General features: G+C 47.5%; 10 protein-coding genes, 6 long non-coding RNA genes, 1 other non-coding gene and 1 pseudogene across 47 annotated transcripts; 10 read left to right on the top strand and 8 right to left on the bottom strand.

Annotated features, from left to right (window-relative positions):
- The first annotated feature begins 97,540 nt into the window (after positions 1–97,540).
- On the top strand, positions 97,541–318,403 carry CD2H10orf90 (chromosome D2 C10orf90 homolog). Of its 11 annotated transcripts, XM_045439222.1 has the most exons (11): positions 222,051–222,314; positions 234,152–234,218; positions 238,914–238,995; positions 241,788–241,879; positions 250,870–251,992; positions 293,827–294,117; positions 297,153–297,337; positions 299,592–299,769; positions 313,697–313,760; positions 317,287–317,386; positions 317,475–318,403. In XM_045439222.1, exons 5-11 carry the CDS (start codon positions 250,897–250,899, stop codon positions 317,511–317,513), a joined length of 1,953 nt encoding a protein of 650 aa, XP_045295178.1. In that variant the 5' UTR covers positions 222,051–222,314; positions 234,152–234,218; positions 238,914–238,995; positions 241,788–241,879; positions 250,870–250,896; the 3' UTR covers positions 317,514–318,403. The 11 variants fall into 11 exon arrangements, with proteins under 11 accessions (XP_045295183.1, XP_045295172.1, XP_045295173.1 ...); XM_045439223.1 differs by lacking the exon at positions 234,152–234,218; XM_045439221.1 differs by lacking the exon at positions 238,914–238,995.
- A 2,007-nt stretch (positions 318,404–320,410) lies between these two features.
- On the top strand, positions 320,411–332,376 carry LOC123577198. Its single transcript, XM_045439209.1, has 3 exons — positions 320,411–331,344; positions 331,430–331,897; positions 332,169–332,376. Exons 1-3 carry the CDS (start codon positions 330,911–330,913, stop codon positions 332,212–332,214), a joined length of 948 nt encoding a protein of 315 aa, XP_045295165.1. The 5' UTR covers positions 320,411–330,910; the 3' UTR covers positions 332,215–332,376.
- Positions 332,377–350,792: 18,416 nt separating this feature from the next.
- On the top strand, positions 350,793–703,984 carry ADAM12 (ADAM metallopeptidase domain 12). 2 transcript variants are annotated; one of them, XR_006701751.1, is made up of 24 exons: positions 350,860–351,400; positions 397,930–398,066; positions 442,182–442,255; positions 564,830–564,908; positions 582,341–582,417; positions 597,716–597,902; positions 605,649–605,714; positions 606,780–606,851; positions 611,579–611,748; positions 614,541–614,625; positions 618,837–618,985; positions 640,468–640,645; positions 645,099–645,188; positions 647,164–647,359; positions 662,700–662,808; positions 662,915–663,113; positions 665,491–665,568; positions 668,277–668,385; positions 671,221–671,356; positions 671,988–672,096; positions 674,117–674,296; positions 693,255–693,385; positions 695,542–695,799; positions 703,824–703,984. XR_006701751.1 is itself a non-coding variant. In XM_045439195.1 (23 exons), exons 1-23 carry the CDS (start codon positions 351,313–351,315, stop codon positions 695,600–695,602), a joined length of 2,760 nt encoding a protein of 919 aa, XP_045295151.1. In that variant the 5' UTR covers positions 350,793–351,312; the 3' UTR covers positions 695,603–700,521. The 2 variants fall into 2 exon arrangements, 1 of the variants encoding a protein (XP_045295151.1); XM_045439195.1 differs by lacking the exon at positions 703,824–703,984 and having other exon boundaries at positions 350,793–351,400; positions 695,542–700,521.
- Positions 443,523–450,259, top strand: LOC123577205. Its single transcript, XR_006701759.1, has 2 exons — positions 443,523–448,414; positions 448,453–450,259. It is a non-coding gene; the product is annotated as an uncharacterized LOC123577205 (long non-coding RNA).
- Positions 464,903–472,984, bottom strand: LOC123577200. Of its 2 annotated transcripts, XR_006701753.1 has the most exons (3): positions 471,629–472,146; positions 466,214–469,224; positions 464,903–465,209 (listed from the first exon to the last, which is right to left on the bottom strand). It is a non-coding gene; the product is annotated as an uncharacterized LOC123577200 (long non-coding RNA). The 2 variants fall into 2 exon arrangements; XR_006701752.1 differs by lacking the exon at positions 464,903–465,209 and having other exon boundaries at positions 465,364–469,224; positions 471,629–472,984.
- LOC123577203 lies at positions 486,428–494,398 on the bottom strand. The gene is made up of 2 exons (XR_006701757.1): positions 490,634–494,398; positions 486,428–490,413 (listed from the first exon to the last, which is right to left on the bottom strand). It is a non-coding gene; the product is annotated as an uncharacterized LOC123577203 (long non-coding RNA).
- On the bottom strand, positions 495,784–507,243 carry LOC123577202. Of its 2 annotated transcripts, XR_006701756.1 has the most exons (3): positions 502,315–507,243; positions 501,922–502,018; positions 495,784–500,501 (listed from the first exon to the last, which is right to left on the bottom strand). It is a non-coding gene; the product is annotated as an uncharacterized LOC123577202 (long non-coding RNA). The 2 variants fall into 2 exon arrangements; XR_006701755.1 differs by having other exon boundaries at positions 501,922–507,243.
- On the bottom strand, positions 703,886–806,156 carry FANK1 (fibronectin type III and ankyrin repeat domains 1). Of its 3 annotated transcripts, none has more exons than XM_045439203.1 (11): positions 806,021–806,156; positions 730,123–730,300; positions 723,865–723,989; positions 716,845–716,926; positions 715,752–715,826; positions 714,550–714,615; positions 707,776–707,941; positions 705,091–705,234; positions 704,489–704,566; positions 704,221–704,280; positions 703,886–704,133 (listed from the first exon to the last, which is right to left on the bottom strand). In XM_045439203.1, exons 1-11 carry the CDS (start codon positions 806,031–806,033, stop codon positions 704,068–704,070), a joined length of 1,053 nt encoding a protein of 350 aa, XP_045295159.1. In that variant the 5' UTR covers positions 806,034–806,156; the 3' UTR covers positions 703,886–704,067. The 3 variants fall into 3 exon arrangements, with proteins under 3 accessions (XP_045295159.1, XP_045295160.1, XP_045295162.1); XM_045439204.1 differs by having other exon boundaries at positions 704,236–704,280; XM_045439206.1 differs by lacking the exon at positions 704,221–704,280.
- On the top strand, positions 800,567–858,871 carry DHX32 (DEAH-box helicase 32 (putative)). 6 transcript variants are annotated; one of them, XM_045439201.1, is made up of 14 exons: positions 800,567–800,702; positions 815,375–815,469; positions 817,462–817,693; positions 820,074–820,598; positions 832,204–832,397; positions 836,334–836,706; positions 841,972–842,217; positions 843,549–843,648; positions 843,736–843,894; positions 852,730–852,921; positions 853,604–853,753; positions 855,249–855,436; positions 857,260–857,441; positions 858,517–858,871. In XM_045439201.1, exons 4-14 carry the CDS (start codon positions 820,317–820,319, stop codon positions 858,686–858,688), a joined length of 2,238 nt encoding a protein of 745 aa, XP_045295157.1. In that variant the 5' UTR covers positions 800,567–800,702; positions 815,375–815,469; positions 817,462–817,693; positions 820,074–820,316; the 3' UTR covers positions 858,689–858,871. The 6 variants fall into 6 exon arrangements, with proteins under 6 accessions (XP_045295157.1, XP_045295156.1, XP_045295155.1 ...); XM_045439198.1 differs by lacking the exon at positions 800,567–800,702 and adding an exon at positions 806,185–806,506 and having other exon boundaries at positions 815,375–815,461; XM_045439197.1 differs by lacking the exon at positions 800,567–800,702 and adding an exon at positions 806,195–806,506.
- On the bottom strand, positions 851,628–855,250 carry LOC123577201. The gene is made up of 2 exons (XR_006701754.1): positions 853,834–855,250; positions 851,628–853,392 (listed from the first exon to the last, which is right to left on the bottom strand). It is a non-coding gene; the product is annotated as an uncharacterized LOC123577201 (long non-coding RNA).
- LOC123577197 (BRCA2 and CDKN1A interacting protein) lies at positions 858,845–872,814 on the bottom strand. 2 transcript variants are annotated; one of them, XM_045439208.1, is made up of 7 exons: positions 872,400–872,814; positions 867,873–867,947; positions 866,930–867,010; positions 862,800–862,889; positions 861,992–862,179; positions 860,528–860,702; positions 858,845–859,300 (listed from the first exon to the last, which is right to left on the bottom strand). In XM_045439208.1, exons 1-7 carry the CDS (start codon positions 872,622–872,624, stop codon positions 859,130–859,132), a joined length of 1,005 nt encoding a protein of 334 aa, XP_045295164.1. In that variant the 5' UTR covers positions 872,625–872,814; the 3' UTR covers positions 858,845–859,129. The 2 variants fall into 2 exon arrangements, with proteins under 2 accessions (XP_045295164.1, XP_045295163.1); XM_045439207.1 differs by having other exon boundaries at positions 858,845–859,297; positions 872,400–872,601.
- Positions 872,815–872,885: 71 nt separating this feature from the next.
- UROS (uroporphyrinogen III synthase) lies at positions 872,886–909,810 on the top strand. 5 transcript variants are annotated; one of them, XM_045439211.1, is made up of 11 exons: positions 877,595–878,222; positions 878,652–878,919; positions 883,258–883,346; positions 883,530–883,613; positions 885,256–885,352; positions 888,455–888,529; positions 899,651–899,725; positions 905,003–905,083; positions 906,021–906,106; positions 906,967–907,065; positions 909,425–909,810. In XM_045439211.1, exons 2-11 carry the CDS (start codon positions 878,898–878,900, stop codon positions 909,557–909,559), a joined length of 843 nt encoding a protein of 280 aa, XP_045295167.1. In that variant the 5' UTR covers positions 877,595–878,222; positions 878,652–878,897; the 3' UTR covers positions 909,560–909,810. The 5 variants fall into 5 exon arrangements, with proteins under 5 accessions (XP_045295170.1, XP_045295168.1, XP_045295166.1 ...); XM_045439212.1 differs by lacking the exons at positions 877,595–878,222; positions 878,652–878,919 and adding an exon at positions 872,897–873,106; XM_045439210.1 differs by lacking the exon at positions 878,652–878,919 and having other exon boundaries at positions 877,587–878,222.
- Positions 889,221–889,327, top strand: LOC123577630. Its single transcript, XR_006701973.1, has one exon. It is a non-coding gene; the product is annotated as a U6 spliceosomal RNA (small nuclear RNA).
- A 2,178-nt stretch (positions 909,811–911,988) lies between the features above and the next one.
- Positions 911,989–914,662, bottom strand: LOC123577204. Its single transcript, XR_006701758.1, has 2 exons — positions 913,409–914,662; positions 911,989–912,353 (listed from the first exon to the last, which is right to left on the bottom strand). It is a non-coding gene; the product is annotated as an uncharacterized LOC123577204 (long non-coding RNA).
- Positions 914,663–918,551: 3,889 nt separating this feature from the next.
- MMP21 (matrix metallopeptidase 21) lies at positions 918,552–925,919 on the top strand. Its single transcript, XM_045439194.1, has 7 exons — positions 918,552–918,957; positions 919,405–919,915; positions 920,666–920,805; positions 921,006–921,147; positions 922,334–922,591; positions 925,019–925,191; positions 925,447–925,919. The coding sequence occupies exons 1-7, from the start codon at positions 918,796–918,798 to the stop codon at positions 925,744–925,746; spliced, it is 1,686 nt and encodes a 561-aa protein (XP_045295150.1). The 5' UTR covers positions 918,552–918,795; the 3' UTR covers positions 925,747–925,919.
- A 1,599-nt stretch (positions 925,920–927,518) lies between these two features.
- On the bottom strand, positions 927,519–967,370 carry EDRF1 (erythroid differentiation regulatory factor 1). Of its 3 annotated transcripts, none has more exons than XM_045439191.1 (25): positions 967,125–967,370; positions 965,856–966,064; positions 964,022–964,088; positions 963,243–963,368; positions 962,191–962,315; positions 961,790–961,946; positions 958,383–958,484; positions 957,992–958,113; positions 957,204–957,315; positions 954,323–954,470; positions 954,143–954,251; positions 953,742–953,853; positions 952,033–952,293; positions 949,588–949,659; positions 949,252–949,402; positions 947,045–947,233; positions 946,514–946,714; positions 944,892–945,110; positions 942,365–942,588; positions 940,027–940,185; positions 939,729–939,878; positions 938,274–938,427; positions 936,711–936,826; positions 935,481–935,632; positions 927,519–928,328 (listed from the first exon to the last, which is right to left on the bottom strand). In XM_045439191.1, the coding sequence occupies exons 1-25, from the start codon at positions 967,230–967,232 to the stop codon at positions 928,172–928,174; spliced, it is 3,702 nt and encodes a 1,233-aa protein (XP_045295147.1). In that variant the 5' UTR covers positions 967,233–967,370; the 3' UTR covers positions 927,519–928,171. The 3 variants fall into 3 exon arrangements, with proteins under 3 accessions (XP_045295147.1, XP_045295148.1, XP_045295149.1); XM_045439193.1 differs by lacking the exon at positions 927,519–928,328 and adding an exon at positions 929,840–930,036 and having other exon boundaries at positions 967,125–967,365; XM_045439192.1 differs by lacking the exon at positions 958,383–958,484 and having other exon boundaries at positions 967,125–967,365.
- A 32,972-nt stretch (positions 967,371–1,000,342) lies between these two features.
- TEX36 (testis expressed 36) lies at positions 1,000,343–1,019,742 on the top strand. Of its 4 annotated transcripts, none has more exons than XM_045439187.1 (6): positions 1,000,343–1,000,521; positions 1,005,259–1,005,390; positions 1,006,102–1,006,182; positions 1,011,786–1,012,034; positions 1,012,543–1,012,615; positions 1,019,067–1,019,179. In XM_045439187.1, the coding sequence occupies exons 1-5, from the start codon at positions 1,000,471–1,000,473 to the stop codon at positions 1,012,576–1,012,578; spliced, it is 549 nt and encodes a 182-aa protein (XP_045295143.1). In that variant the 5' UTR covers positions 1,000,343–1,000,470; the 3' UTR covers positions 1,012,579–1,012,615; positions 1,019,067–1,019,179. The 4 variants fall into 4 exon arrangements, with proteins under 4 accessions (XP_045295143.1, XP_045295144.1, XP_045295146.1 ...); XM_045439188.1 differs by lacking the exon at positions 1,019,067–1,019,179 and adding an exon at positions 1,016,129–1,016,226; XM_045439190.1 differs by lacking the exon at positions 1,011,786–1,012,034.
- A 117,318-nt stretch (positions 1,019,743–1,137,060) lies between these two features.
- Positions 1,137,061–1,137,156, top strand: LOC123577595 (annotated as a pseudogene).
- Positions 1,137,157–1,150,141: the final 12,985 nt, after the last annotated feature.

The raw sequence follows: 1,150,141 nt of genomic DNA, 5'->3' as shown, positions 1-1,150,141 counted from the left end.
TATCCCTTTGATCCTCATGAAAGCCCTGTGAAGGATGGCTTATTTTTATCCTCCTTTTACAGACAAAGAGGACAGAGGAGTTAGGTAAATGCCTACGCAATTCAGCTTGTTAGTGATGGGGAAAGGAAGCGAACCCAGGTTCTGAAGCTTACGACCCCAGCCACTCTGATAACCGACCTCCTAGACGGTACAAGTGCCTGGACACACAGGTGTTCCCCGGGCCCCCTCCCTGGGGAGGCCCCTGGGCTGGTTGTGTCATGACATGTGAAACCAGGCGTGTGCCTCTGTGTCCGCCACTGTGGAGCTGGGTGGTTTCACTCACTCAACAGGTAATTGTTGGGCTCCATGCCTGTCTGGGACACTAAACACACAGTGAGCTGCTGAAAAATCTAAGCATTCGGGAATACGACACACTGGGTGTTACAGGAGTCAGAAGGAGACACAATGGCTTCCGATGACTTTGAAGGCTCCCGAAAGAGTGTGTGGCGTGGGTGGGGGTTGAGCAGACCCCTGGAGAATGTATCAGACCAGGGCATTCAAGGTGGGGACGGAGGGGATTTCCACGGAAGGGGAACGATGACCGTAAGCGAGCCACTTGAATACGTTGTCCCTTGGTTCCTTTTTAGGAAAACCGCGGGCAACTGAGAAAGCTAAATTCGATGACCTCTAAGGTTGCTTCTATCTTTGAAATTCTGTAATTCTCTTGACCTAAGCCTCATGGGCACTGATTCACGAACCTGACAGTATACTCAAGAATTCGACAAGAAATGTATTTAATTGTATCTTAGCTACATTCACTCCAGAAAATCATCTGCCAGCTGTCATCTGCTAGGAGATGGCTCTTAAGCTTTTTCTTTCCATGGATCCCCTCCCCGAGTCTCTAACTCATTTGCTCGCTCACAAGTCCACAAAACATTCCCCAAAGTATAGTCCTTCTGCCGGGGCAGATCATTTAATGTCTTCAAACGTCCATTAAATGTTCCACATATTAGACACTCGTTGTGACTAATTAATTAATGGACACTTAAACATATTTAGTCTTCTTAATTAATCAATTAACGATAAACCTTTGTTGCATATCTATTAGGCATTGAGAACTGTGCTAATAACAGAGAATATAGCAGCGAGCAAATCGATCTCAGTTGCTGGTGTCTTGGAGCTTATACCTTAGCGTATTACAGCATTACCGTAGAATCAGAACTCAGATGCCCATCCTGGCCCCATCACTTGTGAGCTATGTGAGTCTGAGCAAGTTACTTAGCCTCTCTGGGTATCTGTTTCCTCCCAGGTAAATGGAGAATGATAATAGAGCTGACCTCATAGGATTGTTAAGAGGATTCAATAGTTATTTGTGAAGGCTTGGGACATACTCGACCCAGGAAGATAGCAAGTAAATAAATTACTTAACTGATGGCTACATGCTTTCTCTGCATGTTGACACAGCATGTCTCACTGTCCTTCCAAACATCACTGAAGTTTTCTCTTTAGCTCAGTGTATAACCTCTGCAGTGGCAGGACTGCTCATGGAATCGACTCCAGAATTGCTCTTCCAGACAGACTAAAACCATGAGGCTGAAATCATGACAGTCAGAGATACAAAGCTCTGCCATTGTTGACATTTCACTCTCTAATCCACCCCAAACCTCCAATTTCTGGCCAAGAACCATCATTGCTTAGATGCTTTACTTCCATCACCAGTGTTGATGTTCCTTCTGGTGTTATTTTCCCCCAAAGAAACAATATTTAAAAAGGATAACTTTTGGAGAGCCGTTGCCTGAGAGATGGCCCGTAGGGAAGAGGAAAGCTCTGTGGGTGTAAGACTCCTAGGCTCAGGGTGAAGGTGCTCAGCGTGTCCAAGCTCCGGGTGGGTTTGGCCGGATGCTCCGGGCAGAGGAGATAGACAGCACGAGGGCCTGGGGTGAAAGACAGCAGGCACGTGTGCCTGTCATGTGGCAGGACGGAAGTACGAATGCAGCCAAGGAGATAAACAGCTTCCAGATCTTAAAGAGGTTCACAAAGGTTTGGTGGTACCGTGAGGGCCATGGAGGACCAGTGAGGAATTCGGTAGGACCGTGTAGTATAGAATTTAACCCTGCCCACGGGGCGCCTGGGTGGCTCAGTCGGTTCAGCGTCCGACTTCGGCTCAGGTCATGATCTCACGGTTCGTGAGTTCAAGCCCCGCGTCAGGCTGTGTCAGATTCTGTGTCTCCCTCTCTCTCTGACTCTCCCCCGTTCATGCTCCGTCTCTCTCTGTCTCAAAAATAAATAAGCGTTAAAAAAAATTTTTTTTGAATTCAACCCTGCCCCAAAGGAGGTCAGGCCTTTGTTCTCAACTTCCAGGAGGTGATCTCTAAGCCCTGGGGATGTCCTGCCTGATGGGAGTGTCTTTGTTTTCCGGGGAGGGGGCGCCTGGGGCCAAGCAGGATGGTAACAATGCGATGGAAGGTGGGGACTCAGGGTCACATGGTATCAGTTGGCCTCTGGAGGGGCTGGTGACCAGTCAGCTCCAACTGCTGTCAATCACGGCTACCTCGTGGCTCCCCAGCACAAGCTTGGACACTGAGACTCTGGTGGGCGTCCCTTGTTGGCAACACTGTGCTTATTGTCACACACTGATGTGGGGAAAGCCATGCTGTCCGCAGGGGGAGGACCACGGAAGCTCTCCATTTGGTATCTTCCTGGATTCTGCTCACAAGCCTCTTCCCGTGGCTGATGTTAATTTGCATCCTTTCCTTGTAATAAGCCGTAACCTCGAGTATGAGTTTTCAGTGAGTCCTGTGAATCATCCTAGTGAGTAATCAGACCTGAAAGTGGTTTGGGGAACTCGCCCCACTGAACTTGCAGTCGGTGTCAGAAGCGAGGGTGGACAGTGCGCCCTCCAGTTTGGCAGCTGGCTAGTCTTTCCAGGAGTGGTTAAAATTTTCATTGGACGACACTCTCAAAAAGAAAGTTGAGTGGTTATAAATGTAATAGTATTCATTGTTAAAATCACAGAAAATTTAAAATGTATGAAAGTGAAAATCACCCATGACCACCGTTCTCTCTCATAGCAAGCACGCACAAGCACACACACAGAGTTGTTATTTTTTCTTCTAGCCCAGGTACCTAGCTTATTTCCTAAGGCTTTCCTGGGAATGGCAACCACAGGGAAGCACCAATAAAGGAAAGGGAAGGAGACAGAGAAGGAGAAAAACCAAACATCAAGTAGTGCATTTTTAAACTTTTTTAAATGTTTATTTTTGAGAGAGAGAGAGAAAGCATGAGCAGGGGAGGGGCAGAGAGAGAGGGAGACACAGAATCCCAAGCAGGCTCCAGGCTCTGAGCTGTCAGCACAGAGCCTGACACAGGCCTTGAACTCACAAACCATGAGATCATGACCTGAGTCAAAGTTGGACACTCAACCAAGCGAGCCACCCAGGCGCCCCTTACTGAGCTATCAAGAGCTTCCTAAGAAAACAGAGCTGGCTGTCTGCCGTGTCGCAGAAGAATCTGTTAGGTTTGGAAAGGAGAGGTGTTTAATTGAGGGATCCTTCTAGTCTCTTGCCCCCCACTGGGGAAATTATGCCCCATGGGACATCAACTTCCCGGCATCTCTGTGCTTTGTTACCAGGCTCTACAGGTAGCCATTGGAGAAAGCAAGTCCCACCCCACAGCTCAGGGCCTGGCAGTGGTGGGAGATGCGATGGCCCACGTGGGTTTTTGATTTGGACCCAGAGGCTAGAGCAACGGGGCCATAGCCCAAGCCCATGCCCAGCTCTGGCCTGGGGAGACTGAGGCAGGCAGGGTCAGGAGAATAAGTCATAGTGGCAGCAGCCAAAGTCCCAAGGGTGAAGGGAGATCAGGGGACCAAGTAAACGGGGTCCATTGCAAGCTGATGTTTAATTTTCTCACCAAACTATATGCCATTAATAGGTTAGTAAACAAATATCTGCTTAGAGCATACACACAATTTTTAAAGACTATATAGTTTCTCACTATTAATTATATAGTAATGCTGTATTGCTAGATTATATTGCTTCTCTTTATATTGTTACCAAGTTTTTGGTATTAAATCAGTGCTATGATGAATATTATACAATTTTTTTGTTTTTTTGGACCATGTTTCCTTGGGATATGTTTCTAGAAATAGAAAAGTGAGGTCAGAGGAAAATTGTGCTTTCAAAGTTACATAAATGAGGTTTCTGAGTCTTGGGCTCTTGAATGTGTCTCTTGATCACCTGAAGGGTTCTCTTGGTCTGGGAGGCAGACTTGGGGCCAAGCCCTGCCCCCCTGAAATGGCTGAAGTCTCCAGTTGGCCACTGACACTGTGTCACAGAGAAGTCACTGGTCAAAGAGGCAGGAGACCTGATTGAAGTCACAGAATAAAGTGTCCATGGGATCCAGCTGACCCCTGAGGGAATCTGGCGGGGATGAGTCAGTGGGTGGTGATCAAAAGGCGGACGATGCATTTTTGAAAAAATTTTAATGTTTATTCAGTTTTGAGAGAGAGAGAGAGAGAGAGAGCGAGCATGAGTGGGGGGAGGGGCAGAGAGAGAGAGGGAGACACAGAATCCGAAGCAGGCTCCAGGCTTTGAACTGTCAGCACAGAGCCTGACACGGGGCTTGAACTCACAGACCGGGAGATCATGACCCGAGCTGAAGTTGGAGGCTTAACCAACTGAGCCACCCAGAGGCCCCCAGACAATGTATTTTTGAATGGCCAGCTCCCCCAACTGAAAGCAAACCAAAAACAAGATTGTGTGGAGGGCCAAGAAAATGAGGTGACCCATGGTTCTTGCCCCTCAACATGGCACTCGCCCCCCCCCCCCCCCAACATTCCAGAGCCTCAGCCACAGGACATCTTCCAGGACTTTTCCTCCCCACTTTGGGAAAGACTTTGCGGACAAAGCACATTTATTAAATAGCAGGTCAACACCACCACAAGGAGTTGTTAGGAAACCAACCAAAGCCATTTTAAAAATGAATATTTTAATGAGTGACTGTAGCCTTAACCAGAGAAGCACGCGGGAAACAGACCAGACCTCTATTACCACCTTGTCCCACTCCGGCCCAGCGGGGACCACGAGGTGGGAAGCGCCGGGAGCCCAGAGGTGTCTGCGGCTTTGCATTTATTTGGTGACAATAGGGAGCCTGGCTTCTGGGAGCTGCCCTGGCTGGTTTCCTCTCTCCAGCAGTAACTAGCCCCCCAGTGATTGTGCCCCGTCCACCGCTCAGCAGGGCAAGACGGCTGCGCCCCGCCGGTGAGGTGGATCTCGGGTGCTGGAGCGGGGTCGGGGCGCATGTGCTGCGTGTATGCTGGCTTTGGCTTTCACGCCTGGGCGCCCTACCTGCGCTACACCCCCCCAGCCCCTCCTTGGGGAGGGAAGAATCTTCAACAGCTTTGCCAGAGTTGCAAACTCAGCTCAGGGAGGCGAAGGAATCTGCCTGAGGCTGTGTGGCTACTGCAGAAATGCAAGGATCTGAAGCCGGGCTGGCAGACGCCATCGGCTTTCCGGTGGAAGTCGGGCAGAGTCAGGGAAGGCTCCATGGAGGAGGTGTGAGAGGCGCGTGGGACTTTCCCAAGTAACCCAGGAGAGAGCGGGGAGACTGGGCGGGCGGGCCTGAGCCCGGAGTTGGCAGCGTTGGATGAAAATGGATCTGGATTTAGGTTTGGGGAAGCTTTGCTTGAAAGGATTACTGCGATGGGGGCGGGGAGGGGGCCATGGCAGTAAAGGAGAACACTGGACCCTGAGATCTGCAAGCTTTCCAAGGTCCCTGTGAAAAGATTTTCCTTTCGGAGGGACGAGGAAACAGGCTGGAAACAGCAGGACTCAGAGGAGAGGGAGTCCAGACAGTGATTCAGGGGACAGTTTTTTTCCCTTGAGGTCGGCTGATGCTCAGGAGGGGCCCCCGAGTAGCTGTGCATTGTCCCAATGCTCAGGGACAAATGCAGGAGCCTAGGGAAGGGGAGAGCCTGACAGGAGTTTGGTCAAATCAGGTTAGCAGGTGTTTTTGCCCAGATTGGTCCCTGCGAGGAATAGTTGGGCCAATCATGTAGGAGGCAAAGAAGGGGAATTGAGGGGGAGGAGAGGGGTCAGCAGTTGGCCTTGTTATAGGTAACAAGGGGTCTTCTGGGAGTTGTGAATATTAATACGGGGAGCCCTCACCGTCCTCAATTGCAAATCCAAGAGGAAGAGAGGGGCCTTGCACTTGGTGACAAGTTTACCTCCGCAGCAGCAAAGGAAGGCTTTCTCCCCGCCTCCCAACTGCCCAGCCAATGAGAGACTTCGCAACTCAGCCAATGAAAAGCCACCATACTTAGAACTCCCAGTTTACCCCGGGGGACTCGTTGTTTAGGGACAGCCCACCCAACCCTCCCAACATCCCGTTTTCCTCTAGAAGGGAGCCTGCCTCTCTGTTGTAGGAACCTGCCTATGGTTTTGCCTGTTCCAGATTGCAATTCTCTGCTATTCCCGAATAAACCCATATGCTGGAATGAAAATACCATTTTTGCTGGCAAAAGAGCTGCAGTTTTATTCTGAAGGTTATTTAAGCCGCTCTGGGGGTTCTCTGGTCGGAATTCTCTGGTGGTTCTCTGCAGGAAGCCACTCTGCGAACACTGAAGGGTGGCGGGAGCCGGATGGAACCATCGCTGTCTTGCAGAACGCAGGGCTCAGGAACATTCCGCCGCGAGCAGACACAGGGAAAGCGCTGCAGCGGGGAAGGGCCGGCCGTGAACCTGGGCTGGAGGACTTAGCCAGCCGCGCACCAGGTAAGCGGCAGGTCGTCGGTGGGTGTTGTGGTCTTGCTGTCCTGTCACGTGTGCACGTGGCTTCGGTGACCGGACCTCTGCTGTCTGGAGCCCTTCTCTCCAGAACCGTGGTCCTAGGCCCAGTATCGTCCGAGAACAAAGCAAGAAGGCGTGGCACTCGAAGGAAAGCCCCAAAGTTAGGCAGATAGGATCACCTTGCGGCTCGCTTAGGGGTCCTTCAGCTGTCTGGTTACCGCATTTCATGGTGACAGTCGAACCTGCAGCTGCGGGCTTTGGCACAGATCAGGTGGAAATGCTCGGTCTGTTTGGTTAAGTTGCAGGTTTCAATTAGAAGCATGTGCTTAAGTATAATTTTCTGACTCACCGGTTGGTCTTTGCCTTGAAAGATCCGCTTAATTATCTTTGCTTAAAACCTACAGGGTGTAAATAGAAGCATCTGTAGAGGAAGACTAAAAAAAAAAAAAAAATCGTTTTGGGCAAAAAACGTTTTGGGCAAAAATCGTTTTGGGCAAAAAACGATTTCCTTCCTTTTTTGGTTGACCAAGAAATATTTCACGGGTGCTCTGGCTGCGAATGTGGTTGCGAGGTCCCCGGAATGCCTTGGGGTGCCTTTGGAGAGGAGCCCTGGGAGGCTCATGGCTGGTAGTGGTGGTGATAGTTGTGGGTGCACCTGCTTCCGGGGCTGGGCTAGTTCTTGCCTGTTCAGCCCTGGGGGGACATCCAGGGACATGGCAGGGAGGCTCCAATGCCCTGCTCTCTATTTATCAAGCTCCAGGCTCGGGGGAATGTTTCTTTTTACCGTGGGACAATCATTGAATTCAATATAGAACTTTATTCTGACTTCCTGTAATTCTGTAAGGGAGGCACTGGTGTTATCCAGTTTATAGACGCCACTGGAATAAAAACTCGGTGAGGGCAGGGGGTTTTGTCTGTGTTATTCACTTTCAGATCCTTCGCACCCCAAATACCTGCTGGCACGGGGTAATGTGCCTGAGAACAGAGCCAGAGTTTAGAGCTGGCAGTGCCTTGTCTTTCTGTTTGTCACTTTATAGAACTGTCAGGAACGTTTCCACCTTCTGCGGGAGTAGCTATGTGGCTGCATTAGATGGGTGTCAAGGCCCCCCTCCAGGTGGATTCCAGGGCCCCGTGAAGAATCACATCTAAGGTGGAATTATTTTTGCTCTGATTTTTGCATAGGCTCTTTTGCACCGCGGGCCCCGGAGGCTGGGGAAGGCACTTTCCTCCCTTTCCCTTGAACTGACCTGACGTTTCTGGCACATCCTGACTGCCCTTGTCTCACTGAAAGGCGGCTCAGGAGCAGAACCCACCTAGGTACCTGGCAAGGGTCCTTAGCTCGGAGTAGACAGGTGTGCCTGCTCAGACCTGGCCTCTCCCCGCTTTTCTGATGCTCCTTTGGCCTGGACGGTGCTGTCTGTGACCTTCTGTCCTCCACCCTCTCCCAAACCTCCCTGCAGCGGTTCTGATTCAGGCTCTGGGCTGCTCCCTGATGTTCCCCAAGTGGAACCCCATCCATACCTTTGATCCAGGCCTACCTAGAGCTCAGGTGGCCAAGTCTCGCTGCTGCTTGCGGCCTTCTCACCGGCCCTCTAGCTCACATGACCTCTTGTGTTTTCATTTCCTTCTTTGTTTTTTTCTTACTGTCTGGACCCAGTTACTTTCGCCTCCTTCTACTGATCCTATTTTCTATAGTGTCTCTCCATGTTTACGTGGGCACAAAATCCTCTCGTCTTGGTGGGGCCATCCCCTACTTCCTACTTCTGTACAGAGAGCTCCCTCCCACTATTTGTTGACAAGGTGGCCCCTGCCAGACTGATTTTCTTGCAGCAGGTGCAATATATCGCTTTTCTTGATTGTGCAGGTGTCAGACTAGCGCAGGGCACATAGAAGATGCTTGAATCAATGTTTCTGGTGGGGTGCAGGGACCTGCCACCTTCAGTGGAGACTCTCCCAGCAAGGAGGCTGTTCCCAGGACCCCTTCGAGCACTGGACTGATGTCCAAGAAAGATGAGCCAAAAATCAGCCAGGGGACCCTGTTTCTGGTGGGGTGCAGGGACTTGCCACCTTCAGTGGAGACTCTCCCAGCAAGGAGGCTGTTCCCAGGACCCCTACGAGCACTGGACTGATGTCCAAGAAAGATGAGCCAAAATGTCCCCTGGCTGGTGGAGCCCCCTCTCTGGAGCAGAGAGCAGCCAACCGGATTGGGGGAGCGGCGGCACTCATTTGGCTGTGTGCCAAGCCTGGTACCTGACGGAATCTGGGAGAGAAGGGAAAGACTTTTCACTGGAAGAGTCAGACACATGGAAATCAAAATGTCATGTTTCCCGATGATCAAGAGTAAGAGGACAGGCTCAGGCGTGCGGCCACACGGAGCTCCCCACGTCTGCTGTATGGACATCGTCCGGTCTTCTCCCCACCCCAGGGCAAGCGCTGCCCTGTCACACTTACTTCTTGAGAGAGCAGAGCAAAGGAGACCGGAAGACTGCCCTTCCCCTGCTCTGCCCCAGGGACTTCCCGATCCTGGAACATGCTGTCTGCAGCCCAACAATAACTCAGGTCTTTAGACCCCTCCCCGTGGGGCTTTGTATGTGGTGGGGCTCACTTTGGAACACTTACTCAACAGGGGACAACCTCTTTGGGTGGTTGGGAGCACAGGCTCGGGAACCGTGCAGCTCGGAGTAGGGTCCTGGCTTTGCCATCAGCTGCCTGGGGGCCTCAAGAAAGTGCCTTAAGTTCTTTGATCATCCCCTTCCTCATCTGTAAAGTGGGGGTAATACCGATTCCTCCCTTGGAGGGTGTCGTGGGGACTAAATGAGACCATGCATCAAAGAAGCTGGGTGCATGGTAAGCACTCAAGAAATGCTGTTGGTTATTTTTATTTTTTGAAAATAATGGTGTTAAGGGGCACCTGGGTGGCTTAGTCGGTTGAGTGTCCGATGTTGGCTCAGGTCATGATCTCACTAGCTGGTGGGTTCGAGCCCCGTGTCGGGCTCTGTGCCGACGGCTCAGAGCCTGGAGCCTGCTTCGGACTCTGTGTCTCCCTCGCTCTCTGACCCTCCCCTGCTCATGCTCTCTCTCTCTCTCTCTCTCTCTCTCTCTCTCTCTCAAAAATAAAAATAAAACCTAAGAAAATTGAAAAAGAAAGTAATGGTGTTAAGCTATGTCACCTACCAGTGACCTCTGGTGCTCCAGTCATCATGAGTCATAAAATTTTCCGACGTTGGGTTTCACGAGACCTTTCCAACTCTCGTGTTCTGTGGCTGGCTTTGTGCGTGCTCAGTTATGAAAACCACCTTCTCATTTGGCAAGAATTTTAAGAGACTGGAATCCCTTAGCTCCCTGTTCTTTGGGAAAAGCCGGCCCCACATCCATGCCTCCCCAGCTTCCCGAAGGACCAGAGAGTTGACCTTCCAGAGGAGGAGAGCCACTGACTTGTGGCACCTGTGTACCCAGAAGAGGCACATGCTCTCTGTTTAACACACCGTGTTCATATCGCATTTGATCTTTCACTGCTTGATTTCTTTTGGCGTTTTTAAGCATCTCGTTCCCTGCGACTTTATCTGGGTTTGGGATTATTTTTCCCAGATGCTTTACCTGGCATTTATCCAGCTGGAATCTCATTTTCTTATTTTCTGGCTCTGTTTATAATCTCCTTAGGGCCATTTTTATTATTTGTCTTTCTTCCCTGGTGCTCTTCAAACTGCCCAATTTAGTTATAAGGATGCCACAAATGAGCGGCACAGGGTTTGAGATTCCATTTGCCCATCTCTGTGTGGATTTAGCCAGCATGCAGGGCTGGTTTTTCATGCTCTGATTTAGCATTTTAAAAAATAAGCCACTCATTCTATTAAGATATTATCCCCAGCCCATCCGACTCGTGAATAGTTTGGTAGGTATCTGAATCTTGCCTATAATTGGATATAATTCAATTAGCTTAGCCCAGAACCAAGTTAGATTAACCAATGATATTGTTATGATGGACATTTTGGTAGACTTTAAATTATTTTTTTCCAAACAGGTGCCTGGATTTCAGAGTTTTAAGAGTGTTTTCAACTTTGATCTCTGCTTCCTATCCCTTTGATTCTTTTAGAAATCAACTTTTATAGTAAGTTTTAGATTTATAGAATTATTGCCAGAATAGTTCAGAGAATTCCCAAATACCCATGGCAGTACCCCCTGTTGTTGATAATGTGGCATCTTAGTACGGTATATTTGTCACAATTCATGCACCAATGCTGCTACATTATTATTGGTTAAAGGTCATAGTTTATTAGATTTCCTTAGTGTTTACCTAACGCCCTTCCCTTGCTCCAGGATTCCATCCGTGACCCCATGTCACGTCTAGTCATTCTCCGTCTTCGGGTTCCTCTTGGCTGTGGCGGTTTCTCAGACTTTCGTTGTTTTCGATGACCTTCACGGCTTTGAGGAATACTGTCTGTATGTTTCTCAGAATGTCCTTCGATTGGGATTTGTATGATATTTTTCTGATGATTAGGCCGGGGCCATGGGTTTGTGGGAGGAAGACTGCAGAGGTGAAGTGCTGTTCTCATCGTGTCGTATCGAGGGTACACGCTCTCCACAGCACTCGTCGCTGTGGATGGTTTTTTTTTTTTTAATTTTTTTTTCAATGTTTATTTATTTTTGGGACAGAGAGACAGAGCATGAATGGGGAGGGGCAGAGAGAGAGGGAGACACAGAATCGGAAACAGGCTCCAGGCTCTGAGCCATCAGCCCAGAGCCTGACGCGGGGTTCGAACTCACTAACCGCGAGATCGTGACCTGGCTGAAGTCGGACGCTTAACCGACTGCGCCACCCAGGGGCCCCAACTGTGGATGTTGACCTTGACCACCTGGCTGAGGTCATGCTGGCTGTCTCTGCACTGTAAAGTTAGGTTCTATTTCTCCCTTTCCCTACTGTGCTCTTTGGAAGAAAGTCACCATATGCAGCCCACACTTGGGGTGGGGGTGGGGGCTGTGCTCCCCCTTCTTAAAGGTGGAATAGTTACGTGAATTATTTGCATTTCTTTTGCATGGAAGATTTGTCTCCTTTTTGTTATTTACTCATTTACTAATTTATTTTTATCCATATGGACTCCACATATTTATCTTCTACTTCCGGTTATAATCTACTACGACTTTATTTCGTCACTCAGATTTTTCCAGTTTTGGCCTTTGGGAGCTCTTTCAGTTGGCTCCTGTATCCCTTTGACGTGCTCCATCATTTCTTTATTTTGTTTCAATTAAAAAACATTTTTTTCATTTTAAAAATTATTTGTTGACTTACATCCAAGTTAGTTTGCAAAGAGTGAGTGCCATGATGATTTCAGCAGTAGAATCCAGTGATTCATCCCCCAAGTGTAATGCCCAGTGCTCATCCCAACAAGCGTCCTCCTTAATGCCCCTCGCCCATTCCCCCAGCCACAACCCCTCCAGCAACCCTCAATTTGTTCTCTAGGTTTAAGAGTCTCTTATGTTTTGTCCCCCCCACCCCCGTTTTTATATTATTTTTGCTTCCCTTCCCTTATGTTCATCTGTTTTGTATCTTAAATTCCACATGAATGAAGTCATGTATTTGTCTTTCTCTGACTAATTTTGCTTAGCATAACACCCTCTAATTCCATCCACATTGTTGCACATGGCGAGATTTTATTCTTTCTGATTGCCAGGTAATACTCCATTGTGTATATATACCACATCTTCTTTTTTTTTAATGTTTATTTATGTTTGAGAGACAGAGAGAGACAGAGTGTGAGTGGGTGAGGGACAGAGAGAGAGGGAGACACAGAATCCGAAGCAGGCTCCAGGCTCCGAGCCGTCAGCACAGAGCCCGACGCGGGGGGCTCGAACTCACGAACTGTGAGATCATGACCTGAGTGAAGTCGGACGCTTAACCGGCTGAGCCACCCAGGCGCCCCTACCACATCTTCTTTATCCATTCATCTGTCAATGACACTTGGGCTCTTCCGTACTTTGGCTGTTGTCGATACGGCTGCTGTAAACATCGGCGTGCACGTGTCTCTTCAAAACAGCACACCTGTGTCCTTTGGATAACTACCTGGTAATACAATTCCTGGTTTCCAGAGTGGCCACACCAGTTCGCATTTCCACCAGCAGTTTCCTCTTTCTCTGCCTCCTCGCCTGCGTTTGTTGGCACCTGAGGTGTTAATTTTAGCCATCGTTTCTAGAAAAGAAAGCCCTTCCTTGCACTACCGAATTCTCCAGGCTCAAATGGTCGATTTCCTGTCCTAGTCCAAGAATCAGCCATCTCTCTAAGGAGCCCTGTGTTCTTGTATTGGAGGATGGTTTTAGACACCAACATCTGGGTGCTAGGTGTGCTCGTTGCTACTGGGCTTTCTTTTAGATCCTCCCAGCGGACAGAGCAGCAGATATAAGTGTGTATGCTAACCCATGCCCACACACACAGCAATAAATATCTCTCTGTGTAACCGTCTGCATCAAGCTGAACGCCTGTCTCCAGCCTTAATTATTCCCACAGGGACAGTGTGGCCGCCTTTCCTTGCTCCCCTGTAGCCCCCACCTCCACTCCCACTTGAGAAACCTGACTCCTGCCACTTGTTAACTGCTTATACAAATGTGTAATGGGATTGTTCACACACACCTTCATGGCAAACAGCTTTATCAGCTTAGGTGCTTACGTATGGTTGCCTTTGTCTTTGGTCTTCAGCCTCTACTCATTTCCAGGCTTTTCTAGATCCATACCTTATTGCTCACCCCATTCCGTGAGCTTGCTTCGTGTATATTTTTAAATGCTTATTTATTTATTTTGAGAGGGGAGGGGCAGAGAGAGAGGGAGAATCCCACCAAGCAGGCTCTGAACTGTCAGCACAGAGCCTGACGTGGAGCTCAACCTCACGAACTGTGAGATCACACCTTGAGCTGAAATCAAGAGTCGGATGCTCAACTGACTGGGCCACCCAGGTGCCCCGCATTTCATATAGTTTTGATACATTTAGATTCTTCAGTCACATTCTGCCTTCCATCCTGGATACCCCAACATCCTGTGATTTTTTTTTTTTTTATAATTTTGCCCAATTGCATACATTAAGGTTTACTCTTTGTGCTGTCCAGTTTATGGGTTTGGCAAGTGTTTATTGTCTTGTACTCCCCATGACAGTGTCAGACAGCATAGTTTTGCTGCCATAAAAATCCTGTGTGTTCTATCTTCTCAACCCTCGCACCCCCACCCGGCACCCCTGGTAACCATAGATCTCTTTAGTGTGTCTATAGTTTGCCCTTTCCAGAATATCATACAGATATTATATGCCTTTTCCAGAATATCATATAGATATAGATAGAATCACATAGAATGTAGCCTTTTCAGATTAGCGTCTTTCACTTAGCAGTATGCATTTAGAATTAATTCATGTCTTTTCATGATTTGATAGGTCTGAATAATATTCCATTGCATGGACGTACCACAGTTTGTTTATCCTTGTACCTATTAGTGGACTTTTTGGTTACTTTCTGTTTTTGGCAATTGTGAGTGAACCTGCCGTAAGCACATGTCTGCAGTTTTTTTGTTCGAACACAAGTTTTCAGAACATTTGGGTAAATACTTATGAGTGCAGTTGTTAGGTGTTCTGGCAAGACAATATTTAGTTTGTAAGAAACTGCCTTCCAGAGGGTGGTACCATTCTACACTTCCAACAGCAAGGAGTGACAGTTCCTGTTGTCCTGAATTGTTTCCGGTAGTTGGTCTTGTCATTTTTTGGGGGATTTTTGCCATTCAAATAGGTATGCACATAGGTTATTGTTTTACCTTGCAATTCCCTGAGGACAGATGATATTGAGCACCTATTTATATACTCATCTGCTATCTGTATATCATTTTTGTTGAGGTGTCAGTTCAGATCTTTGGCCCAATTTTATTTTATTTTATTTTTTTAATGTTTTATTTATTTTTGAGACTGAGAGAGACAGAGCATGAGCAGGGAAGGGGCAGAGAGAGAGGGAGACATAGACTTCGAAGCGGGCTCCAGGCTCTGAGCTGTCAGCACAGAGCCCAACGCGGGGCTGGAACTCACAGACCGTGAGATCATGACCTGAGCCGAAGTCGGATGCTTAACCGACTGAGCCACCCAGGCACCCCTATTTGGCCCAATTTTAATTGGGTTGTTTGTTTTCTTAGTGTTGGGTTTCACCAGTTCTTTGCATATTTGGATACAAATCCTCTACCAGATGTGTGTTTTGAAAATAATTCCTCCCAGTTGGTGGCTTGATCTTTTCACTCTCTTAACAGTGTCTTCTGCAGAGCATGTTTTAATTAAAATAAAGTCCAACTTACCACTTTTTCTCTTGCACAGATCATTCCTCTGGTGTTGTATTTAAAAACTCGTCACCAGACCCAAAGTCATGTAGATGTTCTCCTATGTGTTCTCAAGAAGTTGAATTAGTTCTGCATTTTGTGTTTAGGTCCATGATGCATTTTTAGTCCATTTTTGTGTAAAGTGTAAGGTCTGTGTCTGGGTTATTATTTTTGCATACAGTATTGAAAATACCATGTTTTCCCACTAAATTGTCTCTGCTTCTTTGTCAAAGATCTGTTTGACTCTATTTGTGTGGGTCTGTCTCTGGGCTTTTTCTTTTTAATGTTTATGTATTTTTGAGACAGAGAGAGAGAGAGAGAGTGAGAGAGAGAATGAGTGGGGGAGGGGCAGAGAGAAAGAGAGGGAGACATAGAATCTGAAGTAGGGTCCAGGCTCTGAGCTGTCAGCACAGATCCCAATATGGGACTCGAACTCATGAGCCTTGAGATTGTGACCTGAGCCAAAGTCGGACGCTCAACCGACTGAGCCACCCTGGCGCCCTGCTGGGCTTTTAATTTTGTTCTACTGATCATAAATGCCTGTTCGTTCACCAATACCACGCTGTCTTGATTACTGTAGCTGTGAAGTAGCTCTTGAAATCAGGTAGTGTGACTCTTCCAACTTTGTGCTCCTTCAATATTGTGTATGCTATTCTAGGTCTTTTGCTTTTTTCTATAAACTGTACGATTATTTTGTTGATATCTGCAAACTTGCTTGCTGATATTTTGATTGGGATTAAGCGGAATCTGTAGATCCTGTTGGGAAGAATTTATGTCGTAACAATGCTAGGTCTTCCATTTCACGAATGTGGAATCTCTCTAATTGGATAGATCTTTGATTTTCATCACAAAATCTGTAGGTTTCCACATATCGATCCTACACATAGTTTGTTAGATTTATACCTAAGTATTCCATTCTGGGGATGCTATTGTAAATTATCTTGCTTTTCATCTCAAATTCCAATTGTTTGTTGCTGGTATAAGGAGAGGAATTGACTTTGGTTTATTAACCTTGTGTCTTGTAATGTTGCCGTACTCTCTTATTCATGTCAACAGTTGTTTGGGTTTTTTTTGTTTTGTTTTGTTTGTTTAGTTGTTTGGCATTTTCTACTGAGAACAGAGAGTTTTATTTCTTCCTTTCTAATCTGCATACCATTTACTTCCTTCTCTTATTTCATTTCGCTAGTTTGTACTTCCAGTGTGATGTTGAATAGGAATGGTGAGAGAGAACATCCTTGTCTCATTCCTGGTTTAGAGAGAAATTGGTCAGTTTCACAACATCAAGTATGATATTAACTGTAGGGTTTTTGTAGATGTTCTTTACCAGACTGAGGAACTTTCCTACTATTCCTCGTTTGCCTAGAGGTTGTTGTTGTTGTTGTGGAATCACGAATGTGTTTTGGATTTTGTTAAATGCATTATTGGTGTCACTTGATAAAATGATACGATTTTTCTTCTTTAGTTTGTTAATGTGGTGGATTACATTGATTGAGTTTCAGATGTTGAACCAGCTTTGCATTCCTGCGATAAATACCACTGGGTGGTGGAATAGAATACTTTTTTGCCTTGTTGGGTCTGATTTTCTAGTGTTTTTTGAGGATTTTTGAGTCTATGTTTAAGACAGATATTAGTCTGTAATTCTCCTTTCTTGTAATGTCTTTATTTGATTTTGCTGTTAGGGTAATGCTGGTCTCATAAAATGAACTTGGGGATGTTTCCACCGCTTTTATTTTCTGGAAGATACTGTGCAGAAGTGGCATTAGTTCTTACTTAAATATTTAGTAAAGTTCACCCATAAAGCTATGTGGATCTGATGCTTCTTTTTTGGAAGGATATTAATTACTAATTCAATTTCTTTAAAAGATATAAGGCTATTCAGGTTGATTATATCTCCTTGTGTGAGTTTGTGTCTTTCAAGGGATTGCCACATTTTATCTAAATTATCAAATTTGTAGGCATATAGAGTCTTTTATTTCTTCTTTTATTTTAATGTTTATGGGATCAGTAGTGATAAATCTTTTAAATACATTATACTGATAATTTGTATTTTCTCTTTTTTCCTTGATTAGCTTGCCTAGAGCTTGAGCAATTTTATTTTATTTTATTTTATTTTATTTATTTTATTTATTTATTTATTTTCAGTAGAAACCATTGAAGTTTATTGGCGGTCACAATGCTTACACTGTATGCAGCAAACACCCTTACAAGTCTATCCGCAACCTGATCACGCAAGAAAGGATTCACCACACAGTCGCCAGAGGAGAAGGAAAAAAAAAATTAACAGGCTTGTTTCTGGGGGTAGAGGAGAGAAATAAAGATAAAACCTAATTGATGCATGTCCCATGGGCAAGAGCTGAACTAGAGATGCATACAACTTGCAGCAGCAGCAGCAATTGTGGAAACAGTACAAGGCAAATAGCTTTCTCCATTAATTTTCTTCTGTAGGTTAATTTTTTTAATATTCAAAACATTTGTTATGGTTTTTATTTTATAAAAATGTATCTTTTTATTTTTTAAAATTTTTTTTATTTCTTAATTTTTAACGTTTATTTATTTTTGAGAGACAGACAGAGACAGCATGAGCAGGGGAAGGGCAGAGAGAGAGGGAGACACAGACTATGAAGCAGGCTCCAGGCTCCGAGCCATCAGCACAGAGCCCGACGCAGGGCTCGAACTCACAAACCGCGAGATCATGACCTGAGCCGAAGACGGACGCTTAACCGACTGAGCCACCCAGGGGCCACCTAAAAATGTATATTTTTAAAGGGTGGGAGATTGTTAAATACTTCATGCGAGGTAGACCTTGTTATTAAGAACCCCTCCACTGTAGTAACTTCCTCCAGTTCGTACATTCACGAGTGCAGGGTACATATATAAATATCCACGTGCACACATCCACACACTGCCTCAAGGGCTGGGGAAGAATCAAAGTTATGGGCCATACAATCAGGCCTCTGGTGGACTCATCCAAATCGCTCAACAGGAGAGCAGCTGGCTCAGTTCCTTCTCTCTGGTCTCTACAGAGACTGAGAACCCTAAATCATAGAGTTACATCCGACTTATAAAAGCAAGAGGCATCTGTCTGAGGATAAGGATGAGCAAAGTGGGAAAAAGGATGAAGCTAAGAACACCAAACACTTTTAGCTGGAGTTGTCTGTCACTGCAAGAGGCCAACGGGCCTAGGGCAGCATCTACGGTTGAAGGGGAAGGATGGTGCTCCACATGGCTTAGAGTTCCTAATAACAAGGGTAATACAGTAACAGGAAGTGATAATTTTGGGGGCAAGGAAAGGGCACTAAGAAAAAATATACATTTGGAATTTTTGCCTTTTTTTTTTTTTTTTTTTTTTTGCCTCTCTACACTGTGTCACTAAATGTATCTCTGCACGTTCACACATCCTCGTCCAGTAAAGCTTCAGGCCACCAGAATACACACTTTTTTCTCACTCGCATACACAACCCCTCACATCAGCACTGGTGCGCTAGACCCTGTAAAAATGTTTCAGTCACACTTTTTGTTTTTAAACTTGAGTCAATATGAACCTTGTTCAAAACGTTATGAAAAATTGTACATGCTTATACAAGGCAGGTTGTGGCAGGACACTGGGGGTTCCTCCCCCACCCCCTGGGGTGGCCCCTGGAGGAGGGGCTGGAGTCTCACACATTTGCGTCTCTATCTCCTCCCACCACCATTCCCCCCCACCCCCCAACCAGCAGCACCCTGCCCCCTAGTGAGTGCACTCACATCCCTATTCCCTGGGGAAGTAGCCAGTTGACCTTTGCCATTTTCCCCACACCCCTGGAGGAGGGGGCCAGGAAAGCTTGAGCAATTTTATTCGTCTTTTGGTTTATAGATTTTTTTCTCTTATTTTTCGGTTTTCAATTTTATGGATTTCTGCCCTAATTTTTATTATTTCTTTTCTTTTCCTGCTTTAGGATTAACTAGCTCTTCATTTTCTGAGTTTTTTTTTTTTTTACTTTATTATTATTTTTTATTTTAGAGAGAGAGAGAGAGCATGTGAGCAGGGGAGAGGGGCAGAGGGAGAGAGAGAGAATCCCCAATAGACTCCATGCTCAGCGCGGAGGCCTATATGGGGCTTGATTCTATGACCCTGGGATCACGACCTGAGCCGAAGTCAGGAGTTGAATGCTCAACTGACTGAGCCACCCAGGCGCCCCCTCTAGTAGGTAGGTTTGTTTGTTTGTTTGTTTGTTTGTTTTAAGATGAATGGATAGATTATTGCTATTATGGTTTTCTTCTTTTCCAATAAGTACAGTTCAGGGCTGTGTATTTTTCTCTAAGCACTGCTTTCACTGTATCCCACAAATCTTGATAAGTTGTATTGTCAATTCAGTTCAAAATATTATCACATTTAGGGGCGCCTGAGTGGCTCAGTCAGTCGGGCAGCCGACTACAGCTGAAGTCATGATCTCGCGGTCTGTGAGTTCGAACCCTGCGTCAGGCTCTGTCCTGAGCGCTCAGAGCCTGGAGCCTGCTTCCGATTCTGTGTCTCCCTCTCTCTCTCTCTCTCTGCCCCTTCCCTGCTTGCTCTCTATCTCTCTGTCTGTCTCTCTCTCTCTCAAAAATAAGAAACAATAAAAAAATTAAAAAAATATTTTTACATTTCTCTTGACATTTCTTCTGGGATGCATTTATTATTTAAAAGTGTGTTGCTTAAATTTCAAATTTTTGAGAATCTTCAGTTATATTTGTTATTGATTTCCAGTTAAATTCCTTTGTGGCCTGTGATTTTTATTCTTTTAAGTTTGTTAAGATGTGTTTGGTGGCCCAGAATGTGGTCCACCTTGCTGAATATTCTACACAACCTTGGGAAGAGTGTCCATACTGCTGTTGGGGGATATAAATGGCAATTAGATCAAGTTGATTGATGGTATTAGTCAGGTCTATTATATCCTTATTGATTTTATGTCCACTTTGGTCTATCAGTTACTGACAGGGAAGTGTTTAGCTCTAACTTTAACAGTGGATTTGTGTGTTTCTCCGTTCAGTTGTTTCAAATGTTGCCTCATGTATTTTGATGCTGTTAAGTGCATAAATCCTTAGGACTGTTGTGTCTTCTTAGAGAATTAACTCCTATGTCATTATGTAGTTCTCCTGGTAATTTTCCTTGTTTTAAAATCTGCTTTGTTTGAAATTAATATAGCTATTAACTTGAATTAATACAGCTTTTTTTTAGAATAGTTGTTTCTTTTTTTTTATTTTTAAAAAAAAATTTTTTTTCAACGTTTATTTATTTTTGGGACAGAGAGAGACAGAGCATGAACGGGGGAGGGGCAGAGAGAGAGGGAGACACAGAATCGGAAACAGGCTCCAGGCTCTGAGCCATCAGCCCAGAGCCTGACACGGGGCTCGAACTCACTGACCGCGAGATCGTGACCTGGCTGAAGTCGGACGCTTAACCGACTGCGCCACCCAGGCGCCCCTCTTTTTTTTTTTTTTTTTTTAATATTTTGTTATAGAGAGAGCACAGTGGAGAGGGGCCAAGGGGGAGAGAGAGATAATCTTAAGTAGGTTCCACACTCACCACAGAGCCCAAAGTGGGGCTCAATCCCATGATCCTGGGATTATGACCTGAGTTGAAATCAGGAGTTGGACACTCAATGGACTGAGCCACCAGGCACCCCTAGAATAGTGATTAATGTGCTCTTTTTATCCATTCTTTTCCATTGAACTTTATAGTTAGTTTCACATGTATTTGGGTCTTATTTTCCTCTGACAATCTCTGTCTTCAATTATAATATTTAAACAATTCATATTTAATGTGATTATTGATGTATTTGGATTAATATTAATCCAAATTACTGTGTTTGTAACTGTTTCCCACTCCTTGTCACAGCCTTTTTTTCTTATCTGAGCATTTCAAGTGATTATATTTTATCTACTCTCTTAGTGTATCAATTATACTTCTCTGAAAAATTTTAATGGTTGGGGCACCTGGGTGGCTCAGTTGGTTGAGAGTCCAACTTTGGCCCAGGTCATGATATCACGGTTTGTGGGTTCGAGCCCCGTATCAGGCTCATTGCTGTCAGCACAGAGCCCACTTCAGATCCTCTGTCCCCCTCTCTCTGCCCCTCCCCAACTTGTGTTCTCTGTCTCAAAAATAAACATTAAAATTTTTTTAATGGTTGCTTTAAAAGGCTACAGTATTCTCTCTCTTTTTTTTTTTAATACAGCATTTGTTGTTAAACAATTGAAGTCTACCTACAAGTAACATTATTCCACTTTATGTATATTGAGGTTATTTTATAAAAGGGAATTCCCAGTATCTCCCTCTCATCCTGTGACATCGCTGTCACCCGTTTTACTTATCCATTTGTGGTAATCACCCTACTTCAAGCAAATAGTTGTCTCTTAGATCAATTAAGAATAATAAAAAAGATTTTGCTTTACCTTCATTTATGTAGATACATGTTTTTGACCTACATCATTTTCTTCTGTGTGAGAAATGTCTTAACGTGTTTTACTGGACAGGTGATGAATTTCCTCAGTTTATGTTGATCTGAGAAGATCTTTCACTTTACCTTTGAGTAGTAATTTCTCTGAATACAGAATTCCACATTGGTGTTTTTTGTTCTTTTAACAGAAAATGTTTCACTTCATTGTCTCATTCTTGCATGGATTCTGATGAAATGTCTGCTCAAATTCTTGGTTTTGGCCATCTGTTGGTGAGGTGGTTGTTTCTCTTCCTCTGGATTCTTCCAAGAGTTTTCTCTTTCATTGGTTTTCTCCAGTTTGAATATGACATGACTATTTATGTGTAGATTTTTTGGTGTTTATTCTACGTAATGTTCTCTGAAATTCTGGAACCGTGATTTGGTATCTGTTACTAATTTTGGTAAGTTCTTCGCCATCATTATTCAAATGTTCTATTCCGTCCCCTCTTTCTGAGGATATTTTAATTACAAATGTGTTACACCTTTTGAAATTGTGCTGTCACTCTTGGATGTTGTGTTTATCTCCTTCTGCATTTTAGTTTGGAAAGCTACTGACCTGTTTTTTTTTTAAGATTGTTTTTAAGTTTATTTATTTTGAGAGAGAGAGAGAGAGAGAGCAGGGGAAGGGCAGAGAGAGAGAGAGAGAGAGAGAGAGAGAATTCCCAAGCAGGCTCTACACTGTCAGTGCAGAGCTGGATGTGGGGCTTGAACTCATGAACCATGAGATCATCACCTGAGTGGAAACCAAGAGTTGAATGCTTAACCAGCTGAGCCACCCAGGCACCCCATTACTGACCTATTTTTCGGCTCACTGATTCTTTTCTTGGCCACGTCCATTCTGCTGATGAACCCATCAAAGACATTCTTCATTTCTGTTACAATTTTTGATTTCTTATATCACCTTTCAATTTTTCTCAGAATTTCTATTTTGCTGCTTACATTTCCCATCTGTGCTTGTATGTTGTCCACTTTTTCCCTTAGAACCTTTAAATATTAATGGTAACTACTTTACATTCTCTGCTAACTCCAGCTTCTGTGTTACACCTGAATCTGGTTCTGATACTTGCTTTTTCTCTTCAGGCTGTGTTTTTTTCTTGGTGTTGTTTTTGCCTTGTAATTTTTTTTTCAAGTGTAACCATTTTAAAGCGTATAATTCAGCGGCAGGACGTGCGTTCATGATGTTGTGTGGCCGTCACTGGGTACGAACAGGGTGGCATTTGCAGGATACTGGACAACGGTGACATAAACAAGGCAGGAGTGAGCCTGGTGGGCTCCACTCCGCGTCTCAGGGCCCAGCAGAGTCCAACAGAGTGGTAGCCAACTGAGTCTTGAGTGAAGAAATGGAAAGAAGCACACCTGGTTTGCTTTTTTTTGTTGGAGGAGGCTGTATTTGGCTTTAACTTTTTCAGGACTAGCGCCGTGAGCCTTGTTACTTAGCCTAGGGCATCTCGAACGTCAGCGAGCATCGGAGTCCTTGGAGTTGTGAAAACTGATTGTGCCTGTCTGGACTGGATTCGGAGACTCTACATTTATTTATTTATTTTATTTTTTTAAGTTTATTTATTTTGCGAGGGACAGAGACAGCGCGAGTGGGGGAGGTGCGGAGAGAGGGGGAGACGGAGAATCCCAAGCAGGCTCTGTGCTGTCAGTGCAGAGCCCGACGTGGGGCCCGAACTCACAAAACTGTGAGATCATGAGCTGAGCTGGAACCAACACGTTGGATGCTCAACTGACTGAACCACCCAGGTGCCCCTGAGACCCTGTGTTTCCAACTACCGCCCAGGCGATACTGATGCTGGCCTGCACTTGGCATGGCTCCGACTACGCCCGTTCTCCAGCTTTGTATTTAATGCCCTTAAGAACTGGTTGGTTTCCTGGGTGAAGCAGCAGCCTGGTGTCTGGTGAGTAAGCTTTTCCGGGCGCAGGTGCGTTGCAGCTGGAGTGGCAGGAGGACAAGGCATGTATCCCCTTTGGGCCACAGTGGCTCCCGTAGGCCCCCCCAGGGGTTGTTAAAACCACGTGTGTAAGTGACTGGCACCCCTGAGGGGGCTTCCACTGTGAGTCAGGTCTCCCCAAGGTCAGGATGATGTAAAGCCAGATGAGGACATCTGTGAGGCTGTGACTCTCTCCACGCCCCAGAAGGACCAGCAAAGGGACAGTCACTCTGTGGACTTTGGAACCTACGTTGTCCTAAGAAGCAGCCTGGAGTCAGGGCATCATATTTTCACACTTCTTCTTCCGAAAATGCCCCTCAACACAAATCTTCCAAAAGGAAGATGTCTATTTTAGATTATTAGTCTCAGAGGTTCGGTATCAGCCTCTCTTCCTGGTACAGACAGGGACCTGGAAATGGCATTTGGTGCTAAAGAGTCTTCTGGGTGAGAAGTTCCGCTTCCCGTAAGTTATTATTTGAATAGAACATGGCCATTATCATCAGATGCTGATACCTGTAGATCTTCTTAGAGCAGGATGTGAGCCAGGGGCTGTAGCATTAGTTATCCTCAGCTCTTTGCCCCTGGCACAATCACAGTTGGTGCTCGGAAGACTTAATATTCAGAACGATGCTGCTGGCTGCATCCATTTTCTTCCCTGGGTGAGAGGCCAAAGCGTCACACGTGTTGGCGAGAGGAATTCCGATCGGGAGCACAAGTCACTGGGGCTGAAAATGCGTTTGGAAAATTAGACCAGCCTCCCTTCCGTCAAACGTGGCCATTGCATCCAATGTGGACCGTGGGACTTTTGCTCCCATTGTCATCGAATGAATGTTCGGACAGATGCAATTCTCCCTCTGTTCACGGTGGTCTTGTAAGTGGTGAAAACCTTCACGCCCTAAGATCTTATGCTCCAAAGAAAGAATTGCAACTCCTAACGTATATTTTGTTAACCTCAGAAATAGAGCATGTGAACTTGTAGACTCCGGGCATTTATTGGACACATCGGTGAGTTCTTATATATAGTCTCAAAGAGGAATGAAACCTGATATTTCACCTGGGCGCCAGCTTCCTCCCCATCCTGTACAGGTGGGTGGACACCATTAATACAGGCTGTGCAGAGAATTCCAAGGGTGGGGCCGACTGGGGCCACTGGTCTTCTGTGATAGAGGAGTTTCCATGCAGCTCACCTGTCCCAGATTCTCCTCTCCAGCTGCAGCCTGGAGTCCCCCCGGGTGTCTGGCAAGGGGTGATGGTCTCATTCCTATTTGGGAGGGCCACAGGCTCACCACCACACAGGGTCTGAAAGTCCCTTCATCTTTCCCAAGAGCCCATGGGACTCCCAGTTCCAAATGCTTTTGCCTAGAAAGATCACGATTCACCTAAATGCCTCTTCCCTGGAGTCCAGGGGCCCTAGGACCCCAGGCTTCAGTTTATTCTAGAAGATTTAAAATGTCACAGCTCTTCTTCACGGGATTGAAAATCATTTTATGTTTGAGTCAGGTTCAGAAACTTGCTCTGTTTTAGAAAGCTGACGACCCTTCTTGTCCTCAGCCCTGAGCTGTTAAATTTACCGTTTCTCCTTTCCTGTAGGTGTCAAGGAATACATTAGCATACAGCTCTCTACTAATTGCTTGGTTCCAGCTAATCCCCTTTGGGTGTCTGAGCATGGTCTTTTATGTTTGAAAGATTGATGGTGGAAACAAATGGGGTGGCTGTTTGGTATTTAAAAAAAAACACTCCTTGGTGCCGTGGGGGTCCAGAAATACCCTATCGCTGTCCATCAGCGTGGACCATCACTGAGTCGCTGGGGTTCTACGTTTAGGAAACCTAATGTGATTGGTTGTCTAGGATGCTGTGGGGATGTCCTATCCAATATGGAACCCAGCAGGTCACGTGTGGCTGTCAGCACTGGAAATGAGGCTTCTCCCCTCCCCATAGCTGTGCTGTAAGTATAAAATATACTCCAGATTTAAAAGACTTAGTAGGAAAAGAATTTAAAAATATGTCATTAAGATTGCTTATGTTGATTATATGCTTTAAGAATAACACTTTGGATATGATGGGTGAAAAACAGTATATCATTAAAATTAACTTGCCCTGTTTCTTTTTTATTGTTAAGTGTGGCTACCCGAAAATTTATAGCTGTGTGACTGAGATTACTTCTGTTGGACAGGGATGGTCTAGACTATTCAGGTCATTGTTCAATTCAAGCAACACTCTACACTCTTCAGAACTGATTGTCAAATCATCCTGGGGCTTGTTCACACATCTGGTTGTCCACCATGTAGGGAAGCTTCCATGCTGCAGCAATTTACTTGAAACTCTTTTTTTTTTTTTTTTTTTAATTTTTTTTTTTCAACGTTTATTTATTTTTGGGACAGAGAGAGACAGAGCATGAACGGGGGAGGGGCAGAGAGAGAGGGAGACACAGAATCGGAAACAGGCTCCAGGCTCTGAGCCATCAGCCCAGAGCCCGACGCGGGGCTCGAACTCACGGACCGCGAGATCGTGACCTGGCTGAAGTCGGACGCTTAACCGACTGCGCCACCCAGGCGCCCCTACTTGAAACTCTTTTTAATGCCTAGCCTGTAATGCTGTTTGAAGAGTTCTAGCATTTTACAAAAAATCTCTGGGAATTTTTTTTTAATGTTTGTTTATTTTTGAGAAAGAGAGAGAGAGAGAGAGAGAGAGAGAGAGAGAGACAAAGCACCAGCCAGGGAGGAGCAGAGAGGGAGGGAGACACAGAATCCTAAGGAGGCTCCAGGCTCTGAGCTGTCAGCACGGAGCTCGACGTGGGGCTTGAACTCATGAGCTGTGAGTCTTGACCTGAGCTGAGGTTGGGCGCTTAAACAACTGAGCTCCAGATGCCACTAAACAGGCTAAACGCCTGAGGTCCGGGTGCCACTGACCTCTGGGAATTTTCTGATGCATAAAGAATGTAACTGCTTATGGTGTTAGCTTGACTTCATGTCTTGAAGGAACTTTGATAGTCGTGAGTTTGACTCAGTGAGCCACACATCTGCGTATTGAAGGTGACAGGTAGAGTCTCTGCTTTATGAAAGCAAAACCGTAATTTGATATGTTGGTTGGAATAACTTTTGTTTAACGTTTATTTATTTTTGAAAGAGAGTGTGTGTGTGCATGTGTGAGCAGGGAAGGGGCAGAGAAAGAGGGGGACAGAGGATCCAAAGAGGGCTCTGTGCTGACACGGGGCTTGAACTCACGAACTGTACCATCATGACCTGAGCCAGAGTCAGACGCTTAACTGACTGAGCCATCCAGGCGCCCCAGAATAACATTTTTAAATACGTATTTATTACCTGGGAAAAACTGGCCAAGTTTCAAAAATGTAGAAAATCTACATTAGAAAAGATAATAAAATTAAGATCAGTAGAGTATTAATGTGGAAATAAGAAAGTGTTAAGGGGGTTCTGATTGTAATTTATAAAATCAATGAGTTCTGTACAGACTGTAATTGCAATAGCAAACCTCTCTGAGGGCATCATTGTAGGACATTAGCTCCCTCAAAGTACTTTCCCTTCCAGATGCTGTGAAACTACTTCTGTGAGTTCCTCAAGGGTTTTTAGATTTAGCGAATGAAAATACAGGCTGCCCAGTTAAATGTGAATATCAGATAAACAATGAATAATTTTTAGTGTAAGTGTGTTCCATGAAACATTTGGGTTTTGCCTTTACTAAAAATGATTTGTTGTTAATCTGAAAGAAAGAATGTTGGGGAGCCCTCCCTGACCTTCCACCCCTGGTCTCCTGCAACTTGGGGCCCCGCTGCCCCCACCCCTGGTGGCGCTGTACCCGCGAGTGGGCTCCTAAGCTGGGCAGAGAGCTGCTGCTGTTTACTCAGGTCCCGGGAAGAAGGCTGTGGTCGGCTGAATGGTGCCCCTAAGGCTCGTGCTGCCTTCGTCCCTGGAACCTGGGAACATGTTCTCTTACGTGGCAAAAGGGACTTTGCTGATGTGATTAAGTTGCTTTCCGTGGGGGCACCCGTTGGCTCGGTTGGTTAAGCATCGGACTGCAGCTCAGGTCACGATCTCACCGTTGGTGGGTTTGAGCCCTGCATCAGGCAGTGTCCGCTTGGAATCCCCTGTCTGCATTACTCTCTGCCCCTCCCCTGCTTGTGCTCTCTCTCAAAACTAAATAAAAGCACAAGAAAGACTCAACCATGGGGAGCTTCCCCTGGAGAAACCGGGTGGGCTTAGTGTACTCACAAGGGAAGTCCAGAATGGGTCTTAGGGAACTAAAATCCAGGCTGGTCCTTCTTCCGGAGGCTCGGGAGGGGGGTGGGGGGGGAGTCTGTTTCATCACCTTTTCTACCTTCTAGAAGGCTCCTTGGCTGCATCACATCTGCTTCTCTGACCTTCAGGTTCTGTGTCTACCTCTCTCTCTGCCCCTCCCCTGCTCACACTCTGTCTCTCTCTCAAAAATGAATAAATATTAAAAAAAAAAGAGAATATTCCATAGGATTCCATAGGGCTGGGACATCTGACACCTTGTAGTTCATACTGAGAAAGTGAGAGAAACACCCGACAGAAGAAGCAGGGACTTCATTGTTCGTTCTTTATGTGCCTTGCCCAAAGCAAAGCCTTTCAGGGGACAGGGTAGGGATCGTGGGGGGGCGGGGGGGCTAGCGAGATGCTTTGTTGAGAGTCATGGCAAATCTCCCAAATGAGGAAAAAATTCGTATGGGAAAAACCTCCTAGGGAAAAACAGTTTCTTTTTGAAAATTAATGGTGGGGCACTTGAGTGGCTCAATTGGTTAAGCGTCCAGCTTCAGCTCAGGTCATGATCTCACGGTTCATGCATTTGAGCCTGGCATCAGGTTCTCTGCTGTCAGCCCAGAACCTGCTTTGGACCCTCTGTCCTGCCCCCCACATCTCTTTCTGCCCCTCCCCTCTCTTTCTGCCCCTCCCCCACTTGTGCTCACTGGCTCTCTTTCTAAGAAACAAACATTTAAAAAAAAAAAAAAAACAAGAAAAAGAAAACTAACGGTCATGCCAAAAAAGAGACTTAAATTTTTTCATGTTTATTTACTTTTAAGAAGAGAGACAGAGTGTGAGTGGGGCAGGGCAGAGAGGGAGACACAGAATCGGAAGCAGGCTCCAGGCTCCAAGCTGTCAGCACAGAGCCCCATGCGGGGCTTGAACTCACGAACCGTGAGATCATGACCTGAGCTGATGTCGGACACTTAACTGACTCAGCCACCCAGGCGCCCCCAAAATAGAGACTCGTAAATGAAGCGTAAATGAAGTGCCACCGAGGGGTCCACCATGCTCCCTCTTAGAGTGCACCCGTGATTTGGGTAAATTCCTGCTGGGAACGTTCAGCTTCTGCTTCTGTCAGACCCACGGTCTGTCTGCCACCCTGAGTGGATAGCTGCCCCTTCCCTTGGTTTCTGCACATGAGGCATTTGTGTGGGCGGTGGGCTTGAAGGCAAGTTGAGGGGCCAGCACAGATTTGTGGATCACAGTTAAACGTCAACTGCTGTGTTCTTAAAAGCCTCTGGGAGCTTCTGTTTCAGTCTTTCTGTCTCCTCTCCTTGGCCCCCAAACGCAGAGCAGTTTCACCGCAACTTTTGTTGACTTGTTTCCAGCCTGGGGGGAGAGTTCTGCCTTTGAGCCTCATCAGTGTATTGTCAGGGTATCTTCCTAAATAAATGGAACAACCTCTCTCCCTAAAAGAATGTTGGTGTTTCCATTAAGACAGTTTTTAAAACCTCACTGTATAAATAAATGCAGATATCTGCGCTTTAAAATTATTTATGATAAAGTACATTTTTTTGGTAACATGTCTGAAAATTCAAGCTTAGGCTAGTAACAAATTAATATTTTTCTATAATTAAAATAATCGATTGAGAAGATTCAATGACAAAGTGCAGCAGTGCATGTGATAATCTTATTATCTTCGTTAAATATTTCCTGAGAAAGCGATAATTACTGTAGTCAAATCGTCAAAGCCGAAATGAGCCACAAGACAAATATTGTAGTTAAACCCTATAGTTCCTCCAGTGTAGGCATTTGCCTACAAAATATAGGTTTCTTCGTTCTTCTAATTAACAGAGGAGTTCTTTCTTAGGTGTGATAGAAATATGATCCCTTACCAAGGTACTCCATTTAAGAAAACTCTCAGGTTGTGGTTATAAACTATTTATGGTCATGTAATACCGTCTTCTAAAAGGGAATTAGAAACATACTTCAGAAAACCAGCAGCTGCATAATTTGCAGTTAAGATGTGCCACCCTGGAGTATTTGTAAGCCTACTCATTAGCATATATGCCAGAGACATTTGCATATTAGAATTTTTAATTGGTCTGGTGATTCCGCATGGAAACCTTTAGTTGAAAATTTTCACGGGAGGTTCTACTTCCCGTTCTTTTAGACCAAAAAAAATGTCCAAAAATGCCTTCAGAGACTGGCTTGCAGGAGAGAAAAGGATCCTGTGTCATCTTTTCCTGCAAAGATGGGACTTTTTCTGCTAGAACATGCATTCTCCTCCCTGCCAATCAAGTGACCTTGGACATGTGGTGCCTCGCTGATGTCACCCCCTTCCTGGTGTTTCTTTGTCCGCTGCTCCTCTGACCTCAGAGGCTCCAGGTCAGAGCCAGCCTCATAATCTGTGGGGCTCGTTGTTGAAAACCAAGGAATGGCAAGATGGCTAGAGCAGTGCTTATTTATGCGCCAGCTCAGGGTTCTGGGCGCGGGGCTCTGCATGGCTGCTGGAGTGCACCCCCCTGAAGTCAGAACAGTTCAGACCCCGTTTTGGCTCCCTCTGCCCTGTCAACCTTTCCAGGCTTGCCAAATCTACTTCCAAAAATCTTCTGTTTCAGCCGCGGAAACAAAATGTGTCTCCCCTCCTGGCCGTGGAAAGCAGCCCCCGCTCAAGCTTTCCAGGAATTGAGAAATCAGGAGTGACTTTCCTTCTATTGGCTTCAGTTTTGTTATGTCGCTGCTAATTAAATATTCAAGCAATACTTCTTTCTTCTTTGGGCATTTTTGTACTTCGTAGACACAGACCCTTATGTAGCGTTCTTCTGTTATTCCGTGAGAATCGGATGACTGCTCTTTCACAAGTTTCGAGATTAGCGTTGTGGTTGCCGGCTGAGCAAATCTACCTCAATGATTCAAAAGAGAAACCTCAAGTCGAAGAAAAGGTTTCTGAACATTTCAAGAGGATGAAGACATCAGAAGGCAACCGGGTTCCTTTCAAAGGAGGTATTGAATCCATTGCTGGGGAATTTATTTTAACAAATGGATTTATCACAGCAAGTAAGTATCGCGTGCTACTGTGGATAGATGCTGTGTGGCATTCATCAATGAGCGAGTCTGCTCTCTAAAGGAATTTATGATCTAGCAGAGAGGATTGGTATGTAAGCCCATGGTCCTAATAAAGGCGGCAGAAAATCAGGGATCTGGGAAAGTTTCCTGGCAGGTGGATTGCAGCTGGGGCTCAAGTGATTTTTCCAAGGGGAGATGGGAGGTGGGGAAGGTGTTCCAGGAAGGAGAGCCAGTGTGAGCAAAGGCCCAGAGTGGAGAAAGCCCCGGCCGTGCTTGGGTAGTGGCAGGTACTCTGGTTACGGGGGGATATGAAGTACAAGTGAGGGAGGACTGGGAAACAGAGCTGCCAGTGCTGGCCAGGACGAAGCCAGAAAGGGACTCAAAGGCCACATTGAGGGGACTGAACTCTATGGAGAGCGATGTGAGAGGTGGGCTTGGGAGCTGGAGCCTTTTACATTTGGGGTTGCATGCTGTAACTTAGGGAGACCACTGGGCACTTGTGCTAGGGAGAGGAGATGTTTGGCGGGGGGCCGGGCAGGGGGGAGGCTCATGTCTGGGAGAAACGCAGTAATGACTTGAGAGAAGGTGGCAGCAGAAAGGATGGAGAGGGCTTATAGGGGCTGGCAGGGAAGAGGAGGAAGCATTCAAGGGTGATGCCAAGGTTTCCAGTCTGGATGACTGGACTGGTTGAGTTACAGGACTTTGAAGTAGGAGGTGGTTTGAGAAGGGAGGTGAAGATTTTGTTGGGTCTGGAGTGAACAGGACGGTCTGCTGGGACATTCAGGTGAGGATATCCCATAGACAGTGACAACATGGGCCCGGTACCTGGGAGAGGGGGGCCTCTGGAGTCACAGGGAGGGGTTAGCTGCACCCAGGTCATGCAGAAAGTAAAGGAGAGAGGGTATGGGCAGATGGGAACGACATGGGTCAGGAGCTGGATCTTCACTAGGAGACAGGAGAGAAGACCCTTCCGCTTGGAGGTATGGGGCTGGGGGAGACAGAGAAGAAAATCCTCTGCTTGGAAGACCACACAGTAGGAGGAAGTATTTTCTACTCTGGGAGGTCTAAGTGCTTCTGCGGCTGGGAGCTAGGAGGAAAGAACATACGTGTGTGAGTGGGAGATCCATGGTGGAGCAAAAAGCAAAAGCAGGTGGGAGAAGATGCCGGTGAGAAGGACACATCTATCTGAGTGACTGAATAAACACTCCTTTCTTTGCCGTACACATGCCACAGATGTCATCTCCTGGAGATGTGGGTTGAATTAATGTGTGCTAAGATGATAAGGCTTTGCGGTGTGTGGCTGTGTCTAACCAATAGACCTACCTGGTGATGCCGTCAGCCCCAGGTAGAGTGGAAGGCCCTCATCATTGAGGGGAAAGTCGGGCATTGCATTCCACCTGGAGACTGGACACATTCCCTTCATCCATTTTACCTTCTTAATATTTATTTTTTTAAATGCCTATTTACTTTATTCTGGGAGAGAGAGGGACAGAGAGAATCCCATGCAGGCTCCACACCATAAGCGCAGAGCCCAATGCGGGGCTCGAACTCAGGAAGCTTGTTGAGATCATGACCTGAGCTGAAATCAAGAGATGGACGCTTAACCAACTGAGCCAGCCAGGCGTCCCCCATTTTACGTTCTTTTTTGCTCTGATGCCTCGTATCTTTTTAACTACTGCCTTAGCATCTAAATATTGATATTTTTTTGTGTGTTGGAAACTGATTTGCGTTCATAGTTCTTCTACATGTTATTTATTTGCTCCTCTCTATGACTGTATGAGGAGGTCAGGGCAGTTACTGTCTCTACTGGTCTGACCAGTGGCCTGAACCTGGGACATTGAGGGATTGACCACAGTCACACAGGGACTGAGCTGGGGCCAGGAATGGACTCTTTTGATGTAATTCTCTTTCTGTAACACGAGTTGCACGATTAGATGTCACACTCGATATCTTTCTGGTGCTCAGGTTTGAGACAGGAGAGTCCAGGCCTTCAGGTTGAGGTTAGGATTTGGGGTCAGGCCTGCAGCAGCCAGGCTGAGTATGTTCTCTTACTAATTACTCTGAAGAGTGGGACTTTTGTTTTGTCAGGTGTTATGCTCACGACGGCGTTGGGCAGGTTTTGCGACCGTGTACGTGATTGGACTCATATACAGGGTCACGCAAATCCACCATCTGATGAAGAAGTGCCCACAAATAAGGGGAAGGCAGAGCAGAGGGAGGTAAATTGTGCCAGACGTGTACTTAGCATTACAATGGGGGCAGTGCCACAAGCCAGTCAATCCAATCTATTTTTCTGATAAATAGCTGTTACTGTTGTCATTGTGCGACATCAGGTCCCCTTCATGCCTCCATTCCTTTGGTAAGGAATCCATTAGTCTTGCGTGAATCTTCAATTATCCCGCTACACAGTCTGTGGGAAGCAAAGTTATTTCAGCCGATGGCAAATCTCCTTTTTACTCTCCTAACTATTTAGATAGGAATAAGACCCTAGAACACTAATAATCTTTTCTAACATCACATAAAATATTGAATTTTCTTCTGTGGATTTTCTGTACCATCAGCACGTTGATGCCTGTGTGCAGGATCTATCTGTGTCCACTCATTCCAAAAACTTCTGCAGAGCACCTACCACATGCCAGGAATCAGGGTAAATCCTGGGTACGTTGGCCCGTCTGGCAAGGGGTGCAACTACCTTGTTGAAGAGATTGGACACGGTTAGGGCGATCAACCCCAACAAGAAGAGTGTTACTAATAATACCATTGTCAAGTTGCCTCTACAGATGACAAGCCCACCAAAGAGCTTAGAGTTTTTAAATGCTTAGCTTAAAAAATTTTTAAATAATTACAAAGTTGTGCAGAAGTTGCAAGAATACAAAGAACATTGGTTTCCTGGACCATTTGAGAAGAAATTGTTGAGTTGATGCTCATTTTCCCTGAATACTTAGGGGAATTCTTTATAGAGAAGGCAGCATTGACCTGTATCTTAAGAAATGAAAACACTTTGGATATCTGGAGTGGGCAAAAGGGAATCCCAGAGAAAGGGATTCATTTGGACAAAACCAAGTACTTGGAAAATTATGAAGCACAAATAAATGACAGTACAATGAAAAGATCAGATTGTGTGTCACTTAAGACTCTTGGTTGGAAGTGGCAAAGTCCAATAGTCAGCTAAGGATAAGAGAGACCTATTGTTTCACTCAAGGGAAAAGTCAGGGTACCTTTAGACACAGCTCAAAAATATGGCCCAACCCTATTTCTCTACATGTTGTCACTTGGCTTCATTTACGGGCTTCCTCCCAGACAGGCTTTCTTTTCATGATTACAGAAGGGCCGCAACGTCTCCAGACCTCACATTTTGCAGCAGAACATAGTGTGTCCTTCCTGGGATATTCCCAAAAAGTCTCATTGCATCTCATTGCCTCCGACCGGTCACGTGCATATCCTTGGACCATCCAGTGCATCAAAGGGAATGTGACTTACGCACTGATTGCCTCAGATCTTGTTCACGTGCTTCACCGTCGAAGCTTATCCTCTGGGAGGAGGCCGGGTCTTGTCCAACAACAAGGAGCGAGAGCTTGGTAGAGGTGGTTTCCCAGAGGGAAGTGAAGGTATGGATGGAAAGGAAAGCAGAATAGATGTCAGGAGGTCACGTCAAAAGGGCTGATTGTGTATAACAGGATATGCCAGGATAGGCTCACTCGGGATGTCTTGAGGTCGGCTTTGATGTCTGTTCAGGGTGGTGGTGGTGGTGATGATGATTTTCTGTGCTAGACATTGTCCCGTGCCCTTTACTCACACAGAACTAATTTTTTGTATGTACCCAGCACAGTCCCCAGCTGGGCCGACATTGACCACTCAATAAAATCCACTGATTTTGCCACTGTTTGAAGATGCTCAAAGACACAGCCCCAAGGACCGAGTGGCCATCAGGCATATAGGGAATCATTCCTGGGGTGTATTATATGTTTTTTTTAATGTTTAATTTTTTTTTTTGAGAGAGAGAATGAACAGGGGAGGGGCAGAGAGAGAGTGGGAGACAGAGAATCCTAAGCAGAACCCAGCTCAGAGCCCGATGTGGGGCTTGATCTCTCGACCATGCCATCATCACCTGAGCCAAAATTAAGAGCCATTTACTTAACTGGCTGAGCTACCCGGGAGCCCCATCTCCCATTTAAAATGTTTGAAGCTCCTAAGAGACAGCCCTTGACCATCATGCCTTGAATAATTCAGGATGTAGGGGATTTGGATAAATCCTGCAGGACAGGACTTTTCGGTTAATAGCAGCTTACTGGGGCTCCTGGGTGGCTCATGAGCGTCCGCCTCTTGATTTCCATCCAGCTCAGGTTGTGATCTCATGGTTGGTGAGATTGAGCCCCACGTCAGGCTCTGAGATGATCGTGCGGAGCCTGCTTGGGATTCTCTCTCTCCCTCTCTTTCTCTGCCTCTCCCTCACTCATACTCGCTCTCTCTCAAAATAAATAAACATTTTTTTTAAAGTAGCTCACTGAAAAGAAATTAGGATTACTAACTTTGATGACCTTAGTTGATAATTCCAAAGTTAGTTACCTTCTTGGTATTAACTGGGAGTAAAATGATACAATTTCAAATTAGATGCTTAGGAGAAGCATGGGAGTGGGAAGAAGGGCCTGCTAGCTAATTTTGATATTGTTTGTAGCAGGGGGTCAATAGACAAGAGCTCTAAGTGAGGAGGAATTAAAAATTATATAACGATATTGGTATAAAAGTAACTACTTTTGCAAAAACACAAACCTTCCTAATTTCCAAAAGATAAAGAATAGAAAGATTAAAAAAAACGGAGAGACCACATATTGAAAGACCATTATATATATTTCAATATACATGTCTACGTGTATATAGGGGTATATATACACGTGGGTAAATGCACAAATACACAATATGAAGAAGAGGCAAAATATGTTGATAATAATGTAAATGGGTTTAGCCTATTAAAAGAAGGCTTTATAGTTCTGGCTGCCAAAGGAGAATCTAACACTGTGCCCCTGTAAGAGACACTCCTAAAATAAAAAGAGAAGAGATCTAGGGAGGTTAGCAATTAAAGAAGGGACAAACGTTTAGTATGCAAAATCATGATTAAGGAAAATAAAAAGGATAAAAATGCAAGAAAGAAACCTGCGTGTCTGGGAAGGTAGCATCCAGATCAGAAATCATGATAAAAGACCAAGAAGACAGTTTATGATGTCAAGGCTGCAGTTCACGATGAAGATACTATAGTTACTAGTATTTAGGTCTCAAGTAACACAGCAGCTATCTTTAGAATTTTCTTTTTAAGTTTATTTATTGAGAGAGAGAGAGAGGTAGACGGAGAGGGAGAGAGAATCCAAAGCAAGCTCCACGCTGTCAGCGCAGAGCCCAACATGGGGCTCAGTGTCATGAACTGTGAGATCAGGACCTGAGCCAAAATCAAGAGTTGGACACTTAACCGACTGAGCCACCCAGGCACTGCACAGCAACAATCTTATAATGTAGAATCTATGAAAGATTGTAAGAGAAGTCATCAAAGATGTTAACATTAGACTTAACACACTTCTCTCCACTGAAGGAATACCATGTAGACAAAAACTCAGTAAGACTGTAGAAGACCCAATCAGCATGATCATTGAGGTAAATCTTACGTATGACCTAAAGAACAAAGTAAAAGAAGATGCCTTCCTTTAAAGTACACATGGAAGAGGCACCTGAGTGGCTTAGTTGGTTGAACATCGGACTTTAGCTCAGGTCATGATTTCGTGGTTCCTGAGTTGGAGCCCCACGTCAGGCTCTGTGCTGACAGCTCAGAGCCTGGAGCCTGCTTCCGATTCTGTGTCTCCCTCTCTCTCTGCCCCTCCCGTGCCCACACTCTGTCTTTCTGTCTCTGTCTCTCTCTCTGTCAAGAGTAAACATTAAAAAAAATGAAAGTACACATGGAAAATTAAGAGAATTGACTCTTAGCCCACAAAGAAGATCTCAATGAATTTAGAGGAATAGAAATAATGCGAGATTCTCTGACCACAAAAAGCCAGAAGTTGACAGCATTAACAAACCAAAACATCCTTCCATGACAAGCACTGGCAGGAAAAGCTACAGTCAACACATGAGACTGCACTGAACTAAAGACCTTCTGCACAGCAAAGGAAACAAATTGAAACAGCATCCTCCAGAATGGGAGAAAATACTTGCAAACCATATTCTCTGATAATGGGTTAATAAGCAAAATAACTGAAACAACAACATCAACAAAAACCCCACCATCGTCGCCAAAACAACAATCAAAGGGTTCTCTGTTAAACAACTCTTCGGTCAAAGGGAAAATGCAAAATGAAATCGGAGATGTTCTTAAAGGTAAGTACAGGTACAATTATGACCTGTTCAAGTCTATGGGACATAGCAAAAATAGTTACCAGCGGAAACTTGTTGCTTTAAGTCCATATGGCAGTAGTAATAAAAAAAATCTTTTATCAAAAAAATGTTTATTGAGAGAGAGAGAGAACACGTGTGCACATGCCCATGCCAGTAGGGGAGGGGCAGAGGGAGCAAGAGCAAGGATCCCCAGCAGGCTTCCTGCTCAGCATGGAGCCCAATGCAGGGCTTGACCTCAAGACCCTGGGATCACGACCTCACCTGGAATCAAGAGTCAGATGCTTAAACAACTGAGCATGGCAATAAATAAATAAGTTAGGCACCAATGCAAAAAGCTAGAAAAAGAACAGACTAAAAGAGAGGGGAAGGTAGGGTTTGATAAACATAAAGAAGTCAGTACATCAGGAAATGGAAAAGCAATAGAAATCATGAAGGAATCCAAAAGTGGGTTTCGTTAAGTAAAAACCAACAAAACGGACAAACCACCCACTTACCAACTTAAGAAAAGGATGGAGAAAACAGAAATTTACAACCTAGGAGTGACAAAGGGTGAAACTCAAAAATAAAAAAATCGAGAATACTTCTTACAACTCGAGGGGAATAAATACGAAAACGTAAATAAAATGTGAAAATCTGTAGAAAAATGCAACTTCTTGAAATTGAACCTAGGAAAGACACTAAATCTCAACAGAATGTTTACCACAGAAGAAATAGAAATGAAGAAAATGAATAAAAATGAAAGAAAACCTTGTTGTAAAGTGAGCCTGTCATTAATCCTCAAATGTGAAAAGATTTCGTTGAAAAATAAAACTTCTGATTTGATCTTGCTTATAATTTTTTTTAACGTTTATTTTTGAGACAGAGAGAGAGCACGAATGGGGGGAGGGTCAGAGAGAGAGGGAGACACAGACTCCGAAGTGGGCTCCAGGCTCTGAGCTGTCAGCCCAGAGCCCGACGTGGGGCTTGAACTCACAGACCGCAAGATCGTGACCTGAGCCGAAGTCGGACGCTTAACCGACTGAGCCACCCAGGCGCCCCTGATCTTGCTTATAAATAGTGATGATAAAGTTTTTCAATAAAAGGTATCCAAAAGAACCCAATAGCACGTTAAAGGAACGATGTGTTAAGAACAGAGGAGATTCATTCCAGAATGCAAGGAAGGTCCGGTATTGGGAAATAGATTGATATGCCATACTGGCCATAGAGCTAAGGGGCTAAAGCATATGACCATCTCCGTAGATACAGAGGAGGCACTGGACAAAACTAAATACCTGTGGTAGCTTCTACAGGTGTCACAACAAAGGACCATGGTCTGGGTAGTTACCTCCTTATACTTACAGATGCTGGAAGTTCAAGGTCAAGGTGTTGGCAGAGGGGGTTTCTTCTGAAGCCTCCTCCCTTAGCTGGTACATGTTGTCCTCCTTGTTGCCTCCTATCACCTTCCCTACGTGTGCATACACTTCTGGTGCCTCCTGGTGTTTCCAAGTTTCTTGCTCTTGTAAGGACAACAGTCAGATTGCGTTAGGACCCACCCTCATGGCTTCATTTTAACTTAGTCACCCCTTTAAAAGTTTTTTTTTTTCCTCCAAATATGGTCCCATTCCGATGTACTGAGTTACGGCTTCAACATATGAATTTGGGGGGCCATGATTCAGCACATAAAATACTCCTTTGCTTTATAAGCAATTATCCCTATGGTCATATAGGCACTGATGGTGATGCTTTCATCACAGGTAAGACATATATGCCTCAGACCAAAGTTAGCTTCCTACTTAATGGGAAAACACTTGGGGCTTTGCTGCCAAAGGTTGGAACAAGAAATAACGTCCATTGTCTTTACTGTCTAATATTGCTATTAGCCAACGCGATCAGACAAAGCAAAGCACTCACAGCATGGATATTAGGAATAGAAAAATATTTTCATTTATAAATAATATGGTTATGTGACCACCCGAAGAGCCAATGAGAAGCTGCTATAAAATTGTAAGAAAATGTAGTAAATTAACAAGGGATAAAATCACACAAATCAACAGATATCTCGTATGTAAACAAAAACCAACTTGAGGGCATAACGGAAGATAAGACTGCGTTTACAACGGCGAGAAAGACAATGAAATGTGTAGATGTACACCTAGCGAGAAATGTCCAAAACCTGTATGGAGGGTATAAGCCTGTTGGCGGATACTAAAGGGGCCATGAGCAAATGAGAAAATGTCCCATGATTTGGATGGGAAGACTCATTTCCGCTAACATGTCAGTCCCTCACAGGTCAATTTGTAAGGCAAAGGTAATCTCAGAAAACTCAGTGATGATTTTTTAAACTGGACTGAGGTCATGTACGAAATTTATTTAGAGCAACAAATGAGGAACATTCACTAGAACTGGTGGAAGGTGAGTTCTAGGGGTGAGGACCAGAGGTTAAACACGCTATGAAGCTTCTAGAATTAAAAGACTTAGACATGATATAAAGCTTCTATACCCAAAACAGAGTGGGGTTGGCACATTCATAGACGAATGGAACAGAGTAGAAAAATCTGGAAATAGGCCCACTAGCATATGAAAATTTAGTGCTTGGGAAAGATGGGATTTCACGCCAGAGTCCTCAGAACTTGTTAGTTCTTTGGTTAGAGGAGTTTGCGATTACAGGGTGTTTCAGATTGGATACTGTTCCCCCAAATTTCATGCCCTTCCCCAAACCTCAGAGTGTGATGTTATTTGGAGATAGGGTCATTGCAGATGTAATTCGTTGAGATGAGAGCCTATGGATTACGGTAGGCCCTTAAGTGAACATGACCAGTATCCTTGTGTGAAGGAAGGCAGAGACACATGGGAGACAGGGCCATGTGACAATGGAGGCAGAAGTTGGGTGATGTGTCTGCAAACCAGGGACACCAAGGATGGCCAGCAACCCCCAGAGGATGGATGAGGCAAGGAAGGATTCTTCCTTTAGAGCCTTCAGAGAGAAGGTGGCCCTGCCAACTCTTTGACTTTAGGTTTGTTGCTTCCAGAACTTGGGGAGGCTAACGGTCCGTCGTTATAAGCCACTCGCTGTGTGACGGTTTCATTACAGTGGCCTCAGCACAGGAATACACGGGGTGTTGAAGACAGAAAGGCTACTCCACAAGAACTGGGAGCTGCCAGCCTGTGGGGACCTTGGGAGGCAGGGAGTCAGGGGCATAAATACTTTGATCCTGTTCCCTTCCCCTGCTCGCTTTGAGCTATCTAGTCTGGTGGCCATTGCCACGTGCAGCTAATGTGCACTTGAAATGTGTTTAGTGCAGACTGACATGCGCTGTGAGTGTAACATACACCCTGGGTTGTGAAGACTTAGGAAAAAAAGATTGTAAAATACGTCATCAGCATTTTTTAAAAATATTGATTGCAAGTTGACATGGTAATGTTTTAGGTATGTTGTCTTAAATAAAATATGTTCTTAAAATGAAGGTCACCCATTTATTTTCACTTTTTAAAAATTGTGTCTTATTTGTGAGTTTTATTTTTAAAAATATGGCTACTAGAAAACTTTAAATGACACCTGGCCCACGTTGGGGGCTTGACTTATTTCTGTGGAACAGCACTGCTGAAAAAGGCAGAGAGCAGGCCGTTCTGCTGAGATTGTCCATTATGACAGCTTCCTGGGCCCAGGACAAAGGGACTGGGAGCAGGAGGAAGGTGGATCCAAAGAGGCAGACACGAGATATCGGACACAAGTACCTACTATGTGCCAGGAATGGTTTTAGAGGCTGAGAATAAAGCAGTGAAAAGTCCAGATGAAAGATGGTAGTGCCTTGGGGTGGGAGCAGTGGGGATGGGGAGAGAAGGACAGATTTAAGAAGTAGCTGGGAAGCAGAATTGATGGAACTTGGAAATTGTCCTGGGAAAGACAGAGGAGCCAGGTTTGTAGACTGTGTGAGTAAACAGCGACGCCGTTTCCCGAGGCTGGAGTAGCTACAAGGAGCAAGCGTGGTGCGCGAGAGGAGGGGTGGTTTCTATTTTGGAAGTGATGAGTTTGTTTGTGAAACCTGGTTGAGTACATGGAACCGGAGCTTGGGAAAAAATATGGGCTAGAGATTCTGATTTGGAAATTATCAGCAGATGTTACAAACCGTTGCATGTTTAACAGTTTTGACAGCAGTTATTTGAGACACAGACACAGGGGCCACAAGCTGCCCCATTCCACCTTACCAGTCGACGCAACACTTGTAATAATCACAAAATTTCACTGTCTAAAGACATTCTGAGATTATTTATATAATAACAAAATACACATATTTATGATTATATAATTATCTATAATATCTCCCAAAACTTAGCGATAGGCATCTGAGGGGTTCATATTTGTACCATTGCACGTTGTCCTAAATCTGAGCCCTGGAAAATTATGGGCCGAAAATGCTATGGGTGCTAATAGGCATCTCATTATATAGCAAACCAAATAGCTTGTAAGAAATTAAAGTGATAATGATGAACTCAAACTAATAAAGATTTCTAATTAAAATGGAATAATAGCAACTACCGACCACAACAACTCAAGGCAGTGTTGACAATACATTAATGACAAAGCATTGTCCCTGAAAATTCCAAGGGCTCATTTGCACAGGAAGAGGGAAAGAAGCAATACTGTTAGGCAAAATCCTCAGTAAATTCTAATACAGGGCTGATTTAGTTTAAGAACTCCAAATTTAGAAACACATTTCATGGGTACCTCTTTGTCCTATAAAAATAAAAGACTTTGGAACTGCCTGCCATTTGCCTGTTAGGAAAGAAAGTGATTTGTACAAAACCATTTGCACAAAAGTATTTTCAACCTGTCCTGTCCCCTTCCAAGGGGGATCCTGATGTTTTGTTTGTGGGTCTTTGCTGTGTTCGTCTGTGTTGTGAGTGGAGAAGGAGGGAGGAAAGCTAGATTGATTATATAAGAAAATGGGAGAGAGATTTGTGGAGGAAAGGAGGAAAGGTGGATGCCCTAAAGCCAAGATGGGCTGGAAGGGTTTTTAGGGGGAAGGTGGGGGGTGGCAGGATGCACGGGACAAATTAGAGAAAGGGGAGAGATTTAGAGGATGCGGCCACCCAGAGGGGCGGGACTTGGAAGGAATTCAAATCCTCCCAGGCAGAGCTAGGCAATGTGGTTCCCTTATTTGCACCGCACTTGGGAGCCTTCACTAACCACCAAAATGGCTTTTCAAGTTTTGGCTGTCGTTTTGTTGCTGTTACATCTCTACTGGGGTAACTGGAAGACATCTCACAGCCTCTCAGAGATAGGGTGAGACATTCTGCTGTGGACGGTCGTTGGATGTCCGTGAGTTGACGACACGGCTCCAGGTGAGGACACAGCCTAGGGATCTCATGCTCGGCAAATGCTCCAGCCACCAATCCTTGAGGACCTGCTGTCAGTGACTCTGCGGAGGCTGCATCTTTGGGAAGATCCTTGTTCTCTCCGTGGCTTGATCGAAGTGGTTTGATGTGTATCTTCTCGTGTTCTGCACTGACTCAGAAAAAGCAAAGCCCATGTGGCATGAAATCTGTAAAGACTACCACCTTGTTTTCAGGGTCCCAAGTTCGTCAAGCACCCAGCTTACTTCTGCTCCCTTTTGCTGTTGAGGAGTGAGAGCTAGAGCCTCATGTGATAGACTTGGCTGACGCCTATGAGGAAAACCTGACTTACACAGGTAAATAGCTGGAAAAAAGATGACTATTCTAATAGTCTTTACAAGTAATTGGGGCAATTCTTCTATATCAAAACTTGAAGGTAGTTTCTCAAAAGCTAGTTGCAGTGTGGGACGTGGAATGATATCAATGAACTGTTCATTCTCTGTTATATTAAAATCCATTTTTCTATCTTGTACTTTAAATGGATCTTTTACCCATACATGATTTTGTAACACGGTGCACTGGTCACTTGGAAAATGTTGGCTCACCTAGTTAGACGATTCTTCTGGATGTTGATATATTTCATTAGACACTATCAAGAATTACATTTATTAATATCAGCACCAATCTCATCAGAAGAGTGTTTAAATATATCGGAAGGCTCTCCATCTCATGGTGGCATATGCACGTTTTCCAAAATGTAATTTTCACTTGAAAGCTTGAATGTTATTATTGGCAACAAAGAGTATCAGTTGTTTTCCTTGAAGTGGTAGGTGCATTTCATTCACCCCAGAGAAAATATCCGCCAGTTACCCAAGTCTGAACGACCATAGTCTGTTAGAAGCTCTTTCAAGTAGAAACAGTGTTCCATGAAAAAAAAAAATGGCTAGTTCAGCATGCAACTCAAATAATTATTTGAGAACTTTTATTCAAGACAACTATTATCCTTGGGGATATGTAGTTCCCACATTTTCCCCAAGGGATATTTAAAGATGTGTTCTTACAGGGAGAGACGAAATTAATCATCTTTACTGTTTCAAGAACATTTTTGGGTGAAACTGGCTTATTTTTTTCTTTGAGTGCTGCTGGTGACCAACACAGTGCCGAGTGGTGGTGTTTGGCGCCATGACCACTGGTTGCTGACACACCAATAGTTTTACTCCCACTGTTTGCACCATCAGTGCGAATGTCAACAGAGAGGAAGACGTAAATGGTATCTTGGTAGTACTTTGAAAATTGTTCTACTCTCACAGACTCTCTGAAAGAACCTCAGCACACCCAGGGGGTCCACAGACCCCACTGGGTGAGGTGCTGGTGGAGTTGGTCTTTGTTATTCATGGCTTCAGTATTTGTGAGTTCATCTACATACTGAGATTTAACTCCCAGCCAGTACTGACGGCACGTTTGTGGCTGTTTGTGGACAAGCGCGTGCCCATAGTGGCTTCAATATGAGTGGCTCGATGTACACATTCCCAGCTGAGGCGGGACAAGGTGACACTCTGCCTTCTTGTTTTGGGGCTTATACCATAAACAGGGATCCTTTATGCAATTAATTTAGTTCTATTCTTTTAGTTTCGTGCTCTTTGTTGTTAATTTCACTGTTTAAAATGGCCCCCAAGTGTAGCGCTAAAGTATGGTCTTGTGTTTCCGAGCACAAGTAGGCTGTGATGTGCTTTTTGGAGAAAATATGTATGTTAGATAAGTTTTGTTCAGGCATGAAATAAAGTGCTTTGCCCAGGAGTTCAATGTTAGTGAGTTAACTATATATATATTAAATGAGGTATCTTTAAACAGAAACACACATAAAGCAAGGTTACATAATGATCAGTTGATGAGAATGTTGCGGCCAGAGAGGCCAGTTACCTGTTTGTAATTTAAAATAAAATTGGCGGGCACGTTGTTGATGATCTCGATTCCTTGAAAGACTTTGGATCACCTTCAGCAAGTACGGCTGTTTAAGAACTCTCTGACTTGGAAGTAATTTGGGAGAGATTTTAAAGACTTACTGAGGTCTGTTTGTTTTGAGGGACAAGAAGCAGTGGGGAAACCGAGGAAGGAGAAGTGCAGAACATCCATGATTGTTCAGCTCAGATTCTTCATGGTTTTTGACTCCATCTTTGGAAGAGAGAGGCCACAACTTATAACATTTGTGACTTAAAGACGTCCCTTGTCTCCTGCAACCTCATCACATTGCATGAAGAACCTAAAACGAACACGCTTTAGTAACACTTGCCATGGTGGGACCACACTGTGACATAAGCCATGATGCATACTGTCTTGTTGGCTTGGACGCGAACCTCGTGAGGTAGGATGTCTTCTCCCCATTTCGTAGATAGCAAACTGATTAGCAAACTGTAGAAGCTAAATGTTACTCATCCTGTAAGTGACCAGGCAGGGTCCCACACCCAGCTTCTTTGACCCCCAAGTTTGTGTTCTTCCATTGGGCAGTGTTGGGAACAGTTTCCCAGCAGATCTGGAGAGGCCAGCAGAACTTATAGAGCCTATTGACTCGCCTAAGGTGCCAGCATTCAGTATGACACCCAGGAGCCAGACTTGGACCTACCATTCCCATTTCGACATGTTGGTTGCTTTAATTTCAGTGTCACATACTCTTCCACTGGGCCTCCCATTTTCCAGTGCCATCAGTGATCAGAGTTACCTTGTTCTTGGGTGGGGCCAACCAGAGAAGTAGGCCAGTGCGCAGTGCAGGAAAAAGCAGCCACCACCAGAGGGCACTGTGACCCTTAGTGGTTGGTACCTGAAGGACAAATGGCCCCAGCCACTTTAGCAACAGAGAAAGGTGATTTCTCTGAGATTTACATTCTCTTTTGGCCCAGACGTTGCCTTATGAGGATAAATCACAGTGGTTGCTGCATGTTATAGAATCCTTATGCGCTCTGCTGGTATATTGCAGTTGAAAGGATACGAGCCACGTTGACGCATTTTCCCCTTCCACCTACCAATGATGGATGAGGATGGCTGAGGCTGCCTTTTCCCAAAGCACAAATGCATTCAGGGACTCTCTTTAGAATCCGCCGTTCAACTGATTCCAACACTAAAATATAATAAGTGGTCTCAGAGAAAGGTCCCAAGATTGCTTGGGATCAGAAGCAAAACCCTAGGCTATCCTGGCCTTTGTTGATTTTAATTAAATATAGTGTTCAAGTGTCAGAAGCTCAGTCGACTAGAAGGGGAGTTAGAGCCCAAGACGGGGAAAGCAAAGATTCCTTTATGTAATGGGAACTACCATCACCTCTCGTATCAAGCAGCCCCTATGTAACTGGCTTAAATTCTTCTGACCAAGAAGGGATTAGAGACTCTGATGTTTAAAATTATAATGTGATTTGAACGTTATGGAAAGGAAGACAGGGGATGGGTAACGGGCCAGTTCAGCCAAAATTCAGTCCATTGTTTTTCACACTCTGTTCATGGGCAACATCTTTGAGGAAGGAAAATCTTGGCAAAGACATCACACAAGATGACTGGCACTGGCCAGTGGTGTGTCATTGTCCGTCCAAGAACAGAGGCAATGTCGTTGGGCAACACTCCACCAGTCCTGCTGTTTGACACATGATGCTCTGGTCTGTCGGTGGGGAATTGCCCTGAATAGGGCACCCTCACCATGTGGATTCTGCCTGGGCTCCACCACTCCCTTTCTTGTCAAAACCCTTGGGCTAATTCTTAGCAGATTATATAATAAATGCTCCCTCCCATGGCTCACCAAGTTTCCAGTCAAGGTACTGGACTTCAGCATGGGATGACCCTTTCCATAGAGATCTGCATTTTAATAGGAGATTTAGGAATTTTAAAAATTGTGAAATTAGTCCATTCTAATAAAATTGTAAATCTCCTTTATTATCCCCTGTCAATTATATTTTCCAGGTATAATCACTATTCATAGTTTAGTGTGTATTCCTCCAGAACATTTTCTGTGCACATAGAAACATCTATTATGCATTGGTACATATTCTTTTAATTTTTGTTTTTTAACAAAGTTGTGTATAAATTCTCTATAGTGGTTCCCCCCTCACCCAATAACCAGGCATGAGTGCCCATCCAAGTGAGAGAAACAGCTACCTTGTTCATTTTAACTGCTGCATGGAGTTCCATAGCATGGGGGGTTATCATAATTTATGGACCAGTTTTTATGGGTGGGCTTTTAGGAGGTCTCCAGTTTTTTTTTGCCATTGTAAACAAAACAAATACTTTTGGCTGCATGGAGTTGCTGTGCTTTGTTACTGGTACGAGGCCTTACCAAAATAGTCCCAATGTATTCTCAGTAGAAGAATTTTGAAGAGGAGAAGTTTTAATGCCAAGAAAAGTGACTGTGAAGCAGTGGGTTGGGCTTGCCGAGTGCCAGGCTAGGGGAGGCTGGTCCTACTGGCAAAGGAGGAAAATGGTGGCCTTTTGGCCTGCTAGGGTAAGTAAGGGTGTCTGTTCAGCCATAACGGTGGAATCTGCAGTGTGCTGCCTTTGCTTATGATGGGAAACATTACACGTCCACAGACCCATCTTCCACCCCCTTGATTGCAAAAGATTCATTAGGGGGTGCCTGGTTGGCTCCATTGGTAGAGCATGTGACTCTTGATCTTGGGGTTGTGACATCAAACATCCTATCTTACACCTCATAAAAGGCCTGAATAATCTCACACTTGCACATTTTTGTAATTGTAAGACCTGATGCCACATTTCCAGTGAACTAAAATGGCTTTCCAAGGTGGCACCTTCTAAGGGCATGACACCAACAGGAAAAGTTGAAGGCAGAGCAGTCAGTTTCAGTGGTATCTGGCAAAGCTTAATTAACTGATGTGTCGATGAAACCATTTATATAAGGGTGCCTACTAAGGACCACACAGGGTGAAGGGCTCAGTATACAGAGATGGTGAAGACAGTCTGTGTTCTCAGAGCTGAAAAATACGCCGTTGGAGCAATGTGGTCCTGAGGCTAGGTGAGGTCCATCCAGCTCTCCCTGCCCATAGGTGCACTCACCTATATGGAGACCACCATTGAAGATGGCATTTATCTTTGCATCTGCTGAGAACATTGATGAGACCCCCACTGGCTGCTCCAGTGGAATCAGTGCATCCCTGGGCTGGGCCTTAAAGTTAATAAAGTGCATGAGAACCACCCAGTGAGGTCAATGTCAAGTGGACACTCAGTACATCATGGCTGACTGGCCACAGACTAGCAGTGACTAACTGGGAAGCCAAGTTGTGCATACAGGTGAGCAGTCTCTGGCCTCTGGTGGGGCCTCCGTGCTTGACCCCTCTGGCCTCTGGTGGGGCCTCCAGACTTGACCCCTCTGCATAGTGTTCATCCAAATTTGACAAACGGCAGGATTCTTGCATCTGAATCTCCCAGGGAAACTTGTTAAACATGAGGACTCCTGGGCCCCAACCACGAGGCTTGTGGTTTAGTGGTTCTGGGATGGAGTCTAGGAATCCGTGTCTTTAACATGCCAGGTCATTCTTATTACCAGTGGGCTGGGGTGGGGACGTCCCAGGTTGACGACTGGCCAAGGGGCTGCTTGTGACCTCCTGACATGTTCTTTCCCCCTTACCTTCCAAAGAATATAATAAAATTTGAGTTAGTTACCAACTTTTAAAGATCAGGATTTTGTTTTCCTGAGTCTTAAAGTGGATGAGGGTGTAAAGTGACTTAGAGAAATAGCCAAAGTGCTCCTAAGGACCCTTTGATGCTCAGAACTGGAAGAGCTGAGGCTCTGAGAGGGGCAGGGTGGGATATTGGGATTGACTGAGAGCAGTTAGATCCATGGAGAGCTAGGAAATTCATTCTCTAAAGAATCTGGGATGGAAAATATCTAGGCTGCAGACAGCAGGGCTGAGGCACAGAGCTGGCCATCAGGGATTATGTGAAAGTCTATGTCTGGAGCTTTCTCTGGAATATTGCAGCCAGGCTGTGTCCCCAGAGAGGACACTAGAGGATTCTACTGTAGGGGTGTAGGAAGAGCTCCAGAGAAAAGACCCTGATCCCCTGGGCTGAAGCCCACCGGTCAACAATCAGAAGCCTTAGGTATAGCCTTTTCAGGCCTTCCTCTTGGATATGAACAAACAGCAGAGGACGACCAGAACTTGAGGAAGAAATCCTGCACCATGAAAGTGAGAGAAACCAGCAAACAAGTAGAAGAAAGAGATCCCAAGGAAACATGATTGTAGGAATCAGCAAACAATTTCACAATTTACTTATTATTCTCAGATCAGAGACACACTGCATCCAGAAACCAGGAGCAGGGGCTAATGGGAAAGGAACACTCAGGGAGATAGAATGAGCTCTTGGAAACTGAAAATATGGTAGCCATCAGTGAGCTCAGAGGAAGTGGACAATAAAGAATCCAGGAAATATCTCCCAAAGTAAAATACTACTAAGAAAAGAGTAATGGAGGGGCGTCTGGGTGGCTCAGTTGGTTAAGTGTCCAACTTCAGCTCAGGTCATGATCTTGTGGTCTGTGGGTTCGAGCCCTGCATTGGGTTCTGCGCTGACAGCTCACAGCCTGGAGCCTGCTTCAGATTCTGTCTCCCTCTCTCTCTGCCCCTCCTCCACTCACACTCTGTCTCTCAAAAATACATGTTAAAAAAATTTTTTAAAAAGTAATGGAAAATATGTAAGAGTGGGGGCAGGAGAGAGTGGGTCTAGGAGTCCAATATCTGATTCATAGGAATTCCAGGAAAAAAGAAGAGAGAAAATGGAGGGAGGGAATTACTGAAGATAGAACTCAAGAAACAGATTTGAAGGACATGAACCGCTCTACTAAAAAGCCAAAGCAGAATCAGGAGTGACGACGATACTATCAATAGTCATAAAACCCAATACTTATTGATTTTGCACTGTGTGCCAAGTGCTGTTCTGAGGGCTCTGATGTATTATCTCATTAATCTGCACAACTGCCTTGCAAGAAGGACACTCATGCCTGTTTTAAGAGACACACTATTAAGTTACGTGCCCAGGATCACATGGTTCATAAATGGCATTGTGGGGTTTTGGGCCCCAGTGTTCTAAACATCTGCCTGTGTCACCATAACATGTCAGGACACCTTGCCTGAAGAGAAGACCCTAACGTTTGCAGGAAGAGACAGAGAAGTGGGACACAGCCAAAGGCATGTGAATTGGAGAGTATCGGATTTATCTAACACAGTCTTGGAAATGGGAAGATGATGGAGAGATGCCTTCAAAATTCTGAGGGAATATGGTTTTCAAGGCAGAAATCTATACCAGCCAAATTCCCAATTGAGTGTGACAGTAGAAGAGAGACATTTCAAGCATGTGAGGCTCAATTTACCTCTCAAGCACCCTTTTTAGGAAACAACCAGAAATGTGCTTCAGCAGAACAACAACCGAGAAAAACATGGAACCCCAAAACAGGGAACCCAGCCTAGGAGGAGGCCTGGGGGTGCCATCGGGGGAGATCGAGGTCACTGAAAAAGGATGTGGCCATGTGGGGAGAGGTTGGGTGCTGTGAGAGCTAAAAAAAAAAAAAAATCCTCAACCTCTGTGAATGCAGGAAATAATGAAACTAGAAAACAGCTGAATAAGCATATTTTTCAGTAATATGGAAGAATCTACCAGAAGAAATAGTTAAAAGTGGTGGTCATAGAATGGGAATGGTGGTTGGAGGGGCCACGACAGGGGCCGCTGTTGTTATAAGCCTTTGATTTTTTTGAGTTTTTCTTTACTTTTGATTTTTTAATTTTTTAATTTATTTTTTATTCTTTAAAAGAGATTTTATTTTAAAGAGAGAGACAGTGTGTGCAAGTGGGGAAGGGGCAAAGAGAGAGGGAGAGAGGATCTTAAGCAGGCTACACGCTCAGTGTGGAGCCCGACATGAGGCTCGATCATCCCACAACCCTGGGATCATGTCATGAGCTGAAATCAAGAGTCAGAGGCTCAACCGACTGAGCCATGCAGGCACCCCACTTTTGATTTTTTTAGAATAGTTTTAGGTTCACAGCAAATCTGAGCAGAAGGTTCAGAGATTTCCTACATACCCTCCACCCTCACATATTCCTCCACAATCTACGTCCCCCACCAGGTGGTATATATGTTACAACTGATGATCCTGCATGGACCCGTCATAGTCACCTGCAGTCCGTAGTTGACATTAGGGCTCACTCTTGGTGTTGTGCATTCTAAGGGTTTGGACAAATGTGTAGTGACATGTATCCACCATTATGATGTCATAGAGAGTAGCTTCCCTGCCCTGCCAATCCGCTGGGCTCTGCCTGTTCAACTCCCACTCCTCTCCCTGGGGAACTAATCTTTTCATTGCCTCTGTAGTTTTTAAGTCTTTGATTTTCCAACTATAGGCATGCATTAAGTTGATTAAGAAAAATGCAGTGGCTTTCACCTAAAACATGGACATCTGGCTTCTTTCGAAATACCAGCTCAGGGCTGTCACCGTGCCTGGGAGCTTTGGATGAAGCTCCATAGCTGGGCATCCTTTTGGATAAGAGTTGTCCTTCTGAGTTTGCTATTGCCCCAAACAGGTCAGCTTTCTTCATTTATTTTACTTCTGTGCCTTGTAGGCTTTGAGTATGTGCCTTGTAGTCGAGTGAATCTCCTCTATACCCTGCTCAGCTGTCAACCTGCCCAGGAGTAAGTGTGTGGAAGGTTCATTAGGGACAGGTTCTTAGGTGCCACTGCTGAGGCTGACACCAGTAGTTCCCCCACACACAGGGGTCCCATTCCGTATCCCAGAACAGCTTGCTAAATCACGCTGTTTCCAGAAAGCCCCGGTAGCGGATTACATAAGTGGGATTAATGCTGATTTAGTGAAATCCCACTTTGAGAGACTCATCTTGCAGGCAAATGCATTCAAACCCAATACCCTTAATGGGGGTTGTCTCCACTGAGCAGATGGCAGGTGGCCCATCCGTTCTGCTTTCAGGAGCTTCTCCTACAGCAAATCCACCAGGATGACAAGGACGAAATCGTCTAGTTGGAATGTTGTCAGTAGGAATTATGAAAAGTGTGTTTCATGCCCCCAGGAGTCGACACTCTGGTTTTAGTGGAGTGCTACACAGATCTTTGATCTTCCGGTGTGTTGTTTAAAGGATGATTGTCATTCTCGCAAGAGGAACAAGAACTCAGGGGGCCCTAGATCAAGGTGGTCCTGACATTCAAAGAGAGCAGTAGGGATTCCTTTTGGTTAAGACAGCGAGAAAGACAGAGTGCACAAAAAAGCAGCTGTAGCAGAAGGCAGTTCAGTGTGTGTGAATCTCCATCTTGAGAGGTAGCAGCTTAGGAGCTGGTAGGTTAATTTTTCCTGTTAAATCCTCTGTCAACAACACCAAGAAGGTTTCAGACTAGAGGCAACTTTGATGGGCTTTTCAAAACTGCACGCTCTTCTTTTAGTAACTGTATTGCAACCAACCACTCCACATGGACATCAGTTTCATTTAAAAAAGTGTCAAGGACAAGAGCCACGATGGGGAAGACATCTAAAGGTTAGTGATGGGAACCCACAGCCTTGGGCGTCCCAACAGTGAGTCACCGACAAAGCAAAGATTTGAGCGCAAGTGTCTCTGGGCCCCCAACAGAAATGCATTACATTAACATGCTTGGGAAATACTAACAAATGACAAAGCACAACCAAAGGATTTGTCAAACTCAATATACTTCAAGTACACTTTTCTACAATTATAAATTATATTGCTGATTTAATATTTGAGACAGTGGCTGATCACATCTGCTTGGGAAATCTTCCAACCTGAAATTTCCCCACTTTTGAGCCATGACCCCCCACCCTCCCCAGAGTTGTAGATGTGACTGGTGCCCAAATTCAGCTTCACCTTGGATGTGCTTTGGACCTGCTAGTTGTCACTCTCCTTCATATGTTCTCAAGCCAGACCGGGAGGCAAACATTATGGTTTAGCCACGCAGTGAGTGATTTACTGAAATTAGTTCACTTCTGTTCTGAAGAGCTGATAAGGAATTTGTATGGGGATGAAATAAGTAGATGTGTATGATGTTAATCTAATACGTCAAGTCCTGTGTAATGAAGTATGGGGCAAGGAAGATAATAGCAATGTTCAAAACCTGGAAAGAGCTGATGCTCTTGAGTTCTCTTTGTGTTGGGTTTGTTTTCTTTGTAAATCGATCATAAGTATGAAACGTTTCTTTTGAAAAAAATACTTAAACATTTTTTTAAATGTTTTTATTTATTTTTGAGACAGAGCATGAGCAGGGGAGGGGCAGAGGGAGGGGGAGACACAGAATCTGAAACAGCCTCCAGGCTCTGAGCAGTCAGCACAGAGCCCGATGCGGGGCTCAAACTCACGGAGTGTGAGATTATGACCTGAGCTGAAGTCAGACGCTCAACCGACTGAGTCACCCAGGCGCCCCCCCCGCCCCCCGCCAAAATACTTTTTTTTTTTTTTAATAGAGAGCAAGTGAGGGAGAGGGGCAGAGAGAGAGAGAGAATCTTAAGCAGGCTCCACATTCAGCATGGAGCCTGATGCAGGACTCGATCCCATGACCCTGGGATCATGACCTGAGCTGATATCAAGAGTCAGATGCTCAACTGACTGAGCCACCCAGAGGCCCCATGAAATGTTTCTAAGGCACTGATCATGCAGGGTGGGTGAAGAGAACCCCTAACTAGAAAATGCCTCCCTCCATTACTCAGTATTTTCCTAAGTATTTTCTGTGGGCCATCCATATCAGCATTACATACAGAACTTGTCAAATAAGTAGATTCTGGTGGCTACCTCCTGCCCCCAGGCCTAATGAAGGAGGGTTTCTGGGGGAGAACTGGGGAGTGTGCATCTTGTAGCAAACCTCCCAGATGATTCTCGAGTACGTTAAAGTTTAGGAATCTGGATATTTCCAAAGGCCCCACATGGTGTGTGGTGCCATAGATTGTGGGAATGAGACAAGAGATAATAGCAAGTTTGGAGTATTCAGCATCCAGTCTGATGGACAGAGTCACAGGGTCAGCGTGTCACCAAAGGCTAAATGATTCAAACCCTGAGGACATTTAAATGGTGAAAAACACGTATTTGTTTCTAGTGAATGCCTCATGTTTCAGCTTCACCTCGAATGACATCGAACGAGTTGTTTAATCTACTTCAAACCCAATTTTGTTTTTCTCATTAAAGAAAGCAGTGGCGGAAAGAGGTGAATTTTAATCCTCACCTGCATTTAGTATGAAGGCCAAGGACAAGAGGGTCACTATAAAAGATGAACATTTTGCTAAGGTGTAGATAATTTGAATGCAAATGCATGGCAACCTTTTGAGAAGAGAAACTCAGGTAGAAGCTGGGACTTCAGTGGGAAAATGGATAAAATCTGAAGATATCCACAACAATGAATAAAAATGTCAGAATGATGGCAACAACTCAAAATTCTACCCCCACCCCCACCCCCATTCCCTACCAACCCTTAATTCTTCTCTGAAACACTGGCATTTTGGAGGATAAATTTTGGAAGCGGGAAGGGTAGTACAAGATGGAAGAAGGAAGTGTGGGAGGAGTTAAGGCAGAGAAAAAGAGGCAGGTATCCGCGGGGCACAAAGCTCATTCCTCCAGAAAAGTGAGTGGGAGTTATGTGGTGGAAAAAAACCAAAGTCCTCCCATCCTCAGGCCATCGTCCTTCTGGCCCTGAGTACTGATGAGATGATACTGTCCCAAACGTCTTCACTCGGCTTTATTGCCTGCTTTGTCTACGTTGGGCTGCTCTGCTTTAAGACAAAATTGGATGCATGGAAACCCTTTGCTCAGGATGAAAGAAAACCCACTTCCTTAGAATCCGAGTTCTTAGACCAGCTCCAGCTTAACCCAGGGAGACTTTGTTCATAAGTAGACGTCTGTGCTTTTGCTGGATAGGTTCTTGCTTTTCCATTTTATTTACGTATTCTTTCCCACCAAAGAATATAAAATACTTAAAAATTGACCAGGCATGTGGTAAATGTGAGCTTCATATCAGGGATGTTCCTACAATGGATGGAGGCACTTACAAAATTTTGGGAGCAGTGGTAATAATGATTGGCTAAGGCCGTTTAGGAAAATAAATATGATTTGCGTGTTGGATTTTTTTTAATAAGCAGGTTGTTTAGCAGGAATTTCAGGAAAATGTGTGTAATTAGTAGTTACAACAAGCTTAAGACAATTATTTTTAATAATACATTTATACAACTAAAACTCTTTTACTTAACACATGAATACAAGTAATAATTGCTCTTGCTGGAATATGTCATAATGATTTTGTAGAGTACATTATTAACCTCCATGACAGCATGGGAAGTGATTATCATTCTAACCATTTTTGCAGATGAGAGAATGAGTAATAGGGATCAAATGACTTGCCAGTTTCAGAAGCAAGCTGGTTATACCAATCTTGAAACTGTTTCTATCCTACCCATCACATGTCTAGGAAGAAAATCATTAAAAACCAGTACAGGGAAGTTCTTTATTTTGATCAAGTTACTATGGCTAAAACAATTGTCTTGGGGAAACTTGAAAATGCAGTAATGCATGTGGTTGTTTATTGTGTATCATTGATTTTATCTTGCTATCTCCTGCCTAGTATTGAGAAAAATCTAGGTCAGAAGAAAGACCTACATCTTTCTGAATATTAATCCCCTGAGATCCTTACCTAATTGAGGGAGAACACATAATGAAGTGTGCCTGATCTTTTTTCTTTCTTTTCCATAATGAGTTCTCGTGATTCCTTAAAATAGAAGAGAAATGTCTCTTAGATTGAATGTGTAGATAATGGTGTGTGTAATAGGGTATCATCAGGGACCCAGGACAAGTTTGATTTCCCGAGAAGAAAGACGTCACTGTCCAGATCTAATTCCGTCCATTTCTCATGCTCCATTACTGGGCTGAGAAGATAGGCATTTCCAGGTTAATAGTCTTGTACCCTAAATTGGGATTCAATATGGCGATCGCTTTGTCAATGCTAAGTGTAAGCAGTGAGTCCTGGTGAGTAAGGGCTTCAAACACACAGAGTCCAACTTCGAGCTCTGGCTGCCTTCCCAGGTATGTGGCTTGGACCCTCTTTACAAATGTGGTGCTTCACGAGGGGGCTCCTTGTTTTCCTTTCCAAGCTCAGGTCTCTTCCAGGGCTCTATGTTTCCGCTCATGATGCTGACAACCTTAGGGTCTGGTTGCACCATCCACTGTTCATCTCCTTGTACCCAGGCACCGGTGTGGTGAACGGGCATGAAGTCAGCGCACAGACATGTCTGCTGAAACATGACCACATCCCTGTTTCTCTGTCCCCAAAGCCTCTCGTGCCTGCCCACATACTGCTGGTGCTGCTGCCATCTTTAGATATCACACCGTTCTGCCCTCTCCATGCCTTTCCTGGGTTCAAGCTTGTGTTAGCTCTCGCTTGAACGTAACCATTGCATAGCATCTTTGAGCACCTACTGTTTCGTTTCTAGACACTGACGATGTCGGGCACAGTACGGATGAAGTTCGAATTGTAGCAGCATTAGGACAGGTGACGATGTTTTCCTGAAACTGATTCGTTGATGTTAGGTTGCCCCATCAAAAGTGCATTTTTTATATTTTTCTGTTTGTTGTCTAATTGCTCTAACGTTTTTTTTTCCTTTGAGCCAAATGGGTCTCTTCCCACCCCCATCCATGGAGGCCTGGATAGCATGTGTGAGGGCTGCTGGAAATGGTCCCGCAGACAGAGGAGCATCAGACTGTGATTTATGTAACCAGCCCCATTCTGGTCACGTAGCCGTGAGCGACCTGTGAGGCCCCACCTGGTCTCCCTGCTTCCCCATTTTTGCTTTCTCGCCTGTTATTCACACTGCTGCCAGATGACCCTTCCTGGAGCCCAGCTCCGATTACATCACTGCCCTGCTTTGCTCAAAAGCCATTAGCAGTCCCACTTCTAACCCAATCACACCCTCATGCCTTGCTGGGTCTTTATGGTGCTACCCACTCTGGTCCCAACTGATCTTTCCGTGGAATGGGGCAGCATCTGTGAAAGTGTCCCGCACGGTGCCCGTTCACGTTTCAAAACCACATATTCCCTTCCGTGGATCCCTGGTTCCAGTTCCTCCAAACTTAATTTCTGTTCCCAGGAAACCTCAGGGATGTGTCCTCCAGGGTCTCAGCGGCCGGTGTTCCTTCTCTGCACCCGGTGCAGCCTTGGCTGTTGGGGTCTCCCAGTGCCGCCTCCTGGTCTACATTCTGAAACTCCTCTGAGGGATGTCACGGCTTTCTCACCTTTCAGCAGTTACCCGGGCCTCAGGCTGTAGGTGCAGTTTTGTTCTTCCTCTTGGAGCCCCCACGCCCGGCGCCTTGCTTGACCTCACACTCAGCTCAGAGTATTAACAGCAGTGCCCAGGGTGCATGGGACACTTCCAGGTGCCTGGCCGGGTGCTCAGTGCTTCGGTACATCGTATTAGTCTTCAAAGAGTGTGTGAAGAAGGTGCTTTTTAGAAATCCCTATTTTGCTGTGAGTGGAGAAGAGGCTTGCCCGAGGTCAAACAGCTGGTGAGGAGAAGAGCTGGGATTGAACCTGGGTGGGGAGATTTTATCCACCAGGCTGTGCTGTCAGCTGTTGGTTGTAGATTTCGTGAGTGAGTGAATGAATGAATGAATGAATGAATCGTGCAAAGGCTACCTGACTGGGAAGTGGCGAGTGTTTTGTTCAAATCACCACTCATCCTAGGAAACAGCGGAAGATATGCCTTCTAACAGAAGGAGCGGCCCTCTGGTGGCACTCTGTTTTCATGACGGTAATGCTGTGGTGGGTGATGCTCTGCCGAAGGGACAGAAGTCCCGGGGCTGGGTTCTTAGATGCCAACAGCTCATGTTACAAATGTACATCCTTGCCCACTTGTGTAGATCACTGAGTATTCCAACCCAAATATTCTGTGGAATGAGAAGCTATTCAAAAATTATTTCTTTACCTCTTGGATCGAGCATCTTCATGCTGAACAAATCAATAGCCTGAAAATGAATTTTTAAAAAGACATTTAAAAAAGTCAGTGTTCTTTCAAGAGGGGAAAGTGTCCTGTATCTCACCTGCAGATAAATAAATACAATCTGTGGTTCTCTGTGTTTCATCCTTCCAGCCTACAAGCTATCAAACACTTAAATATTTAAAGCCTCAAATTAACTTCAAGATAACACTAAAATGCACCAATGTCCTTTACCCTGATAAGAAGAGCAATGAATGATTTTAAATTAATGCCAAGTGTACATGCTCTGAATATATTAAGGAAGCCCTGTAATTTGTATGCCTGGCTGAGCCTACGATCTCTCTCCTGCTTTCTGCAGTTGAGGAGGATTGGTTGGTGCTCATTTAACAATACCAGTGACAAATGGCCCTGTGACTTTCAAAGGCAGGCAGTGGGAGGAAGCGGGCTGCAGCTCTCGGCTCTGCTTCCTTTGAAGTCCCTTGTTGCGTTAATCCCCAGCCTTGGGCTCCCTGCCCTGTGGTTTGCAGTGTGGACCCTCGCTCAGTCTGAGTTGATTCTCACCAGCATCCTCGGAGGTGGGCAGGGGATGGCTTACTAAGTACCCTTTAACAAGTCAGCAAACTGAGGCACGGGAAGTTTGAGCAGCTTGCCAGAGTTCAGTGCTGTTTTGTTACTTCTGTCCTTTGGGATTTTTGGAGGTCAAGTTGCCATGGTCTTTCAGAATTAAGATATGCACCACCTGTGACCATGAGGTTGCTTCTTGGGTCTTATCCCATATCTACTGACGGGGGAAGGTCTCGCAGGCATATTGTGAAGAGGAAAAGAAAAGGCACCTTGTAGGCAAACAATACAGTGTTTATGTAAGAAAGAATTCTGTGTATTTCCATATGTAGAGATTGAGGTTTCCAAGTGCCAAGTAGAGAGATACCCAGCAGTTGTTAGCCGTGCTTATGTCTGGGGAGGGGGGGAGCGGGGCAAGGAGACTTCCAGGGGGAATTTCCCTCTATAATATTATCGTTTCCCCTACTTCCAGATGTAGTGGATGTCTGTGGTTTTAGTGCCAGTAGCCTCATTGTGGGAATTCTCGGTTTTTTGATAGAGTGAATGTCGCAGTCTAAGATACAGAAAGTTTAGAATGTCTGCTTTTTGCTACTCTGCCATTCACTCATGCTTCAGAAATGGCCCTAAAGGAAGCAAGCACATGCTTGGGTTTGGATAGCCTCAAAGGAGCGGGGGAGCTACTCGATGCCTGATATTTAATGCAGAAGTCAGCAAATATCTCAGGTGTCCCTGTTCGTAGTTGTGCGAAACCTTGTGCTTTTTTTTTCTTGTGCTCATTATGATGGGAATTAACTAGATTTCCCAGTGTGTATTTATTCCCAGTGTGTATTAAGTGCCTGTTTTACCCTCAGGCTTGTGAGCTTCTTAGGTAAGAACTGTGATTGAATGAATGAGTGAATGAATGAATGAATGAATCAGACCTTGTCATTCGTTCGGCCATTTGATATTAGTTTCCTAGGCTGCCACGACCAGTTGCCACAATCAGGGTGGGTTAAGACAACAGAAATTTATTCTCTCACATTTCTAGGGTCAGAAGTCTGAAATCAAGGTGACAGGAGGGCCATGCACTCTCCAAATGCTCAAAGGAAGGATCTTTCTTTGCTCCTCCCAGCCTCTGGTGGTTGCTGGAGACCCTTAGGTTTCGTTGGCTTGTAGATACATCATTCCAATCTCTACCTCCCTCTTTCCATGGCGGCCTTCTGTGTGTTTGTGTCTGTGACTCTTCTCTTCTTGTAAGGACATCAGTCCTGTCGGATTAAGGGTCCAACTTACTCCAGTATGATCCTACCTTAACTAATTGTATCTGCAACAGCCCTCTTTCCAAAGAAGCTCGCATTCTGAGGTTCCAGGAAGGACATGAATGGCGGAGGGGGGGGGAGGGGGATCCTGTTCAACCCAGTGCAGGAGCTGTAAAGAAAAACAAGAAAAGTAGATAGTTCAGTGGATATTGGGGCCAGGTATTTCACTGTTGGAAAAGCGGACTAGAACTAGAGGCTAAAGCAAAAAACAAGGATGGAAGGACATGGGCAAGGAGAGGGCAGATGACATTTCTTTGAGAAACATTTTGTGAATCTTTTATTTTACTGTATTTTATTTTTTATTTTATTTTATTTTTGAGAGAGAGAGGGTGTGTGTGTGTGCCAGTGGGGTGAGGGACAGAGGGAGAGAGACAGACAGAGAGAGAGAGAGAGAGAGAGAGAATCTTAAGCAGGCTCCACGCTCGGTGTGGAGCCCAGTGTGGGACTTGATCCCACCACCCTGGGATCATGACCTGAGCCAAAATCAAGAGTCAGATGCTCAACCAACTGAGCCACCCAGGTGTTCCATGAATGAGTTTTTAAAATGCCTGTGGCATTGAGGGAGCCCTGACTTCTGTCCCAAGCCCCTTACCCCTGCTGCGTGCACATGGGTGACCCCTTCCTGCTGCTGAGACTTTGAATCGAAGGGTGGTTGGGTGGCATCATTTTTAACTGCCCCGATGGCTTGTGAGAAGCATGTGGAAAGACTTTGCATAAAGAGAAAGTTTCTCCCTTTCTCTCTGGAAGAGGCCTCGCCTGCATTCCGCAGAAGAAAGAGGCCCTTGACTTCGTAGGTGAAGAATAAGCCTGAAGAGGTTCCCCAGGTGTGCACCGGCTCGCCAGGTTCCGAAAATCTCCCTGTGAGTTCATTGGACCATATTCTCTTACCTGTAGAGCTCATCTAGGACACCAATTGTTCTTTTTAAAAATTTTTAAACGTTTATTTATTTTTGAGAGACAGAGAGACAGAGTGTGAGCGAGGGAGGGGCAGAGAGCGAGGGAGACACAGAATCGGAAGCAGGCTCCGAGCTGTCAGCAAAGAGCAGGATGCGGGGCTCGAACTCACGAACCGCGAGATCGTGACCTGAGCTGAAGTTGGATGCTTCACCGACTGAGCCCCCCAGGTTTGTGCCCCTGACCACCAGTCGTTTCTTAGTAGATGTCCCTCAGAAGAATAACAGGTGCCCAGCTGAGTTGTCACAACTGTGGAAATCGTAAGCACTTGGTAGAGAGTCAGAGGAGTGGCGGGTAAGGGCTTCCTCCCTCCATTCAGCAAGCCTGGCATGTGCTTGGTGTAGGCGTCCCCGGGAAGCCCATGGCTCCTGCTTTCTAGGGGTCACAGGTTTGTAAACAGGGACCTCGAAGCCCCATGACCTGGGAAACTTCTAAAACATCTGCCACAAGTTCTTGTGTGTCTACGAGGGTATGTGGACGTGGTCACTAACGCTCACCGAGTGCCATTGTCTGCTGAGGATTCGTCTGGATGGCCCTGATGATGGCTTGATGTCTTTCAACTTTTGTGTTCTCTCCAGCATCTTTGTAGTTTAGCTGACTGTGCTAAAAAGAGTCACCTAAAATTCAGCCGCTTGGCTTTTGTTCTCATCGCTCACACTACCAGTGCCAGTGCTGAGTTGAATGGGCAGGTGCCCTTCGGGACCCTCCGGAAGCACTCTGTTTCCCTGGTGGGGATTCTGCCTCGCTTTCAGGGGACGCTTAGAACCCCGGCGTCTCACTTGATCTTAGCCAAAAGGCTGAGAAGCGATAACCCCGGCATCTCAAAGGCAGAGCTACAGTCCCGTCTGGGTGCGTCTCAACCCAGAAGGCTCATGAGCTGCAGCATGGGTGAGTAGGTCCCGTTCCCCAGAGAGTCTGATTTAACTCATCCCAGAAATGGCCCAGGCATCAGTGCATTCTAAAAGTTCTCCAGGCAACTCTAACGTGGAACCAGGAGGGAGCACTCTGAGCTGAGGCAGTTAACGCCTCGCTCAGGCGCACCTGGGCTGCAGCCAAGCTCATGGGCAACCAGGGCGGGCTAGTGTGATGGGTGCCAGTAGGTGATAGCCTCCAGGTGTGGCCACGGAGCCCGTCTTCCTGCTGCCGGTGGATTCAGGTGACAAAGGTGCCCTGCTGTGGACAGCAAAATGGGTTGGCCAAGCAGCTGGGGAGTGAGGTCAGCGGCCCCAGTGGGCCAGGGCAGGGCTGGGGGGTGTGAGTGCAGGACTACAGAGCCCAGCAGCCCTGTCATAGGCTGCCCAAGAGCCTGTCATAAGCTCCCTGTTTGGTTGTAATAAAAGTAGGGGCGCCTGGGTGGCTCTGTCGGTGAAGCCACAGTCAAGTCCGACTCTTGATTTCGGCTCAGGTCACGATCTCAAGGTCGTGAGGTAAAAACCCTGCGTCAGGCTCCATGCTGGGCGTGCAGTCTGCTTGGGATTCACTCTCTCTCTCCACCCCCCCCACCCCTCCTCTTCCCTCCCTCCCCCTCCTCTTCCCCTTGTGCCCCTCCCCTGCTCGCACATGTGTGTATGCACACACTCTCTCAAAAAATAAAGCGTGAATGATAGTTACGATGAACGACGGTAATAGCACGTTCATTGCTTATATGGCAGCCGCTGTGCTAAGTGCTTTTCGTGCATCTTATTTAAATATTGGAAGGTGGTACGATTCGTCTTCCTTTTGCTCAGATCAAATGCATGGTGGAGTCATTCAGTTCTTTTAATTTTTTTTTTACATTTATTTATTTTTGAGAGACAGAAACAGAGCGTGAGCAGGGGAGGGACAGAGAGAGAGGGAGACACAGAATCCGAAGCGGACTCCAGGCTCCGAGCTGTCGGTACAGAGCCCGACACGGGGCTCGAACCCACGAACCGTGAGATCACGATCTGAGCCGAAGTCGGACAGGACGCTTAACCGACTGAGCTGCCCAGGCTCCCCTCTTTTTTTTTTTTTAAAGGTATAATTAACATGTAACATTGTGTAAGTTTAAGGTGTACAACCCGTCGATTTGATACACTTACATATTACAGTATGATTCCTCCCATATCAGTAGCTAATACCTCTGTCATGTCACATAATTGTCACTTCTTTTTTGGGATGGGCACATTTGAGATCGGGTCTCTTAGCAACTTGGAAGTATATCGTAGTGTAGTGTTGACTCTAATCACTATGTTGTACATTAAATCTCAAGCCAATTCATCTTCTGGTTGCAAGTTGTATCCTTAGACAAATTCTCCCACCTCCCCCTCTTCCCAGCCCCTGGTGACCACTGTTTCTACTGTTTTTGTGATTCCCCATATACGTGATAACACGCATCCTTTGTTGTTCTTTGTCTGGCTTACTTTGCTTGCATAATGCCCTCACGTTTCATCCATGTTTTGCGATCGCAGGATTTTGTTCTTTCTCGTGGCTGAATAAGATTCCACAGTTCGTGTGCCCGTATGTGTGTCTCACTCTTCTTTATCTGTTCATCCATTGTCAGGTGCTTAGGTTGTTTCTGTATCTTGGCTATTGTGACGAATGCTGCAGGGAACATGGGAGTGCAGGCAGCTTTTCAACACCTTGTTTTCACTCCCTTGAAACATAAACCGAGAAGTGGAATTGTTGGATCATATGGCAGCTCTATTTTTTAATTTTCTGAGGGGCCTCCGTACATTTCTCCGAAGTGGCTGAACCAGCTTACATTCCCATTAGGGCTCCCTTTCTCTCTACATCCTTGCCAATCCTTCTTATCTCTGGTCTTTTTTTTTTTTTTAATTTTTTAAATGTTTATTTATTTTTGAGAGACAGGGACAGAGCATGAGAGGGGGAGGGACAGAGAGAGAGAGGGACACACAGAATCCAAAGCAGGCTCCAGGCTCCCAGCTGTCAGCACAGAGCCCGACGCGGGGCTCGAACTCACAAACTGCGAGATCATGACCTGAGACAAAGTCAGCCGCTCAACCAATTGAGCCATCCAGGTGCCCTGTTTTTAGTGATTTTTAATTTTTTTTAATGTTTATTTTTGGGAGAGACAGAGCATGAGGTGGGGAGGGGCAGAGAGAGACGGAGACAGAATCCAAAGCAGGCTCCAGGCTCCGAGCTGTCAGCACAGAGCCCGACGTGGGGCTCGAACTCACGAGCTGTGAGATCATACCTGAGCCGAAGTCAGATGTTTAACCCACTGAGCCACCCGGGTGCCCCATCTCTGGTCTTTTTGAGGAGAATTATTCTAACAGGTGGTGTGATTTGCATTTCCCCTGATGGTAGTGATCTGAGCACCTTTTCATAGACCTGTTGATCATTTGGAGTCTTTCTTGATTTTCCTTTTACCGCCGAATCGTGACCTGACCCATTAGCATTTCCTGTCAGCTTTAACTTCAGAATGCATTCCCCTTTGGACTCTTTCTCATTCTCTCCCCCGTGAGGTTACTTTTATCTTTTGCCAAGACTTCTGCAATGGTCTGTAAGCTCCTTATCCCCGAACTCTTCCCCTCTCCCGTGTTCCCATCGAGTCATCGCACGGCAGCCAAAGCCATTTTTCAAAGCGCGCAGACCCATTGTGTCATTCCCTTGTTTAATCCTCGCCCCCAGCCCTGCCCTCACAGTCAGACACGTGCCACCAGGGATCTCTCCCTACTTCTCTGCTGGACACAAGATAAGCTCCCCTCCCCCAATTTAGAGCCTACCCTACAAAGCAGGGAGAAGGAGGAGTCTTCGTGGGCTGGGCTTACCCTGCGTGATCTGAAGTCAAGTTCCCGCCGCTGGTGAATAGAATTTTAGAAATTCAGTTCAAGTGTGAAAAAAAAAAAAAAAAAAAAACCAAACCAGTCTTACCTTCAGGCAGTGCCCGAGTTTGTCGCTTGAAAAGTTTGGTTCTGGGGATCATGTAATTCTTGTAACCCGGCTTTGATGATAACGTCTGGGTAAGGGCGTGGCTGTTACTTCTCTATCCTTGTATCTTACGTGGGACCTGGCGCACGTGGCCGTTTTTTCTCTTGCGGAAATTCTCACATGTGTTTTCCTGCCTGACGTCCAAGGGAACGGAAGCTCCTTACAGACGGGAACCTGCTTTGCCCCTGCTTAGCTAGTCCCGTGGCACTCCTCAGCCTTCCCCAGCAAGTCTGGCCATTCTGCCTAGGACAGTCAAGCCAGAGCTTTGAACTAGAATTACACAGCTGGGCTCAGTGTTTGTCTCCAAAATTGCTTCCTTAGGAGCTGGAAGATCTTTGCTCTCTTCTTCAGGAGAACTGGCTTTGTTCGCCCCAAGAGTCATGCGTGGGACCTTCTCCTAGGCTGTGCCCGGGCACAGGAGAAGTGAAAGATGAACAGGTCTCTGCTGCAAAAGGGCTTTCTTTCCCTCTCTCCCTTCCTCCTTCCCTTCCTTCCTTCCTTCCTTCCTTCCTTCCTTCCTTCCTTTCTTTAATTTAATTTAATTTAATTTTTTTTAATATGAAATTTATTGTCATGTCGGTTTCCATACAACACCCGGTGCTCATCCCAAAAAGGGCTTACTTTCATGGGGAGCCAGAGAGGTAGCTGGCAATAAGAAAGCTCAGGAAACGTGGTAACAGGACGTGTTCATGGTCCTGAGGCAGCTCAGGGGAGGGAACCACCAGTTCCGCTAGGGGAAACCCAAGTAGGCTTCCTAGAGGAGAGGCCGTTTGGGCTGGCCCTTGGTAATTGAACGGAATTTTCCCAGCCGGATCCGGCGGCAGGTGGAGGTGGAGAATTGGAGGAAAGAACAGTGCGTGCAAGGGGACAGAGGTGCTTTGTTCCAGAAGCACGGGGCGGTCAGGGCAGCTGGAGCCCCTCCCACGAGTGTGGGGATCTGAGTTGCCTGATACTTGGGGGTGGATTTCTGGTTCTTGTTTTCAAGTGTTAGATAAAGGTTCTTAACTTTCAGTTTCTCTAATTAAATAATTATGGCATGATGGCAGCTCTCATCATTTTAACTCCATTCACACCTCTGCAGATTCACAACAATCTCCTGTCTTATAAAGATAACGTATCCAGGCTGAGCCCAGAGTGTCTGTCTGTGGAGGGGCAGAGGAGGTCAGGCGTTGCCTCAGGCAGGAGAGAGGGAAGTTCTCCGTGACCTTCAGAAACTGTTAACATTTTGAGGCCATCCGGTATGATGCCCGGGAACAGTGATGCATAATGCGTTGTCTCAGGGATCCCAACAGCAGCAGATTCTTGCAAAGCGGAGTAGTTTGGCTGCTTTTAACTAACCAGATTGTGCCCAGAGCAGCAGGAAATCATGGGGGACCTGGAAAATTCCTGCCTGATCCCAGAAGCAAGGACCTTCACTCCAGCACCCTGGGACTCTGGGGGTGGGGGGAGGGTGCACTCCCTTGACAAGTGCGTGGAGAGACAGGCCTGCCAGCAGGCACGGGGGTGGGCCAGCCTGGTGGGAGCTTGAGGGAGAGGAGGGGAGATGACCGCCATGGGCCAGGCCCTGCCAGACGCTGAACGTTGGCCGGGTGAGGCAGCCGGCAGGTGGCACAGGGGAAGTTGGAATTTTGACTGGTTCTGGATGATTTCTGGAGGGGTGGGATCAAAGGGGAGGGTCTCTGCCATCTGCTCTGTGAGTCTGGGGTGGTGATAACAGGGATGGACTGAGCACAGAGCAGAGGCCCTTAGGAAGAACACACGGGAAGTCCCAGGTGCCCGCTCGGTCCCAGAAACTGTCCACTTCTGAGGCTGTCATGTCTCCCGTCCCCCCTTGCCCACTGGCCGTGGAGTTAGGCACAGGACTGAGATCAGGCTGTTTGGGTTTGTCCCTGCACCATCCACTCTGAGAAAACTGTGTAACATCCCCGAGCCTCAGTTTCCTTCTCTCTAAAACAGAGATGGTATCATAGGAGAGTCAGCATCAACCAAGGTTTGAATGTCATTGTAATTTGCTCCTTGGAGAGGGCTCCACTACTCCTGTTTCTGCCTTCTGTCCCCTCAGACAAGGGCCCAGGCATGGGGACAGGAGGTGGGCGGGTGTCGATGGGGGCTACAGAGGTACTGGGAAAATCAGAATGTTCTCTGGGTTTCTGCACACCTTTCTTCTGGGCTCTTGCTGAAGACGGAGTCAGCGGGTTCCCCCCCGCCCCTCCTCGTTCTCTGCTTGGAGGTTGGCGGGGACAGGATGGCCAAACGTGGACGGGTATAATCCCTTCTAGAGGGCATTTACGCCCTGAGAGCTGTGCTCTGCCTGGCCTCTGTTCCCCAGACTCATTCCTCACCATTCCCCACCTCACCCTCTGCCCTTCCAACCCCCTCAAAGATGCCAAGACTCTTGTGCCCCTGGGCCTCTGCCCCTGCTGGGATCTCCCTACCCTCTATGCCCACAGGCCTCTCACACCTCCACCCTGTATCCCCAAGTCCAGGTCTGGCTAATGCCAACATGTCTTTCCCAGTTGAGATATCACTGCCTCCAGGAAGTCTTCCATATTGGCCCCCTCTCCTCCTCCACATTCCAAAACCCCTTTTCTGTGGCCGTAGTATCTGACCTTCCCGCTCTGATGCCTTTATCACATAGGTCGTCATTGCTAGCTTCTCTTTTGTTGCTCTCCTTAAACCATAAACTCTGGCTGGTAGGGATCTGTTTTTTTTTTTTATTTATTTTTATTTTTTTAACGTTTATTTATCATTGAGAGACAGAGAGAGACAGAGCATGAGCAGGGGAGGGGCTGAGAGATGGGGAGACACAGAATCCGAAGCAGGCTCCAGGCTCCGAGCTGTCAGCACAGAGCCCAAGTCGGGGCTCAAACCCACGAACTGTGAGATCGTGACCTAAGCTGAAGTCGGATGCTTAACTGACTGAGCCACCCAGGCGCCCCAATTCTAACAATTTTTTAATGTTTTATTTAGTTTTGAGGGGGGAGAGGGGCAGAGAGAGAGGGAGACACGGAATCCGAAGCAGGCTCCAGGCTCGGAGCTGTCAGCACAGAGCCCGACATGGGGCTCAGACTCACAGACCCGGAGATCATGACCTGAGCTGAAGTCAGAGGCTCAACCGATTGAGCCACCCAAGCATCCCTATGCGTTTGCGTATTCTAGACGTTTCGTATAAATGGAGTCATACACCGTGTGGCCTTCCGTGACTGGCGTCTTTCACTTAGCATTTTACCAGGGTTCACCCATGTTGTTGCTGCCTGCATTAGTATTTTATTTCTTTTTTATGGCCGAATAATATTCCATTGTAGGAATATGTTTTATTTATCTGTTCATCTGCTCGTGGGCATCTGGAGCGTTTCCACCTTTTGGCTCTGGTGATTAGTGCTTGTTCGTGTACAGGTTTGTGTTTGAGCACCTGTTTCAGTTCCTTTGGGTACGGGCGCTGGAGCAGAATTGCTGTGGCCGAGGGTGATTCTGTGTCTCGCTTTTGGAGGAATCCTCAGACTGTTGTCCACAGCGGCTGCACTGTTTTACCATTCCTGTCAGCAGTAGACAAGGGTTCTATCCTGAACATCCCCATCTGCCCTTACTAGCCCCATGCTCAAAAAAATGATAGCTAACCTAGGAGGTGTGACGGGCAGGTGCACAGTTGGACCCCCAGGTCTCAGGATACTGTCAAGCAGGCACGAGGACCTCAGGAAGGATCTTCCCAAGGAACAAATCATCGTTCCCCTCAACTTGGTCCACGAAAGGCCACCTTGCACTCCATCAGACTCTCTGAGTTGCATGGGTGACTCTGAGGACGGTCACCCTCCTCCACCCTTTCCCACAGAGTTGCAGAGGCTTCCCTGGGGTCTCCAGCCTGGGGGTCTCCTCCCTCCGGGGTCCCGTCCTGCCGTCGCCAAGCGGGCATCGACCTGCTGAACGTGAAATCTCAATGCTGCAAAGGTCCTGTGGTCTCTAACGTGCCCCGGGCCTGCTGAAGAGCTGGCCCAGAAAGCTGCCCTTTGTTTCCTTGGGTTTCTCTTCTTGCTGGTCGAGCTGCATGTCACAGTGCCTGTCGTCCTCACTCGGGCTCTCTGGGTGCTTTTCATCCTCTTAAAATGTTGCTCACGAGGGGCAGGTCTTTGCCTTCGAGGGCTGCTCTTTTCATGTCAAATCATCTGGAAGCAGCATGAGTATCGATAGCTGTTATTGTAGAAACCTAGCACGTGACGCAGGTGTCTTTCTTCCGTTCCTGTTTTGGAGGCAGCCCTCACTAGGAAACAGCTGTCACGCTCTTGCCCGTGGTGCCTGAGGTGGGGACCAGGTCACAGCCAGAGCAGTGGTTCAGGTGTCTGTTTGCAAGCAACAGGAACTAACATCAGCTGGCATAAAACCAAGAAAGGAATTTGCTGGAAGGGGGCAGGGTGGCTCCCAGACAATTGAAAGGCTGAAGATCCCACCTCAGGGGGGCTGTCGTGCCCGACTGGAGAGCAGAAGCGAATGGGCGGTCTCTGCAAGGACCCCCAGTGCTAGCTGTAGGGTGGTGGGGCTGGGGGCCTCGACCGGCAATCCCACCGTCGCTGCACCCTACGTCGGAGGGCTGCCCGAAGGCCAAGTGCAGCTGTTCCTGCAGCAGGAGGGGAAGGGCGCAGGCAGGCAAACACCCCTGCCGTCCTCTGCATGTGTGAGTGTTACCCAGAAATCCTTCGGCGTTTAGTCAGGACGCGTGCAGCCCTCCTGTACGACTTCTGTCAAGACACTCAGCGAGAAAGGACTTAAGGATCGTGATCCAGGGCGTCCCCTAAGGTGCTCCCTGGATGCAGGCATCAGGATGCTCCAGGAGCTCGTTCCCACGGGGGCAGAATCTCAGGGGCTGAGTGGGCTCGGAGTGCAAGGCAGACCATCTCCCTGGGCATTTTCTGCAAACTTCGTCTCGGACCCAGCGTGCCCTTCAAGCTCTTTTTTTTTTTTTTAATTTTTTTTTCAACGTTTATTTATTTTTGGGACAGAGAGAGACAGAGCATGAACGGGGGAGGGGCAGAGAGAGAGAGGGAGACACAGAATCGGAAACAGGCTCCAGGCTCTGAGCCATCAGCCCAGAGCCTGACGCGGGGCTGGAACTCACGGACCTCGAGATCGCGACCTGGCTGAAGTCGGACGCTCAACCGACTGCGCCACCCAGGCGCCCCCCTTCAAGCTCTTTGATTCCAAGAGCAACGTGAGGGCTCCTCTGTGGTCGGAAGGATCATGTCCCAGGGATGCCCACGTCGAGGGGAACTGCGTCCAGACACAAGGGGCTATGGAGGCCGGAAGGTGGGATGGGGGAGGTGAGAGCCTAGTCAGGGCGCTTGCACTTGGGCAAGCAGCCAGATGGGCCTGTAGGGTGCAAACGCGTTGTTCTCCATTCCTGGCAAAGGCTGCAACTCCGGTGTCATTTTTGGGCTTCAGTAAACGTGGAGGCTTCTTTTCATGGGTAACAAATAAATAATATACAGCGTTTATCCGGTGAGTGAGCTTACATTTTGTCCTGGCATCTCTGAAATGTAGACGCTTGCTACCCTGCTCCGGGATGTATAGGTCAGGAAAGGGAGGCCCAGAGACCTCCAGGAACCTGCCCGCAGTCAGGCGGCTGGTGGCAGCAGAGCTGGAGGGAGTCCAGGGAACCCGGTGGCAGAGCCAGCCTCTTGACCCCATGCTGCCTCCAATTTGTTGACACAGAATTTTTACGCATGGTGAAGGATCTGCTGGTGTGGGCGATGCGGTTGTGTCAGTGCGGTTGCAATTCCATGCTATTAGGACAGCATTTGCTAAGAGCTGGGCCCTGGGGAGGCAAAGGTGGCCAAGACGCTGTCTTTGCCTTCAAGGCGTCGGTTCTGGAAAGGGCTGTAGGAGAACAAACCTGTGCTGAGGGACAATGCAACGCATGAGTGTTTTCAGTCAGGGGCCCTTTCTGTGTGTTGTAGAGCAGTGGGGGACAGGAGTGGAATCAAGGAGGGCCCTAGGGAGGAGGTGACCATTGAGCTGGGCCTTGATTGATGCGTGGGAGATCAGCAGGTGGACGGGTTGGAGGAGGAGTGCCGGTCCCTGAATCGTGAGTACTCCAAGCCCTGTGGGCGAGGGGATGTTGCCTGGAGAGAGGGAGGTGGGAAGCGGGGTGGGGGAGGGTTGGAGATGGAAGAAGGGCTTGGATGCTGGAGACGAGATGGAAAAGTTAGGCCAACCGTGGCCACATTCCTAGGCAATGTTCCTCAGCCTGTGTATTCCTTTTCAAGGACCGCCATAACGAGTTACCAGCACTTTGGTGGCTTAAGCAATACGGTTTTATTATCTTACGACTTCTAGATGTCGAAATCCAGAATGGGTTTCACTGGGCTGAAATCAGGTGTGCACAGGGCTGCTGCCTGCCTTCTGGAGGCCTCAGGGGAGGGTCTGTTTTCTTCTCCCAGCTTCTAGAGGCTGCCCTGTGTTCCTAGCCTCCTGACACCTTCCACCATGTTCAAAGCCAGCAGGAGAGGTGGGCCCTCTTTGGACTGCTTCTCTCATTCTTTCTTCCACTTTTAAGGACTGTTGTGATTATGTTGGGTGCGCCCGATAATCCAGGACAACGTCCCTGTTTTAAGATTAGCTGACGAGCAACACTGATTCCGTCAGCAGCTTTAACTCCCTCTGCCATGGACCTTAACACAGTCACAGGTGCTGGGGACCCCAGTGTGAACATGGTTGGGGGCCCTCGTTCCACTGTGTCTTATCATCACCGAAGGTTCTTAAGCTGAGGAGTAACATGTCAGCATTTGAGAAAGATGATCGTGGATGCAAGTTTGCAAAGAGAATCGTGGAATTGCTTTTTCTGCCCCTCATGCTGGACAAGACAACGATTCGTTTTTATTTTACTGTCTTATTTTAATGCCACCTTATGATATCTACAGAAAAATGCGGAATGGCAAATTTAGAAGTGTACGTTGTGACGTTTACTTACCTGTGCTCTGCCCATATGATTCGTATTTTGCTTCAGTCGGCAGAGGATTTTTTTTTAAATTTTTTTTAACTTTTACTTATTTTTGAGACAGAGAGAGACAGAGCATGAACAGGGGGAGGGTCAGAGAGAGAGGGAGACACAGAATCTGAAACAGGCTCCAGGCTCTGAGCGGTCAGCACAGAGCCCGACGTGGGGCTCGAGCTCACGGACCGTGAGATCGTGACCTGAGCCGAAGTCGGCCGCTTAACCGACTGAGCCACCCAGGCACCCCAGTCCGCAGAGGATTTGATGTAACTTCCAGAAACGCAAGGAATGCATGATGTTGGAATCCGTAGTTGCAGGAAATACAAGGGGACATTGTAAGTAGGAGAAGCATGAAGCTAGAGAGTTAGTTCATTGCTGACTGAGGTGGTTCATGAACTTGGCCGCAAGCGTCCTGGCCCACAGAGCAGAGAGAGAAGCAGGGTTCGTGACACAGCCTATCAGTAAGATAAATACAGGTGACATTTACCACCTGTAGCCGATGCCCAGCCTCTTCTGGGGCTGACATACGAGAAGATTTTCTGTTGCAGGGGTCCTCGCAAGCAACAGCGTTGGTTGTTGCAAACTTTGTCCTTGGGAAAAAGCGCTCGTGGACACTATAATGACCTTTGTATGAACACCAGTTTCGCACAGCGTCCCTTAATGCGAGCAGATGACGAATACCAAAGCATCTTTCTGCGAGAGATACCACGAAGGGGTTGGGGGTGGGAGTGTTTCACTTATCTCTTGCTGCATTAAAACACCCCAGACTTGGGGTGCCTGGGTGGCTCAGATTGTTAAGCGTCCGACTTCAGCTCAGGTCATGATCTCACGGTTCATGGGTTCGAGCCCCGTGTCCGGCTCTGTGCTGGCAGCTCGGAGCCTGGAGCCTGCTTCGGAGTCTGTGTGTGTGTGTGTGTGTCTCCCCCTCCTCCTTCCCCACTTGTGTTCTTGTCTCTCTGCCTCTCTCTCTCTCAAAAATAAATAAACATTAAAAAAATAATAAAAGACACCCCAATCTTCGTGACTTAACACGACAACCACAATTTGTTATCTCTCCGGGTTGATCGGGTGCAGCTGGGCAGTGGCGATGTCGTGTCCGCTGGGGCTGCGTCATCCGGGAGCTTGGCTGGGGCCAGAGCCTCCCACATGGCTTCCTCACGCGGCTGCTGGTGGCGCTGGCTGTCAGCTGGGGGCTCAGCTGGGCTCTTGGCTAGGATGGCTCGGTTCTCATAACACGGCAGCTGGCTCCCAGGGGAACCATTCTAAGAGGGAAGGGAAGGCTGTAGACATCTTGGAATGTGGGGACCGCTCAAAGCCCAGCCTCGGAAGTTAGATAAGGTCACTTCCATCACGTCCTGCTTTGTCAAAACAGATCCTAAGGCCAGCCCAGTTCCAAGGGAATGGGAATTTGACTTCCCCTCTTGACGGGAGAACTAGCAACAAATATGTGGCCATTTTTAATCCACTGCAGGGGCCCAGACAATGGCCAGGTGTGCAGGTCCCCGATCAGCTTGACTTGACATGGGAGTAAAATTTGGAAAAGCTTGAGGCGTGGATGGGCTGCCTCGTCCTCTCTTTCCGGCATCCCCCACAAATCTCGGTTACCGAAAACGGGGCTCCTTGTAAGAAGCAGAGAGGGGAGAGGCCAGAGTGTCTCCCAGCCAGGAAGTGGACCGTAGAATTCTGTGTGGCAGATGAAAGGAAGAGCTCGCGTTTCAAGAGCCACGCCCCAGGATACTGTTCTCCCCGTCCCTGTCATCCTAGTCGCCAGGGCGGGTTTTAGTTTTGCGGGCCACAGAAATGTTGCTCATCTCACAAAATTGGGTCTAGTGAATCCTAAAGATGCCACGTGATGTTGCTGGTGCTGCTGCATGGTGTTAACGGGGGCGTGGCTTTCCGCACTCTCCCGCGTGATCCTAAGTCAGGGTTGGTCGAGGAACATTCGTGCGAGACCGAAGGTGGCGACGAGGAAGCTAACTCGGTGTTTTGATATTTGACCGCTGACAGTTTCTGAGCCTCGCCCCTGCCTCACCCTCTGCTCCACGGCAGGGCGAGCTGATGAGAAAGTCAGGTGCTCCCTCCTTGTGGTGCTGGTGGGAGATCAGAGCCACAAAAGCCCTTGCCTATGCTCAGGAACCCTCAGGTTGGCCCCACCCCAAGCCCCGGGCCAGCCTCCCTTCCTGGTGCTCCCAAACCATGTCGGCCACCTCCCCTAGAGAGACCTCTGTGGTGTGAGTCATCGGGCTTTCCGTGTCCCCTTGGTGTGAATGTGGCATCATCAGTCTTGACATCTGAACCAAACCTGGGGGCGGGGGCCCATCTGCCTCTGCAGGTGACCGTAGCAGGGAGAAGTGAAGTCTCTGCTCGGTGACGGCCAGGAGTCGCAGCTGGGAGGCGCGGCGGGTGCCGGCTGCTCCTTGCTTTTCCTGCCCTATTCCAGCTCTTTCCACCCCCCACGGCTGCTGGCCCTGCTGGCAAATAGCCACCCATAACGGAGGCGGCACCCTCCACGGCTTCTCTGTTTGCTCTCCAGACCGTCATCGCCCTCTCCTGGCGGCTGGCCGTACCCGGCTTCAGGGGCACTGGGGTGCTCACGCGTGACCTCTTCTTTGCACGCGTGGACAGAGGAGGCTCCACTGTCCCTTCGTCTTCCTATAATTCTGATCCCACCACGGAGGCTTTCCTCCTGGGACCTCATCTAGACCTAATTCCCTCTCAAAGACCCCACCCGCAAAAAACCATCACGTTGGGGTGGCTTCAGCATGTGAGTTTTGGGGGGCCACAAATATCAGTCTGTAACGGGTCCTCGCAGCAAGACGGGGGGATCTGAGGGCAGTTGCTGTATCATGGCCAAGCATGGAGGTCTCAATTTAGTTTTTATTTAACACTCGGAAGCACTGCATTCCGATGGGACTGTTGTGCATTTTAACTCTTGGTCACATCCACAGCCTGGCAACATGTGGGTGGAATAGATTCAAAACAGCATAATTTGGGACTTCAAGGCAAGAGAAAAATCAATTCTGTATTGTGGAAAACAGAATAAACTCATTTCTTTTAGCATCTCGTGGAGCCTTCAGGCGTTCATATTCACTCATTTTATCAACTTGTGATATCTCCCAGCCAAGAGCGTCATTAGCATTTCCAAATCATCAGTGGCCTCTCATATGTGATTTGTTTTCGGTGGGTCTTGAAAACACTGATATTCTTATATTTGTTTGTGTGTTTTCGTTTGTTTTTCCCTGATTTACAAAAGCACAACATATCACTTTTTACAAAATTGGGGAAATGACATGAAAGTATAAAGAAGAAACTTAAGGGGCGCCTGGGTGGCTCAGTCGGCTAAGCATCTGACTTCAGCTCAGGTCACGATCTCACGGTTTGTGAGTTCAAGCCCCTCATCAGGCTCTGTGCTGACAGCTCGGACCCTGGAGCCTGCTTCAGATTCTGTGTCTCCCTCTCTCTCTGCCTCTCCCCTGTTCCCTCTGTCTCTCACAAATAAATAAATATTTTTTAAAAATTTAAAAAAAATAAAAAAAGAAGAAACTTAAATCACCAATAGTGTCACTTAAAGATAACCACAAGATGTTCCTTCAAATTTCCCAGGGTGTTTGAAATAGGCATGCCTCACTTTCTGAAAAAGCTGGTTATTAAAAAATCCCCACATACATGTGAATTGGTGAACTTGAGAGGAGAAAGGACCTTCAAGGACATCTTGTCTCAGGCCCTGATTGCGTGGCTGGGTAAACTGAGGCACCCACTCAGGAGTGCACAGCTTTCTGCACTATGTCTGAATTCCACAAATTGTGCCACTCCCACATTCTTTTCTCAGTATTTTCAGAATCCTACATCCTGGTAATCACTTTCCCTAATAGTCAAATACCTTGCACTAAAATGAAAACATTTGCTCATGGACTTCCCCCATTTCTGTGAGGCCCCCCTCCCCCCATCTTGTTCATGTCATCAGCAGCCAGTGGGGACTGAGTTAGGGAATGATGTGTCTGTAACTCCCTCAATCTCCTGCATGGATCTATTCATAAATTCCAAATTATGAAATGAGTCAAAAAATCGTATAGTCCTGGGGCGCCTGGGTGGCGCAGTCGGTTAAGCGTCCAACTTCAGCCAGGTCACGATCTCGCGGTCCGTGAGTTCGAGCCCCGCGTCAGGCTCTGGGCTGATGGCTCAGAGCCTGGAGCCTGTTTCCGATTCTGTGTCTCCCTCTCTCTCTGCCCCTCCCCCGTTCATGCTCTGTCTCTCTCTGTCCCAAAAATAAATAAACGTTGAAAAAAAAAATTAAAAAAAAAAATCGTATAGTCCTAGGATTCTCATTTTTTAACTTATTATTTTGAATATTTTTGAGCATACAGCAGGGTTGCAAAGATAGTAGAGGGTCCCTTTGACCCAGCTTCGCCTGGTGTTACCATCTTATAAAACCACAGAACGTTTGTTGAAACTAAGACATTAGAGGGGCGCCTGGGTGGCGCAGTCGGTTAAGCGTCCGACTTCAGCCAGGTCACGATCTCGCGGTCCGTGAGTTCGAGCCCCGCGTCGGGCTCTGGGCTGATGGCTCAGAGCCTGGAGCCTGTTTCCGATTCTGTGTCTCCCTCTCTCTCTGCCCCTCCCCCGTTCATGCTCTGTCTCTCTCTGTCCCAAAAATAAATAAACGTTGAAAAAAAAAAAAAAAATTAAAAAAAAAAAAAAAAAAAAAAAAAAAAAAGAAACTAAGACATTAGCATTGGTCCAATGCTGTTAACCAAACTATGGGCTTATCTGGGTTTCCTTGGATTTTCCACTAATGTCCTTTCTGTTCTAGGATCTAATCAAGGATCTCAGGTGCCATTGAGCCCTTATGTCTCAGCCTCCTCCAATCTGTGACACTTTCTCAGTCTTCCCTTGACTTTCACAATCTTGATACTTTTGAGGAGTAATGATCCTTCGTATTGTGGAATGTCCCTTCGCTGGAGTTTCTCTGATGTTCTCTCCCTATTCGGTTGAAGTTACGGGTTTGGGGTGCAAACACCACAAAGGTGATGTGCCCTCCTTGTCACATCATATTAGGGGGCACCTGACACAACATGACTCATCACTGGCCCTGTTGACCTCGATCTTTGGTTGAGTTGGTGTCTCCCAGTGGGGCCACTCTACAGTCACCATTTTCCCTTTTCATGTTCTGTTGGTAAAGGATTCTCATCTTCAGGCTTGCACTGATTGGCTGAGGACCCACCTAACTTCCTCCTCGCTTCCCCCTCCTTGGCGAAGTTAGTCCCTGGGCAGGCACCTGGCAGTGATTCTCAGCACTGGCTGGCTGCACACCTGGGGATACCTGGGTCCTTTGTGAGAGCAGTGGTTCTCAAAGGGTGGTTCCAGGGGGAGCCGCGGTGCCACCTGGGATCTTGTTAGAAATGCAGGTTCTTAGGCCCCCACCCCCAGACCTGCAGACTTTGGAAACTCTGGGGTTGGGGGCCTGGATTTGAAGAAGGTCTCCAGGGGATGCTGGAGCGCCCTGTTGAGAACCATGGTAGAGTGTCTGATGTAATTGGTCGGGGCTGTGGCCTGATCGTTGGGAGTTTTTCAAAACCTCTCAGGTGATTCCAGTGTGCAGCCAAGATTGAGAGTTGCTGCTGGAGCTGTGTGCAGATTTTAGGGCCTCCTGCAGGCTACTCTTCATGTGAATAATGGCTTTTTCTATTGTTTATGGCAGATTTTTCTTCATCTTTCTAATCTGTATTATAAAGGAGTAGAAATGTAATTTCCCAGTTAGCTTATATTTTACATGAAAAATGGCTAGTTTGAATCAGACAAAAGGAAAGACATCTTTCAAAGGGTAATGACCCCTGTTTATTCAAATGGCAGCTTTCCAGTTTCATTGCAAGAGGAGGGAACAATTCATTTCTCCTAAATTGGTTTTCTTCAGGGTATCTTCCCCCCTACAAAGGAACACTTCTGAGAAAACCGCCTGGTTGGGTAGAACGGCGACAGCCCTTCTCGGGCCCCCGTGGACCTTAGATCGCTTCGTTCATGGTGTGACTGAGGACGAAGAGCTTTGCAAGCTTTGTCGGCAGATCGGAGATTCCAAGTAGGGATCCTAGGAAGGCAGACACCTCCAGCAGTGTGCAAACCACAGAGAAGCGTGGTACCGCTTTGCAGTTGACGGTTCAAATGTCCTCCTTGCTGGTCTCGGGGAGGCTTTCCCAGCCCCAGCACAGCCGACACGTGAGGCGGGATAATCCTCGGTCACGGGGGCTGTTCTGCGCATTGCTGGAGGCGTAGTTGTATCCGTGGCCTCTACCCGCCACATGCCACGTCACGTCCTCCCATTGTGACAGCCACAAGTGTCCCCACACATGGCCACCTGTTCCCCAGGAGCAGGAAGGACAGAATGGTCCCCAGTCGTGAACCGCTGGTCTCAGGAGACAGAGGTCACAGGGATTTAGCCAAGTCCCAGCCCAGCAGCTTCGGTGGCCCTGCCAGTAAGCTCTTCTCTGTCTCTGGCCCCCTCCCAGCCTGGCCCTGCTGGCTCTGCCCTTGGAGCAGCCCCCGCTTCTGTCGTCAAGCCCACCCCGCTCAGACTCCACCTCTGCCTGTTTGACTCTTAATGTGGTCTCGGCAGCAGCCCGGGTGCTCTCTGACCAGGTCCTCTGCGACTGTAAGGGACAGCCCGATGGCCTCGACAGTCTGCGGGTGGACTTTAAGCCTGAGGCTTCTGGAACTCGGAGGACACTAGAAACCCAGACGTGGGGGCCCGGAGGAGTCCACCAACCACGCCCACGGTTGAGCGTGGCACAGGGTCTTTCACGTTCACTTACCACGTCTCCCACTTACTGCCTGCTTCCCCCCAGGGATGGGTTTTTCTCCCGTTGTATAAATGTTTGTGTTGCCTCTTTTTGAAGAGGGGTCCCTTTTATTAGACTCAGCAGAGTACTGGAATAAGATCTTTCGTGCTCAAAACAATTCCAAAGACCATATCCCTGATTTGTCCTGGTCTCTACCTCCCCCAGTGACTCTGATAACTGCTGGACCAGTGGCCCCTGGCCCCCGCCAGTCGGTTCAGCACAGAGAGTATGTATCCTTCAACGGACTGGGTAGAGGGTTTCAGTCTTGCCCATCAGGGCGGGAGCACATTTTCTCTTTTGGAAATTTCACATCCGGAAGGAAGAAGGCTTTTCCCAAGAGGGAATGCCCGGGGCTTCATCCTTGCAGGAGTGAGGGGGTCAAGACCTCAGGTACCTCTGAAGCTTGGCTTTGATCGCCTCCAGTGTTACTCTGGAGGATAAGCGGGAGCCCTCCCTGCTCCGATCTCTGAAGGCTTCGAGAGACTGTAACTCATAGGACCAGATGTCCGCCAAGGGCGGGATTCTGGCAGGGGCCTCCCAAAGGCTGACCACACTTGACGGGTTGATTGGAGTGGCTGGTGTGATATCCACACCCTCTTGAGAGCAGTTGCGCGGGTCATGCGGGGATGGAGTGAGAAAAAGGTACGCGGCACGTGGGCCCCTCGACATCGACATTCTCTCTTCTCTGAAAGGTTAGCGCACAGGATTGGGGCATCGCCAACCCCCATTTGCTTTGGGTGAGAGGGTTTCGGCTTCTCACTTTCTTTGAATGTGGGTGAGAACAAAAGGTGAACACAGGGAAATTAAGTGCTGAAACATTCACTCAGCACAGGAGGAAGAAACCAGGGTGAATAAGAGTGTTTTCTGCCCTTCTGTCTAGACTCGGAATGGCAACAAATAGATTTAACTTCCCATTTAAATGATTTAAACTTCCCATTTCTGGCCCACCAGCTGTGTCTGCCTGGGGGCGCGATTGGGGATTGTGAGGCTGTGTCCAAGGTCAGTAGAACCTATGCCTTGATTGACTCAAAAGGTCTCAAAAGGTCCTCAAGGGAGGTGGTAGAATACGGCAGGTGGGACCGAAATAGCCACAGAACAAAACAGATAAAATGCGTTTAAAGAGAGCTTGCAGAATCAGAGGCTTGAGTGAGAGAGAGCAAACGCTGAGTTTGGGAATCACTGAGGGTTTCGTTTAGGGTAACGCCTTACTTTCTACCTCATGTGTTTGTAAAGGTAATTTGCAATGCGAGTTAGTGCGTCCAGAGTCCATGATGATGTTTCATTCCCCAGTGATGTACCGACAGGCAGCTCTGTGTCTACCAGGCATTCATGTTTGAGGAAGCATAAGCTAGAAGCCTTGGAGGGAAGAAACCATGTGGTTTACTGGGCAGAGGAAGAATGGCCCAGGGCTCAGCTGTGGCCCACACTCACATCCGCGTGGTCTATGTTGGGTTGTATTGGAATGTTGCCTCCACTGGTCTGCCCTGGGTCAGATTTAATTTGCTTCGCCGGGTCCTTGGTTCTGGGCCCTCCCAAGTTCATCTGCTGCTGTGCTTCTGGGGACATACCAAAGCTTCCTGGATAGGTACAATTCCATGTCAATTGCGCATTGCAGAAGAAGCCATCCAAACATCTTGCCTACTGACATTTTCAAATCTGTGGAGCAATTTGAAGTCCCCCCCCCCAATCCTGGCAGATAGTAAGTAGCAGTCTTTAAAATGACCAGAAAGACTTGATTTACAACGAACAAGTTCCTCTCAGAGTTATTTCTGCTTGTGTTTTCTCCTGGGCTAGAAGTACAGGATTGACCAGCATGGCCCTCCCTGGACTGAACTGTGAGCCACATCCCAACTGTACAGGGGTCTTAGGGCCATCCAGGAGTCTTACAGGTGACTGGCTGGGCCCGTCCCTCAGACGCCTGGTAGAACAGCCCCCCGCCCCCCGTGACTCACTGGCTACTTGGCCATTATCTATGCTGATGGTGACCAAAGAATAGCCAGGTGGTGACTTTTGTGTGAATTTTTTTTTTTTTTAGTTTCTCAGGGTTTCTGAAGCCTAAAGATTATGTGCTTTGTTTGAGTAGACTTCCAATGCCAACTGTGTTTTTTTTTTTTTATCATCTATTAAACACAAGTTTTTCCTAAATAAGTCTTATAGCAAATGACTATAAAGCATAGAAACATAAAGTGGTGTGAATCATTCTTTACGGTTCCCAAATGTGTAGGTTATAGTGTCTCATTCGATTCTTGTGGCTTGAAAAGACTCTCCTTGGCCTCCCTTCAAGCTCCTCTGATGCCTCCTTTCCTCTAGGTCTTGCCTTGGCCCCTTCCCTATCTTTGGCCTGCCCAGCCCATCTTAGCAAGAATCTCCCACCCCTTGGTATCTGATCACCTTGGGCTGCCTTTGGCAAGAATCCCCCGGACTCTTGAGGTCTCGTCTTAGGAAGTTTCCATCCACTGAGCCCCTCTCTCTGCTCCGTCACTGTAATCCTCCACTTGTCCTTGTTGTACTTGGAGGTGAACTTGATCTCTTCTATTGCAGTAGCCTTGAACAAAGTCTTCCTTACTGTTGTAACAAGTGTCAGAGCAGTTTTGCTTTAACTGCTACTGTCTAAGGTGAGTAAGGCAAAGAGTGCCCCTGTTTTACTGAAAGAGAAACCGAGGCCCCAGGTGTTCAGCTCCACTGAGCACGTGACAGTACTGGGTCTAGAGCCAGAGGGCCCTGACTTCTGGCTTTGCAGACCACACAATTTACCCTTATCCCTTCAAGTCAGAGGTCTGAATTTCCTTACTTGACTTTTCTCTGTGTGTCCGGGAAACCCCATTAGAGTTGTGCAGGGGGAAAGGCACCCATCCCAGAAAGAGTAGGGAGGGGAGAGAAGGAGAAAACAAATCCTTCTTTGATCTCCGGGTGTCCCTAGTGACAGGCTTCCATAAGCTGCTGATTTAGCCAGTTTTAGCCAGTTTCTGCTTCTGCTCCTGGAATTAATCTTCAGGGTGGAGCCTTTAACTTGTATTTAAGATGATCCCTAATGGCTTCCATTTATCATAAAGAGAAAGGGCATCATTAGTTGGCGATGTGACCTTGAGTGAGTTGCTTAGCTCCTTTGTGCTTTGGCCTTTTCTTGGAGGCAGCCAGCACTAAGGCTAATTCCAGTTATAAAATTCAGTGAGTCTAGTATTCAAGACCACCGACTGCGGAAAAGAGGGGACAAGATACAGGGAGGGGAGAGAATCCAATTATGGACAGAATTTGGAATCAGGGCTCAGCTCCCTCTTTGGATTATTCTTTCCTCTCTGCCTGCCCGCGGCAGCTCACTGTGGGCCGTCAGTCGATCTGACTCCATAGCCTGAGTGATGGCTGTGGTGGGCCCTTCTATGATGCCAGGTTCAGCAACATCAGGGGAGTTTGATCATTAGCAGAAAGGTTGGCTCCCCAGCTTGTGCCCCGGCTTAGCATTGGACATGACATGCAGCCTATAATGCATTTACTGGCGAGAGAACTTCACGTCAACAGCTGCTAACCAGATTTCAGGGGATGATAGGAGGTAGATAAGGTAGGACACACCTCTGGATTCTGTGTTCAGCTGAATCTCTCACTGGTGCCCCAGTCCCAGAGTCAAGAGTGACTGGCCTCAATTCAACAGGGGAATTAATCTCCACGTGCAGGCCTGTAGCAGACAATCCCCGTGGCTCTTCCACGGGAGATTCTGAATCTCACACCTACCACCATTGTAGTCATTGTCACAGGTTGTGAGCATACACATGCCCACATCCCAGTGAGATGTGTGTTCCCTGAGGGAGGGACATTGTCTCTGAGCCTCAGGAAGTACTTCATGAACACCTGTTGAACGTACTATTCAATTTCCTGGAAAAACCCAGACCAGAGGTGAGAAGAGCAGAGCTGGGGTCCCAGCCTTCCCGGCACTGAGGGGTGTGACCGTGGTGTCAGGAAAGCAGGGCTGCCTCTGCCCTGTGCCTCCTACCAGCTGTGTGGCTGTGGTCTAGTTGCATGCCTTCTTTTGAGACCTGGTTTCTACACCTCGGGCAGGACCCTTATGAAAACTACATGAGCAACTTCTGTGTCAGTTTTCGTGGAGCGTCTTATCTGAAGAGCAGGGGCTTTGATGAGGTGGCCTGCCTCCCTAGAGGTTTACAGGGTGGGCTCAGAGTCAGACTCCAGTCTACCCCCGGGCTGGGCCCCTGCCCTGGCGAGTGACCGTGAACGTGTCGTTCTCTTTTTTGACTCACTGTACCTTGCTGTCAAGGTCGGGGGCGGGGGGTGGACTGTGGTGTCCAGCTGGGTTGGTTGTGAGCAACTACTCTGCATTAAGTTCTCTGCGTGGTGCCGGACACACCGATATGCCCGGTGAGTGTCAGCCGCACTATTGTCCTGACACCATCCAACTTCTGCTCTGGCTATTGTTCTTCAAACTTCAGTGCAATCTTTGAGGTACCTCTCTTCAATAAGAGAAGTTATTTTGAAAAATTTTCCTAAAATTGGCTTTACTGAAGAACACTGCGTATTTGTTGCTGAAAAGAAAAGTAGTAAGAACAGTGGTCACAAGCAGACCACGGTTAATATTTTATCGTATTCCCTTCGTATGGTTTTCTGTGTGTGTGTATGGTGTTGGTATATGATTTACAATTTGGTTGTTTTTAGACATCCCAGTTGTTTCTTTTTTCATGTCATCGTTAGTACTTTTTCCCTTGAAAATATAACTCTTTTTCCTCATTTCAGATTATTTCCTTTGGATCTCTCCTCAGCATGGTCTTGCTACAGCCTTAACTAGCAGGGCGAGGGCAGTTCCATCTGGGGGTCCATTTGTATCTTCTGTCGTCTCCTTGAGTTTTTGTACTTTAAATCTAATCAGTATCCATCCATGCCAGTTGATTTGAGAATGCCCACTTATTTTTAAAATCAATAGTTACATGCTAATTCCAGAGAGGTATCAGTTTCTCTGAGTGAGTCCGAATTCATCCTTGAATCTACAGAGATCTTCTGAATCAGCTCCATGCACATTATGTTTTTATTTTTCTATCTTTAGATGTTCCATGTTAACACTTTATGTATCTGTGTGTTTGCTGGAAAATTAGGAGGTGTGACTTCCTTAGTGATAACACTTTCTTCAAGATAATTTCTGCAACTGTCCTGGGAGAGGGAGAACTCTCTGGTTTGCTGAGAAAAGAGTATATGTCTTGGACTTGGAGATGCCTGGGAGATTCTCCCCTGTTGTTCAAAAGCCGCTTTATCTCTGTTTGCTTCCCCGTTTCCCTCAGTCTTCCATTTTCCATTACACCCCATCCAAGGCATGTCAGGTAACAAGCTGTATGTTGGTGGGCTTTCTTCCATTTTGGTCCCCACTGTTTCGTAATTGCCATGAGACATCTGTAAGGGGAAATAGGGAAATTGATTGAGCTCCTTCTTGACATTGTTCTTTTTTTTAACTTTTTATTTTTTAATTTAGAGAGAGAAACAGAGAGCAAGAGTGGGGGGGCGGGCAGAGAGAGGGAGAGAGAGAATCCCAAGCAGGCTCCACAATGCGGGGCTTGAACTCACGAACTGAGGTCATGACTTCAGCTGAAATCAAGAGTCGGATGCTCAACTGACTGAGCTATCTGGGTGCCCCAACTTTCTTACCTTGTTCTAGACATTTTTCTGACATATTTAAAATTTAATCTTTTGTCCCAGTCCTCTATGAGAGATGTTATCCTTCTGCTTTATTGATAAGTAAGTAGGCAGTAGGAGAGTCCATGCTGAGGATCCATTTGTTCCTGATTTCTAATAAATCCTTATCCTTCTGGCAGTTTGATTTTTTTAATCTATCCTAGGATTCCTTGAGCCATTGGGTTTCTCACTTTGTCCAGCCTGGTGTAGAAGGGTAGGGGGAGGTTTGTGCCATTTGTAGCCCCAAGGAATCCTAACACACTGCGTTTTTAACCTTCCACTAGACTGTGGCTCCTTGAGATTGGCTACTGGGGCCATACTTATTCTCTGACTCCAACAGAAGAAGGAAGGAGAACATTTTCTAAAATAAGAATAGGTTGGCTGAACATTGAACAGAATATTTGGAATCAGGATTATCTTGCAAATTTGGGCCATATGGTTCTTTAATATACAGTTCCTTTCAACTTGAAAATTCTATTAGTTATAACCAAAGCATGAGTGCACTAAGCCTTGGAAGTTCCCATCATGAGGACCTGGGCTTCTTCTTGGAAGATAATTGGCAGTGTGTCCCTGAAGCCCTCTCCAGAGGCCATTCATGAACAGTTGGTAAATTAGAAAGAAAGAAAAAAGAAGGCAGAGTGTGTGAAGCCGACTGCCTGGGAGAAACCCCTGGTGTTGAGAAAGAGGGGTTGATGAGAGGCCCCCAGATGTTCGTGCCGCATCCTAGCCAGTGTGATTGCCTGACTGCAAGGTACAAGCGTCTACTTGTGAAAGAGCAAAAAAGTGGGATTTATGGTTAGAATAAAAGTGTATTCCTTGGATCCTAAGTAAGGACAGGCAAGCCTGAGTAGGGTGTCCTGGCATCTTTTTCTCCCCTTTCATCTTTGCTGCCAGTCTGCTTTTTTATGCTCTGTGCATCCCTGCTTCTCTGGTCATCCCCATGCCCATGGTTGTGTCTCATCCAAAATGGTGGCCCTCAGTGTTATCACTCTTCTAGTCGGTTACTCCTGTCCACTTGGCTCTGTCTCCTTGTCTTTGATCATTAAGCTTCTCTGAGGCAATCTGATTGGCTAAGCTTGAATCGAGGCTCCACCCCTTACCCCATCATCTGTGGACAGTAGGGTCATGTGATTTAAAGAGCTCTCTTTAGAGAGAGAAATTATCCATTGGCTAGAACCTGCTTGAGAGAACATTGCAAGGACAAACTTGGAACACACTTTGCAAGTAATTAGCATTACCATAAACAGTCGTTAACTGTAGAAAAGAACTCACCAGTTTATTTAAAAAAAGATTGGTACAGTATTCTTGGTGCACAGTGAGTTTTCCTGGAAGGACATCTGCTGTGTATGGCACGGTAGCCTTGAATTTCTTTTTTTCTTCTTTTTTATATTACATACCATTTATTGTCAAATTGGTTTCCATACAACACCCAGTGCTTATCCCAACAGGTGCCCTCCTCAGTGCCCTTGAATTTCACGCGTAAGCCCTGCCTTATCTACAGCGGCTTGTGGGGCTGACAGGTGGCAGTATTCTGTGCAAATGTAACTCCCTCTTACGAGGTTGTAGACTTTTCTAATTTAACACATGTGAGTGTTCATGTAATCCCTGAAAGAAGTCAGGTGAAAGAGAACAGCAAGACGAATGAGACCAGGATAAACGAGTTGGGTAAGAAGAATAAGCTTCTATTGTGTTAGTGTGGTTGCTTTCTACACAGTGATGTGATTGATAGAACAGAGGCAGGACAAGACAAGATAACATAAAAATGGGGCTTAAGCCTATTAATCAGATTAAAGATCACAGGGTAGGAAGCATCCTGTGAACACAATTGGCTGAGATATAAGAAAACATAAAAATGTCCCTGTGTCCCCTAATAGACAGACAAGTGAGATAGGAAGAAAATGAGACAACTGTGGGGGAACTGAGTGACAGAAATAGAGATGCTTGAAGTCATGGTGATCCGCCCTACCTCCGCACCAAGTAAATACACAGGGTCCTGTTTGTCCCTCCCTCCTGTTGTCTTTTGTGACTGTGCTTGGGTTCGCGTGTGGGGAGAAATGGTGGTGGAATTAGAAGGGCCAGTAATGACCGCACGACCAAGGGTGTCTCCTGAGAGATGGTGGGGCACCCAAGCCGACGTCTCTCTCCCTGCCCCACTGTTGCTTACTGGAAGTGGTAACAGGCGGAGTAAAGTCCAAGAAGAGTCCCCTGGTCTATGAAAGCCAGCAATAAAAATGAGATAGGACCAAATCAAAGATCACGTAATTAGAATGCTTTTGGGTGGCAGTCGTGAATTCATACTGAGGTTAAACAGTGTCTGCCTATGGGCCTGGCAAGTCCAGAGTGTGGTGGTCGTCAGGGATACTTTCATTTGGCTGCTCCCCGTCGTCCAGATCTGATCGCTCTCTGCGTGTCTACAACGGCTCCCTTGCTGTCAGCTTTGACCCCAGGGGAGAGAAGGCACCAGAAGTTCCAAACTTCACGTCCCCCTCCTGTTCCATGCACCGGGAACAAGTGTCTCCCGGCATGCCCAGATCAGGGATGAGCATCTTTCTTGAAAGTCTCAGAAAATTCTGCCTTCAGGGTGGACCTGGGATTTACCCAAGACAGGAGATGGTCAGCGGCTGGGTCTAAGATGCTGTTGGGGCTGGCAGGAGGCACGTTTTGAAGGCAGCCCCAGGGAGTGCCATCCCCCTGGTCCCAGAGGAGCATGGTGCACGTTCCCTGAGAGTAGGGGCCTTAAGAAGACCAACCACAGCGGAACACCTAATGGCAGGCTTTGATCCTGGTCGCTTGAGAGCGCACCCCATCACCTTGGGACAAATGGGAGAGCTTGACCCCAGGGACAGAGCTGGCGGTGATGTAGCAATGGGTCTCCCAGGTTCAGCTGCCCACAGTCTTGCAGAGTGACAGTCCCAGGAGCAGCAGAAAAAGCCCCCAGAAAGAACAGTGCACGAACTCTCTGGGACTCCCCTGGAGAAAAGGGAGAAGAGGGTCACTGCGCTGAAACCTTGACTGCCCTTTTCAGTTGGGTTTGGTGGCCTGGTGAGCAGGGGCCACATCCCACTGCCACTTGTGGTTGTCGTCAGAACTTGGATTATGACACTCTTACCCTGCTACCACCCTTACCCCGCCCTGAGGAAGAAACAATTCCAATTATGGGAAGGGTCTACCTGCCCCCTGCTGAGGTGCAAGGGCCTATTTCTCAATGAGTTAATTATTCATTTGTTTGTAGAGAGAGCGAGAATGGGGGGAGAGGGGCAGAGAGAGGGGGGACAGAGAATCCCAAGCAGGCTGCATGCTCAGCACGGAATCCAACACAGGGCTCGCTCCCACCACCCTGGGATCATGACCTGAGCTGAAACCAAGAGTCAGATGCTCACCTGACAGAGCAACCCAGGCTCCCCAGGCCCATCTTTTAAGACAGTGGGTTCCAGACAGCGTCCAGTCAATCATCCTCACCAGTAAGGAATTTTTAGGGCATTCCAGATAGGCCCAGTTTTTATCTATAAACTGTGACCGTGAACTATATTGTACTAATATAGTTCTTTATAGAATGAGTTCTGTAAAGATATTTTAAAAGATGAGACAAAAGTCAGCACACATCAAGTTGCAATCTCACCTGCTACCTCCCCTCCCCTGTGGACAGCAGAATATCTGTGCAAATGCCTAGACCAGCTTTGGAGACCACCGTCCCAGAACCAGCAGATGTTAAGAGCCTTGAGAGCAGGGACCACATTTAAAAAACTTTTTTAAAAAAATATTTTTTTTAAATATTTTTTTAAATGTTTATTTATTTATTTAGAGAGAGAGCATGAATGGGGAGGGCAGAAAGTGAGGGAAAGAGAATCCCAAGCAGGCTCTGCGCTGTCCATGCAGAGCCCCCACGTGGGGCTCGATCCTATAGACCTCATAGTGAAATCGTGACCTCAGCCGCAATCGGGAGTCGGATGCTTAACTGAGCCACCCAGGGGCCCCTTTTTAATTATTTTTAATTGTGGTACGATACACATAGTATCAGATTTAGCACTTGCACCCTTTTCAGGTGTACAGACCAGCAGCCGTAAGTATGTTCCCATCGTGGTACGGCCGTCATGTCCATCCATCTCCAGAGCCCTTCTCTCATCTTGCAAAACTGAAACTCCCTGTTAGTAATAACTCCCCTCCCCCACCTTCCCCAGCTCCATTCTGCTCCACTCTACTTTCCGTCCCTGAATTTGACCACTGCAGGTACCTCAGATGAGTGGAATTATAGCGTATCTTTCATAGTGTGTCCGCCTTACTCCATTTGGCATAATGTCCTCACGATTCATCCATATTGAAGCACATGTCAGAACCTCATTCCTTTTCGTAGCTGAGTAATACTCCACCCACGTTTTATTTCTTCATCCACTAAAGTACACTTGGGTTATTTCTACTTTTTGGCGCTTGCGGATGCTGCTGCTGTGAACGTCGTGTACGATGTCTTCAAGATCCTGCTTTTAGTTCTCTTAGATACATACCCAGATGTGGAATTGCTCTTGGGATCACAGGGTAATTGCGTGCTTCATTTTTTGAGGACCCACCATGTTGTTTTCCATAGTGGCTGCACCATTTACCTTCCCGCCTACAGTGTGCAAATCAAGAATCTGTGTTTACTTAACTTTGTATTCCTACCGCCTGGAACTGTACCTGTCGTCTGGACATGGAGTGCTCAGAAAGTGTCTATGGAGCGAATGCACGAGCAAGAAAGGCCTCGCTGAGAATCCGCTGGGCTCGAGGGGGTGAGCTGTGTCGGCTTCAGCAGGAACCAGACAGGGGCAGGAGCGGGAGAGTCTGGGCTCCGTGGTCAACAGGAAGCTCGACCAACGGCTGCCCAGAGGGACCCGGTCTTGGACGCCGAATTACTCATTTTCCAGCTCAGACACCAAGAGTGTCCCTTTGTCAGAGGCCTCCATCTGTAACTTCTAAAACTATTTTAGCTCTTTCAGTGGGCAGGCAGGACGAATTCTTCACGCTAAAAAAAAAAAAAAAAAAAACTCTCGGAATTTTTATTTTCTTCCTTTCAAAGAGGGCACCGGACTGGTCAGGCCCTATTCCTTGTTCACTTTGGTTCCCCAACAGAAGGCTCTTTCCTTTGCTTAAAAATAGGGCTGTTATCCGATTCAAATTTTAACTGCAGGGTGAGGAACCCAGAGAAACCTTAGCAAATGCAGAGGGAAACCAAAGCCGAGGGAGAGAAAGTGTGCGGGAAACCTGAGAGGGTGCCCTTTGTGGTCAGCCCTCAGGGAGGAGAAATGGAATCCGAGGTCTGTTTCCCCTTGGTGAAGCGGCTGGCTGGGGACATGGGCCGGGCAGAGCGGCTAAGAATGAACAGCCACAGGGCTGAGAACCTGGGGGGGCCGCCGGGGGGGGGGTGGGGGGAGAGAGCACATCTGCACAGGCAGGTGGCTTCGCCCATGGCGGGGTGTCTGGGCACAGAAGTGGGGACGGTGGATAGTGTGTGCCATACGCAGATCCTGGACAGACTCGTCCTGCTGGTTTCACTCTCCTGTTGAGGTGGGGGCCACAATTCTTTTGTGCTCTTTGGGTGCGGAGGCCTCGCAGACAGTTGCTGGCAGTGGCTGGGGGAGTCTGGCCCACCAGGTGATCGAGAGAGAGAGAGAGAGAGAGAGAGAGAGAGAGAGAGCGAGCACACTTGAGGAGATGACTCAGGAGTCCTTGTGGGCATCCTCGCAGTGAGATCCTTTCAAAGACAACACAGAAATGGAATCCTCTACTGAAGAGGTGTGCACTTTGCCGAGTCATATCCAAACCTCTTAATAGAAACCTGTTGCCCCAATGAGGAGACTGCTGTAACGGGGGAGCATCATTCATTCAACAGACACTTTCTGTGCCCACCTTCTAGTAGGGGTGAGCCTCGAAAAGGCTTGAGGCACCTGGGCTTGCAGGCTTTGGAGAAATGGTGGGGGAGAGGAGCTCACCATGAGGAAGCCCATTTTTTTTTAAGTTTATTTCTTTATTTGAGAGAGAGAGAGAGAGAGAACACACCAGGGAGGGGCAGAGAGAGAGGGAGAGAGAGTGAGCGAGCGAGAGAGAATCCCAAGCAGGCTTCGCGGGACTTGAACCCACAAACTGTGAGATCATGACCAGAGCCGAAACCAAGAGTCAGATGCTCAACTGGATGGGCCACCCAGGTGCCCCACAAGCCCATTTTTTTTTTGGCTGATGGCCCACAGTGATGCCCAACAGTGATGCCCACTAGGGCAAATGCTGCTTGGTCTATATTCACCCTTTCCCTTCACCTGCTTTTGAATACAACAGAAGATAGCCTTATACTCCTTTGGCATGTGTTTAAACATAACACCTTGTGAAATTTCACCAGGCTTATGTGCCCTTGAAGACAGGTTGGAATCGGAGGAAAGCCTATAGCGTGGCATTTAGCCTCTTTGTAATCTGCCTGAGTCTTTGACAGTCCTTCACTGGGATGGCTCCAGGAGAGTGACACAGACCCTCAGGTGGGTCCATGGAAAGAGTTCCTTGACTTCTGAGTCACACCAGCTGCTTTAAATGGTGCTTAACTCAATGTCCTGGGTTGATTCGTGGCCTTTGGCAGGATCCTGATACATAGGCTTTAGTTCTTAGTCCTATATGTGGCTGCATTTGTGATTTTGCTGTTGGACGCAGCAAACATTTATTGGGATTCTGTTATGAGCAAGGCACTGAGCCGGACCCTGGAAGGACCTAGTGGAGATTCTGATACTTACCCGTTGAGAGCAGAATGGGCACCACCAAAGCGTCTGGGGCATTAGCGTTCAACGTCAAGGGAGGAACTGGAACTCGATGAGGAGCAATCGTGAGGGGGTACCACAGCGGGGCTGGAATTGGGCTCAGCCTCGGTTCTCCTGAGAGCAGAATTTGAGACACAACCTGCGGTAGCAGCTGACCTAGAAAGTGAACCCCGGGCACCGGAGCGAATGAAACTGGGAAGGTGGAAAGGCCGGGCCAGGACACTATGAGGCCGGCCACCGCTGGCATGGAATGTTCCATCGTGGGCCCTGCAGATGGAGCCTTGTGAAGTGAGGGATCTGCCAGCCCCCAACCACCATTGGCCATGGCGGACCCGCTGGCTGTGGGCCACATCTGGCTCCCAGGCCGTGGTTTGCTGACCTCATATGCATTTATTGACAGGTGAGGTGGCTAGAAAATTCTTCTATTTATATGAAATGACCTAAAAGGTAAGTTGTACTGGGCCTATTTTATTTTTTGAAAGCACACGGAATAGTACACATCTTCGTCTACGTGTGTGCATGCGTGCACACGCATGCACAAACTATCATTTAGATAGAACCAATTTTTATAATGTTTGGGGAAATCCGTAACCTGCCCATCCTGGTTGTTGGTCTTGGTGTTTGAGGATGACCCAGCTGGCCACATGTATTCCCTCCATAATGCAGGCAAGGAACCACCTTGGTCCCAAGTGAGTGGATTCTCTGGGGTCTCAAAGAGAGCCCCTCCTCTGCCCAGGACAGGACTGCCTAGCACAGGACATCAGCCTGACTGACAGGTGGGTGTGCAGGTAGAAGGCCATTCTCTTTCAACGAGTGCCAACTGAGGCCTGGGATTGGGGCCTCGTGCCCACAGGTGCCTGCCACTCTCCATCAAGGGTGAGAGTCTGGATGCCACCCAAGCAGCCACTTACCCGCTGCCCCAGTGGCAGGGAGGGATCTGGGCAAATCTGGGGTTTGGCCGAAACTGTACTATCGGTGGGTGTTAGTCCTGTGGTTTCCTCTGGGGCTTGGGGATTTTACTGATAAATACTGCATTTCAAGAATTTGTTCAACACATTCACTGAAAAATTAATTCATGCAAGGAAAGAAACATGGCCAAGAATAACAGTGAGTGCATTGGCAACCAGTACCCACGGAGAAAGTCGAGCGTCTACACTCAGGTCACAGCCGAAGACTCGGCCATTTGCTGCCCACAGCCCCAGCTGGCTTCCATTTTTCGTGGGAGGGCAGTGACAGGTGGCCAACGCTTCAGGTTTTCCTTTTGGGTAAAATCGCCCCAGGATGTAAATAGCAAATTGAGTTTGCTGCTTCCTTAAAATCTCAACCATAATCTTCACCCCCACTCTTGCTTGCCAAAATATCGCTTTGAAATCAAGCATAGTTTCCAACAAAGTCATTGATTTCCTTTATTCACAATCTGCTCAGACATCGGAGACAAAACGTGACAGTGCCATTCATTGTCCTCCAATAATGTACCCCTTTCAGTGAGCTTGAAGGAGGGATATATGATTTCTCCCTGAAGGTGGGTTGCTTTGGTTTTAGAAGTGGCTTTGAATGCGTAATCAGGGCAGTTGCCGCAGAGCTGAACCAAGTGAATGATTACCGATCGCTTGCCGAAGGGGGAGGAGGCGAGCCTTGTGGGGGAACTGGCAATATGGTTTGGGCCACTGCTCCAGTTTCCTCCCTGGTTTTGCCACCGTACCTCGGAAAGCTGGCAGACCTATCGAATTACCGCGGTTTCCGGCATCGTCTACAGAAGGAGAAGAAAAAAAAAAGTCTTCCATTTATGGACAAGGAAAAGGGATGCATATAAGAAAAGGTAGCTGGCACCTTGTCATTTCATTCATCCATTGAGCAAATGTTTATTGGGCACCGATCATTGATCACTGAGATGAGTACACTTTTTCCACCGCTATCCGCAGTGCTGTGACCAGCCCAGCCAGCCGAGGGATGTGGCAAGGGGATGACATTCGTCAAGCAAACGTGCCGTCCCTTCCTAACTGGGTTAAAAGGCGCAAGATCCCATGATCAGCTGTTCTCAGACCTTCTGTTTTGTCCTAGAACCCAGCGGATGGGAAGTCAGAGGAGACATACCCTGCATCAGCCATATGTATGGCAGCCCTGTGAATTGCACACATCCGTTTTGAAAAGACGGTGGTTTAGATGCGCTTAGAGCAGGCGCGGCGTCTTTGAGAAGAGAGAAAACTTCAGCTCCCACCTGATGAGTGAAGCACCCATAAATAAAAACGCCATTTCCCCCAAAAGGGAAACCAAATTATGAATTCAGAAATTCATAGTCATCTGTTTTTATTGTTGCCTAATGCTTTTTAGATCTGCGCAGGCCCTGCAGAAAATCAACTCTGAAACTCTGCATAATTAGGACATCTTTCATAGTCGTAAATGCTAATCCCATTGGAGAACAGATTAAGAATTCACAGGCATGAATTTCTGGCATCAGGTACCTGCAGTTCCTTTTCTTTTTGAATAATTCATTATTTAAATACTTCACTGCACATCCTCTGCAGCCCTGCATATGCTGTATCAGGGGCAAGGGAGAAATAAGAGATTAATTTCACATATATTTCAACACTAAACACATTCAAGGCTCGTTTATGTTGATTTGGTGTCATTGGATACCAATTGCTAACAATGTTTCAGTTTTAGTCAGTCACCCCAGGGACCAATTTAGGGAAATTAAATAGAATTTCTGCAGGACATTAATAAGGTCAGAGATCTAACTTTTATAGTTGACTGAGTTATTTGGTTTAGGAAAAAAAAAAAAAAAAAACCACAGCTAAAGACTCAGAAAGTCATTTTTCCAGAGCGGGGGGATTATTTGCAGTAAATATGGTTTCAGTTAGTGCTTCCCCATTTTTGGCCATGTGCTTTATGACAAAACGTATGAACTAAAAGTGAAAAGTGATGTCCTGCAGTTGACTTTGGCCCACGTAAGGCCAGCCACGGGGGTTTAGCGGTACATCCCTGCTCCTTCAAGACTTCGTGCCGTATCTTTCCCTATGGGAGGGCTTCTCTGGGTCTCCATCAGCGTGGTGCAAACCTCCCCTCCTGGCAAGCGCTCACGGGGCCACGAGGGACTGCTTGTGGAGGTGTCTGGGTGCTGAGCGGCGAGCTCCTCGAAACAGCAGCATTCGTTTTGTGTGCCTGTGTCTGGAGCCTGGCACACGCGAGCACATCGCATGCGTTTGTTTAATAAATGAATTAACTTCCGAGACTTAACCCAAACTCTGTCGGTTGCAAGTGACAGAAACTCACTTCGAATAGCTTAAGCCTAACGGAGAAGGTAGCACAGTGGTGCTAGAGTCTCGGGGCGCCTGGGTGGCCCAGCTGGTTAAAGTCGACTCTTGGTTTCCGCTCGGGTCATGGTCTCACAGTTGCGTGAGTTCGAGCCCTGCATCGGGCCCCGCGCTGGCGGTGCGGAACCTGCTTGGGATTCTCTGTCTCTCCCTCCCTCTCCGCCCCTCCCCTGCTGGTGCTCTCTCTGTCTCGCTCGCAAAGAAATAAACTTAAAAAGCAAAAAGATACTGGAGATTCTCAGTGAACCCATAGGCGGGAACCAGGGCTCCAGAGCCATCTGGACACCTGCCGTCTCCTCCAGCAGTGGCTGATGCGTGCCGTCTTGTGGCCTCAGCCACCACTCTTATTTGGTTCCGGGACCCAAGACTCTCCAGGACAGACTCTGACTGGCTCCGTCTGGCCTGGTGCACACCCCCGAGCGAGTCAACTGAGGTCAGACACATGCTGTTCTTAGACGGGCTGGCTCCTGCGGGGTGGGGGCTGGGGGGAGAGCTTGTGGCGCGGGGCTCTGGGCAGACCAAAGTGTCCGGTGTCTCTGGGCCACACGGGCGCGTGAGACGGCGTCACCCTGTCGGATGTCGTTCTCTTATGACGCTAGATGTGACTGGCTCTCTGTCCTTTGGGCTCCACGTGCATCTGTGCCTGGCACTTCCTCCTTCCGCTGTTTTTTCGTCCTTCACGACACACTTGCATCTGAATGGCTTCCGAGTACACACACTTTCCACAGTGTTCACACACCTCTGACTGCCCCGCGCGGTGCTGTCACACGGGTCTGCCCCGGGGATGCTCTCTCCTTTCCCCGCTTGGGCGAATCGGGGCCGCCTGGTGGAGCGAGTCCTGGAATGTGGGTCTTCCCGTGTCCGGTTGGCGTCCTGTTTCCCCCGAGCGGTCTTCCCGCCTGGGTAAAAGAAGGTGCCTGGCTCTTGGCCACTTTGAAAGCACTTGCCCTCTCGCAGCGATCACGGCTGGTATCTGTCGAGCTCACGTCCAGCGTCAGGCTGTCCCGAGCACTTTGTGTGTTCCAGCTCCTTCTGTCTTCACAGAAGCCCGGAGAGGAAGGGCCGGTTGTGACCCCACTAAACAGATGGGGACACCGAGGCAGAGGTGATGTGCAGTGCTCCCCAGGTTATGGGGCCGGCGCTGCGAGTGACCCGGGGCGGGGGGGTGGGGGGGCTTCTGACACAGAGACCGTGTTCTGGGCAGTGCGATAACGACTTCGGGGAGGGCCCCGGTGAGGATGAGGAATGCTGGTTCCAAGGCTCCAGGGCGGTGTGAGCGCCGCCCCCCCAACCCTGCTCAACGCCCAGACGGGAGGAGGCCTCCCTCTGCAGAGCGCCCGCTACCTTTCCTGGGGAGGCCCGTCCCGGGCTGGGGGCGGCTCTCTGCTCTGTCCACAGACAGCCTGGATCCCCGGGCCCTCACCTGCAGCGAAGCCACAGCAGCCGGGAAGCTTGGTGACGAAGGGACCGAAGGCTGTTGGGAGGGGGCTTGTCTGTAATCCCATGCTAGTTTGGGGGCCCATCCCCCAGCCGTGCTCGTTCCTTCCCTCTGGGCCTCTGCTTCCTGCTCTGCGTAAGGAGGGATCGGATCTGACGGTCCTGAGGTTTCCTGCCAGGGCTGTGGGCCAGGAATTCTGGAGACCTGCACGAGGTCACGCTACTGCTCTCTCTTGTGGCTGCAGTGGCAGGTTGAAGCCCAGATCCTGCCTGTGGCCTTGGGGGACGTAAGAGCCACCGCCGGCCTCGGCCTCGGAGATCTTGGGAGTCTCTAGGGCCCCAGGGAGTGGACGTTGCTGTGGCAAGCGGCTGTCACTAGAGCCAGACAACTCTGGACCCAGGGAAGACAGCAGACCTCTCGTTGCTGGTCTCAAGGCCGTGAGATGGGCAGTTCTGCGGCCTCTGCATCACACAGGGTCCTTTGGAATGCTGTGCTCCCAGGAAAGACTCTTTCTCGTTCCCTCCTCCCTCCCTCCCCCTTTTTCCACCCCCCTGCCCTCTCCCTCTTTCCCTTCCTTCCTCCCTTCCTTCCTTCTTTCCTTTCCCTCCCTTCCTTCCTTCCTTCCTTCCTTCCTTCCTTCCTTCCTTCCATCCTTCCTTTCCCTTCCTCCCTTCCCTCCCTCCCTCCCTCCCTCCCTTCCTTCCTTCTATCCTTCCCTTCCTTCCTTCCTCCCTCCCTCCCTCCCTCCCTCCCTCCCTCCCTTCCTTCCTTCTATCCTTCCCTTCCTCCCTTCCCTCCCTCCCTTCCTTCCTTCCTTCCTTTTATCCTTCCCTTCTTCCCTTCCTTCCCTTTCTTCCTTCCTTCCTTTTATCCTTTCCTTTCCTTTCCTTCCTTTTATCCTTCCTTTTCCTTCCTTCCTTCCTTCCTTCCTTCCTTCCTTCCTTCCTTCCTTCCTTTTATCCTTCCTTTCCCTTCCTCCCTTCCCTCCCTCCCTCCCTCCCTCCCTTCCTTCTATCCTTCCCTTCCTTCCTTCCTTCCTCCCTCCCTCCCTCCCTCCCTCCCTTCCTCCCTTCCCTCCCTCCCTTCCTTCCTTCCTTCCTTTTATCCTTCCCTTCTTCCCTTCCTTCCCTTTCTTCCTTCCTTCCTTTTATCCTTTCCTTTCCTTTCCTTCCTTTATCCTTCCTTTCCCTTCCTTCCTTCCTTTTATCCTTCCTTCCTTTCCTTCCTTCACTTCTTCCTTTCCTCCCCTTCTTCCCTTCCTTCTCTTCTTCCCTTCCTTCCCTTCCCTTTCCTTCCTTCCTTCCTTCCTTCCTTCCTTCCTTCCTTTTCTTCCCTTCCTTCCCTTTCTTCCTTTTTTCCTTTTACCCTTCCCTTCCCTTTCCTTCCTTTTATCCTTCCTTTCCCTTCCTTCCTTCCTTCCTTCCTTCCTTCCTTCCTTCCTTCCTTCCTTCCTTCCTTCCTTTTATCCTTCCTTCTTTCCCTTCCTTCACTTCTTCCTTTCCTCCTCTTCTTCCTTTCCTTCTCTTCTTCCCTTCCTTCCCTTCCTTCCCTCCCTCCCTTCCTTCCTTCCTTCCTTCCTTCCTTCCTTCCTTCCTTCCTTCCTTCTTTCCTTTTATCCTTCCTTTCCCTTCCTTCCTTTTATTCTTCCTTTTCCTTCCTTTTATCCTTCCTTTTCCTTTCTTCCTTCCTTCCTTCCTTTTATCCTTCCCTTCCTTCCCTTCCTCCCCTTCTTCCCTTCCTTCTCTTCTTCCCTTCCTTACCTTCCTTCCTTCCTCACCTCCTCACTTCCTTACTTCCAGGCTTGAGAGAATGGCTGGGTGGAGCAGATAGGCATCAGCACGAGCAGGTTCAAATGGTGACTGTCTGGACCTAGGAATGGCCTTCACAGCCCCCAGAGAACCAAGCAGATGCCCTCTTCCCCTGCTGCCCTTGTTTAGTGTTCTTTCCTTCTTGGTCAAACTTCTTCCCTGGCTGTCTGTATCATGGAACTTCCAAATCCAAGATGGCGCCCCATGGCGTGACTCACTGGGGACTGTCCAGCATGCCTCTCAGGCTCGAATCTTGGCGTGTGGCACTTCGCATGGGAACCACGCTGCCATCAGTTGGTACTGGACAATCTTATCGATGTCCCTGGGAGGACCACAGGGAGAACCCACAGTGTTCGGCTTAAGGCGCAGTAAACCCCACTTCACCACATGGATCATAGTGAATGTCTGCGGGTCTGGTGTCTTAACACTCAAAGGGGAAGGTTGGACTCCATTGTCTCTAAAGTCTTTCCCTCTCCTTCTTTGCTTTCGTTCTCGGCTTCCACATTCCCATTGCCTCAAAAGGGGGGTGTTTAGCATTCCCAGCCTAAGTGCTAGTCCCTGCCTGCTGCAGGAGGGGGTGTGGTCCCGGGCCAGGGACTGATGCTCTGTCTCAGGAAAGGCATTTGGAGTCACTTCTTCATTCGGCCTCCCCCACAGCTTTCAGGTGGGGCTGGAGGGTTGTTCAAGGGGCATCTGTGCTGAAAACCAAGAGGGAGTCAGTCCCCTGCAGAGGAGGGTGCCGTGCATGGAGCACGGCCACCGTGCTTGTCGTCAGTTTTCTCCTGGCCCAACACTTGATCCGAGGCTTGTAATTTTCACCTCTGAATTACTGCGTTGACAGAAGTGGTCCCAAAACATGAAGTGAGATGGAAAAGGACTACATCGTACACCTGCATTGCCAAATGATTCACGAGCCAGTGATTCTCAGCATCGTGTAAACCTTCACTACGTTCTATGTACAGAGAGAACTGTGCAGAAAACACGCAACCACACTTTGGAGATGAAGCCTATGTGACCCTGTGACCCACTGCTCTGTCCCCCCGATCTTGCCCACCTGAGCCTCCCAGCATCCCTGTGAGTGGCACGTACGATTGTCTCAATTTTCCTCACTGGAGACTGAGGCTCAGGGTGGTGACGGGACTTTGCGTGGTTGGCTTGGGACCAGAGCCGTCACTAAGCTAGTGCACCACCCCCCAGGGACACAGTGCTTCCTAACAAGAGCACTGCCTTCCAATGCCTGCTTGCAGCCGTCACTCCTTCTGTGCCTGGCTCTCTTCTTCACCGGGACGTGTTTCTTATCTTCTCCAGGGCTGAGGTCACTCATTGTGTCGGCAGGAGTCTGCACTCGTTCCTTTTGGTCCCGGTAAGACAAGGCAGGAATTCTAAAAAGCAGCAGCGATCACTCCTGGGTCCTTTGCACAGTCCTGTAAATAACTCATCTGGACTTGAGGGGTCTGACGCTGAGAACACATTGAACCTCGCAGTAACCGGCGAGCTCTGCGTGCAGAACTTGAATCCAGCAGGAAAGAGAAATGTGTCTTTGAAATCAGAGACGACTTTGAGTGACCTGAGAACACAGGTAGAGGCACCGGAGACAGATGGACAGCAGCCAGACGGAGTATTTTTAAGGCACGTAAAGGTCACCCTCAAGGTTTCCACATACACATCCCGCACGCTTGGCAGCTGCGATCTGGGCACAACCAGCTCTGGAGTTGGAAGCACCGGGAGAGGTCCCAGCGAGCGCCCTTCCCGAGTCCCTCCTGCTGCTCTCGATACCTGGATCAAACAAAGAAAATTGTGTTTGCCAGGCTCGCCAGCTGAAGTCACAAGATTCCGGGTATCATGCAGCACTCTGGAATTCCTACCAAAAGTCATCAGAAGGGGTTTGCCACCCGCCACGGGGAAGAGGCCGTGCATCGGACCTTCCAGATAAAAGCGTTTAGTACAGAGTTGAAAAACCATGTGATGGTCATGGATTTCGTGAAGAGTAAGTGGTTCCCCTCCCAGAGAAGAGCCAAAGTTTGCGTCATCCGTATGTACCAAGGCCTGAAGACAGCTGAGCAGACAGCTGGCAGATATGAGGTATGGCTGAACCTGGGCAGGAAGGTGGGCACACAACCTAATTTGGAGGACGTGGAGGTGCTCCCCAGCAGACAGTTCAGGTGCTGGATCTGGTCTAATAAATTCATCATCTGTCTGTAGTGTTCCCCAGCAAATTTGGAGAAGAGGCGGTCATCTCTTTGAGTTTGGGAAAGGGGGACGCGTATCGGATGAGTGTGATTTACACAGGACACACATCCGCATTTGCCGATATTTAATAGTGACCGAGTTCATTTGTATCCACGTCTAGAAACTGCGGTACATTTCTGTGAGTTAGTAATCCCCTGTCTTTAAAAACAGATTCCTGTTTGTTTTCTGTGTGTTATGCAGAAAAACATCTTTTGACCTGCCTTGGTCGAATTAAAATAGAATGATTTAAGCTAGGCCTGTAAGAATGGTCTTTTCTTTTCCCAGGGTGAGATCTAATTTTCAAACAGAAGCTACTCTGTGGAGGGAAAAAAAAAGGAGAAGTTTGGAGTTTAGAATGTCAAAGTGAGACAGACCCATCGCTCTGAGACATAGTTGCATTCCGAAGCTAGTATAAGCCACGAGTGGTTATCTTTTCAGAAAGTAAACACGCATGAAATCTGACAGCTCTTTATTGTACATGGAATACATCACGAATGCCATTGTAATTGACTCCTATAGAGCTTACTGACCTCTTTTGATAAACGCAGTATGCAAATTACTAAATGTTTTACCAAAAGGTAGCCTTTCTGAATGTTGATGCTGTTGTTAGGAAGGCCTGCCCATGAATGCTGGCAAATACCCCTGATCTTTTGTTCCCCACCCTGGGCTTCCTTATTCCAGGGCAACGCGAGAACCTGTTCTGCAGGGTGAAAGGCTGGCTTCTTCCAGTTCCAGCCCTGGGATTGTGAATTTCCATGTTCACAACAGAGATATAAAGGCCACAGAAATAATGGTGTTAATTAAATTCAGTAATAGTTGTTCATTAGTTCATCGCCCAATCAACCAGAGCAAAAGGTGTGCAATTAGAATATAATTGAAAGAAACCAGAGATATTATTATTCACAAGTAATTAATCGGATGGGGACAGAATTTTATCATTGTATAATTTTCATTGAGGTTATTTTTCGGTCCTCCAGAGAGAGGAAAACTTGTTGAATTATATCCTCATGCATTTTGCAGAAGTGTTCCTGGCTCTAGTTTAAACCGTAAATGACAAAGAGCAACTCTTGTGTCCCTATTTTCTTATGCATGGAACTTCATTTATTCCTATAGCAACACTGAAGGTAACAATGTGGAAAAGTACATCTTTGCAGGAGATTGTAGAAAGCTTTAAGTATACTGACAGTCACAGCCGCCACTTTTTTGTGGCCCCAACAACCCCCGCCTTCCCCTCCTAAAACTACCAGTGACAGCCAACAGTTGGAAGTTGTGGGCCCTCTGCTCGGGAGTAACCTGGAGTCTGAAATCTTACATTAAACTCAGTCTGAGACCTTCCCACAGCCAGCAGGCTGTTCAGCTGGGTGGTCCTCACTGTGTCTAGAATGATTTGGGAAGCGGTCTGGGCAGGGCCCTCTTTGTTCAAGGGCAGGCCAAGTTTGAAAAGCAACATAGGATCCATGCCTCCTGCCCTTCTCACTTCCGAGATCTGCTCTATTAGAAGCAAACATTTCACAATTTAAAATATTCCATATCCATTGAACTATTCATATTATTCCCACTAGGGCATGTCAATATCGTTTAGTTTAGGAGATCCAGGAAGAAGTCAACTTCCTTGCTCAATTTCCAAGCTGAACTGATGAGAGAGCCCAATTAACAGCCGCTGGGCCCTGTCAGACTTGGCCCCAGTCACCCATTCATTCTCTCTTGCCAACTCCAAGGCCATCAGTTAATCTGCCTGGACTGTGACCATAAAGTACCTCGTGGGGGCGGGGGGAGATGAACAGGGTCACTAAAATGAGCTCTCCACGCACAAAGGTACACTAGGTTAAAGAAACTAGCTGCTTCTCCAGTCAAAATGAATTTTGGAAATTTTGTTTCTGCAAAAACCTCGTGGATTTCAAGTCCCTCCCGTGATGACTCACAAATCTGCTGGAGCTGAGTTTAACATCCGAAACTGGCATTTCCTTAAAACCATGGCCTTGGTCTTGGCTGTGTTAATGCTTGGAGACGCTGCCTCTCCTCCGAGATAAGCGGTGAATCAGCCTAGCTCTGTCCCAGCGATGGTCTAGCCACTCATCCCCTTACTTAGTCTGCCTTGTAATAGGAACAAACACCCGATCCGTTGTCTGAAAGGTAACTAGGATGCGAAGCAGATGGCAGTGAGGGTGCTGGAGATTCTGGTTTGCAAAGCCTTGGTCCCTGCTGACTCCAGAATGCCCCAAACTATTAAAAACACAGAGGGTCCTTCTCTCCCTGCTTAGATACCTGGTAAGTTTCAGACATAAAAATAGCCAGAACTCAGTAATTTGAGCTCTGGTTGCTGTCAGTGTGGCAGGCACGGCCACATTCTGACTGAGAGTCCTTGCAAAAGCAGAGCATGGATGGTTTCCACTTGATTCGGGAAGGGAACCATATGGAATTCGGAGATGTGCTTGTATCTTCTAATTGGTTGTGGAGAACTTTCTGATGACAGACACACGCTGGGGCATGCAAGCCAAGTCTCGTCCTGTAAATGTATTTCTTACATTTAATCATTAGAGGAGCCAGAGAAAGTTTCCGTATTTGGTAATCGCCTTTTGGCCATACTTTTCAAGATTTTCCCAAACCTCTATTATTTTTATCTTCCTACTTATCTTTTTTTTTTTTTTTTTTTTGGATTTGGCAGTGATGCTCAATTCTGGCTGCATATAAGAATCATGGCAAACTGATTTTTTTGTATGCAAAAACTGCCCACATTTGATGTATACATTTTGATGAGTTCGGGCATACGTTTACACCCGTGACGCCATTACCACAATCAAGGTAATAGACATACCCATCACCTCTAAATATTTCCTTGTGTTCTTCTGCATGTTAATTTTTTGTTTGTTTTTTGTTGGTAAGAGTACTTAACGTGAGATCTGTTCTTTTACCATTAAGTGTGTGATGCCACGCCGTTAACCACGGGCGCAGCGTGGCGTGGCAGAGTTCTGCATTTACTCATCTGGACGGACTGTCCAGCATAACTGGAGCTTTCTACCCTCTCGGCCAGCCTCTCCGTTGCCCCTTCCTCGGCCCCTGGCAACCACAATCCTGTTTTTTTGCTTCTGTGAGTTTGACTAGTTTAGATACCTCATGTGGGTGGAATCGTGCAGCATTTGTCCTTCTGTGACGGGCCTATTTCAGCATAATGTCTTCGAGTTTCATCCATGGTGTCACAAATGGTAGGATTGTCTTCATTTTTTACGCCTGAATAATATTCCATTGCATGTAAATACCACATATTTTTATCCGTTCATCTGTCAATAGACGTTTGGGCTATTTTTTTATGGTGAACTTTTTAAATTTTAATTTAATTTAATTTTATCTATCTATCTATCTATCTATCTATCTATCTATCTTCAAGTTAACATACAGTGTAATATTGGTTTAGGAGTAGAAGCCAGTGATTCATCTCTTACATACAACACCCAGTGCTCCTCCCAACAAGTGCCCTTCTCCATGCCCACCCCCCATTTAGCCCATCACCCCAACCAACTCCCTCCATCAACCCCCGGTTTGTTCTCTGTACTTAAGAGTCTCTTATAGTTTGCCTCCCTCTCAGTTTTTATCTTATTTTTCCTTCCCCTGTGTTCATCTGTTTTGTTTTTTAAATTCCACAAATGAGTGAAATCATATGTGAGTTGTCTTTCTCCAACTGACTTATTTCACTTAGCATAACACACTCGAGTTTCATCCACATTGTTGCAAATGGCGAGGTTTTATTCTTTTTGATCGCTGAGTAATAGTCCATTGTGTGTACATACCACATCTTCTTTAGCTTATCTTTTTGGTAAACTTTAAGAAACTACATGTGTCTATAGCCCAGCCAAGGCCATTGTGACCCAGCGCAGGTGTCTGATCTTGTTGTATTCTTTTAAAGAGCATTGAACTTTGTTCTGGCATGAGGTCAAGTTACTTGAAAACGGTCAGATCCTTTTGAGGCTTACTTTCAGCAGACTTTAGTCTAGAGTATTGGTCCTCAGTCAGTAATGATTTTCCCCTGGGTGATATTTGTTAAAGTCTGGAGATGCTTTGGTTTCGACAGCTTGGGGCAGCTGCTACTGGTACCTTCTGGGTAGAGCCCAGGGATGCTGCTAAATGTACTACAGCATCCAGGACAGTCTTCTGCCAACACCAACGAGGAATTGCCCAGCCCTGGTCTAGGGCTAATTTAGCCCCACTGTCAAGGACTCTACTTAATGCCCTGTGTATGCGAGATCTTTCCACCAGGGCCAGTAGGAATGTGAACTGTTTCCAGCTCTGGGTTAAGTCCTGGAAGTGTCTGACCTACTACTTCCTGGTAATTCTTTTTCTGGGATTCGTGAAGTTTTCCCTCAAGCATGCGAAGACCCGTATTCGGCCAAAGGCTAGAGGGACCCATTGCTGGTTGTCGGAACTCTTCTTTCCTTGAAGGTCACTCCTTTTCAGTATTTAGCCCCCCAATTCTGGCTGCCTCCGCTTCTCTGAGTCCCGATCTCTGCCTCCTCCACTCAGTGAGGCTCCTGGGCTCTCTTAAGTTTCCCCTTTCTGCTCTGCAGCCTGGAAGCTTCCTCTGGGTGGGGACAGTCGTAGGGCTCCCTGCTCTCACGTCCCCTCCATCCAGGATTGCAGACCCCCATTGCTTTGTATCCAGTGTCGGAATGCTGTTGCCTCATAGCCTTTGTCTGTTTACTCCATCGTGGCTGGAAGCAGTGTCTCCCTGGGTGGTTTTGATGTCCCACTGGCTTTGAGAAATGCCACTCTGGGCTTTGCTGAATGTTTTCCAGTGGTTGGGGTGAGCCCGTAGGTCATAGGAGATGAAAATACTCAAGTTTTCAGTGCCTGGGCTTCAAGATCACTTTCTTTAGGGAATGAAGCAGTCAGCGAGATAAGACAGGAAGTAAAACAAACATTCCCTTTCTTCTCACAGTTATCAGAGGGGGCAAAATGATTTACCTTTTCCCAACCAAGCTGGAGAGGTGTAGGCAGACTGGAGTCTTCAGAATCTCATTTTTCTTCCTGTAGTCCTGGCCTCCACATGAGATTTTTGCCAGATTAATCTGCTGGTGGCTCTGGCTATAGTGAAGGCACTGAACTCTCCATGTAAAAAGGGTTGAGAAAAGGCCATTTGACAAAGGACAATAGACTTTTCGTGTATATTTATTTTTGAGAGAGAGAGAGAGAACGAGAGAGAGAGGCCGCAAGCAGGGGAGGGGCAGAGAGAGAGGGAGACACAGAATCCGAAGCAGGCTCCAGGCTCCGAGCTGTCCGCACAGAGCCTGACGTGGGGCTCCAACTCATGAACCATGAGATCATGACCTGAGCCGATGTTGGATGCTTAACCGACTGAGCCACCCAGGCGCCCCAGGACAATAAACATTTCAATTAGCTCTGCCACCCCATCGACAGATCAGGACCCCCTGCCTCATCTCCGGGACCCGCTTCCTGCCTGAGCGCATCCTTGGTGCTCCTCCCGGAAGCCTCAACCACTCACCTCCACTGACAGTGGCTGGTAGTCTCCATTCAAATGCAGGAAGAGGGAAATGATGAAGCGACCACCCTTGGGTCTCAGTGCTGCCTACCCTTCCAGCCCCTCCCTGCATATGTCAATGGGAGGCTGGACGTCAGAGGGCAAGGTTCTCGGGAGGTACAAGGGGTCCGAGGGCTGAAATCAGTTTTGTTGCATCAGGAAGCACATGTGCTGATGAGGTCTCCAAACTAGCTGCGCTCTGAATGTTTTGTTATCGGTGATGTGCAGCTGGATCCAGAACACCTGCAGTCTCTTGAGATCTGACACTGTTGTGGCCAACGTCCTTCAGGAAATGGGGCATGGGTGGGGCCCCACGTCCATGTCTCAGCCAAAGCAAGAGTGGGCTGGTGGAAGATGAACGGGGTGGTGTGGCTAAGTGTGAAGGCGCTGGGTTGAGTCTTTCTGGGGTCTTGCTAGATGAGTGACCTTGAAAATTTTGTTGACAACTTTGAGCCTTGGTTTCCCCATCTATGTTCGTGGAACCATGAGGAGATCTACCTCATAGGTTTGCTGTAGGGATTACAAGAGGTTATATAAAGGTCTAAGCCTCCAGTCTAGCAGAGAGGCATCATTCCATACAAGCGAGTTGTGGCTGTTCAAGTTCCAACAGGCCTTTTTCTGCCATCCCCAACCCTGCGCCAAGGCCACGGCACCAAGACGTGGCCCCTGGGACCAACCTAACTGTAACCGGTGCTTTGAGGATGCTGCTCCTGGCAAGCAGTCCTGTTTACATTGGGGTGAATACCCGCAGTCCTTCTTCCCCACGCTCAGCGTGCCAGGTGACAGGGACTTGGGACCTTCTGTGCTCTTGGCTCAGGGTACCCTCCACTCCCCAAGCAACTCAGACATCAGTCAGCAAATTGACCCTGAGCTGAATGTACAGTTTCTACTCAGAACCCACCTAGTTCTGCGGTCAGCTGCAAATTCCCCCTTTGACCAGAGACTACTGAGAATGTGGGTCCATACACATCTGCTTCCTGCCCAATCGAGCCGGGGCTGAGGCAAGAAGGATCAACAGGGCATTTTCCATGTAAGTTGCACCCTCCCTTAGAAGATCTGCAAGGTGGGAAAGGAGTTTGCCACCCCAGGAAGGACTGAATGGCCTTCACACTTTAGTGTCCCCCAGGATCCTCGGGAGAATGTTCTAGGAAGGTATATCCCTGGGCTCTGGGAACGGTGGGGTCCAGAAACGCCTCTGTTTTTAACATGAAATCCAGGTGATTCCAATTCAGGTCTAAAATTGTGATCTGGAATGTCCAGACTGTTATTTTCTAACCGCATGAACCAAGGAAACAACCAAGAAGTCCAAGGGACTCGCCTGTGTTGAGAAGGCAGGAGCGAAGGGGCACGGAGTGGGGGAGGGGAGGCACGGTCCGAGAGGAGAGCGGCTGGGCCGCTGTGTGCCAGGATCACCGAGAGACAGAGATGGAACAAAAGGGGCCATTGTTTGGTCCCTGAATTGCCTCATTGATCCTCAACCACAGCTGTGTAAGGCACATGAGCCCTGTTTTTCCAAAGAGAAAGTTCTGTGAGCCCTGATAGCTGATGCAGGCTGCATGGGGACACAGGAGAGGCGGAAGGAGGGTCCGCCTCAGTTATGTCCCACTCTGAGGTTGTGCTTCCGGCGTGGTGTTGGGGAGTGGGGATGGGGGGAGCTGCGCTTGTCCCAACAGCAGAGGGTGGGAGCCCAGGGGTCTTCAGGGCTGACCGTGCACGAAACCAACTGTGCTGGGATTGGGCGGTAAGAGGCAGTTATACACCTCTCCCTCTGCTGTAGGAATGTTCCCCTCCTACAGCTCTTCGCCAAGCGCTTTCTTCTGGTCCTTCGGTCCCTCACGGGTGCTCACTCCTCTCTGTGCTGTCCCATGTCAGGTCCCTTTCCGGTGGGTTAAGAGGAAATATTGGGCTGATCTGCTTTAAAAAATATTTATTGAGGACCTACTCTGTGCCAGGAGCTGTGCTAGGTGCTGGTGACACAGCGGTCCAGAAGGCAGGTTTCCTGCCCATGCTGATGAGGGAGGCAGCCACCCCAGGGAGTGCCGAGTCAGGGTGTCTGCACTGAGCTGTGGGTCCGGAGAACTCAGCAAGGAGGCACAGGGAAGGAGACATTCGGGCATGTTCTTCACGGAAGGTTGGGCGTCTCCTATGACTGGTAGGGAGAGTGAGAATGTGGGGCACAGGTGGAGAAGACATTTCAGGCTGAAAGATGGGCAGTTCCTGGATAGTGGCACAGGAGGACCACACCTAAGCAGAGCCCAGTGGTCTAGAATTGCAGCTAGGATTTGCAGGGCACAGTTCCTGAGAGGAGGGAGCCAGGCAGAGAAAGAGGTTCAGAAGTTGGGGAAGTTGGGTCTGTGGCTAAAAACTAACCTGTGCAGTGAGAAATCATGAGGCCAGACAAAGAACAGCTCACAAGGAAAGAACAGCTACTGGGAAGCTAGAAGATGAACGCTTCTTGGAGCTCACTCAGGGCAGTGGATCATTAAGTTCCTCACCATCCAGGATGGAGAGACCTCACGGAGCACAGGGTAAATTCGGTAGAGATCCTAAAAGGGTCAGGCCTTGGAAGTATGCTAAATTAGCCCCGGAGTAAAGGCTAGTGTACATCCATCCTATAACAGTGTTAGAAGCACTTCTTGAGCTCCTCCGCGAGCAGTCTAAGTGCCTGCCAGAACAAGGTTCAGCACTCTTTAAAGGATTATGACAAAATTCAGCAAGTGATAATATAACACTAAAAATATCTAGCATCCAGACAAAGCTTACTAGACATTCAAAGGAGCAGGGGAGCATGATACGTAACCAGGAGACATCGTGATTCATAGAAACAGATTTATAAATGACAGAGGTGATGGAATAAACAGGCAAGGATTTTTTAAAAAGCTGTTATAAGACTGTTGTTTTCCCTTTATTTTTATTTATTTTTTTACTTGAGAGATCGAGAGAGAGAGAGAGAGAGAGAGAATAAGAGAGAGCATGAGCTGGGGAGAGGGACACAGGGAGAGAGAGAATCCCAAGCAGCCTCCATGCTCAGTGAAGAGCCTGATGTGGGGTTCAATCATGGTCTGTTGTTTTGCTTTTAAATTCAGGGGTTTATGGAAACATGTCACATCATGGGGAGAGAAATAGATGATAAAAAATGAACCAGACAGAACTTATAGAGAAGAAAATGAGTGGAGAGAAGGAGGGAGTGAGGAAGGGAGGGAGGGAGAGAGAAAGAGAGAGAACAGAGCCTGAGTGACCTACAGGATAACATCCATATCAAGAGATCCAACACACATACAATTAGAATCTCAGAGTGGGGGGTGGGGTGAGAGCAGGAAAATGATTTGGACAAATAATGGCTGAAAATTTTCCAATTTTAACGGGACGCATGTCAGCGCATTGCTTGTCAGGTATACGTATTAGCAGAGGCCAGATCATCAAGATTGGCCCATGCCTTGATAAATACTATATATTTCATTGTTTCCCAGCGGTGGTCACAGCATTATCAATCAGGGTTCTCCAGTGCAAGGGGTGTGTTTGTTTCCTGGTGGTCATCACGTGTAATTAACTGAGGCAGTTTGTTTATTTACTTATGGCTGAGATCATGTCAACTTAGTGTAGGATCGCTTCAGCTCCGATGGGCTCTCAGGAAAGGGAAAAACTATCTGACAGATGCTATCTGTATTATTTTTGCTATTCCTGCAAAACAAATGATCACACAAGTGGCTTAAAATGACACGTATTTATTATTTCACAGTTTTGTCGACCAGATGTGCTGGGGTGGGTTGGCCAGCCCCTCCACCGAGGTCTTTCCAGGCTGAGTCAAGATGTCACACGAGGCTGTGATCTCATTTGAGGCTCGGAGGCCTCTTCCAATATCACTGATTCTTGTCAGATTTCAGTTCCCTGTGGTTGTAGGGCTGAGTCCCCATTTTCTTGGTGGCTGTCAGCTGGCACTCTCAGCTCCTGGAAACTGTCCTCAGGTCCTTGCCACGTGGCTCCAGCCACAGGCAGTTCACAACATGTTTGCTTTCTCATGGATACAAGGACAATCTGCTGCTTTGAATCTCTCCGACTGCTTTTAGAGACGCACCTGATTAGGTCAGGCCCACCTGGTATAATCTCCCTTTTGATTAACTCAACGTCAACTGATCAGCAACCTTAATTCTACCTCCACAGCCCTTTGTGCCATATAACTTCACTGTGGACGTGAGAACCCATTGTGATCACAGACTCCACTCACCCTGAAAGGAAAGAGAATGTGTGAGACGTGTGTGGGAATCTTGGGGTCTGTCTTAGCATTCTGGCTACACTATATTTTGAATGTTTGTATCTGTGGAGAAAAGGAAATTGAAGGAGGCCTTGAAATTGAAGGCACATAGGTTGGAGCCTCTGTCTAGGAGGAGGTCCACGAGGAAAGGTGTCCCTGATCTGCTCTGGGTCAGCCCTGTGTCCCCAGCACCAGGTCACGTAGAACATTGTGGGACCCCTGTGTGACCGACTGAATGGGCACAAGGGTGAATGGATAAAGAAAAATGCAGGAGGTGCGTTTGAGATGAAAAGCTGGGGCCAGAGTAGGTGACGGTTGAGGGCTTTGTGCATGCAAGGGTCTTTCTCTGATGCAGAAAATCTCCTTTGTTGGGCTCCTTACAGATTCGCTCATTTTGCAGAGACCGACAGACCTCGGCTTTAGGTAGCCCGAGTGAAGGTCCAAAGTGGAGGTCCTTTGTTTCATCACCCTTTTCCAAATAGAGAAGTTCTTTTTCTCTCGGGGGTTCTAATTCATCTCCTTCTCCATCGAGAACGGACTTTAAGACAGCTCCAAAAATAAGTACCTTGGAAAGCATGTAGAATTTAGGAATAATAATTTGCCGGAGAAACAAACAGGGCTGAAGACAGATGGGGGAATTATTTCCTTCAAGCAGACAACAGATTGCTTGCCGTTTTCTGTTGAAGACAAGAAGCATCTTCCCAGCAAAGCAGCCTGCCTCCAGCGGCAAGTGGGTTAGTGCTAAGTGGCTGCTCTCTGATGGGGGTCAGATGCCTCTGATCCAGCCCTCTGGCCACAGAAAGTTCACGACACCCATCATTTTAGCTACAAATGTGCTCAACTCCTCACTAATGAGTTCTGGCCACTGCTGGCTTCTCAGCACTTGGTTCTGGGATAGCATTGGAGGACACCTGTTACAGGGGGTGGTACGCGGGCCACGTGTGCCGAAGGGAAGGGGTCTCAGTTGATGGATGTGCAAAGAGGGGCCTAGGAGCAAGTGGAAACAAAAATATGAAGACTTTGCATGAAATAGTTCCATGGTATATGGCCAATCTCTCAGGTGTGACTATGTATTTTGTGGGGGCCAGGGTAAAATGAATGCATGGTCCTCATGTTAGAACAGCGGGGGGAAATAGGGTGCAAAAGTATGTCTGTTTCCTTCCTTCCGTTGTCTCTGTCTTGATTTGCCCTGATGGTTTTTAACGTGCTTTTGAATGTTGGTGTAAGTGAAGAAAAATTAAGATTTTAAATTATTTCCATGAATTTTAATGTTCATCTTATTTGGCCTAATGCCATTTTTATCTCTCTCTCTCTCTCTTTTTTTAAAGTTTATTATTTTGAGAGACACAGAGACAGCAAGTGTAGGGGAGGGGCAGAGAGAGAGGGAGAGAGAGAATCCCAAGCAGGCTCTGTACTGTCAGCCCAGAACCCGATGCGGGGCTTGAGCTTATGGAACCACTGAGCACTGAGATCATGACCTGAGCCAAAACCAAGAGTTGGACGCCTAACTGAGTGAGCCACCCAGTTGTCCCTGCCTAATGCCATTTCTTTCTTTTTTTTTTTTTTTTTTTTTTTTTACATTTTATTTATTTTTGAGACAGAGAGAGACAGAGCATGAACAGGGGAGGGTCAGAGAGAGGGAGACACAGAATCCAAAACAGGCTGCAGGCTCTGAGCTGTCAGCACAGAGCCTGACGCGGGGCTCGAACTCACGGACCGCGAGATCATGACCTGAGCCGAAGTCGGCCACCCAACCGACTGAGCCACCTAATGCCATTTCTAACACAAATAGAAAAGCCCTTCACTCATATGTGGAATCACTGAAATGACACGGTTTTTATTGTGTTAATCTCACACATGCATGTATGTATCTATCTCGCATTCACTAGAACAATGGAAACACTGCAAAAATCAACTCAAATTTTTGTCTCATTCTGTGATATAATCTCACTCGACCAACACTCCTCCAGTTGTCTGCTGAGTGAGGAGGGGCTGAGAGAAAAGGGACATATCGGAGCCCTGTCTCTCCCTCTCCTTGGGAGCCATCATCTCCAGCATAAGCAGGTGGCTAACACGGGGACGTAACATGAGTAAGAAAGGATATGATACAGGGGCGCCTCAGTGGCTCAGTCAGTTAAGCGTCTGACTTTGGCTCAGGTCATGATCTCGTGGTTTGTGGGTTTGAGCCCCACATGGGGCTCTCTGCTGTCAGTGCAGAGCCCGCTTCGGATCTTCTGTCTGTCTGTCTGTCTGTCTGTCTCTCTCTCTCTCTGTCCCTTTCCCGCTAGTTCTCTCTCTGGTTCAAAAATAAATAAACATTAAAAAAAAAAAGATATGATAAGGTTGCCTGGTCATTCGTGTTTCCCAGAAACCCACTGCCTTCTTTCCAGATTTGGAGAATGCAGTGGGAAGTGTGGCTTCTTGGGGCGGTCAGCTGAACTTCCATGCATGGTAGGGTCACCAGAGTTTTTTTTTTTTAATATGAAATTTATTGTCAAATTGGTTTCCATACAACACCCAAGGCTCATCCCAACAGGTGCCCTCCTCAATGCCCGTCGCCCACTTTCCCCTCCCTCCCACCCCCCATCAACCCTCAGTTTAGTCTCAGTTTTTAAGAGTCTCTTATGGTTTGGCTCCCTCCCTCTCTAACTTTTTTTTTTTCCTTCCCCTCCCCCATGGTCTTCTGTTAAGTTCCTCAGGATCCACATAAGAGTGAAACCATATGGCATCTGTCTTTCTCTGCCTGACTTATTTCACTTAGCATAACACTCTCCAGTTCCGTCCACGTTGCTACAAAAGGCCAGATTTCATTCTTTCTCATTGCCAAGTAGTATTCCATTGTATATATAAACCACAGCTTCTTTATCCATTCGTCAGTTGATGGACTCTTTAGGCTTTTTCCATAATTTGGCGATTGTTGAAAGTGCCGCTATAAACATTGGGGTACAAGTGCCCCGATGCATCAGTACTCCTGTATCCCTTGGGTAAATTCCTAGCAGTGCTATTTCAGGGTCATAGGGTAGATCTATTTTTAATTTTTTGAGGAAACTCCACACTGTTTTCCAGAGCGGCTGCACCAGTGTGCATTCCCACCAACAGTGCAAGAGGGTTCCCGTTTCTCCACATCCTCGCCAGCATCTATAGTCTCCTGATTTTTCTTTTTTTTTTTTTTTTTAAATTTTTTTTTTCAACGTTTATTTATTTTTGGGACAGAGAGAGACACAGCATGAACGGGGGAGGGGCAGAGAGAGAGGGAGACACAGAATCGGAAACAGGCTCCAGGCTCTGAGCCATCAGTCCAGAGCCCGACGCGGGGCTCGAACTCACGGACCGCGAGATCGTGACCTGGCTGAAGTCGGATGCTTAACCGACTGCGCCACCCAGGCGCCCCTCCTGATTTTTCACTTTAGCCACTCAGACCGGAGTGAGGGGGTCACCAGAGTTTTGTGCGTGAGGGACGCCTGAGTGCCATCTGTGCCTGGGGCAGCAAGGAAATCAGGAAACACACACCTTTGACTTGTCTTCTGCTCCCACGTTTGCTCCCCCGTCCCTTGGGATTTCATTTACAAAACACAAGTTCAAAGATAAAATTATTTAAAAACTCAAGGTGGCGATACCAAAGCACTGGCTACAGAGGACAAAACCCGATAAATTGGACTTCATCAAACATGAAAAACTTGTGTGCATGAAAGGACATCATCAACACAGCGAGAGGCAGCCTCGCCTCCGACACGGATGGGCCTGGATGATGTTCCGCTAAGTCAAATAAGCCAGCCGCCAAAGGACAAGTATGGATGGTCTCTCCTTTCACGAGGTACCCGGAATAGTTACATTCGCCGAGACAGAAAGTGGACGGCTGTCTGCCAGGGCCGTGGGGAGGGGAGAGTGGGAAATCACTGTTTAGCAGCACAGAGTTTCAGTTTGTGGGGATGAAAAAAAAAGTTCTGGAGACAGACAGTGGTGATGATCGCAGAACCTGATGAATGTACTTAGTTCTGCTGAATTAGGCGCTTGCTATGCTATGTATATCTTACCACAATGAAAAGAAGTTCAAGATGGTGACATCAAAGCCACTTGTGGCCCTTCTGAGTGTAGGTCCCTGTGCCCGCTGCCTGGGTCTCACGCCTGTGAAGCTGCCCCTGCCCTAACTTGTATTTATAAATGCATTAAGATGATTCTCTGTCACTAGATGAGATCTCTGAGGTCAGGGTCCCTGTCTTTTTCTCTCACTCACTCTGTGTTAAGTTGAAACTCTAAGCTAAATTGGAGGTTATTCATGATACTTAAAAAAAAAATTCAGCCTTACGTACAATTTACATACATTAATATTCATACATTCTATATGTGTACAGTTCATTTTGTTTTGACAAATGCATCCAGTCATGTAACCAGCACCAAATCATGATGGAGGGCACGTCCACGACCCAGAAATTTCCCTCATGCCCTTTGCACTTAACACCTTCCCCAGCTCCACCCTGGGCAACCACTGATCTGCTTTCTGCCACTTTACTTTTGCTGAGTCTGGTACGTCTGTAACTGAAATCAGTCAGCGGTGTGTGTGTGTGTGTGTGACCGTAATAAGTTTCCATTACAACTTTTGGCATCTTCATTAAATGGATGATATTCTCTTGGGGTAGCAGGGAGGTGAGGGCTGAGGCCCTGACTCAGGTAAATGTAGATTTTTTTATCCTGACTGCCATTTCTTAATTCTGACTTTGCATGAACTCTTACCTGCTCCAGGATTCCTTCCTAGACAAAATGAAGTTGATAATAGTCCCTTCATCTGGTGCCTTTGTGGGGGTTGAATAAAGTGGTATATGAAAAGTGCTGAGGGCAGAGATTGGCTCATCGAGATGGCTCAGTAACGCTTCGTTGTTTATCTTATGATTATTGGTGCCATCATTAAGCAGAATTCTAAGAGTGGCGTTTCCTCACCCCTAGAATGCAGTGGTACCTTTCTTCTGCTGTTGCCATGGAGATCCCCCAACGCCCATGAAGCATTGAGCGTGGCGCCTGGCACTTGATAAGCACTCTGTTGTGTATTATTATAGTTCTCGTTGTTGTTGTTATTATTCTGTTCTCCAGCCGTCGAGGACCCTAGTTTTCTATTCCTCACTAAGTAAAAGTCATCATCTTCTCTAATTCTGAGAAGGCATGAAAGGACTCTATTTAGACTGCTTGCTGCCAGTCTAGGTGGGGAAAAAAAACAAAAAACCCAACCACAGAAAGCAGCCACTAGTGTGAGATAGTGAGGCTTTTCTCCCAAGGGCCCTGGGAGAGGGCAGGGGGGGAGTTCCGTGTGAACAGGTGAGCCAAAGAACAGGAAATACCCTAGCCTTTTTTTTTTTTTTTTTTTTTTGTCTCTGTTCTTTTGAAAGAAGAAAAACGCGCAATGGAGTTAAAAGCTGTAGGGTTGAGTGGGAGATTGAATCCTGAGAACTTTCTGAGATGTTCCGCCGTCAGGGTGACTCCATTGTATTCGATTCTGAAGTACTTGGGATCGTCCAGGACTCTAATGGAGGGAAAGTAGACAATGACAGTAAACAATTGCTGGGGAGAGAAGTTTCCACCTGGTACAAGAAATTGATTCAGTTTCTGGAATCCTCCGCTCCCATTTATAGTGAAGAGGAATTGTTGCAAATGATAGGAAACATAATAGAACATGCTGAAAGGAATACTTAAGGAATCAGGGGAAATCTACCTCTTTGATATACAAAATAGTTCGGCTAAATTTGACTTTGTAACTGGGTAATTAACATGCCCGTATGACGGTGTTAGTTTCCCCCCACGCCTGATGTTTGCATGGAAATCTCCAGCCAAGTGCTTCGTCATTGCTGTTCTCATTTATCCCTGCAAACAGACAGGGTCTGCAGTCACCATGGTGGGAAAACAGAGTGTGAAATCTCTGTAGACCACTTCTCATCAGCAGCCAGGAGAGGCTGCCTTCCTCTGTGAGTCTCACAAGAAGAGGAATGATTGAAATCATGCTTCCCCCTTACATCCTGATTTGCCTCCTTTTCAAACCAGAACCCCGCCAGACTCCACCCTTAACAAAAGTGAAGGAGAAGCAAGGAGAGACCGAGGCATCTCCGTTCAAGGGAACCATCCCGCCATTTGCAATCAGATAAGGGATATTATCTCCATAATCAAAGGCAATTGAGAATCTAAATGAAAAATCTAATGCTTTTCATGGTGATTTATTTTAGATTAGAAAAAGTTAAACCAGATGTAAACATGAAGAGATGAAGCCTCAAGAAGGAATCTTGGCAGAGTGGTAAATCTCCGTTTTGAATTATTAGAGGTACAGGGTTGCGTTCGCCAGAAAATACACTGTTGATCCAGAAACTGCTCTGACATTAATTATTGTTGCAGAAGAGAATTCGGAAGATTGAATGCAAACGTGCAATTCTGGCAAAGGTCAGTCATGCACCCAGATTAACCATGGAGGGTGTATCCGAGCGCCCCAATAGGTTGCGTTAACCCCTCGTCAGTCCGTGCTGGAATCCTCCTTGAGATGTAGCTCCAGCCTTCTGGCGAGACCTCCGTCATCCCCAGGAGAAGACCCTGGATGCTGGAAAGAAATGGCTTTCTCTTTTTTTGGACTCTGACAATGTCTGCCATCATCCTAAGGAGAAGACGCGGCCAAAAAATCCACCCTTGGTCTTTGATCCGTAGGACATAAGTGGATTTGGAATCTCCCCTCTGTTTTCTCTGTAAACCAAGCATGTGTTCAGAAGAGGCAGAGTGGAGAGGTTCTGGAGGCAGGGAGGGTTTGCGTAGGCCTAGGAGTTCCCAGATGTTTGCTCTCTCTCTTCTCTACTTTTGCTGGGTCCCTCTTTTATTTGCTCAATGCTTTACAAAGCATCCCCCCCTCCACACACGTGTGTGTGCACATGCACAAACATGCACACAGACACGGTAATATGGCGGATGCTGAGAACACTACGTTCCCGTTGGAGAGGGTCCTGGCTGTGGCATTTAGTAGCTCGGTGACCTAGAGCAAATTACTAGATCTCTCCGTGCCCCAGCGTCCATGTCCATCAAATACAGAGATACTGCCTGTCTTGTGGGGACTGGACGAGGGGGGTATACGGAAAACCCAATCCCAGGGACCGGTAAGCGTATTAAATGTCTGTCGTACCGATCCGTGATTCTCCATCCAGAACTCTTGGGGCCAAATGTGATTCAACGATGATTTCCTAATTTTATTTCAGGAAAGTAATACTTTACAACATTTCTAGTGGGATCTGAGGTAGCACCCTGTAATTAAGCTCACTGATGTTTTTGTAATAAAATGTATGAATATTCACACTAAATGGAATAAATTAATATTATAAATAGCCTCAGGTTAGTTGAGGTAAGGTTTGCCTGTCAGGTTCGTTTCCTACAAACTCAGAGGAAAGAAAAAACTCTCAAATTTCAGAGCTTTTATGGATTTTAGAATTGCAGATAAGGGATTATGGATCCAGGGTGAGTACTCCGGTATCTTGAAGGGAGAGTCGGTAAACAACAAACCCAGCAGAAACAACAGCATATTTGCTCGTCAGGGCCCAACTCTTACGGCAGGACTTGGGAGGTCAAGCGTGGCTTGTGAAGCATTTAGTCTTCTGTAAATGGGCGGTTCTAGTAGTCTCGTCCCCACGATGTTCAGCTCTCGCTGGTTCACAGCTCCTGGCTCCCGAGTGGAATCCACAGATGATTTTCTCGTCAGTGTTATCAGTGACCTAGCTGGCGGCAGGCTTGACCACAGAGTTCCTGCCGGTAGCGTGGCTGGTAAGGCTGGATGGACCCCGTAAGGTAGCCCGTGGTGAGATGGTGTGGATGGTGTGCCAGACTGGGGTCAGGAGGGCTGGTGCCGGTGCCGGAGGCCCATGGTTTTGTCCATGGGCACTTATGTCTCTCTCTGGACCTTTGTTTCTTTATAAGCTAAGAACTGCATGTGTTCCTTCACCTCTCGGGCTTTAGAAGATGGAAATGACGGAGTGCGTAGAAGAGAACTTTGCAAACTGGAGCGTTTCCTAGGATTGTGAGATGTCATGTTTCTTTGAATGTCCTTGATCCTAATCACAGTTTTCTATCTTCAAGGACTACTCTTTTTATTTTTTGATTTATTTATTTTTTTATTTTAGAGAAAGAGAGGTTGTGAGCAGGAGAGGGGCAGAGGGAGAGGGAGAGAATCCCAAGTAGGCTTCACGCTCGGCACGGAGCCCAAAGTGGGGCCCAACCCCAGGACCCCGGGATCGTGACCCGAGTTGAAATCAAGAGTCGGACGCTCAACCGACTGAGCCACCCGGGCACCCCTCAATAAGTGATCTTAATCGCCTCGATTCCAGTCTGGGCTCCTTCACTCGTTTTACTAGGTTTGTGTGATTTGGGGAAAGTTACTTCACCTCTCTGTGCCTCAGTGTCCCTCCCTGTAAAATGGAAATATTAAATCTCTTTCTCCCACAGAGTCGTTGTAGGATCCAGCGAGGTAATTGCCTGCATGCAGTGAGGCCTCAGTGCTAGCTCCTTGTGTGATCCCAGGCTTGAACCAGACCCAGGAGCCTCTGGGAACAGAGCTGGAAAACAGGGTCTGAGTCTAAGCCCCATTGTATGGCTTAGGTCAGTTACTGTCACCACTCAGTAAATAGCATACTAATGGCTTCAGAGACCTAAGAGAGACAAAGGTTTGGAAGGGCTGAGGCAGGAGCCACCTGATGATCACAAAAGAAATAGCTGGGGGCGATCAGTGTCTCCCAGTGGGTGGTAAATCCGAAGAACTTCAGCAGTACCTTTTGTTTATTAGGGAATGCATTTTTGCAGGTGGAAGGAGTGCCGCATGTATTGATTTGCATATGCTTTTTCCGTTCTTTCTTTCCATAATTCCGTAACTCCCATAAATCCTAGTGGACACCCACCAAGGTCGTGTGGTGCATTAACATCGAGCACGTGCGTTTACTCATGTGATTTCATAGCCCTTCGCCCACCCGGTCATTCAGCACATGTTTTCAAAGACATCTTGTGGGCCCAGTGCTGTTCTGAGGGTCGCTATCAAAGCAGTGAGCAAAGAACTTGCTATGTGACACTCACGTTTTAGGGGGAAAACAAATCAATAAATATGTGTCACACCCGACAAACAGGGATGAGAAAGAAACTACCTCAAAAGCATAAAAGCTGTGTCTGAAAACTTACCATGAGCATCATACTCGCTGGTGAAAGAGACTTTTTCCTCTAAAGTTGGGAACAAGACAGCGGTGACTGCTTTTCCCGTCTCTGTTCAACAGAGCGGTACAAGTCCTGGCCAGACCAGCTAGGCACGAAAAAGAAATAAAAGGTATCCAAACTGTAAAGGAAGAAGGAAAGTCATCTCTGTTTGTAGATGATATGATCTGGTGTGTAGAAAACCCTAAAGGTCCCACAAAAAACCTGTTAGAACTAATAAATGAACTCAGCAAAGTAGCAGGATAAAAAGGCAATGCACAAAAATCAGTTGCGTTTCTATACGCTAACAGCGAACAGTCTGAAAAGTGTCTTATGAAAACGATTTATAATAGCATCAAAAAGAATAAAATACTTGGGAATTAACCAAAGAGGTGAAAGACGTGCACGATGAAAACTAATTAAATTAAAGGAAAATAAAGAAGACGTAAACAAATGGAAACATATCCCATATTCACGGATCAAAAAACTTAGTGTTAGGATATCAATACCATCCAAAACGATCTATGGGGTCAATGCAATCCCAGTGAAAATCCCAATGACTTCTTTTTTTCAGAAATTAAAAAAAAAAAATTCTAAAATTCATATGTAATCTCAAGGGATCCCGAATATCCAAAACAATCTGGAAAAAGAAGAACAAGGTGAAGATTCAGACTTCCTGACTTGCAAACATACTACAGAGCTACAGTAATCAAAGCAGTGTGGTATTCGCATAAAGACAAATATTTAGACCAGTTAACTAGAATAAGCCCTCTCCTATATGTTACGTGACTTTTTTCAAGGGTGCTGAAACCAATCAATGGGGAAAGGATAGTCTTGTCAACAAACGATGCTGGGTTTGGCACCATAAAAAAAAAGGGGGGGACACTGGATATCCGTGTACCGAGGAATTAAGTTGGATTCTTGTCTACTATCATATTCAAAAATTAACTCTCATGGGGCGCCTGGGTGGCGCAGTCGGTTAAGCGTCCGACTTCAGCCAGGTCACGATCTCGCGGTCCGTGAGTTCGAGCCCCGCGTCAGGCTCTGGGCTGATGGCTCAGAGCCTGGAGCCTGTTTCCGATTCTGTGTCTCCCTCTCTCTCTGCCCCTCCCCCGTTCATGCTCTGTCTCTCTCTGTCCCAAAAATAAATAAACGTTGAAAAAAAATTAAAAAAAAAAAAAAATTAACTCTCATGAATCAAAGACCTAAATGTAAGACCTAAAACTCCAGAACTCATTGGAGAATACCCAGGGCAAAAGCTTCACGACGGTGAATTTAGCAATGACTTCTTGGATATGACACCAAAGAGACAGGCCACAAAAGAAAAAATAGGTAAGCTGGAACTAATGAAAATTTAAAAAAAATTGTGCACCAACACCAAAAGGCCATCCCAACAGAGAGAAAAGGCAGCCCACAGAGTTGAAGGAAATATTTGCAAATAGTATCTGCTAAGGGATTAGTAACTAGAATATACAGAGAATCAAAGCTTAAGAACAACAACAAAAAAAGGCAAAGGACTTGGAGAAACATTTCCTCAAAGAAGACGTGCAATAAGCATGTGGAAAGATATTCGACATCACGCATCAGTAGGGAACTGCGAATCAAACTACAGTGAGATGCTGCCCCACGTCCATTGGGATGGCTACTATACCAAAAAACCCCATAAAATAACAAGGGCTGGTGAGGATGTGGAAAAATGGATACACTTGTGCACTGTTGGTGGAAATGCAAAATGGTAAATCCTCTGAGGAAAACAGTGTAGTGCTTCTCCAAAAAATTAAAAGTAGGCTTGCCACGTGATCCAGCCATCCATCCACCAATCCAATTATTTGGTGTAATTGAATAATCGAAGTAATTGAATAATAATTCCAATCATTGAAAGCAGGAGGCCGAAGAGATAGATATTCGTGCAATCATTTCATAGCAACATTATTCACGATAGCTAAAACGTGGGAGCAACTGACCTGTGTCCCTCGAAGGATGAACGGATAGGCAACATGTGGCATACCCACGCACTAGAATCTTCGGTCTTAAAGAGGAAGCAAATTCTGACACGGGCTACAATGGGGATGGCCCTAGAGAATACTGTGCTAAGGGAAATAAGCCAGTCACAAAAAGACAAATACTGCATGATTCCACTTACACGAAGTACTGAGAGTAGTCAAAATCACGGAGAGAGAAAGTAGAATGATGGTTGCCACGGGCGGGGGGAAGATGGGAAGGGAGGAAGTTTTCAGTTTTGCAAGATGACAAGAATTACGGATGCATGTGCCGAACAGCTACCACATGCTTGAAAATGGTCACGTTGATAAGTTTTATGTTAAGTATATTTTATTCCAGTAAGAAATTTAAAATTAAAAAAAGAAATCCCCGTCCCACACTAGGCTTGGTAAAACGGAGTTGCAAAATGTTGCATCGCATACGGGCAGCAACCGGTTCCAGCCCGTGAGTAAAGGCTGCAGAGGTAAGGCTCTAATCCAACACGTACACAGGTCTGTGCTTTAACACATAACTGAACATTAAGCACTCGCTCTCCTTGTTCAGAAATCACCAAAGCTTCCCCGTCACCTAGGAAATAATATCCACATTAGCATAGCATTCAAGGCTGCCCATGATCCTCTGTGATAGTCTGTAGCTGTGGAGACGGTAGCTTGGACCACGAACATGGTTATAATGTTAATGGATGTATTAACACATGTGCTCTGACCTCCAGAGCTATTCCCTGGCGTTGGATATTGCAGAACGCTCCGATGTTTTGCTATTATGAACCATGCTGCAAACATGTCTCTGTGAATATAGCTTTAGTTGTATTTTGGATGAGTTAAAAACCCAAGGATTGTATCAAGCTGGGGAGGGACATGACCAGATTTGCTTTCTGGGAACATTGGCTGGCGATGAGGTGGGGTCCGGGGGCTGCGGGGCTGAGGATGAGGAGGGCTGCTGTGGGCTCGGCAAGTAGAACGGGGGCTTCCACTAAGGTGGTGGGGAGAGGCGGATATTTAGGAAGCGTAACCAACAGGGGTTGTTGATAGACACAGCCGCTGGGGCTGGCCCCGGGGTGGCCACCGGATCGCACAGTGACAAGCTTCAGAGACACAGGTCACAGTGGTTCAGTCTGGATTGCGGTAAACGGAGGACTGATGGGAGGCGAGGAAATGGGACAGAGAGAGCGTGGCCGTCTCCTCCAAGAAGGTTTGCGGCAAGTGGTGAGGTGAAGGGAGGAAGGTAATGTGTGTGTGTGGGGGGGGGGGGGAGGTTTTTGGTTTTGTTTTTAAGAAAGGTTTGGACTTAGCAATGTGAGGAAGGCAGAGGGGAAGACCGAGGAGAGAGCAGGGACCTTGAGGAGACAGGAGAGTGGATACCAAAGGGCACTGTGCGTAATTTACCCTGGAGAAGAGGCTTTGCTTTCATTCATTCATTCATTCATTCATTCATTCATTCATCCCATCCTTCCTTCCCCAGTAAATATTTATTGAAAGCCTCCTCTATGTCTGGCCCCATACTAGCAGCTAGGAATATATTGGCAAGCAAGGCAAAATAATTTTCTTCTCAGAGCGGTTGGACTCTAGGGGAGGAGCAGCCATCACCTGTACATTCGCATGAGTCCCTGTGGATTTACAATTCAAGGTGAGTGTGCTGAAAAGTAGTGCTTCTGTAAGAGCTTATAAATCAGAAACCTGGTTTTGAGGCCGGTGTCTGCAGGGACACTGCCACGAACGGGTCATGTGAGCCAAGATCCAGAGGAGGACCAAAGAAACAACATGCTCTGTGGGTGAAACAGCATGTGCAAAGGCCCTGCGGTGGGGAAGAGAATTTGTGTTCAAGGGCATGAGAGGAGCTCATACAGAGGATGTGGCCTGGAGAGAGGCGTCTGGGGATGCCACAGAGAGTACCTGGTGCAGACCACACAGGGCTTTCTTGACGCTTTGTTCTCAGGGCAAGGAAAAGTGTTGCTGTTCTATAGAAAGGAAGTACAGTGAGCAACCAGCAGCAAGTTGAGTCACAGCCAAGCCTTCCCAGGATGTCCCTATTGGATTGAGACCTGGGTCGACGATAGAGATTCCCGAGTCACCACTGGGAATTCTTGGACCCGTAGCGCCCAGAGCCTGTTTGTGATGGTTCCAGGCTTTGAAGAAGCAGGCGGCTCTGGAGCCTACTGGGCCTGCCATTCGCTGCCAAATGCTGCGACCCGAGAGAGAGGGGAACAGTCCCGTGTCCAGATCAGTGCACTTGGGTGTTTGTCATTTCGCCGTGGGGCTGGGGCTCTCGACTAGGACGGCACAGGGTGTGAGGAGGGATCTGCTGGGTCAGAATGAATCCTGTGCTGTCATGGCCCAGGCTAATTATCTGGCTACATTCGGTGGAGTTACTTTGAAAAGCAGGCGTAAATATCTTTCTTGGAAGAGTCCCACGAGACGACAGCCCAGGAAACGGGAGGCTTAGAATCCTTGTTCGGCCGGCTCCCTGCACGTCTGCGCCCCCTTCCCACCCCCAAGGCAGGTTCCAGACCCCCCTGCTTGGTTGTGTTTGGAGCGGCAGGGAGGTAGCTTGCCCCTTCTGCAGAATTTGGGATTTAAATGATGTCCCATGCCCGTGTCTCGTGTCGCTGCACTTTTTTCTTCCTTCCTGAAAAGCTTTCGTGTCTTACCCAGCATCCCCTATGACCTGTCCACGGTGAGACCATTGCCTCTTCCGATCCCGCTGTGTTTACAGCACGCGTGTCTGAAAAGTCAGTCTTCAGTTTGGGGGCAGAGTCCCTGGGGTCAGCGAGGGGCCACAGGGCAGACCCAGTGTGGAACGAGGTGCTCCGGAGTCTGATTCTCAATGTACAAATCCAAACCCGAAGTCTCGCCCACAGCAAACGGCTTTCAGAATAAACTTACGAAACCGACCCTTGCCCTCTAGGCAGAGAGAGCCGGCATCATGATCATCCTCGCAGACTGCACAACACTTTTGTGTCTGTTCATCTTATTTTCGTTGGGCCTTGCAGGCTGATTCCTGAAATCTGATTGCTTGTGGTTAATCAATTTTTCAATATTTATCGAATGTCCGATTTCAGCTCAACACCCATTCGGCACTTATGGGATAGAAAGGAAACATGAGATGTGGTTCTTTGCTCTACTGGCAAAATCCATGGCAAAATCCATGTGAGCCGATTGGTTTTTCTCCCTCCCCTCCTCTGCTGCCTCTTGCATTTTGAAATCATCGGAAACCTACTCTTTATTCGTGTGCAGAGGTAGCACGGGAGAAAACGGAGACGTGTATTCGTTAAAATCCGTAGTTCTTTCTTGGGAGATTGGAGAGATTCTAGGGACATTTCTCGGTTCTTTAAAAATAATAATGTACATTATTGAAGATTATATATCTGGCAAATAAAAATAAAAGACTGGGAAGGTTTCTCTTTATCTTCTAGATTCACAGTCAGCTCTTCTCGTCCCCCAAAGATCATTCTGCTTGGGAAAGAAATGAAGGTCTTTCAAAGCAGGTAAAGAGCTGGGCGCTGATCGGGTGACGGTCCCGTTCAAGCCTTTTTTTTTTTTTTTTTTTTTCTTTTTTTACTATCTCTCTCCTTTATTTTTATTAATAATGAGATGTGCTTTGGAGCCTCGTCTCCCCCCCCCCCCCCGTCCCCGACCCATGATGCTAGCTCAGTGGCTCTGACAAGATTTGAAGCTGATTAGAATTTCTAAACACACAGGCATTTAGGTTAGCAGTCCGTGACGAAGGAAACGATGCCCCAGAAATATTGGTTGCCTCAGGTAGTGCATTTGGAAGCCAAGGGTCCCGCAGATGGCAGGGGTTCGGGCCAGCGTGGTGCGGGGTTCCGCCAGGAATGGGTAATGGGACACATGTGGAATATTCTCGCAATGGAGCAGGCGCGATTTAAATACAGGCCCGGTATCTGTGCAAACATAAATCATTCCTCGTGAAGCTTCAGTTCCCGGCCCCTGCATTGTAACAACACCACCAGGCGTGGTGGTTACAGTTTGTAACTTTTATGAAATTTGTTAACATAAGTGGTGTGGGAACCAGTTTGTTTTTCTCCCTTCCGCGAGAGAAGTTGTATGGGTTTCGCTCACCTTTTCTGATGGTTCTGTAATAAGACTCCGAGGCTAGCATATTTCAATTCAGAGACTCTAGCAGAAAATAAACTCTAAAAGCGTGTTTTCAGGGCGTCTGGTTGGCTCAGTGTCCGACTTAACTGACTTTCAATTAAACGGACTTTTTTTTTTTTTAAAGCATGTTGTCATGTAGCAAAATTTATTTTATTTTTTTAAATGTTCATTTATTTTGAGAGAGAGAGAGAGAACACACAAGTGGAGGGGTGGTGTGTAGGGAGTGAGGGAGAGAGAGATTCCCAAGCAGGCTCCACACTGTCAGCACAGAACCTGATGCAGGGCTCGATCCCAAGAACCGTGAGATCACGACCTGAGTCGGATCGAGAGCCGGATGCTTAACCGACCGAGCCACCCAGGCGCCCCGGCAAATTTTAGTTTGGAATCCTCATCTCAATTTCAGTTTGTAAATGGGGTAGATGAATTGGTGTCTATGGAGAAAAATATACGTGTGTCTGTGCGTCTGCGTGTGATTATACACAGATGCTTTTGTAGCTTCTCTCTTCCTTTCCCCTTGCCGCTCACCTCCACCAAAGGCATCAGGGACCTGAGTTCGTCTCCATAACGGACACAGTCAGCCCAGGACAAATATATTATTTGGAAGAAGCTCTCCTAGTTCGTCGTTTCTGGAGCCCCAAAGCATGGCTTATGGCTTATTCTTTCATAGTGGCAGATATTTGACCGGATCCTTTAAAAACCTAGCCCAGAAATTGCTTGTGGTAAGAACGTGAATCCTCTGACAGACGCTTCTGGTGGCCTGAATGGCAGGTCTCATGCAACACGTCTGGCCACCTGCACCCCGCGGGGAGGTTGGGGATGTGGAGGAGAACGCCAGGTTTTTCTCAGAGAGCTCGGAGGTAGGAGTGAGCGCAGTCTGGCCTACGTGACCTAGATGTGGACCCGCCAGTCTGCTTTTCTCCAGGACTAGCTTAGCTTGAAATGGGCCTGATCGGGCACTTGTGCAGTGGAGCTTGTATTAGTGGTTTAATGACTTAGAAACCTGTACATGCTGGCCCAGAGGCCAGAGGTTAATGGTCCAGGCTGCAGGGAATGTGCCCAAGCAAGCCTGGGTGAGGAGGGAGACGCATATATTCTGGCTTTCTTTTCTTTTCTTTTCTTTTCTTTTCTTTTCTTTTCTTTTCTTTTCTTTTCTTTTCTTTTCTTTCTTTCTTTTTCTCTTTCTTTCTTTCTTTCTTTCTTTCTTTCTTTCTTTCTTTCTTTCTTTCTTTCCCTATTTTCCAAGTTCTAATTATGGAAGGATATTTTAGACATAGTCTGAAACCTTGGGTATTCGCACAGAAGGCGAGCAGTTGTTGAAGAAAAAATCACTCATGACACTTGTTAAAGAGAATAAGGCAGATTTTATTCAGGGAGACTACTACGTGAGGTCTTAGAGTAGGAAAGAGAGTCTGGGCTCAACTCTGAATATAAGGGAAAGGAGGAATTCACGGCCGAGGAGCATACTACTTCCCTGATGGCTGCTTCTCGAAGGGGTCACCTGGCTTTGTGCGTCTTGCTGCAAGGTCATTCCCATGTGTTAGAGAGAAATGGCATTGTTGGGGCGCCTGGGTGGCTCAGTCGGTTGAACGTCCAACTTTGGCTCAGGTCATGATCTCGCAGTTCGTGAGTTCAAGCCCCGCATCGGGCTCTGTGCTAATGGCTCAGAGCCTGGAGCCTGCTTCGGATTCTGTGTCTCCCTCTCTCTCTGCCCCTCCCCCGCTTGTTCTCTCTCTCTCTCTCTCTCTCTCTCTCTCTCTCTCTCTCTCAAAAAGAAATAAATAAACATTAAAAAAAAGAGAAGAAAAGGCACTATCAACTGGTTAAAAATGGCAGGACATGTGAGTTCCTGTGGTAGAAGGGAGCCCCCTAATCCAGAACAACGTCAGGGAAGCTGGGGATTCATAACCGATGGCAGGGGGAGGGATTAGGGGCAGGGAAAATTACCAAGAAGAACTTGATTAGAGGAGTGCCTGGGTGGCTCAGTCAGTTAAGTGTCTGAGTTGGTTTTGGCTCGGGTCATGATCTCACAGTCTGTGGGTTCCAGCCCCACGTCAGGCTCTGTGCTGGCTGCTCGGAACCCGGATCCTGCTGGGGGATTCTGTGTCTCCCTCTCTCTCTGTCCCTCCCATGCTCACTTTGTCTGTCTCTCTCAAAATAAATAAATAAACTTCAAAACAAACAAACAAAAAAAAAAACAAACAAAGAATGTGATTAGAGGTCAAGGGTTGGGGAAAGTCTTGTTAAGCCGGCTCAGCAGGATTCTCTCTAAATCCAGACCCAATAGGATTCTTTGCTAAAACTGGGCCTGGCAGGCCACCAAAGGCAGGCCCAGGATGAGGCCTAGTTAGGAAAAGCGCTCAGAGGAGCCTGACTAAAGTTAGGCCAAGGAGGGCCTACAGACACATCTTTTCTCTGAAAACCCGGCCCGGGAAGCCACCTGTGCCCTCAGGGACCTCTGTGGTCCTGGTTCACTGCCTCAGGGAAGAACAGCATTTTGGATCAGGGATCTGACTCCCCGCCCCACACTCCCAAGAAGGGGAAGGGCCCACACACGATGAAATCTTCATCAGTCCCGTCCCTGGCCTTGGCAGGAGACCCAGAGAGCAGAGTTTTAGTTCCAACTTGGTGTCGGAAGGGCCAAAAACGCACAAAAGGGAAACCATTGTAAGGAAACCAGTGAATTTCACGGAAGGAAGAGCCACCGGCTTACAGAAAGTGCAGGAGACGCTTTCTTGTGTCTGTCAATTAACCTCTCAGGCCCCATCCTGATTCAGTCATCTCAGGTCAGGAAGCAAGGTCGGGTATTAGAGACGTGGCTTCAGAGGATCTAATCCTGTGGGTACCCGGCTTGCGGGACAGCTCTTCCAGAAGGAGTCCAGGGGGCCAGGCAGACGGAGCTCACGGAATCTCAAGATTGGGAGGGGCCAGAGGGTCACTTTGTCCAGTTTCTTCCCAATGTCTCCTGTCTGAAACCCTCCTACTCATTTCCACGCAGCAGCGGGAAAGCCTCTGCAGGGTAAGCTGACCACACAGAAGCCCCAAGGGCAGGGGGCTCATGACCTGCTCACACAGCGGGAATTGTTAGAAATCCTTCAGATCATGTTGAGCCAAAATAAAGTAACTTATTCATTTGCTTTTAGTCTGTAGTGAGAAGGCAAAGAGTTGTTACAGTTACATATTGACTTGTTAGAATGTGTCATCTGGTCCCGGGTTCTAGGAAGGCGACTCCATTGTGCTACTCAGGCAGGTGATGGCGCGCTTTCCTGTGGGGCAGGGGTGGGCGTGCTGGTCACTGGGACGCTGGGTGATGACCCAGTTATTTGCAGGCGTTGCAATAAGGGGGACGTTTAAAGACGTTTCTGGGCAGGCAGGGCTACCAGTAGTCGGGTAGGGAATTCAAGGTTCGGGAAGCTCAGGGAGTGAGGGGGGCGGTGCTAGTCGGAGGACCCTGAATTTGTGGGGTTTGGACCCTCTACTTGTGAGAGGCCGCCTGCCTTCAATGTCCAGGAAGCATGCGGCAGGGTGGTGTTGACGTCGGGAGACAGGTTAGGGTCATAGATATGACCATCGTTTACAATATTTACACGTTTATCAATATGACTCATTTACAGGCAGTGTGTGAGAAACCATGAGAACAGCTGAGATCATTGCAGCAGAAAATGTGTGAGCTGGGACGAGGGTGGGCTGTAAGACCCGAGGACCCACACGTACGGGGTGCCGGCTGGGTGTGGGGGGTGGGGTGGTAAAAGGAACCACAGACCCGGCACCGGGGTTTTGTTTTCTCAGGTGAGGTATTTAGTGCCAGGGTTGACTCTGACCTCACTTAGCTCTTTATCTTCGGATAAGTCTTTCCACTTGCCCAGGTCTTGTTTTGCTCTCAGACGATGGTGGTTTAGGACGATGGTGGTTTAGGACAATGGTGGTCTACCGGCTACTCTAGAACTCAGCGCTGTGGGGGGTAAGCCTCTGTTGCAGAAGCTAGATCAGGGGAGTGGTTGGCCCAGGCAGAGTGGACCCTGTGCTCATGCACGAAATTGGAAATGCACGTCATCTCCGGATTTCTATTTCTGCTTCGTCCACGTGCACACAGCAACTGTTCACTGCCTCGGTCCTGGAAATCCCAGAACTGGGAAAGACAGGGGGCGGATATCTTATGGTAAAATCGTCCCATTGGGAAGCCCTTTGAAATCGGTGGGCCTGTGTAAAACTTCAGTTTACAGTGACATAGGATCCAAACACTAAGAGAGAAAAAAACGTGGGAACGGTGACTGTATCTGCCCAAACTCGCATCTGTTTTCAAAATCGGTGGACGGTAGGAAGTCCTGTTTCAAATTTCCATTCTGCGTGTTGTTAAAAGATTCCTTTTCCCAACCCCCCATCCCTGGCTACCTGTCTGCAGAGGAGACTGCTTAATCTGAGGATTTAGCAATGATTAGGAGGATTTGGTGCTTAGTTAAGCCATTTCTGGGGCCATCAGTTATGGGAAATGTATGGAAAGGTAATTGATGAAGGGTCACCTGGAATTTTTAATTGCTAATTCGCTTGGCTTAGGAAGGAAGGTGGGGCGGCATGAAATTTTCTCCCTCCTGATCAATTAAGCCTGACCTTTACAACTGGCAGTTTTTAAAGGGTGGGTCTTTGATGGATGAGGGGGATGAAGTTATTATATTTCACTTAAAACTTGAGGGTCACCGTGTCTCCATTCCAGCTTTTACAAGAGCGGCGATTCACTTCCTCGATAACCCTCGTTTTGGTTTCATTTGTGCCGAGACAGTGGCCCCAACACGACACATACGCCTGACCATCCTTCACGGAAGGATTGGTCTATTGTCCCTTAAAAACCACCCTCTGAGACTGATGTGAGTTGTGTTTCTTTTCTCTGCTGGAAGAAGTCATTTGTAATTGTAGTTTCTCTATGAGCCAGAGATAGCGGGCACGGCAAAAGCCCTGTTTTATTCAGGCTCTAATTGTTGAAGCAGAGACACACGATCCTTTTTTACACAGAAGCCGTTTTCATCGTGCCACGTTGCCACCTGCCTCATTCTCACAGACTCCTCCCTGCCCATGAGGAGGCTCATCTATTGGACAGTGTGAAAGAGTGTCTTTGATCAACGCAACTTCTCTGCGTTCCCACCGGTTCTCAGAGAGGGCGGAGTGTGAACTCCACGGCACAGCATCTGGGGCCAGCCCGCATCTGACTCTACCCTTACCTGTCCCTCTCCCGGCCCCCGAGGACCCTCCTGAAGCCACCTTCTGTGTGTTTCAGTTGTGCAGATCCTCCCATTTGTCGGACACATTCCCTGATTCAACCTGCCCACCCTTGGTGCTTCAGATTTTGATGGTTTCACAGGACGGTCCTTCCTGCGTTGCCTGGTTTCCCTCGTGGACTTGTCTTGGGTTGTGGTCTTCAAGACTGTTGGCTCGGAGGGCAGGGACCTTGTTTCGCTCATCACTGTGTTCCCAAGGTTAGACACCGGTGCGCAGAAGTATTCACCAGACTGCCCAGGATTATCTGTCCGTCCGAAGGAACCATGTGGAACCAAGCGTACATCCGGGGATCTTGCTTGACTCTCCCAGGCAAGCCTGCAGAGCAGGCTGGGAATGGGATCGCATGACGGCACTCGAGAGCCTGTGGGGGAAGCACCTCCCTTTGGGTTTTTCTAAGACCCTTCCAACTGCTTTGCGTGACACACACCTGTCCTGTTACTCAACTTCCTTTGTTGAGGGGACAGAGGCCTCCTCCCAGGGGGCTCCTGTGAGCCTGCTGGGTGCTCGCTCTGCCCGGTGTCCACCTCGCTCTGCAAGAGGGGAGGTGGGAAAAGGCAGCATCACTTCTCTGACCCCCCCCCCCCCCCCCCGAGAAGAGAGAATACTTATTCCCGCTTTCTGCGCAAGATGTAAAGAGACGTGTTTGGGTCTGTCGGGCCTCCTGGCGTAGAACATTACGGGGAAGAAAACAGACCGCGTTGCTTTGTCACGGGGGCATGTGACCGTTCCCTGTTGGCTGTCTAACGGATGACCCTTATGCGCACGGCCCTTCCTGAGTTCTGTGTGGTGGCTGCCTGGGTCTTGACCTTCAGGTTTGTTGCAATCACCTGTAAACAGTGCAATAAGCAACGTTCCCCCCTCTGTGAGTTCCTGCCTCTAGCTTCGTCTTTGCCCATCACCTGGTACGTAATCTAATTTTAAAAATGATTGGTAGAATAATGTGCTAGGCAAAGAGCACAGCTGAAGATTCCCCAGTCGGTGTAGCTTTGAATCGGAAAGAAATGCATCCAGCCGGATTTAGCTGCCTCCTCTCAGAGGCATGGCAGCTTAGTCATTGCCTCTTGTCTTCGAAGTGAAGAAATCAGATGCCGGGGCGGACGTGAGGTCGGCAGTCCGTGAGGGCCACCGCATCTTGTTCTCAGAGGTGGAGTAAGGAGAACTACCCACAATTTCCGTTCATTTTCCCTTGAAGCCTATGAGCCCTTCTACCATCCATGGGTGCCAGGGTGGGCATCTTTGGGGGTCGGTATTTTGACCTGAACAAAGGGCATGAGTCTGAGAGACAGACAGCCAACATTATGTGTTTGCTAGAAAGGAGCACCTGTTGACGAAATGGCTTTAAGAAGCCTACGTCCAGGGCACCCGCGTGGCTCAGTCAGTTGAGCATCCGACTCTTGATTGTGGCTCGGGTCATGATCCCAGGCTTGTGGGGTCGAACCCAGTGTTGGACTCCATGCCGAGCGAGCATGGGGCCTGCTTGGGGTTCTCCCTCTCTCTGTCCCTCTGCCCTTCATCCCTCCTCATTCTCTCTCTCTCTTTCAAAAAATAAAAAAAAATTAAAAAAAAGAAGCCCAAGTCCAATGGCTGAGCAGCAATCCTAACCCATCCAGCATGGAGACAAGATTTTGCTGAAGTCACGGTGTAAGGAAAATGGCTCTGCTCTAGCAGAAGTCCCCAGGTGGGAGAGGGCATCTGAATCACCCATGGATCCTAGAACGGAAAGCGTCTCCAGGCTCCACCCAGACCACAGCGTCAGAGTCTGTGGGTATGGAGCCCAAGAAGTTGTCCTGGGCATCCCTTGTTGGAGCCGCCGCTGTGGGTCTTTTGGAGTCGGCTGGGTTTTTACGAAGTAAACACGATGGTCGTTCCTTCACCCCCAGGAGTTTCGCAGCATAGAGCCCTAACTCAGAGGGCTCTTGTAATTGCCTCCTCTTTATCCTGTTGGAGACAGAGGGGTCCCCCCCCCCAGGTGATGGGGGTGGCCGTGCACAACACCTGACCCCGGACAGATGAGTCCCTAGCGGTTTGTGAGTCACAGACACTTACAGCACTGGGGAGCAGCACACCGTCTGCCACGTATCCCCTGCAGGGCCACGTGAGGATTGCACTCAAGAACAGTGTAAGTGGGAGCAGTGGAGGCAGGCTTTGTAATATTGGGAGGGTGGGGCGACCCCTGGCTCCTGCATGAGGATGTAACAAGATTGTTCGAGTAATTCCACGGGTTGGAAGGGAAACGAAGCCCACCGCTCAGGGAGACGCGGGCGCTGCTCCTGGACCCCATCATGAGGAGGGTCATTTGGCCAGGGGATCTTATCGGTGGAGATAGGAGGGGAATTTGCAGTTTGGCCAGATGAAGCCCTCTGGGTTGCACCAGATGTCACATCAGCACGTGATAGGGGGTCTTATCTGTAGGCCTTACACCCTGAGGGCCTGGCCTGGACGGAGTGGAGATGTGGAGGAATGAGGACAGTGAGGTGGTCGGGGGCCTGGGGGGTTAACGCGCCCGCTGGGGCGGGGAGAACAGAGAGAGAGCTTGGGACCCAGCTTCCAAAGGTGCGGTGAGAGCCAGGTGTGGACTCCAGGCATGAGGTCAGTGTCACGGACACGTGGCTAGAGGACGCCGTGTCCTCAGATGGAGGAGGTACGTCTGGGTGCCTGGGAATGTAGAGTGGGGGCCACGCAGGGAGGGACAGTGTGGTGTGGCTGGATGTGACTCAGGATAGGTCCTGTCCAGGGTGCCTGAGGTCCAGCATCAGGTGCAGGAATGCAGCGCAAGCCGGGAACTCAGTCCCCAGCAAGGCAGAAAGCCACGTTCTAGATTGGGTTCTAGATGGGCATGAGAAGCATCTCTCTAAGCTCAGGATCGCCGTCCCCACCCCAGGAGTGGCACCACCATCCCCGTGGCCGGCCAAGCTGGGAACCTAGACGTGCTTCTGCCTGTCCCACACCCCCGTTTCCCATCCATGACCACGTCCCTCTGATTTGCCTCCTAATCATCTCTGCATCCATCCCTGCTGCCATGTTGGTAGTGACTACTGCAATAGTCCGTGCTTTCTCTGTTTGGTCTGTGTGGGCCAGGCCATTCCCTACTTTAAAACCCATGCTTTTCAGTTGCTCCTAAAGACCATTCTTACTATGGTCTGAGAGGCTCTGGGGGCGCCGGTCTTCGAGCTCTCTCTCTCTCTCTCTCCCTCTCTCTGCTCCACCCGTGCCCATGCGCTTCCTGCTACAGGGTCCCTGTACAAGCTGATCTCCTTGCTTGAACCTGTGCCCCTAAGTAACCTTGACTTGCCCCGCAGATCCTCTGCCATACATCCCTGATCTCGAGACCAATCCCCACTTCAGGCACCTGGAGTCCACCTTCCTTTTCTTTGCTGCACTTGTCACGATAACGTTACATTTATTTGCACTTGATAAACATCTGCATTCTGGTCCAGACTGAAAGCTGCATGAGAGCTTGGATTTTGCTTGCCAGCCCCTGTACCAAGCCAGGTGCTCCGGAAACAGCTGTTGGGGGGTGAGCCGGGTGGGTAGAGGAAGGAGCTAAGTCACCCATGGAGCCTGGAGAACCATGGGGACGGGATCGGGCTCGTCACTGTGGCTGACTTCAGAAGGACTTTGTTTTTTTGTTTTTTTTGTTTTTTTGTTTTTTGTTTTAATTTTTTTTAACATTCATTTATTTTTGAGACAGAGAGAGAGCATGAACAGGGGAGGGTCAGAGAAAGAGGGAGACACAGAATCTGAAACAGGCTCCAGGCTCTGAGCTGTCAGCACAGAGCCCGACGCGGGGCTCAAACCCACGGACCTCGAGATCATGACCTGAGCCGAAGTTGGATGCTTAACCAACTGAGCCACCCAGGCACCCCATGACTTCAGAAGGACTTTGAATGGCACCCTGGGATGCTGGGTGCACTCCCCTTTCTGCCCTGTCTTCTTTCTCCTCTCTGAGTGGCTGTGACCCTCCCTTCCAACCTCGGGCCTCTCACGCTCCTTCCTTGAACTTCATGAACCCCTCTCCTAGTTGCATGGCCTGCCCCAGAGCTTACACATTATTATTGGTGTGATTTTAAGCTGGTTTAGTTAAAGAGGCTCATCGGTTTCTACTTCCTTATTGTTAGTTGTGCGTCCAGAGCCCCCCGAGAGGAAAAGAACGCTTACCGGTAATTGTTGAAGTCACACACTCCTTGCAAAGGTTGATGTCATTGGGGAAAGGCTGCAAATAGAAGGCAGACCCCAAACTCCGTGAGCCCTACTGCACAGAGCGTTGCTTTTTGGGTGAAATATTGTCAATAGGGCGTAGAGAGAATAAACTTGCTTGAGAGCTGAAGTGTTATATTTTTGAGTAGCTTTGTGCCCAGCTGGCCATGTGAAGATAAGATTCTCTAGAAGGGAAAAGTATATAAACAAAGGAAACACAAATTGAAAGTGACACGTGGAATTAAACGTAGTTTTGAAGCTTATCGTGTTATTTAATATAATGGTCGCGTTAACGTCCGGCTTGCCAGCACGAGAGGAAAATCCCTCCGGCAGCTGTAAAGGGGCTGAGCCGAGGGGACAAGAGCACAGAGTAAAACGTTCCCTGCACAAAGCAAAACTGTCCACCCCCATCACTTATTTCACATCTTGGTGGAAACGCCAGTGCTGGCCATGAGATCTTCCCATAAAGCATCTTCTTTTGAACAGATTATCTCCTGACTTGCTTCCTCCTCTCTTGTTTCCCAAGAGTGGTCTCTCTCTCCCTTCCTGGATGTGTTTGCTGGAAAGGAGCTCCTGTTGGTGGAATGCCATTAAGAAACCTAAGTCCAGGGGCCCCTGGGTGGCTCAGTCAGTCGAGCGTCCCACTCTTGGTTTCGCCTCAGGTCATGATCTCACAGTTTGGTTTGTGGGTTCGAGCCCCGCGTTGGGCTCTGCGCTGACATTGCGGAGCCTGCTGGGAATTCTCTCTCTCCCCCTCCCTCTGTCTATAAATAAGTAAATAAACCTTAAAAAGAAGATTAGGGCCGACACCCTTTTCCAGCTCCCAGGGGAGCCCAAAGACCTCTCCTTTCCCGGTAAAAACTGCATTTCTGCGTTTGAGCAATTTGACAGGTGAGATCTGGCTTCTGCATTCAAAGATGCCATTGTTCCTAAAGAGACTGAGCTTCCTGTCATGCGCCTGCCTTGGGCACAGGAGGACTCCTCACGTTTGTACAGCCTTCTGGAACGTTTTCCCCTTAGGCTGGCATACGACGTCGCTGCTCCCTGACCTCGGTGCTCAGGATACAGCTGCGGCATCTCATTTTCGGAGCTTCAGCCGAGAAGTTTCTCCTGGACCACACAGAGCTGAGTTTCCTTAGAGCAGCTCATGTTATTTTTAAATGGAACTCTTGCGTAAGATGGAATCGTCTGGGAAGCCCTTTTGGGAGACAGCAGAAGTGCTCTGGCTGGAAAGGGGCCCTGGGCGCTCAGGTTCCGGGAACCCCGTCCCCCCCGGGGGGCTTTGCGGGTCCAGCCGGGCCACCGAGCAGGATTTGAAAACCAGGCAGGACTGGAGGGAGAGCCCAGAGCGTTTGAATACACATTGATTGCTTTCCCTTTGAACGTGGAGACTTCACACAGGTAACCCGGAGCCCCGTGGAATGCCCCGTGGGCAGAGTCCATCTGCACCGAGAGACCCCCCCCCCCCAACCCCTGCTTCCACATTGATCGGCCCTCGAGTTCCTAAATCCCGCTTAATTTAGGGCTCTCCTGAAGGTTCTCTAGGCGCCTTTGAGCTGGGGGCCGTGGGGTTCTCCGGAGGGGGCGGGGGCGGTTGCTGGTCCCGCCGAGGGAGAAGCGGTGGGAACGTGTCCTGGATTTCAACTGGAAGATGGGATGGAACAGAGTCTATAATAGGACTGCGCTTTTAAAATCCCCTTCCCTTTCCGGTATTAAATGGCTTTGCTTTAATGACCCTCAGCTCCTAGTTTCTTTCAGATCCTTCCTACGGGCCCTGGCGGGACTCCAGCTACTCACTCAGCTCCGAACGTGGCTTTCTCGAATGCCTTGCGTGCACTTTGGTTTGATTTGTTCTTTTTACGGGACTTAGGAGACCGTCTCTGAGGGTGGTTCAACACCGAGAACGTCAGCCTGGGGAGGGGGCGAGCCTCGTTCCCTCTGGAAACAGGCAGGGCTGGGGGGGTCAAGGGGCCTTCCAGAACGTGCCGCAGGTGATAAGGCTGGGGCGCTGGGGTTCAGAGCACGGGCTGCTTGAGCGTGAATTCAAGTTTGGATCAGAGGATAATCTTCCCGCCTTCGGAGACGAGATTGGAGTCAGTGTTATGGGGCGAAACTGGAGGGCTTTGGGCAATCCCTCTCCTCCACCCTTCACCCTGGGACGTTGGATAACTAAGCGCCGTGAGACTTAGTTTCACCATATTTATAAACTGAGAATGGTAATACCTACCTTGCATCGTTGTTCCAAGGAGTGGTTATAATGGCTAGAGGACGCTAGTCCCAACCATTTTTAAAACTTTATTTTCTTGTGCTGTTGTGGCTGATTGTGGATACTATGTTGTACAGCAAATCTCTAGAGCAATTGCTTAACTGAAAAGTCATGTCCGTTGATGAGTATTTCCCCAGCACCCCCTCCCCGGAGCCCCTGGCCATCACCATCCCGATCTCTGATTCTAGGAAGCTGACCCTTTTGTACACACCTCATGTCAGTGGGGTCAGGCAGGGTTTGGGTTGTTTCCACGTCTCGGCTACGGTGAGTGGCGTGGCCGGGACTTGCGGGGGGTGGGGGGGGGGGGAAGATGCCGATATCACTTCGAGATCCTGATTTCAGTTCTTCAGATAAATACCCAGAAGCGAGATTTCTGGATCCCATGGTAATTCTGATGTTTAATTTTTTGAAAAACAAACAAACAAAAAACCCCACCGTTTCCCATAGTGCCTACGCAATTTTGTGTTCCCACCAGTAGGATACAAGTTTTCCAATTTCTCCCCGTCCTTGCCAACACGTGTTACTTTACTTTTTTGGGGAACAGCCAACCTGACAGGTGTGAGGGGATCTCTCATTAGGGTTTAGATTTGCATTTCCCTGATGAGGAGGGACTAATCTCAGTCATTGATGTTAAATCATTGTATGCTATCAATGCCCCCTCCCCACCCCCACTGCCAGAAATACACAATGCTTACAGGTTAGGCTCTTACTTTCTTTCTAGAGTGTTCTATTCGAGCTGCTTGAGGACAGAGGAGGTGAGGTTGGGGACAGCAAGGGGGTCGGGATTGAGGCGGAGTATGAGGACAAAGGGACAACCCGCCAGACGCCCTGTGGGCTCACAACTGGCCAGTGGGCGGCTGCTCTCCACGTGTGACACACACAGTTGGTCCCCCGTCAGCCTGTCCCCTTGCCTGCCTTCCTCTTTATCCCCACAGCTTTATCCCGGGCAAGGGGTGCTCTCCTCCCAGCTTACCACAGAGCCTTCTATCCCACACCTTCCCTGGCCGGGAGCCCTGCAGTGGCCAACTCTGTCCCTGCCCTTGGCCACCTTGGAAGGCCACCCCCAGGTTGGATCAGGCTACCCCTCTGGCCTGTGCTCTAAGCACTTGGGCAGGTGTCTGCTGACCTCCTTGCCCTGTGCCGCTGCATGACAGGCAGACACTGCCGGGCCTTCCCTGGGGAAGCAACTTGGGGAATGTCCTGCGTCCCCACTTCTGCATTTCCTGCCCAATCAGCAGAATTCCTCGTGGGTCCTCACGGGTCTCGTGAGTCTCTGGGCGGTTATTGGAGAGATGATAGAAGATGCCTGTGGAGCTTGGGTGCTGAGCCCTCTGGGCAGGTGCCCTCCTGTGGGCGGCAGAGGTGGGGGCCACATCTGGATGTTTGCAGCAGGTCCTGGAGTGAGACCAGGCTCCGGTAGATGCAGAAATGCCGCTTTGTCAGGGGACCTGGAGGGGGTAAGGTATGAAGACCGGCGATGGGACGCATGGCCATTGCCAGAGTGACACCAAAAACCACACCATGTCCCAGACTCAGCGGCTCATAGAACCCTCAGCGTTTCTTTAGCTCTTGAAGGCACGGGTTGATGATCTAGGCTGCTGGTTCTTATCCTCGGCTTTGCATTTTGCCAGTTTACGTGCCTGGGGATGCTGCTCCCTAGAGTCCTTGGAGATTCCAGCTCTCCTGGGGCACCTGCAGCTACACGGACAAGGACAGTGCGTGGTCCCCAAGGATGCCTGCCCCAGATGCTCTTGCCCCGAGGCAGTGGCTCAGTCCTTGGTCTTCAGAGGAAGCTGCACCTCGCGAGGCTCCTTCAAGATGGTTTCAAAGCCTTTGTGCTCCTGTTTATACATCCTGGGCCTTGGTATTTACGCCGCCTGTCCTCCATTTCAATCATTCCTTGTTCAGATCCCTGCCATCAAGGAAGGTCGGAGATCTCAGAGCCCTGGAAGAGAGAGATCGGGTAAATCAGGATGGCAGCCCCCTCTTTTACGGAGCCCTTGCTGTGTGCCCCGGGGTATGCATTGTTGAACATGACATCGAGGGAATGTACTGTCCTGAGATCGTATTCTAGAGGTTCAGGACGGACAAATAGCAAGTAAACAAATGAGAAAAATTATTGTAACAAGGAGATGAGAGAGAGACAAACAGGACACCTGCTTCAGGTCAGGAAAGTTGAAAAGGAATCTGGCCACCAGGGGCCCCGGCGGTGGTGGGGGGAGGGGGGGCTGTGTCAGGCCGAGGGAGCTGGGTGTGCAAAGTTCCTGAGGGAGGGAGGGAAAAGGAAAGCGGGCGTGGCTCGAGGAAGGGGCAGGGGTAGGAGGCGTGATTGGAAGGTACCCGGGAGACTGGTCAGGCAGAACCCCGAGGGCCGGCTGGACAAGGGTGGCCTTCTGTGTAAGGCAGAAGCAGCTGAGGGGTTGAAACTTACGAATCCTGATTCGTTTGGCTTTGTGAGAAGGCCGCCTAGGTGGCAGGGCAAACCTGTCTGGGAAATGGGGTACACAGCGGCAAGTACCTGTTCTGCCGGGGCCCCCGCTGGAGACGCGGGAGGGTGTCCAGCTGGGCCGCGAGCCTGCAGCTGGAGGCCCCTGGTGGCGTGGGCTGGGGGGCAGGTGTGATTGCAGGGAGACACGTTGAAGGCCCACAGCAGCTGTCCAGAGGAGGGAGTGTGTGACGAGGGTGGTGGACAGATAGGTGTTGGAAATAGAGTCTCAAGATCATGGGGCGCCTGGGGGGGCTCAGTCGCTTGAGCGTCCGGCTTCGGCTCAGGTCATGATCTCACGGTCTGTGAGTTCGAGCCCCGCGTCAGGCTCTGTGCTGACAGGTCAGAGCCTGGACCTGCTTCGGGTTCTGTGTCTCCCTCTCTCTCTGCCCCTCCCCTGCACGCGCTCTGTCTCTCAGCAATAAAACATTAAAAAAATTGTTTTTAGATAAAAAGAGAAGTTGGTGAATGCAAAAGGAAGGCCCTCTAGCAGTGAAGTTCATAGACAGTCTTTGGGTCTGAGACCCTCCCCCCACTCACGTCTCCTTGCACCTGGCATTCATCAAACCCCGCACTGCCTGGCCCCGTCCCTGGACAGAGCCTTGCAAGGCTGGTGTCTCCTCTCTTTCCTGAATACAAAGTATGTGGGTTTACTAATGGGGAAGGATGTCCTATCTGCCAAGAATACAAAGCTTGCAGAGCCCTATTATTTATAAGCCCATTTTTCTACAAATGGCTTCTCATGCCTTGTGGGCATCAGTTTTTCTGATGAAGTTTAACTAAAAGTTTTAAGTATGTGGAATTTCAAATTACTTTCAAAACTTCCCCCCTTTCAAGCCATTGCGTCCAGAATAGATCCCCTCAGATGTCTGCATCTGTCGGGCAGCTGGAAGCCGCGTCTCCTGGTCTTGCTGTCACCACCTGCCATTTGTCTCTGGGCTGGCTTTCCCTGATAATTGAGATGTGTCGTGCATAGAGCAGGGGTCTCGTTTGAGGATGCCGAAGATGGTCTCCGGCCAGATGTTTTCCCTTCATTAGAATGTGTCCATCAGACATCTCTGCCGGAGGGTGTCTGCCTCCACCGTCCTATTAGCCGGGATAAACTGGGCTCCTCTTCCCGCCCTGAAAAGACAGCATTAGCATTTAAGAAGCTGTCGTCATGAAAGTTCTCACCCTTCGCAATTAATGCAGGAAGAGGTCAATGATGGTAAATTAATGCTGCGGAAATCAGCCTTCATCGTTCATGAGCAGTTAGGGCCCTAAATGCCACCTCAGAAGGCTGCCTCTGTCTTCCGATCTCAGTGAGGATGTAACTCTACGGAACACCGGCTTGTGTTTGGAATCTTAATTTCTGTATCGGCGGTGTCGCAGAGTCCTGTGTAGGCCCTGGCTTCCTACACAGGGGCCGACTGCAGGTCTCTTCAGAGGCCCAGGTGCGGCATAGGGTGCAGCGAAGGGTGAATGGTGGGTGTTGCTACCTGTAAGGTCGTGGTGGGGGGACATGGAAGGAACTCAGTGTTTGTAAGGCCCCGTCCGGCCACAGCCCAGCCCTCCTGTGGGGGAAGTGGAGAGTGAGGGCTGGGTGGGGAAGCCTGGTCTTGGAGAAGCCCCAGGGGCCAGAGGAGGGACAGGAAGGTGATGCTGCATGGCCAAGGACACACCCAGTGTAGACGTGGTGACTGCCAAGTATTCAGAACTATCCACTCAGCAGATCGGTTGCAAATTACTTATTATTGAACGGTTCTCAATGCTGAGAGGCAGGAGCCAATGAACCTCATCCTGAAGGCTGACCTCCAACAAGATCAACCCCCAACCCCTCGGCTTGGCTCAGTGTTCCCAGTGACAGTCAAAACTCAAGGAAAGGGCTCCTTGTGAGTGCTGGAATTCTCCACAAATAAGGAACAAGTGAAATAGTGTCAAAGCATCTAGTCATCCAGCACTGTTCTTTCCACCAACCCTCCCTCCCTTTCCCCCTTCCTTTCTTCCCTCCCTCCCTCACTTCTTTCCTTCCTTTGTTCCCTCCCTCCCTTCCCTTCTCTTCCCTTCCTTTCCTCCCTCCCACTCTCTTCTTTCCTTCCTTCCTTTGTTCCTTCCTTCCCTCCCTCCCTCTCTCTTCTTTCCTTCCTTCCTTCCTTCCTTCCTTCCTTCCTTCCTTCCTTCCTTCCCTCCCTCCCTCCCTCCCTCCCTCCTTCCCTCCCTCCTTCCTTCCCTCCCTCCCTCCTTCCTTCATTTCTTCCTTCCATCCATCCAAACTTTGATTCTTCCATCCTTCCATCCACCCCCACCTCCCCAACATCTAATAGGCACCAAGTTTGTGAAAGTTCCTGAAAATACATAAATAAGACACAGACCTTGGTATTTTGAATTTACTACAACAGATGGACATTTGCAGACCCCAAGAACATGAAAGGCAAAGAGAGATTTTGGGGACCTCCTTGCCCTGTTTGACCAATGAGAAAACTGATCAGAGAATACAGGAGTGACTGAGCAATCAGGTTGGGCTGGGGTTCAGGCTTTATAACTGCCGGCTGAAGGCGTCTTCATGCGCCACAATGAGGAGCCCGTCTTCATGGTAAGAACAAACCTGTGCTTTGTAGGTTGGATAAAATTCCATACATTTTTCTGAGAGACCACTGCTTGTTTGAACGAGGAGAACGAGCGGGCCCCCCTATTCAGAGAGAACTGGCCCAGCATGCTCAGAAATAAAGCAGATATTTTCATGTTGACATGAAACCATGCTCTGCCAAGCAGCTGGGATCTGAGCTTTCTCTTTGCTGGGGGTCCCAAGAGATAATAAGAGTACATGACCTGAGCCTGTCAGACTTCCCCCTTCTTACCCGTAACTGCCAAACACAGAAATGAACTAGCAGTGATTTTTCTCTAATAGTGGATCTCCCTCTACCCCTTGCCTTCTCCCTCTACCCTTTCTTTCTTTCTTTTTTTTTTTCCTTAACCATGGAGCAGCCAAAATTCTGGAGTTTAAGTCTGGCTTCAGGACTGGAGGCATGAACCACATAGAGACATTGTTCTGCTTTAGGCAGCACCCTGAGCAAATGAGATGCTTTGGTGTTGACATTTCACCAACATGGACCGCCGTGAGGTTTTCCTGATCATCTACAAGGTATAATAGAGTGGAACTACTCCTTAGAAATGAATATAACTGGTGTATCTCCATTATTAAAAAAATCACTGCTTTTGCAGGGCCAACCTGGTTTCACTGACCTTGATTTCGGTTTAGCAAGGTGGCCTTTGTCATGGCAGCCGAGATCGCTTGCTAGATGGAAATGTCCTTGCAGACAGCCAGAGAAAAGTTTGGAGGTGTTGACAACCCCAAGGACAATTACACCTTCACCTACAAATCAAGGTTACATACTCCTGGCGAAGTGGTTTTAAAGTCAGCCCGGATTCTTTAATTGCCAGCACCTGTCTATCTGGGAAGCCTGGCAGTGGCACCAATATAACTCAGTTTATTGATCCTGGTGATTCAGTGTTTCCGCTCAAGGCATATTTTAGCGCTTTTAACACATCAGCACAATAGTTCAAGGATCAATCATTACTTCTTCCTACTGATCCATTTTAATTGTGATATCAAAGATGCAGTAATCCTTTCTTAAATTGGAAGAACCTATCTAAAGCCAGGAAGAGGTTTTATTATCATAATAATGAGCCTTTCCCAGGCAAGGCAAGGTAGGAGGCTCATCCGTTCCTGAACTGAACCCAAGCAGCCACACCCCTGAGCTTACCCAAAGCTGCCACAATCAGCAATTCAGCCAGCCAGGTGACCTCTGCCCCTCCCTCCTTGCTGGGACAGCTGGGGTTTCTGGGAGGCCGATGCTCTCAGCAGGATTCGCCTGGGCCAGGCAGGGGGGTGGAACCGACAGGGAGGTTGAGGGAATGATCCACTTTCCATGGTAACCTGTCTTTACAGAGGAGAAGGGTAGAGAAGAGTGGGTTGTATAGCAGGAAGAGAAAGGCATCTGAGGCCTTCCCACACTTTGAGAAGTAATCCACCATTCCGTGGGAAGTCGCCAATCTCAAAACCATTTGGTGTAGGAATTAAAGATTGCAATAAAAATTCTGGCCAACAAAGCAAAGACATTAAGTGATTGAATTTCCATCCTCAAGTTAATGTCTACTTTGAGCACCCTACTTCATTTGAGTCCTTGATACATTCAGAGAAATTAAAGATGTCCCCGGACAAGGGTAGCCTACTGAAAAAGAATGTGTACCAGCTCCAGCGCTCTCCAGTACCCCCCCAATACTCTTTCCTCCCCCCCCCCCACTCCTGCCCTCTGAATTTCTCTTATTTCTCAGAACACGTTGGAACCAGTTATATGTGAGATGAGTGATAGGGGAGACACGGCCTACAAGACCATCGTATTCTGGGTCAAGTGTCCCAAGTGGTGTTCCATTGGTTACCAGTTAGGTAGGATGCTAAATACTTGTTGTATTTTATAAGAACACCACTAGGTCAACTTCACTTGGGAAACACTGGGTTACTAAGGTGAGCTGTTTTCTTTCATGAGGGCTTTTAGAGCCCCCAGTATGCCAAAGGCATATCTGTGCACGCTCTGGAAACCTGCTTGACCTTTGCATGGTGAGCATCTTGCAGGACAAGTGTCCTGTGGAACGTGCATTAGGAAGTGCTGGTCGGCTCAAGGGCTCCCGAGACATTGACTGAATGCCTGCCCTAGAAGGCTAGGCCCTGAGGCCCGGTGGGAAAGGATAGACTGGCGTCTGTTTAGATATAATCTCTTTACTTCCAGTAAGGAAGAGTGTGGGTGGGAGACTGTAGGGTCCCATCGGGCACCCTCCGGGGAACCCCTGACGCCCTCTGTGTCAGCATGGCCATTGGGCCACTGACCTTGATGCATCTGTCACCTGTGATTGAACAACAAACAACTGTAAGCTCCTTGAGGGCAAAGTCAGGGTAGGTGTTTGGGTGTTTGTCCATCTTTGGCTGCCCAAGGTCCATTTCTGTCTCTTACCAGCATGCCATGTTCTTTCTGGGGATAGCCGTAAGCCATTGCACTCAGCCTCATTGGGAATAACTGTGGATGTCTGTTTCCCACCGTGGAAGCTCAAGTGGTCCCTATAGGCAGGTTGCCTGCCAGACACTTCCTCTTCCTGCTCCGTACTTTTAGCATAAATCCTAAAGGTGACCCACCCAATGCTCTTTCCTAAAAATTTGACCCTGGAATGAGAAACATACGTAGAAGAGAAACCATCACAGGTCACATGGCTCTAAGTTCTTATCTTGATGTGTGTCCAGCTATGAAACCATCCCGGACTCTCTCTGCTGTTTAGTCCCCAGGAGCCACTTAGTTCCTGCCACGGTCCACGTTCGCTCAGCAATTCTGTGAGCTCCCCAAATGCCATTGGCTTAGGTTAGCCAGAGGCAATTCCTGGTGAGAACTCTGGATGGAAAAAAAAAAGGATCCAGCTTCATGCATCCTGTAATCATCCTCCAGGGCTTGTGCTGGCGAAACACCTAGTAAGATTTTAGTAGCTACTTGCAGAATTGACCAGGGAAGTTCCTCACCTCTTTGTGTTTTGGGGGTAGACCTAAAAGTGCAATAATGAAGTTATTCATTCAACAAACATTTATTAGATGAACACTGTTTTAGAAACCATCCTGGGGGCTGGGACTATAGCCACGAACAATCAAAGACCTTGCCACAGGAAGCCCTTGTCCTCCTTGGGGACAGACAAAGAGAGAAAATTGCCCGGTGATGGTGTGCTCTTCAAAGACATATAAAGTGAAGGAAGGGGGTAGAGAAGAATGGAGGTGCATTGCCTTGTACAGATGGTCAGAGAAGACTTCTGGGATAAAGGGACATTTGAGAGACATGAAGGAAAGAAAGAAGAGAGCTGTAAGACATTTGGCGAAGGACGAAATCCTGAGTCTGGGACACGTATAGAGAGTTCGAGAATGGCACCGAGGAGCTGACGAACGAGGGGAGAGTGGGGGGTGGTGTCACTGATGGAACCACGTGGCGACTCAAGTCGAAGTCAGGAGCCCAGGGGAGGTTTTAAGTAGGGGAGGGCGTGCTTCGACTTGGGTTTTAAAAGTATTACTCTAAGGTCTGCAGTGACATCCGGCTGTGAGCTCATCCAGCAGCCCTTGGACTTGCTGGTCAGGCAGGGATAGGGCCCGAGGCCTTGGGCTGTGCTGTCGGCTCTAACTTCTGTGTCTCCCATGGAGGACAATTGCAGAGTGAATTTTGAAATCAAATTATGTTGTTAATGTTTCATGTGAGCCTTTCCAATATTGCTACTTAATTTGTGGCAATGATAAGTGTGTATGAAAATATGTGCTCGCACATGGAAATTAAATAATTTTATGTCAAGTAGCTATCTGAAGGGTTGTTGAGGTTTCTTTGCATAATGGGAGTGTGTGCACCTTTCGAAGAGCGTGGTTAGCATTGTCGGTGCCAGGGACCATAGCTGCATGCCGGGGCATTCTCACCACCCCTAGTGAAATCCTGTCTGTCATTCAGGCTTTGGGGAAATGGAGACTGCTGAGTGGTGGCACACTGGGGTGCTGAAATCATTGGGAAGGATTTCTCAAGAGCAGGGCTTGTCAGGCTTGGCACCACTAACGTTGCAGATAATTCTCTGTGGTGGGGGCCATCCTGGCATTGGAGGATGCTAGCTGCATTCCTGGCTTCTGCCCCCCAGATGTTAGCAGCACCTCCTCCCCCAATTATGAAAACTAGAAATGTCCCCAGGCATTGACAACTGTCTCCTAGAAGTAAGATGGCCCCAGCCGTAAACCACTGTTATAGGGGGTTAAGACTTAAAAACAACACTCAATAGGGGGCGCCTGGGTGGCTCCGTTGGTTAAGCGTCCGACTTCAGCCTGGGTCATAATCTCCCAGTTCGTGGGTTCGAGCCCCATGTCTGGCTCTGTGCTGACAGCTCAGAACCTGGAACCTGCTTCGGATTCTGTGTCTCCCTCTCTCTCTGCCCCTCCCCCACTCATGCTAGCGCTCTCTCTCTCCCTCAAAAATAAACAAACATTCAAAAAAATAAAAAAAAAACACTAATAGAAAGAGAGATCTGGGATTTGTTTTTCCATAAAGAGTGGAAAGTAGGCTCTGGGTCTCCTTCATAAAATCATTCATCAGATGAGCTAGAGAAAGTTGACATCCATGGAGCTTATTTCAATGGTTTTCGTTCACTCAACAATAAAGCTGATTGCTACTGTGTCCCAGGGACTATGTGGGTTCAAGGGTGAATTGGGAGTGAGTGTAAGAATGAACCAGACACAGTCCTGCAGTGAGTATAAGAATGAACCGGACATAATCCCCCCTGTGATATCACAGGGGGAAACTAGAGAGTTCTAGGAGGAAATGGGGAGACACACCCCAGTGAACCCATGGGGCAGAGAGACAGGGAGGGTGTTTGCTAAACTGGGAATCTGAAGGAACTGAGCATAAGCCAATTAGGGGATGGAGTTGGGACAGGGTGGCCAAAATGGTGGAGAACAGCACATTTAAGGCCAAGGAGTGAGAGTGTAGTTCATTCAGAGGACTGTAGGTAGTTCAATATCACTGAAGTGCCCAATAATTGTAGAGTATGAAAAGATGGGTCTTGATGAGTTAAAGTGAAGTCAGAGAATTCTCTCTAGCTTTTCCTGTTTTTACTACATTAATCATATGCAGGGATTTTTATCAATATCAAGAATGAGTGAAATGGTCTCAGAGAAAACAATCCATAAGATTGCCATTCTGAAGTAACTAAATGGGGGACTGTTATTCATGACAGATGCCACTAAAAAGAAATACACCATATGTCATCATTATCATGATAAACCATCAACATTTATTAATTCCTTCCATGCACAAAGCACAGATGGCAACAATAGATAGGGAAGAATGCTTGAAACAAATATGACTTCATTCACTCAGCAAATATTGATCAAGCACATGCCGTGTGCCTGAATGTGCCACCCACTGAACATACGTAGATAAACTCCACGCTGTCCCTGACCTGACAGGAGCACAAGGTTTACACAAAAGGCGGCTACTGTTTTTGTCGTCCAGAGATGTGTCACACAGATTGAAAGGGAGCATGTTAAGGTCTCACTAGGACAATGCAAAAAGGACAAAAAGGGAGACGAAGCTAAAAAATACATAGAAAAATATTCCACCCCACTAAAACGTAAATTAATGCACGGCGTGTATAGTAAAACTGAACATTGCCTGTGGTCACATAAAGTAGTAAACCCAGCTGGGAAGGCGTAATTCAACAGAAAGGAAACAACCATATACTTGAAGATGTTCATCGTAGTATTATCTATTCTAAGAAAAACCAGAAGCAGCCTTGAGAGGAGGGAAAAGATCGTGTAGGTTTCGGTAATTTACGATAGAAGTTATGAATGAGTTGCAGTAGTGTAAAACATGCAAAATATTTTCTATCCCTGCTGAGGGTTGTTCCCCCACGAGTGTCGGAAGGGGCCTCATCCATTATGGACACTCGATAAGTATTAAACGGAATGCCTAGGTCAAATTAAAAAGCAATGACTAAGGGGCACTTGGGTGGCTCAGTCGGTTAAGCATCTGACTTCAACTTAGGTCATGATCTCGTGGTCTGTGAGTTCGAGCCCCATGTTGGGCTCTGTGCTGACAGCTCAGAGCCTGGAGCCTGCTTCTGATTCTGTGTCTCCTTCTCTCTATGCCCCTCCCCTGCTCATGCTCTATGTCTGTCTCTCTTTAAAAAAAAAATTAACAATAACAACAACAACAAAAAGCAATGACTAATTAAGCACATGAAATAAAGACCAGGCAGGGATACATTACATTTATAGTTGTTTGTGACAACATGGATGGACCTTGACAGAGAAAGACAAATACCGTATGATCTTGTTTGTATGTGAATAAAACAACCACCATCACCAAAGTCATAGAAGATGAGATCAGACTTGTGGGTACCAAAGGTGCAGGGGTGGGTAGGGGATGGGCAAACTGGAGGAAGCGGGTCAAAAGGTAAAGACTTCCAGTTGCAAGATAAATAAGGGACAGCTCTGTAATGTGCATGGTGGCTATGGCTGCAAGATGACATAAAGGGATGTTGCGAAGAGGGCAAATCCTAAGAGTTCTCATCACACGAAAAAATTTTTTTTCTTCTTTCATTTCTTTTTATTGTATCTATTTGAGTCGATGGATGTCAGCTGAATCTATCATGGTGATCATTTCATACCGTATGTAAATCAAGTCATTATGGCATAGACTTTAAACTTACACAGTGATGTATGTCAATTACTTCCCTATAAAACTGGAAAGAATTTGTAATTGTTGAGTTCACCGGGGATATAGATTATTCCCCTCCTTTCATTTACTGAAGTTTATAAAATATTTATATGGCTTCTGTAAGTTTAAAACCAAAGAAAATTAAAACAAATGATTAACAGTGAGTCTCGCTAGCTTTTTCCTCCCCCCACAACCAGTCAAAAGACGATCGATTTGCCGAATGTTTCTCCCTTCTGTCCCCTCCATCCTCCAGGGAGGGTCTTTTCTCTTTTCTGACTTATTTAATGGGAAATAGAGGAGTGGACTGAGGTGGAGAGGTGGAAGGTGCTCCAGAAATACAAATCATATTGTTGCCTTATTTTAAAATTCTTTTAGTTTCAGCGGACGGTGTTCATTTGATCAAGATACTGTCCTGGGGATGAATCACATGGGTGACAATTTTATAACGTACATTTTTAATGTGGTTTAATTTTTTTTTATTCATTAAAGCAATAAAGCTGAAGTAGTTAAGACAGTTTGAAATTGGTAAAAGGACAGAATGCAGAGTGCAGACATAATCCCACGGTCGCCTGAGGAGTGACAAAGGGGCTACGGCAGTGATGTGAGGAAATATACAGTTCAGTTCCAGGTGGATCGTACGGTGTTTTACCTAACTGTAACAGACAACACAAGTAGGTTTTAGAAGATAATATTTGAAATCCTGACGTGAACTGAAACCAGGAGTCGGACACTTAACCCACTGAGCCACCCAGGTGCCCCACAACACAATTTTTAAACGGGCCAAAGAGTTGAAAAGATCCTTCACAAAAGAGAATGTCCAGTGGGCGAAAAATATATGAAAAGATTCAAAAGATCATTAATCCATCAGGGGAATGCAAATTAAAAGTGCAATGAGATATCACCCACCAGCATGGCTGACAAAGTAGACACGACCAAGTGTTGGTGAGGGTTTGGAGCAGTGGGCGTGCTCACGTGTTGGTAAGAATATCCATGACAGCATTATTTGTAACAGGCATTAGTGGGAAACGACCCAAATGTCCATCAAGAGTGAAATGGTTAAAGATGTTGCAGAAATGAAAAGGAAGAAGCTACTGCTGCCCTTGGCAAGATGGTTCGCATCATGTTAAGCCAAAAAAAACAAAACAAAACAAAACAAAACAAAACAAAACAAAACGCAAAGCGTTGTCTACCGAATGCTTCCATTTATATGCAATTCAAAACCAAACAAATCTCTGGTTCTGACTGAAGTCAGAATGATTAACTTGGGGGTGGACGAAAGGGCAAGGCATAAAAGGAGGCTCATCCTTTTGAAAAACCAGAACGGTGATTCTACAAGACGCGTTCATTTTGTAAAAATTATCAAGCTATACATTTGTGCTTTGTGCTTTGTGTGTGTGTGTGTGTGTGTGTGTGTGTCATACTCCTATAAAAAGAAACTGAAACTGTTTGACTTACAGGAGGGAAGACTGGGGTGCTTGATTCTTGTCTTTAAGCAAATACAGGGTTGTATTTAAAATCAGGGTGGGGAAGTCTAGCTTATAGCCAGGTAAGTGGGAAATCAAACAAGTATAAGTAAAAGAGCATCTCGCCAGGCAACAAGAAGGACTTGTTGAGAATAAGGCTGACCAAATACGGTAATGGTTTGTGGGCGGATGGGAGTCCTCTGTCCTAGAGTCTTCAAGGGTAAAACAAATGGTGTCACGGCACCAAAGAGATTCCATGTCAAAGTCATGAACAAAGCCAGGTAAAATAACTATTTATTTGATTCTCAGATGCACGTTTTAACATGTCTGACACCCAGATGCATCGTGGAGTCCACAGCACTTTGCAATTAATGGTAGTGTCTGTCTGTCTTAGGTCCAGGAAATAATGGCACATCAATGTAAGATGGTAAGATTGAAAGGCACCTTCAGTTTGATGAAATATGGTAATAAAACCCCTTCGAGCTTTAAGATTCCCTTGTGAGCCTCACAGTGAGGGAGGCTTATTCCCTTAGGAAAGCATTTTCTATTCATCCCGAGGGTTGTTCCCCATGAGGGTCAGAAGGGGCCTCATCCATTATAGGCACTCAATAAATATTAAGCATCGGCTGTGGCCCACAGCCAGCTCTGAATAAAAATTGGCATACGTTAACATTTATTGCTCATGGATTTTGTGACTTAACGATCGCTCTCTCTCTCTCTCTCTCTCTCTCTCTCTCTCCCTCTCTCCTCCTCTGTATAATCCACGTTCATAATGGCAAACCCCACCAAGGTAGAACAGAGGGAGAGCCCATGGTGGATGATGCTTTCCTGTGCATTGGTAGAGGGTGGGATGAGGGAGATCAGCCCGGAAGACAGAGAGGTGCCCAGGACAGAGCAAGGACAAGTCTTCATATCAGAGCTTGTTGTCTAGCAAAGATCTCAGAAGCCATTCACGCAGAGGAGGCGCAGTGTTGGGGAATGTTTCTCCCGCAGAGAATGAATGCAAGGGCTTGTGTATTAATGCGTGTTCATACTCAAAGACTGAATGTTGCACCTGCTAAGAAGACTGCCTTTGAGCTGGAGAAGTGCAAGAACCCAAGCCTGTCATCATGGCAGAAGAATCCAGACCAGTCATTGTGAGTGGAAGGCACAGCGTCTGTGTGCCGGTGTCTGGACCTGTGGTATTGTCTTGCTGGGGTGCTTGTTTTTGCCGATCAGCAAGCAGAACATTGTTTTCTCTGGCACCCTGGGGAACGGAGTGGAGACCTTATGTCACTCCCTGGTTGGAGATCAAATTGGAAGGAACACCCCAAGTTTTCTCATTTGGTGTTGGGTGTAGACGTATAGAGTAATTTGGGAGACGTCAAAGAGGAGGTAGCTGAAAGGACATTAGCCTGGCAGAGGTCTGTACACAGAGAGATTTGTACTATTTAATTACGCGGTGTGTTTTTAACTTTCTCCCTCTTTAGGTTACGAGAAACAAGAGGAAGTTTCTATGGGGAGGAATGAAGTCAGTTCAGTTTTCTGACAGCAAATGTACGTGACAGATTTAGCAGAAACACCATCAGGGATCTACGTCTCCCATTGTCTTTTGAGTTCGCTTAAATAGCTCTGGGTAGGAAAGGGAGGTGGAGAAAGCAAGAGGCTGAGTCACGTCAATGTTGCAGGCCCTACGCTGCCGGGGCACCGAAGGTCACTGTACTAGAAGGGGAGGCATGCAGTTATTTTTCTTTCTGCCTGAGATTCGGTTAGGAGGAGACCAGCAAAGAGCAAAGATCAAAGGTGTTGCTCTTCCAGTGGCACAGATTGCCCCAAGCTTGGCTTTAGTCATGAGTGGCTGTTAATTAAGGAGATGGATTGTCCAGACCAGGAAGACAAGGCTCAAATATCTAAAAGCCCTGTCCTGACCTCCAGAGTGAAGTTAGCGGACAAAGAGCTGCCATGTTGCCTCCCAAGGGGTTCCTAGAAACTGCCGGAGAATTCGTACTGGGTGACCACCTCTGTGCCTTTGCGCCGTCTACAGTGCCTTCCTGCCTCTTGAAACCATCCCAAGGCCCAGCTCACAACTCGCCTCCTACCTGAACAAATGACAGCTGCGCGGAACTCTCTGGTAGATTCTGTGGGTTGAGGGGGATCATATTGGAAGCATTACATGGTGTGTGTCTCCCCCCACCTCCTACCCCTGTGCTCATCCAAGACCTTCAGGTGAGCCCCGAAAACCTTTCCCTGAGGACAGCTAGACACGGGTCACCCACTGCTTGTTGGAAGAGGGCCACTGCACCACTTCACACTGGTTTAAGTGTGAAGCAGATAGATTTGGGTGCATATTTACAGAGCTGGTTTATTCCACTCCCAGATTAGATAAAAGGGTTACAGGCTTTGAAGGAGGGCACGTTCAGACAAGAGCACAAAACCAAGGGACTATCAGCTTCTGGCGGACCACAAGCATCTGCAGTGGGGGGCCTGTGATTCAGTTGTCCAGTGCTCTCTTGTGCCCTGAGACCCTGCTCAGCCCCACACCTGCCATCCCAGAGGACAACCCTCTGTCCAGTGGTCTGGAACACTTGGAAGTCCCCTATCGCTGAATCCAGTAAAGGTGGTAGTGCCCTGATGGGAGGTCCCAGCACGCGTCCAAGTTGGAATTGGATGAAGATTGTCAGGAATTTCATGAAATTAAAACAACGCGGTATACGTCGAACCTGAGCTTGACTCCATGTGGACTTTCCTCTGCCTCTCTACTCTTGAGATGTTTTCCTTCTCTCTTATGATAAATATTACAGTGATCTGGGTAGAGACTCTCTCTCTCCCAGTGGGGAAGAGATCATCTTCCACTAATCTTTGGATCTTCACCATGCCTTATACATCATAGGTACTGGAAAAAGAGGTATTTGCAGAAAACTGAAATATTAAGGAGATTTGGTTAGAGAATAAAATAGAAGGAAATTAAAAGTATGAGTCAAATCAGGTCTTTGTATTTAGTTTGTTTCTTAAAGTTTATCTATTTTGAGAGAGAGAGAGAGCGAGAGAGAGAGAGAGCAGTGCAAGTGGTAGAGGGGCAGTGAGAGAAGGAAGAGAGAGGATCCCAAGCAGGCTCCACACTTTCAGCCACGCCCTTAGGTAGCTCCTCCCATCTGATTGTGAAATGGACCATGTGACTTGCTTTGTCCTAGAGGACATTAACAGCTGTAATGCAAACAGTACTTGCAAAGTCCTTGTGAAGCGGGGCTCATGCCCTCTAGTTTCTGGGAACTTTTGTGCCTTTGTGTGAAGAAGCTCAGTGTGGCCTCCTAGAGGAAAACGCTTGTAGAGAGAGCCCCAGGATCCCATCTGAGAATGCAGACAAGAAAGGGAGGCCAGTCTAGACCATCGAACCTCTGCCAAGCCAGCCAAGAACAGAAGCATATCCTGTCAATACACAAAATCTGAGAAATCATAAATATGCCATCGTTTCAGGACACTGAGTTTTGTAGCACTTTGTGGTGCCATAAATGCCATACAGAATCGAGCCCAATAGTTGGCGTAAAAAAAAACAGTATTCCTGCTGTTCTGTTTCACAGATGATTTCAGATACTATCAAAGCATGTAAATATATTAAATAGGAGCTAATGCTGTGTCTCTTTCTGGTTCTATGTCACGCCTTCTAGAGGAATGATGGCCTGCATGTCACTGAGCAATGCTCCTTCCTACTGACCGATAGTCATCAAGTGTGAACCTTCATTGATGTTAGAAGGCTGAGCGGAGGGTAGGAAACTGTGGAGGGGCACCAGGCTGGGACCCACCTGAAGAATGGGACAACTGGTGTTCTATCCAAATCCCTAGTGCCCCATGTCCACCCCCACACGATAACCTCAATCCCAACATGGGAAGGAGTTGATACTCTAGCCTCAGGATTGAGCAGAAGGTGTTACAAGGCTCTACAGACTTCAGGTCCCTTTCTCTGGCCCTGAGTCCAGTCATCGAACACAAGCTATGCCTGTCCTTGCCCTTGTAATATTCTTGGAGGTGCTCGCCACATTTTGTGAATGTTTTTATTCCCTTTATGGTGACCAGATGCCTCACTTCCCATCCCACCCCAGTGACTTTAAGTAGGTCATTCGATTTCTGTGGCCTTCTGTGTAAAGTGGGGATGGTAAGACCCTGCCTCCTCAACAGTGGACAGGTGGAGCCATGGGCATCCAGTGAAATGACCTCTACAGTCTTACAGCTTTCTCTCTGTCCCTAAAAGACTTTAGACTGCACCCACTCTTGAGCCCGCTTCCCAACTACACTGAGTCTGCTTGCAGCTTGCAGCTGCTGTGGGGACCCACAGCACAAAGAGCATAGATGTGTGATGGGACCACAGGACCTGCCCGTGTACAATATAAAACTTAGGCTTTTAAGGAAGGACGATGGCGCCGGCTTCAGTGGAGTCCATGATCTCCTGACTGCCTTCAAGAGAGCGCAGTGCTAGGCTTTCTGTTCACTTTTACTGAACAAGTGAACATGGATGTCAGGCTGTGACAATCAGCAGCCTCTCATGGGGTACCACGTATTCTGTTCAGATGTAAAACATTGAAAACCTTGGCTCATGTGTAAACTGGAGGCTCATATCCAGAGAGAAAAAGTTCCCCGGACACCCTTCAGTCTTTACTTGAAGGTCACATCGTTGTGAATCTGATTTATCCTGATTGGGAAGTTACTGGTTGCTTCCTGAAAACAAGACCTGGTAAGAGCTAGTCTGTCTTCAGTGATTTAAAGGGGAGGAAAGCTCTGTGAAGAACTTGACTTTTAAATTGCTTTGTGGAGTTTTTCAGAATTGAATTAGTAATTGCAAGCTTTTGTATAAGTGGATTGAAATGTTCACCTATAGCTTTGGTCCTTGGACATCATTGAACTTGTGGCAAAGTGCAGGATTATGACTGTAGAGATACTGCTATATCCAAAGAGTAAGGAGTATTTGCCTGCCTTCCAAGGTATGATGAATATACTCTTTGAATACTACTAATAGTAAAGATGGGTGAAATCCAGCATTTGGTATGCCCCACCACATACCAGCCCCCAGAATTCAAGGCCGACTCTGCTTTAGTATGTAACACGCCATTGCTGCTTCGAGGGCAAGTTTTTCTCCTATGAACCACTTGGTTAACATTTTCAACACGCTGGAAGCTGAAAAGTGTTAATTGACTGCAAATTATTAATAGCACATACGCAGCAAATTCTTTGTTTTAGAAATGCATGGATGTCGGCAATCCTTTACAGAAGAGTTTTCAGAAAGAGATCATTTCAGCTGTTAAATATTTCTCATCTGAGTCATTGAGGTTTGGATAGTTGGACCCTAAGGAAAGAAGAGAATAGCTTGAAGTTGTTGAGCTGATTGGGAAACATGGTAGTCCACCTATAAGGTCTCAAGGTCAAAATTTCTGCATTTCTACATCAAAGTACACGTCCATATCCCTGTTCTAAGAATTCTGAACTTCTTTGGTTGACTGGCGAAATGGGAGTATGTGTCACGAGGTGTTTCAGTGAAGGGGGTCTGGAGACAAAGCCACTGCGGTTAACACTTCTCACAGAGTAGTGATGTGCAGTGTCTTTTGTCTTTCCTCTTTAGTGCTATCCAATAGAACTTTCTACAGTGATGGAAATGTGCTATATCTGCGCTGTCCAGTACAGCTCTTGAGCACTTGAAATGTGATCAGTGTGACTTAGCACTGAATGTTTCATTGCATTTCATTTTAATTAATTTAAATGTGAATAGCCACATATGGTTAGTGGTTACCATATTGGACAGGACAGCTTTAGAGCATGGAGAATTCATGCCATTGTGGAGTTTGTCTGGACTCTCAATGTGCTACCTGGGGCCACATCTGCTTACTGCTCTTGGAGCCTGGATAGGACTCCAGAAATCGTGCTGGGGAAGCAATTCTAGAACAGCACCTTAAACAGGATCATTTCAGTGAGGGGGCCTAGAGAGCTGATTGAAGCCACATTTCACAAAAATCCCCTCTCCTGGAAGTGTTTAAGAATAAATATAGAGCTATCGTAAAAAAAAAAAAAAAAAGAGGGGCGCCTGGGTGGCTCAGTCGGTTAAGCTGCCGACTTTGGCTCAGGTCATGATCTCGCGGTCCGTGAGTTTGAGCCCCAGCGTCGGGCTCTGTGCTGACAGCTCAGAGCCTGGAGCCTGTTTCAGATTCTGTGTCTCCGTCTCTTTGACCCTCCCCCGTTCATGCTCTGTCTCTCTCTCTGTCTCAAAAATAAATAAACGTTAAAAATTTTTTTAAATAAAAAATAAAAAAAAGATAATATATGTGGAGTGTGGAGAAATTAGAAGCCTCATACACTGTTGGTGGGAATGAAAAATAGTACAGCTGCTTTAGAAAACAGTCCCTCACCTTCTCAGAAGGTTAGACATAGAGTTACCATATGATCTAGCAATCCTACCCAAGAGAGAAGGAAACCCATGTAAACCACATAAACCTTGTACACTGTTCATTAGCAGCATTATTTGTAATAGCCAAAAAGTTCGAACAACCCAAATGTCCATCAACTGATGAATGGGTCACTCAAATGTGGTGTATGCATACAGTGGAATATTATCTGGCAATAAAAAAGAACGGAGTACCAATACATACTATAGCATGGATGCTTCTTGAAAATATTATGCTAACTGAAAGAAGCCATTACTAAGGACCACATGTTGTATGATTCCATTTATATGAAATGTCCAGATATAGGCAGTGGTTGCCTAGAGCCTGGGTGGGGGGGGGGGGGGTGGTAAGAGGTAAGTAGGGAGAAATTGTTAATGGGTGTGGAGTTTGTCCTGGGAATGATAAAGAAGTTCTAAAACTATGGGTATACGCCTCTGTGACTATACTAAAAACAATTGATGTGTAGGCTTAAATGGGTGGATTGTATTGTGTGTGAATGCATGTGGATTATATCCTAATCAAGTTATTACACTTAAAAATATCGTAAATGAAGGGGCGCCTGGGTGGCTCAGTGGGTTAAGTGTCTGACCCTTGATTTCAGCTCATGGTTCTCATGAGCTCATGGTTCATGGGATCGAGCCCCACATCGGGCTCTGCGCTGACAGCACGGGAGCCTCCTCCTTGGGATTCTCTCTCTGTCGCTGCCCCTCCCCCAATCACACACACACTCTCAAATAAGTAAACTTAAAACACAGTTTAAAAATATTATAAGTGAAATTAAAGGGCAAATGGAATCAAGCAAAGAAAAACAGAAAAGGTATGGAGACTCCCCCCACTCCCCCAGATGCAAGAGTGTGTGCAGAATCCTCGGAGAGATTTCCAGATGACGCTTCATTTGAGCTCTCTAACTGCTTTCTGTCTGCTAACTTGTTATGTGTCGGTTTTCATTTATTAACTGTGGGTGGGTAGAGGTTTGATTATAGCTATGGATTAAAATAATGTCTAGGAGAGGCAATTAATTCCTAATCTAAAGTGTTTTTGAGGCCCTTGATTTAATATGTGGACAAAATGAAAATGAAAATTCATTTGTCATTCACTCATCCAGCAAATATTTAGTAAGTGCATCCTCTGTGCCTGAAACTCTTCTCAACCCTGGAGAACAGCCATGAACAGGACAGAGGAGATCCCTGCCCTCGCTGAGGGCCATCCAAACTCAAGGTGCCGGGCTGGAACCATGCACTGCACATGGGAGTCCATTGGTCAGAGCCCTGGAAGGAGACGGACAGCACACTCCATTTGGGTAATTTTAGGAGAGTTTTAAAAAGGGCCGTTTATAACATGTGAACAGGGGAGGGTGCAGAACCCTAGGACCTGTGTTAGCAGCTTCTTCCTGCCGGAAGTGGTGAGGCAAGGCCAGGTTCTAGATGGTGGAGAGATGGGACCACCTACAGGAACTGAACCCAGCTAGCCCAGAAAGGGCCCCCAGGGAGGAGCCATGGGGGTCAATACCCCAGATTCTCTCCTTTCTACATCCCACCTGTGGTCCCATATGGATGAACCCACCTAGAAGCCAGAGGGAAGGGAATCGCGTCAGCACAGTCCACATGAGTCAGCCTGCCAGGGCACAGCACAGGCAGAGAAGGATGGAGTGGATCTGGAGAGGTGGATGGGTGACGTCCAGCATCGGGGACCCAAGGCTGAGAAGGCCGCGCTTCTCACCCGCACACCTGAGATCTTTAAGGCTCATGGAGAGGAAGAGTTAACATATTTCTTGGCTTCTAGGAAGACCCCAAGTCAAGGTCCAAGGTGAGCAGTCCTTGAAAGGTTTTCCCAGGCAAAGAGGGCAATCCTGGGGCACGCATCACACTGTGAGCTTGTTAAATGGGTAATCAGCTCACATCATACCTCAGCGTCTCCGAAGCCTTACGTCTTGCTCAGAATGTACCCAAAGTCTTGCCAGTGCCTACGGTGCCCTCCGTGGTCTGCCTCATACCCTCCCACTCGGGTCTGGTCCCCTGCTCTTGGCTCCCTTGCCAGTGCTCCAGCCACATGGGCCATCAGGAGCCATCTGGTTTGATCTCTTGCCTTCTGTGTCTTCAATCACACCTACTTCTCAGCCACACGCTCCCTGACCCCCTGCCCTGCACCACTGCTCTGTGTGACATTCCCTATCCTTCCTCCCTCCCTTATCACACATACTCAACATTTTCACCTATTTATTTGGTTCACTGTCTGCTTCTCTTGGCGGAATGTGAGAACTATAAGGCTGGGGATGTTTGTCTCTTTTGTTTGCTATTGTTTTCCCAGTGCCCAGAACAGTTCTGGAACTTGGTAGATGCTTGATGAATAGTTACTGAGGAAACAGTAACAGCTAACATCCGCTGAGGGCTTACTATGGGCCAGGTGCTGCACTAAATGATTTACATGCATTGTGTTATTATTACCCTCATTTTACAAATGAGGAAACTGAGGCACAGAGGATTAAGTGTCTTGCCCAAAGTGACTCAGTCTGTGTAGTGGCAGAGACAGAACCTTTTAAGCTAGTAGTTCTGGAAGTTTTGGGTTAGGACTGTTAATACTGCCCTCTTCAAAATTATCGAGGACCCCTTTTGTTTGTGAAGGCTATATCCATCTATATTTATTGAATTAGAAATGAAAACTAAGAAAAATATAAAACATTAATTCACTGATTCGTTTAACAGAACAGTAATACATCTATTACATGTTGACATAATAACATTTTTTATTAAAAATAACTGTCTTTGAGGGGCGCCTGGGTGGCTCAGTCGGTTGAACGTCTGACTCCGGCTCAGGTCATGATCTCACAGCTCGTGAATTTGAGCCCTGCGTCAGGCTGTGTGCTGACAGCTCAGAGCCTGGAGCTTGCTTTGGATTCTGTGTCTCCCTCTCTCTGTGCCCCTAACCCACTCGCATCCTGTCTCTGTCTCTCTCAAAAAATAAACATTAAAAAAAAAATTTTTAAGAAATAACCGTCTTTGAAACGCCCCACTTTGTTACTTAGAACACGTGTTGGTCTTATACTTGAATGGCTGTTTTATCCACATATGATTTTGTATAACATCATCCATGGGTGATTTGGAAAATACTGATTGCGAGTATACAGATCTTTTAAATGTTGGCACATTTTGTTTTACAATAGAAAAAATGAATTCATCGATAACACCACTGATTTCATCAGAAAACTTTAATTATTGAGAAGCTGTCGAGGTCAAGAAGGCATATACAAGTTTTCAACATTCTAATTTCACTTGCGAGTTCAAATTTTGTCATTGGCAACTAAGATTATCAGTGGTTTTCTTTAAAGTAACAGGTTAACTTTGTTCATTAAAAAAAAAAAAAAGATGGGGCACCTAGGTGGCTCAGTTGGTTAAGTGTCCGACTCTTGGTTTCAGCTCAGGTTACGATCTCACTGTTCGTGAGTTCAAGGTCCACATCAGGCTCTGTGCTGATGGCTCAGAGCCTGCTTGGGATTCTCTATCCTCTCTGCCCGTTAACTGCTTGTGCTCTCTGACTCTCTCTCAAGTAAATAAACTTATAAATACTTGTGTCTGAAAAGCCATAGTTTGTCAGTCAGTAGTGTGTTCAAATTAAAATGGCATCTCCCGAAAATGATGGCTAGTTCCATTTGCAATATGACAGTTAACAATTGCCCACGTGCGTTCCCACGGACGACCAATGCGCTGTAGCTCAAGTGAGCTCATTTTGTCACACAGGATACTAAGAAGTGAGTCCCCAAGGGTGGCTACATAACAAAATCAGTAATTTTCTGGTTTCATCAAAAACATGCCAAAGGACATTGGCATTTTGCGTTTGGCTTCGTGCTAGGAGTCCGTGTTGAGAGGTGCTGAAGGATACAGTGATTGCCGCCATTACTTCTGACCATCGGTGCAAATGTCTACTCAGTGGGGAAGGCAAATAGCATCTACATCTGGGTAATATTATAGAAACAATTTAAATAATTTAAACTCATGGAACTCTAAAGGGATCATGAGGAGCCGCATAGTTTTGAGAACCACAGTTTTAAGAGAGACCTCCTTTCAAGCAGTTCCTCTTGGAGCACTTAGGTCATTGCCTTGACTATTCTGATGGCTCTCTCCCCGGATTATGTTCTTCATCATGTCACTGAAGATGAGATTTGGAAAATGAAATCCAGGAGCTGTGTGGCTTCTCCGGTTCTTGTGGGTTCATTGCAGAAACGCGGGGATGTTCTCCAGGATGTGTACAAAGAGTCCAAGATACACTCCCCGACCAGAACAGTGACGTCACTGAAATTTTTGAACCCGATTCAGCTAGGAATTATGCAAACCGTCGTTCTGCTTCTCTCTCTCCCCTCACTCCCAGATTCTAAAAGGATATCATGTTGCTAATCTGCATCCTAACAGCAAATCCTTAGAGCCTCTCAGTGTTCTCGGGGGTAAACTTTACAGCAGGTGGAATGCCTAGACGTTTTTCTTTTCCTGGTAGTGGCAGGTCTCCGGATGTTACTGGCCAAGAAAGTTGATACTGGATAGCCCGCTCCAGAAGAACCTTCGGAAATGACCTGGGTGGCCTGTGGTATCGTGTTGCTCAAAGAGACAGATGAGATAGTCCCAGGTCGCAACCAACACGAGGCAGCCCGCAGCCACTAATACGAACCAGCCTGCCCGATGGTGTTATGGTAATGGGCTACACTTGTTTTCTCCCCTACGTGCCTGAAAATCCAAAACCATTTCTCATACTGATTATAACCTGCAAGAGTGGCATTATTCATTTCTTCATTTCATTTCATGTCTCAAAGGACATTCCTTTAATCATGACATCGATACGATCCCTGGTGAGTGTTCTCCTGTCTCGGAAGCTGCTTTATGCACCTGCAGGCAGAACTCTTAGGAATCCGTGGGTCCCCCTGGGCCCAGTGTTCACATACTCTAACCCGAAACTGCGTTGCCTCTGAATTGCTCCTCTGTAGTTGGGGCTATTTCTTCCACTTAATTTCAAGGCTACTAATTTGGGTCTCAGAAGGGGCCACTGTACTTCAATTTATAGATGGGCTTTTTAAATTCAAAGATCGCATTTAAAGTCTTTTTAAAATACATACTGCGATTGAACTTTATTATTTTAAGTTTCCCTTTGTATCGTCTTGCAGCTCTGTTTCTTAAGGAGCCACATTTTTGGGGTCTCTGGCGGTTCCTCTTTTCTTGGGTTGTTGGGTCCTCCCGTTCCAGGTCCTAATCGTCTTTAGGCTCAGAGCCCCAGAGGTGGCAGGATGCTCAGTGGGTTCCAGCTCTAAGGGCAGGTGTTGTTAAGGCACCGGCAGGACACGAGGACACCTGGGAGCCTACTTCTCCTTGGCTACAGAAGCTAGGGTAGGGCTGGGATCTGGGGGGACGCAGCCCATCTTTTCCCTTCTGGATGTCTTCCCAGGGCCACTTACACAGGCCACTCCCATCAGGGACCCAGGGATCGCCAAGGAGCAGGAACGTCATGACTACAGAAACCCTGGGACCTTTCCAGGGTCTCCCACAATCAACCTCCCCTTGTACCCTGCCGGGCTGGCCCTGCCCCTCCCCCCAGGCCCCGCAACGGGGCCTTTGAGCGGAGGGCGCCGCGCTTGTCCTGGAGTTGGAGGGGAGAGGGCTGGAGTCCGAGAAATGCCCTCCCTCCTCTGCATCGCCTCTGGTTTGGCCCCTCAGGGTGCGTGTTTCTTTGGGGGTGTTTACACTCATCCATATTCATGACTTGTTGGCCCAAATTCTGTCCCTACTTAGAATAAATATGAAGCCGTTTTTCAGGATGAAGGGTTTCTTTCCCCCCATGTCTTGGTTATAAGGTTAAAACTGGCCATTAAGTGATCAGCGTGACTGAAGTCAGGGAACAACATTCATTTGAAAGTCGAGTTCCCTTGAATGTGTGCAATCCATTTTATTATCAAGTGTCCTTTACAGCCGGTTTTTCCTTTTTTTCCTGAGGTTTCCTGGTGTGGCACCAGATCAAAAGGCTATGCTGGGGTGAAATGTCTACGTTTTATGCAGAGTCTATGTGAGCAAATCCCGAGATCCATTAATGGAAAAGTATGCCTACCTCTTGTGCCCTATTATGAAAATGTGCCTTATCTTACCTGATTAAACTGTCAGCTCTTATTAAAATGGATTCATGTATCCAGAGAAACTCAAGCTTGGTGGTGCTTGCAGAGAAGTGTAGATAAATTGTTACCTCAGCAAAATCTGGGTCTGTTATCAGAACTCCAGCCTTCCTGACCCTTAGGAAGTGGAGCTGGGTGGCAAAAACCAGTTGTCTCACTCTGTGGCTTCTGAGGAAAATCCTAAAACGCCCTAAACGAACCTGGCTAGTAGTCTGGGGAAAGGGGAAGATACCACATGTTCATCTGCATTTCTGTGTTTTATATATAAGAGTATCGTTCTTGAATAGGAGAGATGAGGTTCTCCCTGAAGACTAGAGACTTTTTCTTCAAGCGATTTTCTCTTTTAAAAACGTGCATATATCCAGGGTTTCCCGCCCCCCCCCCCCCAACTAAAGATCAAGTCTGAGAAAGAAAATAAAGGATCAAGACAGCCGAACACCCAGGCAAGAAACATTGGATACGTTACTTGAAGGCTTTTTTTTTTTTTTTATTCTCCCATTGTGAACATGTGGCACAGGCGAGGGCTCCGGGTGACACAGAAGGTACATGGTTCCCTCGTGGCTCAATTTTACTTAGATGTCAAGGGATAGGCAGAAGGTCAGGACCAGGCTGCCACCCGGAGAGCTGAGACAGGCCAGATGTCTCCTCCGAATCTGCATTTCTGGAAGGAGCCTGGGCTGGCTTCAAGGGCAGGGGTGGAGATAAAAACATCATGAAGGAATTGAGTGCCGTGGAGAGCCATGTTCAGGGAAAATGAACGCAAGCATTTCTTCTCAAGCTTATCCGATCTAATTTTATCTCAGTCTTTGTCCTCACCTGCCCTTGACAAACCTGTGTCTCCCCACCCCCCTGCCTGACTTTGAATCCAAAGGAGAGGACAGCCATGAAGCAGCCTCTGATGTCAGGCTTTCATGGGTGGCCTTCTTGTCCTTCTGGCATCTTCCTCTGCCTCCAGTTCTTTCTGGCGTTCAGCAGAAGCTTCCCCCAAATCCTAATAATGTATGGATCCAACCACACTTCTGTGACTGCCTTTTAGGTCTGGAAGCAGTATAAGATTTTTTTCTTTTTTTCTTTTCTTTTCTTTTTTTTTTTTTTTTAATTTTTTTTTTCAACGTTTATTTATTTTTGGGACAGAGAGAGACAGAGCATGAACGGGGGAGGGGCAGAGAGAGAGGGAGACACAGAATCGGAAACAGGCTCCAGGCTCTGAGCCATCAGCCCAGAGCCCGACGTGGGGCTCGAACTCACAGACCGCAAGATCGTGACCTGGCTGAAGTCGGACGCTTAACCGACTGGGCCACCCAGGCGCCCCTTTTCTTTTCTTTTCTTTTCTTTTCTTTTCTTTTCTTTTCTTTTCTTTTCTTTTCTTTTCTTTTCTTTTCTTTCTTTTTCTTCTTTCTTTCTTCCTAGTATAAGATTTTTTTCAAAGGTAAATACAGATGGATACCATCTAGGAATAATTGCTGAGGGCTGTTTTCAGCACTTACTTAACCTTCACTGCTAGCCTAGGAAGCAGTTACAACTGTTAGGCCCTTTTACACATAAGGGAAAGTGAGGCAGAGAGGGCCTCAGCAGCTCATCTAAGGTCAGCGGGGGGTGGGGGGGGGGCGGGCAGCCAGGAGGCAAACTCTGGCATATTGTCTTAGGCAAGACGTAGGACACAGCTGATGCCCTGACTTCCGCCTCCAGGCTGGAGCTCTCCTCTGTTTCTCCGACCGGACGTGATTGATATAAAACACCACCCCTCTCCCATCTTCTGCTTCCTCTCTTTGGTGCCCCCGCTGTGGCCCTCTCCCTGAGTTGTTGCTCTGTGAGTGCTGCAGCATTCGTATCACCGAGCGATTGTTATTCTGAATCTTGAAAACTGCCCATTGAGAGTGCATTGATTTAGACAGTACCGTGTGTCCTCAAATCCAAGGTCCATTGATGGTAAGATGCACTGTTATTGTATGCGCAGCTGAGAAAGACCAGAAAAGAAAACCAAAAGCATGTCAACTCTGACACACCATCCCTCGGACTTGCGAGAGGTTCCGTTGCTTCCAGCAATTTGGGCTAATTTGCTTACACCTAACGCCCCAAGCCCTTGTGTGGACGGTGCCTGACAAACCGGGGAAGCAGGGATTGGCTAGGCCCCTAAGGGGCTGTGTGCTCCTGGGACCCCGCTGTGTGCCCTCGGGAGGCATGTAGGAGCAGGGGTCTGCAGCCAGACCCCCACCCCCGTTGAGATCCAGGTGAGCCATCTCGCAGCCCACTGAGCCCAGGGGTCTTGCCCTTGCCCGGCGCCCCCTTGTGGGTAGGAGGTGAGATATTCTGAGAAAAGCACAGCGCTGGGAGCAGAGGAACTGCTCCCTAAACGTTAGTTTTCATTACTGTTTTATGCTAGTGCTCACAGCTGCTTGCTCACCACGGTGGACGCTCAGGGGTTAAGGGAAGGGTTTCCCAGCAGGTGCATTCAGCACTCTCGCTGCAGCTCAACACCCAGGAAAGGGCGACTAGTAACACAGTTTCTACCTCTGCCAGAGATGTGATTCATCAAAAGGGCTCGTCCTGGAAGGTGAGCAGACAGTCCAGGGGGCGTTTTTCCTGGAGCTCGGTCTGTGGGCCTCATTGAGAAGAACACATCTGCTCTCCAGTTTGGAGGAAGCTGACCGTGGAGAGGACATTTGCTAGCAACATGAAAAATGGCTGTTTAGCGATGCATTTTGGCATTTTGCTTCTGCGAGGTGCGTGCTCCGTGTCTGTTTGTCCTGTAGGATACTTTGCGGCCTGTGGAGTTGAAAGTGGTTACACACGAGGGAGAGCTGGGGTGTGGGAAAGTGGAGTGTGTTTTCCAAAGCTCGCTGAGGCTGCTTCCCTGCCTGGTGGGTGAGATGCTCCCCCCCTTGGCATCGTCACATGTCCTCGTGGTTCCTGAGGAGGGCAGCTTGCTGCTTATTCTGGGTCCCCCCCTCCTCAAATGTGTGGTAGGGGCCTTAGGGCATGGAACTTTATTCAACCTCTGAATTCTAGGATGTAACTAGAAAAGTCCTCTTATTTTATTAAAATTTTAAAAATTAGTTGTTTAAAATTTTTCTTAAGTTTATTTGTTTTCGAGAGAGACAGAGACAGCATGATCAGGGGAGGGACAGAGAGAGCGAGAGGGAGGGAGAGAGAGAGAGAATGAGAGAGAGAGAGAGAGAGAGAGAGAGAAACCCAAGCAGGCTCCATGCTGTCAGCACAGAGCCCGATGCGGGGCTTGAACTCATCAACCCGTGAGATCATGCCCTGAGCAGAGATCAGGAGTCCGACGTTTAACCAACTGAGTCACCCAGGCGGCCATAAAAAATTAGTCATTTGAATCAAACGAGATAGTTAGTGCATAAATACACCAAAATGGCAAGAAACTGGTTGCTCGAGGTCAGATGTTATATATGATGCGTCGGGAGAGAAATACTAACACAGCTCCTAACGTCAGTGTCCCTTAATAAATGTAAGACATTGCATTTAAGCACAGACATGCACATACACTCTCTCTCTTAGTGTCTCGCTGGGCCTGCATCTTACAGATTTTCTGATTTGAACAGAAAGGAGGACGTAGGTATCTTTTCTGTTTGTTTTTGTTCTCTTGGTTTGAAATTCTGTGAGTGAGATGCATTTTTCCCTAGCTGGGGGGAGGGGGTGTTTCTCGCCTCTCCTGGTGCCTCCTGAGTCTGGGTGCTGGTTGGCTTTGCTTCGGTTGCTGTGAGTTCACCCATGAGCTTCTCACTGCACCTGTCTTTTGTTCCCTGAGTATGTCTTCCCCACACACAGCACAGGTTTCTGCACGCGCCAGGGCTCGGTGGGTGTATTCGTCTGGCCACAAGAGGAGAGGACAATAGTGCCCTTGGGATTTTGCACAGCATCTTCCTGGGGGAGCAAAGACCCACACGGCTCCGAACGCCTGTACTCGGCACGCCAGCTATATACCTGCTGGCCCCCTCGGCCGCGAGGAAAGTCGCCCACCTGCACACCCTGCCCCCCAACACACACCCTGCCTCCCATTAGCTGAGCCCTCCCTGTGCTTTAATCCAAATAACTTGACTGCGGTGGCCATTTCTTAGGGGAGGTGATAGGCAGTTACGTCTTGGAACTTTAAAAATATCTCATCTACGAAATGGTGAAAAGAGAGCGGTATTCTCTTCCTCCTCCTGTATTTCACATCCGTCCCCCGGCTTTGTTCTGAGAATGAAAACAAGTGCATAATGCTTTCCTGGATGGAAAAACCTAGCCAGTGCTACCCTCCCAGACCGCATTCTCTGGCTCGTCCTTTTAAAGGAGTATGAGTGTTTGTTGTATAATGAAGGGGAAAAAAAAAGCACTTTAATTAATATTAACAATTGCAAGGGGATTAATGCCAAATCCCCTATTACCAGCTTTTCGAATCCAACTCTAATTGTGCACGCAGCTCTCAGGGAAGCACTCGAAACCCTACAAAGCAGAGGGGACAACCAGGGTGGTGCTTCTCCCCGGTGGCTCAGAGGAGTGTGCATGGGTGCCGGCCAGCCTCTGTCTCCCGGTCTTTCCAGGAGGCTGCCTTTCCGTCTACTGAGCGGCTCCAGGAGCTGCTCTGAGCCATGGCTTCCCAGCAGTGGAGCTCCAGTGGGCCCCAGCGTCCTATGTCTTTGTGCACACAGTTCTGCTTCTCACGCAGGGGTCTTTTACCAGAAAGAGCAGAGGCCGGGGACCTGTGAAACAGGCTTAAGCAGAGGCCCACTGACCCCAACGGAGATGTCTTGGTGTGTCTAAGCTAATGGCCAACAAAGTAAGGACTTGGAGTTTGCCAGTAGATACACGTGAAGGTTGGTTTCCAAGATAGAGCACAACTGAATTTATAGACAGCCACGACGAGCAAATCCTTCATCGTTTAATGAGAAGGAAGAGAGAGAGCGAGAGAGAGGGAGGGAAAGTGGGGGGGGAGTAGGAGGAGGAGTAGGGGGAGGCAAGGAAGGAGGGAGGGATAGAGGGAAGGAAAAAGGAGAAACAGTAGGCCCTAGTTTCATCCCCCCCCCCCCACCCCCGGTGCCAGAGCTGGGAATGCTCCCTGGTAAACTCATTAATTTCGCTCAGTTTTGACAGCCTGCTTCAATCCGTTCAGAAATGCCACCACGGAATAAGCCCATCCATGAGCTGATAACGGCTTCCGTCCTAAAGACCAGCTCACATGCCAGCTGCAAATGAACACGGTGTGCTGAAACAGTGGCTTAATTCCAGGTCTGGCAGGGGAGGACACAGAAAACGTGGAAGAACCCAGAGGGTGCAGACCAGGGGCATGAAGTCGTGCAGGCGTGATGGATGTTTAAATCGTAACCTGTTGGGGGCGCCTGGGTGGCGTAGTCGGTTAAGCGTCCGACTTCAGCCAGGCCACGATCTCGCAGTCCGTGAGTTCGAGCCCCGCGTCGGGCTCTGGGCTGATGGCTCAGAGCCTGGAGCCTGTTTCCGATTCTGTGTCTCCCTCTCTCTCTGCCCCTCCCCCGTTCATGCTCTGTCTCTCTCTGTCCCAAAAATAAATAAACGTTGAAAAAAAAAAATATTTAAATCGTAACCTGTTGGATGGCAGACGTGGAGGACCGGGTCGGTTTTGGTCTGAATACCTGCTTCCAGTGGACTCGGCTTTGGAGATATTGGTTCCCATACGGTCAGATTATGGGATGCTCGGGAAAGAAGCATTTGGTGATATTTGGGATATTTGGTGTCTGTTTCTCTTCCAAGAAGAGCACCCTGGACGTAATTGCTCACCCGAGTTTCTAGCTTAGCGCACAGAAGGGTCAAAGGCCGGTTCTGCCTGATCTGTCACCTCTGTGCTGGAGAAGGGGCAGGGGCGAGTGGCGCCCGGCGTCCTGTGTGCGGGACGGGCCCTGCCTCTGGTCGGTAACGATGCTCCAAGACCGCAGGCAAGTGCTTGGAGGTGCTGGGCCAGTTTACAAAAGAGCAAGCCGCGTTGGCCTACCCTTCCTCTTTCTCCGATACGCTTCCACGAGAGCAGCAGCTCACAGGAATGGCCCGAGAGGGAAATATCCCGATGCTCCTGAGGCCTCTGACTGGGTCTTTGGCGATATTGAGGGACAAGCAAGGAAATGGGGTCTGGGTGGATTCACGGAGGAGCGAAGAGCCTTGTTCCAGCCCCACTTGGAGGAGGCCGGGGGGGGGGGGGGCGGTCTCTCGTGCTGTGACCTGCCTTGTCTTGTTTCAGCGTCGTGGCAGTGACTCCAATGACACGGTCCCTGATCAGATTTGCGAGGCATTGCTTATGTGCTGAGTGACGTGCCGGATGGCCACTAGAGCCCAGCCCTGGTCATCGGGTGTCTGCTTAGCGGGTCTCTGCTCCTCTACTCCTGTCCCCTTCCCCTTTTTCTCCCTTTCAGCCAACTGTCTTTTAAAAATGCCAGTCTGCTGGTTCGCCATAGCCCTTTTCCCGCCCGTAGAACAAATCCGGGTAATTAGCACTGCTTCCCAAGGCTGTGCGGCCTCTGGTACCAGCCTCCTCCCGGACTCCAGGCTGTCCTCTGCCTCTCGGCCCCAGCCATGCGGTTCCACAACCCGCCGTGTTCTCCCACCTCCCGCTCCTGAGCACCCCCACGCTGCCAGCTCAAACGCCCGTCTGTTCCTTTTTTGTTGCTGAGTCACATTCCATGTGTGGATGGGCCACTGTGGTGATTAACGCAATCGTAAACATTTTGACGCAAGTCGTTGGGTGGACCCCAAATGTCTTCATTTGGGGAGGGGGATAAATCCCTGGGATTGAAGCTTCCGGGTTGTGTAGGGAACCTTTGTCGTTTATCCTTGCGTTCCCGAGTGAACTGTACCATTTTACATTCCCCACAGCAACGTATGAACGTTCTCATTTCTCCACATCCTCATCCACACTTGACATTGTCAGTATTTTTAGTTGAAGCCATTTTCTTATAGATGTTTAGGGATATCACATGCACTTCCCTGATGACAAAAGATGTCGAGCATCTTTCCATGTGCTCGTCGTTTTTATCTCTTTGTTTATGAAGAGTTTAAAATTGAGTTGTCTTCTTATTGAGGTGGTTATACAAGTTCTTTACGTAATGTAGGTGCAACTCTTTGGCCAGATATCAGTAAGGTAGATATTCTCTTCCAATCTGCAGCTTGCCTCTCCATTTTCTTAATGGTGCCTCTCAAAGAACAGATTTTGATTTTGATGAAGTCCAATTATCATTTTTTTTTCCTTTTATGGCCAGTATTTCTGGAGTTCTAAGAAATCTTTGCCACTCCAAGGCATTCAGATTTTCTCTTATGTTTTATTCTGTAAGTTTTACGGTTTGGGCTTTTATATTCAGATCTATAATCCATTTCAAATGAATTTTTGTGTACAGTGTGAAGGGGTAAGTCTCATTTTTTTTCCCCCTAAATGGCTAGTCCAGTGGGTTATTTTCCAAATGGAACCATCCAGTGAGCTTGAGGGCTCCCAGGGCTCCAGATTGGGAACCATGCTGGGATAGGTGTCCGTGGACAGGGGTACTGGGCTAGGTCTGGGGGACCCTGGATTGTCCTCCAATCCCAGCTGTGATCCCTCCACCTTTGTCCCTGCCTTCACTGCTCTTCTGCATAGGGTTTCATTTGAACCAAGTGTTCCACATCTAACGCTGTGAGAGTTCTGTCTACTCCCTGAGTTAGAAGATGGGGAAAGGCTGTGCTTTGCCCCGGTGAGTCTGTGCCAGAACCGGACCTGGAGGCTAGCCGCCTCCTGCCGCCTACCGGGCACCTTCCCCTGCCCTGCCTCCGTGCTGCGCCCCGTTCCGAGCTGCTAGAGATTCCACAAAATCCCTTATTTTCAGATTGCCTTTTCAGCATTTCAAACATTGGAAACGGGCAGCCCGTAAAGCTAAATAATTTAGATCCTCTCTTTCTGATGCTGTCACTTGTGGGGCAGATAAACGATGGGTTTGTCAGGAGGGGTGGCGGCCGTCCAGAGGCTATGCAAGCACATTCTGCATCTTAGTGGAAGTGCCCAATCTATCAATCAATGTGGAGCAGAGGTCAGCTTCGTGGGTATCAATTAGAATTTTTTGGTCCACTCTGTGAAATGCAGCCTGACATCCTAATGATCCGCTTGGGTTTCCAAAGACTCTGTATTCTTGCAGCCTAACTAATAACCATAAGTGCAGGCAGAAGCACAGTAGTTCAAGGCCAGAGAATTCTGGGAGCCCTTAATGAGGGCTTTTCAATGGCCGATGAGAACATGATGCGCTCGCTTTGCAACCCATTCCAACCCAGATCGTTCCCCTCCCACCACCGAACCCACCATTGTCCCGGGCACCAGTGACAGCCGTGTTGTCACATCACTGCCTCACCATGCTCCCAGGCTCAGGAGCATCAGGGACAGGTCACTTCCTTCTTCCTGCGCTCGTTTCTGCTCTAGCCCTTAAGGCTACTCTGTCATCTGAGGCTCCTTTTCTTTCTCTGCCTTCCTTGAAGGCTTCTGCTCTTTCCTCAGACTCTAGGTCTTGGCATGCCCCTGAGCCCCGAGCCCCATTCTCTTATCCACCTGCTTTGTCCCTCCGGGTGACATCATCTCAGCCCATAGTTGGGACACCCTCTGGGGCTGATGATGGCCTCCCTCGTTCATGGCTTCTGTCTGAGCCTTTTCTCGTATCCCACCCCTGTCGACAGGACCTCCCCCAGCATCTCCTCTTGGATGGCACCTCTGTCCATTTTCCCTCCTAATCTCACCCACACTCTCTGCCCCTCCCTCCCCAGTCTGACCAGTTTCAACCATGAAAGTGTCTTGCACCAAGTTGATCAGGCCGTCGTTCAAGAGCCCAGTCCATCTTTCTCTTTTGCCACGTCCCACGTTGAGTGCATGTGTAAGTCCTGCCAGGCTGTCCTTCAGAAATAGGTTCTGAAGACCACTTTATACTATGTCCACTGCCAGTCCCCTCGGCAAACCACGTCACTCCTTTGCCTTGGCTACTGGAGTGTTCTCCTCACGGGACTGTCCCCCAGCCTCGGGAGCCGCCAGTGTGAACTTCCTCAGCACCAACCTCATCGTGTCTCTTCTTCGCCACCTGAGAACTCTCCAGAGTCTTCCCGTGTCACTGAGACTACAGTCCAAGCCCTTGACCATGCTGCAAGCCTCCTGTCTACCTTGTGGGGTTTTTTTCCCCACCTCTCTGTCCACTACTCCCCTGCCCTTGGGTCTGATTTCTATCTCTTGAACATGGTGAGCTCTTCTTGTCCCAGGGCTTTGCTCTGGTTGACCCTCTTGCTTGAAATCCTCTTACTCTGAACCTGCCATGGACCTCACTGGCCTTTAGCTGCTCAGAGAGGACTTCCGCACGTCACCTGCCATTCTCCGTAGCCTTGACTGGCGCCCGATTTTACCCATTTGTGTGTTTGTTTGTTGTCTCCTCCCATGTGAACATCACTGTCCGGAGGGCGGTGCCTCTCCATCTGGCTGGCCTCCGTACCCAGCAGCGACAACGGTAGCCGGCACAGGCAAGGTGCTGACGTGTGCCGACTGCTGTAGGGGAGCCAACAACCTACTCACAGCCCTCGTTTTCCCAGTCCAAACCCCCTCCCCAGCCGTGATCATCGCTCACGTTTTCATGCGTTACCTCCTAATCCTTCTGTGGACATTTACATACGTATATACATACTTCTTATTGGACACACACACGATTTGTGTGTTTGGGGCTTCTTTTCTTGTTTTTTATGTAAATGCGACCTTTCCATCCATACTGCCCTGTAGCTGGACGCGAGGAATGTGCCTCAGAGAATTATATCCACTTGAGCACCCAGAGACCTACCTCGTCCTTGGTAACGTCTGCCTGGTCTCCCGCGATTGGGTTGCTATCCGTCTACCAAGGGCGCCGGGGCTGTTTCTGCACCTGGGGTGCCCGAACTTCCCCAGCGCTTCCTTCCCTGGCTTGGTTTCACCTTTCCCTGTGGAAGCTCATTCACAGTGCAGCCCCACTCTGGTCATTCCTACCCTCCCCACGCAGAATCAAGGTGGACGATATCTGGCCCGGAATGACAAGGAGGCTACTTCTAGAACTTAGATGTTATAACCGCCACCCCCCAGCCCCCAACACAGTGTTTTTAAACAGAAAAGGATTTTTTCAGACTACAAAGTGGCAGAGAATGCCATGTACGGCAGGAAATGAGTAAACCCGACATAGAGCTTAGAAAACACCATATTCCTGATGATTTTGAGCTCCCCCTACCCTGTGATTTCTTCAGCCCCTTCCGGGTCCCTGGGTAGGAAGCACATAGCTCTTCTCTTGCTGTCACTTGTTCCTCCCTGGAAATCCTCTGTCCGTCCTCTTGGTAACTCATTTCCTGCGTAGACTGGGGACTGGGGTGTGTAACATGCACCTTACAATCGCAGCTCACAAAGGCCTTTCCCTACATTCTGTAGCCTCCGTCGATTCAGCCGACTGCTTTTCAGAGCTCTGTGAGATGGTTGGGGCCTAAAAGAACCCACAGTTTGGGGGCACCTGGGGGGCTCAGTCGGTTGAGCGTCTGACTTCGGCTCAGGTCGTGATCTCCCGGTTCGTGAGTTCGAGTGCCCGCATCAGACTCTCTGCTGTCAGTGCAGAGCCCGCTTTGGATCCTCTGTCCCCCCTTCTCTGCCCCTCCTCTGCTTGCATTCTCTCTCTCTCGAAAAGAAAATGAAAACCTTTAAAAGAACCCACATTTTAGTGGCTCCAAAGTGTGAAAAGAAGAAGTCTAAAATAATTAATGGCTAATGAAATGTCTGCAAAATATCACATCGTGTCAACTGATTAACCACATCTCCACGTAACTCTTAAGGTTCGGTGGGGGCATTTTCTTATGTTCCCTAGGACGTGACTCACGCAGGTCTTAAGACATCCTGGGTCCCCTCCATGCTCTAAAACGCTAATTATCCAATAAAACATAAACAGGGCCAGGAAGAGTGAGGCCTCCCTGATGTCACTGCTGTTGTCATTGGGCTGTGACATCACAGCGGTCCTAGACGGGTGGTTTCCATCATCGGTAGGCACGAAAGCTCACGGCTAACCAACCCTTCTTTAGCCGTTACGGTGGTGTGAGTATAGAGGCGATAATTATAGACTCACCTTCGGATCGGTCCTGTTGTTCTGATGCTACTGAAGCCTGGATGCCTCCTCTGTTGATAGACAAGGAGCCGTGTGGGGTCCCTTCCTACTGGCCTCTGAGAACCCCTTCCTCTTGGACTTTTGTCTGGAGTCAGATCCCTGAGGTATGGGGTGACAGGGGTGGTAATGGGACATCACTGAGGAGCAGAAGCCCCCAAAGCAGGACATCTTTTAAATCGAAGAGCCTTCCCCCCTGAGCCAGCGTTTCTGGCTCTGTCTTGATGTTTTACCCTCTCCCCACTTGTACCCAGGAACGCGGTCTCGAGTCTCACCCTCTGCATCTGGTACTTCCTCCTCCTAACTTTTGGGGGTTAGGCGACCCAGTTAAGAGAATGTTCTAGGGGCAGTTTCCAGGCAGCCTGTGAAACTTAAGCCCTGCAGGAAAGAAACAGATGCCCATGGCCATTTTGCAGCTACTGGGCAGTAACTCTTGACCTGGTGTTTTGCCCTGTTCTTCTGTGAGCAGAACGTGAGGCAAAGACACACGGCTGCACAAACGCTGAATTTGGTCCTGTTTGCTTGGGGCACCTTCTGCCCGATTTTCTCGCGTGCCTGACCTCGCGTGTCAGCGCCTCGCGGGGCCGCCCCAGCCCCACTCCACAAAAGCCCTCTTTTGCTTAATTAAAGCCAAGGTCTCGCAGGCTGCAGGAGCCGGGGGGATGCCAAGGGCTTGGGTTTCGAGATGGTATCCTCACATCTGGTCTCCTCGACCTGGTTTCCCGTGGCTCTCCACCATCGTACCTGGATCATGCTCCAGAAGGGTGGTGTCCACACTGGAAATACAGTGGTAGCAGAACCCCCGGCCCTGACCCCGTGAAAGCCGGATGTGCCGCAGGCAAAGCTGGGGGATCAGGGCACGGTCACCCTTGCGCTCTGAACCTGCCACTCACGTTTTGAGAGGCCGAAGAGAAGGAAGTTGCCTCCGTTTTTAGGACGGAGTCAAGCTGCTCGTGTGCTCAGTACCCTTCAGTTGATTTCCTATGGCTTGAGGCAGCGGGTCTCCAGCTCTGTTGGGCCTCAGAGTTCCCCGGGGGCTTTCTTGAGGCTCAGATGGCAGGGCCTCATGGCTGGGGTGTCTGGAGACAGGAGGAGGTCCCTGGAGGATTGGCATTTTTATCTGCTTGCTGGGGTAGGCTGCTGAAGCTGCCGCTGATGCTCTGTCTGGGGACCCGGCTTGCAGAAACGCTGGCTTCTGGCAGAAGGTTCCAGTGCCTTACCCCGTGCTGAACTCTCCCCCTTATCTGGCCCCCATTTGCTTTTCCAAACCAGATGGTCTCCAACTCATGAATCCTTTATTTCAGTCAAAAGGAGTGCTCCCTGGACTTTGTACTTGCCCCATACGTGTTGATTCTGGCCGGCAGGCCTTCCTTCCTTCTTTCCTCCCTCCTCTCTTCTTTCCCCCTCCCCCTTCCTCCCTTCCTTCCTCCCTCCCTTCCTTTCTTCCACCCTCCCTCTCTCCCTCCCTCCCTCCTCCCTCCCTCCTCCCTCCCTCCTCCCTCCCTTCCTTCCTCTCTCCCTCCCTTCCTTCCTCTCTCCCTCCCTTTCTCCTCCCTCCCCCTCCCTCCCTCCCTTTGTCCCTTCCTCCTTCCCTCCCTTCCTCCTCTCTCCCTTCCCCCTCCCTCCCTCCTCCCTTCCTTCCTCCCTCCCTTCCTTTCTTCCGCCCTTCCTCCCTCCCTCCCACTCTCCTCCCTCCCTCCTCCCTCCCTGCCTTCCTCTCTCCCTCCCCCTCGCTCCCTTCCTCCTCCCTCCCCCTCCCTTCCTCTCTTGCTCCCTCTCCCTGTCTTTCACCTTCTTTTCTTCTTCCTTCCTTCCTTGTCTCCCTTCCCTCCTTCCTTCCTTCCTTCCTCCCTCCCTCCCTCCCTCCCTCCCTCCCTTCTTATGCTCAAATCCCACCTTCAAAGACTGAAACATCACCCTGATGCCTATCTTTGTTATCCTTGTCCTGAGCTGCTGGAGTCTAGCATCCCAGCAGCAGTCCTGCCTCCAGTCTGGTGCCCCACCTCCCTCCCTCTGCTGGGAGGAGCACCTCTGGGTAGAAACCCAGCACCACATGTGCTCCTCTGCTCAGGCTCCTCCAGGGGCTGCCTTGGCCATAGGCAGTGCTTGCCATCCTGGGGGGGAGTGTGTGTGTGTGTGTGTGTGCGTGCATGTACCTGTACAGGATGGGAGGGGTAAGGGACGTCTTGTTGGACCCAAATGCACAAACATCATACAGTGTCTCTCAGGGATTGAGGTGAATGGTCAAGAGAATTATAAAAAATTCTAAGAAAGGAGGCACCTGGGTGGTTCAGTCAGCTAAGCGTCTGACTTTGACTCAGGTCATGATCTCACAGTTCATGAGTTCGAGCCCCATGTCGGGCTCTGTGCTGACGGCTTGGAGCCTGGAACCTACTTCCAATTCTGTGTCTTCCTCTCTCTCTGCCCCTCCCCTGCTGTGCTCTGTCTCTTTCTCTCTCAAAAATAAACAAACATTTAAAAGAATTCTTTAAAAATTTTCTTAAAAAAGTAATACTCTTCTAAAATTCAAAAATAAAATAAAATTCTAGATTTCTTAAAAATTTTTTTGCGTGTATTTATTTATTTTGAGAGAGAGAGAGAGAGCAGGGGAGGGACAGAGAGACAAGGAGAGAGAGAATCCCAGGCAGGTTCCACACTGTCAGCACAGAGCCCGACGTGGGGCTCACACCCATGAACCACGAGATCATGACCCAAGCTGAAACTAGGAGACTGAGCCTCCCACGTGCCCTTAAAATTCTAGATTTCTAAAAAGCAGTAATGACCCTCGACCGTCATCCCTGGGTTCCAGGAGTGTCCGCGACCCCCAGGTCAGCTGGATTCTGAGAGCAGGCTGCAGGGGTTTCTTCTGTGACCACCAGGAGAGGGGCAAAACTCGGGGCAAACAAAAGCAGTGAACGGCTGCTACGGGCAGACAGGTCCAGGCAGCTTCGTGTGGCATTTCCCACAGGGCGCCGAGCACGGCCACGGCGGGCACGTGACTCCATTCTTGGTCCTGGGCCTCACCTGGCAGGTGGAGACATTCACCAGGTATGGTGGACAGATCTAGAGAAGGGAGGCTGTAGTTGCTGGGGGGTGGGGGTGGGTTCCCTTCTGGGGCAGAGCACTGAGTGGTTTTCCGTGTGGTTGATCGTTTCCTCCAGCCCGTGGGGCACCAGGGAAGCACGCAACTGGACCGTCTTTCCTGAGAGGGTATCGTGGCAGCAAGAGCCGGGGGGGGGGGGGGAAGCATGCAACTGGACCGTCTTTCCTGAGAGGGTATCGTGGCAGCAAGAGCCAGGGGTGGGGGACCTCGTGCGGCAGTCTGGCCAGCTGGGGCACGTTCAGATGCGGAGCCAGCCCGAGTCCTCTGTCCTTACAGGCCTCACGCTTTGACAGGCCACCACTCCCTGCAGACGCCGAGCGAGACTGCCCGCCGTGCCAGGCTCCGGTCTGAGCAGCATAATGCCAAGAAGTGATTATTTAAAAGGACAGAACTGATAACACCTAGCCTTATAAATATGAAACAGAACGAAATCTAAGAATAGAAATTCGATGCTTTTAAGCCTGAAATGTAAAGTTGGATAAGGGGTCTTTTTAACAACCCAGAATCTCTTTTTGACATAAAGTCTCAACTAGAGGGAGATGACTTTGAGGTGGAGAGATTTTTTGAGCTCTTTGTATTAGAATTCATAATGATTTTTCCTCTCTAAATGTTTCAGGGATAAAAGAAAATTACCTTGAGATTTAATGTGCAACTCTTGGGTTTTCGGATGAAAAACATTATTCCTTGAGCTCAAACACTTGTGTTACTACACACACACACACACACATTTCCATACTTTGGTTTGGCAAAGTGGCCTATTGTTTCTGCCTCTAGACCAGTAGTTCCCAACTAGGGGTGATTTTGTCTCCAGGGGCTTTGGGGCAGTGATGTCCGGAGACGTCTTTGTTTTTTGCAATTAGGGGGTGGGGTCCCAGTAGGTAGAGTCCTGCCTGAGATGCTGCTGAATGTTCTACAAGTGCCCAGGACAGTCCCCACAATAGAGGGTTATCCGGCCCAAAATGTCAGTAATGTCAACCAAGGTTGGGAAACCTTCCTGTAGAATGACATTGAGCTGTTTGAGGGAACGGTCTCTTGATCTGTGATTTTGTGGTATCAGCCCCTCTTCCTAAGGGTCGTACATGGTACATATTTTCAAGTTTTAAGTGGTCCAGTGCACCTGTTAAGTCAAGACTTTTGGCTCACTCCCGGAGATCACGGGAGGTACCATGGGATACCCTTGATTATGGCATTTTTCTGATGTATAGAAAATAGGAAAGACATACAGCCATGAGAAGAAAACAGAGTAGCAGGTCAGAAGGTGCACATCTCCTCATTCATTTCCATAGGTACGTTGTTATACCTGTGTCCTCCCCTCTCTCACGTGAGTTGAAGGGCTTTGTCTCGCTTTTAACTCTGGAAAGGAGTACCACCCCTCCTCCCCCTTGCTATTCTGCAGCAGATACTTTGCACAGTGAATGCTGGTGTCTTGCACGAGGTTGCAGACGTGCACGCCTACACCCTGTTGTTTTGCACACCTTCTATGGAAGCCCTAGTAGGTGTCCTTAGATTTCATCAGAATTACCGAAAAGGATAAAGGAAAATCACAAGCGATCAGTTAGGGAAGCAGAGTGAGGTAGTCAGCGGCATGCTTCGAGTCAAAAGGGTAGAAGCTGGTGAGGACGTGGGAATAGGGAAGAAGCCCCATCCTTTCAAAGCACCTTAGCACACACTCAGCACACACCTGGGGCATCGGCCAGGGTTCTCAGTTGCAGACCACAAAGTCCCCCGCGGCCAGTTCAGGGGACTTATTAAGGGACATCCCCGGAGGAGCCCCGACAGCAGGCTGCAGGCTGACTCCAGGAACAAGTTCCCGAGACACTGAAGAGCAACCTGGGAGAAGAGACTGCAGCTGAGCCAGGAAGCTGCTGTGTCCCCCCCCCCGGCTCCCTCCCTCCCGGAGCTCACTGTCCCTGCTACAGACAGACGTTGGCTGTCAACGTCTGCCAACCTCAAGATCACGCTGCCCTCTGAGACTGGGATGTTGCCCCCGTGTGTCCCAGTAAGAGGCCCCGTGAGCTTCCATCTGTAGTGGTTTCTGAACCGAGGTCCTGCAGGGATGGATCTGATTGGTGGCCCTCCGAGTCCCATGCCTGCGTCCTAGCAGCAAAGTATGCTGGGAAATGTAGTTTCGTCTGTTTCTGTAGTAAGGTTCCAGGCAACGAGTCTAGGATTGACCACGTGGGGAATTTTCAAAACTTGACGGAGGTGTTGATCCTATGTTATGCTGCCACATGGGCTAGCTGTCCGCCAGTCTGTGTGTAACACTGGCAGATGTGAGCTCCTGTTCGTTTTCGACCCTGGCCGTCAGTTTTGTGCCCATGAAGAGGATGATCAAACCATCCTGTGAAAGAACACAGGGCAAAGATCTGCCTGTAAGGAGGGAGGGGAGGGGAAATATGAGTGACACAATAAAGGAGCACCCCAGACCACCCACAGGGCTACACGGTACAGACGGAAGGCTCTGGGGCCAGACTGGCTGGCCTGGGATTCCGCACCCCGAGACAGACCTCTACAGCCCTCTCTCTCCTGGAAATGCCAACGGAAGGATGTGCTCCCGGGAAAACGGCCAGTGGGTCTGTCTGTTCTCCCCTGGTGCACCCCTGCTGGTCAAACGAACTCTGGGACTGGAGCTCCCACCATTATAATAGGGCTTTTTCCTTTCGGTTCCTTTGAGTTCTTCCGGGGGGAAAAAAAAAATGACCCACGTGAATATTCCTGCCCCTTTCATTTTGCCAAAGGAACTAAGTGAGGCGGAGGAGGGAGGAGGGAAGCTGAGCTGGGATGGTCCTAGTTAAGCAAGAGCAGAAGATACAGCATGTTCTCAGAGTTTTCACTGTGCAGTGCAACTCGGGTTATTTCTCAGCCAAGCTGTGAGTGAGTTCTTTGGCCGGACACCTGTAGTTTCGCCATCAGTGCCTCCTGTAACAACGGTAAATGCCACTCATGACTGTCGGAAAAACAGGATGGAGAATGTGGGAGAAGATGGACAGTGGAACTGGCTCCTAATGGATGGGATGGAGGGAGGGCGGAAATCTGTCCGGAAGTACTCGTGCCCGGACACACACTCATGTGTGCACACTCACACACCCACTTCCTGTTTCTACCACGGGCAAGTAGAGGATTAGCCTCTCATCTTAATAGTCTTTTTCTTTCTTTCTTTCTTTCTTTCTTTCTTTCTTTCTTTCTTTCTTTCTTTCTTTCTTTCCTTCTTTCTTTCTTTCTTTCTCTTTCTTTCCTTCTTTCTTTCTTTCTTTCCACTGCAGTGAAAGAAACCAACTTGAGTTAGATTTTGGACAAAGAGGTTTATTAGAAAAGATAAATCTCTTAGGATCTAAAGAAAAGTTGCAAATCCAGGTCCTGGGAAGAGAGCTAGGGCATCCTGGGACCCCAGCAGTAAGAATTCAGGTAGGCGTTCACTTTAACGCATCTCACCCCCTCTCCTCTTACTTGCTAGCTTTGACATCAGATTATGGACGCTGGCCAGCGAACGGATCAGTTCCCACTGATCAGGTGTCCCCTCGTAGGAAATCTGCCATGGTCCAGGAGGGGCGTGTTGATGGCGTGCCAAGACCCACAGACTCACTTTTGTGGGTAAAGATTATTCCCAGGTAGAATCATGAGTACGGGGGCCAGCTGCCTGGGTTTGGTTCTCACCAGCTTCCTGTCAGAGATCTGTGAGTGTAAACAAACCGTAACCACTCAGCTTCCCCCTCTGTAAAATGGAGCTAATGATAACCCTACACTATGGGGTTGTCTTGAGGACAGCTGTGGGTTCACACATGCGAGTACCTGTAACCACACCTTCCGTATGAGTGCTTGGGAAGAATTGGCTCTTTTCCCCCTTACTTCACCGACATATACTTGTATGTGAAAGAGTTTGCAATCAGTTGATGGTAGATTTCCATAAGAGACCACTCCTGAAAAAACTTTGTGTTGTTTTTGTCATTCCTGGCGGTGAATAATACACATGCTAAACTGGTCCCAAGTTTCAAACAGTCTTTGCTTTGAACAGAGTTCAGTGAAATTTGCTTAGTGTAAAATTGCATCGTGAAATATAGATTCGTGAAACCCTTTCCGAATGAAATCTCTCTGAAACACCTGTATGTGAGCGGTTGATAAGTCTGACCCAGTGGCACTGCCTCCTTAGAGAAAAGAATGCAAGGTGTGTGGTTGCTACCCGGGCAGCTGGCACTAAACACCTGCCCGTAAGAGCAGAGCTGACTCTTGTTAAAAACTTTTAATTGAAGTGCACTATCTCTATATAAAAATGCACATATCATAAGCATCCGGTTCCATGAATTTTCACAAAATGAACACACCTATGGAACCAGGACTCAGATCAAGACGTAGAACCTGACCAGCCTCCCTGAAGCTCCCTTGTGTCCCCTTCCTGGGATCAACACACTGGCCAGATGGTTGGCTTGTTTTTACTTTGTGCCAATGGAATTTCGCGGTGTGTACGTTTCACGTCTGGCCTCCTTCACACACCGTGTTTGAATAATCCATATTATTGTATGTTGTTGTGGTCCCTTTCTTCTCATTGCTGAGTAGGATTTCTTTGTGCAAATGTACAGTTTATCCATTCTGTTGTTGCTGGGCATTTGAATAGTTTCCCATTTGGGGCTGTTTTGGACACACTTATACATGTATACAGGTCTTTGGTTAAACAGACGTAAGGCTTTCTGTTGAGCAAATACTCGGGAGTGACTTGGAGGCTCATAGGGCATGCCAGAGAATTCCACAAAGCAATTTTACTCATATACACAACCAGCATCACTGTGCGAGAATCCCAAGGGCTCCATAGCCCCATGGACATGTGGCATTCTGCAATTGTGTTCCTTTAACCATTCTGATGGGTGTCTGGTGGTTTTGATTAGCCTTTCCTTGATGATTAATGAAGGTGAGCACATTTCCCTTTGTTTACAAGCCATTAGGATATTTGGTTTTGTGAAAAGCCCGCTTAAGTCCTTTGCCCATTTTAAATTGGGTCGTTTGTCTTTTTCTTACTAATTTGTTGGAATTCTTTATATACTCTGGACACGAATTCTTTGTTGGATATATGTATTATAAATACCCTTTCCCATTCTGCGGATTGTATTTCTACCCTCTTACTGATGTCTTCTCATGAATACTTCTTAGTTTAATACTTAGTTTAATACTTCTTAGCTCAATTTATTAACGTCTTATGCATTATGGATGCATTACAAATAATGGAGTTATTTTTTGTTTGTGACATTTTTCACCTACTCTGATGTCACCAAGTTGTTATTGCCTGTGTGGGAGCTCTATTTATTTTTACCTTTCACATTAAGGTCCTGACCATCTGGAATTGATATAATTGTGATATAATTGATTGTGTGGTGTGAAATAGGGGTCCAGATACATTCACTCAACCTGCTTGGATACCCATTTGACCTGGTCCCTTTTACTGAAAGACCATCTTTTCCCCCACTGCATTAGGTATCACATTTGTCATAAATCAGGTGATGGTCAGGTTCCAGACTGTTCATCTCCACTGGTTTGCCCATTCTTTCATTAGTATCACACTGTCTTAATTTTTGTTACTTTATGATGAGTTTTTACGTCTGATAGAGTTTTGTCCTTCAAGATTACCTGGAGTTTCCTTATGAATTTTAGAATCAGTGTGTCAATTTCCAAAAAAACAAAAACAAAATCTTGCTGGAATTTTGCTGGAATATTGTTGGGATTGTGATGAATTTGGGGGTCCATTTGGGGAGAATAGACATCTTTAAATATAGGGTCTTCTGTTCCATGAACATAGTATATCTCTCCATTTATTAGCGTCTACACTATTTCAATAATATTTAAAAGTTTTTAGCCCAGATGTCTTCCACGGATTTTGTTAGATTTATTCCTAGGGTTAAAAAAAAGTATGCTATGATAAATAACATAATTTAAAAAATTTGTTTTCTATTTCTTTATTGAAAGTAAATAGAAATGCAATCCAGTTTTGTATCCTGCTCTCTTACAGTCAGATACCTTATTAGTGTCACTTATTAATTCCAATAGTTTTTTAAAATTCTTTTAGGTTTCTATATATACAGCCATGTTATCTCTAAGTGGAGTTTTCTTTCTTTCTAGTCTTTCTGCATTTTATTTCTTTTACTTGACTTCTTTTATGGAGTTGGACCTCCAGTACCATGTTGAATAAAGGTGGCTGTAGGAAGCACATTTATCTCATTCTGATACTCAGAGAGAAAGAAAACTTCTGCTATTTTGCCATCAAGAATGAAACTTGGTCTGGATGTTTTTATACCACTTGTCACATTATTTTTACATCTTCAAGGTTTTTGTGTTATTTTTTTTTCCTTTGCAAATGCTGTATATTATGGAGATTTATTTTTTATTTTTAAGTGTAGATTGATTTATTAAATGTTCAACCACACTTATATTCCTGCAATAGACCTCACTTGATCTTGATGTATTTTTATATATTTTTTTACATATCGCTGGCTTTGATTTACTAATATTTTGTTTACAATTTTTGATTTTATGTTCAAGAGAAAGACTGCTCTCTAATTTTCTTGTCCTGTCATATGCTTTTCAGGCTGTCATAACATGTATTTCTTTTTTATAGTGAGGTTAAACATATTTCCATATGTTTAAGAGCCACTTCTAATTTTTTTCTTCCCTGTGAACTACCCACTTATGTCCTACCCATTTATGTCCTTTGTCCATTTTCCTCTTTGGTTTTGATCCCTGTCTTATTGATTGTAGGACCTCTTTATGCATTAAGGAAATTAATCTTTTGCCTAACATATGAATGTTCAATATCTTTCTGCCAGTTTGTCATTTATCCTTTGACTTTGTTTATAGTATGTGTTTTTGTCACCATGCCGCAGAACATTCTAATTTTTCATATAGTCCAAGTTTTCAGTTTTTCATGACTTTCAGATTTGGGGTCTAGCTTTGAAGGGTGTTCTTTCTCAGATTATTAAAATATTTCTCTTTTCATACCTGAAAGGCTTCATTTCTTACTGTTGAAGTCTTTGATCAGTAGCATTTGTATGGAACAAGGAACATAATGCATTTTCGCTAAAACAAAGTGACCTACGGTATACTTGGACCTAAAAAAACTAAAAAACTAAACTAAAATGAAATAAGTTCTCCTAGGACAGGACTGAATTTGTTTTCTTCATGACACCGTCCTCACACACACTGCTTCCGACAGGTAGAATTTGAACACGTTTTTCAAAATGGCAACCGCTGTTTATTAAGGGTTAGAAAGGCAACATTTAAACATCCTTCTGCTTATGAAATACTTTCTTTTTAAAATTTTTTTTTAATATTTATTTTTGAGAGAGAGAGACACACTCATAGAGCACGAGCAGGGGAGGGTTAGAGAGAGAGGGAGACACAGAATCCGAAGTGGGCTCCAGGCTCCGAGCTGTCAGCACAGAGCCCGACGCGGGGCTCGAACTCACGAACCGTGAGATCATGACCTGAGCCGAAGTCGGACGCTAGCCTACTGAGCCTCCCAGGTACCCCCTACTCATGAGATACTTTCTAAGTGCTTCTGTGTAAACTTGGTGTTGGGTGCTGACGACAGGCGGGCAAACAGCAGAGGTTGCTGGGCCAAGCTCTGGGGAGTTCTGGACGGAGTCGCTCTCCCTGAGACTCCTCAGAGCCAGGGAAGGGGAGCAGGAATCTGCACAGAAGATGCCCATGGAAGAGAGATGAAGGCAAGGGCCAACTAGGACTATGGAAGTCCCCTGTGTGCTCAGAGGTGGGCAAACACGTAGTGTGAATGTAGGTCCTGTGGGGTATTTCTGGAGCTGAGGCTACTGACAAAGGAGGCCAGATCAGGGCACTACTCACGCGGCCAGTTGAGGTTGACCTGTCCACCATCTTAAGACAGGTCTTTCTCTGAGGTGACACAGGTTCTAGGTGCTAGCACATAGGCCTGAGTACTTGTCCTGATGGATGTGCTTAGTACCCCCTTGTTCTGGGAGACAGAAGCTTCAAGTGTGGGGGTTATTCGTGCCCAGGGTCCCAAGTCCCCCACCTCCACCCCCGTGGCGGTGTTCCTTTTAAGTGGCTGTTGGTGAACCACCGGTGTGATGGGTGGAGGGTGAACCCAGGTGTGGGCTCCTGCCATCCCAGGTGCCTTGGCTCATCTCCAGCCCGAGGGCAGAGGCTGCCCTTCTCCTTTCAAGCCCAGAAGAGAAAAGGATACTTCATTTGCGTGGCTTGAAGAGAATGCTAATCCTGGGAGGCGGAACTTGTTCATTATTCATGTGCTGCCTCCCACCTGGGCCTCCTCTGAGCTGAGTCACAGGTGATTCCCTGCCCCACTGCCCGGGGTCTTTGCAGCGGGAGCATCCGGTCCGGCCTGGTCCCGGGTGCCTTGGGTCCCAGCGCTCCTGAGAGAGCCCTCGCCCTGGTGAGTCTCTTCCGCTCCCTGGTTTGCAGTGAGGTTGTGGGAGCCCCTTCAGGGTGAAATGAAGGATTTCTGTCTCTGAAAAGCGATCACTCACCCTTGCTTCTAAGTCTCAGTGTCCCCAGAAGGACGTTGCGGGTCTGGGGCCCGGTGTATTGAGCCAGTGGTTGCATCTTCAAATTGCCTTTCCATTTCTGATCCTACTTCCTTCAGAGGGACTGGATTCAAACCCAACACATATTCCCCTGACAATCTCCTGCAGGCAGGCACGTCTATTTTAAAAAATTTTTTTTAATGTTTATTTATTTTTGAGACAGAGACAGAGCATGAACGGGGGAGGGGCAGAGAGAGAGGGAGACACAGAATCGGAAGCAGGCTCCAGGCTCCGAGCTGTCGGCACAGAGCCCGACGCGGGGCTCGAACTCATGAACCGTGAGATCATGACCTGAGCTGAAGTCGGAGGCTCAACCCACTGAGCCACCCAGGCGCCCCCAGGCACGTCTATTTTAATGCAAGTGGACAAAGCTGTGGGCTGGGATTGGGTTTGTGTAGCGGAAAGGGATGGAAATGGCATTGGAGCTGTGGTCTCTGGCTTCCCTGCACAAGGTCCAGTGGGACCATGACGTTTCTGGGGTCCTGGTAAAGATTCCTCTATGGCTCAAATAGTTTTGCTTTTCTTTCCTTTTAAATGAGATCACGTTCGTTTGAAAGAGAGAAATGGAAGGGTAGAGAAGAACACAGCTGTGTCCGGCGTAATGAAACATAGACGATGCGCAGGGACCTCCCCGAAGACCGCAGGAGTGAGACAGTAATATGGATTCGCTTCTCGGGAGAACGGGGCTTCTTGTTCGGGTTCTTATTTCTTTTCAGCAAGATGCCTTTGGTGCAGCCGTAAGAAATAGTACGCTTGAGAATGATCTTGCAACAGCTCACAAAACCCTTTCCGGGATTTCCGTTCGATAAATCTCAGGAATATCAGTGCGTGCTTCCCAGTTTTCAGAAATTCAGTAAGAATCCTACATACTCTCTAAATTTTCCTAATTAAGTTTTAAAGTAACTCCTTTTATGGCCTAAAAATCATTGAGCCTTATATTATAGTACCATGAAATTGTGCTAACTGGGTAATAATATATGAACTTCTGGGGGTCCATTTCAATGCATCTGATTTCTGGATCTTAAAGGACAAGCGGGCATGGTGGGAAGTTACAGGAGGAAAGGCAGGCAGTTCACGATGCTATTGAAAATGCACATAACTCTCCCTTGATTGACACAAACCTTAATGAAGTCCCTGCCCTGAGGAGTTTCTGAGTCTGCGGGCATGAAGTATGCTGTGCCCAGGAATTAAAAGAAGGGAGATAATGCAGCATAAACCAGGGTCTGCAATGAAGTAGAATATGATTAGTGCCGAGCTCGGCACGCAAGGTAACACCAATACTCGCAGAGAGCTCTTGCTTTATTTAATTTTTAAAGAAATATTTCTTTAGATGCATGCTGTTGCCTCTGGTTCACAAGGATTACAGTGAATCTTTGAGTACAGCCAGCATCAATGGACTGGGTTACCACCTAGAAGGAAGCATCCCTTTCCTTTCTTCTTCTTCTTTTTCTTCCTCCTCCTCCCTCCTCTCCTCCTCCTCCTCCTCCTCCTCCTCCTCCTCCTCCTCCTACAGTGTGGAAATGGCACATACCTGCTTTTTTGTGTGGTTCAGAAATACTTCAGGAGTTTTGGGGCTCCTTCTAAAGTTGGATTTCATGTGCCAAGGGTTGATTTTCGTGGGGACAATGACAAGATTATCTATTGTAATGTCTTGGTGCCGTGTTTGTCACAGTCAGCCACTAGCATGGGTGGGCCATAGCTTGTCCTGCAGCAGGGAACTCCAAGCCTCCACTAAACTCGCCTGTCATTTTCCCAAGACACACCCTTCTCTCCGCTCACCCTGACTTCTTATGTTCATGCCCTTTCCCAAAGCTTTTTGCCGGGATACATACTTGGTTCATACCCCCGTCGTGCTCTGTCTTGGTCTGACCAGCGCAATGATTATCTGAGGTCAGTTTGCATCAGGCTGTGGGATCCTCGGAGGAAGGACCCGTGGCTCCGTTCCCTCTGTGCCCGACACAAAGCCTGGCGTGGGCCAGGGTAGGTGGGCTTTCCGGTGATAAGGAACAAACAGTAATGCACTCAGGTTCCTTCACACAAAAACGGTTTATTGTCAGAATTCGTGTTGTCATAAAGGCGGCAGGAATCTCAGTGAACGCCAGGAAGAGCTTTGTTGTTGTTGTTGTTGTTTGCATCAAGTGCACGACCAATTCCAGAACCCTGTTCCTTCCCGTGGCTGCCCTGTCCTTCTGCTCCCCCATAGCCGTGACTTTTCCCATGTACCATCGCCCACGCTGGGGACCCCTCTGTGCCCCGCTATTCCTCCCAGATGGTTTTTTCCTCCCTCTTTGCAAAGCCTGACTAGAGTGAAGCGCTTGTCGCTGGCTTGGCCACGTGTCCCTTTCTCCAGCTGCCAGCACCCACCGGTTACACCCTCAAGTCGGCACCAACCCCAGCCCTCCTCCTGCCAGTGGGGCCGCTTCATCCTCCCCCCTTCCTCACAGACAAACGTGCTTCATGTTGCACTGGGAAAGAGACACTGGGAGCTGCAAAATCTCCCTCTTCCCCACTCCAAGCCCCCAAATACGCTGCTGCCCTTCCCCATCTTTTCCCTGTTTCTGTGGGCAGAATACCAAGACTGCCGGCCCCCTGGACACATGCTCTGGATGATCCCCGTGAGTGTGGGCCAAGCCTGTGAACAAGATGGAATGTCACGCCCATGATTAGGATCCTGATCAGCTGAATTTGAGTGAATCAAAAGGAAGAGTGTCTCGATGGGCCTGACCTAATCAGGTGAACCCTTAAAAAGCTCAGGCCCTCCCTGAGGTCAGAGACATTCTGAGGTGAGGGAGCGCCTCCTCGCTGACTTTGGAGATGAAGGGGCATCGTGGCGAGGCCCCGAGAGAATCCCTCAGGAGCTGAGAGTGACCCCCGGCCAACGGTGACCTCAGTCCTACTCCCGCGTGGAAGAGTGGAACTGAAGCCCTTTCTCTTCAGCACGGAAGAGCCGTTGGGCTCCAGAGGAGAACACAGCTCTGGCTGACCACGACTTCAGCCTTGGGAGACCGAGCAGAGGGCCCGGTTGGTTCTGCCCAACTTTGCACTGAGGTGACCGTGAGGGAACACACCGCCCTTCTGAGGCCTAGGCTTGTGTTTACTTGTCACGCAGCGACAGAAAACTAGCACATTCTCTCTATGGCCGGGGCAGTTTGCCCGTCCCTCCTCGGGGACCTAAGCCTCCACCTGGCTTCGCCGCCACCTTGTGAGGAGGGTCTCTCCTGCCGCTGCTCGTACAATGGCTTCTACACCACTCATCTTTTCTCTCCTGGGCTGTCCCCATCGGCATACGGCCACGTCCCATTTCGAGGAAGATTCTTTCTTGACCACACATCTCTCCCAAGGAACCACTCCGGTGCTCTGCTTCCCCTTGGGCAGAAGCACATCGCGCATGCCTCCTGCTGTGGTCTGGCGTCTGCCCCTGGCGAGGTCGGCGATGCGGCACCACTCTGGCCCGGGGTTACCTGACCTCCTAGCTGCGGAGGACAGTCTCCCTTCGGCTCAAAAAACTTTCTCCTGGTTGGTTTTCCTCACTTCGCTGGCACCACGGCTTTTGGGGTCTGCTTTGCTGGTCAACCTCCTTTCCTTGACCCAGCCCTGACTCTGTTCTCCTCTGTGTCTCTCACACACTCCCGTGGCTATCCTGTCCCCTTTCTGTCGAGACTCCCAGGTACTTCTGTCCACCTGGGCTCTCCTCTGGGCTGCCGTTGCTTGCACTCGGGGCCACCTTAACGTTGGGCAATACGCCTCTCGGTCTGCATATGTCTGAGTGGCGTTTTCCACACCCTCTGCCCTGCCTGCAGTCTTCTCTCCAGCCTCCTGCCTCAGTAGGGAACCTGGAGGTCATCCGTCCCTCCTCCCCTCCGATCCTCCCTGCATGTGCTCCCTTTCTATTCCGGCTGAGCCCTTCCCGCCTTTCAGCTAGCTCTTCAGAGAGGCCAGCCCCATTCTGGTCCTGCGAGGCTGCCTCGTCGCCTTTCTTTCAGCCCCTTGGGATTTCCGTCATAGAACTTTGAGTCTTAACAGTAATTCTTACGTTTTCCCGTTTCCCGCCCCCCCCCCCTTTCCTCTTGCCTCCGGAAGGGCATGGATTCACTCCAATCCCTTCGCGATTCTGTCTCAGCACCGAGCACGATGCCTGACCCATAGGGGCCCTCAATTAATAGTAGTTGAACTTAAAAAAAGTAACGAAGAACATCAATTGTTGACTTGCTGTCTTTCAAGCACAGTTATTCCACCTGAGCCGCTCAGTAAGCCCATCACGTCGGTATTATGCTCATGAATATTTAAAAGGTAAAGAAACCAGACCGGAATGGGCGACATAATCTCCCCGAGGTCACGCCTGCTTGAGTTCCAGAGCCGGCATCAGGACCCGAAGGCAGGCGTTCTGGCTCTGGGCTGTCTCTCAGGCCTGCATCTGGCTGGCCGGCTCATCCACGCGCAGGCTATTGAGGGGAATTAGTGACGATGACTCCTGAGGAGTATGAAGATGAGTAGAGACACAGAAAGGGAAATGGCCTTCGACGCGGGTGCCGAGGTGGCGTGAGATGGTGCGGAGGCATGGAGGGGCGAGGCGTATTTTAACCAGAGCCTCCTTCGTGGCCGCAGTACCGCTCGCACCGCTGAGGCCAGTGTCTGCCAGGCTGGCCGGGCTCAAAGAACGGGGTGGGGGGTGGGGGGAGGCTGCTGGGACCCGCGTCTGGAGCTTTCAGGGAGGAATGTGGCCACAGGGCCACATCAAAGGCTGCCGGGACTCTGCTTCCTCCCCGGAATGGAGACTGCTTGCACGGGGATGGCTCTGTTCTCATCTCTTTGTTTTCTGTTTCCAATTTGTTCAAATGACAAGGAGCTTTGAAGTGCCTTAAAGCAGCCCAGTGCAGGGCCTGGGAGCGCTGAGTGGTGCGAAGTTTCCCGTTTCCCTGGAAACATGCCAGTTTTCCAGATGCTGATGCAGAAAGACATTTTTTAAAATAGAGCTTGGGGCTGCTTACACGGGCCCTGTTTTTAGGGGGAGTGACAGTAAATTGATTGATGCACTTAGTCTGAAAGATATAGACATCTTTCATGCGCGCGCGCGCGTGTGTGTATGTGTGTGTGTGTGTGTGTATTTTTAAACCTTGGGTCTAGACTCTTATTCCTAAATTTATAATTGAGACAATACACAGTTATCTTCACTTTGAACTAGATGACTTGGGGAGACCACTTAGCAGTCACGCCACACACGAGTGGGAAGCAGAGGAGAGCGAGAACAACGCCAGTCGTGTGCCAGAGTGGATGTGGAACAGGCCTGGCCACTCCTACGTGAGATGGGGGAGGTTTGCTATGGTTTCCACCAGCCGACTCCTCCAGGCTGCAAAAGGCAGACCCTTTCTTTCCTGTTGGAGACGAGAGCTCCCAGTGTGTGTAGGAAGGAGGCCTTTCCGGCAGAGGTGAGGGTGAGGGCTGGTTGGGAGCCTTCCCCTTCATCCGGCACCACGGGTCCATCGCCTCATTCCGTAGCGGGAAGGTATGTATGGTTTGGAGTCAGGAATGCGGGCTTTGCTGACGTCTCGTTTCCAGCTGTGGCTCTGTCTGTCTGTGGGACGTTGACAGCTCACTTATACCACAGGCCGTGGTGGGAATAACCCCACGCCTAACTCATAGGGGGCCTTGGAGACAAGATACCAGGACATTTTCAATACCCTTAGCCCAGCCCCAGCCCTTGGTGAGTGCTTGGTGGAGGTGGCCATTGGGTGTTGCTGTTCTTGTCCCCCTTCCTACCCTTGTTTGCTGCTGACGCGTTCCGAGAACTTGGGAGAGTCACTTTGGGAACCGTGGTTTCCTTGTCTGCTGAGCAAGGAAGGGTGGCAGGATTCATTTAGCAAACACTGCTGGTGTGCCAACAGCAAGGCAGGCATTGGCGGGCGCCTGGGACGCGAAACCTGACGGGACCCAGCCCTCCTGCTGCTGGGACAGGCCTGTCCCCTCCGACAGCCAGGCCTCGTGCTCACTGACAGTTTTGAGGCTTGATCGTTGGCTTGTGTTTGGGATGGAGGGAGGGGAATGGCCCCTGTGGAGGGGACTTTGTCCCTGCTGCTACCTCAGTGGAGCCCACCCTTGCTGCCTGTAGGTCTTGGCCTTTAGAACCCACATCACCTCTGGACCATCTTCCTATGCTTACCGCAGTCTGGTAGGGGTTTCAACCTTGTTACTCACACGGATGTTTCCAGGGGCCCAATGATACTAAAATGCTCAGTTTGAGGGGCGCCTGGGTGGCTCAGTCGGTTAAGCGTCCAACTTCGGCTCAGGTCATGATCTCGCGGTTCGTGGGTTCGAGCCCCGCGTCGGGCTCTGTGCTGACGGCTCGGAGCCTGGAGCCTGCTTCGGATTCCGTGTCTCCCTCTCTCTCTGCCCCTGCCCTGCTCACACTCTGTCTCTCTCAAGAAGTGAATAAATGTTGGGGCGCCTGGGTGGCGCAGTCGGTTAAGCGTCCGACTTCAGCCAGGTCGCGATCTCGCGGTCCGTGAGTTCGAGCCCCGCGTCGGGCTCTGGGCTGATGGCTCAGAGCCTGGAGCCTGTTTCCGATTCTGTGTCTCCCTCTCTCTCTGCCCCTCCCCCGTTCATGCTCTGTCTCTCTCTGTCCCCCAAAAAATAAATAAACGTTGAAAAAAAAAATTAAAAAAAAAAAAAAGTGAATAAATGTTAAAAATAAATACATAAATAAATAAAATGCTCCGTGTGGGAAGGAATGTCACCACCAACACTTGATGATGTATTTCCAGATTTCTCCTGAGCACAGAGCTCTGTGGAGCTTGGCGCTTTAGACCCCTGCCCCCACCGCCCCTGGAGCAGACAGCTGTCTGTCTAAACCACGGCTCTCCATCGGAGCACGTTTCCCCTTGTCTGGAGACGGTTTCGGCTGCCACAACTGGGGTGGATGGGGGCCGCCACGGGCATCCAGTGGGTGGAGGCCGGGAGTGGTGCTGAGTCCCCGCAGTGTACAGGATGACCCTGCACACAGAACGCTCCGGCCCAGAGGTCGGCAGTGGCGAGGTGCAGAAGGCCTGTTCTGAGCTCTCCTGTCCTTGACTTCAGCATTCTGGCCCCTGTGCTGGATGGTGAGTCACTTGAAGGCAGGGACTGTATCTCGCTGACCCTTGGCAAGTGTCAGCGGCATGACTGACAGTGTGCATCTCAGCGGATCAGCTGTTGCGGCCAGCTGTTCTGGTCTCAGGACCAAGCAGTGTCACTGGAGGCGAACGAGCAGAGACCCGGTTCAGCAGGACGGCCTGGGCTGAGTTCCTCCTGTTCCAAGCTCGCCGATGCCGCTGCAGGCTGGCAAGGCGCCCTGTCGCCACAGCCCCCCTCTGCCACACCCATCAGTGTGCACTGGGCACAGGGCCCCGTGCCAGCCGCACAGCTGCAACTTGAGTGGTCGCATTTAACCCTCACAACTGCCCTCTGAGGAAGGGACCGTGAGTGTCCCCCTCTTCTAGACGGAGAAGTGGGCTCGGGAGGTCACAGCTCTTCTGTCCACAGCTGTACAGCTAGTGAGCACTTGCGTTTGGCCACTTGTGGCTCCTGGTAAAAACCCTAGTAGAGCCAAAGCAGATCTCTACTTGTGCTGCCCTGGATCCACTTGTCCATTTGGAGTGGGAGCTGGGGCCTCGGGGCCGATCCTGTCATATGGTAGATGGGAGATATGTGGCACGCGTGCTGTGGGCCAGGGTCTGCTGTGTTTGGCCCCATACAGCCACGCTACTGGATGTGCTGTCTCCAGGGAGTATGCCGCAGTGCCCGGGCAGGTCCGGTGGTGGTCTGGTCCATCCGTAACAGCAACCAGCGAGAAGGAGGAGTCACCCTGAATCGTAGTATTTGCCCTTTCTGTGGTGCAAACGCTCCCACTGTGGCAGGTTCCAAAACGTCCACACGATGCCACTGAGCGCAGAGTTGGTCGGGGGGGGGGGGGGGGGAGAGCTGCAGCAGCTTGTGTCTCACACGCTGCTCGTCCGTGGGACACCCTGCCAGTGGCCTTGAGGAGGGAGCCGAGTCAGACGTCCTGGTCCCCGGGAATCTCCGTTTCTGCAAAGTGAGGACACCGCAGCCCCACGTTGGCGATGGCGTCACGTGCATTTGGTAAATTACCAAAGGAGGGAAGCTCCTGGTGGTTTCACTGGGGACCTCTGGCAGCTTTGTTCCTTGGATGGTGCTGGCTCTCAGATGGGTTATAGGGCTCCTTGCGGCAGGCTCTCAGCCTGTTGGCTGTAACCATGCAACTGATGCCCGTTAGCACTGGAGGTGACTTCTGAACCTAAAGTAGTCCCTGTCTGCAGGTTGCTTTGTGCCCATTTGACAGGTAGGCCACTCTGCATGTCAGCAAGGTCGCCCAGTCTACCCGGGGTGGCACAGGTAGCAATTAGTGGAGCCACAATTCCCACCTGGCGGGTCTGCGGCGGCGTGCAGAGACCCAGGAGGGTTCTGTTTAGAAGAATGTCTCCAGGGGCTCCGGTCCTGGGCTAGCCCTTCGGAGCTTCTGGAAGAAGAATGCAGGGAGCGTCCGTTAAAGATGTCTGTCCCCGGCAGCTGTCCGTCCTGGGTGTGCCAGGCCTTTGGGCTTCAGGGTCACTGTGCCGGGGGAGGGGACGCTGGCCGCCGGGCAAACCCCTTTGGGTCCAGGAAGCTGTGGGTGCGGGCAGAGCATCCCGTGGGGAGAAGGGCCTCCTTCCCCTCCCGCCCTCAGGGCCCCTCTGGGCTGTGCTCTGCACAGCACTGTTGGGAAGGCACCCACCACCCACCTGCAACTTAGCCTGCCAGCACCTCCGCTGGGGGTGGGGGGTGGGGGGTGGCCCTCTGGCTCCTCGGCTGTCAGGAATTAATGCTTCATCCCAGGCCTGAGGGCTTTTCCTAATTGCAGGGACCTTCCTCATCACAGCTTTTACCCTCCTAATTCAGCTCTCGGTAGGGGTTTCCTTCTCACTTAACTTCCAAATTTACACCTCTCCGGCTCCCTGGCATCCTATCTGGAGGTGTTGATGGGTGCTTAGCGGGGCCACAGCGGGAGCCGGGGGAGGGGCCTGGCTCCCCATCTGTATCCAGAGACATCTCTGCCTGCTGCTTGCCTGGCCTGGGTCTGTGCCCTTCTGCCCTTCTCTCCCGCTTGCAATGCAAGGCATTGATTCTCGGGGTGTTTAATGCCCAACGGGGGCGGCGGGGGGTGGGGGGGAGGCTCCAGGAGGTGACATCTGCCAGTCACATCCAAGCCTCGTCGCACTGCGGACACCGCCGTTTTCTCCGTAGCACAGAGGGGGAATGTTTGCTTTTACGGTTTTCATCGGGACCCCGGAAATGCCGCAGTCCCAACCGCCCCATCCGGAGCGCAGACCTCAATGAACCCGGCAGCGGCATGCACAGCGGTGACAGAGGGCAATCGCCTGCCGCGTCCCCGACCATGCTCCCCGCTCGCTGCGGAGCCCCTCCTGGCGAGCTGGCCACTGGCAATTTGGCCTCCCCGCAGAGCACCCTTTCCTCGGGTGTTGGAGCCTCACGTAGGCTTCGGTGAAACGCACGGTGAATTTTCATCGCGGTTCTGTGAGCAGAAGCAGGCGGTGCTGCCGTTAAGATTAATTAGAGGGCGAGGCCCACCCTTTGGAACCGGCGGCAGGCTATGAATTATATTCTCAGTGTACTTTTCAGATTCTTCCCTCCACATCTCCCGATTTTTTTTCCCCGGCAGATCTGATATCTTTGACTACACATGTTGACTCATTTTTTTTTTTTTTTTTGTCCACTCTGAACACTTTTTTGAGAGCAGCCGGAGTAAAAGCCAGTACATCGTGCGCGTGTCCTAAATTATCTGCCAGAGTTCAGTTTACTCCAGAGGGCTTGAGGGATGCACTTTGTACACAGGCTTTGTAGCTCCTGTCCTAGAAAATTATACTGCCTGTTTTTGTAAGCTCTCTGAGCTAAGACCTTTTTTTTTTTACGTTCTTAAGTGGTTGAAAAACAATAAAAGACAAGTGTTTTGTGACATGTGAAAATTATATGAAATTCACGTTTCAGTGTCCATAAAGTTTTAGCGGAACCCAGCTAGGTCCATCGGTTTTCACACTGTCCACGGCCACGTCTGTGCCATAGTGACAGAGCTATAGTTACAGCAGGGGCCGTGTGGCCTGCAAAGCCTATGATGTTTACCCTCTGACCCTTGGCAGAAATCGTTTGCTTGCCCCAGTATGGAAGGGCAGGTGCCTAGGTGGGCATGGCCTTGGTCCCTCAGCTGTCGCCAAACACAGGCTAGGCTGGTGTCTCTTACTCAGTGATGAGCTGTATTTGGGGGGTTATCCACGAAGTAACTCTGGCTCAAGACCTTGGTCCTCTGGTGTCACTGAAGGCCATTGCAAGGCAGAGCCAAACATGGTAGCAAGGCCTCATCCCAGACGGAAGGCCACGTGACTGTGTCCATTAAGGCTAAGTTGAGCGGCCTCCAACCATGCGTTGAGAGCGCTGGAGGCTTATTATTTGCCATTTATCACCGTGCCTTGAACGTTCAGCAAAGTGAAAAATAGTTTGCCAATGAACTAAAGTGGAAAATTAATTTCGGTTTTCCTCCTGTTGCAAGTAAATGCAGAAATTAAAAATGAAGGCTCTACTCACTGGTATGTTTCATCTTAGGCTGAGTCTTACCCACTTTGTCTGGGGCGGGGAGGGCTTGGCTTATTTCATGCTGAAAGTGGTTTTTGCTGGCCAATGAGAAGTGTCCAATGAGAAGGGGAAGATTCTCTTTTATGTGTGGCTTTGCTCAAAGGACAAACTTGAGATTGTCTGGGGGGAATCAAATGAACTGGCCGTATAGACATATGACATGGATTGTGAACAGCAAATACTATAAACTTAACCTTCAGACAACCTAACTTCATATGAGCTGCTGTCGTGAGAAAGCATGCCAAGGACCAAGAACTTTAACGATCCAAACATCACGCAGTTCTAGTTTCACGTGGTTAATCGAGTGTGGGTAACATAAGGCTGTACTTCCCCTGAAACTGTTGAGGGTCGAATTTCAGTAGAGTTCCCACCATGTATTTAAAGTATGACCAGGATTTGTTAATAAGCTCCAAGAAAAATATTCCTGACCTGCTTGCTCCAGGAAATCAAGTCTGGATTATGCCGTTGGCTCCAATATCCCCACTTTGCCAAGTTGGTGTCATGGAGGAATGAGGTAAAGGCTCGTTGGTTGGTTGCTTGGGATTTTCAGCCAACAGGCTGGTGCTTAGATGCAGCAGAGATGGTCCACCTCCCCCTGGGACCCACCTTTAGATCGGTCCCACTGGGCACTGGCCCGGTATGGCAGTTACAAAACTGCCAGGTTCTGGGTAGAAGGCAGAAGGAGAGGAAGGGAGGGTTCTGGGATGGTGGAGAGGACCCACACCTATGCCAGGGTGGATGGCTTTTCCTTGCTGCCCTTTGGTTGCTCCCAGGGCAGTTCTGAGCAGCACAGTGAGAGGCATGATGCAAGCACAGGACATTCTCTTATTGACCGAGAAGTGACAGGGGACAGCGATGGCCATTGGCAGAAGGGATATCAACTGTCCATATCAAAACTCAGCCATATGGGGCCCACTGATGTAGGGACAAGGCCTTGTGTGGGTTTCACCATTTTAGAATGAATGCTCATTTTATTTATTCAAAATTTTTTGAAAATTTTTACATTTATTTATTTTTGAGAGACAGAGCGTGAGCGGGGGAGGGGCAGAGAGAGGAGGAGACACAGAATCCAAAGCAGGCTCCAGACTCTGAGCAAGCTGTCAGCACAGAGCCCCACGCGGGGCTCGAACCCACGAACTGCGAGATCATGAGCTGAGCCGAAGTGGGACGCTTAACCGACTGAGCCACCCAGATGCCCCTGGAGGCTCATTTTAATGGAGCATCAGGAAATGTTGGAAATCTCTTTATTGGCTACTTAAAAAAAAATTCAAGAAAGAAAATAAATCAGGAGTGAGTATTCAAAATATTTAATGACTATTGGGCACAGGCACTGACGTATGAGAATAAAGGTGTTTAGAGACAACTTGGTCCAAGTGTACCAGAGAGTATGGGCCAAGTATCAGGGGCCTGTATCATTTTTGAAAATTTTATTTTTTAAATGTTTATTTATTTTTTTGAGAGACAGAGACAGAGTGTGAGTGGCAGAGGGGCAGGGAGAGAGAGAATCTAAAGTAGGCTCCAGGCTCTGAGCTGTCAGCGCAGAACCTGATGAGGGGCTCAAACTCATTGAAACCATGAGATTGTGACCTGAGCCGAAACCAAGAGTCAGACACTTGACCAACTGAGCCACCCAGGCGCCCCTAGAACAGTTTCTAAATAAATGCCCAAGTAAAAGTATTTCTGGTTCTAAGGGGTGAATTTCAGGTATATAGGAAGTTCTCTTTTTCAGAGTGCCACATGTCCCAATAATTCCTTCAGGGTCCCTGCAGGCACGTGTCCATCACCCGTCCCCAGGTGTGGGCTGAGCTGAGTCTTGGGGATTCAGGGTTGATGGCACGGCCCTGGACCCCAGCTTCGTGTGCGTCCTGACCATCGTGGGTATGCCGTGGGAGAGACAATGGGAAAGACTCCAGGGTCACAGGGTGGAGCGACCCCACGCGGATGGAGTAGGGGCTGAGAAAAGATGTCCTGACGTTGCTTAGAGTGCTGGCAGCCAGCACTCGAAAAGAGAGGAGAGAGCACAGACAGAAGAAACCACAGGAAAAGTGAGAGTGTGCACCCTGTCTGGAGAATTTCAACAGTTCCTTGGGGTGGATGAAAGGAGACCGGCCAGATGGGCAAAGATCGCATTACAAGGAGTCTCCCACGTCATGCTTCAGCGTTTGGACCTCATCCCAAAGACAATGAGAAGTCACTGAAGGATCTTTAAGGTGGAGGGGATGGTTTGATAGGGTTCAAGTTTCTGTTTTAGAAAAGGGTACTTCTGGCGATGGAACCAGAGGCAGGAGCCCGGTAATGAAGCTGCTAAAGTAACACAAGCAGGAGACGAAGGAAACCTGTTAATAGAAGTGGATTGAACCAGGGCAGAACAAGGAGGAGGCTGGGCAGATACATCACCTCAATCCAGGTGAGAGGGGTGGGCTCCTGATGTAAAAAAAAAAAAAGAAAAAAAAGGCAGGATAGGAGAGGCATCCGAGGGGTGCTGGAAGGAGCACATCCCAGGCCTGGCCATTGGCTGGGGACGTGGAGGATGGTTCTAGACTCCAACATCGTTCTTGTTCCCTGAGAGAGAAATTGGAAGGAGGAGGGGGGTAGGAGGCCGTCCTGGGGAAGCTGTCTTCCCTTGTCAAACTTCATTCTCTTCTGAGGGTAAAAGTCATGCCTGTCTGACATCGGAAATCTGGAAAGAGAAAACAAAACGCAAGGGGAGCAGAAAGAGGTTGCCCGTTTGTGCCACACAGTAGTGAAAAGAAATCAGTTGGAACTGCATGTGTTAACATTGATGAATCTCAATTAAAACGTTGAGCAAAAACGCAAGTTCTGGCGTGATACACTATCTGTATTCATTCGACGACATTCCAGACGATGCCACGCGCTGCTAAAGGAATCATACATTTGTATGAACAGAGATCACGGGAAAGATTAACACCGAATTCAGGTGTTATCGGAGAAGGGGGTGTAACTGGGGAAAGGCATCGTTCGGGAAAAAAACATCAACTGTTTCGATAGCATTTAGTTCTTCAGCAGTAGAGATTATACCATTGTACAATTTGTTATTCATTATACCTCTGCATGCCTTAATTGTGTCATAATTTTTTAATGTCATCAGAAACCCCATTACCCCAGACCACCATTTTGACATATCCCTAGGAACAACCCTGCACTCCTGTCTAATCCAGAGCCTAAGCAGAGATACTCAAGCCCTACAGCCCAGCCTGCCCACCTCAAGGTCAGAGTTTATCGCTTGCACACAGGTTGCTTGTCTGGGGTCACAGCTGAGGGGTGCACGGAAGCGTCCTTGGCCTTGGACCCTCTTGTCTTCTGTGGGATCTCTCATGGTCCTCTTTTCAGAGATCACAAAACAGATTGAGGAAATAGAGTGTTTGAGTTGCCACTAGTGATGAAGAATCCACGATCCAGGAGTCAACCCACTGAGAATGACCTTGAAGACCACCTTGCCCCTAAAGGGCTGTTCTGCCCTAGGCAAGAAAACGCACTGCCTCGGGACCCAGTCCTGCTGGTAGCGGGGTGCTATTGCTGTGTTGTGCTCAGCTGGTGTTCCGCAGACTGGCTCCTAAATTGGATTTCATTTCCAGAACCGGGATGAAATGACGACATAATTTCACCTGCTGTACATTTATCGAAATTATATCAAAATAAGCAATGAAGGAAAATTTCTCTTGGTAATACAATTTCAAGGATCATTTCACGAGTTTGCGGCTAGAAAAACATCAAGGTGTGAACACCATGAGGAGAAACCATCCGTGCTCTCCTTTGAGGGTAAAAGAAGATGAGGTCACCTGCTTCCCGTTGCCGACACCTTGCAGAGTCTCCCCTCTCTGTCCATTTCAGTACCTCTTTGCTACCTGCTGTCGATTTTTGCCACCTAGCATGTATCGCAAGTCAGGTGTCATTTCTTTATCGTGACAGGGGACCCGAAATCATTCGTATTGTCATTTTGGCCCACGCATGGCTTTGACTAAGTGCCAGGTAACCAGCTGGTTTCGATAATATCAGAAAGCAAAGATTCACTTCTGATCTGAGGCAGGCTGAGCCAGACGTTTTCAACCGATTTGCGTTAACGTGAGGACGACTCACTTCGCAGATTGACACGCATTCACCAGAGTTGTATAATTCCACAGGAGTTTTATGGCAGGTTAAAATGTGAAATTGACTCAGGCATAGACAGAGTGATATCTTTGTGGAATGGAATCATTTCTCTCCATTTCTAAGAGGGAGCAACTTCCGAAGGGAGCTAACCGTTCACGTGGAGAGAGACTTGTGTGCCTGTTCCCTTTGGCATTTCTACGTGATGCTGATTGCTTTTGCGTTGACCCAAGTGTGAATCTGAAGGGTTGGATTAGCTTATTTTCAACAGCGTATGATGAGACACGTAAGCTAATGTGTCAACCTCTGCCATCCCGTTTCTGGGAAGCTGGTGCTTGGATGTTGCTGTGTTTTATGTTTTATTTACCACTCTCCACCTCCTCTCCCCCGCAAAGCCCAATCCATTTATCCTGTACACATTCAAGGTTAACTCAAAGTCAGGCTGTGAATTGATAAGAAATGAAAGGCTGATGAATCTGGTCGGACTGGCTTATCACCACCTCAGCCTGCCCTATTTGATTTCCTGGTTCTAAGGTGGAGTCCTACAATAATGTGCAGATGACGCGTCTCGGGCGGACCAGGTTGCTTCTTTTGTGTGGATCACAGTCAGATTGTCTTTCCTGAATAAAAGGGATATTCAGCGGGAGAGTTTCCAAAATTTTAAGACTCCCAAAGGGGGCACCTGGGTGGCTCAGTTGGTTAAACATCCGTCGTTGGCTCAGGTCATGATCTCGCGGTTCGTGGGTTCCAGCCCCACGGCTGACGGCTCAGAGCCTGGAACCTGCTTCAGATTTTGTGTCTCCCTCTCTCTCTGCCCCTCCTCCCGCTCACACTCTCTTTCTCTCAAAAATAAATAAACATAATTTTTTTTTTAATATTAAAAAATAAAAGACTGCCAAGGAAGGCAAGCTCCATGAGAGCTAAGCAAGCAGCTCAGAGCTTCCGCCAGTCCTGGGTTCCTCGATGCCCCTGGTAACCAGCGTCCTCCGCAGCCTTCCTTCCCAGTCTTCGTGCTGCCTTGATTGTGCTGCTCGCTTTGCAGTGTATCTCAGCGAGGTGTAATCAGCAGGAGTAGTCATTTGAAATAAAGGCGTCTTTGACATTCATACATGTTTTGTGAGACAAAAGGGAAAAGGGAAGTAGTTCAAAAACCACTAGGTTAAAGCTTAAATGGTACTGTAATTGCTCCTGCAGTGTTTTTCTTTTTTTTTAATATGAAATTTATTGTCAAATTGGTTTCCATACAACACCCAAGGCTCATCCCAACAGGTGCCATCCTCAATGCCCATCACCCACCCTCCCACCCCCATCAACCCTCAGTTTGTTCGCAGTTTTTAGGAGTCTCTTATGTTTTGGCTCCCTCCTCTCCCCCATGGTCTTCTGTTAAGTTTCTCAGGATCCACATAAGAGTGAAAACATATGGTATCTGTCTTTCTCTGCCTGACTTACTTCACTTACCATAATACCCTCCAGTTCCATCCACGTTGCTACAAAAGGCCATATTTCATTCTTTCTCATTGCCACGTAGTATTCCATTGTGTATATAAACCACAACTTCTTTATCCATTCGTCAGTTGATGGCCATTTAGGCTCTTTCCAAAATTTGGCTATTGTTGAAAGTGCTGCTGTAAACGTTGGGGTACACGTGCCCCTATGCATCAGCACTCCTGTGTCCCTTGGGTAAATTCTTGCACTGTTGGTGGGTGGGAATGCAAACTGGTGCAGCCGCTCTGGAAAACAGTGTGGAGGTTCCTCAAAAAATTAAAAATAGACCTACCCTATGCTCCTGCAGTGTTTCTGAAGAAGTCTCGTAGCAGGGAACGGGGTCGGGAAGGGATCTATTGTTATGATAGGAAAATTAACAATAAATGTACGTCACTAAATTTTTGAGTGATTACTTTGTGTCTTGTGCTGTACTGAGTGGATTTTTATTATCATGTTTAGTGGGATATCACGCACATGCAGTGAAGGACACAGATGCTAGGTGTGCGACATTTTTACACGTGTATCTGCCCCTATGGCCACCACCGACATCAAGATAGAACATGTCCTGTAAATCAGAAGGCTCCTTCACATCCCCTCTGCATCCATACCTACCCCCTCTGTGCCTGTCTCCCCAAGGTAACCGCTATTCTGACTTCCGTTGCCCCCTCAACTTGATGGAAATGGAATCAGGCGACCTATACGTTGGTGTCTGTCTTCTTTTGCTTGACATCATGTTGGAGATGTAGCCATGTCCTGCCATGTTTCAGTGTCTTAGTAGATAGCCCCACAGTGTTCTGTTGTATGAACCTACCACTCTTGACTATCTGTTCTGTTGTTGGTAGACATTTGGGTTGTTTCCAGTGTTTGCTACTATGAAGAAATCCGCCATAAATATTCTCGTTTGTGTCTTCAGTGGGCACGTTCATCCATTTCTTTTTTTTTTTTTAATTTTTTGAAAAAGTTTATTCATTATTGAGAGACAGAGGGAGACAGAGCATGAACAGGGGAGGGGCAGAAAGAGGGGGAGACACAGAATCCCAAGCAAGCTCCAGGCTCCGAGCTGTCAGCACAGAGCCCGACGCGGGGCTCGAACTCACCAACCGCGAGATCGTGACCTGAGACGAAGTCGGACGCTTCGCCGACCGAGCCACCCAGGCGCCCCCATCCGTTTCTTTTCTATATATACCCTAGAAGTGGAATGACCGCATCATAGGGTCAGCATAGGATTTTGTCTGTTTGTTTAGGTTTGTGGGTAATATCCACCGGTTTTCCGAAGTGCTTGTATCAATTTACCTACACACTAGTAATATATAGGAGTTGTGGTCACTCTGCATGATCTTTAACCCTTGGTCCTGTCAGACATTGATTTATTTATTTTTAAATGTTTATCTATTTTTGAGAGAATGAGACAGAGCGAGCGAGTGAGGTGGGGGGGCGGGAGAGAATGAATCCCAAGCAGGCTCTGTGCTAATGGCTCGATCCCATGTGGGGCTCAATCCCATGAACCGGGGGATCATGACCTGAAGAAGAATTGAGTTGGACGTTTAACTCACTGAGTCACCCGGGTGTCCCGGTACCATCAAATATTAAAATTTTCAAATTTTCAAAAATATTTTCTTAGTTTAGTTATTTTGATGACTAACGGTGCTGAGTACCTATTAATATACTTGTGAGACACTGGATATCCTACCTTTTCAAGTCCTTTGCCCAATTTTATTTATTTTCTTTTCATTTCTTTAAATTTGAATTGGAATAGTGTAGTATTGGCTTCATGGAGTAGAACCCAGTGATTCATCACTTACATACAACACCCAGGGCTCATCCCAACAAGTGCCCTCCTCAATGCCCATCGCCTATTTAGCCTACCCCCTACCCACCTCTCCTCCAGCAACCCTCAGTTCTCTGTATTTAAGAGTCTGTTATGGTTTGCCTCCTTCTCTGTTTTTATCTTATTTTTCCTCCCCTTCCCCTATGTTCATCTGTTGTGCTTCTTAAATTTCACATAGGAGTGAAATCATATGAGATTTGTCTTTCTCTGACTGACCTATTTCGCTTAGCATAATACATTCGAGTTCCATCCATGTTGCTGCTAATCCTTTGCCCGATTTTCAAAATAGTGTTTTCTATCTTTTTCTTATTGATTTGTAGGAGCTCTTTATATATCCAGGACACAGATATGTGTATTATAGATATCTTTTCTCCATATTTGGCTTGACTTTTTATTAATGGTATCTTCTGGTGAATAAGTTCTTGATTTTTTTAAGTTCAGCATGTCCATCTTTTCTTTTAAAATTAGAGCTTTTTGTACCCTTTGAAAGAAATTTTTGCCTGCCCCAAAGTCATGAAGGTATTACCCTATGCTTTCTTCTTGAAGCATTATAGTTTGACCTTTCTTTTTTAGACTTACAATTTATCTGGAATTGATTTGTATTTATGGTGTGAGGCAGGGATCAAGTTTTGCTTGTTCCCCTCCTCCCACCCCCAAACTGGTATCCATTTGACCAGAACCATTTATCGGAAATAGTTTCTTCCCACTACTACAGTTCAGTGGTATACTGTTTCACATGTTCTCTGTAACTTAATTCTTGTAATAACCCCCAAATAGGTCTCCTGGTTCTATCCCTACCACACCTATGAGAAACAGGAGACACAGAGAGGTTAGATAACTTATCCTGATCATGCAGCAAGGGCTCAGGGTTTAGAACTTCCCTCTCTGCCTTTGCAAACACATGCTGGTCCTGCGTTTCTTTCCATGCTGGGTAAATGGTATGACAAAATGAGCAGAGAACGCTACATAATCAGGGTGCAGGGTGAATGGATTGCATCAGCAGGTCTCAGGTGAGTGTCCTTTACGGACAGTGTCTCTTGGCAGGGCTCAGCCCAGACTCAGGTCAAAGCCGACCTGGTGATTTCTCAACATTGGAGAAGTGAACGCTGGTAAATGTGCATCCTGAGGAAGCATCTTCTTCGGGTTCAGCAGCCTGAAGGTATAGCTGGGCTCCACCCTTGCAGAGAGACATCTGGATAAGGACCACTCGTCCAGTCTCCCCCTACACGCCGCGAAGACTTCTCTGACTGAGCATGGTCGGTTTCATTGCCATTGTGTTTCCTCCAGTTTTGTGGAAACAAAACCCATGTAGAGATGTCAGGATGGACGCTTCTGTCCTGGGACTGGATTTAGCAAAGACAAAGGCAGACTCTATTTAGTGCTATACCATCGTTACCCTGAAACACCTGGGGGGTAATAAACGTGAACCCTTCATTCAGCAATATTTATTGAGTGTATACTGTGTGGTCCCAGGCACTGGCAAAATGGCAGTGAGCAAAAGAGACGGGGACCCCTATTCCCAAGGAGGTTACATTCAGAGGAGAATATTGTCATAAAGGTGCCTCTGGCCGATGAGCCAGAAGCTTTTTCTGTTTAAAGATCAGTTGAACTCCAGCACATTCCTTCCCTCCTCTGCGAAGCGTCTGCACCCACACGGCCATTTTGAGAACCAATTCTTCCAGACTGTAACCACAGGCAGTCTTCCAATGTTTCCATTTTCTAGTAACTTCCACTTTATCTCCAAAGATTAAAAAGTGGAAGGAGCAGCTTGATGTGCCTTAGAAAGGCAGTGGGTCCTATCTTTTGTAGTGGATGAAGTCAATTTAGGCATTATTGTTTTGTGCTTACACCACCAACAGACACACACGGCTGTCCTCATCAGCATTCGGCGGACCTTTTCAAAATTGCCTTCGGCAACGATCCAAGTCCCTTCTTATCAATAAGGAAATCAGTTTTGGACTTAATCCTGCAAAGCACTGGTTTCTCTTCTCCTGGGCCTTTTTCCTGTAGGCATTATATAAATGATTTCAAATGCAGTCTGTGGCCTGAGACATGAATTTGGAGAAATTGTGCCTGGTGTAGGAATCTTATGCCCCTGGGATCTGTTGAGATACAGCAGGTTGTATTGAACAAGGTTGTTTCCATTCTCTTATTGATACGCGGTTTTTCTGCCCCCCCCCCTTTTTTTTTTTTTTTTGCCCAGGTCTCCCCTCCAATACTTTATTCCATGATTTCAATTCAGCATGCATTTATGAGGTATTTACCACATGAGAGACTATGATATGTACTGGGGGAAAATGAATGACTAGCACTCAGTACTTTGTGCAGAGTTTCCAACCTACTCTTGGAGGAACCCATATACCATCAACTGTCACACTAAGCAAAATGGAATCAATCCACATAGAGGTGGTGGCCGCCGTAGAAGCAGTGACTAGTTAGTAAGCATTTATTATGCACTAGGCACCCCATTTGCATGTTGCAAATGTTCCCTTTAACTTCAGGGCAGCCCTTCAAAGTAGATTTAATTATCCCTCTTTCACAGAATTGAGGCTTGGAGGGCTGGCATATGAAGATCAAAGACTTAAATCCAGGACCACCTGGCTGCAAGGCTGGCTCTGCCTTCCCCTTCCCGCCCCTTAACCCAAGAGGGAGAAAACAGAGGGGGGCCAGATGAATTCTAATTTAGAGAAAGGCGGTGACATGGGAGGTGTTTTTAATTAAACTTCTTTACTCTGAAATAATTGGAGGTTCACATGTAGTTTTTTTTTAATATTTCATTTCATTTTATTTTTTTAAAGTTTATTTATTTTGAGAGACACAGAGCATGAGAAGGAGGGGCAGAGAGAGAGGGAGAGAAAGAGAATCCTAAGTAGGCTTGGCACCATCAGTGTGGAGCCCGACGCGGGATTTGAACTCATGAACTGTGAGAGCACGACCTGAGCTGAAATCAAAAGACGCTTAACCGACTGAGCCACCTAAGTGCCCCTGTAGTTTTTTTTTTTTTTTTTTAACGTTTATTTATCTCTTTTGAGAGAGAGAGAGGGACAGGGGGAGAGGGGCAGAGAGAGGGAGAGAGAGAATCTTATGTAGGCTTCACACTCAGCACAGAGCCTGATGCGGGCTTGGTCCCATGAACTGGGAGATCATGACCTGAGCCGAAATCAAGAGTCGGACACTTCGCCGACAGAGCCACCCGGGTGCCCTGGTTCACGTATAGTTTTAAGAAATAATACAGACGTACCATGGACCTTTTACCCCAACGGTAACATCTTACAAAACAGACAGTGCAGCATCATAACTAGCGTGCAGGCTTTGGTACAAGTCAAAACACAGAATTTCCATCCCATAAAGGGTCCCTGCCGTTGACCTTTTATAGCATCACCCACTTCCCTCCTGCTCCCACCCCTCCTTCATTTCTGACAACCACGTATCTGTTCTTTGTTTCTCTCCTCTCGTCTGCCAAGAATGTTACATAAATGAAATCGAACAGCGTGGGGTAGGCTTTTGCACCCAGAATTCTTTGGAGATTCATTCAGGTTGTTTCGTGTGTAAACGGTTCATTCCTTTTTCATGCTGAGTAGTATCCCATGATATGGATGTACCACAGTTTTTGGCTCTAATGAATAAAGCTGCTGGAACCACTCATGCACAGCTTGTGTGCACGTCTGAACACAAGTCTTCATTTTTCTGGGATAAGTGCCCAGGAATGCAATGGCGTGTTGTATGGTAGCTGCATGTTTAATTCAAAACACTCTGCCAAACGATTCTCCAGAGTGGCCACACGATTTCACATTCTCCCCAGCATCGTGTGAGTGATGGAGTTTTCTGCTTCCTGGCCAGCATTTGGTGTTGTCACTGTTTTTTATCTTAGCCACTCCGATAGCGACATAGCGGTATCTCATTGTGGTTTCAACTGTCATGTCCCCGATGGCTAATGCTGTGAAGCACCTTTTTACACACTCATTTGCCATCTGTAGGTGCTCATTGGTGAAATGTAGCTCCACACCTTTTGACAAATTTCTAATCGGATTGTTTGTTTTTCTTACTACTGAGTTTGGACAGTTCTTTATGTGTTCTAGATACTGGCCCTCTGTTGGCTACGTGGGTTGCAAATATTTTCTCTCATTCTGTAACTTGCCTTTTCGTCTTCTGGACAAGGTCTTCACAGAGCAAAATACTTAAATTGTGATGGAGTCCAGTTTATCGAGGTATCTTTACTGGGTCATTATTTTAGTATCAAGTCTGAGAACTCTTTTCTCTAGCCCTAGATCCCACAGATGTCCTCCTACTTTGTTTTTGCTAAAGCATTTATAGGTTTGCATTTTGCATTTAGTGATATCCCATTTTGCATTACTTTTTATATAAGCTGTGAGACTGAGTTCAAGGGTAATTTTTCGACCTGTAAGTATTCAATCGCTTCAGCACCATTTGTTTAAACGATATCTTTCCTCCACTGAATTGCTTTTGCACTTTTATTGAAGATCAGTTGGACATATTTGTGTGTATCTGTTTCTGAGATCTTCATTCTGTTGCACTGATAAGGTGTCCAACGATCTGACAGTGCCTCGTGGTCTTGATTACTGAAGGTATATAATTATTCTTGAAATCTGGTAGATTGGTTTCTCTCAGTTTGTTCCTGTAAAAAATTGTTTTAGCTACTCTAGATTCTCTCTATTTCTATATAATTTTAGGATAATTTTGTCTGTATAAAAATCTTGCTGGGAGTTTGATAGAAATTGTGTTCAACCCATATATCCATTTAGAGAGAACTGACATCTTTTACTATGTTGACTCTTTTAATCCATGAACAGAGAATGTCTCCCCATTTATTTATGTCTTCTTTGACTCCTTTCGTTAATGTTGTGCCATTTTCAGCACCCAAGTCCCGTGCATGTTTTGTTAGAGCCACACCTAGTATTTGATTTTTTTTGAGCAATTATAACAGAGGATTGTAATTGAGCTTTTGGTATCCATATAGAAACAAACCATAGAGACTCTTAAAAACTGAGAATAAATTGAGGGTTGATGGGGGTGGGAGGGGAAAGTGGGTGATGGGCATTGAGGAGGGCACCTGTTGGGATGAGCCCTGGGTGTTGTGTGGAAACCACTTTGACAATAAACTTCATATTAAAAAATAATAAAATAAAATAATAATAAAATAAATAAACACAATTGATTTTTGTATGTTTATGTTGTCTCCTGCAGCCTTGTTGAACTTACTAGTTCTAGGAGCTTTTTTTAGATATTTTGAGGGATATTCCAGGTAGACAAGCATGTCATATATAAATAAGGACAATTTTCTTTCTTTCTTTCCAGTCTGTTTTTTGTAGTAGGGAAATACTAGCTTTATAAAATAAACTGGGAGGTATTCTTTTTCTCTGGAAGGAATTTCTGTAGAATTGATGTTTAATTCTCCATTAAATGTTTGGTAGCATTCTCAAGTGAAACCAGCTGGGCCTGGAAATTTGGGGGGGGGGGCAGAGGATTTAATTATAAATTCAGTTTTCTTGATCGTTACAGAGCTAGTCAAATTGTGTGTTTCATGTTGGGTGAGTTGCAGTAGTTTGCGTTTTCAGGGGATTGGTTCATTTCATCTCAGTTGTCAGATTTACATGTATAGACTTGTTCATAGTATTTACTTATCATCCTTTTAATGTCTGTAAGGTCTGTAGTGATATCTTTCTATTTCATTCCTGATTTTGGTAATCTGTTTCTTCTCTTTTTTTCCCTTATTCGAAGTTTGTCAACTTTATTTACACCAGCTCTGTTCTATTGATTTTCTCTATTGTTTCTCTGGTTTTGACTTCGCTGATTTCTGTTTTACCTTTATAATTCCCTCCTGCTGCCTCCTTTGGGATTAGTTTGCCCTTATGTTCCTAGCTGCTTGAGGTGGGAGCTTAGAGTGTTGATTTGAAACTTTTCCTCTTTTCCATTGTTGGCGTTTAGTGCTATAAATGCACTGCCACAGCTGTGTCACAAATGTTGATATGTTGTAGTTATATTTTCATTCCCTTCCCTTCCCTTCCCTTCCCTTTTTCTTTTCTTTGAGGTGTCCTCTTTGACTCATTGATTATTTAGAAGTGCGTTGCTTAGTTTCTAAGTGTTTGGGGATTTTCCTGTTACTGGTTTCTAGTTTGATCCCACTATAGTCAGAAAACACACTAGGTATGACTATGACTTTTTAAAATGTGTTGCTGTTTGTTTTATGGCTCAGGACGTGGTGTATTTTGGTACATGTTCTGTGGCCACTTGGAAGTGATGCGTGTTCTGCTGTCGGTGGACCCAGTGGTTTATAAATGTCAATGCGCTCCTCGTGGTTGTTGGGTATTGTTCAGTTCTTCTGTGTCCTTGCTGGTTTTGTGTCTGTCCCTTCTGTCCACAGTTGGGAGAGGGGTGTTAAGATCTCCTAGGATAATTTCGGGTTTGTCTTTCAGTTCTATCCACTTTGGCCGCACGTATTTCGCAGCTCTGTTGTGTGAGACATACGCAGTTATGATTCTCCTGTCTCCTGGGTAGATTGGCTCTTTTATCATCATACATTGTCCTTCCCTTACTCTGGTGATTTTCTTTGCTCTGAAGTCTATTTGTCTGATATTCCCATAGCTGCTCTTCCTTTCCTTTGATGAATGTTTCCATTCTTTTACTTTCAGCCTGCCTCTATTGCTTTATTTATTTATTTATTAAAGTTTTTATTTATTTTGAGAGAGAGAGAGAAGGAGTGTATGAGCAAAGACAAGCAGGGGAGGGCCAGAGAAAGAGGGAGAGAAAGAATCCCACACAGGCTCCATGCTGCCTGACAGAGCCCGATGCGGGGCTTGATCCCTTGAAACGTGAGATCATGACCTGAGCTGAAATCAAGAGTCAGATGCTTAACTGGCTGAGCCACCCAGGCACCCCTACTTGCTATCTTTAAAGTGAGTTTTTTGTGGATAGCAAATGGTCGGGTCATATTTTATAAACCACTCCACAAACTTCTGTCTTTTACTTTGTGTATTTGGACCACTTGCATTTAATATAATCATAGAGAAGTTAAGGCTTGAGTCAACCATTTTATTTGTTGTGTTTCTGCTTTTTCTTACGTTTTTCATTTCTCTGTTTTCTTTTCCTGCCTTCCTGTGGGTTACTTGAACATTTCTTATAATTTCATTGTGATTTAACTATAATTTTTTTCAGAATGTCCTTATATAGCTTTTTTGATGGTTACTCTAGGGATGAGGTATTAGATGTAATATTCCATACATCACGTATATACATACATGATATATATACACACATAATGTGAATTTATATCGTGCATGAACTATATCATGTATACATACTATCTACATAAAATTACCTGAGATATATATTTATATATACATGATATATACGTGATCTATAACATATATTTATGTGTATATTTATGTATTTATATGTCTCATGTATGTATGTAATGCAAATGCATAAATTCAAAGGCAAAATTTATGAACGAGACTATGAAACAAGACCCAAACACTTGCTATCTACATGAAACTCACTTTAAATATAGCAATCTAGGCAGGTTGAATGTAAAAGGATGGAAACAGATAGATCATGCAAACATTAATTGAAGGAGAGCAGCTAGCTATATTAAGTAGCTACACATATAAAATTATAGTCTCTTGATCATTTTGCCAGTTCAAGTGACGTACAGAAACTTCACCTCCCTGTACAACCCTTTACCCTCCCCCATTTATAATGCAAGGATTTAAAATACTTCCTTTATGTACATTTAGAACCACGTTAGATAATGTTGTGATTTTTGCTGCAACCATTAAACATAACCCATGAAACTCAAGAGGGGAAGAAGACCTATTGTATTTATTCATACTTTTGCTCACTGTGTTCTTTCTTCCTTCCTGATGTTCCAAGTTTCGTTCATCTTTTCCTTTCTGTTTAGAGAGAACTACCTTTAACATTCTCTTAGGGTAAGTCTGCTGGCCACAGATTTTCTTAGTTTTTTTCTTTTTTCTATCTGAGAATGTCTTGATTTTCCCCTTCGTTTCTGAATGATATTTTCCCGAGGTATGTAGGATTCTGGGTTGAAAGTTCTTTTTTTTTTTTTGGCACGTGAAAAATAGCGTGTCACTTCCTCTCCATGGTTTTAGGGATTCCAGTAAATGTACTTACCAAAGGGAGAAAAAGAGAGCACTCACAATATGTAAATATTGTGAGAAATTTCTGCCTCCACGTTTCTCAGCCGTCTTGAGATCATAGGCAATGGGGAGAATTCAGCAGGAAAAAGGCATAGCATGTTGATGAGAGTAATTTTAAAGGTTGCTTTATCACTGACCAAAAAAGAGTGAGGCCTTGGTGTCATTCACTTGGCCAGGTATACAGGTCATGATACCTTCCTTGACATAATAAAAGGGAAGGGACAAGGAATTAATTCAGGCCGCAGAGACCCCCCTCTCCCCCTTAACTAAGAGTTGGGATATTGGAAAACCAACCATAGCTTGTACACTTTGTACTCAAATGGTAATTTATGGGAGATTTTTACTACGCTCAGTGTCATGTCAGTTGCCGTGGGTCCCTGGGGGGCTGGGACCTGGCCCTGGGTGAGAGAGATCAGAGGAGGGCCAGGAGTGACTGGGTGGATGAAGGAGGGTGTTAGGAGTGTAGTCACACCCTCCATGACGTGGGAGGACGGTGGAGGTGAAGGTGCGTTGTGCGTGACCTCAGCGAGGCTCTGAGTCACTTTCAGACACAGGATGGCAGGCGCGCCACGTGTTTTACACAGTGGGTCAGCATTTATCTCTTCTAAAGATGAGTGTGTTCTTTAGAAGTCATTTTGCCCACGCCGGATACGAGAAATCAAGCCTAGAAATTGTCTTTAGGCGCGCCTGGGTGGCTCAGTCGGTGAAGCGTCCCGACTTCAGCTCAGGTCATGATCTCACCGTTCGTGAGTTCGAGCCCCGCATCGGGCTCTGTGCTGACAGCTCAGAGCCCGGAGCCCGCTTCGGACTCTGTGTTTCCCTCTCTCTCTGCCCCTCCCCACTCATGCTCTGTCTCTCCCTCTCTCCCGAAATAAATAAACATTAAAGTTTTTAAAAAATAAAGTAATTGTCTTCAGAACCCATCACCCTGCTGATCAGGAAGGAGGGAAAAATACTAAAATCACCAGATAATCAGAGGTCTTCCTGTCTTCTGGCCGTGCATGGGGTGAGATCAATAGTGCAGGGCGGGGCATCCCACCATCTGGGAAAGAGTGGGTTTCCGAGTAACTCTGCCAGGCCATGCTTTGCTCTCACTCCCCTCACTTAGGGAAAATCGATTCTGCTCTAGCATTGCCTGGTGGCTCTGTACCTTCCCTTCCCTGATTCCATCGTTCTCTTTACCTTCATTTAAGATAATCTTTCTAAAAGCTCCACTGACAAAGGGGAGGTGCTGAACGGCACAAATCCTGTTGACTCTTTAAGTGGAAACGAAGAATAAAACTCGGTGTGCTTGCTTTCTTGGCAGAGAATGTGTCTTGTGATTTACTTTTGTTAAGTGAGGTGTATCTGAAGCACTGCACAGAGTGACAGGTATTATTTCAAAGGATGACCCCCCGCAGGGGGACGCAGCGTGGAGGGGAGAATGGGGCCAAATCCTGGAGGCAGCTGATTGACAGGCTGGGGGTGGGAAATTGACTCCCATCCAACGATGGGCTTGGCCGGATCCAAAGAACACGGCAGATCATCTTCCTATGACATCATAGCCATGGTCTTGTGAGCTCCTTTGGATGCACAGTTTCAACCCTGCAAGGCCAAATGTGTGTCACAGAAGCCACCAATTAGGGCCGTTGGGCCAGATTCATCGCACAGAAGTATTTGGTTGGGCCCAAGAGTGTCTTTGCGTACTTTGAATATTAAAAAAATTGGGAGATTTTAACTAAAAATTCAGGCATCGAGTTTCTCTTAAAAAACTGGGTTGGGCTACACTACTCCTGTTCCCATGAGCTGAAGTAAGGGGCCCGAGGGGAGGCTCTCGGTGCACGCCAGCCCCGCCCAGCCTGCTCTCTGCTTCCACGGCACCTGCTGTGGCTTCTGTGGACAGGTCATCCGGGATGCTGACCTAGGGCCGAGGGGAGAAGACAGCCCCGAGGCCGGAGTCGGCAGCTCACTCAGTCCTGTAGAGAATGTCAAGGTGACACCAGCTTTCGGAGTGTCCTCCACCACTTTTCTTTGCGAAAGGACTTTCTCGAAAGGAATAGCAGTGCTAATGAAAATTGATTTTCCTTTCTAACAGTTTATTTTCCCGAGAACAAACACAGGGAATTCTTAAACACAGGTGCTAATGGCCGATAGCACAGGCATGCAGAAGTACCGTCTGTGATCGCCAGGGAAGAGCATAGTAGTGTTGGTCTTAGGCGCCATTGGTTCCAGTCTCGGAAAATGGGTTCATAACCAACTTCCAAATGGACTGAGAGGTGGTGGGTAAGGCCCCTCTGTGTGGGCAGCCTGCCCCAAGTGCCCCTGCTCTGTGCCCGCAGCTGTCCTAACCCTCTTCACCTTGTAGTCTATAAAATTATCTGCGACTTACCTATCTCCCTTGTAGAAGGTCAACCCCTTGACTGCCTAATAACATCCCGCATTTACCGCAGGCTGAAGGTGCACCGCATACGGTGCTGGGCACTTTATCTGAATTAACTCCGCGTGTCCTCCCAGCAGCCCTTTGAGGTAGGCGTGTGTCATCCCTACTTTGCAGATGAGAAGACCAAAATGCAGGGACACTTCATTATGCACCAACAGACGGAGCCCGCAAGTTTGAATACTTACAGATTTGTTGAAGTGTGTCTAAGCAGTGCAGCACTTGAACGACTTAATTTTTATTACGACCACTTTATGGAACTAGAGATTATACGTTACAGTGTAAACTGTATATTTGTACATTTTTATTGCCGTACAGAGTTGTTTACACGAATCACATATATGTAATTTATGGGTGATTTAAGGGATGTTTAAGGGCAATTTGAGACGAAACGGTCCTTCAGTTTCTTCTTTGAGGCTCTCAACAAAACCAACGACACCCATTTGCCAGATTTTTAATTTTGTTTTATTTTTTAAACAACTAAGCACCAGCGAACATATACATCTGTCTTGGGGCATGTGTGGAATTGAATTTTAGAAGTGAAATTGATGGGTCACAAGGTATATACTTTTGGGTTTTTTAGTTATTTATTTTTTGAGAGAGAGAGTGAGACTGTGCACAAGTCAGGGAGGGGCAGAGAGAGAGGGAGAGAAATCTCAAGCAGATTCTGCAACAGCACAGATCCTGACTCGGGTTTCGAACTCAGGAACCGTGATATCTTGACCTGAGCTGAAACCAAGAGTCAGATGCTTAACTGACTGAGCCACCCAGGCGTCCCAGGTATATACATTTGAAATTTGATACACATCACCAAATTTCCCTCCCAAAAGTGCTCTACTGGTTTATATTTGAGCCAAGTGTGGAGAGAACCCACTTTCCCACACCCTAAGACTGGATTTTTTGAAAAAATACATTTATTTTGAGAGAGAGAGAGAGGAGGGGCAGAGAGAGAGGGAGAGAGAGAATCCCAAGCAGGCCCTGTGCTGTCAGCACAGAGCCCAACATGGGGCTCAATCTCACGAACTGGGAGATCATGACCTAAGCCGAAATCAAGAGTCGGACACTTAACCGACTGAGCCACCCAGGCACCCCCTAATACTGGATTTTTATAGTTGTGTGTGTGTGTGTGCGCGCGCGCGCGCGCGTGCACGCACGCGCGTGTTTTCCAAACTAAGAAAAAGGTAAGGTATCTTGCTGTTGTTTTCATTGGGGTGAAATTCTCATAACAAAAAAATGTATCCATTTTAAAGCGTGCACTGCATGAACATTCACGATGTTATACAACCACCACCTCTCTCCAGTTCCAAAACATTTCACCCCTCCCAATGAAAGCCCTTCCTACTCATACCTCCCCCCAGTTCTTAGCAACTACTAATCTACTTTTCATCATCGTGGCCTGACCTATCTGGACATTTCATGTAAAGGGAATCATATACTATGTGATCTTCTGTGTCTGGCTCCTTTTACTCAGCACGAGGTTTTCGAGAGTCATCCATGTTGTAGTGTGAGTCAGCACCTCATTTCTTCTCACAGCTGAATATTTCCGTTGTAGCTAGGTACATATATATATATATGTATATATATATATATATATATATATATATAATCCCTCGTGTAATGTACAAATTTGTTTATCCATTCGTCGGTGGATATTTGGGTTGTTTCCACCTGTCGGCTATTGCGAATAGTACTGATACAAAGGTTTGCATACAAGTGTTTATCTGAGTACCTGTTTTCAGCTCTTTTGTGTGTGTGTGTGTGTATCTATATAGGCATAGATACATGCATGCATGTGTATACATATATATGATAACATGGTCATATGGTAATTATGTTTAACTCTTTGAAGAACTTCTAAACAGGTTTCCATAGCAGCCATACTATTTATAGTCCCACCAGCAAAATGTATGGGAAGTTTCATTCCTTCCCATCCTTACTACCAGCAATTTTTTCCTGGTTTTTTTTTTTTTTTTTTTTTTTTTTGTACGTTTGTTTTGTTTTAGATTTAATTATAGCCACAGTAGTGGATATAAAGCAGTGTCTTACGGCGGTTTTGATTTGCATTTCCCTCATGACTGAGGATGTTGAGATTCTTTTCATGTGCTCATTGGCCATTGGAGAGTTTCTTTAAAGAAATGTCTGTTCAGGGGCGCCTGGGTGGCACAGTCAGTTAAGCGTCCGACTTCAGCCAGGTCACGATCTCGCGGTCCGTGAGTTCGAGCCCCGCGTCAGGCTCTGGGCTGATGGCTCAGAGCCTGGAGCCTGTTTCTGATTCTGTGTCTCCCTCTCTCTCTGCCCTTCCCCCATTCATGCTCTGTCTCTCTCTGTCCCAAAATAAATAAATAAACGTTGAAAAAAAAATTAAAAAAAAAAAAAGAAATGTCTGTTCAAGTTCTTGGGCCATGGGGTTGTTTGCCTTTTTGCTGTTGAGTTGTAGAGTTCTTTATATATGCAGGACTCTGGATCCTTATCAGGTATATGATCTGCAAACATTTTGTTCCATTCTGTAGATTGTCTTTTCACTTTCTTGATGATATCTTTTACTGCAGAAGGTATTACTTTATTTTCTTTAAACATTGTTTTAATTTATTTTTTCTCAATTGCTAAAAACCTCCGGCACCTTTTAATTGAATATTGTCCCATTGTATTTGTTTCTCTGTGAAATCCGTGTTCAAATCACTAACTCACTTTTATAAAGTATGTTCTTCTAATATAATCATAGAAGTTAATATTATGTCCTGTGTATGTATCCTTTTAATGTTTCTTCCAGTCTGTTGCTTGTTATTTAATTTTTTTTGCTTGTCATTTAATTCTGTATGTAATAATATTCGTCGTATACAAGTTACTCATTATTTTACACTTTGACTATCTATCTTTTATGGCCTCTGGATATTTTGTCTTCTTTAAGAGGACTTCCAATATTATAAAAAATATTCTTGGGGCGCCTGGGTGGCTCAGTCAGTTGAGCGGCCGATTTCGGCTCAGGTCATGATCTCGCGGTCCGTGAGTTCAAGCCCCGTGTCGGGCTCTGTGCTGACAGCTCAGAGCCTGGAGCCTGTTTCAGATTCTGTGTCTCCCTCTCTCTGACCCTCCCCCGTTCATGCTCTGTCTCTCTCTGTCTCAAAAATAAATTAAAAAAAAAAAACGTTAAAAAAAATTAAAAAAAATATTCTTTTATTTTTTTTAAATTCCACTTTTTATGTTTACACTTTTGATCTATTTTAAATTTAGTTTTGTGAATGGCTTTATTTTTTTAAAGGATTTTTAACTAATCTCTACCCCCAACGTGGGGCTCGAACTCAAAACCCTGAGATCAAGAGTCACACGCTCCACCAACTGAGCCAGCCAGGCGCCCCATGGATGGGTTTAAATACGGACCATAGCATTATTTTATCCCTAAATGGATTATCAATACCAATCCTAGTCCCTTTGATTTGTAACATCTTGTTGATAGTACAAGGGTGTCTGACTTTCTGTTTTATTTCACTGATCTGTCCATCTTTTCCTTTGCTGAGACCACACTGTTTGAATTATTAACACAGCATTTGAATAAGTTTTGATATGTATTATGGCAATATCGCACTTTTAGTATGTATTATCAAAATTGACTTGGGTATTCTTATGTATTCTCTTTTCCACATACATTTATGAATCATACTTTGAACTTTCATTTAATATTTATTTATTGTCCATTTTTAATTAAGTTTGGAATATATAAATTAACTTGGACAGTGTTGACTTTACAATTTTGACCTCTTCATCCGGAAACGTGTGCTTCCTCACGCACCTAGCCTTTCCTTTGTCTCCTCGAGTATAATTTTAGGATTTTCTCAACCTAGGTGTAGCAGATTTCATGTTAGATGCATTCCTTTTCTTGCCATTGTTAATTTTTTTCTCCTGATGATTTGTAATTGATTATTGCTGTTCTTTGTGATGCTTGGAAGTAGTTTTTGATTGTGCTTTAACCACTCAGCTCTGCCATTGGTTCTAATGGTTTTCAGCTTAGACCCTTGGGTTCCCAGGTGGACAATCCCATCGTCTGAAGTCGTGAGAGTTTTGTCTCTTCCCTCCTTATCTTACTGGGTCGGCAGCGCCCCCGCGATCTTGGGAATGCTTGCCTTGTTCCCAGCTCCTAAGGTTTCCTTGTCTGGAACTTCATATTTTATCATAAGAAATCTCTTTTTTAAAAAAAAAAATTATGTACTTATTTAATAAGTACATGCTGGAGAAATTTAATTTGTAAGCTTTTCCAAATATAGTGGTCTTAGAGATTTTGCCCATTTTATAAAAATCACAAAGTAAGCATTATATTTCTTTTGCTTCATTAAAACATTTTAATCAAATTTTAATATTTGATCATTTCCTGGGTGCTATATTTACTGAACAAATTTATTTCTGTAGCAGTTTGGCTGAAGGTCTGTGTGACTGGAAGAATCACTAAAATGTGTTTATTCAGGGGCGCCTGGGTGGTTCAGCCGGTGAAGCGTCTGACTTCGGCTCAGGTCATGATCTCACGGTTCGTGAGTTCGAGCCCCGCGTCGGGCTCTGTGCTGACAGCTCGGAGCCTGGATCCCGCTTCGGATTCTGTGTCTCCTTCTCTCTCTGTTCCTCCTCACTCACATTCTGTCTCTGTCTTTGTCTTTGTCGTCTGTCTCTCTCTCTCAAAAATAAAGATTAAAAAAAATTTTAAATGCATTTATTTATATGATTTGACCCTTTAAATAATGTTGTAGACGGAGGCAACTTCTTTGATGGGAAACCTTCACCAGGTCATGAAATGCTACTGCAGAGACTCCACAAACAACAAAGAATCCTTCCACGCACGCACGCACGCACACACACACACACACCTGCCCACGCGGTTAGCTTTCTGAACGTGGTGACCTTGTTGGGGATACCAATTCACCATCACTTGCCTGTGGTAATTTTAGCCCCTCTCTGTCGTGGAACAGAGCCCTACTGTGGGGTTTTCCTCTATTCACCAAAGTCTGCTTTCCCTGGTAGATGTTTTGCTATCCGTGGTAAATGCACGAATCCAAGCTACAGTAGAATTGCTTAGTGTTGCGAATGTGAGAAAATACTTCCGGAAGTGCCCTACTCTGCCACTGCGGTGGGAAGGTCCCTCTGCACCGCCTTGCTCAGTGCTGGGACTGCAGGGCCTGCTCCGGGCTCTTTCTCCCCGTGGCCCTAGAGACACAGAGGTTTAATGAAGTTCAAGGCTAACTTTGCTCCCGGCTCATCTTGCTACAGCAGAAATCTCTTGCCCGTCAGCCAAGGACCATTCCTGGCTGGAGCTCAGCTGGCAATGTGCCTCCCATCGACATGTTAAATATTTCACAGCCACCTTGGTCTTCTCGGGTTTCCCTGTCCTGGTTCGCAGTTAGCCTCGCTGTTAGTTACTTCTGGGGGAAGCCCCGGTCTGTGGGGTGAAGGAAGCTACGTCTAGAAGGAGCAGAGGGAGAACAGCAAGGAGGTTCAGAGCGTGGTCTCTTGAGGCATCTGACTTGAGCGGGAATTCCAGTTCCTGCATTTGGGAGCTGTGGGGTGTTGGGCAAGTTCGCACCATTTCACCAAGCCCTGGCTTGCTTGTGTGCTAACCGTGGTGAATCAGACGTGGGGAGCCGTGGGGGCTCGATGAGAAAGAGAGTGACACCCATAGCGGCATATGGCATGTGGGGAATCATAGTAAGGGTCTCCTGGGACACTCAAACAAAGGACTACACATAGAGTGGCTTAGACAGCAGGAACGTATTACTTTCCAGCTCCGGAGGACTGACATCCAAAATCAACGTGTCACTGGCAGAGTTGGGTCCTTCTGAGACTGTGATGCATGGACGATCCGTTCCATCCTTCTCATTCCCCACTTCTGGTGGGTTGCCGGCCGTCTCTCATTTCTTGGCTCATTCATGCATCACCCTGCTCTCTGCCTTTGTCTTCATATGGTCTGTGTGTGTGTGTGTGTGTGTGTGTGTGTGTGTGTGTGTGTGAGTGTGTGTGTGTATCTGTGTCCAAACTTCCCCTTTTTATAAGGATACCAGTCATATTGGATCAGGGCCACCCTACTGATCTCATTTCAACCCAATCACCTTAGGACTTCAACATAGGTATTTGGCGGGGGGGGGGGGGGCACCATTTAATCCATGACAATATTCAATAAATCTTTTCGATTTCAAAAAAAAATGTTCAATAAAGAATAACCAGTTGAAACCTGGAGAATTACCTCCAGATGAAAGAGACCACGATTCTCTGCTGAGCCATGCAATTTCTTGAGCATCCAGAGAATTCTTCAGACAGAAAAAAACTACATTTCTGTTGCGTTGAGTTGCAGGAGATTTAGGTGGGGAGGAATCGGGGGATCTTCATCTCAGAGGGAGACAAGCCGGGAAGCCTGGACACGAGGTTTGTTGGCTCACTCTGTGGCACTACCTGGGAAAGCCCCGGGGGCGGAAAGAGAGGAGACAGGGGTGCTCCCTGCAAAGCGCTTTGCTGTGGCAACTGAGGCAGTGGCTGTGTCTGTTAAAGATGCTCGGTTTTCACAAGAGCCAGGTAACTGGAGGGCATTTTGGGGGGCCGGGTTGCTAGGCAACAGCTTTCTCCTTTCCTGAGGAAGGTATGAAGCATCCTGTTCCCCTTGTTCAGATGTCTCTTCTTTGGTAAAGGCTGGATTTAGAGGATCGGTGACATTTTAGAACTTTCGGTGGGAGGGGTGGCGGTGAAGGGGGGGGCATGCATATATGTAATCAGTTAACAAAATCTAAACAGAAAGCCCTCCTGTTGGAAACGACATGGCTGACATTGCCTCTGCTGCTTCTTGGCTATTTTTCTTATTGAATCGTCTACGAGCATCTGGGTTGTCTGACTATTTGGTCCTCAGCAGAAGTGGAAGTTAAGGATCAATGGACTGCCAAGTTTAGGTGTGATATCAAGCCTGGCTCCTTCTTTACTTTCAAATTTCAAGTGCTGGTGATAAAAAAGCAATTACCTGTTATCTTTTGTTGGAAAGACAGATAAGCACCAAACCCACTTACATGTCTCTTTATTTTTACGTCCCTCTGTTTGTTGAATGTCAGGTGTTTTTATTCTGAGGACTCGGCAGGAGAATGGGTGACTTGCCAGATCCAGCCCTTGGAAGCTTTGTTTCAGGGGAAACACGAGGCTGGTGATCCAGGACCCCGTTTCCTCACCTGGCCAGACTTTTTGCTGCAGGATGTTCGGGGCTACCTTTGAGCAGCATTTTTATCAGACTCGGGCAGGGCACTGAAAGAATTCAAGGGCATTTTTGTCTGTAAGAACACAAATATGGCTTCATGCGTCGTTTTGCGGTGGGCGGGCTGAGTGTGGAGGGCACAGGTGGAAGCCGGTGCAGCCTGGTGGGGGAGCTTTGGGGTGACGTCGGGCAGGACGGGCTTTGCATCCCTGCCGCGCTCAGGAAGCAGGAGCAATCTTCACTCTTTCCTGAGGCCTCGGGCGGAATGAAGGCTGGCGCAATGAGATGGGCTTCGGTGTCTTTGCCCAAGAGCGTTTAGTGAACACTGCCTCAAACCACCACTGCCCCAGCCGCCCTTTCCCAGGTTCAAGGTTGCATCACCGCCCCACCCCCGCCCGCATCCATCGATGGAGGATGTTCTGTGTCCCACAGTGGGACCGCTTGTTCCAGACCAAAGACTGGGTTCCTAGGTCAGTGCCCACCGACTCCCAGGGCCGCACCCCTGAAGGGGCCCCGTGGGGAACCCTTGACATGCAAAGGGTGAGCTTCTCTCGTAACCATGTGCCTTCGGTGGCCCAGATGGCTCTTTAGGGCTTGCAGCTTCGTTCCACACCAATGGGAGCAAGAGTGGGAGTCAAGATTCTGTTCCACCTGTCACTTACTCATGGTCCCTGCAGTGACAGCTCAGATTGTTCTTGGAGAAGAGGAGCCCCTAGCAGGGATTACAGCGTTCGTACCTCATGTGGGCTTGAGTCGGTGCACACTGGAGGTTCGAGGGCAGGTGTGCCGCCCACGGGGGTTTGTATGGCTCATGGTGGTCTAGGCCCTGCCCCCCTAACACGGAGGTTCTGAGGAAAATGAAAAAAAAAAAATACACACACACACACACACATATATATATGGAGAGAGAGAGAGAGAGAGAATCTGAATCCCTGCTGCTGTGGGTTTCAATTGTAAATATTTTTCTCACCGTTTCCTTTACATCCACGGATTTCAAACAATACGACTAGATGTGTAAAGGTCTGAGCACAGCTTCACGTTTCGCAATCTGGCCGCGGGAATCTATGAGGAACGTCTGAGAGGTTTGGAGATCTGTTTGAAAGCTTCCTGGGTCCGACGTGAAAATACGCAGCTCTTCGTGGGAGCGTGACCTCAGGTGCTGCGAGCAAGCCACCTGGGCACCCGTTCCTGGGCGAGGTGGGGGTGGCTGGTTTCTGCTCCCAGGGAGCCGATGCAAGGCGGGGGTGGGGGGGGGGCTGTGGTGAGTCCACAGAGACTCCCCACGGCCGACAGCCCCGTGCAGACCCTGCCAGGTGTCGAGAGGCAGCACCGTGTTCCCACCGTGTGTGTGGCAGGTGGACGGGAGCTCGCTGAGAGGCTCCAGCTTCTCCAGGAATGCCCCCGATTCTGTCAGTTTGCTGGGGGAGGAGGGAAGCCGAATGAGAACATGATGGGAACAAACAGACCTGGAATTCATTCTAGGGGGTTCGATCTTTCTCAGTAGGAAAATGAAGGTTGTAGGGATCCTGTGGGATTATCATGTTTTCTTCCCTTGGGGGCGAATGAGGGGCCCGGGAAAGCCATCTCTGTAGACATCATAAAAGGGCTGCCTATGTCTCCTGGGTCCTGCTTTATGACACCAGTGACAGACACACCCATGAAAGGAGGGACCGCGTATCCCAAACACGGCAGCGGCCTCTGTTGGGGAGGACGCCTTCCGGCCAGACCCAGAGGACTGGGAGAATCGGAGAGGAACCTGCCTCGTGACAACTGTAAGGGCAGGCGCCGTGGAGAATGGCAAATGTGACACCAAAGAAAAGGAAATGACAGGGAAACTCTGCAGCGACAAGACCAGAGAAGCGCTGAAGGGAGGCCTGCGCTGGAAACACAGGTGATCAGGTGGATTTTGCACCAGCAGGTGGACCTGGGAGTCCCATGGGGGCAGGAGGGCTGGTGGGACAGGACTTGCACCCTGGAGGTACAATGCACAGGTCTTCCCCAGGGAAGCGGATCTCGTGGGCGCAAGAAGGAAACCCCTCGGCAGGAGGGGGCGCCGTGGCTCGTAGCTCTACGCGAGGGTGTGAGGAGGGAGAAAGAGCAGAGGCTGCCTGCTCACAGAGAATCGTTGCATTTCTCCCTCCCTCTTCTTTTTTCTTTTTAAAACGTGTTTTTTTTCCCGTTTTGAGAGAGAGAGTGTGAGCGGGGGAGGGGCAGAGAGAGACGGGGACAGAGCGTCTAAAGCCAGCTCTGCGCTGACCGACTGTCAGCGCAGGGCCGGACGCGGGGCTCGAACTCACGGACCACGAGATCATGATCTGAGCGGAAGTTGGGCACTCAACCGACTGACCGCACCCCCCCCCCCCAGGTGCTCCTTCCTCCCTCTTCTTTAGATGCAGAACCACCCTTGGGGGTTCTGGTCTAATCTGGTCCCAGCTCTTCTGGGGATCCTGGCCTCTCAGGAGAGGTCCCACGTGGACACACTGATTTGGGCCCGCCCCCGGAGAAACCAGTGCTTGTAATGGGGCCCAGGTGAGCAAACTTTTCATTCGCTCTTGCACGGTGACAGGTTGCCTTTGCTGAAGTCAGAGTCGCTCTCAGGTCCTCCCACGTCCGAGCTCATTTCTCGTGGCTTTGTCTCCCCAGGAGCCAGATCAGGCTCTTGCCCCTGGGAAGCCCATCCATCCGGGCCAGCAACCACTGACCGCTACCAGAGCAGCTGGTTTGTTTTTCTGGGGGCAGAAGCTTCCAGAGGGAAATAGTTTGAGCTGGGCCTTACATGATAAGAGAGATTTGCCCTGAGTTGAAAGGGACTTACTCCAGAATCACACTATTGGGTTCTGGGTTTATATGAATGGGGTTTAGCAATACAGTGGCAAGCTTTTCCTTCCTTCCTTCCTTCCTTCGTTCCTTCCTTCCTTCTTCCTTCCTTCCTTCCTTCCTTCCTTCCTTCCTTCCTTCCTTTCCTTTCCTTTCCTTTCCTTTCTTCCTTCCTTCCTTCCTTCCTTCCTTCCTTCCTTCCTTCCTTCCCTCCCTCCCTCCCTTTCTTTCTTTCTTCCTCCCTTCCCTTCTTCCCTTCCCTTCCCTCCCCTCCCCTCCCCTTCCCTCCCCTTCCCTCCCCTCCCCTCCCCTTCCCTTCCCTTCCCTTCCCTTCCCTCCCCTTTTCCCTTCCCTTCCCTTTCCCCTTCCCTCCCCTTCCCTTCTTCCCCTCCCTTCCCTTCCCTTCCTTTCCCTTCTTCCCTTCTCTTCCCTCCCCTTTTCCCTTCCTTTCCCTTCCCCTCCCTTCCCTTCTCTTCCCTTCTTCCCTTCCCTTCTTCCCTCCCTTCCCTTCCCTTCCCTCCCCTCCCCTCCCCTCTTCCCTTCTCTTCCCCTCCCTTCCCCTCCCTTCCCCTTCCCTTTCCCTTCCCTTTCCCTTCCCCTTCCCTTTCCCTTCCCTTTCCCTTCCCCTTCCCTTTCCCTGTCCCTTCCCTTCCCTTTCCCTTCCCTTCCCTTTCCCTTCCCTGTCCCTTCCCTTTCCTTTCCCCTTCCCTCCCCCTTCCCCTGCCCTCCCCCTCCCCCTTCCCCTTCCCCTTTCCCTCCCCCTTCCCCTTCCCCTTCCCCTTTCCCTTCCCCTTCCCCTTCCTTTCCAGAATGCTTGCTTTGTGCTCACTCTGTATATGAGTCCCGACTCCACTTATTGGGGGCTGACCCAGGGTGACCCAGCTTGGATGGAACCCAGTAAAGGCTCCAGCCTCAGGGTCTGAGAGTTCCTGGGGCCAAGGCAAGTGCTGATGAATGGGACAAAGATGTAGCCGTGATGCCAGCCCCTGGGAGGGGGGCCTCGGAGCCCAGCTCTGTGACTTCTTGGAAGGGAACATCTGCAGTCACTAGCAGCACCTGCTCCCCCAGTGGTGACAACCAGAAATGTCTCCAGATAGTGCCAAATATTCCTCAGGAGGCAATTAGCCCAGCTGAGAACCACTGGTCTATGTTTAGGAGGGACACTGATTTGTAGTTTTCGTACCTCCTCTCTATGTTTTGTAATGTCTTGATCAGATATTACTGTTAGTCTGTGGTAGGTTGTGCTGGCCGCCTCTAATTTCCCAAGACTCTTGTAGTATTGGCCTTATCTTTCTTCTTGAAGTTCATCTTTGCGATATATGCCTACAGGCTGCCTGAGCTAAGATTTGATTTTCTGCTGTCTCATCCTGTTCATTGTTTCCAGTGAAGCCATCGGTGCCTGGAGTTTTCTTTATAAAAAGGTGTTTTTAATAATGCCTGAATTCCTATAAGAGCTATAGGACTCCTAAGATTTTCTGTTTTGTCTTGCGTCAATTTTGGTAAAGTCGTATTTTTTAAAAGCAATTTGTGCATCTTTTCTGTGTTGAATTTATTCCCATAAAACATGTTCATTATCCCTTTCACGCCTGTCGTCTTAACACCTCTTCCATTCCTGGAAGTGGCTACTTGTATGTGTTTTTCATGGCTTTCTTGATTGGTTTTGTTGGTTTTTCTTTCCCTCAAAAACCCCAGTTTTGGTTTTGCTAATTTTTCTTTCATTTTTTTTCCTGTGCTTTCATTCATTTCTTCTCTTATTTTCATTTGCTTTTTGTCATCCATGTTAATGTGTGCAGCTGTCGTTTATTTATATTCACTGCTGGGTTGTTGACTCTCTCACTATTTATAAGTTCTCCTATCAGAGTACATTGTGGTTGTTTTCAGGATTTTGTCATTAAGAGCAATGGTGCTGTGGACAGTCTTGGAAATTCTGGTGTCAACGAGCAGGTTTCTTATACATACACACCATATGTCATTTATTCTAAGACACATAATTTCTTATATCTTAATGTGTCTGAAATCGGAATGTGTCTTAAAATTCTTGGCATCTCAGAGCATAATTGGAAGCTTTTTCTTTCGCGGTGATACATAAGAGAATGGTACATCTTATACTCAACGAAGTGCTGAATTTTGATGAAATACTGTAAATCAGAACGAGCTCATCTTCACCTTCCCTAGGTCACGGTCACAGTGGTTGTGTCAGCGGATGCTTATCTGCCAAATATGGGAGTCGCTGTTGCCCTGTGTCTTTACCAATATTTAGCATTGTTATTTTTTGCCAGTTGGGTAGATATGAACCAGTCTCTTATTATGATTTTATTTCCATTTCTCTATTTACTGATGAGGTTATTCAACGAACAGATATATGTATCCATATCTATCTATTCAGTTCAGTTGTTCAGTGAACGTTCCTCTTCTGAGAAATGTATGTTCTATCTTTGCCTATTTTTTCCATTGGGTTGCCAGTCTTCCTCTAATTAATTTATGGAAGTTTTTTTCTTATTGTTATACTAACTCTCTGGGGGGTTGCAAATACCTTATTCTAATTTATAGCTTCCTCTTTTTATCACATCTATCAGTGGTAAGAAGTTCTTAAAAATACTTGAATTTATCAAACTTTTATTTGGTAATGTTTGCTTTGGGGACATTTTAAAGGTATCGTGTCTTTCCCAAGGTCATGACTGTTTTATCTCTTAACAGTTTCAAAGCCTTACCTTTCCAATTTAAGTTTGTAGATTTTCTGGAGTTGATTTGTGGGCACGGGAGGGTGTAGGGAATGGATTTTGGTTTTTAAACTACTGACAACTAATTGTCCCAGCATCGTTTATTATGGTTTGTTTTTATCCGTGCCACCTCATTATTTTTCACATTTCATATATGGGAGCGTCTCTTTCTGGGTTCCTTATTCTTTTCCACTAGTCATTTTTTTGTTTATTCCTATAGCGATGCACTGACATTTTCTCTACAGTTTTAAATTTTGATATCTGATAGGGAAAATTCCTCTGGCCTGACTATTTGTGTGTCTGTCTGTCTTCCAAAGGCAGCCTATTGATAACCCTGTCCTCTTAGGTTTGACATCTCCCCTCACACACACAAAGAGGCTGGGGTCATCTGGGCATCTTAGAGAGTCCCACAGGAAGCTGGGCATTGACAACTAGGTGCTTCTAGAAGCCTCCCATCCCAGATGGTGGGAATATTCTCTTAGAAGGACTTGAGAGTCTAACCTGATGGATGAGGTTGGGATTGAGGAGCCCATTTTTCAGATGAGGAAGTTAAGAAAAGGCAAATGACTTTTTCGGTTCACATGGCTAGTCCATGGTGAATCTGGCCTTCAGCGCAGGTCAGTTTCATGGGTTTCCACTGCCCTCTGCACAAAGCAGGGTTTCCTGTGATCATGCAGCCCCGACTTAGTCGGGTAAGTTGTGCATCTCATGCCCAGACGAGCTCCTCAGCGTTACCCTTCACTCGGTCTCAGGTTCAGCCCCACCCGGCCCCGCCTGACCTGGTTTTCAAGAAGCTGGAGCTGCTCTGCTTTTGCTCTTTCTGCCCAACTACCCTTCTCAGTTACGTCTCTAGCCTATTTAGAAAAAATATCTGCTCTTACGCTTCTAAAATTCCCTTAGATTGGTGTGTTCTCCCTCTCTTTGCTCAGACACCTAAAAGTGCTAAATCTTGGCGTTTGCTCCTTTTTTTTCACCTTCCTACGAGCCGGTGGGCCCACGGCCGGGTGCCTCCTTAGGCACCGCTCCTTTGTGTCTCTGTGCAAGTAGAGAGAAAGGAAAGGCTATTCCGGGGAGCCGGCAGGAGAGCGGTAATTACTGAAGCTAATGCTTCAGCTCTCTCTAAAGTTCAAGGTCATTAGTGAAACTTTATCTTGTCATTCTAGTTTCTGGTTTCTGATGAGCTGGTACTTATTTTGCAATCAAGACTAAAAATGTTGAATTATAATAATAACTAGAATCGTTAACTTTTGCTAAAATGTTAAGCTGCATATAAACTCCACGCGGGCAGAGATGTTCTGTCTATTTTGCTCATTTCTGTGACTTTGCTCATTTCTTGTCTACACTAGTGCCTGGCACAGGGTTGGTGATACATAAATATTCCCTGGAGAAATAAATGAATTTTATCGAGTGCTTTCTGTATACCAAGCCACATCCTAAGGGTTTTCAGTGTGTCTTCTCTCTCACCGCTCATAATAACCCAGTGAAACAGATACCATCATCCCTGTTTTGCAGATGGGGAAACTGAGGCACAGAGAGTTCGGGAACTTGTCTAAGTCACAAACTTTTTTGTTATTTATTTTTTATTGAAGTATAATTAATATACAGTGTAATGTTAGTTTCAGGTGATTCAACAATTCTATACATTACTCAGTGCTCTTCACGCTAAGTGAGGTCTTAATCCCCTTTGTCTATTCCACCTACCCCCTACCTCCCCCCCACCCCCTCTCTGCCAACCACTCGTTTTATGTATTTAAGAGTCTGGGTTTTTGTTTTTCTTTTTTTTTTTTTTTAATTTTTTTAACATTTATTTATTTTTGAAAGACAGAGACAGAGCGTGAGCAGGGGAGGGGCAGAGAGAGGGAGACACAGAATCCGAAGCAGGCTCCAGGCCCTGAGCTGTCAGCACAGAGCCCGACGCGGGGCTCGAATTCACAAACCGCGAGATCATGACCTGAGTCGAAGTCGGACGCTTCACCGACTGAGCCACCCAGGTGCCCCATGTTTTCGTTTTTCTCTCGAAGTTACACATTTTAAGTGGTCAAACTAAACTCAAGTTCTTACTTATGGAATGCCAAAGGACCTTCTCTTAGCTTCCATGAAATAATGTCTCTCTCACTGAAGGTCCATTAATGTGAAACCCTGTCTATGGGAGTCTGAGAATCACTGTTGTTCAGTTCACACATTTAGGGGGGTGGGGGAAAGGGAGGCATCATTACACATCTTTTTCTTACAGTTGCCATAAATAGACTAGTAACCCAATTTAAAAATGAGCAAAGGGTCTGAATAGACGTTTCTTCAGAGACATACACCGACAGCCAACAATCACATGAAAGAGTAGACAATATTTTCGTCATTAAGAGAATGCAAATCGAAACCACAATGAGATGGCACTACCCACCCTATAGTCAGAAAGATGGACAGTAATGGGGCACCCGGGTGGCTCAGATGGTTGGGTGTCCGACCTTGGCTCAGGTCGTGATCTCCGGCCCTGCGTCGGGCTCTGTGCTGACAGCTCAGAGCGTGGATCCTGCTTTGGATTCTGTGTGTGTGTGTCTCTCTCTCTGTCTCTGCCCCTCCCTGCTCGTGAGCTCTCTCTCTCTCTCTCTCTCAAAAATAAATAAATGTTAAAAAAAATTAAAAATAAAGTAGAAAAAGTCAGCTGCAGAGAGGGGAGTCTAGCCGGGAGGGGTGAGTTAGAAGACAAGGAGAGCTGGAGAGCAGGGCTCTCTCCCAGGAGCCCGACTGACTCTGCCGTTCCCCAGCTGGAGCTGCTCTGGCAAGCCCTGCCCCTCTCAGAGCCTCCGTGTCCTTTCCTTGCAAAGCGGCCGGTGTGGACGAGCTGATATTTGCGGCAGCCTTTCTCCTTATGTGCCTCCACGTTGAAGGGGGTGGGTTTCCTGGGTCTCATATAGGGTCTGTTAGAGCAGGAGGGACTGGCAGGGAACATGGGGCTCTGGATCTTTGCCCCATTAAACAGGAGCATCAGTGGTAACAAAAATGGGAAAACCACACCATTCAAAACCAACAGTGCCCAGCGAACACAGCAACCTTGTCTATCTGGCCCGCGCAGCTGCTAAGCTTTCAGGGAGATGTGTAGACTAGGGGCCACTCGGCTTCCTGCACAGACACCCGGGAGCAGGGCCGAGTGTGCGTGAGCATCCCCGAGCCTGGGCTCTCGGACCTGGGTCAGGGCCGGCAGCTCTCTCCCCCGACGGGGCCCCGAGATCCAGTGTGCGCCCAATGGCTCCTACACGCCATTTACCTAAATGAGAGATTGACGACCGGGCGCCCTTGGGTGCCGTGCCACCCTCGTCTGTCCAGCTCACGGGGGAGCCTGTTTCCCTCCCCGCGGGCTCCTGCCAGGTCAGGCGGACGCAGGGCGAGAAACGAGAAGCCGCACAGACCCACAGACTGGAGTCAGGTTGCTCCTCGGGAAGGAGAGGAAATCCATGCTGACGTCTCATGAAAATATTCCTGCGGCTTGTTTGCGTAATGCGCCCTGAGCCGACAGGTTGTCTTGGTCTCGTGGAGCGTGTGGCTCTATGGCTGGGCCGGACGTCCCTCCGGGTTCTTTTGCAGGAGGTTTCGAAGACCGCCTGGTTTTCTGCCCTGCGTGGTGCTTGCTCTCCAGGCCTCAACTAAAAGCAAACAAACAACTCCCCCTTGCTCATCCTGCAGGACGCTGCCTTGGCTGCAAGTCGGCTGAGTGCGTTCCGTTGCAGCCTGGGGCACACGGGGTGGGGGGGGACGCCCACGTAGGGCTCTCTTTCTGCTCACTGGTGTCCAGAGTAGGGTCCCAGGTTGCTGGCACCACCTGTGAAGGCAGAAATGGCCCCTCTGAAATCAAACCACCCTGTGACTCTCAACACAAGATAATAACGGCTCGCTTGGTGACCTTGATGTTCCTTGGTGACCTTGACATCCCCTTGATGTCTCGGGGCAGGGCCGCATGGCAGACCTAGATGGTGTCCCTGAGGCCACGCAGGACCCTGCACAGTCCACATGTCACAGATGGGGAAGCTGAGCCGGAAAGAGGGGCTGACTGGCTCAAGGTCACAGCTGAGTGGCCAGGTGGGATCTGGGCCCAACGTCCTTGCTGCCCGTCTGGGCTTTGCAGGCCACATCATGCTGTGTCCCTTTTATTAATTAATTAATTAATTAATTTAGTTAGTTAGTTTTCTTTATTTTTGAGAGGCAGAGAGAGAGTGTGAGCGGGGAAGGGGCAGAGAGAGACAGAGACCCAGAATCCGAACCAGGCTCCAGGCTCTGAGCTGTCAGCACAGAGCCCGATGCGGGGCTCGAACTCAAGGACTGTGAGATCATGATCTGAGCCTAAGTCGGACGCTCAACCGACTTAGCCACCCAGGTGCCCCATGCTGTGTCCCTTTTGAAGCCAAAAGAAAGGAGGAAACAGTGCCCTCTTTCAACCTCTCCTACTCCTCCTCCCTGCAGCCGAGACCCAGGCCCCCTGCTTAGGGGAGGCTGCACATTCCTTGGGAACCTAGCAGAACCCCTGTCCCCCCAGCCCCAGGCCCCGGTTTTCTGCTGACCTGGGCTGCCCTCCAGCTCACAAGACTCTCTTTTGAGAGGGGAGGTGCGTTCTCTCCCTTTCACACTGGAGCCCCCGTTGAAGGGATTTGGATTACACGACAGAGGCCACTTCTGCTTACTTGCTTACTTCTGTCATGGACTTAAAATGAGGGACTTAAAATGACCCCCCTCCCTCTCCCCTCTCCCCGTACATGGGGGAACAAAAGGTGGAGGGAACGATTACTTTTCAGAGATGCTTTTAAGAGGGCTACTAAAATGATCTATCCACGTGTCTCTTTGCCGTATCTACTCCTCAAAAAAGAACTCAAGCGTTTGCTAAGAAAATATTAGCTAATAAGACCACAGGAGTTCAGGACGAAAGGCACAAGATAACCTGCAGAAAGAACTGAAAGCAGGAACTCGAAGGAGTATTTGTACGGCTGGGTTCACGGCAGCATTATTCACGATAGCTCAGGGTACAAGCGACCCAAACATCCACCGACAGGTGAATGGATACACAAAATGTGGTCTATACACACAGCGGAATATTACTCAGCTTTAAAGAGGAAGGACGGGATGTCTGGATGGCTCAGTCGTTAAGTGTCCAACTTCAGCTCAGGTCCTGATCTCACGGCTCATGTGTTCGAGCCCCGCCATCGGGCTCTGTGCTGACAGCTCCGGAGCCTGGAGCCTGCTTCGGATTCTCTGTCTCCCTCCCTCTCTGCCCCTCCCCCACTCACGCTATGTCACTCTCTCTCAAAACTAAATAAACGTTAAAAAAAAATTAAAAAAAAAAAAAAGAAACAGGGTTTTAAAAAAACAAAGAGGAAGGAAATGCCGATACCGGCTATGGCACGCGTGACTTTTGAGGACGCGTTCGGTGAAACAAGGCAGTCACGAAATGACAAACGCTGTGTGAGTCCGCCTATGTTAGCTCTCTGGAGCAGTCACATTTAGGGAGGCAGAGAGTGGAATAGTGTCGCCCAGAGCCCGGGGGTGTGGAATGGGGGAGTTAGCTTTCGTGGGCACAGCTTCAGGTGTACAAGGTAAAGGGTTCTGGAGAGGGGTGGTGCTGTCCTGATGGTTTCACAAAGGGGAACACACTGAATGCCACAGAACTGGACACTGAAAAATGACGACGATCGTACCTTGATGTGTGTTTTACCGCAATTGAGGGGGTCAAAAGAAGACAGCCCATGAGGGCAAATGATCAAATCCACACTGCATTCAAAGAGGCCTTGTTTTGTACCTCAACCCCCCCCCCCCCGTCAGGCTACCAACTTTTCAAAGGCAGGGACTCCTATGCCCTATTCATCTTCGTTACCCCGTCCCCTAACTCGGGTCCTCAAAATGTTAGGTCCTCATTAAACGTTTGTTGCACTGAGGTCACGGTGTGATTACCGAATACCGTGCGCTCGAGCGGGCATCGCGGCTTACGGAACGCTGGCGTGTGCACCCGATGACACCTGGTCGCCCAGCCCTTGCGCTCTCCCCCAGGGGAGCCAGCCCGGACACCGAGGGCCAGAGACACGGTGCGTCAGATTCCACGCCTGTCGGAAATCGGCTGTAAAATGGCTGGAAGGTCCGTGGATAGGCTTTCAAAACATCTCTATGGCCTTGATTTTCTGAGATGAAAGTTAGACGCAAAACTGGGGCTGATAACACGGTCCATTTTCTCGAGGGCCCGTTGTGTCCCAGACGCTGTGCCGAGCCCACAAAAACCTTCCTTCAGCTCATTTCATACGTCCCAGCCCGACAATGCCTGTGTCAGGATGCCTCTCTGACCGAGGAGCAGACACGGGCTTGGAGGTTGTGTGGCTCGTCCAAGGTTCTAGCATTAGAACACGGTGGCTCCGGGGTGTCACCTGGGGCCCTGCCACCAAAGCCCAGGCGCTTCCTCATGCTTCAGAGATGTTACCAGGTCTACAGATCCTGTCCCGTTTCTACCCGTTCTGCAGGGACAGTGATCATTAATTATTGCAAAGTCTTAGCTTGAGGCTTACTGGTTGGGTGACCCTGGCGGGTTTCTTCAATGAGGCTCAGCTTCCTCACCTGTAAAACTGGGGTAATAGGGGCGCCTGGGTGGCGCAGTCGGTTAAGCGTCCGACTTCAGCGGGGTCACGATCTCGCGGTCCGTGAGTTTGAGCCCCGCGTCGGGCTCTGGGCTGATGGCTCAGAGCCTGGAGCCTGTTTCCGATTCTATGTCTCCCTCTCTCTCTGCCCCTCCCCTGTTCATGCTCTGTCTCTCTCTGTCCCAAAAATAAATAAACGTTGGAAAAAAAAATTAAAAAAAAAAAAAACTGGGGTAATAATCGTGCCCTCCTCATAAGGCCATTTTGAGCATTAAAGGAGGTAACATTGTGACCGGCATGGGTTGTCTCGTAAAGAGGGGAAAATAAATTTTGGGCATGAAGATGTACCAGTGACATTGACGGGACTCCACGCCCCTTGGGATCAGCCAGTGAAATCTACATTGGTTTGGTGTTTGTGAAAAGGCTTACCAAGGTGCTGTCCATTTACATAGAGACCCATGCTGCCAATGCCTTGTCTCCAGGGATGAAACCACTTTCCTTACGAAACGGCATATTTCACTTGAAAAGTAAGGAGTTCTGAAGGTGGTGGATCGTGTCCCCTCGTGGACCTGGCTGTTGCACACTCGCCCTTAGGTTGCAATTCATCTGCACGAGCGTCACCTTCAGTCCAGGCGATATGGTTCGATGATTTCTCCAGGTCCCCACTTGCTTCGTTTATCACAGTTCTCCCTTTCTAGAGTTTAACTATTTTGAGAGAGCAAAAGAGAGAGTGGGGTAGGAGCAGAGAGAGGTGGGGGAGGGAGAATCTCAAGCGGGCTCTGCACCATCGTTGCACGCATAGCCCCACGTGGGGCTCGATCCCACAAACCGTGAGATCCTGGCCTGAGCCGAAATCGAGAGTCAGATGCCTTAACTGACTGAGCCATCCTGGTACCCCTGCATGTTCTATCTTTTGGCAAAAATCCTTGTTGCTAATTATAAGCTACCTCAGATGTGGTTGGGCATAAATGATAAACCAACGTTCATTAAAGTTTAGTGTCAAAGGTGTTTTATTAAATTGTATGAAAACCGATTGTTCTTCTAATAGCTTGCATGGTAAACCGACTGTTACATTGCCCAATATTTTAGATACACTGGCTCGCAGAATTTGGTTACGTATTAAAAGCGGGTTATTCACATGAACATTGTGATGTTTTCTGAATGCACGTTCCTAGTCAGGGCGCTTTTAAACGGTAAAAATGGTGCTTGGCGAGAGGACCAGCATCGTCAAAAACAGGCGAAAAATAGAGTACTGAGAAGCTGGGGAGGAGGTGGAGAAGTGGGTATCTGACCGTAGGCGGTAGACAAAACAGCTCCTTGTCTCACACCTCACAATGCTCCTTGGAAAGCTTCTACATAGTGGTCGTGAGAACTTTCCTTACTTGTGAAAGCCAAGGTGGAATCCCTGCCCCGCCCCTGGTTGCCGCGTACACATTCCAGTGACTCCATCACAAGTACAACCTTTCGAGGTTCTTCAGCCTAAGGCGGAAGGTGGGAACCTGCCTCATTCCAAGAGTAGTTCCCGATGGAAACTGTGCTGGGTTTTTCTTTCTTTCTTTTCTTTTTTCTTAGCCAAACACCTCCTTGTCATTAACAGACCTTTGAAACAGAGTAAAATGTCTTTGAAACGCCAGTGGAATATACGATAAAAGTGCCTGAGGAAGGTACGTTGTGATTTTTTTTTGCCCCACAGGTGTAACTCTTGTCCAAATATGAAATAATTTGTTCATTCAGTCACCATGCAGTGAGTGTCCCCAGCTGGCCAGGTGCTGGACGAGGCACGGGAGGAGGGAGATGAATAGGAGAATGTCTTCTGAAGACCTCAGTCCGCTTGGGGAGGCAGACGCGTGAACAGATCATTACAGAAGAGTGTAGTGAGGACAGAAGGTAGTGACAGCCTGTCAGGGGCATAGATGCGGGCTGAATTGTGTTTCTCAAAAAGATTCGTTGGAGTCCTAACCCCCAATACCTGCGAACTCACGTGACCATATTTGGAAATAGAGTCCTTGCAGGTACAGTCGAGATGAAGTCAGACTGGACTGGGGGGGGGGGGAGCTTAAAGCCAGTGGCTGGTGCCCTTGTAAAGAGAGGGATTTGCAGACACAGAGACAGAGGAAGGATGGCCATGTGACGATGGACACAGACATGAGCGTCACACTGCTACATGCTAAGGAACATGAGGACGGCCGGCAACCGCGAGCACTCAGCAAGTGGCGAGGGAGGATGCTCCCCTGGGTCCTTCAGACATGGCATGGCCGGCCAGCACCTTGATTTGAGATTGCTGGCCTCCAGAATAAATTCCTGTCGCCACCTCATTTGTGATAACTTGTCACGGCAGCCCCAGGAAATGTCCGTGGGTGCCATGCTGGACCGGGGGGCATGCAGGGTAGGGTCAGCCACGGAGCCCTCCCCAGAGGAGACAGTCGTGAGCTGTTTCAGAGCACGAGGAGGTAGCCGCACGAGAAGATCGGAAAGGTGGCACCCGGGATCGTAGAGATGCAGGAGCTGCCACCTCGGGGAAGTAGCAGCAGACTTCTTTTAAGGGCACTTAGCCTAGTCTCCTAGAGCCCCAGGGCCCCAACACAGGAGCTCAGGTTTTTATGTGTATGTTTCTCACGCCCTGTTCGAGGAGGGGAGGGCAGATTGGGGATCCTTTCAAGGGAGCCACAAGGTCACAAACTGGTGATGTCAAGGAGATTGGGGGGGGGGAGCCAAACAGGAGACGAGGCTGGTGTGGGGTCACCGGCTTGACTGTGACCTCGCCAGGAGCAGGCAGTACTGGTAGGATTAACCAGATGGGACGGAACAGAGCCTATCTCGTAAGGAAAAACAGGCCTTGGCTTTCCACTGGACATTGGAGGGGGAGCGGGGGGTAGGAAGGGACGCCTCAGTTTCTATTGTGGGCGATAGGTGGATGGTGGCCGCTTACCAAAATAATGGGTGTGGTTTGGCAGGAGAAGGAGGAGAGAAGCAGAAGGAGGAGGAGGAGGAGAGGAGGAGGAGGAAGATAGGAGGAGGAAGAGGAGGGAGAAGAGGAGGAGGGAGAGGAGGAGGAGGAAGAGAGAAGGAAGAGGAGGGAAAAGAGGAGGAAGAGAGGAGGAAGAGGAGGGAGAAGAGGAGGAGGGAGAGGAAGAGGAGGGAGAAGAGGAGGGAGAGGAGGAGGAGGAAGAGAGGAGGAAGAGGAGGGAGAAGAGGAGGAGGAAGAGAGGAGGCAGCTTGGGGAGAGTTGGTTCCCTTTCATACTAGGTGATTTGGAGGCTAGGTGGTTCTAGAGGTTGGTGCTCGCAGAGGAGATCTGGGTCTTTCCTTGGCATTGGTTTATAAAGTGAGCAGAGGCCACGGTGTGTCTGAGATTCGGCACGAGGGCCCAGAGGGAGAACAGGATGGTCAAAGAGAGAACCCACAAAGGAAAGTAAGACACAGTGGCCAGAAGGGAGGAAGACAGAAGACCCGTTGTTCCAGAAGTCAAAGATGGAAAGATCTCCCAGAGACACTGGGTAGCTAACAGGGTCAAACCCCACAGAGATGATTAGTTTCACTTAAATTGGAGAAGTGGTTCTGAGAAACATCCGTCTTGAAATGCTTTCGTAAGGTATGGTTCAACGTGGCAGAAGCTCCTGTTAAGGCTGTAGGTGAGGAGAGGCGTTCGTGGACCCAGAAGTGGGAATCTGGATGCGCCTTCTCGTCCCTGATGTGGATGATGGAGGAGTGCAAGCACGCGTGCTCGCCAAACTAACTGAAGGCTGGGCACGTCATTTCCACGTGACTTTGACGGAGCGATTCATCAGGCGGTGCTCGTCCGCTGTTTTTGTAGCGACGCCTCAAGCATTGTTGGGTGCTGCGTGGGAATCGTGGGTGATGCCTTGCTCCTGCCCTGTGCTTCACCCATTGTGCCACTTGCCGGTCTCCAAATATGCTGGATTTTTCTGCCTTTTCTACTCTAAGCCATTTCCACCTTCTCTTACACCTCTGTTCAGGCTGTGCCACCTTCTGTCCGCCCCACTTCCATATTTGTCTAAATGCACCCCATCCTATAGGGCCATTTCATCCCAAACCCTGCTGGCAGGGCTCCATCCGTGGCTCGCAGAGGCCGGGATAGCAGAGCCATGGGCAGGAGAGCTTCTCATTGCCTTTGCCTCAGTTCAGGGCCCCCAACACCCCGAGTGCTACATAAATTCCTGCTCTGGACTCCGTGCCTGAAGCACACCTTCCTCCAGAGAGGAAATCTGAATTCCAGGAGTGTCTGGCTTAGGGTCTCTTGATGTGTTCACTTAATGTCGCTCATGGCGCTGGTGGGCTCTGGAAAGGGGCTCAAAGTTGAGGGTGAATGGCCTTGGATGAGTGGCTAAGGCTGATGGAGACAGAAGCATATACAGACCTTCCAACCATCTCGGGAGAGGAAACTTCTTCAGACATGCCAGTGCGTTGACACCCTCCCTGGGGCCCAGAGGACCAGAGCGCGGGGCACCACACAACTGATCCATAAACCCACAATGGATTGTTGGCTAAAATCAGGCTGATTTTTTTAAAAAAATTTTTTTAATGTTAATTTATTTAATTTTGAGAGAGAGAGAGAGAGAGAGAGAGGGAGAGAGAGGGAGAGGGAGGGAGGGAGAGAATGGAGGAGGGGCAGAGACAGAGGGAGACACAGAATCCAAAGCAGGCTCCAAGCTCTGAGCTGTTAGCACAGAGCCCGACACAGGGCTTGAACCCATGAACTGCGAGATCATGACCTGAGCCAAAGTCGGACCCCACCCCTAGTCAGGCTGATTTTTAAATTAATATCAAAATAAAAGTCAGGATGCTGGTGGTGTTGATGGCTTCATTTTAGTGGAAGTAAGTGGTTAAGGGTCCCATCTAGATCCCCCTAGATACAGTTTTCCAAAAGCCATGGTGTGGTTTTGTGATCAAAAGCATGTGGTTTCCTCCCAGGGCCCTAAACTTCTCATTTGTAGAAGAGCTTGTTGGCTTAAGACCGGCAGTGTTCTTGGACCCGAGCTGCATTGAATGTTTCGGAGGGCTTGCTAAAACCTCTCGGCTAAGTCCCACCCAACTCTCTGATTTAGTAGATCTGCGGGAGGGCGGGTGGGACTCAAGAATGGGCACTTCCAGCAAGTTCGCCCATGATGCAGAAGGTTGTGGTCCGGGAGCCCCACTCTGAAAGCTCTCAGTCTTAAACAGCGCTGTGCGGTAGGACCCCATTGGGTTTCCAAGAAGCAGAGCCTGAGGTAGGGATTGGGAGACATGTGGGCGAGGGTGTGCCCCAGGAAAGGACTGTGAGAGAGTCAGGGAGGCCTGACGGGGGACAGTCTGGCCCTTGGCTTACCCTCTGGAGCATGCACAATAGAGCTTTCCTGGCTTTTGTACCTCTTTTGTGTCCCACCCCTGGCTGTGGGCCAGCATACAGAAAGGTGCAGCATCCAAAGAGGACTGTTGTCAGAGAAGAGTGAAGCTGTGAGTCACTGACAGCTACCCTCCCAACAGCTGGGGGATGGGACGGCGCCCCACAGCAGGGCGCGAACGGAGACGGCTCCGGGTCTAATGTCACAGAGGGGAAACCGGAGTCAGGGAGGTCATGTACACTACCCAAAGCGGCACAGCTGGAATTTGGCTCCGGGCTGCGAGATTTCTGGGATGGCACCTGGGCTGGTGTATATGCCCCGCAGGTGCACACGGCCTGCCCGCCGTCTGCCAGTTTCCTCTTAACCAGGACGATTTCTTCAATGTTTATTTATTTTTGGGACAGAGAGAGACAGAGCATGAACGGGGGAGGGGCAGAGAGAGAGGGAGACACAGAATCGGAAGCAGGCTCCAGGCTCTGAGCCATCAGCCCAGAGCCCGACGCGGGGCTCGAACTCACGGACCGCGAGATCGTGACCTGGCTGAAGTCGGACGCTCAACCAACTGCGCCACCCAGGCGCCCCATTAACCAGGACGATTTCTTGATGCGGAGTGGACTCAACCGGCCCCTGGGGGAGGTCTGGGCCAGGCCAGCTCCCACTGTGGAGAGGAGCAGACTGGCCTGGCCCCTTCCTGTCCTCGCACCAGGAGCAAGACCAAGGCCACGTGCAATCTGGTCTGGTTAATGCATCTTCTGTATGGGAGACGTGAACCCCTTTCCCGTGAAACTCATGGGTTCCAGCTACTGGAAAAGCCGAAACTCCTATTTACCATAGTTCTTGCTAACCTGCCCCACATGTCCCCCGGCTTTGTCTTTCTTGGAGATGCCAGCGCGGGGTCACCCGATGGCGGGGGCCTCCATCCGTGGTCAAGCGGGAAGGCACAGGGGATGTGTCCTCACTGCACGCCAGGCACTCTGCTAACAGCCTTGCTATTCATCGTCCCATTATTTCTTACAGGGTCTCGTTTCCTCTGACACTTGGGAAAACAAGACTGACAATTTAACCAACTTACCCCCAAATTACTTAAATTGACCAAGTGGTGAGTGGCAGACACGGATTTGATTCAGGGTCTTTCTTTCCCAAATTCTATGCTTTTAACCACTCTCGTAACTCACCTCCTCGTGTCCTTCGAGGTCATCGTATCAGACATCCTCTTTTGTGGCTTTAGTCTTACCTCATTTTCACTCCAAAATAGGCTCGTGGCTGTAAGTTCCAACTTTACCAGTTTTGTGAACTCTCGTACGTATGTCTTCATGTTTGATCATCGTGTGGTTCGTGAGTTTTTGAGCCCTTTCTTTCGATAAACAGTGCATTGTGAATACTTACCCGTGTTGCTACATAGACCTTATATTTGTTGTTTTAAAGGCCCTACATTTCATCCAATGCATCTACCTCAGTCTCCCCAACTAGGATGTCTGCATCCTAGTCCCCGGAATTGGTGGGCATCCTACCTTTCATGGCAAAAGGGACTTTGCAGATGTGGTTAAGAACCTTGAGACGGGACGGTGATCCTGGATTATCTGTGGGTCCAATCTAAGCACAAGGGTCCTCCTAAGAGGGAGGCGGGAGGGTCAGAGAGAGAAGAAGTGATGATGGACACAGAGCTTGAGTGACGTGCGGCCACACGCCAAGGAAAGCCGGCAGCATCTAGAAGCTGGAAAAGGCAAGGAACCACATGCTCCCTGGAGCCTCCCAAAGGAGTGCAGCCAGCCAGGTCCTTGACTGTAGCTCCGTGAGACCTGCACTGGACGTCTGACCTCCAGAGCTGGAAGATAACACATCTGTGCTGTTTGAGCCCCGAAGTTGGTGGGCAATATTGCAGCAGCCGCGGAGTGCTGAGACTCAGTCCCTGCTTGTCTGGGCCCAGTTCTGGCCCTCCTCCCTGCTGGGGGTGATGCCCCTCCCCCGTCGCTCATGTTTATCGCATGTCATTATGTTCTGGGCCTTGTGCTGAGGGCAAGTTAGGTAGGCCACTCCATCTCTTTCAGGACCTCTATAAAGTAGCCTCCATTATTATGTCCCATTTCACAACAAGGAGCCAAGGGATGCGGAGTTACTTTCCCAAAGCCACGCGTGTAGCTAGAGACCCTGGGACTTTGTGGTCTGACTCTAGCGACCATCTAGGCTGGGATGGGAGGTGGTGCTGTCTTGGTGAGACTCATTAAGAGTCATCACCAGTGCGGGTTATCAGACATCAACCCCAGATCCCACCCCGGCCCAAGTCCTTTACATACACTGCCCTCAGGGCCTTGATGGCAAGGCTGGGCGAGAGATGTTCGTCTCTGCATTTTATGGCTGGAGAAACTCAGAGAGGCCAAGTAACTCACCTGCTGCAGGTGAGCTGGGGGCTGAGCTGGGCTGCAGCTCTGGGTCTAGCTGGCCCCAAGGCCTGTGCTGACTTCAGACTTCTTAACACGAGGCCACATGACTAGAGCCGGGAGATTTCCTTCTTCATCAGCTTTATTGTCAGCTCATCATGAGGCATCAACCCTGCAGAGAAATCCGAGAGATCTTTCAGGGCTTACATTTGTGCTTCATGGAAAGTGGTCTGTGCACGTCACCTTGGATGACTATCTGTGTCCCTCAGTAATGGAAGGAGATGGAGGTGTAGCCACGCATCTGCGTTGGAGCTGATGGGGGCTCCGTCGTCACTCAAGCGAGCAGGCTTTGGATGGGTCAGTGGTGGCCCTTGAAATTCCCATGATCCCCTTGCAAACCTGCCAAGATTAAAAGTGCTATAGTGTACCATTTTCTCCGTAAAATGCTTGAAATTCTGCGAGTTATTTCAATTACATTGTAACTTTTTAATAAGCCCTTCTCGTGAGTTGACGAAGATAGCCGCTTCTCCCTCTTCTCTAACTTAGAGAACCTCATCACCAGCACTAGCCGCTGGGGAACCGTTCTTCGTAGGCTTTGGAAAAATCACTCTCCCCAGAGTATCTGTATTGTGAGGGTGACGTTGTTCCCTGGGCTGCAGAGACTGGACCATGCAGGCTCTTCTTCTCTTCACCCTCCTTCCTGTGTTTGGTATACATTCCTGACTGAGCAACAGGCACCCAGGCGGGCATCATAATGCTGCTGGGTTGTGGATCCTGTTTGGTGCCGCGGAGGAGTGCAGGGCGGCTTTGGTGGACAGGAAAATCCCACAGAGCGGTTCCACAGACTTGTCCACAGCTACCAAGCTCATTGCTGGTGGGGCAGCTGGAACCCAGGTTCACGATTCTCGGCCCCCTGCCGTGTGCCCTTGGCTCTGATGATATGCTCTGCTCTCAGTGTGGCAGGTGTCTCTGTGGAGGGCTATCCACAGTGTCTTACTTATCCCCACAGTGGTATCACAGGTATTATCCTCAGCCGGTCCGAAGCAGTTTCACTGTCAGCGTCTGGGCCACTCACAGCTCCTTCGAGCACCGTGGTGTTAAGAGATTGGATAAAAGTTCGTCGTACCGTTTCAGCCTTTTCTTAACTCTGGTGGTGCTGGGAACCCCTTACGTGTGTTTTTCTCTCCTGCTGGGTGTAAACTCAGGATGAGGGAGAATGTGAGCGGTCCGAACTTGTTCAATTATTACTGAATCTAGGACTCTAAACAACAGCATGGAAGAAGGAATCTTGCAGCCTAATTATAAACTAAATTATAATAAAGCCAGAGAGCCTAAGTGGGGGGGGATGGAATAAAAGAAGGAAATGTACAAGGTTTCATCACGAGTCAGAATATACTGGATACACCCTTGGCTAGTATAATACCTGACGGGGTGCCATGAAACCATAGAGTTCTAGATTCCATCACATCGTCTCATTTACTAAAAAGTAGCCGTATTATCTCCTTTTGCCTAGGATTACGGGACAGCCAGTACAGTTCAAATGATCAAATTGCCCTTAAAAATCTTCAGTCTGATGTTATAGAGAAGAAATCTGACTTCACCGAGGTAACATGTTTCTAACTTCTGGACCAGCCAGTAAAATGCAGCCAACTATAAAACGTGATCATGGGCCTACTTATGATGTGTTTGCATTTTATTTAGTTTAGTCAAAACTGAATTAAGGCAGGGGCGCCTGGGTGGCTCCGTCGGTTAAGCGTCCGACTTCGGCTCAGGTCATGATCTCATGGTTCGTGAGTTCGAGCCCCGCGTTGGGCTCTGTGCTGCCAGCTCGGAGCCTGGAGCCTGCTTTGGATTCTGTCTCTCTCTCTCTCTCTCTCTCTCTCTCTCTCTCTCTCTGCTCCTCCCCCACTCGCACTCTGTCTCTCTCAAAAATAAATACATAAATAAAAACATTAAAAAATTTTAAAGTATGCCGTGTCTATTTAATCAGTCTTTTATAATCTTCACCAACAATTGGTAAATTTGCAATATCATAGGAGAGTACGGTGATTGAATCTCAATTTTAAGCCAAAATGTATCTGCTGGAGAGAGAGGGTGAGAGAGAGAGAATGATGTTGTGCAGCATTTTGAAGGTGGAGAAGAGATAATTGGAAATCTAACAAGCTCTAGTACACATCATTATAACTGCAAAAAGCGTCAGGAATCTGAAATAGGGAGAAAATCAGAGGTCATGTTTATAAAATGGTATGTTTCCGATTCTAGAGAACTAAGAACTCTGTACACAAGGGTTAATGTGACCAATGTATCACAGACCAGGTTCTGGCTAATTGATGGACTCATTCCATCCTTCCCATAATCCTGGGAGGGAGGTATTACTATTATACCCATTTTGCAGATGAGGAAACTAAAGTTCTATAGCTCCAGTAGTTGACTTGCCCTGAATCTCCTAGCTCATATGGTGTCTGGCTCCAGGCTTCTGTTCTTCCCTTGCTCTAAAGGGCTGGCCATAAAGGAAGACTCGTTCGAGTTAACACTTTTTTTTTGATGTTTGTTTATTTGTGAGAGCTAGAGAGAGACAGAGAACGAGCAGGGGAGGGGCAGAGAGAGAGAGACACAGAATCCGAAACAGGCTCCAGGCTCTGAGCTGTCAGCACAGAGCCCGACGCAGGGCTCCAACTCACAGACCGCGAGATCATGACCTGAGCCGAAGTCAGACGCTCAGCCGACTGAGCCACCCAGGCGCCCCTCCAATTAACACATCTTAAAATATGGACTTTCCTGCCTGAAAGAATCGTCATCCAAAGCGTTAGTTTATAAGGCATCTGTTCTCTTTCATGAGTGGATATTCTGCCATGAACTTTTGTAATTCTAAGAGGTTGTGGAATTATAAGAATCGATGTCTCATGACACATTAAAGTAGCAAGGGTATCTGTGAAAAATATCTTTCCCCCGAAAATGCTTGTCTTTGGTATTATCCTTTGATTTAATTCTGGCTGTAACGAAACTTGACATTTCCTTCAGAGACCCCAAGCCAGAACTCCCACACAATGGAGAAAGGATGCTATTCTGGCTGCTGAGATCTAGTCATCAATATTGAAAGCCCTTTCTCTGTGGAAGCGCCGAGCTCGCTGTCTGAGGATGTAAAGATGCCTGGCTGTAATTAATTTGTTCCCGGAAAGCAAGAGCAGGAACCTCAGGTTGCAGGGAGGGAAATGAGTAGGAGGAACAGTGGATCGTTGAGAACCATCCCTGAAAGGAGGTACCCAGTTAAGAAGGGCAAGATAATGATCAAGTCGATTGCTACTCTTTTGAAGAAAGATGCCAGCTGAACATCTTTCCCACCTGATGTTCACACTGAGCTGGCAAATTCCAGCATCTGATGCTAAAATTAATCAGTTTGGTTATTAGTGATATAGATCGTTGGCGCTATGTGGTTGGATCCCTATAACACACACACACACACACACACACACACACACACACACACACACACGGTCGTTACCTGTGACAGAATCCAATAACTCTCAGGAATCACACCTCCTAAGCCTCTGCTTTGGAATGATCTGGACCATCTACTTTGATCAGATCAGTAGCGTGACTTTCAAATTTCCCTCCCAACTTGGAGCTTCTAAAGCTTCTCCCCGTGTGTTTGTTATAAGGGCGGTGTGCGATGATGGAATACTCCCGACGGATGCCCTTCCTTGGTAACTGCCGTAAATCTCCGCCTCTCCTCCCGAGCCTGCCCAAGATTGATCACTTTCCCTTTCAAAATTCGTCGAAGCTGTAGGAATGATATGCAGGCACTTCTTCAACGAAGTGATTATTTAAAAGGAATGAAATATGGAACAGAGTTTTCTTCTTTTAAAAAAACAACGTGTAAATTTTCCTGATAACAAAAGTAATGGCAGCTCCATGTAGACACTTAGGAAAATATAGAAATACATAAGAAAATATTTATATATATTTTGCTCCTTTCTTTTTCCCATGCAATTTTTTGTTGCATACAACTATAATGTATATCAACTTTTATAGCTCTCTTTTATTACATAACATTCTATCCCAGGCAATTTCCCGTGGCATTTAAATTCTTTGTAATCTTTATTTTTAATTTCTACAGAATACGATGCAGTTGTGCCTGCCATGATTTACTTACCCGATCCCCTTTTAAGCAAGACATTTGGATTCCTTCCAGCTTTTCACTGCTGTATATTACACTGTACCAAGTCCTTTGGTTTCTTGCAAGTGCGTGGAAAGACAGAAGTTTCAGGACGGAAATGGAGAAGACTCCATTTCTTCCATTTATCTTAAAACGGCCTTTCCCTACTGCTACATGCCAGAGAGAACTCATATGTTTGAAAACACTCTTACGTCCCTGACGAAACACCGCTAGGTTGACAGAGGACTTGGTGGTGATGATTCTGGATCCACCAAATAGGAGTCAGCATGCTTGCGGCTAGCACGGAGGTGACTGTGGAGTGTATCCGTGCAGATACGGGGCCAAAGAATCCATCTGGAGAGCATAGCAGTAGGCTGCAGAGCAACCCTGGAAAAGGGAAGAATTGTCAAGTGGAGGAAAATATAGATTTCAAAGCCACAGGTTGGATTAGATGCTTATCCTTTGGAGAAATAAATTGCTACAAGAATGGAAGCATCCCCATTCCAGCGGTTCAGGATCCGATGTCTCTGACCATCCGCCACTTATCTCTTTCTTCCTTCGGTTTATGAGATGGTGCCTTTCTTAGCAATATGCCTTAAGGCATAAATATAAAGTTAAAAGCAGTCAATAAGATGAATAAAACCGGGAAAGCAGTTACCAGCCGTCCAAGATCATGTTTGAAACATTTAAAAGCAATCAATGTCTTAAAGCAGCATTTATGAGAAAGAAAATGCACAGATGCCCGTATTGTGTGAGGATGGTCAGGAAACGGGTGATTTATTGCCAGAGCAAGACGCGATACGCAGCTATTCATTCGACCTTGCTCTGACCTTGAACATTCTACTTTAAATGCAAGATTATTTTCTTTTCAAATCAAATCTTACATCAGTTAATCTTATTTTAGATAAAAGATACCTTTTTTTCCCCAAAGCCATGTTCAGTTAACCCAATATAAAGGACAGTGGAGTGGCACCCTGGGATAGCTTCACTGGGAAAGATATTTGATGTGAAAGAAGGGATTGCTTTTCTGAGAAGTTGCCCTGATTTAAAAGCAGTGGGCCGGGGCGCCTGGGTGGCGCAGTCGGTTAAGCGTCCGACTTCAGCCAGGTCACGATCTCGCGGTCCGTGGGTTCGTGCCCCGCGTCAGGCTCTGGGCTGATGGCTCAGAGCCTGGAGCCTGCTTCCGATTCTGTGTCTCCCTCTCTCTCTGCCCCTCCCCCGTTCATGCTTTGTCTCTCTCTGTCCCAAAAATAAATAAACGTTGAAAAAAAAAATAAAAAAATATAAATAAATAAAAGCAGTGGGCCAAGTTAGGAGCATCAACTAGCACCTGTGTGTCCTGTCTCTCTTGGTTTCCCGGCCCCGGAAGAAGATCTGGACACAAAGTGGTGTATTGTAGTCTGTTATGAACTGGATTGTGTCTCCCCCCAGTTCCAAATGCATGTGCCAAAGTCCTAACTCTCAGTGCCTCAGGGTCTGACTGTGTTTGGAGACAGACTCTTTCAGGAGGTAATTTAGGTTCAATGAGGTCATGAGGGTGGGCCTTATCCAATATGATTGATGCCCTTGTAAGAGGAGGATATTTAGGACACTGAAAGGAGAAAATGCAAAGATGTGGTGGGTGGGGGCGTGGGGGGAAGAGTCAGAAGGAACCATCCCTGCTGACCCCTTGTCCTCCGACTTCCAGCCTCCAGAACTGGGAGGAAATAGTATTTCTGTTGTTGGAGCCACTCAGACTGTGGTGCTTTGTTACAGCAGTCCGGGTATTTATTTATTCATTATGTTTTTATTTTATTTTTGAGAGAGGGAGAGACAGAGCATGAGCAGGGGAGGGGCAAAGAGAGAGGGAGACAGAAACTGAAGCAAGCTCCAGGCTCCGCACCGTCAGAGCAGAGCCCGACGGCGGGGCTCGAACTCACAAACTGTGAGACATGACCTGAGCCGAAGTCGGACGTCCACCCGAATGAGCCACCTAGGCACCCGCAGCAGCCCGAATTTTTAAGGGGTTGGACCTCAGCTTTAATTACTTAATGGATCTTCATGAGAAAATAGGACCTGACAGAGAGAACTTCCCATATGAGTCTAGGATGCATATTAATTGGCAAAGAGTATAGTGTTTCGTTTTTAACGTTTCTCAGTCTATCCAATGGGGCTTTTGTCAAAGCTGAGTGTAAACATCTGAAAAAACACAGTCAGATTTAACCAATAATCGCAGTCCTGACAATTGGATTACCTGCTTGGTGTTATCGCCAGTCTGTTAACGCCATGGGGCCAAGAGGTGTCCTCAGCCTGGCAGGTAGTAGATGATCGGGAGATATTTCTGATGAGTTAATAAAGGGTTCGATCGCGACCTTATGTTATAATGACAGACTTTACATCTAAAAAGGTTTCATTCATTCTACGTTCCCATTGACAGAACTGCAATGTACTGGGTACGTAATGGGTTCATTCCATTTGTGTAATTCCAATACACGCAAACGCATTCCTCATAAATACCTCCATGCCCCCTCATTCTTCCATAGGTTTGAGTACCTCAGGTATCCTCTGATTTCTGCTAAATCACAAAAAAAGTCAGCGTCCGACTTCAGCCAGGTCACGATCTCGCGGTCCGTGAGTTCGAGCCCCGCGTCGGGCTCTGGGCTGATGGCTCAGAGCCTGGAGCCTGTTTCCGATTCTGTGTCTCCCTCTCTCTCTGCCCCTCCCCCGTTCATGCTCTGTCTCTCTCTGTCCCAAAAATAAACGTTGGAAAAAAAAAAAAAAAGTCATACCCTGGAGTTAGAGAACATGTTCATATTTTCAGGTGTATACTTTCACATCTGTCATTGTTTTTGATGTTCTAAACTTCCCGGTAAGGTAGAGAAGGCAAACAGACTTTTGTTTGGACTGGACTTCTGTTAGCATTTCTCCCGCAGGAACAGCGGTATGTCAGGCATCGCTCTGACATACCGAGCGATGCCCCAGCTTCAGAATTAAGTTCAAATTCACACCAGTCGTTGTTGTTCTTCCTTCGTCCGTTTGCATTTGGTGGACCCAGAGTCGCAGTTGTGTCTGCCGGGCCCGAGGTAACGAGATGGCGGCTGGTTCTATCCCATCCTCCTGGGCTTCTAGGACCTCCTACAGTGGCACCTGCCACCCCCAGGGTAGTCCCAGGGTGTCCCTCCAGTGTGTGCTCAGGATGGGCCCCAGGAGGTCTGAGTCCTGGCCTGGCATTCCTTTCACCGTACCTGTGGTTAAAAACATAGCTTCTGGGGGCACCTGGGTGGCTCAGTGGGTTAAGCATCCGACTCTGGATTTCAGCTCAGGTCATGATCTCCCAGTTTGTGAGACTGAGCCCTGAGTTCAGCTCTGTACTGACAGGAGCCTGCTTGGGATATTCTCTCTCTCTCTCTCTCTCTCTCTCTGCCCCTCCCCTGCTCTTAAAAAAATAAGTAAATAGGGGCAACTGGGTGGCTCAGTCGGTGGAGCGTCCAACTTCGGCTCAGCTCACTGTCTCGATGTTCGTGAGTTCGAGTCCCACGTTGGGCTCTGTGCTAACAAACAGCTCAGAGCCTGGAGCCTGCTTCGGATTCTGTCTCCTTCTCTCTCTCTCTCCCCCTCTCCCCTGCTCATGCTCTGTCTCTCTCTCAAAAATAAATAAGTGTTAAAAAAAATTTAAAAAATAAGTAAATAGCTTTAAAACAAACAAAAAAATACATAGCTTCTGGGTCTTACCCCAGAGATCCTGATTCACCTATGTCTAGAGAGGGGGAGGGAAGGGTCCAGAAGTCTGCATTTTTATAAAAAAATGTTTTATGTTTTATTTTTTATATTTGAGAGAGAGAGAGAGAGAGAGACAGCGAGTAGGGGAGGGGCAGAGAGACAGAGACAGAATCCGAAGCAGGCTCCAGGCTCTGAGCGGTCAGCACAGAGCCCGAACGGGGCTCGAACTCACAAACCATGAGATCATGACCTGAGCCGAAGTCAGATGCTTAACCGACTAAGCCACCCAGGTGCCCCTAGAAGTCTGTATTTTTAAAATCCCCTCCCCCCCCCACCAATACCAGGTGTTTTTTATGCAAGTGGTTACTGGCCCAAACTTTGGGAGACATTGCAGTAAAGTATAAAATCAGACCAATACAGCACACTTTCCAAGTTGAGTATTTGGTTTTTTTCCTCCAGAGACTGTTGTCAGAGGAATTCCTAGTAGGGATGATTATACACTGGGTGGGTTGCACAGGCTCAATTATTATCAGAACTAAGTGTCAAGTGGGAGGGGCTTCGTACCGTGTCAAACCGCATGCAGCAGGCACCGGGGGCCTTGCAATTTTCTTGTATGCAAACTACAGCCATGGAGGGGGCACCGTTGGAAGCAGAGACAGAGGGGTCGTAGAAGCATCTGGCAATGGTTCTCAGCATCCCCTGCCCGCTGGAATCACACTGGAAACTTTAAGAACGCTGATGCCTGGGCCCCACCCCCAGGGATTCTGACGTCATGGTGCGGGGATGCGGCCTGCGCTTGAGGGTTTTTACCAGCTCCCGGGTTGTTGTGGGCAACGTGGGCTGAGAAGCGCTGAGGACGAGGCCGCAGGCAGAGCTCCCGTTAGCCATCTGGGAAAAGGTAGCCGTGATATTTTGATTTTTAAGGAACCGAAGTAAATTTTAAGACGGCTCTGTGTGTTCGTCACCTGTCTCCTGCGGTCTTTTGAATGTCCATCTTCCCATGTATCTTTCACATCGAATCATGGGTAAGGTGCTAGAGATTGCCCTGGGAAACAGGAAGAACAAAAGAAAAAAACCAAGAAAGAGAAGCGGACCGTCTTCCCGCGTCGAACAGTAAGAATGCAATGAGCCCGGGGTGCTAAGATCACACGTGCTGGGCCCCTCGTCAGAAGTCCGGGTGGAGGAAAGCATTGCATTAGTTGCATAAGTGAGTGTTAGTCCTGCTCTGAAGAAAAGGAAGTTTTGTGCTTTCTTATCACATCGTAGGGAAAGAGAAACATTTTCTGTCATCAAACACAAGGGCTTCCCATCCTTGAAAAGCCTGGCAGTCTCACGGTCTGTTCGTGTTTTTCTTTTTTGTTCTTTAAATGTGTATTCTGAGGGGGGGGAGGGGCAGAGAGAGAGGGAGGGAGAGAATCCCAAGGAGGCTCCCCGCGGTCAGCACCGAGGCCGACACGGGGCTCGAACTCACGAACCGTGAGGTCATGACCTGAGCCTGAGCCGAGAGTCACACGCTTAGCCCACCGAACCGCCCAGGTGCCCCTCTGTTCGTGTTTTCCAAAGCGTGCTCCCCGGATCAATTACCCCAGGCTCATGGGGGTGTGGGTTAAGCCGCAGATGCCTGGGCCCCGCCCACAGACCTGCACCGTCCGAACCTCCAGAGCCTGCAGTTGTAACAGGCCAGGTGATTCTCAGGCCCCTTGGAGCTTGGGAATTGCCGCCTACCTGCTGAGCACCAATTAAGCCTCCAGGCTCCGCACGCGGTGGGAATTGAGTCGTTACCGTATTATTTGGGGTCCTGTGCAGTTCCAGGCAAGGGTTCGTCCTAATCGTGTGGGATAATGAGCATCAAAATGGGGGGCCCGTGACCCTGCAGGCAGTCGCCCACGTAGCTTTCTGCGATGGTTTACGCATACGCATGTTAAAAACAAAACCGGGAGGGAAGAGCATCCTCCGCCTGGTGTTGACCTGGTCAGATGCTTTCTTAAAAATCTCAGCGTGTTGTTTTGGACGTAGATCTGCTGGTAAGGAAGCATGGAACACCTTGATCCCTCTGCTGGACAGAAACCATGCCGGGGCACTGACATGCGGCAAAGCTCCACCTGTCTGGTTCAGTGCCCCTCCCCTTGCTGATAAGTGATTATCACGGTCGCTGTGTTAGTCTAGGTAACTGCCCAGCTTGGGTGTCTGGTTTCTCTTGTTCTGCTGTCTGGGATTTGACCCCCATGATGGCATGCATGGGGAACCACTGAAATGCAGTCTACACTAGTAAAGGCAGAAGATTGTGTTAGGGGGGTTAGGGACCCAGGCAGGGAGAGGGCTCCCCGTGGAGGAGGGAGGAGGACTCTCTCACACAAACCGGTGCCCCCAAGTCCCAGCCCTGCTCTAGGACTGTGTCCTGCCTCCCCCATGAGGCTGTGAGCCTCTATTCAGGTGCTCCTGGGCCCGGTGGAGGCAATTATTGAAATTCGAGGATACCCAGGGACACAAACATGGTTAGGTACCCAGCAGAGAAAACCCATTCCCCAGTCAGAAGAATGATTTCCAGAGTGTATAACCATTTCATAAACGGATCTGGGTGTTCTGCCTTCCTGAGCACGCAGAGGTGGTGTCAGGTGTGTGGGGCAGATGGCCTTGGACGAGAACACGGTTCCGGACGTCCTCTTGGGCCTTGAAAGAGAGCGAGCTGCCTGCGTTACGATGGACTGCTTGAATAATTGCCGTCTTTTCCCATTTGCAGGAGACTCTGGCATCGCAAAACCCAAAAATGATTTCATCCGTAGTCCTTTCACAGCTGATTGACGAGAATAAATCAAAGGCAAACCGGGCGGCGCTGCCTGCGCCCTGCGCGTCCGCTCTGCACGCACGTCCCGCAAAGCCATCTCGGGCGACCCGCAGCGGGGTCTCCATCAGCCGGGCGTTCGCCCTCCTTCCCGGCAAGCGGGCCATCCAGACACCTGCGCGGAAGCCGGGACCTGACCCCGAGCTGCCGTCCAACGAGGAGAAGCCGTGCAGCGGCCCCCAAAGGGGCTTTGCATCCATCACCATCACGGCCAGGCGCGTGGGCCCCCCAGCCAGCGCCCTGGCGTGGGAGGCCGTGGGGGACCCTCTGTGCACCAAGTGCACGGCCCCGGGCGCTCTGCTCGGGGACCCCTCTGCTCCGGCCGGGGGTACCTATCCCCGCCCGCACCATGGACCATTCACTTGCACGGAGTTCTCCAGAAACTGCTCTGTGGTGACACTGAAGCTTCCCGAGACCCATCCCCGGCCGTGCGGGGGTCACGAGTGCTGGGTCACCAATGTGGACAACCGAGAGAACGGTTTTCCTCCAGGGGCCCCGCGGTCGGGAAAGAGGCCGCTGGTGTTCAGTTCCTGCATCCATCTCAGGGTGTCTCAGCAGTGTCCGAATTCCATTTACTATCTAGACCCGTCCCTCTCTGTCCCCATCGAGCAACCTCAACTTGCTGGCCCTAAAATGCACAGGTCGGTCCTGTCGCTCCACCTAAATTGTAGTTCACACAGATTGACACCAGATGGAGTAGATGGCACAGAGAACGGAGGGCCAATGAGCAGAGCCTTGAAGCCGGAGCTCACGGAGGGGAACCAGACCCTCCTAGGCCCCCGCTGGAACCCAGGTTTGCACAAAAGTCCCTTGAAGGAGAACCCGTTGCCGGAGCAGGCGCATTTGCGGCCCAGCGCCTGTGCCTGGAGTGGCTCACCTCTGTTGGAAAATACAGCCTTCTCGGAGGTGGGAGCCAACCAGGTCACTGAAAGAAAAGGGAAAGAGGATTGCGCAGCTCGACACGCCGGTGATGGCGCCAACCAGCTGTCCATTCACATTCCTGGCTGGAGCTACACAGCAGGTGAGGGACGCTCCCCTCCTCGGGAGGTGGGGCCGCCAAGGACAGATCCCCATCCGTCGGGTAATCGAGGCAAGTGCCCTGCCAAGGTGGATAGTGAGTTTCTTCTACGTAACTCATTCCAAAGAGCGCTTCTCAGGAGCATTGCTTCGTCTGCTTGGCTCTCGACTGGCGATTGATGGCTGGGTGTTGATGTCCTCCTTAGATATGCACAGATACTTTTCTAGATTGTAAGAGACCTTCCCTCAGAGTTTTGTTTCCAGCGGTAGCGCCACACCCTGCCGTGTAACGAGCAGGAGGCGGTAGCCCCCAAATGAAGTTAATTTAGGTCCATGATGTCCCAAAACAAACAGGGTGAAGAGGGCAAGGGGCTGCCCACTCCCCGAGGCTTTTGTCTCTCTGAACATCTGAGGGTTTGGAGGCGTCTAGAGGGCTGTACTCCTTGTCTTTCAATCAGATAGTTGGTATTTATGGATTGGTCTTAGAATTCTTGTGTGTGTGTGTGTGGTGAGGGGGAGATTAGTAATTCTGGGGCATTTTCAAAAAGAAGCACGCTGGGGATTCTACCTGAGAAACAGCAAAAACCGCAGTTTTCTGCTTCCTTGGTTGTGTTTTCTGGGGCAACTCGGCTAGAATTTGTTGCTGTTTCTGCCACTGCGAAGGCCAGGGAGGATTCCCAAGGACAGCCGCCCTGGGTACCTTTCACCTCTCTTAGGAGATCAGGGAAGAGGAGAGCAGGTCTGAGCCCCAGGCCAGATTCCGTTCTCTGTTCAAACTTCCAATTTTCAGTTTTACTTTTTGCGAGAGACTCTGATTTATGAATTAGTGACTTTCCACTTGGGGAAAATATTTAAAGATAATAGTAGTAAAACTGGAAATGCAGCATACGCACCATAATTTTATGGTGTAATTTTTGTCCGTTAAGGCTTTATTAATTAATAAAAATGGCTGTAAAACATTTTAAGCAATAATGCGCGTAGAAATGGTAAATGATGTAATTAAGTTTAACAAGAGTGTATATATTGAATGCTCAGAGATTTTTAAGGCAATTTGACATGGCTTTCAGGTTGATTAGACCACTGAAATGCCTCTGAGTCTGACAGGCTTACTGCAAAAAGTAAACGTAAGCCTCTCTCAGTGTTGCAAAACTGGGCCTCAATTTAGTGTTTTAAGAAATTGTTCAAGTCAACCACTTCCTTTTCCTTGTTGATACAGATTACTGGAAACGTACAATCCACATTGTTATATGCCTGCCACCCCCACGCCAGAGCATATCCGGGTGTTTAGGTTGTGTCTCTTGTGTCTCATGGTGTGAAATAATCATTCGGATTTATGGCACCTTCGCGAAAGGGTTTTTAAAAATCGCTAGAGCAAGGTCTCAAACATTGATTTCAGAATACAGGAGCATGAACAGAGAAAATCCACCCCCCACCCCAACTTATTTTTGGCTTTGGTGCAGAGAAGATATTTGATTTTGACTTTGTGGAACGGCTGCTCGTGTAACTGATGTTCTTAGGCCAACAGTATGAATGAATTCTACTTCCTGTGGGCCGACTTCCCTCAGAACAGCTCCATATCCCAGAGAGTCCACATGCACGATTTGAGTGGCTCTGAATCACGTGGTCTCATTGGATCATTTGAGGAAAGATCTTCACGGAGGCCAGATCACCTTTTTTAGAGTTACTGATCTCGTATTTTCTAGGGCAGGGCATGTAGACGAGCCGCCCTGGCTCTCCGAGCCTGTTTCTGCGTCTGGGGAGCTAGAGAAGAGGGGCATTTGGCGTTCTGGAAGGTCCCCTCTAGCTTGGAAAAAAACCCTCTGCTCTATTTTCCTGAGGTGAAATCTGTGAGTGAGAGTGCCGTTGTGACTCTGGACCCCTCAGTCATCGAGCTCAAAGCCACAGAACCTTGAGCGCGCCATTCTGGGCACACGCCTCAGATGTGTACATAGGCACACGCGTTCATTCCCACACACAACCCGCCCCGTACTTTCGTACTTTCGTACTCAGAACCTAGTTTGCGATGGAGCCTATGCCTTCCCAGGTGCCAAGAATGTGCTTCTTGTCCAGGCTGTTGACGTTTTGCCTGAGATTTATAAGCACGACTCATGGGCTGTAACCATCACAGTCTGTCGTGTGCTAAGCTACCCAGCACTTCGAGGGGGAGCTCGCTGACCTTCGTCTTGACAGAGCTTTTCGAGCCTTATGGCAAGTGTTTTCTGACAGGGGCAAGGCTCATTAAAACTCTGAGGAGCTGTTTGTATTTCCTGTCCCCAACTGGGATCTTGTCCGGGGCGTTCTCGACGGCCCCCTGTGGCTCCACTTGCCGTGAGCCGTCTTCATGTTTTCATAGTTACTGAATCTGATTCTTTTTATCTGAAGGATCCCCGAATCCCAGGTGAGCAGCGTCCTCTCGAGCCGCCTTAGTGACATTCAGCCTCAAGGGAGGCACGGCCTGGGAGGTTCCGCAAACAGAAGCAAGGCGGCTTCGGTTCCAGTGGTTAGGTCATCAGACAGGAAGTGCTCCAAATTGTATTCTAGAATGAGCCTCCCGGACGCACCCAGAAAGACGGCCAAGATGAGAGAAACTGTAAGACTTGCAGACATTTGATACGGTACAGATAGGCCATGTCTACTGGGGCATCACGTTCTAACAGACAGAGGGGGACCTGTTCTCTTTCTAGCGGCCGGGGGCTTAGGAATGGGTTCCTGCTTTGCCTCTCTCCTCAGTCCCTGTGGGTTTATTCCCTGTATCTCTGCTGTCGGGGCGTCTCCTGCCGGCACCTGCTAGATGGACGTGGCACAGCTCCCTGCCCTGCCGTAAGGAAGGCTTCACCGCCACCAGCAGGCCATCCTACCAACAACCACGGCAGGTACCACGCAGGTCCTGGGTGCCAGGCCCTGGCCGACATTCGTCGTGGAATCTTTCAAACCATTCTGTAAAGACAGTATCACTTTCCCTGTCGCTATCCCTGTTAGGTAGGACCAGTGAGTCTTGAAAATAAAATGATAGGCCCAAGTCCACGTGGCCATGAAATGTCAGAGCCGAGAACAGTCCTGGGTACTTGGCTCCCCCCGCCCCGCACCCTCCCAGCAGCAGCCCGAGGCAGAGGAGTCGGATGGGTGGGGAACCCTCTCAGTGGCAGTCGCCACCTTCCGTTGTCACCGCGAAGGGGATGTTTGAAGACCACTCACGGACATACAGAGTAGTAGTATCTGGTGGCCAGAACCTAACAGGAGAGGGGATTATGCAGTTAATTTCTAATCAACTGTAATAAACCACGTCATTTGGTACAGTGAAAATTTATTGGCTCCGAAGTCCTTCCCAGCCTGAAACCCCCTTCCTCGTGGTGTTCCTTGGGGTCTACAGTGCCGATCTGAGGAGTTGTCTCTTTGCTGGGTGTTGCCTGCCTGAAACAGGATTGACTTTGATCCATGACTTATCGCCGGTTTCATTTTGCGCGTGTGGCCTAGATCTGAAGCTTTCCCCTGTTCCCAAGACATCCGTCGAAGTTTGTTAGATGTTCTTGGACAAGAGACTTACGAAGGTCCTTTTCTTCACGTGTCCCAAAGGTTGATGCTCTGTGGTGGAGTTTCCGTCTCAGCGTGCCCCAGTCCGTGCTCAGGCTGCTGGTGGCCTTGGTCTGAGAGGTCTCCGCTGTTTCTTGGCACCGCTGGTGATCAAAGGTGTGACTCTCTGGAGGGGATTTACTGGAGAGGAGCGACCGGATCCCTGCCGGGTCACAGAGTGAGGGCTGTGCCTCCCACTGTTCTGTTGCTGTAACTAACACGTGGGTAGTGAGTGGGGTTTAGGGCATGACGAAAGCTCTTCGGTCACTCAGGGAAAATGACAGGCTGTATGCCGATAGGCCAGACCTGCCGGAGAAATCTGCATCAGGCTCAGCTCCTTCAGTCCCGTGAGCACTGCTTCCTCGAGGGGCCAGAAGACCTTTGAGGAGCCCTTATTTTACATATGTGATTTTCCTTTAACGATCTAGAGCTGGGGTCTACAGACTTTTTTTGGTAAAGGGCCAGATGGTCCCCACAGCAGCTACTCAGCTCTGCTGTTGTCGATCAGAAGCAGCCACAGACAAGGCATACATACATGAGTGTGGCCGTGTCCTAATAAAACTTTATTTACCAAAACAGGCAGTGGACCAGATTTGGCCCTACTGGCTGTCATTTGCTGACGCTGAATCACTCATCCTCCCAAACAGACTTCACCCTGGTTGCCAGTCTTGCGTGTTGGATCCTTGGGAGACCCAACTCCGAGATGGAGATTGGTGGACGTTCATTAGGGAGTGGTCTTGGCATCCGTGGCTGGGAAGGGAAAAAAGCAGGAATGGGCAAAGGGAGAAGTCACTCTGGGGTGCAGTTGTAATGAAGGCCTTAGGGAACTCTGAATTTGGGATGGCCCATCCTAGCTATTCCGAGTCGAGGCATGGGGGCTGTGCCTTTATTCCCCTTGGGGAGGGGATGTGACCGTGGGGAGGCAACTCTGTACCCGCCAAATGCTACAGTCGTGGTGGACTCCCAGCAGCCGGGGTGGGTGGAGGGCATCACGGCGCATGTCGCTCAATCTCCCTTGCCCCTCTGTGACCTCATACTTCTCCAGAACAGCTCGGGGATCTCACACAGCTGGCCCGGGGGCAGTGAGGTGGGGGCGTAGGCTTGGGCGTGGCCCTCAGCCCCTGTCCAAAGAGGACCGGGGAGAACTCGTTTCCCCCCACCCTTGACGTCTACTCATTCAGCAGATGCAGGCTGGGCACTGCGGGTCTGGGAGCGGCGGTGGTGGGTGTGCCGAGAGCTGGTCAGGGGTGGGGCTGTTTGGGAGGAAGAGCCCACAGGGTGGCTGATGGTCAGGTGCGCTGGTGGTGTCGCCGTGACCGGAAGTGCCTGCCCAGCCCTCTGCGGTCTCCAGGGGCTTCTTCCGCCATCTGGATGGGAAGTTTGTCTCCCAGGGGCTGGCCCACATTTCTACTGTGACCGCACTCTCTCGTGCTGAAGGAACGTGGTTGAGGACCATGTAAACAGTCTTCGGACCATGTCTTCTTACGTTTTGTGAAGCTATAAAAGAAGAATTGGGTGGAATGAGCTTTTGTGTGTGTGTGTGTGTGTGTGTGTGTGTGTGTGTGTGTGTGTTTTAAGTTTATTCGTTTATTATTCCTGAGAGAGAGAGAGAGAGAGCACAAGCGGGGAAGGGGCAGAGAGAGAAGGGGACAAAGAGTCTGGAGCAGGCTCCAGGCTCTGAGCTGTAGGCACAGAGCCCAATGTGGGGCGTGAACCCGTGAACCGTAAGATCATGACGTGAGCCTGAGTCGGACGTTCAACCCACTGAGCCACCCCAGAGCCCCTTGTGTTTTGTTTTATTGTTAACAGTAAACTAAGGCAGCCGGTGATCGAGTCAGCTGGCGAATGAGCAGCTAAACTGGGACCTGTGGTATCTAGCAGCAGATGGAGAGAAGGAATTAGCAAACTGCGGCCCGGGGAGGGGTAGGGAGCAAACTCAAACCTCCGCCTGTGTCTGCAAATCAGGTCTCCCTGGGACACAGCCCTGCTTTTTCACCCGCACGCCGTTCCGTGGCTCCTTCCTCACTGGACAGCAGAGTTGGATGGTGGGGACAGAGACCCGTGTCCCACCAAGCCTACAGTATTAGCTCTCTGGGCTTTCACAGGAAGAGTATGTCGCTCCCTGCTCAGGGACCAGCTCTCTGGGGGACGCTGGCGGGTCCTTTGCCCCCAAAGCCTCCCATTTCTCACCTGTGGAAGGAGGGAGGCGGACAGATCGCGTCCTGAACTCTTCTCTGCCAGCCTGTTAATTCGTGTATTGTTCTGGATGTGGTTTTCTGTCGCAGAAGCTGGTTGGAGAAGTCCAGCTTTCAGGGTAATTCCCAGAGTGTAGAAAGGGTGCTCAGAGTCAAAGGGAGGAGCTCTCTCATCCTGGACCTCCAGCGCCCTCATGACTCTGGGTTCTCTGCCACCTTTTCTGACCAGGACCTTCCAGGCTTTCTTTAACTCTTCCAACCCCCGCCCCCCCCCACCCCACCCCCACCCCAGAGATACAAGTGCCACTGAGGTTCAACCTTGGCCTCAGGTACTTCTGTGCCACCTGCCCGTGTCAGTGGGTAGTTTGGGCATGCGTCCAGTGCTGGCATCCCCTGCTAGTGCCAGACCAATGTCCCTCCCTCACCCCCGTGACATTTATTGTGTCAGCCATGGTATCAGGCCCTGGGTGAGGCTATCATTCCACACTGCTGAAACAGAACCTAGGTGTGGTCTCCCGACATGCAGGTTCCAGTCTGGTGGGAAGACAGGCATCCAATTGATACCCCTAAAATACGTGTGTAATTGTAGCTTGTGGTCAGTGCTCTAGGGGGTGGTGAGGACCACAAGAGACTTTAACAGGGTTGGCTTTGTTCAGAAGAGGGGCGGGAGCAAGGACTTTCTGCTGGAGAGGCTTTTAAGTCGATTCTTGAAGCCTGAGTCGAGGGACCAGCGTGTGCCAGAGCTTTGAATGGTGAGTTGCTGAGAAGGCTGGTGCCCCTGCAACATACCAAGTGGTGCCACGTGAGGCTGGACACGTGAGCTGGAGCCAGAGTCACGGTCAGGGTGAGGGGCTTAGAGACCAGAATAAGGATTTACAATTTTATCCTAAGTTCAGCGAGAAGCGATGATGTGACGTACGCTTTCGGAAGATTGTCTTGCTTCTCAGAGGCTGAGGGGTGGCAGCAGGTGAGACCATCGCTGGGGAGTAGGTGAGAGCCATCGTGGAGGCTGGGGAGGTGGGAGAAGTCTGGCGGCGGAGCTCACAAGCCTTGAGTACTGGTGAGCTCAGAAGGAGAGAGCCAGAGAGGTGGCAAGGTGGACGTCCGGATTTCTGGCTTGAGCATCTACAGATGATATTGTTGTTTTCTTTTTTTAACATAGACTGTTGCATTTATTGATTTATTGATTTATTGATTTATTTAGAGAAAGAGAGAGAGAGAGAGAGAGAGACAGTGGGAGTGGGAGAGGGACAGAGAGAGGGGGGGAGAGAGAGAATCCCAAGCGGGCTCCACACTGTCAGCGCAGAGCCCGATGCGGGGCTCAAACTCACAGAATCGTGAGATCATGACCTGAGCCGAAACCAAGAGTCAGACGCTTAACCAGTTGAGCCACCCAGGTGCCCCTGTAGAGACTATTTTTTAAAGCAGCTTTAGGCTCAGAGCAAATTTCAGAGGAAAGTATAGAGATTTCCCACATATCCTGTATCCCACCTACGCCCAGCCTCACCTGCTATCAGCATCCCCACCTGAGTGGTACATTTGTCACAATTGACGAACCTACATTGATATAATCACACAAAGGCTTTCTTCTAGGGTTGATTCCTGGGGCTGTATGTTCTATGGGTTGCAACGAACGTATAATGGCATGTATCCACCATTATAGTATCCTAGAGAATAGTCTCGCTGCCCTAAAAATCCTCTGTGCTCTACCCGTGCATCTTCCCTCCCCCTAACCCTTGGCAACCGTTGATTTGACTGTCTCCACGGTTTTGCCATTTCTGGAATGTTCTATAGTTGGAATCACATAGTATGTAGTCTTTTCAGATTGGCTTCTTTCATTTAGTAAAGCACATTTAAGATTCCTCTGTGTCTTTTCACGGCTTCATGGCGCATTTCTTTAGAGCACTGAATCAGAGTCCCTTGTGTGGATGGGCCACAGTTTACCTACCACCTACTGAAGGACAATCTTGGAGGCTTCGAAGTTTTGGCAGTTGTGAACAGAGCTCCTATAAACATCTGGGCACAGGTTTCTGGGTAGACAGGAGTTTTCAGCTGTCCGCCCAGCTGGATAAATACCAGAGGACAATGATTGCTGGATCCCATGACAAGAGCATGTTTAGTTTTTGTTGGTTTGTTTGCCTTTGCAAGAAGCCTTCCCGGAGTATGTTTCGTTTTGTACAAAGCTGCCGAAACGTCTTCCAAAGTAGCTGTGCTATGTCGCGGTCCCACCAGCCACGACTGAGAGTTTCTGTGGCTCCCCGGGCTGACCAGCATTTGGTGTTGTCAGTGTTCTGGATTTTGGCCATTCTGGTAGGTGTGTTTAGTCGTAGGTCGTTGTGGTTTTAATTTGCACTTTCCTGATGACAAAGGATATGGAGCCCCTTTCGTATGCTTATTTGCCGTCTGTGTATCTCCTTTGGTGAGGTGTCTGTTAAGATCTTGGCCCGTTAAAAAAATTTTTTTTTAATGTTTATTTTTGAGAGAGAGAAACAGAGCACGAGCAGGGAAGGGGCAGAGAGAGAGGGAGACACAGAATCCAAAACAGGCTCCAGGCTCCGAGCTGTCAGCACAGAGCTTGACGCGGGGCTTGAACTCAAGGACCACGGGATCAGGACCTGAGCCGAACTCAGATACCCATCCGACTGAGCCATGCTGCCTCCATGAATTTCTATATCCAGATTTATTTTTCTGACCATGAGACGAATACATTATAGGGAACTGAGAATAACAAAAAGCAGAATAAAAAGCTTAATAATCATGGCTAATACTTTGGTGTATTTGTTCCATTGTTTTTTATGCATACTTATTTTTTCTTTGAAATAGTTGAGATTCTGCTATAGATGTAATTTCCCTCTGGGTCTCTGCCACTTAGAACTATATCATAAATATTTCCTGATATTAACAGTACTTTACAAAGGAAATTTTATTGACTGAAAGGGTGTGTCTTACGGCCATATCGTAGTTTTATTTATTTCTTCATTCTTGGCCCTTCAAGTTGTTACTCCGTTTTCACTTTTTGGAATAATATTAATGTGAGCACTTGGTGTATAAGCTTTGCTATATTATTGTCTTCTGGAAAAAATCCTTTAACTGGAACGTCTGGGTCAGAGATTATCAATCCTTGTGAGGTTCTTGAGGCACGGCACCAAATTAGACTCCGGGAGAGGCCGAGGTGAAAGCTTCTTTCCTCAGCGTGGCAGAGGCCTTTGCTGTAGGTGTCTGGCCAAGATGAGGTGTCTATCTGCTGAGCTCTGCAAATTCCAAGATAAAAAAAAAAAACCAGCCTCGTGGTCTGAGCTGGTATTTCTGTGATTGCTGGTAGGTGTTCATTGTTCTTGCTTCTCACCTTGACCTCGGCTGGAGCTGTCTCAGTGCCCCTCCCCCTGTTGCCTTTGGTAGGCCTCAGCAGCCAGACGTTTGGGGCCGGATCATTCTCTGTTGTGGGGGCTGCCTGTGCGTTGTATGGTGTTCAGCAGCGTCCCTGGGTTCTGCAAATAACCCATTTGTTTGTGACCAAATATCTCCAGACGTTGCCTGGTGGGGGGAGGGGGGGCGGCGCACGACAGAATCACCCTTGGTTGAGAACCGTTGGCCCAGACCATGCCCAAACCTCGCTACAGCCCACTGTGATTGTGGACCACCCTTCTCCGCAACCCTCCCTGCTCACGGGGCCATGCCACGGTCTCCGTGCATCTTCCGGCGTCATTCTGTCAATCTCAGCTCCCAGGACTTTTAGGACGTTTTCACATGATGCATTTGCTACATTGTGAGGACCGTTTTCTTCCTCTAGATTGTATGATCCTTGAGGTCAGGATCCAAGCCTGAGTCTTGGCGTTGACCTCTCCACGACCGGCAGAGAGCCACAGAGTACAGAGCCCTGGCTCAGGACCTGTGTGCTAGGTCCTTTGTCGGATGACCCAACAAAGCCTTGCTGATGTCAGGGTCACTTGGGAGCCAGCTGTCTTGTCTTTCCACAAACCACCTCTCCCTGTGGTCCTGTCAGACACCTCTCTGGCCAGGAAAGGGTGGGGAGCCACGTGAGATTCGCTGTCCAGAGGTGGGTTGTGAAAGAGTGAAGTGAAAGCTATAGCATTCCCACTGGGTTTCCGAATTTAGGGGGAAAAAGTTTCCAGCTATTGTTTCCCTCCAAGAACTCAGTAAGTATTGTCATGGAACAACTTTATTATCCTTCATATGGCCAAATTTAATGTTAAAAGAGAAAACATATGGACAGTGTTGCAAAAACATTTTCAAGGGTTTTTGTTTTGTGTGTGTGTGTGTGTGTGTGTGTGTGTGTGTGTGTGTCTGTTCATTTAGTTCTTGGTTAAGTCTTGACGAGATTGTATCATTTTCCCCATAATCTTGGAATACGATGTTCAGATCATCCCCCAGAGTCTACACGATCTCTAAAAGCTGTTCGTGTCAGCAACCCCAGCTGTCTTCATGGAAAAAAGGGCTTTTTTTTTTTTTTTTTTTTTTTCTGAGCAACTCCCTCAGTGGTAGGAGTGGGTTGTGTCCCCATCCCCGTGTTGTTTAGGAAATGGTCCTTCTCAGGGGCCGTTTGCTCAGGTTGGCCAGGGATCAATTAAGAGACATGGATTAAGGGCGGTGGCGTGATGAGGGGATTACGGTCCGATCTGTTAAGATTATAAGGCTGCAAAGCCACCGTCTACGCCTGCATGAGAAATGGTGATCGTCAGGGAGACCTAGCAGATGACCGTGGGTTTGGGGGTGAGACCTATCTGGGTTTCAGTCCTGGCTCTGCTGGGTGTTGGCCCCGTGTCCCGAGGACACTGAGCATTGTGTGGGTGCAGGGGGATCTCAGTCCATTTTGTTACGATCTGTCGTCCTCCGCACCCCCCTGAGCTGTCTGTAGGAAACCCACGTAGACGTGATCTCGCAAAAAGAAATGGTCACAGCAGTGAGTTCTGTAGGGAAAAATGGTCCAGGTACAGATGACCCGGAGAAAAGGGGAAGAAGGAATATGAGAAATAGGGGGGCATGTTTAACTCCTTTGGCTGGATGAGGTTTGCTATTTTCCCCATTGTCTGAACACAGAAGCTCAGATCTTTCTAAAACTGTAACTTTATTTTCAGTGTTACCGACTAAGTTTGGGAAAAGGAGAGATGAATAAAGATGGTAGGGCCAGCGTGGAAAGCCATCTTAAGCCACGTTGCCCCAGTCGTGCAGAAATTGTCCCCACATCGTGACACGGGCTCATTTACTTCCTAGGTCAGGTCACAGCCCCGTGAGGGCATTACTCTGGAAGAAGCACGCAGTTCACACGGGGTGGGGGCATTCCGGTGATCGTACGTGGCTTAGGGGCTGCCATTGGAGTGTGAAAATTGTGTTCTTAGCCAGGGGAGGGCATCACACACACCAGGGATGCTTTTCCAAAATGCCCACCCTGGATTCTGTGCTGGAATCCGGTGTCTCCCTGGTTAAGAGCCCTTTGCTGGAGGATGTAGAGGAGGGAAAATAATTTTCCTTCCCCCCTCCTGAGTGCTCTCTGGGGCCCCTATAACAAAAAGGCAGACTAGCAAGAAAAAAGCAAATCAGTTTATTAACATGTGTCCATGGGAAAATGGTTGTCGGGAAGTCCGCAGGGAAATCTGACTCTGGACGGTGGCTTAGAATCCCACCTTGTACAGATCTTCACCAAGAACGATGACTCTGTGAAGAAATGACAGGACAAAAGAAAGCAATTTCAGGCTTCCAAGGTCGGCAAGGCAGGAAGGTAGATACATGAGGGGAAACCAGTCGCAGATAGAGATAAAGGCCGACGTCTGTTATGTCCATTCCCCTGGTGCTGTCTTCAGGCTGATCGGTCTACACTTGTCTCTGGTGATTAAGTTCTGTCCTTCCTGGTGGAGAGGGGAGGAGGGACATCTTTGTAAATATATGTCCTGCTTTTGGGCAAGTAGGGAGAAGGCAGAGAGCTTTGCTTCTCTCTGCTTTTTTCTCAGTGGCTTTCAGCTCAAAATAATTCTAATGCAAAGTAGCATCTTTGGGGGTGGCCTATGCTGCTACCTTTCAGGGGCAGTTCTGTCTAGAGGACAGCATGTCCCTTCGACTGTGCATCTTGACCCTCTGCTCTTTAGGGGGGACTGGCCAAACTCTTCAAGGCAGAGATTCACCTGTCTGAAGGGGAGGTGCCCAGAACAAGTATTCTCTTTTACAGAACAAGTACAATTAGAAGCGGCCCCCCCCCCCCAAATGCCTACCCTTGCCCACTCCCATTCTTGGGATAGATGCCCTGTAGGAACGGTAAAACTCAGTAAAACTCCTGGGCGAGGAGTGTATAAATTGGCCCATTAGGTGACGGTTGTCTGTAGAATCAGAAGTTACATGGGGCGCCTGGGTGGCGCAGTCGGTTAAGCGTCCGACTTCAGCCAGGTCACGATCTCGCGGTCCGTGAGTTCGAGCCCCGCGTCGGGCTCTGGGCGGATGGCTCAGAGCCTGGAGCCTGTTTCCGATTCTGTGTCTCCCTCTCTCTCTGCCCCTCCCCCGTTCATGCTCTGTCTCTCTCTGTCCCAAAAATAAATAAACGTTGAAAAAAAAAATTAAAAAAAAAAAAAGAAGTTACAAAAACCCAGGTTTTCTGAGTTGAAACGTTTGCATGCAAGGACTGCATCATTTTGATTCTTCTGTACAGCGGCCTTTGTCCTCGTTATGCATTTCGTGTGTTGGGTCATGAGCCCCCGTTAAGGGGGGGTGGATCATTCATATCAGACAATGCCATTTATGTGGGCCCCACAAAGAATAACACCCCCATTTTCCCTGTTCCCAGGGTTGTGTGTCTTCTGAGCAACTCTTACCTCTCTGGGCCTTTGGTCCACGTAGGCCCTGATGTTTCTCCTCCCACAGTACCAGAAAATCCTGATAACTTCGAGGCCCATCGCTCCTAAGTACGCAGAACCTTATGGAAGCATTTGGTGTTCTGGCTTCTTGTCCTATCTTTCCCACGGATAGATATCTAAATTGGCTGAAATGAGGGGAACGATTTTTACTTAAAATCTGCTCCCTCCCTGGGCGGGATATTAGACGGAAGACCCGGGCTTGCGTCGCAGGATGGGTGTATATGCAGCAAATGAAAGACTGCGGTATTTTATGAAGACAGAGGCTTATCCATTTTTGTGTCAACGTGGACTGCGTGGAGGTGATTTTGATTGGATGGTCTTGTAGATGGTGAAGACTGTCGCCGGATTCCAGAGGCATCCTGTCCCGAGTCCCCGTCGACACACATGTGCACGGAAGACCACAGTGTGTCAGACCCCAGCCAGCAGAGTTGGGGAGAGGTGGTCCTTAGAACGCCTGGGCGGTCCCAGGTTTGTACGTTTGGGAGGTGTGGCTTACCCAGACGTCAGGGAGAATGTGTGTTGATATAATCACTGTGAAGACGCCCCTTGGCATTGTCTGAGCCCCAAGCCCTCCTTGGCTGTGGGCACTACTGGGAGCCCTGTGATTCCTCCCCAGGTCTGACTACGTCTCCCACGTAAATGCTTAGAAAAGGCTGTAAATGTAACCTTTCTCCTTCAATTCTTCTGCTTGTGTAATGTTTTCTTTCCCTCCTGTTAAAAAAAAATGCACATTGTGAAAGTTAAAATGTAGACAAGCAGAAAGAGGAAAAATAAAGAGCAACCATAACCCTACTACCCACAGGTGGCCCTTTTAGCAGAAAGGGGAACCCTGTAAATCATCATTCTAGGAGACTTCTCGTTCTCAGCATTAGACTGTGAAGTTCCTTGTCATGTGCTACAGTATCCCCGTTAATCACGTGATGGCTGCCCAGGCTTTCATTGCCTGGATTTACCTGTTTGGTTTTTTTTTTTTTTTCCTTAAACCTTCTTGTTAAATAGATTATTAACATTTTTACATTTTTGTAATGATGTGTCTGTAAGAGTCCCGGTACAGAAATCTTTGTGGGCATTTCGTATGATTTCCTTAACCCAGTTTGCTAAGAATTTCTGGGTCAAAGGATAGGCACAATTTTAAAGCTTTTAAATGTAGATTTCCAAGAGCTCCAATGCAACAGTTATCCCAAGTTATAGTATCAATACATGAACACCAGCTTCCCGAACACACACAGGCATTCTGTATTGGTGTTACAAAAATTTCCCTGCCATTTTGATAAATGGAAAATGATATTTACAACATATTAATGCATATTAAAAAGTTTTTTAGTGTTTATTCATTTTTTGAGAGAGAGAAAGAGAGAGCGAGCGAGCTCAGGGGAGGGGCAGAGAGAGAGCAAGACACAGAATTGGAAGCAGGCTCCAGACTCTGAGCTGTCAGCACAGAGCCCAATGTGGGGCTCGAGCCCATCAACTGTGAGATCATGACCTGAGCCAAAGTTGGACACTTAGCCGGCTGGGCCACCCAGGTGCCCCCTATTAATGCATATTTTTTGGTGGTCAAATTTTGCCATGTGATATACCTCTATTCTTTTGTGAATTACCTATATATTTTCTTTGGCCACTTTGGTCTTTTCTCTTTTGAATTTTTACTTATGTTAAAACATCCTCTTGTATTTTTAATGCTATTTATCATAACTTTTTAAACTCTGAATCTTGAAATGGTTTAAATTAACAGAAGAGTTTCGAAGGTAGTACAGAGAATTCCTGTATATCTCATATACATAACTTCTCCTTATGTTACCACCTCACGTCATCACAGCACCTTTCTCTGAGACAGAGTTTCTCAACCTGGGCACTGTTGGCACTGGGGCTGGGAGATTCCTGGTTGTGGGGCGTCCTGTACGTTACAGGATTTGAGCAGCATCCCTGGCTTCCCCCTGTCTCCCTAGCTGTACCACCAAAAATGCCTCCAGATGTTGCCATGTGTTCCTGGAGGAGCAAAATCACCCCCAGTGGAGAATCACTGACCTAAACTGTGAAATCGATATTGGTCCAGGGCTGGTAACTGAACTCCAGACTTTATTCTGATTTCACCAGTTTTTCCACTCATGCCCTTTTTCTGTTCCAGGATTCCATCCAGGATACCACATTGCCTGTGACCATCATGTCTGTTTATGGTAATTTTTGACATTCACTCGTTTTTATTATCTTCCTAAGCCCTTTCCCTTTGTGTCACCGACAGGCTTCGAAAGCCTCCTTTACCTTACACTCTTCTCCTGCTCCTTTCTTTAAGTCTGTAATCCCTGTGGATGCGTTTCCTCGGACGGTTATAAGCTTGGGATCTATTTTCCCTAAATCGGTTGCCAATTGTCTATGGACTATTGATGACATAATCCATTCCTCTACGGGCTGGAAATGCCAATCCTATCATCGAATTTGTGTTTATACGAGGATTTCCCTGACTCCTGCAGTTTCCTTGTAGAAATTTCCATGCTGTTTGGATAGTATGTGATTCACAGAAGCTGCTGTCTTACCACCTAGGGATTTGAAAGATGGGGGATCTTTCAGATAGTCCGAAGTATAAAGTCCCGTGGGCATGTGAGATATCTCATTATTGCAGGGGTCAGGTGTGGAGAGGCTCTGGCTGCCGTCATACTTTTTCCAGTTTTCATTTTATATTTTAGGAAAGCCCTCTCAGTCTGATCCCACACTCTGTTGTTTGCTTTTAATCAGCTATATGGAGGTTTGACTTCCTTACCTTAAAGTGCACACGTTTAATGTATGTGCCCGCGTAACCCACACCGCAGCGGGATATAGAATATTTCACCTCAGAAGAATATTTGGCTTCTTTCCAGTCTTCCCCTTGCCCCTGGGACCAGAAAACCTCCCATCTTCCTTCTGTCCCTGTTCTAGACTCTATATAATTGAAGCAGATTAGGCTTTCTCTGTGGAAGGTTTCTTCCACTTAGACTAATGCTTTTAAAATTCTTCCACATCACGACATCGATCTTGAATTTCTCTCCATGATGTTTTGTACGTTTCACAAAAAGATCTTTCCTGTATTTTGTTAAATGCATCCCTCCTTATTTCACAGGCTGAATTCTACTTTATATGGATGATCGTGACTTTTAAACATCTCATTTCCTTTTTTTTTTTTTTTTTTTTGCTTACACATAGGCATATAATTGATCTCTGTATAGAGACTTTGAATCCTGCAATGTTGTTAGAAGCACTTAATAATTAGAAGTGCTTTTCATAGATTCCCTAGGATCTTCTGTGTACACAATAGTATTATGTATGATTAAAATTTTAGTTTTGTCCCCATCTTGATGCCTTTCCTTTTTTTTTTTTTTTTTTGCCTTATTGCACGAGATAAGACTTAACATTAAAATGTGGCATAGCAGTAATGAGGGTGAGTATCCTTGACTTATATCATTCCCTTGTTAGCTGTAGGGTTTTAAAAATGTAGATGGATAGGAAGGTAGGTAGGTAGGTAGTTTCTGTCTACCAGGTTGAGAAAGATTCATTCTATTCATATTTTTCCCTTTTTTTTTTTTTTTTTTTAAATTTTTTTTTTCAATGTTTATTTATTTTTGGGACAGAGAGAGACAGAGCATGAACGGGAGAGGGGCAGAGAGAGAGGGAGACACAGAATCGGAAACAGGCTCCAGGCTCTGAGCCATCAGCCCAGAGCCTGACGCGGGGCTCGAACTCACGGACCGCGAGATCGTGACCTGGCTGAAGTCGGACGCTTAACCGACTGCGCCACCCAGGCGCCCCGCCCTTTTTTTTTTTTTTTTTTTTTTAATTCTGCTAAAACATATATAACATAAAATTTACTGCCTTTACCATTTTTGTGTGTACAATTCTGTGGCATTAAGAACATTCACATTGTTTTGCACCCGTCACTACTGTGTATCCACAAAGATCTCCTCATCTTGCAAAACTGAAACTCTGCCAGGTAAAACACTAATTCTCCATTCCCTCTCCACTGGTCTCTGGAAACTAGCATCCTACTTTCTGTAGGAATTCGACCGCTCTGGGCACCTCATGTAAGTGGAATTGTACGGTATTTGTTCTTTTGTGTCTGGCTTCTATCCCATAGTATAATGTCTTCAAGGTTCACCTATATTGCGGCCTGAGTCAGAACTTCCTTCCTTGTTAATGGCGAATAATAGTCCATTGTATGGATGGACCAGTTTGTGTACCGATTCATCTTGTCGATGGACACCACCTTTTGACTATTGTTAATTATGCTGCTGTGAACATGGGTGTACAAACCATCCTTCGAGTCTCTTGCCTCTAATTCTTTGGGGTGTCTACCGAGAACTAGAATTGCTGGTTTCTAAGAAACCACCGTACCATTTTCCACAGCAGCCGTACTGTTTGGCATTTCTACTAGCAAAGCACAAGGCCTCTACTTTGTCTGTATCCTTGTCCATATTTGTCATTTTCTGATTTTTTTGGTAATAGCCATCCTGGTGGGTATGCAGCGGTATCTCATTATGGTTTTGATGTGCGTCTTCTTAATGTTTCCCTAGTGATGTAGAGCATCTTTCATACACCTATTGGCCATCTGTATGTCTTCTCTGGAGAAATGTCTCTTCCTTTGCCCATTTTTTATGGGTTGTTTCATCATTGCCATTCCTAAGTTGATACAATTTTTTATTATTGTTCAATACTGACATACTTTGTATGTACCTATTGGGATAATAATAGGGTTTTTCGCCTTTATTTTGTAATATGGGGAATTACATTAATTTTCATGATCAATTAACTATTTCCAGGTTAAACTCTACTTAGTCATGATGCATTATACTTTTATTTTACTTTTTTAAATGTTGATTTATTTTTTAGAGAGAGAGCTAGAGTGAGAGTGGGGGAGGGACAGAGAGAGGGGGAGACACAGAATCCGAAGCAGGCTCCAGCCTCCGAGCTGTCCGCACAGAGCCTGCTGCGGGGCTCGAACTCACGAACTGTGAGATCATGACCTGAGCCAAAGTCAGATGCTCAACCAACTGAGCCACCCAGATACCACTATACTTTTAAATATAAATATATATTTATGTTGCTTATCATAAATATATATCATAAATATATTGCTAGATTCTATCTGCTAATGTTTTTAGGATTTTTTTTTTCATTTATGTTCTTAAGGAACAGTGATATGTCCTTTTCTTTTTTGAAATGGTTTGGTTGTGGGGGGGTGCCTCGGTGGCTCAGTTGGTTAAATGTCCAAGTCCGCTGTCAGCACAGAGCCTGCTTGGGATTCTCTCTTTCTCCCTCTCTGCCCCTCCCCCCCCAAGAAATAAATCAACTTTTATTTTTTTTAATGTTTATTTATTATTGAGAGACAGAGAGACAGAGCATGAGCATGAGCATGAGCATGGGAAGGGCGGAGACAGGAGGAGACACAGAATCCGAAGCAGACTCCAGGCTCTGTCAGCACAGAGCCTGACGCGGGGCTCGAACTCACAAACTGTGAGATCGTGACCTGAGCTGAAGTTGGACACTTAACAGACTGAGCCACCCAGGCACCCCAATAAATAAACTTTAAAAAAAAAGAAATGTTTTGCTTTTGGTATCAGGAAAATACTAGCTTTGTACAAAGAACTGGAAACTATTCTCTTTATTTCTGGAAGAGACTTGGAGGGCTGATACTATTTCTTCGTTTAAATGTTTGGTAGAAATCACCAGTGAAGTCATCTTGGCCTGAAGTTTTCTTCGTGGGACAGCTTTAATTACAAATTCAATTTCTTTAATCGTTATATGACTAGTCGGTGTTTCTACTACTTCTGGAGTCTATTTGGTAATTTGTATCCTTGAAGAAGTTTGCAATTTCATCAAAGTTGTTGAAATCATTGCCGTAAAGTTCATAATATTTTGTTACTGCCATAGGATCTGTAATGATGTTTCCTTACTTATTTCTGATATTCGTAATTTGTGTCGTTTTTCCTTATCGATCTAGCTCTAGAGGTTTATCCGTTTTATTGCCATTTTTCCGAGGATCTAGGTTTTGTTCCATTGATATTTTTTTATTGTTGGTGAATTTTCTGTTACACTGATTTCTGCTTTTAGCTTTATTATTTCCATGTGTCTTTTTACTCTGTCCCGAATTTGCTCCTTCTCCTTTTTCATTTTTTAGCCTACGGGGGAGGCTTAGATCAAATTCTCATATCAAATATTTTCATATAATTATTTCAAGATATGAATTGCCTTCTAATCCTGATACACATTTTTTACTGTACTTCGGTTCAAAATATTTTCTGCATACCAATATCACTTTGTTTCATGTATCTTCATGATATTCAATATCTGATAGGGCAAGAGTACAATCCCTACTCTTTTTTTTTTTTTGGCAAAATGTTATTAGCTATTCTTACTTATTTTAACTAGAAAATTTGGACCATTTACACTTATTTTTTTAAATATTTATTTTGAGAGAGAGAGAGGGCAAGTACACATGTGAGCAGGGGAGGGGCAGAGAGAGAGAGAGAGAGGGAGAGAGAGAGAGAGAGAGAGAGAGAGAATCCCAAGCAGGCTCCGCACTGTCAGCACAGAGCCTGAGGCGGGGCTTAAACCCACGAACCGTGAGATCATGACCTGAGCCAAAACAAGAGTTCGATGCTTAACCGACTGAGCCACCCAGGCGCTCCATTTACTCTTATGTTGATTACTGGTGTCTGTGCATTTATTTCTGTCATGTTGTTTAGGCTTTCTCTTTGTCCTGCCCTTTCTTCTTATCTCTTTCGTAGCCTTGCAATGAATTAATTTCTTCCTATTCTATTTTTTTCTCTGCTGTTTGGAAGTTGTACTTTTTATTTTTATTCTTTCTTTGACCTGCTGGAAATTGTAACATGAACTTCACAGAGCTGAAAGTTAATGTTTTTAATCCTCTCTGAAACAATTTAGAATCTTACCTCCCATCACCCTCTCAGATCCGTTATTATGTCTTAGTTCTGTTATATGTTATAGTTCTGTCTTCTTTTGTGACTCCTGCAATCAAATGTTACTTTTAAACAGTCAGTGTTTAATTTATCTCGTGTTTACCGCTTCCTGGGCTCCCCTTTCCTTTATGTATGTCAGGTCTTTGCTGCTGATATCAATTTCCGTCTTCCTAAAATATGTGTTTAGATGTCCTTTTTGGGGGCACATCAAACTGGAGGGACTTGTGGCGGTAAACTGCAAATCTGTTTGTGGGCAGGGAAGGTGGGAATCCTAAAAATATCTTTATTTTGTTATATTCTTGAAAGAAGACTTTGCAAGGTACAGGCTTCTATGTTTATGATTACTTTCTCTCCGCCCTTTGAATATGTTATCCCAGTGCTTTGGGCTTCCAGTTGGAGAAGGCAGCTGGAAGTCGAATAGCTGACCTCTGTGTCCTTTTTTTGAGCTGTTTTTAAGATCTTCTGTTTGTCTTTGGGATTATGCTTTACCATGATGTTATTAGATGTGGATTTCCGTTTTGTTATTTTCATGATTTGTTGTGCTTCATGAATCTGACGATTCTTTTTATTTGTTCTATTTATTTGTTCAGCCATTTCTTTATTTCTTGTCTTTCGTTTCCCCTATTAACATCTTTCAGTTCTGATCAAATGGATTTTATATTGTCTCATCCCATCCTCTTTCCGCCTAGCCTGCTTTTCACCATTGCCGTTTATTTGACTCTGTGATGCAGTCATTAAACTTTTTTTAGGCTTGTATTCCACTTTACTTCTTCTGTTTTTAGCGCTATCTAAATTCGTCTGAGTCTTAAATTTCAATTAATGCGTTTTTCATTGTGGGGAGTGCTTTTTAGTGTTTTTTTGTTGTTGTTGTTGTTGTTGTTTTGTTTGTTTGTTTGTTTGTTTTTAATCGCTCTGGTCAGTTTTATAGACTCTTATGTATTCCCTGCTGATAATTTTCACTAATTCTTTTATTCCCTCAGACATTTCAGTTTCTTTTTTATATTCTGTGTCTGATATTTCTAATATCTGAGGTATACGTGAGTCAGATTCTAGCCTGGCTTATCCGCTGACTTCCGCTAATGGTGGTGGTTTCTTGCATATGTTGTGATTTTTGGTTCATGTACGGGTACTATGGTAACCGTAGTTACCACATATGGTTCCTATGGGGTTACTCTGATTCTGAGCACATGTGCATTGGGGACATTCCAAGTCCTGAGTTGGGCAGAAGTGCCTCCAGAGATATTCCTGCTTCTATCACATGGGCTCACATTATGCTAAGATTCTAACTTGCGGCTCTTTGCACCGAGCAGGCTGGGTGGATTTCAGCCCGAGAGGGGATCACGCAGGGGTTTCCAGCCTGACTTCCCACATTCCCAGCTGCCAGGGTCTGTCTGCTACCCTCTGTTTGTCCTTAAATCCAAAGCTCTAGATGACCAGAGACCAGCAGTTGGCCTTAGGGAAGGTGGATTGGTCTCCAGGTTTTTTTTTTGTTGTTTTTTGTTTTTTGTCTCCGAAGGGTTTTCTTACTCACCTGCAAGCTGACCCATATATATAGAATATGTGTTTATGTTTATTTCCAAGGTGTATGTTGCTTTAGAGAGAGAGTGTGTGTGCATGCAAGTGTGGGGGAGGGGCAGAAGGAAAGGGGGAGAGAGGGAGAGGGGGAGAGAGAGAGAGACAGAGAGAGAGAAAATCTTAAGCAGGCTCCATGATCAGTGTGGAGCCCAACGCAGGGCTTGATCCCATGACCCTGGCTGGGATCATGACCTGAACCACTGAGCCAAAATCAACTGAGTGAGCCACTCAGACACCCCTATTTCTGAGGTTTTTAGTCGCTTTTTAGCATAAGGGTGTTTTGGGTATCTAGTTCACCATGTCGTGGAAATAAAGGACCATCTTCATTTTTTTTTTTTTTCAGAATTTTCTTAAGTTGGGCATCCATAAAAAATACCTGTTGGGATTTTGGGGTATTTTTAAAAATAAAATTTATAGACTAATTGAACGGTCATCATTACAATACTAACTTTTAACGCATGCATATCGTGGGCCTCTTCATTTACACAAGTAGACTTACATCATGTTTGAGTTTTTTTATGACCTTATTAGGCTTTTTCTAATGTTACAGTTTTTCTCAAGCTATGAATCACAGTGACTTGTTTTCCATGTTATTAAAAATTCTCTGGGAATATATTAGGCTAATATTCAGATCATATAGTGACATAAATTTTTTAACCGTATTTGTAATGTTGGGCATTTCACAGATTCTTAATTTTTCACCTCTATAAATAATAATACCTGCTGTTCATCTGTGTGTGTGCCTCTTTGGCCACACTTCTGTTTGTGTTCTTTAACTATATTCCTGGGAGTAGGATTGTTGGAAAAAATAGTTGAACATTTTTAAGACTTTTGAGTCCGTATTACCAATTACTTCACAAAAATGTTGCATTGTGCTGCTGTTAGCATTGTGGGAGAACCAGTCTCCTTATATTCTCTCTAGAGTTGAGTGCATGTATTTTTATGCTTTGCTAATTTTTTTAAATGTTTTCATTTATTTTTGAAGGAGAGAGAGACAGAGCATGAGCCAGGGAGGAGCAGAGAGAGAGAGAGACATAGAATTTGAAGCAGGTTCCAAGCTCCGAGCCGTCAGCACAGAGTCCGACGCGGGGCTCGAACTCACGAGCCGTGAGATCATGACTTGAACTGACGTCGGATGCTCAACCGACTGAGCCACCCAGGCACCCCTATGCTTTGCTAATTTGATAGGTGAAAGATAGTATCTTAATCATGTTTAATTTCAAATTGTTTAATTTCAAGTTAGGTAGAATTATTTATTGGCCATGCATATTTCCTGCTTTGGAAACTGACTTGTATTCTGTCTCCCCGTCAGCTCCTTGAGCATCAGAGTTTCCTAGGAGTCTTTCATTTCTTTTTTTTTTTTTCTTTTGTTGAGAGAGAGGAGTGCAAGCAGAGGAGGGGCAGAGAGAAAGGAGAGAGAGAGAGAGAGCAAGCAGAGGAGGGGCAGAGAGAAAGAGGGGGAGAGAGAATCCCAAGCAGGCTCCAGGCTCAGCACAGAACCCCACCCAGGGTTCCATCCCAGGACCGTGGGACCAAGAGTCAGACGCTCAACTGACTGAGCCACCGGGCTTCCCCTTAGGAGCCTTTAATGTACTAAGTCTTTTACGTCACGCAGACCACGATGGCTAGCCTGTACCCTTTGGGCCAGTGTATTGTGACCCTCAGTCATTTTGAACTTCTAACGGTCCCGTTATTGTACTCTGACTTCTTTGTCTTTAGAGAATTGAAATGGCTGTAACGGTACAAATAATGATGGGTTTTCAGACAACCGGCACGTGCACGAAGAGACCGGAAATAACACATTTTAAAGTTTTGCTGAGAACGGAGTACAGGTGAATGACTGTGCTCGGTGCTGTCGGTGACACGGCGGGGAGAGAGAGAACTTTCTCTGCCTCAGGATACTCACGGGCTAGTGGGAAAGAGAGACGTACAAAAAAATGCAAGATGAGTCAAAGTCTGTGCTGAGCCTGCGGAGCAAGGGGGATTGGCTTCCGGCGAGAGGACTAGCAGAGTTTCGGGGGGAACCTGGCATTGGTGGGGTGGGGTAAGACCTCCCAGAGTCTGGAAAGCGGCACACAGCAGACACAGAAATTCAGGCCTTGCATAATGACAAATAGAACATGTACTCGGATCCCTGGGGGCCTGATGGGTTGCAAGCAGGCTATGGGAATGGAAAAGAAGTCCAGGCCCCAGCACGGAGGGCAGTCAACGGCAGAAATCGCAGGCCTCACTCCCGGGGCACCTCGAGGCTCTCCAAGGCCACAAGGAGTGACATGGCAAATACCTGCATCCAGTTGGTATGGAAGCCGTGGTTATGGGGCTGATGTAAAGCCTTATTCTGAAGATAGCCTGTTTCCTGAGGATTTTCTTATAAAGATACGTCCGATGATCTCAACTCACAAACTGAAAGCACGCGTGTATTTTCAGACAACTTTGACCAAAATATCACTTAAGATCATCGCAGACTCAGCTCGGTGCTTGCAAATGAGCCTTCTGCTTTCCTCCTGAGCCTTGATCAAGTCAATACACAGACACAGAGTCCCGGATTAGTAGAGAAAGGATTGGAAGGGGGTTTTTAACATGATGTAATTGGATGTGAATTGTTAATTACATCACGAAACTCAAAGCACACAAAGCCGAGTCGCTGCAGCTGAGTTGAATTAGTTCTTCAACCCAAAGAAATTAGACTACAAGTCAAAAGACTAGCAAAGACCAGAATGCTAAGCGTACCACAGCCTATTTCGCTTGGGCCCCACCTGCGAAGCATGAAATGCTCTTACTTTGATATGGGGCAACTCCCAGCTGTCCCCACCTTGTTCGAAACCCGCCAGCCACGTGCCTATCAGCGTGGTGAACAGTCCTGCCTTTTTAAAAAAGAGTTACTTAGTAACGGCTTCACTGGGATATAATCCACATACCGTAACTGTCTTGTCCTGTGTCATTTCAGCTAGCACAATCTTCCAGACTTAAAATGCAGTGAGATTCTGTTGGGTGTTGCTACAGGTTATTCGGCAAGAGTGCCTAATGTAACAGGTGCAGGAAGCTTAAAATTAAGGGGTCGCCCAAACCAAAGTTGATCCTTAACTCCTGTTCCAGAAGAGAAACTTCCCCTTAAAATTGGAACTCCTTTTCCTGCCAGGAGATGCCCTCCCCCCTGCTAATCTCAGACAAAGTCTCACCATCTTGTTCTCCCTGGGGACACACCAGGCTTTGCTGTCTGGTCTACGTGGCCTGTCAAGCCCATCTGCTGCTTCCTTCCTGAAAATGGCCCTCACGTGGCTAAACTGGCGGTCATGTCAGAAATGGAAAATGTGTAATTTCACATCCTGGGGAAAGCCATAGCGACAACTCCTCGCTATTTAGGAAGTACATGATTGCAGTCAGAGTGTAATTGAGCTCTTTGCTTCTCTGTCTCCCCTCTTCTCCCCACCTGGCTTTGGTCTAATTCTCTATCATCTGTGCTTCCGCTAGGATCGTGTGCAGAGAGAGACGGTGAGGTTGGATTCGGTCAAGTTTGCCACTGAGTTTATCTTTTAAATTGTGGAGTAGAGAGGGGCAGGAATTGTTGGCCATGATGACGTGGTGACAGTGAGATCTGGACATTCGCATGTTTGCTAATGTCCAGGTCCTATTGGCCTGGGAGGCACACCCACCACGTTCTCCGTTCTTCCCTTTCAACCGTGCGGATTTGCGGTACCTGCCAATAGGGTGGTCCAGTGAAACAAGCCTTCCAGCAGCCTCCTGAGTAGAGCGAATGATTCTAGGAAAAAGAAAAAAAGGTTGTAAGTGTGCAGAAATGGCTCTATCATTCACATATTCAGCTTAGTCTCAAAACAATTTTTCCTTTCCTTGAGGTCACTGAAATTGAGAGGACCCAGGGTCCTCTAGCGTTACATGTTTTCGTTGCCATGAGAGTGTGGATGGGATGAACTGTCCTCAGGTTGAAGGCATTTATCCTTTTGTCACAAATACCCCACCTTGGCCACGCTGTGGGGCCAGTAGCTATGTCTCTGTTCCTGTTCTATCTGTCATTCATAATAGGAATCCAGACCATAGTGGGTACCTACGAGATACTATCAAGTTACTGAATTAATGTCCCCCCCCTAAGAAACTGTCAAAATGATGATACTTTTGGGTGAAGATTCTGTATCTCTTCCATCATCTCCTATTATCTGGTAGGCAAGTGAGTCTTCAGGATTTTACTGGGCTCCTCGTGGACATGAGCCATCACTTACATGATGTGAGTCACTTGATGAAGGTTTATTGAGGGTGCCAGGTACCATGTAGGTATGTTCGGCATTGCAGTAAGCGATGCAACACCCCTGCCTTCATGGAGCTCACCCTACTGAGTGGTTAGGGATGCACGACAAATAGATAGTTCAACATGAGAAAGTTCAAAGGGCACTAAGAGCTTTTGCAGAGCACTGGAATCAGGTGATGTGATGGGGTTGGCTGCTTTTTGGCTCCTTCAGGTGGGGTGGTCATGGAAGGCATCTCTGAGTCAGTGACATTTCAGCCAAGATCTGCCTAAGAAGGAGCCTACTTTGTGAAGGTGGAGAAGATGAGCACTTGAGACCGAAGGAACAGCTGATGAAAAGCCCCTGATGTAATAAAGAATGGAGCTGGTGAGGGACAAGACCAAGGCCAGTGGGGGAGCTGGTGAGGGACAAGACCAAGGCCAGTGGGGGAGCTGGTGAGGGACAAGGCCAAGGCCAGTGGGGGAGCTGGTGAGGGACAAGGCCAAGGCCAGTGGGGGTGCCGAGGGTGTGGGAGAGGGCCATATGGGCTCAAGGAGGCAGGCCAAAGACATATTATGTTGGGAGGAAGTTTGTGGTTTATTTTAGACGGGAGGAAAGCCATTGGAGAGATTTAGGTGGGGGATCGTCATGACGTGACTTACATTTTCCCAGAATCTCAGGTGAAAGCAGGAAAGTCGAAGAGCAAGAGTCAACGAGTGAGTGGCACCAGCAGAGGTGGAGTAGAATGGATGGTTCGAGGTGTTTTAGGTAAAGTTAAGAGGACTCGCTGATGGACTCCTTGTGGAGGAAGAAAGAAGGAAGGGAGAAAGGGAGGGAGGGAGGAAGGAGGAAAGAAGGAAATGCCTAGATTTGGGAGTAAATAACTCACTGACTTAAGCGGCAGGATGGCTGGCTCAGGCCCCACTTGATTCTTTTCAAATGCATGAGACAGTGAGCAAACTGCTGTCCGTTCACCACCCCTTGGGGAAAACCTTCATTGCCAGGCAGACATTGGGGTTTCCCAGCACTGGACCAAATTGTGCGTGGAGGTGCGGCCATGTTTAAAGATGCCTGCAAACAAGTGATGGGGAAAGCAAAACAAACAGAAGGGGTCCTAGATGGAAAATTAGAAATGTTCGTGCCAACAGAAGCCTGAGCAAATGTAGCCAATTTTAGATACTCCTACCCTTAGTGAGACAAGGCAGACCGGAAGTTCATTTTCAGTGTTGCTGTTTTGTGAGCATTACCATCTTTTTTTTTTTTCTTAAACCTATAACTTTAAAAGGATATTTGTGTTTTTAAGTGTGATTTTATTATATCCAAGAGGTATTTTTTTTCACCCTTAACCGTAAGTAACTACAAGTGAATAATGAAACTCATTAGGAAAGCAGAATTCCCTTTTTAGTAATTTTCTTTACGGCAAACTTACTTTGAACCGTAGTACAGGACCATTCCGTAGTCTACTAGCTAAGAAGGGCCTTTCAGGGCATCCAAGATGAGATGGGATGTAGTCTTCAAGGGATAAAAAGGGCATTCGTTACACTGTGCTCATCTAATAAATTGAGCAGGATTTCAGATTATTTCACATCTAAACCTATTTGATGACAACCTCTTCGCTATTGTAATCAAGAAAGAACTGAATCTCTTGGACAGTGAATCTCTCTGGTTCGTTTTTGTTTGTGTTTTTGTAAGCCCAAATAGAAACAATACATATGTTTCCCTTTTCCACATTTTATTTTTAGAAAATCTGGAGAATGAAATGCCTTCAGTTCAGCCACATGACTCCCATTAGCTTTGATGGGAGAAAGACATCTTCATGAAGGAAAAGAATCATCACACAGTGCATAAATAACAGCCAGCCCAGGGCCACAGAAAGGCCTCACTACAGCACACATCATCAGCTGTGTCCTTGGGGGCTCGTCCTGTCCAAGTCCGACCCTACTTGGGATGAGCTGGGATTGAACCATCAGGGTCTGTTGGGAGCTCAGCATTCAGAGACGCCTCCTCTGGGGCCCCCTTGAAGCCTCCAGATCGGGGCAGGGTGGGATCTGCCATATCTTTCGGGAAAGCCCATGCCTTGCTGATTTTCAGTGCTTTCTCTTCCTCAACTCCAGGGCATACCTGTGTGACCCTAGGGCGAGTTCCGTTGTGCCTAGACTTTTCTGGAAAATTCCAAATATTTTTACACACGGGTTGACCTTGAAAGACTGTGTGTGTTGCTTCTCAGTGCCTGAGTCGGGTAGAGGTTTCAGCACGAACCCTGCACATTCCTCTCCCCTTTCCCCATTCTGTGCAGGTGTTTGTTTCCAGCTGAATCCGACCGAAGTGGTCAGGGCATCTATGCAGGTGAGAAGATTAAAGGAAAAGGTGTAGAGGGGCCAGGGGCTGGTGTCCTTCCTTCCACCTGCTTTTCATGTGAAGCTCGCCCGTGAGTCTCAGATCTTCTCCAGCCCCTGCGGGTGGCTCCACATCCTTTCTTCTCACCTGCTTACCAGCAGAAAAGCTCCCGATGTGGCATAGGAGAAGGAATGGCACATTCAAGGGACAGACCGAGGTCAGTGGGGGCTGGAGAGCACAGCCCCTTCCTCCAGAGCCCCTCCAGGCCCAAGAAAATGGCTGAGTTTGCCCCACCCAAGGTCAACTCTTATCCCAGCATATAGAGTGACCACAAAACATAATGCACGTTGACCTTCGCTGGCTGCCTTCTAGTGAATTTGGCACAATGGGCAGGAAATAGCAGTCTGGGCAAGAGGGTGGGACATGGGTCAAAGATTGAGCTGTCTTCCTGCCTCTCTCTGTCTTCTTGGGTGTATATTTCCCCCCCTAGATTTGAGATAAAGGGCAAAGTGCATCCATGTCACTGCTAAGTTTGTGCCTTAGACATGGGCCACCTTAGGGCTGGGCACACTGTAACCAAAGCTCACCCTTGCACAGTGCACTGTTCTCTTAGAGTTTGCACACTGTCCCATTTCCTCCTCATGGTGCAGGATGGTTATTATCCCATCGTATAGATGAGCGACCTGAGGCCAGAAGGGCTGGGTGATCTGTTGCATATTCACCCAGTTAATGGGAGGCAAAACCAAGCTGGAATAGATCACAGATCTTTGGTGCATGGTCCGTATTATTCCTGTCATTTGTTAATATTAAAAAAACTTTTTTTTTTACATTTATTTATTTTTGAGAGACAGAGCACAAGTAGGGGAGGGGCAGAGAGAGAGGGAGACACAGAATCCGGAACAGGCTGAGCTGTCAGCACAGAGCCCGACACGGGGCTCGAACCCACAAACTGCGAGATCATGACCTGAGCTGAAGTCGGACTTCCAACTGACTGAGCCACCCAGGCGCCCCTTGTTAATTTTTTTCAAGTTTATTTTTTGAGAGACAGCGCAAGTGGGGAGAGGCATAGAGAGAGAAGGAGACACAGAATCTAAAACGGGCTTTAGGCTGTGAGCTGTCAGCATAGAGCCCGATGTGAGGCTCAAACTCATGAGCCGTGAGATCATGACTTGAGCTGAAGTTGGACACTTAACCAACTAAGCCACCCAGGCGTCCCTGTTCCTGTCATTTGTATTCCAAATGCCTTCTGTTTCTCTGAAATGATGTCATGTTGCCAACTTGGCCATCCTGGGAGAGTTTATGCCATGCTCTCTCCGAGGGACCGTGCAGTTACCCTGTTAACAGAGCTGACCTTTGGGGGATTCTCAGTAGCTGATGTCTCGTCTCTGCTCACCAACAGATCGCTGGCAACTGTAAACTGTGCTGAGACACATCAGGATGTTTTAATAAATACAGAACAGGATTTTCCAAACACACTTCTGCCGCTTCTGGTACATCAACAAATAGATAGGGAGTCACATTACAGAGGGAGTGAGAAATGACTTTAAACTCTATGAAAAACTGTGGCTCTGGAGGGGTTTTCAACCTATCACAAATGACCATTTTTGAAAGCATTTTAAGTTGAAGCTAACTTTGGACTTACAGGAACGGTACAGATAGAATAGAGTTTCCTTGCACAGCTCACCCTGCTTCCCCTACTGCTAACAGGTAAGATGTTAACAAGGACCATTTTAGAAAACGATTCTTTAAATTTTTATTTCAAAATAATTTATTTTTATTTTCTAATTTTTATCATTTTTTTGATGTTTATTTATCTTAGAGAGAGAGAGAGACAGAGAGAGAGAGAGAGAGAGACAGAGCATGAGTGGTAGAGGGGCAGAGAAAGAGGGAGACACAGAATCAGAAGCAGGCTCCAGGCTCTGAGCTGTCAGCACAGAGCCCGACGCGGGGTTCGAACTCATGAATCGTGAGATCATGACCTGACCCGAAGTCGGACGCTCAACGAACTGAGCTACCCAGGTGCCCTGAAGACTCACTTTTTAAAGGCTACTAGTTACTTTAAAGCGTGACCCAAAAGATTTCCTCGAAAGGCATCAGGATGAGAAGAAAGATGGCTCAGAGCTTGTAGGAACTGCATGGAACCCGTGGGAAATGAGACTTCCCTTCCTGTGAGAAGCTTTGGAAAGCCTGGTTGCATGCTTAGGAGTTTAAAAGTCCAACAAGAACCAATCGGTGCACCTTCTTTTTCTCCCTTCATATTTTGAAATAAAAAATAAGTTGAATATCCTGACCAAAAAGACAGGGGAAGGAGGTGGTATGGGGGGGGGGGGAGCGTGCATCCCACTCGAATTCAGTATAATTCACTGCCAACAGTGCAAGTTTATGTGAAACAATCAATGCCCAGCCATATTAGCTGAACATTTGAAATGGTCAGAAAGAAGTTATTTTCTCTCCTCACCAACATGAGGCCGAAAGAATGAAACTCCATGGGGTCTCTCTGCTTTCTCCAGGCTCGTATGTCAGACATTGCTCAGAAGAGCGTGCATATTTTTAGCGATTTTGCCTAGATGGCTCCAAAATGACAATTTTTAATAAGACAATGCTAAGTTTATTTTTTACCAAAAAAAAAAAAAAAATCCCTCCCCTTTTTGGGCATTAAGAAGATGTGTTTTTACTAGCTGCCAATACTCACTGTAGCCTTTGAGAAACAGTTAAACATATTTCCATTTTTCTGTACCTAAGTGATCTCTTGGGGCAAGCCCATAAGCTAACTGTGTTTTGTTTCTTATGAATTACTCTCTGAGTCAAGAAATAAATAACTCAGGAAATCCACGTTAAATGGGAGGAATGGGAAAACAGAGCATTTGTCTGGTGTGACACCACCTGTTTATTTCATTGGGCGATGGTGGTCGTTCAGGAGGAAACTGGGACCGAAAGTGAAGTGCGTCAGCCTTGAACCCGGGAGAGGAAGGCAGAGAAAGCCAGCCGCCATCAGGGTCTCCCTCTCTGCGTATTGACTGCGGTCTGGCCAGCTCTGATTCAGGCTCTCTGTGTTGCTTGATTTATCCTTCGTTACTATTTTCGGGTGCCATGTGCTTCTCTTCAGAGGCCCTGGGGAGTCTCTCCAATTCTGATTTTCAAAAATAGTTCTTCAAAGGGCACAGCATTCTTAGAAGAAGATGCATACGGGACCATGTGTTTCCAACTGAGCTTGGTTTGACATGATTGAGGTTTGTACAGAGTGTCTGAGAAAACCAGAAAAATGATGTCAGCCAGGCAAGGAAGTGCCTCCAGCACTGAGAAGTAGAACCCAGAGCCTTTTCCACGGGAATCCTGCAGTCTTGGAATTCACTTCCTTTCCTGACATGGAATCCTTGGAGGTATTTATATCTTCCCCCAAATGATGTTTCCAGACCTTGTAATGGAAACGAGTGTCTGGGGTTGGAGGGAGGGACAGGACTGACAGGGAGAGGCAGGGAGTGGAGGTGTCGTGTATCACGCAAGCCTGGCTCCTTCCTGGCCCCAACCCCACGGAGCAGCAAAGCAGGGATTCCTTACAGCCAGTGTCCCGAGAGTTCCTGTGCCAGTTGTCTAGAAACTGGAAAGCATCTCGAGGAAGGGGATGCTGCAGGCAGACCTCTAACTGGATCCCACACTTTCGTCCCGGTCCTTCATCATATATATGGAGCACTTCAAATTGGCACTTTAATTGTGTTTATTTCCTTTACAACTCAGCGCGAAATCAATCCGTTTCTGGCTTTAGTCCAGTGACCACAGAGTGAGGGTTAAAGATTTGCTGCTTCCAGGACCTGATGGCATCCATATTCGTGATCGTTGTATTAAATGAGTCCTAAGCAGGTTCCTTTTCTACGCCTTTTCGTAAAGAAGGGGAAAATGTGGTATGTATTCAGATTATGGCCAGAAAACAGCAAGTCCAAACAAGAATGGACCGTTCTGCAAATGCCGATGGCAGCCTCCCATTGTGGAGGTTATGTGTGTCTTCTGCTTGCCAGCATTAGGCATCGAAGTATAGAAGCTGTGACGGGGGGCTCTAAAGCGTAGGATCGTGGGGCGCCTGGGTGGCTCAGTCGGTTGAGCATCTGACTCTGGCTCAGGTCATCATCTCGCGGTTGGTGGGTTCAAGCCCCGCTTCGGGCTCTGTGCTGACAGCTCGGAGCCTGGAGCCCGCTTCGGATTCTGTGTCTCCTCTCTCTCCGCCTCCCCCGCTTGTGCTCCGTCTCTCTCAGTCTCTCAAACATAAATAAATGTTATAAAAAAATTATTTTTCGGGGCGCCTGGGTGGCGCAGTCGGTTAAGCGTCCGACTTCAGCCAGGTCACGATCTCGCGGTCCGTGAGTTCGAGCCCCGCGTCAGGCTCTGGGCTGATGGCTCAGAGCCTGGAGCCTGTTTCCGATTCTGTGTCTCCCTCTCTCTCTGCCCCTCCCCCGTTCATGCTCTGTCTCTCTCTGTCCCAAAAATAAATAAACGTTGAAAAAAAAAATTATTTTTCAACATAGGATTGTTGAGATCGGCCTGTGTATGGACTGGCCAGGGGCTGACGCCAGATTACTCACTCACTCACTGGCATCCCCCCACCACCCCCTGAACTGCCTAGAAGTGTTAGTATCATTAGAGATGTTTTGAGTGTTGCTGCCTTTGGCTTCAGTGTCTTTTTTCCCACAGCACTTTGACCATGTTCATTCGCTAGAAGACCCTGCTGGGGGCTCTGTCACCCAGCTGCCACATATAGAACTCGTGCACTGTTCGTCAGTTTGGGCTTCTCAGAACAGGTGATCGCACCCTCAGCTCAGCACTCGCATCGGATCTGGTTGTTCGGGGCATCTGCCCATGGTCCGCCCAAACGCGAATCCAAGCGATGTGTCTGTCCTTACCATGGTAGGGCCGTTATTCCCTGAGATCTGTCCCGCCTGCCCCGGGCTGCTTGCCGCGATCAGACAAGAGCGAATGGGTCAACGACACAGGAGAAGTCTGCACACCCGTCTCATGAGCCCCCTAGAGGGGTTTCCTAGTGGGGGGATTTCTAGGCCGCAGGTTGAGTTCGCACGTGCTTCCGTTGGGCATTGCTAAAGTTCCCATTTTTCAAGTCTTTGTGTTGGAAGTCTTTTTCCTTTAATAGAGGAGTTGAACCCTTCTGCATTTATTGATATGACTGATGTTTGATGGGATCTCCGTCATAATTTCCTAATCTTGCAACGTGCATTTTGTTATATTTGCTGTATTTCTTTCTCAGATACACTCTTGGCTCTTTTGTTGATCATATTTGGGGAGTGTTAAAGAAGGTTTATATCTTTGTTCTGGTGGTTACGTCTGTACTTGTGCCTTTTAAAACGTCCTTAGTCCCTGGTCTGAGAATAGTTGAAGGCGGGTAGGAAAGGCCGACTGTGGAAGGCTTTTAACACTGTGCTTTCACGTTCTTGTTCTTTTTTCTTTTTTTTTTTTTAATGTTTTATTTATTTTTGAGACGGAGAGAGACAGAGCGTGAGCAGGGGAGGGGCAGAGAGAGAGGGAGACACAGAATCGGAAACAGGCTCCAGGCTCTGAGCCGTCAGCCCAGAGCCCAATGCGGGGCTGGAACTCAAAAACCGCGAGATCGTGTCCTGAGCCGAAGTTGGAAGCCCGACCGACGGAGCCACCCAGGCACCCCTCACATTCTTGTTCTTATGGGCACATGGCAGGACCACGTGCCCCTCCACTCGGACGTTATGCTTTGGCTAATAAAAATCTGAGTGATTTGAGGGCTTGTGAGTAGAATTCCTGATGGGCCAGGGCAGACTGCCCACCCTCCTTTCTCCCAGCCTCGGTGGCCATGAAGCAGATGTCAAGGTGAGGTGTCCACCAGCCTTCCAGAGGACAGCGATGGGCTGAGCCCGCGGGGCTGGCCTTCGGCTTGTGACCGTGCTGCACCCACCTGAGAATCGATTCAAATGCAGATGCTGATTCAGTAGGTTTAGAGGCAGGGTGGGAGGTTCTGTGTCAGCAGTGATGGAGTTCCTTGACCACATTTTCAGCAGCAAGGTGCTGAGCCATACGAATTTTTGTGTTTTTTTTGTTTCACTTCCGTATAACCTAATCTGGTTGCTCTCAAAGTGTGGTTTGTGGAGAGCCGCCGGAGTATGACCTGCGAATTCGGAAATGCACATTTCTGCGCTTGGTGGGTTGGAAACCCTGGAGCCGGGCCCCAGATTCTGGGTTTTAGCAAGACTTCCACGTGGCTCATGTGCATGCCACCAGCCACTCCAGACCCATACTTGAGAGATGGGGGTGGTATCATTTGGGACTCATGTGTAGCTTTGAGGAATTAGATGTCCATAAAGCTGTGGCTTAAAGTGTAAGGGTTTATTTTTGTGGTAAAGGAAGCCCAGAGGTGGGCAGTCTGGGGCAGGTATGGCAGGCTGACCATGTCATCGGGAGCCCAGGCCTCTGGTTCTCTGCTCTCCCTTCTTTCAGCTCTGGCCCTCATTATTACGCTCACAGGATAGTTGCCAGGGCTCCAGGCATCACATCCACATCCCCAGTAAATGCCGGCTGAGCATCCCCTCTTGAGACCTTACAGGAGTTCTCACAAAGGAGCTCGGCTTGTATCTCACTGGCCAGAGCAGTAGCCTATGACACCAAAATCGTGGTGTTCGCTGGGCTCATTGCCATCTTGAACAAAATGAGGGTTCTCTGAGAAGAAAGACCCAAATGGAGATTGGGTAGGAAGCCAGCCATGTCTGCCACAGAGATGGTGGGGACTTGAGGTCTCGGTAAGGAAGGATAAAAGGCGTGGAGGGAGCAGTGCTCCGTGAGCTGGGAGAGTTAGCGGATGCAGTCAGAGAGCAGGGCACTCTGGGTGCAGATATGTTCCAGGTTTGCAATGTGGTTGTAACAGGGGTGGCTGCAGTGGACGTGATGTCACTGGTTATGGAAGAGGAGGGTGACGGTCATTGGTTATAGGAGGGGGGCTGACACGGATGGTCCTTGGCATGAGGGCAGGAATTTTGTTGTTTTCCCTGCCGCATCCCAAGTGCCCTGTAACCGTGCCTGGCATGTAGCAGGTGCTCAGTGAAGGGTTGTTGAAGAGAAAGAGGTCGGGCGTTTTCCTGGAGAGCAGGAGAGACTGTAAACAAACCTTGCTTTCTCCTCCCTGGAGTACTCGAGACCCGGATGAAGGTGATGCGGTGAGACTCTGACCTAGAAGCCCCCAGCCCCGCCGCGCACGCGCACACGTGTGCCCACCCACGCAAGCGCACACACGCTCAGCAGGCATTTTCTCTGCAGGAGCCTTGGCTGAGATTCTCCTCTGTGGTTCCCTTTGGCACCCGGCAGATCAGCCAGATTTTTTTTTTCTGATCAGTTTTTTAACACGCAGCATTACCTGCTTGGTAATTGTCAGAGCCCCTGAGAAAAGCAAGAGGAGGAAGTGAGATGAAAGGCTGCCAGGATTAACAAGCGAAACAGAAACAGTGGGCATCGACAGCCATACGCACCCCCAAACGACACTGTGTGAATGAACCTGTACTTTTATGTAGCACCGGTGTGGAAGTGGGTGATCCTGTCTGGTTATGAGTGAGATCCCTAATAGAAATGAAAGAAATAAAGGGAAAAGTGTATTTCTCCCCTAGAAATGTGCCACACTTCCCAGAGAAAATCACTGTGAACATTTTTGAGTGACAGCTTGTCAGTGACTTTCATTTTTTATATGCTTTCCTATATTTCAAATTTGATCATTTGCTGCTTTTGTAAATTGGCAAAAGCCTCGTTTAAAGGAAATGTGCCTTGGTGAGAAAATCATCTTCCCAGACGGTTGCTTTGGGGAACTTTAGCATCAAGTTTTAAGAAAAAGCTTAAAATGTGCTTGACCTGTGTTTCAGGAACCAGAGTCATGCTTTGGGATAAAGGAGTAAGGACAATCCAATAACCTGGGGCTGTCTTTCCTGAGTGTAGGGTAGAAAGGTGTGGTCGAATCATCACCGGGACTTGTGTCTCTTGGTCATCACTTGCGATGTGTTACCTGTGTGTTACAGATAACAGACACGTACGTGTGTGCAGGCACGTGTGCACATGTCTATTTTCTTTCTGCCTTCCAGATACTTTTTGTAGGTACTGAGAGACTTTTGGTCATCAGCCTTAAGACCTCTAGGATTATGACAGAATTGGAAAAACCGCTCTATTTATCCGGTGTCCTTTCTAGCTAGTCTCTGGGAGAGGGGGGCTATCAGTCATTTCTCTCTGCAGCGATTATCTGAGCCTTCACTGTAGGTGAGAGTTGCCTGCACAGTTCCCCACGTGATATTTTGAAACTTGACCTTAGAACAATCGTAATGAATATACTGTGTTTTGCCCTTTTTTTCTGAATACAGAGGTCTTCAGAGATGCCTGCATGGGCATATTTTGTTCTGACATCATATGGACATCGTAAGGTAACGGCAGCTCTCCCCTCCCCCTCTGTGTGCGGATGTTCCAAAAAGGGAAGGCTCTTGTCATAGTTGGGAGCTGTTGCCTCCGGCTTAGGAGTCAGTTGCATTTCTCCGTTGCGGCCGTCTGCCCGTTCTGTCTACTTCTTTAGGGAGAGACAGGGTTCTGATGTTTGATGCGTACAGCAGAGGGGACTGTTGACTGTCTAGGAAGGGCTGGCCTTGGCAGGAAGTCTCATTTCCGGCAAAGGACAGGGCTCGTTCCTCCTCGTGTGTTTCCTCTGGCCCAGCTGTCTCAGGACGCCCTTCACCCTTGCCCTCTGAGTCTTAGGTTGCTGTCTGTTCTCCTGGGCTCTCCTTTTCCTTCCCTTTTCTCTTCCCCAAGGCAGCAGCGCTGGCTGGGCTCCTGTGGTGTGGACTGTCTCCACCCCCACCCTCGCTGGGGGAGCTGTTTATCGCATTTGCTGCCCTCCCCCTCCCCCTCCTGACTTCCTTCCTGGGTTGCAAGGGCTCCCCACAGAAACTTACCAGAAATTCGCGGAAACAATTATTCGCTGATTTTGAAACCCGAGTCTGGATTGGGTGGGATGCGGGCTACCACGTAGAGACCCATGGCCACTTGAACCTGCAGCCAAAAGGTGAAGCCTTGACCCGTAAAAATGAGAAAACATCCACCAGCCTTGCTCATTGCAGAACGTTCTTTATTTTCTCCCTTGGTAGTGTGTCTGTGGGCCAGCAAGTGACTTGACTTTCATTCATTTCCCCTTCTGCGCATTGTAATTGGACGTAGGGGGAGGTTTCCTCTCTCCCGTGAAAGGAACAAAGCACTCACTGGAGAAGTTGTGTGCCATTGGGTGCCTGTGAGACTGCCTCCCTCTCTCTGTAACAGTCTCTGTGTCCCCAAATTAGCATGCGTCAATGCAGAGGATGCCTTGTCGTTCCCCTCAGCAGCAGCCCCCCGGGTCCCTGTGCCAACACTGGGGACAGCAGTGTCCTACCTTGAAGTGAGGAGAGTCTCAGATGGACCCCACGGTGCCACTCAGAGTGGCTTTCCAGTTGATTGACGCACAGACCTGTTGAGCTCACTTCTTTGATTTCCAGTGAGACGCGGCCTCACGGGTTTGCCGGAGGAGAGCCCCCAGGTGAGGCAGGAAGGTGAGCTCGGTTCACTGTACCTAAAATGCAGACATAAGGGCTCTAAAAAGGTGGTGATGGGGGAGGGCGGCCCAGGCTACAGTGCAAATGACGTTGTCCTTTACGAGACCCTCAGGCCCGCCCGGCCGTTGAGTTTAGAGACTCACGTTTATGTCAGTGACCCAGAAACATCCACACAAGCTTCAGTTACTCCATTTCTAGGACCGAGTCATTTGTAATATGGTCCAACTTTTGAGGGGAGAAATATCACCACCAGGAACGTCGAAACAGGGGAGGAAATGCATGCCTCGGATTCAGGGAAGCCGGCTTTGTCCAGAAATGTCTCCTTGGTTCATTGGCGGGTTCAGTCTGTTTGAAGAAGGCAGGAATGGGTGCAGAGGTAACCCTTCAAGAGGACCTTGCTGGGAGCTGGGTTCCACCTGCCACCCCAAAACACCTCAGACAAAATCTAAACTAATTTGGAGATGAAGGACCCTAAATCGTATTCTGTGTGTGACTTACCAGCCTTGGGCTCTTCAATGTCCCTTCAGCTATCTTCCCTGGCTCATGTGTGTGTTTTCGTGTCTTCTCACTCTTCCTTTGCAATTCACTGATAGAATCTGGCTGCCATACTGGTTCTTCTCCTTAGCAACCACTGTCCACTTTCTAGCTTCTGTCGTGAGCCCAGTTGTCACAGGATTGTATGCAACAGGGGGCCAGTGGCTCAATGGGGCCTCATCTAAGAGCATAAAAGAGTATGTACTGCCTAAATATTTGGAAAGAACCAGTGGAATGTCTTGTTCTATCAAATTGCTTCATTGTGATATTTGCTGGACAGCGGAGGTAAAGTGTCTTGGGGAAGGGACACCTTTTCTTCATTTTGTACTAAGGATGGGCTAGTGTACCTGCGTGGGCGGGTGGCACCCTTACCGTGGCCCAAATTCACGTCTCTCGGTTGGCCGTGACGCCGTGTGTGTGTCCGTGAGGCTCCCCCGCTCCCCTGCCTGCCCTGTGCTTGGGTCAGCTCAGAGCCCACATCCGAGAGGCATCCTGCGGTAACTCCCCCTGAGGCCCACAGTGACACAGGGGGCGGGCAGAAACAAAGTCCAGAGTAGCTCACTCCCCTGGCCCTCTCCCTGCCGGCCAGCCCTGCCTACTGCCCAGGCTGTGGTCAGCCCCTTGTCTTCCATACTCATTCGTGGCTTAGCTCTGTCTTCCCCAGGATCCTGCCCCATTAGCTCTCGGGGAAGCTGTGGCCAAGCCAGCCGGCTGATGTCTCTGTTCCTGGAAGCTTTTGAGTAACAGGTGCCACGACAACCTGAAAACAGCCGGCCTTGAGCTTGCTATTGGTATTGGAGATGTATTGTTTATGGATACTGACACGGGTGGACAAATCCTAGGCAAGACTTGGTGACTGCTGGGCGGGATCTTTGGTTACTTTCCGTTCACCTCCTAGAGCATGGCACGGTTCCGGACAGCTGAGTTTGTGGGATGCTTGAGCTATAGAAGATCAACCCACAGGCTAATGCATTTTAGGGAAGGGAACAGAGGGAACGTTACTATTTCAAGGGAACCTGCAATACCCCAGCTCTTCCAAATTCAGGCTCAGGAAGGAGGCTTTGAGTTTGGGTCCAAGAAATAGAAATGCCTATCAGAGGCTGCTGCTTTCTTCATGCTTCTCTTAAGACTCTTCAGCCAGACAGAATCTGCAGTGGGTGGGTCGTCACTGGGGTGTAGAGTTTAAAATTGGGGGCGTGAATCGAGAGCTCTCAGTCCAACCCACATTCAGGGCATAAGACAGAAAAAAGACGGTGTGTGCTTCCTTGCTTTGTGAAGGCCCACCGGAGGACAATTTCATGGCTGCTGATTGATTGTACTTTTCAGAATCCACAAAAAGAGATCTGATCAATAAGTTGTCAGGAGGGTCCTTCTCTGGCTGCGTAGTTTTCTCTTCTCCGGTAAACCAACTACATTCTATTTTCTGGGAGTTGCGTTAACTCTTTCAGGTGACGAGTGGGCCACCTGACTTGCACAGAATGGTTCACGTAAGAATTTACATTAGCGGCGACTGGGGGGCTCAGTCTGTTAAGTGTCCGACTTTGGCTCAGGTCATGATCTCAAGCCTCGTGGGTTCGAGCCCCGCATCAGACTCTGTGCTGACAGCTCGGAGCCTGGCGCCTGCTTTGGATTCTGTGTCTCCCTCTCTCTCTGCCCCGCCCCCATTCACACTCCGTCTCTCAAACACAAATAAAAAGAATTTACATTAAGCCAGACGGACAGGTAACTGATAGGTGGGTAGGTAGGTCGTTCCCCCGTAAAGAGCCGGACGCCAGAATGAAAGGAGCAGATTGGGAAGCACACTGCTGAGCGTTGATTTAGTTCTTGGTTCTTTAAGAGAGCTTCTCATGAAAGGAAGCAATGTGGAAAGGAGTAACTATTTTGAGACTCTTTGCTTATGACATTTCATACTTAAACACAATGGGCAACATTCAGAAAGATACTTTCTGCACAAATTGCAAAAAGCCCAACCTTTGCCAGAGGAGGCCATATGTCTTCTCCAAACGGCAGGACCGACGATAACTGCCATTTTCTTAATACGTCCAATGTGCTGGGACCCAGGAGGGTGCTTCACTTCCTTCCGTTTGTTTGTGAGAACACGGAAAACCGGCCTCATCCCCGGTTGATTCGCTTGCCTCAGATGCCAGAGCCAGGGAGCACACGCAGGGGACCCTCTGTGCCCTGTGTTCTTCCCGCCGCCCTACACCGCATCACCACGCTCAACCTCTTCTCGTTGCCAGGGACACCAGGACTCGGGGACCGAGGGGCTGGAACGAATTACAGACAACTGAGATATTTTAAGAGAGGTCCCCGTTCTAATCAGTTCCAGGTAGTCATGGCCTTATTTCCTTTTTGTGTATGACATTGTAGAAAATATTGCTAGAACCTTCTAAGAGTCCTTATTACTCCAGTGGTTTCTAGGACTTTTTTTTTTCTCCCTGGTACACAAGGAGGTTTGGACACATGTTCCTGGCAGCAGGGGCCCCCTCGCCCAGGTGGGGCCCTGCCCCTTGGGGGGCATTCACATAGCAAGGAGCTGATGCCTGACGGAAGAGTCACTGCCTTATGTGAGATGAATACCTTTGAAAAATGTATAGGGTATTCCAAAAGCAAAGACATAAACTAAAAACCAAGAGTACAAACCAGGCAAACGGTGGAAAGAAAGTCTCTCCCACCCCCCCCCCACTCGGTGTTCCTGGTCCTGCACTGTCTTCTCCCAAGGTTTCCTGTACCTTCTGGGTCCTTCCAGGGATGTCCTGAGTATGTACGCTCTTACGAGTGGCAGCCTGATGCACCGTCCTGCGTTCTGCTTCGTTCACTTGACTGTGTATCTCTGAGACCATTCCACATCTAGACAAGAGCATTTACCCTGCTCTCTTCCCTTGCTACGAAGGCTGGATGCATGGGGATTCATCGGTCCCCTGTTGAGGGGCATGAGGTGACTTCCAGACTTTTGGAGTTACGGTGTGGCAACAAGCACCATGTTGTACACATTTTCCATCCGCTGCCTTACTAGAAGTATCCCCGTGACCTCATCGATTACCTACTACCTGTGTACCTGCCATAGGACACAACCTACATAAGTGTTTCTGTAGTCATAATGGGAGCTACCATTTGTTAAGTGCTGGCTGCAATCAGGTATCGCACTAAACACCTTACACGGGTCATTATTTTTTTGTATTACCTCAATTTTAATTAATTTTGATGAATTGTATTTAATTTTAATTAATTTCGATTTGAATTCATATACTATTTTATAAAAATTATGTAACTTGTAGAAATGCGTGGTTCATAACATACATAGATGAACTTACTATGAAAACAGATGAAGTCATATTTAGTGTTATACCTTATGATAGCATTGCCTCGATTTTATAGATGGGGCCACCTACCTTATCCGGAGGAGAGGTAGGATTTGAACCCGGGTGCTCTGGCCCCACAGTCAGGGGACTGACAGCCACTCTTGTGCCTGTTGTGGAGAAAGACATCTGAGTTTTGAAGGGCACTAGCGAGCAGTCTCTTTAGACCAAATGCGTGAGGCTGGTGTATATACTTGAGCTCTTCAGTGAGCTGGGGGGTAGTCCTACCTGGAATGGTGGTCACGTGCTAGGTGCCCACAAAAGCACGTGCACGTTTGGCCACCGGCGGCTCCAGGGCTCCCGAGGCAGCACTGCAGCCTGTGTCCCTGTCTCCAGAAGAGGAGGCTGTGCAGAAGCCAATACATTTGATGTGCACTTGTCAGATGTGGGTTTTTTAATTTTTTTTTAAGTTTATTCATTTATTTTAAGAGAGAGAGAGAGCACGCGCGCATGCAAGTGGGGGAGGGGCAGAGAGAGAGGGAGAGAGAATCCCAAGCAGGCTCCGGGCAGTTAGCGTAGAGCCCGATGCGGGGCTCGATCCCACAAACCGTGAGATCATGACCTCAGATCAAGAGTCAGAAGCTCAACCGACTGAGCCACCCAGGTGCCCCTCGTCAGATGTTCTGAACACAGCTCTCATTTTATTTTTAGTAGAAACAAAAGTATTTTCTGGAAGCAGCAAGAAGCAACAAGGAGAAGCACGTACAACCTTGTCTGCTCCCCCGGTGGCACAGAAGCTGGTTAAAGATTTCCTTCCCGAGGGGTGTAGCTCTCCAAGCAACACCTGTCAATCTAGCAACTTCTCTGAGCCCTCAGGGAGTCGACAGCAAAGCGTCCTGAAATCCAGAATCCTTTTTCCTGGGTTTTTTTGCCCCTTACAAGATGTATGCACCTCTCCACAGGAAGACAATGGTGTTCAGGTAGAAAGAGAGTTCCCCAAAGGTAAGGAGCAAGGGAGGTAGGGATGAGACGATGCCTCCTTGATATGCATATGGAAAATGGTATGACGTCTTCCTGAGCCTTGGCTCATGCGAGCTCACCGTGCAAAGCTGTCCCTTCTCCACTATGTGAGTTGAGAGCAAGCAGAACCAGCAGTTTCTGGGGTGGGTGCGTTCTCCCTCCTAAGCATGGAGAAGACAGCCCTGTGTGGGTCAGGCATTCCAGCCCTACTGTGCGTGAGGTCAGTAAGGAGGAGAGCCACTCCCGGGTGTGGGGCAGCCTCCCAGGCTTAGCTAAGGAAGGGTTGAGATGCTGATGTGGCTGCTGTGAGGTCCCCCAGGCTGCCTGTGGTCCCCTGTGACTGACTAACAAGGATGATGTCGGAGGGGTGCGGGCCCCCCATGTGCCCGGCACCCGACAAGCACGAGGCCAGGTAACTCCCAATGTGAGCCTCGCAAAGATGAGGGAACCTAGAATCCCAAGGAACCTGGAATCCCAGCCAGGCCATCCCTTCTCTAAAGGCCAAGCGACTGACCCCTACTCATGTGGCCGTGAGCACTGAAATATAAAAGAATATAAGGATAGAATAGAATAGAAAAGAGATCCGTGGTGCCCGGTTTTCAGTGGGAAAATTTAGATTTCCTATCACTAGAGATTTTCCGGAACAGCTATGGAGGAGGGCGGAGGGAAACCCACTGGGTTATATCGCTTTGGGATATGAAGGTTAAAATGGGTTTCGTAATTGGTAGAAATATCACTTGGGAGCCAAGTTAATCCCTAGCTCTTCATTGATACATTAAAGAAGCATCTATTAAAGCACCTACTGTGTGCCAGTCACTGTGCCCGGTGCTCCCTGCCCTCCCAGCACCGTCAGTCCAGTGCTGGAGACCTACGTGTGGCAGAACTTCCAGGAAGCTGCAGGTGGACACAGGTGCTCCCAGGAGGGCCTGGACAGAGCCCTCTTCCTCAAGGAAGATGATTCTGAGCAGGGGCGTGAAAGCTGATTAGAGGCTTACAGATCAGACCTAAGGGTAAAGAGCATTGCAGACTGAGGGCAAGTCACGTACAAGCCAAGGATTGCCGGAAAGAGCATGGTCGATTTGGGGTCCAGGGGCCCGGAGTACAGGGGAGGGGGGAGGGGCCGAGTGTGAGTCCCAAGTTGGAAGGTCCTCGAAGCCCACCCAGGGAGTGTGATCTGAGGGCGGGGCCAAGCCCTTAAAGGGGCAGAGATCTAATTAGATTTGCTCTGAAGGAGACCCTCTCCTGGACAGTGGGTGGGGGGCAGAAGGGAGAGGGCCAGGCTGGGGCCCCTGAGGCCCTACCAGGGAGGAGCAGAGACTGTCCCTGGGGAGGAGAAGGTTTTCAAGATACAGTGGACAGAACGCTCTGGTGAGCTCTCTGGAAGAAAGATGGGCCTGCCCAGCCCACCCTCGGGTTGCTGGCTCCGGTGGGTGGGGTGCACGTGGGGACGGGCGTAAGGCCCTGTGGCTTCCCTGTGGACGGGGTGAGCCAGAAGAAAGTTCACAGCCAGAAATGGGAACGGCGTGGTGGAAGGCATAATCACCTCCCACGGGGTGGGGTGGGTATCCAGGCTGGTCCGCGAGGCCTAAAGCAGGAAGGGGGCTGCAACAAGGAAATCCTCCAGAAAGAGCAAGAGAGAGAACGACTTGAGGGCCGCTAAGTAGTGTGTTGTTGGTCGAGAATCAAAGGCAATCGTCGGAAGTGGAACGCCCGCCAGGAGCCAGCTATCGAAGTCTGATCTGCCCGCAGGACGTGCGGGTTTTAGGGAACGGGCGGATTTCGAGTAGAGGGAGGACAGCGGGTCCAGGCCAGAGAGGATCCAGGCGTGAACGGTGGACGCCACAGGGGCTTCCGATGAGAGATTCCAGGGCCCATGGAGATGCCTCCTGTGGCCACGGGGAGCCTCCCAATGGCTGCCTCTCCACTCCCAACAGAACCAGCTCCTCCTGGGCACCTGGGCTGCCCCCGGGGAGAGATACAGGGTGAAAACGACCCGGTCTAGCCCTTGAGGAAGTCAGAGACTCGTGGGGTTAAAACATGCTGTCATGACCCCACCCCGCCACCTGTGCTGCCCCCCGTGTGTGAAGTATGTTCTTGCTGCGGGAACACAAGAGTTGGCGGGATGGAACCTGCCTTGGGAAGAGGAAGCCTTCGTAAAGGCTTGGGGCTCAGCCTGGAGGTCGGAGGTCACTGGGTGCAGAATCAAAGGGGCTCTGTGGCCGTAGGAGGGGGTGCGGGTGAGGAGCGAGTAAGACGCTGCAGAGCTTCAGAATTGGGGAGGTCTGGGGGGGGGGGGGCTGTGTATGGGGACAGTGTGGCAGGGGTGGGGGAGCTCACACAGGAAGCGTGGGCTAGCACGAGACTGAAGGGGCGTTGTGTCCCTGGCGGCGGCCTTGGTCGGTGAGTGCTCAGTGAACATACGTTAATCCCTCCTTCCCCACGCCAGAGGCTGCCCTGTGAATCAAGGCCTCCCCTGGCCTCTTCCACAGGGGGGATGTCAAAAGGGCTGGAGGAGGTGGCCAGATCCAGCACTGAGAGAGAGATAATTCCAATTATAAATGGGAAGCCGGTGGTAGTCCCTGGCAAATGAAGGGGGAGGGATAAATAATTGAATACTGCTTTTCCGTCTTACATCATTAGTGTAGCAAACAGAAGATAAATTAATACGCTGCCCCCAAACGACTGAGCTGTGATAATTGTACACACTTAATGTGAAGCACAGAGTGGAAAAGTTTCTTTTTCTTATGAACAAAGGCATTTTGAACCCTGGAAGCCAGGGGACTACCTCCATGGGGTAATTAACCGGTCGTGAAGTCTGGCTGCCTAGAGACCTTCCTCCCCGTGACCAGGGCAGCTAGGGGCGTCTAGGGAGGCACGATCTCGTCAGCTTCACGAGGCCCATTAGTGACCTACTGCTGTCTCTCTTCTCGAAATTGTCTTCTGTGTCTAATGGCACCGAGAAGCCAGGCAAAAATCCTGCTGCCCCTCTAAATGGAATTCTCAATCTTCTCTCCCAGGAGATTACAAGTGCTGCGACTTGGTTGTAAAAATAAAGGAGTGCAGGAAGAGGGAGGAGCCTGAGCCAGCGCCCCCCGAGCCAGCGCCCCCCGAGCCAGCGCCCCCCGCGCGACCAGAGACCCCTGACCTGTCAGAAGACTGTTCTGAGTATCAGCAAACACCTGCAGGTTCCTTGACCTTGCAGGTAAGGCCTTCTGTGCACCCCGGCTTGATCCCCACCAAGGGCAGACCTTTCCCCGGGGAGTGCGTGGGGAGCCCTATCTAACTTCCGCTTCTGACCCTGGAGCCTTGACCCCACCCCTTCATAATGGCTCTGTGACTCTGGCCAGGTCCCCTAACCGTTCTGGGCCTCCGTTTCACGGTGTGAGTAATGGAGAAACGATGCCTATCCCGCTGGGCTAGAGTGAGGATTGCGTAATATCCACAGTGACAATGGTCACAGCAATGACTGCGTTTATTGAGCGGTTCTGAGTGACGCTGAGCGGGCATCTTCCCAGCACCCCTCATGAAGCAGGGGTCCCTACAATCCCGTCTGCATGTAAGGACATTCGGCTTTGGAAAGATTAAAGAGGTTGCTCTAAATCACACGGCCACAGGCTCAAGGATATGAAAGCTTTCCTTTGGTGTCTCTTTCGGGTTGTGGTCGTCGACGTAACATGTACGCTTTTTTTAAAGTTCAGAATTAGAGGTATGAACATGAGAAGGGCACACAAATAAGAGAAAGGCTCCGTTCACGGTGCGTCACATAGTGAGGCACACCTTCTAGGCAGGCACTTGATACGTTATAAACCTCCCTGCAGATGTGGACATGGTGCCATCGGCTGGTCCCTGCACCCCTGGGGCCCTCGGTAGGTCCATGGCGGGAGACTCTGGATGCCCCCACAGCAGCCACGCTGGGCCCCTAAGCTGTCCCCAGGGGCTATCTCTGCAGGCCCCAGTGCGTCATAGAGAACCACCAGCCGAGAAGACTCCTTCCCGGGCACAGCTGCCAGGGCCACATCCATGACAAAGATGGAACCTGAGCTGCCCTCCCCCGGGAACCTGGGCAGAGGAGGAGTCGGGCAGAGGAACGGGTCAGACACAGCAGCACGTCCCGAGGGCCTTTGCTGAGAACCTACTATGTGCAGAGCTCAGGGTAGCAGCTGCGAGGGATACGGTGGGGGTAAGATACGGCCCCCGCCCTCCAGGAGCTCACGGCCCAGCATGGCCAGCAGTGTGTGCAAATCACTTGTACGAGGCGGTCTGTGAAGTGCCACGATGCTCAGGGTGAACGGGGAGCCCCAGTGGCTGGAACTCTGACTGACGGGTGTGGCTGGCGTGTTACTCCAGGCCCAGGAACCACCTGAACCGAGGTGATCAAGGAGTAGCAAGTTAAGAGCACGAAAGGCAGTGTGGGAAAAACATGGGGGTCTTTCAGCTGAGGGTCACCGTGGGATCCGCCGGTGAGCCTCAGGCTTTCTATCTGTCAAATGGGAATATATTCCCTGCCTTTCAGAAGCAACGTGGGGATTCCCCGACACAGTGAAGCCACATAAACCATCAGAATGCAGCGGCGGTGGTCACTCTTTTCCAGCAGACCTGGGGAGGTGGCTTAGTGCACGCGTGGAGGTGGGAGGACAGTGAGGGATGTGGCTGAGCTGGAAACGTGGGCATGCTGACCCCGTCTCTGGAGCTTGCGGGGCCGTTTTGCATAGGCAAAGATACCTTGCCAACATTTTCTTCCTGGAAGGAGACGCCGTTCCCGTTAGCCAAGATTACTGTTTCTGCTCAACAGGCACATATTTCACGCTGGGTGGATGATCTAGGTCTGTGCCTGAGGTTTCCAACCCCCAGCAGAAGCAAGTGACTCATAATGCTTTCATTCCTTCCCCACCCATGGAATATGGAGTTTAGGGCCCTCAGGTCTGGGTCTGTTGGAAAGCGAATGAGTTGACAGAGAGAAGGAAATGCCTTTGCACTCACAACCTCACTGCCGGTTGGTAGTCATGCTTGACGCTGGCCAGGACTGACCACCAGGCCCTATACCATCAACACGTCTGTGACGGTCTTTACACGAGGCCCCGGAAAAAAGTTGTGGTGTGCTCGCACGCTGGGGCTATCGGTCTTTGAGCATTGTACTTTTTTTTTTTAAAGAAGTTTATTTATTACCTTTATTTTTGAGCGAGAGAGTGAGAGCAGGGAAGGGGCAGAGAGAGAGAGGGAGAGAGAGAAAGAAACTCAAGGGGGCTCTGCACTGTCAGCACAGAGCCTGATGCGGGGCTTGGGCTTATGAACCGTGAGATCATGACCCGAGCCGAAGTCAGGTGCTTAACCAACTGAGCCACCCAGGCGCGCCCCGAGTGTTGTACTTTTGATCAGGTTCTTGACCAAATCAGAAGGATATATTGCCGTTCTGGGTCACTTCTCTTAACAATAAGATGTTCTCTCGCTGCAATTAGGAAGCGCTGGAGGTCCGTAAACCCCAGTTCATCTCTCGCTCACAAGAACGGCTGAAGAAGCTTGAACACATGATACAGCAGAGAAAAGCCCAGCGGAAGGAAAACCTAGCGCAGAAGCAGAGTCTCTTTCCTGTCCGCGCCGACAAGAAGCAGTTCACGGTTCCCCACCCTCTCAGCGGTAAGCTGCAGGTGGCTTGGGGTGGGGGGCAGGTGGGACGGGGTGTCTGGGAGGACCAGGACCTTCATCCAAGGTGATGATGCACGTGATACCCCTGACACGCACAGGACGCGGGTTTGTGCCGCCCATCCAAACCTCCGTATTGTCCTGAAGCCTGCCCTGGGAGCCAGCCCGTGGCGGGAGCTGATACAGGGTGCTGAATTCAGCAGAACCAGCTTGGGACACAAATTTACCACTACAGCTGGGAAAGAAGCCACATAACTCTAGCAGCCAGGGTAGCAAGTTCAAATTCTTGGCTCCTAACAGACATTTGCGAGAGATCCCCTTTGCCCTTTGTAGATTGCAAAACAGATCTCAGGGTGAGAGGTTGACTCCAGCCTGTCTACATCAACATTTGTCATCCTGAAACCCCCTTTCCTGCTGTGAGCGCAGAGCGCGGATGGCCAGCTTTCCCCCCCACGGTGTAGCCAGTGTCAGGCTGGCCCCGTGAGGGGCGGCACTTGAACGCTCATTAGATGGGGGGTTCTCCGGAATCTCCTCTGGGCCAGGCACCATGCTGGGAGGTGGGGATAGCACAGTGAGCCAGACTAGACTTGGTCCTTCCTTCATGGAGCTTATAAACAGACTATTAAACCAGGAAGAATAACAGGAAGGCTTGAGAGCAACAGTGGAGACATCGGAGCCCATACTGATGGCCTGCCAACTCAAATCTTAAAATCTGGAGGCCTGGGGAAACCTCCATTTTATTCCTTTGGATAGAGGAACAAGATCTTTCTTCCTAGGAAAATGTTCTGGCCCCCAGGAGGTGAAATCATGCATATAAATCTGGATAAAAGTCCTCTAGGGAAATAACCATATTCAATAAAATGCAGCTTCGCAAACATTACCAAGATCCTTCAGGGGAGCCTGGGTGACGGAGGACACAGGGTGTTATCCCAGAATTCCTGCTCACCTCCGCAGTCCCCGTGGACAGGCTATCTCCTTCATCCCCCCGGGGCACTGCGGGTCCTAAGACCCAGGCAAGGAGGATGCATCCTTCTTGTGGCAGAGGACTCAGGAAAACACCTGCTTAAACACCTCTTTCCCAGTGTGCTTAAAAAAAGAGAAAAAAAAAAAGTCGACAAAATGAATGTGCGGAAAGTTCCCCTCTTTGAACATGTGTCTCACATTTTCAAGCTGCCTGGCAGATCCAGGCTGCATTTGGGCGTGTTCCCCCAGGGACCAGAATCTCTGGCTCGACAGAGAGAAACCTAGGTTCGGTGCAAACTTCTCAAGTTACTACAAGGAACCAGCCATCGACCACCAGTGGGAGCCCCCCCCCCCTGCCCCGGGGACTTTGACGTCTCCCCTTGTCTGGAGAAGGGCTACGGGGGTGCTCATGATGTGCGGGCCGGCTGGCCTTGATAGTTTTGAAGATCCTGCTTGTTCAAAATGGTTAAGTTAACAAATATGTTGCTGACAAACAGAGCAATGCCACTGTAGAGCTCAACAGAACCACATACAAAAGATGGCATCCGATCAGCTTCCTTTTTAATCAGTCCCGTCCTTTGCGTAGGAAGAGATGGAAGGCCAGGGGCGCCTGGGTGGCGCAGTCGGTTAAGCGTCCGACTTCAGCCAGGTCACGATCTCACGGTCCGGGAGTTCGAGCCCCGCGTCGGGCTCTGGGCTGATGGCTCAGAGCCTGGAGCCTGTTTCCCATTCTGTGTCTCCCTCTCTCTCTGCCCCTCCCCCGTTCATGCTCTGTCTCTCTCTGTCCCAAAAATAAATAAACGTTGAAAAAAAAAAATTAAAAAAAAAAAAAAAAAGAGATGGAAGGCCAGAGACACTCAGGAGCTTCTTCTGGGCGGGGCTGTTCAGCAGCAGTAGAGCTGGGGTTCTCATCCTCGGGGCCAGCTACCTACTGGCTGTGCCACACTGTGGGTGCCGAATGGTCTAGAATCACCATCATCTCAAATATTAGGGAGATGCCCGTTGGTCATCCCTAGGGCTGCTTTAAGAAGTGACCACAGGCCGGGGGCGCCTGGGCGGCTCAGTCAGTGAAGCATCCGACTTTGGCTCAGGTCATGATCTCAGGGTTCGTGAGTTCGAGCTCCGCATCGGGCTCCGTGCTGACGGCTCAGAACCTGGAGCCTGCTTGGGATTCTGCGTCTCCCTTCTCTCTGCCCTTCCCTTGCTTGTGCTCTCTCTCTCTCAAAAATAAATAAACATTAAAAGAAAAAAACCTTTAAAAAAGTGACCACAGGCTGGTTGGCTAAAATAATAGGAACTTAATCTCTCAGAGTCTGGAAGCCAAAAGTCCAAAATTAAGGTGTCTAAAATGATTGGGTTTTTTTTGGAGGCTCAGAGGGAGAATTCATGGCTATGCCCCTGTCCTCGCTTCTGGTGGCTTCTGGCGGCTTCTGGCGGCTTCTGGCAATCCTTGGCTTATAGATGCATCACTGCTTTCTCTGCCTCCATTTTCACATGGCTTTCTCCCCTTGTCTATGTGTCTTTGCATGCAAATTTCCTCATCTTAGAAAGACATGACTCACTGGATCACGATCCACCCTAATCCAGTATGACCTCATTTTCACTTGCATACTTCTGCAAAGACCCTATTTCTGAGTTAAGTCACAATCACAGACTGGGTGGGGGGTGAGATTTGAACATATATTTTTGGGGAGACGTAATTCTACCCACTACAGTATCCAACTGTGGTGTTTTCCCCTAAGCAGGTCTCCTTACAAGGTCACATTAAATGAAATATATGTACTTTTTCATTTAGAGAGAGAGAGATCGAGTGAGGGAGGGGGCAGAAGGGGAGAGAGATAGAGAGAGAGAGAGAGAGAGAGAGAGAGAGTGAGTCTTAAGGAGGCTCCATGCTTAGCTCAGACCCCAATGTGGGGCTTGATCCCAAGATTCCCCAGGGTCATGACCTCAGCAGAAATCAAGAGTTGGACGCTCCGCCTACTGAGCCACCCGGGCGCCCCTAAATGAAATCTTTAAAGGATATGTAGATCATTTAAATATTCAAATATTCAAAATATATTTATAATTTTAAATCTGTACATTTATGAATATATTTAAATATTCACATGAACATTTTAAAATCATATGTAATAAAAGGTGATCAGACCCAGTCCACAGCTTTAAATCACAGAAGCACCCTTCGTAGTCCCCCAGTTCTGAGCTCGCCCCAGCAGCTAGGATGCCGTGGGCAGGACTTTGGGGCATGGATTTTATGGCCGTTCTGCCCGTCCCTGCGGTATTTATGTGTCGATGAGAGCTTCAGGCTCCTGTTTGTTTGTGTTGGGTCAGTGAAATCAGACAACTTCTGAAACCAGAGCCTCGTGTGAGCTGGGGCAAGTGAGAGGAAGTGTGTAAGCCCCATGAAACGAGTCTCCATTGCACATCTTGCCTTCAGCCTGTCCGCTGGCAAGATGCTAAAAGTGAGATGAAGATGGGTTTCTTACAGGGGAAATTAGTTAACAGGTCATATGCGTGCACGAACTCCAGCTACGGCTTCAAGGCGGCAGTTAGAAGGAGGACTCGGGTTTGCTTTCTGAGCTGGGGTCGCTGCCTCCCGGCGGGGTCTGCCCAGGACAGACCGGAGAGGCGCGGGTGGGCGCTCTGCTGGCAGAAAGACACCTGCTCCGGCAGGGGCCGCCCCAGGAAGCGCCTGACCTGCAAGGACTATTACGGCGAAGCCCGGGGTGGGGGTGGGGGGTGCAATGCGGCTTCCTGTTGACCCTTGGATTCTGAGCAGTTGTGAAGCCTCAGGGCGGGGGCAAGCGTGTACGTGCATGTGTGTGCACACGTGTGTGAGCGTTATCGGGGCTCCCTCTTTGTAGACGGGGATTTTCGTGGACAAGCTGAGACTAGAGAGCGACAAGGACGTGGCATTATAAAGGCCCTGCCTACAGCCCGGCCTGTCTTTACTGTCTCGCCAGCTGGAGTTTGAATTCTCAAAGTGAGGACGCGTCTGCTTGCTCGCCGGGAGCCTCCTGGGCCACCTCTGGGCGGGCTGTGGCAAGTGACATGAAAAGCCTTTTCATCCACCTGTCAGTAAGCCTTTCTCGAGAACCTGCTGTGTGCCCAGTACAGTCCCTGGTGTCACGGGCCTCCCCACCTCGTAGGGAAAGGGTGCAGGCGATACTCGGGGCTGGGGGTGCCTTCTGATGGGGAGACCTCGGAGCCGCGCTGGGATAGGTAGAGACCGTGCACGGTGGTGCAGGGTGGGGGTGGGTGAGGGTATAACGTCACAGCAGGGAGAATTGTCAGGGTGTCAGTTTGGCTAGGACTAGACTGCCAAGCGGGGGTGCGGATCGAGGGGGGTGACCATAGATGCCGCTTCCAAATTGAACCTCATTTCGAGGTCGGAAGCCCCAGGCGGGTCATGGTAGGCAGTCCCAGGGCAGGGCAGTGGGATGCGGGGTGATGGCAACTGGGCAGAATGGATACACTGCGGTGACTGTTGAAGTGTGGAGGAGAGAAGGTGAGAGAAGCAGCCGAAGGAGGAAGGCAGGAATCAGGCTTTGCTCTCGGCCTCTGAAGGTATAGACTCACCCGTCTAAGGGCCTCCCCCCTCCCTTCCCCCGTCAGGGCTCTTTTGCCCACATCACCATGGTTACCTAGGCTGTGGACCATCATCCCTATGCAGCTCCCTGGGTCCCGGGGATTGGTCGTGTTCACGGGCCGACCCTCACCGGGGAATTGGAATGTTTCAGAATTAGTCCCTGCTTCCCCCTTGCAGAATGAATCTGGGGCGGGACGAACCGAAAGCATCAGGTATGGCGACCTCAGACATAGGGTGGGGTAGGTGGGTTGGCACCCACAGGCATAGACAGCACAGAACCTGTAGCTCGTAGGTGCTCAGTCAGCGGCAACCCTCACTATCCTCTGTGGACCCAGCCCAGAGCCTCCTGGATTTCACCCCTGCGACCGAGACCCCTCCTAGCCTGACTCTGCCCCCTGCACCCAACCCTGCTCAGCTGGTCTCATTGGCTGTCCTTCCTTACCTCAGGGTCCCTAAACCCGCTGGTAGAAGGCTTATCTGTCTCTACTTGTCTCTGCCCTACAAAGTCCAGCCTCTTCCTTAATCTCTTGCCCCCAAGGCTCTTCCTTCTGCCTCCTGCCGTGCCCGCCCTGGACTGTGTAGTGGTGCACACTTAGCTCTTTCTGAATCGCTGTGGCTGTGGCCCTCCCAGCCTGTCCCCGCAACCCGCGAATGTGTTGAAGACCCACGAGGAGTAGCCCCTTCTTCCATGAAGCTCTCCCTGATACTCCCGTCCACTCCCCCGCCCCCTCCCTCTTCCATTTGCGCGCTCGTGGCTCCTGCACCTCTCTGGATCCCCACCCTCCTGACTGTCTTCACTTTGGATTACAGTCCTGCGGGCGTGCTAGTCAAATCGCCCTGGATTGTAAATGCCGGTGGGCGCGCGCCTGCCGCCCTGAGTCACTCTGGGCAGCCCTCCTGCACCCGAATTAATCTGAATTGCATTATCCACACTTCCCAAGGTGATCCAAGTCAGAGCCATTCAAATCACAGACCAGCGGAGGGACGGAATTCTCCGGAAGGCACTGCAGAATTCCTTCTCCAGCAGATCTGCCTTCAGTGATGATTCTTGGCTGCAGCGAGCATTAAAATTAATTTGCATTCCCAGAGCATCGAGCTGGAGAAGTGACCCAGCAGATATGAGATGGCTGGGGAAGTCATCGCAGTAATAAAAATGTGCTGTTCATCACGCAGCTAGCTGAGCACCAGCCCCGTTGTCCCACGTTGTTGCCTGGTCTGATCTCGTGAATGTTTCTCCATAAGACATCTGAATAAATATTTGGGGGTAGTTCTCCCGCCATCACTCACAAAGGAGTTTTTAAATGCGCTTATCAGATAAAAGTAATTGTTACTTCATCAGCCTGCAAAGAAAACAAGGAGCATGATTTAGCTAAAAGACTCTTCCCCTGGTTCAGAGATAATTCCTTTTCTCGATTGCCTGGATTTTATTTTCCAAATGATTTCCCTCTTATCCCACAATGCAGTGCAGTAGTAAACCTTGCAGTGACACCGAGGACATAAATCTACTTGGCAATGAGAAGGAAAGTTTATTCATCATCTGTAAATCACCATATTTTGTGGTTCTCGAAAAATCCTGGGAAACCCTGGAATTGGAGCAAACAATGACTCTCGTATCAACAGTTAATCTTTCGGACTTTCACCAACTGTTGCTGTTTTATGGGGAAGAGTGTGATTTGAGCCATTGTTAAAGTTCCTTTAAATGAGTAATTTAGGGGCGCCTGGGTGACTCAGTCGGTTGAGCGGCCGACTTCGGCTCAGGTCACGATCTCGCGGTCCGTGAGTTCGAGCCCCACGTCAGGCTCTGTGCTGACAGCTCAGAGCCTGGAGCCTGTTTCAGATTCTGTGTCTCCCTCTCTCTGACCCTCCCCCATTCATGCTCTATCTCTCTCTGTCTCAAAAATAAATAAACGTTAAAAAAAATTTAAAAAAATAAAAATAAATAAATGAGTAATTTAAACTTGCCTTTGAATACACACACCTTTTAAAGAAAACGTGGGGGCAAGTACACCAGATTTTCTTTCTAATAGAGTTTAAATCCTCTAGCTACAAATAATAACTTTGAAAACAGCATTACAACTGTTAAAGGCACTGAGAAGTTGTGCAACAATGAAGACTACTTACATTTGTTTAACCTTGCTTTCCCTAAACTTTTTTTTTTTGTTTTTACCTTGGAATGCTTTGATCTACTTCTTGAGAGTTCACTTTGGAAATGTTGTTCTAGGAATCTTTGCTTATAGAAAGATCTACCATGCTTTGCTAAGGAAACCCCAACCAGAGTGTAAGTCTGCCGTTTCCCACAGCAACCTGGGACGGCGGGAAGGGGGCCTTACCCTCCTTGCTTGTATTCTTTTGGTCTAGCAGTGCCAGGCAGCAAGGGTGGAGGGCCGTGGGGACCTCTGGGCAGCAGGCTGTGGTGGCGGCTTCGCAGTCTGTGTTCGGCTTTGCCCCACTGGGTGCTTGTGCGTTGACAGGCCCTGCCTAGACCGTGAGGGTTCCCCTGGCATCCGCACCAATGCCATCATGCTGGTACCCAGCACGATGTCCATCAGACAAGAGGAGCCAGGTAGTCCCTTTGGAAAGTATGTCACAAGCGTGACCGTGTGACATAATGGGAGAAGGAGGGGGCTTGTCTGTACCAAGAGCTCAGACAGGAGTGATGCAGGGGAGAGACCTCGCGGACACAGGCTCGCCTTCCTCTGTGGTCCCCGTGGCTTTTGTGGGAGCCAACAGAGAGCCTTGGGCCCCTTTATCCTTTGCTGGGTCTTTGAGGAGTGATTAAGTAATAAATGGAAATTTGTCTTTGGCCGCAGGGATGGAGTGTGGATGGAAAGGAGCAGGGGTTTGGTGGGGGGGGGGGGGTGAGAAAGCAAACAGAGTACAAGGAATCCACCCCCCTTGTCCTCAAGGGGTTTCGTGCCACTTGGGGAAAGAGCTGGTCTGGCAGACAGCTGTAAACCAAGTCTAGAGCCACGTCGGAAAAGCCCCTGAGGGCTTGTGCTGCTGCTTTTGGTCTGAGTTCAGGATCTGACCAGGGAATTGCGTAAAGACTCCATTTATCTCCAAAACTGTTCTTAATAGACATGTTTGACCTGTGGATCTGTTTCCTTCAGCTGGGGGAGCTGGAGCTGTGGTCCCCGGGCCCCGTCTGTGCCATGTTCAATCAAGAGTTCTCCCATCACGGGGCGCCTGGGTGGCTCAGTCAGTTACGTGTCTGACTCTTGGTTTCGACTCAGGTCACGATCTCCTGGTTGGTGAGCTCGAGCCCCACATCGGGCTGTGCGCTGTGCAGATCCTGCTTGGGATTCTGTCTCCCTCTCTCTCTGTCCTTTCCCCTACTCACTTTCTACCTCTCTTTCAAAAAAAAAGAAAAGAAAAGAAACTTAAAAAAAAAAAGAGTTCGGTTACGAAGATCCGCCTGCGTTCTTGGTGAGCCCTTCTCATCACCGCGCCATCCCCGCACCCAGGCTCTGAACTCGGGGGTGAATCTCTGTGCAGGAGCTGAGCTCTCCATGAAGAGAACGAGTGAGACTTCTCTAACCAGGAGGCTTCGTACTCTGCTTCTCACACTGAGCCTGCAAAGAGAAACAGATGATCCCCGGAGACCTCTGGTTTATTTTTCATTTCTGAATGTCGTATGCCTTCGCCGGAAGGATCTGAGAACCTCACTACACTCGCACGCTTTGATAGCAGCCTCTCTGTTGTGTGGCCGGGTGGTGATTGGGACGAGCATCACTTTCACTTAAATGCCAGCATCTGGGCCGCGTCCACCACCTTCCGGGCCCCCGGAGCAGGCTGTTCACGGTGTGGAACTGTCATTCAGAGCAGGATTCCACCGAAGGCTTGAACAGATCTGAGAAAAATGGGAAACGGTTATCCAGCCCAAGACTTCATCATCTCAAGAGCACTTCGGAAGCAAGCGGCCCAAGAGTCTTTCCACTTGCCTTTGTCCGGTGTGATGTGTATCATTTAATTTCTGGAGGGCTAATTAGTCCAAGCGAGACCCCTTTGTTGTTGCCTCTGTCAAGCAGATTAGAGGTCCCATTGAAGGGAGCTGAATAGAAATGAGGCGCAAGTAACCAGATTCAACTCTTGAAACCCACCATGTGGTTATTCCAGCGGCCGGATGGTCAGCTGCTCATTGGCTCTGAACAGCTCACTGGCAAAACGAGCAGCCTTGTGATCTCAGAACACGAGATTTGGGGGGCCTTCTTTTAGAGAACATCCTCAGAGATGTTCCCCCCAAACACACCCCATTTTCATTCCTTTTGGGAGGCCCTGTCTCTAATAGAAGATTCTGAGAGGTGTAGACTTGGTGTCTACACTCCAAAGTGGTTTGTTGGCTCCCTGCTGGATTCTCTCCAACAGGCATCCCTTGGTTTTGGTGTTTCTGAGATAGGGGAAGCAAGTGCCTGAAGGATTCTTCAAAGTGCTCAGGGTGACTGCAGAAAATGAGCTTCTGGGATGGCATTGTAGTAATAAATCCAGTGTGAACTTGATTATCATTTAGATTACTTGTTCAATAGGGAAAATGAAGCTTTGCAATCAGAGCGGTAGATAAGGGCTCTGTGCGCGGAGGAAAAACAACCTCAGCCCCATAAACAACCAATCTGCTGGCATCTGGGTGATCCTTGCTGCCTCCTGGCAATACTGTCAGCCCCCTGAATGTGGAGTCCACCCATCTGTGTGTATGTTTGTGTATATGTGTGTGTGTGTATGTGTGTGTGTTCACATGTAGGAGGTGAGGGCTGTAATAAACACCCACAGGTATTTATAGAGATTGACAGGGTATCGGGGCTCAGCTTTTACTCAGCTGCTCTCCCAGAGCAGCCTCCGAAGCACCAAAATCTTGGTAGCTGGTTATTGGCTGACTTTGAAACAGGCAAGGGCTGAAGCATGTCTGGCCTTGCAAATTAAATGATCAACACAGGCCCTATGGCTCAGTTACGGTAATGAGCCAGACACAAGAGATTGGGGGGGGGGGGGGCGGGGCGCAGGCGCGACTTTCTAGAAATACAGAAATGGGCAATTTACCTTAGTCATTTTATTGAAAAAACTGAAAACAAACCCCAAACTTCCTCAATTTGAATGTTAATGAGAAGTGACTACAGCCATGGTTTTCTTTCCTCTGTATCAGTGAGTTAGAACAACAAAGCTTCAAGGAAAATCCATAAAAGACCAGTAAGCAGGCTGAAAATTGTGCTCGCCCGTCACTTTAATTTCATAAAGGCAGAATTTTCATTCCAAGAGAACGGATAGATGCGATTTCGCTGTATTTTTGAGCAAAGCTCATGCAGGATGGTTTCTATTCCCTGAAATGAGGTCCCAGACGGGTCCCCTGCACCTGTCCTTGTAAAACCATCTCTGGCTGCAGGTGGGTCCCCGTGGGGCTGCCTCATTCCTCTCCACCGTTGGGGACAGCTCTTCCTTTCTCAAGATTCGGCTTAGCTGTCTGCTGCTCAGAAGTCTCCCCCAGAGCCCTGGACCCCACACAGACCCTCGGTTCTGGCCCCTAAAGGCCTCATTTATCTGGCTCTCACCCTGGGCTTAGTTCCCCGGGTGTCTCACCAGAGCGCCGAAGAGGTGAAAGCATTAACAGTCATCACATGAATGGCCAGTGCAGCGCACAGCCTGGGCGTCACCCTGATTCCTCTCTTTGCGCCTCACTTTGCACATGGGCAGCGTCCCTGAGGCTGGAGACCACCTGCTTCCTGGCCCCGGGAGCACCGCCGTCTCCAGGATCCCCCCCCCCCCAGGTGCCTGATCTGCCTCCCTTTGGCCTGTTTGTACCTCCTCCACCCGGTTTGTGTATGAACAGCCACCGGTCGTCTCCTAACAACACACGTCTGATCTCCTGTGTGAACCCCACGTGGGTCTCCGTCTCTCTCACTGTGGAGAAAAAGCTCCTAAAAACAGGCCTGCAGAGCACAGTACAGATGGCCCCCAGTTTGTGTGCACGTTAGCATCACCTGGAGCTTGGGATTCACGTTTCCAATGCCCACGCGCGGGCATCGCGATCAAAGCCCCTGGTGGTTGTCAAGGGTGACCTGGGGGGAGAATGTGGCTGTCTTTGATCTTGGGCCAGCCACTGGCCTGACGTCACCTCGCGGCTCATGCCCTCCTCCCTCCCTCGTTGGTTCCCACCAGGCCTCCCCACTACTGGTCTTGTGGTCATTTGGGTTGTGGTTTAAATACCTCCTCCCCCGAGGGGCCCTCCCGACCGCCCCGGCCCCCCTCTACCATGTGGCCATCAGAGCACTTGCCTGATTCTTTGTGGCCAGTTTGTAAATTATCCGGCCTCCCCCCTCCACAAATGAAATGCATGGTGGCAGGATCCTACCTACTTTTGTTTTCTTCTGAGCCTCCCCTGGTGACGTAGGAGTTGCTCATTAGATGTAGGAGGAAGGAGGATAAGAGAAACGAAGTTTGGGTGCATCTCATGGGAAGGGAGCTGGCACTCATCAGGACGCCCCAAAATAAGGATTCTGCAGTACGAATTGGCAGCAGTGTTCTGAGGTCAAGAGCCTGTGTGGACGCGGGGCTGGACTGATTCGGGCTGAAACCCAGCTCTTTGAAGTCCGATTACCCGGACGCTAAAGCACAAAAAAATCACGCGCGTGTCACAGGGTTGGTGTGCACGTCAGGGGAGATCAGGTTGGAAGGTGTCCAGTGAACCCTAGCGGTCCTGCTATAAATAACAACGTGGACCCCTCGGATGTGACACACGGCTCTCAAAGTGCCAGGCCGGGCTCTGTTCGCCCCGGTGAGGTTGGGAGCCATTAGCGACACCCTTGTTTTATTTCACACAACTTCCTCCCGGGGCATAGACCTGCCGCCTCTCTCTTCCCTCCCCACCAGAACCAAAGGTCTCACCGTTCATCCGATGTGTTTGGTGCTGTTAGGAAAACTCAAGTCAGCAGCCAAGGAGCAGACACTTTCCCAAAGCGTGGGTGGAGCCCACCAGCTGGGGCGCGCCCTCTCGGACAGAGCCCTGCTTGTTTGTTGTACCTAACAGGGCTGCTGGGCCCCGAATTCAAATTTCTGCTGAGGCACAGCAGGCCACGAAGAGTCCAGAAAACAAAACAGTGGAGGTGCCAAGGAGCTCGCATTTGCTTTTGTTTCCTCTTGGAAACAAAACCAAAGCTCCATTGTGGTATCAGGTGCTCTAAAGAAACAAACTTAAAAAAAAAAAAAAAAAAAAAAAATCTGATTTCCCAGAGGAGACGGCATACAATTGGATTAAGATTGTAAAAAAAAAAGTCACAACTCCAATTTGTATTCGTATTCCCTTGGAACACTGTCTGTCCGTCTGTCGTCTGGGTTGACCTCCCTCTACTCTTTTTTTTTTTTTTTTTTCAACGTTTTATTTATTTTTGGGACAGAGAGAGAGACAGAGCATGAACGGGGGAGGGGCAGAGAGAGAGGGAGACACAGAATGGGAAACAGGCTCCAGGCTCTGAGCCATCAGCCCAGAGCCCGACGCGGGGCTCGAACTCACAGACCGCGAGATCGTGACCTGGCTGAAGTCGGACGCTTAACCGACTGCGCCACCCAGGCGCCCCGACCTCCCTCTACTCTTGAGCGGCTCCTGAGCGAGTGCTAATCCAGGTTTGAGGCTAACTTTTTGTAGAGCTTCCTTCTCCTCGCCTGAGTGGGAGTCTTCAGTCATACAAGTGCCCCCCCAAGCGCATAAGTGCCCACCTTGAGGTGCCACCCCATTTCCTTGGGAAAGTGATTAGGTTGTGTCTGAGGCTCTCCACTCTGGTCTGGTCCTACCTGGAGCGAAGGCCAGGTGTGGGCTGCTGGGAGGCACCCTGGAGATCTTCGAGGTGATGTTGGCTGCTCCTTTACACTGGGGACGTTTCCCTCTAGCTGGGAACATTCTTCTGATTGTTTTGACCCCTCTCGTACTTCTTCTCTGAGTCTTCCCTTTGAAGTTTAGCAATGGTGCCATTTTTTCTTTTGCGTTGAGTAACCAGACAGACTACAAGCTCAGCCACTGTGTTGTTTCCAACTTGTAAATCAGTACCAGTGTTTTCTTTCTCCGGAGGGGACAAATTTGTTAGCACCCCTCTCTTTACCCACCCCCCTTCGTGTATATTCATGGAAAATTCTGTAAGCCCAAGAAGTCTTGTGTGGCTCTGCTGAGTTGAGGGGATAGATCCACGTGGAGATTAATAGAGACACATGGGGTCTTTGCTGGGGATCCCAAGGAGCCCCTTTCAACTCTGTGACACTTAGCTAGGATGCTGCATCGTGTGCCTGCTTTGCTCAATGGAAGGGGTAAACTGGTCACTGTCTAGGTGTTTCAGAAAGCGTGGCAGCTTCTCAGCTGTAACTCCATGTAACACGTACCCCAAGAGTACTTTTGCGTGACCGACTCTTGGTTAATCCATGGGGTGGAGAGCATCGTGGGGATTTAAGCTATTGCAAAAAGGTACATATACACTGTTTTGAAAACATACATACTACTTTTGGGGCGCCTGGGTGGCTCAGTCGGTTAAGCGTCCAACTCTTGCTTTCAGCTCAGGTCACGATCTCACGGTTTGTGAGTTCGAGCCTTGCGTTGGGCTGTGTGCTGACAGTGCAGAGCCTGCTTGGGGATCTCCCTCTCGCCCTCTTTTTCTGCCCCGCCTGCGTGCGCATGCGCGCTCTCTCTCAAAATAAACTGTTAAATGAACACGTACCACTTTTAACGTACAAACCTCATTGTAATTAATAATATGTATTTACACTGAAAACATTCCAGACTCATAGTGATTTTCAGTCACTGTGCACTTTCTCAAAGGACCCTAGACAGGCGTTCCTACTATGTTGTTGTCCGTTGCCTTTCTGACTCTGAAAACAGGTGTTCCCGCCATGAGAATGGATTCAGAGGCTGAATGTCCCTGAGGGGACGGGGCCCACTTATGAGTATCAACCCCTGCTCTCAAAATGCTCCAGTGATAGCTGGGAGACTTCCTTGTCCTCGGAGGTACCAAAAACCTAGTGTGGAGATCTTTTGTGGGTGAAATGACCAGACACCCGTACCCAAGGTGACCCTGAAGCACATTTTGGGGCCACCGTAGCACTGCCCCCCGCACCCTAGGAATGTTGCTAGAGGAAACACACGAAGGAGTCACTGTCTACAAGGTATGTTAGACGCTGACCTTGTACTTCACGCCCGCGTTTAGCTGTCATCAAGACCAACCTGCTGGTTGTCAGTTTCAGTCTGTTTGTGGTATGTGAGTGTCCACTGAGCCCTGCAGTGTTTGTGACAGGTGGGGGCTTAGACTGAGGCTCAATAACCAAGTGCGTCCTGGGCCCACTGTAATGTTTCTCTAGAAATGTGCAATAGCCATAGCTTCTGAAACTAATCTTTCTGTTTCTTTCCAGATAACTTGTTCAAACCCAAAGAAAGGTACATTTCGGAGAAGGAGATGCACCTGCGATCTAAAAGGTACTTGGTGGTGGTTGGAGGTCAAGAAGTTGTGGGGGAAGATGGCGGGGGGGGGGGGGGTGCCGTCCAGAGCGGCCGTTGTTGTCAGCTCTGCCTCTAAGGTCTGAGGTCTTCTTGGCCGTGAATTTGAGAAGCTGGCTGAGAGAAATGCGTTTGTCCAATCGCACCTCGGAACGTTAATGCCGTTCTTGGAAAAGCCTTGGGAAAGCGGTGGGTCTTGGCTTCTGAACTGACCCGGTAACTGGTCTCTGAGAGATCCCCAGGCTCGTAATGGGAGCGCTTCTGCACGCTCTCATCGTCTCTGTGGGCAGGAGCCGTCGGTCGCGGTGCACCTTTGAAGGTAATTTCGGGAGGAGGACGGAGGTGGTTTCTCCTGAGGGCCTGGACGGTGGCGGAGCCTGCCGAAGGGAGTCCAAACTTGGAGGCCGCTGGCGTGTGGGAGCCCGCAAAGCCACAGAGGGCCACGCGCTGGGCGTTCCCGCTGTTCCATCCCCGGCGGGCTTGGAGGCCTCGGTGTCCACAAGCTACCTCTCCCTGTTCTGTGTGGCTGGTTGCTGCCCTAGACCCCTACTCATTCTCACCCACCTGCTGCACACAAAGGGGGCCGTTCTTTCTGAGCCCCGGCCTCGTCACCAAAATGTTATAACTCGGCCGTGTCGGCCAAGTTCGTGCCAAGTCATCAGTTTATCATAAAGTATCTAGCGCTGGGAGGAGCTGTAATAATTAAACCAAACTGATAGTGTGCTGAGAGAAACTATGGAAATAGGAAGAATGTGTTTCTCCACGGCCCAGGCACAGCATTTCTGCTTTTACCATGACTGTATCGCTTCTGTGATAATTAGCCAACTTCGGGCATCTGCAGGGAACCCCTTTGTAAGTGAAAACGTGCAAGGGAGGAGAAAGGGGGCCATCCCATCAGCAACCTGGTTCACCGCCTTCTAGCCGGGGGTTTACAGGACCGCTGGGTTTTCAGACTTGCCGTTTTAGAAGTGCAGGGTTGTGTATACCCTCAGGCCAAAAGTATTCCTTTTTCAATTCAGTGAAAAAATTCAGCCAACTCTCTCCCTCCCAGTCTCCAAACCCCAAACTGCTATTATGGAGCCTTGCAATTAAAATGATAGAGCTCAAGGCGGCACTCATGGTGGACAGGATCGTCCCATCGTTTTACGAAAAAGGAAACTGAGGTTCGGAGAGGACACACAAGCCAGGTTAAGGTGCCTCCCCTGGAAGGAGTCAGTGCTGGGGTTTTCACTCTGTGCCCTGAATGGGCTCTGACCCTGGCCCTCAGTCCTCAGTCTCACCAGAGCTTTCTTTTCTTTTGTTTTCTTTGTTAGTAGTTTTTATCTTGAAAACTCAAACAGTGGAGATGAAACTATAGTCCCCCATGACCAACTGTCTTCCCCCCACATCACGTCCCTGCACCCAGGCCTTTCTTCGGAGACCCACGGTTATCAGCTGTCTGTGTGTCCTTTCTGTGCCTGAAAATAGACTTTTATTTGTACATCTACAATTATCCATTTTTTACAATTCTTTTTTTTTACATTTTATTTATTTTTGATAGAGACAGAGCACAAGTGGGGGAGGGGCAGAGAGAGGGAGAGACCCAGAATCTGAAGCAGGCTCCAGGCTCTGAGCTGTCAGCACAGAGCCCGACGCGGGGCTGGAACTCACAAACCGCGAGATCATGACCTGAGCCGAAGTCGGACGCTTAACTGACCGAGCCACCCAGGCGCCCCTACAATTGTCCAATTTTTAACCATAAATGGCATCATATTATATATATTTTTTCCATAGCCTTTTTTCACTTTATGTCTGCGGGGTCTTTCTATGTCAAAAGATACAGTTATGGATGATTTTCCTCATTCACTTAAATATCTGCCACGTGGTGCATCGTATGGATATACCGTAGGTTATTTAGAAAGTCCTTTTAGGGGCGCCTGGGCGGCGCAGTCGGTTAGGCGTCCGACTTCAGCCAGGTCACGATCTCGCGGTCCGTGAGTTCGAGCCCCGCATCGGGCTCTGGGCTGATGGCTCAGAGCCTGGAGCCTGTTTCCGATTCTGTGTCTCCCTCTCTCTCTGCCCCTCCCCCGTTCATGCTCTGTCTCTCTCTGTCCCAAAAATGAATAAACGTTGAAAAAAAAAATTTTTAGAAAATCCTTTTAACAGAATACTGCATCCAGGCCCCTAGGAGTGAGACCCGGAATTTTTATCTGAAATTGCCCACATGATTCAGATGGTTGGTGTCAGGAAGACGGTCTCTGTGCATCTGAAGGGATTTCCACCATGGAACTTTGGGACATTCAGCTTGCCTACTGATTCCTTACAGTCCTCTCCCTGGCCCTTTCTAGAATAGTTCCTGGACATGGCAACCGTGTGTTCATTTATTCATTCAAACCGTGTCAACGGCATAAGCTTTTCCCAGACATTTTCTGCTACCTGGTCGGGGGACAGTGCTGTGTAGGGATGGACAGACCAAGGTTCAAAGCCCAGCCCATCCTCCAGCTGACGGACTTTACACGAGTCTCCCGGCCTCGCTGGGGCTCGGGTTCCTCATTCCTATGGAAGCAGGACACTGCGTGCCTCTCTCAACTGTTGTGACGATTGAGAACATTCATGTCAGGTGGTCAGCCCGGTGCTCAGAAACCAAGATAACGTCACCTGCTAATTTTGTCATCATTAATATTTTTATACTTCGTTAATTACTATTTTAACAGTGGAACCGATTAAACAAATTTTGTGGGGCTTTCAGACATGAAAGAACATGACAAAAAGGTGTTGATCCACGTGCCATGTATCTAGCAAAACCCAAAAGCCCAGGCGCAGCCGATCTACTGTGTCTGTGGATTCTCGCAGAAATATTGTTTGGTGTCAGGATACAAACAGCTCCCGTTAGGAGGTAGGAAGGAAGGGTCCAGAAGAAGGTCTCTTGGGCCCCACTTCCCTTGAAAACTCCTCGTTTTACACCAGGACAAGAGCATAATATGTATGCCTGAGACGTATTTGGAAGCAGTTTGATTAGGAAGGCATCAGGTTAAGAGGTAAATACACATTTGTGTGTGTGTTATTCCATCACAATTCCTGTTACTTCCATGTACTCAGCGCTCTGTTTCTAAGTCACAGGAAGGTAAAAAAAAAATTGTAGGAAAATGGTACCTGGGGCAAGTTTACACGGAGGGGCAAAGCAGTAGGTTTGGAATCTCTCGCTTTAAACAAGCACGTCTTAGACAGTGGGAGGGGGAGGTGGCAAAGAAGGGACGGTCACTCCCACAGCTGGCTTCTCAGCTTTGACCCCGGGTCGGGGGGGGGGGGGGCTGCCGACTGGTGATGTCTCAGCTTCCACTGCCTGTTCTGGAGACAGAGCCAGTAGGGCAGCGCTGGGTCCGGGCGCCTCCCAGCTCCGAGACGGCCCCTCTGCAGCTGGGCTCCTCTTTGTAGAGGGAGAGCCTGCCGACAAGACAGGACACAGCTCCCCCACAGGCACACGTTGTCTTGCTACCATTCCACAGGTTTTCTGAATCTGTTTCAGAATCTATAATAACTTGCCGGAAGTTAAAAGGAAAAAAGAAGAACAAAAGAAAAGAGTGATCTTACAGAGTAACAGACTCCGTGCTGAAGTCTTCAAAAAGGTAATGGCCTGGCCCCAGCAGGTGTGATGTGTGCGTGGCTCACAGATGCTGAACCTGAACTTAACATGTTTGTCTCCTGCTTCCCTAGCAATTACTGGACCAGCTGCTTCAAAGGAACGCGGTCTAAACACAGGCCGCCCTGCTGACCCCCTACCTGGACCCGAGATGACTTCAAACGCTGGATCAACCATTAAACGTAGCATCATCTTCATGAAATGAAACACTTATTTTATTTTGGATTTTTTTTTTTTCAGAAAGGAAAACCTAGCTTCCTGAATTGCTTACCCAAACCACACAAGAACAGTAACCCTTGAGGAAATGGGTCCCCAGACTCTAGAGGGGTGACCGGTGGGATGCAAACCTCTAGACACAGCCCCTTCATTTTTCCACTTTGGGACTTACTTTTAGATTTGGAGTTTCAGCCAAATCCCACCGGGGTGGGGGAGGCCTTATCCGTTCACATGGGCCTAGATCCCGGGGGGTTATTGGTTTTTTTTTTAATCAAATTTGGGGACCTAAATCTATCACTTTTTAAGTGTCAATCCCAACTTTTGCCAGTTCTGCAAACTCCAGGTTAGCACCCATTATTCTTCAAAACTCCCTGGCTGTGTGGGCCACAGAATGCTAGAAGCTGACCTTGGAAGGTAGTGGGCACTCTGCCAGAGGCCAGGGGGCACGCAGCCTGCTCCTCTGTGACCTGGGGTGGCCAGGGCACCCTCACTACCCCACCCCGCTCTGAGGCCTCCTCTAGAAAAAGACTCTGTTTCCACAGAAGCCAGGAGAGCAGAATTGGTAGGAAAAAAATTATAGGTGACCTCAGTGTTTACCACAAAGCCCCCCTCCTCCCAAAACAAAAGCCGGCCGGGTCACCAAAAATGGCCCGATGGCTCCAGCTCTGCCGTCTGTCCTTCCAGCGATTGACATTGTTCAATATTTATAAATGTGTGTTCGGGGAGTTAAGAACCTAACTAGTTTTTATCAAAAATGGAAATAAATGCAGTTATTACAAAAATTAAAGTATCGCTGTTGTGTATTCTGCTTTATAAACCGAGCAGCCTCTATGGATGACACTCGGTGAGAAATGGCCTCTGACCTGCTCCTCTTACCGCCCCAGCACCCGGGTCAGGAGCCCCGTGCTTCCTGATGCCCGGGGGAGGAAGGTCGTCCCCAGAGAGCAGGCTTGGGAGAAGCCAGGCCCTGCCGGCACCCCTGTCCCCATCCTTCCTCCAATATTGCATAGACCATCCCCTTTTCTGGAACGCCTTTCATTTCTGTATCTGCCAGAAAACTGCTTAAAAGCCCCAGATTCTCTCCTGACACCGTCCCCTCTGCCCTGCCCTCTGGGATGAATTGGTGCTTTGTCCTTTGGGGGCATTGTATCAGAACCCACCAGCCAGAGACGATCGAACAACATGGTCAGGAGAAGACTCCGGATTCAGGTCTTGGCTGCACTGCTCCCCGGTCCGTGCCCTGAGGCAAGGGTGTCGGTCTGGATCCAGTCAGGAGAGAGAAACTACATGGCAACTCGGACGGGGAAGCATGATGTCCACAACCGTTTACCATAACGCGACTGGAGTAACGAGGGATTGGTGAGTGAGACGTCAAGGGAACTCAGAAGTGTGCAGGTGGCAGCGACAGTGTCCTGGAAGGAGCAGATAGGATGCGGAGGGATGATTGTGGCTCCGCAGGTGACAGGCGTTCCTGTGATGCCCTGCTGGTGGATCTGGTTGAAAATCCAACTTCCAAGATGGTACACTGAATTTCTATTCACATTTAGTGCTCTTTTAAATAGTTTAGGTCAAATCTACATTAGTTCAGGACAGTCTTTCTCAGGTAAAGATCCTGCCACACCTTTTCTTATTTTCCTTTAATATCTTCAGAGAGTCTCCCAAGCTTTTTCTAGCCAAAAATTTAAATTCAGGGTCCAACCACTTCTAGACTGTTCTCCGACACTTTCTAAGAACTGGGTTTATGTCACCTAACAACCACGTATCTCAGAGTTCCTAGATGGATCCACCTTCCAAAAGTTGCCCATGAAGAGCTTACCCCCTCTGCAAACCTGATGCCAAGTCTTAAAATGTAAACAGTAAGTTTGGGGCACCTGGGAGGCTCAGTCGGTTAAGTGTCCAGCTCTTGACTTGGGCTCAGGTTATGACCTTGCATTTGTAAGTTTGAGCCCCACCTCCGACCCTGAGCTGATGGTGCAGAGCCTGCTTGGGATTCTGTCTCCCTCTCTCTCTCTGCCCCTCCCCTGCTTTCTCTCTCTCTCTCAAAATAAATAAAAATAAACTTAAATATATATGTATATCTTTAAACATATAATGTATATAAACACACACACACACACACACACACACACACATACACACAATAAGTAAAAGTCAACTTGGGATCGAATGCCATTGAATGAGGTATTTCTGAGGACACTTCTTAACTAAGCAGCCTGAGGTGGAGTTCTGGGTAATTCTGAGGAATTTGTAATGTCTGGCTGGAGCTGATCTTTTCTCTGGACAGCCAGCTCAGGACAAGGCTACATAAAAACGTCCCGGTTTCTGCTGAACTGAATTTTTTTTTCCTTTTGTTTTTGTTTGTCTTGTAACGCTGATGAGTAAATTTCAGATATCCAGCATTTCCTTTCTGTTCTAATAAGGTTATAATGGAAACACAATCATGTTATAATAAATATGGGCGTAAAGGCTTGAATCATAACAGCCATCCCTTCTATTTCTCTCAGAATGGGTTGCTCACTTTCTGGGTTCTCTTATTAAAATCAGACCTCAGGATGGGGCGCCTGGGTGGCGCAGTCGGTTAAGCGTCCGACTTCAGCCAGGTCACGATCTCACGGTCCGTGAGTTCGAGCCCCGCGTCGGGCTCTGGGCTGATGGCTCGGAGCCTGGAGCCTGTTTCCCATTCTGTGTCTCCCTCTCTCTCTGCCCCTCCCCCGTTCATGCTCTGTCTCTCTCTGTCCCAAAAATAAAATAAATGTTGAAAAAAAAAATTAAAAAAAAAAAATCAGACCTCAGGAAAGACTTCAATGATTTTGAAATTCTAAGTAGCATTTACCTTTGTATCTTCAGTGATCAAATCTGTTCTGGAGCTGATTTCTTTCTCTTTTTTTTAATGTTTATTTATTTATTTTTTGGAGAGAGAGAGAGAGAGAGAGTGAGTGAGTGCAGGCAGGGGAGGGCCAGAGAGAGAGGGAGACACAGAATCCGAAGCAGGCTCCAGGCTCCGAGCTGGGGCTCGAACTCACGAACTGGGAGATCATGACCTGAGCCAACATTGGCTCAGGTCAACCGAGTAAGCCACCCAGGTGCCCCTGGAGCTGATGTCTCTACCGCTGAGCGTACTTTGGATTCTGGCGTGGAACTGCTTTCCAGTGATACAGCAGGGAGCAGGAGCTGAAGCCTCGTAGCCGATATCCGTGAGCTCGAACCAAGCTGCATTGGAAAGAACTTGAGAGGGACAGACGGTAACAGGACCAGCCCGTCTCACTGTGGTCTCCATGACTTCATGTCGAAGGAGAAATTCCTATTTCAGTATTTATCCTCTCTGCCAGCTGGTAATGGAATAATGGAAAAACAATTGCCTTGGTTTTTTTAGCCAGCATCTATTGCCAACCAAACTTCCTGGAAGCTGTGTGCTCCCCGAGTGAGTCAGCAAATGCTTGCTCAGATGAAACGAGGCTCTTTGAAAGAGCTATTTGTGAAACGCCGGTTGCTGAAGAGTGGTTGAAAACCCCATTCCTTAGGCAGTTCTCCAATTTCGACGCTAGGGGTAAAAATCGCAGGCAGCGACCCGGTCTCCGACTGTATCAAATGACCAACGGTCTTTGTAGGAGGCAGGTCGGATGCAGAAGGACAAGATGAGCAGGACGGTGCCCGGCGGCGGGGACACAGGCGTCGTGGGTTAAGGAAGTGAGAACGCGGCACAGAAGTGACTCACGGTGGCTTCGTGTGGGAGCGTTGGCGTGCCCGTTTAAAAGCAAAGGAAATGATCTGTGAAGTGATTCAAACGAGTCTATCGGCAGCGCTTGTATGTTGCGCGCACTTTCGCGGCTGCTTGAGAGTTGCCCGCGGTGTCTCTCTGAACGGGAGCCTTTGGGAAGCGCACCAAGGACTGAAACACTCTGGCAATCCGTCCAGATTTTTCTCCTTCTCTGTCTGTCCCGGGCTGCCAGGACGTCTCCCTGCTCATCGGGAGAGCCAGGCTGTCCGAAAATTCCCCGGGATTCCACGGGGGCCCCCCTCCTTTCTCCTCGCCGTCGGGCTGCTCGTCCGGGAGCGGCGGGCTCCTTCACGCAAATGTTTTCTCCACATGGAACCTAGCAACAACTTTGGCAAGTCTCCCCTAGAATCAAGGGTTGTTTTTTTTTTTTTTTCAAGCCAGTCGGCTGCCTCAGGCACAGTTCTGATCCTGAGACCCCAAGAGACTGTCTGAGGTAGTTGTCTGGGGTGTGGGTCTTAGAGGGGGAGGCGTTGAAAAAGTGCCATTTTTTTTTCTCGCTTCCCTCAGAAGGTTTTCACGTCCACATTCTGGATGCTGCTGTCACCTGCCAGGCTGCAGCCTAACCGTGGCCTTTCTCTCAGATCTCAGCACGTCGGGAGCTCGGAGGAGGGGAGGGGGAGAGAGAGAGAGAGAGAGAGAGAGCCCCTTCTTGCCTCTGGGATCTTCAAAAATGCTGGCTTAGTCTTACCCAAGCCTACAATGGAAGAGAGCGAAGTTTATGGTCCAAACTGCAGCTGAGAAAAACCGTCATGCGTTTCTTTAAATCTTTTTTTTTAATGAAACGGCACCAAGAGTAAAAGACATAGGGGAAAAAAGCATCCTGTGGATGACTTTCAGAGCACGCTTCCCTTGCTGGGTGTCTGGGCTTTCCTGACCTGCCTGAAATGGGACAGCAGCTGTAACTGACATCAGGGAAAAGATATTACAACCGTCACCCATGTTAAGTACGTACGATGTGTAATACCCTTTCATCAAAGCCAACGAGGCTGCCTGCCTCCTTGCCCACTGATGTCAGTGAGAGGGAAATTATAAATCTTTTCACTGCTGCCGATTTATAAGGAAATAAAACCACAGTATGTGTCGTATCCACTGTGGTTCCTTGTGACCGATGTTATTACACGGACACCGAAGGAATGTGCGGCGATGGTCCACTGAACGATTCCGTGTTGCCAAATCTGTCCCGAACGCTGAAATCTATTGAGTGCCTGTAGAGAAGTTTTGTGCTTGTTTTGGTTCAAAAGTATACGGTGAAGGCTGGTTAGGCGGGTTTAATTATTCTATGCTGACATAATTATAATTCCAAGTGTTGCTCTCTCAGCCGGAGCGTTTGTGAAATCAGAATGACAAAATGCTTCAGGATAGCTTGCTGGGATTTTGGTAGCCCGTGACATTTCGTTAGCAGGGCTGAGCCTGCGCCTCTCCAATCGATAACAAATATTTTTGCGTAGATGAAACCAGGATGTGTGGGCCTCGGGACTTCTGGATGGCGGAACTGATTCAGATCTGTGAAACGTGATGAAGCCTTTGTTTCAGAGTGGGGTGTTTCAGCCCTAATTCTCAGCGGCTGGGTGAGATTTCCCCCACTTTCCAGCGCCCCGGCACACGAAGCGGTTTCCGATTGGTCGGTCATGAGCAGCCTCCGAACAGAAGGAGACCTGGACAGAAACCCGCTGAGCGTGGGACCCAGTTCAAATGTCTCTAAAAATAATGGCTCGGAATGGTTTTCTTCTGAGTGCTCACCACACGGCACACGCGTGCCGTGTGCTTTATATTGTAGGGGAGGAGAGATTTCCCTCACTCTGTCCTAGGTTCTCATCTAAGGCTTGTAAGACAATAAGAGAAGGACAAACAGAAGCTTATCGACCTGTGTACCTCATGTCTCATCTATGCACATGAGACAAGCTCTGGGAGCAGTAAGACCCAGTCTCAGATCAGCTTCCCGGGTCCTCAGACCGCAAAGGACCTGTTACGGACTGAATGTTTGTGTTCCCCCAGATTCACATGTTGAAGCCCTAACCTCCTGTGTGGCTGCATTTGTAGATAGAGCACCTAAGGAAGTAATTAGAGCTAAGCCAAGTCCTGAGGATGGGCCCCCGATCCAGCAGGGTTAGCGTCCTTGTAAGAAGAGACGCCAGAAATCTTGCACTCCATCCCACAAAGTGCACAAAGAGGTCATTTGAGCACACAACCAGGAGGTGGCTGCCTCTAAGCCAGGAGCAGAGACCTCAGAATGAAACATGGCCTGTTGGCCCCTCAATCTTAGACTTCCCAGCCTCCGGACTGTGCAGCGTTTCTGTCGTGTAAGGCTCCCAGCCCGTGGTATTTGTGGCAGCCCGAGTAGACGAAGACGGGACCCTTGCCGTCCTCTGCAGCCACACCATTCCTTGCCCGCGCTGCTGGCACCAGCTACCCCGGTCTACAGCAGGTGCGCTCTCTGAACTTGAGTCTGCTGGTTCTCCCTGCTGCCTGGGCTCTGCTTTCCTGCTCTCAGGCACAGGGTACCGGGACTTCCTCACACTTCCTGCATGCCTCCTAGACAGGCCCGGAAACATAGCGGAGAAGCAAATGAAAACCCTTCCTCTGTCTAACCTAGAGGAAGTGGATTTCATATCCTGGATTCTCTCTGTCCCTGGCATATAATCTGCGGGATCTAGTCCCTTAGGCAGAGGACTTAATGTGCTCGTGAGACTCAAGGAATTTAGAAAGTTACTTCCTTCTCCCCCACAAAGCGTGGCTTCAAGACCATTGTCTCGTGAAAGATGTTCAGAGAGTGGGCTTTACGATTCAAAGCTGTTCAGTGGTCTCTTTTCATTTTCTGAGCTCCCCCTGTCTTTTTTTCTTCCTGAGGCAAAAAAAGTCTACCCATTTGCAAATCCTGCCCATTTCACATTCTTTACCCTCAGAATAGCCCTAGGAAGTAGGAGGTAGGTAGGTTCTGGACTGGCTTCCTCTTAATGGGAGCTAGGGCTGTAGCGTGTGGGTGTAAGGAGAAGAAAGAGCTTCTAGGTCAGATAAAATGGAATATTGTCACGTCAGGATCACTCTTGAGAAAAGCCCTTCGGTACCACCTTGAGGCAGACTAACCTCTCTCGGTGAAGGTCGGTTTCCTGCAGCTCTGAAACAGATCGACTGTTTCATCAGATGAAGAAACTGGCCTGTTTGGGGGACTGGATGCTCTTTTATAATCCCAGAGCCCCACTCAGCACAGAGGGAAGGCTGTACTTTGCGAGGCAAGGGATCGTGGATCCCATCTCCCATCTGGTCCTCCTGCAGGGCAGGGGCTCAGAGCAGAAAGGTGAGCACCCCCAAATGCTGGTGACTCTCCTCCCGCCGCTCCTGTCTCGGAGCCGCTCTCTGTACTGGGAGAAGCGCGCCGGTGTGCCGGGACCCATGGACTAAGCGCCGTTTGGTGTGAGGGAGCGCAGTCCCAGGGACGGTGGGTGGTTGGGGCTGAGGTGGAAACCATACCTGTCACCTTCCAGAACCACCCCAAGCCTCTGTGCTGCCCGTGCCGCACTTGTGTGAATGCACCAAAGAGCAAAGACGTGCGTTCGGATGAAATCCCACTAACGTTGTACGTCGTTTCACTGACGCCAAAGAGACTTGTGCCCCCTGGGGGAAAATTTTGTCCTCCACCCTCTTGGGGTCCCTTGGCCGGGCCTGGAAGCCAATACGAACGGATTCACAGGAGACAAGCAGGCTCATTTACTTGATATACACGTGCTGTGACACGGGGGCCGTCGTCAGGGAAGGACCGCTTGAAGAAATGGTTGCCTGAGTGTGTTTCTCCTAGCTCTGACGCGCTGTCATGGGAAAACATGGTGGCACCAAGGGTAGTGTGAGCTCAGGGTACTAAAGGGCGGGAAACTCAGCAAGACCTGCTCACCCAGAATCCTCCTGGTGTCCTTCCTCCCCTGAGATAAGGCTGCTCCCTTCTTCAGGGTCCCGGGAAGCACCTCTCCCACCAGGGTCTTACGACGGTTTCAGGGAGAAGGCGGGGGGGGGTGGGTCAGGGAGTGTTTCCTGTACCTGCTTTTCTCACATTCCTTCCGCTTAACGTACGCTTAAAATATGGTCGGACGCCGTATTTGGGGACTGCGTGTTCTCAGCTCCATCAGACTTAACTTACGGAACAGGATAGCTCCGAGCTTCAGGGAAACAAAATCAGAAAACAACTGCCGTGGATACTCGCACCCTTCTCATCGAGACGTCAGGTGTGGCAGAATAAGGAGGAACGAAGTAGGTTTCTCCTGACATGAGAATGATGGGATGATGTGATGTTCCAGCTAGACCGAGGACCCCCGGGGGGCAGCAGCCGTGCTCTGCTTCTCCTCCTCAGCAACTGGCAGGGAGCCCGGCACCCATGGGTGTCAGGATGTCCTCATCTCAGTGTCACCAGCCAGGTTTTCATTACATCTGGGCCTCACCAGCTTTCCCTTACTTGTCCTCCTTCTGTGCCTCGCTCCATCTGGGAAAGCGAGCATCGCCTAAGTCATCTCTTCTTCCAACCCAAAGGCAGTGGGAGAGACAGACCCTTTCCGGTTTTGAGCAAGAATTGCCGTTAAGTGTAAATCATATGCTAAGAGGCGGGAAAGACTTCTTACGTCTATACATGGCAGGTGCCATTCACGTGCCCCAGCTGGATGCCTCAAAGCCCACGTTTTGGCAGTTGTGCTCAGTGCTGTGACTGAAGTGCATGATGGGTAAGGAGGGGAGGGGTGCTGTCGACAGCAATCTCAGCCAGAAGCAGCAACGAACCTGCATTCCGAACCTTCCCGGTTACATCAAACTTTATTCTCGATACAAAATCACGACAAGTTTTCATCAAATATAGGTCACAACTACAGTGTGATACAAAGATGTGAGATTCAGAGTTGATTACTTTCTCTTCCTTCTATAGAATATCTGCATTTCCCCAAGCGCATGTATTATTAACAGCCCATAAAATATTAACTTCGTCTAAAAATGCATTATTAACGACCTAATCTGTGCAATCATATCCGTTTTTCTCCGGACACTTTACTTAGAAAACCCAGGCTCCCTTTCTCTTGACGTTGGTGAAAGAGACAATTCTACAGATGTTGATTTGTTACGACCAAGAGAGTTCATGATCTTGTAGTCCAGGGGTCAACACGGAATCAATAATTCTGTCAAAAACGCAAGATTTCAGACTAGAGATTGCCCCCCAAAATTGAAAAAGCACAGGGGCGCTGTGGGAGCGGGTTTGGTTTTAGAAATGTGTACTATGTGGTGTTTTGTTTTGTTTTGTTTTCCGTGGGCACTTTCTAAAATGAGATCCAAAGTCCTGGAGCCATCGGGAGGCCCCGCGCAATGATTTTACTGTTGTCTCCATGTATGTGCTTAAAGACATCATGAACAGATTTGCGGTTAACAGTCAGTTTGTTGCCTCGGGCTTGTGGACACCGCTTCCCACTTTAAAACAAGGCACTTGTGTTACTCTTCGCAGATGAGCCCTGTGTTCCGGCTCTGTGAATTTTCAGAAATCATTAACGTTAGAAGGTACACATCATCCTCCAAATCTCTAAAGGGAGAGAAGGAAGATGTCGATTCCAACCTTCATTTGGTCCTGTTATGGGACTCCCAGGCCATGGAAAGGGAGCTCATCTCCGCTGCCTTCTGAGCAATATATTGTCCTGGGAAAGGCAGCCCCCACATATGGTTTGAATTCAATTTGCCAGATCCTCTGAGAGGCACGAGGGTACCATTTAGGACATTGCTTCTTGAATTCCCGTTTGCAGCCTTGCAAATAATGTTCAAAATCATTAGAGCATAAAGAGTTTTCGTTACCCTTCACTCACGTCAACAGCAACCACATATCGATTGGGCACCTGCTTGGGGTGCTGTGCTTGGTACCGTGTGGGTGGAGCGAGAGGAGATGCGGTGCGGAACACCAGCGCATAACACGCGGAAGGCAAACCTTTCTAGCGAAAGCACAGGAGGAAGCATTTCTAGAAATGTTGAGCTGTAGCAAAAAACAAAGCAAAGCAAACCCACTTAGATTCGATTACACAAAAATGAGAAATTGCTGAATGTCAAAAGATACCCTGAACACTGTACAAAGCTGAATAGCAAAGTGGGACAGATACTTGAACTCTACGACAAAGGAAAACGTCTTTTATAAAGGCTCGATACAGGTCAGTGAAGGAAGAAAGGAATTCAGTAGAAATAGGGCGGCGGGACATGAACAAGACTTTCACAGAAGAAAGATAAATGGTCAACAAACGTGCACAAACATTCAAATAAATGCACTTAAAATCATGGAACATTTCGATCTATCCAATTTTCCATTTTTTCTTTTTTCTTTTGAAGAGTACGAGTGAAAGCAAACTGTAGTAAAATGCACAGGGAACAGTGTGAGTTCGAAGTGTGGGCGTTGCCTCTCTGGTCCCGGTCAGTTGTAGGACATCTGTCCTCTGTCCACATGGCGCCCGCCACACGGTAGCCCACCTGCCTAACCCGGGGAGAGCCCCTCAAGTGCGCGGTCTGAAGCCAGAGCCGATGCCCCCAGGAATCAAAGTCTCCCTTGGTGGAAGGGAAGGAGGGTGAGAACTCAGAGCTTTGCAAAGAAGCCACCAGCCTGCTGAGAGTGGATGAAGCAGGGGAAATGGCTGCAAAACGGAGACACTCCAGGCAGGTCCGCAATGCCAGGCTTTGCTTCCTGCATTTGGAGCCCCTGAAACCCTCCACAGGCCCACAGGAGAGCCCGCTTCCCCGCTGAGCTGCTCAGAACAGCGTTCTGTTTCTGGCACCTGACAAAGCCGTGCCCCTGCATGCCCAGTGGCCGAGCGGATGAGCGCAACCCGTCCAGCGGCGTTTGGCAATTTGTGTTAGCAGCCCTTCCCAGCATGGAAGTTTACCAAAGACGTGATTAAAGATTTGTGTCCAGGGACACTTACTGAAATATTATTTTTAATAGTGAAAAATTGGAAACAACTTAAAAGTTCCACAGGAAGGAAATTGCTTACATCCATAAGATGATGTACCGAGGTCATGGCAATATATTTATGGTAGAGTGTGAGGCGAGGAAGCTGCTGCTAAAAAAGCTAAATAATATGAACCCTAAAGTGGCAGAAAAACAGTGTTGTTAAGCAGAGGGGAAAAAACCCAGAAAGTATCTTATCCAAAAGCTATAAATTATATTTTAAAGTAGAATCACAATTAGAGGTAAATTCCAAGCATAGTACGAAGGGTGCTCACATACCTTCACCCAGACTCACCAACTGTGTTAACATCTTGCCACATTTTCTTTATTGTTCTCTCCCTCCCTCCCTCTCCACATGCACACGCACACACACACACACTACAAATTGTGACTCTCTATAAAATATTTTATATTATGCATAATATGTATATACACATAAATTATGTAATTTAGATATAATTGTACATGATATATATAATGTGTAACATTTTTATTTCACATGTATGACATATATAACATACCTGTTATACACACAACACACATTTATAACATGACGTATACACCTGTCGCATCACACATGTCATGTAAAGCTTTAAATATTATTTTTTCTGAACGATTTGATAGTATGTTGCAGAACTCATCTTCTCCCAGGAAATAGTGACCTTCGTACATTTTTATGTTTTTTTTTATATTTTCCAATTTTTCTACCTTTAGTAATTAGATGAAAACAACAAATTATGTTATCTTAAGATCTAAATCACAACTATTTACCTCTCAAATTCTTAAAGTAATTTTAAAAATTACTGTCTGGGGGTGCCTGGGTGGCTCAGTTGGTTGAGCATCGGACTCTTGATTTAGGATCAGGTTGTAATCCCAGGATGGTGGGATGGAACCCACGCTCAGCACGGGGCCTGCTTAAGATTCACTCTCCCTCTGCCTCTGCTCCTCCCCCACTTGTGTGCTCTCTCTCTCTCTCTCTCTCTCTCTCAAATAAAAACAAAAAAAAAAAATTGCTGTCTGGACAATACATTGCTACAACTCTTTTGAAATCAACTTAGACGTGTATATCTAAGCTGCTTTTGAACTAACAATCCTACTGCTAGAATTCTAGAACCTTCTAAAGTTTTGAAAGGGCATTATGAAAGAAATTTAACTACAGTCTTCTTTTTAAGAGGGAAAAAAAAATGGGAATGAGTCAAATGTCCAACAACAAAGAAATGGCTATGGAAACCCGTACATCCGTTTGAAGAAATCTTAACATGCCTGTCAAGAGGTCATGTGTGAAGTACTCATTACCACTGGGAAAGAACAACAATGTTGTAGACTAAGGGTTCAGGTGGGTGGAATGTGTGTATGGGGGTGTCAGTGGGGGGGGGGGTCGTCAATGAATCCCCTGAGAAAGAAGCCCCACTAAATGGGGAAGCCGTCTGGTCTGCGGGCCAAGCTCACCTCTCCTGCTGAGAAGAGGGAGCCCAGACCCCGGGAGTCTCAACCACTACTTGCCAGAGGACCCCTCTAATAGGGACAGGGAGCACAGACTCCTCGGGGGCCTGCAAAGAGGACTTAACTTTCTCCCCATTGCATGCCCAAGGCCATTCCGTAACCAACGGCTGCCTTTTCTCCTACGAAGCCCACGTGCACCCTCGGAATCGTTCTGGAAGCCACTGCACCATCTGGAAGTGACCTTATGAGGAAACCTAGGGGCCCCCCTGAGCCAAGCCTTGGAGGCAAAAAATGCAGATGGAGGCTCATGGGCTTTTAAGCCTGGGGTGGGGGGGTGCGGGGCAGGACCTAGCCTCGACTTGGAAAAGCAGGATGCGATTCTTTGCCAGCCTTCTTGCCGGCATCCAGAATAAACGCAGGCTCTACGTCCTGAGCAGACGACGGCCTGAGCTCATTGCCCCAAAGAGCAGGCCTACTCGCCAGCGGATGCCAGGCCAGGACAGGAAAGGAATTGGCTACTCTCTCCGATGATCCGTCCAGTCTTACAAAAGCAGTCATTTCTAAGACGAACACAACCAGAATTGCCGCTTGGAGACACAAGGAAGTCAGGAAGAATACCAAATGTCCTTAATGCCAAAGTGCTCGGTCATAGCTCTAGGACATCCTTGGGGGTGCCTCCTTCTTTAAGCTCCGGGAGGAAAGATTTAGAAACTGCAAGCGTTTTAGGGTTTCCGAGAGAGCCCCGTACGTCTGTGTCAGCCCCAAGGGGTGAGCCAGCTGAAAGGCAGAAAGGGACGCGACCCCCAGCAAGTAAACCTCCAAGTGCAAGTTGTAACTTTAAAATCAGTTTCACTTTGGCCGAGTGAAATCTGCGGGGAAGTGACATTTTAAAGGTTCCAGTCCTTCAAGGGGTAACAAAGACAACCATTATGTCCCAGCGAGCAGCTGTTCTTTGATGTTTTCAAGGGCAGCAGACGGAGTGCCCAGGTGGAATTAGGGCTGGATTAGGAGGGAGGCGAGTTTGGGGAAGAGGCCGGGAGAGCGCGTTCTGTGTTTCAGGCTTGGGTCTGCAGACATTGTGACACGCGGACGTGGACGACACGCTGGGGGCCCCGGAGAAAGCCAGGGCCATGGCAACCCTCAGCCATCTCCCCGGCTTGGGAAGATGCCGTGCTGGGGAAACGCAGGAGGGGGCGGCTCACATGACTCTCCCCCCCCACCCCCCCCCGCCCCGGCTGGAGACTAGAGTGGGAATTACTTCATTCTTCCAGGATAGAAAGTCTCGGAACTTTCGGGAGAGGTCCCTGTTCTTCCCATCTTCTGCTTGCGAACAAGCAAGAAGTGAAACTCCAGCGCCCAAGCTCCGGGCAGGGGTGGCCTGGGAGGGAGGGGACATTTGCAGAGGGTCCCTGCCCGTCTTCCCTGTGTCCCCGAGGAGGGCAAGGGGGCTCCCCACACAACCGTCTGCTGCCCACTCCAGCAGCTGCTTGGAAGCCGAGAGTTTTTACAAGCAAACCCCAGACCAGAAAACACGCCCCGCCACAACGCTTCCGGAACGCGTCAGGTGGGCACATTGCACCCGATGAAGTCTGTCTGCCAAAGCTCGCTTGTAAGTTGGTGGTAATCACACGTGCCTTTGTCCCTGGCAGCGATCCCCGTTCTGCAGTCACTTGGTGCGAAGGGAATCGAATCTTCTCCCTTTTTCCAAAGAGGCTGCAAGGTAAGAACCGTATTGAAGCCACTGTCACTGAATGCGGTTTGCTGGTGTCGGACTGTCGGTTTTCTAGGAAAACCCGGTTTGCCCAGATCGTCCCTGGAATAACAACCACAGGTCTTTTTCTTTTTCTTTTTTTAAAGTTTATTTTTATTTATTTTGAGAGAGAGAGAGAGAGAGAGAGAGAGAGAAAATCCCAGGCAGGCTCCATGCTGTCAGCGCAGAGCCCCAGTGCGGGGGACTCGAACCCACAAACGGTGAGATCACGAGCTGAGCTGAAGTCAAGAGTCGGACGCTTGACCGACAGCCTCCCAGACGCCCCACCTACAGCCCTTGTACACAGGCAAGTCCGAAGTCACTTGTCCACAAGGCATCTCCCGAAGGAAACAGCGACAGGACCCAGGTAAGAGGATGGTCTTCAGGTGTTGCTTTCCCAGAGCTTAAGCACAGCAGTGTCAAGGGGCCTGGGGGGCGGTGGTCTGACCCCAGCCTTCCTCCTGCCCCTCCCAGCCCCTCCTCTACCCTCTAGACTGGAAGGGCAAGCTGCAGGCAACGTGCTCTGGGCTCATTCCTCCAAATCTTTGTCCACACTATTCCTCCTACTGGGAAAGTCACCCTAAATGTCTTCACCTGCCAAACTCCTACTCACTCTCCAAGACCCCCCTCTCTTCCAGAAAGCAGCTCCTGGCCGCCACTGCTAAGTTCCCACGTCCTGTGTGACCTCCACATGGATGCTTCTAGTATCTGATGACAATTCTGTCTTCAGGGATGGAAAAAGCAACTTATTGACACAGGATACTATTGATACCTGTTAAATAAAAACAAAAAAAAATCAATTATAAGATGTATGTCCAGTATGCTCTCAAACTGGGTTAAGATAGCTGAACAGATAAAAATATATCTCAAGTCAAATGTGATCACTGTAACAATAGTATAGGTGGGGGGTCTTGCTTTTTTCCTTTTCTTTGTGCTTTTTTAGATAGTTTCTAAAATTTTTATCCTGAACCTTGCTCTGGTTTTCAACTGCCGTTCCGACAGATTACCACAAACTGAAAGCAACACAAATTTATTGTTTGGCAGTTCCGTAAGTCGGAAGTGTGATATGGGTCCCAGCAGGAGAACGCAAAGGCGTCCGCGAGGTTGGATTCCTTTCTGGGGGCTCTGGGGATGAACCCACTTCCAAGCTCATCCAATCTGTTGGCAGAAGTCAGTTTCTTGCGTGTGGGTTCCCTTGGGGTCCCCGCGTCCCTGCTGGCTGTCAGCTGACAGCTGACTCACTCTCCTTGACCCATGGCCACTCCTCTGTCTTCAGATCCAGCAACGGTGAGTCGGAGCTCCGTGAAACCTCAGATCCCCCCTGCCTCTTCTCCCCTCGCATCTCTCGGACTCTTTTGCCCACCCAGAAAATTCAGGATAACCTCACTATTTCATGGTCAGCTAATTAGCAAGCTTACTTCCTTCTGCAAGCTTACTTCTCTCCTTTTGTGACTTAACTTATTCACAGGCATAAACACGGGGGACCAAAATCCTGCCTCCCACAAACATTTTTTTAAATTAATTAATTAATTAATTAATTTTTAAGTGTATATTTATTTTGAGAGAGAGAGAGAGTGAGTGGGGAAGGGGCAGAGACAGAAGGAGAGGGAGAGAGAACCCCAAGCAGGCTCTCTGCTGTCAGCACAGAGCCCGAGGGCTCAAACTCACGAACCACAAGATCATGACCCAAGCCAAAATCAAGAGTCAACCGACTGAGGCGCACAGGTGCCCCCCAAAAACATTTCTTTTTAACTGATGAAGAAGAAGTCTTGAAAAAGGAATCCTTTTAAACGAGGTGAAGGAGTATCTGCCATGTCTTTTGAAAATAAATGGTAATTGATCTTGCCTACAAATGACTCACTACTTCTGTGAGCATCTCGTTTCCTTAGAAAGCCCTGGCTTCTTGAACTCTCAACCAAAATTCCAAATCTCTTGATAGAAATTTCTTCTAGCCTTTCTGTAAGAATGAGCTTCTTTCTTCCTGATTTCAAAGGTCATGCATGTCTTGCCACACAGCCATGGCTTCCCTCCCCCTGCCGTGTGCCTGGCCTTTGCTGCCTGGGGCAGGGTCTCTTTCACCCTGCCATCCTAGGTGGGCATGTCACTTACCTTGGCCAATGGACAGGAGCAAGTGTGACTCAGGCGGAAGCTTGGAAAGAGTGTTGGCAGTAGGACTTGGCCTTTCCTCCTGCTCTTTGGACCCCTGAGACCATCACACGACGAGCCCCGGCTGGCCCATGGAAAATGAGCAATGACTCCATGTAGAGATGCCCGACCCACCTCAAGCCCTGAAAACAACCAACCTGCCGATCACCAGAAATTCGAATTTGTTCACGCGAGGCCACCCCGACCCAGCCTCGTTGATGGGTGACTACAGAAACACACCAAGCTGGCCCGCACCCAATGACCAGCCCGCCGGCCCGCAGAATCATGAGGAATAACATTTCTTGTTCCTTGTTTTGTTTATTTACTTTTAAATATGTTTTTATTGTTTATTCATTTTTGAAAGAGAGAGAGCACAAACAGGGGTGGGGTGGAGAGACAGGGGGACACAGAATCTAAAGCAGGCTCCGGGCTCTGAGCTGTCAGCACAGAGCCCGACGCGGGGCTCGAACTCACAGACCGCGAGATCATGACCTGAGCCGAAGTCGGACACTCAACCGACTGAGCCACCCAGGCGCCCCTCTTGTTCCTTGTTTTAAAACAGCTACATTTTGGAGTAGTTTGGTATATAGCAAAGGCTAACTGAATATAATTTAAGAAAAAATTGAAATAGCAAAAAATTCTAATAGGGAAGCAAAAGTCACCCACGATTCCATCAACCCCAGGTAACCAGTGTGAATATTTTGGTGTATTTTCTCTCAGTTTTCATATTCAGTTAGTTACACGGCTCCAGAGAGAGAAAGAAAAGAGGGAAATAGGACAATAATAGAAACACAGAATTTATGTGATATGTAATTTAAGTCTTGCTTTTCCCCCCATCACTACTAGCTAGCATCATTTTGTGTCATTGGCGATTGAATAAGACATTCGTGGACTTGGAAACACCTTTCAAACACCACAGTCTCCCTCCCATCAGGCACGTATTCACGTTCCTTCATCGGTGTGTGTACCTATGAATCCAAGCAGCGTAAATATTCAGCCTAATTGGGTTAAAATGAACTAATCTTGGGGCGCCTGGGTGGCTCAGTTGGTTGAGTGTCCAACTTCGGCTCAGGTCATGATCCCGTGGTTTGTGGTTTCGAGCCCCGCATAGGGCTGTGTGCTGATAGCTCAGAGCCTGGAGCCTGCTTCGGATTCTGTGTCTCCCTCTCTCTCTGACCCTCCCGAATTCACACTCTGTCTGTCTGTCTCTCTCAAAAATAAATAAACATTAAAAAAAAAAAAAAAAAAACTAAACTAAACCTAACTGCCCATGTGATGTTGTTCGAATTTATCTGATTAATTGACTAGGGCTTGAGCTTTGGCCAAATTTGTCACTAAGGACAGAGAACAGTTCTTGTGACCCTGGCCTTCCTGGGAAAAGGCTCTTTCCGGGGCTGCAGGGCCTAGCCCAGGTGGGCGAGAAAAGCTGCTGGATGAAACCCTTCTTGGATGTTTATTTCTGTTCCGGCCTAACCCCCAGCCTTACTCACTGAGGGGACACTGACCTGGGCGGGCAGACGGGGGTGGGGGCAGCCCTCCTGCCCAGAATCATCCTTGGGTGGGGGGACAGGGTCCTTCAGCCTGCAGCTCTCCTAGGAAGCCTTGGCTTAGATCTGAGAGGACGGGCCAGGCTGAGTACGCAGGCCGCCCCGTGGTTAGATTTGTTCACATCTGAGTCCTAGGAAGAGACGTGCCTGGTGGATGTGCCCTACTCAGGCCACAGCTGGCGTCAGTCTCAAGGAGTATGGTTTCAAAGCCACAAACGAATCCGTAGGAAGTCCAGTCCTTCTGGGGGCTCTAAATCATAAGAGGAACTTTCACCCCGTTATTTGGAGTCCCCATTTCTGCTTCCCCCAATTCAGCTGTCCTCTGCCTCCCAAGTCAGGCACCTTTGCTCCACCCTCCCAACCCCTTAGCTCCGCCCACTCCCCAACTTTCTTACATAGATGTTCCTGTCACAGGCTTCAGGTGAAGCTGTCACCTCTCTTGCTGGCCTTTCTCCAGTTCTCCTCTGCCCATTCTCTCCTCCTGTAGCACGAAGCCCAGGAGTCTGCCCGGCAGAAGTAAGCTACCCCAGCAAGCCGGAGAAACGAGGGCCAGCCATGCAGGGCCTGCTTTCCTTGGGGGAACAGGGCAGGTAAGTATGGGGAGACTCCCACCGCCATATCTTTTTTTTTTTCAGCCTGAACTGACACTACAATCCCCAGGGGACATTTGCAAACGAGGTGGCCTGACAGGTCACCTGTCGCAGCGCATGCTGCTGGTGCCGGCACAGGGCATCTGGCCCTTCTGGTGTTTTCTTGTGCGCAGCTGCAGGAAGATGGGGCTGGGGACCACACCAGGGAGGGGAGGGGGCCAGTGGAGGCCAAGGGCATTTGCTCGGATCACACACGCACAGTCTTAGGAGCCACCTGGAAGTAAAGGGCTGAGTCTTGTGCCTTCAGGGGCGCAAGAGCCGGCATTGCAAATGCAGTGGAAACGCAGATAAATGCAACGATGCAGCCTCCCCCCTCCCCCCCAGGCTGGTGTGACTTGAGGGGATGCAGGTAACACGTTCTGACCTCCGCAACCTTTCTCCTGGCTCTGCTTTTGTCAGCGCTCGGTCTCCGTGATGTTTTTCCCATTCTGCAGCACCCTCTACATACAGAAACGCTCACAACCCAAGTGGCAGGAGTCAGCCCACTGGTGTAATCGTTTTGCAGAAGTTCAACGAAAGCCAGATAGTGGCCTGGAGAAGGGCTCTGTCATTTCGTTGCTGGTGGTTACAACGATCTACTCGGGGTATTCCCCCGGCAGTGGATTTTCCACCCCCCTCCGCCCGATGGCAGCCGTTACATGCACGTGTCTGTCGGACATGACCCACATGGCGTCTCCGCGATCATTCTCCTCCTGGCGTGCGCATCTGGACCGTGAGGTCACTTCCGGGAATTCCTGGACTCAGAGACGGGGTCAGCGTGGGATAGCGTTGGTGCGTCGTTAAACCTCCACGAAGAGAAGATCGCTGGTCGGTGCAAGGACTGAAGACATGAGTGTGCGGATGCCGTTTTCTGTGTTCGTGGCAGGATGGTGGCCAGGGGGATCCACGCTAGCGAAGCTTGGGGCCAAGCAAGGCAGCACCTTTCTGGCAGGTGAGCCCTGTTTCTCCGTGCCTCCAGTCCTGGTGCACGGGAGGCCTTGGAGAGGGAAGACACGTCCGATCCCTGAGACTCCGCTGAATTTCAGGCCAAATTTTCCTGTGTGTTATAGCTATGGAAAACAGGTTCACATGGCCCCAAGAGTTTAGTTGTTTATATGAAATGTGTACCAAGTCCTGCCAGGTAAATGGGCTTTTAGGTTTTTAAGAACGTTGACGGATTGGCCGATGAATCCATTCATTTCCTCACTGAATCAAACAACTGAGCAGGGACTGTGCACCGGGCCGCCACCTCCCCGGGATGCCGAGAGGAATAAGGCGGTGCCCTGCGCTTGAGGGGTCTGGACTCTAATGACAGGTGACACTCAGGAACCAGATGCTTCCGCGGAGACGTTAGGAGCTGCAACAGAGGGAGGAGCCAGAGGAGGGGCGCCAGTTCTGCAGAAGAACACGGGACACTTTTGAGGGGGGCTTCTAAACCAGGGTGATAACAGAATGGCAAAATACGGTGGCAGTTGTGTCACTGCGAAGAGGAAGCAGCTGGGACTTCCATGCGTTGCTGGTGGGAGGCGCGGTGGCCACGACCTCGGCACTGCTTTGCCAGGTACCTGCTAAAGGTAAATATAGGGTCACGATGTTCCCACGAGGCAGGAACCCCACTCCTGGGTGGACACCCCAGGTAGGTGTGTGCACATGCCCGGCACGTGGCACTCACGAGAATGCTCGTTGACGGTCTACTCACAACACTTAAAAACTGGACACAACCCAAGTTTCCATTAAATAATTTGAGGTATATCCCTACGATGGAATCGTATGCAGCAATAAAGACGAAGCTACCAAACGAACTAACAAATACACGGAACAGAACGTTATCACTTAACGTCCCAGGACGCGTAAAGGACCCTCACGTTTGTTGGAATTAGGAGCAGATCGGCTGGGGCAGAGATTTTCTTCCCAGATGCTCTGGTTCCAGAAGGCAGAGGAGCAGGAAGGGCCCAGAACTGGGCAGAGACCACGTGGAGCTCGTCTCGCACACAGCACGGTGATGTGAATTTTCTACAGTGATGCCCGCTTTTTAAGCATGAGCACCTACTTCAGATTTTTTTCCAGGGAAGTTTTTTTATTGACTTACGAGCATTTTCAAGCACGTCGAAAAGTACAGAAAAAAATGTAATAACCACCCTAATACATCCATCAATCCAGGTAACAATTGGTAACATTTTGTTATATTTGCTATATTATTTTCCTGAGCCAGTCCTTTTTTGAAAAACCATCTTATTATAGAAAGCTTGAAAAATATTGAAAAAGGGAGAGAGAGAGTCGTATAGGGAGCTCCCATGCCTCCAACCCCCAGCCTCGGTAGTTCCGAAGACGTGGCTAATATTGTTTCTGGCCTATCGCTGCCTGTTTCCCCTCCTCCCACCCCAGAATCACTTACAAACAAATCTCAAATACTGACATCATTTCATGCACAACATATGAGTACATTTTTGCTTAAAGAAAGGACTCTTTGAAATGTAACCACAAGACCGCTATCATACCTTCAAAAATGAACAATAACTTCTTAATATCAAGTATCAAGTCGGTGTTTACAAATCAGGAGCCAAACAAAGTTCACGTACTGCATATTGCTGATTTTTTAAAAAATCTTTACAAATCCAGAAGTTTCCTTCTTGGTTTTTCTTTTTTTTTTTTTTTTTTGCAGTTCATTTATTGAAGTAATCAGATTGCTTCCCCTGGATATCAGTGCTTCTCACACTTTAGCATGCAAAAGAATTAACAAACATGAAGAGCTTGTTAAAATACAGATCTCTGGGCCCAGCCTCAGAGATTCCTGATTGAGTAGTTCTGGGGTAGGGCCTGAGAATTTGCATTTCTCACAAGCTCCCCAGTGATGCCGATTGCCAGCCTGGGAACCCTTGCTGGATGACACTGCCCTGGTTGCCCACTGTCCAGACTTAGCTAGCTGCATCCCCAGGGTGTCTTTGAGTATTTTTCTCTGCTCATTATATTTTTAAAAAACTTTTTAATGTTTATTTATTTTTGAGAGACAGAGAGAGACAGAACGTGAGTGGGGAAGGGGCAGAGAGAGAGGGAGACACAGAACCCGAAGCAGGCTCCAGGCTCTGAGCCATCAGCACAGAGCCCGATGCGGAGCTTGAATCCATGAACCATGAGATCATGACCTGAGCCAAGGTCGGACCTTAACCGACTGAGCCACCAGGCACCATTCTGCTCATTATATTTTTTAAAATCCACACTGGATTCGGACAAAGTACTGTGTCCTTTCATCAGGAGGCACAATGTCTGGTCATCTCAGAAACATTAGCAGCCATGATCGTTCCTAGATTTGTTATTTCATTGGGGGTTGCAAAACCAGTGACACTCTAATTGTGTTGTCCCCTTTTCATTGATTACCTTGTCTACTTCTTTAGACACAAACTTCCCTTCATCAACTATTTCGACACCCAAAGGGAGAGTTCATACAGCAGTCAGGATAATCTTTGTCTTCATTAACCTATTTTCAAAATCGTGAGTTGGTTCCCTAGCGTCCTGAGCAAACAAAGAGGTGGTTTTGTTTGTTTTTGTCTATTCTAATGAATTCATGAACAGAAATGTGTTTTTTATGTTCAATTTACTAAGTTTTTATTATTTTTATTTTTAATTTTTTGACATTTATTTATTTGAGAGAGAGAGGTAGAGAGGCAGAAAGAGAGGGGGAGAGAGAATCCCAAGGAGACTCCGTGCTGACAGTGAAGGTCCCGAAGTGGGGCTTGAACTCACCAACTGTGAGATCATGACCTGAGTCAAAATCAAGACTCGGTTGCTTAACCAACTGAGCCACCCAGGTGCCCCAATTATTATTATTTTTAAAGTTTATGTATTTATTTTGAGAGACTACAGGAGCACACACTCACGCACATGCACACGTTGAGGAGAGGGACAGAGAGAGAGGGAGAGAGAGGACCTTAAGCAGTCTCCACACCTAGCCCAGAACCTGATGCGGGGCTCGATCCCATGGCTGTGAGATCATAACCTGAGCCAAAACCAAGAGTCAGTCACTTAACCATCTGAGCCACCCAGGCATTCCACTAAGTTTTTATTTTTGATGTTCAAATTATTTTATCTTTGACTAATGGGGGCCTGGTCAGGTTAGCTCCTGGTTCCTTTTGGCTTGACTCCAGTGGTGTTTGATAGCTTCCTTTTATGATAGGACAAGATTTTCCAGGTTCACCTCCTATAATCCTTTTCCCAGGTCTGGAGTCCACCATTTCTCCAAGGAGCCCTGGTGGCATTTAATGCACGTGGCCCTTGGAGACCGTAGTCTAGGCACTGGACACGTTCTTTTTTTTTTTTTTTTTTAATTTTTTTTTCAACGTTTATTTATTTTTCGGACAGAGAGAGACAGAGCATGAACGGGGGAGGGGCAGAGAGAGAGGGAGACACAGAATCGGAAACAGGCTCCAGGCTCCGAGCCATCAGCCCAGAGCCCGACGCGGGGCTCGAACTCACGGACCGCGAGATCGTGACCTGGCTGAAGTCGGACGCCTAACCGACTGCGCCACCCAGGCGCCCCAACACTGGACACGTTCTTTAGTGATTGGATGGTCATTGTTTCCAGACCTTTTCAGTGCATAAAGCTGGAAGGTATGTTTAAAAAAATTTTTTTTAATCTTTATCTTTGAGCGAGAGAGAGAGAGCAAGCAGGGGAGGGGTAGAGAGACGGGGAGACACAGAATCCAAAACAGGCTCCAGGCTCTGCGCTGTCAGCACAGAGCCCGAGGGGCTTGAACTCAGAGACTGTGAGATCTTGACCTGAGCTGAAGTCCGACGCTTAACGGACTGAGCCACCCAGGCACCCCTGGGAGATATGTTTTTTAAAACACAATGTATAATGAGTTTCTAAGAATACTTTGAATTAGAATTTAAGGGGCATTTCACTTGATCCCATCAATTGGAAATCTCAGAATAACAACCCTAACCCTATAGTCCATGACATGATCAGTAAAAACCCTTTGTTTTTCCTTTTCGTACACTCTTTTGTTCTTAGTCTGTGTCTAACGAAGGGTGTGCAGTCAAGTTCATGTTTGAAGTCACGTGGAATAGTTTCTGTCTTTGTGGTCAGGCCACAAATCAGTATATAGCTAAGTTTGTTTCACTTTGCTTTCGACTTTTGAGGACTGATTTTTTTTAATATTTTAATTTGTTCTATAACTGCGTAAGTATTTTCACGATTTCAAAATCAGATGTACAAACCAAAGTATATTCGGAGAAGTCTAACCTACTCCTTCTCTGTCATGATCCTTTGTCCCCTTATGTGGAATAGTTTTAAACAATTTTATGGTTTATCCTTTTGTTTACAAAACAATATAATAATAGCATAACATTTTACACATACTCATATTTTCATATCACATCTTCCTGGATAAATGGTAACATGCTATGCACATTTTGTCCCACTTAGCCTTTGAGATCTCTTTGTAATGTTAAAAATCTTTATATTAAACGGTTCCACCTTAGGAACTTGTTAAGAAAATCTACAAGGACAAAGAGACTACAATGCATTTGGTGGCACTTTTAAATGAATTTATTTAAATAACTGTGTTAATCCGAGAGTACTGATGTGTAGCTGAAAGTGTCAGTCCACACGTCTGTCCAGCCTACAATAAATACTTGGTTCAAATCTCGACACCACAGGAAGAGAACTACTATTTTCTCCCTTCTTTTCCTTTTATTTATTTAGATGTCCCTTTTTACAAAAGTCAACGTTTAAATTTTGGAATCATTTCAGACTTACAGAAAAGCTGCAAAGATAGTACAGAGTATTCTCACGTGCTCTTTACACAGTTTTCCCTATTATAAACACCTAAAATAACACGGTACATTTGTCAAAACCAGGAAACCAACACTGATATGTTACTATCAACTAAACTCCAGCCGTTATTTGGATTTCGCTAGTTTTTTCCACTAATGTCCTTTTTCTCTTCCAGAATGTGACCCAGGACACCACATGGCATTTAATGTCTTTCCATTTTTAATTGACCTAAAAATCTATCAATGTTAAAGAGCCCTCCCATTTTTATAGGTGGTAAGGGACAGACACCAAATGGCTCACTGGCCGCGGGATGATCACAGGATTTAACTCTAAATCTGGGTGGAATCTGCTTTTAGAAGAGGCAATCTGGTTTAGGGGAAGAACATGCAGATGTTCGTACGGGGCAGACCTGGGTGTGGGTCCTTCTTTGGGTTTGCTGCTTAGTGGTTAGGAGGTCTGGAATGACTTATTTAGTGTCACTGGACGTTAGTCTTTCATCTGTAAAAATGGGACCCTAAAACACACCTCACAGAGTAGTAGAGAGGTTTATATATAATACAGGTGAGGTGTTTGGACCACAAGAAGCGCTCAGCAAATGGTAATGGCTGTTACCATAGATGGTTGTCAGCGGACCCACAACTAGCACTTGGGGAACCACATGTTGGTCATCTGCTACCCAGACTATAATTCTCCCTCCTAGAACAGATACGTAATTTTAGTCCACCAGTTACGGCGGGGTGACGGTTCAGATATACAGCCTCCGATTCAAGTGACACTCAGCAGGGCGCGTTCGGGGAGGGCATTCGCATCCAGATCTGCCATGACTCAGGTATCTGTTGCTGGCTTCTGTTCGGGCCAGGAGGCTTTCCACCAACACGCACTGACATGGCCCCGAAGGTATTTTCCCAGAACGTAAGCATCTAATAAATGACCATGTATGTATTTTCACTTCTGAAAGCACCGTTGACCCTTTTTAAAGTGCTGGCAAGCGTTTTTGTGACAGGAAGCAGAGGCTCCTGTGTGGAAGACCGCTCCGGCCTTGATTTCTGGGCTGTGTGCACGCGTGTGCCCGTGCGCCCGTTTCTTCTTCTGCAGGGATGCACGAGACTTTTGTGTCACTCTCCAAAATAGAACTCCAAAGTAGGTCGGTAAAGGAGCAGTGAAATAGGTCGGTTGCCGTAAATCGAAGCAGAAGAAGCGGGCGGGGTTCAGCTCTAGAGAGGGTGCATGTTTAGACCCTTGATGCCTGTTTCTCTTAAGGCCTGAAGGACCGCCCTTTAGGGGGTGGGAGGGTGACACCGACACTCTGTCGTCCCATTGCTTTCTTTCTCCAGGATGGCCACCTCTAGGATGGAGATCGTGGTCGCGGGTCATGGGGACCAAGCCGGCAGATTGAAGCCTGATGTCATTAGGATGCCTAACACAGGACGGGGGGCAACATTCTTTCGGGGGATGATGAAGCGGGGTACTTTCTTGCCTCCGTGAAGGTGGATAAGCAGCTGGCTTTGAGTAGCAAAACCACACTATTGGTAATGCTTCTGGTATTCCCATGCAGTGCAGTTGGTCATGGGATCCGGTTCCACATCACCCCCACCCAGAGTGAGGCTGCCGTTCCCCCCGTGCTGCTGGAAATGTGCCCAGAAGGATTAGGCTGCGGCAATGGCTTTTCCCTGACTTTAACGGTCCCCTCTTCAATGATACATTGCTTCCTCATCACTGTGGGTCATTTTTCCATATGGCACACAAAACTGTCTGCATCCTGCCCCCAAGACAGACAGCATTTTCCTGAAGGTGCCGGGGTTTGATTTCCCAATACTAGATGTTGTAAGGTTTCTTGGCACTCTACCAGGTAGAAGGGGCTCTCTAATGGGTTATAATTAAGAAAAACAAAAACCAAACACATCAACTTTGATTTTGTGACCAAGGCCCTTCCATGTGACTTTCTGAGTTATTACCAACACACATTTCTGGTTTCGAATTATTCTGACTCATGCTGTTATTTATTTTTTCCATTGTTGGCAATAGCTCTACATAACCACAATCTTTATCCATTGTCTGATTACTAGCACAAAACAGTTTGAGGTTGTTTGGAGTTTTAAAACGGTTTGATTTTCTCTTACATTTAAAAACAGCACCAGAAGTAACAGACTGAGTTAAGAGTGGAAGATTTGAGAAAATAAGACACGTCCTGATACAGACTGCTAGCACTGTGGAAATCAGTCCTAACTTGATTTGCAATGGTAATGGGCCTTAACTGGACTAATTACAGAAGTTATTGGGGGAATGGCTCGGGAAAGAAATGAAATATTGCCTACTTATCTTCTTGGACCTCAGCAATAAATATGCTTACATGGAATCACTATCCTTGAGCCTGGCCTGGCAGGCTGTATGGAGAGCAAAAGTCTTAAAGACCCAAGTGGGAACACAGTCACACATTGGTTCATTTATCCACTGAACTAGAAATTGCTGGGCCTTTTTTTTTTTTTTTTTTGCCAGGCCCTGGGCGAGGCATGGGCATATCAGATATAATAGTAACAGGTCAAGGGGCCCTATCTCTGAGGGGCTCCCCATCCAGTAAGGCAGGCAGGCTTGCCTAACAATAATTATGGTACAAAGTGGTAAGCCTGATGTCAGCAGTGGAGACACAGAAAGAGAGTTAAGTCTCCATTTTGCTTGGAGTGGTAGAAAAAAACAGTGCGGAGGAAATGGCGCCACTCTGGGCTTTGAAGCGCGGATCAGAAAGGAGGAGAAGGGCATTCAGACATTAAGAGAAGCATGGACAGCCATGAAATGTTAAACACTTTGAAAACGTCCAGTGGTCCCACGTGGCTAAAGGATGGGGCCGGGGAGGGGATGGGGGGAGGAGAGAGATGAGGTTGGGAACTCTGGCGGTTCTCAAATCCCAAATGGCCTTGAGTATCCCGTGAAGGAGGTTTGATGTGTTCCTAAAGGCCATGAGGATTCGGCGAAGTTTTGTCTGATTTTCATTTTAAAGGTGCTTTTGCAACAGCAGGAGCTGGAATGAGAGCAAATCAAGCTCGAGGGGCCTGAGACTGTCATCCAGGGGAGGCGCCATGGTTATCTGGCCCTGGGGCTGGAGGGGGGGGGGGTGGTGACGGACTCAGGAGCGATTCCTGGGGCTGAGTGGATGGGACTTTATGACTAATTGGAAGGGTGTGGTTGAGGCAGAGAGGAAGAAAGAAAGGGTTCAGCAGAGAGGAAATGAGATGGAGTATCCTTGGAGTCTGACACACCCGGCTTCCTATCCCAGCCACACTGCTTTTAAATCTGACCAAGTCACTCCTCAGAGCCTCCCTCTCCTCCTTCAAAAGAAGGGTAATGAATGGGACTCTGGGGTCGATGAGATCCTGGGGGCCAGGGGGCAGAGCAGACAGATGCAGGACAGAGGCTGTCCATTACGACTATGTTAGGTAGGCTCAGAGCCATTCTGTCACACAGTTGGGGGGGCAGGAGAGTGGGGGCTGTTGTCTGTGTCCCTCGCCTCCAGCACAGGACACAGAAGGAGCTCTGGGGATGTTTGCTTAACTACTTTTTATTCTTCAGCTCAGCCTAGGACAAAGACAGCTGAATACCCCCTCGGGAATATTGCCTAAGAATATTAGGCGATATTCCTACTCGGGGAAAGGAACCCTGGCAGTGTTTATACAGGGAGGCCGGGGAGCACTTTCTCACTGATACGGACCTAAGTTGGCAGGCTTGGGGCAGTGGGGCTGGCTGCTCCTGGACCAGGACACGGTGGTAATGACAAATGTCAAGTGCTGGGTAACTGCTACAAAATTAAAGCTCCATCAGATCCTAGACCAGAGCTCAGTGCGGGAGGAAGAACAATGGACCCCAGGCCCTGGAACTCTGAGTTGGCTTTTCTGCAGGAGTCCCGTGAGGAGTAGTTAATGGGAGAAAGGCCCGCATAGAAGGAGGCCCATCAAAGAAGCATAGAAAACTGAGATCCCGGGAGCCGGCTGAAGTAGATACAGTGAAAAGGAGGGCTGCATTGCCACAGTCAAGGGATGCCGTGGATGCGATGGAGGGCCGGCCTCACCCACATCAGAGCAGCCGGCCTCCCCGGTGCTGCCCGGAATAGTTCCTCACCCCCAAAGTAGAAAATAGTCCGGCTCCGAAGAGGAGAGACCCCACCACCGATAAAGCCGACACAATAAACCAGCCTCCGCTCCCTGCGGCCTCCGCTCCCTGCGGCCTCGTGCAGACCCGTCTTGGAGCTCCGTGGCCACATTTTGCTTCCACAGTTTAAGAGAAATCAGGAAACTGGAGAGGCTCCAAAGCAGAGCAAAAAACATGATTAAAGAGAGCAAGGATAGGACCCGTGGGGCGAGTTAAAGAAATTGGGGTTGATTTGCCTAAAACAGTAAAGACGAAAGGGGGACTGTATTCCAATACATAGAGGGGGGCCGGTGCCCACTTATTTTCCAATTTCAAGAGCACAGACTAAGAGGCAAACGGCCTAATTTGCCACAAGAGAGATTAGGTAAAGGAGGAGTTTCAGAAACATATGCACGTCTTGGAATGGCCTTCCCTGGGGTTATTGTAAAATAGGACCGGCCCCTCCCTGGGAGGAAGCCTACTGGGGACTAGGCCAGACTGATTATGGAGGGCCTGGCTTGTCTCCAGAGGCCCCACCAATCCCAGCTCGCCTGGCTTCTGGGAACCCATGCATCTTTCCAGAGCAGAAACCTGAGGAGGGAGTGGCCCGCCTTGACGGGTGGGAGCCTTTTGTGCTTCTCCTGATGAGTCCCTCCATCCAAGAGCAAGCATGACCTTTTCATCTCATTTTCTCTTTGATGTGTTCAAGACACGTCGACAGCAAACGCCTGCAGGTTCTTAGGCAGCTGGTAAAAAATGTATCACAACTTCCGGAAAGTGGCTGTTTAGATCAGATCACTGCCATCTGATTCGCAAATACTCCGAGAAGCTGGTGAAACTCCACACCCCTGGATGGCGTGCTCTGCTGGTCATGGCTGTCCTGGTGGGTATACCGTCCGTCACTGTGGCTTCAATCACATGTTCAACCGTCCTTCATAGAAGGAACTGAGTCAAGCTGTAGAACCAAGCTTGTGCGCTCGCCTCCCCCTCCTGCGCCCTCTCGCCACATAAAAGGCGTGTCAATCTACAGATGGGATGACGATACAATTTGTTCACAAACTGGGTCGCCTGTGACAGTAAATGGAAGGTACTTCGACAGTCAAGCTGCTATTTAGCTGAGGCCTAGGGCCATCTGTCTGTAACTCGTACTCAAAGCTCAAACAAGGGAGGTGCCCTTCATAGTGAAATCCTTTCTAGTAGAAATGGAATGTTTGCTTTGTTAAACGCCGATTAACTATTACTGCTCAGCAAATCACCCTCCCCTCCCGCCCCCCCTCCCCAATAAGTGGCTCAAAACAATAAACGTCCATTATCTCGTGCAGTGTCTGTGGCTGAGGGTGGCTGGGCCGTGGGGTCCCTCAGATACTGCCCTGGGCCTGCCATCATTGAAAAATTTGACTGGGCTGGAAGATGGCTTCCATGAAGGCTCATTCACGTGGCTGATGACAGGGGACCTCCCTTTCCTATCTCAGTTCTTCCCCGTTGGACTGCTGGAAAGTCCTCGTGACAGCTGGTTTTCTTCGGAGTGAGCGACCTGAGTCACTCCAGCCTTTCATGCTATAGTCTCAGAGCTCCTGCACGGGCACTTGGGCCATATTTTATTCATTAGAACGAATCTCCAAGCCCAGCCCACACGAAAAGGGAAGGGGATTAAGCTTTATTTCTTGAATGAAGGAGGACCTTCAAATATTTGGTCATTCTCGTGAGTTTGTGTTTATTTTTGAGATTCTCTGTTTACCTTTTCTTGAGTGCTGTCTTTTTATTCACCCTGGCCCAGTGACAGTGGGAAGGGACAGCGGTGGGGGTGGAGGGGGACGTCTCAGCAGCTGGCATTCTGGCCATGGGGTGGCTCTCTGTTCCTCCTGGATATTGTCAGTCACTTGGGGTACTTAAAATGGTCTCTCTTGAGTAAGGAGGAATGAGTTCGCCATCACAGTAGGTATACAAGGAAGTTGTGGATGGTCGGTTGGGCACTGCAGATGAGTGTAGATAGGGGTGGAGGGAGCTGGTCCAAATGACCTTCCATGTCCCTTCTGACCCGGAGCCCTCTCGAGTCCCTGATCCCCCCACCCCTCCACCAAAGCATTCTTTGTTCAGTGCTCTTGAGTGAGAACTGGAGCAGCCTCTTGAGGTGGGGCATGGGTTCTGGAAGCAAGACCTATGAAAAGCAAACAGACTCCACGTTATCGCAGACAGACAGTCATGAGTTTCAAGCCCCCGCCACGAGATGGAATTAAAAAGGTTTCCAAGAATCTTAATCGTGGGGTGACTGTGTTTGTTTACTTTTGCAGCAAGCCTGGGGAGCTGTGCTTGGATAGATAAAAGCTGTTCTGTAAGCCTGTGTCTGAAGCTCCATCAACAGGTCGAGCTGCGAGGAGGCTGACCCTTCACAGAAGTCAGAGTGGCGACCTGTAAAATCCTGGCTTAGGAAAATCTGCCTCCATTTCTCATCGGCTTTACTCAGAGCGGTTTGAACTAATGTGAGCTTGGGTAAGGAATAACTGCCCTGTTCATGAATGCCCAGGCTGTTAAACAAAAATAGCACACAGGAAACGGTATTGCAAAGGTCAGTTCTTCTGGAAAGGAAGGGACAAGAAACCATCTATCTGAAATTTTAATGAGCAGATCCTGGCCTCTGACCCCGTACCCTGACCTAACAATCCAATGCTGGATGCCACGTCGGTTTCCATTTCCTGTGAACGAGGAGGCAGAGTTCCCATCCAAAGGCCAACCATCTGCCGGACGTAAGATTCTGTCTGCCTAGCTGGCTGTTATGGATGGGCACGGAGTCCTTATGGATAGAGTGTCAGTCCAGACTCCTTGCTTCACAGACATGGGAAATTCAATGGTTAAGAAACCAGGGCTGTGGCTAGGATTTTCCTTCCTGTCTTTCTTCCCCCCCCCCCCCCACATTGGCTGTTTTCTTTCATTCAGTCAAAAACAAAGCAAGGACAGTCTTGGGGGTACATTTAGCCCTTTGGAAAGAGTTTTGCAACTTCCAGGTTAAAACACACACACACACACACACACACACACACACACACACACACAGGATTTCTACAGTTAAGAGTAACAGCTGAATATAAAAGAACAAAAAAGAAATGAATCATGAGAAGAGAAAAAAGCCCCTAGCCCAGTGCAGAGCACAGATGAGGTCCGTTATAAATAAAAAATTTGCCCAGTCAGAAAGATTCGAGAGGCCAGCAGCTAGACTCATCCTAAAACTAGGCTGTCCCACTGACTTCAAAGGAATCAATTTTTAATTCTCTTACACAGCGTTTTCTGAAAGTTCTGGGAACTCAGAACCACTTGAGTACTTGAGAAAACTTCCCAGACCTTCCAAATAACAACGTCCAGTGCAAATACCAGGGGATTTGAAATCTTAAACACCAGGAATCCCATGGGTTAGGGAAGCACTGTTACTAGCTTATTTAGTGCTCACTACCACCTGGGAGATTTGTACTTTACTTTCACTTAACAGATGCTGAACCCAAAGCTTAGGAGCCAGAGTTAAAGCCACAGGCTGTATTCGCAAACAGATCTGGTGTTGGGCTCTGACCCACCTCGTGCCCTGTGACCATGTGGAAGTCACTTAACCTTTATACACGACAGTTTCCTCCTCCATAGATTCGGGACTGTAAATTGAATGGCCGCATTACTTTCGCACAATACTGTGATCACATCAAGTGCATCTGTAAATAACGGAGTAGTTCACAAACAACCCAGTGATGATTAAAATAGGTTAAGTAACCAGTCAACACTGTTCAATAGTCCCGAGTTATCCGTTTGTCCTACCAGTCAGAAAAGTCTTTGAAGGCAAAAGGCATTTCTCACTAGTTTGGCTTCCCAGGTCCCTAACACAGCATTGCCAATTGCTTTTTGAGCGAATGAATGAACAGAGAGGTTCTGCAGAGGGATAAGCGGTAAACGGAGCTGGATTTAAACTGGGGCTTCCACAGGGGCCTTGTTTCCAGGTGGAGCGTTGAGCCATCCCGGGACAGAGAAGGGGCCCTTGCCGCTCCCTTTCAGTTTTTTTAAAAAAGGCCTGTACTTTGTTGAGAGGGTTGACCTTGTTCTGGAGAACGCTGCGAGACTCCCTTCACCCTCTTTTCCCCGTAGCAAAAGAGGGTAAAGGGAGTTTCCTCCAACATGAGCCACAGGCCTCTTGGAACGCCGACACTGTCAGGCATTGGTGGGGAGTCACAGGACAGAATTCTCCTAGCGGTGGCAACTATCCTTGCTACACCGGCTCCTTCAGCTAGTGTAGCTCACGGCAGGCGGATCCCCACCCTCTCTGAGAGGGCAACACGCCGGGTCACCAAAAGGGACATCAAGGCTCTGTGCGTCTCTCTGGTGGAAGGGGTGAGGCCGCCAAGAACCAGGACCCAAGGTAAGGCCGTCCATTGACTTTACCGGTGTTTGGCACGCGGGCCCCAGGCACTCTCCTGCGGCCCAGAGAGTCTCGTGCCAAAGGCGTGGAAGGGCGCCGGGGAATCTGCATTTCTAAGAGACAAACCCAGAGGCTTCTCACGCCCAGGAAAGTTTGGGAGACGACACGGTGCACCCTTTTCTGGGTCCATGCCGTAGGAAAACACACGGGAGCCAACCTCTACCAACGTAAGACCTAAAGCGATACACCCAAAGCGTACTAATGTTTGCCCAGACGTGGCGCGCCCGCGAGTCCGAGATGATTTTCCCAGGCACGAGATGTCCGCGTGAGGGCCTAGGGGACAAGCCCGGGGGACGCCCGTCCGGGCGCGGGACAGACAGCCTTTCAGACCTGCTACCGGCGGTCCGCGGGTTCCCGGCGAGCCGGGAAGCGAGCGGCGGAGTCATCATTTCCAGCCTCAGACTGGAAAGCTGGACCGTGCAGCCGCGTGTGCTCTTGGCAGCCGGGCGCCCGGGGCCCCGCGGCCACATCATCCCGGGGCGGGGACGTGTGCGCTCCGGGCGCCCGCGCCGCCACCGAGCCACGTCTGTGCCGCCGGGGCGCGCGGCCCGCGAGGCGCCGGGCCCCGAGCCGCCCCCGGGGGTGGGCGAGCGCGGGCTCTGGGCGGGACCCCGGCGTGGGACGGTGGGGGGGGGGGCGCTGAGCGGTCTCTAGGACCCGCGGGACGCCCCCGGCGGGCGGGAGTGCGGGGGAGACGATAATTTGTTCCGAGGTAATGAGAACGGTGACTGTTGGCCGCGGGTCCATTTCACAGGCCGGCCTCCTCTCCCTAACGCCCTTCCTCGTCCCCGGGCCAACTCGGACAGTTTGCTCACTCACTGCAACGGTCAAGGCTGGCTCGTGCCAGCGCAGCGCGCGCGCGCGCACACACGCACACACCGAGGGTGGGGGGGGGCAAAACTTTCAGAAAAAAAAAAAAAATAAAAAAAAAATTAAAAAAAATGAAAGCCTAGACCGGCTCCTCGGCGGCGCGGGCGCTGCGCGAGGGCTCCGGCGCTGACTCCCGGCGGCAGGAAGTCCCTCGGGTCGCGCCGCCCGGGTCCCCGCTCGGCGCCCGCGTGGGATGGTGCAGCGCTCGCCGCCGGGCCCCGAGAGCTGCTGCACCGAAGGCCGGCGACCATGGCAGCGCGCCCGCCGCCCGCGCCCCCCGCCCGCGCCCTCCTGCTCGCCCTGGCCGGGGCTCTGCTGGCGCCCCCCGCGGCCCGAGGTAAGTCGCCGAGCCCGGCGGCCCCCTGCCGGGCCCCGGCCCTCCGCTCCAGCCCTCCGCTCCCCTCCGCGGGCTGGGGATCGCCCCCGCCCCCGGAGGGTACCTCGCGCGGCACCGGGGTTCGGGGGGGGGGGACGCCTGGCGGCCGGGCGGCGCGCGGGGGCGCTTGTGCAGAGCCCCGGGGCTCCGGCTCCCGGCGCGGAGGGGACCCCCCTCCCCCGCGCCGCCCGAGGTGCCAATTCCAGGGAGGTTGGGGGTGGGGGGAGGGAGCACTTGGCTCGGGGCCGGGAAGACGCCAGCGCGTAGCCCGGACGGCACAGCCTCGGGGCCGCTGCCCGCTCCCCTCCCTCCCCTTTCGGGTGTCATTTGCCAAGGTGTGGGTCTTGACAGTTACACGTGTCGCTGGGGATGATGTGCATGCGTCGCGTCCTCTTACGGACCCTCTCCCTTTACCGAATCCACTCCCCACCCTCCCCAGGTTCTGGGTCAACCCTCCGTGAAGTTTCCTTTCCAGCCCTGCCCCCCCTAAACTTGGGGGGGTTGTTCCTTTCCAGCCCTGCCCCCCTAAACTTGGGGGGTGCGCAGTAACCACACAGGTGAGCCATTCCCTTCTCCGCAGGTGTGCTGCATGCCACAGCGTTCTTCTTCTTCTTTTTTTTTTTTTAATTGCCTCTTCACCTACTTCTGTGGTTCCTTTCCTTCTTTTTTTATTCCGGATCGCTCCCTTAGTTGGCGGCGGCGGCCAAACTTTAGCAGAATGTTTCCTCCTCCCGCCACTCCGTGACTTTCTGGGCTGTAAATAATCCTTCAATCAACCTGTGTAAAGTGACAACTCACTTCGAAGTTAAACCGAGACGTAGGCATTATGGCTGTTTCATAGGCCTGCGTGTCCTCGAGTCGCATCCCCTTAACGCCGGGCACCTGTGAGTCCTTTGTTTTTGCCTAATGAGGGCTCACCCAGCAGGTGCCTTGCTACAAATTCGGAAGCTTCCCCTGGACGCCGCCACCGCGGTCTTTCTGCCGCTAGAGGCGCTGTCGGTCTACCAATGAAAGACTTGCCTTGGCCTCCAACTCTCCGTGTCTATGGTTCTCTACTGTAACAGGCATTTATTTTTCAACAACTGGCCTCAATCATGAGCCGTTACCACTTTATGGTACGTTTTATTTTGCAGTTGCCACTGCTATCTTCCACCCCCACCACGTCTACTATAATGTGGCTAAAACCCAGCTCTCGTTAAAATCCACACAGTAATGAAGACCAATCTGGGAAGTAATGATTAAATCGAAGGATTGCACAAAGCAGTGTGGAAGCCAAGGCAGAATTCTGCCGACTGTTGAAGGAGCTCTGTGACCTGCAAATCAAAATCATGGTAGTCAAAAGCGTTTTTGAAAGACTTTTGTACAAATTGGTCCCTTTGAATGTTTATTGGGAAAGAACTTTTTAAAACTCCTACAGAATCTCAAAGTGTGCCCGAGGTGGTCTTTAACTTGCATATGCTCTATACACATAGACAGAAATCCACTGAGCGTGGATAATATTACATTTTTTTAGAAGACAATGTTTACTAAATCAAATAACAATGGGAAATTATTTCGCGAAATGGGGGACTTTTATTATTTTGTGACGGCCGGCTTGTTAGAGAGAAATACGGGATTTTTCCTTGGGATAGAGATGCCTCAGATAGAAAACCAGTTAGACCTAAATATTTTGAATGGGTTATATGTTGTGATATCCCAGGGTTCACTGCTTGTTTATCTTTGGATTCTCAGTATCAATTCTTAAATCAATCAGTGCCCCAAATCATAGCACTGAGGTTGCTTAAAAATCCAAGCATGTAATAAAACATTCATTTGCGTTGGCAAGAGAAAAGGAGAAATTACTGCTTGTTGAAGGCAGAGTATATCCTGGGGGTTGTCTCCCTGTGTGTGGACCCCATGCCCCAGAAGAGTTGCCTGTTGGGTGCTCTTTAGTGGCATCTTAGCCCCCAACACGTCCAACACAGAACCCTAGACCCCAGACCCCCTACTCCTGAATCCATTCGTCCCCCACTCTTCCAGACTCAGTGATAACACCTTCTGCCTTTTCCAGATGTCTCACACTAACACATAGAAAGCCATCCCTCTCTCCCTAAAATCCACCAACCTCCAACATATATTTCCATCTACCCTCTGCCCTCGCTTTCTAGGTGTGCTTTCCGCAACCCAGCCCTCCTTTTCTTCTTCTCTGTCTTCTGCAGGAGCCTCTTATCCCTGCTAGAGTAGCCTCCTGACGGGTCTGCTGGCTCTCCTTCCTGCCCCTGCACAGTGTATTCTTCCCAGTGCTACAGCCAAAGTCATCATTTTCAATCATGAGTTGGATCATGCTGGTTTCCTGTTTAAAACTCTCCAGTGGCTTTCTACAGCTCTTAGCAAAGAAAATTCAAACCTCTGGATAACCTAATCCCTGTTTTCCTCTATGATATCCTTTCTTACCATACCCCTATTCCCCCCTTACTCATTCTACTCCAGCCACACTGGCATCCCCTCTTTCCAACGTTCCAGTATAGTGTTGCCGTAATTTTTTTTAAAAACAAAATTCAGTGTTTGCACTCTGAAGGTTTTGCAAATACTGTTCACAGTTGAGCCACGCGGTGTCCTATGACTGCATTTCATACCTCTTGCAACTTTTTGTTTTTCCTAGAGTTAATAATTGCTTTTTTGAAAAAAAAAAAAAAACCAAACCTGTTCTTTTGCTTTATTTCTGGTGTACCAATCTCTACCTCCCAAACTTTCTGGAAGAACTATTAAATTTCTTGCAACAAGATGATACAGGTACTCTATCCATTATTTATTTTTATTTGATGTTCTCTCTCGTGGAAGCCTTTATTCTTTTGTTCCAATATGAACTGGTCACTTTTTTTTTTTAATTTTTTTTTTCAATGTTTATTTTTGGGACAGAGAGAGACAGAGCATGAACGGGGGAGGGGCAGAGAGAGAGGGAGACACAGAATCGGAAACAGGCTCCAGGCTCCGAGCCATCAGCCCAGAGCCTGACGCGGGGCTCGAACTCACGGACCGCGAGATCGTGACCTGGCTGAAGTCGGACGCTTAACCGACTGCGCCACCCAGGCGCCCCTGAACTGGTCACTTTTAAGCATACAGTGCGGCTGGTGTCTCAAGACTACCCGTAGTACTAAGATACTTACATTTTCTTCTGCACCCTTCCTCTGTTGGATCACCTGTTTTATGAGCACCATAACTTTGTCTTTCTTAATCTATTCCTTATTTTTGTGGAGCACACCTTCCAGTAACTTTCTGAGGAAGGGTGTGTGGGAGGCAAAACCATTTGATAACTTGTTAGGAATATTTTCAGCATGAAATAACGGAAAACCTGACTACAGAATTTTTTTTCTTTAGTTTTTTTTTTTTTCTTTATATGATACACTTTTGAAGTAAGCAGTGTAGTAGCTGGCACAGTGGGTCTGCGAGACTACCAGTGACCCAAGCTTTTACTTTTGTTTGTCACTGGCATCCTTACATGTTGATTTTTGCCTTTCCTGCTTCATGGTCTCATGATAGCTGCTCTACCTCTTAGCATTATATCTGAATTCTAGGCAGTGATAGGGCAGAAGAGGGAAAAAGCAGAGCCAGCCAAGTCTCTTTTATCAGGAAAATAAGGATACTTTCAGACGCCTTCGTAGCAGATTTTCTCTTTGTCGATGTAGGTAGGACACAGGGCCATGGCTAACTGCCTGGGAAAATAGGTAAGTACGTATTTTTATCTGTACACATTGGTATCGCAAACATGTGAATAAGAAAGAAGGTTGAAATGTGTGCCTGCCATACCTTGTGTACAAATATGTACGTATATTCCACCCTTGACTGCTAGTTGGTTTAGGTATAAAATTCCAAGATGAAAATCCTCTTTCCTCGGTATTTTACAAGACAGATCTTAATTGTCTGTATGCCCACTGCTGCTTGAGAATTTGATGGCACTCTGTCGATCCTTTAAATGTAGACTTTTTTTTTTTCCTGGAACCTATTACCATCATTTTTATCCCTAGTATTATTACATTTCATGGTGACTTGCTTTAACTAAGTTCTTATCAGCAATTGTGCTGGGGACTCTGTATACCCTTTCAGTTTGAACACTCAAGCTATAAAATTCTAGTCGACTTCCTTGTGTTCTTCAATTATTTCTTCAATCACTGGTTTTTGTCATGCTTTGAATGAAACTGCTATCAGCTGGCTCTCCCAACCTCCCAAAAACATTCTGTAATTTTGTTATTTATTTTTCATCTCTGCATTTGTGTTCTGCTTTCTGGGAGAGTTTCTTTACCTCGCTATTCAAGTTATTTCATGCTCTGTCCCTTTTTATTTTGTAAAATATGTAAGATTTTGGCAAACTCTTGGAGTGTATTAATTTTTATTTTTTGAGCATTCTTTTGCTCACTTCATTCTCCTCATTAGCTCTGAGATTCTTCCCCACCCCCATTTGTTATAGTCTCTGACTTTCTTCAAATGTCTGAGTTTTGGTTGTTTCCATTTCATAATGAGACACTAAGAGGCTGATTGACAGTTCTGCATGCTTCCAAAGCACAACTTTATTGCAGGGACCTTCATACATCCCTGACTATGCTTCTTTCTTAGGCTGGTCCGTTTCTCCGAAGGAGAACCATGCACCCTCCTGTTGAGGAGATTGAAGCCTGATTAGAGGGTCTGTGAACTGAGCAAGGGGGATAGGGTTAAGGTGTTTAAGTGTGATTTGCTTTTTTTTTTTTTTTTAACTCTTTTGTTTTCAGTTTGACACCTTGCTTCCCCTCCCTCCCTCAGCTATGCCTGGGGTCATTGAGCACAGAACTTCCCTGCTTTGGTGTCTCCAGAAGATACACCTCCTCATCTATCAGAGAGGAAGGGGCCATCCCTTCCCCATGGTGGCTTCTCAAGGGATCTGGGGCTCTTTCCTTGGACAGTATTTCAGCCCAGCCTGTATTGGCTGTCAGAGGTGCCCATGACTCCTGTTCCCAAGCACTTACAGGTTTTTCTCATCCATCTCACCTTCTCAGCGGCTTCCCTCCTCTCTAAGCAGCTGGCTTCCCACCTTCTCTTCTCTGCCAAGTAGGGAACCACTCATCTATCCTCTTCCATCTTCCAAAGCTTTGTTGCTCTCTCTTACCTGTTGTCTCCAATGCATTGTTTTTTTAAATTACTGGTATTATTATTCCTTATTGTGGGGTTTTGGAGAGAGTGCAGATAAACACCTGTGGGTCTGCCATGTACATCCATGGCTTCTGTTACCGCACCCTACATATAGACATGCTTTCTTTCTCTTAACTGTCATTTGGCTCTTTCTGTTCCTTCCTTGTGGAAACAAAAATTACATCCATTTTTAAATGTTTTAAAACTTTCTTTTTAAAGTCTACAAATGCTTGAAGTCAGTATATACCTAATTAGGTAGATGTTACAGCTGTGGAAACTGAAGATTTTTTTTTTTCAAGCAATGCAACTGCATCATGTAAAGATGCTAAACATATTTCTTCCGGGTGTGGATGATGCTGTAATGAACTCATTACAACTGCAAAACAAATTTTTTTGTTTTGCATTCCAGAAGCCTTTTTAAGCTGAACTGTTCCTGCAGCGTCTATGATTTACAAAGACAGGTATGAGAAACATTTTCAGATGTTTCTTCCGTACCACATGGCTAGCCCTGTAGCCCTTTAGCCGTGTCCCCACTGGGAGCTGTATTAGACAACTCTGTAGTATGTACAATTCTTCAATTATCAGCTCCCTGGGATTGAGAAAGTGAAGTTGATATAATCTGGACCGAACGTTTCAAGAAATTGTTACTGTGCATTTTTAGCAGCTATGTCTTTCTGTGTTTGTTTAGTATTTTATTAAACCAGAAGTTTTTATACCAGCACGTAGTTGCCTAAAAAGGCATTTATTGAGGGCTTTGGTGCCGGGAGCAGTTCTAAGATCTTTGCATGTACCATCTCATACCCTTCTGGTGTGAGAATCTCTCAGTCGTTCCTGCTGCTACCCTCACTCAGCAGAGAAGGAGACCGTGGCTTCCGATGGTGAGTATCTGCGAAGTTGCGGGTGCAAGGGCAGTCTCTAGGCTGTGTCGTGACGGAGACGAGGTCTTCCCCTAGCCCTGGCAAACGTTTGGTAGTCTATGTACTCTGTCTTTGGAATAATAATAACATCTATAGCAATGAGATTGCAATTTAGCTTAGTTTTAAGCAGAATGGTAATGCAGTTCAAATCAACTTTATTTGAACTGGATCGAACGTCATGCTCTCCAACAGGCTGCCATCTCAATCTTCATACTTCCTCCAGCTCATTTTTCACTCTGCATCCTTGTGCTTTATCTAACGTCCAGTATGCCTGGCCTCCAGCTGACAGATGATGGAATGGAGAACCTGAATAATTCAGCGTCATATTGATATCTTTCATCTTTTAAGCTTTTATGTCCTCCCAAGGCTCAGGCTCTAGACAACTACTTAAAAAATTGGGCAGTCTCATTGGACCAGCTCTGGACCTTCCATCCATTCACCTGCTCCTGGAAGCTTTGGCTTCCCCCATCCATTCGGAGGATCCATTCTTAGAACTACTGAGGTTGCTCAGCAGGGTACGGTGAGCACTGGCTTGTAGTTTGACCAATAGATTCCTTGTTTTCTGTTTTGCTATGTTTGTAATTAAAGCCAGAATAGGATTTAAGCATTTCTCATGAACTCTGTGTTCACACGAATCTGAATAGTCTCTGAGAACCTGGTTCTGGCTTTTTGTTTTTGATTCTAAATCCTGGATTTTTTGGTAGTGTTCGCAAGAGCCTAGCCTGCATTAGAATTTGGAGTCTGTGTTATATCTTAAAGTGCAACTGTTCTCAGGTTGATGGGATAGATGCATTCCAGAAGTGTGACCTACTAAGTAAAATTTCTAAACTGAAATCATTTTTTCAGCCAATTTCAGTATAAGTTGTGATCATGAAAAAGATGATTGAAAAAGACTTTTCGTCCCCATCATCCATTCGCTTATAAAATGTAAAATATTTCAAAAGTTGAGAAAAGGTTCCAGAATAAGTTATACACCCATATTCTTATCAACCAAGTTTTTTCTTATTTATTTTATTTTATTTTATTAATTTTTTATATTAAATATAATTTATTGTCACGGTTTCCATACAACACCCAGTGCTCATCCCAACAGGTTTTACTATAGGTGCTTCAGAATTTTGAAAATTTAAAGATGTAAAATGTTCAAGATCTATTTATATCAGTCCCCTGTTCTCCCTACCCATCCACTTCTTCCTTCTTCTGCAGAAACAACTGTTACTCTGAAAACTTTATACATATATATACATATATATATATATATATATATATATATGTATATATACATACACACACACACACATACACACACACTTTTTATATTGAAACATCGCATAAACAGTACCCAACTACATACAACAGGCTTCTGCAACTTACTTTTTTTAAATGAATATTTTAAGGATTTATTCATGTTGGTACATATGCTTGCTTCATTCCTTTTAATTGAATGAGCCATAAATTGTGCATTCCTGTTGATAAATATCTGTTTTTCCCAGTTCTTGATATTGCAGTGGTGCCAAGATACTTGTACCTATCTCCTCATATAGGTATGAGCTCTAGGGACTCTATTACCAATGAATTGAGTAGTAGAGTATGCCCATTTTCTACTTTCCTATGTTTTGCTCTGTCACTTTCTAAATTGGTTGTACCAGTTTAGATGCTTACTTGTTAGAAAGTTCTGGTTACCTATGGTTTTGCAAATACTTGGCAATTTCAGACTTTTAAATGTTGCTAAGCTGGAGGTGAAATATCTCATTATTTTAATTGTCAATTTCCTGGTTACTAGAGACTCTGAGAGTCTTTTTATATTGTTTTCTGTGTTTCTTCTTTGAATTATTTATTCTTATCATTTGCCCATTTTTCTAGGTTGAGTTCAGTAAATCTTTTTCTCTTTACTAAGCTCCTATAGAGATTTAAAAATAAGTTCTTCTAAATTTTAACTTTTTGCTGTTCACTTTTAGTATAACTGGACTTTATTTTTTATTTATTGTATGAAGCCAGCATCTGTTTTTTTTCCCATATAGATAACTGATCATCCTAGTTAACATTTACCGAATCCTTTCTCTCTTTTGGTAAAATACCAAGTATAGACAGATATGCTTCTGGGTTCCTTGTTCTGTTGCACATTTATTTATCCTATTTCCAGCATCCTCCTGGATTCAATTTTCTGTACTTTGTAATCAGTCCTAAGTGTTTAGGTTGGTTGGCATATAGTGTATAGAGGGCATACACAGAGGTCAGCTTACCAATGTTTACATGTCAGTTCTGTCACCCAGTTGCTGACATGTGACCTTGGAAAGGTGGTTAATATCCTGTATTGTCGGGAGTTTCCCAGTCTTCACGTTGAGAATCCTGTGTTGCAGGAAGCCCTTAGTGCTGGGCAAACCATGAAGATGGGTCACCCTAAACCCCACACAAGTTGTGCAGTTTTTTTCCCCCAGTCTTTCCCTCTATGAAATGGTGATAATAATAGCATGTGCTACTTTTAAAGGGGTGTGAAGAGGAGTAAATGAGATAATACATGGAAAGTGCTTTGGACAGCTCTTGCTAAGTGCTCAGAAAACATTAATTTCCCCTCCTCCTCTCCCTACTCTACTTTCAAATTATCTTGATTATCTTGAAACATTAATATTTCATATGAAATTTAGAATCTTCTTGATAAGTTCTGCAAAATACCCTATGGGGACTTACAGCTTAATTTGAGGGAGAATTGACTACCTCATGACATCAAAGCTTTACTTCATGAATGTGGTCATTTCTTCATGCATGTGTTTTTTAATGTTATTCAGTAAGTTTTAATTAATTTCTCTTTAAAGCTCTTGCATATCTTTGTGAGATATATTTTGAGGTACATAATAGATTTGTTATTCTGAATGGTATCACTATTTTTATTTTTAGGTTTTAGCTTTTTGATATGAAAAATGTTAAACACATACAAAAGTAGACAGACCAGTATAATGAACACACGTATGTCTAATTCTATTATTTAGCTTCTACAAATACCAGCTTATGACTATTCTTGTTTTATTTGTGGAATTACTTCTTTTTAAAAAGTTCATGGGTTGCCTGTGTGGCTTAAATTGGTTGAACATCTGACTTTTGATTTTGGCTCAGGTCATGATCTCAAGGTGGTAAAATTGAGCCATACTGGTTGTGGAGCCTGCTTAAGATTCTCTCTCTCCCTCTCTCTCTGCCCCTCCCCCCTTCACCAGAAAAGTTCTCATTGATGTTTTCTTTTCAGTATAAATTAATGTTACTGATTTTTGTGTTTTGGTTTTGAATTCAGAGACTTTGCTTGATTTTTATTCCAATAGTTTATAAGTTGAGTTCATAAAAATTCTAAAAGAACTACTGTCTGAAAATGATGGTAAATTTTGTTTTTTCTTTACAGTTCTTATGCATTCTACCTCTTTTATTTTTCTTCTTTCATTGACTAGCATTGCCCATTACAATGATAAACAAACATGGTGATTGCAAATGTCCTTGGGTTTTTTTTTCTCAACTTCAGTGAAAGTAACTGTAGCTTTTTACCATTAATATATTTATTGTGAATTTTTGTTAGATACGATTTTATCAGGTTGAGTACATTTCCCTATACTGCTAGTTTGCTACAATGTTTTCCTTTTAACATATATAAATCGTTGCTTAATTTATTCAAACTTTTCCTCAGCATTTGTTGATCACTTGTTTATGTGTTGTTGATTTTTCCTCCCTCCTCTCCTCTATTGTTAGTGTAATGCATTATATTAATAGATTTTATGTTGTTAAACTATCCTTGAATGGTTAGGATAAGTCCTCTATGATTTGGATGCATTTTTAAAATACAGTGTTGGATTCTATTTACTAATATTTTATTTAAGGCTTTAGCTCCTTATAGAGCAATGTTCATAACCAACTTTAGTCTCTAATTTTCCTTTCTGTAAATATGTTTAATTTTCATTTCAAAGCTTTGCCATTAGCCTTAGAAAGGGAATTAGCATGCCTTCCTTGCTCCTTTTTCAATTCCTAGGAGAGGTTAGGTATACAAGGTTAGTTTTTCCTTGAACGTTGTTGGCACTTCATATCAGGGTGTGGTGCCTTTTTTACGAGAAATTTGACAGTTTAATCTCCTCAATGGATGAAGTGCTATTCGTATTTTCTCTGTCTTAAATAACTTTGTTGTGTTTTTCTTTTATAGATTTATTTTTGCTTTCCATTTCATTAAATTCTCATCCCTTTCTTCTACTTTCTTGGAACTTACACTGTCCTGTGAAAGATTAGCTCTTCCACTTTCAGTCATCTGTCTCTTCTGTTGTATTCACAAAGGGTAAAATTTTCCTTCTGATTGCTGCATTTGCCATTGCACACATTTTGCTTTTAGTTTTGTGATATCATCCTACCCAAATTGTCTATAACTTGCATTATGGGGTTTTTTTTCGCATTTTTTTTATTACTAAGTTATTTAGACATATGTTTTTATTGGTGTGTTTGTCTTTTACTTTCTAAATGCTTGAGGAATGGTAGTTTCTTTGTTATTTATCTGATTTTATCACACTAGTATCAGAAAAAGTCATCTGTGTCCTATTGATTCAAATCCATTTGAAGTTTTCTTTATGAGCTCATGCATGGTTGATTTCTGGAAAAATTACATATGTGTTTGAAAATAATGTATTGGGTATAGGGTTCAAATGTCAATTAAATTAAGCTTATTAACTGATGTCAAGTCATACTATGACAAATAGGTTTTGTTGTTTTTTGTTTTTTTTTTTTTGCTCAGTATTTCTGTTTTCAAGAAAGGTTTTGAAACTCCAATAGAATCATGAGTTTTCTTTTTTTCTCCTTGTAATTCTGTCAATTTTTGCATTATTCCTTTTGGAGGTTAGTTTTTTTTTGTTTTTTTTTTTTTTTGGTCCATTCCACTGTGTACACCCTCAGATTTGTCTAAGAGAAAATTACTATATCAGTGTTCTTTTGGTTAAAATTTTTCTGGTATATTTTTTCCTATCTCTTTACTTTAAAATTTTCCATGTTATATTTCACAAGTATCCATCATAAACAAAATATGCCTGGATTTTTAAAATTTTGTAATTGCTGCCTATTAACCAAGTAATTTTATCCATTTACATTTATTGTAGCTTTGATAATTTTGAACTCTTCCTCCATTTTTTTTCTATTTACTATCGCTATTTTTAGATACTTTTCTTTTCCTGTATCATATTATATTACTGAAGGGTTATTTACACCTACTTCTGTCCGGTTCCATTAATTTAGAGGTTACATATTCCATTTCCACAATTTTAGTAGTACTGTTAAATTTTTAACATTTGCACCTCAGGTACCAAAGTGTAAAGGTGATCAATAACTCTAGCCTCTTCTCACATAGTACTACAGGCTAAGAATGCTTAACGCCTTTCATCTCTTCTCCCACTGATGGTTTTTACCTAGCATTTTATTCTACTATATTGAAACACACTATCAAAAAATGTCATAGGGTGGTGGTAGGCTTTCTGTTTGTTTTTTAATAGTCCTGACTTATTTTGATTAGTCCAGTGTTAAGAGTTCCTCTGCCTCCCAGATTTAGTTTGCTTCTTATGAAAGTAGTGTTTCATTGAAGATCCATGAGTAGCAAATTCTCTGTATTTGCCTGAAAAATGTTTTTTTTCTCTCTTTTTCATGAATGTTAGCTACATATAGAATTCTAGGTTATGGTTATTGTCCTTTAACAGATATTACCTATTGTATCCTGGTCTCTATTACTGTTGAGAAGTCTTTAATGATTGTTTTCCTTTGCACTAAGGTTTTCTCTGGTTGCTCTTAAGATTGTTCTTTGGTTTTTTGTTTGTTTGTTTGGTTGTCTGTGTTGTGGTTCTGTAGTTTTTATGATCAGGATTTTTGATACAGATTTATTTTTAATTTGTGTATATCTGCCCTTGATGTGTGTCTTGAATCCAGTCAATTATTAAAAATTCTTCACCATTGTCTCTTCAATTACTGCCTTGTCTCTCTTTTCTCCATTACCTTCTTTGGACTTCTAGTATATGTAATGGGACCTTATTATTCAGTCATACTGCTTTTAATTTCTCTTTGTTTCTATCGCTCTGCTTTATACTCCGGGTGATATCTCCAGGCCTAAAGTTCATTTCCCAGTTCTCTTTCAAGCAATGTATATATTGCTGTTGAAACTGTCTATGGATTGACTTTTATTTTCCAATGCCTTTAATTTTTCATTTATAGATTTATTTTGGTTTTTTTTTAATTGCCAGATAATTTCTCAATAATGTCCCTTCATTATTTCTATTATGCTATTATGGTTTCTGTGTATTCTGTGTCTTTAAAAGTTTTGGAGAGGTGGAGATTTTAGGGGTGTGTGTGTGTGTGTGTGTGTGTGTGTATGTGTGTTTATAAAATGTACAAAATATATACACATATTTATCCATCTTCCCTTTTAGATTATTCTATTATTTCTGTGTCTTAGGGTGCTGAATCTGTATTGTCATGAGTTATCTCTTCCAGTGCCTTTCAATTTCAGATTTTGAGCTCCTTTTCAGTCTTTCACATCCACTACTATTGCTTTCATGAGAGTCCAATGCACCTGGGATTATGAAGGGTCTAGTGGACTGGTTTATTTACTTATGATGGCTATTACAAGATTTCACTCATCTGAGCTCAGTTTTTATGTTAATTTCTCATTTAGGGCATTGCGTACCATACGATGATTGTCCTTTTGGTTTTTACACCCATGCGGTGAAGGCTTAAGGTTTTGATTTTTCCTGGGACACCCCCTAACCTTCACGAGTTCTCTGGGTAGACGTGCCGCTTTGTAGTTTCCCTAGGGCACTTGGTAGAGTTCTTCTAGGCCCTTGAACTTGGGAAGGGCAGTCCCGAAGGATCCTGGCTTTACACAGGAGTCCCAGCTCTGGTTCCCCATGTCCTATGTATGCAATCATACTGCCTGTCATTAACCTGACAGGTCCTAGACTAAAGACCTGTATCTGCTGAGTCTTCGTGGCATCAATGGCGTTGGCAGTATTTGAATGCTCTGGGTATTCTTTTTTAATTATTTTTTTGATTTATGGATCCTGGCAATTTCCTTTCCTTTCATTCCAGTTTAGATATGTCTATACTACAGACATGCCACATTTTATTTCACAGTTTTGTGTATGTAGTGAGAAAGTTTTCTCTCTGAATTTGCTCAGTCCACCATGCTTTCAGAACTGGGAATCCCCAACGTTGAGGCTTTGGTTTTCTTAGTCATCACATTTATTTGCCTACAGTGATCTCAGATTTGTGCCAGGAACTGGGGATATGATGGCGAGAAAAACAGACACAGCTGCTCACCTCCTGGCACATAGAGCGAGCGGATCCTACAGATGTGCAGAAAATGAGTTGAGCCCACCTGGCGCCCTGCTTCTCAGCTTCCAAGACTCCAAAGCTTGGTCAGAAAAGCAAGTCAGCTGCTTTCCTGCTGGCATGTTAGTCTTTGCCTTGGCAGCTGCAGGGGTGAGATGTGCTAATGATGGGGCCAGGCTGAGCTTTGGGGGTGAAGCCGTCAGCTGTTCCCGTCTCCCTCTGGCTGAGGCAGAATGCGAACAGCTGGGAAACAAGGCCGGAATACACTCCCAGAAGCCGCTCCTCTGCCAGAAGAGGTGTCAACAGAATTCCATTCATGTGAGCCGTCCAGGAGCGTATATTGAATTTGTTCCACACTTTAAAGTTTTCATATCGAGAGCAGATCGTATAATGGGGTAAGCCGGTGATTGAAACATTCATCTGTGTGTCTTTGTAACTCTTGCAATGAATAACATGATCCCATGCAGAATGACTTCTCTACTGATTTAGCTCGAGAAATCAGATGCCTGGTTTGTCACTAAAATTTGGATTTAGTGTACTCAATTCATGGAGTTTTACTTCCGGTTTCTTAGCAGGGAGAGTCAGTTCCTTGGAGCATATAGTTTACTCAGCGGCAGTAGGTGTCCTCCTGAAACTTCCTGTCCCACTGACACATGGTTCAGCGTCTCTCTTTTTCCTTATCTCTGCCCACCCTGAAAAAGTGCTTTTCAACCTTCTTTCTTAGCACAGCTGAGGGCCACAGCATTGGTGACAGAGTAGGAAAGTGGTTTCAAAGGAGTGGCAGGAGGGACTAGACAGGACAGAGTTTGAAAGGCCAAGTCAAGACAACTGTCTTGTAGCATGAAAAAATCCCTAATAGACACTTCTGCTCCTCTTATGGGCATAAATGCCATCAGGTAAAGAGAGATCTTAACTTCCCTCCCCTGATGTCACTTGCATGCGGGGTTAGTGCGTTGAGGGTGCTGTGTGTTCTCGCACTGCAGTGATGACATTGACAGGTATCCGGAGCCTTGCCAGACCTGGGACTTGGACTGCACAGGTCTGGCTTGGCCTCTTTACAGCCATGTGACCTGGGGAAACTAGGGAATCTTTCTGAACCTCAGTTTCCTGATTTGTCCAGGGAGAATCAGGACACAACCTACCTTGCTGGGTTGTTGTGAGCATCGGATTACGGGCAGGTTGGGCAGAAAGTTCTTTTCTTGAGTTCTTGAGTTCTTTTCTAGATTGGGGGGCACAGGGTACCACTGTCAGTTCAGCGATGGAGGTTTGGGGTCGCGCCTTGGGAGGCACAAAGTGCTCAGCTTCTGTGGCCCCCGCCCCCATCCCTCCTTCTGTTGGAAGATGTGTGTGCAGGTTAATCCCAGAGGTCAACACAGGGGCAGCGGAGGTTTGGGAGGGCAGGATGCTTCTGTTTCTTTTTCTCCAGTCTTAAATCTCATGGTTCAGTCTTTTTTTTTTTTTTTTTTTTTTTTGGTAAAGTTTATTTTTATTTATTTATTATTATTATTTATTTTTTGAGAGAGAGACAGAGCACGAGTGGGGAGGGGCAGAGAGAGAGAGAGGGAGACACAGAATCCGAAGCAGGCTCCAGGCTCTGAGCTGTCAGCACAGAGCCCAATGCCAGACTGGAACTCGTGAACCACAAGATCATGACTGAGCAGAAGTCAGACTGAGCCACCCAGGTGCCCCTATGTTTATTTATTTTGAGAGGGAGAGAGCGAGCGTGAGCAAGTGGGGGAGGGGCAGAGATGGAGGGAGACACAATCCCAAGCAGGCTCTGCACCATCAGCACAGAGTCCAATGGGGGCTCAAACCCACGAACATGAGATCATGACCTGAACTGAAGTCAAGTTGGATGCTTAACGCACTGAGCCACCCAGGCGCACCGGTTCAGTCTTTGTTTTTCCCGGTCTTGGGCTGGGGCATCTCTTTGCTAACGAGGACCGTCTGAGAGTGTCCTAATAATGTCAGATATCATTTGGTTATAGCAAACAAAACGATCAGCCCCGTTTCTTCAGGCTCAGCAACAGAGCTGGAGGAAGCATGAGTGATGTCAGGGACCCAGGTCAGGGGCATGATTTTCCCAGCCCTCACCTTCCACTGGCTTGTGGAGAAGGGGATTGGGGAGGAGGACTGAGAGTAGAATTACAAGGAAAATAAACGCAAAATACAAAACGCTTATCAAGGTGCTTGGGTAGGTGCTTGTAGCATTTCGGTAGAAATAGAAATCTTTCTCATTTTGTGGGTGAAGCGTATATATAAGCTCTTAACTTTTGTGCTAATTACCAATTAGACTATGTGATTGCAGTAGTACAGGCAGTTAGAGGCCCTGCATCCTTGCGTTTCTAGTCACTAAAACTTGGAACATTCCAGACTCTGACAAAAATGTTCCACCCTAAGACTGAATGTGGCCGGTATTGCCCCAATTTGTAGAAGAAAAATCAGTAAATGGAAAGACATATTTTCCCTCACTGCCAAGATTGTTTATCTCTTGCATCTTAAACTGTTGGTTCTGGCTACCTTTTCTGTTGAGTTGCAAAGAAGCAAATGAATTTTCAAAAAAAAAAATATATATATATATATGTTCATTTAGTCTTAGTTCAACACATTATGGGACCACTTTTACCTGCGTACCTGGACAGCAGTCCTGTTTCCTGAGGGTCCTTGCTCTACCTTTGAAGACAGACAGAATTAAGGAATTTCTTAGAGGCGTATTTGCTTTTGTAACTTCCGTGTGCCAGCACTGAGCCAAGAGCGTATATGCATCCTCTGTGTATCACCATGGGTCTGGGCAGGAGATACTCTGACCACTCTTTTCCTGATATGAAAGCCAAGGTCAGGAAGTTCAAGTTGTACAAGGTCACACAGCTAGCAGTTGGCACAGGAAGATTATACACAGGAAATTCTGTCCAAATAGGCAATAAAGAAATTGACACGCTAATACCAGCCCTTGTGATGACCCTGGCATGGAGCCTCACATTCAGCACTGCTGGGCTAAGCCCTTCATGGGAATTCTCTCATTAAAGTCTCACGACAGTCCTGGGAGGGGTGTGCTCTAATTATTTCCATTTTACAGAGGAAGGGACTGAGGCACAGAGCGCCCGCGATTTGCCTCTCCTCTGTCTCCTGGGAGGCTCAGCCCCAACCATACTACATGGTTGATTTCAGAGCCCACGGTGGCTTACTATGTGGCTACCCTGGAAAGAGCCATGACTCCCAAGTGCCCTTCCAGGTTTGGAACCCTTCAGAGCTCTCCCGGGGGGATCAGAGTTTGAGGAGATAGCAGCTCATCTTTCCAGAAAGACGCTGAGTAGAATGATGCTTGAGACGTTCACTGTGTCGGTCCTGGGGACTGCCCCTGGGGTGGGTCCTGACCCTCAAGGACTGGCAGGGAAATAGGGCTAGGGACCCATTTTCTGGGTCCGGCATTTTTGACGCTTTGTATCTGCAGTAAAGGGACATGTGCGGACTCAGCCCAAATATGTTTTCTCTGCCAGGGAAGCTTGCTGTTTAATATTTAGCTGTTCTTGGGGCACCGGGATGGCTCAGTCAGTTAAGCGTCTGGCTCTTGGTTTTGGCTCAGGTCATGAGCTCACGGTTTGTAAGTTCGAGCCCCATGTCGGGCTCTGCACCGACCGTACGGAGCCTGCTTGGGATTCTCTCTCTCCCCCCCTCTCTCTGCCCCTCTCCTGCTCGTGCTCTCTCACAAAATAAATGAACTTAAAAAAAATAATTATCTGTCCTCTGTTCTCTGTCACAAATCAAATGTAGGACTCACCCTAATCACCTTTATCCACGATGGCTGTAAAAATTATTTGAACTATAGCGCACCTGCATTAGTTACCTGTTGCCGCATAACAAGTGACCACAGGTCAGTGGTTTCAAGTAGCACGCGTTTATGACCTCACAGTTTCTGTGGGTCGGGAATGTGGGCACACAGCATGGCCCTCCGCTTCTGCTTCTGTCACAGGCCGTACTCAAGGGCCAGGCGCCCATCTGAAGGTCGCCCTGGGAGAGCGTCGGCCTCCAAGCTCACATGGCTACAGGCAGACTTCGGTTCCCCGAGAGCTGTTGGACAGAGGGGGTCAGTTCCTCGCTGGCCCTTGGCAGGAGGCCTCCCTCCCTTCCCTGTCCGGCACGAAAACTAGCGTCACCCAAGCCAGCGAGCTCAGAAGGCGAGAGAGAGAGACCACTAGACAGAAGCCACAAGTTGTGCAATCTAATCGCGGAAGTGTTGCCATATTCTGTTGGTCAGAAGCAAGTAGGCCTGGTCAGGCACCTCTCCAGGGGAGGGCTGGCACCAGGATGTGAGTCCGGGGAGCCGTCTTAACCATCTGTCGACCGCGACACGGTCATTAGATGGTAATGAGCTTCGTTCAAATCTGGTGTGGCTTTGACAGCTGGCAGCTTGTTTGCAGAGATGTTGGGCATCAGCATCGGTAGCCGCGTGTCCTTAGGGAAGTGGTTCTGTGTTGCTGCCCTTTCGTTCTCTGACCTTCCACGCCCGTCCATCTCTGCTGGACAGCTCTTTCCGCACCGTGGGACCCAGCCGTAACATCGCTTCTCAGGGTGTCCGGTCCTCGGTCCTCGCCACCCGCCTGCGGTCGGGGCGACGCCCCTGCCGAGTGTGCTCCAAGCGCCACTTCTTCCAAGGGCTCATCACGTTGTGTCACCTGTTTGTCTTCCTGGTCAGTGTTTAAGCTCCAGGGTGACAGAGACCGCGTCCACCTTACCCGCCACTGTCCCCCGTGCCGAATGTGTCACAGCTGCTCGGTAAATACACAGGGAGCCAGCGGCCCCGCTTCACGTGCTGCTTTTTCTTTTCAACAAACGTGGTTCCCTAAAGCTCTACCCTCTCCTTAGACTTTTTGTCTGCGCCCAACTTTGCATGTAAATGAATCAGCACATTTGGAAAATCTTTTTTAAAAAAAAACCACGTGTCCTGGGGCGCCCGGGTGGCTCAGTCAGTTGAGCGTCCGACTTCAGCTCAGGCCATGATCTCACGGTCTGTGGGTTCGAGCCCCACGTCGGGCTCTGTGCTGACAACTCGGAGCCTGGAGCCCGCTTCGGATTCTGCGTCTCCCTCTCCCTCTCCCCCTCCCCTGTTTGTGCTCTGTCTCTTAAAAAAAAAAAAAAAAAAAAAAAAGACCATGTATCCTAATAGTTGGTGCAAAAGAAATATCTCTGCAGAATATATGAACTTCGACTTGGAATGTTATTTTTTTTTTTTCAACGTTTATTTATCTTTGGGACAGAGAGAGACAGAGCATGAACGGGGGAGGGGCAGAGAGAGAGGGAGACACAGAATCGGAAACAGGCTCCAGGCTCTGAGCCATCAGCCCAGAGCCCGACGCGGGGCTCGAACTCACGGACTGCGAGATCGTGACCTGGCTGAAGTCGGACGCTTAACCGACTGCGCCACCCAGGCGCCTCTGGAATGTTATTTTTGTATTGGGTAGAAGACGAAGACACGAGCCGATCAGTTAATAAAATTCAGAAGAGGTCTCCGCTGCTTTAGCTTGTTCCTGTGCCCCCCTAGAAAAGCAGCCAGATCGAAGGGTGGGTGAGAATGATTGTGTGCTGCGTTGGGTTTGGGTTTTTTTTCTAGCTAGCACCTAGTGACTAGCTCGTGAAGATCATCTCAGCTGTATATTCACATTTCTCTTTTCATGCTCTCCTACCCCATTTTAAACCTTTGAAGAGAAAATTCGATTGGAGGATAAAATGACTCTGAAACAGAGGGTAACCGCAGCAACAACAAAAAACCTAAAGCCTCACAACAGGCTAATTTGCTGATTTTACTTTGTTTCGTGTCGTCTCCTTACGTCGGCCTTGGGTATTCTTTTATTTATGTGCACACTGGATGATTTCAGCGGTTTGGGTAAAGGCCGTTTTATATACAACTGTTTGAGAACATCAAAGTTCGCTGGTGATAAACTCACAGTAATTTTAAAAGTACATTTCTTAAGGTTGTGCCCTATTTATTTTCGTAATACATGTTTCTCTTGGTGGTTCACCACCAGTCTTTTGTAGAAATAGCTTAAGAGCTAAGCCCGCGAAATATTGAAGTAGGTTATCAAAGGAATAGTGAAATCCATGTGGGCTGAAGAGTTTTAAATAAATAAGAACAGGGTGGCCTAATTAGGTATAGTCCTGGGAATACGGACAATTTAGGTCCACAAATGAGCTGCCCATTCTTTTCCTGTGTGTGTGTGTGTGTGTGTGTGTGTGTGTGTGTGTGTGTGTGTGTGTGAGTGTAGGTAAAGAGAAAGTAGGGAGAGTACTGACTGATTTCCTAATACTTTATTAAGGATTTTAAGTCTATGTTCAGGGGATATTGGTTTATAATATTTTTCTCATTATATTCTTGTCTGTTTTTGGTGTAGGGGTTATGTTGGCCTTATAATAAGGGTTAGGGGGGTTTTCTTTCCTCCTGTAGTTTGTGAAAGAAGGTAGGATTATTATTTTCATGTCCCTTTGAAATGTCTGATAGCATCCATGGGCATGGTCCTCTGGGCCTGGAGAGTGCGGGTGTGTGGGCGTGTTGGGAGGAGGGCATTCATGGTGAAGTCTGTTTCCGTAACAAATACAGGACCCGACAGATACTTCTCATTCTGTGACAGGTGGATCATCTGTGTCTTCCAAAGAACTGTCCATGTCATCTGAGCTCAGTTTATTGGCATACAGTTTTTCATAGTATTTTCTTACTGTAACACCCTTATTCTCTATAGTAATGCCAGTCTCTTTCATGCCTGAAATTGGTTAAGTCGTGTTTTCTTTCGCTTTTTCTTCGACCTCGCTAAGGGTTTAATAATTTTATCCGTGTTGCAAGCAACTCTGGTTTCAAAGATCTTTTGTCTTCTATGGCAGCCTTCTATCTACCCTTTTGTATTTCTACTTTGTTTTTGATTTTACCGTTTTGTTAGCTTCTTGTGGCAGATCCTTAGGTTACTGACACAAAACCTTTCTTCTTTTCCCACAGAACCGTCTAGAAATATAAATATCCCCAGAAGTACATCTTTAGCTGCATATTACAAATTTTTAAGGGCTATGTTTGTATTATCACTTAGCTAAAAATATTTTACATATCCCCCTGTAATTTAATTCTTTGACCCATGGCTTATGTAGAAATGCATTGCTTAATTTCTATCTGTTTGAGAACCGGAGAAGGTATCGTTTTGTTTTTAGTTTCTAGTTTCCTTTTGTGATCAGATAACACATTGTTTACAGTTTTGATCTTTACATCTTTACATCTTTACCCCTGCACGTGGTCTGTATCAGCTAGTGTTCCACAAGCAGGGTGGGAAGGAAAGCGTTTTCTGCAGCTGTTGGATGGAGCAGTATTCTTGCACATGGCAGAGTTGGTGGACAGTGCGATCGAATCTTCTAGAAGATCACTGGCTTGTTGTTCGTCCTTTCTGTTGGTTGCTGCGAGAGTAGTGTGACCTTAGCTAGTGTTGTCAATTTGTCTATTTCTCCCTTTTGTTCCATCTGGGTTTTTTTTTTTTTTTTTCATGTATGTTGAAACTCTCAGTAGGTTTTACACCTTGTTATGTCTGCTTAGCTCCTTTTATCATTACAAAATCTCCTCTGTATCTTGTGTAGAAATTCTCTTAGGTCCACTCTGATATTCGGCCAGCCACCTCAGCTTTCTTAGGCTTAATGATACATAGGTATGCATGGACTACCTTTTTCCGTTATTATTATTGTTATTGTTATTGTTACTTTCAACCTGTCTATAGTATTTACATTAAAATTTTTTAAATGTTTATTTTATGATGCTAAGTGAAATTAGAGAAAGATAAAAATCATGACTTCACTCATGAGGACTTTAAGAGACAAAACAGATGAACATAAGGGAAGGGAAACAAAAATAACATAAAAACAGGGAGGAAGGCAAAACAGAAGAGACTCATAAATATGGAGAACAAACTGAGGGTTGCTGGAGGGGTTGTGGGAGAAGGGATGGGCTACATGGGTCAGGGGCATTAAGGAATCTACTCCTGAAATCATTGTTTCACTATATGCTAATTAATTTGGATGTGAATTTTAAAAAATAAAAAATTAAAGTAAATGTTTATTTTTGAGAGAGAGAGAGCATGAGCAGGGGAGGAGCAGAGAGAGGGGGAGACACAGAATCCGAAGCAGGCTTCAGGCTCCGAGCTGTCAGCACAGAGCCCAGCGTGGGGCTTAAACCCACGAACTGCAAGATCATGACCCAAGCTGAAGTCAGACGCTTAACTGACTGAGCCACCCAGGCGCCCCTATAGTATTTATATTTAAAGTGCATTTCTGGTAAACAGTAACTAGTTGCATTTTAATCCATTCGGAGGAAGGTCTCTTCCATTAAAATGGAACACTTAATCTAATTATGTTTAATCTAATTATTCACATGGGAGTTAAATTCATTATCCTTCTATTTCTTTTATACAGACCCAACACATACATACTTTTCCTGTTTTCTTTTGGATGGAGTAGTTTTCATATTCCATTTTCAAGGCTGTATTTCTTAATTGGATTATGGTTATGTTGTTAAAGGTTGCTACAGGAACAGAATACCTATGTTTCACTTCCTGCACTTACCACGGGGGTCCTAGAAAGGAGCATAGCCCCTGCTTTGAGACCCAGAAAGGCTTCATGAGGTTAGCGCCGTGCCAGTGTTTTCATCCGGGAGCTTCACAGGTTTGCTTTTCTTACATGGAAGTCACTGGTCCATCTAGCATTTATTTTGATGGAGAGCGAGAACGGGGATCCCTTTCCTTTTCAGATGGACGCCCAGGGTGGCCGCTACTTTGTTTCAGTGGACTTGAAACGCTACCTTGATGATGTCCCGAATGTCTGTGTGTATTTGGTTTGATCTCCTCACTTGTATTCACTCCTATTGACCCGTCTTTTCCATGTACTAGTGCCGTGCGCTGAGTGATCGCTGCCTGATGATCCTGACGTGTGGTAGATCTGAAGCCCCTCACGCAATTCTTTCCGACTCTTTCTGTATCACAGTACATGTGAACTGGATTGCATCGAAATTGCAGATGCATTCACAGGGGAGCAGACACTTTACGAAGTTGGTGCCGAGCGAGCAAGCATGAGCAGGGTAGGGGCAGAGAGCCAGGGAGAGAGAGAATCCCAAGCAGCTCAGAGCCCGACGTGGGGCTCAGACTCACGAGCCACGAGGTCATGACCTGAGCCAAAGTCAAGAGTTGGACGCTTAACCAACTGAGCCACCCAGGCGGTGGCTTTTCACATTTTCACGCATTGCTGGGTTTAGAAGTCTAATAAGCAACACACTCTTCCCCTCTTAGATTCACTAATTGATTGCCCAGGAGGCTGAACATTAGGGATCAAACTATCAGTTATGACTGGGAAGGTGGTGGGAGAATTGAGCTTTTGGCCTGTGGCTGAGTGGGCTTGCCGTGATTTCAGTTCCTCGAGGGGCCACTGCCCTTGACACGGCACACAGGGCAGGCCAGAAGGAACGTGTCGTAGTCAGATCCAGGAAGAGAGGGAGAGCCTGGAGGGAAATGAGCCCTACCAGCCAGGTTCCTCTTCCTAGTTTCTCAGATCATAGAAGTCACTGTCCCTTCCCTAGGGGAGCTGAGCACGGAGGGAGGCCAGGAGTAAGTTCCCCCACACACAAGCAAGGGCAAGACTGGGGTGGAAGAATTGGGGGAGAAGACTCTCTTTAAGTACCTACTAATGCAGTTGAATTTTTTCCCCTTATATTTATCAACAATTTATGAGTGTGTGTGTGTGTGTGTGTGTGTGTGTGTGTGTGGCCCATTCATATCCTTGGGTCACTTTGTTACTGAGGTATCTGTCTTCTCTTAATGATTTGTTAACAGCTGCTTGTATATATTATGACACTGTCCTGTTGTGAGCCATAATTTTGGATGAACGGCGTTATCATTTCTTACTAAGGACTTTTTTGGACGTTATTTTTCCCTTAGTTATTTCTCTTTTCTTGTCATTATAAATGGGATCCAATTTTCAATTTTATTTTAGTAATAGTATTTTTGTATTGATTTATATATATACATCCTGGGACTGGCCTGTTTATTAAAATGTCTTGCTGGTTTTAGTAGATGTTCAGTTGATTTCTTGGGTTTCCTAGGTAACTAGTCATATCACCTATAAATAATTTCTCTTACATTTATTTCTCTGAAATTTTTTATTCCTTGCTTGCAGTCTCTCAAACATAAAGAAGTTTTAAAAACTTGTGCAAATGGAAGGAATCTCTCTTTATGTTGTGGACTTTAATGGAAAGGCCCCTGGTGTGTTCATCATTGATTGTGATATTGAGTGTAGATTTACGATGCAAGTTTGTTATTTTAAGGGAGAGTCTATTTCTGGTTTTCACATAGGGAGTGCATTGAATATGTAGATTGCTTTGGGTACTATCAGCATTTTAACAGTGTTTGTTCTCCCAATCCGTGAGCATGGAAGCTTTCTCCTTTTCTTTGTGTCTTCTTCAGTTTCTCTCATAAGCTTTCTGTAGTTGTCAGTGTATAGATCTCTTTGGTTAAGTTGACTCCGAGGTATTTTATGGTTTTCGGTGCAAATGTAAATGGGATCGATTGCTTGGTTTCCCTTTCTGCTGCTTCATTATTGGTGCATGGAAATGCCACAGATTTCTGTACCTTGATTTTATATCCTGTGACTTTGCTGAATTCGTGTATCCGTTCTAACAGTTTGTTGGTGGAGTCTTTTGGGTTTTCTACGTAGAGTATCATGTCTTCTGCCAAGGGTGGACGTTTGACTTCTTCCTTGCTGGATTTGAATGCCTTTTCTTTCTTTGTGTTGTCTGATTGCTGAGGGTAGGACTTAATATTCATTGATGGGTTTCCCAGTAACAAAACATCCTTACATTTGGGGGACATCTGTCAAGGTGTATATTTTTAATATGCTGCTGAATTTAATTTTCTAGTGTTGTAACTACAATTTCTCACATCCCTATTAAGAAGGCAAAGTGGTCTTCAGTTGTTTATTGACACTATACTTCTCAATAAATTGGCCCCAAATTTAGTGTCTTAAAACCATAAAGCATTTATTGAGTCTTGAGTCAGGGGTATACACTGGACAGTTCTGAACTCAGTGAGGCCTGCTCATATGTTTGCGGGCCCACTGAGTGTCGATCTAGTGACTGGACTTTGCTCCACGAGTCTCTCCTATCTCTCCAGCAGGCTAGCCCAGGCTCCTTCTCATAGGGAGGGAAGATAACAAGAACCAAGAAGCCCTAATGCTCAATCAAGCCCATTTCTAGCCTCTGCTTGGGTCTGACCAGCTAGTGTTCATTACCACGTCAGGTAGCCAAACCCGGAATCAAGGCTTGTGGGATTGGAGAGAGGAGCTGCAATACTAAATCCCAGCCCTAGAGCAAAGGGGCTGACTGGGGCCCCAACAGGGGGAGAGTGAAATATTAGGGCCATTTCAGCAAGCAGCCATAGTCCTCAAGTTCCCTTTGTCCTGCTTTTGACTGTGTGTGTGTGTGTGTGTGTGTGTGTGTGTGTGTTTTGGGACAGTAAAAATAATATGAGAATAATCTAGCTTTGGGGCTTTCAAAACTTTCCCTTAATACTATCTGGGCCCAGAATCTCTATGGAACATAAATCTCTTACAGATTTTGCAACGACTTACACGGCTATTGGTTTTGCTATTTCTTTACTGAGCCAGTTTTAGTAACATCTTTTCCTGGAAAATCTTTTATCCGTGTTTTCAGATTTATTAGTAAAAAGAATGTGTAGTACTTGATTATAATTTAAATTTTGGACCCATAATTATGCCCCATTCTCGTTCTCTGCAACTGATCTTTCTCCTTCTTGGAACTTCTCAGAACTTTAGATATGGATTTGGTCTGTCTGAAGAATTAAGTCTTGGATTTATTAATCGAATCTATTGCTTGTATTTATGGCTTCTAAGGTAGTAATTTTTCCTTTTATTTTTTTTATTTTTTAACATCTTCCTCTCTTCATTATTGGCTTTGGTTTTTCTTCTAGTTCATTTATATTCATATATTTTGGTAATAAACACATCTAAAACCGTACATTTTCCTGTTACTACATTTTTGCCTCCCTCCCATATATTTTGTTGGGTAGTATTCTATAGACAGAATTTAAAACATTTTCTACTTTAAAAATGTTTCTTTTGTCCGGGGAAGATTGCTGTTTGAAGATTGACATATGACCTCTTGTGGTACAGGTTTTCTGTGAAAGACTTTTGAATTCCAAGACCAGTGCAAGGTTTATTATAAATATGTGAAAAACTTCTATCTCCTTATGGTGCCACCACCCCAAAATGAAAAGAGTGTAGATTTAGAAACACAGCTGCTTGGGCGCCTGGGTGGCTCAGCGGGCAGGGCATTTGACTCTTGATTTCGGCTCAGGGCATCATCCATGACTTTGAGCCCTACACTGGGCTCTGTGCTAACAATGTGGAGCCTGCTTGAGATTCTTCCTCCCCCTCTCTCTTCCCCCCACCCTCTTGTGCCCTCTCTCAAAATAAATAAATACAGTTTAAAAAGGTATTTTAGAATTTCAATGATACAGCATCTTTTTTTTTTTTAATTTATTTATTTTGAGAGAGAGGGCGTGAGTGGTGGGGAGGCAGAGAGCGGGAGAGAGAGAGAATCCCAAGCAGGCTCCGTGCGGTCAGTGCAGAGCCCGGTGTGGGGCTCGAACTCACGAACAGTGAGATCATGACCTGAGCCAAAATCAAGAATTGGATGTTCAACTGACTGAGTCACTCAGGCATCCCTGATCATCTTTTTTAAGTATTCCTTTTTCAAAAAAAAAAGCAACAAAATGCCTCAGCAGTAGTTACCTGAGATCTTGTCACTGTCCCGTGGTGCTCGCATTGCAAACGGACATGTTGGAAGACTTGGGTATTCCTGAGTACTTTTCTCCCCAAAGACTCCTCCCTCAAAGCTTTCTTTTTAAATAACCAATTTTGTTTTCGGCATTACACGTCTTTTCCATTAAGGAATTTAAAAAAAAAAATCCACCTAAACTTAAATGTTATTTGCACGTATAATTGCTAGTAAGTTATACAGGAAATAAAGGATTACAGGATTTTAGAGATTCGTGAGAATGCAGAAGCCCGCCCAGTTGTGCGGCTACTACCCTCTTCCCCCTCCCCTCGATAGATGTTCACGGAGTGCCTACCGCGTGCCTGATACCACGTGTGTGTGTGCGGTCACTCCTGAATCTTCCCTCGACCCTCCTCCCAGAACACAGGGCCGCCAGTTACTTCAAAGCCAAGGGTTGATGGAGGGTAGGAGTCCAGAACAATATACCAGCATCATGATGGGACACATTCTGGGGATTTTGCTCCTAAAACCATAACACTACATTCCTGGAACGCCAAAAAGCCAGAGTGACGACCCATCAGTCTGTCATTTTTCGGATGAGGAAGGTAGGCCTGAGAAGGTCAAGTGACTTGTCCAAAGAGAGATACCAACCTAGTGAAGGGGCAGGGATTTCATGGAGGCACAGATGGGGTATCGATGGAAAAATAAGTAAATACACGTAAATATCTTTTTTCTTTTGTTCTTAAAACTTCTGTTCCATAATCTCTACCCACAACGTGGGGCTCAAACTCACAATCCCAAGATCGAGAGTCGCATGCTCCACCAACTGAGCCAGCCAGGTGCCCTAAATATATTTTTCTTTGAAAACAGCTTTTTTTTTTTTTTTTAAATCAGTATCAGAAGTATTTAAAATGTGTCATCTTAAATTTAAATGTACTACCTTTTTTTGGTGTTACGTGTAGGCATGCAGAGTGTGCCGTGAGCATGATTCCCCTGGCTGGGGTCAAGATTCTGTAGGCTTGAAAAGGAACATTACCCCTGGGGGAGGGGGGGTGTGTTTCCCAAAGCAGAGCAGTCAGAAGCCTAGGGCTGGCTGTTTGTGTCAGAGCAGTCAGTTGGTTACAGAAGGCAGGTTCCCATTCTTTTTAGGGACTCCAGGCTCCTTATGAAATGTCCCAAAAGGTATACGAGCAGGGCCAGGCTAGACCTGGATGCCATTGCCTTTGTCCACTGACAAGCAGCGGTTAGCTTAGACCTCATCAATCTCTTATTTACTTCATTTAGCTTACCGGAGGCCCTCCTAGAACTTTTAGCTCTTTCATAAACAGGTTGAGACCTTCTGCATGTGAAATGGAAACAATGATATGCTAATGTAACCACAGTGCCCCCCACCCCCCTCCCCGGGTTTTATCATCCATGTGGCTACTTCCTACATATGTCGCTTTCTCAGCCCTGGCTGCTGTTCTGCGTGCCTCCCCTTTGTGCCTGTGAACCCCTGTCCCTTGGGACACCTCCTTGGCCACTGTCCTCTTACCTCCACCCTCCGTTCCTTTTTCCAAGTTGTGGGAGGCATTCTCCCTGGGGGTTCCGCCATCTTGGTCTTGACACCATTGTCTTCTCCCTTTATACTCTGAAATCTTTCATAATTGAACTTGTGACCTTTGACTCTCGACCCCAAGGGGCCTGCCAACATTGCAGGTGCTCAGTAAAGGCCGGTGGGTTCGATGATGGCCTCATGATGGTGTGAGCTTACTGTTATCAGTTTATGTCTCATACGTTTCTGCTCGTTAGGTGTTGCATCCATTTGAACGTGGAGAGTGAGTTGTGGTTCCCTTCCAATCTGTGGGCTGTACGTGGTATGTGGGAGATGCCTGATTGTCCCATGGATGAAACGATGGATGTTCCAGAGCAGTAGAGTGAAGCCTGCTTTGACTCCAATAGAAGTCAGCCATCAGGGATATGCACGCAGTAGGAGCAGGCTTTGTGCTTTGATTTCAGGGATTGTTGGTTCGAAGGCCAGGGTCTCTGAGACCCATTGGTCTACCAGGTGGCCTGCATTAGCATCATCCATGGGGCTCGTTGCGAGTACAGATTCATACCCCACCTGTTGCTGTGCTCCGAATCAGGATCTTATCTCTGCTGGGATGGAGACCTGCTTATTTATCCAGCAGCTTCAGTAATTCAGCACGTAGCAGTGTAGACCAGCTGTGATCCGAGCAGCCCAGGAAACTCCCAAGTCTCCCAACTTGGCGTTGAGAACTTCATGACATTTTCATGTACGTGTATCACCTGTGCTATCATTTACTTAAATAGCATCTTTTCTTACTTTATCTTAAAGTTTCCTTTAAGTCAATGCATACACATTTTACTTACATTTAAGGAGGCAATTGTGCTTCCATATTATAAGTAGAAGGCCAATATCACTTGTCACAAACAGTATACAAATAAATGGAAGGAAACCAAAGCGGTGTGATTAAATTCCAGCCAGACAGTAGTGCCTGTTGATGTCCCTGAGCTAGAGCCCTGCCCCCTTTGTGGAAAAGGGTGGCCAGTGGATGAGGAGGTGTTAGGTATATTACACCAAACAGACATTGCCCATCGCCCTAATTCAAGGTCTTGGAAGGGGTCTAAGAAATAATTTGTCCCCTCTGACCAGTGTCCTGTCCTAGAGCATCTCACTCCCACCCAGCACTGGGTCTGACGTTAAGGGGTGCTGATGTGTGTGGGTCCTGAGAGACTCAAGGTCTGGATTCCTTCAGTGAAGATCCCAGAATGGTTTGGTGACCCTTTATCTCAAGGAGAGGGGAGGAGGCCCAGAGCCTTCCAGTGACCATGAAGTGCTTTTGACTGTGCACTGCTGGATGTGAGTCCAAAGGCCAGGTGAGGGTTAAGGCCTGAATCGGGGGATACATAAATGATACCTGAACCAGGTAGCAGCCCTGGGGGCTTAGTGTCCTCTCTGGAGGGGAGGGGAAGCTGCTGGGAAAGCAGTGTGCAGATGCAGATGTTGTCTTGTTGATGAGGAGGTTGGCATTTTCTCCCTTGACCCACACTTTTAGCCAGGGCATTTTCTTTCTTTTTTATATTTTTAAAATTTTATTTAAATCCAAGTTAGTGAGCATGTAGTGTAATAACGATTTCAGGAGTAGAATTTAGTGATTCATCCCTTACATACAACACCCAGTGCTCATCCCGAAAAGTGCCCTCCTTAATGCCCGCCGCCCATTTAACCCATCCCCCCACCCACTTCCCCTCCAGCAATGCTCAGTTTGTTCTCTGCATTTGAGAGTCTCTTACGGTTTGCTTCCCTCTCAGTTTTTATAGTTTTCCTTCCCTTCTGCTATGTTCATCTCTTTTCTTTCTTAAGTTCCACATACAACTGAACCCATATGATATTTATGTTTCTCTGACTGACTTGTCTCGCTTAGCATAAAACGTTCTAGTTCCATCCACGTTGTTGCCAATGGCAAGATTTCATTCTTTTTGATCGCCGAGTAGTATTCCATTGCATATATATACCACATCTTCTTTATGTGTCTGTCAGTCGATGGACATTGGGCTCCTTCCGTAAGTTGGCTATTGTTGATAGTTCAGCGAGGGCATTTTCACGCATCTCACGTGACACCTTCTGGACTTTGTCCCCTCTATCACATCCATTCAACACGATTATTTGGCATGTAGTAGGTCCCCAGTGCTAGGGCTGGGGGCTCAGGGTAACACGCAGCCCCTCTGTCAAGAGGCCAGCCCCTGGTGGCCAGGTAATGACCACATGCCATGGCACAAGGCTCCACGTCAGGAAGAGTGCACACGGTGCCCGGAGGGCCTTGTGGGAGGCTTTGGGCAGCGCTCCAGGTGGGACAGGGACCTGTTGTACCTGGAGGGTGCAGAGGGACTTCCAGTGACACAGAACTGGCTGTGCAGCAAGTTGGAGGCCCTGTTGAGTTGGGTGGGGCAGGGCTGCTGGGAGCTCCGGTCACCACCGGGCCACATCTGGTGGGGTCCAGGTCACGTGGGAAACCTGAAGCTAGAGGGGAGACCGGGGGGCAGAGCGAAGGGTCAGTGGGCCCAGGTCGCCTGGTGCCAGCTTTGGCTGAGAGTGGGGGCTGGGCCCAGGATGTGCCCTGTCACAGCCCAGCTTCTGCTGAGAGCCTGACCACTGCCTGCCTCCAGCCCCGCTCTGTCTAACCGAAGCCCCTGATTGGATCATGCCACTGCGGAGCGGGATTGTGGCCCTGAGGGACTCTGGGTCTGAGGTGACCGCGGCAGGTGGATTTGAGCCAGTCCTCTGCCACCTGCCAGGGGTGTGAGCTCTGGCAAGGCACCTGGCCTCCCCAAGGCTCGTTTCCCATCCATCCATCCCATGCGTACATGTCGGGAGAATGGGGTGCACACAACTGGCCGCGGCAGTTTGAGTTGGGTAGGGTAACCTGCAGAAGGCACTTTGTGAACCGTAAAATGCCGACTGCTGGGAGACATCAGATACAAGACCGCCATCTATCTCTCTCACACACACACACACACACACACACACACACATTCCTACACCGAGGCCACTATACACAGTTCTTCAAGAAATGTGCACAGTCAGGCCCTGTGGCAGGAACTTCCTCACGTGCCAGTCACCTGGGGGGGGGGGGAACAGGTGAGCCTTGCTGTGGGGACGACAGGCAGCTATCCCTGTCTTGGGCCTGAATTCCTGTCCCTTCTCCCCCTCCCTTTCTCAAAGTCTGCCTTCTAGAGCTCTAAAGTGTGCACGTGTGTGCGTACGTGCGCACGTGTATTTTCAGGGGGAGAGTTTCGCTCCATGTGGCTCCGATTTATGCTGATACTCTCGAGTTAAAAAATATAAATTCCTTTATTTCCACAGAAAATCGATGCGATGATTTCTTTGCTCCCCACCCAGCCCTCCTCTCAGAAAGTAATCTTCGGGGACACACGGGAAAAGTTAGTAGAATTCCAGCATGCGCCAGCGTGGGGACCCTGCTTCCTGTTAGTCTCAGTTTTTCTATTTTCTTCTTGGGAGCACAGAGGGTACTGAAGTCTTTACAGGGATGTGCTGGCCAGCCAGTGGCACGTACCTTCTGCTCTCTGATGGGCTGAGTCTGCGTCTGCAGCCATCAGGTAGATGAGGGAAGAAAAAGACGAAGACCAGAAAGTCTATGGTCATGTGGCTTCTTGAGGCTGAAAACCAAATATTTGTCTTTCAGTAGTTTTTGGTTTGCATCTGGAAATGTGTCTCCAGGGAAACCGCTTCGAATGGGCCAGTATACCTGAGCTCACTCACAGGTAGAGAAAGCCATTATGCTAACTTTTTCTGCCTTGGGATATAGAAGGAGGAGACAGCATATGCGCATTGTCACAGCGGTGATGGTCAGGTGGCTTTCCTGGATGGAGGACATATCCAGAACTTTTCAGTTTGTTTGTTTATTTTGAGAGAGGAGGAGAGCGAACGCACGAGCAGGGGAGGGACAGAGAAAGAGAGGGAAGGAGGGAGACAGAGAATCCCAAGCAGGCGCCTTGCTGTCAGTGCAGAGCCCGGTGCGGGGCTCGATCCCATGAACCGTGAGATCATGACTTGGGCCAAAATCGAGAGTTGGACGCTCAACCCGCTGAGCTACCTGGGCGCCCCCAGAACTTTTAAAATATGAGTTAGGCATCTAGTTTCATCCTAAAGCTGGGGCTTCAGAGAGGAGCTCCCTCTTTGTATAAGGAATGATGCAAATATTTAGCTTACGGTGGATATATCTGGATCCTGCTCCCTTATAACACTTGCATACTAAAGCAGGCATCTCTGGCAGCCGCCCCCCTGCCCCCCATAAACTTAGCTTTCTTTAACATATTTAAAGAGCAAATAATTTTGGTATTGTGGTCTGCTACAGACATCATTTGTAGTTTAGCCAGGATATTATTTGAGAACTGAATGCTCTCTAGGTATTACATCCGTATATAAACCATGTGTTAGAAAGATATAAATTCAGTTTTGAAATATTTGTTAGGCTGCTTTTGGCTTTCAATCCGTGCCAAACATGTGCTTCAGTGATGGATGGAGTCATGTGGACCCCTGAATGAAACTCTTTATTGTGTATAGATTTTGTCTTCCAGCAGCTGGGGTAGGCAGGCTGTGAGATGAAGAAGATCCAGTTACTTAAGAGGTGTGTTTTCGAGGGAGCTTACAATCCCTCTTTCCCCTTCGAAATATGCCGCTGGGTTGTTTGGTCTCAAACTTTGTGCCCCAGTAAATGCAGTCATTCAGTCTGAACTGATTGACAATAATTAACGTCTGGCGTTCTTGCGTTAACTTCAAATTCTGAAACTAGGATGTGTGCCTAAGAATTGATTGACATGTTTTGGCTTTTGGGGCCAGTGAGCTAGCTATTCAAGAAGCCTGGATCTCAGGGCTGCCAGATAAAACAGAGGACTCCTCGTTCAGTCTAAATTTCAGATCAGCGTCGCATAATTTTTTAGTGTAAGTATGGCCCCAATATTTCAGGGCACATACTTCTATTTCAAAAAAAAAAAAAAAGTCATTGGTTGTTGATCTAAAATTCAGATCGAACTGGACGGCACGTTTTTGTTTGCTACTTCTGGCAACTTTGCATAGATCTTGATTTATTGTCAGTTCTCATAAACAGTGGCTGTCAAAGAAAATTCCTCAGTGATGAAGGTTTTGTGAGTTTGAAAGCCCATGGGGAATGGAGACGACAGAGACAGTGTAGGTCCACAGGATAAACACGAATGTCTGTTAGAACAAAGTCTAAGAGCGGACCGATAGAGCGTGTCGGGTGCACTTCCGATTGGACTCGAGACAACACCTTTGTCTCCTTCTGGGCGTCCCCTTCCTCACAGTTGCTGTCCTTGTTGTTTGTGCCTCACTGTGCAGGCAGACCTGGAATGTGGTCTGAGAAGCTGCCTTCTCCCTCCCACCCTTCCTCCCTCTACACCCCCGCTTCCCCCGACATGTAAATGCCCAGATCGCACCTGTTCGAAGCCTGGGATAATTGGCACCCTTTTCGCGAAGACTCCTGGGCCATCTCTACTGCGGTCAGTTTCCTCCTTCAACTCTGAGCACTCTTATAGTTGCTTTCCTTTCCAGTTGTCTTCGGCAGACCTTGTGCTCCATGAAGGCAGAATCAAGTCTGATAGGAGGAAGGACACACAGCATGGAAGCTGTCAGGAAACTGATGGAAGAACTTTTTTTCTTCCCTCCAAAACGGCTGCTTCAGATTGAGCGCTGCCATGGATTAGGTGTTAAGCCTTTCTCTCCATGAAGCCTCTTCTACAATTTTCTCCGTTCTGACAAGGGTTAAGCATCGTGTATTCTGTTATGTACGTCAGAAAAGTCCCAGAGAGGCAGAGGTTGAACTTGGTCTGGACTCACATGGACCCATGCAGTGCTCTCGGCTGCTACCCTGCACTGCCTCCCCACCACAGACGGGAGATCACCACTCACTGGAGGTGACTGGGGAGGATTCTGGTTGGCTCGGTAGTTGTTTGCTTGTTCGTTTTAGAAAGAAGCCTGTTTAATATTCTTTAAAAAAATGTTTAATGTTTATTTTTGAAAGAGAGAGTGAGACAGAGCGTGAGTGGAGGAGGGCCAGAGAGAGGGAGACACGGAATCCAAACCAGGCTCCAGGCTCCGAGCTGTCAACACAGAGCCCAACGTGGGGCTCGAACCCACGAACCGTGAGAACATGACCTGAGCCGAAGTCCGACGCTCAACCGATGGAGCCACCCAGGCTCCCCAGCCTGTTTAATATTCTTAACACATAAAGTTTCATGTAAATAAATTAGAACAATTAAAAATGGGCAAGAGGGGGCGCCTGGGTGGCGCAGTCGGTTAAGCGTCCGACTTCAGCCAGGTCACGATCTCGCGGTCCGTGAGTTCGAGCCCCGCGTCGGGCTCTGGGCGATGGCTCAGAGCCTGGAGCCTGTTTCCAATTCTGTGTCTCCCTCTCTCTCTGCCCCTCCCCCGTTCATGCTCTCTCTCTGTCCCAAAAATAAATAAACGTTGAAAAAAAAATTAAAAAAAAAAATGGGCAAGAGATGTGAAAACATAATCCCCAAATTAAGAAATGAAAAATAACTGATAAAAATATGAAAAAGCTTAACTTCAGTGACAAGTGCACATGAAAACAACCAAGAGATTGTGAGGTGTTTTTGTTTGTTTGTTTGTTTGTTTGTTTGTTTTCAAATGCTCGCATGGTGTTTAGAGGGCTTTCTCGGAACTTTTGGCTCCTGAGCATTTTTGGCTATGGTTGGCTACTGACTTGTCAACCTGCCAGGGCCCGGTCGTTGCTGGATAAACAGAAAACAGTCATGCTTCATGTCCAGCAAAGGCCGGGGGGGGGGGGGGCCTTTGTCCACTCCCCACATGCTCTCCCCTGTCTCCAGGATTCCTTTGAGCAGGGAGGCCACGGAACATTGTGTCTCCTCTTGTCGATGCCACTGTTGATATCCTGGAGGGGGAAAGACGAGGCAAGCTTCCAGTAACGCCCTTGGTGAGAGGATACGCCACGTGGATGGCGGATAAGTGCTGATTTTATAGAGGGGCAAAAGTCCATTTAGAACAATTAATGCAACATTAGTATGAATTTTAAACCAGCGCAATGGCACTCACCCACAAAGGCACTCGCTCCGGTAAGATACTTGTTGGCCCTTACGAGAGATTGGCCAGTTCTGTCGTCTTGTGGGAATGGATCAGACTAAAGATGGGTATTACTAGGAGGAAATTGTTTAAAAGTTCCTAAACTGGACAATTTTCTTTGCTTTTTTGGCTTTCTCTGTGTAAGATGAGGCCAGGATTTAAAGATAACTAAGCACATTGTTCAGTTTCAAAAACTGAGAACAGAAGGGTTTCTAATTGAAACGCCTCCTAAGTCATTTCTGTATGCCTACTAAATATTTATCAAGTTGCATGGAATTAAAACTTCCCCGAACTCAGGGCTCTGACCCTGTCTTATAATAGTTTTGTTTATCCTGTTTGACCATTTAGATTAGGATTCCCATTTGGGTCCCTAAAATTCAACGGGCAAAATCAACAACTGGAAGATGAAAAGTTGTAAAAATACTGTCTGTGCCTGCCTCCCGATAGCCACGCTTTTCCCTTGGTCATTGGGATTTGGGCAGGAATTCCTTGGCTGATTCCCACCCATCTCCCGTCCTTACTTCCTCCAGGCACAGGACTCCCAGTCTTGCGTGTTCCCCACCCCCAAACTGCCTGAGCCACAGGAGTCCCTACGGTTGAGTGTCCAGCAGACAGAGGAGGGGGAGGAAAAGTTCCTGTAGTAGGGGCACGAGGCATAGGCTGTGCCCCCGGTGTCACATTTTGGAATTCTGAACATATTTTCTCATGAACACACGTGGGGTTTCAGGTCTATAAACCATTACTCGAGTTAAAACTCAAAGTGCTTTTTTTTTTTCTCATGAAAAAAGATGAGGTGTTTCAAATGGTGGGAGAAGAGTCAACTACATTATGAGTTAGTAAGTGTTCGAGAGCCAGCCTTCGAGAACGGCTAGAGTCGATAGCGTCCCATTTGGATAATCAGCCTGTGCTTGCTTGTTTTCGGTGTTCGGCATGCTTGCTGAGGGACAGCTCTCCCCTGGCTCGATGGCAGGTACACACTCTTGAGGAGAGAAGGAAACATCAGGCTCTCGTGACCACAGTTTCTGTTACGGTCCCTCAGTTCTCTGTTCTGATCTTAAGTTTGCTTTTCAAGGAAGATCTCCTGCTGGGAAGATCATGAGCAAAATGCCTTAGATGGGGATTCACGTTGACTTCCCAGTTCTTTCTCCTTATAAATAAGTAAATTGGAATTCTGGCTTATAAGTAAGACATATGTGGGTTTGGTTCTGTGCATTGACCTGCAATGGCCTGGACATTGCTGGGTGAGCTCAACACTGCCTGTCAGAACCTCCGAGATTAGAACCAGGACCTGGCCCCCTCCCCTTTGTCATTAGGATCACAGTAAGGCTGTGGGAACTTTTCATTTGTTCGATGATAATCCATGAAATAGATACCTGTCTGCACATGGATGTAGGAGTGAATTTGACAAACCAGGCACCTACCTCTTGAGGGTTTTTCTTTTTTTAATATTTACTTATTTATTTTGAGAGGGATAGAGTACAAGCAGGGGAAGGGTAGAGGGAGGGGGAGACAGAGGATTCCAAGCAGCCTCCTCGCTGTCAGCACCGAGCCTGACGCAGGGCTCGAACCCGTGAACCGTGAGATGGTGACCCGAGCCAAAGCCAAGAGCCAGACACTTAACCTAAGACCGAGCCACCCAGGCGCCCAGCCTCTCGAGGTTTTAGATTGGGGGTCAAGGAGGTGAGGGCAGAACAAAAGGATAAATAAATAAAACAAGTTTAGGTACTTAACAGTTGTGGGAAAGGAAAACATAGAATGATGGTCTGGAGAAGATCTTGGGTCGGGAGGAAGCCTCTCTGAAGTGGTCACGTTTGAGCTGAGACATGAGTAATGAGATCTGGGGTCATGCACAGGCTTCAGGGCTGGCGTGTTCAGCAGAGGGAGCAGCGAATGGAAAACACACGAGGTACGACTTAGCCGGGCGCATGGAGGTGGTAGAAAGGTGGTCGGTGTGGTCGCAACAGAGTGAGCAACATGGAGGGATCAGGGATGGAGCTTTAGGACACAGGAAGGAGTTGAACTCATTCTGAGTGTTTCTGGGCCGGAGCGATTGTTAACGTATGGAACACAGATCCTAGAACGTGGCTGTGCGGGTGACCTCCTGGCTTCACGGTGTGTTTGACCGTGGGGCTTGATTTCTCTCTGCCTGTTTTCTCATGTATTAAACAACCGTAAGCATCAGAGGGTGTTTTGCCGTTTAAACAAGCCAAACTTTAAAGGGTTCGTGTGGGGCTCGGTGCGTAGCAGTTCAGTTAGCATTCACCCTTGTGATCGATAAGTGCTTATTGTCACCTGCAGCTCAACGCCGCCTCTTTGTCCTGTGAATGGTTCTCGGTTGTCTGTTCTTCTCCAGCCCTCATACTCTCCGTTCTCGCATCGCGAATGTTTCCGATGCGAATTATTTACTCTGCTTAAAAACTCTAAAATGCCTTCCCATTGGGCTCAGATATCTCTTGGTGGATGACCATGCTGTAGATTTTTGCTCTTCTCAAGTGTCCCCCTCCTTTAAGATTGGAAGAGGGAGACCTGCAGGTGATGAGGCTACCAAGAAGGATTCAATTAAGAAGTGGGAAAGTTTTTAGAAGACGAGGAGAGAAAAAGCACAAAGAAGCTCCTTGGATTTGTTGTTGACTGAGGGTCATAAGAAAGGGCTGTGTCAGATCACCCGGCCATGTGACCATGAGACTTAAGGGTCACTGAATGGTGGTAGCATTGGCAAGACGTGTGACACAGAATGCCTTGTTTTCTGACTGGGGAATGGGATGAAACCTTTGATTTTTTTTTTTTTTTTAGTTTAAATTCAAGTTAGTTAACATACAGTGTAATTGTGGCTTCAGTGGTAGAACCCAGTAATTCATCTCTTACATATGACGCCCAATGCTCATCCCAGCAGGTGCCCTCCTTAATGCCCATCACCCATCTAGCCCATCCCCCTCCCCACCTCCCCTCCAGCAACCCTCAGTCTGTTCTCTATATTTAAGAGTCTCTTAGGGTTTGCCCCCCCCCATTTTTATCTGATTTTTCCTTCCCTTCCCCTATGTTCGTCTGTTGAGTTTCTCAGTTCCACATAGGAGTGAAGTCATATGGTAACTGTCTCTCTCTTGCATGACTTACTTCACTTAGCATAACACATTCTAGTTCCATCCACGTTGTTGCAGATGTCAAGATTTCATTCTTTTTCATAGCCGAGTAGTACTCTGATGTATATACACCACACCTTCTTTATCCATTTACCAGTCGGTGGACATTTGGTCTCTTTCCATAATTTGGCTATTTTTGATAGCACTGCTATAAACATTGGGGTGCACGTGCCCCTTTGAATCAGTATTTTTGTATCCTGTGGGTAAGTTCCTAGTAGAGCAAATGCTGGGTCGTAGGGTAGGAAAGCTTTGCTTTTGAAACGTGCCAAATTTGAGAAGGTGATGGCGATCAGACACAGGAATTAAAATTACAGACTGCACTTGGCTGAGTTGGTCGGATGGGAAAATACTGATTTGGGCAACATCAGCTTAACATTAATGAGTGCTGTGGGGGACAGAGTAGAGAGGGAAGATGGCCCAGATCTGTGACTTGGGGGCTGTCCAAGGCCCCCAGGGAGAGAGGAAGGCTGGAGAAATGGGGGATGAGTGGAGCAAGGCAAGACCTGGTCAGAGAGCACTCGGGGGCTGCCGAGTCAGTGTCTATGCTAGCAGAAGATGGTCCGCGGTGACCGATGGTGCAACAAGGATATGAGAAAGAGCCCTCAGATGGGACAGAACTTTTAGCAGAGATGTAAGGTGACCGCTCCCTCACTGTGGCACACTTCCATTTGCTAAGTTTACAATAGTGGGTGGAATAAACTCATTTTCACTTTTGTCCTTTTTGCTATTAACTTTCAAAAATGGCTTCTAGAGTATGGATTGTAACCCTTGGTTCCATTTGTTTCCTTTTAGATCATTTCTTGCAAAGTAAATTTGGGAAAATTCTGACTCCATCCCAGCCCCCAAAAGTAATCAAATGAATTCCTGCAGCACGTATCTGTCCCTGGGGTGAAGGGCAAAGTGAATGAATGTATTGGAAATGCAAAGGGCTTGGGTTTTGCCATTAATTCTGCCATTTGTTGTGAGGCAGCATTAAGAATAATCGTGTCGTTCAGCCTGACCGTTTGTAAAATGGTCCTTCCATTAGCTTCCACTGACCAGCAAAGGGTATAAAAAGAAGTTAATGTTGTAAATGATTTTGCTCCCCACAGAAGGGAGACACTATGGGCACGAAGAATCATTTTTCTGTGTAGTAGAGACAACGGATGCTTTGGGTATGAATCCATTTGAAGCATTTATGGGAAGCTATAACCAGCTTTCTTTGGGTTTTGAAATGACGTATAAAACATCTTTTCAAAATTGTAATTGTTCCCTAGTGCTTGGTCGCTTTTACTTCCAAATGGGCTGCCTAAGGCTGGCATGCCTAAGTCTGCGTATCTGTGATGCCAGGAAAGCTAGTAAGAAAGTAAAATGTGCCAACAGTCGGTTTGTTGTCATGAGTCTGAATGATTGATGTTTTTAAGTTGATTTTTTATTCATCATAAAAGTTTATCCATCATAAAAGTAATATGTGCTGACTACAGAAAAATCAGAGATACATACAAAAACATAAAGAAGAAAAACAGCGAATTCATAGCCCCAACACCCAGAAAAAAACCTGAAAGAGCATTTTGGTTTATTTCTCTCCAAACACTGATTTTAACACAAACAAAAACTAAGCTAAATGACACCCATGTACACTTTGCATCTGTGATCCAACTTGGTCCTTTTGCCAGCCTTCTGTGGTGGGCGATGGTCCCATCGCCTCCCGGACACACAAAGAATCTGAGTGTCGAGCAGGGGACACTTGCCCAAGGTCATGCGTGTGTGGCCTGTGATGGCCTTTCAGTTGCTTGAGGATCAACTGCTTCTGCACAGCCCTCTGCCTTTTCATACTCCGGGAGAACTTGTCAATTACTTGACACTTCTCACTTGACTGTGGCTGCCTCGTCTTCTGCCTGAACGAAGAGCAATGTAACAGTCAAGGGCAAGCACTCTGGTCAGCGGTGTTTGGAGCCCTCCGTGGTGACCAGGCGTCTCTGAACTTCTGATACTGAATTTCTCCAGAAGGACATTAGTCCTGCGAGATTCCGATTAAGTTTTAAAAATGATACATAGTAGACTTGATTTTATTTTACATATCTAATTTTTTTTAATTTTTAGAGAGAGAGCAAGCGGAGAGGAGGGGCAGAGGGGCAGAGGGAGAGAGAGAGAGAGAGAGAGAGAGAGAGAGAGAGAGGGAGAGAGGGAGAGAGAGAGAGAGGGAGGGAGAGAGAGAGAGAGAGAGAGAGAGAGAATCCCAAGCAGGCTCCACGCTCAGTGCAGAGCCTGACAAAGGACTCGATCCCATGACCCTGGGGATTGTGACCTGAGCCGAAATCAGGAGTCGGATGGATGCTCAACCTACTGAGCCACCCAGGCGCCCCAGTTTTAAAGGACAGTTTTAGATTTGTAGGAAAATGGAGAAGATCATGTAGATTGTTTACACCTTCCCCACCCCCACGTTCCCCTGTTATAAACATCTTATGTTAAAATTGTACCTTTGTTACAACTAATGAACCAAAATTGATAGCTTTTCAGCTGAACTTCATACTTCCTTCAGATTTCCTTACTTTTTATCTCACGTCCTTTTCTGTTTCTCCATCCCACTCAGCATGTGGCCCCAGATGACATTTAGTCGTCCTGCCTCCTTGGGCTCCTCTTGGCTGTGAAGGTTTCTTAGAGTGCTTGTCTTTGATGACCTGGACAGTTTCGGGGTGTGCTGGTTACGTATATCGTAGGATGCACCTTTTTTGGCATGTGTCTCAGGTCAGACTGGGGTCATGGGTCTGGGAGAGCAAGACTACAGAGGTAAAGTGTCATTTTTATCACATCTTATGAAACGTACATGCCACCAACATGACGGGACTGTTTATTTGCCCTTGATCCTCTGGCTAAAGTAGCTTTTTCAGGTTTTTCCTGAAATTCTTTTTTTTTTTTTTCCAACGTTTATTTATTTTTGGGACAGAGAGAGACAGAGCATGAACTGGGGAGGGGCAGAGAGAGAGGGAGACACAGAATCGGAAACAGGCTCCAGGCTCTGAGCCATCAGCCCAGAGCCTGATGCGGGGCTCGAACTCACGGACCGCGAGATCGTGACCTGGCTGAAGTCGGACGCTTAACCGACTGCGCCACCCAGGCGCCCCCTTTCCTGAAATTCTTAAAATCTAAAATTACTCTTTTCAGATTGACTTTTGCCATGGTTCTTTTGAGCATCCCTGGGCTGTCGTTTTAAAATCACATTCCTGGGGCACCTGGATGGCTTAGTCAGTTAAGCATCCAACTTTCGGTTTTAGCTCGGGTCATGATCTCCCGGTTTGTGGGTTTGAGCCCTGCATCGGGCTCCACGCTGACAACATCGAGCCTGCTTGGGATTCTCTCTCTCTCCCTCTCTTCTCTCTCTTTCTCCCCCCAAATAAAAATAAAATAAACTTAGGGAAAAAAAGGTTTAAAATCGCATTCCTAATTTCCATCCAGGGAGTCTGTAGATGAAACGCAAGAGTGACAGTATTATTCGGTAAGGCTGCAGATAGGGATCTGAACCAAGGAAATATATTTGTGCTTTATGGGAATGTTGCCACTGTATTTGCCTGCAGCAAGGAGCACTTCAGTCAGGTCTATAAATTTTTTTTAACTCTCACATATTTGGGGCTAAGGAAAATGCATTATGAGTTTCCTAAGCCCGTGTCCCCAGATTGTTACACAGCTCATAATGGCCACCTCGACCTTTCTCTGCCCCACCCCACCCACCCCCAGCTAGATTTTCAAAAGAATATTTATCTTAATCCTATTTTTAGTGCCTCAGATCAATTCTTCTCTCTTAGGTCCACGTCGGGGAAAGGCAGAGCTCCAGGTATGATGTTTAAGGTTTACCTTGACTAGTAATCTCATCTGAGTTTGCTTCCCCAGTGGCCCAGGGCGGCCTGAGTGGATCCCCACCAGTCCCTAAAACCGGCATTTTCTAACGATCAATAGCCCATGGTCATTTCCCTGCTGTCAGTGTGGTTTGGTCAGACACCATCTGGAAGTCTAGAAACGTGGATTTGGACATCCTAAACTGACTTCATGCAATAAGCTTTTTTGAAAGCTCTTAGACTGCATTGAGCTTCCTCAACCCCGTGAGAATCCAGAAGGGAGAGAATGTGCTTCCCATCCTGCAGAGGGCAGACAGGACTTCAGGGGCAGGCCTGGAGAGCAGAGGTGTGAGAACTCAAGTGCAGGGCCAGATTTTGCTGCTCCAAGATGGCTGTTGTTCTCTGTCTCACAACTCCGCCTCTGTCTCCACCTCTGCGGAGCTGAAGCCCTTGGTTGGCCATTGGAAAGTTGTTCCCTTAGCAAAGCAGGCAAAGGAGGCTGGGCCACAGGCAGCCAGGCTCTGGGTGACTCACATGGTGGGGAGAGATCCAACGTCACTTTGCGGGCGGGGGGTGGGGGGGAGGTGGTCTTCATTACTGGTTTTTTTCCAAGACCTTAGAACCCATCCCTGTGAAGATTCTTTCTTGCCAGCCGAATCGGGACTTCTCCGGCCCCTGTTGACCGGTCTGAAGATGAAAACCTCAGACGAGGACACAAGCAAAGCAAACACACGTGTTATTGCAGAAGATAATTGTGTGAGGAACCAAACTATCTAATACCCTTTTTTCCACCACGAGACCGAGGAAAACTGGCCATTTTATCAACCTGGCCAGTAGTGTGTCTGGTCACCCAACAGACAAAAAGCCAGAAGTCCCTCCTCACTGTAAGCTATTCCTATTTTTTTATCTAGGCAACCGAGTTTTGTTGATGTCTAAATATTAGGAAAAACAAAATGTATGCAAACTGTCTATTTTATAAGGTCCTATTTTTTTCCCCTGGGTTTCTAGGACTCGAATGTACGCATCGTTCAGGACCTGCTTTTATGGTTTGTCAACAAGATCACTCCATAAAATACATTCTGATATCTCACAGCTGTGTATAATTTATTCTGTCTATCCATGCAGCACAAATAAAATTTTTATTTGCATCGTCTAAAAGAAACAGCAGTGTATAAATACATAAGCAAAGCTCATAAGAAATGGTCTTCTGCCTACAGATACTGCTGGGGGGATATTGTGCAACCAATTAAAAAGCGGAGGGAGGGCTTCATTATCCATGTGCATAGACAATAAATACCGTGCACAGCAAACAGTGCCGTTACTCAATTTCTTAAAAAGGTTGCACAACATTCTCCTAGTGCCGGCAGAGCCTGCCTCTAAATTCTCCTCGGAATATTTAGAAATAGAGCCTCGTAGACGAAAACGGTTCAGCCAAAAAGGACTTCTTTTGGATTAAGATGATGGAATATGTAGGTGAAAAGGGAAATGTTCGGTGGTTGGAACATTTTGCCTTCAGGAGAGTAGATAACTCTTTCTCTGCTACCAAGGGTCTCGGAGGAAAGAGGTGCAAAGGACTGAGAATGTTCCTGTGTTTGGTTTGTGCAGCTTCAGCGTGATTACCAACTAGGAGGCCCCACAAGGTTCCCCAGTTTCCCCCAAATCAAGGGTGTGGACTTGCTCCCCTCCTGCTCCCCTACTGGCCAACTTTCGCGAATGATTCACCCAGGAGACCTGGGCTGTGTGGCGCCGTCTCCTTCCTTCCCAGACGTGTGGCTTCTCAAGTGCGTTCTGTCACACACAAAGACTGTCATCCAAGTGTCTGGGGCTGGGCGAAGATCTCTTCTAGGTCTTTGTGCAGTGTGGCTGGAATATCCTGGAAAGCATCTGGTCTTCCCCACTGTGGCTGGGTGGTGGGTGGCGGGTGAGGCAGAACTCCTGTTTTGGATTTAACGAGCCCTTGGACAACCAAATTTGTGACTGACTACTCAAGTGAACCACTCACTTGGGTTGGAAATTTAACTGCCTGGAGTAGCTTCTAATCAAATTGTTTTGTTTTTGTAGGGAAAATGTTTCGATGCTTGCAATCACTTTCTTAACAGCTTTGCCTGAGTTTTCAAAAGATTAACATAACGGCCACAGTGACTCTTGGCATGTGGCATGGCTTTCATCAGTTTAGGGGAAAGTTCAGACAGATTTCCCATTTTTATTCCATAATTGCTGGTATTTCAAAGCTTTCTTAGTCCAATTCAAATTAATACACCTCTCTCTTAAGATAAATTCAGCTAATTGCACTCTGTAGTCTGGTTCAGCAGGAGCCGTATAACTAAATTAACACACACTTTCAAGTAAATTCCAACTCGGGAATCCCACCGAGGGTCCAGAGCAAGAGATCTGGGTCCTGGCAAGGCTTAGAGAGTGATGTCGATGTCACCAGTGGATGACGTTCTCCAGGCTTCACGTGTATTTTCTCCTTCTAGCCTCGCCACGCTCTGCCTCATTTTATGGAAAGAGAGAGAACTTGCTGTGCCTCTGTGGACTTGTTCTTCCCATGGCTCTGTGTGGGCCTGGAATATTCTCATCTTCACGGCTGGGCTTATATGCATCCCACAAATAACGATCTTTCCTGGCCTATCCGTCAAGAGTAGCCTCCCCACCGCTCTACCATCACCTCGTGTTTCTTATTCCCTTCTATTTGGAAACCATTGCACATTTGCAGGAGTGGCACAGCGATTACACAGAGCCCCTGTAGCCCTGTGCCTTCTTTGACCTGCCTGCTCTCTGAAATGGTCTTGTCTGTTCATCTTGCTTTCAATACAAGAACACGTATTCGTGTCCCTCTCTTAGATGCACGGGATAGAGAACTGAGTCTTCTGGGGTGACGCTACATTTATGAAATGAAGGTCCCGCCAGAATAGGCAGAGGGACGGACTCTAGGTGACCTTAGGGCATATTGGGCCAAATCAGAAACAATGGGCTTTTTGAATGGGAGACGTCAGAGTGCCCATCAGAAGGTAGGCAGGGATTAAATAGTTGTTGAATGAGCGGGTGAGTGAACGAGCCAACAAGTGGGCAAACAACTGGACCAGAGACCCACAGCTGATAACATGGAAGGGTCAGTACAGGTGCTTGGGTATGTCTCATCCCCAAGCCCCTACTTGTAGTGATGTGGCACTACCAGGGAGTACATCGAAAGGCATGAAATCAAGCTGGTGGACGAGGGTCATTTATGCACGATCTCTATGCTGCCAATGGCTGCCCTCTCTGCAGTCAGGAGAAGGGATTCTGGAATCTTCCCTTTGGGTAGCAATTCTTTCCACTTCCATCCAGCCCTCCACCAGTGTCCACAGATGTCACCACCTGGAGTGGGCCCCTCTGGGTGCATGGCCAGAACCCTCATCACTTGAATGCAGGTTCATTCCCCAAAACTCAGCTCATCTCAGCCCTGAGCACCACATGATTTCCTCTCCTTGTTCACGTGGCTCATGGTCCTCTCCCCCCCCCACACCACTTGTGGCCACCAGGCCCACTCACTTCCTCTGCCGCTGGCCATCTCCCCAACTTTTGGCTCATCCCTGTTCCTGTGGTCCCTCAACCAGTGGGAGTTTTAAATGCCTTGTGAGCAGCTTGAGAATTTTCCCGATCGGCTGTGTCAGACAGTTAATACTCAAGTAGTAATCCTGTTGTAACCTGAATATAACTGCAGGCTTCCACATTGAGAATGATAAAATGGTGTGGATTTAAAAGTATTTGGGGAACTGTAAAATGTCTAGGATTAAAATTTCAATACCATTTGTGCCCAATAAATGTGAACTCCTTAGTAACTTAAAACAGTGCTATTATGACTCAGGTCTGAAAATTATGAGTCCTGGTTGAAGAAATGGGAATAACATGTGAGGGAATCTGCTCCCATCCTTTACCGTGAGGGATATACTGTGGTTGCACCACATAGCAGGAATGTGACCTCATCGGAGAGCGAGCCCAGAGAAATTACCGTACTTGTTAAGAAAGTGATACACACTCCAGAAGAGAAAAAATGTTATACTTTCCATTAGGATTGTTTATGGATATGGCGCTAAATTGAACCTGTGTCGGGACATTAACTGGTTCGACAGGACCCCAAGAAACAAGATCATATAATAGTTTATTGAATGACTTAATTTTTTTTTTTTTTTACATAAACCAGTCTCGTCAGTCTGAACTGGCAAATTAATTTTGTCTATAGAATCGCTCACTGAAGCATATAAAATTAGCCTCCGTAAGTACAGAGAGGAGACTCGGCATTGGGTTGAGCTGATTCACTGGGACTTAAGTAAATGGCTTTAGTCTTAATACAGCTAAAGCCTTGAGATGTTTAATGGAGAGCTGGTCTTAAGCAAAGCATTCATTCATCATTTAAAAAGTCACTACTTGCTGTGTTTTGGTTGCTTGTGGAAGGACAGAATTGTATATACTTTGACTTTGATTATCACCCAGCACATGCCCTAGGACTTGGAGGGGAAAATGAGCTTTCGTTTGAGTCACAATGTCATTTGGTCAGATTGACAGAGAATTCATCACCTGCAACACTGACCGTGACTTAATAGAGAATGCTGTTTCTTTGGTCTCTTTCAACTTCTGGATATTTTCGTGGAGTTGTTTATGTCATGAGTGTCTGATGCCAAACTCTTCCTGACAAGAATGAAGAATGGGGCTGTTTTCTTTCTGACGCAGGGGTGAACCCAGGAAGCAAATCAGCACCTTCCATCCAGCAGGCCGGAAGAAGGGGCCGGGGAGGAGCTTACGAAATAGTTCAGGTCTCTGTCTTGAACGGAGCCCTCTGGGACCCCACGGAGAGCACCCACTCTAAGGTCAGTTGTCTTGTCTCTTCTCGTTTTCTTGACTGTGTGATGGCTGAAGTTTGAAAATCACGTCAACTGCACTCATTTTCTTTGGTCCAAGCTTTGTCTTTGTTTTAATGTTGACTTTATCCTTACAGAGTGAAATTTTGTAGAGGGACAGTCTTGATCAGTGGCCCAGCGTCATTTACGTCTGCTAAAAGTTACTTTTCAAACACACACAGGCGATAACGTGTCCAGGTATACAGTTTCTGTGTGTGTGTTACTCGAGGGCTGGGTATTTTTCTGTATTCATGTCTATTTCATCAACATTTTGATGTTATCGATTATTGGTAGAAACATGTTAATGTGACTTTTTTAAAAAGTTTGTAATGAGTTTTAATGCAGTTTTGTGCTTTGTTTACTTTGATACATATTTGATTTGAGCCTTCTATGATGTAAAAGAACAATACAAAATTGAACCATTAGCGATTAAGTTTGATATTTCGATGAGTTTTAGGTGCCAAATCTACGCGACTTTCTTAAATTTCAGAACTTGTTGGAACAGTTGGAGAGTGATAAAAATCTATAGAAATATGAGCTCTTTGGAGAGATCACACAGATGGCTTTGTCCTTGTGTTATGTGGAACTATTTTTAGATTATTTTTCATAATAGAAAACAGATTTTTTTTAAGAACAGTTGAGATTGTGAAAATCCTCTGTGGCTTTCTGAAAGGGCTGCAGTGGGCCCCCTTAATGTGAGTAATGATAATATGATTTACATCACTAATTTATTTTCTAAAGAAGCTTTTGGTTGAAAGTGAGCAATCGGAAAGGTAGGAGGTTTGGTTAAAGGATCCAGATGCCAAATCTACTCTTTTGGATTTTTCTGTTTCATGGAAACTGTTGCAAATTTAACAGGCAACGGATAAGTCACTTGCGGTGGTGTTGATGGTGTTTCCTGGAAGAAAAACTTAAGACGTTAAAGAATATTTCATTGTGTCATTAATCTGAAAAATTAGAGATGTTATGATAGATGCAGAAAAGAGAAGCATACTATACCAGAAAGTATGCCTTTAAAATATTTATAGGTGCTAATTAATAATACAAAAATATGGAACCATCTAAAGTTTCTTGGGGGGTAGAAGCCGTTATGGAAGCTTTCCCTGGGGGTTGCCAAATTTAACAAATAAAAGTAGAGAATATCCCCGTAAACTTGGACATCAGATAAACAGAGAATTTTTTTTTTCAATCTGTCCCATGCAGTATTTGGGGTATTGTTGTTTATTGAGATACACATTTAACTGGTGTCCTGCCCTTTGTCTGGCAACCCTACCTGGGGTGCGTATCAGAGCCAAACCTGATGAGTGTTCTTGGCATGCCACTGGAATGGACCAGTTCAGGTGGGGTCTGGTTTCTGACCTCCAGCTTCATCCTTCCTGCCAGCCAGCCATCTGGCGGACATCCTGAGGCACGGTGGCGTATCTTCTGCTTCTGGCCAAGCTTACAACCCTATGACTATGGGGCACCCGCACCATCTTTATAGAAAATGGAGAAAACCATTATTATTTGATGACTGTCTCAGCTCCTCTGCAATTGTACCTCCAGATTAGAACCATGCAGGTGGTAGACACATGCATAGGACACTCAAAGGACTCCGCCTTACCGACATTATTTAAGGGAGTAGGGACTTAAGTGATTTGGGGAATAGCATTTTGTCATAATGCCATGGGACTCGTGAAATCAGCCTTATGGCTCTGTCATTACGATGTGTGCCCATATGTGGTAGTTAACCACTAAGAGCCTGCATGAAAAAGGGCGCCTACGACACGCTCGTACATGCGTGCCATAATTCTCCACGAGGGAGATGCGTGTACCTGTTGGGAGAATAGGGATTCTGACTAATGGTGTGTATGTGTGTGTCTTTCCTTGTTATCAGATATGACTGCCCACATTTTCATGTTAGACATTTTCATTTTCATTTCATTTCACATTAACAGAGTATATCCTCAGGTATGCAAAACTTACAACTCTGCCTGCCGTACCTGAGAATATGGAGTTGTAGGTTTAGATTCTTGCTTTTCTGCTCTGCTCTTTTATTCTTTGCTCTCCTGTATCTTTCTGTTCAGCCAGTGTCTTTCCTGAGAGTGTGCTTAGTTTGCGGAAGGCCCAGGCATCTTCCTTTTTATAAAGTGCTCCTAGGGGATTCTCATGAGCACACAAGATTAGAACCCTTGCACTGTTGGAAAGTGCTGGAGTGCTGGTCAACCCGACTGAGCTGATTTAGGCAGAAGTACTGTCACATTCCACACCTCCTTCTCCCCGCTGTGATTGAAATATATCTGGATGGGATATTATTAGGTCCTTTTCAAATGAAGAACCAAGCCACCATTGCCACTGATAATTTACTTGACGGAGACGAGGCTGGGAAAGAACGTGACCTTGCCTGCGTTGGAGAGCTTCTGGCATTTTATTTGTCTGCTTGCTGTTATTTTGGTCTATAACATGAGGATAAGCCTGTCTGCTTTCCCTCCGTCTCAGGGCTGTTACAGGAATGAGCGTGATGAAACAGTGGCTGCAAAATCACATGGGGAACTAAAACCCGCTACACAAATGGAAGGTGATACTACAAGTACAAAGTGTTTTAGGGACCCATCTCCAATTTCATGTCTTGAAAGAAACGAAGCCTGGGGAAGGCATGTCAAGATGTGACAGATTGGGAGATGACCTGAATTGAGCTCAGCCTTTGAATGCTCCAGGAAATGTCCAACCACCAGCCTGCTCACATGAGAACGAATGTATGGAAATAGTGTGTGGAATGGAAAATAGAAAGGCAAGCAGATGAGAACATGCAACCGAAGCTTCCCTTTGCATATTGTGGGTCTCAAATATCAAATATCAAATGGCAGCTAATTAAAACGGCAGAAGTAGATTCCGCTCCATACATGGAAAGGAGCCTTGCTTCTCCTTCAAATAACCATCTGTGTCAGCCCTTCTGGGGAGACTTGTCCTCACGTGGGGGGGGCAGGGTGTTCACCCCACCCCCCGCATTCCCACCCCCCACCCCAGTAGCAGCCCCCCCTCCCAGCACTTCCTCACAACCACGATTCTTGCCAAGGTCATAGGTAGCCTCCCAACTTCCAAAGCCAGCCCTTCCTTTCACTCTGTGTCTTACTTATCTTGACAGTGATTCACCCTCCTTTGAAATTCTCACTTTCCTTTGGCTCCCAAGACCCTGTTCTCTCTTGTTTCTCCCCATATGTCTTTAATTCTTGCTTTTCATTCCTCTTTTTGGCTTTGTCCTTTAACGGTTGGTTTCCTCTGACTTTCTTCTGACTGAGGGCTCCCGCTGGCTGTGCCGTTCACTTCTGTGGCCTCACTGTCCGCCTAGAGCGGCGTGGGGGGCTGTTCACAGGAGTGACTCTAGCGACGTTAGCCACCACCCCTCAACTCCTGCTGTGTGGGAAGTGCCCTGCCGAAAACATTTCACATGATGACCCCAGTACGTATTCTCTAACATATATGGACTTAAAACCCACATCACTCCCCTTGCCTTCATTTCTGAGATTTGGGCCTGACATCCAGTGGATTCCAGGAGCCTCCAGTTGAAAGTTCCCAATTATTTTAACTGCGCTGTGCCCCAAAGTGGACACAGCCCCTGTCAATCTTCTCTATTTTATTTAATAGCCCCTAGAGGATAACATTGTTATCCCCTTCCCCCCCCCTCCCCCACCTCAGATCATGAGGTTGGAGACATCTGTCAAGTCCCCTGACCCCGTATGTCTAACACATGCCCCTTCCCCACCATGGCTTATTAGTCCTTTACTGCTACAGACATACATAATGCAAGCAGAGTGGTTTGTCTAAGACACAGAGCTAGCCTGTCACTTTCCGGCTTCCCAGCCCCTTCAGAAGCTCCCCATGATCTCTGACTCCAAAGCCAGGTTTCTTGATGATGCCCAAGATGCTTTATAGGTGGGGCTGTCCTGATGCCAAAGGCCCCACTCTACCTCCCAGCCATCGAGGTCATCCGGGCAGGGCAGCCCGCTGCCTAAATGTGCCATCGTTGGCATATGCTGTGTCCCTGACACCTGAAACCCCAGCTTGAATTATACCTTCTCTCTCTCTCTCTCTCTCTCTCTCTCTCTCTCTCTCTCTCTCTGATCTTTATTTATTTTTGAGAGGGAGAGAGACAGAGAGCAAGCAGAGGAGGGTCAATGGATTCTGACTCCTCTGTTGCTGTATCATGATGGACCAGTGACTAGCCCTGGCTGAGCCTCTGTTTCCTTATCTACAAGCGAGATGTGAACGTGTCCCTTGCTGCCTGACCCAGCACGCTCGGCACGCTGAGTGTCCGCCTCTTTCCTTTCTCGTAACTCATTCTGGGGCTTTCCGGAAGGGCTTCTCGACGTCGGCACTGTCACCAGTGGGGCTGGGTCGCTCTTTGTTGTGTGTGTACAGGCAGGGGGCCGTCCTGGGTGCCATAGGGTGTTCGCGTCCCTGGCCTTTACCCACTAGATGCCGGTAGTGCCTTTCCCTCCATTCATGTCGACTCCAAATGTCCCCTGAAGGGGCCGGGGGGAGGTGGTGAACACCTGCCTCTTAAGAGCCACTGCACTGGGGGAAAGACTAGGAAGGATAAGGACAGTTACTAAGAACCTTCCCTTGACTTCGGATGAAGCTAGACCAAAGGCTAGTAAACCTTGTCTGGGAAGACCTAGACGGTCAGTCACTCAGCTGTGTGGGTCCCACGCCGTCTGTCTCAGCTGCTCAGCTCTGCCCTTGAAGCATCAAAGCAGCCCTAGACAATGCCTAAACAATCGGGCATGGCCAGTTCTAATAAAACTTATCTATGGACATTGAAACGTGGATTTAATAGAATTTTTACGTGCCATGAAATAGTCTCCTTTTTTTAAAAAAGAAAAGTCATTTAGAAACGTAAAACCATTCTTAGCTCACAGGCAGTGGGCTGGATTTGGCCCACAGGCTGTAGTTTGCAACCCCTGAGCTAGATGTCCATACTATAGATATTTCCCACTGGGTGCTCCGGCGGCCCGGCAGGGTGGGTGTTGTGTAAGTTTGCAGACCAGGGTGCGGAAGCACTTGGAACGGGAAGTAGCCCGTCTGGCAACCAAGCCAGTCGGTCAGATTCTGAAGTCTTGTGTTCTTTCCTTAGCGCCCTGCTGTCTGCCCCCTCCAGGAAAATCTTTAGCTTTTTTTCCTCTTGTGCTTCGTATCGGGACTGGCTCATAAATCCAGACTCCGAAAGCATGGCTTGGAGGGCAGGTGTTCTCCCCTGCTGTCTTGCCACCAAGGAAGCTCTGACTTTCTCGAGATGTGAGTGCTGTTCCCAACCCTCCAGGGCATTTTTGTGCACTCTTATCCTGCAGCCGACATACAACAAGGACGAAGCAAACCGGGGTATTGTGCTTGGTTCACCTGTGTCCCCACCACCACCTTTGGGAGCACACCTCTCAGTCAAGGAGGGGCTCTGGGATGACATTTCCACGTGGCTCACTGCCAGCTCGTTTATTTCCTGTGCCCTCTTAGCAAGGCCCTAATGTCATTTGTTTTAAAATTGGCTTGTTGAATCAGGTATCCCTACAGTTACTGCGATTCCCCACCCCCACCCCCCTCCACCCCCCCACCCCCCCCACCCCCCCCCGCCTTCACCACCTCAGACCTTTAGCATCATCACAGACCTGGGACTTTTGAAAATATGTTTTTAAAATAACAAATTTATGGGGCGCCTGGGTGGCGCAGTTGGTTAGGCGTCGGACTTCGGCTCAGGTCACGATCTCACAGTTCGTGCGTTCGAGCCCCACGTCAGGCTCTGTGCTGACAGCTCAGAGCCTGGAGCCTGCTTTGGATTCTGTGTTACCTTCTCTCTCTGCCCCTCCCCCACTCGTGCTCTTTCTATCTCTCCCTCTCTCTCAAAAATAAATAAATCTTAAAAGAAAATAACAAACTTAGGTAATATCAGGGGATGGAGTGCTTTGAATTGTTTAAACAGAGTTACAAATTTCTTTTTGCTTTATGGTTCTTAGGTAAGACTCTCCATGTTTCAGGGTATATAGCTGCTTGGTATGAGGAGGAAAGGAGTCTGACGAGTTCTGTTTTCAGTTTTTCTGCATTCATCCAAGCGCATGTGAATGTCTGCTGTGTTCCAGGTCCTAGGTCAACTTCCTGTGGTAAAGGATGGGTGAGCCTCTGTCCGCCCTTAAGAAACTCACAGATGAGTGACCAGTTATAATAAATTTAAATAAGTACTTAATAAGAGATACGTGCTTTTTAAAATAAGTGACTTTAGAGTCATTTTAGATTTACTGAAACATTGCAAAGATAGTACAGACACCCCCATATACCCCACACCCCACTTTCCCTGTGATTCACATTTATATTGGTATGACACATCTGTAACAATTCATGACGTATGGCCTTTTTAGATTTTTTACCTGAACTCTTTCACTAAAAGGAAAATTTCTGGGGCTTGAGGACATTTAGAAGAAAAGAAAATGTCTAGAAAGGCTAATGATTTATTTTTATTTAATGACTTGTTTGTTTATAATGTTTATTTTTGAGAGATTGAGATAGAAAGAAAGAACATGAGCGGGAGAGCGGCAGAGAGAGAGGGTAACAGAGGATCTGAAGCAGGCTTTGCGCTGGCGGTAGAGAACCCGATATGGGGCTCGAACTCACAAACCACGAGATCATGACCTGAGCCAATGTCAGACGCTCAACCAACTGAGCCACCCAGGTGCCCAGAGGAAGGCCGATGATGTTTAAATCACAGTTTAGACTAAAGAGCATATCTCCCCGAGAGAGACTTAATGTTGTGTTTAATGGTCTTACATCATGCGACAACTGAAGACGCCCTCACCTATGCGTTTACTCTGGAATTTCTCAGAAGTCAGAACCTAACCAATGAGATGGTGGTTCCTTCCTAGTTGTTCAGGAAACAGTCATGTTGGTGATGATGGTTCATTCAACCAAAGTTTAAAGTTCAGATTTTTTTTTTTTAAGTTTACTTATATATTTTGAGAGAGAGAGAGAAAGAGAGTGTGTGTGTGCACATGCGTGCACACGCACATTGGGGGAGGGACAAAGAGAGAGAATCCCAAGCAGGCTCTGCACTATCAGCACAGAGCCCGACATGGGGCTCGAACTCACAAGCCATGAGATCATGACCTGAGCCGAAATCAAGAGTCAGATGCTTAACCGATTGAGCCACCCAGGCGGCCCATAAAGTACAGATTTTTTTTTTTTTAATTCTATTTGTCTTTAAAAAGTGAGAGGTTTTTTTAAACCTATCACAAGAATGCCTACAACCAAGTATGTAAAATCATGTGAAAAACAACTGAATACAGTGCTGTTATGTGATTGTAACATAATAACTGTGTAGAGAGCTTGTGTGAAATTTTCCTCTTGTATTGATTTAACGTGCTCTGGACTCCCCCATTTCTTGCACGCTTCCTTGTAAGGGTCAGGTATGTGTTTTTGAGTGGTATACACCAGTATTTTATAACTGTTTTGTTGTTATTGCCTGACTAAAGAGAAAAATTAATTTGAATTAATCTTAATTGAGTTTAACTTACCTTAAATTATATTTCTCTTTTGGGAGAAATGAAATGCTAAGAAACAAGATCTGTTAGCTAGAGGTACGCTTTAGAAGGAACAAATTGTTGTAATATCTACGAATTTTCAACCCCTACCCCAAGGACCAAGTTTTGCCCCCTTGAGGGCAATAGCCACCTACTGAGAACAGGTGACGGGCACCATCTGTAAATGGGCAAAAGGAAATATATGTCTCCCCAGACTACATGTATTTACAGCAATCTGCCCATTGGAGATTTGGGGCAGGTAAGAAGAAAAGTTGATTTCTCCCTCTCTCAAAGTCTGTTCTTGCTAGCCTTTTTAAAGTAAGTGTTTCATGTGAGGACAGTCTTGGATTTATAGAAAAATCACCAAGGGAGTATGGAGGTCCCACATATGTCACCCGATGTTCCCCCCACTATTATCTCATGTTACAGTGCATCTGTCACAATTAAAGAACCAATATTGGTACATTATTACTAACTGAAGTCTGTACCCTATTCACATTGTCTTAGTAGTTTACCTAATGTCCTTTTTCTGTGAGACCACATTGTGTTTACTCATCATCTTGCCACTTGATTCTGACGGACTCTTAGACTTTACGTTTTTGGCGATATTGATAGCTTTGAGAAGTACTGGTCAGGGATTTTGTAGAACATTCCTCACTTGGGGTTTGTCTGATCTTTTTCTCATGATTGAGCTGGGCTTACCTAGGTTGGGGAGGAGACCCCAGAAGTCAAGTACTATTCTTGTTACACCATAGCAAGTGCTATCGACGGGCCTTATGACTGTTACTATTGACCTTGATCGTCTGGCTGAGGTCATGTTTGTCAGCTGTGTCTCCTTTACATACCGGATTCTTTGGAAGGACGTCACTGTGCACATCTCATGCTCAAAGCAGTTCTGCTCCACCCCCTAGAGGGTGAAGTGGCTGCATTAATTAGCTCTAATTCTCCTTCAGGGGAGATTTATCTCCTCTCCCTATTTACTTATTTATTCAGTTATTTTTCTGTATCAGGATGGACTCATGGATATTTATAGTCTGGTTTGTAATCCAAAACTGTTTTGTTTATGTTATTGTTCAAATTGTCCCTGCTTTGGCCATTGGGAGCACTTTCAGTTAGCTCCTGTGTCCCTTTGACATGCTCCCTGTGGAGTGTGTGTGTGTGTGTGTGTGTGTGTGTGTGTGTGTGTGTGTGTTATCACTCCTCAACTTTCTGTCACTACAAGAAGCACCGGGTCTGTATTTCCTGCCCAGTCCTAAAATTAACCATTTCCCCACAGAGCCCTGGCTCCTTGGAGAATGGTGTTAGACATCAAAATCTGGGCACTGGGTGTGCTCAGCCGCACTGCTGTGTCACTTGTTGGTCTTCTCAGCTGACAGAGTAAGGAAATAGTTGTGTGTGTTCCTGCTAGATTTTAAGGAAACAGACTTCAAATTCTGGGTCAATACTGGGACACACCATACCTTTTCACACTATATACATATATATATATATATATATTTTTTAATATTTCTTTATTTTGGGGGAGAGCACAAGTGAAAGAGGGGCAGATAGAGGGGGACAGAGGATCTGAAGCAGGCTCTGTGCTGACAGGCTGACAGCTGCAAGCCCCATGTGGGGCTTGAACTCACACATGGTGAGATCGTGACCTGAGCTGAAGTCAGATGCTCAACCGACTGAGCCACCCAGGTGCTCGAGTTTTAATTCTAAAAGTTATATAAGAGAAAATACACCAGGAGTTTGGCTTTTTGTGGCTATACCTATGCAGCCAAAAATGATGAATGACTGTTTTCAGTAACCTCAATCAACCCTTGAGAATCAAACCTAATCATTAAGTTCTTTTCCCTAAAATGTTATTTTAAGAAATTAATGCCCGACTCTCCAGAAGTTGACCTAATTCTGGCTTTTCAGATTCCCTGAGTTTATCCCTGCCTCAAAGGCCATCTTTCTGCTAATTATCGGAAATTTATTTGACCTTTTCCTAAAAGTGGCACACAAAAAGATTTTATTCAACAGGCGTAACCGTTTTCATTTGCAAGTTTTACTCACTGAAGGTAGTAAGGGTCTTTTTTTTTGCTTGAACCCACTAATGTTCCGAGCATGTAATTTAAAGACATGGTCATAAACCCAAACGGAGTTGGTGAGAGCACAGCTAATGAGCCCAGGGTTGTAGATTATGTCTGTTAGGATTCCCTCTTCCCATGGGAGCCATTAGCTGGGCTCCATTCCGTGGCCTTCCTGGCATGTGTGTCCCCATGGCATCTCACAGGGGACACCCCTGAAGGTATGAGGGCAGACAGCCCAAATTCAAAAATGTTACGCATGTGCTGTGTCCCATCACTGCTGGGTTGCCAGGGCTACGTTTGTATATGCAGGTGACATGTTTCACACCTGTGTTTCCCAAACATCGGTCACCCACGATCTACATGAAAGATCTCAGCCTAATTGTAGAAACAGCCACACTTCACAGTTTATTCATGCTTGATATACTGATTGTTTTCACAACCACATAAAAGGCATGTGAATGAAAAGTGTGCTGTGTACCTCTCTAAATGCATCCGTCTGTCATCGGAGAAGACATTATATCATTTGAAAACAGTTGAAGACCTCTCACACTTTCTTCCTTTTCTCCCTCCGATAGATGCTCCTTGAGCACCTCATCAGGGGTGCTGTGCACAGCTGTGCAAATTAAGCCCTGCCTCACTTGCAGGGGGGCTGGGGCCATCGGATCCCCAGAGTTGAGGAGTGAAAGTCCATCTGCTTGGTGGCCGAGCCCGGTGGCCCAGCCAGGAACAAGCACCATCCAGTAGAATTCCATCTAAGACTTGTTGACGTCTCACTTCTGAGAGGAAAAATTTTACTGACTAAACATCGTCTTCCCCTGAGTTCTTTCCGTATACTCATTTAATCAGCAAGGAGTTACTGAGAACCCCTCACATTCCAGGCCCCCATGCTGGGTGCTGGAGATACTTAAAAAAATAAAATGCGTTAAAAACTGGCAATTTCCTGGCGGAGCTACTGGGAAGCTTGCTCAAGCAGAGCTCTGGGAGGTGAAGCGTAAGTTAAGAGTCGAGAGCCCACGAAGGGGTAGAGAATTCTCTCGTGGCTCCTTTGAAATTGAGTCCCTTCTTTCAGAGTTCAGAACAAGACCACTGAGCATATATATGATCTCTGGTCGTGCCTGTTCGGCTGACGGGAATGTGTGTGCATGGCCAGAAGTTCTCGCTGGTTTTGGTCTTAGGCGGGCTACGTGGGAAGCCGTCGGATCCCCGGGACCTATTGGCTGGCCTGGGAGCTGTTGGCTGGCCTGGCACTGGCCGCCTCCGTACGTGTCCCTGCTCATCTGGAGCCCGGAGAGCAGGCGTTGGTGGGCTTGCAGATTTCACGTCTGGGCTGTTCGGGGACAGTGGGGTTTTCCGGGTCCGTAGACTCCCTTGCCTCCCGGCCTAAGTAAGGGCAGAAGTAAGGGAGCTTTTTAAGATTCGCCTTCAGAGCAGCCTCGGGGGGAGTCCCGGAGCCGAGTGTTTCCAGCCTGCTGTTTCATTAGCAGGTATCGGGGCCTCGTCTCGTTCAGTCTGGACGCGTTTCTGGGAAGGCAGCTGCCACGGGAAAACGCCTGCAATGGGCATATACCACAAAAGGGCCGTCGCCCTCCGAGGCCCGAGGGCGACACCAAGACTCCCATCTCGCTCCCAATTGCCCAAGCAGCATCGGTTGTCGGTGGGGAAGGACAGAAACAGCGTCCCGAAGTCACACACAGAACGTCGAGTGTATTTTTGTCGGTTACAACGGACGGGAACGCGGAGACGTTCTCCTGGCCCCGGCGAGCGTTGCCGGGGGAGAGCTGGCCACAGGGCCTGGCAGGCGGGGAACTGGGTTGGAGGGGCTTTAAAGATCTTTTCCTATAAGATAAATGTCCAGAAGCTGCGGAAGTGCACGTCTTTCATGACGTCAACACTCTCAAAGACGACACGTGTCCATCGCTCGGTGAAACGTTTCCGGCGACACCTGCCGGTGTTGGCGGAGAACAGGAATTGGAGCATGCGCAGAACTGGCCTATTGCACGCATTAACCTCGGAGGCACCGCCTCTCAAGAAATTCCTACAGCCGGCACGGCGAATGGATTTAGCTCTTTTATTTGAAGCTGCCGAGGCTGGAGGCGCTCGCCTTGCGATTTCCTTGCTGGTAATCCCGAATCACATGGGAAGACACAGGAAGTGACAGGCTCTACCTTCTGTGCAAACTGAGGCAGCCCGTGGAAACCCTCCGCGACTCTGCGTCCTTCTGTCCAGAAGATCCTGGTTGACATTTGGAAACCTGCTTTGCATCATCCGTGTTGGGTGGCAAATTGTAGTTTTCTGTTTGTTTTTGCAAACTACTCCTTAAAAAAAAATTTTTTTTTAATAATGTTTATTTTTGAAAGAGAGAGCAGGGGAGGGGCAGAGAGAGAGAGGGGGACAGGATCAGAAGTGGGCTCCGTGCTGACAGCAGGGAGCCCGATGTGGGGCTTGAAGTCACTAACCATGGGATCATGACCTGAGCTGGAGTAGGACGCTTAACCGACTGAGCCCCCCAGGTGCCCCGCAAATGACTCCTAAACACCTGTAACAGTTAAGGCACTATCTGGATTGGGGTTTCCAGATGAAGCAGAGCCTTGAATGCCGTGCTAAGAAGGTGGGAACTCCATTCCAAAGGCAGTGGGAAGCCGCCTATGATCTTGAGCGGTCAGGTGACACTTGGGGCAGTCGTTTTAGAAGCGATTTGAGATAGAGGATCCGTTTTAGGGAGGCAAGTGGTGGCAAGGCTATAGATAGATTCTGCTAGAGACAGCTCATGTCAGGCCTGTGAGGAGACCAGAGCGAGAGCTGGTTTAGGGGCTCTTGTCTTCTGCATGCCGTGTCCACGGCACTGAGGCTGTCAGAGCTGACGGCTCACAGGACGGTCATCCTTGCTCTGTGACTTTGGCAAGTTACGTGACCTCTCTGAACCTCCGCTTCCCCATTAAAAACAGGAACCCTAAAAACTACCTAGTTGAGACAGCTATTGCAAGGGTGGTGTTTAAGTGTGTATGTGCTACAGGCCGAGACTCGCTGTGTTGGCCATTTTGTTGTTTATACTTCCCGTGCCATGGAATGTTCTCAGAAACCTGGTTTCTAATGGCACGTGCCAGGGTAGCATCTCAGTGGATCCTTTACTCTCTGGCCCCTCAAATCCACCCTTACTGTGCAGAATGAGTGTTTCTTCAATACAAATCTGACTGTGTCTTCGAACTGTTTAAAAAACGTCAGTGACCCCCCCCCCACTTCTCTCGGCAGGAGACCCAAACCTTTAATGGGGGGCCTATGCGTCTGTCCATGATCTGAGCCCCTTCCGTCTTCCTCACACTGCGCTTTGCCTCCAACTCCCTGACGGCTTCCCAGAGGCTCGGCTTCCCGCCTCTGCTCTGCACAGTATTTCTACACCCTCCTTCCTTCCCTGCCCTAGGACCCTGCCTCCCCTACCACGTCTTGTCTCCATTTTCCTGGACTGATCTCAGAAGTTATCTTTTTTGGTTGGCGTCACAGACTGAATGTTTGTTTCTCCAAAATTTGCATGTGAAAGCCCTAACCCCCAGTGCGATGGTCTTTGGAGGTGGGCCTTTGCGGGAGGTGATTAGGTTTAGACGAGGTCATGCGGCTGGGGCCCCAAGGATGGGATTAGCGTCCTTATAAGAAGAGGAAGACACCAGAGCTTTCACTCCACCCTGTGAGGATGCGGTGATAATGTGACCATGCGCAAGCCAGGAGGAGAGCCCTCGCCAAGACCCCAACCATGCTGACACCCTTATCTTGGACTTCCAGCCTCCAGAACAATGGGGAATACGTATCTGTTGTTTAAGCACCCCTGTCTGTAAAGCAGACTAAGACAGTAGTTTTCCTGAACTCACATACACAACCCCTTGTCACCCTCTGGTTAGCTTCCAGATACCCAGTCAGTACCCCCATCATGGCACATGTTACCCAAGCACTCAGTCAGTGCCCCCATCATGGATTATGTTACCCAAGCACCCGGGCAGTATGCCCATCGTGGTGTGTGCTATCCACACATAACAGTTGATTTTCTTGTTGGTTTCCTAGGCAAAGTGTGAAATCTTTAAGGGCAGATACTGTGCACAGCTCATATCAGTATCTTCAGAGTCTGTTGGTACTTGACACATAGTAGGTTCCCAGAGATGTTTGAATTCATATTTATAAGAGTCCCTCATTTTTCAATTATTCCATTTCATTTACTTTTACCTTGACTTTTGTTTTGGTCTAGTGCTTTTTCATTTAGGTTTGACGAAGGCTACAAAAGATTAAAAAAAAATCATTTCCGTAGATAGGTTCACAGTCAAGGATCTCCCTCAGGTACTTGCATTTTCAAATGCTTGAAAATGTTGGTATAAACGATGGGCTCTTAGGCAGGTCTGCTTTTCCCAGAAATCTATATGTCGTATCTCTTGGGTGATTCAGGCGTGCCCCGGTTTGTAAGTGGATGGTGCTCCCAGTTTGTCCAGGATGAAGAGCAGAGCCCTTTCCGGTGTGGCCTCATTGAGATGATGCTCTAAACAGAAGCCAGGCTTTGGCCTGCAGCCCTCATGCTTATCCCTGCTCTATTCTGTCTGCCTGAAAACTCCCTTTAGAGTGCCCGCCTCCTGCCGTATCCTGTCCTCACCCCACCCTTGCCTGGTTTCTGCTTTGCCTCCGCTTGGACATCCAGCCTCCTCTCCAGCAATCAGACGAGCTTTCCCCCCTCCATATTCCTGGCACTTCTGTTCCCCCAACTCCTTCCAAGTGTGGCTCCCTCCCTACCCACCTCTCCTCTAGTGGCCCCAAGGAGGTGCTACAAATGCCAGCCTTTCTGTTTTAAGTTATTTAAGACAGAGTTGATGGTCTCCTCTTCCACACTTGGCTTTTCCTCTGGGATTCCATCTGTAAGAGCCGCAGGAGCCCTCCTGTGAGTGCCCATTCCTGACCTCCATGCGTGAGGCCCTCCATCACCCATCTGATCCCTGCCGGGAGAGCCTTTCCTCAGCCCTGCCTCAAAACTACCTCCTTAGGGAAGGCTTCCCCGACCATCTCATGTAAGTAGGTACAAACTCGGTTAGTTGCTGTCCTTGCTCTCTGTTTCTTTCACACCGTGCCTCGCCATTTTATTCATATGCTTGTATGTCTGCCTCCCCAACAAGACTGTCTCTTCCAAGAGGGTGCAGACATCTCTCTTTTGCTCACCACTGTTGCCCAGAATCTACCACAGAAGCTTGTGTGATAAGTACCAATGCCATCTGGGTGGGTAGATGAGGGATGGGGGGTAGACGGGTGGAGGGTGAATAGGTGGGGGTGGCTAGGGCCAACCCCTTGAAGCAGATGGTGTTGATGAGACCCCTGTGTTCTCTGCCTCCCTTTTGCATCGTCTTCTTGGGCATCTGGCCCTTCCTTACGAGGTCCTAATGTCCTCCTATTTCCAGGGAGGGAGACATTGGCCCCAGTTAGCATCTTCTGAATTCTCCAAATTGAATTTCCGGAACTGGTTTTGTGAGAGCCAACCTCCCATATTATCCTTGCCCTTCTGAAGCCCCCTCCCCCACGGAGTCGGCGTTAGTCTGTGTCACCGATAGAATGAGGTGCTAGTGACGGCATATGATTTTATGCTTTCCACCTTGGTCTCGTGGACCTCTCACTTGGGGGGGAACCGGCTGCCACGCCCTGAAGATACTTAAGCGGCCCTGTGGAGGGGTGGGTCGTCCGGCCAACGGGCACCACCAACAGCCGGGTGTGTGAGCGTGTCACCTTGCGGGAAGTCCTCCAGCCCCAGTCAAGCCCTCGGGTGACGGCGGCCCCCGCTGGCCTCCGGCTGCACCCTCCCGAGACACCACAAGATAGAACCTCTCAGCTGAGCTGAGCCAAGTTTCTACCCACGGAAACTGTAAGCCAAGTAGCAAGCGAGAATGCTGACTTCAACTGAACGAAAGCGGCCGCCTCCCACATAGAAGGGAGGCGGGGAACTGGGGGAAAAGCGTCCACTGAAAGGAAAAAAGCCAACACCAAGTCCAAAGCCTCGACTGCAAATCCCCGTCCACGCAGGTGCAGGTGCAGGTGCGGGTGAACGTGGCCTGCAACGAGAAGGCGCGGTTCGTGGTTTGTGAGAAACTAAGTCGCACTGATCCCAACAGGGTGGACGAAACTATCGTCTCCGGGGAGAAGGCAGGAAAGCCGCTTGTTCTTGAGGCAGAGGAAAGGCTAAAGTAACAAACAAACCTAGTGTTTCAGGAAGGCGGCCGCGGTCTCATGTTTGGCTTATTTTTTAGATTTAATTACAAAGGATTCAGAGTTAGAACCTCAGAAGAGGTTTCTGTGTGTGTGTTTCCCTCCTTCTCGCGGGCCTCACCACAGGCACGCCTCCTCCCTGAAGCCTTCCCTGACCACCCAGGCTCTGCTGACCCCACAGTCTCTGAATCCCTCAACCACGTGGCCAAGACCACCTGGCTGCACATAGTGCTTCTCCTTTAGTGTTTGTGTGTTGAGGGGAGACCGTGATCTAAATTCGGCCACATTCATCCAGAGGCACAGTCGGGTTCTAACATCAGGAGTTGTGATCTCCTGGGGGTGGAGGGGTGGGGGGCAGGTCTACCCAGGTACCCATCTTCCACCCATCTTGGGGTCCCCCAGCTGGTGTTCCTGCTACAGGTTTCTTGGTCCTTCTCTCACATCTTCTTCTTATGGTCTTTTTTTTTTTTAATGTTTATTTATTTATTTTGAGAAAGAGAGTGTGGGAGGGGCGGAGAAAGGGAGAGAGAGAATCTCAAGCAGGCTCCACACTGTCAGTGCAGAACCCCACTTAGGGCTCGATCCCACCAACGGTGAAATCATGACCTGAGCCAAAATCAAGAGTTGGACTCTTTTTTTTTTTTTTAACATTTATTTATTATTGAGAGACAGAGGCAGAGCATGAGCCGTGGAGGGGCAGAGAGAGGAGGAGACACAGAATGCGAAGCAGGCTCCGGGCTCCGAGCTGTCAGCACAGAGCCCGACGCAGGGCTTGAACCCACGGACCGCAAGATCATGACCTCACCCAGAGTCGCATGCTTAACCTACCAAGCCACCCAGATGCCCCAAGAGTTGGACTCTTAACCAGCTGAGCCACCCAATCTCCCCAGTTCTTCTTGTGGTCTTAACTGTACTGCCAGTGTATTACCTCTAGCATTGTGCTGCTTTTTGAATCAGCGTCTTTGGAGAATGGGTTCAGAAGGAGTGAACTGCCCTCTCTCCGTCTCTCCTTCCCCGGTTACGCTGCTACCTTCATTCAGCAAACATGGATAGAATGTGTAAGGTTGCCCCATAAAACACAGGGTGCCCGGTGAAATTTGAATTTCAGATAAGCTACAAATAGCTTTTGAGTTAAACGTATGTCCCATGAGGTATTTGAATTTGCCATCCATATATAACTAGATTGTGTTTATTTTGTCTTTTTTCCCTAAATCTGGCAACCCGTATCATCCACTCTGTGCCACACCGTGTGATATAAAGATGAGTAAAATGTCATCCCTCCTCCGTGGGTTGTCAGCCCAGTGGAAGAGACAGCCTACCTAAAGAAAACACTTCTCCTACGACTGTGCTGGAACCACACCCATCATGGGGAGAATGAGAAGGACCCCAAAATCCAGTGCACATGGGATCGTAATATTTCAGGGATACAGCTCGGAGAAGGCTTCCTGGAGGTTTTTGTCTTTTAGTGAACCTCAGTGTGGATGGACACCCCCTAAAGGCAGGAACCTCATCTTTTTAGGATACACAGTAGCTGCTGAGCAAAATTGTAGTAGCTCTTCTCGTCATAGCCCACAGTTTCATATTTTGATCGCTTCTCCCCAAACAGACATAGTTCAGCTCTTGATAAATTTCCTGGGCATGTGCTACTTTGCATTATAGCCTTACGCCTTTATTAATGGAGTCAGTTTTTTATAGCTTCCTGTTGAAAATGAGACAGGGCATCCCCAGTGGTGATTTACAATCAAAGGCAATGTCAAGGCATTGCTATTTTTTGGAGTTAACCCTACGTTCCTGCCTTTCTGCCCCTGCCTCAGCCACCAGCCATTTCGGAAGCAGCTTGTAGCTCCTGAAATCTGCCTTTTCACCTTGGATTTTCTGGGTAACTGTGGCAGCCTGGTTTGACCCTACCACTTGCCTGGAAGAGCTTTTGGCAAGGTAGGCAATGGTGTTGGTGAATTCCTTGCCCTTCTCGTAGTCTGTAGGATTTTTAGCTTCTTGGGTGTTTGTAGTTGCTGATCTCTGTCTCTTCCAACTGCCGCCCCCTGGATTTCTTGGCTCTTGGTTTTCCCTTATTCTCATCCTACCTCCTTTGCTGTTCCTGTTCTCCCCCAACCAGCCTTCTGAATCTATGCAGTTCACGAGATCCCGTCTTTTGCCTACTTCCTCTCATGGCGTTCTCTCTCTAGAACCCTTCACCTTCTCGAGGGGTGCTACCCTCACCTTTATTGCGACAAAGTCCTCACCACCAGCCCTGATCTTCTGCAAGATTCAGGTCCGTATTTCCAATTGTCTTAGATCATTTCAGTCTGGACATTATGCCATTCTCTCCAGCTGCTAGTCCTCAGAAGTGAATTGTTTGCTTGTTTGTTTCCTCTTGAAAGCTGAGTGGCTTGCTGAAGCCCATATTTGGCTTGTGACATAACCAATTCCTAAGCACAGATTCCCACCTCATGTAATACAGTAAGTAGGAGCTCTTTAACTATGTCTCCACCCTCTGAACCCAGCTCACCATCTAGCCTCTAGCTTAGAATGGACTGTAGCTGAGAAGGACAATCCATTGTCGCAAATTGCCTGATGAACAAACTGACTCTTGGTTACGAGTGACAGAAAACCAACTAAAGCCTGCTTATGTTGAATAGTGATTTTTTTTTCTATTTCCCTAACTGGAAAGTCTTGGGGCATGTCCTGGCTTCAGCCATAATAGGCTCCATCCAGGGACTCGACCAATGTCCTCAAGGTTGGCATTTGTTCTCTACATCTCTTAGCGCCTTCCTGTTAGCTTTGTTTTGAGAGAAACCTTAAGTTCATAGTGGTAAGATCACTGCCAACAACTCCAGTCTTGTATCCCCTTCTCTGCAACGCCAGCTGCAGACATTCTCATCCTTTGCAAAGTATGAGTCCTCAGATTGAGTCTCTGCGAACTAATTTGGGTTATGTGTCTACATTGGGAATGATCAGTGTAACCAGAAGCAGGGAATAAGTGACGAATAAAGCCTGGGCCATATGTTCACCTTTGGCATGGGGAGGAGGAGATCGTCAACGATAATCCCAAAGACTGAACGGGAGAGTGGTGATTCCCCAAAAGAACCCTGGGTTCTGGGACTGTGTGTGAGGAGAATGGAAGAGAAGCAGGAAAAAATGGCAAGCGTCTACTCAACTGTATAAATGCATCTCTGCGATTGTCCCAGATGAGGCTTCATGACAGCTGACGTGCATCATTCTTGGGCTGATAAGTGATGAGGTCTGACCTTCAGCTATGGTTATAATATTAAAAGGACATCAACATGTCACAGCTGTTATTTTCGGTTGCTAACTATGAAATGATAATACTTTTTATCTGAGAAGAGATGTTCCAGTGTCCCCCATTATAAAGTACACCAGGCATCAGTCACTTTGCAGAGGGTATTTTTGAACTTCTAGGCTATAGTTTGAGGGCATTTCCTCACATAGAAAGTTAACATTTGGAAAAAGTAGTCAAAATAGCACTTACTCAACACCCAAATTAATTTTAAACCATGACTGTATACAAGCTCACTTTTATACTCTTCGTTAAAAATGCTAAGTCAATCAGTAGTGAAAGTAAGATTTCACTACTGGGGGTGTTTAAAGTAGTCAAGGAAAAAGTCTGTGTTGTTGTCAAGTTTCCTTGACTTCAGTAGTATAAATTTACATGTAAATTTAGGAGGGGTTTAAAAGGGGTTGGGAAGGTGGGGTAAAATCCTCCATGCTTCAGGGATGAGATCCAGCAAGAGGAATGAGGCTTGCAACGATCAGGTGACTGGTTTCCCCTCTCATGCCAGATTTTAAATTTGCACAGATAGGGAAGCTAAAGAGTAAGCTTCAAAACTCCAAAAGATAGAAAGGAAGCTCTTCTACAGTCTTTCAGGGTCTATAAGGACCTCCAGACTCTCCATCAGAAGCCTAAGAGAGTCACTCTCAAGGCATAGGCACTCACTGGAGGTGGGCTGGGTCTTATTAAGAGTGCAACCCAGCCTTGACTCAGCTCAGCTTCCAAGCAGGTGAGGGACTGATTTCATTGGTCCAACCTGCCCTCTCCCTGGTGAAAAATATCGTCTGGAGCCTCCGTGGTACTTTCATATACAATAGCTGTCATGAAATAAAAATTGACTAGACATGCAAAAAGAAGCCATAAATTGTGACTGACAATCAGAAAACAAAAACAAATAATAAAAGCAGTGTAATGAATGATCCAGATACTAGAATTAGTTGAGAAGGACTTAAAAATAATTAGGATTGGTATGGTTTAAAAAAGAAAAAGCTAAAAATGTAGAAAAATATGTAGAGATTCAACAGTTTGGAGTATACAAAAGAAATGGACATCCTTTGACTGAATAAAGCACTATCTAAAGTATTCATTGGAAAGTTTAACAGCAGAATGCAAACAGAGGAAGTTAAGAATAACGGACTTGAAGACAGAGTAATACAAGAAAATAAAACACAGATAAAGACAAATGGAAAGAAAATCACTTAGCATATGGAACAGCCAAAAGTCCAACTTGCATGTATGAAGTTTCCCACAAGGAAAGGAGAGAGAGAGGTTGGGGCAGAAGCATCCTCTAAAGAAATAATGGCTGAGAATTTTTCAGAAGTGATGAGAATCAGCCCATACTTGCCAGAAGCTCAATCAAGCTTAGTTCCAATGAAGATAAATACAAAGTAAAGCCCATAGAACTGTTGAAAATTAAAGTGCAAGAAAATCTTTCAAACATCCAGAGGGAAAAAAAAAGACTTTCAAAGGAGCAAAATTAAGACTTTCATTTGACTTTGAATGGAAATATGCTAGCAAGAAGAAAATGAGAAGACATCTTGAAAGGGCAGATGTGAGCTATCAGGAAAAAGCTGTTATGATTATCCCCATGTAAATTGTTGTGTGGACATATTTTCTTGGGAAAACATTTAGGAGTGAAATTCTCATTTCAAATGGAAATTCCGATTTCTAAGACGTCGTCACACTGGATTCCGAAGTGGTTGCACCATTTTGCTTTCACACCAGCGGCGTGCGTGCGTTCTGTTGATCCAGTTCTCACCAGCACTTGGTATTCTCAGTCTTTTTAATTGCAGTCATTCTAATGGATGAATATTTGTACCTCATTGTGGTTTTCGTTCCTTAATATCTAATGGAACTGACCATTTTTGCATACACTTGTTGGCCATTCAAGTATATTTTTGAGGGAATGCTAGGTAAATGTTTGTTCAGAGTGTTTTGCCCATTTTTAACTGGGTTGTTTATACTCCTCTTGGGTGGTAACAGTTCTTTACGTGTCCTGGATACAAAATCTTTGCATTGCAAGTATTTTCTCACACCCTGTGAGAAAATCTGTTTTCTTAATGATGTCTTTCAAGGAGAATAATTATTAAAAATTGAAACCCAATTTATCAAATAATAGCATTTCACTTTCCATGGTCTGTCATTTTCCATCCTTTCGCTTTTAACCTGTCTTTATGTTTAAAGTCGACTTCTTGCTGACAGCATCTAGTTAAGTCCTGCTTCTTTCAGTCTGACCACCTCTGCCTCTTATTGTAACAGTTGCTATTTATTTTCTACTTCTCCATTTGGTTTTATGCTTATTTTTCCTACTTTGTTTTAGATTAATGTAGAGTTTTGGCATGTTTTTGTGTGTGTGTGTGTGTGTGTGTGTGTGTGTGTGTGTTCCACGTTTCTACACGGTTGGTTTCTTAGTTCTTTGTCTTCATTTGTTTATTGTCTTATTTATTCATTTTTGGCGTTTATGTGAAACAGAGTCTTTCTCACAGTTCTGAACCACAGAAGACAAAAAATGAGTTCAGTGTCTGTTTTCTCAATTCTCCCAAGAATGGTGCATAACCAGCACCACTCTCAGTGTAGAGGAGAGAAGTGAATTCATCCCGGATAATGGATATCTGACGGCATTACAACTTAATCTCTGGAGGAAGTGTGATTGAGAAAACCTGTGGAATTACTAATATACATCTTTAATGTATTTATAGTCTGTTGTCTAATATTATACCATGGTGGGAGAATGAAGTCTATCTTTGGTCTAGGGTCTTCACCCTCCTGTGAACAAGCCAATTTGAAGTATAATGTAATGGTGATCGCCTAGCTAGGAGAAGCAAGGTGAGGCATTATGTTGCAGTTAATTAAGGAACACCAGCCACCATGGGTAAAGATGCTTTGCTGAGCACCATGAGTCTGTCTCAAAGTGTGTGTGTGTGTGTGTGTGTGTGTGTGTGTGTGTGTGTGTGTGTGTAGAGGCCAGTACTCAAACTTCTTGTTTCCTTGTCCTGCTGGATAGAAATAATCTCCCTTTCCCATGTTCCCTGGTTTTGCTCAAACCATTATACCTTACCTCAGAATGTTCCCAAAAACTAGGAATAGGGTAAAACCTTCTTAATTGTCCTGAGTATCTTAAGCAGAAGATGCTGTATGTGGATTTTCTCATCTTAGGGAAGAATTTAATGACCTGTCTTGGGAAACGACCTGGGACCCTTGTATCAGCTGTCACATTACTCTTTCTAATCAGATTTCTACAGTTATGTAACTGTTGCCACTAATCAAGACCAATTTAATAAGGGGGAAAATGAGAGTTTTGCTTAGAAAAGCTGCCCAAAGATGTTTGCCCTTTTCCAAAAACAATGACAACAGCTTCTCTTCTGTTAGGGACATATATAGGTTAGTATGAGCAACTGGAAAGACCAAAAGGATGAAAAGCACACCGTGATGAATGGGGATTTGATCAAGCAACATGTGAAAAGGAATATCTATGTTGCCTGATGCAGCAGTCATCCCCTTGTGCTTAACCATTAATTTCACATATGTAAAAGTGCTTCGCACATCAAATATAAGAAATTATCAAATCAGCCCCCCTTCCCACACCCCTATGTCTGCCACACATCAGTGCCCTCCCGGGTCCTCAGTTTTTCTACTCTGCTCTGTCGTTGGCTTATATTCTCCTTTTATCCTTAAGTGCCAGCCTGCTCCACAGGTGTGTCCCCCCTCCCTCCCTCCTCTCTTGTATCGATCACTCTTTTCCTAGCATTAAAGCCAGTGCATTCAACTAGTAGAATTAGGAAGTTATGAGGATTTCATTGCATTGAGACTCAAAAATACAGTTCAGACATTTACAATTCTGGAAAGATTGTTCCTTGGTAATGGTGTGTGTTGCCTATTTAAAAACCTTTCTCTTTGTTTCTAAAAGTCACTTTTAAAAAAAATTTTTTTTAAGGTTTATTCATTTTTCAGAGACAGAGCATGAGTGGGGGAGGGGCAGAAAGAGAGGGAGACACAGAATCCAAAGCAGGCTCCAGGCTCCGAGCTGTCAGCACAGAGCCCGACGCGGGGCCCCAAACTCCCGGATGGCGAGATCACGACCCGAGTGGAAGTCGGACACTCACCGATCGAGCCACCCAGGCACCCCTAAAAGTCACTTTTCATTGGTAATTTATAATTGAGTATAACAGGATTCTCTTCATTGGTGGTTTCCTTTTCAAAAACAACTGAATACAAACTGACTTTAGACAGGAGACAACTGTGCTTTTACTTACAGTGGGAGAGATCATTTCAAACTCTTAAGACCTCTTCTGCCCTCCTGTACCTCAGGCCTCTCTACTCATTGTCCTAAGTGTCCTCATGCAAGGGGTAAATTCTTCCCGTCTATCTGCGTTCTTTGTCATTAAAATAATTTCTGTTTGTGCTAAAACTCATTCGTCATCCTCAAAATATCATAAAAGGCCAATTATTTTCTAAAAAAAGTGCTGACTTTCTATCTTCAGCCCAAAGTCCATGAGATTGCATGCAAAAGGAAGACGGGTCCAGAAGCACATCTGTGATCACAATAACAAGTTAGTGAGGATTTCATCTGAGCCCCCATCTTATAGAAAGATAGTCTGTAGGCTGGAGGCTGTGCTTGCCGAGTTTGGCACAGAAACAAACCTGGTGAGGCAGCATGAAGAGTTTGGAAAGATGAAAGCATGTGGGGGTCGGGTTTGAAGAACAATAGAAGAATTAAGCCAAATGATTATTTGATTTAAGCATCAGTATTGGATGACCCTGAGAATCCCTCTGGAGAACACACTGCAGATTGCTGCTTCTCCGGAGAATGTTGAAATTTTAGATAAGGCCAGGATGTTTTTGCACACGATTTGTACTTGAAATTTTTCTTAAGTGGCTCAAGCTGTCCCATGGTCATGATACGTGGCATCCACGTATGTTCCTTAAATTTGAACTAGATTAAGTGATTAGACCCGGGTCACAGAGTATGAACGAGGATTAAAGAGGCAGAGTATTAACTATTCCTTGAAATTAGGAAAGACCACAGTGTTTGCAAAGGGCGATGTCATCTACTTGGATGAGAAGAGACCCGACCAATGTGTTTTCCTCTTCTGAGGGTTTCTCAGTGAACCCATGGCGGCCCCCGGCTTTCTGTTGCTCAGGATTAAATACAAACTTCTGATGATTGCGCTCAAATCTTCCTGCCAAATGGTCACACCCTACAAGTCTTGATCTGGAAAAAATACACCTCCCCCTCCGAAAATCCACTGTTCCAGCCATATCAACCACCCGACTCCTCACCCCCCCCCCCCCCTTCCTTTTGGCTGTCTCCAGGGATTCGCACATTTGACTCAGGAACATGAAAGTTTTCCTTCCTCCCTCCCAGCACGCCCTCATGAGAACTGAAGACTGTCTCTTACAGAAAACCTCCCCGGATTAAATACGTATCAGTCTCTTTTCCAATGTACTGTCATTTCTAGGGCCGCGTGAAACTACATTCACACTGATGTAGATTGAATGTAGCTATATTTTGGTCAGCTTTCTCCCATTCAAAGGTGGTCTTAAAAATACGTAACACACGGGGCGCCTGGGTGGCTCAGTCGGTTAAGCCTCGGACTTCAGCTCAGGTCACGATCTCACGGTCTGTGAGTTCGAGCCCCGCGTCGGGCTCTGGGCTGACGGCTCGGAGCCTGGAGCCTGCTTCCGATTCTGTGTCTCCTTCTCTCTCTCTGCCCCTCCCCCGTTCATGCTCTGTCTCTCTCTGTCTCAAAAATAAATAAACATTAAAAAAATTTTTTTTTAATAAAAAAAATACGTAACACATCTGTCTACACATTTAAATAAAATAATGAGAAAGAGTGCTATGTAGTCGAGGAGTTTGTTAGTACTTACTAAGTTACAGACTGTCTGGTTAAATACTGCTATTTCTGAAGAAAAATATACTACCCGGGCTTCTCAACTGTGGCACCGTTAACATTTTGGACAGGGGAAGCCTTTGATGGGAGGCAGGGGCTGTGCTGTCCTGTGCTTTCTGGGATGGTCAGCAGCATCTCTGGTTTCTACCAGCCCTCACCTAGTCATGACAACCAAAATTGTCCTGAGACGTTGCCACATATCCTCTGGGGACAGAATCACCCCGGGTCCATAACCACGGATTTCAACCTACCTGCTGAAGCAGTTGCTTGTTTTTGAATACTTGTTGGATGGAGAGGGAAAGACTTGTTGACAGGAAACCTTTGGGCCCCCTCAGAAGTTGGCCCTTTTCGTCACGCTGAGGTTGTGGACCCTCATGAAATATGCCAGCAGCCTCTGTACGTGAGCGGGAAGCACCTCCTCTGCAGATGTGTCAGAAGAATTGTTCACGCAACCTGCAGAGACTGTTAGGTCAGGGCTTTAAAAAGTTATTTTTATTTGTCTGTTTAGAGTTTGATTCTCTAGTCAGGTCAGTTTTTTGTGTTTCCTATTAATAAAATGTGAGGTGCTTTATTAATACGTTCCGTAGTAACTAAAATCAGAGCCTACATTATTAGTAGAACCACTGAAGTGGAACTTCAGTGTTCTAAACGTGTGTGTCGACCAAATATTATATATAAACATGTGATCGATCATTGCTCTATAAAGATGATCTTCCCCTCCAAGTTGTGATACAGATATGTGCAGAAGTTATTGCCTGGGTCGATAACTGGGGTAACTCTTAGCTCAGAGCTACTGAAGTGGTAATGGGGAGTGGGAAGGGGCCCCAGTGACAGCAGAAGCACTGACCTTCTCGGCTGTATCTCCACAACACCGTGCCAAGGTTAATGGGGTGGGGTGGGGTCAGGCAGGCGGAGGGAAGCAGCAGTCTCCTTCTTTCTTCTCTAGGCCACCTTGGACCTGACCTCAGCTCTCGGCCACAGTGAGGGGACAGCAGCTGTAGATGGTGCGTAGCATTCAATGGTTAGAGATCCTAGCAAAATTCCTCCAGTCCCGGAATGCGGCATGCTGACGTCTGAAATAGAAGATTGCACGTTTCACGAATAAGTTCAGAATATTTTATACAACAAAGGCCTGGAGAATAGGAAACAGAGTTAAAGGGAATAATCTGAAGTTGGTAAAGAGAGTAATAGTGATGGAGGGATAGGAGAGAAAAAAGCCGTGTGTTAACGGCAATAAAATATTAGAAAGAAGAGCATGCATAAATTCCAGGTAGCATTCATCTACGTGCTATTTTTTATTAAGAGTCAGGGTTGTTTTGTAGAAAATATATATATATTTGTGCCAAAGAAATAGAACCAGAGTTCAGCTCTGCCAGTAACGAGCCTGGTGACCTTGAGCAAGTTGCCAAATTTCCCGGAGGGTTTCTTCTTCATCCATAAAGTGGGCGTCTTTATCTCTGTGGTCCTTGTGCCTGCACAGTGCATGGCATATAATAGACTCTCTATAGATTTGTTGAATGAACACATGAAAACAAAGAAACAGGTGCAGCCAAAAGACGTCTGGACTCTATCTCTAGTGATGCTGTTCTAAACAGTAACACCCAGGGCTGGGGTCATGGGGATTCTTCCACTTGAATAATATGTCACTAGAAGTGACAGCGATCGGAAGTGGACATGAGCAACGTGTAAACTCCTATGTGCTCGTTGACCGGGTTATAGATACTTCCTCTCTCTCTTGTTATTGTTGCAAACTGCCTTTAATTTTCATTTAAAGGTTCCCACCTTTAACTCTTGTCTAAATCTTATTTAACTCTTACCTCTTCATTTCTTCCTGCATCTCCAAGTAACCGTCAAGGGTAAATTTTCCTTTCACCTGAAGAAAAGCCCTGAGTATTCCTTTAATGCACTCTGTTGCGTTTGAATTTTCTCAATTTTTATCCGTCTAAAAATATCTTTATTTCACTTTCAATTTTGAAGGCTGTTTCATGAGATATAGAACTTTGGGTGGAAACTATTTTCTTTAAGCATTATTATATATTCCATTGTTTTCTGTGATATCATCTGCCAATTATCGTTGCTCCTTTTAAAATACTATATTTTTTCTTCATCTCAGTTTTTCAGAAATTTTACCAGGTTAAAATGCAGTGTTTCTTTTTATTTGTAGTGCTTTGGATGCATGGTGTTTTTTAAAATGTGGGTCTTGATGTCTTTTGCCAATTTTGGGAAATTCCTCATTATATGTTATTCAAATATTGCTTCCACTGTGTTTCCTCCTGTCTCATTTTCTCTGTCTCTGATTGCACACGCACAGACCTTTCACCAGATCTTGTGTGTCTCCTTAGCTCCTTTCTCAAGAGCTTCATCCCTTTGTCTCTTTATATGTTAGTCCTGCATATTTTCTTCTGACCTGTTTTCCACTCTACCATTTCTCTCTACAGCTGTGTTGAAACTGCTGTGGAACCTTTTCATTGAGTTATACTTTCCAACTGTAGAATATTCAGGGGGCTCTAGTTCTTTCCTGAAAGGCTTGTTTTTTAATTCTCTGAACCTATTAAGCATCATAGCTTTAATGTCTGTTTCTGTTGGTTCCATTAGCTGAATCTCCTATACATCAGTTTCTCTTTCCTCTTGTTTCTTCTGCTTTTTGTTGTCTTCTTCTTGGTGTCCACTTAGTCCTGGTTATTTTATGTGTCAGACATTGTGTATGAATGTGTAAAATAGTTTGAGACACTGGATATGACTTATGTCTAAGCTGGGGCACTCGTGATCAGGAACTGAGCTGGTTTCAATCTCTGTGAGGATTAGTCTACTTCTGACTCACCCTTTCTCCTAGAGTGTAGCATTTCAGAATCCCAACCCAAAGTCCACAGTCAAGGGGTTTATCAGTACCACCTTGTAGCAGACTCTGATATCCTTTCTTTGTCCCCTTCACCCTGGTGAATCTGGTGGAAATTCTGCTCAGGTTTCAACCTCTCAACTGCTTCTTCAGACGCCCAAGGTGGAAGAGTCAACCTCCAATTCTGGTATCACACCATGGGTTTCCTTTTTCTACCTGGGTAATGGTCCCATAATTCTTCATTACTTTGGAAACTCTATGTTGTCTTTAAATAGAATTTACGTATATTTTGCCCACCTTTTCTAGTTGTTTTCAGTGGGGGGACGAGTCCAAATTATTCAGAGCATCGTCATCAGAATCAGAACCTCCCTATTCTCATTCTAGCAACTTAATAACTTTGTAATATCATTTCCTGTGGTTCCGGTGTCATTTTTGTAGCTATTCCCCTGGGGCAAACATGTAGGTGTTTTCCGACTTTTCGACATGAACTATGCGAAGTGTCTTTCAGTTTCTATTTGTGCCTACTTTGCTGGTTATTTCATTTAGATTAATTCTTAGGAGAGGAATGATTGAATCAAATATATGTATAATTTAGAGAAGTATTATAACTATTTCCAGATTGCTCCAGGGAAGGCTGTACCAATTTACACTTGTACCAGCTGTGCATGAAAGTGCCCATTTCTTGGCACTTCACCAACACTGGAATATCCTACTTTAATAAGCCTGGCCCAGCCCCAAATAGCTACCAGGTTAGGCAAAGAGTTATGGCTCTTAAAGTTCTCAGTAATTTGAAACAATGGGTCAAAAGTCATAAAAATAAATCAGTAAGTAAAATAACAAGGCCTGCGTTTCAAAAAAAAAAAAAAAAAAAAGCAGGTCTAGGATAATAGCCATTGATAGGATAAAGGGGGCGGGATCTTGGTAGATGAAAAGTCAGTGGAATCCTGGGCCAAATTTATAGTCCTTGAAGGTACAGATCAAGGAGGAGAAGGAGTCTCACTGAACTCTAAATTAGGTGTCTTGTATCTGAAATAATGCAACCACAGCTGGGTTTTAAGAACCTGATCCACTTGACATGGTTCCAGAATAGGGTCCCAGAATGGTGAATGGTCTATAACCGTACCAGGTAGAAAGGAGTGGAAGGGACAAGGGTGTGTAGTCCCCACAAAAGATGTATTTAGGGGAGGGACTGATGACTTTGCATGACTTTGAAAATGTAGTTCTTTTCAACAGCATATTCAAAATCAAGGAAAAAGAGGTTACCTACCAAGCATTTTATTTTAAAAAAATATTCTGGTGCACATTTCCTGAGAGATCCCATCAACAGGAATGGATATGAGCCTGCTGTTCTCTCCAGCCACTGCCTCTCGTGAAACCTGCCTGCCAGCACTTTGAATTGTTTCTCGCAGACACGGTGTGTAGATGCCTGATTTCACCACAGAGCACGTGCACGTGTCTCTATTGTTCAGTGCGTCATCACAGTGATTTATTTTTACCTTTTATTGTCAGACGAAGAGAGATTGGCTTGCCTTCTGTCTTCTCCACAGCCCATGTTTTGGTTTTGTTTTCTTTCCTTCTTTCTTTCCTTCCTTCCTTCCTTCCTTCCTTCCTTCCTTCCTTCCTTCCTTCCTCCCTCCCTCCCTCCCTCCCTCCCTTCCAGAGAGAAAGCATGAGCAGGGGAGAGGGGCAGAGAGAGAGAATTGTAATCAGGCTCCATGCCCAGCATGAGCTTGATCCCACAACCCTGGGATCATGACCTGAGCTGAAATTGAGGGTAGGATGCTCCACTGACTGAGCCATCCAGATGCCCCCATTTTTTCTTTACAAGCAGCACCCTTCTTGGATAGGCAAAAAAAAAAAAAAAAAAGTACACGTGGAATGAGGACAGGAGTCTGTGTATGCTTTTGTGAGGAGGGAGAGACTCCTTTAGAATTCTTGCAAAGGGATTTATTAGCCCTTATTTTCTTGGAAAACTATGGTGGACCATTTGGATGAGGTTCTTGTGAATAATTCTTTTTTCCTAATAGTTCCAACAGAAGAATGGCAGTAAATATGTGTGTCCATGTATTTTGATGTTCTGTTTTGTTAAAAAGATGGAAACTGGATTGTAAGAATGGGGATTTTTTGCTGGATCGGGGGGCAAAACTATATTTGTAGACCAAAGAGAGGGAGGTTGGCTCAGTACGAATGTCTACGTAGTGTACTCCTTACTGTCAGTCACGCTAAGTGCCTCCCATGTGCTAGCCCTGCCCAGATACGGACATAAACCATGCCTCTTGATCCTCCCGGCTGGTATTACTATGATTTACAGGCAAGGAAACTAGAGCTCGGAGAGGCTAACTAGGACTAAGTCACAGAGGTAGTTAGTCATGGGGCTTGGGTTTGGCCTCAGGTCTGTGTGAGCCTGGCTTACTGGGGGAGCTGAGGAGGCTGTAATGAAAAAGTGAGTTCTAGTTCAGCATGAAGCTGCTGGTGGGCTTAACTGATCGCTTCCCTTTATCTTCCACTAAGTAGATTTTCTATTTATCAGAATTAGCAGGAAAACCTTAATTTAAACCTTATGACCGTGCAGCAAGTTATATATTTCCTTATTTCAGTGCACCTTAAGGTAAGACACTGGTTTATACTTAAGAAAAATACACACACACACACACACACACACACACACAATTTTATTTGTACCAAATTTCTTCTAACCAGTAACTCATCTGAACTCCTTTCTGAACTATTTTCTGGGGTACCAATAAGAGATTTCTCAGCAGGGTTTCAGGTATCCCTGTATGACATTCTGTCTCTAGAAAATAATGGGATTTTGGCTTTCCTTGGTTAAAAATCTTGTAGGTCGTCATAAATTATTCATACTCCATGTGCTTGGTCTGTTAGCTGAGTTGTCTTCTTTTTTTTCTCTTTTACTTTTTGTCAAGTCAACATGACTTAGTTTTAAAGTCCAGGTAAATTGACTCTTTGTCCAGTTTTGCACAGTTGTTGTTCATAGAAGTGTAGCTACTCCTTCCACTTCCCGTAGGACCGGGAACGAGCCCCTTGTGCGCTCTTGGCTCTCATCCCAAAGGCAAAGCCATGGCCAGTGTCAGTGGTGGAAGTGAAGGCACAGGACTGACTGTGAAGTTCAGTTTTCATATCCACTTGAAGGCAGCCAGTATTGTCCTTGTAGAAACCCTACAGTTTCCACAGTGGCCCTTTTCAGTGCCGTCTTCCATGGTTTAGTTTAAGACAGGCTAGTCCAGGGAGGCCCAAAACAGGCTAAGGATTTGGTGATGCTTCCGCAAAGACTGTTTTCTGTATCAAGGATGGGATTAAATGCCTAACTCTGTCAACACAACATCAATGGCAAAATAGCCAATATATTCATTTGTTCAGCAAAACAAGATATGGTAATGAATTTGAGCTTTGTAGCCAAGGGCAAATTTGGTTAGCAGGACAGATGGCCTGTACTTAAGTCATGTAAATAATTGGTGAAGGAATGTGTGAGCAATATTTTTTAAATGTATCGATCAAGGTAATCAAAGCAATAAGCATTGGTTTTGTGCTTCGTACCTACAAGAAGGCGGTGCCTGAGGCGTCTTGATGGGGTTTCAAAGTTGGTTCAGGCTTCAAGGAGCTTATAGTTCTGTGATCATAAAGCCAGGGGACAGAACCAACTCTCCCCCCGGCAGAATGTGGATGTGTGGCTTCAAGCGTAGAGAGGAGAGTTCTACCTAAGCCACCAAGCGGGGAGCGTCTCAGGGACCCTAAGGGATGGGGCACAGCTCACAAAGTAGCAGGGAAGGTGAGAGAAGGAAAGGTGTGCTCATCCCATCCTTCTGTGTATGTTTACAGTCATTCTATTTCTGTCCTCATCCTTTTTAACTTTAGACAAGAGATTCCGGTGAACTTGAATGCCACCAGGAGCCAGGCTGGTGTTATGAACGAGTGAGGCTGGCCGGGCGTAAGATGGTACGTTACCTCTGCCCTGCAGCCGCTATGGGCAGACCCACCAGGTGGGGGCCGGGAGAGCTGGCAGCTTCTGTTCCATCTTGGCCGATCGTTACCACCTGATGGGCAAGCCCAGGGTTGCCGGTTTCCTCCTGTTTTTCCCCGCTGAGAACTCCGCGTCCAGATTTGTCTGAGGATTCTCCTGACTCTTCATGTTAGCAACTAAATCAGCCTGACGGCACTAGGTGCGTGCACTTGGGGCCGAACCGTCGATGGTTGCAGGCCGAGGGGGCCTCACGAATTGCCACCCTGGGAAACCACACTGCGTCCTAGCACAGCGGTGCTGAAAACGTGGTCCCTGCACCAGCTGCATCATCACCACCCGGGAACTTGCTAGAATCACGGATGCCTGGGCTTCATCCCGGGTCTGCTGAGTAAGAAACTCTGTGATGGGCCCTACAGTCCGTGTTTCAGCAAGCCCTCCAGGTGGTTTTGGGGCTCAGTCAGGTTCAAGCATGTTGTTTTGTTTACATTTTTTATTGGCTGGGGGAAAAAAAGAGAAGAATGATATTTGATGATCCGTAAAATGATATGAAATTCGAGTTTCAGTTTCCATAAATAAGGTTTTCCTGGCCATAGCCGTGCTTGTTCATTTACCTTTTGTTTCTGGCTGTCCTTGCATTGCACAGGCAAAGTGGGAGCGTCAGGACAGGGGCCATAGCTGACACTATTTATTCTCTAAAATATGTATTGTTTATCATCTGGCCCTTTGCAGAAAATGTCAGCCTGCTCTGACACTGTGAGTGGGGGGTGAAGGGGGACTGGGCAGACTCGGGAGTTGGGGACGCCGGGAACCTCCGTGTCATGCCCAAGCCGGAGGAGAGAAGTATAATTGAGCCCCGCAGCCAGGGAGCAGTGACGGGGACCGGCTGTCGTGAGAGCCTGCAGAGCAGGTGGGGACCACGCAGCAGACACAGGCAGAGCCGCAGAGCTGCTCTAGGGGAAGAATCCAGAGCTGGACCACTAACTCAACATGGGGCCGAGAGGAAGGAAGGAGGCAGATGACGGGGTGACTTTTGAGGCTGATGATGACACTAGAGATACGAAGCGGGGGGTGTGGGGGTCACTTGAGGGAGTGTTCCTGGTAGGGGAGATGTGAGGCATAAGTTGAGTTTTAACCTGCACGTTAGGGTTGCTGATAAGATAGTCGTCGGACGTGACCTGGGGGGCATTTGCAACCCATGTGAGGCTCAAGAGAAGGAGCGGAGTTAGGGATTTGTAATCGGGAGTCTTCAGCGCAGAGGACAAAGTCTGCCGTGTCACTAGATGTTATGACTGGTTGGTTTCCCTAATATTTTAACAGGAAGAGAGTTGGACTCGAACTTTCCTTCAGCAAAGGGTACGAGTCGAGGCCCTCTTTGTCCCAGACGGAGCCAGGCTGAAGATAGAAAACGATATCCTCAAGGGGTATCAAGTCCTGCCTGCCTCGGGAAGTGAGGGTCTGTGTGGTGGCCCTGGGAGGCCCCCTGAGTCCCTGGTTCGCTCTCCTTGAGTCCTCGGTCACTGGGCTGCACCATCCGGGCCCCTAGCCTGTCCCCGCCTTCCTTCTCCTGACTGGGAGGAGCTCCTGCTCCAGCCGTGCTCCTTCCGGTGCTCCCCTTTCCTCCCGATTCTGAGGCTCAGACACCCCAAGAAACCACACGAGCGGCCAAATGACGGGAAGTGCTGATGACAGTCACGCTCGAAACACGAATTCTCTGACGTCTCTGTGAAGCTTCTAGCGTGAGTTTTCATGGAGGATTTAGAGCGTGTTTCATAAAAAGTTGGCAATTAGCTGTAATTCTGTTTGTATTAGAAAAACGTGTTTGCACTGGGCTTCAGTTAATACACAGTGACTTGACAGTGGCTCCGATCGATAGCAGGATTACTTTTTAAAGGGCTTATTATATCCTGTTAATGTTTATTTCGAAGAGATTACAGTGATGCTTTATAAATGGCCCTTAGTGAACATATGAGCGGGATATTCTCTCTGGAAGACAGCTTGGATGCAAACAAACTAGGAACTCACGCCATTAGCTTCTTCCGACTGACAGTCCTGAAATGGTGTTGTAGGCAAATATGGTACAGGAATGTTTCCAGACATCAAATTAGTTAGACAAGTGAACTTTGAATTGAAAAGCCAAGCTTTCCAGTTAATAAACACAGTGCGTGTTTTTTTACGGCTGTGTCTTTTAAGACGAGGCAAGTCATTCCCCAAAAAGCAATGCTCTGTGCTGTTTTCTAATATCCGGCCGCTGATTATAGCAGTAAGCAAACCTCAGGAAGTATTTCCTTCAGTATATGTCACGTCACAATGAAGCGCATTCACCATCTTGTACGGTAGCCACGTGGGTCTCACAGACTCTTCCCTTCCTTCTACAGTACTGATCAGACAGGGGTAAGATCTTCTTCCGTATGGAAGGGAAGAGCTAGGCGCCTTCAGCCATCTCCCCGAGATAGGCCTCCAATTAATGAATGTATGATGTTTCTTTTTTAAAACTTGTTAACTTGAAAATTATTATGCTTATTTCGATCTAAATACAGAAAACCTCAAAGAATAGCTGTTTGGGTACGTGGCAATAAATAATAAGCGACCGGTATTTTGTTAATGTCATGCTGCAAGGTGGCGGCTTCACCTGTGATTGGATTTCTAGCACTGAAATGCGTGTTCATTTCATCACGCATGATGGTTTCCAAACAGACGTTATCCCATTTGAACCTCCTGGCAATCGCTCCTGATTATATCAGTGTTGTGTTGCTGCTGTGACCGACAGCCTCTGGTTGTGTCCTGTGCTTCAGACCTCACCAGGGTAAAATCAAGCTGTTCACAGGGCTGCCTTTTTTGGGGGATCTGTTTCTATTTCGTTTGAGATGTTGATGGAATTCTTTGAGGTCGGAGGACCAGGCAGCAGTGTTCTTGCTGGCTGTGAGTTGATGGCCATTCCCAGCTTCTAGAGGCCACTGCGTGTCACATCTCTCTGACCCCAGCGATGAAATGTTTTCTGCTTTAAGGACCCTCATCATTACATTGAGTCCATTTGAAGAATCCAAGGTCATCTTCCTGCTTCAAAGCCCTGCCTTTAATCACACGTGTGAAGTCCCCTCTTCCAACTAAAGCCGCGTGTTCACCGATTCCAGGCATCGGTACAAGGACATCTTTGAGGACCCGTTACATTATTCTGCTGACCACACCGAGAGACAGGAAAAGTGCAGTCAGCCCTGTTTTCCCGGTGAGGAAACTGAGGCCCAGCAGAGTTCAGTGGCCTCCAGCCCACAGTTTTGCGATCTGAGTGGCAGCATCCAGCCAGTCTGTGGACAGATGCCCAGCCTGAGTTCCCCACACCCCTTCCAGGGCACAGCCTCCTCAGTGGAAAAACACTTATTTCCAAGATGAAGTTAAGTAGTTCATTTTTTTATTTAAAATTATCTCTTTGCAATCAGAAGAGGAGAAACTGTTGCAGGTGCACAAACTTCCAATTTAGGATGCCCTTCCGAGAAGGGCTCTATGACGTCCTTCCAGGGTGCCGGAGCTGGTGTGACAATGCTAACGTGAATCTGGGCCCTGGTACCCAGCCAAGGCCTTGTCCACACGACAGCATCCCTCATCCCAAGACCTGTTTTATGGAGGTGCAGCCCACACTGACGCTGAACATTCACCAGAAGCCATTTCCTTGTGCGTGGGGTGGGGGACAGTCGTGCGAGTCGTTCGGGTACATGACTGATGGCAGAGTCCCATCGTAGCCTTTGGCTTCCTGCCTTCCGCGCCCTGATGTTCCTGAGCCTCCAGCAGGCAGCCCGGTGCAAAGCTAAGGTTCTCTCTCCTTCCTTCCAATAACGATGTCTGAAGGCAGAGAGGCTGGGAGACAGCGGAGACCTGAGGACGCGGCGCCACACCCACGTGGGGCCTGGTGTCCCCTGGGCCCTGGTCACAGGCCAGTTGCAGCAACGTGATCTCACCAGCATGGCACCTGCTCCCAGGGCTCCATGCCACCACACCGTCTTGTCCCCAGGCCACCGTGTCAACATACAGTCCTGTCCCCAGGCCACCGTGTCACCATGTGTCCAGGGTACGGTTCCCCAAGCCAGGGGCAGTTAATAACCAGTAAGTGGTAAAATGGGCCTTCCTCAATTTTCTCCTACCCTGACCTTCCGCATCCGGACGTGGCTCTGATTTCTGGTCCTCCCTACCACCCCCCACCCTGCCGGTCTGCCCCGTGTTTCACATTGATTTACCCTCCCCCACATGCCCTCCTCCTCCTGGCACCCACTCTGCACATCTCTGCCCTGTTTTAGATTCTTTATCACTGAGGTCCAAAGAAACTGAGCAGGAGGGACAGGGGATGCTGGGAGCCAGGCTGGGAGTGGGGAGTCCCTGGAAGTTTTTAATCAGTCCCAAGAATAGATGTGAAGAATCCAGCTTCCGGCAAGCCCTTCCCACCCTCTTTAAAGGAACAGAACACAAGTTATTATCCTAATTCGGTGTCAAGGGGGTCCTCTGTGTGGTCACTTGTGTCCACGGTGGACATCAGCTTCCAGGGTTGAGGCAGGCAGCCCGTCGAGGGCAGAGGGACAGACTGTCACCTTCTGCCCGGGGACAGATCCAACTGGGGAGGAGAGTCCCGATGTCCCTTTCATGCCCCCTGAGTTGACACTTATGGCTTCGGGGTTTCTTCACTACCCCCTCAGACAGCCTTCCTTCTGCCATCTCTGATAGGCTTTGTACCTGATTCCATCATCCCACAGATGTTTCTAGGTGCTCCTGTTCTGGTGCTGGGAATAGAATGGGGGGGCACCTGGGTGGCGCAGTCGGTTAAGCGTCCGACTTCAGCCAGGTCACGATCTCGCGGTCCGGGAGTTCGAGCCCCGCGTCGGGCTCTGGGCTGATGGCTCAGAGCCTGGAGCCTGTTTCAGATTCTGTGTCTCCCTCTCTCTCTGCCCCTCCCCCGTTCATGCTCTGTCTCTCTCTGTCCCAAAAATAAATAAACGTTGAAAAAAAAATTAAAAAAAAAAAAAAAAAGAATGGGGAACAAGGCAGAAAAATTCCCCACCCGCCCCTCCAAGTTTCTGTCTTACTAGGAGATGATAGACAGTCAACAAGTGAAATAAACACACCGATAAGTGATCACAACACAGGAAGTCCACGAGGCAGGCCAGGACCTGGGATTGTGAGTTCAGAGCCCCGCTGACATGGGGGGTGGGGGGCTTCTCTGAGGCAGTGACGTCCAGGCTGAGACCTGGAAGTGGAGCCCAGGGAGGACCTCTAGGAAGAGGGTCAGCAGGTGGAGAGGCCTGGAAGCTGGCTGGAGCCTGGCCAGCCCAATGGTGGTGAGCAGAGTCCAGACCCCGCATGGTGCAAAGGCCATGGTTTTATTCTGGGTACAATGGGCCACCATTGAAGGGTTTTAAGAGAGAGTGTGGTCACTGGGCTGGTCCTGGTGGAGAGGGAGCGTTGATCTTTCCCACCTTCCCTTTTGGAATGGAAGGAGGCGCCGTAAAATAAAAATTGAATTTGAGATGCGGTAAGTTCGAGAAACCTGCATCGTGGCGTTTTCCAGATTGCTTTCTGTCAAGTCATGTTGTCACTGTCCTCTTACAACCCAACGGTGAGCTCCAGGAGGGGGCAGATGATTGTGTCTGCTTCAGAATCGGCCCTTGTCCTCAGCCAGACGCCGGGCACAGGGGACTACAGACCCCTTGCGTACGGATGCCCGGAGTGGGGACCGGCATCATTTCAGTGGATCAATAAGGCTCGTAAGATGGTTTGGGTGTATCGCTGACGTCATCTAAAATGAAAATCGAAACCGTTTGCTGCAAACTTAAGCATTAGTGATCAGTCCAGCAGCAACAGGATAAAGAGCTTGAACTCTGAGCATCACCCACGCCAGAGGCGCGCGAGGTTGTGACTTTTTGTGGCGGGAAGGGAGGAGGAGGCTGTAAATCTGCAAACCCCGTCACGTCACAGACACACATTAAGAAGAATCTGTGCTAAAAATAATCCGACATTTTAACCCACGAAAACCTTACAAATGACATTACATGTGTTTCCAAAGCGGATTTTACCTGAGATTAATATGTGCCATTCAGCACATTTTAACAAGGTGTTTGCTAAGGTCAGTTTCCATCAGGGGGGAAAAAAAAAGATCAATGACTCATGAGTAAACATTATCATCATTTATGTAATAAGTAAAAGGCCCCAAGCCACGCACCCCACCCCCCCACCCCCGCCCCATTATGGCACTGTGATGCCTTCACTCCTTCCTCTGCGATTCTGTGGTTAATTCGATTCCATCCTCTCGCAGGCCACGGTGTGCGTATCTTCCCAGCTGTGGAACCAGCCCACTAATATTAAAGTGGTAATCAAGATTGCCTCTAAATATTCATAGCAATAAATGACTCCCTCGTGCCCCATGAATGCCAGGGCTGTCGTCTGAAGCATTTGTTTAGTGCTGGAGAGGGATCGAGTGATTTCACAGTCCCTCAAATGCAGTATTTTAATACTGTCATCCTGCTTGAAAAATTAGATCCCTCTGTGCCTCCAGTAACAACGGTTGAGATGAGTGAGTTTGGGTCAGAACCAACCATCCTCGGGGCACCTGGGCGGCTCAGTCGGTGAAGCGTCCGACTTCGGCTCAGGTCATGATCTCACAGTGTGTGGATTTGAGCCCTGCGTCGGGCTGTGTGCTGACAGCTAAGAGCCTGGAGCCTGCTTCGGATTCCGTGTCTCCCAATCTGTCTCTGCCCCTTCCCCGCTCGCTCTCTGTCTCTCAAAAATGAATAAATGTAAAAAAAAAAAAATTAAAAAAACAAAAGAGAACTGACCATCCTCTTTGAAAGGGTAACCTAGAAGCCAGGATGGGAGAGGACTTGGCTACTGACCCTACGTTGGATACTTTCTTTCATGTGATTCTCTTCCTTCCGGTGTCTCACTGCCATCTTATTTTTTTTTTTAATCCCTAAAAATTGGCTATTTTTTAAGGACATAGACACAACAAGGAGATGATGCTGTGTATCACCCCATCCATCAGAGAAAAAGCAGTCGGTGGCATCCCTGCATCCATGGAAAGCTACATTTATTGCTGAGATATTTTGTATCCACCACGGGTGAAATAATTTAAATTCAAGTTTGGGTGAGCTCCCAATCATGCAGGTAAAAGGAAGACAGCGCAGCGTGGATAATGCCAACGAGGAAGAAACTGTAGTTAATCCGCAAGTCACTTTTAGACATCTGTTCATATTAACAGTTAAGTAGAGTGTGCTGGGCAGGTGCACTGTGGTTGACCTCAGAGAGAGAATAGGGCAACAGTGAGGGTTCAAGAGATGACTTCTCTCTCTCTCTCTCTCCCTCTCCCTCTCCCTCTCCCTCTCTCTCCCTCTCCCTCTGCCTCTCCCCAACCCTCCCCCGCCCACTCTCTATAAAATAAAAAATAAAATAAAATGAAAACATTTTATTTATTTAAAAAAAATTTTTTAACATTTATTTATTTTTGAGACAGAGAGAGACAGAGCGTGAAGGGGGAAGGGGCAGAGAGAGGGAGACACAGAATCTGAAACAGGCTCCAGGCTCCAAGCTGTCAGCACAGAGCCCGACGCGGGGCTCGAACCCACGGACCGCGAGAACATTTTAAATTCTCCTGGTGAGAAATGCCCATGGATACGTAAAACCAGGGCGGTGTTGTTCTGGCTGGCGCCTTACTTTGCAGAACTACCCGAGCACAGCATCTTGGGGAGCCGCCCAATTTCCGCGAGGAATTTACAAGAAGAAGGGCCTCAGAAGAAACCAAACCCGCAGACACCTTGACCTTGACCTTGGACCTCAAGCTTCCAGGACTGTGCGAAAATAAATTTCTGTCGGTTAAGCCACACAGAATACAGGGTGCTTCTAAGATACTGGCAGTATTTTGACTTTGCAGCTGCGGGGTAGGCACCCGAACAACTATTTTATTCTTTTAACATTGTAGTGGTGCATTTTATATACCCATTTGGATATGCTCTTCCCAATTAGAAAAGTAGAATTACGGGGACGGTCAAAACATTTCTGGCCCCTACTGATTAGCATCGAACTGATTTATTCAGCAAATGTAGTTCTCGAAGCATTCAATAAAAGACACAGTTCCATTAGGGTAATCAATATATCATTTTTCAGAAAAGGGATGCTGTATTTAACCAGCACTAAGTTCATTATCTCCAGTGCATAAAAATCAAAAGAAAATGGAATGAATACATGCTTTTAAGCTAAACAATCTAATGCATTTAGTGGTTTTGCATGAAAACAGCTCTCTGTTCTTTTTCCCCATTGATTTCTCCTGTATCATCATCTCAACTAAAATGTACACATAAAGATCTTTTTTTTTTTTGCCTCCCTAGGGAAAAATGTATTCATCTGAAAGATGTTGACATAGGAATGTTATCACAGCTCCTATAGAGCCTTCATGGGGAATTAGTATAAATGTTAATGTTGAAGCTAGTTAAATTTGGGAGAAGGCAAAAAGTGGGACTGCAAACATATTACTTTTATTCACAAATATAATTGTCAGAATTGACCTTTAAAATATGATGCATGTGTCAATGTCTTAGGCAAAGACAATTTATAATTAAAGTAACTAACTTATTGACACATACACATATATTAAATACATGCCAATAGACATACATACATACACTGGGGACACGTTGACAAAATATTGAGACGTAGTTTTGTTCTAATATTTTATTGTAAACGTAACTAATAATTCCATTTTCTGAGATAAGTGCACATTGCAAGCCCTGGAGAGCACATTCTATGCATATTTTTAATTAAATCTCAGTGTCAGAAAATATAGGAGCATTTAGGCAAAAATCCCCGTGACAGACTCAAAAGCAAATCCAGGACTTACAACCACTTTTACACACTGTATTAAAATCTAAAGAAGTGATGTGTGTTTAATGTTGCATAAGATTGGAATAGGAATACTAATTTTAAAAGTTCAGCACACAGGGGCACCTGGGTGGCTCAGTCAGTTAAGCGTCTGACTTCAGCTCAGGTCTGACCTCACAGGTTTGTAGGTTCAAGCTCCACATCAGGCTCTGGGCTGACAGCTCAGAGCCTGGAGCCTGCCTCCGAGTCTGTGTCTCCCTCTCTCTCTGCCCCTCCCCTAGTCTCTCTCTCTCTCTCTCTCTCTCAAAAATAAATTAAAAAAAAAAATTAAAAGTCCAGCAAACACTCAGAAATCCATACGATTCTTATGAACAGCAGATAGTGTCAAAACACATCAGTTAAGACGTGTAATTTTTACAACATCGCTAGATGTTTGTTTCATCACTAGCTGGAATGAATCTGTACAAAACAAGATCTGTTTAAACCCAGAAAATATATATAAGCATTTCATTTACATGGAAATTTACCACTTTAACTCTCAAGCTTAAGTAACTTCTTCAAAAATGGTATCACTCATCAATTAAAATCGAGAAGAGCTTTCTTAATGTGCACTTAAACAAACAAAAACACTTCGGGTTGCACCTAATTATATCCCCTGAGGCACCAATATTTACAATCGTCTATTGCTTGGGCAGCAATTGAATGATGCAAATTTTAGGTCTTTATTACTGACTCAGAGATGCTCAATGAAGACGGAAATGTCCGTGGACTTTTTGTCAAGGTAGGAACGTTCTCTTGCTCTGCTGTCCAGTGGTGGCAGTGACTAGCCACATCTTGCTGCTAAGTCTAAAACGTGTCCAGTGAAGGGGCCCCTGGGTGGTTCAGTCCATCAAGCGTCCGGCTTCGGCTCAGGTCATGATCTCGTGGTTCACGAGTTCGAGCCCCGCGTCCGGCTCTGTGCTGACAGCTCAGAGCCTGGAGCCCGCTTCAGATTCTGTGTCTCCCTCTCTCTCTGTGCCCCTCCCCTGCTCACGTTCTGTCTCTCTCTCTCTCTCTCTCTTGCTCAAAAATAAACATTAAAAATTGTTTTAAAAATGTAAATGAGTCCAGTGAGACTGATAAACTGATTTTTAAATTTTATTTCAATTAATTTACATTTAAATACATATGTGGCTAATGGCGACCATATTCGAAGTAGGAAACTACCCACATGTGCCAAGGGAAGCCCTGAAAATAAAGTTACGTATTGTTTCGCCCTTTATGTTGCTATCCCAGTCACATGGCACTAGTGAATGCATGTTTTAACCTTTTCCCAAAACTGAGTGACTAACGTTGGATGTTGGAACTTAGAATCCATTTTCTCCTGTAACATAGTAACATGTGGTTAGTTTATCCACAGTGTAGATGAAATGCTGTGTTGTAAGAACAGCCTTTTGAAATCTGGAGTTATGATAGGGCCTTTCAAAACTGGAATATTAGACAGGGTGCCTGGGTGGCTCAGTCGGTTAAGCGTCCAACTCGTGCTCAGGTCTCACGGTTTGTGGGTTCGAGCCCCGTGTCGGGCTCTGTGCTGACAGCTCAGAGCCCGGAGCCTGCTTCGGATTCTGTGTCTCCTTCTCTCTCTGCCCCTCCCCCATGTGAGCTCGGTCTCTCTCTGTCTTTCAAAAATAAATAAATGTTAAATTTTTTTTTTTTAAATCAACATTGATGGCGTGCCTGGTTGGCTCAGTTGGTTGGGTGTCTGACTCTTGATTTCGGCTCGAGTTATGACCTCAGGGCCATGGGATTGGGACCTATATAGGGCTCCATGCTGAACATGGAACCTGCTTAAGATTCATTCATTCATTCATTCATTCTCTCTCTCTCTCTCTTTCTCTCTCTCTCCCTCACTCCCCCCAGCCCCTCTCCCCATTCGCTCTGTCTCTATAAAATTAAAGAATTTTAAATTCTCCCAGTGAGAAATGCCCCATGGCTATGTAAACCCCCCATTTGAGACATGCTGGCCTAGATAAAGGGGAGTTGGAAGTGACTGTACCGGAATCTCTAAGGGTGCACAGCAGGAAAGGGAGCATAGAGGGGCTTCATAGAATGCCTTTGAGTTAGCAAATAAATTTTGATTTGGGTAAGGACTTTGAATGGTTGGGCTCAAAAGTAGGACTGTGGCACACGTGACCGCCCTGGGTTGGCAGGGCATGGGTTAAGGGACACTGTCATACAGGTGCGTTCTCAGGGCAGGGCAAGAAACTCATTGGGATTTCTGGGACACACCAGAGAACATAGGTGCCTGCCCCCCACTGATAGATGGGCACACGTGAACTGGGTTTCCTGGAGCCCAGAGGAGGAGAGTGTCTGCCTCGTAAGAAGAAGAGGTTGGCCCAGATGTGTGCCCTATTCATTGATTCCTTCCTTCACCAACTATTAATTGGGCTTCTTTTATTTCTCTGGTGCTTTGGTGGACATAATAAGTAAGAGGAAGTCAACATACGGAGTTATCGCAAGGAGGAAGGAAGTTCTTCCTTACGGGGAGGGAAAGGGCAGGAGGCTAGAAGAAAGCCTACCGGGGAAGATGGGCTTGCAATGAGATTGAGGAGTGAGGTAAGATTTCCTCAACTTGCCGACGTTTAAGCCGGAACTGAGTAGGATAGCTGAGGGGAAGCGTTCCAAGCGGCGGGAACAGCATGCACGAAGATGAGCCCTGCAGAGGAGCTCGGTGTGTCTGAGGAGCTGGCAAGGCCAGTGCGGTGACAGCCAGGTGGTTGAGGAGAGCCATACAGACCCTGAAGTCCCAGCGCCAGTGCGGGCTCATGGCAAAAGGGGGTGGGTTGATGAGGAGGTGTTTTTCAAAACACGCTCGTGTTGCCATTGGAGAATGAATGGGAAGAAAGAGGTGGACGGACCCAGGTTAGGACGGCTTTGCAGGAATCCCGGTGAGAGTGACTGCACGTTGACCTGGAGAGGGGTGGAGAGGTGTATAAGGTGTTACAGGAGTTGCAGTTTGGAGGGCAGCCCCGAAGGAGATCTTCATGGAGTAGGAGGAACTAGAGAGAGAGAAGAAGGTTTCAGACGGGTCTTCACCTTTCTGACACGAGCAGTTGGGGAAATGAAGATGCCCTTTATGGAGACAGGGAAACTGAGGAAGGAGTTTAATCGTGGGAGGTGGGGAGAGTGAAGAAGGGTCTCAAGGGTATGTGGCCGAAGGAAAGGGGTGCGGGCCGTGTTCACGCTGTCCCGGAAGGCGCTGCGTCCTCCAGACTCTGGTCCTGGTTGACCTGGTCTCCTCCACTTGGGGGTCTCAGACCGGTCCCAAGAAGAAAATGTATTTTTTCTCTGCCTCCATGGCATATGCCTTCAGAGCAGAGTCAAACGTTGACAAGTGAATGTGAAACGTGTCTCGGCTGACTTCTCTTATTTATCTTTCAGAATCATCCGGACGTGTTGAATATTCGAATACAACTGGAAAGCAAAGAACTGATCGTAAACCTGGAAAGAAACGAGTAAGTCACGTTAATTCTTGTTTGCTGCGCCGCCTGAGAAAGTGAGGAGCCGTGGGCTCAACGTGCTGTGTCACCCGCCTTGGCATTTAGAGAAACAGAATGAAATGCATGGGTTCATAATCCAGTTTGGATCCGAGGCTGGAATTAACTTGAAGACATGATTCCAATGGAAAAACAAAAGAATTGTATCACTCTAAGAAAGAAGTCTGTGAATCAGCAGGTTTTTCTCCGAGTTCTGATGTTCCTTTTTTTTTCAGAGCCTGATTTGTCAAGGGTAGAATTTAAGCATCTTCTGTTCAAATAACAGCATTCCATAATTAGTTGGCTTTTGGCAATCCCTGGCTTATATAAGGAGAAATTGCTTCAAATGAATAGAATCTCTTTTTTTTTTCCCCCTGAGAAATACCAAGGGTTTATTTATCTTTCAGAGCTTGTCTCCAGTGGTACAAAGTATTTATTTTATCTTTTTGTTTAAAAATTTGACCTTTTTTTTTTTTTGCAAAATTATATGAATTTCCAAAAATGGTATTCTATTTCTTTTCCTGGAGCAGATGAATATTATTACATATTTTGTATGGCTTCCCAGTAGAAAACTGTGTCTACTTCAAGGCATAAAGTAACACAAGCCCTGTTCCTGTCCTCCTTTATACCCTGGCTCTCCCCATGGGTTCCTCAGACCCAAAGGACCCCTTACTATGCTATATGATTAGTACCAGGAAAGATCTGTGTGTTCCTAATAAGCAATCTGTAGTTAAAGCTGTAAATCAAGTTACCAAGTGCCGCATGATTCAAAAAGGAGTTTCTGTCTTCTAGAATTACTGGGTCCTATTCGTCACGTATCAGTGAAGTGCTGACTTTTGGCTGCAGTGACAGAGTAGATAAGAGAGCCTCCCTGGAACGAGTTCTGCCAGAGACACGTGTCGCAAAAATCTGACTCTGTGTCTCCACGTGAGCAGGTCAGATCGCTTACTGTCTCCGTGCTTTGATTTGAGGGTCCCAAGCAAATAGGATAGCCTGGGCTGTTCGTGGGGACCCGCAACCTGCCTCTTCATGTTTCCTGTGTGTTTACCCCTCACTGTTAAATGGGGTAAAAGCTTTTGTAAAGGGGCGTCTGGGTGGCTCAGTTGGTTGAGCGTCTTCACTCAGGTCATGATCTCACAGTTGGTGAGTTCGAGCCCCACATCGGGCTCTTCGCAGTCAGTGCAGAGCCTGCTTCGGATCCTCTGTCTCCCTCTCTCTCTGCCCCTCTTCCATTCGCGCGCTCTGTCTCTCTCTCTCAAAAATAATTAAACATTGAAAGAAATAGACTTAAAAAAGGGAAAGCTTTGGTTAGCAGTAGATAATGTGCTTTTAGCCTTCCTCGTGACTTGGTGACCTTAAAGCAGAGGTTCGGGCACTCATCTTGGATGAGCAGGTTGCCGGGCAGAAAACTGTGCTGCCTTTGCTATGTTTCTCTTAGCGAAGTAAATATGTTACCTGTCTTTTTTTTTTTTTTTTTCCATGTAAGAATGCCATGAGACATTTTAAGTTTTGTAAATTGCTCTTTGTAGGTGGTTTCCAACTATCTCAATGGACGAAACTAGGCATTCCCTGAAAGAGCAAAAGAGAGTAAGGCTTCTGGTGGTGATCGTGTCCTCAGTGGGGTTTTAGGATTGCTGCTGGCTTTTGGTGGCTTCTCCTTTTGTCACAATTTTGGGAGACGCGGGGAACAGTGTGAGTGGCGCCCATCCCAGACCTTCAGATGGTGGTAGGACTCCAGATAGAAGAACGGAAATCCACTTAATAAAAACCTTAATTTATTTGTTTTTACTCTAAAAGGGATACATGTCCACAGTAGAAAATTGAAAACTGTAGGAGAAAAAAAAGAACAAAGAGCCAAAAATAAAATACTTCTACTACCAAACACAATCCTGATTAATATTTCAAGGGTTGTTCAAATACATTTTTTTTCCTTATAAATAAGGCTTTAGGGTTTTTTTTGTTTTTTTGTTTTTTGTCTTCTTGGTGGATATCGTAGTCTGTGTACTTCTCCCTTTAGCTTTATGATGGGCGTTTCCATATCGAAATGCAGTCCTCGGTGCCCATCTGGTTCTCTGAGTCCGTAAGTGGCTCACTAGCCTCATTCGTGGTTCTTTTCGAAAATGATTCACTGGCTATTAAGGCGGATAGTATGATACGCAGTGACTGTGGCACAGTGGCTAGTTTGTATAAAAGATCATTTTGAAGGGAGCCTTCATTTGTTCACTTCCAATTCTGGGCCCTTCACAAAATAATCTCAAGATTAGAAAAGTTGAAAACAAAACGATCTCTTCTTGATTGATACTCTCTCTTCCCACCCTCCCTGTCAACTGACATTTTAGAAAGTACGTGGAGAGTGTTGGGTATGTTTCTATGACATTCTACGGCTTTATTTTAATTATACCACTTATCAATAGTACAATCGTAGAGATTCTGTTCTCCTAAAAATAACATTTTTATAATTAGAGCATGCCAGTATTACTATTTGAAAGTTGTATTTCCCTGAAATACTTCCGAGTAATTTTTTTTTTTTGAGAAAAATTACATGTCTGTTCCATGTCGACTTCATTTTTGAGATAATACCAAAAATCTGCAACTTTTTAGGCAGAGCGAAATGCTTGCATCTTTCTAGCCCTTGATGCTGTTAGACACAAAATAGAATCCATTGTCCAGGATAAAGTAGAATTTTTCATTTATTCATTCATAGCCTTTGGCCCAATAGATCCAATTAGAGAGTTTATCCACATGAAGCTATAAGAACTCAAAGGTAAATGTTCAAGCAAGATAAATGTGAATATTTAACCAGCACAGTAGAGAACCTGGCTAACCAGAAGGTAACCTGTCAGTACCCTGTATCATGCCTGCAGGCTGGGAATCAGCCTTGCGTGCAGGGATGTTCACTGCAGAATATTTTACCTAAATTGATAGGAGAAGATTGATGAAATAAATTAGGACCCAGCCATGAAATAGAGAACTGTGCAGCAATTAAAGGTGATGATGGGGATCTTTCTTATTGTAAAAAGCATTCACGATGTAATCAATGTGAACAGCATGTTAGGTAATATTTTACATGGTATTATTCAGTTTTGATTTAAAAATTATACACATGCACAGGTAGCTCTGAGCAGTAAGATTATGGAGGAAATTTACTTTATTCATGTTTTACAACAAGAAAATATTACTGTTAAAATTAGGAAAACTTTTTATATTGAAGGAAAAACATTTGTAAAAGCTTAAAGGTTGAAAAGAAGAATATTGGAGTATTTATTAGTCATAAAAAGGAAATGCTGTGTTTTAGAAAGGCCTCCAGCAGCTCTCAAATGGCTACAAAGCTCTGTTCATCGAATCCTGGGTCTTTAAGTATTCAGAAATCTATTTTAATTAAAAACCGACTTGGAAATCATAACTAAAATAAAGGTAGCCTCAGTGTCTCAACTCATAAGAGCCATATAACCCAAAGCTAATACTAAAAGGGGGTCACCTAATTAACCCTCCTCAAAAACTCAGCACGTACACCAATTCTACGTGAACCAGGGCGGAATTTGTATTCAATAGTTGTTTCAGGGAATCTCTTTTATTTGCCTCCTAGCATCCCTAATTTGTGCAAAGATTGGATGCTGTTCACTTAAAATCTGTGTTTGTATAGCCATAATTGAATGTTTAAAGAAACCCAAAGCTTCCCTGGAGAAGCATTTTTCACAGTGATGCTGTCTGCCTACAGAGCTGCGGGGACCGCTTTATGACTTATCATAACTCTCCTGGGTCCCCGTGGGCTCTCAGGCCATCCCTCAAACAGGTGCTCTGTGCAACTGCATCTTTGATCAAAATGCTTTATTGGACAGGCTGGCCAGCTTAGACATCCGTTTTTCCAGTTTAGGATAATTAGAAGTGATGGCGGGAGATCACACTCCCCCCGTCTCTCAGATCCACCGAGCGTTCTGTTTTTGAAGCCTTGGCCCATCACTGACTGGAGGCAGGTGCTGCGGGAAGGTCCACGGCCCACTGAATTTATATCTGCTGGTCTTCGTGCGAGGGGAACTCCGGCATTGGCTTTTATTCCGTCTGGAATAATTCCAGACCTCTCTTAAGGGGCAAATCTAATTAATATTCACTCAAACGGTAGAAGAAAGGGCATTTTAAATTTGTCAGACATGGGAGTAAATATTTGGGCAGGTGTTTATTTGATAGCATCTCTTGGAGCATCCTGATGCAGGAGGGAGAAATGTGGCCGGTGCAGAGATAGCGTCGGATAGGTTAGGGGTGGGCTGAATAGTCACCCAGAGGATATGAATCCATGGTTCATGTTGACCCAAACCATGTTGGACAGCCGGACTGAGATGCGGTCAGTGGCCTCGGGGCTGTGTCCGAGGCCTCGTCCTGGCCCGCAATTTCCTGAGCCATCTCTATGAAGACATCAGAGGTGCACTGACCACACTTCTTAACAACGCCAAACTTGAGGGCTAACTGCTCTGCATCACAGAATCCGGATTATAGAGATTTCAGCAGTGTGGCTCAATGGGCCAAAACCAACAAGGTGAGATTTAATGAGGATAAATGTAAAGTCCTATGCTTGGGTTAACGGAAAACAAACGTAAGTTCAGAAGGAAATTTACTCGTAGTTCTCATGAATGAGACCCACAAACTCAACATGAGCCCCTGAGGCCATGTGGCTGCTCTAAGGTGATTGCCACCTGTGTGTGTGCAGGGGTGCCATGGCCCTAAACCAGAGTGGCTGTTGTCCTGCCGCGCGGTGACCCTGTCGGATCACTGAACCCTCCAGAACACCCCCCCTGTGCCGCTCCACGATGTCCTTAAGGCCAGGGTCTCAGCTGCCTCCTCCACCTGCGTCCCCAGGGTCTGGCTGGTAGTGGGCACCTGTTAAGCACTTACCGTGAGATTCAAGGATGGAATGCCGACAGTCTGGACCAAGCCAGAAGTGAGTCATCAGGAGGTTAAGGGTCTGTCTTGGGTGGTGTAAGAAACTAATTATTCAAGGAGACACAGGGCTGGAGTCAAGAAACCAGGCTTTGAAACCCAGCTCTGCTTCCAGCCACAAGCTTACCTTCTCTGTTTTCTCATCTGCAAGAAGGAAGACGAGTCTGTGCACGCTCAGCGCTAAAAGATTCGAGCTCGTGTTGGTTTTCGAGATCAGGTTTGGATGACTCAGTGACCCATTCCTGTGCACCCAGCGATATTTGTTACTTCGCCTAAGTATATTTTGGGTTCGCCGAAACTATGATCTACTTCAAACTTCTTAAATTAGTGGAGATCAGATCATGCCTAATCTTGCCTGTGAGAGTTGATGATAGCCAAATAGCCTGATTCTGACAAGAGCTGGAAAGGATTAGCGTGCTAAGCTTTTGGCTCTTAATTTCACAATCTTGACATCTTTAGGAATTAAAAATTTTTAAGTTTTGGTGCACCAAGTGCTGTTTTTTAAAAAATTTCTACTCTTGCAGAGGAAGCCCACCCTGCCTATTAGAACCCCCAGCTTTAATTTGCCAGGGTGGGGGGGGGTGTCTAATTACTGACTCAAGTACCAGGGACAAAACCTTATCTCAGAAAGTCTTCTGTCTACTTGCCTGGTTTTGTCTCTCAGCTGCTTCCCTTCCACCATCCACAAGTCTTTATTAACTCAAATGATTGATAATGAGTTAATAATAAATCAATGAAATCGTTTCTTTGTTCACTTAGTCGTTTGTTCACAAATGTTTATTTAGTACCAGACACTTGGGGTTGGCACTGGAGATAGAGTGAACAAGGTCAAGGCCTTGTCCTCTTGGAGGCCAGTCAAGGAGCCCAACACTACACAGGCCATCACAAAACAGTAATGGAAGACAGCGAGTGGGGCTGAGAGCCGAGGAAGACAGTGTGGGGCCCGGCATGGCCTAGGGAAGGAAGGCATGTGAGGAAGCAGATTTTGAACTACACATGACTCGGACCAAGCCAGGCAAAGGAGGGCAGAGGGTAGAGGGTTCCCAGAGAAGGAGGGGCTGGCATAAACGTCGTGGGGCAGGGGCGAAGGAGCTTTGAAGCATTTCAGAAACTAAGAGTCGGTGTGCTACTGGGCAAGAGGGAGACGGTAAGAGAAGTGGACGTCAGCCCGTGCAGGACCTCGTGCTCTGTGATAAGGACCTCAGTGTTTTCTCGTAGGGACAGTGGTGCCTCGTGGAATCAAGGCCTGTAAGTAGGGCAATGACGTGATAAAATTCAGTTTTTAAAATAGCATTCTGGCTACACGTGAAGATGAGGTTGGGGAAGCTGAAGAGTGGGGTTGGACGGGAGGCTGTTTATCGCCGGTGCACAGGAAGGAGCAGGTAATGGCTCCAAGCAACAGAGTCCACAGAAAGGGGTAGATGAGAGACGTTCAGCGGCGAGAATGGGCAGAAAGTGATGAGCAGTTGGCTGCCCGGGGGAATGGAAAGGGCAACTCTTCTACAGGAAATGCTAGAACATTGATGATCTGTGATCAGAATAGAGAACCCTAGGAAAGAACCCAAAACTTGCCCTTTGGGCAATGGCCGGGGACACCAAGACGTGGATCGTGGTGGGCACGGTCCTTAAAGTCTTGCAGAAGCGTGGACTTTTGCGCCTAACAGAATCCCCTCGGGAGGTGACCTGTGGAAGGTTATCATGTGGAATGGGGCATGACATTTCTTTGGGATCTGTGGATGTTTGTGGCTGGCCTAAGTATAGCAATGTCCGGGGGCTGTGAGCTGAAGTGCACCAGCCTGTGGTGAATGGGACATCGTGAGGCCTCGGCCATGACCCTGAGAGTGTCTGGGTGGCTGTCACAACCCAAGGCACTGTCAGTGTTTCCTGTGATATCTGGGTGGGAGCACAGTGGGGCGAGCCTGTAGCTTCGAGGCCTGCTCCGGGACCTATTCCACATCCTTCCTATAGTCTGTCTCCATCTAGCGGGTGCTCCCTCTGCCAGGAGTGCCTACAGACAACCTTCCCCTCCTTCAACTCTGTCTGGGGCATTTTCGTGGGACCACCAGCACGAGGATCACCTGGGGAGCTTGTTCCCAAGGCAGATGCCGGGCCCCGTGTCTCTCTATTGAACGAGAATCGCCAGTCATAGGGCCTGGGGGTTGTATTTGGGATACATTCCACAAGGAGTTCTCTTCATAACCGGCCACAGGAAGCTATTGACGTTAATTTAAATAAAAGTCAAACTTCAGTTAGTTGGTAACACCAGCCACAGTTCACATGCTCATTGCCACTTAGAGCTGTGTGAACATTTCCGTTATGGCTGAAAGTTGTGCTGGAGGTGCTGGGGTGGGCAGGGAAATGCCAGCCCACTAGATCCTCCTAGTTTGGGGTCCCTGTCTTAGCTGATGCATTGCCCATGAGAATGGTCTTTCCTACAGGGAGTGACCACCCCTCTCCAGGCTACCTGATTCCTGCAGTACGGCATGTTCCATCCCCTGCTTTGCAGCTTCGGGCTGTACCCGATGGGTCGCCTCTGCACTTGGATGAGTTGGAGAAAGGACAGTGGAAAATCCTCTGCCCATGACTGTAGACTCCTGCAGTTGATGGACTTCAGGGGTCTTCTAACTAGACCCAACCCCTTCTGAATTAAGTTAAAGTCTCTTAACATTTAAGAGTTCTTTCTACTTGGGCTAAATTTTGTTTGCTGGGTAAGAACTGCATCCCCTTGAACTTCCTTCCTCATCTCAGTCTTTGAAGTTATACAGACATTGGAAAAGGTCAGCCCGCCATTTTTAGAATTTTTGGCTCCCCAGCCTGACTTAACCTTTAACGTGCCTGAGCTGGTTAAGTTCAACCTTTCCAAAGCGGTGCCCCTCTACAATTCCAGTTTGAGAGTATGGCATCCTTGAATGGACTTCTTTAAAGTTTGAAGGGTTTGACAAGGTCATTTGAGATGGACGTGGATTTCCAAGTCTAATTACATCACTTCCAGTCCTTTGCTTCTTGTGCCTCAGGTTTATGATTTTCTGATGAGAATCTGGCACATCCTCAGGGCTCCTTTCCAGGACACCACATCCCAAATGGATAGTTGCCTTGGCTATGTCCAGGTGGTCTCTGGTGCCTAGGCGGTGACCCAGGGTTGTTGTCATGGTTGTCATCTGACCGCCCCTCCCCTGCAGTGTGGCCGGTGTGGTGACACATGGATGCTCTGCAGGCTGGTGTATTTATGGCTGGTCCCTTGCCTTTTCTAGTTGACACATCCTCAATAGGAAGGCCACAGTGCTTCTGTTTACGTGACATAATGACTCTTCATTGATCGGGTAAGACAAAAAGACTAACTCTCCAGAAAGCTCGGAACCTTTTTTGGCAGTTGGATTGCTTGAATCAGTGTATAAACACACCCCCCACATTGCATTTGTGCAGCTTTTTTAATGGTCAGTCTTTTTTCATGGTCCTTCTTTTTAATTTTTACCTTTGAAGTCTTGCAATCCTTGTGAATGAAACCAGGTTGCTTGCCCAGTAGAATTTTTCATATGCTAGCTTGCTGACTTCATCCCCATGGTGTCATCTAGCCTGTTCCTCTGGGCCCTGGGTTTTGTGTTAACCAGGCGTTATATCTATAGCCTTGAGCACACTCAGGTTCTGGGTTTGGTTTGGTAGGACTACATCATGGATGGTTCTGTGTCCTTCTCTGGCATCACATTGGGAATTTTGTGATGTTGGATTGAACGTTGGGTTCAGGGCTCATCCTGAGGCTTCTGTCATAAAGCTCAATTTGAGCCTTTACCCTCCAGGGTCAGTGGCCCTCACCAACAACTTCTTAGATCAGTTTTTTCTTTAGGTGATGTTCTAATTCTATCATTCCTTCTTCATTTGTTACCTGGAATTCTTCTACAGAGAAGAACTTTCCCTTATCAACTGTTGGTTACCCTGAAGTTGAGGGAAAGTCTTGGCCTTTGCCTCTTGGTGGCGACTGTATTCCTCAAGTATAGCACCTCACACTTGGGGCTTCACTCCATGGTCACCTGCATTCATGCCAGGATCCCTGGGGGTGCAGAGGTATACCAGAGCCTGTCCCTAAAGCAGCTGATGGGATACAGGCTGTAAGCCTGACTCTGAAACCCCTCTGTAGAGACCTTAATGTTCTTTTCTTTTAAAGCGAACATGTCCCTACATCCTCCATGGCAGTAGATACTTGGGGGTCAGAATAGGAAAGCAGGAACTGGTCTGAGCCTTGCTGGCATGAAAACGAGGGCTCTGAACTGGAGTCCAGACCTCACCTGTCCCTCAAGGGCTGTTTCCATGCCAACGACAATGGCAAATTAAGGCAACTGTGTCACCGGCAAGCAGACTGAGTCAGACAAAAAGGAAGTGGCAGCAAATTCTTCAAAGACCCACAGCCCGAAAAGACACACCAGCCACACTTGTGCAAGTACAGCTGACAGAAATAGAAGAAGGACTTTTATCTAAAAATGTTATGAAACAGGCACTTCTTTCCCATCAGTGTACTGGTGGATTTCGTTGTGGGTTGAAGTGGGCTAAACATAAGTGGAGAACAGAATTAATGTAGGTATTTCCTTCCTTCCTTCCTTCCTTCCTTCCTTCCTTCCTTCCTTCCTTCCTTCCTTTCGAGATTTTCTTCCTTATGAAAAACATGTGGGCAGGTAGAAGATGATATAAGAGCAACCCTTGCAGCAGGAGACTTATTCTGGGAGACAATTTATTTACGCATCATATTAATTTCATGACATTTCTAAGGCTACCCCTTCAGTCTCCACTGGCCCGAGGGTTTTGTTGGTCAGTTTCTTGGTTTTCTTTAAAAATCTGACATTCTCCAATGGAGATTCCCTCTGTGCTATGTTAGTGACCAAGCAGTGCCCAGGTGACAAATCTCAATACCACAGATATTCCCTCAGGAGTTGTGGGATATGGTCTTCATGCATGGTTTTCACAAGGTGATGAATTAGTAACATTTTTAGTAAAGTCCTGGTGGTATTGTACATTCATATTGACCAAATATATAGAATATTACGAAGTTGGTTAAATGAAAAAATAGATATTAAACATCTTATGTATATACGAAAAAAATGATTTTTGGAAACTTACTAATAGCATTATCCCTATACTTTAAGAAATACATTTGAAATACACTTAAATTTTCAGGGGAGAGTGGATAATGGGCATTGAGGAGGGCACCTGTTGGGATGAGCACTGGGTGTTGTATGGAAACCAAACTGACAATAAATTTCATAGTAAAAAATGAAATACACTGAAATTTTGGATCGAATTTATTACCATACCAAATAGGGTCATGCTGATGGCTTGATTACATTACTTCTTATGCTCTTTGATTACTTCTTCAATCAGAAGTCCGTATTTTTACAGTGGACCATAAATTACCTGCATAGACATTCCACAAACCTCTTTTTGCTTGCAAAGTTACTTATTCAGAACTGATGCTTTCTCCAGAGTAACCTTTGCATATAAAATTTAAATGCAATCACCGATGTAGATGGCCATATATTATTAATTAGCTAATTAGTTTATGCTCTGTTGTATCCCAGAAAAGATTCAAGTTTGCTAAAAAAAAAAAAAAAAGCTGACAAATTAATCAATTGATTTCCTCTAGATGTATAGGATATCCCCACCACCAGCCAACTAATGCTTCTGCGTTTCACTCTGTTTCCAGAGCAGCAATTCTAATCCATATTGATAGAAGTCATGAGGATGAGCATTTAGGGTAGTAGGATGTATGTCTATCATTGTTCTCCTTTTCTCCCTGCACACCCCCCGCCAAGAGCAAAGAGGTGTAGTATGGTATAGGGGCGAAGCATTGAATCAAGAAGGAAACATGAAATTTCTGGATCTCTAAGCTTCGTGACTTTCAGCAAATGAAATAACCGCGCTAGTCCTGATTTCTCTTATCTGTAATCTGAAACGAGCGAAGGGGATACACACTTCCAGTTGTGTAGTGTACAAACTTCTAGTTGTAAACTAAGTAATTCACGGGAATGTAAAGTACAGCATAGGGAATAGAGTTGATAGTATTGTAACATATGGTGAACATTTCATAATGGATATAATTGTTGAATCGCTGTGCTCTACACTTGAAATGAATTTATATATGTCAACTGTACTTCAATTTAAAAATTTTAAATCTTATATTTCCCAAAATTAAAAATAATAATAATAATAATAATGGCTTATCAGCTTGGGAACTGGGTTGGGTAGTTGCCAAGGGGCACATTTCCCCTCTAAGATCCATGGCCTCTGTAATTTCCTAAATTAGAATGCATTCTTACTTGTCCCAGAGGGATTCTTGAACTGGCCATACTGGGAGAAATTGTACTCTTGATACTAGATGGGGAATCATGTACGGCATGTTATATTTAAGCATCAAGACCAATTAGATAATTCCTGTGAGAGCCAAGCTTTCGTATTTAGCTGTATTTTAGTGAACCAGGAAACCCTGAGTGAGTAGCTCCTTCTGTGGGGCTCTGAGCTCTGCTCCCTGGAGAACTAAGCATTCTGTTCTGTTGGGAGATTTAAATAGGTAAGGTTAACGTATCTGAGGGAGATAAGTGTGCTCAGGGGAAGCCGATGGCCAACCCAAGAGAACAAGCATGGAATACCACACTGGGATGAAGACATGGCAGGAAGCATCAACCCTGGGCCTGAGGTCTAGACCGTGTTTGTTAGAAGTGGGAGAACCTTTGTCACACAATGATGCATGATCATCACCTTAACCCCTTCATGTCTTTGAAAATAGTTTTTAAAACAAACGTGGTGACAGAAGAAAGGCACCGAGGTACCTCTAGGATGCAGTTGTGTTCTGTTTCTTAAACCAAAGGATGGGGGCATGAGTGTTCCTTTTTCACAACCTTTCGTGTATGCACTATAGGTCACAAAAATAAAACACCGTTTTTTTGTGGCAGAACCTAACACCATTTCCTTTTGTCCACAAAGAGCGATTGTACTAGTCCTTTTGAACCTCATTGTTTGTTTTCTTCTTCCCTCTGACCTCCTTGGATAGAAATTCTGATTGATTAGCAGAGGACAGTGTCATTGGAATGACATTGGAAAGTGAGTACCTTTTGTTGCCAATGACTGGAGCTGGATAAATATTTCAGTGAATCAATATCGTATTTTAAAATAATCATTGGCATGGTATTCCTAGCAGTGGAAATAGTGAAAGCCAAAACAAATATTGTATAAACAGTGGGATTTCCCAGAATGTATTTGTAATTCAATTTCTATACGGACATGAACATACGGAAATATGTCTCCTAGTGTATTCTGTAGTTATAATATTTTGTAAATACCAGTCATCATAGTACACAATAGTTGACTTCGTTAGGTTGAACTAGTAACCAATATACTATGTTTAGAAAAACTATTAGTTCAGACTATTAGTTCAGTGACTCATCAAAAAATATTCCATAGCAGTGCAAGCTTGATTGATGCCCTGAAAATAATCTGTAGGTCTTGATTTAAACACAGAAATTAGGGCTCCTTAGAAGGTCACAGTTGAATGTCAATTCCTTCAAACGTTTCCATGAGGAGTATTAAAAAATACCAGTCCTGGGGCGCCTGGGTGGCGCAGTCGGTTAGGCGTCCGACTTCAGCCAGGTCACGATCTCGCAGTCCGTGAGTTTGAGCCCCGCGTCAGGCTCTGGGCTGATGGCTCAGAGCCTGGAGCCTGTTTCCGATTCTGTGTCTCCCTCTCTCTCTGCCCCTCCCCCGTTCACGCTCTGTCTCTCTCTGTCCCAAAAATAAATAAACGTTGAAAAAAAAAAATTAAAAAAAAAAAAAATACCAGTCCTTTTTATTGGACAAAAGAACTTTTGATCCGCGATGTGTCTTGCCATTTGTTTTTCACATTTTGATATTAAAGCCTTTAAAAACTTTACTTATTTATTTTGAGAAAGAGAGAGGGTGTGCACATGAGCAAGGGAGGGGCACAGAGAGGGAGAGGGAGAATCGGAAGCAGGTTCCGCACTGTCAGCGCGGAGCCAGATACGGGGCTTGCACTCACCGACCATGAGATCATGACCTGAGCCAAAATCAAGAGTCGGACGTTCCACCGACTGAGCCACCCGGGCGCCCTGACATCAAGGGACTTGATTTCCACATCAAACATTCTGCTGTCTTGCTCACGTCTGTTCATTTGTTCATCCATTCAACAAACTGTGTTTCAGACACTGTGCCGGGGAGCGAGATGCAAAGATAGGTCGTATGGGTTTCCTATTCTTGACAGTGCTCACCCCCACCTCCATTTTATAGACCAGCAGGGGATCGGCTCATCTGAATTGATTTAAGGCAAATAGTCCCTGAGGGGTATTGGTAAATTAAGATCTCCAATTAACGTAATGGGAAAAATTAGGTAAGTGATACACTTTTCTTCCTCTTTCCATCTCTGCCCTGCCTTCTTCTCCAAGGAATTGAGGTTCTTTGTTTGTTTGTTTGTTTGTTTGTTTTGCCTTTTTCTAAGTATAATCCAATTGGTTTACACTCACCAGTACGTTTGTGTATACATGTGTATATGCATGTGTGTCTATATCTGCATAAACATATAACTAAATTCCCATTACGTGTCATGTAATTATGTTTCCCAGGGCAGCCTATGGGTAGTCTGTTGCTGCCGTGGTGCCATGACAGAGGCAAATATTGTTCCTGTCGTGCTGCAACAGCGAACTCAATCTGTCTTAAGACTGACGGCCTCTGCTTTTGAATGACACCGCTTCCCATGGGCAGTGTGGCCATCATCACTAACCCTCTGTCAGCTTCCCGTGTTGCGTCACATCCCCCCACGGCCTGATAAGTTACCCGAACAATTAACTGGCCTTCGGGAAAGGGTAGGGTTGTATCAAACTCCACGTGTTTCGGAATGGGTGATCTGCTTGCCTTTCAAGATTTTTTTTTTTTTTTTTTTTGCTTCCAATTTTTATTTTTACCCCTTTCCCCAGTAGTCCAATTTTCCTAAATGAGAAGCAGATGAAAAGCGGGCCCGTTAGTTCTTCCAATCTCCTGTCTTCAGATGAAGTTTTCTTGGTTCCCATATACAATTTTTAAGTGTTTGGGGCTCTCCCAGCAGTTCTCCCTTTGGACTCTGCTGTAAATACTGACCACTTTTGATTTATGAGAATCCCAGGCAGGAACAGAGATCAACTTTTCAAATGCAAATTTGCACCCAGGTTTGCCTGTGAGTGCGGACCGTTGAGTCGTCAGCTTGGAGCGCTGGCTCCCGGGCATCTGGCCTGCATTCCCAGGACAGATCTGGAGAGGGGTGTGGAGACAACATGCATACCTCAGAACTGCTGGTGCCGTTGTAGACGGTGGGACCCAGGTGTCACCTGGTCACCTAGGGTGGCAGCTGGCCTCGAAGTCAGGGCCTTGACCTCAGGGAGGTCGTTCAGTAATTGCATATCCAGAAATTATTCTTGACGGAACCCAAGAGGCCTGAATCACAATGGCCAAACTCACCTGTGGTGGACATCGCATCCAGAACTTTATTCTCAACAGCTGTGGACAGCCATGTCCACAATCAGACTAGAAGGAAGGGCAAGGGTGACCTGTTCAGAGAGGCCTAGGGGGGACAGTCACTGACTGGTCCGGGAGCCATGAGGTGAGAAGATCAGATTTGAGGTTCCACAGTACTTATGCTTTGTGAGATGCTAGTCAAACGCTGACTTTTTCCACACCTCAGTTTCCTCGTCTACAAAATGGGGATAATACCTTCTTAATACCTTGAGTAGATTGGATTTTTCCCAGTGCCGGGCCCACGACAATGCTCAGTGTATTAGTTTTACTCAATTCAGGGTGGAAGAAGGCCAACAAACCATTCCCGCCCCACCGTGATGCTTCCTGCCGTGTCTTCATCCCAGTGTGGTATTCCATGCTTGTTCTCTTGGGTTGGCCATCGGCTTCCCCTGAGCACACATATCTCCCTCAGATACGTTAACCTTACCTATTTAAATCTCCCAACAGAACAGAATGCTTAGTTCTCCAGGGAGCAGAGCTCAGAGCCCCAAGGAAGGAGCTACTCACTCAGGGTTTCCTGGTTCACTAAAATACAGCTAAATACGAAAGCTTGGCTCTCATAGGAATTATCTCATTGGTCTCTATGCTTAAATATAAAAAAAAATTATTTTTATAAAATGAAATAATTATTTTAAAAATATAATGAAAGGAAATACATCTGTTCTAGGGACCAGAACCTTGGTGGCCTCCACACCCAGTGCTCTTCTCTTCTCAGCCATGTTGGATAAGCCCCCTTACTCCTTGTTTGTTTCACTGGACATCCCATTTCTGCATTCCGGGTAGAGAAGCCCTTTTTTTTTTTTTCTTTTAAATGTTTCTTTATGTTCGAGAGAGACAGAGATAGAGTGCGAGCAGGGGAGGGGCAGAGGGAGAGGGAGACACGGAATCCGAAGCAGGCTCCAGGTTCTGAGCTGTTTGCACAGAGCCCGATGCGGGGCTCGAACTCACAAACAGTGAGATCATGACCTGAGCCAGGGTTGGATGCTTAACTGACTGAGGCACCCAGGTGCCCCTAGAGAAGCCCTTTCTATTCACAGGCTCCTCCTCAGGCCACAGTGGTCATGCCCACCAGACTTCTGCTGGCCTTTGATTTTAGCCAAGCTTCCGAGGTCTCCACCCTCACCTTCCAGTTCAGACCCAGGAGACAGCTCGTTGTTTAGGGGGGAATGCAGCAGACACCAAACTGTTTACATTTGCCATAGATTTTACTAGTTTGACCTGCAGAGTGAATGTCTATTTCCTTTATATCTGTGTTCTTAAGGGGACCCTTCCCTGTGGCATGTCCCCACTTGCTGCCATTGCTAATGGGCCAGCTCTATATCCTTCGCTTTTATTTTTTTATTATTATTTTTTGATGTTTTTAATGTTTATTTGTTTTTGAGAGAGGGAGCGAGAGGAAGAGATACAGAGCACAAGCAAGGGGTGGGGGGACAGAGAGAGGGGGAGACACAGAATCCGAAGCAGGCTCCAGGCTCCGAGCTGTCAGCGCAAAGCCTGACGTAGGGCCCGAACCCACCAACCACGAGATCACGACCTGAGCCGAAGTTGGATGCTTCACCGACTGAGCCACCCGGGCGCCCCACCCTCACTTTTATTTTTTAAAAAATATTTCAGTTAGGTGTTTGGCCCATCAAGCCATACTGTGAGGGTTTCCAAACCTTTTCTACAAGTAGACGTCAGCCAGCTGGGTTACTTGTACCGGCTCACTTCTCAGAGGGCGACTTTATTTCCACAGGACCCGGGGAAGAGGTGCCAACCTCTTACCTCCGTGTAGAAGGTACCCAGCGAGCACTCAGGGCCATTGCAGTGGACAAGAGAAGAAATCAGGATGTCACAGTTGCGTGGAAAAGTCAAGTATTAGAATAGCGTTTTCCCACAGCACAATATTTAGCTATTTCCGAGCAGATCATGTGCCTGAGAACTTTTAAGTGAACAGCACCAAAAAAAAAAAAAAAAAAAAAAAATATATATATATATATATATATATATATATATATATATGAGCGACTTAGTGCTATTGTGGTGAAGGAAAGCACGGGCTACCTCTCTCAGTGAACAAACTTTACAAAACTCTCGAAAACAGGGATTTTGCAGCCACTAATGGACCTCAGCTCATTTTAACAACTTACTGTTCGACTCTGCAGAGCTTGGTTTGTCCGCTTAGATCCTCTGCGAGCTTTGGTAAAAAGTATTTTTCTTCCGTGTCACATATGCTCAGATATCCAAGAAGGTTATTTATTTTACTAGATAAATTGGAAGCCTCGGGCTGGGATGTGATCATCCTGATGAAGCCCAGGCTGTGCCGCGTGCATTGAGGAATTAACCTCTCGAAGCCTTGGCTTGATGTCTGTAAAATGGGGATCCTCAAGATGATCCTGTTGTTTTAGGAATTAAATGAATAATCCGTGAAAGGAGTCAGTGTAGAGCCTGAGGCGCAAGGAGTGTCCCTTAAACATCAACTGGTGCTGCTGGTATTGATTCGGTATCTCTGACCTCCTACCACGTAGCGAGCATTGTACAAACACTGGGGGCCAGAGGGGGACAGAGGAGATGCAGTCCTGGCCCCGGAAAGCTTGCAGCCTAGTGGGGTCGTGAGATGTCAAAGAGGGGAGGTTACCAACAGTGAATTAGGCAGTGATGAGCGTTGGGCACACCTAAGAGAGCGCGAACAAGAGGAAGGAGGGAGTGGGTGTCCGCCAGGAGAAGCCGGCAGGCCCGAATCACAGCCACCTGTGAGAGGAGCCAGGTGCAGAGGAGGGAAGGGTTCGGGGGGCACCAGGTGGCTTCCAGGGCCAGGAGGAGGCTTGGAGGCTGACCTGGCACCAGCTGAGGACGGACAGAGAGCACACCCACCAAGCCTCGGACAGGTCCCGCTCTGTCCCGCACGCCATGCAGAGCCACGGGAAGCTGGAAGCGGGATGCCGACGGAATGAAATGTGTGCTTTCAAAATGACTCCCTATAGGACGCCCGGGTGGCTCAGTCGGTTGAGCGTCCGACTTTAGCTCAGGTCATGATCTCACGGTTCGTGAGTTCGAGCCCCGTGTCGGGCTCTGTGCTGATGGCTCAGAGCCTGGAGCCTGCTTTGGATTCTGTGTCTCCCCCTCTCTGCCCCTCCCCTGCTCTCACCCTGTCTCTCTCTCTCTCTCCCTCAAAAATAAGTAAACGTAAAAAAATGAAAAGAAATACATTAAAAAATAAATGAATTCGATAATACATCTTTTTTAAAAAATTTTTTAGGTTTATTTTGAGACAGAAACAGTGCAAGTGGGGGAGGGGCAGAGAGAGAGACAGAATCCTATGCAGGCTCCACACTGTCAGCCCAGAGCCCAATGCGGGGTTCGAACTCATGAAAGTGTGAGATCATGACCTGAGCTGCAACCAAAAATCGGATGCTTAGCTGACTGAGCCACTGAGGCGTCCCTGTCATACATCTTACATATGTAACCGAAATAACAAATATCATAAGTAAACAGTTGACTACGTCCACAATGTGTGTGTATATTTATATAAGTTGTGTATAGATATATGGCCAAAGATCCTTCTGGTGTCTTCTCATTGTGAAAATTGAGAAGCCATTCTCTTTGGGATTGCCTTTATCTTTAGCAAATATGACAGATACCTCACTTCCTAGCTATCCCAGGCACGGCACTCATAAGGACACTTCCCTTTGACCAGAAATCCATGACTTCTGGCTACAAAAAATCACCTGCTCATCAATGTCCGGCATCATTTGCTCAGCTGAGTCTTGCCTGAATCCTTGGAAGGACTGATTCCTTTTTATTCTAATATACGCATTCATATATTTTTATCTTTGTTCTCAGCTCTGTAAAATGAGGACAGTGCTATTTCCCCGCCTATCTCCACAGTCGATGGATGAAAGTTATTTCGTTGAATCAGTTCTAGTATTTTATATGAGATGTAAATTCTTTCGCAATTGCCATGACAGGTCATATTTCCCCATTTTTCTTTTATTATTGTGCGTAGAGTTTTATTCGAAGAGTCAATAAAAAAAATTCTTTTTGTGCAGCACAGAGGTACGCTACCACTTCTGTGCACCTGAGAAACTTCGTTTCAAATCATGGATTCTCGTGTGCGTAATGAAGGTCTTCTGGGTTCCGGGTTTATTTGGGTCCGAAAGCGTTACCGCTGCTGATGTCGGTGTGGTTCTTGCTTTCTCTCAGCGGCGAAGAGGCCACCTCAATTCACAGGGCCCTTTTTTTAAAATAATTTTTTTAATGTTTATTTCTGAGAGAGAGAGAGACAGACAGAGCGAGTGAGGGAGGCACAGAGAGAGGGAGACACAGCATCGGAAGCAGGCTCCAGGCTCCGAGCTGTCGGCATGGAGCCCCACACGGGGCTCGAACCCACAAACCGTGAGATCATGACCTGAGCCGAAGTCGGACGCTCAACCAGCTGAGCCCCCCAGGCGCCCCTAAAACGGTCCGCTTTGATCCCCGAGCCGCAGATGATGAGGACGCTCCAGGCTTTCTTACTCAGGAGGTGGTGGTGGGAACACTGCAGCAGGTGCAAGGGACACCCTGTCTCACGTTAGTCCTTCCTGGTCTGTCTGCGGAGGCTGCCATCGGGTCGTGGGTCATTGCATTTTGCAGTTGTAGGGTTAGGTGGCTGCCGTCGACTGCAGGAGAATCCCTTCTAGCCACGCATGTGCGGGAGGTGGGCGGGCTGGGGGGAGAAGGGGCAGCATGGGAGCCGTGGGCCGGGGGTTGGACAGGGACTGGGAAGCAGTTTGGGAGCCACGGGACAGCCGGTGGACAGCGGCCAACAGCCAGCCAGTGAGGGCTCTGCAAAACAGAAGGGGCAAAGCCACACAAGTGTCTTTATGCCCGTTGTCCTTCCGACCTCAGAGCCACAGCAGCAGGGCCTGCTAGGCTGAACTGGCCTTTGCAGTGTTGGTATCAGTAGGAACGAGGCTTCTGGGTAAATCCATTCTGCCCATGCCCGGCAGCTCCTACTTACCCTCATCTCTGTCAGCCTTCCAGTGACTCAAGGGGACACTTGCTTCCAGTTAGTCTTTGTTTTTTTTTTTTTAATTTGGTATAATCTCTGCTTCTGTGAACCGGGCTATTCTCCAGATAAATGAAGTCGAGTAGTAGATTTGGAGCGTTTCCGAAATGAAAGTGGGTGTAAGGGAGAATGTCTCCTGGGATATAAGCTCCCGGAGGACAAGGTGCTGGCCCGGTCCCTGGCTCCCTGGCTCCCTGGCTGAATCCCCGGCACCCAGTACCACAGTGGGTGCCCATGGCTTTGGATGCTTGAGTGCACGTTCGAGGCAAGGACCTCAAGGGTCATGTGGTCCAAGTCGTCCATTTTTCAGATGGAGCCCTGAAGAGCAGAGAGGAACACGCCCGAGTTCACCGAGGTCACATGGGGGGGGGGGGGTCAAGTTGGAAATTGACACAGAGCTCCAGACGACAAACCCAGAGTTGTTGTTTACTAATACATCGGAATTGTGATTCCACTCTAACGGGGTCGTGGGACTCAGTGCTCAATGCCTCTCCCTTCATTCATTTGGAAAATATGATTGCTCTATGCCAGACCAGTGGTGTTCTACCTTGCTTGCCCATTAGAATCACCTGGAAAGCCTTAAAAAAAAAAAAAAAAAAAAAAAGAATCCCTAGGTCAGATGCTTGATTCGGTTTACCTCTCTCTGTGTATCAGTGGGTTTTTGTTTTTTTTTTAAGTATTCAGGCGACTTGATGAGGCAGCAGAGCCGATGGCGCCTGCCAGTGCCCACCCCGCCCCCCACCGTGCCCTTGACTCAGGACGCCCTTGGACAGTCCGCACTGTGCGGGTTTGGCTCCTGGTGGAGGTGGCAGAGACAATGCCACCGTGCTCAGCCCCATCTGCCCCCAGACATCCTCTGCCTTTGTTCAGACCACTCACTGGGCTTCAGTTGGGGGCAGTTAGCTCCATCCTTCTCCAGACAGTGTCTCTCCCTTGTTCCCAGACACAGCCCTTCCGGAGCCAAGTGCTGCTGGGGACCCAGAGAAGGATGAGATGAAGCCCTGATCTTGAGGGGCTCTTACTACGCAAGGGAAGCCACGTCTGGGTATTTGTTAATACCAACGGTACCAAAACCGGTTTTCCCGGACACCTTTGCTCTTTGTTTTCTTTTTTTTTTTTTTTTTTCAACGTTTATTTATTTTTGGGACAGAGAGAGACAGAGCATGAACGGGGGAGGGGCAGAGAGAGAGGGAGACACAGAATCGGAAACAGGCTCCAGGCTCTGAGCCATCAGCCCCAGAGCCTGACGCGGGGCTCGAACTCACGGACCGCGAGATCGTGACCTGGCTGAAGTCGGACGCTTAACCGACTGCGCCACCCAGGCGCCCCATGCTCTTTGTTTTCTTAAAGTGAATCGCATGGCCATGCACACCTTATCAGAGTTTCAAGAGCCTTTTTGGACCTTCTGGGTCCTCTGTCATAAAGGGACTGAGGTTCGAGGGCAGGTGTGTGTGATTTGAGGGTAGGAGTCAGGGAACTGGGACCGAATGCAGATGAGAGCATTCAAGACCCCATCCAAAGTGGTCACGTACCTGAGGTTACTTCCTGGGATACAAACGAGCAACATCTAACTTCCTTGTGAGTCAGAACCAAGTCTGTTCGCGTATCGGGCCTCTCAAACCCTTGCTGAGCCCAACGAAGGAACCACGGGGAGTGAACCATGAACCACACCCGCTGCCCTCCATGTTGCCTCTGGCCAAGCGCTCTGAGCCTGGACTCCGAGGTGGTAGCCCCACGGAGGGAAGCGTTGCCGGAGAAGCTCCCAGATGAGCTCAGAGAGGGAGCACCCGAAGCTGCCCAAGATGATCCCCACTTCTGGTGGCCAAAGAATGCCCATACGGCAGCCACCTCTCCAAACGCCACGAGGGCCGGTGGACAGGGTGAGTCTTGGCCAGATGCGTGCCCTCTGTGCCTTGTGAGAGGGGACCCAAGCCAGGGAGGAGAGGCTGCATCTAATTATGGTTTTACCCAGAGGGGACATTTTTGCGTTGACACAGTTTTCTGTCGGTGTCCGGAAACATGCGCGAGGGAAGGGCAGCTCCCTCGAGATGACTGTGCACCCAGCGGCTCAGAGGTGGCCTGGGAATGTGGCTGCAGGTGGCCTGGGGGCATGGCTGCAGCCCAGGGAAGGAATGACAGCAGTCCAGGAAGGGCCCGGGCGAGTCTGAGATGGACACTGGGCAGCGGGCCCTCGAAGGCAGACCCCCAGGCAAGGTGAGGGTAGGGCTGAGAGCACATCTAGGGAAGGAGCCACTGTCAGGAGTGGGGGGCTGTGGCTGGGTCATGGCTGTGGGTCCTGCAGGCCAGCCTTGGGGCTTAAAGAAAACAGAAGCAGCCAACATGGCCGGAACACGTCGTTTCCGCTGAGCACTTTCACCTTCATTTAGTGCTTACTTCACCCCCGAGAGGCGTGTGCTGGCACCGTCCCTATTGCACAGAGGTGGAAACTGAGGCACAGCAATATTGAATGACTCCTGCCAGGTCACACAGCTGATTAAGTGAGAGAGCCAGTGCCCAGACCCAGGCCAGCAGCCTGCAGGGCCCTGGCCGCTCTTGTGTTCATGGCTGAGGCCTGGCCATCCCTCGGGAGTCTCCCAGGGGAAGGGACAACACTAACACGATGAACGGCGCTTCCGCAGACAGGACAGGGTGGCAGAGGGACCCAGGGAGCCGTGGGCAAGCAGCCCCACAGCTCCCCCTGAGCAGAGCCCTGGGTCGGGCTCACCCCCGTGGGACTGGCCTCAGCTCTGGCTGTGCCCTGTGATGGCTTACCTCCAAGGGCAGGATGTGGGGGGCTTGTGGACCTGCTGGGGAAAGAAACAGGGGAGACTGAGGCTTAGCCCAGCCCCCATCTAGTGCCCGACGCCCGGGAGCCCCTCCACAAGGGTGACCTAGGTGGGATGTGAAGGCCCCCATCATCCTTCCCTCAAAGGTGTTCTTTTTTAAAAAAAAAAAAAAATCTCTTTAATGTTTATTTTATTTTTGAGAGAGAGGGCGTGCACAAGCGGGGAAGGGGCAGAGAGAGAGAGCGCGCGAGAGTGAGAGAGTGGGGGAGGGACAGAGACAGGGGGACAGAGGATCCATAGCAGGCTCTGGGCTGACTGCAGAAAACCTGATGTGGGGCTTGAACCCACGAACTGCGAGATCCTGTCCTGAGCTGAAGTCGGAGGCTTAACCGACTGAGCCACCCAGGCGCCCCTCCTCCAAAGATGTTCCAATGGAAAGTGAGTCCAAGGGCTCTCGGGGGACCCAGAGTTCTGTCTTGGGGGCGGGAGGTCCCCCGCTTATCCAGTCTACTGTGTGACAGCAAACAGGTGTCTCCTCCTAGCCTTCCAGTGGGTTCATTTGTGGACAGCATATTCGCTGGTTTCCTTAACATGAGAAGTTGGCTGGTTGTTCCTACGTGGGCTAAGCTCGCTTGTGAGCAGCCTCCCCCTGGAGAACAAGGGAATGATAAGCTAGTATAAATCATGCTGAAAGGAACGAGCCCTCATCGTGAGTCATTAGGACAGATGACACACTGGCGAGCAGATGAAAACCCTTTGATGAAGACCAGTTGTGAAAGCGCGAGTAATGCCAAAGAAATGCGTGGTGGTGACCCAAAAGTTTAATGTATGCATTTCCCCCTTGCTCTGTCTCTCTCCCTTTTTATTTTCAAGACATTGCTGCAGTAAATGTCACGAGTGGTAAAACAATATTTCCTGTGCTCGGACCCTTGGGAGAGAGGTTCAGGGAAGGACGGATCCGGAGGGATGCGTTTCATCAGCGAGTGCTAGATGCCTTTTGGCACGGTACTTAGGTAATGGCATCAGAAACGGGGATCAGTCCTAGGGAGGCGTGTCCTGTCCTGAGAAAATAGCCCCCGGGCAGAATGTCCGCTCTGAGGCCTGAGAACGCATTTCAGCCCATGGATGAACTCACCACCTTGACGTGTCCCAAAGAAGGGACCGTGGGGTGACAGATGCCAGCTCTCTCCAGCCCTACGAGCAGCAGGAGGCAGTGGCCCAATGGCTAAGCCATCAGCTCTGGACACAGGCAAGCTGCTCTGTGTCCCTGCTCTGCCACTTTGCGGCCAGGTGGCCTGGGCAAGTCCCCCGACTCCTTCAGCCTGCTTCCTGCTCTAAACAGAGACTCGTGATCCCAGCACCCACTCATTGGGTGGGCTTGGCCGCAGGCAGCAGGAACAGACCCTGCTGACCTCGGAAAGGGGATCTACAGGAAGGATGTGGAGTCGATAAGAGAAGAAAGTGTGAAGCACCGGGTCTCAGATGGGATGAGGGCCGCTCAAGTCTTGTTGGAAGGCCCAGCGGACGAGCTCATCAAGGTCTGATAAGGCCAGTCTTTGTGTCCTCTTTCAGGGTCAAATCCTGGAGAGAGTATCCGGTGGGTCCATTTAGACACGCCCCCACCTCTTGGCTGGAGGAAAACAAGGCACTTACTTTGGCCGGTGGGGGAGGCAGGGCTTCTATTACCAGAAGAAGGAGGCAAGAATGTTATGGGGATTAATGGACATCATGCATGTAAAGTCCTTGGCACTGTGCCCGCCACATGGCAAGAGCTGAAGAATCAGATGTTGTGTATTAACCATTATGCATGGAATGATGGATAGCAGGTCAATAATACAAGCTACTCCAAGTAAGAAGCTAATGATGCACGCACACAAACGAGTACAATTGAAATTGGAAATCGGAATGAGACCGGCGGACTGCATCGATGTCAACAGCCTGGTGGTGATGTTTATCATCCCAGAGGCCTGCAAAAATGTTACCAATTGGGGAAACTGGGCAAGTTGTACAGAGGGACCTCTCCGTCTTACTTTTTGACACCTGCGTGTATTTCTACAAGGATCTCGATAAAAATTTCAGTTAGCAAGAAAACAAACAAAAACACAAAGAAGAAGAAAGCTAACTACTCCCAAATCCTAAGAAGTTTTTTGTCCCCATTGGAGTTTTTTCTTCAATTCCCCATCCACACCCTCCTTCCCCACCAAAAGAACCCCCCCACCCTAGAAAAAAAAACGCTGTTTACATGTAAGACTCTTGACAGGATTAAAAATTATTTTTAAGCATTCGAGAAAAACATGGGATATAACAAAAGTGCAAGGCCAGGGCAGAATATTCCCTTGCTAAAAATCCTCCTTGTTGGACATTTGAGGAGCACACACATATGCACCGCCCTCCCAATAAACATGTGAACAAAACATCAGCCTGGCTGGTCCCCAATGGTTTATCTTAGGGCTGTTTGTCTGCCAGTCTTTTCTCCAAAATGTCAGTTTATTTAAGTAAAGGTGGGCCCCTTCACTTACAGCGAGTGTCAGCTCGTGAGGGTCCTGTTAGGTCTCTTGAGTCCTTGAATTCCTGTTTACACATTCTGCGATGATGCTGCAAGAAGGAACCTCCTCCAGGCCCTTTGAAGAGCCCTGTGGTCCGTATGCTTGGCTTCCTGCTTTCTGTGGTCCTCCTGGATGGACTGGAGCCCCTGCCCTGGTGGCGGTGGAATCTGGCCCCGCACCAGATTCTCGCTCATTTGTTCTTTCTCTTTCTGGTTCCTCCAGCTGACATTTATCAGCGATCTACTGGGCAGGAGTCCTTGTGCTAAGCAGAATGGACACCAAGATCCAGGTCCCAACTTGAAGAAATTTACAGCCGGATAGAGGGTCAAGATAAGTGCTCCAGTATGACCAGTCAAGGCAGTGGGTCTGTGTGTCCTGGGCATATAACTAAGTGCTGGATGAATTCAGGAGGAAAAAAGCTAATGCAGCCATTTAAACACCTCGAGCTCCTGCAGTTTGACTTATGTTGTAGGCAAAGGCTACATACTGGGGTGGGTTTTCCCAAGCACCTCTACAGACTCGTAAGCTCTGTTTCCCCTTGTAGAGTTAAACACGCTGTGCCCCCAACCACCACCACTAGCTGGCACACCCACTTTGTGGTTTAGAGGCAGTAGAGACCTGGGTGTTTGCATTTGACTCTATTAACCATCAGACGTGGCGAGATTTCAGGAGGAATAGGTTACAGGATTTAGAAATGTCTTCCAGAGCCAACTGGAAAGAGAGGAGGCCAGGAGTCAGGACTCAGGAGACACAGAAGCTGAGTGGTCTCAGGCAGATTACTTAACTGCTCTGTGTGTCAGTTTCCTTAAACCGTAAATGGAGCGGTAGTTAATTGTACTCAGTGGGTGGTTCTGGGAGTGAAACACGTGAACACCTGAGAAGCACTCCTGGCACGACCTAGCTTGTGGAACGTGCTGAATGATGTCCCCAAACACTCACACGTCTTTGCATGCTGGCGAGCCGGTCAGAGGGCAGAGACGCCTGCCAGTTGGCCCCAGAGGGCAGCGACGGGCCAGCGGGTGGAAGGTATGGAGTACAGTTGGGGAAGCCAAGGCAGGCATCCGGGAGGGCCCCATGGTGATGCAGTGGCATGTGTGTGCTAGGTGAGAGAAGCACAAGGAAGGACAGAAGTGATCACTTACCGCGTGCCGGCCTCTGTGTGAGTGCTCTCGCGTGGGGAACTTGGCTCGTCCCATCCGTGTGAGTCCCAGTGTGTAGGTAAGAACCTAGCACATAGAATAAGGCCTTATTTCGAAAAGAATGCCTGAATTTTGGGCTTTGATTCTTTCCGTAACCCGATGACGTGTAGGATCTGTGATTGCCATCCACATTTTGAAGATGAAGAGATGAAGCCTGAGGGAGCACGGTACATCGCCCAAGTAATGTCAGGGATGCACTCTGGGGCCAGCAGAGGGTAAGGGCCTGGGACTCGAACCCACGTCAGACGCTTTCTCCTGCCGTGCTCTCCCCGGGCCTGCCGACCTCATGGCCCTCAGAGACGCTTCTGATTCTCAAGTCTCTGGTTTGAAGAGATTACCGAGTTCCAAGAGCCTGTCGCTGAGTCACTGGATCACTGCAGGCACTCCGGAAGCAGGCCCCATTTGTATTTCTGGGAATTTTCCTGAATGGCCAGACAGAAAAGGAGGTGAAGTTATGGCCACTGTGTGCTGACTCTTTTGTCTCTTCGTTGCCACCATGCTGATTTGAGAGGGATTTTTAGAGTCACACGTTCGTTATTTATGGTTGACGTTTTTATTGGTGCCAATAACTAGATAGCCACAAAGAATTCCTGCTTGGTGACTTATTCTCAAGGTCGGCGCCCAGGCTTCTCTTAAGTAATTCGCTTTCCTCTTTGGCTATGGAACACCATGACTCAGGGCCAGGAAGCTCGTGAGTTTCTCAGGACCAATCCAGACCCTGGGATTGCCCATGTGTCACGGACGGCAGGCTCTCCCCTGAATATCTCGCAGTATCTGTCAAGGGGACGAGGGCTTCCGAGTTCCTGTTTCTGCTGTCGATACGTGAGTGAAATTCAGATAGCCAACTCTGTTGCTGTGAAATTATTCTCATTGCTGGCTTTGCTGACATCGTACTTGAGTGGAATCAAAGCCATTTTGTCTAGGAGAGAGGGTGAGAAGAGTTAATATTATACACAAGCGTTTTAGATGGTGATATTTTAGAACCGTCTCCAAAGACGGTGATGCTTAGATAGAGCACACACCAGAATCTCCTTAAGCATCCTTCCGTTCTGACTCCGTATGCAGCATGGTGTGGTTTGAGAGGGACAGTTTGAGGCTACACACAGAAAGGGCTTCCTTAGGAATCACTTTCAGATCTTTTAAAGGATGATTGGAGTTATTTTCCAAAGAGAAATGATTTTATACCCTTTTGAAAGGATTTGCCCTGGAATATTAAGTGCAAAACTTCTTTGCCATAGGAAAGTAAAATCTTAAACATGTACCCGCCTGGATGGCCGGATATTAGCAGAGTTTACGTTGGGATTGTCCATGGGCATTTTCTTGAGGATGTTCTGAATGGTTAAATCTAGGATATTTTATGATCCTTTCAAGATAAAGCAAGGAGTTGGGGCACCTGGGTGGCTCAGTCAGTCAAGCCGCCGACTCCTGATTTCGGCTCAGGTCCTGATCTCCCAGTTCGTGGGTTCGTGTTCCACATCAGGCTCCGAGCTGACAGTGCAAAGTCTGCTTGGAATTCTCTCTCTCCCTCTCTCTCTCTCTCTGCCCCTCCCCCCACTTCTCTTTCTATCTCTCAAAAAAAAATTTAAAGAAAAATAAAAAGCGACGAATAAGCAATCACTCTCAACTTCGCACTGATAGATCAACAGCCCGTGGATGTCTTTTCATCCGTCTCCCACTGTCTGAGAAACAGGGGTACCATTGTCCCTGGGGCCATTTTATTTCTGTTTTCTTTTACTTTATTTTTTGCCTATCATATTTATCACTTTCTCCTCCAGGACTCCAGGATTTTTGTGTCCTGGTTTATTCTCTTTGCCTGTACCGTCTTTCCTGGGCCCTCCCCCACTTGCTCCTTCCTTTCCCTCTAAATGCGCCCTGACCTCTCCATTGTTAAAGAGTCTATATCCATCCACCCATCTACTCATGCACCTGTCCACCCACCCCGTCGCATTTTTCTCTTTCCTCTCGCAGCCACGCTGTGTATAACTGGGGTCCTGTCGCCCACCCTCTTCTGCTTCCAACGCCCTCCTCCCCGCCCTCTTCTTTCGGAGACCTCCAAGGCAGGGCCACTCTCTTGTCAAATCCAAAGCCTCTTTTCTCAGTCCACATCTTCCTTGCCCTCCGGCACTGTTACCATCCTGACCTTGAGGGACGCCCTTCTCTAGCTTCCATGGTGCCCTTTTCCCTAGTGTCCCAAACTGTCTCACTGTTCATCCCCTTCCTCCTCGAGCCTCTAAGTGTGGGTGGGTGCGAGGGCATGCAGTCCTCGGCCCCAGGGCCTTACTTCTTTAGGCTTTCTCTGAGGCCTACCTCCCACTGCTGTGGGTTCCAAAATGCGTGCCTCTGGCCCTGACCTTCCACCCACTGTCCGGTCCCCCAGGGATGTCCCCCTAACGCCAGCCTCTCCAAATGTGAGTTCCTGGTTCCCCCTTGCCCTCCGCGGCTTCCATTCCCAACAGCATGCCGTCTCGGGGTGACAGGACCCCGTTCTCCTTTCACTGTCCACATCCGGTCTGCGTCCTTGTTTCTTGCTTCAGAGACTCTCTTGGGCGTGTCCCTGCCCGGCTCCAATTTCGCATCTGTGCACATGTAGGGCGTTCCAAGTCTCCTAGATGAGCTTCTAGAAATTTCCCGCCACCAGTTCACCTTATAAAGATGCCGGACTCGGGTACCGGACTTGTCGTGTCCCTCGCTGTGCCTGCCGGAGCAGCCTGGAGCATGTCCCTGCTGTTCACTCACCTTCTGAGCAGCGGAAGTCCTGGGGCCTCAGGGTAGCTCATAAGTCCCTATGTCATGACGGCAGCTTCCTGTCTGTATCTGTTGCTGCTTACCGCCCTCCTCCTCCATGCAGCCCCCTCCCAGATCACGCACCCTCGGTTTCACCGACATGTAGTTATCCCTCATTTCAGACACCCCTGGACACTGACCTCCCCACGTCCCTGCTCGTACAGTGAATTCGCAGCCACTCGTGTTCTAATGTACAACCCCAGCGTCATCTTCTCCAAGCTTTTCCTGTTCACAATCTACTGCTCCCCAACCCCTGCCCCGCCTCAGCGAGTTTCCCTCTTTATTCCCTTACAACTCTGTCATCACGTGTGCGTTCCATTAAATCCATTCATCGGTCTGCTTATACTTATGGAGTGGGAGCTATTTGGGATCTGACATATGGCGTCTTCTCTCTGAATCCCCAGCACGAGACCTAGAAGTTAATAGATGCTGATAAATACCGACTGAATGAAACGTTAAGTGACACTTTCCTGCTGAGAAAACGGGGTTGGGTCCCTGTGACTTGGCTCATCCAAGGGCTGGCATTGCACCATACTTACCCTGATTTTTCCAACACACAGTCGGCTCAAGCTCTCCAGAAAACCCTGGAGGCGTGTGCCCTCCCTTTTCTCTGCCTCCAGAGCTTGTCCGTCTCCCTCGCCGTCTGTTGCCCTCCTCTCCTCCATGCGGTCTACAGTTACCGTTCACATACAGCCGGTACCCTGCACGGTCAAGTACTTGAACGTGTTCTCCAGCTGTCTTTCGCTAAATTTGTCTTATCTCCCAGAATCGTGTGTGAGCGGAATGAAGACAGAGGCCACACTAGACGGTTTTTTGAACACCACCGAATCTGGATTCATGGCGTGCACATAGCTGTACATCAAATACTTGATGAGTTGTTTAGATATCTCATAGTTCATTTCCAAGTATTCAAGACCATCAGCGTCACAGTTTAAAGGCTGAACCCTGATGCTCTAATCGGAGTTGCCAAAACATGAGTAGGAGTCTGGAAATGACTAGAATTTCAGCAATAGAGAAACTTCCTGCCCCCAGTCTGATGCAGTTGGTAGCGTTCCCTTCACTAGACTTTAATAGAGCCACAAATCTCTTCTAAACCAGTTTGCTCTAGAATGGAAAAGAGCTCACATGTAGGGGACCGTCACTGACGCTGAGCCTTGAATTATGCAATGTCACGTCTGCAGTGTCCTGGGCCCGTCAGAAGCCCTCTGAGCTCTGCAGAGTAGCGAGAGTCTGATGCCAGGACAAAAGATGTTGGAGTCTGCTTTCATTTCACTACTTCTCAGAAATGCCTAGATGTTTGTCTAAGAAGCAGAGTGTTTTTAAAATTAGTATTCTTCTATTCATAAAGCCGGTGTCTGTAAGAGTATCACTTTTATCCCCCCTAAAAAGAAGTCGTTAAAAACATATTCACCCTGAAAGTTGAAAACCAACCAACCAACAACAACAACAAAAACCCGTCCTTTAAATGTTTCAGCTGGGCCTGGATGACCTCCCCAAACACACAGACACAGAAAGTTGCTCCCCACTGGTTTGTACCGAGGGTGGTATTAGTCCCTGCCTCGGAAGGAGCCAAGAGAAGTACATAAGATGAGGCACAAAAAGAGCTTTGCTCAATGTGGGGCACACAGTGAGAAATCCATAAAGGTTCAGCTGGGTTATAATCACACACTCGGGGTTGCAGTTTGAAACTGTCACCCGTTGTCCTTCTACGTCGCTTGAACATCTAAGAGCTGGGCCCAAGTCTGCTGACAAGGACTTGGTGGCTGTTGGTGGCAGCTCCTTGGAGCAGGGACCTCAGGCCCGGGCTCCTCTGCGACAGAGGGTGGCCAGGATGCTGCCTGTTCAGCAGCTGCGGGCTGAGTGACGCGGTCACGCTGGCCTCCTCCTGCGACATTCTGCAGTGTGGAGACGGGACGAATGTCAACCGGGAGAAGAAAAAGGATGACGTCATGCCCCGCTCCACATGGGAGGATGGGTGGCCTGGGTCACACCCCTTTCGTTGGGGGGTTGGGGGTGGGGGTGGGCAGCCTCCATGTGGAGAGCAGAGGAAGGGGCCCTTCCGTGAGATCATACCAGTCCACGACACTTTGTGACCGATGTCAAAGCGAGGCTCCTTCTCCGCGTGTCTAAGGCCAGAGCTGGGACGATCTGCATCTATTTGTTTTCTTCCCAAACGTAGGCGTCCTGAGACACCTGGGACCCCAGCCATGGTTTTCTTTGTTGTGTGCGTGGAAAACCGCGAGCGGGAATTTTTGCACCGATTCCCACTCAAGTGAAGCAGGGCCGATCCCCCCTAAACGGGTTTGCTCGGCGTGTTATCAGAGGGTTTGCGGGGACCTGCTGTGGGCTGGCGGGGGAGGAGCCCATGACTTGTGAACTGCTGCGTTCCCAGGGTCTCACCCTCCCCCGTCCCCCATGCAATGCCAGGCTGCTTACATCGTGCTTAATTCTGCATCATTTGGCCTTGATTTTGAAAGCCCTTGGGGGATTCCATGGAGAATGAGCAAGGCTGTTCAGTATTTACTGCTGAACCAGAGCTACAACTCTATCCCCTGCTTGTAGAAAAGCCTTAGCACTACAAGTCTGATTTTATAAAATAGGTGAGTGGGGGGTTCCTTACAATGTCAAGGGTATTTTAAAGTATGTTTTTACAACTTGACAGAGTCTGGGGAGAAAAGAGACTTAAAACTGAAGTGCTCGTTGCTGCCGCCAATTGAAAATGAATCACAAATGAAGATAAATCACCCCTGAGCGTATAACGCGGAACAATGGGAAAATATTATCAGAATTGTAAAAATCTGATTTGCATGCAACTTCTCAGAAACATAGCCTTGCAAGCATAAACCGAGGCAAGCAGACTGACTCATGTAAGGGGGGGTGGGAGGGGTGGGGCGGGGAATCAGTCTAAGATTCCAAACATGTATGTCAGGAGATGATTATTGGATTTGAAAAAAAAAAAAAAAAAAATACCGCGTTTTACAAAGTATACCCCACCGGCTCTCTTTGCCATGGGGGATTCCAGTGAGCGTTTATAAAATGCACTGACTGCCAAGACGCTGTAGAGAGTATCAGTAAGACTGTTAATAACACAATTTACTAGGTTTCTGCCGCTTATATTTATCCTGCGCACATATTGTCTCCACTCCTTACGGTAATCTTACAAGCGTTCTTCCCCCCATTTGATACACGGGGGCATTCTCAGAGTGTTTCCACAGCTCAGCCCAGGCCCCGCGGCCGATGGGGGACAGCGTCAGAGTTCACTCAGTTTATCCTGGCCTTAAACCTACCTGCTCTCCCACACCTTCCCAGCGTCCCCCAGGCAGGCGAGAGGCCGCAGGGACCAAGTTCAGGCCATGGCCTCAAACAGCAGACGGAACCTTGGCCCAACATATATGTTATGTTTTTCAGGAGGGAGAGCTGTTGCCCGAGACAGAGATTCGGAGCAAAGGCACGTTTTCTAAGAGACTGGAGGAAACAATTTACTGAATGACATTTTTTTAGAAGTCGCTGTTATTTCCTAGCTGTGATTTTTTTTTTTTTTTTTAAATTGAGGTATAATTCACCTGGCCTGAAACTCACCGTTTTATAGTGTGTAATTGCTGTGGTTTTTAGTAGATTCACAGTGTCGTGTGGCCATTGCCGCTCTGCAGTTTTGGACCATTTCCTTCATCCCCAGAAACCTCATACCTGATAAGGTCACGTCCTAGTCCCCGTTTTCCCTGCCCCCACCCCCTGGGAGGCACTAATCCTTCTGTCTCTACGGATTTACCGATTATTCTGGACATTTCCTATAAATGGAAGTATGCGATATGTGGCCTTTTGTGTCGTTTTTGTTCACTTAGTGTCCTGTTTTCAGGGTCCGTCCACGTCGTAGCAGGTGCCAGTGCCCTGTTCCTTTTTCTGGCTTAATAATATTCCACTTGTATGGAAACGCCACACTTTGCCTATCCATTCATCAGCTTCTTTTTTTTTAATTATTTATTTTAAATGTTCATTTTTGAGAGAGAGAGAGAGAGCGCAAGCAGGTGAGGGGCAGAGAAAGAGGGAGACACAGAATCCAAAGCAGGCTCCGGGCTCTGGGCCTTGAACCCAGGGTTCCAAGGCAGGCTCCTTGGGTTGAACCCATGGACCGTGAGGTCATGACCTGAGACGAAGTCAAGACGCTTAACCAACTGAGCCACCCAGGCGCCCCTCCACTCATCAGTTTCTGAATGATTTTGATGCCACGATAAGTTTTGTTCCAAAGGGTTAGGTTGGTTAGCAAACCAGCAAGCTTGAGTCCGCCCCTAGCAAACATGGGCCATCGTCCGTCTAGCAACACCTGCGGCAGCCAGATCTCCAGTGGCTTCTTGTGGTTCGAGAAATAACATGGAAACTCCTGACCGAGACCTTCCCACCGTCAGCCCCTTGCTGTGTGTTTATTGTGTCCATGGTGGTTCGGGAGGGAGGAGGAGACCCACAGGAAATGAGTGGACACACACATTTACAATAAACACACAGTTATCAGTGAGAAATGTACTTTCAACACAAGGGAAGGAAGCGGTAGGAAAGAGGAGGGGTGGCTGGTCAGCTGTGCACTCTCCACATTCAGGCCGAACAGGTGGCAGCCAGGCAGACGGTCCTGGCAGGCAGAACCTTCCAGGCAGAGAACAGAACTCGTGGGGACTCTCAGGCACAAAGGACACACCTCTTTGAGAAACGAAACGACCGGACCCCCTGAGACAGCACCGCTCCTACATGTCGTCCAGCAGAGTTAGTCACGTCGATCCTGTTGCACGTTACGTCCCTGGTACCCATTCCCATAAGAGAATCATGAATCCAGAATCAGATGGTACCTGTTGGAAATACAAAGCTGAATAAATACTCTACACTTTAAATTGATTTCTAAAAAGTGCATGTCATCGCGTACACTCATTTATTTTAGAAAGGTAGGATTCGTTCTCAGTGCACCAAGGCTTTGGGCTAGACGTCCCCAATTACTCAGAAGGTTGGTGGTTAGAAGTCCAAAGAGATTTTTGCAGAAGCAGTGAGGGGAAGTCTGCTGACCTTGCACTGGTGGCATTTCCAGCAGATTCCCTGCTAGGTCGTGTCTCACAGAAAGGGCTGAATCCGCGCCTACCTTCGCAATAGGGCACCACTGATTACGTCCGAGGTCCATGGAAACGATGGGTTTTTCTTTTTTCCCAAACACCTTTTATTTCCGCAATTTTCATACCTCCAGTTAGAAAACATTGACAAATGATAGATACACGCAGTGCTCTTTGAATTAGTTCAGCCTCAAAAGTTAATCTTTAACCCTGACATTTTTGCTGGAAATGGTTCTCCCTTACTCCCACAACAAAAGAATAAAATGTTGACACAGTTTTCACTTCTTAATTTTGGTTTATTTCAGCTCCCAAGGTGCCCACTTAGTCAATGTGATCAAACTCATAGAACCTGAGGCCTAAATATTTAAGTCCCTGAAACCTTCTCCTTTATCTCCTTGTCAATGAATAATTCATTTGTCTGCATAGCCTCTGAAGCAGATCTTCTTTATAAAAGAAAAAGGGGGGGGGGTACGTAATAGACCAGAATAAATGCAGGTAAAATTTCAGGTTTGCCCTTGGAAGCTAAGCTAAGATTTTGAGAGAGAAAATGAGTTTTTGGTTCTCGAGGCTTCTTAGCACATAACTATGGATTTCTTTTAGGATCTATTGACTGGAAGTAGTAATGACATAGATATTTAAGCATAATACCACACCAATTCCTATTGTAGAGATTATATGCCATGTTGTGTTAATTTCTAGAACGTTCTACCAATTTTTAGACTTATCGCTTAAACTCTCAGGAGTTAACTTAAAATACCATGGTGGCAAGAGTTCGGGGACCTCGTTTTCCACAACATATGTGCTCGTCAAAAAGAACGAAAGTTGAATTCTTACAAAGAAAACCCTTTTAATGACTTTTTCAGAGGACTGTTTTGGATGACTTTTTTGTGTGGCCAATGGCCATCCTTGCAGACCAGCAAACAACCCTGGGGAAAACTTCTCTATTAATGTTCTTACTAGAACGAGGAATAGGGTAATGGGTTCCGCATCTCTCATCATCCAGAAAAGGAGGCATAGTGACTTTAAAGAAAATCTCCAAATTTTTTTTTTTACATTTCTTTATTTTTGAGAGATCGAGCACAAGTGGGGGAAGGGCAGAGAGAGAGAGAGCGAGACACAATCTGAAGCAGGCTCCAGGTTCCGAGCTGTCAGCACAGAGCCTGATGCGAGGCCCGAACCCACGAACCGCGAGATCGTGACCTGAGCTGAAGTCGGACGCTTAACCGACGGAGCCACCCAGGCGCCCTGAAAATCTCCAAATTAAATAGCCCAAGAGGGTACTTGTTTAAAGAGTGCTGGGAAATGTGTTAATAAATGCAGCCGCAGGGGGGGCCATGTGCTGTCCCCCATGCTGTGTGCAGTTGCCCACACGCATGGGTGATAAAATGCAGACGGGCTGTGGTCAGTGTTGCATTGTTTTAGATTCTCTGCAGAGGAGGCCCCGTGTTGCGTGCCCCCGCCACCGTTGTCTCTAGGGGCCGTCCCTCCGCCTGGGTGATGCTACCTCCAGGGCTCTTGTCCGTCCTCAGTGATCTGATCGCTCCTGAGACCCTTCCCGGGGCTCCTCCTGGCCGGTGCTCCCCCCACCCCCCCCCACACACCCTTCCACCCTACAGACAGACTGGTGTTTCCAGCTCTGATTTCTCTGGAGTTCCAGATCAGTCTGGTATTTTCTGGAAACCAGATTGTCCATACCCAGCTGTCCCACAGGATCTCAGCCTCCGTTAATCCAACACTAAGCTGTAGTTTCGCTCTCCTCAACCCCCGTTGTCCCCGGGGCTCCACATCTCAGGTTCCAGCATTGCCACTCACCCAGCGGCCCAGAGTCAGACCCTGGAGAGTTTCTGGAATCGCCCGGTGTGCTACCTGCATGCACAGGGCGTGCCGATGCCGGCTTCGGCACACCTTCCTGATTCCTTTGATTTTCTCGCCTCCACTGCTGCTCGCCTGGTCCCACCCGCCCCCCTCCTCTGGGAGCTGGACAGGTTAACCCTGTAGGTTATCTCCACCCTGGACAAAAGTGTTCTCTCCTGAACACAGAGTGTTCTTCCTCCTCCCCGAGGGAGGCCATGTGCCACCCCAGGATGACACTGATTCCTCTGGTGCAGCACTCAGAGCCTGCCTGAGCCCCTGCGCCCCAGCCCCCCCCCCTACCTGACCCTGAACTCGGGCCGTCCCCTGGGCAGCCCCTGCTTGTACCACACTCCCCACGGCCCCTCATCAGGCCAAGTCCCGCCACCGTGCGGGGTGGCTGTCACCTCCTCGCATCGCTCAGCTCCCGCGAACCTCCCTGCCTCCACATTGTACCTCCTCCCATCCCATAAGCATCCAGGTCCTAGGATCCCACTCTCCCATTCCTGGTGCCACCGCCCTGGTCGAACATCTCCATTATTTTTCCTGCGAGCCTGTTGTTTTTAAACGTTTTTAAACCAGTGGAGTCCCTTCCTTCAAGGGAAACCCAGAGCATAAAGTGGGGAGGGAGCAGGAACTGAGGAAGACGCTGGAGGAGGAGAGGGAGGAGGTAAATCGTAAACAGTTGCATGTTTATTGAGCCTGAGCCGAGCTGGTCGCTATGCCACTCGGGCTCTGGGCCTCAGCTCCCCTGGGACCCCGCAGCCCCGTGAGGTGGCAGATATCGTCTCACAGACAAGGACCACACTACACTGTGTGGGGGCGTAGATGACCTGAGGAAGGGGAGAGGTAGGGAGAGCAGAGCCACGGCACCCCCTCGCCCTGGGCTGGGTCTCCTTGCCCTCGTCCGATGCTTCTCGCTTCTTGAGCTTGTCCTGTCTCCCTCCAGGTGTGTTTTCTCTTGCCTTTGACTGCATTTGCACTGCCATTGTGTTGCTCCCTCGTGGTGACAGTCTCCTCAGGCTCGCCCTTGGTCTGTGACCACTGACCAATGGCGGCCTGGTCTGGACTCAGTGGTCCCATGGAGCATGGATGGAGCCTCTGGCTCTTCCCATCCCCCCCTCCAACTCCTTGGTGACCCTTTCCCTCTCCTCCCATGTCCTTCTGGCCTTAGTCACAGGAGCCCTGCCTGAATTTCCCACCCACAGCATGATGCCTTATTAATGTCCCGCTACAGTTAGCGGGCCAGACACACGGCTCTGCACCCCTGAGTCGGGGGGCTTCCTCCCGGGTAACCCGTGGTCAGACTATCCCTGCTTGTTTCCTGGTATGAACATTGATGTCATCAACCCTTCCTCTTTGGGGGATTATTCCTGTTTTCCAGAACTAGCTGACTCACCACCAATCTTGGATCTCTCTTCTTATTTACATGGATGGAAGCACATACAAATCTATACTTTGAAGACTAACCATCCACGTGGGCCAACAGAAGCGTAGATACCTATGTGCGTTTCTGTTTCCCCGAGACCAGGCACATCTTGAGTTTCGATACTGTCCCGTGTTTTTATATCCTTCGTGGCACTCAGCTCATTATTTGGCACTGACTAAGCTATTCCATAAGCAATGAAAGAATCATATTGTTGAACTATAAATGTTGCAATTTGATCTGTTGTCTAAGCCTGTGTTTGTGTGTTGGATCATGTGGCTTACATGCTGTGTAATAATAGAAAATATTTATATTGGTCTTTGCCCCAGTTCCTTACACAGGGCTCTTAAATCCTTTGTAATTTCCTAAGTGATAAGAGTGCTAGACACATCGTTTGTTATAATACTTGGTCTTTGACTCTGGTTCCTGATGCAGAGCTCCCAAATCTCTTTGAATTTCCTGGGTGATAGAATATCTTTTGTTCTTTTTTTATTTTTTAAGTTTATTTATTTATTTTGAGAGAGACAGAGACAGCATGAGTATGGGAGGGGCAGAGAAAGGAAGAAAGCATCCCAAGCAGGCTCTACACAATCAGTGCTGAGTCCGTTGTGGGGCTTGAACCCACAAAGCTGTGAGATCATGACCTGAGTCGAAACCAAGAGTCGGACGCTTAACCGACTGAGCCGCTCAGGTGTCCCAGAATGTCTTTTGTTCTAATGAGGGGCCTGTGTGTTGACTCAGGGATGGGGGCTGGCCACTAGAAAGACCAAATCACAATTAGAAGCTTGGAACTTTTAGCCGTACCCCTCAGGGCAGAGGGGCTAGAAATGGAGTTATTGATCAATCGTGAGTACATGATGAACCCTGCAAAAAAAACCCCGACAGTATAGGGTTCAACTGTATGAGCTTCTGGGTTGGTGATCACATCCATGTACTGAGAGGGTGATGCACCCCAACTACACGGAAGAAGCTCCTGAACTTGGCACCCTATGGACCTCACCCTGTGTATCTCTTCATTTGGCTGTTCATCGGTACCCTTTATCACATCCTTTATTACGGTAAACTGGTAAGCATTAAGTAAGCGTTTCCCTGAGTTTTGTGACCTATTCTAGCAAATGAATCCAAAGGTAGGGGCTTGTGGAAACTTGTGATTTGTAGCTGAGTTGGACCCAAGTTGTGGGTTAAGCTGGGGACCCATGGCTCGTGATTGGCATCGGAGGTGGGTGGCAGTCTTATGGGCCTGCGCTCATCACCTGTGGGGTCTGCATTAACTGTGGTTACTGTCAGAATTGAATTGAATTGAATTGAATTGAATTGAATTGAATTGAATTGAATTGAAGGACACCCAGCGGGTTGCTTGATCTATGGGGAAAAAAACCCCACATATCAGGAGTGTTGTGAGTGTGGTAGTTGTGGGAGAGTAAAAGAGAAACAGGCGTGCATTTTTCCTTCGTACGTGCAAATATCTGTCAAGATGATTGCCTTCACGAAGCGTTCTCCGCATTTGTATATTTGAGAATTGGCAACAGCCGTCTAACTGCCTTCAAAGAAACAAACATCGCTCAGGTGCTTTCTGTCTGCTTAAAGAGTAGTTTTCAGTTTCTACTGACATGCACGTTTTATCATAACTGCTGTTATTATAAACGCGACTCATGAGAACTATATAAAATACAGAAAACACAGATAAGCAAAAAAGAAAAAAAAATGGCACATAATCTCATCACTTTTTGGTGTGTTTCCTTCCAGTCTTTTTTCCGTGACATGCATGAGTTTTTGACTCGCGGTTTTCCTTGGGTAGGATTAGTGCACGTCCCGATTAGCTGGGGAATTTCTGCTGTGTTCAGCCTGCTGTGTGTTACCAACCCTGTCACTATTTCCCGCAGCAGGGATAGCTACGGCAGCTTACACTTTCTTTACCATAGAATTGGTGTATTTATTTTCTCTTCTGATGCATGCAAAGACAACAATGATATATTGCCCCCGGCTTAATCTCTTCTCGTTTTCCTTTATGGAACCTTTGGGATACAGAATTGTGTGTACAAAGGACACGGAATACCGAGTGCAATGTATGAATGCCGTTGCCACTTTATCTGTGATCGTAAATCCAAGAAAGCTTTACCGCAGCGTTAATGTAGTTCCGATGCAGATGGGGCACACCGTGCAACAGGCTAGTGAAGGGATTCCCCCTGCTGGGAACCTTGAACTCACAAATGTTCAGTAACTACAGGATGCTCTCCTTTCTGCTAGACTTCTAGACGCTCGTGGAGCTTCACGTTCTGATATCTCTCATCACGTGGTGGGTCTGCCTCCTGTGTCTCCACCCTCTCTCTCCTCGCCAGCTCCTATGTAGCCCATAAAATACACCAGCCTTGAAAACATGCCTCCTTTCCCCATCTACCCACCCACGGATCCTGCAGTGCTCCCTCGCAAGCTCACCTCCCTCCGTCCTACCGTCCCTCTCTCTTCCCTCCTCACCCACACCGGCCCTTATTCTCTATTTCTGCTACTTCTGTTCACTCGACCCCCATGAAATTTTCTGGTGCTGACCTCTGTGATCTGTGTTTGGCACAGCCCCTCAGTTTCTCCTTCTTCAGTGCCCTCCTCACCTGATTCCATGGCCCTGGGCTTTCCTAGTTCCCTCTGGTCGCCCACAGGACTCCTTTCCTGCCTCTTCCTCGGCTGCTCCTTCTCTCAGGTCTGAAATGACCCCTGGGGGAGACACATCCTCTGGCATGATGTGAACCCCCACCGCTTTGCTGATGGAGCCCAAATCTACATCTCTGGGCCCCCAGAAACTCAGCCCGGAAGCTCAGCCCCAGGCCTCTGGAATAGAACATTGAGGTCTCTGCCTGGGTGCGAGGTCTCTGCCTGGGTGCTTCCCACATGCACCGCAAATGCAGCATGAAGGTATCTGGACTCCACGGCTTTGCCCCGCAGACACCCTCCTCTGTGTTCTGTGTCTCCACCAAGGATCCCGGCACCCACCCACCCACTTGGCCCTCTGACCCTCTCATTTCCTGACATCCCATGGATTTTACATCATAAGTATTTTTTCCCTCCTTCTCACTCCTGCTGCAATTTCCCTAGCTCTGACCTTCAGCAGATTTCCCTGGGACCACACTGATAGCTGCCTAACCACAGCGCGGGTGGTTCTCACGTGATCAGCCTGTTTTGCCATGCATCAGCAGCGGAGAGCTGATACCTGAGCTGTTGGCCTGTGTGGCCGAGGGAATATGCAGGTGCTAGTTGGGACCAAGGAGGGGGCAGATTTTTGTTTTGTTTTGCTTGTGGGGGAGGTGGACATATGAGTTTCCTACTGCAGCTTAAACGAATTAAGTTTAGTGTCTCGAAACATCACAGGTTTATTATCTTCTAATTCTGGAGGCTACAGGGGAGAATCCTTTTCCTTGCTTTTTCCAGCTTGTGCGGGCTGCCTACATTCCTTGGCTCTTGGCCCCTTCTCCTTCTTCAAAGCCAGCAGTGTAGAACCTTCCAGTCTCTATAGCTCTGACTCTCCTGCAAGTCTTTTACAAGGACCCTTTGTGATTACGCTGGGCCCAGCCAGGGGATGCAGGATGGGTTCTCCCATCCCAAAGCCCTTCATTTAATCATATCAACAGAGACCCTGTGTCAGGAAAAGTAATATATCCACAGTTTCCAGGAATCAGGACATGGGCATCTTTGAGAGGCCTTGATTCAGCCTATGATGGGGCATAGTGGGGTGAGGGGGTGAGGGGTACCAATACCAAGAGGCTCCTTTGCCCCTATGAAGTCTCCAGTGTTTGTTAGACATTCAAGTGGAGATGTCAAAAGGCAATTGGTTGTAAATCTGGAATTCAGAGCTGGACAAAAACAGTTGGGGATCAAAAGAATATAAATGAAGGCTAGATTGAGGCACTGAAGGGGAGATGATATGGAAGAGAAGCAGGTCAAGGCCTGAGTCCTCAGATCCCTCTGTGTCCCCACCACGATGAGGTTGGCAGGAGGACGAAGGTCCCACAAAGGAGGAAAAGAAGCGGCCAGGGAGGTAGGCAGGAGATCGGGACGGAAGGTAGTGTTGCAAGGAGGTGAAGGAGAAGTGCTCCCCAGATTTGGCTGGGCAGCGAACTGGTGACCTTGGTGCCCTTTTAGTGGAAGCAGCAGCACCCCTCTCCCCCCACACGGCAGCAGGCGTGGAGAGAATGAAAGGTGAGGAAGCAGGTATAGCAAATGGGGCAGAGTCCCTGTGAATGGAGTGGGAGCTAGAGCTGGAGGAGAGGACTTTCGTCTAGAACGTGGGTATTATGAAGGCACAAGTGCATGAGGGGAAGGACCTATTAGCTTGAGTGTACTTTTCTCTCTCTCGTTTTTTTTAATGTTTATTTATGTTTGAGAGAGAATGAGGGAAGAGCAGAGAGAGAGAGACAGAGGATCCAAGGCACGCTGTGCGGTGACATCACAGAGCCCGATGCGGGTCTTGAGCTCATGAGCTGTGAGATTGTGACCTGAGCCGACGTCTGGCGCTTCACCGACTGAGCCACCCAGGCGCCCCGAGTTGCCTTTTACTACTGACCTCCTGTTTCTGTTCCCCTCTTTCCTCCTTCCAAAGATTTTTTAAGTTTCTGAAAAAGCCTCACTGTTATAAAATGCAGAGAGAAGGAGGTCAGATTTTCTAAGAGGGGGAAGCAGGTGTGGTGACTTAAGTGTCCTGCAGACATTCAGTGGCCACAGTTTAGTGGAGAGACTGTGCTCTTGTGGCAAAACTCAACCCCTAGTAGGTGGAAGAAATCATTTTTTTAAGCTAAAGCTATTAAGATAGAAGAATATGCAGATGTACTGTATATGGCAGGCAAAAGTCACAAGGGACTCACAGAAGAATGCTTCCATTTACAGAACAATACACCCAACAATCCCTTTTAAATTGATGCCTTACGTTCTTAATACAATGATTTTGGTTGCTAAAATCCAACTTGCAGTCTTTTAAAATGTAATCTTTTGCAACTTACATAGGACAGAATCCACTAACATTGTACGGATGTCCTTCCTCAATGTAACAGTAAAGGGGAAAAAAAAAAAAAAACAACGTTAAAGGGTAAGAGTGTAACATTGAATTCAATAAAGTTTTGATACTCAGAGCTGTTAACATATAAAAGCCAAGGACAAAGAGCAGATGACGCACTGGAAAAATTATTGTCAGCATAAATATAGACAATGTAGAAAGAACTTTTCTAAACCCAGAAGCAAAAGACGTTCACGCTAAAATAAAGATTGGCTTAAGGTGATCACAGAGTACAAATGACTAATGAAGAGGAGGGTGGACACTGAAGCTGATTCGTATTAAAATGAGCATTCCAATGAGGGACGGTGTTTCGTTTATCAGATTGGCAAACATGAAAAAGACTCCTCTTCAGTGTTGATGAGGCCACAGGAACGCGGGTAGACTCTGAACCACCCAGTTTGGCAGAATGAAACTTTGTTCACCCTTCGGGAGATTGGCAATCAATATTAAGCATCTTTATACCCGTTGAGCAATTTCACAGCAGGGATTTATTCTAAGGAGAGTAGCTCGTGTATTCCAAAGTGTATTCAAAAGTATATCCATTGCAGTCAGGTTATGATATTCACTGAAGATATATTTATTGCCTATCAACTCAGAGCTGGGAGCAAAGTTAGGTCCAGGGGAGATAATGGGGGGGGGGGGTTGAAACAGACCCAGCCCTTGCCCTCCCTCCCTCTGCACCTGGTATCTGAGTACCAATAGGTCAGTCAGCCATGACAGCCCAATGCCACAGGCGCTTGGAGGACTGGAGGCTCACCCAGAGCTCACACACACCTGCCCTGGGCTTGGTGGAGCAGGAGCAGGGAGCATCCAGAGAAGGCTGGAAGAGGTTACATCTCAGTCAAGATGAGAAGGGTCAGTAAGAATTAGCCGCATGTAAAGGACAGGTAGGGATTAGCCAGGGGCAAGGATGTAGACTGCCATGTTGGGAGTAAAAACGATGCTGCGGAACCATAAGCTGTGGGGCGCCGTGCATCTTGGGATTGTGGGAACCAGGAACCAGGCATTGAAGGCTGTAGAAGGCCTGCTTTTGCCCTTCAGTAATTAGAGCAAAAGAAAGAAATCTGCAAGAGATTAGAAGTCGCATCTCAGCACATTTACTAGACCAGAAGGTAGAACTCCACCTCAACCAGAGGATTGGGCGTGAGAAGGGGTGTAGCTCCCAAAGGAAAAGGTGAGCTTTGCAACTGGAAGGAGAGAGAGTGAGGGGAGGGGAGGGAAGTTCAGCGAGGAGCGGGGAGAGGAAGGAGGAAAGTAGAAGATGCACATATAGAGAAAAAGAATGGAAGGAAAGACAGGCATAAAAATGCTAAATAATGTTCTCCAGAGTACATTATTAGGAACTTGAAATGTCTCTTTTATAATTTTCTGTATTTAGTATATATTAATTTTATAATCTTAAAAATTTTTTTTAACGAGTACTACTTAGGACTTCATTAAAATGAATAAAAGGTTTAATGCATCTAACATAACTTATTCTTCAGCCTGCTACGCCATGAAGAAGCACCTAACAAACCCAAAACTGAGGCCACGAAGGCACAGAAACCAAAAACGACTTGGATTTGATTTCCACAGGCTTTTCTCAAAAGGAAAGTTAAGAGCCTATGGATCAGTTAATAGTTTTTGCCCCCCCGCCACCACACTTTTCTTTCCACCCCATCTCTACCTGCGTCCAGGGAAGGGGGGATGAGCCAAAGACATCCACATGTGCTATCACTTGAATAAGGAAACTTCTGGGCCCCGTGTTTCCATGCATGTGGTCACCCTCGATTGTTTTTTTTTTTCCTGGGCAAACCGGATAATCACAAAAAGTTATTGCATTTTCTTTCCTCCTACACCCATCACTTTTCTATTGCCTCTGACAACTCTTGTGTGCATTGCCAATAAGATTTTGTATCCTAAAAATATCCCATAAAATCTCACTTCACATAATCACTGGATTTACAAATAGATTTATTATGTACTTGAAAGGAAAGCAGCCTTTTTCATTTAAGGAACAGAGGAGGCTTGGACACAGCAGAGTAGATGGTGTGCGAGTGGGACCTGTCTTTACTGTAGATCGTGATTTATGGACGGAAAAACAAATATAAAGTTCACCCTTCCTCTTGATAATGAGAACTTGAAAGTGCTCTGGGGAAGGACAAATATGCGTAACTAAGTATTTCATTTAGTATGAAATTGTCCTGCATTTCTAGAGTGTAAAAATACCTACCAGAAACATGACTTCTAATCATCTAGTATGAAATAGACTTAGGAGTAGGATGGTTTCCATTTAAGTATTTCCAAAACACATGTGTTTAAAAAATATAACTAAACCTTCTCAGGGTTTTAGAAAAATTAAATCCTTCTATCTGAGCCCAACATTGTACATTTGAAGTTACTTTCAGAAAATCTGTTTCGCTTCTGTTCCTACAGCTGCCAGATCTTGGGCTTGAATGAAATGATCTCTGGGAATCATGCCTTTAATAGAAGCTGAATGGAGGAGAAACCCTAGGGCACACTTTCATGTATCAAGAACTCTCCCATTCTAAGTGTTAAGCTTTTATTAACAGCAATTATTTGCTGGTGCATTGGGGGCATTCCCAAGACGTTGTGAACTTGCAGTGAATGTTGATCTGCCAAGAGGACTTGGGCAGCGTCGGGGCATGCGGGGCCCCCACGTGGCCAGCTGGCGTGCAGTCCCTGGTAGGCATCCTTCTGTCTATATTTCGAGTGAGGACTTGGCCTCCCTCCCCTGGCTTGTGGAAGCTCTTCTCCTCCCAGACCACAAGCCCTGACTCAGGGATGTCGCCACGGGAAGGCGCCCACCCACACCTCCTCCAGGGACCTCGAGGCTTCGGGGATGTGCTGAGGGTGGGCCCGTGTGGGGGCTGTCAGCCCTCTGCCTGGGCCTTTTCCCTCTCGCCCCCTTCCCTGCTTCCAGCTCTCTTTTGGTCTCCCAAAAGTATCGTGATGTTTGTTTTCCGGTCCCTTTGGTTTTTTCTTAGCCTTGTGAGCATGTCAGGATTATACGGTGGCGTCCTGGGAAGGAGAAATTGAGAGAGATGATTGGCATCTCTCCAAACCAGCCCGCTTTTTGCCAAGAGATGGTCTCCTTCATGAATCTGTGCTTCTTCAAACCTGGACATGACTAGGAACCACTGGGGGTATTATAGGTGAAATGCAGATACTGAATCAGTAGGGCTGTGGTGGGGCCCGAGAACTTGTGTTTCTGGCGGGCTCCCAGGTGAGGCACAGGTGCTGGTTGGCCCATGTTTTGAAGAGCAGTGGTGCTGCTTGCAAAGGATGCTCTTGCAAGTGGATGAACGAATCCATGTAAGGGGCTGAGCAAAAGGCCTGGTGGGTAGTAAGTGCTTAATGATGAGCTGTGGCGATGATGGTGATGAGGCTAATAGCACAAAACGGTTATCTCAATAGAAATAACATTGTCGGTTCTGCCACAGGATAAGGGGTTGTTTTCTGAGAACGAGCATCAAGGAAAACAGAGCGCAGGAATTCATTCATATTGACCAGTAAAGATGTGTTCATAGTGATGCCCAGGGATGTAGCACGGCTTGCCAGCCAGCCCAAGTTCTTTAGACTGTAAGTTCCAGAGGCAGATGCTGAGCCAGTCTTTGTTATCCCCGTGTCCTGGCACCTTGGCCAGAGTGCCTGGCACATAGTAATCTCTCGATAAATGTTGGCTCCTGTCTTCATTTGCTGAGCACTTACTCTATGCCAAGCACTCCCCATGCATTTTTCTCCTTTTACCTTCACAGCAGGCTTGGGAGGGTGTGATTGTGAATTCCCTTTCACACATGTGGAAACTAAGTCTTGGCCAAGGTCACTCAACGGGCTGGGGCAAAGGCCGAATTCAAACTCGGGCCCATCGGATTCTGCGGCCCAAACCCTTTCCCCCGGGCCCTCCTGGTCCTGCCGTGATAACGGAAGGATTTGGGAGGAGGGCTGCCACCAAGTGTGCATCAGCCTTGCCCAAGGGACCCTCAAAACCTTTGCCCATGTGGTCAGCAGGCGGGTCATGTGGCATCTTCCGACCAGAGTTCTCATCGGCGACACCCGCGTGCACCCTTGCCCTCCCTTTGCTCCTGTCCCTGAACTCATCCTTCCTTCCCACATGGTTCTGATTCTGTCCTGGAGAGATGTGTTCAGGCAGACATCCAGGGGCTGAAAGAACAGCCTCAGACCCCCGGGAATCACACAGATTATTGTTCCCTTATCCAGCCGTCATCTCTAACTCCTCTGTGCATGTGCGCAGAGCGTGATCCTGGCTTGCAGGGACTGTCTGTGCCGGGGTCCTGGCTCGATGGCTGGTACGCAACAGGATGCTCATCCCTGCTGCCCTCGTCTGAAGGTGCTCGGGCCACACCCGAGGTGACCATTTCAGGTTTCGAGGGGAACTTCGCTCCGCACCCCCGTTTCTGTTAAAGTTGGGAAAAGCTTCGATGTCGTTCCATTTGGGAGGCAGCCAGAATTATCGTGCAGTGGACTCTTACACCCTGTTGGGAGGTTATGGTAACAGTCGCTCTGGGACCCTGGGAATTCCCAGCTGCAATTCCAGAGAGCTCAGAGAGGAGTGGTGTTTCCAGCCGTGTTTCCACAAACCGTGGCTCCTCTTGAAGCCTTTGCTCATTTGGGTGCTAAAAGCTGAGAATGGCATGTCCTGAGGTTTCCTCTGGTTATCAGGCTGGCAGACAAGACCAGCCTGCTCTGTGAAGGGGGCTCCCCCACCCCCACTCGGCATCCCAAATGCATGCTCATTTCGCAACCCCATGTGTGAAACACGCGTACCTCCCCCTAGTTATTTGGAGAAGTCCGGCTCCCAGGTGAAAAGGAAAAGCCCACTGCTTCTCCATATCATCAGGCAAGATAACCCAAGGACCCAGGAAGCTCTTGTGCTGACCTTACGTGAATTTGCTGGGTGACCTTACATGGGTTTCTTTGCCTCTCTGGGCGTCCTCACCTGTAAAACGAAGGCACTTAACTGGAAAACCGTGCAGAGATCAATTCAGCTTTGAAACTCTGCAACTGCCTGAGTGGAGTCCTTGAGCATGTGACATATTTTTAAGTAATTCCGATTATTTCCACCTCCACTCCCATGCTTTGTAACCTCAGGATGTGGCACGTAACAAGGGAATTGTGCTTTACCAAATGCAGCCGGCTCTCTTCCTCCCTTACCCGGGGGGTTGAGGCCAATAGCGTGAGATGGGAACAGCCGGGAGCTTGCTGGTCCACAGAGAAGCTTCTGCCTCAGCCAGTGGGAACGAAGAGAGATGAGATGCCTCCCCACCTCGTCCCGCGGGTGCTTCCTTTATAAAGTGCTGCTCTTTACCCCCACGCCTGACTCACAGGTGTGGAAAGCCAACCTGTGCCCGAAACAAAAGCCAGCCTTGCGAAGAGGGAGGCTGGCAGGGGCTGGCTTGCCTCTGGTACATCCCTGATGCCCAGTTTCCCCGACAGCTGCTTCCCTCTCTCCTGCTGCAGCGGCCTGCCTGGGACGTGTGCGAGGCCACCTTGCTTCTGCCCGGCGAGCACCTGTGCCCGGGCCTGACGTGGCCACTCGCCGACACCGTAACGGAGTTAAGAAGGGAAGCTGTGGGCTGCTTTTCTGTATGTGTGGGGTACAGATCTTCTGGTGCTGCTGGAGAAACCCTTCTAAAATCGCTTTTATTGTTCTTTCTCAGATTTGAGTTGCGTCCCTTTAAAAATCTTATATAGCTACCTAAGAGGTTCTCAACTCCAACATTCGAGGACGTTTAACATGGAAGGCCGTTCTTGATTCTATTGGACGTGGTGTTTATGGCAAAGGTAGACAGGGGAGTGGTTTCCGTGGAGGAATAACACCCATCCTCGATTAGTGTTCAGATTCCTGGTACTTGTAACCTTGACTGATTTGGGAGAGCAGAAGAATGTGGCAGGCAGAAGCTGAAAGGTGAGAAAGACTTCGTTGAAATCAAATTTCACTCTGTCAGAGGGTTATAGTTTAGACTAGGGAAGCAAGAACTACTTGGATTGAATTATACGAGGTTATTTCGAGTTGTGCTTATTATAGACAGAGTACCTCCCCCGTAAACTGTATCCTACCTAAAGGGAGGGACTTGGGGGATTTCCACAAGATGGCAGCCAACGAAGGTTCTGAACTCACCGTCTCCCATGGACACACCAATCCTGCAGCTACACACGGGTCATTTCCTTCTGAAGGAGAGCTGAAAAGTGGATGAGCTCTTTTTCTACAACAAAGGATAAAAAGACTACATCAAGACAGGTAGAAAGGGCAGAGATGTGGCCTCAGCAAAACCTCACCCCCAGCATAGAGATGTGCAATGAGAAGGGATGTCACAGACCAGGAGGCAGAACAGATGCCTCTCCTGGAGGAGCAGAGCGAGGGGTGGGTACCCCACATCTCCAACCCCTGGGACCTGCACCAGACAGATGAGTCCCCAAAACATCTGGCTTAGAAAACCAATGGGGCTGGGGCGCCTAGGTGGCTCAGTCGGTTGGGCGTCCAACTTCAGCTCAAGTCATGATCTCACAGGTTGTGGGTTCGAACCCCGCATTGAGCTCTGTGCTGACAGCTCAGAGCCTGGAGCCTGCTTCAGACTCTGTGTCTCCCTCTCTCTCTGCCCCTGCCCTGTTCATGTTGTGTCTCTGTCTCAAAAATAAATAAACATTAAAAAAAAGAAAAGAAAACCAATGGGGCTGATGTCCAAGAGACCCAAAGTGCTACAGGACACTGAGATTCCCCTTTTAAAGTGCTTGCCGTGGTCTCACTTGTCCAACGACCCAGCGGAAAAAATTGCAGATGGGAGAGCGCCTGGATTATGTGTGAAGGAAAAGGCATTTGCTAATCCAGCAGCATCCGCTGCAGGGTCAGGGAATAGTTGAAACTCTCCCCGGAGATGGAGAGGCTGACGAGCTTGGAAGTGGCACCCTCCCACCACCTTGCTGAGTGAAGCATGGGCAGGTGGCTGTGGTACCGTCCCACCGCCTTTCCAAAGCCAGGTTAGTACCAAGGGTTGATGCAACCTCCCGTCAGCTAGCTAAAGTCGGCCAGTTTGGATACGAGTGACACTTCCCTCAATCCCTGGGCTTAGGCTGACGAGTATAAGCAGTGGTGGTAGCATCCTTCTGTCTCATCTCACAGACAAACCACTCTCCCACTGCATTCCTAAAGCCTATGGGCACACGTGCCATCAGGGAATTTATTTTCCCACCACCTTTCTGAAGCCAGGGAGTGTGCCCCAACTTCTACATTCTCCTGCTGCCCAGCTAAAGCCTCCATGTACGTGCAGTCCACACAGGGGATGCCCCTTGATCTCCTGGCCCTGGTGACCAAGAAGGCTGGCATTCCTGAGCTCCCCTGGGAAAGTAACAATTAGAAAGATAGTTCTCAACAGATCTCCACCGCCAGGACACTGCACAGACAACAGACTGAAACACAACCCCGGTCTTCCTGTGAAAAAAAAAAGTATATTTACTTAGCCAGGAGCTTCCTGAGGGACAGGCTTCAGGTTTCCCACATATCTGCAGGCTAAGGAGGCAGAGAACATAAGCAAGAGACACCATCCTCTCTCACTGCCTTGGCCTCACTACAGCTTGACAAGACCTCCCAGAAAGGAGCTTATACAGTCATGTGGAGTCTGGATTTTTATAACTGTCACTCAGTGGACACCTCTAGGTCTCCCGGTATGGAGGCCAGCAGGGATTATGATCTCACTGGGTGTATATATTTGCATATATTAAAAGTTGCTGCCCGAGGGTCTGGCTTCCAGTCCACCTGAAACTAGGTGCTAAATGAGATTCCTCCCCTTGGAACATGGACATGTCTTGGCACATCGTCAATAGTGGGGACCTACTAAGAATAAGTGTAGACAATCACAAAGGTTAAAGAGACAACCAAGAACTAGGGGAGGTCTAATGAGAAGGTTCATCACCTACACAGGTCCACTGTTTCAAGAGTGAGAGAGGTGGCTGTTTCACCTATCAGAAATAAAACACAGAGGGGCACCTGGGTGGCTCAGCCAGTTGAGCATCCAACTTCAGCTCAGGTCATGATCTCATGGGCTCATGAGTCCAAGCCCCACATAGAGCTCTGTGCTGACAGCTCAGATCCTGGAGGCTGCTTCAGATTCTGTGTCTCCCTCTCTCTCATCCCCTTCCCCATTCTCTCTCTCTCTCTAAAAAATAAATAAACATTAAAAAGAAGAAACAAAACACAGAGAGTCAAGCAAAATAAAGAAACAGAAATATGTTCCCAGTGAAAGAACAAGACAAGACCTCAGAAATGGAGGTATGGAGATAGGTAATCTACTTGATAAAGAATTCAAATAATGTTTCTAAAGATGCTCATTGAATTTAGGAGAACAGATGAACACAGTGAGAACTTCAACAAAGACATAAAAGACATAAGAAACTGCCAAACAGAAGTCACAGAGCTGAAGAATACAATAATGAACTGAAAAATACTCTCAAGGGGTCAACAGCAGACTGGATGAAGAGTTTTGGAAAGTGTTCAAATTTAAGTTGTTATTAACTTAAAACAGGCCATTGTATACAAAAGGTGATATATGTGAACCTCACAATAACCACAAAGTAAAAACTTCTAGTAAATACACAAAAGAAAATGAGAAATGAATGTAAATGTAGTACTAAAGAAAATCATCCAACCACAAGAGAACAGAGAAAAAGAAGGAGGAAACAGGAATTGCAAAAGCACCCAGAAAACAATTAACAAGATGCCAAAAAATGCATACCTTTAAATAATTACTTTAAGTGTAAATGGACTAAATTCTTCAATCAAAAGACAGAGTGGCTGAATGGATAAAAGAACAAGACACATCTGTATACAGCCTACAAGAGACTCACCTCAGAGTAAGGACACACAAACACTAAAAGTGAAGGGCTGGAAAAAGATATTCCATGAAAATGGAAACAGAAAGCTATTATAGCTATACTTAGATGAAATAGACTTTAAGCCAAAGACTATAATAAAAGACAAAGATAAGCATTACATAATAATAAAGGGATCAATCCAGCAATAAGATATAATATTTATAAATAAATATGCATCCAACATAGAAGCACCAATATAGACAAAGCAAATATTAACAGATCTAAAGGTAGAAGTTGACAGTAATACAATAATAATTGGGGACTTTAACACCCTACTTACATCAATGGATAGATCACCCAGACAGAAAATCAGTAAGAAAACATTGACCCTAAATGACACATTAGACCCGATGGACTTAATAGTTAAATGCAGAATATTCTATCCAAAAGCAGCAGAATACACATTCTTCTCAAATGCACATGGAACATTCTCCAGAACAGATCACATGTTAGACCACCAAACAAATCTCAGAAAGTTCAAGAAGTCTGAAATCGTGTCAAGCATCTTTTCCAACCACAGTGGTATGAAACTAGAGGTCAAATACAAGAGGAAAACTAAAAACTAAAAATATGTACAGATTAAACAACATGGTACCGAGAAAACTACTTGGTCATAGAAAAAATTAAAAAGTTCCTAGTGGTAAATGACAACAGAAATATGACGTATCAAAATCCATGGGATGTAGCAAAAGTAGAGGGAAGTTCATAGCAATACATCCTACCATAAGAAACAAGAAAATCCCAAATAAACTATTTAACTTTACACCTGAAGGAGCTAGAAAAAGAAGAACAAATGAAGCCCAATGTTAGTAGAAGGAAGTAAATAATTAAGGTCAGCGTGGAAATAAATGAAAAAACTAAAAGACAATCAAAAAGATCAATGAAACTAGACCTGTTTCTTTGGAAAGATTAAGAAAATGGACAAATCGTTAGCTGGACTCACCAAGAAAAAAGAGACAGGGCTCAAATAAATAAAATCAGAAATGAAAGAGAGAAGTTACAGCCGATACCACAGAAACACAAAGGATCAAAAGAGACCATTCTATAATTATATGCCAACACTGAACAACCTAGAAGAAATGGATAGATTCCTATAAACTTAAATAATCTTCCAAGACTGAATCATGAAGAAATAGAAAATACGAGTAGACCAATTACTAGTAAGGAGATTGAATCAGTAATCAAAAATCTCCCAACAAACTAAAGTCCAGGACCAGATGGCTTCAGTGGGTGAATTTTATGAAACCTTTAAAGAAGATTTAATACCTATCCTTCTCAAACTTTTCCAATCAAAGAGGAGGCAATGCTCCCAAACTCACCGTATGAGCCCAGCATTACCCTGAAACCAAAACCTGAGGACACCACCATCAAAAAAAAAAAAAAAAAATTATAGGCCAATACACCGGATGAACATAGATACAAAAGTACTCAATAAAATATCATCAAACCAAATTCAATGATGCATTAAAAGGATGGTACATCATAACCAAGAGGGATTTGTCCCAGGGATACAAGGATGGTTCAACAGCTACAAATCAATCAGTGGGATATGCCACATAAACAAAATAAAAGATAAAAATCATATGATCAAGTCAGTGACTATTATCAAAAAGACAAGAAATAATAAGTGTTGGCAAGGATGTGGAAATACAGAGAACCCTTGTCCACTGATGGTGGGAATGGATATTGGTTCAGTCACTGTGGAAAACCATATGAATTCCTCAAAAAATTAAAAATAGAATTATCATACGATCCAGTAATTCCACTACTGGGTATCTATCTGAAGAAAACGGGTATATTAATGTGGAAAGAAATACTCAGCCTTACGTTCATTGCAGCATTATTTACAACGGCCACGATATGGAAACAACCTAAGTGCCCATCAACAGATGAATGGATAAAGAAGATGTGGCATACATATTCAATGGAATATTATTCATCTATAAAAAAAAAATAAATGAAAATCTTGCCATTTTGTGACAGCATGGACAGGCCTTGAGTTAAGTGAAATAAATCACCCAGAGAAAGACAAATACCGCATGTTTTCCCTTGTATGAGGAATCTAAAAAAACAAAACAAAGCCCAGACTCATAGACACAGAGAACAGATTGGTGGTTGCCAGAGGAGAAATGGGGTTTGGGGGAGGGCGCAAAGTGAATGAAGGGGATCAAGAAATACAGACGTCCGGTTATAAAATAAATAAGTCATGGAGGCAGAATGTACAGAATGGGGAATATAATCAATAATATTAACTCTGGAGACTTAACAGTGATCATTTCACAATGCATGCAAATATGAAATCATTATGTTGTATGCCTGAAACTAATGCCAATGACCCCTCAAAAAAAATGAGATAGATAAATGGGCTCGTGAAAATGTATAAACTGTGAATTGGTAAAGAAATGACAGGCAACACGAAAGCTATTTTTTATTTGAGTAAAACATTTGTGGTCGATTTGGTAGCGTTTGTTTCTGAATCGCTAGGAAGCAGAGGGACAAGTAGCAAGCATGATGAATCGGCTGACAAGGGCTTTTTTCCCTTGTCCCTGTGTGAAATGATAGAAAATTTCCCATTGCCAGTCTAATTTCCCAAGGAATTGGAGTATGCATGGAATAAAGGCTGAGGTCTCTCAGGAGAGTCAGAAATCCTTGTGAGGGTGAACGCGGGAAGACGGGAAGACTAGGCTGGCTAGTGTTCTGCCTCCGTCACTGTAGGTGTGAAATTGTAGCTTCTCAACAGCCTCTGCCTTCACTGACTGTTCCTGAAACTTGAAGTCGCTACCATGATGCCTGTCTTCTTTATGGTTAGAAAACAACCCAAAAATGCAAGCTGAGAGTTCCCAAATGGAAGCTTCAGGGGAGTGTCGAGGTTAGCACATGGGACAGACCCACCGCAGGGCTGTAGCCAGTAGGACACCAGCCCATTCCGTGGCCGGGACCCTAGGAACAGCACTTTGCCTGGAAGAGACTTCATAAGCCTGTGTGCTGAGCACTTGCTGTGAATGAGGCTGTCCTCAGCTCTCCCCCTAAAAACACAGTGGGACAAACGCTAGCCTTGTCCGCATTTTCAGATGAGGACACAGACTCACAGAGGCTTATGGGATTTGCACAAGGACACACAGGCCTGGGTCCCCTCCTTATGAACCGGCCAATTCAATTTCTTATAAGACTTGACTGGCAAATTATCCTGAATGCAGTGTTTTTTGTTTTGTTTTGTTGTGTTGTGTTGTTTTTTTGTTTTTTAAGAGGGAGACTGCTGCGCTACAGAGATTTCCAAACCTGGCATCCTCTCTACAAACTAAAGCTTTGTGCAGAAACCCAGAATATACAATCCGTAATCCTGGAGGCTAGGAGCCTGTGAGCCATCCCTATAACTGAGTGCCCCCCCCCAACTTAGTTGAAAGAATAGCACTGCCCACAACTCCGCGTGACGCGGCTGTGTGCAGGTGCTGGGTTAGCCAGCCTCCCAGCTCAAAAGAGGCTGAACGCGGCTGCTGAGGATCTTGAGAGAGAGCCCTCTCTAGAGGCGGGGACATCTGCTGGACGGTGGGGGTGTCCACTGGGTCGCCCAGGACCAGATGACTTCTTGAGACCCGGTCTGGCCTTCTGGCTCTGAGGATCTCTGTGTGTTTGGTAATTCAGAAATAAACACTGACGTGGGGGAGAGTAAAGATGCCCCCACTTCTCACATTTGCTTGGCGACGGTGTCGGTGATCGGGTACCTCTTTAACCTGGTAGGGTTTCGTAGCACCTGGCTCAGCCCACGTGCTCGGTGGGATCTCCCTGGCAAAGGGCGAGGTTCCGGGTCTTCGAATCTCAGACCTGCCCCCCCTTCCCCGCCCCCTGCGACGGATTTTGGCACCTGTCTCTCTGCTCGCGTTGGGTATGAACAATGAGCAGCCACTCATAGCCAAATTCCTTTTCCGCCAGTGAGAGAGAAAAGACAGATGGCGAGAGTTTATTTCAGGTATTTTAACCTTGTCCACATGTGGTAACGTTATAATATAAAGAGTGGAAACGGGCGCATGTTAAAATTGCCCATGAGCCAAGAACCTAAGCATAATAATTGTTATTTTATCTGCCCCTTTCAGAGCTTCTATAGAAATGTGTTGCGTCGTCCTATCTTTTAGTCTTCGGCTTGGTCTCCGCCGTGGCTTGCAGACCTCCCGCTCGATATGGTTTATTGCCATGGCAAATTCCAGAATTATCAAGCTCCTGTCGCTCCATTTGTTCGCCTTATCTCCAATTCCCCATGGCCCAGTTCTGACAGATATGATCCAGGTCCGTTCCCATCGATTAACCAAGTCAGCGCAAAACCCCTATTTCTGATTTGCCTATAAACTGACAAGAACGCTCCAGTTACCCAGAGCTGTCTGGTAATAGCGGCAGGAAGGAGAGTCCACCGAAAAACGTTTTGTTAATAGGTGGGGTTAATTGACACATCGAGCCTGTTACATTGATGGTTTAACTGATATTTGCTGATTATCTCCTGGAACCCAGAGCTGCGTGAGAAAGGATGACTCTGAAAATCTCAAGTGTCTGTTTCTATCATAAGCTCTTGTATTTGACCAAGGCTGTAAGGATCTTTCACCAGACTCCTCTGAGTTGTTAAAATATAATACCATAGTACCACTTACAATTGGATTTATGGACATTCCTTTTCTCAATAAAACGTGGACAATGTCATCCCGGCCATCACCTCTGGACTGATAAATCTTTTGGAGGCTTGCGGCAATGGGTTTGCTTTTCGTCTTTTTCTTTCTCATTCAGGGACAACCCCAAACAGGCTGAGCCCTTTGGGTGGTACAATTGTGGGGGAAAGTGCAGGGCTTCTAGAGTTTTCCAGACCTCGCTACCACATCCTAGCCCTGTGATGTCTACATTTCACTTTCCTCACCTGTAAATTTGTGATAACATTTCCATGCACGATCGAGGGGGTGGAATATGATGTCTATAAAGCGTGAGGCTCAAGGCCGGGCCTGGAGCAGGCGTGTAATTGATGGAAGGTGTTGATGGCAATATTTACGGCGAACATCTCAATTACTTGCTTTTCTTCATCACCCCCCACATCTCCGCTGATCCTCATTCAGCGGATGCCATCCTCTTCCTGGTGACACCTGGGAAATGGGATAGAACAGGACATACTCCCTTTAGAGGATTTATATCCGGGGTTGGATTTATGTCCAGTCAAACGTCGGATAAGGGTCTTGTTGGAACAGGGGGCAAACAAGCAGATCCAGACCCAGGGCTATGGGGTGAATGAACGAAGTCTACAGCAAGACACCCCATTTGCCCAGTGGCCTTCGTGCCCCCTGCCCATCGCCCCTGTTCCTGGACCCTTTCATGAAGCCTGAGAGTTTTCTCATGTGCTCTGCCTTGGCAGAACAAAGCACCAAGATGCACATAGTGTGTCAGAGGATCACACAGTCAGGGGGACTACGTGTCCAGGTTTGCCTGCGACGGTCCGGTTTATGCATATAGTCAGGTCATGTTTACTAATGATAGTCCTTTGCGCTCTTGTGGGTGTCTCAAATTGGATGGCGGTTACCCTAACTCTACGGATACCCCAACAATTGATTCTGCTTTGGTTATTGGCAATGACTGATGATTATGATCATAATGTTGCTAAACCCAAAAAGGTCCTTTTGTATTATGCTTCCATGCAATGAAAAGCTTCTAATTTTTCTTATTAGAAAATATGGTGATTTGTGTGGATCAAAAAATGTGCCAAAGACGTAAGCTTTTGCTATTTTCCTATGATAGCTTTGTAGATTGGGGGCATTGGGTTTTCTTCCTGTAGAAAGCAATGAGACTAATTATTTTTTCTTAGGAAGCTATGCAGTCTTCTGGGTAAAATTTAGTCTGTCTTTTCAAAGATCACATGCATTTAATTTTTAGATTTTTATTTATTTTAGAGAGAGAGAGTGCGTGCATGCACACATGAGCAGGGGAGAGGGCCAGAGGGGCGGGGGTTGGGGGAGAGAGAGAGAAAGAGAGAGAGAGAGAGAGAGAGAGAGAGAGAGAGAGAGAGAGAGAATCCTAAGCAGGCTGCACACTCAGCACAGAGCCTGTTGTGGGACTCGACCCCACGACCCTGGGATCATGACCTGAGCTGAAATCAAGAGTTGGACACTTAACCTACTAAAGCCACCCAGAAAGATCCCATGTATTTAGGACATTCATTAGGTACGTAACATGTAGCCTTTGATAGCCATTATCAGAAATCTGCAATCTTCATTCTTCTCTGTTGTAAAAGATATTGTTACTTAACTGTCATTATTTTATTAATTAAGCTCCCCTCAGGTACAAAGATTTGTTTGCCAGCATCTCTGATTCTTGAGCTCAGAGTCTGAAAAGAAAGCCCCAGGAGAACAGGGGAAACACAAATCTTCTCCCTCATGTTACACTGCATTTCAGGTGCCAACACAGTGGATGGGAACTTACAGGGAGAAGGCAGGCTCGAATCTGCAGGGTGTGGATGTGGATGAGACCCAGAACTCCTCTGGGGGCATCTCAAGGTTCATCTTTCAAAATCTGGAATTCTCTCTCTGGCCCAAGGCAGTGCCCTCTGGCCTCCTGCCAGGGTCGTCCTGGCGGCCCAGCTGGCTTCCAGGAAGGGAGGGAGGCTGCCTCCCCAACCCACAGAGCCCTCTGGTTTTTTGATACACGTTCAGCATTCCGAATGGTCGAAACGAAAGGCCTGGTTAATAAAGGACGGGCCCGAAGTAACAGTTGCAGCGGTGCGATACCTTTCACATTACGGTAAGAAAGAGGAGATTTATAATCCTGGCGGATAAGCCCTTTTCCTGGAGCCGCTCAAGCCTAACGGTTTCTTGAGGCTGAAGCAAAAGGCCCACCACGAGCTGTGATTTATGCAGCCAGCACTGACGGAACGCATCTTGTCAGAGGCGAGGCTGTGTAAGAGCTGGGACACCGTGGTTCAGCCTCATCAAGCTGACTTGTGCTTGCGTAGAGTTTGCGTTTTCATCTTCGTGGGAATCCTTTTAACTTCTGAGTGGGATTTACCACTTCAGGAAAGGCCGTCTTGTCCTCGTTGGGTGGAGACAAGCCTCGGCTCCCCAGTCCCGCCTGATGTTTCACACGGAATCAGTGCTGGAACACTGGTGGGGGTGGGGCGTGGGGGGTGGAGTGAGGACTGGAATTTTCTGCGGGACGGATGAAGACATGTCTGCCCAGGAGTCATCAGTGTGTGATTGGGGGTGGGGTGCTGCTCTGTTCTCTCTAATCATCCAAACTATTTAAATTTTTTTAAAAAAGTAATATTTATTTGTGAAAGAGAGAGAGGCAGAGTGTGAGCAGGAGAGGGGCAGAGAGAGAGGGAGACACAGAATTTGAAGCAGGCTCCAGGCTGCGAGCTGCCAGCACAGAGCCCCATGCGGGGCTTGAACTCACGAACTGTGAGATTATGACCTGAGCTGAAGTCAGACGCTTAACGGACTGAGCCACCCAGGCACCTCTAAATTGTTGTTAATGTCTATTTATTTTTAAGAGAGAGAGAGAGAGAGAGAGAGAGAAAGAATGTGAGCGGGGGAGGGGCGGAGACAGAGGGAGACACAGAATCCGAAGCAGGCTCCAGGCTCTGAGGCATCAGCACAGAGCCCGACGCAGGGCTCGAACTCCCGGACCGTGTGATCATGACCTGAGCCGAAGTCAGACACTTAACTGACTGAGCCACCCAGGAGCCCTTATAATCATCCAAACTGTTTAAAAGAACAGGCTGTGAGCAAATATTTTTAGCACCAAACAGCAGAGCAAGCATGGGAAGGGGACTACAAAAAGCTGAAATGGAATGACCTGGGGGATGTGGTCATTGCTGCCGCCTGCAGGTGGGGTCCCTTCTGGGCAAGGCTGCCGGTGTTCTGACGACCAGTAGCGGGAGGGCGTTAGGCAGAAAAGCAGGGCAGCTCGTGAGCCCTCACTGGTCAGAAGATGCGTGTGTTCGTGGAGGCCGTGGCCCTTGGGTGACACACCCAACCTGTACTGTTTACACAAGCACTTTGGACCTTTGTCATGCACTTGAGTTCCATGCCTGAGCTGAGTCCTCCCTTTCGCCCGTTGAGTCCCAACCCCGCCAGGGACAGCATGGCACGGTGCCTGCCGATGGGGACCTTCCGCTGGCTCCGTCCTGCTCGACCCGCTGCTGTGGGCTGCGAGCCGGTCCTTCCCCAACACCGGGGCCTTCGTCCTCCTCTCTCCCTGGTGATTGCCGTGCAGTCCCAAAACCTAAGCCCCCTCAGTCAATCACTTCACTGAACCTGAACTGAACCACATACCCCTCAAGGGGGAGGCCCTGTCCTGAGATCTCCCCGACGTGTGTAGCATAGATTGAAACCCAGAGTCAACAGAAGGAGAAGGGGAGGGGCGATAGAGCCAGGGAGGGAGCCAGAGGAACACTGCGGGACTGTCCCCGAGCCAGAGATTCAAAAGCGCCCTTCACCCTCCAGCCAGCGGGGCCCATGGCTGGTGGCATCCCTGTGTCCCTCTGGGGAGGCAGAGGCCCAGAAAGGGGAAGGCACTTACCCAGGTCGGACAGCCACATCTGCTGGCAGCCGGGTGATGTTCGGATGCAGGTGGCCTGTGCCCGAGCTGGGAGCCACGTGGTCCCTCACAGAAGGCGCTGGTGGGAAAGGTAAGGTCAGGAGACGCATGAGGCTGGCCTGCACTGGCCTGTTCAGAAGGTCAAGGCATGTCTGGCTAGACAGATGGAGAGGAGTCAGACAAGCCAGGGGACCTCCACAGATGGATTCAGGAGTTTGAACCTGGTACCATGGGACAGGAGCTAGAGACAAGGGTTTTGAGCAGGAAAATGGCCCAGTAGAGGGTTTCAGGAGAAGTCGCTCAGGCAGACAGGAGTTGGCAGGATGAGGGGAAGGGGTAGGAAAGTGCGGGCCGGCTGAAGAGCGATGGCCTCACCCATGCGGTGGCCACAGAAAGTGGGCTCACAGCCCGTGGTGGGACTGAGGGCACCGGTCCTGGGAGTTGGCTGATCCAGGGGCCTCTGCGTGGCCACCTGCGTTCAAGTAGGAGTCCAAGTTGAATCATTGTGAACGTCAGATACTCATCTCAAAAATATTTGCTCCTGTCAGGGGCCCTGTTGCTTCCTTTTTTAAAAACATAAGTCTTTTCATTTAAGTCACAAATGCCCACAGTAAAAAGAAACTCGTTCCAAAAAGGGTGCTGGAAATAACTGTATCTTCTTCTGACCACCTCCTCCCAGACCCTCCAGAACCTTCTCTCAGAGGCAACCCCTGTTTGCAGCCCCTCGTAAACATTTCCAGAGAGACTCCGTGCGTCTGTTAACACGTCTGTGTGTGGGGACGAGGAGAGCTTCAAATACTTGCGGTGTTTACTTCAGGCAGCGGCATTCTAAGTGCTTTGCAAACGTCTTCTCGAAACAGCTCTTAGCAACCCTAAGAGAGGAACTGTTACTGTCCCCCCTTTTGACACATGGGGAAACGGAGGAGGGAGTGACTTCCCTGAGTTGCGCAGCTGCTGGAGGGCAGAGCAGAGAAGGGACTGCCCACTGCTGGTCCCTTGGCATCTGGCCCCCTGCACTTACCTGCTGGCGGTCACCCTGTGATCAGCCACGCGATTGTGCTTGTGTTTTTAGTGCTGTGTGGCACGCCACGGGCTGGATGAACTCAAATTCCCCCAGCCAGCTTCCTTTTATTATTGATGGGCATGTAGGTTGTTTCCAGTCTTCTGATTTCATCATATTTTCGCAGTGATTCATTGGGTCAAGTCATAAATTTGGACTTTTGTAGTCACTGCGTTATTTTCTTAAGCGTCGTAACGAGACGTTTGTTAAGCTGCTTACCACTGAACTGAACAGTCACCTCAGTGCAGAAAGCTGGTTTTTGGAAGAAGGAACCTGCTCTAAATTGCTTTTACTATATCCACGGAAAGTAGAGGCAACAGATGGTCTCTCCTTTGAGCGGTAAGCCAGCAAGAGTTCCTGCTGGTGTTTTGGCAGGGAAACTTTTAAGAACATTGTCGAGACGCCCTCGTGGGGGCTCTGCCTCCATCCGAGTGCTTTTGGTGTCCTGGGAGCTTTTCAAAATATGGATTACCAATCATAACCATAATTAGTTTTCGTCACATGGAGATTTAATATTAAAAACAAATATTCAGTTTTGTGTTGGTGGGTAATTTAGCCCATGCATATTTTTATACTTAGCAATTATTTTTCAACCCTCAGAGAAAAATGTTTGAGTGTAATCAGTAGGCAGTTTATTTATTTATTTGGCAACATGCAGCGTATTATTCCACAAAGTCCTATTGAAGCAAATGTTTGATCAATTATTGGCTGTTGTTTTGCTTTGTTTTGTTTTCCTGCCCGTGTGCCTGAAACACCCACTTAAGAATCTGTGATGTTTGGGGCTCCTGGGTGGCTCAGCCGGTTAAGCGTCCAACTTCAGCTCAGGTCATGGTCTTAGGATTTGTGAGTTCAAGCCCCACGTAGGACTCTGTGCTGACAGCTCAGAGCCTGGAACCGGCTTCAGATTCTGTCTCTCCCTCTCTCTCTGCTCTTCCTCCACTCGCGCTCTGTCTGTCTCTCAAAAATAAAAAAACAAACATTAAAAAACTTAAAAAAAAAAAAAGAATCTGTGATATTCAACTAATTCCCCCTGGCTACCTCATCTGGGCATCATCTCTGAAATTCCCTAGTCTGAAATTGGATAAAGGAGCGTGTTCTTTTTCAAGGACAAAGCACGTATACATCACATCATATCCAATCTAAGATACTGTCAAGTGGCAAAGAATAACCCATGGCATTTTACTGTTTATAAAATTCTGATTTATAATACCATTACCAGAACACAAGAGTTTCTGTTTGTAGTATATCTTTGAGCTTAGCCTGCCTCTAAAATAATGGATATATGCCTTCCACAAGTATTTATTGAGCACCTGTTATCTGCCAATGTGCTAAACAATTGCAGGGGGGAAAAGGTAAGACCTGAAATCTCGTAGAGCTTTGAGGGGCTCTGAGGTTGGGGATGAGAGTTGGCATGGGTTGTAAAAAAAAAAAAAGATCCCTCCCTGTACTAAAATACCACTCACCTGTGTACTGTAAAGAGGTGAATTTTATGGTGTGTGAGTTTATATTTTAATAATGCTGTTATTTAAAAAAAAAAATCCCTCTGGGTTCTTAAGGGAAAATACACAGGAAGCAGATGGTAGGACTGACCTCAGAGACCCAAATACATTTGTAAGTATTTGGTCATGACCGAAGAAAAACATCCCGTTGCCTAATATTGCAATAAAATGGAAAAGAATCAATCTCTCCATAATCAAGACCACAGTTCAGTTCAGAAGGCCCCCAATGCTTATGTTTTGGAGATCGGTATATCAGTCCCTGAGGTGGATACAGTTAGGTCAGCAAAACTAGCCTGGGACCGAGCAAGACAGCAAGGAAACCCAGATTTTTTCATATATAGGGGAAGCGAATATATTGGCCCAAACAGCAAACAAACCCCCCCCCCTCCCAAAAAAGAGAGAGTGAGAAGAGCTGCCACGTAACTTTCCATCATTAATTTTATTTCCTTTTGGGGATTGTTACCAAAAGATAAACTAATGCTTGATCAAGACAAGTATAGCTTAATTTTGCACACGTGCATCCAGAACATGCCTCTTACTCCTCAGTTCAAGGTGAAGCTGATAGAATTTAGTCACCTGGAAAACGCAGCATCCTGACCATTATTAGAACGAATTGCTTTTTCAAAATTCTAATTAACGAGCCCAAAGCTGTGTTAACGTTCATACTGACACCATATTCTCAGACTGAATTTTCACAGCTGTGTGTGAAAAAAAAAATTCAAGTCTGTGGAGGAGAGAATCCTCGTTTGGAAGGTAAGAATCCGAGCCTGAATCCTCATCAACAGCCCGGTGCTGGCCATCGTGATACGTAGCCAGGCTCTTGAGCTGCGTCAGGGTGGGGTTGGGAGCACATGGGAGCCAACGTCCATCTCCTAGGGACACAGGCAAAGCCCCAGATAACTCCTGTTCCTTTTCTGTCTCCTGAATTCTGCATTGCACATTGGACTTCACAACTGCTCCAGCCTGAGAGTGTTATTTGGGTTAGTTTGTTTCAAATAACAGAAAACCTGACTCAAAATAGCTTGTGTGCAAAGCGTGTTCCTCAGCTCACATGGCCTCCCTGGCTCTGTACCTCCCTCTCTGGGAGCTTCATCATGAGCGTGCACCTGGCCACAGAAAGCATGGAGGGCTGTTGGCAGGTCCGGGGTCATGTGGTCTCAGATCCCTTCTCCTTTGAGAATGTCAGCTCTCTTTCACAGTCTCTGTGACAATCGGTGGGAAATCCGCCCCCTGAGGACCCCTCACTGAGCCCAGGACGGTGGGGTGTTCTGCACGTCTAGCCTGGGGAACTTGCCCTGGGTTAGGTGTGCATGTACCCCTATATGGTCCCTCAACCCTTGCCTAGAAGATAAGCTAACCACTCGTCTCACCCTGCGAAGAGGGGTGGAGAGGAAGTAAGACCACGGCAAGAGTCCCCCTTCCCCTCATCTGTGAAGGGAGCTTGGGAGGAAACGTACTTCCTGAAGGTTTGGATGCAGTGACCTGATGTCACGGGGGTAGACTCTCTCCCTCTGGCCAGGGTGCCTTCTGGGGAATCCGCTCCACCCCCATTCTGTCCAAACGTCTCCTTGGGCAGCCCCATGTGGTTGCAAATGGCGGCCTCAGTTTCATGTCTCCCATTGTGATACCACAGCCCCCCAACAGCGGGGAGAAAGGGCCTCAAGATCCACTGTTGGTGGAATGGATTCCACAAAACCATACTGACTGAGAGTGGGAAAACGGTAGTGACCCACTGGTGGAAAACAGGGGCCAGAGTACCTTGTGCCTGGAAGTCATCCACAAACACCCGCTGTAACCTTCCCGTGAGCCCCCAGGCTGTCTGACCTCTCGTGGCTTTCCTCCCTCCCTGTCAACCTACCCCTGATGTTCAGAAAAGCTCTAGCTCTGGATCAACCCCGCCTCCCAAAGCGCAGAGTTAACTAATGGAGAGAAATCTCTCTTCCTCGTACCGATGTCCACATGTCGTCCCTGGTGTCCTTCGTGTCCTAGCCATCATTTCAGACACCAGTCATTTTTAATATGCACCTCCTCCATCATCCTCTTCGCTGGACTCATTTATTCAGCCTTTAAGAGAGACCCGCCCTATACGTCCTGTCACCAGAACACCTTCCAGGATGTTCTCCCTCATGCCCCTCCCTCCCCCGTCACACTTCGCTCTTTCTCATCTAGCATGTGGCATGCCGTGTGGTCATTGCCTTAATATTAGACAGGGACCTGCCAGGGGTAGGTGCGAGGTGACTCAGTGGGGCTGGCACCCAGGAGCGGGAGGAAGGAACGGGCTCCCTTTCTTGGGCGAGGACTGGAGGATAAAAGGCAAGATTGTTTGTAGAGCACCAGCACAGCCCTGATTCTGAGGAAAGCGTCAGTCAGCATCAGCTGCTGTCATGTCAGCTCTGTCATGTGCTGTTTCTGGAAGGACGAAATGGAGTTCACCAAGCACAGATGAAGGGAAAGACCTTCCCCACAGCAGGTCAGCCCGGGAGGAGGCCAGCAGGCATGGATACCCCTGGCAGGTGGGGAGAAGACAAAGCTTCTGGTTTCTATCGTAGCCAGGGAAGACTGAGCATCGAGCCTCTGAATGATGTCGGGGTCCGGAGAATCCCAAGATGTGGCTACACATTAATACAAGCATTAAGGAATAAGTTACACATGCATTATTTTAGAATATCCACCAGTGACATCGGGTGCTCAGTAGGATAGCTAACTAACTGTACTCTGAACTGTCATGGATCCAGCCCCCAAAATGTGTTGCATTGCGTGTGTTCTGCTATCGACCTCCACGCTAACTGGACCGGAAGCCTGGAAGCCATGGTAAAGGCAAGTGGAAAGAGCTTCTTGTTTTATAAAATCTGTGCTTTGGATCCTCTCTGGCTGAAAGCCTGCACCCAGTGTGACAAGACCGTCCTTGTATCGTCATCCTCTTCCCGAAAACTTCTCGAATGGCTTGTGACAGAATACAGTTGAACTATCTGGATGATTTTGATAATAATATGACCACTATCTGAAACTCTACAGGTGTAAAATTCTGACTGCTTCATTGGTCACAGTCAAAGGTGTGACAAATCATCATATCATGACGTCAAGTCCTCATAAATTCTAGGTGAAAATGGGACACCCCAGTATTTATCACCATCAGTTGCCCTTATGTATTCTAAAGAATAGTCACAGCTTAAGACAGTTTTGTCTTTTATGCCAAGACCAGGAAGGAACAGCACCGTCAATCGGGTAATTTCTATTCACTTCTATCCGTTTGGAACGATTCTCACACGTCCAGCAGAATTTTATAGAGGTGTCTAAAGAAATTTACACCCAGGGTTGCTACCGTAATAAAGATTTCAGAAGCTGTGTTCGTTTTTCACTCTCTTCATCAAGGTGAGAACAGTCTACATTTTCTGGAAGTAGCCATGAGAGGCAATTAAAGAATGAAAAATGCGCCTCCTCTGTTGATAGCAGTTGGGTTCTGTGCCAGAATTCCCGAGTGCGGATTGACAGTGTTCTTGCCTTCAGAATTCCAGCTTTCATTGCTCTCTCCCTGCTCTCACTTTTGACAGCAGCATAATGAGTAATAGAAAAGTTTCATTAATTCTTGAAAAGAAATGTTCTGTCGTTTGACATTTCTCAGAGAATAGTCTTATGACAAAAAGTTGGCTCGTAACTGAGGAAAAGCTCAATTTGTATGGGCTAGCAGACGTGATCGCCGAGAAAGTTGTGAGAGGGAGCAGAGGGAAAAAAGAACCTCTTCCCTTTTCTCTTTCTAAGCTGCAGTGTAGCTTAATAGATGGATGAGATTCAGAGAAGTTGACCCATCCCACTGGGCCTCGTAGACTTTTCTTGCAACAAAGGAACACTTTTAAATTGTTTTCTTAACATTTATTTACTTTTGAGAGACAGAGAGCGAGTATGAGCAGGGGAGGGGCAGAGAGAGAGGGAGACACAGAATCCGAAGCAGGCGCCAGGTTCCGAGCTGTCAGCACAGAGCCCGATGCAGGGCTCGAACCTACGAACCATGAGATAGATCACGGCCTGAGCCAAAATCGGACGCTTAACCGACTGAGCCACCCAGGTGCCCCAACAAAGGAACACTTTAGCCAGATTGCTTAGACTGTTGTCTTTTTCTGCTCAGTCTTCCTGTGTTGTAAGCTGCTGGTTTCTGCTCTCTGCATTTGAGGTGTTGATTTTATCCCCCAGTAAACACTTCACATATTTCCTGTCGGCTAATCACCTACCACTGAAAAGCAAAGAGAAATCCTGTTTGATGTCCTTCTTTTTGCTGTAACTTTGTTAAGAATTGTGTATGATGTGCCTCTCCTGCACCTCCCATATCTACTTGTTTGTGTGCAGAACCACATATGAATCTTTTTTAAAAACATTTTTAATGTTTATTTATTTTTGAGAGACAGAGAGAGAGAGAGAGACAGAGCATGAGTGAGGGAGGGGCAGAGAGAGTGGGAGACACAGAATCCCAAGCAGGCTCCAGGCTCTAGGCTCTGAGCTGTCCACACAGAGCCCGACGCGGGGCTCGAACTCATGAATCGTGAGATCATGACCTGAGCTGAAGTCGGACGCATAACCGACTGAGCCACCCAGGTGCCCCAGGTACGAGTTTTTGATCTCAGTGTCTACTTCTTGATTTTCTCCTGTTACCTTAATCTTGTATGTTGTTACCAGATACTTTTGATTTTTTTTTAATGTTTATTTATTTTTGAGAGAGAAAGAGACAGAACGCGAGGTAGGGAGGGGCAGAGAGAGAGAGACGGAGACACAGAATCCCAAGCAGGCTCCAGGCTCTGAGCTGTCAGCACAGAGCCTGATACGGGGCTCGAACTGAAGAAACTCAAGATCATGACCTGAGTGGAAGTCGGGTGCTTAACTGACTGAGCCACCCAGGTGCCCCCACATATGAATCTTTGACAGCTCTGAGAACCATCCAGCCGACCAAGGACTAGAGCCTGATGATGCAAGGACAGGTTTCTGGACCTCAGCACTGATGACTTTTGCAGAGGAGGGGGGTTACTCTTTGTTGAGGGAGGCTGTCCTGTGCATTGTAGGATGTTTAACAGCATCCCTGGTCTCTGCCCACAATCTGCCCCCTAAATTATGACAACCAAACGTGTCTCCACATATTATCAATGTCCTCTGCAGGGCAAAATCACCCCAACTGAGAACCACCGATGTAAAGATTTTTAAAAACAATTATTTTAATGTTTATTTGGGGGGGGGCAGGGGGAGACAGAGTGTGAGCAGGGGAGGGGCAGAGAGAGAGGGAGACACAGAAACAGAAGCAGGCTCCAGGCTCTGATCTGTCAGCACAGAGCCCGATGCAGAGCTTGAACCCACGAACTGTGAGATCATGACCTGAGCCGAAGTCGGACGCTTAACTGGCGCCCCAAGAACTGATGATGTAAAATAAGGGATTTAAGGCAGCTTCTTCAAATCCTCCATGGGTTTTCTTCCGTGGTCTCAGTCCACAGCTAGAAGGTATTTCTCTGTGTTTCTCATCAAGAAACACAGAGTGCGCAGGTCTACGTAATCCCACACATAAGATGCAAATCTGTGCCTGTCTTTATATAAAACATACATTACCAGGAAAAAAAAAGTTCACAGAGGTCATTGAAATCTGTTACTTACATGGAAGTCTCAGTGTCCACTGTTTTGCCTTTTACTGTTATTCATGGCAAACTACGTAAGGGTCTTGTATATTTTTGTAATCTTATCTAACAACATATTCTGGAATTTAATCTCTAAATTTTGAGGGATGGTGATAAAAAGATGAGTGGAACAAGAATATCAGTATCTGAGAAACCATTTCAGTAACCACAACTATCATCCTCTTAGTATCAGTAAATAATCTAGGGCAGTATAAACTTGGAGAGGTTTACAAAAATATGAGAGAACCACAGAAGAAATTATATTTTAGTAACCAGCTGCCATGTGAGCCAGTATAATTAGTGTGGAAGCAACCGTGGTTTATACTGGGTTTGTTATTGGTAGACAAGAGCCTAGACAAAATCTGTTCCCTAAACGGTGACCACCAAACGTGTCTCCGCATATTATCGATATCCTCTGCGGGGCAAAATCGCCCCAACTGAGAACCACCGATTTAAAGATTTTTTTAAAATGCCGACGGCATTTCTAATCTGCTGAAACGGTACTTGAAGTACACAGACGCACGTTGACCTCTTCTTTGAGAACCATTTCTTAAATTATCATTTCCATGTAGTTTCATGTTCAACATCTAACCTCAAACCGCGCTACAGTAATTCACGTAATCTGCTGTAACACAGCATAGACTGTAAGGAAAGACCCTAATGCGTCATTATTTCTTATGAAACCAAAGTCTGTCAACTCTGCTCAGATTTGTGGCACCACACGGTAGCTTTCTGCGGACAAAGAGGCGTCAGAAACCCTCTCCCTTTTCTGGGTGCTTTCTCCCCGTTCCTCCTCCTCCCCAGGCTTTCTGAGCCAAGATCACAAAATGTCCATCTGCAATGACTTTTGGTTTATATTCTTCATCCCCGTTTTCCTTCCTCTGTGTCTGCCGAGAATTGCAAACCCTTCAGGAGAAAGGAAGCCCACATACTGAACACAGTTAGAACATGATTCTTGCTGTTTCTTTCTTTAAACGTTGGCGTTAGCCAGATAACCTCATAACTATCCAGTATTCCGTCTTAGCAGATACAGACAAACATCCTGTAATAGGAAAAGATACATTTTTTTGGGTAACAGACAAATTGGTGTGTTTGTCAACGTTAGATAGGAATACTCACATTCTGGAAGGCAGGAGACCGTGTTTCCCTTTATTCACGAGATGTTATGATTAACTTAATTCCCTGGCAGCGTGTTAACGAGTCAACTCTTCTAGTTTAATGCTTGCATTTGAAACTGTTAAAAATGGATGAGCCTGCCTCCCTAGACCAGTAGGAGAGTGTGTCCACTGAGTGTAACTTAATGGCACGTAGCTGTTTTGGGATTTAGGGCCTTGATGTCTCTTGGGGTCAGCATTGCTAGGATGTATGGCAAGTTCTTTTCAAAAGGGCGAGAAAGAAATTCAAGGTCCATGGACTTGTTCTACACACTAGTGGTCTTAAGTTGCAGAATGACCTTGGTCTTGCCTTCTATTTCCCCCCATTAAAGAAAATTTAACAACAACACAGAGGTGGAGATTTCTGACGTTTAGTTACTTGAGTTCAAGTTAGATCCTGTTTGGCTGAACTCAAGGTCATTTGTTTAGGTGCTGCTGGGGGAAAAAATGGGCATTTCTCTGGACACATGAAATCTTGCTGGGAAGTCTAGATTAGAGCCGTCCCACCAAAATTTTTAGACTATGATGCACTGGGTTTTTTTAAACGTAGATGAGTGTACGTATTCATGTGTCTTATCGGAATTTACCCAGATACCAGTGATGTTTTTACTCATAAACCTGATCATCTAGTGACCAGAATATTTCAGATTTTTTTTAAATATCAACAATAAAAACAAATCACAACATACTGAACAGCCATTTCCCAAGCAGTAACATTTATGCATAGTCAACAGTGATAGGAGGGCAGAGATTCAAGGAGTTTGCAAAGTCTGAGACAAGATGTCTTAGCCCGGGCTTTGTCTTCCCTTCTGGAAAGTACAGCATGAGTGTGCTTCTCACCCATCAGACGCCAGTGTCCACCTGACCTGTGAAAGCCTGTCTCTTTCAGAAGGACTTTCTATATGAAGGCCAGATCATGTTTAACAAGTAGACTGATCCTGAACCGGTATGGATTGAGTCAGGTTTCGGGAAACGGTAACAAGTCAATGGATGTGGGCGGTCCCATTTATTTCTAGTTGTCTAGTGATTACTAACATTGAATTGAATCTTTAGCTACCCTGTGTAAAGTGGGTTCTTGTGATTAAACTAATCTCACGTAAGAGCAATGGAGTTGGTCCAAAGTACAGAGGGAGTTTCTTCCTATATACTTGGGATTCTTCTGCTTGTAAGTGACAGAACACCGGTTAGTTTGCTTACTGAAAATGTAAAGAAGCTTTTGCAGCACACAACTGGAAAGCAAGCTACAACTTGCTTCGGGCATGGCCGGAGCCAAGGGCTCAGAATGCCATGAGGGCTGTGTCTCTGTGACTGTCTCTTGGTCAGGCTCTCTTGCTATGACAGTCCAGAAGGCCACCAGCATCCCCAGACTCCTACACTCTTAGCTTTGGAACTGCAGGCAAATGAAACTAGCTCTCAAGAACCTGTGGCAAAATCTTGAGGTGGTGTCCACTTGGCTTGGTTTTCATCATGTGCGTGTCCCCTGAGCAATCACTGCGGCTTCAAAATGGGGGTTTCTGTGGGAACTCGGTTTTCATGCCCATGTCTGTGACTGTGGGTGGCGTCCTACCTAATCCACTTAGCATAGAGTATCCACAGGAGTGGGGGTTATGGTGCCAGCCAAAGGGGGAGGAATTGATGGGTGGGGGATGTGGGAAAGGATGACAGGAACAGCAGTGGTGGCAATGTAGACATAGAATCTGGATAAGATAGGGGCACCTGGGTGGCTCAGTTGGTTAAGTGTCCGACTTCGGCTCAGGTCATGATCTCACAGTTTGCAAGTTTGAGGTCTGCGTTGGGCTCTGTGAGAGCAGCTCATAGCTTGGAGCCTGCTTCAGATTCTGTGTCTCCCTCTCTCTCTGCCCCGCCCCTCTCCCTCTCTCTCTCTCTCCCTCTCCCTCTCTCTCTCTGTCTCTTAAAAATAAACATTTTAAGAATTTTTAAATAAATAAGGAATCTGGATAAGATGCAGCTAGAAGATATTCAACATTTATTTAAAATCTATAATGCAGGAGGCTCTTTCCTAGGAAGATAGAAGTCTAGAAGATACTAGAAATATAAGGAATCATTCCTGCCCCTTGAGAACTCGCATCCTAGTAAATCTACACAGCAAATGTTTATGGATCTCCTGTAGTTCATTTGCATTTCCGAACATATATTTAACCATGCCAGATGCTGTTCTGGGTGCTGCTGACATGGCGGTGATGAACAAAACAGGTCCGGTCCCTGCCGTCACGGAACTTGGGCTCCACGCTGAGACCGGGGCAGGCGTTCCGTGAAGGGCACCGATCACAGAGAGAATCGCATGGTCCCACCCTCCAGGCTAAGCCAGTGTTTCTTACACACTGACGTGCGTCCCAGGGTGTGGTGCCAGGGCCTACAGCATCGGCCCCGCCTGGGAGCTCGTGAAGGCAGATCAGGCTACAGTAACCCCTCTGTACTGCTGAATCCGTCTTCACAAGATCCTCAGGTGACACATTAGGTGGTCTTCAGGAGCACATCAAAGTTTAGGAGGCTCTGGTCTAGAACGGTGGTTAGCCAGCAAGGACCCCTGGGCCAACTTTCAATAAAGTTTTATTGGAACACAGCCCTGCCCCTTCGCTTGTGTGTTACCTGTGGCTGCTTTCACACTTCCCCGGGCCGACTTGGGCAGTTGCGACAAGATCGCGTGGCCTGCAAAGCCTGAAATACCTATTGCCTGGAGGTTTAGAGAGAGAAAAAAAAAAAATTTCTCAGAAGCAATGCCAAGTTCATGGGTGTGCAAACCGAGTAGTCCCCCAGGACCGCATCCTCGTTTAATGTTCTGCTCTTCTTGTCTTGAAATTCTTACGAAGTTGTCAACAAGGGCACCACATGTCCCTTCGCACTGAGAACGCAAGTTCCTAGCTAGTCCTGCTGGGAAGCAAAATGTCATCTCAGCACCGTGAGCCGAAGCCACGTGTGTGCACAGGTTTCCAGGGAAGGAGTTAGTAGCCCGGCCTCAGAGGGTCAGACGAGGCTCCCTCGACTGGATCCTTGGCTGAGCCCTGAGGGATGAGAAGGATTTCTGGGAGCCTTCGTCCATGAAGACAGAGCACAAAGTGGGGATGTCCCTTCCAATGTACTAGAGGGCCCAACCCAAAGTGGCTTCATCGGTGAGGAGTTTATTTTCTCATGTAAACGGGCAGACAGGGCACTTGTAATCACTGAACACCAGCACCACCCGGGGTGGCCACTCGGTGATTCTCTTGAGATTTTTCTCGTAGTTACAGGTGATGCTGTTGCTCTAAGCATCACACCTTCACCCAGCGGCGTCTCACGGTTGGAAAGAAAAGGAAGCCACGTTTCCTCCCTTGCATTGCCCTTTCCATTGGGAGAGAAAGCCTTTCCGGAACCCCTCACAGCATAACGCTGACCAGGGTTAGATCAGAGGGGTGGGGAGACCGCCATCTCCAGCCTCACGGGCAGGAGGAAGCTCCACCATGAGGAAGGCAGGCCGACACTAGCAGCTGGAAGCTTGACAGCCCGGCCCGGCGTCCATCACAGGCCGAGGTGCCGTCGCTGCTTCTGTTGCAAAGACCTCAGTCTGGAATTCCTTCGGTCCCTGAGCAAACTCGACGGGCATTGAGAAGATGACTGGGGTCACCAAAGGAAAAAAAATAATCTGATTTGCTCAGTTTTTCTGGAAACACATCTACCACAGACAGGAAGGCCCATCAGGATTGGCCAGGCTCCCAAGCGAGGGGCCGGGCATAGCTCAGTGGGGCAGAGCCTCTCGCCGCCCAAACTATGCGACTTTTGTAAGTGCTTCCGAATAGTTTCTGAGGAATTTGTGGGAGTGGGAAGGAAAATTATACCTGGAAAGATATTTGGTCAGATCCTGTCAGATGAGGAAAGGATATTCAGGGTATGTTTGTGAAAAATGATTTCTTATCGAAAAATGGAATGGCTCTTCAGTAAAATGGTATTTGATGCTTTGATAGAGTTTATGCCTAAATCATTTTTTCTCACTGACTTCTGCGTTTCCGCATGTTTATGTTTCTATATTTGTTCAAAAAAGAACGTCTGAAATCTGTAAAACATAATTTTTCTTGGCCGGAGCATCTACATTCCACGCAGGAATTCTACTATACTTGCTTTTTATAAAGTAAAGTTAAAACGTCTGTTGCAGTATTTACCTTAAATGTGATTTTAGTTACAATTGAACCGAGGTATTTTTCCTCCCTCAAACTGTAATTCTTTTGCGTACATGTTGGAGGATTACACCTAACGTTAATATACGTATCAAACAAAGAATGCTTTCCTGTTCCTTATAGGAAACCACTGTTATGATTCCTACAGATTAAATAAGATTCGTTTTCTTGTTAGGTATTAAGGTAAGGAACTTTACACTTAGAAATGAATGTTCCACGTGGTTTCTTTGCTACATTAATGGCATGCCTGTCTCTATCTCCATATACCCATTCTCTTCGCTCACCCCGTACCTGATTATCACTGGGTACCGGTTAACACAAAAGATGTCTAGTTAAAGATGTCACAGGGCTTGGGGCACCTGGGTGGCTTAGTCAGTTGAGCATCTGACTTCGGCTCAGGTCATGATCTCACGGTCTGTGAGTTCGAGCCCGGTGTCGAGCTCTGTGCTGACAACTCAGAGCCTGGAGCCTGCTTTGGATTCTGTGTCTCCCTCTCTCTCCGCCCCTCCCCTGCTCGTGCTCTGTCTCTGTCTTACAAAAAGGAATAAACATGAAAAAAAAAATTTAAAGAAAGATGTCACAGGGCAAGAACCGTTCGGCTAAGAGGTTTTCAAGTTGCCATTTACCATGGCACCTTTAAAAGGAACCAAGACAGGGGCGCCTGGGTGGCGCAGTCGGTTGAGCGTCCGACTTCAGCCAGGTCACGATCTCGCGGTCCGTGAGTTCGAGCCCCGCGTCGGGCTCTGGGCTGATGGCTCAGAGCCTGGAGCCTGTTTCCGATTCTGTGTCTCCCTCTCTCTCTGCCCCTCCCCCGTTCATGCTCTGTCTCTCTCTGTCCCAAAAATAAATAAACATTGAAAAAAAATTTTTTTAAAGGAACCAAGACAAAAGTTTACCCATAATTCCCTTGCATTCTGCCATCTGCAACGCATGGAATGAAAGTGTCTCGCGTGGAGACATGTTTTTCTTTAGGGTGGTTTGAAGATTGTCAATTTGACCTTCGGGAAAACATTAGAACGACATTTCAGAGACACCCAGGTATGCGAACCCCCAGTCACTTGGGGACCTTGTACAACTTGAAGTCACTTGAATTCTGCAGACACTCCAAGATGATGAGAATTCTGTGGAAGCAAAGTGCTTCTTGCCTGTTGGCCCCAGCCAAATTGCACCGTTGTGAGTGGCTTGTGTTTTTAGTTGAAGGCTTTGCTTTGGAGTTCAGCTGCAATTTCACTCTCATTGTCATCTTAAATCTGTAATTTTGAGAGAAAGTTTTTAAAAATATCTTCTCTCCACGCTAGTAATTATTCAGACTGGGGAACGACCTTTATTTCTCCTGGTTAAAAAAGAGAGAGAAAGAGAGAAGAAGAAATAGAGCCCTTGGGGTTTTTTTCAAGCCCTTGGATTACAGGGTGGGACACCTCAAAATGCAAAAGGAAGATTTGCAGACTTCGTAATGTCATTTGATAGTCATTAAATTTACACAAAATTACAGTTCAGTGAACTTAAGGGTGGGCCAAAAGGGGTAAAAGTGGCAATAGTCAGAAAGCCCCAAATCTGGAATCAATTAACTGAAAACAAATTAACCAACAATTATGGTAGGACTTGTTTATTTTTCTAAAACTCTTGAAATAAAGCAAAATTCTCCACAGGTACTAATAACGGGAAACCCACGTGAGTGCATTTTAGAGCTGGATTTCTCCACATGGGGTAGATCTCTAGCCACCGCAAAACAAGAGCTCAACCAAGAAGTTTGGAGGTTGTGATTTACCATGTCGCATTCCAAGAAGGGACATATGTGGGAGGCCAGGAGATGCTTAGACAGCAGACGGATTGTTTGCTTTTCCACTGGACTGGATGAGTTCTGTCCTTACAAATCCAGCGGACGGACCATCCCCCCACCCCTTCTCCCAGATGTCCTTTAGGTTAATTATGTAGTCGCTAAACCAGTGTAACACCACCCACCTGGCAGGGCTGGACCCAAGGCCCTGGCCCAAGGCTGGTCCAGCTCACAGAGGCAGTGCCCTCACTCCTGGTCTTCCCATCAATGGTGTCCCCTTGGCCCTCTGGATCTTTACTGTTTCCCTCTCCTTTTCTGCACGGGGCTGTGAAGTCTCGACGTCTTGCTGATTTGCCATCATTCTTGTCCATTGTTACTGCCGCCATCGTACCTGGTTATTATGCTCAGGCTCTCAGTCTGCCCTAACACGCACAGCCCTACGGTTATTCATCCCCCAGGGATGGCGTGAGAATGTACCACAAATTGGTACTTTGCTTAAAATAACAGAAATTTATTCTCATCGCTCTGGAGGCCAGAACTCTGAAATCAAGGGCTTCTGATTTCCAGTAGGGCCTCGCTCCCTCTGAAGGCTCTAGGGAAGCATCTTCACTTGCCTCTGTCTCCTTAGAAGGACACCAGTCACTGGGTTAGGGCCCACCCTACTCCAACCTGACCTCATCTTCACTCGAGCCCATCCACAGAGACCCTGTTTTCAGATAAGATCACAATCACGAATACTGGGGTTTAGGGCTTCAACCTATCTTTTTCAGGGGACACAACCGAACCCACAGCATCTACCATGTTGTTCTCTCTCAAATGCCCCTCTTCCTATCACTCTGTTGTTCAGAACCTTCTTGCCTATGGGAGAAATTCTGACTACTTTAGCTGGGTGATCATACTCTTCCCCAACCTGGCCAAGCCCACTTTTCCAGTCTTCCTTCCCATCATCCCCATTGGAGAGCCCTATGCCCTGCCCAGACTGATCTATTTATTGTCTCCAGAGCATTGCACATGCATTTGTAGTATCTGTGTCTTTGCTCACAGCATCCTTCCCTGCTGTCTTGAATTAACTACCTCCAACGCCCCCCTCCCCCATCCCGCCACATCTAAGTCCCAGCTGCTCTCCAAGGTCTGTCTCAAAGCCACGCCCTGGGGTCTCTTTCTCTGGGGTCTTGAGGACTGCCACCCACTGGGAGATCCTTCTCTCTGACTTTTCAGAACCATTTAGAGCTTCTCACTTAGTGCTTCATTGATGCTGGTGTTGCTCTTACTGTAAATAGCCAATGTTCTCGGAGACCTCACTCGGCATGGACCAAGCACTTTGCACACTTTATCTCATGTGAGTCCTGCAACAGTTCCACAAAGTACGTGTATGTCCCCACATTGTGGATTAAGACAGTGCAGCTTAGAGAGGTGAACACATTGCCCAAGATCGTACAGACTCGTGAGAGGTGGAGCCAGGAGGCCCACCAAATTTTTCTGACTCCAAAGCCTCACTCTTGACCTTCACACCAGCTCCCACCGGTGCCAGTGACCTTCCCATGTGCTGGGTTTAATTTCTGTAATTAGAGCATGAGCTCTCTAGTGGTGATACTGCACCAGAAGTCTTTGGTGATTCACAAGGGATCCGATCTTATTTGAGGATCAACATGATGGTTCTTAGTAGGTTGCTCGGACTTTTCAAAAGACACAAGCTTTGGGTTAACTGAAGACCCAGGAGGTCCGGGCTCTCCCGGCCCCTCCAGCCCATCCAGTCCCTGCGAGCTGGCCTTCCTTTCAGCCAACACTTTGCACCTGTCCCATCTCACTGTGACTCAGCTTAGACCCCCTCGTGGAAGTGCCAATTAGCAGAATATCTTAATTAATAGAAGAATGAATATTAAGGAGTGTCTCATAGGGGACAGTGTTCCAATTACAAGTCCTGCTGTTGACGGATGGTGTGGGTCATGATGTGCGTGAAGACCTGAGCCATGTATCCTATGTGGCCCCGTCGAGTGCCTGCATTTAGTGCTAGGATAGGGTTAGTGGAACTTCTGTTTTTATTAGTCAGTTGTTTGACCACAAAGTATTCCTAGATGGTCACTGCCTATGTTCGTTGACAGAACAAGTCTTAATTCTTGTTTCCATATCATGTACAATCTCCATTCACTAGAAGAAGGGGAGTACACTTTATTTTGAAAGAATGCATTCCTAGGGTGCCCGGGTGGCTCAGTCGGTTACGTGTCCAACTCTTGGTTTCGGCTCAGGTCACTATCTCGCGGTTTGTGAGTTCGAGCCGCGCATCAGGTCCGCGCTGACAGTGAGGAGCCTGCTTGGGATTCTCTCTCTCCCCCTCTCACTCTCTCTGCCCCCACCCTGCTTGTGCTGTCTCTCTTTAAAATAAATAAAAACGTAAAAAAAAAAAAGAATGCATCCCCATCATTTTGTTACCAGGAAATATTAGTGGCAGGTAGAGAGACACGTCGTGTTAATTTTTTTGTATTTCATTTATAATTTAAGATACTGGGTTTTCTCTGATTTAATGAAAAATAACTCAACGAAGTGCAAAAATGAAATGAGTCGGTTTAGATCTACCGGACACACATGCAACGTACCGTGTGCTGGGACTATATGAAGTGCTGGTACCTTCCCATGGACGGAGGGTCTTATGATACATGAGACGCGTGTCGCTGCTAACAGCCTGTGGGCCAGAGGTTTCCTGTGGTGAAGGGAAGGGCCCCTATGGCGGGGAAGGGGGGTGGGTAGGCGCAGGCAGGATTTAAATGCACCTCCCCCGCATCCAGTGGTGTGCCAACGTGTCCAGTGGAAGCCAGAACAGGCTGTGAACCGGACAGTACGTTAAGTCACCCGTAGTCACTAAAGAGATTGGCCAGCTGCCCTCGCACCTAAAATGACTCCCACAAGAGCAGACCAGCTGGTTGGCGTCACCCTGACGTGGCTCATTTCCACCTGCAGAGTTTTCTCTGCTTGTCCGCACGGCAGTGGTGACTGGGATGCTTTGCCAGTGTGACGGGGCTGCCTCACCTTACTGACATCATCCGGGTCCTTGAAGTCCCATTTTCATACGTTGGATGGCATCGTCCAGATTAACCGCCCCAAACCAAGCCTTCCTGCACTCCGTCTGAGCATGTTGGGGTCCTCCACCCCGCAAGGAGGTAGTTTTGTACGTGAGACAGGACCGGACTTCTTCCTCGGGCAGGAAATCACAATAGCTCACTGTGCAAAAGGGCCAGGCTCCCCTGACGGAAAACTCCGGAACCTGCAGACCGTCTCCTCCCCACTGCCTCCTTTGCTCTTTGATATCAGATCTCAGGCAATAAAGTGGGACGTATTTTTGATATACTGGGAAAAGTCATTTCTCCCCCTCTTGGAAAACGTGCTCCTCTTTTCTCGCCACAGCTGGGAGTTTTGAATGTGAATAAATCGCCAGGAATTTGGCAGTCACAGTATATTCACAAACACACATGAATTTTGGTGGGGTTTAAAGGAAAATAGAATTGAAAGAGCATATTGTCAGGTTGAAGCCCAGACGTACCTTGAGACAAAAAACGAGTTTGTTTCTAATGGGTTGTTCATTTGCTTTGCGAGGACGGATGCCAGGCGCTCGGCCCTAACGCGGAGGTGCGTGCAGCCCGGTGTGTGTGTGTGGTGGTGGTGGGGGGAACCCTGGTCTTCAGGCCCCAGAGACACGAGCGACGGGGATTCATGTCCAGCCCAGAGGCTGTGCTTGTCCCGGCTGCAGACTTCGCCGCAGCAAACCAGATGGCACGCACTTCACTGCGAGAGCCAGTGAGATCCAGAACATCTGGCCCCTCGGCGGCTCCCTCACAGGCGCTGGGAACAGTCAGCGGCCCTTCCGGCCCTTCTCCTGGTCGTGTAGACTCTCATCTGACACTTCATTAGACCTCGCTCCGGAGAGGGCGACTTCGCAGCCGTGGCAGGGCTGAGAGAGAATCTCTGAAACGTGTCTGTCGCTGGGCATCGTGGGGCCTGTGCTGGTAGTGCCTCAGCCCTGTCGGGTCCCCGGTGGGTGGGCCCTGTGAGCAGGGGCTCGTCAGGGAGGGCTGCAGACCCACCGGAGCTGAACCCACTGTCCTCGTCCCGCTCTCCGTCTTGCTTTAGGGCTGGCTGGTCACGGGCCGGGACATCTCATTTTGCATCGTTGTATTTCTCATGAACCAGTGAGGTCACATGTGAGCTGCACCAGCACCCCGAGGCCCCAGGGTCTTCTCTTCCTCGTCCGGTAGCTCATGGAAGGTGATGTCACCTCATGCTTGGCAGAGAACGTCGGGGCCTTCCAGGTCCCCCCCCCCCCCTTCCTGGGCCAGTCAGGCTCCTCCCCACGTGTCTACAAGCTTCATCTCCTTGTTCAGCCCTGCTTGTCTCTCTGTCTGGAAGCCCTGCTGCCTTGGTTTGTGTGCCACCTGCGCAACAGTCCAAGGCCAGGCTACGTGTGCTGGGACCTGTCCTCTCCCTCCTGCAGGACTACCGTCCCACCCCCCACTCCCTCCAGCGTCACCAGGCGTCGGTTCTGTTCTAAGCAGCTCTTCGTGCTCTGAAACCCATCATCTTAGAAATGAAACTTCCCTTCACTTGACCTCCGTCTCAGCCATGGCTCCCATTTAGAGCCTAACGCCTGATGTGTCTCAATTCTTGATGATTCCTTCCCTCCTCTTCTCTTCCGCCCCCATCGTTCTACCAAATCAGCTCTTAACTGGGTCGCTGCTGACCGCTGAGTAGTTAAATGAGAAAGTCAGTGCTCAGTCCTGACCTTTTTTAACCATGACTCAGAAACGCTTTCTTCACTTGGCTTCTTGGCTCACATCCGCCCTCGTCACTGTCCTCAGCACGCCTGCTTGTTCTCCTGGCTTCCAGAACCCCTGAGGCGCGGGCACCCGACCTCAGTCTGCAGCCCCCAACCTCCTATTTTGTACCCTGGCTGCCTCGTGACCTCCTTCAGCTACCAGTTTGTACCCCCAGCTCGAAGCCGGTGGGTGGCTCTCAGGCTTCATGTCCAAGGACCTACCGGGCCTTTCCATTTGCACCAGGAAAAGGCATCGCCACCTTCGAAGGCCCCAAACAGAAGTCCTCATCTCTTGCGTCTTCTGCAGCTCGGCGGAAAGCAAGTCTACGTATTTAGTCATCAAAGCCGACATTCCAGAAACATCTCTGAGTTCTTTCTGTTCTCTTCCCAAGGCGAATCCGTCAGTCCGATCTTAAATATCCTATTACTGGGACCCACAACCTTCCCCTCCGCGGCACCACACCCTCCACCACCCACGATGCCATCCCCCGTGGCCTCTGCCCAGCCCAGCAGCCGGCACGAGCCTGAGAAAGACAAATGGACAACTCCCGGTGCCACGCCTCGCCCAGAGCAAACTCGAGTCCTGTCGTGGAGGTCCACGTAGCTCACTCTTCCTGTCCCTGGGGCAGTGTCCCTCCGTGAGCGCGGCTGTCCCCGATCCCACTGCATGAAAGAGCCGCTCTCCCACCCCAGCCCGCGATCCCTTCACCCTTCTGGCTCTCCTCGTCTCCGTAACACGCACCACCTTGTGCCACAGACAGGCTTCCTCTGATTATCTGTCTCCCCAGCTGCAGCGGAAACGACACGCAGACCGAGCGGTCGGTGGCTTGTTTGTTCGCGGCTGTATTCCCCGTGCCTAGGACGTAGCAGACGCTCGGCGCATGGTTTTTACATGAAGGAGCAAGTGTCCCAGCTCACCGATTGAACTTGCGTTGGGCACCAGGAGGGTGTAAATGCCAAATACAGCCAGGCAGGTCCTCCGTGCCGACCCAGGACACCTCTGTCCCGGGTGCTCAACAGGCCGGCCTTTCGCAAGGCACTTGCCACGCTGTGCTGGTTCTCGTCTGATCTTTCTGATGCTTCTCCTCAGACCCCTGGCTGATTTCCCTCCCTCTCCCAACAGCAGCAGGAAAACCGCAATCGCCCCCGGGAGCCCCGCTCCCCGGTGTTGAGCCTCCTCACAGCACATGGCCTGGAGCCTGCATCACCCAAACCCTCTACTTCCCTTCCTGCTGCCCACGCCCGGCACGTGCTTCCTGAGCATGTGTCACATTCCAGATCCCGAGCTAAGCCTCAGGGATTCGAGAAAGGATGAGATGCTGCTGGCTTCCCGAGGACGCGCTGCGGGGATCTGTCGGCTTCATCTCTAACTTGGTGTGTCCAAGAGTCGCCTTGTCCCTTCCCGTCCCCCATATGCATCCTTCCCAACCAGCCCATCAACAGAGCATCTTCCGCCGTTCTTAGGTCTGTCTTTAGAAATAGGTCCTTGGGGGAGCGCCTGGGTGGCTCAGTCGGTTCAGAGTCAGACTTCGGCTCAGGTCCTGATCTCCCGGTCTATGAGTTCGAGCCCCACACTGGGCTCTGTGCTGACAGCTCAGAGACTGGAACCTGCTTCGGATTCCCTGTCTCCCTCTCGCTCTGCCCCTCCCCTGCTCATGCTCTCTCTCTCAAAAATAAATAAACATTAAAAAAAATTTTTTTTTTAAAAGAGAAAGAAATAGCTCCTCAACTCTCCTTATCTGTCCTACACCCCTGCCTCCGCCCAGAAATATGCCCTTTTCACCTCAGGCCTGGACAGCACAACACATTTCTACCCGTGTCTCTTCCTTCCGATCTTAAGGCTTCTAGAGTTTCATCTAACCCAAGATGCTGAGTCAAACTCATCAGCCTGGCTTCCAAGGTTTCCACAGTCTGGCTGCCAGGCTCTGTCTGATTTTTTCCTCTGCCCTCCTAATCTCCCCCTGAAGCTCCTCAGCCTTCCATGATTGTCTAAGAACACAAGTCACCTCCCCGCCCTCCCCCACTGAAACTAAGCCAACTCTTTGTGGTTTTGCTAGTACTTTCTTCTTGTGTTTTTCCCTTGAACCGAAAGTTTTATAAAATTAAAATCCTCTTCCCCCCTCTCCCTTTAAAACACTTTGTAAGGAGCAACAGATGGTCTTTCCAGAACATACAGAAACTCACAGGTACACAGAGAAAAGCTTTAAGCACCTATAACTCACCCTCCGGTAACTAATTGTAACCGAGCAATGACAATTAGCCATGGCTTGTGCCGCACACAGTCTTTACTGAGCACGCACGTCTGAGGTCTAGTAGTTATTGGAATTGATGAGTTCGTTTTCACACTGTTCTATCAACTGCAGTCCTCACTCACTTTTGTATCCCGCACGGCACCCAACACCACACTCCTGCTTAGAAAGGGCTCCGGTGGCTGTTGAACCAACCTGAGTTGGTCAGTAAGTGTGTGCTCACTGATCAAGTGTGAACACGTAAGGGAGGTCAAAGTACACATTCCAGAAGGTTCAAAACGTGACTCAAAAGAAATGTGCCACGAGCATCTGTCCGAGGGGGGTGTGGCTCCTTCAGGAGGGAGGCCGCAGGGCGGGGATGGGGACGGGCGGTTGAGAGACTGGCTTCGACGTAAAACCAGCATTCACCCTGCAGGTCAGTGCCCCCCCCCAACTTCAGGGGGTCATCTCTTCTACCTGATGAAACTGCTTGTAATTTATGAGCTCTCTACAGGCTGGCATCTGACTTTACAGAATCCGGTCCCTAATCAAGAGTAAATAGTAAATCCACCCAATAGCATCCCCTCGAATGAGGGTCAAGCAGACATCTTCCATGAAGGGCCACCGAGTAAATACCTTAGGCTTTGCAGGCCATTCAGCCCCTGTCACTATCACTCGACTGGCATAGCACAGAGCTGCCGTCGGGAACGTGTAAATGGCTGTGTCCCTGTAAAGCTTTATTTACCAGAAACGGGCCCCTGAGTGGCAGATTGCTAGTCTCTGCCCTGGTTAGCCACATGAGTCCCGAGCAGCCTTGCCAGGCGGTGCTCTGCTCTGACTTGGAAAGTGCGCATAGCCGGCTTTTTGCCTTATTCCCAAGTTTTAGGTCATTGTTCTTAACACTTTCCTGGACCTCCATTTTTTAGATGCCAGTTCCCGGAAGTTTATCGCTTGTCAGTAGAGTACTAAAAGTGAAGAAGGATTTCCCAGGAGTCCAACAGTATGTAAGGTGGGTCCATATTTAATGCAGATTTTCCACACTATAGCCATGCAGCCTTAGCTTCAAATAACAGAGGGATCAGATTCCACATCCACAACATAGGTATTCAAGGACTACTTACTGGCAGAATTTCAGAGACAGATGAGGCCTGAATATCCTATTCAGACAAACGAAGCTCTCAAGATTTTCACATCGTTCTGTATCCCATAAGCATGTAAATGACTGCCGTGTACAAGGGTGTTACTCAAATCAAACACGGAAAGTTACGTGTACAACCAGAACCAGGGTCACATTTTTTCCTGAAACTTAGCGGGAGCAGTTTTGTTTCAACAAAACCACATTATTCATTAGGTTGAATCAATACTGTCCAATGGAGTATTCTTGGGTTGGCGGTCTGCATGAGGCCAGAACATTCAACCTACTTCCAAAAGGAAAGAGTAGGCAAACTTTGCCAAAAGATTTACTGTAATAACGAAACTTTATAAGTTACTCAACCTATAAATCTGTGTTGGTTGGGCTAAGAACTATAAGCAAACGTTTATACCTTGTTTTATGCTTGTATGCATTTAAATATCATTAGAGTAAAAATAACGTGAGTCAACATCAGGGGTCATCTCTTAAAATTGGAGACTCTTTCTCTACGTGTGAGAAATACCGCAGTCAGCTATGTGTTTTATCTGTCACTGGCTCAGCAAAATGACCTGAGTCCCTTTCCCGATAAATGGCGAGTGTATGTCTCCTTCCCACCCCTTTGTCTTTGATTTGTCCCTGAAAACTTAAAACACTCCTTTCCAGTCTTCACACAGATGGGCTGACAGCCTCCGGAAAGCATTTTCTCGAGCGTGCGGGCCTCTTATTAGGTGTCTGCAACTTTTGGCAGAGGATTCTTCCTTGTTTGAAACTGGGTCACTCTGAGGTTCCGTTTAACATTTGCTCCCATGGCACTCTGTATCCGCAGCCTTTTTTTTTTTTTTTTTAAATCTTCTTCTGATAAGCACCTCGCGCACTTATGCAATAGTATTCTGCTCCTCTCACAAATGTAAATTCTCCAGGAAGAGAAGCACTGATTTTAAGGCATCTCAGGCTGTGCAATAGCAGAATCCACCCCCCAGGCCCCACCCCACCCCCACTTCCAGATCAGTCCTTCCACACTGGCTTCCCATTTCTGGCATCTCCCACACGCCTAAGACATGTTAATGCCATTGTCGTGCCTTCGTCTTTTGAAAGAATCTGTCCCTTCTCTGGGTTTCATGACCGAGTTTTGTCCCGAGCATCTAGTTTTATCGTGCGCGGTAAATAGATGTAGCGAGTGCATTTTCCTGCTGAAATGAAGCCATGGTAGGAATCAGGTAGGACGTCCTTCATTGCTGTCAGAGTAACAGCGACTTTGCAAATGAACGGAAATCGTCAGACTGGTTACCTGAGTTCCTTGCCTCCTGGAATCATTTACTGGATCGTGTAGACAGTGTATCTTCTGCCTTCCTTTTGTTTTCTTTTCTTTCTTTCTTTTTTTTTTTTATAGTAAACTATTACAGTAAATCCTTCAGCAAAGTTTGCCTACTGTTTCCTTTTGGAAGTAGGTTGAATGTTCTTGCCTCTTGCAGAGCTACGTGGGGCAAACCCATAGCTCTAGATCAGTAAAGTTAACGTTGTTTGAGCAGGACCGGGTAGTCACGTGCTGAAATGGGCCTTTGTCGTATGGAGCAAAACGCCGCTGGACTCCTTGCTTCAATCGGATTTTTTTTTTTAAGGTTTCGCGACCATGTCAGAAGTCACAGGATCAACAGCTGGAGGAGGGCATTTTAAAAACTCCTCCAAGGGGGATCACATCTACTGAAGTGCAAAATGTAGATTTGAGACAGGAAAGTAACAAGTGAATGAGACGGGAATAGACAGCTATTGATTAGTAGCATTGACTCCCTTGTCATGCTTTGCTTGGAATCCTGATAATCTTCTTTGCCTCTGATAAGTGGCCACTGGCTCTACCAAGTAGTAACGGAAGATATATCAGGTGCACAAATGTGTTTGTTACCTTAATAGGATGTAAGCCCCTTGATCGTAAAACTGGTGTCCACCCAGAACAGGGTACCTCGTGCAGAGTGGGGCTCATCCTGTGTCTGTTAATAGTAATAATAACTGTCATTTATTGGGTTGCCCTTTCTCGTGTGTACCTGGCCCTTTTCTAAGTCTCTTGCATATATCAACTCATGTAATCCTCATAGGGACCACAAAAAGATTATCTTTCTCTTTAAAATGAAAAAAGCAAGACACAGAGAAGTTATTCCCAGAGATACACAGCTTTCCCAGAGACACACAGCTTGTCGTTAGCAGATCCAAGGTTTAAACCCAGGCAGCGGGCCCCCACTGCCCCCAGCTCAGTCTTCTCCGACTCAGGAACAGGTTATCTCCAGTGTTGCTCACACCAGAGCATCAACATCGGGAACCCTTGTGTGCTTCCTCTCCTTCCTCACCCACCCCTCCACTCCACCTCCCTTCACCCACCCCCTCCACCCCACCTCCCTTCCCCCACCCCCTCCACCCCACCTCCCTTCCCCCACCCCCTCCACCCCACCTCCCTTCCCCCACCCCCTCCACCCCACCTCCCTTCCCCCATCCCCTCCACTCCACCTCCCTTCCCCCAGCATACATCACACAGAGGGCACGTGGGTGGTTTTTGCTAAGTGAATGAGCTGGGTAGGACGTGGAAGTGGACACACCACATTTCAGTGGGCAGAGCATCCATGCCAGTGAGGATCAGCTGGGGGGAGGGGGGGAGGCGAGACCCAGGTCCTCAGTGCTTGCCTGGCATGGCCGCTGCTCTCATAGGCCCTTTGGAGCTGGCAGCCCGACTCAGAATGCCGTGCCTTTAGCGGCCATCTGATGAAGACAGAGGAAAGCCTATAGGATACTCAGAACTGAGTGGGAACATGTGCCTGAAATACAGAATGAAACGAGCCACCATGCAACATAGGCAGTCAGAGGAGGGGAATCACCATGGTGCCACCTTCAGGAAGGTTCTGCAGGTATGCCAGCCTAACCAGTGGGTTCTGCAGCAGGCCTGCCATGGGTAGGTTGCAGTGCCACTGGGTATTAGCCACGTGGCCTAGGACGGAGAGCCCCATGTGTCCTCACTTTGTCAACCCTAAAGGGGGAATGAGTGTAGTGTATACCCCATAGGCTATTGAGAGGAGTAAATGGGTAACGCATGTTTAGCCCATGCCTGGCTCATAGCGCTTGAAAAATAGTGATAATATTTGGTGGTATTAGTAGAGTAGGACAGATGTGGTTTTGGCTGCGGATGTCACAATGGGAAAATTAGGATCACAGAAAGGATAAGGAAGACCGTGGGTGCAGACTGACTCTGGCTATTGAGGCTGCTCAGATTCTGCCCCAACTTGTCCTTCTGGCCTCAGTTGCACCTTCCACTGTGGACCTTGTGCTTCATCCCAACCGAGCACCCCCCGTTCCTTGAATGCTCCATGCTCTTTCCTGCTTCATTTCCTTGGTGTGTGCCATTCCCGCTCACTCTTCTACACTAGTGGGTTCTCCATCATGACTCTTCTCCATGACATTTGGTCTGTGGAGCCTTCCCAAATTCCTGGAGTAAGTCCAGCCTCCCTCTTTAGTGTTCCTAAAGCACCCCCTGCATTTTCATGTGTGTCTCCCTGCTGTAGACTGCAGGCTTCTTGAGGACAGGGACTTTTGTGCAACCTGGGCTCACACTGCACCTGGTGCATAGAGCATGTACATGTACGAATGGGTGGATGAGAAATGGATAGATGATGGATGGTTGGATGAGGGAGGGATGGATGGATGGATGGTTGGATGGATGGATGGATATTTGGATGGTGGATGGATGGTTGGATGGATGAGGGATGAATGGATGGATGGATGGAGGATAGAAGATAAATGGATGGTTGGATGGATGGTTGGATGGATGGATGGATGGATGAGGGATGGATGGATAGATGGATGGATAGTTGGATGGTGGATGGATGGTTGAATGGATGGATGGATGGATGGATGAGGGATGGATGGATGGATGGATGGTGGATGGAGGATGGATGATGGATGGATGGATGGGTGGATGGATGAGGGATGGATGGATGGATAGTTGGATGGTGGATGGATGGTTGGATGGATGGATGGAAGATAGGAGATGGATGGTTGAATGATGGATAGGCAGATGAGGGATGGATAGATGATGGATGGGTGATAGATGGGTGGTGGATGGAATAGAGATGAAAACTCAAATATTGAACAAAGGAACCCAAAGATGGAATGAGAGGTTAAAAGGTATATAAAGAGATGTCATGGGATCAAATATAAGAGAAGTACTTCCATACATAGAAGATGCTTATGACTGCTTAAGCTCCCTGAAATAGAAGTTGGAAAATAAGAATGTTTTTTAGTACCAAACTGTAAGGTCACACCCAGGCAAGGCCTGGGCAGTCTTCTTCCCAGAAGAATTCCTGACACATAATACATCCAAAGTAACCCTAAATGACAGACAGGTGGACGTACTGACATGTTGATGCCCCACCCAGCAAGTTTGGATGAGAAGGAGTTTCAATATGCATTTTGTTGTGTGCAGCAATATGAGATCACCCTGAATCCTGAAGACTTTTTCAGCAGTGATGCAGCCAAGAAAATTTGGGCACGCTTAGTGATATATATGGTGTCTAACAAAGGTCCACAGAAGAGGGCCTTGATTTGGGCTGTAAACTTAGACTAGAATTCCACTTTTGGCTCTTGGAATCTGACTCCAACATATTTTTCCTTATGAGCCAGATTGGTCAGGGAAAAGAAACCAAGTGGTACATGATATGGGGACTTGGGTCAGGAGAAAGAAGAGGACAGAGAAGACTGAGAACAGATCACAGTGTTCATCTAATAGCTTTTGCTACGTAGGGCCAGCCAAGCTCTACTCACTGGCCCCTTCATAGTCTGGTGTGTCCAGTGACATCAGTCTCAGAACCTTAAACTCCTCTGTGGAGACCTGAACCACCTTCCTTAGATGCCTAGGCAGAGCTGAGCAGTCTCTGAGTTAAATCAGATGGATGCTTCTCCTCGGATTCTTGCCCTGCTCACCTGGCTGCCCCAGCCGTTACGGGGAGTGACGGGCTTTGAGGATGCTATCAGCTGGACCCAGGTACAGTGCAACTGCTGCATGAACATTTACTCTGGCCTAGAGGAACAGGAAGTGAGGGGTCTTCAAAGCACCTTTAACTAGCTCCAGCAAGAACTTAAAACCCATGACACTAGTAGGTGTGCGATATCTGGCTTATTCCCACCTGCTGCCCTCATTTGTGTGCATGGAGCAGCTCCCCTCCTACAGATGGTCTCTTTGAAGTCACTTTGAAATGGCTGAGGGCTAGTGGCTTTGCCACTGCCCTCAAGAGCCAGAAGAGGGTTGCCTCAGGGGTACAGTCTCTGGCCAGGGCCTTCCTGCAGGAGATCCCTCAGGCACCTGCCACAGGCTCTGTGTACAGAAGGGTATACAGCCACTGGCTGAGCCCCTGAATGCCTTCTGGTTTCCTTGGCTTTCCAAAGGAGCTAGAAGGAAGGTCAAGATCATTTACAGAAGTGCCCCCAAGCAGCGAAAAGACACTTGATATTTCATTTACAGACTTAAATTTGTTTTTTATTTCATTTCCTTCTCAGTTGGGGGGAGCTGAAAAAAAGGAGAAGGAATTAGAACAATAAAGTCATGTAGAGACTATCTCACCAAAGATAACCATTTACCAGGGGATGCCTGTCCTTTGCTATACCTGCAAACTGAGATGAAATACAAAAAGTTTACCTATGTAGCGGGTACCTGGGTGGCTCAGTCAGTCAAGCGTCCGACTTTGGCTCAGGTCATGATCTCGTGGTTTGTGAGTTTGAGCCCCATGTCAAACTCACTGCTTTCGGTGCAGAACCTGCTTCAGATCCTTTGTTTCCTTCCCTCTCTGCCTCTCCCCTGATCGCTCGCTCGCTCTCTCTCTCAAAAATAAATAAACATTAAAAAAAGTTTACCTATGTATCAATTCCCACGATGCAAAAGATTTGTACATGTCAACAGCACCTACACATTAGAACGAATGAAGTAATTGATTATTATATCACTCACATAATTAGCTGGAAAACAGCACAGGGAGAAGCCACCATGACCGGAAAGGTATTGGTACCATGGGGAGACCATGCAGTTTGGGATCCGAAGCCAAGCATTGGTCTGCCCAGACCCGGTGACTGTGGCCTTCAGAAAACATATTTACCCACTGAGCCTCAGTTTCCCCATCCATAAAACAAAGATGTTGGTGCCTGTGTCTCGGAGCTGTCTTGGAGATGAGAGGAAGATGATATGTGGAAGAAAGTGCATGGATGTGGTTACTCCTATCAAAATGTCAGCTCATTTACTGAGATTCCATTGAAAGAGCTTGAGGTGCAGTTCTAGGGAAGTCACCTCTCCTTCATTCAGATAACTGCCCAGCCAGACACGTCACTTAACTTCTCCATTGACAAAGCACTGTGTCACTGCTCTCCAGCCGTAGGTGTTGGTTCGCTCCTTACTGGCATAATGACTGCCCAAAGGTGATGGTGGCTAAGTACACGAGTAGAATGTTGCGGCCTCAAGAGGGTTACAGCAGGAAGATCCACCAGCCACACGCTGCACACCGACCATTGGAAGGGAGATGTTGTAGACAACAAGACAGAGTTGTAGAGATGAGTTTCCCGATAGAGGCCTGGCTGGTGTCCGCTAACAGACTGTCATTCCTGCCAGGATCGGTGGGAAGGCAGGGCAGAAACTCCAGCCGTCTCTGGGCTCCTCCTCTCTGCTGGGGCCAGAGCAGTGACCTTCCAGACAGAGGTCAGTGGCTCGCCATTACGGGGCAAAATCCAGACAGAGCATCTCAACAAAACGTCATCATCGAACTTCAGAATTACAGAGGATGTTGACAGCGACCCGGTTCACTCCCCTGGCCACTCTGTGGATATCTTTTAAAACATTCCCTCCAAGGGTTCTTTCATCCCAGAGACAGGGAGCTTGCTCTCATTTGAGATGGCCTGTTTCATGAGACAGTAGCAGCACTGATAAAATGATCACCTAAGGGGAACTGATGGGGCCAGTGTAGTTCCCACCCCCTTGGACTCTGTCTGCTCTTTGTCACTTACATTCTCTCTGTTTCTCTCATTGTCCTTCATGAGATGATGTCTGGTCCTTCCACTACAGCAGACGCTCTCCCCCCAGCATGTTCTGTGCATCAGTCTGATCTTTTGGGACGGTCCACACGATAATTTCCCCTTGCAGTACTCACATTAAGCATATAAGAGAGCACAGTGGGCTCCATTCTATATTTTCTAAAAATTCCTTTCCTTTGTCCTGCAAAACACACCAGAATAGAACCTAGATGCTCCAGCAAACCTTGGCTCTTACCACGTGGGAGCAGAGTATGCAGAAAAGGGTTCTATCATTTTCTTCTCTATCAGAGCCATTTCATTTACACCCCAAGGTATATACAGCCCTGTCTGGCAAACAGAGATTCCAAAAATGAAAGGCCAAGAGTAAGTTCAGACTTTTTTCGTTTTGCGCCATTGTTGAGAAAGGAAGTACGTTTGAAAACGCAATGTGGTCGTCACACCTTTCTTCATGGACACCAGAATACATGGTATTTTATGACACAGAGGACAGATAAACCAGCACCCCCACAGCAATCCTACATCATCACCCATAGACGTGAGCTGGGACTCAGCTGTGCATTGTGAAATCCAGACCATTGTGTAAGGCAGTCCTGAGTAAGATGTAGGGCTCAGAGAGAACATATGAGAATCCAGGTCGTGCCTTATTAGATGACGGGGGATCAAAGCCAATAGAAGATCCTGTTCAGGCTGCCCTGTTGGCTTTTGTCTGTAAATCTTTCAGGAGGCTTCTTTCCTTGCCTACCCCCCACCAGGTAGGATGGTGTTGGTCACTGACATGGAGTTTTTGATCCTCACGTGGCCCTGGAGGGATCCAGGATGATGCTGTCTTGTTATCCTTGTTGTACATTGTGCAGAGGGAAGGGGAGATGGCTGGGCAGGACTTGAACTCTGGTCTTCCTGGGTGGATCTTCTGTACTTTGTGCTGCCCAGCGCTGCCCTGGGGTTGGTTTCTCCTGCAGAAACAAAGGCACAGATACTGGAGAGACAACACTGATGCGCGGTGACCAACAGAAAGGTCACTGCATTTTGAATACCATACTTTTGACAAAACCACGTGCTATAAAATTGAAGTCCCATGCTGAACCCCTTCATTCTAATCCAGAAAATGCCACTCGTAATTTGTGAAATATGATACAGCATTTTCCAGCTCTTCATAAAAACTGGGTGTACTTAAGTCTAAATAAATCCTATTTGGAAGGCTAATGTAATGATGAATGTTGAAGCATGAAATCCGAGCAGGATTAATAAGCTTTGTGTCATATTAAAAATTTGAGACCACTTTTGTGTAACATTCAAGAGCTGTGCGTTTTCTGTAGAGAATCCGTTCAATACTTGGGAAAAATAATAAAGCCTGCGGTAGGTTAATTTGTTGGTACTATCTAAAAGTTGCTGATGTAACAAACCAGTTTAATGGCACGGAAGTATAGGTGAGCAACGCTGCTTGTACCTGGTAGTTCGAGTCTGCTCTTCCTGGATCAAGAGGGTATTGAGGAAGTGCTGGGGGAGGGCAAATCTTGGAAAGAGCTGAAACGTGTCCCTTCTGTGAGACAGAGTTCTGGTTGTGGCATAGATTTGGTAGGACTAAATCCAGATTCCCTGGCTCATGATTATGATGTTCAATAAAGATTTCATGGCCCCGAGGTGCCGGGGTGGCTCAGTTGGTTAAGCGTCCAACTTCGGCTCAGGTTGTGATCTCATGGTTTTTGAGTTTGAGTCTCGCATAGGGCTCTGTGCAGACAGCTCAGGGCCTGGAGTCTGCTTCAGATTCTGTGTCTCCCTCCCTTTTTTCCCCTCCCCTGCTCGCTCGCTCGCTCTCTCTCTCTCTCTCTCTGAAAAATAGGTAAACATTTAAAAAAAAAAGATTTCATGGACGTTTTGGAGAAAAGGGAGGCGTAACATAAGGATAGCAATAATGTAAGGAACGAATATTAGATCATTCATTATGTTATCCTGTCATTTCTTAAATGTGGATTTAGGGACATTTTGTAATGCCAAGTGTTTCAGTGTTAGCCACAAGACTCAGTACTAGATTCTTCTGCAGTGACCTGTAAATTGTAGATGTAACTAACATCTCCATTTGCATTTCAAAACATGCCATCATTTATTCATTTTCCTATCCATCCATTCTTTGAACTTTTGCTGGATGCCTGTCTTATAGGCTCCGGGAGAACAACTCTTGTTTCTACCACTTGAGGGAAGATGAAACCACATCTTATTCTTTATCTTTGTCACATCCTCAGCACTTGGGATAGTATGTGGGAACAGAGGAGACATCCCGAGAAATAGTTGAGTAAGTTAATAAAAATAGACTTCTCAAAAGTCTGGAATGAATGTGTAAGTGTAGGGAATGTCACGTACTTGTTGGGTACATCTTCAGAAAGCCTTGCTTTAGCGTTTACCCCCAAATGCCTTTTTCACCTTTATTTTGCTTTGCTAACAGCGTGTTTAAATGGCAAGGCAAGGAGCCAAACTATCCTGTCTGAAGTCACATCCCGGGACTGGGGTGAGGTGTTTTGAAATGTAAAGTCAAATCAAAACCATGATGATGTATCACCTCAGAGCTGTTAGGATGGCTCTTCTCAATCAAACAAGATCTCTGAGCATCCATGTTCATTACAGCATTATTCATAATAACCAAAGTACGGAAATAACTTTAGTATCCCTTGGGAGATGGATGGACCAAGATGATGTGGTGTGTATATAGAGCAAATGTTGTTCAGTCTTAAAAAGAAGGAATTCCTGTCATTTGCAACAACATGGATGAGCCTAGAGAAAACTACGCTAAATGAAATAAGCCAGAGAGAGACAAATACTGCCATGGTATCACTTACATGTGGAATCTGAAAACAAACAAACAAAAAAAGGTCAACTTCAGACACAGAGAGTAGGAAAGTGATTTCCAGGAGCTGGGGATGGGGAGGAGGGGGAAATAGGGAGAGGTTGGTAAAAGGGTCCAAACCTGCAGTTACAAAATAAATAATATTTGAGGATCTAATGTATAACACGTCGTTCACTCTAGTTGATAACACGGTATCATGAACTGAAATTTGCAAAGAGAGTAGATGTTTATAAATCTGTGACATGATGGATACATTCATTAAACTGATGGGGGGAGCCTTTCCCAGTGTATATGTGTATCAAATCATCATATACTTTAAATATCTTGTCATTTTCTTTGTCAGTTATACCTCAGTTACAGCTGAAATGAACACGTAAAGCCCTGATTGTATATGGTGGTGTTCTAGCAGAGGCTAGAACATCACGTTCATGCGATATGAGGGTTAGAGCACTGGGCGGTGGATTGAATTGCCCCGAGATTACCTAAATCCATGCTGTCCTGAGAAATCAGACCGGTAGAGGAGATGCTGTGTGGGCAAGATCCCCTGGTGCATTCGTCCAAGCCCCTGTAGAGGCCTCTGAGGGTTTCTGCCCTTCCGTGGTTAACACTGACCTCGGATCCCCTCCGCAACTTGCATAAAGTTTGGGCTCTTCATTGCTTAGATTCTCTCTTTGTCTCATGTGTGTGATGATAGGTCTTACAGCTCTATTGACATTTTAAACCTCCCATAGACAAGATCTGATCTTTTTACATCTTTTGTTTCCTCCCCATCCACATGAAACGTGTACTTTGGAAAGACAAAGAGTTCAGTCAGTCCTCATTAACTTAGTGAATACATGTGGGAGAATAATTTGTAGAGTGCGTTTTTTGTTATTTTACTGGAGAAATCCCTTTAAAGATCTTCTGTCTCTACCAGAATATATGAAAGCGGGTTCAGTCTCTTTGACTTTGTTTTTTGTTTTTTTTTTACTAGATGTCTATTATGTTCTAGACGCTTGATAAGTACTCTCTGCTACGATATTAATTCAAACTTAACTGTCAGATTTGTGATTGTCTCATGCACTTTGCCTCCAATTTTTTGAAATGGAAACGTTCCTGACAAGCCATGTCCAAGGAAACTCGTCAGCCAACAGGCAGATTAGTGAGTCCCAATATGGCCGCCATTTCCTATGCGTGCCATCCAGCCAGCCGTCACTTTCATGGGATGAATTGCATCGTCAGCATCTTGTGAGGCTGAATTTCAACCCTGATTTCTTTCCCTAATTAAGTTCTCTAAATGCCTTCTGAAGGATTATGCTCTGCTGCTGCTCCAGAAAGTCATTCTGTGAGCAGCAGATTGATGGTCACTGGCCAGGCGACGCAATTAAGGGTCCCCCATGGACCTCAGCTCCTTCCAAACCAGCAGACGTTCTTACCACTCAGGAAGCCGGAAGGACTGCCGCTCAAGGCCTGATATCTATGGACTGTGAAAAGCTTCCGGCTAATTTCTAGGTGAATTAGTAAACTGTCAGTTAAGACAAACACAAAGCTGCAGTTTTAACCAAATAAGAAATAGGAATTAAAAACTCCACAATACATCTCTCTCCTGCCTCTCCTCTACTTCCGCCTGTTTCTTCTCTGAGTCGACTTGTCTTTCACTCTCCAGCGCAATGCCTGATACTCAGTGGCACTTATTTAAAGGTTCTTGGATAAATAAGCGGATGGATGGCTAGACATGCAAATACCATACAAACTGATTAAACAGTAGGAATAGGTGCCATGTACGTAAATCAATATAACTCCTGGAATTATTTTGAGGAATTAGTAAGACCGTGACTACAATCCCAATATGGCGTCATCTGCTTTGGTGTTTATTGGGTACTTTGTTTATTCTTATGTTCATAAGCTACCATAGCTTTGTTCATAAAGTAGCATCCATGATTTAAATGATGGGGCCGAAAGTAACATCTGAAACTTCCTCCTTCAAACTGTGTCTGTACTTTTCCTCTTCCAGAATGTGTCTGGCTAATTGTTGGGCAAGGCAGGCATGCTTAATGTGATTACAGTAACAATGGCCCTCTCTCCAGAACTTCAGCCCCACACTGGGAAATGGAAACCAACAAAATAACAAACTTACTCTTCAGTAACTTTCTTTCTGAGAAGCTTCTTTGTACGTGATAAGGTTTTATAATCGAATAGGGAAAAGGATCGATAACTTCCAATGCCAAAGCAAATTAAAACTTCATAAATATTTATATGAGGACTATGAGGAACTTTGCTACTTTGTTTTCAATCCTCTTGGACCAGGTGCTAGACAGATGGATACTGGGGCTTATCTTTTTTTGAAGAAAAAAAAAAGATTGATACATATTGCTATTTTTGCATCCTCACCAAATTTGTGTAAATCCTAACCCACAAAGGTGATGGTGTTAGGGGGCTTCACAAGGTGATTAGGTTATAAGAGTAGAAGCTTCATGAACAGGATTCATGTGTTTTTTTTTTTTTTAATTTTTAATGTTTATTTATATTAGAGACAGAGAGAGACAGAGCATGAGCCAGGGAGGGGCAGGGGAGATAGAGACAGAATCTGAAGCAGGCTGCAGACTCTGAGCTCTCAGCACAGAGCCCAATGAGGGCCAGAACTTACATACCGTGAGATCATGGCCTAAGCCGAAGTCGGATGCTTCACCGACTGAGCCACCCAGGCACCCCCAGGATGGGTGTCCTTGTAAAGGAGACCACAGAGCGCTCCCTAGCCCCTTCCACCAAGTGAGGAGGACACAATGAAAAGTCACCAGCTATGACCCGGGAAGAGGCTCTCACTCGACCATGCTGGCAGCCTGATCTTGGACGTAGAGCCTTCAGAACTATGATTTTGGTCAATTTCTGCTATTTATAAACCACCCAGTTTGTGGTATTGTGTTATCGCAGCCCAAACAGACTAAGACACACATTGTAGGAATTATCAAGCTTCCCTTTTATATTCAGATCTGCCCTACTTTTCCCGTTTAACATTTCATTGATTTATCTTTGCTTTTTCCTGAGTATGGTGATCAGTGTTACACATCACCCATGTACAGTCATACATACACGTCTATACATGCCAAATCCATGTAACGATGCTTGGGGTTGATCGCTGGCTTGTCCCTCCAGATTCAAAAAGCCTGGTTCTTGGATTGCAGAACACTCAGGAAGGTTCTCCTTACCACAGGCCTTGCTGCGGCTTAGATCTTAAAGTCCGCGGTCAGTACACTCAGATTCTCATCTTATTTCAGCTGCTTACTAGATATATGACCTTTAGAACACTCTTCATCTTTTCCAAGCGTGAGTTTTCATGTGTAAATTAGGGTAAGAATAGTGCCTGGGGTTATTGTAAGGATTTAAAAATGCTTAATATAGCACCCAGGACATGGAAATCAGCCCAAAGAATTTCTCCTATATGTAATAATACTCTCTGTATCACATCTGTATTATTTAGATGGATAGATATAAGATCATGTGGACCTTATAACCTAAAGAATATTTCTCTTTGAAGAAGAACTTGTATATGTGCGTTGTAGAATATCTTGAAAGAGTATCTCTGAAGGCAAACGGTCAGACTTAGAAGGAGCATCACTGTCAAGTTCGCATCCCTGCCCCCGTCCTACCCAGTGACATGATGCTCCTTCCTGTCTGCAGCCTTGCTGTGCCCTGCATAAATTGCTCGCCCAGCCTCCACAACGTTTCATTTATATTTGTATACATCTAGGTCACCCCCACTAGACTAGAAGCATCCCTGAGTACATGAACTAGTCTGATTCATCTTTGTATCTCTGTAACCCCAGCATGCAGCTTGGCGTTCGAAGGCACTCGATATCTGTGGAATTAATTCAGACCTAAAGTTGAACGTAGTCAAAAGACAGAAAGAGTGTGTACGTGCGACGCGACATTTTTTAGCGTTCGTTCAAATTATGATCTCCTTTCTCCCACAAGGTCAAAATACTTCCCGTTCACTTCAGCTTTCTCTCTAGGAGTGGTTTCTCTCTTTCTATCACACAATCCTTGCCACTCTTGATAGAAGACTCAGAGATTTAATTTGATTCTGACCAATTCAACCAGCTCATTTTTTATTAAATTTTTTTAATGTTTATTTATTTTTGAGAGAGAGAGAGAGCATGAGCAGGGGAGGGGCAGAGAGAGAGGGAGACACAGAGTCCGAAGCAGGCTCCAGGCTCTGAGCCATCAGCACAGACCCTGATGTGGGGCTCGAACTCACAGAACGCGAGATCATGACCTGAGCCGAAGTCGGACGCTCAACCAACTGAGCCACCCAGGCGCCCCAACCAACCAGCTCATTTTGAGTCCAGTGGATAAAGAAGGCAGTGCTGATTGATTGTATCCTGTGGAATGACTTGATTACAGCAAAAAGGCCAGAATAGAAACAACTTGGGCAACGACAGGTGGATGGCACAGTGACTTGCGGTGGCCCTTATAATAACTACAGTCGTGCCAAAGAAAGCAGCAAAGAGGAAAGAAGAACGGCGTTAAGCCCACTACATTTTTTATTGAGATATAATTGACATAGACCATTGTGTAAGTCTAAGGTGTACAACCTGTTGATGTGATATATTTACATATCGCAGTACAATTACTTTTATAGTCCGACACGTCACATAATTATAATTTCTTTTTTGCAGTGAGAACCATTAAGATCTAGTCTCTTAGTCACTTTGAAGTTCACAACACAGTATTGTTGACTCTAATCACTATGCCGTGCATTAGATTTCTAGGATTTATTCATCTGCTAGCTGCAAGTCATACCCTTAAACAGCATCTCCCCAATTCTCCCCACCCCCAGCGCCTGGTAACCTGGTAACCTCCATTCTATGGTCTGTTTTTAGGAGTTCAGCTTTTTTAGACTCCACATATAAGTGAGATCATATGGCATTTGTATTTCTCTCTCTGACTTATTTTGCTTAGTATAATGCCCTCAAGGCATGTTGTCGCAAATGACAGGATTTCCTTCTTGTGGCTTTCTCATGGCTAAGTGATGTTCCAGTGTGTGTGTGTGTGTGTGTGTACCATATCTTCCTTATCTATTTACTGGCAGACACTAACATTGTTTCTATAGTTATTGTGGATAATACTGCAATGAAAGAATTGCTGTATCATACGGTATTTCTATTTTTAATGTTTTGAGGACCATCCATACTATTTTCCCTAGTGGCTGCACCAATTTACGTTCCCGCCAACAATGCCCAGGGGCTCCTTCTTCTCCACATCTTTGCTAACACTTATTATGTCTTGTCTTCTAAATGGTTGACATCCCAATAGGTGATATCTCATTGTGGTTTTGATTTGCATTTCCCTGGTGATTAGGGATGGTGAGCATCTTTTCATGTACCTGTTGGCCATTTGGATATCTTTTTTGGGAAACTGTGTGTTTAGGTCCTCTGCCATTTTAAAACTAGATTGGTTTTTGGGGCGCCTGGGTGGCGCAGTCGGTTAAGCGTCCGACTTCAGCCAGGTCACGATCTCGCGGTCCGTGAGTTCGAGCCCCGCAGCGTCAGGCTCTGGGCTGATGGCTCAGAGCCTGGAGCCTGTTTCCGATTCTGTGTCTCCCTCTCTCTCTGACCCTCCCCCGTTCATGCTCTATCTCTCTCTGTCCCAAAAATAAATAAACGTTGAAAAAAAAATTATTAAAACTAGATTGGTTTTTGAGTTGTATGAATTCTTTATATATCAGGGGTATTAATCTCTTTTTTGATACATAGTTTGCAAATACTTTCTCCCGTTCTGAAGGTTGATTTGTTGATTGTTTCCTTTGCTGTGCAGAAGCTTTTTAGTTTGATGTCATCCCCCAGGTTGATTTTTGCTTGGTACTTGTTCTTTTGGTATCCTATGCAAAAAAAAAAGAAAAAATTCATTACCAAGGCCCCAATGTCAAGGAGTTTTTTCCCCGTTTTCCTGTAAGAGTTTTATGGTATCCAGTCTTACATTAAACTTGCTAATCGATTTCTAGTTAATTTTTGTGAGTGGTATCAGGTAAGAGTCCAATTTCATTTTTCTGCACATGGTTGCCTAGTTTTCCCACTACAGTTCGTTAAAGACACTATCTTTTCTTCATTGAGCGTTCTTGGATCCCTTGTCAAATACTAGTTGGCTGTATATGTGGAGGGTTATTTCTGGGTTGTGTCTTCTGTTCCATTGGTCTGTGTGTCTATTTTTATGCCAGTACTGTATTGTTTAGATTACTATAGCTTTGTAGTACAGTTTGAAATCAGGAAGGTGATATCTTTGTCTTTGTTCTTTCTCAGGACTGCTTTGGCAATCAGGTTTCAGTTTATTGTGGTTCCATGCAAATTTGGGGATCACTTTTTCTACTTCTGTGAAAAATGCCATTGGAATTTTGACAGGGGTTGCACTGAATCTATAGATAGCTCTGGGAAGTATGGATATTGTAACTATACTAATTCTTTCAATCCATGACACAGAACATCTTTCCATTTGTCTGTGACTTCTTAAATATCTTCATCAAAGTCTTGTAGTTTTTATTGCATAGATCTTTTACTTCCTGGTTAAATTTGTTGCTAGGTATTTTATTGTTTTTAACGGGATTGTAAATGTGATAGTTTTCTTAATGTTTTTCAGATATTTCATTGGTAGCGTATAGAACATCACTAGTTTCCAAATGTTGATTTTATATCCCGCAACTTTACAATTGTTGGATTCAGCCAACAATGTTTTGGTTAAATCTTTAGGATTTTCTACATGTGAGATCATATAACCTACAAATTTTACTTCTTCCTTTCTGGTTTGGATGCCTTGTTTCTGTGTCTAGTCTGATTGCTCTCACTGGGACTTCCAGGACACATTGAGTAAGAGTAGTCACACTGGGCGTCATTATCTTGTTCCTTAGGGGAAAAGCTTTCAAACTTTCACTGCCAGGTGTGATATTAGCTGTGGGCTTGTTGTATATGACCTTTACTATGTTGAGGTATGTTCTTTTATACCCAATTTGCTGAGGGTTTTTATCATGAAAGGACATTGTGTTTCGTCCAATGCTTTTTTGCATCTATTGCGATGACCATATGGTTTTTCATTTTATTCTAGTAGTGAGTGAGGTATATCACATTTGTTGATTTGCATGTGTTGAACAACCCTTGCATTTCAGGGATAGGTCCCACTTGGTTATGGTAGAATCTTTTAATATGCTGTTTAATTCAGCTTGCTAATATTCTGTCAAAAATTTTTGTTTCTATATTCATCAGGAATTTTGGTCTATAGTTGTCTTGCAGTGTCCTTAGCTGGTATTTGGCTTTAGCTCTGGTATCAGGGTAATGCTGGTTTTGTAAAATGAGTTTGGAAGTGTACCCTCCTCTTCAATTTTTTGGAAGAACTTGAGAATGATTGGTGTTAATTTTTCCTTAAACGTTTGGGAGAATTCACCAGTGAAGCCATCTGGTCCTAGGCTTTTCTGTATTGGGAGATTTTTTATTACTGACTTAATCTCTTTTATTCATTCTTGGTCTATTCAGAATTTCTAGTTCTTCCTGAGTTAGTCTTGGTAGGTTGTAGGTTTCTAGAAATCTATCTTTTTCTTCTGGCTTGTCTAATTTGTTGGCATATAATTGTTCATACCAGTGTCTTATGCTCCTGTATATTTCTGTGTATTTCCTGTGTATTTCTGTGTATTTCCTGTGTATTTCTGTGTATTCCAGTTGTCATGTCTCCTCTTTCATATCTGACTTTATTTGAGGCTTCTCTCTTTTTTGTCTTAGTCTAGCTCAAGTTTTATCAATTTTCTATGTCGTTTTTTAAAATTTTTGTTAATGTTTATTCATTTTTAGAGACAGAGAGAGACAGAGCACAAGCGGGGGTGGGGCAGAGAGAGAGGGAGACACAGAATCTGAAGCAGGCTCCGGGCTCTGAGCCGTCAACACAGAGCCCGATGTGGGGCTGGAACTCATGAGCCATGAGATCATGACCTGAGCCAAAGTTGGACGCTCAACCGACTGAGTCACCCAGGTGCCTGTTTGTCTCTTTGAAAATGAGCTCTTGGGGGGGCACCTGAGTGGCTCAGTCAGTAGAGCGCCCAGCCTCAGCTCTGGTCATGATCTCACAGTCCGCGAGTTTGAGCCCCGCATCGGGCTCTGTGCTGATGGCTCAGAGTCCAGAGCCTGCTTTGGATTCTGTGTCTCCCTCTCTCTCCCTCTCCCCACTTGCATTCTGTCTCCCTGTCTTTCAAAAATGAGTAAATGTTAAAAATAATTTTTTTTAAAAAGAAGACAAGCTCCTGGTTTTGTCGATCTTTTCTATTGTTTTTCTGGTCTCTATTTTATCTATTTCCACTCCGGTTTTTGCTATTTCATTCCTTCTGCTGACTTTGGGCTAGTTTATTCTTTTTCTAGTTCCTTGAGGTGTAAAGTTCCATTGTTTATTTTAGGAGTATTTTCTTAGTATATGCATTTATCACTCCACTTCCCTCTCAGAACTGCTACCTTTTTAATGGGTATCTATGAGAATTTTTGGCAGGGACAGTGAAAGATTCCCACACACTCCACTTACATCCATGAAATAAATCCACTTATATCCAGTCGTGTTGATTGGTTGCCGCCTGAGTGGATGTAGACAGTCGCAGGTCACATTTTCCAGTCCATATGCAATGGACACATTTTTGCTTTTGCTTTTCTACAAGGTACCTAAAGGAACATGCTTTGTAAAATTTCTGACTTCACCTTCTTATGTCCTTTAATTTCTTTTTTCTGCCTGTCCCCTGGTTTTGTTGTGCTCTAGCACTTTTGATGCCATAAAAAAAGAGTAAGAAATAAACAATTACTTTTATGAGCAGACAGAGAAATGTGTTGCTTTTTTTTTTTTTATTGTTCTGGTACATAAAAGAGACTCTGACACTTGTGTAAGTTTTCAATTGCTGTTTACAGAAACATCTTGAAGATGTTTATAGAGGGAAAAAAATTGTCTTTCAATAAGGACTGACTAAAGCCAAAGGAGAAGCATAAGGAGTATTTCTCAGGTTTTCTAAACTGATTGATTTGAATTTGAATTTTAAAAATCTCTTAAATCCACGAAAACACGAATTGATAACAGCACTATCTTATCATGAACAAAAACCCTCTGATAAGGAGTTTCTTGATGTTTGAAACTATGCTTATTTTCTACATAAGAGAGTAGATCCCATTTATATAGAAAAGATTTTTGATATGTCTGTAATGTTTGACTTTGTCTAGCATAGATGCTGAGATATTAACAAAGCCATTTTTCATGTCAGTGATAACATAGAGCACAAAAGTTTACCCAATTATTGTCAGCAAAAACACTTACCAAAATTAAAGACTAAAATTTTATTCAAATGAAGGTTAATAAATTAAATTGAATGAACACAGAGATTCTTATTCAATGAATCTGAATTAAAATACCAAAGACTTGGGGTACCTGGGTGGCTCAGTCGGTTGAGCGTCCAACTTCGGCTCAGGTCATGATCTCATAGTTCATGAGTTCGAGCCCCATGATGGGCTCTGTGCTGACAGTTCAGAGCCTGGACCCTGCTTCGGATTCTGTGTTTGCCTCTCTCTCTGCCCCTCCCCTGCTCGTGGTCTGTCTCTCTCTCCTTCAAAAATAAATAAAAACATTTTTAAAAATTAAAAAAAAATACCAGAGACTTGATTGGCACATTGCTTGAAGCCTAGTACCTCCCACTAAGTGCAAAACATTCCTTCCTTCTTGGCCAAAAGCCTGGTGCTGAAGAAGAATTAATGCAGCAACGGAATCCCATCCTCTGTTGCAATATAATCCAGCACAAGGAGCTCTCGGTTTTGAGATTTTATTTCATTTGTTGTATTGTATTTACGCTTTGTTTGTTCATAGATTTGTATCTAGGTTCTCTCCAGACTTCCTTCCTGTATTCTTAAGCCAAAATGTTATTTACTTTTGTCTTTTAAATAATCAGTTGAAAAAAAAAGAAACCCTATTCCTATTGGAGTCTCAAATCTTCATAGAAAATCTTGAAACGGGGTCTAGAGTCAGATTAATTTGGTTCCCGGGGTGTCTGGGTGGCTCAGTTGGGTAAGCGTCCGACTTCGGCTCAGGTCATGATCTCACGGTTCATGGGTTCAAGCCCCACGTCAGGCTCTGTGCTAACAGCTTGGAGCCTGGAGCCTGCTTCAGATTCTGTGTTTCTGCCCCGCCTCTCCCCGCCCCACCCCTGCTTGTGCTCTGTCTCTCTCTGTCTTTCAAAAAATGAATAAACATAAAAAAAATTTAAAGATTAATTTTGTTCCCAATCCTCTGTCTGCTGTTCACTACAAACAAACTATGTAACTCTTTGTACATTAGTTATCTCTTCTGTAAAATGGGCAGAATTATGGGACCTTATGAGACCCTTTAAGTAGTAAACATGAGTGTGCTTAGCACCCTTCATAACACATAGTAGGAGTTCAGTGAATAGTGTCCAGTATCATTATACAATATTTTAATAATCGGTAATTACCAATGTCCCACACCTCACCAGCATCAAATCTCCTACCTTCTGATCCTTTTCTTTCTTACTTTTTTTTTTTTTTTAACCCTAATGTTATTTAAAAATTTTCCTCCCAGGTAAAGTAATTCTACATGTTTCTTCATGTTTCTTAACAACCTGTCCTGCCCTTTCATAAAAGTCTCCCATAAACATTTCCCATAATGCAATGGCAGAAATGTACAGCCTTAAATAAAGAGCCAATGCGTCTGTGCGTTCAACCAAGCTACCTTCTCTCTCTCTCCCCCTCCCTCCCTCCTTCACTCTCTCTCTCTCTCCTCTCTCCCCCCGTCAACCTCTGTACCTCTCTTTCTCTCTCTGCTTAGCACACCCCTACTTTAAAACTATGATACGGGGCGCCTCGGTGGCGCAGTCGGTTAAGCGTCCGACTTCAGCCAGGTCACGATCTCGCGGTACGTGAGATCGAGCCCCGCGTCGGGCTCTGGGCTGACGGCTCAGAGCCTGGAGCCCGTTTCCGATTCTGTGTCTCTCTCTCTCTCTCTGCCCCTCCCCCGTTCATGCTCTGTCTGTCTCTGTCTCAAAAATAAATAAACGTTAAAAAAAAAAAAAGAGGGGCGCCTGGGTGGCGCAGTCGGTTAAGCGTCCGACTTCAGCCAGGTCCCAATCTCGCAGTCTGTGAGTTCGAGCCCCGCGTCGGGCTCTGGGCTGATGGCTCAGAGCCTGGAGCCTGTTTCCGATTCTGTGTCTCCCTCTCTCTCTGCCCCTCCCCCGTTCATGCTCTGTCTCTCTCTGTCCCAAAAATAAATAAACGTTGAAAAAAAAATTAAAAAATAAAAAATAAAAAAAATAAAAATAAAACTATGATACAATGACAGACTCACTATAACATTACACAAATATGGTGGCTCTTACTTAAATGAAGGGAGCCCTTTTCTGAAATATTAGGAGCCACGACTGCAGATTTCTTTCTATACTTTCTCCTCTCTGGGGCTTCGGTGGTAAACCTTTGGAGGAAAGATTCTATGGTCCGTTGACATCACACTGAAGAGCCACCTATGTGTACCCATGTAAATCTCCATACTTTAGGAGACAATGAGAGATTTTGTTGAAAGCCCTCATGAATTCAGTGTTTATTCCAGTTTATTGTCTATAAGGTCATCATTATTTAGACCAAAAGATGATTATTGCATTTTAGTTACACAACTGCTTCCTATACGGCAGAAACAAAAGAATTGTATTACCCTGAAATAAAATAATATGAGACGTACTTAACAGCTATTTACTTATTCTGAACACCAGACATAATATGTCCTAGACCATGAGTCACAGGTCTCCTCAGAATTAGAGAATATAGTCTCTCTATATAGCTTCAACTTCACCTAGTGTCTTTATTTAAAATGACAGTAAACTCTACTTTATATCATATATAAATGAGTCCCCTACAAGGCCTTGTGATAATTAATCCCACACTGAAGGATAACAAAGCCAGAATTTTGAATCGTGGCTTTGGGCAGAGAGCACTGTCTACCCTTCTCACTTGGGTTGTGAATCTTTGAAGCAAAGCATGGGGGGAGGCCCATGGAGGCCCTGAATGCACATTAACTCATGATGCTTTCAGACGGAGTCCCCAAGAATACTCTTTGCTTGCTCGGGATTGTTCGGCAATGGTTACGAATGCTCGATGGCATCACTGAGTTAACTCAGTGCATGGTCTGTTTCATCTTCTTAGCCACCCAGTTCCCCGACCCTAGGCCTGAGGACCGCAGTGAACTAACTCCCTACGAGAAGCTCCCTGTGGCTTGCGGGGTGAAGGTGAGGACAGCCGATTCTTTATGCTAAGCTCGACCCAGGGAGTGTGTGGATTCCCATCAGCTCGACACAGGGCATGGGGATTCTCATCACACGGCTTTGGGGAGAGACCTTCCAGGGCCCATATGCCAAAAGAAGGGACTAGAATCTGCTGCCGGCCTCTGGGGATTGAATGCCAGCTGGGGTCCCTTGCAAGAAGCCATGGCCCCCGTGGAATTCTGGGATGGGAAGGGAGAGCCTTTCCTCTCCCTCCACAACCAACCTTCAGGGCAGCCAAGTGGGTGGGGCTGGTTTTCCAAGACGCGGTACAAGGTGCCTCACCTGTGCCATCCAAGGGGATGAGCAAAGCCGTGTCCCCACTACACGTCTCCCCACTACAACTTAGGTCCAGGCCGCGCGAACGTCACTTCTCCCTCACTCCCCGTGAGCGAAGTAAGTAGATAATGCTTCAGAACTCCTTGTACTGTCCCTCAGTTGTTTTTGATGAGGGAAGAAGTTTTAGGGCACTTATAGGCGGTTTCCAAAGCCAATCCTGTACACAGAAAAAGGAAAATAGACTCGATACTGTGTTTTTGGCACTCTCCGCCGACAGCTTTAGGAACATATGTTTAAAATAAAAAAGCGTTAGAAATCTCTTCTTGGTGTTCTAATGGTTTGCCTGTTTTGGTTTTTATTTTCTGAGCAATTGTTATCGTTACAATGAAATAATAGTAATATCTTTAACGCTGCCCCGCGAGCAGCAGGCCAGGGCCGAGGAGAGTTGAAATGCTCAGCACCTGGCCGTGTGGCCCGATGGCCTCTATGTCAACTGGTCTCCCGAAGGTCGTGTTTGACATTTGGTTGGTGACCCTTCCCATTTGTAAACACGCCGTCCCTCGTGTGTGCCGTTCTGTTTACTTTGCGTGGTTCCTTGTGACGAGATGGCCATGCCATCGTGTTCCCGACTCTTCTGGCAGGACTCTGGCACTGAAGGCGGCCCCCACCCCTGCCTGCCGCCCTGCCCCATCCCCCCGCACCCACCCTTCTTGAGCAGAGGTACCCTGCCCTCCTGGGCCAGGCCCCCCTTCCGTGGAGCTCGTCTGCGTCAAGCACAACAAACAGTGGGGACTGGGTTTGCCTCGGCCCCGAGAGAAAGCCGTTCCAGAGGAAGCATCCGGGGTCCTTCCTCCACAGCCAGTTTCCTGCCCCCCGTTAGTCCACCCAGGGCTGATTCGGTACCACCTTCCCTGCGGCCACCTTCTCACTTTGGAAGAGAAGACAGCCAGTCGTCCCGCCGTGGGCCTCCACTTCTGCCGTGGACATTTCAGGAATGCGGCGAAAGGCCTGAAGCAAAGCAAACGAGAAGAGGAAGCCGCCGGAGGCGGGGGGCCCGGGCTCCACACAGGTGAGCTGAGCATTTCAGGGACATCGGTCGTGAGGCCAGGCCGGCCTGCTAGGTCCTCATCCCCACGTGTGAAGGGCCTCCGGGGAAGTTTTGGAGCCTTTGGTTTTCTCTCCTTGCACATCAGAAGCTGTCCGTGTGGAGGCGCTTAAAGACCACACAGGTTATCTCGTTCCTCCTCCAAATCTCCCCCTAGATTAGCACCCGTTGGTTAACTATACAGCGTGGACATCACACAGCACCTTGACCGGATGATCAGCACGGGGGGGACAGACGGCCACCACGGGTCTCCACATGGGCTACCCTGAGACAGACATCGCATCACGTGGGACGGATTTTATTGCGAGAACCTCATGGAATCCCAAGGAAGTATCAGACAAACCGCCAGCGAGGAGCATTTTATTAAAACGTCACAACCCTAAAAGCAAAGCAGTAGCAGTGTTCTAAATCCAAAGAGGCTAGGGGTGATGAGGCCAGGGCCAAGGACAGAGGGAGAAGGAGAACGTCCCGAAATCAGATGGTGGCGGGTGGTGGCCCAGCTCTGGGAGTATGCTAAAAATCGCACTGTGAGTGGGTAAGTCGTTCGGTGTGTGCGTTATTTCTCAGCGTTGTTAATAAGAAGTAAGAAGAGGCAGAGAGACGTGACCACCTAGTCCAACACCTGATCCTAGACTGGAGCCCGTCCCGGAGCAAAGAGCATCGCGGAGCGAGCTGTGGCTGTGAGGACATGAATGGAAGAGCGGACGAGGGCGTCGCATTGGTGACATCACAGCGGACAGCTGCATCGTCATCCATGGGGGACATGCCTGTTCACAGGAAATACACCCTGAAAGTACACGGGGTGAAAGGCGATGATGTGGGTCACTTCCCCTCAGATGGTATAAAAATATACATATAAGGGGTTGTTGGGTGGAGATAGAGAGTGAGCCCCAGCAAGCACATGCACAAAGGATAAAGAAAATGGAACGAAACGTAACAATAGACTAAAGCTGCTTTTTTTTAACATGCACATTCCTGGGCCCAGGTTCCCCCCCACCCCCAGCATCTGACCCTCTGGCCTGAGATGGGCCCATGCCCCTGGTGGGTTCTGAGGCTGAGGCCCAGGACCAGAGTCAGAAGTCCCCTGGTGTCTGGGCCCCAGACTTCTGTGGTCACATTTCTCAGGAATGTTCTCCAAACAGCCCAAGAGGCTGACCCGGCACCATGATTTTTCACACTTTTATGCCTCCATTAACTTTATAAACCTTTTATTCTAAAACCGTTTTAATGTATTCAAGAGGAGGGAAAATCGCGTATTAATCCTCCCACATATCAGTGGTTCTCGACTGAGGGGGCCCTGCCCTGCAGGGAAGGCGGGGCGGTGGCTGGAGACAGTTTGGGTTGAAAGAACCCGGGATTGTGACTGGCACGTAGGGGCCGGGGATGCTGCTGAGCATCCTACAGGCACAGGACCGCCTTCACCACAGAGTTACCTCGTGCCACCTGTCAACAGGGCCAAACTTGAGAGTCTTGCCCTCATGGCCATGACCCAGATTCAGTCAGCTTCAACACATCGCCACACTTGTTTCTTCTATCACTGCCCCTTCTCAGAGGTCATTTTAAACCGACACCCAATATCGTGACATTTCCCCCATCCACATGTGGGGTTTTCTTATGTGACCACGGTGCCACTGTCACACCCAGCAAAATGAATAACAATCCCCCAGGCCTGGGGGAGATAACAGCCCGTCCCGATCCCCATGTCCTGGGTCAGACAATGCTCTGACCATCAGTGAGCTGCAGTGGGATTGTTTCACTTTAGGAATATCCACCCTTATGGGAAGAGTAGAAAGCACTGACTTGACATGTTATCCATTTCCTAGTTTGGTCCGTTTCCACAGCCTTCTACCATACAGGATACATAATTGTTTTTTGACCCCAGAGAAGTGTTGATTAATTCAATAAGCTTGTAGGTGATTCTAGTACTGTTTTTTTCCATGAAACTGTTTGGGAAAGATTACTGAAGCAGATCACTGTAAATGACATTTTTTAATCATTAAGCTGTGCCTTCCTCCTCCTCAATATAGTTTGCTATTTTTTCCCCAGACACATGGAAAGATTTCAGCTTTTAATGAAGAACTCCTTTCTGGAGCATGTTTTTAGAATATGAGTTTAGTAGCATACATGATGTAATCCCAATTCCCAACTTTGCGTGCAAGATTGTTGTGGAAAAATGAAACCATAAATCCCATCTGAATTCTAGTTGCTGGGTTCTTTATAGGAAGTATTCTTCTGTTTTCCTTTTTTTTTTTTTTTTTTTTTTTAAGAAACCACAATATTGTCATCTGAGAAACAGATTCGTGGCTGGGAAGCCAGAGATGTTGGAAGCATATTTGTCTTTTTTCAGCCCAAAGTCTGTCCAGAGAAGGGAAGTAATGTTCTGGGTCCGGTGCACAGAGAAGGTATCCGTTGTTGCCCTGTGCCCAGGACAGCTCGATGGCATAGCAGCACGGAAGGTACATCTCGGGGGGAGAAGCTCTTAGCTGAGTGCTCTAAGCGTTGTCACGGCTGTGATGCCAGCAGCTTTTCAAATAGCACCAAGCAAGTAATCCACTGGGATACTGACGGCAGGTGAGCCCCGAAGTTTCCATAAATGTCATGGGTCACTGCTTCAGTCAAATCCGAAACCAATTCAGCACCCCTGCCGTGGCTTTTAGCCAGTTTTACAACTTGAGACTGCGATGCTTCCCAAAGATCTCGATTTTTCATGACCCCGGGTGATAGTTTGTCCTGTGTTGTAGTAGTTAATGAAATCAACGAGGTAATTCCTATGACCCCACCCTAAGAATGCTGGAAGTAACCAATATTCCCAACCACGTTCAGACGAAACCATTTAAGTGCTCATGGAAAATTAGCGGTTAGAATTAGCCAAGCTCTTCATAAACCTGGGGGCTGGAATTGCATAAGAGATCAAGGCATCATGGAAAGTGCTCATTTGCCCCTGGAGAACCCATGTGGAGGAGGCAGGTAGTTCAAAGGCCCAGCTGGGGGAATATTGATCAGGATGGCCTTTGTCCAGGAGAGAAATCCATCAATGGTCCATTGTCCCTGGTGTCTGCTCTTTGGCTCTTCCCTGCGGGTTCTCAAAAGCATTGGGTTTAAATGCAAAACCCTTCCAGATATTTAAAAAAAAAAAAAAAAAAAAAAAAAAAAAAGCCCCAGGTAAGCGTTGAAAGAACAGTTACTGGGAATCAGAAACATTCACCTTGGGTATTACGTGTACTTCATATTGTGGTTTCTTTAAAAAGAAAAAGTGGGAAAACAGAATACTTCCTATGAAGAACACAGCAACCCGAATTCAGATAGGACTTATGGTTTCACTTTACAGTTTTACATGTTACAACCCTTCATTGCCCCCAAAGATCCGTTCTCTTAAACCGGATCTCTCGCAGACGTTGGTGCCTGTTGGTGCTGGCAGAAATCTGTGGCTTTTGGGGAGGATGTCTGTGACCCAGGCTCGGAGACATGAGCAGGCAATGGCGGTGGGCCATCATGGGCACGTGGGTGTGCTTCTGCTGACCACAGTTCTGCACACCCAAGTTCACGGCCAGTGGGCCTTGTTTGTTTGTTTGTTTGTTTGTTTAAAAAGGGAGCAACACACTCATTTCAAAACCTCAGCACATCACTTGTTAGTGTCAGCAAGAAGGTCTGGATAGTCTGGTGGCTGACTGAGAAAACTTGAGAAAGCCGGGGTCTTTTTGCCCTGCCATCATAGGTCACTCCTGGCATCTGTCTCCTGGCAGCAATGGTGTGGAAATTTGCAGAGCAGAACTGTCTCTGAGTAAGCAGAAGGGAACAAATTTGATCTAACACACATTCTGCAAGCTTGGTTCAATGTAGGTCAATTTTTAAGAGAGCCCAGCTGGCCAGTCTGCAAGTCTGCCTGGGAGCTGGCTGGCTTCCGCTGAGGCCAAGAAAATTCCCTCTTTTGCCTCAGAGCACCAATTAATAAAAGTTCTTCATCGAGCGGTGTGGGTGAGGCAAATGGGCTGAAATGCATCCAGCTCTCTGTGAAACAGCTTTACCAGGTCATCAGACCTGCAGGGTTGCTGGACCCCCAGCCTTGGGCTCCGTAGAAAGTGCTGGCTAACACCAGCAGCCTCTCAAACATCCGCTGCTGTGAGGACGGTACATGCATACCGGAGTCATTTTATTTTTCATTTAAAGCCCTTTGTCCAAGGATTAAAAGGTGTTTTGATTTGGTGCTTCCAAGTCTGGCTAGACTTGTTCTAAGGCTAAAAATTGAGAAACTGCTCCTTGAAGACTGAAAGGAAAAAAAAAGCATTTGCTCCACAGCGTGGACGAAAGGCCAGATCCGGTCAAGATGACGGAAGTTTTAAGCATCTTTTGTCTATCGGGTTTTGTGTGTTTTGGGTGGTGGTGGTGGGCTTTGTTTTTTGGAGCAGGAGGAACCTCCTCACACAGCAGAAGTGCAACAAATCAGTAATGAAGGTGTATTGTGTCTGAGTGCCTTTGATGTATTATTCTCGTTCTCGATTATTACATTCCTTCAAAAAGTGTTTATGGAATACCTATTAGGTCCCAGGCCGTAGTCGAAGGGCTGAAGATACAGAGAGAATCAGACGGATGAGGCCTCTGCCCTGGTGGAGGATGTGTTATGCCTCAAACACGTCACAGAGCAGATAAGCCACCAATGGCAGCGAGAACGACAGGAACAGGGCAGGACCCTGCAGCGGAGGCTACGAGGAGAACCAGATGTAAAAAGGGGCAGGCAGAGAAGGCTGCTCTAGAAAATGCCATTTAGCGTGAGGGTTACCCCTGTTTGGCCAGGCAGGAAAAGGGGGAAGAGCATTCCAGACCGAGATAAGAAAGGAGAGAAACCAAAAGAGGGCCCCAGAGCCTAAGTGAGGTTAGCTGGGCCTGTGGAGGGGGAGGCGGGGCCGGTCCACACTCCCGGATTTGAACTGCTCTCCTTTCTGGCTCTGTAGGAAGGGAGTGTAGGGTTTTAAGTGGAAGAATGACAGGGTCTGACTGTTGTCGTAGAAATTTGACTCTGGCTGTCGTGTAGAAACTGGATGGGGATGTGGAGGCTGTCACAGAAGGTTGGGCCGGAGAAAACAATGTCTTGGAAAAGGGAGATGGGGGGCGAGGGGGGACAGAAGCTGAGGGGTTCATTAACGGTCCTGGTTGCTCACATTTACTGAGCATGTAATCTGGGCCAGGCGCATACGTTCAGCATTTAGCACATCTTATCTTCACAGGAACTTTCTGAAGTAGGTACTATTATCCCTGTTTTGGTTGGGCAACCTCTCATCCCACAAGGTCAAATGGCATGCCCAAGGTCACAAAAAAGAAAATAGCGGAACCGGGTTTGTTCTCAACCGCTTCTGCACTGCCCGCCACAGAGCTATGTTGAAGGTAGATTTGTCTTCTCATCTGAATTTTTATTACTTGGAAATGTCAGCCCAAGCATTCTGCAGGTATTGTCTGGAAGCCTTTTGGGAGCCAGGAACTGGCCAGGAGAAGGAGCCTCAAAAGCGAAGAAGGAGGGCCCACCCCAACCCTCACAGCCCTCGAAGGCACTTCCCTTGGCTGTAATCCCCTTGTGCGCCGTATTCAGTTGGTCCCTCAGGACCTGCATCTGTTAAAATAACCAACCAAGAGGGGCGCCTGGGCGGCTGAGTCGGTTGAGCGTCTGACTTCGGCTCAGGTCCTGGTCTCGTGGTTCGTGGGTTCGAGCCCCGCGTCGGGCTCTGTGCCGACGGCTCGGAGCCTGGAGCCTGCTTCCGATTCTGTGTCTCCCTCTCTCTCTGCCCCTCTCCCGCTCGTGCTCTGTCTCTCTCTGTCTCTCAAAAATAAATAGAAACATGAAAATTAAAAATAAATAAAACAATCAGCCAAGAATTTTGTTGGGCTGGAGGAAACAGAAGCACGTTTTTCCGTATACAGGTGATGAGCAAAGGCAGAGGATAAGGCATCTTAGCATCTAACAACCTCACCCTATTGCCACTTGGCACCTCTGAGCCTCAGTTTCTCACCTGCACGAAATGGTCGTCGTGAAGACTTGAAGAGGCACTCATTATAACGCGTCCTCCCGCATCCTGCCACATCGTAGACCTCTCGGTGCTCAGTGAGCTGCAGACGTAAACACCACTTGCAGTGTGGGGTGCTGTGGGTAATTAGAACATGAATAAAGGCTGACTTGGCTTCTGGGGTCAAACACACCCGATGGTTTTCGGGTGATGTGTAGCACCAGTGAAAACATCTCAGTGGGTTTCATTCCTCATTCGCTTGCACTGCTCACCTTTTCACCTTTATGTGTCGAGCAGTGACAACCTTTTCTACGCCAGTACACATAAAATAGCTACTCCTGGGTGATCATTCCTCACGCTAGAGGTGAACAGAACCTGATTCATACTCTGCTCCTCATTGCTCCTTTCCGTTTTGAACCTCTGGCAATAAAGGGGAAACAGACCCGCCCAACCCAAACTGCAATTGCTTTCTAATTGTTTTCAGAGGCAGGAATTGGCATATTAAACATAGGGTCCCTTGCAAGAGAGACGAGCAGAAAAGGCAAGTGTAAGCCTAGCGATGAGATCTTGGGCTCTGAAATCGGACCGTCTGCCCAGTACCGGCCGTGTGACCCTAGACAAGTACTGAACCCCTCTGATGCCAGCGCCCCCACCTCCAAACGGGCACCAGCCCACAAGGGTTACTGTAAAAGTTAAATAAAATAATGCACCTAAAGTGCTTTGGCTTAGTAGGGGTTCAAACGAATGTTAGCGACTGCTCCTACTATTGCTTACGGAGACCAATTTGACAATAAGTCATACTAAAAATAAATAAAAATAATAATAATAATAAATAAAATAAAATAAAATAAAGGTAGTGAAATAACCCTAGAGATGAAAAAAAAGAAGAAAGAAAATTCTGAAGCCTAGAAAACATAGCCGTTTTACCTGTGTTGGCAGAAATGTTCGAAGAGGAAGGACAGCGTTAGCTAACCTGTAAACTCTATTCTTGCAGTCGCATCCTCAGAAAGTGGCTCTGGGACTTTATTTACCTCTGGAATGAATGGTGTGTTGGGTTTCCATTTACTTACGGGATATAATCCATTTCTATTTATTAAACTTGGTAAATCCCATACTAGGAAGACAGTCCTATTCCACTGAGAACCGCCTCAAACGGTTAGAAACCCACATTCAAAAGACTTGGAAACTACAGGTAGTCATTTAAAAGGGGAGAGAGTAGCCTAAAGCTTTAAGCCCACGTAGAATGACAGCTGAGGGGTGTCAGTGGCAGAAACCCGACCTTATTCACCTGCTCTCATGACCCACCTGGAAAATGCGGCTGTCAAACATGGCCCCGCTGTGTTCACACAGATTTCTGGCCAAGTTTACAACTGTCTGTGGTGGCACATGTGATCCGCGCATTCTGTGGCGGGATGGGGTCATCTGAAGAGCCCCAAACGACAGTGGTAACATATTTCAGTGGAAATGGCCCGTGATTTGATCCAAAATTCTGCATATTTGAAAGCAGTACATTAAGATATTATTTTGCAGGGAAACTTAATTGTCCCCTGTAGTTCCCAAGATGCTGTCTCAACGGTTTTACGTATTACAGTTTGTGAAACTAAATGAGAAAGAGCTGGGGAGAAGGAACTTGTTTTTTATTGTGGGAGGGGGGAAGTTATTTAATCATTTCGAGTAGTTCAGCGGATAGAGGAGAACAAAAGAAAATTGAATGTAAATGCTTCATTGTTCTTACAGATGCGCAGTTCTAAATAGTTAGGATCCCCAAATACCGAAATTACTACCAAAAATAATTTGCATTTTGTAGCCAAGTTGAATTGAGTGCTATGGGAGACAGCGTAAGCCCCATTTTGCAGGGTGGAAAAAGTTATTTCGGGGAAAGTTGGAATGTGATTTGCTGCTACTTATCTTCAAACCTTAAGAGCCATATGCTGACATTTCTTCCTGGCAAGGCAGTGTGGACCAAGTGGTTGGGATGAGGTAGGTTTTACAGCCAAATGGAGCCAAGTTCAGTCTCCACTGGCTCAGCTGTGTGGCTCTGGACAAATCCCTTAACCTGAGTGTTTCCCTCTTCATTTCTAAGCAGATAGATGGTAACAGTCCCTACACCACAGGGTCTCCACCAACATCAAGGTTGAAAGTGCACTTGAAAGGCAGGTGTCCCAGGGCCTGGCAAATAATAGGAGGGAGGTGGCATGCGGGTCATGAAGACAAGTCATAAATGGTAGTGGCGATAGGGAGTGGCTGTTGCTTTCACTCCCCAAATCACGAACCCAGAGCATAAGCCGTTTACCAGGATAACTTTCCCCATAGGGAAAACAAAAAGCATAGATGTTTACAAGGGCTAAGTTCTAAAAGTAGTCCAAACAAGGCTGAGCCGTAGAAAATGCCAGATCTTGGATTCTTTTTCTTATTTTTCATTTTCCTTCTCTCATTTCATACCTCAGTGCACTGTCTTTATAGAGAATTATTCAGTTGTCTGATCTCTCTGTAGAAGAGTCCAGAAGAGCCAAGGATACGAGGGTGAAGAGTCCCATGATTCCAGCCAGTGTAGTTTTCACTGAAAACCACAAGGAGTTCTTTCAGTGTGTGAGGCATCCAGTCTGGGTACATATTGATTTTCCTCTCGATTTTTTCTCTATATTTATTTAGCTCCGGTTGAGGAATAGACCATTTTCAATAAAGGATCTTCGTTCTAGTAACTAGGAAAATCCTGATCATGATTTTTAATTACTCTTTTTATTATGTGTTATGTTTTGTTGAAGCTCCAGATGGTTTACCCCTCATATGAACGTGTTCAGAGCTGTATTTCCAACTTCTTGTAAAGAAAACCATTACGCAAATTTATATATGAATGACTTGGTAATTTGTGGAATAATAACTTGTAGCGAAGTCAATCTTCAGCAGAAAACTGGGTTGGATGCTCTGAATACCAAATGGCTTTCCTAGAGAGATCACTAGTGCATGTGTGATTTAATTGCAGAGAGTATCCGTGGTGCCTTCTGGTGTAACTGACACATAAGAGCCGTCTTGTGATGTGTTTGCATGAATATGTTGCACAGAATAATTAAACCCTTAAACCATATGTATACTCTTCAAAGAAATAATAGGAAAAAGTTGACATATCATCAATGAGTTTTTTATGTTCTAAATAATTGATGCCAAACTCTTAGCTTTCTTTTCCCTATTTCCCTCCTTTAAGCAGTTCTGAAATTGAGGACGAGTTGTCAGCGTTGGTCTTGAGGACCTGACAGCATTGAGAATTCTTGAAATGACAAGGGAGTGAATGTGACTGTCCCCTCCCCAGACCCCCTCCAGGATCAGTGACCACAATTTGAAACCATGTTTTTTATTTTTAATTGATCCAGTTTGTTGGAACGCATTCTGTCCCAACTGGGTTGCTTTTCTATAATAATGATTCCGTGTTTGTCGTCTGTTTATTTATTAAGCGCTTCCTGTGTGCGAGGCATTCTGCTAGCTTAGGGACGTAGCTTTCAACCCAGGGTGGGAGAAGACAAGACACCAAGAAACAAGGTAGAGCAGAAGGCAAGTCCTGTAACAGAGTCCTGGCACAGCACAGGGAAACATTAACGAAAGGAGGATGGACAAAGGGATCCCAGAGGTGAAAATGAGTAGGTGTTTCTTTCTGCTCTCCTATGTTTGGGGGAATAAAATATTCATTTTGATGGAATCCATCTCAAACAATATAACTAAATTATATAATAGTAAACTTGGAGTGGGGTCATTTCAATATTGACTTAAAAGGGCAATTGGGGGGTGATTTTTTTATTTCAAACACAAATCATTTCAGAAATGTAAGAAATTTTATAAGGAAAAATGTTATCTACATCATAGTATTTTAAAACATTTTTTAAAGTTTATTTGAGAGAGAGAGAGAGAGAGAGCGGGGGGGGTGGGGGAGCAGAGAGAGAGGGAGACACAGAATCTGAAGCAGGCTCCAGGCTCCGAGCTGTCAGCACAGAGCCCGACGCGGGACTTGAACCCACCGACCGCGAGATCATGACCTGAGCCGAAGTTGGACGCTCAACCGACTGAGCCACCCAGGTGCCCCTACATCATAGTGTTTTAATGTAAATCATAAATGATCATTTCTAGTCATATACACCCAAAGACTTTGCAATTAGAAATACAGTGCTCGGCTGGAAAGGATGAGATTCTTCCTATTGCCCTATAGACCTTTCTTCCTTCTTTAGGAAGTCCTGGATCACTGTCTACTTCCCTCTTACGACCGCTTTGCTGCATCCCGAAGGTTTTGGACTGTTGTGTTTTCATTTCTATTGGCTTCCGTGTACTTTTTTATGCCCTCTTTGATTTCTTGGTTAACCCGTTCATTCTTGAGTACAGTGGTCTTTAATCTCCAAGTGTTTGTGGTCTTTCTAAATTTTTTTCCTGTGGTTGATTTCACGTTTCATAGCATGGTCTGAAAATGTGCACGGTGTGATATTGATCCTTTTGTACTTGTTGAGGGCTGATTTGCGACCTCGTATGTGATCAGTTCTGCAGTCAGGAAGAATGCGTATCCTGCTGCTTTAGGACGAAATGTTCTGAATAGATCTGTTAGGTCCCTCCGGTCTAGTGTGTCATTCAAAGCCATTGTTTCCTCGTTGATTTTCCGCTTGGATGACCTGCCCACTGCGGTAAGTGGGGTGTTAAAGTCTTCTTCTGTTATTGTGTTATTATCAGTGACTTTGTGTTTGTGATTTTTTGGTGTGTATATTCGGGTTCTGCCAAGTTGGGGACGTAAATGTTCTTACTCCCCCGTAAAGAAAGCGTGTGCTGTCTGTCTCCATCTCTGTCTTCACCCCAAGCCACTTCCTTGACCTTAGACTTGTGGAGTCAGCTGCTTGCCGGACATCCAGGAGCATGTCTCTCAGGTACCCGGCCCTCAACGTGGCCAAGGTGGAACTCACCGTCTCCATTCCCTCCTGGATGAACCACCCATCTCGGGTGCCAACTGAGGTTCCTAATTCTGTCCCCCCCATCTGTATTTCCCATCCCAAAGGCTTATATCTTGGTCTGGCTGTTTGTTTGGACGCTCACACCGGCTTCCTCTAACTAGCCCTCCTGCCGCACTTGTTTCTTGCCCCCGAAGTCTTATCTACGTGGCCGTCAGAGCGGCCTTTGGCCCCAAAGCTTGTGTCTGCTCGGGTCACTGCCACATCTAATGGCTCCCATTACACGGAGTAAAGTCAGCAATGCTTGCAACTTGGTGGATTAGTCCCCGGCATGCCTCTCTGAGCAACAGTGCATCGCCCTGCTTCAGATTTTTTTTTTCAACGTTTTTATTTATTTTTGGGACAGAGAGAGACAGAGCATGAACGCGGGAGGGGCAGAGAGAGAGGGAGACACAGAATCGGAAACAGGCTCCAGGCTCTGAGCCGTCAGCCCAGAGCCCGACGCGGGGCTCGAACTCACGGACCGCGAGATCGTGACCTGGCTGAAGTCGGACGCTCAACCGACTGCGCCACCCAGGCGCCCCTGCATCACCCTGCTTCAAACTTTACACCCAACACCTGGAACTCAGCAGGGCTTCACATTTCCAGTGCCAGCCCCACTAGCATGCTCTTCCTGTACATTCCACGCCTTTGAGAATGGAGGCACCCCTATCTGGAATCGTCTCTTCCGCATTCCTCTCCATCTCCTGCCTCACCACCCCTTCACACGTGACTTCTTCTTGTCCATCTTTCATAATCCATTTGGGTACCACCTCCCTCAGGCTGCCTTCTGGATTAGAAGCCTCTCCTTGAACTCCTGCAGTGCTTCGGGCATCTCTGTTTCATGGAGCTCTCATCACTCTTCGGGTCTGTCTTTCACCAGATGATGAGCCTGGGGGGTGTCTTATTCCCAGTGTCCAGCACAATAAATATTAAATGAGAGAATACTGAGGTGTCACTTACAATAGCCAAACATATGGAAAAGAGCAAAATCAACTCCCGGCGTTTTATTTTCTGGTGTAAGGAGGAACAGAATTCCTTGTTAGATCGGCTAATCTAATAAGCAGAGAAAAAGAATGTTCTCATGAAATTATGCATTCACCTTCTGTTTTCATTTGCTGACATAGAGAATCCATCTAATTGGATTTTTCTCCTTGGGGAAATCTAAAGGAAATGGGTCCCTTGCTGTTCCATTTCCAATATGGCCATTGTCCACCTCCGCTCTTTTCTCACGGGACCTTTGACTGCTAGCCCCTTTTAAATTAGACGCACGTCTGGGGCACCTGGGTGGCTCAGTCGGTTGAGCGTCCAACTTCGTCTCAAGTCATGATCTCGCGGTCTGTGAGTTCGAGCCCCGCGTTGAGCTCTGTGCTGACAGCTTGGAGCCTAGAGCCTGCTTTGGATTCTGTGTCTCCCTCTCTCTCTCTGCCCCTTCCCCCCTCCTGCTCTGTCTCTCTCTCTCTCTGTCTCTGTCAAAAATAAATATACATAAAAAAATAAAAATAAATTAGACACATGTCTGAGAAAGTCTCAAGTGAGCACATCCTCAGTTTCAGCTGTGGCTTCTCAACAAGTCGTGGTCCCTGGGAAAGACATGGGGCACGGGTTACCCAAGCTGAGAGGGGACAGTCCTAGACAAAAAGAATATGCCTACAGCATTTGCCCGAAATTCAGTCCTTCATCCATCCATCCATCCATCCATCCATCCACTCGTCCATCTGTTATTCCTCTTGTCCACAAGTTTACTGACTGTCCTCTACCAAAAGTTCATTGTCCAATTCCTGGCTTTCCTGGTAGATTTCCCATGTCCCCAATACATGAAGCAAGTCTCCTCCTTGGACATCCATCTAAACTAGCTTTCAGTTAGAAAGCCTTAAAGTATTATCTCTTTGTGGTATAAATTCTATCTCTACGCTTTGTGTTACAAATTATATTTCTACAAATTCCTATGTGTGTTACTCCTCTTAGTATTAGGTTCATTCAAAATAAGGATCCATGGGGCGCCTGGGTGCCTCAGTCGGTTGAGCGTCTCAGGTCATGATCTCACAGTTCATGAGTTTGAGCCCTGCGTCCGGCTCTGTGCTGACAGCTCAGAGCCTGGAGTCCGCTTCGGATCCTGCGAGTCTCTCCCTCTCTCTGCCCCTCCCCCCACTTGCATTTTCTCATGAATAAATAAACATTTAAAAATATAAGGATCCAGCTCCGTTAAGCACAGAACTACTAAAGTGTTAACAAAATATAAGCAAAATAATAAAATTATGAATGAACAGTAAATAATATAAGTAATAACAATATAACTTGAATTGTATTAAATCTTCTTCTCCTCTCCTCTGTGATCTCGAAGCTGACCAAGCCCTCTCTCCCCAGGAGCACTGAGGCTGTTCCAGGCCCTTCCTCGTGTAGCCAGGGCTCCCACTCCTCCTCCCCATTCCCCTGCTCTGTGCGTCCTTCTGCCTGCTCCCCCCACCGCGTTGTCTCACCCCCTCTCTGCCCCATTTTCCTCCAGCCCCTCCACTTCCTCAAGCCCCTGCCTCATGATTTCACCTCCCATCTCCCTGCTTCCCTTTAGAACCACCGTCTGGAAAGACGCACTGACCATTTCTGTCCCCATCCCCTCGGCCTCCCCTGCAGCTGCCCCCGTCAAGGCCGCCAGCCTCCCACACTCCCTGCCTTGCCCTCGCCCATCCTGGCAGGGCGAACCTGGGTGAACCTGCCCAGAGGATCCTGGGAAAGCTCACAGGAGGGACACGTAGAGGATGGGGATTCGAGACCAAAAGCAACACGGAGGCTGGCCCCCTCCAGCATGATCTGTGTAGTCCTGAGCAGAGGGAGGGGTGGGGCGGGGCGGGTTTAAGGATCCTGGTACCTTAATCAGTGAGGGTGAGAGATCATCTGTTTTATGTTTTGGCACAATCTTCTTCCACCCTCGCTGGTGAGGAGAGCACAAGTCAGACCTCCGTGAGGGTCTAACTGATTTAAGCCAGGCGTTTCCGAAATATATTGAAGTCCATGTAAAACGGGGAAATTGCTTTCAGTTCTGGACTTGGCTGGGAGAGGAGCTAAAGAAATCGATTATGAGGAAAGTATTCCTCGCCTGTTACATCAATAGCCTCCCACTTCCGTCTCAACTCTACCCATTTGTCAGCACCCTGGATGCAAATCCTAACTCAAGCCAACTGAAGCAAAGGAGAGGGGGCTATTGAGGAAGGGGAGAGGCAGAGTGGGTCCCCAGCACATATGGAAAGTCTCCCCCTTTGTCCCCTTTGTCAGGGCTGAGTGGTGGCTGTGTCTGGGCAGCGTCCTCTAAAGCAAGGCACCAGGCTGAGGGAACCCCCGTGAGCATGTTCTTGGAGCTTTGAGAACAGAGAGGCAAGACTTCTTCCCCGGAAGCCCCAGCTCACAGCGTGCCATAGGGGAGAGTTGTGGTTGGCCTGCTGGGGTCCCTGCTTCATCTCTGGACTGGAGACGGGGCCACCCCCAGCCGATGGTGTGAGGCTCATTCTCTGGAGGCTGAGGAGGGGGAGACAGCCACTGCCAGTCACTGCCACCCCCTGCAAAGTCCAGTATTTACAGCAACTCTGGGACACCTGGGTGGCTCAGTCGGTTAAGCGTCTGACTCTTTTTTATTTGAGAGAGACAGAGTGTGTATGTGAGTTGGGGGTGGGGCGGGGCAGGGGCAGAGGGAGACGGGGAGAGAGAGATAGAGGGAGGGAGGGAGGAAGGGAGGGAGGGAGAGAATCTCAAGCAGGCTCCATGCTCAGTTCAGGGGCCCAACACGGGGCTCGATCCCACATCCCCGGGATCGTGACCTGAGCCGATATCAAACATCGGACGCTCGGCCAACTCAGCCACCCAGGTGCCCCGAGCATCTGACTCTTGATCTGGCTGACGTCGTGATCTCACAGTTGTGAGAATGAGGCCCCCCTCGGCCTCCTCGCTGGGCGTGAAGCCTGCTGGCGATTCTCACTCTCTCTCTCTCCCTCTGCCCCTCCCCCATGCCCCTGCCCACTCTCCTTCTCTCCCTCAAAATAAATAACTAAACGTCATTAAATTGAGTTTAAAAAATAATAATAAAATAAAATAAAGTCAACGACACGTTGCCCAGGCAGATACGACGCAGGCTCCGCGTAGGACTCTTTCCCCTCTGACACCAGCTTGGCTCCCCGGATTTCACAGCTCAGATCTCCTGGCCTCGCCATCGTCTGCCCAGAATTCCCTTCTGCTCCCACCTTGCTCTGTCCGGCCAGCTGTTGTTCCATCTGCAGGCTTCCTGTGTGAAGTTCTCCTTCCACAACATTCCATTACCGCATTCCATTCACCCCCTTTCCTCCCCTCCCGCACCACTGCTTTGAACAGTTTGCTGTTGTCCTCAACGCTTCTTTGACATGTTAATATTGATAGCTGGTTCTCTCACCTGAGGGTGTACCCGCAGGGGTGATACCTGGATCCAGAATTATTGTCCCAACAGGTGGCTTCGCCCCTGCTTCTAGATGGCGGGGGCCTTTGTGACTGCCAAGCAGATAACTCTCCCAGCTTGCAACTCGGCCTATGCCGTCCGTAGAAGAGCGTGTGCCTGTGTGTGTGTCCCCACATGCACGTGCACGTGGGGGCCTGGGTCCCTGGGCGCACACGCCTGGAGTGTGCTAGAAGAAGGAGGTGAAGGGGGATGGGTGAGGGCTCCACGTGTACCGTGGGAGCTGTTGTTCAAGGCCCACGTGTCTGAGTCCTGTCTGTCTGGGTCTCCTCCTGACTGCTTCCCGAATAGGTGGAAGGTCCTTTGGGAGCCTCACGGGGTCACCTGTCACATAAGGGCGGGTCAGCTGCTGGCTGCCTTGTTCGCAACATATCCGTACGCTTCTCCACTCATCCTTTTATCTCGTTTGTCTTTCTTTTTCCACAGAGGTCTCATCGCTAACAGCTTCACAGAAACCCATTATCTGCTGGATGGCACCGATGTCTCCCTCACTCGAAATTACACGGTAAGTCCGGCGGCAAGGCCACCACAACACCACGCACGCCGTCACGTCTGTGCTTAAACTTTGTAGCTGTTTTATCCTAAGTGAAGCCACATGCCCAGAGGCTTCACTTAGGGACCATAAGGCACCTATGCATCACTTAGGCTTTAGGCATTCCATTATAACTCCAGGAGAACTTGGCCTTGGCCAGCTTTGTGCCAGGATAGTCCTTGGAGATGTGGCCGACCTCGAAACCGCCTTCCAATCACTAGGGGATGCTCGGTTGGGCAAATCCTTTCTAGAAAACCTAGCCACGTTTCAAGATTGCTTGGAAAGCAATTGTCCCTGGGCTGAATTGAGCTGTGTTATACTTTAAGTCCCTTAAAAACAATTCGAAGTAAAACTGACTCTGCTTAACCTATAAACGTATCCTGCCTATTATAAATGTAACCTACCTATTATAGGCGTGTCCACCAGAAATAAATGTATAAGCCATTTATCTATATGAATGATAAATCCACCATAAACACTTATGATCCTATATTATGGTGGTTACCATCATATGACGTTTATCACTTTTAGCTTTCCCAGTATTCGAAGTTTTATGTGTATCTTGGAAAAGATGCTAATTTTATTTGTTCCTTTAACAAGCGTTTGCTGTGTTTTCTGTGTGCTCAGTCCGCGTGAACATGGGCATTTAAAAAGAGTTGCTGCCCTCTGAGGACTAGGAAAGCTAGTTGTTTTTTTTTTTTTCCAAAAAGCTGTGGATATCTGTTTTAACAAGAATTAGCTTAGAGGAAGGCTTTATATTTGCAGTTGAAGTGTCATCAAGCAGCCGTTGTCGACCTGCCAGGTTTCCCCCTTTCTTTATCACTTGTGTGCATGTGGCACTTACAAACTGATGCCTTCAGACCCCCAGCAACTTGGTAGAATGACCTGACACTGACCTTCCAGCCTGCAGAAAGCACACAGGAGTCCTGGATATAATATAACCACGTATGAACTTGTGTTACTACCTCGTCAAGTTTAGAAGAGAGTCCAAGAAATCCCCAAGAGGCAAAGACAAAGAAGGGGTATAGGCTCAGAGCAGTAGACTGGTGAGTTGGGGTCATGGGACCTCAAAGGGCTACTCAGGTCCAGAGAGAGGGACTGGTGCTTGGGACCGGGGACAAGAGAAGTGGGTGTCTACAACTGAGAGGTTTTGCAAAAGCTGGGCCCCCAGGAAGCGGCTTCCTCTGTGGGAAAGAACAAGAATGTCTAGTCTGGAGAAGGGACAACAGAGAGAACTGTCTCAGGTATCCTGGATTGAAGAAATAGCTCATAAGAAAAAGAGAATTGAGAGCCCAGCTAGCCTTATAAGTGTATGTTGCAATGGAGTCGACTGGTGTTTATATGTCTGACGCCTACATAGAAATGCAATTCCTGGTCAATACATTAACATCCAAACTGGTCCCAAATCAGTAATCCTGGATCCCCTGGGCCCAAGCTGAAGCCAAGCCAAAATAGTAGAAATAGAGATATGTCTACAGCCACGATCACATGAGACGCCCATGCCAAAAACAAAGAATAATAAAAATATTAACAATGAGCCCCAAATCAAAATTGCAAAACACAAAATTGCAAAACACAAAATAGTAGAAATAGAGATATGTCTACAGCCACGATCACATGAGACGCCCATGCCAAAAACAAAGAATAATAAAAATATTAACAATGAGCCCCAAATCAAAATTGCAAAACACACAGTGAGAAAAGCCACAGCGAGTGAGCATCAGTGGACAAGGGGAACAAGAGAATCAGCACCTCAGGGAATGCAAGACAATACAAAAATCAGGGGAAATTGTAAATATTTTAAAGAGAACAGAATAGGCCTGATAGAAATTCCAGAGTGAAAATACAGAAAGAAAGAATATAGGAAAGAAGTAATGTTTAAACGGTGTGATGAGAATGTTCTGGAACTGGAGAAAGATATGCACCCCAAGTAGGAAGAACAAAAAGCAGACTCACTCCAGGATGGCTTGTAGTAAAACGGCAGACCCCTAAAGATGAAATCGTAACACCACCTGAGAGAAAAGAGACACTTGTGCAAAATGACAATTACACCGACAACAGACTTCTCGTTAGCAACTACAAAATTAGAATTCAGAGAGCCACGGGAAAATTACAAAAATCATAGGAAAATACATTTGCACACAAAGAAAGAGAATGTGCTGCTCTCAGATTCTCACCAGGAATGTCTACCAAGGAAAAACTAACAAAGAATATTGCAGTAAGAAAGAAATAGAACACAAGAGCCAAGGATAGGCCGTTAGAGGCAATAGGAAACAAAGCCACTGCATGTGAGTAAATCTAAGTAAGCTATTTAAGATAATAATTACAACAATAATGACTAAATTTGGATGTTTTAAGACAAGATGAGCAAACATTTAAAACAGTTTAAGAATTTGTATTGTACTGGCGAATAATAGAGACACTGATTAACTTGAGATTTTGATAAATATGTATCTTGCTAATTTAAGTATAACCGCTAAAAGAATAGGAAAGCAGAATGTATAATTCCAAACAATAGATGGTCACAAAAATAGTATATCAGCTCAGTGGAGGGCAGGAAAGAAGGAAAAGGATTTGAAAAGCAGAGTAAATATAAAACACAAAATAATTAGCTAAAAATGAGTCAACATATTACTCTAATTATATGTAAATAGACTGAATCTGTTTGTTAAAGTAAAAACAGATTATCTGCTTAGAACTTAAAATGAAATCCAGCTACATAATTTTTACAAGATTCACACTCAAAATACAACATGGTTCTGAAAGGAATGGAAAATATATAGTAGACAGATATTAACACAAAGAAAGCTACTGTCGTAGTATTAACATCAGGCAACCTAGATCATAAGGCCAAAAAAAGACATTATTATGGATAAAGGGACTGATTGCTCAATGATAAAAGGAGCAATTCAAAAGGATGGTAAAATACTTGTGAAACTACATATACCAATAAAATAGCCTCAAAACATGTGAAGCAATAATCAAAACAATTACAATAAACTGACAAATTCACAACCAGAGAGGGAGATTTAAATATACCTCTCTCAGAAATGAAGATTTTAATAGATGAGCAGAAATTAATGAGAAGGCAGGCCAAAAGGATGGAGAGAATCATTTAAGCCAAAAGATGGTTCTTTGAAAATATTAATAAAATGAACAAAACCCAAATCTAATCAAGAAGAAAGAAGAATTCCCAAGCAATGGTATTAACAACACAAGGATGGATGTAACTATTGCCGTACAGAGATTTTGAGAATCACAAGAATGTTATCGACAATACTAACCATTTCTTAAAAATGTAAATTCTGGGGGTGCCTGGGCGGCTCAGTCAGTTGAGCATCTGACTCTTGATTTCAGCTCAGATCTTGATCCCAGGGTTGTGGGATCATGCCCCACATTGGGCTCCGCGCTGAACATAGGGACTGCTTGGGATTTTCTCCCTGTCTCCCTTTTTCTCTCTCCCCTGCTCACTGGCCCTCTAAAAGAGAAAAATGATTTTTAAATCTTCCCACCCCCCAAAATAATATCAAGCCCAAATATTTTATCAGGTAACTTTTACCAAACCTATAAAGAACAAATAGTTACTAAGAATTAAAAAAAAAAAAATTAAGGGAAAAGAGAGTAACTACGAAAATCAGAAAAAGCATCCACAACATGAATATTATAGACTAGCTTCAATTATGAACATAGTGGCAAAAATCCTAAGTAAAATATTTACAAATCATGTCCAGCACATATTTTTGAAAATACTTTATGACCAAATGGTATTTATCCGAGAAATGCAAAGATAGTTCAATATCAGTATATCTAATAATACAGTTTTATGTATTATTATCTTTAGATGAAAAATATTATTATGATTGATATTATTTCTTCAAATATAATCCATGGTATTTATTATGTAGGTTATAAGAGCTCTCATGGGTGGGGAATGTTTCTTGTATCTCCTTTCTAACCCCGTAGAGCTTCACACATCATCTTACATAGACTAGACTTTCCAAAAACGATTCATTCATTCATTTATTCATTCACTCAGCAAACATTTATTAACCACCTTCTGTGTGCAGAAACTGTTAGGGTATGAGGATATAGGTTGAATAAAACATATTCTTCGGCATATAAATTCTACTCAAGAGGTAGGGTGTTTACAAGATGTGAAAATACTTATGCTTTAATATAATTGCTACCATAGGAGGTATGTACCAAATACCACTGGAGCCTTAGCAAGGCCATGGTTAGTTTTAACTCGTTGGAGACCATTTCACTAAAGAAATGATATCTAACTCTCTAAGAACGAGTATAGAAGAGAAAGGTTGGATGAAACCCTTTGGTACTAAAGAGGTTTGACTCTATCTTACTGAAGATTGGAAGCTATGGGAAGTTTTCATATAGGGGAATGGCATTGTTCGGTTCTGTGCTTTAGAAAGGCTCTCTGATGGCAGAATGGAAGAAAGATTGGCAGAATTACTGGCAGACCGAAGGCAAGAAAGTCTGTTAGGGGCCTAAGGTGGTTGATGAAGGTTTCGCCGACAGATGGATGGAGCTGGTTCGAGGCAAGAAAGCTTGAAGAGGCAAGATCCGGTGACAGTGAACAAGGGAGGTGTCACCAGCAGGGCTTGGTTCCTTCTGCTTGGGCTCTCCACTGGACCATGTATTTTCTCTGGCACCATTAAGGAGCACTTGTTGGCTTGGGAAGGCATAGGGGACAATGAGGATGGGTTTGTCCCTGTTGAGTTGGTCGTGGGACAGCCAAGTAAAGGTGTTCATGAATCTGGAGTCCAGGAGAAAGCTGGAGGTCAAAAATGAAGAAGACCTGAGGATTGACCTCAGATATAAGTAATAATTAGTGCTATAACTTCACACTTGACTTTCTCTTTTTTTCTCTCTCTTTTTTCTCCTAGGATGCTCTCATTTAAAATATGCTTTTGTAGTTATCTCTGAGGCAATCCCCACAGTGTAATTGCTGTTCCAGATAGAAGCAGGAAAAAGAGAGCTTAGAAATACCGTGGCAATAGGCTTGAGTTCTCCACACATCCATCATGTATGAGGGCGAGCGGTACTCAGCTAACATGGACGCACCCAGAGTGTGTGAGATATGCTTCCAACATTATTTTACCAGTTTTGTGGTTTTAGTTTCAATCTCTTCCTAATTTTCCTATTCTTAGGCAGTTTTTTTGCCCTTTCTTCTCATTTGAGAAGGCAAATATGCCATGAGAGAAGGAGAGATACAAGACTAGGTAAACAAGGGCCTGACAGGGGCACCTGGGTGGCTCAGTCGGTTAAGCGTCCGACCTCGGCTCAGGTCATCATCTTGCGCTTTGTGAGTTTGAGCCCCGCGCCGGGCTCTGTGCTGACACCTCAGAGCCTGGAGCCTGCTTTGGATTCTGTATCTCCTTCTCTCTCTGTCCCTCCCCCACTTGTGATCTGTTTCTCTCTGTCTCTTAAAAATAAATAAACATTAAAAAACAACAACAAGAACAAGGGCCTGACAGCTGCCGGGTTGGTTAGGGACTCGGAGGGTGGGAGCAGAAGGCTTGGAATGTAGGCATTTTAGAGACTAGCTGGATGGTGGTGTACCAGAATGCTAACAGTAGTCGTCTCTCTAGGGGGAAAGTGCATTTTTCTGTTTTCTGTGATTGTTGTGTGTATATGGGGGAGGGATTGTATTTTTCCTTCTTCTCATTTGTCTACAAGGTCACTGTATAGATGGGCAAATGTCTGCCCCATCCCTCTACCCACCCCTCACTCCTCTGCATGGAAGTGTCCTTTTTTATTATTATTTTGAGAAAGAGAAAGAGTGGGAGGGAGAGGGTCTTAGGGAGAGGAGCAGAGAGAGAATCCCAAGCAGGCTCTGCATTATCAGCACAGAGGCTAACACGGGGCTCGAACCCACAAATCATGAGATCATGACCTGAGCTGAAATCGAGAGTCAGACGCTTAACTGACTGAGCCCCCCTGGAAGTCTCTTTTTAAGGAAAGGGCAGTAGGAGCAAGCAGGCCTGAGAACCCTGGTCTCTGCTCACTGGGGAGCAGGGGAGCCCGTGCTTGGAAGGACCATGAGACTAGTCTTGCTGTCTTCCCTTAGTCCCTCATGGTGGCTGAGGCTTGCCCACTCCTCCATGGAGTGTTCTCAGCAACAGTATTGTGCAACCCAGACCCTCCTCAGGATGAGCCCCAAGGCTTGGCTAGCAAGGACAGAGTGGTAGGGATGAAGGTTGGAAATCGCACAATGCCTCAGTTCTACCTAGACCTAAGCAGTATCCTCTAACAGAATATACCAGAAGCCCCTTTTGTTGAAGGTAAATAAGCCGGAAGTATATTTTGATCTTCATCTGATTCTTTGGATCTCACAACCAGAGGTTAATTGGCAAACCCCCACCCTCACCCCAGACTTCCAGAAACAACAAGCAAGTATTGCTTTTACAGTTAGACAAAGAAGGACTTGGGGCTTCTGGGTGGCTCAGTCAGTTGGGTGTCCAACTCCGGCTCAGGTCATGATCTTGTGGTTTGTGAGTTCGAGCCCCTCGTCGGGCTCTGTGCTGACAGCTCGGAGCCCGGAGCCTGCCTCGGATTCTGTGTCTCCCTCTCTCTCTGCCCCAACCCCCGCTTGTACTCTGTCTCTCAAAAATGAATAAATGTTAAAAAAATTTTTTTTTGAAAAGAGAAAGAGGGGCCTGTCTTATAATCGAGCATCTCCTATCTCCCATTCCTTTGATCCCATCCTGAGCCTCCAGCCACGTCACTGTAGAGATAAGGAGTGAACAGCCTTAGCCACTAAAGAGAACCCACAGCCCCAGACAGCTGGTCATTCCAGCAGAAACCCCTTTAGGAGAGTCCATGACCTTGTCTTGTCTTTCATGGTGAGGAGACAGACACAGCTTTGGGTTTTTTTTTTGTTTTTTTTAATCAGGCTGCAAAACAAAAAAAGAAATGTGCAGACTCATCGTCTTATCCCCTAAAGTCAGCACACAATGAATTTTCCTAAATTTAAGATTATACATAAAATAAGAACCACTCTTGGCCATGGTACCATCTTTTTTTTTTTTTTTTTTTTTTTAGATTTCATCTCTCAACCATCAGTGTAAGCTGGTTGACAGGCAGAGTAGTGGCTGATTTTAATTTTGGAATTAATCGCTTGTCTTTCATCTCTCTATTGCCCTGACAGGATGAAATATTTGTGGCTTTATCCTTTGTTGACCACATCTGAGGGAAGATTATGTTTTATATTGTTACTTTTCATAAGGGCTGTGAGGGACTGTGCACACGACATTTGTGCCCTTGCGTCCCAGAAGACTCTGGGAAAGGCCAGAATAGCCCTCCAGAAGCCTCCTGAATGTTCCGTAGAAATGCACCCAGCTGCTGCACGTGTGCTAACCGAGCACCCCCACTGGGCCAGGCACTATGACCACCACCGAGGGTACAGCAAGGGTTCAGAATAGACAAGGGGACCCATGTGGGGCTGGAGGGAGGAGACTGATATTTTTCTAAGCATATCAAACCTAATCGACATCTTCCCTAAGTGTGCTGAAGGGAAGGCTGAGGGTCTCCATCTGGTCTTAAGTGATCATGGAAGTCTTCATGGAGGAAGGAGCGTGTGAACTGAGATCTGAAGGTTGAGGAGGGACGAACCGGGGGGGACCAGAGAGGGAAGGATATTCCACTGTGATGCTGAGTTTTACTTACAGGCGGGGAAGTGTTTAGAAAGCGACAGGGGCCCAGACTGTGGAGGCCTTGGAGGCCACGGTGATATATTTGTTTGTCATGGAGGAACATTGGGAAGCCATAAGAGATCTCAACCCTGGGGGTGTCATGACCAGTGCAGGCTTTGAGAGACCCACTGGCCGCAACATGAAGAGGTCCTCAGGGAAAGCAGGAGCAGGGATCCAGCAAGATTAGGCAGCTGTTCTTGCGGAAAAGCCTAAAGCCCAGAGGAGAGGAGATGGCTGCTGGGGCCGGGACCATGGAGACGGAGAAGGGAAAATGTCTGACCTTATACTCGTGAGCCATACCCAGAAAGATTCCATTTGTTGTATGTGTCTCTCATTGGAAAAACTTATGAAAACATTTGCTTGGCAGATGCCAACGGGAGACCAGTCAGTGTTAACTGAGGCTGGGCGTCAGATAGGTGTGGAATCCAATATTTTGGTCAGAAGGATCATTTGGGTGACGTCCCATCCACTTCCATGGCAAATGTTTCCTCTCAAAGAGGAGTAGAATGTCTGGCTTGGGCTGAGCATGTCAGGAGTCAACCTCATTCCATGACAGAGGCCAGCAGACATGTATGAAGAGATGATTCTGGATGTAGGAGGGAAGTCCCAGGTCATTCACATCCCGTAAGTGTAGCAGGTGTGAGCAAGGCTCGTTATCGGGCTCTCAAGAAACGCTTTGAAATGGATTTAATTTCCCTGCTTTCACTGAACTCTACTCATCCCATCCATCCACTCTTCCCGACTTGCCCGTCTCCCAGAGGGCTGCTCTGTCCTCCCACCGATGGAGGTGCTGCCCACATCCCACGGTGACCCTGCCCCACTGCATCTACCACCCTTTCCCTGTCCACGGACATTCCTGCTCTTCCAATGTAGGTCCTGCCTTCTGCCCAGCCGGAAGACGCCAGAGCCACCCGACATTTTCCCCTCACTCCCAGTCTCACCTAGGTTCAATCCGGCCCCTCTTCCTGCCTCACCAGTCCTTCTAGAATACCTTTCTCTGTATGCCATTCCCTGTTGCACTTACTTTGACCCTAAATCGCCAATAGCTTCCCCAATCCTCCTTCAATCAAGGCCAAACTTCTTAGACCAGTATTTACATTCATCGATGGTGACATACCTTCCTCTTCTGCATGTGTGAGTTCATTCATTCATTCATTCATTCATTCATTCATTCATATGCTTGCTCAACAACAAATGTGTGTTGAGTGTCCGATATGCCAGCTAACATTGAGGAAGCATCAGCAATATACAAGGCATGGTATAAAGTGCTTTTCATGTGTTTTGTGGTTTGATCCTCACAATAAATCAATTTTGGCTATTTTTATACCCAGATGAGGAATCTGAGACCTACAGGGGTTCGGTAACTAGACCAAGGCCCACGGCTAATAAGGATTCAAGCCTGCGTGGTCTGACTCTAGCATCTGAGCTCCCAGCCTCTGTGATACAACTGCCTCTGCTTCACTTGGAACGTTGGAGGGTCTCTGTTATGCGTTCCTGGCTCTGACGTCTGTTGCAATGGAATCAGTCTGTAAAGCTGTAGCAAGTGAATTAGGGAATGGACTAGCATTCATTTGCAAGGAGACACCCAGCAAAGGCTTCTGGGGGAGAGCAGAGGATGTCCTGCTGGTCCATAGTCCTGGAATGTGGGAGAAGGACGGGTCCAAACAGCCCTCTGGGCGTTGGCCAAGTGCATCGCTTCAAAGCCCAGACTGAACCGAGATCAGTAAAGGTCCAGTGCTTTGTGGCAGTTTATAGAAGGGAGGAAGACACAATCCCTGCCCTCAGGGAGCACAGAGTCTGACCGCAGATGACATGATGGGCTCATGGCAAGGATACTTCAGGAGCCAAACAACGGAAGAGCCAAATCCATGTGGAATCTGGAATGAGTTCCCAGAGGAATGCCAGGTTTGGGTGACTTTCCTTTGCTAAAGCTGTCCGAAGGGGAAGGCTCTGAGCGAGGCCTTCTGTCTGGAGGTGGTATATGCAAGGTTAGGACCACAAGCCAGGGAGGCAGACTGCCCAGGTTCAAATCCCAGCTGTAGCGCTTAACCGGCCGTGAATCTGAACATGAAACAGACACTGACCCTGGCACACAGTCCTTTGGAAAAGCGAGCCAGCTGCAGCCACTGCTCTGTTTTGATCGATCCACAACAATTCGTAACCACCCTGGACCATATGTCCCTTTGGAAGTCCCTCTATATCGTGATAGCGGGATGAGAAAGTGAACTGCGGGCTGCAGGCAGGAAGGGCGGGGGATGTGCTGTGCTGTGCTGAGCACAGATCTTAAGGTGCGTGTGTCCCTGTAAAGTGGCCAACTGGCCCCTCCGTCTCCCCACCCTGGCTCTCACCAGGCCCCTTCTGCTCATTTTCATGTGTTCTGTAAAGTCCCACACAACATGCAAGCGGATTTGGAGCTGAGAGTTAGAAACCCGTGCGGAAAATCAGCCCCCTTCTGTCCGTTGTGTCTGTTGTTCTCACATATGTTCATTCAGCAAAAATACACAGAGCTCGGGCTTAGCACAGTGGAAAATTGAGTTAATGGCCTAATGGGTTTCAAATACGTATTTTCATAGTCGAGATCTATCACGGTGCCTTCCATTTCAAACTGCTTCCCTGTGTTATGTGTATTTGATCCCCCAAACCCTGGGCAGTTTAGGGTCACTCCCATTTTGCAGATTAAAACTGAGCCTCTTAAGTCTCAAATCCCCAGACTTGCAACTCAAGAGCCATCTCGTGCTCTCTCTGTTGCAGACATGCTGTTTCCAGGCCCAGTTGGCTGGGAGGTCCTGAGGAACGTGAACATGATTTCTTAAGCATGTGCTGTTCTCTGATGCAGAATTCCAGCGCAGCAAAATAATGTGAATGGCCCCTGAGGTCCGTCCTTTATAGTCGTTTAACCAGACGTGGTTCTTGTTAGAGCTGAGAGCCGAAGTAGCCCTGGGAGTGTGGGTGTGGTGACTTATTTCTCTGCGATCCCGTCCCGCACGCTCTCAAGGCTAAGCATAACGTAGCCCAGCCAGAGAAACACGCGGGGCTGCAAAATCACTTTCTCCTTTGCTTGAACGCACTGTCACCTTGTTTTAGTCTCAAGCTAATGTGTGGTATGTGGGGGCCTGATGTTCCACACGAGAGAGCAAAGCCCAGACCACGGCCATGTGGAAATGCGAGCCAACGACTCACGCAGACACACACACGTGCACACACACGTATGCCCACACACATACACACGTGTGCACGTGCTTCCACTCGGACACACAAACACACACACTCACCCTCGTACCCCTTCCGTCTGCAGGACTGTCTGCGGGTTTGGAAATGACGTCACTTTCCTAGGATTCCCTGAACGCCTTTTGCAGTGGCCTCTGCTGACCTTGAGAAGGCCGTGTGTCTACATTTGGGCTTTAGGTGGTAGTTTTTCTTTCCAAAAGAGAGACTCACGAGGGCACACGTTCATGGCAACAGGACGGGGCGGGTGGGGGGGGGGGGAAGCCATCTGGCCTGGAATTAAGAGGCCTATATTCCAGTTCCTGTCGTGCCACCGACCGACTCTGTGGCCTGAGGCAGTCACTTAACCAGTCAGGGCCTCAGTTTCCACATCTGCTCGGGAATGGGGCTGCCTAAAAGAGGAAGACTGGCCTTAGACGGCCTGAAGCTCCCTTACGACTAGAACATTGTGTGATTCAAACACTAAATCGAGATAGTTTGGCCCATTGCATATGGTGCAGGGTAGGGGTGGGGGGAAGCTATAAAATTCCCAAGGAAAAGAGGCATTGAAAATAATTTTCACTCAGCATATTCCCTAACAGACTGTCTGCTCACAATCCTTTTTAATCACAAGGTCAGGCCATTTTTGTTAGCAATTTAGCAGATAAAATTCCTTTCTTTCTGGTCCACTGAGAGTTGGATAACAGAATTTGTATTTCACTTCCCATATGGCAGAGAGTTGAGGGCTACTATTTTCGAGCTCAAGGGTTCTTACTCGATCTTCCTCTTACCCACCATTACGTTTGATTGATAGGATTAAACAGAAGGAAAATTTATTTTACTGGAGTGGGGAAACGCATTAGGTTAAGTAATAAGTATATAAAATACATGGTTAGAGGTTTTGTAAAGGAAAAGATGTAATTTTGTGGTTATGCATGTTTGGGACTGTTTTCTATGTTATGTTTTGTTGGTAGAAAGAGAATGCATTGGATCAGCAGAACAGGCAGAGACGACATGCTAATGGGACAATGTCTTGTTCAGCGACGCCTTTATAGACAAGAGTGCGATAAAAGGAGACGGTAGTTGACAATCTTGAGGCTGTTGAAAGGGGATGCTTTGGGGATGTTTGCAAGGGGAAGTGTTGGGATCCTGTAGCTGCAGGAGGAACCCAGGACCTCCCTGGGCATGATGGACGCCTGCTGGGTCTCTCCCTGGTGTGGCCACACTCACATCCAACCGGCCAAGTGTTGGCGAGTCCACGAGGCCTGGGGGATTCCTGTCTCTTAGCATCAGTCGATGGGAGGCAACATGGCCCTTGGATATGGATATGGGGGCAAACAGTCCCCTGGAGATACCTGAGCAGGCACAGCTCCCCCCCAGCCTTGGCCACCGAGAGCCAAACCCCCCAGAGAGCAGGAGACCACCTCTCTCCTACTCTTTGTAATCACATTCCCAGCCAGTTACGTGGCACGTGGTATGATGGGCACGTCTCTCTTAGCTGTGATTCTATCCACATGACTGCGTGATAAAAACGATACCCCATTTGTCGGAGCACGTGATGAATCCTGCTGAAAAAAAATTAAGACTTCATTGATATTATAATTGTCCTAGAGAATCTGGAACTTGGGGTGCTAGTAATTATGCCTGGTAATCGAGGAAGGTAACTACTTCTTAGATTAGTCAGCGGTGAACAGCGGGCTTGATCGCTGTCCCAAGGTAAGTCGAAAGCAGTTTTAGCGCCAAGAAATAAGCTCTGGTAGTCACTCTGGTAGTGACTGAGAGACGGGATTGTTTGGGGATCAGTTTCTGAGAGCGAGGATCCACCCTACCTCTTCTGTCAGTGGTACTCCAACCTCGTTGGTGAACTGGAAATTAATCTTATACTAATTTGTTCTCAGCTCATGCTTTAATGAGCTTGTGTTTCTGGGTGTTTAATTTGAAAGTACGTTTGATAAGTACCCTATTACAAAATAAATGGAGACTGAGAGAGAACAAATGAGTCTGAAATTTCCGAGGTCAGTAATTAAGATTATTGTCACTATTGGGTTTTTCACTATTTAACCAAGACTCAGCTGCCAACGCAACATTTCACGATTCTCCAAAGCGAAGTAAGTTCTGTAATGGATGATGGGTAACAGACCAAAACCAAGATTCCGGGGGCCCCGGGCACCTAAACTGGACGCCATCTACTGCCCTTTTGTCTTCCGAGTCTTCTCCACTCAGACATGCACACTGGGCACCCAGGACCGAAATCCCTTCCCTGGGATCCCTCTGGTGCCCTGGGGCATTATAATCCGGTTCCACAGCCCCCTCATGTTTACAGAATTGCTCTCATGCCTTCCGCATGTAACAGGTCCAGGTATCTAGAGAGAGGGGACCGTGGAGCCTTTCAAAAGTTATTTCATGTGGAAATAAAGAGGCAAGCTGACAGCAGGTCTGGGTGGGTACCTGATGTGGCAGGCTGGGCAGGTGTCCCCCCACCACCATCCCTGGGCATTCCTTCCCGAGCCCCAGGCACACTGGAGAGGTCAGCCTCGCCATAGCCTTGAGTGCTGTGCTCCTGCCCTGGAATCTTCCAGCCAGGGAGAACTAACCCTTGTCCCTGAATTGCCAACCCCTCGTCCATGGCCTCCTGTCTTTGCACGTGCTTTCCCTCCGTGAGTAGCTCCCTCGCCTGCCTTCACCCCTGGGCACCTCGCCACCCCACCCCTCGACATTGTCTGGGGGCCAAAAAGAGCCACAGAACCTTCATTGTTTGCAGTCGCTATCATCAACAACATTAAAAAATCCAAGATATGCTACAGGTTCATACAAACTGTAAGCTAAGCTCGTAAGATGATCTGACACAAGACAACTTAAAAAAAAAACTAAAGTTTTCCTTTATATAAAAATAATTGCTTTATTTTTAAAGGAAAATAAATTAAAAATTTATTTATGGAAAATAAATTAAAAATTTATTTATTAAAAATAAATTTCCTTGACATAAAAATAATGTAAAGATGTTATAGAAAGATGTATAAGACATAATAGAAAAAAGATCCCATTTGTGGTATCTACCCACTACCTTGGAATAAGCCTAATGAAAACTTTCCAACAGCAATATGCAAGAAAATCTAGGACTAGATTGAAGGACATTAAAACAGCCTTATTAATGGAAACATACCATGTACATGAACAGGAAGCCTGGATCTCGATGGATTCTTAACCACATTATTAATATACTAACAATATAATCTCAACGGATTACTACAGAGCTTAAAATTTGATTCTGAAATTCACTTGGAAGAGAAAATAGGCAATAATATCCTAGAAACATTCGAAGCGAAGAACAGAGCCAAAGGAAACTTGCCCTCAACAAGGTTGCCGAGATAGCCCTTGAATAAATGGTTCCGGGACACCTAGATCTCCACATGCGGAAGAAGGAAATTGGACTCCTACTTCAAGCCATATACAAAAAAAAACAACAAAAAAAAACAAACGAGCCTCGGGGGGGCTCGGTTGGTTAAGCATCTGACTCTCGACTCTGCTCAGGTCATGATCTGACAGTTTGCAAATTCAATCCCCGTGTCAGTCTCTTTGCTGACAGTGCAGAGATTGCTCAGGATTCTCCCCCTCCCTCTCTCTCTCTTTCTCTGCCCCTCCCCACCTTGCTGTCTCTCAAATAAATAAGCTTTAAAAAACAAAGCGGATCAGGGGCGCCTGGGTGGTTCAGTCGGTGAAGCATCCGACTTCGGCTCAGGTCATGATCTCACGGTCTGTGAGTTTGAGCCCCGCGTCGGGCTCTGTGCTGACAGCTCAGAACCTGGAGCCTGCTTCGGATTCTGTGTCTCCCTCTCTCTCTGACCCTCCCCGTTCATGCTCTGTCTCTCTCTGTCTCAAAAATAAATAAACATTAACAAAAAAATTAAAAAAAAAAAAAGCGTATCAAAGGTGTGAATATAAGAACTAAAGTTGTAGAACTCCTAAAAGAAAACATAGGTGGAAACCTTCAGCACCCTAGGTCAGACCATGGTTTCTTAGGTATGACAACGAACACGTAAACAACCAAAGGGAAGAACGGACCTCATCAAAAAAATCAAAAAGACCTCGAGAAAATGAAAAGGCAGCCCACAAAATGGGAAAAAAAATATCTGCAAATCATAGATCATAGCATGTACCCAAGAGAACCAAAAGCGTGCGTCCACCCAGAACGTTGTGTACAAATGTTCATGGCAGCACTATTCACACTCGCTTAAAAGTGGAAACAACCCAAATACCCATTGACTGATGAATGGATAAGCAAAATCCAGCATTTCCATACCATGTGATATTATTCAGCCATAAAAAGAAATGACCCATTTCTTTCCCAGCTAAGGGAGCCTTGAAAACATCATGCTGAGCGAAAGAAGGCCAGGCACAAAGGGCCACGTGTCGTATGAATCCACTTCCACAAAACGAATGAGTGAGCAAATCCGTAGAGACAGGAAGTCGATTAGTGGTTGCCAGCAGCTGAGACAGGAAGGGAGGCCCCAGGGAGGTGACTGCCCGTTGTGAATGTGCTAACACACTAACCATACGCTTTTAAAAGGTGAATTCTATGGTATGTGAGTTTAATCTTACTCAAAAACAGAGAACTCGTTCTCCCTGACATCAAAACGTATGATGGAACAATAGGAACTAAAACAGCGTGGTATTGGCACAGGAAGGGACAAGTGGAGGTTTGTCACAAGTGGAGCAGCTCGTGGCACACAAAAGCAGGGCTCCGTACATGTGTGGACATCCCGTATATAGCAGGTAGCAGCTGAGAACCTAAGAAAGGGGCAAACGGTGGGAGAGGAGCACTGGGTCTTAGTTTAGGGGGGAAAGTTAGAGTCTCACCTCACACCCCTCAAAAACTAAATTCCAGATAGATTAAAGAGCCAAGTATAAGACTACGGGAATAGACGATCAAGAAGGACGTCTGCGTGACCTTGAGGAAAGTCTCCTTAAGCAACACGCAAACTTCATAAAGAGAAAGATGGAAAATGTGACGTTGTAAGAATTGGAGACTTCTGTTTCCTACAACAAAAGATATCGTAAGTTAATAATAGTAGGCCAAGTATGAACCTCCTGAAATTTTGGAGAACTTCTAGAATCAATAACAAAAGTCAAGACAGCAAGTGGCTGGCCTTGTCATCTCCCGTCTTGAATTGCCTTTCAGATAGTCTCAGAATTTTGTCCTCTCCTCAGTGACAGATAAACTTGACCCCTTTGAAGAAGTGTTATTGGATGTCATTGGCCACTCAAACCCCTGAGGTCCTGTTTCTCAGCAAAGTCAAGGTGGTCTTGAGAATTTGGGGTTTTGTTGGGCAGGATGGCTGGCCACCAAGCTGTGCCCTGGGGAAAGCGAGCGGGCCGGGCCGCCTGCCATGAGGAGAGGGGCCGCGTGCCCAGGTGGGCTCAGCAGGGACGGCCTGGAGCCCACGAACCCACCTCTCCTCCTCCACCCACAACACTGCCCTTGGCTGCCAGGCCCCGCAGCTGGCATGTGGAGGCCATGAATGAGGCCAGCTGAGTATGCCCCGCACTTCCTGCCCGTCAGCCTCTTAGCTGAGGCTGCAACATGACCTTTGCCTTGTTGATTCTGGACGGATATCGTCTCAGTAAGGAAGCGTCCGTGCCGCGGTCTCTTTTTTGCAAACGGCGACATTATGAGACGTGGGTTCTGCAGGCATGTCACACGGGGATTTTCGTCACGGATGGAGAAGACCTTCCTATTTTGTCTTTCCTGCTGAGAGAGGCTCCCAGCTCTCGCCTGGGCGGTGCAGAGGGGGCCCCTCCACCTCCTCTGTCATCTGCTTTTCTGTTTTCACAAGCCCTAGGCTTCGGCCTCATTTTATCACATTTCACGGTGTGCTTAAATACCCGGTGCGGTTCCCCATCTGGTCACGAAAGACAATTTACAGGGGGGTAAAAATGGCGGGGCCTGTGAGATTTGTTCTGCCGCCGGATTTCGTGAGGCACCCCACGTCAGGGCTTTCCCGAAGGGTGTCAGAGAGACAAGAGCAGGACTGGGGCGCAGCTAACACCCCACTGATCATCCTGAAGTAAATCAGGCCCTCGTGCCAGAGATCCTGGCTGGGTCATGCTGGGTTTAGCATGAAATATTAAGGGGCACCTGGGTGACTTACTGGTCGAGCGTCCGACTCTTGATGTCAGCCCGGGTCATGATCCCAGGGTTGTGGGATCGAGCGCCACATCGGGCTCTGTGCTGAGTGTGGAGCCTGCTTGGGATTCTCTCTCTCTCTCTCTCTCCCTCCCTCCCTCCCTCCCTCCCTCCCCCACCCAGTCCCTCTCCCCCATGCTCGCTCTCTCTAAAATAAGTAGAATTGAAAATAAATAAATATTAAGACCGATGGTTCAATATTTCATGCCAAAGAGATGCCTGTAGCTGCCAACGCGTGAAGGTGATTGGGGGCGGTTGTGAGCGGGCGAGAAGGCACCGAGACTGAGCCTCCTGTCTCCTCCTTCCAGGGTCACTGTTACTACCACGGACACGTGCAAGGATCCTCTGGTTCCGCAGCCAGCCTCAGCACTTGCTCTGGCCTCAGGTAAGCGGCTCTGGTCTGCCCCACAACTGCGACCTCTTCTTCTTGAGCATCAAGCATCGAGAGTAAATGGCAAAGGCAGAGAAGCCCCTCCTGACAGCTCGCAAGAGCACAGCGTGCCCGGGGGGGCTTCGGTTTCTCTGCCACCACAGACTCTTTCTAGAAGGTTCTACGGGCCTGGTCAGTCGAGAGCCACTGAACTGGCGGAGTTACTCCACCCTAGGATTTTGTGACTGTCTTTCGTTTATGTGGCCCGTGTGCTCAGTAATTCCCGGTGTTAAGAGGTAGGACCTCAGGTATTGGCGTTCGGGCTGCTTGCTTGGTACACAGGCACAGGCCTCCTGTCGCTAAGAGACAAAGCAGAGGAACCAGTTTAACAGAGTTCAAGGTGAGCTGAATACAGGCGTGGGGTGTGGGGGCTTCTGCTACGAGGCTGTGGCCCGTGTCAGGACACCCTTCTCTTCTGTGGCTGGACGAGCCCGTACAGCTCATCCTTCCAGACCACACTCATTGGCCACCAGCTGGCTTTCGTGCGCTCCCCGGCAAAACCAGCCTGTCTGACAAACTTCCAGCTGCCTCGGCCTTTTTCCTGGGTTTATTCACTGCCTTTGTGAACCGACAGCTTGAATCCCCCAAGCCCTGCTTTGCTTGGGCCCCGGGGTGCCTTCGGGGACAGGGAGAAGACGGCCTGGGTGCCAGCTTCCATGAGACCAGGACTGCGTCCTGCGTCAGCTGTAACGCCACGTCTCTGGGAGTCCCACGTGGGAGCCTGCACGCGCGCGCACACACACACACACACACACACACACACACACACACACAGGTCAGTCAAGCTCCCACAAATCTGAGGGAGGTGGTGACCACACTGGCCCTCGTCAGGGTGTTAGCCGCAGTTGAAGACAGAGCCTCAGTGAACGTTAACGGGAAATGGGCGCGTTCTCAGAAGCGGTGCCTCCCATTAACCCCGACACAAGTAACAAACACGCCTGGACTAATAAAGGGCGGCGGAGGCCTGTGCCTTCCTGGCCACACTGACAGTGGTGAGGAGCTCTCCAGCGCGACCCAGAACCCGGGGCCCGGCGCTCGCCCAGGGGCACGCTGGCAGGTGCCTGTCCCCGCGTGGGGCAGCCGGTGCCAGCCGCGCGCCCTGGTGTCCCCTCTGCCCGCCCCTTACTCTCCCTCGCGTGTCAGGTGCACAGAGCCGAGCGGCCCCTTCCACCCCACCTCCCTCTCCCGTCCCGTCCCCGCCCCCACGTGCCCTCCATTAACGCACAACGTGCGTCCTTCCGAGCCGCCACCCACGCTTTTTGACCCGGGCCACCTGCACAATTTACAAAGGTCGCCGGAGAGCATCCTGCCTCGCTCAGCAGTTTGTTTTTGTGTTTGGCTCCTTTGACACCCATCCTTTCCGGCTGACGTGGGGCTGGCTCCTTCCTTTGACAAATACGCTTGAATTCGCCGCGTCCCTTCGCACGCTCCCCGATGTGCACGGAGGTGCTTTCCAGCTTTTCTCGGTTGCAAACGGTGCTGCGCTAGACCGGGGGGGCCTCGGACGCTCTGTGCCTCCGTGCGCAGGCCCCGGAGGAGCGAGTGCTGTTGTGACAGTCCCGCCACCCTGTTCCTCCACGTGGCCGCCTCGCTTTCCACTCTGGCCGTCGGAGGCGAGCGCCGTCTCTCCTGACATCTTCCCCCATCCCTGAAATACCTGCTGTACTCAGTGTTTATCACTGGACTCCGACAATATGTACAAACAAGCTCAGCCTCCCCCCTCCCCCTCCTCCCCCCGACTTGGGTAAAATGCCAGCTGTGGCCTCGTCCTGTGCATGCAAAGCCCTGCGCGGGCGCGCATGTGTGTGTGTGTGTGTGTGTGTGTGTGTGTGTGTGTGTGTGTGTGTGTGTCTATCTTCATAAAAATAGTCACATCACACAGTTCACCCTCCGGCTTGCTCTGTCCCCTGATCCTTCTGCCTCCGCAAGTCAGGAGGCAGAGACTTGAATCTCTTTGCTTCACTCCATGGAGGGCATACACACACGCACGCTTCTGCATACGATTGCTTTTAGAAAGCGCGTTTGGTATCCCGTCGGAGTAACGCTGTGGAGCTCAGAAACGCCCGCCGATCTGATAGAGAACAGAGCTATCTGCTGTTGTTGGATTTGCTGCTCTGCTGTTACTCGTTCTTCGGCACACGTTCCTTGAGCGCGTCCCCCATGCCAGCGCTGAAGGACGCGAGGGGTGAGCCGTGCGGACGCCTGCAGGACGCACATTGCTGGCAGAGGGAACAGTATGCGCGAAGCCCCCGAAGCCGGAAAATGCCCGAGGTCGGGGGCCGGCGTGGCTGGAGTGAAGCAGGAAAAGGAGGCAGCGGACGCTGAAGTCAGAGGAAGAAGGGAAGGGCGGGATCGGGAGGGGCCTTGGCCTCCCTCTTCTGTATAACGGGTGTCACGGGAACCTTGTGCGGAGGTCTGACTTACCGTTTCCACAGGTCACTGTGTGGCCACCGCACTGAAAACAGGCTGTAGGGGGTACGTGCGAGAGCAGAGCTCAGCTAGATACCTTCCCAGTAATCCTGACGAGCAGCGGGGGCCTGGACGGGGGCCTGGACAGAGCCGGCACCTGCAGACGTGCGAGAGTCCAGAGACGTCCAGAGACGTCCAGAAACGTCCAGAAACGTCTTCAGGGGTTTGGAGAGGCTGGTGACTGTAGCATCTGCACACTTCTGACCATTGCCTTCTTCACCGAAAGTGCTCTGTGGCTGAGTCTCGCTCCCCCGAGGTGGTGTGGCACACAGCTACACGAAAGGACCAAGCCCCTGCTCCTGAGTGATGATGGAGGAAGCCGTGGGGAAGTCACTGACGAGGCAGGGGCGGCCATACACCACGCGCGGGCCCAGCAGGCGTGGTGGGCACCGGTAGAGGTGACGAAGCACCTCGGTCGCAGGTGACGATATGCAGAAACGAGGACAATGGGTCACCTTGGAGGCACCGAGGTCCCGAGGGAAGGACTTCAAACAGTGAAGTCTGTCTTGAAAGGCTGTTGGGGGAAGTGGTGCCAGCCAGGTGTCAGCTGGGGCGGGGAGGTGAAAGGATATTCAGGAGAGGGTCGGGGGGAGGGTAGTTTGGGGATGGACCGTGAGTCCCAAGAGCACAGTGGGAAGGTTCGAGGGGGCAAAGAGAATGAGGCTGGGGGTCAGGAGATTTAAGAGCTGTGTGGGGCCAGGACCCAGTCTTCATGCAAAAGCCAGAGCTCAGGCTCCTGGGGGAGACAGAGGTGAGCAGAGGTGAAGGACAGGATGGGGTCAGACCTGATGGCATCTGGGACGAAGGGGGGTGACCAGTTCAAGGCAGATGATCGGGGGCCGCCACGAGATGTTTCTGCCCTCGCACGCAACAGCCCGAGCAGTGAACCAGCTGTGCAACAGTGGACAGGTCACCAGGCCTCTCTGAGCCCCAGTTTCCTTGTGTGAAAATAGAGATAAAGTCTCCGGCTGAAATGGTGGCTTTGAAACAGATGCAGTGCCCTATAGGAGAGCCAGCCCTGTGCCTGACCGTGAACGAGCAGCCGGCGGAAACATCATCAGACTCTCCAGACTGTCTCACGTTCTTTGATTCTGGGACCGGGCCAAGCGGGAGGTATGCTCACGTGGTACCTCTGGGCTCATTCTATGCAAAGCTGTACTCTTCCTGAGGGAACGGGGTTGGACACCCACAAGGCCATGGTGGCAAAGATCACATGTGGGACTCACAAGCACCCTGCCCTGTGGGGTACCCAGTAGGCTTGAAAGGAGAATCTCTCATACACACGTGGAAAGGGAAAGTCCAAAATTTACCGTTGCTTCTCTCTGGAGCCTAAAAGATGGATCTGTTTGTTTAAAGGCCATTTATTGAGGGCCAGGTGTTTCTTCAAGGCTTCAAGTTAATATAAAGGCCAATGTGAACGAAGAACAGGAAAGCTAATTCCAACTGGCTTAAAAAAAAAAAAAAAAACAAGCAAAAGTTGGAGGTAGTCTCATGCTACTTAAAAGGCCAGGAGTGGCTTCAGGCATGGCTGGATCCAGGGTCTAACTAATGCTACCAGAGTCCACCCCGTCTCTACTCTGGCCTCCACCTTCTGCTGTGTTGGTTTTATTTTTATGCACAGCTGATTTTTGTGGTCACAGAGAGGCTGCAGGCAGCAGGCAGCTCCAGGCTTACATCCTCAGAGGGCAGGTAAGAGAGTGAGGGCTGTCTTTTGAGTTCAGCAGAGTTCCCCAAAACACAGCTGATTGGCCCTAACTGGGTCCCAGGCCCATCCCCGAAACAGTCACAGTGGCCAGTGGTAGGTATGACACTCTGGTTTAACTCCCTGAGCCAACCTGGGGGTGAGCCATCCCCAACCCTGGGAATGGAAAGTGGGGAGAGTGCGTGCATCAAGGGAAACCAGTGAGCTTTTGCCAGAGAAAGGACGAATGAGGGCCAGGATCCTTGGAAATGAATGAGCCCCCTCCACACATTGATGAAGAAGTTTCAGACCATCAGAGTCCAGACATATCTGGATCGATCTGATAATAATTTTCAGGTGATTTTTCATAGGCTTCTCAAACTTTTTTTTTTTTAAGGATATCTTTTTTTTTTTTTCCCAACGTTTGTTTATTTTTGAGAGACAGAGACAGAGCGTGAGTGGGGGAGGGGCGGCGAGCAAGGGAGACACAGAACCCGAAGCAGGCTCCAGGCTCCAAGCCATCAGCACAGAGCCCGACGCGGGGCTCAAACCCATGAACTGTGGGATCATGACCCGAGCCGAAGTCGGATGCTCAACCGATTGAGCCACCCAGACGTCCCTCAAACTCTTGATGGGTAAAGAAAGAAGGGGTATCTCCAAAGTATTCCTGAGAGCTCCTTTTTATGATAAAAACGATTTCCTAACCAGTGACATTAACTAATTTTCTTAAACGAAATGGAAAAATTGGAGAGTATTTCCCAGAGTGATATTCAAATGGGATAAATCTGCCCTCTGTGCTTGGCCACGCCCCTCGGTCACAACTCCCATCCTTCTTCCCAGGGCTGCCCCCCAAAGGGGCAGGTCACTGTCCTCCCACACAGGTCAGCCTCTCTGCCCAGATTGTGTGGTGTCCGATTCCCAGCCTGCACCCCTCCTCGTCTCCGGCACTTGGACAGTGTTCCCTCCCGGGCGCTTGGCACAGACCTTCATCCGACCAAGAGGAACCCTGTCAAATACTTGTGGCTGGGGTTTCAGGAAAAGTCAGAAGAGCGGGTACTGGGCCATCTGGGGTCGACCACCAAGAGGGGTGGGAGCGGCGGTGGGGAGCCCCGAGTGGGGATGGCGCTCCTGGGAATTTTGACTTCCCAGATCGTTGCGCCGTTGTTACAAAAGCAGCAGACCGTGCATCGACAGAGAAATTCCGGAGTCATGTAGTCAACCTTGAGATCCCGTAAGTGGAGAATCAGACCAGAGAAAAGGCTGTGTTCCATCAACTGCTCTCACTGGAGGAAGAACCAATGGAGACGGGCGCTAAAGGAGAAAGGCAGCTAGCACGGCCCCAGCCGGTGGATTCTGAGAAAGAAAATAGGGATTCAAAATTAAATTCAGTGTGGTGTGACGCCAAAACACATTCAGATCGAGGACTGTGGAGGGAAACTCAAATGTCCCAGGGGACACATGGCTTGGAGGCCAGCAGATTGCTTTTGCGGAGAAGGAACATCCTGCTCTGCTTCCAGAGGGCTCGATCAAACCTGGGCCGGCCAGGAGAACTCAGTCCCTGAGGAGAGAAGAGTGGGGACAAGCCACCAAGTCAGCCTTCCTCATTCGAAGCTGAGTGGGGAGGACGATAAGGAGAGAGAAGCATAAAGCTCCGGGTAGAAAGCAGGATAAAAAAGGAAAGAGCTCTTTAATCGAGGGGAATGCAGTGCAACGCGGAAAACAGGCCATAAAAGTGAGTGCGGCCGCGGAGTCTGTCCCTGCGTCGAAAGGACTCCAAGCCAAGTGCGAAGTTCAGGCATAAGTTAATTTTCTACTACATCGCACGTGGCCCCGAAATGCCCCGTCCTCGTCGGTGCAGTTTCGGGGCGAAGATGCGGGATTCTCCTTCGACGTTCTGATCTGTCATTTGCTCTCCCTGCTCGGTGCCTCGCCCCTCACCCCTCACCTCACCTGCCTCAGGCCCCCCCCCTCCCGCCCCCGTGAGCCTCAGAGACTCCTCCGGGCCGCAGAGCGCGGGGACCCAGCTGTCGCATTGCCGGGGACAGAACCCCGCTCCCGCCCGAGAGGCCCTAAGCTGCCAGGACAGACACCCGGCCCCGGAACGCTCCCCCGTGTCCTGATTTGATTCGTAAATGCCACCTTCCCATCCCCGTCCTGCTCTCTGCCTGCAGCGGGAGCTCCTTGAGGGAAGGGGCCGTCTGGCACCATTTCCGGTTCCCTCGCTCCGCCCGCTCGGTTCCGACTCGCGTCTGGCACGACAAGTCTTGGGGGCTCACGCTTTGGGGATCGGCCAAGAGTTTTGCCATCACCTGCAGGCGTGGTGGTTGAAATTCGGCTTAAACCTAACTCAAGCCCGCCGTTCAGTTGATAGATGGGGAAACTGCTGTCTAGAGTTGCAGACGAGCATTGGTTATGAGAATAACTGTACTTCCACATGGGGGTTAGGATCCCGGGGCGCAACGTGCACACGCGCGCACACTTACACCGTCATACCCGTGCCCTTGCACACTCACGCTTGCGTGCTTACACGCACATACTAACACATGTGCATGCACACATATCCCGTGGGGTGGTGGTGACATTCAGGGGACGCCAGACTGCGTCCATCATTACAGTTTCTGCTTTCACGACGGGGAGGCCGGAGTTATCACCACCACGGTGCGGAGCAGCTGAGAGGCTCCGTCATCCGGGGCCCCGTCCTGACGCCCCGGCTGGGAGCTGCCGATCCCGCAGCAAACGACACTGTCCCCGCTTTCCTCCTCCCAGCTTCTGTTGAGAGAGAGAGGGAGAGAGGGAGGCATCTCCTGCACTTATGCAGGGCTCTGCATTCTTCGTGCTACGCTCACCAGAGCCAGTGGGTGTCACATTCCTCAGGTGACAGATGCAGAAGTGGGGTCCCGGGGTCGCTCGGCTGCGTCCAGCAAAACCACCTCAGTCCCAAGTCTGGCTAACCCCTTGTTCCATATTAGTCCTGCTAAGCCTTTTGCACGGTTTGGAGCCGATCTTCTTTTGCAGCCCCGTCGTCCTCTACCGTGAGGAAGCTCCCCCTTCCCAGCCGCACTGGTTTCTAGCTGTTTCCAGAACATGCCTCACAGTTCTTGCCGTCTTTATCCCTGGTTGCCCCTCTGCGTGGGACGTGCTTCTCTCCCCACCTCCCATTTGGCTCTGGAAGGTTCACCAAGTCAAATGATGCCTCCTTCACGAAGCCCCGCCCCGACCCCAGAGCCCATCCGGGGACCCAGGAGTTTGGATTTGGACCTTTTGGACTTTTGAGGGAGAGTGGAGCAGGGGCGAGCCGACACTTTATAAATATCTGCTCACATCTGTGTGTTAAAGCGCCCATCCTTCCTCGCTCCGTCGATAGTTGACTGGTATATCTCGCTATACGTTTGCATACCTTGTCAGGACCTTCAGGATGGGGAACATTTCTGATATGTTGCTTGTAGCACCTGAAGCTCTTAGCACTGGCCGTCAGTGGGGGAGACAGTACGAAATGCTTTCAAAAATCCAATTCCATGGAAATATTCAGATGCAAGTCTATGTGTTACCCCCAATAAACGCACACATCGTTGTGATATAAAATCGTCACACTAGATTTTATATAATGAAATCAAATATAGCACGAAATGCAGAAATACTTTTTGTCACGTGCTATCGAAAGATAGTAAGTCAACTTAGTTTTCAAAGGGCAGCACTGACCGTGTCGTGATCCACGGAATCAGAAATAACCATTCTAACGAAAGTAAGCATTTGCAATTTAAGGCAAAGACAGACACTGTAAAAAACGAAAACGAAAACAAACAAACCCTCTGCTTTCATGGAGGAATCCTTATTTTATTATTTGCAACTTAACAAACAAGTTGAATTGACCCATTTGAAGAAAGGAAGCGGAAATCTCAGCTGAGGAGGTGAGAAGGGAAAGGAATCTTAGGAGGAAACGCAGACGGAGGGAGCGAGGCAGCCTGGGAATGAGCCACGGCCTCTAGCCCGTCCGGTGCCGTGTGCTCTCCGCCCTTCCTGGTGCCTCGTCGCTTGACGCTGGTCACTGACCTGGGCAGATGTGGCTTTTTACAGACCTCACGGCTCAACCTAAAGGGCCTGCGGCGAAATGGTCTAACGGGCCAGGAAGTCAGGTGCGCGGAGATGATCTTGCCTTTACTCTCCGGTCTCCTGGACCGTGAGTTCCAGGCAGGCAGGGCCCTCCCTGGGCTCAACCTAGAACCTGCCCTGTTGTAGGTGTCCGGTCACCTTTGGTGGCATAAACGTGCTCTCCCCAAGCCATCAAGTGGTCGGTGACGCTTAGTCCTAGCCTGTCCGAAATTGTTTTAAAAATCTCTGGAGCGCAGTAGGCCATGTTAACGGAGAAATTGGCAGGGAGTGGGGGTGAAGCCAACCCGGCGCTGAGCCCTGCACTGGGACCCTCTGCTCGCTCTTCTTCTAGGGGCTGGCCTCCGCGGCCTGCCCTCCGCCCCATGGCCACGCCTACCGTCGCAGGCCGGGGCTCTCCGTGTCCCTGCCTCCTCCTCCCCTGGGGACATTGAGTCCTCAGTCCTGCAGGATCATCTGTGGCAGCCAGTGCTGGGGTCACAGCTCCTCCGCTCCCTCTGCAGGGCGGCGCCGGTGTCCCTCCCGAAGGTCACCCAAGGTCAAGTGTGGGCTCTCCCCTGCTCCACTCTGCCTCGAAACTCCAAAACCTCCAAATCCAAACTCCTCAGTCCCCGGATGGGCTCCCCTCCTGCCTCTTTTCCATGAAAGGTCCAGCCCGCCTCTGGCGCCTCAACTTGGCCCCCGGTGACCTTTGATGACCCCCCCCCCCCCGTCGTGCTCACAGCCCCCGCACGCTTCTGCATAAAGTGTCTCCCGTTCCCATTTCCCCGTCTCCACCCTGGATCAACCCTTGCTCCAAAAATGTTTCGGTGCCTCCCACCCGTGCTTCCTGCCTCCGCCCTTTCCTTCACAGCCATCTTGCACATTCCAGAAGGTCGTGTTTCAAAAACGCGGCTTGAGCCTGACGCGAGTCCTGCCACCCCGCTGCACGCAAAGCCACGCGGCTCCCCCGCGGCCCACTCGCCCCTCCCGCGCTTGTGCCAGGGTTCCCGCACACGCCCGCTGCTCACCGGCTCACGTACTGGTCACCCACTGGTCATGCCAGTCCCCGCGCTGGGCCAGGAAAACCAAACCAAACGAGGAAGATACTCCCTGGGCGTGGAAAGCAGCCAGATGGCATTTGCGTGCCACGCAGGGAGGGCTGTGAGGTGGGGGCGTCCACAAAACCGCAGGGGAAACCACGGAAGGGACCGGCATGCCGGGCGATCCTGAAGGTCTGGCTGGGCTGGGCCGTGAGGGGTAAGCGTCAGCCCGGAAGGTCACTGCAGCCAAGGGCAGCCACGGGAACGGTGACAGGCCTTCGGGTGGGGACGCTGAGGAACGGGACATGGCCCGGGTCTTAAAGCAGCTGGCATCCCAGCAGGTCAGAGGGGTGGCCGCCAACGGTTACACTGCAGAATCTGAGAGAGCGTCGTGGGGTGGGGGCGGGGCGGGCAGAGGAAAGAGGGGACACGCAGCAATGGTGCAGCCAAGGCCAAAGCCAGGGAGAAGGAGGGAGGCAGAGGACAGAGCCTGCGTCGTGTGTCCCACCTTCCTTCCGCGGCCCCCACCGTGCGTCTGCACCCGCCCTCCCGTGTCCTCAGTGTTCGCCTGCACTCTCTGACCTTTCTCTCTCCTCGACTCTTGCTCCTTCGAGGCCACTCACCTGCCCTCCAAGCCCTCCCCATCCTCCCAGACTCCCCTCAAGACCCCGTGTTTCACACAGGCCATTTGTGACCCCTCCCTCTGTCAGCACCGGGCTGACCACCCATCCCGTGGGCGGCCTTTGCCCTCGAGCTCCACTGTGGCCTCCCCGGCGCGAGTCCTTGGTGACTGAGGCGAGAAGGCCGGTCACCCCGTGTGGCCGAGGACGAGGGATGGGCTTGGGAGCCACGTCCACCTGGGGCTTCCTGGCTGTGCCACTGACCAGCTGTGTGACTGGGTGAGTTGCCTGGCTGCCATGACGAGCGACCCCGAACTTGGGGGCTTAGAGCGACAGAGATTTCTTCTGTCACAGTCCTTGAGGCCAGAAGTCTGAAGTCAAGGAGCCAGCAGTGTTGGAGGGAGGATCCACCGTGGGTCCCTCCTGGCTCCTGGCGGCTCCTGGCAACCCTTGGCGTTTCCTGGCTTGTGGCACTCTGGTTTCTGCCTCCACCTTGATGTAGCCTCCCCGCCATGTCCCTGCCTTCTCCTTTTTCTCTAAAGGCACATGTCATTGAATTTAGGGCCCACCGTGAATCCAGGATGAGCTCGCCTTGAGATCGTGAGCAAAAATCACACCCGAAAAGACCCTTTTTTCCAAGGGTTCCATTCCTAGGTACCTTTGTTGGAACTTAGACATATCTTTTTGGGCAACACTATTCAACCCACTACAGTGACCTTGGACTCTTATCATTGGCTTCCTCTTAGTGAAAGGGGCTCATGATACCTGCTCTAAAAAGATTGCTCTAAATATTAGAGAAAACAGAGGGATTCAAAAGCCTGGCTCATGGGGCGGGAGAGCATAAGGAGTGACTGTTGATGGGTACATAGTTTTTTGGGGGGTGATGAAAACATTCTAGAATCAGTGGTGATGTTTGCACAACTCACTGAACGTACTAAAAGTCATCGAGTTGCATGCTTTAAAAGAGTGACCTTAATGGTATGTGAATCATTTCTTGATAAAGCTGTTGTTTTTAAAAAAGAGCCTGACTCACGGGGTGGTCTCTTCATAAATCGTAAGCTGCTATTATTCCTACTGATGTGCCAGTCACAACTGTTATTAAAATCTTTTATAATAGTTTAACGTTTTACCTCTTCTGTCATGCCTCCCAAACCCGGATGTGAATTACATTTGAAACGGGAACCATGGGTGAGATATGCTTGTGTGTTCTACCTTAGCTAGCCCGGGCTTTGCATGCAGCAGGGGACACTGCCTATTTGTTTTGATTGTACATGAGTCGTTCTCATGGAAATTACTCGTTGGAAATAAGCCCAACGGGGCTTGCGTGTTCAGTAACATCGCTGCGATCGCTGTATCCAGCGTGCGTGAGGTGGGATATTACTTTTACCCATGGGCTCCCCCAGGAAAGGACTGAAATTAGATTTCATGCCAACCGCAGTTCTAACTTATGACTGACAGCCTGATATTGAGACCAGAAGTCTTTTTTTCCCCACGAAAATTCAATTAGCGGTTGAACATGGAACCGGGTCCGGAAAATTCACATATTCTAATCGTTGCCTTATTACAGGTAGTCAAAATCCACGCGCCACTCTCCGAATTGCCCGGGAGTCGTAAGAAAGATCATACTAAGAACCACAGCAGGAGGCTGTGTTATTGCCTGATGCGCCACTGCTTTGGAGATTAAAAACTGAATTTTGAGAAAAACAAAAACTTATCTGGAGGAAATATAGGCCTCCTGAGTTTTCACTTTGAGAGCTAACAAAGTCAATTTAAAATTTTAATAGATTCCCCTTTGTTGCCGTTGAAGGAAAAACACCACGATTTTAAACTTTTAAGGAAGGCTGCCTATATTCAAAGCAACCACTCCATTTCTCTGGCTCTTTTTCCTTCTCGTGCTTCTCACGAGAGGCCCCACCTCCCTCTCACAACAGCGCTGGAGGGAAGCAAGAAGGTGTGAGGGTTGAGAGGCGCAGGGCTTGGGCCCACGGGTCCCAGCTCTGCCTCCAGCCACCTGCGTGTCCTTGACAGTCAAGATCACGGCCAGAGATACAGCCGGGTGCAGATCCATTGGGTGGTCAAGGCCATGAGCACAGCCCAGAGTGCCATCAGGTGGCCCTCATCACCCCCCAACCATGCCTTTCTCTTCCGCTTTCCTCCGTTCATATACTCAACTCACTGCCCAAGAACTCGGCCTCGCTCCCCACCATGGAGGCTGGTCCAGGATCCTCCTGTCTTTCCCTGGAAAAGGTACCCATGGTCTTCATTTTCCTGCCCCGACTCTGGCCAGGGAAAAAAGCCCCAATTTCAGAGTCTGCTGGATTTAAATTCCATACTCCGAGATACTTCCAGCTCCAAGTTTACAACTAAATATCTATGACATTCAGCTTAAATTACACTCGCTTATCTAGCTCGGGGCCAGCAAGGGCTGTGAGAACATCAAAATTTTACATCTCAGAAACCCTGAATCCTTGAGTTTTGTGTCCACTGTTGTTTCCAGCAAGCTCTAGGGCTAAATGATTAATTATACTCAAGACAGCCCAAAGCAATTATTTAATTAAGCTGCATTACAGGCTGCGAGTTGTTTGGAGCAAAGGGAAAGCCTTCACCCCAGTTTCTCAACATCTGGCCCTTGGATGACTTAAAAGATAAAAGGAGATATGAGAACATTTTTATGACTAAGTAGACAATTTCTAAAATTTTTCCATAAAGTAGAAAAACTTTTTCAGTAATTTGTTTCTCGTGATTAGAACTTGGTGACATGTTTTACTGTGAGGGTTCAGCTCATTTAAATCTAACGCAAAATAGAAGACGTTGGTGTATGAAGTGAAATGTTGGGATCATCTTTGTTTTGGGGCAAGAAAGTCAGTATTTTAGCAAATCTATGCTTTCCCTTCAAGCGTGTTTGTTTTCCGCATTCCCTTGGCCTATTTTTTTTTTTTAAGTACTCTGTCTTAATTTAGGTTCTTTAAAGTCAACTTTAACAAACAAAAATCCCCCATTACCCGTTCCAAACTTCAAAACCTAAGTTTTGTTTCACGAAGAACTTTTTAAGAAGAGAGATACAAGCTGCCCCAACAGAGAGGATGGCCAAAGTCTTATCTGTACGGTCTACTGGAGACACATGAAGACATTAATTGGGGCACAAGCATCCAGACATGATCGTGCTCTTTCCCACTGCCCACAACTTCATTCCATTGGACTGGTGGAGTAAACCAGTTGAATACTAATGAACTGAGTAGAGTGTATTTGTTCACCAGTTGTGTTCAACATAAGTGTGTGACTCATTCAGACCTCTTCCTTCCATCCTATGTGAGTACTGAAATACTGTCATTCTATTCAACTCGAAGAGTGACTAGTCACCCATAAATGGGCCATCAATAAGCATAAGATGGCACTTGCTTTCACAGCGCATGTGCTAAAATTTTGAAATGAGAAGCACGGCACGAACGAAGAGCCAGAATAAGCAGTAATGAATGACATAGGAACATGTTCTAAGGTCCCTCTTGTGGAAACAGGCTCAGGTTTTCTGGAGAAGAGGAGTGGAGCAATGAGCTTTTTCAGCTCTTTCTTCAGCACTGAGGCGTCCTTGAGTTGAGGCAGTGTGAACCATGTGTTAGAACTACTGCCTGAAACCTGAGCTTGTGGACCTCATCCATAGTCCTGAATCTTCTGACGTGACCTGCAAAATATCGTAGACATGTGCCTATGTGAATTTTTGTGAGAAGGGTATAAAAAGGTTCAGGTCTCCAAAAAGGTTAAGGCTCACTCTGTCAGACGTGTCTGTTTACAATGTGATAAATCTCACATGACGTGTTAGGCATTTCTCTAGCGGAGAGGTTGTGGTCACCTTGCTAAATAATGGAAGTCTCTAGAAGCTTCCATTATTGCGTGGGAAGAGTCTTAAAGCTGCCAATTTACTATTACTCAAATTGCCATTTCTCCAAAGAAAATCCTTCTTTCAACACCAAGAAGAGCCTTTTAAATTACTTTATCGTCCCACACTGGAAAAGAGAGAAACAGAAACCATCATGTAGGGCAGTGTTCCCCTAACACCTGAAGGAAGCTGACCGCCTTAGGCTAGCGCTGCTCATTTCTGGAAAGCGGAACACTGCCTCGGCTCTGTCGTGCTCCAGAAGGGCAGATGCGCATCGTGGTCCCTGGCATGATGCCACCTTCTCTCTCTGCAAGGCAGAGAATGTGTAACAAAGTTGTCTGTTTTTTAAAAGAATTTATACCTTTATTCCCAGATCAAAAAGTTACTTCAAAGTTCCTTTGTATTGAAGTATTGAAGTTCCTTCAGTAACTAAGGAGTTACTGTCATTCGCAGAAGTGTATTTATCGTATTAATGCTATATTTCCTATCGGGGAGTCACGGATGGCCAGTATGTGGGCAAATGTGTTATCAAAGCACAGGACCTTCCAGAAATTGTCAGTCTTTGGAATAACACGTTAATAGAAAGAAGCCTAATCCTCGGACCTGCCCTTGTTAATAACAAAGAGGACAGCTACCATTTAAGCACTGATCTATGGCTTCCACAGGACTAAAAGAATCCCTTAGATGACATAGCAGCCCAGAGAAATAGGTATTCCTATCCCATTTGCCAGGTAAGGAAACCAAGGTCAAAGAGGTCAAGTTCACACTATTAGTAAGTAGCAGAGCTGGACCTTACGCCCAGACTGCCAGACCCCTAAGGCCGCCTTGTCAACCTCAGGCCCAGGATGTTTCCCAGCAGTCCTCTCTCCTATAAAGAGAGATCCACCTTTAGCCAAGTCACAGACCTCCGCCTTCAGGAAGCAGTCCTAATGCTTTGTGCCCTTACACTGCTTCCTTTGTTGACACATCTCCCACAAATAAGTAGAAGTGGGTGCTCAACCTTCCATCAGAATCCTTTCAAATATTTAGGAAACGTAGTGGACCAGACTGAATAATTCACATGCAGGAATTTGCCTTTAAAGAAAAAGATGTCCCTCCTGAATCACACCTGCTAGTTCAGATAGAGTTATTTTCCAAGGCAGAGGAAACATCGTTTCTCTCGACTCTTTTTGCCAGTTAAAAAAAAAAAAAAAAATTGTAAATTGAAATTAAAAAAAAAAAAATCGAGAGAGGCTAAATGCAGTCTATTCTTTACCATGAAATATTTGAAACAAAAAAATTTCCCAGGTTGTTTTCAAAACATTTGCAAGAAGAAAATCCATGCAAACATGTTGCACAGAAATGGCCTTAAAACCCGAGGACATAAATAAATTGGCCTTTCTCCTGCCATTCCTTCCCTTGTTAGGAACAGGGCCTTGGCCATAAACAAGAAGCTACCTTTAAAAATTATACACTTTTTTCCTTCTTTCTTTTTCAACAGGGGACTTATTACATTTGAAAATAACACGTATCTCTTGGAACCAATGAAAAATGAAACCAATGAATACAAGCTCTTCCCGGTGGAGAACCTGAGAGGCACCTGGGGGTCCTGCGGATCACATCACGGCACATCTGCCCCGGCTGCAGAGACCAGGCTCCCGCCGCCCTCCCAGACGTGGACAAGAAGGGTAGGGGAAACCAAGGCCGCGCTCCTGGGGGCGTGGGGACTCCAGCTGGGGGCACCCAGGGCGAGGGCATCTGGAGGAATTTTGCTGTCTGGGTGTTGTGTCTGCGGGATGGAGTTACCTGCTTTATCTGGAGCGGTTGCCATCACCTGTGCAGAGCGAACCCAGATGCTGAAACCTCCATCGTTGTTTTGCAAATGTCAGTCTCGGCGTCATTAACCGATGATAAAGTCGGGCTCAGAGGCCGACAAAATCACCCTTCGTTACGTGTCTGAACCTCCGGGGGCCCGGACCCATGGTCGCACCCTCACTGTTGCACCCACCTCCGTAAACAAGGCGAGAACAGGCCCTCACCTGCCCTTGGCCAGCAGTTCTGCTGCTACAGGAGAAAGACAATTTGGAGGTTTCTTCATCCACCAGTCTGTTTACAAATAGGGTCTTCATTGTGATTTGCGTACCATTCCCGGTCTTTGCCTGCGTGCCCGTGCAGAGGTGACCAGAGTCCTGGCCACACAGGGCTGCTGAGGAGCCTTGCTTAGCCCGGTCCGTGATGCCAATGCCTGGCCTTCCTTCCCAAGACCGTCCAAGCTCTCTGTGTTTTCTGGCCACCTGCTCCTGGGCCTGCTCATCAAAGGTCTCTCCTTCTGCTACAGAAATGGAAAGAGTCGTTGCCTGATGGAGTCTGGGCCGCTAACCTCCCTCCCCACCAAGTGGACAGAAACACAGAGGCCTCAACAGCCCGTGGTGCAATACCACGAAACCTCCACCCCAAATGACTGCCTGGCCCTTTTACGTCCAGCATTATGTGGGCCCCACAAGCCAGAGCGGACGCTCTTTTTTTTTTAAACATGCACAAATTTATTCATTTTTTACCGGGGTGTCATTTTTTTTTTTAATGTTTATTTTTTGAGAGAGACAGAGTGTGAGTAGGGAAGGGGCAGAGAGAGAGAGGGAGACACAGCATCCGAACCAGGCTCCAGGCTCTGAGCCATCAGCACAGAGCCCAACGCGGGGCTCAAACTCGTGAACCACGAGATCATGACCTGAGCTGAAGTCAGATGCTTAACTGACTGAGCCACCCAGGCACCCCGTGAACTCTCTTAAAAAAGGAGGAGGGTAGCCACATTTGGCTGGGGGCCCTGCCTTTCAATGAGTACAACCAGATAGGAAGTTGTCAACAACTTCCTGATTTTTCATCTCTGGCTTTCCTGTCCCCCTTTTGACAAGAAATCAGGAATTCATAAATATGATGTCAAATGTGTGATAATTAGATGGCCCAGGGACATGTTCTTCAGGGTCCCACTTAACAGACAGCACATTTTGTCTTTCCTGACTTTGAATGTTACACTGCTTAGCATTCAACATTCCATACATATCATTCCCCTTCGTTCATTCCTAGTCATTTGTCTGAGTTCCACCAGTAAACATTATCCTAAACGATTTCTTCTCCTTCGTAAAATATCCCTCACAGCTGTGACTAGAGAGTGTTCCCCTCGCCTTCATTTTGATGTCGTTGATTCTCTCTATCCTGGTCTTCTGCCTGTGTGACCCTAACATCCTCTATTTCTTAATATGCTTACAAGATTTTAGGGGCGCTGTGGTGGCTCAGTTGGTGAAGCGTCTGACTTTGGCTCAGATCATGATCTCACGGTTCGTGGGTTCGAGCCTCAAGTTGGGCTCCATGCTAACAGTATGGAGCCCGGAGCCTGCTTCGGATTCTGTGTCTCCCTCTCTCTCTCTGCACCTCTCTCTCTCTCTCTCTCTGTCTCTCTCTCAAAAATAAACAAACATTAAAAAAAATTTTTAATATGCTTGCAAGATTTTCTTTCTTTTAATATTTATTTTTAAAAAATTTTTTAATGTTTTTATTTATTTTTGAGACAGAGAGAGACAGAGCCTGAGCAGGGGAGGGGTAGAGAGAGAGAGGGAGACCCAGAATCCAAAGCAGGCTCCAGGCTCTGAGCTGTCAGCACAGAGCCCGACACGGGGCTCGAACTTGGGAACGGCGAGATCATGACCTAGGCTGAAGTCGGACGCTTAACCGACTGAGCCTCCCGGGAGCCCCTGCGCACAAGATTTTCTATGACACGTGCTTGCCACTCTTCTTTCTTCTCTTGCGCATCACGCAGAAGGGTAAGAACCCCCGTCGGGGACTGTGGCCCACCTTGACACTGAGACTCAGTGGTGGAGACCGAACGTCCCCCCCGCAGGGAGCAAAGCTTGAAAAATCCGCCCCCCTACACACACCTGCCTACGGCAGTTCCAGGGAGTTTTCATCCTGCTTTTTTGCACCCCCCCCCCCACCCGCACGGTAGAGTGACAGACTTAAGAGCTGGAGTCACAAAGTCTGGCCTCTGTGGGCCCCAGGGCACGTTTCTTTCACTCTTGCGACACTCTTGCCTTCCATTCCGGACCTCAGAGAGGAGGTGATGCATCGGTAGCTCTTCCACTCATAAACAAGTAGAACATTTGCATTTGGCTTTGGAGGTGCTTTGCTTTGAGACCCCGGCACCCATGCTGCGAGATTTACAACCTGACGGCGTCAATGACTCTCAAGTACGTTTGTCATTTCGTGCAGAAGTACGACCTGGGTCTCCACCCGCCAGCCACATTTTCATTCTTTAAGCTCAGGGCTCTCTCGACCTGCGATTAGCACCGTAATCTCCAGTCCTTCTGGCTTCAGGAGGAAGGCAGAAAACCAGACCAGCAGCGCCGTTTTGTTAACAATGCGTATTGGGGTGTAAGTGAACCTTCAAATTGAAAAGCGAAGGCTCCGTCCTCAACGTTTGGCTCTAGAAGTCGCTGCGATTGTTTTCACGGAAGAGAAAATGTCTGTGACTTCGAGTCCATCTACATAATGAAAATGAGACAAAAACGTCATTTTCAAAGAAGGGGAATCCTTGGGAACTGGAACGGCGGGCGAGATGGTTTGGGACGGCCTCTCGGGTAAATACGACAGGGACACATTCGAGTCACGTGCCGCTCACCTGCCTCACTTACAGCCGCCTTCTTTTATGCTCCACAAAATCAATGTCACTGCGGCTTGCTCCTCTTGTGTATGCCCTACGGTGACCGCCCTCGGCTTCGCCCGGCATTTTCTGGTGACTGTTGCAAAGATTGGTTTGCAGGCTGAGATTTTTCTGCAGATACGTGCGTTTTCCTGCCCGGAGCAGCAGGAATAAATCAGCGCTCAGGGTTTGCACTGGCTATACTGTGAGCCTGAGGTATTGTTTGTCATTTTTACAAGGCTCTACATTCGGTTTTAGTGAGGACCCAGGTTGCTCCTGGCAGGGCGCCTGCCGTCTCACAGCTTCGCAGTCAGATCGCGCCCCTGCAACCCGCGGAGCCCCTGCCGCTCGGCTGTCCTGTAGAGTCACCGCCCCTCCTTCCCTGCCCATCAACCAGCCATTCGAGAATGCAAGCTCATTTGAACACCGGCCTGAGCAAGCTATAGGCGAAGGCTTGGTAAATCTGCTACAGGAGGAAAATCACATAATACGGCCCAAAGGCACATGTAAATTGTGTTTGAATTATCCTCTCTTTGGGGATTATCTGTGCTGCGGTTCCCCTCCGTTAGTGTGGGTAATTATGAGTCAGATGCAAAAGGCGATAGTTCCTCTGGCAAACAGTGTTTGCTCAGGCTGCTGAGCTGGTCGGGGAGACCCTGCCGTGTTTCCTCAAACGTAGCTATTCGGGGGCGCCCGGGTGGCTCCGTCGGTTGAGCGTCCGACTTCGGCTCAGGTCACGACCTCGGGGTTGGTGGGTTCGAGCCCCGCGTCGGGCTCTGTGCTGACAGCTCAGGGCCTGGAGCCTGCTTCGGACTCTGTGTCTCCCTCTCTCTCTGCCCCTCCCCTGCTCACGCTCTTTCTCTCGCTCAAAAATAAATAAATAAACATTAAAAAAAGAAAAAGAAAAAAGTAGCCATTCGGAAACGGGCCAGGGCTACTGCTTTTGATTTCTAGACAGCCTCTCCTATTGGTTTAGTAGAAGACACAGTTGCAGTGGTGACAGGAGTGGCAATAATCCTACCCGTCCTCCGCAGAGCCTAAGGATAGTGGAGTATCCGGAAGTGGCCAGAACCACGTGACCTCATTGATTGCAGCAGGCATAACGTGATTCCTCTCTGACATAAGCATCTGCATATCCACCCCTCCCTTGGTCGTTCGTTCGTAGATCTTGCTGGTAGGTAACAGAGGCAGTTCCACAGCTGCTTCTTTGGCCCTGAGTCCTGAGCATCCATCAGTGTGAGCCGAACCCCCAGAATCTCCAGGTGTGGATTCCTATTACGACCCAAATCGATGAAGACCCTGGATAGATACATAACAGATCTCGCTGGTGCCACTGGCGTTTTGGACTCAACTCCACTTGTCCCGTTAACGTTCAGTTCACCGGACTGAGCCCGTTCTTCTGGCTTCTCGCCTCTTCGGCTGGTCGTTTCTGCAGCCCGCGTCCTGGCCGGGCCCCGGAGGCTGTCCCCCCACGCTGCCCGTGTGCTTCGCCCCCACGCAAGTCACTGCCAGGATGCAAGAAAAGACCTCACACAGCGGGAACCAGGGCTCAGCTTCTAAATACTCACAAAGTGACCTCGGAGTCAAGGCAAGAGCCTCGCGCGAGCCAACAATGACCCTTCTCTACTCAGAGGCAGATACACCAAACTTTTGATCTGTTTAATTTGCCGATCTTGCCACCCTTGGAGACACTGGCCCGGGCTCCGTTGTTACTGTCTCTTGGTGGTGGCTTTAGCCCAGTCAGCTGGAGGCCGTTCGCTGATCTTCATGGTTGCTGTCCCAGCGGTCGCCAGCCATCACCTGCACTCCTGGCTTCCACCATCGTCTTCCAATAATCCGTTCTCCCAGCAGCCAGAGTGATATTTTTAGAACCTCACATGCAGGGACTCCCTGTTGCTCTCAGGTCACCTTCAGCCTCCTTGCCGTGGCCTCTGCCCCATGCACGTCTCATCCGCAACCCTCCCTCCGCTCTAGACTATGGAGCCAGTCCTGCCTGTTGCTCTAACACCGCCTGGTCTCCCAGCCTCAGGACTTCTGCTGTTACTGTTCCATCTGTCTGAACACTGTTCCTCCACACATACCTACTTCTCTTCCTTAGGTCGCAGCCGCCTTAGTCGCACGCCCCCATCTTTAACCTCATGGCAACAGCACCTTCCACAGACTCAGCTGTATTTTTGCTAACTTTTTATTGTCACCCCATCCCCTGGCCCCTCCTGGGAGGTGAGCCTCGTGAGCACTTTAACTTAGGTTGTTTGTCCGTCCCCGTATCCCCAGCACCTAACATCACGCCGAACACAGAGCTGCAGTAAATACTTGTGGGGCGAGTAATGATACACAAATAGTCTGGCCCCTATGGGGAAGGAGGTTCGATGAGAGTTTATCGAAACCCTAATCTCAGCTTGTTTTTCTGACTTGGGTTGGGTTAAGTCCCCAGGGCCAAAGTTCTTGCTGTAGCATGTTGGGGGATATTCTGTCTCCGGGAACTTGGCTGTGACGACTTCAAGAGGCCCAGGAACTGGTTCCCTCTTGAGCAAGACTCCGAGAACGCCTCGGTCTCCACCTTGGAACCGAGACTGTTGGGCCACGTTCAGGGGCTTATTATGTTCCTGTCTGTTTGGGGAAGGGCTTTTGTTTATAACCCCGACAGTGAAAATTCAATCAAGCAACCAGTTTCAAATGTTGCTCTGCATATCAAAAATTTTACATACGATGTTTTTTTTTTTTGTTTTTTTTTTAAACTGGACGGCCCAGATAGGTCGAAATCATGCAGAGGTAATTTAAGCCTCTCTGTGTGCCGCTGACGGAGGAATGAATGTTCGCGGCCATGAGGCGGCCCCTCCCCCATGGCTTTTTATTATTATGTGGTTAGGCTTCTCTCTGAGCTTGCAATTCTCTGAATTCATGAGAAAATCTGGACTCCTCTGAAAACTGCAGAGACAGGAAAATTGCGTTCATGTGTTTGTTTTCATTATCTGGAATTGTGTATTTTCTAAATGATGATCCAAGGCCACTTGGAAAAATCCCCTGGTCATTCATTTCACCCCTTCGTGGTCTGAAAGGTGTAAGTGCCTGCACAACCAAGGCCCTTCCTGCGAGTTTTTCAACAGGAGATTAATTCATTTTTTCTGTGATAGAGCTGTATTTTCTCCTGGAGGATTCGCTGAATCTGTTCATGATTAATCGCAGAGTCGTGGGAGAAAAGGAGACTTCTCCGTCTTTCACACCGCGATAAGGGAAAAGGGCCAGACCTTCACCCCTTCCAAAGGTGTCGCATTTGGGGTACACGAGCGGGTACGGCCGGGGCTAATCTTTTCTGCCGTCTGAGTCCACAGCTATCGCCATAAAGCCTGCCCGTAACACGTGGTCATGAAGCTTGACTTCTTTTCTCATAATGTGGTAAAAATATGAGCAATGATACCTTTTCCCCCTTCCATAAGGTTTCCAGATTTCTTGAGGGATACCTAAATTCATGAATCAGCACAGCTGGGCGGCGAGCAGGAACACTGCTACGATACAAACATTTTTCTTGTAAAAATCCTGTTTTGAAGATCCCGGACTGATGGGGATTTGTTTTATAAAAGATGTTTCCCTCAGGCTTATGTGACTGGCAAGCTGATTCAAAGCATGCCTTGGTCATTTGTGCCGTCGTCTGAAAGCATGGCCAGAGCACAAGAGCTTTAACGGGGCAGCAAGATCGTTAACGCAGACACCAGCCCGTCCGTCGCGGGGACCAAACCCAGCTCGACCCCCGTTTCCTCCAACTGCCTTTCATTGCAGAAACAGAAGGCTTTGTTTTTTTTTTGTTTTTCGTGTGTGCTTTTGAGACCACCCTCCAGGAATCGCTCTTTTTCTCCTAAAAGTGCCTTTGGGATTCTCCCAGTAATTCACGGAAGAGTGCAAATGTTTTTTGAGGAAGCTTGATTAAAATGTAACCCACTTCAGAGGCTGCCTTCACTAGTCATACGTCTGCCATCGCCCTCTCCTCCGTGCCTGCCCCTTGGTGCACGGTGTCTCTATTCCTTTCCGCTCCTTCACCCTCCCCAAACCCCCTTCTCCAGGGCCTGGAGTTCAGTCTTTCCGTTCTTCCTTTCTTGACACTGTTTCTTGCTACTCTTGATCCTTTCTGGTTTTACCCTTAGCACCTCCTTCTTGCCCGACTCTGTTCCAGCCTGGCCGTCCCCCATTGTCCGGACCACTCGTCCTTTGCTTCTAACTAGATTTTCGCATGATCGGCCCCGAGGAGTAAGCTGCCTGAAACGGGCTATTCAGTGTTGCCCCCAAAAGTAGGCCATAGAGGGGAAGGCGACACAGATGAGACACTGGATGGCATCGTCTTCTGTAATGATCTTCAAATGTGCTGCAGGTGGCTCAGAATGAATGGCCATCGGCTGGCTGGGGTTCCGGAGAGTTGCTTTGGTCTGACTCGTCTACGTGCATGTTTCGTGTAATAATGTTCTTGATTCGTTCTCATCCCGCCGCCATCAATGAGTCAGAGGGCAGGCGGGATTCCTCTTGAAAGATTTCCCGGATGGAAATGGAAGCCGGTCACCCATGTGGAGAAGGTTTTCCAGAGGTTGTCAGGGTTGGAGGTGAACTTCAGAGGGGACAGGGGTAGGGCCGGTGGCGGTGGTGAGGATTCTCTCGCCTCAGTTAAAGGGTGTGGGTCCAGAGATATGGGCAGTGTTCTGGAAGCCGCGGAGAGGTGTTATGGGAAATTAAAGTCTGTGTTTACTTTTGGCAGCATAAAAGAGAGACCCTCAAGATGACCAAGTACGTAGAGCTGGTTATTGTCGCGGACAACCGAGAGGTAAGAGCTTTATAAAACTTCTCGGTACAGTTGGTTAAAAACAGAAATAGGGAGAAGAAAATATTGAGCAAGTTATCCCTCGCCCTGATTAACCTCATTTTTTATGAGCCCTTAAAAGCATTGGAAACAACCCGTTGAAGCGGTTTCCTAGTATTATAACGTATGAAATATTAAAAATGCACCTGATATTCCAAAATAATGGCAAGGGCTGCAGTAAAGGCAGGACTGCCCTGTGGCTAAGGTGCCCAAACAGAAGTATTTGGGGGAAATGGCAGATGGCTTGAGAAGGTATTCTACAGCATTTGGGGGGAAAGTTGGGTTTAAAAATGTCCGTCGCATCCCAAACCAAAATGAATTAACGAATGCAGGCTGCGGGGACACGGCAGAAAAACTGACGTGTGCTTCAGTGCTACGTTAGCTTTCTTCCTTCCATTGGTTTCCGGTGAGCTGTTTTGAGATGATCTTCTCTGAATTCCTTCCTCACCTCTGCCACATGGTCTGAATGAGGTGACTTTTTCTCGTGAACTCACTTGACACCTGCGAATGAAACAGGCTTGACCGTTTCTCAGAAAACTGTTCCCGTTCAGGAAGGTCAGATTTGAGGGGAGAAGGGGACCTCATTAACTTTTCTCCCTTCTCCTCTGCCTTGTTTGACTGGTTGCCATGAGCTTCTAGTCCTTTTACTGTTTCATTTTTAAAAACAAATATAAAGGAAATTTCTGAGGATGTTAAAATCAAGTTGATGATATGAAAAATGGCTTTGGACTGCCTTCTCGCTGTCTGTTCTCTCCGCCAAAACATGTCACAGCCTCCACCATTTGTGAGGCTGGAAAAATCACAGAAGTTGCTGTCTCCTGAGCGCTTGGCTTGGGCAAATTTCAGGGAGTTTCAGAAAGTCCCCAGACAGGGAAATTTACTCATCAGGATGGGAACTCATTTCACCGTAAACTGGGGAGGGCCCCGGGTGGTGTGTGAAGCCCAAGACTTCACATTTCCAGGAGCTGGGAAGATGAGATTCGATGGATATTCTTGCCGTTATTAATGCTGACATTTAAAATTATTAAGTTTCAGAGGCAAGGAAAAGATCTGGAGAAAGTTAAGCAGCGATTAATAGAGATCGCTAATCACGTTGACAAGGTAAGTTCTTCTTGGGGTAATTAAATCACTCAAATCACGTAAATGTTTAGAAACGAGCTGCAGGGAATGAAGCACACCTCGTCTGACTTGGCAGTGAGATCGGTTCTGCCTCTGGTCCTGGGCTGGAACTCGGACTTCTCCTTCCTCTGAGCACAGAATTCCCGGGCCTGGAACAGCTACAGGAGATGCACGCTGTCTGGACCGCGGTGGCCTGGGGCGACATCTCCCTCCAGACTCTCTTCTGGCCAGAGACCCAGCGTGAGGGGGCCCCTCCTCCATCAGAGCCGGAAAACCTGTAGGACGCATCCGACCCTCTGGGGAACTCCTAAGTGGGCCTCCTCCCAGGTCTCCCCGAGTTGCTCCCCAGGGCCCCCCCCCCCGCCCCGAGGGCAGGCTGTCGTTTATAAGGGGCACGAGGGCTCCAAGGTCCGGAGACACGGCCATTGGCTTTCAGTTCATTCGGCTGTTGGAATATCTCCCCTCCCCACCCCCATTCAAAGAGGTTGGGAGCTTTGGCAACCAACCTTGGCAAAGGTGGTTCAGACCTAGAGGAAACCCCAGAAGCCTGGTCTAATCCCGGGAGTGTGTGCTCAGCAACACTCCCTACGCTACCTGTCCACAAGCAGAGGGCGAAGCTGTGTGAGCACCTGCCCTTCTCCACGTACCCCACGGAACAGAGCCATCAAGCTGTCTGGTGCTGGCTCTCGGTCTAAAATGGCTTCTCACACCCGCCTGCACGTTGGAGTTGCCTGGAAGCTTCCAAAGGCATCGCTGCCCGGGCACCTTGGCAACTGGGGGGCTGTTAATAACTTGCACCGGTAATCAGAGAACAACATACCTCGGGAAAGACCTGACGGACGGCATGGAATTTGCCAGCCTGGCTGTTCTTGTGTTTCTGGCCGAGAGAGACTTCAATTGCTGAGCACCCGTAGGCGGGCCGCCCCCAGCAGACCCCGAGGCCCCTGCTGGGGGTCCGCGGGCTCCTCCGGATGCTCTGTGCCTCCGAACCTGCTCACTGAGGAGCCCTGGGCTCGGGCCCGTGTTCCAAGGTTCAGTTTTGCATTGCTGCAAGTGACAGCATCTCGGCCCCAAAACGACGACTGCTCCAGGGGCAACTTCACGTTAACAGCTGCCCGGCCGGCTGCGTTGGCCTGAAGGGAAGGGGGAGAACGACAGCCCAGGCCGAAAGGCCAGGCAGTGATTTAGTGCAAAGGTGACCTTCTGAAACCTCCAGGCCACTCCCCCCACCCCCCACCCCCGTAAGTAAAACACAGGAGGCGGGTCTGATGCTCAGAGGCAAGAGCGAGGCCTGGGCGCTGGAGCCGAGGGATGTTCCCCAGGTCCTGATCCCACAGGGCAGGGCAGGGCAGAGCCGTGACGCGTGTGATCGCCCAAGCTTCGCCTCTTTAACCTCTCACCTCCAGTCTGTCCCACGTCTTCTCCAGAAGTTAGCACCAGCCGCAGGTCCGTTAGCGCTGACCCTCTGTGACCTCCTTCTGGAAGGGCTGGTCTTCCGTGCGTTTCATTTCTGCAGGTACCTCCCCTCTCACGGGAGTCTTTGTTCCCCCTCTCCCGAGCCGGTTGCCTGAAGGATGCGAGTTCTCGTGTCGGACCCCGCAGGGGCTTCCCTTTAACTCCACCCATTTTTTTCAGATCCGTTTCTTCCAGAAAGCCTCCCTTGAGCCCTCAAGCACAGCCCCCTCTGAATCCCTGGTTTCTGCCCTCTCTTGGGAGTTCAGTCTGTTGGAGTGAACTGTCCTAATGGCCAAGAGTCCCCAGCCTTGAGCCTCTTGCTGACCTCTGAGCAAGGGCAAGGGAACCCTCATCCTTGTTCTTGGTGCCACTGTGAGCCCGGCACTCAGCAGGAGCCGAGCAAATCCTTGTCGCCGCTGCGTTCGTGGGCGAATCGATGCCACCGCTCTCGGATGGTGTCCATCCCCATCCTGGGCTGCGTGGGCCAGGCCGAGAGCCGCCAGGCCCCCGTCAAGCGTCTCCCCAGGCCCGCAGTCACAGTGGGTCATCTTGGAAGGGAGCCTGAGCACTCGCACAGAAGTGGCCGTGCTACATAGCAGTTTAAATCTGGGCGCCAGGCCCACTTTGCTCGTGTCCACATCCCGGCCACGCCAGTCGTGCCTTGAGCAGTTGCCTGATCCCTCCAGGTCTCGGTGTCTCTGAGTGTAAAGTGGGGCTAATGCTAACTCTTGGTTCATGGAGCTGTCGTGAACACTAAGAGAGCTGCGGCGTGGAAAGTCCTGAGTGCTGCGCCGAGGACGTAGTAAGTGCCCGCTGCGTGTCCGCTGTGGTTATGGGTATCAGCCATCAGCAGCCTGGGAGGAACGCTCCCCGCAGGCAGGATTGTGTATGATGACTCAGGAGGAGTAGCACGCACGACACTTGCTCAGTGACGCCGATTTGGAGAGGAAGGACCATGTGTGATATGCTGACGTGTGAAGTCTGTTATAAGGATGTGACCCGAGAGAGCCAGCAGAAACGGTAACCCATCATGGTACGAAAAGCTCCTTGGTTGGCCAGCACCAACATCAGCTCTGAGAAACAATGACGTGTAGTCCCATACAGACCTTGGTGACCCTTCCATACAGCCCTCATTGGAGGCAAACAGTGTCCCCTTCACAGGTGACAGCCCTGAAGCCCACATAGGGCATTGGCTCTGAGGTTGTCGCTTAGCAAGGCGGTGTGAGCATCGGCACTGGACTGCTTACCCATCTGCCTCCTGATCACTGTTACCTTTGTGCCTGACACAGTGGGAAGTGTGGTCCCTCTGTCAAAAGGCAGCAGCCAAGACGCATGCCATCAGGATTCCAGAGGAGTCCGGGAACTTCATTCAGCCCAGGAAGCCTGGCTGGGAGCTTACGAGTAGATACCACAGACAAGACCAAGCAATGCTTTTTTTTCCCCTCTCTCTCTAATTAATTTAAGTTCCAATTAGTTCCTTTAATGAACTATTGGTTAATTGCAGTATTGGTGTCAGGAGTAGACTTCAGTGGTTCATCATTTACATACAACACCCAGTGCTCATCACAAGTGGCCTCCTTCCTGCCCATCCCCCACCTAGCCCATCCCCCGCCCACCTCCCTCCATCCACCCTCAGTGTGTTCTCTGTCGTTCAGAGTCTCTTATGGTTTCTTTCCCTCTCTCTTTTTTTCTTCCCTCCCATATGTTCATCTGTTTTGTTTCTTAAATTCCACATATCACAGACGGAGCAATTCTTGATTAAAAACAAGCTGTTGGGCAGGATTTGGGTCGAAGCATTGTCTCATGAACTTATTAATGTAATGCCCATAATTGTCATCTGCTTGAAACCCAGTCGATGTTCTGCGATGTAGCTTGTGTCCCAGTCATACCCTTGTGCTCACCAGATGACCGCGGGGAGACGAGCAGGGGAAACGGAGAGCCTGCCCTCCGCGGGTTCAGCACCAGGGTCAGAGGCTCACACTTGGGGAGCTGATTGCCCTATGGCTCACCACATTGGAATGGGGCTTAACCATCAAATGCAGAGCTTCTGTGACTTGTGTTACTTGTTGGCCCGGACCCTGGTAGAGGAAAAATGGGACGAGCTCACACCTGGAGCTTAACTTTGGCCGCTGTCATCGGTCACCTGTTTCTGCCTGGTTACCGGGCGTCTCAGAAAATGAGGACCTTTCCATTGTGTACCACCTCACCCCTCATGGGCATTGGAAGATTTTACAGCCAGCCAGGTGATCCCGTGTCCTCACCCCCCGGGTCCTGGGCACAGAGCCACCTCCTTAGCATAACGCACTTAGGGGGCAGGAAAGTAGTTGGGGGCAACACGGAGTTCTTCCCTCTGCCCTGACCACTCATCTTGCCCTGGATAAAACTATCCCTTAGCCATTAGAAGAATTGCTCGTCCTACCTCTGACCCAGGATGATCTGCTTGTGGAGGGAGGGCTGTGGGTTGAAGTCAGGGATGTGTACAGACGGGAGACAGAATAGCAATGACAATACTTGCCCTGGGCAGGGTACCCGAGACTTTCTATCACAAGGCTGTAAATGAGGAACTTCCTTTAGAAGATCTTTCCTGTGACACCTCTGGTGAGCTAGCTTCTGGCTGTGAGGAGAATGGTCAACGAAGTTCCGGAAGAAGGGTTCTGCTTATCCCTTTATTATTCCGAAAGATATTGATTTGTTCATTTGATTAGAACCTTCTAGGTTGGTTACAAGTGACAGAATGTGATCGTGTCAGCCAAGTCTGAGTCTTTGCTGAAAAATTAATACAGATTCATTTTCAGCAACTCGTAGGTAGAACGTTTTGCTTAAAAGGAACAAATTATTGTCCTTGGCAGAGTGTCTGAAAAAGCCTAATTCCCTCATTGTTTTTCTTGCCGTAGTTATTAACTGGCTGTCTTTAGGCACAATGTGACTATGTTAGCAATAGTAACACATCTATATGCACATGTTAAATCACCAGTGAACTGTGTGGAACGTGTGCTTCCATACCAATAAGGGCAGACGTCAAAAAGCCTATTAACTTTGGCATCTAACTGGCCAACCACATTGGAAACCCAGTTAACACATCACTTTGTATCAGACACTGCAAATATTTCTTAAATTCTAACGCCACAGGAACAAGGGAGCAGAGAGGGATTTTTCTCACCCGGGTCAGTGAGGTTCACAACATGCAAATATGGACTAGTCTTCGTTTGAAGTTCTTATGAGTGTGATCCCCAGAGGATGCCTGTCTCGGTCAGTTTTACAGACCACTGAACATTCGGATAGTGCTGGTGGGCGTCGAGGTATGGAATGACATCGACAAATGCTCGATTAGTCAGGACCCGTTCACAAGCCTCCACGAATTCCTGGACTGGAGAAAGATGAAGCTTCTACCTCGAAAATCACATGACAACGCCCAGCTTATCAGGTAGGGCGTTCGTGGTCTGTTCTTTGCTCGAAGAACGCGTGACCTCAGCAGCCCCCTGTCCTGGCAGTCGCTGAAGCTGCACGCCTCTCTACAGAGCTCACTGGCTTGTACAAGGGTGTTTCCCAGCCCACAGCAGCGGGGCACACGCCATCCTGACCAAACTGTGGGTCTGTTGGGAACGTCTCCCTTTGAACCCCCTAGGAAACCTATCCCTCCAAGAGACGTCTTATTTTCTTTTTCCATCACCTGGATGTTTTCCTCTATGCAAATTTCTCTAGTCTTTGTCTTGATATAAAATTGTCCCGAGTAGGCGATTAAAAAAAAAAAAAAAAGCTCATTTTCTTTCATTATTACTGAAAAATGTTTATGCAAGATGTGAGGACGATGTATTAGGATGATTATTGCCAGATGCCTGGAGAGAGGAAATGTTCATTCCTCCTCCTGTTTCTCTAGGACTCTGGTTTTCTAGATCAGAGGACCCCAGCGGTCTGCATTCTTTCGATCGCTGTGGACTGAGCATCCATCAGGAAGCCAGCACCCTTGAGGTGCTTTTAACATAACGGTGACCAGTACTGTAAGGCTCCCTGCTCTCAGGAGTCCCCAGTCCGTTGGGAGAAGGTGACAATGAACAAGGAAATTGCAGAGAGTGCTAAGTGTCACGGAGATAATAAAATGAGGGAAAACACAGCCATAATGTAACATACTATATTAGGAAGATATTCGGACACCTTTATATTTAAAGGGAAAAAAGTGTAATCATAAACTGAATTAGCAAGGAGTGGGTTTTTCCCAAAGTGACAAACTTTTTATTAAGACCCTTAAACCTTATTCTTATGTTCTCATGTAGCTCACATCCCTGAATTGAAAGCTTCAGGGTCAGAGACACTTGTCTTAGGCAAATTGTATCTAGTTTCTTAAAAACTTATAGAAAGCTAAAAACCATTCTTACCCCGTCCTCACTTTAGAAAATGCCTGCATACAAACCGAGGCTGTTGGCATTCCCTGATAATTTACTTTGGCCATTTTCACAGGGTTGTTTGTTTTTTTTTTTCCCCGCCTTGGATATTTGTGGTCGCCTCATATTTTATGCATTGATTAATCCTGAACTACTAAAAGTACATTTTAGATATTCTGAGTCAGAGTATTTTGTTTTGATTTTTTTCCCCAAACGGAGTCTGTCCAACTTGAACATCTGGAAATAAATTAGCCTCTTATATAACCTTATTATTTATATGCATATATAATGGTATCTGTTAAAATGGTCTATATGGATGTAAATACAAAACCTGTAACCCCAACTGCTGTACATATGAGTATGACAGGACGGACGGATGGACAGATGGATGGATAGATACATGCATACATACACAGATGAGGTTTTATATATACTTACTCCTTTTTGTCCAGTTGAATGCTGTCAAAATAACTAACTTTTCAAACAGTATGTGTATACCTATGTATGTACATGGCCAAGATAACATGAGTAAGTCATTTAAAGATTTAAAAGAGATTCCCTTAAAGAAGATTCAACAAATACAAACAATGTGGTGTTTTTTTTAATTTTTTAATGTTTATTTATTTTTGAGAGACAGAGTGTGAGTGGCGGAGGGACAAAGGGAGAGACCCAGAATCCCAAGCAGGCTCCAGGCTCTGAGCTGTCAGCACAGAGCCCAATGCAGGGCTTGAACCCACAAACCGCAAGATCACGACCTGAGCCAAAGTCAGACGCTTAACCGGCTGAGCCGCCCAGGTGCCCCACAATGCCATTTCTCTCTAACAGATGGGAATGACCTTGGACACTTCACTGACTGAGCCACGCAGGCACCCCTGACAAATACAAACAATGTTTAATTTGTAACGCAAGAGGGTCGAATGAACAACGCTTGCATGAGACAAGCCTTGATGTCATTGGACTCACTGATCAGGTTAAGAATCCACGGTGGGGTGGGGGGGGGGGGGGGAAGCCGGTACCTGAGCCATAACGTCCCCTCCTGGAAACTTCCTTCTGGTGTAGTAAGGCTTTGTGGCTGCTTCTTCTACATTGACCCCAGAGGAGCAGTCATTTCTCTGCTGATTCCCCTTTTGCCAACTACGTTAGCATCACACTTTAAAGAGTTCGGGTTTCTGGCCTAATTGTAACGTCACACAGGAAAGCAAACTTCAGCTACAACAGGAAGTCTAGTGAACCACCACATGCATTTCATTGAGTTACCAGTGATTCTCTGTGATGGCCTCAGCACTTCATTAGTAGGCATTGTTCAAAAGAGTAGCTCCTGGGGCGCCTGGATGGCCCTGTCGGTTCAGTGTCTGACTCTTGGTTTCAGCTCAGGTCACGATCTCATGGTTTGTGGTCAAGCCCTACGTCGGGCTCTGTGCTGACTGTGCAGAGCCTGCTTGGGTTTCTCTCTCTCTCTCTCTCTCTCTCTCTCTGTCTCAAAAATAAATAAGTAAACATTAAAAACAGCAACAACAACAAAAAAAGGAGCAGCTTCTTCCAGTCCACGGGGAATAGGCAGGATACGACTTGTAAGAACAAAGGTCACAGCTGGTCGTTGGCCGAGTCTCGCAAACAGAAATCTGAAAGGAGTATGAGACCACGACGCAAAGTCAATTTTAAAGGAACCGAGGCTCCAAATCACCTGCAAACACCCCCTCATGTGGCTGTTTTCATTTGGGTACCTCTTCTTGCTTTGACTCTTACTGGGATGCAGGAATGTCCAACAGAATCTCAAACGTTAGGAAATGACTTCATCCCGTATTAATTTAAGAATGGCTTTTTGTCTGTTTCCTAGTGGGGTTTATTTCCAAGGGACCACCATTGGCATGGCGCCCATCATGAGCATGTGCACAGCAGAGCAGTCCGGAGGAATCGTCATGGTAAGTCAAGGGCACCAGGGAGCTGATGTTGGTGCCCCAGACACTTCCCTCGCTGTCTCGGGACAGCCCCGCTTTTATCAGACTCGGTGAAATGAGGCCTTTTTCTTAAATGGCTTTTAGATGTAATTCCACCTTATTTTCTAGCTCCGTTGATGATCTTCCATACCCCATAATGTTTCAGGGACTCTTTATTAAAAACACCAAGTCACACACAAGTGAGGTGAGTGTGTAAAAATAACTCAGTGGAAGCCCGTCGGCCCCTTTTTTGGAGAAGTTTCAGCTGGGGTCTTGGTCCAAGAATTTCAGTCCAGGATGCCTCCCGGCATTGGGATGAGCCAGGACACGGGGTTGCCTTCCTCATTCGGTTTCTTAGACAGACTGTGGTCTCACCAAACATTACTACCAGAATGGTTTTCTGATGGTTCTGCGTCCAAGGCCCAACAGCCAAAAGTCTGAGGTTTTTAACTGTTTACCACTGCACATGCTTGACCCACCTCCTAGCCAGTGTCCAATTTGTCTTTATAATAACATTAATCTTGGAAGGCAGATACTTAGGTTTATTGATTTGTAAGGATATTTTTGTCATGTGGGCTCTATACGTTTACACAAGGGAGCAAAACAGGAAGAATATTTGGGGCTTGTTTCTTACGAATTTAAGAGGGAAAGAGCTTTGGTATGCTACCCAACAGGGGACTCCTGTTCCACGCCATCCGTTACTTAGAGAAAAGGTTTCACCTCATGCTGGTGCTGTCCCTCTTCCGAAAATACAGCGGCCCCTTTGCACCAGCCCTCAGCCAGGGCGTGTTCTCGGAGACCAGTCTGACATCTCCGTTGAACGAACAGAACCTTGCCCTTCTAAGAAACCATGGTTTCCTCCACACTCTTTTTCCAAACAGAACCTTTCTGAATACTCCATTGTATTAAGGAGCAGAAGGAGTAATGTTCCGCTGACTCTTATTTTCCTTCCGTACTGCCCGACCTAATCTTCTTAGTGAACATACATAACAAATGTTGTCTCTTCTCTGATAAGTGTTGCTAATTCCTATAAACACGCACTGAACATATAAGCCGGAGAGGCCTTTGGGAAAAGCGTGGTCACTCTGGATTTCTGGCTTGTACAAGCTACCTTCTGGTTTTCTTTGAACTTACAAGCCCTGTGTGTGCTCTCCACCGTGGAAGTCCCTGGAAAGATTGCTTTTTGTTGGTGCCAGGTTAATTTCAAGTCAGATCCTGACTATATTTTTACAGAGGAGCCTGTAAAAGTTTGAGAGGGAATAATTTTCTGTTTCATGGCTCCATGGTCAGTTGCTCCTGACTTTGCCACTTAAAATGGGCATAAATATTTTTTAGAGCTGAAACTGAATTCCTCGTAAGCATAGCAGACTCTGCCGTTTGGGGTGTTTAAACATTTTTATAACCATTCTGATCATACTTAAGTGGCTTTCTTCGGTTTGTATCCCTTATTCTGTTTCCATACAAGCACTTGATCAAGATTCCTCCTTTAAAAAGCATACAGAAAAGCCTGTTGTTGTTTTTTTTTTTTCAAATGGATGAAAATGAACGTGGCAGATATAAGCAAACATGTGGACTGCAGTGGCAATCAGGTCGAGATCAAAGTTCATCAACAGGAAATATGTTTGACCTACATGGCAGCGGTGAAGGTCATCCTTAGGCACATCCTTTGTCTGCTCCACTTAGGAGAGAGGCGTCAAGTGGGACGGAAAGCCACAGCCCCTTTAATTCTATAAAATTCCTGAGATAAACGAGCTCAATGTTTTGGCCAGACCTGAAACTTCTAGACTCACATTCTCCTATTGTGTCTCTGGAATTAAGTTCATGGGTGTTCCATGTGACTATGCCTGCTTCAAGGACTCACAAATCTAAGAGGAAGGAAATCAGGTAGCGAAGAGGCAAGAATCCCTATCAAATTGAAAAGATGAGTTCCACTCCTGTTTCGCTATCTTTTAAAGATAGAGCAAATCATGAATTCAGTAACTTAAAGCCATGCCTTTGTATCTAACTGAACTAAAAGAATCTAGGTTTGGGGATGATGCCGTAAATAAAGAGGTAGGTGGGGCGCCTGGTTGGTTCAGTCAGTTAAGCGTCTGACTCTGGATTTTGGCTCAGGTCATGATCTCACGGTTCATGGGATCGGGCCCTGCATCGGGCTCTGTGCTGACGGTGCGGAGCCTGCTTGGGATCCTCTCTCCCTCTGTCTCTGCCCCTTCCCTGCACACTCTTTCTCTCTCTCTTTCAAAATAAATGAATAAACTTGAAAAAATATTTTAAAATATATTTTAAAAATAATTAATTTAAAAAGAAGTAAGGTTTTTTTTTTTTTTTCTTATTACAAACCTAAACTGTTCGTCAGGGTCCCTTGAGAGACAATTCTGTTCATAATCACCTATCCGTGAGACAGTGTAAAACAATTTGGCAATTGAAAACAAACACAGGCCATTTGGTGATACAAAAGAATCAAATAATCGTTTTTAAAGGATGAATTCCTTGAATTTTGTGCCAGAGCACGTGAAATGTGGCCCTCCACATTCCTAGGTTGACGACTTTCCCTTTGCCAACCTGTGTTATTCTTGAGAATTGATTTCCTGAAACATACTTGTGAAGCTTCCTACAACAGGAAACTGTAAAATCTAAACAAAGTAATTTATTAGGAATTTCATCCATTCTAAGAATTACTTGCTTCCGTGATGTGCTGCTCTCTTCTTAGACTCAGGGCTGAAAAGGGGCAGCTACAGCTATGAGCAAGAACCTATAATAATCTTTTAGGAGCACGCCTTTACAGGGGGCCCCGCAAAGGTTATCTGTGTCAGGAATGATGCTTTCTCCAAAGCTCGGTGTCACTGTTTCCTGGCAGTTTCTTGGAAAACCCCTTATCTCTTTCCTGGGAGGCACAAAGCAGTATTTGAATAAGGGACCTTCTTTGAGATGTGCAGCCCTGAGGTGTGCAGAAACACCACCGATGGGCCCAATTTCTGCAAATCACATTTAGTAATGAACAGTTTTCGTGTGTCCAAGTTAAGGAACAATATTTTAATAATTAGCGTTGAATAATTTAGTAATGATACTGTAAGTAACAATAATTTCCAGTATCTGTTTAGCCAAGCCAACCATGTACTCCGTTAAGATAGGGGTGGCCATACAATGCTTGCTAGACAGAGAGACCACCTTCCAAAACCCATCAAAGGGTAGAACGAACCCCCGGAAGCAAGAGTGAGAGAATAAGGCTGCTTCGGTCCATTTCCAAAGTCTGCAAGAGACCAGCCAGGAAGAGGCATAGCTGGTCTACCATCTTAATTCAGTGAATCTTCAGATTATTCAATGTGGTTAGTTTTTTTTGTGTGAATTCTTATGAATTTTCCAAGTATCCTTCTTTTTTTTTTTTTTTTAATTTTTTAAGTTAATTTATTTTGAGAGAGACAGAGTGTACGGGAGGGGCAGAGAGAGAGGGAGAGAAAAAGAATCCCAAGCAGGCTCCTCGCAGCCAGCGCAGAGCCAGATGTGGGGCTTGAACTCACAAACTGCGAGATCGTGACCTGAGCTGAAGTCGGACCCTTAACCACCTGAACCACCCAGGCGCCCTCAAGTATCCTTCTCTACCAAGTAGACAGGAGGGGTGTGCTCAGTAACACCTGCTCAGGTCTTATTTAGAATGTCACAAAGTATAGGGGCGCCTGGGTGGCTCAGTCACTTATGCGTCCACCTTCAGCTCGGGTCATGATCTCGCGGTTCGTGGGATCGAGCCCGGAGTTGGAGCTTGTGTTGACAGTGCAGAGCCTGCTTGGGATTTTCTCTCTCCCTCCCTTTTGGCCCCTCCTCCAGCCCCCCCTCCCCAAATGGATACATAAACTTTCAAAAGAAAGAAAGGTGTTTTATAAGAGACTGTGGGGAACAGAATGGAGATGATTGCCTTGAGTATTTCACATAAAGACATAAGGAGTCCTAAATGTGTCCATGATGTAGGCATTCCTCTGCAGAAGGGACCCCAAACTGGTTTAATAAAATAGGTCAGATCGTTTTTTAAGTTTGAACTAAATAATGGGGCTCTATATTTGTTCCTTTTAGGGGATTGGATTCGGTCAAGCGTTGACAAAATTCGGTCAAGTGGTCAATGGCAGGGGAGAGAAGTAGACAGGGGCTGGGGAAAAGGCCAAGGAGATGTGAACTATACATTGTGTTCTTGTGTTTGCTTTGAGGACCATTCAGACAGCCCCCTTGGCGCAGCTGTGACCCTGGCACATGAGCTGGGCCACAATTTCGGGATGAACCATGACACTCTGGAAAGAGGCTGTGGCTGCAGTGTGGCTGCTGACAAAGGAGGCTGTATCATGAACCCTTCGACTGGGCAAGTACCAACATTTCTCTACTTGTAGAGCTGGGCCTGACGTTGAAGTGCATATTGGGAAACTGCTGAGCAAAAATCTCTCTGGTTTCCTGGCAAGAGCACCCATGGAAACTTCCAGAAAGAAGTCCCTTCCTAAGTAACAAGAGTGAACTGCACTCCTCTGAGAAGGTCATAGGCAACCAGATGGCAATGCCACATGGCATAAGGATGGACTTCTCTGAGAAGTGGCGGGGGTGGGGGAGGGGTAGACACTGTCTTTGTTTAGAAATTGAGACATTATCCTACAATCTGAGCACATGTTTTCTATTTGAGCCCACAGCTCCAGTGCCCCGGCCATCCTAGGGCCTGGAAACTCGCTGGGCAAAGGGGTCAAGGTTAGATGGGTCACACGTCCTTCAGAACGTGCTAGTTGGGTAGTGTTTCTTCCCTCAGGGTTGGCCCAATGACGTCTCTGAAATACATCGATAGCACGGGGGGGGGGGGGGGGGGGGGGCAGGTACCAGCGTCCCTACATCTGATGCATCCACCTTATGGGATCCGAGAGGTTTCAATGACGTGACTGCTCCCTTTCAGTAAATTACATCTTTCTTTCTCATGGAATGCCTTTCAGAAACTCTAGACTTGGTTCACCCGGGAAAAAAGGAAGATAGTTTCACTAAGGGACCATTCAAATGAGGTGGAAAGAGACACCACGTGGAGTGATTGAGTACAGGTTCTGATTAGATCCCAATGCCTCCACGAGCCCATCCCAAACCCGAGTGCTGTGCTGATGTGGGGAGATTTTCATTAGGAAAGGAGAACACACACTTGTTACCATCTCCTTTTTTATATATCTGAATGAGACCTTCCCAGCGCTTGTCTTCACGGCACTTTCCCGGCGAAGCTCGCTCTCTGGGCTTGCTGAAGGCCACACTACCATGGGAAGCCAGTCCAGGCTTACAGCCCAAAGACTGGCCTCTCTGAAGACCTACTGGCAGGGAGCCAGGCCTGGCTTAAGGGGGGACACCTGCCAGAGGCATAAAGGCCCCAGGAGAGGGATGGATTGTTACAAAATGCACTTATGCTTTGGCAAGCAGCAGCTTTGGGGGGCTCCTCAGCTGGCTCCTAGGGCATCACATTCCCCCCCGAAACAAAGGCTGGGCGGCACTTCACCTCGTCCCTGCGTGAGAAGTGTTTGTGAGGCATCTCCTTGTCACCTTATTAGCAAGTTACTGCTTCTCTTCACCGCCATTAGCACGGAGCCTTCGGGGATGCATCCTTTTTGCCTCTGGTTCTGTCTTCAGCATGATTCAAGGGAGTCACCAAGACCTTGTAGAGGAACTTGCTCTGAGTCTGTGATAACAGAAGCCAAGAACCTGAGCCCAAAGTGCTAGTACCTTAGGCCAACAGCAACAGGAAATGAAATATTGCAAAACCCTAGATACTAACAAGGGAGCTCCCCAAGAGGGACACAGGCTTCTCTGAGAAAGTGTGTAAGACTCTTGTCATGTAAACAGTCCAGGCAGAGGCAAGATAACTATCTGCTGGGCATTTGGGGCAAAGAATTCCTTCTTAGGATGTGAGGTTGGGCCAGGGGCCTGTAGGTATCTCCTTTTTTCCCGTGGAATACTGGCCAGACAGACCCCAGCATCACTGGCCAGCTTGCTGCATGAATCTCAGACAAGGAAGCTGGTAGGAAATTAACATACAACTGAGTGGTCTTCAGGCTTTCTCATTCCTGATGAACTCCAAGTGGCTACAGAAAATTCTCTGTTTCCTTAATTTCCCTGATGATCAAATAGGCACCAAACATTAGCCTCTATTCCCCCCACAAGTGGTTTCCAGTGACTAATATTGTGTATGTTTTACAACTCTTGATAAACTTGGCAGACGGAAGAGAGGAAAATCTAGACTGGGAACCCCGGACTGAGATTGAAGAGACCGAGTAGCCCCTGTTCTTATACCAATTGTTTTGGGTAATACAGGCAAATGGGTAACCCCTCTGTCTTCCCATTCTTCATCAGGAAAATGAGTGAGCTAGTCTTTTTCCTTCCTTCCTTCCTTCCTTCCTTCCTTCCTTCCTTCCTTCCTTTCTTCCATCCATCCATCCATCCATCCATATTCATCCATCTCTCCATCTTTTCATCATCTCATCCATACCTCCACCCATCCTTCCACTTACTTGTTCACATAGTCAACAAATATTTTTGACCCCTGGGCCTATTGTCATGGGGAACACACAGAGGAGGGAAACCCTACAGCTCTAAAAATTATATGATTCCAGAGGCACAACAGCAAGACCTACTTTCGGATACTCCCTATAATTTTGTGTAAAGCCCTTCAGCTGAGAAAGTCTTCATGGCGGTGTTTAAGGATAGGAGCCAAATGACCCTGGAGATACTCGAAATTCATAGGTAGAAATGCTATTGTTAAGAGCTCGGCAAATCATTTCAAAGGGTTTTTCCCCCCTTACCAGGGGTTTGCTAATAGCCTTTACTTGATTTATATCTTATTAGCAATTTCTCAGTTTTCTCTTTTGCTGAGCTTGTGCTTTTGTGTAAATCTCTTCTATTTGGTTCTCATTTATGATCCCACATTCCTGTCCAGAGAGTGGTGTTTTTAATTTTCTCAGATGGAAAGAAACTTCCTAAAGCAAGTGGGTGAATTAATCACAAAAGTCCACAGTGAGGGGGAGGTCAAGCCGCCCAGGCAACCCTCAGCCATCCATCACCCATCGGAGACCTTCCAGGCTGCTTTTAATCTGCAGTATTATCTCAACGTGGTCATTCTCTTACCTCACAGGGGCCCCTCGAGAGCAGCGGAGTGGATTAAATGAGATCACGTGTCTTTGTAAATTGTAAATCACTCCACAAATACACGGTGGTAGTATTGCTATTATTGTTTAGCTCACAGGGGTGTTGGAACCATCGAGACGTTGAGGGCCTCTTCCAGAAGCCCTGTGCTCAGCTGCTGGAAAAAACTTTCATTCCCACTAAAGGTCCCTCAGCAACTCGCCCACGGTTTCTCTGTGAATGGCTCGTTGTAAACCGGCCCACGTCCAAACACCAGCCCTCCTCCTGACTTCCTCTGCACCACTGATTCAGGCACCGGCAGCAAACGTTAAAAAATGTTATTCGAGTCGTAGCCTCGAAGGTGAGCCTCGAATAGAGACGAATCGGTGACTGCTTTAATGATACTCAGATCTTGGGGCGCCTGGGTGGCGCAGTCGGTTAAGCGTCCGACTTCAGCCAGGTCACGATCTCGCGGTCCGTGAGTTCGAGCCCCGCGTCAGGCTCTGGGCTGATGGCTCAGAGCCTGGAGCCTGTTTCCGATTCTGTGTCTCCCTCTCTCTGCCCCTCCCCCGTTCATGCTCTGTCTCTCTCTGTCCCAAAAATAAATAAACCTTGAAAAAAAAAAAAATGATACTCAGATCTTCCCGAATCACAAAGAACCAAGTATCGCAGATGGTTTCGAGGGGAAAAGCACAACCCTTGATGTACCGTGTTTATTCCTTATCGAGGCATTCCAGAATCCCAACTCCGAAACATTCGCCGCCTGCCGTCGTTGACAAATGGGACCCAAAGCCCTGGGAAAACTACGCTGGCATGCGGTCGTGCTACAACGGGGTGTTACGACTTGGGTCACATCTTACAGGATAGTTGGAGGGGGGGTTCCCTACAGGTTGTACCATTAATTACTGCAAGGCCGGCCGTGTGTGCGAGCATGTGTTTTATGTCTGTGGATAGTTAACATGAAGACCTGCCTTGGAAATTACTCTTTGGCAAAAGCAGTCTCTGGGGATTTGTGTGGGAGTTTAAACTCAATTGAGTCCATCCATTAATGAGCTCCGTGGAGCATTTGGTCTGAAAGGGTTTGAGGACAAAGCATGCCACATTTATGGGAGGAAGAAAAATGTGAAGAGTTTGAACACTTTTGGAAAAGATTACTTAGCGTCGTTGTAAACGTCACTTCCCAGAGTGGACCAAAAAAAAAAAAAACAAAAAAACAGTTTTGGCATTCAAAACCTACTCTCAGAGCTTCCTTTATTTTTGGCAGGAAGTTTTTTGTTAAAAAGAGTTGGAGTCACAGAGCCTCTCATGGCGGGAAGGTAGCTGAGTCTGAGGCTCATACCGACCCAGCTCCTGCGGGATATCACACGCCCTGATGCTCAGATGTCAGGGTGACAACCGTGAATGGGACAGACCCCCTTCTTGCCTCCTGGAGCTTGCACTCTCTTGGGGAAGACAGACTTGAAAAACAATAAATTAAAAATCACAAGTTAAAAGGAGTGCTTTGAAGGACACACAGGAAGAGGGTGGAAAGGAAACGCGTGGGCTAGGGGCCCCCCCTTTTATTAGGGGGCTTGGGGCAAAGCTCTCTTGGAGGTGACAGTTAAGCAAAAAGCAAAAGGAAGAGAGGGATGGAGAGTCCCCAGAGAAGGGGGAGGTCGTGCAGTTGGGTGGAGGGGACCGGAGACCAGGGGCTCGTGGGGCTGGATCCGGATGGGGGTGGGGCCTGGGGGCCTGGGGAGCTGGTGCCTGCTGGAGACGAAGGGGGTGGGAGGCGGCCGAGCGAGCAAAGCCCAGTCCACCAGACAGGGACGTGGTTTTGTCTCCAGGGCAATGAGAAGTCCTTGGAGGGTTTTAGGCAAAGCAAAACTATGATCTGACTTCCCTTTTAAGATTTCTTCGCTTCTTTTTTTAAGGTTATTTATTTATTTTGAGAGAGAGAGTGCAGGGGGAGGGCAGAGGGAGTGGGAAAAGAGAGAATCCCAAGCAGGCTCTGCGCTGTCAGCACGGAGCCTGACGTGGGGCTCGATCCCGCGAACCGGGAGATCATGAACCAAAATGAAATCAAGAGTCAGACGCTCAGCTGACTGAGATACCCAGGCAGCCCGAGATTTCTTCACTTTTAAGATCACTAGCATTCAAGCTATTATGGCTTGCCAAATTAAGCGGTTTGTGTCTATTTTCATAAAGGCAGCACATGCTTCTTGGAAAACCTAAGTAAGCGCGACAGGGTGTAAAGTCTGGTGTATTTTGCTGTAGTTAATAGGCATGAGGGATTCAATGAGAAGCGTCTTACATCAGCACCCCAGGCTGTTCGCCCCACACTCTCGCCTCCCAGCTTTGCATACGTGATGTACAAAATGCTGTTCTCTCTAGGATGTCGCTTTGCTTTCCTTACACAAAGCGTCCTTTGAGGACTCAACTTCAAAGAGCCACGGAAGAGCCCTTTCACACTCCGTGGGTGGGTATCTAACAGGAATTACTGCAGAGTTCTCATGCTGATGCTAAGGATGAGGTTTGGGGCTCTTTGGGTTTTGTTTAATCCAGACTGGCAAATGGCTCCGAAGCAAAGGATGTGCTCCCCGGCTGCCAGCAGAGAGCGGAGAGCCGCAGGGTGTGCACCCAGGAGACTGCAGGCTAAGAAGCTCAAATGGGCATGACCCCTTGCTCTCCAGCGGTGTAAATGATTTACATTAAGCTGAGGTTGGATGTTCAGGAATAACGTCCACAACTGGATCAGACAACCATGTTTAAGCACAAAGCACTGCCGTTCTGTGTCCTCAAAAGTTTGTATAATTGGCTCCTTCAATTCCATTTAATTCGATTCAGGAAACGTTCGTTGCATACCTGCTCGCTACACGGCTGTCTGGACGTGTAGCACATCTGGATGGCCTCTGCCCAGGTTCGGCCGCCCCCCCGTGACTCTGACTCAGGACAAGCCCGCTGCCAGGAAATGGGGTGAGGCAACCAAGCATAGTGAAACCACTCATTTACTCAACTAGGATTTACTGTGCCCCTGTGTGCCTGCCAGGTCCTAGGGAGCAGAGTAGGGGCACAGACCCAGAAGGAACCTTGACTTCTAAGAACTCGTGACAGGCAAGTAGACTGCTGATTACATAACAGAACCTCAGGACTCTGACGGGGGACGTTTTTGGTGCCGTAAGGCTCACCGCAGAGGCACCTGATCTGATCTATTTATAAGGTCCTGGGTTCCGTGGCACCTCTTCTAGAAGCGTATGCCTGTACAAAATAAGGAGGCATGTCTAAACATAACTATAAGACCATTTCACACTTTCAGAAAACCACCACCAACAACACTAATTCATTGTGACCTGGGAGCAGAAGTTGGAAGGGACTGGGGCGCCTGGGTGGCTCAGTCGGTTGAGCACCCGACTTTGGCTCAGGTCATGATCTTGCGGTTCATGAATTCAAGCCCCGCGTCCGGCTCTGTGCTGACAGCTCAGAGCCTGGAGCCTGCTTCAGATTCTGTGTCTCCCTCTCTCCCATGCTCATGCTCACTTGCTCTCTCTCTCTCTCTCTCTCTCTCTGTCTCTCTCAAAAATAAATAAACATTCCTTAAAAAAAAAGTTGGAAGGGATGGTGGGCAGAGAACACATTCTGGGATACAATCCAGTCTGAACCCTAAAGAACCGAATGAGGTCAGGAGGACTCCCCCCGGGGATTTCTAGCTCACATTGCTGGGACACTGGATTTCTGTTGAGGAGACTTCTCTCTGAAAATGTGTTTCAAGGAACTAAAATGAACTGCTCAGTGAAAGATTCCTCAGAATTGGGGATGTGGTGGGAACTGATAGAAATTGGATGTATTTTGGAAGTCTCTACTCTATGTAGAACTTGCTTTCTTGAAGAATAGTGCAGGATCCGTGTAATTAAAACTCACCCCCGCCCCCGAACCCTGAGGAACTGAGATCATGAAACACATTTATCAGAAGGGGATTTTGTAAGAAGGGGATTGTGGGAAATCATTTCCCCATATTATCTCTTCGTTTAAAGGTGATTATTGTTTTCTCAATGAAAAGTTTGGGAAAGGCTTCACGTCATTCTTCAAAGTATAGGGGGATACATGGACATTTTTATTCAAGGAGAGGACAAAGGGGGAACAGCGACAAAATGAAGAACTCTAGTGACATTAAAACACTACCGCCCAGAACCAGTTTAATTACCCAGCCAGAGTAATTTAGTTGGCTGCATCCCGACATTATCATAAGACGGAAATGAACTGGCAGGAGAGATTCTCGAAAAGAGTTCAAGAGGGCGCATCACTATGGAGAACGTTCTTGCTCCTCTCTGTGTAATTGGGTGTCACTCACTGTAAAATACAGACGTTTGTCTGCAATTCATGCCGAGTTGGAATACTCAGAGTCCCTGCCCAAGAGCCCAGTAGAATCACCCTCCTCTCTTAAGCTGGGCACAAAACAGAGAGGTCAAGCTGGGGAGATGGGTCAGCATGGCCACTGCTCCTTAAATATCCCATTCGGGGGAAATGCACATGGGAGAACTTGACTTTGACCCTCAAGGATTGGATTCCACCGTCCTCGTTCATCAGTAACCTGGGTGTCATTTGTCGGGTATCGCACCTATCTTTAAAATGCCCATTTTAAGGATAAGAAAGCTGAGGCTCAGAAAGTTAAATGTACTCCCTACATTTTCTTTTTTATTTTTTTTTTAATTTTTTTTTTCAACGTTTATTTATTTTTGGGACAGAGAGAGACAGAGCATGAACGGGGGAGGGGCAGAGAGAGAGGGAGACACAGAATCGGAAACAGGCTCCAGGCTCCGAGCCATCAGCCCAGAGCCCGACGTGGGGCTCGAACTCACGGACCGCGAGATCGTGACCTGGCTGAAGTCGGACGCTTAACCGACTGCGCCACCCAGGCGCCCCTATACTCCCTACATTTTCAAAACAACCCAACTGGAAGCCCCAGGACAGAAGGCTGAGTCCCCAGGTCCCAAGCCCCTGCCTTTCCACTTTCCTGTTACTTACCTCAAATCAAAATGCCACTGCTTTGCAGCAGCTAAGCCTCAGGAAGAGGAGAAGGGCGTCTATCCTGAGGTGGTGGTCAGAGAAGAGTGCTGGGCTTCCTTCCAGCTGCAGGCTTCGAGGGAGCTCCGTGCAGCTGGGCTCCACGCATCGAGGCTGAGGACAAGTGCGGGAGCTGTGCAGTTCAGTCCTACCGGTGTGTTTGCCACATGGACGTGGCCACAGCCGTGTTTGGGTTTCGTCTGTGGCCTGAAGCCTTCTCAGTAGAGAGCAGTGTCCCTGCACGACTTCTGGGAGGCAGGAAAACCGCCCCAGTTTTAAACCGTGTAGTTCTACAAACTTCCTTCAACTTATATTACAACAGCAGAGAATTATTTCCTGTCATTGCTCGTTAATCCAGCATTTTATTTGTGGTAGAACATGTGCGAAAACATTACAGCTGAAATTCTGCCAGTGCCTCCCTCCCCCCTCCCACACACCACACACACACACACACACACACACACACACACACACACACGCACACGTGGCTTCCTCCTCTGCCCCGGGCGTATGGCAAAGAGACCACGACATGAGGTCAAGGGTAAATTTGGGGCCTCTCTGCCACCCAGCAATATCCAGCAGGACCCACTTCAGGCTCCACCAGGTCAGAAATTGTGTTTTGTTCTTGCTAAATCCTCATCCCCAGCACCTAAAACAGTGCCTGGCACATAGTGAAGGGCAGTAAATACTTCTTGAATCAAAGCATGGATGGATAGAAGGATGGGTCAGTAGATGAATGGATAATGGTGAGTGGAATGATAGATGGGCAGGTGGGTGGGAGGGTGGGTGGATGGATGGAAAGGAAGGGAGGGAGGGAGGGAGGGAGGGAGGAAGGAGGGAAGGAAGGAAGGAAGGAAGGAAGGAAAGAAGGAAGGAAGGTGGGTGGACTGATGGATGGATGGAATGATGGAAGGAACGGAGGGAGGGGAAGAAAGATGGGAAGGAAGGAAGGAAGGAAGGAAGGAAGGAAGGAAGGAAGAATGGGTAGACTGATGGATAGATGGATGGATGGATGGATGGAATGATGGAAGGGAGGGAGGGGAAGAAGGATGGGAAGGAAGGAAGGAAAGAAGGGAAGGAGGGAGGGAGGGAAGGGAGAACGGTGGGTGGACTGATGGATGGATGGATGGATGGATAGTGGTTGCAGCACAATCAGATGTATGCAGAGTGAGGCCATCTTTCCACCTTCCGTGTAACGGCTAAACCTCCGGGGTGAAGGCTGAGCCTGTGGTCTCTTACACTAACCAGCATTCACAGCACTGCCGTTTTCATTTGTTGTATATCCCACGTCATTCTACAGTGGATTTATAATAGCTTCAAGAATAGATATGATATAATAAGTAGAAAAGCAAAAACAAAATGAAAAATAAAAATAAAATAAAAAAGAATGAGAGCTGAGAACCCCCAGGGAAATGGGTGGCAAATCGGTGGCTGGGTCCATTGCTTTTCTCGTACATGCTCCATGGAGATCAGAGTGACCAGAGCAATTTGCTTTCAGACAGTGGGGTCCTTTCTGAAGCGTCTCCCCTGAAAGCCTTTGCTTAATTTAACAGAAGTGAGAGGAGACGGGACAAAAATATAAAATCTACAAGTAGTGGTAAGGGACGTCTTCCATGATAAGGTGGCTCAGTCAGTTAAGAGTCCAACTCTTGGTTTCGGCTCAGGTCATGATGTCACAGTTCATGAGTTCGAGCCCCACGTTTAGCCCTGCGCTGACTATGCAGAGCCTGCTTGGGGTCCTCTCTCTCTCTCTCTCTCTCTCTCTCTGTGCCTCTCCGTGGCTTGTTATCTCTCTCTGTCTCAAAATATAAATGAATGAATGAATGAATGAATGAAAGTAGTAGTAAGAGTAATGCCTTGAAGACTTTATGGGCCACTCTCCAGTGCAAAGAACTTTCATATCTCCTTCTCATTCGATTGTGCCTGAGAGGAAAGGGCAAATACAATCGCCTCCATTTTACAGATGAAAAAAACTGAAGTTTGAGGAGCCTAGTGGCCCCGTAGCGGGTCAGGACCGGACTCTAGATGTCAGCCCACAGCTTCCGGTTCTTAGCCCCTTCCTTCACACCTCCCCGGGTGTCTCTGAGCGGAGGGGACTTTGGTTCCCAATCACGGGGGTGGGAGTGGGGCCACGGGCCAGTCCTTCACCCTTCTTGAGTTCTGGCTTGCCCTGATGGCGACTCCCGTGTCAAGGAGCCCAGCGAGGCGAGACCAGGGCTCGTACAAACTTCAGCCCTGGTTGGGTGGCTCGGAGGTGGCTGGCCGTGACCGCCTTCCTCTATCACATTTGATGAAACGTGTCTTCCCTGTTACAGACTCAGAGTCAGCAGAAGCAACGGGCATCATCTTCGCAGGTCTGTCTGCTAGGGTCGGGGGAAAGAACGGAGTTATCTTGGACGCGCACCCTGTCCCTCATTGACCTCTGGATCTGTCTGCCTCTGCCAGAGCCCGGTCCCTGGCGAGCCCCACGCAGAGCCAGAGGCCTTTTCTCGTAAGGAAGCTGAGAAGCTCCGCCAAGACCCGGCCCCTGATGGGCCGGGGCCCCCCGCCCTCGCTCCCCCGGGCCCTCCAGGACTGGGTTCAGGAGGAAACAGCTGCCTGCGCACAGGAGCGAAAGGTCTCGTCTCTGGTAAGGTCCAGAGACCTCCCGCGCACCCCTCAACTGACCAGAGCTCAGCGGGCATCTTTCTTTATTGAGAATTCGGGGAAATTACATTTGGGCTTTAATTGGTTTCCAGGGAGGAGGAGCAGAGGTCAAAGTTCACATGTAGCAACATGAATTATAATGGGCCGCAGATGGCGTCCTTCTGAATCCCAGGTGTTTGCTATTAACGCTGGACCTGCCCTACTAAGGACGGTTTTGATCAAGTTGTGCCTGGCCTGGCGCTTTCCTTTGCCTTCTGCAGCCCATCTGGTGGGCCCGCTGGGTCAGCGCTGGGGCCCAAGGCTGGGTCGCCTTCCGTTCCCGGAGTTGACGGGAGGAACTCCTTTCGGTCGCCCCGGGTCCTGCTCCGCTGCGCGAGCCAGTGCTCCTGGTGTCACGCCCCGTGCACGCGCGGGTGGGCAGAATGCAGACTCGGGCTTCCTTCGGTCCCCCCTACCCCCCGACCGCCCGAGGAGCCTTCCGCCCTCAGCGTGTTGGGGCCCCAACAGGCTCACAATCTCCCCCAGGTGGGTGCCTTCTGGCCCGCGCTTGACCTCAGGTGCTGGATAAATCCCCAGACCTGGCCTTTGTTTCCCGTCTCACCGGAGATGTTCGGGGAGGGGCCGGGAGGGTCTCCTTGGAGTAACGTGCCTGCCGTGTGGCCGGTTTGGCTTCTGCCTCCACCTGACTCCAGCCACCCGTCCTTGACTCGGGTCAAGCCTGAGACTGCCCTGCGGCCCTTCCCCAGGGGGTGCCTCCCGGAAGCCGCTTCTCAAGGCCTCGTGACTGTCGTGGAGGCACCGTGGTTGCACTGAACGTGGGACTTCAGGTCAGAGAGCAATGTTTCCACACGTGAAACGACTGTGACGTGGTACCGAACCTCTCTGAGCCTCAGTTTCCTCATCTGCACAACAGAGACGATGTCCTCTGACCCACGGCGGGGGGGGGGGGGGGTGCTGGGTGAGTGAGAGTGCCCCCCGAGCGCCCGGCCCACAGCAGGGACTCACCGACCAGTGGTAACCGCTGTGAATAATTATGCTCATTATCGCCGACATGCAAGGCAAAATGGAGCCCAAGCCCCCGAAATGGGCCTCCTTGAGCTGTTCCTCCGTCCTGCCAGGCTGCTGGGGACCAGGCCGGTCCCAACAGCACCCCCTCCTCCCCCACTCCTAAATTCTGCATGTGGTGATCGAAAGTTTTCATTCCTGGGCATAACTGTGGAAAACCTAAAGGTTTGTTTAAAGATGGCCCTAGGATTTGGGCTTTGAAACTTGACCGAGTAAAGTCCATCCCCAAGGTGACCTCGGGCATCCTCTCTCGCCGTAAATGGGCCTCATGCTCAAGGAGGTAAGAGAAGACAGTGATCGTGGGGGGTTTGTGCTCCTGGAGGGACTAGGAACACGGAACATCGGCTCTGAACTGGGTGAATTTGAGGCGTTGTTGTTGGTTTTTGTTTTTTTTTTTATAATTTTTTTTTTAACATTTATTTTTGAGGCAGAGAGAGCCAGAGCATGAATGGGGGAGGGTCAGAGAGAGAGAGAGAGAGGGAGACACAGAATCTGAAACAGGCTCCAGGCTCTGAGCTGTCAGCACGGAGCCCGACACGGGGCTGGAACTCACGAACCGTGAGATCATGACCTGAGCTGAAGTCGGAGGCTTAAACCGACTGAACCACCCAGGTGCCCCAAGGCGTTGTTTTTGAAAGAAGGTCATCGGGCTCGTTGTGGAATTCATGGGGAGAATGAGCCATTCGATCGCGTTCTCAGAGAACCGAGGCCAGGTCGGCTCTGTTTGGGGTCCTCTTCCACCCCGAGCTCAGGGCCTGGCCTCGGTTGTAGAGTCCAAGGTTGGACAGGTATGTAGAATGTGCTCACGGGATGTGCGCTTTGGGAGAGACTTGGAACAAGCTTCCAGGAACTGATCACAACCATGACCGCGTGGCAGGTAAGAGTCGCCCAGATGCCTTTTTTGTTTGTGTTAGTTAGTTGTTTACGCTCCTCAGTTCTGCTCGAGCTACAGGAGCCTTGCATTGCTGACGTGCATCTTTCTGCGCCTTTCACACCATGTATGTATCAAAATGAGGCCTCGTACTTAACTGCCTGATCCTCCCAGGCCTCCTGAATCGTTTTCCTCTCCAGCTTCCTCTCCAGCTTCCGTGTACTGTGGTTTTACAGTTTAACGATTGCTACGTTCGGGCCACAATCGATGATGAATTCTGCACCCTGTGGACAAGGCGTCTAAGTCCTCGAATGTACGAGGCACTGACAGTCAGTAATTTCAAGGCACTAAGACACAACTCTTAGAAAGAAATACACAGCTTGTTTCTGGGAATACTGGCAACGAGCATCCCACGATGCTTTGATGTTGACTCGCGACTTCCCCATTTTTGTTACAAGCTCACTGATCCTGACCCGTGGAGTGTGAGGCCGTTATTGTTACCCCGATCTGTAGATGTGACCACTGAGGCTTAGTTTTAAATCTTGGCTTTAGTTTTGATAGATGGGGTGCTCAGATTCCAGCTTCCCCGTTCGATTCTTCTCCACCTTCTCTGTGCAACGCGCCCAGGTGAAGAGCCCACCCCCCCCACCCCGCCAGCCTGTGGAATCTGTCACCTGCAAAGAGAAATCGGTGGGAAGCAGAAAGTCGACAACATATTTTCCAAAACCAGCTATGCCTTAATCATTTATCAGCTGTGGGAGAAGCGAGGCTCCTGTTTGTTGTTCGTTGGGGTTTTTTTCTTTTCCAATCGATTTAAACAGAGAAATCTGGATGGCTTCCCATCCATCCTGGTTTCCTGCGACGTTAGCTTTTTTCTGTCACACCGATGCGTCTGCTCCAAGGTGTTCTCAGCGGCTGCCCAGGCCATTTCCCCCTCCTTTTTCCCGGGTCACTTCAGTGTCGTTCCTGCAGGCAGCACCACAGACTGATGTCACCCCCAGAGCGCGGAGCTGGGAACCCGGCACACATTTATTAATGAGGCAACAGCATCTCAGGAAACCCGGTGCGTGGTGACCTGTGGTCCCCGTGAATCCAGCCTGGTTACACCTGCTTTCCCTGGCTGCCTCCTTTCCCACAAGAAAGGCCTTTGTCCCCAGATAATACCCAGAGAGCTTTTGCAAGGCAGATAACTCCCGACATCTACTGTCAAGGCTGATAAATTGGCTTAGTACGGTTCACCCCAAGAATATAGCACTGAATCTCACAATAGACTTCTGCAAGCAAAGAATTTTCTGACTACAGATTTGTCAACGTAAAAGTAACCCCTAATAATGTTTTACTTGGCAGCTTTGTGACGGCTAAAATATTAAGCCGTGGCTGCATTTACCGTGAGAAGCGTTCCTCTTTGGAAAAGGGGGTTTTGTGTTCTGTTTTTTTCCAGAATCGCCCAGCTGTCCGTTTCATCCACATTTTATTTCTGACCTTGCATTCTGCATGGTAAATTTGTCCCCAAGCGTCCTTGGTTGTTAAATATTAGAGGCAAAGGCGGAAATGTAACGGAAGAAGTCACATCTGGGCAGGACCCGTCACCCTGGTGTGGCATCTGCCCGTGAGCGGGAAGCAGCGATTTTTTTCTGGGTCCTACATACAATCATTTGGAAGCGTGCTTGTGCGGAGGGGAGGTATCTTGCCGAAGGGCTTCTCGTCTAATTCTTCTGTTTTATTGCTTTGCCCCAGTCTATCATTGCTATATGTCAATTCAATTAGCTGCTGGCCTGGCATTTTTGGGATAATGTACAAGATGTATTAAAATGCATGTTGTGGTGAACTTCCTGAAAGCTATGGGAGAAACAGAGGCTTATCTTTTAAAGCTACCGACCCTGGGCTGCAGAAGATCTTTGATGTCGTGGGCAACTGTATGGCCCAGTTAGTGTTCTTTCCATCAGTCTTCCGGGGAATACAGCCATAAAATGAGACAGAAACAGCATAGACCAAAGGAAGGCAGAATCCCATACACTGGAGTTTGAAGCAAGAGGAAGGAACTTGCTTCAGGATGGAAACCTCACTTTTCACAACCAGAACCTTCTGTGGCACCTTAATTAGTATATAATATGACGAGTAGTTGGTCATTCTGGGATAACACTGATAGGTATTTGAAAATTTATTCGTGATTTGAGTTTGGCTCTTAGAGACAGATAGGGCCACCTGGGTGGCTCAGTCGGTTAGGCATCCAACTCTTGATCTCAGCCTGGGTCCTGATCTCCAGGTCATGAGTTCAAGCCCTGCACTGGGCATGAAACCTACTTAAAAAAATAAAGGGGTGCCTGGGTGGCTCAGTCAGTTAAGTTTCCGACTCTTAGTTTCGGCTGACATGGTGATCTCATGATTTTGTGAGTTCCAGCCCCACGTCGGGCTCTGCACTGGCAGCTCGGAGCCTGCTTGGGATTCTCTCTCCCTTTCTCTCTCTGTTCCTCCCCCACTTGCACTGGCTGTCTCTCTCAAAATAAATAAGTAAACTTAATTTTTTTTTAAAGACAGATACTCATGGAATTTTTAGCACATGCCTAACCACGTTTTCAAAATGCTATACGTAGGGCTTTTCTTAGAAAATGGAACCACAGTGTAAAACAGAACCATTTCTCTTTTTTTAATGTCTTTTATTAGAGTACATACAAGAGTGGGGAAGGGGCAGAGGGAGAGAGAATCTCAAGCAGGCTCTGTGCTCAGCATGGAGCCTGACATGGGACCCGATCCCACAACCCTGGGATCATGACCTGAGCCGGAATCAAGAGTTGGATGCTCAACCAACTGAGCCACACGGATGCCCCAAACAGAACTGTTTCTAATTGAAAACAGTGCATGACAGGTGACCAATGAGGCACCTAGATTGTGTTTCTTATTTTTCAACATGAGTAGGGGTGGGTTTGTCCCTATATTATCTTTACAACATCTGAATTTTAAATCTAGGTCAGTTGTTCCCAAACCTTAATTTTGGTAGTGTCAGAACACAGATGACCCTTGGAAACATTATGCTAAGTGAAAAAAGCCAGACCTAAGAGGTCACGTAATGTATGACTGCATTTATATGAAATGCCCAGAACAGGCAACTCCCAAGAGACAGAAAGCAGATGAGTGGCTGACAGGTCCTGCAAGGAGGAGGGAACGAGAAGTGACCACTTAATTAATGGGTATGGGGTTCATTTGGGGGGGGGGTAAGGAGAATGTTCTGGAATTCCATTGTGGTGAGGGCTGCACAACATTATGAATGTACTAAAAGCTGCTACACTGTATACTTTTAAATGGAGAATTTTACATGATGTGAGTTTTACCCCAATTTTTTTAATTTTTATTTTTTAATTTTTATTTTTTAATAAAATTTATTGTCATATTGGCTTACATACAACACCCAGCGCTCATCCTCAATGATCATAACATCCACATTCCTCACAACATTCAAGTGCCCTCCTCAATGCCCATCACCCATTTTCCCCTCTCCCCCCAACCCCCATCCACCCTCAGTTTGTTCTATGTAAGAGTCTCTTGTGGTTTGCCTCCCTCCCTCTCTGTAACTATTCCCCCCCCCCCCCACCTTCCTCCATGGTCTTCTGTTAAGTTTCTCAAGATCCACATAGGAATGAAAACATGATATCTGTCTTTCTCTGCCTGACTTATTTCACTTAGCATAATACCCTCCAGTTCCCTCCACGTTGCTACAAATGGCCAGATTTCCTTCTTTCTCATTGCCAAGTAGTATTCCATTGTATATATAAACCACAGCTTCTTTATCCATTTATCAGTTGATAGACATTTAGGCTCTTTCCATAATTTGGCTATTGTTGAAAGTGCTTCTATAAACGTTGGGGTACCTGTGCCCCTATGCATCAGCACTCCTGTATCCCTTGGGTAGATTCCTAGCAGTGCTATTGCTGGGTCAGAGGGTAGATCTATTTTTAATTTTTTGAGGAACCTCCACACTGTTTTCCAGAGCGGCTGCACCAGTGTGCATTCCCACCAACAGTGCAAGAGGGTTCCCGTTTCTCCACGTCCTCTCCAGCATCTATAGTCTCCTGATTTGTTCATTTTAGCCACTCTGACCGGCGTGAGGTGGTATCTAAGCGTGGTTTTGATTTGTATTTCCCTGATAAGGAGAGACGCTGAACATCTTTTCATATGCCTGTTGGCCATCTGGATGTCTTCTTTAGAGAAGCGTCTATTCGTGTTTTCTGCCCATATCTTCACTGGATCATTTGTTTTTCGGGTGTGGAGTTTGGTGTAAAAAGTCACCTGGAGGGCTTGTGAAAACACAGATTACTGGGCCCTACCCCTGAGGTTTTCTGACTCAGTAGGTCTGGGTGGGGCCTGGGCATTTGCATTTCTGGTAAGTTGCAAAGTGATGCTAATGCAGGGGCCACACTCGGAGGACCACTCATCCAGGCATCTGTTGGGTGGGGGGATTTGTCCTTCATGTTTACATCCGTGCATCAAGGGTTTCTTGATCACTGCCCACGTTCTGGCCATTCACTACAGGTAGTGCCGCGCTGAACTGACATCAGTAATGACGAAAATGGGGTTTTTAAATGACCGAACTTGGAATCAAATCTAGCATCTGCCATCCCCTAACTGTACACTCTCAATCCAATCCTTCGTCTTGTTTGCACAATGAGCGTAGCAATACCTGTCTCTCTAGACTTGCTTTGAACTTTTTTTTAATTTAAATTCAAGTTAGTTAACATACAGTGTAGTCTTGGCTTCAGGAGTGGAACCCAGGGTGTCATCTCTTGTGTATGACACCAAGTGCTCATCCTGAAAAGTGCCCTCCCTCATGCCCATCACCCATTTAACCCATCCCCCTTCACCGCCCCCAGCAGCCTTCAGTTTATTCTCTGTATTTAAGAGTCTCTTATGGTTTGACTCCCTCTGTTTCTATCTTCTTTTTCCTTCCCTTCCCCTATGTTCATCTGTTGAGTTTCTCAAATTCCACAAATCATATGGTATTTATCTTTCTCAGACTGACTTAAATCAACTAGCGTAAGACCCTCTAGTTCCATACACGTTGTTGCAAATGGAAAGATTTCATTCTTTTTCATCGCCGAGTAATATTCCATTGTATACATTTAAATTTAAAAGCAAAAAAGCATTAAAAAAAATAGTACCGTGAGAAAGCACCCACCATAGCACCTAGCTAGTTCTCAATACATAGTTATTTTTTAAATATGTATCTGTATATGTCAACTAAATATATACGTTATAATTAAACATCATTTATTTTTATATAATTTCTACATTATTTATATGAATGAGTATGCATGGTATATTTTATGCATACGTAAACACGTGTCCGTATTTTATTTCTATGGATGGAGAGGCAGTGTGGGGCATGGGTGTGTCTGGTAGTTCCTTGGGCAAAGGTCGGATGAGGCAACAGTGGGAAGACATATTTGAATCATCTTGGGATCCTCCTCAGAACTTCGAATGTAATAGACGCTTGAAAGTTGCTTCTTGCCTAAGTAAGTAGATGGGTGACAAGTGAAAGAGTAGTGACCACACTACACAAAAGGTTTAATTCTGTCATCCTAACCTCCTTCAAAGTTAGAAAGGAGGGTGACACTCACTTTCTGGTGACCCTCTTTTACGTGTGACTCCATTGAGGAAACAGCAATCTTAATAATCGCCGTGCCGATCGATCCCGCCCATGGATTCTTAATGCTGTCCTGGGGAGTAGACTCCGTACGTTGTTCATGGTTCACTGGCATATTTTTTATGCCAATGAACGAACTGTTCTTTGGCTCTTAAGGCAAGACATCAGTGGTTCGCTAGGCAACCAGTGGTTCTTGGGACGTCAAACGTTTTCAAATATGTATAGATCAGGATTGTATTGTAATTAGGAGAGTCTAATATTTGGTGCCATCAAATTCCCTTTTGAGATTTAAAATCCTTTACCATCACTAAATTCTGTTTATTGGAGGAAGGGCCATTGGGTTAGATACGATTTTTAAAAATTTTTTCACGTTTGTTTATTTTTGAGAGAGACAGAGTACGAGTGGGGGAAGGGCAGAGAGTGAGGGAGACACAATCCGAAGGAGGCTCCAGGCTCTGAGCTGTCAGCACAGAGCCCAATGCGAGGCTTGAACCCACAACTGGGAGATCGTGACCTGAGCCGAAGCCGGACGCCCAACCTTGGGACTGAGTCACCCAGGCGCCCCTAGATATAATTTTTAAATATTCTCATTCTTACAACTGAGAGGACCTCAGCAGAAGGGAGATGATGAGCAGACCTTTGCTTGTCATTCAAAAATAGTTTCCTGAAAAGGGGGAAAATAATAAGAGTTTAGAGTTCTTATGGAAAATACCTTCAGCCATTATCAGTACCTGGTCTGTGCAGAGCAAAGCTCCCCGCCATTTAATGATAGTCCTTGGTAGTCTGCTTAGCATCAGCATGAATTTGGGTGGCCGAGAGGTCTTCTATTTAGCACATTCCTCTAGACCAGTCCTGTCTCTCCATCTGTCTTTGAAGCAGCTCTTCCCTCTGCCTGGAATGTTCCTCCTCCAGATGCACCCACAGTGTGGTCCCTCACCTCCTTCAGATGAGAGCTTCAAATGCTACCCCCATACACACCCAGTGCTGTCTTTCTCTACCGCCCTTCCTGAAAGTTCAGTTCTTCCCACACACATCCTTTCCTCCTTGCCTGTTTAATTTTTCTCTTTAACATCCCTTTCTAGCACACTTCATTGGCCCCCTTACCTTATGCATGACCCACCCGCCCGGCTGGAATGGAAGCTCCATGATAATCAGGATTTTGCAATGCTTTGTTCACTGCCCCCCCCCCCCACCATTTCTAAGAGAAATAGAAACTTACCATCATGCAGGTAACTCTACTTCTGAGAGCATCTAGCCGACACACGAACGCATTTGTGCCAACAAGGATCTGTTCTCCTCTCCCAAACGTTCTGAAGTTTAAGTCCTGGACCTAAACTAATCCCATCAATCTTCTTACTGTCTATCCCTCTTCTTTAGTCTCATCTCTCCAAAGCCCAATATGCATTTGACATTTTGCAAGACAGTGAGACGGGAGGGTCTGGGGCTGGCCTCGGCCCCTAAGCCTTTAGCCTCCGAACACTGGTGGACGTTCTCCGCCCATTTGTGAAACAGGGTGGTTCGTTGATCTTCTCTCAACTAGTGTTGTTCTTGCTCTCAACCCTTCCTGAGCTTCACCGGTGACCCTACTGTCTTTTCTAGTTAACTGTGAAAACATTCTAGAAATCCGTTCCTTTCCAGAATGCATTGATAAGAGTTCATCACAACACCTGGCTGCATAGCACATGAGAACAAGGTTTAGTGTCTGGATCAGGCCCTGAGCTACGTAAGTGTCCTAGGACTGTCAACACAGAAGGAGGTCTGATCCTTTGCCTTGATGAAACGTATTCCGTTGCAAAGAGAACAGCTCTCGATTCCCTGCACAACATACCATTGTCTTGTCAACACAAAGCACTTCTAAATGGATAAAGTTAGAATTTTCAGGTGGTCATCACTTGAAGCTATTCGGCATCATTTTGATATCAGGAGTAATCTGTCATCCAAGGGAGGTTCTAAAGATTTCGAAAGGAACTTTGTGACAGCACTAGAAGTAAGCCTTGCTTTATTATTATTACCTCTCCATCCAATGCAAGACATGTGCTTATTCATTTATTTGTAGATTCTAATTCTACTCCAGAGTTAATCACCCGAGATGGATAAAACCCATTAGGGGGGGGGATAAGACGATGTTACCAGTTTATTAGCAGGAAATGATCCTGATCTCAAAATTTGCCAAATTATATTGAATGGTGGCTGGTCTGCCATCTTTAGGGATACATCCAGCTTTCATTGGCTTGGCCAGTTGATTAGAATCCGGTCATAATGTCACCCCATAAACGTCCACATGGAAAGAGGGTGTTCAGGCTTGCCGGTCAACAGGCCCTACTTCCTCACTAAATAGCAGAACCTTCTGAGTTTCTGGCGTCCTTGCCCCTCATAACCATCGCTGCCTCAAGATACGAGAAAATGCATCTGAAGAAAGAGTGAGCTACTCTATGTGTGTTGGGTAACACTAACTGCTGTAGGAAACAAGCCCCTAATTTTCAGTGGCTTCTCATAATAGAGGTGGGTTTCCCACCCAGATGACACTCCAAGGCTGTAAGCTGCCGGTGGCTTCCCTCCCAGCAGGGAGTCAGGACCAGACGCCCCCTCCTAGGACATTGCAATACCCTGAGCTCAGCTGACTGAGGGGAACGAAAGGACCTGAAGAGCCACAGTCCCCTTACCTTCAACTGGAAGCATTCTGCATCACTTCACCTCTGTTCACGTTCCATTGCCGAGAATTAGTCCTCTAGCCCATCCTGGAGCAAGGGGGTGGGGCAGCCCCTCTGGACCATGGAAGGCGGAACATGAACTATGCCGGGAAGGTTGGCCAACTTTGCCACATCCACTGTAGCCCTGGTGTTTTGAGGCAAGAGCAGGGCCCACACTTCCAGTCCCCTGCGTTTTCTTACAGCTCTGCTTTCAGAGGCAGTGATCTGCCCTTCGTAGACCCGAATGCCAGCCTCAGCCGGCCCTCACCTACAGTGGGGTTGTGTCCGTGGAACCGAGGAAGTGATACGTACAGTCATTTGTACCTGTCTCTTCCTTGTGCTTTCCAATGAGGACACCGGTGTGCGTTCATATTACAAGCTGCAGGTCCCAAGGACTCATTTTTTTTTTTTTTTTTTTTTTTTTTTTTTTTTTTGTCGTATCGTTTCGTGCGGAACTGTTCATGATTGTCCATCATGAGATGCTGTACAAATTTGTCAATTTGTCGAAAACGGTCACAAGAGGATTTGGTTTTTGGTAGAGCACTTCTTCCTTGGTAGCGTGGGCGCTGTATGGGGATAGATCTCAGGATGTAGCCGAGTGTGCCTCGTTTTATGCCGGGCAGTTAAGCCTCGGTTCACTGGGACTAAGGGTGGACATGTGGGCAGCGCTCGTCAGCGAGCCCCGTGAACCTCTGTACAAGAAAAGGCTCGAGAAGCCACTCTGTGCCTCGACGGCTGACCGTTTCAGCTCTTCTCCGCAGGTTCCCGTTCCCCATGGTGTTCAGCAGCTGCAGCAAGGAGGACCTAGAGGCCAGCCTGGAGAAAGGCATGGGAATGTGCCTCTTCAACCTGCCAGAAGTGAAGCAGTCTTTCGGGGGCCAGAAGTGCGGGAACGGATATGTGGAGCAAGGAGAGGAGTGTGACTGTGGAGGGCCGGAGGTAAGAGACACCCCCTGGGACCGCCGCCTTGCATCTGTGGCTGGCAAAGGAGTAGGGACTTGGAAGAATTATGCGGCAGAACGAAAGTGCTAGAAACTCACGACGGAAAGTCCTAAATAGGCCCCCCCCCCCTTGGAAAGTCCTAAAGAGCCCCCACCCCACCCCGCCTTGAACAGCTGTGCAAGCCAGGGCGGCCTTCTCTTGAATCTCAGAATAAGATTCTGAGATTTAAAAGTGGTTTTAAAAAGAAAGAATCTTCTCTATTGAAGGACACGGTCTAGGTGAGGCCAGCTGAGGACAAGAACAATAAATAAAGCATTTAGCTTTGAGTTTAACAGAGAAGAAAGCTTGGGGAATGCTAGCTTCAAATGGCTAATAAGCATCATTTCTTTCTCTTTGCAAAGCGAGCAACCAGAGGGGAATTTGAATAAGCAACATTCATTTTTAACCAAGAGCTCCCACCCAAGTAGAAAAACTGCCTGATGCCGCAGCCTTCTCTGTATGCACAACCCGAGGCTCCGGTCTCCTGCCTCTTTGCTTGTTAGCTTTCAGAAGCAGTAAGCGGAAGCAGGGAACATTTGTATCCAGCAAAGGGCTTATTTAACCCTGTTTTCCAGCCAGTGTCAGGCAAATGTCTTGTTTCCGTAGGGCCCAAGATAAACTTCAGCAGCATAAAAAATTATTTAACAGCCACTTTTTAATCTCCGAATGATCTTGAGAAGGAAGGAGAAAGAGAGCACACAGTGAGATCTCCTGGTAAAACAGGTGTCTCCTGGAAGCTTGGAGGAGGCAGCGTTTAGAATAAATCAAAGCAAGGAGTTTGTATAGCAAGCAGTCTGCATGTGGGATTCCCTCCCCGAGAGCTTATGCAAAGCGGAAATGGTAGACGGGTTCAAGGCGGGCTTGGCTAGATTCACAGACAGACTTGGTGAGGGCTTAGGAAGAGCGTGTTTTGGAGGGCTGCTCCGAAAAGGGGATTCTAGGGTGGAAGGAAATGTGCAGAGATCCTGGGATATCCGTCAGATTCCTGTGCTCGTCAGACAGGCAACCGGTTGTAGAACCTTCTTCATATTTGTAATTCCCAAGGCTCTGCGTTTTCCCGTACCAGCAGGAACGATCTTGGTCTCAGTCTGGCTAGCTCTGCAAGAACTTCAGGAGTGAATAAGTACTGGGGGAGGGGATGGGGCTAGTAGAGGTGGTCCCATCAAATGTTTGTGCGTCCTTTCCAAATCCGGGATAGAACAGCGATACCAGCACTGTCCACGGCAGCGATAATTTTGCTCACGGTGTGTTGGGGGTGATTGCTGTACGGGAGCCAGTCCTCATGCATGGGGTTATAGAAACTCTTCTGAAGATTAGTGGAGGAAAACTTGAAACTGTCATGGGATGGGGGATACAAAGGGGAGAGTCCCTGGGGACTTTATTAACTACCTGCAGAAGAAAAACAAAATTAGTATAAATTGCCCGTATTTCTCAGGAGAGGCCATGTGGACTTAAAATGGTTTCTCTTTGATTGGAACTCCTTGTAATTGTTTATTTACTCTAAATAAGTTTGACAGCTCTTCCTAGAGTCACGAACTCTCCGGTGTAGAATGATCATCCACAGGCATTCGCTCCCTATTCCAACACCACCACCATCCCCGCCACAATCACTACCATTATCACCGTCCCCACGACCAGCATCCTCACCACCACCATCCTGTCAACGAATGTTTGAGGACCTGAAATTTGCCAGCCACTGATGTTATGGTCCTCAACTTCGCCTCCGTCGAGGAGTCATTCAGCTTTGACGGGGTGCTTGCTATCTCTCCAGGCAGGATGTCATGACAGGGCAGCACTGATTCAGTCAAACTCCTTCCTTATGTAGAGCCATGTTCTGCTTGCATATAGTTCCCAACTGTATGTTTCTGTGGTTGGGTCCTTGTTTCACAGGACAAGTTCTTGATATCCGAAGAGACCACTCTCATTCTTTCCGTCGACATTTCTTTCAAAGTCTGAGCAATCTTTCAAAGTTCTAGGCAAGCCTCTTACCTCAATTTGTAGTTTTTAGTTTTTGCTTTTCAAATTGTGTCCAAGAGTATAACAACCCATATCCAGTTTCCAAACTGCTTTGACCAAAACTTTTAGTCAGCCCCAGGCTTAATTCACCTGCACTCTTTAGGCCCCTGCCCAGCGCTCAGGCCCTGGAAATAGTCCTCACGCCTTTGCTTCGTGTTAGCCCGTGCGTTCCCTGGCCCCCAGGGGGACTCAATGTGTCACCACATCGGGGAGCGAACGGGACCAGAACTTCCCCAGCTCATAACTGGATTCCTCTTCTGCCCCCTTGCTCTCAGAAATAATCGCTGTTTTCAGGAGGATGCATTGTAGACTTAATCTCAGTGCATTGTGATTAAGAATTTGTATCTACCGCCCACAACCCAAGAATGACATGGCCTTTGCAGAGAGTTCACTAACGGCTTCATTATTCTTTTTTCTTTGGAGAACTAGTGTTCATTGGCTCTGTTGAACTTTCCTATTGAGTACTAACATAATATATGTATCAACAGATGAAGAATTTGTCTCTTCTGATACATATAGTCCTGCAGAAGGAATAGATTCTGGGTAGTTAAAAAGGCAAGTGATTTCTGGAGCCTTCCATACAGGGCATTGGATTTACATCAACCATAAGGATATCCTGACAACTCACTCATTCATCCAGCTAACGGGGTTGGGAAAGCAGCCTTATCTCCTTGTTTAAAGTCAATAGAATGACAGTAGCCTGCAAATATCTTTTAAACTTAGTTATCTTTCTCACATTATCAAGCCCCTTTGAAGTCAAAGCCATTCTCCTTGGCTGCATTTCCATTTGAACTGCTGCTTATATTTTTTAGTGATTTGGTCAGGGGTGAGGAGGTAGTTCTTAAAGAATCTTAGGACCTAGTTTTCAGATGGCTGATTTAACGGAGACGCTCAAGGAAATGTGTAATTTGGTTAGTATGTCGTTAGTAGAGCCATTTAGACCACAGTGAACAGGACAACACTGCTGTGTATTTGACGGCACTGATCAGGAATGCAATCAATCAGTAGACTCCTTTTAAAAACAAAGCAAGTTCCTAAACTTATATAAGTCCACGAGTTAGAAACCCTTCCTGTCATCAAGGTTACAGCTATGACTTCTGGTTGGCACTTTCGTCTTACTGTATATGTTATACGCTCCGGATGTTTATAAGGTCCTTGAGCAAATTTAAAATTTCATAACTTTGGATGGATGTATAATGGGAGCAAATCGTAAACACCAAATGAGAGCATGATTCATAGAGCCTCACACAGGACACAGTTCAGAGATCCAGGATCGCCCTAAATCTTCTGGATTATCCACAAAATTTTATTCATTGCGTTTGTAATACTGATGATAACTTCATTAACAGAACATGGTTTTCAGGAGTAAAATATTATACTATTAAAATACCACATGATTGGTTTCACTCTAATGGTATATATCTTCTTCTGCTCATGTCACATCCTAAGTAAAAGGGCATCAGTTAATACTAAAAGGACATTAATTAATTAATTAACACGAGTTAATACTAATGACCCCATGAACTCTTCTTTCGGATAATTCATTTTCTTCTAACATGTGTAAACTCTAGGTTATTGGGATGTTCTAAAGTACAAGGACTTCATAAATGCAGTAGGTAATATGTATGGACCTTTTGGGGAGAGCCGAGCAAAGGTGCCAGTCCCTTGTAGGGCTTTTGTTAGGAGAACGTGGGCACTTGTGAAGAACAACCTAACAGAGGAGGTCATTTTCCGTCCTTTCAGAGAGAGCAGTCCATCTAATATGTGATCTCTCTGTTGAAATCCCTTGCAAATCCATGGGCACATCCCACAGACCTCCTTTCCGGCCTCTTGGTCATTCTGATGTGCGTTTCGGACCTGAGAGGTGCCTTGTCTGGGTGAGGCAGCCACCTGTGCTGAGCAAGAGTCTTGGCTACCGCATTGGGCTGGAGGGCGGGGAACTGTGGTTCCACGATTGATTGGACCCCATTCCCTGCCGGCATGCTCCAGATTAAAAGGGTCAGTATTTGAAGAGTTGAGTTTGTACCCGCCTGTGTATATTTTTAAAGTGAGTTCAGAGTGTTCCGGCGATCCTGAGACCGTTCACTACAATAAGACCTGCATGAATCCTGAATCAGAGGCCTCCCCACAGACCCCCAGCCACAGCCCACTTGACTGGATCAGGCAGCCCGCCTTCCTATGCACGCTCCCCTTACCCTCTGTGAAAGGCACGGAATGAGTGCTGTTGACTCTTCCCAGGGACTCACAGACCTTGGCAAGCTTCACAGAAGCTTAGCTTTGCTAGATGTGAAAATAATCTCAGGCTGGTTTTCAGCTCCTTCCCTTTATGGCCCGGGCCTTCCATGAGTAGTTGCCCCACGAGACCCTGTCAAACGAGTCCCGCTCTCCTCCCCAGGAATGTACGAACGTCTGCTGCAATGCCACCACCTGTACCCTGAAGCCGGACGCTGTGTGCGCACACGGGCTGTGCTGTGAAGACTGTCGGGTGAGCTCTCTCGGCCCCCGAGGCCACCCCCAGGTTCAGGTGCTTCCACAATGACACAGGACGAGCGAGGCAACAGGATGGCTTCCCGGCCCCTCTATTGTGAAAACCGTAACTCCTCACCGTACAAGCTGGTGTCCCCCACTGTTGTCCAGTCTTCGTGTGAAATGCACACTTTATTTATGTATCTTTTTTTTTTTTTTTGAGAGAGAGAGAGAGGGAGCGAGAAAGCATGAGCAGGGGAGGGACACAGAGAGAGGGAGACAGAATCCCAAACAGGTTCTGCAGTGTCAGCGCAGAGCCCGACGCGGGGCTTGAACTCACGAACTGCGCCATCAGGACCTGAGCCGGAACCAAGAGTCAGATGCTTAGCCCACTGAGCCCCCCAGGCGCCCCCTCCAATCTTCGTGTGAAATGCACACTTGAATGCTAAGTCATCGGTGGTCAGTCATTTATTTACGGATTGGAAAAGAATTGTTCTCCAAAACTCTGGCTCACTGTGACACACTCCAGTTGCGTTGCTGGACGCTGGTAAGATGCATCGTCCTATTACCATGATGGGAGCAGCTAGAGAGAGAGTCTCCACCCCGGTCACTCAGCCTCTGCTCTATCCCAAGAACATCTACCTGCCGGGCTGAGAAGCCATGCGGGTCGTTCCAGGGAATATATGTAACCACCTTGATCTTGATGTCCTCCCAACACAAGGATTGGCCCACCCAGCCCGAACAATGGTGGCCCTTTGATACTTTGGTCATTGCTGCTGCCATGACAGATTGCCATTTGTTTGGGCAATTCCATTGTTTGTCTCGTCATTCAGAGCGGAGATCTGACTGAGGAGAAGCCTGAGCTTTTGATTCAAAGGTTCCAAGGGTAGACTTTCTTTCTTTTTCAATTAAGCGATTGATCTTGGCATTCTGCTCGCAGGAAAGTCCCTCTCCGCTCCCCACCCAGCCCCGTGATTCAGAAGTGCATTACAGCATCTTACGTTCAGCCTAAAATATCCATCCTGCCCTTTCTCTCCATGATTAACTTCTGGGGGACGTTCAAGGAAGCTGACACCACCACCACCCCCACCCCGGGCACACAGCTGCTGGCCATGGAAGGGGGGTGGGTGGGGGTGGGGCAGGTCGCTGGCCCTGTAGTCTCTGACAAGCCACTCTGAGCCTCGGTTTCTTCAACCACAGAAAGGTGAGGCATTGGCCGATGGTTCCTAACATCTTTTACGGCTCCCTTGCTTCACTTCTGCCCCGTGAAGTCCTACAGACAGGTTTCCAAGTCCATGATTTGATGACAAAGTGAAATATAATTGTCACCGAGCCCTTGGAATGATTTTTGTCCTCTTGGCCACAAGTGCTAACACTGTAAGAGCAAACCTCATCTTATAACACGTGGCGACTAGAGATCTTCAGAATTAAGGAGCCCATCGGCCGGTACTCCCTTCCCATGCCTCCTTTGAGGTGACAGGTGCCACCAAGCAGCCTGTCTCCTCATCAGAAGACCCTAATGTCGCATGAAATTAAAAACAGGCAGCTCTTGGGGCTCCTGGGTGGCTCGGTTGGTTAAGCGTCCAACTTCAGCACAGGTCACCATCTCATGGCTCATGAGTTCGAGCCCCGCATCGGGCTCTGTGTTGACAGCTCAGAGCCTGGAGCCTCCTTCAGATTCTGTGTCTCCCTCTCTGCCCCACCCTTGCTCACGCTCTCTCAAAAATACATAAACATTAAAAAATTAAAAAAAAAAAAAAAAAAGAGGCAGCTCTTGATTGCCCCCCTCCCTAGTGGAAAGGTAAACCCCAGAGCCCAGAGCAAGATTCTGTGTATTTAACGACTCTCCGTGTCTCTCTCTCCCCTTGGGATCCTTGCCCCTTGATGTGAGGCTTCGGGAGGATGGCCCGGCCCCGGCTCCAGCCCAGGAGCGCTGCCGGGAAGCCGCTTCCCTTTCCTGCGGTGCACGGGCCATAAACAGCCTCTCCTTCCAGCTAAAGCCTGCGGGAACGGCATGCAGGGACTCCAGCAATTCCTGCGACCTCCCCGAGTTCTGCACGGGGGCCAGCCCCCAGTGCCCGGCCAACGTGTACCTGCACGACGGGCACCCGTGTCAGGGAGTCGACGGCTACTGCTACAACGGCATCTGTCAGACCCACGAGCAGCAGTGCGTCACGCTCTGGGGACCAGGTACGTGGCCGCCCCCGGTGGGCGCGGAGCCGTGGGGCTTGGGGAGCTCGCTCGGTTCCCGTAAGCGTCGCTCCCGCCGCGCCGTCTGCAAAGCTTCCCTCCCTTCAGCTGGAGCGATTGGCTCCCTGGAAGGCCTGGGGCCGTGCCGGGCGCTGGGCGTGCAGAAAGGGGCACTGCCCAGAGCGCGGCCCACTGGGAGAGGTGTGAACACGTGCTGTGCGCCCTGTGGAGCGATGGGGAGGACCAGCCGTGACCCCTGCCCTCAGATGGCTTAACAGTCGTTGGGCAGACAGATAGAACTTCCTACCCACTCTGATCACGTAAGCGCTTCTTGTGCTCGGGCAAGAGAAAGTCCTGGCGGACTCGCCACGTGAGGAGCCTGTGACCAGGAAGGACGAGGAGGGGTCACTCCTGACACAGGGAGCAGCGAGCTGGCATGTGGAACGGGCTGCCGGGGTGGGAGGCCGGGACCCCGGGGTGCAGAGGAAGAACATGCAGACAGGTGTTGGAGGGCCTCGCGAGGCATCCGGGTTCTAAAAGCAGAGTGGTGGACGTGTGCGTTCCCGAAAAAGGCACCCAGACGGGCAAGTGGCCAGGAAGCAGCTGCTGGGGCAGTTAGGGGCTGTCCACTCCGTGCTTCCTGTGTGCAGGATGCTGGGCCAGATGCTCCGTATGACTCATCCCTTCCAGCCCTCCAACAGGAGAGAGGTAGGGGAAATGACTGCGGTTCAGAGAAGGTGCAGCTGAAATTCAGAGACCGGAAGTCAGCTTCCTGATGGTGTAAGGCTGGGATTGGCGCCCAGGCCCACGGACCCAAGAGCCATACGTAATGCACGCTGTGCGGCTGTGCCCAAGAGCCAGGCCTAGAACAAAACTTCCACGGAAGCTCCGCAGTGGAGTGGGTGCTGGGACGCCACAGGAGGAAGAATCGGGCCCCTGGACGTGGCTCTCTCTGTTGGCCCATCTTCTGGGGCCGGGAGTCCAGGGCCCCCGTGGGGCAGCCGGGACCCTGAGGACTCCTCACCCCAGCGTTTGCTGCCTCTGCACCCCCCCCCCCCCGCCGCCTTCCGGGATTCCAGCAGCGAATCCAGTCCCCCAGAGAGCACTTTCCAAGAGTGCGGCCCCCGCCCCATCTTGTCCTTCTCCCTCCTCCCTGCCGCCTGCGGAGGTGACCTCACTGCTGGCCGGGGACACCGGCTGTGGCACGGCCACCGTGGTCAGCCAGGCAGAGAGCCAGGCAAGCTCTAGAGGATAGAGGATCGGGCCTTCGTCAGACTTTCACGTGTGAGGTTTCGGTTTCAGGGGTGATGAGGGCAGTCAACGAGGGCAGAAAATGGTGACCGGTCATCAAAGCTCGGGTGTTCAGTGGGGTGTGAAAGCAGTGGCCAAGCAGGGAGAGCAAGGACCGGTGTTTCTGAGGGTTGGGTCCCGTCGTCGAGCCCGCGGCCCCACCAGCCGAAGATGGCCCTCTGTACTTGGACGGCCCTGAGGGGCTAGAAGGAGCCGCGGGGTGCAGCCGGGGGCTGGTGCAGCCCATTCGCCGTGTCTGGGAGGAGCTCTCCCGGGGCTCCTCAGGCTCTGCGGGTCCACTCGGGCACAAAGGGGGAGGCCCTCAAAATACACGCGTCAGGGGCGCCCGGGTGGCTCAGTCGGTTAAGCGGCCGACTTCGGCTCAGGTCACAATCTCGCGGTCCGTGAGTTCGAGCCCCGCGTCGGGCTCTGGGCTGACGGCTCAGAGCCTGGAGCCTGTTTCCGATTCTGTGTCTCCCTCTCCCTGACCCTCCCCCACTCATGCTCTGTCTCTCTCTGTCTCAAAAATAAATAAACGTTTAAAAAAATTAAAAAAAAAACAATACACGCGTCAGATGCCCGGCTGGGCTCTGAGCGGGTCAGTGACTTCAGACACCTTTCAGTCAAGCGAGGTCACTTTGGGACAGCGGCTACCACTGCAGGCCACATCCTCGTGGCCTGAAGCATCCCTGGTGGCCGCTCCTCCCCAGCCTTTCTCCGGACTCAGCAGTCTCCCCGCTTCTCGAGTTACAGGGGGAGTCATGACGCTCCCTTCCAAAACGGCCTTCTGTGGCCAGAGCACACACAGCACTTGGAGCCTTCGGAGGCCAATGTGCTCTCCGATGTCCCGCTGTATTGCAGCGTCTGGCCCCGTTTCCAGAGTGAGGTCAGCTTGAACTCCGCGGCTCTCTCTGAGCCATCGCCACCGTGTGACTCAGCTGGCTGCACGCCTTAGATTCCTGGTGACCGAGGCGGGTATTCATCTCATCGGATCAGGCCTTCTCAAGCTGCCTGACCAGAGAGAGAGAGAGAGAGAGAGAGAGAGCCAGACAGGCAGGCAAACCGACAGCCTGACTCACGGACTGAGCTTTTCAAAAGCGAGAGCAGTAGGAAGTTCCCTCCTGTGGATTCTCAGCGTCCTCGTGGCTGACGGTGAGGCTGGCAGCCTGGCGGCCCCGGGGACCCACACCAGCTCCTGAGGAGGGCCGCTCCCCCGGAGCTCCTCGCTCGCCTCCCCTCTCCCCTGCCGCCCCCCTGAGGGCTGAGGAGGCCTGTGCCGGGGCGGTGGCACGGTCGCCGTGAGAGGGTCAGTGCACGTGGACCGAGCCTTCCCGGCATCAGGGAGGCTCAGTGTTCCTGGAAATGACAAGCTTGGGGACCCGCCTCAGGCTCGGGGCTTCAGGGGTTCGGTGCACTCCAGCCAACTCCTTCTCAGTACTTGAGGTCGCTGCACCAACTTCCTCAGGAGGGCGGAGGACATGTGCGCCAGAATCAGCGGGGGCCCTCCACACCGGGGACCTTCTCAGAAGGGCCTCTGACCGCCTCCTGGGTAAACGCAGTGGGTTCCTTCCCTTCCCTGGCAGTGCAGCTGTCTTGTGGTCTAGTTCAAGGGCGCTGTATGAGTTTCCTGCGGCTGCTGTAACAAATGACCACAAATTTAGCGGCTTACGACAACACAGATTTGTCGTCTTCTGGCCCTGCAAGTTGGAAACCCTAAAACCGAGATGTTGGCAGGGGGACGTTGCTTTTGCAGGCCATTGGGGAGAGCGTATCCCTGCGCCTCCGCCAGCTTCCTGAGGCCCCCGCGTTCCTTGGCCCGTGCCCCTCCTTCATCTTCGAGGGCGGCAGCACATATCTTCCAGGCTCTGTCTCTCTCTGGCTTCTTCCTCACTCCCATCTTCTCTGAGTCTGACCCTCCTGCCTCCCTCTTTTAAGGGCCCCGTGATTACGTTGCACCTATTCAGACCATTCAGGAGACTCCCCACCCCCCCCCCCCCCCGAATCCTTAATCACATCTTCAAAGTCCCTTTGCCACGTAAGGTCACATATTCACGGGTTCCGAGGATTAGAATGCGGGCCCCTTTGGGGGGCCCTTTTTCTGCCTGTCACAGGTGCTAAACAGACCCCTTACTAGCCAGGTGACCTTCGACAGGTCTACTCAACCTTTGTGCCTCATCCGTAACATGGGGCTTGTCAGATGCCTACCCTGTGGGTATGTCATCGTCCTCTAACCCAGCCTGTTACCCATCGTATGTGAGGTGTCCCATGCAGTAGCATGCTAGATGCGTGGCTCCCAGTAAGTCCGAGCTCTGCAAATAAGATGGGATTGAGCTCACAGGATGCTCACGGACTAGTGAGCAAGATTCTCTGAGTGCCGTGATGTGGCGAGGCATGGTCAAGAGAAGGCTCAACCCGGAGTGTGGTACGGAGCCAGCCAGGAAGGCGTCCTAGATAAGGTTGCCTTGGAGAAGTCGTTTGGCAGGGGTGGGAGGGGAAGGGTATTTCCTGCATACAAAATAGCAGCGGTCAAGGTGCAAAGGGGCCATCCCAGGGAACCTCAGGCAGTGCTGCTTGTCCAGAGCATGGTCTGTGACCTGGAGAGCAGAGATCCTCATTTCTCACCCCGTTCTCTCATTTATTAAATATTCGTCAACGGCCTGCTAGTCTAAGATGCTGACTCAAGAGCCCGAGTCTGCCAGAGTGACATACTTCCCACAGTCCCTCTGCACTATCTCCTGGACCCGGAGTGGAGTCAGGATGTGACCGTCACAATCCCGAGGCGGGGGTGACTTCCTCAGCCAGGCCCCTGGCCAACTAGAGGGACCAGGCTGGGAACATTCTAATGCCGTGTTACAGTGGTTGGTTTGAATCAGCTTTTCACCATTCAGAAAAGTAAAACTTAACTGTCAAGGACACATTTGCCGTATTTCGTTTCACCATGATTAGCAAAAGCTTGGGGAGCTGAAGCATATTTGCATTAGGGTCATTTTAGGCTCCCCACGAGCCCCAGTAGCCCAGAGCTCCAGGATTCATTGAGCGTCTACTCCTGGCCCGTGCCACGCGTACCCCAGTGACCCAACTGAACTGTGGAGCCATCCGGAAGTGTCCATTTACACTCAGGAAGTCCATTACTCTCCAGACCTGGCTACCCAAACGCTGACCGGAGAAAGCCCTTCCTTCCAGCTAACTATTCCCTTTTGAAATGGACATTTCTCAAAGCAGCATCATATTTCAATAAATTCACCCTGCTTCCAAATCTTTCTACAAATAGAATGATAGAAAATTCAAAACATATGCCTCCAAACCCCAACTAGCAAAGGAAGATACTTTTCTTCTTCTGTTTTTTTTTCGGTTTATTTATTTATTTTGAGAGAGACAGAGTGCAAGATGGGGGAGGGGCAGAGAGAGAGAACCTCAGGCAGCATCCGAACAGTCATCACAGAGCCCGATGTGGGCCTCAATGCGGGGCTCGAACTCCCCCACCGTGAGGTCATGACCTGAGCCGAGGTCAGATGCTTAATGGACTGAGCCACCCAGGTGCCCCCAATGTAAGATACTTCTAGAATACCTTTTGGGGTCTTTGTTCATTTGTCTCCTTTCCTAATTAATGTCGGTAATGTTCTTGTTGGCAAGGAGCTTAAATTCTTCCCTGTCCCCAATTTTTCTTCCACAAATGTTCCATCTCAAGACTTTATATGTTGGTGTCAAACACAGAAATGTTATCTGCAGTTCAAACTGTAACTTGTATTTAGCTCACTTAGTCCAGTTTGGTCTTAATAGCCACAAAGATGTTCTGTCAATGTGAGATGACCTTTATTCCTTCTGAAATAAGCCGGGTATGTTTCTTCGGGCAGAAAATTCACTTTTGCCAGTGTTGTTTATCTGAACCATGGTGACTGAAAGCGTGACTTGGAAATTACTCTTACAGATAACTGCACGTCGAGAGCCACAAACAATTTGCATCAGGGGAGTCCTGAAATACGTTAGTTTTATCTATGTTATCACTCACCAGAAAATAGCGTCGCTTGATTTATGCAGTGTGAGCTGGCCAGACAATTTTTATGGGCTGGTAAATATTCAGTGTTTATCTGCAAGGCTGGTTTAAATGAGTTTGCATTATGATGATACACCTGGCGCGGAACATTTGCTAATCGTCTACCACTCTGGTGACGAGCAACGGGAAACGAGAGACGCTCTTGCCAAGAGTCCTATCGTCCAAGAGTCGGGAAGGTCTCCCTTCTGTCCCGCTGCGTGAGAAAGCAATGATAAGATTTGTTCGTTTGGGCTCCATTTTCCGTTGAATGCAAAGGTCAATTTGGAGAAGAGAGAGAGAGAGAGAGAAATACAAGGAGACCAACAGGACCTTCAGTTGCTCAAAAGAGTGCCTTTGTCTGTGGGTGGAGCAGCGAGCAGCAGGGGGCTGGGACAGTTAGTGACAGGGAGGGAGGAGCCCATCCGCCCAAATGGCAGAAGATCATTTGCATAATAAAGTCATTTTAAGGAAGAGATTAGATCAAGTAAATTGTGGGCTTAATGCGAGATGTCATCATCTCCCTTTCAACAGGCATAATGACATTCAAACTTCCAAACTACAATCACGAATATAAGTTTTATCACTCTGAAGATAAGACTGGTAATTAAAACCCATCACTTTCTGTGTCATTGTAAACTACAGCATGATGTCAGAATTCCCTCTGAAAGGCTAAATTTTATCTCTTGATAATGGCAGAACCTCTAAGTGTTCCATTATTAAGAATTCAAAGGCTGTAGATGGATGTGATAGAGTGACGATGAGAAAACGGTTGTCATTTTGCTTCTCAAGAGACAGATGTGAAGTCTCTTCATGAAAACGGGAAGACAGATATTTTTAAGCGCGGCAACTTTGAACCCAAACCTGTGCCTTTATAACCTCTTACCAGTGGGTAGAAGTCATTTGCACTTTTGAAATTACTGACCATTGTGGCTCTGAGAGAAATGCCGGACGGCCACTCGCACACAAAAGCCACGAGGGTCACTTGGCTGAGTCCTGGTCCGCTGTTGGAACTGGTCTCTGCTGGGTCTGCACACAGCCAGGGCGCGCGGGATGTTGCCTCTGGGGTTTGGGTCTTCCACTCTGCTGCTTTTAATGTTTTCTTTTAATGCAAGAGCTGTATCTGTTCCCAAGGTCAGCCCTGAGCCCCCTTTCCGGTTTTCCCGCCGATAAGCTCTCTTACTTCGCCTGCATTTGTAAGATGTCTGTCTTTTGATGACCTTCGATCTTCTTTCCCCGACCGACCGCACAGTAATACTTCCTTTGATGTAAATGAGTAAGTGAAAATCCAGAGTCACAGAAAAGATAAGCCAGGAGACCGCATCCGTTTACCCGAGATGCCTTGTTCGGCAGAAATCATAATTGACTTCCTCTGGGGAAGGCAGTTGAGACATGATGTGCCTTCCCCAGATTGCTTTCCCTGTGGCTTTGCACTCCTTCTTCTCGGCACGCACCTGCTCTGTGTGGGCCTGAGGCACTGTCCCTGTCTGCTGGGTTTTTACAGTGGGAGGAAGGAGCCTTGGGACATCACAGGAGGCAAAAGAGCAAACGCGGTGAATGCAAGGAGGGGACAGCCCCCACAGCACGGTTGAGAGAAGGAGGGCCGGGTCCAGCCTCTCGGGAAGGTGGTGGTGGGAGAAGGCCTGGAAGGACACAGTCAGCAATGCGGAGGAACACAGCAGCCCAGGACCCTTCCGCAACGGGCTCCAGCAGCCAGGTTCCAAGGGAAACGCTGATTGACTTGGCTTTGGTCCATCATCCATCATTGACCCAATCTTCCGACCTGTGGGAGGGAGCACTGTGGCCGGACTGGAGTCTCCTCCTGTCCTGTGGGCACAGGCTCTCCCACGCTGGAGAGATTCCTCCCCAGGAGGGGTTTGGCCCCAGTGCAGCGGGCTGTGCTGGAAGGGGCGGTGCCGAGCAGTGCCCCGCCTCCAGCCGGAAGCTTGCCGGCCCCCGGAGGTGGCACAGAACCCCGCGCGGCCCCGCCTACAGCCTGAAATGGCAGGTGGGGCGGTGGCCGGGCATGTTATGATCTGAATCCAGTCCCAGCTGCTTTTGTACTTCTAAAATAAGTTTCGGTCATTTTAAACCTCTTGGCCTTTAAACCTCCGTGTTTCTCGTGCCACGATTTCTCATCCCAATGGTAGAGACCCCAGGGCAGGAAAGACCAGCCCAACTGGATGAGAACAAGGGTCGTTTTTGTTTTTGTTTTTTTAAGTTTGTTTCATTGATTTATTTTGAGAGAGAGCTAGAGAGAGAGCAAGCAGGGGAGGGGCAGAGAGAGAATCCCAAGAAGGCTCCACGCTGTCTGCACAAAGCCCGATACAGAGCTCGAACCTACCAACTGTGAGATGGTGACCTGAGCCGAAATCAAGAGTCAGACCCTTAACCGACTGAGCCACCCAGGTGCCCCAAGAACAAGCACTGGAAGCAGAGTTCGCCCCATCCTCCAGGCACCATGTCCCCACCCAAATTAAAACAGCCATTTCTGAGCATTGACGAAAGCTGTCAGCCCCTAAGTGCTTGAGGATGGAGAATGCCAAAGATCTTATCCGTGGAGGTTGACCAAGAAGTACACATGATCATGTGCTTTCTATTGATTCTCTAGATAAACAGATGAAGAGGCCACGTGACAAGGGATTGAGTATGGGTTCTGGTCTTTGATGTCACAGAGAGAGATCCATCCCATCCCCAAGTTCACGTAGCTGATGAAAGCGTGACCTAATTTTCTTCCAAATGTGAGTTTTCTTTGCCACATTGTAGCAAGCCATGGCACTGACATGTCCCAGTGATGATACACCAGTGGTAAAGTGTGACATGGCATTTCTTGCTCCCTCAAGTTCTGGGTGAGAACTAAAATGAATAAGTCTTGGATCTAGACTGTTATTGGTTTCCTGGGAAAAACAGAAAGTTAACTTTTAGAAAGCTGCATTTTTCAAGCCACGGGGCAGATTAATACCAGAGTAGAGCCAGCCCTACCCAGCTTTGCTTCTTTATGGACTGACTTCTGCCTGCAGCAGTTTTCAAGTTATCAGAGTCAGGGATTTTCATTTCTTTTCCTGAGTCACTAGAGATGCAGCAAAGAGACATAAAAATGTTTACTGACTCTCTCCACTGCCCCCTTCTTGGAGGAAGACCCCCGCCCCAACTGGTGTGCTCAGACTCAAGGGCATGTCACCCAACTCCGTTCATTACCATTACCTGAGAATAAGCACGGGTGGCCAGTGTCACAGCCTGTCAAGTTATTCCCTGAAAAAAGATTTGGTGGAGATGCAGCCAAGCCTGAGGATGGACAGATTATAGGAGTCATCTGGTGGTTCTGGAGAGAAAGGAACCGCAGGGAGAGGAGTGTGTTGCCAGTTAGGTGGTTTCTAAGAGGGAGACTGCAGCTGAATAGAAGGACCGTGGGCTTCGGCATTGGATCCATGAGTCAAGTCCAGCTTTACCGCTTCCCCAACATTATCATCTTCAGCAAGTTGCCAGGACACTGAGCCTTGGTGTTTAAATCGGTGAAACGGGGTACGTAGACCTTACAGGGGTGGCTGTAAGGATTAAAGATCCTGCGTGCCGGACCCAGCACAATACCCAAGAGTGGGGGTACTCAACCGATGGTATGTTGGTGATCTAAAATATGTTCGTTCATTTAAGATGTGTGTGCTGGTTTGTTTAAGGGCGAGGAAAGGAATTACAGGGAAGATGACCTTGGTTCCCAGGGTATAAAAATGACTCAGACCCAAATGTCTGTACTTGAGATCTCCTACTACCTCTTCAAGATGGTGCTTAGTGCCTGTGCAGTGAGATGACGCTCTAGGGGCTCACCCAGCGCAGGTTGGGAGGGTGCCCAGAACGACCACGGGATTTGGAGCCATGGGGAGCTTCACTCCCTGAAATGAGTCGGGAGGGGAGAGGTGTAGGGAAGTTGAAGTCCTTGAGCTGCGACTAGAGTTGTTATTTAGTATACAGAGTATGTACAAAACTTCCCAGTGTTTCAGATTCGGAGATTCTCTTCCCCCTCATGTCCCAAGGTAGGTTCAGAAATTACTTATCCCGTCATTCAACACTTTTCATTGGTTTCCTCTGATGTGCGAGCCACTGGGGACCATCCTCGGTGAAGGAGACAGATGTCAAGTCCCTATTGATAGAACCATGAACTATTGCAAGTAAATAAGTGTCGCAAACCTGGCCAGGCACGAGGAGCTCTCTTTATCCCTCATACATTCTCCCACTCTTAATGTCCAGGAGCCAGACTTCCCCTTCCCCGTGATCGATGGCTGTCCTTATTATAATTCAGTTTGAGAGCCTGCCGTGTGTTGGGGCCTCACTGAGTCTCACAGCACCTCTGAGTCAGGTGATGTACTTGTCCCCCATGTTACCGGGTCTCTTGGTATGTAGGGTTGACACCAGATCAGCCTACATTATTCTCAGGCCCAAGTCTCTTGCCCTTCCAATTCTGCAGCATGGCTGCTTAGAGAGACCAGAGAAGGCAGGCAGCCTTCCAAAAGCAATTGAAATTCGATAAACGGTTACTGTTTTTCTTGGATCCCATACATGCCCAGATATAAAGCATGGTTTCCCCCCCAGAAATTATCCGTCAGAAAGCTTGGTTGACTACTGACCTGTTCATCTCTCGATCATGTCTTTTGACTCTCACAGTCCTGTTGGAAAGGTACCTCGGGCCTCGGGAGCCTCTATCAGTGCTGTTTAGGAGCCTGGTTGAGGCTGATGGACAAGATTGGGTTTATGAAAAGACCGGGACGTTTGTCGTATGTTTAATTACTGTTCCTAGGGTGTGACTTCATGCCTCCACCTTTTGTTGTTGCTGTTGTTGTTGTTGTTGTTGTTGTTGTTGTTGTTGTTGTTGTTCTGGTAAAGGATCCTTGAAAAGATCACTTTGACAAGCAACAGGATAAATGATCAGCTTCTGGAGATCCTGAGTATATACCCTCTGAGCAAATAGAAAAAAGTAAAATCAGAAGACTCATTGTTGGAGGAATGGGTACTTGAACCTAAGAATAAGATTTCCAGTGACAACATCACAACAGAGTAAAAAGGTCAGCATCAACATGAGCTAGAAATACAGAGGATGGGCTGCAGGAAACAGACTTTTTGTAATCACTTTATTGAGGTGTGGTTGACATACACGAAGCTGTAGGTATTTAATGTGTACAACTTGACGAGCTTGGAGATGAGTGTACATCCGTCACCACAATTGATGCCATAAACACATTCATCGCCTCTAAAAGGTCATACTTCTCTTCGTGTGTGTGTGTGTGTGTATGTGTGTGTGTGTGTGTGTGTATGAGAGAGAGAACGAACACTTAGCATTAGGATCTACCCTCTTGGCAAATTTTTATATTAACTAGAGACTCTGCTGTATAGTAGATTTTTAGGACTAATTTTTCACCACGAAAACTTTGTACTCTTCGACTAATACCTCCTCACATCTCCCCACACCTCCCCCCTGCCCCTGGCAACCACCGTTCTACTCTCTGCTTCTGTCAGTTTGACTTTTTAGATTCCACCTGTAAGTGAGATCACGCAGTGTTGGTCTTTCTGTGTCTGACTTCTTTCATTTAGCATTATGTCCTCCAGGTTTATCCAGGCTGTCTCAAAGGGCAGGATTTCCTTATTTTTTCAGGCTGAGTAATCTTCAGTTGTATGCATATACCACATTTTCTTTATCCATTCATCCATCAATGGACACAGGATGGTTCCATGTCTTGGCCATTGTGAATAATGTTGCAGTGAACATGGGAGTTTAGATATTTCTTCAAGATCCTGATTTCGATTCCTTTGGATGTATACCTAGGAGCAGGACTACTGGCGATATGGTAGTTCTATTTTTAGTTGTTTGCGGAATTTGCACACTGTCTTCTGCAAAGGCTGTATCTGTTTACATTCCTACAACGTATGGTATAAGGGTATGAAGGTTCCCTTTTCTCAGCATCCTTGCCAACGCTTGTTATCTTTCATGTTTTTAGTAACAGCCATCCTAACTGGTGCGAGGTGATAGCTCATTGTGGTTTTGACTTGTATTTTCCTGATAATCAGTGATGTTGAGTGTCTTTTCCTGTAACTGTTGGCTATTTGCACGTCTTCTTTGAAGAAATGTCTATTCAGTTCCTTTGCCCATCTTTTAATCTGGTCATTTGGGATTTTTTGCTACTGAGTTGTAGAAGTTCCCTATATGTTTTATATATTCACCTTTTGTCAGATGTATGGGTTGCAGATATTTTCTCCCATTCTGTAGGTCGTCTCACATTTTGTTGATTTTTTTCCTTTACCATTCAGAAGCCTCTCAGTTTGATGTGGTCCCACTTTCTTTTTGCTTTTGTTGCCTGTGCTTTTGGCATCCTGCCCAAGAGATCTTTGCCAAGACCAACATCAGGAAGGTTTTCCTCTATGTTTTCTTCTTACCTTTTTATAGTTTCAAGTCTTACACTGAAATCATTCCTCTGTTTTGAGTTCATTTTTGTGTCTGGTATTATTAGATAAGGGTCCTGTTTATTCTTTTGCATGTGTATGACCAGTTTTCCCAGTGCCATTTATTAAAGAGACTGTCCTTACCCCGTTGTGTATTCTTGGCACCTTGGTCAAAGATCAGTTGACCAAAGACCTTAAGACCAAAGAGAAATGTAAACAAGCTGGGAGTATTGTTTCACGATATAGGAGAGTAAAAGAAAAAAGTAATATCTCTTAATTAAAATGTGACTTTTCGGGGCGCCTGGGTGGCTCAGTCGGTTAAGCGTCCGACTTCAGCTCAGGTCACGATCTCGCAGTCCGTGAGTTCGAGCCCCGCGTCGGGCTCTGGGCTGATGGCCCAGAGCCTGGAGCCTGCTTCCGGTTCTGTGTCTCCCTCTCTCTCTGCCCCTCCCCCGTTCATGCTCTGTCTCTCTCTCTGTCTCAAAAATAAACGTTAAAAAAAAATTTTTTTTTTAAATGTGACTTTTCAATATTTCTCATCAAGTTAACCGACAATATGTTCTATGACTCTTGACTCCATCATCCATGTTGCTCCAAATGTGCACATTCAAATTGGCCATCACCTTTCCTGTGCGATTTTCTCTTTGGGAAAATGGCAGCTCTCCTTACGTGTGCGGTGGCTTCTATAGCCTCTCGTGATTTTACAGTCGTTGCGCTGACCAGACACCTGGCTTTCTAAGCCAGGCAGCCCATTGGCATTTGGGACGTTAAATCCCAAACCCACCCTACCCTAGAAGACGCAGTTTTGTGTTCTGGGTCCAGATTCCCCAGCAGTGATCCGGTTCTCTCTTAGAAAATGTTTCATACTTGCTTAAATACCATTTGTATACCTTTGCTTGATTCCCTGTCCTATTTTACCCACTTTATTTGGTATTCATATATCTAACTTACCTCTTTGTTTTAAATCATTGTGGACACCCGTCTCTTTCTCTCTCTTCCTCCCTTTTTGTTCTTAGCCTTCTGTACACCCCAGGCTAACCCTCATCCTTGTGACCCTGTTTACAAGCTCATGTGTCTGAAACTGCTCAGAGATCGGTTTATACACACACACATACAGCCATATATACATATAGAAATCTTTGGGGCACCTGGGTGGCTCAGTCGGTTAAGTAGCCGACTTCGGCTCAGGTCATGATCTCGCGGTCTGTGAGTTCGAGCCCCATCTCGGGCTCTGTCCTGACAGCTCAGAGCCTGGAGCCTGCAACCGATTCTCTGTCTCCCTCTCTGTCTGCCCCTCTCCTGCTTGCTCTCTGTTTCACTCTCTCTGTCTCTCTCTCTCTCTCTCAAAAATAATAAACATTAAAAAAAATTTTTTAATATGTGTAGAAATCTTTTTGCCCTATAAGGAAAACTAACTCATCAATTCACACATTCAAACTGCAACAGTGTTTGTTTTTTTGTTTTGTTTTGTTTTTAACGTGGCCGCATTTCTTAGGAGATAAGTTACTTAATAATAGTAAGAACGACAGAACCTATATAGCATCAAAACAGCATCATGGCAGCGTGCTATCAACCCTGCCTACCCAGTTCCAGGGGCTTAGCATCTGCTGGAAACTGCTGGTCTCCTGTATCCTGGTGTTCTGAGGCAGGGAGAGAACAAAGCCATCTTATCATAACCTCGTTTGGTCGCCCTCTCCATACACGGCAGTAGCGCTGAACCCCTTACCCACCTACGTCTGGGATCCCCTGGGCTGCACGTGAGTGCGTATCATGGCTCTTGCCCTGTTGCCCGTGCGCACCTGCCTGTCGCCCCCCTCAGCAGTGTGGGGGAGAGGGGGTCTTCTTCTGCCCTGTGTCCTCAAGGCCCACGCAGGGCCCAGTGCCTGTGAGGCCTCGATACACCTGAGAGCACCGGAGGGGGCAGGCTGAGCCCTGCCCTCAGACGGCCCCGCCGTCTGGCTTCAGGCAACATACTTAACCTCTTCAGTCCTAGTTTTCTTGTCCATAAAATGGGAAAATGAGACCTCCGTCTTAGGATCCCTGGTAGGATTGAGTTATGGAGTTCGGCTCCTGGTCCCCCCCTCTCAGAGGAGGGACCAGTCTGCTTAGAACAACAGCCCCCTGGCCCCTCTCACTCTCCCGTTTCCTTCATCACGTTGCCCTCCACTGGACTTCAGGCGCGTTCATTTGTTTGCTTCTCTTTCTTCTTGCAATTTGAAAGCAAGCAGAAGTCTTGTCCTCATGGGGCCAACACTGTACCCCCAGTGCCTGGCAGATAGTAAGTACCGGATAAATCTGTGTACGATTGAAGTCTGCCACATAACGGGAGATGGGTGGGTGGGTGGGTGGACGGACAGACGGACGGACGGACGGACAGCTGGGTTGGTAGGCAGGTAGGATGGATGGGGGGAAGAATGAAGGAGAGACAAAGCCAGACAGCCAAGTAATAAGTAGATAGGGCCCACGCATATATGCAGACAACCATTGAGTTGTTGATATTTTAGACGATGGTTTTTCCCAGCTGCTTTGATTAACTAGATCCAGGTATTTTGATCAAAGTGCCATCGAATAGGATGAATTTAAGTGCAAAGTACGGGCTCAACGCCGAGACTCATCCTTACCATCCCCCGACCTCCAGTAAGTAGATGAAAAAGAGGAAGAAGGAAGAAGGTGCGTAGCGGGCAGAGGCTGGGTATGTCCGTGGCGCAACCACACTGTGGGTGGAAGGGGGCCTCTGGGGTGGGTGCTGTAAGAACGACGTGATGTGGTGGCTCAGCCGGTCAAAAGTCCAACTCGATTTCAGCTCAGGTCATGATCTCACCGTTCGGGAGATCGAGCCCCACGTCCAGCTCTGCGCCGACAGCACGCAGCCCGCTTGGGATTCTCTCTCTCCTCTCTCTCTCTCTCTCTCAACACCCCCCCCCACTCCTGCCCCTCCCCCACATTCCCTCTCTCTCAAAATGAAGAAACTTTAAAAAAAAACAACAACAAAAAAAAAACAGGAACGTGATGCTGTTGAGCCAGAGACCTTGCCTTGTTCCATGACAGAGAACTGTGTCCAGTTCGGGATAATGCCTTTCGAAGGGAGTTTGTAGAGGCCGCTCAACACGGTTTTTGAAAAACAGAGAATGGGAAAATGGGAGTTTCCTCTGGTAGCCTCCTGTGGAGGTCCACGTCTGAACCCAGTGTTGATCGCAGCTGTTGCGAGCGTCTGTTGTTTCTTTGCTTTGTTTTGTTGGGTTTTAATGAGATGCTAATCATGTCTGCTCTTGGCTGATGAAAAGGAATCAGCTACAGGTTAAAGAAAGAGACGTGTTTAGGGGCGCCTGGGTGGCTCAGTCAGGTAAGCATCCGACTCTCGGTTTTGGCTCAGGTCATGTTCTCGCATGTTCGCGGGTTTGAGCCCCGCATCAGGCTCTGTGCTGACAGCGGGGAGCCTGCTTGGGATTCTCTCTCCCCTCACCCCGTCTCTCTCTGCCCCTCCCCCACTCACGCTGTCTCTGTTTCTCTGAAAATAAATAAATTTGTAAAAATCAAAAAATAAAAGAGACGTTTCTAGAAATAACATCTTCTGCTTCTTTGCTTCTGTTTCAGGTGCTAAACCGGCCCCTGGGATCTGCTTTGAGAGAGTCAACTCCGCAGGGGACCCTTACGGCAACTGTGGCAAAGACTTCAAGAGTTCCTTTGCCAAATGCGAGATGAGGTACGGAAGCTGCGGCCGGACCACGCCATCACTCTGAACTTCCTCCATCGCCAAGGGCTGCTCCCACACTTTCCCTCTTTGGGACTCTCTGTTCTTGCCCTTCCAGAGATGCTAAATGCGGGAAAATCCAGTGTCAAGGAGGCGCCAGCCGGCCCGTCATCGGTACCAATGCCGTTTCCATCGAAACGAATATCCCGCTGCAGGAAGGAGGGCGGATTCTGTGCCGTGGGACCCACGTGTACTTGGGCAATGACATGCCGGACCCCGGGCTTGTGCTTGCGGGCACAAAGTGTGCGGACGGAAAAGTAAGACACCGGGGCTCTCTTGCATCATAAATGTAAGTCTGGAGGGGGGCCCGTTGAGAAGCGTCCTGTCCAGGAACCCACTTAGGAGGTTGGTTTGTTTTCCTAAATCCACACTCCTTCCTGCAACTTTGTCTCTGGCATCCAGTTCTGTGCACCCAGAAGGAAACGTTAATAAATCCTGGATCCTGGCCAGACCATGGAGATGCAGATTTGGGAAAATCAAGCCTGGTTTCTCAGCCTTTAGGTGTGAAGAAGTCATTTCTGCACTCTGGGTGTCATGAGTATTTCCAGCCAGGAAATTACTTTGGAAGGAAACGCAGTAGCGTATTACGTTGTTTTTGGAAACGTGGGTTTGGTTTCTGGCACAGCGAGGGCTTGTTCTCACCTGGACAGAACGGGAAGTCACATGTATTTTCAGAGACCCCCAACGAGAGACTAGGAGAGGGGAAGAGATAGGATCAGCTTGAAGCCAAAGAGAGTTCTTTCAGAGACCAAGGGGAAGGTAGACTGAGATATCTGGGGGGTTAGAAATAAAGTCAAAAATGAAAAAAAAAAAAAAGTGAAATTGAGATTTTAACATGCTGCCATGTTGATTTTTCTCACCAAACTTTCTCATCAGGCTAAATGAAAGCAAGTTAATACAGCATGGTAGGAAAGGAGATTAATCAACCCCCACAAGTTTTTTAAGGGATCGTGGGGAAGGGGAAGGAAAAAAAAAGGGAGAGAGCCAAACCATAAGAGACTCTAAAAAACTGAGAATAAACTGAGGGTTGATGGGGGGGGGGGGGGGGGTGGGAGGGAGGGGAGGGCGGGTGATGGGTTTTGAGGAGGGCACCTTTTGGGATGAGCACTGGGTGTTGTATGGAAACCAATTTGACAATAAATTTCATATTAAAAAAAAATTTTTAATAAATAAAAATGAAAATAACAAAAATATGGGAAAAAAAGGATCCCATCTTCAAAATGATGATGAAATGAACTCACACAGAGGCCACATAGTAGAATAGAAAGATATGAATTCAGCCCCTTGAGCAGAGTCCCTAGGGCAAGAATTCTGTATACTCACCCCCTTTCCGCCATCTACTCTGACCCATAGTGCTTCATCTCTAAGGAAATGGGATGATCCAGGAAACACAACAGACATTCCAGGGTCTCCTTAACCACACACGTTAGCTCATATTCTGGCCTTGACCCTGGATAGGATCAAGCTGATTTTTGAAACTGTAGCCTGAACAGCCTGAGCCAGGTAGGTGCATCTGAACCCTGAAATTCCAAGGACTCAATTCCTCAATGAGTGTTTTTCTCCATGTACAAGAATAAATGTGTTTTGCTCTTTATTTCTGCAGAACACAGGTTCTTTGAAAGCCACACTTGCCTTTGCTCATGGGTTGGGAGGAGATTTTGACCAGGGTCCTGCTGTGTCCTTTGTAACCTCAGACGATTTCTTGTCTCGGCTGGAATGTGACCGTCCCCTTGGCCAGGGTTCCCACCAGCCTTTGGAGCTGCTTAAAGCTGGCACTTTTGTCAAAGGGCGTCGCTTGAGTGCCTTCCACAAGCTGTTGGGGTCAGATGGTGAACTTCCCATAGGAAGGCTCTGCTTGATTAAATATGCTTCTGGAATCTAAAACTTAGACTTCTCTTCCTCTGACTCCACCAATTTGTAACATCTTATGGGAGATAAAGGGCCTGCTCCTTTGAGTCTGGTGCATATTATGCACCTTTAAAATGAGACTAAACTCTTGCAACCAACCCGCTGTCATTCAGCAAATTACTGCCTCTGCAAAGTTTAATAAACACAAGGGAACTGCCTGTTTTCCTCTGCTGAGCATTTCTGTTGATGGTTTATGTCATCGATGATAGTACTTGTCAGTCAGTAATTTGGAAAAGTTCCCATATTTCGATATCGCCTTCAAAAGGTCCTTGGACCTTGGATTTCTTGGAGTCTCTGAGTCTGCACAGGCCCTAGGTTAGGGGCTGGTGCATTTCTCCCGTCCTGTATCTTTCAACGGAAGGGGCCATTGAGGGGGAGGGGAGGCGACGGACGCTGTAATTCACACGTCTCACTGCAAGCCCTAAACAAAAACCCTGAGAAAATCAGTTATCGTAATCTCATAATTGACTGAAACCGTATAAAAGTGCCACACTGACCCTGAGTCACGTTGACCTGAGTCTTGAAACGTGCTGAGTTTGGAGGCAGGCATCAGACTCCAGCTCAGAGTCAAACGGAAAGCCCGTCCTTGTGCTACAGCTGTATTCGCTGAAAGGAGAGGGTCTTCCGCGAGCTTTCCTTGCCTTCTCTTTTTAAATCACAGATACGTGCCTGTGCATGTGATCGGAAAAGGGCTGAGAAATTTACCGTGTTTTTCTCCTCCTGCAGATCTGCCTCAATCGTCGATGTCAAAACATAAGTGTCTTCGGCGTTCATGAATGTGCCAAGCAGTGCCACAGCAGAGGGGTGAGTGGGCTGAACTGCCTTTTTATAGCCAGTCCACATTAAGCACTCAATCGTTCATTTTAAAGGACTCTGCAATCCCTGTTTTTTTAACTTCTAAGAAATACAGCAGTCACCTCAATCTTGTCTTCTAAAGATACTTATTTTCTTCGCCCTTTACATAGGATGAGAAATGTGACTTTTATTTAACAAAGAGAATCAGACTGAGCAGTAATGATCTTTTAAATGAACATCCTGTGATTTCTTTTTTAAAAAGGACTTTGTCATCTTCAAAGTGATTTTAAAACTATCCTTCCTTCGTGAAGGATTTTGCTTTAACGTTTCAAGCAGAGCTGTCCTCCTTTCAACCACGATTCAGAATATGTGTCTGAACTGAAATACTTCCAGAAGGAATTAAAACCAAGAAGACAGAACATACTGACCACATGTTCTTGAAATCACGTACAGTGTGCATTTCAACTCAAGAAGGCTGTTAGTTCAGCTCAGAGAGTTTTTTAGGAGAGAAGAGGACGCTAATTGTTTCAAACATAATTTATTTTTCCTGATGGGCTTAATTATTTCCCAGGGAACCCTATTAATCTTGATTAGCCACGCCAGTGGTTCATTTGTTTTTCTGAAACCTTTTCTGCAGAAATCATGCTCCCAATTCTATTTTTAAAACTTGCACACACTCGCCAGTGGTCCTAACACAGAATTATGGGGGTTTTCGTGAAATTACTATTGCGTTGGAACCGGAAAGGATCGTGATGCCATCTCAGATGGGTTTGCTGACTGTCAGTGTAAAAGGAAGTCCTTTTATGTCTTCGTGGGATCAGAGATTTCTTTCTAATGGCTGTGAGAGATGATCTGGTACAGCCTTGTTATCTTACTGATGAAGAAGCCCAGACCCAGGTGGCAAGAGTGCATGTCCAAGCTTACATGACCGGTTCGTAGTAATGCCAGGGCGGGGTCCCTGGACTCCTCGCTTCGCAACAGCCCTGGGGGCCCATCCATCTGGAGAGGAAAGGCCCATATTTTCTGGGTAGGCGGAGTAGCCGCCGTGACTTGGTGACGAATAACTTGACTATGGTCCTTCCCCTAGTGAGGCCAGGCTCACCAGCAGCGCCTCCCAGTGGGGTGTCCCGGTTGCAGTCTCTCTACCACAAGCTGAAACAGGGTACACGACTCTGGTTTGCGTTGGGAGACTGTGCGAAACGGTGTGGCCAGGACGGTGCCTGAATCCTGGTGGGTGTTACGTCAGCAGCGGCATCGCTGAGAAACAGGCGAGACTCGGTAATCTGTGCTCAGACCCGGCACAGGCCGTGCCCCTCAGTAGTTAATTCTGCGTGGCTTCAGCTTATCAGGAATATACTTTCCAGCTTCTCACGGGTTATCTTGACTGTCGGTCTTATTTTAAGCAATTGGGACAGGTGGTTGATTCATCACAAAAAAAAAAAACAAAAAACAAAAAAAGTGCAAAGCAGGGAAACATTACAAATAAGACATACACTGCAAGAATTTTATTTTTGCCTTAAAATATTAAAATATGCACTTGGCCCCTCCAGCAGTGTTTTGATGCAGGACTGAGGCCTTCGGGGCGTGTGCACCCCAGTAGCTCCGCACTGACCTCCTTCTATAAACCACCCAAAGCGCATCATCTACGACGTAAAGTCTGTTTCCCTAAGCGGAAGAGAAACTCGGACCCTCAGAAGCCATCTGAGCTCAGAACCCTTCCGGCCTGAGCCGCGATTCCCAGCCGTTCCCAATTGTCCCACCCATTCCAAACTGGTCAGAAATTCTTTGTAGCCACTTGCCTGTATCCTGTGTTCCCAAAGCATGCACTCCAAGTCTCTAGAAATAGTATCCTCTTGGGTTCATGCTCCTATTCCGCGGGTTCATGCAGTGGCTCGGTGAGTTCCATGTGTGAGAGCAGCAAGTCGAACAGCCAGGGCGGGTTGGGGACCAGCCTCCATCGGTCACCCTTGCTAACCAGGAGAGCCGGAGCTGGCTCCTCCCTGGAGTGCTCTGGTCTCCAAGCTAGGCTACTCGTTCAGGGGCCCCCCACCCAGAGCAACGCCCGCCCTCCCGCTTTCTCGGGCGCCCCTTTCCCGATGGGCGAGGGCCACCCTCTCATGTCACGAGGACACCAGCTTTTGGTAGACCATGCCCAGTGCTCATTCAGGGCCGGGCGCCAAGGAGGGGCCCCTGGGAGCCTGCGAGAGGGAGGTGGGCGTTTCGGGCACGAGATGTCCGAGCAGGTCACCAGCCTCTCTGAGCCTGCTGTCCGAAGGAAGCAGGGCTGTGTCCAAGAGCTCAGGTTCCGCACCCCTGCAGCAGGGTCACTCCTCACCACAGAGGGGGCTCCTCATCGTGGTCAGATGGGGAGGAGGGGGGAGTGCTGCACTGCAAAAGAGGGACACGGCGATTGACTGAGAAGGAAAGGGGTGGACGTAGCGGATGAACCCCAATAATCTCCATCCTCCCCCTACCAGGCAGGTCGTGTTTTTTCTGCAGCCTCGGACTCTGGTCTCACCTGTGCTGCATCTGGGGTTTAGGCTCGCAGCGACATTTCTGCCCCCGGCTGTATTGGTGCTGATGGGGACTCTGACCACAGGGCCTTTGCTTCGGTGCAGCAGCCGATCAGGGCTCAGAGACTGACCGCCGCCCCGTGTGCCGGGTGGGTCCTAATGCTGCTTCCCTCTTGCTGTCCTTCTCCCCTGCTGCCCGGACAGGTGTGTAACAACAGGAAGAACTGCCACTGCGAGGCCCACTGGGCGCCTCCCTTCTGTGACAAGTTTGGCTTTGGGGGAAGCACAGACAGCGGCCCCATCCGGCAGGCAGGTGAGTGGGGCCAGGGCGCCCCTGGGAGTGGGCGCTGAGCCAGTGGAGTGGGGGGGGCAGTGGAAAGCCAGGCGGGGATCCTCCCGACTGAGACGGAAGGGCTTGGTCAAGGCCAGCCTCTCCCTCCCAAGAGAGGTGTGAAGGGGCCAGGCGGTGTGGAGGCGACTGTCCCTTAAAGCCCTTCCTAGAGAGACGCCTCCTCTCAGTGAAGGCTAACGGTCCCCGCTCCCCGCTCCCCGCAGCAGCAACAGTAGTAAAAGCAACCGCTTCTATTTATTGAGTCGTCAGGGGCAAGCCCGGGAGCGGGGCGTTTTACATGCATGACCTCCTCGAATCCCTGCCTGACCCTGAGGGCAGAGTTCACATAAAGGACTTGAGGCTCAGGGGAGTCACTCACCCGCAGTCACTTACCCAGCGTCACACAGCTATCACGGAGACCACGCCCGTCTCCCCCTTAAAAAGTTCATCGCAGCCGTGCTCGACGCCCCAGTTCTTTTCTCCCCGGATGACCTTGGGAAATGGCCCTCGGGGCATTGCTGTTTTGTCTGAGCACTTGTCAGGCAGTGAAGAGGCAAGTCTGAACGGTGTCCTTTGTGACGAGAAAGGAACCGGGGGTCCACAGGGCCCGCACCCCCCGAGCCCACTTGTGCTGACACCTCAGGGCTCGCCTGAGCCCCAGGCCCCCCCCCCCAGATGGTGGCCGATGCGGCGAAGTCCTGCCGTGACCGGCAGTGGCGTCACCATAGTGCCCCTGACGACAGACAGGACCTCGCGCTGCAGCCCGGGCAGCCAGTGCGGTGCTCGCCGTCGGCTCGCTCGGCCCGGGAGCTGCCGGTGGGCACATCTGTGGGGACGGTGTCGCGAGGAGGGGCCGTGAGTTCCTGTCCTCCTTCGGCTTAAATACGGGTGTGTCTCCGGCCCTGCAGCAGCTACAGAAAGGCCCGGAAAGTCTTGGCCTCCAGTGAGCATCCCTCCCAGGGGCAGGAAACCGGGGCCCGGCCCCGCGTCCCCGGCCCTCGCCGAACCTCTCCGCCCTGACCGCGGCGTTCCGGCCGCCCCGCGTCCACGTTCTAACGTGGCGTGGACGTGTGTCGTGCAAAACCAGCGGGGTGCCAGTCTTCTCATCCGACGGGGCACTGCCCCCCTCCCCCCGCGGCAGGCCAGCGGATGGCACCCGGAGGGGGTTGCAGAGGACGGGCCGGAACGCTCTGGGTCTGTCTGCAGTGTCAACACGCACGACCCGTGGGTCTCCGGTCTGGGGGCTTCACGAAAGCTGGGGGTTCACGGCCGTCCGCTGTTCCCCGTGGCAAGTAAGCAAACCTCAAGGGTCCATCGGCACGGGTGGGGCGGTGAGTCCGCCCACTGCCGCCGTCCCTTCGTGAAAGGACACCTAAACACCCAGCCCAGAGGCAGGTGCGGGGCGCCGTGTCCCAGGCCCCCCTGCCCCCACGGCCCGCCAGCCTGCCGCGGCCCGGTTTTCACGAGGCAAGTGCTTCCGGGACACCTGCCGTGCACCTGCCACTCTTCCGGGGTCCAGTGTGGCCTGGCGAGTGCTGCAATGGGCCGGGGGACCGTGGGACTCAGGGCCGACGTGGGAGCGGCCGTGAGGACACAGTACTTACACTGGATGAGGGGACCGGGGCGCGGGGCGGGGGTGGGGGCGGCGGGGGAGAGCCTGGGCAGGGGACGTCACCGGTGCAGCCATCACCAGCAGCCTCAGGCGACTGTGGCCTGCTGTGGGAAGCACATCCTGACTGTCGCTGGTGGGGACACAGGGACGAACGAACCCACATCTGCGGCTCTCCAGGAAGCCACGGAGCAGTGGGAGCGGCAAGCGACTGTCGCAGGTCCCGACTGCTCTCCACACTGGCAGGCAGAGCCCTCTCTGGGCGGCCCCCGACACGGCCGTGCTCAGAAACCAGCCTCAAAGTCTGGTTTTTCCTTCTCTCCTGCACCCTCCAGGGACCTCGGTGTCTTTGTACTGAACAAAATGGGAGCCAATCACAGGAAGGGGGATGTTTCCTTAGAGAAAATAAGCAGCCACTCCCGGAGAGAGAGAGAGGGTTGCCTCCAAACGCTGTATTTCGAGGCTCTAACGAACATAACAAACAAAAATCTAACAAAACCAAACCTGTGGGCGTTTCCTTTCAGCAAAGAGTTTGGGTGAGGTTTGTTTTTTCTTATTTATTTAGTCACTTAGTTGTGAGAGAGAGAGACAGCGAGAGAGGGGGACAGAGGATCCAAGCGGGCTCTGCGTTGTCAGCACAGAGCCCGACGCGGGGCTCAAACTCACAAACTGTGAGATCGCGACCTGAGCCGAAGTCGGACGCTTCGCCGACTGAGCCACCCAGGCGCCCCTTGTCTTCACCTTCTAGCTTGACAACGTCCTGAAATAAAGTCTTGGTCTAAAAAAAAATACAAGGAAACAAAACAGAAACACAGACTTCAGCGCTAAGGAATGAGAGAAGAAGAGAGCCCGGAGGGGCACATTTGTGACGGGGGCTGGGAAGGTCACAGTTGGGGACGTGCGGGCTCCCTGCCACCCCTCTGGGGCCCCCATCCCTGCTGGGGGCAGGCGGGGCTGTGTGATCAGGGCTGCGGTCCCACCTGCCAGGCTAGGCTCCTGTTGTCAGAAATGAGCGAGGGCGACACGGACAGAACCTCAGGCGTGACCTTTGAAGTAAGACTAATTTATCAGCACATCATTCAGGGACTCACTCCGATGCCGTGCCTTCCTTCAAAGCTCGCATTGCTGTAAATGTCACGATCTGACACTTCCCATATCTCCTTCTCCCTGCCTCTTTCCCTGAGTGCAATCAATGCGTTTTGTTTCAGACAACCAAGGTTTGACCATAGGAGTCCTGGTGACGATCCTGTGTCTTCTCGCTGCTGGATTTGTAGTTTATCTGAAAAGGAAGACGCTAATACGCCTGCTGTTTACAGATAAAAAAACCACCATCGAAAAGCTAAGGTATCTTGGCGATGGGTCCTCTTTTCCAGAAATGGCATTTGAAAGAACATGCAACCAACCTTCTTTGCAGTTTGTTTTCCTTAGCAAAGAAGAGGTCAGATGTTCAGATAGCGAAACTGTCGTTTGGGGTTTTTTTTTTAAATCTCTGCCAGACCAGCTGCCTCCCTTCTTTTGCCTTCAACGATTTGCTGCTTTTTATATAAATAAGCAGGGTGTTAATGAGTCCCACTGTATTGTTTCCCACCCTTACCTCAGTAATTTTTACAAGACGTGGGATGTTAAAATATTTTCATCAGCCGGGGTAGCTTTTGACCCAAATATATTCACAGGCATTATTGCTGAAATGCCAGCTTTCTATAAAATGTCTCCCAGGTGTCACAAAGCCACGTATGTGTGGATTGCAAGAACTGATTTAACAGGATAGTGGCTTTGGGGGACGGGGGGTGGGGGGCGGGGATCGATATTTATTTTTTAATCCTGTGAGAATGTTTAGATAAATTGCCCTTTGCGTGTTTTCCACACTGAGTTAAAGTAAGTAAGTTGTTTTTTGAGACTGGGAAACAAACAGAAAAGTAGTTAAGGCAAGCCAGGGAGAAAAGCTCTGGTTTACGCTTAACGGGACTGCTCACAGGTGTGTGCGCCCTTCTCGGCCGTCGCGCGGCTCGAACCCTGGCCAGGCTCACCTCAGCCACCTCGGCAAAGGCCTGATGAGGAAGCCACCACATTCCAACATGTCGAAGGTAAGTTGTAAACAGACGTGAGAGGTCGGTGTGCACAGCGAGAGACCTGTATCTCAGTGTTTTTCAACAAGAGCTTGAGCGGGAATCGATCCCGGACAATCTATAGATAGATCTGCAGCGGGAACAGTTCCCTGAAATGCAGCGTGCACACACTGAGTTCCACAAAAGCTTGGTGAGGTGATGGTCAAGGGCCGGAAGGAGGCCCGCTGTGCCCCATGGATGCCCCACTAGATCCTTTAGGGGCAGGGTCCCCTGTGTGATGTGTGTGCCACATGGTGAGCCATGATCTGTCCAATCGCCCAGACGAGCCCACCGGGTCTGCCTCCCAAGGAGGTTCCCAGTCTTCCTCTTCCTGGGTCCTCCTCTTCCTACGGTTTCAGATGCCGCTGGGGAGGTTTGGGTGAACTTCTTTGGCCCTGTACCTCCCAGTGCATTTCTAGGAGTTATGCTGAGCCTGTGGACGGACCCCTTTTGCTCCAGCTCTGGGCTGTGGACACCCTGTCGACCCTCTGGTTTCAAAGAACCGGCTCCTTAACCCAGAGTACCCGCCGGCTCCCTCATGAATTACCACCAGACTTCATTCCAATATTTAGTTTTCCCATCAAGTATTTCTGATGACAAATGATTTTAAAAATTAACATCACGGTGGGGCACCCGGGTGGCTCGGTTGAGCGTCCGACTTTGGCTCAGGTCACGATCTTGCAGTCTGTGAGTTCGAGCCCCGCGCTGGGCTCTGTGCTGATGCCTCGGAGCCTGGAGCCTGCTTTGGACTCCGTGTCTCCCTCTCTCTCTCTGCCCCTCCCCTGCTCATGCTCTGTCTGTCTGTCTGTCTTTCTCTCTCTCTGCCAAAAATTAACACAAAAATGTGTTTTAAATTAACGTCACACATTCAGTAAGCCATAAATAAACTATCTTATCTCCCACGTCTTACCTGATCTACAAGTGTGGAGGATCGGGCTCCAAAGAGGAGGCTGTCATTCCTAACAGGCTTTACCACCTCTCAGCCCCAAATGTGGGACTTCAGCAAGAACAGCTAGCTTTACCCGCGAGAGCCAAAAAGCGGCTTAATTTTGAGGAGCCAAAAATAGGAAACGACCCAAATTTCCATCAACAGGTAAAAGGATAAACAAACGTTGGTATATTTACACAACGGAATGCTATTCAGCAGTAAGAAAGAGTGGACTATTAGTATACACAACATGAATCTCAAGATAATTATGCCGAGTAAAAGAAGCCTGACAAAGAGTACCTACCCTCTAACTCCATTTGTAAGACATTCTAGAAAATGCAAACTATTTTATGAGGACAGAAAGCATATCAGTAGTTGCAAGGGAGGGCAGCGGGGGACGGGGGGCGGCTTTACGCTCACCGTTTTGCACATCGTGATGGTTTCATCGGTGTGGACACGTGTCACAGTTTGGCACGCTGTCCGGTTTCAGTATGTGCCGTTAGCCATATGTCCATGGATCCTTAAAAAAAAACCGTTTTTTAAAACGAGGGAAAGGAAGAAAAGAGGCGGGGCCCGAGGCACACGGCCCACACTGCATCTGCTCGGGTCTGCCCTGAAAGCAGGGGCACCGTGTACGACATGATGCTCCAGGTGTGGGCCCCTCGCCTCAGCTTCCAGAAGCTTCCATCCTCCTTGCCGGGGGCTTCCTTGGTTCTCCCTGAGCTTTGAAGGCATCCTTACGCCTTGCTGAACAACTCCTTCATCACTTCCAAGAGATCTGGTGTGTGTCCTCAAACTCATTGGCGCCTCCTTAGTTGCCTTGCGCCTATCTGTTAACGAATGAAACCAGTTTTTACACTTCACGTAGAAATCGATCGTGCTAGTCCACGCTGGGGAGGAGGGGTGCTTCTGCTACAATTGTGAACTTTAAACAAATGATGGTAGACTCCCTCTCGTGCAACGGCACCGCCGGCCCCTTCAGCTACGGCAGACCAGTCAGCCCCCCCCCCCCCCGCCGTCTCCTAAGGAGGCGAGACCCATGACACCATGGCTTTTGCTCCGTCCCTGCAGGACAACGCCAGGAGGTGGCCACAGTGTCAGAATCTTGACATCAGCGGACCCCTCAGAGCCCTCGACGCCCCTCCGCCCAGTTCGCCTCAGCGAGTGCTCCCGCCTCTCCAGAAGGCTCCCCGTGCGCCCCTCGTCCCCGCCAGACCCCTGCCGGCCAACCCTGCTCTTCGGCAGGCCCAGGTATGCCTTGCGCCGCTGCTGTGATGGATGCCATTCAAATCCAGACCCTGCCACTTGCCCACGTCTAGTTGCTTAACTTGCCGGGGCCTTTATGAATCAGAGATAATTCAGCTCCTCAGATGGTAGAGAGATAAAGCACTTAGTGCTTGATGTATAGTCCTGATGCAACACGTACTCGTTTCCTTAGAATATTTTTCTGCTCAGAATGGTAAGGGTCCCCATGCAACTTACCACCTACACCGTGACGCTTTTGAGAATGGCGGGGCCACTGCTGATAGTGAGGCCTGGACAATGAAATGAAGATGGTCACTTTAGGAATATTAATGGGCATCCCTTCTTACCCTTTTTCATTTTCTTTTTTTTTTTTTAAGTTTATTTATTCATTTAGAGAGGAGTGGGAGATTGTGAGCAGGGAAGGAACAGAGAGAGGGGGAGAGAGAATCCCAAGCAGGCTCCGCATGGACAGCACGGGGCTCGATGTCACGAACCATGAGATCATAATCTAAGTCGAAATCAAGAGTCAGTCATTTAACCAACGGAGCCACCCAGGTGCCCCCCCATTTTTCATTTTCAAAACTATTTGCAAGAATTCACCCACTGAGTTTCTCCATACCAGATGCAGCATGCTATTAGACCCTCTATATATCAACTCAGTTTTATGCTGTTTCAGAAGTAACCGTTTCTGTTTGTTATAACCACGAATAAGACATCACTTAACAATAGAAAACTCGAGGGGGAACAGGTAGTAAAAACAAGCAAATGAAAAACACAGAGAAATAATCCCTGGCAACTTTTTGCTATCGTCATACTTCTGTGATTTCTGTACTGAACTATGATGTGTATTTTGACATAATTTACATTGTGCTCTGGGCACAGTGCTTTATATACTACTTTTTTGCCTTAAAATCATTCCTATTTGCCAGGGCATTAAAAATTCTTAGAAATGTTATTTGAACCATAGCACTCTACATGTATAAAGAATGCTTTTTTTTTAAGCACTTGCCGATTAGTGGGCAATTTCGGATATCTCTAAGTTCTTCTGTGATAAATTGCTCTGTTGTGAAGGTCTAGACAGATAAATTTGGGAAACTTTAATTATTCCTTTAGGAGAGATTCCTAAACGTGAAAATGTTGGGTGGAAAAATGCTATAACCCTTTTAAGCCTCTTAATACAGAAACTAAATATTTTTTCAGGACTACTCTGTATATTTATGTTTCCACATTATTACAGAGACCACGACTTTGCTAGTTCTAAGTATTACCATTTCAAAGCTTTGCCAATTTGATATTAAAAAAAAATCTCTTTTTTTTTCTGTCTAGTGGTTCCATCACTTACTGAAAGGGGATATTAACATTTTCAACTATAAACGTGTCTCTTCTCAGGCTATCAGTTTTTCCTTCACGTATTTTGAACTTCTGGTGTTTGTGGTAGACACAGTTAGCATTGTTGTGTTTTCTTGGTGAATGGACCCTTTTATCATTATGTCATGTCCCTCTTTAGTTCTGGTAATTACCTTTGTTCCAAAATCTACTTTATCTCATACTAATATATCCACTTCAGCTTTCTTTTGATTCGTGTTTGCAAGGTTTATCTTTTCCTACCTTTCTACTCTTAATGTACCTGTGTCATCTTATTGGAAATGAGTTTCTCAGAGACCGCATGTAGTTGGCTCATCCATTCCATCAGTCACTGCCTTTTAACAGATGTCTAGATCGTTTACTTTTAATGCAATCATTGATGTTAGAATTTGTCTACCACTTTCATATTGTTCCCTCTGATTTTTGTTTATTGTGCTCCACTTCCCTGAACTCCGATAGATTAGTTGAACATTTTTTAGTATTCTGTGCTGATTTATCTCGAGTTTTCTTTGAGATTTGTCTTCGTATAGTTTTGTCTACACTTGCCGGAAAGCAGGATTCTCAACCTCGGCATTGCTGGCATCTGGGCTTGGATACCTCTTCGTTGAATGGGACTGTCCTGCGTGTCGTAGAATGTTTAGCTGCATCTTGGTTTCCATCGACTAGATGGCAGTAGCATGTGTAACCGTATCTCCAAACGTTGCCAGACGTCCCCAAGGGGACAAAGTCATCTCACTGAAAAACTGCTGTTCTAAAGGTTACACCACATGTGCCTAATTTAACATAGTCTACTGGTGTTAGTACATTATCACTTCAAGTGGAGTGGAAAAACGTTACCTCCTTCAAGGTGCCTTTAGCCTCCTTCCTCCCTTTATCACGTCGATGTCTTGCGTGTTGTACGTTGAGAACCACCTCAGATACTGTGATTTTGCCTGCGACCATCAAGCAGAAGTTTGGAAACTTAAGAGTGGCCTCCTACATCTACTTATATATCCACCCTTTCTCTTCTTCCCTCATTCCTGATATTCTGAGTTTCTTTCTACTATCATTTCCTCTCTGTCTGAAAAACTTCTCTTTAGCTATTCTGTTAAAGCAGGTCTGCTGCCGACAAGTTCTTCTGCTTTTCATTCATCCAATGTCCATCTCGCCTTTAATCCTGAAGGATATTTTCACTGGATAGAGAATTCTGGGTTGACTATTCTCTCCACAATTGAAAAACGCTGTTCCACCTCCTTCTGGCCTCTGTGGCCATGAGACATCCACCGAAAAGTTCCTCCCACAGTCTCTGTTCCAGGGAAGAGAGGTGGCCATGTATCGTATAAGCAGGATTGGAAGGCAGGGCTCTACCATCTCCAAGATGTGGCGCCCAGCTGGGGGGCAGAGGGGATGGCTTTTGCGTGCCCACCTGGAGCGGGAGTAAGGTCAGGTATGGTCAAAACGTTTCACTCTTACTGGGTCACCCTGTTCCCACATCTTTGGGCTAGAGACAGCAGGCTTTCCTCGAGCCTCTTTTTGGTCTGGTGCCATTGGCATTTCCGGATTGGGAGCCTCTCCAGAGCCCGGGCCAGCATATAAAAAAGGCAAAACCAAAGACAAGAACTCACTGTTGGGTAGTTCTGTGGGTTCTAAGGTCTGTCGGCAGTCCGCTTACTTTTTTCCAGCTTTCAGAGTCTCTGTAAGTTGCTCTGTGGATTTTCTCGAAACTTTTTTGTTGTAATTCACAGGAGGTACAGGAGGTAATTCGCAGGAGGTGTAGGTTGTAGTGTGCTTATTCCATCTTGTCCAGACCTCATTTCTTTTTGTATTTCTCTGATCACTGCTACACTTGAACTGCTTTTTATACATCTCTTAACCAATGGTGTCCCGTTACGTTGCTGTCAACAAAACAAAACACGAAAAGCCTTGATTTTTCGGCGATTTCTCTGCCATAATGAAAAATCCCACCATGGCCAGTTTCAAGCAATCAACGCGATGTCACTAAATGAGGAGCAGGGATTGGCTGACGGGCTAGTACCCGCGGCTCCAACATGCAGCTGCTATTTATCACCTGTATTTGTTCTGTGAACTGTCTGTTCCTACCCCTTGCCTATGTTTTTCTACTTGAGAGAGTTTTTCTTCCTGATTTGTAAGAGTTTATTTTCTTAATGAGGACTATTTATCCTTTTCCGGTAATTTATTATAAACATTTCCCTAATTCATCTTTGAATTTTATTTATGATATTTTGGGTTGTAAAAGGACTTCCAGCTTTGAACATTAAACGTATTCAGTATTTGTGAATTCTCCCATTTCTTTGTGCTTGCAAAGTCCCCTTCCGTTTCAATTTTTTTTTTTTTCAACGTTTTTTATTTATTTTTGGGACAGAGAGAGACAGAGCATGAACGGGGGAGGGACAGAGAGAGCGGGAGACACAGAATCGGAAACAGGCTCCAGGCTCCGAGCCATCAGCCCAGAGCCCGACGCGGGGCTCGAACTCACGGACCGCGAGATCGTGACCTGGCCGAAGTCGGACGCTTAACCGACTGCGCCACCCAGGCGCCCCTCGTTTCAATACCACTCAAGATCTACCTCCAGTTTCTTCTGTTTGTTTCGATGGCTGTTGAGAGTCCTTTTACATCTGTTTTTCTAACCTGACGTGGATTTACGTTGGTGGAAGGCAGTGGGCATGTCCCAAGCCTTTTGGGCGGTGGACTTATTCGAGATCTGATGAAAGCTTTGAACCTTCAGAAAGCGCACCACACCTCAATATTTTGTGTGCAGATTTCAGATTTCTGCCGAGCCCGTAAGCCTCTTCCCCACAGAGTCCCTTATACAAAGCCTTGTTATGTACCTTCAAGCAACTTATCAGTCCGCCATGTAAAACGGGGACTGTCTTTAACAGACCATGGGATCTGAGGCAAGATATTTCTACTTGCTGGAATCCCTTTTTCCTGACAGCAGCGAATGCCTACAGAAGTCACTCCCTCAAGATCTCCTTTAAGACAGGCCCCCCAAAAAGGCCATTCTGTTTTTGTGAAACTAAGGAAATGTTACCCTTTAAACATTAGGAACTGAAAAATCCACATTTCTCACTCCAGGCTGGTGTGTGTCTGGAGCTTTTCCGAGACATATGATAGACATTAAGCTCACGCTTTCTCTCCCGTCACACATAGGAAACTGAAATTAATTCCATGCAGGTGGGGCGAATATTTGGCGGTGGCTCTTACTTGGCATCACAGATTGAATCCACTGACTGACATGTGGCACCTTAGAGGCCCCGTGCCCTGCCCCACGCAGCTTGACCAACACGCTGTGGTTAGGCGTGCCTCGTGTGTCCAAACTTACCATCCAAACTTTCCGGAAGGAAAACGTTATCACAAACATAATATATACGTCCCATCGAAAGGATTAGTTCTTTATAGAAAACATTGGATCTCTCCAGCAAATGTTCTATTTGATTTCTACAAATGTAAGACACTGGGATCAGCTCCGTCTCTTGTCCACGAACGTGCCCTTCCTGTGTCCCTTTCCTTCGCGGGGTAATGGCCCTCGGCACGCAGGCTTCTCTAGCTAACTCCTCAGCCTTGATCAAGGAAACAAACTTTCGCTTCCTTTTCATCCTGTCAGCTATTTTAGAGGAAACTAATCCAGGGCGTTCATCTAGCTGTTAGCTGACTGCGGCCAAGATCCCCCACAGCACGAAAGGCAAAGAGTGGGCTTGGGAACAGGGCAAAATAATGAAAACCAAAGGGGTCACAGAGGTGTGTGATCACCTTGTGTGCATGTGTAGGCGGGAGCATCCTAGAATGCCCTCATTCTAGTGGCATTAAGTCTGCCCTGCCCTAAAGGAAACACATTCTTGAGGGGATCAGACCAATAGGCATACATTTGCACATTACATGTATCTTTCAAAGCAGCAAGGGGCTTTTCCTGCACCTGCTGCTGCCAGTAGGGTTCATCTCAGACTCTGGAAGGGAAGAAAGAGGAAAGAAAAACAGAGGAAGTTCCAGAGGTGGCTGTGGGTGGACCCCAGAAGGCTTTGAGAGACCTTCTGGTGACGATTGTTCGGAAGATATTTTATGTTGTTTTTCTCTGACTACAATAGTGTGAAAAATCAATCTGCTTTGCCCCCTTCCCCGGCCCCCCGCAAAAAGTCAATTCTACCATTATGGTAATTTTTTAAAGACAAAGAGTAACGTGTACTAAGGGAAGAAGATAGAAGCACCTAGCAAGTGTGGGTCTCGAGCAGAAGTCTGAAAGTACCTTCTGGGGAAGAAGCCGCCTGAGACAGCAGGCGTGAGCAGACACCAGCCGCGGGAGAGGAGAGACCAGCGCTTGGCTGCAGAAGGGTATGCAGAATAATCCAGGGAAAGAAGCAGTTTCTTTCTTTTTTTTTTTTTTTTTGTAATTTTTTTTAATGTTAATATTGCAAGAGAGAGAGAAAGAACACAAGCAGGAGAGGGGCAGAAAGAGAGAAGGGCACAGAGGATCCAAAGCAGGCTCCATGCTGACAGCAGTGGAGCCCAATGCGGGGCTCAAACTCGCAAACCGCGAGATCATGACCTGAGCCGAAGTCGGGTGCGTAACCGACTGAGCCACCCAGGCGCCCCAGAGAAGCCCTTTCTCGACTGCAGGCTTTGTTCGTGAAGTCAACTGACCTGACTTCCAGGGAGGAGACAGGGAGATGCCAGAAACACAGGGTGAGCTAGGGGCCCCTGGAGTGAAAACGTCTGACACCAAGTGTTGCGTTTTCCTCTTCTCCATGCTGGTCCCTATGATGTCCTCAAACCTTCAGGGAAGCACGCATACCATCACCACTGTGACCTAGAGTCAGTCCCCAGTAGGCTGGAGAATGAAGGGGAAGCTGATGTCCAGGGAGAGAGTAGCACCCTGAAGGGTCAGGTCGGAGATGCCCAGTGGGGGAGGAGGCAGGCAGCAGCCGGAAACAGAGACGCCAGGCAGGGAACCAAGATGGGTCTGGGCGCGGACGGGGCGTCCTGCTGTCCCATAAGACTGGGCCTCCAGCCATTCAAGCTGAACGTAACGATAAGTGTGACCCTCAAAAGAGCAGAAAATATGAGGACACGCCTGTTCTTAATTGCCAAACACCAGTGTGTATGATTTTGCTTCTGGAAGAGAAGATGGGCCAATAGGGACGTTTAAACCTTCGGGGTTTCCCTTAGATTTCTAGACATTTCCACCTGACATCCTTTCTGCGCTTTATTCCCATGAATCAGTTTAATGAATTCATTTAAAGAAAAACATGTTCAACGTCACATCTAAGAAATAGATATTTCTGGAAAAAAAAAAAAAGATTTCTGCTCCCAGAAAATTACAGCTAGAGAGGGCTGTGCTAAGTAGCAGCAGATTGAAACACAATTTTCTGCCGTCAAACTGAAACGTGCCGGGATTCTAAGAGCAGAAGCGGCACCTTCAATTCAGGGATGGGCCATTTTTCAGGAGAGCGAGAACTTCACGAAAGCATCACTCTCTTAGCGTTATCGTCTGTATTTTAAGGTTTGCCCCTTAAAGTAGCATTTGAACTATACATGCTGATGTGTGGTCCTATTTTGTTTCGGGTCACTTTTGCTTATTTTAAGTCCTTGGTTTCCTGGAAAATGCTAGGCAGTGCTTGTCCTCCGTGCAGTCTCATCGGTGAATTAGATTACTGAACTGACGGGCCGAGTTTATTTTTCCAGCCAGATCAGCTTCTTTAGGAAAACAATAGGAACCAAAAAAGAACGCTTGGACCCATATCTCAGACTGACTTTTGCTGCTAGGCCCCTGAGAATATTTGCCAACCCTGTTTCTGGCACGACACAAATTTCATCCACACGGCAGTGACGGGATTCATTCATTTCAGTTTTTATTCCTAGAACCAGATAGTGTATAAATGCATTTATGTGTGCATGTCTGTGTCTGAATGTGTTCTTTTACTAACTTTTTTTTGGCATAAGGAGCTTTCTCTTTGTATTTTAAGTTGTTCTAAAATAGCAAACATCTATTGAACACCAAACGTATGGCTGGTGCTCCTGAGTGAAGCATTTCACGGGCATTTCTGACCCTCTCTCGGAGCCGATGCCTTCCTTGGCCCCATTTTACAGGGGATGAAACGGGGCAGACTGAGGCCAAACAGCTTGTCCAGTGAGGCCCCCAGAGGTGGGGAAGCCAGTGCGTTGTCAAAGCCACACGTGTGCCCCCTGCAGTCTGAAAGCGGAGGGTAGCTGGATGGGAAGGAAGCGGAGACTGTTCTGGTTACACGGTGAGGGCCGCTCCGGTTTGTATAGTTTAGACCACTGAGCACCTCTGGAATCTTTCATTCATCTCCCCTCCCGCTTTGCCACGGAGATACAAGGTGATCAGGGGGGAAGGGGGAAACCTTCTGGCAGCGTGGAGAGGCTTCGGTCTGCGTTTCTCTTGCCTTTTGCTTGCACAACGCGGTCCTTCTTGTCCTCGCTGGTCTTTCCCGGAACCAGCCCTTGTTCAGGACCATGATGGCATCGGAGCTGCGTGTTGAACACGAAGAAGGCCGCGTGCGTTTTCGGTGGCGGTGGAGATTGCCGGTTCGGTGTTTCTGGCAGGACGCTTCTCCTCCTCTAACACCTTGTTGGTGTCTGTAGAACATACGACAAGCCGTGTTTTGTAAAACGGGAACGGCTAACCTTGTGCAGTCTCTTCCGGCGGAGAAAAGGCTGCCAAGCAACCAAACTCTGCTCAAGTGGCCACAGAGGGAGGAGAGGCCTGTTTCGAGAAGCTCCGAATGGCGCTCCCGCCCCAGCCACCCCCCACCCTCCCAACAGAGTGCTGAACGGTTCACACGGGCTGGTAAACAATAGCTACTCATTCGTGGGGGCTTTGTCAGGATACAGATGTGCACGAGACAAATGAATTTAGAGCTTGAGCCCTGACTTTCAAAGTCCTCCTTCAATGGAATGAACTCAGCATCCGAATGAATAAGGACTTGTACCCTTCTGGCCTGTGCGGGTGTCTGAGATTTAAACCAGCACTCACGGGGCCTGGAAATCTGATGATTTAGGTCCTTGCTCATCAGAAATGCCAACATGTAATGAGAAAAGGAAATCCGTCTGTCAAGATGTTCTCCCAAGGAAGGGAGCTGAAATACGAGAAAACTGATCTTTATAAAAAGCCTTCATTACACCAGGCCCAACCCAAAAGCTAATAGCTGAGCCATCGTGCTGGAAAGAGCCCTCCCATGCCTGGTCGCTGCTTTCCAGATTTCCCCCTTTGGCCCAGATGTTCTCCAACCCCGCCTCCGCCCTGAGCTTTCCTGCAGTCTTCCCAGGAGTCTCCTCGCTCACCTGCTGCCTCGGCCTGGAGTCCCCTCGATACTCTCTCTGGCCCGTTTCAGAAGGCACGGACTGAGTTACGCACCCGCAGAAACACCCACGTCCAGTCCCTTGAACACAGTAGGTGCGTCGGAAAGAACGCAGAATGGATGCGAATTTTAAATAGTAAAAAGTACGCCTCGTCACAGTATCCGTTATTCCCATGGGCCTGCCATCCTCCACGAGTCATGACTTAATAAAACTTTGAGTCCCTTCCTCCCGCGAGTCCAAAATGTAGCTACCAAGGTCTTGGACTCCCGCTCACCTCTCCCCTGCCACCACCCACCCAGTACTTCCAGAAATCTTAACTGAAATTTCTTTGGTTTCGTATCACACGCCAATTCTTCGCGCGACAAACCCATCGGATGTCTTTCAAAGCATCTATTGCACGCAGAAGCACCCATTTCGCTCTGGAGAGAAGTAACTTGAGAGGGAAGCCATTCACACGGTAACAGTATTCTAAGGGATGTTTGTTCCCCACTCATTTCTGTTCCCATAAGCGCGCGAGCTATACTGAAAAAAAAAAAAAAAAAAAACGGATGCCTGTTTTACCCTTTGCATTTGTTAATAGGTAATGTGTAGCCATTATTCTGGCCTTCCCTCCACTCACCTGTTCCCGGGCAATGACACGGGGGTCCGCCTCATTCTTTTCAGTGGCTACCTCGAATTTCGTTGTGGAGTCATCCCTTAAGTTATTTAACCTGTGCTGAGGTCCACGTGGGTTGTTTCCAGTCATTTGCTGCATCAAAGAGGCACGCTCTTGCCCCGGGACCTGGGGTCCGGTGAGCAAGGATGTCTGTGGGGTGACATCTGAGGGACATGATTGCTGTTCAAAGGCCCTGTGACCTGAGAGGTGGACCAGTCTCGAAAGGAGTCACGCTGGTTTCTACTCCCCAAGTCCCCACCAACGCGGTGTTCAGAGATTTTGCTTCTCTTTGCCAACATGATAGGTAAAAAAAATAATAACAATCAATGCTATCCACGGTTCTCTCGCCATAAATGAGACCGGGCCTCTTTTTGCTGGTTTAAGATCCATTTGTGTTTATTTTCCTTTTTCGTCAACTGTCTTTTCATCTCCTCTGCCATCTCTTACGGTCATGTTTAGAAAGGCGTGCCCTCCCAAAGAATACATTTTTGTCTCTTTCTTATTCTTTCGTGGTCTTTTTTTTTTTTTTCCTCACTGAAACATTTGATCCATTTGCCCCTGATTTTGGTGTATAAACTGAAGTAGGAACCCAACTCCCGTTTTCCAGAGGGCCACCTGAGTTACCCTCAACCCCATATGTTCGCTGCTTCGTCCTTTTCCCGGGGCCAGTGTGCCTTCCACAAGGCCATGGTAGTGCTCCCTCCTGCTCCCCAGCACACGCTAGAGAGCACACCTGCATCCCTGGGCTCTGGGATCGTTACATGAAAATAGCTAATATTATTAGTGCGCCTGTGTAATACGTCTTTGCTAAATGATAGCTAGCCATTTTTCGAAGGTATTATTTTCTCCATTTATCTCGATCATTTCCCTCTTTCTTTAGGTTTATTTCTCTAACTCTTTAGACCCTTACTCCATTTCTATTCATACTTTATTGTTTATTTTATTCGTACGCTGTCACATAAGCACAGAATTCTAGAAATTTCCCTCCAAACACTGCATTTTTATCTGTGCTCATCGGTTCTGATTTGTACCATTCTCAATATTTGCATTTTTCACATAACCTACGCCTTCCGCTTTTCGTTTTTTACTTTGGCCCAGAGGTTGAACGTATTTTTCTTTTTGTTGCCATTAATTTTCAAGATGTCTAAAATACAGAAAAGTGAAAATAATCTAGGAGTCACCCACGTTTATAGTACATAGAAATAACCATTGTCATCGCTACATTTTTCTATGCATGCGCCTACTTAAGTCTCAGATATGACATGCATACCGTTTCCTTTTGTTAAAAAAAGTAAAAACAAAGCAGTACAAAGTCACCATGACTGCCTCAGATGCAATCACTTTTGTAGGTTGGTCTTGATTTTTTATAGAACCTTTTAAGTATTTTTACATACCTGAATATCCAATGAACATATAGGATGCCATGTTTTTTGATTTACACAAATGGTAAAACGGTACCGTTAGCTTCGCACAATTCGTACTTACATTCAACTGTGTTTAACTTTTTCATTGAAGTAGAGTTGACAGAATGTTACGTTCGTTTCGGGTGCACACAGAGTGATTTGACAACTCTCTATGTTAGGCTACGTTCATTAGTGCCGCCCCCATCTGTCACCATACGCTGCCATTACACCATTGACTGTAGTCCCTGTGTGGTGCCCTTCATCCACATGATTCCTTCATTCCGTAACTGGAAGCCTGTACCTCCCGCTCCCCTTTACCCATTTTTGCCCATCCCCCTTCCCACCTCCCCCCACTGGCAACCACCAGTTTTGTTCTCTGTACTCATGGATCTGTTTCTGCATATTTTGTTCATTTGTTTTTTACATTACACATTTAGATTCCACAAGTGAAATCACAGGGTATATGTCTTTCTCTCTCTTATCTCATTTAGCGTCATACCCTCTAGGTCCATCCATGTTGCTGCAAATGGCAGGATCTCATTCTTCTTTTATGGCTGAGTAATATTCCATCATACACGTATACCACATCTTCTTTATCCATTCATCTGTCAATGAACACAGAGTTGCTTCCCTATCTTGGCTATTGTAAATAATGCTGCAATAAACATAGGCATGAATATGTCTTTACAAATTAGTGTTTTGGGGTTGAGGGGGGGGTAAATACCCAGTAGAATTACTGAATCATATGGGGTTTTTTTAAGTTTATTTATTTTGAGAGAAAGAGCATGAGCAGGGGAGGGGAAGAGAGAGAATCCCAAGCAGGCTCTGTGCTCTCAGGACAGAGCCTGATGTGGGGCTCAATCCCACAAACCATGAGATCATGACCTGAGCCAGAACCAAGAGTCAGATGCTTAACCGAATGAGCCACCCAGGCACCCCTTGTATGGTATTTCTATTTTTAATGTCTTGAGAAACCTCCATACTGTTCCAGAGTGGCTGCACCAATTTACATTCCCACCAGTAGTCCAGGAGGATTCCTTTTTCTCCGCATCCTCACCAATGCTTGTTATTGTTTATCTTTTGGATACTAGTCATTCTGACATGTGCAGTGGTATCTCATCGTGGGGTTTTTTTCACTGTGGTTTTGATTTGCATTTTCCTGGTGATCAGTGCTGTTGAGCATCTTTTCATGTGTCTGTTCGTCATCTGTATGTCTTCCTTAGGAAAATGTCTATAAGTCCTCTGCCCGAGTTTTAGTAGGTTTTTTTGATTTTGAGTTGTGTAAGTTCTTTATATGTTTAGGATATTAACTCCTTATTGGATATGTCTTTTGCAAATATCTTCCCCCATTCAGTAAGTTGCCTTTTCATTTTGTTGATGGTTTCCTTTGTTGTGCAAAAACTTTTTATTTGAGTGTAGTCCCAATAGTTGACTTTTGCTTCCCTTGCCTGAGAAGACATATCTCGAAAAATATTGCTAAGACCAATGTCAGAAAGATTACTGCCTTTGTTCTCTTCTAGGAGTTTTATGATCTCAGGTCTCACATTTAGGTCTATGACCCATTTTTAGTTTACTTTTGTGTATAGTATAAGAAAGTGGTCCAGTTTTCCCAGCACCATTTATTAAAGAGACTCATTTCCCCATTGCTTATTCTGGCTTCCTTTGTCAATAGAAAGGCCAGATAAGCATGGGTTTATTTCTGAGTTCTCTGTTCTATACCATTGATCAATGTGTCCGTTTTTGTACCAGTACCACACGGTTTTGATTATTACAGCTTGATGTAGTAGATCTTAAAATCTTGGATTGTGGCACCCCCAGGTTTGTTCTTCTTTCTCAAGGTTGCTTTGGCTACTCAGGGTCTTTTGTGGTTCCATACAAAGTTTAGTATTATTTATTCTAGTTTGTGAAAAATGCTATTGATAATTTTATAGGCATTGCATTGAATCTGCAGATTGTTTTGGGTAGTATGGGCATTTTAACAGTATTAATTCGGGGCGGCTGGGTGGCTCAGTCGGTTGAGCATCCGACTTCGGCTCAGGCCATGATCTCGCGGTTCGTGGGTTTGAGCCCCACATCTTGGGCTCTGTGCTGACAGCTCAGGGCCTGGAGCCTGCTTCGGATTCTGTGTCTCCCTCTCTCTGCTCCTCCTCTGCTCACACTCTGCCTCTCTCTCTCAAAAATAAAGATAAAAAAAATTTTTATAAACAGTATTCTTCCGAATCCATGAGCATGGTATACCTTTCCATTTGTTTGTGTCATCTTCAGTTTCTTTCATCAGTGTTTTATAGTCTTCAGAGTACAAGTCTTTTACCTCCTTGGTAAAGTTTATTCCTAGGTATTTTATTATCTTTGGTACAATTATATTTTACTTTTTTGTTTCTCGAAATTTTCTTTATTACTCATATATTCAGGCTTGTTTTTCATTTCCTTAAACATAGAAAATTTGTTCCAATAACTCCAAAATCTGAAGTCTCTGAGTGTGTCACTCCTGGGGTTTCCTTTACAATTCCTTGCTTCTTCATGTGCATGGTAGTTTTTTTACTATGAGCTGCTCATTTTTCTGGAAAATTATCTAGAAAACTCTCTGAGAGTTCTTTGAGATCTAGGATGAAGGTGTGACCCCCTGGAGAGGATGTATTTTGCCTCTGCCTGGTGCCCTGGAGGCATTCTCAGTTTGAGGTCCCTTTAAATGGCTGGGGACTTAGTGACCACCCAGGTAATGTGATTTCAGCTTCGGGTCCTCAAGCGCCATTTGTGGTTAGAGGTTTATTTTCCTACATTGATCTGCCTAGCACCAAGGGAACCCTCCTTACAGTCTCCTAGGGATAAGCAATATCCCTTCCAAACATTCTTACCTGAGGTAGAGTCTTTGCAGAGCCTGGCTTTAGAGTGGAAAGGTTGGGAAGGGAATAGTTTCCTATTAAACTTGGGCTGGTGCTGACCTTTGACTCCTGCATCCCTCACCATAAAAGGGTATCAAAATCAAAACTTAGGTTTTCCTAACTTGGCAGATGCCTTCTCAGCATCTGTCTGATACTTACCACTACTAGCTGCTGCTTCCAGTTAGATGCTGACCTGCTGATATCTTACTATCTTGTAGCTCTTTGTTGCTTTAAAGAAAAAAAATTAAATATATTTCATCCAACAACTTCAGTGGTTTGAGAGAGAGAATAGGTCAAAATAACCAGCCTGCCATGTTACCAGAAATGGGAGACTCAGTTCCCAACTGTGGTTAGTTCTATAGTGTCTCCATTATCCTGGTTTGTGACATTCTGTTCTATACCCATAATTGCCATGATTTTGTTAGACTCAGGTCTACACTGAAAGGATTCAATGCTCAGTGATGATCTTTTGTGCCACCTATCCATTCCGTTCCTGGCTAGCTGGTGTCCAGTCTGTTGTACATCCTTCTACAAGAGCTCTAGAAAAGTGTATTCTCAGAAGCTTTGCTCAAGCTTTGCTCGAGCTTTGCTCAAATGCTCAAAGACATTTGACTGTTGCTTTCATCTTTCAGCAATAGTTTGCATATAAAATTAATGGATCACACTTAGTTTTTCCCAAACTCTTACACATGGGCTTCTTCAGTCTTCCCTGGAGAAATCAGAAGCTGGCTTCTTTCTGCCCTTTTAAGTGATATGATTTTGTACCGGGCTGTCCAGTAACTTCAATAGGTTGTGTCTTAATATTGAAGAGTCTGATTCAATTCCCCCAGGGAAATGGTGTGCCCTTCTAATCCATAGGTTTGACACACTTTCTTTCAGAAAGGTTTTTACAAAATCTAGGCATTTTTTTTTCCATCTCTACTCGGATCCCTTAAGTGACACCATTTATGTATATGCTGTGCAGCCTTTGCTATGGTCTGCATCTTGCTATTGAACCCCCTTGAACTTTTCTTCATTTCCCTCAGGACCTTCACAGCCCTTTGCTCGGCACTATCTTCATCCTTGGGTTTCATTGTTTTATTTTTCTCTTCCCCTTTTCTTTTGAGTTTCACCACCTCCCTTTTCATTTCTGTGCAGATACATTTTGGCAGGGTGGGTACTTAGCTTGTCTTCCTTTTCCTAGTGTGTCCAAACTCCTGAAAGATGGGGAGTTCTTCCTGGAAAACCAGTCTCAGGACAACCGAGGGGAAGTCTAGGCCACTGCTCAGGGTTTTGCGGGATGACAGCGGTCTGGCCTCCCCTGCTTCCAGCATAGACTCTGCGGGCCCCGGCCCTGCTGCAGGCTTGCACCAATGGCTGGGCCTGTCTACACTGCTGCGTATTCACCCTGGACACTTCGCAGTATCTGCTTCCTCCCCACGCCTGTCTCAAGCAAGGGGGAGCTGGTTTTCTTCTCAATGCCCCATCAGGTTGGCCACGGGGGCCATGCTCTCCTTTCTCTTGGCCTTTGCTCACCCTAGGCTGCTGGACACTTGGCACCCTTTTCATATGTATTTGTTTGGGGTTGTAAGGTCTCCTCGGAGATGGAGTATTGCCCCTTTATGTGCCTTTACTTCACTGTTCTCAGGTAGCTTCAGAAAGAAGGGTCACCTTACAGACGGGTGTAAGTGTGTTCTGTTGAGAGCAGATTTGTCAAGACCCCTGCTTTTTCTGAAGAAAGAAAAGGTATTGCACATTTTCCTGAGAACCGGCTATCCTTGGCGTCATCTTGAAGCCTATTCCTCACAGAGCCGGAGAGCCCGAGTATGGATGGTGGGGTTGACGCTGCCCCTGGCCCGGTGTCAGCATCAGGGGCGTCTCTCTCATCTTCCTGTGATAACATCTGACCTTCCTGTGGAGAGGTCTCTGGATGTGCAGGATGCATTTACTCTCGCTTACGCGGAGGTTGCTAACAGTTGAGAATTCTTTATGATGATGGTCAAGGCAGAGGGCTCCCGTTGGATTTAAAAATTTGTTCTCAACCCTCTAAAAACTTTGAAATGTGTAGCTGCTGCTAACACACGAGCAAACATGGAGAGATGAGACGATTCTGCTTTATAGCATATCTCGATTTTCCTCCAGTGTCTGGAAGTTGAAAAGGGAGAGAAATGGGGGTCTGAATTCCTGATTTTGTTTCAAAGGAAAATAGGCCTGGAGCACCAGGGTGGCTCAGTTGGTTAAGCATCCAGCTCTTGATTTCGGATCAGGTCACGATCTCACAGTTTGTGTGTCCGAGCCCTGCATCAGGCTCCACACTAACAGCACGGAGCCTGCTTGGGATTCTCTCTCCCCCTCTCTTTCTTCCCCCTCCCCTGCTTGCATGCTCATGCTCGCTCGCTCTCTCTCAAAATAAATAAACATTAAAATATTTTTAAAAATAAAATTCTAAAAATGACATGAGAATAGGTCTATGGGACCTATTGTTTACATTAGTAAACAATTAGTAAACCTAATGTTTACTGAGTGTGTACAACCTGGCCTGGAGTCCTTTCTCCACTCCATTCTGATGATGCTTCATGGCCAGAATGGACTTTTCTGGGAAACCTAGGCTCAGGTAAAGGCAGCATGAAGAGCAATGCCTAAAAGGCAGCATGGGAATTCTACCCCTCCCTCCAAGGTCCCAGCCTGTGCAGCTAATGCCTCCCCCCAAATATTAGAGATATTCCGATACCTTAAAAACAGAGGCTGCCTTCATCTTGCACTGACTCCACTGTTGCCCTGTGCCAGTTTGGCCCTGGTAACAAGTGGGCATCTCACCTAGACAGCATCTGTGAGTGGGACCGATTTCAGAGCGGACTGCAGCCTCGCGGACCCCAGGGTTTGATCAGCATTTCCATCAGCATTTCCACTGTTTGGGCTTTGGTCACTATGGCGACCAACCAATTTATCCTCTAAACCAGGACCTATCTGAGAGTTGCGATTAATAATTAAACAAGGCCATGAATGTAAATTGCGAATGTCCCAAACAAACCAGGATGAATGGCCAAGCTAATTATGTCCTAAGTTTCCACGATAGAGCCAAGTGCACTACGGTGCATTAGAACGTGGATCTCACTTTTTCTCCAGCACTGCCGTAAAAACCCGACGTTATCTTTATTACCAAGACCAGATACTCATTCATTCTTAGCAGCAAAACTAGTATCACTTAGGAATGAATCCTTTAAACCTCAGAGCCTTTCCGTTTTATAGGTGCGTGCATTCACTTGTACGTCACACACTAATAGCTTGCCCGTGGTTTTCTGCCATCTTACAGGAAGCGGGGCTTGTGTTATTCCCATAGTTCATTACCCAAAGTTTGGCGGTAGGATGACGGTACCTTTCGATGGTAAATTGGCTCCATCAGTAATAGCTAGGCTATAGCAGTAGCACCTGTGCTAATTGCTTTCTAGGTAGCGTCTCCCACTCCTCACATCAATGTCAGGAGGAAGCCACTCTTAGCATCCCCTCTCCACAACTTCCAGAGGCTAAGTAACACCTGAGCTTGCAGAGCCTGGCCAAATAAACCACCAGCCTGACTCCAGCGCTCCAGTTCTCAGGCACGTTAGACGGTCTTTATGCCTAGTCAAGGAATTTGCTTTAGTTTGTTTCTTTTCACTTGAGCTGGTACAGAAATGGCACTTTCAAGTCTCTCCCTTGGTCACTGGCCCATTGCCCATTGTTTCAACTTGGCGTATTTTCCATACGGCTGTGATTCCACACACGCTTCTGGGGTTGCTACCTTCGCTTACAAAGATGGGCTACCTACTGGTGATACGTTTGCATTCAACTGAGCTCCGTGTGCTGAGGAAACGTCACTTTAATGGGATGGGTGCTGTGAGAAATTCAAGTCGAGGGTTTTTAAATCATCTGGAGTGGTCTTGGAAGGATGACATAGGACAGTAAGGTAGATCCTCTGCTTATTAGGATGTCCCGTCTCCCCTGGGTCCTAGCAAAGTTTCCTGTAAGCTTCTGATGCATTTGTGACTGCCTCTAGGCCACAAACACCAGAGAAGGTGTCTCGGCACCTGTGTCCACCATGGGCCAAGGGGAGGGAACTGTCAACACCTAAAATGACTTCCCACCCCAGGTATCCCTCTGTCCCCCCTTTCCTCAGGGTAACCAGGGAAAGAGTCCCCTGAAAACCCTTGGTTTTACTGTTTGTTTCTCTGATTATTTCCCTTAAGCATTTTAAAATCTGTGGCATGAGGGAAGGCTCATTATTATGTTATTAATAATTATGTTCTGGGAGCTTCCTAGGCATTATATTAAAAAAAATTTTTTTTTAATGTGTATTTTTGAGAGAGACAGACAAGCAGGGAAGGAACGGAGAGAGAAAGGGAGACACAGACTCTGAAGTAGGCTCCAGGCTTCAAGCTGTCAGCACAGAGCCCGACGCAGGGCTCAAACTCATGCATTGGAAGATCATGACCTTGAACCAAAGTCAGACACTTAGCCAATTGAGCCACCCAGGTGCCCTGCATTTTTTTTTTTTTTTTAGTCTACATGACAATGCTCTGAGATAGGTTTCGAGTTGGCAAGTGGCCGACACAGTCCCAAAGCATCTGTCTCTGAATAAAACCCAATGTAATGCCCAAGTTCATGCTCGCTCTTCTATTGCTGGCTCCCTCGCTGGGCTCTGATCGATGTGACACCTTTCTGTTCTCTTCCTTATAGAGTTACACTTGTCCCTCAAAACACTTGGTCTTGGATTTTCCTTCTCAGCATCCCTTTCCATGTGAGCTTGTGATTCTTTGAACTAAGGATTTTGGTAGAATTTCAGTGCATTTCGTTCAACCTGGATCAACATTTGCTATTCGGACCCCATAGTGACGCACGAAAAGTTGGCGACTTCATCCAGAGTTGAAGGAGTTCGGTTACAAGATTCTGGGAAATTTAAATAAATGGCGTTAAACGAGATTTTTCACCAATCTCTGCTTTTAGGCCTTTACAGCTCGAAAGGAAGCTTAAGGACACAGGAAAGCTTACCTCCTGTGGGTAGCGCTGGCCCAGAAACGCCAGTGTCAACGGCACCCCCGAGGCCTGTGACTGGTGTGGCATCCGAAGACCCTCATTTGAGTATGTGCAACCATGTGATGCTGTGGCTAAACCTTTGAAATGTCAGAGCAGATGTTGGCAAGGAGATTAACACAGATCAACAACTTGTACGGGGAGAGAAGGTGTTCAGAAAGTTTATTCTGGACGTGAGAACTGTGTGGCCTAGCCTAGCACCTGCTTACACGCTCTGTTTCCCACTTCTGAAGTCAAGGTCGTGTCCCAGTTCACGGAGACGGGTGATCATATGATCATAATTCTGTGGTTTGTTGCAGGGAACTCGGAAGCCAAACCCTCCTCAGAAGCCTCTGCCTGCAGATCCTTTGAGTAAGACCTCCCGGTTCACCAGCCCCTCCGCCAGGGCCCTGGGGCAGCCGGAGTCTGGGCTCTGCCTGGTGCCGCTCAGGTTGGTGTAACAGCCGGGCCTCTTTCTCCCCACAACCGTGTGGGGCACCCACACCCCCCGGTGCTTTCCGCCCCCCGTCAGGACATGGGTCTGATGGCGTAGGCCGGGCTCTCTCTACCTCTGGTACCTGGGAACAGCATAAAACCGATGCAAAGGTAGATAGGAGCGTTACCCGGAGGCCGTCATGAGCTTCTACTCCCCAGGATCCCCATGCGGCTTCTAGCAAGGGCCCCAGTGTCCCTAAGAGATTAAACCAAGATCAAGTGGAACCGGATAGGGGCCAGGCAGTGTCCCCCAAAAGGATGCACATTAGCGGCTTCCAAGTGGCATGATCCCACGAAGGCTGAGCACGCCTCCAACCCGCACAAACTATGCCCGACCCCTGCGGTCCCGAGAAAGGAGGTGAGCTTGGAGGGGCCCAGGTGAATAAGGAGGGCGTGAGGCGTTAGCTCCCGAAGACGTGGTACCCAGGGGGAGCTTCTCCACACAACTAACGAAACCCCAGCTGTGGCCGCCGCTCACCCTGTCCCAGAGGACGGGAAGGCAGCCTCCTGACCCAGGGGGGGTTGAAGGGGCCGTGGGCCGGGGCCGACCCACACTGCTTTTTGAGAGCTAATCAATTTCCAGGAATTTTGCGAGCTGGGTGTTAAACCGAGCCCCTATTTAAATAGCTATGCATAACTTCTCATGATAGAAGTTAGATGAAAACAAATGTAATAAATGCTCACAATTTTTTTCTTACGTTTTACTGTGCTCTGGAGGTTACGTGCAGCTGTTTCTGGACGGTGGAAACGCCATGCAGGGTGGCGACCAGGCAGCTCCTCCGTGCTCGTGGGAAGAGACAAAGGCTACACATGGGCCGCCCCCCCCCCCCAACCCCCGACCTCTTTCCCCGCAGTGGGTAGATCGAACCCACAGCCAAAACACTCCTTGGACGTACACTGCCCCGCCTTGGCAGGAAGCTTGCTATATGAGCTCAAAAGAACCAAAGGTCATGTATTGGCCAGGCCCTGGGCTCAATAATTCAGTGTCTCGAAAGGGGAAGACGTTCGTGATGTCATTACCACTCTTGGGAAAAATGTTTGGCCTCAGAGAGCTGCCTAGTAAATCCCAAAGATAACTCTGGTCAAAGGGGGTAGAACAGGGGTGTAATTCTCGAGGGCAGAAATACGGAAAGACTGCAGACCATCCTAGTTATTTGGCTGTGGTTTCGTGTGCTCCTCTTGAAGTTACTTGCTCAAAAGGGAAAAGCACGGCTTTACAGGGACACGACGAGCAGAGGGCTCTCTTTGTAAAGGCCATCTGGCAGTGGCCCATCGTCACCTCTGCCAGTCACTGAGCCCAGGGCAAGCTCATCTTGGTCTTGCTCTTGAAGGAGAAGAACGTCCTGCACATTCATTTGGGAGGGATCCCTCATGCCCGGCTTTGCTCCCTGAAAATGCAAAGGCCGGTCAGGTCCCCACAGGCAGACACGGGACGGGGACGACTTCATGCTCCGTCTCTTTTCATATCAAAATGCTGCGACTGTGAATGTATGGAGTTAAATGAAATTCGTTGCTAAAATTTGTTTCATCTATTTTTTTTTTTTTTTTTTTTTTTGGAGAGAGAGCATGTGTGGGGGAGGGGCAGAGAGTGGGAGGGAGAGAGAATCCCAAGGAGGCTCTGAGCTGTCAGCACAGAGCCTAATACAGCTCAGAGCCTAATGCGGGGCTCGAACTCACGAAACCCTGAGATGGTGACCTGAACCAAAACCGAGAAACAGACGCTTAACCAACTGAGCCACCCAGGCGCCCCGTTATTTCGTTTACTTTTTACTTTTCTCGTGTGATTACTGGAAAACTTTCCATTACACACGTGGCTCTCATTTTTCTTGAACGCGCACTGTTCTAGAGTCTGCTCGCAGAGAGGAGGGATGGCTTTGGTGAGGGCTCCCCTAGGTGGCCAGCTGGCATAAACCACCAGCAACCCTGCAGCCCTGAGCAAGGTCCCGGATGTGACCTGCAGCCCTCTTTGGGGGGGAAGGGGTGGGGGGAGGTCTGCTCCCAAAGGCTCAGCGAAGGGCAGGAAAAGACACCCAACTGCAGACATCTGTATACCCACAAAGGCCATTTCCAAGGCCTCCACCCACCCTCTCGTTTCCTCTTCCCTCGCTGCAGACCCGCTCCGAAACACCCACGTCAAGTGCCCAGACCTACCCACGCTGCCTACGCGAAGTGAGAAGCAAGTTGCCATCTTTTTTCAACAGTGAAGACAGAAGTTTGCACTATCTTTCAACTCCAGTTGGGAGTTCTGTGTTTTTGTACCAACTTTTAGAATTTTTTTTTTTTTAATGTTTAAAACACCATTATTTTGAGAACTTCGAGCTACTGCCGTCGGTGCTGTGCTGTGCTATGGTGCTCTGTATACTTGCTCAGGTACTTGTAAATTATTAATTTATGCCAAATGCTTGTTACAGTGCAGTGCGCTGTGGGAGGCATTTTTACCATCACTGAGTTTTCCACGGAAGGAAGGCTTGTGTGCTTTCAGTAGTTTAGTGAACTTGAAATATCATGCTTTCTGGGCTTCTGGACAGGAGGTTCACTTTCCGATCGAGGCTTTATCGAAGAACCATTCCCCAACCATGCGTGGCTGTGGTTATGGCGCAGACACAGCCCAGGAGACCCCAGGTAGAATGAATGCTGAGTGATTCTCTGGAACCCCTGATCTCGAGCTAGAGCCAGGGGCTTCGAGTCCAGGCTGGGTGTGGCTGTCGGGGACACCCTGGCCCCGCCCACCAGCGGCTACACCTTGAACTTCCAGGAGAGCAGGGAAGGATCTGGCTTGGGGCCAGGAAGCTTGGAAGAGAACCCGAGTTGCAGGAAGGAATTTTAAGGTGTGGCCGCCCCAGGACAGAGCCTGGAACACAGGAGGCCAGGCAGAAACCTGACCGTGAGCTCACCAGCCGTGAGCACATTTGGAGAGCAGGCAAAGACGGTGGCTTTGCAGAAAACACTGCCCTCGGCACAGTGCTGGCCTCCGCGTCTTATCTAGATGGGGAAAGGTGACGTTTCTACAAGGAGGCTCCTGCGCAGGCACCACAAACGTGCATCTCTCCCTGTACGGTTTGGCGCTGAGCAAATTACCACCTTGTCTTCTCAACCGTAATACAGTGATTCTGTGTTCAGACGGATGGATGAGGCTTTCCATGGGACCATAACTATTTTCAGCTGTGAACCAGTAACGAGATCTAGCGAATCAATCCTGTAGGTAAAAATCTTTTATTGCAAGGTTCAAACTTATTAAAAATTGGGCAGACTCCGTATGCCTGCAAAAACTACAACCGAATGGATGCCATGAGGCAGCCTGCGTCCGCCGTTCGTCTAGGACAAAGAATCCTAAGTTACTCGTAAGTTATTTAGGGGGGCGTTCTATTTTCCCAGCTTGGCCGCAGGAATCTCGAAAAGATATTTTTAGTATAAACATTTGCAACCTACCTGTTGAGCGGCACAGAATGTGATGAGGAAATCAATTTCCTAATCCTAAATATTCATGAAATGTATTCTTGGGCCGCGTCCCCTTTAACCTTTTACTCTTCAAATGTCTGACTGGGGAGCCATTTCTCCACACGATCTTGAAGCTGCCTGCGTCTAATGGCATGAAAATGACAAAAATACTCAGACAAGGTAAAATGCCATTATGCCTCTGTCTTCTAGTGGGGTCATATGTGACTCATTTTGACACTGGAAGGCAATTGACAACAGTTCTGTAATTCACTCTGAGTGTTTTGTGATGAAGACTTCAACTGGGGTCATTTCAACGGTTTTTCCAGGCCTTGAAGCAGAGAGACCACATATACCAAGAATCAGTTTGCCTTCCAGAAAACAAGACTGCAGTGAACTCTCCCCGTGTTCCCCCACCGTATCTAGGCAACATGGTAATCACGATCGCGGATAAACTAAATAAAGCCATGTCACAAACACAAAAGGGAGCCCAGCGCTAAAACATTCCAACTCCTACAGCATGCATCTGTCTCATACAATTATTAATTTCTGAAAAAGGTAAAGCCATGTTAGAAAATGTTACTGCTGATGAGTACCTACAGAATTACGGTAACTGATATTACACTTAGTAATTGTATCAAGGCCAAACCCGATGCTAGTGAAAAGTTTACAGAATTTTTATGGTGCATTATGTGGGTATTGTCTTTACAGATGCCCAAACCCTTAGATCTGTCATTTTAGCCCCTCCTCCTATGGGAGGAAGAGGGTGTGAATTTTGTTTTTTGGGTTTTTTTTGTTTTGGGGTTTTTTGTTTTTTTTTTTTTTTTGTCCTTTACTGTAATTCCTGTGCTTCCATTTCAGAGAACCAGGAATAGCCTGGTATTAAAAAAGGTTAACGCTGTGATCTTACACGATGTCATCGATGGCCATTTAGGAGCTGCAGCTGATGACACATTTGTATCTCTATAGTAGTAATTGCTTTTATAGAGCCATACACGTGATTTCTGGATACTTGTTTAAACCTAACATCCCCTTACAATATACAGATATTATTAAAGGAACAGTATTCCCAAGATGCAGAATTATATTTAGCAATAACTTCCATTTTAATAGAACATAGGAAAAGAGCCAGGTATTTTGGGGATGGGGGAAAGATGAACCCCCCCCCCTTTTTATAGCCTTATAGATGATGGCAACAAAAATCAATACTTCTATTTCAGTGCCAGTCTATTTTTTTAATATGTTTTTAAAGTTTTATAGGCATGAATAAGAGTTGATTTGAGTTTATAAGGCTGTCACTGAGAAATTCAACGTGTCTAGACACGAAGTAGGCCCTGAGGGTGGTCACTTTTCTTCCCCTGTCTCGTTATACGTGTAGTTCTCTGACCCCACTTACTGGAAAATAGATGGCTAATCTTCCAGGCATTCTGTTTAAGAGTTTATCTCCTGAGTTTTTTGGTAACAGTTTGTTTTCCTGACACATGGAATCAGATGGGTAGCAACCAAGAGAAACAATGCATAACATTTTCCATTGTCAAAATATGCATACGGAGGTTATACTTCCCAGTGTGAATTTTTCCAGCTTACACATGTGGGATGACGTCACAGAAACCACAAAAGCAACAAATTAAACTACATGAGAATAAATACTCCTGACTGGTCTCCGAGGGGACATTTTTATGCCTTCTTAACTTTAGTATGAGTTCTCAGGCTTGAACCCATAGGCCCTTGTTCTCTGGCAAATCAATACAACACATCAATGCATCCCCTAAAAGAAAAGCAGCTAATGCTCTGATCGGTGACAAGCTGTCCTTAGGAGCCTGTGATCCCCCCTGGTGCTGGGCCAGCTGAGAAGGCCCCGGCCCCCTCCTGTCATCTCTCTGTTCATGTTTACTAAATTAGCATTCTGAGCCAATGAGACCCTGACAACGGAAAGGACGAGATGCCTGGGCAGGCGGCCGCAGCCTTCTCGTGCAAACTGACCCCTTCGCACACTTTCCTCGTGAGGCTGATTTCATGTTAAACATGTGCTGGGGGGGGCGGGGCTCCCTCTCCAGTGTTCTGGGAGCAGCCGGCCCAGGGCGGAGATCCCTCCTCACTGCTATCGGTAGGACCCCAGCTAACCACAAGTGACCCAGATAAACGTCATACCGACCCTCCCCAGAAGTCTCACACAGCCAGCTGCTGACCCCCAGGCGTGATTCTCAAGCTGCAGACTCCATACATTATGGCTGGCTGGCGGGCGGGGGACAGTGCAGGTACCATTGTTTCATGGCCCCCCGCCCCCTGCCCCACGGAGGCCGGCCCTAGGCTGCCACACTTCCTCCCCCCACGACTCAGGAGCAGGCCCGTGAACACATCTGGACACAAGGCAGAGGAGGCTACGCCATCTGTTTGCTTCTCATCACTTAGAGGCAAGCCTCTTTTCCAGAGGACCCTACAAGGTGACAGATTGCTGTGGTCATAGCTACTTTAGGTCGCCCAAAGCGGGGACCGTGACACTGTGTCACTACCCCCACGAGCCCAGCCTTCTCCAGAGTGTCAGCACGGCACAAGCCCACCAGCTATGCCCCCAGCTCTGAACCCAGCAAGAGTCCCCCTTCCAGGCAACATCGTGCCACGGAACATCCGTCTGTCTAGGATGGCACGATTCCCTGGGCACCCTCTCCAGTCCCTATTGACATCTGTCCCTTTAAAACCTACTTTGGAACCTCTGATAGCGATACGAGTAACACTCTAAGAAAGAGTGGTAAGCCCCGGGCTAAGAACGAGTTCCGGGCACTGAGGATGCTTCCAGAAGCAATCTACCTCCACGTGGATGAAAATCCCCTCTTTACTCTTGGGACAGCAGCGACAACAGCCAGTCCAGCCATAAGAGTGTTGCATGTGAGGAAAACCTAGGAGAAGAAACAGTGCGTATAGAATCACGATAGCAGTCCACCGTGGGCAGTGACAGCCAGGAGATTTACCACACGCTGAAAGGAATGCTCAGTGGATTCAGCTCTTTCAGGTTGAATATTCTGGAACCCACCCTGACCTTCCACATCTGCAAAAAAACATGTCTTCTAGGCTCCCCCCTCCCCCCCCACACCGTGGGTCTCCTTCCATAAAATAATTTAGTCCTCAGTTGAAGCACAGTTCAAATCCAGGCAAAATAATAAATACCTTGTGATCTTTTTAGTTTTACAAGGAAACCGAAAAACATCTATGTTCATGGCCTATAAGCAAGTACTTAAGTAGGGCAGTGATAGGGGGGAAAAAAAAAAGCATCAAATGAGAAAGACAGAAAACCCTCTAACAGTCCCAGCAGGACAAGCGATGGCAGAGCAGATTGTTCTCTGACCTTCTCTTAGGTCAGATCGGGAGGGTGTCAGGAAGGCCCGTGGCACACCGTTGTCTTTTTAACTCGTGGCTATAGGCCGTTCGGCACAGTACAAAGTTACCGCTTCTCAACAAACCAGTCCATTAATTTCATAGTGCTTCGTCCATTTATAATGCTTCGGTTTGCTAACTTTTTTCACATACCTTTTATGTTACAGTCTGTTACTTTTGTACCCAGTTCTCATATTGGGGCTCTACAGGTGACAACCTGCTATTTCCGTAGAAAAAGTTCTTGTTAAGAATATTATATCCAATAAATGGTATACAGTAAACGTAGAGACGTGTCTCATTCGTTACTGACAACGTGGCGAAACTGGGGAAAGGGAAACCCTCGTGTGGAAAAACGTGACTAGGGGCACCTGTGTGGCTCAGCTGGGGGAGCGGCCAGCTTCAGGGTGGGTCCTGATCTCAAGGTTCGTGAGTTCGAGCCCTGCATCGGGCTCACTGCTGTCGGTGTCGAACCCACTTCAGATCTTCTCTCCCTCTCCCCCTCCCCCTCCCTCCCTCTGCCCCTCCCCTGCTCTTGTTCTCTCTCAAAAATAAAGTTTAAGTTTAAAAAAATGTGTCTATAATCTCACCCACTTAAAGAGGCACAAGGAAATTCTGGAACAGGACATAAGACACTAAAATGAGTGGGCGGGGGGGGGGGGAGGGGGTCAGGGGACAGGTGCTGCCAGTCTACGCGAACCAGTCCGGTGATGGCACAAGAAAGGTGTCTTTAAACAGACACAGAGGGGAGGAGGACAAGACACTCGTTTTGAACAGTGTCAGGTGTATAACCGAGCAAAATAATTCTTTCAAGTCACCTTATTTACAAAGGGGAGAAATCCAAAAACACAAGCATGCGGGGGTAGAAATGTGGACGTCACACTTACCCAGAAGGAAAACCTAAGTTTAATGGAAATTTATGAATTTTTGAAAAATAGAATGCAACTTCCAAAAGAACTGCAGAAAATACAAAGAAAAATAGATCTAGAGAATGGTAACAAGGGGTCTCTTTTTCTTACCACCTTTCGCCCACATCAAAGCAAGTAGGCAAAAAATAAGTACCTAGAAGACCTCAGTTAATAATGTCATCAAACTGATATCAAATTGGGATACTTCAAACATACGGAATATGCCTTCTTTCAAAGTGCTTCTGGAAAACTAGGTACACAGAACCATACATAAAACTATTATGTATATATTATATAATATTATATATTATGTTATATATATTAAATTTCATATATATATATATATATGTATATATATAAAATTTTGTATGTTAAGCCACAAAATAAATTCCAAATGGTGGAACACAAGCCATATGTTGCTTCCTTGGGAAAATTAAAACACAAGATAAGTCACTAATCTCATTAAAGAAAAAAAATAAGAAGCAAAGACACAAAGCACCAGCAAGAAGAATCCAGCAGTCCACTGCAATCTCCAGTGAGATTATTTTAAGAGAAGGATGGTTCAATCCTTTAAGATCTAACCAAGTCACCAAATCGACAGACTTCAGGGAAATACGCCTTATTAGGGTTACCAGAGACGCTGAAAAGATGTTTGAGAAGATTTAGTTTCTATTCCTGAATTTTTAAGAATCTGAGTAAGGCCAGAAACCATAGGGCTTGAGAGATGCGAATGTCATTTGTGGAAAATTAAACTCACAAGTGTACGACAGGATCCCGGAAGCAGTCATTTTCGGCTAAGTTACACTGGGATAAGAAACCACCCGTCAGTTTCAGTGACTTACCCCAAGGATTATTGCTTACGCACGGGTCACGCCCATCTCTGCGCCAGCTCTGCTCTCCTTGGGGCCCTGGGCTGATGGTGCAGCCTCCCTCTGAGTCACAGCTGGTCTCCTGGCAGAAGAGAGACGTGGGGATTCTTTAAACTTCTGCTCAGAAGGGCAGGAGCCATTTCCGTTAACATCTCATTGACCAAAGTCACCCCATTATGTGGCCAAGGCTTCTTATTAAAAAAATTTTTTTTTCAACGTTTATTTATTTTTGGGACAGAGAGAGACAGAGCATGAACGGGGGAGGGGCAGAGAGAGAGGGAGACACAGAATCGGAAACAGGCTCCAGGCTCCAAGCTGTCAGCACAGAGCCCGACGCGGGGCTCGAACTCACGGACCACGAGATCGTGACCTGGCTGAAGTCGGACGCTTAACCGACTGCGCCACCCAGCTGCCCCTGTGGCCAAGGCTTCTGTGAGGAAGATGGGACGATGTTGCCAAGGTTTTGTCAGTAAGAAGGGATGCGTACTCTTGCCCCAGAGGGGGCTTGTGACTATGATCTACGGCAGACTGAGAAACGAAATGGAGATGAACTTCAACACTGATCCTGGGGGCGAAACGCGGGGACCTTGGAGAGTTGTGACTCTATGCTCTGATTTCTGAGAGAGATTTAAAAAGTTAATCCAGGGGCGCCTGGGTGGCTTTATTGGTTGAGCGTCTGACTCTTGATTTTGGCTCAAGTCATGACCCCGGGCCGTGGGATCAAGCCCCTCATCAGGCTCTGCACTGAGCATGAAGCCTGTGTGAGATTCTCCCCCTCCCTCTCTCCCTCTCCCTCTCTCTCTCTCTCCACCCCCCCCCCCCCCAGCTCACGATTTCTCTAAAAAATAAAAAGTTAACCTGGCAAATTTAAAGGAATGTGCTTTTGTACAAGAGGTAAAACACTGATGAAGTACGTAAGGAGAGGGACGATCTATGACCCACGAATCCAATTCCTGAGGTGGGTATTCTAGAAACCGTGTGGAATAAAGCTGAGCATTTGCCAACATCAAGAAAATCACGCTTTTTCTCTGTGCCCTTCCCCCCAAAGCTTTAGAGCTTTAATTACCTTTTCATCGGTGTTTCCTTACAGAGAAAATTCCACTCCTGGGCAGACCGTCGTAGCTGGCCTTCTCACGGGGCTGAGTTAACCCGCTTGTCCCCAGAGCCACAAAACGCACGCGGTCCGCTAGCCCACTTGGCCCACTTCGCTTGTGTGTCTGCCACGTTCAAGCTCCCGCGCACACGTGCCTAAGCCCCCAACCAGCACACCTACCTCTGGTTCATTCCTACTGGTCTCCCAACCGCGTGATCGGCATCAAAAACCCTTCTGCTCTGAAGGCGGAACGTAAGACGCTTCTCTTCGGCAGAGGCGTCACTGTGCCAGCAGGCTGGGCCTTTCATTGTCAGGGCCGAAGTAGATGCAAACACATTCTCAGACAGGTCTGTTCTAAAACAGACTGACCCTCCACCAAACACCTCGAATAGAGCGGAATCGGAGTCTTGAAATATGGATTTTGTGCTTTGATGTGAGGCCAACAGCTGAGGAGAAAGCTTTGCACGTGGCCTCCTGGGCTTTCGGGAGGAGCTGTCCCTCCAGGAGGGAACACCAGCCTGACCACGCAGCCTGAAAGGCCCGGAGTCGGGAGGGGAGGTCATAATTGAAAACACATGAGGGGAAGAATTTCCACAAGGTCCCGGAGCGGCTCAGAGGACAGCCTTGGGGGGGGGGGGGGGGGAGCGGAAAGTGGGAGATCCATGTATGTTTGTGCAGCTCCAGTGCATAAATATTTTGTTTCGTGTCTCACTCCAAAAGGCCCAAGTGCAAGAAAACATCCCCGTGCCGGAGACGCCCAGTGAGGACACCACAGGCCCTTGTGCGTAGGTAAAAAGATGTATTTCAAAGTGGGAAACAGTTGTACGTTACAAAAGTCACGGTGAACCTTCAACGAAAATAAATAATCAAATAAAAAAAAATCAAACCAATCAAAGAAATAAAATCAAATAGTCAAACGTGGGACGTTGTTTCCCCGGGGCTGTCGGGCTAAGTGGGGCCCGGCTCAGCAGACAGAGGGCTTCTTCGCCATTTGTTTTCTTTTCCTTTCTTCTAATAAGGAGACCACGTTCTAGAGAAACAAAAACAGATGAAGGTAATCCAAGGGTCCGGGGTTCTTTTATGTTAAAAGTACCACAAAATTAGCCTTGAAAGTCACCAAGAGCATTCCGACCTGTCTGTCAAAAACTCTGGCCATTTCTAGGACACCTTTGCCGAACTGAAAGCGAAAACAACAAAGATTATACGTATGCGTGTGTGTGTGTGTGTGTGTATACGTATATACGTGTACATATATACATATATATATATGTGCACGTATATACATATGTATATATACGCATATAGGTATATATGCGTATATATATATATATATGTATATATTTCTCCTCCAGGGAAAGACTTTAGATAAAGAAGGAGTTATTTACCTCATTTTTTACACTTGCGTCTGCCCCTTTGTCAAGAAGTAACTGGACTAACTCCTCGTGATCATTCAACACGGCCACCTGAGAAACAAAAGTCAGCGGGGTGTGAGAGAGGCCGCCCTCCCTGCGGAGGACGCGGCCGGCGGTCAGGGTGGACCCCGTGCAGGCGGGCCCGGGAAATCGGCCGGCCGCTTTCTCCGGAAGGCAGAGGCAGCCAGGGCCACCGCGGCTTTGCGGCGAAGCTGAGCGCCAGGGACACGGAAGCAGAGTCTGCCTTCCTCCCCACGAAGATGACACGAGAGAGAAACGCCAGGCGGGACCAGCACAGAAAGCAGCACGTCCTTTGCTTTAACAGATCTGTTGGGACCCTGCAAAGGCCCAGGGGGCTGGGGCTGGTAATCCTTAAGGAAAGAGTTGTAGGAAGACAACAAAACTACTGTAGTGACCTTGTCATGCCTTCACTACAGGCCGGTGGGGAATACATACAGGCAGCCAAGGCCCAGGGCTCGCGCACGGCCGAATTCACCAGAATTGGCTAATTACAGAAGCGGCTCTCCTCCCAATGGCGCACACAAAGCCGGGCTGTTTTCTGAAGGGTGGCATACCATTAGAGGGGTCTTTCCGTCTTTATCCTTCATGTTCACGTCCGCTCCCGCTTCGATCAGCAGAGAGGCTACCCTCTGGTTTCCTGAGACCGCAGACACCCTCATGAGCGGGGTCCATCCCGAGCCCGTGTCCGCAGCGTCTACCTTTATGCCAGAGGAAGAGCTGCCCTGAGTCCAGTCTCTTTTCCCTAAAAGTATTCATCAGAAACTTACAAAGGAATGGTGACTGACCCAACCCCCCCCGCCCCCGAGTTGGAGAGCTGGTGAGGACTGAGACACAGGGAGGAGCAAGGGGACCGTGCCCACAGACCGCACACTCACATGCAGTGAGGCGCTGTGTTCAGGCACCTGTACAGGGTGCGGGGAGGCCCCGGGACCTCCCACTGGTATCTTCATCTACGTTTCGTTCAAATGGTTGAAAGACGGAATAGAAAAAGTGAAGCGCCCTTGGGGCGCCTGGGTGGCTCAGTCGGTGAAGCGTCAGACTTTTTGGCTCAGGTCATGATCTCACCGTGACTTCGAGTCCCACACGGGGCTCTGTGCGGACAGCTCCGAGCCTGGAGCCTGCTTCGGATTCTGTGTCTCCTTCTCTCTCTGCCCCTCCCCCACCCTCTCCCCGCCCCCCCCCCCCAAAATAAACATTAAAAAAAAAATGTGTGTGTGTGTGTGCACAGACACGCACAGACACCCCTAATTGTGTTACGGAAGGATTACACAAAGATGTTAGTAAAACACTAGAATGGAATAACATAACCAGAAAGTGCCAGTAAGTCCTGGGAACGCTGCAGGTTATTTGTATGTATGAGATTATCCTCTGCAACATCATTAGGATTTGCACCTCTTTCTCATGCAAATAACAAATAACCTTGGAGCAACAGACTCCATTATGTTTAAATAATAAAATAATCGCCTTGTTTTACATCGTGCTTTATGCGGTCTTCCGGTGAACGTTGACCCACATTTTCTGGTTGGGTTCTGAGGGTTAACTAGGGGTAGGTGCTTTTATTGATGCTTTACGAATGATGAAACCAAATCTCCGAGAAGTCAAACGCCTTTCCCGAGGTCACATGGCTCATTAAATGCGGAGATGGTTCCCCACACAAGTCAGCCGTTGTTGGTATAAAATCATCATATTCCAGAAGGGTGGCCCCAATGCCCTGCTTGGCTCCCAGATCCCTCCTGTAGCCAAGTCACCCAAACAATGGGTGACCCCTCTGGCAAAAACACGGAGGCACTCATGTTGACATCATCTACCCGCCCCCCGCCAGCCACGTAGAGATCTTCAGTGGACACATTCATGTAACTCCAGCGCTAAGGAAAGAAAATGTACCCCCAACAAAGTGTGCTCGTATCTGAAGCCCAGAAAGTCTATGTTTCCAAAACTACAGTATTTAAAGGATCATGGCGGAGACACGCCCTTCTTTCAGCAAAGGTCAACCTCCATTTTTAACTACAGACTTTTACTGGGACCAAAGCATGAGCAGAGTTCATCATAAACCAAACGAGGAGACTGAGGTTCTCACTACCACACAAGGCGGGTGGGGCCCGGCCCTGCCACCGAGGCCCACAGGCTAATCCTTCCGACCTCTTGTGCAGCTTTCTAAAACAAAGATAACAAGAAACGTAATAAAAAGGAATTACCTTAATGACTGAAGTTTTTCTTTCAAGGGGCCCCCTTCCTCAGGCCGCTGAAGGCATCAGCAGGGGCCAGTGAGACCCCACATTAGGCCTGGGCTTCCCTCAAACACGCTTCAGGGACAAGCTAGAACAAATCCGCCCACATCTTCCAAGAGACATGACTTTTCCCAGTTTGGGTTTATTTTCCAGGTCAATGGTTTCAGTCCTCAGTGCTCTCCGCCATCTGGCAATCTCAGTGAGGACAGCATTTTGTTTGCCACGATTCCTTACTTCCGGGCCTTGAAATTTTTATTTAACTTCTTTCCAGTCTTGCGCTAAAGTTCTCAAAGTTATCAGCAATCACCATGATTGAGCTAATCCTTCTTCTTGACCTTCAAACAGCTACAGAAGTCCAAACAATGCCGATCCTATTTGCTAAACCAAATTTGTACTTTCTGATAACATGAAAATACCAGAAGGATACCCACCCGCCTGCTTCAAGGTAAAGGCCCTAGGAGCTGAAATGCTCTGTTTGTGACATGATCCCTTTGCTCTCTGGAAGGGTTTTGTGATGAAGAATCTTTAAAGCAACCCAAGAATAAAGAGAGTCTAATTCCAAGGGCAACAAAGAGCCCTATGGCTGCGAGGGTTCTTGACATCCTGTGTCTACGGCACCTAAGAGAGAGTCTCCAGTACATGGCAGGTGCTCAGTAAAGTTTTGCTGACAGACCGAGTGAACAGATAATGACTGAATGAACAAAGGAACAACCAAAATGGAAGCATGGTCAGGTCCAGCTCTGGACTCATCAGTTGTTTTGTTTTGTTTTTTCCTACACAAGACAAACCTCCATGACAATCTGAAGCTTCACTATCCTATCAATTCTACGGTGATCTCTTTTCCCAAGGCTTCCGGAACCTTCTCACTGAGAAGTCGGAGAACTTTCTGCAGCATTTCTAAGTTGAACTAATCAAGGGCATCCACATAAGACTCTGCTTCTCCTCAACCCTGTGGAACAGAGTTTCAAGGTCTTAAGGACACAGGTGTAGTTGACAAGGAAGATCCCGTACCTCACAGCCATCTTTTATCATCCACTCGATCACGTTGCAGTGGCCTCCATCCGCGGCCCAGTGCAGAGCCGTACAGCCTCCTAGGTCTCTGGTCTCCCAAGAAGCGCCGTGTCTTCGGAGATATTTCACCACATCCAGGTGTCCCGCATAGCACGCAAGCATCAGACTGCAACATATAGAAGAAGCAGCATTAGCTGTGAGTGCAGTTGCCAAACTCAGGTCCACATCTCACCCTCCGCAGCTTAAACCAAGAAATCCCAATGTGAGTAGAAGAGCCCCGAAGGTTATTCATGTGAAATGTTGTGTCCATCAACTGATGAATGGATAAATAAAATGTGGCAGATCAGTGCAACGGAACATTGTTTGTGCCTAAAGAAGGAAAATACTGATGTAAGTGCCACGATACAAAAAAGCCTTCAGACGTTGCACTAAGGAAGTTGGACACAAAAGGCATATTTTAGGATTCCATTTACGTGAAATGCCCAGAACAGGCAAACCCACAGGGATAGAACCGGAACATTAGCTGCTTCCAGGGACTGGGGGAGAAGAAGTGGGGAGGGACTGCCAAGGAGTAGAGGGCTTCTTTCTGGGCTGATTAACAATGTTCTGGAATTATACAGTGGCAGGGGTTGCACAACTTTGTTTTTTTGTTGTTGTTTTTTTTGTTGTTTTTTCAACGTTTATTTATTTTTGGGACAGAGAGAGACAGAGCATGAACGGGGGAGGGGCAGAGAGAGAGGGAGACACAGAATCGGAAACAGGCTCCAGGCTCTGAGCCATCAGCCCAGAGCCCGACGCGGGGCTCGAACTCACGGACCGCGAGATCGTGACCTGGCTGAAGTTGGACGCTTAACCGACTGCGCCACCCAGGCGCCCCAACACAACTTTGTTAATACATTCTTTAAGTGCCAAATTTTAAAGAAGTGTGTGAATTATATTGCAATTACAAAAAAATAAAGTATCACTGTAACTGAGTAAGACACTGGATTTAAAAATATCCACAAATCCATGAAGATATTCAAAAAAAATAGAGGGGAGAAAATAACTCCTTTGACATTATTGAAGATGGCTATTTGGCCAATTCCATACTCTAAATATTGGTATTTAAAGAAAATAATTAAACATTTAGTCTGCCTTTGTAGAATGAAATGTAGACTACCCTCAGTTGATGAGGGAAAGCCCTTTTTCATAGAAGCCTGCCAGCTAATCAACATGGAAGGAATTACAGAATTAGGAAGTCACATTTTTGCAACTCCAAATTAAATAATTGATTTGGGCAAGGACCATCAGTGGATGGCAAAATTATTGGGTAAAAGGTTAAGGGAGCACAGGACACTCACGCCATGCCGAATGATCAGCCCGTCGATAATTTGCTGATTTCAGTGGGAAACCACATTTTTACAAAGAAGAGGTTTAGTCATTACACTTGAACCAAATGAGCAAACCTAGAATCACCAACTGTGGGCCAACATGCCTTCCTGATGGATAGTCACAACACTAGCTTTGAAAGTTAACCTGCACCTCATCAAGCCTTTAAACCCAATTTTAACTTCATTGGCAATAAAGGGACAAATGAACAAGGTGAACGCTGCCTCCGCAAGTAGGAGACAACTAGGCAACTCAAGAACAGAGAGCATTCTATAGGATAACTGGTCTGGTCTCCTCAAAATGTCATTGCTAGGAGAAAAATAAAATATTTAAACCAAAAAAAAAACATGGACGGAGGACCAGTCTAGAATAAAAGAGATTAAGCAGATAGGACAACCAGATGTCATGTATGAGCCTTAGATGGATCATGGTCTTGCCCCATAGCCCCCTCCCCAATAAAGCCATGGTGACCTTTCGGAGGGCAAGTGAGGAGACCTGAATAAGTGACAGGGGCATCAGCGATGTCGAGGAATTCGTGTGAAGTGTCTTAGGTTATGCAGGTTGACGGCCTGGTTTTTAGGCAACTGAAACATTGAGGGGTAGAGGGTTAGGGTGCCTACCAGCCTCGAAATAGTTAAAAGCTACTAAAAATGTAGACAGAGAAGCAAATACGGCTAAGATTCAACAACTGCCAAACCTAGGTGGTGAGTATATAGAAATTCATTCGTACTGTTTTTGCAACTTCGCTAAATGTTTGGACTTTTCAAAATAAAGAGTTGAGCGGGGGTGAGGGGGAGGAAGGTCTTCCCAAGAGGGCAATTCTACAAAGTCTCTGAGTGATAAAGACAATGTCCAGCTCTGAGACCCAAGCCTAGGCTGGGCTGGAACCGGACGTCCACACTTCTGTATCCCGATGCAGGCCTTCACTTCTTGGAGACTCCCGGAAGAGAGCCAGCGGGCCCTTGACCTGCCCAAGGCGCGCGGTGCTTGCTGAGTACGTAGACTGCCAATGCTTCATGCAGCTGTTTCAGGCTCCCTTTAGATGCATTGCTTTCCACAGAGAGTACATCAACTTACACTTTGGTCAACTGCATCCAGGTAACACGAGCCCATTTTATTCACCTACGCCAGCACCACTAACATTTTTTTAACGTTTTATTTTTTGAGAGACAGAGAGAGAGAGAGCACGCATGTGCACATAAGCGGCAGAGGGGCAGTGAGAGGGGGGACAGAGGATCCAAAGCAGGCTCTGCGCTGACAGGCTGACGGCAATGAGCCCCATGTGGGGCGTGAACCCACGGACCACGAGATCATGACCTGAGCTGAGGCCTGACCTCAACCGACTGAGCCACCCAGGCGCCCCTACTATCATTTTTTAATGAACAATATGACAATACGCTTGTAATTTTTATTACTAGCAGTTCTGCATGTTAGCTTTTTTAATTTTTTCTGCTATGAATTGTCGTTTTGTGTAAACTGCTCTTTTCTACTATGTATCTTTGGGGGGGGGGTTGTATGTGGATCTTCTCTGGATTAAAGATGCCAGTCATTTCTCTATAATGTATTTGCAAATCTTTCCCCCAGACTATCCTTAACTTTGTAATTAAGCTTTTTTTAAATGTGTTAGGTGCGGGGCGCCTGGATGGCGCAGTCGGTTGAGCGTCCGACTTCAGCCAGGTCACGATCTCGCAATCCGTGAGTTCGAGCCCCGCGTCAGGCTCTGGACTGATGGCTCAGAGCCTGGAGCCTGTTTCCGATTCTGTGTCTCCCTCTCTCTCTGCCCCTCCCCCGTTCATGCTCTGTCTCTCTCTGTCCCAAAAATAAATAAAAACGTTGAAAAAAAAATTTAAAAAAAAATGTGTTAGGTGCTTTTAATCTTCTCCTTAGGGACTTATATCTATGATTTTGCCTTTCCCATTGCAAGATCAGATAGATATATACTGTGTTTTCTATGGTTCTGTCTTGTACATTTAATTCTAATTATTTTTTTAATGTTTATTCATTTTTGAGAGAGAGAGAGAGACAGAAAGAGACAGAGACAGAGTGCAAGCAGGGGAGGGGCAGAGAGAAGGAGACACAGAATCCAAAGCAGGTTCCAGGCTCTGAGCTGTCAGCACAGAGCCCGACGTGGGGCTCGAATCCACAAACTGTGAGATCATGACCTGAGCCAAAGTCGGACGCTTAACCAACTGAGCCACCAAGGTGCCCTTCACATTTAATTCTTAATGCATCTGGAATTTATTTGGGTGCATGGCTCTATAAGGCCAGAATTTAATTTTTCTTCAAATAGCTTTCTCTAACATGTTCCTCATTAGGCTGTGTTGCCCCCATCATCATAAACTTCTTACATCCATGGGGACCTATTTCTATTTCACACTATAGATCTTTGTTTCCAAGTATTTATGCCAGGATCATACTACATTAATTACTATAACTTTATAAGGCATTTTAATAACTGTCCAAAGTCTTTCCACACTTCTCTCCAACAAAGCTAACAGCTGTTGTCGTCCCTTTGTTCTTCCAGGTGAATCACAAAACCATTTTGATGGGCTCCCAAGAATAATTCCTTGTGAGGCTATACTGGGTCAATATATTATTAATCTGGGAAAAACTGAAAATTTTACAGGATTCAGTCTTGCCATTCTAGCTTATGGAATATGTCCCTGTTTTTTTAACTTTTAGATCTCTCAGTACTTTTTATAGGCTTTGAATACAAATTTCTCACTTTCCTTAGATATTTTTATTCTATTTTGCTTCCCTCATTATATTTATTAACTGGTTATTGCTGTTATTTAAGACGATTTCTTCCTTTATCTTGTAGCTGGCCCCTTTACCGAACCTCCTTATCAAGTCCAAGTATTTGAAAGCGGATTCTCTTGGGGACTGCAAGGAAGGTGCAGGACTCTTACTCCATTTCATATCTCGCCAGACTGATCGGTGTTCCAGAATACCGATCACGAAATAACATACAACGTGTAGTTACCAGATGCCAAAGCACCGTTCTATGCATTTCATATATTGACTTGTTAAGGGCTCACAATTCTCGAAGTACTTCTGTTACCCTTATCTTGTAGACGGGGAAATTGAGGTCAGAGAGGTTAAGTAACCTGCTCAACATCCTACGCCCTGAACATAGAGGAATCTGGATTTGACATCAAGCTCTCTGGCTCTCACCCACTCTCGTGGGCTTCACTACTCATTTTTAAAAGGAATCTGTCAACACTGAGAAGGTTACCGGCTGACCGTCTTCCACGATACACAACTTGGTGTGATGGAACCAAAGGACTCACTTCATCAGCAGAGGCAGGTCCTCTCGTGCACCAGACACTATGACAGGACTGAAAGCATCCTGCACTTTAAAATGTTTTTTTTAACGTTTATTTATTTTTGAGACAGAGAGAGACAGAGCATGAACGGGGGAGGGGCAGAGGGAGAGGGAGACACAGAATCAGAAGCAGGCTCCAGGCTCTGAGCCATCAGCCCAGAGCCCGACGCGGGGCTCGAACTCACGGACCGCGAGATCGTGACCTGAGCTGAAGTCAGACGCTTAACCGACTGCGCCACCCAGGCGCCCCAGCATCCTGCACTTTAAAGACGAAGATACTTTAACTACTAAAGGGGGCGAGTTGCACCAATTTTTTGTTTTGTGTCTACACATACACAGGTTTTCACCTTTGGTCTACTAACAGGAAGCATTATATTAAGAAATTTCCTAATCTAGACCTCCTTACCCTCCTGCATGATCCTCTGAGTTGGGATGGAAGAGACATCAATACCTGTGTACATATCAACACGGGAGCAGCTTTCTGTGTATCAGACTTTAGCAGTCAGGTTACCCTCTGTAACTTTCCAACTTCCTCTCTGCTCTGGAAAAGTTCAAAGTCATCGGTACCTAAAATCTGAGCAAGCTTATGGGTAGAACCGTCAAGCCACAGAACCTGTGCTGGAGGTAATCCTTTAATAACTTTCTCATGTCTTCCATGGATATTGGTTTTTGCAGATTTTCTGCGCCTTGGGTTGGTTTTGGTCTTGTAAATTTTCTCAGAAAAGGTATCATCGAAAAGATAATTTCTACTACCATAGACACAAGTGCGCCATTTTCTTTTTACATGGAGATTTCCTCCATCGCCACTATTATGGGCCCTTCCAAAATTCTATTTATTCTTCTTAAATTTCCAAAAGATCTTCTAACTATGGCTATGTACCATTTCAAAATTCTAATTTTTCTCAGATTTGTAATAAATTGGTCCATTTTATTGTGTAGCTTTTTTTATGCAGCAACTTGCGTTTTTTTGCTCTTACATTATTCAACAATCTTTCTATTTTCTTTTTTTTTTAACTTTATTTTTCTTTATTTTTTAGAGAGAAAGCACAAGCAGGGGAGGGGCAGAGAGAGAGACAGAGAGAGACAGAGAGAGAGAGAGAGAGAGAGAGAGAGAGAGAGAGAGAGAGAGAGAGAATCTTAAGCAGGCTCCACACTTAACGCAGAGCCCGATGCAGGGCTCAACCTCACGACCCTGGGATCACGACCTGAGCCGAAACCAAGAATCAGACAGACGCTCAAGTGACTGAGCCACCCAGGTGCCCCAAACAATCCTTCAGTTTTCTAGTCAACTTCTCCTTTTCTTTCCTCTTTCCTACCTCTCAAGGTCCGTATTTTCTTTAAGTTGGTATTATTCCTTCTCAAACTTCTTGAGTTGAAGGCTTAATTCCAAATTAACCCAAGGGTTACTCAGAAAACTTTTTAAGTTTTTAAGGGATTTTTTTAAGCATTCCTTAAAATCCATTACTGTGTGTGTTCATAGCCTGTAGTGGGTTAGGCTTTCTGAGCTTAGGAATTGCTATTTTTCCCTTGTGGCCCACCAAAGGTGACCAGTGTTTTATAGCCACCCTTAGACACTAGTCTGTAGGGCACACACCTTTGAGCTGCACTCTGATGTGACTCTAAGCTCCTTGAGCAAAGCCCTTGCATTTTCCACGCCGTTCTACCCAACAAATACTGGTTGCTTAAAATTAATCAGTTAATTAAACCTAATCGCTAGAACAGTGATTATTTTTAAGTCCTTGTAGAACATTCTTTTATCTCTCTAAATACAGGTTGCCAAGTTGCACGATCTTTTCGAAAACTTCTCCCACACTGCACCCCGAGCTTTTACCGCACAAAGTTCTTGGGTCGTATCTTTGACTGAGGGTACGTGCATTATAATTTGTGGCCCATAAACACCCTGCTGAACGAAGGAATGAGTATACAAATGAACAAGCCAGCCTTTGTCATCGACATCTTTCAGTTGGGATACAGTCCTGTCAAAAGAAGCTGCATCAAATATTTGGGTTGGATCAAAAACCCGCTGGGCACAAGCCTAGTCACACAAGTCGGGGACATTTCAGGGCACGTTAGCCACCTACCTGTCCTTGCCACTCCCGTTCTTCAGATTCACATCCGTGCCATTAGAAACGAGGATTTTCACAAGCCTAAAGGAGACAAATTTGAATGTCACTAGATCCGTAGCTTTGATGGGTAGGAACCCACGATGATGCACTAACCATAAACAGCACCACATTTAAGACCCATCTCCATACTTTCTTCTCTATCTTCAGAGGCCAGCTGGCTTCAAAGGCAGGAGGTTTTTAAACCAGAAAACTACCCCTTCAACACCAAAAAAAGGGGGAGGGGTCTATGTCTCACATGAATTATTCATTGGAAACAAAGTATATCACATGAAACGCATTGTACTATCAAACTAATCCACTGTCACTTTAATGACCCTTTTAAATAGATTTTCGAACGGCAGCATTTGATAAAATATAGGTCTTTTTTTCCAAAATGGGCACTTAAGTAGTTCAATATAAACATGATTGAAAAATAAGCTATTCGTATTTATGCTTCTGCGTGGCATAGAGATAATGGAGTGTGTCAGTGAAAATTATATCTTAGCAACCTATCAGGAAAGTTTGTTTTCCAGAATCAATATCCCTTCCGCTCTATTTTTTTCTAAAGAAATTCAAATTCCAATAACCAGTTTTCCTGGGACATATGAAATATATTAGAAAATACAATTAAGTGGCTACCTCTCTTCCTCACCATAGGATTTATACATTTTTACATGGCCTCCTGCTTGTCGTAGAACTTCATGATTAAGACGGCTGAGGGGCGCCTGGGTGACTCAGTCGGTTGAGCATCTGACTTTGGCTCAGGTCATGATCTCACGGTTCGTGAGTTCGAGCCCCACATCGGACTCTCTGCTGTCAGCGCAGAGCCCGCTTCGGATCCTCTGTCCCCACCTCTCTCTCTCTCTCTCCCTCCGTCCCTATCTCTCGCTGCCCCTCCCCCACTCGCTCACACACATGCTCCCTCTCTCAAAAATAAACAAAAAGAAGAAACACATAAAGGCATAAAAAAACACATTAAAAAAAGAAAAATAAATAAAAAGTTAAAAAAGGAAAAAAACACGGCTTAGTTTTTGTTCCGCCCTTACATGGCAGTTTTGGAAAGGGAGAAGAAGTGGGGTTCCTGCATGCTCTGTTCCCTCCCCGCCCATATTCTGACCGGAGCCTTTGGGGAAAGACAAAGGTTCAACCACTCAGAGATACGAGAGGAGGAGCCCCACCTGGTATATCCTTTCTGGGCAGCGACCATCAGGGCGGTAAAGCCAAACTTATTGGGAACATCCACCTTAACGTTTCTTGGGAAAAACACGGAGAAAAGAGATTAACGTGCTTGGCATGGCTCCCTGGAGAGTCACCGCTGATGTCTCGCGCAGGGCACAGGTGGCTACAATGATTCATTTTCCCAAAAATTCCAATTTCTTCTGGGCCATTAAGTTTCTGTGGTCTTCAACTGCCCTAAGATTTTAAAAGGATTCAAAGGCACAAGGAGAGAAAAGTGTTGTGATTTCACTTAGACTAAGCAATCCCTTCAACTCAGAACCATGATGCCACCAGATGGAACACTCTATGAGGAGTACCTCCCCCGCCTATAGCAGGGGACACGGTCTTCGGTTCAGACACTGGTCCACCACGAGCCTACACTGGGGGAGACATGCATTTCCCATCTCACCTAACGGACAAGAAATGCTGCCACTGGAGGAGGAAAGCAGAGCTCTTAAACTCTACCAGTTTAAAAGCCTTGGCTTTTTGTGGGATACCTCTCTTCTCCAGCTTAAGAGCCCTACTCGCAAATGACCTGTCTTCTCACACACTCCAAACTATTGATACTCAAAAAGAATCTAAGTTACATTGTCCCCTTTGCATTAGGAGGCAGCCTCAGACGTCCCACCGGTAGCCACTGTATTTGCTACCTTTCTTTGAGCGTTTTACCAACCTTTTGAATAAGAAACAGCTGATGTCATGATTCCTTAATTTCATCAGGAATGAGATAAATGTGGGCACCTTGGGGGTGAAAGGTGCCTAAACGCTATGGCAGAGAAGCCAGAGTCAGAAATTATTTCTGGGAAAGAACACAGGACACCCAGACTGCTCATTTTCATCTTCAATTTTCATTAGATAATTATAAAATATAGGATTTACACGGGGCATAAAGGTCATCTTTATTAACTATGCTGAACGCACACTAGTCACCGGAGATCAATTTTGGAGCAATGTCGAAGGCATGGAAAATCTGGGGGAAGTAAGTGTGATTTTACGCACTTGCTGGGCATTAAAAATTAAAAAAAAAAAAAATTTAAGGCAGATTTCTCTCACCCTCCTTGAAGTATTCGAACCAGCAAATCTTCATCATTCACACTGACAGCTCGATGAAAATGCTCATTACTTATGGGTTCTCCTGAACAAAGAAGATGGAAAGCAGTCATCCAAAATCACAGAGAGAAGATTCATCCTGGCTACCTCCCCACCCCCCCGCCCCCCACCCAGTGGACTGGAGTGGATGCTCACACGTTCACCTCCAAGAAGGCACTTGGCTATTCCGTTAAGTAGATCTTCGGTTTCCTATTCAAGTTCTTTTACTGAAAAAGACCTTGTTTCCATAGATTAAGAACATTTAGATGGTCCTGAGGACCTGGGATAGTCTCGAGTTATAAGAGTATTACTTTGTGAGTGTGGTTTTGATATGTGAAAATAATCCTTTCAGATTTCCTAAGACTTAATACACGCCTCTTATGAGCCAGGAAAAGCCCCACTATCGTCACAATATGGTTTTGTTTGCCAAAGAGTCACTAAACTGCTTGAAGAAACAATAAAAATAAATTGCTTCGATATAGGGGCGCCTGGGTGGCTGCGTCAGTTAAGCGTTCGACTCTTGGGTTTAGCTCAGGTCATGATCTCACGATTCGGGAGTTCAAGCCTCACGTCGGACTCTATGCTAACAGGGCGGAGCCTGCTTGGGATTCTCTCCCTCTCTCTCTGCCCCTCCCATGTTCTCTCTCTCTCTCAAAAATAAATTTTAAAAAATAAAACCTTTAAAAAAAATCTGCTTTAAATTGCTTTGATACTTGAAATCCTAAATTTCAGTTCTTCCCAAGAATGTAACATTCAGGTTGGCCCGGTCTCTCCCGAGCTTCCGGGGGCAGGAAGCGCTCATTCACAGAGGGGGACCGCCGTGAGAAAGCCCGATTGTGGGGGAGAGCCTGCCAAGTGGAGAAGAGCGAGGAAGAGGGTTCTGCAAAATACTCAAGGCACAACGGGAAGTGGGGCAGAAGGGAGGGCGTCCCTCTGTGCTGGAGAACAGGAACTCCTCAGAGAGGAGAAAAGGCTTGAAGTTCAGAAATGAGCAGAGTGGGAGGAAAAAGGACCAGGTGAGGGAAGCCCATCTTTCAAGGCATTTGTTCCACGACTTGACTTGTTTCACATGGACGTCCTAATTGTGCGAACACTTACGCTTAAATGAGACACAAGGGCGGCACTCAGAACAGCACCTGGCACCCGGTTAATATCCAACACGGGTCTGTGGTCGAGCTGGTGGCATTAGGGCGTGGCGGCTGCCCTTATGCGGCACAGCCCCACCATGCTCTTCTGCCTACGCCCAGCCCCCTACACGCACTTGACACCTGACCCAGATGGGTACCGAGTTGATAATCCCCAGTTCCGGCAGCTCAAAGGTCTCATTCATTCATTCATTCAACAAACGTTCATTAAGTAACTCACACGTCCGGTCTTGACACTGACCAGAAAGAACAAGACAAGCACGTTCCCCTCCCTTTAGTATCCTAAACCCTAAAACACCCACCCCCTACACTGCACCCCAGACTGCTTCCTGGAGCCCACCCACCACCTCACCGCCCTCTCTGCAGAGGCCCCTGCACATCGCTGCCCGGTGGGAAATAAAACTCCCTGCTCCTGCTCCTTATGGTAGAAAAACTCTGTGGGATGTCAGCTCCTGGGCACTGGAGCCACTTTCCTACCGGTTTCCTTGGAGGATTTTCGCTGGGAAACCGGGGACAGAAGAATGTAGGGATCGCTATCAGAGTGACCTTTTAACTGATACCCTTTCTTCTGGTAAAAATAAAGTTAAGCCAAGTTAAAACCGTTTTGAAATAACAATTTTGTCTGCTAGAGCTTGCCAATCTCCTCAAGATTTTTTTTAGCCACATTGTACTTCCTTTTCATCATTCTGCACATATTTTTAGGCCAAAAGCTTCAAATAAAAGTATCATGATAAAATGTCAAGGGACAGGACCCACCGCTGTCCCCGGGCCTTCCCAGGAAGATCATGGCTAGCCTGGGGGTTCCACCTGGGGGCTAGGGAAGGGAGCAGGGTTTTGTACACCCTCCCCACGCCCCCAGAGGGCATTCGGCAAAGTCTGGAGACGTTTTTTTGTTGTCACATCTGTTGGGTAGAGGCCAGGAAGGCCGACAAACATCCTACAGCACACAGGACGAGAATGATCCAGGCCCCAAATGTCAACAGTGCCAATGTTGAGAAACTCTGGGCTAGAGTAATATGGACTTCAAGTCATCTATTAGGTGACCCATCCATACTTGAGTAGACAAACCCATGGAAGGTTTCCCTTTCTTCTTCAGATAGGAGGAGAAGAGCAGGAGGGCAACTGTGCGTCTGCTACCCCACCAAATAGCCCCCCTCCTGTGACTCTCAAACTTCAATCCCCACTTAAAATACAAAAACAAGCAATTTGCATAGACTCATCCAGAAGAACACAGGAAGCTCATCCTAGTCCTACTGACTTTTAGAATATGGCATCCTAACTCAAATCCTATTGAGTAAGCTCTACCTAGGACTCGACACAAGGCTTCCTAGACTGTTCTTCAGAACACAAAACGGAGAGCCAGGAAGGCTGAGCGAGTTGTCCAAGGTCCGGCAGGTAGGAGTGGGCAACATCGGACCTCAAAACGAGTCTTTTCACAAGGCCACGCTCCTTCCTCGGGTGGGAGGTAGCTGACCAAGCCATTGCATGCTTCCAATCGTATTAAATCTTGAATATAAGCAGACTTCTTAAATAAACAACGATGATCCCCCTCACAAAGTGTTCGATGAAAGGGAATGCCAGAGACTAAAACGCTCCAGAAAAGTGCTAATCCGCATCATCTGACATGACCTGTACAGCTGTCCCAGTAGGGGGCACCCCCTGGTGCGTCCTACCCACAAAGCCCCGCAGCGTGCAAATATCGGGAAATGGAAGAAGCTCATTCTGGGCTTAGAAGCTTGAGTGCTGCGTGCAGCCAAGACTGGAGTATTTTGACAGTAGGACATAATTTAAATGAACGTATCGCCTAGTCCGGCTTCTGCAAGAGGTAACCAGTGCCCTCGTAACTTGATCTGAAAACAAAAGGACGTCTCACGGAAGAGAAGGAACACAGCATAATTGTTCATCATTCCTTGCTGAGTTTCATTCAGCAAAAGGAAGCAAGAACCATCATTCGGGACATAAAAAACTATCATCCGCAGCGTTAACTCATTAACCCGTCTCAGAAAACTGCCAGGAAGGCAAAGAGGTTCTGAGGGTTCGCACCAGACGTGAATCAACCAAGGAATGGAACAGTCCCGGTTTATGCGAAACTTGACAGAGAAACAGAAATGAAAAGGCTCATGTTCGCAGTGCAGAGCATTTCTATCTCCCCCCATAAACGGGAGTCCCTCCCCCCGCCAAAAAAAGGAAATTCCAGGTGAGCCAAATGTTCCACTCCTCCTACCCTTGAATCCTTTAAGACATTGCGGGCCTGGCCCAAGGGACTGCCATCAGTCAAGTGCAACTGACTATAAAGAAGGCAGGCTTTGCCTCTGTGGGCTTGTTTAGCTAATGTTTACCCTGAGTGTTGCAATGACAAACACACACAGAATGGATACTGCCCGTGGGGAGGATGTCCGGGAATGCTCACCTACGCTAGATGGAACTCATCAGGCAGGACCACATGAGGGGCCACCCAGGAGGAGAAGGCAGAAAGCCATCGCCCTGTTCTGTAAAAGGGTCATTCGGCCACACATATGCCAGCAGATATCACAACGGGGGAACACCTTTCTTGGTGGAATTTAAGTCTCTATTAGAAGCAGTGAATAAATGATGAGCTCATTGGAGGAGATATTTGCCAATTAGCAAGCAGCAGCTGTTTTTCTCTTTTTAAGGGCCCAACTGATTAAAATTGCATGCCTCATTTAAGCAAGAGTCTCATGTACTTTACCTGGAATTCAAAAAAAAAAAAAAAAAGCTGAGCATCCTTTATTCAAACAAAGTACATGCTTTTGCGACTCATTAAAACATTTTCAAACTAAATGCAAATGATCAGCCCACAGAAGCATTTTTACTGGTTTTGTAGAATATTCACATTTGTAATTCTTTGTTTAGCATGATCTGCCCTCCTTGAGGGAGTCTGCTGTGGGTGTTATAAATATAATAATAGTACAGGAGAGCAGCAGCCAGCAGGAAGGCGGTACCTGACCCTCGTCACCCAGGAGAGCCCCTGAGGCTGCGTCTGGGCTGCAGCACTGCGCTGTGACCTGACAGAGAAATGCTCCGCAAGCCCCAGTACCCCGGTCATCACCAGGAACCACATCTCCGTCACGCCTGGTCCCCGCAGCAGGTCTTGCCTAATGACCCATGGAAGCCATGGACCGCAGTGACAGATGCCCTGGACTACTGGACCAGCTCTCCGTGGCCGCCTCTCGGGAGCCAGCTTGGCAAGAAGGCGGCACAATCCCCGTCAGCTGACAGAAAGGGACTAAGGTTTCTGTCCTTCCTAAAGAGCTCCCAATGGTACCCAGACACCCCGTCAATTCTGGCCACAAGGCCCAGAAGCCCCTGCCCTGACGCTGACGTGGTATGACAAAAGATGCCAGTGCCATCCGGGGTTCACCGTGGAGGGTCCTGCGTCCTGTTCACCCTCACCTTGCCGGTTCACGTGGACTCGCCCCAACCAGGGGGAGACACGCCCATCTCCCGAGAGACGTGAGTGTGAACTGAGACAATTAGTGTTTCTCCTCATCCTAATCCTGCCCCTGGGCCTTTCCACCCACCACCCATCCACCCATTTGTTGTGGACTTCTACATGCTGGATGGGTAGACAGGACTTCTAAGATTCCAGATGGTACTTTTAATATGTTAGATGGGGGGCACCTGGGTGGCTCAGTCGGTTAAGCGTCCAACTTCAGCTCGGGTCATGATCTCGCGGTCCATGAGTTGGAGCCCAGCGTCATGCTCTGTGCTGACGGTTCGGAGCCTGGGGCCTGTTTCAGATCCTGTGTCTCCCTCTCTCTCTGCCCCTCCCCTGCTCATGCTCTGTCTCTGTCTCAAAAATAAATAAAAACATTTAAAAAAAATTCACTATGCGAGATGGGCCTCTACATGCTAGATGACCGTCCCATCCCAGCCTCCTTTCAGAAGCACACAAGTTGGTGGGAGACAAAGAGGATGAAAAATACATAAAATAAGATGCAGAGTGTTACCAGAAGCGGTGAGACGAAGCTGTGTGCTGAGGGAGGTGCATGGCAGACGGTGGGGAGCACGAGGAACCACCCAGGCTCTACCTGTGGAGCGGGCTCAGCAGGCAGGAGGGGAAGGGGTACCGGGAACGGGGGGCTCCAAGGTGGGAACGCTCCAGAGAGAAGGGGCGAAGGCAGTGGGGTGTGGGGGTGGCCTGTGGGCGGCTGGGGAGAGAGGACGGCGGGGAGCATGCTGGCCCAGCATCCCCTACAGAGACTCTATTCAAACAGCAGGTTCCTTGGCTAACCTTGCTCCCGTCCCTGCTCCTCCCTTCCCCGTGCCTGCCCTCAACACAGCAGAGGCCACGCTCTGCCTCCTTTCTTTCCCCTGAAAGCTCCAGGAGCAACCTGACCCCCCTATGAAGAAAATGCTTTTGTGGCCACCACGTTAAGGACGAGCCCTCTTTCCGGACCTGTGTCTCTGTAACTGACCATTTCCCTTCCAGAGTCTGCTCTGAAATTCTGGGCCTTTGCAGTGAGCGGAGCACCTTGGGGAAAGTACAGGACCCACGGCTGTTGCTAAATTCTCAGTTTGCCAAGCTAAGACCCAACTCCCCAGTGCCTTGTTTGCAAATGAAGGTCTTAGAGGCTCACAACCTGAATCATATATATACATGATACGATATATATATGATATATACGTACGTGTGTGTGCATGTACATACAAACATGCCAAATGCAATATTCACTAGAACTTTAAACTAACTTTTACGAGGGGCACCTGGGTGGGTCAGTTAAGCATCTGACTCTTGATTTCAGTTCAGGTCATGATCTCACCAGCCCATGAGTTCAAGCCCCACATCAGGCTCTGTGCTGACAGCATGGAGCCTGCTTGGGGTTCATTCATTCTCTCTCTCTCTCTCTCTCTCTCCCTCCCTCCCTCCCTCTCTCTCTCTGCCCCTCCCTGCTCATGCTCTCTCTAAGTGAATACATTTAAATTACTTTTACTCACAAGAGGAAGATTTTCTTTGTGCAACTCAAAATTAAGATGTGTGTTTTCAGCAAGCAGGCCACAAAGAACATTCCTGACCATTTTAATCTTTACCACACACACACATCTTTAAAACGTTTTAAAGTGGCAATCACAGAGGGGCGCCTGGGTGGCTCAGTCGGTTAAGCCTCCGACCCTTGACTTCGGCTCAGGTCACGATCTCGTGGTTTGTGAGTTCGGGCCCCGTGGGGGGCTCTGCGCTAACAGAGCAGAGCCCGCCTGGGATTCTCTCCCTCCCTCTCACTCTTCCCCTCCCCTACTCGCTCTCTCTCAAAATAAATTTAAAAAGTCATTCATAATAAAAAACAATCACCGATCACAGAAAATATTCACGCCCTCAAACGTGACCTGGGGAAAGGACGCGCTGGCCAGAGGCGGCACAGCCCGCCCCACCTGTGGAAGCCACACTCTTCAGTCTTCCTCACTCACGGCATCGCCGGAAATCAGATGTGTGTCAAGACGTAGAACTGAAATTGTCCAAAACGGACAAACCGCTTGGGAGACCTCCTCCGCTGAAGACACCCAAACAGGCAGCCTGTTTCTCAGCCCACACCCCTGCGGCCCATTTCCCAAGACAGGGGACCCCACCCTTTGGTACTGAATGTGCACTCACAGGGCGGTGCCGGCCCCAGCACGGTTCTGCCCGTTTGTTAAAGCACAAGCAGACTTCCCTCAGCGCGCCGGCCAGGCCCGGCCCATAAACAATGTCGTCCCGGTGTTCAGAAGTGGACCCGTGTCTGTTTCCAGGAAGGCCGGGCCACAGGCAGGATCTTTTTACCTCCGCACCGCTTATCGTCTTCGCTGACTTTTAGGTAAATGAGTTCCGCGTGCGTGTACTCACTGGTCGTAGATACCGAGACCACCGGGCTGTACTCATATTCTCCAGAGGGGCTGGTGACCTTCAGCCGAAATCTGTACAGCGTGCGTGGTTCCAGGCCCTCCACAACATGCTTTGTCGCATATCCCCTAGATGAGAGGAGACATGCGTCATGATGATACCAGGTGATCGAATCGGCACTCTCTGAGAGTCCCTAAAAGACCAAGCGGAAGTGCTTTGCGAACGCGGGCTGCGTCTACTACGACCCCATCTTGGTTGTGGTCAGTCTCCGAGGCTAGACCGCGAGGGCCCTGAGGGCAAAGGACAGGTCACGCATCCATCCTTCCCCACCCTGCCCAAATCGTAGAATCGGGAGCAAACACATGATTTTTTTGCTTTAAGCACAACTACTAAGTTTGGGGGCAGTTCGTTACACAGCAAGGGGTGACTGACACACATCAACAAAGAAGAAACGATAAGGAAGACAGTGAAGAAATGATACCAACAGCATTAAGAAAAAAACATTGGAGGGGAGGACCCGGGTGGCTCAGTCGGATGAGCATCCAACTCTGGCTCAGGTCATGATCTCACGGCTCGTGAATTCGAGCCCCGTGTCGGGCTCTGTGCTCACAGCTCAGAGCCTGGAGCCTGCTCCGGATTCTGTGTCTCCCTCTCTCTGCCCCTCCCCTGCTCACGCTCCATGTTTCTCTCAAAAATAAATAAACGTCAAAAAAAATTTGTTTAATAAAAAAAATCTGAATTAAGAATCCAAGAAAACAGAAGGGTTGAAAGTCGGTATAAATATATTTGCCATCAAGGTGAAAACTCTAAAACCAAGGTAAATATTCAGAAAAACCACATGGTCCAAAGATCATCGTCGTCACCACCTAAAATGTATCAGGCTGGCACATGGTCTCAAGAGTTAAGTGGATTTTGTCATTAGGTGAGCGTAAAGCCATATCTATACGTATGTGAATCAGAAAACGAACTCTGGCTTTGTGGCACATGAAAAGACCTTCAGGAGCTCAAATTGAATATAATACCCCAGCTTCGGTGGAATTCGACGTCAAGGGTCAAAGACTCAACATAGTTGAGCCAAAATGAAGCCAAAAGTGCCCCCGATAAAACCCAATGTTGCCAAATATCGTAAGGTCACCCTGAAGCGAGCAGCTCAGCTCCTTCGTAACCCCTGGAAAGAGAAATTACACAACTGTTCTGAAAGCAGGAGTTACTGAGCACATTAATGGAAGGCTGGAGGCTCTCGCTTCCATCGAAAGGACCCCAAGGAGAGCACCTGACACACACAGGGGCCCAGGGACACCGCTGACGGTGGCCGTACTCCACAAGGACCATAGCCCAGCCGCGGGGGGGACTAGCAGAGGCCGCGCAGCAAGCCTGTGGGAGAAGCACAACTTCCCACGGCCCAGGCGCGGTACCTAAACAGACAAAACAATCTAGAGGAAAGCATAACGCACGCCCGTATTTTCGTTACCAGTCAATAAGCAAATATTTGACACAGCAGCTCAGCAAACATGGAACGTGAGGAACAAGATCCCAGGGGCGTCTGGGCGGCTCAGTCGGTTAAGCATCTGACTTTTGATTTCGGCTCAGGTCATGATCTCACGGTTTGTGGGTTCAAGCCCTGTGCTGGGCTCTGCACTGAGCTGGAGCCCGCTTGGGATTCCTCTCCCTCTCTTTCTCTGCCCCTCCCCTACTCATGTTGTCTCTGTCCAGAAAGAAAAGAAAAGAGAAAGGAAAATAGAAAAGAAAAAAGGAGGAAGGAAGGAAGAGAGGAAGGAAGGAAGGAAGGAAGGAAGGAAGGGAGAGGGGAGGGAGGAAAAGAAAAAAAGGAAAGAAAAAAGAAACCAAATACTGGAACACCTAAGGACTCAGTTGTCAGACTTGCCGTTTCTCTATGCTCCCCCCACCCCACCCCAGCTCCAATCCAGCCTCCTGTTGGCGACTCTGAAATTCATTTCTGTAGCCCTGACCCTCCCGCAGCCCAATCTCCCCCAGCTGCTCCGATGTCTCCACCTCCAGCCCATGTCCCAACTGAGCTCTGCTCCTCCCCGTCTTCCCATCTTTGTTATTTGAGTTGCCCCGGCCCAACGCCTCGGTGCCACCAGCAGAAGACTGGATCACCGTTCCCCAGTATTCGGTGCCCTCCCGAGGGTTCCATAACCCTGTCCTGCTGAACCCAGACATAGCTGTAGGATCTGCTTCGAGCCATGAAGAAGAAGCAGGAGTGAAACGTGTCATTCTGGATGGAAGCTTCCAGAAACAGCGTGCCCTGGCCTCTGCCCACCGCCACAGTGACTGTCAACAGTCAGGCAGAGGCGGCTCCGTCAGCCCAGGCGGATGTGGGAGAAGGACAACGTGGAAGGGAGCCACGGCCGACACAGTGGGGATTTCGTGCGGGGAAATAAACTGTTGTCCAAAGCACAGAGGTTCTGAGGTTTCACGCCGCACAGCTCTCCTGTCCCGGAGGCGCAGACACAGCTTCAGCCCCCTTGAAGCCGCTCCTTCCTTCCCGTGTCGTATCTGAGCCACCAGCAAAGACTTCCAGTCTGTCTTTAGAACCATCCTGAGTTCAACTACTTCTCACACTCTGTTCCATCATCCCCCCACCTCACTTAGGGCAAGAGCACCTCCCTGAAGCCTGTTCCCGCCTCAGCAACCAGGGTGATCGTCGGAAAGCATCTGCCAGGCCGCCCCTCCTCAGATTAACGGTCTCCACTGGCTTTCCCGTCTCTCGGGGTAAAAGCCACAGCTCTGTCCGGCCCACGGACCCCGGTGACTACCTGCCATCGTCTCGCTGACCTCATGCTACGTGGCTCTCCTCACTCATTCTGCTCCTCAGTGTTCCTGGAACATGCGTACCAGGCACAGGCCCATCTCATTTGCTGTTTCCTTTGCCTGGAATGTTCTTTCAGATCCTCGCAAGGCTCCGGACATCCCTCCCTTCTTACCCAGATGTTACCTTCTCGGGGAAGCCTTCTTTACCTCTGCTCCAAACACCCAACTTTCCCTATGCTTTTTCTCCTTGCACTTATCACCATCTGACCTACCCTCTATTTTCACTTCTGTCTCTTATTCATTGTTCTTCTGAGCATGAGGGAGGAAATGGTGTCTTTGTTCAGTGCGCATCCCCAGCATCCAGAACGACGTCTGGCCCACAGTAGATACTCATTAATACACGCTGACTGACTGAATGCAATGCATGATAACCATGAATGAATGATTCATGAACGAAATGCACAGTTGCCATAGGAATTTAGAGGGGTAGACAATAGGCTGGTAAAGAGTTGTTCAGTCCAGGTTGAGTCTGACTGCGAGGAAGAAAGGGAGGGGCAGGGAGATTGGTCCGATCAGGGAAAACAGCTGACCACGCATGCAGGAGAAGTCAAGGCCTATTCAAAGGACAGTAAACAGATCTCACTGGAAGATTCGTGCTCAGAAACGAGAGACAACCAGAACGGCAGGTTCGGGCCAACCGCGAAAGGCATCGTCTGAAGAGCTGGACCTCCATCCTTCCAGAAATGGAGACTCCACGGGAGGAATTTGAAAAAAGGAAGATTAACAAAGCTAACCTAGCAAGACAGAAGGGAAGGATAAAAGGCCAGGAGAAAGGGCAAGAGGCCAATGCCGTCAGCAAATGTGCTAGATGGTCGTAGGACCTGGAGACAAATGGTCCAGGAGATAGAGCTGGCACCCTCATGGCGGGGAAGTGCCACAGTATCATCAGGGGAAGCAGGGGCGGGGTGGGGCGGGGGGGTGCATCTGCAAAGGGAAATCTCACAAAACTGGGTAACTGGCTGTGAGGACAGCCCACGTCAAAGAGGACACCAGCATTGGCTGGCCGTGAACGGGAACGGACACTGACAAGTCAAAAAGAAGTTCTCAAATCCATCATTCCAAGGTCAGATATTCGAAACCGCTTTTTCAAAGTCCGGCCTTGCCAGCTTTAAGGACACCGAGAGAAGGTATAATGGAGCAAAAGAGGTCAAGATTAACACAGTCTAATTCTGCCACCTAGTGTCGAGCTTTGGCATCAGTTCTCCGAGGGAAGGCAAGCATTTCAGAAGGCTCTCGGGGGTGGCGGTTGGAAGGCCTCGCTGTGAGCTCCGCAATGTCAGGACCTCGTCCGGGTGAATCCCGCAGCCAGACAGCACTCAGGTCCCCGGGGGAAACAGACACCTCCGCCTGGAGACCAGGGCGCGTGGCTGCGGTCTCGCTGGGGACATTCTCTACCTGGCCACCCCGCAAGGGAGACCAGGGCAAGTAGAGGCATAACCAGTAGGGCCCCACTTGCCCAAGTGCAAGTGTGTGTGTGTGAGGGAAATGGGGCGGGAGGGGAGGGGATGAAGTCTTTTCCCTTCTCCATACAAATCACTTCTAATATCAGAATTCATGCTTTTAGGGGTGCCTGGGTGGCTCAGTCGGTTAGGCGTCCAACTTCAGCTCAGGTCAGGATCTCATGGTTCATGAGTTCGAGCCCCACGTCGGGCTTTGTGCTGACAGCTCAGAGCCTGGAGCCTGCTTCGGATTCTGTGTCTCCTTCTCTCCCTGCCCCTCCCCGACTCACACTCTGTGTTGCTCTCAAAAATATACATTAAAAAAAGAATTCATGCTTTTAGATGGAAACTACCTGATAGAGAATAACACACGACCTGACATAATTAAAAGAACATTTTTAAGTAGTCGGGCGAGGAATTATTTTCAGATTAACTGCATTTCAGATAAATGCGTCTGGGGGTTGTTTTCTGGGATGTTTTTTTGGTTGGTTTTTTTGGGGGGTTGTTTTATTTTTGTTTTAGATACAAAGAATTGTTCATTAAATCTCAGGGCTATCATCCGTCAGGGCAGTGGAAGGCTCTGTGAATACCTCGCATGATCATGATGCCACCTTGAGGAAAGGCTAGCAACATGCTGGAGCCAGTCTCTCCCTTCACCAGGCCAGTGCCAGCATCCTGGCTGTGAGGCTGTGCTAAAGTTTCCCATAGCGTTAGCCCCGGGGAAACGGGCCAGAGATACACAGGATCTTCCTGTGTTACTGCTTACGACCGGATATGAAATCTACAACGACCTCAAAATTCATTTCAGTTCCAAACCCTATTATTATCTCATGTTTGGTATACCTAACATAGTCATTTTGCAAGTGGCAAAGCTGTCAAAGGAATAAGAGTTGAAATGCAGACTAAGAAAAAAAGGACTTCCTGATTGCCCCCAAGAGATGTTCATTTACTAACTCGTGCGACAGATATTTAGAGCACCCACTGTGTGTCAGGGCTCCACTGCCTAGGAACTGGGGGACAGGGTGTTAAGCAAGCAGAAATCTTTCCTGCCTCTCATGGAGTTTAAATACTGGTGGGGAGACAAAATGAACATGCAAACTGGACAAAGCCAGCAGAGCCAAATGTCGTAAGACACAAGCAATCAAGTCCTGACAGAGGGGATGCCTGGGTGGAAGGACCGCCACTTTGGATGACCTTTGGGGAGGGGACACTTGACCTGACGTTTGCGTGGTGTGAAGGAACCAGCCATACGAGAACAGAAGGAAATGCCTTCAAAGAAAAGGTAATGAGAAAGGCCCTGACCCGGGAACCGGCATGGCCTGGAAAGAGCGAACAAAGGACAAGGACAGCGATGTGACAGGTGGTCCAGAAGGCATCCAGGGTAGACCTGGGGGCCCAGCCGCCATCTCCAAACCCAGCAGCCTGACCGAAACTCCTCTCAGATTCTCTTGATTCCGTCTCTACGTTTCAGAGTTTTAAAATATACCATTAGAATATTACAGAGGCTGAAGAAGCTCTCAAAGGTATAGGAGGTTTAATTTCAAAGTTGGTGCTAACACTTATCTTCCAAAAACTGTATTTCGCAAAAGCACAAATTCGTGCTTCTATAACTCGCAAAAGTCGTGCAGATGGTGTGACTCGTTCTTTTCTTTCATTTGAAAATGAGTCCTTTTAAAATAGGAGTAGAATCAAGCCTCTCTCTTTTTATTAGTTTTTATTTACTTTTTTAAGACAGAGGCGCACAAGCAGGGGGAGGGGCAGAGAGAGGGAGACAGAGGATCCAAAGCAGGCTCTGTGCTGACAGCAGAGAACCTGACGTGGGGCTCGAACTCACGAACCGTGAGATCATGACCTGAGCCTAAGTCAGACGCTTAACCAACTGAGCCACCCAGGCGCCCCAAAACAAGTCCTTTTAGAAATGATAGAAACCATTCCAGCTCATCAGGAAATCCTAACAAAACGTTAAGCAATTTAACACTGCACCTACGTATAAATGATACCGTAAGTGTGCGTTTTGGGGTCTTCTTCCTCGATCGAGAACCTGAACCATTGCTCTTGAGGTCCCTGCCGTTTTGCTCTCTTTTCCAGATCCCAGTATAATTCAATGCTGTGATGAGTCACTCTGCCCACAACAGGTGGATGAGGCTTTGAGGATGGTGTGATTTCTAAAAAAAGAATGATACAGAATTTCAGGACTCCATTTCCGGAAGGACCAGAGATCCTCTGAGTGCGTTATAGCTGCTCAGAGATCAGACTGTTTTCCCACACGTCAAGCACACGTGTCAGTATCTCCCCCCACCCCGTCCCCCTGCCCTGCTTGGAGAACATCTGAAAAGCTTAAGTGACAGAAAATTCAGGTGATGTTAGTGAGCTACCCCACACCTGAACGAGTAGATAGTACCGTTACCCATCAACACCATATTTCACTTATGGACCTTTCCACGATGATGGTTAACATACCAGACTAATTAGGTTGCTTTTGAGCTAATGAAACTCAGTATGCCGCTATAATCCATCGGTGAAATGGCCGGTTAACAGAGCCGATAGAAAAATATACGTGGTTCAAGAATCTGTAGCACAGATGACAAAGGATTGGTATCTATTCCATACAAACAGCTCTTACAAACGAGCCAAAGGGAAAACCCAACCGCTCATAACGAACCAGGCAAAAGAGGAGCTGTGCACCAAAAAATGTCAAAAACAGCCAGCCTAATGTCCAAACAGACATTCATATTCCCCACTGGCCACATGGCAATGGCGTATAACTTTATATCCAGACACTCAAGAAGACCTATCATAACTACTGGCGGTGACAATGCAGGGAGGGGACACTCTCACACATTGGTGGTTGAGAAATAGGAACTCTAGTCTTTTTAGGAAGCAATATGGCAGCATGTCTTAAAATTAAAAAGACATGTAAGCCTTCTCTCCAGCCATCCCACGCCTGCAGAAATCAAAGCACAGAGGGACACCTATTCGAGGGCATTAAGGGCTACAGTTTTTAGCAGCTTACAGCAAAAGAGAGACAGAGAGAGATGAGCCATTACTAAGGGAACAAATAAATGATGACGTGTCCAGAGCATGGAATATAATATGGCCTTTACAAAAGGAGCTAGTTCTATACTACATGCCTTGAGACGATTTCCAGAAGCTATTCCCCAATGAGAAAGCAAGAGGCAGAGAAAAACACAGACTATCCCATTGCTGTGAAAGATGACAAGGGGCCCAGCACACACCAGGCTGGTCAGGGCTTGGTGGTTTTCATGTTAGCTTCACCCACTCGGGCGAGACTGTTAAATTCTTGAAGGGCTGGGTTCTTAAACTCCTTCTAAGACCTCTGCCCATCCTGCAGGGCCTTTCGGGCCTCCAAAGTATCACTGATTTCGCACACTTGTTATTAAGAAAGGATTTTTGCTTCCCTCAAGCCAGTCCTGGGGTAGGTGGCCCACTACCGGCTCCGCAGACCCGGGGGGCCTCCTGGCAGCGTGGCCCTCGTTGAGGAAGGCACGGCTGCCCTGGCCTTGCCTGCTCCCGGCCAGGAAGACACCACCACTTTCCTTTACTTCCCAGAGATACTCTCGGGGGCAGCCTGCAAACTCACGTTTCTCAACTTCATTTTCCTAATATTTATTAAAAGCATGGCATGGCGGAATGGGATAAACCTGGGTTTAAATTCATGCTCTGAAACAGTCAAAAACAGTGTTTTTGTGATGACTAAATAACACAGTAAGTAGCTCAAGAGGAGCACCTGGGTGGCTCAGTCGGTTAAGCGTCCGACTTTGGCCCAGGTCATGATCTCACTGTTCGTGAGTTCGAACCCCCCCCATCAGGCTCACTGCTGTCAGTGCGGAGCCCGCTTCAGACCCTCTGTCCCCCACACCCTCTTCCCCTCCCCCGCTTGCTCGCTTACTCTCTCAAAAATAAACATTTTTTTAAAAAAGGGAAGTGGCTATATGAATTCCGGCGTACTTCGTACAATGAAATCCTACACGGCACCTGAAAGAAACTAGTGCTACATGTGACACACGTAAACCTCAGTGAGTGGAAAACACAAGCTTAAAGGACACAGTACATTGTACCGCTTATGTTAGTGTTTAGAACACAACACTCGATATTATTTATGAATACGCACATGTGCATAAAAGTTAAATACGTGGATGGGAAGAATGCCTACCACCTGGGTAGAGTTACCTCGAAGCGGGGGAAGGGACAGAGCTGTGATGGGGAGGAGACACTTACCTCTACATTTGTACGGTTTCAGTTCTTTGAGAATCTAAGACATATTTGGCAAAACGCTTGCGTTTTAAACCTATATGGTATATGGGGGGGGGTACAATTTTCAATAACTTTGAAATATTTGCAATATTAAAAAGTATAAAAATGAGAAACATTACTCTTACGGGGCTCCGGGTTTCCTTAGAAAAACCTATTTCAATGTTAACATACTAACTAGTATGTTAGCATCTGTGGGGAAAGGAACACACACCCTCCACATGCCAGCCAATGGCCCTTCTGTATTAGCATCTCATTTAATCCCAGCAACACCGCCGGACATATCCTGAAGACTCACACCTGAGGTTAGGACACCATTGTTGAGTAACTCTTTTTTTCTTTCCAGAACGTTCTAAAACCATCCAAAGACCAGGACTGACAGGCTGTTATGGATAACCCCCAAAATAAGTAGAAGCCACATAATACTTCTATTCCAAAAAAAGCCCGGCTTAGAATCCCACTAAAAATCAAGATTTTGGGGTGAGAAACCCTAAGTGAACACCAAATTTCAAAATGGAAAAACCAAATGGCTCGCCACAAATTGACAGGAGGAATAAAAAGAGAATATTCCCAGTTACGCAAGCGAATCGTTGACACAGGCAAATAACCAGAGACCTCCATCCGTGAGCTTAGCGCTGGCCACAGATGGTCAGACCTCTATCCCTGAGCTCGGCCCCAGGGCCACCAGACCTGGCAACACGCCCCCATCCGGCTACAGTCTCAGCACAGACAGGACCCCCTACTATTCGCCAGCCCTCCCCCTGATCTGGCTCAGCGGAAAATGTGTGGTGTTTGGAAAAGTTGAGGGGCTGCCCCCCTTTTGGGGGTGGGGGGGAGCGATCCAGACTTCACTGCCCCCACACGAATGCACGGCCGTCATAGCAGCAACGGGCTGTGATAGAGACGCCACTTTACACCTGCTTCAGTTACCAGAACAGGGAAGATCCGTGCACCAACCAGTGGGGATATTCTACGTCTTCCTCGCTTAACAATAAAACTTTCCACGATGCAAATCTCAACCTGGGTAAGAGATGCTTTTGGCAGAAAGCGATTAATGCCAAACAGAGCTCAGATGGTCAGGATACGGATGAGTGTTCTCGCCAGGTAAGACCTGAGGGTTTTTCAGGTGACCCAAAAATAAACAGATGAGAGCAGACTCGTTTTGGTCTTTGAGCAACCTACGGTCATTTGACAAGGGACAACATTATATATACTTACACATTTATACACATATATTAATATACATACTTTATGTTTGTATTTTCCCTTTGATAAAGACTCTGGTATTTTTGTCATGACCTGATCATACACATATTTTAGGATGTTGGCTTTAGGATCCTAAAATATGTATACGAACACGTCACTAGCCAAAGTGCAAACCATCAACATGCCAAGGGAACAGAGGCCTAGGCCAGCACTGAGCCTGCATGAGAACTGTCAGAAATGGCAAGTGACAGGCCTGGTGGCTGGGAGAACAGCAAAATTATATTCTGTGCCAGGCACTCTCATAGATGCTTTCCATATACTTATCTGTTTAAACTTCACTACAACTATATATGGTACAAGGAATTTTAGTACTCTCATTATAAAGTATCTGAGCACAGGGGCGCCTGGGTGGCTCAGTCAGTTAAGCGTCCGACTTCGGCGCAGGTCATGATCTCGCGGTTTGTGAGTTCGAGCCCCGTGTCGGGCTCTGTGCTGACACCTCAGAGTCTGGAGCCTGCTTCGGATTCTCCCTCTCTCTCTTTCTCTCAAAAATAAATAAACATTAAAAAAAAATTGTTTTTAAGTATCTGAGCACAGAGAAGTTAAAGAACTTGCCCACGTTCACACAGTAGTAATCGGCAGAATCAGGCAGTCTGGCTCAGGAGTCCCTTACTTACTTACTTACTTTATTTTGAGAGACAGAGAGAATGCAAATGGGGGAGGGGCAGAGAGAGAGAAAGTACCGAGCAGGATTGGAGCGGTCAGTGCAGAGCCTGATGTGAGGCTTGAATTCACGAGCTGTGAGATCATGACCTGAGCTGAAATCAAGAGGCTGCTTAATCGGCTGAGCCACCCGGGCACCCAAGGGTCCCTAGCTCTCAACCCTATACCATACTGCCACTTGGGAGCAGAGACATAAAGTGTAGAGCGAATAATCTATTCGTTAGAGCTACAGATTTCTTCAAACCATTCTTTTATTTTTATGTTAACGCCAGTGTAATTGACAAACAGCGTTCTATTAGTTTCAGGCGTACAATGTAATGGTTCAACAATTCCAGAGATCATTCAGGGCTCATCAGAAGTGTGCTCTCAGTCCCCTTCACCTATTTCACCCATCCCCACCCACTTCCCCTCTGGTGACCACCATTTTGTTCTCTCTAGATAAGAGTCTATTTTGGGGGCGTCTGGGCAGCTCAGTCGGTTAGCTTCGGACTCAAGTTCAAGCCTCGCATCGGGCTCTGGGCTGATGGTGCCGAGCCTGCTTGGGATTCTCTCTCTGCCCCTCCCGCATCTCTCTCTCAAAATAAATAAATCAACTTTACAAAAAAAACAAGTGTGTTTTGGTCAAACCATTCTTTTTAAATAAGGTTTCACTTGTGAACCAACTTGAACCCCCCGGAAATTTCAAAATTAGTAAGAAGAGTGGACGAGGGCAGGCGATCATTGTTTCAACGCAGCGCAGGGAGGGCGCACGGAGGAGGGAGAAGTAGGCCAACCCCCTCACGGCACCGGGTCGGGAACTCGGTCCACGAAAAAGAACGTGGTCTAAGACGAGCACAGGACCAGGAGTGGGCACCAAGACGAGAGAGAGGTTTGGCTGTGGTCCACCTTGACACCACACGTGTGGAAAGGAAGCCTGCCAGGGGCCTCTTTCCGTCCAGCACGAGATGTGGGGGTGGGGTGGGAGGAGGGCAGTAACAGGTGAAGAAGAGGTTATAGAACACGGGTTAAAGGGCGCCTGGGTGGCGCAGTCGGTTAAGCGTCTAGAACCCATCATTTCCAAACGGCTCTTAAGCAGATTGTAAATGGATTTTACCACCACCGTGGTGTCACTTCCAGCATACACACTTGGAAGTGTGATACCATTTATGGGTTGCTTTAATGCCTTGTAGTAGGTGGTGAATTCTAGATAAACAAAGGGATCTTCTTCTCTCCCCCAAGAGGGCTGTTGGTGAAAAATTACCAACTAGAGGGAATAAAAAGAGAAGAGTAAAGCCTACTTAAGAAGAAGATGTGGGGCGCCTGGGTGGCTCAGTCGGTTGAGTGTCCGACTTCAGCTCAGGTCACGATCTCGCGGTCCGTGAGTTCGAGCCCCGCGTCGGGCTCTGGGCTGATGGCTCAGAGCCTGGAGCCTGTTTCCGATTCTGTGTCTCCCTGTCTCTCTGCCCCTCCCCCGTTCATGCTCTGTCTGTCTCTGTCCCAAAAATAAATAAACGTTGAAAAAAAAAATTTAAAAAAAGAACACGGGTTAAATAGTGAGACGACCCTATATGAATACTCGTACCAGGGCAGAGGGCACACATCCTACTGGAGAAACGTGCTGACCTGAGTTCACTACCAGTACGTGAACAAGTTCCTCTAGGTTTACATTTTGTCACCGCACACTTTACAGGGAACCGAGAATTGCACAGGGAGGGAAGCAGATCTAGGACCACAGGCCCGACTCACTCTACTCCAGGATTAACCTACTGGCGGTATGATAAGTAATCATCTTTCTGAAGGTGACTAAAATCAACATTTTTGAAAACCTCAAAAGCGCACCTTTTTGTGGTTTATTTAACCGGGATGTTCCTATCCACATTTGTATTTCTCTTCTACCGTGAGAAATACTACTTGGGGAATTGTTCTTTATAAATTTTATAAAACGAACACACACACATTAAGAGACACAAGTTAGATGCTACTTTTTTATTACTTTGATTCCAGCATAGTTGGGATACAGTGTCAGATGCTACTTTTTATACAAAACTTTTAGGACTCTCTTTTTCCGGGGGCACCTGGCGGGGGGCTCAGTTGGTTAAGCATCCAACTCTCAGTTCCAGCTCAGGTCATGATCTCACAGTTTGTGAGTTCGAGCCCCGCATCGGGCTCTGCGCTGACAGCATAGAGCACGGGTGGGATTCTCTATCTCTGCCCCTCCCCTTCTCGCACTCTCTCTCAAAATAAGTAAACATTAAAAAAAAGAGAACTCTTTTTCCTGATTAAGAGTATCAGATCTTTTAGAAGGTGTTTTTGCTTAAGTCTGATAAAGAGTGTCAAACATTTTTTAAATTTTTTTAATATTTACTTTTGAGAGAGACAGACAGAGAGACAGAGGTGAGCAGGGGAGGGGCAGAAAGAGAGGGAGACACAGAATCTGAAGCAGGCTCCAGGCTCCGAGCTGTCAGCACAGAGCCTGGTGCGGGGCTCGAACCCCCTGAACCACGAGATCATGACCTGAGCCAAGGCCGGATGCTTAACCAACTGAGCCACCCAGGCACCCGCCGGGGTCAAAATCTAACTGATCACATAATCTCACGTCACAAGCTCAGGCTTAAACTTTAACTTTCCTAAAGATACCAACAAAGAAGGAAAGAAAAAACCCTACCTTCGACTTTGCGAGGTTCCCTTCAACAGCTGGTAGGTTCTTTCCATCGTGGCAAACTTATCTCGCCTGAGAAGCTTCCCGACAGGGAACAGGCTGATGGTTGCCAGAGGTCATGGGGCAGGGTGGGTAAAGGGTAGGAGAGGACAAACTTGCAGCTATAAGTCATGGAAACATAACGCCCCACACCGCGACCCCAGGAAGCAAGACCGTGCTGCAACTTCCAAGTTGCTAAGAGTAGATCTTAAAAGTCCTCATCCCAGGAGGAAAAAAAAAAAAAAAAATGATCTTTACCTACGTACGGGGACGGATGTTAACTAGACTCACTGTGGGGATCACAAATATCGAATCAGTATGTTGTACACCCGAAACTAATGTTATAGGTCAATTACACCTCGATGAAAAAACAAAAGAGGAAAAAAAAAAAAAAAAAAGGTTTTCCAAAATATGAAAAGGGAAAAAAACAAGGCAGACCGCCAAAGGACAGTTGTATGAGGATTTAGGTATGCGTTGTGTGCCATAAATGCTCTTCGTAAGAAAGTTCTTATGCAAATCTGACAAATAAAACAATTTTATGCCCCTCCTGCCATTTGTCAAGTAATAAATAATATGAACATAAAACATAGAGGCCTTCATATGCTGTCACCATTCAGTCCCTATGGTTACAATGATGGCATAAAATACGGCTCTCGAGCACACCAGAAATCCATTTTTAAAAGCTCTCATTTACAAATTATAGGTTTTAACACAGAACACTGTAAAGTTTAAGTAAACCGCTTCACAGTATTAGGCCTTGGGATCCTAATTTTTTTTAGATATGGGTTGTAACAATACAACACAACATGAGGCGCCTGGGTAGCTCAAGTGGTTTAGCGCCCGATTTCGGCTCAGGTCACGATCTCACGGTTCACGAGTTGGAGCCCCGCGTCAGACTCTGTGCTGACAGCTCGAAGCCTGGAGCCTGGAGCCTGCTTCGGATGCTGTGTCTCCCTCTCTCTCTGCCCCTCCCCCCCTCAAGGTCTTTCTCCCTCTCTCTCAAAAATAAACATTTAAAAAAAGCTTTTAGTCATATCATGCGACAGAAATGTGCCAGCCCTATAAAAAGAAACTCACAAGATGAATTAGTAAAAACATCACATTATCTAGTATCCCAACAAGAGGCACATCGTACTGTTTTAAAAGGTATGGGGGGAGGGGGTGCACCTGGGTGGCTCAGTCAACCAAGCATCTAGCTTGGTCTCGTGGGTCATGAGTTGGAGCCCTGCATCGGGCTCTCTGCTGTCAGTGCGGAATCTACTTCGGATCCTCTCCCTGCCCCTCCCCCGGTTCGTGCTCTTACTCTCTCGAAAATAAATGAACATTAAAATAAATAAATAAAAGGCTACAGAGAAAACCAGTGATCACGGTCCATACTGGAATCGGCAAATTGTGATTAGTGGGATGGGCAGCAGAAAATGATGGAGAAAACAGACAGGAGTATATTCACGGTAAATACAGAATACCATAAAAACGGAACGGTCATTTCCCTGTCCTTCCAAAGACACCTGCAAATTTACGGAGGTCAAGTTTCATTGACAAGGGACATCTGCAGCCTGGTCTCCGGTGGCAGATGGTTTGTAATGAAGATGACAGCACACTGAGGGGGACACTATATAAAGAACGACTGTGGAGGCTGTCACCTCGAAGCAATTCATCATGGCTTGACCATATATTTATAGCAACCATGAATCAAAAACATCTTCCAAATCAATACGACAAGGAGATCGTAATCATTTCTACACCCTGGATTTTGGAAGTTTCAAAAATGTGTGCCGTAACTACGTACCGAAGAACGAATTTTCAATCAAATATCACCATAGCCACGTAGTGATGACTGTTTCTCCTTTAACTTAAAAATGAACTGTGACGGCCCAAATGAGCTTAGTTCTACCAAACTATCATATTACTTTCATAAAATGGAATCTTACAAAACCCTAATAGATGAAAGGACCAAGGACAGAAGCAGAGAAATTTTAAAAATTATAACCACCAGTAAACACAGTTATGAAAATGCTCAAAAAGCTACTACTAATCAAAAAGGGGAATGTTAAAAAAAAAAAAAAAAAAGCAAAAACAGACCCATGGGTCCAGAGAACAAACTGACGGCTGCCGGAGGCGAGGGGGTAGACGGGCCGAGTGGGTGAAGGGGAGAGATCCAGGCTTCCAGTTATGGAAAGGATAAGTCACAGGAATAAAAGGCACAGCAGAGGGAATATAGCCAATGACCCAATGACGCTGCAACGGCATTTGTGGTGACAGCTGGGAGCTACACTCCTGATGAGCACAGCATAATGTATCAACTTGTCCCATCACTAGGCTGTCCGCCCGAAACTAAGGTAACATTGTGGGTCAACGATACCTTCCATTAAAAAAAGAAGTGGGGGGGGGGGGGGAAGAGATGTTACAATAACGAAGGTACCATTTTATTTATAAAATTTGACTTAAAAAAATGAAGTGTTAATACCCCTGCAGTCTTTAAGACTGTGATAAAATTGGTTTACTTACAGATCGTGGATGGTCCTGTAAACGATGCTTTCACTAAAGCAATTTGGCCGTATTCAACAAGGATTATAAAACACCCCCCCCCCCGTGACCCCTCTCCTAGAAACATGTGCAAAGAAAATAATCCAAAACCAAAAAATCAATTTGAAACCTCCAGTGTTTTTGTATCGTGCATGCTTTTTGCTTTATGTTGTAAAAATATAATAAAAAAATACATTCAAACACATACAAGAGTGGAAAGAAAGCCCAGCGCCCTCGCACCTGGCACCCAGCTTCGTCAATTATCAGCACGACCGTGGCCGGTCTTATTTCGTGTGTGCTCCCACTTCTCTCCATCCCTGCCCTACACCTGGATTACTTAATAGCTACAATTTAATGAGCCCTCACTCTGTATCAGACCGTGTTCTAAGCAGTTTATAGATTGCATCTCAACTCCTGGATCAAGGATACTGCCTATTACTTATTCTTTATAACAACCCTTTGAAATCCTAGAATTTCCCCCAGTTTACAAATGGACTGTGGATGGAGGTCACATAACTTGCCAGGAAGGGCATCCAGGAAGCAGCAGAGGCAGACTTTGAACCCAGGCCACACGACACCAGAGCCATGCCTCCTTAACCTCTCTAGAACCATCTACTACCTCCCTACATTTTTTTAAATAATTTTTTCATGTTTATTTATTTTTGACAGAGAGAGACAGAGCACAAGCAGGGGTGGGGTGGAGAGAGAGGGGAACACAGAATCCGAAGCAGGCTCCAGGCTCGAGCTGTCAGCACAGAGCCCGATGCGGGGCTTGAACCCACGAACCGCGAGATCATGACCTGAGCCGAAGTCGGACGCTTAACCGACTGAGCCACCCAGGCACCCCCACCCTACATTTAAATATACACACACATACCCAAATGAGAACATAAAAACCAAGAGAATCACCTTAGCATCATCGATAGCCGTAAGAACCGCAAACATTATCTAAATGTTCAAGAATATGAAATGTGTTGTATACACCGTGGTACATCATTTACATGCAAGAAAACTTAGCCACTAAAAAGCCACATGGGAGAATATGACTAATGTCAGTATGTTTGCTATGCTCAGGGAAGAATACAGATTTGCAAAGACAAGGATTTTAATGATATAAAATATACAGATACATATACAGAAAAACTTAGAAAAATGAAAGGCAACTAGAGAAGAATTATGGCTGATTTGGGGGGTAAGTTTTATTGTCGTTACAGCACTGAATGTGGGGAAAAAAAACACAAAATGCTATTGCACATTTTCACTTACTCTTAATGAAAACAAAATTCAGTTAAGATCAACTATCAGCCTCGATTCTCTGTCCGTGAGCTTACATGTATATGAAGAAACAAGCCTGATAAAAGTAAGCCACTAAGTCAATGCAGATGCTTCACAGCCCGAGACATTTCAATTACACTCCCGCTCACTTTATTGACCATTTTAGAGCCCAGATTTTCTGGATTGCACTTACTTCTAAGGAATAAGTTTACTTTACATCCATTCATTCAGCATACTTGTGGGACACCTTCTACACCCCAATAGCACAAGCCTAACCCAGACGGAGGGGGGAAGGACACTGAGAGGAGGGACGCCAAACACACACAAACCATAGGTGGCAGGTGCATCTGGGGGGTGGGGGAGAGGGAGTAAAATGCTCTCGAGTGAGGTGTGAAGGGTCGGGGTGGGGGAAATAGAGCAGAGCCTGTGGGCAGAGAAGACACCATGTACTAAGAGAAAATAATGTAGGGGCACCTGGGTGGCCCCGTCGGTTAAGTGTATGACTCTTGGCTTCGGCTCAGGTCACAATGTCATGGTTCGTGAGTTCAAGCCCCACACTGGGCTCTGTGCCGACAGTGCAGAGCCTGCTTGAGATTCTCTCTCTGCCCCTCCCCCTACTCGCGGTCTCAAAAAAAAAACATCAATAATATGAAATGCAAACTGCTTAAAGCTGCTTCTCTCCACTTTGCTCATAAGCTTTCAGAGGGCAAAAGAGAAACCAAACAAAAATCAAAACTAAACAATGAGACAAAACCTCCCAGAGTAAGAATCAGGAACCACGGCTTCGTGTCCCGGCTCCACCACAGGTGTCCCTCCTCAGGAGAAGGGGGCTAGAGACGGATGCCCACCTGCCTCCCTCTCGGGTTTCCTACGAAGAGAAAAACAACATGAAATACGGAAAAGTGATTGAAAATGTAGAAGGGACTTCCACATGAGACAGAGGGAATGCTTCTGAAAATGTTCACTTACTTTGTACTTTTTGCTAAGTGGAAACCTTGCTTGGATCCCAGATGGGTCACAAGTAATAGACTAAATAGGAGAACTATTTCTTTGGCCTAATATGATGACTACGGTTTACTGCAGGCTTGCTCTGCGCAAGGCACTTAACCAGACGCCCGAGCTACGGTGGGTCTAAACGTCACCACGACCCGACGCTCCCTCTGCACGGGTGAGGAACAGAGAGGAAAAGACAGGATCTAAGAGGTAAAGCAGCTTATTGAAAGCCACGAACCTGGGATCTGGGGAGGAGTCTCAGCCCAGGTCTCTAACTCCGAAGTCTGTGCTCCTCCCCACGTGCGGGACGGTGTGGCGCTCCAGAGCTTTTCGGTGGAGACGAATAATGAATCCTTGTAAAACCACAGTCTTCCCAAACCCAGTATGAGAAGTCAACTTGCTGTTTACGTTCTTTGGGCGCAGAGCATACCCCTGAAGTCTCAGATACATTTAGAGTGCGATGGCAGGATATTTTTCAAAAGGCGGGATATTTTAATAGCAGCAGTAGAAAAATCGTTCCCATGCATCTGCTTAAGCTTACGTGCTTTCAGAAAGCGGGCGTAGAATGCCAATGAAGTCTATCCCCCCCCCCCCACCACTGACAAACAGAGAGAGCAATTAAAAGATTTCACAGCAATCGAATTTATGAAAATTGGAAATTGAAATCTGCTGATTGCAGACGAGGGAAATGGGAAAGGGATTTCTACCTCGGGACGTTATTCTGACAAACGCAAGGAACAGTGACCATTATTGTAATTAATGCCTGATTTGTGATTCTGGTTCTTCAGATCACCAGTTTCTTGGCTCCCACCAGGTGCCCATGGCCAAGATTCATGATCAGACACTTCACTGTAAACGGTAACTAAGTCTGTTCACTGTTCAGCAAACAAAATTCAGAAGCAGCTGCTGCCATGGTTGTCCTTCCAAAGAGTCTCTCTCCTCCGATGTGTAAGAAACAGCTTGAAATAGATTTCCTTCCCCTCCCTTCACTTGTTACAAATGTACAGCTTTGATCTCAGCTTGAAGGCAAATAAATTTCTTGCATCCTCTTGGCCAGCCTCCAGCGTAGCTTCCCCCTTCTACCCTCACCAGCTCCCTTCCTCAACATCTTTCCTTCTTCACACACCCCACCCCACCCCACCCCGACTCTTCCCTGAAATTTCAAAAAAATGCTTAGAAGATCTTGACTTGAAATTATCCTTCAACCACAAGCTTTTGCTTTCATTCACACCATCTTACTAGAGTATGTAAATGTAGGTGCCCTTTCTAAACAGAGATTACAAAATTAACCCTGCCAATGAAAACTAGTACGTGTAAGCATTCAAGCATAACCTCAATTAAAAGGCAAAATAGGGGCGCCTGCGTGGCTCAGTGGGTTAAGCATCTGACACTTCATCTCTGCTCGGGTCATGATCTCACGGTTTGTGAGCTGGAGCTCTGCACTGGGCTCTGCGCTGATAACGCAGAGCCTGCTTAGGACTCTCTCTCACTGCCCCTCCCCTGCTTGTGTGTTCTCTCTAAATAAATAAGCAGACTTTTAAAATATAAATAAAGGAGCGCCTGAGTGGCTCAGCTGGGTGAGTGTCCCACTTCCGCTCGGGTCATGATCTCAGGGTTCGTGAGTTCGAGCCCCACATCCGGCTTGCTGCTATCAGCCTGTCAGTGCAAAGCCCACTTCAGATCCTCTGTCCCCCCCTCTCTCTCTGCCCCTCCCCACCTGCACTCTCTCTTTAAATAAACATTTTTAAAAAATTAATAGACAAAACATTTTTTTAAGAATGAATTTTTTTTAATGTTTATTTTTGAGAGAGAGACAGAGCATGGGCAGGGTAGGGGCAGAGAGAAAGGGAGACACAGAATCCAAAGCAGGCTCCAGGCTCTGAGCTGTCAGCACAGAGTCCGACACGGGGCTCGAACCCATAGACCTCGACAGGATCATGACCCGGGCTGAAGTCGGATCACTTAATCGACTGAACTACCCAGGTGCCCCAATAAAACATTTTTTTAAAGGCAAAGTAACATCCAGTCAAATGAGTTTTATAAAGTATGCCATACTGCCTTCAAAAAAACAAAAAGAAAAAGATAGTTATTCAGATATTGGAAATTTCTGAAAAGAATTCTCTGGATTAAGCACATTTTTTCCAAAAATGGTGATAGCATTTCTTTCTGATATAAAAGCAATACCTACTCATTGTTTAAAAAAAAAAAAAAAAAGCAATACGGAAATATTGAAAAAGGAAATAAAATTATTCCTATTATCTCCTCCCCACAGATGACCACTAGCAATTCAAAGATTTCTTTAGTATGGATATATAAGATTTAAAAACATTTACTCTTTTGCATGTTTTCCCAACACCATTTGTTGACGAGACTGTCTCTTTCCCAAAGGTTAGTCTTTCCTCCTTGGTCAAAGACCATATAATTGGGAGTTTATTGCTGGGTTTATCTATTCTGTTTCTATTCTGTTCTATTGACCTACGTGTCTATTTTTATGCTAGTATTATACTGTTTTGATGACTACAGCTTTGTTTAGATAGATAGATAGATAGATAGATAGATAGATAGATAGATAGATACGGTATAGATATAGATAGATAGATAGATAGATAGATAGATAGATAGATAGATAGATAGATAGATATAGCCTGGAATTGTGATGCCTCCAGTTTATTTATTTTTTTTATTTTTGAGACAGAGAGAGAGACAGACAGACAGACAGACAGAGCATGAGAGGAGGAGGGGCAGAGAGAGAGGGAGACACGGAATCCGAAGCAGGCTCCAGGCTCTGAACTGTCAGCACAGAACCCAACGCGGGGCTCGAACTCACGAACTGATCATGACCCGAGCTGAAGTCGGACGCTCAACCAACTGGAACCACCCAGGTGCCCCTGGTTTTTCAAGATTGCTTTGGCTATTCGGTAAAACAATGAAATGCCCAGAATGACAAAAAATAAAAGATCCTGAGGATTCCAAGTGTTGGCGAGGATGCAGAACGGTCGCTCCTACATTACTGGTGGAAATCTAAAACCGTACGATCACCTTGGGTAACTGTTCAGCAATTTCTAATCAAGTGAAATACAGAAACTACACAATGAAACGCCAGTTCCACCCTTAGGTATCTATCCAAAGAGAATGAAACTTCTGTCCACACACAGATGTGTACATGAATGTGCAGAGAACCCTTATTCATAACCAACAAAACTGAAAAACATACCAAATACCAACCGGTGGGTAAATGGAGACGCTGTGATAGGTCCATAACAATGAAATATCACTCAGCAATAAAAGGGAATAGTTAATTCATAAGAGCCCCCGAATAGTTAATTGTACTATTGATACACGCAGTAGCCGATGAAACTCAACACCATTATGCTGAGTCAAAGAAGCCGGATGTATGTGTTCATACTGAGTGAAGTTCTATTGAGTATGAAGTTCTAGGAGAGGCAAAGACCTACAGTGACAGTATTCAGATCAGTGATGGCCTAGAAACGTGCCTGCAAGAAAACACAGGCACCTGGGGGGATTTTCTGGTGACAGAAATGCTCTAGAGGTTTTGTTTTTTTTTTAACATAATGTATTGTCAAATTGGCTTCTAGATCTTGACTGACGTGGTGGTTACACACGTGAGTACATTTGTTGAAAGACACCTAACTGTATACTTACTGTATTATATATATACTACATTTCAGTAAAGTTGCTATTTAAAAATATATATATGGTATGGAAGGTGATCCTAAGTGCTAAGGAAGAAAATAAAGCTAAGGATTGGGGTTGCCAAGGAAGATTCCACTGAGGATGTGACTTTTGAGCAAGGATCAAGAACCCAGAGAGCTGAGAGCAGAGTCGTGGAAACATCTGGAGGAAGGGTGCTCCAGTCTGCAGGCATAACGGATGCAAAACCTTTCGGGCAGGAGCAGGCCCAGCATGCTTCCTCAACTGCAAGGAGGCCAGTCTGTTACAGGATCATAGGCAAGAATAAGAGGCATGAGGTGAGAGAAGTCGGTGCGGGTGAGGGGGTCGACAGGAGAGAGTATCTCCAGGGTCTTTTGGTCACTGCAAAATCTTTGACTTTTGTTCTGCATGAGATGGGAAGTGACTCAAGAGTTCTGAGTATAGGCGCGACACAATCTGATCTATGTTTTCACAGGATCCCTCTGGCTACCATATTGGAAACAGACCAATGTGGGGTAAGGGAAGGAGCAGGGAGACCCGTCAGGAGACAACTGCAGAAATCCAGGTGGGGCTGTGATGGAGGTGAGCGCCAGGGAGGAAAGGGGCCGGTCATGAAGCAAGAAAACCCACGTGACTCTCCGAAGGACCCTCCACTCCACAATCATTGCAGCTAGGATGGGACACACCCTTTGAGGCACTGCTGGTCTCACCAGAGGTAGAGTTATCCAGAGACAGCCCCCTGCTTCACCCCTAGCCCAATTTAAAAAGAACATAAAATGTGCAAAGGGCTCAGATCTATCAGGAACCAACAGGAACAGAGACCTGTGCTTCATTGTCCCAAAGCCAACATAGAAATATCCAGGAATCAGGAAGGAAGGAACCTACAGAGGCAGAGAAGCAGGGAGTCCGAGCACTGGGGAGGACCTGAGTCGGCCTCATCTGCAGCCAGCGGCGCATAAAGTCACCACCAGGCCAGAGGAATACAGCCGCCGTATGCTGGGGCACTGGACTCAGCGAGAAGCAAGAAAGCAGCGGTGGGGCCGGACTCTCCAGCTCTAAAGGAGTCTCTCCAGGGGATCCAAAGGGGCCCTGGTTCCTTTTAGCCCCTCAACTATGTTGAGGGCAGAAGCAAATGCTCTCTGAAGGAAAGACTCCCCAAGTTATTAGCCGTGCAGTTTAAGATTCAACAAAGATCAGCAAACTCAAAGGAAGGCAAACCACCACCCGGGGGGGGATATGGACCCTCGCAGTAGGCACGCCTTTTTCATTCTGAGGTTTTGACTTGGAGGGGGGGGGGTGCCCTCACTGACCCCAGGGAGACGGTCCCTCCCAGGGCACCTTTCATATGAAAACCAGCCATCCCAGAACACACACTTCCTCCCTCCTCCTCTAGACTCTTAACCTCTAGGCCAATATCCACCTGCCCGAACCACCTGTCAGATACCAGCCACCCAGGGTCAGCCCCTACGCCCCAGAGTCCATGCGAATTCTTCAAAGCAGCCATCTTAACCCATTGGTTCTGCCTTGTCTTGCCTCCTCCACAGAGACCACAATAAAGGCTCTTTCCCAGGGTCCTCCTCACTCCCTCTGCCTCCTGACTGACCTGGCACTTCCCTGTGTGCCCCCACCTATAATTAAAAATACCCTGGGGCACCTCGGTGGCTCAGTCGGTTAAGTGTCCAACTTCAGCTCAGGTCACGATCTCACAGTTCGTGGGTTCAAGCCCCGCATCAGGCTCTGTGCTGACAGCTCTGAGCCTGGAGCCTGCTTTGGATTCTGTGTCTCCCTCTCTCTCTCTGCCCCTCCCCTGCTTGCACTCTGTCTCTCAAAAATAAACAAACATTAAAAAAAATGAAGGCACAAGATCCAACATGGCAGAGAACTGGGGGGGGGGGGCAAAGTTCCCTCGTCCCTCAAACACAGCAGTGTTGAGACCAAAGGACTTTGAATTCCAAGAGTCCAGTCTGCAGAGCGACAAAGACATCTTCAGGGGCTCACAGGGAGAACCTGGTGAGCCATCAGTGCATAATTCTGAACTGGGAGAGAGAAACCGAGCTTCGTAGGCATGGATGGGAGGGATCCCCTTCTGCAGAGACAAAGGGAAGAAAAAGAGAGGGAAGCATAGGACCGTATCTGGACAAGAGAAAAACCCCGGACCGGGATGGACAAAGATTCCATCTCTAACTGGGGGGCTTTCTCTGGACTGGGCCAGCTGCCAGTTCGGGTACCTGCGGAGGAGGGGGGTAACTTGTTCAGAGGCACAGTCTGCAGTGGGAGAGGGCAGTCCCCTCCCTGGAGTGCTGTGGGAAGAAGGTATATAACCGTTCAAAGGACAAAGACTGCCTGCACCCCCAACCAGAGGCCACGTATCTGTGGCACGGAGTGGCACTTCCCCGGAACCGGGGTGCATGGAGCGGGACCCTTTAAGGCATCCGGGTTTAAATCCCAGCTGAGCGCCAGGAGGGACAGGAGTCAGTGGAGCAGGACAAACCGCCTCCTTTGCCCCGGCGGCACTGAGAGGACGGCCTGAACAGAGTGGTTTGGGACACCCAGTCCGTGGAGGAGAGACTGGGGTGTCCCCATTTTACTCCCCATCACCAACAAGGGGGGGCTTCAGAGAACCGACAGCACGGCCCACAGCAGAGGCGGGCCCCGCCCACACCAAACCAGACCCCTCGGCACCTGCTAACCACGTATCTACAGGAGCAGAATTGATGCTGACAAACCAGAGGCCCCTCCACCACACCAGCGCCGCTGCATTGCCTGATTTAATTCTCAGACAATTCTTACTATGTGTATATATTCTCCCTATCTTTTCTTCTTCTTATCTCTTCCCTCCTCCAGTCTGGTTAGTCTGGCTGTTGGTTTGTGTAAGCAGACATATTTAATCTATTCTCTTTATACCTGTTCTAGATCTCCTTTATTTTCCCTTCTCTCTGTCTCTCTCTGGATGAAGTCCTGTAGTTTCTCTGCCTGGTCAATTTTCTTTTCGTTTTCCCCTGCCCCTGTCATTTCTCTTTTTGTTTGGGATAAGGCCTCTTCCATGAACAACGCCCCCACCCTGTTATTTTGCTGCAGCTGGTGTTTTTGGTTTTTTTTCTGGTTGGTTTGTTTTCCTTTCCAGGGCTACTTCAAGGAACAAATCAAAGCACACTGAGTGGAGGGTCCAAAACATCACTATGAGTAGGGAGATAAAGCAACCAGAGTCACAAGAACAGAGAGCAAGTAACACATTCCAAAAAACACCTCCTGAAGGGCCAGGCCCTGGACAGTGTAGGACCCCTCTGTAATACAGCAGTGCTCACAGGTGCAGGGCACATAACAAGCTTTTAAAACACATAAGGGACAGAAAACTCGCCAAAATGACAACACAGAAGAATTCTCCGCAAAAGAAATTCCAAGAAGAAATGACAGCTAAAGAATTGATCAAAACAGATATAAGCAACGTAACTGAACAAGAATTTAGAATCATAGTCATAAAATTAATCCCTGGGCTTGAAAAAAAGCATAGAGGACAGCAGAGAACCTATTGCTACAGAGATCAAGGGACTAAGAAATAGTCATGAGGAGCTAAAAAACGCTATCAGTGAGGTGTAAAATAAAATGGAAGTGGCAATAGCACGGATTGAAGAGGCAGAGGAGAGAATAGGTGAATTAGAAGATAAAAATTATGGAAAAAGATGAAGCTGAGAAAAGGAGAGAGAAAAAAATTCTGGACCACAAGGAGAGAGTTAGAGAAGTAAGTGATTCAATGAAACCTTCATTGAATATCCATGTAATATACGTATCATAGGAGTTCCAGAAGAAGAAGAGAGAAAGGGGCAGAAGGTGTACTGGGACAAATCATAGCGGAGAATTTCCCCGATCTGAGGAAGGAAACAGACATTGAAATCCAGGAGGCACAGAGAACTCCCTTCAGATGCCACTTGAATCGATCTTCTGCACAACACATCATAGTGACACTGGCAAAATACAAAGATAAAGAGAGAATTCTGAAAGCAGCTAGGGGCAAAGGGTCCTTAATCTACAAGGGTAGATACATAAGGGTAGTAGCAGACCTATCTACTGAAACTTGGCAGGCCAGAAGGGAATGGCAGGAAATATTCAATGTGCTGAAGAGGAAAAATATGCAGCCAAGCATCCTTTACCCAGCAAGCCTGTCATTCAGAATAGAAGGAGAGATAGAGGTTTTCCCAGATAAAAACTGAAGGAATTCATCACCACGAAACCAGCCCTACAAGAGATCCTAAGGGGATTCTGTGAGTGAAATGTCGCAAGGACCACAAAGTACCACAGGCATCATTACAAGCATGAAACCTACAGATAACACAATGACTCTAAACCCATATCTTTCAATAATAACACTGAATGTAAATGGACTAAATGCTCCAACCAAAAGACATAGGGTATCAGAATGGATAAAAAAACAAGACCTATCTATTTGCTGTCTACAAGAGACTCATTTTAGACCTGAGGACACCTTCAGGTTGAAACTGAGGGATGGAGAACTATCTATCATGCTACTGGAAGTCACAAGAAAGCTGGAGTGGCCAAACTTATATCAGACAAACTAGACTTTAAAGCCTACAACAAGAGATGAAGAAGGACATTATCTCATAATTATTGGGTCTGTCCATCAAGAAGAGCTAACAATTATAAATGTTTATGCACCCAATACAGAAGCACCCAAATGTACAACAATCACAAACATAAGCAACCTTATTGATAAGAATATGGTAATAGCAGGAGACTTTAATACTCCACGTACATCAACGGTCAGATCATCCAGACAGAAAATCAATAAAGAAACAATGGCCCTGAATGATACACTGGACCAGATGGACTTGACAGATATATTCAGAACCTTTTATCCTAAACCAGAATATACATTCTTCTTAAGCGCACATGGAACATTCTCCAAGATAGATCACATGCTGGGTCACAAAACAGCCCTCAATAAATAGAAAAGAATTGAGATCACACCATGCACATTTTCAGATCACAATGCTATGAAACTTGAAATCAGCCACAGGAAAAAGTTTGGAAAACCTGCAAATGCATGGAGGTTAAAGAACATCCTACTAAAGCATGAATGGGTCAACCGGGCAACTAAAAAAGAAATTTAAAAACATATGGAAACAAATGAAAATGAAAACAGGATAGTCCAAACCCTTTGGGATGCAGCAAAGGCAGTCCTAAAAGGAAAATACATGGCAATCCAGGCCTATCTCAAGAAACAAGAAAAATCCCAAATACAAACTCCAACAGCACACCTAAAGGAACGAGAAGCAGAAAAACAAAGAAACCCCAAGGCCAGTAGAAGAAGAGAAATAATAAAGATCAGAGCAGAAATAAATAATATAGAATCAAAAAAAAAGTGGAACAGATGAAACTAAGAGTGTTTTTTGAAAAAATAAATAAAATTTAAAAACCCCTAGCCAGACTTCTCAAAAATAAAAGAGAGACGACCCAAACAGATAAAATCAGGAATGAAAATGGACTTATCACAACCAATCCCTCAGAAATAGAAGCAATTTTCAGAGAATACAATGAAAAATTATATGCCAACAAACTAGACAACCTGGAAGAAACGGACAAATTCCTCGACACCCACACATTACCAAAACTCAAAAAGGAAGAAACAGAAAATTTGAACAGACCCATAACTAGTGAAGACATTGAATCAGTTATCAAAAGTCTCCCAACAAATAAGAGTCCTGGGCCAGATGGCTTCCCAGGAGAATTCCACCAGACATTTAAAGCAGTTCCTCAAGCTATTCCAAAAAAAAAGAAAAAAAGAAAAAAGAAAGAAAGAAAAGAAACGGAATGAAAACTTCCAGACTCATTCTATGAAGCCAGCATTACTTTGATTCCCAAACCAGACAGACACCCAGCAAAAAAAGAGAACTACTGGCCAATATCCCTGATGAATATGGATGCAAAAATTCTCAACAAGATACTAGCAAATCGAATTCAACAGCATATAAAAAGAATTATTCACCATGATCAAGTGGGATTCATTCCTGGGCTGCAGGGCTGGTTCGATATTCACAAATCAATCAATGTGATACATCACAGTAATAAAGGATAAGAACCATATGATCCTGTCAATAGATGCAGAAAAAGCATGACAAAATACAGCATCCTTTCTTAATAAAAACCCTCAAGAAAGGCAGGATAGAAGGAACATACTTAAACATCATAAAAGCCATTTATGAAAAGCCCACAGCTAATATCATCCTCAATGGGGAAAAACTGAGTGCTTTCCCCCTGAGATCAGGAACACGACAGGGATGTCCACTCTCACCGCTGTTGTTTTAACATAGTGTTGGAAGTCCTCATATCAGCAATCAGACAACAAAATGAAATAAAAGGCATCAAAATAGGCAAAGAAGAAGTCACACTTTTACTTTTCAAGATGACATGATGCTCTACATGGAAAACCCAACAGACTCCACCAAAAGGCTGCTCGAACTGATACATGAATTCAGCAAAATCGCAAGGTACAAAATCAATGTACAGAAATCAGCTGCATTTCTATACACCAATAATAAAGCAACAGAGAAATCAAGAAATTGATCCCATTTACAATTGCACCAAGAATCATAAAATACCAGGAATAAACCTAACCAAAGGTGTAAAATACCTGTATGCTAAAAACTATAGAAAACTTATGAAGAACTTGAAGAAGACACAAAGAAATGGAAAAACATTCCACGCCCATGGATTGGGAGAATATTGTTAAATGTCAATACTACCCAAAGCAATCTACACACTCAATGCAATCCCAATCAAAATTGTACCTGTATTCTTCTCAAAGCTAGAACAAACAATCCTAAAATTTGTATGGAACCACAAAAGACCCCAAGTAGCCAAAGTAATATGGAAATAAGAAAACCAAAACGGGAGGCATCACAGTCCCAGACTTTGGCCTCTACTACAAAGCTGTAATCATCAAGACACTATGGTATTAGCACAAAAACAGACACATAGCCCAATGGAATAGAGAACCCAGACTCGGACCCACAAATATATGGCCAACTAATCTTTGACAAAGCAGGAAAAAGCATACAATGGAAAAAAGACAGTCTCTTTAGCAAATGGTGCTGGGAGAACTGGACAGCAACATGCAGAAGAGTAAAACTAGACCACTTTCTTACACCATACACAAAAATAAACTCAAAATGGATAAAAGACCTGTGAGACAGGAAACCATCAAAACCCTAGAGGAGAAAGCAGGCAACAACCCTTTTGACCTCAGCTGCAGTAATTTCTTGCTTGACACATCTCCAAAGGCAAGGGAATTAAAAGCAAACATGAACTATTGGGACCTCATCAAGGTAAAAAGCTTCTGCACTGCAAGGGAAACAATCAACAAAACTAACAGGCAACTGACAGAATGGGGAAAGATATTTGCAAATGACATCTCCAGTAAAGAGTTAGTATCCAAACTCAACACCCGAAAAACAAATTATCCAGTGAAGAAATGGTCAGAAGACATGAATAGACACTTTTCCAAAGAAGATATCCAGATGGCCAACAGGCACATGAAAAGATGTTCAACGTCACTCATCATCAGGGAAATACAAATCAAAACCACAGTGAGATACCACCTCACACCAGTCAGAGTGGCTAAAATAAACAACTCAGGAAACAACAGATGCTGGCAAGAATGTGGAAAAATGGAAACCCTCTTGCACTGTTGGTGGGAATGCCAACTGGTGCAGCCGCTCTGGAAAACAGCGCGGAGGTTCCTCAAAAAATTAAAGATAGAACTACCCTGGGGCACCTGGGTGGCTCAGTCGGTCGGGCATCCGACTTCGGCTCAGGTCATGATCTCGTCATCCGTGGGTTCGAGCCCTGCATTGGGCTCTGTGCTGACAGCTCAGAGCCTAGAGCCTGCTTCGGATTCTGTGTCTCCCTTGTTATCTGCCCCTCCCCCACTCACACTGTGTCTGTCTCTTGAAAATAAATAAATTTCTTAAAAAATTAAAAAAAACATAGAACTACCCGAAAACCCAGCAATAGCGTTACTAGGAATTTATCCAAAGGATACAGGAGTGCTGATGCACAGGGGCACATGTACCCCAATGTTTACAGCAGTGCTTTCAACAATAGCCAAATTGTGGAAAGAGCCTAAATGCCCATCAACTGATGAATGGATAAAGAAGATTTTATCTTCTTTATACATACAAAGGTTTATGTATACAATGGACTACTACTTGGCAATAAGAATGAAATCTGGCCATTTGCAGCAACGTGGACAGAACTGGAGAGTGTTATGCTAAGTGAAATAAGTCATACAGAGAAAGACAGATACCATATGTGTTCACTCTTATGTGGATCCTGAGAAACTTAACAGAAGACCATGGGGGAAGGGAAGGGGAAAAAATAGTTACAAACAGAGACGTTGGAAGGCAAACGGTAAGAGACTCTTAAATACAGAGAACAAACTGAGGGCTGATGGCAGGGGCGGGGGTGAGGCAGGGAGGGGTAAATGGGGGATGTGCGTTGAGGAGGGCACTTGTTGGGATGAGCACTGGGTGTTGTAGGTAAGCGATGAACCCCAGGAATCTACCCCCAAAACCAAGAGCACACTTTTCACACTGCATGTTAGCCAATCTGACAATAAATTACATTTTTTTTTTTAAATGAAGGCATTTGGAAATATTTGCAAAACCTATCAGATAAAGGACTCGTATCCAAAATATAGTAAGACTTCTTAAAGCTCAACATTAAGAAAACAATTCTGAAATTGGCAAAAGATCTAAAAATACCTCACCAAAATGACACACAGATGGCAAATAAGCATACGGAAGGACGCTCCACATCACTCAATAGGACACTGAAAATTAAAAAGAACCACTAAAAATCTACAGGAATAGATGAAATCCAAAACCCTGACAATACCACACACGAGCCTAAAGCAACAGAAATGCTCATTCACTGCTGTTGGTACAGCCATTTTGGAAAACAATTTGGCAGCACTTTTGGGGGCGGGTGGGCTTCTTGGGTTTTTCAAAGTTGAACATAGTCTTACCATCTGACATACCAATCAAGAGCCTAAGTAATTGCCCAGTTGATTTGAAAACCTATATCAACGTAAAAACGTGTGTGAGAATCTTTATAACAGGTATACTGATGCTCAAAACTGGAAGCTATAGGTCCTTCATTGGGGAATGGATAAAGAACTATGGTACAGCCCTACGGGGGAATGTTATTCAACAAGGCAAGAAATGACCCGTCAAGCCATGGAAAGAATCTCAAATGTATATTGCTAAGAGAAAGAAGCCAGTCCCAAAAGGATACACCCATAGGATGTTGCCAGGGGGGGTCAGGGGAGGGAAGGAGGGATGAATAGGTAAAACACAGGGGATTTTTTAGGATAGTGAAACTATTCTTTGTGAATCTCTAAAGGTGGATGGATGATATTACGCACTTGTCAAAAACTGTAGGACTTTACTGAACAGCAAAGCTTAACGTATGCACGTTCTACTTTTAAAATTTTTTTGAGAGAGAGAGAACGTGCAAGTGGGGGGAGATGGGGAGGGGGGAGGGGGAGACGGAGACGGAGGGGCAGACGGAGACGGAGGGGCAGACGGAGACGGAGGGGCAGACGGAGACGGAGGGGCAGACGGAGACGGAGGGGGAGGGGGAGGGGGAGAGAGAGAGAGAATCTTAAGCAGCCTCACTCAGTGTAGAGGCAGACCCGAGGCTCGATCCCATGACCCTGAGCCATGGTTCATGTCCTGAGCCAAAATCAAGAGTCGGATGCTCAACCCACTCAGCCACCCACATGCACCTGTATGCACTTTTAATCATTTAGATAGTTGGATATTCCCAAGGTGGAATGCAGAATATGACAAAACAGTCTTTAATTCTGTTACAAATGTATGAAACCACCTCATTGATGGGTAGGGGGAAAGGGTTCCACCCTAGGTAACTTGGAAATATGCAGAGTCTCAAATCAAAAGAGAAAAGAAACCACACACAAGCACTATACTCCAGCTGATAACACTGTTTCCCACAATTGTTCATTGCTCGGCATGTATGGGGGAATTGAACAGTTAAGTAAATGAATGGCAGATGGTGAAAACCATATGTGTCACTATTGAAGGTAGATTTTATAGATAAGCAAGGAGAAGAGGCTAGAATGATCCACATGTTAAGTTATAATTGGAACATCAGTATGAACTCATGTGTAGCTTAACTCACATGTCCATATATTTACGTGTGTATACGCTCCTATAGATTTCTTTGCTCTGTCAGCTGAGAAGTCCTAAAAGCAATGACACCCCATTAGCCACAAGCATAGTTAGCACCTAGATGTTGGTTTCTAATGCCATTCTTCAATTAAGGAAACCAGGACCCCTTGGAGAAAGGGCTGATTCTAGAAACGGGGCAGGAAGCAGACAAGATGAGTCTTAGAGCAGCATCTTATAGCGCCAGAAATTAAATTAAGGGTTAAAAACCAACAAAGAGCCCACAATGGTGAGGATATGCCAGAGAGACCTAGGCATCAACTGAAAACCTCCCAATGACTCAAGCTGGAACATTTGAGCAACACTGTGGAAGTACTGGGCCATAACCCAAAGTAGAGATGCCCATGAGTCCATTCTGATACGAATGGATCAACAAACGCGAAAGAAGCCACAGTTCTCCCATGCGGAAGGACTCCAGATAACTTATGTGAAAGATCCGCCCTGGAGGAGGTGAATATAACTGCTCGTTCCTGGTGATGTGTGAAGTTCAGGAGGGACAGGAGGGGCGAAGGGGACTCTAATGGAAAAACCTGAGAAGCATTACCCCACCCAGGTGGTTACAATTAACATCAACAGTGAGACATCAGTGCAATAAAAATGGCATTTTTACCTGGTCTTCTGCCCCCAGACCCATAAACTCAACCTAATCTTGAGAAAAACGTTGGATAAATCCCATCGAGGGACATTCTACAGAACACCCGCACTCCTCACAAGTGCCGAGGTCATCCACAACAAGAGAAGTCTGGGAAAACCACCACCACTTAAAGAGGCAAGGAGACAGACGACTAAATATAACGTGGTATCCTGGATGGAATCATGGGAGGGAAAAAAGGCATCTGGTAAAAACTAAGGAAAGATAAATAAAGTGTAGACTTTAATAGCGAAAACTGGGTGTGGGTTATGTAGAAACCACGTACTAGCTTTGTGATTTTTTTTTTGTAAATCTAGATTATAAAAAATAAGTTATTTTAGAAAAAGGCATCGCCAATATGAAAAGCAGAAATTATTACTTATAATGAGGGAGAAAAATCAATAGGAATGAACCCAGAAATGACATAAATAATAGAATTCATAAGCAGTACACTGACCTAGAAGTATGCTCTAGGTGTTCAAGAAAATAAAAACACGAGCATGATGAAGAAAGAAGACAAAAAAAAAATGCCTAACTGGACTTGTTTGAAATTCAAGATACAATATGAAATGAAAAATAAACTGAATACAATTTACAGCGGATTGTACATGGCAGAAAAATAGATCAATAAATTAGGAGACATAGCAATTTGAAAAATGGTAAAATGAGGCAACCTGGCTGGCTCAGTCAATGGAGTGTGAGACTCTTGATCTTGGGGTCACGAGTTTGAACCCCATGCTGTGAGCCCCATGCTGGGTATAGAGATTACTTAAATAATAAAAACTTTTTTTTAACGGTAAAATGAAGTATAGACAGAAAAAACCCTGAGAATTAACAGGGTATCAGTGAACTGAAGGAAAACATCAAGCATCTAACTTACAGGTAATTGCAGTTCAAGGAGAGGGAAAGAAAATAAGCAGAAAATTATTTGAATAATAGCCAAAGATCTCCCACATAAGCCCACAGATCCAGAATTTCAAGAACCCCTAGAAGAATAAACTTAAGAAAACCGTGCCAAGTAGATTTTAACCCAATGGTTGAAATTCAGTGAAAAATCTTTTTTTTTTTTTTTTTTAATGTTTATTTTTGAGACAGCGCAAATGGGAGAGGGGCAGAGAGAGAGGGAGACACAGAATCCGAAACAGGTTCCAGGCTCTGAGCTGTCAGCACAGGGGCGGACACAGGGCTCGAACTCATGAGCTGTGAGATCATGACTTGAGCCGAAGTCTGACGCTTAACCAACTGAGCCACCCAGGTACCCAGCAATTTAGTGAAAAATCTTAAAAGCAGCCATAGGTGGAGGTGGGGTTGGGGGACCAACCCAGAGGAACAAACAAGGACAGAGGACCTTTCCTCAGAAATGATCTAGGCAACCACAAAATAGAAAGTATCCAAGGAAGGGGTGCCTGGGTGGCTCAGTCAGTTGAGCGTCCGATTTCAGCCCAGGTCATGGTCTCGTGGTTCGTGAGTTTGAGCCCAGGGTGGGGCTCTGTGCTGACAGCTCGGAGCCTGGAGCCGGCTTCGGATTCCATGTCTCCCTCTCTCTCTGCCCCTCCACTGCTCACATTCACTCGCTCACTCTCTCTCTCTCTCAAAAATAAACATAAAAATAAAAATTTTTTTTATCAAATAAGAGCAAAATCAAGGTTATTTTAGACTAACAAATGCTGAAAGAATTCATCACCGGCAACCCTGAACTATAAAAACCACTAAAGGAAATTTCTCAGGCAGAAGAGAAATCATACAAGACAAAAATCTGGGTCTACGCAAAGGAATAAAGCGTGCTAAAAATGGCACACATGTGGGTAAAGGTATCATCTGCCTAAAGCGAGCAACAGGGTCTCGTGGGGTTGACAGTACATGAAGAACAAAGCTATGCTGTGACGGCACAGAGGGCAGGGGCAGGAGTACAGCTCATAAGATTCCCACCCATAGGGGCGCCTGGGTGGCGCAGTCGGTTAAGCGTCCGACTTCAGCCAGGTCACGATCTCGCGGTCCGGGAGTTCGAGCCCCGCGTCAGGCTCTGGGCTGATGTCTCAGAGCCTGGAGCCTGTTTCCGATTCTGTGTCTCCCTCTCTCTCTGCCCCTCCCCCGTTCATGCTCTGTCTCTCTCTGTCCCCAAAATAAATAAACGTTGAAAAAAAAAATTTTTAAAAAAAGATTCCCACCCATAATGTCACGTAGCACGACCTGAAGATTTTGGTGAGTTCTATGCCACCCAGATACACGAGTTCATGATGCGTTCCCGTTTCTCCCTCATAATGGTTTACTAGAACCATCTTCCCTCTAGTGTGCCATATATTTTCTTAAGGAGCCTGAGCAAGTCCCTTCAATTTTTTGGCACAAAAAAATTGCTAAATGAACACACCCACAGGTTATCACACAATCACTTCGCCCTTGTAATTATTACCACTTTAAATTTATTCAAAAGGCCTGACCATAAGTGTGAAACACGAAAATTGCTATAATTACTTCAGACCATTACAAGCATATACAGTAAGTATATCACAGCCCATGCACCTGTGCTATATTTTCTGCAAACCCAACAAAGGCCTTTGGTCTAGAGTAAAAAATTTCAACTTGACCTGAAGTGGGAAAGAAAGAAAACTAAAGATTATTCATACTCATACATAACAGTCAACCTGACTACTCGTTCCCATTTTCTATGCTAGTATAACCTGCATTATAGATGATGGCTCAACAGTAGAGCAGGCAAGAGAAATCTCCAAAGAATTTTCTTTTCTGTACAAACTTAAAGAAAGCCTCTGATTTTTTTTTTCACTTATCTACAGTGAAATCCTCAACAGAATAACACTTTGAATCCCCTTTCAAATATATTCAATCCTCACCCTGGCTAATGTCCCTCCTCCAACCAAAAAAGTACTATGAAACTACTGGTTCAGGGGCACCTGGGTGGCTCAGTTGCTGAAGCATTCGACTTCAGCTCAGGTCACTATCTCACAGGTTCGTGAGTTCAAGCCCCACATCAGGTTCTGTGCTGATGGCTCAGAGCCTGGAGCCTACTTCGGATTCTGTGTGTGTGTGTGTGTGTGTGTGTGTGTGTGTGTGTCTGTCTGTCTGTCTGTCTCTCTCTCTCTGCCCCTCCACCACTTGTGTTTCTCTGTCAAAAATAAACAAACATTTTTAAAAAGTACAAACATTTTAAAACCAGTACTTTTATATATATATATATATATATATATATATATAAAACATATACATAATATATATTTCATATTTTATATTTATATATATTTATTTTATATTTATATATATTTATTACATTAACTATATATACATTATACATATATTTATTTTATATTGATATATATTACATTATAAATATAAAATATATTTTTATTTTATATAAAATAAAATATATAGGCTCCAGGCTCTGAGCTGTCAGCACAGAGCCTGACGCAGGGCTCGAACTCACCGACTGTGAGATCATGACCTGAGCCAAAGTCGGATGCTTAACCGACTGAGCCACCCAGGCGCCCCTCAAACCTCTTTTAAAGCAGCTTTTGAGTTAGCAGTGGGGCCCTTGGGCCAGAAAGGTCGACTCTCGGCCTACTCACTGGCCAGTGGGCCTGACTGTTTACCTAGATTGGTACACAAAGCTTCAGGAAAGAGCTCTTAGCGGAGCAAGACCTTCGTAAACGCGTGTGTCATCAGCCGTAGTTTGGATCCAGTGGGAAAAAGGACCAAAGAATGTCTGCCCCCAAATTCCAATACTCTTGATGTGGACCTTTGTCCTCATGAGGTGATAGATTTCCACCTAGGTGCAAGAGCGGGGCACAGCTATACCCAGTACAATCACAGCACCCAGGAATCTGGTCATCGAAGGGGCTTCCCCGGCTACAGAAAATGGTTTTCCTTTGCTCCCCAGGCCCCAGGCTGGGCTAAGGCACCCTGACCACACCAACGCTGGGGCAGACTCAGATGGCTACTGCAGCGGCCAGGGCAGCACGAAGGAAAGAGCCTCCCTGGCACAGAGGCGGCCCCCACAAAACGCTCACACTGGCGATTCTGCACATGGTGTGGGCCCAACAGACATTGTCCAAATGAACCCATATTTATTAAATACTTAGGAGGGGGTCCCAAAGCCATGAGATAAATTAGACCCGGAGGGACGTTTGCTACAAAGCTCACAAAGCCTAAATCTTTGGGGTCTCGTACGCACATGTGCCCCTCGCAAGGGGTCTCAGCAATGTGTTCACATGGCAAGACGTTTTCTGGTAAAATTTGCAAATGGCGTCAGAACTCCAGATTGTTAGGAGAGCGCCCTCTTCCTACTCCAACTCCCCCTCTGCCCACCTCCCCTGGGTCTCTTGGTATTGCAGGGTTCGGTATTCCTTCCAGCAAAGGGGCCTTGAGCTGGAAACACATTTGGTTTGGGAAGGTGTTTATGCAGCTCAAAGTCACCTTGTGGACCAGCGAGGTGGTAATGTTAGCCCCCCACTCCCCGGAACGGTCACTTCCGGGGATGCTCTTACGGGACTCACCCCCCATCACACAGTTCAGGGTGAGCAGGTCTGCTGGCCCTGTGAATGGGCCCCTCAGGGAAAGAGGGTGAGGTGGAGAGAGCCCAAAGCCAGTCTTCGGAAAACTCTACCAAACATCCAACATTTAAAATCTGAAGCCGGGGATGTGGATCTTGTTGATAACTAATTAAAACCAAGGTTTCCACCTGGCAGAAATATACCCAATAAGCCATGTGTACAAATTATAAACACACCACACTTTTCTCTTTTTGCAGTAGATCACATGAAACGAAACGTCAGCATTCTTGGCTTGTGGGACACAAGCACAAAGCCTTACTTCAAATAGCAAGGAGAACTGAACGGGAGGCTGCGTGCATTGCTATGCACACCTCCACTTATCCGAGGCATCTCGTCCGCAGAGTCCGACAGTTCCAGATAAAACAGCATGCAAAATTGCCACCAATACAGCAAAGTAGCCTGAAGAAACAAATGTTCCAGTGAAAAACTCCTACACACATCCCATCAATAATTCACTATTTGGAGGAGAATAGTTTGATTACATAATTATGGGGTTCGAATGAACACGGTGGGCAATTTTTAAGTGTATTTGTATTGCCCTTGTGTCTGCCTTAATTTCAGATACATTTTCTATTTTCTACGATTATTGATCATTCCAAAATTCAAATATACCGGAAAGTAAGGATCCTACTGGAAACTAAAGAGAGGACTGAAAGAATAAAAATAGGCAGGACCTTGGGGGCACCTGGGTGGCTCAGTCAGTTAAGCATCCGACTTCGGCTCAGGTCATGATCTCATGGTTTGTGAGTTTGAGCCCTGCATCAGGCTCTCTGCTGACAGCTCAGAGCCTGGAGCCTGCCTCGGATTCTGTGCCTCCCTCTCTCTCTGCCCCTCCCCTACTCGTGCCCTGTCTCTATCAAAAGGAAACAAACATTAACAAAAAATTGGCAGGATGTTCAAAATGCTAGAAAAAACAACCTCTCCCATTTAAATTATTTCAAAAAGAATCATAATAGTCCAGAAAATCCTGATAATAAAAAGAACAACAGAATAGATAAGATTAGGAGAATCAAACACAAAACAGAATTTCCAAAGAGAAAACAATGTGTCAGCACAGCCTCACGTGAATAAATGTGTTGACTTCCTTGAGCAGCGTGAACTCTCAGCCTCAGCCTCTGCTATATATACTCTGCATGCCAGCTTTTCGCCTGCCAAATCCTGATCTCAATTTACAGAGAATCAAAACAAGAAATCTGTTAAAATGCTTCCCAAATAGGTATTCTAAAACAAATTTAAAGATGAAATGGTTATGAGATCTTGGCTAGTCTGTTCCACAACAGATGAATGTATGTATTAGGGTTTTTTTTAATTGAGATTAAATATTTTTAACAAGACACCCGTTACCTACACCAGGTAAGCTGTCAGAATTACATATATTAAGAACTCTCAGAAATCAGATGTCACAGAACACAAGGAGGCTATGTTTCCTTGGATTACACATAAATTAAAATGTGCTTTACCATTGCCTTGAAGAACAGACAAGAAAGAACACATGATATTATTCTGACATACTAAAAGGAGTAGTTGAAGGTATTAAATTGTTAAATCAAAGAGGACTACCCATCAGAGACCGTAACGAGTGACGCCCTTCAGAATATGGGGAAATCCTCAAACTGCTAGATTTGATCCATTGTCACACGAGTGCTTGGAAAACTGTCAAAATGAAAGGACAACACTGACTTATTTATCCAAAACAGCTCACGAAAAATCAAAATAAGGGAAAACTTGAACAAAATGAACTGAGAAATCAAAACCAGACATCAGATAGGGGCGCCTGGGTGGCTCAGTCAGTTAAACCTCCGACTTCAGCTCAGGTCAGGATCTCGCAGTTCGTGGGTTCGAGCCCCATATCGGGATCTGTGCTGACAGCTCAGAGCCTGGAGCCTGCTTCGCGTTCTGTGTCTCCCTCTCTGCCCCTCCCTGACTCGTGCTCTCTCTGTCAAAAATAAACGTTAAAAAATTAAAACAAAAAAAAAACCAGACATCAGATAACCCTCTACTGATGCCAATTCTGCGTAGAGAATTGCTTCCCATATGCCATTATGTGTATACTACTCTAAGATACAAAAAAAACCCAACCAAACAAAAAACCCCACTTCGTTATGCAGGAAACCAAATTTTAACCTGTCTGCCAAAATTCCTCCGGAATTAAGGCACACACAAGAAGAATTCAAATGCAGTTTTGGCAGTCGCTCAGACTCACGGAAGCTCTGGACCACTGTAACCCACGTTGCACATTTGCAATCAGTGATGTCACTCTCAGGAAAGATGACCGTTTCAAGCACTCTTCAACAACATTAGCAAGCATTTACAACATATTCTGGATGAAACTAATCCATAAATCACATCAGGAAGAGGTCCTCCCAATTCCTAAAGTTGCTGACTACTTTGGGATTTTCCAACAGTTATTCTTTCTTATATTAGATGCAGTATTTTAAACACCTACGCCAAATTGGATTGTTTTTTTTAAGTCTAAGGATTTTTTAAGTGAGAAGGCTTGCCCATTACCAACAAAGCAGAGAACTCGTGCAGCACAACATTTTAGAACTTTTTTTTTTTAAGTAGGTTCTATACCCAACGTGGGTCTCGAACTCACGACCTCAAGACCAAGAGTCACCTGCTCCACTGACCAAGCCAGCCAGGCACCCTACAGCACATTTTAAAGTACAAGGACATTTCAAACACTCTGAAATATATTTTATATGAGAAGAAAACTCTGAAAACAAGACATGAGTTTATTCAAAAAGTTAAAGTTTTCACAAAAGGCCACATATTGTATAATTCTATTTATAAGGCATGTCCAGAATAGGGATAACTGTGGAGACAGAGAGCAAAAAAACACTGGACTGTACAATTTTTTTTAAAGGCAACCTTTAGGGACACCTGAGTGGGTCAGTTGGTTAAGTATCTGACTCTTGATTTTGGCTCAGGTCATGGTCTCACAGTTGGTGAGATCGAGCCCGACATTGGGCTCTGCACTGACAGTGCGAAGCCTGCTTAGGATTCATATATTCATTCATTCATTCATTCTCTCTCTCTCTCTCTCAAAATAAACATTTAAAAGATATACTTTATGATATGTAGATTTTTAAATATTTTAAGGCTGTAAAAATTAAGAAAGGTTGACTGTGTCATCTTAACTACAATCTGGAAAAGTCATTTTAGACTAGTTCAGTAAATTAAAATTTTCAGGTTTGGACACAGAGGAAGGATTTCAATCCATTACGTACAGAAGTATAAAATTATCAGAGTATGGGGGCGCCTGGGTGGCGCAGTCGGTTGGGCGTCCGACTTCAGCCAGGTCACGATCTCGCGGTCCGTGAGTTCGAGCCCCGCGTCGGGCTCTGGGCTGATGGCTCAGAGCCTGGAGCCTGTTTCCGATTCTGTGTCTCCCTCTCTCTCTGCCCCTCCCCCGTTCATGCTCTGTCTCTCTCTGTCCCAAAAATAAATAAACGTTGAAAAAAAAAAATTAAAAAAAAAAAAAAATTATCAGAGTATGAAATAAGTGATTAAAAAGGAGCAATGAAATTAACAGAAATTTTTTTTGACATTAGGAAGCAACTTGTAAGAGAAAAGTTTTTAGATCTCAATACAGCAGTTAATGAAATGGCAGGGATAAATCTCGAATAAAGTGAATAGGTTCTGGATTTCTGATAATCCAAATAATGAAGAGAAGTGAATCATAGGAAGATTGGGAAAATACTGAATATTTTGCTAAATTCTCATTTTAAAAAAACAAAGGAGGGGCGCCTGGGTGGCGCAGTCGGTTAAGCGTCCGACTTCAGCCAGGTCACGATCTTGCGGTCCATGAGTTCGAGCCCCGCGTCGGGCTCTGGGCTGATGGCTTGGAGCCTGGAGCCTGTTTCCGATTCTGTGTCTCCCTCTCTCTCTGCCCCTCCCCCGTTCATGCTCTGTCTCTCTCTGTCCCAAAAATAAATAAACGTTGAAAAAAAAATTTAAAAAAAAAAAAAAAAACAAAGGAAATTCACAATTGTTACTATCATGAACACCTCAAGGACAAACCATCTAATACTGAGTATCTGTGATTGCCCTGGCCCATAGAAAGGTGAAATGATTCTACAGGAAGGAAACCTGATGGAAATCACAGCAAATTGGACAGCAAAATCTCAAAAACGTACGCGGCATCACCAGTTAACATTTTCAATGCCATCAACCAGAGACTAAATCATCTTTCTGCTTTTTCTTTTGATACCTACAAGGATGCCATTTTATGAATGTACTGTATTTAACCCAATCCCTTGGGTAGGACATTTAGAACGTTTCCAGTCTTTTACCTGTTATACATACTGACGCAATGTCTTTCCTGGGTTCGTATACATTTTCACTCACCTAGGAATGGGTCTGTAGGGTAAATTCCTAGAAGTGCAATTGCTAAGTCAGAGACTATACATCTTTAAGTTGGATCGATAAGACGCTCCTTCTGTGCCCCTGCAAAAATCATCCCTACTCCCCTGCCCTCAGGAATACAGGGTGTCAAATATTTAGAGGAGTTCAAAATGGTACCTTCCTGTCATTGTTTAAATATACTGGTTTTTTAGAGCAGCGTTAAGTTCACAGCAAAACGGAGCAGAAAGTACAAGGTTCCCACACACCCTCGACCCCAGACGTGCACGCCTTCCCCACTATTAACATCCGGTGCCACAGCGGTACGTTTGTTACAACTGATGAACCTGCCTTGTCACGTCGTCATCAGCGTCCATAGTTTACATTAGGACTCACTCTGGATGCTGTACATTCTGTGGGTCTGAACAAATGTAGAATGAAGCGTAACCACCGTTACAGTGTCATGCAGCGTGATTTGCCATTTTACTGCCCTAAAAGTCCTCTGTGCTCCCCTTCCTCATCCCTCCTCCCTCCCCCAACCCCTGGCAACCACTGATCCTTTTACAGTCTCCATGGTTTTGTCTTTTCAGATCAGCATCTTTCACTTAGTAACACACCCCCAGAAGGTTTCTCCGTGTCTTTTCGTGTCTTAGTAACTCATTTCCTCTTAGCACTGAATAACATACCATAGTCTGGACATGTCACAGCGTATTTATCCATTCACCTGCCGAACGGATTTGCTTCCAAATTTGGCAGTTATAAACAAAACTCCCATAAACATCCACGTGCAGATTTCTACGTGGACATAAGTTGTCAATTCCTTTGGGTAAATACCCAGGGGCGTGATCGGACTGTGTAAAAGCAGGTTTAGTTTCATAAGGAACTGCCAAAACGTCTTCCAAAGCGGCCACACCATTCTGCTTTCCCAGCAGTAACGACAGAGAGTTTCTGTCACCCCACATCCTCGCCAGCATTTGGTATTATTGGAGTTTTGGATTTTCATCATTCTAATGGTATGAAGTGGTTCGTTTTGGTTTTACTTCATTGTCACTCTAATTTGCAATTCCCTAATGGCATAGGATGCTGACCATCTTTTCACTTGCTTAGTCTCCATCCGAGGAGGAGCATCTTTCACATTCTTCGGTGAGGCGTCGGTTCAGATCTTCTGCCCATTTCTTAACTGGGTTGTTCATTTGCTAATTTTTCAGTTCTTGTTATTTTAATTGCCATTTCTCTAAGAGTGAACATTTTAAGATAGAATTTTTTTTTTTTGATGTTTAAAAGCCATTTGCATTTGCTTTTAGAAAATATACAAAATGTCCATTTGAAACTTCTGCCTATCTTACTATTGCATAATCGGTCTTATTAATGGTAGAAATTCTTTACATATTCAATTTACAAATTAAATCCTTCACATATTAAGTTCTTTATAAGATGAACATTTTTCCACCTTTCCGTTTTTACAGTTTCATTTTCTTCCTCCTTAGACAGTCAAGTTCATCTATAGCTTCAGTAGTTTGAGTCACACTTAGATCTTTCCCACTCCTAGGTTATTTTTGAATTTCATATTTTTTTTCTAGATTTACTTCTTCAACATTTAAATCTCGGATCATTCTGAAATTAGGTTTTTTTTTAATTTTTTTAACATTTATTTTTTAGAGAGAAAAAGAGCATGAGTGGGGGAGGAGCAGAGAGAGGGAGACACAGAATCTGAAGCAGGCTCCAGGCTCTGAGCTGTCAGCACAGAGCCTGACACAGGGCTCAAGACCACGAACTGTGAGATCATGACCTGAGAGCCAAAGTCAGACACTTAACCGACTGAGCCACCCAGGAGCCCCTGAAATTAGGTTTTAAATATGGCTATCTGGTTCCCCCAATATCACATATTGAACAATCCCAAGTTCACCCCGATTGGTAATAATTATATATAGCATATAATAATTATTTCTTCAATATATAGTCTATTTGTCCTTTTTGGTCGCTTCATTGGCCTTTATGTCCATTCATATACCTGGACCAGGCAGGTTTACTAAGCTTTCTATTCAGTTCTAGTCACTTTTATTTTTGTTTTCCATATGAATTCTAGAATTATCTAGGCTGAGAAAAAAAAAACTTCAGAAACTTCATAAAGCATTAAATGTATAGACTCAAGGAGAATTGACACCTTTATGAAATCAGTTTTTCTAAGAAAAAAAAAAAAAAAAAGCCTTTCCATTTCCAGGTCTCCTTTTATGGTTCTCGGTAGACTTTCAAAATTGTCTTCACGTAGATCTGCAAGTTTCCGATGAGATTTATTCCTGGAATGTCACGTAGGGAGTTCCTTTCCTATATTGTCTCTTCTAATTGGCGGTTGTTTATATATTTCAAGACCAAATCTTTCTTAGTAATTTTGCTTTTTTCATCATGGTAACACTCGGTATCACTGGAGTATGTAGAGTATATATAAACATAAGCAGACACTGTAAAGTAACCACCAGCTAAAGACTTAGAAAAGTACAAATACCAGGGATTGACTTGTGTGCTGTCTCCATCCTATCCCTTAATCCTCCAGAGAGAAGACCACCGATTTGTGTTTGTTATTCCTAGGATTTTTTTTTTATTTAAGTAGGCTCCATGCCCAACATGGGACTTGAACTCATGACCTTGAGATCAAAAGTCGCATCTTCCACTGACTGACCAGCCAGACACCCCCGCCCTATGATCTGTTTAACACTGTTTATATGAAGCCCTACTTACTTAGTTTTGCTGCTATCTTAACTTTAGAGGATATGAAACTGTATGGTCTTCTAAAACTTGCTTTTTCATTGAATTTTGCCATTATGATTTATCAAGTTGTGAATAGCTTTTCATTGCTGTATTATGATCTATCATGTGAATATGCCATAATTTACTTAGCCATTCTGACAATGGGCGTATGGTTTTTTCCAGGTTTTTGCTACTGTAAACAGTCCAGCTATGAACATTCTTGGTCTCCTGGTATTCACATACAAGAACTTCTCAGGAGTCTAGATCTAGGAATAAAGTCTGCTTGTCCGTAGGTAAATAAATGTCCACCCTTATTTCTGGTTGGTTCTCAACCTGATTATAAAAATTTCCGCTCTTACAAGCATAAGAATTGTTGATCCATAGTCTATCCAACATGTTATCAGACTCCTTTATTATCACCAATCCTATAGATGTAAAATGGCATCTCATTACAGTCTTTTTATTTCCTTGTTAACCAAAGAGATTCAATGCCTCCATGTAATTTTATTTGCCAAAAAATTGTTCCCTCTTCTGCAAAATGTTCATTTTCTATACGCTCTTTATTTTTCCATTGGTTGCTTATACCTAATTCATTTGTAGAAATTCTTTATATATTCTGGAGGCTAATCCTTTGTCTGATGTTGCAAATGTGGAATTTCTGCAAGATTGTATCTTATTTCTTGACTTTATGACCTACCTTTCTGAAAGAAGTTGTTTCCTATCCCAAGCTTAGAAATACATTTTCCTACATATTCTTCCAAATGTTTTAAAGTTTTGCCCTTTTTACATTTAAGCCGTTAATCCATTTGGTTCTGATTTTTACATATAAAGTGAGATAACAATCCAATTTCATAGGATTCCCCCCCCCACACACACGCGCATTGATACAATAGCCAGCATCATTTTGATTAGAAATTGGTCACTTTATAATTCTCAGCCTAACTACCTTTAAGTCTTTATACTTTTTTTTTTAATTTTTTTTTTCAACGTTTATTTATTTTTGGGACAGAGAGAGACAGAGCATGAACGGGGGAGGGGCAGAGAGAGAGGGAGACACAGAATCGGAAGCAGGCTCCAGGCTCTGAGCCATCAGCCCAGAGCCCGACGCTGGGCTCGAACTCCCGGACCGCGAGATCGTGACCTGGCTGAAGCCGGACACTTAACCGACTGCACCACCCAGGCGCCCCAAGTCTTTATACTTTTGAGTCTCAGTCTTTCAATGAAGTTGTGAAAGTTTCTGTATATAAGACGGACATATTTTGTTAGATGTATTCCTAGGGTTCTTTGAATTGTATATAATAGTGGCATTTTAAAATTATGCTTCCTCACAATTTGTTATTAGTATATATAAATGTAGCCATTGATGTTTGCAGGTTGATCTTCTAGTAACCACATTGTGAGACTCTGATGATAATTTGTCTTCAGTTTCTATAAGGTATAATATAATGTTATTTTAGCAGACAATCCTAACATTTGCCAAAAAAATATATTATCCCTTATCATTTCACACAGCTCATTCTTTAAAAAAAGGGGGGGGGGGTACCTGGGTGGCTCAGTTGGTTAAGCACGGTTCATGGGTTCAAGCCCCGCACCAGGCTCTGCATTGACAGTACAGAGCCTGCTTGAGATTCTCCGTCTCCCTCTCTCTCTCCCCCGCCCCTCCCCTCCTGGCTCTCTCTCTCTCTCTCTCAAAAATAAATAAACATTAAAAAATGGTTGCATAGCACTCCATTGTGTGGGTGTATCACAGTTTATTCATCTAGAATCTACGTATTGAAAATTTCCTGAAATATTAAAGTTCATGCACAAAATAAACCTTAGAGGTCTTCCCAAATCTGATAACAATGCTGAAAATTTCACATTGCCAAAACAAGTTGTAAAGAAGAATCTTTTCTGAACCATCGATCCTTTACAAAAGATGCAGTGCAAATTGAAACCATGATGAAACACCACTACATGGGTACCGGAAAGTCTACAATTAGACAGAAAGCACTACCAAGTGCTAGTGAAGAGGCGGAGGAGTTGGAACTCTCACACACTGTTGGTGAGTGTGTAGACTGCAGTGTCTAACCAAAGGTGATCCCATGCATACCCTACGACCCAACGATTCCACTTGGTTTTAGACTCAAACACAGACACATGTTCACAAGAAGCCATGAACTAGAAGGATCATAGTACTTATTCGTGTAGCCCAGATACAAAAATTATCCAAATGCCCAACAGTGAAACAGATAAATAAGTTGTAGTATATTCAGACAAAGAAACAGCAGTAAGAAAGAAGGATTTGCTACTATGCCCAACAACACAAAGGAGTCATAAATATAATGTTGGGGGAAATAAGCCAGAGGCAAACTGATACAGACTGAACGGCTCTACTTAAAGTTCAAAATCAAGCAAAACTAAACCATACTGTTAGAAATCGAGGCAGTGGAGTGGAGGTTGTATGTGCGAGGGACGGTAAGGAGATCTTCTGGGATGGTGGTCAAGTTCTTTTGTTTGGTTTTGGTTTTGTTTTAAAGAGAAAGAGAGAGGGGGAGGAACAGAGAGAGAAGGAGACCCAGAATCCAAAGCAGGTTCCAGGCTCTTAAGCTGTCAGCACAGAGCCCCACGCAGAGCTCGAATCCACCAACCATGAGATCATGACCTGAGCTGAAGTCGGCCTCTTAACCGATGGAGCCACCCAGGCACCCCTCAAGTTCAGTTTCTTGACCTCAGTGCTGGATGTGCAGGTATGTCTACTTTGTGAAAATTCAGTAAGCCATAACCTGAATGTCTGTGTCTATGGCGTACTTCAATAAAAAGTGTGTCTTAAATTCCAGGTAAGTAATGAAGTAAAAAAAAAAAAAAAAAAAAAATCACTACATTCAATTAAATCTAAACACAAATGGAAGCACTATAAGAGAATCTAAGATTGTCATCTGGTTTCTAAAGTGTTGAGATATGAACTCAAAATTATAGCCTTATGAAATCTAGTCTTCGAGCTTTAAAAACTAATGTATTTTTCATTCCATTCTATGATATTCCTGTTTTTATTTTAGTATAAAAATGTTTCAGAGCACCTGGGTGACTCAGTCTGTTTAGTGGCTAATTCTTGGTTTGGGCTCAGGTCACGATCCCAGGGTCATGGGATTGAGCCCCGCATCAGACTCCATGCACGGCATGGAGCCTGCTTAAGATTTCTCTCTCTCCTTTTCCTTCTGCCCCTTCCCCCAATCATCCTTGCTCTTCCTCTCAAAAAAAAATTTATATTAAACAATAAAAATGTTTATTTTTGTATATACTAACAAGTATATACTAACAAGTACACCTGCTACTCCAGGAAGAAGGACCACGGTGGCTTCCTGTGGTTTGAAAACCTACCGCCAATCAATTGTGCTAGCTACTAGGTGTATGAGAGAAGATAAAGAAAATATACAAAACTTTCTCCTCCTGGTGACCCTCATTAGGTTAAAAAAAAAAACAAACACACAGTTATAGCAAGAACATTAAGCAAAAAGTCTAATGATTTTAGAACAAGAAGTTGAATAACCACATTAATGGAAAGACTAACTTATCTTTCCGTTCTAGTCGCAAAACTCCAAGATCACGGTCATACAAAAAAGGTGATACATTATCACGCAGCCAGAATATGTAAGAAAAACAACAGAAATAACAATTAATAAAAATGCTATTCCTTCTGGATTTCTATGGCATTTTTTATTTGGGCAGCTTTTTATATCTTTAATTAGTTGTGTTTCCTGTCATTCTAAGTAAGTATACACCTTCATAACCGATTTCATGTTCATAATTTCCGTTCTGGTGCTGACTTCGGCAGCACATAGACTATAATTTCCATTCTTTTTCTCAAAGTGGGCCCCCCAAATAGCTCCAGAACTCACAAAACCTAGGTCTGCCCCTGAATGGGACTTAAGTTCCTAGCAAGCCTGTAGTCTCTTCCCATGCTGAATGCAGCTTAGAAGACAGGACTGATCGAATAACCTTCAGGGCAACTAAGAACTCCTCAAAGTTAATTGAAGACAGTCATTTATGTATTCATTCATCAAATAGTATTTTTTTTCCTAGTTCTCTGGCATATGATTGACCTCACCTTGTATTAGTTTCAGGAGTACAACGGATAGATTGTTCATATTCACCATCTCCCATCATTACAATTTTTCTTGTGATGAGAAGGTTAACACCTTCCAAACACACAACATGGTAGAGTGAACTATAGTCATTCTGCTCTACATTACACCCCCAGGATTTCTAACTGGTAGTTTGTACCTTTGACTACCTTCCTCCATTTCCCCAGCTCTGTGCCTCTGACCACCACCAACCTGTTCTGTTTCTGGGAGTTCAGTTTCAGATTCTACCTACAAGTGGGATCATATAATCTTTGTCTTTCTCGGACTTATGCCACTTCACAAAATGCTCTCAAGGTCTAGTCATGGGGTCACAAAGGATAGGATTTCCTTCTTTATCATGGCTGAATATTCCACTGTATGTTTAAATACGTAGCACATTTTCTTTATCCACTCTTCTGTTAATGGAAGCTTATGTCGTTTCATGTCTGGCTATCATAATGTTCTAATGAACATGGGGGTGCAGACATTTCTTCCAGATAGTGATATTGTGTCCTTCTGATATGTACACAACAGTGAAATTGCTGGATTTTTTTAAGATTTTATTTTTAAGTAATCTCTACACCAAACGTGGGGATTGAACATACAACCCCGAGGGCCACACACTCTACTAACTGAGCCAGCCAGGTGCCCTGCTGTTTCTTTTTTTTTTTTTTTTCCTTTAATTTTTTTTCAACATTTGAGAGAGAGAGAGAGAGAGAGAGAGAGAGAGAGAGAGAAAGCGAGCACAAGCGCTCAAGCAGGGGAAGGGCAGAGAGGAAGACACAGAATCCAAAGCAGGCTCCAGGCTAAGCGGTCAGCGCAGAGCCCGACGTGGGGCTCAAACTCACGAGCTGTGCGATCCTGACCTGAGCTGAAGTCAGATGCTTAACCAGCTGAACCACCCAGGGGCCCCTTTAATCTGAGGAACCTCCATCCTGTTTCCCATTGTCGCTGCACCAGTTTATGTCCTCACCAACCGGGCACAGGATTCCCTTTCCTCCATATGCTCACCAATGCTTGCTCGCTCTGGTCTTTTTTGATAACAGCCAATCTATCAGGTCTGAGGTGCTGTCTCACTGCGGTTTCCATTTGCATGTCCCTGAGGAGTAGTGACTTTGAGCACCTTTCCACGTACAAGCGCAACTCATTTTATTCTGCTTTGCAGATACTGAGGGTTTGGGTAGGGGTTGTGGGGGAGGCGGTGGTCTTTCCAAATGGAAGGTTTGTGGCAAGGCTGTGTCAGGCAAGTCTATCAGCGCCATTCTTCCAACAGCATTTGCTTACTTCACGTCTCCGTGTCTCACTTCTTGGGGATTCTTACCATACTTAAGGCTTTTTCATGATTATTACATCGGTTATGGCGATCTGTGATCAGTGATCTTTGGTATTACTATTACACTTATTTTGGGGCATGACAAACCACGCCCATCTAAGACTGCAAACTTAACTGAGGTTAACTTAATGTTGTGTGTGTTCTGACTGCTCCAATGACTGGCTGTTCCTGTCTCTCTCTCTCTCTCTCTCTCTCTCTCTCTACCACCTCCCCCCCCACCTTGGGCCTCCCTAGTCCCAGAAACACAGCAATACTGAAACTGGGCTAGTTAATGCCCCACTCTACAAAAACCTCTATAAGTGTTCAAGTGAAGGGAAGGGTCACAGATCTCTCACTTTTAAAAACTGGTTTGAGAAACAGAACATATATGCATGCGCAGGGGAGGGGCAGAGACAGAGAGGGAGAGAATCCTAAGCAGGCTCAGCACTGTCAGTGTGGAGTCCGACGTGGGGCTCAAACCCATGAACCGCAAGATCATGACCTGAGCTGAAATCAAGAGTCAGACACCCAACCGACTGAGCCACCCAGGTGCCCCACATCTCTCACTTTTAATCAAAAACTAAAATGACCAGAGCATCTGGTTGGCTCAGTGATTAGAGCATGTAATGTGTGATCTTGGGGTTGTGAGTTCAAGCCCCACATTGGGTGTAAAGATTACTCAAATAAAACTTGAAAAAAAAAAAAAACTAGCTAGAATTATTAAGCCTAATGAGGAAGGCAGGTTGAAAGCCAAGATTGGCACAAGAGTCCTAGCTTTCAGCCTAACGCCCAAGTTGTGAATGCAAAGGTAAAGTTCTTCAAGGAAATGAAAAGTGCTACTCTGATGAACACATGAATAATAAGAAGGCAAAACAGCCTCATTGCCCACATGGAGAAAGTTTTAGTGGTAACAGAAGATCAAACCAGCCACAACATCGCCCTAAGCCAAAGCCTAATCCAGAACAAGGAGCTGAGGAAGCCGAAGAAAAGTTTGAAGCTAGCAGAAGTCGGTTCATGAGGTTTAAGAAAGAAGCGGTCTCCATAACATCAAAGTACAAGGTGAAGTGAGTGCTGATGTAGCAACTCATCTGACATTCTAGCTACGATAACGAAGGTGGCCACACTGAACAAATTTCAGTGCGGACAAAACAGCATTCTATTGGAGAAAAATGCCATCTTGGACTGTTTGTGTTAGAGCTGGAGAGAAGTCAATGGAAAGCCTTCAAAGGAAAGGCTGACTCTCTAGATGCCTGCGCAGCTCAGTCAGTTAAGTGTCCGACTTTGGCTCAGGTCATGATCTCACAGTTCGTGGGTTCGAGTCCCGCATCAGGCTCTGTGCTGATGGCTCAGAGCCTGGAGCCCGCTTCATTCAGATTTTGTGTCTCCCTCTCTGTCTGCCCCTCCCCAACTCACACTGTCTCCCTCTCTCTCTCTCTCTCTCAATAATCAACATTAAAAAAATTAAAATTAAAAAAAATAAAACAAAGGAAAGGCTGACTCTCTTGTTAAGGGCTGATGTAGCTGGTGACTTTAAGTTGAAGCCAATGCCCGTTTACTATTCCAAAAATCTTAGGGCCCTTCAGAATTGTGCTACATCTCCTCCCTGTGCTCTATAAATGGAACACGGTCTGGATGATAGCACATGTTCACAACACGGTTTACTGAATATTTTAAGCCCACTATTGAGACCTACTGCTCAAAAAAACAGACCAATAGATTCCTTTCCTAACATTACTGCTCCTCGACAATGCACCAGGTCACCCAAGAGCTCTGCTGGAAATAGACAATATTAATGTTTTTATGCCTGTGAGCACAACATCCATGCTGCAGCCCATCAATCAAGGAGTAATTTTGACTTTCAAGTCTCGTTATTTGAGAAATACATTTCGTGAGGCTATAGCTGCCATAGACATTGATTCTTCAGATGAATTCGGACAATGGTAGTTGAAAACCTTCTGGAAAGGCATCACCAATCTAGAGGACATTAAACACATTGGTGCTTCATGGGAAGAGGTCAAAGTGTCACAAGAGGAGTCTAGAAGGAGTTGATTCAAACCCTCTGGATGACTTTGAGGGGTTCAAGACTTGAGCGGAGGAAGTGACCGAGGATGTGGTGGAAATAACAAGAGAACCAGAACTAGAAGTGGGGCCTGGAGACAGGACTACACGGCTCCCATCTCGTGACACACCTTTAACAGGTGAAGAGTTGCTTCTCATGGAGGAGCAAAGAAAGTGGCTTTTTGAGGTAGAGTCGGATCCTGGTGAAGATGCTGTGAAGACTGTTGAAAGGACAACAGAAGATTTAGAATAGAACATAAACCTAACTGATAAAGCAGCAACAGGGTTGGAGAGGACGGACTCTAATCTTGAAAGAAGTTCTCCTGTGGGTGAGATGCCGTCCAATAGCACCGCATGAAACAGATTGTTTGTAAAAGGAAGAGGAGTCAACCAATGCGGCCAACTTCATCGTCCTATTTTAGGAAACGGTGACGGCCACCCCAGGCAACCACCACCCTGATCGGTCAGCAGCCAGAAACACTGAGGCAAGATCTGCACCAGAACAAAAAAAAAAAAAAAAAAAAAAAAACTGAGACTCACTGAAAGTTCAGATGATGGTTAGGGTTTTTTAGCAATCATATTTTTTAAATTGAATTATGTACATTGTTGGTTTTTTTTTTTTTTTTTTTTTAGACACAATGCTATTGCAATTAATAGACTCCAATATAGGGTAAAAATAACTTTTATATGCGCTGGAAACCCCCCAAATTATTTTGGCTTGTTTTATTACAATATTTGCTTCATTGTGGTGGTCTGGAACCAAACCCACAATATCTCCGAGGTAGGCCTATAACCGTCGGCCACTGGTATATTTTAAGAAAAGTCCTAGTCAATTGCAATGCCCATTTTTTAATCAGGTTTTTTTTTTTTCTTTCAGTGGAATTGTGTCAATTCTTTGTATAATTGGGATTTGCAGCCTCTGCCTTCATGAAGCTTAGAGTTCTATGGGGCAGGGAGGGAAGAATTGGATAATCCCCCCCCCCCTTAAAAACGAGGACATATGCAATAAAGGAAGATTACAGAGAAGATAATCACAGAGTAAAATAGGAGGACCTTTAGCAAAGGCACGAATTGGGTGTTGGGGGGGGGAAGGGGGATGCCCCGTGACAGGTTATCCCCACTAGAAGGGAAGTGGTCTTTGGTGAAACAAGAAGAGAGAAGCTCTGCCCACATACGCTCATGCAGAGGAGACCTGGGATCTGGGCAAATGGTCTCGGCCCAGCTGGACTCCAGCACTGAGCTGCCCCGGAGGGGGAAGCTGCTTGGTGCTGGGATCCACAGCTCAGTAAGACCCATGGCAGTGTGCCTGCAGGGCCAGCATCAGCTGTACCCAAGCTGCAACAGCGGGCAGTTCCAGCCACTGTTGTGGCCTGGGGGTGAAGAGCCTGAGTTCCGAAGACAGACTGAGATGGAATCCTGGTTCTCCCACCTTCCAGCTATTGGGTGCTCTGAACGGAGCTCAGTACACAAGTGCTAAATCAGTACTAGCTGCCCTCCTGTGGCCCTTCCCCGACCCTTCTCCTCTAGTCAGTTTTGTTCCATCCACTGAGTTCTAGGATCAGCCTTGATTCATCCGAGACTAGAATTCTGCCCACAACTCCATCCCCACGAACAGCCGGGCATCCCTGAGGCCTTCAGCTGCCTGCCCACCACCGCCATGCTTCCTGCCTATGGCTAGATTCCCTCAGGGCTAGGTTTCTCTCAGCCTTTACTCAACACTGTGGGAAAGATGCGGCACCAGCTATGACCTGGCCCGCTGTTCATCCTGCAACTGGTCATTTAACCGTATAACCTGCGACCCCCCCTCCACACACACACACACACACACACACACACACACAGTCTGAAAGATGGCTGTTTCTTTAGCAACATACGGTACTCTAGCACCAGCTTAGTTTGTTTCCAGTCTCCTCCCTCCAAGCCAGCTTGCCAGCTGTTGCCTCCAGTTGCACTGATAAGCCTTTAAACAGCCATTGCTGATTTCTAATTTACGGTGGGAGCGGGAACTCAAGCCATGCTTATTAAGAATTATATACTAAGCAGCAGCCATACAAGGTAGGAGGCTGAGAAGTAAAGAGGTGGGCTCTAGTTCAAGTCGACTGACTGCTGCAAGAACTCAAAGATGTTTTTCCTTTACCTCCGCGTATAAAACCATATTCCAAGGTGAAGTGTACCAGAAGCGCCACCTCCTCAAGTTCAAATGTCACTACACCTTTTAAATTTCTGCCATCCAGTGTCTGCACCGGTATTTCAAAAATATTTCAACAGATATTTGCGAAATGCTACGTACAAGACCATATTGTACCAGCAACGTCACTAACTGTGGCCCCTGCCCTTCTCCTTAGCTATGTGCAGAATCAGCCATTCTGTCTCTCTCCCACGCTCTCCCCGACGGCTCTGGGCTGTTGTCCCCAGCCTGGTAAGGCCCCATGCCCCTGGCACGGTCACTTAGCTTTTCTGTTGTAGTTCATCCCAGCCTCCTGCATGGGCCCCAGTCGCCTCAAACTTAACAGGTTAAAAAAATGAACTTTCCTTTTTCTCCAGATCAACTCTCCTCTAGCCTGGTCCTTGGCTGTCATGGATAGTTCATCCTCATACCCTCCCACACTTGAACTCCTGTGGAACTCTCCCGGACTATCAGTGCTGCTTCTCCCACAGGCACGGTCAGGTCTTGTGGATTCCTCCTGCTTCTTCCCCAGAGACAGAGGCCTGTGTGACTTGATAAAATCTGCCCCCACTTACCACCATAAAATGTACTATGGCCTGGCGCTTTCGCTCTGGATGAGGAATATTCCCCAGGCTCACTCGCCTCCACCCCCAACTCTGGCTCTACGCCTTGCCTTTTGCTGCTCTTCTGTCCTTGGAAACCCACCCTCCTGGCTACATACTCTTTCTGGAACTGAAGCCCTTCTCGGGATACGGCGCATAGTATGATCGCCAGCCTCTCAATCCAAAGCCCCAACAAGCACGCCTGATACCACCCTTTATCTTTCCATTTGTCAGAGAAGACGGGTGGTACCACCAGACATGGGCGGGACTTCACCTTATAACCCGAGAAATCGTAGATTTGTTGACATTGAATTACGTGCATCCCCAAGATGCTGAGTTGGCAAGTAGGCATTCGCGGCCAAAGAAGAGCAGTGAACCTGAGACAGACTTCACCTCTTCCATGGTGTTGCCCAGGGCGCTGCTGCTGTCCCAGCCAACGGTAACTTTCTTTTAGGAAGCAACTTCGCCTTGACTGCAGAGCGGCCCTGAACAAAAGGAGGCAATGATGAATGCTCCTCCCTCATTCCCTGGGCCAGGAGAGGCACTGTATGCGGCACGGTTATCCAAGCGTATCCCACACCACTTCACATTTCTGCCACGCTACAAAGAAGAACAAAGTATCTACCACCTGTAAAATTGACCTAAATGTTCTTACACTGACTTGAAATTTGGGGCTAGAAGTAATTGGAAAACCAACACTATGCTTTTAACCAACAGACACTATTAAAATATAAAGTGATCTTTTTTAAATGTTGGCCTTAATACCATCTAAAATGATGCCGTATACGAGATCTTAGGAACTACCGATTTAATGGAAACCATCTGGCACAAAATTTTTCCGACTGCTGGAAATTCTATCACTAAAATGTAATTAGTCTTAAAAGCTTAAATTGAACCGTAACAAAAACAGTACAGAATACATGTGGACTAATGCCATTTCATAGTAAAACCAAACAGGTAAAACTAAACAATGTATGTTTAGGGATATATTCATGTATGGTACACTAGAAAGACAATCCAAGTAATGAAATGCAAAATACCTTTCAGTTATGAGAACAGTCTTCCTATAGAATTTCTTTACTCAAGTGAATCTTAACAGATTAATTCTAAAAACATAAACATGAGCACAGTTTTAACATGGTTTGCTTCCACACCACATCATGTTGAAATTAGTAATTTAAGGGATTCCTACATTAGACTGTAAGCAGTTTAAGAGCAGGGCCTGTGTTTTACGCTTCTTGTTCCCAGGACAAAAACAAACAACAGCAACAAATTACAGACAAATCAATTAAAGGTCTCAGAGGCCATAAAAGCACCCGTCTCTGTCTATGGTGCCTGATTTATAATAAAGGGGACATTGAAGAATGGTAAAGAAAGGATGTCATTTTAATACAACAGTGCTAAGTCAACTGAATGGCTAGATGAAAAAAAAAAAAAATGTGTACCCTACATGAAAATCCAGGTTATAGATGTAAATGTGAAAAGGCTTCTAAAGCATAACAGAATATATTCATAATTTTAGATTAGGCAAAAGAAATTTTTTTAATTTTATTTTTTAAAATTTACACCCAAATTAGTTAGCATATAGTGCAACAATGATTTCAGGAGTAGGTTCCTTAGTGCCCCTTACCTATTTAGCCCATCTCCCCTCCGACAAACTCTCCAGCAACCCTTAGTTTGTTCTCTGTATTTATGGGTACAAGGCAATCAAAAAGAATGAAATCTTGCCATTTGCAACTACATGTATGGAACTGGAGGGTATCATGCTAAGTGAAATTAGTCAGAGAAAGAAAAAAATCCTATGACTTCACTCATATGAGGAATTTAAGAGACAAAACAGATGAACATAAGGGAAGGGAAACAAAAATAATGTAAAAACAGGGAGGCAAAAGAAATTTATAAAGAATGCCAAAAACATTAACCATAAAGGAAACAACTGATAAATTCGACTACATTAAAACTATTTCTATGAAAAAGTACCTGTTAGGAGAATGAAAAAGCACTAAGAAAATCTAACCAACAGACTTTGATTTAGAGTAGATTTAAGAATTCCCACACGTCAATAATAAAAAGAGGAGTGCCTGGGTGGCTCAGTTGGTTAAGCATCTCACCCTTGGTTTTGGCTCAGGTCGCGATCTCACAGTTTGTAGGTTCGAGTCCCACGTCGGCCTCTACACTGACAGCACAGAGCCTGGTTGGGACTCTCTCTCCCTGTCTCTCTGCCCCTCCCCTGCTTGCTCTCTCTCTGGCTCAAAAATAAAATAAAATAAAATAAATAAATAAATAAATAAATAAATAAATAAATAAATAAAAACAATTTTTAAAAAAAAAACTTAAAAATACCAGCAACTCAAGAGAAACTGAGACAAGACACATGAGCAGACTCTTCCCCAAAGAGAATATCCAAGTGGCCAATATTATATATGAAAAGATGCTCAACCTATACAGGCATCATGGAAATTCAAAGTCAATGAGACACTACTACATACCCAACAGAATGACTAAATTAAAACCATATTTAAAGCTGACACAACAGGAATTATTGCGAAGTATGGGAAACAACTGGTGCATTCATATACCACTCGTGGAAGTATAAACTGACATAACCAGTGAGGGAAAAATTTAGCAAGATCTCCTAAATGTACTCTCCAAAACAACACTTCCACTCCCAGGCATGTAGCCAACAGAAGCATACACATGTGCACCAAAAGAGATGTACAAGAAAGTTTACAGCAGTATTGATTATAATAGACCCAAAGTGGAAACAACCAAATCTCTACCACCAGCAGAGTAATTATGGAATATTTCTAAAATGGAATTTATACAACAATGAACATGAATTTATACAACATGAACGAGCCATTGCTATGAACACCACCATGAATGGGCCTCACAAAGCTAATGCTGACAGAAAGAAGACAGACCAAAAAAAAGTAAAGTTCCATTTATAAAAAGCAAAAATGGTCAGAACTATTCTATAGGGATGGGATGGGAATTTGGGGTGGGGGAGAGAGGAAGGTAGCAACTGGAAGGGAATATAAAAGAGGCTTGTGGGGGTGCTGGTAATACTCCATTTCTTTTATATTAACTATGTAAAAATTCACCCAGTTGTACTTTCATCATCTTAATTGTACGTTTCTTATAACTGTATGCACTTGCCTATATGTAGCTTATATTTCAATTAAAAAGTTCCTTTAAAAAAAAAGATTACACAGGGCGCCTGGGTGGCGCAGTCGGTTAAGCGTCCGACTTCAGCCAGGTCACGATCTCGCGGTCCGTGAGTTCGAGCCCCGCGTCAGGCTCTGGGCTGATGGCTCAGAGCCTGGAGCCTGTTTCCGATTCTGTGTCTCCCTCTCTCTCTGCCCCTCCCCCGTTCATGCTCTGTCTCTCTCTGTCCCAAAAATAAATAAACGTTGAAAAAAAAAAAAAAAAAAAAAAAAAAATTTAAAAAAAAAAAAAAAAAAAGATTACACAGGGGCGCCTGGGTGGCGCAGTCGGTTAAGCATCCGACTTTAGCCAGGTCACGATCTCGCGGTCCGTGAGTTCGAGCCCCGCGTCAGGCTCTGGGCTGATGGCTCAGAGCCTGGAGCCTGTTTCCGATTCTGTGTCTCCCTCTCTCTCTGCCCCTCCCCCGTTCATGCTCTGTCTCTCTCTGTCCCAAAAATAAACGTTGAAAAAAAAAATTAAAAAAAAAAATTACACGAATGAAATAAAAACCCCTTACAAGGCACAGAAGGTTATGCAGTTTTCCCCAGGAGACCATTAAGAAACCAAATACTAAGGGATGTATTTCACGCAGGAAGAAAGAGACCCCGAGTGATATAAGAAATGAGCAACAGGGTAAAAGAACAGTGAATGTGTGGCTAAAAGTAAATATGAAGGGTGTAAAACAATAAAAGTAATTTCCCACGAAATATAAAGACAACAATGGCAAAATTAAAATAGATCAAAACAACTTGAAGGAATCTCAAGAAAATTAGGCTGAATGAAAACAGTCAATTTCAAAAGATTAGATACTACATGGTTTCATTTGTATCAAGTTCTTGAAAACACAAAATTAGAAGTGAAGAATAGGTTCATGGTTATCAGGAGTTAGAGAAGCAAGGGTCTGTGGCTAAACAAGGACAGCACAAAGGATCTTTCTGATGAAACCGTTCTCGATCTGGACAATAGCCCTATATGTGATAGGGCAGAGAACAAAGTACACCCACACACCTGTGCATGTAAACCTGGTAAAAACCTGAACAAAATCAGTGGATCGCATTCATGTCTGTCTGTTTCCTGGCTCTGATACTGTATTTTAGTTTTGAAAGATGTTACCATTGGGAGAAATTGAGTGAAGAGTGCAGGAATCTCTTTGTATTATTTGTTTACAATTGAATGTGAATCTACATTGTCTCAAAATGAGAGGAAAGCGAAGAAATAAATTTAGATAGGCTATAATAGCATAACTCCAGAGGAATTAAAGTATTCTAAAATTCTTGTATCACCCAGGAGGTAAACTTGAGACTTTCAGGACTTAAATGTGCATGTTTAAGATTAGTAGGATAGCCACTGAAAAATTAAAAAACAGAGGAACTTCCAAATGACTAGAGAAGAAAAAACATCCCCCCAGTCCAAAGAGGGTAGGAAATCAGGGGAGAGGGAAAACAAGTAGAAAACATAAAACAAGATGATCAAACACGTACCATACACATCAAACACACAACCACATAGACAGGATCCAAAAACAGCAGGATAGGTAATAAATGCAAACTGACTGATTCAGTTAAAAATTGTTAAATCCAATCCCATACTGTTTACAAGAGTCTGATCTAAAATGTAGAGATACATGGGGCGCCTGAGTGGCTCAGTTGGTTAAGCGTCTGACTTCAGCACAGGTCATGATCTCACAGCTTGGGAGTTCGAGCCCCATGTTGGGCTCTGTGCGGACAGCTCGGAGCCTGGAGCCTGCTTGAGATTCTGTCTTCCTCTTTCTCTGCCCCCCTGCCACTTGCGTTTGGTGTCTCTCTCTCTCAAATATAAGTAAACATTAAAACATAAAGATAAAGGAGGGTTGAAGAATATTGTAATATACATGTAACATACACATATGCACAGGAGTGTAGCTGAAACCACCGTAGCTATTTTAATCATTCGCACAGTTGACAGGATACATAAATAAGGAAAACATTTAAATAGAAATTCAAGAGGCACCTGGGTGGCTCAGTCAGTTAAGCGTCCGACTTCAGCTCAGGTCATAATCTCACAGTCTGTGAGTTTGAGCCCCGCGTCGGGCTGTGTGCTGACAGCTCAGAGCCTGGAGCCTGCTTCAGATTCTGTGTCTCCCTTGCTCTCTACCCCTCCTCCACTCACTCCCTGTCTGTCTCTCTCTCTCTCTCAAAAATAAACACTAAAAAATTAATAAATAGGAATTCAAATTATAAAAAAAAAAACATATTATTTGAAATCCTATGCCCCAAATAGAGTCCCAAAACTGAAAGCCAAAGTTGACAGACTAGGAGGAGATAGACAAATCCATAATCATAGTGGGATACTTAACATCTCATAGGCAATAGAAAAAGTAAAAAATAGGATACTGAAGAGTTTAACAAAATAACGAAAAAAGACTCAATGGACACGTATAGAACACAGTATCTTAACAACAGCAGAAAGAAACTTCCTTTCGTGTAAGTGTGAAACAATTTCAAAAAATTAACCACATATTTCAGCGGCAAAGAAATTTTAAACAAGCAGAATACAGATCATAATCTCTAACAATAAGCTAACAATGAGAAACAAAGAATGAGAAGGTCTGCATTTTAGAAATTGAGACACACACTCATGAGTGACCCATAGTTCAAAGATCAAATTACAAGGAAAATTCATTATCAGTTCTACCTATCAAAAACTGTATGGGATGCCTGGGTGGCTCAGTCGGTTAAGCGTCCCGCTTCAGCTCATGTCATGATCTCACAGTACGTGAGTTCGAGCCCCACGTCGGGCTCTGTGCTGACAGCTCAGAGCCTGGAGCCTGGTTTGGATTCTGTGTCTCCCTCTCTCTCTGCCCCTCCCCTGCTCGTGCTCTGTCTCAAATATAAATAAAAACATTATTAAAAATTTAAAAATTGTGGGATACAGCCGAATCCATCCTTAAAAGTAAATTTATAGTCTTAAACATGTACTTTAGAAAAACACTGAAAACTAGAATCAATGAACTAAGCATCAGTCAGTAAGTGAGTACAAGATAAATTCCCAAAGAAACAGGAAAGACACAACAGAAATGAACAAAATACAAAAGAAACCCATAATAGAATCAACCAAGCTAACTATCGGTTAAGAAGAATAAAATTCACAAACCTTTAGCAAGAGTTAGCAAGAAAAAAAAAAAATTAACAGCAAAGAGGATCATACTCTAGATCAGAAGACTTCCAAAAGATAATATGCAATTATAATCTTATGCCAACAGATTGTATAGATGAAAAACAATTTCTCCAGAAAAAAGGTAGAAAAACTGACAAATTTTCTACATAGCAAACACACTGTACCAGTAGTCAAAATCTTCCCTTAACATTTCCATGTTCCTATGGCTTCACCAAAATGGTCCGTGAAACATACAAGTTAAAAAAAAAAAAAAAAAAAAAACGAACAAACTCAGAGAATAGAAAAAGAAGAAACACTCCCCAGTTCATTTTATCAGGTTAAAATAAAAATAACCTTGATACCAAAACCCAACAAGGGAAGTGTAAGAAAAGATACTTATAGGCCTGCTGTTATTCAATGTGGATGAAAAGGTATTTTTAAAATGTGTTGGGGCGCCTGGGTGACTCAGTCGGTTGAGTGTCCGACTTCGGCTCAGGTCATGATCTCACAGTTCGTGGGTTCGAGTGTTGCCTCGGGCTCTGTGCCGACAGCTCAGAGCCTGGAGCCTGCTTCCGATTCTGTGTCTCCCTCTCCCTCTGCCCCCCGCCCTGCTCGCGCGCTGTCTCTGTCTCAAAAATAAATAAAACATTAAAAAAAATTAAAAAAAAAAAATAAAGTGTGTTGAGAGTTTATGGTGCTGGCCAAGATGTGGGATTCATGTGACAGCCCATCCTTCTCCCTGATTACAATGAGAAACTCTAGACAAAATATAAGCGGCAATGGCTTAAGGACCTAAAAAGGAAATAGCAAGCAAATTAAGTAGCAAGCAAACTGAGACAAAGTCAAAACCTGGAAGAATTACCAATAGGGCAGGATGCAACTAACAGACTATATTCTAGGTCATAAAACCAACCCCAACAATATTAAACAATTGAAATCAAGCCAAGTACATTTTCTGATAACAGAATTAAACCAGAAACCAACAAATATTTCTGGAACATTGCCAAGTACATAGAAATTAAACAATGTACCTTTTCTTTCTTTTTTTTAAGTGTCTATTCAAGGGCACCTGGGTGGCTCAGTTGGTTGAGTGTCCGACTTTGGCTGGGGTCATGATCTTGCAGTTCGTGAGTTCAAGCCCCGTGTCAGGCTCTGTGCTGACAGCTGAGAGATCAGGGCCTGGAACCTGCTTCAGATTCTGTGTCTGCCTCTCTCTGACTCACTCCTACTTGCCCTCTCTCAAAAAAAAAAAAAAAAAAAAAAGAAAGAAAGAAAGAAAAGAAACATTAAAAAATTTTAATGTTTGTTCATTTGAGAGAAAACACACAAGCAGGGCAGAGGGGTAGAGAGAGACAACCCCAAGCAGGCTCCATGCTGTCCGTACAGAGCCCAACGTGGTCTCAATCTAACCAATCAGGAGCCGGATGCTTAACTGACTAAACCACTCAGGTGCCCCCTTTTTGTTTTCTTTTTGAAGGTAGGCTTCACTCCCAGCAGGGAGCCCAAAACAGGGCTTGAAGTCACAACCCTGAGATCAAGACCTCAGCTGAATTCAAGAGTCAGACGCTTCCTCCCCTCACAGATGTTCATCTTTTCTGTTGGTTAAATTCCGTAGGAGTGAAATTCTGTGGGATTGGTCTTTCTCCAACTTCTTTCACTTAGCCTAATACGCTTTAGCTCCATCGACATCATTGCAAATGGCAAAAAATTTTTTTTGATTGCTGAGTAATATTCCAGCGTGCGTGCGTGTGTGTGTGTGTGCGCGTATGTGTGTGTGTGTGTGTACACAACATCTTCTTTATCCATTCATCAGTCGATAGACATTTGGGCTCTTTCCATACTTTGGCTATTGTACATGATACTGCTATAACCACTGGGTGCATGTATCCCTTCAAATCTGTATTTTTGTATCCTTTGGATAAATACCTACTAGTGCAATTGCTGAATCATAGGGTAGCTCTATTTTTAACTTTCTGGGCAAACTCCATACCGTTTTCCAGAGCGGCTACACCAGTTTGCATCCCCACCAACAGCGCAAGAGAGGGTTCCCCTTTCTCTGCATCCTCACCAACACCTGTTGCCCCTCGTGTTAATTTTAGCCGTTATGACAAGTCTGAGATAGTATCTCATTGTGGTTTTGTATTTCCCGGATGATCACTGACGTTGAACATCTTTTCATGCGTCTCCCAGAGGTCTTCTTTGGAAAAGCATCTATTCATGTCTTCTGCCCATTTCTTAACTGGATTATTTGTTTTGGGGGTATTGAGTATGTTAAGTTCTTCATAGATTTTGGATACTAACCCTTTATCCAATACGCCATTTGCAATATCTTCTCCCATTCTGTAGGCCACCTTTTAGTTTAGTGGATGGTTCCCTTTTCTGTTCAGAAGCTTTTTACCTGGAGGAGGTCCTAGTAGTTCATTTTTGCTTTTGTTTCCCTTACCTCTAGAGACATGTCTGGTAAGAAGTTTCTGCGGCCAAGGTCAAAGAGGTTGCTGCCTGTGTTCTCTAGGATTTTGTATATAGTGTAAAAGGGCGGGGGGTGGGGGGGCATGGAAACAGACCACAAGAGACTCTGAACCATGGAGATAAACTGAGGGTTGATGGAGGGAAGTGGGCGGGGGATGGGTTAGATGGGTGATGGGTATTAAGGAGGCCACTTATTGTGATGACCACTGGGTATTGTATGCAAGTGATGAGTCCCTAAATTCTGCTACTGAAACCAATATTGCACTGTATGTTGACTAACTAGAATTTAAATTAAAATTTGGGGGGGGGGGGCAGAAAAAGTCAGACACCGACTGAGCCACCCAGGCACACCTAAACAATGTTCTTGTAAATGCTGTGTGGGTCAAAGAGGAGATCTCAAGGAGAACTAGAAAATATTTTGAACTGAACAAACATAATCAACTTATCCAAATTTGTGCTAAGAGGAAAATTTACAGCACTAAGTTATTACATCAGAAAAGTATCATCTAAGTATCTACTTCAAGCAGAGAAAAGCAGAGTAAACCCCAAGTCAAGCACAAGACTAAATATACGACAAATCAGTAAAATTTAAAACAGAAAACTGGAAAAGTCAACGAGATCCAAAGCTGGTTGTTTGAAGAAATACAATGGTTAAAGCTCTAGGCTGACTGACCAAGAAAAAGGGAGAAACACAGATTACCAACACCCAGAATAAAGAAAGGGGGCATGTTCCAGGCCCTACAGACATTAGACTAGTAAAAGATACTACTAAAAAGAACTTTGTTTCGAAAGCCTACAGACTAGATGAAACGGATCAGCCCCCTGAAAGACAAATTACTGGGCGCGCCTGGGTGGCTCTGTCAGTTGAGCATCTGGCTCTTGATTTCGGCTCAGGTCATGACCTCATGGTTCACGAGACTGAGCCCTATGTCGGTCTCTGTGCTGACCATGCAAGCCTGCTTGGGATTCTCTCTCTCCCTCTCTCTCTGCCCCTCCCCAGCTTGCGTGCACACGCGTGCTCTCTCTCTCAAAATAATGCACGTTTTTTAAAAATTAAATGTTAACAATTCGAACAATTTACAATAGTACTGAAAATGCAATGAAACTAGTAATCAATCTATGAAACGTGTCAGGCCTTAATGGAGAAAATCATAGCATTTTAGAATGTACCACAGACATAAGAAATGAGGAACTAAATGAAGCTTGGAGATTGGAAAATTCGACACCGTAAAGCTCTCACAGAATGACCTATCGATTTAATCCCAATGGAAATCTCAACAACTTTTGTGAAAATACAAATTTTAGAATCGACTTCGCAGTTAAGTGCAAGAGGCCAAGAGCAGCCAAGATCAAGAGAGGGGAAGCAGGGAGATGGACACAAGGATTTTCTGATTCATGGAGGAAATAATCAGATGGGCCGTGAAATTAGTACGTAGCGCCACGAAAGAACAAAAGTGGACATATGTAAGGAAGCATCCCCCAAATTTGCTTTGAAATAAACAGGGTTCTTTAATACATTGAAAGCTGATTTGTAATTGGATATAAACCCATACAAGCCTTAACCAAAAAGCCTCACCTAATATCAAAGCCTTAATCTGCTGATAGACTGGAATTCTGGCAAGCAGTGTACAAAACCATTGCTAGAAGCTCTGCACCACTGCTCCCTGGCGTACCTGCTTCCCAGGGCTCGCTCTGGGCCAACAGCAACCACAGTGGCCGAGCCCAACTCGGACACATTTGCTATTTAGGATGATGGTCTTCACAGTGTCTGTTGACCCTGTACATAAGTCACATAGAAAACCCGAAGTATTTATATGGCCTTCTGCCCCAAAACAATCATTCCGTAGTATCTGCATTTATTACTAGGACTACTCCAGGAGACAGAAAAAAAGTTTACAAAGTTTTACCCCAGAAAACATTTTCAGAAAAAACAACAAACAAAACCTTCCTGAAATTTTCTACTTAATAAATCTACCGAATAGGGAGGGCTGAAAAACCATTCATCCAGGTGTCTCATGAAAATGGCTATCAGGACACATTTCACTTTTTCACCAAAGTCACATCTCACCTTTACCACTGAGCTAACGTACCACCGCGGTTCTGAGAGACTCAGAGGCCAGAGATTTCAAGGTTCAGGCTGCACTTGAATTCCAGAAAAATAAAAGGCAAAACGTACAGGCTAAATGTAAGGCTTTCTTCTCCTACATCCTGTACCGAGTCTGTTCAGTGTCTGAAATTACTTGTTATGTTCACCAGCGCCCCTCGGCAAGGGGACAAAACACAGGGAGTTAAAAATGTTTTTCTTGAACATCCAAAGTTTCAATGGTTCTGTGCTGATCAGTTACAAAGTAGTAATCTTAGAGATTTTTAAATCATCTTTTCATTTAAGGATGAAGATGCCAAACATTATTTAGCTTAAGTTTCTCCCATTAAGTGGCAAAAGTTTTTTACGCATATTTTCCTGATTTTCTATAAAAAAGGGGAATGTTTTTTTTTTTTTTTTTTAAAGCACAGTTCTGTGCAAGAGGCAGCAGTTACCGCCCGAGTCTATAGGCTTCCCCTGCACTTTGAGACATGGTCTCAACGTCCTCTGTCTGTTGACCGGATCGGTTGAGAAATCTAAACTCTAGTCACCGTCGGGGCACCTGGGTGGCTTGGTGGGTTAGGCATCCAACTCTCGGTTTCGGCTCATGTCATGAGCGAGAGGATCTTAAGCAGGTTCCACGCTCCGTGTGGAACCTGACCTGAGGCTCAAGCCCATGACCCTGGGATCGTGACTTCGGCTGAAATCGAGAGTCGGACGCTCAACCGACTGAGCCAGCCAAGCGCCCCCGCTGTAACCGTTGTATGTATACAGCTTAGCGGTGTTTTGGACGCTCACGTTACCGTACAACTATCACTTCTACCCATCTCCACAACTGTCTTTTTTAATCTTAAGCTAAAATCCTATGCTTAGCCACCAAACAGCACCCCCCTCCTTTTCCCTAGCTGCTGGCAAGCTCTACTCTACATTCTAGGTCTATGGATTTGACTGCTCTAGGGAAGAGGAGAACTAAATTTCCAGGCCCACGTTAGAGGCACTCCAGCCCCAGGTGCCAGATCAGCAAACCAAACTTTTGTGTTCCAGTAACTGCTCCCACTTGACCAGAAATGCCAGATGCTGAGCCAGCTCTGGGCTCTACTTATTTTCTCCTAGAGCTTTCTAAATAAGGTCACATATGCACCCCAGCCAATCACGCCCTGCTCTGCATGGTTCCTCTGAAGCTCTATAAAACTCACTCTCGCCCAAAATCCCTCAGGAAGAGTATCCCACTGCTTGAGGGACACTATAGTCCCCCCTCGGCGGCTTATTTGCTCTTAAAGGACAAGCATTCCTAAATTATTTTTGTCCTTTGACAGTAGAATCAGACCGCATTTACCCTTTTGTGACTGGCTTATTTCACTTGGCGTATGGTCTTCAAGGTCCATCCAGGCCGTAGCCTGCTTGCCTTTTTAAGGCTGAAACATATCCCGTTTTATGTATAAACCCTTTGCTTATCTGTTCATCTGATGATGGACACCGGAGTTGTTCATCTTTTGGCTGTTATAAATAATGAAGTGGCAAGCTTTTTTTAACTATAGATTTCCCACCCCCCCCCCCAAATATACACATTACACAATCAATATAGTTTGCCCCGGGTCCATAAAGGTTGTCCTTTAGACTACCTTCTCCACGAAACGCACACAGCTCCTACTTTCCATTGATAAAAATCTTATTTAAAAACCTCTCATTCCTTTTTCATACCCAGACGAACAAAATAGTATAACCGTGAGGAAAGAAGCAAACAGCTAATCACAGTTATTACAAACCGTGAAGTTAATAGAGAGCAATCTAAAATTTGAAAATGCCAGTCACTTACAAATTATAGGGGGGAAAAAAACCTGTGCTTCGGTGGGAAAAAATATGCAACACTCACATCACCCCCTTTCGGGTCTTCCGGTCTTGTCTTGCACAGCCTGGTTCACACTAAGTTGAACAGAACCAGTGGTAACAGGGGATGTAAATGAATCTGTCCCCCAGAGCGGCAGTTCTCCCCACGCAGGGCAAAGCCACTTTTGCATCGTTGTCAAGTTTAATATTCCTGGATTGATTCCTGGTAGAACCAGATCCACCAGTCTTTCCCAAGGTTCTGCCAACCGCTTCCAGTCTCCCTGGCTCCTTCTCACCAAACCTCCCGCAGATGGGATACAAGCTCATTGCCAGAAATTCTCTCATTTCACCTCCATGCCTCACCCAACCCAGGAGCCCGCAAACCACACTTCTGAGGACAACCACCCTCCTCCCCTACCCTTCTACGGTCTATCAAATCTTCAGGAAGTAAAAGGAAGCCCACAGAGAAATAGGAGACCAGACCTCAAATCATAGACCTTCCACTTGAACAATAGGTCCCAAATGAATTCCTGGAGGTGGGGGTGGGGGTGGGGGGGAATCTTAGCCATTACAGTGGCCTTTCAAAGCTCAACATTATCTGAATATTTAATTCCCTTCAATGTATTTAATTTTTCTCAGAATTTTTCCCCGAGGAAAAATGATGAAAATATGGTAAAGAAACACTGCCCTGGGTCAATGTTTCTCTATCCGTAGCACTAGAAGTTTTCTCTCATCTTGGACGTTCTCAATGCTGCCCACACTTCCATTTACTTATTCAATCCTTAAGGCCCGAACGAAGTGTCCACACTGCGAAAATGCTGGTGACACAGTGAACAGGCAGGTGTGATTCCTGTACTCCTGGGGCTTACCACCTAGCTGAGGCAGGGAGTGGGGTGCGGAAATTACCACATAAGAGATTACAGAGGTTTTTTTTTTAAGGCATAAAAATAGGCACAGTGGAGCTTTGGAAAACGAAAAAGCAAAGGAAGTTTAGATTGTTACATCACAGAAGAATGAGGGCTATTGTACATTCTGTGTTGGGGGGGAAAAATACTGTCCATAGGAAATTGATTTCCTAAGGGAGAAGAGTAGTGTCCCACACTGTAGTGGGGAGGTAGGGAGTTTAGAAATACTAGTTCTAATGCTAATTTAAATGTCCTTGGGACGACCACATGTCTGTACATTAGTTCATTTTTTTTTCCTTTTTATTATTGTTTAATATAATTGATGGTCAAACTGGCTTACATGCAACACCCAGGGCTTATCCCGATATTAGTTCATCTTTATCTAAAATTAACTCAAGCTGAAGAGATGCCATTTGGAAGCAGTGGTGGCCAGCACGATCACCGGGAGAAAGCTCTAGCAGAAACAGCTGGGACAAACAGACCCGATCTCGCGCTAACAGCCTCAGTGCTCCTGCGTCATCACGTTCTCCTGCGTAACCACGTTCCCATCGTGTGTACCTCAGGTTACAGTCGTGGGTCATCAAGTCACGACCCCACGATGATCAACAAATGGGCACATGAAGCGCCGGGCCCTCGGACAGCGTGCGTCACAAACGCGCCCTCCTGTTGGGGGACCGCGAAACGACTCACGGTTAGGTCTCGTGTGGCATAAGAGACCATCAGAAAGTGGGCACACGCGATCAGAAAAGGATGGAGAAGCGCCAGTCTATCTTCAGAGTCTTCGTGGGGTATTAACTGCCACCGATTCAGGATGGCAAGAGGACGGAAGTCACGGGTTCCTCTTAAAAGGCTTCATCCTGTTGTACCCCTGTCCGTAACCAAAGAAGTTTCATAATTAGGCTCATTGCCAATAGATTTGTTTTGTCTTAACAGGACTTACTATACTTAGGTCGTGGGGCACCTGGGTGGCCCAGTCGGTTAAGCGTCTGGCTTCGGCTCAGGTCATGACCTTACAGTCCAGGAGTTCGAGCCCCGCGTGGGGCTCGGTGCTGACAGCTCAGAGCCTGGAACCCGCCTCGGATTCTATCTCCCTCTCTCTCTGCCCCTCCCCCACTCTCACGCTGTCCCCTTAGCTCTCTCAAAAATAAACATTAAAAAAAAAATACTTAAGCTTTGTGGTCTCTTGCAAGTTTTGAAAATTCTGAATGTGCACACTGATTCGCATTGAGGCTAAGCGCTATGTAGTTAAGTTTTAGCTAACAGCTTAAGTGATGACCCAGGAGATTTCTCGGGTCAGAACTTTTGCCAAACAACGTTTTTAATTAAATTTCAAACCAACCGGGTTACATTATAAACAAAAGAAATGAATTTAAAACAACAAAAAGTCTCCAACGTTTTTTAGGAAAAGGGACAGCTTTTTCGTTCTGTGAAGTTTTGTTGTTTTTTTTAATTTTTTTTTTTTCAACGTTTATTCATTTTTGGGACAGAGAGAGACAGAGCATGAACGGGGGAGGGGCAGAGAGAGAGGGAGACACAGAATCGGAAGCAGGCTCCAGGCTCTGAGCCATCAGCCCAGAGCCCGACGCGGGGCTCGAACTCCCGGACCGCGAGATCGTGACCTGGCTGAAGTCGGACGCTTAACCGACTGCGCCACCCAGGCGCCCCTCCTGTTACGAGGGTTAGGGTTAGGCGCAGTCGGTAGGCGCAGTCGGTTAAGCGTCCGACTTCAGCCAGGTCACGATCTCGCGGTCCGGGAGTTCGAGCCCCGCGTCGGGCTCTGGGCTGATGGCTCAGAGCCTGGAGCCTGCTTCCGATTCTGTGTCTCCCTCTCTCTCTGCCCCTCCCCCGTTCATGCTCTGTCTCTCTCTGTCCCAAAAATGAATAAACGTTGAAAAAAAAAAAAAAAAAAAAAAAAAAACAGGAAAGACGCTGGCAGTGTAAATAGATAGGGAGAAACTTAAGGAACCATTCCCAAGCTAAGAGAAGGAAAGAGGTGGAAGTTTCTAGAGGTTTCATTCTTTACCGGAAAAGCAGAAGGTTACAGTCTGCGGCGCGGCTGTTCATCCTTAAATAGGGCACAAACAAGTTTTAGCTGTTGTGCAAATAATCCATAAGATGGGCTACCTCCAGGAGCGGCGATCGTGTTGCTGTTAAAGGGGAAAGGTCTGCGGTAGCTGTCTGGGGCACAGAGGCAGGGGGAGGCCACCCGTTGGTGATCCCACCTTCCATCCATCAGTCAAACAGCAACAAAAAAAGGGGGGCAGGGGACACAATGAGGGCAGGCAACCATTCCTTAACTCTGCACTCAGCAACGGTTACCATGAAGGATGTTTTTGTCCAAAACAGAGGAAATGTTTTTATACGTGGTATTTGTTGGATAGAAAGATGGGTAAAATGAATTCTATATAACGTTTCTTGCCCACTATTGTAGAATGGATACCTTTGGATATACATCCTTTTATCATTCTATGAGGAGAGCCCGCTCTATGTAAGATAATAGGAGGGACACAGGCAAACAGCATGGAATAAAATAGAAACAAGGACTTAGTCCTACCTCTGACGGAGATTCTAAATATGGTGTGCAGATGAGGAGTACGTAGTAATAATTAGCTCGTTCAAAGAAATTAGGGTTTTTCAATTGCTGAACGGTAAAAATCCAAAAGTTTATGCACTCATTGGAGAGGCTGGGAAGACGTTCTCACAAAAATTACCGTTGGAAGTGGGACTGAACCAAACTAACACTGCCTTTGGGCAATCCTACATCTAGGCGTTTCTTTTGCAAGTATGCTTGCACAAAATGCAAAATGTGCAATGTACGAGATAATTCAATGCAACTCTGTTTATAATCGTAATAGTAGCTGTGCATTTCCTGCGGCTGCTGTAACCGTCTCCCATAAACATAACTGCTTAAAACAACACAAGTTCGTTACCTTACAGTTCTGGAGGCCAGAAGTCCACAATGGGTCTCGCCCAGCTAAAATCAAAGGCTTGTTCTTTCCGGAGGTTCTAGGCGAGAGTACATTTCCGAGCCTTTTCCAGCTTCTGGGGGATACCCACATTCTCTGGTTCCAACCTTCCATCACCCGAAGCGCCGCTCACACCTTCATCCTGACTCTAAAGCTCCTGCCTCCCTTTTAAAAAAAGGACTCTTGTGATTGGTTACATGGGGGCCACCTGGATAATACAGGCTACTCTCCCCTTTTCACCACCCTTAACTTAATCACAGCTGCAGAGCCCATTTGGCCATGAAAGGGGACACATTCACAGGTTCAGGGGATTAAGCTGTTGACATGTTTTTACTCACCCTATCACAGTAGCAAAAGACTAAAGACAAACTGCCTATCAGTGGTGGACTGGTTAAATAAATTATGGCAAATGTATAGAATGGAATATTATATAGTTGTTTAAAGTATGAGAAACCATGGTAATAAAAAGAAAGCAAAATATAACGTTAGGTGAGAAAAAAGGAAAGTACAGAACAGAGAGGAATGTAGTATAGATAATATGCTCGTATATATGATTATATATATATATATGATATACGATATATACACACACAAATACATATATAACTAATGGTCTCACAGTGTTTGAGGGTCTGGAGTCTGGGATGCCTCAGCTGGGTGGGTCTGGCTCAGAGTCTCTTCAGAGATTATGGTGAAGTTGACAGCTGGGGCTGCTGTCCTCTCCCGGCTTGGCTGAGACTGGAGAATCTGCCCACCAGCTCACTCTCTGAGCTCTTGGCAGGAGTCAGTCCTCTCTGATCCTTGGCCCCGTTCCTCACCATGTAGGTCTCTCCATAGAATGCTTGAGTGTGTTCATGACATGGCAATTGGTAGGTGATAGAAGAAGAAGAAGAAGAAGAAGAAGAAGAAGAAGAAGAAGAAGAAGAAGAAAAAGAGAGAGAGAGAGAGAGAGAGGCAGGGAGGGAGAAAGAGAGAGACTGAAGACCAGCCCAAGACAGAAGCCCCAGCCTTTTCTAATCTAATCTTGGAAGTGACACACCACTTCTGCCATATGTCATTGGTCACACAGACCGGCTCTGGCACAGTGAGGCAGGGTACAGGTGAGAATACCAGGAGGCAGAAAGGCTCACAGGGAGCCATCTTGGAGGCAGGCTACCACAGGTCCGGCGGGGCAGTGCAGGGTAGGGCTCCGGTGAGTCAACATGAGGGAGGGAACAGAAATGTGAATGACTACAGTGAATGTGGAAGGCAAGGAGGAAACAGACGTAATTAGAATCGTAAGTACATACTGGGAAGCAGTGAAAATAAAAACATGGAGAGTGGGGTCTGTGCCAATTACCAACCCCCTGAGTCACTATTCTTGCCATGCTCACATCTGGGTTCTAGTCCTAAGCTGAAAAATATTCTCTCCCATCACACTGGCGAATTCTTTCATACATGTTAGCGTCTCTCTTGTGCTAGGAGGTGCCTTAGGGAGGAGGGGCATGTCCTTCCTTTTCATACTACCTGCCACCCTCTACCTGTAAGAAGAACCAAGCTGTGGCTTAAGCAATACAAATTGACCGGCTCCTGTAGCATCAGTCCTGGCAGCCTTGAGAAACGAGTCTTTGTCTTCTTAACGGATTCCCCAACTCCTAAGTACATTTCATTCTAGAACATCCGTCTCTTCTGTTTCAGTGGCAGCAGTGACATTGTATCAGGATACAGAACTGACATCATGGACCTCCTGATAAGACGCAACGAAAGAGACAGAGCATCGTCTGTGTAACATTACATTCCTGGTACAAATATTTGACTCAAAACACCATGAGGCGACAATCAGACAAATCCAGCATGGAACCTTCTATAAGGTAACCGGCTCGGCCACTTCAAAAATATCAGTGTCGTGAAAGAAACAAAAAAATACGGAGACTGCTCTACACTAAAGAAGACTGAAGGACTAAGACAATTAAATGCCAAGTGTAATCCTGAAAAGGGTCCCAATCATTTAAAAAGAAAAAACCCAACAGCAACCATAAAGCACATTATTAAGACAACTGGGAAAATACAAATAGGGACGGAACATTAGATAATATTATTGTATCAATGTTAAATTTGGGGGTGTATTATTGTGGTATTGTGGTTACGGAAGAAAATGTCCTGGTTCTTGGGAAAAACATGCTAAAGTGTTGAGGACTGAAGTATTATGGTGTGTGCATCTTTCAAATGGTTCAAAAAGTGTGCATGTGTATGTTCGTGTGTGTGTGTGTGTGTGTGTGTGTGTGTGTGTGTATCTGGGAAGGAAGAGAAAGAGAAAAATCAACTCTGGCATAATGTAAACAGTCAAATCCATTGTATGACTTTGAACTGTTCTATGGCTCTGAACATTTTCAAAAAATACACACACACACACACAGACCAGAATGCATAAGTTAGGACAAGGTGCATATTCATGTAGCTATCCTGCCCAAGAGACTACATCCAATCTGAAAAGCCCACCTCACAATTCACAGAGGGGACAAGCTAACCCTGAAATATCCTATCATTACAACTATCTGAGCCACTGAAATCAGGATGTAGATCTTTTCATTTCTTTTTAAATTTTGTTTAAAGTTTATTTATTTTTGAGAGAGAGGCAGAGTGGGAATTGGGGAGGGGCAGAGAGAGACGGAGACACAGAATCTGAAGCAGGCTCCAGACTCCAAGCTGTCAGCACAGGGCCCGACGTGGGGCTCGAACCCACAGACCATGAGATCATGACCTGAGCCGAAGTCGGACACCCAACTCACTGAGTCCCCAGGCGCCCCATCTTTTAAGTTGATTTATTTTGAGAGACAGAGAGACAGAGAGGGGCATTCGAGCAGGGGAGGGGCAGAGAGAGAGGGAGAGAGAGAGAACCCCAAGCGGGCTCTGCACTGTTAACTCATAGTGAAGTTGGCCGTACATCCCCCTACATTGGACCTTTGGCATTTGCTGAATCATCACTGGGTCGTGGATGACAAACACAAAGCAATATCATAGAGTTCTGAACGGGCGCACTGAGCTGGGAGACAAAAACACTGGGTTGAATTCCCCCCAAACAACTAAGGCTTAAGGGGTGGTTTCTCCCTAGAGAAAAGGGAGCACAGACATTGAGCCCCCTGAGACCCACTTGAGGAACTTGCCGACCACAGAAGAGCAGAAGTCTGGGCGGTGTTAGGTGCTGGGAGCCAAAATGAATCAGAAGGCCTGCTGAAAGGGAAGGGCACTAGTAAAGACCCCGAGTTTTCAGCTCAGATCCCTGAAATGGCTACATCCTAAGAATAAATGCAAACTGAAAATAGACCACCCTCAGCTAAATTAACTGATGACGAAAGTAAATGAAATCCTCTATGGATAACAACTACCAAGACCTCTACGATTTTTACAAACAGTGTTGAGTGTTCAATAAAAAAAAAAAAAAAAACAAAAAAAAAACAGGAATGCCAAGATACGTGACCAAACAACTGAAAAACAGAAAAGAGAGACGAACCTATAAGTGATTCAGGTGTTGGAATGATCCGGCATGAACTTTAAAGGAACAGGCAATATTATGAGACTCAAGCTTTGAAATAACTAATAGCTGTTTCTTGATTTGGGTTACAAGTGTGGTTATCAGCTGGTTACAGGTGTGTTTACTTTGGGATAATTCATCAACCTGTATATTTAACACCGGGCACTTTCTTGCGCACATGTCATGCTTTAATACAACTTCACAAAAAATAAAAACGTGGGGACTTTGGTTAAATCTGGGCTTGGAGGGAAATTCACAGTCTTCAGTGCACATACTTGAAAAAGTAGGCTGAAAAACAATAAGGTTAGTATCTATCTCAAAAAATGTTTTTAATGTTTATCTTTGAGAGAGAGAGAGAGAGAGAGAGAAAGAGAGTGGGGGAGGAGTAGAGAGAGGGAGACAGAGGATCTGAAGCAGGCTCTACACTGAGCAGGACTTGAACTCAGAAACCATGAGATCATGACCTGAACTGAAGCCAGACACTTAACTGACTGACCCACCCAGGCACCCGTCAAAAGCTTTTTAAAAAGGAACAGAAAACTTGGGGCGCCCGGGTGGCTCAGTCGGTTAAGCGTCCGACTTCGGCTCAGGTCATGATCTCACGGTTCGTGAGTCCGAGCCCCGCGCCGGGCTCTGTGCGGACAGCTCGGAGCCTGGAGCCTGCTTCTGCTTCTGTGTGTCTCTCTCTCTCTCTCTGCCTGTCCCCGACTTGTGCTCTGTCTCTCAAAAATGAATAAATGTAAACTAAATAAATACATGTTTATTTATATCTGAGAGAGAGAGCACGCACGCAAGTTAGCAAGCAGGGGAGGGGCAGAGAGACACAGACAGGATCTGAAGCAGGCTCCAGGCTCTGAGCTGTCAGCACAGAACCTGACACGGGGCTCAAATTCACGAACCATGAGATCATGACCTGAGCCGAAGTTGGACACTTAACCAACGAGCCACCCAGGCACCACTCTTTCAGGAATTTTAAAATTTCAGGTCTTATGTTTGATCTCTCGATCCATTTCATGTTAACTTCTAATGGGAGAGTTGAACAGATATATATTGGTTACAACATGTTAGAATAATAAAAGTATTAATAAAATCCAGACCCAGAACCCAAGAGGGAGAAAGTCACTCTGATTTAGGTTGGGAGATGGGAAATAGGCAAAGTTTCCAAGAGACAGTGAAGTCCAAGACTTGTTTTCCGTTTTTAAAATTTTCTTTTTAATGTTTATTTTTTTTTGGGGGGGAGGGGTAGAGAGAGGGGGCCAGAGGATCCAAAGCGGGCTGTGTGCTAAGAAACAGAGAGCCCAATGCGGGGGTGGGGGAGGGGTGGGGGGCTCAAACTCACAAACCATGAGATCATGACCTGAGCTGGAAGTTGGATGCTTAACCAACTGAGCCACCCAAGCCCCTGCAAGACTTGTTTGTTGTTTTTTTTTTTATAAACACTGTTTGTTTGTTTTTTTTAATTTTAAGCATTTATTTTTGAGAGAGAGAGAGAGAGAGACTGAGCGTGAGTGGGGGAGAGGCAGAGAGAGAGGGAGACACAGAATCCGAAACCTGCTCCAGGCTCTGAGCTGTCAGCACAGAGCCCAATGCGGGGCTCGGACTCACGAACACGTGAGATCATGACCTGAGCTAAGTCCCACGCTCAACCGACTGAGCCACCCAGGAGCCCTAAGACTTGCTTTTAACCAATAGACAGGTGGGTGGGCAGTGAGTGTACTCCAGACTGAGACTGGGAGACAGGAGAGGAGAACGAGAGACCGTGTTCCTGAGACACAAGACCAGAGAAGGGTCCCTGACAACCTGAAAGGGGACAGGGCACAGCTACAAGAACTGGCACCTGGGGTCTAGGAGAAAGGAATGCCTCCTCCCTTCCTTCAACCTCCCAGGAGAGAAATGCCCCCCCCCAACCCCCCAATGCAGCTGGAGGCTCCCAACCATAAGCATCTACGCCCCTGGCTCGTCACCAGCCCTGCGAGCACAAAAATGCAAGAACAGGGTTGTGAGTTGTTTACTCCGTGAGGAGTTCGCACCACCTTCGGTCCTCCATGAGTCATTCAGGCCATTCCGGGTTGTTGCGGGTGTGCACAAACCCCTCCTGGAGCCTGGTTAGCTTGCCCAGCTCCTGGGTGTGACCGGGCGGGTCCTCCGGAGAGGAGGCGAGGAGGCGCGTCCAAACAGCGCTCCCTTTTCCCGTCCACAGGAGGTAAAATCCAAATTAGCAGGAATAGACTTGGCCGAGGAATAATGCTGAGGTGAACCCGAGCTCCTGGTGCGACCCAGCGGCGACCATCAAGTCGATCTGCCCCCTTTCCGGGGCTGGCTGAGCATCCAGAGGTCAGGATTGCCATGATTTTAGCCTTTTGATGGGGATTTGAAACTACAGCTATTTAAAAGATGTTGCTTTGAAATTGTTTTTTCTTTTTCTAAGTTTTGAACTTGGTTTATATAAGCATTTCTTTCTTTTTTTTTCATTTTTTTTTAACATTTATTTCTTTTGGAGAGACAGAGCATGGGGGGGGGAGGGGCAGAGAGAGAGGGATATGTGCATTCCTTAATGATAATATTTAAATTATAACCTAATTGATAGAATTAATATTCTTTAGGGGTCAAGACTACTTGAGAAAAAAAAAAAAAAACCTGCTAAACAGATTTTTTAAAAAACGATCCTGGGCTTATGTAATTACTGTTAAATTGGTACCAGTCTCTTAGGTAATGAACACACCAGTATCTCATGGCAGTGAGCAGATTTTGCTGGGTGGATGATCTGGGGAGCCTTTGGTCTCAAAAATAAGATGGCTTGCCCATTTCCTTAATTTTATTGGATAAAATGAGATTCTCGAAACGTCTCCTTGAGGCTGGTGAAAAGGAAGGCCGTGTGTGTAACCAAGCTAACATTTACAAGCGCCTGAGTTGAATGAACTTGACCTGAAACAATCTCCACTTCAGATTCCTCTGGAGCACAGCCCTTTCTGTGGCAGAGCAAAATGGCTTTTGGTTTTAACTACACCTCGTTCTCAAGGAAATAAAGTTAGATAAGGCATTCAGCTGTTAAGAGCTGTGCCAGCCATTCAATAAATGCTTCTTCGGGGCTTACTCCCCGTCAGGCACCAGGGCCAGAATGGCAGGCAGGGCCCTTTTCCACAATCCTACAATCTGGTGGAGAAAACAGATTTCTTTTTTTGAATTAACACAAGAATTACAATTGCGATCAGGAAGAGAAAAACCGCAAAGGTAGGAATAACATGAGGAAGGGGGCACTACCTACTTGAGGGTGTAAGGGAGGGATTCAATGAGGGGACGGCTACAGAGCGCCTGGCTGGCTCAGTCAGTAAAGCCTGTGACTCTTGAGCTCAGGATTTTGAGTTCGAGCCCTGCGTTGGGTATAAAGATTACTTAAAAAGAAATCTTAAAAAAAAAAAAAAAAAGAAGAAGAAGAAAAGGAGGAGATGGCTAAGCTTAGACCAGAGGATGTTGAGTCAGACCTGTCGGAACACCCTCGGAACAGGAGGGGAAAAAAGTTTGTGCAAAGACTCACCGCCCTGAAAGGAGCTTGTTATGTTTAAGGGAGTAAAACACCCATAGGCTTGAAGCATAATTATCTATCAAACACCTGGTAAGTTTGAAGAAGCAGCTAGATCATTACAACAACTCTAGAGGGCTTTTGGCAGAAGAGTGGCACGAGGTAATATGTTATTTTGAAGCGGTCACTCTGGCTTCCAGGTAGAGCACAGACGGGGCAGAGGAGAGGAACTGCAGATATCAGGGAAGGCTCCGCTCATGGCTTTGGCAAGATGGTGGCTTGGAATCCGGTGATTCCAACAGGGAGGGGAAGGTGCGCGTTCGGGTGTATTTTAAAGGTGCAATAAACAGGCACGCTGGTGGGCGGGGTGGTGCGAGGGGTAGTGAGTGGAATGGAGGAGTAAAGGATGACGCATGCATTTCCAGCTGGAATGACCTGGAAGATGGTGTCATCCTATCAAACATGGTAGACCAGTAGAAAAACAGGTTTGGAGAAGGCTTCAGTCCTTTCAGTGAATGCCTCAGTCTCTTAGTCATTGGAAGAACTTAGATCCCCATTGAGCACTTCTTTTAAAGGGCAGGTATGTGTCGGTCAGCTGCTGCCTGGTCTAAACTGGACCCCGATTTTTTTATACAGAGAGTAGGCAGTTCAACAGGGTCCTAAGTGGGAGCTGGGGGCTTATCTTGATGTTGCATTTGATAAACACCGATTGTGTGTCTGCTTAGGGTGATTTGGTGGGGTTAGGAAAGATCATGAAAGCCAGGGTAAAGACCCCAAAGCTACCTTTTGGTGTTGTCACTCACTAGGAAATTAGGAAAAAGACAGTACTGTTGAACTTCAATATTTTCTAAAAACAAATCAAGAAAAAAATTTGATGTATATTTCCCATGTTATTTCATATGTGGGTTATCTTTCCAACAGTGTAGTTAGTTTAGGAAGAAAATAATTAAAGATATAAATGTGTAAGCCAAGAGCCAAAACCACTCTGAACAGCCCAAGGTTGTGAACTTAATTTGCCATTACCCTGGGGAGTCATTTCTCGGCTCATTGATTTATTATTATTCTGTATAATAGTGGTAGCCCCTGTCCTCCTCTGCCCATGGCCAGAGTATGAACCAGTTGTGAGGTCTGAAGAGTTTATGTTTATTGGATTTTAATGATTCAGTTAATAAAGGTCATTCTGAAGAGTAATAGAAACCTAAGTGTGTGGAAACAGAATGGATAAGACTGACTCTCGCAGTTCCTTGGGGTGTCCTTGGGTATATGTCTGATCCTTAGAGCAATTAAGAAGGATCCTTCCTTTCAATCAATTTACTGATGGTACATTCAACTGTAGCTGTAAGATGTTCTTTGAAACCCATCACTAACAAAAGGTGTCATGTAAACACAAGGCTTACAATTTCTTAGATAACGACAACATATTGTTAATATCATACTGACAATAGTTTAATTGTAGTTATAGATAATTACAGCACTTAATAGTGTATCTTCAGTGCTCTCCACTATCTTTGAGAGGATGAAATATTGTGAGTTTCAGGTAAAATCTGAATTTTGAAAGTTAGGTATGAATTTTGAAGTTAAAAGGAACCTTAAAAATCATTTAATGGTGGGGGGCCTGGGTGGCTTAATCAGTGAAGTGTCCAACTCTTGATTTCGGCTTAGGTCATGATCTCACAGGTTCGTGGGTTCGAGCCCCGCATCAGGCTCTGCACTGTCAGGAATTCTCTCTTTCCCTCTGTCTCTGCCCCTCCTCCACTTGTGTTCTGTCTCTCTGCCCCTTCCTCTCTCTCTCTTTCTCAAAATAAATAAACTTAAAAAACAAAATTCATTTAATGGTGTCCTTTAAATATTAACTAACAGCAAATGATTTAGTAAATATTTATCCAAAATGGTGCTCATTAGACTGTGAAAGAATTTCCTGGGACATCTGACTGGCTCAGTCAGTGGAACATGTGACTCTTGATTTTGGGGTTCTAAGTCAGAGCCCCAACTTGGGTGCAGAGATTACTTAAAAATAAAATCTTGGGGCGCCTGGGTGGCTCAGTCAGTCGAGCATCTGACTTCAGCTCAGGTCATGATCTCGCGGTTCCCGAGTTCAAGCCGTGCGTCGGGCTCTGTGCCGACAGCTCAGAGCCTGGAGCCTGCTTCAGACTCTGAGTCCCCCTCTCTCTCTGCCCCACCCCTGCTTGTGCTCTGCCTCTCTCTGTCTTTCAAAAACGAATAAACATAAAAAAAAAATTAAAAAACAAAAGAAAATCTTAAAAGAAAAAAAAAAGAATTTCCTAAGGTAAATGGTGATTGTTTGGATTATAACATTAAATTGATAAAAGCATTAAACTGATAAAAGCATTTAAGAATATGTGGAAAGGAATAAACGTACAGTTGTTCCCCAGGCACGGATTAGTTAACAAAAATTTTCCACCCACCTCAAAACCCAATGCGACGGGATATAAGTGTATAATTCATACACATAATACATTTACTACATAGTTTTATAAAGCCTTCATGATCTGGCTCCTGTTGGCTTTTGCAGACTTGTCTTTTTTCTACGCCACTGTAACGCGCGAGTCTTCCTAGCTACAGCTTTACTCATCTTCTTACTCTTGAGTTTCAAACCCACACCGCCCTTCAAGTCTCAGGGCCTGTATATCAGGGGTTCCCTCTGCGTCCACCTTTTTCCCTTACCCTTCACTGGGTCGTTCTGCAGGCCTCCTATTACTTCCTCCCAGAAGCTTTCTGTCCATCTCCTCTCCCCCAGTCTCAGACCTCAGAGAGGCGAGGTTTGTTCCCCGGGTCTCTCCCAGGTTTTCCTGGGATGACCCAACCACTGCCCTGTTCATCGTCCCACTCCCGATCTCCAGAGCAGTGTCTGGAACATAATAGACACTATGAATGAGTGGATAAAGACAGTGAGCACTGAATTAATTGAAATGTAAACTTCACACATTTAAACAATAACATATATCTGAAGGAATAGAGAGGGGCTGTTTCTAAAAGATTTCATTTCTTCTCTAAACAGAGTACACAGCCCAGCATCAGTTTGACCGCAAACATTTTAGCACTGTTGCACATTCAGCATCTTCAACAAGTTACGTTAAAGACGTGGCATCCAGTGAGAAACATGCAAATGGCAGAAATAGTGTATATAAATTCAGCTCAAGCAACTGTAACTCACAACTTGTAAGCTTTGCCCCAGCAAATGAGTGAAAAGAAAGGAAACCAACCTTTAAAACCTTCTTGCTGGAAACTAATGACTTTTTTAAATGCCAGCCTTTCTCCCAGAGAATGGATTTGGTCTGATTACTTCCATTTCTCAAATTGTCCAAGAAAAGACGACTTGGTTTTGAGAGTCAAACGGGATGTATCCTTCTATAAAGGTTTAAGGCCTTCCAAGTGTCCGTAGGAAACACTGTTCTTGTTTTAAGAGCAAAAGGAGCAACAAGGCATTAGCTCGGAAAAGGAGGACAGAGCACAAGGGCCCTAGAGAGGTTTGGGGGCTGGGGAGCCCAGATAAGTTGGAGCGCGTATTAGATCTCGCCACTCCAGACTGCCCACCTTTTGCCAAACAATGTGGGAAACGGGAAAAGGATTCTTGTTTTGTTTGGTTTTGGAGAGTCCTACCTCGTAGGACCCCTAGCAATGAATCGAATAAGCTTGGACAAAAGCCCCATTTTTTTCTCCTTTAAATCAGCGACTATGGAGGGGGCGGGGGAGGACGGGGTCTCTGTCGTAAATGCAAGACCCAGCCTCGCTGCCTGCTCAGTTGCTGACGTTTTAGAAGCAGGACGGCTCTTTACAGCGAAACGGACTAAACTAAAATGACAACAATGAGCGTGGTCGTGAGAGCGCACGGATTTGCTCGGTTGCAATTTCAGGAAAGCACGCCGCGGGGGCGCTGCCTCCCCCGGGCCACACTCCCCAGCTCTCGCGTCCCTCCGGCTCCCAGCGCCCTCCCTCGGCGCTCCTGACCCCGCGGGCCTCCCGCCGCGGCTTTAGCCCCTCTGCTCCCTCCGGGAGAGAAAAGCGCGACGGGGGAGAACCGTTGTTTCCGTGTCAAAAGCCGGCGGACCGCGCCCGGGGCGCCCACCCTCGCCCCCGAGAGGCCCCGGCCCGCCCCGCCGGGCCCCCTTACTCTGGGGCTCCATGGTCAGCAGCTCCCGGGCCCCCAAGGGCCGAGCCCCCGGCGCCGCCCCTCCTAACGCCTCTCCGCCGCGGCCGGCGTCGCTCGGGTTGCCTTGACAACCCGGAGGGCGGGGAGGAGGGGCCAGAAGGACGGCGAGAGGGAGGGACCAAAACCGCCCAGAAACGCGGGCGAGCGCGAGGGCCCGCGCGTCGCCGGGGGCACCGAGCGAGGGTGACGACCCGGTCGTCGGCTGGAGACTCTGCCCCTGAGGCCCGGTCGGGCGGTCGCGCCCCCCACCCCCTCCCCCCAGTAGCCCTCGCGCCCTCGGCGGGGTCTGTGCCCGGGCCTTCGGGGCGGGGGCCTCCGGCCCCCAGTCTCCTTTCCGAGGTGTCCGTCGGTCCGTCGGTCCGTGCGTCCGGCGAGCTCGGCCTGCCCGGCTGGGAAGGGCGGCCGGGCCCGGGCCTCCCTCCCCGGACTCGGGAGCCGCCGCTGCAGGTAAAGGCCGGCCGGGCGGCGGGAGGGGCGGGTGGGCGGCCGCGGCGCACCTGTTGCGGCCGCTGGGGCTCCGCGCGCCCCCCGCCGCCCCGGGGCCCCCTGCCCGCCCGTTGGCCCCGGACGACCCCGCCCCCACTCCCGGAACCGCCCGGGTGGGGGCCGCGTCCCCGCTGCTGCCTCCCGCAGCCCGCGTGTCAGCGGCAGGAGCGAACCCTGGCACCCCAGCCCTCCTAACAGGGGCTCCTTCGGCAGCCGGGGCGTCGGCCGGGCCCGGGGAGGGTGGTCCCCCGGGGCCGCATTTATGGGAAGCGTAAAGCCAATGAGAGCCTTTTCTGTGGTCGGCGGTGGGCCAAATGTGTCCCTGGAATCATGAAACCCAGGAGAATTCCGGTGCCCCACATTGCACTGTCATCCCAAGTATCACATTTCAGGCAGTGGGCCTGGGGTTGGATCTTTCCGGTTGGCTTGTCTGTGTGTGTGTGTGTGTGTGTGTGTGTGTGTGTGTGTGTGTGTGTGTGTGTTTTGTTTATTGCAGTCCTCCCCGTTTTCGGTTGAGCTGCGGAGTCCACATATCATGTACCAAAACTTTAGAGGGCTGTTAAACAAACGTAACGTTATCCCACACAATAGTATCCTAATAAGTGGGTTTTGAAGTCCTGGTGCCCGTTGTGCTGTTAAGGAAGCTTTGAGGATCACAGGAGATTGTGTCTGGTAGGTTGTAAAAATGCAAACAACCAGGAGAGAGAGTCAAAGATTAAGAAAAACGAGCAGCCTTAAAGAGGGAAGAAAAATGGAGGAGAGGCAGGGAAAAGATTGAGAAGGCAAGTGCGGACGGGTGGAAACTGCATGATTGATTTCGTGCTCGTATCTGCCGATTATGGCTCCTCTGCCAGTTCCTACCGCTGCTCTAGACAGCACCGGAGGGAAATGAAGAGAGCCCTTTTTGGGTCGTGTAAGCCATTACTCATTCTTTGCCACTAGAGAGATTTCCACTCCGTAGATGACAAGGACGCCAAGGTAAATTGCTTTCCTCTTAGAAAGAGAATCGTTCAGAGGTTAATTGAACCTGAGAAGCATATATTCTATGATGGGAGTGGACGTTTATTATGTTCCACCAAACTAGGCTGTTCCTCTCTCGGACTGTATTGGGCCTTTTTCAGATTAATTGTCAAAGCAAGAAGGTTTATGCGTGGATATTGACAAGCAGTGTGATCTCTACAGAACCCATAACTCATGAACTAAAATATTGAAGTAATAAATTCAGATTGGAAAGTAAACACTTCATGGCACCTTAATTACCTGTTCCCTGAAACTTAGAGACAGGGGATGCATTTTCAGACGAACGGCATCTCAGGTCAACAGCGCTTCTGGAGTACCCGTGTTTGCAAACGCTAGTTTTCAAACCATTAGCAACATTGTGAATTGGTCTTTTCATCCAAGAAACCAACATAGCGGTGTCCATTAGTAATATCATAATCAAAGTGACAAGAGAGTGATAAAAACCTGGTCTTTATGAACACACAAAAGAGGTAGGGTTGTAGTTTCTCAAACAGGAAAGGATTTGGTATTTGCATTTAAAAAGGACGAAGAAACAATATTGTAGATCTCCATGCTGAAGTAACAAGGACTCAAGCGTTTGGTGGTTGCGTGCAGATTTTAAGGTTGGAAAAATGGAAATGTGTGTTGGGAAAGTACTTTATGCTTAGCGGTATGGAAAAATGATTTTATCAGTAGCTACGAACTTGACATTGAGGAAGTCTTGCCTTGAAATATTTCAGGTAATAGTTGGCAACTGTGAAAAGCCACATTTGATTTTAGGGGATAGTGTGCTTAGGGGAGAAATAACTGCTTGAGGGGGTGAAAGTGGGGGAGGGAAAGGTATAAACACATCTAAAGACAACATTCATTTCTCTTTCTCCGTCCAGCACCTGGTACGGTGTCCTTGTGTTTGTCCAACGCGTGAAAAGAGCATTTTAGAGAAATTGCTTTAGATAAAGGGATATGTTTCATTATCCTGAGGTCAGAAAGTTGCTAAGGGGGTAGGGGTTGAGATGAACGGTAAAGGTATTGGTTGCCCCTTTTGGGGATTTCCGGCCACATGTTTTCTATTTCTTTCATTGGCCTGCTCAGGATGTAATTGGTGGCCAGGCGAAAAACAATGAAGTCCTGATTTTTAATGAAATTGCCAAGCTCGTCAAATTAGATAGACTAGTTACATTATGTTCTTTGCTGATGGCTTAACTAAACATAGCAAACCAAAGCACTGTCACCAGGGAATAAGGTGGCAGTGAAGGGACAGACATAGCCTCTCTTTATCTTACTCCAATCTCTTAGCTGCAGCAATTCAAAGTAAACATAATTGTCATAGGAAGTTAACGTTATTTAACGCAAGTAGGATGATTTTTTTTTTTAAAGAAAGAAAAGCAAATTACTGCTGATTCCTAGCCTTAGTATCATAAGTCAGAGGAAGTTTTCATTTTTGTTACTGGATTTTTGTTTGTTTTTTGTTTTGCCAGAGGGAGGGTACTTTTTTCTCGTTCTCCACTTTTTTTTTTTTTTTTTTTTTTTTTTTGTCTTAGTTGTTTTAACGTCTATTTATTTTTGGGAGAGAGAGACACACACACACAGACTGCGAACTGGGGAGGGGCAGAGAGAGGGAGACACAGAATCCAAAACAGGCTCCGAGCTGTCAGCACACAGTCTGACACAGGGCTCCAACCCACGAATCGTCTTTAGATGTGTTTATGCCTTTCCCTCCCCCACTTTCACCCCCTCAGCCAGTTATTTCTCCCCTAAGCACACTATCCCCTAAAATCAACACACAATCGGGATTATGACCTGAGCCCAAGTTGGATGCTCAACCGACTGAGCTGCCCAGGCGCCCCCATCTCCACTCGTTTCTGAAAGTTAACAAAAGTTCAGTCAAGGAAAACAGATTCGAGTCTGCTTGTTTCCTCTTTGTCCTTCAGACCTGTAGAGGTCTGCGCTCAAATAGTGGGATTCAAGGAATGCTCTTTCAGCTTTGACTCATTCTTAGTGTAATTGGGCATCAGGCCCATGCTGCTGCCCCCGCATCTGGAAACTCTTCCAGGATTAGGCTAATGCTCACAAAATGCACTTCTCTCGCGCCTCCTGGGGGCACTAGCCAGTTTGGCACCCGGCCCTGTACTATACGCCCTTGTAGAGTTTTCTGTCATTTGATGTGCCTGGGGCTGTGCCTCTGATTAAACATTCGGGGAGCTAAGTCCAGTACCCCCTTTTAGCTCATCGCGGGTTTTCAGCTCATAATTTAGGATAATAATAAAAAAGGACAAGCTTTTAGTCAGGGATGATTGCGTTAATTTTGAGCCATGCCACTTTGGAAAGTTCGGAGCCATATTTCCTCGTGGATAACTGGGGAGAATGAGATCTGCAGTGATTGTCTTCACGGTCCAGTTTTGAAAATCAAAGTCAATTAAATGTGATTATAGATATGAGTGAAAATATCTCCTATATTGTAAAGAACTCCTTAAACATAAATGGTTGTCATTGCAGGAGTATAGCAAACGTTTATTGAACATCCGTAACACGTTAGGTACTTCCTGGGGATCGCCCTTCGTAAAGGGACTAGGAAATGACTGACGGATTGTGTGAGGGCTTCCTAGGCAGAGGAACAGCTTGGGCAAAGGCACAGAGGCACAGGAAAGCAACTCTAAGCAGGAGTTCATTGTGGCTGGAGCAGAGAGAACTTACTAGAAGAGCACAGAAGGAAGTGGAGCTGAGGGGCAGATAGGCATTAAATCAGAAAGAACCCAAAGAGTGAGATTTTTATCGTGAAGGTAATGAGAAGGATTTGGGTCAGTGACGTGATCACTTCTCCATTTGAAAGGGGCCACTGGCTGCATGTGAAGGACAGATTGGTGGAGAGCCAGAAAAAAACAAAGTTGGAGGCTTTGTAGCAATCCCATGAAGAAATGATCAAGTCACAGTGGCGGTTGGGAGGGCCGTGAATAGGGAGAGAGGTCCGAACAGCCAGTTTGGGGCTGTAGGATGTGAAGAGGCAGAAGCCATGTGAAGAGGAATGATGCCCAGGGGATGGGGGGAATTGTTCTGCTAATTGTTGAAATCCAGAACACAAAAGAAGGAAAGAGGGCTTTTCTATTTTTAAGGAGTGTGAGAGTGCAGACTGGATGAGTTCAGTTCCTTTGAATGCCCATCTTCTAAATAGGGATGTCCCTTAACTAGTAGTTGGACATGTAAGTCAGGACCTAAAGAAAGAAGTCTGAGATTAAGGTAGGACTTGAGATGAAGCATTCAGTCATCGAAGCAAAAATATGAACGATTTTTCCCCTAGGAGAGGATGTGGAATGAGAAGAGAGAGTCGAGGATGGAACCCTGGGGTGCACGGTTATTTGACATGCTGTGGGTGCAGTGGAAGAACCCAAGGAGACGAAAGAGGCGTGGCCAAAAAAGGAAGCTCAAAATGTGGGAGGATTAATAAAACAGAATCCCTACTCTTGAGGGGTTCATGAATTGGCATTGCCTGGAATAATTCTCTTCTCTTCCACCTGCCATAGAATGCATGACAGTTTATCAAACTATTATTGGTTTATTCAAGTTACTGAAAAGTGACTATCCATTACTCTGTTAAGAAAAGACAATTTCCTGATATTTGTGGTTTTTCACAATCTCCATTTGGAATAATTCAAGCAAAACATAGCTTCAGGAGTTATGGTGATACCCCAAACAAATCCCGTCTTTACAAAAAGGTGGGTATAAGTTCCTTTTGTATTTGTTGGAGGTAAAATAACAATGTTAACTTCCTAGTGAAGGCTGCAGTAACCTATTCTTAAGATTTCAGCTTTTACTAAATCTCACCCGTTTGCTCAGATATCTAACTAGACTGCATAAATAAGCCAAATTAATATTTTAGCAGACCTTTACTCAGATATTAGTTTCTAGAGTATTATTCAGTAAAACAAAGCCATATTGAAAGCATGAAATGGCCCAGTCATTTGAGATTCTAATAAAACCCTTTCTGAATTTGCATATGAGAAGTGATAGGTTGTTATGATATGTAAGTATTGATTGCGCTTGGGAGATCTTCCTGTATATAAGTCTAAAAAAACTTAAATTACCAGTGGAACATAGGATTCTTATATTAATTGCGCAGGACTGGTTATTCAAGGTGTATTTTTTTTAACTTAAAAAAAATTTTTTTTAATGTTTACTTAGTTTTGACAGAGACAGAGACAGAGACAGAGTACAAGCAGGGGAGGAGCAGAGAGAAAGGGAGACACAGAATCCAAAGCAGGCTCCAGGCTCCGAGTTGTCAGCACAGAGCCCGATGCGGGGCTCAAACTCACGAACAGCGAGATCATGAACCTGAGCCGAAGTCGGATGCTTCACCGACTGAGCCACCCAGGCGCCCCCAAGCAGTATTTGGAATGAACCAATATTGAGTTAAAAGTGAATCATTTTTGAAATTGGCGTGTTTTTAAAGTCAGTTGATTTAATTTGCTTACTTAAGATCAAAACAAAGTCAACTTGTTAGAAGTCTGGCAGTAAAGTTTTTTTTGGTTTTTTTTTTTACTAAATGTTTAGCTTTTATGTCGTCCAAGAAAGGTTTCAAGTAGATGCTAGAAACCAAAGGGTTGTGCTTTGGGGAGCTCCGAGCCAATTAAAACAAAAGCAAACAACGGGGTAACCTTCTAAAAGTCCTAGTAATGATAAGCCCATTGTGTCAATTAAAGTATAACAGGCCTGGGAGATAAAGTTTACATATTAAATATTTGTAACTCCACGTGGGTGATTACAACCATGGTTTTCAAACATCTTCAACGTTTTTCTTTCCATAAGGGAACTACACATTTTCTGTTGTATGGTATTTCTTCCAGACCACCCTGCCTGACATCCCCCATAGCGTCAAGTGTTTCTTCAGCCCACAGTGTTCCGGCGTGAGCCCGTGTTCTTGTGTGCAGTCCGGAAGCAGTGTGGCACAACGCGGTCAAGCACCCGCTCTACACTTAACTGAGGTTAAGCTGAGATCAGACTTCCCGACTTCACGCACCTGCTCTGCCACAGACGAGCTCTTAGAAGCCGGAGAAATTAACTAAAGCTCTGATGGCTTAAATGTCCCCACTTGAAAAATGGAAATAATAAAGTGAACCCTCATGGGGTCTTTAAGAGTGTAAATGAAATAATCCATACAAAGTGGTTAAGTACCTAGAGCATCTGGCACCCAATAAGCACACTCTATAAAGGCTAATTGATAGAATTATCGTCATTACCATTATTGTTACTGGTCCAACTTTAGTAGCAGTATCGAACCGTGCTTCTCAAAGTGTGGTCTGCGAACCGGTGTCCGTCCACAGACTGTTACTGGTCTGCAGTGAAATAAGGGGCTTGCACCAGATGTCAGTAGACTGTGGCACTAATCATACTGTTCTGCTGAGCTGACATTTTTAATAGCAAGACTTCTTCAATGAAGGAAGCAATGGGTTGATTTACATGCGGTGCAAGCTCTTTATGTTGCCACAAATAAGCATTTTGAATAGAATTGGCATGGAATGTTGGATCAGTGATCCTGTTCTCTAAAAAATAATAGCCTTTTATCCTGAAGACAGTTATTAGTCACTCGTAATGCCTCATTAACCTTCTGTGTTCTAAACATTATAATTATGGGTTACAAGGATATTGTTTATTAGTTCGGCAGATATTTATTGATCACGTCTGTACAAAGCCTTCTGTCTTATTTCATAGAATTGTAAAGAGGGCTTGGAAATGGATCTTGACTTTAGGAAGTCTGCCGTGAACCTAGAGCAAGAGGGCAAAGTGAAAACCCGAGTAAACGTGTTGAGTGCGTGTTCTGAGTATTTGCATTAGTGTTACAGCTTGGTTCCAAAGATTCCGCATAGACAGAGGTCTCCTTTTACTATGCTGCTCCCGTAAATGGCCAGAATTAATACTTTTTATTTTTCAGCCCTTAGACTATCATAATAGAGATCAGAGCTCACTTTCTCAAGGGTAGTGTTTCTCCTAGGAGATCCCGAAATCTGGGACACTGGGGAATATCTGAGTTTGGGGATACGAATGACAAAAGCACAATTTATGAAGCTTAGTATTTATAGAAGATTCATCCTTAGGGTTTTTTTTTTTTTCTTTTTATGACTGGTTCTGTTTGATCCTGTATGCAAATATATTAGTAATAAAACATTTACTGCTGTACAGAATACGAAGAGACGTTAAATAGATACTAAACTATTTTTAAGGTTTCGATACAAACTAACACTGATTCTTCAAGAAAAATTCATGGGTCAGATAGGGTCACAACAGATTTGGGAGTCCTATAAAAAGAATAATTTTTTGAAAGGTAAGGGGTGTATGTGTGTGTGTTCATTTCCTTTTCTCCCACAACCCTTTTTCTAAAGAGTGGATGTGAAAGGGACTGGCTGTAAATTAGATCACACAGAACAGACTATTTTCATAGACTATGGGAAAATGATTTAAAATGCTCAAGAGATGTTATTTAGTTTTTAATCTTAAGATTTTTTTTTATGTGAAAATGATTTATTGCCCTGCTTGCTAAGCCAGATCATAACCCCACTCTCTGTTCCATTCTGCCCTTTGCCTTCAACTGTTACCAGCTCTCCTACAATTTGATTCACTAATGGCTTTAAGAAAATTATAATTTTTAGTATTAACAAAATAGAGTAATATATCAAATTTAGGAGGAGAATTATAAAGAAAACCAGAAGTGTAAAACATAAAAGTTTGGGTTAAGAAACGACCGGGTGAGTTTGGCCCATGGCACTTAAAATAAAACGCCATCTCTGTAGCACATCGAGTCTCTGGTGACGTGGCCACGTCTCCTCTGTGAGCGCATCTGTACCAGAACCTTCTCTCTCCTTTCAGGTACCAGCCACATCCTCCTTCTTTTAGTTCCTTGACCATAAGACTAAGTCCGCGTGTCCCAGACCATCCATGTTTCACACCCCGTGCTCTGCCTCGAGGGGCGGTGAGCTCCCTGAGGACAGGACCCAAACCTGCCTGTTGTCTCTGTGGCACCACTGTGTCTACAGGACAGACACTTGGTGGGCCCTCAGGTACTGGCCGAATAAGCGAACGAAAGACCAAAAATCTAGGCGTAGAGGATGAGAAAACCTAAGGACAGGGCGAGCCTTTTAGATCATGAATAGTACCTGTAATAAAACAGATGTTAGTCTTAAAAGTGGAAGATCCCTGAAGAACAGAAAGCGATTCGGTCATTATCTGCTCAGCCTCTAATCGCTAACTGAGCACCCACTGTATGTGAGCTCAGACTGTGGAAATTACCCGCGAGGGTAGGTAGCGCTCCGATAACAGTCTGAGTAGAGAGACTCAAAACATGGGGAAAGGATAATAAGCACAGATGGTTGAGTAGTTTCCTAATCCAGAAGGACGTTGCTCCCCAGTACTGGTCATCTCCGGGAGCTCTGAAGGTCAGGGGCCTGCCCCAAGCATGGTGTGCACCTCCATCACCACTCAGGGCAGCTCGGCGACTCTTCTGAAAGGCTCGAGAGAAACCCACCTTCGGTGTGGAAACAAGAGTTAACTGTGGCTTGGGTGTGTGATTCAAGGGAAAACCAAGAGCCCGTACAAACGTTTCAGTGTTGGAACCTGGGAATTCACCAGCATTCCGGGCCAGAGCCTTTAGAAACCCAGAAGCCTAGTGACGATAGCTTGTCACCAGCATCTCGGCGTGAAATGAAGGCCCAGGCGAATGGGAGGAACCAGATCCTGAGGCGCTTTGAAGGACTTTGTCCCTGACACAACGTGGGGCAACTTGGGAAGCTGAACAAAAATATCTCTGAAGTGCTAACATGATTCACTCGACCAATATTTACACAGGCTTAGCATGCGGACTCTACTGTAGACGGCCGTGAGCAAGAGAGACACAGCTCTGCTGAGTGGTGCTGGCCTTCCACCAGAAACGAGGTAAACAGGTAAAAATACATACCTTGTTAGACGGTGGTGAGCATGAAGGGGCAAAAAACAAAGCAGGAAGAGAGGCTAGGTAGTGGGTCTGGGTCATGGGGCGGGGGGGGGGGGGGTGGGTCAAAGTTTAGGGTGGCCGGTGAGCCCTCGCCGGGTGGGTGTGTGAGAAAACCTTCACAAAGAAAGGGTGGTAGCCGTGGGGACACCTGCGGAAAGGGCCTTTCAGAGAGGGGAACAGCCATGACGTCCCCAGGCCCACACATGTCAGGGTGTCCGAGGAACACCGAGGGGGCCACGGGGCTAGAAGTGGGGGGAGCGAGGGGGACGGTCGGAGATGAGGGCGGAGCCACCAGGCCCATCCGGAGCCACCAGGCCCATCAGTCCTGTTAAGTGTTTGGGGTTCTCCTTGGAGTCAGAGGAGCTGGGAAGCCGGTAGAGACTTTGAGCAGAGGAACCACGTGCTGACTTGAACGGGGTCGCTACGACTGGGTTGAGGAGTGACAGCGGGGCTGAGGGGGCAAGCGGAAGGCCAGTCACGAGGCTGCTGTAGCGGTCCAGGTGACCAGCCGCTCACAGTGCTTGAGGCGTTTTGGAAGTAGGACTGACGTGATCAGGTCGTCAGGCAAGTCGCCGCAGTTAGTGGTAACTTACGATCTGACAGTTGTGTGGGTTAGAAGTCCATCAAGGTCCTCGCTGGGCTAAGGCCGAGGGACCAGCAGGGCTGTGTTCCTTTCTGGAGACTCTAGGAGAGAATCCACTTCCTTGTCAGCTTTCAGAGGCCACCCACGTCACTCCTTGGCTCGTGGCCCTCCCTCCATCTTCAAAGCCAGCAACACAGCATCCCTCTGGCCCTTCTTCCATTGTCCTGTCTCCCTCTGACTATAACTGGGAGAGGTCGTCTGATTTCAGGACTCAAGATTACACTGGATTCACCAGGATGGGCTCCCTGTCTCGAGGTCTGTAACTTCATGACGTCTTCACGAAGACGGCATGCAAAGTACAGATTTACAGGTTCCAGGGATTAGGGATTAGGGTGTGCACATCTTGGTAGGCAGGGGAATTTGAGATAAAGAGAAATCAAGAATAACTTCAGCATTTTGGGTCTGAGCCATTGAAAGGGAGGAAGTCATCGCGAAGGGGAGGACCCGGTTTGTGGCTCTGGGGTAAACATCAGGAGCTCGGTTTAGGACGTGTTGAAATGCCTGTCAATTATCCAAGGTGGAGGTGACCAGTCGGTGGTTGAACACAGGAGACTGAAGTTTAAGAGCCAGGATTAACAGGACCTATAAGTGAGAGTCCCCCACGTGTGGATGGCACTGAAGCCGTGAGACCGGATGAGACCACACTGGCCCTTTTAGATCTCCATGAAGTCCTAAAGTTGTACATTTGAGAATTTGATCGGTGTGAGGAATATATATTTATAGTAAATTGAACACGGAGAAAAATGCAGAAGAGGAGCATTGAACCGTGAAACCTAAACCAGAGTTTCTCCGGACAGATTTCACGACCTTGTTTTACTTAGCCCCTTGCAAACTTTATCTTTCCGTTTCTGTGAACTGTATTTCTAGAATTACTGCACCAGAGCCAAGCATCTGAATGACTAAGGTGTAGCTCCTCTTACATCCACTTCTGATTCTTTGTTGTTGAGGTGGTTTCGTGTTACGTTAGGTCTGTAGTATTTTAATAAGTACTCGTTTAAAAGTTGTAATAGACTCACTTCAAAGGGCGGTCCTTGACAGATTATGCAGCCCCCAGTTGATAGGTAAGATAGCTTTGAAAAGGAGCAAATTACCAATCTTTCAGATTCTTTGGAGTGCAACATAGTTGCTACTGGTAACAGAACAATTTTCACCAAATTTTATTTTGAGTGGCACGTAACCTACCATATTTGGTTTCCCTTACTTAGGATGGTATTGGTAAATTTGCCAAAGGCCGAAACCTGGATCTCTTGTATGTGTATTTAATTCTACCCCGGAAAATATTGACACGGCTCGTGTCAGTTGCAGGATAAACGCAGAGAGGTGTCCTCCATGTTGAAGACCCAGCCACTGCCCCGTCGACATCCCGAACTCCGAACTATAGAGCGGCAAGAAGTGCATCTGAGCAGTGAAAATAGATGTCACAGACTTCACAGCTTTGCTCAGACTTACTGGAGTCAGTATAGAACCCTTTGAGGACTCGACCTTACAGGTCTTCCTGTCAAACAAGCCTAACTGGTTTCTAACATGCCAGGTAGGAGAGCAGGTTAGAAAAGCCGAGGGGGGCCTCACGGGGCAAGCTCACTGAGCAAAGTGGGACGTGGGGACTGAATCTCCGCAGAAAAGTGGCTCTTCAGACCAGTAGTCTGGCCTTTGGCCCGTGGACGCTTAAGGGAAGTCTGAGGACATCATTCTGTTGAGGAACTGACGTAACGGCGAGCCTGAGTCATGAAGAGAAAGTTAGATCGTTTTAGTAGGCAGAGCTTTGGTTATCTGTTGCCGCAAGACGACCAACTACCCTGGAACGTAGTAGCTTCCAGGAGCGGTGACCCTGTGTTCCCTCTCACAATTCTTTGGGTTGACTGGGTTCCTGCGGGTGCTGCTGTTGCTGGCTGTTGTGTTGGCTGGGCCTGCGGGCGTCTGGAGACCTGACTGGGCTGGAGCACTATCCGTGGCTTACCCACATGACACGCCTGTGCTTTCTGTCAGCAGAAGCCCAGTTTTGGTCTCTTCCCAGTGGCCTTTTCATGTGGCTTGGGCGTCTCACCCAATAACAGCCGGCTCCAACGGGGGTGATTCAGGCATGTGAATACCTTGGAAGTGGTTCAGCATCCCTTGGCTGCCTTCTTTTGATGGCAGAGATTCACAGGGCCAGCTCAGAGTAAAGGGAGAGGAAATAGAGTCCACCTCTCCAGGGGAGCGGGGGCAGAGCATCTGCCGCCATCTTGAATCCACCATGACAGAGAAATGGGTGATATAGCTGTGCAGTGTATGTGTGGTGAAGGGGCGAGGGGACCCTGAGATCTCTAGAAAGATGACTCTTCAGAAACCTTGACTGTTCCCGGGGGGTTCAAAGCGCTCGATCCTTTATAAATGTTACTTTCAGTACAAGATAATTTCATCTTTAAGGAGTATTGTAAAACTAAGAGAAGCATTTCAGGGGTGTATATCTGGTAAAAAATAATTAATAGCTGTGCTTTTTTTCTTTTTTGAAGTAGAACAGTTCAGAAATAGTACGTCCAACAATGATCGGTCATGGCAACAATTTAACATACCTGTCAAATGAGAACCCCCTAGAAGGGATTCTAATCAGAATAAAGCAAAAGTTGAACATAAACTAAATGTTAACTTCTCTTAAGCATTGGGATTTTCTGATTCTTGGATACCTTCTCAACGTTAGCTTGTCCTGTGATCTCAAGCCATCGTGTTTCTTGGATCTATTCTGTGCCACCCATAGGGGGGTGGCAAAGAGCTGGGCCGTTAATCCATATTACATTTGTGTTATTACATCGTTGTAACTCCAGTTTAATTTGGAAACAATGGCTTCCAGAATGAATTTTGAAGAACTCTACCTTTGAGGAGCTCCAACATCCTTCCCCTCCCCGCACCCCCCCCCCACCTCTGGTTATTAGTTTCTCCCTCTTTTGGCCTATTTTTGTGTGAGTTTTAAAACTCTTGGTCCTGACCCCAAACGTATCCTTATGTGTGTGTCTCATGGCTGGTTTATTAATGGAGGCCCTGAGAAGGCACTCAGCAGGGGCTTCTGGAGTGTTTGACTGTTTCCCTGGAGCCTGGCTTGACCAGTGGGGAAGCCTTTTTTATTATGTAGGTCGAGGAGTTAGCCCTTTGAGCCCCAACACTCTAAAGCAATAGTGAGGATAAATGGAGTGCTGTAAAAAGAGTAATTTCACTGACAGTATCATGAACGGCATTTTATGCTCTGCTCTTTTTTTTACTTGAGTTTTTCTGACTTTTTCGTGTGTTCACCTGCTTAATGTGAAAAGACGCTTATTTTCAGCAATGTTGATTTGGATTTTTTTAAAAATCACTCCTGACTGGAAGATCACTTACCTGACAGGTAGGGAATAGGTTACTGGTGTAAAAAAATCCACCTCCCTTGCCTGACATTGTCAACTGGCACAGGCAAATGGAAAATGAAGTTTTAAAAAAAATACTCTCTTTTAAGCTAGAGGGTTTCTTAATTAAAAAAAAAAAAAAGAGAGACTGGTAACCAGTGTTAGGGGATCACCCCCCGGGCCCTGACAGTCTTCCCTGTCGCAGGGCCCAGCGTCTCTCTAGTGGCATTAGAGACCCTGTGGTGGGGCCTAACGGCCACCTCATCCCCTGGTTGCTGCTTGTGCTGTCAGGGCCTGCGATCAAGGTCAGGCCGAGAGCACGAGGTCCAGCGTGGCACCGTCTCCAGGCCGGCGGGGAGGAAACCGCAGCTGCCCCAACTTGAAGAGCGAGCCTTGAATTATTCCTCGGCTTTCAAATAGGCCACAGAAATGACAGACAGTAGCCAGTTCCCAGGAAAGAAGAACAAAAAACCAGTTAACGCTTTTGTTTTGAACACCGGTGCTTTTTCTCCTGAACACCTCGTGTCTGATTTTCCTTCTTTGTCTGTCTGTTGGTAGCGTGGTTTACTGACTGTCATTTAACGTGCTCAAGAGTGCTTCGTGAGCCGGGACCGTAGGGGACCCAGCGGAGGCGACCAGATGCAGACTTGAGGCACTCAACTTGCCCAGACCGCGGACTGAAGTCTTGGCGGTTAGGACACCGGAGTCTGTGCCCGTGGACTTTGAACCCTGTTGGCGGTGGGTGATTGTCGGGGGAACCCGATGTAGGATGCCAGCTGCTTAAGCTCCCTCTCGGACGAGATGGAAGAAAAAGAGCTGGAAGGTCCCAACTCTGCGTCCGAGAAGCGCTATTTCCCAGAATCCCTTGATTCCAGCGATGGGGATGAGGAGGGGGTTTTGGCCTGCGAGGACTTGGAACTTAACCCTTTTGATGGATTGCCTTATTCGTCACGTTATTACAAACTGCTAAAAGAAAGAGAGGATCTGCCAATATGGAAAGAAAAATACTCCTTTATGGAGAATCTGCTTCAAAATCAAATTGTGATCGTTTCAGGAGATGCTAAATGCGGCAAGAGCTCTCAGGTGAGTAGCCGCTACGAAATACCATTTGCCTTATGTGTGGTACTTTTGTGTCACTTAAGTAATTACAGTGTCACAGCACGGTGTTCACTTTTAATAATAACCTGGTCGTCTAGGAATTTGTCCATTTCTTCCAGGTTGTCCAGTTTGTTGGCATAGAATTTTTCACAGTATCCTCTGAAAATTGCTCGTAGTTCTGAGGGATTGGTTGTGACAAATCCGTTTTCGTTTGAGATGTTATCTATTTGTGATTTCTCTATTCTATCTGTTTCCTCTCTCTTTTCTTCTTGAGAAGCCTGGCTAGAGGCTTATCAATTTTGTTTCTTTTTTCAAAAAACCAACTCTTCGTTTCATTGATCTCCTGCTCTTTTGAATTCTGTATTGTTAATTTCTGCTCTGATCTTCATTATTTCTCTTCTGCCGGGTTTGGGGTTTCTTTGTTGTTCTGCTTCTAGTTCCTTTAGCTGTGCTGCTAGATTTTGTATTTGGGATTTTTCTTGTTTCTTGAGATAGGCCTGGATTGCAATGTAAACAAAACAAAACAAAACAAAACAAAGCATTAGCAATTCAGACACAGCAGTTGTGACTTACCTAGTTTTATTTATTAAAGCCAGCTGAATAACAGTTAATTATATGTACGTGGGTGTTGATTGTGTTTAGTGTACCACAACAGTTTCTCTAGAATGGTAGATAAAAATCCACTCAAATTATTTCATTACATATTTTAAAAGATGTGATCAATGTTATTTGCTTGTCATAGACTTGGGGGTTAATTGCTCTGTTTACATGTCCAGCAGTCTGATGATCGAGGCATTTGGACATGCTTATTGGTGAAGCTGGTTAAGCTCCAGAAACCCAACAGCACAAGAAAATTTTTATTTTCCAGACTATGAGAAATAAGGAAGTGGTCACGTATCATCCTGGCCTGAGGTCATACATTTCGGGATCTATTAGGGTAGATAGTTCACGAAAAATGTATCATGTCCAGGCTGCTGTTCTGCTTGAACTTCTAGATTTGATTTTAGTGGTATCTATATTTTACCTTTAAATTATAAAGCAAGCAGTATTTCTGTTATAAAATTCATGCATGGACTCTTATGAAAAACGAGAATTAAAATAGACCATAAAGATGATCTGACAGTGGCCCAGAGGGATTGGATAATTTGTCTAACTAATGTCACATACTTTTCTGAGTTGGAATTATAAGAGGACTTTCTACAGTACATTGCCACATTCAGGTTGTTTGTTACCTTTGGGGCTTACTTGTTCTAACTTGAAGGGAGGAAGGCTGGACAATAGGTGGTTTTTCTTTCACTGAGCTGCCAATGTCAAGGGTTTGCTATGAATGTCAAGGGTTTGCTATTCGTCAGGGTGAGTTGTTGTTACAATGAATGCTTTTGGCATGTCGGCAAGAAGCTCCTGCTGAAAACTGAGTGGGTGTAATATTCCTGGTTACTGTGGACAAATGGCAAGTTGAACATTATTTAAAATTGGGGGCACCTGGGTGGCTCAGTTGGTTAAGCGGCTGACTCTTGGTTTCGGCTCAGGTCATGATCTCACAGTTCTCAGGGTGAGTTCAAGCCCCGCATCGGGCTCTGCACAGAGCCTGCTTCTGATCCTCTGTCTCCTTCTTTCTCTCTCTCTCTCTCTCTCTCTCTCAAAAATAAATAAATGTTAAAAAAATTGAAAAGTGATTTAAAGTTGTTATTTTGCAATAATTCAGATTTTTAGAATAAGTTTGCAAAAACAGGACAAGGATTTTCCACATGTTGTTTACCTAGCTTCCCCAGATGTTAATATTTCACCACATTTGCTTTATCATTCTCTCTCTTCCCATACACACCCACACCTACACACACGCTCACACACACATACACACCTACAGACATGCACAGTTTTTATTCTGAACCCTTCAAACGTTGATGATACGAGGCCCTTTGCCTCCAAATCTTTCAGCAAATATTTACCAAAAACAGAGCACAGCCACACTGTAATGATCCAAGTCAGGAATGTAAAATTGACCTTTCATGATTCTCTAGTTTACAGACTTTCAAATCTCATCGATTTTCCCACTAATGTCCTTTATTTTTATTTATTTGTTTTTTAAAATATGAAATGTATTGTCAAATTGGTTTCCATACAACACCCAAGGCTCATCCCAACAGGTGCCATCCTCAATGCCCATCACCCACCCTCCCCTCCCTCCCACCCCCCATCAACCCTCAGTTTGTTCTCAGTTTTTAAGAGTCTCTTATGGTTTGGCTCCCTCCCTCTCTCACCTCCTTTTTTTTATGTCCTTTATAAAAAAAAAAACAAAAAACAAAAAACATTTTTCCGGTCTAGAATCCAAAGTACCTTGCACTCAACGGTCATTCCTCTTTAACCACCTATAGTCTGAAAGGGCTCAGGTTTTCCTTGTCCTTCCTGACCTTGACATTTTGGAAGAGTGTCTTGTAGGACATCCCTCAGCCGGCGTCTGTCTGATGTTTCCTTAGGATTAAATTCCAGTTGTGCGTTTGCGGCAAGAAGACCGTGGAGGTGCTGTGGCAGCCTCCTCCGTGCAGCCTCTGCGGAGGCATAACGGTTCTGTCCCTGATGCTAATGAAGTTTGGTGCCTCGGTAGGGTGGTGGCTGTCTTGTGCTTCGCTGTAAAGTCACCATCATTCCCCATCCTTGAGGAGGTGGGGAGATGCGGGGCGCCTGGGGGGCTCTGTCGGTTGAGCGTCTGACTGCAGCTCAGGTCGTGGTCTCACAGTTGGTGAGTTTGAGCCCCGCATCGAGCTCTCTGCTGTCAGCACGGAGCCTGCTTCCGATCCTCTGTCCTCCGCTCTCTCTGCCCCTCCCCTGCTTGCTCGCTCTCTCAAAAATAAATAAAACAGAAAAAAAAAAAAAAAAAGAGCTGTGAGGAGGTTCTCGTACCCACTGCCTAATTGAAGAAGTAAAACACCGTCGTTCTCAGAGGCTGCCTTCCCCATATTTTACCCTCTTTCCTCCACGGAGTAACTTGGATTCATTATTTCTTGCTTTTCTTTTTATAGACTTACCATATTTTTTGGTTATGAGCACTGTTATTCTGGTTAGCCAGTTTTCACTTTTTTTTAGATTTATTTATTTTTGAAAGAGACAGAGCACAGGTGGGGGAGGGGCAGAGAGAGAGGGAGACGCAGAATCCGAAGCAGGCTCCAGGCTCCGAGCCATCAGCACAGAGCCTGACGCGGGGCTCAAACTCACAGACTGCGAGATCGTGACCTGAGCCAAAGTCGGATGCTTAACCGACTGAGCCACCCAGGTGTCCCCAGGTTTCACTTGTTTTTTTTTTTTAATTTTTTTTTTTTCAACGTTTATTTTATTTTTTTTTTTTTAATTTTTTTTTTTCAACGTTTATTCATTTTTGGGACAGAGAGAGACAGAGCATGAACGGGGGAGGGGCAGAGAGAGAGGGAGACACAGAATCGGAAACAGGCTCCAGGCTCTGAGCCATCAGCCCAGAGCCTGACGCGGGGCTCGAACTCACGGACCGCGAGATTGTGACCTGGCTGAAGTCGGACGCTTAACCGACTGCGCCACCCAGGCGCCCCTCAACGTTTATTTATTTTTGGGACAGAGAGAGACAGAGCATGAACGGGGGAGGGGCAGAGAGAGAGGGAGACACAGAATCGGAAACAGGCTCCAGGCTCTGAGCCATCAGCCCAGAGCCCGACGCGGGGCTCGAACTCACGGACCGCGAGATCGTGACCTGGCTGAAGTCGGACGCTTAACCGGCTGCGCCACCCAGGCGCCCCCCCAGGTTTCACTTGTAAAGGGACATATTATTGTGCTCTGACACCAGCCCGTCCTGCCCAGGTGTTACTGACATTCATCCACAACAGTGGCTCTCTAACTTGAGCCTATCAGACTCACCTGGAGGCTTCCTAAAACCCACCTGCCATTTCCCACCCTCCTGCCCCGCCTCAGTTTCCAGTCCAATAGGTGTGGGGAGGGGAGCTGGCATGGTTAACAAACCTGCGGGTGATGCTGGCGGTCTCGAAACCGAGCTTTGAGAACCACAAATGGTCCTGATGCTTTATGGCTGGGCTTCATTTGTTTTTCCCTTTGATGGTAGCCCCTTGCCTGAATCTACTGCAGTTTATATATCCTTTCTCCTGATGATGGGCATTTGGGTTGCTTCCGGGGTTTTGCTTTTCCCAAGTGTTGTGACGAGCATTTTGCATAAGTCTTCTGTGAGATATTTTCAAGAGTTTTTACACAATGGAATTTTTAAAAAGTCAGTGTTTCACTTAAAAAAAAATGAAAGTGGGGCGCCTGGGTGGCTCAGTCGGTTGAGCGGCCGACTTCGGCTCAGGTCATGATCTCACGGTCCATGGGTTCGAGCCCCGCATCAGGCTCTGTGCGGACAGCTCAGAGCCTGGAGCCTGCTTTGGATTCTGTGTCTCCCTCTCTCTCTGCCCCTCCCCGACTCATGCTCTGTCTCTCTCTGTCTCAGAAATAAATAAACATTAAAAAAAATGGAAGTAAAAGATACAGGAGGCAATTTGAGACCACGTAAAGTACGCTTCTCGTCACACGTGCACCTGCTGGTGTTACTATCCTCAGATCACTCTTTGACAGTAGGACACTGGTGCCAGGTGCCAACCAAAGTGGTGACTTTTCTAATTCTGACAGTCCTTCTACGTTTAGTATTCGGTATTCTTCTGTAAAGCTGAACTTCCTCTTCGGTGTTTATTTGCTCATTTATTCGTTTCAGTGTGGGCTCATAAATTCTTTCCTTATTCAGTACCGAGCCCATTTATTTTGTTGCACGGATTGTCCCTGACGTGGCCTGACTTCTGTGTCCTTCTGACGGTCCCTGTCATTCTTGACGCGTTTCTTTGCTCTCTGGCCCCGTAGCACATGACAGGCCCATCTAGTGTGTTCCCTGTTCCAGTCTTAGAAATAGCCATTTTCGGGGCGCCTGCGTGGCTCCGTCAGTTGAGCGTCCGACTTCGGCTCAGGTCACGATCTTGCGGTTCGCGAGTTTGAGCCCCGCGTCGGGCTCTGTGCCGACGGCTCGGAGCCCGGAGCCCGCTTCGGATTCTGTGTCTCCCTCTCTCTCTGTCTCTCCCCCACTCATGCTCTGTCTCTCTCTCAAAAATAAATAAACATTAAAAAAAAAAAAAAAAGAAACAGCCATTTTCCTCAGGGAGCCCTGGTCCCTTTAGGTGGAGAACTGGACTTAGAAATCAAGATCTGGGCACCAAGTGGCATTGCCATCAGCTCGTCGTTGCTTCCAGGTCCCGTCAGGTAACAGAGCCAGGAGGCAGGTGTGTGGGTATGTGTGCCACCTCCCCGTCTCCCCCTGTAACTGTGTCTCTGTCTGTAGCTCTATTTCTCTGCATTTGTATTTCGTCTTTATTTCTGTCTCTCTGAGTCTCCAAAACCATGAATTCATGCTGGTGCCTCTGATGCCGGTTCCACAGCACAGGGCTCGCTGTGGCCCGCCTTGCTGCCTCTGTGGCCCGCCTCGCTGCCTCTGAATAACTCCCTTCTCTAACCTTGAGGAACCTGCCACGTGATCACGATACGTGGTATCGTTACTTGTTAAGTCCTGAATGCACGCTCCGTGTAGTTTCAGAATTGCTTTAGCCCGCTCTTTTGGTTAGGAAAACACCAAATATATACCCTCTGAGTTTTCTTTTAGAATTTGCAACCGCTAAAGGCAAGACTTGTCACCCTACACCGTGGAATATGGTACGTCGATAGCTAGCAATGGTCTCTCGTGCTGTCTTCGACTTCTCAACCATTTTCACAAATAATGCTTGTTTTCTGTTCATCGGGAAGTCGGTATGTATCTTGGGGTGAGAGAAATCTAAGTAGCATGGGAAATCTAAATAGATGGGAAAGTGGGCCTGTTCTAAACCAAATTAAGTATCGGGAGCATCGGTTGTTTTCTCGATTCTGGAAACAACCGGTTATTTTTGTTAGCTTCCGAGATGATTTTCTGGTTCCTCAGAGTTTCAGCCTTTCAAACAAGAGTTTGTCTTTAGACCCAAGCCTTCTAAAGAGGACCACAGACATTTTCTAGGGTCCAAAAAATTCCCTCTCTCTCCGGTGCGGCTGGCGTTTTGTGACTGCCCGAGGGAAAATAGGACAACCTTTCATACATTTATAGGACCTTTTCCTATTGCCTTTTCTGGGGGCAGCTTTATGCAAAAGCCCGACAGAGAACGAAATATTTTTAGAACTGTCTCTTCTCTTTGCTTCTCGCTTTCTGGCTTTTGTCCTGAAATTTCCCAGGAAGTGGACGAGTTAGTGAGGGGAGTAAGCGCGATGTACCTGAGATTTAACCTAAATTCAGAAACTCTATGGTATAGAACATCTCCACCCCAGTAACTGAGCAAACTTGTCCACCATTTTCTGCTGGTACATTCTACCTGTGTTCACTCACCGTCGAGATACGTACAAGTTATGGTATCCAGGGACGTGTGACATTTAATTCAGCGGGGGACCCACTCCTCAGTAGTGTGTCCCGACATGGTGGGTCCCCTGGGGCGGCCTTAGGAGCGTGCTCGCGGGAATGTTTCTGTAGGGATGCATACCTTGGGGTGAATCGGAGGTCCTCTAGCTGCCTTTCAACTCTGGGTCCCTATGACTCTGGCACTGGAATAAGGGTGAGCGATCGGAGCCATGGCTCTGGCTGCGCCTCCCGTGGTCCTACGGAGCAGAAGGGGAACCAGGCTGTCGCTGACAGGTGAGTGACATAACCTGAGGGCTCGGAGGCCTTCGGGACTAGGCTGTGTTAACAGGGGTAGAGCCGCGTCTGGCTCACTCCATTTCTGCGTGTGTCCATTCGATGAGGTGAGACCATCTCTGCCAGTGGGTGGAAGGACAGCAAGTGCTCCACGGATGTAACTCACGTGGCTGTCTTCTCGCCACAGTGGCAGCCGTGGGCCCGCACACGGGTGCCGCTGCCGCTGCTGTCCTGGGCCTGCCGGATCGGGCCCCCCGAGGACCCCGGGTCCCGGTGTTCCCAGGTCCAGCCACCGGCCTCCGCGCCTGCTGCCTGGAGAACAGAGCGTCTTTTCTTCCCTTTGTGACTTTGTATAGCATAGAAGTCCAGCTACTAACTTGCGTTGATGGAGCCTTGAGGTAGATTAGACTCTGGTTACTCAGAGGACTCCTTTCGCCTAGTCTCGTGCCGCACACGGGCCAGCGTCCCGGGGATCTCCTTGCAGGCAGGAGACGAGAGCCGGGGACGCACGTTCTCACCGCGCACTGCGGCACCGATGGCCCACCGCGCCCGGCCCAGAGGCGGCCCAGCCGGGCTCTGGGACAGAACGGAGACGTGCTCCCTGGCTCGGGCTCTCACACATGTGGCACGGCACGCAGTCCGGGCAATGGCATTCAAAACCTGGGTTGAGGGAGTTTGAAACGGTTGTGCGGGGAGTTCAGAACGAAGCTATTTGCAGTCATAATTTCTAGTAGGGCGAGTTTCTAGACCAAATATATGAATTTGGGTGTTGTCTACTGCCCACACTCCCAGATCAATCTGTACATGGGTTTATTTTATCTTCTTCTATTCATGTGTCAGAGGGGCAGTTTCCTATTTTGTTCACCAGGTTGCACAGCTTATGCCAAGTTCTAAAAGGATACTTAAGGCACACAGTGGCCTAGAACTCAGTGTTTCTCTCTGGAAGGAGTAAAGCCAAGTGATGGATCGAAGGGTGCAGGTACTTAAGTGCTCCAAGTTCTGGCACTTGCAACTTAGATACGTTCTTAATACTGGTGGGGGGAGGGGGGGAGCAGGGGACTCTCTCCCACAGAGAAACAGTGGAAGAGAGAAATGAAATCTCGAACAGGTGCATACTTCGCTGGTAAGAGGCTAAGGTATATTAGGACAAAGCCAAAGCCACTTCCCGAGGATCAGAATCCGGGCAGGAACGGCACGGGGTTTATTGTAGGTGCGGACGGCGGGCGGGCGTGCCCTGTGAAGCTGTATTCTTGGCGTCCCTTGAAATCATGAAATGTCCACAATTTGCTAAGGCACCAAACCTAACGATGAGCCCTAGCTGGCTTGGAGTGATCCAGAAGGTGTGTAGGAGCAGAGAAATTGTACGCGACGGGCCAGATGATTCCCTGTTTCCTTTCCCTCGGCGTGTCCGTCACTCACTGCTGCTCCCTGCGTGTGGCTGTTCCCGAGGGGGCTGTGCGTGGTCCGCAGTCAGAGCCACGTTTGAGGGGGTTCCCTGCAATTAGCCACGACATGTGCTCGTCTAGTCACTGGGCCGTGTCTGCAAACGTCCTTACATTGAGCACAGTGTGTGTGTGGTCAGTCTTGCACTCTTTTTTATTGTTGTTTTTGTTTTTTTTTTAATTTTTTAACATTTATTTATCATGGAGAGACAGAGCATGAGCAGGGGAGGGGCAGAGAGAGAGGGAGACACAGAATCCGAAGCAGTCCAGGCTATCAGCACAGAGCCCAACGCGGGGCTCGAACTCACGAACCGTGAGATCACGACCTGAGCCGAAGTCGGACGCTTCACCGACTGAGCCACCCAGGCGCCCCGGATATTTGTTTCTTCTTATGCAGTTCGTCTGCTAGTGAGTACTGCTCAAGCTTCCTTTGCAGTTAACGTCCCTTGGTTTTATTACTTCTTTCCCATGCTGAGTTCTGAGTCCAGGACTTTTCCCGTCCTTCTATTATGATGATACCCTTAACTAGCCATCCATCCAAATATTTATTATGTCTATTATGTGTCAGGTCCTCTGCTAAGTATTGGGGAAATTATGAACCACACATGTCCAGCTTAAGGATTCTCCAGTCTAGTGGAGAGACAAAAATTCAAACAACTGGTTTTAATACAGTTTTCACAAGAATGCTGTGTAGAGTCTCAGCTAGCGACCTGGAGAGTGGATCCCGACATGAAGGCAATCAGGTTTAAAAAAGTAAGGGTTTGGTAAGGACTTAGAAATTATTTGCTGGGGAATGAGGGAGACAGAAAATTTTATGTGAATTCCCTTTTAGGTGACCTGGGATGGTGAGCAGTTCAAGGTAGAGTATACAGGACTGTGGGCTTTTGAAATATTTCAGGGGCACCTGGGTGGCTCAGTCAGTTAAGCATCCGACTCGTGATTTCAGCTCAGGTCACAATCTCACGGTTCATGGGTTGGAGCCCCACCTCGGGCTCTGTGATGACAGCGCAGAGCCAGCTTGGGATTCTCTCTCCTTGTGTCTCTCTGCCTCTGCCCCCCTCGCCTTCTCTCTATTTCAAAAAAAAACCACAAATTTTTTTAATAAATAAAAATAAAATATTTTTGGAAAGTATAAGGAATTTGTTTATTCATCAAAAATTTATTGAGTAAAATGACTTGCAATTATTTGGTGACCAAGAGAGACAGCCTGTGGTCTCCCAGGGCTGGCTCATGGTCTAGCGGGGTGGGTGGACACCAGGAACAGCCCAGGAGCTGCAGGACGTGTGAGCCATGTGTGGTCTTGGGTAGCACCCTAGAGGGTCTTCTGCCTCTGGGGGGGCGCGGGCACAGTAAGCATTGTGGAGAAAACGTCCCAGGAGCTTAGACTTGAAGGGTAATTGCTCTGTGCAACCCATTTTATGGAGAGGAAACTGAAGCTTAGAGAAATCGTGATTTACAAATAACCAACTAGCTGGGGCACCTGGATGGCTCAGTTGCAAGAGTACACGATGCCCGATCTTGAGGTCGTGAGTTTGAGCCCCACGCTGGGTTGTAGAGATTACAAAACAAAAACAGAACAAACTAGTAGCAAACCAGACCTGGAATGCTGGCCTTTGGCCCCTGTAGTGCCTTGTTGTGTCCTCGTGTGCCTTGATTCTAGATTTCCTGAGGCTGGTACCTTAAACATTCATCTTCCATAGGACAGAGTGGGCACTGAACCCATTAATTACTGATTAGGTTTCAACCTGTTAACAAGGCTGACCCCTATCTTAAATGGAGGACATACACTTGCAGTGTTGACGGTTAGGGATTTGCAGTGCGCAGCAGTGGCTCATTTTGGAGTTACTGATGATTTCTGGCCGAGTGTCAAATTACAGTGAGGATTACAATCTAAGAGTTCTATGACGGGTCTAGTAAATAGCAAACCTCAAAATAATTAAACATGTGAAAACCTCTAAAGATCTTAGATCTATTTAAAAGCACTCTCAGAGTGGCGTCTGGGTGACGGTCAGTTGAGCGTCCAACTTCGGCTCGGGTCATGATCTCGCGGTCCGTGAGTTCGAGCCCTGCGTTGGGCTCTGTGCTGACAGCTCAGAGCCTGGAGTCTGTTTCAGATTCTGTGTGTCTCCCACTCTCTCTGCCCCTCCCCTGCTCATGCTCTCTCTCTCTGTCTCAAAACTAAATAAATGTTAAAAAAAAAAAAAAAATTAAAAACACTCTTAGAATGATCTGTTTTAAAAACACATGTCACGGGGCACCTGGGTGGCTCAGTCGGTTAAGCATCCAACTCTTGAATTTCAGCTCCGGTCATGATCTCATGGTTCAGAAGTTTTGAGCCCTGTGTTATTTCTGTGCTGACAGTGGGGAATCTGCCTGGCATTCTCTCTCCGCCCTTCCCCCTGCTGGTGCTCCCTTGCTCTCAAAGAGATAAACATTAAAAAGAAGAAAAAAACATGTAACAAAGTATTATTTATTGATAGCACCTCAGGTTATAGCGTACAGATGAAACAGGTACTTTCTTTTTTATAAAATGTTTTTTTTAATGTTTATTATTTTTGACGGGGAGAGAGAGAGAGAGAGAGACAGAGCATGAGTAGGGGAGGGGCAGAGAGAGAGAGGGAGACACAGAATCCGAAGCAGGTTCCAGGTTCTGAGCTGTCAGCACAGAGCCCGACGTGGGGCTCGAACTCACGGACGGGGAGATCATGAGCTGAGCCGAAGTCGGACGCTCAACTGACTGAGCCACCCCAGGCGCCCCGAAACAGGTACTTTCTAGTATACTAATTCTCACACAAACGAACTTGATACAGTAAATGGATTTTTAGTGTAAATGACTCAGCAGCAGCGTCGGAATCGACTCTTTCCAAACCTGAATGGAGTGGTTGACTAGCTCCCCGGGCTCATTTTACATTGTATATGATAAATGCTAGTGTACGTTAGCTTCTCTTACCAGGGATATGTTGAGGCTTATTTGGTTGTTTTGTTACGGCCATTTAGGTTTAAATGTAAATGCTTTAATTTGGAGTCACAGAGGTGCTATTTAATATTTCCATTGCTTAAGACACAGTAGTCGATACCAGAAGCCATAGGTCTCATGGAGCTTTCTTGCAACTGGAAGAAAAATTAGTCTTTTCAGAAACATAGCTGAGGTTGAAAATGTGTTTGGTTTTTTTTTAACTTTGCCTTTGATTTTTATCTGTTTTTTTTTTTTTTTTTTTCGTCTCCCCCCATCTGGAAGCGGTCAGACTCTCACAGCCCCTGCAACCTCGTGTTTGGTCCTAACTTTATTCAGTGATTTTCCAGGAATCACCCTGTGCCTCAGTGTCCCTAACCCGGGTGCGTTGCAGCCCCGCCGCACGACCCGCGGTTTCCCTGGCGGAGCAGAGCGCGAGTTCCTTCCCGGAGGAGGCTGATCCCGTGTCCTCTTTCCCCGCTGAAGGTTCCCCAGTGGTGCGCCGAGTACTGCCTGTCCGTCCGCTACCAGCACGGGGGCGTGGTGTGCACGCAGGTCCGCCCCCAGAGCGCCGTGCAGCTCGCCCTGCGGGTGGCAGACGAGATGGACGTTAACATCGGGCACGAAGTCGGCTACGTGATCCCCTTTGAAAACTGCTGCGCCAGCGAGACCATCCTGAGGTCGGTGTCGGGGTGGGGGGTGGGGGGTTGCTCTGCTGTGCCCCCGCCTCCACTCCTCCCACGTCGCCCCGTAACCCGCGGGGGACGGCCACGGCCTTGTTAGTTTGGACCCAGAGACCATCCGGCGTATGCTTCTCGAGCTCCTCCCCGGGACGGGTCGGTACCAGTTACCAGGGTTGACCTAGTCCGTGTGGTTATCTGTGTGCCCACGCCTCTTCCGGGCGGGGCGGATTCCCTGCAGCTGCGAAGGGTCACCTCCTCCAGGAAGGCTTCCCTCCCTCTCCTGGAGTGTCAGTTAGAAAGCTCGGCGCTTGCCGGACTCTCCTCGATAGCAGCCTTCCTCGTGGCAGGTTCGACCGGCGTTTCCCGGGCCGCTCTTGTCGGAGCCTCCCCGGTTCCAGAGAGTCTTCTCAGCAGCCACCACAAGTTGCGAGAGGGGGACCTCTTCTTATCTCTACTTATCGGGAGATATCCTCTGCCCCGGGGGCTCCAAGGGCTTGATACCCAGAGGAAAAGGGACAAGAGAAAGGATAAGTGGGGGGAGAGCCCTCCCCTGAGGCCGTGTTGCTCAAGGAGTTTTCATCACAGCCCACGTGGAAAGTAGTTAGCAGCACCTCAAGGACATGGTCAAGGCTGCTTGGCCACCCCGTGGGCTTCGGCCGAGCCAGGCGCGGCCTGGACGCTCCGAGGGCCGAGGAGACCAGTGTGCTGGGAACAGTGTATCTGCACACCTGTAACTCCTTTGTGGGGCCCACGGTGGGGGAAGATCTGCCCCAGCAGGGAGGGGGTACACGCGGTGCTCTGTGCCGTGCCGTGGTACGGGACAGCGGTCCCGGCGTGCTCCTCCTCGGACTCCCCAGCATCTCACATCAGCAAGTTTGCCAGTGGAAGGAAGGAGCGGTGCCCTCCCCGAGCCAGGCAGAGGGCCCTGATCCTCCAGTGGAAGAGTCTGGGGACTTCTCCCGTTCAGAAAGCCCGTGTGACTCATTTGCGTGGTACTGAGCCGCTTCCCCTCAAGTGTTTATCTTCAAAAACAGAAGACGCAGGGCGTCAGGCTAGTGTTAAACCAGGAGGGATCTTTCCGTCAACAGCGCTATGACTTGAACTTCTCGAAGATAGCCTCGTCACCTTCTGCTTTGATAGCCAGGGCCTCAAATTAGTACCTAGGCATAAACTCTATGATGCAAATGGTCTGTAAACGATACAGATGAAATAGGTAAAAACCTCCCTGCCGGTGGCAGACAGGGCAGGACCTACGTCCCCAAAGAGTAAAGGGTCCCTGACCTTGACAGATTGATTCTTTACCCTTCACATTTTGAAGTGGCCTTTCACATGCTCGCGGTAGTAATTAAAGGACAGCTCTGACTATATTCTAAAGTTAACGTATGTATTTTTATATCTTTAATGCCATCTGGAGTCTGGAAACGTTTTGGCAGGGACTCTCGGTTACAGTTACTTCCAAAATGAAGTATTACAGTATTTTTATCTTTTATGGATCAAGTGTAAATTTAATTAAGTTTTTTGTTTTTTGTTTTTTTTTTTAAATTTTTTTTTTTTCAACGTTTATTTATTTTTGGGACAGAGAGAGACAGAGCATGAACGGGGGAGGGGCAGAGAGAGAGGGAGACACAGACTCGGAAACAGGCTCCAGGCTCTGAGCCATCAGCCCAGAGCCCGACGCGGGGCTCGAACTCACGGACCGCGAGATCGTGACCTGGCTGAAGTCGGACGCTTAACCGACTGCGCCACCCAGGCGCCCCAGTTTTTTGTTTTTTTTAGAAAGCCGTGGAGATAAATAATTTTGGAGAAATCGAACAATGTTGTCAGAGCAGGTGGAAGAACCATCTCCCCGTTTAAACGTCTATTATGTGTTGGGACGTAGCTTCTAGGGGATTATTTTATGGCAGAGCCCCCGCCCCCCAAGCATTCAATCCTGGCGGCCGCACGAAGAACTACAACTTACGTTGACATTTGTTTCGTTCTTCCGTGCATGTAGCATTCTTTCTGGAAAGTAGCTCTCGGCTGCAGGGGGGCTGAACTGCAGGTGTATCCCGGAGGTGGATGGGAGTTGGGGTCCCGCGTTGGCCCCCTTTTGCTGCCTTTGCTGGGCGGCCCGGCCCTCACATTGCCTTTTTATCCTCACTTGGCAGTTTTTCTTGTTGCTGGGAGACTGCTCTTTCTTTCCCACCCTGACGACCGCCCCCCCCCCCGGCCCCCAACCCCCCGCCCCCAGCCGGTGCGGTGTCAGCAGATACTCTGATTTGTGGCTAACAGAGCGGGAGTGGCAGCAAAGAGACCACAGCTAGTGCAAAGCCCCCTCTGATCAAAGAAAGCAATCCCCCATTTTCCCCCTCGGTTTTCCGCGCTCTGAAAAGGAGGCGACGTGGCTGTCAAATGCGTGTCTCTGCCACTTGCTCACCTGAGCCCCGCACAAGCCACCGAACCTCTCTGTGCTTAAGCTTCCCCGTCCATAAGATGGGGTGCCCGCTCTCCCTGTTCACAGGGGGGCTGCGGGGGCAAGACGAGCTCACGTGTGTGACCGACACGCGTAAGCCCCTTGTCCGTGTTCGCGACTTTCTCGTTACAAAGGTAAATTGGAGCCAGATTCATTTCCTTGGACATCTAATTCTAGCCATAATTTAAAAAAAAAAAAAAATTTTTTTTTCAACGTTTTATTTATTTTTGGGACAGAGAGAGACAGAGCATGAACGGGGGAGGGGCAGAGAGAGAGGGAGACACAGAATCGGAAACAGGCTCCAGGCTCTGAGCCATCAGCCCAGAGCCCGATGCAGGGCTCGAACTCACGGACCGCGAGATCGTGACCTGGCTGAAGTCGGACGCTTAACCGACTGCGCCACCCAGGCGCCCCTAGCCATAATTTTTATTAAGCTCAGAGTGAATGGTTATTTGAATGAGAGGGTTTAAGGTTAACTACCAATTATGGAAGGCAAGGTCCTGTATTTGGTATGGTCTTTTCCACTTTCTTTGTAACCCCTTAGTATCTAATCTTTTAGGTAGGTATAGACACTTAGTAAATACAATCTTTATGCCTACCACTGTCTTCCCCCCTCCCCCATGTTATATGTAACAATTTAGTTCTTCTTTAGGCTTTTTTGGTGGCCCTTTTTGAAACCGTAGATATACCTAAATATTATATACCTAGAATAGTCTTTCTGAACTATGTATGAAGATGTTCTGTAGAATGACATGTAAATTTCAAATATGGACCCTCTAGAACCCAGGTTTTAAAAGAATTACTCAGATTTTCATTCAAGGTCAAATTCAATATATTTCATTTCAGAAACTACTAATAAAACTTTTCTAGATTTCATTTTTAGCCTTCAGGAGTTTTGTATTAGGAATTTAAATCTAAACTGCATTTGCTGAAACTTTAACTGTGTCCAAATATATATATGTTTTTTTACATAGTCATCAGAACAGTGCTTTTTTAAGCACTGTATATGTGATCTTATGAACACAAGGTAGGAAGTACATCTCTGTGCTATAGGGAAAATCGAAGGTCCGTATAGCTTTAGGATTGAGCCTTAGTGTTCCTTTAGCATTATATAATCTGGAAGGCCAGGCTTTGCTGAGTCTAGTGGAGTTTTAAATAAATCCCCATCTTCCCCTTTTTATTTAAGCTTCGATGTTATGTACAAAACCCACACACTGCCTCCTCCTGGCGGGGAACATTTCTTCCTAGAAGATCGGTGCTTAGAGGAGGGAGTTTGCTGAGAAGGGGATAATTCATCTGACATGACGGGAGAGGCATAGATTTAAATAACTTGCTTTTAGACGAGAGTCAGTAGTAACTTGTGATTCTATCACACTAACTCCTGAGTGAGTTAGGGGACGGCAAAGGCGTTTGTGGTGGCGGCAGGAGTCGTCGTCTGGTGTCTCCCAAGAGCCGCTGACTTGACCGCCTCTTCTTTGTAGGTACTGCACCGATGGCATGTTGCAGAGGGAGATGATGTCCAGTCCGTTTCTGGGTAGCTACGGGGTCATCATCTTAGACGACGTCCACGAAAGAAGCATTGCCACGGATGTGTTACTTGGCCTTCTTAAGGACGTTTTAATGGCGAGACCAGAACTGAAGCTTATAATTAACTCCTCCCCTCACCTGATCAGCAAACTCATTTCTTACTACGGAAACGTGCCTCTCGTAGAAGTGAGGAAGCAGCACCCCGTGGAGGTTGTGTACCTGAGTGGGGCCCAGAAGGAGTCTTTTGAGTCCATTTTACGCCTTATCTTTGAAATTCACCAGTCTGGTGAGAAGGGAGACATTGTGGTCTTTCTGGCCTGTGAACAAGTAAGTGATATTCTGACCTAAGGGCGGAGCTGGGTTACTTAGGGGGGAGCCTTTTGACCCTGTGGCGAGGCTGTTAATAATTAACATACAGGTTTCAGTTTGCTGAGTCGCCGTTGAAACGCTTGCTCGTTTTATTTTTTTTTTATTTTTTTTTTTATTTTTTTTTTCAACGTTTATTTATTTTGGGGACAGAGAGAGACAGAGCATGAACGGGGGAGGGGCAGAGAGAGAGGGAGACACAGAATCGGAAGCAGGCTCCAGGCTCCGAGCTGTCGGCACAGAGCCCGACGCGGGGCTCGAACTCACGGACCGCGAGATCGTGACCTGGCTGAAGTCGGACGCTTAACTGACTGTGCCACCCAGGTGCCCCAAATAAACCATAAAAAAAAAAAGAAAAGAAAAAGAAAGAAATGTGTAAGTGAGTCTTTGCTACTGCTTTTATATGGTCAAGGTGCCATCAGGCTTACAGTGGATTTGGGTTTTGTTTTCATTTGTGGCTATGCCCCGACCCTACTTCCCCTGGAGTATTCTGTTGGCTGAATCTAGAAGCCCCCAGAATCTCAAGGATTATCTCTTTCTTCTTAGGGACTAATTTCCTGGTCTTTTTTTCCTGCCCATCATCTTACTCAGTAAAAGTGCTACTTTTTAGCAGACCATGACCCAAATACGTAGTGATTCCAGTGATGAAGCAGAAACCACAAAGGGAAAGGGAGATTGTTTGATGTTGGCCAAGGCACCAGCTGAGCAAAGACAAGTGTCTCAGCTCTCCCTCAGAGCCTTAAGTACTCACTTCTTTGAAAAATACTTGTAAAGTATTTATGCGGCTTGATGTTCAAAGCATGAAGGACGACGGGCCCTCCCAGCTTCGGGAACTTCAGACAGCCTTCTCACAGCGTAGATTTTACCGGCTTCCATAAAGAAAGTAATTCAGAATCTCAGATATATAACTACCGTAGATTTAGCGATTTTTCATGTATGGACTATACAGTTTCTTCAATAGGAGGTCTTCTCCCTATTAGAGCGATTTATTCTGTGATCATTTCCTAAGCCTGCATGATTCAAGAAAGTCCTGAGGAAAGTGGTAAGATGAACAGGCAGCCAGGCGAAGGATCCATGAGGACGATTACAGGTTCTCCGTGTAACCGGGCGAAGCCTGAGGAAGGGAAGATTGGCAGAATGAATGGTCAGTCACCAGGTGAAAAAGAAGACATGAGTTTCTGGGCGGGAGGGAGAAAGGATAATGAAGACTGATAGAATGAGAGCAGTTTTTCAAGTCAAAGTAGACAAAAATTCCAAAATGGATTTTTGGAAAACAAACTTGTCGCGTGCAGATCTTACGGTTCCGAGCCTCTGGGAGCGAGGCCGCGATGGTGGGCAGGTGCCGCGGGTCTGACCTGGGGGCAGCCCTGGAACCCGTGAGCCAGGCTCCTCTTGGTGCACTGACTCACGGCAGGTCTGGGTCACCAGCGTCCCGCTGGCTTCAGCAAACCTCCGCCGGGACCAGCTTTCTCTCCCAGTCCAGCTCCGCCTTCCACAGCTGGCATTGGGCTCGCTTGTCCCCGTGTCCCACCTAACAGGCTGGACGCAGTTCAGTCCCCTGCCGGACTTTTCCCTTTTCTTCTTTACCACGTCTGCCAGGATTACCATTAAGGTACACCTCTCCCTCTCCTGTGGTCTCGCAGCTTCTCTCTTCGACAAATGTGCCTTGCTCTGAAATCCATGTTAGCCGCTGTTGGTCACACCCCCACCCCCCATACTATTTGAAACTTTCTTGATTTCCATATAAAACGTTAAAACCTGCCACAGCAGTTAAATGTCCCGTGAAAGCAAATCCAAGCAGTTCAGTACATTAACAGAAATGCACTGTCATTTTTTAAGAGATACATTTTTTTTATTTTAAAAATCTTTGAATGTTTATTTTGAGAGAGAGTGCAAGCAGGGGAGGGGCAGGGGTGGGGAGAGAGAGAGAGAGAGAGAGAGAGAGAGAGAATCCCAAGCAGGCTCTGTGCTGTCAGCACAGCGCCCCACACAGGGCTCGATCCTACAAACTGTGAGATCATGACCTGAGCTAAAATCAAGAATCAGACACTTAACCAACTGAGCCCTCCAGGTGCCCTTTAAGAGATACATTTTATTTTATTTTATTTTATTTTATTTTATTTTATTTTATTTTATTTTATTTTATTTTGTTTTATTTTTATTTTGTTTTATTTTGTTTTATTTTGTTTCATTTTTATTTTGTTTTATTTTTATTTTGTTTTATTTTGTTTTTAATTTTTTTTAATGTTTATTTTTGAGACAGAGACAGAGCATGAACAGGGGAGGGTCAGAGAGAGAGGGAGACACAGAATCCGAAACAAGCTCCAGGCTCCGAGCTGTCATCACAGAGCCTGACGCGGGGCTTGAACCCACGAACTGTGAGATCATGACCTGAGCCGAAGTTGGACACTTAACTGACTGAGCCCCCCAGGCGCCCCTTAAGAGATACAGTGGAAATTGTAGAAATGCCCTCACACATTTTGGGTTGGTGAGCATTGGGTACCTCCCGTTGTCTGTAACCACTCGCTCAGCACCTCAACCTGCTGTGGATTAATCCCCATCGTCACAGGCTGTCCTGTGTTTTGACACTCAATTGAGACTTTGAGCCCTCAGTGTTTATAGTTCCTTATCCTTTAACTTTTAACCTGAAAAAAAAAAAGTGAAATACGTGAAGTAGAAAATGAAGTTGGGATTTATGGTGCCAGCAGCCAGATTGCTGTGCTGCTTGAAACAGGACGGCTTTGTCGCCTGGAAGGTTTTCTGGGAAATGCCCTGCGTATTTGCGTCGCTGTGGGCCTTTTCGTCTTGGGGCCGGGGATCTCCCTGCATGTGTCACCGTGCTTTCCGTGGCTTTGCAGGTGACTCAGGAAGGCCCCACATGGGTAAGTGCACAGACACATTGAGTAAGAAGGAAATGAATAAACAGTATTTTGGGGCGCTGGGTGGCTCAGTCGGTGGAGCGTCCGACTTCAGCTCAGGTCATGATCTCGCGGTTCGTGGGTTCGAACCCCACTTTGGGCTCTGTGCTGACAGCTCGGAGCCTGGAGCCTGCTTCGGATTCTGTGTCTCTCTGTCCCTCCCCTGCTTGCACTCTGTCTCTCTCTCTCTCAAAAATAAAAATTAAAAAAAAAAGTGAACAGTATTTTAAGCTTTCTTTTTCCTTCAAATTCTGAAGGTTATGGCCTCAAATCCTTTGTTAGCTGAGCCTGAAGCACCTACACTGTGCACACTGTCAGTGTCTATTTTGCTCTGCTTTTTTGTTCCTTTTGAAGAGTTCTTTTCTTCTGTTTTTCGTTCTCCATTCAGAACAAAACTCAACCTTAGAACCCACCTACCACCATAAAGCTTTAGCAATGGGAAGCAAATAAAAACTGAGTGGCCCAAATCACTTTTTAAAGAGTATCCGAAGAGAATAAGACATTTTTGAGTGCAGTTGGAAGGTTTATTTTGAAAAATAATTGCCCACAAGCGAAAAGAGAAAGATACTGCTGGAATCAGCCTCCTTTTCCGGCTCCAGGAACGCCTGTGGCAGCCTATTCAGGGGCAGCGGGGCGGGGAGGGGGGGGTCATCCGGGAGGGATGGAATGGGGCCTGTCCTGGGGGGCGGAGCAGCAGCCAGGGGCAGGAGACACAGCTCACATCTCTGTCCTCCTCCTGGTAATTTCTAATAGGCTATCCGCACGTGGAATGGTGATGTGATCAGAATTAGAAATATGGAGAAATCATTTTGTTCTGAGTGTTCCAACTGGCAAGTTTTCATTTATTATGATCAGCAGGTACTCTCTTGGCTTGGTAGAAATCTGCCCCAAGGACGCCACCTGTGTGCGGAAGAGGGGGGTCTACACGGGAGGGTGTCCCTGACAGCTGCTCCCATGGAAGCCTCTGCCCTGCTTCCTGGGGCCTCCTGGAGGCCCGGGAGTCACTTTCAAACAGCTCTCCCCAGGCCTTAGAGACCTGTGATGCCATTTTTCTAGGCAGATGTGTCCCCTACAAAACCCTGAGTCAACTCAACCCTCTTTGACAGATGAAGGGAAAGAAGAACGAGCTGGACACTGGAAAATGGAATAGGTCTTAGGTCTTCAAAACTCTTAGTGGTCACGAGAAGTCATCTTTTTCATGTAGATTTTTAGTGCAATCTGATGAACGAAATGAGACTTCTTCCATTCGGTGGTTTGTTAGCTGGGCCCTGAAGAAAGTAGAAACTTCAGAAACGTAAATTCCAAAGGTTTAAGAGTTACATTAAATGACACCTCTTTTATTTGAGGTCCTAAAAATCTAGTTGTATTTGAGAAATGGAAAAATACTGTCTAGGGGCGCCTGGGCGGCTCGGTCGGTTGAGCATCCGACTTCGGCTCAGGTCACGATCTTGCACTCCGTGAGTTTGAGCCCCGCGTCGGGTTCTGTGCAGACAGCTCGAAGCCTGGAGTCTGTTTTGGATTCTGTGTCTCTCTCTCTGCCCCTCCCCTGCTCATACTTTGTCTCTCTCACTCTCAAAAATGAATAAATGTTTTTAAAAAAAGAAAAATAGTATCTAAAATGCCTTGCCTTTGGAGCATTTTGCCCCCTTACTTATGCGTAGTTTTAGGGGCAATAACTTACTTTTTTTTTCCCCAATACATTTGTCAGTGAAACAATTTAAAAGGATATTTCTACATGCTTGAATCATGCCACAGTGTGTAAATCAGCAGTGACTGTCTCCTGCCGACTTCATTCCATTTACACGATCTTAAAGGCTAATGGGTCAGAGTGGCCCGGAAACCCTGGTTACAGAATGGGTGTGTATATGCTTTTATTACAGACCCAGAGATTGTTTTAGAATTCTTAGCTCTTCCACCATTAAAGCACAGTGATGCGTCACCATCAATATGAGGATAGCTTCTGTTTACCTGTCATTGTTAATGGATATGAGAAATTGCATCAATCTAGAAAAATAAGATAAATGCATAAAAAGGCACAGGCAGTACATTTCCCAAGAGGAAGACCATTTTGGACGAAAAGCAGTGAAATTGTTTATAAGTTACATTTAACTTCCCCAAAGAAATGTACTCATCTAGTCGGGTCTTCTTTTCATGTAATGATTCACAGAGACAACAACACAGGTATTTCTTTCCCTGCATACATTATGTACCTTTTGCCTGTAGTTTTATTTAACTTAGACATCTTTTTTTAAAGTGATGAAGTTGTAACATATTTTATTCTCATGGATGATGTTTTTTTTTACTTTAGGATATTGAAAAGGCCTATGAAATTGTCTGTCAAGAAGGATCTAACTTGAACCCAGATCTAGGGGAGCTGGTGGTCGTTCCTCTGTACCCAGAAGAGAAATGTGCGTTGTTCAAGCCAAATGAGGAAACAGAAAAAAGATGCCAAGTTTATCAGAGGAGAGTGGTGCTAACCACAAGCTCTGGAGAGTCTTTGATCTGGAGTAACACAGTCAAATTTGTCATCGACGTGGGTGTGGAAAGGAGAAAGGTAAATTCTTGTCACGTGCGTAAATAGCCTGCTGATGAGCATCGAGAATCCATTTCTTGGGTTCCTGCCATCGTATCGAGCAGGAAGTGAGGATGAACTCTGTGATCTGATGAGTCTCTGAGTTGCCTCTGCGCACACAGGAGGATTATCGCGGCCGGTGACCAGTCTTGCCTACCCACGACTGCCTTTCGTTAGCTTGTCGGTAATCCCCATGCTAATTGAGGTGCCAGAGGAAAACGTTTTGAGAAAAGACACAGCTACTAAAGCAAAAAGGTGATGGCTCTTCTTGTCAGTGGTTTTTCTTCAGCTAAGGTGCTAGCAAGGCAAAGGATCCGACTCCTGAACCAGTCTTTTCCTATGTACATCCTCTGAGTGTCTTGGGGGGACCCCTTTCTCAAAGTAATTAGCGTCTTTTCTTGGTGATTTACCAGAATTTAGTTGTGAGTACACTGGCTTTAATTTTATCAGATTTTGGGTTTAATGTTGACAGGATGAAATCCTATCCTAAATTTTTAAAAATACTTTTATAACTACCTTTAAGTAAAAAAAAAAAAAAAAAAATAGGAAAATGGAAGTAGGCTATCTCAAACTCTCAAAGACACTGGAACTTAAGGAATCATAGAACTTGAAATCAATCAAGAACTTGAAAAGAAACGTACCAGGATATTGATCCATTTGGCATCATTAGAGGTTTACGTAGCTTTTACCCCTTTAGGAAACTGGGTCCCCGCAGTATGTTACTGTGACAGAGCAATTCCAGCCATTCTGAAGGCTCCCTGGGAACTGGTTTGGGCTCTTACTGAATTCGTCCACCGTTCAGAGAACCCAGGGCTGTCACTTTCCCCCTCAAACCACCCGTAGGAAAAATCACGCTTGGTGCCATATGCCGTTTTTGTCTGAGCCCCTAGCACTGGGAGGGCTCAGCATATGTTGTCAAGGTCAGACCGCTGAGATCACAACTTGAACGGAACCCTGAAGAGACACAGCACCGGCGGGTGATCATCCTTTCCTCTGTGTGGCGTGTGACGATCCGTCATCGTTCACAGGGTCGTTCTTTGAGAAGCGACACCACCAGTATTTCGGGAGATGGTGCAGAGGCCCTGTGTTTATTGAACCTACACTGAAAGCAGATAGTCTCTAAATCCATTTATCAAGCCACTAGCCGTTTCTCTCTCAGGGCAAGCGAAACAATAACAAATGTCATCCCGAGAAAATGAGTCTGTAGTTGGGCATTTCGCAAAGCGCCCTGGACCACGCAGTCCCCTCCGGTCCGGCAAGCCTGCGAAATCTTGAGCGATGTGATACTAAAGATGCTGTCTTTCCGTTCACAGGTGTATAACCCTAGAATCAGAGCGAACTCACTCGTCACGCAGCCCATCAGCCAAAGCCAAGCGGAGATACGCAAGCAGATTGTCGGTTCGTCTTCTCCAGGTAGCACCACAGCCACGAACACGGCTGCAAATCCCCGGAGGCAGGCAACCGGGAGCCATCGTAACCGTGTCCCTTGGTTTCTTCCAGGAAAACTCTTCCGTCTGTACTCTGAGGAGTTCGCCTCCAAAGACATGCGGCCACTCAAGCCAGCCGAGATGCAGGAGGCGAACCTGACCAGCATGGTGCTGTTCGTGAAGAGAATAGACATCGCGGGCTTAGGCCACTGTGACTTCATCAACAGACCAGGTAGCTGTGTGCTCGAGTGTTCTCGGGGCGCGTGGCGGAGACGTGGCGGAGACGTGTGCCCCTGCCCGGGCCCGGGCCTGAGAGCAGGTGGCACTCAGTGGCACAGGCAGGCGCGCGGAGATTTGGTCGTACAAGCATTGTCCCCGTTAGAGGCACATGTCCTCTGAAGTCATTTTTCGACAAACCTGTAGGAACTTCTTGCCCTGACACTGGAGAATGATCTGGACCCTGGAGCCCGGGCAGCTGGGCAGGGGTGGCCAGTCCCGGCCCGAGAGTGGCCTCTTCCACAGGCAGCCTCTTCCCACTGCCCCCTGCCCGCATCCAGGAGTCTTTACCTTGGGAACCGCTGCTTTGTTCTCAGACCAGCAGCTTGACCTCACCGAAACAGAGTGGGTACGTGAGTCCCCCAGGGAGGGTCCTGACTGAAAGGATTGGTTGCCCTTCACTGATAACTTAGTGCTTTGTGGGTATAACTCAGGATAACTCACTGATCACTTGTGCTTTGATAAAAAGAACGTCAATTTTTTTCACACTTTAGGCCAGTGGTTGAAATTTTCAGTATGTGTATCAGATGGTGGCAGGTGGGGGGCGGTGGATGACAACCTACTGATCCGGGTTCTATATCACATGCACACGAGAGAGTCACAAAAGACCGTGTAAGCAGAGAGCATACTTGGAAACAGTGGAATTTCTTCTTTGTGATGTTTTCTCTCCGTTCCTGTGTTTTTCTGTTATTTTGCCCAGCAGTGCCAGTGGGATTTACAAGCACTTGAGAAGTACATTATTTAAAATTATTCTTTAACGTTTATTTATTACTGAGAGACAGAGACAGAGCATGAGCAGGGGAGGGGCAGAGAGAGAGGGAGACACAGAATCTGAAACAGGCTCCAGGTTCCGAGCTGTCAGCACACAGCCTGATGCAGGGCTCGAACTCACAAACTAAGATCATGACCTGAGCCGAAGTCGGATGCTCAACCGACTGAGTCACCCAGGCGCCCCGAGAAGTACATTATTTTAGAGTAACTCTTTCTCAAATCTTTCCGAAAATGACTGGTGGAATTTGGAGTGGGTTAAGAGGAAGGTGCTCTAAAGGTGACAGGTGCAAAGTCGACAGTGGAGACAGCTTGTCCTTCTAAGTGGCGCGGCCCTGTGCGGAGGGTGCGAGAAGTCGGCGTGGGCGGGACCAGCGGCACCTGCCGCCTCAGGGCGCCCCAGGAGCATCGCCAGAAGTTTCCTCACCCTGAGGGGCCCGGCAGGTGCACCTTGCTCTGCACCAGTGTTGCGTCCTTCCCTGGAGCCTTTCAGAGTTTTACAACAAAACTCTCCCAGTAAACACCGTGAAAAATCAATTACTCTGGGGAACCCTTTGGGGTCTTAGATTTTCAGTGCAGACTTTCTCACCTAAGGAGCAGGGGGATCTCTAGGAGGGAGAGGGACCCGAGCTGCTCCTTCTGAAATCCGTCTACTTCCTCTGCAGCCATTTCCTCCCGGGAGCTCTCTGTCCTTCCAGAAGGACTGCAGACAACTCTTCTGCAGTGTCCGTGCCCCTGCCCCATCTGCCCACTGTGCCAAGTCTGCAGGACCATGTGCGGGGGCCCCTGGAAGCCACCATGACCTGGGGGGGAGGGGGGCCACGGAGCCCCCGGACAGGCTGTCCTTGGGTGGGAGACTGGCTTCCCTAAGGGCCTAGAGGATGCAGGTGTCAGAGCACAGGGCAGTGGGAAGACCTCCTCCAGGGTGAGCAGCAGAGGAGCCGAGACGCAGACAGGACAGAGAAGAAGCCGGAGTAGGATGTGCGTCGAGATGTACCTGGGAAAATGGGCTCGCACCTGGGTGGCGGCCACGCGGCGCCACCCTCCCGCGGGCCTCGGGGGACATGAGCCGATTTTGATTGGCTCCCGGCCTCCCTGCCTGAGAAGAGCGTTCCTGGGGCCCGGCTCCTGGGTCACCGGCCGAAGCGAGGAATGCATGTCTGCTGGGTGCACCGACCTAGGCAGGAGGAGCTCTGGGGACGTAAGGTTGTAGAGTGTGTGTGGCGACCTCGGCTTGGCGCATTTGTCTTACTGGACAGTGTGGGGTCACGGGAATCGTGGGGAGTCCAACGGGGCCGGGGGACAATATCCCGGTAGCCTCCACCCCGGGGCTGTCAAACGGCCACCCATCCTTCTCCCGGCTTTTCCTCTGGTCGCTGAGGAAGCAAGCGAGGGTCTGGGCCACGCGCCCCCGTTTCTCAGGTTTCTCACGGTGACCTCAGCCTCAGACGGCTCGGCTTCTGTCAGAGCCCGGCGGCCACAGTGAGCCCTGCCGAGAGCTTCCGGGGACCGAGCTCTGCAGAGACATGCTTCGTTTCTGAAACCCACTCTTCCAGTTGCTCCGCTTATCGCTCCGGCCCGAGTCACCATGTGTCGGGTCCCCGGGTATCTTCCCGTTCCAGACGGTAGGTGTCTGGTGGCCTTGCCAGGAAGGGAGAAGAAAAGCAGGCTTTGTAACATCAAAGATTCCAAAGAGCAGACGGCAAACCGCAGCAGGGCAGACCCCGCTTCCTCCTGCCAGCCTCCCACTGCGCTGCCTGGAGCTGAGAACTGGGGACAGAGGGTTGGGGGGCAGCTCCTTTTTGTCTCCTGACAGCGTGCACATATCCGTGTTCTGCTGTGTTCGGGGAAAAGAGAACTGTGGACTAAGTCTGACTCATCGTTTTAGAAGGAAATAAAGATGACGCTTGCAGCTGCTGCATTAATTCAGCTGCTAATTGAAATACGCAAATGCAGCAAACGTGTTACCCTTTTCAGGGTTCATGAGCCATGTGAGAATGAATCTGGCATAACTAGGCTACCGGCTATTCACTGAACTCCCTTGATACTGATCTCTTAAAAAAGAAAAAAAGCCAGTTGTTTTTTCCTGCCTAGTGCTGACTGTTGGCCTCCATCACGAGCGACGCCATCACTGGCAGCCTGCATCGGAGGCGTCGGACCGACTGACCACGTCTCCTCCTCCGGGAAGGCGATGGCACCCACACAGCAACTGGAGACAAACTAGCTGCAGTGCACTGGGCTACATCACAGGTCATCTGTGTATCAGGAGGCAGAACCCATTTTGGGGGTGGCCAGACCACTGGCTTCAGAATGATCTAGGAGAGATGAACCCCTACACACAGACTTGCCAGACATCATGTGCAGGATGAGAGCTCAAGAAAACGGGAGAGAACGCAGGGACAGAATAAAGTCGGGGCTGCAGAGGCCAGCATCGGTGTGGGCAGAAAGAGGGATTAAAGATGCTGCAATGGGTTGATCTGCGGTGAGGAGTCCGGCGTCAAGAAATCAGGATCTTCTGGAACTCTGGCCGCCACGATAAAGCCGTTTGTGCGCACACTGGAGAAGCACACGTGCAGGTCTCTATGTCACTGGAAACATGATATTTTGCTTCGGGGTTCACAGAAGGGTCTTTAAACGTTACAGTCTGTACTGAGAGGAGAACAGAGGGAGTGTGGGCTGCAGACTCCACGCTCACAGTGGCACTCACAGCCTCGCCAAGGACGCTTCCGTCCGCTGCCCGCCGCCCCCAGACAGCTCCAGAGGTGAGCAGGTGGTCTGGTGCCATCCCAGCAGGAAGGCCCAGTGTGGGTTTGTGAATGAGTGTCTGATGCCACGCGGAGTTTATTGCAGTGTTCAGGTGGCCGGGTGGGAATGGGAAAAAGAGGCACAGATAAAGTAGAACCACCCAGGGGCGGGCGGCTGAATGAGGATCTTGGAAGATGCTGGAAGCAACAAAGTAATTTTTCAGAAAGCGAAGCTGAGAATGGAAGAGATTTTGTAAGGCGCAGAATGGAAGGAAGCATTTTCAGCTCTTGATCCGCATTAGGCTCTTCATAGGTCCCGTGAGCAAGTGACTTGTTAGCCAGGCCAGGGCATTCGAGGGTGAAAGGGGCATTCGAGGGTGCACGATTAAGCTGGGACGAGACATGGGCGTGGGCCGTCCCTGGGGAGCCAGGGCAGAGGGACACTGAAAGCTCAGGCTCCTGAGCAGACTGCCAGGGCTCCGGTCCTGCCCCCCTGGCTCGCTGTGTCACATCCAGCATTATGTCACTTTCTCAGGGTCTGTTTCTTCATCTGAATGGGAGTGTAATCAGAGTAATTGGTTCATAGAATTGTCAAGATGAATTAGTTACCGTGCGTGGGGCCCTTAGAAATATGGGCACACAGGCACCTGGGTGGCTCAGTCAGTTAAGCATCTGACTTGGGCTCAGGTCATGATCTCACGGGTTGTGGGTTCAAGCCCCACATCAGGCTCTGTGCTGACAGCTCAGAGCCCGGAACCTGCTTCGGATTCTGTGTCTCCCTCCCTCTCTGCCCATGCTCGGCCTCTCTCAAAAATAAGCGTTAAAAAAAATTTAAAGAAACGCACAGGCACATGGTAAATACTATGTCTGTCACCACCTGCACGACTCCTACCCACACTCTGCGACAGGCACGTGGGCCCTGGGCTGCGGACGGGCGCACACAACGCGGTTTCCACGGTGGGAAAAGCAGATACCAGACCACAGGCGTTGGGAGGCAGCACCAGGCTGCCTCCGAGGAATCGCGGTGGGTCATAGCAGAGCTTGGACGTGGAGCCAGGAGGCGTGCTGCAGGTGCAGAGGCCTGGGCTCACATCCTCGTTTGGCCGAGCTGGGCCGCTCAGGCCTCTGCCTTTGGCAGGTCACTTACCTTTTCCTCATCTGTAGCATGAGGATACAGTGTCTGCCCTCTTGTGTCAGGGGGTTACAAAGAGGTTCAAATGAGGGGGCGCCTGGGTGGCTCAGTCGGTTAAGTGTCCGACTCTTGATCTGGGCTGAGGTCATGATCTCATGGTTCGCGGGTCTGAGCCCTGCATCAGCGTCCGCCCTGGTGGTGTGGAGCCTGCTTGGGATTCTCCGCCCCCCCCCCCTCCTATTTGTGTGCTCTCGATCTCTCTCTGTCTCAAAATAAATGAATTTGGGGAAAAGATATTTAAATGAGATTATGCAAAAGTGCCGTGTATAGTGTATAGGGGGTAGGAAGTAGGCAAATGCCAGGCTTTATGAGCATGTCCTTTGAAACTCAGGGAAGCAGAAGCGTTTCCTTCCTATTTTCAGAATCAAACTCTTAACCTATTCCCTAAAAGTCCTGACTTGAGAGTCTATGGTGTGAACCCAGAGCCATCTGATTGCTCAGTCTCTTCCTTCTGTGGACTTTGCAGCATACACAATGCCCAAGTCCCAGTCCTAAAACCACTTGGGACCAGAAGCTACAGTTTTAAAAAACGTTTACTTGTTTCTTTTATTTTGAGGGAGAAACAGTGCGAGCAGGGAAGGGGCCGAGAGGGAGGGACAGAGAGAGAGGGAGGAAGGAGGGAGAGAACCCCAAGCAGGCTCCACACTTCCACGTAGAGCCCAACATGGCTCCCATGAACCATATCCTTCTCTCGTGGTTCTTCTCCTTTGCTCTCTCTTTTCAGTCCACATGGCAGAAAGTTGGCCGTGTTCTGCCTCGAGCCTTACGATGTCCTGAGTCGGCCCTTGGAAATCCCGGTTTCTCTGGGTCCGGACTCCTAAGACTCCCACCATAGAGTCATTGGCTCTGTTTCAGAAGGGGCCCACCCTGAACCGGTCAGCCCTGTGTGGAGGCTGATGGCAGTGTAGGAGGCGGTCACACAGTACAGCTCACATGCTTCTCTGGGAGTGGAGGCACACTCCTAGGTAAAACCGCATTCCCAGCACATTGGAAAGGGATTGTTGGGTTCTGTGTCGATCGATGTCCCTCCTCAGACCGCCAGTTCTGGAAGGCCACGATTGAGCCCGTCCATGTGTGTACCTGCCCCCAGGGCCTTGCAAGTGCCAGAAGCACGAGAAGCCATGAGTGGCTTAGGAGAAGTGAGTGAATGAGTTGAGTGTCAAAGGATGACAATCAGCAAACAGCCAACAGAGCAGCCTCCCTAGGCTTGTGCCAGGGTGGCAGTGACGGAGGTGCCCGTGGCTGTCTCGTCTGGGTCTCCTTCCACGGCACGGTCGGGGCAGAGGGGGCGTGCGAGAAGTCTGAGTGCACAGCTCGGTCAGCTTGGAGGGGCCGGGCCACCCCCGCCTCGTGCTGCAGACGGTGCCAGGCGGGCACTGCCGTTGCCCAAAAGCCCCGGCCACAGCAAGGCTGGGTACAGAGGACCTCGGCTCCTGCCAGAAAGGAGTGGGTGTGGCATTGAAAATGGGTCTCTTCCGTTTACCAGTGGAGGCCACCCTGTATCGAAAATCCTTTCCAATTCTAATGACTCCGATTGAACTTTGATGCTATATCCTTACCGGATAGAAAGCAGGGTAAGGAGTATGGGGGGAGGAGAGGGACCAGCCCTGGCTTTGGGGACCGCTTACCAGGAGAGGCTCCTTGCCCTGTTCTGCCCGAGACACCTGATAGCAGTATTTCCCATGGGTCACACTTAAGCGACACTGCCATAAAGAGCCTCTTCTAAGCCTGATCTTTAGCTAAGACAATTTTAGGAGCCACACTGGGGACAGGTCTTAAAGTGTGGAATGCAATATCGGCAAATTCTACTCGGTTCATTATTAGTTCCTCCACCTGTAAAATCTACATTCATTAACTTGTTGCTTCTAATATGATCAAGCCTCAGGAACACCCTTTTTCTGGTGTGAGGGTGGGAGCAGAATTGAGAAGTCATTTCTGCCGGTAATCCCGTGTGCAGCCTCCACCACAGGGCATAAAAACAGGGACGAGCACTGCCCTTTGGGGACAGAGCCTGGTCGTGAAGCCAGATGCTTACAGGGACAGTTGCTGAAGGTCCTGTAACGTACAACGCACCAGTGTTGCTGATTTATAGAAACTGTTCCTACACCGTTCTCTGTAACTAAGTGAGCTCCTCACGCCTCCAGCTGCATTTAATCTGCGAGGCTTGTTTCCCTTCCCACTTCTCGTACCTCCTCCAGCAAGTCAGCTGTTCCTCCATCTCATGGCTCACTGACAGAACCCTCGGACTTGTTCCTTCAACAGCCCATGTTTCCTTCCCGGGACCGTCTTCTCGAGGTCTCCTCTTTGCCTGGGGGTCCCCAAGAACGGATGAGAAGCATGCCAGGGCTCCGTGCGGTACCCAGGCGTCAGGGCCCAGGGAGGGTGGGGGACCTCCTGGGCAGCCCTGCTGTGCTCCGCAGTCAGTCTCAGTGACGGAGTTCCAAACCAACAGGGAAGTTCAACTTCTCTTCTCCCAGCTGGGAATGAAAACTGCTCCAACCTGTGTCAGGTCCGGGCACGTTCGCTGGGGCCACTGCTTTTGCCTGCGGCCCGGGTGGCACAGGCCAAGAGCAGGCCCGTCACCTGCTCTGCTCTGCAGTGAAAGGACTGGAGACGCGCTGAACCGTGGGCAGCCGCAGCGAGCTGTTTGCCAAAACCCACAGTAGTGTCTCCTGGTGTTTTCAGCGTTGTCTCGTTAGAAAAGAGGGGGCGTTATCAAATCCGAGTTGGTCATGGACTGGCTTTTGAGTCACGCGACTTGCCTGAAATTCTGACAGGTAGCTTAGCAGTGTTTGAACAGCAAATGAGGAAATTTTTACTGTTACCTCGAACTCCCTGATGCCAGTAGGTTAAAATTGCCTCTCAGGTCCCCACGGTCTGTCTCCTGCTCAGTGGGCACGTGCTGGAGTTCAGACAAAGGAAAGCTATCCAGTCGTGCTCAAAAATCCTTCCATTTCGGGGACAGAACATGATAGCAGCTTAATACTGTGTGATTTGCTTCTTTCTGTGGCTTTTATTGCTTTGTCACCTACTAGACAGGTGAAACACACATGTACTTTTTATTAATATAATCTTATTCTACAAGGGCAAGAATACCTTGTTTTGAATAGGTGGATTATCTTTTTTGGTGGAGATGAAGCATATATAATGAACACACCATTACTGACGTTATATAAACTTAAAGGGGAAACATAGATACAGAGAAAATCAGCCTTCTGTCGTTCTGTGCACTGGCAAATAGCTCTTAACATCCTTGTCTACTATTTCTGTCATCCGAGTCCTGGGTCAGTTTCATTTGGTTAATTTTTCTCTTTATTATGGGACTGGAGCTTCCTGTTCTTCATGCCTCGTAATTTTTTATCAGATGCTAGATATTGTGCACTTTGCTGTGTTGGGTATTGGATATTTTGTGTTCCTATAAATATGCCTGACCTTTATCCTGGCTGCAGGATGATCCTTCCAGATCCTGGTTTTGTTTGTTCGACGGAGTGGAGCGGTGCACGTCCGGGGGGTAGTTCGTCTCTTCCCTGTCTCCTGCCGAGGGCCCGAGTTGTGAGGTTTCCCAGCCCAGTGGGTAGAAGTGGACAGTATCCTAGATCCCGTGTGAGCATCAGGCACTGTCCGTCTAATCGTCTGGATGGTTCTTGTTGCGGCCTGACGTAGTTTCTTACACGTGCTCTGCCGATGCATCGAGGGGACCTTTCAGAGATCTTCTGAGTCCTGTCTCTCTATGGCTCTCTCCTGTCAGGTGTTCCCCCACCTGCAGGCCCTGGCCGCCTGAGTCTCCCCACACGCTCAGCACCATCTTTATAACTCAGGGAGTCTGGCGGGCCCCACCTGGGTCCCCGCTGGCACTGCAGGCGGGAAACTCTCCCCAGGCCTTAAGCTGGGCAGCCACGGGGCTCACTTCATTGGTGTCCCCCTCTCAGGAATCGCTGTCCTTCACGGCTTGACGTCCGTTGTCTCATAAATGGTTGTTTCACATATTTTGCCCCGAAGGGTTGTTTCGTGCGGGAAGGGAAGTCCAGTACGTTACGCCCTCTTGGCTGTAGATGACATAAGCTGCTGCTGCTTTTCTCTTTGCTAGCGCCAGAAAGTCTGATGCAGGCTCTGGAAGACCTGGACTACCTGGCGGCGCTGGACAATGACGGGAATCTCTCTGAGTTTGGGATCATCATGTCGGAGTTTCCTCTTGACCCCCAACTCTCAAAGTCGATCTTAGCGTCCTGTGAATTCGACTGCGTAGAGGAGATGCTGACGATCGCCGCCATGGTGACAGGTACCCCTGAAGGGCTGTTCTTCCACGTTGTGAGGCTTTCCCGGGGACAGAGTTAAATGAGGTCCGTTTGAAGTATTTTATGAAGTACCTAACGGAGGCAGTAATCCATTTCACCTTTTGAAGTGATAATGAAGTATTTTACTAGATTTGAAAGGTAGAAAGTTATAAGGATTATCTTGATATGAAAAAATCCATCAAACCCCAGTGAATTTCTTAATCAGACATTGAAGTAAAAATGCATTGCTGGGAGAGTTCTCCTCCAAAGAATTAGGTGTTTCTTTTATTTCCTACCACCTTCATTCCTCTTGGTTTATAGGTTTTAGTTCATTCTTCTACTGGCAGAACAGGCCATAGGCCGTGCCGCGTTAGACCTCAAAGTTCCCATCCTGTTCTAGCCACTGCCCTCGAAGCGTCTCGGGTGCCCCTGCTCTGATGGCAATACCAGCAGGCTGTTAACTCTGCTAACCAGACCTGCGAGAAGCAAACGTGAAAAGGGAGAGAGACACATTCATGAGAACTCACCCTACATCCCTTTGACTTCTAAGTAAGCAAGAATAACCTTTATTCAGGGAAGCAGACAGGAGCGGTTCTGCACACAGTGGTGAGCCCCTCCCTCTGCGTTGTGCTAAGGTCATGAAGCGGCTCCAGGGTTGCTGACCTCGTGACCTCTTGTGTCTTAAAGCTCCCAATTGCTTTTCTAATCTGCCGCGTGGAGCTGAGGAGGCTGCCTTGACTTGTTGGAAGACATTTTTACATCCTGAAGGAGATCACTTTACCCTCATCAACATTTACAAAGCCTACCAGGACACGGCTCTGAATTCCACCAGTGAACGTAAGTGAATGCTCGCGATTCTGAGAAACCTACTCGTTTCCACCCTTCCCTCCCCAAATAAAACCGAGCTGGTAACTCACCCTTCTCCAGCCCTGCTGGTCACTTAGCGGATGGCGCCCGAGTCCCTAAACGCACTGGCTGCTGTGCCTGGGCACGATGACATGGGGACCCAGAGTCTTGCACAGCACAGCTCCCGTCCTCCAGGGTGCAGGGAGGAGAGAAGGGCACTGCTCTCTCTCAGTGCCCTGGGTCAGAGCTGTGCTTTGTGTGTTCCCTGACTCGCACACTCACTAGATGGAGAGAGAAGGCAGATGTGGAGAACAAAGCCGAACAGATCCCTGCTCCAGATAACAGGAAGAGTAGACAGGTGTGCCGCAGGAGGCCAGAGAAGAGAACCAGGCCACAGGTCGGTCAAGGAGGGAGGGGAGTTGTGCAAAGAGCAGAAAGGCGCGTGTGAAAGCGGAGGCAGAAGTCCTGATGTGAAAGGACGAGTGCGTGGGTTTCCAGGAGAGGGACCCAGTGGAAAGGGAACTGGAAACACATACGTGGGCGACTCCAGTGCTCGGCATTAATAAAGACAGGAAGAGGAGCCCGAGGGGCCGACAGGCCAGGGCGGTGTGGTGAAGGCTGGGCCCCCGAAGGCAGCCGGTGAGTTCCTTCCTGCAAGGGGACCTTCGTTTTCCATGAAGCATCTTATACCTCCTTTGCTCCGATAGGACAGGAAGTGAACTGGAAGACAGGACAGTCGCTTGAATGGCAGAATTCTGTACAGTGGGGGACTCATTTTTCACAGCTGACAGGAAAAAGTTGTCGGTGGAGCCAGAAAAGATACGGGGAGTTTGGTGGCCTCTTTTGAGAGCAAGGGGGGTGGGTGGCCGTTGTTTGCCCAAGTACGTGCTCTTGTGCTGAGTGGGCCTGAGTGCACGGCCGGGCTCTTCTGCCCACTGTGCCAAGGCCGGGGGCACCAGCAGGGCAAGGCAGAATGCCGGATCCACCCTAAGTGACTGCAGGTGGCACGAAAGAACTTCACACTGAACAGGTGACTGAACTCTAATACAAATTTGCAGCTAGGGCAGGAAGGTGAGCTTCCCACGATTTCCAACTCGGCCCAGTAGTGATCCTTTTCTTATAAACCTGCAGAGAGAGTTTCACGGCTCAGGGGACTTCTACCGTACGCTTTTCTCCTTAGTTGGATCAGACGTTGGGGCCTCGTACATCCTTGCCGTGTACACAAGACGGGTGTCAGTCGGGGCCAGCCTCCTGTGCCCCTTCAGAGCTGCAGACGAAGGGTGACCCCCTCACTGGTCAGTGCCAGCAGCATGCGGTTCATGGAGCTCGCCGGGGTCCCGGAACCACCGCAGCCTCCCTCCCAGTCACTTAGGTGACCACCTCTTTAGGGGAGGAGTCCAGAGGACACGGAGATCATGCCTTGTTCCTGGCCTGGGCTCTTCCAGCTTATGACAAGTCATTTCTTTTACTCCTCTTTCCCTCCCAGACTGTGTTGAAAAGTGGTGTCACGATTACTTCCTCAACTGCTGTGCACTCAGGATGGCAGATGTCATCCGAGCTGAACTCTTAGAAATTGTCAAGCGAATCGAGCTTCCCTGCGCAGAACCTGCTTTTGGCTCCAAGGAAAACGCTCTGAACATAAAGAAAGCTCTTCTGTCCGGCTACTTCATGCAGGTGAGAACGGGGAGGGCCGTCTTCGGGGTGGGTCTTTACAAAATCTCCCATGATTCTGTTAGGAATCTCTCACTTAGGATGATTCTTTGATTGATGTTAACTTTAAAACCGAAAACCAGGGCACCTGGGTGGCTCAGTCAGTTGAGCATACTAGTCTTGATTTGGAGGTCATGATCTCACCATTCGTGGGTTCAGCGCTGGGGTCTACGCTAACAGCACAGAGCCTGCTTGGGATTCTCTCCCTCTCTTTGCCCCTCCCCTGCACACATGCGTGAAGGCTCTTTCTCTCTCTCAAATAAAATTTTATTTAAAAAAGTAAAATAGAGGCACCTGGGTGGCTCAGTCGGTTGAGCGTCTGATTTCGGCTCACGTCATGATCTCACGGTCCGTTGAGTTCAAGCCCCACGTCGGGCTCTGTGCTGATAGCTCAGAGCCTGGAGCCTGCTTCAGATTCTGTGGCACCCTCTCTCTCTGACCCTCCCCCATTCATGCTGTGTCTCTGTCTCACAAATAATAAACATTAAAAAAAAAAAAAAAGTAAAATAAAACCGAGAAGCCTCTAGGTTACTAAAGATTTAATATTTAAATATACATTTTCTTGAGGGAACTGAAGGACCAAGACAGAATATGTTCACTTGGTCCAAAAGGACAAAAGGTCTTTCTTCATTACAGAGGGGAAGTTATTAAAACACTTTTTGGCTGAACATCAGACACAGTCCCTCACTTCACCAGTTTGCAAATTTCATATTTTATTTTTGACGTTTTTTCATTTTTTGACAGAGCGTGAGCGGGGGAGGGGCAGAGAGCGAGGGAGACACAGAATGGGAAGCAAGCTCCAGGCACAGAGCTGTTAGCACAGAGCCCGACGTGGGGCTTCAACTCACAAACCATGAGATCATGACCTGAGCCAAAGTCAGACCCTTCACCGACTGAGCCACCAGGCGCCCCACAAATTAGTTCATATTTAACGGGCGATACTAATACCCAACAAAGAAATAAAGATAACATCTCATTTCTTTCTTTTCCAAAATGAAGGCTGCTGAATGTAGCTCCCCTAAATTACAGCACGTTACAGGTGTAAGCATGCTCTTCCCATCATAGTAAGAGAAATACTGGGGTATTTCCACTCAAACTCTACTCTTCATAAAGAAAAAAAAACACGGCACTTCAACGTGTATTTCCTCACCTGTGTGGGAAAAGGCCCTACATCAGCGTTACTGTGTCAGATGAGCTAGAACATCGGCACAAAACACCTGACGTTTGAGTACATTGCCTGTCACGTGGCAAGGTTACTCCTTGACCCAAACATGTAACATTTGTAGCACTGCTGTCTTTCACCTACTGCCCTGCCCATACTAAAGTTAGTATCGTCACTGTCTCAAAGTTTTGGGCAAAACACAGTTTTGGCTTATTTTTTAGATCTGAAAATAGGAAACTTGGGTGGCAGATTTGTAGTTTTCACTGTTTTATATGAAAGACTTTGGAATTATTTTACATAAAGATTTTTTTAAGTTTATTTTGAAGGGGAGAGAGAGTGAGTGGAGGAGGGGCAGAGAGGGAGAGAAGAGGAAGGCGGGGAGACAGAGAGAGAGAGAGAATATGAATCCCAAGCAGGCTCCATGCTGTCAGCACAGAGTCCAATATGGGACTCGAACTCATGAACCCTGAGACCATGACCTGAGCTGAAACCAAGAGTCAGATGCTCAACCGACTGAGTCACCCAGGCACCCCAAAATAGTCAGGCATCTTTAAAAGAAAACATTTTTGTCTGTCAATCTCCATATTAACACAAAGTCTTTGTTCTTAAAACCTTTGCCTTGTAGATTGCTCGGGATGTGGACGGATCGGGTAACTACCTGATGCTGACCCACAAGCAGGTTGCCCAGCTGCACCCCCGGTCCGGTTACTCCATCACCAAGAAGATGCCAGAGTGGGTTCTCTTCCACAAGTTCAGCATAGCAGAGAACAACTACATCAGGATTACCTCAGAAATCTCTCCTGAACTGTAAGTTTAATGGACAAAAGAGGGGTTCTTTTGAACTCCTACTTGAGTAGATGACAAATTTAGTTTTTTATTACATTTTCAGGTAGAAGTTTATGCTGGCACCAATCTGAATTTCCATGGAGAGTACTTCCTAATGGCAGGTCTCTGTGGATGATTATCTAAACGTTCCTGCCTTTGAGAACACAGCATAAACTATGCAGTGCAGAGGGGCGCCTGGCTGGCTCCGTGGTGGAGTATGCAGCTCTTGATCTTGGGGTCATGAGTTTGAGCCCCACGTTAGGTGTGGAGATTACTTTAAAAAAAAATTTAAAAAAGAATACAGTGTAGAAGTACAAAACAAAGTATAAAGTATCTTAAGAGGAACAAAAAGCTGCAGAGAAGTAGTGTTTGCAGGCGGAAACCTGAGGAGGAACGGCTTAGCCACCGCTCAGAACGGATGTGCCAAGACCGGAGCTGGTGGGGAAGGAAGGGGTGAAGGGGGGAGGTGAAAGACGGGCAGGTACCAGAGGTGGAGGGCTTCCGGGCCACACGAGCGTTTGGAATTTATCCTAAGTGCAGTAGGAACCGACTAGAGAGTTTTAAGCAGGAGTAGCATCCTCTCCCGGGTGCTACTGCAGATGCTGGGTCCACCTGAACGTACACTTGGACCCAGACAGAGTGACGTGCGAGGCAGGAACCTAAAGTAGCCAGTGGCTCGGTACGGAGTGGCATCAGTTAATAAGAGGAAGAGGCAAAGATACTCCCTCTCTTACTCACCCAGAGTGCTCCCCAAACACCTGATGTGACGTGTTGTGACGATGGGTCTTAGGGCGAGTACGGGTTTCCCCTGGTGGTTAGCGGTGGGCGTCTTCCACGGTGTGGCATAACCCTAGAGAAGAGATTCTAGAAATGCAGCCGGACTGGTTCCCTGCATACCACAGCAAGTATCTACTCTCCAAAAGCAGACTGAGACTGAGGAGTTCAAATTAAATAGCAGTTCCACAAGTAGATTCTCCGGGGGTGGGAAGGACCCACTCATAACGTTTGGTATCTCTCACCAAAGAAGAAAGGAGTCTCATTTCTTTGTTTTCCACAGATTTATGCAACTGGCACCACAATACTATTTCAGTAACCTGCCTCCCAGTGAGAGTAAGGATATTCTACACCAGGTGATGGATCACCTATCACCCATGTCAACAATGAAGAAGGAACAGAACATGTGTGAGAAGTGCCCAGAAACCGCGGAGCAAAGGTGCGCCTTGCAGTGACTCGTCTGCACCTTCCCCTTAGAGCGTGCTGTGTAGCCAGTACCCCAGCCGGGCCGCACGGCTGATCCACTGGAGCAAGGTGAGGACCTTCAACTTGAATACGGACATCATACCCCACACAAGAGAGTCTCGAAAAGAGTTACACTTTGTACATTATTTAAAAATAAAAAATGCAAGTTTTTATTGAGTTCTTTAAATTACTACTCCACGTTTTCCTTCTTACTGGAAAAGCTCTTCATCAACCATTCGTAATTCGACCAAATTTTTTTTTTTTGAAAAAAGCTATTTTGTAAATGTGTCACAGACACAGGTGACAGAACCCTACTTTTTTGTAGAGGACCTTAATCTGAATAAAGTGATGAGTTTTTCAGTAAATCTGAGCTGTTTTCTGGTAATTTTACAAAAACGAAAACCAGCCCCCTGCTGCCCATGGGAAACGGGTCAGAGAGAGAGATGCTCTTTCAGTTTACCCATGATTTCGTCCATCTTGTCACCTGGAATCAACATCACAGTTCGCAAGGGCTTCATCGGGACGTCGTCAAAGGACCACCTGCCTCCCAGACAGGTGTCGCTCTCTTCCTGCACCGAGTAGTTGAACTTCAAGATTGCCTTCTAAAGCAAATATATTAAGTTAAAAATTCAGCCAACCTAAAGGCAAAACTCATTTACGTGGCAGCCAGGAATAGCATTTGGTACATGTTTAAGAATGACGGCGAACGGAAGTAGAACACAGAAATAGCTCAGACGGGGCAGTCAGGCAGAAGTTACAAAATGCTTACCAAATTCCTAACCTACAGGAGGAGCGAGGAGAGTGGTGCCCCATCGCGATGAGGGGAACGGCAGCGAAGTGAGAGTACTGCCACCATCATTTATAATCCTGCTCGTATTCATGATCTCATTTGATTCTCAAAATAATCTTGCAACAGCAAAGTGAAAGAAAGACTCCTAACATCTGACAATTAATGAGCATGGTCTTCAGACACTGGTCTCTCCTCACGGTCCTGGCTGCTCCCTTGGCATAAAGCTGTCGTGTGACGACAGGGAAGTCTGCGTAACCAGGCCATCTTAAACCAACCATACATACATACTTCCCTGAAACAATCTAAGGTGCTGCTTAGGCCTAAACATTTTCACTATTTATTCCTGAAAAACCAGGGCAGTGCTGAATCTGGTAGTGTTTTAGTATTTAGTGGGCGTCTTTTTAATAGCGATAGATATCCTCTAATCCAGGAAAGTAAGCTACCCCTCAGATTCAACATTGAGACGAGGTCAGGGTGAGAAAGCATGTTCTCTGGTGTCTGGTGGTCCATCGTAGCACAATATACCTTTACAGGAAGAAAGTGCCAGAAAGCCCAAAAGCGGGAGGACATCCAGGACTGAGGGCAGGGAGAAGTGTGTGAGCCATCATGGCGGAGAATGGGCCTGCCCCAGCTTCCACATCCACCAGCTGCGTGACTCAGATAATGGCTCCCATCTCCCTCGGACTCCACGTCCCCATCTGTAAACCAGGACTAACGTCTGCCTCACGGAGTGGTTCTAGAACTAAACATCTTCTGGTCAGCATATTGTAAGTGCCTGACCACCACTGAGCGTTCATGGCTTTTTCCTCCCCAGGCTCGTCACCAACAGGGCCGGGGGGGCGGGGGGGGCTGGCGACTTAACCTGTTGAGAACCTACTAGGTGTAGGCCCTGTGTTAGCTGCCAGCTGCTGCCAGTATGGAGGAAGAGTGGCCATACTCAAAGGACTTTGACGTGAATGGGAGAGCAACAAATCCTGCTTATTGTCAAGAAGATCCTTACTGACATCTAAATGAATAGGTGAAAACAGGCCAGTCTTACCTCATAGAAAAATTCTTCCTCTGCATTTGCAAACATTAACTCATCTTTCTCTTGGCTGCTCCATTTCTTTTTAGGATTGTTTTTTCCAGCTTCCACAAACGTCTTGCTGATCAGAAGGTAGAAGGAACACTCTCCACACGGCTTGTTCGTTCTGTGTGCCTCTGCCAGTTCTTTCCTAAAAGGTGTAACACAGAGGTCTGCCTGCTGAGTCAGCTGAAATCCATGAAATCCACGAACCAGAGCACAGAGAAAAGCAGTCAGGCCTCTTCGGTGGGTTCTGTCGTGTCTGACACAGGCTTAATGAACCGACGTTAGGTCTGGACACTTCTAAAGCACCGAGTGTTATTTCTGAAGTCCACTGCACTTTCTGTTAATTACAGCAGTGTTTTATAGTAAGTAGTCTGATGAGTCAGATGATGGTGAGTTGTGGATACACGGTAAATAACGAGTCTCAAATTCACTCGACGTCAACATGTAAGAACGTGCGTTTTTAAGGACAGATATTTGACAAAAAGCCACAAAGGCACAGAGCCATAACCAAAGCCCTCGGAGCAGGTGACTACCAGGCTCCCGGCACTAGAGTCTGGAACTCACTCCCGACCTGCTGCACAAAGGGCACGGTAGGACACAGGTGCCCTAAATTCTAGAGTAGTCTGTGGAGTGGCAATGCAGCCTAAATCTTTTTTCCTTCCGGAAACTACACAATGTCCCTCTGCATCTGGCTGAACAAAGATGGAAAGCCTCTGGCTTTCCTTAACAGAGGATCAGGAGGGAGATCACCCTCCCGTGAAACCAAACAAACACGAGCTCCAGCGGATCAGAAAAAAGGCGAAGCGCAACAAAGGACACGCGGCAGAAGCCCGTCGCACGGCAGCTGGGGGTCCTCGTGGCCGGCAGTTCCCTTCCTACCAAGCACCGCCGGGAGCGCCCGAGCGCCGTGGCCCCGGAGCAGGGGCGTCTGCGCGGCACGGGGGCCGGTCTGTATTTCCGTCCCGCTCTACCTCAAGGTCCAGTCAGTCCCGAGCCTGAGCCCTGCTTACGGTTAAAATGGTGGAAACATAACCCCCGCCCATAATATAAAAACACAACAGCAACAAACCCTGAGAAGCTAGACACACGGTGTCGGGACCGCTTCCTTAGTTACAAATCGTCCCTGTGGAATCTAGGAATTGTACCCAGTTTTCGTCACTGGCGTATCGCTTGGCACCTCATCCATGCTACAGAAATCTGGGAAGAGGGGGGAAACCTTAGTCCAACGGGTAAGAAGGCCACACGAGCTGCTCCTGTACCCCCGTCAATCTCGTAAGGCCGTTCAGACTACGGCCACAAGTAATCAAGGGCTGGCGGGACACGGCCTCCCCTCTGGCCGCTCCAGCTGCCCCCCGCCCCACACACACAGTTGGCATCGCTCTGCCGAACCCACCGGGGAAAAACCGTGCGGAGGCGCGCGGCCCGGTCTCTTACCGGAGCTGCTGGTGCATGGGCAGCGCGATCTGAGGAGGAACGTTAATGAACCTCTCGCTGAGCAGAAAGCCCACGGGCTTGGAGGCGTCGTTGAAAAGCGCGTCCAGCTGTTCAACCGAGCTCTTCCCACAGCTCTTCTCACAGGAGCTCAGGATCAACTCTTTAATTTGTTCAGCACACCGCGTACCCTGCAAAGCAAAGACGAGGCGACGTGACAGTGAGAGCTGTGACTTCTGTCTCACGGCAAAGGCGGTTTCCCACACTTCCTCAGTGCTGACTGCGGAAGCATCGCCACCTGGGTTGCGTACCGGCCGTGAGCAGCGGTGAGAGAGGGGCACGCGGACACACACACACTGGCCTGGCAACTCCAGTCCATCTAAAACCTGAGGGTGAAGTGTAACCTGCACCTGATTCCGTAAACAGCCGGTTTTCCCTTTTTGGCCAGAACTCCCGCCAACAAAGAGATGGATGGAAACCCAAGCGAAGGTGATGAAGCGCCCTCCGCGGCAGGAAGCAACGAAGCCTCACAGTCAAAGCAAGGGCCGCAGGGACAGCAGCGCCATCGGATCCCGTGTCGGTACCGACACCAGGCCACCAGTGCCCGATGGTTCTCTACGCCACAGGGACTCAAGGCCCTAAGCGGCATAGATTACTCGTAACACAGACACTTTCGTATTAAAAAAAGATTACAGTGAGATTTCACAAGGGCACATACCCTTATAGCATCGCTATCTGATATAAAAAACTATCATCGTGTGTTAAATACAAGCAATTTCGGCCTAATGAACAGTCATCCAGTGAAACTAACCTTTCTTTCCGTTAAATTTAAAAGACTTATGAATCCAAAAATCTCATCTTCGTCCACATCGTCATCACTGTCTTCTGAAACATCCGTTTGCTGTTTGAAAAAGCAATGAGAGTTGTATGTTTGGGAAAAGCAGAATACGAAGTCCTCTTTTGGTTTTCACAAACTTTCCTCGGCTGTCGTCACCGTAGGGAAGCATCGCACGCTAAGCACCGTGTGGCCGTGGCCCTACCAGCTCACCTCCCTCGATTCTGTTCCCGTTTTACACCGTGGATGATCCCTTCCTGCCCCAGGTTTCTTCATGCTAGATACGGTGGCTCAGTCGGTTAAGCGTCTGACTTTTGACTTCAGCTCAGGGCATGGTCTCACGGTTCGTGAGATGAAGCCCCGCATCAGGCTCTGGGCTGACGGCACAGAGGCCTGCTTGGGATTCTCTCTCTCTCCCTCTCTCTCTGCCCCTTCCCCATCCCCCCCCAAAATAAACGTTAAAAAAAAAGAAAGAAAAAAAAAAAAACCCAGAACAATTAAAGCCTCTTGAAAGAAGCCACTCTGTCTTCCAAGCAATCCGGCTGCAGCCAGCCCTAGCGACACTGGCTCACCTACAGCCACACTCCAGAGCCCCGGTGAAGGAGGACAAGGCCCGAGTGCCACTTACACCTACCACGCGTGCGGGAGAGGAAGGGCCAGAAGGGAAATGAATTAAGAACCGAGAACTAAGAATGAAATGCCGGCCTCTACCCTGCACTTCCCGGCTCGATGACGGCCCTTCCCCTGCCGGCCTCAGCGCGCCCTCCACACGGACCGCCTCACGCTGCTTGTTTGCTTGTTCAAGCTGCAAACTCTCCGCGCATCCCCAGTACTGAGCGCGGGGTCCGGCACGGACTGAGTCCTTGGGGACCATGTGCTGAACAAAATGAGAAGGAGGCTGCTGCTCTCCCCCGGAAGGACAGCAGGGACCCACAGCTGCCCACTGTCCTGGAAACTGTCCCGTGGGAAGGGGCTTACAGGGCTCTGCCACACACTTCAGCATGACCGGTTCACAGAGGGGAGGCCGAGGGAGCAGATGCACCGCCGGTGGCAGGGTGCCGCCGGGCGAGAGTGGAGAACAGCTGGACCTGCCTCTGTGGGCACCGGAAGTCACACCTCAGTGACTGAAAGGGGCCCGGCCCCGCTGAGCGGGGCGGAGGAGACGGGCAAAGGGGCGACCAGGCTTTAAGGCCCGCATGCCTGCGGACCCGGGCTGTAAATGACCACCGGTTTCTTCCTGCGGGAACAAGGAAGGGAGCTGTGGCTCAGGTAAGGCCTCAAAGGCCTAGGAAATAAAACTATATGCCAAGGTGAGAGATGTTTCAGGTAATCACGTGGATACACTAATGGAGACTGAGAAGGTAACTCAGGGCACTAACAGCCCGTGAGAGGACCGGCCATGTCTGGTCAGGAAGGAGAGAGGGAAAGAAAGAAAAGAGTATGTATGCCAGCCTTGGTCCCTTAAGATCAACCCAAGACCGTTTTTCAAGGTCTCCCAGCTACCGTGGCAAAACACGCAGTACTGACCGACGGAATGCCAGGGGACGAAAAAGGAACCTTCAGTGTCAAATCCTAAGAAATCCTCAAAACGGGGGCACCTGGCTGGCACAGGTGGAGGAGGATGCAACTCTTGACCTCGGGGTCATGAGTTCAAGCCCCAGACTGAGCACAAAAATTACTTTAAAAAAAAAAAAACAACCCCCAAATGGTCACTGGGCTCATAAGCAGTCAGCATTCCCCGGAGCACGCTCAATGTTCCTCCTCGACAGGCCGTCAACCATCAACGTCACACGAGGGTGCCTCTCGTGGGGCTGGAGTCCCAATCCCATTCGGTCTCCTCCACATGTCCCCCCCCCCCCATCAAGAGCCCCCCATCTGCTTGGCCCGCTCACAGCCACCACCCCCCATGCCTCCCTTCACCCCTGAAGCCTCCTGGTTCAAAACAATTCTTAGCACCTAAGTCCTGAGCAACTCCACCACAAGTGGAGCCTCTCTACACAACCCACGAGTGCAGTTCATGGCCCTCCCCCGCCACCGCCCTTTTCCCTCCACAGCCCAACAGACAGACCATCTTCTCTAGAAGAGTCTAAATCAACTCCCAAGTCCCAGAGGCTCCAGTGAAAGTTCTGGGCAGTCCTCTCCTCAGGACACAAACCTCTGTCCCTGGGACACCTCAAGTATCTCTGCGGAAGCCATGGGGCTATTTGTGAAATCATCCAGGGGAGGGCTGAATCCCATCACTGACAGTAAGCGGTGTCAAGGATAAAAGCGACTGCTTGTTGGGAGGTCACAGGACAGGGTCAGAAGGTAGAGGAGGGTCAGTAACGTATCCCCCAGACTGAAAAGGCACACGAGACGGAAAACCGAAGCAAGCCACTCCATACCGCTTACAGAGTCTTGCTCTGGGTAACTTCCTTTCTGAGGGATCAGGTGAACAATCTCACGCTGTGAAGCCATTCTCCACAAAGCCCGGACCTTACCCTACAGCTTGTCGGCGCCCGGGGCACAGAGGGGAGGTCACACGGCGGTCACCTAAAGCGGGGCCTTCCGTGCGCCCCTTGATGGAAGATCAGAAGGCCTCACGCACTCCGGCCAGGGGGCACGTTAACCTCCACGGGGCCTAGACCGCGCAGTCCCAAAGGTCACTGTGCAGGCGCAAACAAGGCGGAGGACCAAAGACGGAGGCAGCGTTGTCAGCACGCCTACAGACCCCCCTCGGCTGGAGGACACGTGGGTGGGGAGTCTCCTTTCCCGCTGCTCTAAGAAAAGGAAGCTACTGGAGGTGCTGTTCCTTTCACTTCCTTTACGTTCAGTGCCGTGAGCGTTAGTGACGGAGATGCCGGCGATCCTACCCGACAGTTCCAGAACGTCAGTGGAGCACCGATGGTAAAGGCCAGACCGGGGTGCTTGGGAGGAGAGGAAGTAGAGGCTGTGGGTGCCAACTTTTTCGAGAGCCTTGGCTTTGAAAACGAAGGGAGATGTCGAAAGGTGAGGTGGTTAGGGGTACATCAGACTCAGGTGGCCATTTTTTCACCATAACCTAGACGGTAAAGAGTAGGCGACCGTGACGGCTGACGTTCCAGCACTTAGCCACACGCCACTGCTCCTTTCTCACCACCGTCCGAAGGAGGGACCGGCACCATCCTCATTTTCAGAGATGGAAATGGAAACAGGCTAAGGTCGCTGTAGCGATTATGTTTCCCACCAACGGCCACATCTCCACTCCCATAGGGCCCGCCCTGGAGAGGAAGGGAGGCCCCTGGCCCACAGTCCCAGCCGGGCTCCCAGTGGACAGCCGGCACTAACCCGCGAGTCGTGTGAATGGGCCATCCTGAAAGGGAACCCTCCAGCCCCCGCTGACCCTCTCGGGTTAGTGCGACGCGGAGCAGGTGTGTGCTGTCCTCACTGAACTCTGTCCAAACGGGCTACACAGACGACCTACTATTCTAAGACACTAAACTGCGGACACTTCACTTAGGCAGCTACAGGTAACCGAAGGCACCGCCAAGGGCTGGGCACACAGGCAGGACTCACCCTCCCGCTGCGCATCCCCCAAATGCTCCCTCCCAGGCCACCCCCGCCCCCACCGGACGCGCCTCCGCAGGCCCTGCCAGTTGCTCAGGAGTAACGGTGGCATCAGCAGGGTCTGCCCGCACCCTCCCGGGCAAGTGCCCATCTGCTAAGAGGGGCCAAGTCTCAGGCTCACACCTCATGTGCGGGTGTCACAGGCAAACCTAACGTGACATGTGCACTCCCAAGCTCACGTTCCCTCCTGACCTGCTCCTCCTCCATGTTTGCAATCTCGGTCGCTCGAGCCGGACACTTGGGAGCCACCCTCGACTCCTTTCCCGCCACTCACGAAACCCCATCACATCTCATCTCCCAAACACCCTCCGAATCACCCCCTTCTCTCACCGTCTGTTGCCACTCCTGGGTACCTGCATTCAATAATCTTGGAAATTACTAGAATGGCTTCTAACCAGTCTCTCTTCCTGAAGTTACACCTCTTTCCAGTTTGAGCCCCTGGCCTGCCAACTAAACACCAGGAGGATCTTAACAGGCCAAAGAACTAATTTGATAAGAACAAACATAACTGTCCCGCTTACCTTAATCACACTCCCGATGTGGTTTTGTTGAATTAAGAGATCAGTTAGTTCTGCAATGTTCACAGGAGCCTTCAGGAAAAGCTAAAAGGAGAAAAATACTTACTTTAAATGAAAATCAAAGCAAAAATTTTAATAAAACTTTTAATACCCACATTCAAATAATGCAATATCCACGATGTGACCACAAAGAGAACCCAGGAGGAAAGGAAAATCCCAGGAGAATCCAAGCTAAAAGCACTGAAATGTAAGAGGCAGTGGTAATACAGGAGGTGTGGGAGAGAAGAAGACAAGAGAGGGGAAAAGAGAGAGGAGAAGGAGGACATACGGCCAAAGAATGTGACTAGGACACTGGAGCCACCTTAAACGGGGTAAGGGAGGCTAGAAGCAGAAGCAAGCATGGATTTTGTAGCACCAGCTGGTGCACTCGGGACAGACTCTCCCGCAAGAATTCTTCTGCCCCGGGGAGCCTGGGTGGGTCAGCTGGTTAAGCGTCCTGCTTCAGCTCAGGTCACGATCTCGAGGTTCAGGAGTTTTAGTCTCGCATCAGGCTCTCTGCTGTCAGCGTGGAGCCTGCTAGGATTCCCTCCCTCCCTCTCGGCCCCTCCCCTGCTCTAGTCTCTTAGTCTCTCTCAAAAATAAACAAACTTAAAAAACAAAACAAAACTTCTACCCCACCAAGTTTGGATGTGAATTAGAGAAAAACAGAAGAGTTGTTCAAGTAATTAGCACATGAAAAGGAAAAGATTTTACCACAACAGATACTTATTAACATATTAATGAGGCCAAAAGCAGGGTATGTTAGCCTTGGAAAAAACCTCTGCAGGGTCCAGAGGATAGGAACGGAATTCTAAAATAAAGGACGGAATTTGACCTAGTTGGCGTTGCTTGAATGGCCTGGATTTTCTCAGAAGAGCAAAGTTCTGTGTGGAGTCAGAGACCATACCTGCTGCAGTAACTTCTTAATTCCGTCATAATCATTATCTGAGATGGAATACGCTTCAAATTCAACGTTCACTTCCTGTAAATAACACACAAAATAGGTCATCACACATAACTTCCTAAGATAATTCAGGCATTATTTTCTACTTGGCAGATTTTTCTTCTCCTGCTCCCTCCATTCTTTTGGGCTCTATGTCTATCTACAGAACATGCCAGAAAAAGGATGCAAAGAAAATGTCATCGCTGCCTAAGCTTTAAGGAGGCAAGAAAAGTGCCACGACTGCCATCTGCACAGGTTACAAAGCACCTTCACACTATCTCCTCATTTGACACAAAAGCCTGAGGAACAAAAAACTGAGTGATCTAGTTTCAAAGTAGATCAAGTCGGACCCACAGAAAACCACCGCAGCAGCCGCAAAGGAGAAATTATGTACCTGACTGCAAGGGCGAGGGAAGAGCACAAGCACTTCAGAAGTCCCTGGCAGGACCTACCGTTTGGTTCAGCCCACGGCTCCGAGGCTACGCTTCATTTTCCTGGCAGGTACTGACCGAGTGCCACACGTACCAAGCACCGTGCCAGGCACTCACGGTGGACAGGTAAGCAAAGCAGGCAGGAATGGTCCCGCCCTCGTGGAGGGTACGGTTTCGGGGGAATGTACACACTTGAAGAAAACATTTATGCAAATACATGTGAGGTTGCAGCTATCCGTGCTATAAAACACAGGTGCACAGTGCCGTAACAGCTTGGAAAACAGGTAACAAAGTCTTCCCTTAGAGAAGGGACGCTCGACTGACTTCGGCTCGGGTCACGATCTCACGGTTCGTGGGTTCGAGCCCCGCGTCCAGCTCTGTGCTGACAGCTCAGAGCCCGGAGGCTGTTTCGGATTCTGTGTCTCCCTCACTCTCTGCCCCTCCCCTACTTGCACTCTGTCTCTGTCTCAAAAATACATAAACACTAAAAAAAAAATTAAAAAAAAAAAAGAAGGGATGCTTGAGCTGGGCATGAGGATAAGAGTTCCTGGCACCAAGAACCGCACACGCCAAGGCCCCAAGGCAGGAGGAAATCGGTGAGTGAGTGAGTGAGTGAGTGAGTGCAAGAGACTAAAGGAAGCTGTGTGTGGCTGGGCTCCTTGATCCTCTGCAAAACAAGGACAACATCAGGCCTGGTTTTTGGTGTGAAGGCTTAGACTTAAAACTGCCACAAGGTCAGTCCTGTGTCATACCCTGCCTGCTAAGTGACACACTTATTTGGGGGCTCTGATGAAATAGTGTTTTCCCACATACTTCCAAGTTTAGCAGGTTCTGGAATTTGGGTCTTAGCCGGAGAAGGCCGCGGAGGAAAATCACACGTGCTTTTGCCTAGTCACCCTGCCTGTGCGTATATTTAAGCATTCCCTTGGCTGTTCAAATTTGCCAAGGGCTGGATATCAAGGTCAGTTTATAAACGTCAAATCCTGACCCTCGGAGGTAGGTTCGGCCAGATGTGAGCAGCAAAACCCGGAGGGAAGGAGGGTGTTCCAAACAAAACCACGAAACAATTCATCACTAGTCAGGTATTCCTTATAAAGGAATAACTTCTCTAAACAATACCCTTCCGGTGTTGTTTTCTATTTTCTCGTGTGGACAGAAGCCTCAGACATCTGTCCCAGGCTATTACTGGCCGCCCCACTGCTACAGATACCCGATGGATTATGTGCCCAGCACCGCTTTCCCTGGGAACGGCCTCCCCAACCGCCAGGTTTCAGGGCAAACGGCCATCTTTGTAAAACAGAGCCCTGCCACTCACTCCCAAGTGACAGGATTTGGAATTAAGACGAAATACGACAAATCTCAGAAGCTGTTGATATTTTCTATTCTCTGCTATATGGCGTACAACAGAAAAAGAACCAAATATCTTGAATGCAACAAAGAGCAGTAAAGCAAAGACAAACGTGAAAGACTTTTCGTGTTCTCCACGGCATCCCAGGCTCCCCAGCCGGTCCCAGAAGCCCAGCTACTTCCTGCCCTTGGAGGTCTAAGATGCCCTTGCACCCTTACCAAACTCCCCTTTCTGCTGAAGCTACCCTCTGAGGGTCTCGAATAAGCACCAACAAGAGCCCCAACCACACGGCCGGGAGCACTGAACGTGCCTAGCGCTCTTCTCATCTTTTCGGGACCCCCACCCGTTTCCTGAAGTTCGCATACCCACTTTCTATCTCTGCCAGCCGCCTCAAAGCCAATCACTCTGCTTTTTAAATCGGGCTTATTGCCCACGAGTGTGTGCACGCGTGCACACACACACACACAAACACACTTCCTTCCTTTTAAACAGATCTAAGGCAGATTTTGAATTTCCAAAATAATTCCCGTGGATTTCTTCATCACAGTAATGAGCTGTGGATAGTGAACATCTCAGAAACTAAAAGCACCCCCCCCCCCCAAATAAAGGACTCTATCCACTAAGTGTGCAGAACTGCCCTGAAAGCCTTACAATTTCTTCAGTCAAAAAAGTGATACAGATCATCGGTAAACACTACAAAGACCACAGAGATTAGGGCTTGAACTCTTATTACCCACCCCCCAACTCCTACTCTTGAGAGGTCACTACCAATAGTAAGTTAATCTTTCAGGAAGTTTTCAACATATCACCAAATTTATTTCCTGTTTCTTCTTTCCCCTACATAGACTGCACTACACGTGAGGTCTTAAACTTTCTGCGTGTCCTCAGTCTTAAATGGTGACAATTCCCAACTTCAGAGAGTTGACATAAGCGTTAAGTGAGTTAATACAACGTATACAGATCCTGGAACAGCATGTATTATCATTATTATCAGAAGATAAATTCTTACAAGTAGAATTACTGAATCAGGGAATACATACAACTTTAAACTTTGATAGATACTGTCAAATTGTCCTCCAAAGACACTGCAACAAATTATACTCCAATGGTATATGTAAAATGCCTATTTTCTTATACTACTATGTCAATGACGATTACCACACTGATGATTTTAACCACCAGAGTGCAACAGATTATCCATGTTAACGCAAGAAGCACTGATTTTTACAACCCAAAGTTAGCAAAATAGCCAATTAAAGCTCTAAGTGAAAAAAGGTGAGACCACATTCAAGGCAAGGGGCCAAAGAGCTAATTCGTAAGAGAAAGCTCTGTTCACTCAAGATTTATCATATACCCACGCCAGTCTCAGCCCTAACCCTGAATCCACCCTTCTGACTCATGTTTATCTCTGACTTGATTTCCCACCACTCTTGATTATTCTGTTGTGGCCACTCAAGCTGCCTTTCTGATTTTCTTATTCATGAAATGGGAAATCACTGGAATATTCTGAACAAGGAAGAGGGAAGAGACCTACATTTTAAAAAGATCTCCCTGGGTGTGCCTGGCTGGCTCAATTGGAAAAGCATGTGACTCTTGATCTCGGGGTGGTAAGTTTGAGCCCCGTGGCCTTAGAGATTACTAAAAAAAAAAAAAAAAAAAAAAAAAAAGATAAACTTCAAAATATGGTACTTAGCATTCCTAGTATCTTGTAAAAATAAATAAAAGATCTCTCCTGCTTCAGGTGTAGAGACGGTTCAGGAACAAGAATGGAAAAAAGCTACTGAAGGAGTCCAGGCAGGCGGTGATGAAGTGTGCACTAAGATGCTGGAGAATCAATGATGAAAAGCGTCTGGATACAAAGATAAAGCTAACAGGATCTACTGATAGCTGGACGCAGGATGACAAAAGGGAGGAATTAAACTACTGGGTTAGAGCAACTGGCGAATATGGGGGCCATTTATAGAAAGAGGGCAAAGGTTAGAAGCCGGAGCATGAAATGCAAATTCTGCTTTGGGCGTTACTAAGTTTTAGGTACCCATCGGGCATTCAGTGCTCTTAAGAATCATTCAATCCTAACTACTCATTCAACAGATATGAAGTACCTATAATGTCCAGCAGCACGGTAGGAGCTATTCTGAAACACAGGAACCCAGTTCTAGGAGAACCCATCACCCGGACTTGGTGAACGGGACAAGGTCAGACGCCCCGGAGGCAGAAACACTGTTTAGGGGAGATCTAAACAAGGATGGAAAACACTGCAGGATGAAGACCAGCCTCTGATACGGGTCTTGGTAGAACGGACAGAAGGCCTTCAAGGAAAGAAGGCCGCTGTGAGTGAGCCACGGAACAAGAGCCGGGCGGAGTGACCGCAGGGTGGGCAGAGAAAAAAACTGCGGGCCCTTGTTGGTCTACTGCGGGTTTGGGGCTTTAGCTTTGGAACTAAATTTAAAAAAGCCACTGAGAAGGGTCGCGGCGGGTTTTCTCCAAGAGGTGGGGGCGGGGGGGGGGGGCGACCCGGCGGAGTAGGACTTCTGAAGATAACTTCCGTGTCTGCCATGTGCAAAAAGACTTAGTTTATCATCTCCAGTTTCTGCTTAGAGACCCTCAGGTACAGGAGGTCGCTACTCCGAGCAGCTCACAGTCACAAGGCTTTGGCGACCAGAAAGTTTGAACCCAGCCGTAAACCAACCTGGGGTCGACTGTGGTTCTCACCTCGTGGACGCTCTCGTCGTCTTCATCCTCTTCGTCACTGTCTTCATCGTCTTCGTCCTCGTCCTCCACTTCATCTTCCTCTTCTTCCTCGTCTCGCGGGACCGGAACACCTGGAACCCGCGGAGCCCCACTACTCAAAGCACGCCGCTTGGCCCTGGACGCCATGATACCAGCCTCACTGCGCCTGCGCAACTCCCTCCAACCCGCCCTACCGGACCCACCCATGCAAGTCGAGGGGGTGAGAGACCACGAAGAACCTCGGCGCTGAGTCGGTGTCAACCTCAGAGCCCCTGCTGGATTCCACGGCCCTGATACCTAGGAGTCAAGTCCAGTCTGGAGTCCTATTTTGGCATTTCCTTCCCCCGCCTCCATCCTCCCTTACTCCCTACAACGCTCCCCACCCCCTTCGCTCAGTGGTTCGACCCTTCTCGGCCCCACCTCCCCGGGCCTGGGCGTCGGTGCGCATGCGCGAACTCCAGCTGTGCGCTGCTCTGGCTCCCAGACCCCGGCGGCGCCGCTGGTGCCTCGCGGCCGCGCACAGGCCGTTTCCATGGCAGCAGAGGCCACGCGGTGAGGGGGCCTCCCACCCGGCTCCCAGCTCCCACAGCTGCATCTCCGGCTCCTTGGCACCGCGAGATACCGCCCCCGACGGGGCGCCCGCCGAGTGCCCCAGCCCCTAGCCTTTCGGGCCTCTGCAGCCCGGCGAGGTAGGTGTCGCCGCCCACGGTGCCGACGATGACACCGAGGCCTAGCGGGGGCGTGACGAGTAGCGAGCAGAGCTCCGAGGCCGCTGCTGGCTTGGGCGGGGGTCCCTGGCCTCCGGGGCAGCGGTCGCCCCGAACGGAAGGTCGCCGGATGCGTACAGATGCCCGCGCGCCAGGCTCAGGCCCGGCCCCGAGGGGGCACCCCAACACCGTCAGTGGCGTAACCATGTCAGCGACTGAACGAATCCCCCCCTAAACCCTGCCCGTAGCCAACGCTCTTGAAGCGCATTCTGGACCCGAAAGTGTCTTTAACCTTCAATGCTTCGGGTCCAGTGGGGAAATCTGAATTACAGACCAGAGCCTACTTTGAGAGAATAGAGAGTGGAGGGGACTATGGTGCTGCTGCAGCCGGTTGTGGCCCAGTCGACCTCCCCGCCCAGTGCTGTCAGATCTTTACGTGGCAAGAGCCCCCGGGGTTGTGGAGTTTTACAAGGTCCATACTGATTGTTAACACCTGTGCCAAATAAAATTCAGCTTCTAATCAGATTTCTCACGTGGACCACCAGTATGCAGCCATTGTAAAGATGACTCGGAAAGAAGGTCCTTGAAGAAGACATCAGCTTTCTGAGCAGAAGGTCTATGGTTTAAGCATTCTCTCCTCTGTAAAATGAGGAAAGTGGGTTGGAGAGCTGTGACCCTAAAAATGGAAGGCACTGCCCCTAGTAGTGAGGTGGCTACTGCCCAGAGGGTTAAGCAGACCCTTTCTCAGTGATCTTTCGGCAGCAGGAAATGGAGTCAGGGTGACGTAAGGGTTGCCAGAGCCCAAGTCCCCATGACTGTTTTCTGTAAGTTTCGTCTTTCCTGAGAGTCTCCACTACCAAGCCACCATATGGATGTTGGCAGACCCGCGTATCAGGAATTCACATCTGATGGGGTAGCTTAAAATGACCCCTTTGGGCCCCACAACTGTGCAAAAACATCTTCCTGTAACGTACAAGACAGGAAGCTGTAGGGGAGGAAAAAAACACCTATCACAAGGCTCAAATTAGAAAAAAGACTCGGAAGTAATGGTGCCGGTGTACGAACAGAGTTGTGCTCAGACAGAACGGGTAATTTTTAAGTATACGGTTGAGTGGCACCAGGTATATCCGCATTATTGTGCAACAATCACCACCATCCATCCCCAGACCTTCTTTACCTTGCAAAAACCAAACTCTGTGTCCATTAAACTGTAATTCCTCAGTTCCTACCCTCCGCACAACGGGCCCCGGAAACCCCCGCTTTGTTCTCTGCCTTTATGAATTCGGGCTATTGTAGTGGAATCATATAATGTGTATTCTTCTGTGGCAGCTCATTTCACTGAGTGTAAAGTCCTCAGGGTTCATCCATGTTGCAGCAGGTGTCAGAATTTCCTTTTTTTTTTTTTAGGGTTGAATAATACTCCACTGTACGTATATGTCGCATTTTGTTTATGCATTTGACCACTGGTGGGCACGTGGGTTGCCACCACCTTTTGACTCTTGTGAATAATGCTGTGAACTTGGACATAAAAATACCTGTTGAAGTCCCTGCTGTTAAATTTTGGGGTGTATATACCCAGAAGTGGAACTGTTGGACCATACGATAATTCTGCGTTTACTGTTTTTTGAGGACCTATACTTTTTGGTATTTTGCAGAGTTTCCACGGTGAGCAGGCGTGGCTTTGACAAGAGATCGGGGGAAAAGCCTTACTTGCACCCTCAGACTAGCTCCCAGGTTGAGGTCATGGTCAGGGTGTAGAGTAGAGTATCTTAAAAGAGCCGAGATGGTAGGCCTGGATTAAATACCACCGCTGCCACTCGCTGTGCTGTGTGACTATGGGTACATCGCTCAGTCCTTCAGAGTGTTGGTTTCCTCTTCTGTGAAATACGGCTAATAATACCTACCTTGCTGGTCTAAATGGGGGTGGAGATCCTGCCATGTAAAATGCTTGGCCCCTTAAATAACACAGAGTAAGTGCTTAATAAAAGGGCAGCTGTTGTTACTGTTGAGAGAGCAGCAGGACACAGCTAGAAAGTGTGAGTTCGAGAACCTGGCTCTTTCTTACCAGCGAAGTGGTCTCGATCAAGTCATTTTCTCTGTGTAAGGAAAAGAGATCATTTCCCCTGCTCCGGAGATGCTGGGTAAATCTGAAGTGTTGTTTTCCCTCAGTGTGAACTAATATTTACCGAGCATCCACTGTGGGGAAGGAAGTCCGTCAAACAGCCAGCAGTCCAGAGGGCCCGTCCACTGCACGATCGCAGGGCCTGAGACCAAGAGCAGAGCAGCCTAGACCAGAACACAGGCCTCCGCCCCCCCCCCCCCCCCCCCCAGCGCAAGCCCCTTCCCCTCCCCCGAGCCTCTTCCCAAAGTCCAGAGCGGCTCAGATACAATCCTTATTTAAAAGCCTGGGAATAGCCCCGCTTGTTTCCTGTTCCTGGTTCCCTCCTATTCCTGCTGCGAGGCAGGTTAGCAGGAGTTTCTTCAAGCAGGGAGCTTTCAACTTGGTCCAGGAAAAGTGCAGGGATAATAGATTTCCTGAGGCTGTACTGGCTCCCCAGGCTGCCATGTCCAAGTGCCACAAACTGGGCAGTGTATACGGTGGGAATATATTGTCTCAGTCAGTGGTAGAGACTAGAATTCTACGACCAAGATGTCATTAGGGTTGGTTCCTTCTGAGGGCTGTCAGAGACATCTGCTCTGTGCCTCTCCCCCCCGTTCTGGTGGCTTTCTGGCCATCTGACATCCCTCGGCTTGTCAATACCTCGCCCCAATCTCAGCCTTATCTTCACAGGTCTTTCCCCCAGTGCGTGCGTGTGTGTGCGTCCGCCTCTCCCCTTGTCATCGGATACCAGCCCTATTGGATCAGGGCCCGCTCTAATGACCTCATTTTAACTTGACTACATGGCAAGGACCCTGTTTCCAAATAAGGTCACATTCTGAGGGATGAGGGTTAGGACTTCAACACATAAATCTTGGATTCAAAGCCCGACAGCCCAAGTGCAGGGATCTACCATTGCACTGCTAGCTCTCCACAGCAAGCGACCGGATGACGGGTATGTGAACTTGATGGGAACAACTGAGGGAGCCTGTGTGGAGATGCACGTCGCCGAGAAGGGCATCGTTCATTTTTTGAGAACCACCCCCCTCGCCGCCCCAATCCCTAGAATACTCCAGGCTCTAGTCAACAAAAGCATCTCAGCTGGCTTCACCCGTCTCCAACCTGTTCGGCACCAATCTGCTGCTGGACTCCTGTTTTAATGTCACCAGACCTTCCATACAAAGTAGCTGGAATGTGCACCCATCATCCTAGGTCATCGGCCACAGCAGAGTATGAATTCTGAGTCCGAGGAGCCCTGGGCCCAGACGCAGACTTTTAAAGCCTTTCTTCTGAGTGCTGGCAGTTTGCAGTAGGCAGTACTTGTGTGTGTGTGTCTGTCTCTGTCTCTCTCAGTCTCTCTCTGTCTCTCTCTGTCAACACTTAGCTCACGGTTCTGTGGTTGTCAGTCTCCCCCCACCAGCCTTGGAGCATCCTGAGAGTGGGTGTTAAGTGTTATTTGTCCCTTAACCAGCACCCAGTTCCCAGCATCACACAGAAGAGATTCAGTGTATCTTGGGTAAACGAAAGTAGGATTGCAGAGCCCCTCCCTGTCTCGTTGAGAGCCACGTTTCTGGCCTGGAAGGCCAGCCGGTCCTTTCTTAGTTCCCCTTGTTGATAAAATCCAGGAGCTTCTGCAAGGTGAGCAAGGCAGAATGCGGCACACCGGGAACTCCAAAGAGTAAGTCCTGCCAAAGAACCGGGTTCACCTGCTCCCCAAGCGCATCGCATGGTTCTCTTTGACTTGCCCATCATCCGGAACTGCCCGCTCGGTGCCTGCCTCGGCTCTGGTATCTCCCGTATGTGTGCGTTGGGGTGGGGAGGTACCCCTGCAACGTCTCTCCACCCCACTGCCTGCCTTGCCAGTGATGGCCTTGTTTCTCCTCTTCAGAGCAAGACTGAGTCGTCTTCCCTTCCTGTACCTATATCTTTACCTCCACTTTATTCTGGCACTTGCTCTATTATGGACTGAATTGTGCCCCCCCCCCCCCCCCCCCCCGCCAATTCGTATGTTCCAGCCCTAATCCCCAGTGTGACTTTACTTGGATATAGGGCCTTTAAAGAGGTATTGAAGAGGGGCACCTGGCTGGCTCAGTCGGTCTAGCATGTGACTCTTGATCTCAGGGTCATGAGTTCAAGCCCCATTTTGGGCATGGAGCCTATTCAAAAAAGGAAAAAAAAAAGCAGTAATGATTAGATGAGGTCACTGGGAGGTCAAGCCCTAATACAATAGCCACCAGGTGGAGGCCTAATCCTGTGGGTCCGGTGTCCTTTACCAGAAAAGGAGACACCAGCGGTCTCTCTCTGTGCACAGAGGAAAGACCACGTGAGCACGGCCAGGAGGCACTCGCCCCTAAGCCGGGAAGAGAGCTCTCACCAGGAACCAACCGTGAGAACACCTTGATCTTGGACTCCCAGCCTCCAGAACTATGAGCAAATAAATGTCTGCTGTTTCGCCCCCCAAGTCTTTGGAATTCCGGTATCGATGGGATTCCACTCTGCAGAGGTGTCTTCCTTCTCCTTTGCTAGGGTCTCCCCTGCCCACTGCCCAACTTGACCTGGCATTGCCTGGGTGCTGGACGGCTTGACCTGGGCCTCCTTCCCCCGTCACCCAGGTCCCGAGACTTCAGAAGACTCCCTCTACACACTGACACCGCCCAAATCCCTGTCCTTTGACCCGACTCCCCCCTGAGCCCAAATTGCCTACCCAGTTTCTCCATTTGGGCATTTGGTGCCACGACTCTCCGACTCATTTACCACTGCAGCGGACCTAGTAAATGCTAACATTCGTACAGCACATCGTGGTAAACAGATGAGGTGTACAGTTCCCAGGTAAAGGCGGCCGGCCCTGGCTGGGGCTGCCGTGGTTCTGGCTGCCCTGGGCCCCACCAGCTGCCCCAGGGGCCGAGAGGACCAAGCCCGCAGGCATGCCTGTAAGCCGTTCACAGCACACGAACGAACGGGCTGAGGCGCACGGGTGTGGAACGGGCATCCTCAAACACGGTACGTCCCGAATGAATCTTTGTCCCCATCCCTTCGCATGCCCCGACAGGGCTCCCATCCTCCAGCTGTTCGGGTTATAAACCCAACTCCTCTTTCCTCCACCCTGCACCAGCCCCAGTAAATGCTGTTGGCCCCACCTTCAGAACACATCCGAGGGGCGCCTCCCCACTTCGCCTGCCAACGCCTACCCAGGCCCTACGGGTAGGAGTTGTCACAAGAAGCCCTGAGGAGGGCGAGCCTGAGAGACAGAAGTCTGGGGCGGCCGGAGTGCAGAGGCGGGAGTGGAGACCCCGGGGCTGGACCCTGCCGGGCCTCGTTGGGTCGTATCAGGGAGTTTGGATCTGATCTCGACAGGAGTGGGAAGGTTCTTATTGACAGATTTACTTCTCCTGGCCCTTTCTCATTTCTGCTCGCCCTTTCCTCCTGCAGGGTAACAGGAGGTGGGAAGTGTGGTATCACAGAGCAGGCACAGGACTGAGGGGCAAGGGATCTGACGCCAGCTTTACCGCCCACGATGTGATCTTGTTTCTCCTCTGTTGAGTGGGGCAAACCTCTGCGTTACCAAGCTGTCGGGGTGCCAAGTGACTCAGAGGACATAACGATGGCCACTAACACGTTTACTGAGCACCTACCATACACCAAAGACTGACTGAATGCTTCAGTTGTATGTAAAGGATGAGGTCGGCCCGTTTTATGGGTGAGGAAGCTGCCGTAGAGAGGACACAACTCCTCCAGAGTCCCTGAGCTGATAAGTGGCAGAGCCGGGTGGCATTCACAGACAGGCGGGCTGGCTCTCAAGGCTGTGCTCCCAACGCCTAGGCTGTGCTGCCTCTCCTATCCTTTGCAGACCCCACCCAGTGTTTGGGAGAACAGAAAATAAAAAGTATCACTCTTTACGTGTAGAATGTCTGGTACAGAGTGCTTAGATTAATAACGCAGACACGCGAAAGCAAAGCCCATCTACCCACCGCAAATAGAGAAACTATTTCTTCTGGGTTCTTCTCTGTGGTCGTCTTAGGTAATAAAATTGATGGCTCCAGGATAATAACCATTAAGAGATTCCGTGAGCTGTGCTACCGGCCTTGAGAACTAAAAATCAGATTATTACCCTTATTCCTTCTCTGCCCGTGCTCACAGCACCTCTAATGCAACATTCGGAGAAACCACTGCTGATGATTCTGTGCCCGGCTAGCGCCCCATGTCATCAAGTTCAGTGAGAAACCCATCACCTGATAAGTGCACAGAGATAGTCCTGCTAACACATCACTCATTTTCTTAGTCATTTAAGAATTAAAGTTGATCATGTTTTGAGCATAGATTCCCCACTAATTGACTAGTACCATTCACTGTATATTAAGCACATTCGGCCCAGGGCAGAATCCCAGGGCTCAGAGAAAGGTCTACAGGGCGTGGGGGTGGACGGGAGTGGAGAGGGGGAGTCCCAAAAGGTCCTGCAGAGCCAAAGGATCTGCAGCAAAGGCCTGGGGACTGGGTGACAGACACTGCCCTTAGCACAGGAAATGGTCACCAGGGGGAGGCCTGGCTTACGGGGCAGCTGAGGTGCAGGTGTTTCCACAGGCACTCATGTGCATGGCATCAGCTGCCCTACACATGGGGGATGACTTCTGTGCCTGGAATGGCTTCTGTCCAAATGGCTTTCTTTCTCCAATCATCAGGGTTTAGAGAATGGCATTACTGCAACTTCTCCCAGACCAAGGAAAGGTCCAGAACATTCCCATCCACATTCCAGCCGGCAGGGAGGCAGGGGGAGAGAGTAGGGGTGTGACACTTCCCGCTAAGGGCAGGACCCACAAAGTGTGCGCCTCGCCCTCCCCCCCCCCCCCCCCGCCCTCTGCTTGTGTCCTGAGGGCCAGAACCTAGTCACCAGGCCACATCCAGGCACGTTTTCATTTGGGGCGACCACGTGCCCTGCCCTGTTAACAAGGGAGTCCATTTCTATGAGAGGAAAGGGCAGACTGGGTATTTGGGAGCCAGTGGCGACCTTGGCCACACCTGCCACTCCAAGTAAGACTTGGCCAGTTACGCCTCCGTGGCATCTTGACTTTTTCTTTGTCGTGCTTATTACACGGACTCTGTCATCGTCTTTACGTGTAGAATGTCGGTTTTATCCTCCGGTAAAGATGAGGCAGGAATCATACTGTATCCCCAGTGCCTAGTACACAGTAACTGTTTAGAAATATTTGTTGCCTCATTGATAGGATTACACTGAACACACCTCAAGCTTAGGTGGGATTCAAAGAAGAAAGACATTTTTGCCTAGCGGCAACCATCAGGCCACGGACAGATGGTTTCACCCTGAATTACGTCACTGCACCCTGTTAACTCTGTCTTCACTATGAATCCCCGATCCAGCCGCTTCCTAATGGCGCCACTGCCCAGTGTCCTGGGTGGTCATCCCCGCCACGGAAGCCAGAGACCCTTCTAAAGCGCGAACCAGTGTCATTGCTTCTGGTCCTGCTGCAACCCGTCTGTGGATTCCCGTTTCTCGTGGGGCCCAAGTCCACCTTGTCCTTCACACTGGAGCCACGCTTACCCTTCTCTCCTGGGGACGTGCCCGGCCCTTCCTGACACTGGAACAGGTTTCCTCACTGCCATTGTCATTCTGATCTCAACTAAGACGCCATCTCAGAGGTGGCCCTGGAGAGGCAACCAGCTATCAGCACCCGGTCACCTCTCCTACATCACCTTATAGCACTTGGTAGTACTTGAACTTGTCCCCCCTTCCCCAGTAAATAATGCAGACCTAATGCCCCTGAGGCAGATTCCAGGTGTCACTGCCTGAGAACAATATAGAAACATTTTTGTGAGAGACTGGCTCCTGGAATCTGAAAGCAACACTAACATATCCTTTGAAAACTTGGGGTTCCATATCCCAGAGCCTACAACTGTGGCGGGGATGTGCCCCTTAAGGCCTTCCACCGACTGGAGGAGGCCCTCCCAGATTATCTAGGATAATCTCCCTGGCTAAAAGCCACCTGATGATAGACTTTATTGTGTCTCCAAAATACCTAGGTCAGCGCTCGTGAATAAATGGGGACTAGATCCTAGCCGGGCTGACGCGTGAGCATGACCATCTCAGAAAGGCGGGTTCCCGGTTTCCCAAAAGACAGACACATTCCAAACGACCTCAGGAAACAATAGAAACAATACTGCCTACTTCCTCAGTCTCTGTAGCTAACAGCTCAGTGGCAGCAGTAATTAGAACTTGATTTCATAATTATTATTTGTTCACCCAGGGTTGGTTGCTTAGATACAAAGCAATTCATTTTGAGCCAGATTTTCCTTAAGACGCCCCGCAGATATTATAATGTTCCGGAACCTATTCAGTAATAACAAGTAATGGCTCTCAAAGTTAACACATTTCTGCTCGAAACAATATGTGCTGTTTGACTGTTACCAACCACTTGTATAGTAGTTAGTAAGTAACTGGTGGGCCTCATGCTACTCACGGGATAGTAATCCACATTTCAGGCAGGATTTATTCCGCAGTTCTCCAGCAGCATTTATTTTGAGGCCTTTGGGGTGGTCATATTAAATTCCACCCCCACCCTACGCCTTGATACAAAAGAATTTAATATCTATTGTAAAAAAAAAAAATGTGGATAATACAGAAAGAGGTGAACAAGAAAACAATCACCCTAACCTGCCCCCCAGGAATAATTATTAGTAGTATTTGATGCATTTTCTTTCATATATATGTATATATAAGATCGATAAAGTCACACTATTCATGCATCCTATTTTTTAACATTATTTGGTGATCCATGTAATTAAGTTTTTTTTTTTTTTTTATTTTTTTTTCAACGTTTATTTATTTTTGGGACAGAGAGAGACAGAGCATGAACGGGGGAGGGGCAGAGAGAGAGGGAGACACAGAATCGGAAACAGGCTCCAGGCTCTGAGCCATCAGCCCAGAGCCTGACGCGGGGCTTGAACTCACGGACGGCGAGATCGTGACCTGGCTGAAGTCGGACGCTTAACCGACTGCGCCACCCAGGCGCCCCAAAGTTATTAATGACTCTTCTAATGATTTCATCTAATGATGTACCATTCTCTCAACGTTGGACATTTACTTTGTTTCCCGTTGTTAATACTAGGATACAATCTTACCACTAGAAGAGGAGTAAGTCCTGGAGACCTAATGCACAACATGGTGATTATAGTCAACAATACTGTATTATAAACCTCAGAGTTCCCGGGAGAGTTCACCTCAACTGTTCTCACCACAAAAAAAGAGATAATTAGGAGGCACGGTAAAGCCACTACTGTAGTCATCACACTGCAGTATGGAAATGTATCAAATGAACAGCTAACTACCTGACATTTACAAATTTACACAGTGTCCTATGTCAATTATATCTCAAAAAAAAAAAAAAAAAGAATACCAGGATGGACATCTTCATGTTAGTTTTTGCACACATTTATGAGTAGTGCCTTCGTATTTGTTCTTAGAAGTGAAATTATAGGAAGGAAGAGTATGAAATGTACAAGGCTCTTGATACATATCAACGAATTATTTTCCAGGTCGTTAGATGACTTTTGAAAGGTTTCTCATAATATTTGACAACATTTATAACCCATCATTTGAAAAGTAGAAAGGTCAATATAATTATTTCCTAAAGAGCTTATGAACTATTTCGTATGTTTACCCTGAAACAGAAGTAATTGTTTATTTCCTTAAAATAATTTCTCTATTATTGACAATACAACCCCCAATTTGCATCGCTTCTCTTCATGAGCCTTAAATGTGTGGCCCGGACACTGGCTTTCCCTAATGGCTTTCATCTGCCTTTCCGAGTGATATCAAGTGCCAGCATGCTGTCCCTTGGCCTTATCAGCGACAGGGTCTTCAGAAGGAACAAGCACATGAACGCTAAGTCATTGTGGGCGAGGGACAGGTCCCCTCAGCCAGCCGTTGATTACCTTCTTCCCCTGCTTCTGTCCCATCGATAACTGCTCAGGAAGAGTCCTTGAGCTCTAATTAGGATCCATCCGCCTCCCTGCTCTGTCACAGCACCCTGTAAGGATTGCCAGGCGATAATGAAGGTTCTTTTACTAAAAGACCCTAAGGAGGATGACTGTGGCCAAGATCCATATATCAGGGTAAGTGCCTGAGGCTCCTGGTCCCGCGAAGCCTAACACTGTCTTACTACGAGGGTGAGGGGTGGGGGGGGGGGTATCTGCTAACCCTCTACGGGGCCGACACCAAGTAAGTCGTGACTGTGATCCTTTCCTTATTTTCCACACAACCGTGGCCAAAGCAGAACTATATTCTTGTATTTGCAGGAACTAGGATTATATGGACTTGAAGCCACTCTGATCCCTGTTTTATCATTTGAGTTTTTGTCTCTTTCCAGTTTTTCTGAGAAGGTAAGGTCTGTCAGTGTCCAAGTACCATAATTTCTGAGTCTCTGTAGAATCGTTGCCCACCCAAACCGGAAGGATTTCTTCACCATCCCCTCATTTCACTAGCAAACTTGAAACAGGGGTGGCCCAGCCTCACCTGGCCCCAGGGGAGGTGGCTCTTGGACCACCCGTGAGTCCCCACCAGCTCCCCCAGAAAGCCTCCCTGTCCCGGAGGTGGGGTCTGTGGGGGCCGGGAGAACAGGTTGCAGGGGGCTCTCAGCAGTGGGGCCCTTCCAGTTTGCCCTCCCACTCACCTGCCCGCCCTGACCACTTGCCGCATGGGTGTTACCATCCCGTTTTAGAGCCAGGCCCCAGGTTGGGCCACTCGGCCGAGGCCCCCAGCAAGTAAGAAGGCTGCTGCGCAGGGCGTCCACTCTGCTGCGGGTGATGCCATCGTAGATCCTGCTGGACAAAGCCTCAGGAAAGACTCGCAAACATTTCAGATCAAAGACTCAGTGCTCAGGCCACCTCATCAGTGTGCAACCGGCCCCAGGGGTGGAGCGCCTTCGGGGCGCCTCCCCCGGAGCTCCTTTCTAGACACGCGGGCCCACAGCCAGGGTGGTTCCATGGGACTGGGGTGCCCAGCCCTGCTCCCGGGCCCCACACCTGTGTGAGCGCCAGGGTCACCCCTCCTGCTGTGCACAGCACAACCCTGCCAGCAGCTCTGTACGGAAGCGTGTTTCTTCCTTTTGGTTTGGGCCGAATACTGCATTATTCATTCAGAAATTTACCCGGCAAACATCCATCTGGCATCTGTTCTGTCCAAGGCACTGGGCTGAGTGCTGAGGGAACCATGTAAGCGGGGCCCCAAGAGGCACGCTCTTCCATAAGCAGCCCTGAAAGGCACCAAAGACCTCATCGCTTGAGATCACGTCTTAGACTCGTGCTCCTACAGATACCAGAGTTTCCACACGATCACCTCCCATCTCCACCAGCCAGCGTGCTCCCTGGGGGCCTTCCAGAGCCCCCATGAAGCCCCCTACAGAGCGAGGGGGGGCACGGGCATGTCCTTGAGCCCTGGCCCTGCCACTCACCTTGGGCCAGCTCCTTAGGCTTTGTCTTCATCTATGAAATGACAATAACCCCACCCATCTCACATGGTACTTTCACAGATTTTAGGGAGAGACTAGGTAAAAACGGCAATGTTTAGTAGATTTTATCATATTATCTTTGAAAATCAGTGCTTCGGCATGGAGATTGCCCCTTGAAGATTCCAGTTTTATTACAGACGCAGGTCCAATCTGCCCTCCTGCCTGCACCCCACCCAAGCCCAGGCTGGGTCAGATTGTCCCTCTCTGCACCTGTCATATCTGCCACCCTACAGTTCTCTTTCCTGTCCCTCCCCTAGACCGTGAGCTGCTCAAGGGAAATGCCATGAACAGTGAATTCACCTGCATTTGCCTGAGTGCATGAATGGTGAATTCACATGAATGGTGCATAGTTCCAGGCATTTAGTAAGCTCCCAATAGGTGCTGAGTGGACCGGTGGGTGGGTGGATGGATGGATGGATGGATGGATGGAATTTATTCTTGTAAAACATTGGAATTCTGGGAAATGTTGAACTTGATCTTTATGTAAAACGCCTTTGTTACTGTTTGGTGTGCAGCTGTCTCATCCTGAAGGCTACGGGGGCCTCATTTTTACCAGCCCCAGAGCAGTGGAAGCAGTGGGACTGTGTTTGGAGAAAGACAATAAAACTGAAGGTAAGTGGGGGTGGGGGGAGGGCGGGTACCTGGGTGGTTCGGTCAGTTAAGCACCTGACTCTTGATTTTGGCTCAGGTCGTGGGATCGAGTCCCGCATGGGCCTCCAGCGCTGAGTGTGGAGTCTGCTTAGGATTCTCTGTCTCCTTCTCTGTCCCCCCTCCCCTGCTAGCATTCTCGCTCTCAAAACAAAAACAAACCCAAAACCTGAAGGTAGGGGAGACACTGTGGTGAATTCCACTGGACTTTACTCCGATTCTTCCCACTGGGGATATCAGATTCCAGAAATAGCTGCCCTTCAGGTTTGAAAAATCTCAATGACTTTTAGTTCAAAAAAGTATTCAGGTACCAAGTCACTTCACGTTCGTGTAAACTTTGGAGGAAGCAGAAAATGACCTTTCTCCTTATAAGCTGACTCTTAATGTCCCACACAAAGTGACACATTAACCCGGTAGCCTTCTACCACTACGCCTAGTGGCGCCGTGTCACAGATACTGCTTTGGGACACAGGTGACAGGGCTGGCTCCTGAAGTCCCCAGTCCCTGGGTAGTTCACCTGCCAGGTGATCCTCTTTGTCCTCAGCATATACTGGCTGCAGTCTCTTTCCTCAAGGGGATGATGAGAAGACCCAACAACTTTGAGAAAATGGTCCGTGCATGCCAGGCACTTAATGACAGGACCATCCCTTAAACCCTTCTTCCTACCTCCTTCTCTCGCCATCAGAACATGTGAACAGGGCCCAGGTTTCAAACTGAACAGCCACGTTAGTCTTTGCAGTCAGACCACTTCGTGGCCAACATTTGTGGAGTGCCTAATGCGTACCAGGCCCTGTTAAACACTTTCCATTTGTTACCTCATTTATCACTAGACTGCTGGCCAGAGGCATATGTACGGTGGTCCTGTTTTACAGATGACAAAGCTGAGGCTTGGGAAGCGCTTGTCCAAGGCCATGGAACCAGTCGGTGCACAGCCAGGCTTCAGACCCAGGCGTGACCAGCCCTAGTTATTCTAAGCAGTGGAGGCAGCAGTCAGGGGTCATTACAGAATGGCTTTGCAGCAAGTTAGGCCTGGGTTCAGATGGCCACTCTGACCTTGGCGAGTTCCTTGACCTCACTGAGCCTTGCTTTCTTTGTCTGTAAAGTGGGCATAATAAATAATCCTTCCATCCCAGGATCATCACTTCTTTTTTTTTTTTTTTAATTTTTTAACGTTTTAGTTTTATTTTTTGAGAGACAGAGAGAGAGAGAGAGAGCATGAGCAGGGGAGGGGCAGAGAGAGAGGGAGACACAGAATCCAAAGTAGGCTCCAGGCTCCAAGCTGTGTGCACAGAGCTTGAGGCGGGGTTTGAAACCATGAATGCAAGATCATGACGTGAGCTGAAGTCAAATGCTCAACTGACTGAGCCACCCAGGTGCCCCCAGGATCATCACTTCTAACTACTAGCTAGCTAAACTTACCAAGTGCCTTCTCTGTGCCAGACCCCATACTAAATGCTTTACCCCTGAGGTAGAATATGACTCACCAGAGCTTGAAGAGCAGAGGGTATGAAGCTTGCTAAGACCACAGGGTCTGTAAGTTGTAGACTGGTGATTCCAGCTACCAGTCTGAGTCCCAAAAAGAAGCATTCAGGATGTTGCCTGGCACATGGCAGGCTAGTGGGGAATAAGTGGCAGTGGTGAATGGTTATTGGCTCTCTACAGTTAATTAGGCTTCTGTTATAAGCTAAAAAATCACCTTCTTGATGGTGGTGTATACACATTCACCTCCTGCTAAAGAGAAATAGCAGCTACGAGGCTCGGAGAATGGTTTGCTCACATGCGATAGGTAATTTTCAGATAAATATTATTTACATGGGTCGGGGAGGAAAGAAGGTGAAACTCAATCCCCGGTTACTTTTGCAAAAGAAATTACCCCCAGGGCACCTGGCCAGCTCAGTCGGTAGAGCATCCAACTCGACAGTGGGATGTAAATTCAAGCCCCATGCTGGGTGTAGAGATTACTTTAAAAAAATAAAAATCTTTAAAAAGAGGTAAATAAAAGGCGATTTCCAATGGGAGTGCAAAGGGTTGTGTCACACTTAAATATAAGGGAGAGTTCTGCTCATAACTGGATTCTAAGAAGGGAGAGCGCATATTTTCTTGTCTTCTAAAAAAGTGTTCGATACTGAACACTGCTCAATATTGAGCCCCCAGTGCCCTGATGTATTCGTACAACCCATTTTCTCTTTGTAGGTCTTTAATCCACATTTAGAGATGTTTGTTTTTGTCGTAAAATGGTAGTGTTCTCCATTAAAGTGTGTCTGCTATGAACTTGAAATGTATTATCTTTCTTTGACCTAATGGAAACATGAGTCCTCTCCTCGGAGATCACAGCTTCTTGACTGCTTCTAGATTTAGGTCCCAAATAAAACCAGTTGTATTGCTTTATTAGATATTAAGTTGCCACCTTTCAATGACCAGTGACTTTTTCTTTAAAAGTCTAAATTTTTAGGGGCTGGTTCATTCAGAAGAGCATGTGACTCTTGATCTCAAGGTCATGAGTTTGAGCCCCAAGTTGGGTGGAGATGTGACTAAAAAAAATTTTTTTTATTAACTGTAAGTCTAGATTTTTACATTAAAAAATTTTTTTATTAGAGAGAGATAAAGAGAGAGAATCTGTGAGTAAGGGAGGAGAAGGAGGGAAAGAGAGCATCCCACGACCCTGGGATCATGACCTGAGCCAAAATCAAGAGTCAGACACCCAACCTACCCAGCTACCCAGGCACCCCTAGATTTTAAATTTTTAATGTCACCCTTCAAATCAATTCTTCAAGTCATATTTGTTCTCTGGTACACACTAAAAATGCTTCTAGTGCCAACTGTGGAAACGAGTTAATATTTTACTCAAGGCATACTGAAACATTTACCAAGGTGATTTTTAAAAATTTGCCTGCTGAATACGAACAGAATAAAAATGGAATTTTAGTTTGAGACGCTTCTCTTTATATTTGGTCATTAATAGTTTGCCTTGTTCACAAGCGTCTTAGGATGAACAGGCAGCCTCGGGCAACGGTGCAAATGGCCACCATGATATCTGCAGCTCACGTATCATTCCATGTTTTACAGTCTGGAAACACTCTCTGAAAGAAAAGTGGAATGCTAAGTCAGTGTACGTGGTCGGAAGTGCTACCTCTTCTCTAGGTAAGCAATCCAGGTAAAGGTAAAACACCACAGAATTATTGCGATATTATGTATGTGTTGGTCTTTGTCCCAGTACCTGGCACAAAGCTCCTTTAGGAGGTTTTAACCCTTGGTATTTGCTAAGTGATAAGAAAGATGAAGTTATTCATAACAGACCTCTTTCAGTTACACCTGAGTTTATATTAATGAGGTGCCTTTTGGAAAACTGCAAAGGATGGGGGCGCTGGTTGCCAGGGGAACCAACCTTGGGATTAGAGAGGGTGATCTCCTGTCTCCCCCACCTCCAAGGAAGAGAGTGGGGCTGGAGGTTGAGTTAATCATCAGCGACCAGTGATATAATTCATCGTGCCTGTGTAATGAAACCTTCATAAAACCCAAAAGGATGGTGCCCCGACAGGTGCTGGGAGGGTGGTGCACCTGGAGGGGGTGTGGAAGCACTCTGCACCCGCCCCCCTTGCTCTGCGCATCTCTTCCATTTGTGTCCTTTGAAATATCCTTTGTAATAAGTAGGCAATAGTTAGCAAACCATTTGCCTGAGTTCTGTGAGCAAATGATCCAACCCAACCCACATTCGCTAACCAGAGTACCAAAGCATGACTATGGTAATAGCGGAGAGCATAGGAGAGAAAACCAAGGGTTTTTCATTCCGCAATGCCTTAGCCTTATTTAAAAAAAAAAAAAAAAAAAAGATGTGCTCGCTTCGGCAGCACATATACTAAAATTGGAACGATACAGAGAAGATTGGCATGGCCCCTGCGCAAGGATGACACACAAATTCGTGAAGCGTTCCATATTTTTGGAAACCATCAAAACCTTAGAGGAGAAAGCAGGAAAAGACCTCTCTGACCTCAGCTGTAGCAATCTCTTACTCGACACATCCCCAAAGGCAAGGGAATTAAAAGCAAAAGTGAATTACTGGGACCTTATGAAGATAAAAAGCTTCTGCACAGCAAAGGAAACAACCAACAAAACTAAAAGGCAACCAACAGAATGGGAAAAGATATTTGCAAATGACATATCGGACAAAGGGCTAGTATCCAAAATCTATAAAGAGCTCACCAAACTCCACACCCGAAAAACAAATAACCCAGTGAAGAAATGGGCAGAAAACATGAATAGACACTTCTCTAAAGAAGACATCCGGATGGCCAACAGGCACATGAAAAGATGCTCAACGTCGCTCCTCATCAGGGAAATACAAATCAAAACCACACTCAGATATCACCTCATGCCAGTCAGAGTGGCCAAAATGAACAAATCAGGAGACTAGAGATGCTGGAGAGGATGTGGAGAAACGGGAACCCTCTTGCACTGTTGGTGGGAATGCAAATTGGTGCAGCCGCTCTGGAAAGCAGTGTGGAGGTTCCTCAGAAAATTAAAAATAGACCTACCCTATGACCCAGCAATAGCACTGCTAGGAATTTATCCAAGGGATACAGGAGTACTGATGCATAGGGGCACTTGTACCCCAATGTTTATAGCAGCACTCTCAACAATAGCCAAATTATGGAAAGAGCCTAAATGTCCATCAACTGATGAATGGATAAAGAAATTGTGGTTTATGTATACAATGGAGTACTACAGGGCAACGAGAAAGAACGAAATATGGCCCTTTGTAGCAACGTGGATGGAACTGGAGAGTGTGATGCTAAGTGAAATAAGCCATACAGAGAAAGACAGATACCATATGGTTTCACTCTTATGTGGATCCTGAGAAACTACAGAAACCCATGGGGGAGGGGAAGGAAAAAAAAAAAAAAAAGAGGTTAGAGTGGGAGAGAGCCAAAGCATAAGAGACTCTTAAAAACTGAGAACAAACTGAGGGTTGATGGGGGGTGGGAGGGAGAGGAGGGTGGGTGATGGGTATTGAGGAGGGCACCTTTTGGGATGAGCACTGGGTGTTGTATGGAAACCAATTTGACAATAAATTTCATATATTAAAAAAAAAAACACTATAGTTCAAAATACGATTTTTTGCTTATTAAATTTACAAATAACTAGTTAAGTATAGAATGCCGCTGGTAAGGGTACAGTGAAACAAATATATTCAAATATTGCTAAGTAGCATTAAGAACTGGTTCATATGTTTTCAGAAATACTTGATCAGTATGTATCAAAAGCTCTATTACATTGGCACCTGGCTGGCTCAGTAGGTAGAGCATGGGACTCTTGATCTCAGAGTTGTAAGTTCAAGCCCCATGTTGGGCATAGAGCTTACTTAAAAAAAATGAAGTAAAATCTTTTTTTTCCAGTTATTAAATATTTATTCAATGTAGTTCTTAAGTTCTATTACAATGGAAATTTTGAATTTTTCATTGGTGCCTAAGTTATCGGCTTAAGAGACATGGTACCCTGGCTCCAGAAAACTCTGACTAGGCTTATGTAGTGGGTTCAGGGCAGGACCCTATAAACTCACACAGCGTTCTGCATTGGGTTTGTCCCCATATTGAAATTCTTTTTTTTTTCAATTTAACTAAATTTCTTTTTTTTAATTTAAACCCAAGTTACTTAACATACGACGCAATAATGATTTCAGGAATAGAATTTAGTGATTTATCACTTACATATAACACCCAGTGCTCATCCCAGCAAGTTTAATGCCCATCACCCATTTAGCCCATTCCCCCACCCATAAAATAAAATCTTTAAAAAATAAGAAAAAATTTTAAAAGCTCTATTACAAGGTTTGTACCCTTTGGCCCACTAATCCCTTTTCTGATAAATCTAGACAAAGGTAATAATCCAAAATAAAAATTAAGTGTTTTTATTTTTATTATTATTTTTTTAATGTTTATTTTTGACAGAGAGAGAGACAGAGCATGAGTGTGGGAGGGGCAGAGAGAGAGGGAGACACAAAATCTGAAGCAGGCTCCAGGCTCCGAGCTGTCAGCACAGAAACCAACGCGGAGCTCGAACACATGAGCTGTGAGATCATGACCTGAGCCAAAGTCGGATGCTCAACCGACTGAGCCACCCAGGTACCCTTGAAGTGGTTTTTATATGAGACTGTATCATAGCATTAGTTATAGTCATGAAAAAAGGAAAGCCCCCAAAAGGGAAACAGTAATCATCTATGTGATGATTATGTAGCTTCTTCTTTTACATACTTTTTATTTGGAAGGAGATTTACAGAAAACTTAACAATACAAAGAACTCAGTCTTTCCTGGACTCCTGGAGAGTAAGTTGCCAACATGATGCCCCCATCACCTGCAAATATTTGAGTGTAGATTCCCCACAGAGACATTTCTGTATAGCACAACCATCAAATTTAAGAAATTAACACACATATATTGGTACCTCCTAATTCTCACTAACCTCTCTCATAGCTGAAGGGTTAAGTTCCAAATCACGTCTTACATCTCATCAGGTCTTGTTAGTTTCCTGCAGGTTGAAACAATGCCTCCATCTGTCTTTGGCTTTGTGACCTTGACACTTTCAGAGTACAGACCGTTTGTTTTGTAGACGGTCCCCCAATTCAGGTTTGTCTGATATTTTTCGCATCATTACATTCATTCAGGTTATATATGTCTGGCAGGAATATCACAAGCAATGCTGGTTTTCTCCTTGACGCTTACCCATCATTCCGATTTGCTCTCTTACTGGGAATGTCCTTTGTCATCCCTTGATTTAGGTGATGTGAGGCTTCTCCACTGTGAAGCTACTGTTTTTCCCCTTGAAATTAATAAGTGCTTTGTGGGGAGCTAGTTCGAGAATATATGATAATGCATTCTTTCTTTCTTTTTTTCTTGAGTAGTCTCTCCACCCAATGTGGGGCTTGGGCTCACAACTCCAAGATGAAGAGTCACATGTTGTACCTATTGAGCCGGTCAGGTGCCCCTGATTAATTGTCATCACACTTTCAATTTATTCAATTACTTATTTATATCAGTATGGATTCGTGGTTTCCTCGTTTAAAGATTACAACCCATTACTATTTATTTTATTGCTCACATTATCCCTGATGTGGCCATTGGCAACCCCTTTAAGGTGACTTCTGTGTCCTTTTGGCATGTCCCATCATTCTTTGAATCCTTCCTCCTTGGCTGGTGCAAAAAGATGTTCCCGGTATGTTCTGTCTTTCCTGTCACAGCCCTGAAATCAAGCATTTTTCCCTAAGAACCAGGGTTCCTGTTAGTGGAGAGGGTTATTTAGAAGCCGTCATGTGGCGGCTCAGTGTATTCATCACCCTTGGACTTCACTGCTCATAGTCATTTTCAGCACACAGAGACAGGGAATACATAATTTTACACACACACACATCCCAATGTTCACATATACTCATTTACATTGGAAACCATGAGTTTATTCCACCACCTCCAATTACAGTCCGACACCACAGGGCTTATTCTGGGTCTTTCACTTCTATATTTGTGGCCCCCATCTCTGACAGGGAAAAACCTAATACATTTACCTATTTGACCGGTGTCCCTATAAGGAATCAGTCTCCCCTGGCCCCACCCTCACAGGGTTTCTGACACCCCACATCGGTCACTCCTCCACAATGACACTCACGTTACTCTGCCCCACCTAAGGGCCTTCGGACCGAAATGTTCAAAAGGAGAGGGGGGAGCAGAGAGGCTAGGGGGTATTTTCAAATGATTTTGAAGGATTTTTATAGCATAGGAAAGATACAGTATATAACATTAAGGAAAAAGCAGGAGGCAATACAGATAGATATCTGATATAATTTCACTTTAATCAAAAAATGCAGGGACTATACTATACCAGAGAGTCCTCTCTATCCTCCAAGGAGCCTGAAAGGAGCAGGGCCTCACGGAGATACTTGCCGGAGTATGTAATGTTCGTAACCAAATCAGTCACAACAGGCAAAAGGTGGAAACAACCCAAATATCCATTGACAGAAAAATGGAGAGATAAAATGTGGCATATGCAGGCCACAGAACATCATGCAGACATAAAAAGCAAGGAAGGGTGCCTGGGTGGTTCTGTTGGTTAAATGTCTGGCATTGGCTCAGGTTGTGATCATGGTTCATGAGTTTGAGCCCCACACTGTGGCTTTGGATCCTCTGTCTCCCTCTCTTCCTGTCCCTCCCTTTTTCGAGCTCACTCTCTCTCTCTCTCTCTCTCTCTCAAAAATAAACATTAAAAAAAGGAAGGAAACTCTGACATATGCTACAATATGGAGGAACCTTGAAAACATTGCACTAAGTGAAATGAGCCAGATGCAAAAAGATAATGATGCCGTATGATTCCACTTATATGAGGCTCATAGAGCAGTCAAACTCAAAGAGACCAAAGGTACAGTAGAGGTTTGCAAGGCCTGAGTCAGGGGAAGTAGGAAATTATTGTTTAACTTGGTGTAGAGTTTCTATTTGGGAGGATGAAGAAGTTCTGTAAGTGGATACTGGTGGTGGTTGTGAATGTACTTAATGCCGCTGAGTTATACACTTACAAATGGTTAAAATGGTAAATTCTACGTTATGTATTTTTACTACCGTAAGAACAAAACCTGAAAGGAAATAGCCAAACATTAAAGGTATTTATCTCCAGATGGTGGTATTACAATGGTTTTTATCATTTTTAAAATACTTTCAACATTATCCAAACAGTCTTGAAATCGCTATTTAAAAATTTTTTTTAATGTTTATTTTTGAAGGAGAGAGACACAGAGTGTGAGTGGGGGAGGGGCAGAGAGAGAGGGAGACACAGAATCTGAAATCGGCTCCAGGCTGCGAGCTGTCAGCACGGAGCCCGACGCAGGGCTCGAACTCACAAGTCTTGAGATCATGACTGAGCCGCACAGGTACCCCATATGTTATTTTTAAAGCACAGAGGTGAACAGTGAATCATTAAAAGTCAACCTTACAAATGAACATAAAAATTAAGCATTTGGGGCACTCGGGTGGCTCCGTCGGTTAAGCATATATCTTCGGCTCAGGTCATGATTTCATTGTCGAGAGTTTGAGCCCCACATTAGGCTCTGTGCTGACAGCTCGGAGCCTAGAGCCTACTTCGGATTCTGTGTCTCCCTCTCTCTCTGTCTCTCTCTCTCTCTCAAAAATAAATAGACGTTAAAAAAACTTTTTTTAAAGTAAGCATTAGGGGTGCCTGGGTGGCTCAGTTGGTTAAGTGACCAACTTCAGCTGAGGTCATGATCTCACAGTTTGTGAGATCGAGCCCCGTGTCAGGCTCTGTGCTGACAGCTCAGAGCCTGGAGCCTGCTTCGGATTCTGCGTCTCCCTCTCTCTCTCTGCCCCTCCCCTGCTCATGCTCTGTGTCTTTCTGTCTCTCGATAATAAATAAACGTTTAAAAAAAAATTTTTTTTTAAAGCATTAAACAATGCTTAGCAATTATGAGTAAATCAATGTACCGCTTTGTTGCAAAACAGTTCAGTTTGTCCAAATGAATTTTGAAACACTGGGGGAAGTTGCGGCATGAGTGAAAGTAGTTTAAAAATGAAAAGCCCTCTTTCCAGAGAACAAAATGACGTAAGGCGGACACCAGCTGCGAGCTGCCTGTCTAATTAAGAGCTGATGCTTAGCTTTTCAGTACAGTGCGACTTGTGCCTGGGAGCCCTGCAGATCAGCAGAGGGGGAATCAGGCCTTGGTTGCCAAGGAAACCGCCCCCACTCCCCCCCCCCCCAATCAGTTAAGACCTTGCTCGCACCTTCTTTTGCTGTTTTCTGAAGTAGAAGAGGGAAGCAAATCATAGAGGCAATTTCCGACCATCAAAGACAGTGTGTTTGTAAATTGTTCCATTTTGATTCTTGTGCTGCCTTCAGTCTGGTCTCGTGCTTTGCATCTCACTGTTCTGTCAGGTGAGAAGAAAACCCCACAGCGGAAGCGGCGACACGGGAAGAGAAAGCCGAGACGGAGCTGGCAGGCGTGCGCCAGCATCCCGTGTGGCCCAGGCGGCAGGGCCTGGTCCGATGGGGACCCGCTGGCCCCAGCCTGCTCCCTGTTCATTCAGCTGTGAAGGAAAAGGGCGCGTTCTAAATGCTAGAAACATTATGACCAGAGGAGAGATGTAATTCGAATTTCGCAGCTGTAAAAAAAATCTCCTGGGAGAGGAGACCCTGGCCGGCTCTGTTGGGCCCCACACTGGGCGCAGAGATTACTTTGAAAGAGAAGGGAAAAAAAATCTCGTTGGAGAAACCAATCGGTCTTAACATGGAAGTCAATCACCCAACTTTGGAACCTTCTTAGTTCACTTTGCAGACACGATGTGCACAAGGAGCTCCCTCTGGCAGGTGCAGGGAAGAGGACTTCCTTGAACGCCTGGACGTTTCTGTTGATCCTGAGGCTCAGCCAAGAGACTGGAGAGTTAGAGGACGTTAAACACTGACAGCCGGAGGAATCCAGGCCCGTGTGTTAGTCATCATCTGCTGCGTAACCCATTGCCCCAAAACGTAGTGGCTAGAAACAACAAGCATCTAATTGCTCACAGTTTCCTTGAGGCAGAAATCTGGGAATGGCTTAGTTGGGTCCCTCCGGCTCAGTGTCTGTCACCAGGCCGCAGACACCTCGAGGCTTGACTCGGGGGCTCTGCTTCCAAGACCCTGCACGTGGACCCACCGCCCAGCCGTCACGTGGTCCCCTCTAAAGGGCTACCTCCCAGCCCTGCTGTGAGACAGTCCGAGAGCCAGCGAAAGAGAGCATCCAAGCCAGAAGCCAGTCTTTCCATAATCAGGCTTGCAAGTGACACCATCTCCCTTCTGCCACCTTCCTTTCGTTTGAGTGGAGTCAGTCCAGCCCACACCCAAGGGGAGGGGATGCCACAGGGGTGTGAGCACCGAGGTGACTGGGAGCCTTTTCACAGGAGCCCCTCTGGCTCCCCCAGAAGCTGTGGATCAGGGCAGGAGACGGAAAGGTAGGGATGTGTCTCACAGTGGAAATGGAAACCGGGTCCGGTGAGCATCAAGTAGTCAAGGTCCGTCAGGGAAACGTGTCTGTGTCTCTTCATAAATACTGACTCGACTCACAGTCCTGTAGATATTATTAACTACTAATAGATGGAGACTATTTTGTAAGTCTGTTGTTGGTCTGCATAAAACCTCTGAGAACGTCAGTTTGGTTGGAAAGTTTCTGCTTATTTTAATAAGATTTCCATTTGTATCGAAAAAGCAGCGTTGGTTGGCTGCGGGCTGATCCCCTGCGGCTCAGCCGGCCTCCCTGGGGGGAAGCCGCCTCCCTGGCCGCCCAGAAGTGGGGTCCCCTAGCTCCCCCATCTGACTGCCAGTCTGGTGCCTGGGAGCCACTGAGTGGCCCTCATTACTTGGCCTTGTCGACCCGGAACAATTCCTCCGTGGAGCACAGCTTAGCACTGAACAACTCAGGACTCGGACAGACGCTGTGTAAGGTAACTTCACTCTGAGGTGTGTATGTGCACCGTCGGAATGAATTACCGTCTACACCTACTCGTGTAAGTCCTACTGCCATTTCTGCGTCCCCGTCACACGTCAGGCACTGCGCTGTGCACTTTATGTATGTCTTTTCACAAGGAAGGTCTTACTAAGCCCATTTTCCTGACTTAAAAAAACCAAGCCTAGGGGCGCCTGGGTGGCTCAGTCGGTTGAGTGTCCGACTTCAGCTCAGGTCACGATCTCGCGGTCCGTGAGTTCGAGCCCCGCGTCGGGCTCTGGGCTGATGGCTCAGAGCCTGGAGCCTGTTTCCGATTCTGTGTCTCCCTCTCTCTCTGCCCCTCCCCCGTTCATGCTCTGTCTCTCTCTGTCTCAAAAATAAATAAAAACGTTAAAAAAAAATTTTTTTTAAAAAAAAACAAAAAAAAAACCAAGCCTAAGAGAGGAGGTGTGATTTACCAGTCACACGCCTCGAAAGTGGTACAGATGGGGTGCCCAGTTGATGAAGCATCTGACTTTTGATCTCGGCCCAGGTCACATTCTCGTGGTTCGTGGGACTGAGCCCCGCATCGGGCTCTTTGCTAACAGTGCAGAGCCTGCTTGGGATTCTCTGTCTCCGTCTCTGCCTCTTCTCCACTCATGCTCTCTCTCTCTCAAAATAAATAAATAAACTTTAAAAACAAATGTGTAAAAAAAAAAAGAAAAGCAAATGGTACAGACATCGTTCAAATCCCTGACTGCGTTTTCCAAAGCCACCATGACCCACTGGCCTAAGCACGCAGATGTCCTTCCACTTCTAAACCCTATCTGTTTTTTTTAGTATTTTTCATTGCTCTGCTTTCCCACTCATTCTGGGAGAATACTGAGGTCTTCTTACCCCTAACCTTGTTAAAATGTCTTCAAAGCCCATTTGCTGACTCTTACGGATGTGCTTTCGCACTAAGAATTGTCTTACCTTCACATAACCACACGGTACCTTTCGCCATAGGCCTCTGCCAGCAGGGGGGCTCACCCCCCGGTTTACAAGACCCCCCCCCCCCCCCCCCCCCCCCGGACTGGATGCGCTGTGGCAGTCCTTGCCTCAACCTCCTAAATGTAAACAACATGATGGCAGGTTTGTCCGGGATCAAACTGGCTTGTTCCACCCCCGCTGTGAATAAGCTTCAGCTGCACTGTCCCTATCACCTGGGGAGGCCTTGAAGGTGGCCTTGCCTGGCCCGGGTGCTGGCTGAAATGCTCGTACCCCTGACAGCTGAGCCAGCCCTGCCGCCTCAGGGATTGAGACCTTCTGGCAAACATTCATTCCCCTAATCTTCTTTTTTTTTTTTTTTTTTAAGTTTATTTTGAGAGAGGGAAAGAGAGCACAGGAGAGGCAGAGAGAGAGAGAGGGAGAGAGACAATTCCAAGTAGGTTCCACACTGTCAGCACAGAGGCTGATGTGGGGCTCAATCTCACGAACCCACGAACCGTGGGATCATGACCTGAGTCGAAATTGGGAGTTGGACACTTAACCGACTGAGCCACCCAGGCGCCTCCCCACCCAATCTTTACTGAGAGCCCCTGTGGGCTGCAGGCAGGCCGCACAGCCCAGTCCCTGTGCTCGCAGAGACAGAGAGGACAGGCGCTGGACAGCTCAGGGTCCCAGCTGCCTCCTCTCGGGACCAGACATCCCAGGGTTGTGCGGGGACGAAATGCGTCAGGCCTCGCTCCGCACAGCCAGGCGGCAGTGGGAGAGGCCAGGTTCTGGGTCTGGTTCCTCTTGTCTAGTTAACTCAGGAAGAAAGCGTATGAATGTCAACACTAAGTACTTATGTCCCAGTTCACTTCCTGGGAGGTTTTCAGGGTTTTTGGTGAACCGAGACCTCCCCGGTTCAATCAGAGGAGGCGGCCCAGCCTGGGCTGGCCGTGCAGCATTCAGAGGGGCTCTACCTGAACAGAGTTCACAGCTGCATGTGACTTTTGTCCCCCGGACTCAGGACACTTGAAATGACCTGTAAATTAAAAGCTGACGGTGCTTACGTTAAAGCTGCAGTTTGTGGCCTAAGTGGAAAGCCCGCAGCACCCATGTCCGGGAAGGCCCACACCCTGTGAACGGGTAGTGGGAGCTGACGGAGCTGTGCCCTTGGCCCTTCCTACATCAGCATCCTCCGCGGTGGCCAGTGTTCCCCGCGTGGCAAAGGGCGGGGGGAGCCTGGGTGTCTGCTTCTGCTCCCTTCGTGACAGCGGTCTCTCAAAGCAGCTGGGATGCCCCTCACCCCAGATGACCCGCATTCGCGGTGCCGTGGGTCCCCGTCGGCGGGTCACTGTGAAACCTCTCCCGCCGTCCCTTCCATTTCAGTCTGGCCATGTCAGCCCGAGACACCTTTCTGGATGGGGGCTGGCCTTGTCTCCCTAACAACAGGAGGGCTGTCTCTGCCCTGTGAGAAGTAAAAAACCCCAAATGCTCACCACCTGCTTACTGGCTGATGAGAAAGGCCTTAGGTGGCCGCGGTCTGCTCCCACCCTCTCCTGGATTCCTTAAAGCGGGTCCCTCGTGGCTGGCGTCTTGTCTGGTAGATGAGCTCATTGGGGTGCAGAGGAATGGGGGCGTGACCCAAAGTCACACGTCCAGGAAAGGTGGGGCCGGGACCCAGCACCCTCACCTCTGACAGTGCCCGTGGGCCTCTGGTACCAGCCTTCAGGAGAGACTTTCTCTGTGATTCGTAAAGCACCTGCCTTTGTATTCGCACATTAACAACACGGGAACAGAGGTCTTCGACAGCCATGTGAAAACGTGCATTTCTTGGTTTGTTTTCCAGTGAATAAAATCGGCCTGGACACAGAAGGAGAGAGCTGTGGAAATGCAGAAAAGCTCGCAGAATACATTTGTTCCAGTAAGTAGAAAAAGCTCACCCCCAAGTGAAGGCCATTTATTTACGTTGGCTTCTTGGCCTCGCAACCGTCGCCCCGGGAAGGGCCCGTCTCCCCTGTGCATCCTCCGTGGTGACGGGGGTTGGTGTGCCGTGTGCAAGCCGCTCCTGGGACCCCAGGCTCCTGGCCCCGATGTGTGTCTCTGCTTGTCTGAGATTCGAGTCTCTCCGCCCCCTCCACCAAAGGACTCGGGACAATGTGAACGTTACACAAAACAAAATGTTTGGCGACAAGTACAGGGAGACCATCTGTGGTGATTTTGGAGGGAGTGGAGGCGGGCAGGTGCCGCTGGGCACCATCCCTGTGTCTGTGTCTCCTCCTCTCTCCTAGGGGCTGCTTCCTTCTCTGAATTCCCCTCCTCAGAGCGGCCCCCACCCCCACGAGCACGTCCCCGGACGGCGTGTGGCCGCCGTTTGTAGGTGTCGCTGGTTGCAGACATGTTGCGTTTCCGTGAGGGCTTCACCCTTCATGGAAGTAAAGCTTCGGGGGAACTTGGAGCGAGAGGGGCGGGAAGGTTAAGGGGTGCCCGCAGAGCAGTCCTCCTCGCCATCTCCCCCACCCCCCAGCCTAACCCAGCTGCAGACACTTGCCCTTGCGCCCTTGTCGCCCCCTCCCCATCGGTAAAAGCGGGTCGAATAAGCACCCCACGTCACGGGCCCAGCACGACGACGTATTAGGTACGCAGAGACAACACGTCCAAGATGCCAGCGTGGTGGCCCCCCGGGGGCCAGGGAGCAGGGCAGCAGGACCGAGGGTGCTCCCTTCCTCTCCGGTCGCAGCCACCCCAGCCCTGCTCTTCCCTTTAGTTTGGTGAGGTCTAAGTTTGGAGAAACACTCTTCTTACTAAAGGAGTGTGTTTCCCAGACACTCCCAAAAGCCCTGGGGACAATGGGCGTGACCCTAAGCCAGTGACCCTTTGGGCCCAAGCCCGGTCGAAGCAGGTGCTGGCCTGGGCCGGGGAGGAGGACCGGGCACCCAGCACTGTGTTCCTGTCCCAGGGCAGCACCTCCGGGCCTCCTGCCTCGGGTCTGGGATCCACCATGCCACCCGAACCGCGGTGCCTCGGGGACTCTCAGACACGACAGTCGAGGGCCCACGACTCTAGTGGCCGGTCCCATGGCTGCTCCCGGCACGTTGTCCCGTCCAGCCTCCTGCACAACCCTCCCACCTCTGCTTGTCCCCCCCTCCCCCGACGGTGCTGCCCGCGGACGTCCCGTCCCTCGTGTAGTTCCCGTTAAGCACAGCCCCTCACGACAGGGCTGCCATAGGCTGTGCTCCTTCTACACATTACTGTCCCAAAGACCCTGACCCTCTTTCGGGCACCCGCTCACTGTACACATGCCATTCGTATCTCCTCTGTCATTTAACCCGCTCCGGCCTTGTGAGGGTCGCTGGTCTGTGTCGCCTCCTCCCTGGTGCCCCCCAGCCCCGCAAAGGGCCCGGCACACAGGTGTTCCCATGCGGCATTTGCCGAATGCTGTCAGACTGTTCCAGCTTGACGGGAGGGCACGTGGAGGGTGAGGCAGGGGAGGGCTTGGCCAATGCCGGCCGGCCTGTCGGGGCTGAGAAGCCCTTTAGCATCAGCATGGGCGTGCCGCTGCCCACCGCTGCCCAGCCAGGTGTTGAAACAGCAGCGGGAATTATGCCGGGGGTCCAAGGGTGAGCACGGTCCCGGGCACCTCGGGGTCCTCAGGCCCATGGCACTGTTTCGAGGGTCACTGAGCCTCACCTCTTCTGGGGCGAGAAGAATGTCACGACTGGGTTCTTCCCCCAGCCGTTCTTAGTGTGGGTGCACATGTTCCAGAAAGATCCAACTCCAGGCTTTTTATTTCTGATGTTTTCAGGGGATAATGGTCACCATTAAGTGGTAACCGAGCCCTTCTAATGTCTTCATGTAGAAATCACTGTGAACGGTAGCTCTTGGCATTCCCCGTGGAATCAAGTGCCTTGGTTAAGAAGACTCATGATGGGTTCTGTGGGTGGCACGACAATTACTCCTTAACGGAACAGGTGGCTGCCGCCTGCTCCCAGGGCAGACGATCTGGCCGTCCTCATAGCTGATGCACTAGTTCTGGAAAGAGACGGAGGGAAATTGAGTCATTCTTCATCATCAGGTGCAAAGCCATCAAGCTGGTGTTCCTTGCTCTGCATACACAAGGCAGGAAGGATCCGTGTCACTTCTGAGATATCACACTGGTGTTTCAATTAACTGCCTCACGGCGTGAGGGTAGATAGGAGCCTACTCTGCCCTTATCTCAGCAGACACGGCTCCACACTCTTTGCAAAGCCTTTGTGACTTCTCATTCATTACTGGCATGCCTGTGTGTCCTAATAAATTTTTAATTCGCAATTAGAATACCACATAAGAATCCTTCTTGACTGCTAATACTTTAACCTTGGTTTTACCAAGGCATTAATGATTTCCTTCCCCAGTAAGATCTGAAGCTTGATTTGAAAAGCTAAGAATCTACTTGCAGTATTTAGAGTGAACAGGCCAGTTCATAGTTATTGCTTACTTTAGCTGACACTTTTACTCTGTGACAGACACCATTGTGAGCACTTAAAGCTATGAGCTCATTTCATCTGTTGTGTGTGTGTGTGTGTGTGTGTGTGTGTTTTTTTTTTGAGAGATGGAGAGGAAGGGGCAGGGAGAGGGGGGCACAGGGAATCCCACCCTGAGAGTGGAGAGCCCTGATGTGGGGCTTGAACCCAGGAACCGTGAGATCACGCCCTGAGCCAAAACCACAGGTCCGACGCTTAACCGACTGAGCCACCTACGCACCCCAGATAGCTCACTGTTATGATAGAAAACTCTGCCCTCCCAGGGTATCTCCTCTAATGGAAGCGAGAGCAGCAATTAAAATGGTAAAAGGGGGAAGCCAGTTGCAACATTCTGCAGGAGAGAGGGTCCGTCTGAGTCAGAGGGGAGCGCAGTTATTTGAAATGTCCTCTGGATTCGGTGCTGGCAGGCAGACGGCTCCCGCAGCCTCGCAGACTTGCTTGGCTCTTCCTTCCCTCGCCATCAGCCTGTCCGGGTTCCGCACCATGAGCATCTGCCCGCACGGCCTGCTTCTCACAGCAGCGCCTAGGAGGCTGAAATCCCTGGTCACCTGGCAACTGTTGAGCTTTATAGTCATGCGTGTGTCCTCCAGTGAAATGGCGTTTGTAAAAAATCAGCCTTGTTACCTTAATCACTACAGCGACTACTTACGGAGTCCCCGCCCGCCCCATCCCACCGTACAACCCTCTCCTGGGATTTCCAGCATCCTTGCTGTCCTCAGCCCCCACAGCCCTGCAGTCCGGCCTCCTTCCTGTTAAAGGGATGGACAGCCTCGGAGCCGTGTGAGTCCCCATTCTGTTGTCTTCTGTGTCGGGTGAGACCCCTGCCGGGCCCCATCTCTCCTTATCGTCCCAGGAAACACATCACGCCTCTGCGAAATCAGACAGCTTCGGCGTTAACCTATTTAGCGTTGGCCTATTTGTGTTAAAACCCTGCAGGCAATAAACTTATCCCCCGAAAAGAATGAGTTCTTTGCCGCTGGCTCGAAGGGGGTTAGGTCCCAGGAAGGACAGTTGTGGTAGATCTCCGCTCAGCAGCAGGAGAGGATTCAACCAGGACAGTGGTGGTCTTCCTCCCTGGATAATGGTGCCTCAGGTTTTCATGAAGGCAGCTGGGCTGACTGGGCCTGTGCAGCCTGGCCCTCCAGGCCCTGGTGGTGCAGTGAGAAAAGACAGGCGTCTGTCCTCTTCTAGGACACACATGCTAAGCTCCCATCTCCCTTGTTCATGGCCAAGAATCAGAGAATAAGCATATGAGCAGCTCAATACTCTGCTACTTTCAGAAGAGATGCTTCAAAGGGCAGATTCCGGAATCTTCCGAAGGCCCCTTGCACGCTGCTAGGGCTGGGCTTGCTGACAAGGTGGGCCCGTGGTTTCCCTGCTGGATTCTTGAAGCCACCCAGAGCAGGTGGTTGGGGTCTGTGGGAAAGCTTTGGCCCCTGGAGTCCTGCCCCAGCACCTAACACCCACAGAGATGCTGCCACTGAAGGGATGCCTGAGCTCTGGTTAAGAAAACAGCACCTGAACGTGGCTTTAAAAATATGTCTTTATGGATCTCACACGTCATGCATGTAACATTTCTTCACACTGGAAAAAAGAAATCAGTGGGCATTTATCATGTACATTTAAAATTTTCCCCATTCCTTATGTTCTTTTGTATCAGTGCTGATATATACAGAACAGTTCAAAGAAAACATTCACCAATATGTAGTTATTTAATAACTCAAAAGAAGTCTACAGTTATTCCCGTTGTTTAACTGGGTGTTCGTAGAGACGGTGCTAGATGGAAAGAACTTGCTTTGCTCCCTCCTGTAATTGCAGTCTCCAAAGAGGTGTTCAGGGAGGTCTATGGATATAGAAGTGTGCATAAGCAACAGCCATTCAAACTTCTTCCAATTGATGGCTGGATGGATAGAAGGATGGATGATGGCTGGCTGGCTGGATATAGGGGGGAAATGGTTAGTTCTATGAAAATGCTCACATTTGGGGCGGATTCTAACATGTGACAGCCTACTGGTTTCTTGGCTGGTGTTACCTCGAGTTGGTGTTTGGATTTCACACCATCTTCAAGATTCTGCAGAGAGCTTAGAACTGAACACACCCTTAGGTCTTCCTAGAGCGGAGACGGGGAGTGGAGGTGAGAGGCACGGCCGTCCTCAGCAGACGGGGCCCCTACATGGCCACCCAGCAGCCCCTCGGGCCCCTGGCCGGGTGGCCGCCGTCCTGACGGGGACAGTAGACATGCAGCTTGTCTCTGTTTGGGGGTGCTTGCCGGGCCGTGGGTGGCTGCCCTCACCCTGCCACCTCGGGGGCACGAGCCCTGGCTCCAGCCACCTCTGTCGCCGCCACGGCTCCTCCCGAGTTGGGGGGGCGTCTGCAGTGCCGACACCACCCAGCCTCTGGCCTTCTGACTCCAGTGACAGGCAGAGCTCATGCCTGCTGCTCAGGCGCCTCGTCAGCACCAGGGGGGCCGGAGGGGCCTGGCGGGGGGGGGTGGCCCCCGGCTTGTGGGGACACCCGTTTTCTGAGCGCCTCGGCCAAACTTCCTGTGATCTTCCTACGGCAAGGTCAGTGCTTCTACCCACTCAGATGCCGGGTGGCCCGGAGCGGCTCCTCCCCACCCCTGTGCAGACGCACCCCCTTCTCAAAAGCGTTCACAAAGTCCGGTTATTTATCTGCAGGGGAGTCACCAGCATTGCCTCTCCTGTTTCCCTGTGGAACCATCAAAGGGGAAATCCTGCCGAAGATGCTCAAGGACAAAGGTGATGAGAATGCACTGGGGCTCGTGGTCACCCCCTCCCTTGTCCGCCTCCTCGGGTCTACCGGGAGCCTTCGTGGTCAGTGTTTGTGGTCAGCCCCGTAGAGCCCCCTGGGGAGAGGAGGCCGTGGCAGGGGTGGGGGGCAGTGGCAGGCTGCCCCTCAGGAGCCCACAGAGTGTCACTGAGCCTTCGCCACTCCACTGTCACGGTCTAGAGACCAGCCCTCTGCCCCGGCGGCACGTCAGCCCCAGCCACTCAAGTGCTGGGGCAGCGGGGGGAGGGGGGTGGGCAGGGGAGAGGGAGTGTGGCCCACACACCTTCTGTCACGGGCGGGTCTGAGAGCAGAGGGTCATCGGCAGGTTGGAGTGCAGACTTCAGGAGAGACTAAGCCAGGTTTGAACTCTCCCTCTGCTGTTCGTTAGCTGTGTGAGCAAGGGCAGGTCACACGCGGTGCACGTGTCCACATCCCCGCCTGCGGAATGAGCACAACCACAGAGCCTGCCGCCCAGGGCCGCTGTGACGCTAGGTGGCACCAGGCCCGGCTCTCCAAAGGCAAGAAACGCGCGGCGCCGCAGCTCTCCTCTTCCCGCCCTCTGTCCTCGATCTCCAGTGACCCACGTAAAGAATATTCCCCAGGAGGATCTTAGACCCAGTAACGATCCCCCCTGCGTTAAAGCAGAGATCGTGTGTCTTTGGTGGTGTCCTCCGTCTCCTGAACGCTACCGGGAATAATGGCAGAGGACGTTAGGCCGCGGGGTCAGGATCACGGGCTGCCGAGGGCCGGCCGGGCGCCCGGGCACGGTCTGCACCTCAGCTCCCGGCTGCTTGTTCAGGAGAGTTGTGCTGCGCTGTCCCGTCTGCACGGACCGCCCTGCAGAGCAGGGACCCCGCTGCCTTCCTCGTGTAATGAGGCCCGTGTCCTGGTTCTGCTCCTGTCCAGGGATTCCCATGGAAAGCATCATCGTCTATCAGAAGGTCCCACACCCGGGAATCCAGGCGAACCTCCACAGCTACTATTCTCAGCAGGTGCGTGCTGCTCCCCGGGAGACCTCCAGCGGGGCGGGCACCTGTGCGTCGTTCCCCCATCCCCAGCAGTGTGACTTCATCTCCACCTCTGTGAAATGGGACCGGACCGCTCTCTTAAGGTTTTTGTAAGGATTAAAGGAGATAATTTACACGAAGCCATATGCATAGCATCCCAGACATAGTAAGCCTGGGCAGCTGGGGGCCTTGCTGTCGTGCAGGGGGCTGGCAGAGCTATAGGGGCAGAGGCTGGGCCCATACTGGGAAGGCCCACAAAGCCCTCGAGGGGTCTACGTTGAATCTGGGAGGTCACAGGGACCTTTGGAGGCTTCAGACAGGAGAGTGGGCGGCGCCTGTTTGAGTCGAGGTTTTCCGCTCCTGTTTTCAGTAAGACCTCCCTCCCCTCTCCTGGGACAGGCTTCTAGATGCCTTGCTGGTTCTGGATGTCCCCTTAGTGCAAACCAAAAGGCGACGCAGCTAGCCTGTCTTCTGCGTCCTCAGAAGGGGTGCAGAGCGGACAGGGAGCCGGGCTGGACTGCTGCCTTACTGATCAGTGCCACTTTGGCCACATGAGCAGAGGCACACTGTCCACTGGGCCGGGCATGTGGGTCCATAGTGCCCCCATCCTCCGGCCGGCAGCACCATGAGGAGCAGCGCCCAGCCTCCCCAATGGCACCCTGCTCTCTACACAGCGCCTCCCGTGAACTCGGCCTCCAGGGAGCAGAGAAGGCCACGTCCCCCAGGGACCCTCCTGCTGTGGATCCTCAGGTCTGCCTCATGTGGCCTGAGGGCCCAGCCACAGCACTAGGGGAACATTCTCTACCCTTGGCCTATGACAACAGACTGATCTTTCCTCCCTGCAGGGCATCCCAGCGAGCATCACGTTTTTCAGCCCCTCTGGCCTCACCCACAGCCTCAAGCATATTCAAGAGTTATCTGGTGACAACATTGGTCAAATCAAGGTGAGGTATTCAGTGGGCTTTTGGTCTTTAAGGATTTTTAAAAATTTTTACTAATTATCCTAGAGCTTCCGTGTAACGTCAGAGCACTCCTGACCCAGGAGACACCCTGATGCCAGCTCTGGAGCACTGGAAAGGCAGGGTTCTAGAATTCCCAAGCACCGCTTCCTGGCTGGTGCTCCTGGACAAGTTACTTAACCTCTCAGAGCCTGTTTCCTCATTTGTAACATGATGCTTATCCCTCTGTGGCCTGTACAGCACCCCCCGTGGGGGGTACGTTCCAGGACCCTCAAGCAGATGTCTGAAACTGCGGTTAGTACCGAACCCTGATATACTAGGTTTTGTTCTATCACAGACATCCCTGTGGTAAAATTTAATTTATAAATTAGGCACAGTAAGAGATTAACAACAATAACTAACAATAAAAGTTTAACAATACAGTGTAATAAAAGTTCTATCGGCGTGGTCTCTCAAAATATCTTCCTCTAACCACACCCTTCTTGTGACGACGAGAGATGAGAAAAGGCCTACGTGCTGAGCAGAGGGGGGTGAATGACGGAGGCGTGAGGTTACTCCAGACCTGACCACACGGGACACGGAAGGTCATCTGGTCCTGGACCGCGGCTGACCGTGTGTAACTGAAACCACGGAAAGCAAAACCCCGAGTAAGGGGTTTTCCTGATGGATTAGTCTCAGGATTCGATGAGAAAATTCAAGTCAGTCCTTAGCCAGAGCCTGGCACGCACACGAGCATCCTTTCCCATTTTCCCATCTAAGCATCTTGGAATTCATCCTGGAATCTATTCAAAAAGCCATTCCCCTTTTTCGTGTCTTTTAACTCAAAGGATGAAAGTCCCACTTTTTAGGGACTCTGTTTGTCAGGAGCCTACACGTATCACCAGGCCCAGGGGGCCGGTAATGGGAATGCTCTTGAGCCAGCTGCAGAGGGACCGAGGAGAGGGCGGAGGTGACCTGGAGCCCCGGACAGAGGCCGCCAGCACTGTCCCAACTCACGCGGAGTGAGGGCTCTTCCCTTTTATCACAGGATGTCTCGTAGCACACCTGTGGGGTCGGCACCATTTCCCAATTTTGCAGCTGGAGTTAGGCTCAGAGTTGTGCGCCCCGCCCTTGGTCTCCCAGGAAGAAGGGAGAGCCGCAGTTTGAACTGAGGAAGCCTGAGTCCACGTTGTTAGCCTCGGTGATACTCGAGCCATGGCCCGTTGACGGAACATTTCTAGGCAATTATCTTGTCGGATTTTCACACCGTTCCAGGGGTAGAAATCAAGCAGAATCAGGACTTTTGTCCTTATTACAGGCGAGGAAACTGACGCCCAGAGAAGTTAAATGACTTGCCAAAGTCATATGGTGAGCTTCTGGGAGGCCCAGGACTTGCCTTTAGGTCACTGGGGAAAGAGAACGTTGTCTGACTCTTGGGGACAGAAGATTAAAAAGATTAGACCCTCAAGCGCTCAGTGTTAGCGGCTGGCACGCAGTGAGCGGGTACCGTTTTAGAGGCTGGGATAAGCAGGGGTGCCGGGCCGCCCCGGTTCTCGTCCCCCTGCACCACACCGCCCCCCCCGGACGTGGTAGCCGTGCCTGGGTGGCCTGGCAGCCAGTAGCCGACTTCCTGTCTCTACGGACTTGCCTGTTGTGGGATTTCAGGGCCGGCTTCTTTCACTTAGCGTCGCGGCTTCACAGCTCACCCGGCATCCCGACAGGCTCACGCCGTCGGAGTTTCTAGTCGGGAACAACACCAGGGTTCCCAGCAGCCGCTGGCGGTCACTGAGCACTTCTGGTGCCGGGTGCCAGTGGTTACACACACTGCCCCACGTGACCCTCACGGCAGCCGAGGAAGCCTGTTCACCTTGCTGTTTCACAAACGGAGAGACAGAGGCCCGGAGAGGGAGGGTCACTTGCTACGGCCACGATCCTGCGGAGCTGGGATGGGAACCTGCCCCTCTGGCTCCAGGGCCTGGTCTCTCGACTGCTCCATTTTCCTGGGGGCGACCCGTCGGGGCCCCCGCGTGCCCCGGGTGCCTTCCAGACTTTGTGCTCCACTGGGCCCCACCCAGGCGTGCGGAGGTGTGGCCAAGGCGGTGGGCACCAGTGCCGGGGTCCGGCACCCCGGCCCCGCACCGGAGCCGCAGGCTGGCGGGGAGGCTGTAAGGAGGTTGTGCAGGCCAGGCATTGCACGGGTGTGGGGCTGGATTCCCATCGGGAGGCGTGAGCACACACGTTAGGAGCTCACGCGTGAGCAGTGGCGTCCAGACAGGCCACAGGCCCTGCCCCCCCCCCCCCCCCGCCCTCCCGCTCCCGGCCCGGCCTGCAGGTGCACTGAGGTCCCTTCTCTCTCCTCCTGCAGTTCGCCGCCATCGGCCCCAGCACCGCCCGTGCGCTGGCCGCCCAGGGCCTGCCTGTGAGCTGCACGGCCGAGAGCCCCACACCACCAGCCCTGGCCAAGGGCCTCAGGTTGGCACTTCAGGCCCCCGGCTGCTGAGTCACTGGCACTTCCGGCCGCGCGGCTGTCCCGGACCCGGGCGTCGCACCACCACCGCTGCGGGGAAGCCAGGCATCGGCGGGCTCCCTGGACTTCTGCCTCATGCCTCCGCGGACCCGCGGGGACACCGGGAGCGGGGTGGGCCCCAGGGCCGGCGTTGGGCTTGGCCGGCGCCCCCGGCTCCCAGGCCCGGCCGGGGCTCCTCCGGCAGCAGGAAGGAAACCAAATAAAGCACCGGCTCCCCGAGCTGACTGCGTTGTCACTTGCTGCCTGTTGTTTTCACGCAAAGCTGTGTTCGCCGAGGAAACCGATGTGCCCACGTCCTGAGATCCGCCGGCCCTGGTGGGAATGATGAAATCTGCCGCGTAGGAAGTAGTTTCATTCATCTCCTAAAAAGGACCCTCAGGCTCCTGCTGTGTGCGCTGTGGACACTTGCGGTCCGTGTATGGGGAGAGGTTCTTTCCCTCGGAAACCAGACGCAGCGTAGGTCAGGCTGGGCATCTGACAGGCGGGGGGCGTTCAGTTTACTTAGAAAAGGTTTGTCCAGGGGCGCCTGGGGGGCTCAGTCGGTGAAGCGTCCGGCCTCGGCTCAGGTCATGATCTCACAGTCGTGGGTTCGAGCCCCGTGTCGGGCTCTGTGCCGACAGCTCGGAGCCTGGAGCCTGCTTGGGATCCTGTGTCTCCCTCTCTCTCTGCCCCTCCCCACCCCCCCCCACCTCAAAAATAAACATAAAAAAAAAAATTTAAGAAGGGTTCATCTGCAGGCACAGTGCCCCGCAGAGAGGCTTCAGAAATCTACCCCCAACTTTATTTCTGCTTTTAAAATCTTGGCCGGGAACTTGGGCGGGGTTGAATGAAACCTCCGTCTGTCTTTCAGTAATGGGAGCCGGTGCAGGAAAGAGGACTGCGTTACCCGCACGTTGTCTCTTTGGAAGGCGTGCCATAGTGAGCGGTTCCCGCGTGCCACAGCCCCGCACACGGGGCTCTGCCCCTCGTCCCCGTTCCTCTTAATGCCCTGAGGAGCGGACACCACTATTATTCCCATTTCTCCGAGGAAGGAACGGAGACTCAGGGCATCGTAGGACTTGCTCAGGGTCACACGGCTGGCGTGCGACCGGCGGACGAAGGGGACTCGTGTACGTAAGCACGCAGGCCCAGACCAGCAGCGTTCACAAGCCACCTCACATCAAAGTCACCTTAGCAGAAGAGTATGAACCCGGGAATACCTAGTTCTCTAAGTCTTGGCGTGACCTGAACAAGAATTCTGCAGGTGCCGCGGTGACCCCGTAGTTCTCCTCTGTAGTCATTTCTCTGAAAACAGGCCAGAATCCATCCCACCGCTTCTCTCTGATGAGAAAGTCAAATCTGGAGTCAGGAGTTCGGAATCCCTGCCATTCTCAAGGAGCCTTTTTCTCTGCTGGGGAAGAGCCCGGCCCCAGGCAGCACGGTGGTGCCCTCCGGGAGCCCCTGTGGCCAAGGAGCCCCGAGGCCCGCCTACTGAGCCTCCCTGAGGCCTCTGCCCCGGCCATGCGGGCACCCCCAGCTGCCAGGAAGCTGTGCCAACCACGCCGGGCTTGCCGGGGCAACATCCTGAGGCCAGCCTCAGAACGCCACCCCCTGGACCAAGCTGGCTAAACCCGCCTTAACTGGAAGACACGGCTTGTGCCACACCGGGCTGTCGTGCGGGCTGGGCGAGGCGGCCCCCTGACCGTGCGCTCGGAGGTCACAGCCACGCCAGATTGCTGCACGATACACCAGAAAACGACGTCACTGCCTCTGACCCACCTGCTGCCCTGCCCCCTTGTCCCATGTGCACACGGCCCCTGACCCCGTCCCCCCCACACTCCTGCAAAGTTGCCACATAGGAGCCCCCACTCAGGTAGGGTGTCTGGGTGAGGACAGGAACCAGCCCTTCCACGATGGACCGTGCCTGGCCTTCTTTGTGGGGACAGGGAGCAAGTTAACAGTCCCAAGGGTCCGGGAAGCTCGGGGTGGGGGCAGCATGGCACCCGGCGGGGGGCGGAGTGACCCTCTCGGAGCCCCATCTCCCCGTCACCCGTGAACTGCCTGCCACCTCCTGAGACTCACTCGTGCCTTCTGGGCTGCAATTCCCCAGCTGTCGGGAGGGGGTGAGCTCCCGCCTCCCCGGCCGTGTCCCCCGCAGCTCGGAAAACTGCTTCTGGAACCCCGCGGAGCTCCCTCGAGAGCTGACGGTGGTGGTGGATAAGCAGCGTGTCACATATCCTCATAAATAAGATAATACTGCTCAGCACTTACTGCTACGTCTGAGTTTAGAGGCGTCTCTGGTAGGAAGTGGTGCCGGGATGGCAGATGTGATCGTCTGGTCCCGAGTCCCAGGCGCCTGGGAATCAGAGACGGCACGGCTGCCTGCAGACCCCTCGAAAGAACAGAGTCAGAGGCACCCGAGCTCAACACAGACAGCCTGTATTTCACACAACGGGGCTGGGGCCGGGAGATGCGGCCCAGGCCACCTCTCTGGACCACTGCCATAGGACCGCTTTCTGAGGCTCTGTCGCTGGGAACCGGACAGCAGGGAGCTAGGTGACAGCCGAGTCCCCGGATGGCCTTCTCCAAGTCACCTGCCTTTTGTGCCGATGCCACTGTCCTATTTCCCTTCAGAGATTTTATGATAAACGTGAGATTAGATATCTTTTTTTTTTTAAAGCCCGTTTCTTACAACTGGAGGCCGTCAGCAGGGCACATCACACCATCGAGTACACATACCTCTCTCTCTGCCCTTCCGCTTCTCCCACTCACTCCAGTGATCTGGACACTTTGCAGCAAAGACAGAGGAAACAGCACATCAGCACCCAGGCGGCCATCAGTAAGCAGACGCCGATGGCGATCATCATCTCCAAATCAATAGCCATCATGATCTCGGAGCATCTCACACCCACCTGGGCAGAGAAGCGCAGGCAAGCAGTGAACGTGGCTTCCCTCCCACGCGGCCACCTAGCAACCTCAGCACGCCCCCTTAGACCGGGGAACCACGAGCCCCAAGCCGCAGAGCCCTCCGTGCGTTTAAAACGTGCGTGAACTTGGTGGGGTGGTGGGCGGGGTGGGGGGGGCAGCCATGGGGGTAGAAGGTTTATTCGTGATGGAAATCGACTGAAGTGCCCAGTGCAGAGAGCAGGAAGGCAGAAGGTCGGGGAGCAGGAAGAACTTTCCTTTTCCCAGGCTGCTAAGTCACAAGAGGCCCATCCTCGTGCAACTGGTTTCCCAAACACCCGGGCCTCCTGACAGGTGTATGCACTTTCAGAGCCAGAACTGACCCCTCACCGTACATCAGGCTTAAAAATCTCCCAGGGAGCGCCTGGGCGGCTCAGCCAGTTAAGTGTCCGACCTCAGCTCAGGTCGTGATCTCCCCGGTTCATGAGTTCGAGCCCCGCGGCAGGCTCTGTGCTCTCAGAGCCGGCGCCTGCTTCCGATTCTGTGTCTCCCTCTCTCTCTCTGCTCCTCCCCCACTTGCACTGTCTTTCTCAAAAATAAACATTGAAAAAAAAATTTTTTTTAATCTCCCATGGGAATAATGAAGGGAAGGTCTTTTTTCAAAATGCCACGCGGTGAGGTGCTGAGAATATGCAAACCCATTTCGTAAATGACATATACTTGAGGGGGAAAAACGTTTCCGGTCCTCCCGCTGACAACCGGATCACGACATCTCAACATTTCAGAAGATTCTGGAAGCCTCAGGCCAAACCCTTCCCCAGCTCAGAGACAAGGAGTGCCGACCGGGAGCCCGCCACCCCTGTCTGTACTGTAGATCGCACGCTGTGCTCTGCCATTTTCCCTGCTAAAGCTAACTGATTTCCTCAAAATCCACTTTACCTGGAGTAAGCGATTTAGCTCATCAAACACTGGGAGCCTCGCGAAGCCAGTCAGTCTACTCAAAGGCTTTGAAGATCGGGGACAGCAACACTCCCAGACAAAAAGCAACAATCCCTGAGTCCCGAGGCCCTGAGCTGCATGAGGCCAACCGCACACCACAGCAGAAAAGAACAATGTTCCGGAACAAGACCCTTGCGTCAGAAAGCCCTAACGATCCCACTGTCATCTTCACGGACAGCTGTCGGGCACGTTTTAAGACCTGACATTCCGATGCCCCGTCTCCGGCCGGAGCTTGCTGGGTGAACAGTCACCGATGGGTCTCTCTGACCCCGCAGAACCCAGGCTGTGTGACATCAGCTCTCGCGACACCCGCACCCACTCATCCACAGAGTTCTCCATTCTGTTCCATGTTCAGAATGTCAGCCTCCCGGGAAACGCGTAATATTTAGAAACATTTTGCTCTAAATCTTGTGCCTTCGCAGGTTTTCGTTTCCCCAAGAGAAAACATTTAGGATTTATCTTCTAATGAAAACACAATTTGAGATTTCAATTAAAAAAAAAAAAACGAAACAGAAAAGAACCCCAATCACGTGGGAAGGTGAACAGTGCCCTTACACTTGGTTTTGGCCACACGGGCAACTCTGTGTAGCCATTTATTCAGATGTGTGTTCACCGTCCACCATATATGGACACGTGAACTATTTTGATAAATATGAGGGACACGTGTAAATGGACACGCGATTGACGTGTCACAGTTACACGCAGCGAAACCTTGATTTGCGAGCCTAGTTTGTTCCGGAAACCTGCCTGTAATCCAAAGCACTTGTACATCAAAGCGAATTTCCCCAGCAGAAATAAAGGAAACTCAGATGATTCGTTCCACAACCCAAAAATATTCAGGTAAAAAGGACTGCGATACTGTTACACAAAATAATAAAGAAGACACAAAATATAAAAAAAGTAAATTAACCTGCACTTCCCTTTGAAAACCTTCGTGGCTGGTGTGGGAGGGACAAGAGAGAGAAGGGTTCTTGTGTAGGACGACTTTCACTCTAACGGAATCACTGCCGTCTGTTGGCTCAATGGGTTCTTTTTGTTTTCATGCAACTTTAACAGGGAACCTGTCCAATGACCTAGAGTGAAGCAAAGCGTGCCTAAGCTCACTCTTGTCTGGAAAAGCAAAGGACTGTCCAGAGGTGCTTTGAAGTGACAAAGATACACTAACGCCAGTTGTGGGCACCTTCCAATGTTCCGAAAAATCACCAATTTCTGCCAAAAGCTGTAGCCTGAGACCGAGCATCTGAGCGTGGGAGATGATCACCCATAATCCCACAGCGAGCGAGCGAGAGAGAGAGAACCACCACTGGCTCAGTTGTGATCATGGGACTCCTACTGCAAGACCTCGCTCGTTCATCAAGGTAAAATCGATTCGAAACGTCTGCTGGTCTTGCAGACACAGGTGCCGAACAAGTGCCTCGCGACCCAAGGGTTTACTGTATGTGCTTATATACGTTCTACACACACCCGCACGTAACTGACAAAAACTCTGGCAGGGGAGACACCGCGCAGTGAGAAGCCTCCGGAGTGGGGCGCCGGCTCCGGCAGGGGTCCTGATGGCGAGAAACGGAGCGCCTGCCAGGCCGGTTCTAGTTAGGCGAGGCGAGAGGAGCTTCACGGGGCCTGTCGTGGGAATCACGCACGGGAGCAGAGCCGACCTCGTGGGCGCGGCCGTGGGGACCGGCAGCCGCCCGGCTCCGCCCCCCCGGCGCCGCAGTCAACGTGGGAAGGGCAAAGGGCCTGCGTGCCGCCTGGCGTCATTTCGAGCCTGCCTTTCACCCTCCTCGCTTTTTACAGAAGCGTTCGGATGGGCCTTCCGCTCGGAAGGCCACTTAGAAGTTAACAGAGAACAAGGCCAGCGTTGAAACCGTGCAGGCTGCCCAGGGAAATGTGGTAACAGAGGGTTGTTGCTCCGTCTTAAGGCAGGATGATGCTTTGCTTTTCTTCCCAACGCGTCTATCTTGCGCAGACCTACAGTAGGATCTTCACGCACAGAATTATACAGGGTGCTTGGGGCTTGCTTCTGAGTGTGCGAAGTGGGGGTGAGGGTAATGAGAAATTCCACACCCTGAACCACACTTGTCTCCTGACTGCGGACCCGGGCTTCCCTCCCCTCCCCCAGGCTCCTCCCAGAGGGGTGACCACGAGTCCTCTCACCCCAGTGGTGCCGGTTCAGGGAGCTGGGAGATCACGTCGGTAGGAGACGGGGAGAGGGCTTTAGTCTGGGGTGGGGGGGTGGGGAGGGGGATCTGTGGACACAGCTGAGGGTAAGCCGCCCTTAGTGACCAGAAGGGCCCTGCTGGAGAAGGTCATCTAAAAGACGTGACTGCCGACTGACCCGTGAGCGGGACCAGGCACCCGGAGGCACCTCACCCCCTCGCAGTCCCTGGAACGTGGGTTCTGTTCCTCTTGCCTTTCCCGCTCCTGGCGGCTGCTCCGAGGACACAGCCTTGAAAGGTGACGTGGGGTTGAAAACACCCGCAGGGTACGTGGGACTCGGCCCAGGTAGAGCCTCTTGATAAGCTTTCAAGATCCAGCGGGCAGGTGCAGGGATCCATTAATCCCGCCCGCTGCCCAGGACGAACCTGGAATGTCCGTTCCCTTCGCTTATTAAAACTGCCACCTCCCGACCCGGAGGGGCCTCCTTCTTCCGTCTCTCCCCGTCACCCTCCCTCGGTGGGTTTCCGATTACACCCGGGAAGCCCTGGGAGGGTTTCTAATCACGTTCCCCCCCCCCCCAAACCCTGCTCGCTCTTGTGTCCCCACCTGGTGCGTGGCTGGCCCCAGAGGTCTCCGAGCTGACCGGAGCTGACTGAGCACAACACCCTGATGTCACAGGTGCCGGCCTCGCTGCCGCAGCCCCCGTGTGAGGCCAAACACCCGCTCCTGGGACCTCACTAGGAACGGATCCCGCTGGGTCACAGCCTAGTACTGTGCCCTGCCTCGGAAAGCCAATGTCCTGGAGCCCCGTGACAGGTCTCGGGCTACAGGGCCATCAGACAGACCGACCTGGCACAGAAGGGCTGCTGGGGCGGGGAACACCCAGGAAGGAGGGCCAGGCCAGCCGGTGCCGTCTACACCTGCCTCTGGGCTGCACCCCTTTTTATCTATCTTGCATAGAGCAACTGGAAGGATTTGAGTTTATTTATTTAAGTAATCTCTACACCCAACATGAGGTTCGAACTTAACCCTGAGATCAAGAATTGCCTGGTCCTCTGGGCCAACCAGGCACCCCAGGAGGATTCTTTAAATAACGAATCAATAAGGTCACTCTCCTGCTCAAAAGATCTCCACTGAACTTAGGGTAGAATCCAATTTACCTGACCTCCACGTCCTTCGTCATCTTCCCATCCACCCTCTCTTTTCTATCCTCACCTCCCCCTCCCCCTCCCCCCCCCACTGACCCTCCACCAGCCCTCTGCTACACCGCCGGATCCTGCCTCAGGGCCTTTGCACTTGTCCTTTCCTTTGCCCACACCACACATGAATCCCCAGTCACACGTGACAGTGTCTCTCTTTTCTTTCACTGCTTCCATTTCATCTTTACAAGATGGACTTGTAAAGTCCCTGCCCATCTTTTTTTTTTTTTTTCAACGTTTATTTATTTTTGGGACAGAGAGAGACAGAGCGTGAACGGGGGAGGGGCAGAGAGAGAGGGAGACACAGAATCGGAAACAGGCTCCAGGCTCTGAGCCATCAGCCCAGAGCCCGACGCGGGGCTCGAACTCACGGACCGCGAGATCGTGACCTGGCTGAAGTCGGACGCTTAACCGACTGCGCCACCCAGGCGCCCCATCCCTGCCCGTCTTAATATGGACTCCCCACCTCCAAAGCATTCGCTTTTCTGATTTACGCCGTTAGCCCCTGTCACTGTTTGAATTTTTCATTCATTGTGTGGTTTATTGTCTGTCTCCTCCACTTAGAATAGAAGTTCCATGGGGGCGCCTGGGTGGCTCAGTCGGTTAAGTGTCTGACGTCCGACTTCGGCTCAGGTCACGATCTCATGGTTCCTGAGTTTGAGTCCCGCGTCGGGCTCTGTGCCGACAGCTCGGAGCCCGGAGCCTGCTTCGGATTCTGTGTCTCCCTCTCTCTCTGCCCCTCCCCTGCTCGTGCTGTCTTTCAAGAATAAATGAGTGTTAAAAAAAATATATTAAAAAAAAAAGTTCCCTGATGGCAAAGAATGGGTCCACCACGTTTATTTCTAGGTTCCCTGTCCCTAAAACGGTCATGAGGATTTGATGAATGAGTAGCTAAGGGCTAGCCCCACACCCGCACACTTGCTGTTTTCAGACCTTTGACACTGACCTTCCAAGCTCTCACCTGCAGCCAAGTGCCTGGAGGGCCTTAATCACTTCTCCCAGCCTCTCCAGACGTGACTAGTTACAAGGTCCAGGCAGCTGAGCCTGGCCCTGCTTAATATTTTCTTCTCCACCCCCACCCCCTCCCTTCCCCTCCTTCAAAAGACTCCTTTGTGAGGGTGAACCGAGAGGGGCCAGTTCTAGAACCTCCAGGGATCCTAGTTTACCCTCGTATAAAAATCCCTGACCCACAGACTAGGACACCACACAGCCATTGACTAGGAAGACGAACGCCTACGTTCACGAACACCGAAGCTGCCCGTGGCATTCGAATCACCGAGTTTTAGCTAATGGAGAACACGGTTTACGTAAAACTATACACGCGTACTTCCCCGTGAACGTACACAATACGTGTACCTGCAAGAATGTTCATCAAACGTCACCCTCTGAATCACTGGATCTCCTCCTTGATTCTCAGCACTTGTTAATTTTACGTTTTCCTATACTGATGAAGCATCCTTTGTATAAAAAGGAGCAAGAAAAGATCCGAGAAACAAGATCTGCAACCCGGGCCCGCCAAGAAAAGGAAAGGACCCACGCTGTGAGCAAACTGATGATCAGGTAGTTAGGCCGCAGGTGCAGTGAGCGACAGCAGGTGGTTGGCGGCCAGGTTTTGCACTTCTACCGACAGGACCCCCGGACTTCGCGAACATTCCACTGCTCGCCGGGGCAGCCAGCCTGCCCGGGAGCGCGTCACCACAGAAACGGAATCCACATGAGGCTGCCAGGGCAGGATGTAATTACCTGAGGACGGGGCAAACATTCTCACCCCAACGAGAAGGGCACTCCTGGGGTCTTCAAAGGGCGGCTGGGCCAGGGCCTCCCGGCGGGCACACTTCGGACCTGGCTGCGAAGGCCTCGGACACGCACGGCTCCCCAGAGCGGGGGTGCTGCTTATAAAAGCGTCCCCGGGGGCCTGGGCCCCAGGAGGGAGACGGGAGGGAAGCCGGAGGGCAGCGCGCAGATCGGGCCATGCTGGCCGCCTCCATCCTCCGTCGGAGCCTGCTGCTCTGCTGGCTCGCTGCCCCCCGGGCCGCCGGGCCGGAGCCGCTGTTCCACAGCCGGGACCGCTCGGACCTGGAGCCGCCCCCGCTGCGCCGGGCCCAGCCCATCGCGGACGCCCTCGCCGCGCAGGTAGGAGGAGCCCCGGCCCCAGCCGCACGCACGTGCACACGTGCACGGTGAACCCTAGCACGCGCAGGCAGGTGCGCACAGGTGAACCCTAGCACACGCAGGCACGTGCACACGCCGGCAGGTGCACACGGGGGCACGTGCGCCGGCGGACCCGTGCACGTGCAAACCTGCGCACACGCAGGCACGTGCACACTAGGACACGTGCAGAGCTGGGCACATGCGTGCGCGGGCACGCGCACACGCAGGTCCGTGCACACCCACGCCGCCTCAGGTCGGGGGCGGGGGGCCTCCCGCAAACGACCCATAACCACGGGCTGGCCGTGCCGCACGACACGCGTGAGCACGCCCCGTGGCTGCAGACACGCGTAGCGACACACAGGCCCCCCGCCCGCCCATTCCGTAAACCCCACACACCCGCGCCCCACCGCTCGCCACCTCTCTCCGCAGCGCTTCCTGTCCAAGTACGGCTGGGCCGACGCGCCCCCCAGGCCCGGCTCCCGGGCCCCCGGCCCCGCCGCGCCGCCCGCGGGCCCCCGGGCCAACGCCCTGGCCGAGGCCGTGCGCAGGTTCCAGAAGGTCAACGCGCTGCCCGCGAGCGGGCGGCTGGACGCGGCCACGCTGGCGGCCATGAACAGGCCGCGCTGCGGCGTCCCCGACACGCGGCCGCCGGCGTCCCCGCCGCCCCCGGTGCGGCCCAAGCGCTTCGCGCGGCCGCTACCGCCACGGAGCCCGCGGCCCGAGGACGCCGCGCCCCGCGGGGACACCCGGGCCTTCGCCAAGAGGACGCTGACGTGGCGGCTGCTGGGGGAGGGCGCCAGCGGCCAGCTGTCCGTGGACGAGCAGCGGCACATCCTCAGACTGGCCTTCAGGATGTGGAGCGAGGTGACGCCGCTGGACTTCCGGGAGGACCTCACCGCCCCCGGGGCCGCGGTGGACATAAAACTGGGGTTCGGACGAGGTGAGAAGGGCGAAGACGGCGAGCCAACCCTGGGCTCCCGGCCACCGGCCCCCACAGCCGCAGGCAGGGCCCGGTTAGCATAGGGAGCCCCGCCCTGGTCACCCGTCCAGCGGTGCCACGACCGCTGCCTCCCGGGGTGTCCCGAGATGGCCCCTGGCGGCGACGTGGTCATGTCGTAAACCCTGTGTAGGCGCTTCAGTACAGCTCACCGGGAAGGGTGCGGGCACGCCACCCTGCACAGGACGGGGGGGAGTCACATAGGGACATCAGTGAAGGCCCCTCACTGCTGGTCTTGGAGCAGGTCAGCCCAGTGAGCATTGCGGCAGGGAGCGAGCTCAGCAGGGTACGAGCCAGGGCACTGAGCCCTCCTGGCCAGGTGGGTTTGGACAAAGTAACTTCTCTGCAGGCGCCCCCGCTGGGATAGACGGGTGCTAGGGGCTGCCCTGCTGACTCCCTTGACTCCCTGCTGTGAGAAGTCCCCAGCACTCGTGCAAGGGGACGTGATCATTGGGCTGCACCTTCTTCCTGTCCTGACCCGTCCGCTGTTAGGATCCAACTCAGATCTTGCCTTTTGATAGCACCCCCATGCCCCGCACCCTTCTCTGGGCTCCCACAGAGTCTGCGTGTTTAGTGTTTAGACTTCAAAACGCTGTGGCGCAGGCGAGTTGTGGCTTCCGCTCCTGGACTACAAGCTCCTCGAGGCCGTGACCGTTTTGGGGAACGTGTCTGTGCTCCCTGTCCCCTTGCCAGGCCGGCACCTGGGCTGTCCCCGGGTTTTTGATGGCAGCGGGCAGGAGTTTGCACACGCCTGGCGCCTGGGCGACATCCACTTTGACGACGATGAGCACTTCACACCTCCCAGCAGTGATGCGGGCATCAGCCTTCTCAAAGTAAGTGGTCTCGGGCCGCGGGGAGTGACCGGGCAGAGGGCGGTGCAGGGTGGGCTGGAGTTCAGGAAAGAGCGGACAGCCTTCTGGGAAGGTTCCCCGATTTTCACCATCGTCCCCCTTCCCCTTGGCGAGGCCCGCCGCTGGCAGGCGCTCGGACGCCCACGGTCGGCACTGCACCCGTGGTTTTTGTCCCCTTCTAGGTGGCCGTCCATGAAATTGGCCACGTACTCGGCCTGCCTCACACGTACAGGACAGGATCCATAATGCGGCCGAATTATACTCCCCAGGAGCCTGCGTTTGAGCTGGACTGGGCGGACAGAAAAGCCATTCAGAAGCTGTACGGTAAGACTGTTCTGGGAGATCATCCTCAGAGCTCCCAGAGGACACTCAGCAGGACCCCGCTCCCTATCGGGAGGCCGGGCCCCCCAAGAGCACCCAGCAGTAGCTGCCTTCTAGCTCTGGGATGCAGGTGGCCACCGGCATGGATATTCCCTCCTGTGGCCTCTGCTTCAGCTACATCACATCTCTGGGAGGAAGGAGCAGGGCTTGGCGGTTTTCCAAACAGCACTGGGCCGCCCAAGGGGTGGCCTCCCCCCTCCCCCGGGAGCTACAGATCCAGGAAGCCCCAGGGAGAAGGTGCCCCAGGGAGAAGGTTCCTGCCGTCCCAAAGCAAAGAGCAGGGAGGATCAACTTTCATCTCTTAATTGTTCAGGCTAAAGTGTGAATGGTTAGTTAACTGAAGTGACTAATGGCTTAGCCTGGAGGCTGAAGGGAAAGCGAGCTGCCCTCCCCTTTTCCACCGAACACAGAGACCACCCCCCTTCTGTTCCACTCGGACCCTATGTTCTTGGCCCTGGGCCTCTGGGGAGAGTAAGCGGTGCCAGGACGGCACGTGTTTCCCTCAGAGGCGGTCTTACTCTGGTGTGTGCCCAGAACCAAGCTTCTTGCCTCTAATGAGGTCAGGCCAGCCGTCAGGAGGCATCAGCTGTGGTGAAGGTGGTCACATGACCAGCATCCGCATGGAGACACTTAGAGGCCCGGGAGCGCCTCTAAGAGAACCCCTGAGAGAACCTCTAAGAGAACCAAGATGAGCCGGAACAGCCCACGTGAGCCAGCAGTGCTGCAGGCCCCCCTCCCCCCGACCTCCGGGCAGGCCTACTTCCAGCCTTGTGTGGCGTCTTGCTTTAAGACCGTCGAAGAGACGGGTGCTTGGTTGGCTCAGTCAGTCAAGCGTCCAGCATCAGCTCAGATCACGATCTCGCGGTTCGTGGGTTCGAGCCCCGCGTCGGGCTCTGTGCTGACAGCTCGGAGCCTGGAGCCTGCTTCCTGTTCTGTGTCTCCCGCTCTCTCTGCTCCTCCCCCTCTCGCGCACGCGCTCTTTCTCTCTCAATAACACTAAAAAAAAAAAAAAAAAGTTTAATTGAAAACTCCAGCTTTGCAATGGTCTCTATTTGAATCACACGTGAAAGTAGCAACAGGTGGTTCTTGCCCCAGGTGACAAGGGACTTTTTTTTTTTTTTTTCCGCAGGCTCATGTGAAGGATCGTTTGATACCGCATTTGACTGGATTCGCAAAGAGAGAAACCAATACGGAGCAGTGATGATGAGGTTTAGCACGTATTTCTTCCGCAACGGCTGGTACTGGCTTTACGAAAATCGAAACAGCCGGACACGCTACGGGGACCCCATCCAAATCCTCAGTGGCTGGCGCGGAATCCCAGCACACAACATAGACGCTTTTGTCCACCTCTGGACGTGGAGAAGAGACGAACGTTATTTCTTTAAAGGTAGAGGTTCTCCCGGATGGCTCGATTTCTTGTATCACACGGGCGCACTCGGAACGAGGGCTTTGAGCCCCGTGCCAGGGAATCTTCTAGTGCTCTTGCAGGGACTCCCCTGACTGGCTCGTCCCACCGGACTGTAAGTTCTGAGCACAGGATATGAAGGCGCTGAATGTGTCACATGAACAAATGAATGAGTGAACCGGCTGTGCCAGGCAGAGGTGGTTGCCCCAGACCTGTTAAGAAAGGGGCCCCCCCGACAGCAGTTTTAGCTAACTCTTCCTCTGGAGAGGAGGAGCCTTACAAGCCCCCCGCTAGAAGTCTGTGGTGAAGGAGAGCAGAAAAGGTGACCACGGCCACCTGGAACCAGAGGCTGGAGCCACCCAGAAGTCAGGGCTTTTGATCCAGACCCGGAGGCCGTGTGGGACCCCGGGAGCCCCGCCGGGACAGCGGGGGTGTGATGGGGGAAGTGTGGACGGGGGTGGGGGGTGGGGTGTAAGACACAGGAAGCGGAAGCAAGGCTTTAGAGGGAGGGGAAAAGATGTCTGAGGCAGCTGAACCCGTGGGGGTGTGGAAGGGCACTCACACGGGACGAGATTAGGTTGGAAAGACAGGGTCAGCCTGAGCCCCGAGAGCCTCGAGCACCGTGGCCGGGGGGCTGGACTTCAGCCAGCAGGCAGTGAGGCGTCGGTGGCAGTTTCTGAGCAGGGGGGATCAGTGTGTTGCTGGGAGGCAGAGACCGAGGCGGGGGTCTGGGGTCAGCGGATGCGCAGAGAAGACGGGCCGGGACCGTCCCGCCGCTCCCCTTACAGGCCGCCTTGCCCGGGGGCCTCTGCCCGTGTCACGGAGGCTGGCTGTTTGCAAACCAAATGCCCGGAGTCTAAGCACAAACAAGATTCTGTGGCTTTTTCTTTCCCTTCCCCGAACTGCCCCAGAGGTAAGCTGTGTGCCCTTGGTCCGCCTGAGCCCTGGCAGTAGGACCCTCTGGCCTTAAATGGCTCAGGAGTCAGAGAGGCAAGAGCCAAACCCAAAGGAAGCTGTGTGCAGATTTTGCCACAAGAAACCAGTGCACGAATCTGGCCTTAATTTTCTTTACATCGCACAAAGGAAGAATGGAGTGCAGTTACAGAAACAAATTCCCCAGGGCGGACTTGTCTAGTTCAGGGCTCCCAGAGTTGGAGGCACATCTCTCAGGGTCCTAAGAAGTCCTGGACGAGAGCTTCCACGGGCAACAAAGACTCTTCGTTACAGAATTAGGTCATCGTGGGGGACTGCTGTAATAACACGTGTATTTTAGTCTTGGAGCTGTAAAAAACCTCTTAAGTTTAACTGGCCGAGAATACTTTAAATTCAAGTATTCCAGTTAGAGTGAACTGCGCCATTGGCTGGACAAACGTCACTGTTTTCTCTCAAAGGCAAACCTTTTGGGGACGGGGATAGAAGCAGGGGCCGAGGGCGAGAGGGAACTCGCGTGGGCGGCTGCTACAGAATGGAACTGATTGTGATGTGACGTAGGTTGTGAACACAAAAACCTCCAGCTCAGCGGATTTATTCTATTTTATGCTGACCATATGCCAGGGTTCGGGATGAGTAACTAATAAGGAGAGTCCAGAAGAGTCCTGTGCTGTTTCAGAGCACGAAATAGGCATCTGGATCGTGAACTGAAACAGAGCAACATTACAAGCTGTGCCTTCACAGGACAGCGGGTCGAGTCGCTGGGGTGGGATAAGGGAGTCTCGGGCTGCACCGGTCCCACCTGGGCCGTGAATCCGGATGAAGTGCTTCAGCGCTTCTCCGGTTTCCTCATTTGTACAACCGAGATGGTAGTCGGACTGCAGAATTCTACAACCCTGACAAAAAGCTGGGGTGCCTGGCTGGCTTAGTTGGTAGAGCCATGTGACTCTTGATTTTGGGGTTGAGTTTAATCCCCCCCGGGTGTAGAAATTACTTAAACAAAATCTTTAAAAGACCTGATCATAAGCATCATGATTGTTTTCTGTAAAAAGAGGGCTTATATTTATTATGGTGGAAAAACGATTCACGGCAACCCCTGGGATCCTAACATGTAAAAGGAAGATCATGAGACTACATAGGAAGAAGGGAAAAAAAGCAGAAGATGCTTATGTGAAAAAGACCGTATGATTTGTCATTTTGTTTTTGCTTTTGATGAGCACCAGGGGGCCGCCGTGCCCTGCAAAAGGCAACCGACATCTTAATAGCGGCAATGATTGTCAGAACCGATCTAGAAGTAATTCAAGACCTGGAGAATCATTCACTTGAGTGGAGGCTTCACTCAGATGCTGAGGTCCTGCCTTCTTCTGGGGTCATGGTGAAACATCATGGTTGGCGGAGACCTAGATTGAAAGTGGGCCTCTTTGTCGTCCATAATTAAGTGGTAATAAGCCATATAAGCATGTTTTGTTTGGCTCTCAGGAAATCAGTACTGGAGATACGACAGCGACAAGGATCAGGCCTACACAGAAGATGAACAAGGGAGAAGCTACCCCAGATTGATTTCGGAAGGATTTCCTGGCATTCCAAGTCCTCTGGACACTGCCTTTTATGACCGAAGAAAACAGTTAATTTACTTCTTCAAAGAGTCCCTCGTAAGTAGAAGCTTTCCAGCTTGGTGTGGCTTCTATCACCCCCTGAGGTTTGTCAGAGGCCCACGTTGTTACAAGCTGTTCTCAATTGCCTCGGCCCTGTATGACCATGGCGGGTCCCATCATGTGGAAAATTAAGAAATTCAAGCCCAGAAAATTTGGTGCAAAGCTACAGATTTACTTAGCTCATTCCTAAAATTAATCTAAGAATCAATGGTTTTCAGAAATGCCAGTCTCACTTTCTTACTTGCTTTGCAGGTGTTTGCATTTGATGTCAACAGAAATCAAGTACTTGATTCTTATCCAATGAAGATTACTGAGGTATTTCCAGGAATAGAGCCACAAAACCATCCTTTCAGAAATATAGATTCAGCCTATTACTCCTATGCACACAACTCCGTTTTCTTGCTCAAAGGCAATGCGTACTGGAAAGTGGTTAATGCCAAGGACAAACAGCACCAGCCTTGGCTTCCTTCAAATGGCTTATTTCCAAAGCAGCCCATCTCAGGGAGGTGGTTTGACATTTGTGACGTCCATGCCTCCACCCTGAACATGTGAGGAGAAAAACAGGCAAGTGGAGAAAGGGATTTCTCTTCTGAGAGAAAGTCGGGTCTTTTACAAAGAAAATAAACCAGGTCTTTAGTAACCGAAACAAATAGGGCTAAAACCCAGTGGAAAAAGCTATTACCTGAACTTTTCAAATACTTGGTTTAGAAGTCCGTTTCACAGGCCAAAAAAAAAAAAAAAAAAAAAAAATTACCGGATGATTTTAGGACATTTTTAGGAAAGGTTAAAAAAAAACAAATCCTGACACATCCCTGTCCTTCTGCCACCCGTCACCCCGTACCGATTTCATGGCTGGATGGGAACGTAGCCGTGGCCAAAGGATCCAATCACGGAAGGAGACACGGCTCCCTGAACACAGAAGGGGTGTTACTGCCCTGAAAACATAGGGATTCATCGGAAAAGCTCCACTACTGCGCTCCACAGTTGCTGGCGTGGTAACTTACGTTTCCCTCACGGACAGCGTATGGAAGGTTTGCCCACGCATTTCTCTCCATCTTCACAACTCCGTCGGAGTGCCAAGGCCCACACTACTTTGCATATTTCTAGTCCTAGAAACTGAAGTTCACCGTTGTGTCCTTCCCAGCAGGGTCAACACAGTGCCTGCTGGTGACCCCTGCCTCTGACTCCAGCCCCAGGGCCCTGGCACCTTCTCTCCATCCCTGCCCTGAAATTAACTGAAAAACAAGTCGTCTCAATGGCCAGGCCACAAATAGCACAATTCTGCCCACCTACCAGCCAAAGCTCAAGCACTTTAAGAAGCACTCATTTAAAATCAGCAAATTACAACATTTAGACAGACTTTTTTTCTCCCCCTGTAGGGAACGTTCATATTATTGTTTCGACAAGTGAAGACGGCTAGAATTGCCATCTTCTTGCTTAGAAACGAATATTCCTCGACTAAAAGGCTGTTCAGCCAAGGAGAGGCCGGAAGACAAGACCAGGAACGCGACATCCTGATGCCAGCTTACTTCAAAACTGGATCTTCTCGGGGGAAGTGTGCGGGCTGGACCAGTGAGGACAGCACTCGCCGCAGGGGAAGCAGAGGGACGGCTGTCCCGACGATGTCTGCTTTTGTACATCTGTTTCACGACTTAGTTAAAACTTTAAATGCCTCAGTGGTTTTTGAGAAGGGATGCACGTCTGTCCCAAGGAAATGCAAACCAGATAACAAAGGAGTAGACAAAGGACAGGGCCAGCGACAGTCCCGTCAAGCTGGGACAGGTGTCAACTCACCGCCAAGGAAAACACCTGAAAATCTCGGCACGCTTTCGAGAAAGCACTTTGTAAAGGGCCAGCTTTATTCCAGACAACTTTCCGGTACGGTTCAGATTCCTCCAGAGGGCACGGCCACTGAGCGGAGGGGCTACTGGCCCAGGCGCAGGGGCTGCGGGAGGCGCTGAAGGTTGGGGTGAGCCCGCACCCGGGGCCAGGCCGACGGACGTGGCGGCAGAGCGGGCTCCCGTCTACACGTCCCAGCCGTCAACCCGACGGGAGACGGCATGCCCGATTTCTGTTCCGTTTCCTTGAAACGGAAGCTGTGGTGCCAGGGCAGGTAGGCAGCGCGAGGTGGGCACAGAGAAAGCAGAGCTCGCACGGGTGCCCAGACGAGAGCGGTGCGTGACAGTTGCAAGCAGCGTCCCGTTCTGTGACGATGCGGTGAATGGCAGAGATTTTTAATGTTTTAATCTTCACTTTGGAAGATTGATTAAACCAGTTCAGATGAAAACTCAAAGTGCAGAATGTGCAATTCAGGAAAAATAACAGACATTTTAAATAAATAATTTATTTATTCAAAATAGTTTTCTTACCTTATTCACAGTTTCCAGTTTACAATGAAAGAAAGAGGGAGCAGTACCTATCCTCGATCAGCTGTCCTAGCCAGTCAGAGAGAAGCGGCCGCTCTCAGAGCGCGCCCCGAACTCAACACCGCGGAGCCCGCGACACGGGGGGAGGGCGGGCCGCCTTCCGTGCGACCGGGAAGCGCCGCAGACGCAGGATGTTTCCTGAACCCACCGGAACCACTAAAGGCATCTGGATCCAAGTTCCCCTGACCACGGTAACATCATCCAAAATAATTCTATCTGAAACCCATGGAGCCCAATAGACTTGAAACCTGTTTACAAGTGCACCTGCATCACAGCAAGGGTGTGAACACGGAGGCACCACGTATGTCTCTGAAAAACCAACGCCGGGGGCTTTCAGTCTGCTTCTGCCTTCACTTCAAATGAAGCAAAGAACTCAACCACGATGTGTCCGTGACGGGAAAAGAGAACTGTGTTTCCACTGCTGTGCCTGTCTTTAGTGACAGGAGAGTCTTTCCCTCCTATTTAATGACACGAAGCACCGAATGGACAAACCGGCCCCCAAGAGCAGAAGGCACTGACAGCGTCTCTGCGGACGGAGCTTCAGGCCCAAGTCACTGGCCGCCACTGCCGCCGCGAGCAAGCTGATCCAGCAACTGGATGAGGACGTCGATCCTTTCCAGAAGAGTAGAGTTTCTGTTAGCGGTAGCTCTCAAAAGCTGGGAGTAAATCTGCTTGTTGGTTTTGAGGACTACATCCTCTTCGGTATTACTGCCGCGTTAAAACAAAAACAAAACAGAAGTGCACAGTGAGGTCCACCGACGATCCAGAAAGAAACCCAAATAAGCAGTCCCAGACCGTCACTGCCCACAGGGAAGCGGGTGGTCCGTTAAGGCCTATTCTGTGCTTACCTTCTCGCGGTCACTGTTCCCAGGCCCGTTTTTAGGTATTTACTTCAATACGTCAATTAAAACCAAGGTTCGTTCTCTTCACAAATATCTGAGTGCCTACTATGTACTGGGAACCGCTCGTGGCCGTGAACAAAACACACCAGGCAGAGTCCCTGTGCTCACGGCATCTGCGGGCTACTGAGGTAGCAGTGGGCGGGGGGTGGAGGGGGGAGTGCGTTAAACAAGAAGAAAACAGCTTGTCCGATGATATGCTACGATGAAAATCCAGCCTGGGGCAGCCTGGGGCCTGGAAAGCTACCCAGGATTTCCTCCCTCCTCCGTGCTGAGCCTGACACCCCTCAGCCCTGTTAACGAGCACACATGTAACGCGACTGTGGGGAGGTCTTCCCTGGAGAACCCTCTGTAGAACCTCATTTCTCTTCTCCCTCTTATTCCAACTTCTTTAATCAGGCAAATCTCTCTTCCTCTCAAAACCACCCATGGCACAGTAAAGTGATTGTTTAAAATGCATTCATTATGTACAGTTTGGGCCTAAGATGGCTAGGTTTTAGTTCTGGGCTGGGGTTGACGTTTGCAAAACCTCTGATAATCTTACAAGAAATTTAAACTCCTTTCCGGGGGCACCTGGGTGGCTCAGTTGGTTAAGCGTCCGACTTCGGGTCAGGTCATGATCTCGCAGTCCGTGAGTTCGAGCCCCTCGTCGGGCTCTGTGCTGACGGCTCGGAGCCTGGGGCCTGCTTCCGATTCCGTGTCTCCCTCTCTCTCTGCCCCACCCCCACTCACATAAACGCTCTCTCTCAAATATAAACATAAAAAAAAAAACATTTTTGTTTTTTTTTTTAACGCATAATTTTTGAAAGACCGAGAGAGAACATGAGCAGGGGAGGGGTAGAGAGAGGAGACAGAGAATCCGAAGTAGGCTCCAGGATCTGAGCTGCCAGCACAGAGCTCCATGCGGGGCTCAAACCCACGAACTATGACATCATGACCTGAGCCAAAGTCGGACACTTAACCGACTGAGCCACCCAGGCCCCAGCCCCACACCCCCCGCCAAAAAAGCATTTCTAACAGAACCACATGGTTGTCATAAGAGGAAACTGTCATAAGAGGATTCAAAGAAAATTAAAATTTTTTATTTAAAAAGTTTTTTAAATGTATTTTGAGAGAGAGATACAGTGCAAGTGAGGGAGGGGCAGAGAGAGAGGGAGAGAATCTCGAGCAGGCTCCGTGCTGCCCGCGTATAGCCAACGTGGGGCCAACGTGGGGCATGAAACCACGAGATCATGACCTGAGCCGAAACCAAGAGTCGACGCTTAACCAACTGAACCACCCAGACACCCAAAAAAATTAAGATTTTTAACTACTAAGCTCAGTTTTTTTCTTTTTTTAAAGCACAGGTGGGGTGGGTAGAAAATAATCAACAAAACAGAAACCTACTAGCATTTCCTTTCTTTTCAAGTCTAGCTCTGATCTCCTTTTACCGCAGACAGAAACGCTCCCGGACTCCTGGTGAGGTAGCAGGGCCACAGCACAGGTCTCCCTCCTAGCAATAAAGTCACGTGTGTCTCCTGCGCCGGCCAGTGACACGCAAGAGACACACTGACGTAGGAACCAGTCTGTTTTGGAGCCCTGTCGACATAGTAACTGTATGCACACAAATACCACGTTGAACAGCCTTCAATAAGCTTTGAAAAAATTAACACAAATTAGCGCAAGGGGACTTCATCCTACCCAAAAACTTGAAGCGGTTTTTTTTTGACAGGATATTAATACCCTGAGAAGATGGGGCAGAAGACCCTCCACTAAAATAAAACTACTTAGGCCACGCACAGGGGAGAGGACAGGTATGTTTACAAAAGGTACCACAGGACGGAGCTGTCACCCATTGGCCAATTATTTGCGAAAACCCACAAAGAGCTGGTGGTTCTCACACATATTTATGTCGCCACCTTGAGGAAACCAATAAAACATTTCAAAATTTACCCACTGCCATTAAACAGGAAAAGCGCTAACTTTTTCAACTGCGTGTGTCCCCACATGCACGGTCCCCTCCGCCTTCTCCTCCTCTGGTTCTCCAGAAGGTGGGGTGTCTGCCAACCGCTGCCCGGACCACCACCCCCTGCTGAGAAGCAGGGACAGGGCGGAGACGGCGTCCCACGCTGAGTGCTCCGCCCCACAAACGCTCTCCTTAAGGCCACAGAGGATTGTTTGAAAGCATTTACTGGAGGCGTTTCTGCTCAGACGGAGACAGCTAGAGCATCATCCCCCCCCTTAGGACAAACCCAACAACACAAAGCAGGACAAACTACCACTTCAGGAGTTCGGGACTGCTGGAATCTATCAAAGGGTTGGGGCTGCTGGGCCACCAGGCTGCAGACTAAGGACAGGCAGGGAGAGGGAGAAGTACTTCCTGGCCTGCGGCAGACGCCGAAACTGCTAAGGATTTAGCTACAACAGTGAACGAGCCGGGAGAGGCCGAGTGAGGGAGCGTGGGGCCCCTGGGAGCTGCAGGTATAGGATGAGGTCACCTGGCCTTGTAGGCTTTTCTTCAAGGACCCCACCAGATGCTCACATAAAAAACCTGGTGAGAGTCCTAAAAAAAGGCCCTTCGCGTGGGCTGGGCAACGGGACCAGCTACGGCTACAAGAGGGGCAGGCAACCCCACCCAGATCCTCCTCTCCAGGGAATGGTCAATGTTTATAGCAGCACTCCCAACAATAGCCAAATTATGGAAAGAGCCCAAATGCCCATCAACTGACGAATGGAGAGAGAAGATGTGGTTTATATACACAACGGAATACTACTTGGCAATGAGAAAGAATGAAACCTGGCCATTTGTAGCAACGTGGAGGGACCTGGACGGTATTATGCTAAGTGAAATAAGTCAGGCAGAGAAAGACAGATACCGTATGTTTTCACTCATATATGGATCCTGAGAAAATTAAGACCATGGGGGAGGGGAAGGGGAAAAAAAAGTCATAGAGAGGGAGGGAGGCAAACCATAAGAGACTCTTAAATACAGAGAACAAACAGGGTTGATGGGGGAGAGGGGAAAATGGGTGATGGGCATTGAAGAGGTCACTTGTTGGGATGAGCACTGGGTGTTGTATGGAAACCAATCTGACAATAAATTGTATTAAAAAAATAAAAATAGGGGCACCTGGGTGGCTCAGTCGGTTAAGCGGCCGACTTCAGCTCAGGTCACGATCTCGCGGTCCGTGAGTTCGAGCCCCGCGTCGGGCTCTGTGCTGACCGCTCAGAGCCTGGAGCCTGTTTCCGATTCTGTGTCTCCCTCTCTCTCTGACCCTCCCCCGTTCATGCTCTGTCTCTGTCTCAAAAATAAAGAAACGTTAAAAAAAAAAAATTAAAAAAAAATAAAATAAAATCAAGTTGCAGAAAAAAAAAAAAAAGCAAACCTTAATCTGCAGGGTGGAGTCGGAACGGGTAGCAGGGAGAGGAGGGCAACAAGGCATGTCAGCCTTCGGGCACTGGTGAGAGTCGATGCAGACAGAGCAGTGAATGGGGGGGGGGGGTGGGCACACTCTTCCCCTGGGGCAGGGGCAGTGTGAGGCCCAACGCAGAGACTCAGAGACCCAGTTTCTGCCCAAGAGAGGTTTACCCAAACTAAAGGAGAAGGCCTGGCCAACGCCCTTCCCGCCACAACAGACTAGACGCACCGAAGGACAAGTAGGAACGGAACACGGACTCCGGACTGGAGCTAAGAGGGTGCAGACAGAGCCTCTCTGAAGTACCACACACCTTCCTCATGAAAATGCTAAAACGCAAGGTGGAGTAGACGGTAAGAAAGACGTCAGGAGACCCGCTCCACACTAAGCCCAGGCACTGCTCGAGAACTTGAAGCCTGTGAGTCGTGAAAAAGTAACCGCAGTGACAAAAAAAATCTCAATCACCGCTCAGCTCCAGACTAGGAAACTGAACTCAACCCCCCTTCCTAAAGGTGTAAAAACTCCTGAGAGATGAAAACGATGCCCCTCAGTCTGAGATGTCCAGTTTCCCACAATTAAGAGATGGAGAAAGGTAAGGAAACCACATGTGTTAAGACAGCAGAACCAGACTCAGACGACACGGATGCTGGAGCTCTCCGACAGGGGATTTAGAAGGACAGGGATCACTATGTCAAAAGGCTCAAATGGAAAACACGGACAGTACGTAAGAACAGACTGGCTAACTTCAGCAGAGAGGTGGAGCCCACACAAAGAACCCAGTAAGAATAGCAGAAACGAGCACAGTAAACAGAATGCCTTCATCAAGTTCAACTGTAAGTGACTAAAATCAAGAATCAGAGAACCTGAAGATAGGTTAATAGAAATCACACTGAACCCTTGCTGCCCCGAAAAAGGGTGCAAAGGCAAGGGAACACATAACAGCTATGCAGAAGATCAGTCTAGCACAGGAACAGCTGGAACCACGGAGAAACAGGAGACAACGGAGCAGGAGAAATAAGAACACCGAAGAGGGAAGAACCATCGCAAGGCACCCACGAACAATAGGTTCGAACTGCTGGGGGAGGGGCACCTGGGTGGCTCAGTCAGTTGAGCGTCCAACTTCGGCTCAGGTCATGATCTCACCGTCTGTGAGTTTGAGCCCGGCTTGGGCTGTGTGCTGACAGCTCAGAGCCTGGAGCCTGCTTCTGTTTCTGCGTCTCCCTCTCTCTCTGCCCCTCCCCTTCTCATGCTCTATCAAAAATAAATAAACAGAAAAAAATTAAAAAAAAAAAAAATCAATACAACCGATGAATTCCTAACCAAACTGACCAAGGGGGTGGGGAAGATCAAAGTTGCCAATATCAGGAATGAAAAAAAGCTAGCACTACAAACACCTTTAGACGTTAGCAGGATAATAAGTGAATACTGTGAACCTATACATCTGGCAATAGACAAAAAGACTTTCATTCACTCAGAAAATTTTACCTGTGAAAAGAAGCTAAACTCTTTGTGAAAAATTTTCAATAAAGCCAACTCTAGGTTAAGATACTTTCACTGGTAAATTCTAACAAAGCTTTAGGGAAGACACAGTTCTACACTTCTAAAAATCAGATGAGGAAACACGGGCACCCTGATCTCACGAGGCCAGCAGGCTCTTCTCCCGAAAGCAGACAAAACCACTAACAGGAGAGAATCGTCCCCACACACACACACAAAAATCAAGTATTAGTACACGAAACCCCAGGGATATTAAGAAGAATGATGAATCCCAACAAAGTGTGGTGTATATCAGGGATGCAAAGCTGCTTTAACCTTAAAAAAAAAAAAAAAAAAAAAACAAACTCTCAATGAACCCCACATTAACACACTGAAGAAGGAAAACAATGTGGTCATGTCAACGCTTAGACCAGAAGCATCTAACAAAAATTCAACATCCACTAATGATAAAAGTTAGGAACAGAGAGGAACATTCTCAACTTAAAAAAATTTTTTTTAAGTTTATTTGAGACAGAGACAGTGTGAGTGGGGGAGGGGCAAAGGGCGGGGTGGGGGGCAGTGCGAGAGAAGCCCAAGCAGGCTCCGTGCCACCAGCTAGAGCAGAGCCCGACACGGGGCTCAAACTCACAAAACTGTGAGATCACATGACCTGAGCTGAAACCAAGGGTCAGACGCTTAATTCATTGAACCATCCAGGCACCCCAGAACATTCTCAACCTGATTAAGGGCATTTATAGAAAACCCACAGGTGATGCTACACTTAATGGTAAAAGACAGCACGCTTTCTCCCTGAAATCCTGGGGCTGACCACAAAGAGGCAGCAAAAGAGAATTCTTGAAGTGACAGAGCGGTTCCGGATGGTGATTTTGGCAGGAGACACAGTTCTCGAAGTGTTTGTTAAAGCCTGAAGAACTGTATGCCACAAAAAGTAAATTTTACTCTGTATAAATTAAAACAAATATAGATCAGGCTCTGTGCTGACAGCTCAGAGCCTGGAGCCTGCTTCAGATTCTCTGTCTCCCTTTCTCTCTGCCCCTCCCCTGTTCACCTGCTGCCTCTCTCTCAAAGATAAATAAACATTAAAAAAAACAGTAATTAAAAAAAATAAATATAGAGACAAAAATTACCCGTATCTGAAGATTATAAATTGGTAAAATATGCATGGGATAACTGACAATGTATGTGTTAAGATGAATGATTTTTTCCCCTTATTTTCCAAATTTTGTAATATGGCCAGATTGTACGTATATTTTAAAAGGAAAGACATTATTGGGGCTCCTGAGTGGTTCAGTCGGTTAAGTGTCCGACATCGGCTCAGGTCATGATCTCACAGTCCAGTCTGTGGACTTCAGCCCCGCGTCGGGGCTCCGTGCTGACAGCTCAGAGCCTGGAGCCTGCTTCGGGTTCTGTGCTCCCTCTCTGCTCCTCCCCTGCTCGTACTCTCTCTCACTCAAAGATAAATGAACGTTAAGAAAAAAATTAATAAAAAAAGACATTATTTATGTCACCTTCCTGATCCAGTACTCACTGCTAGAATTCCAAGTTAAACTAATGATGCCAATATAAGAAGTCTGGTAAAACAACAGAATTGTATAAGCTGATACAGGTGTAGAAGAACATTTTTTGCCGAGACGTTCACTCTTTTCACCAAGTTCTTGGGCATTACAAGGATTCTGACATTCTGTCATCTGCTTCCTTTCTACTGGTGCATTTGGTGCCGGGTATCAAAACCGTAGTCCTGACTTCCCATTTAAAGACAATGCTCAGAAGGGTTACTACAAACAGTCGAGGTCTTCATTCCAGGGTCATTCATGTCTCTCAGGGCAAATATTAAAACCAACAGGGTATTTACTCTTGGAAGCAAGATGTTTCTACAGTTTCGCTGTATCACAGGCCACACTGCGAGGAGTCTCATCTGGTTTAACAGGTCGCAGCACCACTTAAATCCCTGGTCGCCCACATACAAAACAAGAACAAATACAACCTATCCTTTCCCGGGGTCGGTAGAAATTACCTTTCTACAAAGTAAGGTGCTAGAGAAGAAATTTCCAGAGAACAATTCCATTTACCTCATTTTCTTCTTAGTTGAAGACAGCAGTTTGATGGACTGAAGGAGAAGGAATGACAACCGAGATTCAAATATACTGAGGAGCTTGATCACTTCTTCTCGACTGAGACCAGGCGAAGGATCAGCGGCTGGAGCGCTCTCGTCACTCTTCGGCTACCAACGACAAAAGGTCACTTCACCTCAGCTAGCGGACGATTACGGCTCCGCACCCAGGGATGGGGCTGCGGTGCTGTCCACCCAGTAAACGTTTTAGCCAAAAAACAAAACAAACCAAAAGCAGACCCGAGGTCATTTTCCCCCAGGCACAGCCCGTCGGTGGCAGGGGCCCTGACGAGCCCCTCATCCTGGAGATCATCCGACAGACTAAAAGCCGAGAAAAATGTCTCACACCTAACAGGCACTTATGTAGGCATTAATCCTGAATGGAAACCTACTTCCCCTGAGTGTACACTGACGGAGCAGGAGGAAAACGGATGCTCGACGGGGTGTGACACAACGGGGCTGGACAGGCTGGCGTGCGATGGGGACTCGGGGAAGCTTTTCGCCCCAGCAGAAGGTGGCATGAAGGCTGGAAAGCCAGGCAAACCAGAGATGCTTTCCAAGGAGCTTGCTGAAGCCCATTCATCGTTCAACTGCTCCCTGGCAGTTTACCGGAAGTTATAAAAGAGTACGTGCCTCTTTCTTAAAAAACAAACACAACAGGGGCGCCTGGGCGGCTCAGTCGGTTCAGTGTCGGACTCTTGACTTGGACTCACACGATCTCACGGTTTGTGAGTTCGAGCCCCGCATCGGGATGCTCTGAATTCACTCTCTCTCCCTGCCCCTCTGGCACTTGCTCTCTCAAAAAAAACTTAAAAAAACCCAATAACCAGTAACTTCCTTTAAAAAAACAAAACAAAACCAGAACAATGATAAAAAAGACACACACACACAAAAAAAAAAAAACCGTAAAAGAAAACAGACATTACACTATCAGAGCCTTACTAAGGTCTACGTGGTTAAAGAAAAAAGTATTTAACACAAAGCTATAGTTCCAACTTAAAGAGTTTAATAATTCCACCAAAAAAATATAATACATCACTGTTAATGTGTTTTTATGCAAAGCACATACGTTTATATATGCATATACACACACAATATACATACCTCACCCCCACCATACGCCCACTATATACATTCACCATTTAGCTTAAGGCACACAAAAACCAACGATAAATATTTCTCCATTTACCTGGTCAAATTCCTCTACAAGTTCCTTTCTGATGAGCTGGAATGCGTGTTTAGTTCTCACCATTATATCAAGAGCCCCAGATAGTGTTTTCAATTTTCCAACGTTGCTATTCTGACCTACAGTATGAAGCACAAAATGATCATCCCTTTCAATATAAATCTAGAAACCATTCCAATGTCAATGTATTACTGAACATTGATTTTCGAATCCCGTAAAGGTAGCTCATGAGAATCTCAACAGGTTTTCTCAATCCAGCTTTTAGTAATTATCCGTAGACAAAGCAAAAATCACAACGGTCTCCCTGCTGCACCATTTGGTTCTGTGAGGGTGACAACCCAACCTCCCTGAAAGACCTGAGTGTTAAGGCAAAGAAACCAGCTGGAAGCAAATGTTTCTATTCTATTCTCCCTCTCTCCCTCTCCCTCCCTTCCTCTCTCTCTCTCTCTCTCTCTCTCTCTCTATATATATACATATATATATATTTTTTTTTTTGGTACTCAATTTTTAAAGGGAAATTAACCATACTTATCTCAGCAAATGTGTTCCCACTACCTACTGCTTTTATGAAAATGATGCCTGCTCTCTCGAAGGAATTCAGACATGGCAGAAAATTCAAAGATGTAAATCAAGAAAGGTCACCCAAAACCCACTCCCACAGAGTGTGGCGGTTAATCCTGCCATAGGATGGCAAAAGGTTAACAGACGTACTCTCAGTAAACAGGATTTTTAAAACCGGCTTTCAACAGGCCATGCTTTCACAGATGCGCCAAGTCTAAATCAGAGCCGGGTGAGAGACTTCCTCCCGGCCACCCGCACCCCGCCCGCAGTGCCGCGACTTCCTTGTGCATCCTTCGGGGGACACTCCACTGGGAGAGTCCTCCACGTGGGTAAGTAGCACGTTTGTTTTAATTTTATACAAGAAAACAACTGAAAGAAAACCAAATGAGCAGCCGTACTTCAAATGAACGTGTGTCTCTGCCGCACAAGAGCTAGGTCTCCAGGGACCCCTCTGCACAAGGGAGCAGGTGGGCGCGAGTGAGAGAACGCGGCAAACACCCTCCGTGTGCGGCAGCAGCTTGCTCCCTGCCGTGGCCGAGCCCGGACAGAGCGGGCGCACTCGCTTTTGTCCAGCCCTTCCCTTCCCACGGATCTGTGCCCTGCGCGGGCCTACAGCTCTGCTGCCACAATCCACCGCTGCCTGTACCCACCATGTTTCAAGGGGTTCACTGCTCCGTTACCACTGCTTCTCCCTTCCTAGGTCGTTCGTGATGATTTAATCTCTGATGGTCTCAACTGACTTGCCCCATTTTTTCAAATAAGGGAGCGGGGGCTACGTTTCACTATTTCTATGAAATAAATAGGTCACTGAACGTAATCAAATCCATTTTCTAAACTTCAAAAAGTGTAGAGACTTCTGGCCCCTACCCAAAGTCATCAACTATGGCAAATTAAAAAGAAAACGTTATTTACAATCAAGAGAGATCTCCGGGTCTGCCTCACTCTAAGAGGATCCCACACTAAGTCGATGCCCACAAACACGAGAAATGAAAACGTAAAACTTACTGGTCATCTGAAACTCTGCAAACGCCACTCTTTCTAACTGCACTCTAAGTAGTTCACAGGGAGCATCTTTCAGAAGCTGAAAAAGCTTAACAGCTTTGCTATAATGAAGATCTGCGAGCACCCGGTGCTGCTTCCTAAGATGTTCATCACCAACCTAGAATCAAAAACAATCCTAAGCCTTGAGTTATTTCACAGTATTTCAGTGATTTCACAATAACTACTTAACTAAGTCTCTGGATCACTAAACGTTAGTGTTGTTTCTCTAGAAGTCTTCAACAGTGTTAGCTCTTACGTTTAGGTGTTTAATTCTTTGTATAATTTTTTTGTATACGATGTGAGGTAGGAGTCCAAGTTCATTCTTCTGGCATGTGGACATCCAGCTGTGCTAGCACCATGTGCTGAAAAGAAAATTCTTTCCCCATCGCGTGGTCTTGGAACGCTAAGGCTTGCTTCTGCCTTGGGGATATTAGGCCACCTGGACACGCCTGAATTTTGATTAGGACCTCCCGGGGCAAGGGCTAGAGAGTCCAGGGACAGTGGAACATGAAGAGAAATCCTCTGTGGTTAAGCTGGACCTCAAAAGGACAATATTTTCAGGCTGAGGGTACCCAGAACGCAGCCTATGCCCAAGGGACTGCAAGATAAATTATCTTAGTCCTGAGCAAAAAAAAACCCAAAACAAACAAATTAAAAAAAAAGGGGGGGGGGGGGAACAACCAAACAAAAAACATCCCTGAGAAACTTCCAACACAAGATTCCTGGTAGAAGCCACACAACCTCTCTGGAGGAATGCACCATCAACCTGGGCTGCAACGGATTCTTAAGACACACATGCATCTGAGTACCAGGATTCATGTACCGCGCTGTTCACAGCTATCAATAATTAATGAAAAATAATAAATAATTAACAATCACAGATTATTCCTAATAGCCTCAAACTGAAACGACCCAAAAGTTCAGGAATCACAGAGAGGATAAACAAACTGTGGTACAGTCATTAAATGAGCGCTACTGAACTAGAAAATGCACTGACCAGAAGGAATCTCGCTAACACAGTGTCCAGGGAAAGGCAATAAACCACAGAAGACTGTGTACAGTATGATTCGATCTATAAAGTTCACAACCAGGTAAAATGTAAACACACTGTTTTAAGCGGTCCAACAGGGTACATAACGGAAAAGTCCAGGACGGCAGTTACCCTGGGTGGGCGTGGAGGGAGACTCGGCAGGGAGGGGGAGCACACAGAGGAGACCTAACTGGGTCAACTAATACCCACTCAACTTAGAAGAGGAGAAAATGCAGCGCAGGCAAGAGGGAAAAGTTACCTACGCTCCAAATTATGTTAAAGCAGCTAACAGAACACATGGCATTACAAACACACCCTGAAATGTAAGGCCAACACCCAGAACGCTTCTAAATGGACTTGGCATCGAACTGAGGTTGGAAAGGCAGTACCTGGTTTCTCAGACAACTGTGGTACATGGACGCCAGCCTGTGGTGGATGGTCGCAGCTCGATACTGACAAAGAGGCTGTCGAGCAGACACGGAGTCCACATCACAGTGTTTCAGGGACTTCATCATAGCCTCACTGACTTCTTTCTCAATCTGGGTTTTGTTTAAGGGGGAGGAGAAAACAATGACAAGCCTATAATCTCAGAAGTATTTAAATACTGCTTGTTAAGGACAATATGTTCAGTACCTGTTAAGGGCCGAAAGTTGCAGACTTCTTTTATAGCCCAGCAAATATTATTACCTGCTCTTGAGCTTTTCTAGATAATGGCGCGTAGTCTTGCTGTAGAGTTGCCATAGTAAAGTAAGTAGTGGACAGTTCCCAATTCACTGAATCCCAAACAGCTGGGTGTATGTCTCGCGTTCCCAGGGACCTTAGAGCTTTCAAATAGTAATCAACAGCCTGTGCAGGGAGGGAAAGACACAGTTCTCACTCAGTTTAAATCTATGCCAACAGCATATTAAAAATAAAACATCCTTGGGGCGCCTGGGTGGCTCAGTCGGTTGAGCGGCCGACTTCGGCTCAGGTCATGATCTCGCGGTCCGTGAGTTCGAGCCCTGCGTCGGGCTCTGTGCTGACAGCTTGGAGCCTGGAGCCTGTTTCAGATTCTTTGTCTCCCTCTCTCTGACCCTCCCCCATTCATGCTCTGTCTCTCTCTGTCTCGAAAATAAATAAGCGTTAAAAAAAAAAAATTAAAAAAATAAAATCAAATAAAACATCCTTTAAAGTCACCCAGATGTTGATTTGATCTGGGGACAATTTACAGAAGGGCAATCTCATGAAAGGAAAAAACAATCTATGAAACGGTTTCAATGAAGAAAAGCTACTTAAAGTGGCTGGCCGCATGCCAGTCCACGTTTCCATGGCAAGTCCCTAAGCCTTGGTGCTTTCTGACTTCTGCTCATGCATGAGGATGCATTTTCTTCCTTTGTTTTTTTTTTATAGTTTTTTTTTTTCTTAAACATTTGTGTATTTTCGAGACAGAAAGAGAGAGAGAGAGCATGAGCAGGGGAGGGGCAGACAGAGGGGGAGACACAAAACCCGAAGCAGGCTCCAGGCTGTGAGGTGTCAGCACAGGGCCCGACAGGGCTCGAACTCCCGAACCAAGAGATTATGACCTGAGCTGAAGTCAGATGCTCAACCGGCTAAACCACCCAGGTGCCCCTGGTTTTTCTCCTTCTTTAACGAAAATTTGTTTGTATAACTAGTAAACGAGAAAAAAATAACTAGAAGAGTCTAAGGATAAAAAATCGCTGCTACCTGACTATAAAAAAGCAACCCCCCACGCCCCCTGCCTGAAAGGCATGCTCATTACATTTAAGCAAATAAAATCACATTTAATTCCACCGCCCGGCAATAATTTCTACATGTCTTGCAACTATCTACTCTCTGTGTATCTGTAAAGTGGGAAAAAACCCCTGAAACAGTCACTTTCCCTTTACAACCTCGCATGCCGTGACCAGGCTTCACTAGCATGCTCTGAGAGCTCTGAAGTACTTGTAAGGGAGCGCACCTGTTCCTTCCCCCTCTCCTACGCTGCAGGTAATTTGATAGACAAGAGAAACTCAATTTTTAAATTTCATAAAAATGTAAAATTTGAAATTTCTTACATCTTAACCATTTTTCTTTTTAACGTGCACCAATTTTTTGTTCAAGATTATTTGCCTTTTTTTCTATTGGGGCAGTTCATTCTCAATGATTATCTTATTTTTGAAGTCAGTACCATGCCCAATGTGGGGCTCGAACTCACAGCCCCAACATCAAGAGTAGTGTGCTTTACTGACTTAGCCGGTCAGGCGCCCCTATTTTCAACGGTTCTTAACTCTTCCCTATATATGAAGGATTTATTAACCTCTGATCTGTCATAGGTTACAAATATTTTCACAAGACTGTGGTGTGCTTTTCAATTTTGCTTTCTGTTATACATTTAAAAACCATTCTTTTTACACGTTTACACGTGTCCATCGTTTACTCTGTTTCCTGCTTATTGTATCGTGTGAGGCAAGTCCCGTCCCGTCTCCTCACAAAGGCTCTTCCTTCGTCTTCTCCTGGCACTTTCCCAGTTTCCCTCCACGTCAGCCTTTACCCCACCTGCCACCTGATGTCTTCTCTGGTTATGCCAACACAACCCACTGATCGTCTTTTCAACATGCCAGCTTCTATACTAAATTCTCCACATCTTAGGGTCGGTTTCTTTTTTTTTTTTTTTTAATTTTTTTTTTTTTTTCAACGTTTATTTATTTTTGGGACAGAGAGAGACAGAGCATGAACGGGGGAGGGGCAGTGAGAGAGGGAGACACAGAATCGGAAACAGGCTCCAGGCTCTGAGCCATCAGCCCAGAGCCTGACGCGGGGCTCGAACTCACGGACCGCGAGATCGTGACCTGGCTGAAGTCGGCCGCTTAACCGGCTGCGCCACCCAGGCACCCCTTAGGGTCAGTTTCTAAGCGTTGTAACTGTCTCATCACACACCATCGCCACAGCTCTCATCAGATGTATGGTATTTTCCTGGAGCCACGGCAAAGCTGAGTGCCGATTCGGTGGAAGTGGATGACATCCGACATGGAAGCAGGTGTGTTACCTTATTATAATACAAGCCTTCTTCCGGTGAAAACTCCCGCTTAAATTCATCACCGGCACCGCAGTGCGCCTGCGCACAAATTCGCATGAGTCTCCCCGTGTTGCACAACAAAAGGGCAGCGTTTGTAGCATCATCGATTGACTCGAAGTTGTGAATTCCTTTTTCAAAACAAGAAAAGCTTTTTTTCCACAGCTGCTGCTCCGCAGTAGACACACTCTTGCTGACTTCACACAAAAAAGAAAAAACCACACGTAAGCGGACATCAGTGTAAACCCCGTGTGTCCCAGGGAAGGACGAGGGGAGGAGGGCAGGGACAGGACGGCTAAGGAAGCAGCCAAGTGGAGTCACCACAGCGAGCTGCTGAGCTGCTATCGTTGTCCTCACTCGCCTCAAATTCACGGTGAGGCCCTACCCCCCAGTGTGGCTGTATTGGGAGACGGGGCCTTTAAAGAGGCAACTACTTGGGGCGCCTGGGTGGCTCAGTCGGTTGAGCGGCCAACTTCGGCTCGGGTCATGATCTCACGGTCTGTGAGTTCGAGCCCCGCGTCGGGCTCTGTGCTGACAGCTCAGAGCCTGGAGCCTGTTTAAGATTCTGTGTCCCCCTCTCTCTCTGACCCTCCCCCGTTCATGCTCTGTCTCTCTCTGTCTCAAAAATAAATAAACATTAAAAAAAAATTAAAAAAAAAAAAAAAAAAAGGCAACTACAGCTCGAGGAGGATAGGATGGGCCCTAATCCAACACGACTGGTGGTTTTCAAGGAGAGACAGACACCAGGGCTTGCACAGAGAGAAGACCAACTAAGGACATGGCTAAAAGGTGGCCATCTGCAGGCCAGAGAGAGGGGCCTCAGAAAAACCCAACCTTGCTGGCACCTTGATAATGAACTTCCAGCTTCCAGCTTGTGAGAAATACAATTTCTGTTGTTTAAGCCACCCAATCTATGCTATTTTGTTATGGCAGCCTGAGCAGACTAACACAATTATGAAAACGTGGCCCTTCTTCACTCTTAATAAAACAAGCCAACAAAATTATCTGACAAAGCACGATGTTATGAAGATTCAAAACACATGGTCCCATGGAGTTATGAGAGGTGTAATCTGTGTTGTATCCAACCCTCCTAGGTTTCTATCGTTTTGATGCTCCTTCACCACCAACTTCCTCCTCTAAACGCACCTTAAAAGCACAGGTTCTCACTTCTCAATCAAAAATACGCATGTGGGTTCCTGGGTGGCTCCATCAGTAAGACTGCTGATTTCGGCTCAGGTCATGATCTTACGGCTCCTGGGATAAGCCCTGTGTCAGCTCTGCACAGACAGCCGGGAGCCTGCTTAGGATTCTCTTTCCCTCTCTCTCTGCCCCTCCCCCTGCTAGCTCTCTCTCAAAATAAACATTAAAAAATATATATATAAAATAACATTTTCTTTTTAAAATTTTAAAGTTATTTTTACAAGTGCAAGTTGGGGGGGGGGGGGGGAGGAATCCCAAACAGACTCCGCACTAACAGCGACACAGGGCTCGAACTCATGAACCATGAGGTCATGACCCGAGCTGAAATCAAGAGTTGGACGCTTAACCAACTGAGCCACTCAAACCTCCCAATACGGCAACACTGTAAAAAGCATGAACCCTTTGTATCTCTAGTGCCAAGCACAGTCCACAGACCACCGCACGCACGCGCACACACACACTCACACTCTCTCTCGCTCTCGGATTACCTGCTGTCCTCATTCCTCTCAGCTCTCTGCCTCCTCACACCGGGTCCAGTCTTTACATTTCCATCGTTCTCATGGCTCCAACTATCCCCCCACCTTCCATCTGAGCGATTCCCCAACCTGCGTCTCGCTCTCCCAAATAGCTCAAGTCCAGGTTTCTAACCAACAACTGAGCGAGACCTTCCGCTCACATGTCCGCCGGCATCTCAAACTCGATATGGGCCCAGCTGAATCTACTATCCTGTGCCTGAATCACACAAGGCCCCTGCGTTACTAACTCTCGCCACCCACTGGACCGTGCCACCTCTGGCTCCTCTAGGCTGCCTACTCAGTGTGGACAGCACCCCCTTTCCCCAATCTGCCTGCCGACATCCTGTATATCACGGACCAACCTGCTCGAACCACACCTTCTCCCCAAAAGCCCTCCAAGAACCTCACACCTTCAATGAACCTCTGTCCCCACTCTTCTGGACTGCACTTGTGCTCATGGCATTTTCCAAAGATTTACATTTCTATCTGGCTTCCTGACACGGAAGAGAAACCAGGTTTCAGTTACATACCCAGCAGAGAGCCTAGCACCGGCTGGTTGTGCGCCTCACTTTTGAACGATACAGAATGGAGGACATGGAAATGAGGACTCTCAAAGGGCAACGGCTTTTTATTTATTTCTCGAGAACTTAAGAATAAAAGATTCTTTGAGAGAGCACCCCTTTATACATAAAATCAAATGCCACAATTCTTTGCCCAAACCACAAAACCAGCAAGATTTGCTACCAGAATAGGCAATAGAGAGAGGACTCCAAAGAGATACTCACCTACTCTCTCACTCTGCAGTGCAGCTGCCTGATTCATGTAAAACACACCAATTTCATTTCTGATATTACCCATTCTCTTCAATACTTGTACATAGTGTTCTGGGTTTTGGCTTTTTAAGTCACTAAATTGCAAGATTTCATTAGCAGCTTCATAACACTTACAACTAACTGAAAGCTGACTCTCTAAGTCTGTAGACAAATCAGTTGCCCATGCAAATCCTTTAAAAAAAAAAAAAAAAAATCACCGTGAGTCACATGAACCCTTCTTCCTTAGTATCTACATAATCTCACATTTTTAAGACCTCAAAATAAATATAATACTGTATAAACCTAAGATTCAATCAATGCAACTAAAATTTTAAGTTTCAAAGTAAAGACCCTTTATTTAAAAAACCATATTTTCCTGGGATATTGTTTGAATAAAGAATTATTTTCCTAAAAATACCAAAAACTTCCCAAGACCTGGATTTTACCAAGTACACCTGCTTACTGGTACAAGCCTAAAGTTGTTTGTGGATACAGAGTAAATCTTTTTTTTTTCTTTTTAATCAATGGAAACAGTTCTTGAAATAAAGCTCTGATTGCTACCAGAGGCTATTTAAGTACATTATGGCTTGCGATGTAAGTTTAACTCATTGAAGAAGCTACTAGCTCAAAGACTTAAGCTCAAAGACTTAAACCTGCTATGGAGTGGGAATGGAGTAAACTTAAGTGCAGGGCTCAAAATTCAAGAGGGGAAAAGGGAGTGCTACTGCCGTTAACACTGGAACATGAGAGAATGCCACGCTCACAAACAAGTGTTTTCAATGAAATTAATTTGATGGGAGTGGTAAAAACACACTGAAGGTTTTCTCACTGTGTGCATGAAAATCAAATGATCATTTGAGAAACTCCGAAGGAAAGAAGGGGAAGAGAGAGGGCAAAAAAATGAAGAAATACTACATTTCTCCCCAATGTACTTCTCTAGATATTACATGTGCAAAAGTTTTTGGGAGGTGGATATCAAGTAATCAACATTTCGGGAGCAAAAGAAGACAATTCCATGGTAAGTAAAAGGACTGATCTCTTGGCTCACTTACTGCCCTAACTGCAGCGTGCTGACGACTGTACTGAAAGAGGCAGGGATACAGCCGCTAGGAGTAATACTCCGATTTCAGAGTTTTAATATCTGACAACTCCAGAAGAAAGAAATATAGATATATTCACTAAGATAGTCAGCTATGAACGAAGTTTAAAAAAAGATCTCTGTATCTGAGCCCCTGGAAATCATTCAGAAGGTAATTCATTCACTTTTACCAACTGTTAATTCCTTTTCAAAAGAAAATCATGGCTTGGTTAGTGGACTGCAAGGTCACCTAGAAAAACCTGGACGGAAAGAGGAGTAAAAGGTCAACATAACTGTCTTAGAGCTTATTTTATCATTATTTGAGAATTTCTAATTTTACAACTAGAACGATTTCGAAACCACTTTACGCACAAATACACACGGAATCACACTCGATTTTAAAGTTAAGAGAGCAGAACAGAACTGCAATATTGAAACGCTAACATTTCCGCCCCTTCTCTGGACACACCCCGGTCACCTATGCTGGACCCAAGAAAGAGCCCGGTGGCCGGCGCACCTTGACACGGGGACTCCCTGTGGAGGCTGTGCAGGATCTCCTGGTCTTCTTTTGTTTGATAATTAAACTCCTCAAGATGTGCGGCTCTGTTGTTTGCATTCTGGGCCAGCATTAGTTGGATATCACCGCACAGCGTCAAATATTGAGAAAGAAACAGCAGCACTTCAGAAAGCATATTGGTGCAGAGGCAGCAGTAAGTATCTAGGCAGAAAGGACGGGAAAGAGAAAAGACACTGGTGCGTGAAAAATTAATATAATGAGTATTAAGAAAATCCGTTACTAGCTGAAAGCTTTGTACCACTGTACCCAAGTTTCTTACGTTACATATGGCTTCCTGGGTGTCAAAAGGAAGGGATAATTAACCACTCAAAGCAGAAAATAAAATCCTGAGTAACAGACTCAAGAACAGAAAGTTATTTCAAAATTAAGTTTTACAACAGAAACAAGAGTGAAATTCCATTTTGATTCAGATGCCTTTTCTGTTCTCCCTCCCAATGCCTATTAAACATATTAATTTACAGTGAGACTTACCGTGGCTCTGCAAAGCTAATTTAATGTATCGTAACGCTCTTCCGTATTTCTGAAGACTCATGGCAGCATCAGATAAAACATAATAGGCCTTTGATGACTTGAGAATCAGCTGGAGTTTCATTTTATGTTGCCAAGAACCAGGGATCATTCCGGACTGACTGGAATAATTACCCTTCTGAAGGGAGCCCACTATGACAGGAGAGGGGGAGAGAAGGCAGCACGTTTTATTTGAACCTAAGTCTCACCATAAAAAAATAATTTGTTTCTTGACAGAAACAGTCCAGGCTTAGGTACCATAACTACAACAAGACCGGTAAATACTGTGCTTTACCACTTAACAATAGAGTATAATGGCAGTGTTTCAATGGACCCTCATTGGGATTTCTGAAGGCTTTCTGCTCCCCGCAGCTGTTAATTCTGTCATTCTCTTTCAGGGTCACACGTAACTAAACTCATGACTGGCCTGTCCTTTCTCCAGTCTACATGCCAACCGGCCAGAAAGTTTACCCTTCTAAAACAAACTTTAATTGCGGTGGAACCCCTGTTCTAGAACACCGAAATGGTTTCTCACCACTTACTAAATCCTGTCTATGCGTCTTAGCCCCACTTCCTACGGGACGTCTTTGTCTTCCTCCGCAGTATTCCACCCCTACTACCCATCGGCCAAAGTCAAGTTACTGCTTGTTGCCTACACAGAGGCCTATTTTTTCCACACACACCCCCCCCCCCCGGGCAGTGGACTATTTCCTCTCCCAGGAACACTCTTTACTTAAAGTCCAGCCTATTACTATCTTCTTCATCTAACAAATGGTCATTTTTTGTGCCAAGCACTGTCCTAGGCACCAGCAACAGTGACATGCTGTTGTATGGCCTCCTTCCTTGGCGATCTCCCAGAGTAGAGGTGCAGACGAGCTGCTAACATAAACCACAGCGAAATCGATTAAGTGCGAGTACGGAGATGAAAACAAAATGGCTGCAGGAACCCTCCCTCCCCAGTCTCTCAGCCTCAAGATTTCTCTTTTTCCGATCAGCAACGACACAAGTCTTTCAAAGGAATGAAGGCACAATCTCTGTTATGGTTTTTTTTAACGCATGGATTTCTTTTCCCTCTGCTACTGCATGAACTTTCTGCATCTGAGGTATTGTGAGAACACCAGAGATGAAGAAGACACAATTTTTGCTCACAACCATATTGGTGTGCACGCAGAAAACCATTCGGCACAACTAACTATAGCAGTAGACAAAATTAAGTGCTCAAGGACAAAGCGGTTAAGAAAATCAATTCTGACTAGAGACGGGAGCGTAAAGATCTTGAACATACATCAACGGGATTTTCAACAGCCGAGTTGGGGAGAAAGGAAGGAAGAAAAGGCATTTCAAAAAAAAAAAAAAAAATACCATAAAAAAAGGCAGCGATGTCTCAAGTCCTGGTGTTCTCACTGCAGAGGGGCTCAGGCCTGGCACACAGCAAGCACTACATAAACGCTAGGGAAATAAATTCACTTCCCCACCTACAACTTATGTTCATGAAGAGAAGAAAAGTCAGGAAAGCATTTGGTATTTCATACACACAGGCTTCCAAAACATTTTTTAAACAAAACCGACTTTTCAAAAGTCCACAGTCTCTCCATGAAGTGACTTTCCTGAGGAACCAACCAGACAACGTATAAGTGACCTTTCTGGTTTATTCAAGAACCACGGGGTAACAACAGCCAACAACTCTATGGGGCTTACATGTGCCGCGGCTCTAAGCCCTTGACATGTATTAATTCCTTTGATCCATATGAAACCCTTTAAAACAGGCACCACTGTCTCCAGTTGGAGAGAAAACAAGGCTCAAAGAAGTGGAACTTGCCCGAGCACAGCCAAGATTTGAAGCGAGGCAGTTTGGTTCCTAAGTCTGCTCTTCAACACTGAGCTGCTTTAACTGAAGTCATTTCTTAGGAGAACCCTACTGGGCCGAAGGCATCAGCTCTTTGCTGCAGGGGGGAGGAGCAGAACTTACTAGGAGTAGCTATAAAGGATCAAAATTATCCTCTGTTTTATACTTTGAATGAAACGGTATTTCCCCCCACTTTCCATTCACATGGCATCCTTTTCCTGAATTCCTTTCAATGAATGCCTTAATGGACAGAAGTCTGCCGCTGATAAAGGACTAGTACACCATTCTATAGAAGAGTCCTTATTTGCACATCAATCCAACTTACTTTTGTCCAAAAACAAGGCCATCTGCTTCTCCAGACCCTCAGGACCCCCCCTTGTGGACTCATCTTCATATTTTAATGGGATCGGGGTGTTGGGGTCAGCTGCAGGAAGGTCGCTTTCTTTTTTAATGCTGCTATCCACAGATTTTAGCCCCTTTAAGCAAGGAGAAACAGTTATCACACACATAACGAAAGGTCAACTATAAACGAGATACAAGGCACTAAACACATGCAGGAAAATTTACACTCTGAAAATAGACTTTAGTCACCAACAAACAAGTGCTATGTGCATACCAAGTGCAAGTTCACCGAAACAGTGAAGACCAAACGAAGGCCTACCTCCAGAACATAGCTGAGCACAAGTCTACAGCGCTCCTCGGTGTCATGGCAAACCGGAAAGGTGCAACTGGGCTTCAGAAACAGACATTTCAAGTGATTAGTAGGCCGCCCCCATGACAAATTCCACAGCTCTCGGCTCCTGGGAATTACTAAAACTCCACACGTCAATAACTTCAACATTTGCTTACGCATTCAGCTTCGTGAGGTAACGTACCGCCTTAACTGCACATTAAATTGATACAAGCATCAACAAAAATCTTGCCTGATGAAAAGATCTTCCCAAGTGCATGTGACTTTCAATTCTTAAAGTTTTAAACATAATTCTGTTATGACACAGCAAGAACGTAATGTTTTAGGTAAACGCATACCCCATCTCAGAGGGCAATGTGGCCCCTGGTCAGCACGGCTACTTGGCAACACGCAGTTAACAGTACCCCAATTTGGCAGTAAGTTAACGAGGATCGCCAGTGGTCTCGGCGTATAATTTATGTGCTTAAGTAGGAGCAGAACCAGTTAATGACCTACATCTACGAAGTGATAGTACGTGTAGGGGCCTCTGCGAGGCAGGTCACTTTTGGGGACTCCTGCAAGGCTGGAATCACTGTTCTCATTTTACAGCGAGCACAGATGTGAAGTGATCTGTCCACAGACACAGGAGGCTGAAATGGAGGCGTGGAAGCCATGCTGACTGTACTTCAAACAGTACGTTTTATGAGGCAAGGCTCACTAAAGACACGTTTACAGGAATACCATGACTGTATTTTTGAGTGCCTCGGATAGCAATAAAAATCACGGTCTATGTATTAAAAAAAAAAGTCAACTAACGTATCACTACGTCTTTAATTATCATCTACTTTAAATCTTTTAGTTAAAAGACCCATAAATCCAGGGTCTTTACAACGCAGTTCCCCAAATACATAAAATTATTGATTGCAGAAGTTCTGTTCATAATCAGAGAAAACAGTTTTTTCAACTCTACTGTGGAGTTCAAGCTGAAAGTGCACGAAAACTCGGATGGACAGTAACTTTTCCCACAGTCATTTAATCAAGTATTTACGGAGCACCTATTATGTGTTTGAGACACAAGAATGTCCATACCTACAGGGAGCTTCTGTTTTAGCGAAAGGAAACAAACACAAACCTCAGGGACAGATCACTACCTCCACGAAGGACAGAAAAATACAGCATGGTTTTAGCTAGAGTGGTCTAGGTCTCTGAAAGGAGCGACACTTTCATCAGGATTTAAGGCTTAGAAAAAGGCAACCACGCAAACTTCCAGGACGTGCTGAGCACAAGCAACGGCAGATGCCTCCACTGGGCATGATCCTGATGAGCTTGAGGCAGGAAAAAAGGCAGTGAGGGGAAGGTAAAGGAGAGGGAGAGTGCAGGAAGTCAAAAAGCTAGGCAATGTTTTATGGGGACAGCGAGGTCCTCTAAAAGCTTCCCCGGATATAACGTTTCCACCTGAAAGTTTAAACTCTGAGCTTACGTTAAGAGATGATCTGTAAATAGGACCATATCTCAGTTCAGCGAATAGCCAGTGTCTTTTAAGGCTGACTTGGATCTGATCACAGGGTGGACTGGAAGGTAGTTATGATTCAGAAAACAGAGGGACGCCTGGGTGGCGCAGTCGGTTAAGGGTCCGACTTCAGCCAGGTCACGATCTCGCGGTCCGTGAGTTCGAGCCCCGCGTCGGGCTCTGGGCTGATGGCTCAGAGCCTGGAGCCTGTTTCCGATTCTGTGTCTCCCTCTCTCTCTGTCCCTCCCCCGTTCATGCTCTGTCTCTCTCTGTCCCCAAAAAAATAAACGTTGAAAAAAAAAAAATTAAAAAAAAAAACAAAACAGTAACTTCATTCTAATGTCTGGAGAAAGACTGACGGTAGAAGAATAGTCAATGCAATCCACATCACCAGAAATCCAAGGGTGGGAAGTTGTCAGGGTCTATCTGACCTTGACCAGGACAGAGATATGTCCAACCTAGTTGACATGGCCCAGTCACTGAGTCTACCAGACCTTGACCAGGACAGAGATATGTTCGATCGAGCTGACATGGTCCAGTCACTAAAAGAGTCCTGTCCTGTAGCCCTGGGATAAGGTACCGGGTTCCTTGCAAATGGACCAATGAGCCACCCTCTGTCTACTTCTTCTACGTTCACCAAGCAATATATGCAGTTTCCCAGCAACCCAGAAACGGAGAAGGAAGACCCTAGTGAGGAGACATGACTACCTGCTGGTCACTGCAAAGGAAAGTCTCCTACGTAAAAATTAGTATACTGATGTGCGATTTGCACGTTGCCCGCCATCGGTCTGCATGTTGGATCAGTTACCCTGGGGCAATTACAAATTTGACCCTGGACCATAAAGGATCTCCTGAAGTAATGCCTTCTTTTGAGAGGCTAGCTGTATTCAATTAACCACTGGTAAAACTTTAACAAAAACGCTTACTCGGATTTGATGAATGGATTTGTATTTCTCCGGAACTGACAATTCTCCAACAGACTTAATGATAGCTACTGCTTTGTTATCATCTGATGGATCAGAACCGGTGCCATAGGATCCATTTTCATCGCTGTCTGCCAGCTCTTCCTCCTCTTCACTGTAACTTTCATCAGAATTTTCATTTAAAGGAGATTCTGAACTTTCTTCTTTTTTAGGTTCATCTAATTGAAAAAGTTCTGAAAGCATGTAATTGGCTGAAGCAATAATCTTACAAAAAGAAAAAAAAACAAAAGGAAATGTGTGTGATTGTCATCAGAACTGAGCATTCTAAAGCAGAATGAATGTTACTACTGTACTAATCGATTTCTGGAGGTCTGCAACAGGCTTTTTCCACCAGACCGTTACACTCAGAAAGAACTGGTCCCAAGTCAAAGGTCTGCCATAAAAATCTTCCTGGGTTGGTATGTTTATTTCCCGAAATTATTCCATCCCCAGCCCATCTCTTAAAAAAGGGGGCAACTGGTGACAAAAGTTTTCACGTGTGTAGTGTTTTAACTGAAGTATTAGCAAGAGAACACTCCATATTAACTGAGAAACCAGAATTTCTCTTTATAAGCTATGAATTAATAAGGGTTTTAATAAGCAACTAATACATGTTACAGGATCCTTGGTTCTAGGGGGAAAAAACCTCCACTAGCTTAATGAAGGAAAAGTCCATCCGGGCACCTTGTAAAATTAGTGTTCATGTATTACCATTATTATTCCACTCTATTATTTGTTATTAATTCTTGATCACATTCAGTAATTGTAACACCAGTTTCCAACTTTCACATAAACTATCCAATTTCCACAAAATATCACCACCTCCATCAATTAAATATTTAAGTCAGAAATTATTTTGTCACTTTTCTTCAAAAAAAGTTTTCTCTTGGTTTAGTCTCTAAGATAAACTTTTATAGTCAAACTGGATGTGGTGACAATTAAAATTAACTTGGGCCTTTAAAAAAAGTGCACGTGACACAACTTTTTCTAATGTAAATGGGATACAACTAGCAGTAAACCACAAAGCCGCTGTCGCTGTCGGATTCAGACACCGGAGGGTAAGGAGAATGGGAAATCCCGGGGCACACGGCTCAAGGATTGTTTTGAGAGAGGCTTTGTACATTTAAGTATGGAGTGCGAGCCTAATTTACACAACAAAGTGATAACAAGGTCCACGTGTGTAAATGGATCTTTTAAAAGATACTGCAAATACCGTAAAATAGTTTCTCTACCTTCTAGATGCGGTAAGACAAAAGGAAAAAACAGCACTACTCAGTGAAAATTACGGGAGTCCCAAATTTAGAGAACAGGGCTATCCAAGAGAAATGTAATGGAAGCCAGCCACATAGGAAGTTTTAAATTTCTAGTGCCTAAATTATAAAAAATAAAATCTGGGGAAATTAATTTTAATGTATTTGTTCCACTGCACAAAACACGATCATTTCAACATGCAACGTGTACACACAACATGCGGAATTCAATGTGTATTTTACACTTAAAACACATCCCAATTCAGATGAAGCACATTTTCAGTGCTCAGCAGCCACATGTGGTTACTGGCTGCCGTAATGGGGCAGTTCACGACTATGCGTTAAGCAGCTTTAATGTGTACGCAACAATTCTCTATCAGAATGCTAGACTGTTTCTAAAGAACACGTAAATGTTAATCTTACTTGAGGATGTCTGCTTTTGTCCAACAACTTAACACAATTAAGAAGCAATGTTCTAATAGTTCCGTAGTGTTTCTTATTCTGATTCTTCTTCATCATCATGTTGCAAGCAACCCTAGAAAAATATTTGTATCATTTCACACCCATTCCTCATTCTCTGCAAGACTCAAGTATAAGCATACTCCTCCTACCTTCTAATAGTATGAGAAATACAAGAAACCATTACCGTATCTTTTGAATATGGCATTCATCCCCTGCAAGTGGACACTGACAGAGTCTGCATACATATACACATACTTCGTCTCTTAAGCCACAAAAACCGAAAGGGTATTTAAAAGATTTAACCTAGATAGTGTGGCCATACACCTTAAAATTCAATTAAGTTTACTTCTCCAAGCACTCACTTATATAAGAGAATAGCCACCGGCATTGTGAACGGATTTTGGTACTTGTCTTCAGTTTCTTCACAAAGAGTAGTGAGATCATAGAGCTTCACTATATCACTCCCACTTGCTGAAAAGGAAAACAAACCTCAGTTTACTGGAGTCGCTCAATCATTATTGGTCATTCAAGAATTCGTTTACCTTTAAACAGCCAATAGGTATGTCCTTCTTTGGTACAATTAGATTTCAGAAACGATAAAATATTCTGTGCAATGTCTTTTATGACCTTCGTAGAGAAGTTCGAGTTTTCCAAATTGGGAATCTCTTCTGTTTTTATCATTTCATACTTCTGCAAAACACAGAATACATTTTCAGAAAAACTCCTAGGCGGCAACACTTCTCTTACTAAAAAGGAACCAAATACATAGATCCTGCAGTCAGAGATCTCTGCAGCCTGGAAAAATTTCAACCGCTGGTTCTCAATCTTTTTACGGCTCCAGCATTCTGAAGGAAATGGGACCCACCTGTCGGCAATGCCGTCGGTTGCCACAGGAGTGAGTCTCAAGCGAGAATCACCACCGATTTAGAACCACAGATTTAGGCGTGATCCTATTCCGGTCCTCACGTGCAGCAGCTCATAGCACACCCTTTCTTCTCTCCACCTAGTGGTTTTCACCTGGGAGGGTGGCAGACAAGGCGGACTTCACCCAGCAAGCTCTTCCCCCCCCAGACACTAGACTCACCTGGAAAGTCTCCTCAGTAGACCGTCCTCTTCCCTGAGGCTACAGACTCTACCCCTTTGCAGACAGGGAGACAGGGCTGGGAGGCAGCAGCGAGAGCACAGGCTGCGTGGACACGACTACCACTTTTAAAGGATCTCCATTTTTCTAGCTTCTCCTCTGTTCACACTTCCCTAAATGCCTCTTACCACACTTTAAGAAACTCCAAAGCAATTGGAAAATAAGACCAACAGTCTCCCAAGGTTGCTTTTCATCCCTCTCGTTCACCTAAAGCCCCAAGTTGTAATTTCCTTCCTTAAGATGCTCTTCTCCTGGATTGTATACCGTGCTACTGGGGATCTCGTTCCCTCTGAATGCCCCCTTCCCTTTCACCCACATGGGGAAAGGCTCCAACACTGGAGGTGAAGATTCCCATGGTGATGAAGTTCAACAGTATCCAAGCAGATGGCGCCTCAGATTCTCTTTCTAGCCCCACCTTCTCTAAAGCCTGCAACTTCAAAATGCTCACAGACATTTCGATGCTTTCCTCAAGCAGAACACACGCTCGCAGAGAGACCCCCTTCCTCACCTAAACCAATTCAATGTCCCATCTCAGGCAAGGATACCACCATTATTCCAGTCCCCAGGCTCTGGGATTCCCTCTGACGCACCTCCCCCTCCTGCCCCAGCCTCTCCTTTAAGGCTGCCATTTAGGGTAATGGTACAGTGTTTCCCAACCCAGGGTGCAGATCAGAATCATATACAAGCTTTCTTTTTTTTTTTTTTAATGTTTATTCATTTTTGAGAGAGAGAGAGAGAGAGACAGAGCATGAGCGGGGAAGGCGCAGACAGAGGGAGACACAGAATCTGAAGCAGGCTCCAGGCTCCAAGCTGTCAGCATAGAGCCCGAGGCAGGGCTCGAACTCATGAACCGTGAGATCATGACCTAAGCCGAAGTCGGAAGCTGAACCAACTAGGCCACCCAGGCGCCCCCTTTCTTTTCCTTTCTTTGACAGATACACAGATCCCACCTATCCCGATACACTAAGGGACCCAAGCAAGTGTGTTAACAGGCCCCTGGGTTGGAGCACAATGGTTAAAAGGATGGCCTCAGCCAGACACAGGTTCAAATACTGGCACCACCACTTACTAGCAATGTGGCCCTGGGCGACTCATTTGAGCGCCCTGATCCTCAAGTCTCCCTCTTCATCAAGAGGGAATAATGGTATTTGAGCACCTAAGATCAAATGAGTAATGCAGCTAAAGCATTTAACAAGGTATCTGGAACAAAACAAGTACTCAGTAAATGCTAGCCATTCTTGCTGTCACTTCTTAGTATTCCCTCTGTAGTAGAAGTCCATCCTGGTGCTCGCGATAACGCGAGGCTCCCCAGTCTTGTCTCCAAGTCCTCTGTGTCTGTTTCCCGTGCCTTCTCCAAATTATGATTCCAACACAACGAATTTCACCTCCCAGACACAAAGCCTTCACAGATTCCAGATTATTAAGTGAACCAAGCCCGCACTTAACTCAGAATCCGGGACTCTCCATCATTTGACCCCAGCTTTTCTAATCTATTTGCCATTCTGCTATGTGCATCCTGTGTCCCCCAGCTGTATTTATCATCAATCCCTTCATTTACTTACACCTTACGTTAGTCTTTTAGAACACTCATCTCTTGTTTTCCGAGACGCTATCATTCAAGACCCAGTTGAGAGGCCACTTCTTCCAGGAAGTCCTTCTTTTAGACCAAAACAGAAGTGATCTCACCTTCCCCGATCACCCAGGCTTCTGTGTGTGTACTGCACTTTGAACACATAATCGATGGTCTCCTATCTTTTTCTTTGCACCCTGCTATTTCCCGTTAGTATTTTACCTTTCTGGGTAGTGGTTTTCCCCCAACATTTGCAATGGGGATAAAGTGCCTCATAAATACCACCAGCTCCATAACAATCTGCTATAGAAGCAATTGATTTTACACACTATTGCTGTAGTCTTTCCTTAAAACTCCACGTATACGGAGTAGATAGCTGTTCAGTGTACAAATATCTCCACTGTACAGACACTTTCAGGTAATTAACTACTATGAGTGCCTGGCGTTAAAATCAGAGATCTATGATTACAGATGTAGGTTTCCACGTATGATGACCTTCCCACAAATTACCTGTAAAATTATACTCCTGTAATATCTGGAATTCTGTTATCACCCACTCAAATGTGAAAACGCTCATTCATTTATTTACAGCCACCTTCCTTGCTGAAAAGACAGCCTGGTATTTAAGGGCCTCGAGAAATTTGGCGAGGTACTCTCCACACCCATTTGCATTTGAGAGAAAATTAGAAAAGTCACACTGTATCTTACTTACCTGTACAATTCCATTTACATGGAAACACATCACAAGCTCTGGTACGTTGCAGATCAAGTTGTCCAACCAATAGTCAATTCCAGTTAGCACATTAATCGGCTTGTTGTTGTCCCTAGAAATACACAATTCCAATTATTCAGTTTGAGATGTTCCATAATAAAACCATCTGAGACTGACTTCCACCATTTCTCCCCAGATGAAAAATGCCACATACGCTTTCTTTTCTGAGGAGATACACACATGTAGCTCACGTGGCGTATTAACATCTTTCCATAAGCTTCGCTTGAGTTTCTAACAGGAATCCATACAAGTTTTCATTAAGAGTAGAAGTAAATAGGATAGCAGATGACTGTGAGCCTACAGCGTGCTCCTCATACAACCTGAGGTGAAAGACTAACCACCCGTGTATAATAATGCCCAAGTTATAATTCACACCGGCCAAAATATCTCCGGAGTACTAACTCAAGTGTTCACCATCAGTTAGTAGGAAGCTGGTAAACTATCCCCTTAACTAATGATAGCCTATTCTTACAAGTTATACATTCAGACAGAAGACTAAGCCTGTGCAACAGATCTCCAACTCCACTCATTAAGGACTGGAATGAAAACCCAGCTACAGGGCTTTCAGCATTTGCTGATGATAGCACCCCTCTTCCTTACCATGCCCATCTCAATTCATGGGGCCCAGGAGGAAGGTAAAAAACCCAGAGAAAGGTGATAATGCCCAAAGAGATTTAGTGAAAGCAGATGAAACACAGACTCTAAAGTAGAGTATCATTTTGGTTTACCTGAGACGTAGGCTGACTGCTGGGTATCTGCCTCCTCCAAATATAGGCATGTTGGAGCCAACTAACATATGTATATCTTCAAATGTCCATAAGATGTTCCGAACGAAATCGTTTTTAAGACCCTTTGATTTAAAACAAAATGGGAAAGGCTATTACATAGTAAACAAGAGATCCAGAATTTCCCCCCATGAGTCACAGAAAGACTAGAAAAAGATAAAGAAGACAAAGTAAATTAAAGTCACAGAGCTAGAAGATCACAGAGATGTTTAGAAAGCAATTTTCAGGATCGAGTGGATTTTTTCCCCCTACAAATTCCAATTCAGACTAGTTTTTAAATGGCAAAGTAGACTGGGGATTAGGTGTCTCGATTCGGACACCATGGAAAGCATACCTGACTGTTCTCCCCGTCATTGAATAAAGTAGTCAGGTTTTGTTCTTTGGGTGCTGAGGCCACATGCCCCACTATGTATGAGGGTTCAAGAGGCTCACTTCCCTGTGAAAAGTGCAAGGATAGGAGTGACTCCGCTGCCATCATTTCTTACAAACGGCCTACTTTTAAAGAGTATTACCTAAACATTCAAAACATAAACCTCAAATCTATTTTTGTGAATTAAAGCTACTACAAATCATTAACTCTCACCACTGGGTGGCTTGCTTCAGCTCTTAAGTATTACAGCTATTCTAATAAACCAATCACACTTAGATCTCAAATAAAGATTAAAGATTGTTTGCAGCTTTCAAGGGTTTAACATTTTTCTCTTTTTTGGATAAATTTGAATACCACTGCTCTTCCAGCCCACCCCATCTCTACTGAGTTTAAAGTATCTAAGAAACCTCAGCCATATGGGACGCCTGGGTGGCTCAGTTGGTTAAGCATCTGACTTCAGCTCAGGTCATAATCTCATGGTTTGTGAGTTCGAGTCCTGTGTCAGGTTTGGTGCCGACAGCTCGAGCCTAAAGCCTGCTTTGGATTCTGGGTCTTCCTCTCTTTCTGCCCCACCCTTGCTCTCACTCTGTCTCTCGAAAATAAACAAATGTTAAAAAAAATTAAAAAAAACAAAACAAAACACCCTCAGCCATATATATATATATATATATATATATACACATACATATATATATATTTTTTTTTTTTTTTTTTTTTTTTTAAGTAATCTTTCTACCCAACATGGGGATTGAACTTACAACCCCGTGATGAAGAGTTGCATGCTCTACTGACTGAGCCAGCCAGGCGACCCTCAGCCGTATTATCCTGGAGACATCGTCATCAGAACAGCCTCTAGTTTTGCTGTCTAATGTGTGCTTCACAGAATACGAGTCCCTAGGATACTCGGTGAAGAACTTCCAGAGGATGCTTTGAAGCCTGCCGCTCACTACAGGCTTGATTTTGGAGAATAACAATGCCTATTATGTAAAAAAAAAGCCTCTAAGAGATTCTGTAGTAGAAAAATCAACTTCCCCTCTATAAAACCCAATGTTCTCAAACTTCTTTAATCTCTGAATACGTTTTATTCTTAATACAATCTGTGGAACATATTCTAAAAAAACAAAAAAAAAATTAAGGCAGAGGTATCTTTGGCAACTCAGTCCACCACTCAAATTTCAACCACTGGGGACAACTGCCTCAAGCATTAACGTCAATGCCGCAACAAATCCCAAGATCGGAAAGCTTATGTGCCACGTGCACTGCTTGTCCTATGAATTTACCTCTTGACCTACGTGTGTGCTCATCGGCTCAGCACCTGCCCGTGAAGTGCGTATACTCGACTACAAGCGCAGTGAGGGTGGGGTGGGGTGGGGTGGGGTGGGAGTGGTGGAGAACCTCCACTGCTTTTGCTGTGTCTTGTAATCTCTTTCAAGAGTCCCAAAAGAACTTCAAAACTTTTTTGTTTATCCAGACAAGTTATCAACCTCTGGACCAAATCCCCAAATTGTACTCGTCAGGTAGTAGCTTTAGTGGGAGTCCGGGCTCTAGGTTACAACGTTCTCAATCAAAGTTTGGCTCCAAGGCCACCCAGACGCCTATTTAACTCCATCCTTGCTTAACACAGGCCTCAAACTAGCAAGGTTCGTTTTGGGAACAAGAATTCACAAACAAAAATCTCTAAATTTGAAATTTAGGCAGTGTAATATTGTATCAAATATTCTGCCAAAGAACAGCTTTATGGCAGGCTAGCAGTGCTCAGGACCATGCCATTGCCAGGATAATCGGATAATCCTACCGCTCCCAGGGCCCTTCTAAACACGCGTGGAGCACGCGGAGGCAGTGTGGGGTGCTGCTGCAAGGTCGAAGTCAGAAAGTTCAGGGTTTAGATCCTCACTCAGATTTCACCAGCTGTGACCGCGGGCGAACATCCTCTTGTACAAACTTTGGTTTACTTATTCGTAAGACGATACCGCCAACGCTTAATACACACAAAGCTCCAAGGATGAAAAAAATGTGCACGTACACACATACGGATACACACGGCACAGAGTACGCGGCGTAAAAGGCATTAAGCAGATGCCAGTTCGCTTCCTCCACATACAAGTCTATAGATTCTCAAAAGCTTCCCTGACTTTTCACAGTGAGCCTTAAACAAGGGAAGGACAGAATGAGGAGGCTGGGAGACGAGCAGATGGGTGGCAGATTAGGTATTTCCGTTATGTGGTCCTTTTGTAATGTGTGGGGTTTGAAGTCAAGGAACATTCGATGAGTTTTTAAAAACTCTGTCAGTGTAATACAGTCACATACAAGAAAGTGCATAAACGAAATCCGATGGTAGAAGGACTAACTATCAGACAAAATATCCATGTACTCATTACCCAGGTCAGAACATGGGACCCTGCTGGCACGAAGCACCCAGCCCCTTCTCATGTACACAACACCCTCACCTCCTGGAGGTCAGCACCATGTGAACTTGCACGGTAATGATTTCCTTCCTTTTCATTATAGCTTGCCTGCCTTTGGAAAAAACTTAAATACATTACATAACTTAATTAGCTTTCTCCATCTTAAAACCTACTAAAACTCACATCAAGTTAAATCTATTTGCCTCCTGTACCCTATAGTTTGGGAGGATAGCACCAATCTGGACAAATAACGTTCAATACCTGACAGTACAGAACAAGAGAAAAAACACAATTTACCACGTTAAAAATCCTACTTTATCTTCTTCAACCTTGTCAGTACATTTTCCTAAAAACAGACATGCACAATTCACATCTCTGCAGTTACCTTATTCTTTGATAAGACACAGTAAAAAAGACTAAACAAGAAATAAGAAGAATCCCAGAAAATAAGACACAAAACAGACACTCTACTCTCTCTTCCTTCTAAAAGCTTTACAACGTTAACGCAGGTTAAGTCTCAGGAACTTCATCCAGGAAATCCTAAGGGCAATTTGACGCTTAACAATCTACAAGTTAAGATAAGAAGGTCAGTATTCACTTACAAACAGGCCTGTGAGTCTCAATATTTGACAGGCATTTATTATAAATCTAAAGTTTAAGATATACCAGATTACATACTACTCTTAGGACTTCCAGGAGATAATTGGTACTGATAAACATACTGGAAAGCTACTTTAAATGCTGGTAAAAATGTTTAAATCTTTTGAATTAAAAAATTTGATCTAGCCATTCATAGTATTTTTTGTAGATTCTGTTTTGAGAGTCTAAAAAAAGTATTTTTCCTCATTTTAGGCCATAAACTAGAGCATTTTTTTCTTACTCCCATTCATCTATTTTTATTAACAAGATCACCGGTTTTGTCTTCTTAAACGAGTTTACCGAATTAACATCTAAGGACTAACTAACCTGACTGGAAGCACTGGGGTCCTCAGAGACTGAAGAAGGCATTTCAAAGGGGGCGGGCCAGGAAGCCCCATCGGAGTCAGTGGCCTGATCTGAACTGGACGGTCCCTGCTGTTCCGCGGCAGAGGGGACGGGCTGAGCAGCTCCATCGCCATTGATACTGGCCAGTCAGAAAGAAAAGTATCGCACGGTTACTAAAGTTAACCTCACAGAACGGTCTACCAGCTTTTAAAACCCAAAGTCCACGATCAAGTATAAACCCCGTTACAAAAAGGAAGACAAGACATTGCAATGTCAACAATACCCCAGTTGCAAAACTTCAATTATTACTTTTACGAGCTTGAAATTAAATTTCAGATCAGTTTCCCCTTCCTTAAGGGAAATGCAAACAAGTTGCCAAGTACCTGTAATATAAAAACTTGGAAAGAATAGCCTTCTGATACCAGTGCTCTTTGCTCTTTTTCTTCCTCTGCCACTTCTGATCGATAAGTCTCTGATAAAACTCCTTCAGCCATGTCCAGTCACCGGTCTGAGTGACAAGAGAAAACGATAAATACAGCAAACCTGTAGTCAAAACAACTTGTCACCCGCTACTCTTTTACAGGAAATACTCTATTTTTTGAATGCTACTTCCTAAACACATACTCAAATACTATCTTTCTAGACTCAACGTCTATCACCTCTTTTGGGAAATCTGTCTTTCTCTTCTCTGTGAGCCAGGCTAAGACAAGTGATTCTTCTTTGTAACCTGTTCCTCGGTAGCTGGAATAAGCCCCAGTGTGTATACCACACTGAAATTATCTGTGTATGTGTCTGCAACACCAAAACTCTAAGCTGCCAGCAAATGACCACTGTGATTTACTGTCACGTCCCGAGAGCTTGACCAGTGGCAAGCATACACGTACAGACTGAACGGCCAACAGTCCGAGTACAGAAACGGACCCGCAAGCCTTGAGAAACTGAAACATTGCTATTACGCTTTACATAAAAAGTATCCACCATCAACACATGGGGGGTTTGGGAATAGGCATTTATCAAGGTACAGTTTGAGAAGCTCTGCTTTCAGCAAACCAATTAATTCCAATAACTATGTCTTCATTGGAAGAACTTCTAACCTTTTTCACATTTCCTGGCAGTCATGTTTCATGAGAATCTCTTCAATGGAGACATCAAAGGATCTTTCAAAAATTTTAACTATTCCCTTAAATTTCCATTTTTTTCACAACTTTCTTCACTGGCTTCCTCCCTTTTCCTTGCAAGATTCCTGGCTGTTGGTTACCAGGAAGTTTCTTCTTCGTTCACTCTCTTTTCTATTTTTTTCTTTAGTAAGGCTTCTTTACATTCTGTGCAACATCTTACTTCTTAGCTGCCGAAGTGCTGGACTGCGTGCCCACCCAAGCCTTTCTCTGGATTAAAATAATGCTTTAATGGTTGTTTTTCCACAAAAAAGTATTACCTGAGACGATCTCATAAAGAGCTCTTGAATATCTAACTCGTCTAATAAGAGAGTCCTTCCGATGCGATGTACGGCCATGCTCACGTGGGATTTGCTGTAGGGAATCTTCAGGAGCTTTTTTATGTTCTTTGAAAAATTAAGAGAAGACATAGTTTAAGAAAAAGACCTTATTAGTGTGACTTGAGCTCTTTCAAATCTTCATGGTTTGAAAGCATAATAAACTTCATTCCCCTAACGTTATACAAACTGTACTGGACACAGAGAGCTAAATACAAACATACAGAAGACAGAGCTTTACAAACACAATCACCTCCACCTTACCCGTCATGCTACATTAATGTAAATGACAGTCAAAGATTTATTTTTACACAAAAGAATTTCCTAAAGTTAAGGGTGTAGGTCACACTTTCGCAAGGACCTAGGCTTTCAGCATATCAAACAAAACCGCCCAACTAAGGAGTGGGAGATTCTAAGTACCATTTTTAATTCTCAATTGGTAATATTATATAAATCATCCCAAACACTATAATCACCTATACTCGCTACTATAAAAATACAACCACCAATATCACTATATTGCCACTGCCAGTGTTTTGGGTGCTGCTCCTTCCTTTTTGAAAGGAGAGGTGGCCGAGCATGACTTTATTAACAAAAGAGATATTCGATAATCAGATGACTGTACCTTATTTCACCAGTAATTTTTCAAGGCTGCAGAACACAGCATGCTACAAATCCCGGGCATAAACACCCCAACTACAGTCCCCAATAAAGACACTTACTTCAGAGTCAGAAACGACGTCCACATCATTTCCCACAGAATCAATAAAATCGTACGCCATTCCAAAGCTAATGGGGGGAACAAAGGCCACAAACGTCATGCCCATGATGACATAAGTAGGAGTTTATAACACAGTATTTCATCACTCCCAGGATACACATTTTCCACATTTTACCATCTCTGAAATCAGTCTGCCTACAGCCATTAGAGTGGAGTAGCCTTTCCTTCTTAGTGGTACACAGAACAATGATGCGACTTAAGAATCACGTCTTAGATTTGATAGAATATAGTAATAATTGTTAGAAGCAATAGGAAACATCTAGAAAAAAATTAACAATTTTTTTTTTTTGTAATTACAAATCCCCAAAAAACCTCCAAGCAAAAACACTTTAAGATACTATACTTTTTCAAAACAACAACAACAACACACAAAAAAACAGAACCTGACACTAATTCAGCCAGAAGGGGAAAAGAAAAAAAATGTTGTGTCAGGTACCACGTGAGGCACATCTATAATCTCTAAGTCTGAACAGCAGCTGAGGTCGCCACATTTCAGTTAGTAAGCGGCAGAGGTTCAGAATACTTACCTAGGACCACCTCATTTCACATGCTGATGATTTACCATGCAGGCTGGGCAAGTACTTAACCTTTCTAAGCTTCAGTTTTTCCATTTAAAAATCAGTTAACAGAACCTAACTCAAAGGGCTGTTTTGAGAATTAAAAGAGATAAACATATAAAGTACTCAACGCACTGTTTGCACACAATCGATGTAACTAAAATTTAAATCACTTCATAATATTTAATTGTGTTGACATATAATTTATTAAGTCGTTCTCCTAGAGGAAGGTATTTGGACTACTCCCAACTTTTTGCTAGTATAAATAATGCTGCAACATTTTGCAAACATAACTTTTACCTTCTGAGGCATTAGGATGATTTCTAAACTACTAACTCATTAGGTTTTCTTTTTCTTTTTTTTTGAGAGAGAGAGACAGAAATCCAGCAGAGGGAAGGACAAAAGGGGGCGGGGGAGGGAGAAAGGATCTTACACTCCCCTGGGCTGGGTGTGGAGCCAGAGCTCAATCCCATTAACCAGGGAATCATAACCTGAGCCAAAATCAAGAAGTCAGATTCTTAACTGATGGAGCCACCCAGGCGCCCCAGAACTCATTAGGTATTAATGCATTTATGGCTCTTGCTGTATGTTATATGGACATATTTTAGGTTCAATCATAGAGAGGAAAAATAAGAGAATCCTACACATTAAGTAGTCTACATGTTAGTAGAGGTTTCTCTGTAAGAATCCAGGCCACTCTCTCCCTTAAATACCATCAGCAGAATTTCCAGCAACTGACTCAGCAAGTGTCAGAGTGTAGGTCACCCAACATGCTGGGTTTCTACATCAGGCTTTTTCAGACCAAATAATCCAGCACCATTTAATGAAAACTCCCCAGGACAGATTAGGTAGTGTTAAGTGTTTTCCTCCTCAGGTGCCATCCCTGATGCTTGGTATCCACATAGTCAAAAGGTAGGCAGATTGGCTAAAAATAAAACAGCTGATTGAATTTTAGTGGCTAAAACTGAGATCTGTTGAGAACATGATGCAGACCCGAAAGAAGTATTCGCAACTGATATCTTCAGACTGGAACATAAGCCCTCTAGGAGGGGGAAGAGGACTTTGAAAGTCAAATACAACCTTTTCCTAAAGGGAAATCTCACCAAGATGATGAGCATTACAAATTAAACTGAAAAAGCAAATATTAGAGTTCGGGGCAGCGGTGGGGGGGGGGGTGCTGCTGGGAGACAGGTAAAAACGCCACTGATTAATATTTACCTTGAAAATGGCTTGCTTTTCTTACTATTGCCAAGAATGGTAGTTCCTGCCGGCCCTAGTTTGGCACTCTCTCGCAACCAGTTGGCAGGTGGGAGTTTCAAGTCTGTTTTCTCTTCAAGGCGTGCAAATGCTGTTCGAGGAGGGGCAGAAGAGTATTTCACCACAGCTCGGCTCTTCACTTCATTGCCTCCAAGAAATAAAGCTGATCCCTAATTAACACATTGGACGAAACTTTAATGACACTACTAGGAATTTAAAATGCCACCTTTAAAAAAAAGAAAAAGAAATCCCACCACGTCAGGCTTCACAAGACTATGTGCTACATGTTTCTAATGGCAAGAAACGCAAGCATTTACTTAGCTGTTTTTCACATAATTTCAAAGAAAAACAAGAATCAATGAGTATAATGTTTACGGTTATCAGCTAAGACAATGGTCAAGCAGGAACCAAGGAAGAGTCAATACCGTTACAGTAATGAAATGTGAGATTCGATAAAATCTCTGCTCATTATTCAAGATGTATTACTTTCACTTGAATATCATTTAGAAAGTAGCTTGCTACACGGTATCTGGGGCTTTTTTGTTTTCATTTTTTTAAGTAAGCTATATGCCCAACGTGGGGCTTGAACTCAGGATCCAGAGATCAAGAGTCAAATGCTCTACCGACTGAGCCAGCCAGGCATCCCTGGGGCTTTTTTTGTTTGTTTTCAAGCAAACGTTTGGTAACTGAGTCGTCAGTTCATTACACACACTCTCTCAACCTTTAACTTCATAGGAAGGCGCTGGGGATTCCTCACACTCTTCACTCGCACACCCCCAAGCAAGCTCAGTGTCCGATTTCACTAACCTTTCACGCGCTCCCTTTTCGGCCCAGCAGACACTCTGCAACCCTTCCAGGATTATCTCCTTCCCATGTCGGCGAGCTCCCCCCAGCCCCCCGACACCCTCTCTTTGCCCTCCAGCTTTGCATGACTGTGTCACATTCTGGAACCACGTATTTACGGGTTCGCTCCTTGAGAGCGGAGATCGTCTCTAACTCTCTTCTCGGTTAAAACCGAGTGGAAAGCCAGAACTGCTTGTGATAGGAGTAACTTGCCCGCAAAAACCCGAATACCTGACGACAGACACGCGGGCTTCCACTCCGTTTGGGGGACTGCCCGGGAGGCGCGGAGAAGACACCCGAAGCCGCCGGGAACCGTAACATCCCTCCCCGGCGAAGCGGGCCCGAAACCCCGGGAGCCCGGCAGGTCCCGCCCCAGGGCGGACTCACCTGTGCTGAAGGTTCCTCGGATTCTCCCTGGGACAGGAGGCTGAGCCCTCCCCGAGCAGCGGCCCCGGCCGGCGGCGACTCGGCCCCAGCCTCCTTGGAGTCCCCCATCACCTCGGCCCAGAGTAGGCGAGGCAAAACGGGACCCGAGGAGCCGCGGCAGCAACCGGGCCCAGCGGCGCGGTGCCACAGCAGAGCCAGCGCCAGAGACGCCCCGCTCACTGCACTTCCGGTTCCTGACCGGAAGGAGGTGCGGTGACGCGTCCAAATCTCGCGAGCTTTATGCCAGCGGCCCGGCTCCGCCTTCTCCAGTGGCAGCCACCTTTGCGGCAGGGGCGGGAGCTGTAGTGCGCCTGCGCTTGTCGGAGCCGCTTCAGGAGACCACTTCTCGCGGTATCTGATTCTCAGGCTCCACCCCTTGCACGCTTTTCATCTTTGTTGGCCAACAGTTCTCGGGACGTGGTCTCTGGGATGTCAGTTTCGCCGAGGTCGTCCTTGCGTGGGCGGGGAGGTGAGGGTGTCCGTTTAATCCCGTCTCCGGTGAAATAAAGTGGCACTCCCGCCTTTCCAGCTGTCAGTGACCCCTCAGCTTACAAACTGGCTGACAGCCCCAGGGAAGGAGAGAGCAGGGGCCCAGGCGAGGGGCAGACAGGCCCAGTGAGGGAGAGACCCGGTGCCCAGGTGAGGGGCTCGGCGTCCTGCCCCAGCATCACAATGCTGGTGTGGGTGCAGCCCCAAGTGTAGCAGCGGCGGGGCTCGGTGGAGAGGACGACCCTCCGCCTTTGCTGAAGGGATGCATTTCAAAGGCGATGGCACCTCAACAGGGTTTTGTAAGGTGCCTCGTTTGCTTAGTGACTCGTGGAGCATCTGCGGAATGCACGCTATTTGTCAGGCCCCAGGGAGCTAGCAAAGGGCGTTCTGGGGTGATCCAAGGGTTTCTCCGGCGTTAACGTGCATAGGAAACAACTTGGGGTTCTTGTAGACACGCAGGTTCTGATTCAATAGGTCTGGGATGGGCCCGAGATTCTGCATTTCTAACGGACTAACAGGAGACGATGCCAGTGGTTTGAGTAGCAAGGAGGTAGAGAAATAGGGCCGTGTGAAAGGTTGGGAGATGCTAGGCTCTTTTACGCTCAAACTCCGCATCTAATGTCCTATTAAGCGTAGTTAAATGCGGCCACATCCTTCGCAATTGCTGTAAAATATTGGGAGCTTTTTGAAAAATTAATTTCACCTGCTGGTTATTTGGCTCTCTTAACTTGTAGCTCACATTAGGCTCTGATAACCCGTTATGTGCATATTCACACGTCCTTGACTGAGGAAGCTCCACTTACAAACTGTTTTCAAATGTAAGAAAACATTCTTACAAATTATATTTAACAATGAATTAGATATTATAGTACATTTTGTAGGCATTGTATTGATTTCGCTATCGTGTTTTGTATTTGTAGTCCCATTTTGCAGGGTAATATGTTATTTGTTACAGTAAAAAATTGGACACAATTGGGGCGCCTGGGTGGCTCAGTTAAGCGTCTGACTTCGGCTCAGGTTATGATCTCGCAGTTCATGAGTTGGAGCCCTGCATCAGGCTCTGTGCTAACAGCTCAGAGCCTGGAACCTGCCTCAGATTCTGTGTCTCCCTGTCTCTCTGTCCCTCTCCCACTCATGCTATTTCTCTCTCTCTCTCTCTCTCTCTCTCTCTCTCTCTCTCAAAAATAAAAACATTAAAAAATTAAAAAAAAAATTTTAATTGGATGCAATTTAACTTACCTAGCATTAGGAAGATTGGTGACTCTTTTGGTATATAATACCACTAACTTATGCTTAACTATTCTTTTTCAGGAATGTTCAAGAACATGTAAATTGTGCATGATATGGTAAATGATAACATTTTAAAAAGCAAATATGCATTATGATCCTAATTTTTAAAACATGTCTTTCTGTGTGTCCATAAACACACATCTGAGAGATCAGATGAAGAGATTTAAAATTTACTCTTTAAAGTTTTATTTTCCAATTTTCTTTCTGAGTATGCATTATTTTATAAAATACCATTTTTATTAAGCTTTTAAACACATTTAGAGTTTAGCTTCCAGTAATCTTTAAATTCTGTATAATCTTTAGGTCTGTATAATTCTTCGTAAGAAGGGATTTTTCTGAGGCAGCGTTAATTCTTTTTTCAGGACTCAAATATATTGTAGTCTTCTTGAGAAGTAGGTTCCTGAACCCTTGGTGATGTTGCTTAGTAGAAAAATGTGCTGGAAATGGCCTATGAAAAGGTAGAGAGCAATGATACAGAGAGACCCAGAAATTCTGCATAGAGAGGTCAGCTGCCAAAAGGGTCCTGGGAGCAGAAGGGGTCTTCAGGCTGTGGGGGGACCAGTGACTTTGAGCACCGTTTGTGGAGTGAAACTGGAGGAGGGACTGGATTTCCTGAGGCCACTCCCAGGGTTAGAACCAGTGAGAAGTGGGCAGTCAGGGAGGGGGACTCCTCAGGGGGGGAGAAATTGGGCCCATGTGAGTTACAGAAGGTGGATCCATTCTTCCAGCTCTGAGTGCTTGTTAATTGCTTTCTTTCCTCTGTTCAGACGTTTTTTAAGTGATCTGTGTGTGCGTTTGTGTTATTGTTTCTGATGTAAGTGATTGAAATTTAATGTTGTGGGTGACATGGATCATTACTTCCAGAATTTCACACTTTTAGAAGCTTATTTATATTTGGTTTTGTATTGTATCAGTGTCGGCCTTCCTCCTCCTTCCCTATCCCCCAGCTCCCAGCCCAGCTCGGGGTGTACTTCATCATCTATGGATTGCTCTGCCTTGTCGGTACCAGTTCTTGTAACCAATCAGCACTCTCAGGTGTTTACTTGGCTCCCCAGTACCTGATGCTTTCACCACTTAGGAAGTGTTTGTTGAATGAATGAACCGCTTATGGTTGTTCAACAAGCTGTTCCAGAAGCCTGTGTTTACTGGTGCTTTTCCTCTGCTTAGAGTACCTTTCCCTTCCTCACTTGGCTTATTCCTCAAGACTCATCTCAGGTATCATCCCTAATAAGTCTCTCCTGACACCTCCTGCCTCCTGTGAGCTCCTCGGGGGCTAGTGTCCCATCTGATCATCTGTTTTTACCAACACCAGGCATAGCACCAGCACACTAAACTGTTTTAGCTTTTAGGCCACAGAGGTACAATCACTAGTATGACAGGCTTTTAAAATGCTTATCAGAGTGTTTGAGACATTGAAATAATGTTGTTGGCTACAGTTTTATCTTTTTTAATCTGCAAAACCAAAGCTACAAATGTTTAATGAAGTATCTCCAGACTATTGCTGCGTCAGCCATTAATTGTTAAAGTTCATATTCACACGCAGTCCGTTCCATTCTAAGACAAATTCCAATTTGTAGGTTAGGCTGCACTTAAAATATCCTCCCGGCACACATGATGACTTCAGAGAAATGCCAATCATAAATTTGCCTAGTGACTCACGGCACACAGTATTTTCCAAAGCAAAATTAGAAATCTTGCCAGAAACGTTTACAGTTCTCTGTATGGCCGATGTGCCTAGGGCCCTCCGAGTTCCACCTGCAGAGAGGAGAACATACAGAGACCGCTTCAATTTGCCACAGTCCCTCCATGACCCAGTTGTCTCCCACCTACCCGCCCTCGCTCGTTCACTTTGCTTGCTGGACCTTGGAAGGCCCTGGGTTACTGACTCCAGGTCCTGGACTCTCAGAGCTGGAAGACAGATTTGAGATTATCCGAGGCCACCCCATCCCTCTGCAGATGCGAGCAGCGCGGTCTGGACAGGAGAATGGAATTGACTTGTTGCACATCAGACCAAGCCAGTTTAACAGCAAAGGCAGGATGAGTCTCCAACCCACGCAAACTTAGAGAAAGTTGCATTGCAGTCTCGGGCCCCTGGACCTTTAATTTGTCTCGGAATCTCCAGAGGAAATTGTGAAACGTCTCCGGCCATCTCCAGATTCAAAATCCATATTCTAGGCTAGTGCCAAGAATCTGCATTTTCAGCACAATTACAGTCTCTTGACCCCCGTGGCCTAGGAACACAGACATCCTGCTGGGGCACAGGAAGAACTGGGGCACCTTTAATCTGAAAGTAAGGGCAAAATTAAGCCTTGCTAATAGTTAATGTGCAGATTGACAAAGGCACCCTTGCTTGGGCCACTCATCAGTCGGGTAAGATTGGGTCCTGCAGCCAAAACCAATGATCCCCGAGCGTAGTGACTTACAAGCAGGGTTCCCAAGCGACATGCAGGATGCTAAGGTACATGTGAATTTCAGGTAAACTGTGAAAACATTTTTAAGGGTAAGAATGTCCCGAATGTTTACTGGAAGCGTGTCCCGTGCAGTTTGAGACCTCCTTGCACTAATCCACGTACTGTTTAGTCTTCGAGAGACCACCTTGACCCGGGGCATTGCCAGTTGAATAGTGGTGCAGCATGACAAAACAAGGCCATTAGGAGAATCTTCAGAATTCTGTGATGAGGGGTGATCTCGAAAATCTCACGTACCAAACACAGTTCACAGATCATCTTGCAACACTCAAAAGAATTGCCGAGGGGCGCCTGGGTGGCTCAGTCGGTTGAGTGTCCGACTCCAGCTCAGGTCGTGATCTCACGGTCCGTGAGTTCGAGTCCCGCGTCGGGCTCTGTGCCGACAGCTGGGAGCCTGTTTCGGATTCTGTGTCTCCCTCTCTCTCTCACCCTCCCCCGCTCATTCTCTGTCTCAAAAAAATAAACAAACGTTAAGAAAAAAAAATTAAAGAAAAAAAGAATTGTCGAGCTTAAAGAATGAGTTACAATATTTTATAAAAAGTGTCCCACATTTCCTCACCTTTTCTGTGATGGCACATAGCTGTCATTAGGATGTTTTCAGAGAAAATTTCACAAAAATAAACAGACTTAATCTATTCCTCCGAGATAAAGGTGGTGTCTGAACAGAGAGTGAGAAAAGTCATTGGTTTAAAAAAAAAAAAAAAAAAAAACACCTTAGAGAGCATTTTGGAAAATAAATGTTTACAAATCTTTCCAACATTCTGTGATTTTGTTGCTAAAACTGACCTATACTGTGTATAAAAAAACTCATTTCCACACAGCCAACTTGAGAGCTGAAATTTCTCACCTCCTTTAAAACTCTTCCAAATGGAGTTTGTTTTAAATTTATCGAGGGGGGTGCCTGGGTGGCTCAGTCCGACTTCAGCTCAGGTCATGATCTTGTGGTTCACAAGGTAGAGCCCTGCGTCCCGCTCTGTGCTGATAGCTTAGAGCCTGGAGCCTGCTTCAGATTCTGTCTCCCTCTCTCTGCCCCTTCCCCGCTGACTCTCTCTCTCTCTTTCCCTCCCTCTCTCTCCCTCTCTAAAAAATAAACGCTAAAAATTTTTTTAAAAAGGAAACAAGTGTATTGAGGACTTCTAAGGAGGACAGTGGTTTGGATCTGTTTTACCTAAGGCTGTGTAGGACGGAAGGGAGACCGCAGAGCAGACGTCATACAGAGACGGCAAGCCTGCCCTGCACACCCTGAAGGCTTGTGAAAACCCTATCCACGTGGTAATTGTTTTCTTCAATACCACTCATTGGCATTCAGAATGCCCAGACTGACCTCTTTGTCAGCCACCAACTGATTTGTTTACCCCAAACATGTGCCTGCAAAGTTCACTATTCCCAGCTGCCAGCAGGTGTCTTCCTCTCTGCTTTCTCTTATACATCCTGTTTTAAATTTTGCTCCTTGACAACCGTCTGTTGACCTTTCTTCCTCACCTAGGGGTAAACAAATTGCATGCAAAACAACTAACTTAATAGATCTGAATTATTCCTTGACACCACGTAATTGGTTTGCAAAAGACTGATGGACCCAAAGAAGTTGGAAGTGTAACCAAATTTTAGCTACAATGTTTGCATCGTCCATGGCTACAAGTGAAATGAGCAGTTGGACTTGGTAAGCTCTGAAACCATGTGATTCGTCCTATTTACTTGCCTTTTGAGATATTTTAAGTAACGGCAGCCATTTGAACTGAGTTTTAAAATAAACTGAACTTAGAAGGACACTTCAAGTTGTTCTGTCACAAAGTTTTCCACCAAGACGAGAGCCACAAAAATAAAATCGTGTGACCACTTTACTCTCGTTTAAAGAATATTAGTGGAACAGAACCAGTTTGAAGTCAACACGTAAAACACAAATATTTTAAATATTGTTTTCTACTTTTGTGTTTTCATGTTAATGTGCTACTGTGACTGGGTCATTTACAAGTAAGTAAATACACAGACATTGAGGCTGCACGTCCAGAACATTTTTTGAACCAATAATAATGTGTGATAAGAACGTTTATAGACAGCTGTTTTTAGAAAGACTGTTTAGGCACACCATGGTACAAAACACCACTTGCCAGCTATTCTTTAAGTCAAGAATAGTTATCAAGTTAATGATCTATGCAGTATTTTCCTTTACGCTTTAACAAGAGTAGAAGAATTTTAAAGTATAAGACAATGTAAACTTTGATGTGCAATTTACCAGCGTAATATAGCAAGACCCTCTTGGTTAAAACTACACGATACCTTATTTAATTTAGGTGATAATTATTTAAGTGCTGTTCTGTAGACTAATAACATTTAGGCAAATTATTTGAAACTCTTTGGAAACCCTTTTGATGGCACTTGAAGGAGTTGCTTTTCTAGATACCGGAAGAACTCAAATTCTTTTGTAAGCTATTAGTTTTGGCTTTCAGAATCCAATGCAAGTGATTGTAGGGGCAGGTTGTCTCTGCTAGGTATTACCTTCACAGCAAGAACGTTCTTAGTCTTTGTGAGTTTTATCCTCCGAAGCTGATCGTCACCCTAAATGAACCCTAGGAACAGTTTCAAAGTCACTGAACATCTGCTGTTCAGGCAAGTCGGTGGCTGGAGCCCAAGTGGTGGTCCCTGCTGTGCACGTACCCTCGGCTAAGAGTGAGAAGGAAGGAATTCTCGAATGAATCTTCAAATCAATCCCTCAATCAGGCTCTGCCTGTGGGTCCCCCTCTCTGCCTTTCTAGTTAAGGGCTTGGCGTTTGCAGACCCTAATGAATCGCTGAGCTATTAAGCATTTACAAGGAGCCTTCCAGTGGAGACAACAAAAGGAAGGCATCACTTAGTGCCAAAGTGTCAGATGTCAAAGCCACCGACGGGACAGACATTTTTACTAAACATTTCTGTATTTGTCTTCGCATGGGCAAAGAAGAGATACATTTTACTTTCTCGGTGTCGTGCAGTCACAAGGCACCCAGTAACAGAATCCACTGCATGTAAAGGTCAGGCTGAATGATAAACCACCGGGTGAACCATGGGTGTTAGCCACATATGACAGTTTTTTTACATATTTATTTACATTTTTCCTCTCTAGGAAATGAAGCCAGAATCCACAGATGTCATTATCCGTCTACATACATCTGTTTACTACCCAGAAGGCAAGGATATTGCATTTTAAAAGGGTCTGGACTTTTGTTCTTATCACAAATGACTTGAGTGGCTCTGACCATTCACGTTTACCCGGAATGAAAGTGTCAGTGAAAGCTTTGCTTCCTGGAGAGCTTTGAGATTCTGGTACAAAAGGCATTTTATAAGCACAAAGTGGAAAAGCATCATTTATATTCATTTGCTGCTGTGGCATTTCTCTCTGGAATCTTCCTCTTGTCTGTCAACATTGTACAAAAAGACTGGCCTCATCTACATTACAAATATCATTCTTTTAATGGTCTGCAAGTAGGAAAGAGACAGCACAAGAAGGGAGGGGGCGGAGAAACTTGAGGTCTCCTGTTGGAGGATCTAGGCTTGTTTATCCCTAAAACTGGGTGCACATCACCAGTGTGGATGCTGTGAATTGTTTCGGAAAGACTGGGGTATGGAAGTACTACAATGCTTTGTGTGGGATGAATGTTTATATGCAATTTCAGTGACTCATGGGGAGGATCGCAGCCACGGGGAAAATCCTCAGGGGGTCATTTAGAATGGAACCCATCTTTCCGGGCAGAGGGTGATCTGCATTGGCCTCCACCTGCCACAGGAAGGCTCCCGGAGCGGAGACATTTCCACCGAGATGTCTCCTGGGACCTGTGGCAAATCCTTCCTCACAGGGGACTCTACTTGGTGTGATTTAAGAAACATCAAGGACTTTATGTCCCAGAAGAGCTCAGTGTGCGGCTTCTCACACACACGGGTTAGGGTTTGCCAACCGGGTTAGTTGAAGTTGAGCCCAGCTCTGAGGGGCCCCCCATTCTCACCCGGGGAATGTTCTAGAACATGGGACATTACTCAAGAGGCAGGGCCTGGGATGGTGTTACTTGGGTCAAAGGTCTGAGCGTGAAGACCATGTAAATGAGTGGAGGCGAGTGTAGATTCGGGGGGGACAGGAGCTTGGGGGACAGAAGCACAGCCACAGCGAAGGATGGTACCCAGAGGAAGAGAGACCTGTATCCCAATCCTGTCTCTCATACCTGTGCCTGGGGCCTCCTCTGAGTCTGCAAGCCAGCTGCTGCTGCTTTTCCTCCTTTGCCTTCTTCTTCAGATCCTCCCATCACAAAAATTTCAAAGATACACCTAAGTAGAGAGAATGGGAAGGCGAACCCCTTTTCACCCATCACCATCACCCGCCTTGAACAGTTGTCAACACACATCCCGTCTGCCTCCTGCCCCCGACCCTCCCCTGCCTCCAATTATTATTGAAACTGGTTCATTCTTAATTTAATTTTTATTTTTTTTATTTAATTTTTATTTAGAATCCATTTTTAATTTAATCTTCCCTGTTGCATTTTTCTGGCCGTTTTCGCCCGTCAGTCACTGTCTTAAGTCAGTCTGCTGAGTTGGCTCTGAAAAGACGCATTTCTCAAGAGAACCCTGAGCAGTTCTGAAAGAAACGCTGGGGTTGATCAAACAAGGCATGCTTCGTTAATTTCAGACACTCACTGAGTCCTAGGTACAGTGCTGGGCTGAAGACAGTAATGCAACAGGGGCCTCTGATCTAGTTCTGGGGAGAGGATAAGGGCCATAGCAAGTACTCAGGAGTCGCAGGCAAAAATGTGAGCCCTGAAAAAGGAGAAGTTCCCAGGTGTGGTAGAACTTCCAGGATGTGATCATTCCACTTGGCTGGGAGGGATGAGGGTGGAGGGTGGTCAGGAAGGGCTCTGGAGCCTGAGGCGCTCCGGGGGATTTGGAAGGTTGGGCAGAGCGTGGGATGGTGAAGGAAAAATGCTTGCCAAAGGGTGGAGGCGGGGGCAGCCCAGGCGAGGGGGCAGGGACAGGAGTGTCACCCCACTGACAGGTACGCAAGGTGCGAGGGACTTGGTGGGAGGGGTGGGGCATGGGAAGGGAGGTGATTAGTTCTTCCTAGGTTATTAACTAAACCATTCTTCTTTTTTAATGTTTTTAATTATTTTTGAGAGGGAGAGTGTGAGCAGGGAGGGACAGAGAGAGGGGGGGACAGAGGATCTGAAGCAGGCCCTGTGCTGACAGCAGGGGACTCGAACTCACGAACCCGTGAGACCGGGACCCTTGCCTAAGTCGGACACTCGGCCGACTGAGCCACCCAGACGCCCCCAGGCGACACATTTTTTAAACGTAGAAACGAAGCTTGTATGTGACTCTGTGCTTCATCCAATGTCAGATAAGCCACAGTCCTTTCCCACCGAGTTCTGAGAAGATAGGGGTTTTGCCTCTGCAATTAATAACATGGGCAGAAAATTCCCACTGTTTCCTCCATGTGAAGGATAGCAAAGAAGATGGTGAGCTTTGGTGAAATGTTCACATTTTGTAAATGCAATAGAGTAGTAACTTGATTTTTCAAAAGAAGGTTTTCATTACAAATGTAAGCACTGTTACGTTAGAAAAGTCAAACAGTAAAATGCAAAAAGGCAAGAAAATGCATTGTCCCGTGACCCAAAGAATATAGTTTTTAATATTTTAGCATCATATAATGATTTTGGAGCATGTTTTCAAACCGAATGATTTCAATTGTTTATCCCTGCCCCCCTCCACCCCCGTCCCCATTCATTATGCTTATCAAGGAGTTTTGGCATTAAATATTTATCTCTCTGTTGACTTTAAGAGTCACTTCTCCTTTGAACTCAGATTTCAGATGGGATAAAGGGGATCATCCTGATATTAAGTGAGAGGTAAAGTTTATTCTCAGATATGCACGGAACTGTCCTGTGTCTGGGTTTTTTTTTTGGGGGGGGGAGGTGGTTGACAGGGTGTAGGGAAAATTACAAACGGAGGTCTGCATAGCATACAGCCAAATATCTCAAGTTATGTGTTAAGCCAACAAATTATTAAATAAAACAGATTCTACCCTCTTTCCTTGACTAATACACCTTCATCACAGCCACCCCTTGGCAACTATTAAACTACCTTCTATCCTCTGACCTAACAGTATGCCCCTCACCCACCCCTTGGGCTTAGGAGTGGATACACCAGGTCCTTTGGGGGACAGGCTTGGGGAGCAGCCTGCATGGGCCCTAGAGCAGGCTTGGAGCTGTTATAGCAGGCTGCCGGGAGCTCCGGGTGGGTTCATCTCTCTCTGGTGAGGTATGTAACCAGAGAAGGGCCAGAGCAGGTGACGCTCTGGCCCTGATCGGAGTGAGTCATTCCATATTTCCTACGTGCAGGTGATATGCACAGGTAAGTAAAAACAGTCTAGTGGGGGCGTGCAGAAAATCCAGGTGAGTATCCCCAAAATGCACATTTGCCACTATGAATTGACCCAGTCGGGAAAGTCAGGGAAGAAGTGACTAAGCCAATGAGGGGAGAGAAGAGAATTCCAGGCACAGGGAAAAGCAGAGGCAAAGCCCTGGTGGCAGTGGGGAGAAGCGCCAGGGCTGGGCACAGAAGGAAAGGCAGGGCTGAGGCTAGGGCAGAAGCCCCAGGAGCTCGAGATGGCAGGTGGGACTGGACAGACAGGTGCTTTCTGACCAGGAAAGGCCTCTGTGGGCTTGGTAAGAATTTTCTCTGTATCCTCAGTGAACGGCTTTGAGCTTAGCTACAGAAATTAGACAACCGAGCCTTCCAATGCAGATGAGAACCTCCAGAAATGAAATCGCACTGGCAGTGAACTAAACGAAAAGAAACACCTTCCGGCAACCTTGCACAGGACATTTATCACCGCAAACAGGCTGGTCGCGAACACATCACCTGCAATGGCAAAGAGGATTATGGATGAGTCGGTTGCTATCACACAAGGTCTTTCTGTGCTTAGGGTTTACATCAGGTGGTTACTTGCACACCATTTGGGGGGATGTATTTGTAACTGTATCTTGCCAGCATGTTTGATGCTTCAGTTAGTTGACATCTAAAAACAAAATCAATTTTCAGACAAAATACCCATAAAATAAGTGAAATGCTATCATAAGTTTTAAGAAATTAAAATGTAATAAATTTAGCCTTCTATTCTAAAGCAATTTCATCTAGAGTAGATAGTAGATACTATAGATGTATTTTTTTTCCTGAATCTCTGTCAATTACACGACAGTGAATCTTGCTACTGTATATTCAGAAATGTATTGCTTGGAGTAGTTTGTCATGAAAAAGGAATTTTTTCTTGTTGGGGTTTCCTTTACAGTGTCAAAGAGCTTAAAGATGAATACTTTGTGTGTTGACGTTCAGCCATAATTAAGCCTTGACAATGATTATTACTTTGGGTATAAACACTATCAAATTTTCATTGGGCGAGTTCTTTTTTAATTAACGTTGAGTTATGTTCTGTTTATTATCCTGTTTGCTTCTGTTTCTGTCATTTTCCAGTTGTCTGCTTGAATCTTGTTTTTTAATAGTGAGTTAGCAACTGATAATGTGTATTGATTTCAGTTTTGCTTCTAATTTACATTTTTATCTCTTTGGTGGATGTATTTGGCTTAATCATTTTATTTTTATAAGCAGTTGTACAATTTGTTAATTTAGCCGGGTGATTAAATTTGTCTTCTAAAGAGAGTTTGTTTTAGAAAATGGTCCCTGAAGTAAATTAGCACTTGGCATTTCCAACATATCAAAGGGACTGGTCTCTTAAAGATAACCAAGAACGTAACTCTAAATTCTCAAAAACGGATTCCCAATTTTGAAACCTTGGACTATATAGAGCTATGTATTCCAGTAGGTGGTGCAAATCGACTCTGTTTCAAATGGAAAATGTAATTTAGAATTGTGATGTAACTATTTTCACTATAGAAATAATATTTCAACATGTTTTCTCAACTGCAAAATTATTTGTCTCTCTTTCTAATGGAAGCTCGATTTACCCTTTCGATGCTCATTGTCTTTATATTTATTTCATTCCCCAGGTACCATTATAATGATCACTGTCATAGGAGAGGTGGAGGGGAAATGGGGGGGGGCGCTACAAAAACTGGGGAGACCTGTTAAAAATTGTGAATACAGAAGCAAGTCATCTGCTTCAGTGCTCAGTTCTACAAGGAACATAACATCCGCATCAGCAACATTCTTAACTTTTATGTCTCCATTCACTGGCTGGACACCCTGTTTTGTCTTTTATAAAAATTAGGGATACTTCACTCCTAGGAATCTGATGTTCTCATACCAGCACATAAAATATGTATACCAGGATATTCACGGAAGCATCTTTTTCAAATTAGTTTTGACTTGGATCACTGTAAGAGACGTGCAGGGAGAGGCAGCGAGGACTGAGAGCGGGACCCGGGAGACACCTGCCTCTTGATGGTAGAGGGTTAAAGAACATATATACAAAGTATCTGAAACACAGGCGGCTGGCAGTAAGCCCCGTATAATGTTAACATGACCAACTTAAAAGTACAACAGCACAACAAGGGCTTTCATGACCAGCAGCTGTCTCTTGCCACACCCCTCCCTTCTTCCCTGCGCCTCACCTCCTAGTGGCAAAAGCGCTCGCGACTCGGCTGTTTTCTCCTGCTCTTTGCCACCGTAATTTTGAATATTATTCTCACACAGCTATTACTCTGTAACTATTTCCTTTCGTGGCATTAAGCGCACCCATAATGTTGTGCAACCATCTCCACCATCTAGAAGTGTTTGCCTGCCCCAAAAGGCAACTCTGTACCCATCAAACAGTGACTCCCCACTCCCCCTTGCACCTGGTAACCCATGAATTTGTCCAGTGTAGGTATGTCCGACAAGGGGAATCACATTATCTGTCCTTTTGTCACTGGCTTATGCCACTTAGCATAGTGTCTTCAAGTTTCACCCATGTAGCAGGTGTTAGAATGTCCTTCCATTTTAGGGGCGCCTGGATGGCGCAGTCGGTTAGGCGTCCGACTTCAGCCAGGTCACGATCTCGCGGTCCGTGAGTTCGAGCCCCGCATCAGGCTCTGGGCTGATGGCTCAGAGCCTGGAGCCTGTTTCCGATTCTGTGTCTCCCTCTCTCTCTGCCCCTCCCCCATTCATGCTCTGTCTCTCTCTGTCTCAAAAATAAATAAACATTAAAAAAGAAAAAAAAAAAAAAAAGAATGTCCTTCCATTTTAAAGGCTGCATAATATTCCACTGCATGTATATGCCACATGTTGCTTATTCATGCACCTATCTATGGGCATTTGGGCCGTTTCCACCTTTTGGCCACTGTGAGTAATGCTATGAACACTAATGCACACATTCCCGTTTGAGCCTCTGTTTGCAATTAATTTTGGCAGCCATTTCTTGATTTCGCCACTTTTTTATGTGATCTTTTGAATTTCAGACATGGTAAATCGGACAGGTGAGGACGTAATTATAAACAACTCCCTACCTTTCCATGCACGCACTCCCCATCACCACGCCCACACAGTTTTGAGTAAATAAATTAAAAAAAAACAGTGTCTCCTTTATTTTAACATTACAAATATTGTTAACTGCTGAGGCAGACATGTTCTTGCTCCTCGTCTCTCTTCTGAAACACTCGTCATTTTCTTCTGGAAATAACAACAGCATCCATTTTACATTTTCCGGGTTTTCTGTGGGTCGTCATTACATTTCCCTTAAAGCTCTGCTACATGTTTCCCAATGATGAGTCCCGTCTGAGCAGGCTGGGGAGAGTTTTATTTTGTTTCGTTTCGGTCTTTTCTGTTTTCCCTCTTTTCCCAAAAGCACAGTGCCCTCCCGCTCAAGCCTGCGTCGGGGGTTTTCTTGCACCTCTGCATCCTGTGGCTTCCCTTTTCTACCATCCTGGGCCTTCTTTTCTTTCCCTTCCTCCTTCCTGCATCCCATCTTTGTTGTCTGAAGCATATCTTCTGCTAACTTTCTGAGAAAAGGTACATGGGGAGATAAAAATGTTGACTTCTTTCATATGTTAGAAATATAAATATAAATATATTTATATAAATATATATATTTAATATATATTATTATATATATTTATATTATTATATAAATATTATTAAATAATATTTAAATATTTAAATATATATTATAATATTATATAATATTAAATATATTAAATATATATATTTATATATATATTAAATAGATATTATAGTTAACATATATATTAAATATATATATTATATTTAACATATTTCATATGTTAGAAATATAAATATAAATATAAATATATTTATATAAATATATATATATTTAAAATATATATTATAATATATATTTATATTATTATATAAATATTATTAAATAATATTTAAATATTATTTAAATATATATTATAATACTATATAATATTAAATACATTAAATATATAATATAAATATATATATTTATATATTAAATACATAATATAAATATATATATTTACATATATTTATATATATTATATATAAATATATAATATATAATATATTAAATATATAATATATATTTAATATATATAAATATAAATATAAATTTTTAATGTTTATTTTTGAGAGGGGAGAGAGAGAAAGAGAGACAGAGAGAGAGCATGAGCAGGAGAGGGGCAGAGAGAGGAAGACACAGAATCAAAGCAGGCTCCAGGCTCTGAGCCGTCAGCACAGAGCCCGATGCGGGGCTCAAACCCACGAACTGTGAGATCATGACCTGAGGCAAAGTTGGACGCTTAACTGACTGAACCACCCAGGCACCCCCATTTTTTAAAAAATTTTTAAAACGTTTATTTATTTTTGAGAGAGAGTGTTAGAAATATTTTTTCCTGCCCCGACTACTTTGGTAGATGGTTTGGCTGGGAATAAAAATCTGGATTGGGAAGCACTTGTACTCAATATCCTATAAAGTACCTTTGTTACTGGTTTTCCCTTTTACTGTTGCTGTTGAGGGATCTTATTCTGGGATTCTTTCTATTGTTGTTTTATTTTGAAAAATTTCAAACCCAGTATAAAAACTAAAGAATGGGACAGTGAATACCCTATACCTAGTCTCATTATTGTTAACATTTTGCCACACTGGCTCCCTCTGATTTCTTCTCCCCCCTTTTCTCTGCCCATCTGTGGAGTATCCATCCATCCATCTATGGGTACATTCACACACATATGTATCTGTATGTGTATAATTCCTTTGATGGCTATTTGAAAGGTGCAGCTCTTCTAAATACTTCAGCATGGCTTACAGGAACAAGGACATTTGCCTATATTTGCACAATACTTTTATCACCGAAAGATATGTAACATTGGTGTAACAAAGCCCAATACAGAGTTCGTATTTGAATTTCTCCAACATTCTACACTCATCCTTTAGAGATGCCTTTCTTCCTTCTCTGACCCAGGATGGAATCGAGGCTCCCACATGGCATTTGTTTATTGTAGTGGACACCGTCTGTCCCTACTGTCTGTCCCTGCCTATGTCCTGGGACCAATCATTGGGCTCAGGCTGACTTCCAGCTGTGAAAAGCCTCAACCTCTGTGCCTGAGGGCTTTTCTGCAGACCCGCAGATTATTAGATGTTCACTGAACTGCCCCGTTTTAGTCCTGTGCCTCCCTTACCCCCATGCCTCATCTCCCCCCTGTGGAGACCCTCAGGTTGGCTTTCTCCAGAGGAGAAGCCTCTGCTCTTCTGCAGGTGCTGGTATGTGAGTAGAAACGGAAAAAGCCCTTGCTTGGCCACCTAGGGTGGGAAGGGGGTGAGATTTTAGCCCTCTGGCTACAGATTTTCAATGAGTATTTTCAGCCCCTGCCTTGCCCTGCCCCCCATATTCCACAATATTTGTGTCCCCAGGACTCTGGGTCCCAGCCTCTCTGTCCCCTGGCTACCTTTCCATTGGCACCTGGGATATAGCGGCTGCTCTTTGCTACAGCAGCTACTACTTCTCCACCTGCTTTCTACACACCAAAAACTTGCTGAGGTCTTTCTTTTCTTATTGTCTCCTCTTTAGTTCTCTTTGTTCCTGTTCTTCTGGGTCTATACTTTTGAAAAAACCCTTCATTGGAGGGTCTCCAGAAGAAACATGTGATAAATTTGCCACGTTGACTCAAAACTTCCCCCCTGTAGCATTTTTAATAGAGAAAACATGGTTCATTCAAACTATGGGGCACCTGTCATGTAAGAGGAGTTAGGGATGTGGTGGAAAGAGCAAAACCGGGATAATTCCTGGGTTTATGGAGCAAATAGTCTACAGGGGAGGCATGAATACATGACATATTACAAACTGTGACAGGTGCATTGCAGAAAAGTTCAGGTTTCTACACGAAACTGGGGGAACTAACTTGACCTGGAGGAAGTGATGTGTAAGATCTGGAGGATGGACAGGCGTTGGGTAGACATAGGGGCGAGGTGGGTGTGGGGCAGAGCAGTGCACAAAGGCCATGTGGTGTCACAGGGTGTGGTTTGTGGAGGGGGGTGCAGAAAGGGAGGGGGAAGATGGTATGAGATGCAGCCAAAGACAAAAGCAGGGACCAGAGCAGTCAGGAGTTTGTGGACCCTGCGAGGGACATTGTCTCTATGCTGCGTGAGGGTGGCCACTGATGGGATTTTATCTATCTATCCATCTATGTATCTATCAATCACCAAAGTGATTTTAACAGTTGACGTGGTCTGATTCACATTTCCAACCTATGGGGTGCAGAATGGCTTGGGTGCAGAGGGCAGTGTAGACACAGGGATTCCTGGAATGAGGCAGGCACCCACTTGAGAAATAGTGATTGCTTCAACCAGGTTGTTGGAAGACCAACTGGAAAGAAGGGGATGGATGGATTTGAGAGATATGTGAGGACTTGGGGATGGCTTGGATTTGGGGAGCAGAGGAGAGAAAGGTATGTCGATGACTCCTAAGTCTTTGATGTATGGAACTAGAGGGATGGTGATACCATTCACAGGGGCAGGGAACTCTGGAAAATAACTAGATTTAAGAACTATCAGAAACAGGGGCGCCTGGGTGGCTCAGTTGGTTAAGTGGCCAACCTTGGCTCCGGTCATGATCTCACAGTTCATGAGTTTGAGCCCCACGTCGGGCTCTGTGCTGACAGCCTGGAGCCTGCTTCGGAGTCTGTGTCTCCCTCTCTCTCTGTCCCTCCCCTGCTCAGACTCTGTCTCTCTCTCTCTCAAAAATAAATAAACATTAAAAAAAAAAAGAAGAAGAAGAACTGTTGGAAACAACCGGATTGTCCATCAACAAAATAACAATCAAATAGAGCATTACAGAGGCAAAGTGGCAGCAGCCCATGGTGTTGACCAACAGAAAACCAGAAAGCTGAACAGGCTAACGAGGAAGAATTTGGACCATGATTCTAGACAATAAGGTCTGGGTCAAATCATGGATCCAGTGATTGACCAAAAAAAAAAAAAAAAAAAAAAAATCCTTCTTATAAAATCCCAATCCCAGTTTTGAGAAGACAGAATTGGAGAAGTGTCTCAGGAGGAGGAAAAGTCAAGGAGGTTTGCTAAGTTGCTCCTTTTGTAATTTGATATATCCATTTCCAAGGGAGGTCAGTCATCTCTGGAGGACCCCATCATCCCAGATGACCGCAAGGAAGAGACAAATTGGCCTCCGACACTGGATGGAGATCTATGTGGGTTGTACCTGGTACCAACTGACTGAAATGAGGAGCGGGCCAAGCAGAGTCAGGTGGCCTCTGAACCTAAAAGGGTGGGGGGCTTCCGTGAGGTCTAGTGAGGGGCTGTGCTCCAGGTGGGCACTGAGCTGCCTCTCTAGTAAACCCTCCCAGGTCCCCAACCCCAACTACAGCCCCTTCTGCTACCACCTTCTATCCATCGGGGGTCGGTGGGAAACAGCTTGCCCCAGATGGTTTAATGAAAACACTTTATTTTTTCTTAATGTTTATTCATTTTGGAGAGAGAGAGGGAAACAGAGCGTGAATGGGGGAGGGACCGAGAGAGAGGGAGACACAGAATCCAAAGCAGGCTCCAGGCTCTGAGCTGTCAGCACAGAGCCTGATGCAGGGCTCAAACTCTTGAACCACAAGATCATTGACCCGAGCCGAAGTCAGATGCTTAACCGACTGAGCCATCCAGGCGCCCCTAACGAAAACACTTTAATGAAGGCACCACTTAGGGAGGTATGGGCAGGCAAAGGTCCCATATGGGATGGCAAGACTCTGTCACCTCCCCGGGGCTGAAAGAGTGAAGAGAGAGAGAACGGTGTTCCTGGAGCCCAGTGAGCACTGGAGCCAGGGAGGAGGTGGGGGGAAGCAAAGATTACTGGAGAAACTGCCAGAGCAGGAAGGAAGCAGGAGGGGATGCCTGTGCTTCCTCTCCTTTCCTTGGTCCCATCTCCTGTCACTTGAACCTGCCAGGAAGCCAGACAGCAAAGGGGATGCTGTCAGTAGGGTCTGAGAAGCACGGATAATGGGCCAGGGGCACATGGAGATCCCCTGCACAGATCCCTTCTGGAACGTGCCACACTGTCGTCTGAACTCTGCAGTGACCACAGCCTGTGCCACTGTGGCTTGAAGACGCCTTCCTCTGTGTGCAGCCTGATCTCAGGATACGTATGCCCAGACCCCACTGCACACCCCAGATCTGGCAGGGAGGATCGCACACACCCACGCTCAGAATGAACGTGGAGACTTCTCCCAGGGCCAAATCGAAATGGCTTTTGGATTACCCACCATTTGGCCAGATTATTTGCACCATTGCTTCTGTCCATTACTGAGAAGAGCCAGGAGGGGTCTGCACTGTCCTTGGTGTTCCAGGATGACCTTGAAGGGAGCTGATTACAGTCTGCGTGCGGAAAAAGAAGATGTTGGACTGTCATTCTTTCCCTTACCCCGGTTCCGCGAAGCTCAATCATTGGGCTGTGGCTGGAACCCACACCGAAGAGCCTGTCATTGCTGGTGATTTTTCTGGAAGACCCGAATTCAGACTGAAGCAAGGCTTTCCATCAGCAAGTCTGTACAGAATCCCCATTTGCCTTGGAACTTCCAGACTTCCCATTCGGTGCTTGGGGGTCCTCTCTTGCACAGCGCCCCTCCTCACCCCTCTCCTGCCTAGGTGCCACCCGCTTCACCCCACCATCTTCAAGTCTTAAAAAGGGTGGATGCCAAAACAGCGGTAGGAGATCTCGGGTCAGAGCGGAGAGGAGAATAAGAGACGGTATCTAAGGTCAGGGCCTGGGAGAGCCCTTGGGAACCAGGACATCTTTTGGGGGGACCCCCAGATTGGCGTGGAAAGCCTCTGCCTCTGCGTCCGCCACAGCCTCCTTTACATCTGAGAGCTCTGGCCCTGTGGACAGCCTTCCCGAGACCCAGACCCGGGGCGGAGCCCCCCAGCTCTGGCCCCGCCCACCTCTGACTTCCTAGGCCTCTTCTTCCTTCTGTCCTCAGCCACCGCTGTGTTTCCCATGGGTTTCTTGACAGGATCCGTGCACTTTGAAGAATCAGCGATATATGGTAAAACGCGCTAGCATTTATTTACGCCTAATTACGGATCAGGAGCTTTTCTGGGCTTTTCACCCGTATCCGTGACTTTAATCCTGACAACAGCCCAAACAGGTAGGTACTTTGCTATTTGTTAAATTAGTTATTTATTACTTTTTAAAGTTTATTTATTTATTTTGAGAATTCGAACCCATGGACGGTAAGGTCATGATGTGAGCCGAAATCAAGGGTCAGACACTTAACCGAATGAGCTGCCCAGGTGCCCCAAAATGGAGGTGAGTTTCTAAATACCTACATCTTTTCGGCTCAGGTCGTGATCTTGAGGTTTATGGGATTGAGCCCCATGTCAGGCTCTGTGTTCATAGCACAGAGCCTTCTCGGGATTCTCTCTCTCTCCCTCTCTCTCTCTGCCCCTCCACCGTGTGCGTACGTGCTCTCTCTCTCTCTCTCTCTCTCTCTCTCAAAATAAATAAACTTAAAAAAACTATCCCCATGTTGCAGATGAGAAAGCTGAGGCACAGAGGGGTGAAGTAAGGTGCCTGAGATCACACACCTGGGAAACGGCAGTGCTGGGGCGCAAGCCAGCCTCCCACACCTAAGCTGCGTTCTTACCACAGGCAATACTGCCATTCGGGTGGCTTTTGCTTTCCAGGATGACTTAGGGAACAGACGACAGGTAACTCTGGATGTGCTTTTTCAAGTTCTATTTTACTCCACTGGACTGGGTTAGAAGAGAGGTTGGCAATTTTTTCAGACCCAAGAGTTCCCTTGCGCCACAATCCCAACAACACGGTCAACAAAGATGCAGGATGAGAATGCCTTTTTTTTTTTTTTTAAGTTTATTTATTTAAGTCATCTCTACACTGAACGTGGGGCTTGCACTTACAACCCTGAGATCAAGAGTCACAATCTCTTCTGACTGAGCCCGCCAGGCGCCCCGAGAATGCCTATTTTTAACAGGAAAAGATATAACTTTACACTGATGATATTGATACGATGACTAATAGGGAAATAAATATGGAACTTAATCAACTCTGTCAATGACGTCGAATTGGCGGCCCTTCTGCCATTTGCTCTTTAAAAGAGTTTTTAGGGGCGCCTGGGTGGCTCAGTCGGTTAAGCGGCCGACTTCGGCTCGGGTCATGATCTCGCGGTCCGTGAGTTCGAGCCCCGCGTCGGGCTCTGTGCTGACAGCTCAGAGCCTGAAGCCTGTTTCACATTCTGTGTCTCCCTCTCTCTGACCCTTCCCTGTTCATGCTCTGTCTCTCTCTGTCTCAAAAATAAATAAATGTTAAAAAAAAAAATTAAAAAAAAAATAAAAGAGTTTTTAAAGAAGTTTGAGCTTCGTTACGCTGCCTGTCGTAACCCCAAACACAGAGACTGGGCCCTGTGGGTAACGAATGAGCAGGTCTTGTTAACAAGAAGGAAGCCACACTTAGGGCCAGAAGACATCACTCCAACCTTAGGATTTGTGTCTACGGCGGCCATCTGTGACAGCCACAGGGGGAGCAGAAATTATAGATTGAACAGTGGGGCCATCGTGGAAGTCCTGGAATTTGCCAAAAGAAGGCCTTTTCAGGGAGGGGCAGTTGGTGTTTTGGGGTGAGTTCAAATCCAGCGTGTGTGTTCGGCGGCCGGGATTGGAGTCGAGCGCACGGAGACCAGGTACCAAGGGAACCCGGGAGTAGGAATTCTTCCTTCCCTCCCCTCCCCAGTTGGGGCTCAGCTCCTATAGTGTCATTCTTGGGCAAAATCCATACCAAGAGATCCAACCTGCAGGAGATAAGGGTGACAGGTGTCTGAGGCGTGCTCAGCGGTGGTGACAGCGGAGGACTGGCCAGGAACTTGGATGAGGAGGAAGCAGGTGGAGTGGCCCCTGTCTGGGCAGCAGACTCTGGGGCTTCGAAGGCATTAGCCGGGTCCCAGGTAGGGTTCCCTCATCTCAGAGGAAGTGCATTCTGTGCTTTTTTTTTTGTCCACCACCTTCCTTTCCCATGGGCCCTCCCCTCCTCCTATGCCTACAAGGTCAAGTCTTCTCTCTTTCTCCACTTCTCCCTCAATCCTCACTCCTTTTGCACCGAAAGAAGGACACTTATTGGCTCAGGCACTGGCTCGTTCAAGGGTATTGCTGGCTTCAGGTGCAGGTTCAGCGGGTGTAATGAGGAGCCACAGTCCCATGGCCCCTCCGGGCGGGTCCTGTCTGTCGTTGGCTTCATTGTCGAGGTCGGGAGGTGGGAAGGTGGCAGCAGAGATGCCCCCCCACATGCTTTTGGGTTCAAATTTGTCAGGAAACATGGAGATTCTTTCTCTGTCTTAGAACTGAATTTACTTTACTTCGATTGGCCTGCTTTCCTCACGTGCCCACCCAGAACCAAAGAGTATCACCAGGGGAACGACGCTCTGATTGGCTAGTGCTGGAGGGAAGGACAGAATCAACTCCACCTAACCTGGGTGGACCGATGGTGGTGACAAGCAGCAATGGGGGTTATTACTGGAAGAAGGGCGATGATAGATGCTGGAGAGGGAAGCCCCAAATGTCTTTTTTTTTTTTTTTTAAGAGACAGAGAGCAAGCAGGGGAGGGGCAGAGAGAAGGAAAGAGAGAGAAACCCAAGCAGGCTCTGTCCTGTCAGCACCGATGTGGGTCTCAAACTCACAAACCATGAGATCATGACCTGAGCTGAAATCAAGAGTCGGATGCTTAACCAACTGAGCCACCCAGATGCCCCACAAATGTCATTTTTACCCCCAGTTCCTCCTGTCTCCAAGTCTCCCATCACTACCCCTTTAAATTAAGATCTGTTCCCTAGGACTGAACTGTGGCCTGACCACTTGGCTGGTGCCCTTGGAGCCTTCCCTAACCCCTTTGAGGAAGAATATATCGGGTGGTCTATTTAGTGTAAAAATGAACACTGGTATTGAGGAACTCATGCCAAAAGCTTTTTCATAGCAGAAGGATAATATCTTAAATCAACACAGTCTATCTTTTGGGGTCTGATTCCCAAGAATGGAAACTTTGAGCATTTCACGGTTGTGTTCAGAGGGGCCCATGGAGACCTTTTAGCAGGTTCTAGCCTTCCTGCTTCAAGATCTCAGCAGGGTTGCTGCTGGAGCTTGGAACTTCGTTATTCCTCATTGTCTGACTTCAAGGTCTCACTCTTGGTTTAAGAGTCTAGGTTAAGGCCAAGTGTCATGCTTTAGCAGGCTTTAAGCTTTATTTGATTTTACTTCCCATAATGTGAAGGCTTACTAAGGCAGATTTCACAGAGATCGATGGGGGAATTTCTCCACCTGCTACAAGGGTGGGATGGAAATGCTTCCATGGAAACGTGGATGCATTCCTCAGACAGGCTGGAAGCCCTCAGAGTAGGGACCACCGATTATGCACCGTGGTATCTTCAGCACCTAGCGCGATATGGAGCGTTGCCTGCAAAACACTTTTTCTGGAATACATGCAAATTCATGACTTGACCACAGCCAGTCAAGCTTTGTTCTTAGTAGACCATCACATGCATCACTGTGTTTTATAGCTTAATTTTTGTGCCCTCTGCTTGGCTGAGTCTTGACCTGTTCCAAGACATTGATCATAAATTACTTGCTTTCCCATGCCTTCTCTTAAAAAATCTTCTAATTTTGTTTCTGACCACAATAGCGATACATGTGCATTTGGAAAAGCCCAGTGAAGGAAAAAAAAAAAAAAAAGAAAGAAAAAGAAATTCAAGTAATCCTAAAACTTTTTGTGTAACCTTCTGTTTTCCTATAAGTATGAATATATATATATACATATTTTTACAAAAGAAGATCATTCTATATATGCATTTACCTTTTTTTTTTTAATGTTTATTTATTTTTGAGAGAGAGACAGAGACAGAGCACAAGCCGGGGAGGGCAGAGAGAGAGAGGGAGACAAAGAATCCGAAGCAGGCTCCAGGCTCCCAGCTGTCAGCACAGAGCACGATGCAGGGCTCAAACCCACGAACCGCAAGATCATGACCTGAGTTGAAGTCAGACCCTTAACCGACTCAGCCACCGAGGCGCCCCTACCTTTCTTTTCTAATGAACAATATAATGTGAACATTTTTGTGTCATTCTATGTTTTTCGACGACTCCATTGGGTTCAACTTTATGATTCAATTTTTTTTTTCCTCTAACAAATAGTGTAATAAGCATGCTTGGGGATAAATCTTTGTGCAAATATATGGGTATTTTCTTGGGGTGAATTCTCGGCAGTAACATTGCAGGATCATAAAATATGGATATGTTTAAGGCTCTTTGGGAGCTATTGCTACCAAATTACTCTTTGATGCCAATAGTAATTTCTTAATTCTGGTCCCGATGCCTGTCCCGCAGCACCGTTGAGCAGTGTCTAAAGTGCTCCTGGCTGCCCAGTCCGGCCTATGTTGCCAAGAGCTGACCTTTGTCGATGAGACTTCCGCCTAGGGTGTTTCTTTGTTCCTTACAGATGAACGGGCCTTTAGGGCTCCACATTTCCCATGGCTTCTTGTTGAAATGCCTCTTTTATTTTTTTTATTTTTTATTTTTTTTAATTTTTTTTTTTTAACATTTATTTATTTTTGAGACAGAGAGAGACAGAGCATGAACGGGGGAGGGTCAGAGAGAGAGGGAGACACAGAATCCGAAACAGGCTCCAGGCTCTGAGCCATCAGCCCAGAGCCTGACGCGGGGCTCGAACTCCCGGACCGCGAGATGGTGACCTGGCTGAAGTCGGACGCTTAACCGACTGCGCCACCCAGGCGCCCCTATTTTTTTTATTTTTTATTTATTTTTAATTTTTTTTAACATTTATTTATTTTTGAGACAGAGAGAGACAGAGCATGAACGGGGGAGGGTCAGAGAGAGAGGGAGACACAGAATCCGAAACAGGCTCCAGGCTCTGAGCCATCAGCCCAGAGCCTGACGCGGGGCTCGAACTCCCGGACCGCGAGATGGTGACCTGGCTGAAGTCGGACGCTTAACCGACTGCGCCACCCAGGCGCCCCTATTTTTTTTATTTTTTATTTATTTTTATTTTTATTTTTTTTAACATTTATTTATTTTTGAGACAGAGAGAGACAGAGCATGAACGGGGGAGGGTCAGAGAGAGAGGGAGACACAGGATCCGAAACAGGCTCCAGGCTCTGAGCCGTCAGCACAGAGCCCGATGTGGGGCTCGAACTCACGGTCGCGAGATCATGACCTGAGCTGAAGTTGGCCGCTTAACCGACTGAGCCACCCAGGCGCCCCGAAATGCCTCTTTTAAAATTGATGGTGGGGCGCCTGGGTGGCGCAGTCGGTTAAGCGGCCGACTTCAGCCAGGTCACGATCTCGCGGTCCGGGAGTTCGAGCCCCGCGTCAGGCTCTGGGCTGACGGCTCAGAGCCTGGAGCCTGTTTCGGATTCTGTGTCTCCCTCTCTCTCTGCCCCTCCCCCGTTCATGCTCTGTCTCTCTCTGTCCCAAAAATGAATAAACGTTGAAAAAAAAAATTAAAAAAAAATAAAATAAAATAAAATTGATGGTGATCGCAACCTCCAACTTGAGATCGTGGTTATTCGGGAAGGCGGTGAGGTGCTGCCTGCTGCTCAATCACTCAGCTTTCCTTCCTGTGGATTTCCCAGTAAGCAAATCCAGTTGATTTCTCCCCAGGGAGGGCCTGTAGGTAAGGGCCCCCTGGCCTGAGAAGAAGACCTTCTCTCTAGAGCCCAACTCTAGCGAGGGTTTTGCCTGGTGGAACTATTCCCACCACAGGGATTATTTGGCCTGGGTGATGCCCTGGTCTCCCTCGGCGATTTTCCTAGGAAGTGAGCTGAGGTGTTCTGCAAGGCAGTGTTGCAAAAACTGTGGGCTGTTATTTGTGGCCTGTTCAGATGCCAGCAGTAATTGGCCAGAGCAAGAGGTGCTCGCGACCCTGGGCCGTCCATGCACAGGTCACAGATGTTCCGGCCAATGAGAAGCGAGAGCTCATTTGCTCTAAGGGCTCATTGGCCGATGGTGCAACTCCGTGCCTTCTATTTTAAGGCTGTGTCTCTAGCCCCAGCTTGGAAGGCTTGCTCGAGACATCTGGCAACAATGATCAGAATGCCTTTTTTTTTTCAAGGAGGCTCACAATCAATTCATCTGTGGACTCACAAGGAAAGGCTCATTTAGTAGAGCCAACATGTTTCAAAGAAAAATATATTTTCATTAACTAGCCTCAAAGCAGTAATTATATGTTCAGAGAACACAGTAAAAATTTATTTCTAAATATTTGGCAGCGAAAAGTTGAAGGCGGTGTGTGCGTGCGTGCGTGCGTGTGTGTCCAACGTGTTGCATGTGTTTTAAATAAATCCAGCATCTCCCCTCAAAAAGGAAGCAGGAAACGCAAGTGTAGACTTAATTTTTAGCAACAGGATGTGTTTCTAAATGCTGCTAATATATCAAAAGGAAGATGTCGGTAAAGGCTTTGCGATTGCGAAACAAACGAGGTATTTTTTATTTTATTTTATTTTTTTAAAGGACGGTGGTGTCTAAACAGGGAAAACCAAATTTCAACCAAGGATCAGAAGCAACAGAGGTATCTTTGCCTGAGCTGCAGCTGAAACTTGGATGCTCCCCGGATCTGATTCACAGTTTATAATCACAGTTATCACAGAACCATTAAAAGCCTATTAACTTGAAGTCCCACAATTCCTGCAGGGCAAGGGCAAAGAAAGAGCAAAATAACTTCGAATGTAAATGTAACGCAACGTTCGGCAGAGGAGAATCTCTTTTAATTACGCCAGCGAAGGAAGATGTCTTGTGGATACATCCACCCTAGCAGATGGCTGATGGAAAAATACGACACGAAGTCTTAGGACGCTCGGGATGTTATGGAAATGATTTCTCTGTGAAGAGCCGGGGACAGCATCCGCCTGTTCCAGACCCCTTTCCGAGAGCAGGAAGAGTGGAGGGCTTGTTAAAACGTGTTGACTGCTGGGTAGGCTGGCTGGACAAACCCCGTGCAGGGGCCGAGCCAATCAGCCTGAAAAGAATCCTCAGCCTCGTTCGGTGGAGGCGAAAACCCAACAAATATTCAAGCCATTGTCATATGAGAAATTTGATTTCGTGTTTTTCCACCCTTCAGTGCCTTCGCTGACATTTCCCCTAACAACGTTATTATGTGCTGCGCAGTAAGACAGTGCAGTCAATAAGCTGTCTTGAGACCTCAGATAAAACGCAGAGTTCTTATCTCACCGCAGAACAATTACAGGCATCACCCGGCAGCGAGCTGTGTGCACGCCAACGATGGAGCCTCTTCCCAGACCTCTGGGGCCACCGTGGCAAGGTGCCCACCGGCCCTCCGGGGGCCCCACTCACGCGGCCCTGGCGGGTGGACCCAGTCCCCACCTCGCCTTCGTGGAGGAATGCTGGAATCGCCCGGGGAGAGACAGCGCTTTCTCTCCGCCGTCTCTGACTCCGAAGCAACCAATTCCCATCAATCCAGCCTCACCTAAAACGAGTTCTTGCTGCATGAATTACCCACGTTCACTGCCCAGCTTGATCTCGTTCCCGCAATGGATAAAGCAAATGGCTCAGTCCAGAGGGAGTGGGTTATTGACTAAGCGCTTAATTAGGCGCACAACCCTGATGTGGCCATTCTCCTACACTCAAGACGACTGGACCGTGGCACGGCAGCACCGTGAATCTGGTTTGCTCTCATCTGCCCGAGCCACAGTGGAATCAATGGGGCAGCAATCTAAATTAAACATTAAGACAAGCACACTGCAGTATGTTTATGTAACTGTGCAAAGAAACAGCGTGTGTCTCGGGGTCCTCTAGGGGGAAACATTATTTACTTCCCTACTTCCATATCAAGCACACTGAAGGTTTGTGTGGTACCGTCTAGAAAGGGTTTGACCACCTGACGGAAGACCTTCTAGCCTCCTATACGGTTTCTGAATCTTTAAAAGTCTGGTACGACAGTGACCACGGTCCAAGGATTAGTGCCTCTCTGCAGGTGCAACAGCAAACGTGCCCACGGGGCTTTCGGACCCCACTTTCCTTTCGTAGAAGGATTGAGCATCCAATCCTTTTGAGCATCCAAAGGATCGGATTGAGTGTCCAATCCATAGAAGGATTGAGTATCCATGCCAGCATGGCCGAGAGAGGTCTCACGCGTTTCCTGATTCTCCACGGTGTGCTTGTCGGACTTTACGTGCACGTGAATCATCTGGGAGTCTTGTGAAAGTGCTCATTCTGATTCAGTGGGTCTGGGCAGGGGCCCGAGAATCGGCATTTCTAATACATTCAAAAGCGGTCCCCGGGGGCTGCCGGTCCAAGGACCACACTTGGAACAGCGTGGGCCTGATGGGCGGGTTCCTTACGTTACAGCCAACTCAAACGTTGAGAGGGGAGGAGGGAAAAAAAATAGAGCCGCTGTTTTGGTGATAAGGTAAGTTGGAAGCCAGAGTGGGAGGCAGAAGGATACAAGGAACAAGCCGGTCCTCCCTTGGGTGAAGGTGTATATCCACGCTGGCTTTAAAGCCACGTCCTGTCTGATTCCTCCGTCAGGGTATCGTTTACGGAGCCAATGAACATTAATTGCAAGACTTAATGCTGTATGTATTTCCGATTGGCCTTGGCGAGGCACCCCCGACGGGCAGAAATGCCCTGGAATATGAAGAAAGAACAGGAGGAGGAAAGGACAAATCGGTGGTCATCCACACCATTAACTGAGTTGATGAACCTCAGGTCCCTGTAGAGTTGGAGAAAGAAGGGCCTAAAGCCAGAACTCAGCCCATGTCTGTCTTTTACGACGTTCTCTTCTTATCTTTGTAACAAGGCTCTTTTATTAGCTTGCAATTTCCTGCCAAGTTGATGAAATCGCCATTATGGTTTATAGTACAAAATAAGAGGATAAAGGAGATTTTAAAGGGCCTATGGCTCTCTCCTTCGTTTGAGGACCCTGCCTCCGCCGCTGCTCCCGCCCGGTGGCGTAGAGATGAACTTTCTGTCACATTCCGAGACACTGCTCATTTTCTCTTCGGCTGAAAAATATATATTTATTTCGCCGGTTTGCTCTACGATTCTGGAGGCCGGCATTTTCCATTTTAGTGCTCTCCGTTTTGAACCACACGTGTAATGACCGCTGTCTTGTATTCTGTGTTTTCGGAGGACTCTCCCATTCAAACCGCGAGAGGGGACCAGAGCAGCCGTCGTTCCGGGGGAGCAAAAACAAAGCGTCAAGCCTTCGCGACAACCTCTACAAGCACGCAAACACACAAGTGGAGGCAGGAATCGAAATCCCATCGAGCGGAGAAGCGGGCGCCCAACTAAATGCTCCCGCTTGTCTTTTTCAGCATTTGGAGAGAGGACAGACTCAACTCAGGTGGTGCATCTTGGGGGCGTCTTATTTCTAAGGTGCTTTTCTTTAAAACGCCAGCGCTCTCAGGAGCCTTTCTTGTGGTTTCGGCCCGCTCCCTGTGTCCCTACCTCCTTCGGGCATTGGCTGTCGGGTCAAGGTCACAGAGGGCAAGTGCCTGTGCACCTCTCTGGACCGCCTGGACGCCCCGAGTGGCCTGCCTTCTGCTCCTCCCCTCGGACCACATTGAAGCCATGTTGGCTACCCTTCTTTTTTTTTTTTTTTTTTTATTAAAAAAATTTTTTTTAATGTTCATATTTGAGAGACAGAGCGCAAGCTGGGGGTGGGGGCAGAGAGAGAGGGAGACACGGAATCCGAAGCAGGCTCCGGGCTCTGAGCTGTCAGCACAGAGCCCGACGCAGGGCTAGAACCCACGAGCCGTGAGATCATGACCTGAGCCAAAGTCGGACGCTCAACCGACTGAGCCCCCCAGGCGCCCCGGCCGCCCTTCATTTCTTGAGTGAGCCACACTGAGCCCACCGCCAGGGCCTGTGACAGGCTCTCTGCTGCCTGGCATGCCCTCCCTGGCTCTGTGCAGCCTTTCTTCGCTTCATCTTCTCCCTATCGCCCTGGTCACCTTTCTGATTCATTCAGGTCCCTCTGTCATGTGGCCTTGGAGCACCTGTGCCTCTCTGTTACTACCCTTTGTTCGTGTGGCGATGTCTCTGTCGCCAGGAGGGTCTGCACCACGAGGACAGAGGCAGGATTTACCGTGTCTTTTGCTGTCCCCGGCACATTTTGCCAGATTGCCTCACTTGGGTGACCAATTCGCCAAATTATCAATTACCAAAAGCTTCTCTGGAAACAATTTGAAAGGCTTAGAGCAATTCATGTTTCAGCAGGGTTATCAAAAATTCAGTCATTACGATGACAGTGCATGTAATTTGAATTTGGAGTATCATGTGTACGTCAGCAAAGTCAAGGGTTTTTGTAAATGTTCCGGTGAGTTAGTTTCTTTCAATTCAATAGATTTCCTTTGTCTTTTTTTTTTTTTTTAACGGGTGACAGAGAGAGAGGGGGAATACAAGAGGGCGGAGGGCGAGAGAGAATCCCAAGCAGTCATGACCTGAGCCGAAATCAAGAGCCAGATGCTTAACCTGCTGAGCCACCCGGGTGCCCCTGCTTCTTCTCTTTCACTTTAGTCTTACTTGTCTGGATCCACTGAATTGTTTTCTTGAGTGGAAAGGAAAAAGATGGAGTTAACTTTCCAAACAGTTTGCAACGTAAGATACGACAAGAAATGTGCTCCCGTTACAGGTGCCAGAGCGCTTTCCAAGAGGGTGTGCAAACCTGTTGTGCACCCATTAAACTTTCCATTAGTACCATATGAATTAGGGATCCTAATAAAAAGTGCAGCTGAGTCACCTTGATTCGGCTGCTATTTGCAGAAAGAGTTCAGATAGATAAAATGTGTTTTACAATTCAGATGCCTGAGAATTTCTCAGATGGATGGGCTTTCTCCACGTGCAGGTTAAGTTGTCCAGGGTGCATGAACGTGAACTTGAAGATGGGACATTCATTTGGTGGAATGACAAATGGGATAATGCCCATGTGTGCAGGTCTGAGTGTTTGTGGGGGCATCACAGGTGGGCACGGGCACACACATGAGTGAGAGCATTCCTCCAGAGTGCCCATGGTCCCACCGCTTTCTCTCCTAGAAAAGATACCCATCATTAAGTAAACAAGGAATGGCTGGCAGACCACACCGGAAACGCATGGAAGAGACAGACACGTCTATCCTTCATAAACTCCTTAACGCTTGAGATGTGCAAGGTCTGAAAGTCAAAGTACACACAGCTGTTAAGTCAAAAAAATATATGGGGTGGGGCGCCTGGGTGGCTCAGTTGGTTAAGCATCCAACTCTTTAAAAATTTTTTTTTTAATGTTTATTTTATTTTTGAGACAGAGAGAAACAGATCACGAGCGGGGGAGGGGCAGAGAGAGAGACACACGGAATCCGAAGTAGGCTTCATGCTCTGAGCTGTCAGCACACAGCCCGACGCGGGGCTCGAACTCGTCAACTGCGAGATCGTGACCTGAGCCGAAGTCAGACGCTCAACCGACTGAGCCACCCAGGCGCCCCAAGCATCCAACTCTTGATTTTGGCTCGGGTCATGGTCTCACGATTGGTGAGATCGAGCCCCGCATTGGGCTCTGAGCTGATAGCATGAGGTCTGCTTGAGATTCTCCCTCTCTCTGCCCTCCCACACTCGCTCCCATGCACGCATGCTCACACGCGTGCTGTTTCAAATAAATAAACATTAAAAAATATGTATATTGGGCAAAACTATTTGCTGCAAATGTAGATAGTTCACTAAAAATAATTTTTGGTTCATCAGTAATTTGGGGTACTGATTATTGGATGTATTGGTAAAGTCATGATTCGTTATTCATGAAGACTAATTTTGGCGATGCCTTAGTACTGTTTGAAAACAGTACCGGCCTATAGTGGGTGTTGGGTAAATATTTGTTGACCGAATGAATAGATTCTGACACAAGCTCACACCATTGTCTTCATGGACAGTCTGTAACGAGCCATCTTGGGCCACTGCACTCCAAGCAGGGGCCCCTCGTGTGCAAAGCACGAGGCAGGATGAAGCATGAATCTCCGCTGACCTCAGCGCCAGGGACTCAAGCGCTCTGAGTGCTCCAGAACTTGTGTGCAGACTGAGGCGTCGCCAAGTTCAGCCCAGTAATTCAAACCTCTGCAAATAATAACATCAACAATGAACAGCCCGACCCCCATCTGGGGCCGAGAAATCCTAGCTGAAGAAAAATTGAATTTTATTTTTCCTGGCCGGGTGTCCTTTATTCAGTTTTGATTTCCTTGGACAAATTTGTTAAGAATTTTGAACAATCATTCAGAGGGGCGAAATTGGGACACACCTTAGCCAGTGATCATATTCCTTGTTTAACAGAGCGAATGACTAACTGGAGAGGAGATGCAAAACATATTTAAACATGAGATTTCCGTTCTAAAAACTGTTCGGCCCTGGTGGTGGAGACAAAGCGGAGGCACACGAAATACGCTGTTGGAAATGGCACTTTTAAGCTCGAAGTCTTTGGCTTCCTCTGTCCTTCTTGCTTTCCTCTCGGTCGTGGGGTGTCAGAGGGGCACGTTCTGGGCTTGTGCCCCCTCTCCCCCCACCTCCCACCCCGTCACGTGCGCGGCAGAGGGAAGGTGGCCTAGAGACAGGCACTTAGATGGGCCCTGTTTTATGCAAATCAGCACTGCCCAATAATTCGGCTGGGTCGAGGAAGTGAGCTCTGTTTCCTGCTGGCATTGAACTTGGTCTCAGTACCTGGGGGGGTCTAGTTCAGGCTCAGTATTGGCTGTGTGACCGTGCGGAGTCCCTCTGCTTGTCTGAGACTCAGTCTCCTCTTCTGTAAGTGGAGGTGATGGCCAATGCCTGTGTTGGCCTTGGTCTGCCTCCAAGGAGGAACCAGGTGGCCCATTCCAAGACAGAAGACAGTCTAACGAAGAGCGTCCTTGGAGACATGTGGGCAGGGTTCGGGGGCTGACAAGGCCCAGCAAGAGCCAAAAGCCTTGCCCACCCCTAGGCCTAAAGGGTTGGGAGAGGTCGCTGTTAACAGCAGGGGCTGGAGCCGTGGGCCAGGGGCCGCCAGACTGATGGGAGCAGTGGATGTAGGTAGGACAACACAGCTCCTTCCAAAGTCTGGCCTGGGAGGGAGGGAGCCTGGGAGATCAATCCTTTGACCCAGGGAGGGGGCCTGGAGCCTGTGGGCACATCTCTTCCCGACTCCATATTCGTCAGTGTTAGCTTAAAAAATCACGGTACAAGTATTTACACCGTGGAAATTGGCCAACAGCACTACAAATCGGACTGTCTTCCAGAGACCTGGTCATCAAGCATTGACCAGCAGGCCTCGCCTTGTCTGAGCTCTTCCTGCCTTTTCCTTAAGGCTGTGTTGTCCTCACTTGTCTGACCCATCAATGGGGCTTCCTCAGCCGGGAGCCTGGGGGGAGCAGCCACAGGTAGCCTGTGCAGGAACCCTCAGAGGGCTTAGAAGACCCACAGCCCTCCCCCATTGTGATGGGGGCATCGGAATTCTATGGCAACAGTGGGTCCCCCTGGACCTCCCCTTCTAGGAGAGGCCGAGGGTCAGGAGCAGGAGGAGGGACGTCTTCCAGATGCAGAGGGTTTACGAGGCAACGGGGACATAAGGGAGCCAACCTCAGCCACCTTCCGCTTCCCGCAGAAAATGGTCAGAGGACGACGCTTCAACCCACCTTTAGACAAGGACGGAAGATGGGTAAGAAAGATGGGGACTCCTCTCGCCTTCCTCAGGTCACGTGGGTGTGGCCAAGCTCGCAGAACTGGGTCTAGATCCCGCTTCTGCTGCTTCTCCTGGCATCCCTTTTGAGGAATCGCCTCACCTAGCCTCGGTTCCTTCACCTGTCGAATGGGACTCTCAGAGCGTACTCGGGGGGACTAAATGAAATAAATCTGGTGTGTAAAACACTCAGCACACTCGTGAACGTCCATTAGGCAGTCGCTGCTGTGTGCTTAGTCCTTCTAAATCAGTCTCTTTGTCTGTTAAATGGGATCATAGTATACACCAGGGTTAGAGGGTTATTGTGTGGATTAATGGCACAATTCATATGGAGCAGTTAGTAGGATTCATGGAAACAGAGTAACCGTTCATTACTTGTTAACTATTATATGTATTAATGTATATATATACACACACATATATATTTTTTCCTCCTTGTACACCCTGCTTCATTCTTCAAAGATTTACAGTAATATATGGAAAATATTCAAAATAAAATAGGAAAGTATAAAAAAATAAAAATTCAGAATCAGTTTGAATATATTTTAGAAGAAGAGGCTGAGACCGGGAAAATACAGAACACATACAGGCCATATGGCCTACATGACAGCTATTTATATAATATCATCAGATTTGACACTGAGATTCCTGGCAGCCAAAGTAAAATGGGAAAGAGCGTGAACTACATAACGCCAATCAGTCTCCAAGAGAAGAATACAAGTTTCTCAGACTAGCTTCCCTTCTTTCTATCAGCTACAATACCCATGAGGATTGTGTTGGCCTGGCTATCATAAAAAGCTGACTACAGCGTCGTCACCTTATAAATAAGGGTTTGTATTTCTCGAGCAACAAATCCAGAAGCAGGCAGCTCAGGGCTGGTACACACGTCCATGGGGGTCATCGGGATTTTTTCGGTCCTCTGTTCTGTTATCCTTGGAGTGGGGCTGTTCAACTCAGGCAGGTAAATGAGGGGGGACGGTCAAGGAACAAAACGACCCCTGGCACCTGTCCTCTAAGTCTGTCTCTTTGGTGGGGGAAGACAAAGTTATCCCAGGGGCCCCGCCCCGCAGACCCCCGATAGCGTCTCTTTGGGTCGCGTGGCTGAGTTTGCTGCACGGGAGTTTGGGGAGGTATTTTTTATACGCCACCTCAAACAAAGTCAGGGTTCTGCTATATGGGGGAAAGCAAGAGAGAGCGTTTCGTTTCCTCTTGCGATCCCACGGCTTCCCAGAGCCCGGTCTCGAGTCTAGAGGCATTGCCTCCCGAGGTCTGACTTGAGCACTTGCTGTGGGGCCCTTCTGCTGCCAGCACCCAAGAGCATGAACAGAATAGTGCTGATCCTGAAGCTTCCCAAAGTAACTTGCAGACAAGTCGGGGAAATGAAAGAAATTGTTGGCTTTGAGTCAGCAGCGGCCCATTTGGGAGGACAGTAATTGCCACATTAGAGGTGACCGTCATTTTGCAGTTGACCTTGCTGGTTGAAATGTGGCTGTCGCCGGGTAGGAGAGGCTTTCTCCATACACTTTCACCTTCCTGTTTAATATTGCAATCGTTGCGTGATTGAATGCAGCACAAATTTCACCGCCAACTAGTTAAAAAGCTGTATTTCATGGTTACAATATCTAACAGAAGGGTTTATGTCACAGCTATCATGTTATCACCATTCAATATATATTTTAAAAGAGTGAAATTAAAATGCTAGAGCCGTGTTTTTTATTCCCCCCCCCCCCCCCCCCCCCCCCAGTGATTTAGTCCATAGACTTCCGGAATACAAATGAACTCAAATCAGTTGTCACTTAGCTGGGGAGAGCGATGGTTCCTGATGCTGCAAAAACTCCCACCCTCCCAGCCCCACCCCTGATTTTCCATAGCTGCCCAGACAGGAAGGTTGACACAGCCAGACCGGAGGAAGAGAGAAAGGAAAGGTTACGAGTCTGGAGGCCCTCTGTATTATTTGTATTTACTTTGGAAAAAGAATTGTTTTAAGACATGAAAAAAATATAACAGAAGGAGTTAGAGGCCTATAGGTTGACTTTGGCAAATGTCTAGGGTATCTTGCTCAGTGGGAAAGCAAAGAGCAGAACAGTACGTATCGCACGGTCTGATGTTTGTAGAGTGACGGAAACCTCCTCTGCAGGTGGCCGTGCCTCCGTCTGTGAGTGCGCAGCCGCGAGTATTGAATATTGTGATCCGGGGTGACAGAAAGGTGGGGAGAAAGTCACCAAAAATGACTGTTCAGTAAGGAGGCGTTCGTGGTGTTTAGAAACCGCATGTATACTATGATCCTAGATATGCCACATTATACACAGGTACACACACACATCTACACGTCCGTGGCTGCACGTGCATGTAATGGGGATGTAGGCCAAGGATAGTCACCATCTGGGGTGCCTGGGTGGCTCAGTCGGCTAAGCGTCCGACTTCGGCTCAGGTCACGATCTCACAGTTCGTGAGTTCAAGCCCCGCGTCAAGCTCTGTGCTGACAGCTCAGAGCCTGGAGCCTGCTTCAGATTCTGTCTCTCTCTCTCTCTGCCCCTCCCCTGATCGTGCTCTGTCTCTCTGTCTCTCTCAAAAATAAACATTTAAATAAATAAACATTAAAAAAAAAAAAAAAGATGGTCACCACTGAGTTCAGGGGAATTTGATTGCTTTATGTTTTTATGTTCACATCTTCTTAACCCATGAGTATGTGTTACAACGGTAAACGGAAACAAATACGATTATCTTTGTTGTGGAAAAAAAGAGAATGTAATGGGTGCATTTAGTTAAGAAATGTTTAAATAGGGGCGCCTGGGTGGCGCAGTCGGTTAAGCGTCCGACTTCAGCCAGGTCACGATCTCGCGGTCCGTGAGTTCGAGCCCCGCGTCGGGCTCTGGGCTGATGGCTCAGAGCCTGGAGCCTGTTTCGGATTCTGTGTCTCCCTCTCTCTCTGCCCCTCCCCCGTTCATGCTCTGTCTCTCTCTGTCCCAAAAATAAATAAACGTTGAAAAAAAAAAAAAAAAAAAAAAGAAATGTTTAAATAGTGGAACATGATGGGGGGGAAAGTCATCCTCCTTCCTGGTTCCTTCCTCCATTCCTCCTCCTTCAGAGAGCTTTGGTGCTGGCTGCTGGCTGGCCGGGCCCTAGCTCCCGGCTGGCAAGGCGGGCACTGGCCGGGCACTGCTCTGATCCCCATCCCATCTCTCCTCGCTCCACGGGCAGTCATTCCAAAGTGTTTCCGCAGAGTTCTTTGATTCGGATGTGTTCTGTAAGTTAGGCATTGTGGTCTTGCGTGCATGGATTATTTTTTTCACATAAATGGCGTTGGGCTATAGATCTCATTCTGCTTCTTTCTTTTTCCCACTCAGCACTGTGTTTCCAAGGCCGCTCGGCCGCTGTGTGTCACCTAGCCCAGTGCTGCTCATTGCTGCCGAAAACACCCCACCAAGTACACATCATGTAGGACGTAATCTCCCCCCCCCCCCTTTTGACGTAAACAGTCACGTACTGAACGCACTTGCACAGGCAGGGAACAGGAGCCACCTGAGTATACAGGTACGCTGTGACGTGAGAAGGCATGAGGGAGAATGGCAGTGTTGGTCAAGTTCCTTATAATCCGGCAGAAAGCAAGGAGGACTGGCCTGAGGCCTGGCGGTAGGTTTGGGGACCAAGGACGGGACAGCTGTGAGCAAAGATACAACCTGCTAACGGTCATCGAGCACTCTCTGGTGCGTGCACTTTCTCTTTTAATCGCACCCACGCTGTCAAAGAAGTGTTATTATTCCAATTTACAGACAAGGAAACCGGGGCGTGGAGAAGTGAAGTCTCTTGCATAGGGCTGACCTCATAGGAGAGAGAGCCAGGATTGGACTCGGGAACTTTGAATCCACAGTCTATGACCCAGCCACCAAATTCTGCTTCCTCCCTTTGTTGGAAGGCTTCGGTGCTCTGACCCCAGGGATAACCTCTGGCTGAAGAGAGCTGCCTCCTCAAAAATCACCCCCTCTTCCTAGATCAACCCACACCTGGTGACTGATCGATGAGGGTGCAGAAAAGCCCAGTCCCGTCGCCCTAACTCAGGATGATTTGAGAGGCCATCACGCGCCCAGAACTCTCTGTGGGGTGGGTCAAGGCCTCTCTTGGGACGTCTTCCCTCTGCCCCGTCCTATTTCCTTCCTTCCTGTTCATAGGGAGATGCCAACAGCCTCCCCAGATAATCTTTGTTATTACTATTTTGCTTTGTGTCCTATCCCCTATTTTTTTCCCTCTCCCCTCTACCGTTCTACCTTCTCAGGGCAGAGTCAGCTATGTTTCTCCTCCACCTCCTACCGGGGGAGGTTGGCTCACCCCTGTGAACGTGGGCTGGGTCCTCAGCCCCAGTACGGGGAGCGCCCTGACAGGAAGAAAGAGCTCAACCCATTTCTGTCTTCTCAGAGCACATCAGCTTTTGCTCACCGGTCGCACCCCCCCTCACCAGGCCACAGAAACATTTCCAGGCTCCAGCACAGCAGGGGCGGGCCCCGGTAACTTGAAACAGCCCGCAGTGATGGCCTTGGGCCATTACAATATTTTTTGGTCTTGGAAAGAATACTTGCAAATTACGAAAATTACGCCATTTCCTTCGCCCACCAGAAGCACCCAAATTGCATTTTGATCACGTTACAGAGGAAGCCCCGATACTTGGCTTTGAGGTTCAGATGTGTCTGGTTTTAATCACGGCCTGTGCTGGTTTTCTAGTTCCCTCAGATTGGACTAACGCAGAAGACACCAGAATCCATCACAAGTGCTATGTTGAAAGAACCCCACAGCCCACGTGTGTCTCAGCAAGTGGAGGGGAGGCTACCCCCAATCTACAAGGTTCGAGAGAAGGTGAGTCCCGAGTGCTGGCCCGGGGCCACGCGTCCCTGTGGCTCTCCAAGGGGGCGGCACCCACTGGCACTCCTGGCCCGTCAATTCTTCCTCGGAAGGAACTACTCTTTCATCATCTTTGGGTCCTTAAATGCCGGTAGCATCCCACCTCCTATCCTGGTCACTCTGACGCCCCAAATACTTCCTAGAAGGAACTGCCTCCTGGCTGAGACAATCAAGTTAGGCTCCTCTGTGGACAGGAAAACACCATCTTCGGTTACAGCTCGCAGATCGTTAACATGCACGTTCTGCCTCCCTGGCCAGTTCACCAGCGACTTCAGGGGCACGAAGTGGCCTCAGGGAGGAGCCAGTGTGGACTTCACCCTTAGCTCACTCACGCAGCCAACTTGGGCCAGGATCCTTATTGGTCAGAGGAAGAACTTTGGTCTTGATGGCCTCCAAAGTCCCTTTCCAGCTTTCAATTCCACGAGCTTATACACTTTTCCTTCTTTGCCTCCAAAGAGGGTGTTTTGAAAGAGAATTTTTATGATTTTCCGCAAGGTCACCAATGAGGTTGACTTTTAAAGCCTTGAGTTGACAGGCACACCCATGACCTCCTGTCCCTCGCCGTCTGCTCCTCTCCGGTGATGGGTTTAGTTCTGTCTGCAGGTCCTGCCAGCACGCTGGGGTTCTGATGTGTGTTTTTTCCAACTCCTTCCCAATCTCTTCTAGCAAGCGGTAGATAACAACTTCCCCTTCTCCGTACACGACAATCGCTACAGCTTTCAGAGCTCTGGATGCTACCTTGACTCTGTGAGTATTTCCCTCCAGAGTACTAGCAAAACTGGGAGCGCCTCTAGCACGTGATGCTAGACGACTTTCCCCAACTCGGGAGCAAGGTCACGTGTGCACCTCACACTTCTCAAAGCATGAACTGCCCCATTCGCAAGCTTTCGTGGGAAGGTCTGTAACGGGAAAGAGGGGTTTCCTAGGTGTGTCTCTGGTGGATAGAACCAAGCCCCCCCCCCGGGACAGGTCAGAGGGAGGCGAGCTTACAAAGTACAAAGGACTTCCCATAACTGGAGTTGTCTTTCCTCTAGAGGGGGTGAGTTGCCCTCAGCGGAGAAAATAAAGTCTGAGAGCACGTGCCGTGGAAACCTATATGTTGTGAGCGGCACACGCGACTGGAAAGGTTCTAGTAGCCCCGTGGAGTAAAAAAGAGGTGACATTAATTTTACTAATGTATTTTATTTAACTCGATAATTCCCCAAATGATCAGTTCGACATGTAATCAATGTAAGCATGACTCATGAGATAGTTCACATTCCCCAAGCGAAGTCTTTAAAATCCAGTTTGTGTTTTATTCTTGTGGCACCTCTGAGTTTAGAAGACCCACATTTGCAGTGCTCATGTGGCCACGGGGCTGTCAAAGTAGGCAGGGGAGGGTTAACACAGCTGAGGTAGAGGGTTGGATCACGTGATCTCTGAGAATCTTTACCAACTCTGAAAGTCCATGGTGATGACGACGACGACGACGACGACGTTAATAATACCCACCATTTGTAAAGCATTGGCCCAGTGCTAGCATCTCCTACGATCTCATTGAACCATCACGACAACATTGCTGGCTAATTACTCTTATCATCCCCGATTTAGAGATGAGGAACCTGAGAACAGTGATGCTAAAAAGCTTGCCCGAAATTACTCTTTCCTCCAGGCTACCATCTTTAAGCTACATTGAAGTGGTTTAACCTAAAAAAAAATCTGGTTTTCCCTGGCAGAGTGTTGAACACAGAGCGAGAATACCCACTCTGCCTGACTCTCTAAATGGAATGTTTAACATCATTTTTTAAATTATCAAAGTAACAGATGTCCTTTACAACTTTCAAAGAATACAGAATTAAATAAATTTTCTTAAAAATTTGCACTCTTACTTTCCCTCCTCACAATCCTACCTTGAGGACTCACAGATAATGGTTTGGTGGGCAAAATTTGAGAAATGTTTGCCAGTCACATGCAAATATACACATATAAGCATATGTTGTTAATGATATAAACAGGATTGTACCACATATATTCTATCAGAGCTATGTTAGTCTCATAGAAAACACTGGAAGCTTTCCAACTTCCTCTACATTCTGGGATGGTTTATATAAAGTGTGGAATTTCAGTTTAACGAGGTTTAGGTAGAATTTGCCCATAAAATTATTTGAGTTTGAGAACGTTTTTAGTTTTTGTTTTTTTGTACTGTTTTCCCTTTTTAATTTCTCCATTGATTATTAATCTATTAAAACTGTCTATTTTTTTTTTTTTTAATTTTTAAGGGTTTATTTATTTATTTATTTATTTAGAGAACATTTGAGTAGGGGAGTGGCAGAGGGAGAGGGAGAGAATCCCTGATTCAATCTCACAACCTCTCATGGCTGTGAGGTCATGACCTGAGCCAAAATCAAAAGTCGAATGCTGAACCGACTGAGCCACCCAGGTGCCTTGTTAAGACTTTATTTTTAAGTAATCTTTACACCCAATGTGGGGCTTGAACTCACAACCCCGAGGTCAAAGTCACACTCTCCACCAACCGACCCAGCCAGGTGCTCCCCAACTTTCTATTTCTTCTTGAGTAGATTTTGTTGACCTGTGTCTAAAATGTATTTGTTTCCAAATCTGTTGGTGTAACATCTCCTAAAATACTCTTAGTTTGCTGTTCTTTTATGTCTGTTTTGGTTGCGTGTTTAATTCATATACTTGTAACTGTTTTTGTTAGTAAACCTACTAAAACTAGGAATTTTCCTTAGGTTATTGCTTTGGCTACATCTGAACATGTTTTTAAACTTGAGTTTCATTATTATTTGCTTCCAAATAGTCTATGATTTAATTTTTAATTCTAAAAATAATTTAGAAGAATGTTTTGAATTTTCTACGTAGCTAGAATTTTTTCAGATCATCTTTTGTTGCTAATATCTAGTTCTATGGTTTATATAAGTCCTATAGAATATGAATTTTGAATTATAAAGATTATCTTTGTTATCTTGTACATGATTGATTTTAACAAAAATTTCATGGGTGTTTACAAAGTTGGTTGCAAAATTCTTAATTTTATTAAAGGCCATTAATTATGTTATTCAAATCCTTCATAACCTTTTCTTAATTTTTGTCTTCATTTGTCAATTTTTCCTTCTAAGATTATTCTTGAGTTTCTAAATTTTTTTTTTTTTTATTTAAAAAAAATTTTTTTTTTCAACGTTTATTTATTTTTGGGACAGAGAGAGACAGAGCATGAACGGGGGAGGGGCAGAGAGAGAGGGAGACACAGAATCGGAAACAGGCTCCAGGCTCTGAGCCATCAGCCCAGAGCCTGACGCGGGGCTCGAACTCACAGACCGCGAGATCGTGACCTGGCTGAAGTCGGACGCTTAACCGACTGCGCCACCCAGGCGCCCCTAAATTTTTTTAACCTTATGTAATTCTTTCAACCTTATATAGTTGAATATCATATTTTTCTGCATAATAATTCATAAATATTTTATGTTCTTGGTGGCTCTTATTATTTATCAATACGAAGCATCTTTTACATACGTTAGTGTTTTTAGGCATGAATTCTGAATTGCAATTTTAGCTTTGCCACTATTACTTTCCTTTTTTTTTTTTAAATAATTTATTGTCAAATTGGTTTCCATACAACACCCTGTGCTCATCTCAACAGGTGCCCTCCTCCATGCCCACCCCCATCAATCCTCAGTTTCCCCTCTTCCCCACCCCCCATCAATCCTGTTTATTCTCAGTATTCAAGAGTCTCTTACGGTTTGCCTCCTTCCCTCTCTGTAACCTTTTTTTTCCCCTTCCTCTCTCCCCTGCTCTTCTGTTGAGTTTCTCGGGATCCACTTATGAGTGAAAACATGGTATCTGTCTTTCTCTGCCTGACTTATTTCACTTGGCATCACACCCTCCAGTTCCATCCACGTTGCTACAAATGGCCAGATTTCCTTCTTTCTCATTGCCAAGTAGTATTCCATTGTATATATAAACCACATCTTCTCTATCCGTTCGTCAGTCAATGGACATTTAGGCTCTTTCCATAATTTGGTTATTGTTGAAAGCGCTGCTACAAACATTGGGGTACAAGTGCCCCTATGCATCAGAACTCCTGTATCCCTTGGGTAAATTCCTAGCAACCACTATTACTTTCCTATTGCTAACATTCATTACTTACATTATGGTTTATTTCTTTGTCTTTTACTTTTTAGTCAATTTGTATTTTTTAAAAAAGTTTTTTTTTTTATGTTTATTCATTTTTGAAAGACAGAGAGAGACAGAGCAAGAGCGGAGGAGGGGCAGAGAGAGAGTGAGACACAGAATCCAAGCAGGCTCCAGGCTCTGAGCTGTCAGCACAGAGCCCGACGCGGGGCTCGAACTCACAAACCGTGAGATCATGGCCTGAGCCGAAGTCGGACGCTTAACCGACTGCGCCACCCAGGCGCCCCTGTATTTTTTTAATTATAAAAAGAATAGAGCATTTTTTTTTTTAAATCTAAGAGTCATTGTTTCTTTGTATAAGAATTCCATCCATTCAAATTGTTATGATAATTTATGTTTTGGGTTTTATTTCTGTTGTTTCATTGTCTGTTTCCTATTTACCATGTTTGCACCTTGTTTCTTTTAATTTGTCCCTCTCCTGACTTAGCTAGATTGAATTTATTTGCTCACTGGCTTCTATTGTCTACCAGTGGCTACCCTTAACTATAAATGTTTAAGAAATACATTGATATTATATTACCGTATGAATATAAAATGTAATATCTATAGTTACCCCCCAACTCCCAGCCCCCAAGGGTATGGCAAGTTCTTCAACGTACTGACCTTCCTCACTTTAGTGGCCAGACTGTGCTGTCCCAACTCATGGAGGTGCCATTTTCATGGGATAATGTTAAGTGGCACTTCCTGGGTTTCACAGCTATCAAATTGAAATCCTGCAAATTTCAGTTCCAGATTTGTTTCTCTCTCCCCCCCTTCCTTCCCCCTCCATTCCTTCCTTTTTGTGGATTCTTACCTGAAGTTTCAATATATTTCAATTTTTCATAGTTACATTATCAGCAAGTATTTAGACGTGTTTAAATTTTTTTTTCATTTTTTTTTTTTTTTAGAGAGAGAGAGCAGGGAGGGGCGGAGAGAGAATGCCAAGCAGGCTCTGTGCTGTCAGCACAGAGGCCGACGTGGGGCTTGAACTCACAGGCCGTGAGATCATGACCTGAGCTGAGATCAAGAGTCAGACGCTTAACCGACTCATCAACAATCTTCTGGAAGGATTAGGGCTCCCGTTGTTATTCCCGGCCAGTAGTTAGACTTAATTACAAGCTTTACTTGTTGCTGTCCTTGTATCTCTTTCCCCTATTCATTTTGTCTCTTTCTTTTATTTTACTTCACTTTTTTTCCTGGACTATCGGCAAGTACCTTGTTAGAAAGGTGCTCGGGCAGCGTCTTCCCTTCGTGTCTCTAGAACCAGCCTCTCCCGTTCTCTCTGCCCCAGCACCAGGGACACATCTATGGGGACTACATTCCTCCTCAAACCCCTTGGATCTGGAGCCTCTACACTGTCCCCGTGAGGTTCCCCACAAATAGTCCCGTTACTAAACTCTCTTCAAATTACCCTAAATTGAGGGTGCCACCCGCTGTCACTCTGAATGATACTGGTCCTTATGAAACAACAAACTCACTTTGCTACAGAGGGTCCTCGTGTGATTTTTTTCAGCTTCCCGTGGGTTTATCGGATGTCACTCCATCATGAGTCCAGGACGATCTATAATGTAAAGTCTGGGTAATCTCATGTCCGTTTCCTTCTAGTCTTTTGTCGAAGCATAGTGTTTTCTTCTAATTATGGGTCAGATCGAAAGCACAATTCTGAATACAGAGTAATTCTCAGGTTCACATGTGAGGTCCTGAGAGTTAATGAGGAATCCTGTGGGCAGACCCCCAAGGGTGTTGCTTCCTGAGTGGGAAAGAGTTCAGCTTCCCTCGGAGTGAGAACCATCTACCCCATTGAATGCTGGGATGCAGCCAGAGGCAGATTCACTGAGGTGCCGCCTGGGTGCAGAGAACCTGACTGGGGTGCCTGGGAGTCTAGGCTGGCTAATAGGCTGTTTCCAGCTGTGGTCTCTCTGGTTCTGCCCTCTATGTCTCTAGAAGCCCAGTCCCCTTGGCAAGTAAATCCATTGGTGGAAGTGGAAGGTTACGAGAACAATAACGAAACGCCGCCAGCATGCTTTCGGTGTTGATTTATAGGTTGGTAATGGATACCTCTCATAGCGGTTGCCATGTTGTGTGTTAAGACATAGCCTATCATGTAGCTGGTTTTATTAAAGACTTCAGAACTCTTTGACTTTGAATATTTTTCTCCTAATCTTCTAACAATTCTTCTCCAGGGCCTGGGACGTAGGAAGATCTCCCCAGAGAAAAGGCAACACGTTTCAAGAAATTTCAATCTGTGGGCATGTGACTATGTCCCATCTTATCTTGATGGCTTTTCAAATAACCAAATATCTTATGTCTGTCAAGAAATCGTGGTGGTCCCAATTTTCAGACGCTTCCCAAAGCATTATAATGAGATATGGAACTCTTTTAAATTTATTCCTCAGAGAAGCTATACAGAGTTTTTGGAAAAGAATCCCAAAGTAAGTTTCACTATTGACAAATTTTTGGTTCTTCACGGGAGCCCTAAATCCTTCCAGAAGATTGTGGATGAGTTTTGTAATATTGGTATCGCCCTGGACATTCTAAAAGCATGTGTGTTCCGGTCCAGCACCACTAGTTGAAATAGGATTTACATTCGAGGTTAGAGACTATATATACGCCTTACGCGGAGGTGAAGTACTCTTGCAGTGATAAACAGAGACTAAAGTCCTTATGTTGAGAAACGAGAAAAGCTACAGATTACGTTATCATCATATAATTAGGTTGTTATGTTATCACTCCCCACCTTGAAAATATTTCTGTTTTTTAGTAAGGTTGAAAAACATTCAAGTCCTTATAAAATGAAGATATGTGTAGATACACACACTGTAAATGAAAGGATTTTGAACAAAAAATGTATTTGAAGGAACTTTAAAATTGCCACATTACCTGTGGGTGAAGTTTTAAAAATTATGTAATTAGTATATGATTCTATTTTTCTTTTGAAAGTTCAAACAATACAGAGGAACCAGAAGTCCCCCTTGATTTCATCACATCTCCAATCCTTGTCCTGTCCCCAGAAGTAAGTCAACCATTTGTTTTTATTCTGTGCACTTATAATGTGTAACTACATATACATTTTGAACATAAACTGTTGTACAGCCCGTAATGCTCTATAACTTTCTTTTTTTTTTTAATTTTTTTGATGTTTATTTATTTTTGAAGGAGAGAGAGACAGAGCGTGAGGGAGGAGGGGCAGAGAGAGAGGGAGACACAGAATCCGAAGCAGGCTCCAGGCTCTGAACTGTCACCACAGAGCCCAAAGCGGTGCTCGAACTCAAGACCGCGAGATCATGACCTGAGCCGAAGTCAGCCGTTTAACCGACTGAGCCACCCAGGCGCCATTTTTTTTTTTTTTTTTTCTTGGATTTTCTATGCAGACAATTATATCGCTCGTGAAAATGGTAATTTATGTCATTGTTACCATTTATACATTTCCCCCCGCCCCCTGGTTTTGCATCAGGCACAATTTTAATATTAGCACAGATAGTCTTTATTTTGAACTTAACCAGGCTGCTTCTAATGTGCCACTCTGAAGTCTGACTATTGCTGTAGGTTTTAGATAGATAATCTCTATCTAGTTAAGAATCATCTCATTTTTCTTAAGTTTATTATTTATTTTGAGAGAGAGAGAGAGAGAGTGCATTCACATGCCCATGAATGAGGGAAGGGCAGAGAGAGAGAGGGAGAGAGAATCCCAAGCAGGCTCTGCAGGGTCAGCACAGAGCCCGATGCGGGCCTTGATCTCACCAACGGTGAGATCACGACCTGAGCCCAAATCGAGAGTCCAACACTTAACTGACGGAGCCACCCAGAATGATCTCTTATTCTTTATTTCCTGTTTTTTTTTCCCCCCTAAGATATATTTTTTTTAAGTCCATGTAAAGTATGTACATGGGAAAAAGAGAATCAAACAATGAAATACGGTTTCCCTGATATCCTTGACTTCAGTCCCCATTTTTCCCCCCAGTGTCAGCCCTACTGACACTTTTTTTATGTGCCTATGTTTCCAGGCAGCCTGTATAGATCCTCTCTCTCCCTCCCTCTCCCTCTCCCTCTCCCTCTCCCTCTCCCTCTCCCTCTCTTTCTCTCTCACACCCTTTAACAAACATCAATGGCAGACACCGTTCCACTGTTGGTTTCTGCTGTTCCACTAACAACTGCACTTACGAATGTGTCTTTGAAGTTTCAAAGTAAGTATCAGTACCTACAAATCTACTTCTTTTGTTAAGCGCGGCCGCCTGGCATTTCATGACATGGGTGCGTCGTGCTCCCGGAATCTTTTGATGGGCATTTATGCAGTTTTCTGTCTTTTCCTCCTATAAACACCTTGATAGGTAGATATTTGCAGCCATCTCCAAGAACTTCTATGTGGTAAAATTCACAAAAATAAACTCGTTCAACCGAAGAACACGTGGATTTTAAATTTTAGTTTACGTTACATTTAAAAAATCTTAAGATCAAATTTTCTAAAAGGGGCTATGCTCCAGCTTACAACTTCACTCACAAGATACAAGATACGGGCGCTTCTGTTTCCCACACGCTTGCACTGCCAAAGTTTTTTTTTCGATATTTACCCATTTGTTAGCTAAAAAAAAAAAAAAAAAAATTGGCATTGTATTTTGATTTGCATCTCTTTCATTGCGTGTGTGTGGCTATTGAAAAGGCATTGGTGTTTCTTTTGCTGTGAACTGTTTTTCTGCATCTTTCACTAGTTTTCCTATTGGTTCTTTTGTCTTATTCTTCAATTATTTGTATGATTTCTTTTTTTTTTAAGTTTATTTATTTTGAAAGAGAGAGAAAGCAAGCAGGGATGGTGCAGAGAGAGGAGAGAGAGAATCCCAAACAGGCTCCATGCAGCCCTGATGCAGGGCTTGAACTCACGGACCGCGACACTTAACCGCCTGAGCCACCCGGGCACCCCTGGTTCTTGATGTATTAAGATATGGAGGCTTTTGTATCAAATGTGTTGCGAGTGTTTTATCTAGTTTGTTGGTTATTCCCTCGTTGTTACTGTATATATTTCTAATTAATAGACTTTGTCTGAGCAGTTTTAGGCTTACAGGAAAATCGGATGGGAAGTATGCAGTTCCCATACACCCACTCTCCCCCCTTCCTCACCTACCACGGTTTCTCCTATGGTTAACATCTTGCACAGGTGTGGTATGCACTATATTTTTAGTTCTGCATATATTTTCGTGTAATAGGATGTATGAATCTCCTATTTAATGGCTTCTGGATTTCATGCCTTGCTTAGGCCCTCCTTGGAGACTATGAAATAATTCTAAGAGCTTGTTGTAGTTTTTTTTTTTTAATGTCTGTTCATTCATTCATTCATTCATTCATTTTGAGAGAGAGGAAGAGAGAGAATCCCGAGCAAGCTCAGCGCCGAGCCCCACGCAGGGCTCGATCTCACGACCGTGAGATATCATGACCTGAGCAGAAATGAGGAGTTGGATGCTTAACCAACTGAACCACCCAGGCGCCCCAATTTTGTTATGATTCTTCTCGTTAATATATGGGGTGACATTTTAGCAAATGACGTTTTGGCACCCATTGAGATGATCGTATACATTTTCTATATTAATCTGTGAGTGTAATAAAGTATATCCATGGATTTTTTCATGGTGAACCGCTCTAGCATTCCTAGAGACAAACTGTAGTTAGTTGTTTCTGATATGATGTATCAGAATCATATCAATTTCGATAAATTGAGGATTTGATATGCCATTTTTAAAAGGATTTTAAAATCTATTTTTACTATGCCCTGACGCTGCTTGTACAAATTGCAAGTGTCTATAGAATTTGCTACTAAATCTTCTAGACCTGGTGCAGTTTTCGGGTACAGATCCTGATCCTTGAACATCTTTTCAATGTATTTTGTAGAAATTAGTCTGTATCTTCTCTGCCTTTTTTTCTTTTTCTCTAATTGTGGCCACTTTTTTAAAAAGCTTATTTATTTGTTTTTAGTGATCTCCACACTCAACGTGGGACTCAAACTCACGACCCCGAGATCAAGAGTTGCCCACCCCTCCAACTAAGCCAGCCAGGGGTCCCCATCTAAATTCGGTTGCTGTTATTTGTAGAGGAAATCATCTGTTTCATATGGATTTTTGAATTTTGGGTATTTAATATAGTTATTCTCTCTAATGCTTTAAAGTTACATCCTGTCCTTCGACACGTTAAATGTTGGTCACATGTCTTTGCTCTGTTTACCGAACCTACATTTTCGCCGCTGCTGTTTGCTTTTGATCTTACTAATTTATGCTTTCCTGTTTACGTATTCTGTTCTTGGGCTTATTTTTATTTTTCCTAGCTTCTCCAGGTGAAAGCATAACTCAATTATTTGCAGCCTTTCCCGTGGTCTTGTAAATGTAGGCAAGGCAATTTCTTTCCAATGCCATTTTGTAGACGCATCATGCTCCTCTACTTATTGTTAATTTTATTTTTATTATTTTTTTTTACCTTGTTTCCCCCTTGTTAAAAAAGTTTTTATTTACATTCCAGTTAATATACAGGGTGATATTGGTTTCAGACGTACAGCGTGGTGATTCAACGCTCCTATACGACACCCGGTGCTCATCACAGCAAGTGTGGTCCTTAGTCCCCATCACCGTTCCACCATTCCCCCTGCCCGCCTCCCCCCTGGTAACCACCACTTTGTTCTCTAGAGCTAAGAGTCTGTTTCTTGGTTTGCCTCTCAGACACACAGATCAATGGAACAGAATAGAAAACCCAGAAATGAACCCACAACTCTGTGGTCAATTAATCTTCGACAAAGCACGAAAGTACATCCATTTTCAAGCAGCTTGTCATTTTCTTTTTTCACCCAAGAATTAGTACAAAGTATGTTTTCTGTGGGGTGCCCGGGTGGCTCAATTGGTTAAGCATTCAACTCTTGATGTTGGCTCCAATCATGATGTCACAGTTCGTGAGTTCAAGGCCGGAGTCAGGCTCTGAGCCTGCTTGGGATTCTCTTTCTCTCTGCCCCTCCCCCGCTTGCTTACGCACAAGCATGTTCTCTCTCAAAATAAATAAATAAAAACTTTTTAAAAAGGACTATATTTTTCCGTTAATTCTTTTGTTATTTTTCATGGTCTATATTTTATTAACTGATTAATTTTTGCGTTGTGGTCAGTAATTAAGATCTGTATAATTTTTGCTTACGGAAAGGTTGAAAGTGTTGTGGCTTAACACATTGGTCAGTTTTTGTAACTGTTTTATGTGTTTGAAAAGGATGTGTAATTACCCCTTAAAAATTTTATTTTGAAAGCAGTATAGATCTGTACAAAGTTGTGGGTTTTTTTTTTAAGTGTTTGAGGGGGTGAGGGAAGAACAGAGAGAGGGAGACAGAGAATCCGAAGCAGGCTCCATGCTGTCAACAAGGAGCCTGATGTGGGATGAATTTCCTCCCATTTCCTCTCCCCCCACCCCTACTCCCAGGTGCCCCCACAAACCCTCACTTGCCTCACTCCTGCCTCGCCTCACCTCTCTCTGCCCAAACACCAGCAATCGCCAACAGGAGTTACCCCAAACTCAGTGTGCTAGGGATGAAATTCACAAACTCACGAAAAAGGTTTGCAGAACCATATCTGCGATTGGGTGAAGGAGGGACACGGCGATGGGGGAAGATCAGCCTCTGCTCTTGGGGATTGAAGAATGGGGGGGGGGTATGTTTACCATCGACAAAAACACAAATTAGAGAACTGGCCCTTAAACCCAGTCTTTTCTCATTTAATTGTTTTCTACATAAAATGTAAATACCACTGTCCCACGACCTCACCTTAAGGTCTCAATCCGGTGAACCAAGAACAAAGGACACAGCACTTTAATGGAAGGGGAGCCCTCAGGGACTCAGGTGAACTCCCCAAGGACAATAACCCACTTTACCGAAATAAAAGTCTCTAATAACTTGGCACAATGTCAATGACTTGCCATTGTTGGTTCTTTGTTTTAGTGCGTTGTTTTGAACAGAGGAATAAACAGCCAGTTAAAGAAACCCCAACTTACTAATCAATTACATGCAGGTGTTTATAGATTTCTGCTGTCTTAACGAATGAGACTTGGACTTGTGCCATCCTAGAAATGACTTAGATGCTAAAAGAACAGCTGATGGTTTGGCAATACTCTTTCAGAGCGATGCTGCCTAATATCCCTCCCGGAGCCACACCGGGGAGCTTCCATCACTTACTGTGCATGTTGGAAGCATGTGCCTAGCGACTGGCTTTCTCGTTTATAAAAATCAGATCTCAGGCCCTTAAAGATCAGAGTTAAAAGAGCAGAGAGATGATTTCCTATTTGAAGCCCACCCTTGAACACTGTCTATTTTTAGGCAGAGAAGCACATTCTCGTTTGGTCTGTTTTGACACTTAGGACTATTTTTAAAGACTGCCTTGTGCCGTCTCTTTGTTTTGCACATTTTGTCGCCGTCTTCGGCCAAAGCCATCCCTGTTCTGGTGGCTGCGCACCAGGTTCAGATGCGGTGGCTGGCTGTTCCTGCCGTGGCTGATAGGCTAGCCATCCCCGGAACAGGGTCCGCTTGGCATGTTTGCGGTCAACTGCAACTCGAATCAAAGTTCAGGACACATTGCCGCTGTCCCGTGGGCCAAGACAAAAGGACGCTTCACCCAATGGAGCATTTTTTTTTTTTTTTTTTAATCTACAGAACTGGTACCATATTGAGGACTCCTGGGGCGGGGGGCGGGGGGGAGCTGTGTGTGGGGGAGGAAGGGCTTGAAATGACAAGCTAAGTATAGGTTCCCCATATGTTCCGCTGAGTTCATGAAAGAATCCATGCTGTTATGGTAACACCCTGAGGACCATAAAACAAGCAAGAAGAATCCATTTCCTCCTCTGGACTCTTTGCTGCTGCCCACAATCTTGGGTCCTACTGCGATATCCGGAGCCCAAGATGTGGGTCGAGCCCCTTTAGCTCGGGTCTGGGCTTGGTGGCTTAACACCACGGCTCAAGTCCTGCTTTTCTCTGGGCGGAGTGAGGCTGGCACTTCCCAAACACACAGGGTAGTCATTCTCGAGTGCCCGTGCCGTGCGGAGGACTCGGAAAGCGCTGTGTAAGTGTGAAATGCTGTACGTTGCCTTTATAAGTACCTATCAAAACAAACGAAAACATCTCATTTAACACCCAGTATTTAAGTAAACACGTTGCAAATATACCAAAATAATCCCCCCCAAATATTAAACAACAAATCAACCCCCTGTCAGAGCCTGACTCACTGAATAAATGGAATGAATAAAATTGTAACTCACACGCTTGACTACGGCTCTATGAAATTGTCGAATTTGTGAGGTGTAGCGTGTGATTTCTGCACAGAAGAACCAAAATAACTTCAAACGCTGTCTTCTCTCCCCCAGTCGAAATCAAACAGATCTGCAGGTTTCCAAATTGGGCCATACCGGCACGAGAGCACACATCACATTTTCTTCCCTTCTTTCCCTCCCCCCTGCCCAAACAGGAGGCAGCGTCAGAAAGTCAGATCCGAGAAGCTTTGTTTGGGCTCCACCTGGGCGCTGGTCTGGTCGCGTCGCTTGGAGCCGTGGAGCTGGTTCCCAGGGGAAAGAACAAGTGCGCTCGTGACCCAGGGTCACAGGGTTGTTCGCGGGATCGTAAGTGACCGCGGTACCATCTGGCCTTCCCTGCCCTAGAACACATTGCTGTTCCTTAGGCCTGAAGGAGAAACGTTGAAGCCGTCGTAAATATTCTCCCGCCGTTTATAATCTTGGTCAAAGCACCCAGGACCCTCGTCAGCCACGAGTGACGTGTGCAGTCCTCCCGCACACGCCATGGCGGTCCCCAAAAGGGACGGGCAAGTCTCAACAACACCCCATGGGAGAAATCAGATTGTTCCCCTGAGAACAGACAGGCACCCAGGCCTGAGCAAACCAATGCCTGACATCTGTCACATTCGGGATCTTTAAAAGGAGGGATTTGGCTCTGTGCGTCCACAGTCACTGGAGAGCTCAGCGTCTTTAGCCAATCAGGGCGGTTCTGATCAAAGCAGGTATGTTTGCCAACTCAACCTGGCCTAATTTCTAGCTCCTTCCTAACAGGGCTCTGCCCCCTTCCCTTTGGGCCTCGTGAGCCACATTCTTACGGGCACCAACTGAATAAATGTAAGACATGCCCAAACACCTCACGTGTTGACTCATTACTCAACGACTGTTTTTCGAGCCTCTGCCTTGGGCATTGGGGAACAGGCTGAGCAGGGACAGACTCGCCCTCCCTCTCAGAGCGTGCCGTCCAGACTCCCCGTCAGCCGAGGAAATGCAGCCACCCCCTTGCAAGAGTCGAGGTTTCAAGCTAAGAATGCCGATTAAATGTGGATCGGGCAATAATACTTTCAAAGGTCGCAATTATAATTTTATTAAGCTGTGATCAGGGAGATAAGATAAATGTCATAGAAATGTGTTTAATATTGGATACATACGATATTAAAGAACAATTATGAATTTGTGTTTCTGGTGTACATGAAAATTTGGATTTGTGTAAGGGCGGGCAGAAGCAGAGCCTAATTTTTTATCTGCTGGATGAGAAATTGATTTTAATTCTTTCCCTGCTAATTAAAGGAAAATTAGAAAAACAAACTATTTGCTACAGCACTAAATACATTTTGATTACTTATGGATATAAGCAGTTATCTGGGTTTCATTTATTTACTCACGGAAAGCCTAATGATAGGTGAAATTACGAGTCGGGTAATGGGGAGGGACTGTGGGTTTGCTCCGCTGAGGGGGTGAGGTCCGTGTTCCCACAGATGGCTGGGACGTGAAGTCGAGGTGCTCCCCCCTCCCCCGTTCACGCAGCGAGGGCTCTGCGGGGAGACAGCAGACGCACTGGGTTGTTCTGGGTTGTTCGAGAGGTGATGAGAGAGTGGAGGGAGCAGAGTCGGGCTCGAGGTGCCAGGGGCAGCAGAGGAAACTTCCAGCGGGCAGCTGGGCGCTGGGGTTCAGCTCAGGAAGAACACCAGATCTGCAAGGAGGAGATAGGATGACAGCTTGATGCGGGGAAGGGGGGTCGACAGAAGGAGTTTTTTGTTTGTTCATTTGTTTTGGCTTAAAACAACCCAAATGTATTACAGTTTTGGAACCCAGAGTCAAACTAGGTCTCAAAGGACAGAAATCAAGGTGTGGGCGGGGCCACATCCCTTCCCAGAGGTTCTAACGGAGAGAATCCAATTCCTTTCCCTTTTTGGTTTCTGGGGCCCCCTTGGTTTGCAGCCCCTTCCTCCATTCTCAGAACCAGAGTGGCTCCAAGTCCTACCCATGCGGCCCGGTTCTGTCGTCATATTCCCTCTCAGCCTTTTTCTTTTTTTAAACCAAGGAAAGAGTAGCGTGTACGAGGCAAAGAAGGGAAGAACGCGGACGGACTGAGACAGCCTGGGGAGGAGGGGGAGGTAGGTGAGGCCAGAGCAGTGCTGGGTGGGTGTGCACCCAGAGGGGGCCGGCCTCCGGGCGAGGCTCAGGGGGCAGGCATGGAGAGGAAGAGAGGAGAGCAACCTTCAAGGGCGAGGGAGGACTTGCGTCCCTCTGGAGTGACCATGGTCCTAGGGAGAAAAAGGGTAGGGCTGCAGCTCAGAACCAGGTGCCTGAAGCAGAACCTTGTGGAAGGTGGGGGTGGGTAGAGTTGTCCTTTTGGGTGATGGCGGGAAAGCCAGCCACGGAGAGATGGTCTGGATGGATCCAGGGCTTGGTCCTGCTTTGGGATTTCCCAGCAGGTGGATGCCAGGAGAAGGCCTAGGGCAAGGCTCTTGAGGCTGGCTGCACCCTTGACCTCCTGGGACCTGAAACCAGCTGAGGCCAGGGCCCCACCCAGCTCAGTTACATTGGGTCCCTGTGCTGGGGTCTGGTTTGGTATTTTTACTTTTATTAGTTTTTTAATGTTTATTTATTATTAAGAGAGAGAGAGAGAGCGCGCACGCACATGTGAGCAGGGGAGGGTTAGAGAGAGAGGGAGACACAGAATCCGAAGCAGGCTCCAGGCTCCGAGCTGTCAGCACAGAGCCCGACACGGGGCTTGAACTCACGAGCCATGAGATCATGACCTGAGCCGAAGTCAGACGCTTAACTGACTGAGCCACCAAGCGCCCCTGAGTTTGGTATTTTTAAAAAGCTCCCAGATGATTGCAGGGCCAGTGAGGCTGAGAGCTGCTGGAGGGACAGAAGGACACATACTGTCAATACGCCCGGGCTTTTGGAGAAGCTGGAAGAGTATGGGGATGAGGGAATGGCACTGAGCAGGCCATGGGGCATAGGCGTGGGCACTGCCACGGTGCCACGGTGGGGCGCAGGCGTGGAGCACATCTGTAGAGCTGGAACACGGGCTTTCAACGAGTCATATCTGTGAACTTATTTAGAACTTTTGCAAAGGCATCAAAACTGAGTCTCATTTGGTTATTCATTTAATGCGTCACCTTTATAACATGGTTGAGCAGTACAGGATGTGTTGAGATTTGAGGTGTCCTAGAAATTCAGGCTGCCCGGTCACCAGAGACAGAGAGAGAGAGAGAGAGAGAGAGAGAGAAGAGTCTCTGGGGACTGGGGTCCAGTCTGGGCTGTGATGGAACCCCCAGCCCGGAAGCTCGTTCACGCAGTGAAGGTGCAGCAATGGCCAGTGTGTGTGGAAAACAGGAGCCAACATGCGGGGCCTGGCAGGACCTTGAGCGCACAAGGTGATACCAGGACGCTGCCAGCTTCTCAGGCCTGGATGATGGCAGTGTTTGGGGACAGCAGAAGACTGCGCACTTCCCCTGTCTGCCATACCCCCATTCCCTAGGACCCAACATCTGCCTGGCATACAGAAGATGGGTGCAAGGAGACTGCCGAAAGAACATTCTGGAAAGTCTTTGCAGGGGCCATTTGTGAAGGGTGGTCCTAGCTTACTGGGTGAGAGTGCAGCTCTGGGACCCAGCTCAATTGTTACCTTTGTGGGCTAATCACATCACTCCTAACTCTTGGTTTTCATATCCTTTTACGGGGTCTAATTAGGGGCCCCACCTCCTAGAATTAAGGATTACAGGAACAGGTGCATGCAAAGCGTTCTTCAAAGTGCGAGGCGGGGCGCCTGGGAGGCTCAGTCGCTTGAGCTTTCGACTCTTGATTTTGGCTCAGGTCGTGATCTCACGGTCACGAGATGGAACCCCGCATTGGACTCCTCGCTGAGCCCGGAGCCTGCTTGGGATTCTCTCTCTCTCTCTCTCTCTCTCTCTCTCTCTGTCTGCCCCTTCCCCACTCGCGTTCCTGGAAGACCCCGATGGCCACCGAGGCCTGCAGGCTGACCCCTCTGGGTCCCTTCTCTTGGATGAGTGGAGCACTGGGACGGTGCCCCCTTCTGTCAAGACTCTTTGCCATTTGCCATTCACAAAATCGGGTCCCTAGTTCGATTCTCCGGCAACAACAGTGGATTGCATCGATTCCTAGAGAACCAAACAGTATTGGGTTGGCGATGGGTCTGATGTGGCCTTGACCCCTCATCCTGCCTTGTGAAGGGAAGACCTGGCCATTCCAACACCCCCCCACCCCCCGCACTGCCCTGGCTGGAAGCAACGTTTCTTCTTCCTCCTCTGAGCTTCCTCACAGCCCTGAGTGCGCGGGTACGTTAAGTATCTGCTCCCCCATCCTCCCAGGCTACTGGCACCCTTGCTTTTCACCTTTACCTTGGCACTTGCTTAGCTCATCCTCTGACGCTCACTCACGGTTCAGGACACTAATGAATGAGGGAGTGTCTCCAAACAGCCAATCATTAAAACTGGTGCTTTTTTTAACCTTATGATGTAAAAAAAAATTTCTTTTTAACGTTTATTTATTTTTGAGAGACAGAGACCGAGCGTGAGCAGGGGAGGGGCAGAGAGAGAAGGAGACACAGAATCGGAAGCAGGTTCTAGGCTCTGGCCTGCCAGCACAGAGCCCGACGTGGGGTGCGAACCCACGAACTGTGAGATCCTGACCTGAGCTGGCATTGGCTGCTTAACCAACTGAGCCACCCAGGTGCCCCGTAACCTTATGATTTTTAATATTTTTTTTAATGTTTATTCATTTTTGAGAGAGAGAGAGAGACAGAGTGAGAGCAAGGGAGGGGCAGAGAGAGAGGGAGACCCCGAATCCGAAGCAGGCTCCAGGCTCTGAGCTGTCGGCACAGAGCCTGACGTGGGGCTCGAACCCACGAAGTGCGAGATCATGACCTGAGCCGAAGTCCGACGCTTAACCAGCTGAGCCACCCAGGTGGTGCCCCGAACCTAATGATTTTTAACAAAACGGGCTTTTTCCATTCTAGAAACGGCAACGATCATTTTGCTTTACAAAGCTGTGGCAGGTGAGTAAAGATGGCTCTAGAGGGGCGCCTGGGGGGCTCAGTCGGTGAAGCGTCCGACTTCAGCTCAGGTCACGATCTCACGGTCCGTGAGTTCAAGCCGCGCGTCGAGCTCTGGGCTGATGGCTCGGAGCCCGGAGCCTGCTTCCGATTCTGTGTCTCCCTCTCTCTCTGCCCCTCCCCCGTTCATGCTCTGTCTCTCTCTGTCTCAAAAATCAATAAACGTTAAAAAAAACAAAAACAAAACAAAAAAAAAAAACGGCTCGACAAAGAGGACAGCGTTTCACCGAGGCCACATTTAGGGAAAAGAATGCTCCAGTTTTTTCCCCTCTGAAGATAGGTACTCTTTAGTTATTTATGTAATCACTGTGATAACAACTTTTGCTCTGAACTAAATATATGCAGAGGCGCATTTCACAAGCCCCCTCCTCCGCTGGGCTGGGAGAGCAGGGAGGCGGCTTCCTCGGGCTCTGCCCAGTGGCCGGAACCGTCTGCGCCGTGGCTGGAACCGTCTATAGTTTAGGTCCCCAAGCCCTCAGGTGCTACACAACATTGATCAGACTCAGAAAATGTTTTTTTTAAAAAAAGCACGTATGTAACAGACATCTTTTATCCTTTCCCTTAAAAGACTGGACAAAAGCCAGTTTATTGTTTTTAAACGTCTGCACCGCCCCCCCGCCCCCCGCCCCAGTTTTTGGAAATCAAAGAAACTCATGGTAACTGATGTCCAAGGAGCAGACTCGAACCTTAAAGGCAGCTGAGCGACTGACTACTAATGGCCCCATAAAGCACTGCCCGGCCTTCACCTAATGCCTAATTACTCACCGGCATGCCTTTGCTTCGCCAGTGTCTGCTTTAACGATGCAGCCAAACAAGGTGGAACTGTGTCCATTTATGGGCAAGTCAAAGACCAATAAATAAAAAGTTTAATTTCCTGATTCCCTGAAGTCGATGGGGCTTAGAAAATACTCCCCAATCCTTCCAACAATGTCTCTCAAAACACCGTGTGACCAGCCACCTCGTCTCACATTTCATTGCTCATAAAAAGGAATCAGATAACGCTAAGTGAAAAAAAGCTGGACACGAAGTACACTGTGTTTACAGCTAAGAAACTATCCGCTTTGGGCCGAGGACCGGAACCCTACAATCGTGGTCAGACCTTCGTGATGGGCGCAGGATCCCGGGAGATGGCTTCCCCTGTTTTCGAAATTTTCTGCTGCTATCTTAGTTCCACAGCAACCCCCCGAATTGAAAGTGATCAGCAAAATAATTAGTGAGTTGTTTACCAGGTGCTAGTACTCAGGACGAGCTCATCACATGAGGGCTCCGATGTGAAGCAAACCAACCGAAAACTGAGAAATCCATTCAGGTATCCTTGGATTTCGTTTCTTAGCTTTCGTCTGGAGGGCTGTTGACTCCTGAACAGGTATCTGAAGTTCCTATCACTAATAAAAAGTAATCCTTCCTTAGGTCTTTGTTCTTGTTGAATTCTTTTTTTTTTTTTTTTTAATGTTTGTTTATTTATTTTGAGAGAGAGGTGGGAAGAGAGAAAATCCCAAGCAGGCTCTGGACTGTCAGCGCCGAGCCCAACACGGGGCTCGATCTCATGACCCGTGACATCGTGGCCTGAGCCAAAATCAAGAGTTGGCCATTGAACTAACTGAGCCACCCAGGCGCCCCAGCCAGTTACGGAATTCCTTAAGGTAATTAATGATATTTGGGAAACTTTCCCCTCTGCAAGTATGATATGGGAAGATGAGGCAGTGAACTGGGGGTGTGATTCCAGGTCTAGGAAGAAAATGGGGAGAAACTAGCCGGGCTATTCACATGAACTGTCTAGAGAGAGCAGACTGTGCACGAAAATGGACAGAACCGATTCTGACCCGTTTCAGCCCACACCGTCGGGCTGAGCAAGCCAGCATGATCTTCTCATCCCGGGACCACGTCTGAGGGTCTCACCGCTGGGCTGCTGCAGGGTCTGCTGACGCGGGAAGAGCTGGGGACAGAACGTCAGTGGGGCTGGTTCTCTTACCCTGAATTTTTTCAACCGTTTCTCAAATGGGGGTCCTCAACGTGCCTCCCCGGCCCTTCCCCTTTTCCGCCTCTTCCCTCCCCTCTCCCTTGCATGCGTTTTGTTGGCCAATCACTTACGCAGACAGCCACGGATTCGGAGGTCCCACGCGAGGCATCAGAGATACGACACGAAGAGTCGCGTCCCTCTCGGAATGCCAGCCTGCTTCAGAAAGGTCTCTCCAGTACTTTCCTCCTTTCCATTCCCACCGGCACTGCCCCAGCCACCCCTGCCTTTCAGCTTCCGGCTGTCATCTTTTGGCATACCTCTTGCTTCTTGGATGGCCACCAAACACAGAGGGATTCTTCTAAAATTTACCCAGGTGCTGGTGCCCTTGCTTAAAAACGCTGAAGACTCATCTCAATGGATCGAGTTCAGCCTCCCTGCCATGCCCATTAACTACCACACCCACATGCCACCAATCAGGATACTGGTACCTGTCACTTCCCGGCAGATGGCTCCTGTTGACATAGTGGCCCTTGGCTCATGCTTTCCCTCTACCTACGGTGCTCTCCCAAACACCCCACAGAGGAGGTCCTGGATGCCGTTCACCTGTTGGTAAGGACTTAGCTCCAACTTCACCTTCTCAGGATTCTCCAACTCTCCAGCCCTGCCCTCGGTCAGCTCCTTTCTGACCACAACGCAGAATGTTCCAGATCAGGGGTGAGTTCTCTGTCCTACAGTTGACGGCCACACCGTGAGGGCTTCTGGCTACACCGCCTGTCCCGAGAGAGCTTGTGGGTAGTGAGCCAATACCAGCGCGTGGTCTTCCTGAATACGAGGCTATTTTTTTTTTTTTTTCAGAACCAAAACACTTATATTTTTAAAAATGGAAAACCTGAATTAAGACGAGTTACATTCAGATAATTATAGGCAGCAATTTTCGGATTAAAGGAGGTTCCATTCGTTGAGAAAGCATTCTGACCCCACCCTTCCTTCAGGGTATCTGATTGTGGCTTCAATGTCTGTTTCCAGGGTTACTAGTTTTTTTTTTTTTTTTCCTTTGAGATTTTTTTTTCTTTAATGTTTATTAGTCATTCTTATTTCGCCCAGAAGTCCTTGATGGAATCTCTTAAATTGCAGGTGGAGGCGGGGGTGGAGAATGGGGGTCTGGGAGGGAGACACCTCAGAAGAGAAGAGAGAAGTCCCCATTCCTCCCCCCCCCCTGCCGCCCCCCACCCTGACCACCTCTTACCCATCTGTGCTGGCATCCCTCCCCTGCCCTCCCTTTTTCCTTCCAGAGCTAGATCCCGGAAGATCTCGCCTCTTTCCTCGGATGATTCACTCTATTTGGGACATCTCCCTTAATCATTCTCCCGGACACACTCACGCAGGAAGGAGAGGGGACTTCAGTGCCACATGCTGGCCGGACGGAGAGCATGGTAGGGCCGGGTGCATGGAAGTGAAGGCAGTCACACCTTACTGAAAAATAAAGCACAGTATAGGTTCATTATTAAAATGTGGGCAGTCTTCAAGATGACCCCAGTGGTCTACGCCTCCTTGTGTTCATGTTCCCTAACATACCGCATCGGGGCTGGTCCCTTGTGGTCAACAGAATCTGGTGGAGGCGACCCTATCTGACTTCTGACGCTGGGTCATAAAAACGGACAGAGCTTCTGCCTGGCATTCTTTCTCCTGGGGACACTCACCCTTGGAACACAGCCACCATACTCTGAAGAAGCCCACGGGCCCTCACGAAGAGCCACGCGCAGAAGAAACTCCCCGGCGTCCGGCCAGCCCCAACCCCCCGGACAGCGAACGAGCCTTCAGATGTTTCCACCCCACGGCCTTTCAACAGTCCCCGCGAAGCCCCGGCCAAAGCGGCCCCTGTCTGAATTCCTGGCTCACAGGTCGCTTGTTTTGTACCATCACATTTTGGGGGGTCACTCGTGAGGCAGTCCCAGCAGCTGCAGCAGGACAGTGAAATGGATTGAGCTCCAATGTCGCCGTCACCAAACGTGAGCGCCCCTTGAGGGCTCTACGCCCTAGCAGACGTGGTGTCCAGCAAGGGCTCGTTGGAAGGAATCGGGACGATCTGGGGACAGGGCTCTGTGGTGAGTATTCACGGCCATTCAGGACGCTGGCTGGGGCACCCCATTTCCGAAAGTCTTGAACGTGCACGGTGGGCGGCCATACAGACGAATACCACAAGAGGGCAGGTGTAGATGCTGAACTAGGGTTTCGTGGACTTCACCTTCTCTCATACTGCCTTGTTTCCCCCTCTTTTGCATTTCACTGATGATTTTGTTCGATATCGATCGCTGCCCAAGGATCAGCTCCATTTTGAAGAAGTGAATCTACGTTTCAGAACCCAACCTGATCCAGGAAGGAGTGCGGTCGGAGAGGCTCCCTAACAGTTAATTTAACAATGCCGTATTTGTATTTCTTATAAAATATATTTCTGTAATGACAACACCTACGATTTCATTACGAAGAAAAATTGAGCTGCTATTTTTAAATGTCAGTGGGATAAACATTTCCTGACTTTATATCACTGCGTGAACGCAGATGTGCTATTTACTCAATCTCATTTATTTCATAATGGGATTAAATAATGCTTCATTATTTCATAATGAACAAAGTAATATTGTGATCTCGAAAAAAAAAGAAGCAATTACACTTACTTTTCCTTCACCTCGGAACCCCTTCCCCCCCTCCATGCATTCTGACATTAAAATGAACTAATTTGTTGGGTAATTTAAAGTCGGCTCAATTTCTCCGGGAAAGATGAGGAAACGGGCGTCTCAGACCCTGGGGTTTTTCTGATTACAAATCGTCTCCTCAAAACATTTCTTATAAACTTCAGGTAGCCTCGCCCCTCAGAGTGCATCTCACCGGCTATGCGGACAGTGCTCTTGGAGTCTGGTCAGCACCTGTCTCTGCAGGCTGTTCAACCGCACCTCCGGAGCCCATAGTGTTGAATCATCCAAGGCTGATCGGCACCCCCTCGCCCCCCGCAGTGTGCCCCTGCGGAGCCACCGGATGGGGCCACGGAGCTCAGCAGGCTGCCAGTTTGGATGCGTAAAGTCATGTGACCCCGGGCACCTCAGCAGCCTCTCTGAACCTCAGCTTTCCCCTTTGTAAGATGGACCCATGCTTCTGTTTCTCTCCAGGGGACGCTGCAGGGACTGAGAGAATGGGCCACAGCTCTGCACCTGGGGACGTGTACATGCTGCCTGGGACAGCAGACGCGGGGTAGACAGCCAGCTAGTATTACTTTTTACTGCCCTGCTTTTGGTTCTGTAACAACCTTTATTTGATAGATTGATTAATTGATTTATAATTTTTTTAATGTTCATTTTTGAGAGAAAGAAACAGAGCGTGAGTTGGGGGTGCAGACAGAGCGAGAGGGAGACACAGAATCCGAAGCAGGCTGCAGGCTCCGAGCTGTCAGCACAGAGCCCGACACGGGGCTCGAACCCACCAACGGCGAGATCGTGACCTGAGCCGAAGTCGGACGCTCAACCGACTGAGCCACCCAGGCGCCCCTATAACCACCTTTACAGATGGTTTGAAAACAAAGATGCTAGAAAAGTGCTATGTCTCTCTTCCTAGCTGTGTGCCACGCATGACCTCCCTAAATGCTTCCAGAAGCTTCCTCCAGAACAGGTGCTCCTTTCCGTGCTTCTCTACTGCATCTGAAGGTCCAGCTATTATTCGGGAAAAATTCCACATGAAGGAAGCCTTCCCTCCCGTTTTCCCACTCGGCGTTGGCGGAGACGGTCTATTACAAGAGGCGGCAGTGTCTAAAGGGGCCCATCTTCCGCTTTCAACTCTGAGTCCACATGAAGTCCTTTCAAACTCTGCTTCCTCCAAGGTCAAACACCCCAGGTCAGATGTCTTCATCGGGTAGAGTTCTACAACGGCACACTTGAACTTCTTTCCCTTCCAGGTGCCAAATGTTTCTTACCATTACACGGTCTGAAATACATAGTAGTACAAGGTGGTTGTTTCTTTTTTTTTTAAGGCACCAATAACTTGCATAACCTTTAACCCATGGTCAGCATGAGGGAGGTCTGGACTCTTCTTTAAGGGCACTAACTCCATCATGGGGCTCCACCCTCATGACCTCCCAAAGGTCTCATCTCCAAACAGTATCACGTTGGGGATTAGGGTTTCGACATAAGAATTTGGGGAGGACACAAACATGCTGTCCATAACAGTATCTCAAGAGCCTCCCATTTCCTGAGATCGCAACAGGATGGCGCCCCCTGGAGGTGTACGACGCAGCGACACATAATTTTGGCGCTCAAACACTGGTGAAATAAAAGACATGATAAATCATGACATCTCTGATTCAAAAAAATTTTAAGTATTTTTATTAACCATTTTTTATTACCGTTTTATAATAATGCAAAAGGCAATGAATGCATAAATTAAAAAAAATGGCATTTTCAATTAAAGACATGCTTTCAAAGAACTTAAGTTGATAGATCTTTTTTTTTTTCCTGAGTGACTTTAAGCATGACTTAAATATTCTAACAGGCCAATGGCTTATTGATCAGAAAAACTTGGGTATTAAATTACTGGCTGCATACTGCCCTAGGAATCCCATTTGTCTTCGGATTTTAGGGTGATTAATTTCACAAAGAGGCAAGCTATATTTTCATCTTTGTAACATCTAAAAGCACGATCTGATGTTCGTTGTTCTTCTGAGCAGTGATGTTCCAAAGACGCGTGTCTGGCCCCACAATTAAGCATTTCAATTTTGTGTCAAGTGTCAATAGGCTGCAAATTCAGATCAGTGAAAAACGTCTCACTTTACATGTTTTTCTGTTGTTGTCGTTGGTTTTCTTTGTTTGTTTTTTTTTTTTTTTTTTTTGGTCTCGTTCTCTCAAGCTTCTTCTCCTACTAGAGATACAAAACTCAACAAACCCTGTCGACTCCGGAAAGTAGCAAAGAAGGACTGAAGTTAATTTAGTGCTTGACGTGGGACCGGGGACAACGTGCCAAGATCACACGATTCTTTTATTTGGAATCCCACCACCCGGCGCTCGGTGCCTCCAGACTCCTTGCTTCCGCTCTCCGTCCTGCGGCTGCCTGGGCCCCAACCAGCGGTGTGCGCGTGAGGGGGAAGCCAGAGCCCGCTGGGCCTCTCGGGCTCCGGGCCACCGGGGTTCAGCCCATGGGGACCCCAGGGCGCCGGGGTTGAGGTGCGGGCTCTGCGGCTGTCGGGGCCTAGCCGTGAGTCTCCCCTGGCACTCTGCAGTCTCACTGTTGCCGCAGGCCCCGGGGCCCGGCAGCCTCACCCCCCCGGAGGCCCTGCCTCCCCCGTCGCCCCTCTTCTCCCCTCTCTGTGGCTTGTCCTGTCGTGGCCCTCAGCACCCGGAGAATCCCACCAGGACATCTGCTTTCTGCGCTGGCCTGTGACTTCTCATGGGGAGGGAGAGGCCTTAGTCCTCACTGTATCGTCGCTGCTGGCGTGGGGCAGGGACGTCGCCGATCAGCGGGCTGAATGAGTGAATGAATGAATGAATGAATGAGCAGAAAGCACGTGGACAGTGTGCATGGAAGAGCTTCGTCATCAGCAGAGCGGCAGACGAACAGTGAAGCGCGGTCATTGGTGATGACCATTTTCTTTTTAGTCGTCAGATTCAGCGCCTCAGCCCGGGTCACAGCCGGCGCCCAGAAACGAAGGCTGGAAGGCTGGGGGAGCCATGGCTGCAGGCCGGGGGCCCAGGAAGCAGACTCAGGAGGACTATAGAACGCAAGACGCTAGACTAGGGAGAACCCGAGGGCCGGGGGAGGACGTGGCACCCGCCAGAGGAGGAGAGCTGCGAAGCGGGTGGCCCGATGACGGTTTTGGCTGTCCCTATGGGGAGCCCTGAGCTAGGACGACCCTTCGGACCGGTCCCGACTTGGGTCGCGACAGCTTGGCCTTTATCCACTGCCCTGGTCAGACGTTGGGCGTGGGTTGCCCCAGGAAGGGGCGTGAACTTGAGCGGAGGTGTGTGCTTCTGGGGTCTGGGCAGCCCACCATAGGGTCCACTACACCAGCTCTTAGGGGGTCCACGACCCAAGGGAGCCTGTTGAGAGCCAAGGAGGCTGGGCTTGCCAAATCCTTCGCCGGCAGCGAAGACAGGCTTCAGTTAGGAAAACACAGCCTAGCGTATCCACGAGAGTCGGCCGCCAAAGTGCCGGCAAAGACTGGGCCAGGTGCCAAGACCCTCAAACACCAGGGCAGGGCCTCTGGGGTGCTGGCAACGTTCTGCCTCTTGCTCTGGGTGTGGGGGTTACCCTGGGTTGCGTTCTTGTGACACGCTGACTTCTCTATATACATTATGTAAATTACATCTCAATAATGCTGTTCAAATTATTTTAAATGTTTGTAACAAATGTGTCAGGGTTAACCTTCCAGTCTGCCTCCCATTTCTCCTTTCAGAAGAGAAAACATCAGTGGGGTTTTACGACACGATTCTGCCAGCCCCCAGATGGGAACAAATTATTTTAACACGAAACTATGAACTGAGCCAGAACATCAAAATTCTCTCTGGAACGAACCTGATCTTCACTCTACGTGTGGACACCTCTCCGTTCTCCGCGTTAGCCCATTATTAGCTTGCATTTCACTCGAAGGAACATTTAAACACTTTTATGGGGGGGGGGGGGCGGAGTCTGCACCATTTTCAGTCCCTCCCAGCGCGCCCTCCTGGCGCACCTGCTCCGCCAGGGACTGTGTCCGGGTCGAAGGAGGCGCGGGCCCTGCTGACGAGGGGACCCAGTCTGGTGGGAGGCTGATGCACACTTAAGAGCGAAGTCAGTGGCTGAGCCGGACGCACAGGGCGAGGATCAGCATGACTTTCTGGAACGGGTGCCCCCTTGCCAGATTTGGAGAGATCGCCATCTAACCGCCCTGGCGCATCGCCTGGAAACCTCATTTTGCTTGTGTTCGTTTCCTTCCACGGGCCAGGCCAGCCCGGCCTCCTCGTGGCACGGCCCCTATGTTTGAGGCTCTTGCCTTTCTGTATTCATACTGGTGCCTTATCTTTCTGTGCAACAAGGTGGCTTGCTCTCAGATCCCTGAGCTTGCTTTTGGAGGGACAGAGGCTTTCCCAGCATCCTCTGAGCCTGAGCCTCCTGTCACAAAGCCCCGTTTGCCTGGGTCCCCTGGAGGCTGCTCCATTAAATTCATACGGTGTCAGTTACTTTTTTCTTGCCTCTTTATTTTTTTATTTTAATTTTTTTTTTCAACGTTTATTTATTTTTGGGACAGAGAGAGACAGAGCATGAACGGGGGAGGGGCAGAGAGAGAGGGAGACACAGAATCGGAAACAGGCTCCAGGCTCTGAGCCATCAGCCCAGAGCCCGACGCGGGGCTCGAACTCACGGACCGCGAGATCGTGACCTGGCTGAAGTCGGACGCTTAACCGACTGCGCCACCCAGGCGCCCCTATTTTTTTATTTTAGTAAAATTTTTTAAAATGTTTATTTATTTTTGAGACAGAGAGAGACAGCATGAGCAAAGGAGGGGCAGAGAGAGAGGGAGACACAGAATCCGAAGCAGGCTCCAGACTCTGAGCCGTCAGCCCAGAGCCCGACGCGGGGCTCGAACTCACGAACCGTGAGATCATGGCCTGAGCCGAAGTCGGCCACTTAACCGACTGAGGCACCCAGGCGCCCCTTTACTTATTTATTTATTTAACCACAGGACTGCACATCTCCTGAGTATCAGGTCCTCCCGCAGAAGTTCATTCCCTATCCCGCTCCTTTAAAACTTCCAACTAAGATCAGCACCCCAGTAACAAGGTAGGCGGTGAGCTGGGGACACCCCAGGGCCTGAGTGGTGCCGTCTGCCTGGCTCTGCAAGTGCTGACCAGTAAGGACCCACCTCACCTCCTCCCTGCTCTCCCGGCAGCGTTGAGAACCGAATCCTTTGGTTCAGTTCGGATTCCGAACAGCTCAGGAGCGTAGGACGCAAAGCGATCTGCTTTTCGGTTTCTCCCTTTGTTGTCTGGTCACTGCCCGCTCCCAGCGCGGCCCCCCGCCCTGGCCCGGGCTCCAAGGGGAAATGAGGGTCCGGCCAATATTCACATAAGCACCCGGAGCCATCTCCACATCCGTTGACTCTGGATCAGGACGTTCTTAGGACGATACCGGGCAGCGGGGGGTCCCGGGAAGACACGAGGAGATTTGACAGCCAGAACACATGTTGTGTCCGCAGACGCTGGTTTACTGTGACCTCGTTGAAGCCTGCGACGGTTCACACCGGGAGAAGCATTCCAAGACTACGGTTTGTCCGGCTCAGCGTCAAAAAAGATGCTGCAGATAGTTCCGAGAGCTGAGACGCGAGCACGAATGACACCGCGGGGGAAACACCAATGCCTTAGAAAACCTCCCAGCCTGTCCACATATGTCTGAATCCTGTCCACACATGTCCACTCTGAGGCGAGGACAGGACAGCCACCATTAGTATGTCCCTCGGGTCGTGTCTCCAGAGCCAAAGCAAAGAGGCACCTGATTACTGGTAAATTGCAACTGCATAGAGAGCCATTGACAATAGTCGACCTCCAGTCTTTTCTTAAATGTCCTGGGTACGTATTTGCTGATGTAACATTCACGGTGAGGCTGCAAAAAAGATGGAATTAAAGTCCCGTTCTCATACTTACCTGGAGTCACTTCAGACCCGCCTGTCCACGCTCACAGGGCCTCTCACCTTCATGTTGCACCAGAGTGGACGATTTGGTTGATCAGGACCATGCCCGGCTTTTCCCCTCATTTAGAAACTGGCAAATCACAGGGGTGATTTCACGTGAGCTTCATATTAAAGATACTACTAAGAAGGAAGGGGCTAACGCAGAAAGATGAACGTCCCCCAGTATCGCCACGCTCCACGCAACCGTGGCAAATGCGGCGTGAAAACTCGCCCATTGCGAAGACACGCGGAGAGCCCACGGGCAGGTGAACAGATGCTCCACATCGCGCATCGTCAGGGAAACGCAAATCAAAGCCACGATGAGATAGCACCCCCACGCCCATCAGGATGACTACCACTGAAAAGCAACAGAAAACAAGGAGCGTTGGCAAGGAGGTGAAGACACTGGAACCCTGCAGCCTGTCAATGGGAATGCAAAATGGCGCAGCCACTGTGGAAAATGGTACGGCAGTGCCTGAAAACATTAAAAATAGAATTGGCTTATGATCCAGCCATCCCGCTTCTGGGTATTCATCCCGAAGATCTAAAAACAGAGTCTCAGGGAGGTCTTTGCACACCCGGTTCATGGCAGGGTTGTTCACAACAGCCAAGAGGGAGATGCAACCCAAGTGTTATCATTGGATTAATGAAGAAAATGTGGGTGGGAGACAGATCTACGTACAGACAATGGAATATTATTTAGCTTTAAAAAGGAAGGAAATCCTGTCACGTGCTATTACACGAACGAACCTCGAGGACATTATGCTACGTGAAATAAGCCAGGGTCAAAGGGACGACACTGAATGATTCCACTTACATAAAACCCCTGGAGTAGTCAAAATCACAGGACCAGAGAATGGGACGGTCACTGTCAAGGGCAGTTGTTTAACGGGCATGAAATTCAGTTTTACAACATGAAAACTTCTGGAGACTGGTTGCACAGCAATGCGAATACACTTTAACAATACTTAACGATGCACGTAAAAGTGGTTAAGATGGTAAATTTTATGTTATGTGTATTTTACCACAATTTTTAAAAATTATGCAAGGTCGCCTCCTCACAGCAATTGTCATTGGGTAGCGTTCTGTCTGGTAGTGTCCTGCTGGGGTGTGTATCAGCCCACGTACGCGGAGTCCTTGACTGTGTCTTCCTGACCCATATCCACCGTGGCCCCCGGGGCAGGGGCTGGTAAACACAGTTTTACTGAATGTCTGAGGAAGACAGGGAGAGAGAGGGAAGAAGGAATGAATAGAAAATCCACAAAAGATAAATTACAAATGGACGGTAACCAAATGAGGAAATTTTCAGCTTCACTAGTAATCAAAGAAAAGCCCATTAAAGCAACAATGAGTTTCCATTTCTCACTATGAAATGAGCAAAGATATTTATTATTATAATTTAAATACCTAACGCTGGCACGGATTTGTTGAGATGGATCATTTCAGACAGACCTGGCATATTTCTACAAGGAAATGGAGTAGTACCTACGAGCAGCCCTATAAAAATGCCTATCTTTTGACCCAATAATCTCCCATCTAAGAACATATCCTGAGGAATCAACAAGATATGTAGACAAAGATTTAGGGGCAAAGATACTTATCACAGAGTTACTATTAACAGCTCAAAGACCAAAGGAAACTATCTGACAAATGGAGAATATCAGGCACAAGGTGAAAATTATATAGCTATCAAAAAATCATATTTAACAAAAATATTTAATGATGTAAGAAATTTCTACAGCGATATACGCATGTAGGTTATGCATATAATGAGATCGGTTTCATAAAAAAACCAAAACAGGGGCGCCTGGGTGGCTCAGTAGGCTGGATGTCTGACTTCAGCTCAGCTCATGATCTCACAGTCCGTGGGTTCGAGCTCTGCGTCAGGCTCTGTGCTGACAGCTCAGAGCCTGGAGCCTGCTTCGGATGCTGTGTCTCCCTCTCTCTTTGCCAGTTCTCCACTCGCACTCTGTCTCTTAAAAATAAACACTTTTTAAAAATTTTTTCAATAATAAAACAAAACAAAACAACCAACGAGCCTCAGAGAAGAAATACAACACATCAAGATGTAATCTGTGATTCCTGGATGACGTGATTATCACGAATATTCCTGTACCTTTCTTTAGCTTCTAAATATTCTAAAACAACCATTTGATCTTTTTGGAATCCGAAACAAAACGTGACTTGACAAGAGTAAAAGTGTTGTCACCATCCGAGCATCGAAAAAGCACTCAGGGAAGGGAAAAATGACAAGGCGAGGTCCCTGTTCTCAAGGAGCCTTTGCAAGGCGGTGAAGACATCTACCGTGCTGCTCGGGGAGCGCAGACGTGGGGGTGATGAGATGGGACCAGGGAAGGCTCCCTGGGGAGGGGAGGGGTCTGAACCCTTGTCTGCCTCCTCTGGACCTGCTGCTCGTGCTTCCTGTTGACTTTGTCCTCTCCTGGTATCGCTCGTCTGGGACACTCTGCTTCCTGCCATCAGTTGACAGTGCTTTAGGGCTCATTCTCTCCATGGTATATGTAGGCTCAACTCAACCAATATAGGATATTCTCCAAGGTTTATCTCCTTAATACCCTCACTGTAGCAGGCTTTCAAGTCAGGGCTTATTTAAATCATCACTTGGCTTGCATCCACTTGGGCAGGGATCCCCTTGCTCGGAGATCAAGGTCTGGGAGGTAGCAGGACCCACATGGCCTGAAGGGCCACTCCAGCAGAAGCCTGGAGTCTTAGGCTGCAGAGGTGGGAGGCAGGTACCTCGATCGGGAAGCAGGGATAGGGGCAGTGGCTTGTCCGAGGCAGGGGGCCGGCCTCGGGCGAGAGCTGGGACTGTGTCCTAGCTTTCCTGACACCCAGGTGTTGTACCGATACACTGCGCCCTGCTGCTGGAAGGGGTGCGACCCTCGCTCCCCACTGGGAGACTCCTCTCACTGCCGTGGCACACGAGGGGACCGGGACAGGCTGCCGGGGGCGGTTGGCTGCTGGGGGGCGGTGTGGATGGTGGCTGCTTTTAGTGCTGATAGGAGGAAGATGAAAATCATCTTTGTGTGCACATCAGGAGACCATTTGGGGATCTTTTGAAATTGAGAATTGAAAAAAATTACAACCTAAATACAATCTTCTTCTCTTTTGGCTTTATGTGTCCGCCCCCCCTCCCCCATCCCAATATGAAAGAGCTCCGTGTCCTGGAGGTTTTAGCCAATGCGATAAACAAATCAAAGCTGTGAATCAGGACTGGGAGAAATAAGACAGACTAAATTATTTTTAGGTATTATGTTCGCCGGTTTATAAAGCCCAGGGGGATTACCAAGCCAGGGGAGAAAAGAATGGCATGGTCAGATGAGCCCAGCCAGTCCCTTGGAGGCTGCAAAGTCAGAAAAAGCCTGGATAGGATCCAACTGTAGAGCTACATAATTATACACATATATGTGTGTGTGTGTGTATGCATATATTTACATGTGCCTATTAGCTGAGCTAAATAGGTACAGGTAAGGGCCAATAGAAACAGAAATCCGCAGGTGTCCTACACAAAACCAGAGGGGCTAACACATGAGTGGATGCAGGTGTCTGGGACTAAAACGATGGAAAAGAGACTCCTACCTTCATGGGGCTTGTGTGCTACAGCATGACACAGACATCAGTCAAAGACTCACACACCCCGTAAAACATTCCCATTGTGAAAAGTGCTGAGAGGGAGGTAGGGTACCTGGGGGGGCTCTGCGAGGCACGTAACAGGGGGGTTTTACCTGGCTGGAGAAGTCAGTTACCACCTGAGGGTTGAGTGTCATTAACAAGCGAATTAAACGGTAAAATGTAAAAATCGACATCTAAAAGAACTAAAAACAGACAAACAAACCACTCAGGGATCATTTTGGGGTAGGACTTATTTCTTTTAGTATAACGCTAAAGGAAAAAAAAAAAAACATTGCTAGATTTTACCATATCAACATTTAAAGCTTCTACACATCGAAAAATCATGGTAAGCAAAAGGTAAAATACAAATTGCCAAAAAATGCGACGTACGTGAGAGTTGTCCTTTTCATATGTAAAGAGATTTATTCGTCAAGGCCAAAAAGACACGTGCACCCACACATAAGTGGGCTCAGATATGTTAAAGTACAAAAGGCCAATAAACCATATAAAAAATGTGTGTCTTCAGTTGTCATAAAAGGCACATGAGTTACAACAATAGCACGTCTATTATTTTGCTTCTGATATTGGCAGGGATTTAAACACCAGGGTACTAAAATGTGAAGGAAGGCGGCAGGAGACAGGTGGGAATATAAATTGGTCCAGTCTCTCTGGAAGGCAATTTGGTAATATTTATCAAATGCTTTAAAAAAGTGCCTACTTGGTAATTTCACTCAGAGAATTTATCTTAAATCAACATGCACGCGCGCAAAGATTGCGTGAAGGATATTCACCCCACAGTTATTTACAACAGAGTAAAACCAAAACAAGGTGACGGACAGAATGATGGATGGTAGGATACGAGGCAGCCATTCAAATTCATTGTCAGAGAACCTCAGGATGTGGACAAATTGTTTGAAATATACGGTTGAATGGGGTGGGGTGGGGGGAACAGTTTACCCAACAGAAAAATCTGAATGGGGACACCAGAGATATGAACCACATGTGTATGGAAACGTGATTTACAGCCTACGACTGGGGTAGCATGACAGAGCCGTAAAGAATGGATGGTTAATTCAGCGAATGGGATAATTGTTACCCATGCACACAAAAAATAAGATGAGTGCCTTATGGGACATCACAAACACGAGTTCCAGGCGGAAGAACAATCCGTGGAAAGAAAAACTTCAAAACTTTTAGAAGAAAATGCAGCTTGGTATCTGGCCGCACGCAGAGACTTTCTTAGGACACATAGGGGACAGACAAGCAAGAAAATGAAATTTTGATAAATACTACAATGTTAACACATTTTTTAAAATCTATACATGAGAAGATAGAACCAAAAAAAAAATGGAAAGATGGGTACAGAACGGAGTAAATGAACTCAACACACATGAAAGATGAGGCATTACGGCAGAACCTCCGAAGCAGCTTTTCAGACTTTCTTGTGCATGAGAATCACCGGGAGAGCTTTTTAAAACACAAGTTCTGGGGCACCTGGGTGGCTCAGTCAGTGAAGCATCCAACTACGGCTCAGGTCATGATCTCATGGTTTGTGAGTTCGAGCCCTGCGTCGGGCTCTGTGCTGACAGCTCGGAGCCTGGAGCCTGCTTCGGATTCTGTCTCCCTTTCTGTCTGCCCCTCCCCTGCTCGCACTCTGTCTCTGTCTCTCTCAAAAACAAACATTAAAAAAAAATGTTTTTTTTAATAAATAAATAAAATGCAAGTTCTGGGGCGCCTGGGTGGGGCAGAGATGCTGCATTTCTAACAAGGTCCCAGGTGAAATTTATTCTGCTGGTCCACAGACTACATACACTTTGAATAGCCAGGATATAGAGGACGTCTACAGCTAGGTGAAAAAAAGAATAAACACCCCCCTACTCAGTTTGGCAAAGGGTCTGAGCAGGTAATCCTCAGAAGAGGGAAATCGGATGAGCAATGAACACAGATCAGCAAGGATGGGCTCTCTGCCGTGAATACAGACCCACAACAGAAGCTTATTTCTTGCTCATATAGACTAGCCTGGTGGGAGGAGGGGCAAAGTTCTGGTCCTCACAGCCCTGCAGGGTTCCAGGCTGCTGGAGGCTTTGCTGTGTTCGACGTGGGACTTCCAAAGGTGCCCGAGGAACAGGGCAGCTGGAAAGAGAAAGGAGGTTTTTAGGGGCCAGATGTGGCTACTGCTCACGTTCCATCAGTGGGAGCTCCACCCCAGACTATAGCTAACAGCATGGGAGGCTGGGAAATGTAGTCTAACTGGACCCAAGAAAAAGAGGGACCGTGTTTGGGTGGCTAGCTGGCAGTCTGCGACACAAGTGAAGAGATGCTCAGCTCACCCCGCAGTCAGGAAAACGCAATTAAAACCGATACTGGGGCGCCCGGGTGGCTCGGGCGGTTGAGCGTCCGACTTCGGCTCAGGTCATGATCTCTCGGTCCGTGAGTTCAAGCCCCGCGTCGGGCTCGGTGCTGACAGCTCGGAGCCCGGAGCCGGCTTCAGGATTCCGTGTCTCCCTCTCTCTCGGCCCCTCCCCCACTCGTGTTCTGTCTCGCTCTCTCATTCTTTCAAGAAGAAATAAACATTTTATTACAAAGCATAACTTAAAGATTCACCCATTTCGGTTATATAGGTTGCCAAGCTTTGATAAATGGATAGACGCGAGGCTACCATCACAGCTGAAACACAGAAGGTTTCCATTACCCAACAGAGTCCCCTTCTAGGCCACCAAGCTTCAGGGTGGTTCGTTACACAGAAACACTAACCGGAATGACATTCTCCTCACCCTGCCGTGTACTCATTTCGTATCTATCTTCTCTGCTCTGGGAATCTCCTTTCTTGGGAGCTCGTGCCTAACCGTCTGCTCTCCCACGAGACTAGAAGCTCTTTGGGGGCAGAAGATGGTTACGGTATTGCATCTCAAGGGGAAAGGCACAGAACAGCGTTGGTCCAGATAATTCCCCCAGGCATATTCCAACACCCGGCAAGCATTTATCGAGCACCTCTGTGCCAGGCACTGCTATGGGCTACACACGGCGCTGGCGCTGAGGATGCGAAGGTGAACAGAAGCAGACACGACCCACCATCTAGTGGGGGAGCTCACACGTAAATACAATGATCGCACAAAATTATACGCTCTAGCAAAGCATGGCAAGGGCCACAGGACAACGCCTCCCGCCCCCCACGCCCCATCCTGAGGATAACGGTCTTGTAATGTCTCTCGCACGTGAATCGTCATGTTTTCTTGGAATCCATTGCTCGGGGAGGGGAGAAACGTGCTCCTATCATGGTTATTCGCTATCAAGGTTAGACATGTTCCGAGAACCTCCTCGTTTATGATAATAGCGGACCCTTCCGAAATAAACGCGTGGAGGGCAGACACAGGCAAAAGCACCAGGCGGTCTCTTCCTTCCAATAGTCTCCGACTTGAAAGCAGCAAACCAGACCTTTCAGGTGAACCCACCAGCCTCACAAACGCTGTCCCAGAGAACTCGGCCTGGGGGACGCCTGCTTGAACACCGGGAATTTCAAAGGCCTCGCTCGTGCTTCTCCTTCAGTGACTTTATGATTGGGAAGGAAGCATACTGCCTTATAAATATTTCCCATTACGGAACTTTTTGGGAAGCTTCTAAAGCAATTTTAGATCTCAGCGAGGCCTCTTCTCCCTGCTGCCCAAGACAATATCTTCCGGGGCTGTGAAGACAATCTCCTAGCATTCTGCTCGCATTTGCATGTGAACGTAGGCTGCTGTGCTGTTTGATAAATCTGATCTGTGAGAAAACCAAGAGAATCAAAGTTCCCAGCCAGTTGGGCGCTCTACACGTACGTTGCGAAGGTTGCTACAAAAACGGGGTAATCTCCTTCCAAGTATATGACTAATGAGAACACGTATAGCACATCTGAGACAGCGCAAATGTGTAATTATTGTGAGGATTTCACAGACACATAAATATAATGATCTTCAGCTAAGTAAATTGCTAGCTACCAATGAAATAAATAGGGTCCCTTTAGAATTTGAAATAATTTGGAATGGTAGGTGGTGGGAAATGATTCACCTTAAGCTGTTATCTCCGGAACAGTAATGTAGAAATGTCTCTGCCAACTCTGAGGCATTTACATTGTTCTTCATATCCTGGGGAGTCTGTCGAAAGAGCCCTGGGCCCTGCCGCCTTCCACCCTCTTATTCCGACGGGTCTCCGCGCAGCAGGGCTCAGCACCGGCTAGAGCAGCTAGTATTGTTTACTCTGGTAGGTATCCCAGCCATAATATTTTCCCAAGAAACACTGATGCGTTTAAAGGTCAGGTTGATGCTGATTTGACGGAATAACATAAATTCCTCTGTCTAGGAGTAAAATGGTGTACATGACTTGGTATAAAGGTTAAACTGTTTTTTGTGCGCTGGATAGGTCAAAGATATAAGACTTTAATACACAAAGTATAATTACCTGTTTGGACAGTCAGGGAGATGTGGCCCGGGGTTTGCATTTTCTTTTTTTTAAATTTTTTTTTTTTCAACGTTTATTTATTTTGGGGACAGAGAGAGACAGAGCATGAACGGGGGAGGGGCAGAGAGAGCGGGAGACACAGAATCGGAAACAGGCTCCAGGCTCCGAGCCATCAGCCCAGAGCCCGACGCGGGGCTCGAACTCACGGACCGTGAGATCGTGACCTGGCTGAAGTCGGACGCTTAACCGACTGCGCCACCCAGGCGCCCCGGGGTTTGCATTTTCTTTTTTTTTTTTTTTAATTTTTTTTTTCAACGTTTATTTATTTTGGGGACAGAGAGAGACAGAGCATGAATGGGGGAGGGGCAGAGAGAGAGGGAGACACAGAATCGGAAACAGGCTCCAGGCTCTGAGCCATCAGCCCAGAGCCCGACGCGGGGCTCGAACTCACAGACCGTGAGATCGTGACCTGGCTGAAGTCGGACGCTTAACCGACTGCGCCACCCAGGCACCCCTATTTTTATTTATTTTTGAGACAGAGAGAGACAGAGCGTGAACAGGGGAGGGGCAGAGAGAGAGGGAGACACAGAATCTGACACAGGCTCCAGGCTCTGAGCAGTCAGCACAGAGCCCGACGCGGGGCTCGAACTCACAGACCGTGAGATCGTGACCTGGCTGAAGTCGGACGCTCAACCGACTGCGCCACCCAGGCGCCCCGGGGTTTGCATTTTCAAAGAGATGTTTGAAAACTCAGCAATCTATTCACATCTCGTCATTCTTGAATACATTTCATTACAGGGGAAAAGAATCCTATAAGGGTGGTCAGTTAGAAGGACTGTCTCTTTCTTACTCCTGGTTATACAACGGTTGGGATTCTAGAAATTGAGTTTTAGGGCACTAAAAGAATAAGCATAAGCATAAGAATAAGCATATTCTCAGATACAAAGTTCCCTCAGGGCCAACAGACTCCCAAATACAAACATTGTACAGTAGGTTCTAAACAAAAGCTTGGGTGTGCCTGGGTGGCTTAGGTCATGATCTCACCGTCTGAGTTGGAGCCCCCCACCTGCCCCATGGGGTTCTGTGCTGACAGCTCAGAGCCTAGAACCTGCTTCAGATCCTGTCTCTCTCTGCCCCTCCCCTGTTCACTCTCTCTCTCTCTCTCTCTCAAAAATAAACTTAAAAAAAAAAAAAAAAAGCTTGCTAAGATAATAAATTGAATACATCTTTTTTTTTAAAGTACAAAGTTGGTTTTGATAAGGAGAAAGACGGAGATTTTTTTTTTTTTTTTTTTTTTTTTGGTAACTAGAATGTAAGATTAGACCCATCTTGGACACAGAGTTTCTTTCATCCATTCCTTCGTTCACCTGTTTGTTTTTTCATTCAACAAAAAATGTATTAAGCACTCACCCATCACCGCCGTGTGCCGGATACTGAGATGAGCTGGAAAGCCCTGGTCCCAACCTCAGAATTTAGTCGGGGAGAAAATCAAGGGAGAGGCGGACATGCGAGGGGAAGGAACACAGCGCGGCCGGGGCCGGGGCGAGCACCGGCCCGCTTCGCCCCCAGTTCCCGCGAAAGGGGAGCAGGTCTCCTTCCCCAGTCGGCAACTCCAGCACACCGACCCTGGCCCTGGTCCGGAGCTCTTCCCCAGGCGCTGTCTGTGCGCCACCGGGGACCTGCCAGGCGCGGCGCGTCCCGCACCCCACCCCCGGGCCTCGCATTCTCGCCACGCGGCGCGCTCTGCGCCCCCTGCGCCCCAGCAGCGCCCCCTTTCCGTCCCCTCTTCCCGCGGGGTCCTGCTCTCGGGTGGTCTCCCGGGCTGGGCGGAGGCAGGGGTGAGGGGTGGGGGAGTATGTTTTTCAACACTACGATGGTGTGGGAGCCGTGGATACTCTGTCCTTTCCAGGAGACGCAGGCCTGTCCCTCCGCCCAAAGGCCCGCGCCGCCCCCGCCGTGGGCCCAGGTCCGAGCAGGTGGCCCTGCGCGCCCCCCGCCCCAGAACCCGCCTCCGCAGCTGCCGCGCTCAAGCTGCGGCTTTAGCGGGTCCCCAGATGGGCGGTGAGCCCCGTGCCCACATTTTAGAGGCAAGAATGATGGCACAGCCCTATTCGTGCGCAGTCCGCAGTTGGAGTGCTACTGTGTTTGGAGGCCGTGTTAAAGGAGCAAAACCCCGCGTGGCAGAGGGGCGCAGGGGAGGTGCGGGTGGGAGGAGGGCGGGAACGGAGGTGGGAGCCAAGGGGGAGTAGGGGGTTAGGACCGGCGGGCTCAGCAGAGCGAGGAGTGAAGGAAGGGAGCGGCGGCTGGGGGAGTGGAATGGCGGGGAGGGGGGTGCGAGGGGGAGCTCAGGGGCAGAGAGGTGGGCGGGGCGAAGAGGAGGGCAGAGGAGCAGGGCGGTGGACGTGAGGGAGGGTGGACCGGGGATGGGGAGGGGGATGGGGAGGAGGGGGGGAGCGAGGGCTTTCCTGGGAGCTACCGGCCTCCACCAAGGTTTCTGGCGTGGGGATGGGGACGTGGGGTCCTTGGCCATCGGAGAAATCCAAGTGGAAACCGCCTCCTTCTGGAGGGTCTAAGGGGTGGGGTGGGGAGGGTGGTACTTTGATTTAAGCCCTCGTAGTTGGAGGGGGTCGGGGGAGCTGAGGACAGCAGACCGCTGGGCCTTCGCCTTTTCGGGGTCCTTGAGCTTGAGAAGTTGTCCCTGGTCTCTTTCTGCCCCTGTTTTGCCACATTTGGTCCCGCGGTGGGGCTCCCAGGGCCCCGGGAAACTCCGCTCGCCTTACTCACCACCCCACACCGCGCCGAGGGCTCATTGGCCCAGAGTACCAGGGGTGCATTTTTAACACGCATTCCTGGGGAAATTTTGAGAATTTTTAAAGAAGGAATGAAATTCTATACCGCGTGGAAATATAAGCAAGAATGAAAAAACTGGGCAGACAGAGGTCCGGGATGAACGCGGCCTAATCCCCGCACCCCTCCCCCTGTGCACCTCCTCGGGCACCGGCCCCTCCTCCTTTTCTTCTCGGTCCCTCTGTGCAGCGTCCGCGGGCAGAGAGCAAGCACTCAGAGCAAGCACTCGGTGTTTGATGAGTGAATGAATGATTCAAAGTGGAGTCAGAGCGATATTATGTCCTGCTGGGGAGCACGCAGGAGGACGCACGAATTCCAGGGGGGAGGGGGCTTCCAGAGATGGGGGCTTCGCAGGGGGCCTCAGGCTGACTCCTAAAAGGCAGATAGGAGGGGCGCCTGGGTGGCTCAGTCGGTTGAGCATCCACCTTTGGCTCAGGTCATGATCTGGCAGCTTGTGAGTTCAAGCCCCAGCGTGGGGCTCTGTGCTGGCAGCTCGGAGCCTGGAACCTGCTGGGGATCCTGTGTCTCCCTCTCTCTCTGCCCCTTCCCCAGCTTGCTCTGTCTCTCCCCAAAATAAATAAACATTAAAACATTTAAAAAAATAAAAAATAAAAGGCAGATAGGAGATAACCAGGGGCAGGAAGAGGTAGGAGTGAGGCCAGGGACCGCAGGCTAACGATGCAGCAGGGACGGGTGTGGGGCAGCCGGGAGCACTGAATTCCTGTGTGAGCCAGGGACAGTGGGAACATCTGGAAGCAGCGAGGATCATCTTTTTCCAGCATCTTCTAAACCCAGGCTGGCAAGCTGGTGAGCACCATTGTGCATAGGTAATAAGTCAGCCGGAAACAAATGTCATGATTCACGTGTCAAGGCTAACGTCTAGCTAATATCCCCCAGCCCGGATGAGCAATGGCAAATTCCTGAATTACCTCCTCTGTCTGTACCTCAAGCAAACAAGCAATCATCCGTTTCCTTCGCTCACCTTCCCCGGGGGTGTGTGGCTGAAAGGCCGAGAACAGCCTCCCAGGGGCAGACCCAGGAGGGGCCTCCACTTCCTGGCTGTGCGTCCTGGGCAGGTTCCTGGGAAGTCCCCGTAGAATCATTATTAGTTTCTAAAATGACGTACTTGTCCCATAGGCTACCGTGCAGATTCCATATGATTATCGATTAGAAGTTTCTTACCCGTAGGAAGCACACAGGAAATGCTCGCTATTATTATTAGCCCAAAATCAAACCCAAAATATTACGATGTGGGCATTAATAGAAGTATGCTTAGATTTCACCAATATGTTTAATTTCCCCAATTCTTCTGTTTCAACCAGACAGCCAAATTGAATCAACACTGACACGTGCCAACTCCCCTGGCCAAATGAGAAAGCTAAAACAGAATTGCTTTTGGGCTTGGCAAAGATACTGTATTCTTTAACAATTGCTCTTGCTGGCTGAAATCATCAGTTAGGCTTCCCCCCCCCCCCCCAAGTTTTTATCTAAATTCTAGTTAGTTGGAAACCAATTTGACAATAAACTTCATATATTGAAAAAAAATTCTAGTTAGTTAACATGTATGGTTAAATTGGTTTCAGGTGTAGAATTTAGTGATTCGTCACTTACCTACAACACCCAGTGCTCATGGCAAGTGCCCCCCTTAATGCCCACCCCCCATCTAGCCCATCCCCCACCCAGCAGCCTCTGTGACTCTCAGCTTGCTCTGTCTAGTTAAGAGCCTCTTATGGTTTGCTTCCCTCTCTCTCTCTCACTCTCTCTCTTTTTTTCCCCCTTCCCCTATGCTCATCTATGTTGCTTCTTATAGGCTTCTGCTATTAATGCAGTTTTAGGTCAGACCCAAACAGAAATGGGCATGGTATTCAGCATCTCGTATGTACAAAATCAAATGTGACTTTCCCATAGACGGTGCTTCTCGTGCCCTTGGTAGGCTAATGAGACGATGCCACGAGACTTTTCAGATCTTTCCATGGGGCTGCATTTAGAAACAGGGTGATCTGTGTTTGGCTTAGAGATGGGAACCTGTGCGCTGCCCTCTTCAGCGCCATAATGCAAAGACGGTCACGTTGAGGGTTGTCACCGGGCCTCTGGGCATCACTGGGTGGCCTGGGCAGGCTCCTTGGCTGCTGGGGTCCTTGGTTTCTGCAAGTGTGGAATACGGCCTAGATGTGAGCGCTGCCTTTTCTCCCGCTTTACATCAGTCAGGTAAGGATAGAAACTCACCCAGAGTGGGGCGCCTGGGTGGCTCAGTGGGTTAAGCGTCCAACTTCGGCTCAGGCCATGACATCGTGGTTTGTGGGTTTGAGCCCCGCATTGGGCTCTGTGCTGACGGCTCGCAGCCTGGAGCCTGCTTCGGATTCTGGGTCTCCCTCTCTGTCTCTGCCCCTTCCCCCACTTGCGTTCTGTCTCTCTCTCTCTCTCTCAAAAGTAAACTTTAAAAAAAATTCAAAAAAAAAAAAAAAAAAGAAAGAAAGAAACTCACCCACGGTAACTGGAGTAAAGGACGGTCCTCTCTAAGTACAACTAGGATGGCTCTTGGATCCGTGTGGCACGTAGAGCGGCTGTCACGGGACAGTGGTGGGACAGCCGGGCCATCGTTCCGGGGACATCTCTCCATCTCTTCCTGCAGCTGCCCGGATCTTGTGCTTCCCTCCCTCAGGTTCCCAGTCTCTGCTCCGTCATCACCCACTCCCGGGCCTCTACACAGCTCGTGGCTGATTCCCACAGCAACTGCCCTGTCTCTTGCTTTCTCACGCTGACCACCTCTTGAGAAAAGAGTCAGATTGGCCCAGTTCATCTTACCAAGCAGACGACACAGGTCCAAGTGACCGCTGAGCCTGTGGACATGCTCCCCTTAGATCAGTTGCCTGCCTGTGGGCCAGTCAGCGGTGGCCCAGGTCGCCCTGCCCTCGACGGGCCTGGGAGTGGGGACTGTGCACTGGGTAGACAAGCAGTATGAAACCCACCTAGAAAATAGCAGAAGTCCTGCGTTCACAGCCTGACTCCCCTCGCTTCCTACCTCCTTCCCACGTGCTGAAAGGGGTTGACACTTGGGAAAAGCCTGTCATCTTCTCTCTCCTTGGCCCCCTGGCCCAGCGACGATGACAGGTGCACAGGGCCCGTGTCCTGCACTGTCTCTGTGCCCAAACTCACAGTGACCGGAGGGGAGAGGCAGGGAAATGCTAAAATGGGCTGTCTGCATCGAGAAGCACTCGGGAGGTCAGAAAGACAAAGAGAGCAGGGCTGTGGCTGCTGCCTGCCTTCCTCCTTGCCGCCCCCCTGTTTTCCTGCCTTTCTTCCGGTTTCTCTCCTGGCCTCCCTTTCCTTCCACCCACAGACATTGACCAAGAATCTGTTATGTGCCAGTTCCTATATTAGCTGGTGAAGATGCCGTGGTCTTTCTAATCCTCTCAAGGCTGTGAAGCTATTTATTTCAAGCAACTAAGCACACAATCACAATACGCCAGTGGTTCTCGAACATTAGCTGAGCATCACTAACCCTGGAGGGCTACTTAGAGCCCTGACTGCCAGGCCTCGACCGCAGAGTTTCTGATTCGGGGAGTCCAGAGGGGGCTTGAGCAGCTACATTTATTTTATTTTATGTTTTTACGTGTATTTATTTTTGAGAGAGAGAGAGAGAGAGAGAGAGAGGGGCGGCAGGACAGGCTGGTGACTCCCGGCCACTGAGTCCCAAAGGTGGAGGGTGGGGCCAGGGGAAGATGAGTGGGAAGGCCCTCCTGTGAGGGAGAGTCCCGGAGGAGGACACTTGTCATCCCGGGCGTAGGGTGGGTGGACGGCAAGGGAGGAGGTGACGGCAGACAGCTCAGTGGAGGCCAGATCACGGAGGAACCTCTAAACCACTCGAGGGCTAACCACGGAAGGGTTTCAAGCGAGGGGGTGGCGGTGGGGGAGGCAAGTCAGATTTCTGTTTAGGACGATTGCTTTGGCTGGAGCGGAGACAATACTGGATAAAAACCCAGGAAGCGATCGTAGCAACCCAGGCAAGCCGCGCTGGTGGCTGGAAGAAGGGCGGTAACCTTGGCGTGGAGAGAACACGGAGTGGACAGGATTTGGACGCGGGGCGGGGGGGGGGGGCGAGGGGAGAGAGGAGTCTGGAGTGGCCCTGGGACACTAAGGGACCCACAGCGAAGTACAGCCCATCTTGGTGTTTGGGGAGGAAGCAGCCAAAAAACACCTTTCACCAGAGAGTCTGCCAGGTTCCGGGGAGGGGCTCCACCTTAGACACGCCGGGCAGGACCCTCACCCTAAGAAAGGAATTACCGATGAGGACATCAGGGCCTCTTAGGACACCAAAGCCGGGGATGAGAGCCGTTCCTGGGAAAAGCCGAGACCGTTCTCTCTGCAGATCAAATTCCTCTCTTCTCTCCCTACCTGGTGGGATGTAGCTGCCCCCTGTCACCCCAAGTTACTATCTTATAGTCTTGTCGAACCGTGGGTTCAAAAGCCTTTAAGAGAATTGGATCGGCCGACCTTGGGTAGGGTGGCCGGAGTTAGCGAATACAAATAAAGGACGCCTAAATATCGCACGGTGACACTTATGCTAAAAGCCGATCCATTGTTTATCTGAAATTCACACCTAGCTGGCGTCTGGCATTTTTCTGGCAATCTTGACCGGGCCACACGTTCCCCGCTTAGGCCAGTCAGTCGTGGCAGAGTGGACAGGGGACGGTGGCCGCTGGGGGTCTCCGTGGGTGGGAGGGAAGGTTCAGAGAAGAGGGTCCAAGCAGATGTCCCAGAGCGTGGGGGTGTCCCCAGCCCAGTCCTGCCCCGCAGCCTGTGGGGTGCCCAGGATGCCTACCCCTGAGTCTCGGGGTCTCCGGGGGAGGGGAAGCCCAGAGGCAGGGAGGCTGGGAGGAGTGAGTTCTTAGAAATCCTGGCTGCGTGCCCCCAGACCAAGCTCAGGCACGACTCTAAGACATGAAGGGGGGGTTCAGTCGAGGGTGAGAGTGGGGGTGTGAGGTGGCTACCGGGCCGGTCACGGGTGCGGGCTAGGTCTAAATTCAGGTGCAGGGACCCAGACACATCCGCTCAGTGGGCTGGGCACCGGCTTGAGGACAGTGTTGTGCTGTCCTGTCTGCCTCCCCCAGGCGCTGCCTGGGGCAGGACCAGGGCCACTCCTGTGTATATTCTGGCGCAGTGCCCGGCTCTGAGTGGGGGCTCATTTGTGTTTTCTGCCTAAATAAATTGGACCCACACCCGATTTCCTGAACTGGGCTGGGGACATCAGGACTGGATCACATGACAAATCCCAGACAAGGGGCTGAAGCTTTATACATCACTTCTGCCTCAGGTCAGCACGGGTCCTGGAGTCTGGGGCAGGGCCGAACTGGGGATGTGTGTGTGTGTGTGTGTGTGTGGGGGGGGGGGTGTCTCTGTATCTCAGCTCCCATCCAGGAGGGCTGGGGTGGCCAGGGAGCCGGTGAAAGCCTCCCTGAGGTGTCCTTAGAGACCTCCTAGACTTACAGATGGGGAAACTGAGGCTCAGAGAGGGCGAACCACTTATGAAAGATCACAACTAGGACCTGCTGACATTTTTGGAGCCTCTGACCGGCCCCCGTCCCAAAATATTGAGCTACAACGTGGAGGAGATTTCATTGCAGCGCTGTCTAGCAAGTAGCTCAAAGCCGTGACATGTGACCGGTTTTGGTGAGGTGAGTGGCCCTGGGAGCAAGGAACCTCGGTGCACTGATGAGCCGTCTTTCCCCAAGCAGACAGCCACTTTCTGTTTGCTACTTATCACGTCCTCCTGCCTGTGTGGAACTAGAGAACACATGTAACGAATAACTCATCTCTTGAAGAACTTGTCCTGGAAGGAAATGCAGAAACAAGGTCAAAACTGAAAAATGAACAGGGGTGAGCACGAAGAGAGGCTATGCAGAGGAGGAGAAAGTTCTAGAAAGTTCTAGAAGTTCCAGAAAGTTCTAGAAGGCTGCCCCTCTGACAGAAGGCATGGGGGCCTGTCCCCCGTGTCGTGTGGTCCTCAGCCTGTCCCCAAACCCTGGACATGATGCTCCACAGTCACACACTGAGAGGAATTTTCATTGGAATGCCTGCAAGGACCACACTGTGGATGTCTGCCGTAAACCATTAGCTGTTTCAGTTTGCTGGGATTATGGGTATTGTTGTTGTTGTTGTTTTTTCCTTTTCCATTTGCCAAATGTTCTTTAGTGTGATTACATCTTATAATGAAAGAATGTGTTTTCCCTTTATTATTTTTTTTTCTTTAAGTCATCTCTACGCCCAACATGGGACTCAAACCCACACCCCCGAGATCAAGAGTCGCACACTCTTCCAGCTGAGCCAGCCAGGTGTCCCTTTTGCCTATTTTTTTTAAAGAAGAGATATCTAAGCTGAGTATACCTTTCAATAGTTTAGTGAGTGATTTGGGGGAGCAGCAAAGGGACAGTGTGTGGGAAGGGGAGCAAGGTCATGGTGTAAGAAGATAAGACCCCACAGGGAGTTTCCCATTTATGGAACCATGGCTGATATGATCAGTTCACCTTTTAGCTTCACATCTATTGTGAATGGGCTAATCATCAGGACCAAGGATATAATTTTGGACTAGGGTATCCAACAATGGTATGGAAGTTCCAAGACCACTCAGTTGTAGACATTCTTTTCTTAAAAAAAGGTGCGATTAAATTCAGGTAAAGTAAGTTATTGCTGAAACAATCTTGAGCCTGGCCGGTGATGAAACAGAGCTGGGCTACCCTCTCTGGATGGATTTACTGTCCTATAATCAATCAGCTGGGTCTCTAGAAACCTCCAAGGAAAAAATCAGTAAAATCTACTGATTAGTGAAATCTGGAGTTATAAGTAGCACCAAGAAGGCCAGGAATCCACTTGTCCAACTCGTTTGTCTCAGCACAAAGACGAGGCCAATTCAGCAATGAATGCTCAGCACTGGGCTAAGTTGGTCTGGGGAGAAGTGACGTTGCCAGGGCCCGAAGCACGGACTTTCCCAAGGACCCACTTCCTCCGGGTCAGAGGAAGTAGCCGTCAAGCCGTGCAAACCCAGCTCAAGGCGGGGTTGAAGGAAAAAGCCCTGGCCTGGGCCAGGTGACGGGGGCGCTAACTCAGCCGGCGGGACCTGGTTTCCTCCACCATTGTCACACTCCAGGGTTCACAAATCACAGGTGGGCAAGGCCCGCCCTGGACCGTGACCTCAACCAATGCTCATCGCCACTGTCGCTGTTAGATTATTGTTGGCGTTAGGGTCTTCGAAGGTGGGCTGGAAGCACACGTGGGAAGGGTGGGGAGTCCGTGTATCCTGCTGATGCTGACAAGAGGCTGGAGTCAGACCTACAGGTGGCCCAAAGCCGGAGGGGGTGGTTGGGCTCGGGAGGGACTTCACTGACTGGACCGTGGACTGACTTCGCACGGTGAAGGGAAGTAGAGTCTGCCCAGGCCTGAGGTCCAGACACCCACCCACGCTGGCGGGGGAGAGAGGCCAGACGGTCAAGCACCGGGCAGGCCTACGGACGGTGCAGTCAACGGTGTGATGTGGTCCCCCCCCCCCCCAAAACCTGCAGGGCTCTATCCCAGGCCAGGCAGCTCATAGGAGAGACGTGGCTTGAGCGCTCCCCGAGCTCAGGCCCTGTTCTGGCAGTCCACCGGGGCTCTTTGAAGTAGGTACGGTTCCTTACACCCGAGAAGAGTCATGGGAGAAATGACGTCACTTGTCCAAATTTACTCATTTGGGTCGTGAGCCTAGAGTCTCTCACCCAGGAATGTCCCGGGGTCGTTCCGCGCGTCGTCCGTTACGCTGAGCCCCGCAATGAACAGCGTGCCTGGGCCCTGCCAGGAGTGCTGAGGCTTGTCCCCGTGTCACATGCAGGTGGCTCACGGCCCTCTCATCATCCAATCATCCACGGAGATGATTTTTTTTTTCAGCTGCTAACGTAAGTTACTATATTTGTTTTCTATCGCTGCTCTAACGAATGAACACAAACATAGTTAGGTTTATGGCTCAAAACAACACGTATTTGCGTGGCTCAGTCGGTTAGGCCCCCGACTCTTAATTTCGACTCGGGTTACGATCGCCCGGTTCGTGAGTTAGAGCCCCATGTCCGGCTCCAGGCTGACAGGGCGGAGCCTGCTTGGGATTCTGTCTCTCTCCCTGTCTGTCTGCCCCTCCTCCCACCTCTCTCAAAGCAAATAAATAAAAACTTAAAAAAACCCACAACATATATGTGTCATATCTTACAGTTCTGGAGGTCAGAAGTCTTAAAAACCAAGGTGTGGGTGGGGCTGCATTCCTTCTAGAGGCTCTAGGGGATGGTCCTTTTTTTTTTTTTTTTTTCCTTTCCCATCTTTTCCAGGCTGCCCCTACTCCTTGGCTCATGGTCCCTTCCTCCATTTTCAAAACCAGCAGGGTATCATGTCCAAATATTCATCTCCCTTTCCCTCCCGTGCTCCTCCCCGCTTTTCCCAACCCCCCCTCCCCCCCCCCCTTTCATCTCTATTTCTGCCCTCAGGCCTCCCTCTCTGACCCTCCTGCCTTCTCTTCTAAGGATCTTTGTGATCACATCGGGCTTGTAGACCCACCCGGATAATCTAGGATGACATTGCAATCTCAACATCTTTGACTTAATCACACCTGCAAAGTTTCTTTTGTCACATAAAGTGACCTTCACAGGTTCCTGGGACTAGGACACAGTCATCTGGGGGAGGCGGGGTAAGATTTAGCCCAGAGCCGTCATAGATGCACATTTACTCATGTGAAACCATTCTTGGATTCCCGAGATAAACACGACCTCATCACGATGCTGTTCTTATCAGCATTTTAGGAGAACAGCTGGATTCCATTGGCTAATGTTTTCATCAAGATCTTGACATCTACCGTCCTGAGAACTCTTTCTTTGTACCCAACATGGGGCTCCAACTCATGACCCTGAGATCAAGAGTCACAGGCTCTACCCCCTGAGCCAGCCAGACGCCCCCGCTCAACAAATATTTTAATGATGTGTCAGGCACCGTTCCAAGAACTTGGGATTTTTCAGGGACAAGATGGACAAAGTCTTTGCCTCGAGGAACTTACGCTCCCAAGGGGGAAACAAGGACAAAGAGCAAACAAATATTTGAGTGTACTAGGTGTCTTAGCTCAGGCTGCCAGAACAAAACACCACAGACTGGAAGCCTTCACCGGTATGCAGTTTCTTCCTCCGCCTTCTGAGGCCTGGGAAGTCCCAGACCAAGGCAGATTTGCTTCCTGTTGAGAGTTCTCTCCTTCGCTTGCAGACGGCTGCCTTCTCACTGTGGCCTCACATGACGGAGAAAGGGAGAGAGAGAGCAAGGAAGCTCTGTGGTGTCTCTTCTTCCAAAGCTCCCCAGGGTCTTTCTTCTAAGGGGACCATTCCTGTCACGAGGGTTCCGCTCTCATGACCTCATCCAAACCTGATTAGTTTCTGGGATGCCTGGGTGGCTCAGTTCGTTGAGCGACCGACTTCAGCTCAGGTGATGATGTCACGGTCCGTGGGTTCAAGCCCCGCATCAGGTTCTGTGCTAACAGCCTGGAGCCTCCTTCGGATTTTATGTGTCCCTCTCTCTGCCCCTTCCCCGCTCGTGTTCTGTCTCTCTCTGTCTCAGAAATAAATAAACATTAAAAAAAATTTTTTTTTAAAACCTGATTACTTTCTGAAGGCCTCATCTCCGAACACCATCATATTGGGAGTTAGGACTTCAATAGGAACTTTGCGGGGAGGGGGAGGCACAATACAGCCCACAGTACCAGGCAATGCTATGCACCGTGCAGAAAAGTAATCAGGGTCAGGGCAGTCACTCTGGGCGGAGGCTGAATTAAGGTGGGGAGGGAGCCATGTGAATGTGGGGAGAAGAGTGGTTTCTGCAGAAAGAACAGCCAGTGCAAAGGTCCTGAGGCAGGAGTATTTGGTGTGCTTAAAGAACAGTGAGGGGGCAAGGTAGAGGATAGGGCAGAGAGGTGGCCAGGGGTCAGAGTGGTAGGTGCAGGCATAATCTGACTTATATTTTAAATAGATCACTCTGGGCTGCAAGTAGAATAAACTGTAAGGGGGATGAGAATGGCAGAGGTGAGATTAGCCAAGAGGCTACTGCGGACACTTGGCCAAAATTTTCCTTTTTTCAAGGTGTTCTTGTCTGATTTTGATATTGACGTGAATCTGGCTCCATAAAATCAGTTTGGGGAACTTTCCCTCTATTTACTAATATACATATTTTGGAGAGGGAATGATTTATGTAAGTGAAAGACAATCTGCTTATTACCTGAAGGTTTGGCAAAACGCACCTGTCAGCATGCTAGATCAGAGGACTTTTGTGTGAGATTTTTGGCTCTGATTCCATTTACTTAATGTATCTCTTCTGACTTTCTGGGTTTTTTTTTTCTAAATTCACACTGGTGTAACATATTTTGAGAAGATTACTTATTTTTACCTAAGTTTTCAAACATTGTAGTATAAAGGGTTTTTTTGTAACATTTTAAAAAATGTTTACTTATTTTTGAGAGCCAGAGAGACAGAGCGTGAGTGGGGGGTGGGGCCGAGAGAGAGGGAGACCCAGAATCCGAAGCAGCTCCAGGCTCCGAGCTGTCAGCACAGAGCCCGACGCGGGGCTCGAACCCACGAACTGCGAGATCATGACCTGAGCTGAAGTCAGACCCTCAACCGACTGGGCCACCCAGGCACCTCCATTCTTCTCATGTTTAAAATCTGAATTGTAACTATCTTCCCTCTTCCATGCGTCACCATTTGTATTCTGCCTTCTTTCTCTGTCTCTTCTATGGCTTCTTCACTCAACCTTGCCCAACATTTGTCCATTTAATTCGGTCTCTTGAAAAATCATAGTGTTGGTTTTGTGGCTTTTCTCTATTCTTTTATTCTGTTCATTTCTTGCCGGCTTTACAGTTTCCTTCCTTCTGCTTCCTTTGTGATTGTGCTGCTAACTTGTGAAGTCAGTTCATCAATTTTTAATCTTTTCCCCAGTATATGCAATTCAGATTCTGACTTTCCCTCTAAATAGCGATTCAGCAAAATGTGCAGATTTTTATACTTTGTTTTGTATTGTGTTTAAAATTGCTACAAATGTGGGTTTGGGGGGTGGTGTGGGGGGAAGAATTTTTGGTCTGTGTGATCAATTTCAGGGAGAGGTGTGTTAAGCTGTGTATAACGTGGGCTCATCGACCCCATCTGATCTTTCTAAATGCCTTACAGATTTTGAAGCTACGTTGCCAAGCATATGCAAGCTTAAGCTTAAACATTTCATCAATATAAAATATCCCTGGTGCTTCCTTCAGTGATTTTCGCCGTGCATTCAATTTTGTCTGGTATTAATTTTCCTACATCTGCTTTCTTTTTGTCTTCGCTTAGCTGGGACATCTCTTTCTCATACCTTTGTTTGCAATCTTTTCCGGTTGAAATGTGCATCCAGTAAATCGTCTTATTGCCCTACTTATTCGAGAAGGCAGTTGGCTACTATATGCCGAAAACCAGAAGTTGAAAATTTAAGTTCGTGTGGGCAGCAGTGAGGTGAGCCCTCTCCCCACCCCGTGTAACCCAGATGGCAGCTGGGGCCCCTGCTGCTTGGAAATCCGGTTATGAGGGCTCTTGGCTCCTTCTCTGCCCCTTTTCTGTGCTCCTCTGCCGTCTATGCCTGCATTAGATCCACCAGGAAGCCCACACTGAAAAAATTCAGGTGAAATTCAGGTGAAATTCACCTGAAAAAATTCAGGTGAAATTCAGGTGAAATGCACCTGAAAAAACTCAGGTGAAATTCAGGTGAAATGCACCTGAAAAAATTCAGGTGAAATCCATGTAACATAAAATGAATGATTTAAATTTTTTTTTAATGGTTTTATTTATTTTTGAGACAGAGAGAGACAGAGCGTGAGTAGGGGAGGAGCAGAGAGAGAGGGAGACACAGAATCCGAAGCAGGCTCTGGGCTCCTAGCCGTCAGCCCAGAGCACGACGTGGAGCTCGAACTCACAGACCGCAAGATCGTGACCCCAGCCGAAGTCAGACGCTTAACCGACGGAGCCACCCGGGCGCCCCATAAAACGAAAGATTTTAAAGTGAACAATTCGGTGGCGGTTAGTACATTCCTGGTGTTGTGCCAACCACCACATCTTTCTAGCTCCAAGTTCTTTCCATCGCCCCAAACTAAAACCCCAGACCCATTCAGCAGTTGCTTGCCCATTCTGCTCCCTGCTCCTCTGGTCTGCACTCTCGCTTCTGTGGATCTCCAATTCTAGGTAATTCACAGAAATGAAAGCGTGCCCTCTGAGCCTTTGTGTTTGGCATCTTGCGCTTAGCCTCGTGTTGTTGAGGTTGGTCCGCGTTGCGCTGTGTAAAAGCCTACATCGTCACTGGTTTCCCCCAAACACCCACCCGCGCGCGGGCCCCGAACGCCTGCGGGAACCTCACCCAACATTTCGTTGTGTGCGACCTTCCGCCTTCTTGCTGGCCTCACCCCACGTCCCCCCTGCCTCCTCCTCTGGAAAACCGACACTCACCAGCTCATCAGCCACATTCTATCCTCGCTCACATGGAGAGTTTTGGCTTCTGCTCCAAGGTGTTTATCAAAGAGCCGCGTAGAATGACTCTCTTCTCTCCCTGGGTGCTGTTTTCTCCCCTTCCTTAGAGAGGACAGAGTGACAGTGAGGGAAAAGAAATGGCCAGGATTTTTATCTGTTGGAGCCTCCTTGATGGGTTGGGAGAGGTACGGTAAGTCCCGGTTTTCCAGGGACTGTCCCAACGTATGGCTAGCCCCCCCCCCCCCCTTCTCAAAAGCATCCCGTTTTGGAGGACCAATTATATGGTCATCCATAAGCGGGGAGTCTGTGGATTCTCTCTGCTTTGATTATGACCAGTCCAAGGGAAGGAGACTCTTCTGTGCAGGGGACATGTCTTGGACACAAGATAAAAGGAGGAGAGTGAGCAAATATTGGTAGTGTCTGTCTGTGTCCGGCCAAGGCAGGAGACGTTGCCCTTGCTGTGCGACCAGCCCCACGGGTGCCTTCTGATGAGGATTTGGCTTTGCGGAGAGTCTGGCCAGGGAAAGAGACCTGGCTCCACATACACAGCAAACACAAGGACGCAGCTCTTTCTGATGATATGTACGTGAAATTCCTTGTTGTAAATAATCCTGTGTCTCCCTAAGCCATCTGCTCATTTATTTTTGTTGGTGTTTTTTTTGTATTGTGGGAAAACATAGATAACATAAAAGTTACCATTTTAACCACTGTGAAGTGTATATTTCAGCGGCATTGAGTACATTCACTGTTTTTGCACAACTGTCACCACCATCCATCCCCAGATTCCTTCCACCTTCCCGAACAGAAACTCTGTCCCCACTGAACACCAATTTCCCATCCTCTCCCCCCCACCGCCATCACCCCCAGGGGACCCTCTGTTGCACTTCTGTCTCCATGAATTTGCCTACCCTAGGTACCTCAGATAAGAGGAATACGACAGTAGTTGTCCTTTGGTGCATCTGCTCACTCTCTGAATGTTATTGCTAACCTCCCATGGTCCTGTGAAGGGCAGTGTCTTACGTGTTGGGCGAGGCTTTGTACCTTCTAAGAATTTTCAAACGAATTAGACGTTTGAGTCTCACGTCAATTCGTTGAGGCGAGCACGGGTCTTGTTATCCTCGTGAGACTGAAGTTCAGAGAAGCTACTTACGTTGTGGAAAGTCACACAGCTAGTGGCCGGATTAGGACGAGAAGGCTGAGTCTGTCGACTCTATCCGTCTTTTCTAGAGTCTGGCAACTGGTCCGGAGGTGGGGACGATTTCTTCCTTCCGGAGTCTAAACCTGAAGTTTGGGTAGCTACATTTTGCAGAAGCAAAGAAAGACTCCCGTTGATTTGTGAGCCTGTGGTGAGGGGAGAGCCGGAGTGGGGGCAGGGCCCGCTGGTGGGGAGCCGCCGAAGGGGAGGGGTGTGTCTTCACATCCAAGGTCTCCCCACCGGCCGCGTCCAGCTCAGGCCTGCCGTCTTTATCAGGGTTTTCTCCCAGAGGGAGGGTTCCGGACGCTCAAGATACGCTCTTCCAAAAAGGTTGGGCATTTCTCCAGGAGCCAGAAAAATCAACCAGTGCTCAAACAGGCTGGAAGACAATCTTGTTTTTCCAAGCCCTGAAATAATCAAGATCTCGCTGTGTACATGTTTGCAAACAAGAGGGAACAATAAGCTCACTCGACACATAGGGTTTTACTTGCCGTTCTATCGGGCGGGGACGGTCACTTCTGAGGACGCGATTGCAGCTGTCCCTCCGTGAAAAAGAACCTGGGGAGCCGGGACCCTGCTCGGAAACGAGAGCTCGGGACGGGTGACGGGCAAGGGTCCAGCCTCCGCGGGCACTAATGCTTGTCACGAGGGCGGGGAAGGCCAGCTTTTATTTATTTGTTTTTATTGGAAGTGAGCTCTATGCCCAACGTGGGGCTCGGCCTCACGGCCCTGAGAGCAAGAGTCCCCGGGCCCGGGGAGGTCAGTCTCCACAAAGAAAAGCTGACCGGACCTGCGCAACCAGACCAGGGTCAATGCACCTGCTCGTGGATAACTCTGAGCCGGAGGCGGTTTCCACTTGCACGTGGCAGCGCCGTGCACACGCGTGAGCGTTGCAAGGACACTTTTAACGTTAAGACCAAGATTTGCTTTGACACAGGAATACCGCTTTTCTGTTGACTTCGGCAACTCGGAGCGTAGGGAGAAGCGTGGCTGACACTGCGTGTCTTCAGCGAGGGTTCCCAGCCCGTGCGTCTGCACCCAAAGCGATAGCCATCTATCGGGTCTGGCAAGAGGGGCCTTCTCGACGATTCTGTGCAGCATGGGGCCTCTCACCCCTGGGCCCCGCTGCCTCCCCGTCACTATGGGTAGAACTCAATGGCCAGCTTGTTGGCGGTCTGGGGGCCGGGACCTCCAGCGAAACCAGCCGTCCACAACCTCTCCAACTGCCATCACACCCCAGCTGACTCCGCTCCTGTTGAGAGCCCAGAGCGGGAACAAAAGTGACGCGAATGACAGTCTCCCGGCCGGCGGGCCCGGGGAAGGGGGGCAAAGCCACAATGCAAACGCTCCCCCTTCAGTGACTCAGTTTGAAGTGCTCGCACTCCCAAGACAGGTGGCCGTTCGCCGTTTAGAGGTAAAGACGCAGACACAGAGAAGACCCTCGCTGGCCCGGGCTGCACAGAGAGGTTGAGGGGATGTTCAGACTCCGGTCCCCTCCCAGCCCCACTGCTGGGACCGCTACCTCCGGGGGGGTGGGGGGTGGGGGGGGGAGGGCAATGGCGTTAAAATGACTGAAGTGAACAAAATTGCAGAGACACGGAGAAAAGGGTCCGTAGAACACCTTTCTGAGCACTGTGCACCTTCTGAATGCCCAGTATTTACATCTAGTGAATCTCTGTTACGCCCCAGTGTCTTCCTGTAAACCACGTTGTTTAAGAGGTGAACGTGATGGGAACCATTTCTTCATCAGACGGACACGCTGATGGCAGCTGACATCATACATGACAATTGTTTCTCACGGACGCGCAAATGTCTTATTTGAGTGTTTTAAAGTTAATATGAATTATTAATATCCAATACGGTTGGCATTGACGGCTATTAACCATTAATAAAGGCTAACATTAAATCTGATACCTTCGGAGCACTTACTCTGTGACTTTAAGTTTTTATTTATTTAACTTGAGAGAGAGAGAGAGGGAATTCCAAGCAGGTTGCGCATTGTCAGCGCAGAGCCCGATGTGGGGCTTGATCTCACGAACTGAGAAATCATGACCTGAGCTGAAACCGAGAGTCGGACGTTTAACTGACTGAGCCACCCAGGCACCCCAACGCTCCCCGTTTTTAAATAAAAGTGGAGAGTGGGACAGAGCGGTATGGGGGAGCTCCCTCAAGGTCATGTGAGGCCCATGAGTGGTTCTCCGCCAACATTCTGTGGACAGGGGATGGTAGTTGAGGGAAAAGAGACCTTATCCACGTGGACTTGAAAAAGCAAACCGATGCCCAGCGGTGAACTTGCTCAAGAACCACCTAACAGGTTGTGATGCCCAGACTTTACGAAGATATTATCAGAAAGAAAACCAGACAGTAACTTCTCATGTGAATATACACAAGAAATGCAGAGATCCCAAATAAAATACTAAGCAATGGACTCTTGCACTGTATTAAATAAGGAAAACACATCATTCTGGGAATGCTAGGGTAGCTCGGGATTAAGAATCCCTTAATATAATGCATTACGATGCAAAGAAAAAAATATGATTACCTGAATATATTCTGAAAATCTACTTAATACAATTTAACATCCAATATTGATTATATTTTTCAAAACTCTAGTAACGATCTCTCACTAAGCTGGGAATAGACAGACCTCTTTTACAAAGGTAAAGAGTGTCTATGCGGGGGGACGCCTGGGTGGCTCAGTCAGTTAAGCGTCCCACTCTTGGTTTTGGCTTAGGTCATGATCCCCGGGTCATGTCCCGCTTTGGGGTCTGGACTGAGCACGGAGCCTGCTTGAGGCTCTCTCTCTTCCTCTCTCTCTGCCCCTCCCCCGCTCTTCCGTGCTCACTCCACCTCCCTCTCGAAAATAAATACACGTTAAAAAAAAAAAAAAGGAAAAAAGAAAGGCACAGGACCCGAAACTACATGATGTATACTGGTGGTTATCTGGGTGACAAATATTTATCACAACCCTCAAAATTGTATATAACCTCTGACCCAACAATTTCTTTTCTTTTTTTTTAATTTTTTTTTAATGTTTATTTATTTATTTTCAGAGACAGAGACAGAGCATGAGCAGGGGAGGAGCAGAGAGAGAGACACACAGAATCCGAAACAGGCTCCAGGCTCAGAGCTGTCAGCACAGAGCCCGACACGGGGCTCGAACTCACAAACCGTGAGATCGTGACCTGAGCCGAAGCTGGACGCTCAGCCGACTGAGCCACCCAGGCACCCCAACAATTTCACTCCTAGGGGTTTATGCCAAGGAAGTTGTCACAGATGAAAACAAGGGTTGGCTGGCAAGAATGTTAATCACAACCCAGCTTGTGAAACTAATCCATTGGAAATGAACTGTATGTATGAAGTCAGGAGTGCAGCGTTGATTAAATGAATTACGTTATACCCACCTGCACCGGACACAAACTTGTGTGTCTTCTCAGAGTCCCCAGACAGCCCGCTCGTTTCTGTCTTCCGGGCTCACGTCTCCCCTGCACGGGCACCCTCTGGTACCGAACTTAGACCAAGTACCGCAAGGCAGGGTCTTCTGAGTGAGCGCCAACGCACTGAACGAGACCCCGGTGAGCGTGGGAGACTTAGCTCCCGATGGGGGTGACCCTCGACCTCTTGGAAATTGGGCAGATACACCCCATCTTGGTTCTCCCCTTGGGAGGCGAGGCTGTGATAAGTTTTCTCCCCGATTCCTTTCTGATGCCAAGGGAGCGTGTCTGTTGAACGACCTGTTGTATCTCTTTGGAGCTTGTCCTGAATCGCTGCCGGCACGGTGACTCATCACAGGGCATCGCTTTGTGTTTTCCTTGTATTTTTTTCTTTATTTTTCTTGCCGTCTAGGCCCTGGGCCTGCACCTCCCAAATAAAGTATCAGCACTCCGATTCTTGCTCCAGGCCGTCTTTTCCAGAAGACTCATGTGAAGACATTATACTAAGCCATTATTTTAAATGATGTTGAAGACTCTATTGTTTATATACATTTTTCATTTTCTCTATGGGAGGAAAGGTTTTGACATGGTAAGAACCTTTCTGGCTGGGGAGAGACTGCCCCTCCCAGGCCTAGCAGATTCTTAGAGGTAGCAAATGGCTCAGCTGGAGTATACACTAAGTAATCCAGAGCCTTACCTCCTTTGTCCTGCAGACCCCTGGAGGTAACACTCCTCTCCTTTAATTAACACCCCCTCCCCCCCCCCCCCGGGGGGCAGGAGCGGGGCGGTCAAGGGCTGGCAATGAGAGACCGCCCCTGGAGCCCAGAGCCTGAACAAATTATTCAAACTAGCCAATCCAGACTGTATACCCTGCCTTCCCTTCCCTTTCCCAAGGAGGCTCCAATAAAAGCGAAGCCTAAGTTCTCTTTACTTCTGCCCCTTCTGCCTCAGGACCACCCTGTGCTTCCCCATCACGTGACCATGCATGGCCTGGTTTGCTTCTTGTTTCTAGCACCTGGGAGCATAATGAACTAGGCTTTCCTTGAGCCTCTCCTACGTCTCCTCCTGTGACTATGCTTGACTGACCATCACATAAAAGAACCCCGAACAGGGGCGCCTGGGTGGCGCAGTCGGTTAAGCGTCCGACTTCAGCCAGGTCACGATCTCGCGGTCCGTGAGTTCGAGCCCCGCGTCAGGCTCTGGGCTGATGGCTCGGAGCCTGGAGCCTGTTTCCGATTCTGTGTCTCCCTCTCTCTCTGCCCCTCCCCCGTTCATGCTCTGTCTCTCTCTGTCCCAAAAATAAATAAACGTTGAAAAAAAAAAAATTAAAAAAAAAAAAAAAGAACCCCGAACAGAGACTCTTTTGTGACACGGAAAAACATTCACGCTGGGTGTGTCAAAAAGCGCACACATCCAGTGTCTGACTCTCGACTTCTGGCTCAGGTGATGATCTCACGGTTCTGGAGTTCGAGTCCCTCATCGGGCTCTGCACTGACATCGCAGAGCCTGCTTGGGACTCTGTCTCCTTCTCTCTCTGCCCCTCCCCTGCTTGCTCTCTATCTCTCTCTCAAAAAAGCAAAACAAAACAAAAAACAAAAAAACAACCCCCCCCCCATTTATAAAACAGTATGTTTCCATTCTTATAAAAAACAAACATAAAAGAAAACATTTGAAAGAAAAATACCAACACAGTAATAGTGGTTAATGTTAGAGGTAAGATTGGGGGGATGTTTTGTCTCTTTTTGGACTCTAATGTCTGAATTTCCGACATTTTTTTTTGAAAAAAACACATTGGTACCAGTTACCTCTTGCTGCATTAAAAGCGACCCCAACACTCAGTGGGTTCAAACAGCAATTTGTTGATGAGTCTGTGGGTCAGCGGTTTCGGGCTGGGCTCGGATGGGTCGTTCTACTAGTTTGCCTGAAGTGTTTCCGGTAACTTTCTTGGGGCCGTTTGGTCCCCGGTAGCCTAGCGTGTCTGGGCCTCTCCTTCCAAGTGGTCTTTCATCTGTAGAGGACAGCTGGGCTTCATTACATGACAGTGGCATTCCACGAGGGTCGACCGGGACGCTGCAAGGCCTCTTAAGGCCCAGGCTCTAAGCTCACACAATGTTACTTCCGCCCCCAAACGATTGCTCAAAGCAAGTCACGAGGTCTGCCCAGATTCGAGGGCGGGGGAACAGATCCGTCCTCTGTCTGGTCTGCAGGGATGGGCAGAACGATCGCAATCTCCTCGTAAACACTGATAAGCAAGCTACCATACCGTTTGGAAGACGTTTCCAAAGTTTCTTCTAGTCTGTCTATAGGGACAGATATTATTTCTTCTAGTCTAGGTTGAGACAGTACTCACGAGTAATGCTTTCATATTCATCATTTCGTGCAGGACTCAAGATTCTCATGCAACTTGAAAGACAAATTTAAAAAAGTATTACGTAGGGGCGCCTGGGTGGCTCAGTCGGTTAAGGGTCAGACTCTTGATCTTGGCTCAGGTCATGATCTCACAGTGGGTTTGAGCCTCTCATTGGGCAGCATGCTGACAGCGTGGAGCCTGCTTGGGATTCTCTTTCTCCCTCTCTCTCTCCCTCTACTCCTTCCCCTCGCTCTCTCAAAAATAAATAAACCCCCAAAAAAGTATTAAGTAAGTCCTACAGTGGAGATCTATCTATATTTATTTCTATATCTATATCTATATCTATATCTATATCTATATCTATATCTATCTGTAATTTATTTATTTATTACCAAAATAGATTGGCTCTTCCTCTCCATCAATTTGAATCAGGGAGATTTACAGCATACGTATCAGGGAAAGAAAACTTCTTTAATTTAGTTCCTGGCTGCTGGACAGATTGTCAGATTTGTGCCAGTGATTAAAAAATGAATTTCTCACCATTCTGCAATTAAAACCCTACCCACTCTCCATTCCCGATGATGTGATAGGACAGGAGCCATCTCGGAGTAGCTTAATATTATTAGATTAGCAAGAAGATGTCTAACATGACTCAGTGTTGTTCTTGAGAAATAATTAGCTACTTAAGTGGAATAGACCTCCATGGAATACAAGTCTATCTCTTTTATAACATTTAGATTTGGAGGCTTAATTATCCAGTGAAAAATAGTCACTTTAGCACTTTCGTCCATTGGGCTATATATTGACATTATTAAAATGCTTTCCTGGTCTCTATGCAAATTGCTTTTTTTTTTTTTTAAACCAATTTATCTCCTAGCAACCCAAAGTGAAATAAGCTCTGAAAAATGACATCTCAAGAAGACTTTGGGCTGTTAATCCACAGAAATTCCTAGGGTTTATTTGTTGACTGTCTAAATGAACAAACGGATTTGTGCCTCTCGGTGTCTGTGCCGTGGAGTCATTCCTTTCAGCTCAACTTTTAAGCAGCTAATTAAATAGTTGACTTCACACAAATAAACAGTGAAATCGACTGCGTTGGGTCCCCAGTTCCAGTCTGTAAGCACTTTGCATCCAGCCGAATGGGAGGACCCAATGTGAAGTCAGCTAAGGTGCCCTGGAGACCCGGCCGTGCTCTGGGGCGTGGGGGAGTCTCTCCGTCCTTCCAGACACGCACCCCCGCTGCAGGGGAGGCGGCCACCTCTCCTCCCGGGGTCTTAGCTTCTCTCTCCTGGAGATGCGCGCAAAGTACGCGTTCCAGGCTCAAGGCCGAGAAGCCTGGAGTCAGACAATGAGCGTGACAGTGTTTTACAGATGGCACAGAAGCGCCAGCCACGGGTATTCCCTCGGATGAGGCAGCGGCAGATGGGGACCAGCTTCCCGCCTCAAGGACAGAGGCCACGGGCCCAGCGATGACCCAGTGGGTGCCCCCCGCTGTCTGCCCACCCACCTCCCTGGCCTGAGGCTGTGTCCCTTTGCTTCCTGACTCAGTCACCTTGCCATCAGGGGGCACTCCTGCTGGCTGCTCTCCACTCTGTCCCTGAGCTGCAGGGCTGGGGTCGCAGTGCGGGGAGACCCCTGTTTGCTCTGCAGAGCATGTGCTACCACAGCCTTGGGAGCAGGGCTCGGGCTCCAATTGTGCTGCTGCTGCTGCCGCTGAAGCTTTCCCCGGTGGCAGGACCAACAGTAATCCCCCTCCCCTCCCCCCAAACTAAGTGTGTGCCCAGCCAGTGACACCCTGGGGCTGCCACTTTTCAGACTCACTCACTTCCGGGGAAGGGGATGCATGAACCTGGATGGGGTTGGGAGTCCACTACCGCCCCCAGCCCCCAGTGAGCGACCACTTGCCTCAAAGCCTGGTCTGGCAGTGACTTGCTCACCTGCTCTTTTCCAGGACCCTTTAGAGGTGACCTGAACCCAATTCAGTGCCATGAGTTTAGGTAAAAAGGGGATTTGTAGGCAGCTTAGCCCCCAAAGGGTCTTAGACAGAACTGGCTTTCCGGACGACCACAGCCAGACCCTCCCTGGTTAGTTTGGGTTCCCCCCAAAGTGGAGCCTGAGACGAGGACTTAAAGGTAGGACATTTATTCAGAAGGTGTTTCCAGAAAGCCCAAGTGAAGACTTGGAAGGGAAAGCAGAACAGGGAACTGAGAACAGCCATGAAGATGTGTCAGCGTGGTGAGTGGGCAGCTGGGCTCTCTGGTGGGGACCCTCTGAGAAGCCAGCCTCACAATCATCCAATACAGGCTGGGCAGGAGGGGGCCCTTCCCACCAAACCCCTTCCCCTGCCGCTTGAAGGCTGCCTCGGGAACCCAAACTCCCCAGTATTTTAGGTTGTGTCAGTTGGAGAAAGCACTGGCAGAGAAGAAGCCAGCCCCTGGGACTTGAGGCGGGAAGCTGGAGAACCCAGGTGGGCCATGCTCCGTGGCAGGGGCACCAAAACTTTCTGCTCTAGGCCCGGATGCCCTGGGGACTCTGCATCTTCTTTCTCTGCCCCTGCTGGTTGTTTGGCTCCCTCTGACAGCAAAGGGTTTGTCTGCAGGAAGCTACAAGGCAATCCCTTCCAGGCTGATGTCCATTCAGATCATGGAGGACTCTTCTCTTCTGGCTCCAGCCAGCAGAGTCCCAGGGAAGGACTCTGGTTGGCCTGGCTGGATCACGTGACATCCCTGGACCAATCAGGGTAGTCTAGGCTCTGAAGGATTGTGACTGGCCCACGATGGGTCGTTTGCTCCCCCGTGATCAGATGGATGGGGTCTGCTCCCAGAAGAGGGGGTGTGAGGCTTCAGGGAGTGGCTGGGTATTTTCCTCATCGGGCATTGGCCAGGACCAACCCAAATAGCTGGCAGGCTTCAGACAATTTGAACCCGGGCAAGGAGGGTTTGGGGTCTTGATCCTTCCCTCTCTGAAGGCTGCTAGACTCTAAATTTAAATTTTCCCCTTTCTCACTCCCTGTCAGTCTTCTAAGTCTCTATATCAGTGATTTCTCTCCTCCCTCCTCTCTGCTTTTGCTTCCCATGCACCAGGTACTGTGAGTAGGCAGTTACAACCCCTGAACTCCACCTAGCTGGGTGTGTTTTATGGTATTCTAGAAAAATGCTCTCCCATTAATCAGGCATGAATATAATTTAGAAAATAGGTTTTTGTTTTTTTTTTTTAATTTTTTAAATGTTTATTTATTTTTGAGAGAGACAGAGACAGAGCGTGAACAGGGGAGGGGCAGAGAGAGAGGGAGACACAGAATCCGAAGCAGGCTCCAGGCTCCGAGCCGTCAGCACAGAGCCCGACGCAGGGCTCGAACTCACAAGCTGTGAGATCATGACCTGAGCCGAAGTCGGACGCTCAACCGACTGAGCCACCCAGGTGCCCCTAGAGAAAAAGTGTTGACAAAAGATACTACCACAAAAGAGCCAATGGAGAGTTTTAAAATATTTTTCACACCTTAGGGCAATTGACATTTTAGATTTATGCTTTTGCTCTCTTTTACTAGAAATAAGACTTTCACTTTCCTGACCTTAATGAATGTTAAGAGAACTCCTTCATTGCTCAAAGACAAGGGCAGTATGTGTAGGAAGCTAGTGGTAAAAACCAAAGGGACGTTGACTGGAATGAAACTGATACTCCAACAGACCATCGTCCTCGCCTAACAGCCAACATGTCTTTTCAGAACTCGGTGTTCATTCATTCTTTCACCCAACTAGCATTTATGAAGTACCCAGAAAGTGCTTAAGAAGCAGTATTAACTAAGATCAGCAACATTCTTCCTTTGAAGGACCTTACTTTTGAGTTGGGGAGACAGAAGATAAGCATGCATGAGTGAAAAAACGAGCTTCTTCCAAGAGTGAAAGTGCTAGAAATGCGGTAAAGTGGGAAGTAGCCAGGGAAGCCTCACTGAGAAAGATCTTGACTTATTTATTGACTGATTTTTATCGAGAGAGCAAACTGGGGAGAGGGGCAGAGGGAGAGAGAGAACCTTAAGCAGGCTCCAAGCTCATCAGGGCTCAATTCCATGACCCTGGGATCATGACCTGAGCCAAAATCAAGAGTTGGATGCCAACTGACTGAGCCATTCAGGCGCCCCAAGATCTTGACTTGGAGTCAAGAGCCAAATGGTTGGGAATCCTTGGCGTGATGAGCTGGGGAGAAGCAGCTCAGGTAGAGGCAGGAACCATTCTGTGATGTTGGGGAAACTAGAAGGGAGGCCTGAGTGGCCCGGGTGCAGTGTGCAGGGAAAGGGAGGGAGGGCGTGGGTCAGGAAGGGATTCCATTTATGGGGCCATGGGCCACGGTAAAGATTTTGAGCTGTGAGCTTGAGGTTTTGGTTTTTGAAAGACCCTCCTTTCACGCAGTTCTTGTTGCTGGACAGGATACACAGAAAAAGAATGGGAGGGGGCGGGAAACATGGCACCCCCCACCTCCCCTCAGTTCTGCTCAAAGAAAGCTGAGCCCGTTGTCTGCCAAGTACGCCCATAGCCAAACTTGGCGTTGTATGGCGAACTGTGTTTTCTGAGTCATTGATAATACCTGGGTCCTGACGGTGTTGTCCTGGGGGGAAAAGCCGAGTCAGAGAATAGCACAAAATTTAGTTCTGTTAAATGAAGACCATTTAACTCCAGTTACAATGTCATTCCTGGGCCAGCAAACAAGCTCTACGCCAACACCCTCCTTGGGAGGGACCCAGGGATTTATTTTCACCATCCACGGCAGTCCAGTTGAGCTAAACGAGAATGCAGTTTGGATGTGAGCTTCAATTCAGCAACTTCAGAGTCTGGGGGTTTGGATGCACATTATTATCAGCAGCTCTCAGAATAGCATCCTGTCCTCACCTGATGCTGGGAGTGCTTTGCACAAACCCTGTTACCACCCACACCTCACGATGCATTTATGGACTCTCTGGGGAAAGCCCTCCTTTCTCGGCAGGACCGTGTGGCAGGACAGCACAACCTCCCACCACCCTGGGACCGTCCCGGGAACTCGGTCCCTTAAAAAATCGGGGAAGAATGTATCTGGTGGAAAATGACTACAACCGGTGTAAGGATTTCACATATAATGTGTCATCTGTTCGCATCTCAGCAGCACTGCCAAGGTCACAGAGCCTTGTCTTTTTAATCCTTCCTCCTCTCTTTGCTCAAACTCCCCGAAGTCAAAAAAGCCCACACTCCCTGCAGCTACTCGTGCAGGCTGCACATTCTTCCGCCGAAGAGCTGGGGTGGGAAAGGAGAGGGATCTGTGCAGGGCACGGAGTCAAAGGAAGTAACATGAGCAAATCCTTCTGTTCCAATTCCAAGTAAAAAGGGCAGGATGCGAAATTGTCTACGTCTACGGTAGGACTGTATTCAGCGTGCACCTGTGCCTAGGACAAAAGCACTCGGGGCCGACACCCCCATGGTGTTCACTACGGTTGTTTGGGGACGCCAGGATGATGGGGGACGTTTTTGCTCTGAGTTTTTCATCTTTTCCCGTGATTTAAAAATCACAAGTATTTGTAGCAGATATTTCTTATTTTGTTTGCTCAGAAGAAACGAGAGAACTTCTTCCTCTGCGTTGACCCTGCGCTCCTGCCCTGGGCTGCCCATGGCTGCGTCCCACCCCTCTGAGTTGAAGGGATGAGATGTAGGTGACCCGAATTGAGCCGGTAGTGCTACCCCATTTTCCGACCCCAGTTCAGGAATGGGCGTGGGACTCAAGCCGGGTCTTACCACGCCGTTCCCCTGGTCCTAGTGAGTGGAAGAGAAAGACAGGCAGGACAGTCAAGATGACACAACTGTGTGGAAGACTCAACACCCCATCGCTGGCTTTGAAGATGGAAGGGGCCTCAACACAAGGTTCGCGGGCAGCTTCCAGAGGTCTGAGAAGGCAAGAAAATGGATTCTCCCGAAGAGCCTCCAACACATTGACCTTAGCTCAGGGAGATTTTCAGGCTTCTCCACTCCACGACTGTAAGATAATAGATTAGTGTTGTTTTAAGTCACTAAGTTTGTGGTCATTTCGTTGCAAGAAGCGGTAAGAAACCCCTGCAGGGAGAGAGAGGCCAACTCCAGCCGTGGACTGTCTGGGCTGGGTCAAGATGGCACAAGTGGGCCATCTTCCAACCACGGCTGTGGGGACAGGGTGTTGGGGAGCCGATGGGGCCTGCTGTGTGGGAGGCCCGCTGAAGGGCCCTCGGGCAGGTACTGAGCGCTCCAATGGCAGCTTGGGTCCAGAGGTGCTCAGGAAAGGCCGATGCCAGATTGTCCTCCCACCCCCATTTCCAGCTGAGCCAAACCAGGCAGCATGAGAAGGGACAGGATGGTTACAGTTTCATGGGTGTCCCTGGAGGGACAGGGGTTAAATGTCTCCTCACAGGGTCAGAGGAGACAGAGTACAAGTGGGAGCCCTCAGAGCAAATGTCAACGGAGATCACTACAAATAACACCAATCTGGGGTGGCTGGCTATCTCAGTCAGTCCTGGTCTCGGGGTTGTGAGATCGAACCCCACGCTGGGTGGAGAGATTACTTAAAAATAAAATCTTTAGTCTCCTGATTTGCTCATTTTAGCCACTCTGACGGGCGTGAAGTGATATCTCATTGTGGTTTAGATTTGTATTTCCCTGACGAGGAGTGACATTGAGCATCTTTCATGTGCCTGTTGGCCATCTGGATGTCTTCTTTAGAGAAGTGTCTATTCATGTTTTCTGCCCATTTCTTCACTGGATTATTTGTTTTTCGGGTGTGGAGTTTGGTGAGTTCTTTATAGATTTTGGATACTAGCCCTTTGTCTGATGTCATTTGCAAATATCTTTTCCCATTCCTTCAGTTGGGAGGTTTTTTCCTGCTTTCTCCTCTGGGGTTTTGATGGTTTCCTGTCTCACATTCAGGTCCTTTATCCATTTTGAGTTTATTTTTGTGAATGGTGTCAGAAAGTGGTCTAGTTTCATTCTTCTGCATGTTGCTGTCCAGTTGTCCCAGCACCATTTGTTAAAGAGACTGTCTTTTTTCCATTGGATATTCTTTCCTGCTTTGTCAAAGATTACTTGGCCATACTTTTGTGGGTCCAATTCTGGAGTCTCTATTCTATTCCATTTGTCTATGTGTCTGTTTTTGTGCCAAAACCATGCTGTCTTGATGATTACAGCTTCTATAGATGCTGGAGAGGATGTGGAGAAACGGGAACCCTCTTGCACTGTTGGTGGGAATGCAAACTGGTGCAGCCGCTCTGGAAAACACTGTGGAGTTTCCTCAAAAAATTAAAAATAGACCTACCTTATTACCCAGCAATAGCACTGCTAGGAATTTACCCAAGGGATACAGGAGTACTGATGCATCGGGGCACTTGTACCCCAATGTTTATAGCAGCACTCTCAACAATAGCCAAATTGTGGAAAGAGCCTAAATGTCCATCAACTGACGAATGGATAAAGAAATTGTGGTTTATATACACAATGGAGTACTACGTGGTGATGAGAAAGAATGAAATCTCGCCATTTGTAGCAACGTGGATGGAACTGGAGAGTGTGATGCTAAGTGAAATAAGTCAGGCAGAGAAAGACAGATACCATATGGTTTCACTCTTATGTGGATCCTGAGAGACTTAATAGAAGACCATGGGGGAGGGGAAGGAACAAAAAAAGTTAGAGAGGGAGGGAGACAAACTATAAGAGACTCAAAAACAGAGAACAAACTGAGGGTTAATGGGGGGTGGGAGGGAGGGGAAGGTGGGTGATGGGCATGGAGGAGGGCACCCGTTGGGATGAGCCCTGGGTGTTGTATGGAAACCAATTTGACAATAAATTTCATATTAAAATAAATACATAAAATCAAATCATAAAAAGCAAAAAACAAAGCCAGGGGCACGTGGGTGGCTTAGTTAAGCGTCCGATGTCGCCTCCGGTCATGATCTCACAGTTTGTGCTCTCTTCTGTCAGAGTGGAGCCTACTTCAGATCCTCTGTTTCCCTCTCTCTCTGCTCCCTCCCCATCTGGTCACTCTCTCTAAAATAAAATATTTAAATATTTAAGTAAATAAATAAATAAATAAATAAATAAAAAACAAAACCAAAACCAAACAACAAAAACACAAATAACACCGATCTCACAAGCTCTTAAATAAAATATGTCCTATCTTCTCACTTGAGACCTATACCTTCATAAGAAGAAGTTAAAAAAGTTTCAATATAGTAGACAGATGTTAAATATTAACACATTGAAATACATGTTATAATATGTTAAAAATATATTTGACTATAGTTCTCTTTTTTAAGTTTTGTTTTTACATTTACTTATTTTTGAGAGAGAGAGAGTGAGCAGGGGAGGAGCAGAGAGAGAGGGAGACACAGAACCCGAAGCAGGCTCCAGGCTCTGAGCTGTCAGCACAGAGCCGGATGCAGGGCTTGAACCCATGAACTGTGAGATCAAGACCTGAGCCAAAGTCAGATGCTTAACCAACTGAGCCACCCAGGTGCCCCTGACTACAGTTTTACATGGCAGAAGTTTGGCCAAAATATCAAAGATAACCAAATCTAATTTTTTTAAGTTTATTTATTTATTTTGAGAGAGAGAGAGAGAGAGAGTGTGTGTGTGTGTGCGCGCACATGTGAGCTGGAGAGGGGCGGGGGGGGGGGGGGGCGGAGAGGGAATCCTAAGTGGGCTTCAGGCTGTCAGCATAGAGCCTGGTGCGGGGCTCGATCCCAAGAATGGTGATATCATGACCAGAGCCCAAATCAAGAGTCAGACACTTAACCAACCGAGCCACCCAGGCGCTCCCCAAATTTAATGACTATTGTGTATGTCTATACATTTTACTGATGGGTCAGTGGTGGATGGGTAATAAAAAAATGCATAATTCATAAATTATATACTTATTCCATAAAATTTATATTTCTTGAATGTCACCAAAATCACTTATTACATTGTCATTATAAAGATTTTCACACAACATATACTATGGAATAATGTCAAATTAGACATTTCATGAGTTATCATAATTCTTAGCTTTTAAATTCAAATTAGAGAAACTTTGTTCTATGTGTTAATAACCACTGAAGTCATCACTATACTTTTTCAAGCAATACTTAGATTCCAAGACGGACCATGATTGTACATATCATGTTCACGTGTTACAATGGAATCATATGATACATTATTTTAGAAAATATCATAGAATGGAATTTTATCATCTAAATCACTATCATTTATCATCTCCTAAAGCAATGTCTAGATTGAGTGAATGTTTCTTCATTTCTTCTCGCAAATTTTTCAATATTAAGAAAGCTGAAAATAGCAGTAAAATACTCATTTTTTTTTTTTTCACATCTTAGCTGAGACTATTCCTTGATCCATAATGACCAGAAGACATTCTCTGTAGAAACAAATTTGGGAATTATTTTCATGTAGATCTTCATAGTTACCCAGTTTGTTCCATTTCTTTGTTCTAATTTCTCTACATTTTAATGGAATGCTATGTATTCTGCATGTATTTTCTGTTGATTAAGAAAACTCATTTTCTTTAAAATTTCCAAAAATATCTTTTCATAATTAAAAAATGAAGTAGCTACGCTTAACATTATTTTTTTTTTCTTTTGGCAGCTTCTGAAAATGTTAAGAGCAAGCAACGATATATACCAAACAACAGTGGACAATGCAAATTCAAAATTGACTTCGTTTTCCATACATTCACTTTTTTGGTGGATCTTCTGTTCTTTTGCTTACTTAACTCTTGTCTTGTTTAAATGAAGTCTAATTGCTTGAACAGCATTTACTTGGCATTCCCATTTTAAGTCTTGGAGGTTGTTAAGGTCAGATTTGAAGTATGTTTGATCAAGCTGTTCCCTTTTTGGGCAGATCTCGAAAATACCCTTTATTCTTCCTTAATTATTCTGAAGAATGCATCACTAGGGGCCAGCGTGAAACCATGTGTCCTGGTAACAAAGTCAAATGATGAGCTATACATGGGATGCTTCTGAATTTTTGGCCAAAAAATTCTGGGCCATACACTTTTTCCTTTACTATGTTTGTGCCGTTTTCACAGACTTATTCTCAACCAGCTTTTTAACATTTTTAGTAGTAATCGCTACACCCCACGTGGGGCTCAAACTCAGGACCCCAAGATCAAGCGTTGCATGCTGTGTTGACAGCCAGCCAGGTGCCCCTCACATTTATTTTTCCACTTCTTCACTTGGATAAAAAACTATTTCTAGGCATACAAACAATGCAATATGCTCTTGTTTTCTTCTTCAACAATATATGTAATCAATGTTTGTTGTTCAACATGACTTTTGTCAGTGGTACGATCTAGTTGCATTGAGTAATGGTTACCTATGTTTTTATTGTATGTAGGATTGATTCCCTCACGTTCTTCCCTACTGAATTAATCATCTCATTTTGAATTATCCCATCCTAAATAGTGATTGTTTGTTTTATTGCTTTTATCCATCTTACATTTTTGGCTGTCCTAGCCTAAAAATTGGGATTATTTCTATTAAGCTTATGACATTTTTATTGCTTTCTGTAGACATTGGGGTTTCAGTACTGTAAAAAGCACCATATCTCTTGGCTAAATGTTGAGCCCAAAATATATTATTTCAGAACGTCACAACAGTGCTGTAGCCTGGCATTTACTCGTCGTTGTTGAATACTGTTAGTGGTTTGTTATTTTTTCGTCCTATTATTAAATTTTTAGTACTTGCATGTGTATTTTGTTCATATGTGCACAAATGACATTTTGTGTTATTCCAGTAAAAAACCCCAAATGTTTCTGGCTCCAAATAACACCTCTGGCCAAAGCTGATCTTGGAAATTGGTTGTGAATTACATAACACATGTAACAAAATACTTTGTCTTTCACTTTGGAAGATGAAAAACTGCTTTTAGAGGTTCTTTCCCCCTTGGAAAGGATGTTGGTATAAAGTGAAATACTAAGTTTTCCCCCATGCTCATCCAATGAAAAATTGTATTTGCTAATTTGAATAGGATTGTGTTTTGCTAGAACATTCTCCTGCTGTCCAAGAGGTCTTGAGGCCATTTTAAGGACCGTCCTACAATAAATGAGTGAGGCTCCAGATGACCCATGAGTGGATTTTTCTTCATCTTCCAACAGATAGGGCAGAGTTCCACTTGCTCCTTCTGAGTAGTGAATGTGTTATGAACAGTCCTCTTTTTCATTCTCGTGGCTTTGATCAGTAATTAAATCTACACGTAGTGGAGAATATGAAGTCCCAGGGATTTCCTCTGACCTCTTGAAGTTGTGAATTTGATTAGAACAATTTTCTTGCTCCTTTTCATTGTGTTGATCAGTAATTAAAACTTTATTAAATATAGAATTTCTAATGTCTTACTCGCAAATTTTATGTGGGTCATGCCTGACCTAGACTTCTCACTAATTGTTTCTGGCTTTAAAAAAGTTATGCAGATCACTTATTTGAAGGTATTATGTTTCTTTTTTTCTTCTCAGTTTTCTTTTCTTTTCTGACCTCTACAGTCTGTTTTTTTATTCCTCTCATGATCGTGCCTTTTATTTGTTCTCAGTGATTTAAAGATTAAAAACGGAAGGTAGTTGTATCTAAAGTAAGTGCAATTTAAATATTTTTATATCAAAAAAAATGAAAGCAAATGTGACAAAAAGTCAACATTATTTTTCGCGTTAAAAAAAATTTTTTTTAACGTTTATTAATTTTTAAGAAACAGAAAGGGACAGAGCGCAAGCAGGGGAGGGGCAGAGGCAGAGGGAGACACAGAATCCCAAGCAGGCTCCAGGCTCTGAGCTGTCCACGCAGAGCTCTACGTGGGGCTCCAACTCTCCAACCAGGAGATCATGACCTGAGCCGACATCAGATGCTTAACCAACTGAGCCACCCAGGCACTCCTATTTTTCACGTTTTTAAAAGTTACTTCCTTCTAGAATATTATTACGCATGAAATTCAAAAGGAAAAATAGAAAATATCATTAACAGGTATAAAAAGGGAAGCTATTTTTCTAAGAGATGAATTTTTATTTAGTTTTCAAAGCCTCGCTAATCCTATGAAGTAGTTTACAAAAATAGGATTACTTTCCGTTCCAGTCTTCAGCGTCCATCTAGTGGCGACCGCAGGAGCTGGTACCACGCTTCATGCACGTCGTATCCAGCCCAGATCCCTCTGTATGCCAATTTAAGGGCAATATGAATTCCCTAGCTATTTGCTAAGTGTTCCTTGGGACAGCTGGGCCGCACATTGGAATACAAAGGGAAGCAAGAAAACGGACTCTCCGCATCACAAAAAACGCCTCACTGTGCGAGAATCTCTTGCGTTCATCCTATCGAGGCGGAAGGGTTTGACAAGGCAATTGATTCATCATTTATCTTACCTGACACTTTGGCTGCTCAAAGCCTCCCCTACGTTGAAGCGATGTCTGTTTCTGACACCCACAGCACACCCCGCAAACCTTCACGGCCCTGGGGTTCAGGTACTTTTTGATCCGAGGCCGTAGGGCAAGAGACGTAGAGAAGTGTCTCCCCAGGGCCCGAGCGGTTGCTGCGTGAGCGGGTGTTTGGGGCGGCACGTAGCGCTCTGCCCGACGGGTTCCTCCAGGACAGCGGCACCCGTGTGTTCTGCGAAACATCGTCGTGGGAGCCGTGTGTCAGACGCAGAGCCCTCAGAGGCTCAGAACCCCCAGCCAAGGTCTTCCATCCACTGATCCGAATTGAACTCCTTTTTTAAACAAGACTTTATTTTTCAAGTCATCTCTACACCCAACGTGGGGATCGAACCCACACTCCGAGATCAAGAGTCGCATGGTCTGCTGACTGAGCCAGCAGGGTGCCCCAAACGAAACTACTTCTTTGAGTAGCTCCTACATTCCAGGTACCGTGCCAGGTGCTGGAGTCACCGACTGGAGGCGCTGAGAGCCCTTTGGGGAGAGAAAACTCAAAACACTGTGTGGATGGGGCGACAGTGGAGCTGGTCTTGAAGAGCGAGAGGTCACCAGGGAGAGAAGAGGGAGAAAGACCATTGAGAGTCCCAGTCTGCGCAAATGCAGCCTGCTGGAGGGCTGTGGTGGCTGGGTGTGAACACGGCTGGAGGGCAGGGGCCAGGGGGCCAGGGACCCACAACCCCTCTGGAGAGGTCTGAGGCCTGGTTTTGAGTAACCTTGTTGCCCGGGGAGGGAGTTGGTACTTCATCCTACCGGGCATCAGCATGATGTGATGAGATGTGTCACGTCAGGGAGGAAGAACTTTCCTCCCAGTGCCTGGGACCTGCAAACTAAACCGACAAAAGACAGACCAGCAGGAGAGGAAACCAGATTAAACGCACACCAGGGTTCACAAAGAATGCGACTCAGGAGGTGGTTAGAATCTGGGGCTTCTGTCCCATCTAATAGGGGATGGGGAGGCCAGAGGGGTATTTTTGGGAGAACAGATGCCTTCTCAGAAGAGGGGGGAGAGAGGACACTGATGGAAAAGCACATGACATTTTGGAAAGACAAATGGTCCCTCAAGAGGATAGATGGGAGATGGGATGGGCAGGTGCCAATGTCTGTAGGGGTTAGAGATTGTTGATCTGCAGAGGGGACGTATGAGCACCGAGTTCTTTTGGGGAGGCTCTGCTTTTAGACAGAGAAGAGATTTCAGGATCACAAATGCCTTCAGCTCAAGATAATTTTACAGTGGCTTATTCTGAGCCCCTTCAATAGTATGGAGATTGCCTTCAAATGAGGGGGAGTTTGGGAGACTGTGGATGCGTCCCAGAAAGATACTAGAGCCTAGGTTGGTGCTGCCGACAGTTCAACATGCACCCGACACATCCAGGGGTCTCGTTAAAATGCAGGATCTGATTCAGAAGGCCTGGGCTGAGATTCTGGATCTCTACTGAACTGCCAGATGTCACCGATGCTCTGCTCCCTGGACCACACTGGACGCAGGAGGGCTTTGACTGAAGCAGGAGGTGGAGCTGAGAGAAGGGGGAAGGTTCTTGATTTTGGCTGCACGATACAATCATCTGCCTGGACCCAGAGGCATCACATTGGAGTCTGTGAGGGGTGGACTCTGAGACCAGCGTGTTGTAAAGCTCCCCAGGTGATTGAAACTGCAGGCAAGGCTGGGCGGCGGGTCTTAGAAGCCGTAGTGGCTGAATCCAGACTTCATGAGCCTTGCCATGCCTGCTCCCATGTAGTAAGTTCTCTGGCTCCTGATGCCAACGAGGATTCCCGGGAGAGCTCATGGAATGGCTTCGTGGAGTGTGGGAAATAAGCCCAAAGGAGGGCCGCGGACATGGATGCAGATACTGGGAGCACGGTGAAGGGAGGCTTTAATCAACGTTCTTGCAAGAGTGGGCTTCCGATGGGCAGGCACACTGGGGGCAATGACAGCAGACAACTTATCTCCTAGCATGCTAGTCCCTCCCCTGGTTCCTCATTGGTTGAGCACCACAGAGGTAAGTCCCTCCCCTGGTCCCTCATTGGCTGAGTGCTACAGAGGTTACAGCCTTCCCCAGAAGTCGCCTGTGCCCAAGTAAGGCAAAAAGCAGTCTGGTTGGAACAAATGGGCATTCCTTGAGGTGACGCAGACGCTTCAGGCATTTGACGCATGCTCCTTGCAAAGCACACGAAAAATAAGCCCCAGAAATGGAGAGGGGAAGGAGAACCAGGACGTGAGGCATCCAAGGGTTGGGACTCCGTTGTGGCAGATGGGGTTTGTACACATTTCCAATGGGTTGTAAACCTGCTGTTAACTAGATAGCACAGCTTTTATTTGGTATTTCTTTTAATATAGTTTTTTTTTTTTAAATATAGTTTTTAGTTTATTCTTGAAAGAGAGAGAGAGGGACAGAGCACGAATGGGGGAGGGGCAGAGTGAGAGAGGGACACAGAATCTGAAGCAGGCTCCAGGCTCTGAGCTACTGGCACAGAGCCTGACGCGGGGCTGGAACTCACAAACGGCGAGATCATGATCTGAACCGAAGTGGACGTTTCATGGACTAAACCACCCAGGCACCCCTGGTATTTCTGCTAATGAATCCTCTCCCTTACTTCTCACAGGAGCTGTAGGGCCAGCAGAAGACGCACCCAGCAGGATAGAAGTGATGACCATTTTCATCTCCATCTTCATTGTTGTTTTCCATGTTGCTGTCTTCCTTGGAAACCGTGCTCTTGTAACTCAATTCTCGCAGAGTCCGAAAGCAGAAGCCAGAATCTGCTGGTGTTTACCACGGTTGGGTAAACAGCCTTGAACCCTATCCTCAGAAGAGGGAGCTCCGGCAAAAAGGGAGAATGAAGCAACCCATTGTTTTCTTTTGTTTTCAAGCATGTCAATTGCTTTTTCTGATGACCACAATTATACAGGCTCCTTGTAAAAACTTTCAGGCGTGGTAGGTAAAACCAGGAAGGGCCAGTCCCCAGCATCAAGTTGTTTTATCTTAATTTCCAGGACAAGAGTGAGAGAGAAGGGGAGGGGGAGGGAGAGAGAGAGAGAGGACACAACCCAAAAGCAAGGCCCTGGAGCTGGAACACAATTGGAACAGGGGCGGCCTTCTGACTGCATCGGCCCATTTGCTTTTCCACCTTCGAAACTTCACCGAAGGTGACGCTGCTCTCACGTCCTCACCTGGAGTGATCACTACTTAATGGTAGTGATTACGTCTCCAGCTCAGAGGCAGCTGGTTATTAAATAACAGCCTCCTGCCGCCTTATCCTTCTCCAAAACAATGCGCTTCCACAGCCCAGGGCTTGCCTCCCTCCTGCTTGGGCCCCGTTCCTTCGGGGGCAGGCGGTACAAATCCCCTGGCGGACACACCTGGGCCTCACCACCAGCGTCTCTCTCTCTCTCACTCGGGGTTCAGGGATAATTGTGGCTTCGATTTCCAGTGATTCAACTCGCTTGCTCTGGTTAAAAGCCCACACGTTGGTGCTAAAGATGAAATGTTAAGTCATAAATGTGTGAGCGGAATTAACGAAATAAAATAGAGATTATTTTTTTAAAAAGGTTTTTTAACGTTTATTCATTTTTGACAGACAGAGAGAGACAGAGCATGAGCAGGGGAGGGGCAGAGAGAGAGGGAGACACAGAATCCGAAGCAGACTCCAGGCTCCGAGCTGTCAGCACAGAGCCCGATGCGGGGCTCGAACTCACAAACCGTGAGATCATGACCGGAGCCCAAGTCGGCTGCTCAATCGACTGAGCCACCCAAGGGCCCCTATTTTGAAAACATCGTACTGGCACCACTGTGGGACATTTGGGGAAGATACTAAAATTCTGCAAAGTCTTGAGGATGCCCGAGGAAGGGAGGGAGGGGTGTGCGGGGCTGCAGAAGGAGTGGGGGTGGGGAGGAGTGGGGCTGGGGCTTCTTTACCCAGAGGCGGAGGGAGACTCGAACGCGCACACCTGTACGAAGCCTGCTCATTTCATCGGAACTCGGATAGAAATGGATCCTTTTGGAAGTACCTGTTTCAAAGGGATGGAAGGATTGATGCAATGAATGAATGAAGGTAGCTGGTGGTCTGGCCTGGAGGATAATTTAGCAAGAAGAGGAAGATCCAATGGGGCGATGGCGAATATTATCACAGAGGCCCGTGGATGGACTCTTCTAGCCAGGATGACATCTTCCCATTGTCTCGCCTTGTTTTATTTCCCCACAAAAGGTCAAGAGGAAAGTTTCACCAGCCGAGATGTGTGAAAATTAATCGCTTTTAATCCTCAGTAACCCCCCTCTGTACCCCATTGTTTCCTTTGATGCAATTAATTCCATCCACCTTCACCGTTCTGTTCGTCCTGAGCTCGCCGGCTGATGAGCAAGAGCTCCGCTCAGGAAGAGCCCACCGAAGGGCTCTAGATTTCCACTCAAATTTCCAAGTTGAGTCCAGTTTCCAGCAACACAAACCACTCTTGCAAGGGGCTCTCTTTCTCTTTGATGAATGGTGCCATTTTGCTTGGAGGAGGTGATCTCTGATTCAAGGTCTGTCAAACCCGAAGTTCTGGTGACTATCAGCTTCCACTTTTTGTGTGCGCTATTCACTCTTCAGAGTGTTCTGAAGAGGGGCTTCTAGAATATAAGATGGCTCCCACTTAGTCATTTCTCACCTTCCTGAGCCATCGTCTCCCATTTGAAGTATCAGTGAATCAATTCAAGTCACATCCCAGCTGTGCTGATCTTTAAACTAAGTTAGGTTCAAACTAGGAAAGGGTATGTCCCCCACGGGGAACATGGGAAAGGGTGGTGTATTCTTAGACCCCCTCTCCTCACCCACAGTTGCCTGGATGAGTCAGGGGTGGAAATGGGGTCTCCTTCCGGGTAATTCCAGGTAATTCAGGCTGTGAACTCTGGTAGATGCTGATTCTAAGTGACTCATACATGAGTCATCAAGTAATAACCAAATACTTTGCAAAAATCACTCCCAAGACAAGTCTTGATTTCTTAGTCTTTGTGATGCTCAAAAACTCATCATCAAAAAGCTCTCCAAATATATTGTTAAGTGAAAGATGCAAGGTTCAGAACAATGCATACACTGTGCTACCATTTATGATAAAGGTAGGGGGATAAGAGATCTTTGTATTGGCCTGTAAATGCTCTAAAGTCTCTGGAAGGAAAAAGAAAACAAAACCAAAAATCTAGCAATCCCGATTCTCTGTTGGGAGACATGGGACAATAGCATCATCTGGGGATTCTTTTCAATGTTTGAACCATATAAATGAGTAACTTGGCAAGAAAACCAAGTCGTTATTTAATTTCAAATGCTTCATACCAAGGATCGGTGCTTAGGGGCTAAATGAAGGAAGGCTGTATTTAGACACCCCACGGGCTTCTCTTTAATGTGTGTCCTTTGACTCAAGGGAATATTCCAGGCAGAAATAAGGGCTCGTGTATTTGTCACCTCTCACAAGCAACTTAAGAAGAGCGCTTGACTGTCTGAGGTAGTGGAAGAAATCCGGTCACTTGGCACGTTGCTGGACAGTCTGTGGAGGGCCTAGCCCAAAGCCTCGTGTCCCAATGTGCACTTAAAAATGGTTACGTTGGGGGCATCTGGATGGCTCAGTCGGTTAAGCATCCAACTCTTGATTTTGGCTCAGGACATTTTCTCACAGTTTCACGAGATCGAGCCCCGCGTTGGGCTTTGTGCTGACAGTGCAGAGCCTGCTTGGGTTTCTCTCTCCCCCCCCCTCTCTCGGCTCCTCCCCCACTCACATTGTCTCTGTCTCTCTCAAAATAATAAAAAACCAAACACACACCCAAACTTAAAAAAATGGTTAAATTAGCAAATTTCATGTTACATATATTTCATCATCATCTCAAAAATTAATATGTAAAACCTCATTGAATTACATGCTTTAAATGGGTAAGTTATTGGATATGTGAGGTATATCTCAATAAAGGTGTTAAAGCAAAAATCTGCCTTTCTCTGAATTGTTGTAAGCTCTTTGGAAGCAGAGCCTGGGCCTTTTACACACTCATATCTCAGATGTAGGAGGGCTGGCTCAGAAGGGTGCCAGTAAATGTTTGATGATTAAATGCTGACTCACATTAGCCGTATGGATAGTTCAAAGTAACCCACTAACGCTATCTGGCTTGTACTGGAAACCACCTCTGTACAATTAGCTGGATCCTCATTTGAGTAATCTAGTCGTTTTTTCTCTTACAATTGTTATGGTTAAAGACAAGACATGAAACCTTCCTTCCGTCTCTACTTAAGAATAAATCACAACACAGGGCGCCTGGGTGGCTCAGTTGGTTAAACGGCTGACTTTGGCTCAGGTCGTGATCTCACAGTTCGTGGGTTCAAGGCCCGTGTTGGGCTCCGGGCTGACAGCTCAGAGCCTGGAGCCTGCTTTAGATTCTGTCTGTCTGTCTGTCTGTCTCTCTCTCTGCCCCTCCCCTGCTTGTGTTCTGTCTCTCTCTCTCTCTCTCAAAAAATAAAATAAACATTAAAAAATGAAAAAAAAAACAATAAATCACAACTCAGCAACAACAACAACAACAACAACAAGTCAAATAACTCAGTTACAAAATGGGCACAGCACCTGACTAGACATTTCTGCGAAGAAGATATGCAGACGGCTAAACAGACACGTGAAAACCAGCTCAACAGCGCTCATCATGAAGGAAATGCAAATCAAAACCACAATGGGGTATCACCCTACGTGGGCATCCGGGTATTTGGGCACCCATGCTCATAGCGGCGCTACGCGCAATGGCCAAAATGATGGAGGCAACCCAAGTGTTCATTGACAGATGAATGGATAAACAAAATGCCGTCCATTCATCCAGTGGAATATTATTTAGACTTAGAAAGGAAGGAAATCCTGTGGCGCCCGGGGGGCTCCGTTGGTTAAGTATCCAACTCTTGGTTTTGGCTCAGGCCATGATCCAAGGGTTGTGGGATCAAGCCCCATGTTGGGCTCCACACTGAGTGTGGAGCGGGCTTGAGATCTCTCTCCCTCCCTCTCTCTCTCCCTGTCTCCCTCTCTCTTCCTCTCTCTTTCTCTCTTCCTCTGCTCTTCTTCCCCATTCTTACTCACTCACTTTCTCTTTCTCTGTCTAAAATAAATAAATGAAAAAAATGCTACAATATGGGATAAGCCTTGAGGACATTATGCTGAATGAAATAAGCTAGTCACAGAAAGACAAATACTGTACGATTCCATTAATGTGACATATCTAAAGTAGTAAAGTTCCTAGAGACAGAAAACAGCGTGGGGGTTTCCCCGGGCTGGGGCAGGGAGAAAAGGGAAGTTGTTCAGTGGATATAGGGTTTCGGATTTACGAGATGAAAAAGTTCTAGAGATGCGTTTTACAACAGTGTGAATATACTTACCACTGAACTTGTATATTTCAAAAGGCTAAGCTGGTAAGTTTTATGTAATGTTTTTGCCACAATAAAAATTTTTTTTTTTTCTGGAAGATTGGTGAAAGGTCTCCACTAATGGGGGCGGATGGACACATTGAAATTTGTTATGCTGCTCTGTTTTAGTAAATGCTTAACATTTCCTATAACATAAAGTAACTTAGAAAAGGACACCGGTCTTTTAGCAAAAGCCACACCGAGGAAGACCATCGGGGATCCGGATCTCTGAAACATCCTGCGGGATTTAGGATGCATGAACTTGGGCAGACACACAGGTTTACCACCTGGGTCGCTTCCGGTGACAAAGAGGAAGAGAGCTCAGGGCTGCCGGTCAGACTGGGGACCGCATCTGCTAGGAACTTAGTGACAGAAGGTGGCGCATTTTTTTTTTTTGCTTCTCACATTCCTCTAACACATTACGAGAATCCGAGCATTAGCCTGACTGTAATTCTCTACCGGAGAGATGCAAATAATACTGATTATAGGGCATGTATTTCTGATCTATTTTGTTTACATTCTCTAGTTATCTGCCTGTTACCTGCTTAAACTGCTCTGCCTACCTTTCTGGAATCAGCAGTGTCAACACTCTTAATGTTTTATTAAGCTTCTCAAACACATCATCGATCCCCCAGCCAGAATACGCCGCTTTGTTACCATGGCTTTAGTCCCAATGCAGCTTTCCGGGGATATTTGCCAAAATATTCCTGGATTCATTCGTAATCCATTTACTAACTTACACTTGAAGGATAATTGTTTGTGCAAAATATTAACCACATTATTACGCCTGTTGATGGCTACCTAGATGAATTAGTAAATTATATAAAAAAATATAAAAATAAGTAGCAATATAATGATAACCAAATGTGGAAAATCAAAAGAACAGGCTAGCTGTCACGCGAGATATCTCTACGTTATGAGAAAATTCCAGATGAAAACAGAGGCAGTCACACATCCAGATGTTTTATTTACCTGCTGTCAAATCTCTACACATTTGGACAGATCAGGGATGTGGTTAGTTTTCAGCGCCGGGGCAACAGATGTAACCGTACACAATTCAAAGAAGATGGCACTTCAAAGGTGATAAAATGATGTTGAAGAGCGGGTCGGTGGGAGCAAAGTCCGGGGGATGTGGGTGTATTACGACAAGATAAAATGCCAGAAAGCAATAGTGATGGAATATATCTGACACGTTCACCGAGTCACATAGTCCCGAACTCAGGAAAAGCAGTGCTCTGGGACATCAGAGGGTTTAATGGAGATACCGTGTAATTTACAAAGGTCTCCCTTCATTAGGGAGAGGGCAGGATGAGAAGGTAGGAAAAGAATTTCCAAGCCCAAGATCCCTCCCCGTTCAGCCAGCTGACTGACCTGTCTTGACACTGGCTCATAAATTTCCAAACCCTGAGTTATGGTTCTGAGCTACAAATTACCCCCCGAATAATAATAAAAACAAAGGGTGTGCCATTGCTTGTGCTCTTTCCTCGCCTTTGATCTCCGCAGCATATTGAGAAATCAAGTTACTGGGTGTTTTTTTTTTTTTTCTTTCCACTTCAGCCATTTGTCAGCATATGCCATAAAATTCTGAGTTGTCCCTCTTGATCTTTATCAGAGATCGAAGTTTCCTTTGATCTCCTCCCCTGTGTGTGACATTTGTGCATGGTTTCCCCACTTAATTGTCTGACTTTCAGTTGCTGTTTTAGTTTGAGAGTTAACGGTAGGGTTTTTTTGTTTGTTTTTTGGGTGTTTTTTTTAACCCCTAATTTCCTCAACTCCTGGGAGAGTTATTCAATCTCCCGATGACACCTTGTCGGTTAGGTCAGCAACGTCTGCCTCAGTTCAGTTCTGCGTATGTAGCGAACTTCCTGAAATCTCGAGGAGGCACATCTCGTAGAAAAGTTCATGAAGCTGCCAAGGGCCCTAAGTTGCCAATGTCTGCGCAGAAGACACCCAGGCTGGTTGGCAGAGAGCAAACCTCAAGTCCCCACGGCGGGCTCAGTCTCTCCCGTTCGGCCAGGTTCCTCAGTTTACCACCATTCCCCTCCTTCCATGGCACAATCCACAAGGGAAGCAGGAAATGGAAAAAGGTAAGGACCTAGCTCTCCTCTCCCTACGTTGTCCCTCCCTGGTCCTGGGCTCAGATCTGCAGATTCCTCTGCCAATGGGGGTTTCCAGAACCCACCCCCAGGGACACCGAGGCCTTTCGTACAGTTTCCCATGCCTGTTTGTGTCAGTGTTGGGGTCGCGACTGAGACTCTTAAATGGCATATATCAGGGAAAGGGGACGGACATTTATTGGGGCAAACGATGCGTGCAACGCTTGGGAAATCTCTCTGTGCTATGGCTATCCCACATCTCACAAGGGAAAATAGAGGCTGAAGATGTGAATTAATGAATTTCTTCTCTTTCTTTGCTACTTTTGTGCCTTTTAAGACTCACAGTTTTTTGTTTTTTTTTTTTTTCTGCATTCCGCAAAAATGCGTTTTTGCATTACAGGCACCTTTGGGCTCTCCCGGCTCGGTACACACACTTGTGTTTTCAAGTTCACAGTTGAGCTTTGGCCGTGTGGACACAAACGGCTAATGACTAGGGCTGGGAAGCAGCGGTCCGCCTGGAAGGGAAGGCTGAGAAAACGCGCTCATGCTTCACGTGAGAACACAACGCTGGAGAACATGCTAGAGGCTGCCGGAAACACTTAGATGTGCAGGCACATGGGCCCAAGCTTCCTGTCCAGGGGAGGGATCACCCCCATCCCAGTGCCTGAAGAGTGGGAGAAGACCGGAGGGCCATGTCCACCCTTGAGGACACATCTGCCTTCCATCCTCAGGGGCCAGGAGTTCTCCAAAGCAGAATGTGTTTTTCCGGGGGCCGCAGCTCGAGTACCCATCAGTGCCCAGGGTCCTGACCGGGAGGCAAGCACACAGGACGTGTGTCGATCGATGGCAGATTTCCTTTGTGACATACGTGGCCGTCGTGATGACTAAGTTTGCTAGACATTTGGTTGGCGTCTGTTTCCCTACTGGCCTTCACGTGGCTCGCAAGCTGGGTCTATGACTGTCTCACGAACCATAAGATCCACAGTTTTTCAAACAAAGTCTGGAAGGTAGAAAGTGCTCAATGAGAAGCTGCACAATGAATGAACGGGGTCTTCACTTCGAGCAGCCCTTTTATCAGGGGGCGCTAAGAAAGATCCTTGAGGGTTCCTGAAGGGAGGCAAAGGCCCCACATGGTGGGGGGGGGGGCGCTGAAGGCGGGAGAGGGTTGGACGTGATGGCTCAGTGGGGCCAGGAGGAAGGACATCCGACGAACCCGGGGTTCAGGCTGGCGGCTGGGAAGGGGCTGGGGCGGGGTGTGCAGGAGGCAGCTGGGCAGGGCGGCGTCATAGCTTGACTTCCTTGTGGGAAGACATCAGGGCCAGGGAGGGGAGTAAAGGAGGGACCGAGGAGGAGGAAGAGAGGAAAGATGAAAGGAGGGAGGGAGGGAGGGAAGCGAAGAGAAGGCGAAGAAAAGCAAAGGAGAGGGAAAGTCCCCTTCTCCTATTAGGTAGCAAAGGCACGGAGGCCAGGCGGACATGATGATTTTACAAAGCATCACAGGAGGTGAGGGAACACAAATAGGGGAGGAGCGGGAGCAGCTAATCTGAGCTGTAGCACCGCAGAAGAGGTGCCGGGATCCGTAATGAGGGGGCGAGATTGACAGGAAAAAGATGGGCCAGGCGGACGAGTATAAATCGTAGCCCCGGCTTGTTTGTAACTTTCATTTTTAGGTAAGGATGATTGGCACCTGGATGGCTTGGATGAAGGGAGCCCCCCGATCTTTAACTTGCGGGTCACATGGAGAAAACTTTGAGAAAATGCTCCGACATGGAGATGTCAACTTGAGTGACAGCCCTGTGTGAGGTGCCCTGCACCGGCTGCCTCCTTTACATGCATCACTTCACAGAAATGATGGCTGCCATTTGAACAGAAGAATATCCTTCCCGACCGGGGTCAGGAAACTGACAGGGCCCACCCATTAATAGAAATAACTGTCACTTAAAATAAAATGCTTGCTGGAAAACTTCAGAAATCTATTAGATAACGTGGGGCCTGTGATCGGGGCCCCCACGAATCACGGGCGCGCGGACGGACCGCCATGTGCGGGAGACGATGGCGCCCGGCCGCGTGACTTCTTCGCGCTGGACGTGTGGGCTCCTTTTTCCAATTTACTGGCCTCCCCTCCCTCAACTAGGAGCTTTCCCTGGGGGACAACACGGGGTGGGATCTGAATGAAAAGACGGATGGCAACCTGCTTTCTGATTTGACAACTTCGGGCAAAACCTCTCCTGGTGGGCCTTCGCGGGATCTTGTTTTCCGATGCAAATAAAATGTTGCTTGGAGAGACTTGGCTACTTTCAAGGATAATATAACCTCTAGGCAACGTCTCCTGAGCATTCGCTACTTTTCTTAATTGGAGGGGCCCGCGCTACACAGACGTGACAGTGCCTGATGATACGCTTGCGGGAAATGGCCCTTCCTGACCCGTTCTCGGGTGTGTGATGTGTGTGGTTTGTGCTCAGGCTGGCGGTGTAAATAAGAGACATTGATGTCGTGCCCTCCTCCACTGTCTCGTCTGATACGATCTTTAGAACAATGATATGATAAGTATTAATGAGGCCCTTTCTACAAGGAGACAGCTGAGGTGCAGAATGATTATGGAGTCCCCTGAGAGCATCCGCGTGTCAGACTCCAGCAAATGAGACCTCCCTGAAAGACAGGGCTATCCAGCCCTTTACAGATGAGGAAACTGAGGCTCGGAGGTGGTGCAGCTAAGAAGTGGAACTCATCCACAGCCTGTAGTGCCCCCAAACCTACTGCAAAGAGCTCTCAACGAAGACTGTAGCAGTCTTCCATTGCTGTGTAACAAATGAACGCAAACACAAAGACTTGGGACAACACCCATTCCCTCACAGTTCCGTGGCTAGAAGTCCCCTGGGTTTGGCTGCCCTGGGTTTAGGGGCCTCACCAGACTGAAATCAAGGTGTCAGCCGGCTGGGCTCTTACCTGAAGCCCTGAGGAAGCATCTGGTCCTTCAGGTTGTTGGCAATATCAGGTTCCTTGCGTTGCAGGATTGAGGTCCCCATGCCCTGGCAGACTGGTGGCCTCTCGGCTCCTATAGGCCACTCTGCAGGCTTTTCATGTGGCCCTCTCCACCTTCAAAGTCCACAGTGATACGCTGAATCTTTGTTGTGTTTCAACCATCTCTGGTTTCTCTTTCTGCCACCAGCCAGAGTGTCTCTGATGATGTGGGGCCCATCTGGGTAATATCCCTATCTTAAGGTCAACCGATTCGTGACCTTAGTTGCAGCGGTACCACGACTATAGGAGTGATCGCCCACCTTACGCAGGGGAAGGGCTTCCAGGAGAGTGGGAGCCATCTTAGCGTTCTGCCCGCCACAGACTATGGGCTGGGAACCACCGGCCCTTGGGTACACACCAGTGCATTCTCAGCTTGAGGGAATCCATGAACTCCTTCCTCCCAGGAGGGGAGTAGGGAGACAACCCACCAGCAGAGTCCATAGACGTGGCTCCCCCAAGCCTCGGCCCTCCAACACTCAGCCGACAATCGGTTTTCCTCAGAACCCCTTCCCCCATTCCAAGTATTTCTGAGTCTCTCAAGAATGCTTTCTTCCCATGCATGTGACAGAATTACGGTTTATCACCTCGTGTCTGCTTCGTTCCGTCACTGCCGTTGTCCAGGCTGCTGGAACTCTGCTACGTGCCAACTCTGCACGTGGGCACTTTGCTTCTGTATACATGGCGGTGGAGGTTTGGGGGTAACATCAGGGGCTGCAGGTGTAAATGAGGAAGCTTTTTCTTTCTCTCTTTTTTTTTTTCAGAGAGAGAACACGAGCATGTGAGCGGGGGAGAGGAGCAGAGGGAGAGAGAGAATCTTAAGCAGGTTCCAAGCCCAGTGCAGAGTCCAACAAGGGGCGCGATCCCACAACCCTGGGATCATGACTTGAGCTGAAATCAAGAGTCAGACACTCAACCAACTAAGCCACCCAGGCGCCCCAATGAGGAAACTTGTAAAATAGATTCCAGAATTCACATCTGCTAGAGCCTACTGGCCATGCCCCTCACCAAGGTCCCCTTTTGGCTCTTTCTTCTTAGGTGTCCATCCCAGATGTCCACCCTTAACGGGACCAGCCAACTCCTCCCAGGAGTGAGGGGACAGCTTCTGTCACATCCCTCTAGCTAGAGTTGATTCGAAGCCATGCCTCCTCTCCACCCCTCCTTGTCTGGTTCCCCAGACCAGACCGAACTCCGTGCCTTGCAGAGATAGCCTCGAACGTTAGCACACAGTGTTTGATTGTGTTGTGGCCTCCCCCTCCCCATCCCAGAGCAGGCTTGGGGCTCCACTCTGCGTGACCACCGGGACACTTAAATGTCCCTCCCACCCCCAAACAAATAGATGTGTAGCCTCTTCCCAGGGACAAGGTTGGCCTCCAACTCTAGCTGAGGAGAAAACTGCAAGCAACTTTAAAACGGCACCTTCCCTCATTTTTAGCCACCAAGGTATTTAAAAAATAGCCTTCATGGTGAGTGCAGCCTCAGAGCAGTTAACAAAATTAGACGCAGGGTGCCATGGAGCGCCTCAGTTCCAAATCCCCAGAACAGACGCTGAGAGGGAAAGCTGGATGTGTTGGGAGGTGGGCCTGGAAGGAAGGAAGGGCTGAGCAGAAGGAGAAGTGGGTCCATGATGCAGGTGCAGTAGGCATGAGCCCCCGCCGACCCTCCAAGAGCTCTGAAGTCAAGACGCGTCCAAATCTAGGGAAATGGGCCGGGCTTGGTGTCCCTGCCTTAGCCAGTCGCTGGCTGTGGGCTCCCCTGATGGTTTGACCTTGGGCAAGTCTATTCCCTGTGGCCAAAGGCAATTGCCAGTGAGGGCTGCAGCTGTGAGCCGCTGGGGTGGGGGGTGGGGTGGGGTGGGTGTATGTTTTCATCCTAAAGAAGGAAACCCCAGCATCCACTCCAAAGAGGCACTAAGGCAGGGCTGTGAGTCATGGAAGGAGAAATCCATCCTAGGAAGGCTTTCTGGAGAAGTGGCCTGTGACCAACCGCTGAAGGAATGGTAGGATTAGGAGGAAGGACCAGCTCACAAGCAGGGTGGGACCAGGAGCTATGCCCACCCAGTAGCCCGCTGCGACTGGGGAACCAGGAGGCGTGGGCTCCGTGAATGCCGGGAGGCGGGTGGCTCCAGTAGGGTTTGACCCAGGGGTCTTCTGCCCGTCAGAAAAATGCACGGGGAAATAAAAATAATGGAGAGGTTAATTAATGGTGCCGGCAGACTTCTTTTTAACCTCCTCCACTTCACTATGTCAATAATAACTCAGGAGTAGACTTTCCCCAGGATATTCCAAAGCGTGACTAATTGCAAGAACACCGAACACGTTCCCCCCCCCCCTGTCTGCTCCAATTTGGAAAATGATTTTGCCCTTTTCCAGATAAATGGTGCAAAATGGGTGAAGCACTTGAGCATATTTACATAGTAAAAGCTTAGATGCTAAGACCTCACACGCTTCTCGAATCCTAGGCACTTCTTTAGAAGCCAGGCCCAGCAGTAGCCTGACAGGTGGGCGACCCGTTGTGGGCACGAGGGCACAGACCTACCGAACTCCCCCACTTCCGCTTATAAAAATGCTTTTGGAGAATGGCTCTAGAATCGCGTATGCAAGGTTTCTCTTTTTCTGAAAGGCAATTTCGCTGCTAAGAGATTCGCCTCGCCTTCCCGAAGGTCGTGAAATACATTTATTCGTGAACTTCTATGTAATGCCCGAGACATAAGGCTTTGAGATAACGTGCGAGTAGGGGCCCCAGCGAGGACCGGGAAGTTTGCGTGGCCGTCGCGGGAAGTGCTATGCGGGTCTGGAACACAGCGAGGACACAGATGATTTGCAGGCTGTGCCTACCACATGCCTGTCAGCCCAAAGTACCAAAAAAGGAAGTCCCCCATGTGTTTATCATGTGCCTCGAGCGAGGCGCTTGCCCTATGTTGCCAGGATGGCCACCTTTTGTGTCACGTTCTCAATCTACCCTTTGGGTCATCCCCGCCCACGCCGGCCCTGGGCTGACCTTACGTCTTGCTTTGGCCACTGCGACGTTAGCAAACAAGCCAGAGGAGGTGGAAAAAGTGCCTGCACACTGGGGCTTGCTCTCTTGCTGCCCTGGGATGCAGGGTATCTGCATGTAAACGAACCTAGGCTAGAGTGTGGCCCAGGGATCCCTGTCGCCCCGCCGATGCCCCGTCAACCACCACAGAGTTGGCCATTTCACATCCACCCGCCTCCGGCCGACCTGCCGGCCGACCAGAGAGGCATCGCGGTCTCCGCTGAGGTCAGCTGAGGGAGTCCGTCTAGCCCAGCCCAAACTGCTGAGGGGCAGCGCCGTAAGCTAAATAAATGGTGGTGTTCAGATACTGGTCGGGAGTGCTCTGTCATACGGCAAAAGCTGATGGCTCAACCTCAGCCCTCGGCCTCTTCATCTGCAAAATGGGTTCCTAGGGTTTCTCGAAGCTGGGGCAGACGCTGGCTCCTTACTCTTGACGATGAGAACGCACGTTAACCGCTGCAGAGCCTTCCGTTGGGAGCAGCAGAATGGAGACTAAGCCCTTCCGCAACTGACGACAATCTGCCGTGTGCCAGGGGCTGTGTTCAACGCGCCACATGCCTCGGCCTTCCCACTCAAAATGGCACCAGGAGGCAGGTGCTCTAGTCGTACCTGCTTCCCGAGTCCGGAGACGGCAGGAGGGCGAGACTGAGGAAGCCGGCCAAGGGCGCAAGAGTCCAGAGCTGAAGTCCGGGATCCAGCCTCTGGCCGCGTCTCCCGCTCGGCCGCAACCCTGCCGCCTAATTCCACGTGGGAAGCCCCAGATCTCCCGGGGTTCAGCCGTTGCCAGACTCAGCCAGTGCTCTGCGCTTATCGGAGAGGCCGGCGGGACCGCTGCCTGGAAAGAAATGATCTCAGTGCACAAACCGAAGGCCATTTGGTGCAGGGGACCCTCACTCCCAGAGTCCGCATTCATGATGGGTGCTCCACAGATGACGTTTTTCTCTCCTTTTATTTTGAGAAGCCGGTGTTGCAAATGTGCAGCAGGGCACTGATTTCTGTGAACACACTTGATTTGCACGCATGAGCTGGGCTGGGCCTTCGTAAAGGGCAGGTGTCGCGAGGCAGGAAGGAACTTCTGCAAACAGCTAGCAAGGTGCCACAAGGTACCATGGCAGAGCCATCAGCTTGGTGCTCTGCTGCTCCTCTCACACTCTCTCCCGCACAGATGATGCTCCCAGTAGGGGATCCTGTCGTCTGTCCGCCAGACTGGGACACCGGGAAGAGTGAAGCGGGGCTCTGCTAACAGGTGTAACCTCCGATCGTTCTGGGCACACCAGGGCGCGGGTCGCTCCATCCCGTCCGGGAACTTTTCAAAAACGATGACAAGTGGGCTTTCCAAAGGACCATATCCTTCACAGAGCCCTTTCGCCTGCCCCGGGGAAGCATCATCAGATCACTTTACAGGCGGGGAACCTGCCACGGGGGAGTTTGAAAGGCGTGTGACAAAACCCACGAGGGGCCAAGCGGTGGCTTGAATCTACCAGGCTTTTCCGACTCCAGATCTGATTCCTTCTTCTCCAGGACATGGATGGGTCTTGAAAATCGTTTTCCATGACCTGTGCATAGAAGTCACCTGGCAAATATTTGCTGAGTGGCTGAGTGCTTGCAACGGCCCCAAATAAGTAAGTAAATAACAAGTAACACAGCAGCCTCGTGTCTTGGGAGTTCGTCGAGGACTCGGGTGGTTCGTGATGGACGAGAAAGGCTCTGTTCTGTTGGAACTTCTCTGAAATCTCCTAATACCTTAATTGCTCCTTAATATGAAGGGATTCCACCAATATCCCCTTCTTCTGTTCTGGGGCTGCTGGAAATGAGCACTTTGTTCTTTCCGGCGTGGGAGGATTTGGTGGAGCTCTATAATCAGCAAAGTGGGAATAATGTCTTTGTTCATGTGTTCTCTGAGCATCCCCCCCCCACGCCCTCCAGCTATCCTTTCCTCCTTTTGAGTCTTGAGACGCTCTTTTATTTGCGGCCCCCCTCTTCCACCCGGTGGCAGAGGGGGTGCCGCTGCCTTTTAGAAAGGCTTTGAAAGGCTCCCTCTTTCCCTCCGAAGTTTCCGCTGAAGCCGTGTGGCTGGAAACACTTAGGAAATTAGTTAAGTGGTGTAATTCCCCAAGCGCTTCTAACATCAGCCTTCTACCTTTTCTGGAGAAAACACTTTCGTTCCTAGGAACTCGAGACAGCAGGGAGCAAGGTGCTGACGGCACGTCCTACTAAATTATCGTGGCCACGGCGTTCGCGGAGGTAGCTTTGAGTGATATTGTTAGAAGTGATGTTTTCTGGAAATGAACTCCAGACAAGGCAGGGAGGTGTGCTCCGATCTCTTTGTGCTGAGCCCCAGGGCTTCTGTAGCTACCTTCTTTCTCGTTCACCATCTCCACCCATTTGCCGGAGACCCGAAGTGCAGGCTCCCATCTTCAGGAAGAACTTTCTCTGCCTTCTTGGATTAACCGAACCACCCCTGCCCACCCTGAGCACCACAGGGCAAAGCCCTTAGCAAGGAACTTGAGGGCACAGGAAGAGTCCCTCTTAGAACTGGACAAGGAGCTCACGTTTGGGTTCGGCCCACGGCTGTGGCGTCAACCTTCACCGTCCCGCTAGAGAGCGTGATCCCGGGACAGGCCCCTGGTGAGTGTGGCAGCTGGCACCTCTCAGTTAGACACAGACTCTGAAGACAAACAGAAACAAGGAGGGGGGGGGGGTCTTGGGCATTCCTGTCCCCACAAGGTGTAGATGTTCCCCCCAGACCCCCAGCTTCCCAGCCCTGGTCTCTCCTGGCCCATCCCTGCATTGGGGCCCCTTCAGAGGCCCGTCTGGGGACTACTGGGTCCCAAAGGGCTTTCAAGGTCTCATTCCCCTGGCCTCAGCTTTGAGGTGCTGTATTAGTCAGGGTTCTCTCAGAAACAGAACCGATAGTATAAATGTAGATACAGGTATAGACACGAGGAGATATATTATAGGAATTGGCTCTTGTGGTTATGGAGGCCAAGAAGTCGCCCAATGTGCTGTCTACCATCTGGAGACTTAGGAAAGCTGGCGGTATATTCTGGAAGCTTCCAGAAGCTTCCAAGTCTAGAATCTCAAGAATCTGGAGTGCGGATGGCCAAGGGCGGGAGATGCCCCAGCTCACACACACACACACACACACACACACAATCTGCCCCTCCTCTGCCTTTTGGTTCTACTCAGGCGCTCAGCAGATTGGGTGATGCCCACCCGTCTTTTAACTAGTGGACCGATTCGAATGTCAGCCTCTCTGCAGACACCCGCACAGACACCTTCAGCAATAATGTTTTGCCGGCTCCCTGGCATCCCTTGGTCCAGCCAAGTGGACGCATAAAATAAGCCATCACGGTGTAACTCATGCTGCGGAACTTTCCATGCGATCAGACCGAAATTACCCCACTCCCACCCGTGTTTCCGGGAGCGCTTCCTTTGTGAATCACTCACACATGAAACCTTGTCCTGCCAGAACCTAGCGTACGGCTCCAGCTTTCGAGAAAGAGCATGTCAGCAGGAAGCAAAGTACCGTGGCAGGAAGCCCTTTGGCTTCTGTGCCTCCGCGTCTGCTCGGGGAACTCCAAATTACGACTGCTCCATCAATATGTCTGCCCAAGAGGGTTATCGGCAACCTCTCGCTGTGACAGGCAGCGTGAAGGTAGCAGCTCGCGTGGTCTACACGGCCAAGCGCATCTGTTCACCCACCCGCTCGCTCCTGTGTTCACGGAGGGCACAGGACTCTATGTGCTGGGACCCGTGCTCCGTGGAGATACGAACACAGTTCTGACCCTTCCCGGGACTCCAGGGTGCGCGGTGAGGAAGACAGATGAGTAGACAAAGACAAACAGAGCATGATGGTCCGGGAAGAACACTGTGAAACGTACTGTCCTGTCCTGTCTCCCCGACATCATTGCTCTGGGTCAGGGGACTCCAAGCTTCCTGCAGGTCAACACCACGTCTCGTTTGTCTCTGTGTCCCCGGTGCCCGCCCGTGGCCAGCACACAGGAGGCAGGCAGCCACCAGGTGTTTGCTGAGTGAGAGTCATTACAAGGAAGGGGCTCCCCACCTGGACCACGAGGGTGGTCAGAAAGGCTTCCCGGAGGAGCTGGTGCTGAGCCGAGTCAGCCGTGGCTGGATGAAGACAGGCGAGGGAACAGTGTTGCACTCAGAGGGAACAGCATGGGGCAGGGGCAGGCGCTTGTGAAGCCCCGGGGGGCCTGAGAAGGGGCAGCACAGACTCAGAGGAGCCAGGGAGCCCCTGGGGTTCAGGGCGGATGCTACTGAAAGGCCATTAGCGTGGAAGGAGCCTGATGGAGAGATTGGGGTGGGGGGAAGTGGAGAAGTGGGGAAGTAGAAACCACCCAGCGGGACTCGGGTCCTGAGGCTGGAGAGGAGGGCGCTGGACAGGCGTGAGGAAGTGGAAGAGGAACCTCTCTCCCCAGACTTCTCTGCCATCAGGACGGGGCGGTTCGCGGTGAGAGGACCCTGGGGTGAAACTCTCCTTTTATCTTTGGATGCAAAGGGGTGTGAGCGGAGCTGGAGCGGCAGGGGCAGGCGGAGAAGCAGGCACCCCAGGGCCGGGCCCCGGGGCTCCAAGGGGTGGGGAGACACATAGACTGTGACAGCCCGAGGTTGGCTAGGAGCTTGGCCAGCCTGACTTTTGGAAAACAAATAAAGAGATGAGGTTGGGGCCGGGGCAGGGGTAATAAGAACGGAACACTCTCCAGGGTCACTGATGTCCCCAGATGTGGCAGTGGTTAGAACTGGGGCGGCGGAGGGGAGGGGAGGCACCTGCGTCTCCAGAGGGGTGATTGCGAGTTCCTTCGAAAAGGCACCTGCTGTGTGAAGACACTCAGGGCAGTGGAAATCTGGTCCCAGCCCTGTCACCGAGCCTCAGTGTGACCTGAGGGCAAGTCCTGTGCTCTTCCGGGCTTTAGATGACGTGAGCTTCAAAGTCACTTCTGGCTCTAGCCCTCTGGGATCCAGTCCATTCCCAGGAAGGACACAGGCAGAGGGACCCAAGTGATGATTCCGGTCACGCCAGAGGCCTGTTTGGTGGGGGGGGGGGCAGACCAGGGCTCACGACCGTCCCTTCTGGCAGGAGGAGCCGACGCTTACCTGAAAGTTTTGTGGGGCCCCATCGGCCTAGACCATGAAGCACAGCCCTCCCGCTCCAAAGCCTGACCACTTTAAACATGTTAACTTTGGGGCGCCTGGGGGGCTCAGTCGGTTGAGCATCCGACTTCGGCTCAGGTCATGATCTCGCGGTCCGTGGGTTCGAGCCCCGCGTCGGGCTCTGTGCCGACAGCTCGGAACCTGGAACCTGCTTCGGGTTCTGTGTCTCCCTCTCTCTGCCCCTAACCCACCTGCATTCTGTCTCTTGTCTCTCTCAAGAATAAATAAATATTAAAAAAAAATTTTTTTTAAACATCTTGACTTTGTGCAAGAGAGAGTATCAGCAAAAAACACCTCAGGGCTTTGGGGGAAACTAGAGGGGGTAACAGGTCAGGCGTGTGCCCTAACAAGGGAAGGCATTATTGGTGGTAATGGCAATGATAGAACAACAACTTGGTGAGCTGGAAAGGCCCATCCCCCTGCTCGTTCTTCTAGCCCAGTGAAACACACACACACACACACACACACACACCCATACCACCCAGGAACACACTACATGACCCTCTTAATACACTATGTTACTTAAGTCGCATAGTCAGTATCACAAAGTCTACATTGCAGAAAACAAAAGTCTCCGTTCTAAAAACATCTAGTGGTGCCCACAATATCCTACTCTCTTTCAAGGATTGCTCAAACACAGGCTCATTGACCATTAAGCTAAATGAAAGGGCAGGGGAATTCCTAAGCCAGCGTTCTAGAAACTGAGCTCAGCAGTGTAAGAGCAACAATGCAAGGCAGGAAAACCCGGCGGAAGGCAAGGGTTTGCAGTGGCAGTCACCGCCGAGCGCACAAGGCGTAGCCGCAGGTAGGATTACGAATCACTCAGCAGATGAAAGTGACAGCCTGCAAGGTGCTAAGTTTGCAGTTAACTTTATGTCGTTCGGGGAGATAAAAATACATTGTCTTTGGTTGGATCAGAAACTTGTGTATCTAACTAAGCCCTCGTGAAATTTACCTAACTTGTCCCTGGTTGCTTGGGGAGTTTTGAAAGCACTGTGATGTGTCCACAGAGTCCTGGGGAACCGCGCCACAGCCCCATTTTATGCACACAGACCCTTGCGTGCCATTCCAACACGAGCCACCCTCGGCGATTCTGGTGAGGGGTCGCCAGCTCACCGGGTATCTTGTCTCCACTCCATCGGCAAGGCTAGAGAGCTTCTCTGGTCCACAGGCACGTGCAGTGGGGACAAGATACTCATGTGTGATGCCCCCACCCTGTCGCCTGCCCCACCTCCCATCTCTCCGGCTCATTCTCTCCGTCTCCTCTGCGCTCGGAAGAGATACCCTTCTTTTCCGACTCAGAGCCAGTCTTTTGAGATACAAACCTAGAAAAATGGCTCAGGGGACATGGGGCTGGAGTGGTAAGAGGGAAGAGGGAATCAACAGAAAGAATGGAATTGAGAGCCACCCAGGCGGCAGCTGGGAAGCAGAATTTTGAGAGTAAAATGTTTAGCGTCCAAGAGTCCCTGCAGGAATTGTGTAAGAATCGGAGGGAAAAGGAAAGAAGGAAAAGGGGTTTTCAGAAGTGTTTCTAGATATTATAACTTGGGTTTCCCCTGATATTCTTCTAGGGAGATTGGAATTTGTAATCCAGTCCCCGGGATTCACTCAGGTCACACACGGCTATCTTGGAAACGTCGGACGGAGCAGCTTCGAGGGCTTCCGTGGTGATTTTGCAACCCAGCACCTGAGGAGCTGTGTGCCCAGTAAGGAATACGTGGGTGAAATGGATTGAATTATATGAACAAACACGTCTGTCTTGCTTTGTCTCCACCCTCAGAGCCCGGTCCTTCCAAGCTCCGGGACCATTAGCATCGCCTTAGCGTATCTGCAGAACTTGACGTACTCAAGAAATCTCCAAGGTCAGCTGGGTGTGGCTCATCTCTGAGCTATTTCCAAGACGCCGAGGGAAGGAGGAAACAGTGGAAGATAAGAGAGATGATACGGAAAGAAGGAAGAAGGCCTGTCCCCCTCCTCTGTGCCAGGCACAGGGCCCAATCCTGTGCACACTGAACATTGTTTAATCCCCCAACAGCTGCACGCATCATGATTTACTCTCCCCAAATGTTGAGGCAACTGAGACACGGAGAGCTGCAGTCCCTTACTCAACTAGCAAGCACAGAGATTAAAACCCAGTTCTGCCCGACTGACAAGTCCAGCCTCTTCACAGCAGGGCATTTGCCTTTCCAAGACTTATGCCCAAGGGCCAGACTGAGTTGTTCCCGGTGACCTGGGGCTCCCCGTCCAGCGTCCTGTGGACTGACAGAAAGATGAAGGATGGGTGTCTACGCGCTTCTCCAGGTGAGAAACCTGCAGTCACACAAGCTGAGTCCCAACTCACTGCAGCCCGGCTGGGACTGACCTACGGGGGCATAAAAACAAGGCCCTGGGAACCCAGACCACACCCTTGTTCCACTTGAAGACAGTGTGTTCCCGTGGGGATTGCGGAAAGTGAATCATAAAGTTGAACCCAATGGAGTCATCAAAAAACATAGAACGACACAAAAATGTTCACATTATATTTTCATTAGAAAAGAAAGGTAGGGGCGCCTCGGTGGCTGAGTCGGTTAAGGGTCTGACCCCGACTCAGGTCATGATCTCACGGTTCGCGAGGTCGAGCCCCACGTCGGGCTCTGTGCCGACAGCTCGGAGCCTGGAGCCTGCTTCGGATTCTGTGTCTCCCTCTCTGCCCCTCTCCAACTCATGCTCTGTCTCTCACTCTCTCTCACTCAAAAAGAAACATCATTTTTTTTTAAAAAAAGAACACTACAGAAAGGATACGTATGTTTGCTTCGGTTATGATTACATCTCGTACGGTAACAGGGCTTTTGTTTGGTGTGGTTCCCTATTGTCGTGAAGTAAGCAAGGCAGGCCTTTGTATCCCCATTTAGCAGACGCAGAAACCGAGACTCAGGAAGCCTACGTGACATGATTGGTAGCGGGTGGAGCCCTTGCCTTCTGGGTCCCCGCCACCCGCCGGTCCCTCCCCGCTATGTCCAGCACCTGCCCGGCTTTTGTCTGGGCCCATCGCCCTCCTAAAACATCCCGAGGGGCCAAGGACTGGCAAGGTTTGATTTGTGTGATGTACTTGCAGTCCAATGTGTCCCCCAAGAGGCTACCAGCCGTGGCCAGGAACTACAGGGCTCACGTGAGGAAGGGGGTTTGTGCCTGGCAGGACACAGCCCACTGTCACCAATGGGGGAGAAAAAGCCACCAAAAGAGCTTGTGCTGGTGGTGGCCGGGTGCAGTGTCACCTTCAAACAAGAGAGGGGAGTGACAAATGTGAGCACCCCTCCCTCAGTGCCCAGCAAATGAATTTACTACCTCCAGTCTCCAAGTGTTGGTTTCGTTTCCACGGAATAACATTTATTTCAGTCTGATGGATGAGACATAAATCAACTTCTCTGTATTTGCCGGGTGTACTATACCGTTTCTTTAAAAAAAGAAAGTTTGAAAGGTAATTCTTCCCAGAACTGGATTGATGACCGCGTATCTCCTATTAGCGGGATTTGTAAGACGAGGATTGACAGCTGTTTTAGCGCTCCCCGGCTGGGAACGGTTTGTTTAACAAACACGGCAGGACACATACATGTTCCCCTGGCTGCCTGTTCTCATTCCCATCTCGAAGGATGGCATTGTGCCCACTCACAAGCCATCAGCTCCCTGCCCTTGGGCAGAGGTGCCAGGGAATTGGGGCTGTAAACTGGCATCGAGCAGAGCACAGAGGATGCCTGGCATTTCCTCTGTCGAAAGTCACTCGCTGCCCCCAGCGACCCGGGGGCCCCGCGTCTTGCCATCTGCGTGTCCTCAATCTGGCACCTGAGTGTTAGGACAGGACTCGGAACGAATGACACGATTAGCAATAGTCACTAGCATGTACCGAGTGCTTGTCATGGGTCAGGCACAGTGTCAAACCAGCTCGTTAGATTCTTTCACGGAGATACTCACAGGTTCTCAGGGAGATCCCATTTTTACCCCCATCCTGCAGATGAAGACATGGAGACTTGGAGAGCTGAAATAACCTGTCCACCATCTGCAAGTTGTAAATGGCGGAGCTAGGAGGGACCCGGGGGCAGGACCAAACAATTCGCAAGGGGGAAAATTCAAGTGGCAATAAGTACATGAGAAAGTTGAGGACTGGAATGAATACATTCTATGAAAACACCACTTTCTTGTCTAACCATCTCTTACATATGAGCAAGCAAATAAACATTCCTTGTGCTAATACTCGATGCTCTTACAGAGGATCAGAAGGGAACATAACTTTTTTGACATTCCCTCCGCCGAGAAATGATGCTTGAATCCCCTCCCTTGAAGCTGGGTGGGCTCTGTGACCTCTTTGACAACAGAATATGGCAGGAGTGACAGTGTGCCTTCAGAGACTGGCAGCTTCCACGTCCTTTGTCGGGCAATGCTGGCTCACTGTGGCTCCCTGAGCCTCCCTGTAACAAGTCTGACTCCCTGTGGGAGAGACCATGTGAAAAGGCCACCCCGTGAAAGGGGAGCGACTTGATGGGACCAAGGTGCAGGACATGTGGAGAAGCCATCCTGGAGCCTCCAGACCAGACCACCTGCCAACTTAATCCTCCAAGAAACCCCGGTCAGTGCCGCTCAGGGCAGAAGAGCCAGCCGGCTGAGCCCTGCCTGAATTCCTAACCCACAAAACTGTGAGAGATAATAAAATGGCTGTAACTTAAAGAAAAATTTTTTTAATGTTTATTTATTTTGGACAGAGAGAGAGAGAGAGAAAGAGAGACCATGAGTGGGGGAGGGGTGGAGAGAGAGGGGAACCCAGAATCCGAAGCAGGCTCCAGGCTCTGAGCTGTCAGCACAAAGCCTGATGCGGGGCTTGAATTCACGGACAGCGAGATCATGACCTGAGCCGAAGTCGGATGCTCAACCGACTGAGCCACCCAGGCACCCCAAAATGGCTGTAACTTTTAGCAGCTCGTTTGGGGGATAGTTTGTTCCAAGACAGCACATCACTAAAGAGCCGGTGAACTGAGGTGTTGACAGCAGCAAACCCTCTGGGAGCAGGATACACCGAGGCAAACTTTCCAGAAAGCAATTTGATAATACGAATCTAATTAAGATCTCTAAAATGTTTATTTCCACTGACTCCAGAATTTCCCTTTTAAAGAATCTATTCTAAGCCAATAACCCAAAATGTGGGCGACACTTTATAAAGATTTCATTTCAGCTTTATTTATACTAACATAAAATTGGAACAATCCACATGCCGAACATGACGAAAATTTAAGTTACAGCCTTATCAACATGTCTCATTCCATGGTGGTTTAAGGCTGTTTTTGAGCTTTACTGGCAGTGGAAAGTACTCGAAATAGTGTTTTTAATAGCGCTTATCAATGTTAACAATACATATCTATACGAGTGCTGTAAAGAAATCTGCCAAAAATAATATTCATGCTTGCCTCTAGGTTATGGGATAATGGGTGATTTTTGCCCTAATTCTTCAAACCGGTCTCTACTTTCCAAGATGTTTATGAGATTGTGTTGCTTTTTTTCTTATGAGAAAATAGAGTAAAAACAAACACAAAGGCAAAACAGGAGAAAAGTCTTTGAAACTAACCCTACATCAGAGAATACTGAATTCAAGTGGGTACTTGGGGTAAAGAAATCCCACGGCCCAGATACAACCTGTGAAGCTGGCAGGTTGATATTCTGACTTCTCTTTCCCATGAATTTACACAGAATCTGTAAAGAGTTGAATGAGATCTTCTGAAGTTCTACAGATCAGCAGGAGCCCCTGGGTCCAAACATCTCCCTGTTCGGGAAGCCCCGGTCCACCGGTCTACCCCAGGCAGAGAGCGATCCGCCCCCTAATCCCAACCCAGCTCCAAATTTCCAAAGCGTTTGATGGTTCTCATCCATTTAACCAAGTTAAGTGAACGCTGGCTCCTGCCGGACCCTCTCTTGGTGCAGAGACACAAAAGAGAGAGTTCTTGGCTTCAGGGAGCTTACCATCTAGTCTCAAGGTACCTTCTAGGTTGTATTAGCTGCTGTGCCTCTAGCTTGTCTCTTCCATCAGCCTTCAAAGTACCAGAGGGCAGCAGCATCCCAGTCAGAGCCTCTTCTGTGTTTCCCTGGTACCCGGGCTGTGGTCAGGCTCACGGCCGGCACCTGCAGTCAGGAATCCGTGGAAGGAACGGGGCCTAGGATGCCCTGCCCATTTCTCTGTACTGTTGTTAGAGGAAAACGTGCTACGGTACAGGAAGTGGTACGTAAGTGGCAATCCCACGTTTAAGCAGGAAGTCGTAGAGTTATGGATCGCACGGAACGAGAAACACTGAGCATGTTCACACAAGGGGGAAAGCCTTCCCTTATCTGCGTTTGTCTGAGAAGCAGTTCTGCCTTCTCCAGAAGATTTTCTCGTCCCAAAAAGTGGGAGCAGAGAAAACCGATCATCGGTCCCTGAGATGTCAGTTCCCACACGTAAGCTGCTCAGAGCGCACGTCTGCGCCTGGATTGCTCCCGCTACCGTTCTGCTGTGGCAACCTTTAATAACGGCCTTGATGAAAAGGGTAAGTGTTGTAAGCAAACAGCAAGGATCGATGAAATTCCACGAGCATGACTGAATGCCAAAGATAGCACTGGCTTTTCCTTTGTATCTGTGAATATTTTCAAAGGCGTCATCCCCTCTTTTGGCTTTAAATCTCATTGTGGACGAGGAGCCCCCTGAATCATGCAAATTAACAGAAGGGCAGATTTGGAGCTTTGGTCCTCCAGCCGCCATGTGCCTGGGTTTTAACTCCGGTATCTGCTGACCCTGAGGACACCGGACCCCACCCGGACAACTTTAACTTAGTGGGTTGAGTGGGGGTGGGGGTGGGCGTGAGATTCCCATGCAGGGGGCCCGGGACCTCGGGCTGAGTGGGGGATCTCCAGAGAGGCGCTGTTAGAGGGATGCGGAACAGAGTAGACAGAAGTAAGCTGAGTTTTTCTTGTAAGATCTTCTATATCCATTTATTTGTGTATCCATTTGTTCACGTTTTACACAAACATTTCTTTCTCTTAATTTTTTAACATTCATTTTTGAGAGAGAGAGAAAGAGAGAGAGAGAGAGAGATAGTGTGAGCGGAGGAGGGGCAGAGAGAGAGGGAGACACGGAATCCCAAGCAGGCTCCAGGCTCTGAGCTGTCAGCACGGAGCCCAACGCGGGGCTCGAGCCCAAGAGCGGAGATCACGACCTGCCCAGAAGTTGGGCGTTTAACCGACGGAGCCACCCAGCCACCCCTACACAAACATTTCTTTAAGGCCAATTATGTGCCCAGACAATGCCCGAAACAACCCAGTGGAGACCGCTGGCACCTGAGGGACATCTCTGTAGGGCGAGGGGGCAGCCACCAGCCGCGCACGGGCTGAGCAAATGGAAGGTGAGGAAATGGTGGCCGCGAGTGCTGGTGGCTTTGTCATGAAGCTTGGGTTTGAAGAAAAGGACAGGGAAGAGTGAGAGAGAGAAAGAGGGAAGGGTGGGGGGGATGGGGGAGAGGGAGGGAGGGGGAAGGAGAAGACAGAGGAGGGATCCAGGACTTCTTTAAATGGGTGGATGTTGGGGGCGGGGTGGGGGGTGGCTTGAGTGTATTTCATTGTTGATGGGGACGAGTCAATGAGAAGGGAGAGGCCGATGATCCCGGAGGGGCAGGGACGGTTAGAGCGAATCCCTCAGAAGGCGGGGTGGGTTAGGACCCCGAGGCTGCAGAGGGACCCGCCTGGGGTGAAGGACGGATGTCCATCTAAGCACGGTGGCTGGACAGTGGTCACCTCCCGGCTCTGATGTGTGCTGCTGCTAAGTATGTGGCCCGGACAAGTGTCTTAGCCTCTCTGCCCCTCAAAATGGGGGTGAGACCATCACGGGGGTACTATGAGGATGAAGTAAAAAAGCACAGGCAGAGACTTCATGGTAAGGGCCCTGGAAGCTTTATCTTGGGTGACATGATTATTAAGGCAGGAGAAATGAGGACAGGATGGGCGAGGCCAGGTCAGTTTACGGGGCTGGGCGCATTCCTCCCTGCGGGCTTCTGTGTTCTCTGTGAACTGGAGGGAAGGGGCGGGGGGGGGGGGGACGAGGTCATCTGCTGGGAGGAGGGCCCGGAGAGTTGGGTAGACATTGGAGGAGGGGCCGAGATCCAAGATGGTCTTCGGGAGAAGCTGGAGAGGGCAGAGTTGAGGCCCACCAAGCACAGGCTCCCACCTGCCCGGGGTGTGACGTGTTCGGGGAGCTGAGACCTGGCTCAGGGTGGGGTCCATCCCGGGTAGGGCCTGGGGCAGCGGACGCGAGGGCCGGATGAGTCCCTCTGCCTCCCGCCTTTCTTTCTCTCTTCCTTCTGCTCCGCAGCTACAGGTGCACATGAGGCCCCCCTCTTCCCCGCAGGCAGCGACCCCACAGGCGGGTCACTCGGACAGGGCAGGCACGCGGCTCGGGCCAAATCCTGCCAGGCGAGTAGCATTACCCAAGGGCGTGAGAAAACGTCCACACAGTGAGGAAACTATCACACGAGGCCAAATGACGCTCTTGCCCAACTACCGGAGACGAATGTGACAGCGGTCCCCTTGCTTTAAATTGAATTGCTCCTCCCTGCTAACTTCTGTCCTCTGCACCTGCTGGGTGCCCCTGTGCCAGCCTCACCCCCGGGAACGCTGGGTGGGGCTAGTGCTGACCCCCGTCTTCCGCGGGCAGCACGGGCCGGGGCGCCGAGTGACTGATGCAGGCTGACAGCTGCAGAGCCGGGTAACAAGCATCACTTTGTGCCCACGACTCCTGAGGGCCTGGATGAAAGCTTTGTCTCCTCCAACATCTAAACTGTAACATCTGCTCGACAAACACGTCTGATTGGATGATTCTTGGGGAACAAAGTCTCGGTTATCGAGCTCTGTTTCAAAAGAGCTTTTTCACTGCTCACCGCTTAACATTCGACTAATAACAGTCAGTATTTGTGTGGTTGATTTATGTTTTCAAAATACACAGAAACATTTAATTAGGCAGTAAATATCTGTCTTTTTCTTTCAAAAAGAGCTCAAAGTAAGGTCCGTCCAAACATGATTTTCGTTTGATCACCTGCCTTTTGAAGTCAAATCTCTCCAACTCCAGCAAAGTGTGGGGTGAAGGCAATTATCTAAATTATTCAGGAAGCAGAATTTTGGCCTAAATCATCACATTCCTAGAGAACAAAGAATATCTGTCAGTTCAGCCGAAAAGCAGAAAAATTGAACACTTTGCTCTTTTTCTACATGAAATAGCATCTATGCTGCCTTATTTTCTCTGAGCTAATTGGCTAATGAATTCTGTTTGACCCTGTCCGAAGATGGAGAAAAATCTTAAGAAGGCGAAGCCACGAAGTTAAAGATGCCTTCTCTTTGCACGAGTCGGGGACGAGAGATCTATATTTCCCAAAGGTTTTCTGCTTTAAGTTTCTGTGCCAGACTGGACCTTCCCGGGCGCTGGTGCTCGCGTGTGTCCTCACTGCTCCAGGGATATTTCAGTTCAGTCAACCCCGTTCTCCATTCATACCTTCTCGGCTGAAAATATCCCACACTTACGGGATGAACGGTGAAGAATGAGTTTATATTCGAGTAGCCCGTTCTTCGCAAGTGACGTGGCCTCTGAGAAGTGACTCGCGGAGCTGACACGCGAGTCCATAAATTACGCCGCTTCACTTGCGACAACATAATTTAGGATGAAAACCAGCTTCGTGTCAAAAGCCTCCGACCCGAGAAAGGGCGCGTTTAGCCAGACGCGCTGGATGTCCTATTCTGCTCATGAAAACGCCAAGTTTCCTCCTGAGATGAGTTTGACTTTGAAAAAAAATCAAATAAACTCAAGTTTACTGGGCAGGAGGGGAGGTGCAGGGGTGCGTCACGCCTTGTTTATTTCTGCATTATTTATTTATTTATTTCAGATCAAACAACGGATCGCCCACTAACTAGGATCTGAAAGGCCGGGCGTGCCCCGGGCATCTCTAATTGTGCAGTTCTCCAAGTGTAAGTCCTTTCAGACTCACAAAGCTTATATGGTAACACGGTATGTTCGGAGGCAAGTCTGGGTGGAGTTTGGGGCTCTGTCCTGGAGTCTGAAGGAAGGAGCAGGAGGGTGCCATTATGCGCCAACTGGAGCCACCGTGGCTTGGTCAACGCCTCCCGCAGATGACGAGCCATCGGCTGATTCGTCTTGATTTCGATGCTGCCGACACCTGCTCTGAGAGCCCGTCCTGTTTCCATGGTAACCAAGGGAAAGCATCCTTGTCCACATACTTTCGGAACCTCATTAAATCAGGCAGCAGGACAGCAGCTGTGTTCTCCGTGCGTTACTCTGACAGCCACGGACTAATTTTACGATGCTCAGGTGATTCTGGGCCCTTTCTAGGCCAGACTGTTGAGAATGTGTAGATGGTGAGACAGATGGCAGAATAAATAAATATTGCCAAAGTGTTTAATGCACACAAATTTTCTGAAAGGTGCGAACCAACAATGGTAATTTTATTGACTGAGGTAATTTGAAGCCAAAATAATAAATACGAAGCGGATGGGAAGCTCTTGGAAAACGGTAACTTGAGACACTCTTCGGACGATAGTCTCTCGGGAAGATAAAGCTTCCCAAGTGTCACCAATGTGGCCCTAAGGCAGTTTAAGATGCCAACTCCAGAACTTTCTCTCTCCTCCCCACCATCTTATTAGTTGATGGATTCTGGAAAACCTGAAGGACGATCCCTTTACGCACACCAGGAGATAGATGTTTGATAAAGCCAAGCGGTCAGCCCAAAGCCCAATTTTTACCAAAGTGCCGTGTGGATTTAACAAATATTGAGGCAATAGCCAGATTACTCTGGCTGCTTGTTTGCCCCCAAGGGTGCTTGAAGATACACGTTCTGTGGTTCTGTCGAAAGGAGTCTGGGATGGCTTGCTTGGCCCAGAATAAACATGTCTCGCTGATTTCCAAAGATAATCCAGAAGTCTCTTCAAGCAGGGGACAGTAGGGCAAGCGTTGAATTCATCAGTTTTAATGGCGATGACCGACAGCCAAGAGAGAGTTCTCATGTAGCATAGAGTAGTGGCTCCTTCCCCAGATCCAGAGCGGACCCCTTGGGGTCCAAGCTCTGCCCCGCCGCTGCCAGGGGCATGGCCTTGGGCAAGTTGTCTGACCTAGCAGTGCTGGCTTCACCTACAAACTGGAGATACCAATGGCGCCTACCTCCTAGGGTCATACTGAGATGAAGGTAATGAATTCGTATCTGACAAATGCTTACGACAGTGTCTGATGCATATTGAGTGCTGCTTGGGGGTTAGCCAATTGGGGGTGTTCCTTCTATTATTATCCTATCGTATGAGTTTTGTCTCTTTCATATGCTAATTCCAATTTTCCCCTCGAAGCTGTTATAGACAACTGGTTTGGCTCTGGAGAAAGTGAGACCTGGTTTTTTCCGCGCATTTATTAGCCACACCATTGTATGCCGTGACTTCGCCTCCCTGAGCCTCAGCTTGCGCACCTGCAACAGCAGAAGCTACAACCCAGGGGGATTCTGTGGATGAAATGAGTGACAGTCACCTGGTGTCTGGCCCCGAGGAGGAGCTCCGTCCAGGAGAGCTATTAGGATCATGCTGCTCTTCGTATTAAGTAGTCACTGTCTAAGCTAGGTTAAAGTCTTACGAAAGCGAGGCTCTATCTTACCTGGCAGAGAAGTTAAAAATAATATTGAGGAAGGCAGTGGCCAAAGAGATTCTGTGTTGCACATGATTTTTGAAAGCGGAAAAAAGGTTCCTCCGTTCCTACTTGAAAAATAGACTCTTGACTTTGCGCGTGTGTGTAGGCGTGTGCGTGGATTCAGCTCTCATAGGAGCTTCTGTATCCTTAGCCTTCAAAAATTGTGTAGCAAAATGTTCTCTGTGTTAGAAGAGGTCAAGAATTATGTAAACTGTCATGTAATTAATTGGAACCAGAATACCATTAATAAATAGTCAAGACTTGGAGCTGTCTCTAGACATCCCAATTCTCTCTCTCTGTAATGAAAGAAGATGTCCCTTCCTAGGTGATTGTCCAATCTACAAACTTTTCTTGTTACTCTGAAATTGGCGAACGGTCATACGTAACCGATTAAGATCAATCAATTTACATTATGCAAAATAGAAAATCCCTACTCTGAAGGGGGGTGGGGGGAGTCCAAAGACCACGAATAGAGAACACAGATTTGGAGGGAGAGAATGCAGCGTGGCCTCAGTGACCGTATAGAGCCAATTGTTCCTCGGACATTCGTTCCTCCGGGAGCTATGGAATTCTTCTGCTTCCTTCTCCACTCTTGTATGCTGAGCAGGATTGATTTGGGAGCATGTAAAGAGAAGGACACCACTTAAATTATTTTAGCATATGAGAAAACATTTGTGGACATGTGTCATGCCTAAGGCCCTGTGCTAATTACCAGAAGGAACTCAGAGGTCCCTAAGATACTGTCCCCGTCCTTGGAGAAGCCTACGGTCAAATGGGAAAGAGAGGCAGAGAGAGTTACTACAAGGATGGGATGGAAAAGAAACACGGTGCAGCAGCCTGTTTTGCTAAGTTAGAGCCTAGTGTTGGCGCATACGAGATGCTGTCCACACCAGGGACACGGCCAGGCCTAGGAAGCCCTTCCACAGGGAGGAGAATATTAGGCAGAGGCTCTGGCACCCACCACCTTCTCCTAGACATTCCTCCCTCTGCCAGCAAACATCCACTTCCATGGAAGAAACTGGGAGATTTCTATTATTTTGATATTTCCATTTTCCCAAAAATACAGAAGCAATCCATGCTTGTAGAAACAGGAAAAAGCAAACAAACAAACAAAAAAAACCACACACACACATGCACAAACAAAACAAAACAACAAAACAAAACACCCCGACCACCCAAGATGACTATTTGAATCTTATTTGATTTATTCCTAATCATTTTCTGTTTTCATTTCTTTGTTTGGTTTTAATGGACATGTGACAACATTGTTTAACGTTTATTTTTGAGAGACAGAGTGAGAGTGGGGGAGGGGCAGAGAGAGAGAAAGAGAGAGAGAGAGAGAGAGACAGAATCTGAAGCAGATTCCAGGCTCCGAGCTGTCAGGACAGAGCCTGGCACGGGGCTCGAACCCACGAACTGGGAGATCACGACCTGAGCTGTAGTCAGACACCCAACAGACTGAGCCACCCAGGCGCCCCGACATAGTATATTTTTACGCTGATTTTCCACTTAACATTAAAGAATGCATTTCCATGCTTTTATGAAATCTTTGCACACAGCAGTTTATGACTGCATAATGTTCCATTCTACCATAATTTACCTAAACGTCCCCTCTGGTTTAGGTTGTTTTCTAATCTTTGTTGTTATAAATAATTTGTAAGAAACAGCTTTGTGCTTAAAGCAGCATTTCCCAAACGGATACCTCTTTAAAGATATCGCGTAGGATGTTTTAATAGGTAAGCTTAAAAAAAGAAGTGTCTGTGTTCAAATTAGTTTGGAAAGCCTGGGTTGAAGAAAAAAGCTTCTTCTCAGCAGGAATTTCCAAAGCCTTCGTACCTGGTGTATTGTGAATCTCTAACAGAGGGATATGCTTCCCAGAACTGCTGGACCATGGAATCCTTTCTTTTCAAGAGCTAGTTGGCATGACTGACACTCATCAATAGAATTAAGATGTACTTCATATTTTTGTGTGTGTGAAAACACACTTGGAATGTCTTTCCGACACATTTTAAATGACTAACATATTCCTGATAGCAAAATCAGACAAGGGCAGTTGAGATAGAAAAACTAAAGGTCATTCGCTCATGAGCAAAAATGCAAAACTGAAAGAAAATTTCAGCAGATAAATTACAACGGGGTATAAAATAGATTAAGAATGCAATGAGAATTCACTCTTAATAAATCTATTAATGTAAATCATTGCAAAGAAAGCTTAAGAAAACGTCTGGTGGTCAATTCAGGAGACATGAAGGCATCCTACAACATTTCAGATTTATTCTGGATTTAAATGAAAAGCAACAACTCTGGAAATAGGTATAAAATAAAACCTTACGAGTGATATAGAATACCTATTAGAATATAAACAAACAATATTTAAATATTTTTAAATAAAGATATTTGGACTAAAGTTAGGGTTAAAAATATCTTCTCTAAGAGCCATTAGTCTACCCCGGGTGGGACCTTGAGCCAGTGCAATAGAACAAGAAAAAGAAAATTAAGTATTGGACTTAATTGGATGAAGTATTGGACATCATCATTATTAATAGGTTATATGATTGTTTACTACAAAACCCAAGAGAATCAAACGCATAACTATGGTAATCAACTTTGAAATTTAGGAAGCTGGCGATTTTCTAAATACTTACAGGATGGATATACAAAATTCAATTGTTGTCCTTTATCATAATGATAATCAGCTAGAAAATATAATGGAAACAGAGATCTACTCACAGTAGCAATGAAAAGTACAAGATTTGGGAAATGAATTTGATATATGCATAACTTTGGTATAAAACATTGACAAAGCTTTTCTGAAGGGTATTATATCCTAATGAATAGAGACAGATCATGTTTTCAGATCCAGAAAATGTTTTCAAATGCCACTGCTCCTTAATATCTACTTAATACAGTTTCTAACACAATCCCAATTTCCCTTTTGGTTCTGAGTTTATTAATTTTTTTAAAAATTAAATAAATTGAAAAAGATTTGGCTTTATCAGGTTGGCCAGAAGAAAAAAGAAAACAGTGCCTCCTGGTAGGGGGAAATACTTAGTATCTTGATTTAAAATAATAACTTCATGGAGCGCCTGGCTGGCTCATGTGCAACTCTTGATCTTGGGCTCGAGAGTTTGAACCCCACGTTGGGTGTAGATATTACTTCAATAAATAAATAAAAACTTTAAGAATAATGATAATTTAGGAATATGTTTCTGTTTAAGAGTTCTCAGGGGAGTCCAATAACGATTTATTGAAGAGAAATGTTCAGTTAAAATTCTACATTAGTTAGGGGAAAATAAAATGAATAACTTGACTAAACAAGAAAATTTTTTAAAGGAGAAAGAGGAAGCAGTAATGAAAAATCCAAAGTAAGCATGGACACAGAAGGATGAAAAATAGATATGTAAAGGCCATGTTGTTGTTGTTTTTATTTTTATTATTTTTTTAACGTTTATTCATTTTTGAGAGAGAGAGCGAGAGGGAGAGCACATGGCGGGGGAGGGGCAGAGAGAGAGGGAGACACAGAATCCAAAGCAGGTTCCAGGCTCTGAGCTGTCAGCACAGAGCTCAATGTGGGGCTCAAACCCACAAACTGTAAGATCATGACCTGAGCCAAAGTCGGACGCTTAACCGACTGAGCCACCCAGGTGCCCCAAGGTCATGTTATTATACCAAAATAAAAAAAAAAATTAATAAACATTAAAGAAACATTGACCAAAAATCTCGTAAATGAAGAACCACAGTCCCAGTTAATCATTAGGTCGAATCGAAAATTAAAGGGAAGCCACATACAAAAGAATGAAACTAGGCCATTATCTTACACCATACACTAAAATTAACTCAAAATGGATTAAAGACTTCAGTGTCAGATCTAAAACCATAAAATTCCTAGAAGAAAACATAGACAGTTAGCTCATTGACATCAGTCTCAGTGACATGTTTGTGGAGCTGACTCCAATGGCAAAGGAAACAAAAGTAAAAATAAACAAGCAGAACTATACCAAACTCAAAAAAAGCTTCTGCACAGCAAAGGAAACTATCATCAAAATGAAAAGGCAACTTACCGAATGGGAGAAAATACTTGTAAATCATATATCTGATAAGGGGTTAATATCCAAAACATATAAAGAACTCACACAACTCAACACTAAAAACCAAACCCAATTTAAAAATAATGAGCTGAGGATCTGGACAGATATTTTTCCAAAGGAGACATACAGATGGCCAACAGGCACACGAAAAGATGTTCAACATTATTACTTCTTAGGGAAATACAAATCAAAACCACAGTGAGATATCACCTCACCGCTGTTAGAATGGCTGTTATCAAAAAGAGAAGAAGTGAGGTGTGGGGAAAAGGAAGCCATTCTGCATTGTCGGTGGAATGAAAATTGGTGAAGCCACCAAGGAAAGCAGTATGGATGTCCCTCAAAAAACTAAGAGTAGATCTACCACCTGATGTAGGGATCCCACTTCTGAGTGTTTGTCCAAAGAATACAAAAACACTAATTGGAACAGATACATGCTTCCGTATGTTCACAACAGCATCATTTACGATCGCCGAGATGTGGAAGGAAACTAAACGTCTGTCCCTTGATAGATGAATGGATAAAGAGGATGTGGTGTGTATGAATCCCACTCAGCCATAAGGAAGAATGAAATGTTGCCATTTGTGACAACATGGACGGACCCTGAAGGCATGACCCGAGTGAGGTAAGTCAGATGGAGAAAGACAAATGTCATCTGATTTCACTTGTATGTGGAATCTAAAAACAAACAAACAAAACAATACAAAACAAGACAAACTCATAGAGGGGCGCCTGGATGGCTCAGTTGGTTAAGCGGCCGACTTTGGTTCAGATCATGACCTCTTGGTCCATGGGTTTGAGCCCTAGAGCGTGCTCTGCACTGATAGCTCGGAGCCTGGAGCCTGCTTCGGATTCTGTGTCTCCCTCTCTCTCTGTTCCTTCCCTGCTCGCACTCTGTCTCTCTCTCAAAAATGAAGATTAAAAAAATTTAAAAAAAAAACCCAACTCATAGATACAGAGAGCAGATTGATGGTTACCAGAGGGGAGGGAGGTTGGGGGTTGGGCTCAGTGGGTGAAGGGGTCAACTGCGGGGTGATGGTTGGTAGCTAGACTTTTGGTGGTGATCACTTTGTGGTGCATGTGGATGTCAAATTATAATGTCGCACACCTGAAAGTTATATAGTGTTATATACCGATTCTACCTCAATAAAAAATAAATAAATAAAATCACTAAGCCCTAAACACATACACAAAGAAAATTAAAGGGAAATAGCAAACCACAGAAAATAATGAAGAGAACACTTTTTTCTAGAAACCTCTGGTGCACCCCGGAAAGCTTTAACAGCATCTATAGATTTAAGTATTTACCTACCAAAGGTGAAAAATAAGGAAAAAAATAATAAAAGTTTTTAAAAGATAAAATATTAAAAATAAATTAGAAAAGGAGCTATAAAATAAACCTAGAGAAGCTGGAAAGTCGGAACTTATTCATTTAAAAGACAAAATTAATGAAACAGAAAACCATAGCAACAAAGACAGTGGAAGGATAAATTAATCCAAAAGCTCTTTCTTTGCAAATAACACTGAAAAATCTACATTCCTTTCAAGTTTGATGAAGGAAAAGAGAGCGAGAGCAAAAATATACAGGATTAAGAATGAGGAAAGAGAGAGATTCACAGATACAAGAGAACTCCGAAAAAACACGAGGGAGTGTTACATGTAATACTATGGCAAATGCATTGAACATGTAGAGGGGGAAAAATACCAAATTAGCTATAAATTGCCTAAATTGACCCGATAAAAAAGGAAACCTTGAATAGACCAATTACCAAAGAAGAAATTGTAAAACTTTATAAAGATGCATCATTAAGAAACATACAGAGGGCGCCTGGGTGGCTCAGTCGGTTGAGCGTCCGACTTCAGCTCAGGTCACGATCTCGCGGTCCGCAATTTCGAGCCCCGCGTCGGGCTCTGGGCTGATGGCTCAGAGCCTGGAGCTTGCTTCCTATTCTGTGTCTCCCTCTCTCTCTGCCCCTCCCCCGTTCACGCTGTGTCTCTCTCTGTCTCAAAAATAAATAAACGTTAAAAAAAATTTTTTTTTAATAAAAATAAATAAATAAATAAATAAAAAAGAAACATACAGAACAAGGTGGGTTCACAGCTGAAATTTACTTAACTTTCAAAGATCAGACAAATAAATCCAATTACGTAATGATTCTAGGTCAGAGATAAAGAAAGAAATCTTCCCAATTAAATTTATGAAGTTTGGGGCGCCTGGGTGGCGCAGTCGGTTAAGCGTCTGACTTCAGCCAGGTCACGATCTCGCGGTCCGTGAGTTCGAGCCCCGCGTCGGGCTCTGGGCTGATGGCTCGGAGCCTGGAGCCTGTTTCCGATTCTGTGTCTCCCTCTCTCTCTGCCCCTCCCCCGTTCATGCTCTGTCTCTCTCTGTCCCAAAAATAAATAAAGGTTGAGAAAAAAATAAAAAATAAATAAATAAATAAATAAATTTATGAAGTTTACTTACCTTTAATACCAAAACCTGATAAAGAGTTGCCAAAAAAAGCATAGTCTGATTTAACTTCTAAAAATCGATGTAAAAATTCTAAGTAAATATTAACAGATAGAACCCATCAATATATCAAACGAATGGGACATTTGTATCAAAATGAGTGTTTTACAGAAAAGCAAGAGAGATTTAACAATCCTACAATTATCAACATAATGCATTATGTCCGTAAATTAAAAAAGTCACTTGATCAAATCCACAGATGCTAGAAAGGCAAATGATAAAATGTAGTGGTAATCTCATTACTAATAAAAATTTTAAGTCGGGGGTGCCTGGGTGGCTCAGTCAGTTGAGTGTCTGACTCTTAATTTTGGCTCGGGACATGATCTCTCAGCTCATGAGATCGAGCCCCATGTCGGGCTCTGTGCTGACCGTGCAGAGCCTGCTTGGGATTCTCTCTGTCCCTCTCTCTCCGCTCCTCCCCTCACCTGTGTGCGCTCTCTCTCTGTCTCTCTCAAAATAAACAAACTTAGAAACAATTTTTAAGTCCAATGGAAAAAGAGAAAATAATTTAATTTAATAATTTAATAACTGTTATTTGTTTACTAAACTATTTTTCACTAAGTTATGTAATAGATTTATTTACCAAAAAATCAACAGCAAATATATCCTATAAGAGGAAAACTCAAAATAATTTCAACTAAGTTAGAAACTAGACAGTGATGCCTGCCATTGCTGTTATTATTAAGCACTATCTTAATAATAATAATGTCCCCCACCTCCCGCAAAAGACGTTCTAATCCCCAGTACCTAGAGTATGACCTGATTTGGAAATAGGGTCTTTGCAGCTGATCAAGTTAAAATGAGATCGTTAGGGTGGGCGCTAATCCAATACGACAGATGTCCTTATGAAAGGGGGAAATCTGGACACATGTACACGCACAGGGAGCATGCCCTGTGAAGGTGACGGCAGGGATCAGGGGGATTCATCTGCTGGTCAAGGAACACACCAAAGATGACCAGTGCACCCCCAGAAGCTGGGGGAGGGGCACAGAACAGGTTCCCCGTCCTCAGGAGGAACCAACCTTGATGCGTCCTTGAGCTCGGACCTCTAGCTCCCGGAAGCCTGGGACAACACATTTCTGCTGCGTAAGCCACTCGATTTTTGGTACTTGGTTGTGGCAACCCTCGCAAGCTCATACAACAGGAAGATGAAATAATTTATATAAACATTGGACAATAAGAGAATTGCCCGTTTTAAATAACGGTATCATTGTACAGCCAGAAAACCTAAACGGATCTGGGTTTTTTTTTTAACTTATTAGAATTAATAAAATAATATGTAAGGTGGCCTGATGCAAGATGAAGTCACAAGAATTCAACAGCTTTTCTCTATTCTAGATTTGGACATGGTGCTGGGCAGTCTGTCTCCCTGTGGCTTCCTGATCTTCCCTTGTCCCCCTTCTTTGCTCTCTGACTTCCAGCTGGGTGCAGCCCCTGGAAAGCATTGGCAGGAGGTGGGAGAGAGAGGGTATCTCCCTTTCTGTGCTACTGGGGAAGGGCGATGGCTGCCTCCTTACCAAAGGCTCCCGTCCAGCTGTCCTGTCCTGCCACCACAGCTCTCTCTCCAAGTCTGTAAAGTGCTCCCTGTTGACCCTTGCTGTCCCACCTGGGTTTGCCCCGGCATGCTTCTCCATCGTCCACACCTTTACAAATGCTTTCTTTTAAAACTCTTCTCAGTATCCTATACTGTGTATCTCCTGCCGGGACACTGACCCAAACACCTAGAAGTAAAAACTGGAAAATATGTTTCATTCATGATGGCAACAAAAGCCACAAATACTTAGAAATGGATTTAACCAGGGGCGCCTGGGTGGCTCCGTCGGCTGAGCGTCCGACTTCGGCTCAGGTCATGATCTCACAGCCCATGAGTTCGAGCCTCGTGTCGAGCTCTGTGCTGACAGCTCAGAGTCTGCAGCCTACTTCCAATTCCGTGTCTCCCCCTCTCTCTGCTCCTCCCTCACTCACGCCCTGTCTCTCTTTCAAAAAGAAATAAATGATTTTAAAAAAAAGAAATGGATTTAACCAAAAAGTGCAATCACTAAAAGAAGAAAACCGAAGACCCTAACGGAATGTATAAGACCAGATCTGAACAGATGTTCTCCTTGGGTTGGGAGACAGATCATAACGTCAGTTCTCCCAAGTTAATACATAAAAGTAATCCAATTCTAATTAAAATCTCAATGAGTTGTTTCCAGATTGGATGGGATGATATTGAGACTTACTTGGAAGAATAAGAATAGCTAAGAAAGTTACGAAAAAGAACAGTGGGTGGGCAAGCAAATCATTGTGGATTCAAGAATAGGCAAATAGATCAGCGCGACTGAATAGAGAATCCAAAATTAGATCCCAGCAAATACAAAATATAATAGATGACAAAGTTTCATTTCAGTGGGAAAAGGTTATTTAATAAATAGTGTCAGTACAGGGCTGTCGGAAAGAAAATATAATTAGATCCTCACTTACATCACACTAAAAACATAATCTACTTGGACTGAAGATTTAAATGTAAAAAATAGAACTTTAAAAACCTCAAGAAAATCTAGGGGTGTATCCATCTAGGAGCTGAGAAGGCCTTCTTAACCACCACTGGAAACCTAGAAGTTATAGATTAAAAAAAAAAAAAGACGTATATGACTCAACATAATTTTTAAACTCTGAGGAGAGAAATCGGCCTTTGTACAAAGGCAATAGACAAATGGTAAATTTGGAAAAAAATATTTGCAATGAAGAATTTTGGAAAAAAATATTTGTAGGACTCTGTATAATGTAAAATATTCCAAAAATGATTGCAAGAGTATTTGTAATACAATTAGGTGCCAGTTTGGCCAGTAGAGGCCCTGGAGGGAAACTGTTCCTCCCGAAAGCCCTCCTTCACTGGCTGTCCCCTCGTCCTGTGACCCGATTCCACACTTCTTCAAGTCTCCGCTCCCATGCCACCTAGGACACGTCTTTTCTGAGCACCCTGTCTCAAATAGCACTGTCTGCTTCACCGCCTCCGTCAGTCCTGTCCCATTCTCTTCCGGTCCCCTCTGACTCACTACTTATATGCCGTCAGTTTACCTCTCTAGGACAGAACCTCCCAGAGCACAGGTGCACTTGACTTTCGTTGTTCACAGGTGTATACAATACAGCTGCCAGCAGCCATGCCCGGTATGGAAAAGGTGCTCAATAAATGTTTATTAAGTGAGTGAGTGAATCACAGCCACTGGACTAGAAACAAGTTTAAATAACTCAATATTAATTCTTAGTATCGTTAGGGATGAGCAAAGAAGGGTCTGCATACGTTGTAAATTGTTACAGCTTTTTTTTTTTTAAAGATACCGTGTTTCTACTCCTAGAAATCGAATTCACAGAAATAAAGGCGGACGACATAAACACATACAGAGACGATGTTTGTGCATCACTTATCCAAAAAAACAAAAAAAGGAAATTAAAATAAACCCTATCAGTAGGAGAATGATCGAATAGCTCAGGTAACATCCACGTTATGAAATATTATGCAGCACTTTCAAAGGAATGAAAGTTATACTAGTTGTTGCCCAGGGATTTCCATGAGTTTTTGTGGAGTTTGAAAAGCAAGATTCATAAATATCTCACTTGAAAGATGTTACGTCATTAATTATTCATACAAATACACTGTTTAGTTTCTTAGAGAGTAACAAAATGATTATATAACACAAGAAGAGTGTGGAAAAATTCCAAGGCAGGGGATGACTCTGTGCCTCAAAGATTTCCCTGAGGATAGAAGCTATAACATAACTTCAAGAGAAATGATAGTTTGGATAAAAAAAAAAAAAAAAAAAAAAGAAGATAGTAAATCGCTAGCAAGACTGCTTGCAAAAAAGTTTTTACTCATGGGGACATACCACGCTCAAAGGCTCATGTACCTAAGTTCCATGAGCCCGGAGGACTTATACCGGAAGTTCTATAAATCAAGATGATAGGCCCATTCATAATGGTGTAATTAAATAATTTGCATCATTAGTATATCATTTTTCAAAAAAGATCCTGTTGACACACTACTGAAGAATTATATTCAACGTCACACGATGCACTCATTTGGACATGATCGCGAGCTTGAAAACTTCTCCGATATAGTGATCCCTAAAAAACAGAGAGACTATAAGATTAACAAAGAAAACTGAGTACCTGTTTGCAGTAATAAGAAATCGAATTGCTTGTACAGTCAGTTATTCCTAATGTTTCCCAAACTCCCATTTTTTTTTTTTCCTGAACATTTGTATTTGAGAATACAAATCCTGATCAGGCTAACCATGGCTGATTTCATCAGGGGAGTCCATGTTCATTGAAGGAGGAAATAATTAACTGCTTTAGAAAACAAACAAACTCAAAGTGTGGGAAAATCGCAAATATGGTACAAAGAACTTTCTGTGAACCATTTCAGACAGAGCTGCCTACATGATGTCCCCACATCCCCAAATATTTAGTATGTATTGTGTATTCCTACAACCAAAGATGTTCTCCGGCATAAATAAGATTCAACCAAAAAAAAAAAAAAATGAAGGAAATCAACACTGATATTATACTACAGTCTGACCCTTTGTGGGCGTTCAAGGTTTTCTAATTGTCCCAATAATGTTTTTATAGCAAAATGATCCAGTTCAGAATCACATGTTGAGCGTAGCTGTCATTTCTCTTTAATCCCATTGGTCTTTCCTGATTATCATGACCTTGACACTTTGAAGATCACAGGCCAGTTATCTTGTGAAATTTCCCTCCTCTCAGGGTTTGCTATCTCCTTGTGAATGGATTCACACTTCGTATCTGGGGCAGGGAGAGCACAGACATGATGCTGAAGTGGCATACTATCTCAGTTTGTCCCCTTACTGACGTTACTTTGATCCTTCGTCCAGGGTAGAATCTGTCAGGCTTCTCCACGGGTCAGTTCTCCTTTTCTATTTGTAACTAATAAGTATTTTGTGGGGAGGTGTGGTGAGACTATGAACACATCCTGTTCCTCACCATATTTTCAGTTTACTCATTCATTTGTTTACATCAGCGTGGACTCCATGGTTTCCTAATTTTATTCAATGGGTTATAACGCATTACTAAAATGATTTCGTTTGATACTCAAATTGTACCAGATTTGGCCAGTAGGAGCCCCTTCAGTCTGGTTCCTGTGTCCCTCTGGCCTCATTCTTTAAGCACTTCCTCATTTGGCGACACAAAGAGAAGTTTCAAGTTCATTTCGTTCTTTCTCTGTGCCAGCCAGGGAATCAGCCATTTCTCCAAGGATCCCTGGTTTCTTTTAGTAAAGAATGGTATTTCGGAAGCAGTATCTGGGGTTAGCGCTGCTCAATGCCGTCGAGGAGTCCCTACTTCCAGGTCCTTCCGATGGTCAGATCTAGGGAATGTATGTACATACACATACACACATTTATGCTGATATTTCTCTACCTCTATCTACGTCTCTGTCTACCTCTACCTCTATCTCTATCTTGATCTCTATCTCTACCTCTCTCTCTATCTCTGTCTCTATCTCTACCTCTCTCTCTGTCTCCCCACTGGCAAGATGCCCTGCTTTCTCCACCCCAAAATCCTGCACTGGGCAGCTACCTTCCCCAAAGCATGGACACCCCACCTGTTCAGGCCAGCCAGGTGCAAACCCCTGCTCTGGGCCACGGCAACCCCATCTGTTCCATGACAGATGCCTCTATTGCTCAAACCCATTGACCAGCTTTTGCACTGGGTTTCCGTCAAGCTCTTAACCAGCCCATGTCGCCCTGGTGAGACACTGTAATATAAGTGGACTTTCTGGGGGCTGCAGTGTCTCAGAAAGGGGGGCAGTGCTAGTGGGGCCTCCTAGCATGGCCTGAGGGGACAGCCCCCTCCCCTGCTCCACCTGGCCTGCCCCCATGCGAGCTGTCACCGCTACAGACATTTATACGACACAAACGTGAGGAATGTGCTGTTCCCTGGCATGGGGAGGTCTGCATAAGGGCCTCTGCAACCTTCAAAACCCTTCCCATTAAACATCCTGACTTTCTCCAAGCCATCCTTTAAGTTCTGCTAAAAACAGAAACTCCAGGGTGTAGCTGACGTCTGTTCCACGAAATGGAACTGCACTCTCTGTCCACTGCCACCCTGCCTGCTGTCCTCCCATGTGCCATCGAGAGACCAGGGAACAGAGAAGGAAAGGCCTCAGTGGCAGAGTTTGCTTGACTGTACAGCTAATATTTCAAATGTGGCTAAAGATACTACGGCCTTTTGCCATTAAATGCCTGAAGGTGAAACTGAGTGAACTTCATGTATTTAGGAGAGTGACTATGGGACAATTTTGACTGCTAAATTAGAAATTGTTAAAAAGCAGAGTCGTGCTCATAAACATTCAATATTTTATACTAATTTTTATTTTATGCCTGTAGTCAAAATGATTTAACCATGTTGTCCTATATTTGGAAGGTTTGGAAGTGCCCGTGCTTGGACACTTATTCCGAAGGATGTCATTTCTCGGTTGGCCTTTTCTTACATTTCAACAATAATGATATGGTTAGGAGAAAACTCGCCACACTCTGGGAACTTAAATAACTGTGAGAACATTCCAGTCACAGGTTTGGGTTTGTTCATGTGAAATCCGAGGTGTAAGTTTGTCACGCTGTTCACAGGTGTCTGTTTCTCAGGAATCATCCTTTATTTTGATAACAGTCACACAAGCTCCATCTCCAGAGGCTTCCACGGAGGAGCTCTAGTCTTCCTGTTGTGTCTGAGACTCTCTCAGACGTACGGAACATTCTAGCAACTCCAAGGCGGGGCCCAGAGATCATCTAGGTGTGATTGAGAACGCAGCCAAATTATGTATGGAAGCTACAGGGCACTTTCCTCTTTGTTTTTTTAAAAAAAATTTTTTTTTAAGTTCCTCAAATCGAGATCATTTTAAGTTTTTGTTTTATTTTTGTCTATTTGTGCCAGCTGTAAAAAAAAAAAAATTAACCTAGCTGGCTGTGAGGGGAAGCAAGTGCCTGGAGCACAGCCACCGGCATTGCTGAAGCATTTTCCAGCTCCCTTAGGAACTGACCTGACTGGAGGAAGTGGAGAGAAAACGATTCTTCCCGCTTCCTCATCAGCTCAAATTGGGATGCCTGCCCAGAGCCTCTGCGTATCTCAACTCAAAGGGCCTTCAAGATGGACTCAGGTGCTGGCTTCTCCCTGGGGCCATCTTTGACCACTACAGAACTGCTGTCCCTCCGGGGCCTTCCTGGTGGCCCTCACCCACTTGAACAAATCGTGATGGCTACCCCTGTCCTTTGTGCCATCCTCTGATCTCTCTGGGTAACTTTAAGCTCTCTGAGGTCAAGTACTGAATGGAATTCAACCCCGGGATCTCTTCGTGCGCCCAGAAGCACATAAAGAGTCACCGAATGAATGAGGAGAGAATCTAATGTTTGGAGAGGAAAACCAACCGACGATGGCGTTATCACGTGGGCGACGGATGCGTGTCCTTCCTCGGAGCTAATGGAGGGGAGAATGTCTAGGCATCAAAGGCCATGTTTGTTTCTGGAAGACAGAAACCAGAGGAGATCAACAGAGTGATGGAGAGGAGGGCCCCTGCCACACCGCTGGGGTTTCCTGCAGCCCCACCTCGCCGGGATGCGCTGGCCCGGATGGTGTCGGTAGTTGTGCCCACCGTCCGCAAACCCGCTCTGTTCCAGTCTGACTCACTATGGTCATGGGGCTCCTTTTTCTCTCCTCCCAGTTGTGCGAAGTGGTTCTTTGGCCTCCACTTCACAGAGCCGCTCTGGATGCTCTCCAGCGGCTCTCCTCCCTGCTTCCAAAGAGCCGGGCTGAGAGGGCAAATGGGGACCAGAGAAGTTTTTCTGGAACTTCTTCTGGCGACAAGCCTAAAAGGCCATTAAAGCTAAAAGCCATGTAATTTTTGTGCTGGGCAGAGCATGGAGTAAGGGTCTGGTTCTACTTACGAAGTTAAGATTCCTGCTTCGGGGCGGCGGGGGGGGGGGGGGTAGTTTGTGGTAGGGACAACCCATTTCGTGTTTTTGGTTTTAAAATGATTTCCTCTGCTCTGCTAGGTGAATAAATAATCGTGCTCTGTTATGACGGAAATAGTCATTTTGTTCACATAACAAAGCCTCGGGCATCTTGGAAACAACAGGCAATACGCTCTCCGTGCTGGATATCACTAACTCTTCACTCTTTCAAGTGTGTATCTTTGAAAAATGCTAAAGAATAAAGACATCTGGTAAAGGTCAAATTCATGTTCTTATTTAAGGCCTCCGTTCATCTGACATTTTGGTTGAGGAAAGACAGTTTCTCTTCTGCTCAGAGAGGAAGTAAAAGTCGTCTAATGGCAGATGTAACACTGCTGTTAAACAAAGCCCTGATATTAATTCCCTCCCTGTCCTAAATCGCTGGGGGCAGACGGGACGGCTCAGGCTTTGCCAGATGAAGGAAGATAAACAGTAAAGAAAACAAAGCATGTCCCTTTCCGTGAGAAGACAGACGCAAAAAACCATACTAAATGGAAGGTTTTTGACGGACGTCTTAAGTTTTTAACGCACGTACAGAAACATGCAACCTGAAAAATGGCTTTTGGAGAAACAAGGAAACCAAATATTGGCAGGACACCCTACGGATCTCAGGTTTGGGGCTGACTTGGAGGAATAACATGTTTGACAAAGACACTCGTGTGAGTCTGGACAGCTTGACTTAATGGATGCGATGCAACCATTGCTTAGACTAGTTGAAGACCTTAGACAGAAAAGCATTGTCAAAAAGAACCTCGCATTGGTTTCTACGCCTCCTCCAGCCACTTAAGCCCTGGTACAGGGTCATCAAGGGGTCCGAAAGGCCTCGCCAGTTGGACTGCCATGCATGCTGAGACACTTCCTGCTGGGTCTGGGTGGGGTCAGGTCTGGAAGTCCTAACCTCTGATGACCTCCGGGCACAGACCGGCATCCCTCCACTTGCCCACCTGCAGACGCCGTCAGTCCCGGCGTCCCCCACGCCAAACCCTTCCCTCCTCTCCAGAAGCCCGGGAGCAAGCAAGCTTCGGCTGAGTTTAATTCATCTTCCTCTTCCAGACTGTGTTTAAGACTGGCTGGCAAAGATCAATGCCTCTCCTGCGCGCGTTAGACCAGAGAGGAAATGAGCAGAGATGTTTTCAGTTTACTGCAGCTCTAACTGTCTTTGTACAGTTTAGTCTTCCCTGCCTTGACCCACAGCAGTTGTCTCATTTGGACTGCGGCTGGTATTAGCGGGTTGAATTCTATCTAAGAAAAATCATCTGCCCACCTGCCTGCTCCCTGACATGATTATTCCAGCTCAGATATTCTGTTACTTACAGGGCATTTGCTGTAAAATCTTTACTATTTATTGTATACAACTACATTTTCAAGTTGCCAGAAAGATCCTTTTTTTTTTTTTAAGGCTGTTGGTATATCTTTCTTTAAACAAGAATGATCTGAAAACATATTTAAATATTTATGGAGGGAGTAAGGCTGGAAACGATGGTTGCGAAAGTAATGCCTTTGACTACGATTTTCAAAAATTCGGTTTGTCACAACTTTTTAAGAGTATATGCTCTGCACGTGTTGGTGATACATAGGTGGGATGGGTTTTTCCCTTCATGTAAGAAGGGAAAGAACCAGAAGGAGTCCAGAATGCAGGCTTTTAACTGAGCAAGTACTTAGAAGTTGTGAGCATCACTATGTGTTCGGAGGGAAAGGGACAGGCGATGAAATGTCTTGTCTCAGCTATAGAGAGAGGACAATCAACACTTTTGGAGTTGGCCTCAGAAGGTCACCTGCACTCATCGTTGCTATGGAAAATGTCTTCCATCAGGATCTAGGATCTTGGGTTGCCATCACACAGGACACCTTTGTTGAAGACTCTGGATGTTTTATTTTATTGAGATTTCTGAGAAGCACATATTTTGATGAACTCCAAATACTATTTCCCGACTACTGATGGCTAAATATGTCAGGGTTGATGACACAAGAGCCCTCCTGCCTTCCCCCAACACCCCTCTCTGTCTCTCTCTGTCTCTGTCTCTGCCTCTGTCTCTCTCTCTCTCTCTCAAATTCACAGGTAAAGTCCTCATACTGTGATAGTCCACGACTGTTCGCGTTTTAAGAAACTGTTGGAACGGGGCTGGGAGCCAGCCTCCCCAGGATATATTTCAAGAAGGTCATGATTTTTGACCTTAGAGAAGCACTTCATTATAAATAAGAGGCAGTTCTAGGAAACACATTTGGAATGCTCTCTAAGGTCTCTCTACCTCTAACATGCCCAAATTCATTGTATAATTTATTGTTATTTGCTATTTGGATACCCTTCACTGAATGGTGAGCAAAAGAGGCAATTTTTTATCCTTTTTTCAATAAGTCAATAGAAGAAAAAAAATGCCTATGCATCCTGACCTATTTGGTCTCCCACAATGCCCTTTAATTTGAAAGAGAATGAAGAATTATTATCAAAATTCACCAAAAAAAAAAAAAATTTAATGCAAAATGAGCAGAGCTGTTTTGTTTCTGCTAGTGGTGCAATATTTTCTCATGGTTATGTTCTCGAAACATGAATCTGTGATAGTTTAAGAGCTGAATACATAATTTAATACTGCCCAAGGCCAGCATTAGCTAAAGCAGATGTTTGTGAAAGATGCATGGTCTTTATTGGAGGGCTGAGCTGCCCTAATTCGGTCCATTTCACTCTGCCTCACTTTCAGTGCTCTTTACTGCAGTGATGGAACCTGAGAACGCCCCCCCCTTAAAGGTACCCCAGGAGGGCCATCACACATGACATAAAGCTGCCTGAAATGCAGAAGGTGGTTGTCTCTCAGGACTGTTTTCTGTATCTAACAACTGTTGACGTGTCCCTGAATCCCTGGATCTCACAATGGGAAGATCCTCAGCAGGTTCCCGATTCTCTTAAGGCTCAGACCCTCTACAATATCCCAGTAACGATCGGCAACTTTCAGAGCCATCCATTTGTTCTGTAACAACACGCTCCTCACAAGGAAGCCGTTTGAGGGTGGTGACTGAGAGAAGCAATTTTGGAATCCGAGCTCTACCCTGTCCTTGCTGCGTGACCCTGAGCTCATTAATTTAACCTCTCATGACACTTATGTCGTAGGGTTGTTTAGAGGATCTGACGAGATATAAAATCCAATGGATATAAAATCCTTCACATAGTATCTGGGATACCGGAAGGGCTAAGTGGAAGCCATGATTGTAGCTTGATTTTTAGTCTATGTCCTTCTCCCTGGAATTTCCACTCCTGGATTCTGGTTGTGCCCCCAGAGCCGGCTAGCTGCACAGAGCAAACCTAACCTCTCTCCCACACACCTGTCATCCAGATAACGGAAATGTTCATCTTTTCCATCTCTTTCCCTCCATCCTTTAGACTCTTTACTACGATGACCTCAAATTACTCTCATTTCTCCAAATGTCCAGTGTTCTCTCTCATCCTTGGGCTTTGGCACACGCTATTTTCTCTTAGCCCAGGCTTCTTCCTCCATCATTTCTCCCCTTTTGGCCTCATCAAATCCGTTTCAAACTTCAGGTCTCAACTAAGATGTCCCCTCTGCAACAAGCCTTCCCCGATCCCCGACATATTTCTCGGTACCAACTGAAGCAAAACGACTTCAGTTTTGCAGGAAGAAGAAGATATGGGGGGGGGGGGTGGGGAGAAACTAGGCAGAGGTGGAGGAAAAGAAGCATATGCATCGTTACTTGGAATTAAGCTACCTGCATCAACATGGGAGACTGAATTAAAGTCCCTAACTGAAGATGATACTTACAATGATGTTTTGTCTTTGGGGCTGTGACTTTACCTCTCGTGGCTGAAAGCACTGGTCTCCATGAGGCGGGGTCGGTGTCCTTCTTCACTTCCAATCTGTAGAGACTAGCGGGGTCTGGCACATAGTCTGCTGCTTACTAGGTATTCCTTACACGTGTCGGTAGACTTCTTTCTGAGAGCTTTCACAGCCCTTTTGTGATCTCAACAAAACTGGGAAGCCCTCATAGCTTTTTTTTTTTCACATATGTCAACTCTCTTTGCAGACGAGGCAACTGAGAACTAAGGGACACTGTCTCATGAGTGACAAATCAAATCCTTCATATTCAGAGTCCTAGTCTAAAGGTTCTTCTGTGACATGAATGTCTCTTTCCCACCCATTTCAGACGGAAGGCTACACACCCATAGCTCAACAGACAAGAAGTCAGACGGAGTACATAAACGTCTGCCTGAACTCCTTCTCTTGTGAAGGGAGAAAGGATTATACCCACTATCTTTATTTCACACAGAGGGTAAAGACAGGAAGGCAGCTCTGTGGTAACAGGGAATGATAAGAGGTCAGGGGTAGTCTGTGTCAACCCAGTGGAGCCTAATTCTGCACCTTCGTCTAAGCATCATGTTGTCACCTGAAAAAAACCCAAGCTTGATCTTCACACAGTATCCGATGTGGGTCATACCAGCTAGTGCCCACCACATCCTCTTGGCTAGGATGGTCCCATTATTCAGTGGGCTCTCCTAGGAAACAAACGAACGCAGGGGGGCTTTCTTGTTCTGAAGGCATCTTGCCCAACCTTTGCAGTGAGGTGAAGGTCTTCTTACAAAGCCTGCCCTGAAGGTGAGGACGGGTCCTCATCTTCCTTTGTCTTCTGGAAAGACTTGAGCCTGAGCTGATCCTGAACACTGAGTGCCTCACCCAGTGTTTGGAAACAGTTGAAGAGAATTTTGACGGGGGCCAGAGAAACAACTGTTTGTTCCTTCCTGCTCTCCCATCTCCGGGTTTTCCCTTGGATGTATTAAGCCCAACCCAGTGACAACTCAGGCCAAATGACAGGCTAAAGCCCACAGCTGTCCTTTGCTAGTGCCGAGATCCAATTGAAAAGCCATCACGAAGCTGGCTCTGAGGGTTTGGGGAGATAGGCGTAAATTGACTGCAGGCCTAGAAGGGAGGCTGAACTGTTGAGCTCAGACTCACCGGCCAAGAAGCCTATTTAGAGCTATGGCTATCCCAGAAGCCAACCAGACTAATAAAGGAATCCATTGTCCCAGCTGCCCCAGTGGAATGCATTTAGCCCAGCATAAAAGAAACATGGGAGGATAGAAACGGAACCAACCTTGCTGAAGAAAAAGGCACCGTCATGAGCTCTGACGCTGGTAAGAAAGCCGAGCTCACAACAATATGGCCCAGATGGGTTTTGAGCCTTTATCTCCGGAAGACTAAAATCAGCATGTCAGAGATGATGGTATCTGACCCCTGAGCCAGCAAGAACAAAGAAAAGAAACCACGGGATTTGGACAGGGGAGGGCTGGAGGGACCACCATGAGACCTACTGTTATATGAGCCTTGGCCAGTATGGTTTGTGAACCCTGCCTGGGCATTTAAAAAAAAACAAAAACAAGAACTAAATTTACTCACCTGAGTTAGATCACACCTCCGAACATAGTTTTAGTTGCTTGTCAAGATCACATGTGCACCAACAGGAAATTCGATGCCCGCTACCGTGGCCCTTGAACTATAGTAACCATAAAAACCTTAATTGACAGATCGCTCGACAACAACTTGTAGCACAACAATGTAGAGTTAAAAAAAAAAACAACAACAAAGTCTTAAAACGGTTACTTCTAGTTGTAAATGGTTAGAAGGATTCATGCTTGGTTTAAGTATTGCTTTCACCTCAAGAAGCAGCTCGGGGCTTTGTTAGCCTGCAGAGGAGACGAGGAGCGAGCCAGAATGAATTGGCGGAGAGAATACCACGTTGGCATAAACAAAACAAAGAGAGCAAGAGACTCCATTGAATTTCGGGAAAATAAGTGCCATCACTTGCAAAATACTGGGATGCTAGATGTCAAGATGCGATCTGCAAGGCTCGGGAGCTCACAGAGAAGCCTGCACATGTGAAAATATGATCTCCAGAGTGCAGCCAGGATTACAGTGCTTACTGTGGAAGCTGTAACACACTCCCGGCTTCCTTTCTCCGGGCAATCATTTTACATGATGACTGCTGGGGACTGAAATGTAGTTCTGTTGCACAATATCATCACCAGAGCCCATCTTCCTCTGTGTCCAGGCGTCTGAATTACATCCGCAATATGCCTGCAGGCATATTACATACAATTAGGAAATCTTCTTTAGTAGCTCATTTTTTTTTTCCCAAATATGTAATTTTGGCTGAATGATATTAAGGGATTTAAAAAAAAAAAAAAGATATCATTACATTAACTGAAATTATTGCTATTTTAATTTGCCTGCAAAGCCTTTATTTCAAGTATCATTTCTTATAACTTGTAACTCAGTGGGTATCATAATCCTGATAGAATTTTAGCTACTTGATAGCCTGAGACATTTTGGGGGGAATCATTCCCAACAGAAAATCAGTTTAATGAGCACTTCGGGTGTTAACTGGGAACAGCTACTTTCCACACTCTTAAAGTACATGACTAAACAAGGGATTCATGCCACCTTTTGTAACGTGACACCTGGTGTTCTGTTCCTCCCCGTCCTGACCCTAACAATCATCCTCGAGCAACGCCTAGCCAATTTACGGAATTGATGGACTCCAGAGAAAGTGGAGAAGCTGAGCCAGGCTTCCCGAAATAGCAAGTTTTAAGATGAATTTCTGGAACGACCACTTTAAAGTGCAATACGATGAAACTCTCCCTCACAATTTCCAACCAGCCAAGCCTTTGCCAAAAGGGTATTATTTGCGGAAGAAATTTGTGCATCCTTGGGAATGCAGAAAGCCAATCACTGATGGCAACAGAAATACCTAACCGCTCGCTCTGTTTTCTCTTCAACCTGTGCACAGTGTTCCGTGAAATGTTAATCACGCACCCCCCGCGCGGCTGTCTTGTGGTCAAGGTGGTGCCCGGCCTTTCTGCCCTCTGCTCAGAACAACAGCAAGGACAAAATATGCAGCCAGTATTTTGTGTGTATTTTATAAATTATATTATATATTACATATACATTGAAAAGTATGGCTATGCTAAAAAAAAAAAAAAAAAATGAGCTACTGATGGGCCAGAAACAGAACCACAAAGCAAAGTGTGTCATGAGCCAGAGGCCTACAGAGCTTTAACACTAAATCAGGCAGGGGGGTGAAGATTTGACTCCTGCAGGGCAGCCTGGACAGGCATATCCTATGTAGAGCTGGGAACCACAGCTTTGCTTCCTACGTACGACCAACGGTTGGGTCATGCTTTCTACCGTGTAAAAGGAGCCAGAAGAATCTCCAGTTGCTGTTCCCTGACATGGCAGCGCTTGGACCATGCTGCCCACCGGTCCCCCGGCTAACCCTGGGGCAGCACGGGTATCACTGTGAGACAGGGCTTGGAATTACCAGGTTATAACCTGGGGTCCCAGGGAGCTTCTGTGTGTCCACAGACAGGTTGACAAAGTGAGAAAAGTACAGAGAGCAGGGGAAAACCCCACTCAAGATGAACCCCAAAACTGACATGTCAAAGCTCGGGGCACCTGGGTGGCTCAGTCGGCCGGGAGTCCGACGTCGGCTCAGGTCATGATCTCACGCACGGTTCATGAGTTCGAGCCCCGCGTCGGGCTCTGTGCTGACAGCTCAGGGCCTGGAGCCCGTTTCAGATTCTGTGTCTCCCCCTCACTCTGCCCCTCCCCCACTCACACTCTGTCTCTCTCTCAAAGATAAATAAACATTAAAAAAATTTTTTTTTAATGTCAAAGCTCATGCGGACGAAGTAGTGGGCAGAAACGCAGCCAGCGAACTCAGCCGTAGGATGTATCGGTTTCTGATTGCTGCTGTAACAAATTGCCCCGAATGTAATGGCTTAAAACAACAGCAGTTTGGGGCGCCTGGATGGCTCGGTAGATTAGGCGTCTGACTCGATTTTGGCTTAAGTCATGATTTCACAGTTCATGAGATCAAGTCCTGAGTCAGCCTCTGCGCCCAATAGCGTGGAACCTGTTTGGAATCCTCTCTCCCTCTCTCTACCCCTCCCCCACCTGTGCTCACTCTCTCTCTCTCTCTCTCTTTCTCTTTCTCTCAAAAATAAATAAAAATAAACTTAAAAAACCCCGCCAATTTATTGTTCCAGTTTTGTAGTTCAGAAATCTGAACTGGCTCTCAGTGGGCTAAAATCTAGGTGCTATTAGGGCTGATTGCTTTCTGGGGGGGATTCCACTACCTCGTCCCTGCCATCTTCTAGAAGCTGCCTGCATTCCTTGGATTCCTTGGCTCATGGTTCCTCTCCATCTTTAAAGTCAGCAACAGAGCGTTGAGTCTTTCTCACGCCACAACACTCTGCACTCCTCTTCTCTCTCTCTCTTCCACATTTAAGGACCCTTGTTATTACACCAGGCCCACCTGGATAATCCAGGATAATCTGTCTTAAAGGCAGCCGATTAACGACCTTAACTCTCGGGGCACCTGGGTGGCTCAGTCAGTTAAGTGTCCAGCTTCATCCCACGTCATGATCTCACGGTTCATGCGTTCGAGCCCCGCATCAGGCTCTCTGCTGTCCACACAGATCCTCTCTCCCCTCCCCTCTCTGCCCCTTCCCTGCTCACGTGCTTTCTCTCTCTCTCTCAAGAATAATAAATTTAAAAAATCGTTTTTAAAGAACAACCTTAATTCTCCACGTAATGTAACATGTTCACAGGTTCCAAGCAGTTAGGACATAAACATCTTTGCAGGAGGACTTTATTCTGCCTACCACATCAGGACTTATTTACTCCCGGTGAGATGGAAGTCATAGAACAATCTGAAAAGACTTTAAGAAAACTAGTAGAAAATCCCCAAAAAGATAAAAGGAGGAATAACACCAGTTTGTTAAAAATAGGGACCGGTGAAGGAATTTATGCCTGGTCACCAGTAGCAGAAAGTGAGTCTACGGGTATTGGAGTAGATTTGGTAAACTAGCTCAACTCTGTTCTAACCTCCTATGAGCATGCTTTCCCGGATTGAGAAGTCCAGAAAATTAAAACAAAACAAAATGCACATTTCCCAGGCTCCCGTGCAGTTAAAGGAGCCATTTAGGTTTGGCCAATCAGAGGCAAGCTCCTGAGACCTGTTTGTGGAGCCCGGTTCAGGGGAGGGAGAAGCAGGGTGGGGACATCCATTTTCCTCTTGCCGATTTCAGCGTGGCCCTAAAGACCTTGGGCCGCACTCTCTCAGCAGACTGCAGCCTAGGCGGCGATCTCCTGGACCCGACAACTGCACTGGTGGCCTCCTGACGCCTGGAAGGCAGCTAAAGTCAGAGATCTGCCATGACCCTGGGGGTGACAGTTGCTACGGCAGCTTCCCGATTCGGTGTCCTTGGACGCCGGGTTCTGCAAAGTGGTCCTGGGAGTGGTTCCCGGAGGTCAGTGGAGAGCCTGTTGTTCTAAACCCTCTAATGCACGTTCAGGTTCCCAATTCCCCGTAAAGCACCCTTTCTGCCTAAAATAGTGAAAAGGCCTCCTACCATTTACGACAGAGCCCTACCGATACACGCACAACATACGATTCCCCCAAACTGGGGACAGAATGCTGTTGAGTGTGCTTTCTTCACAGGACTTAGTGGTACTGAGTTCTCTTTCTCCTCTGTCACGGCAAATTAGCTACTACATACAGGTAAGCACGTTGTGCAGTAACTAAACTTTAAATTGTAAACAAGTGACTTTACAAAGTTAGAAGTATGTCACTCAACCGCTGGAAGGAGACAAAATGACCTTCTAGGGAGCATGATCATTCCATTTTTCATTTTAATTAAACAAACATCTTGGAATTGGGAAAAATGAAAATACACCTTAGGTAATGGATGGGACCACAGCTGCATTTGGCTGACAGTATTGACAAATTATCTCCTTCTAATCCCTGGACGGCATGTGTCAGGTTAGCAAATAAGAATCCATTTTTCTGATGACCTCTTTATTGCAAATGGGGCATCATAAAAGAAAAGGCTCGGGACTTATGCCTTTTCAATTTTCTGTTATCAGAAAATGAGTTACGTGGTCATTCGGGGAAGGCTTAACTGGCCACGTCCCTCTTTCTCTGTAGATGGTCCAGGGCTCTCATGGGAAGCATCATACTCCTTCACCCAGAAGATTCTTCATGAGTGTGAGTGGATCAAGAACCTAGTTCAGAATGTTGTTTTTTTTTTTCACCCCTGCTGTTTAGAAAAATGACGGCTTCTTTGATTTGTTGAGTAGAATCAAAGTAGCTGACAGCCATTTGAGAAGACTGACCAGCCATTGCTAACATTGTCATCTTTTTCCTACAAAGAAAATCCTAAATTTCCAAGTCTGAATTTACTTCTGTAGCTCTCTCATATACTTCTTGAGATCATAGATTAAGACTTATACCACATTCTTTATCTTGTTAATTCAAGATCATGATAAGGACCCATCCAAAGCATACATTCCCATTACCTTTCCTGCTTAGCAGTGGTTTCTATGAGAAAATTTTACATGCTATTTTAAAATCAGTTCTTTTAAAAATTATGTATGTCACCAGAGAAGGTGGTGAGTCAATGACAATAGTAGTTGAAGCAAAAAACAATTTTTTTTATTTTTTTAATTAAAAAAATCTTTTTTAATGTTTTTATTTTTATTTTTGAGAGAGAGAGAGAGACAGAGCATGAGCAGGGGAGGGGCAGAGAGAGAGGGAGACACAGAATCGGAAGCAGGCTCCGGGCTCCGAGCCATCAGCACAGAGCCCGACGCGGGGCTCGAACTCACAGACCGCAAGATCATGACCTGAGCCGAAGTCGGACGCTCAACCGACTGAGCCACTGAGGCCCCCCCCCCAAAAATAGTTTTTTACTTGAGAGAAAAGGCTGAAGAAAAAGCATCAATTCTTTCATTGAAATCTGACTCCTTATATCGCAACCAGGTAGCTCTGTCATAGACCAGTCATCTTTAAGAAGATGAGGAGCACTCCTGTCACTAGAGGCATTGTGATGGCACAAATGGCATCTTGGGAAGGACACTGAAAATACATGTGCCCTTTGTCAGCCATTTTGAGCTCCTTCTATTACCTCCTAAACTGGGAAAATGGGTTTCGCTACCGTATTCGTATTTGAGATTTTGATCTAAAATGCATTCTCTAACTCAAATTTGGCCAAGTATTCCTAGGACAGAAATATGCAGAAATTCTTATCTAGAAGTACTGCTGAGCCAGGGGATCAGAAGATGAGAAAAGAATAAGTACGTCTGAGCGTAGGAAATCAAAATACAGTCGGGCACCTACTTGGCCAAGTGCCTTCTACCAGTTCAACACTCGAATCTTCCTGGCTACTTGCATAGTATTATTAAGGTAGAAGAAATTGTTTGACATGACTGGGTTTTAGGAAAATACGTGAGAGTCATTCAGGCAAAAAAATCAGTTTGAAATAGATGAAATTTTCCATCTCAGTGGCTCCTACCAGAAGAGAATGTTTCTGGGAGTACAGTATTTTTAATCTTGTTTTGAAATAAATAATGTACAAATCACACAATTGTAAAGGCACTTCAATTTTATTTTCCTGTAGTTCTTGAGGTTTTGGAATTGCTGGGTGCAATTCCAAGTAAAAACTCTTAGATAAAACTTGCATGCCGAAAACCACCGGCACAAATGTGCAAGTACAACTATAAATTTATACAACACTCAAGCTGTTTGTAGTTTGCAAAATTTGCTAATAAAATGCAGAAGTAGGGTTTCCATTTAACATTCTCTGGCACAGGCACAGCATGTATATCTTGGGTGAAGGCAAGAGATGGAAAATTCCATGCATAGAGACTCTTCTGTGGTTGTGACAGTTTGCTAATATCTTAATGAGTGAATTATGATAATTATGGAAATCTTAGCTTTACATTATTTGTGAAGAGCGTCTGTGTGTGTGTGTGTGAGAGAGAGAGAGAGAGAGAGAGAGAGAGAGAGACAGCCTTCCCAGGCAAATACAGCATTCTGATTCAGCAGCATTCAACGAGGAACATTTCATGGGCTAATAATACAAAATGGATCTTAAGCTGCTGCATATTAATCAAACTCATTAAAGTACATTCATTAATTTGTGTGTATAACAGCCAAACTGGGAATGTGGAATTTGCTGATTTTGCACAAAATACATGCATTAATGAACGCTAAAACTTCAACATGAGTAATAGCTTTAACAATATTTTTATAAAGCAAAATTCTAAGTATTGTAAATATCTAATTGTTAATTATTTTCTTTTTAATAGTTCCACTTTCGTTTCCTTTTGTTATTTAGCTTTAAGTGGAAAAATAAATATGGAAGAGGAAAACAATTAAGAAATAAAGGGTAACCCCAAAAGACTTAAAAAAACCATACAACATTAATATTAAATTTCCTACCTCTCCTTCAAATCGATTTTAAGAAAAAAGGTTCAGGGGACCTTAGACATGGTCACATTTATGTGTACAAAGAAACATGAATTTGAAGTTAAAGTAGGAAAGGGTCTTTAATTTCCTCTATGGGAGTGGAGGCTGGGAGGGCGAGGCAAAGGAAACCAGCATTGGAGGGTGTATACTTAAATGTCTACCACTAATGGCAAATTGTTACATTTCTTCGTAGGTCAGGGGATTTAAGAGTTGTGCTAACAGAGGAAGACTAGTGTCCCTTTGGCAGCACATGTCTGGAATGATACAGAGATTAGCACGCCCCCTGCGCAAGGATGATAGGCAAACTCGCGAACTGTTTCCTAGTAAAAAAAATAATAATAAAAAAGGTTATTATGTGACGGACGCTCATTAAGTTGACTGTGGTGGTCATTTCAAAATGTATACATATCATGTCGTACACTTTAAAGATATAAACTTTTGGGGCGCCTGGGTGGCGCAGTCGGTTAAGCGTCCGACTTCAGCCAGGTCACGATCTCGCGGTCCGTGAGTTCGAGCCCCGTGTCGGGCTCTGGGCTGATGGCTCAGAGCCTGGAGCCTGTTTCCGATTCTGTGTCTCCCTCTCTCTCTGCCCCTCCCCCGTTCATGCTCTGTCTCTCTCTGTCCCAAAAATAAATAAATGTTGAAAAAAAAAAAATTAAAAAAAAAAAAAAAAAAAAGATATAAACTTTTAGGGGCGCCTGGGTGGCTCAGTCGGTGAAGCGTCTGACTTCAGCTCAGGTCACGATCTCGCGGTCCGTGAGTTCGAGCCCCGTGTCAGGCTCTGGGCTGATGGCTCAGAGCCCGGAGCCTGCTTCCGATTCTGTGTCTCCCTCTCTCTCTGCCCCTCCCCCATTCATGCTCTGTCTCTCTCTGTCTCAAAAATAAATAAACGTTAAAAAAAATAAAGATATAAACTTTTGTCAATTAACTGTCATTTTGTCAAAAAAGAAAAAAAAATCAGTAACTCCCTATGTACCATATGACGTTTTACCCTGGGTGCTAATTGCTCTGAAGGTGAGGTTCCTTTCCTCACCTTGAATAACATCCAGCACAGTGCCTGGCAATATTTAATATTTACTATCTATCGAAGTTTTAAAAACTAGGTAGGTGTCTCCAGGACAAGACTTCTCAGACCCCTTGATCTGCTCCTGTACACCGTAAGGCTCTGAGCCCAAGGGAACCAGAAGCATTTTACAAATAGTTCAATACCTGCAAACTAGTTCAAACATTCATACCTCACAACACACGGGAGTTCTGGAGAATGCCGACAGTAGGGCCGTGTTCCCAAGGAAGTCAGTAATCGGCAGATCGCTCCTAATTAATGAGAACGCTCAACAGAAATGGATATCTATGAAGACATTAATATACTACGTTTAAAATAACTATGGTACAAAGCAAAACATGGCAAGAGTTATAAGAGAGGTGGAAACATCACATCCACCGACTTCACACGAGTCAGTGCAGGGAAACATTGGCAAGGCTTTGGGTCAGAGGCAGCAATGCCGATCTAGAAGCCTGTGGAGGGCGGGATCCTTCAGTTCGTCCTCCTTCTGCCTCGGCTGTGTGCTCCGTGGCTAACAGGTGTTTGGTGCGGGACATTCGAAGTGGAGAAAGTCAATTAAACAGAGAAAGGAAGGTGGGAATCTGTACTCTGTGCTGGGTAAGCGAAAACAGCTGGGCCAGAAGAGCCCGACCCAAAGGACGAAGGGTGTTCTGTGGAACCCCAGTCCGGTGCGATGTGGGGCGGGAAAATTTCACTGGTGTGAAATTGCTATCCTTGGTTCCAGACGCATCGGCCTTTCCTCTGAGTTAGGAGGTATCTGCCGATTTTCTGACTTGCTTAACAACGTTGCTGTACATTGGCATTCTCCAGAACTCCCGTGTTCTGTGAGGTACGAAAGGGTAGGGGGAAAGTCCTTTATTGAGCTGTTTGGGAAATGCTTCTGACTTTGTGCTCTCAGCTTTACCACGTACATGAACGTATCGAGGGGTCGGAGAAGTCTTATCCTGAAGACACCCGTATACATTTGTAAACCTAGTACCTCCTCTAGTGACTTCAGCGCAGGACCGATTTTCCCATGCCATCTATTAACGTTTCACGGACACCCCTACTGTTGCGTGTCTACAATTCCTCTGCTAAAAATTCTCTGGCACTCGAGGGGCGCCTGGGTGGCTCCGTCGGTTGAGCGTCCGGCTTCGGCTCAGGTCATGATCCCACGGTTCGTGTGCCCGAACTCGCGCTCTGTCTCCCTCGGTCTCGAAAATAAGTAAACATTAAAAAAAATTTTTTTAATTCTCTGGCACTCTGTTGGCCAGGGGAGTCACAAAACTGTATGAGATCCAAAGTGGATCATTGGCTGTACTTTTGCCTTGAAACACAAACTTCAATTGTCTAGATAAGTAAGGAATTTTCCTGTACTTTAAAATTTTTTTTTGAAGTTTATTCATTTTTGAGAGACAGAGTGTGACTGGGGGAGGGACAGAGAGAAAGAGGGAGACACAGAATCTGAAGCAGGCTCCAGGCTCTGAGCTATCAGCACAGAGCCCGATATGGGGCTCGAACCCACAAACCACGAGATCATGACCCGAGCCAAAGTCGGACTGAGCCACCCAGGCATCCCGAGATTTTCCTATGTTTAATGAGATTCTTAGCTTTCCTGGCTTTCCCATTTCAATTTGTCTGTCACCCCTGTCATGGCAAAATTCTCTTGTGTATCTCCTCTGTCTTGTCCTGCCCTTTACGAGCCTGAGACAAGATGGTTCCACACGCATTATTAGGTTTCTCTCTTCAAAATGGTTCAGCTGAAACCTTAGCCTTTTTTCCCCTACGCTCATATTATTCTCCATCTTCTCTAAGATCTTAATTTGTGGCCAATTTTTGTTATTGAGATATAATTGACAGATAACAGTATATTAGTGTCATGTATACAACATAATGACTCAATATTTGTATATATTGTGAAACGATCACTGTAATAAGTCTGGTTAACAACCATCACCACGCAGTTACAGTTATTTTTTTAAGTCCTACTCTCTTAAGCAACTTTCAAACATGCAATAGTCTTATAAACCATAGTCACCATGCTGTACGTTACATCCCCAGGAGTTATTTTATAACTGGAAGTTTGTATGCTTTGACCCTCTTCACATACTTTGTACTCCCCTCCCCCTGCCCTTGGCAGCCACCAATCTATTCTCTGTATCCATGGGTTCAGGTGTGTTTTGTTTTGTGTTGCTTTAGATTCCATACATAAGTGAGATCACCTTTTTCTCTGCCTGACTTCTCTCACTTCGCATAATGCCCTCAAGGTCCATCCACGCTGTTGCAAATGGCGGGATTTCCTTCTTTTTTAGGGCTGAGTAGTAGTCCGTGGTCTAGTCACGCATTTTCTTCACCCATTCGTCCAACAATGGACAGCCAGGTTGCTTCGATGTCTTGACTATTGTAAATGCTGCAGTGAACAATGCAGGTGAAAAGCTGAAAAATCAGTTGCCATTTTCATTTCCTTTGGATAAATACCCAGAAGTGGAATTGCCGCATCAGACGGTAGATCTATTTTTAACTTTTCGAGGAAACGCCCCACTGTTTTCCACGGTGGCTGCACCAACTTACATTCCATCCACGGGGCCCGAGGGCTCCCTTTTCTCCACATCTTTACCAACACTCGTCGTTGAACATCTGACCGGCACTGAATGTACTTGTCCCCTGCTACATTAATTCCAATTACAGTAAACGCTTCCCATCTTATACCCAAGCAGTTTGTTCTTCTTTCCTAATTTTCTGTTTTTCACTGGCTCCCGTTAAGTCTCTTCTCCCACTAAAGTGACTTTTGATTTTCATATTACAGTCTAATAATATTTCTCAAGAAGCTGATCGCTAATTGTGCTTCTTTAGGTGCACTGCCTGTCAACCAGGAAGATGAAAAACAACTGTTTCCACTAAAAATGAAGTTTGTGAGCTGTTCATCTTGTCCGTAGGTAAAAATTGACGCCGATGATAACATCACCCTCGTGACCTGTATCCCAACATGCTTTCTCGAGTGGGAAAGAAAGGGCCAGGCTTACAGGCTGCGGGTTATAGGCATCTCTGCAACCGGTGACCTGGGCCAACCACAGGACCGTGATCCACGGGACTCTTGTCACTCACTTTTGCTGTAGAAGGACGTTAAGAAACGCACATGCTTTATATAAATTCTACTTCATCCTACTTGGACGTTAGAAAACATCCCAGCATGTTTTCTGTCGTTAGAGACAATATGAATTAATGGGGAAATAACACGAGTCAGAACAGAAGATTTGAATTCAAGCCCTAAATTTGATCACTCGATAATGTGGCAGTGGGAAAATGAATTATCTGAGTCCCTCTTCTCTCACCCGTCAGATGAAAAAAACATCGAATACTGGGGGAACGAAATACTATAAAGGTGCACTAGAGACGTAGGGCATCACATATGACAACAATTTCCAAAATGTGCTCAGAAGTTCAAGGGCCTCCATGAAAGGGCTCGAGAGCCATTGACGGGTGAACCTACAAGGCTGCCTTTAGCCCCTCCCCCCATTCCCGACCCCCACAAACACCTTCCTCCGAGCAGAGATACCTGTGTGTCTGTTTTGCAAACTGGGCTTCCAAGTAAGAATTCCTTTGAAAGATTTCATGACAAAGAGGGGGAAAAGGGTGAAAACCACTAATACAAATTATTAATCCACCTACTACTATACTTACAAAACGATCGTTTCAGATTTGTGCATATATACTGTTCAGATCTGTACGTGTAAGATACACATGCTGTAGGTTTGTGCATGTGTACGTGCAAAGTGCAAATACTAAAGTAAGCCTCTGTAGCATGTGAAATCTTTTTAAGATTTTATTTAGTTATTTATTTATTTTTGAGAGAGAGAGAGAGAATCCCATGAGGCGCAGAGAGAGAGGGAGAGAGAATGTGGAGCCCGGAGCAAGGCTCAAGCTCCGCCAGGAGTGGGACGGGAACTCACAGACTGAGATCATGACCTGAGCCGAAGTCAGGTGCTTAACCAACTGAGCCACCCAGGCCCCCTGTAGCCTGTGAAATCTTTTGCTGTTCACACCATCACCATGAAAAGCTATGCTTTGACTCTCAGGAGATGGTGGCTTGGGGTTTTGCTCTTCCTAAATAAACATATCGAGCGGCACTGTTCACTAAATTGCATGGTATGAAACAGTATTGTGCATGACACGTATACATGACCAACACAACCAAACATCATGCCACACAACATGAGTTCTCTTAATTATTAGCTGTCATATGGAGATTAAATTGGGCATTAAATTAAGTTTAAAGAGAGATTAAATTGTGACATGAGGTACTGTAAAGGCCTAAAAGGCACTGAAAATAAAAGGCAATTAATTCAGAGTAAAATCACAGCATTAAGGGTCTGAATGCTCGTCCGCTTTCAAATTTAAATATAAGTTTATTTGGGTCTAAATATAGAAATGAAAGGTGCATTTCATGATCTTAGTTCCTCAGTTTTGGAAATCTACGGTCTATCATTCACTGCCTAAAGATGAAGTTCTCGGGGCGCCTGGGTGGCGCCGTCGGTTAAGCGTCCGACTTCAGCTCAGGTCACGATCTCGCGGTCCGGGAGTTCGAGCCCCGCGTCGGGCTCCGGGCTGATGGCTCGGAGCCTGGAGCCTGTTTCCGATTCTGTGTCTCCCTCTCTCTCTGCCCCTCCCCCGTTCATGCTCTGTCTCTCTCTGTCCCAAGAATAAATAAATGTTGAAAAAAAAAAAAATTTTTAAAAAGATGAAGTTCTCCAATGCAATGTTAAGTTTTAATTCAGCTAGGAAGTTTCCATTAGCCTATACCATATATTTATGCTTTCATGTGATTATTTTCTCCACCGAACTCCTTTCTTTAAAAAAAAAAAAAGAAGCTTATTTATTTTGAGAGAGAGAGAAGAAGTGGGGAGTGGGCAGAGAGCGAGAGGGGGGCAGAGAATCCCGAGCAGGCCCTGCACTGTCAGTGAGGAGTCCAACTTGGGGTCCGGCCCACAACCCGTGAGAGCATGACCTGAGCCGAAACCAAGAGGGAGACACTCAACCCGCTGAGCCACCCAGGTGCCCCTCTACCCAAGTCCTTTCGTAGTAGATAAATTCTTTACCTTATTACCAGCTTAATATTAATATTATGAACATTTTCCAATCTTTGTTTTTTATTTGAATTAACTTAATATCGGGGTGTTTGGGTGGCTCCGTCGGCTGAGCATCCAACTCTTGATCCCAGGTCTTGATCTCAGGGTTGTGAGTTCAAGCCCCGCATCAAGCTCACTTAGTTTAATGAACTTCTCCTCTTTACGCATATCCCCCACTAGACAGAGATTTTGTCAAGGCTTAACGTCTCTAATTTGTATCATGAAAATAGTCTATAGAATAGACTTTCTTCACCGCACTGTGGAGTTTACCCTGGAAATTCCAACGTGCCCCTCCACTTTTTCCGTCCCTCCTCCTGCTTGAAGATCACCACCTTTAGGGAATACAGAGTTAAGAAGTAACAATTGTTGGGGCACCTGGGTGGCTCAGTCAGTTAAGCGTCCGACTTCGGCTCAGGTCACGATCTCACGGTTTGTGAGTTCGAACCCGAGTCGGGCTGTGTGCCGACAGCTCGGAGCCTGGAGCCGGCTTTGGATGCTGTGTCTCTCTCTCTGCCTGACCCATCCTTCACTCATGCTTTGTCTCTCTCTCTCTCTCAAAAATAAATAAACATTTTAAAAAATCTTTTAAAAAAAGTAACAATTGTGACGCATGCTGTATTATAGTTGTAGCCTGCAGACTGGCCGTCTTGGGGGCTGGGGCTTCTGTAGTTCTCCTTGTGAATTCTTTTTTTCATCCAGAATACCTTCTAAAAATGTAAAAAAAAAAAAAAAAAAAAAAAAAAAAAGAAAGAAAGAAAAAAGAAAAAACCACAAAAAAATTGATCTTACCCAAAGTGTATAAATGATGTGAAGTATTTTCTTGAAATGGTAAAGCCATCCCTTTACTTGCGTAACCAGTCAATGCTGGAAATACTGTGAAAAGCTTGCAGCTTTAATGTTTAAGGCCTGCACTGTAAGCTTCCAAGATCAAATTTTGTTTTCCAGAACGCAACTGCCGTATTTTGCCCCAAACCCTTTCTCTTTGTATGCCGTTCGAGGACGTAGTCGTAGGCCGCGATTTGTATTTAGGTCTGGCACGAAGTTTGACATTTCATCAATAGGAACGAATCCAATTTCTGCTGATTTCTTCACAGAAGCCTTTCCGCAGACTGCCTGGCGACCTCGCTCATCGGGCTTGGAAATGTGCGGGGCCTCGGAGGGGTCCCGGGTTCCGAAACCCAAGTCGCTCCTTCTCCACAACAGGAGCCTGTTTACGAAATGCCTCCCAAAGCCGGCAGGCTTCTCTGCCAGTGCCTGTCAGACGGCCAGGTTCTGAGGTGCCACGGCAGCTTCCGCCTGCCACGTTTCCCAGGCCACACGGCCGGGGGTGGGGGGGGGGGGGGTAGGAGGCAGCCGCTGTGCCAGGGACAGAACAGATTTCTCGAATGCTACCCCCCACTTCCTTCTCGTCCTTTGCAGCTGCCGCGGGGGATGTGGCCTGCTGTCCGAGGGCCCTCCTCCACGCCGAGCTCTCCCAGGCGGACCCCTCTGACATCACAGTGAGAAAGCCCTGGCCGGGGTTCGACGTGGGCGACACCGTGCGTAAGGCCGAGTCCTGGCCACCGCGGGGCACAGCCTCTAGGAGTTTCCTCCTTCGTTTACCGATAGGCGAGGCAGAGCGCTGCTGGGGCCAGGGCTGGGCCAAGCGCAGAGGATGGGTTTTGGCAGGCTGAGGGCACGTCTATCTGGGCGAAGCAGAAGCTTCTAGTTAATCCCCTCACTTAGGCAATTTATCTTACCCAAATCAGCGCTTTAAAGAACTCTTCCAACCCTAGAGCGAGAGGCGTCTAGTAAATGGAACGGTCTCCGAATCTCTTTAGGATTCCAGGAGGATTCCAGAATGTCCTTAGGCCTCCGGCGGGCTGGCGCCTTGGACACGCGTCCAGGCGGGCAGGCTTTACTCAGCCTCAGCTCCTGCCCCTGCAGGAGTCACTTACTCTCCCTCCCGAGGAGCCCAGGCCCCAGGTCCCAGGGTGCCTCCCAAACATCTGGGGCCAGAACGCTCCGCGGTGTGTGGCCGGGCCTTCTGGGTTCTGAGGACTCTGGGGTCATGGAGGAAGACTGCACAGCCATCCCTCCAGGAATGCGGCTTGGGCATCGTATTGGGTCACTGGGGACACACACAATGGCTGCCGGGTAATGACAGGGGACAACAATCTCCTGGTAATGGTGCCAGGTAACTGGATGGGGCAGTGGCTGTGGGGCAAGGACTGCTGGGTAATGGCTGTGGGGCAAGGACTGCCGGGTAATGGCTGTGGGGCAAGGACTGCCGGGTAATGGCTGTGGGGCAAGGGCTGCCGGGTAATGGCTTCCGGGCAAGGACTGCCGGGTAATGGCTTCCGGGCAAAGACTGCCGGGTAATGGCTGTGGGGCAAGGACTGCCGGGTAATGGCTTCCGGGCAAAGACTGCTGGGTACTGGTGGCGGGGGCAAAGGCTGCTGGGCCACGGCGGATGGGCTCTGGCTGCTGGCTCTGTCTGTTGGGCCCTGGCCCAACATCCAGGCCTAGTCCCAGCCCTCCGTGAGCGCTCACCACCCGTGAGGCCCTCAGCGAACACACTGACACGCTTGATTCTGTGAGGGACGTGTGGCCAATTTCTAGGCTGCTAATGACCGCAGCCCCCCTTTCCCCACCATTTTCATCACCACCTTCCCAAGCGTGGCACCACTCTGAGCTTACCGTCATTCCTTGGACGAGCTAAACTAAAATTCAACCAGAATGCTGCAGACATTTTTTTTTTAATCCGTAATTAACTGTAGGCTGCTAATGAGTTTTAAAGTAAATTTTAAAGTACACGGATAACTTCCTCATGGACTAAATCCCACTCAGTAAACTAAATGTCAAATGAGGAAATAAAAAGATGGATATCCTATCAATACAGTTTCTTACGTAACTTCTCTCTACCCGGTCTTAGTTGTTTAAAAAACGAAAACAAAAGGAGGGGTGGGGAGAAGTAGTGTGCTTTATTATTAAACACAGAGATTTGGAATAAGGTAAGCATATAAAATTTAGAAATAGTTGCCCAAGGAATGGGCCAAACTAGAACGATATCTCGCACATTTTATTTGTTTCCCCACTCAGTGCCCGCATTTCCCCTCCTACTATCTGCCAGAATTTATATATACCGACTGCAAGTTGCAAGCATTATTTTCTAAATCAAAGAAGTGAAAACTTTTAAGGAAAGCTCAAAGGCGGTGCCTTGATTAGCACAGACAACGACATTAAAATCAGTGGCAGTATCTCTCTGAGCAAAATCTCCCGATTTTGTTCTTGTCATTCCCTGGGGAGCACTTGCAATTGTGGGTGCATTTCACTCTCTGGCCTCCCTTGATCTTTTTATTCAGATCTCCTGTTTACTGTATTAAAATGATTCACTCCATTCATTGGCCCAGTCTTTGTTCATCAAATCAGATATTTTTCACCTTTGTTTTTATCAAGCGCGCAAGGACGCATTTAGCCTTGTTTATGAGTCCTCTGACAAAGACTGAATTTTATTTTCCCCATCTTTTGAAAGAGTTGTGCTATGGAGATCTCCCAGATGGAGGCAAATATTGATTATTTTCCCTCTCTCTCTCTTATCCCTTCCTCTGGATGCGGAGTCAAGTTTCCTTGCTACGATTCTTGTTAGCGAAAAAGCAAAGATTATCTCTTTGGAGATGTTTGGAGAGGCTGGGCACTCCATTTTATAATGATGGGGTCAAGATGTTTGGATTTGTGACAACCCCTTGTCTGTCTTGTTCTGATTCTCTCTGGAAGAAGGAAGATTGCCTTTTCTTTCTCTTCCTTGCTGTGCCATTATTTGTCAGTCGCGGAAGCTAGAAGGTGGTGCTGTTTAGCATGTAAATAAACCAACACTTTTTCCAGTAAATAGCTCTGTCTAGCATTATACGCCAGGAACTCTCACACACAATGATGACTTCAATTCTTGTATTGTGCCTTTCCTTTCCTGTCCCTTCACGGAGGGAAAGGTGATCGCACTGTAATTATAGAAGTCCTTTTTACTTTATTTTTTCTTCTCGTGCCTCTAATTTTTCTAGTATCCTTCTAGCAGAGAGCATTTCCCTTTGCTAAAATAAAATCCCGAAGGCAGCCTTTTTGAATTAATCTACTGCCTATAGTCCAGCGGTTTATAGATGATGTAAATGAAGGATGTGGCTTACAGATCTATTTAAAGAGACATGCTTATACTTCAGTGTTCTGGCCAGATGAGTGGGCACATGCTTTTGCATTTTTATTTGAACCCCACTGAAGTTGGTCATTATATTTTGAATGCCACAGCACGTCTATACCATTATTTAAAGGATCTTGTTCATTCATCCATATAATGATTGGCATTGGCTATAACTTGATGCAATGTTACACTATTTTAATTCTTTCTCAGGCAGTGTTATCTTTGATCACTTCCTATTCACTGGGGAAAAAACCCCACACAATTGCAATCCCACATTATGTTTCAGTGATGATGCCAAGTACTCCTCGGAATATAGCTATTCAAGACACTTTCTCTACCCTCAGGCGGCTCATTAGAGGCATGGCAGTTTCTAACTTTAATGAATAAGGTAGAGTGCAAATTCTGCTTTTCTTTCAAAGAGACTTCATGGTTCTTAAAAAAGTGTTTTCTGCTGCCTATTTCTTTGTTTAATTGGAAATGGTATACACTCCTACATAACCATGGTCACAACTCAATATGCAAAGTATTTCCTTGTCACATTTTCGTGTGTGTGTGTGTGTGATTCAAGTGTATAGTTCATCAAAGAGTTCTGAGAAAGTCCTGTACCTTCCCTCAAAAAAAAAACAAAAAACAAAAAACAAAACAACAACACAAAAACACCACGTATTATGCATAGTGCGTCTAGACATCATCTTGTCTATGGGTAGAGTAACTCTTACAGTCTTTGGTTTTTCTCCTTTCTTCTAACCCAGCACTGATTTAATATGTTCTTTTAACCCAGGGGTATTTGTGGTTGCTCCAAAGCCTCACTGAAAAGTTTAGCGAGAAGAGCCAAGTAAGAAAGAATGACAGGGACCAGTGTTTTAAAAATGCTGTCTTTTGTTTTTTGGGTTTTTTTTTTTTTTTGCAAAATCTGGTAGCCTAAAACCCAGCCAAACCTGAGTTCGTGTCCATGCTTAAAAGTGCACATTGTCTTTCTTCTTTTTGAAGAAATCAAATAGACTCCAAAGGTTGGTTTGTCTCGTAGTGAATCGTAGCCATGTAGCAACGCTCAAGCAGAGTAGAGGAAGAAATTAAGATTTTAAGCCAAGGGTGGGTGACTCAAGCACCCGAGTTACACAGTGGTATGAGAGCAAATAGGAATGAGCTTAGCTCCATTCGTGTCCTCTTCGGTTTCTGGAACCTTCTTTCCTTAGCTTCTAGAAATGTAGTAACTGAGCTCCTGAGCACTAGATATGTCATAGGTTCCCAGGGAGGCCAGATGAGAGCGCCTGTAGACATCAGCAAGTTTATTCAAGCCCTGAAAAGGTGTTAGAGGGACTAACGACACCCAAACAAATCCTTGTTTTTGTGATCATTTATTTAGTGTTTGGTATAAGCATGGCAGTGTTTGAGCATCCTGGAGCACACTGGATAGTAGGTAATCATACGCAGGATACGATCTGCATTCCCGCAGAGCTTTCAAAATAATTAGGGAGGTGCATCGAATTGATTTGAAATGAGAGAATAGCAAATAGTTGAAACTAAATGCTCACTTGTGCTCAGTTATCATAGGACATACATTAACAACTTACGTATCGTTTACCTGAAATTCAGATTTAACTAGGTATCCTGTATTTTATCCAGCGACCCTGGCCCTATCACGGTGCATTGAATTCAGGAGCTGAGAGTTAACGGTCCCACACGTTCCACAAGTAGCGTAGTAACAGTTTATACATTCACACTGCCTTACTGTTTCCACAGTGTTCCATACACATGTTTAAACTTGATCTTTCTTTTTTTATTCCTTTTTTAAATGTTTACTTATGTTTGAGAGAGAGACAGAGGCAGAGCACAAGCGGGGAAGGGCAGAGAATCCAAAGCAGGCTCAGGCTCCAAGTTGTCAGCACAGAGCCCGACACAGGGCCTGAACCCACGGGCCATGAGATCATGACCTGAGCCGAAGTCTGACCCCCAACCGACTGAGCCCCCCAGGCGCCCCAAAATTCGATCTTTCGCCACAACCCCCTGAGATAAATATCATTAATCCCATTTTTCAGAGGAAGAAAATGAGGCTCCAAGAAGATAATTAATTTTCTAACTCAGTCTCGATGGAAATACCCAACCCAGATTTCAGGACTCTCAACTCCAGGGTTCCTTCACTAAGCCACAGCTGCCACCAGCGTCCCAACCAGCCTGGGGGCCTTCTTCGGGTCACAGAGTTTCCATTTAGTCAGTTCTCTGGCCAAGTATCCCCTTGGAATGGCAACTTCTCCAAAGCCACTTACTCATCGCCCATTGAGCCTGGCTAATGCCACCACCAGGCTGCTAGGAGAGTGAAGGACTAGTGCAGTTTGTGGACGCGATTGTGATGGTTTTCTGTGGGGCTTCTCTCTTAATCCTGGTTTTTAATGTTCTTCGTGAATGAACTAGCTCTCTGGCTGAAAATTTGATATTGCCTTTGATGCTGAACTCATTCAGCTGGCTTATCAGTCACGTTGGTTGCCTTTTTGTTGTTCTAGAAATGTTCACTTGGCTAGGAAATGCAGAATGTAAAAGTGAGAAGACAACCTTAACAGTTTTAAAATGCTTTCTGAGTTTTAAGTCTTGGTTTTCTTGATTATAGGGTACAAACCTCAAAGCATCCAAACTATACGTAAATGTGAGAAAGAGCATAGAGATGTCTCCACTTCACTTTTTTCCCCACTTCTTAGAAATCATCCTTGTAACAGATTGGTATACATTCTTCCAAGATCCTTTCCTATGATTATGCAATTATACATATTCCAATTATTTTATGAAGATGTGATCACTTTGCCGTGCAACTTTTTTCCACTTAAAAATTACCTTGGAGACTTGCATGTCAGTACATATAGATTGACCTTTTCATTTTTGATGGTTGCAGAGTATTCCATTATATGGATATACCACAATTTATTTAACCAATACTCCGTCAGCGTACTTTGGGTTTTTCTACATTCTTTTCTTATTGCAA

This window comes from Leopardus geoffroyi, chromosome D2 (assembly GCF_018350155.1).
Source record: "Leopardus geoffroyi isolate Oge1 chromosome D2, O.geoffroyi_Oge1_pat1.0, whole genome shotgun sequence".
NCBI lineage: Eukaryota > Metazoa > Chordata > Mammalia > Carnivora > Felidae > Leopardus > Leopardus geoffroyi.
The sequence above is the reverse complement of the archived record's forward strand: the minus strand, read 5'-3'. Positions and strand labels throughout refer to the sequence as shown.

Excerpts from the sequence above, each read along its gene's own strand:
- CD2H10orf90 (XM_045439216.1), top strand. The coding sequence starts at position 98,800 with ATGCAGCACTCTGGAATTCCTACCAAAAGTCATCAGAAGGGGTTTGCC. Across the intron at positions 297,338-299,591 it reads CAGGTTCCTTGACCTTGCAG|GAAGCGCTGGAGGTCCGTAA; the intron begins GTAAGGCCTTCT and ends CGCTGCAATTAG. Across the intron at positions 317,387-317,474 it reads GTGCTGAAGTCTTCAAAAAG|CAATTACTGGACCAGCTGCT; the intron begins GTAATGGCCTGG and ends CTGCTTCCCTAG.
- LOC123577198 (XM_045439209.1), top strand. The coding sequence starts at position 330,911 with ATGGCAACCCTCAGCCATCTCCCCGGCTTGGGAAGATGCCGTGCTGGG. Across the intron at positions 331,345-331,429 it reads ACGCTTCCGGAACGCGTCAG|CGATCCCCGTTCTGCAGTCA; the intron begins GTGGGCACATTG and ends TGTCCCTGGCAG. Across the intron at positions 331,898-332,168 it reads GAAACAGCGACAGGACCCAG|AAAGCAGCTCCTGGCCGCCA; the intron begins GTAAGAGGATGG and ends CCTCTCTTCCAG.
- ADAM12 (XM_045439195.1), top strand. The coding sequence starts at position 351,313 with ATGGCAGCGCGCCCGCCGCCCGCGCCCCCCGCCCGCGCCCTCCTGCTC. Across the intron at positions 672,097-674,116 it reads CACATTCCAACATGTCGAAG|GACAACGCCAGGAGGTGGCC; the intron begins GTAAGTTGTAAA and ends CCGTCCCTGCAG. Across the intron at positions 693,386-695,541 it reads CTCTGCCTGGTGCCGCTCAG|ACCCGCTCCGAAACACCCAC; the intron begins GTTGGTGTAACA and ends CCCTCGCTGCAG.
- FANK1 (XM_045439203.1), bottom strand. Across the intron at positions 716,927-723,864 it reads GGTCTCGGTATCTACGACCA|GAGAACCCATAAGTAATGAG; the intron begins GTGAGTACACGC and ends TTCTTTGTTCAG. Across the intron at positions 707,942-714,549 it reads AACGGGAGTGGCAAGGACAG|TCTGATGCTTGCGTGCTATG; the intron begins GTAGGTGGCTAA and ends TATATGTTGCAG.
- DHX32 (XM_045439201.1), top strand. The coding sequence starts at position 820,317 with ATGGAAGAAAAAGAGCTGGAAGGTCCCAACTCTGCGTCCGAGAAGCGC. Across the intron at positions 843,649-843,735 it reads TGTCGGTTCGTCTTCTCCAG|GAAAACTCTTCCGTCTGTAC; the intron begins GTAGCACCACAG and ends GGTTTCTTCCAG. Across the intron at positions 855,437-857,259 it reads TGTCCGGCTACTTCATGCAG|ATTGCTCGGGATGTGGACGG; the intron begins GTGAGAACGGGG and ends TTTGCCTTGTAG.
- LOC123577197 (XM_045439208.1), bottom strand. The coding sequence starts at position 872,624 with ATGGGTGGGTCCGGTAGGGCGGGTTGGAGGGAGTTGCGCAGGCGCAGT. Across the intron at positions 867,948-872,399 it reads ACGACGAGAGCGTCCACGAG|GAAGTGAACGTTGAATTTGA; the intron begins GTGAGAACCACA and ends TGTTATTTACAG. Across the intron at positions 859,301-860,527 it reads AGGAAGAATTTTTCTATGAG|AAGGCAATCTTGAAGTTCAA; the intron begins GTAAGACTGGCC and ends TATTTGCTTTAG.
- UROS (XM_045439210.1), top strand. The coding sequence starts at position 878,147 with ATGCCTGTAAGCCGTTCACAGCACACGAACGAACGGGCTGAGGCGCAC. Across the intron at positions 883,614-885,255 it reads TTTCCAGTTTTTCTGAGAAG|CTGTCTCATCCTGAAGGCTA; the intron begins GTAAGGTCTGTC and ends TTTGGTGTGCAG. Across the intron at positions 905,084-906,020 it reads GAAGATGCTCAAGGACAAAG|GGATTCCCATGGAAAGCATC; the intron begins GTGATGAGAATG and ends GCTCCTGTCCAG.
- MMP21 (XM_045439194.1), top strand. The coding sequence starts at position 918,796 with ATGCTGGCCGCCTCCATCCTCCGTCGGAGCCTGCTGCTCTGCTGGCTC. Across the intron at positions 919,916-920,665 it reads AAAACTGGGGTTCGGACGAG|GCCGGCACCTGGGCTGTCCC; the intron begins GTGAGAAGGGCG and ends TCCCCTTGCCAG. Across the intron at positions 925,192-925,446 it reads ACTTCTTCAAAGAGTCCCTC|GTGTTTGCATTTGATGTCAA; the intron begins GTAAGTAGAAGC and ends CTTGCTTTGCAG.
- EDRF1 (XM_045439191.1), bottom strand. The coding sequence starts at position 967,232 with ATGGGGGACTCCAAGGAGGCTGGGGCCGAGTCGCCGCCGGCCGGGGCC. Across the intron at positions 963,369-964,021 it reads ACGTCGTTTCTGACTCTGAA|AACATAAAAAAGCTCCTGAA; the intron begins GTAAGTGTCTTT and ends AATTTTTCAAAG. Across the intron at positions 958,485-961,789 it reads ACCCCAGTGCTTCCAGTCAG|GGAAGTGAGCCTCTTGAACC; the intron begins GTTAGTTAGTCC and ends CACTTTTCACAG.
- TEX36 (XM_045439187.1), top strand. The coding sequence starts at position 1,000,471 with ATGGTCAGAGGACGACGCTTCAACCCACCTTTAGACAAGGACGGAAGA. Across the intron at positions 1,000,522-1,005,258 it reads TAGACAAGGACGGAAGATGG|TTCCCTCAGATTGGACTAAC; the intron begins GTAAGAAAGATG and ends CTGGTTTTCTAG. Across the intron at positions 1,012,035-1,012,542 it reads TTTTGGAAAAGAATCCCAAA|TTCAAACAATACAGAGGAAC; the intron begins GTAAGTTTCACT and ends TTCTTTTGAAAG.